This window comes from Triturus cristatus, chromosome 3_2, assembly GCF_964204655.1.
Source record: "Triturus cristatus chromosome 3_2, aTriCri1.1, whole genome shotgun sequence".
In the NCBI taxonomy this organism is placed as follows: domain Eukaryota; kingdom Metazoa; phylum Chordata; class Amphibia; order Caudata; family Salamandridae; genus Triturus; species Triturus cristatus.
The window spans coordinates 811,107,850-811,924,003 of NC_140584.1; the positions used below are offsets into that span (position 1 = coordinate 811,107,850).

The window sequence follows — 816,154 nt, forward strand, 5'->3', positions numbered from 1 at the left end:
ACTATGCCCCTACAAGCCAACCAGACCCCTACGTTCCTCAGCAGCAAACTTGATAAATGTCCCCAGAACAAAAAAATCCTCCTGGGGCAACAGAAGATTCACAGTCGCCACCACCAGACTATGGAACACACTTCCCCTTCACATCAAAAACGCCCCCTCTCTCCTTGCCTTCCGTAAACAACTCAAAACTTGGTTATTCAACCAATAACTGACCAGCTCCGACCCTGTCCTATCCTCTCCCGTCCACAGCACCAAGACACCCAAGGGTATTTGCGCGCTTAATAAATTGCATAAATAAATCGAATACCCACCCTACCCTCTGCATCCCCCCCTTTGGGTCCCAGCACGCCGGCCATGGCCCATGTGGGACCCGTCCCAGTAGCAATTTAGCTGGCCAGCCCCCGCAGGAGGCCCGCCGGGAGTGCCTGCGGGCGGGGTTGTGGAAAGGGGTTGGGGGCATGGTAGGGGGGTGGGTTCATGCTACAAGGCCTCACGCCCTGCAGCCTTGTCCCAAACCAAGGAGTTAGTGCTCCTCTTGCTTCCATCTATGTATGGCTCCCCCGTGCACCCAGAAGGCAATAGAGGTCATTTAGCAAAGGGCAGCAGGTGGGCAATGGGCCCGATTGAGAGGTCATCCCATCTCACATCTTGTCCCGCTTTGAACCGGACGGTGAGCCGTCGGGTCGGGAGCCTCTCAACCACCCCCTCCCACGCCTCGGCCTTAATTATCCAAGGCATCGGCACTAACACCCTCTTTGTCCATCTGCTGGACATGCTGCTGTGTCCCTGCTCTGGCATCTTTTCTGTCTGAGAGGGGGTGGCATAACCCACAAAGCTGCAGACTTGTCGAACCGGGTTTGAATCTTTCCGCTGTCGGGTCCTTGGCGTCGGCTGTGTACCAGTGAGTGCAGGAGTTTTGTCAGCCCCCCTGCTACTCAAGTGTCTTTACCCTCAGTGTGCGTGGGGGGACGGTCGAGCGCCATGGTGGGTGGCCCGAGGCCCCTTGTGTAGTTGAAGTTAAGGCGGGCCACTCGGCTGCCACCTTGTCGGTGTTTAAATTTGGTCTAATTCGTAGGCGTCGGATTGGTGTTGCGGTGTGTGCGGGCCAGGAGGGGTCAGTGTGTGGGCCGAACTGCCCCCCCCCTCTTTATCCCCCTGTTGGGGACCCGGTGGCTCAGACCGCCTGGTTGTAGTCCGGTCTGGGGGTTGAGGTTGTCCCGGATGCCCTGGTTTTGATTTGTGTTGCGGGGGTTGGGGCCAGGCCGGTGCACGTGGCCGCCAGATTGAGGTACTTTTCCTGACTATTAGGGTCAAGAGACCTGTAGGTATGAGGGCCCACAGCCTGGCTGTGCCCGGGCCCAACAGGTTTGTGGGATGCCAGGGCGGGCTGCGGTGGGGCTGCCGGTGCCCCGTGAATCAGCGTGAGCTGTGTCTAAACAGCAGGGGAACATCAAGAATCAATCAGCCCGAATCACTGCTCACTACCGGTTGAGACTGTTTGAAGGGATATAGTTAAGGGGATGTTGGCTTTGACACAACATGGAGCATGCGCAAAATGCAAAGAGCCTTGCGTCCCTGAATCTGATCTTGCAACGTGTTTCTCCTCTTTGAACGCGCGCAGTTCAATTTCGACGTCATGCCAGATGAGCGTTTTTAGGGAAGGGAAATCCTTTATAGAGAGTCATTTTCTCTCTGGATTGCCCTTCTCTTTTTACACCTCAGAAGCAGCAACAGTGTTGTGGTGTCACTGGAGCTTTAAGTGGAAGCTTTTCAATATTATATACAAGCCATAGTTACTGCTTATTTAGCTTATGCAACTAACAACCACTGACTTTTTGGAGGTATGATGTTACGTGAATCATATATCTAAAAGCAATGACAGAAACAGCAAAATACAAGTCGGCCGGCACACTGTGCTAAGCACAGATTTGAGCTTTGGGCAATTGGGTATTTGAGGCACTATCGTGATCCGCACGGCCACGCCGCCTCCAACCCCTTAATGAGCGTGTCGCTGCCCTCTGGCGGGAAGGGCCGCCACTGGCCGTCACGGGTCTCCGCCAGGTGCTGGTCGGGGATTCAGTAATTGTCGCAGGGAGGCCGCCTTCGGTCACAGGCATGGGAGGATATTCAGGGGTAATCACAGGCAGCAGGAGACCGAGCAAGCTGACTAGGTTCAGCCAGTGTAAGTCTGGTGGCCAGGTATAGGGGGGGTGGGTCTATACAAGCGCGGGGGCAGGCCTGGCATGAGGGGCCGGGCTCAAAGCTGCAGTTCTTGGGCCGCATTGACACGGGGTGAAGCACCACTTAAGCCGTATCAAGCGTTAAGATGACAAAGAGCAGTTACTTGCCTCAACCCGCTTAGTAACATATGTGAAAATGCGATGCGGATTGGTTGCGCCCCAGTGTACATGCAAGGTTCGTTAATGAATTTGTCCCCACAGTTGTAGCTTCGAGATTGACCGTCCCGCCTCCAGCGACCTGAAGTGACATGTCACACCCGCACCCCCCTCCGTCCCCCACCCCCGAAGGCTCCCGGCATCACAGCCCACTCCGGTGCGCCCTATCTAGTTCATTGCTGAGGTACAGTTATTCGGGGCAGTTTGTTGTGCCCTCTCATCTGGGTTGAGGGCCCGGTTAATAATATTAAAAGGGGCCTACTTAACAGGATCTGATGATCTCCTTTCATCAGGAAGTGGTCACGGTGGCTTTCATGCTGCACAAGGTACCTAAATGATAATTAACAGCCACGGTGGCATATGGGTTAATGTGTCTTTCGTCCACTACAAATGGCATGTGTGCCTATCAGGAGGCTGCTTAGACCGTCGCAACAAACAATATGAGCAGGGAAGAGAGAGGTTGCGCGGGCTATTCGAGCGCAATGTTTGGCGATGCACACGCTGTCTTTGTTTTACATGCATGGGACAGCAGATGCTAGGGCATTCACAAGGGTGCAAAAGGGTGGGAAGATATTGAGGAAAACCAGCAGGAATTGTTAAATTATCTGGGTACTTGCGTTGCTCAGGCACAGGGTGGTGCAGAACAGACAACGTCACATGATGTATGTTGGCGGGGCGTGTGCTGTTAGGAACACACACAGGCGGTCGGATCATTGGTCGCAGCGTCCTTATTTGGATGTACTACTGGGAGCATTTTATTACGAACATATGCTCACTTGCCAACTGCTATTCACGTGTCATTTGTATGTTTTCCCTCATGCGGATGTAATTTAACTGGGGCACTTGCGTTTCTCAGGTACGGGATAGCGCAGATCATGCGGCGTCACAGGATATGTTCGGTGGTTCATGCACACGCTTTGGCTGCCGGATTATATGGGTGCAGCGTCCTTGCTAGGTGGAACAGACCTAGTTCCTGCATAAGGGCGATAAAGCGTTCTGTTCATAGCCATTTGTTGTCACAGGATTATACCACTGTGTTTGAGAAAAATATTGAATTTTAATAGCACACAGGTTAGGTGTTTGATGTCACCGCGGACCGGCAGCTGTAAACTCCGGGGTATCGCTCCAGGCCTAGCGGTGTTCGTTCTGCATGAAATAACAGGGTATGAGTGACGGGCATTCTTTTTCAGCCTACATTATTCACAGGGTGCACTCAAAGTTCATGTAGGGGTCGATAAGGTGGAGTCCTTACAGTGGTGCCTTGGTGAGTGACCTGCCCAGCGGATTGGTTGGTTGTGGTGCATTTCCTTGGAGTTGGGATGCTCGGTGCAAAATTCGGCTTGTCCCGTTGGCGCCTGGGTGGCACTGTGGGGGGCACGCGCTGGAGCAATTGGTTTCGTTTTATTGCTTTGAGTGAAGACTTCCCTGCTTGGCCGACAAGGTCCTTGTGCCACCAGGGGTTATGTAACATGTGTACATCGCTCAAGGCGCCCCTAAGCCCGGTAATGCACACAAAGGCAGCCTTAAAACCTTGGTGGTCTTAGAGTTTCTCGTTGGTCTAATGGGGGTTATTACTGATATCAATATGTCTCCCTCATCTTCATTGTTTGATTTTGCTTGCAAGAAAGTGTGAGTCACAATCCTTTAAATGTCACTCATAGTTGCACTGAAATGATGAACATGTCACACATTGCAAGCTCAAACCTTGGCAGCTATGGATGGGGGCGGCTAGCTCTTGGTTGGCTAGGCAACTGTGCTATAATTGTGGCTTATTTATCTGATGCAAATAGAAGCATTGACTAAGCCACTAGATGGGCTTGTTGTAGGTGTAGTGCTCCTTTTGTAGTAAATATACTACATATTGGAGCATTGGAAAATTGCTCCATCCTCATATCCAAATACATTGGCTAACCTTATGGCACGCTGGGATACCTTAGCAAAGTCGGTATGGGATACAGATGCTGGGTGAGGGACGCCAGCATGGTGACACAGCACCCGTCAGTGCAGATGACGGATGGGTCTGCAGGCTATCACCCAATTGGTGTCGCGAGTGACCACTCAGTTGGTCATCGTTTCCCTGACCCCTCACCCCCCATCACAAGTGCATGTCAGGGGGCCAAGGTGGGTCACTCCAGAGAGGTCCACCTTCTCTTTAGTTTTGCTGGTTTCGAAGTAGTCAGTAACTGTACTTCTCCCCAGTGTGCTTTAAACCGCAGTGGGTTCTTCTGGAACGTGGCATGCCTGTGTCCGGCTGTCCTTCCGTTTGCTTATATCAACGTGCGGTTCTAACTTAGTATTATGCCCGGGTTGCAAGGAGGGAATTTGCACGTTCTTTCACCTTTACCAGAGTCACCTGTTTGCCCCCTGGGTGTAGGTCTGCATTGCGGGACTATGGGAGTTATTGGTTCGTGGCCGATTTTTGGGGAAGTGGCCCCATTGGCTTGTTCCTGCATGATGCGGAGGTTTCCTGGCGGTGCTTAATTGGCACTAATGCTTTAGACCTCTATTCCATTCCACGAGTCCTCATAGTGCCCTCTCTAAGTGGGACGATATTGATAAGTTGGATACATGGCATCTAGTATTTACGACGATCGTCAAACCTCACGTGCGCCTTACAAATCCAGGTTTAGCATCATAGGATTAGTGGAGAAATCCCGGCAGATGGAATTTTGTTGACCACAAAGGCAGAATGGGTTGATATTTCGCCTATGCCATTGAATCGGATGACATCTGCATAGCAACAGGTGGATAGCGCATTGGGTGCTTGTGGCACATTTGACAAATACAAATCATAGCAGAAAATCCAGAAATCGAGGCAGAATAGGTAGCATAAAACATCAACACAAAATCAGAATCAACAAAAGCTTTTAGTCCCAATGAAGACAGTGCCAAATTTGTTCAATTCTCATCTGTGAGGTGAGGCCCCTGGCCTTAACTAGGGCAATCTCTAGTTCAAATACCCCCCTTAACAACTGCCAGAACTCTGCCAGCGTAGGAGGTTTAGTTTCAATCCAGACCCTAGCTATACAAAGGCGACAGCAGGCCATAATGATGGAAAATAAGGCTGCTGAAATTAAACCAGAATCTTCTATAAGCCCCAAAAGTATCTCTTTCTCAGAAATGACAATATTAATTCCTGACAGCTTACACAGCTCCTCAGCAATTCGTGACCAAAAGGTAGAAAGTACAGGACAAGTAATAAACATGTGTCTGATATCTGCAGCAAAAAGAGAGCATTTAGTGCACTGAGTTTTAGGTGTAATAGTAGACATGGCCCATTTAGAGATGATTTCCGGCGTGTAGTATAGAAGGAATAACATACGATGTTGCTGAAGTTTTAAGTTAATAGACATAACTGAGGTATTGATAATCAGTAATGACCTATGCAGATCTGTTGTAGTGATATTAGTTCCAAAATAGCGATTTAGTTTATCTGCAGCCTGAGCAACATCATCAACTGCACCTATAGTCAAATATTTTTATATTTTTCCTATACAACCCCTGCCCCGGAGTTGCAACAATGCACTAGCAGAGTCCCCTAGCACATTAATTCTCCCTAAGCCTTCCCCGTTAATGAAAAAATCTCTGATTTGCAAAATTTTAAAGAAGGAGTGATTGGGAACCCCAAATTCCTCTCTCATAGAAGAAGAAGATCTAAATCCATCCTGGTCGTATAATTGTCCTAACTGTGTTATACCACAATTTTGCCAAATCTTCCAGGCGGAATCGTCAAATATAACCCCCAGCCTGGGGTTCCCAGTTAAGTAAGTACTTGCATGCAAATCAGGAATGTTATACTGCTTTGAAATGTCCCGCCAAATCCAAACAGCGTGCCTCAATATCAGTCATCTGTGAAAGTATAAACCTATAGTCCGGCCCGCATACCAACTGGTACGCAATCGGCTTTTGACAAGTGCCACAGCCATCCATCAGGCTCTGCAGACGCGTAGCAAAAGCAGCCCAAAAATATAGTTTAAAATCCGGTAATCCCAGACCCCCTCTCTCGTAAGGGAGTTTAAGGAACTTAATAGCCCGCCTAGCCCTTTTGAACCCCCAGATAAAGCTGCCTATAATGCCTTCAAGTCGTTTAAAAAATGAGAGTGGAACCCGAAGGGGAATGCTTCTAAACAAATATAAAAACTTTGGAAGGATATTCATCTTAATGACGTTGCAGCGCCCCCAGAAAAAAAAAAAAAAAGGAAACGGGGATCTTATGCCCAGGTTCTGCCTTTCTTTGCCGTCGGTTACCAGCCAATGGTGGGACAGTAAAAGTTTACACTTACTCTGGGCAATTACAACGAAAAGAGAGGTGCTGCGAAGGTAACACCTCGGCCCCTGATGGACTATGTTTAATTTTAGTTGTGTGGGAGCTCGTCTCCTCTTGCTATGTCTGGTCAATGCAGCTAAAAAGTGCCCTCTGCAAACAAAGGCAGGCCACAGGTCGCTTCAGTTAAGACATACTCACCAGCGGTAAACAACGTTTACCACAAATCTTTTTCCCTGCAGGGAATCACAACGCGGTTGTTACAACGACCGTGTTGTGATTCCGCATACCATTACTCCGCAAGTAGGAACAATGACTTGCGGGGGGGGGGAGGTGTTGGATTTAAAATCCAACACCCAGTGGCGTAGCTAGGGAGGGGCCGGTGGGGGCGGTCCGCCCCAGGCGGCACTATTTTGGGGGCGGAAAAAGGCATTCAGATAAGGCTCGGCTTGCTTTCGTGGACGTTCGAGGACGGGCAGAGAAGGAATAGGACTCGGGCAATGTCCTCTTCTTTTTTGTGCTGGCAGCTGTCCCCCCCTCTCTTCCTATTATTCCCTCTCTTTATGTCTTGCTCCTCACCTACTGAAAACCGTAAGTTGAAGAAACGGTTCACAACCTCTCTTTTCTTCTTTCGTTTAGTTGCTTCCCTGTGAAATGGATCCAAAAAAGAAAAACACTCTTGCGGGAAATGCCCTTTTTCTGACATTTTTCTATTCCAAAGTGCAGCTGGATGGAGAGAAATAGGTGGTTTTAAATATGAAAAATAAATACATAACTAAATAAAGCAAGACAGAGTGGTTGCAAAGTGGCCAGATTGGTTTTATTCACATCCAAATACATCAGCCTCACTTTACAGAGTTAGCCAGTGAAGCACTACTTTTGTTATCTAGTCTTTCTTTGAACAGCATTGTTGTCCCCAGGTGGGAAAGTGTACCATTCCTGGAGGGACTGCAATACCTGGTTGATGAATGGATTGGAAAAATAATGTGTACCATGGCTCTGTGTTTATGGATGTGGTCTTTTTAAACCATACTGCTTACGTTTTGTAAGGATATAAGCAATGGACATTGAAACGGTTCCCTTCAGGGCCCTGTAGTCATGTCCTTAACTTTTCAAGTAAAACCACTCGTTGATTTCTGAATAGTGAGTGAGAGATCGTTAAGGTAACCATGTTGTTTCTGCTTACATTTCACATGCTTTACTTAATCTTGCATTCCCTATGAGTGTTTGCTTTTACTTTTTTTTTTTAGGCAGCATATTACTCTTTTCAAGTGCATAATTTGAATTGAGCCACATCCAAGTGTTTATAGCGGGCACAATGAGGTTGTAGCTGAAGGCAGTGCGAGTTTCTCTCAGTGGGGCAGTATGGTGTTCAGTGGGGGAGAGGATGTGGCACTATGGTCAGAGCTGTCGAATTTGGAACTGGGGAACTGGGTTCAGCCTTCATGACCAGTCCAACAGACCACTCTACTGAGGGAGCATATTCCTATGCTAGACCTTAGAAGGCCCCACTAGACCTTAGAAGGCTTGATGTCTTAGCACAAGCAGGTGTACCCTAGTGGTGTCAATTGTGAGTTAACCTTGAAGGCCTGTCCACCACAATCCATACTGAAGTTCATCTCCAGTCTTGCGGGCAGGCCTACGAAGCAGCACACCGTAGAGCAACAGTGATCCAGTCACTGTGACTCTGTCATGGAGGTCACATGAACCTTGAGCAGGTTACGGCGGTGCGAACGGCGTGACCACACTGGGTACCTATTTCGGGTGGGTGTGTAGTGTTTACAAGTATATTATGGTTTAAAAAAAACTTGCTGCCTTCTTCCTGGCCTCCAGCAATTTTCAGGAACAATAAAAATGGCATGATAACTTCGGTGATTAATGTTCTTCCTAGAGAGAGATCCGAGCTTTGTCTAGTGGAAGGGTTGACTCCTGGAAAGGTAGTACAGAGGGTTAATGTGCCTGCTGCAAAGAACATGTACCATGAAGATCACAAAGTGCACTGCTTTAATGGGGGGACCATGATGAATGGTCATTTAATGTCAGCTGTAGATGATGGATCCCTGAACAGTGTCATGTATGTGCATGTTTGCATTGTGCTGAGGGGATTACCAGGGAATTGTTCACGCAGCTCTCTGATGGATGTCACATGCAGTTTTTCTGAGTCCCCAGATAGATCATGCAGTCTGTGTGTTCTCTTTTGTACTGCCAGTCACTGCCAGTTCCCGGTGTATTCAACTGTGTAGCCCTGGACCGTGTCATGTATGTGCATGTAACTTGCATGATCGAGGTAACTATTAGCGTCGATACTACGTGTCTCTCGGTCCTCTTTCAAGTGCTTGCCGTCCTTTTTCCCCAGCAATCCCCCCGCCCCAGGGGCGGCAATCTGAGGGATAGCCCCGGGCGCCACAAGCTCTAGCTACGCCTCTTCCAACACCATCCCTATTGTCCGCACAGACTGGAGTTGGAATAGTAAATTATACTATTCCAACATCCAGCGCCCCCCCTCCGCAAGTCATTGTTCCGACTTGCGGAGTAATGGTATGCGGAATCACAACGCGGTTGTTGTAACGACCGCGTTGTGATTCCATGCGGGAAAAAATAATTGCGGTATAACTACATACATTCTTCACCCGCGCTTTAGCAAGGGTAGCAGGCGGTTGTGGTAGTTGTCATCTAACAAGTGTGCTGCGGTGCAAAAAAGTTTGGTAAACACTGCGTTAGAGCCAAATGGTGACAGGGTTTATAGACCATTTGACATTCCCAATATTCAGGAAACGGCAGGTATTTGCACATAATGTTCAACTCAGGTTCACACAGACTGGTCTGCCTCCTGGGTTATCCTTCTATGGGCTAGAACCAGAGACTGAAAGGGGCATCTTCTGCGACCGGTGTCCCAAATACGTTGAAAGCCAACGCTGGGGAGATGTACTTTGAAGGGCATGATTACTCCTTGGGTTGTCCCAAAAATGTTGGGGTCAAACTGGGTGAAGTATTAAGTTCACAGTCCTTAGGAATCATCCAGCATTCCTTCAACCCAAACACAGTATCAGGGAGTGGGTAACATACACTGGTTATTCAGCGAGAGCATGCCCGGGGGCACGCACACTTCACAAAACACAGAGCTGCAACCAGAAAGGTGCCAAGTGGCAGAAACCAGTAAATAGGTCTAATATATGTGTGTCTCTGGCCTTACAGCTGGGGGGAGCCAATCTCCTTTAGAGGTACACACAGGTGAGAATTGGGAGCTTCTTAAGGTTTGCATGACCAATGCGGTTTGTGGTATCTCCCAGCGGATCCACTGAAGGTGTACTGCAGCTGAAAAGAGAACGGGGCATCTGGGAGTCCGAAACTTTTGCGAGTTTAAGAAGCCAGGGTCAGAGATGGATAGCAGGTACTGGAATCTGTGATCCGATGGCAGTTAAGCAAGCGGGGTGTGCTGCATACATTGTCACTACACAAAAGGGTGAAGTATCGCCAATAGTGGGACAATACATATATGGTTCAAACCAGATTTGACACCAATAAGGTGTTGACCGGGGTTTAGCAATCAGAAGGGTCTGTGCAATTGCCTGGTCAACAAGGCGAAGTAAATGCATCCCAGAACCAAGGGTAGGTGACCTGTTGCTGCAGTTAAGCCCAAAAGCCCCACACGGTCAGCTATATTAGCCACGCTGGGTGTGGACGCTGTCAACCAACATAACGTGCTGCTGTTCCAATAAATGGGAAAACAGGGTGTCGAGCACATTTGGCACATCCAGTGTTCAACAAAAATGTAAATTTAACGGAGCAGGTAATTTTCCATCGCCGGGGCAGCTCAGGGTGGGCGGTGTGAACCAGTCATCTCCCTCAGTGGTGGAACCCCCTAGGCATATCAGCTTAGAGAATCTGTCTGAGATAATACAGTGTGCACTGTCTGCAATGTGGTGCCTTACACTAAGGATTGCTAAGTCCTACTTACCCCTCTCCTAAGATACTCCCAGATAGGGGGGTGGGGTGGTTCACACCGCCCACCCCCCTATCTGGGAGTATTTTAGGAGAGGGGTAAGTAGGACTTAGCAATCCTTAGTGTAAGGCACCACATTGCAGACAGTGCACACTGTATTATCTCAGACAGATTCATGGAGAAAGGCCTCAATAGGGAAGTCCTCCTGAATCTTGAAAGATGATGCCCTTGTTGCGGGTGGATTGCCACTTGTGATTTACTGCTGGGAGAGGGCTGGCTTTGGCAGGGGGATAGAATCCCCGATTTACAGCGGTTCTCCAGGTACGACAAACTGTTGTAATCTTGGTGGTGTATTAAGCCCTGTATGGAGTCCTGGCTATGTCATGGAATGTAGTGATGATGCATGCTTGCTCATGAATCACTCATTCCAGAGCTGGGTGTCCTGCTGTACAGTTGGTGCTGCACCGTTATCCTTGATCTTGAATAAACTCTTCATATCTACCAGCGTGAAGATGTCTTAAATTCAACACTAACTCTAAATGAACACCTACTTTTTTGTCAGTAGCTAGATTTTGTATGTATGGATTTCCAAGCGCTTTCTAGGTTGATGTGCCTCAAAAGACCACGTGCTGCATCACAAGTAAAGAAAATGCTCTCAGCATTTCAGACGTTCTGCACTGTCCCCCCAGATATATCATCCATATGGTTGATAAGTTAATGTGTGGGTGCCAGAACATACCCCTTGCACTCTCCAAATGTAACAAAGGATGTGTTCATTCTCAAATGATGCCAACTCTTGCAGTGGCACACATGCTGTGAGATAGCCCTTTCATTTTTATTATGGACAGAACAGTCACAGAAACCAAGAGGCCGCCATAGTTTTCAATAATCATGGGCGTTAACGTTGTTGAAAGTTGTTTTAATATTAATACTAGCCATAATCTGAGGATACTGCAGTGGTATCATAATATTTCACCACTATAAGGTGGTACTTTAGGCATTAGGCAATCAGTTTGTTTTTGAAAAGCTACTTGAGCATTAAAGAATCAGGAAAAAATAGTTTGTCAAATATCTTGGCTGCTGAATAAAGATACAGACCTACAGTTTGTTGGTAAATCATCATCCTGCCTTTCGTAAATTGTAATTATTTCACAATTTGTTCAGGCATCTGGTCCCTTTTGCAGCTGCCAGTATTGTGTTTACCACTCTACAGATTACAGGAGCACACACAATAAGATCACCTCTTCAGAGAGGTAGGGGCAATTTGTCAGGCTATATGACATTCAATATGAAATTTGGAGAGTGCTGGAGGAGGAGTCAGGCAATGGGTGCAGCTCACGCATGGTCTTATAGGAAAACATTTGTTTAGATTCCTCTTAACTGAAGAGATTAACATGCCCTGTCTGATGTGTACCAGGAGAGCATTCCAAATCTTTGGCATTTTTCCAGAAAAAGATTGCTTGTGAGTGGAAGTCTTTCTAAATTTGGTAGTGTTGAGCTTGAGCAGAGCTTTTTTTTTTTTTTAGTATTCTCAGTCAGAGATCTGGACTTTTACGCTAGGTGTTCATGCTTGTATATGTGGATCGTATTGATGGCGATGCATCCAGTCTTTACACCAAACAACATTCCATAGGTGCCCCCCTGCAATAAAATTAAAGTTTATATATTTGATACCAGATAGGCTGGCACGCTGAAGACCATTTTGAGAGGAGCGAGGAAAGATTTAAGAACACATGTCAAAGCATTAGTTTAGGTTAGTTTATTGTTTAAATTGTGGTATGCTTGAAAATAAATCTTATGTGATAGAGACATCAAAAGTCAAGCACAGATTCGACAGACCCAACTAACAGATAAAACTTTAAAACAAATTCAATTGACATCAGAGGATATTATAAGTCAAAATTTAAAGTGACTAAGTATAATTAGTATTCATTTGGAAGAATGGCATTATGCTTATGAGAAGTTTTGATTACAAATTGGTGTTTATGGCCATCTCATTGATGTAAAATTCAAGGTGTAGTAGTTTGTTAAATTTGAAGCTTATATGTTTAATTAATCAGCAGGTAGTTGCTGGCATTTGTTCATAGAAAGCAGGAGAAATTTTGTCTACTGAGGGTTTAGCTTCATAAAAATCACCCAGTTCTGAATTTAATTAAGGGAGGAGCTTAAGCCCTGCGGGCTCTTTGAGCATCCACTCTTAATGTATGTTATGTTATGTTAATTGAATTTCTTAAACGCAACGGTTACCCTAGGGTGTCCTGGTGCTGAGCACTGCCTGTCGAGTTGCAGAGGTGTAGAGTGACTATCGGTAAAAGCCACGTTCTCAGACTCTTCCTGTAAGAGAGGAGCTCGGTTGAGTTTCTGAGGTGTAATGGTAGTTTGTTCCAGACCCTTGAGGCACAGGTAATAAAGCTCCCACCACCCCAGTTTGCTTTTTTGACTGGTGGAACGATCACTCTTTTTGCTCCCGTGGAGCGAAGAGTCCTACCAGGAACATACCATTGGAACTGCTGTTTCAGATGGTCGGGCCCACTCCCTTGAGGATCTTAAAAACAGTGCAAAGGACCTTAAATTGGGTCCGTTGTTTGACTGGGAGCCAGTGTAGTTGTTTTAATTCTTTCTTAACCAAGACAAACTTGGGTGTCCCAGTCAATAATCTGGCTGCCGCATTTTGCACGAGTTGGAGTCTGTTTAGATGTTTTCTTTGGATATTCAGATTAAGACTGTTGCAGTAGTCTAACCGCAACATGATACGTGCTGTGACCACTGTCCTGAGGCTGCCTGCCAGTAGAAAATACTTTATTTTCCTTATGATTCTAAGAAGAAAGAAACTCGCTGAGACAACCCCACTTATCTGGTCCCCAAAAGTGAGTCTGTTGTCCAATATAACCTCCAGGTTCTTTGCTTTCTTAACTGGTTTGGAGAGGGTCCCCAATTCTTCTGGCCACCAGTCAGGCGTCCAGAGGTTCATGTTGTTACCAAATATAATTACCTCTGTTTTGCTCGAGTTTTGTTTCAAGCAATTTGAGGACATCTACCCCGTGGTGGCTTTCATACAGTCATGGAATCTTTTTCCTGTTTCAACCTCTTGCCCATACAGGAGAGACAGCACTATTTGCGTGTCATCAGAGAAAGATGTGAATTGGAACCCAAAAGATCTTATCAGGGCTGCCAGAGGTGTCACGTATACATTAAAAGGTGTCCGACTGAGGGACAAGCCATGTGGTACTCCACATAGAAGGTAAAAATGTTTGGAACGGTCTTTGACTAGGTCCACCGTTTGCGTTCTATCTGTGAGGAAAGATTTCAAGAGGTTCCAGGCATTGCCTTGTACCCCGCTCTCTAGTAAACAGTCCATTAAAGCATTGTGATGGACCGTATCGAAGGCCGCCGAGAGATGCAACATAATCAGTACCGCGTTGTCTCCATGGTCCAGGGCCTCTCTTATTTCCTCTGTGGATTTTATTAACACCAGCTCTGCGCTGTGCTCTGTTCTTGAACATGGTTCTCTGCGCGAATAGCAGCCAGTGAAGGTCCTTCATCACTCTGGAGATATGGCCATATTTGGGCAGATAATGTATCCGCCGTGTGGCCTTGTTTTGGATTAACTGGTGTCTGCACAATAGGATTTTGGGGAGATCCACGTAAAGAGATTTGGCATAGTCAATTCTAGACGTGACTAGGTCTATTATTACCTCGGTCAAAGCATCCCTGGTAAGAAATGTCCTTATCTTTTTTATGCGCCACAGTTGGTAGAAGCTTGCCAATGTCACGACGCCTACTTCCTGCTTAAACCATAGCTCCTCATCAATGATGATCCCAATGCTTTTTACCGGCTTTTTAAGGGCAGGAGGGGGACCCATCTTGCTGGGCCATTTGGTACTTGTCAATCAGGATGTACAGTGCCCTTCTGCATAATAAAATTAAGTGACAATGTGGTGTGCCTGCTAGTCAAACTATATTCTACATTCGACACAGGACTGCAGTGAAGCCGTTTTGGGCTCACTTTGGCTCTCTTTATTAGTTTTACATTTTTTCACATTTTAGCAGACTTTATCTTAGCTCTGTTACCATTTACATATTTTATTTTCATGATATGATTCTAAGTCACGCTGCACATGCTGCTTGTTTTTAGAAAGCCTTTCCTGCTACATAATCTGTACTCTTCGTTCAAGGCTTGGAACATAGAACGAGATATCCTATTACATGCATTGTGAGCTCAGAGCCAGCTTCTTACATCTAGACACATCATTGCATCAGAGGTGTATCACTAACACTGTGGTTTTATTATATAAATAGTGCACTGTCCTTTTGTGGGGAAGAGGTGGCACTCCAGCCACAACGGTCCTAAGACAACTGTTGTGTGTGACATGCATCTGTGCCAATGCTGATCTTCTATGCTGATCCTGCAGGGAGAGATTGCCAATCTAACTCCAGACCAAGTCCCTCAGGTGTTGGGTCTAAGGCTATCCTAAGAGATGGGCAGAGGGTACACCCACTATGGTCTCAGAATAGGGGTAGCGTTAGGTAGAAATACAGATATATAGAAATCAGACTGCCATGGTTGGACTATTGATTCTTTTCACCATGTGGGGTCAGAGATTATCGGGTCTTATTTATGAGTGTACCTAATTTGTTTTTTAACACCACTGGTTCTGTATGTAGCACCAGGCAAAGGGATTCATTGATCCGACCAAGCAGGGGCAACATCATTAAATGAACAATAATTTGTTTTTTACATGGCACATCAAACTGCACTTCTGCCAATTCAATGGTAATGATTTACTTACTTCCAGATTGATGGAAGGATGAGACAACCTTGCAGGAGCTACCAAAGGGTGTACAGATATTGTTACCGGGGTAAAACTTACAAGTTTTCTTTGGTGTCTCTGGAAACGTTGCCTTTTATTCTTAAAACAACTCCATATCTCTGTATCTTGAAAATATATATAATTGAATATGTATACCTCCAAGGTACAGAAATGTGGAGTTAAGAATACTACATCTGTACTTGCGTATGTACACTTACCTTCAAAATATTGTGGTAGCTGATACTCTAGCTGTAATATTTTAATAAGACAATATTTTTGCGCTCAAAATTTTGACAGACAACCATTCAGAGGTTTTATGGTTCTGGCTGTATGAGTGTCTTCTTTAGTGTGAACTGCAGCCTAGGATCCAGGAAGGCAGAAAGTGGAGAGGTACATTAGCTCATCCGACCAATCAATGGCAAGATCTGCCCCCAAGTACTAGTTTTGGTTCAAACATGCAACACATGAGTGTCTAACCTCTGACCATGTAGAGATTTGCTTTTGCATCACACATGATGTGTGACACTTTCCAGACCTGCTTTTTAGTGGAGATATGCAAAAAGAGTTTGCGTTAGCGACATCAGTGACTTAACGTTTGGTGTAGTGGGCAACTGCCCAGAGGTGACTTGCTGAGAATCCCAGGCTTGATGCGCTTTACAAAGAGTAAAGTGAAGACTCCTTGCATGCTGATATAATCCTATACAGTATAATAGAGCAAAGGTGAAGCTTCCTCCTTTTTTATAAATGAATCCTGAAGAAATTAGACAACTAGAAGAAGGAGTTGAACATTGATAAAGAAAAACTTTACCGCTTCCATGGTGTCCGCCCTTTCTTTGTCAGTACGGGTTAAAGCTGCAGCGAACTCATACTCCTTGTACTCTCGCAGCCCCTTGCGGAACATCTTGCAGATGGCGTTCATCATCATGACCTCCCATGACAGCTTCCGGAAGGTCTTAGAAAGGAATATAAGAACAAGTTACAGCCATGAGCCCTTTGATGTGGGTATCTCGCCCTTTAGTACAATGCTGCTTACACCTTAATGGATGTCACCAGCTTTAGAAATAAGAGGTTCTGAATGTTGTGTCTTTTGCCCCAAAGTTGTGGATCCCTCTCAAACACATGAAATGTAATGTGGATTTGAGGTGGGATCCTCTGCTTTATAGCCTCTGACGAGTAAAATAGACACTAAAATCTTAAAACAAGGACGAGCACAGAGAGCAATGGTTGATAACTAAACCTAGAAGGAGTCCAAGAAAAGTTAGCTAGCAGAATTTGTTTTAAGTCGTTGTATGCCTGAACTACCATACCTGTGATTTTCAGAAGTGAACTCTCTTTTCTAACCAGCCCTGGATACAGGTTATCTAGTGGAGAACACCTATGGTGAATTCTCTCTCTGAAGGAATGGCTCACTGTGCCTCCTGGACTGGATGCAATCCCAGCTCTGCTGTTGAGAACCTCCATGACTGCTCAGGATTCCTATCTGCGAGGCCTGGAGGCCTTCAGATGCTGCAATGCAATTATACGCAGCAGACAATCAGGTGTGACTGGTGCTTCCAATCTGTACTCTCGAAAAATATTTAGATCTACTCCTAGACAATGCCCTGCCAACGCACCCAACACCACTAAGGGTGGTCCAATTAGGCAGCTAAAGGAACCTACCCGTGAGCATTTCTTGCAACCCTAGTCCGCAGAATAGGGGATCTTGTTTTAACTCTTTATTCCATTCTGTGTTCTAACAGTCGTAACCCATTGCCCAGATATCAATGCTCCTGGTGACAATAACAATCTTTGACGTATTCTAAATTACAGCCTAGGAAAACAAACAATAGTCCTTATTGTAGGGAAGGGAAGAACCTACCTTCCCCCTCTTTTCTTCTTGAAGTGTAGGAATTATCTCTTCAACGGAATCTATAAATAAGAATAAACACATGCTGTGATATATATTCTCATATCTACACCCTTTTGTATATTAAATACATTATTCAATACATTCTAGCTTGTAAGGGACCGTGCAGATTAAAATGCATTGATACTGCAGCATTGCACAAGGAAGGTAAGACATATAATTTGAAATTTGTTCTATCAAATTAGAACACAATGCAGGAATTTGTAATGCTTACGTTGCAAATAAGGCCAATGAATAATAATGTGTTGCTATGGGAGTGCCATTGATTGCATGATATCTAAAACCGCTCTTATCAAATCAAATCAAATCAGGAATATTTATTTAGCGCTGTTAGAACTGGCGATTTCTGGTTGGCTAGGGCTTGCGCCAAAGCCAGGCAGAAACCACCACTCTAGTTAGGGCAAGGAAGGTACACGCCAAAGATAACCCCTGCTCACCCCCTTGGTAGCTTGGCACGAGCAGTCAGGCTTATCTCTGAGGCAATGTGTAAAGCGTTTGCGCGCGCACCCAGCAACAACACCCAAGGCCCACCACAAAAGAAACTCCACACAAGGTTATATAAAAATAGCCTTTGTATTATAGCAAAACACATTAGATAATAAATACACACTTTACAATGTGCCACTGGCACGGGTAGAATTTACAGGGGATTATATGTACAGGGGACAGGGCCACATGGACCACTGTCAGGAATTAGCACTTTTAGAACTGAGCACTTAGAACATAAGATACAAATCACCAATAGTAAATGTAGAACGTATACCTATGGAGACACAAAGTAACTGTAGAGCACAACCAGTAACTACTGGTAACAGGTAAGTACCACCTACGCAACCCTAACCACCTAGGAAAATATCACGCAGGGAAATCATGGACACACTAGCACAATTACTACTAGTAAAACAATCTCCAATGCATCAACACAGTTTAGGAAGTAATATATCATGAAGACATTGCGCAGGCGCAAAAGTACACATATGAAAATCACCAGGTACCCTAGGTGAGGGCACAACACAGCAAAACTGTCCCCAGGCCAACTGGCCTCTCAGGGGTGCAGAAATGACCAATATCCAAGAATGTCAGGGCGCGACTGCACAGGCTGCGCAAGCCAGGCGCACAATGTACAACCTAAACGTTGCAGCTGCCCACTAAGTGCTGGGCAGCTGGGAAACGAGCGTGGGCACAACTGTGCCTTTGGGAACAAATATGTCACACGTGGGAGCCTCGTGGGCTCGATAACAACACTGCGCAGGGCTGGAGCCACCTAGGCTCTGGGACTAACTGGGCCCCGTTGGAGCCTGTTAGGGCTCTAAAACAAATCAGGCCCGTGGGAGTCCCTCTGGACTCTATCCCAATTATACCCCAAAACGTCGGAGCGGCCCGCTGCCTTCCGGGGCCGCTCCTCTCACAACCAGAACTGTCCCCGTATGGTGGAGCCTCTCTGGGGCTCGAGCAATTCCCAGCGCGTTGGAGCCTCACCGGCTCTGCACGGAGACTGCCCCCGACGTTGGAGTCCCGCACGGGGGACTCAATGCGGACAGGAACCACCCCGAGCCCTCTCCTTACCGGGACTTCGCCGCGGGGACTCAGCTCCTCTGGAGGCGGCACTCTCTGCTGCTTCGGGGGCTGCGGGGCTCTCTCCTCACTCACGAGAGCCCCGCTCTGGCTTCCTTCGTTTCTTGGGTCACGGCATCCCCCGTGGCACACGCAGGAGCGCGGGGTGGGCTCCCGCCTGCTTCCTGCTTAAACCACGCCCCCGTCCCAACACGAACTGCCTGACTTCCTGCGGGAGCCCGGCTGCGGCGGTGAACTCTCCTCAGCGGCAAGTGGGGTGGGCACCGGCGATCAATGACGAAAAGGGCAGAACAGCGGGGTAGGCACCCGCGGTGAAATTAAAACAACTAAGCGGGGTGGGCACCCGCCAACGAAGGTGCCGATGCGGGGTAGGCTCCCCCACGATGCAGCTTCGCGCTGCCGGCCCCCAGCAGTCTTCTTGGGGCAAAAACACAGCGCTCTGCACCACAAAGGGGGCGCTTTCAAGGCGCTAGGATGGGGTCCCACAGGAGGCGCTCCTAGTGCTGCCAGTAAAATAAAAGCGCTTCCAGGCGCTTTGGGGAGCAAACAAGTCCAGCAAAAGTCTTCAGAAGCAGGGGGGCAAAGACTGGGCCCAGGGGCCAGCTCACAGGGCCCTCCAGCAGGGAGGCAGTCCCCAGTGGCGGTCTCTCCTGGCACCCAGCAGCAGCAGGCCCCCCTCAAGTTGGATCAGCAAGAGAACAAATTGTAAGGGGACACAGCCCCTTTTTATACAGTGAAACCCTTTGTCTTCAAGGTGCAGGGAAGGGGCGAACCAGTTACAACTGGTTCCTGAGCACTTTGTTTTGCTCAGCCCCTCTCCCTATTCAGGGAACAGGCCAGGGTCATCAGTCGCACCACAGGGGGCGGAGCCAGCATTGTGTGGGGGAAAACCCAGCCCTATTCAGGACCCAGGTGTACTCCTCCCACCCATCTAGCTGCTGATCTCCCCATTCACCACTGGGTGACTCATCCTGACTCTGGGGGTTCCCTAGCCCGTCACCTGACCTCAACCAGCCAATCGCCAGACAAGGTACACATACACACTGCACACAGAAGTGCCCACTTCTAGAAGTGGCACTTCCACACTAGGTACATGCACGCCACACACATCCTCGCGCAGCATTCAATCACACGAGTCCGCACATACCAAACTCGAGCCTCCACACCCCACACATCAGGAACTACCAGGGACACATACATTCCCCATGCATTCCTATGGGAGGGCAGGCCAACCTCACTACACACACGCACTTTACCCTGGGACACAGTGGTGAAGTGCGCAGAAACCCAAAAATCACTACACCAAGTCACAATAAAAAGCAAAAAGTTTAGGGGTGAACCTGCCAGAAGGGCCAAGTCCAACACAACCCCCTTCCAGCCAAAACGCAGGGGAGACCAATCACCACCGTGATGGGCTTACCTGCTTGGGGCGATAAAACACGGACGCAGGCCCGCAACGGCAGGGACACTCTCCGGTTTTACGCCACTCTGAACCCACGTGATTCCTTCTGAAAAAACTCGGCGGACCAACTGGGCTACCCCACTGGTACACCTCAGCTGTCCGCGGCCAGGACCAGGCCCTAGGCCATCCAGGCGCCACTGGTCCTTGCCTAACCACAGAGTGGGGGGTAGTAACCCCTGGCACATAGCAGACATTCTCCACTCTACCCCTCATCAGGGCAGTTCTAAACTGCCACTGATCTTCCAGCCTAGGGTCTGTACCTTCAAGCTGACCAACAGTCACGGGCGAAGCTCTCCTCCCCCTACCTCTTCTTCTAGGGTTCCGTCCTCTCTTCCTCTGAGAGGCACCCTCAGAAATCAACTTTCCCACCAGCTCAGGACCTCTCCCTGAGAACTGGCCTCCCAACCTAGGGTTTAACCCCTCAGGTTGTACCGGGGTCAGAGGTGGGCTCTCCCACCCTCTGCACCCCCTTCCACAGTCCTGCTCCCTACCAACTGGGGCGGTACCTCTGGAAGAAGAACCGGTCAGGACACTTGTTACAGTAGTCCTACCCTTCAGGTCAGGCTGATCCTGAACCTGGCCTCCCAACCTCGGGTCTAGAACCTTTGGTGGAATAATTGCCTGGCACTCCAGGACTTCTGGGGACTTACACACCATCCCCCCGAGAGTAACATCTGCCTCATATGTTGCATGACAGTCTGCCTGGCGCAGATCTCCCGTCCCCTGTCCACCTGACAGTGCGCGAAGATCCCCCAGGACAGACGTGTGGTCACCATGGTCACCTCTAGGAGACTCAGCCCTCCCGGCTGGTCCCTGACCCACTGGCTCCTCCACCGGGGAACACAGCCCCATGCCACTCCTCTCGCTGGACTTCCGTACCCTCCTTACTGGAGCGGTACTGCCTGCCACCAGAACCACTGGAGCTCTATTTACAGAGACTCCAGGTTCGCCATACACTAGGCGATCCTCCTCAAGTGGCCTAACAGGACAGCCTAGGCCCCCAACCTGGTGTTCCCTGAAGAAACCATCCAGGCTCTGAGACTGGGTTTCGGGCCTCTGGGGACTCAAAGTCACCCACTCACTCCTACTCCACTGAGATAGGCCGTGAGCCCCTACACCCCTCTCACTACTCTGGGACCTAGCTGGGCTCCTCTGAGCCTCTTCCCCAATACTGGACGGGAAGATACCTGAGCCACTACTATTGGACGTACTCTCCCATGCTTCATCAGAACCTTGGGCACTCTCCCAACGGTCCGCTTCTATTGCCAGGACCCAAGGATCCAAGGCGTCACATTCCCACAGGTGTTGGCGCAACCCGGGATAACAACTCCTGAGCATCTGCTCTTTGAGAACCAGATCAAACAGTTCCTCATAACCACCTTCCGGGTTAACCATCACCCAATCGCACAGTGCATCATCACATTCCTCCACAAACTCCTCCCAAGACTGGTGAGACAGCTTCTTACTGCCCCTGAATTTCAACCTACATTCCTCCTCTCGGGAACAAGGTACCATACTCGAGGAATCGGGAGTGGGACATCCTGCACTAGACTCTCTAACGCTGCCACCACTGGACTCCACCCTCACTGGGGAATCCAGAAAACTACCACTGCGCTCAGGGGACAACTTACCCTCTAGAGCTAATTTCTCTCTGGCAAAGGCCCTCTCAGCCTCCGCCATCTGTTTCTGAGCTAAGACCCTCTCGGTCTCCAGCTTGGCATGCTCTAACCTGAGCTTCTCCATGGTCAGCTGATGCTCCCTCTCTTCCCTCCTATCCACCCACTCCTCTGGGGACCGGAAAAGGGATGGGGCGCTGCTCCTGACACTGGACCCAGCAAGGGACTCCCTATCTATGGGGTCTTCACTGTCTACTGGCGTCCCTGTCAGGTAACCTTCCTCCTCCTCAGACTCCTCAGGGCTCCCCTCAGACCCACTACCCTCACGGCATGCTGCCCGGGCCCTATCTTCCTCACTGCGCTCTCGCTCCCATTCATCCTTTTGCCATAGGATCAGGTTGTCCCTTAGTTTGGACTGGGTATCTGACTCACCCACCTCAATGTCTCTCTCTTCACAGAATCTGACCAACTCCAACATACTGTATCTAAACAGACCACAGAAATTAAAAGCAGGCTCCATTTTGGCGGACGTTCTCGAGAAGAGTTTAACACAAGGAACCTGGGGGTCTGAGCTAAGACAGGAGTACATAATTCACAAAGGATACAGTAAGCTCTCTATCCCAGAGAACTCACACTCACTTGCCTAGTGCCCACACCACTCATCCACACACAACCCTCCCCTCGGACTGGTAAGGCAGTTTCTACCACCCCTGATTCTTCAACCTGACCACCACGTGACACAGGTACCAACTCCGGGCGCAGGGCGGGGGACAAATGTACTGGACACTATTACACAATGATACCTTTAGGAAAAGAAATAATGGACTTTCAAAAACAATAATCCCCAAAATGTGATTATCTAAATGCAGAGTTTTGTGGTGCAGCCAGTTGCTGCTGCGGTACAGCGCAAACACAAGTCCAAATCCCACCGCTGATCACCAATGTTAGAACTGGCGATTTCTGGTTGGCTAGGGCTTGCGCCAAAGCCAGGCAGAAACCACCACTCTAGTCAGGGCAAGGAAGGTACACGCCAAAGATAACCCCTGCTCACCCCCTTGGTAGCTTGGCACGAGCAGTCAGGCTTATCTCTGAGGCAATGTGTAAAGCGTTTGCGCGCGCACCCAGCAACAACACCCAAGGCCCACCACAAAAGAAACTCCACACAAGGTTATATAAAAATAGCCTTTGTATTATAGCAAAACACATTAGATAATAAATACACACTTTACAATGTGCCACTGGCACGGGTAGAATTTACAGGGGATTATATGTACAGGGGACAGGGCCACATGGACCACTGTCAGGAATTAGCACTTTTAGAACTGAGCACTTAGGGCCTCATGTAGGTAGCCTAATACCGGTCGGTAACGGACGATTTTCTGTAATTATACCGTTACCGACCGGTATTTAGGCTTTTGCTATGTAGGGGGATCATTTCTGTATTCGGTAATTTACTGAATCGGTAAAATTACCGAATCGGTAATTTTACCGATTCGGTAAATTCCGAATACAGAAATGAGATGTAGGGGGAGTGTGTGGGTGTTGTCTGGAGTCGGTATTTACCACCAACTAATAGTTGGTGGTAAATTAAGAATGGATGTGTAAAAGCATTTTAAAGCGCTTAGAAGTGTGCAATGTGGCAGACATACATGCCCTTAGGGCATGTATGTGTGCCACATGTGCACACATGCAGGAATCAGGGGTGCAACAGGGTGTCAATGTGACACCCTGCCACCCTTGATTGTGTTCCCCCCATTACCGAATCGGTATTTACCGATTCGGTAATGAGGCATACCTTCCCATTGATTCAATCAATGGGAAGGTATGCCTCATTACCGAATCGGTAATTACCGAATTACTACGAATCGGTAATTTTTACCGCAGGAATACCTACATAGTATTTACCACTTCATAAATACCGAATCGGTATGATTTGGTATTTATGAAGTGGTAAATGCCAGCCCACCTACATGAGGCCCTTAGAACATAAGATACAAATCACCAATAGTAAATGTAGAACGTATACCTATGGAGACACAAAGTAACTGTAGAGCACAACCAGTAACTACTGGTAACAGGTAAGTACCACCTACGCAACCCTAACCACCTAGGAAAATATCACGCAGGGAAATCATGGACACACTAGCACAATTACTATTAGTAAAACAATCTCCAATGCATCAACACAGTTTAGGAAGAAAAATATCATGAAGACATTGCGCAGGCGCAAAAGTACACATATGAAAATCACCAGGTACCCTAGGTGAGGGCACAACACAGCAAAACTGTCCCCAGGCCAACTGGCCTCTCAGGGGTGCAGAAATGACCAATATCCAAGAATGTCAGGTCGCGACTGCGCAGGCTGCGCAAGCCAGGCGCACAATGTACAACCTAAACGTTGCAGCTGCCCACTAAGTGCTGGGCAGCTGGGAAACGAGCGTGGGCACAACTGTGCCTTTGGGAACAAATATGTCACACGTGGGAGCCTCGTGGGCTCGATAACAACACTGCGCAGGGCTGGAGCCACCTAGGTTCTGAGACTAACTGGGCCCCGTTGGAGCCTGTTAGGGCTCTAAAACAAATCAGGCCCGTGGGAGTCCCTCTGGACTCTATCCCAATTATACCCCAAAACGTCGGAGCGGCCCGCTGCCTTCCGGGGCCGCTCCTCTCACAACCAGAACTGTCCCCGTATGGTGGAGCCTCTCTGGGGCTCGAGCAATTCCCAGCGCATTGGAGCCTCACCGGCTCTGCACGAAGACTGCCCCCGACGTTTGAGTCCCGCACGGGGGACTCAATGCGGACAGGAACCACCCCGAGCCCTCTCCTTACCGGGACTTCGCCGCGGGGACTTAGCTCCTCTGGAGGCGGCACTCTCTGCTGCTTCGGGGGCTGCGGGGCTCTCTCCTCACTCACGAGAGCCCCGCTCCGGCTTCCTTCGTTTCGTGGGTCACGGCGTCCCCCGGGGCACACGCAGGAGCGCGGGGTGGGCTCCCGCCTGCTTCCTGCTTAAACCACGCCCCCGTCCCAACACAAACTGCCTGACTTCCTGCGGGAGCCCGGCTGCGGCGGTGAACTCTCTTCAGCGGCAAGTGGGGTGGGCACCCGCGATCAATGACGAAAAGGGCAGAACAGCGGGGTAGGCACCCGCGGTGAAATTAAAACAACTAAGCGGGGTGGGCACCCGCCAACGAAGGTGCCGATGCGGGGTAGGCTCCCCCACGATGCAGCTTCGCGCTGCCGGCCCCCAGCAGTCTTCTTGGGGCAAAAACACAGCGCTCTGCACCACAAAGGGGGCGCTTAAAAGGCGCTAGGATGGGGTCCCACAGGAGGCGCTCCTAGTGCTGCCAGTAAAATAAAAGCGCTTCCAGGCGCTTTGGGGAGCAAACAAGTCCAGCAAAAGTCTTCAGAAGCAGGGGGGCAAAGACTGGGCCCAGGGGCCAGCTCACAGGGCCCTCCAGCAGGGAGGCAGTCCCCAGTGGCGGTCTCTCCTGGCGCCCAGCAGCAGCAGGCCCCCCTCAAGTTGGATCAGCAAGAGAACAAATTGTAAGGGGACACAGCCCCTTTTTATACAGTGAAACCCTTTGTCTTCAAGGTGCAGGGAAGGGGCGAACCAGTTACAACTGGTTCCTGAGCACTTTGTTTTGCTCAGCCCCTCTCCCTATTCAGGGAACAGGCCAGGGTCATCAGTCGCACCACAGGGGGCGGAGCCAGCATTGTGTGGGGGAAAACCCAGCCCTATTCAGGACCCAGGTGTACTCCTCCCACCCATCTAGCTGCTGATCTCCCCATTCACCACTGGGTGACTCATCCTGACTCTGGGGGTTCCCTAGCCCGTCACCTGACCTCAACCAGCCAATCGCCAGACAAGGTACACATACACACTGCACACAGAAGTGCCCACTTCTAGAAGTGGCACTTCCACACTAGGTACATGCACGCCACACACATCCTCGCGCAGCATTCAATCACACGAGTCCGCACATACCAAACTCGAGCCTCCACACCCCACGCATCAGGAACTACCAGGGACACATACATTCCCCATGCATTCCTATGGGAGGGCAGGCCAACCTCACTACACACACGCGCTTTACCCTGGGACACAGTGGTGAAGTGCGCAGAAACCCAAAAATCACTACACCAAGTCACAATAAAAAGCAAAAAGTTTAGGGGTGAGCCTGCCAGAAGGGCCAAGTCCAACAAGCGCAAACATATCACCCGAAAGTCTCATGGTGCTTGCGGAAGCTCAGGAATAGGATTTAAACAGGGCCGGTTAGGAGTCAAACAGCCAGGTTTTTAGCTCCCTGCGAAAATGATTATGACTTGAGATAGTGCGCAGGGGCAGTTTATTCCAGACAGCAGGCGCGAGGAAAGAGAAAGATCTCCCCCCATTCTGGTTGCACAGATTTTTTGGCAGTTAAAAGAAATGAATTGCTGGATCTTAGAGCTCTGCATGGGCGGTACCAACTGAGTTTCTTCTTCCAGTAACCGTGACCATTGCCGTAAATGTTTTTATGAGTTAGGCAGAGAATCTTGAAACAAGTTCGTTTTTCGACAGGAATCCAGTGGAGGAGTCTCAAGTTAGGGGCCGAGGAGGATCCCGAAGGGAGATTCAACACCAGTCTGGCAGCCGTGTTCAGCAGGACTTGTAGCCTAGCGAGGAGGTCTTCATTTACAGAAGACAACAACGCATTGCCATAATCCATGCGATTAATGATCAGGCCTTGAACTAATGGTTTCCTGGCTTCCATCGGGAGCCATATAAAAACTTTGCGTAGATTTTGCATAATGCTGAAACAGGAACCAACTAGGTGATTGACCTGATCTTTCATAGACAATTTATTGTCTATTTGAATGCCTAAGACAAGGACAATTCCAAGACAAAGAAACGGTATGAAGTATTAAACATCCTCATATATGAAAAACAGTCTACCTGGGCAGGAGATATAATTACTGCGCCATAAAGTAACATACAGTTACAACAATTTTTATTCTATTAAATTTTTCGAAAGCTGCTTTTATTGTCGATAATTCCATCACCGTAAGTGTAGTTATAGCCACTGCAGTAAAAAAAATTTTTTTTTAAAGAATGGGTGCCTTTGTCCAATATTTGGATTATGCAGGAATAATGCAGCTCAATAGTTTTTCCAAAGAATCTTCTTCGAAATAAAAAAAGATATTGAGTAATAGGGGTGGTAAAACAGGAGCGGTGGTCAGCGTCTGTTTCTCTAAATGCTCTCTACTGCTTCAAGTGACCAAAAGAAATGGGGTCTTTTTTGTGAACAACTTTGTGGTGAGTGATATCAGACTAGTGTCTGTGTAAACGACAAAGAAGATAGTGATATATTCCTTATATACTTTTAGTTTTATTTATCCCCAATTTGCATTATAAGTGTACACTTATTCAGGTGTACGTTTTAATTTTTTTTTTTTTTTATTAAGTTTTTTTATTAATGTTCCACAAACCGGCCATTACAATAAATCACAAACATAAAACAAATTAAGTCACATATATCTCGTACAATCATATCAGCTTGTACACGTTAAAGATCAAGATAATCTTTTAAAGGGCGCCAAATTCTGAGGCCTAAAAGTCTTTTGCGAGGTTTTTTTAACAGATATATACTAGTTTCAATGTTATACAAATTAAATAACTTAGATCGCCATATATCAAAACTCGGGGCTTGAGGTTGTAGCCAAGCAGTTGCGATGGATAGACGAATTGTAGCAGCAATAATGAAAAGAAAAAAACGAAACTCAAATAGAGGATGCCCCACAGTAATTTCATCCTCTATGCCCAATAGAATTAACTTTGGTGAAAAAACTACAGGTTTCCTAAGAATATAACCAAGAAAGTTTGAAATTTGATTAAAAAAAGATGTTAATAATGGGCATGAATAAAAGACATGCACTAAGTCGGCTTCACTAGCTTTACAGCGAAAACATTCACCAGAGTTAGCATATAAAGGTGAGTTACCCCATTTCATCATCACAGCCGGAGTGTGATATAAATTAAAAATGGTTTTATATAATTGCGTTTTTAATGATGCGGAAAAGAAGATAATATGGGCCAATTTAATAGACTCTTGAACATTAATGGGGGAAGATGTTAACCTGCTTGACCATTTCTGATTAGTTTTATCAATGTCATCAGTACGATATGTTAATAAATGTTTATAAATAGTTCCAATCGGCGGTTGTACCCTAATAGCATCAATAACATCATTTGAGAACAGCGGTGTGGTGTGTTTATGTAAGAAATCCCGAATCTGTAGAAATTTGAAGAATTGATTATTATCTAGATCAAATTGTGTTCTAAGTATATCGAAAGAGAGAAGTGAACCATCAGTAGAGACGAAGTCGCCAAGACATGTGATACCTTTGGAGTACCAGTATCGTGCTACTACGTCACCAAAAATTGGCGGCAATAAGTGTGAAGCCCTGAATGGAGTATATATTGTAAATTTAGGTATATTACACATTTTCCTGACACTTTTCCATGTATTGAAGGCAGATATAATGGTTTTGAACCGTGTGTGTTTGTAATAACTGCTATCAAAGTTAGAGATCAGACAGCTTTTTGCAAGTGAACCAAGAGTGATATGGTAGATCGAGGGATTTTCTGCCATATTAGATATTTCATCTCCAGTCAGGAGGATGCGCATTCTTAAAAGTAAACAGGACATCTGGTAAAGGGCAAAGTCCGGTACTCCCCAACCCCCCCGAACAAGAGGGAGGGTCATATAGCGTGAAGCTCTACGAATTTTTCCTGGGGCCCATAAATATTTTTCACAAATTGATTGTAGCTGGCGAATTTGGAGCCTAGGGATTAATAACGGAACAGCACGAAAAAAATAAAGTACTCTGGGTAATATAATCATTTTAAGTAAATTAACTCTGCCAACCAAAGTAAGATGTAAACTCTGCCAAGATTCCAGTGCATGTTTTGATTTGTCCAATATATCAGTCCAGTTGGTATTAAGGAGTTCCTCCAAATTGGGCCTAATCTTAATGCCCAAATAAACCACTTCTTCCGTAATCCTATTGTCGAATGCAAGAGTTTGATCTGTGCACAGACATTGTGTTTTAGATTTGTTGAGTAGATACCCAGAGTATTTCCCAAAAGATTCGGCTAACAATTCGATGGAGGGTAAAGCCATATTCAGATCAGATGTAATAACGGCTATGTCGTCCGCGTACGCGAGAACCTTATACTTTACGTCATGAGCTATAAAAGGGGGAATCTGAAGGTTAATCTCGAGCATCTTAACAAAGGGATTAATATAAAAAGCAAAAAGAATTGGAGAACACGGACAGCCTTGTCGGGTCCCTCTACTGATCTGTACCTCCTCAGATTTAAAGCCCATAGCACAAATCCTTGCAGTAGGAAACTGATAAAATATCTGGAGAGCCCGGAGAAAATTAGAGCTAAATCCCAAGCGAGTCATGACCTCCCATAAGAACCTCCAGGATACACGGTCAAACGCCTTCTCGGCGTCGAGCAGGGCAAGACCCAAGGGTCTGGACTCAGCCTGCGCGACGTCGAGAAGTGCGATGACCCGATTGATATGATCTACCGTACCACGCCCCGGCACGAAACCGTGTTGCTGTAATGAAACCAATCCTGCAACGATAGGGGCCATGCGGTTTGCTAATAATTTCGCATATAATTTGCCATCACAGTTTAGCAGCGAAATCGGACGGTATGACCCGGGTTGGTCAGGGGGCTTCCCCTTCTTCGGGAATATGACTATATGAGCTGCGGCCCAAGAATCAGGTGGAGTGCCCAACCTAGCTGCCTGAAAGGTGATCAGGAGGTCTAGACGAAGTTCCTGAAAAAAAATCTTATAAATCTCTGATGGCAGGGAATCGGGGCCCGCAGCTTTACCAGAAGGTAGGTTAAAAACTGCACGCTCAATTTCATCATCAGAGAATGGAAGATCCAATCTTTCTGCGGCGGCAGGGTGAAGTCTGTTCCATCCTAAAGTAGGAAGTCCCAGATCAGATGGAATATCATCAAAGTCCGGCTGGCTATACAGTTCAGAGTAGAATTGATGAAAAACTTTCATGATAGCCAGAGGATCTTGGATTAGTACCTGTTGGTCATTATGGATAGCCTTGATATTGGATATCTGTTTTTTCGCCCGGATCCTTTGAGCTAAACATCTCCCAACTGTTTCACCATATTCATACATCTGTTTCCTGTAAAGTTGATATTTAAGCGCTATTTCCTGGGCCCAAACGAGATTAATCTCAGCCTTGCAACGAGCTAATATATCAAGGCTATCCTTAGGATCTGTAGCGGCCTGTAAGTTAGTTATAAGATCCAATTCCGCTTTCTGTAGATGAGTGTATAACTGCAGCAGATTTTGTTTGCGCAGTTTTTGTAAATGAGACGCAAAGCTAAGGACTTCGCCTCTAAAGCAAGCCTTAAAGGAGTCCCAAACTACAGCGGGTTCTGCTGAGCCACGGTTACGCTGAAAGAAATCTAAGATCCACTTTTTCATATATGACACAAAAGAAGTGTCTAGCAAAAGCTTCCTATCGAAAGTGAAAGTTTTATTGTGTCGTATGGTGGTAACATTAGAAAAAGAGATGGTTACCGGGGCGTGGTCGGATAGCAATCTAGGGTAAATTTGAATTTGGCAATGGGAAGCCCAGGCAACGGGGATAAGAAAATAATCCAACCGGAAAAACTTGGTGTGTGGAGAAGAAAAAAAAGTGTAGCCGGGTGTCTGAGGATGTAAGAAATTCCATCCATCTACGAGGCCATGGTCCGCCATCAAATTCTTTAAAGCCTGGAAAACCTTGGGTTTACGACCCCGATATGGGGATGAAGGAGGGCCTGCCCAATTACTATCTAAATGGATATTGAAGTCCCCACAGCACACAACTGGTGAAGGCCATAGAGCGAGCTCACCATTTAAAAAATTAAAGACATTAGCATCATCCACATTAGGGCCATATATTGTGCAGAGGGTAAAGCGCTTGTTGCCAATTAAACATTCAAGAATTGCCCATCTACCTTGTGTATCAGCTGAAATCCGTTCAGTTTTAATTATAGAGGGGCGAGCGAGGATAGCCACTCCCCGTGTTGTATCCGATTGTTTAGAAGTAACTAACAAAAGATACCCCAAATCATCTAGCTTCTGTCGTACCGACCATGAAATATGTGTTTCCTGAATACATACTATGTCAGGATTAATAAGATTCAACTCCCTTTGCATCTTCCTGCGTTTTTCATATCGGTTAAGACCACACACGTTATACGTAACAATTTTTAAATTCAAACTAGCCATTAAGTTGTCATATCGGTTAAGACCACACACGTTATACGTAACAATTTTTAAATTCAAACTAGCCATTAAGGTGTACGTTTTAAAATGCAAAGGCACAATTACTAATGTCGCTGAGGTATTTGATTCATAGAAATGTGATAATTCCACTCATTCGAATATATTGTTTATTTTTTGTCTGGCTTAATATTTTGATTTCCTTGTTATTGTTTTTAGCCAATCAACAAGTTTTTATATAATTTGAGATATTGATTTTTTATTTATTGTTTAAAAAGAATGCCGACCTATTTCGGGACCAGCAACAGCCTGAGGCAGTTAGTGACAGCTGGAGAAGGCAAATGAAGGCCCCTGTCCAAGCCATCAGAGAGATGCCCCAGAGAGGATGAAACCCCAGCCCTAGCCTCAGGGCCTCGGCACACTCCAGAGCCTCCCCCAACTCTGACATACTAAAGTATAACTGGTAATGGTAGCCGTGGGTGCTGTAGGCTTACACCCTGCAATGCTGGGGCTGCCACAATCAGTTTGTCATCCCTCCGTTTCCCAAATCATCACAGAGTTGGGAAAGCATGGGGTAGAAAAGCTCAGACTGAAGCCTGGTACCGACAATTGTGCAGGTTTGAGGTTTCTTTTTCATGCGTTACTGCTGGAAGCTGACAGGACCTGTGTGGCCACCCAGGTGTAAAGGGAACAGCAGGAGTCCAAACGGGACCTGTGTAGTCAGCAAGTCAATGTGGTGTGAGGGTATAGGAGAGAGTGTGTGTCGGTGAGGGTGTGTGTGTGCATGTGTGAAAGACAGTGAAGGAGTGAGAGAGTAAGTGGGAATGAGTGATAGGAAAAGTGAATATATACATGAGAATGAATGAATGAGAGTGAGTGAGTTAAAATGACCGTGAGTGTAACTGAGTGTTACTCTGTGTGAGACTGAGTGGCTACGAGTGTGACTAAGTGAGTCAATTTGAGTGAGGCTGAGTGAAAATGAGAATCAGTGAGACTGATAGAGTTAAAGTGCGTTGGACTGAAATTGAGTGAGACAGCATGAGTTGGACTAAGCAAAAATGAGTGAGTCTGCGTTAGAATGAGTAAGACCGAGTGAGACTAGATGAGTCACAGTGAGACTGAGTGACTGAGAATCAGTGAGTGAGGCTGAAGGAGTAGAATGAGTGGACTTAGTGAGAAGAGTTAGACTGAGTGAGACTAAGTGAATCAGAGTAGGACTGAGAGAAAATGAAAATGAGTGGGACTGAGTGAGATTGAGTTGGACGGAGTGAGAAAGAGTGAAACTGGATGAGACTGACTGAGAATGAATGAGACTGAATGAGGGAGACTAAACAGGTCAATGGGACTGAGACCAAGGGAGTCAGAATCAGACTGAGTTAGCCAGAATGAGACTGCGATTGAATAAGTGTGAATGAGCAAGTCACAGTGAGATTGAGGAGCTCTGAGTGAGAATGAGTGAGGCTGTGTGAGTCAGTGGCAGTGCCTTGTAGCCGCTTGGTGTCTACCGGCAGATGTAAAGTTTTTATTTTTCATTGTGGGTGCATTTGTGGTGTGTATTTTAACCATTACACATCTTCTGGGGCATTCAGTGGCTTACCTGGGGGGCTAGCGTGATAGCCTGGGCTCAGTCTTGCTTCCTTCCCGCCCCGGTCTGACGCGGTAACCAGTACCGTTGCGCGGCGGGCAGGGAAGGTCAGAGCCAGGCACTTCCGGGTGACCGGTTAGCAGTCTAGTGGTTGGGTCCAGGCAGGGATAAAGGAACATGGTCGGGCAGCCGCGCAGCGGGCGCGCTACTGGCGCGCCAAAGACAAGCCCATCTGCGCCCGTCTTCGGCCGACCGGGGCCTGTGGCCACCCTCCCAGGCTGTTCCAGTGCAGAACTACGGTATAGCACTGGAACTGCATGCCCTATGTCCCCAAATGGCGGAGTCATGCAAACACAGCATGCCAGGAGGAAGCATGGCAAGGGACTGTATGCATTGCCCATTTAAGTTTAGCCTGGGGAAGGAGGGGAAGGAGGCATTCTCTGCTCTGAGTTGCTGCCTCTTGAATTGCCGTTCACTCAGGAAACACAGATTAGAGATTTTTTGACCTGCTCTTTGATAGCCAGACAGATGTGATGTTTCTTACTGAGACATGGTTGGACAAGGACTCTGCTCCGGAGATCCTTGAGGCATTACCTAACGGCTATGCGATCATTAGAATAGACAGGGACTCTGGCAGAGGGGGGGGGGGAGAGTGGCATTTATTTTTAAACATGCCATCCAATGCCTACTCGAGCCTGTTATCATTGCGGATAGTGAGGCTGGCCTTTTCACAGTTACGGTGGCGAGTAATTATATTGTGAAAGGACTTTTGATCTATCGACCTCCTGGATACCCCACCCGCTTTTCTTCGAGTTTGATTGAATATCTCACTCAACCAGCCTTGCGCTATGATAAACGTCTTGTATTGGGGGACCTCAATCTGCATCTGGAGGATGTGAAGTGTGTGGTGGCAGATGAATTATGCCAGGAACTGGCTACCTTACAACTGAGGTTAACAGCTGTTTTCCCTACTCATCAGCAGGGCCATCTGCTTGACCCCATTTTTACAAATTGGGATGATTTAGTGGTCAATTTACCTCGGCCAATGGTATGGACAGATCATTACTTGTTCCCGTTTGTCATGCGGCTGCCAAGGCCTAAGATGCAGGAAAATCTGAAGGGGGGAATAATTTGCCGGAAATGGGCTGGATTTTCGCCAGGCAAGTTTAATAGTGCCCTCTTGCAGGGGGCCACCGGGGGGAACGGATGTTGATAGTGCCTGTGTAGACCTGGATAGGAGGATTGTGGAGACACTAGATAGCACGGCCTCCTGGTCACGCAAAATACCAGGGAGAGCACAAAAATCTGCCCCTTGGTTCAATGCCGTTTTGAGAAATGCGAAGGCAGATTGCAAACGCATGGAAAGGCAATGGAGGAAGAATTTCTCGGACTAGGGGAGGAGCGAATATAAAGCTATGTTGAAGGGCTACCATGGACTTATTAGAAGAACTAAGGCAGCATATTATCTGGAAAGAATTGGGTCAGCGGGCAACTCGACAAGGGAACTATTCAGAGTTTATAAGGAAATATCGTCCCTAGCTACAGCGGCAGCACCTGTAATAGGCTCGGTAGAGCTATGTAACCGCGTGCGGACTTCTTTTCAGATAAAGTGGAGAAAATCTACTCCACCTTCCTGGACTCTGCCCAAGTAGGCCATGATAGTTTTACCGCCACCCCCCCCCCCCAGAAGTGCTAACTAAAATTTGCCTGAGTGTAAAGTCGGGCTCTCCTAGAGACCCGGCCTCCCCAAAAGTGCTTAGAGGGAGCGTAGAAATACTGGAACCCTATATTAGACATCTTGTGGAGGTTTCATTCAGGACATGCACTGTTCCAGGAAGATGGAAGGAAGCAGTGGTACTTCCTCTACCCAAAAAGCCACATCCAGATCGCCTTGATAACCTGCGCCCAATTTCTCTTTTGCCATACTTCGCAAAGATCGCGGAAAAAGTGGTAAACAGGCAACTTACGGCACATATTGGGAAATTTAACCTCTTACATCCCACCCAATCTGGTTTCCGGGCATACCATTAGACAGAGTCTGCCCTGCTATTAGCCACGGAGACTCTTAGGTAATATGTGGATGCGGGTCAGACGGCGGCCTTGATCCTGTTGGATCTAAGTGCAGCCTTTGATACGGTTGCCCATCATACTCTGGTGCACCGTCTGAGGAAAGGAGGTGTGTCTGGCAGGGCATTATCTGGATGGAATCATTCCTAGCGGAGCACAATATCCAGGTGAGGTAGGGTGTGCACTATTCCAAGGTTATCAAACTGAAGCAGGGGGTACCACAGGGCTCGATCCTTAGCCCGACTTTGTTTAACCTATATGTGGCTCCTCTGGCGGAGATTGCTGATGGTTTCGGGATCAGGGTTGTGTCCTATGCTGACGACACTCAGCTGGCGGTCTCCCTGACACAGGAACAGGACACGGCAGCCCCCAACTTCGTGGCATGTTTGCAAGAGCTAGCAGTTCAGTTCAGTTCAGTTCAGTTTAACTTTATTAAGGCGAATAGCCATAAAAGCAAAATACAGAATAATAACACATTTTACATACATAACCCAGACTAACAATATTTCTTTTTTTTACATACAATTGACAAAAAGGTTATATCTCCACGATACAAGCTATACCGCATATTAAAAATATAAATAACAGTTTTTAAATTAGTTAAAAGACAGAATTTAAATATCTAAAAACTGAATAAGACTAGGGGAGACAGTACTTCATGTTTCTATATGAAAAAGGAAATAGGTAGGCTCCCCTCCTTACACTACAATTTGTAACCAAAACGTTTCCTAATGAGATACACATTAAACAAGAATTTACTTATGCCAAACACAACTAATTGTGAGGTATAGGACCTGATTATACGCTCTGCTTCTTTGTAGGATCTTACCCCCAAGTGTTTACATAGGGGTTTGATCCAACAGACCCTCGGTTTCTTGTATGCCGGGCAGAAGAAGAGTAGATGGGCATCATCCTCCTTTGCCCCTAGGGAACAGAGAGTACACAAATCTGAACCTTCTTCCCCGCCCCACCTACACGTATAAGCACTGATCTGTAGAACCCCATACCTAAATTGTAGATATAGTGTTTTAGCTAGCGGTGGGCCAACCTCATCCATGAATTCTTCAAAATGGGGTATATCTTTTATGTTTAGGAATTTCTGAGTCAATGTGCCTACTGTAGAATTATGTAATAGCTCACCGTTAACATAAGACCAGAAAGTATCCTTTACAATTTTTTTGGAAGTCGAGGTCATGTTCTGGGGTGTCTCCCATAAATGAGAAAGCCCTAGTCTCTCATACCACTTGCATATATACTTTAGCCATGGGGTTTTCAGGTGCCCATCTATCTGGATTATTTCAGACAATCCACACCTATAATCGCTCAACTCTGGGGTTGACCATAACCTGACCCAATACAACAAAGGTCTCAATAAGGCTAAATAATCTGTTCTTTTAAGATTTATATCAAGGAATACGGGGACAAGGGGGGTTCTGGTCGGTATTTTGAGAAGCCTACGTACAAAATAATTTTCTACCTTCCCAAATCTATTATTACAGCAGTAACCCCAAACCTCGGCACCATAAAGAGCAGCCGATTGAGCCTTCGCTTTAAATACCTCTAGTGCTGGTGAAATAGCTTTAGAATAGCTAGCACCATGTATTTTTAGGTTAGGCATTGAATTTTGTTTGAGGGATATTATACTTTTATCCATCTGCCATTTCCAAGTCAGATTATTGTCCAGCATTAATCCTAACTAGTTGAAACTCCTTACCTGTTCCAATTTTTGATTCTCTAAAAACAAATTTTTCCTAGGAGTCTTGTAGGGGTTTATGGACATATATTTAGTTTTAGTTGGATTTATTTCTAACCCCTTCTCCACACAATACTTTTGGAAGGAGTTAACCAAGTTTTGTAGACCCCTCGGTGTCTGAGAAATAAGAATAGTATCGTCAGCAAATAGTAAAGACGTAATTGTTTCACCGCCTAAATTCGGGGAGTCATGAACACAATTCCTTAAGTAGCTTGGGATATCATTTACATACAGTGAAAAGAGTGTAGGGGCCAACACGCAACCTTGGCGCACACCACGATCTACGGGTATGGCTCTTGAGGTTTCACCACCCTTCCCCCATCTAACTTTGGCGTAATTCCCTGTATGTAGCTTGATGAGTTCATTAAGTAACTCACCTGGAACTGCCATGTTCCTTAATGTAGTCCACAGCGAATTACGCGGAACAAGATCGAAGGCAGCCCTTAGATCCATAAACGCCACATAAAGGCTACCCTTCCTAATATTTATATATTTCCAACAGATACACATAAACCTAAACACCTGGTCGACTGTACTGATTTTGGATCTAAATCCTGCTTGGTGTTTAGTTAATATCTTTGTCTCCTCAATCCAGTCTAAAAGCCTGTTTAAAATATGTCTGGCAAAATTTTTTGTAAAATATCTATTAAACTAATTGGGCGGTAATTACTTGGATCGTAGCGGTCACCCTTCTTGAAAATTGTTATAATTTCTGCACCTTTCCATGATTCAGGGATCGGTGTTCCAGCCGCTATTGAATTACTCAAAAAGTTTATATAAGGCCCCCACACTTCCACGTCATGTTTTAATAGATCTGTGGGAATTTTGTCAGGGCCTGGGGCTTTCCCTGATTTAACAGCTTCTAATGCCTGATTAGTTTCTTCTAGGCTAAAATATAGAGGCACAGTACTCTTTTCTATATTAATTTCTTTATCGCCAGGGGACAACCCATTATTACCGTTAGAGTAAAGCTTCGAAAAGTGGTCACACCAAGTATCTTCATCCAGGAAAATATCCTTTGGTGACCTACCCTTTTTGTTTCCCTTGGCGATTAAATTCCAGAATGTACTCTGATCACGTAGCCTGGCTGCATTCAGGAGATCCTCCCATAGGCTTGCATCCCAAGCTTTTTTAGATTGGGCCATAGTATTGTTATAGGCCTGTCGACCATTTTTTATATCAAGTCGATTCCCAGATTTTACTGCCTGAATCAGCCTTGATTTTGCTGTTCTACAATCGTGATTGTACCATGGATTTACTAACTCGGGATGGTTCCCTTTCCTATCCCCATCTTCTTTGTATATTTTACTCAACAGCGGGGTTAATGCGTCGACCAGCTTATAATGTAATTCAACAACATCCTGTGTGCCTAATAGAGGCAACTGGGATGCTCCAACAGTTTCAGAGAATGTATTATAAATGTTGGTCAGCGCTTTTTCTTTACCCAGGATGCAAGACCATCTTAGAGCACGCCTGTTATTAGTTATCTGTAAATTCCCGGCCGGAGAATTTAATAGAACCTCTCTATGAGGTCTTTTAATAAAAGGGGAAGAATCTAGCCATAGTTGGAGAGGAAAATGATCACTCTCCATCCTAGGATCTACCTTAAAGTCAGATAGTAGACCCCACAAGTTCTGGGAAACCATGACAAAATCTATATGTGACCTAAAAGTTCCCTTAAAATATGTTGGAGCTGGTGGTCTATCAGATCTAAAGCGTCCGTTACATGCCCTTAGGTCATGCGATACGGTCAACTGTAAAATCTGTGTGGCAGCAATTGTACTTTTAACTGATCTTAAGGGATCCAAACACATGATATCGTTAGCAGCATCCTGTTCGTCAAACAATGTTTCCAGGCCCTGGATAGGTTCATATTTACAATTAAAATCCCCGCAGACTAGTACCTGTATATTTTGTCCTAAATCTTCTAAATAGAATCCAGAATTGCTACAACCTTTGATTCCTTGTTAGATGGATACGGTTTATTGTAAATATTTATTAGGTATATAACTTCTTTCCCTCTTGTCACAATTTTAAGTCCTAACAAATCAGGGGAGGGAATAGATAACTGAGTGATACATATTTCCAAGGTAACTTTGACACAGATGACCAACCCCCCCAGATGCCCTTCCTCTATTTGATGGTGTTGCGTTAGAGCTAAATGACTTGTAACCTAATCTATGGGGGGTTGCTACCATCCAGGTTTCTTGCAAAAGTATAATATCATGGTTCTCAATATATGAATACCATACTAGATCCTTTATATTCCTGGATAAACCAGCTATATTCCAAAAAATCAGTCTAATGTTATTTTTGTCTTCTAAATATGGTCGAGATGTACCTGTAAATATGTCATCTCTATCAGTAAAATCCTCAAATGTGACTGGGGAAATTATCTCTTCCACTAAGTTATCATCGTTATTTCGTTTAGTCTCCGACCGTACTAAAGGAGACTTAACAACCATACCCATTTCAATTGCCTCGTCCAACCTGGCATAGGTAATTCCGGCGCTATTTGACAGCTCATCTAATGGCTTATCTATAAGACTACATGCTGCCAAATTTATAGGGTCGAGGTCAACACTACTCATGTTAAACCCCCACAACAAGGTGTCTTCTATGGTTTGTGGAATTTTTTTCCCTGCCTTTGGGAGTCAGTCGTTTTGGTCTAATAGGCTCAGTACTGCAAATCTATTTTCAATTGGGATGTCAAAGATTGGGAGTCTATTGGTACACATAGCCCTTTTTCTAATCGTAGTTTGTACAGACCTACCCAAATGGCTGTAGAAATAACCCAAAGGATGTACACCCACATCGTTCTCCCCCAAGACCAGTGATGCTGCTCTTAATAGGACAGTTGCAACATGCTGAGGGTATCTGAAATTTATAATTACACAATCCCCCTTACAAGTTTTCTTTGCGTTGCCTATCCAAGAGACTCGTCTAGTGGACAATATTTGATCAGAAAAGTTGGTAGGAAATCCACAGTTTTTGTTTAGCCAAGCAACTGATTTCCGTTTGAGTGAGTCATGTAGTTCCTCACGAAAATTAGGTGCTGCTAGGTCAAGGGGTGGGATATTTGTAAGAACGATGACATAGGGTTCACAGTCTGGTGGAAGATTAGCATGATGGGTTTTTTGCTCAGGGGCCATGAACCTCTCACTACTAGATGGAGCTACTTTAGTTTTAGTAGTATTACCAGCTGCTTGCAATGGTTTCATAGAACTATGGGGTCTTACTCCCTCAGTAACTGTTGGCTGTACAAAGTGATTTGATTGTACCAATGACTCAGGCAATTTTATGGACTGTTCCTTATGGATCCTCTCTAGGAGGACACCCAATCTTAATACTTCGGTAGATAGCAGGTCAATTTTCTCCACAAGTGGTTTAATTATGAGCTCTAATTTTGCCTCAAACATTATAGCAATATGCCCCAAAAGAACAGAGTTCACGTCCACATTAGTAATTGAAGTCTCATTTTGAGCCACAGTACTCCTCTGGCTCTGGTCCAGCAATGTCTTATGGTGTACACTCCCCCGCTTATTTTGAGTTTTCCTACATTTCCTAACAGCTCTTTTGGAAGGTGGAGAATGAAGTAATATAGGTTCAATGGGAGGCTCCAATAGAATTTGACTTTGTGCAACATAATCCAGATGCGAATTTGCTGGGTTCTCCATAGGGGGGCTCTAGTTGGAGAGTCCTTTATAGTAGTACTACTACTATTGTTTGGAAGTGGCAGCGCAGGGTCTGACAAGGACTCCTTCCCTAATGATTTCCTTCTTTCACTATTAATTTTGGTAACCCTTTTAACCAGGTAATTATCCATGGTAATTTTATTTTTGGCCTAATAAGACACAAGTCTCTAAGTACACAGAAAGGTGCGAGCTGGATATTACAAACAACACTACAGAATTAAAACACTGAATCCTAATTGCCAGTCACCAATAAAAGTCCTTGCAATTATGAAGATCTCCTCGCAGCTTAGGGGGGTGGCCCGCCGGGCCTCCTCCAGGCCCCCTAACGGCCACACAACGGCCCGCCCTTTGCCCGGGCTTAGCCCGGCGCCGCCCGCGCGCGTCCCGCGACGCGGAGGGAGGTGCGTTCTTTTATGCGCCTCCGGTCGCGTGAGTGTCGTCACCGGCCGCAAAGGCTTCTGGGAGCTGTAGTCTCCCCCCGCTCTCGGCCGCGAGATGTAGTGGCGGCGGCGGCGGGGGAGACACACAGCGTGAGGGGCCCAGGAGCGGCGGCAACACACAGGCACAACAGCGCAGGCAGCAGGATAGCAGGTAGGTCCCCCAGCGAAAAGCCGTTCCTCGTTTTCAAAGATCCCGCTCCCCCGAGGGAGGTGCGTTCTTTTATGCGCCTCCGGTCGCGTGAGTGTCGTCAGCGGCCGCAAAGGCTTCTGGGAGCTGTAGTCTCCCCCCACTCTCGGCCGCGAGATGTAGAGGCGGCGGGGAAGACACACAGCGTGAGGGGCCCAGGAGCGGCGGCAACACACAGGCACAACAGCGCAGGCAGCAGGATAGCAGGTAGGTCCCCCAGCGAAAAGCCGTTCCTCGTTTTCAAAGATCCCGCTCCCCCGAGGGAGGTGCGTTCTTTTATGCGCCTCCGGTCGCGTGAGTGTCGTCAGCGGCCGCAAAGGCTTCTGGGAGCTGCAGTCTCCCCCGCTCTCGGCCGCGAGATGTAGTGGCGGCGGCGGCGGGGGAGACACACAGCGTGCTTTTGTAACATCATCAAGCTCACAAGAACTTAATGTGATTAACCTCTCTGAAACAAATTATCCGGTGGAGAAAACATCCTGATGTAATGTTCTTCAAGCTGAAGACATTCAAGGCCTGACAACTTTATTGACAATGGGAGTCGAAACACCATCACAAGAGACAGCTGTTTTACTAGAATTAGAAAAATTACAACCGCCCATAGGAGCAGGCGAAAGCGGCCTCAAATCAAAATCAAGATTCTATCCCACTCTACCATCAGGCAACAAAGTGGATCTATTCCACGAAGCTGTAATAGAGGATTTATTTAAATTGAAACCCAGCCATGCAAAATATAATCTATCAATAAAAGAAAGGGAAGCATTAAACAACCTTAAGCAGGATACAAACATCGAAATAAAACCTGCGGATAAAGGCGGCAACATCATAGTCCTGGATAAAATAGATTACAAAACTGAAGCATATCGACAACTAATGGACAAAGAATGTTATCATCAATTAACAAAAGATCCTACCAAAGAAATTGGGAATAATTTGAAAGAACATCTACATAAATGGTCAGAGAAAGGTTTAATCAACGCAGAAGAACTAAAATATCTAACGTGTGAACATCCAACCATGGCAACCTTCTATTGTCTACCAAAAATACATAAAAGCAAAGTAAATCCTCCGGGTAGACCCATAGTCTCCGCTAACAGATCCATACTAGAACCCATTTCCAACTAGATTGATCACTTCTTGACACCACTCGTGAGAGATCTCAGTTCCTACCTACGAGACACCACGGACCTTTTGCAAAAACTGGAAGGAGTAACATGGCAACCCACCTTTAAATTGATAACAATGGATGTAGTCTCATTGTATTCCAACATTGAACATACAATTGGACTCCAGGCTTGTAAATATTTCCTAGGCAAAAGAAACATTGAATATTGCCAACATAACACCATGTTAATGGAAATGATCACCCTATGCCTGAACAATAATATCTTCACATTCAATAAACACATTTTTAAGCAAATAAAGGGATGTGCCATGGGCTTTTCATTCTCTCCTAACTACGCAAATTTAACCCTGGGTTGGTTTGAACAACAGGTGGCCTGGACCACAGAGAATGATGAGTTTTTGGAAAAAACTATTCTTTGGCTTCGTTTTATAGACGATCTTCTAATTGTTTGGGACGGCACAGAACTTGAATTCAAAAACTACTTTGCACGATTAAATAACAACATATCAAAACTACAATTTACTTTTGAAATTAGTGCGAAACAAGTAACTTTCCTAGATACTAACATCTATGTGGAAAACAATATGCTCCACACAACACTACATCGCAAAAAAACATCTACTAATGCGATATTACATGGGGAAAGTTTCCACCAAGATACCTTAAAATGGAGTATTCCCTATGGAGAATTCCTTAGACTTAGGAGGAATTGCTCTGCGGATAATGAATTCAAGAAACACAGCCAACAAGCAATTGAGAGATTTAAAAAACGGAAATATCCGACAAAAGTAATTGAAAAAAGCCTGCAAAGAGTAACAAACCAACAACGAATGGATATATTAAAAAAGACCAAACTGAAAGAAGAATCTTCCCAACAGCAAACAATAAGACTCATCACACCATATAGTGTGGAAAATAAACATCTAATCAAGATCATAAAAAAACACTGGAATATCTTACAACTTGACCCTTCACTGGCAAAAATCATGGGAGATCATCCAAATGTAACATATCGAAGAGCAAGAAATATTGCTGATAAAATCACGCACAGTCATTTCAAAGAAATCCAAACAACAACATGGCTACAAAGAGAAGGCTTCTGGCCATGTAAACAATGCAAAGCGTGTAAAATAGCAAAATACACAAAAGAACTGGACATCCAAAAGGGTACTAAATGGAAGATCAAGCAACACCTCACCTGCAAAAGCAATTATGTGATCTACATGGTGGAATGCCCATGCAAGCTACGTTACATCGGAAGCACCATTTTTGAGGTCAAGAAAAGAATACTTGAGCATATTCGAGCCACCATATACAAGGATCGCTCAAACGCAATAGCCAAACACATGGAGAAAGAACATGACAGTCAATGGGAATGTCTCAAATTTTGGGCCATAGAACAAATAACAAACTCGGAAAGGGGAGGCAACCGCGAAAGGACTTTGTGTCAAAAAGAATCAAGACACATACTCTCCTTCAGAACTTTAAATCGTGGGGTCTCAATCAAGACGAAGAACTTTATATACATCTTTGAAACCCATCCCAGTGCCTCAAATGAATCATCAAAAAAGAAATAATGCTCACCAAAGAGCGAAAATATGAATAAAAATCCTATATGATACAAGAATCAGGAAGAAATGGACACATCTCACCAAGGAGCATGAAATGAGATTTATAAATGAATAAATCAATAAACATACGGACAAAATGCATAAACTTGCCAAAAGAACAATATAAATCAATATTGCTCTTAAAATGTAAAAGAGAAAAGCACACGAATTCACTAATGTCACTATATAAAATGTTCACACTACATTAACCACAATGCACCAAAACATGAAACAGGAAGTAACTGTGTGCAGATAGAAATAAAAGAAGAACTTTTCTCTGCACTTTACTAATCCCGTGATCAAGGTCAGAGTTGTTTGACCGAAACGCGTAGGGCATGGCAATTGATTAATAAATCCGCCTGAATTTATCCTGAAAAAGAGTGAGTGCGTCTTAACTACGCTGGAAAGTGAGAATTGTATATATATATATATTGTTTCAGCATGATGGTGGAACATTCTGTTCACTGTCCTAATGTCTCTATTAACGTTTTATTTGCCCCTTTCTGTTGATCACTGCAGCACATATATTTTATACAAGAATCACGTCGGTTCAATAAATACTGTGTATTCCTTGTATATTTCTCTGAAAAGAAAAGAGCACAAATGACTGAGCAAAAGGTTCTAGATCTGTTACCACAATTCCTGGGGATCAGGGTTGTTATGTGCAGAGGTTGCCAGAGCCATTTGCCACCCACCTAGGGCTAGGGAGGCTTATGATGGCACTGTGATCTAGCTGGCTTATAGGACGACATATCCTGAGGGGCTGCATGGAATTAGTCTGGTGCCATCCCAACAGTTATGCTGTCCACAAACGCGCAGTTCCTATAGTTGGATGGAAACTACACAACAGACTCTCAGAGAAGAAGTCAGGCTTGCTCACTGGAATTCGAGCCATGGATTATGCACCGCCACTTTTAAACTCACTAGCTTCCTCTGCCAGAACAGCTGTTGTTGCCTTATTGAATACTCCTTCTGCGGTCCGGGAAAGGTATGTGTGTGTAGACAATCTATGAAACTCGAGTAGGCCCCAGTTGGTGCTAAGAGCAGCACAGTTAGCCAATAGAAGAAAGAGGTTGGGGCTATCAATGTACACAAATTCTAAAATATTGTTACAATATTTTCTGTTGTTCTGACTACTGTCAAACGTCATTGCCTCTATTGTGTTTAGTTTTAGAATAACTACTATACATATCATGTGCACTAGGATAGGATTTTAATTTTAATAAATCTTTAAAATATATATTCCTAGTTTCCAAGTGTTCTTGAGTGTGTCTATCCATGATGAAAGAGAGTTTGGGTTCCACTAACTATTCCTTTGAGTCTCACAGGACTTATCGTTACCTAAGGAGCACCTTACTCATGTCCTCAGTGGATTGTAGGAGGTTGCTGTCCACCGGGTTCTCTGTCGCTGACTAAGTCTTTACCACCAAAGGGTATACAGAGCCATCTCTCAGGTCATGTTCTGGAGAAGAATTACAGAAAACTTATCAATACTGTTGTACTCTCACTGTATTGAATTCACAAAGATATAAATGCCTGGAGAGGCACTACAGGTGAGGTAGTTAATGAAAGAACCATGAGTACAAAAAGAGTTAGTAATCTTTGATTCCCAGTCTGGTTGTGCCCACCACCTCCATATGTCAGTATTATATTTCAGGCAGTTAGTACTAATCCAGCTAGCAGCCACAGATGAACAGTTGAGGCAGTTGGATTGATCTATAATAGGATGCTTGTCCAACCTGAGCATGATCATCCTTCATAGCACATAACTTGAAGTCCAAAAGCTCTAATTAGTTTTACCAAAGGAACAACATAAAGGTTAAAAAGAGTAAGACTCACTAATCCCGGCCCCCTGATATACCTCCGTAAGAAAAATGTTTTCCAGAGATTTTCATTTTTGATTTGTGTTTTTGGTTCATTAGAAAAGTAATTTAGCTTGGGTAGACATTGCTGATCCGGGTCGAAATTTTCTGAGCGACATTTTTAAAAATGGTGGATGTGTTGCAGTGGTGATGTATTATTTCAGGAACCATAAGACCTACATACTTCATTTTGGTGTCAAAACGTCGTATTAGAGGTCGAATAGTCTCATAGAGTCAGAAAATAACACCTCGGAGCAACCCATCTGCCATTTTCCAAAATTGTAGCTATAATAGAGGAAAAAGACACATATATAGAAATGAAACAATTAATAATGGTTTTTAATCCTTTTATGTATACCCCAAACAATGTTCATGATCTGAATATGAAAACAAATAATGTTTATCACTCCTGTTTTAGACAAATTGTCATAGTTCACTTTATTTATTTGTTTCGGGAATCACTTGTGGTACATTTTCAGAATGTTTAACTTTTGAGAAAAGAATATTGACAGGGATTTTTTTTTAAAGTACATGTATGTGTAAGTTCTGTGGGTAGAGGCTTTAGAAATTTTGTAGGTTTTAGCACCCCATCAATATCTTCCCAACCAAATTCACAAAGATATTTTTCTACATATGCATGATCCAAAACATTTACACATCTTCTGATCAACTAGAACAGTCTTTTAATGTGTCCACACAGAATGTGACGTCGGTGGAAGGTCACTGAGCTGGACTGATCTCTTGAACTCACTGTACCGAAGATCGTCAAATTTGTGACAGTCAGAACCCGTTTTCCACACACGCAGAAGGTATTTTTCTGTTTTTAACCCCTTCGCTGCGGTGGAAATTCCGCCGCAGCGCTGGGGGGTGCGGGGGGGGCAGCGCGGTGGCCCGGTGCTCATGACGGAGCCACGCCGTCATGAGCCACGGTTGGGCTGTGCTCATGACGGAGTGGTTCCGTCATGACTCTGCCCACAGCGCTAATCGCCCGCACAGGCGGGGAATAAGCGCCGCGTGGGCGGCGCGGCCGCCAACGGCCGCAGCATGACGGAACCACTCCGTCATGAGCACACGGCAACCGTGGCTCATGACGGCGTGGTTCCGTCATGAGCACGGAAGGAGTTAAAGTCACATTCTTCTTCTGTCTCAGCAAATCCTTTTAGAAACTTCACAAGTTTAGCAGTTAAAGCCCAAGGCTGTGTTCCTATGTTGCTCATAGTGTCATCACCTGTAAGAATATGTGCTTTAATAAGAACACTAGGCCTCTCTGGGTCAAGTTTCTTGTACGGAATATGAAGCGGGATTAAGTGTCTTTTCTCGCCTGTTCCATAACGTATCCATAACTCTGACAATCCTTGACTAATGAACATTGCGGCAATTCTAAGTAGCACAATAATAGCATCAGTGTCATTTGACAGTACAATGTCTCAATAGGAACCATTTCAAACAGCCCACTCAACAGGTAGCGCAACATGAAGGTCAACTTGCTCCAAATTGCTGTTAAGTTCTTGAACAATATGGCTCATATCTTTTGAATATATCTCTGCAGTCACCAACTCCCCATTGCCAATCATTCCACTTGCAATAATTGGAAATTCATTGTTCACTAAAGCATCAGCAATGTTTTGGCGAGTTAAGATCTCCAAGTTCATCTTGTTCGATGTTGAGGACCAGAATTTATCAAGTTGCACAGGTATAAGTGTCAAAACTTTGATGCAGGCAAGGCCAATTGCCCCATGTAGAAATTTGTCTGATGCTCTCACATTATTTGACAGATAGTTCAAGATAACTGTCAAAGACAAAGTGTAGGTCTTGCAGGGTGCACACTGACTTTGATATCTGTAGAATAGTCTGAGCGCCCTCTTTGAAGTTTTGCATGGATGACATCTTGACCATTCGCAAATGTGACATATAGTCCACAACAACAGCAGTTTTCAATGAGGACACCTTTTCAAATTGAAGTTCTGCAGGTAAAAGTTTTTTTTCGAGCTCTTGTGCAAGTTTATGCTTCACTGGTTTGGTTACAGCATCTCCATCAAATAATGCGCTTGTTGGAAGAAGATCATGCGACAGAATGTCCTGGATAAATTCACCCCTTTTTGCTTGTGAAAGTTGTTTTTTGTTTGTTAAACCTATTTTGTAGTGACTGGTTGGACAAAACTCTTACTATGTCAATTAAAGTGTTGAAGTTAAGCTGTAGTGATTATGTCAAACAGCTTTTTCTCTTTCAATACAAATCCCTCCTGCTTCAGTTCTGCGTATAGTTTCAATCCATGTTCTAGGACATCTACTGCATGTCTTCATATCTTGTCTTTATATCTTTATATCTTAGCACAAGAGCAGTAGCTGCAGAGACTGATGATCACCATGATGCCGTGCTGACCAGGCATGATCAAGCTACAGCTTCCCCAATTTCCCCAATTATCACTAGCGACAAGGCATGCCGTCGCAAAGATGAAATCTTTGACATCACTGACACAGCTGTAAGTGATTCTAGGGGCTCTATTCTTTGTGAAACGCAGCTAGCAGATCAGTCAATTAGTTTATCGAGCGGAAAGAAAAAAGGCAACTGTAACATTAAAATTACCAGATGCCACAAAAAGGGAAGCGATAGGAAAAGCGGCCTATGGGATTTTAAGACCACATCCGTCAAACTGGGTTTTATCAGCAGCCCACTGCGTAAATGGGTTACAGCAAAAGAGGAAGTGAAAAATATGATCTCAAGACTATCTGGTTCTGGTGCTGGCCTAGTCCTGGGGTAAGGGCCAGGCTATGGATCTACATCTTTAAATCAAAGTATGAGTCGAGAATCTAGCCTGTCTCCGGAAACCGCGTCAACATCATATAGTGGCCACAGGAAATCAATGATTTCTCCTACTCTCTCATCTCTCTCAGCTCCTGTCCGGCTGAAGCTCAACTAAATGTTTCAACCACTGGCTCGTTGGAATCTTCTGCCGGAGCCATACTTCAAGCATTACAGGCCAATAGAGAAGAAGCCAAGGCATATTACTCACAGGCTATAGCATATGGTTCAGCGATCAAACAGGCTATTGCTGAGGTAAACAATAAAGTAGTGGCATTAACAACGGACATTGCAGAGCTGCAACACCGAGTTTCAGACACAGAAAATCAAATCATACGATGAGGACCGCTAAGATCTCCGATTCACATGAAAATCAGCTTACGTTCTTGCAAAGCAAAGACGAGGATTTAGAGAACAGACAACAACGCAATAACCTCCACCTGTTTGGAGTACCAGAAAGTGAGGAATGTCCTGATCCCGTGCATTTATAGTACAACTACTCCAGAGGGCATTCCTGACCTGGATAACTGGGACTGGGACAGCCAAGTGCAACAGGCACATAGATTACCTGCTGCCCTCAACAGACCTGTAGGTCACTTTCCTCAGCCTTTTCTCGTTTATTTTGAAAACGTTCTCTTACGACAAGCAGTTTCCATCTAGGCTCGCACTGTTGCCCCTATCAGCATAGGTTCATACTTCATCTTCTGTAGGTCAGATTTTTGCAAGAGTACAATGGATAGACATTGGAAATTGCGCCAGTTTATAAATCCTTTAAAGTCTGCAGGGGCACAGGTCTTTCTACAGAAGCCGGCCTGCCTAAAAATCATCAAAAATGGCCAAGCTCAATTGGTGCACACGGAGCAATGCTCAACAGGTTCTGGCAAAGTGGCAACAAGGATCAACATAACCCTTTTCTCTCTCTCTTGTCGTTCTAAAGCTATCAAAAATGCTGGATTAAGGGGGGGGACAAACAGGCGCATTTGGGTTCATACTAATATTATGCAATGCGCCGCTACATTAGTTAGGAGGGATTTGGGTATGCCATCTTTAATTTTGTACTCTTACAGTGATTCCCCCTGATCTTTATGGTTTCTTTTCTTCTTCTGCTTTCCCTTCGTTCAACACTAAGACACTTTTGAGAAATTAGAGTCACGGTGTCCAGGAGTGGCGGGCGGCTTTCAGGATGTGTTGGCGCTCTCGCTAGCTGTCCTGTCAGCGACAGCAGTGAGGGGGTGATTCTTTTCCTCGGATAGAGGGTGGGATCGGGGTGGGATAGCCTGGGGGTGTTGGGAGGGGTTAGCTTTAAGGGGGTAGCTAAAAGCAAAGGGGATATGAAAAAGGAAAGGCAGGGAGTAGCTAACAATTACCAATTTTTGAGGATTTTTATTAGGAACAAGGTTTGCAAATATAAGAATTATACTAAAACCTGTATCTGTTCACCAAGAAAACCAAAATACTGTGATCAACTCTTGAAAATCTATGGCGTTACTTAAATGCCTCTGTTTGAATGTCTCTGGTTTAAATGCTGCTAGAAAACGCCAGCTGGTTCGTAAAGAGCTAAATTTATATAAACCTCATGTGGTATTTTTATCAGAAACTCATTTAGCTTATAAAGACAGGGGCCAGCTTAATCAATTAAAATATCACACTATAGTATGCACTTCAGAAACCACCTCGATCAGAGGAACTGCAATCCTAGCTCGTAATACGCTTATATACACAATACATAGGGTTTTAGCAGATCCAAGAGGGAGCTGGGTAATTGCCCAGCTGGCTATGTTTGGTGTGGAATATGTTTTGGTTACTCTTTACGGTCCTAATGCCGATGACCCCGAGGTTTTCAACGCGCTTATGCTAATACTATTAGAATTGCAGGGAGTGTTAATAATCATGGGCAATTTTAACTGCGTGATGAATTATTCTATTGACTCTACCAGTCGTCGCATGACTGAAAGGATGCCGAAAGTAAGGGGTTTGATTCTGGAATCAGTGCGTTTGCAAAATCTTAAAGATGTATGGATAACGCTACACCCAGACCTTCCAGGCTACACATATTACTCATGTCCACACAGGCAGTATTCCAGGATTGATATGGTTTGGGCTCATGATCAGATACTTCAGACAGGCACGATTGAGTTGTGCCCAAAAATTACATTGAATCATAACCCTATCATTTTTAGCTTCAAAACGCAGCTGACAAGTAAAACCAGTAGCCCCTTTTCTTTCCCTCGATACCTATTAACAGATAATGAGTATATTGAATACATGGAAAAGCTCCTGGTAGAATTTATTCACTTTAATATTAACTCTACTAACTCTTGTATCCTTTGGGACTCAATGAAAAGCTTATATTAGGGGCATCAAACAGCAATTGATATGGCGAAAGAATAAAGCCAGAGAAGGTATTACCAAAGCCACTTGCGCAGAACTTGCTAACTTGGAAAGATCTCATGCAACAGCTGTTAACCAAAATGACCCAAGGCAATCCCAGGTTTACTCCGACCTTCTTTTAGCACAGGCCTTAGCTAGGCGGACTTTAAAGGAGGAAGTAGCTGTGAGCTATAACAAACATCGGTCTTCGCAGTATGAATATGGCGAACAGGTGGGGAAGATACTTGCATATCAATTGGCAGACAAAAAGGCAAAAAATTCAATAAAGGCGATTAAACGGGCTGATAATACACTGAGACCCACATGATTCTTAAACAGTTTATAACATTTTATGAAACTTTATATGTCGCGTCAGATCCAATAAACTCTGAGGAACTCGCTAAATATCTAGAAAGGGCAGCTCTTCCCCTCTTGCTGGAGGAGGTTGCCTCTGAGGTTTCTCAGGAGGAACTCTTTGTGATCCTATCAGCGGTCCCACCAGGTAAAGCAGCTGGGGATGAGTCGATCCGGATGCTAGGCTCTATGCCAAGGGGGTGGCTAATCGCCTGGCCGCCCCTGATGCCAGTCCTGGTATCAGGACAAGAACACGGCTTTATAGTGGGTCGAGGAACTACGGCACACACCAATGCAGCTATTATGGCCTTCAATTACGCCAAACAAACTGAGAGTAACTTAGGTATGAATCTTTTAGACGCAGAAAAGGCCTTTGACTGTGTAGCTTGGGGTTGTCTGTGGCCTACTCTGGCAGCATTTGGTATCACTGGCCGATTCCTCATGCGGATATGAGCCTTATACCGCATACCGCAGGCCCTCTGTCCCCACTTTTGTTTGCACTATATACTGAGCCCCTCATACGAACACTGATGACTAATGAAAACATTATACCACTACGGTCTGGAACAAGTGCACTTAAGGTTACTGCCTTTGCAGATGATATCGCTGTCTTCACAGCGGACCCAGCTGCTTCACTCGAAATAATCATGAATGAAGCAAGTACCTTTGGGTCATTTTCCGGGTAAAAATACCCACATAAACAAGAGGGTCTTCAATTGCCTGACTTTAAACTATACGTTTGGGCCTCTTTTATTGGTCATTTACATAGCCTTCTCTCAAGTAAGGAACAAGATTTTAGCCACCAGCTTTTACTGGGCCAAGACAGTAGCACATTTCTTTACCACACCCAAGATCCAAACTATTACAAACAAGTCAGTTTTAAGACAATCAGAGACACAGTTACTATTTGGCGGGAAATTCTTTCTGGCTATTCGCTTCCAATATTCCATGACAGGTTGCCTATATGGGACAACCCATTTCTACCCGGGATTTTCAATGCCATTGTGGCAAAAGAGTGGGCCATGCTTGGAGTGGAAAGACTCGGTCACCTGTATGATATCAACGGTTTTAAAACATTCCAAAGTCTTCAGAATATGTTCTCCCTCCCTCTGCAACATTATGATAAGTACCTACAAATTAGAGACTTCTTCCTGAGATCACAAGGGGTTACCCATAGCTGTTTATGAGATTCTGACATTTTATGCAAGAAATACCCCGGAAACACTCAATTCGCATTGCTTACCAACAATTATCCCTGTACAGAACCGACCCATGCAAGTGGAGTCGTACGCTGGGGACAGACATCACCGCTACAGTAATAAATAATGCACTTACTACACTAAAAGAAGCGGTATCTTCAGTTAAACGAAAGCTCCAACAGTTTAGGACAATGTGCATGTTATAATACACCCCTCAAAAGATAGCAGGTTGGCGGGAGAAGGAGAAGGGTGGTGGTCAAACGCCTGATGATAAAAACAAATGTCCCAAATGGGGAGCATTTAGGGCCAATATTGTAATATGTTTGCTACTTGTCTCTTAGTTTTGGTATTCTGGGAGGGTGTTAGATACATCTGCAAAACTAGATTTGGTTTAGAATTAACTTTTACTGTAAAATTGTAAATTGATACTTGCATAGCGCACTACTCACCCGCAAGGGTCTCAAGGCGCTTGTACGAATACCGCTGTGGAACCCATCCTGGCTTTTCCCTGTGAGGCGTCCACTCATGGGCACCCCCAAGGTGGAGGCCAGGCATCCTTAGCGTTGTGGGGGCCGTTGTGGAGATTAAGCAAGCTATTGCCCAGAGTTGCAGAGTGGGACTCCATGATTGGAATAGGCACCGAGGCGAAAATTATCAGGTCCGTGGAATTTTTGAGCCCAAGACCCGCCTGGTCCCGGGCTAGACCTCTGCATCAGGGTCTGCCGCTCTAATCATTGAGCCACACTTCTCCACTCCACTCACTGTACAGGAGATTTTGATGGTATAAAAAGCTGACCCTAGCCTCACATGCCGAGCATTTTTTGCTATCATATTAGTCACTGATAGGCTTACTATTGCAAGGGCCTGGATTTCCCCCAAAACCTGCAGCACGGTATAGTGGTGAGTAATATAGGCTGAGATTTTTGAGAGAGAAAAAGCTTTGGCCAAAACCAGAGATATACGCTCAATGCAGAAATCCCAAGCTGTTTGACACAGTCTATGTATGGATGAATAATATAATCTGATTTTCCAGTCCTTTTTCTTTTTTTTTCTCTCAGTTTTCAGTTTATGTCTTTTATCCTATATTTTGGATTGGTCCACGTAAAGTATATGATTGTGAAGCTACACTGTCTTACCATTGCTGAATTTTTGTGTGTACTTTGATGATCCCCTTTGCAGTGATAAAAATCATTTTAAAAAAATGTGTCCTTTATGGATACACTTACAGGTCTATGTCCACGAGAACCAGCATTGACAGAGCCTGGCAAATATTCAGTACACATTCGAAGGGGCACTAGGGACAGTGAAACACAGGTTGATTGCAGGTAAACCAGGCTGGTCGAAATGACAGTGACCAATCATGGTCCAATTCCTGGAGCAACAGGATTCTAAAGAATCGAAGTATGCATTCATGGCACAGCTGGAGCAGTGGTAGTTCCAGTGGGCTGGCAAAGCCAACATCCATTGCGGAGGAACAAAAATAATACCAGAATACTGCAAATGAAGAAAAACAGCTACAGGAAATCACCAAACACTGGAAAAAGGGAATGAATAAAAGCCAGTATCACTCCAAAGATTGTCTGGAAGGAACTGACTAAGCCGGAACCCACAACCTTAACAAACTGAGCAAGGCCGGCAGTATTGGATGCATTAAAAATGTGATGGACTAATTCACCAAAATGTAATGGGAGGTTAGTGTTTAACAATGACTGTATCTCACTGGATGTCCTTGCGACTTGAGATTCAAAAGTTTCTCTAGCAGGTGTTAGGGCTACTTCTTTTTGAAATAATAGTTCATTGCGTCTGCTTAGCTTGTTAAAATCTGACTTTAAAGTTAGAATGGAAGGCCACAATGAACTATCCATACCCCCTTGGGTGGGAGAGAAGAGGATGTTGTTACAGCAGGCCACTATCTAGGAAAGCGATAAAATGCATGGGATCCCAGCACGCATCCGACACAAGTTTTGATCACTTAACATTAAGTAACTTCCATTTGAAAGGGCTGTAATTAATGGGTGTATTGCAGGGGCAGGTATGCCTTTGAGATTACAGGCCAAATTTGCTACTGAAGCATTGCATGCGCTGTGAATGGTTGTAAATGAGTGACTGTTCGACAAAAGTGTTGCATTCCTTTCCACCCCAACGGTCTGCACTCTAAAGGACTGCACATTCTGGGACTACAGCCCTAGGGGCTTTGCCTGCTTTAAGAAGGATTAAGGAGCGTACTCACTGCAAGCTACAGATTACTTGAGCCCACCTGCATCATCTCCACCAAAAGTCCCCATCCTGGAGGGCGTCCAGTGGACTTTTAAGGATTAGGCCAGGTGTATTGCGGAAATTGTAGTCTCAACTTCCCAAGGACCATCTCAGAGATTCTAGACACCTGGATTGGTATGGGGACACTTTGAGCCACTAAGGAGACCTTCTAGAAGAAGATCCAGAAGTTTAGTGAAGTTTGGGAACTTTTTGGTAAAAATCTCCATAAGGTACTGACTCGACATCAAGAGTTAAGCCGACGACCTTAAACTGTGACCTAGCCTGGATTTCGGGTTTATCCTGCAGATCTGGAGCACCAGACTTCCAGGATTTGACTTGGACCTCGCAGAAAACCAAGCTGACAACATCAACGTGTAGCCGGCCTGTAGAGGAGCCTCATTCGACATCCAGAGAAAAAGCTCCAGAAAAACGACTAGGGCTCCATAGCTGTTGGCCTCAAACCGATGTCCCAGTTTGACGCTATATGTTTTTTATGCACTAGAAGGTGTTTATCCTTTTGAAATTCATATCTCCGGTTCCCTACATTGGATTTTTGTTGCTTTGGTGTCTATTGGTTCATAAAATAACAACCTATATTTCTAAATTTGAGTTGGAATTTTATTGTGTCTTGTGTCTTACTCCTTTTTTTATTATGTCTTACTTCTTTTTTTCTTAATTTTATTGTGTCTTGTTTCTTGTGCATGTCCATAATGTATTGATGTTTTTAAATGCTTTACACGCCTGTCTCCTAAGTTACACCTGCCTGCTCGTTGCTAGCTACCAAGGGTTGAGCAAAGGAAAGATTTATGAGACCTTGATTGACTCTATAATTTTGTTTGTGACCTTGGTAAGACCCTTCTTATCACTACTAATAATAACTTTCCAACAACAAGGTTTTCCTTTTGGTTGTTGTTTAGATTCGTCCCATGGTTTTTTAACAAAATCACTGTTTTGCTTGGCTTCCTTGTCTGTACTAGATTAGCCAAGAGGAGATTTATTCGGTCCGGTTCCCAAATTATTGCGCCCTAAGGATATGTGCAAATCAGCAGTAATGATAGGTAGCCCACGTTCACGGTCGACCAGCATGACCGCTGTGAGACTCTGGCGTATTGCCAGTGATTCTGCTAAGCCTTTAATGTTAGACAGAATCATTGCGGACACCATGGGAACATTTTCCATTAGTTTCATCCACAAATCCAGGCCAGCAGCTGCCCGTGTTCATTCTGTACTTGTTTTTCACACATCTGGCAAAACCGACAGTGCCATGACTGATGGTATAGACAACCACAAAGACTGTCCCCCATTGCTGCAATCACCTCTTCCGGGAACCATTCCGAGGGGTAAGCACATAGTCAATATTATGTACTTGCCTTGTGGTCCCGTATTGGGAAAAAAAGCTTCAATTTGGTCGATCCAAAATAGAATTTCTTTGTGACTAGTGAGGATTTTGCTCTTAACTGAAAGAACAATTACAGGATTTATTGTTGGCAATACAGGCACTGGGCTTGACCCGGCAACCAGGTCTTGCTGGCACAACCAACATGGGGTGCGAAACATACTGAGACAAGCGTCTATAAAGTGTATCTAGAGCAGCGTATAATGCTTGTGTCTGCACTAGATTTTGGTTCGCCATGTCAGGGTATGGTGTGTACCAAGCTAAAGCTGGCCAGGTCACCCATCATTGCTAAGTGGACCTATGGTTCATGTGGGAGGGAGCGTAGGAACCAGGTATGATGTTCCCAATAAGAGAAATGTATTTCCATGAGAGCATACAGTCTGTATTGTGCTGGTACTGGAGGTTTAGTATATGTATGAAATGTATTAGTATTAACATCCACAGCTGGAAAATCGATCCAGGAATAAAAGACTTCAAAGCGGTAACCATCGGTGGCTTCAACAACAAAGATAAACGCATGACCTGCATTAGTAAGTCCATGCTGCATTAGATGTGCATGGCCAGCAGGTCTGCAGGTCTGTAGGTCTGCAATTAACAGGAATGGTGACAGGTACTGCAACACTATGCGACGCAAAAAGAGATGCAGAGTGTAACACAAAAATAGGTTATCCTAATAAACTTTCAAGCTTGAAAAACACACAGTATTTGGTGATTCCTAAATACTGTGGAGAATTTATACCCAACACCACGAACATCTCCAGTTGCAGATGTAAGGGTAATTATGGACACACACAAGCACTACTCAGGAGACCTGAAATAAGTACCAGACCAAGCTCTGGTGGCGCCATGTTTCATGGATTCTATTTGGCAACAGAACTATGCCTGGGACCACAGGACATCAGAATGTAGGGAATGTGTCACCATTCAACATCAGTACCAAGGAAATCCAAACCCAGACTAGCTCATAGTGCCTTACCTGCCCTCCTAACCTTTCCAGAGTAACAGGTAAATGGGCAACCTATAACACAACAATCAAGTCCCCTCAGGGAACCACGGTAACAGGTCATCACCTTTCGCTTTCTCACTCCTGCATGTCCATAATAAACAGAAATGAGACACGAGAACAATATTTATTGAAATTATCATGCTCTATTATGAAGCAACAGTGCTGCAACTAGAAAACATACAAAACTTAAAAGTAGTATAATCAGCATTACCAATAAACCGTACACAATGAAAAGTCCTATAATGGTTACTGGTGTATCTGCCTAAGCCTAGCCTCACAATAACATAACAAAAATCTCTGAGATGGTACCGGGCTCCATACCTGCCATTTACCATTAGCCGGTCTGCATCTCAGATTGCGCAAAGCCGGCGCTATCGTGCAGGGAAACTTTTCTCTGCTAGAAATTCTCCTCTCTGTTTTCAAAACGGAAAGTCTTGACTTATATGATTAGAAATGCCCTACTTGAAAACAGCAGCTGGGTGCCTTTATTATGTCTGGGTATTAGTGACCAACCACAGCGAAAAGCAGGGCACAATGTTGTTTTTACCTTGTACCAAATATTTAGACTGAATACCAGCAGAAGAACTGAATAATAAAACATGTGCAGCTTATTTCTAAAATAATAGTGTGGCACAAAAACAAACATGTTACTTCGTAACCTGTGCAAAGCAAAAGCAGCCTACAACAAGTGTAGTTAGGCTAACATAGGTGAAAAACTGCAGTGGGCCCTATAGGGGACTCCTGACACTGGCTTTCCTTTTCCTTCTCTTCTCCATCCCTTTCTCAGATTATTCACATGTTAATGCAGGATATAGTTTGACTCCCTCTATCATATCAGTTCTCCATTTCTTCTATTCTGCATCCCACCTAGCATCAGCGTAAGTATGCACTTTCTTTCCTGATACTTTTCTTTTTCCCTGGCATGAGCTGCACACTCCCAAGCATTGAGAGCTTCAAACTATGTGAGTCTAGAAGAGGGTTTCATCCCATAAAGTATCCTCCTCAAGCTTTCAATGATCCGCAAATGAACCTTCTTTTTCCTGTGATCTTGTGCAATGATCCAAGCCAAATGCATGTGTGAAGCCCTATGTTTATCGCCATTTAGTGACCTGGGGTATCTTCGGGTAGTGCCTCTTCTCCCTCTCTGACAGGTATTGTCCCAACCTCCCCGAAAAAAATCTCATAAGACTTTAAACATTTCGCTTTCAGAACAGATTTCAATATTCACAAATAGAATTTCATTCTGGACCAAGAAAAATAACAGTTTACTCACAATTTTCATCTATTATTCACTACCAATATCAGAGCAGCACTCTATGACTTAGTCAACTAATAACAGCGCGGCTCCAAACCAACCGACCAATCTCAGCGCAACACACTGTGACGTCAATCTCACTCTCCGCAGCAGTTCACCCTTCTTTACAATTTTCCACTTACACAGTGTTCTCAACATTAAGCACGCAAAACAAAATGCAAAGCGACCTCAACAAATAGCTTTGTCTGCTCCACTAAAGAAATCAATAGTATTCACTCATACCCAAAAACGTTGCTCTGACTTACACTTTCCAACCTACTCAGATACACACTTGAGTGAAACCTCGAACAGTGGGAATCACCATGATTGATACAATTCCTCCCAGCGCAAAGGATCTACTCTACCAACCTCACCTTACTCTCACACAAAGATAAATGTCCCTATTTCAATTGTGCAGCAGCCGATGTCTCATGACAAGCACCACAAAACTTTGCAGACAATTAAAATATAGTGTTTCCTACACATTTTTATACCATCCCGGGATCTTAGCTCACGTTGGACCCGATTACAACTTCAACTTCTTCACTTCAAGGCTTACACTCACACAACATTCAGAACATCTCCGCAAGACACAACACAATCTCCACAACAACACTCCAAGCTAAGCCTAAGCCCAAGCCACTGCAACGCATGACCTTAATAATACTCCCTCCTGTGCTGTTTCAACTGTCTCCTGAACTGCTGGAACTCCCCTGATACTTCAAACCAAAACATAGCTTCTGGGGGCTGAGCTGGAGTAATCTAGAATGAAATATCCTAACTTCTCCTACTTCAGTAACAAACCATCCTCATTCTGCTACCATCTGCTGAAGCACTGGGTCGATCTTACCATTTATCCTGCAATTCATTTTTTTGTTGCCTGAGAGGTAATGGGGAGTTAACATCAATAAAATAATTCAAATTACATTGTAGCCTATTTGGCCACACAGTGAGGACCAAGATTCAGTAGAGATGATTGAATACATTTTTATTCCAAGTCCAGGACCACTGGTAGTCCAAATCATCTAACAGAGCTAAGTCTTAGTAGCAAAAAGAAATTCAGTTCCAGCAATACAGAAGATAAGGAATACTGATTCTGATGATTTGTGTAAAGGTTTTGATTCTCCTGTCTATACATACACAAATCTAAAGTCAACTAAACTAGTTGTAAACTAAAGTGAAATAGTCGGGGTAAACCTTAATTAATAGAAAGAGAGCAGGAAGATGTCAGCATAGAAGAGACTTCTGTAGAAATTCTCCAAATCCGGAATATTGTGTAGCATAAAGTCACACAATGAGAATATTGCAGAGAAGTCTGTACCCCTCAGAGCCCAAAGAGAATCTGCTGTAAAGACTAAAGTGTGAACACCAATCCAACTTACAGAACATTTGAGAATTCCATGTCATCAACTCCAGTACTTTTACACCTTCTCACAGTAGAAATTGGCACCATTACTTGATCCTTCCGTCCCACAGTTTGAACATCAGGACAACCATGAGTGTTTCCCAACTCCAGAGACGGTCCTCCCTCATGGTTCGTTTGCACCTCTCATTCTTGCCAAAAGTTCTCCTACTGAGCCTCACTATCTCAAATACACACTATGCCATTCACTAACTATGAAATCATGTGAACCCACCTGCAATAGAAAGAACATTGCATCCCAAGCAAAAACTTTCATGCTGAAGGTTAAAGTCTGTAACTAAATGCTTAGGGCCTTTAATCAAGCTGACTTAATAAGACATTTCAATGTACACTTCAAATACATGATTATATGTGCACGTACAATTACATAATGAATGCAACACGTTTGTAAATGATTACATGATCACATGAAATGCACTTTAGATAAATGCTGTATAACTCAAAATACACAAATGTAAATGTAAATGAGAACTACAATCCTTAATGTCATAGTGAAAACAGAGTACACACCATGTGAATATCTACTTTCTACAGTGAATACACTTAAATCATATGTCTAGTGCTTCATTTTATGTTAATAATGTTAAGACACAGTAGATATATGGTACTATCACTTAAGACAAACTTTGACTTAGACCATGTCTTTTTACAGCTCTTTGATGTTAAGTTATTTCTAACACTGTTACACTGTACTAGACTACTACTGCCTTTAGGTCTGTTGTATTCATATTGATCACATTTTTCAATTTACTTTAACATCTAATGTGTATTTACATCTAATGTGTATTTTGGTGTTTTAATCTAAAGATGAGATAATGTATTTCATTGTTAATCGTCCTGCCTTCCTGTTGTCGCCTACTCTCCTGCTAGCGTTGCTGGGCAGCAGCTAAAACAACTGCCACGACCGCCAAATACACTAGAGGAAGCAGTTTCTGCGTTGGAAAACACATTTTATTATTTACAAATACAAGGCTAGCGCCACCTAAGGGTCGCTTTTGATAAAGAATAAAAGGCAAGAGTTCCCCTTTTCAGGTCTCGCCTTGCGTTAGAAGCGCGCGAGCGCCTTTTGGAATCGATACGATTCCAGAGTGTATTTGATGCCCCGCCCCTCTTCCCATTGGCTTGCGTCATCGTTTATGTTAAACGATGACGCGTGATTAGAAAGCGGGCTTCTCGGTTACCACTCTGTCCACTTTTAGGACGGCCCATACGGTCAGGCCGACGCCATCTTTGTTCCCATGACGTGGGAGCTGCATTCCTTACAGCGCCCGCGCCACACATTAAAGCTCACCATTTGCTTTCCACACGTTGAATGTACTCGTAATAATGGCTCGCCTGAGTTACAACAGTAGCGGCCTCATCTCGACTGTGCACATTTCCTCCGCTCCTCCCACCACCCGGGGGGCAGCCTCAAGGAAAACAAGGAAAACGACTTCACTTGAAAAAAACACGCCTTGTGCCCTTTCGGTGACCAAGGTGAGTATAATTTGGAATTCGTGTTAGTGTGGGCGTACCTTTGATTGTAGTTGAAGATGCCACTGGCATCTATTATCTTGTGCAGTAGAAGTCTTTCTAGCACACTTAAATATTCAGAGGTAATTGTGCAGTAACACCCTTTTAGGAGGCGCGCTGTCTCCTGCTGTTGCACTCACCTTATAAACTGTTTTGTAATCTTCAGCCGTCAAGCTACAGATAAATGCCCTTGTGCGTGCTTGGGGATGGTAAATGATAATTTGATGAAAGGCCCCGTTTTCTGGGTGTATATTGTGTTGGGAAATTTTCCGGTAGTCACTTGTTTATTGTGCATGCTGGACGTCATTACTCGCTTTGTGGGTGTCAGTCTTCCGGGACGCGAATACAAGCCGCTGTCACTGGGATCTATTAGCTTATCGTCGTAGTACAAGTCTTTCTAGCTTTTAATGTTTCATAATTTGACCTTTTGTTTGTTGCCGTGTGTGACAACGTGACCCAACAAGGAGACAGGGCGCCCTTCCTCCCGCCCCCACCAGCCCCTTGGGCCCGAGGGAGGGATCTCGACAGCCAGGAGCCCCAGGTCGCCACTCCCACCAAGCGAAGCCAAGATGCCCAGATAACTCGAAGGTTTGTTATGTCAACACCATTTGTGAGAGGAAGCAATTGAGGATATTGGACGGGTGCTGTGACTACAAGCCACAAACAGACGTAGATAGGCACGTGCTGGGTGTGGGGCAGCGAGGAGACTCTCCCCCTGGAAACAGAAAGTAACGCAAGAGTGTCACGCCAAATAATCTTTAAAAAGATGTGCTCCCGAGGTGTTTTCCATGCAAGTAAATAGGCTTCTGTTGGAGGGAAGGGGGTCTTCCAGGGCAGGAGCTCCCTGGACTTTTGCGTACGTCGACACACTGAGCGCTGTCCCTTGCAAAGAGAGCGCCCTGGTCGAAACAAAATCTGGCCAACCCACCTGCCTACCGTTTCTTTAATTGTGGATGTGTTGAAAAAGTGGGAGGGGGAGGTGAGCGGGACAAGGGTTAGCAGAGGTAGGAGAAGAGAAGCACACAAAATGTAAACCTGTGTCCCTACATTCTTTTAGAAACACTTGTTTACACACTCTTCTGTGGAGCCAAGTCAGAGGGAGACTGCTGCAAACACCTCCTATGACTCTCTGAAGGTCTGCGCCCCCGGCATGAGCCCAGCACAAATACACCAGAGGCTGGCCCTGGAAAAACGTACACATACAGACCTGCCAACTCACACGGTGCCACTGTGTGTCACATAATATTGGCTTCCTTCAGGCGGTCACCTGGTGAGGAGCTGATGTCACACGATAGCAGAGAAAATGGGAAAACGAGCTGGAAACCACCACAGAGTAGATTTTAAGCTTGCCTGGCAAGGCTTTGAAATGCCAGTTTCCATTAACTAGTGTGAAAACACATAAGCACATTGGCACCTGGCTCAGTGAGCTGAAGGAGCTTGGTGGAGTGAGGGTGCAAATGTGCTACTTGGGTACTTCTGGGCACAAGGCCCCGCCCCCTCCGTGCCCAGCACTATCCTCACAATGTGAAATGTATTTTTTTAGTTGGCAAGTCAACGCATCTGTGGGTACTTTCACCAGCTCCTCTCCAACCACTTCCTGTTGTGGAAACAAAAATGAACTTCTAAAACTGACAGGATTTAGGGCCTGATGTATAACTTCGACCCAGCTGGAGGTGAAACAAGCATTAAAAATGCAATAGGTCTCTCTCGCCTTTCGTTAAGTTAAAGCCATTTGCTTTGCTATACAATACCATTAGCAAAGCAAACGGCTTTTACTTCATCAAAGGCGAGACCTATTGCATTTTCAATGCTTATTCTAGATTATCTTGAATAATTAAAAGTAAACTAAAGAGTGACTCGTCCATCACTTTTTTATATTGAGAAAAAGAATCAACAACTGTGAGTAAAATACCAATATTTATATCCATTAAATATATATATATATATATTTGGAGATTATGGCTGAAAGAAACAACATTAATAACGATTCCCATGACCTAATGGGTGATAACATTAAGATATTCCTTGAAGAGGAGCTCAGATCCTCTGTTAGGGAGGCGGTGAACGCTGCATTGGCCAAGAGGAAGAGGGATTCCCCTGTAGAGTAAATGTATTTCTCACTTTCAGATTGTGAATCGCCTTCTACCTCTGAACCCCAAAGAGGGCGAAAGGTTTCTCCCAAGAAGAAACATCTTGATAAGGCGTCTTACAATGGCAGCCATCGCGCTGCAATAGAGATTGGTGCTCATAGCAGCACAAGAGAGACAGGCCACCTGAACGGGGCACAAGAGAGAGGTGCCCTTAGCTGCATATCAAGAAAGAGTGACCTTATTGGCACAAAAGACCATAGAGACAGCCTTATGTTAAGTGACAATTTTTCTTATGACAAAGAGGTGGGCGAATTCATTTTTGATCGCCAAGACAATTATGATACCCCGGAGAGCTTTGATGAATATGTAGAACAACCCTCGACATCACAGGAAATCAAAGACCCCTTTAGGGGCCAAATGTTTAATACTACTTCTATAAGACACCCATGAAGCACAGAGTGGTGGCCATTGGACCACGTTTCAAAATACCTGTCACACTGGGTTAAGAAACCCCTAGACAAGGAGACCCGTAAACTCCTGAGAGATGAGTGCCCAAGACCCTCAACGCTGGACAAGCTTTGACACACCCCTAATTTAGATCCAGATTTAATAACCTTTCTGTTCAAATATGGAAAGGATCCTAGGAAGGGAATTGAGAAATGCCTGAAGCAATGTCAGGAAAAGATTCCTGGACATCCTAGGTCCTTTGACCCACATTCTTGATATGGCTGAAGACGCTAGAGGTAATAAGACACCTATTAACGTGGACCTCTTAAGAGAATGGGCCCAAAGAGCCATATGCATTTTAGGTAATGCTAACGTAAATCTGATTTCAGAAAGACGCAAAGCCATCTTAATGAGAATGAATCAAAAACCTGCCGACCTGTCAACTTAAGAGCATATGAGCGACACAAAGGTTCTCCTTTTCGGAGATGATTTTGTCAAAACCTTGGGGAAATACATTTCTACCTTTACGGCCTTTAGTAAAGCGCAAAACAACATGCGCAGAGTGTTTGGTTCAAGACACCTTTTTGGATGGGCTGACAGGAGGGGACTGGCTGCCAACCGCGAACATTTAGGTCCCAGTTTTACCCTCAGGAGCAACGAGGGTTCACCAATTACGGAAGAGGCTATAGTCAAAGCAGACATTTCTACTCTCAAAGAGGGAGGAACCAGAGAACCAGAGGGGGAAGAACCAGTGGAGCCTCAAGCCAAGGTTACCAAAGTAAGCAATACCACTTCTTCTACCAAGAAAGCAGGGGGAAGGCTAAGATTATTCATTCAAAATTGGGAAAAGATAAAAAGTGACCCATGGGTACTGCAAACCGTGGCTGGTTTCAAGATAGATTTCTGGAAATACCCTGTACAATCGATGAGAGCCAGAGAGCTATCCTTAGACGAGGAAAAAATGTGTCTAATAGACAAGGAGGTGACCGAGATGTTAGAAAAAGGCACTTTAATTCGAGTGACATCAGATTAGGAGAAAATAAAAGGTTTTGTGAGTAAAATGTTTTTAGTAAAAATGAAAGACAAGGGTTGGCGACCTGTCATAAACTTAAAAGAACTAAACAAGTTCCTAATATACAGACATTTCAAAATGGAGGGAATTCAGGTCTTGAGAGACATTTTACAAGCCAACGACTGGCTGGTAAAACTGGATCTCACGGATGCTTAGTTTACTATCCCCATGGACAGGGAGAGCCAGAAATTCCTACGGTTTTCTTGGAGGGGCGTGACTTACCAGTTCCGCTGCCTACCCTTCGGCCTATCCTCGGCCCCATGGTGTTTCGCCAAGGTCCTTCGTCCAGTGGTCAGTCATCTCAGAGAGAGGGGAGTTCGCCTTATCATATATCTAGATGACATTCTCATCATGTCACAAGACAGGTCAGAACTGCTAAAACACCTATCCTGGACAATAGAACTCTTAGAGAACCTAGGCTTCATTGTGAATTCAAAGACGTCTGTCATGATCCCCATTCAGGAAATAGAGTTTCTGGGGTTCAATTGAATTCAATTCTTTCCCAATTAATCCTACCTCACAAGAAAGTATTAAAGATAAAAAAAGAAGTGAGCTCGGTACTATCAAGTGAGTCAGTAATTCTGAGGGACCTCGCAAGAGTCTTGGGTCTCCTATCATCCTTTATTCAAGCAATCTCCCCAGGACCCCTCCATTACAGGGGGGTACAGAGACTAAAAGTCTTAAGCCTAAGGAAGGGCCTGTGGTACGGAGATTCTATTACCCTTACCCAAGAGGCTCGGGAGAATCTAGACTGGTGGCTAAAGAATCTAGATGCATGGAATAGCAAGGCCATATATTCGGAATGTACCAGACTTTATCCTAGAATCAGACGCGAGCAACCAAGGTTGGGGAGCCCGGTTAGACAATCAAGAAACAGTGGGAAGATGGTCCTTAGAGGAACAGTCACGCCACATAAACTGTTTGGAAATGTTAGCTGGCCTGAATTCTCTTAAGAGCTTCAAGACGATCTTACAAAACTCCAATACACTAATTAGCTTATACAGTTTCTCAGCTGTATCACATATAAATTGACAGGGGGGTACCAAATCACCAATGCTCTCGAGTCTAGCAAAACAAATTTGGTATTTCTACTGGGATCATAAAATAGTGTTACGGGCAGAATTCATTCCAGGGCTTCAGAAAACAAGGGCAGAATGGAACTCCAGATATCTCAAGGATTCCATTAATTGGAACTTACATCCGGATGTCTTCTCTTGCCTACAATTATGTGGTCCATTCCAGGTAGATTTATTTGCAAGCAGACTAACCTTTCAAATCCCAACATACTTCAGTTGGAAACCAGACCCAAAAGCAACAGCTCTAGATGCCTTTCTTCAATCATGGGGCAAGAACAAATGTTATGCCTTTCACCCCTTCTCCATGATTCAAAGGGTCCTGTGGAAAGTGAGACTAGAATGCAGCAGTATTATCCTAGTGACCCCCTTCTGGAAGAGCCAAGTCTGGTTTCCCGGGGTGATGGATCTAGCCATGGATATTCCACGCCTGGTCCCGGCGTCCTTGGGCCTCCTACAAGGCCCAGATGGAGAGGAACATCCTTTGGTAGTGAGGGCAAGAGGAACCTTCTTGTTTGGAAGATTTCAGGAGATCAAATAGATACCCAAATCTTTCATCAAAAGCTAAAAACCTTTTGGATTAATTTTGGGCCCCGGGGACAAGAAAAAGATAGATAGGGGTGTGGAGCAAGTGGTGCAGTTGGTGCCTGGAAAGGGATTTGGATCCAGTGGAAACCCCTATTCAATTCATAGCAAACTTTTTAGCAAGTCTTTTTGAATCCAGACTTTATTATAGAGCTATCAACTGCTGTAGATCAGCTATTTCCTCAGGTCATGCCTTAGTTAATAATTTGGCGATCAGGAGTGATGCTTTGATCAAAAAAGTTATGAAAGGTGTTATGCTTAAGAGACCTCCTAAGACTCTTTACGAGTCCATGTGGGATGTCAACTTGATTTTTAAACTTTTTAGTTCTTGGCCAAACAACACCTATCTCTCCCTTAAACAAATTTCTATGAAACTTGCTACTCTACTTTGTTTGTTATCCTTTAAAAGAGTATCCAACATCAAAGCATTGGAGATATCGAACAGATTCTATTCTAGTGAGGGTGTTCACTTAGATGTCTGGAAAAGAACCAAGACCATGTCTGATTCCGTTTTTTACCCTTTCTTTCATGACTGTGAAAAATGATGTGTGGTAAGATGCATGAAAGAATATGAGAGTAAGATTTCAGAGTTCAAAGCACATGGGGTTGACCAACTTCTTTTATCTTATGTGAAACCTCATAAACCGGTTTCAACTGCGAGTCTCACAAGGTGGATACGTATGGTTATGAGTGATGCAGGTGTGGACCTTTCAAGGTTTGGTGCTCATTCTTCTAGAGGTACAATGTCTAGTAAGGTTTTTTGGTCAGGTGGTTCCTTACCAGAGATTCTCAAAACAGCTAACTGGTCAAACGTTGTCACAACTTGCTCCCTGTGTTCCAGTGTCCACCACCAGGGGGCCAAATTGAGGGACTCTCCATTGTCATAATGAGGTACTGGACCCTCCCCTTCATCCATATTCTAACTTCAAGCCATTTGGACACTATTGGGGAATTGACATCCATTCCCAATCCATGCCAGGTCTTGTGAAAGCCAGCCTGCTCATGCTCGAAGCCAGCCTGCTCATGTTTGACACTCCATTACCCAGAATTCCCTGCTCACAGCTTTGTCTCCACCCTTGCAGGCCAAGGATGGGTGGAGGAATTCAGCTCACCTGTGGCTGGCTGCTGCTAGCCTGCTCACACCTGATGCACGTAATTACCGTGAGCTCTTTTAAGCCCCAGCTCCCTTCAGTCCAGTGTTGGTCATTGTAGCTGTATTCTGGTAAAACCGAGCCTTGTTTCCTGAGCTTTTGATATTCCTTGATTCCTGAGCTATAATTAATCCTTGATTCCTGAGCTATAGCTATTCCTTGTGTCTGAATTAGCACTGCCTGCAGGGCTACCTTGTTTCCTGAGTTCCTGAGCTATACTTATTCTTTTTTCCTGGGCTTCAGCTATTTCTTGTTCCTGGTTTTCACTGCTTGCAGTGCTCTCTTGACTCCTTGTTTTCTGAGCTGTAGCTATTTCCTGTTTCCTTGAACCAGTATTGCCTGCAGTGCTACCTTGACTCCTTAAGCTTCAGTAATTTCCCTATTTCTGAACTAGCACTGCCTACAGTGCTACCTTGACTCCTGAAGCTTTAGTAATTCCCTGTTCCTGAACCAGCACTGTCTGCAGTGCTACCTTGACTCCTGAGCCTTAGCTCAATTCTTGTTCCTGCCCCAGCACTGCCGTCTATGCTACTTTGTTTTCTTGATTTAGTTAACCTTCACTATTCCAGTATACCCTTGTTGCCTCCCCTTTTGTATATCTTTTTCCAGTCCCTGCCTTTCTTTCTATTTCCTTGGTTCCAGTTTCTAGTTTGCTGTCTTTCTATTTCTGCTGTCTTGCTTCTGTTATCTTGTATGTTTGTTACCTGCTTTCTGACAAGTGTGCCTTGTGATTTCCTTCATTTCCTGTTAAGCACTCCTCCTTGCTGTGTTTAGTTCTACCCCCTTGCTGTTACTGCCTTGCGTGTTCCTGTTCGATCGCCAGGATCCAAGGGCACAGCTGACTACCTAGGTGGTGTTTCTTGTTCACTGTGAGTATTGTCTTTAAGTTACATTTATAACATCTAAATCAATGAGGACATTGTTCCCTGTTGGCGGTGAAACAAAAATAACGATCACCTGCTCAACATAAGTAGAGATAGAAGAAAGGGTGTAGAGGGGGGGAGGAGAGGGGGGGGGTAGAGGGGAGATGAAAAGAGGCAGAGAGAAATTTCCCCAGTCTCAAGGATTCAATCCCGAAGGGGAGGACTCTATGTAGCCTCTGGTTAGCCCTCACACACCCCGAGGGATGTCTTGCTTCATCATTGGGCTTGTTGTTGCTCCTCGTCGGGCCGGCGCTGCAATGCCCGACGGTCCCCCGAAGGGTCTCTTTATCGGAGGTCTTTTAAAGAGAAAAGCCGTAAGGTGAATGCGGGTATGTGGGCCAAAAAACAGTAAGGAGGATCCGAGAGGTAAGTGATTGCGTGCGTGCGAGGTGTGTGAAATAAAAATGCCTAGGGGTGTCCAAAAAGTGAATTTTAATATAATGGAGCCTCTGGCAAAGTAAAAAGACCAAAAGGTCGCAGGGTCACTAATAAGCGCAAGGTGCTAATGTGACTTTAATAAAAGGTCGACATGTTTCACGCCTAAAATGCCCGAACGGGTCAGCGGCGTTTCTTCAGGACCAAAGAAAAGTGAAAGGTTGTGCACGGTGAAGACGGGGGTGCCAGAGATTGGAGGGGTAAGCCACGTCTTAAAGGAGGTTAAAAGTGGTACGGGGCTGCGGGGTACAGTGACCTAGTCAGCAAGAAAAGAAAGAGAGCGTACCAAGCTAGTGTAACCTGTAGGGGAAATAAACGGGAGGGGGAAAAAAAGGAGGAGATGGGGAAGGTAGGGATTGGGAAAGGAGGGGAGTAGAGGGAAGAGGGAGGGGTGACAAACACACATGAATGGTTTAGACAGGACTGGTACATATAATCAGTCACAGTTTCACGAGAGAACACAGCGAGGGACTGTCTGTGACCCCGAATACCATTCGCATAGTGATAGTGAGGTCACCCCGGTGACCATGTCAACAAGGACATACATAGGTGACGTGTCAGACGTCCAGCATCGGTGTCAGACACACTTAACTAATTCAATGGTAGAGTGTTGCCCATGGGTTGAAGGGCGGTGCAGGGCGGATACCAACCATTTTTAGAAAAATGTATATATATCTCAACATACATGCTGGAATCGAAGAGAACTTTAGTGAAATGGCAGTAGTAACGCCGGAATGAGCGGCACGTAGTGCGTGAACAAAACCCGGACATTGATAATCTATACAAAAGATCTTAGTACAATGGTAGAACAGTACAAACACACCACAGAGCAAGGTTACGGACCCACTGAGCTTAAAGGGGATGGGTCAGGAAAGATCCTGACAGCTCTGATTACAAGCGAACACTCTGTTTAAGTATCAAATGGTAAATGTAAAATGGGCATGCGATAAAACGTAAAAACACACATTCAACCGGTATTACAAAGAGCAAGGTGCCCCCATCCTTACCCTCGTGTATCTGAACGGGGCTTCCTAGGTTTTGCCGAGGCTGCCAGCGCCCTATTTGCTGAAGGAACCAAACAGAGTATAGATAGATTAAGGGAGGGGACCCTACGTAAGGGTGGGCTGCGCACACAGGATTATCAAGCAACTCCCTAGTGGATCCTGCCCGAGAGTACTTACGGTTGCGTCGGGGGCCGGCTCAGTCAGCACCTACCTTCTGCCAGCGGCTGCCTGGAGATAGTGCCGGTAGCAAGCAGGTGTCCATTTAAGGCGTAGGAAAAGGGAGTGAACCACTTCCTGCTCGAGGGCCGGGGGAGTGCGCATGTAGTTTCTGGCGCATGCGTGGGCGAATGTGTCCTGGGGTGTGCGCATGCGCAAAGTGAAAATTGGGAACCAGCGGAGTGCGCATGCGATACTATTTCCACATAGTGCCCTGCTCATAGGTGGTCTGCACGAGTGTGACTTTAAAGGGCTCGTGAGCCCTAGTGGTGCCCCGGGTTTAGCCACAGATTGATAGGGTGGCGTGTTCAATTAACTGGATAAGGCGTGTCCTGGGGTGTGGTGCAGAATACAAACTTGATGCCCACATAGTTAGTTACAGTTCCACCCAGGGTATCTCATCACTTACTCAAGTGTTAAGAGATGTGCCCACTGGAGCGATGGGCATAGCAGCGAACAACTAACATGGACCATATTAGAGTCCAGACCCTTCTGGAATGCCCAAGCCTTATTACGCCAGGAACAACGTTGGGTGTTCCGTCTCCGCACTAACACGCAAGGACTCAATGATGAGATACCCTGGGTGGAACTGTAACTAACAATCTACATATACCATCGCTCCGGTGGGCACATCTCTTAACACTTGAGTAAGTGATGAGATACCCTGGGTGGAACTGTAACTAACAACTTATACATCCTTTTGCCCCGGTGAGCACATTCCCCAACACTTGTGTATCTATATGATCTCTCTGGCTCTTTATTAAGGAGCGTTCCAGGAGGAGGAGCCCGTGCTCTCCCCTAATTGTTTGTATATATTTTTCTCTCCCGCCCCTCACCCTCCACTTTTATCCGCGACATAGACCAGTTTTTATGTGGGCATCAAGTTTGTATTCTGCACCACACCCCAGGACACGCCCTATCCAGTTAATTGAACACGCCACCCTAACAATCTGTGGCTAAACCCGGGGCACCACTAGGGCTCACGAGCCCTTTAAAGTCACACTCGTGCAGACCACCTATGAGCAGGGCACTATGTGGAAATAGTATCGCATGCGCACTCCGCTGGTTCCCAATTTTCACTTTGCGCATGCGCACACCCCAGGACACATTCGCCCACGCATGCGCCAGAAACTACATGCGCACTCCCCCGGCCCTCGAGCAGGAAGTGGTTCACTCCATTTTCCTACGCCTTAAATGGACACCTGCTTGCTACCGGCACTATCTCCAGGCAGCCGCTGGCAGAGGGTAGGTGCTGACTGAGCCGGCCCCAGACGCAACCGTAAGTACTCTCGGGCAGGATCCACTAGGGAGATGCTTGATAATCCTGTGTGCGCAGCCCACCCTTACGTAGGGTCCCCTCCCTTAATCTATCTATACTCTGTTTGGTTCCTTCAGCAAATAGATACTCTGTTTGGTTCCTTCAGCAAATAGGGCGCTGGCAGCCTCGGCAAAACCTAGGAAGCCCCGTTCAGATACACGAGGGTATGGATGGGGGCACCTTGCTCTTCGTAATACCGGTTGAATGTGTGTTTTTACGTTTTATCGCATGCCCATTTTACATTTACCATTTGATACTTAAACAGAGTGTTCGCTTGTAATCAGAGCTGTCAGGATCTTTCCTGACCCATCCCCTTTAAGCTCAGTGGGTCCGTAACCTTGCTCTGTGGTGTGTTTGTACTGTTCTACCATTGTACTAAGATCTTTTGTATAGATTATCAATGTCCGGGTTTTGTTCACGCACTACGTGCCGCTCATTCCGGCGTTACTACTGCCATTTCACTAAAGTTCTCTTCGATTCCAGCATGTATGTTGAGATATATATAAATTTTTCTAAAAATGGTTGGTATCCGCCCTGCACCGCCCTTCAACCCATGGGCAACACTCTACCATTGAATTAGTTAAGTGTGTCTGACACCGATGCTGGACGTCTGACACGTCACCTATGAATGTCCTTGTTGACATGGTCACCGGGGTGACCTCACTATCACTATGCGAATGGTATTCGGGGTCACAGACAGTCCCTCGCTGTGTTCTCTCGTGAAACTGTGACTGATTATATGTACCAGTCCTGTCTAAACCATTCATGTGTGTTTGTCACCCCTCCCTCTTCCCTCTACTCCCCTCCTGTCCCAATCCCTACCTTCCCCATCTCCTCCTTTTTTTCCCCCTCCCGTTTATTTCCCCTACAGGTTACACTAGCTTGGTACGCTCTCTTTCTTTTCTTGCTGACTAGGTCACTGTACCCCGCATCCCCGTACCACTTTTAACCTCCTTTAAGACGTGGGTTACCCCTCCAATCTCTGGCACCCCCGTCTTCACCGTGCACAACCTTTCACTTTTCTTTGGTCCTGAAGAAACGCCGCTGACCCGTTCGGGCATTTTAGGCGTGAAACATGTCGACCTTTTATTAAAGTCACATTAGCACCTTGCGCTTATTAGTGACCCTGCGACCTTTTGGTCTTTTTACTTTGCCAGAGGCTCCATTATATTAAAATTCACTTTTTGGACACCCCTAGGCATTTTTATTTCACACACCTCGCACGCACGCAATCACTTACCTCTCGGATCCTCCTTACTGTTTTTTGGCCCACATACCCGCATTCACCTTACGGCTTTTCTCTTTAAAAGACCTCCGATAAAGAGACCCTTCGGGGGACCGTCGGGCATTGCAGCGCCGGCCCGACGAGGAGCAACAACAAGCCCAATGATGAAGCAAGACATCCCTCGGGGTGTGTGAGGGCTAACCAGAGGCTACATAGATTCCTCCCCTTCGGGATTGGATCCTTGAGACTGGGGAAATTTCTCTCTGCCTCTTTTCATCTCCCCTCTACGCCCCCCCTCTCCTCCCCCCCTCTACACCCTTTCTTCTATCTCTACTTATGTTGAGCAGGTGATCGTTATTTTTGTTTCACCGCCAACAGGGAACAATGTCCTCATTGATTTAACTGTCATGAGTGGAGCACGGACATTGGACCATAACCAGCTCCTGGTTCCCCTCTTCTTTTTTTGACTTAGTATTTGCACGGCGGCCCAGCCGAGGGACCTCTCTATCTACTATCTCCTGTTTCTCTTTCTCACCCATCTCCCCCTTCTTTAGGCCCCACACCACATCACTGTGAACATGTCAACATCTAACATAGGGGACACCCTAGGTCTCGCGTTTGGCGAAGACATGGTCTCTGAAATCCTGAGAACACCGTCTATACTCGACACAGACGGGAATATGGCCTGTTCCAGCTCCCAAGGAGACTGGAATTCGTTAACCACTCTTAAGAAAACACTGGTCAAGGTTACTCTCCACGGCCAAATTATGACCGAGTACCTCAGGGCTAATGCGGCCCCCAATGGCCTCATTGTACGGACAGCTCCTCGCATCTTTCTAGACGATCCGGTTTTCAAAAGGGAATGGAGCCAGATTGCTTGGAAGTGCACTCGTGACTGGCTTATTCTGATTATCAGCACAGCCAAACGCTTGTCAGAAGCCCTGATCATCAAGATCAAAATCTCTGAAGATGGGTTGAAAACAGGGATCAACATATCATCGTTCAAAACACGTCTCGCAGAGATTAATAGCGAGATGAATGAACACCGTGACTACCTGTTACAACAAAAGATCACAAAACTCCAGAAAGATGTCAAAAAATTTGACAGGGAGAAAGTTTACCCGTATATCAAAGAGGACTACCAAACCGCAGACAACGATGCACTCTCGGAAGATGGCTCGACTTCATCTAATCACTCGGGACAGTCGTCCTACAGTAACTCAAGTGATAGAAGCTGGGGAAGAGCCATGAAACAACAGGGACTTCTCCCACCGCCCCAACATATGCCACCCAACCCATATGGCTTTCATCATCCCCCTTATCCACCTCAGGGCCCAATGTGGTACCCTGCCTTCAACGGACCACAACCAGGCTATGTACAGCCCGGCTACCCCCAACCATTCTTCCCTAACCCACCACCTCCTTTTCAGTACAGAGGCAGGGGGCGAGGCAGAGGGAGAAGAAGAGGTCAGAAGCAGGTTCAGTGGCAAGACGCCGGACAACTCCAACACCAGCAACAGCAGAGACAAACCAGGAGCATGACAAATCAAAGACCCTGATTGTCAATCTCTCCAAGAGACAGCTGAATGCAGAGGAAACCACGACTCTCGAACTAGGACTCGGTTTCGTTCCTACCCCAAAGGAAGACGACTTCAGGACGAACCAGGAACTACACCAATTATTCAGAAAAATTCGACTGCAGGCATTCTTTCAGGGAAAACCACCTCAGGACAGAGATGACACCGGTCTTAGACCCCCATCAAAGTTTACACCTACCTCCTCCATGGTACCACCAGAGGTCCTTACCTTTGAGAAAGCCGTATTAAAAGAGACGTCTCGACTTATTAAAAGGCCATCGTATAACAACCTTCCTAACAAGAATCGCCAGGCTTTGGAGTCACTCAGAAGAGATGAGACGATCATCATAAAGCCGGCAGACAAAGGGGGTGCGACTGTCCTCTTGGACATCACTGACTACGAAGCTGAATGTGAGAAACAACTCAGGAACACCAAATATTACCGCAGACTGAACAAAGACCCTACAGAAGATCTGTCTAAAAAAATCAAGATATTGGTCAACGAGGCTAGCACGGAGGGGTGGATCTCCCCCCAGGAAGCGACATTTTTGATCAACGATGACCCCAGAACACCATACTTCTACATCCTCCCCAAAATACACAAGGGGGTTATCCCGCCTCCTGGTAGACCCATTGTCTCGGGCATCAACTCCCTCCTGGAACCACTGAGCCAATTCAGCGACTATTTCCTCCGTCCTTTGGTGCAGAACACCACAGCGTACCTCAAGGACACACGAGACGTCCTCAATCTCATAGAAAACATCAACCAAGAAAATAGGGAACCCATTGACCTCCTCCTAACCATGGACGTAGAGGCGTTGTATACCAACATCCCTCAAGACGCCACCATCGAGGTTGTCAACGACCTACTCCAGAGGATGGAACCCCTTACCAACACACCAGTGGCCTTTATCATGGATCTAATCACACTAGCCCTGAAAGAGAATTTCTTTATGTACAAAACCTCAATCTTCCATCAGGTACAAGGTACCAGCATGGGGAGTACCTTCGCGCCGAGCCTGGCGGGTCTATATATGGCCTCTTTCGAGAATAGCCACATCTTTCCAGACACAAACCCATACAAGCACAACATCATCACATGGAAGCGGTACATAGATGACATCTTGATCTTCTGGAAGGGTACCAGATCATCCTGCGAGACCTTCCTGGAATGGGTGAATGGACTGAACCCACACCTTCGATTCACGGGGACTATGAGTGACACCTCTATCCCCTTTCTGGATCTCTTGATCATCCTAGAGGACGGCACCCTGAGGACCACACTACACAAGAAACCGACGGACTGTAACAGTCTCCTTGACTTTAACAGTCACCACCCCAAGGCCCTCCGGGAGAATCTCCCGTACGGACAATTCCTGCGCATACGACGGAATTGCTCAACCAGTCAGGATTATGAGAACGAAGCAAATCACCTTGAGAAAAACCTCCTGGACAGACATTACCCCAAGAGGGTAGTCAGACACGCAAGAAAAAGAGCCCGCAATAACCATAGGGACACACTCTTGGAAACCAGAACCAAGACACCCAGTGAGTCCATCACATGCGTGACCACTTTTACACCCCAGTCCAACAAAATCAAACAAATCATAAAACGGAATTGGAAGATTTTGAACACCGACACACTGGATCTAGAACTACCACGTTTCGCATTTAAAAGAACAGCTAACCTACGTGACAGACTGGTCAACACACGACCACTACAACGTAGACAGGACCCACCCAACACCACATTGTGGAACCAGGCCCCTGTGTCAGGCCACTATCCATGTGGGAACTGCCACGCTTGTTCTACGACTACGCACAGTAAGCAACTCACTCTGGAGAACTTTATATGGGAACAACGAGGACACTCTAATTGCAATACCAAGAACTGCGTCTACCTTATCACATGCCCTTGTGGTCTAAGGTATGTCGGCATGACCTCACGTCCCATTAAAGTACGCATTAGCGAACACAAGAGTACCATCCGTCGGGGACGGACAGCCACGAAGCTCACCAACCACTTTCTTGACCGTGGGCATAGCAGCGAACAACTAACATGGACCATATTAGAGTCCAGACCCTTCTGGAATGCCCAAGCCTTATTACGCCAGGAACAACGTTGGGTGTTCCGTCTCCGCACTAACACGCAAGGACTCAATGATGAGATACCCTGGGTGGAACTGTAACTAACAATCTACATATACCATCGCTCCGGTGGGCACATCTCTTAACACTTGAGTAAGTGATGAGATACCCTGGGTGGAACTGTAACTAACAACTTATACATCCTTTTGCCCCGGTGAGCACATTCCCCAACACTTGTGTATCTATATGATCTCTCTGGCTCTTTATTAAGGAGCGTTCCAGGAGGAGGAGCCCGTGCTCTCCCCTAATTGTTTGTATATATTTTTCTCTCCCGCCCCTCACCCTCCACTTTTATCCGCGACATAGACCAGTTTTTATGTGGGCATCAAGTTTGTATTCTGCACCACACCCCAGGACACGCCCTATCCAGTTAATTGAACACGCCACCCTATCAATCTGTGGCTAAACCCGGGGCACCACTAGGGCTCACGAGCCCTTTAAAGTCACACTCGTGCAGACCACCTATGAGCAGGGCACTATGTGGAAATAGTATCGCATGCGCACGCCGCTGGTTCCCAATTTTCACTTTGCGCATGCGCACACCCCAGGACACATTCGCCCACGCATGCGCCAGAAACTACATGCGCACTCCCCCGGCCCTCGAGCAGGAAGTGGTTCACTCCCTTTTCCTACGCCTTAAATGGACACCTGCTGGATGTATGTCGTTACAACGCACACTTTTACAACGCATGCACTTACAACGCATTTTTTACAACGCATAATCCATTACAACGCACTACACTTACAACGCATGACACTACAACGCATTTTTAAAAACTACCTTTACAACGCATACCATTACAACGCATAATATTAAATTGCATTTAAGGTAAGTATTAGATAGTATAGGGGTAAAAATTACTTTTCTAACTCCAGGGGGTGCTACAGTAGGGTAAATGTTGGATAGTATAGGGGTAAAAATTACTATTCTAACTCCAGGGGGTGCAACAGTAGGGTAAGTGTTGGATAGTATAGGGGTAAAAATTGCTATTCTAACTCCAGGGGGTGCAACAGTAGGGTAAATGTTGGATAGTATAGGGGTAAAAATTACTATTCTAACTCCAGGGGGTGCAACAGTAGGGTAAGTGTTGGATAGTATAGGGGTAAAAATTACTATTCTAACTCCAGGGGGTGCAACAGTAGGGTAAGTGTTGGATAGTATAGGGGTAAAAATTACTATTCTAACTCCAGGGGGTGCAACAGTAGGGTAAGTGTTGGATAGTATAGGGGTAAAAATTACTATTCTAACTCCAGGGGGTGCAACAGTAGGGTAAGTGTTGGATAGTATAGGGGTAAAAATTACTATTCTAACTCCAGGGGGTGCAACAGTAGAGTAAGTGTTGGATAGTATAGGGGTAAAAATTACTATTCTAACTCCAGGGGGTGGAACAGTAGGGTAAGTGTTGGATAGTATAGGGGTAAAAATTACTATTCTAACTCCAGGGGGTGCAACAGTAGGGTAAGTGTTGGATAGTGTAGTGTAATATTATGCGTTGTAATGGTAGGCGTTGTAATGGAATGCGTTGTAAAGGTAGTTTTTAAAAATGCGTTGTAGTGTCATGCGTTGTAAGTGTAGTGCGTTGTAATGGATTATGCTTTGTAAAAAATGCGTTGTAAGTGTAGTGCGTTGTAACAGTTGCGTTGTAAAGGTTGTTCCCCACACCTGCTTGCTACCGGCACTATCTCCAGGCAGCCGCTGGCAGAGGGTAGGTGCTGACTGAGCCGGCCCCCGACGCAACCGTAAGTACTCTCGGGCAGGATCCACTAGGGAGATGCTTGATAATCCTGTGTGCGCAGCCCACCCTTACGTAGGGTCCCCTCCCTTAATCTATCTATACTCTGTTTGGTTCCTTCAGCAAATAGGGCGCTGGCAGCCTCGGCAAAACCTAGGAAGCCCCGTTCAGATACACGAGGGTAAGGATGGGGGCACCTTGCTCTTCGTAATACCGGTTGAATGTGTGTTTTTACGTTTTATCGCATGCCCATTTTACATTTACCATTTGATACTTAAACAGAGTGTTCGCTTGTAATCAGAGCTGTCAGGATCTTTCCTGACCCATCCCCTTTAAGCTCAGTGGGTCCGTAACCTTGCTCTGTGGTGTGTTTGTACTGTTCTACCATTGTACTAAGATCTTTTGTATAGATTATCAATGTCCGGGTTTTGTTCACGCACTACGTGCCGCTCATTCCGGCGTTACTACTGCCATTTCACTAAAGTTCTCTTCGATTCCAGCATGTATGTTGAGATATATATACATTTTTCTAAAAATGGTTGGTATCCGCCCTGCACCGCCCTTCAACCCATGGGCAACACTCTACCATTGAATTAGTTAAGTGTGTCTGACACCGATGCTGGACGTCTGACACGTCACCTATGTATGTCCTTGTTGACATGGTCACCGGGGTGACCTCACTATCACTATGCGATTGGTATTCGGGGTCACAGACAGTCACTCGCTGTGTTCTCTCGTGAAACTGTGACTGATTATATGTACCAGTCCTGTCTAAACCATTCATGTGTGTTTGTCACCCCTCCCTCTTCCCTCTACTCCCCTCCTTTCCCAAGCCCTACCTTCCCCATCTCCTCCTTTTTTTCCCCCTCCCGTTTATTTCCCCTACAGGTTACACTAGCTTGGTACGCTCTCTTTCTTTTCTTGCTGACTAGGTCACTGTACCCCGCAGCCCCGTACCACTTTTAACCTCCTTTAAGACGTGGCTTACCCCTCCAATCTCTGGCACCCCCGTCTTCACCGTGCACAACCTTTCACTTTTCTTTGGTCCTGAAGAAACGCCGCTGACCCGTTCGGGCATTTTAGGTGTGAAACATGTCGACCTTTTATTAAAGTCACATTAGCACCTTGCGCTTATTAGTGACCCTGCGACCTTTTGGTCTTTTTACTTTGCCAGAGGCTCCATTATATTAAAATTCACTTTTTGGACACCCCTAGGCATTTTTATTTCACACACCTCGCACGCACGCAATCACTTACCTCTCGGATCCTCCTTACTGTTTTTTGGCCCACATACCCGCATTCACCTTACGGCTTTTCTCTTTAAAAGACCTCCGATAAAGAGACCCTTCGGGGGACCGTCGGGCATTGCAGCGCCGGCCCTATGAGGAGCAACAACAAGCCCAATGATGAAGCAAGACATCCCTCGGGGTGTGTGAGGGCTAACCAGAGGCTACATAGAGTCCTCCCCTTCGGGATTGGATCCTTGAGACTGGGGAAATTTCTCTCTGCCTCTTTTCATCTCCCCTCTACCCCCCCCTCTCCTCCCCCCCTCTACACCCTTTCTTCTATCTCTACTTGTGTTGAGCAGGTGATCGTTATTTTTGTTTCACCGCCAACAGGGAACAATGTCCTCATTGATTTAACTGTCATGAGTGGAGCACGGACATTGGACCATAACCAGCTCCTGGTCCCCCTCTTCTTTTTTTGACTTTACATTTATAACATCACCATAGGTATAAGCTCCCACGACCCTGCCTTTGCATGCATATGCTATATATGGGTATTTGCAGTCAGTATCTGTAACAGCAATTGTGTGTGAGAAACTTATGAGCTTCAGTCTTACCGTGTGGAACTCAAGAGTGCTTTACCCCACACTCCCTTTTATTGTTAATGTTGTTTCATTTATATATGACTTGCACATTCGTCCTGTGTGTAGTTATTCTGAATGCTAAATCACCTCATGAGCGCTTGTCCTTTCTGAGTCTTAGCCATCTTGTTCCTTCATGCAGGCTTCCCTTTTCGATCCCTTTTCTCCTCTGATTTCTTGTATGATCCTGGGCAGCGCTGTACTCCGCTTTCAGTGTACATTTTCAACTCCGTTCCCAGTCCTTGCCCAAGTCCCTGACTGTGCTCCCGACATAGTCCCGGACAGTCCCTGACAAACGCAAGCACATTTGTTAAATTCTATCTAAAACCAATAGAGCACGATAGTAATGTAGACTTAAGGGGCTTTGAACATGCATAATGTTAGCCTCTGGTCTTGTAATGAAATGTCGATTCTCCCATTAATATGCAGAGAGAATCTTGATTTCATTAAAGACAACGGAGGCTAACATTATCCCACCATCCTCTCCCTTGAGGTGTAGTATTCGTATATATTTCTTTTATTTGGTTTATCTTGGTTAACCTGTACAGATTGTCTTAACGAAATGTTTAAGATTTCCTTTTACTTGGGAATCTCTTTCTTTTTTCTTCTAGAAAACACCTTGTAGGATGGTACCAAAGTTTTCAAGTTGGGTGGATCGTTGTCTTATGTCAGCAGCTAAAAGAGGAAGATGACTATGTGCACCAGATACTTGTACACTGTTATGAACATTCTTATCTTTATGATGTGTTAAACGTTCTTAAAAGGGGCTGCAGTTGGAAGCAGCAATAAAAGCCTTTGCATAAGGTTAGCCTCCGTTATCTTTAATTAAATCAAGATTCATGCATATTAATCAGAGAATCAACATTTTCTATATTATTGTGAGATATTATTTTGACAATGAGGTTAAGTTTGTGCCTCCTGCCTGCTAAGTTCAGGTTTTATGATTGATGTCATTTATGAGTGATGGAAACTTTTGGTGGGTTAGTGCTGTGTGGGTTGTTATACTTATGTTGTTCATCCTTGCTTTTAATGATTTATGTTGCTGTTTAAAACGTAGTGTGAATATGGACTTATATGCTCTGGTTTTAAGGTTATGAGATGTCAAATTGTTCTTGGCGCATAGATGTACACCCACGGGCCTCATGGATGCGGAGCCTCAAGAAGGACACGATCGTTAATTTAGGGACATCTATTGAGGGAAAGCTGAGACATTCTCCCTCGTCATTGGTGCGGGAGCTCGTTTCCTCATCACTGGCAGGAACATTCCTAACTCTGTGCTAGAGATACAGCACACAGATGTATTTCTTTTTACATTCGGATTGATGAAAACTGTGCAAATCTCTGCTGTGATCCTTTTCGCCAATACTTACAAGAAACTTTCGATACAGTTACACACATTAGTGCTATAGGCATTTCTAGTAGACTATGGCCACAGTAAAATAGGTACTGCTGCTCCAAGCTCCATTCATAACAGTGCATCCTCATCGCGTTTGGATTTGATTAATTTCAAGAACAACCCTGTACCCCCTTTCATTTGTCTGTGTGAAAACCTATACTATTTGGGAAAGGTCCTGAAGAAGGTGGTTCACATCGTGTTTCAACCCACGGAAACGCGGGTCGACCTCATCTGCCCAGACCTTGTTGTATATGGTCATCTAAGTTCATTTTGGAGACTTTTTACACTTGTGTTTTCCCTTTACACCCAGATGTGTATATGCGTTATGAATGCTTGTGAACGTTTGTGTTGCATTAATGAGTGTGGTTGCCAATGGTATAGTGTTGCTCATTTAGTTAGGGGGTCAGTATTTTTGTAAGTATTTTTGTACTATTTAAAAAAAAAAAAATAAGGATACATTTTGTACAAAAAGGAGAAAAAAATTATTCAAAAACAAATATTGTTGTATGATGTTCCAAATGATATATTGACTGAAAAACTTCACTATGAGTAACAAGTAAAAGATAAACAAAATAAATAATTAGATTTGTATCTTACAATTATGTAGTTGTGTTCATGTGTATATACCCATACCAGATACAATCTGTTTTGTAAAGTAATATAGGTCAAAGGGGAGCTTTTTCTGCTCAGTTGTATAACCGGTTTTGTGCAGTTGTTTAACTTTGGACCTTTGTATGGGATGACTGTGAAGTGTTAAGTCACCCGTTGCTTACTATATACTAGTAACATTTCTTTTAGGGATGATGTGTGGGGTGGAATACACCCATTCATTGGTGTTGTACACTTGATGTCTTGTTAGTGGGATGACTGTGAGGGCATAAGTCACCCATTGTTTGCTGTATATTTTATGCTTAGTGTGGGATGAATGTGAGAGGGTAAGCAACCTGTTGTTTGCTGTACATTTGATGCTTGGTGTGGGATGGCTGTAAGAGGGCAAGTCACGCTTTGTTGGCCATACACTTGATGTTTTGTGAGTGGGTGACTCTAAGGATGTAAGTCACCCGTGACTGTGAGAGTAATTTGCTGGGCGATTGAGTTTGGGAGTGCTTTGATGATGTGTGGGTTTATGTGCTGTGTTGTTGTCTGGCTCGCCACTTTTGGTTTGGTTTTCTATGTTTGCTGCCTTTGTATTGTTGTTTTTTCTGTGTTATTCCCATTTCATGCTAGTCTGGCCAGCTGGAGTGTTCTGGTGGGTGTAGCAGGATCAGCATATTTTTTTTCAGTATGTGTATGCATGAGTTGTGCCTGTGTTGTGGGGTTTGTTGTCTGTTTCTGCATGAGACGTGTACGTTTTGCTGTGTGTGTGTGGAGGAGATATATGTTCATATATAAAATTGTCCCTTTCTATTTTTTGAAGGTGTGGTAGGACTGTTTTGCTCATACTCTCAGTCCTGCTTTCATATTTTCTATAAAAGGGAAGAGGTGTGTTTCATCGAGTTTTTCATGCATGACCCTGTGTATAAAGGCGTTTCTTTAAGTAATGCGATGTTTCCATCTAGTATTCGCAATATTACTTCGACATTTTTAATGCATGTTCCTTAATGTAATGCAATGTTTCTATCTAGTATTCACAATTATTGTTGTGTGTTTTGTAAAGGGGGAAGATTTGTTATTTCTGGGTTTGTACTATGCATTTACCCTGGTGCTCCTATCCTTGCTTCTGACTGTATGAATGTGCTATGTGGAATGTTGGTGGGCATGGTGATTCAATGGAATGCTAGGGTGCCTGAGAGGTTGAGAGTGCCAGTTGGAATATGGGCTGTGCAGCAATGAATCTGCTCCTGGTGGGGCTTATCATAGAAGCTATACTGACATTTAATATACTTACCTGAAACTAAGATCAATAAATCATCTTATATAATCTGCACCTTGATATTCTGGAATTCTTTTTACAACAACAAGCAACCACAAACTGGGTTTCAGACTCATCGGGGAAGTATAGTTTGTATTCTACGGCACAGTGTACAAGAGACCTATGTCTGGGTATTCCCTTGACTACTTTGGATGTTAAATCAAACACACAAAAGGTGATGGGACAAATGCTGTTAACCACTGGTAATCTCTCTGGGTAGCATTCCCACACATCATTTTCACCTTTAGCGCCACTTTAAAAAGAAACCTGCCTTATGAAAATCATTATTAGCATAACCAACTCACACCTACTGTGATGAGCGCAAGTAAAACAGACAAAATCAGCTTGTAGGTGACATATGCAAGTTTATGCAAACATAGAATGTTCTTAATCCAGCTAATTACATTTTTAAGTGTCATAATGTAAATACCCAAATTTAATATGTCAGTCGTTTACATGCAATAGCTCAAGGTTGATGAGGCTGATAACCACAAGAACAATCAGTTTAAGCTAGTTTACTGATACTTCGTGTTACTTTTTGTCTTAAGCCTGTGGTACATTCAGTTGAAGCTAACAAGAGGTAAGTAGAGACTTATTTCTATTAATGGACTATAGCAGCATTTCTCAACCTGGGGTCCACAAAGTCTATTCAGGGGTGCCCCGATGTTATGTTCCAATTCAGCAGGAAGCGTTAAGTATAAAAATAAGTATTTATTTGGTAGTAACATAGCACAGCACAATTGCTCTGGGCAAAAACTTCAGAGGTCTCACTCATAGAACACAGAATGACTGCACCATGGCAAATAAGAATAACATATAAGCATGGAGAGAAACAATCCCAAATGAAGTAAATTAAAGCAACAGTACAAATAAAATTAATAAGGAATATTACACATCCCTTCCCTTAACAAAACATTAAACATAGTCTTTCATTCTAACTGGAGCTTTTACATCTCTACAACCAGTTTTAACCCTGAAAGCAACAGACTCAGATTCAGCAGAATTACCAATATCTTCATGAGACTCATTTCCAAAAGGCTCACACAGCACGGAAGAATTACCATGTTTGATTTCAATAGGAACAGCCTAGTGACATTTAACAACAAGCCTTACATTCCACACTCTTCCATCTTGTGTCACAACTCTATTAATATTTTCCTTAACCACTCTGATATCAGGTCCATACTTAGAAGTTCCTTTTATACTGAGACGAGGTTTGCGTATTCTCATCCAATACCCAACCTCAAAATAGGGTACTCTCACCAACATTTTAGCATTATAAAAGTCTTTCATTTTCTCTTTTTTTTGTTGACCATTAAGAGAAACTCTTTGTACGTTATCATCACGACACCATCAGACATATTCTTCTTTATCCACCAGGGACAGAGCTTGGATGTCGTTTTCCTCCCTCTCAAAAGACAGAACGGGCTGAGACCTGTAGTGGAATGAGGAGTAATATGATACATCTAAAGCCTTTCTCTCAGAACAACTTTCCACTCTTTACCTGATTTTCTAGCCAATTCCAGAGCATCCTTAAGAACACGGCTGTACCTTTCAACCTGGCCATTCCCTTGTGGTTCATAGAGAGCCATAGTACAATGTTTAATGTCACACAACCTCCAGAAATCTTCCATCTCGCATGATTTTAATTGCACTCCTTTATCTGTTATAAGGACTTCAGGACTCTCTTCCCGAGCAAACATCTCTTTGAAAAACTCAATAATGCTTTGTGTGGTAGCATGGGAAACAAACTTAACTTCAGGCACTTAGAGTGATAGTCAATGATCACCATAGCATAATGTGCTTCTTGAGGTAAAAAATAAAATGGCCCAGAGGCATCAAACGCAATGTTCTCCCACAGACATTTTTACCATGGCACAGGTTTCAATAGAGCAGGAAATGGATTCAGCATCTTATCGCTATTAACACACACAGCACATTCTCTCACTGTCCTGTCAACCATTTTGTCTATACTATGCCACCAGCAGCTAGATCTCACCAATCTTTCATAGAAGACATTCCAGGATGCCCCTCATGGGCAAGTTTAAAGATAATGTCTAGAAAGATTCAGGAGGTACACATGTTCCATCTTTAAAAATCAATTCACCTTCACTGCTAACTCAGTGGATACTTGTGAGAAGGACTTAACCTCAACAGGGACATCTTTACTTTTTGGCCATCCATTAGGGATACATTCTTTAAGTACATTCCAATTGTTATAAAAAATCACACCCTTCTTCCACTCCTCCTCAGAAATGCCAGCAAACTCTTTAGACACAAAATCACCAACAGATGCAATCATGTCAAGGTCCTGACATACTTCAACTTACTTTACACATGGGTAGGGTAGCCGATAAAGACAATCAGCTGTAACATTGTGCTTCCCCGGAACATACTCTACACTAAAATTATATACTTGTAATCTAGACATAAGCCTGCCTATTCGGGTATTGGCATGCCACCCCCCACCTGGCGACAAAATAGAAACAAGGGACTTGTGATCCGTTCTGAGCACAAACCTGCTTTCCTATAGGAAATTACAAAAGTGCTCCATGCCCCACACACAACCTAAGAGTTCCCTCTCAATAACAGAGTATCTTCTTTCTGTTTCATTGAGAGTACAGGAGGCAAAAGCTACACACTATTCCTCTTTTCCACACTTCTGGGACAACACACCACCAAGTCCACACAAACTGGCATCGACTGTAAAAGACATAATTTGTTCAAACAGAACAGCTTCAAAGTGGGGGCCTTGACAATTTCATTTTAGATTAGTTGGAACGCATCTTGCTGTTTCTGCGTCCAACAAAATTCTACTTTGTGTCAGGTAAGTTCTCTGAGTGATTCCAATTTTGTTGCAAAATCTTTGATAAATTTACTATAATATTCGCACAACCCAGCAAAAGATAGTAGTTTTTCCTTGTTGTTGGGCGCTGGGGCTTTCACAAAGGCTTCTAACAAGTATTTTTGGGGGGCAACACCATTTCCAGAAAGAGTATGATCCAAATACTCAACAGATTCGTGAAACATTTTACACTTATTCTCCTTAAGAGTCAGACCATTCAACTCCAAGCGTTTACACACCTCCATCACATGTTCCATATGCTTCTCAACGTCAGGAGAAAACACAAGAATATCGTCTTGAAAGCACTTTACAAAACTGTCTAAATCCTTAAAAATATGGTACATTGCTCTCTGAAATGCTGCAGAGGCCAAACTGAAAGGCATTCTCTTATATTGGAATAGCCCCTGCGGTGTGAGAAAAGCAGAGTAATGTTTAGTGTCTTCAGTCAAGACAATGTGGTGATAAGCAGAATAGTAGAAAATACTTTGGCCCCTTCCAGCATACAAACAACTTCATTTATGTTTGGCAAAAGGTGACAGTGCACCACCAAATTTGCATTCAATGCTCTCTGGTCCACACAGAGTCTCAAAACTTTATCAGCTTTCCTTGCTAAAACGAAGGGAGAAACCCATTCAGAAGACTCTACTTCTTCTATAATATCTTCATTAATAAGGCTTTGTAGTAGCAACTTAAGATCGTCTCTCACACACACAGGCACACCCCTCAGTTTCTGCTTGACAGGCAGGGCTCCTTGTTTTAGTTTAATCTCATGGCTAAAATTGTTGAGTCTTCCCAGCTTCCCAGAAAACACCTTAGGAAAGGAATTCTACGTCAACTTCCTTATCCCCTTTCATGTCAATTTTAGAACCATCAAAAGCCATAGCAACAATGTCTGATTCCTTCAAACCATTGAGACTAAAGATCCCCTCGAAGCGATCAAGGAAACATCCTCGGTAATAATAGTCCACGGAGACCCAGAATCAGCCATGAGCTCCATCTCTAAATTAAATATGCGCACCAAGCATCTTGGTGGCTTAAGACTAACAGGACTGTCTCCACTATTTCAAACCTCAGTAATGGATAACAACATACTTCCTTCACATTCGCTCATTCTGTCATTCACATAATCCTGATTGATATAGGAAACTTTACCCCTTCCAAAACTCCCAGCAGCAGAACCTTTGAGATCTCTGCAGACAACAGCAAAATGCTCACGACGCCCACACTTCTTACGTTCTTTACACAAAGCAGGACACTTAGGAAAAGAGGCACCACGAGTAGGACTCCCACACCTAAAATAAGGAATTTCTTTGTCAGGTCTCTTAAACACTTTTTGTCCAACACGTGAAGATTCCGATTTTATGACGAGACCGGAGGCTAAGATTATTGCAATATTCCTTTATTGCGCCACCCACAGCAGCACCTTTAAAGAGCATAGAACATAACTAAAGTTCTAAGAATGTAACAAAGTGCCAGAATCTCCATACATCTTCCTTCTTTTTTGCTGCTGCCCAAAGAGTTAAGTCTTGTGTGCAGTTGTTCTGATGGTTGATTAAAGGTGTATGTTTGCGAATTTAAAAACATTTGTGTATGAATGGACTTTAGTTAACTTTAAAGTTAATGTATGATCAGTTTTAAGTTAATAGTAGAGTGTTTGGATGTGCTAATTGATAGCGTGTTGATATAAAAATTATTATATTTTAAATATATATTTTATATAAGTTGTTAAGAATTCAGAAAAAGGCTTTAAGTAGGAGAGATTATGTGGATCAGCTCGAATTAAGTGGGAAGCTGAATAACTTCAACGGATATTTACCGCGACGCGCTGCTTGTGAACTAGTTTTAGGCATGTAACGTTACAGTAATATTAACTTTTGGAAACAATACCTTTGGGGGCCTTGAATTGTTTTAACGATCGGTTCGGGGTTTAAAAGGTCGAATCGGGGGTTTAAGAAACAAGACAGCATAAATGGTATGTTTGAAAGAGAGTCTCACCGTTAGACCAAGAATGCGCTGTGTATTCTCTCGTCACAATGCTTTGACGGCAGCCATGACAGGATCAGCCTGATTACGCAGAGGTTCATTGGGCAGAGGTTCACGCCTAAGCACGTACGTCATTTTTTTTATGCGTGCATGATTGGAAGTGGCAGTTTCTTGTCAGGAATCTGACAGGAAAACACGCAGTTGTCGTTTTTGGTGATAAATTGGTATTTAATGAGAACCAGAGTGAATATGAGGGTTCATTGGAGTAAGATATTTTCAATTTGAAAACTTTAGGCTTATTTTTAAGGCTTTTAAAGGGAAAATTTTAGGAAAAGTGTATTTGGATATAATTTGTTTTAAGAACATATATGGTTGACAATTTATATATTTAATATTTGATATAATAGACAGCTAAGTATTTTAAATATCTTTAGGAGTGTCCTTTTGTGGAAAATATTTAAGTAAAAGATCAGAAGAAAATGCAGATAGACAAGCTGAGATGGGCTTAGAGGAAAGAATTGGTAACTTATTAAATGAATTTGCATCTGAATTGTATAAAAAAAAATGAAGAAATTTGAGGATTTATTTAAAAATAAAGGAAATTCCTCCCAAGAGGAGCAGTTTTGGTCTGATGGAGAGGGACCAGATCCTATGTTAAAAAAGGGAGGAAAAGTTAGTAGAAAAAAGAATTTGGATGCAGATGGCTTTAGGAACAAGAAAGCAAAGTCAGCGTTTGCTGACGTGGGATTTCGTAAACGTACGAAACATGAAAGTGTCAAGGACACACAAGGAGACCTTGGTAGAGGTCATATGACTAGTAGAAGAAGACATACTAGTATTTTGTGCAACATCATCAGGTAGCGCAGAGATTAGGCTAAGTTGCTCTTCTGATTTTGATTCAGAGGTGGAGATTGTGGAAAAAGGAAACTCGGTTTAAGTCAAATCAGGTGATCAGGCGGATAGCCTTGGTAGGGTCATGGACCCCCCTAGTGAGTCAATGTTTGACCCAATGATGTTGAAACATCCTTTGTCTCCTGAGTGGAGTCCAGCTCCTCGTGTTGTTGAATATGTAGAGTTGTGGTGGAGGAGGCAGATTCCTAAGGATGTGAGAATGAGGCTTCGTTCTGAATATCCTCGCCCTAATCTGGCAAAGTAAATTGTCATGACTCCTGATCTTAAAGCAAAAATATTAGCATTTATTGCAAAAGGCGGAAGAGATCCAAAAGAATGTGCCAGGATAGACTGTTGGACTAGACTAGCCCGATCACAAAGGCTTTTGCTATGACCGAGGAGGCTTATTTAGGAAAGAAAGATTTGGATGTAGAGGAATTAAGAGAATGGATTCAGAGAGTGGTCTATTTGCTAGGAAATTCTATCTTCCATCACTCAATACAAGCATGATTACTTGAACCTTTTGCTTGGTGGCCCTATTCTTTAGCCGATAATTTCAATTGAAACCATTCTTTCAAAAAGTATATCAACTGCATACTATAGATCCTTGGTTACGCAGTAATGCGAATCTGCATCCGTCCATTCCTACCATTAGAGATTCACTCTATTACTATTTGGATTCGATTGTGGCTCTTACTGAAGAAGGCGTTCTAAACGCCAAAACACGCGTAGAAGAACTCATTCAAGAACTTACAAATGTTATTACATCTCTGCCACTGTGGTCATTTCCACTGTGGAAATACGATTTTTCTGGTCAGTTATGTCCCCTATCTTGGACCCCAACGGTTCTATGTGCATGTCACAAGTACATGTATGTTCCCTCCAGTTCCAGTTATGAAGACGCAAATACATGTGCGTCCACCGTCAACATGTCCTCTGTCAGATCCGCCATGAATAGGCCGGATATTCCATTCCTAAGTATGAAAGGCCACCGGCTTTATATGGTTCACTTATGCCATTTTACAGTCCAGGCAAGTAGGCCCTGATTCTGTCGTCAAACTCTTCTTGCCTTCTGCCTCTGAAAGCTCCAGTCTGAGCCTGCATCTGTGACCATGAACTTTGTCTCATTCTCTGCGCGGCTCACGAAGCCTGACATCAGCCTATTCTCTGCCAAGAACTGTATTTCACCTTCGAGTTATCTGCTTCCCCCTCAGCCGATGCATTCCTGCCTAGTAGTTTAAGTAAACATTCTTCCAGCCACCGAGCAAAAGGCCCGGCTTCTCTGCCCTTATGCAAGTAATTCATAGTCCTGTTACTATGGAATATTCCTGCCCTCGCATTTAGTGTAGACACTTAGACGCTTGTACACGCACGCACAGTCAGTATAGAATAGATTCTGTTCGAGAGTCCTTCTTTATGGATAACATAGTTCTTTAAACATAGGATGTTAGATATGATTTGGGATTAGGTTGACTTGACCCCCCAGACTTCTTGTCTCCACATGTAGAGCTAAATGTCAAGTCCCCTTCACCCCCTAGTTACACGTCAATTACACGTCATGCTGCTGCGCGCGCATCTATGCCAAGTATTATCTTATGGATCCACCTATATGTGACATCATAACCAATTACGTTCCTTTTTACTCCTTATTACACCCATTTTTGGTTACACAGATAAATCGTCATTTTCCTTATCAATTGTTACGCCTACTGCATTCGCCTCATTGTAATGTATGATCTATAAAAGTCATTTCATGTCAATAATGTATGTACTTCACTTCCTGAACCTCCGTGGTGATGGAACTTGGAGCAACCGATTATAATCGTTCATTGGAATAAAGCCCATTCCGAACCTCTAATACCACGGATTCTGCCTCTCATTTTACTGAGCTGTTTTATTATGTTTCTGTATCAAATTAAGTCCAGGTAAAGGAATTTTATTTACCACATGAATGGCGCCCGAACAGGGACACTTTCTCATCTCACGCGCCGGCGGTGAGTTGCAGGCCCGGTCTCCTGCCACAGCTGGACGGACAATTACGCGTACCAGCAGGATTTCCTGTATCTCCCTCCGGTCAAGCGGGGGCGACTGAGACTGCGATCAACACCCAGACGAGGCGGTGAGAAGTGCGAAGTATCCCGATCAGAGCCTAGCTGAGAGAGCAAGATCCGAGGTATACAGAGACCCACGAGTCGAGTCGAGTCCAGTCCGGTTCAAGTTCAAGTTACCGAGGCCTTCCGTTTCCGAAGCTACCCGGTGAGTACCATTACTGGGGAGGCATCTCTGACGTGCACATAGGTTGTGCCGGTCAAGACGGGTTTGGGTACACAAATCCGGTCTGCACTGTTTCAGCAGTGTATCTGTACTGTTTAGCAGTATATCAAGTATTCCGAAGTATCTAGTTATTGTCAAAGAATTATGCTTGGTGATTAGTTATGCAGACGATCATCATTGTTGGTTATTTTAAAGGTTAAGAATGTTTAATGTTTAATGTTTAATGTGTTAAACGTCCTGCATATTGTGGTATGAATGGTTGTTCATTATTGTGCTTTTGTACTAAGTGTGTTCAAAATCAAGTATCAGATCAGTTCTCAATATGCCGTTCTTTTCGAAACTAAGACAGATCACTACAAGAAAAGGGGTACTCGAGGAAGCCGTTCCCATTCCTCCTAGGGACACTCCAGGGTACTTCATGTATCATAAACATGGCCTAGACGCCATATTATTTCTTGATTTATGGGTAGACTACACCAAGGAATTACCAGAAAGTCAGAGGTGGCCCACAGCGGGAACCTGGGATGCAGAGTGCATCATGAAAGTAGAAGAAGAGTTATGGAAAAGGAAAGTCAGACAGTCACAGAAAGACGCCGTTGAGTTATGGCGTAAAGAATCACATAGACGAACAGAAAAAGCACGTAGACAGGAGGAGAAGAGTAAAGAGAATTCCAATAAAGTTCAAGAAAATCTATTAATTGAGGAAGGTATCCGAGTGAAATCAGAACAAGTAGACAGACAAAGAAATGCCCTTATGAATGGTATGTATCCCCTTCTGGCCGAAGGATTACCTAAGGCTACTCCAGAAATACCGAAAGACTTGCCACCCCCATTGTTCCCAATAAAGGTACATCCTAAGGGGCATCCTAGAACCGCAGAAGACGTTTTTCTTTCCTCATATTTAGATGACGCAGCTCCCGAGTATGCTAATTCCGCCCCACATAGACCGCATACCAGGGAGATCCAACGCCAAGATCCAGTACCCGTATCCCTACAGCAACAGATCGAGTCACAAGTTCCGGCAAGCACATCTGTTTCTGCATCCGCTCCTACAGCTACTTCGATAGCTGTGTCCACACCTGTAGTTGCTGTGTCACGTTCAACGAATCCTTTCACACCCGACACCCCAGATGGGGCTACGGGAGGTGCTACCAATATTTTTTCTACGCCACCCAGAATAAATAAACTTACTTTTCAAGAGTCAGCACATTCACGTACACCCAAACTCATAAGTGCCCGTACGCTGAAGGAACTTCTTATAGATTGCAGATATGACCCTGTGCCCGGTAAAGAGGACGAAATGACCCTGGCATCATTGCGTATCAGACGAGCCGCAGTGTATTTAGGGAAGTTACCAGGAATGACTGCGCATCTAGATAAAATATATCATTTTGTCCAAACAGGGCGAGATCCAGAATGTATTAACAGAGCTATGGAATACCAGTAAGTAGAGATACAGGGGGAACTGTTACGTTTCCTCATAAATTGTGTGATCAGAAATCAAGACCGACCAGGGGTAGACCCGGAAGCAATGCAAATTCTTACCAGATGGAGTCAGAATATATCAGAAGGAAGACATGATAAGCAAAATTGTATAATAGCCATGTGCCGAAAGATCCGTAAAGAAATAGAACGCCTACACGAAGAGAGATTAGAGGTAGACGAGTTCGAACAAAGCGAGGAAGAAGGGTCAGGACTGCCCACAGGACAGTCGGACACCATAGCCTATGTAGGTAGAGGAAGATCTTGTAATAGTAATAGATGTCTTATTGACCCGATACGTCCGATATGTCCAGACAATAACAGGAGTTTCCCAACACCCATAGTCCATATAAGGTCTAACGAGCATTCGTTCCAAGCAGCTGACAAACTACTCCGAGAACGAAGGGGTTATCATTTCCTCGATTCTATGGATGAACAAGATTTAGCCAGGGCAGCTGTCCATTGGGTGGACAGTCCCGGAAAATATAGTGATGATACAGTAGCACGCACATTTTTGAATCTCACCCCAGATGAACAGCGGTTAGCTGGGATTTATATGATTCAACAACTCATTATACTATATCGGAGTCAGCGTTCGGACCCTGGTCCCTTACCTGACATATTGACTGAATTGCTTATGAATAAATGGAGAGGTGCAGGTACTAAATTAATTAAAGAAATTCTAGAATCAAGAAAGCAGTATATTCTTTTTGTATGTTCAGACCGTGTCTCATTGCCTGTCAAGGAAAGAACCACGTATTACATGGATAGACAGAATCCCTTACGAGAAGTGCACCCAATAAAGGGCGAGGACAACGAGTTCAAGCGCGTATTTGTATATACGCCCATATCAAAAATAGAATTGTTACAAATGAAGAAAGTGGTACCCAGTCATGACAAAGACCCAGCGGGTTTTCACCGAGAAATTAAAGACATGTTACTCATGGGAGAGTATACCTATCCCGACATTATGACAATATTAAAGGTATTGATGCCTGCTGGCATTTATGAGAAACTCAAGGAAAAAGAGTGGGAGGTAGGAGACCAAAAGATAGAATGGTCAGTGTTAGAAGCGGAAGAAAAGGCCCGAACTGCAGGAGCAGGACTTGGGGATAAAACTAAAGCACTACCAGGTTTATTAGTACAGGTACTGCCACGTTTATTAACTACGAAAAAGGAAGATTGGGGTACAATTTCAGCCTGTAAACAGAAGCAAGATGAAGACACTAGTGATTACTATGCCCGATTTGAAAAATGTTTTGGTATAAATAGTGGCATAAAAGCAAGTAGCGAATCATACCCGCATCTGTTTGTAACAAAATTAGTAGAAAATGCCCTGCCCCAAGTAAAGAATAGAGTATTAAAATTCGAGAGTACCTGGCAAGGTAACACTCCATCACAAATGTTACAAATGTTACAGTACCATCACAATAGAATTAGAGAGGAACAAGAACATGAACACAGACGCATGAAAGACACGAAAATGAAAATGCTAGTTTCCCAGACAGTTCCAGCTGAAGGACATAAAAAGGGTATGACACATTCCGATTCAGCAGGACCTGTAAAGGGGACATGCAATTATTGTAAAAAGCCAGGTCATTACGTACACGACTGTCCAGTTTTAAAACATAATATCGCCATAGGTAAAACACAAGAAAGAGCACGGCCACTAAGACAAGATCAAAATGAACAAGGAGCTCTGCAGCATGCCCAGGCCATGCCAGCCGCACAACAGCCAATACAGTTTGTGCCAGCTGCACCACCGTTGCCTGTTGCTGCCACACAGACAACAACACGACAAATGTATCAGACCGCACAGTATGAATATCCTGAGTATCAGCGTTACGCATGAACTAGCCTAGAGAGGGAAGTTGACTTACCCCTTATCGAGATACCTGTAGATCAAGAAGGACCTTATGTACACAGTGAATTATTAGGCCAAGATAGAAAATTTTTACTCGATACAGGGGCAAGTCGAACAACTATAAAACGTAGTGAAGTTCCAGGGGCACCCCTCTCAGGCTCACAAAATATTTCCCTTGGTTTTTCAGGAAAACCTATTGTTAATGAAGTGTCACAACCTCTGCCACTTACGATAGGACCTCTGACCCGAACTACAGATTTATTGCTTACTAAATCATGTCCAGAAAACCTGTTAGGAATAAAAACATTAAAAGCTCTAGGAGCTATAATATGTTGTTCTCCGGAAGGAGTAAGATTGTTTTTACGTGATTTTAAAGGTCACTATGTATCTAGAGACATGGATCCCCGACTGCAGACTTTACCTACACGTCTATGGGCACAAGGCCCTACTGATGTTGGTTGCATGAATATTACACCATATCGAGTCACATTAAAGGCAGGAGTGGTGCTACCACGAATGCGACAATACAAGTTACCACCAGATGCTGTAGTGGCTTTACTACAAATAATTGACGAGCTCATTACCCAAGGAGTAGTTGTAGAAACAGACTCCAATGTATGTAATTCACCGATAATTCCGATTCTTAAACGAACAGATCCAAAGGCCCCGCCAGTATATCGATTGGTTATTGATCTGCGCGAATTAAACAAGTGCATTGTGCCACAATTCCCTGTGGTCCCAGATATCTCGTCATTACTGACAGCCATTGATTCCGAAGCAACATTCTTTACTGTAATCGATCTCAAGAATGCCTTTTTCAGCGTCCCAATAGATCCGGAAAGCCAATATTTGTTCGGATTTAGTTTAAATGGACGTAGCTTTAAATTCTCACGCGCACCTCAAGGATTTACAGAAAGCCCCAGCATCTATAGCCAAGCACTGAAACGAGAACTTGACAGTATCCACATGCCAGTTAACACTGCCCTGCTTCAATACGTCGATGATCTGCTGATCACCGCAAGAAGCGAACCGGAATGTGAAAAAGCATCACTGACAGTTTTACAATTTCTAGCCGAAAAGGGGCACAAGGTGTCCCCTTCTAAGCTGCAATTCTGTGTCCAGCGAGTTATTTATCTTGGACACTCGCTGTCCAAGGAGGGAAGGCAGCTTACACCGGACCGCATTCAGTTAATAGCTAACATGCCAACACCCAAGACACAAAAGGAGGTGCGGGCTTTCATAGGTCTCACTTCATATTGCAGGCAGTGGATCCCTCAGTACGCATTTCTAGCAAAACCACTCATTCAGTTAACCACACAGGAGGCAGCCACATCGACTGTTCTCCCTTGGACTCAGGAACATACACAAGCTTTTGAAAGCCTAAAGAAAGCTTTATGTCAAGCACCTGTTTTAGCAACGCCATGTTACAGAAAACAGTTTACACTCTTTGTTACAGAACGCGAAGGTACTGCTTTGTCAGTACTCACACAGGAACAAGCAGGAGCACACAAACCATGTGCTTATTTTTCTAGTACATTAGATCCCGTAGCTCAGGCTTTGCCTGCATGCCTGAAATCAGTGGCAGCGACAGCTTTAGCAATCAGACAAAGCGATGCCATAGTGTTAGGACATCCATTGACAGTTCAAGTACCACACGCAGTAGAGGTTCTTGTAAACAGAACACAAACACAACACTTGACTATAGCGCGACTTACAGGATACGAGCTTACATTGTTTCAGCCACACATAGAAATCAGACGCTGTAACACATTGAATCCTGCCACACTTTTGCCAGTAACCGGAACAGACCCACTAGCTCATGACTGTATTGAAGTTATTACTATAACGACAAAACCCAGACAAGACTTAACCGATGTCCCATTGTCAGATCCAGACCTGACATTGTATGTAGATGGTTCATGTATGAGAACAAGTACAGGAGAGTTAGTGGCTGCTTACGCAGTCACAACAGATACTGAAGTCATTGAAACTAATCGTATAAATACTTTGTCAGCTCAAGCCGCAGAGCTCATCGCTCTGACACAAGCCTGTATTCAAGCCACAAGTAAAAAAGTCAACATATACACTGATTCACGTTATGCATTCGGAGTTGTACATGACTTCGGCGTGCTGTGGCGAGAGAGAGGTTATTTAACTTCCCACGGTGCCCACATTCAGCACGGACCCCTCATTCATGCCTTATTAGATGCAATACATCTACCTACTGCAATATCAATTATGAAATGTAAGGCTCATACGAAGGTTACTGATATCATTTCCCAAGGCAATGATCTAGCCGACAGAACAGCTAAACAGACTGCTCAAACTCAAACCCCCGACATGATGAAGACAATAGTCCCGACACCGACACAGTGTATGACAGTTAAAGATCCTACTCTTGACGTAATTGACATACAGACACATGCTACACCAGACGAAATAAAGAAATGGACTGAATTAGGAGGGATCCAGACGGACCAAGGATGGATGATGAAGGAAAAGTCTGTATGGTTCCTTCCTGATTCAATGGTCCAAGTTATAATTAACACTATACATAGTCCAGCACATCTAGGAGAAAAAGCTATGCTAGACAGCATTCAACACATTTGGTTCAATAAACATTTACGAGCAGCAGCCAAACAAAAAGTCCGTACCTGTATGATCTGTTGCCAGTTCAACCCAGGAAAAAGCGTTCCCGTAGAACAGGGTGGATTTCATCCTCCTGATCACCCTTTTGAAGCCCTCCAGATGGACTATATCCAGATGGAACGATGTCGAGGATTCAAATATGTTCTCGTAGTTGTCTGCGCTCTGTCCCGTTGGACGGAGGCATACCCGGTTTCAGATTACACTGCCCCGACTACTGCCAAACAGTTAGTTCGAGAATTCTTCCCACGATACGGTTTACCACGTGTTGTCTACTCAGATAACGGCCAGCCGTTCTCATCCGAATTAATGAAACATGTTTCACTTCTGTTAGGATATCAGTGGAAATTTCACTGCGTCCGACACCCCGAGGCAGCAGGTCTCGTAGAAAGACATAATCAGATACTGAAAATCAGATTGTCCAAAATATGCAGAGAGAAAGGTGTCGACTGGGTAGTAGCGTTACCAGTTGCACTCTTTTACATGAGAATGGTAGCACACTCTCGAACAGGGCTATCCCCGTATGAGGTGATCTTCGGCAGACCACCAAATATGTGGGGGACGCCTATACCACGCAAAATAACTGATGTTGACTGTAATATGCTGACAGATTACTTGGCTTCCTTGATGTCTGCACAACAATCTTGTCGTTCACAGGTAGCTGCAGCTTTTCCCGACAACACTGAGGTGAAACCCCATGACGTAGTTCCGGGTGATCTCGTATTTGTGAGAAATTTCGACCGAAAGACTCAGCTGGAGCCCAGGTGGAAGACACCCAAGTTGGTTCTGCTCACGACAAGGACAGCCGTGAAGATCGAGGGCCGCAAGGGCTGGATTCATTCAAGTCATATCAAGAAATTTCATGGACTATCCTCGGATATAGACATTGTGCCCTGCACTCCCTCACAGACTGATTCAAAACTTCCTTTTGTTGAACAGAGCAACTCTGAACACTATAAACTAAAGCTTAGGCCCAACCAGTCGAGCAATTTGATTGTTTAAGTCCTCTCCAAGGTGAAGCGGTTGAATTGTCTCTGACATGTATCCCTTGGACCTGAGTAGAGAAAGCACCCGGAAAATGTTGAAACGACAGGCGTATTGTAAATCACTGCGTAGCCACTGTATAGTGACATTATTAATCTTGTTTTTCTTAAGTCTTTTAATAATTACTGCAAGTATATTGTTGCACATATATTACCCTATTGCCAGAAATGTTTACAATGTTACTGCTGAACATTCTTTTAGTGACCTACCGCCGCATGAATTGTCTTATAGACTTGCGCTGCGCAATAACACTTTCATTAGTATGTTACATCATTCCCATCAGACTAGTAATGCCACCAATTGTTGGGTGTGTGGCCGACTCCCTCCCTATCAGAATTATGAAGGAGTCCTGCCTTTCTTTCCACATCCGTTTACACATAATAGCTCCTGTGGAGCATGGTTTAGTTTAATCAATTCCATAGACTCAGACACAGCAGTTTACCAAGATCATTGGGTATGGGGAAACCTGAACCTAGTTTTACTCAAGGTCTGCTACCCTGACAAGGAGGGTCGCCCCAAAAGAACAGGAAATGATCTAGAAAATGAAGTATATGGATTAGGTAATTTTACACCTAATCTCATGATTCTAAATGTCGTATCCGAAGTTGAACTAGTCTTACCCACCATGTCAGTATTCCCAGCGAAGGGTGAATTGTGTGTAAGAAAGGTTGGTTCCATACATATGGGCCATAGTAAATGCACTACTACAGTAGAATTCAGTGATCAAGGCAAATCTTCATTTAGAGCTTATCGCCACTCCTACTTTATATGTGGTCAGACTGCATATATGCGTCTACCTCTAGATTGGGATGGTACCTGCTACATTGCATTCCTTTTGCCACCTGTTTTCCTAGCTCCTCCTGATTATTATAGAAATATTCATTTAGTACACAACAGAGAGCGGAGAGATCTCCCAATTGTCGATTACACTGAAACAGCATGGGAAAAATACACAGATTTCAATAAAGGCATCTTTCCCTATATAGGTACTGTTACTAATAGTAAACTAATACGTAGATTAACTAGAACCCTTGAAACAGTAGTGAATGAAACTATTTCCGCCTTAGGCAATTTAACAGAAGAGCAGTCTGCTATGCGGATTGTTGTGCTTCAAAATCGTCTTGTCCTTGACGTCATCCTGGCTGATAGGGGCGGAGCTTGTAGGGTCATCGGATCAAGCTGCTGCGTATTCATACCAGAAAATTCGCCATCAGTATATAAAGCCATAACTCGCCTTCATAAGATTGTAAACCAGATACACCAGAACCCAGGCACTTGGACTTGGTCCAGTTGGTTTTGGAGTGTGATATCAGCCTGGGGATGGAGAGTTCTATCTTTCCTAGGTATTGGCCTTCTCATACTATTCAGTTGCTGTCTATGTCTACAATGTGGACCAGCGATCTGTGGCCTGTGTGCCACATCGTGTATTCCACCACCAAGATTTCATTCGTCACGGAAGAAGAAAGAAGAACAAATGATGCTATATGAACAGATCAATGGATTAATGAAGATTGATATCTCTTGACGGGCAAGTAGGGGACAAGGAGGGAATGTGGAAATATGGATTTTTCTGGTCAGTTATGTCCCCTATCTTGGACCCCAACGGTTCTATGTGCATGTCACAAGTACATGTATGTTCCCTCCAGTTCCAGTTATGAAGACGCAAATACATGTGCGTCCACCGTCAACATGTCCTCTGTCAGATCCGCCATGAATAGGCCGGATATTCCATTCCTAAGTATGAAAGGCCACCGGCTTTATATGGTTCACTTATGCCATTTTACAGTCCAGGCAAGTAGGCCCTGATTCTGTCGTCAAACTCTTCTTGCCTTCTGCCTCTGAAAGCTCCAGTCTGAGCCTGCATCTGTGACCATGAACTTTGTCTCATTCTCTGCGCGGCTCACGAAGCCTGACATCAGCCTATTCTCTGCCAAGAACTGTATTTCACCTTCGAGTTATCTGCTTCCCCCTCAGCCGATGCATTCCTGCCTAGTAGTTTAAGTAAACATTCTTCCAGCCACCGAGCAAAAGGCCCGGCTTCTCTGCCCTTATGCAAGTAATTCATAGTCCTGTTACTATGGAATATTCCTGCCCTCGCATTTAGTGTAGACACTTAGACGCTTGTACACGCACGCACAGTCAGTATAGAATAGATTCTGTTCGAGAGTCCTTCTTTATGGATAACATAGTTCTTTAAACATAGGATGTTAGATATGATTTGGGATTAGGTTGACTTGACCCCCCAGACTTCTTGTCTCCACATGTAGAGCTAAATGTCAAGTCCCCTTCACCCCCTAGTTACACGTCAATTACACGTCATGCTGCTGCGCGCGCATCTATGCCAAGTATTATCTTATGGATCCACCTATATGTGACATCATAACCAATTACGTTCCTTTTTACTCCTTATTACACCCATTTTTGGTTACACAGATAAATCGTCATTTTCCTTATCAATTGTTACGCCTACTGCATTCGCCTCATTGTAATGTATGATCTATAAAAGTCATTTCATGTCAATAATGTATGTACTTCACTTCCTGAACCTCCGTGGTGATGGAACTTGGAGCAACCGATTATAATCGTTCATTGGAATAAAGCCCATTCCGAACCTCTAATACCACGGATTCTGCCTCTCATTTTACTGAGCTGTTTTATTATGTTTCTGTATCAAATTAAGTCCAGGTAAAGGAATTTTATTTACCACACCACTTGAATTGATTATTTGTCTTTTTTTTGTGAATTATCATTGTTAGATGTATTTGTTATTCAGTCAATACATTTCTTATATGTCATGTTATGTATATTCTCCACTATGTGTGTCTATGTCACAATTGTAACTTTTATAAGAACAAAATGACAGACTTTTAATTGATTTTGTGTGGTACACTGATCTTATATGGTTATCGGTTGGTTATGTATAAGACCTAATTCTCAGTAGGTCCTGAGCTGCCTAGGAAAGTTATTTCAATTCAGGCGGAACATATTCCAGGGCTCAAGAATGTAGAAGCAGATTGGTGCTCAAGGAATTACAAGGGCTCCAGCGACTGGACTCTCCACAGGACAGTGTTTTTGAGCTTGATGGAGATTTGGGGTGCTTGTTATGTGAATCTGTTTGCGAACAGGAGGAATACTCAGTTGATGACATTTTTCAGTTGGCGTCTGGATCCGGATTCAGCGGGGATAGATGCTTTCAGGCAGGATTGGAGGGGACTTCATCCCTGTGCTTTCCCTCCACTTATTATGATCACACGAGTAACCTCTTTAGTCCGCAAGTGGAGGGTTTTGATAACCCCCCTGTGGAAGTCTCAAGTCTGGTACCCAATCCTCTTAGAAATGTCAATAGTCTTTCCCATTTTACTTCCAACGTTTCAAGACATTTTGTTGGGCCCATTGGGGGAACATCACGAGTTGGTGTTGTCAGATCAGTTGAGACTGATGGCATGGAGAATTTCAGGCGAGTCTGGGAAGTGCCTGGACTTTCGAATGAGGCTTCTAACCTTAATAGAGAATCCTGGGCTCCAGGAACCAAGAAAATGTATAGATTGGCATGGGAGAAATGGCTACGCTGGTGTTTTGCGAGTGATTTTGATCCCATTTCAGTGGATGTAGTTGAAATTGTTAATTATATAGCAACTTTGTTTGGTCCAGGTTTAGCTTATCGAACTATAAATTTGCAGAGATCAGCCATTGCTGCTGGTCATTAACTGGTAAATGTAGTTTCTGTAGGACAGAATGTTCTGGTGAAAAGATTAATGAGAAGAGTGAGAGTTTCTAAACCTCCTGTGGACAGATATTCTTCAGTTTGGGATGTATCAAAAGTGTTATTGTATTTGGAAAATTTAGGAAGCAACAGTGGGTTGAATTTGAGGATTTTAAGCGGAAAACTGACAATGTTATTGTGTTTGTTGTCTTTTAGAAGGGTTTCAGATGTGAAGCTTTAGATGTCTGTGCTAGGATTTTTTATCCAGAAGATGTTTGTTTTCATCTGTGCAGAAGAACGAAAACAAATTCAGATACCATTTTCTATCCTTAATTTGATGAGCACGAATGTTTGTGTGTTGTGTGTTGTTTGAAGGAATATGAGAGGAGAACTTCTGGTATTCGCTCTTCTAATGAGAAGTAGCTTTTGATATCCTATAGGAAACCACACAAGGCTGTGTCTAGTCCAACTCTAGCAAGATGGGTGAAAGAAGTGATGAGGAATGCTGAAGTTGATGTGAGCAGGTTTGGTGCTCATTCTGTGAGAGGTGCCTCAGCTTCGAAATCTTTTATGCTGGGTGGTGCTTTGCATGATATTTTGAGATGTTCTGATTGGTCTAATGACTCTGTTTTTCGGAAGTTTTATTTTAAACCTGTGATTAATGTAGCTTCTTGTTTGTTAGAGAAGCTTTGACCTTGCAATAATCTAAGCCTCCGGTTTTGTCATAAAATGTAGATTTTCATCAGCTTTGATGGACAGAAAATCTGGATTTTATTAAAGACACGGAGGCTAATATTATCCCACCCTTTTTTCCCCTTCCCTTTTTTGTTTGGTAATTGTTGTTTGTTATTTCGCGGGTCGTGGTCAACAGTAAGACAGGAAGATGGATTCCTGCTAAGAGTGGATAATTTTGTGAGGATTATCAGCTGTTGTCATTAAGACTTATGTTTTTATTATGTTGCAGTGCACAAAAAAGAAGGAAGATGGATGGAGATTCTGGCACTTTGTTACATTCTTAGAACTTTAGTTATGTTCTATGTTCTTTAAAGGTGCTGCTGTGGGTGGCGCAATAAAGGACAATTGCAATAATATTAGCCCCCGTGTCTTTAATAAAATCCAGATTTTCTGTCCATCAAAGCTGATGAAAATCTACATTTTACCGCACACATGTCGTATTCTGCGCATTTGTTATCCTTATGTATGGACTTCATCCACTTTTCAGATTGTTCCATAGCTTTAGCAGTACTGATAACATCTCCTAAATTAGGATCGCCCATAATCCAGAGACGTTCTTGAATTTTTCTACTCTTGACGTGGACAATAATCTGATCCCTGATCATTTCATCAGTGATAGGACCAAAACTGCAATTGACAGGCAGACCTCATAGTGCCATAAGGAAATCGTCGAATGTCTCACCCTCCTCTTGAGCCCTCGTGTAAAATTTAAATCTGTTCAACGCAACACTAGAAGAAGATTTAAATCTAATCTGTATGCAAGCTTTTGCATCTTCAAAACACATTTCTGTCACCACTACCATCAGTTTGTGGGAGAGTTCTAAAAACAACTTGCCCTTCAGAACCCAGGCAATGTGAAAAAATATTTTTCTTCCTTTCTGCAGACAGTCTCTCACCATGGCCTTAAGATATTTCAAGAACTCTTCCTTCCACCTTGTCCAATGTATGGGAGGTTCTCCCTTTGTTTGAAGAAATTTAGCAGGTGGCTCAAATTGCATGGTGACACAAATACAGTTTAAAGTACCAAGTATTAAATGGAATATTCCAAAATTAAGTTGGGAAAAAATATGTAACATAGGAAGGCACAAAATTATTAACACATTATTACTGCCCAAAATGTATATAAGAAAAATATATAAATATATACTTATATACGTACTGCCCAAAAGTTGAAAAAACAGTCTTACTTGACACACTTCATATAAAAACTTCACACGAAGTGTTAATGTCGCGTAGAGACCAGTGCACCGCCATAGCTATAATAAAGAGTTGACACTTCCCCCCCTTCCTTCAGGAGAAACAGACGCTCTAAACCTCAGCGGGCAGAGGGCGAGTGGATCGAGAAAAGAGCCTTAGTAACAACACTTGCAAGCGCTTACGTGAGCACGCGGATGCAGGGAAATTAAGAGATCGGCATGGAGCGTGTGATGCAAGAGATGGGCGTCACCATGGCAACGTTACAACAAGTGGAAGCAGCTGACGAAGACACCATGGGCTGCGAACTTGGCAGAACAAAGAGGGCGTGCGCACCCCTTGAGGAATTTCAAACCAAAGCACAAACGGCAGAAAACGCAACGGGCAGTACGGGCAAGTAATAATTAAAATAAATTACCAAGTTTGTTGCAGCAAAGTCTTTAGTCACCATAACATGTAGATGGTTGTAATCTTAAGACACGAAGATAAGCTTCACACGAAATGCACAGAAAGATGGGTTCTTTTTGTTTCCTTGCAAGAAGACAATTTGCTCCTGTGCTGGATGGTGGTGGCAAAAAGTCTTCAATCATCGCCAATCTTGTTATGTTCCAATTCAGCAGGAAGCATTAAGTCTAAAAATAAGTATTTATTTGGTAGTAGCACAGCACAACTACTCTGGGCAAAAACTCCAGAGGTCTCACTCATAGAACACAGAATATCTGCACCATGGCAACTAAGAATAACATAGGAGCTTGAAAAGAAACAATTCCAAATGAAGTAAATTAAAGCAACAGTACAAATAAAATAATAAGGAATATAACTCAAGACTATATAGAAAATTAAATAGTACAATATTAATTAAGTATATAATTGAAAATTTTAAAAAGCCCTGAAAATGTCAAGGAATATTAAAGTAGGGAATAAAAAGTAAGATGGTATCCTTAGCTTAATTTGTGGGAGAAGCGTAATTACTGCAAACAGAAACTCATATGAATGGTTGTTGGTTCAACTCAAACACCTTCAGTGGCGGGGAATACTATGACTATGCATGCTTTTTACAGCCAGAAAATATTTTTTATTTTAGCCATGTATTAAATATTGGGTAGGGCTCAGCATCTCCCGTAAAATACATTTTTACAAGAACAACAACAAAGAAGGAGTAAACAAAATAAGCCTTGGCACAGGTAAGAGGGTGTACAAACAATTTGTTTTGCCAGTGTTTGTTTTCTGTTCATGCAGCTATCATGAAAATAGTGGTAGCAAGGTCACCGACATATTGGGGGGCAAGGGTGTTTGTAGAGCTGAAATGAAGAGCTGAGGTAGGCGGTGGTTAATAAACGTATGTTTATTGAAAGCGTCAATATAAAGGCCCACTGATGAAGAGAAGGAAGTGTGTCCTTCCACCGCCAGCACACCGCCGCTTCTGCCACACCATTCTACATTCCCTCAGCATAAACAGATTTAACATCGTACTAACCTTTTCCCTTCTTCACGGTTTCCTGACTGGGCCTGCGTGAACGTCTTTTTGTCATCTTTTCTTTCTTTTGATTAATTTTTTCTACGACAATACCTCGTTAACACTATATATGTCCGCCAGGTCGACTCCAACTTAGAAAAGGGCTAAACCGTCTGCACGAATGCACCGCAGAAGAGCATTCCGCATTTGGAACTCTGCTGTGATGCCATGGATACGTTTTATGACGTAATCATCCGCTCCACTTTCACTACACCATCAAGATAAAACTAATTCAAAAAGACTTTCAAAAAGGTATAAAATATAAGAATTAAAATGCCCGAATCACTGGCGACCACAAACCATGATTCTCCCCATACACTTGATTTTTCCTTCTTCTTTGCAACTCTCGTAGCGAATGCGAACTGTTATCATTTCGTTATATGAAATAATTGCGATCAGAGAGAGGGGGGGACAAATTGTCTGAAGTTTATGAACTTGTCCTATGGATGATCCATCGTGTTTGTATCGAGTCTACGGGGTCTTTCCTTCTCTTTTAATGCTGGAACATATTTTAGTGAGCATGTCTCGTTTTCTGGCATATATTCATGTACTTTGCACAGCCATTTTGGGCCTTTGGAGAGAAGTACGGCCCTTCGGATAGATAAGGTTGAATAAGATATTTATGCTTGTAAGCAGGTGGTTGTTAAAGGGATCCTGCATGTAAGTGTGGTCCCTTTTTTATCAGCTTTGAAATTCATCATATAGGCTCAAAAACCCAACAGATAACAGACAGTGCTTGATTTATAAAAAAAAAAAAAAAAAAAGAAAAAGTAAGTGCCAGGGCCCTCATCGGGCGGCCCCTGCACCTTGCACCACCCACTGCCCATGCCAGCGCTGCCAATGACAGCACTTTTGTGTAAGTGTGACGATTCAGACTACTATTTGAGGCCTCCAAAACCATAAGAATGGCTTGAGCGTCAGGTATTATTATTTTTTTTTAATTGTATATTGAATTAATAAATAATGGTTGTTCTAATAATCTCTAAATTACACAAACAGCGCCACCATGTGGCAGCTGTTATAAGGGCCGGTGCTGACAATTAAGTGCAGGTGCCGAGCACCAGAAACCACCGGCTCAAATTAAGCACTGATAACAGACCACATTGTGCCACTGACACCATTGTGATAGCACAAATTAACCAGAACACAGCCTCATTTTTTGTCCAGTAGACATTTGTTCATTTCCATTGTCAAGCCTTTTTTTTTTTTTAAAGTTTAGTAAGCTTTATTAAACATAATATACAATGTAGAAAATAAGTACAGAAAAAAAAATTGTAAAAAAGTTGCAAGAAAATTGTATACAGTTTAAGTCTAAAGAAAAAAGGGAAATAGAGCTATACCAAGTACAGAAAGCTTTATGAATTTAACATTTTTAAGAAGTAAGGGGAATGAGAGAAAAGAGAAGAAAGAGGAGAGAGAGAAAGAAAGAAGAAAGTCATCGCTCTTCGACTTCTACCCGCCGGTCGGCTGGAGTGTGGCTGGTGCTCCTTCACCGGTACCGCTTCCTCTGGCACCGCAACCGACACCGGTCGTGTCCCTGCCCGGTGTCGACCCCGGCCTCCATTCCAACGTGGACCCGGAGCCTGACCGGCATCGCCTGACACCGCATCCGGCGCAGAGTGGGGTGGGGTTTTCATGCCCCTGTTCACTCCTGGGGTCCCTTTTTGCCCAGATTGGCATCCTGAGGAGGAGAAGGAGGACTGGAAGGGGTCAGGTGACCCTTTAACTGATCAGATGGAATCTGAGCAGGACTGGAGAGAGGAACTGGGGGATGCCAGTATTCTTGACACCTCTCCTGACCGTGGCATTTTGTCTCCTCCTACCGTGGCTATGGAGGAGGGAGCGTCATACGCAGTGGTGTTGCGTAGGGTGGTCGGGGCCCTCAACCTCGAGCTTCCTACAGTGGCGATCTGGACTAACCTCCGTACAGAGGTGCTTCAACCGGCGGCGGGCTCTTCGGAGCCCCTGCTACCGTATAATGAGGCCCTTACCGACGTCCTTTGGGCACATGGTCCAGGCCCAACACTGTGGTACCCGTGGATAGAATGATTGCCCGATGCCATTGCCTGGCTCCGGGCGACCCCACTTTTCCTCTCCCAACACCATACCCCGGAGATCTTAGTGGTCCAAGCCTCCGCTTCCAAGAGCGCATTCCCTACCGCTCCACCAGAAAGGGAATCCAAGAAGCTGGACCATCTTGGGAAGAAAATGTTCTCTTCCGCCAGCTTGGGACTGCGGTCGATAAACACTGCATGTCTATTGGGCTGTTATTCCCACTCTGTGTGGGATACGGTTGCGCAGGTGCTGCCCCAGTGTCCAGAGGAGGCCTGGACAGTGCTCTCCCAGGATGTCACCGCCGGGAGTGACGCGGCCAAGTTTACCATCCCTTGTGGGCTGGATACCGCCGACTCACTGGGCTGGACAATATCAACGTCAGTAGCACTTCGTCGCTACACCTGGATGAGATCAACTGGCTTTTCAGGGGATGTCCAGAACAACTTGATGGACATGCCCTTTGATGGCCGTCTCCTTTTTGGCGACAAAGCGGACAACGCTCTAAAAGTGTTTCAAGGACTCACGGGCTACGGCCAAGTCCTTGGGCCTATCAAGCCGCCCAGCACAGTCTGCTTTTTGCACCTTTCGTGGCTACGGAAGGGGTGCCTCACTACGTCCCGCCCAGAGCCACATGCCGCAGCAGGTTACATAACCTTTGCGTGGCGGGGACATGGGAACCAATGCCGTGGTTCAGGGGGCCAGCGGGCTTGCCAGTACACCAACCCCCCCCTCCCCTTCTGCAGCCTCCCAGTCTGACCTTTCAGGCCCATCAAATGCCAGTGGGTGGCAGGATTTGCCATCACCTCCCCCACTGGCACACCATCCAATCAGACACGTGGGTTTTGCAACTAGACCAAAGGGGCTACTCCCTCCCCTTCGAGACTACCCCTCCAGCCATGCCACCGCAATACCACTGCATGACGGAGGATCATCTGGCCCTTCTCCAGCAGGAAGTTACGGCTCTCTTGGCCAAGGAAGCCATCGAGCGCGTTCCTGTCCCAGAAGTAGGTCGTAGTTGTTATTCCCACTACTTTCTGGTCCCCAAGAAGGACAAGGGTCTGCGTCCTATCTTGGATCTCAGGGACGTCAACCGCTTCCTCTGAAAGGAGAAGTTCAAGATGTTGATGCTTGCTCAGGTCTTCTCTGCCTTCGACCCCGAAGACTGAATGGTAGAGTTGGACGTGCAAGACGCTTATTTTCACAACCCCGTACTGCCGGCCCACCAACATTGCCTACGGTTCACGGTAGGCCACAAGCATTTTCAATTTATGGTGCTCCCCTTAGGCCCTACCAGCGCCCCTCAGGTATTCATGAAAGTGATGGCGGTGGTCGCAGCTCCTCTGCGCCGATCAGAGGTTTCAGTCTTCCCTTATCTCGACGACTGGCTGTGGAAGGCGGGCTCGCCTGAGGCAGTCATCTCCCACCCCCAGACTACTGCCGACCTCCTGCATTCGCTGGGGTTTTCTATCAATGTGCTGAAGTCACAACTGATTCCCTCTCAGAAGCTCCTCTTCATCGGAGCGGTTCTGGACACGCGGTTTTGGGTCTATCCTCCCGAACAGCGAGTCCAGGATATTCAGGTTATGATTCCGATCTTTCAGCCTCTATCCTGGGTTTTGGTAAGAATGACCCTGAGGCTGCTGGGCCTCATGGCCTCCTGCATCCTGCTGGTCAATCATGCCAGGTGGCATATGCGGGCTCTGCTGTGGGATCTGAAGTTCCAGTGGGTGCAGCATCAGGGGAATCTGTCCGATTGCGTCCAGATCTCGGAGGGCACCGCATGTCAATTGCAGTGGTGGCTCACGAACCAGGATTGGATCAACAGTAGATCCCTCTCCCTTCTCCACGGTGGTGACAGATGCGTCCCTTCTGGGATGGGGTGGCCACATGGGAGAGGCGGAGATTAGAGTCCTCTGGTCTCCGGCGGAGTTCGGACTCCACAACAACCTTCTGGAGCTCCGGGCGATTCGTCTTGCACTGAAAGCATTCCTTCCCTCTGTCTGGGGAAGAGTAGTGCAGGTGTTCACGGACAACACCAGTGCCATGTGGTACTGCAACAAACAGGACGGGGTGGGGTCGTGGACCCTATGTCAATAGTCCCTCCGCCTCTGGATATGGCTGGAATATCAGGGCATATCCCTGGTGGTTCAACACCTGGCAGGTTCCTTGAACGCTAGAGCGGACGAACTCAGCCACAGGTGCATGATTGATCACGAATGACGTCTTCACTCGGAGGTGGTGCAAGGTCTTTTTAAACAGTGGGGAGAGCCTTGGTTAGATCTATTCGCCACCGAAGAGAACGCGCAATGTCAGCAATTCTGCACGTTGGAGTTTCCAAGGTGGCACTCGCTAGGCGACGCTTTTTGTCGCGAGTGGAGTTGCGGTCTGTTGTACGCCTTTCCATCTATACCACTTCTGCCCAGAGTGCTGAAGAAGATCCGGTGTGACTGGGCCTAAGTCTCCGGATTGGGCATTGCTCCGGATTGGGCAAGGAGAGTCTGGATCCCAAGCTGCTCAACATGGCCATCGATCCTCCGATCCGACTGCCTCTTCGGTAGGATCTTCTGTCGCAGCAACAGGGGACGGTCCTCCACCCGAACCTGCCCAGCCTCCACCTCCTTGCATGGAGATTGAGCGGCGGCAGTTGACGTCTTTCAACTTGCCTCCTGAAGTCTGTGACTTAATCTTGGCAGCCAGGCGTCTCTCCACAAAGACGGTATACACCTGCCGGTGGAACAAGTTTGTGGCACGGTGCACAGCAAAGGCTGTGGATCCCCTTTCTGCCCCTCTTTCTGAGGTTCTCTTGTTTCTTCTTTCTTTAGCCCAGCAGGGCTCTGCTCTGGACACTATCACAGGCTATCTTTCAGCCATCTCTGCCTTCCTTTGGCTTCCAGATCAGCCCTCCCTTTTCAAGTCCCTGGTTGTAAATGGTTTCTTTAAAAGGCATAACTCATCTCTTTCCTCCTATTCCTTTCGTTATGCCTCAGTGGGACTTGAACCTGGTTTTAACTTATTTAAAGAGCGCTTCATTTGAGCCGCTTTACAACTGTCCTTTGAAGCTCTTAACTCTCAAAACTGCGTTCCTGGTGGCCATCACCTCTGTCAGACAGGTGAATGAGCTCCAGGCACTTTCTTCCAAGCCTCCTTTTCTCTCTGTCCATCCAGACAAAGTTGTCCTCAGGACCCGTCCATCCGTCCTGCCCAAGGTTGTCACTGCCTTCCACATCGGGCAGACTATCACATTGCCCACCTTCTTTCTGCCTCCGCATCATTCGAAAGAGGAAGAGGGGCTCCACCGTCTGGACCCAAAACATGAGCTTTCCTTTTATTTGGATTGCACCAAGCAGTTCCGGGTGGACGACCAGCTCTTTGTTGGGCACGTGAGAGCTAAGAAAGGGCGGGCCGCACACAAGCGGACTATCTCCCAATGGGTCATCTTGTGTATCGAAGCCTGTTATTCTCTGGCAAAGAAGGAGCCTCCAGTGGGACTGCGCATCCATTCCACCTGGGCGACGGCAGCGACAACTGCTTTGGGACGTGGAGGTTCCTCTGAATTACATTTGTCAAGCAGCTATGTGGGCTTCGTTGCACACTTTTACCAAACTCTACTGCCTTGACAGTCAAGTCCGGAGAGACTGCTTCTTTTGCCGTTCTGTTCTCTAGGACTTTCTGGTGTGATCATGGTTCGCAGACCCACCTCTGCTGGGGTGTCTATTCTAAGGCAAGGAATCTATAACTAACGTGTTTCTTTCAGATGAACAAGTTACTGACCTTCGGTAATGATATATCTGTAAGAAACATTAGTTAGTCATAGATTCCACCCGTCCTCTCGTTCTTTAAACTGATTTCAAGGGTTGAGGACATCCTTTGAGGGCCCTAGTTTTGTGCACCAGTGGTCAGTGTCTTGCATGGCTCTGCGGTTCTGGCGGGGAAAGTCGTGTATAGAACTGACGTCAGCGCACGAGGGTGGCGTCTAAGTAGCTGCCGTGACGTCATCCCGGCGACCACAATGCCAAACGACGGACGCTGAGCCGACCGACGCCACCATCCGAGGCGCAGAGGTACTGCTGATGAAAAAACGTTCCACATCCAGTCTGACGCCTGGGGGTAATTCTAAGGTAAGGAATCTATAACTATGTCGTGAAGTGTCCTGCCCCCCCCCTGGAGAATGACCCACTACGCACGAGGTTCTGGATAGGGTGAGGTATTTTTATTCCGGTTCGAAATACAATTGTGAATAACTATCCACGATATGGCTTTCTCCGTCTTTCTCTTCTCTCCACGGGGTTACTTTCCCTCTTCGGGCTCTCCCTCCACGTCTCTCCGGGTCGGTTAAGGATGAAGGGAATAAGACACAAAATACACACGGGTGAGATGAGGGTCGTAGATTCAATGGGAAGAAGGGCTAGGGGAGTGTGGGAACACCGGGGCCGTCACCACAATATATTCATCAAAAGAAAGTATAATGAATACTCGTAGAGGAGTGTGAGGGGAGAAGACCAGTAAGAGCTTTTTCAGTACTATACGCTCACACCCCCGTGCTCTCCCCGTCTCCCACTAGTTAGTCCCTCCCCATGAAAAGGTAATTCCCAGGACTCGGTCCCGTACCTTTCCTAGCCACGCTCCTCCGGGAACGTGGCGGGGCGACTCGTGTTGCCGTTGGCCTCCGGGCTCTCTACTGCTCCCTCCAACTCCCCTTTCTTCAGTCCGGACTCCGTCCTTCGCTCTCCTCGCTTCGGATATCCCCGCCTTTCCACCGGTTCTCACCCTCTGCTCCTTAGCGTCAACCGCCTCTCCACCACTCCTCGCTCTCCACTCTTCCACGTCCTCCGCCTTTCCGACTCTCCACGTTCTCCACTCTTCCACGTCCTCCGCCTCTCCGACTCTCCTCGCTCTCCACTCTTCAATACCGCTGCTCCTCTCGTTCTCGCTCCTCTCCTTCGACTCCTCCGCCGGCTTTCGCGCCGCAGTCCTCTTCCTGGTGGGCTTTACGACAGGGCAGAGCTTCTGATTGGTCCGTGTCCGCTGACGTCGGACCTGCTGTTACCACCTCCTTAAAGCTCCAGTCCCCGATAATGGAATCGGCAGCATCCTGTGGTCGGAGTGGAAACGAAGATTCGTTAATGTCTCCACCCCGACCCTCCCCGTTAGTGGCCGTGTGACAAGCTAACTAATGTTTCTTACAGATATATTGTTACTGAAGGTAAGTAACTTCTTCTTCTTCCAGATATATCGTTACCAAAGGTAAGTAACTTGTTCATCTGAAAGAGACAATTAGTTATGGATTCCTCACCTTAGAATAGATAGCCCAGCAATAGCAACCCCGGAGGTGGGTCTGCGAACCAAGTTCACACCAGAAAGTCTTGGAGAATTGAACGGCCAAAGAAGCTGTCTCACCGGACTTGGCTGTCCAGGCAGTAGTGTTTGGTAAACGTGTGCAATGAAGCCCACGTAGCTGCCTGGCAGATGCCATGAAGGGGGACTCCACAAACCAAAGCAGTAGTAGCCTCTGTTGCCCTAGTGGAATGGGCACGCAACCCCACTGGAGGTTCCTTTTTTGCTAAGGAATTGCAGATTTTGATGCAAAGAATGACCCATCGGGAGATGATTCGTTTTTGCACGGCCCGACCTTTCTTGGCACCCACATAGCCCACAAAGAGCTGATCATCCACGCGTAATTTATTTTGTGCGATTCACATAGAGAGAAAGCGCAGGTTTTGGATCCAGACGGTGGATCCTCTCCTCTTTAGGGCAGGAAGAAGGTGGGCAAAGTGATGGTCTGTCCTATGTGGAAAGAGGTAACCACTTTGGGAAGGAAAGAAGGCCCAGTGCGAAGGACAACTTTATCCGGATGAGCAGCCAGAAAAGGAGGTTGGAAGAAAGATCCTGAAGTTCACTCACCCTGCAAGCAGAGGTGATGGCAACCAGAAAGGCAGTTTCAAGTGTAAGAAGTCTGACAGGACAGTTATATAACGGCTCGAAAGGAGCGCACATAAGATAGGTCAGAACCAAGTTGAAGTCCCACTGGGGCATTACGAAAGGAATTGGAGGATACAAGTGAGTAATGCCCTTAAGGAAGCGATTTACAATAGGGAACTTGAAAAGAGAATGCTGGTCAGGAAGCTGAAGGAAGGACGAAATGGTCGAAAGATAGCCTTTTAGAGTGCCCAGAGCAGAGCTCTGCTGGGCTAAAGAAAGAATGAAGATGAGAACAGCTGAAAGGGGTGCAGAAAGGGGATCCACAGTCTTTGCCGCGCACCATGCCACAAATTTGTTCCACCTACAAATTTGTTCCACCTTTTATTTCACTGGTGCTTCGACGTCATGAAATTACGTCATTTTGGTGGAGGGACGCCTGGCTGCCAAGATAACGTTACAGACTTCGGGAGGAAGGTCGAAAGCTGTCAACTGTCGCCGCTCAATCTCCACGCAAGGAGGTGGAGACTGGACAGGTTCGAATGGAAGACGGTCCCCTGCTGCTGCAACAGAAGATCTTCCCGAAGGGGCAGTCTGATCGGAGGATCGATGGCTATGTGTAAGAGCTCGGGATACCATGCTCTTCAAGCCCAGTCCGGAGCCACAAGAATGACTCGGGCCCAGTCGCGCTTGATCTTCTTCAGCACTCTGGGCAGAAGTGATATAGGCGGAAAGGTGTAAGGAAGACCGCAACTCCACTGGTGACGAAAAGAATCGCCATGCGAGTGCCGACTTGGAAATTCCAATGCATAGAACTGCTAACATTGTGTGTTATCTTCGGAGGGGGAGGTGATGGCGAATCCAGCCGCCCACTGGCGATTGGTGGCCCGGAAAGGTCGACTAGGAGGGCTTGGTGGCTGCTGCAGAGGGGGCGCTGGTGGACTGGCCCACCCGCTGGCCCTCGGACCCACGACGGTGGGTCCCACATCCCCGGCCGCGCAGAGGCTGGGCATCTTGCACAGGCCTATGGCTCTGGGTGGAACATGGTGGGGCACCCCTTCCAGAGCCACGAAAGGGGTGAAAAGCAGACTGCACAGGCGAGAGAAGGAAGTGAGGCCCAAGGATCTGGCCATAGCCCTGGAGTCCATAAAGCACTCAAACGCGTTGTCTGCTTTGTCCCCGAACAGACGACAGCCATCAAAGGGCATGTACAAAAGTGGAGCATGAACATCACCCGAAAAGCCAGTGGACCTCAGCAAGGCAAGGGCTACTGACGTGGAAATCGTCCTGCCTAGCGGTGTCCAACCCACATCGGATGGCGAACTTTGCTGCGTCTCTCCCCTTGGCCACTGCACGGGAGAGCACGTACCGGGCCTCCTCCGTGCACTGTGGCAGCACCTGCACGACCGTGTCCCACACAGAGTGGGAGTAACGGCCTAAGGGACATGCGGTGTTCACTGACCGCAGTCCTAAGCTGGTGGAAGAAAACATTATATTCCCAAGATGGTCCAGCTTCTTGGATTCCCTACCAGGTGGTGCGGTAGGGAATGCGCCCTTGGAAGTGGAGGCTTGGACCACCAAGCTCTCAGGGGTGCGGTGTTGGGAGAGGAAAATGGGGTAGCTTGGGGCCGGGCAGTGGCGTTGGGCAATCATCCTGTCCACAGGAGCCCCTGTGTTGGGCTTGGATCACATGCCCAAAAGGATGTCCGTAAGTGCCTCATTGAATGGCAGGAGGGGCTCCAAAGAGGCTGCTGCCGGTTGAAGCACCTCGGTCAGGAGGTTAGTCCTTACTGCCACCGTAGGAAGCTCAAGGGTTAAGGCCGCGGCTGCCCAAACGCAACACCACTGCATATGATGCACCCTCCTCCGTAGACACGGTAGGGGGAGAAAGCATGCCAAGGTCACCCAAATCCTCTCTCTGGTCCGGTTTTTACAACTGGTCTGCTAGAGGGTCAACAGACCCCTCTCAGTCCTCCTCACCCTCCTCTGGTAGCCACTCAGGGCGGTAGGGAACACCAGGGGAGAACAGGGGTACAAAATTACCGGTCGGCGACATCGGTCCGGCTCCATGTCCACATTGAGGAGGAGGCCGGAATCGACGACGGCTGGGGACACAACCAGTGCCGGAGTGGGCGGAGGTGTCGTCAATGGATTGGGCACCAGAGGAGGTGTCACTAGGTCAACCGGCACTGATCCGGACCAGGCCAGGATCCCTGGGGGCCCTGAGGTGCCAGTGCTGAAGCCACCGGCATCAAAGGCCTAGAGCCCCCAGAGCCAAAGGCGCCCCGTCGGAGTCAGGCTGCCCAAAAATAGAATGGAGGGCTTCCTAAAAACTACAAAGTTGGGCAGGGGTTGCCCTGGCTCCCAGAAAGGGAGGGAGGCTCGGGGTTGACCCAACAGGCTCTACGGGCAGAGCCGGCCGACTACCACCTGCATCCCGCATTGCGTCGGCTGACAGACAGGGAGAACGCGAAGAGCGACAGTGTTTTTAAAAAAATATTATTTTATTGTTTACCGTCATACAATTTACAATAACCAACAATACATGGCTTGCTGTCATCTCAGTACATGATCTCTCCCCAACATCAGATAAGGGTACATTTCAGTTACAGTGCATATTCTAGATAGATGGAGTGATGCTCAATCTTATCTATCATCAGGTATAGGCAAGTCCCGCACTTTCAGATAGCCCAGCAGTGGCTCCCAAATTTCTTTTGGCCTTGATGTTGGCGGTAGTTCTTCCGCATCGAGTTCCAGGTTTTCTTTACAATATACTTAATCTTTTATCCAGTGCTCAACCTGAGGGACTGCTCTGCTCTCCCAACAAATCGCCACCCTCCTTTTTGCAAGAAGCAAGGCAATTTTTAAAATTTTCCACTTACGCCTTTGAGATTAGGCATTATACACACTAAACATGCTTTTGTACATCACCTCAATGCAGCATTAGTCATATCACATAGCCGAGTCGTCACCGCTACCCAAAACTCCTGTATTCGCTTGCAGTACCAAGCCAAATGCATGAAATCAGTCTCATGAGCCCTACATTCACCAGATTCCCTGAGCCCATATTTACGTAATCGGGCAGGTGTATAGTAGACTTGATGTAAATATTTAAAATGTATTATACACAAGTTACCATTCGGGGGTCAGGGCATCAGAGAGCTGGCAACTATATTCCCATTCCTTCTGTGTGATCTGGGGCAGGATTTTTTCATTCCAGCGGGTCAAACTGCTTTTGATGTCCGGCAGACAGTCGTCCCTGTCTGCTCTATATAAACTAGTGACTAGCTTATACCTCGTTGGGCTCACGAGTAGTGTTTGGAGTGCTTGTAATGTCAGAGGGTCATCGGGGAAAGTGTGATAATGTGCCTGTACAGCTATCCTCAGTCTGCAGTCTGTAAATATGAATAGCGGTGTCTTATTTTGTATGTAGTGCAACTCTTCTAGCGATAGAAAAGTACCCTCAGGGAATAGGTCTTGCATTTTGTCTATTCCAGCTAGCTTAATCGAGCGTACAGCACCCACCTCTTGTGTGACCGATCACGCTGCATGGTGTGACAATGGGAACAGAGGGGCATATAGCAGAAGCTTTGCCGCCAGGTGACCTATAGCCTGCCAGAATGATATGGTGCAGTCTATGGTGTTCATCTCGGTTTTAGGTGTCCCTCGTTTGGAATGTGACAGGATGCTGTGCAGAGAATTGGATGTGCGTCGCTGTCTTCAACCGCTACATGCTGGATAAACGTGTGGGGATTATACCAGTAGTGGGCGTATTGTGCTTGAGCACAGGGATAATACAAGTACTGGTCTGGCACACCAAAACCTCCTTTTTTGTAGTCCAGTATAAGTGTGTCCCAGCTTACCCAGGTTTGTTTGCCGCCCCATAACAGTTTCAGTAATTGTGAGCGTAGATTCTTAAAAAATTGACTGGTCAGCTTAACGCGGATGTTACTGAAAAGATACAAAAAACATGGTTGTACAATCATCTTGATAAGAGCAATTCTGTCTGCCAGCAAAAGGGGCAGTCCAATCCACCTTGTTACCTGGTGTTCTAGCTTGTAGTATGCCGTACCATAGTTTTTTCTCACAACTATATCTGGGTCATGGTGGATCCATATGCCTAGATATTTGACAGGTTCGACAGCCCCCTCAAGAGGGAACTCCAGGGAGTATGAAACATGTGCCTCAGTAAGAGGGACCGCAATCGATTTGGCCCAGCTTATATTGAGGCCCGAGAAGTGCCCAAAACGAATATATTCCCGTAAAATAGGCTCTAGGTACTTCTGGGGTTCCCTGACATATAATACCATATCATCTGCGTATAGCGAGATATTAGCCAGTCGTAGCACAAAGTGCAGAGCTGACTACCTGTGTCGCTGCCTAATAATGCATGCCAAGGGCTCTAGCAATATGGAAAAAAGAAGTGGCAATAGCGGACACCCTTGTTGGGTTCCTCTGCAAATCTTTATAGGTTCCGACGCCAGGCCCTCAATCCTTACCCTAGCTGTTGGGTCAGTATATAGTAGTTTCATCCATCTGCAGAAAAAGACAGGGAGTCCCATGTTTTCTAAAATTTGAAACATATAGCTCCACTCGATGGAATCAAAGGCTTTAGCTGCATCTAGCAATATTGCCACTGCCTGCAATTCAGGGTTTAAGATGTAGAACATAGTGAAAATCGTGCGCAGGTTATGCGCCGTGGACTGATCTGCAAAACCATATTCAAGAGCAGAGGTTGAAGTCTAGTGGTGTGTATTTTTGCCAGTATCTTGGTGTCTATATTGAGTGATAATGGACGATATGATTCACACCTAGATGGGGGTTTATCTTTCTTTAAAAGCGCGATAATCAGAGACTCTCTAAGTGTGGGCGGTAGTCTACCTTTCTCATAGGCTTCCTTATACATAGCCAGCAAATAGGGTACCAATTCGTCTGCGAATTCCTTATAAAATTCGCTTGAGAGTACATCAGGACCTGGCGCCTTTCTATTTGGAACAGCCTGAATCGCTTCTCTGATTTCTTCTACTTCTATCGGACAGGATAGATATTCTCATTGCGTATTGGACAGCCAAACAAGAGCAATATCCTCTAAATATTAATTCAGTTGATTAGGTTTTGTGCTGCCCTTTGAGGTGTAAAGGTCAGCATAGAATTGCCAAAATTGAGCAGTGATTTCATGTGGCCTGCAATGGTCCATTCTCAGGCCATCAATCTGGGTGATAGTGTGGTGGTCCAGCCTTATCGTGACTCTGACTGCCAGGTTATGACCCGGCCTTCCGCCCTCGCCGTATGCTCGTGCAACATGCCTCTCTGACAGATATTTCCCCTCATCCGCCACTAGTTCATTATATTCTAACCCTAGTTCTTTCATTTTCGCCAGCGTAGCAGAGCTAGGAGCGGTCTCATATTGGCTTTCGAGCTGATGTAGCGCAGCCTCCACCCTCGATAGCCTCCCTCTGATATCCTTAAGTATACCCGCGTTGGTGCTAATGCAAGTTCCTCTGATTGTGGCCTTAAAGGCCTCCCAGAGTGTGGCTGCCTCGCTGACCGACCCCCTATTTAGGGTGAAATATTGTTTAATAGCTTCCCTGATCGTGGCCTTATATATTGGATCAAGTAACGCTTCAGCTCTAAATCTTCAGGTGAACTGATGGGGAATCGTAGTCGGGATGTGTAGCGTGAGCCTGACCGGGTTGTGGTCTGACAGGGTTCTGGGTAGCCTAGCTATATCTGACACCCATGTATTTACTCCCTCGCTAAGTAGCCAGTAGTCTAATCTCGACCAGCTACCATGGGCAGTGGATGTGCATGTACCTTCTAGTACATCCACATTTTCCACGTGTCCACAAGCCCTAATTCTTCCATTCCCTCTCTGATGATGTGAGCAGCTCTGGGAGAATGCTCCCTCTGATGACCTGATTTGTCCTTTGAAGGGTCTAAATGGGTATTGAGGTCACCGCCCCAAATTATGTCTGATTCTGGCCACCCGCAAAGCGCTCTCAGCAGTTTCTCAAAAAATTGTGGTTCACAAGTGTTAGGCACATATGTGTTCACTAAGTTGACAGGCGCCCCGTGAAGTTTGCCATGAACAATGGCGTACCTGCCATTGCAATCTATGTTTGAGTCTATTACTGCGAAAGGAGTACCTTTTTTGATTAGTATACCCACTCCTCTTGCGTAGGAAGAGTACGAGGAGAACAATCGGTATCCCGCCCAGTGCGCGCCCATCCTGGCCTCATTATGTTTGGTCAGGTGCGTTTCCTGAAGGAGGCTACCTTGATGTTATATCTATCGAGATGAGCTAAAACTTGCCTGAGATTCTTGGGGCAGTTCAGCCCGTGCACATTCCACATCACACGTTATCCAAGCACTATCTGTCTTTGCTACCCCATCCATTTACCATCGAAAGATAATAGGAGGTAACCAAATGCGACCAAATGCACAGCAAGATACCACAGTGACAGCAAGTCAAATAGAACAGTCCCACAACTCCTCCCCTGCCCCATCCCACCCACAAGATCATCCCAATCATGCTGAGGACCGTATACCCCACAACCCCCACCAACCCTACTAATGATAAGAAGGAAAAGAACGGGATCACCCACTGGAGGGTCGACAGGAGCCCAAATAGCCTCTTCAACGGAGGTGGCTGGGCGAAGCAAATCCCAAACCACCCCCATGGCAACCCATATATAAGTCTACATCATGCTCACATGTGCAGTGTAAGCTCATAGTGACAGCCTGCTCTCTTCATCAGTCCGAGTCCGTCGTTTCCTGCGAGCGTTGAACACTTGCTTTTCCAGAGTTGTTTTCAGGAGCTTTTGCACTGCTTTAGGGAACTTGTAGATTTTTTGATGTCCTTCGTATTCAATTCGCAGCCTTGTTGGATATAACATGGCGTATGTGATGTTTGCCTTCTGCAATTGTTTCTTGACCGCAAGAAATTCTCTCCTTGCCGCTTGCACTGTGGCCGTAAAATCAGGATAAAAGGCAACCTGGTATCCTTGGTAAATTAGAACAGCTTTCTCGCAGGCATGGCAGGAGGGTCTCATCTCAATTTCGATCATTAAAAAGTTTTGCAATTACCGGTCTGAGGGGGAGCGGGGGGGGGGGGGTGACTGGTGGCGGTCTGGCCACAAGTGATCTGTGGGTACGTTCAATAGCAAACATCGTTGAAAAGCTTTCTCGGCCAAACAGGTTGGTGAGCATCTGCTCCACGTATATCTCCATCCTGCGGGTGTTGGTGGTCTCCGGACTACCAATAATTCGGAGACCACCTCCAAGTCTTAGTTTTTGGCTTGAATAATGTTGAGAAGCTTCTCCATTTTGGTGCATTTGCTCATTGTGGCTTATACATCGTTAAGGCAAACAGGGCACGAAACATGTTGACAGCCCTACACTTCCCACTCACTAGCTATTAAGGCCTTTTGTGTACACAAAATAGTACCTTGCTTTTACTGTGTCAAGGAACCATCACTCTAATAATTAAAATAATTTTCAGGTTCCCTTAGACTCTTTTAATCACAATTCCCTTTTTTCACCACCCTATACCTTTCTCTGACCTCTCACATGCATGCATCTTATGGCATATAAGGATCAAAAAGATCTCTGATAAAGAGCCCCAGGCCCGCCAGGCATTGCAGCGCCAGCCTGACGAGGAGCGCCCTATGATGAAGCATGACACCCTATTGGGTGTGTGAGGGCTCCACGATCTGACCATTCAGGTCCCCCGTGACTCTGATGATCAGACCAGTGATTCCATACAACACAGGGTTGAATAAACCCAACAAGAGTACCTACCCCAGGGGAGGAGCCTAGCGCGCATCCAAGATGGTCGCGTGAGCACAGGGCTCCCCGGACCCTTTCTGCTCCTCGGAATATATCCTGAGACTATCCTGATTTGGTTTATGGAATCTGGGAGATGAAGACCAGCTGATCATATATCTCTTTTTAAAACTCTAATCGGACCTGGGAATCCTGAGTTGTCGTCGTCGGAACTTTTGGGACCCACCCGACGGAGGTGGCCGGGGTGAAGGTGACCCGTGGGGCCGGGCTGCAATTGAACAACAGCGGCCTCAGCGCGGTGCCAGTTGCCGATTCAGCACTTTCGGTTTCGGTTTTGGCCTTCAGGAGATCGGCTGGCGTGCGTGCATAAGGTGGCGAGGTGCCTCCTGGGCCTCTGTCCGAGGCTTGCTTCCATCTGCTACTGGCGGGCTTGACGCCTCCGACCCCTACATCGACAGTTTGTGGTCCTTTTGCTGGCGCCCGCACACCTCTTGATCGGAGGTCCCATTGAGAGACTGCGCTCGCATGGCGGGCAAAGGGGGTCCGGAGGGGCGCAAGACCAAGGCTTCTCTGCGCGGGGGAGCGGTCCAGAGCAACAACATGGACCGCTACACCCAGGGCAGGGGGTCCCCTGGCGCTGCTGGCCTCTCCCCGGCTGCTGCAGGGGGAGGCACGACCGTCTCTGCGGAACTTTCCCTGCAGGACATTATGGGCGCCATCGAGGGCATCAGGGAAACCATCGCGACGCAATATGAGGCCCTGGCCCGTAAGATCGACACTGTCGCGATCGATGTCACCCTGATTCGGGCAGACCTCTCCAAAACCAACGAGAAGGTCCAGGCCCTTGATACACGGACCTCCACCCTGGGTGCGGAGGTGTCGGATCTGCGGGCCGCGCTTGGGGACATTAGAGTGGTCAACGATCATATGGCCCGGCGGCTTGAGGACTTCGAGGGACGGGCCCGACGCAACAACATCCGCATCATTGGTGTACCGGAGTCCTCCGACGGCCGCCCGGTGGACCTCGTGGTCGAGGAACTTATCCTGCAACAGCTGTCCCCGGTTGGCCTAAGCAAATTCTTCGCCGTGGAGCGGGCCCATCGAGTTCCGGGCGGCCGGCCGCGGCCGGGGGCCCCCCCGAGGCCTATCGTGGCTAAACTGTTCCACTACAGGGACCGCGACGCTATTCTGCAGGCTTCACGGACCCGTGGCCCGGTCCGCTACGAGAACTCGACCATCAATTTTTATCCGGACTTCACGCAACTGGTCCAGAAACAGCGGATGGGATTCCAAGGGGTGAAGCGCCGTCTCCGCGAGCTCGGCCTTAAGTATTCGATGATCTACCCGGCGAAACTCCGAGTGGAGCATGGAGAGCGGACAGCCTTTTTTGACTCTCCTGTGGCCGCAAGTGACTGGCTGGACTCGCTGCCGGACGGGGGTGGCCGGCCCGGGCCCTCTGGGGGCACCGCAGGTGACGGGTCCCCTTAGACTGACATTTGGTTCTTGTTTCTGCGGTTTTGCACTGTACAGTTGGGTCTTACTTCTTTTGCATACTGTGTCTTACCAGGACCCGTGAGGGGTGCGGGCGGGTTCGGGTCCCTTTCCTCCTCCGGGGTCTTTTTGTAGAATGGGGTTAGGGGGGCGACAGGCACACTGCAAGTTGGGGGGGGTCATTGGCCCGCAGGGGTGCAGGGTGGGGGGAGTTGGACTTGGGGTGGGGTTGGGGGGGAAGAGGGGTTGTTTTGTTGTGTGTTCTTTGTTTACAGGGCGAGGTATTGATTTTTGTCCATATTTGGGAACCGTGCTGCGGGCTGGGGGCCTCTTGATCTATTGGAGGGGATGGGGGGAGACGGGTTGAGGCTTATGTCATGGAACGTCAATGGGTTGGGGGACCGTATTAAGCGGGGTGTTGTACTGCAATATTTGCGTCGTGTGACTCCTGATGTGGTGTTTCTCCAGGAGACGCACTTGGTCGGCAATGTCTGCCATGCGATGAACAGGGGGGGATACCGCCTCGTAGCCCATTCTGGTTTCACAACTGGCTCCAGGGGGGTGGGCATTCTCCTGCGAACCTTCCTTCCGGTGGAGATCACGAGGATAGTCTCGGATGACAGAGGGCGCTATGTGTGTTTGATTGGGAGGTGGGAGGGGCAGCCCCTTACCCTGGTTTCAGTCTACGTCCCCCCGGGCCTCCAGAACTCCACCTTTACTGACTTGGGTCGAATGCTGCTTGACCTTCCGGATGGCCTCCTGCTCATGGGCGGGGACTTTAATTCTGTGGTTTCGGGTGAACTGGATCGTCACCCGCCAAGGACCCTCCCCGCTGCCCAGTCATGGCTGGGTGGGATGTTGGAGACCTTCGGCTTGGTGGATAGTTGGAGACTAATGCATCCGACCCAGTGTCAGTTCACCTTTCATTCGGGGGCGCATGGGAGTCTCTCCAGGTTAGACTACTTCCTTATGCCCGCGGCGCAGACTGGTCGGATTCGAGAGGTCAGACACCTGGCGCGTGGTATCTCCGACCATTCTCCGCTGTGGCTTCTCTTTGACACCGGGTCGCGGTCCGCAGGGCGGATAGCTCCTATTAACCCCTGGTACCTGCGGGACCCTGCGACTCGTGACAGCCTGGTTAAGGCCATGGACCACTACTTCAGTGAAAACGAGGGGTCGGTGTCGTCTGCGTTGTCCCTTTGGGAAGCCTTTAAAACTGTGATACGCGGACACGCCCTCGCCCAGATAGTGGTGGCCAAGAAGGTTAGGAGCGAGGCGGTGGTGAAGCTGGAGACTGACATCTCGGGGTTGGAGTCGGCCTTGGAGGCGAATGTTACTCCGGACGGGCTACATGCCCTTAGCCTGAAACAGTTCGAATATAGGTCCCTGGTCACTGACGCGGCCAAAACTATGTATAGGGAGCAGCAGGGCCGATTGTATGACGCGGGGGACAAGGCGGGAAAGTTGATTGCGTGGCTGGACAAAAAGGAGAGAGTGAATCGTGTGGTCCCCGAGTTGCGTGCTGCGGATGGTGTGTGTGTGACTGAGCCGGATGAGATTGTGGAATGTTTCGCTGACCACCTCCGGGCGGTGTACTCCCCGGTGACTGACAGGGATGAGGATGACTCTCGCCTCCTACTGAGGGATATAGCTCTGCCCGGCCTGTCCGTTGAGGACCGGGAGCGGCTGGACGCCCCCTTGTCGTCGGATGAAATAGCGACCGCGATCCGTTCCCTTCGCTCGGGCAAGGCTATGGGTCCTAACGGTCTGCCCATTGAACTATACAAATTGCGTCCTGATAAGCTTGCGCCCTTCCTCAGCCGCATGTTTCGCGACTCTCTAGCGGCGGGTTCCCTTCCGGCCGACCAGCGCTTGGCCACTATAGTCGTCATCCCCAAGGAGGGCAAGCCGCGAGACCGCTGTACTTCTTACCGGCCTATTTCACTGCTCAATGCGGAGCCTAAAATCCTGGCGAAAGTCCTGGCCAATCGATTGTTGAGTGTCGTGTGCGACCTTATTCATCCGGACCAATGCGGCTTTATCCCGCACCGTAACACCGCTCTTAACTTGCGGCGTCTTCACGGTGCCCTTGCCAGGGCGGAGTTCCTCTCCGAACCGGCCGTGCTGGTTTCTTTGGATGCCACGATGGCCTTTGACACTATTGAGTGGCCATTCCTCTGGGCCGTCTTGGATAAATTCGGCTTTGGAGAGGGATTTATTGGCTGGGTGAGGCTCCTTTACACGGGACCCATGGCTCAAGTGGTGGTAAATGGGCGGGTCTCTCGGCCCTTTGCCCTCGGCAGGGGCACGAGGCAGGGGTGCCCGTTGTCCCCGTTGCTTTTTGCTCTCGCCCTGGAGCCACTCGCTGCCTGGCTCCGTTGGGAGCCCTCGCTTAGAGGGATCCGGTGGGGCCCGGGCTTCGAAGATCGGGTCTCGCTGTATGCGGACGACATTCTCCTGTATCTCACCTCACCGCGGCAGTCACTCAACGTCCTCTTTGACGTTCTGACCTCCTTTGGGAACAATTCGGGTCTCACGATCAATTGGTCTAAATCCTGCGTTTATCCCATCTCTGGTGGTCCTCCTCTCCTGCCGCCTCGGCTCCCGATTCAAATATCTCTGAGCGGCTTTAAGTACCTGGGGATATACGTTTCGCTGGACCCGGTGGCTCGCTATGAGCAGAATCTCCTGCGTCCACTTCGGCGACTGCGGGAGGACACGGCCCGGTGGTGCAGGCTCCCCCTGTCCCCGCTGGGTCGGGCCGCGCTGTTTAAAATGATGTCCCTTCCCAGGTTCCTCTATGCACTCCAGAACTCCTTCGACGTTATCCCAGTGGCCTACTTTCGGGAGGTGGAGAGCCTGCAGGGGAGACTGGTGTGGGACGGGCGGGCGCGTATTGCTCTTGCCAAGCTCACTCTCCCCTGGTATGACGGGGGCATCGCGCTTCCTGACATCCGCAGGTACTATTGGGCCTCGCAGCTATCTGCCATTAACCACGCCACGTATGCGCCCGGCTTGAATCCGGCGTACGAGATGGACAAGTTCCTGCTTCCCGGCGGGAACTACAACAGGGCACTTTATTCCCGCCTGGCTGGCCGGACCCTTACGGGTCCTACTAAGATTGCGGTGCGGACCTGGAGGGCTGCCACTGCGGCCATGGGCTGGAGTGAGCGATTAACATGTGCTACTCCCTTGTTTGCCTCCGACCGCCTGGGCAGCTTGTGGACCACGAAGGGGTTTGACCAGTGGGACACGATTGGTATCAGCAAAGTGGGAGACCTGTGGCATAAGGGCGCGGTAAAGACTTTCGCGGTGCTCCAGGCCGAATACGAGCTGACCGACAGGGAGTTCTTCCGCTACGCCCAGGTTCGACACGCCCTGCTCTCGGTCTTCGGGGAGGGGACCAAGATCCCTGTTTCCTCGCCCCTCGAGGACCGCATACTTGACGGCCATGTCCCTGATAGTACTATTTCTTTAATTTATAAAAAACTAATTAATCACCGGGCGGACCTTTTTGTGCGCCTTCGGGAGGCTTGGACTGGGGATGGGGTGGAATTGGACGACGAAGATTGGCAGTCTGCACTGTCGTCCCCCAAGGAGGTTGCCATTCCGGCTCGTCTCCGGTTGGTACAGCTCAAGATTCTCCACCGGGTGTATGTGACGGGTCCGCGCCTGGTCTCGATGGGATTTTCCGGCGACGGGCTCTGTAAGCGAGGGTGTGGGCTCAGCGCCACCTTTCTTCATATCCTTTGGGAGTGCCGCGAGGTGGCGGACTACTGGCGCCGGGTCCACACGGTTATGGGACAGGTCACTGGGGTTGTGCTGCTGCCGGAGGTGCGTCGCTGTGTCCTGAATGTGTGGGAGCCCAATGACTACAGCGCGGCTCAGACTCGGTGGGCGGCCCTAGGGAACATGATTGCCAAGAGGGACATAGCGCAACTTTGGGGCGCTCAACGGCCGCCCACCGTGTCAGTATGGAAGGAGAATATGGACTGGTGTATGTTTAGGGAGAAGACTGTGTATGTGGCCCGTGGCAAGCCGGGGGCATGGGGTAGAATTTGGGGGCAATGGAACGCGTATCGCGGAGGCATCTGTACGCCCCCCCTGGTAGACACTGATATCGCCATGTCCCCCTGACCCTTGATGGCTCCTGGCGCCTTTTGGGACAACTACATATTGACGTTCATCTCCCTTGACCCCCTCCCCCCCCCTCCGTCCTCGGCCTCCCGGTACTCCTCTCTTTAGCGGTTTGCTCAATTGTCCTGACTGGAGTTTCCCGGGGGGAGCCTGACCCGCACTGGTTTCCCTCATAACTCGCCTTTTGTTTTTATTGTTTGTCTTTTTGTTTTTGTGATTGTTGACTTACGCTTCCTGTTCCTCGAGAACTATCTGGAGCCACTGCGGGGCAGTACCCTGGGAACGGATTGTAGCCTTGATATGTGTAGATTTCCTTCTGTACCTAGCGGCCGGCCCGGGTGGTTGTAGGCCTGTACTTGTAACCGAATTATTGCTCAATAAAAACTTTAAAAAAAAAAAAAAAAAAAAGAGTACCTACCCCATATGCTTGTTTATCTATAGAACATGGTCTGCATGTATAGCTTGGACTTTCACATTATTTGCTCACTTTGCTTGTCATTCGGCAATAGTGGGCGTTCTCCAGTTTGACACTTTCAGCCGTGACTCTGCTGACACTGGACAATGCGTCAGCTTCACTTCGGAAACAGTGGATGAGAAGCAAGCAGGCTTGTTCTGTGGGTGCCTGTTCTGGCAGATCCAGCCTCCAGGCTGAGATCTGGCGGCTGCTTGTTTTGATCCGATGCGGCCTCCGAGCTAGGATCACATGGAGATGCTCATCTGCCAGGGGCAGCCTCCGATTCAGGATCAGGCTTCAGCTGTGACAGCAGCTCCACCACTGGATTCACTTGGAGTCGGGCCGCAGCAGTACCATACCTTTGGGTGTTGCAGGGATGCCAAACAGCTTGTGGTTATGTCTCAGTTTGATTTCTGTACATGGCAACTGCAGGATCTGCAATAGGAAACTGGGAGACCACTCAGTACACACGTGAGCTCTAGCTATACACCCAAGAGCAGTCAGCAACCTCTTGGTAGTCTGCATGCCTGAAACAAACTGGCTTCTCATCGTCGACCGTCTCTCTTCCTACAGGGCTAGGCACTCTACTTCCTCCTCTGCAGCCCGGCAGTCTTATAGACACTAGCCAGACCCTCTTCTCCAGCAAGTTGAGCAGACTTCTGGTGATGTCCCCTCACTTCTGGGAGACTGTCATGCAGAAACCAGCCTTTGTCTCGCACATTATCTCTTTGAGTACTCTACGGCGCACTGTCTCGCTTGATTAAGGAAAAAGTGGGACTGGAACCAAGTGCGATGGTTTGGATCACATTTTATATACAATTTCCAGGCATGGGAAGGGGTCTTTGTGCAAGGTGATGACTCTCATAGCAGGTAGCACTGGCCAAAAGCATGAGAAACTTAAATGGGGACAATGAAGCGCGAGATCTCTGCACCTGGTTGTGATCAGCCTTCCTGAAGTAGAAATCCGGGGACAGACGAGCAAGATGCAGTGCGTCCCTGATGCTGGTGGAACTTTCAGAAGAGAAGGGCTGCAGAGAGTGATCTGTATATCCCATTGCCTATGGGCCTAGAGTCTCTCTGGAACTGGTTCCTGGTGGGAACCGTGATAACTCGTCCTGAGATCACTGAAGAGATTTGATCGGAGTTCGAATTGGCCAGCATGTTGCATTATTGCCCACAAGCTGACTAGCCTGTGTAAGGCTGTAATGCCCAGAAGTAGACCAGCCTGTGCATGGCTCTGGTGTCTAGAACGATATTGGCCTGTGCATGGTAGCAGTGTCAGGAGGAGATCCGCCTGTGTATGGCTGCACCAGGACAGGAGAACCTGCTTGTGCAAGGTCATCCTGTACCATACTGAGATCAAGCCTTTCTGTGGGGATCCCCATCTCAGCCTGTTTGCCCATTGTCAGTGACCAATGGAGATGTGCAGAAGCAGGGCTCCTGAAGCTCAGTCTTCTGGGCAGGTGCTTGAAGTCAGTGAGAATCTACTGGTGAGTGTCTCAGAAGCGGGAAGCAGTGGGCATGCTGAAACAGGGCCGTGCAACTGCCTGAAATGCTTATTCCACAGTGGGTGGTAAGAATCGAGCATCTGAACTGTATGCAAGGCCGGACTGAGAGTCAAAAGCAGCCCTGGAAAATTTTGTTGGACTAGCCCTCTCACTGCATAGTCAGTCTCTGGCAGGGCCATTCGGCTGCGCTGAGACTTGTATTTTCATCGCGCTTTGCTGCTAGAATTTTCCATGTCCCGTCCAAGCCTTTATTAGGAGCGGCCCGAATAGGTGAAAATCAGCCCCCTGGTCTCCAGCCCACCGGGGAAACGCCCGATATGGCCAGTCTGGCCCTGACTGTATGGGAACTAGAACTACAGAGAGTGAGAGTCTGAACACAAATAACTTAAAGGGGGAAAACTTCGCCGAAGTTGTAATCACACAATTGCCTTAATCCCAAGGGGGAACTACCCAGACTATAAGGGATGAACAGGGCAGAGATAGCCGATAGTGTTATAGCCCTGCCAACAGAGCCTAGGACGCTAAATTGTGATTTACCTATGTTAAAGTGTGATTTTTGTTTTGTGTGCATTAAAGGAGTTTTTTCTCTTGAAAGATAACCGCTTGTCAACACTCCGTTATTGTGCAGTTATCAAACACCCCTACAATACCTTCCTTAGAAGATTGTTACTGCTCACTTTTGCTCCCACTGAAAGACAAGTGTTGAAGGGGTTGTACTAGACTAAGTTTGCAAAGCCATAGTAAGACGATCTCCGAACATCAGAGGCAAACAACCTCAACCCCTATGGCTGATGTCCAGTGGCCCTGGCTTGTACCTATGGCCACCCAAAAGGGGTCAGGCAACATTAGAAATTGGAGTCCCATCCCTCAACCCTATGATCTACCAAATGGCAATAAGAACTAATTAGCAGCCTTTTGCTAACAATATCCTCCCTACCTTTAGTGTCTGGAGTTCCACCCTTTAGTCACAGGAATGCAGTGAATATACATAGGTATACTACACTGCACATACCTGCATTCAACACACATGGAATGTCAGCACAAAGATTTTGAGGTTCACATGACAGTGACACTTTACATGTGATTAGGATCAATAGACTCCTCTCCCTGACACAAACAAGGAGGTCTGGTCACACTACTGACTGATAGAACCTGGTATGCTGCTATCACACTTTATATGATGTACAACCTTGGGGTGTGGTGCCTCAATGTCCAGAGTCTGCTGGAACTGAAAGCTGCTCAATGGAGACGCTTCGCAGCACCTGCGAGGACCAAGGATTACCGAGGCAGAGAACCACACGCCCCAGGAGCCCTCAGGGCAGCGCACCGAGCAGAGGTCACGCCCCCTGACACCGGGACTGCTCTAAAGCAACTCGCGCCTCCCGCTTCGCGGGAGACGCTTCGCAGCACCTGCGAGGACCAAGGATTACCGAGGCAGAGAACCACACGCCCCAGGAGCCCTCAGGGCAGCGCACCGAGCAGAGGTCACGCCCCCTGACACCGGGACTGCTCTAAAGCAACTCGCGCCTCCCGCTTCGCGGGAGACGCTTCGCAGCACCTGCGAGGACCAAGGATTACCGAGGCAGAGAACCACACGCCCCAGGAGCCCTCAGGGCAGCGCACCGAGCAGAGGTCACGCCCCCTGACACCGGGACTGCTCTAAAGCAACTCGCGCCTCCCGCTTCGCGGGAGACGCTTCGCAGCACCTGCGAGGACCAAGGATTACCGAGGCAGAGAACCACACGCCCCAGGAGCCCTCAGGGCAGCGCACCGAGCAGAGGTCACGCCCCCTGACACCGGGACTGCTCTAAAGCAACTCGCGCCTCCCGCTTCGCGGGACGCGCGCGGGAGTGCGCCGGGCTAAGCCCGGGCAAAGGGCGGGCCGTCTGTGGCCGTCCGGGGCAGGAGGAGGCAGGGCGGGGCCATCCCCCTGACACCGGACATTAGAGCTCCTGCCGCTTTACAGGTACTGCTGTTGTACGATATACTTTTTGCCGTGCCCCTTGTCCACTGTTGTGGTGTTGTGCAGTAGAGACGGACTTGTGGCTATTGTCCGGATCCTGTCGCGGGGTCTGCCAATCCCATGATGTCAGGTCCCAAGAAAAATAAGGTAGTCTCGGGGGCGGGCTCAATGAACAATTTTCTAGTGAAGAGGGTAACCAAGATTAACGAGGATAGAAGAGCCTCTTTGGGTAAAATAGACGATACGGATCATGCCCCCTCTCTAGCAATAACCGCTACATTGGAGGACTTCTCAGATGACGATAGAATTACAAACTGTTTTCCACAAGATCATAACGTTACTGAACTTACCTGTAATACAGTAGCGTCTGTTGCCCAGGTGCAGGATAACGATGCAATGGTCTCTATATTTAATGACACGTTACGCCCTGACTCCGAGGAAGACTTAGAAACAGTGGAAGAAACTAGGGGCAAGAGACCAGTTAGATCATGCAGAAGGCCTCAAAGTAAGAGGGGGGGTAAGACCACCCAGAGGAGAAGGGTGGAAACTCATCGGCCAGATAGACACAGTTCTCCCAAAACTAACTTAAATGTAGAGCCTAGGAAGGATCCCAAGACTGCTTTGAGCCTAGATCAGTTTGATCTGTTAATCGAGCGCATTGAGGCTGCGGTAGATCTAAAAGCGAAAGCTCGTATTGACTGCCTTACAGCCAAACTGGACACTGCTAATGCGGAAATTAAAAGACTTGGAGATTTACTGGATAGACAACTGGTTAAATCTTTTCAGGCGAATCCCTTACCCTCCCATGACAGTTTAGCTAACCTCGAGGTGAGGGGATGTAGTGTCACAAAAACTCCCAACTCTTCATCTGTGACTCGTCCTGTTGTTAGTTCAGGCCATAATCTTACTGTCCCCGTAGTAATTCATCCCCCATCAACAGTTGTGGATTCCGATCAGGCTAGAGGTTTGCAGAGATCTGGCAATAACATTAATGCTGCACAAAGTAGACGCGCTAACACCATTAATTTGCCCCCGGAATGCGCTCCATATGTCATCGTACTTGCAGATGTCCCACTACTCGACACAGGTAACTTAGAACCGCAAGTGGAAGCGCATGAGTCCCTTAAAAACAAAGTGGTGGCATGGTTAGGCGCTAAATGCGATTTTCCGCCCAAACTTGCTGGAGATATAATCACGACAAGGAGAGTGAACTGGATTGGCCCATCAAGGAAATCTTGTAGAGGGGACTGCGTGGTTGTGAATTTCAAATACCCACAACACGTGGTCACTGTCCTCCTGCGGGCAGCATCTTTGCTGGAGGAGAGCAACAGCATCCGTGTTCGCCCATTGGGGTATTTTTACAATAAGGCCAATTTTCCCTCCGCGTCGAGACCAAGACTTTATCCATTTACTCCGGTGGGGTCAAATCGGGCGCAGCAACCTTCTTTGCAGTGCCGTGAATTTGCCAGCTCAAGGGGTCCCCCCATTTCAACACATAACAGGTTTGATGTGCTCTCAGGCCTCGACCTCTGCGATTGACGGGAAGAGGGAGAGGGTACAGAGGTCGCTGCGGTTGCGGCCCGTACATCTACGGTCCACGTACCCTCTTCTGTGGTGGTCGAGAACAATTTACCTGAGATTGTTGTTAGTGACTTTGGGGGATCAGTTAGGCTGCTATCTTGGAACATTGCTGGTTTGCGGGCTAAGAAGGGAGACCCCAGCTGGGTAAGCTTTGTCAAGAGTTATGATGTCATTGCCTTGCAAGAGACTTGGGATTTGGAATGCGACTACTGGATAGATGGCTTTACATCTTTTTTTGTCCCTGCCTTGCCTTCCCCAGCTGGTCGGAACAAAGGTGGCCTTATGATGTTGGTCTCAGTGAACATAAGAGGCAAACTGATTATGTTAGATTGTGCCTCCAAAAATTTTATTTTTCTGGAGTTAACCGTTGAGGATGGTGATAAATTGTTGTTGGTTAACTGCTACAATGCTCCCAATAGTAATCCAGAATCCTCACATTTTAACTGGTTATTAGATTTTTTAACTCTCTATGGAGACAAGCAATCCACTTTGTTTCGGATTATTTTAATGGGTGATTTTAATGTCCATTTGTGTTCAAAATGTGTTATGGTTGATATGGAGGGCCCAGGCAGTGTGTCACCTCCCCACTTAGAACACACACTGAATGGTCGAGCATTTGAAAATGTATTGCTGCTAAACGAGTTATTTGAATCTGAATTTTCGGATACTACCACACGGGTTGCCACTTATACGGGCAGGGCTAGCGACTCGATTATTGATTTTATTTTTATTTCGAGATTTTTCCTTAATTATGTGATTACTTATAATGCTATTGATATGCCCATGAGTGATCACAACCCTGTCGGACTGGTGCTAACAAATAGTGCCTTACTGTCAAAATTGATTGTCCTCCAGCAGACTATTTTGCCTTTTAAAGTAAAGGATCAGGGGAGAAGACTCAAATGGGAGGCGGTTGTACCTGAAAATTTCTTTGCGACTCTATCTAATTCGGTTGCAGATGAGTTACGGGTGTGTGCTACCCCTCTAGCCGGGCACAATGATGTTATATCTTCATTCGAAGGTATTTGCAGGTTTGTGTCTAGCAGTCTTCTAGCCAAAGGGCAGGGGGACAAACAATATCAGGCAAAAGGCTGGTTCGATAAAAACTGTAGTAAAGCCCATAACCGCCTCAAAAAAGCCCTTAGTGCGCGCCCAAGGAATAAGGAGCTTGTGGCTCGACTGAGGAAGGATTACAATACGGTCATTTCTCTACGTAAAAAAGAATTAAAAAGTAAAGCTTGGGAGGACCTAAGGGATAAAGCTACCCTAAAAAATAGTGCTGAATTTTGGACAATTATAAATTCCCCATTTCTCACAGGCGCCCAAAACTCAGTACAGGAATTAAATATCTCAGAAGTTGAGTGGCTGTCTCACTTTGAAAAAATATATGACAGTCACAGAGAGCTGGACCCTTTTATAATCCCCGTAACTGATAGTCCAATGGAACCTGTGAGTTTTGAAACTTGTGAGGTACTTAGAGCCATAAAGGAGACAGCTGGGCGTAAGGCACCCGGTCCAGATGGAGTACCAGCAGATATGTATAGGGCAAATCCACTGTTTTGGGCTAATATCTTAACTAGAGTTTTTAACGCTGCCGCAATAGTGGGTTTCCCTGAGTCCTGGTCCCTCGCAACAATCGTCCCTATTTTTAAAAAAGGGCAGAGAGGAGATCCAAAATGTTATCGACCCATATCGCTTTTGGACTCCTCGGTCAAAATTTTAGGCAAGGTTGTCCTGGCGAGGATCTCCGCGTGGGCCAGGGGAAATAACATCTTATCCGAGGCTCAATATGGCTTTAGGTCAGGGAGGAGTACTGTGGACCAATGCCTCAACCTCCACCTTATATTGTCCAAATATACTAAAGCAAAGGGGGGCAGCTTATATATGGGTTTTATGGATCTGTCCACAGCTTTTGATCTTGTTAACAGATCAAAACTGTGGGCAATGTTGTTGGAGATGGGCCTAGACAGCTCCCTGGTGCACTTTCTAGCGGAGCTTCATAAAGATCTGAGGGCCCGCATAAGAATGACCACCGATGGAAAGTGCACCGAGTGCTTTAGATCCACCAGAGGGGTCCGCCAGGGGTGTATCCTGGCTCCAATGTTGTTTACGCTCTATGTAAACTCTTTGGAGGGTTACCTAACGTCTGCCACAAAAGATTTCCCGTGCATGGGGGGTGCACCAATCCCGGTGCTCCTCTATGCCGATGACGCGGTACTCATAGCTAGGACCCCAGTTGCCCTACAAAAGTTATTAGATGCCTTTTGCAATTTTATGAGTAGTCTCGATTTGGTGATTAATAAAAGTAAATCGCATACCATGTCTGTCGGTCGTGGCATGCGTAAAGAAAAATCTTTTTTCTGTGATGGAGAGGTGATCACTAGTGTTAAGGTCTTCACCTATCTGGGTGTGATCTTTGATCAGAGGGGATCTTGGACACCGCAGGTAATATCCAAAATTAATGCGGTAAGAAGTTCGTACGGTGCCATTTTGGGTTTTGCGAAAAGATTGGGGGGGAAACCTATGGAGGCCATTATGGCCATCTATAAAGCCAAGACAATTGCTATTGCTAGATATGGTGCAGCGATCTGGGGTTACGTTAATGTCATAGATATCCAGACAGAGGAAAATAAATTCTTTCGCTCATTGCTGGGGTTACCCCAGTCAACTGCTACCTTCTCAGTACATTTAGAGCTGGGAATGGGTTACATCTTAGACATTTTAAATCTAGCTCCACTTTTGATGTGGATAAAGCTTTGGCTAAACCCAAACCTTAGCCTAAATCACCGGATCATCAAAGATTGCCTCCAACTTGACCACAGTAGGGATATTCAGTGGCTGACATATATCGAAACTATGGCAGCTCTTTTGGGTCGCCCTGAAATTTTTAGTTGCCCTGAAGCCTTGTGTAGAGCTGACTTAGAGTGGGTGAAAATTAATTTTCTGAGAATTCGCACGGCTGAGCGTGAAGCATGCGATTTGTGCAAAACCTCTGTGAGGGCTCACGTTCTGATATCCCCGTCTTGTGAGCTGGCCCCTTATTTAACCATGGTAAATAATCCATTCCATAGATGGCTTTTGTCCAAATTTCGGTTCAACCAAATTTATACAGTGCTGTGGGATGTGAAAAACTGGTGCAAGCTGGAGGAATCGGCCCCTTGCAAATGTGATGGTTTCTCTATTCAGGATAATGCCCACTTTTTGTTTTTTTGTTCCTTCTATCATGAACCGCGTACAAAATACTTAAAACCTATTCTGAAGGACTTGGGTTTTATCCAGTACAAGCCTGCACTGCTTTTTTTACAAATGTTGCTCTCTCCTCTTATTATGTATTGCACTGCTAGTTTTTTAGCCGCATCTGTGCGATGCAAGAGAACAAGGCTTAGTTTGGAAGAACAATAGGAATTTGGACTTAGCAATATTGCCCAGTAAGTGCTTTTTAATCTATCTTATGTACTTATCGCCCCTTTTAATCTGCTTTTTAACCTATAAACTGTTTAATTCTGTATTAATTCTATCAATTGTTTTATAGATGAACTTTTGATATTTGTTGTAGTATGCTTTTATGATTTTAATTAATCGAATAAAGTGGAATTTGACTTGACTTGACTTGACCTGGATATATTTCTAATTAGAGAAAATATATCTTCACAACACACTGAACTAGATGAAGCTTAATTTATCTATATACACAGATGTATTGACCAGTAAAGTGCCCTCAATAGTATTTGTCTCAACAGCAAAGTGTATTACAATGTTGAAAAGGTGTTATATCTGACTTTAATTGGTCCTCAAAGTTTATTGCCTTAAGGATGTCATTCATGATGCCATTTTTCAGAACTCACCCTTAGTGGGTCTTAGAGAGATCAAACCTTCCCTGCAATCATTCCACCAAATTCTAAATACTTATCTTGTTAGACTACGTCTGTCTCAATGTCACTGATATACTATCTGTTAGACTACATCAGTCCCAATGTGTCTGTTGGCGTTTCATCTCTCTAGCTCATACTCTTCTGTTCTGACCCTGTTCATCTCTGTTCCTCACCCTGCTCTCCTTTGCTCTTCCTCGATCTCTCACCTTTACTGCTGTTTGCTACCCTTTGCCTATAGCATTCCCTGGTCCTCACACCCTATGGTTTATCCGTATTCTCTGAGCTCCACCCAGGTCCTTCTTCAGAATCTCCTTCTCACTCTATGCAGATTTTACATTTTCTCTTCTCACCTTGCTTCTTTAGTCCTATCTCACCCTACTCTGCATCCGTTATCTTCTACTCTATACTTTCCCTTACCACTGGCCTCTTCCCACTCTTCCACTTCTCCTCTGCTCTAACCTCTCATTCTTCTTTCACAGTCTATGCTGGCTGGCTGCTGGCTTCGATATTTACTATTCTATTTCCTTGCTGACTTATGTATTTATTTTTTTCACCCTATAGTGGCTCCTTAATTCATTCCTGTATTCTTCTTTGGCTTCCCTTGCTGTTTCTGTCACATCTCCCTCGATCTCATTCTCTTCCCTCCTGCTTCCCACACCATATATTTTGCCTTCCCTTTCCATTGTACCATTGCTTCTCTCCCCATCTACTCCAAGTTGTTCACTATGTAAGGCTGTATACCCTTTGTTGAGGTCTAGAACATGACCTGCAACACTTAGTTAAATGTGGTTGCGGCAAGTTTTTAACTTTTACAGGCCATCCTCTACAGTTTTTTTTGCCGGGGACACGGCTTTCTTATAATCCCAGCCCCCGATATACCTCTGTAAATAAATTGTTGGCCAGAGATTTTCATTTTTAATTTGTGTTTTTGGGTCATTAGAGAAGTAATTTAGCTTGGGTAGATGTTGCTGATCCAGGCTAAATTTTTCTGTACGACATTTTTCAAAATGGCGGATGTGTCGCAATGATGATGTAATATTTCAGGAACCATGATAGCTATATACTTCATTTTGGTGTCAAAACATAGGTTTTGGGTCAAGTAATCTTATAGAGACAGAAAATAACTCCTCAAAGCAACCCTTCCGCTTACAAAATGACAGCTATAATAGAGGAAGAAGAGACATATATAGAAATGACACAAATAATAATGGGTTGTAATCCATTTATGTATACACCAAATAATGTTTATGATTTCAATATAAAAAAATAATCATGTTTATCACTCCTATTTTAGAAACATTTTCATATTTCACTTTATTTGTTTCAGCAATCGCTCTTGGTACATTTGCAGAATGTTGAACATTTGAGAAGAGCATATTGACAGGGACATCTTTTTGTAGCCCAGGTTTTGCAAGTGCATGCACGTGTAAGTTCTGTGGGTAGAGGTTTTAGAAAGTTCTTAGGTTCACACAGATGTTTCTCCACATATGCAAGATCCAAAACATTTACACACCTTCTGATAAAGTAGAACACTTTTTTAATATGTCCACGCACAGAATATGACATTGGTGGAAGGTCGCTTAGCGGAACTGATCTCTTAAACTCAATGTACAGAAGATTGTCAAATGTGTGACAGTCAAAACTCATTTTCCACACACACAGTAGCTATTTCTCTATATCTTAAATTCACATTCTTCTTCTGTCTCAGCAAATCCTTTTAGAAACTTCACAGGTTCAGCAGTTAAAGCTCCAAGCTTTGTTCCAATTTTGCTCATAGTGTCATCACCCATAAGAATATGTGCCTTGATAGGAACACAGGGCATCTCTGGCTCAATTTTTGTTGTTCAGAATATGAAGCGTGATTAAGTGCCTTTTCTCGCCTGTTACATAAAGTATTCACAATTCTGTTCCATAATGTATCCATAACTCTGACCATCCTTGACTTATGAATATTGCAACAAATGTAAGTAGCACAATAATAACATCCATGTCATTCAACAGTACAATGATTACATTGGAACCATTTCGAACAGCCCACTCAACATGTGGTACAAAACGAACGTTAGCTTCCTCCAATTTGCTGTTAACTTCTTGAATAATATGGCCCATACCTTTTGAATTAATTCCTGCAGGAACCAACTACTCATTGACAATCATTCCACTTGCAATAATTGGAAATTCTGTGTTCACTGAAGCGTCAGCAATGTTTTGGCAAGTTAACATCTCCAAATTAATCTTATTCAATGCTGATGACCAAAATGTATCAAGTTGCACAGGTATAGGTCGAATTTTTGATGTAGGCAAGTTCAATTATACCACTTGTAGACATTTCTCTGATTCTCTCACATTCCATGACAGATAGTTCAAGATGACTGTCAAAGACTATGTGCAGTTCTTGCAAGATGCACACTGACTTTGATATCTGTAGAACAGTCTGAACGACCTCTCCGAAGTTTTGCATAGATGAAATCTTGACCATTTGCAACTGTGACATATAGTCCACAACAACAGCAGTTGTCAATAAGGACAACTTTTCAAATTGAAATTCTTCAGGTGTATGTTTATTTTCGAGCTCGTGTACGAGTTTGTGCTTCACCGGTTTAGTTTCAGCATCACCATCAAATAATGCGTTTGTTGGAAGAAGATCATGCAACAGAATGTCCTTGATAAATTCACCCCTTTCTTTTGCTACATCCATCTCTCTATGTGCTTGTAAAAGTTGTTTTTTGCAACCTGTTTTGCAGTGGCTGTTTGGACGCTGTTTAAAGCGAGGAAGTTTAACTTTAGTGATTATGTCAAACTGCTTTTTTTCTTTCAATACATATCCCTCCTGCTTCAGTTATGTGTATGGTTTCGATACATGTTCCAGGACATCTAGTATAAGGGTCTTTATATTGTTATCCTCATATTGTTTGGTCATGAAGTTGTACAGTCGCACAGGCTCAGTCATTTCAAAGGGGTTTCCTTGCTGCTGCATGAAATGAAGAAGGCTGTCAACATGTTTATTAAAACGTTCCCCTCTCTTTCCCACAAGTTTGTGGTGAGGAACAGGTTCAAGATGCTCCATTAAGTTTGAATTTGTAATTTCTCTGAAAACATTGGAAATAGAAAGGACTTCATGGTAAACTAGCTGCCATTGAGCAACATTCACTTTTACATATCTGATCAACAGTTCCCTTGGAGCTTTTCTGTGATCTCTAGATCATCAGTTCCAGGTTTATTTTGGAAGCCACAGCATTTAACCTTCCCTCTCTGTCTTTCATCGCAAAATGTATTTGGATGAATTTTCTGTAGAGGTATCGTTTCTCCACCTCTAGCTTCTTACTCTTTCCAAATACTAGGACTCAAATCTCAGGTAGTTTAAGAAATCAAATTCACAAAACAAAGTAATCAGCGACTCCACAGTCTTCTCGTGCAACTCCCAATCACCTTCCCGATCAGCATATACCAAGTTTTTCACTAGAGCTATCATGTGTAAAACATTTTCCCGGTACTTGCAAAGTTCACATTTTTCTTCACTGCCTTTGTCAAACTCTACAAACTTGTTTTTCAGGTTTCCTGATTTTTAACTGAATGTATTGAACATTGTCTGGCTTTGTATTATGTCTTTTGAATGAAGTGAACCTTGTGCTTGGTCACTTCTGAGATAAGATCTGCAAAACCTAATTTGTCTTTCTTGTTCCAGAAAGCAAGCCAGCGCAATGTTTCCATAATCTCAGATAATATGAGCATACCTTGTAATGAACTAACATAATGAGTTCTGCTCAATAGTGACTGGACAATGTTGCTTTCAAAGATTTCAGCCTCAATAAATGTATTGTCGATGCCACATCCACTGAGATAACTTCCTGCACACAGCAATGTAACTTTTGTCATTTGGAAACCTCCCATTATTGGATAAAGATCATCAAACTCTATTGGATCGCTCATACAAATGTCAGCTACAATATGGAAAACACCTTCATTGTAGAAAATTGGCTGGATAGGCTGGTCTTCAAGCTGAGCACGCACATTTTGGAAATTGTTTTAGAGCTCTGTATATTGCTGGGTAATTTGTGACTGGAGATGGTAATACTGGTAAAACTCAACCTACTTCAGTGGGAAGGTTTTTTGGGAGATCAGAGCATGGATTCCAGCCCACGGAGGAACTGGCTTTTCTTCATCCTTCAGTTCGCACCAAATAAGCAATAGGATAAATTCAGGTAAATTAGCTTTGAGGACCGCAGCATCAGGTAGAAGTTGATCCATGTCCTCAGCCACTTTGAAACTTTCTTTTAGACTGGTACATGTTGATGGTTTGTAGAGATTTTGCACACATTGGTAAGGCAGATGCGTTATAAGTTTGCAGCTTCATTTGTTTATGCCTACAGCTGACATTTGTTTTCCAGCAAGCAGCTAATTCATTGGTACAGTCTTGAAAAATCACCATGGCAGTATCATGTGTGCTGGATGTTCCAGACAAGAAGAGCTGTCTTCAAATTCAAAATTATCAAGAGCAGCAATTGTAAAACCTTTCCTGGTAAAATGACTTGGAATTGGTGTGCTGTCGGATTCACAAGATTTTACCGCATGAGCTGCTTACAAGTTCCTGCTCCCTACTATGTCATTATAATTTGTTGATATTCATTGAAAGTGATTAGCTCTACTTTTGCACTTGTCATAGATTGCGTGGGCAGTAATCATGTGCAGTTGAGTTTTCTTTTCGGCGTGATGTATGTCATAAAACATGATTTGGAAAAGACAGTACATTTGCACAGCATAAGCCTGTCGGTTCATGGTAGTGTCTTCCACTTCTTTTCTTATAGATTCAAAGCCATCATCAATGTGGTTGGTTTCTCTTCTGACCACAAGTACTTTAGTTTGTACCAGTTTTTGCTTTGTTGATATTAAATAATGATGTAAACAAGCTTAAGACATCATCAGGCATTCTTGTTGACTCCCATGATTTGCGGAGCTCTGTGGCATCACAAAATTTGTTATCAAGTCTAAAATCTAAATCTTTCAGGACGTTTTATTAAAATGGTTCTTGCTGATATTACTCCATGCTGTGATCTTATTTTGGCAGCAGGAACTTCAGGAGTCAAATCAGGTGAGAACACCACAAGTGGCTCATTCTTTTTGTTAGAGTGACAAAAACAAATTCGGTCATTGTACATTCTCACCAGAAAAATCTTACTTATTATGGATCAATACAGTTTCATCAATGTTGACAATTATTTCTCTGATCTCACTTAGTGTGAACCTGTAGCCAGCACTCAAGAGTGGCTTTAAAACTTAATTTGCTTTTTCAAAGAGTGCAAACTTAACTGAAGGCTGGCGGTTTTGTTGCTGCTGGGAGCTCATTATATATTCATGTTTTGGAATGTATGCACGCATGCATACAAATCTACTGCAAACACATTCACCTCGCTGTTTAGATTGGCTACTCGGCGGAAAACGTCATTTTGGAAAAAACTAGCTGCAGATAAAAACATGTTTGCCCTTTGTGACTCGCATACTCTGTACTTTGTTCTTTCGTCAATCCCTTTGGCCCTTGTTCTGGCTAAACTGCAGATAACACATTGAAGATCCACTGCTTTCGGATCAGTTGTTGTAGGTGGATGGGTATCCATCGATCTTCTAAGTGGATGGGCATTGGGTTTGATTGTCGCTGCTTTATCAGAAGACTCAGACTCTTGTTTTGATTCACTGGTTTCTGCTATTGGGACACATTTTCGAGGCTTTTTCCATTGTATACGACTTGAAGCACTTGTTGCAATGATAAAATGTTTGATCCTCTTCACCCATCAATTTCAGTCTTTTGTGAACTTCGTCTTGCCATATTTCTGTAGCATCTCGAACTCTCTTGTGTACAGCCTCAGTTGATGCTAGCTTTTCTTTCGGATTAGTTTGGCATATAACACATTATTCTTCGTTGAAGGAGTCCTCAGATTTTGTAGTTAGCAACACTCTGTTAGGAGGTAAAGATCCTCTGCTACCACCTGATTTGTCCATGTTTACGAATTTTAATCAACGGAAAACCTGAAACAAAAACCGTATTAAAATAATTTACCAATATGATGGCTAAAACTTATCATTATAGAGGAGAGCCACCATTTTAGAAGCTGGCAGAAGGGTTGCTCTGAGGAGATTTGTTATGTCTCTATAAAACTACTTGACTCCCAAAACCTATGTTTTGACACTAAAATCAAGTATATAGGTCTCATGGTTCCTGAAATATTACATCATCACTGCAACACATCCGCCATTTTTAAAAATGACATCCAGAGAAATTTAGCCTGGATTAGCAATGTCTACCCAAGCTAAATTACTTCTCCAATGATACAAAAACACAAACCAAAAATTAAAATCTCTGGGCAACAATTTTTTTACGGAGGTATATCAAGGGGCCAGGACTATTAGTGGTGAATACGTTTTTTAACTTTACCTTGCACTTTTTCTGCAATTTTTTTTTAACAAGTTGTGTTTCTTTTTCAGGCATTATTATTGGTGTCTCGCTACTTCACTTTACTTGTAACACATCGCACTTTATTTCTTTCATTGCTCTGCCGTTAAGTATTTTGCAAGCGTCAGTTGGGTCTTCTCTTTTCTCAAGCCCTCCATTTTCACACAATAGCCTTTTTTCACCCTTTTGTTTTCAGCCACCATCTCAGAGATAATTTGTTGTGTCAGACTAAGGGAGGATCAGTGCTTAATTTGAGCAGGTGGATGCCGGTGGGGGCCACCGTTACTTATTATTTCACATCAGAAATTTTGCAAGAGAGGAAAATACACAAATCAGAAAGACAAACAAAGAGAAAGACAGAAAAATGTCACAAAGGGAGAAAGCAGGAACCTGCAAGAGTGGCATAAAGAGGCATGAGGTGGATTTAAGACTACCACTCTTGTTATTAGGCACGCTAACATTTAATTGTACCAGGTACTGGCTTCTGAGCGGAGCTTTGAGCAACAGCATGCTTTCTTTTCCAACCCATAAAGGGTAAAGGCTGGGTCTTTTTGAAATTAGGAAGGAGTTTTTTAACTGGATTATTTTGCAATATTGACAACATAATTTATTTCAAGTCGTATAAAAAGTGCATTCCGAATTATTTTTTTGCCCTTTTGCAGCGCCATTTTTTTTTTCCAGATTCGCCAACAATACAATCCTATGCATTTCTGCCCTGAGGAAGCCCTTGATTTGGCGAAACGCGTTGGCTGAGTTTGTGTGTTTCTTCTGAAGAACAATATGATTAAAAGAGAGACACAAGCAAAGGACACACTTGTCTTATTGTGCTTTACATTTTTTCAATGTCTCATTGTTTTAACTCTACATGTATATGTGTTTTGTTGCCTCTCGTTTTGCTGGCCATTTGAGGTGGGCAACTTTTGAATAATAGTGAGTACTCCAGGTGGTACGGCATCAGGATCCCTAGCTGCCAGTGTTTGTTCAGCCTTCGGAAAATATATGTAAAGGCAGGATTGGTGAATAACTAGATAGACTCTGAAGATCAATAAATGTGGCCAGATAGGGTCAGCCAGTTTTATTAGTACTTCTGTGGTGCCCCCACATGTTGATCATGCATCAACATGTCATCCCCTACGATAGAACAATTCCATAGGAGAATGTCGTCATGTAGGAACAGTGCTCTTCTCTGCCATCCAGATTTTCCCAATAAAAGGAAAAATAGAACGTGACTGGAAACACGTTTCTGTAAAACCACAATGCTGAAGCCTTAAAAGTCTAATAAGTTGCATTGTCCATGGTGAAAATAAGGAGGGTGAGTGAGGATGTGTGACTAGTAGTGCCAGGAGCAGTGAAAAATGTGGAAGACCCCCTGCTCAAAGTTGAATAAGCAGTTGGTTTAGGCTGAAACTTGGAGCACTGACATTCCCCATCTAGAGCAGCAGGCCAAATAGTAATCAGGAAGTAGCTAATCATAAACAAATTAGCAGCAGCATGAAAGAGGGCTGTGAAAATGTGTCTAAATCACATGATCTTCTACAGAATGTTGATGTAAATCAAGATCAACATGTACCAAAGCAACGCAAGCTTTTGGAAAGGTATTTTGTTGCAGTCTGATCAACATTCTCAAAAGCTTGGTCAAACATGAACAACCACTGAGATACACAATAATACTGATCCTGTTAGCATTGACTGAACTTGGTACAGTATCAATACTGTATTACTCTTATTATTGTAATGTGCGTGCTCAGCTTGAAGACCAGCCTATCCTGACAATTTTCTACGATGAAGGTGTTTTTCTTATTATTGCAGCATCTCCTGATGTTATGTTATTCGGTTCCATTAAGCATGCAGTTGCTCCGTGGAGGGTGCCACAGGTAAACGGGTGCAGATTCTGCAGATACCAACTACAGCCCAGCAAAGGTCAACAGTGCTGTGCTACTTCTCTGAAATTGAAGACTCGCTATTAAAAGGAAGATACACTATATGTTGGACCAAAAGAAAGTTCAGCCAAAAAAAATCTAAAGTAAATAGGTTGCTTCACAGAGACAATACTTTGCACAGCGATAAACGCTTTTCTCACAAGCCAATAAATAAAATTAGGACTGTGATACCGTTTCCAAGCCTCTCCATTGTAACAGGGTATCTAGCATGGCATGAGTGTTCAACTGACGCATTTTATAAAGTGGAACAGACATACCATAACACCTTCTAAATTTATTTTCTCTTTAAATTGTTCCACCCTTCTGTTTTCACATTATCCCTCTGCATTTGGCATGCATGTTCCCATTGATCACCAACACATTTATCCTGACATTCTCGTTTTTTTCATTCAAAATTAACAGCTATCACCTTGAATATCTAAGCAAAGTGCATTTTAGTGCAGTGTCTAGATTTGTTTTTCTTGGATCGTACCCGCCTTCTCGGATGCCTTTTTGCATACATGTGTTATACAACCTTGGTTTTAAAGTACACAACTCAGAGCTTCACACTGCTTAGTCAGTATTTCATACACATGTATGTCCTCTACTATGTCAGCAAGAACGCCAACAGTTTTGCTGGACATGACCAGTCTTGAAAATATGTGGTCCCATACAAGACACAGCATGGGCAGTGAGCCATGTACAATACAGTCAAAGCAGCAGTCTTCCAGCACCCAGACTGAAATCACTTCAGTGTCATCATCAGTGTGAAAGCCTCAGTATCAAGGTATCTAAGATCATCCAAGGAGCAAATCCTCGAAGCCTTTGTCTTTTTCAGCAGTATCAAGTCCTAGGCCAGTCTGTGACAACGTTTTTTTTCCTTCTAAAGGGTTTCTGTTGTTGGCTGCTGGCTGGATCCTGTTTTGACTTGGTCTTGGCAAGTGCTGTTGGCTGGCTTTTGGACAACTGTGGATTTGAAACAGAAAAAAGATGAGAGAAACTCAGAGGAATTTTATTTCACTTTGCAATTAATTTACTTTCTCTCTTGATGTTCAGTTGAGAAAGCATCTCTGCATGTATCCAAGCTCCATGTAGAGATGGATCTATACCTTCTATACTCTCAAGATATCATTGTGTGATCTCATTGACCTTCTACACAGAATGCTTTAATGCCCCAGATCCACATAAAATAGAAAAGAAATTTCCAAATGTTCCCCATAATAACCCAAAGTTCCCTCTAAGGACAAATATGACAGTCCAAAACCTTTATTTACATCTTTCAGCTAAACAGATATAGGAATATTCCTGGTAAGTCTAACTCATGTTTTCTCAATACACTCAGAGACTTGCCTGCGGCACCAGACACTTCCTCTTCCCTCACCGAAAACCTCATGTTCCACATTAGCTCATTATCTAACCAAACCACATACTTCTCCATTCACAAAATGGAATGAGATCCCACAAATTTAGGAACACAATAACTTCCTGTTCTAAGCTGTTTTAGCTAGACTAAATCTACCAGTTTCCATAACCTCTGTTTCACCCCACACTAAATATCATAACTTTCCTTGTACTTTTATTGACACTGCACCAAAGTTCCCATCTTCTTACTACAATTCCCCTCAACCAACTGACTTCAAACAACCATAAAAGTGAAAACTTAATTCCAGACTCTCTCCTCTTATACAAAGCAAATAGAGAAACGCCCATTACAGAATTGGCGGTGGCATTATAGGACCAAATGGTTTCTTGGATCACACTTCTTCCTGGAATTCCAGTCAAGGTGGCTAGTTTAAGAATTGTTTTTATAATTAAATTCATGTGCACTAGTATGCCATCTTTCCTATGGCAATATACGGCTGTACTGCAATGCTTAATTGACATTGCAATTAGAAATCTTTCTATCAACAATTCTCAAGTAGCTCATTAATTTAGCTACTAACCATTTCGAGGAGTAATCCACAGTGATGATAACACATCTGCCAAACAATAAGCAAACACATCTGCCATCACGCCTCAATTAATCCACCAGAGCTACTCTGACCCTGGGCCTGTCAAGAACTTCAAGTGGCACAAAGTTGCTCTCCAAACAACTGTAACTTTGCCAATGCTGCACCACAATACTTAACCTTTTGTTCTAAACCCAACCACCAATAATATTCTCTGACGCTACTCTTGGTAAGATTCCTCAGCAAATGCCACTCATGGGCTGAATCAGTCAGTCAATCTCTCAACTTAAAGGGCAGTACTAACTCACAACTTCTGTTCACAACACTCCTTAACAGATACAGCACACATTTTACTTCCCAAAACGTACTCAACTCCAATGATCTAACCACTTACTTACGCCAACCTATCGCCACTTTTCCTTTACAAAACTTCAACACTTTAATGTTTTCTACCAAATTTTCCCCATTCTTATCAACCTAGCCCTATGGCCTCTAATGCCAAAACTAATGCTCCAACATACTTACCACTCTCTTCATTTCTCAACTGGGCAATCTCAAAAGGCAATCCACATCTACATTCCTCATACAAGGATAAAGCAGAAAACTCATCATACCCCTCAAGTCCTAACATCCATCTTGTAATCTTTGGTGTAATATGTTCTAGTATGTTCTAGTTCTTCGGGGGTAAAGGCAAATACAAGGAGTTTAGGATCAGTTACATTACAAAGGGTAATCCCAGTAAGATTAAATGTAAATGGTGAATCACCCAATAATACCCTAACGCCTCTTTCTCCACTACAGTGTAATTCTCCTCTTCCTAGTCACTCATGCAAATATCCTTGATGTCAGCACCTTCTTATTACTACATTCTTCATGAATCACCTGCGACATCTCGCCAGAGGTCCCTCATTCCCAGAAGAGAAACATTTAATTACCTCCTCATCAGTCATCCTTGCCAAATAATTACGTAGTGTGCCTCATCTCCCCCACAGAACCCTCCAAGCAAAATTAGCACTCCATACTCCTCCACCCCTCCCCAATATGCCCGACCTCCTTTACCTCTGACCTTAAGCATAAAAGCAGACTCTACCCACCCCACTTCCTGTTTTTTTAGTTCTGCTTCGCAGAATCTTCAAGCAAATTTCAGGTAAGTGGGGTGAGGTCGCGCTTTCGCGGGCCCTAATACCCAGTTGGAGGTCCAGCATAGCGGTCTCACTTTATCATATGTCGGGAATAATTTTAGTATGCTGTTAACAAGGACTGTGAAGCCCTGCGACAGCAGGTTCTCACCGGCGGTCTGAGGCTCTGCTGTAGCGGTCTTGATGACTGTCAGGCGCTGAGCTTCTGAGCTCAGCATGGTCGTGGCAGCGGCCTCGGTGGAGAGCGTCCAGCAGCACTGCCCGATGGCAGCTTCTGCCTCAGGCAATTGTCCCGGAAACGGCAGAAGGAAAGCTGCAGAACCACTGGAGATGAGGGGCAGCACAGCGATTGGTGAGTGGCGCCACGGACTAAAAAGATGTATTTTTTGGGGAGATTTACTGGTAGACATCACTGTCCATAAAATAGACTGAGTGGCTTGATGAAGGCACTGCAGTGAGTGGCACTGCCACAGTGCGCCTGCAACGAGAGCTGAGGCGCTGCAGGGATACATTCCAAGCATAGCTGGAAGCGAGTGAAATGCGGAAGGGAGCCGCAAGGTGTTAAGCAGCGGCATGATAATCAGGGAATCAGTGTGCATGTGCAGTCTGGATAGATGAATGTTGCTGGGCAATGAGGAAGCCAGCGAGATTCTCAGCGCCCTTGTTGCTTGGTGACAATTTAAATTGGCAACCAGGAAGTGGATTTTTTCAGAGGTTTTGCCAGCAGAATTATGGAGAATTCTGACAGTAAGCAGGAGGAAGAAGGCTCTAGCAGCGAGGGGTAGACTCAGGCTAAGGCTCCCTCATTTCAGTCCACACAGCTGATAAGTCAACTGCAGTGGCTGAAGCATTTAAGGGGAGACAGGGACCATCCTCTCCTAAGGGGCAGCACATGGAACCTTCTACCAGTACAGATGCTGATGGGGAGGAGGATGATCTATGAAGCAGATATGTGCAGAGGCAGGAATCAAAGGAGGTCCTGGAGCATATCATGGACGATATAGCTATTACGTTGCCTCAAGTGTCAGAGGAAACTGAAGATTTCCAGCGAAGGCAGCCTGAGTCCCCACTGATGCACTCTTCTGTTAAGAAGGTGATGGAGAATGAATGGCAAGACATTGATAAGACCACCGTTCCACGATATCTGACAAAGAGATATGCTATTCACGAGGTTGCTAAAGATTTCCCGCTGTCAGTAAAGGTGAATTAATTAATGGCAGGAGTGTCATCCCAAGGGCCTAATATATCAGAGGATGCCTCCCCATTGGATACTGTGGACAAAAGGGTGGAGACGACAGTTAAGATGTCTTCTGCTGCCGCCAATTTCTCAGTTCGAACTTCTGCATATCTGTTGTACACTTTTCAGTCACTGTTGAAGGACTATCAGTCTTGCTGAAGGAGCAAGAGGCGGATATTACGTCAATCTTGGCAATGACGGAGCAGTAGACAAGGATGTTGTTGTACATTTAGTTTGATGCCTTGAGGGCAGCTGCGGGGAACAAGTACAATGCACTAAGTGATCCCTAGTAAGCAGGTCACAAAGATTACCAAATGTACAGATAATTGATGTTCCCCTTAAAACTGCTACAACTGTGAAATCATTTTCTTGATAGCCTTGAATGCAGACAAAGAATCTGTGGTTTTCCAACACTAAAATTTTCCCACGGCCAAAACATGCATTTTGAGGGTCTTTACAAACATGTTCCTTGCATCACCTTTGATTCTTGCTCATTTCGGGAAGAGTTTTGTAAACTTTCATTACCTCACCTTCTAAATTATGCAAGAAAACATGTTATTTCCTGAATGAAGTGAATTTCTCCTCTCATAGCTATCACACAGAATTTAGATAGCGTGAGCCATATCTTTCAAGACAAACCGCTTCACCAGCTTCATTTAGAAACAAAGGTGGCTGAGAAATGGTGCTGCAGCCATGACAATGGATAACAGGAAATTAATATAACATTAATATAACAAATTAAATACCTGACGCAATAAATCAAAACAATAAACAGCCCTGTCACTATTAGCAAAACTAAATGTGAAGTCTTTCTTAAGAATCCTCCGAAAAACAACGTTGGAAATTACCTTCTTTTGCCTTTCATGCCCTATTTTTGCTGAATCCATTTGTGTTGGCTTTAGGACTCTGCACACTTTAATGCTAACCAGTGGTGAAGAGCTTGTGCTCTCCTAATAAACATGTTAACATTGGCATACATCTAATTGACACATTTAATTTACTTATAATTCCATAGTGTATGGTACTGTGTGCCAAGTGCCTGTAAATTACATGCTACAAGTGGCTGCAACATTCATTGTGCCACCCACTAAAGTAGCATTGCAATATAGTTCTAGAGGCCTGACTTTGAAGCCAGTGTGTGCAGTTTTTAACTGTTAGTTTGACCTGGCAAATTAACCTTTTGCCAGGCCTAAACCATCCTTTTTAATACTTATAGGTCACCCTTATGATAAGCCATAACAACTGACATGGCAGGATGCATGGTATTTAAAAAGTAGAACATGTATATTTCATGTTTTATATGTCCTGGCAGTGAAAAGCACCTAAAGACATTTTTCACTGTGGCAAGACTGGCCTCTCATAGACTAACACTGGTTTACCTTATCACATTTAATAAGTGCTAGATTCAGTTTGGGAACAGCCAGAGAGATACCTCTTACACTCATTTTAATCATAATTTAAAATCATATTCAATGGTAAAGTTGGACTTTAAATTATTTTGAAAATGATACTTGCCAGCCTAAAATTTCTAGGGTCCTTCTATGAGAGGCGAGTTGCTCTGGGATTAGTGATGGCTCTCAACTGGGAAATGTGTATAGGGCCAGACAGTAGACAAACAGACCTGAGTGTAGAACGGAGTGGGTCTTCCTGACAGGATGACTGGGGAGGCCCCTACCCTGTTTGCACTTTAAAGGGTAGCCTAGGGGCTCTACCGAGCCCTTTCTGACTTTAGAAGAAGCCCACCTAGTCACTAGCAGATGCAGCTCATACCTGCTGCCGGCCATTTGTTTCACTAGACAAACTGGAGCCAAACCCAGGGGAAGAGAAGAGCTGACCAGAACTAGTTTGAGGCTTAGACAAAAGGATGTCCTCCACCCACAGACTATCACTGGGCATAAACACAACATCCCCGGAACCTGACACCAGAACACGTGTGGACCTGAGAAGATTCAGAAAAAGGACTGCCCGGAATATCTGAAGTAGTAACAGAGGGCATGCTAGCCTTCAACCCAGAACCCTAGAAGTTACTCCAAGATTCAGTTTGCTGACCTCCTGTTTGATCTACAGGCACACAGCAAGCTTCCAGAGATCTTTCCTGCTTTACGGCTAACCAGACCCAACTGGGCTTGAGGTGAGGCCCCTGTGCTGTCCTGAAGGTCCTGGACCCTTGGCTTGAGTCTGAGTGTACTTCTCCCGGCTGAACTTAAGGTTTAACCAGATATGACAGAGAGCGGCACAAAAAGAAGCAGGGGCAGGCATTGCAGCACCATGCAGCTCCTGATCGGCGGCTTGACTGGATCTGACACAGGGCAACACAAAGCCTTACATCACAGCATCACACAGCTCCTGATCCGCGGATTCAACAGACACGATGCAGAGCCTCACAGCATAGCACCACACAGCTTATGCACAAAGGGCAAAAAAGTACAGCCTCTAGCAGGCCAAACCGTACACTGCCCTAGCTCCAATGCGGTCAACTTGTGACTGTGTCCTAGTCCATCCCAAGCAGATACCCGCAGTTGGCAGTTTGCACCATTTGGAGCTAGTTTTAACCATAAACTTTAAAAATTCAGAACTCCAGGTCTACAGATTAGATTTTTGTAGTTTTCATGTCATTTTATTTAATACAATTTATTATGTTTTTATATTTGTCTACATTGGTTCAGACTTTTTCTTGTGTGAATCCTGCATAAATACTATACATATTGCCTTCAAGGTAAGCCTGACTGCTTTTGTACAAAGCTGCCAGAGGGTTTAGCTCAGGTTTATTTTGTGACTTTTGTAGTTCACATTGAAAAGCAATAGTATTATTATTTGGAGTGGGTTTGCATAAATAATCCAGTTTCTTACAAAAAGTACTTCTTTTAATATATAGCACTCGAGTATTCACTAAGGTCTTTCTTCCTTACTCTTTGTCCTTATTTGCTACTTGTAATATGGTGTTCTGGGCCTGTCTTTCTTCCTCCTCCACGACATAGAGCTAGCTACACAATGCAAATAAATTCCAAGACCAGCGCAAAAAACCATACAACAAAACAGGCAAGTGATCTTGCTATTCCACCTCCACCGCCATGTTATTACATTTTGTCTCTTTTTGGAATTCAAAATACAGTATTTATTTACTCTTACTCCCACTAAGAAACATATGTGCATAACCCAGTCCGGTGTAATGAGTCTCATTTATCTTCCATAGAACCAGCTCTTCTTGAGGACTCTGGGAATAAGAGGGAAAACAGGGGAACACAATACAACATGGAAGAGAACATTTATGGCCAATGGAAAAACTGTGGAATCAAACACTTCCTATTCAACGTTGGTGCTGGGTGTGAACAGAGTTATGTGGGAGTGGGGGAGCCTCTAGGGAAAATCCCTCCTACAGTAGCAGTAGTTGTGGTTTACTAAAGTCAAAATGCTCAGGCATTCTGCTTGAAAATTGTCTTTTCCTGCGATTGATAAAATTAGCCCATGGCAAGTAGACCAAATATCTGCTTAAACATCCTTGTTTTAGATAGTACAAGGTGATGGTTTTGGCCTTGGGAACTGAACACCTCTTTCCGGACTGATGGGACGATGGCTAGTATTATCATTCTAATGGCTCACAGGTTCACATGTTCCTGCTGCTTTGATTAGGAAAATGCTCCATTCTGCTTAAGACAGGAGCATCTATCAATATATTCACTGACCAGAATGGCTCTCCTCTCAACACACAAACTTTGAAACAACCTCTTAAGATCCAAAGCCTTATTGTCAAACATTGATTAGGATCCAACAGGCACCACCAAAGCTTATTCTACTCTTCTCTGAGCACCCGCTGGTGAGTGTGGGGAAGCTGATAAGTCTTATTTGGGTCCATATCCAATATTCTTTGTCAACTAGCCTTCTTCAATTAGCCATTCAGGTAAGAGAAGGTCTAGGTCGAGCCTGTATCCTCCAACTTAAATGTGCATTAACTATTAAAAAACATGTCATAAAACTCTCATAGCTGAGGTGGTCCCAAATGGCAGTGCTCCCAATTGACCACAAATCAAAAGAACTTCCTGTAGCTTTTATTTACTGAGATGGGAAATAACACATACTGGAGATACAGGGAGAGCATCTGATTTGTCAAATACAAGATTTGAATAATTTCAGCTAAAGTCTCCATGCTGATACACTTCCACTTTATGAATTTGAACAATTAGTTCACTTCCTAAAAGGTATATAAGACCCTCCCTTTTTAGGGACCAGAATGTATGTCTCAAACTCCCTTCCCACAATGTTTGCAAGTGACTTCTTCAATAGTCCCTTTTTGTAGGAAAGGAATTACTTTCAGTTGCAGAGAGTCTTTGTGTACTACTCCAAGATACTCTCCAACCTACCTTCCTAGAGAAAGAAATTAGATGAAACGGTTGGCAAACTAAACAGGCTTAGTAGAAGTGGGTGCTACAGTTGCTGCAGGCTGGAATGTGTCTCTTAATGTATTGTGAGACAACAGGTTTACGACTCTTGTGACAGACCAATATAGCTTGAATTTCATATGTCTTTTTATCACTACCTCAGATCCAATGGAAGACACCATGATATCTGCATCTTCCAGACTTGTCACAAAGATTTGTTTGGAACCATCTAGCCCATCCAAGGTAATTATATTGAAGGTTTGCTGCATGTGGTTACGAGGAAATTCTGAGACATACCAAGCCAACAGGATACAAGTGATTTTGCACTTTAAGTCATGAAGACCATGCTGCCTGAAGAATGAAATCTTCTGTCCCAAAAGCTTTAACTTATTCAACTAACAATCAGGATCATATCTGGGAAGGAGTTTGGCTTTGATTTAGAAAAAAACTGTTTCAAAACCAAAGTTTCTCGAGTAGAGGATGACAAGAGAAATTCAGGGCCTTGGGGACAGGTAAGATTCTTCATGCTTTTCTTGCTCACCGAAACACAAGCGAACTGGGTCTCCCAAAATGACACTATTGGATTCACAAACCATCATGAAAGGGGGGAGAGGCACAACTCTGATTGGCCTGAGAGCTCTACAATCAATCTGCTACTGTATCCGTTATGCTCTTTAGGATGGATCTTAATATCCAGTACCTCAAAGGCCTTTTCCCCCCAAAAGTCATAGACTGGGAAAAGATGATTCTGGCAAAGTACTGTAGACGCTTCCTCTTCTTTATCCATATTAAGTGTCGGGTTGACAGTAAATTTTTTAAAATCCTCATTTTCCTTATCCCTATCCACGAGCTGGAAGCCCAACTTGCAGCGCAGTACCCTATACAGTGGAAGCGGATGGCAGTCCCCTATTTGGCAATCTGACTGGTTTCCTCACTTCAGATGACCTCTGTAATTAATTACCAGTCCCTACATAAACACATCAGATCTGAGCTCGCTCAGTGGAGGAACCTCCTGATCTCTTGCCTCAGAAGAGTTGCAGCCAATAAGATGACCATCTTGCCTATGATTCTCTACTTGTTTCAAACACTCCCTTGACTCCTCCGAAAGGGATGATTTCCAGGCTGCAAGCCGAATTCCATCAATTCATATGGGCTGGGAAGACGACTCAAACGTGAAGAGAAAGTAGCTATCTTCCTCCGAACATGGATGGCCTCGGCATCCCGAATCTCTAACTTAATTTCCAGGCAGTCCAGCTATGGTATCTAGTCGAATAGAACAAAGATCAATCTGAGCGAGACTGGCTCTTCCAGAACCGGGTGGTGGCTGGCATCGCTTTATGGAAAATACCCTTTCTGAACAGATCACACAGACATTCGAGTTTATACCTCTCACCCCATCACCAAGGCACCTATGGATGCCTGGAATTGGATCAGCGTTAGGTGCAGACTCTCGTCCTTTCCCTCCCCACTGACATCCCTACTTGACAATCCAGATTTTATGCCTAGAAATAGCCCTTCGGCACCAGACCAAATGTCACTAGTAGGACACATGATAGACGAGGAGGGGGTGATCTCATTCACATAACTACGTGCAGACTTTGCACTCCGGAGATGTAACAGTTGCATTTCTTGCAACTCCGCCACTGGCTTCTCCACACTGATACCAAGACTGCCATCCAAAGACACCTCACTACCTATGAGAAGTAGCTGATCACAAAAACCTCTGACAAACGGCTGATCTCGTAGCTAAATAAACTTAGGCTTCAGCCCAAAAGACACATACACAAACCTAATCAAACCCGCTGGGAGAGAGAGCTTGGGAGACAGATGATCGCCAAGGAATGGGAGGATATATATTATAGGGCCCGTCATACTGCCTGTAAAACTGCCCACATAGAGACGTTTACTAACGTAGTTACATATTGGTATTTGACTTCGGAATGGCTGCATAGGATTGACTCGAACAAAAGCGCAGACTGCTGGAGGGGCTGTGGAATAATGGGGACCCTGGTGCACCATTTGTTGGAGTGTCCAAAGATACAAGCATATTGGACACAAATACTCAACGACATTGACCAACACATTCACACCCAACCTTCCCGATTTCCTTCCTATACACTGTTAGGCTTACCCAACCGTCTCACTTACCCCCTAAAATCCAGACGAGGGCAGCAGATTGGCTTAGCATTAGGTGCAGCAATACAGAATATACTCACACATTGGGGGACAACACATATATACCTACTCATCGGGGATGGCTTTACCACATGTGGTATATCCTTTGTATGGGAAAGATCACACTTTCTATTACCAATCAAGTGGCATCTTTGGAGACCTTCGGCTGCTGTACCAGTCTCCCCTCCCGCAGGACATCTGAGAGCCGACATGCCCTAAATACCTCTACATCTGGCAGCTATTGGAACTAACCTCTACCACCAGTTTAGAGATGTACTCGTGAAATAAACTTGGTGCTGTGATTGGTGCACTTTTATGGAAGCATGCTGAGTGCGTTGGGGTGGGAGGGGGGGGGAGGGGACGGGATGGAGCCAAGCTTTGTAGCTTGGTATGATGTGTTGCACATGGGATTGCATTTACGTTGTATGTATTGGCATGTATAAATAAAGAGATTTGAATCCTAAATCCTCCTTTTCCTCTGTGGGTTCACAAATTGAAGAAAACTTACTGAAGCCACAGGTTTAAATGCTATAACCCTAGGGTGCTAATCAATGAGACCAAATCTCTTGCAACTAATTAGTTTCAGTTTTTGCACAGGCACAAATCTAGCCTCAGGGCCAATGCCTCTAACGATGGAGACTTTGGAACAGTAGCAGGTGTATCAAGTTTTGGATCCAAAGTAGACACCTTGACACGAAACAGAGACCAAAGGCCTAGTGCCTTAGAGCGGGTCCAGAATACGTAAAGTACCATGCAAGAAACCAGTAACAAAAGCAGAGTAATGAATTTACAGTGTTTTTAAATATTTGTTGCTTAGTGACCTTCGCACTTCAAACTTAGCCTTGATGCCTGATTGAGGAAAAACACTTAGAAGAAACCTTTGTGGCAATTTAAAGGGGGGGTGATTTTGAATCATGTTTGGCACATTGAACAATTCTTACTTGTTGGTCTGACTGCAAGTCTGAGTTACCCTGGTGGCAAGAAGACATCTTTGAATATGATTTCTTCTGCTGGTCCCTCTTGTTGTGCTAACCTAAATCTCCAAGATGTATGCGCTCCACCTACACATTGCAGGATCATCTCTGTGCCAACTCCATTCTGAAAAGAGCTTTTCTGTCTATGAAACAGCAGACAGAGTTTGTCCTCTCTCTAATGGTGTAAAGAGTGACTCGTTCCAGCAAACATGCTGCTACCCTGCACATAACAGTTCATGTGTAACGTATCAAGTCTCTTTTAAAGATACCCAGTGAGAAATAAGCCACAAAAGGCAAATAAAACTCCTTGATAATCTTGTAGTTCTTGATTGAAGATGAAAATTAATGTAAAAGTAAATGGCAGGGCTCAAATCACTGACACCATGAAAGCAGAAAACGTCAAACACTTCCAGCAGTACGTTCAAAGGAAGCTCCGATTGTAGGAGCAAAATCAAGGGGCAAAAATAGCAACAAGAGGGCAATGAATGCAATCAAAGCAAGGTAACAAATGCCTCTTTGTATATAATTCAAAGAGGAACGGACATCAGAGGAAGGGCTTGACTTCATCTTAAATTGAAAACCTCGGGCAGATCACCATATTGGAAAGACTGATTTAACATGCACAGGGTGTGTATTTATATAACCTCACTGTCACTTTTCAGGTGACACCTCTTAAGCTCCACCCCTGAAGTCTTGTTGGCACTACCTAGTGTCTGGACTAGATACTTTGATAAAAATCCACAACTCTTTAGAAAAAACCCGTGGGAAGAAGCAACTTTTAGAAATGCAAAAACTGTTATAGTGAAAGAGTACTTATGCTTTAGAATTACAGATATACAGTAAAATATTTCAGCTGCACTTAGCCATTGACTAGCTGGTCACGGAAACACCCCGTGTGAAGGAACTATGATTAGTGGCTTTTTCAAGTACAGGGGCCTTCTAGCAAAGACGCTAGAAGCGGTGCCCTGCAGCTAGATAAAGTCCAAGCAGAATCTAGAAGAAGGCTAATAAACGAAGAATAGCAAGGCCTCAATGTGCCCCTAGAAAAATTATATTTGGGATACAGACATTACAGATGAAGGGGGAAAATAAAGAGAGGGAGATTTAAGTAACACCAGGTTCCCAACTACTAGATGACCTATTTGATAATGGGCAGCATACAAATTTGACAAAATGAATGATACTCTTGTGCTAAATATCAGATTGTATGTAGCCAAAATTAAGGCAGTAACTCTACAACTGAAAGGTTGGCATTACTTGTTCCAGGAAAACACAGATATTATCTCTATTGAAATGTCCCTTGAATTTGGGTGAATACTGCAAAAGAATCACCAGCATTTGTAATGCTTTGATAGCTTGCAATCCCATATGTGTGAATCCATAAATGTGGAACTGGACCTAGAGACAGAACTGTCAGAGCTGGAACATCATAAAGCATTATGAAGTTCTCAATGAACCTTAAAACCTTGGATTTTCTAGCAGTTACAGTGGCACAGTGCCTTCTCCTTTTTGGTTATGAAGCGCTTAGAGATTTCTTGAGGAGCGTTAGTTGTGTTATATAAATCATCATTAATAAAAAAAATCTTTCAAATTTGTGTACTTCAAAGTGCAGCTTTGGGGACACTAGTTTACAATGGCCTGATCCAACTACCTGAGATGCATATGGAAGACTCCTGATTGTTTCCATGTGGTTTAGGCATGGCCAGTGGTTCATGTCAGTGTGAAGGCATTACCCAAGCTTGACTAAACATAAGGGGTGAGAAATGTGCACTCTCCCAAGATATACCTTTTGAATATATTGCTTTATGAGAATAATGATGATGTCACGGTTCAGTTTGTAGCTTTGTTCCCACTGCTAGTAAGAAACTGATTTGTAAACAATAAAAAATCTGAAAAATAAAAAAGCTGCTCCCTTTGATAAGTGGGTTGGACATTTGATACAGCGGGTAGTTCTCAATGTTTGATCAAACAGTCTAAAGTCTACACTATACCTGTTAAAGATGAGAATACAACTAAGGGTCCTGCGAATGAGAATGGTCAAGGAATGCAAGCCACTGCTCCACATTTGACAGTGAAATGACATTATCAAGGGGATGCTATGGTCTCTTGGGATAGTTACATTCTTTGTTGGGAATGGAAATACATAGGATTGTAAACTACATTAGGCTTAATTTATTTACATAATGGACACCAATACTATACTGAAATATGATATGGTTTAATACTGTCATAAACTGGCCTAAGACAAATGCATTACTGAAAAACCTATTTGAAGGAAAAATGCCAAATTAGGTGGAAAATACCCTTACCTAAGAACGTCATGATGCTCACAAACAGGAGTACCAGGTTGTGGGGAATATTTATGCACATTTCACTTGCTAACCAAATGTCATGAGTTAAGCCAGAAAAGATACATGCCCTTGATGACTGACGAGTCGAATAGGTACCCAAATGCCCAAAGCATTCAAATGTTGCTTATCTGTAGTTATGTAGAACGATATGGACAGCTACTCTAATACCCTTGATATGGACTATGAATCTATTTTCTGGCACTTGATTGATTCTTGTTCCCCACACATATGGTTGAGCAGCAATATCATCTTAAAAGATCATGGACAAAGCTTGTGCCATATGTTTAAAAGGATGACTGCTGTTGGTCGTATTCTACCTCTGGCTCTTCTGAGGCCAGCTATGTAGGTCAACTGCAAAATGCTAGATCTCCAATGAATAAGTCGGTGGGGGAACACACTGATCTATAACAATTACAGCAGGCAGTTAAGTATCACAGAAAGTAGCTACAGAAGCAGTGGCCACCTTTGCATTAGGGAAAGCCTTGGGTGTGGCTGTGCTCCTGCTGACAGCCTTGGGGTTGCATTTCCTCTCTTACCAGACTTCATCTTTTATTTCTAACTCCCGGAGACTCTATGGATTTTGAAGTTGCAGAATAGGAATAAGAGTGTGATATCAAGAACTTATTTTTATGTCACTGGAGATTGAGGAAGTGGTGTGGGACAGGTCCCCAGGAGGAACTGTGTGTGTGTTAGTGTACTAGTGTTATTATTTGATGATTGCTCATTGTAAGTAAGTCCATTGGTGTTCCAAAATGATGAAAGGTACATGGGTAGCTAGCTAATTAAGGAGACTGTTTTTCAAAAGCCTGGATGAAAAGCAAGGAACATGTTATTACACCTGTTATAGATGAACTAGGAATTGGATCCAATGCATCTCCAGTTCACTAAAGCAAATGAGCAACATTAAGACCCATATTCTTTAAACCCTGATGTAAGTTATAATGAATAACACTGTAACAAATCTGTCAGACAGGATGGAAACTACAATTTTGCTAATATAAACAAGATAATGTGATGGAGCCTATAAACGAAAAGCAGAAATGCCACTCTAAAGGTACCTTTAGCCCTCTCCTATGTCTTGGCTCTTAGCCATTCTCAACATCCCAGTAGCTGTGCCAAGATAAAAAAAAAACAATTTAGCAGTTTGGGTAACTGAGTGGACAAGCAGAGAAGTGTGGAGCCAAAAGTTGAACCGTGCACTTGCTTGGCTTTTGCAGATGCATTGATGAAACACACCAGATCCTCACATTTGTCGGGTGAGAGAGCCACAGTAAATAAGTATGGAGAGCCGAGGATAGGTGCGTGCTCTACTTGCTATTAGTGGTTTAGATGTAAAATCTTTCATACTGTTGGATCAGTTGTATGCAAACTTACCAAACTGACCACCATCCAAGATCCTTATGGGCAGGATCTGTCCATCTCCAAACAAAACTTGATGCACTTCTCCCTCAAGGTCTTCCGAGTCCTCAACAGTGACAAGTTGCCCCACCATAACCACATTCTGGCCTGTGGTAGGCACATTGTCCATATTAGAAACAGTGGTTTCATTTTGTGTCACATTGTCTGTGAACTGTAGGTTCTGGGTTTGCTGGATCACGAGTGATTGGCCACCTATGGAGTTTAGCACTGGGTCCAACGTGATAGTAGGCGTCTCAGGTTCATTGGGGCTTACTGTGATCAGAGCTGTTGTTCCATCAACAGAGGAAAATGCTGGTTGTAGCTGCAGTCCCTGCAGAAAAAACAGACAAGTTGTGTGTTTTTACATATTTTTTATGCAAAAACAATACTCACATCAAAATGCGCAATTACATTTTTTAATTTTCTATTTCCATTTCCACAAAATGAATACATATTTCATGTGCTGATAACGTCAAGTATTTGCTTCTGTAGTATATTTGGTGGATCTACACCATTCTGGTGAAATTTCAAGTTGGTGACCATCATCCTGACAAATATATTTTGAGTAAAGACTAAACAGACTAATTATTTCAAACTGAATCAGTGGCAAATATCGAGCCCAGCGGGAGAAACAAAAAGTTTAAAAAAAGGCCACAGACTTTTCTTATTGTCTACTATGAACTGGCCACACCAGGAGGAAGAGTCAATGGGACTTAAGAGAGGATACATGCAAATGAGGTAAAAGACGACCAAAACAGATAGAGAAGAAAAGCTGACTGCGAGATTGGGAAAAGATGAGCATGACATTATGATACTCAAAGCGACAGGCGAGATAAAGAAGGGAGTCTTCCTTGCCAGAGATCTAATACTTTTTAGATTATCTGATGCAAAGAAACCTTGGACAAGTAAAACTAAATTTCTACTTTTTGACCTACAAGATGTTTTTACTGTTTTCTTTTTTAACAGGTATTTGAGACTATGTCACAAAGTCTTTGCCATGAGTAGAAGAAGGTGAACAGGCTAAATACCAGTGTTTAAAAGCTCTTCAGTTCTGTTGGCAGGGATGCGGATAGTTTGAACAGCGCACAAGTACACAATATCCCTCCTTTTACACCTTACAGAGGAAAGCAATCAATGTACTAAGAATTTGACCCTTGCTATATATATGTTCATAATTTCCAGGAGCCCTTTTTTAGGAAGGTAATCCTGACTTTCATGCTTGAAACTTCCAATGTGCATATTCACACTAATCTTTGTCTTCATAAAAATTTGTATTTGGCAAATGTTGGAAGGCACCCTTTTATATTGCTGGAGAGCTGAGCCATCGAATGCTAAATTCATAACCATTCCTGTAATTTAGCCTTTTTCCCACCTGGTCATGTTGTTTCTGTTTCTTTGTGGAGTCCAACAAAGAATATAGGGTTACCGAGAGAGAGAACATCTTGAGGCTTGAGATGCTCCTACTGGTATAAAAATATTCTCAGTGATACTCCTTATAGGTTGATTATAAACATTAAATACCTAATAAAAAATAAGCACAACCTTTATATTGTACATACATAACCTAACACGCAACTATCTCGCTGCGTTGGAAACTATGACTTCTCATCAATCTCCTGCTAGCTGTTATCAAATCTTAATCCTATACAACACATAATTGCATTGACTTGAAGAGCTTCAATAGCTTTTGTTACTTTACAGTATATTGCAATCCCTGTATTCTTCCAATGCCCATCATTCAGCCCTACAAACATTGCTTGATATACCACCTTTTTAAGTCAGACAAACTGTGGAGATAATAGGGAAATTTAAGACTTACATCCCCCTCAATCTCACTAACTGAGCTTTGACCTTGGCCGTTAGTCCGCTCTCCTGGGTGCACCTATATACCATAAAATGTACCCAATCAGCAGCCAAAAGCCAGCACCCTCTGAGTGGTCCATTCTGTAATTCAGGGCTCCCTAGCAATTTGGAATCCCTCCAACTGTTGACAAAAATCAAGACATCAGGTGAATCTCCAGAGGACAAAGCAACACATGATAGTGAGACCAGCTACAGAGGTTGTCAGGCACTGTTGGAGATACATGGGGTGACCCAGTACAAAAGACATACAAAAAGGTAAAGTTACCTTGAGGATTACTCCCTAACTCCGAGCCGGAACACTACTGACAACTGTCACATCTATTATATGTTTTATTCTTAATACAGTTATAATGGGAGAAGTGGGTATGGGGCGGGGCCAGCGATTGGTTCGGTTGCTTGTTGCGAATTGGGACAGGATGGTGGCACTGCTCAGAGGGTGGGGGGAGTTAAGGGTTACGGTGGTTATTGCGTTGTTTTACTTTATTCGGGGAGGGTCACACAGGTGAAAAGGAACTACTGCTTATCGAGATGAGGTGACATTTTGCACTCTTGCTGGAAACATGTTATCTACAAGGAACCCAAAATATAGTATGGATAAGACACTTAAGGTCATAACATAAATGTTAGAGGTCTGGCGCAATGCAAAAAACTACAGAGAATATATGTGTACCTTAAAAGATATGTTAACCACAACAAGAGCTGCTCCTAGTGTAGTGACCACTGTGGAGTTATGGTTATATTATGAGTGAGGGCATCTCAAAAAATGTGACGGACTGGTCTCACACACCACCTGGTGTCATGCTTCATCATCGACTAGTCCTCGCCCTCTAAAACCTTGGTTTGATAGAGGGCGGGCATACACCTGACGACAGGGAGGCATTTTTAAACTAAGTGGGGGCCCGTGAAAAAGTTAGTGAGAGTAAAAATCATTATAGTTATCAAATTGTGTTTTTAATGTGATTGGTAACTATATGATATTAAAATCAATGGACGGTGTATGGGGAAATTATTGTCCCCTAACCGTAGTGTAAGCGGTCGACATGTTTCTGCCGTGTTGGCCCAGATGGGTCCAGGGCATTCATCAGGACCTTAGTGTAAAGAATAGGGGGGTCCGTTCTTACCAACTGGTGGCAAGAAGATACCACTGTGCGGGTGTGACCTGTGTCACTCTCCACTATTGGAATGGCTTGCAAGTTCAAGCCTGGAATAGAAGTTGAAAGGTAGAACATGTAACAACATAACTGGGTCACAACAGAATACTGAAAACCATACATGCACTGATTCAGTTAAAAGTGAGTGACTACTCGTGTGACATATGACACTATGTGTGTACACAATTCCAAGAATGATAAAGTGAGATAAGATCTCACTGTTCTTACCCTAAATACCCAAGCTACTTGCCCCATGGGAGATGGGGAGGGGAAACCCCTGTTGTCAAATCCTGTAAAGAAAAAGACACAGACCTCAATCGCCTGAATTGTGGTCTCAAGGAAAGGAAAATAAGATATGGAAGGACTTACAATCAGTAAAACAGTCATTCAGCATTCAAACACACTCTTACTGCCTCAAGGAAAGTTTCCCGCGTTGCTCCTAGGTGACTGCTCCCGTTCCTCCCCAATGTAGGAATGAGGAGAAAGTTGCTTAGCTATATATAGTGCAACCCAATGAGGTAATTGATGTTAAGTGGATCGGCACTTAAGGAGAATATCGCCAGGTGCGCGGTTTCCGGTGTCCTCGTACACCTAACGCTCAAATACCTGATTCAGTAATGGAGGTGGTTCGCGCATGCTCTGTGTACTGAAGTGAAGCTGATTCCGCCAGTACATGGGTGTGCCCGAGCGGTAGGAGAATGGGGAAGTGATTGCTTTCCCCGATGCGGACCTGTAGCTGAGAGAAAGGCTGCGCATGTCTACTGAGTCTTGGTGAAGCCAGGAAACGCCCAAGTTTGGGCGTGGCTGTAATCAAATTGTAGTCGGCTACCATGTGCACACGTGTAGTGGATAAGTGACGCCTAGAAATCCTGCACTTTAGGTATGCGGGTGGAATTAATTATAACCCCATAGCTGGTGAATAAAGTTACATCAAGGCAGCATGTGAGTCTATGAGCGCTCATTGAATCAATGCATTGCGGCTGCGTCTTGTAACACAGTGACGCTTTACTTTAAGTATGAGTGCGAGGTTGACTATTACCCAGCAGCCGGTGGATGAAATTAAATAGAGGCAGCGTGTGTGAGTCTATGAGAGCTCTATGAATATCAGGGGACAGGAGTGTCCATGTCCCTTCAAAACGTGCTGGAAAAATTTCCCAAAATGCACAGGGGCCGATGTAAAAAACATTGCATCTAAATTATAGTAAAAGGAAAGGTCCCTTTATACTATGAGCCTGTCTACTATACAGCTGTGTGCTACTCAAGGCCTGCCATCCGCAAGGATATACTAATGACCTAATTGTGATGTCTGGTCGCAGTTGGGTAATGAAAACACATAGTGCTTATTATATGTACGTAAAAATTGGTCGCCTTGGTGTAGAGTGACCGTGATAATCTGTTGTCGATGTATCTCATAGGCCTGATGGTGCAGAGGTCATATTTAGGTCGGAAAAAGCCTTTGAGGTTAGTAGTCTGATAAGGCAGAGTGTGCTTGGAGTATCAGAGATATATGGAGTTTCTCAAAGAGAATGCTAAACTGTGTATGGTAATACATGTTTGTCCGCAAAGGTAATGCCACGGGTTGTTAATTATCATCCCATCTGTAGCCATGGGATTTCGCCATTGAGTCCCTTTTCCCAGGACCGCAGGCGGTAGACCCATCGTTGCTCCCTAACATGTAGGGCTTTTGTCAGGTCAGATTTTCGTTTTTTCATCACCTACAGGATTGTCCACCTGAGGTCTGTGTCTTTATGATTCTTCTCAATGAAGTGACGTGTCAGTTTAGTATTGTTCTTTTTGCACCTGATGGTGCTCTGGTGTTCGTTGATGCAAAACTTTATTTTCCTAGTGGTCATGCCCACATACTTGAGGCTGCATGGGCATGTTAGGAGGTACACGACATTCTCCGTGTTACAGTTGCTGAATTCTCGTAATTGCCAGGGTTTTCCGGTGCCTATGTCCACCTCCTTTGTGTTGGTCGTGAGGTCGGAGGACGTGCACCCACCACAGGAAAAGTGGCCCACTGGTCGTGGTTGACTCCAAAGTGTCTGCTGTTCTTTTCCTTCAGGGACCGTCATTTTAGCATGTACCAGTTCGTCGCGTAAGCTCCTGTTGCGCTTGAATGCCTACAGAGGTAATTCCCACTGGTTTCCTGCGCTGTTTAGGATGTGCCAATTTTTTTAAATTATTTTTTGGACTGTGTTAGAGGCTGGGGTGTATGTAGTAACACATACCAATCTCTTGGTGTCTTCTTATCACATCCTCTAGTAGCGATTCTCTTGGGTTGTTTCTTGCTTGTTTTTTTGCTCTTCTCACAATCTTTTTTGGATAGTGACGTTCCAGAAGTTTTTTCACCAGTTGTCCCGCCTGTTCCTCAAAGGTTACTGTATTCGAACAGTTCCTTCGGACTCGAAGGAATTGTTCCACCGGTAGATTTTGTCTCAGGGCCCTCGGGTGATAGCTCTCAAAGAGGAGTAAACTGTTTCTATCAGTGGTTTTGTTATGTACCTTCGTAGCAATACCTTCATCAGTGAGGGTGATATCCAGATCAAGGAATACTGCATGATCCTTGCTAATCGTGTGTGTGAACCTCAGGTGATTATCTTTAGTGTTAACCCACTGGACGAACTTGGTTGCATCTTCCTCTGTTCCGTTCCACACAATCAGCACATCGTCTATGTAGCGCTTCCATATTTTCAGATGTTTCAGAAATGGGTTGTTTGGGTTGAGGATGTGGTCGTCCTCAAATTGTTGGACATAGATGCATGCCATGCTGGGGGCAAAAGTGCCAGTTCGGCACATTCCATCACAAAATGTTGGGGAGTGACGAAATCCCAGTCCATGCTCAAGATGATATGTTCAACGACTTCCAAGGTCCGTCTTTGTCGTATGCTCGTGTATAGAGCTTCTATGTCCATCATTATGAACAGTTTCTTAGTTGCATCCACCTCCAAGTCTCATAACAGGCAAAGGATATCCTTAGTGTCCCTGAGGTAGGAGTGTGATCTCTTAACAATTGGTCTAAGGAACCAGTCGCAAAACTGCAACAAAGGTTCTAGAATTGACACTCATAATATAACCATAACTCCACAGCAGCTCTTGTTGTGGTTAACATTTATTGTTGGAGGCTGCTAGCTCCTGGAATCCTGTGCCTCTTGTTCCCTTCTCCACGCATTGTGGAGCTAATGTGTGATTATACCTTAAAAGATATCACATTGCTATTGACTTCCTCCAGGAAACACATCGCTAGGTGGATTGTCTCCCGGCCCAACAAAAAAGGTGGAGGGGGCAACTCTACCCAACATCATTTTCAGGGTTCCCTAGAGGCACATTAACATGGGTGGCCCCAGGAACTTCATGTTGCCACACTGCACATGTGGTTGATCCTGAAGGCTGTTATGTAATACTTGCTGGAACAGTAGATGGACGCAACATCTGTTTAATCTCAGTCTATGCCCTGAACTTAGATCATGTCCAGTTTTTTACTGATCTTATCACTGCAGCAACCCTACACCTGACTAAGACATTATCCTTGCCCGGTGACTGCAGCTGTGTTTTGTATCCTACCCTGGACTATGACCCCCCTATGGCAAACACGAAACCACATATAACGGCATGTTTACAGAACCTATTACAATACCTTGGCCTTAAGGATGTATGGAGGGAAAGGTATCCTATTACCAGGATATTATTTTGCTATACACCGGCAACAGGCACTCATGGTAGACTAGATTACTTTTTTACTACCCCTGCCATTGCTATCCTAGTCACTGAAGCAACGTACCTTGCCAGATACCTTTCAGACCACTCCCCCGAACTATTGACACTGACATCTAACCATCCACATCCGGCTGTGCCGCAGTGGCAGTTACGAGCAGAGGCCCTGACAAACCCCCCATTCCTGGCCACTGTACAGACAATGCTGGACCATTACTTTCTTGAAAATTGGGGCGCTTCAATGACGAGAGCCTATGACTGGGAGGCTATAAAAGAGGTCCTTAGGAGAGTGTGCATTAACACTACTTATGGGGTCAGACAACAGCTAGAAAGTGACCTGGAACGCGCCAAGTCCAGACTACTGGAATTATAACGGATATTACCAACACAACCTGCTAGATTAGAGGGCTGGCACCAATTGCGAAGCACAACACTTAAAGATTGGCCCAGGCTGGGAAAAATACACCCATAAAGCATACAGACAATGATTGCACGCAGAGGGGAACAATACAGGGGCACTATTAGCTAAAATAGCGAAACAGTCCCAGTCACGGGACCCGATCCTGATACTCTGTGACGCAGAAGCGTACCCCGTACCTCACAGGCAGCCATAAATAAACTGGTCAGAGACCATCTCTGGGAGGTCTATGTGCTAAAATACACAACTACTGCACCTGTAATACAAGATTTCCTAGCTGGCCTTGAGCTCCCAAGCCTTTCAGCGAACTATAGCGATATATTAGAAGCAGACTTGACAGGGGAGAAAATTCTTGCTTCATTGAAGCTTAAAAGACCAGCCAAAACTCCAGGAGGTGATGGCTTACCTGCCAAATTTTACCATAAAACTGCTGGTACACTCAAAGATAAACTACTGGAGGTTTTTTAATGAGGCTTATAAGGTGGGACGCCTCCCTGCCACAATGCGTAAAGCACTGATAGTGTTAATACTGAAACCAGATAAACCTATAGATGATGTAAAATCCTATAGGCCCCTTTCAATGCTCAATGTCGATGTCAAAATATTTAGTGAACTGTTGGCGCATCGACTTCTCCCATTTCTACCTACACTTGTTCATCAAGACCAGTCAGGGTTTATATCTCAAAGGAGCACAACATCTAATCTTCGTAGACTCTTTCATATCCTACAGGCATCAGAAGTTCAGACAGGCCCACATGCACTTGCTTTTCTTGACGTAGAACAAGCCTTTGATTTTGTGTGGTGGGACTATTTATGGCAAGTTATGGAAAAACTAGGGTTTGAGTACAAATATATAAAGTGGGTGAAACTTTTGTACTTAGCTCCGACAGCCCGAGTCCGTACAGGTGGCCATGTGTCAGAGTCCTTCCCACTCTGCAGAAGCACCTGGCAGGGATGCCCCTATCCCCGTTGCTCGTCGCAATGGGGATGGAACCATTAGCGACGTGACTTCGAAACAAATTAAACCACTTGGGAATTGTAGTGGGAGTTTCCACTCATGTGGTCACACTCTACGCTAAAGATATCTTGGTTAATCTAAAAGAACCGGATACGGCAATACCAGTGCTGCAGACTGAGCTTTTGGAAATTACAGCAGCCTCTGGCCTATCGATGAACGCCCAAAAGTCACAAGTCATGCCACTCGGGACACAAGCGGGTCTAGACCCCTCATCCCTACCACAACTTTCCCTCCCTTGGTGTCGGGAAGGGCCCTTCTATTTATGTATAAAGCTGCCCCTAGATCGACAACATTTTTTGGACCAGAAATTGGGCAAGGTCCTGACTGGATTGCATGCCTCAGTTTAATTCTGGAAAGACCTCCCGCTGACGGTAATTGGTAGGTCCGCCCTGAATAAAATGGTGCTTCTACCTTGCTGTTTGTATGTTATGCAGAACGCCATGTATGATATTCCGTGAGCTGGATAGACTCATAGTTGATCTACTGTGGTTCACTACACGGAAACTAATCAGTTTAAAGATGCTACAGCAAACATGGGATAGAAGGGGCGTGGAACTTCCTAACTTACAATTTTACTATCTGGCAGCAAATCTGCAACACGCAGTTCACTGGTTTGACGAAGAGGAAAACTGGGAAAAAAGACTACTGGGGACCTTTGAGGAGCAGCTAAGCTTACCTGAACTCCTTATACTGGAAGCACGGGTTCCTGACAATATACCCATATTTGATTAGACTAATGGGCGGCATATGGGAGAGGGTGAACGCAATGGTCGTTCGTAAGGCCCCGCATGCACGAGATATGCCCATTTGGATACCATATTTGAAAATACTATGTACATGTCCAAATGGAAATTTGGAGGTTGCGAAGTTCTGGGAGACCTCCACCTAGGTGGTCAATACATAACTAAGGATGATCCCATTGACTCCTTTGCATCAAGTACAGGTCAATACCTGCAATATAATAAAATGTTAGCTACAACACGCAAAATCTGGCCTACATTCCCAGGCGAACCTATACCCTCCCAGACGTTGACTAGACTCCCAGATATGACAGGGGGACAAAAACTCATTACTCACCTATACAGAGCCATAAGGGACGACGCCCCTGTGATTACCCCAAAAAAACACTCTAGATGGGAGGAGAGACTAGGAATAGACATCACCCAGCGAGAATGGCAAAAAATCCACGAGGAGACACGTACAGTCAGCTCGAACGCCCGGTTTAAGTAAGGAATATGCTACTTACCAGTATGCATCTGTTCTTGGCATGTAGAGCTGCAGAGCCACACACTGAGGATAAGATCGCCATCTGGTGTTGGGCTCGGATGACTGCAGGTTGTTGTTGTCTTCGGAAGAAGTCTTTGGTCACGAGATTGGAGACTCCTCCCCTGGACAACAGTGCGCATGGGCATCTACTCCATCCTCAGATTGTTTTTTCGCCATGATGGGAAATGATGGAGTGTATAAGAAGTAAAGAGAAAGGATGTCCATGTGTAGTGTCTAAGTAAGACAATGCTGGAACGGATACAGGTCCCGGGGAGGCGGGTGGGCGTGTGTGGCTCTGCAGCTCTACATGCCAAGAACAGATGCATACTGGTAAGTAGCATATTCTGTTCGAGGCATATGAGCTGCAGATCACACACTGAGGATAGACTATATAGCAGTGTCACCTGTATCAGTTGCAGCAGTTTGGAATAGAGTTTTTAGGACAGCTTGGCCTACTGAAGCTTGTTGTTTGGATTGCACATCAACACAGTAATGCTTAGTGAAGGTGTATGTAGTAGACCATGTGGCTGCTTTGCAAATGTCTTCTAAAGGGATATTCCCTAAGAATGCCATAGAAGCCCCTATTTTACGCGTGGAGTGCGCCCTAGGGGGAACGGTAAGAGTACGTTTAGCTTTTTGGTAACATATTTGGATACATTTGGCTATCCATCTGGCGGTACCCGATTTTGAGATAGGGTTGCCTTTATGAGGTGGAGCGAAAGCAACGAACAGTTGCTTGGTTTTCCGAAAAGGTTTGGTTCTGTCGATGTAATACAGTAAGGCTCTTTTAACATCTAAGGTATGAAGTGCCCTCTCAGCTACTGAGTCTGGATTAGGGAAGAAGACTGGCAGTTCAACTGACTGGTTTAGATGGAAAGGGGAAATAACTTTAGGGAGGAATTTTGGATTCGTCCTAAGAACCACTTTGTTTCGATGTAATTGTAGGAAGGGTTCTTCGAGAGTTAAGGCTTGTATTTCACTTACTCTTCGTAGGGATGTGATTGCGCTGAGGAAAGCCACTTTCCATGTTAGGAACTGCAGTTGCATTTGTGCATTGGTTCAAATGGGGGACCCATGAGCCTTGTCAGAACAATATTAAGGTTCCATACCGGGGAAGGTGGTAACCTTGGAGGAATAATTCTTTTAAGACCCTCCATAAATGCTTTAATGGCTGGTACCTTAAAGAGGGACAAGTGTTGTCTATTTTGCAAATAGGCTGCTAATGCCGCTAGGTGTAGACGTATAGAGGAATACGCTAAATTGCATCTTTGCAGGTTTAATAAATAGCAAATGATGTTTTGGATTGAAGCATCCAGTGGTTGGATGTCATTGTTAGCGCAGTAAATGGCAAATTGCTTCCATTTTGCAGCATAGCATGGTAGGTCTCCTGGCTTCTTTAATGATATGCATACAGTCTGGAGGAAGGTTGAGGTACCCGAACTCTAAGACTTCAGGAGCCAGAGTGCCATGTTCAGTGTTTGAGGATCTGGGTGTCTGATTTCTCCATGGTTCTGGGTTAGAAGTTCCGGGGAGAGACGCAGTTTTTGATGTGGAACTAACGATAGTTCCAAAAGAGTGGTGAACCAGGGTTGACGTGCCCAAGTGGGAGCCACTAGGATGAGTGTCAGCGACTGTTGTTTCAGTTTGCGTACCACAAATGGAATGAGTGGGAGAGGCGGAAAAGCGTACGCAAATCTGCCTGACCAGTTCATCCATATTGCATTGCCCTTTGACCGCGGGTGTGGGAACCTGGCGGCGAAGGTTGGGCATTTTGCGTTTTCTGGTGTGGCGAACAGGTCTATGTCTGGTTGTCCCCACTGTTGGAAGAATGGGAGTAAGACTTTGGGGTGAAGTTCCCATTCGTGTATCTGCTGTGTGTGGCGACTTAAGAGGTCGGCCACCTGGTTCTGAACCCCTGGGAGGTGTTCTGCTAGCAGGTAGATGTTTTGGGGAATTGCCCATCTCCAAATTTGTTGCGCCAGTTGGGACAGTTGTAGAGAATGTGTCCCTCCTTGTTTCTGTATGTAATACATTGTGGTCATGTTGTCCGTGCGAATGAGGACAGTCTTGTTTTGTAGATGCACTTGGAAGGATTTCAGTGCTAGGAACACCGCTAGGAGTTCTAGGTGATTGATGTGGAGCTGTTTTTATTGAGGTGTCCACCTTCCCTGAGTGGTGTGTTGAAGAAGGTGGGATCCCCACCCCGTGAGAGATGCGTCGGTGGTCAGCACAACTTGTGGAAGAGGATCCAAGAACGGCCGCCCTTTGGGCAGGTTGATGGTGTTCCACCACTTCAGTGAGCGGAGTGAGCGGCTGTCCACCAACACCAGATCGGTAAGTTGTCCGTGGGCCTGGTTCCACTGTTGTGCTAGACATTCCTGTAAGGGACGCATTTGAAGGCGTGCGTAGGGTACTATGGCGATGCATGACGCCATCGTGCCTAAGAGTTGCATGAACACTCTTGCGGGGAGAGAGTGTTGTGTTTGAAATTTTTTGATGAGACTCTGTATGTTGGCTATCCTGGCTATGCTGGGATAAGCTACAGCTTTGGTTGTGTCTATGGTGGCTCCCAGGTATTGTTGTACTTGGGAGGGTTGTATTTGAGATTTGGTATAGTTGATCGTAAATCCCAAGTTGTGTAGGGTCTGAATAGTGCGGTGAGTGTGGAGAACGCATTTGTCTAGAGTGTTGGCTTTTATGAGCCAATCGTCCAGATAGGGGAAGACATGGATTTCCTGTCTCCTGAGGTATGCTGCCACAACTGCCAAGCATTTGGTGAACACCCTGGGTGCAGTTGTTACTCCGAATGGGAGAACTGTAAACTGATAGTGTTGACCGTCTACCACGAATCGTAGATCCTTCCTGTGAGCGGGATGCATAGGGATGTGAAAATATGCGTCCTTGAGGTCTAATGTGGCAAGTAAGTCCCCTTGTTGAAGTAATAGAAGGACCTGTTGGAGGGTGATCATGTGGAAATAATCCGATTGTATGTACTGGATTAGTAGTCTGAGGTCTAGTATGGGTCTTAAGGTTTTGTCTTTTTTGGGAATGAGGAAGTATAGGGAATATACTCCTGTGCCCTGATGTTGTAGCGGAACAGGTTCTAATGCGTGTTTTTGAAGCAAAGACTGTATTTCTTGCTTGAGGAGCGTGAGGTGGTGAGACGTCATGGGACGGTGCCTGGGTGGAATGTTTGGGGGTGGGTGTATGAGTTCGAGGCAGTAGCCAGACTGGATAATTTGTCGTACCCATCTGTCTGTAGTGGTGGTATTCCAGACAGGTAGGAACTGTTGAAGTCTTCCCCCGACCGGAGTGGAATGGTCTGGGGGGAGTAGAGGTGAGTCACTGTTTGGTGGCTGTAGAGGTGCGGGTGTTGTTGTTATTGCCCAGTCCTCGACCTTTAGTATTGTTTCCACGATAACCTCCTCTAAAATATCCTCTGTTAGGGGATGTTTGACTTGATGGTTTGAAGGTTGAAGAGCTGTCTGTTCCGACATTTTTGGAAGCTCCTCTATAAAAGGAGAGACGAAAGGAGCCTCTGGGTTGAGTAGACTGTAATGCTCCCATAGATTTGGCAGTCTCATTATCTTTCTTCATTTTTTCTAGGGAAGTGTCTACTGCAGGGCCTAATAGTTGCTCCTGATTAAAGGGTTGAGCAAGAATGGTGGTTTGGACTTCCGGCTTGAAGCCGGAAATGCGCAGCCATGCATGGCGTCTAAGCAATACGCTTGTGTTGAGTGCCCTAGAGGCGGTGTCCGCTGCGTCTAATGCACATTTAATGGAGGCATTGGATATTAGTTTGCCCTCTTGAATGAGGTCAGTAGCCTGCGTTTTGAACGGTTCAGGCAGGTGTTGCAAGAGATCCTCTAATTGATCATAATGGGCTCTATCATAACGAGCCAATAGGGCTTGTGTATTTGCAATACGCCAGTGGTTAGCAGCTTGAGCGGCAACCCTTTTGCCGGAAGCCTCCAGGAGTTTAGACTCCTTGTCTGGGGGTGGCGTGTCTCCGGTCGTTTGGGAGTTCGTCCATTTTCTGGCATTTGATACGACTAGTGAGTCTAGAGGGAGTTGCGCCTTGATGTACACAGGGTCTTGGGGCGCCGGTCTATATTTTTTTTCTATTCTGGGGTTGAGGACCCTGGCCCTGACAGGGTCTTTAAAGACCTCAGTTGCATGCTTTATCACTCCCTTAATCATTGGTAGAATGTGCACTGTTTTCTGCGACTGTTCAAAAGTGTTGAGTAGAAAATCCTCCTCAGGAGTGTTGGTGTGCATGGTGACACCATGAAACGATGCTGCTCTGTTTATAAGCTGACCGAACCCTAAATGGTCATCAGGAGGGGAGGGTTTCGAGGGGTATGGAGTGGGGTCAGGCATATCAGGCATAGGGTAAGTCCAGTCGTCTACTGGTGCTGTGTCCGGGAGTGTAAAGGGATCAGTAGGATCCGTGGGGTAGGTAAAGAAATCTGGGTCACCCCCTCCCCCTAAATCATCATCATCATCCTGTGGAGGTGGTGTGTGAGAAGGAGATGGTAGAGGTGAAGGCGGTGGGGGTGGGAGGGGATGGAATAGGAGGCAATGTAGGAGAGGAAGGACGTATGGGTGAAGTGGCACAGTCCTTCTTCTTTGGAGGTGCTGGAGGAGGCGTTGTATCCAGCTTCCTTTTCTTGTAGGGCACCGCTGTGACATGTCCAGTTTTTGGATTTATGTAAATCCGCTTTTGCCTCGGATCAGGCCGAAAGAGTTCTTCACTGTCCAAAGGCGGGTTTGGTGCCGACTTTTTTGGGTCAGCTCTTGATTTGTGTTCCTTGTGGACATGTTTTGGCACTGAGGGTGTTTTTGGTGCCGATGAACTTTTCGGTTCCGGTGGAATTCTGGGTTTCGAAGAACCTTTCGGTGCCGAAGAACCTTTCGGTGTCGAAGAACCTTTCGGTGCCGACGAGCCTTTTGGTGTCGGTGGAGACCTCGGCGCCGAAGAATGTTTCGGTGCCGGTGGAGATGTCGGCGCCGAGTGACGTTTCGGGGCCGATGGGGATTTCGGTCTCGGAGCCTGCTTCGGTGCCGAAGGTATTATAGGCACAATGACATGAGGTTTGCTCGAGCCCGAGCCACCTGCAGGCTTACTCTTCTTCGGAGCCGGGCCCGAGGGCGGGGCCTCTGAAGATGTTTTTGGATCGCGACTGGGCCCAGGTGGCAGTGTCTTGACCAATGTCTTTTTGGGTGGTGGGGTAGGGGGGCTGGTACTCACAGGCTGCCCCGGATCAGAAACGTCGGCCTCGGACACGATCTGGATCTTCGGAGTCATCGTCAGAGACATCCTGTGCAAAGATGTCCTCTGGTTCCGGAATCGGCTTGGCCATGATATGGCGTCGAGCTCTTCGGTCCCGGATAGTTTTCTTCGAACGGAATGCGGCGCAGGCTGGACAGCTGGATTCGTTGTGGTCTGGTGAAAGGCACAAATTACAGACCTCATGGTGATCGCTATGAGGGAACTTTGCTCCACATTGGGGGCATTTTTTAAAAGGTGTCCTTTTCATCAGCCGCGTCCGGAGTCGGTCCGATATGGATTTCGACGTCGAGCTTTCAAATTTTGAGAGTTGTAGGGATTGCTAAAAGTTTTCTGCTGGAGCGGAAAAAAGTTCATCCGAACCCAATGGCGGAAAAAAACAATCTGAGGATGGAGTGGATGCCCATGTGCACTGTTGTCCAGGGGAGGAGTCACCAATCTCGTGACCAAAGACTTCTTCCGAAGACAACAACAACCTGCAATCATCTGAGCCCAACACCAGATGGCGATCTTATCCTCAGTGTGTGATCTGCAGCTCATATGCCTCGAACATTTAATTTAATTTTGTCCATCTACTGTACCTTTCCCCCAAAATACTACATAAAATCTACCCCCCCAGATCGGATGAATGTACATGCTGCAGGAAACCCGAAGCAGACTTCTTCCATGTGGTTTGGGAGTGCACATATATTAAGACATACTGGCAGCAGATAATAGACAAACTCACACGAGGAACAGGGTGGGAGTTGGAGGGTGACCCAAGGAAACTGCTAGTGACTATTGCCGCCGCCACTTTTAAAAAAACATAGCATTAAATTCTTGAACCTAGGACTGGTACTAGCGAAACGTTGCATAGCTATAGATGGTTAAACCCATCCCCGTCGATTTTCAATGAATGGTTATGAGACCTGATGGAATGGGCCACGGCTGAGGAAGTTAGAATGAAACAGGTCCGACACAATGAAAGGCTGGAAGACAACTTAAGAGCATGGAGACAGATGATAGAAGAGTTGAATACACAGGGCGGCACGCCTATACAACAGAAGGCACCTGAGTAAATAAAATGGTATCCAATATTCCCTGTTATATGTCAGATAAAGAAAAATACAAGATGAAATATGACTAGACCACAAGTGGGACACATGTTTTACATGTCATAGAGATATGCCTTGCTTATCTTTAAAACAGTTATTGTTTGACTACTAGACCTTTCGCCTGTAGGGGAGGAGGGAGGGACAAAAAGGGGAAAATTTGTTGTATGTCTCAATAACAAACAAAAGAAAAACAAACTGCATCTATTAATATGTGATTTTACAAGATATGCCATTACTTCATGACATCTGATGCTGCAAACCAATAAAAAATATTCTAAATAATCCATATCTACATAGCCACTACGTACAATGGCTACACATGTATGAATATGGCCTTTTCTATAATTGTATAAGCAAGTGGGCAGAAGCGAGATCTGATTTCCATTCCTGTCAATATGGTTTTGGGAGAAGAGTTGGTACAGTTGAACAACTCTTAAATATGTCCTTGATTATTGGGAATTACACAATTGCATGTCAATCACTTAGATATTTAGCCTAATGGACCTGTCTCAAGCATTTCATTGTGTAAATCGTTTAACATTATACATTGGTGCGCTTCCTAGCTTACCTGCATTCAGACATGAAGGCCAAAATTAGAGTCACTGCTGAGGGTGCAGTATCGATCGATGTTTTCCAAAGGGTGAGGGAAGGGTGCGTGCTGGTACCCTTTTTATGTATTTTATATATTAATAATCTTCTGTTTTTAAAGCACCCGAGACCTGACATTCTAATAATCAACGGCTCTCCCTTACCAACACTTTTATATGCCGATGATGCTGTTTTAATGATGTGCACACCAAGAGCTCCTCAGTGGCTAGTACATGGTTTTGTTAATTTCACGGCCACTTTGGATTTGCAAACAAATTTTTAAAAATCCTTTATTAAGTCCTGTAGACCTAAGAAGCATTGTTGTCAAAAACCTTCTGACACGTCGCCACTTTTCCTTACTTGTGTCTAACATTTGCTGCTACTGGTAACGTGGGCCCCACAAATTGCACAAAGCAGGCTAAACCTATCAAAATCTATTGCCACTTTATTCAGTCCACCACAACCTAGGGGGAGGGTGGCATGCTTTTGCCATTATTGCAAATATATAAAACCCAATGTTTGCCGACAGTGAAGTATGGCGTAGAAGTGTGGGGTTTCCAAAACTGTAACCCCATTCAGATTGAGAAAAATAGGTTTTGCAGACAGGCTCTTATGGCACCTATCTCTTCTGCCACCTTTATTTGCTATAACAAACTGGACATCCCTTATATCAAAGACAACATGAAAGTCTGACCCCCCTCTATTATTTACATCAATTTGGAAAAATGAGACACCATGTTTAACCAGGGATATTATCCTGGATTCCCTTAGTAGTGAAAAAGGCACTGAGATTCCCTGGCTTGCTACGATCGGATCTTGCCCCTCTCTGTCAACCTACACGGGTCTTTACCGACCCAATCAGTAACTTAAATATTAATAAAAAACAGTTGCGGAAGGCTTTAGATGATCACGCTGCTTCCAAAAGAATCTGGTTGGAGAGCCAAAAGGCGAATGTGGCAATCGATATGCTAGCAGCTCCCATAGACAATATTGTAGGGTATCTGACTAGAGTGAGGGGTCAATGGGAATGGAGACTCTTATCCCGGTATAGGGATGGCACAGTGAAATATTTGCTGTGCTTACCAATGGGCTTCAATATTGGCCTGGGTTCCTTGCCATGTCCCTGTGATGGAAACTCAGGGCAAACAATGATGCATTTCACATTTTTCTGTGGCTTCTATGTTATGTATTCAAAGCACTTTCTGATTTCTTTTTTAAGAAAACAATGTATTAGGAAAAAAGAGAGATGCACTGAATATGCTTTTTAATTTGGTTAATGAGGAGGAAACTATTCCTTTGGGTGCTTTTTTGAAAGCAGCTGTTAGAGCTCGTCGCACAATGAAAACTTTATAGGCCTGTTGCATGGTTTTAATCCTGGATTTAGAATTTTATGGACTTTTGTTGGGGGAGTGTAAATTTCCACTTACAGGCATTACATTTCCTAGTGACTGGTCCCTGAGTTTCCTTGATAATATGTAATGTGGCCTTAAGTGTTCAAATTCTGCTATTTCAGGAACGATGCTGTCAACTGCATTTCCCCCGAGTTTGGGTGGAATACCTTCCCTTGCTGCATGGTCAGGGTGTCCCTTCATAGTGAAATTTTGCCATACTGTTGTTTCGATACCTGGAGTAGGTGGGAGAACCATGCTGCAGAGACCACCTCAGAGCAGCGAGAATCATTATCACGTTGAAAATCCTGAACTTTTATAGAACATTCGGGATTAATGGTACGGGGGAAAAGTTTATGCAAGATCCCATACTAACTTATTGACAGGCATTCCCCAGCAACTGTGGATGCCACCTAGTATGGGTGAAGGTTCAACATTCTTTTTAGGAAGAAATTGATAGACTGGGCATAATACCATGCTAGAAAAGACAATGTTCTTGATAAAGTAGTGGTCTACAACGTGCTGGTCAAAAGCTGCTGGATGTGGGGTTGCATCTATGTTGTTCTCTATCCTTAAGCAAACGACCACTCTCTGTCTCGGTACTCAGCTAACAGCTAGAATGAATGGTAATACATGCCTGTCAAGGCAGTTTCAGAAAGCAAAACTAATCAATGGCTCCCACTTATAGGGTAAAAGGTCCCTGCTTGTCAAGGTGCCATTATAAGGCGATCAATAGGCAATCAAGTTGGGAAGTAATTGTTCCCACTTCATACCCGAGAGCACTTCCATCTATGATCCCGCTACAGGAAATCTTCCTGTGTTTATGGTGCTCTACCAGCTCTGAGGCACAAGCATTTGTGCTCTAAGTGAGCTTGAGTACTAAGGAGATGGACAGCTGCCACTAGCTGAGACTTCTGGCAGCGCTGAATCTGGGGTTAAAGGGAGACCAAAATTATGTCTTCCTTCTCCAGGATCTGGGAACACAAGAGAGACTGGTAAGGTTACATACAAAAGAGAAAAGCTGGTCTGGAAGATGCATCTGACATGGGCTGGTGCTTCTCAGTGCATTTGCTTATTCCTGTGTTTAATGTGGTTTTGCAGGGACAGATGAAGTGCCCTGAACAATGGGGAAGGCAAGCATCACTTGCATATATTTGTTACAATGATTACAAATGATCTTTGATCAATGGATTAATAACCCCATGAACAGCCACTTGCCCTAAGTGGGAGTTGGGCTCGACCCGAGAGGAAGAGAAGGAATAAAGACATAGACCTACCTGGTAGGTTTGAACTGTAACACACTGCACATACTGTGGAGCTGGGCATGAACCCTTGGTGCAAGCCTGAAAAGTCGCCGCAATGAACTGAAACATCGTCCTCAGACCCCCACCCAATGAGGGAGATTTGCTTGACATCTCAGTGCAACGGGTTTATAGCACCATGCCCCGAAGGATAGACCAGCTCAATCACACAGTGCACTTGTATCATGGGACCTGCATACCCATATAAGGGGCAGAATTTGACCTGAATGTGCAATACAAACTCCAGAGCCGGAGAGGGTTTGTCCACTACGAGCCCTCAGCCAGCAGGCACATGGTCCCATTTCTGTAGAGATAAACAAGCAGGCCCAGCTCAATTAGGCTGTCGGGGCAGGGGTAGGAGGGTCGACTAATCACCACTTGCAAAGGTTCCATAAAGGTGACCAACATGGAACTTGTATTGATGATAGTACAGAACACAAACATGCAGCGGATGACTGTTCTCCAGGCAAGAGAGGCAAAGAACATGCAGGAAAGCTGCTGAATATGATTGGTGACACAACACACATGGTTGATAGTGAGAGAGCAGGAGCATAAACTACTCAATCTGCAGAAATAAGGGAAGGAAGGGTGAGAATAATGGCAAAAACCCTGAAAAGATCCAAAGATCTATGAGCTTACAGCCCAACATGTACAAATCACTGAGTGTGAGAAAAGCAGATCCAGTCCACATTCTGTGCAAAAGAGGACACAGACAAATGCACTAATGCACGCAGGGAAGGGAGGCATGCTCTTAGTGATTCATGCATGCAAAGCTCTGGATTAACAGCTTCTGACATACACTCTGTGAACAGCCAGGACATGGCAGTAAGAAGAAGCAGTCTTTAATTTGGACTTTTATCATTACAAACTGCATTGGAGGGGGAGTTCAAGATTTTTTTAAATACTTCAGACTGATATGTTCAGTTCTACCCAGCTTAAACATTCAGCTGCTGGGGTGGACGTTAAGAAGGAAGATTCATGGCAATCAATCCAATTTGGAAAATGCATTCAAGGTCAGTGATCCAAAATACCTAGTTCCCAAAATCTATTTACCTCTACATCCAGGATGTGAAAGTAAACCTACTGTACATGAAGAAATAAAGGATGGAGTTCAAAAGTCAATACAGAGTTATGGGAGAAAAAATTGACCCAGGGAAGCTTCGTCATCTCACTGTATTTAAATAAACAAATTTGAAATGGATTTAAGGATCTCCCTAACCAGGACACAGACTAAATCTGAACTGAAATTATATAGGGTTTTTTTGAAGCCAGGTTAGTGCAAAACATATCCAAGAATATTGTCACAAATATTAGAATAATTTAGATGAATAAAAATGAACAAAAAGTACACGGTATAAATTAAGACGATATGATAAACTACCTATATGATAGTCTATATTAGAAGTCTCCAAAGGGTAGCTCATCAACTGCTGGTAACTCACCAGCCACCTGTAAGTAGATCACTGATCTAGAGCCCAACCTCAGAGAGACCACCTGCAAACTCAAAAGCACGGCTGCATACTCTCATGCTTATGCATACATACAGAGACAGACAATGTGGGGCAGGAACACAACTAGTCATAGGAGGCCTTGCTGTATCGGGAATTGAGCAGTTTGAGTATGAAATTTGGATCTAGTGTATAAGCTGTTTGCAGGAGAAGTCCAAGAGCCTAGAAGAGTAAGACGCACAGTGGGAGAAGAGACCGGCAGGAAGCTCAATTGCACACATTCATATGGGTATGTGTACATTTAATGTGTTCATTGTGTGCACCGGGTGGTCAATATTTGTATTTTTGCAAGATGTTGTTGTGTGCCAGAGCCAGTCTTGGCTACACCCGATGGATTTCTTTAGCGCTCAGGCAGGACAAGTATAATATTTACTTGAGTGTGGAAAACAAACAGGTGGTGTCCCGTTAATCTTTCCCAAACTAACCTGAAAGGAATCCACATTAGGAATGAACATTTCTTGCCAGAGACAATGGTATCTTTGTGGCATCTAATTAACATTCACCCAAAACAAGCACTCACAAGAAATCTGGCCTTATATTTTATAAGGCTTTATTTAAAGCAATGCTAGTGCAGAATGTATGCAAGAGTACTGTCGCAAAACGAATAACAGAAAAACAGGCACCATGATTGTCTATGTAATTCCCCCTAATACAAAGTGTTCACTCATTAACCTCTCGAATGTTCCAAGTAGGGATTATCTGGTATTTGCTCATGACATCAATCCTATGTTCCTGGCTACCGATGCCCTAATGTACAGGCCGCCTGGTGCTAAAGCCTATTTTGTAGTAGACTTGACCCAATTTGTCTCTCCTCTAGTTTTTAAATACTCTGATTTCATAATATTAGGAGATTTCAGTTTTCTGGCCGGACGATGTATGATAGAGACTCTCTGGAGTTGATTAACATTCTGGAAGCCTTGGGGTTGATACAGGTAGTACATAGCCCCACATGCAGTGGTACATATTCTTGACCCAGTTTTCAACTCTTTAAATTTCCTAACTGTGAACACTCCTGTGCCCCTTGTTTGGTCTGACCATTTCCAGTACCTTTCTCTATAGCTATTAATGAATTGGTACTCATATCTCAGTTTAAGCAACTTAAGAAACGCACTAGATTCGGATGCAAAGTGGCCCAAGGGAACTTAATAGCAGCCTTAAGTACCATTTCCTATATCCATTTTCATCTCACCAAACAAGATACTTTAGCTTTCAATAAATGGAGTTCTAGCTCATTAGACATAATTATCCTGGTCAGTTTTAAGGGATTAAATAGGACAATACCATCAGCTCCCTGGTTTTCTGATGACTTGAGAGAAGCTAAAAGCCATTGTAAAAAAATTAATGGTTATGGAGGAGAGATTACTGATTGGTAGCCAACGAAGTCTATTGTAAGGCTATTAATTAATATCAATATTTTGTTCACACCTTTCTTTGAAGGTACTAAAACCTATACTACAAAGTTCTTCTTATTTTAAAAAGCCTTACTTCCCCCATTGAATGCTTTAATACTGCAAGACTTCTGCATCCCCTATTGAATGCTTTAATACTGCAAGACTTCTGCAATACTTGGCATCTGATCATTCAATATAAAAATCATAAGATCTGACTTAGCTTTGAGTTTTCTGTGTATTCTGGGACCACTGCAGCTTAGACTACATGGACTCATACCAGTCCTGGATGGTCAGAGTTTGATCCCCCGACTAGGAAAAGGTTGAGCACTTTGCTATCTGTTGTTAAATCTGGTACTCCGTTTGACTCACGTCCTCCTCAGATTCTGGCTATGACTATGGACATTGTGGCCCCTCATTTGGCAAACATCTCGAATAGATCCATTAACAAGCCAAAGGTTCAAGCTTGCCATGAGAATACTTATAAGGTCCCTCTTCTTAAGAAACCTATGGTAGATTTTAGTGTTTTATCCAACTTTAGACCAGTCTATCGCCTCTACCGCTTCAGGCCAAGTTAATTGAAAAACAATTTAACTCTCAGTTGTCAGCATTTCTGGAAGCTAACCAGCTGCTTGATGAGATTCATCGGGTTTTACAGCACTCTATAGAACACACCGAACTCTTAGTCATAGTCGACGCAGATCAGCTGCTTCGGTTCTACTTCATCTATCTGTGGCTTTTGACATGGTCTCTCATTCTGTGCATACACAATATCTTGTGAAGATCGGATTTGCGGCTTCGTTTTGGGGTAGTTTAAATCTTTTCTTGCAGTGTGATCCAACTGTGATCTTTTACCATCTTTTGACTCAGTAATTTGAATCTCCCCTGAGGCATTCCACAAGGCTCCTCTTTCAATTTCATACTCCAATGGTATGCTAGACTAGATCTTATGGTTTCTATAGCATGTCCTACACTGACGACAATCAGATTATCGTTTACATCGTGGACAATCTCTGCAATATGCAAAATCATTTTTCTACCTGTATGTCGGCAGTCACAGCATGGATGACCTGCAATTTCTTCAAATTGAATTCATACAAGACGGAGATTTTGCTACTTGACACTCCGGCTGATCATCCAGCTGGTAGCCTTCTGAGAAATTTGGGTATGCAATTGAATCCCTCTCTCCTTTGATGCTCATATCTCGACAGTGGTGTCAAAGTGCTTTGCTTTGTTACGATTGGTCTGCAAAGTCCTCTCCTTTTTTCCTATACCAGTGTGGAAGATAGTAATCCAAGCTTTAATTGCTGACCATCTGAATTATGTGAACTCTTTGTATCAAAGCCTCTGTGCTTATCTCATGAATAGGCTGCAAATCGTACAGAATGCTGCTGCACAATGATTTTGAACCTTTCTTATTGGAAGCTTATTCGTCATCTTCTGCCTCTCCTACATTGGCTACCGGTGCAACCAAGATGTCCTTTAAAATCCCTTTGTTTGGTTTATAGGGGTATTAAAAATGAAGGTGCCATCCATGTCAGAAGAAAGGTTTGCCCATATAAGCCTACTCAAGCTCCTCGTTCATCTTCTGCCAATTTTGTGCAGGTCTCTGCAGTTAACAGTAACCATATTGGAGGGCGTTTATTTTCCTATATGGTTGCAAAAATTTGGAATTCTTTACTTTGACCTCTCAGACGTCCTCCTACTTATGCTTCTTTTATGAAAAAACTCAAGACCTGGCTGTTTAAATGTGTTTAAATCTTTTGTTACTCTCTGTTATTATTAAGCATTTATACAGCGCATAGCTACCCTCAGGCATCCCAGCGCTAGCGATCAGGCAGCCGACCAGTAGGAATTTATGGGGCTGTTTGTAGGAAGAGCCAGGGTTTCAAGAGTTCACGAAAACGCAGGATACTGGCTTCAGAGCGAATGAGTGAAGGCAAGGAGTTCCACAGTTTTGCCACGTTATATGCAAACGATCTGCCTCCCGACCTTGTTCTTCTAATTTTGTGGACAGCTAGCAAGTTGAAGTTAAGGGAACGAAGCTCCCTCAAGGGCCGATAAGGAATGAAGAGGGATTTGTTGATTTCCGGGCCCGTTCCCCATACAGTCTTATGGGCAGGACACAAGGTCTTAAATATTGTTCTTTCCAAGATAGGTAGCCAGTGTAAAGCTTTTAGAGCTAGCTTGGCTGATTGTTGTGAGAAAGTGGGTTTCTGTTGCAGTAAACCCCCCCCCTTTCTTTTTTTTTTGTTGCCAGACTACTGATGCTCTTCGACTTGGTGTGCCCTGGGCTCCTGCCAATCAGGTGCCCAGGGCCTGTGTTCCTTCCCTAAAACTGCCTAACAGCCTAAACCCAATTGGCATCTCTGGCCACATGTCAGCCCCTGGTTAATTGGTACCCCAGGTACCCAGGGCTCTGTGACCAGAGAAGACCCCTAAGGGCTGCAGCACTTATTGTGCCACCCTTAGAGGCCCTGTGCCCTGACACACACAGTACCCAGGTCCATTCCTGGGCACTGTAAGTGCAGTGCTGCCATTAAGAGTATATGGTGCTGGGAGGTCGTCATCACGAACTCCGCAGCACCATGATGGCTGCACTGAAGACTGAGAAGTTTGATATCAAACATCTCAGCACATTAAACCCACACTGATGCCAGAGGGCAACTTAAAGTTGCCCCCTGAACCTAACCTGCAATCCACGTCCTGTCTGAGAGGCTGCCTAGGCTGCCACACAGCAGACATGTTGCTGGACCCCTGGGTAGAGAGCCATACGCTCTCCTGGGCCTGCAATAATGCACATTCTAGGCGAGGTGCTAGGTCTCCTCCCCGAGGATGGGCAGGGGAAGCTTCAAAGGCATGCCGCCTTTGTGAGCTTCTCCAGGCCACTTGCTGTACTCAGCTACTGGCCACACCGGTTCTGACCCCCACTCTGGCAGGAAGACTGGCGGGAAAGCCCAAGTGAGGAAAGGGGGTGTGCCAGCCTCTGCCAACCCACCCCTCAGGTGGGGGAGGCGAGGTGAAGCACAACTCCGGGCTCTCGCCATCTTGAGGATGGGGAGCCCTGCCCAATCAGGATTAGGCTCCTGCCCCCCTCCCACTGGAGAGTAGCAGGATAGGGGGTGTACCCACCCCAGGGAAAGTACCCATTGGTCCCTGCCCTTTACCTACCTGTAACACCCCTAAATTTAGTATTTAGGGGCACCCTGAACCTTCCTTCCTCAGATCCCGAATCGGAAACAAGCAAGAAGAACAAGAAGAAAGAAGACCTGCCATGCAACTGCTAACAGGAGGAAGACACCAACTGACTTGGCCCCAGCCCTACAGGCCTGTCGACCCTCAAACCTGCTCCTGCTAAAACCCGGCGTCTCTAGTGGTCAGCAACCTCAAAACCCCCGGAGGACCTGACTGCCTTGTGACTCTAAAAAGACTGTGACTCCCACGAGCAGTGGTTCTGCTCAAAGCAAGTACGAAGCCCTTGGTGCCAACCAGGAACCGCGACTCCTGCACACTCTGCACCCGCCAAGCCAGGCCTGTGCCGGAGTGGACAAAGACCACAAGGACGTCCCCCCGGCGACTGTGACCAAGAAGCCAACACCCAAGGACCCACCTCAACGCTCCTGACGACGCCTGCAGCCTCAGAATCAGGTACCCCTCCAACCGCGACCAGCTGAGGGTAAGATTTCCCCACGCGAAAAGACAACCCTGCACCCAGCGCCCCCCTGTGCCCAGCTCCTGGGTGCCTACCTAACCTACAGCTTCCCAACTTACCTCTCGAAGTGGTGGTCGCACCTGAAGAATCTTCGTCCCCGAGCTTGCAGCCTTTGTTCGTCTTAGAGCTTCTCCATTGAAATCCATTGAGCGCCCGACGGCTCAAAAGCACCCTGTACCCAGCCACCCGAGTGCCCCTGGGAGTGCAACCTCTGTCCTATTTTTCTTCCCCACTTGCCCTGAGTTAGTGACCAGGAGCCCAGCTCCCACAGCAGCGTGGCCTGCCTGCTAGCAGCCACCAACCAAAAGCCCCCTGCCCGCCATAGGCTAACATTGGGCCTAACGCTCTCTACACCCGGCTGCCCCTGTGCCGCTGAGGGTGTAACAACTGTACCTACCTGACCCTGGGAGACCCCTGAGTCTATGCCCAGAACCTTAACTCTGCCAGTCGAGTACTTACCCAAAAGCCAATAACTCACTTTTCCTCCATAGGGTAACATTGACTGGTTTCACTTGGAAATTCTTCTAAGTGTCGAGCTTTGAAACTTTAAAATATTCACAAAAAATCAACCAAACAACGAAATTACTCACCTGTTATCAGGAGAGATCCCAGTGCTGGATCTTGGTGCCCAGCACTGATTCTGAAAAGTAATTACAACTGTACTTACCAATAACTTGATTTTCCTCCATAGGATAACATTGCCTGTTTTTTTCCAGAAATTCTTCTAAGTGTCGATTTATGAAATAAAACAAATATTCCTTAAAAATCGCCTGTATAACAAAAACGATTTCTTTCAACTGTTTACAGGAGATGCACCAGTGCTGAATCCAGGATCCAGCACTGAGTAGAAAAAAGTAACGATGACCCTACTTACCTGTTAAGGGAGTTCCCTCCCATAGGATAACATTGGTGATTCTATGTGGAAAAGTTTCTAAGTGTCAACTTTTGAAATACAATATAATATTCCTTAAAAATCATACCTTTAACCAAAACACATTTACTCACCTGTTTCCAGGAAATGTCCCGGGACTGAATCTAGGATCTAGTCCTGTGGTTAGAAAAGTAATCCGAAAAGTAATTAATTGCATTTACTAAGAAATTCCCATTGAGCTCAATGTTATAATTGTGTCTGAATTGTGTTGCCTATTGCAACAACGGTATCTACTGTATTCAAAAGTCTATTGCCTATTGAAAGTACTTAACTAAAGCATCTCATTCTGAGAAAGTATATTTTGATACCTATTGTTGGTTCTAAATAAAACAACTATATATTTTTATATACAAACCATTGGCCTAGAGTTCAGTTCTTGAGTGAGTGAGACCATTTGCTGACCGAGTGTGTACAACAAATGCTTTACACTGTCCTCTGATACTGCCATACTGCTCGACCAAGCTACCACTTTAGAGAGTAAGGTTATATCTAACTTTAGCCTCTGCCAAACCTCTGGGGGCTGTGGACTCTGTGCACACTGTACCTATTTGGGGACAGTATATACAGAGCCACTTTCTTACAATTGTGACTTAGGGATGCCCAGAAGCACCCTGGCAGCACAGTTCTGAGCAACCTGGAGTTTCCACAGTGTTGCCTTCGGAGCTCCCAAGTAAAGGGAGTTGCCATAATCCAGGCGTGATAGAACTAAGGCTTGGATTAAGGTGCGGTTGGCAGTCAATGGCAACAGGGGGAGAATTTTCCAAAGGAATCTGAGTATCCCAAAACAGCCCCCTGTCACCTTCACTGCTTGGTGGTCAAATTTGAGAGCATTGTCCAACCAAACACCCACTCTCTTTTTCTTGGTTTTGGGGGCTGGAGGAGGATTGAGGCACTTTGGCCAAATCTGGTTGGAATGGTTCCCTAGAAGCATGAGTTCGGTTTTAGCTCCGTTGAGACGAAGGCAGGAATGATCCATCCAGGAGGCGACTCTCTCTAAGCAAGTCTCAAAGTCAGAGGAAAAATTGCGTAGCCCATTAAGAGTTATGACCAACTGTGAGTCATCTGCGTAGGTCACAATCTTAAGGTTATGAGGTAGAACAATGTTAGCTAATGGCCGCATGTAAACATTAAAAAGTGTAGGGCTAAGTGAGGAGCCCTGCGGGACTCTACAGTTGAGTTCTAGTTTCTCATAGGAAACCTCCTTGGAGAACACTTGAAAAGTTCTCTTGTCGAGTTAAGATTATATCCACAAAATCGCCTTATCTTGAAAGCCTCAGCCTCTTAAGTCTCTTTGCCAGAATGGACAGGTTAACAGTATCGAAGGCTGAGCTTAGATCAAGGAGGATGATGGCAACTGCTCCTCCTTGATCCAGGATCTGCTTGGAGTCCTCAACCACAGACAGAAGGGCAGTCTCAGTTCCGTGATTAGGACGGAAGCCCATCTGAGTTGCATGCAGAAGGTCATGACTTACCAGAAAATTGGAGAGGATGGAGTCAACATATTTTTCTAAAGTTTTTACAGTTGCTGGCAGCAGCGAGATTGGGCGATAATTGCCCAAATCTATTAGGTCAAGGCTTGGTTTTTTCAATAGAGCCCTGACCATAGCGTGTTTCCATGGACCTGGGACAGATCCTGAGGACAAGGACAAACTTACCATCTCCAGGATACTGGGAAAGATCGCGTTTCCAGCTTTATGTAAAATATATGGAGGAGCTGGATCTAAAGGGGAGCCTGATTTTATTTGGGTAAACATTTCTGTCAGCTTTTCTAGCTTCATGGTTGGGAATTCTTTAAGCCAGACCTCTGGAATGCTTCTGGCCAGTTTGGAATCTGCAAGATCACTCGGGCAGGGTAAGTGGGGGAACGTGGTGTAAAGTTTTTAAATTTTCCCCTGAAAAAACTCTGCAAGTGATTTGCACTGTTTTGAGGAGATTTCTAGATCCAAATCATTCTTCGGGATTTCTAGGAGATCCTGAGCCACTTGAAAAATTTCTCTCAGTGTTAGTGGCCGAGGTGAAAATGCCTTCATAGTAAACGGCCTGCACTTTTTTTTTATTTTTTTGATAAATTTTTATAGCTTCCCTATATTTTAGTTTCCCTGACTCCCTATAACCTTTCCTCCATTCCCTCTAAAGTCTCTTGCATGTCTGCTTAAGTCTTTTCAACTCAGGGGAATACCATGGAGTCTTTTTATCCCTACTGTTGTAGTGGGGTTTGGTAGGTGACACCGTGTCAAGTGCAGACTCAATCCAGCTATTAAAATTTGCAGAGGCTTCGGTAAGATTGGGGCTAGGCGTGGGTTTAAGATTGTTAAGTGCTGTGATCCAAGAGTCCACCGGCATTTTATTTTCAGTGGCATGACACCCCTTTCTGGGGTAGCAGATTGCGCTTTAGAAAGGGTGTTATTCATTCATTAAATAATGATTAGCAATAAAAGGTAAGCTGTTGACAAGGTATAATGCATTGTTGCATACTTGTTTGATATGAGTAGGCAGCCTGAAGCCTTCACAGCCAGACTCTGTGAGAATAAGCTTCTTATCAGTCAATATGGTTGATGGCGGAGAAAACAAGCAAGCTTCCTGGAATATGGATGCACCTTAAGAGAGCTACAGACACTGTGTCTATGTTGTAACACAGGCTATCGTGAGAAATTGTGATTCGTAAAGTAATGTGAGAAGAATCTCTTGGGAATTTTTACTTATAATCATTCATATGGGAAGCTAATAAGCATAAGCTATATCATTACAAATTATACAAATAAGCACACTGTCATACTACATAAAACATATGTAAAATAGTTATTTGTAGAAATGCAAAACGAGCAAGCAGCGTTTGAAACATTTGCGATGCATTACAGGGCACTAAGGCTGCATATGTATGGTGGGCAGGTGATTTATATGAAGCTCACCTAGGCAAACAACGTGTAAACGGTCACTATAGTACCAGTATGTATGTCAGTATGACAGAAAATCCTGTTGTACTGGCAAAGGCTGAGGCATAATAGTGCATCCGATAGCACTGTGCTAGAGTCAAAATTGGTCCCACAATAGCAGGTGTGTTTACTGTCCAAATAAAGGACATCAGTCTCCAGCAAATCAACATGATTTCAAAATCCAGTTTGCTCACTGGAAAAGATAAAACTTCTAATACTGAAGGATGTTTAGAGTAACGCTAGATGCGTAAGTGTAGGATAATACAATCGCCTTCATGTATCCTCACTCCAAACCCAGCCCAGCCAGAGTAAAAGATGAATCCCTCCTACCCTGATAAAGAGTACAGAAATGTTCCCGCAACCTCCTCCAAGCTGATGATGTGAGCCAAGGAGAATAATTGACAATACTATGAATAAAAAAAGATGATGTAGGTAAACTGGAATACCCACCCAGGAACGACCTACCTCCTTTATGTGCATCTATGGATGAAAGACAGTTGACCCCCTACCTTAGGGAGCCTTCACATCAACGATTCTATCTATAACATCTACCCACCAAAAACATAATGAACATGCCTTGAGCAGTCCACTGTGGAAAGTTAAATGCCACATAACATTGGCCCTCACCTTACTAAAAGTCAGCATGTGAAGCACAGGGGTCAGCCTGCAGAGTACCAATACTGTTTCATACAGCTACACCTCACTCTTATCTCCCTCTGCTCAACATGTTCCTTTGTTTACTGCAGTACTTTGAAGGCAAGTTTGGGAATCTGAGTGGCAAACCCTGCGAGGAGTCAACATCTTGATCCTCCTCTACATCAAGAACTTTTCTTTAATGCTCCAGCACAGCAACAGTGGTTTCCATTGCTGCCCCACAGAAATTAAAGGCCTATGGGGAATATCAATATACAGCGGAGCTTCATTACTTTAGCTCTTCAATTATAGACTGCAATTGATGTCTTTTGAATAGGGTAGCCACCCACCGGACTTTATATAATGCAATTGCACTGTTCAAATAGTGCATTAGCCTTAGAGCGCTCTTTCTCTAAAGGACTTGCTCCTTCAGGCCATCGGAAAACATTTTCATCAAGTCTTCTTCAGAGTTTTCCTATCTACTTTGTGCAGGCAATCCATTCCTATGGGGAAATCATTCTACTCTTAAAGAAAATAAGTGTCACCCTAGGCTTGAGTTTTTCACACTTGTCAAATAACTGCTGTATGTGAGAATTTAGTATGGATATCATAGTAGCAATCAGTCAGTCTCTGCCGAAGACTGCGAAAGCTGTTCGGTAGCATTAATCATAGACTGTGTGGACTACGTATCCTTAAGAAGGTCAGCAATGTAGTTGCCGAGTGTTTTACTCATATCCTCCTTCAAATTGGCCAAAAAATTGTGTCTCTGTGATTAATTGTCTGATACATGCTGGACCAACCAAATACAGCTGCCAGGTTTCTATGTTGTAGAAATGGTGAATCTTGCCTTGTCTCAGCTTCTTCGCAGATTGTGACATGGGACGGGTGCTTCCCACTGAAGAATAACATAGTGCACTTCCCAATCTCCAGCCATGTTCTTCACATGAGCTTCAAAGCCCACCACCACTTTGGGAAGTACCAAAATGGCAGTTTAGAACTTCATCGGCAACAAAGTGATTTGCCCAGCATGTCGAAGTACTGCAGCTAGTAAATGTACAGCATGATTTGGCACAGAGTTATTATCCGTTGGATTTCTTTTTTTGAATGCTGAAATTCAGCTAGAGTTAAACATTTTCATAAAATGCTTTATTTACACTCCCCGGCCTTTGTTATTGACCCACAGTATGTCAGTATGGATCCCACAGACATTACGATGGGCTCCACTCCTCTAAAAAGCAATACATTTTTTTATTATTATTTATTTATGCTGGTCAGGCAAAGAGAGATACAGTTTACATACCAATACTTATACAATTTTGATACTTCAAAGATATTACATTATTGACATGTACATCACGATCTGTTGTCTGTCAAGTAGTTTTCCATCATCATCTTTGTAACACAATGGGGCACATTTCCTGTGTCCACAGCTTGCAACATTTACACTCTACCACCCCCATTATACAACACACATCTCCTCCATCATTTGTACAAGACCCACACCTTAGGGTCTCGTTGATTTGCATTCAATCACCTGTTTTCACGGTTCTAAGGTATTGTACAAACGGTTCCCAAAAATCTCTAGGCCTAGAGGCTTGTGGCAGCTCTTCTGCATATGTCTCCAGGGTCTCCTTGCAGTATGTCAGGTCCTCAATAAGTCTCTATATCTCGGTGGGCGCCTACTCTCCCAACGTAGAGCTATGCGTCTCTTGGCCAGTAATAGTGCCACAGCCAGAAACTTTCATCTAACAGGCTAATTGCAACTTGTATACCCCCAGCAGGCACACCAGGGGCTTATTGGGTATCTGTTCTGTTAACATCAGAGCGAGAGTGCCAGTGACTTCCTGCCAGTATGATTGCAGTCGAGGGCATGCCCACGCCACATGCAAGAAATCTGCTCCAGAGGCACACCATCTATTACACTCGTCTTCTGTGCACAACCCATATTTATGCAATTGCACTGGTGTATAATATGCTTGGTGTATGAATTTGAAGTGTATAATGCGTAGGTTGCAGTTTGGTGTTAGCATCTGCATCAGCGCACAGTCCTCCTTAGCAATAGGGTTGCCAATTGCCTCTTCCCATTTCTGTATCGGTTTGTCTAGGATACGGAATTGTTCACCCTTGGATGCATTATACAGGCGTGTTACCAAGCGTTGTCGTGTGGGCGACGTTAGTAGGATCTGTAGTGCATTATGCCTCGGTGGTTCATCTGGGAACGAGGGGTATTATTCCCTTACTGCCATATGCATCCGCAAATACGCAAATATCTTTAAAGGTGTGCGATGCACACTAAGGGAAGCGCCAGCTTGTGATATGAATTGGCCGTGTGGGAATATATTGCTCATGGTGCTTAGACCCATTCCCCTCAGCAATGACAGCATTTTCTTTTCTTGCGTAACTGTTACATGTGGGTGGTGAGAAATGGGCAGTGCTGGTGCGTATACAGGTAGTTTCTGTGCGCGTTTCGCAAGTGTGTACCATGCCTTCGATGTGCAACTAACAGGGTTTATTACGGCTCTTGGGATAATCCGCCTAAGATCCGATATAAAGGCTATCAATGGGGTTGGTTGCATGCTCTCATGTTCTACCGCTATATGAGGTATGTGGCCATGTGGATGTAGCCAGCTTGCGCGCAATAGAAATATAATTGCAGGTCTGGTGCTCCAAAACCCCCTTGGATATATGGTCTGGTCAGGTCTTTCCACCCTACTCTTGCTTGCTTACCTGCCCATGTTAATCTCAACAGGGCTGTCCGCAGTCTAGTAAATACTGATTGCGTAATTCATACTGGGATATTCATGAACAAGTAGAGAAATCTGGGCAATACAACCATCTTTAGTATGGCTATTCTGTCCGCTAGTGACAATGGTAATTTGATCCACCCATCTATCTGGTCTTCTAACCGTGATATAGCTCTACCGTAGTTCTCGCTGATCACCATTTCTGGGTCTCGGTGTATCCAGATGCCAAGATACTTCACAGGTTCTGTCTTCCATTGTAATGGATAGTCCAGTGTTGGCTGTGTTGAAACAGGGGTAAGCGGTATCACTACGGATGTGTCCCCGTTTATACTGAGTCCCGAATAATGTTCGAACCTAATATATCCTCTGATGAGCGTGTTTGTTAGTGTCTGGTTATATATCAGCATACAGTGATATGCTGATTGGTCGGAGTTGAAACTGCAGTGCAGTATCCACATGTTTTTGCCATATTTTACATGCCAAAGGTTCTAGTGCGAGAGTAAAGAGCAGTGGTGATAGCAGACATCCTTGCCTTGTCCCACGGCCTATACTGATCGGGTCCGAGGTATTACCATTTACTCTAATCAGTGCACTCGGTTCTGTATACAGCAGTGTGATCCAGCGTAGGAACGGTTCAGGAAAGCCCATTCTATACAGTATTGTGAACATAAAGGACCATTCCACTGAATCAAATGCTTTTGCGGCGTCCGGTAGGGCCGCAACTGCGGGTAGATCTGGGTTTAGATGGTAAAACATCGCAAACATAGACCTCAAATTTTGCGTTGTGGATCTTGTTGGTATAAATCCAGCTCGGTCTGGCAGGACCAGATTACGCATCAGAGGTTGTAACCGTGATGCAATGATCTTGGCTAAGATTTTGGCGTCTATGTTTATTAGAGACAGGTGGCGATAAGACTCACACTTTACTGGGTCTTTATCTGGTTTGGGAAGAGTAATCAGCAGTGCCTCACGCAAAGATGCCGGTAATAGACCATCTTAATAGGCCTCCTCAAACATCTCCGCTAAGTGCGGGACTAGCAAGTCTCTGTATTCTTCAGAGAATTCACCAGGTAGTCCATCTATGCAAGGAGCCTTATTGTTTGGGAGAGAGTTGATTGCCTCTTATCTCATCCTCTGTGATATGGTGGCAAAAATATTCACGATGTTCATTCGACAGCCATGTCAAGGTAATGTCATCTAAATATTGGTGTATGTCAGGCGGGGTCATGTCTGTCTGTTTTGAGTATAACTGCGTGTAGTACTCCGAGAAATAGGTAAGGATAGATTGTGTATCATATGTCGGTATGCCCTGCGTGTTTTTGATTTGAGTTATAGAAGACTTTGTGTGTGTAGGGCATAACCTACTGGCGAGCGCGCGGCCCGGTCCCTCCCCTCTCCATAATTACGCGCTGTATATTCTTCGCAAAATGTATTTTATCTCATCGTCTGCAAACTTGTGATAGGTATCAATCTTCAGGCTAATTTCCGCCAGTGTCTTGGGATCTTGTTTAATCGTGTATTCTGCTTCTAACCGTTTGGTGAGATCTCTTTCAACCATGGCCAGCTGCTGTTGAATGTCTTTCAAAATACCAGCGTGTTTACTAATACAGTGACCCCCGAACTGTCACTTTAAAGGCCTCCCATAGTGTTTTGGCACTGTTTACAGATCCTACATTATGTTTAAAATAGTCCACAATGGCCTGATGTAGTTCAGTTTTGAACACCTGATCTAGTAGTGCCCCTTGTTGTAGACGCCATGTGAACTGCCGTGGAGTGTGCGTGGGTATTGCGAGCTCCAGACGAACAGGTGCGTGGTCCGACAGTGTCTTAGGCATATGTTCTATGGATGTTGTCCACGTACTAACATTGTGGTTGTGAGAAGTTGGCCTGGTATATGCTGGTCACTAGTTAAAGTGGCCACCTTGCACCAGTCCAATTCGACTCTTATGGTAGATAGGTTTAAGACAACCTTTTTAAGAAAGCTATCCTAGTGGTAGCTGTGGAGAGCAGCCTTCAGGCTAAGTCTTTAGAGGAATGTAAAGCAGCTTGTTTGACCTTATAATCTCTTGAATCACTAAATGAAAGGACACCACACAGGTTATATATATTTATTCCTAGACACCCTCTACTAATCTCTTTATGAGATTAGAAGTCAAGGACATATGCACAAATCAACATTTCACAAGTTAAGCACAAATATGGCTGGGGCCCTAGGGGCGTACCAGACCATATACTAATAAAGAGACTTAGGAATATCGACTTGCGAGGGGACAAGGCCTAGGGCCTTCAGAAGCGCTCGGGCCTCACTAAACCACCGAAGGCAGGTAAGTAAAGGACCCACGGGATACGCATGCAATGTGAGGACACAGCCGCAGATCCCAATTGACTTCAATGGAGCAAGTCGTGGTTGGAATTTTAAAGTTTTAGGATACTTCGGGAGAGTCAACAAGCAAGTCACTTACAAGGTAAGTAGTTCTAGAGCCAACACCCACAGGAGCACCGTAGTGCTGGAGTTACCTCACCCAGGGAAGCCGGGTACATAGGTGTCTTTTGGTGTCGGGTCGCGGCGTCGTTTTCAATGGGAGCCAAAGAAGACTTGCTGCTTGTGAAGACAGAAGAAGTGTCCGGTGGAATCCAAGGCTGGATTCAGAAGAAGGAAGACCTGAAAGCAGAGGGGACAGTGTTCAAAGTCACTTGGCAGTGACCCGGGGCAAGGAAGATGGTTGCCCACAGTCGTCGGGAGATTTCAGGTGATCACGGGTGTCTTGACTCTTCAGCCACGAGGTCCAGGAGACGTCGACGACGACCAGGAATTGGATTCGGCGTGTCCCACAAAGTCTGCAGCTTACTGCGGTGTCGGCGACCAGATTGGAGCCAACAAGCCTTGGCAACAGCAAGTCTCGTGGAAATTGTAAAAAGTCAGCGGTGCAGACCAGCAAGGTCTGAGGGCCTCACCCAGCGAGGGTAAGTCAGGGCAGGCCTCGAGCAACCAGGGGAGCCCTTTGGTTCTGTAGAAAAGTCTTCTGGGGACCCACAAGCCAACCGGCAAGGGATCGCAAATACGTCTCGGGAAGATTCACTCACCAGGAGCTCACGGTCACTCCGGACGAGGTAGGCCTCTGATCTTCGGAGGAAATCCTGCTGGAGGCTTGGACCACACGTGATCCAAAGCACAAGTTCGTAGAACGTCGTGAAGGGGTTGCACTAGAAAATAGTGCCCGGTACCCAGGTATTGCAGTTCCTCGTCACTCGTGGGGTCCACTTGCCTCAGCGTCGCTGGGGACTCATGATGGCTTTGGGGAAGTCAGGAAATCCACTTCCGGGGCTGCAGGGACTTCGGACTCTGGCGGCGGCGGGAAATTTTGCGACCGTTGATTCAAAGTTTTCGTGCCTGCTAATCAGGGGAGTAACTCCTTGACTCCAAGGGAGATTCTTCAGTCTTCCAGAGGTAGTGGAACGTCGAAGGTCCAGGATTCTTCTTCAGAGCGTCGTCCAGGGATATCTAGTTTGTAATGGCAAGGGTTCCCTAACTTATACTAGAAGAAAGGGAGGGACTAGCTCTATGACCCCACCTATGGGAGGGTCAGGGGAGGGGGTGGCTACACCCACTTCCCTTTTTTCCAGTTTCGCGCCAGAGCAGGGGCTGGAAGCCCCTGAACCGGTTTGAGCTGGCATATGCACAGAGGAGCCTACTGCTCCCCCAGTGCAGGACTTCAAAGCACTCTAGGAGTGCACCCACCCAGCCCCAATACACTAAACCCTGTCTAGGAGGTGACCACACCTCCCTGTGACAGGATGCCTATTGTTGGGCCTCCTCCACTGCGAGTTTCGGTCAGCAGCAGGAGGGCAGCCCAGTGTCTGTGACTGGTGGCATCCATTTTGTGATGCCAGGGCTCTTCAGGATTCTACCGTGTTTCCACAATGGGTACATGTCTATCCCTCTATAAGGGTGGGATCATACTCCCACACCAGTTACTGGTGTGGGGGTATGATTCCAAAGCGTTTGACACCAAACACGACATGTTGTGATGCAGCCATCCCAAATTTAACATTTACTGATAGGTTATAATGCACTTAAGAGTATATGGTTTAACCGCATCCACAAACAGCTACAGAGAATGGACTCTGAGAGCTGCAGAGGGGCCCTGCTCAGGCAGAGGCACCCCCTCACATGGAAACCAAGCACCCTGCCCTCAGGATTGATAGGGCCAGCCTTAAAGGTGACTGATAGGTTATATGTGTGTGTAAGGAGAGATATAGGGAACCTATATCTCAGTGAAGAGTGCTAACACTACCTCACCCAGGCTGCAGTAGCAGGCCTGTGGTGTCAGATTTAGTCTGCTTCCCAGGGGTGGCATAATACATGCTTCAGCCCCTAGTAGGCCTGTGAAGTATACTAGGGGCTCATAAGGTACCACAGTATCCAATCACTAGTGCATCTAATATGCACTCCAAGTTGTTTAGAGAGAACAGAGAGACTGGGGCCCTGATTAGCAGGGTCCCCGCCAGACTATAGCCAGAAACCAGTGTTAACATCAGAAAAACAGTGGGGGCAACTTAAGTGCAGATCCTACTCTCCTACAGTGGGTAGCTATCCAGAAGTCAATTCTGGACCATGTGTTATGAGTTGTGGATGTAAAAGTGCCCTCTTTGTGGCCTTGGTGTCGCAATAGCCATGTCAGCCATAGCAAATTCTTCCATGCCTTCCCTAAGTGATTTCGCAGCTTGCTTCCCGTATCTTTTATTACCAGTAGACCTGTCTATGTGTTGGTAGGGCATGTATTAAAATCACCTCCCCATATAAATGGTGTGGGCGTCAAGGTACGCAGTTTTGCCCATATTTGTGCATAAAAGGATGTGTCGTCCTTATTTGGGCCATATGTTGTGACAATAGTCAGGGCTGTTCCACCAAAGTTTCCCTGGAGTATAACATATCGTCCTTGATCATCCTTTTTTGAGCTAAGTAGTGTGAATGGTGTGCCTCGTCTAATAAGGAGCAACACCCCTCTGGCATATGTGGAATAAGAGGAAGCCATGCGGTAGGATGCCCATCTCTGTCCTCTTCTATTTTCTGTGATATCGGTGAGGTGTGTCTCCTGAATGCAAGCTATGTCCTCTATATGGCGGTCTAAATATGCAAGGACTTTGCGGAGTTTCTGCGGGTTTTTCAGGCCGCGGACATTTCATGTCAGAAATGTTAGCTTTCTTGTATGTCGTAATCGGTTATCCATGTTTAAGTAAGTAGGTGGTGTGGACATGTCATTGCTGTGTGAATATGTCCCATTTAGTACAGATGGTATTTACTATCTCAGTGTCGACCAATTTTCTCTGATTTACTCCCTTTCTTCCCCCCTCCCACTTCGCCGTCCCAATTACAGCGAAGACATACCCAAAAAAACATTTAGCTTCCCTCCCAGCCCCCCACCCGGTCCCTTGCCAAAACATTACCTGATAGTGGTGCACTAAAGGTGGCGAGAGCTGCCATCCGAATAACCTGGTGAAGGTATCACACAGGTGGTCACTGTGCCAAACATTAATCATATTACACACTATCAAACCTACAACCAGGAGAAAAAAGGCAATGGTATCAGTTTGCAATTATAATCACAAAGTTCCTTGGTCTCTTGGAAGTGCTGTTCTATATCCATCACACCAACATTATTGTGCCATTTGCACTCTCCTAGATCCATCCATCAATTATCTGTATCTTTCGGTGTACGCTCCCATTCAGTCGCTCTACATGGCGGTCATGCTAACAAACAGTTCAAAGAGGGTAGTTGGTTAGTCAACATCAGAGGTGGTGGCTTGTTCCTCTTTGCTACCTCTCGGTGATTTCTTACGGGTACCTTGAGAGCCTTTCTGCTGCAAGTATTTAAACACTTCTTTAGGGTCATTGTAGACAGTGGTTTTGCCCCCATCGGTCACTCTCAATCTAGCCAGATATATCATCGCATATTGGATATGTTGCTCACGGAGTTTCTTTTTTACTTACAGGAACTTCTTTCTCGCCTCTTGAAATTGCTGCGTGAAGTTCGGGTAGATAGATATATCCATTCCCTCATGTTTAAAGCTACCTAATTCACGGGCCTTGCGAACCGCTGCATACCGGTCCCGGTATTTTAGGAGTTTTGCGATGATCGGTCGCGGTCTGGCACCCTGTGGTGGTGGCGGAGCCAGAGATCTGTGCGCTCTTTCTATTATGAATACAACTGAAAAGGTCTCCCTACCTAGCAGTGTAATTAACAGGTGTTCAATATATTGTTCTATTGGGCCTGTGTTTGTTGTTTCTGCTATTCCCATAAAGCGTAGGTTGTTTCGACGTGAACAGGCCTCAAAATCCTTAGATTTGGCCAGTAGTGTCAACAGTGTTTTATCCAACTTTGTTTGTTTAGTGTCCATTTGTTATCACGCATCTTCTGTTTCTGAAATTCGGCGTTCGGCCAAGTCTATGCGTTCTGTGTGTCTGTCCAGCCATTCGGACATACGGTCCACTCTGTCTGTAAGAGTGTCTATCTTGCCGTCTACATTGGAGAGAGTGGCCTGTATTGTAGAAAACATAGCTTGTACATCGCCAATGGTGGCCACGCCCATGGATGACTCAGCAGGTTGCGTCGCATGTTGATCTTCGGAGCTGTTCTCTGTTGTCTTTTTGGGTTGTTCGAATTAACGTTTTGACTGAGTTTTGTCAGTTTTTCCCATTTTGGAGTCTTGTGTGCTGGTGGTGTCTATTCGCTGATGCACTCACTTGCACGGAGCAGGTAGTAGATTAAATAGATAGGAAGGAGCAGTGGTGCTGTATCTGTGTTCCTGCAGCCTACAAGGGGCTTTTCCAGACCAGGGCTGCTAGAGCTCTGGCGGAGTTACACCAGTATAGGCCTTCTTCCCACTGACGTACTGCAGCCCTGACGCAATGGCTAGATATTGGCTGCTGTACTCTCCACCACCTACGCACTGAGCTTGGCAGTGTTGGCACTTTACGGCAGTTGGTTCTACTGAGGGTACCATGTAGTACGTCCGCAGGTATACGTGGCAGTTAACAGATCACTTTATTCCTCTTTCGCCGAAGACAAGATTCAATGCAGTTGTGCCATCCACATGCCTCTGCGACTGTTCTATGCTCTGCAGCGAATCATGCTAAGCGGCGGTATTGCATTCTGTCCTCACCAAACACGGAGGCCACTGCTGCGCCGCACAGGAACTGTCTCGACAGTCACTCGCACTTCATCTCAGTCAATCTTCCCACAATCTCGTGGTGCTTCTGTTTTTCGTGCTCTGCAAGACGCATGGCCAGGTCGCTGTCCTGTCTCGTCTACCTCAGTTCCTGATCAATCGAGACCGCATGAATGGACTGTGTAGGACGCTGCAGTCCTCCGAACGCTGGCCCTACAATTATTGATGGCGTTAGGAGATTATGAGCGCCGGCGTGGCTTGGGCGTTTGCCGCTGCCAAGGCACCACAACGGTTTTCTCAAAGACTTAAACACTGACTGGCAAGCCAGGGTTATCCCCGTACTCAGGTTGGCACACTTTGGCAATTACGGCAGTGCCGTAATGCAAAGTCCGTTAATCTGCATCATTGGGCCCAGTTGTAGCGCACTTTGCTTTCCCTGGCCGCGAGCCTGTAGTTCAATTGTGGCTTGCTCTCCGCAACCGCGTCTTCTAAGGCTTGTGTGTTGTCTGCCGCACAGCCTTCTCAGCACACCCTCCGTTGTGGGTCGTGGCCCGTGGCTATGTCCTTACTTGCTTGTGCCTAATGTTGGGCTGGTATATTTTGCAGGGGTGTGGGCTGTCGTTGCATGCACCTAGTTTCTATTACAGCTGGTAATGTTGTAATTTCTTATGCTGTTGGGAGTGAGGGCCGGCCTGTCGGCTTCGCTACCCAGCCGATGACTCTACACAGGGCTTTCTCTCACCTGCCTCCACCGGAATGCCTCGATGCCGGCCTCCGATCCCAGTGGATGTCTGATGTTGTATCGCACCTGTCGGATGTGTCAGCCACGTCCTCGATCGTCTTCTCGCAGGATGGTCCGGCTCTCGCAGGGTGGGTCTGCCTCCACGATCTCGTGTACTCCGCCACCTAGCCAAACACAGCTCGAGGCCGCGGCCTCGCTCTCGTGCACGTTCTCAGGGCCTCGCACGAGCAGCACCGCTCTGCAAATTTCAGGAGTTGTGGAGCGTCCAGGGCGATGAAAATAGGTTTGCCAGGCCTCAACTTTCTCTAGATCGTCCTGTATTGCCTCCAACAGATGGCTATATATAATTTTAATTTTACTACCCCCGTTCCCAATATAGTCTACCAGAGGAAAACTGGTAGATGATGTAATTCTGGGTCTAAAAGCTGTCGCTGTTTTTACTATCTGACCATACAAGAACCAATGATTAAATGAGATCCCAAATTTTAACTGGAGTGCTTCAAAGCTTAAGAATTCCTCCCCCACCAGCAAATCCCCTACGAACCTAATACCGTTTTCACTCCACAGAGGATTACTCAAATTCATACCCAAAAACGGAAATAGATTAGAATTCCAGAGAAGGAGATAAGGGTTGTACTTCGGGATTACCAACAACTTTTGGACTGCTTTCCAAGTCCCCCAAATCCCATCCGCTACCTATCTAGAGAAAGTTGAGGCCTCATTTGCAGTCAAAATAGGCGATCCTGATGTGGACCTAGATCTTGCTTTAATGTTAAATAGGAAATTATTTCGTTCATCTAACCTGAGGGCACAGCACAATAAAACAATTTTTAATTTGTATTTTACGCCGGCAAAACTTGCGGCGTGGGGTTTGGTCACGAAGGATAGCTGCCCTAGATGTGATAAAAGCCCAGCGGATTTAATACACATGTTCTACCGGTGTGAAAAGCTGTCTATCATTTTGAAAGAAATTTCAATCTTTTTGGAGGGGCTTTTAAAATGTAAAATTATAATCTCCCCCACATTGATGGTAATGGGAGTAGATAGAAGTATGAATTTATGTAATAATGCGGAAGCTCTGGTCTTTATTTCTATAGCTGTCCTTCGCATTATTATTTCTGCAGGCTGGAAGGATTCTTCTCCCCCTACTTTTCAAATGTGGCTGGCAAGGTTGCTCGGGATCCATAATATAGAATCTTGTTTATTTGATTTAAAAAGTCCCGCAGTAAGGGATAAGGGGCGGGCCATCTGGGCTCCATTAACCAGCTGGAGAAACTGTTAGCAGCCGTTTATGTAATTTTTTTTTTTCTTTTATGTACCTTCATGTTAAAAGTTTATTCAGGCATTTGATGTATAATTAATGTCACTGTTTTGCTGATTTTCTGTGTATAACATCTGTCAACTCAAATAAAAAAAAAAAAAAGAAGAAAATAGGTTTGCCAGCACGCGGCCAGTTTCCGATGCCGAATTTCCAAGAAATCAGAACAGTTGCACGTTAGTGGTATAGGATCACTTCAGGATTTTTACAGCGACCTGAGAAGCTTGCTCAGAAAGCGGCCATCTTCAGGCGTGGCTAGCTCCGCCCCCCAAAAGGAATAAATTAAGTGGCCTAAAACGCTATTGAGGTACATAGGGTTTAGGCAAGTCAAGCATTCTCCTTTAATCAGTGTATGATCATAATAGAAGTAGCTTACAGAATGAGTGAATGGAGCAATGTTATGTTATGCGAAAGTAATTAACTGCAGTTTATTTGATGCTGAATTGGAATGTCTGTAAGTGATAATGGGTCTTGGAGAAATCTAAATAAAGCATTTCATAATATCAGTGGCCTTGATAAAATGCACAGATGGCATCATTTCACCTTCCAAATAACAAGTGTTCCCAAACCAAACTCTCTGTTGCAGGTTCTGAATATCATCCTCAAAAATACCAGTCGATGAGTGCACTTAAAAAAAAAATCATATCCTTACCCTTACCGAAGCAAACATCTAAGGTCCCTCAAAAGAAATGCTCAAGAAAATTATAGGAAATGTGATCCAAGCTAAAAAGTGTATGGCTCATCAGAACAGGGGTTGGTATCTCTTCTAAATATCATGCTCAAAAAACAATCTTCAAAATATGGAAAGGGGTAGTCTGCTGCCCCTTCTTGACAAAGCAATTTTGAACCTCAATGTACCTGTAATTGTGCAAATATTTTGGGTTGAAGTGACGATAATGAGGAGAGTAGTTGGACGGTCTCTGGAGAGAGGGAGTCTCCGATCTGGCTTGATTCCACTTTGGCGATGATGGCATCCGATGCACTTTCTTAACCAAAAAACAGAAGAACATGTTAAAACTAATTTGTAACAGCATTTTGTTGTAATAAGACAAGCCCTGTAAGTGGATGTAGATGAAATAAACAGAGAGAGACCTGGACATATAATCCCAAGACAAAAAATGGGGGCAGGGAGCTTACAAAAAATAGGAATTAGGAAAATTGCCGATGAGAAATTGATGGAGTAGTATCTGACACCCAATATATTAGAGTTATGTACATTGAACTAGTCAGGTGCAGGAGCAATTGTGGAGTGGAAAGTTCAGCCATGTCCATATGGTGAGCTCACCTTAAACATCTGTTTGCTTGTTTTTTAAATAACTAACCGCAGAAAAAGAAATACTGTGCTACCCTATCCTATGCGAATGATCCAGGGCACAAGACTAGATTATCTGAAAGGACTGACAATTAAGAATGTAATTACCAGACAGTGGAAAATGATGAAGTATCCAGTGATGGAGAAGAGGTCCACTAAATGGTAAAACCTGATGGCCATGGAAAGAATTACAGCACCAATAAGAAAAGGAAGGACAAAAACCTTGCTCACATGAACAGTCATTCAAATGAGTAATAATAATAGAGAAGTCATTTGTCCTTCTCAGTTGAGGGCATTAGGGATACATTAGGGATGGTGCCCATTGCAAGAAAGGTTGCTGAAGCTCTGGTAAATCCCCATGAAAAAGGCTGGAGCTTGGTGAAGTATTAAGCATGGCATTAGCCGATGTAAGGGATTCCTCCAAATTGTAGGCGATGGAGGGCCCGTAGTGGAGATGCACGTGCAGCGAGAGCCAAAGACAATACAAAACTAAATTCAGCAAATTTCGATATTGTTTAATTGGCATTTTTTTAAACAAGTTATACTTACAGTGGTGTTTAAATATGGTTTAGTGTTTCCACTCAGGCCAAAGAAAGAAACATCAGGTATGACTTACTTTAGAGACAAAGTGAAATCAGAAAGAAAAAGGTATGAAATCAGTTACCTACGCCGAGCATTCACACATATTAACTCACCATCTGTAGGTGCAGCTGTGAGTGTAACAGTTACTGCTTCTTTGACGGCATTTTCTGACTCGGAGGCCCACTGCAGCTACAATGAAAGAGAAAAATACTTTGTGAAAGTGGATACAATTGTACTCAGTCAGTGTGATTGTTTTGTGCCCTGTGGTGGCTATCATCCTCTTTAAGTCATGCATCGCAAAGTTCTTTCAGGATTTCCCCGGCTTAACTTGAACTAAAGAGCATCAATTTAGGGGGCTGTTGAGCAGCTAGTTCCCTGGCTCCTCGTGGCACCTCTGTAAACTAGGTGGGATACGCAGGGGTGAGGGCAGACCTCTGGGATCCTTTGTGGTGCTAAAGGGGTTGAGGCATAGGGAGGAGGGTAGAGAAGGCTGCACTGGTGTGGGATGAGCTGAGGTGCACCAGTGACAGCCTAGAGACAATGTGCTGAAGTTATCAGAAATTGACAGAAGGGAGCTGTCCATTGCGCCCGCTTGAGCTAAGTAGATGTGAAGCTGAGGCGGCCTCTGGTTGAGTGGGCAGGAGCCCCTGTATGGGTGTAACACTGGATGGAGTACTGCAACTTTTAACAAGGTATGAGCCTGTGAGCGTAGTGTCGCAGAATGGATGTGGCTATGACAGTATTAAATGGATAATAGCTGCATGGAATTAAAATGGTAAGTAGACGGTAGTGGCAGCTGATTACTTTTGAAAGTGGTCAGGCGATCAGGCGGGCACTCACGGAATGCCCTTGGGCGCAACCCCAAAGCTCTCAACTGTGGGTCATTCTAATTATAAACAGTGTTTATAACAGACCACGATTAAGAGCGCTGGAGTTGAGGCTGAAGGCAGTGTGAGTTTCCTACACTGCGTGGCAGTGCGTCAAACTAAATAAAACAGTACATAATATTTTTTTCAAAACTTTCTAACCTACGCCTCTCCGCTTGTCCCGCAGTGCACCACAAAAAGTCAGAAAGGGGTCAACACAGATGTCAGTGTGTGGCATTCAGCAGGAAGGCCCATGGCTACCGTTTGCAGTAGTGCCCATTTGCTATGTTAGGAAGTCTTGGGGCTCTAGTTTTTATTTATGTTTCCAAATGCTTGTGGCTTTTGTCAGAACAGATTATACTATCACAATCCACACCTATTCCATAATGCTGACATAACCGGTATATTTACCATACATACGTCAAGCATACCTAAACCACCTACTTGGTGTCCATAAATGGGTATATATTGAGGCACTTAATAGTGCTCCATCTGTACAAGGAGAAGTGTACCTGTTGTCACACAGATCCAAGGTCACTGGCCTGCTCGCCAAAAAAAAGCCTTTCCGTGCTTGTATCTACTGGACTTCCTAACTTTTCCAGTTTATAATCATACCGCTGGCACCCAGATTAAAAAGTTAGGGCTACCGGGCAGGTATTTTTAAAAAGTAATCCAACCCTCATTCACTACACGATTCCTCTTCCAGCAAAGAGGAAAATGGAAAAAGGAGTCTGGTAAAGACCAGAATTTGATCATGTTCAGGAATTTCAACTGGGCTGGTTGACCTGAGAGAGGAGCGTTGGCTTTCAGGAAGGTTAAAGGAGAACTTGTTTTATAGAATGATGTCTGTGTGTGTGGTAACAAGGATACACTGCCTTTCAACCTGCTTATGGTAACCATTCATAAAAGTCATGTAAATCATATGGGTATGTTTTGCACTAAACATATAATTTGTCAATATTTTTGATGGCCTGGCAAGGATGCTGAAGGTGAAGAGGTTGTAAGGGAAAGTAATGTATGTACCAGGAGTGGCAAGTCTGCCAAACAATGTTCTCTTCCACCAGCGAAAGTAGGATTTCATCAAAGACCTTGGCGTAAGCTCGCAATGGCTATACTGGTCCTTTTGATGTTTTGGCACAGAAGGATTCTTAAGCATTAATTTCAGTTGATTATCATCCCAAGTGGACTGCAATCAAAATGTTGGCAAAGTAATTTTTCCCACATGATGAAACATTGCACATCATTGAGGATGTACAGTTTGAAGTGGATTGGGAGTTCCAAACCCCACAAAACATTGTAATGGAATGTTGCAAATGGGCATTAACCAGGAATTTCTTTCAATTTGAAGTCACCCTTTACCTTCAGAAACATGGGACCAGCATGGGAAGCACTTTCGCTCCAAGCATAGCGGGACTGTATGTACACCATCTAGAGAAACACAAGATCCTCAGTCCTGGCAACTCTTTCCTGTCTCACAACCAGGTGCGGAAACAATACACTGATGACATCCTGATCACATGGAACGGCAATGATGAAACAGCACGCCAGTACCTAACATGGTTGAACTGCCAAAACGAGTTCATGAAGTTCACCCACACCATATCAAACAAGGTACCAGTGTTCCTAGATCTCAACATCCTCTCGCAAAGGTGAGAACTAAAGACGACACACATAAAACCTACTGCAAAGAATTGCCTCCTTGTTTACAACAGTTTCCATACGAGACATCTAAGGGACAATCTCCCGTTCAGCCAATTCCTAAGACTGAGGAGGAACTGCTCAGATCTTAATGATTTCAAACAACAAGCGGATGATTTACGCCACAAACTGGTGCAAAGGAATTACCCTACCCGAGTCATTGACAAGGCAATGAAGCCAGCCAGAAACAACAATAGGGAGGCCCTCCTGGAGGAAAGACTACCGAAGCCAAGAGAGGAAAGACCCATCTGTATCACCACCTACAATACAGTGTCAAACCAGGTGAGCAAGATAGTCAACAGACACTGGCGAATACTGAACTGTGGAACTTTGCAATTCCCAAAACCAATGTTCTTGCACAAAAGAGGTAGGAGTTTGAGGGACATGATAATACACACCAAACCACACAAGAAAAAGGACGGAGAAACATCACAAGGATTCCTCTCCCCCCTAACAGGTCACTACCCGTGCGGAAACTGCAGTGAAAATTACATCGCTCTACTGAAAATAACACCATAAATTGTTTTAAATTGTTTTTCGAGCCACTGTTTGTTGCATTGTATATATTGTAATGTGTTGATTTTCTGTACCATCACTTGTCACCACGATTTGTTTAATGTCTTTTCATTTATGTTATATGTGACCTGTCTGCAGTATATTTATGTTTAGGTATACATTGCTATATCAGACAATAATATATATCTTTTTTACTTGATACAAATAAAAAGATTTATAATTTTATCTCTTCGAGAGTACACTGATTCAATCCTATCAGCTTCTAGTGTCAATTCAGACATACAAATTTAAGCTAATTGTTGCCTAGGAATCTTGCTTTCTCATGAAAGTGCAGTGTCTGCCATTTGACCACTCGAAGCAAGGGAGTAACATTCAACAACAATACCAACTGGGAACAAAGAAAGTTCACAAACTTCAATTCGAAATGTGTGATTTACATGATCACTTGTCCATGACAGCTCCATTACATTGGAATGACTAAACCCATAGTCAACACCCGCATTTGTGAACATTGTAGCAATCTGAGATGTAACCGGGCAACAACAAAAAGGTCCGCACATTACATCAAGAAAAGACACACTCCACAGGATCTCCGATGGACCATCTTAGAACAGGTCTCCAATGACTTCCAGCTACTTGAGAAAGAACAGCGCTGGGTTTTTCGTCTGAAAACACATACCGATGGACTGAAAAATGGCATTCTGTGGAGCCAATTTTCTTGAACCAAGTAACTGAAAAACCACGACTATACTCTAGCAATCCGTATCCACAGAAAGGGCAGAAGAAGCATTAATACACAGCCCAGGACACTGTACCTTCCACAACTGAGTTCTCAAGTGATTATCAGCCACTTCCTAATAGCTAACACAGAGTCGGCATGGCTCCTACGGTACTTGTGACTCTACAAAGTGGGGTCTCCCCATCAGCACCACTTTAATGATTAACCTTTTTTTGTTTTTTTAGAGCATTACAGAGTCTCGGAAGAACCTTTTTGAGCCTCTCCACATTTCCTCCTACAGTCTTCACAGACAGACATATGATACATTATTTTGCTCTACATCATTTCTGGGTACACGGGAGGATACATCATGTGAACCCCCCTCCCCCCTTTTTCCAGGGCCGATTGGTGATTTTTCCAGCCTTTTCGTTCCTCTACAGACTGTATTTTTATCTTTTAAATGTCTTCACTTTTTGCTAATAAACCACAATTTGGAGGCATCTTTCATTTGGCAAAATATCACACCTTGCATGGACCTAGGATAATTCTGCGATTTTTTATACACATCTTCCCAAAAGGCTGTTTGCCTTTTCATTTTTCATACTAATTAAAACTGACTGCTCAGGCTGATCATATTCACTCTGCTGGTTAGCAGGCGCGAAACGGTAGAGCTGTAGAGAAAGAATATAGGAAGTAGTGCCACCAACGGGCAGCTATCTTGAATGGTTTACGGTCTAGCTACTGCGAACACGAGGACGCCCAGCACGAGACCGCCTGACATTTAACAGGATGGTCCCCGCTCACACAGTCATCTTCGGAGCCACGGGCAGGCAAAGTATGCAGGGCGAGGGTGCAGCTTTGAGGACGTGAGTACGGCATAGCCGCCCCCCTTGACAGCGAGCATTTCCATTGCCATTCCAACGAGAATCTCGATTATAATTATCTTAGCTTCCTGATCATTTTGGAAATACTATTTTTCTTTTAGTGTTTGACTACAAGCGCCCCTCTCTCCCGTGTTTGAGCACATGGGGCCTGAATTTGGAACAAACTATGTATGTTTCTCTCAATACTATATGCATTTTTTTCACATGTACACCATTTGCTTATTTCAAAACGGATAATTTGCTCCCTACCAATCTAGCCATATCGATGTACACATGTATGAAGTAGCTACCCAGGGTTCTCCTTTAGCATGTGGTAAACTACCTGATAGAGTGTGTGATTAATGTTAAATGTTCTGTATTGTCTTGTCTGTATTTCTGAGGGCAGCACGACACAAGGTTAATGCAAGGATTAGTCATGCACTAGTGAAAATATATCACTTTTGTTCCACAGTTGGTGATGTGTTTTACATATAACTTAATTGACAATTTAATGATGACATAATGTCCTATCTTTCCAGATCTTACGCAGAAAATATATCTACTAGGTATTGTATTTGCATGAAAAGGTATCACCTTAATATTTATTAAGAAGACCAATAGGGTATTATTCTAGGAGTGGTACATGGGATCATTTAGTTTGGACCTGATGAAAATCCTTAGGGGATAGGCTTAAAACATGTAGAACGTGAGACATACACCATCAAAGTGTGTTTCGCCTCTTCCCCCTTTTAATAATACCAGATACTGGATTGAATAAAACGTAGTTCCCACGTAGCCAGGTATTTTTTAACCCACTAGTTTCACCCTCCCACTCTCATATTACTATTCACTTTATAATCCACACCCTACAAAGTGCTCCCATGTCTCCGTCGGTCGTAGCATGCCCTGTCCTGCAATGGGGTGGGAAGAACCCGATGATGAAGCATGCCACCAAGGGACATTTTGGTGGGTGAGGGTTATTTTAAGAAAACGTATTGTTTTCTTTGAATACTTGAATACTATAAAGGTCACTGGAAAGATAGCTACTTAGAGCATGGTTAGACTCCTTTTGGTTGTTCAAAGTAACTAGTAATACAGCTAATGAGATTCTGGAGGATGTTTTTGTTGAGAGGGAAATCCTCAAAAAGCTTAGAAGCTTATTATGGACAATAGCATCCTATTTTCTTCTGTGAAACATCTGAACATGTTAGCAAGTATTGTACACAACAGGGTGACATTATTCCGTTCTGAAAGTGATTGTCAAGTGAATCATGTTGTCAAGAAAGGTATTCAATTGGCTATCATATCCAATTTATATTTGAAAAATCAATCCTGTCCACTTTAATGGCTTATAGAAGAACTCGTAACTCTGTGACAGGCAAAGCTCCTTTTTGGTTGAAGAGCATAGAATTGTCAGGATTACAGGATTTGTAATGGGGACAAGGATGAAGAAATAAGGAGGACAAATTTGAGAAAATATGAATCGCAGGAGGGGTTCTACCGAGGTTATTAAATATATTGTGGTTCTGGAAGGTCAATGGGCCAGAATGAAGAAGCATTCGAATGGATGTAAAGATGGTGGTCTGATCCTGTCACCGCAGTGGAAGTATCAAAGAATATGCTAAGTTACAAAATGTCAAGACGTAGAATTTCGGCAAAGTTGCTATTTTTCATGAACATTTATAAGGAAGGGATGATAGAGATGTGACTGTAGAAGATTCCAGGTTTTAAGATCTGGACGATCAAGGAAAGGATAGCATTTTCAATCAGTATGGAATAGATGGTATATCTGATGAGATTATTGGCAAGAGAATCTGGAGCTGTGAGTTTGAATGGCAGGCTTTGCGGATATCATAAAGTCCTTTAGGTTTAGGGATTTTCTGATGAAGTAGTTAATTATTCGGTTCTTTTACATATTCCCTAGCTGGGGTTGGGTGTGCGCAATGCTTATATTGTCCACAATTTCATAGATGTTAGAAATGTTGATGTATTATTTGTTGTGCGATATTTTGTTATGTTTTCTCTAACTCTGTTTAATATAAAGTAGCGAGTCATGTGACATATGTAATGAATCACACATAACATTTAATTACACTTAAAATTCCCCTGCATAAAAGCTCAACACACTCACTCATTCAAGATTCTTACAGCTACTTACTCACATAAGCACTTTACACAAAAGCAACCTCACTGCATACTTGGAGAAAAAATAAACTTTTATGCTGCATGTTTAGGACAGGATCAGAACATTGGCAGCAGACACCATAACACACCTGAAGTTTAAATAACAGTGCGAGAATCAAAGCTAACTTGGTTTTCGACAGAATTAAAAACAAAAAGTAGAGAGATTTGGAAGACAAACAAAAAATATAGGAATTTTAAATCCCATTAACAATAAGGTCTGTATTGGAATTGGAACGTGCTGGTAGAGGGGTGGGAGGAGCCCTGGCGCGCTGGCAGTTGATAATAGCACGACAAACGTACGCTGATCTGTTGATGGACGAGGCGCGGCTGGCATGGCTTGCGTCTCGCAACAGGATCTACCAATGGGGCGATAAATCTAGTAAATTACTTCATCCCCTGTGTCAGGGAGCCACACGCCCCCTGGTTCTTCCTGGGATATTGGGGCCTGATGGGAGGACTCTGGGAGATCCCTCTGCCATAGCGGAGAGCTTCGCACAGTACTACGCTGATTTGTATACCCCGAGGAAATCCCTTTCGGAGGTCATGGTCCGCCGTTTTATCGGGGACCTTCCGCCCCGGACGCTCTCCGACGAGGCTCGGGCGGAACTGGATCTCTCGCTCACAGTGGAGGAACTGGGTACCGCACTAGGGGATCTTAACTCTGGGAGGCCCCCGGGTCACAACGGGTTCCCATGTGAGTTCTTTAAGAGATATTTCTCGCAACTGGGGTCTCATCTCCTTCGGGTGGTGGAGGAGTCGCGGGATTGTGGGTGCCTCCCACAAGACAGGAGACATGCTTAAGTGGCAGTGTTTTATAAGCTGGGCCGTCCCCCAGACCAACACTCATCTTATCGCCTCATTTCACTGCTGAATATCGGGGCTAAGGCTTTGGCCAAGGCCTTGGCCAACCACCTCCATCCCCATATTGCCTCGTTGGTCCACCCAGACCAGGCAGGTTTTATGCCTCAACGGGCGACGCCACATAATATTAGATGGGCACACATTGCTAAAGACACAATTCATACACTATCACTGCATCTGTCCGAGCCGCGGGGGCTGTCTCTTTCACTTTCTCTCTTGGGTGGGGCACCCGTTAGGGATGCCTGCTGTCGCAATTTCTTTTCGCCCTAGCGATGGAGCCTTTGGCGGCATGGGTGCGGATTGATGCACAGGTGGCGGGCTTTGAATGGGCTCAAGGACTATCGGATCGCATCGCGCTCTACGCGGACGACGTTCTTTTTTTCTTGACCGATGTCAATAGGACCGGGCCAAGATTGCTGCGTATCAAGGAAATCTTTGGGAAACTTCTGGTTTATTCATGAACCCGAGTAAATCCGTACTGTGGACACTGGGGCGACCGGTGGAATTGGGTGCCTGGGCCTCTGCGGTGCAGGTCACCACAGAAGGTATAAAATATCTGGGTTTTTTTTGTCTGCTTCATCAGGGGTGTCCAGGGAGTGTGATATTGTACCGATTGGGCGCGTGTTCGCGATGAGTTGAGGGCCTGGTCCCATATGCCCCTTTCTCTTCCAGGTCAGTCGGCCATCTTTAAGATGGTTTCGCTGCCGCGACTGCTTTACCATAGACAGAATTATCCCTTCCCCGTTAACTCCTTGTGGTTTCGCCAGGTTACTCTGTCCTGGGGAAGTTTCTTTGGGCAGGAAGGGCACCTAGGGTAGCGCTACAGACGTGTTTTCAGTCCACTTATTTTGGTGGGTTGGCTGCTTCGGATGTCCACTCCTACTATGTGGCCTCGCAACTTCTGATATTGAACGAATGTTGGTATGGAGACAGATGCGACCCCGCTTATGGGGTGGAGCGAAGGCACATGGGGTCCCACACCTTACACACGGTTTTGTACTCGGCTCCCATATGCAGGACTCTGCCATTCGCCACAAGGGTGGTCTTCCAGGTGTGGAGGAAGGCCCTGCGAGGGAGACTCCCCTTCGGTCCAATGGTAGGTTGCCGCAACTGGCCCGTCTAGAGGGTTTCAGGGCCTGGGATAGCATTGGGATCTCCACCTTAGGAGACGTAATGCGTGGCACGGTCCTAAAGTCTTTCAATGATCTCCAGCATGACATTCAGATGCCAAAAACGCAATTTTATAAATACTTGCAGTTTAGGCATGCCATCCTCCCCAGCATGGCAGATTTGTAGTCTCTCCCTGATTCCAGTCCCATCGAAGCTAAATTGTTTATGGGTGACCTGCAGGGCCATAAATTACCAAGATCTACCGATCCCTAGTAGTGACAAATTGCCCCACTACATTAGACAAACTCAGGGAGACGTGGGAGGCAGACCTCGGTGCACTGGATGGAGAGGACTTGGCGGAAGCACTTGCTTCCCCTCGAGGGGCGGCGGTGGCCATGCGCCTTAGGCTGATCGAATTCAATTACCTACACCAAGTATATTATACTCGCATCAGGCTATGGAGGGCGGGTTTGATAGAGTCCCTGCATGGTCTGTGATGCGGCCATGAGAATGGCACCATGTTTCACATGATTTGGCAGTGAATGGTGCTTGGGAGGTTCTGGCAGGGGGTATTGGCCTGTCTTGCCAAAGTTTTGGGGTGAGAGCTCCCCTTTTCCCCGAACTTGGTGCTGTTGCATATAATGGAGGGGGTGGGGGGTAATATATATAAGCGCCATCTGATGTTATTGGGATTTACGCTCACTAAACGAGACATTGCCCGTAAGTGGAAGGCAGGGACACTGTCATCGCTCTCAGCATGGAAAAATGGTCTTGATTTCAATATGGGTTTGGAGGTTCCTATTTTCAAAGCTCGAGGGTGTCTGCAGAAGCACTTTAAGATCTGGAGGAGGTGGGCAATTTATAGAGGCTTGAACCTAGAGCCCCCGTCCGAAGGGGATGTTGCTGTTAAGAGTTTATTGCGCAGGAATGTGGTACGGGATCTAGAGGGTCTAGCTGAATATTTAATGTATGGGCGAGAAGATATCTGTTGTTAACTGTGGGGTGCAAAGACAGTGCATGGGGGGGTGTTTGTTTCTTTAGCAATCAGTTTTGTATAATGCATATACTAAAAGTCAACGCAATATTTATATTGTATCGTGCAGCAGTTCGCCTCTGGGTTACGAGCTCTGCATTGTATTTGACGTATGATGCAATAAAAATTGTTGTTAAAAAAACAAATTGGTCAGTAAAAGAAAAAAAATACAATCTATCAATCTCAATAGCCAAGCCTACCTTTTGCCAAAACAAATGAATATGTCCTACAACCCAGCCAGAGTACCAAGATGCTATTTTGACCAAAGTGCAGTTTGGTCAGGCCCTGTATCCAATTTGCCGTGGGCGGGCAATGCCCACTGCGCTTAAGGGTTGGAATAAACTGCTGGATCATTTTGGTTGGATTTACGAATCCCACAGGATTTGCACATCTAGAGCAAGATTCACACTTTGAAGCAAGCTTCTGAATTGCAAATAGCCGTGTCTGGAGGATCCCGGGGAACAGCACTCTCGGACTTTCTATGACGCCGATGTCCTGCTGATACAGGTACGGGACGAAGACAGTCCCTTTAACGTTCAGTGGAGGAGGCGAGAGAAGGAATTCGGAGGCGTGACGACAGCCTCGAGTTGCCTATCAGAAGGAGCCGGTGAGAAGAAGTAGGAAGTGACCAGTACTGCAGGCGAGCACGCCGGGTAGGCAACAGGAGAATACGGGGAAGAGAAGAAGACACGGAGGGAGCTCTCTGAAGACAGACTGCTTACCGGCGATCCGGAAGTCGCACAAAAGGTCCCTGAATGCAGAGACACGACCAGAGGACGACAACACCGCGCTACGCCCCGCCACACTCCAGGAGGAGGGCGGCTAGAGCAGGTACGTTATCGCATACAGGGGCTCGTAAAACCACCGGGAGGGAACGGGTGATTCTGTGGGGTGGACACCACTCATCGTTTTCTCCTCTGGTTTCCATGTGTCAGATACGCTCGGTGATCCCTCACGCTCCCCTCCCTCTACTCAGATTAACAAATATCGTCCACTGACCCGTGGCTTGTTTTTTTTGTGGTGTTTTCTCCTTTCCTCAACTTCCTGGACTTCTCCGGAGTACCGACTGAGAACCTCGCTCCTCCCGACCTTCCTGGAACCGGTGCAGCATAGGAGTAACTCCCTTTTCCCTTTAACCGGACTCTTTTTTTTTTCTTTCGTTTTGTGTTGACTGAACTGACTTGAGAAATAAATTGGTTTTGTCCACGCTATAGAGAGTACGAGCGCTTCCTTTGGGGAAAACCAGTGCCCCCCCCTTTGGGACACGACACAGGAAGGGACTGGGGATCAACACAGCACTGGAACAGTAGACAAGAATTTGAAGAAATTCCAGAACTAGAAAAGGCTGTTCTTGAATTTGACACAATATCTGATGCCAAAGCAGCATTAGAGAAATTAGAAAAAACTATTAACAAAGCCAATTAGAATTAGCAAATAAAAAATTAGCAAGAAAGCTAACAAGGTGTTCAAAGAGATGAATAAATACAGTAAGTATGAAGAAGCTATCCATACATACTGGATGATTATTATTCCAACAATGGTGCCTTTTCCAAGAACCAATAAGTTGTAACTTTCTCAGACTCCTCTGAAGAGTGGAACATTTTGGTTCACCTTGAGGGTATGAGTTAAGGACCATTCAACTCCCGGAACAAAATGTCCTTTTTAGCCCAGGGCCAACAAAGAAAGAAAGGGAAAGGCCGGTACAAGCAGGACTTTGCTCCTGGTGAACGCAAACTATAAGGAAATTGTACCAATAGGGTAAAATGATCTGTTGACTATGACATACTCCATAATTCCAATCTTTAATCTCTCAAAATATATTCTGTCTTTAACTGAAACATAATTATTAAGGAAAGGCGTTTCATTTGTTGTAACAGAGAAATTTGACCTATTCACGATCCAATCTGAACTTTTGTAATTCTTAACCAAAATACATTATTTTTTTGGAAGAGATACCGAAAACACTCCTGATGTGACTGGACTTCATCCCAATTCTACTTTTAATCATTTAAATGCAATGGTACCACCCAGTGTTCCCTTGAAGATGCGCGCACAGCTCAGTGCCCCCGAGCGTGCACTGCTGTGTGTGTGGCACGCACACACATCCCCGAGAGCATTCGTGCCGCACTGAACGGGCATTTCCTAACTTGCTGAGGAAGAGGCATTTAGCAAGTGCTCCCTCCCAGGGAGGGAGCACTTGCTAAATTTCTTTTGTTTTCTAGAGTGAGGCTGTGGGGCTCGTTGTGAGCTTTTGTTTAAGTATTTGTGTTAATTGCAGAGCTTCACGAGCTGCGATTATCATGAATGCTTTAAACAAAGGCACACAATATGCCCCGCAGTCATACTCTAGAAAACAAAGGAAATGCAGCACCAAACACAGCATGTGCTTTTAGAATCACCTAAAAGCACACACTGTGTTTGCAGACTTGCTGCATTTCTTCTCTTAATAGAGCTAGGCTGCAGGGTGACCGTGTGCCTCTTTTAAAGTTTTCATGTTAATTGCAGCTCATGAAGGGCGCTGCCATTAACATGAAAACATTAACAAAGGCGCACAATCACCCCGCAGCTGCGCTCTATTAAGATAAGAAATGCAGGAAGCCTACACACTGGGTATTTGCTTCCAGGTGCATATGCTTAAAAGTGGAAGCGCAAACCACTGCCCAGGTTTCAGATTGCTATGTGTGACATTTTCATACTTTCAGAGTAATTATGAGGGACATTTCATTGAGTATGAGTGATACTTTCTCACAAGCAAAATCAAGCTATGAAGATGAGGGAAACATAAATATGAGAAATTACACTCATTTAAGGATTGGGAAACTGAATTAACTGGTGCACAGCGTAAGAAATAATTGTTAAATGACTTCCATTTATCAGAGTCATATACTTAGAATCATACAACTATCAGAGAGCTCCTTTGCAATATATTAAATCAAGGCGTTTCACACATGCTCAGGAGCAGTTTTTTTCGGTTGTGTGTTGGTTTGAGGCTTTTGCTTTCATCCTTCGCTAAACAAAGATTGTCAGCCTTTGTGGTGGGACCCTCCTTCCAAGCAAAATCAGTAGAGTTTAGGGTCTGGGCCTCTCTGATGTTACTTGCCAACAGGGAACCGATGTCAGAGAGGCGCCAACAACATGAAACACTCAGTTAGTTACACACATTACAGGGTGCCAGTTGAGCCACCTATGTCACCTTCTGAGCATATACACCCGGAGGCAATGCTGGTTGCAGCTGCCTGATCGCGCTCTGCTACATACAGGCTAGATACTTTAATCTAATTAGGCCACAGCCACAGCCACAGATAGGAGTCAGTTCCAACTGCGGTGGTGATGCCGCTCCATTGGAGGCAGTGATGTAGACTCTGCCAAGGCTGGCCAGGAGGCTGGAGGTACTGGCAGGCTCATGCGCAAGCCACAGCAGCCGCGGCTATTCAGGTTTACAGCCGGTCCCCAGCCCACCTCCAGTGTCGTTCAGGATGGACAGTGAATCCCACAACTCACAGGCAGTCATAACCATGCCGCGATCTCCAAATCATTAGCCATATCACACTGTGCAATTAGCGGGACACCCTGCAGTAGCCGCATGCCTGTTTTATCATATTTGCACACCAGTTTGAATACACACCTACTGCCAGCACCCAATGAGCACCATAAGCGCCTGAAGTAAGAAGGGTGGACGCACATGACTTTAGACACAAGTGTGTGATGTACCTCAGCCAGCAGGGTCCTCAGCTGCTTCTCTGTGGCGCTGCAGTATTCAGTCTCCAGTTCATGCTCCTGGGTGTAATGCAGGCCTGTATAGGTGACGCGAGATGAGCACTGCTGACGATGTGGCACGTAGCAGGGCTAAAGGGCTGCTCAGCAGCGGGGCTGTCGAGCTGGCCTCTGCACCAGTGTCACTCACTCCTCTCGGTCTTCCTTAGCTGCGCCAATGAATAATTGAATTGGACAGGGAGCTGACAGTACGCGGGTTGTGGCCCGGGTCAGTACGAGCAGCAGCAGGCAGAGCGATGCTGCAAGTGCCATGCTTGAATTTGGCGCCGCCTGCATAGCTAGCCCCTTTCAATAAACTCAACTCCTGCTGGCAGCAGGATGTGACATCCTCCCGGTGGCGCAGAGACACAGTATAATGAATGATTTCTGCTACATTGTAGCAGTTAGTGTTAGCCTCCAGGCGAACTCCTAGGCCACCTGCGCACACCACGGTAGGCGCCCTGCGAGCTGCCACACTTCTAGGCAGCCTTCAGTACAGTGACAGATGCTGACAAGCTGACTAAGCATATGCGTGACACACAAGTTACTTACTTGTGTAACGATATATGAGACATTAGTTAGTGATAGATTCCTTACCTTAGAATATCCCCAGGCGTCAGACTGGATCCAGAAAGTTTTCGTCAGCAGTATCCCTGCATGTCGGTAGGCGTCGTCGTACGGCTCCGGGTACGTTGCTGGTGTCGTAGCCACCGACATGACGTTGTCGGAGCTACTTAGACGTGCCCACGCGCGCTGACGTCCGTTCTGTACACAACTTTTCCGTGCCAGGAGGGCAGAGCTATACCAGAGACCGACTACTGGTGCAATAGAACTAGGGCCCTGAAAGGGATGACCTGAACCCTAGAGAACAGTTCGCAGAACGGGGAGGATGGGCGGCCGGTAAGGAATCTATCATTAACTAATGTCTCTTACAGATATATTGTTACACAAGTAAGTAACTTGTGCATCTGAAAGAGACACGTTAGTGATAGATTCCTTACCTTAGAATACATACCCAAGCAATACCAACCCCGGAGGTGGGTCTGCGAAGTGAGATTACACCAGAAAGTCACGGAGAACTGAACGGCCAAAGAAGCCGTCTCTCCGGACCTGACTGTCAAGGCAATAGTGCTTAGTGAAAGTATGCAACGAGGCCCAAGTGGCCGCCTGACAGATGTCTTGCAGGGGGACACCGCGTCCCAATGCTGTAGTAGCTGCCGTCACCCTGGTAGAATGTGCGCGTAGCCCAACCGGAGGTTCCTTTTAAGCCAGAGAGTAACAGGCTTTAATGCACAATACAACCCATCGGGAGATAGTCCGCTTGTGCACAGCCCGACCTTTCTTGGCACCCACGTAGCCAACAAAGAGCGGGTCATCCACCCGGAACTGTTGTGTGCAGATGAGATAGAACGAAAGCGCACGTTTAGGGTCCAGACGGTGGAGCCTCTTTTCTTCTCTTGAAGGGTGCGGAGGCGGAAAGAAAGTGGACAGAGTGACAGTTTGCCCAAGATGAAAGGCAGAGACTACTTTTGGTAGAAAGGAGGGACGTGGTCGAAGCACAACCTTGTCCGGATGAATCGCCAGGAAAGGAGGTTTACAGGAAAGAGCTTGGAGCTCCCTTACCTGCCGAGCAGAGGCGATGGCCACCAGGAAGACAGTTTTCAAAGTTAATAACCGCAAAGGACAGTTATGAAGAGGCTCAAAGGGAGCGCATATCAAGTATGTGAGAACCAGGTTTAAGTCCCATTGAGCCATCACAAAAGGAATAGGAGGGAAAAGGTGATTAAGGCCTTTGAGAAATCTATTGACAACCGGGGACTTGAAAAGAGAGGGCTAATCAGGCAGCCTAAGTAAAGCTGAAAGAGCAGAAAGGTAGCCCTTGATAGTGCCCAGAGCAGAACCCCGCTGGGCCAAAGAAAGAAGGAACAATAGGACCTCAGAAAGAGGGGCAGCAAGAGAATCTACCGCTTTCGCTGTGCACCATGCCACAAATTATTTCCACCGACAGGCTGAATACCGTTTTAGTGGAGGGACGCCTGGCTGCCAGAATTACGTTACAGACTTCGGGAGGCAAGTCAAAAGGAATCAGCTGTCGCCGCTCAATCTCCACGCAAGGAGGTTGAGGAAATATGAATTTTTATGATCAATTGTGTCCCCTATCTTAGACCCCAACGGCTCCATGTACGTGCTACAAGTACATGTATGTTCCCTCCACTTCCAGCTATGAAGACGCAAATACATTTGCGTCCAACGTTAACATGTCCTCTTTCAGATCCACCATGAATGGGTCGAATATTCCGTTCCTAAGTATGCCTTGCCACCGTCTTTATATGGTGCACCTTTCACGTTTTTCAGCTCTGGCGAGTTAGGCCCTGAATTCTGCCATCGAGCCTTTTCCTGCCTTCTGCCTCTGAATGCTCCAGCCTGGACCTGCATCTGTATCCATGACCTTTGTCTTACTCCCTGCGCGGCTAACGGTGCCTGGCTCGGCCTGTTGCCTGCCAAGACTGTATTTTGCCTTCAAGTTATCTGCTCCGCTCCTCGAAAAATACATTCCTGTCTAGTAGTTTAGGTAAACATCCTTCCAGCTGCAGAGCAAAGGGCCCGGTCTCACTGTCTCCGTGCAAGTAATTCATAGCTCCTGTTACCATGGTAGGCCCATGCCCCCTCGCATCTCATGTAGACACGTAGACGCTTATACACGCACTAGCAGTCAGTATAGAATAGCCTCTGCCCGAGAGACCTTTCCTTCCAGATAATACAGTTCCTTAAACACAAGATATTAGATACGATTTGGGATTAGGTTGTTCTGACATCCCAGACTTCTGTCTCCTCATGTAGGGCTAAATGTCAAGTCCCCTTCACCCTCCAGTTACACGTCAATCACACGTCATGCTGCTGCGCGCGCATCTCTGCCATGTATTTCTGCTGACATTGCAGGATTCTCTTATGGATCCACCCACCTGTGACATCCTCATAATGACGTTTCTAGTACACGCCCTTATGCACGCCTATTGTAACGCCTTTTTCATTACGTATGTGTATTCTTATCTCTCCTCTCAGCTGTTACGCCTTCTGCATCTGCCTTTACTGTAATGCATTGACTATATATATGATAACCTGTCAATAAAGTATGGTCTATCCCTTCCCGAACCTTCGTGGTGACGGAATCCGATTGCCTGGTTCGAACCAATTCCTTTTTAAGGAATAAAACCCCTTTTAAAACCTCAAATATCACGGATTCTGCCTCTTATTTATTCTGAGTTATTCTTATTGAACTTTACCGCATAAATTAAGTATAGGTAATTTAAATTTACCACAAAATTGGCGCCCGAATAGGGACCCCTCCCCCACCCCACGCGCAGGAGGTGCGTTGCAGGCCCGGTCCCCTGCCACAGCCGGACGGACAACTACGCGTACCCGCAGGATTTCCTGTACCTCCCTCAGGCCAACGGAGGTGACTGAGGCTGCGATCAACACCCAGACGAGGCGGTGAGGAGTGCGGAGGATCCCGACCAGAGCCTAGCTGAGAGAGCAAGATCCGAGGTATACAGAGGCCCACCAGGTTCCGAAGTTCCGAAGTACCTACGTCACGAGTCGAGTCCAGTCCGGTCCAGTCCAGAGTTTCCGAGGCCTTCCGTTCCGTGCTTCCCGGTGAGTACCATTGCTGGGGACGCATCTAGACGTGCGCATTAATTTGTGCCGGTCAAGACGGGTTTGGGTACACAGACCCGGTCTACACTGTTTTAGCGGTGTATCTGTACTGTTTAGCAGTACATCCAGTATTATGCAGTTAGCTAGTTTTATTCTAATTATCGTTGTTCGTTTTAAAATGTTTTAATGTGTTTTAAATGTCGTGGTATGAGTGATTGTTCGATCTTCATTACTGTGTTTATTGTATTAATTGTGTTCAAGTCCGAGTAAGAATCAAGTAGCAAGGTTTAAGATGCCGTTATTCTCAAAATTAAGACAGATAAAAACTAGAAAAGGGATACTCGAGGAAGCCGTTCCCATTCCACCTAGGGACACTCCAGGGTACTTTATGTACCATAAACAAAGCCTAGATGCCGTATTATATCTCGATTTGTGGGTGGACTACACCAAGGATTTAGCAGAGAATCAGAGATGGCCCGCTGCTGGGACATGGGATGCAGATTGCATCATGAGAGTAGAAGAAGCATTATGGAAAAAGAAAGCCAGACAGTCACAGAAAGATGCCATTGAATTATGGCGTAAAGAATCGCATAGACGCACAGAGAAAGCGCTCAGAAAAGAAGAGAAAAGTAGGGAGGATTCAGACAAAGCCCGAGAAAACGTATTAGTTGAGGAAGGTATCCGAGTAAAAGCAGAACAAGTAGACAGACAACGAAACACTCTTATGAATGGTATGTATCCTCTTCTGGCCGAGGGTTTACCTAAGGCCACCCTGGAAGTACCAAAAGATCTGCCACCTCCATTGCTTCCGACTAAATTGCACCACAAGACCGCAAAGGACATTTTCCTTTCTTCCTATTTAGACGATGCAGCCCCCGAATATGTTAATGTTCCGCCGCCACGCACACCACCTGCTAACGGCGCTCGACCCCGAGATAATCTGCCCCCACCTCTGCAGCAACATACTCCTCCTCCCGTTCCAAACCTTCCGCCTGTTCCTCCACTCCTTCCTGCACCTATTCTCCCTACCTTACACCCAACAAATCCTTTTGGACCTGGCACCTCAGGAGGTGCGACAGGAGGTTTTCATACGCCACCACCAACACATCGATTGACTTATAGGGATTTAGCACACCAACGTACACCTCAAACAGCGAATTACGACATACTTAATGAGCCTCTTACAGACTGTAGATATGATCCAGTACCCGGTAAAGACGACAGAATGATGCTATCATCAGTACGTCTACGACGAGTTGCGAACTATTTAATGATACTACCAGGAATGATTGATCATCTAGACAAAATATATCACTTTGTCCAAACAGGGCAAGGTCCTGAAAGTATTGGCGAGGCCATGGCATACCAGAAAGTGGACACGCAAAAACTGTTGTTACGCTTCTTCATAAACTGCTTGATAAGAAACAGAGATAGGCCTGGTGTAGACCCGGAAGAAATGAAAGCACTTAACAAATGGGGTCAGAATATAGCAGACGGAAAACATGATAAACAGAATAGTATAGAAAATATGTACCGAAGGATCCGAAAAACAGTAGAACAAATACATGAAAGAGAACAGCCTGAAAGAGAAATAGATGCAGATAAGACTGAATCCTCGGAGGAGGAGGAACAACCAGAAACGACGACAGGACAATTACAATTACCAGCTAGAGAAATGATAGCTTATGTAGGTAAGGGAAGATCTTTTAATAATTCAATGCGTCCGATACGTCCAGAAAGTAAGAGAATTTTTCAAGCAGCCATGTCAAATCCAAAGACCTCTGAACACTTATTTCAGGCTACTGATAAAATACTTCAAGAACGAATGGGGTACCATGTACTCGATTCTATGGATGAACAAGAATTAGCCAGGTCAGCAGTACAATGGGCTGACAGTTCTGATAAATATAGTGATGACGCGCTAGCACACACGTTTTTGAATCTTTCACCAGACGAACAGCGTTTAGCTGGTATGTACATGATACAACACCTCCTTATATTGTATAAAAGCCAACACTCCGATCCTGGTCCCCTACCTGATATACTGATAGAACTACTCATGAAGAAATGGAGAGGTCTAGGTACCGATCTAATTAAAGTAATTCTAGAACATCGGCACAGATACAGTGCCTTCCTGTGTCCACAGCTTGATCCAGCTCCCTCCATGGAAAGAAAAATGTATTACATAGACAGACAGAATCCCTTACGCGAAGTGCACCCAGTTAAAAATGATGATAATACTTTTAGACGCGTGTTTGTGTACACGCCCATAACTAAAATAGAACTATTGGAAATGAAAAAATTAGTGCCCAGTCATGACAAAGATCCAGCAGGTTTTCACCGTGAAATAAAAGACATGTTACTCATGGGTGATTATACCTATCCTGACATTATGAAAATATTAAAAGTATTATTGCCTGCCGGTATTTACGAGAAACTCAAAGAAAAAGAATGGGAGGTGGGAGAGCAAAAGATTGATTGGGCTGCATTAGAAAACTAAGAAAATACCCGAACTCCAGGCCTAGGGCTTGGGGACAAAACTAAAGCGTTACCAGGATTGTTAGTACAAGTATTGCCACGTTTATTAACTACGAAAAAGGAAGACTGGGGTGCAATCTCAGCCTGCAAACAGAAACCCGATGAAGACACTAGTGATTTTTATTCCCGATTTGAAAAATGTTTTGGTATTAATAGCGGCCTGAAAGCAAGTAGCGATTCATATCCACATCTTTTTGTAACAAAATTAGTCGAGAATTCCCTGCCCCAGGTTAAGAACAGAGTATTGAAAGTCGAGAGCACTTGGCAAGCTAATACCGCTTCACAAATGTTACAAATGTTACAGTACCACCAGAATAGAATTAGAGAAGAACAAGAACACGAACAAAGACGTATGAAAGACACGAAAATGAAAATGCTCGTTGCTCAGTCAGTTCCAGCTGACGGTCATAAAAAGGGTGCGACACAGTCCAGTAATTCAGCGGCTCCTGTTAAAGGGACATGCAACTATTGTAAACAGCCAGGTCATTATATAAACGATTGTGCAGTTCTGAAACACAATATCTCTACGGGTAAAACCAAGGAGAGATCACGTCCACCTAGACAGGATCAGATCCAACCACAAGTACCTCAGAATGTACAGCCTATGCAAGCTTCACAACAGACCGTAGCAGTACCACAGCCACAGCCTATTGCCGCAACACAAAACACGACACAACAGATGTACCAGTATGCACAAAATGACTATCCCGATTATCAGCGATACACATGAAACAGCCTAGAGAGGGAGGTTGGCTTGCCTCTTATTGAGGTTCCTGTAGATCAAGAGGGTCCTTATGTACATAGTCAAGTATTAGGGAAAGACAGAAAGTTTTTAATAGATACAGGGGCAAGCAGAACAACAATAAGTCACGACGAGGTTCCAGGGGCACCCCTCTCAGGCTCACAGAATGTTTCCCTTGGATTTTCAGGAAAGCCTATTGTTAACGAAGTATCGCAACCTCTTTCTCTTGCAGTTGGTCCATTGACACGGACTACAGATTTATTGCTTACAAAATCATGCCCAGAAAACTTGTTAGGTATAAAGACACTGAAAGCTCTAGGAGCTGTAATATGTTGTTCTCCGGAAGGGGTACGACTATTTTTGCGTGACTTTAAAGGTCACTACGTATTGAGAGACATGGATCACCGGTTACAGAATGTCCCTGCACATTTATGGGCACAAGGCCCCACTGATGTAGGTTGTATGCACATTACACCATATCGAGTCACACTCAAAGCAGGAGTGGTATTACCACGAATTCGACAATACAAGTTACCTCCAGATGCTGTAGTGGCTTTGCTGCAAATCATTGACGAGCTCATTGCACAAGGAGTGGTTGTGGAAACCGACTCCAATGTATGTAATTCTCCTATCATTCCAATTCTTAAACGTACTGATCCAAATGCACCCCCAGTTTATCGATTAATTATTGATCTGCGCGAATTGAATAAATGCATTGTACCACAGTATCCCGTGGTTCCAGATATCTCTTCATTATTGACAGCTATTGATTCAGAAGCAACGTTCTTTACTGTAATTGACCTCAAGAACGCCTTCTTTTGCGTCCCAATCGATCCGGAAAGCCAATATTTGTTCGGATTCTGTTTAAATGGACGAAGCTTCAAATTTGCACGCGCACCTCAAGGATTCACAGAAAGCCCCAGCATCTATAGCCAAGCACTGAAAAGACAACTTGACAGTATCCACATGCCTGTTAACACTGCCCTGCTTCAGTATGTCGATGATCTGCTGATCACCGCCCGAAGCGAGCCCGAATGTGAAAAAGCATCACTGACGGTTTTACATTTTCTGGCCGACAAGGGGCACAAGGTGTCCCCTTCGAAGCTGCAATTCTGTGTTCAGCAAGTTGTGTACCTTGGGCACTTGCTGTCCAAAGGGGGGAGACAGCTCACACCTGACCGCATCCAGTTAATTGTAAACATGTCACCACCCAAGACACAAAAGGAGGTGCGGGCCTTCATAGGCCTCACTTCGTACTGTAGACAATGGATTCCCCAATATGCATTTCTAGCAAAGTCACTCATTCAGTTGACAACCCAGGAGGCAGCGACATCGACTGTCCTCCCTTGGACTCAGGAACATACACAAGCTTTTGAAGACTTAAAGAAAGCCTTATGTCAAGCACCTGTTTTAGCGACACCATGTTACAGTAAGCCTTTTACACTTTTTGTCACAGAACGCAAAGGTACTGCCTTGTCAGTACTCACTCAGGAACAAGCAGGTTCACACAAACCGTGTGCTTACTTTTCTAGCACATTAGATCCAGTAGCCCAGGCTCTGCCTGCGTGCTTGAAATCAGTCGCAGTGACAGCTTTAGCGATCAGACAAAGCGATTCCATAGTATTAGGACATCAATTGACAGTGCAAGTTCCACATTCCGTGGAAGTTCTTTTAAACCGAACACAGACCCAGCACTTGACTATAGCACGACTGACAGGTTATGAATTGACATTGTTTCAGCCACACATAGAAATCAGACGCTGTAGTACATTAAATCCTGCCACACTTTTGCCATTAAGTGGAACAGACCCATTGGCACATGATTGTATTGAAGTCATTACTATTACGACGAAACCCAGACAAGACTTGACAGACATTCCATTACCAGATCCAGACCTGACACTTTATGTGGATGGTTCATGCATGAGAACAAGTACAGGAGAGTTAGTGGCCGCTTACGCAGTCACGACAGACACCGAAGTTATTGAAACGAATTGTATTGACACCTTGTCAGCTCAAGCAGCAGAGTTCATCGCTCTGACACAAGCCTGTATTCAAGCCAAAAATAAGAGAGTTAACATATACACAGATTCACGTTATGCATTCGGAGTTGTACACGACTTCGGAGTCCTCTGGCGAGAGAGAGGTTATTTAACTTCTCACGGTGCCAACATTCAACACGGTCCCCTCGTTCAAGCTCTGTTAGATGCAATACATCTGCCTACTGCGATATCTATCATGAAGTGCAAGGCCCATACAAAAGTCACCGATATCATTTCCCAGGGTAACAACCTGGCAGACCGAACAGCTAAGCAAACAGCTCAGAATCGGACTCATGCAACTGACTTGACAAAGACAATAGTTCCGACATCGACACACTGCATGACAGTTAGGGATCCCGCCCTTGATGTAATTGACATACAGACACATGCTACACCAGAGGAAATCAAGAAATGGACTGAACTAGGAGGGATCCAAACAGATCAGGGATGGATGACGAAGGGAAAATCTACATGGTTTCTCCCCGACTCCATGGTTCAAGTTATCATTAACACAATACATAGTCCAGCGCATCTAGGAGAGAAAGCTATGCTAGACAGTATTCAAAACATTTGGTTCAATAAACACTTACGAGCAGCAGCCAAACAGAAAGTGCGTACTTGCATGATTTGTTGTCAGTTCAACCCAGGTAAAAGCATTCCTGTAGAGCAAGGTGGATTTCAACCTCCCGATCACCCTTTTGAAGTCCTCCAGATGGATTATATCCAGATGGAACGTTGTCGAGGATTCAAATATGTCCTCGTAGTTGTATGCGCACTTTCCCGATGGACAGAAGCATATCCAGTCCCAGATTACACTGCTCCGACCACTGCCAAGCAGCTGGTTCGTGAATTCTTCCCACGGTATGGTTTGCCTCGTATCGTGTACTCAGATAACGGTCAGCCGTTCTCATCCGAGCTAGTGAAACACATTACACTCCTGTTAGGCTATCAGTGGAAATTCCACTGTGTCCGGCATCCCGAGGCAGCAGGTCTCGTGGAGCGTCATAATCAGACTCTGAAAATTCGACTTTCTAAAATCTGCAGAGAGAAAGGCGTCGACTGGATAGTAGCTTTACCAGTTGCGCTCTTTTACATGAGAATGATAGCACATTCTCGAACAGGGCTATCCCCGTACGAGGTGGTCTTCGGTAGGCCACCAAATATGTGGGGGACGCCTATACCTCGTAAAATCACTGATGTTGATTGTAATATGCTGACAGATTACCTTGCCTCCTTGATGTCTGCACTACAATCTTGTCGTTCACAGGTAGCAGCAGCCTTTCCCGACAACACCGAGGTGAAGCCCCATGAAGTGGTTCCCGGCGATTATGTGTTTATAAGAAATTTCGACAGGAGGAGCCCGCTGGAGCCCCGCTGGCAAACGCCGAAATTAGTACTTCTGACCACGAGGACAGCAGTGAAGATTGAGGGTCGCAAGGGTTGGCTGCACTCGAGCCATATCAAGAAATTTAACGGACTGCCTTCTGATTTGAACTCTCAGCCCTGCCCTCCTCCACAGACTGACTCAAAACTCCCCCTGGTCGAGAAAACTGCTTCCCAGGAATATAAACTGAAACTAAGGTCTAGCAAGTCAGACAGTTTAATTGTTTAAGTCCTCCACTAGGTGAATCGGTTAAATTAGTTTCTGACATGTATCCCCTAGACCGAAATAGAGAGAGAGATAGACAGAAACAGCTCAAGAAACGTGCATATTGTAAATCACTTCGTAGTCACTGTATAGTGACATTATTGATTATGTTTTTTCTAAATCTTCTGATTATTGCTGCAAGTATACTGTTGCACATATACTACCCTATTTTCAAGCGTGCACATTCTGCTTTCAATGTTACTGCCGAACACTCTTTTAGCGAATTACCTCCGCATGAGTTGCCCTACAGACTTGCGCTGCGCAACAACACATTCATTAGTATGTTACATCACTCCCATCAGACCAACAACGCTACAAATTGTTGGATATGTGGCCGACTCCCTCCCTACCAGAAATACAAGGGAGTTCTGCCCCTCTTTCCGTACCCGTTCACACACAATGGTTCCTGTGGTGCATGGTTTAGTTTGATTAATTCTTTAGATTCAAATACCGTAGTTTACCAGGGCAACTGGGTATGGGGAAACCTGAACTTAGTTTTGCTTAAAGCCTGCTACCCTAACAAAGAGGGACTTCCCAAAAGGACAGGAACTGATCTAGAAAATGAAGTATATGGATTAGGTAACTTTACACTTAACCTCATGATTCTGAATGTTGAATCCGAAGCGGCACCAGTCTTGCCTGCTATGTCAGTATTACCAGTCAAAGGTGAATTATGTGCAAGAAAGAATGGTTCAGTACACCTGGGTCATAGTAAATGTACTACTGTGATCGAATTCAGTGATCAAGGCAAGTCTACATTTAGAGCTTCCCGTCATTCCTACTTCATTTGTGGTCATACCGCATATATACGTTTACCTCTAGATTGGGATGGTACCTGTTACATTGCATTCCTTCTGCCACCTGTTTTCCTAGCCCCTCCTGATTATCATAGAAATACCCATCTAGTACACAATAGACCCCAGAGAGATCTCCCGATTGTCGACTACACTGAAACGGCATGGGAGCAATACACAGACTTCAATAAAGGTTTCTTTCCCTACATAGGTGCTGTCTTTAATAGTAAACTGATACGCAAATTAACCAGAACCCTTGAAGCAGTAGTGAATGAAACTACTTCTTCCCTAGGCAACTTAACGGAGGAGCAGTCTGCGATGCGGATTGTTGTTCTCCAAAATCGTCTTGTCCTTGACGTCATCCTGGCCGATAGGGGCGGAGCCTGTAGAGTCATCGGATCGAGCTGCTGTGTTTTCATTCCAGAAAACGCGCCATCAGTATATAAAGCCATAACTCGTCTTCATAAGATTGCAAGTCAGATACACCAGAATCCAGGCACCTGGACTTGGTCCGGTTGGTTCTGGAGTGTGTTGTCAGCCTGGGGATGGAAGGTCCTATCCTTCCTAGGTATTGCCCTTCTCATAGTATTCAGTTGCTGCCTGTGTCTACAATGTGGGCCAGCGATTTGCGGCCTGTGTGCCACATCATGTATTCCACATTCAAGTTCTCATTCAAAATCCCGTAAGAAGAAAGAAGAGCAAATGATGTTACGTGAACAGATTGATAGATTCATGAGGATCGATATATCATGAAGGGTCCGTAGGGGACAAGGAGGGAATGAGGAAATATGAATTTTTATGATCAATTGTGTCCCCTATCTTAGACCCCAACGGCTCCATGTACGTGCTACAAGTACATGTATGTTCCCTCCACTTCCAGCTATGAAGACGCAAATACATTTGCGTCCAACGTTAACATGTCCTCTTTCAGATCCACCATGAATGGGTCGAATATTCCGTTCCTAAGTATGCCTTGCCACCGTCTTTATATGGTGCACCTTTCACGTTTTTCAGCTCTGGCGAGTTAGGCCCTGAATTCTGCCATCGAGCCTTTTCCTGCCTTCTGCCTCTGAATGCTCCAGCCTGGACCTGCATCTGTATCCATGACCTTTGTCTTACTCCCTGCGTGGCTAACGGTGCCTGGCTCGGCCTGTTGCCTGCCAAGACTGTATTTTGCCTTCAAGTTATCTGCTCCGCTCCTCGAAAAATACATTCCTGTCTAGTAGTTTAGGTAAACATCCTTCCAGCTGCAGAGCAAAGGGCCCGGCCTCACTGTCTCCGTGCAAGTAATTCATAGCTCCTGTTACCATGGTAGGCCCATGCCCCCTCGCATCTCATGTAGACACGTAGACGCTTATACACGCACTAGCAGTCAGTATAGAATAGCCTCTGCCCGAGAGACCTTTCCTTCCAGATAATACAGTTCCTTAAACACAAGATATTAGATACGATTTGGGATTAGGTTGTTCTGACATCCCAGACTTCTGTCTCCTCATGTAGGGCTAAATGTCAAGTCCCCTTCACCCTCCAGTTACACGTCAATCACACGTCATGCTGCTGCGCGCGCATCTCTGCCATGTATTTCTGCTGACATTGCAGGATTCTCTTATGGATCCACCCACCTGTGACATCCTCATAATGACGTTTCTAGTACACGCCCTTATGCACGCCTATTGTAACGCCTTTTTCATTACGTATGTGTATTCTTATCTCTCCTCTCAGCTGTTACGCCTTCTGCATCTGCCTTTGCTGTAATGCATTGACTATATATATGATAACCTGTCAATAAAGTATGGTCTATCCCTTCCCGAACCTTCGTGGTGACGGAATCCGATTGCCTGGTTCGAACCAATTCCTTTTTAAGGAATAAAACCCCTTTTAAAACCTCAAATATCATGGATTCTGCCTCTTATTTATTCTGAGTTATTCTTATTGAACTTTACCGCATAAATTAAGTATAGGTAATTTAAATTTACCACAAGGTGGAGGCTGGACAGGTTGTGGTGGGGGACAGTCCCCTATTGCTGCGACAGGAGATCCTCCCGAAGAGGCAGTCGGATCGGGGGATCTACACTCATACTGAGTAGCTCGGGATACCAAACTCTTCGAGCACAGTCCGGCGCCACAAGAATGACTTGGGCCCGGTCGTGTCTGATCTTCTTCAGCACTCTGGGCAGAAGTGGTATAGGCGGAAAGGGGTACAATAGACCGCAACTCCACTCGCGACGAAAAGCATCTCCGAGCGAGTGCCGCCTTGGAAATTCCAATGTGCAGAACTGCTGACATTGCACGTTCTCTTCGGTGGCGAATAGATCTAACCAAGGTTCTCCCCACTGCTGAAAAAGACCTTGCACCACCTCCGAGTGAAGACGCCATTTGTGATCCAACATGCACCTGCGGCTGAGTTCGTCCGCCCTGGCGTTCAGTGTACCTGCAATGTGTTGAACCACCAAGGAAATGCCTTGATGTTCCAGCCACGTCCAGAGACGTAGAGCCTCCTGACGTAGGGGTCACGACCCCACCCCGCCCTGCTTGTTGCAGTACCACATGGCGGTGGTGTTGTCTGTGAATACCTGCACTACTCTCCCCTTGATAGAGGGAAGGAATGCTTTCAGTGCAAGTAGGATCGCCCTGAGCTCCAAAAGATTGATATGGAGCTTGGACTCCACCAGAGACCACAGGCCTCTGATCTCCGCCTCTCCCATGTGGCTGCCCCATCCCAGGAGGGACGTGTCAGTCACTACTGTGTTGAAGAAGGGAGAGGGATCTGCCGCTGACTCAACGCTGGTTCGTGAGCCACCACTGCAAGTCCTGTGCAGTTCCCTCCGAGATCTGGATGTAGTCGGACAGGTTCCCCCGATGCTGCGTCCACTGGAACTTCAGGTCCCACTGCAGAGCCCGCAAATGCCATCTGGCATGATAGATCAGCAGGATGCAGGAGGCCAAGCAGCCTCAGGGTCTTCCTGACCGAAACCCAGGACCAGGGCCGAAAGATCGGAATCATATCCTGAATGTCCCTTACTCGTTGTTCGGGAGGATAAACCCAAAACTGTGCCGTATCCAGAACCGCTCCGATGAAGAGGAGCTTCTGAGAAGGAATCAGGTGCGACTTCGGCACGTTGATGGAAAACCCCAACAAATGCAAGAGGTCGGCCGTAGTCTGGAGGTAGTAGACGACTGCATGGGGCGAGCCCGCCTTCAACAGCCAGTCGTCAAGATAGTGGAAGACTGAAACCCCTGATCTGCGCAGATGAGCTGCGACCACCGCCATCACTTTCGTGAACACCCGAGGGGCGCTGGTAAGGCCGAAAGGGAGCACGGTAAACTGAAAGTGCTCGTTGCCTACCGTGAACCGTAGGTAGCGCCGGTGGGCCGGCAGGATGGGGATATGAAAATAAGCATCCTGCAAGTCCTACGCTACCAGCCAATCTTGCGGGTCTAGGGCAGACAAGACCTGAGCAAGCGTGATCATCTTGAACTTCTCTTTCTGGAGGAAGCGATTGACGTTTGGAGGTCTAAGATAGGACGCAGGCCCTTGTCCTTCTTTGGAACCAAGAAGTAGAGGGAATAACAACCACGACCTACTTCTGGCGTCAGAACGCGCTCGATGGTCCCCTTGGCCAAGAGGGCCGCAACTTCCTGCTGGAGAAGTGACAAGTGATCCTCCAGCCATGCCAGAGGTGGCATGGCTGGAGGGGTAGACTCGAAGGGGAAGGAGTAGCCCCTTCGGATTATTTGCAGAACCTACCTGTCCAAGGTGATGGAGCGCCAGTGGGGATGGTGATGGCGAATCCTGCCACCCAGTGGCGTCTGGTGGGTCTGAAACACCGGACTAGGAAGGTTTTGAGGCGGCGGCGGCAGGGGTGGATTGACCTGCCCGCTACCCCCCTCGACAAAACAAGTTGTCAGAAACCAAGTTAAAACTTTTAACTAGGGGTACCGCTCTCTCTCGGATCTGCGCTGCTGCGCGGATAAAGAAAGAACTGACAGCGCGCGTGGGCACGTCTAAGTAGCTCCGACGACGTCATCTAGGCGGCTACGACGCCAGTGACGTACGTGGAGCCGTACGACGACGCCTACCGATGCACAGGGGTACTGCTGACGAAAACTTTTCGGATCCAGTCTGACGCCTGGGGATATTCTAAGGTAAGGAATCTATCACTAACGTATTTCTTTCAGATAATGCTTTTCAGAGCAGTAATGCGGACCACCACACTGAAATGCGTTAGTCTAACGCCTAATGCGTGGTACTTGGCAGGACTGAAACCATTTGTCTCCGAGCCATGCAGCTTCTGTCATCAGCACTTCTCCCTTTTTCCATAAGAGCCATTCAAACATGAATGGCAAAATATCCTAGTTTGCAAATGTTTTCTATATAATTCTGGTTCTGTAATTTTTACTGCATAATGCATCATCTGCTGCAGAATTTGACGATTTGAACCAATAAATTGTTTGTAGCGCAAACGGATCAAATGTCACTAAAAAATTTGACTTGTGTTTCTGTGCAAAGTGGATGGACCTTTGCAAAGTTTTTACTGGTCCCTTTGTCACTGCTGGATTTGTATGTTACACTGGTACTAATAAGGCAACATTGTTAGCATCTGTAAAAATTTAAAAATAATAAAGTATCAGAAAATATACTGCATTACATTGCAGCCTCTTTTTTGCTGCATAATTTAGCCAACACTGCGGCATAATTTTGTCCTCCATTGCTGCATAATTCCAGTGGCCCCAAAGCAGGCAGCACATGTTAAAAGTACTTGTTTATGAAGCAGAGAGACTGCGAAGTTTGTAAACTTAGTTTGATGTGCTTGCAAATCCTGCATTGCCGATCCCTGGTGAGTTACAGCTACTACTGCTGAAAGAAGGCCAACGGAGGGACCAATGGGTCAGGCGGCCTGGCCTCAAGGGGAGGGCCGGCATTAGTACTGGTGGAGCCCTGTGCGTCAATGTTTGTTGGTGCCCCCTCTATGACTCCCTCCGCCACTGATTCCCTCACTACCACCCTTTAACAGTGTCCCTCAAGTCTCCATAACCATACTCTCGCTCAGATGAATTTAACTTGATTTACAGCGCCGCTCATACCAGTGTAGGGTGTCAGAGCACTTTACATTACACAGAGACAATTAATCATATGTGTGTAAATCTCTGTATAGGAAATGTTACATAAGACGAAGGACTACAAGGTGTAGGAGTCACATGACATCCATACTAGTAGGCAGTATAGTTTAATAGTGATTAGTCTGGAGAAACACACTGAAATGAGAACGTAATACCATGATTGGGGGTTCTCTTTAATAACCAGAATTGATTTCTATTCAAATGAACCCTTTTTGCAACATTAGGATAATCAGACTGGGGAAATGCAGCTCTTAGATGACAGTTAATAGCTCACTGTTCTATTTTAGGATTTTGATTTATAAACTGCAAGTACCAAAAGGATATCACTGACAAAAGCAGTAACCCACTGACCCATTTACATTATATGCACTTTGTGATCAGGAATGTACATGTTTTTTGCAGCAGGAAAATTAGCCCTCTGCGCTATCTTTCCATGAGTCAAAACTTCCACTTGACAAAACTCCATCTCTCTCTAGGAAGAACATTAACCACCGCAGTTATCATGACATTTTTATTGTTGCCTAAATTTACTAGAGGCCAGGAAGGAGGCAGCAAGTGCTTATAGAAACTAAATATACTTGCAAGCATGACACCCCACCCGAAGTCAGCGCCCAGTGCGATCGCACCGCCCTAGAGGCATCCTGCTCAAGGGTCCTGTGACCTCAGTGACTGTCGCGCTAGGGTGTGCTGCTTCATAGGCCTGCCAGCAAGAATGGAGGTGAACTTCAGTATGGATTGTGTTGGACAAGCCTTTAAGGTTAACCCACAATTGCCATGGTTAGGGTCCAAATGCTGGTGCTAAGACACCAGGACTTCTAAGGTCTAGCAAGGGAATGTTCTCCCTCAGGAGAGTGGTCTGGTCATGAAGGCTGAACCTGGTTCCCCAGTTCCAAATTCGGCAGCTGTCCATAGTGTCACATCCTCTCCTCCACTGAACACCATACTGCCCCATTGAGATAAACTTGCACAGCCTTCAGCTACAACCTAATTGTGCCCTGCTATAAACTCCTGGATGCGACACAATTCAAATTACGCATTAGACGAGAGTAATATGCTGTCTAAAAAAAAAGTAACAACATCCTGGAAAAAGCAAACACTCATAGTAAATGCAAGTTTAAGTAAAGCATGTGAAATGTAAGCATGAGCAACATGGTTACCTTAACGCTTTTACATTCATTATTCAGAAATCAGTGAGTGCTTTTGCCAGCGGCAGAGTAGAAGTGGACACTGTCCTTGTCTTCTCTGGGTAAGAAGGAAGAGACAGAGTCCTTTTCCTTCTCTACCTGCCCCACCCCGAACTGCCACGAACGCCAAGCCTTATCTGTGGGCCTTGGCTATTTCTGCCATCCTAGGACGCATGTTTAAAATAAAAAAGCAGGGAAACAGAATCTATTAAATTAACGAAGTAGGGGCATGCCGTGCCCTGCCGATCCCGCCCACATCGACCACTGCATGTGTGGTGCTGTTAGGAAGCAAGCAGACTACTTTGAGGGTTTATGATCGTCTTGCTACTAGAATGGCTGAGCTAGAGTGCATGAGGTGAATCAACAGGATTGGTCAGAGTCACTACAAGAAAATGTTTGTGCTTGGAGTCGGAAAAGAAAGGGAATCTGATGGACAGAGTTTGTTTGGCAGTGAGGAGAGAAAACCCCGGCAGAGCTGCATTTTAATCCTATTGCTGAAAGATGTTTAATTCCCTTCTCTGTGCAGCATGCAGAGTATTCCACTGAAAGCTCTACTTTTTACTCTTGGGGTCCTGAATCACGTACACTTGGAATTACCAATCCCATTCCCTCTCCCTAAAAACCTAAGTCTTGACCCCTGAAATGATGTGCCCTCAGCAGCAGCTACCGTGTGACAAAGCAGTAAGACTGCGGCACCCCATCCTTGTGGAGAAGGTAGTAGCTGAGGTAAGGGTTGGGTAACTACTTGAATCTCCCAAAGTCCATTTTCCACGGAAATTTTTTTTGTCTTTTTGAGAGGTAAAGCAAGGTTCGTTGACGGTGAGACTAGTTAAACGACAATGATTCGAAAAGTGTAGCAACGCAGATTATTTCCAAAACAAAAGTGTTTCGAAGTATATAAGCGAATATTGCTTTGAACCCAGAACATACAAACAGAATGTCTGAAAATATGGATTATAAACTTAAAAACACCTCCTACCTCTGCTGGTCACACTTAAAACACTTGTGTGCCGCTCTGACGACAATGAAGTCCCGGGATCAAGTGACAAGACCAATACTGTGCCTCAGGTTCACTAAAGTACACATGTTCAGAGGGCACGGCAGGGGCTGAGAAGTTGACAGTTTTGTCAACAATCTCTGTCCAGGCTGATGCGGGGGCTTAGGAGGGAATGAGCCCAGCAGGCTGTAAAACTATAACATTCTGCGCAAGAGGCTCAGGTAATGGGACTTCTCTGCTGGGGGGTGCAGGAAGGAAAACCAAGCTACAACCTGCCGGTGTGTCCAATCTTCGAAGCATGTGTGTGCTTCTGGTCACCAAAAGGGTGGTGTGATTGTGGGAAAACAGCAGGCAAGACCCGCTCCATGGATCACCCTTGTGATGGCTGGTACCCCCAGAGTAGACTCACAGAAAGGCTGGTTGGGGCACGGCTATTGATCTGTTTTAAATTCTGGCCTGCCTGCTCAGCGCTGTTAGTTGAAAGCCTGATGTGGCCCTACCCTAACCCAGCCCTGAAACTGCGAAAAGTAAAATTATAATAATAACGTTATTATAATTTTATTTTTCCTGCTCAAAGAGAGCATTTGTTAAAGTTTTCATGTTAATTGCAGCGCCCATCATGAGCTGAAATTAACATGAAAACTTGAATAAATGCACACAATCAACCCGCAGCCCAGCTCTATTAAGAAAATAAGTGCAGCAACATAGCTGCCAATGTTTCGAATTGCTATGTGGGACGGTTTCAAACCTGCCTCAACACCGTTCACTTGGATCTTTATGTGAGAAAATGTACCGTCTTCTCACTTTTTTAAGCAAAAGTTTGGAGTGATATTTGGCGCTGCACCCACATGCGCGGTTACTGGTGCACACAGCCTTGGTTGCAGCGCACTTAGACCTTACACTGCCACACACAGAGGAAAACAATTTGAGGGAGCATTGGTACCAAAAGAAATTGGTACCTTTGCAAGACTAGTCCTTCTAGATATCTGCATTAGGACAGTAACCCTCCCCACACTCCCTACAATGTAAGCCTAGCCCAAAGCAAGGCACTGATTGGCCTAAGAACAATGATACTATTGTTAAAAAACCGTCCGATATGGGGGGGAGAGGATACAGACACAGACGCCAGATGCAGTGATCTTTACACAGTACTAGATCAATATCCCTTTCCTTATTTCCCAAATGAAATCAGATCACTGACAGAACAAACAAGGTGGATGCCTACATTAGTGAGAACAAATAGCTTCCATTCTTAAACAAAAGAAAACCCAGAACATCACCATAATACACCCTCCCCAAAATAGATAAGAGTACTCCAACCCACCTGGGAGACCTAGTCTGTCTTTCTGTGGGAAATCCCTGGAATCACTGGGTAGAGACAAGGATTTTTTTTTCATAGGGAATTTGTACAATCTACTATGAGCTATGGCAAAGACGGCAGTCATTTTCATTTCATTAACATGATTGAAAATCTATATTTTGATTCTACCAAATAACTTCTAGCCTGCCAAGACATTGAATATAAACATTTCCAGGTCCCCACCACGTTTATAATGCCACTTATTCGTATTGCTATTAGAATAATTTTTTTATGGTTTGATGAGAATGTTTTTACTTCATTGTAAAGGAACACCTAGAAGTGCTATTTTTGCCTCAAGTTTTACCATGCTTTTTGTGACTGCCCTCGACACCACAGACATCCCTAGAACTAACAACCTAACTGTCCAGAACATCAGAATATGGAAAGGGTACATCAGAGATGTTGTTATGATCTGGTCAGGAGATTCTAATATGCTATCTGACTTTGAGAATGGCTTAACAATCACCGACCTGACTTATGTGTTACCTTGATCTCACATTTTAGATTGACGACACTACTGATTGATTGACGATACTAGATTGATACACTACTCTGTGTAGGAAGCATGCAGAGAAAATTATACTGCTAGACTACCATACCCATCAATCTTTGGCTCTAAAAGGCTGTCTCCCTTTAGGACGATTTCTCAGGCTACGAAGTAATTGCAAACATGATTTTCTTTTTAGGGAAGCCAAAACCTTGTGTTAGAAACTGATGTGGACAAGGAATACCCTAGGGATTTAGTGAGACACTCTATAAAATGGTCATGGTAATCTCCAACGGAGAACCTCTCAGTTCCAAAATTCAAGCAACCTCTTAACAAAATAACCTGTGTATCTATTTTCTGTCCACTAACCAACAAGGCAGTGAAGATTATTACATTTTATTGGAACATACTGAATTCAAGTGACCTTACACAGGACCTACTGCTGTTTCCATTCAAAGGAGCATTATGGTAGAGCCTGTAAGCTCCCACTAATGATTGAACTATTTCTTCGATGTGGGAAACTCCCACCGATCAGGGGTTCTTACAAATGTGAAAAACCTGTCAATGGTATTGATACAAGTAACACCAAGGTATTCCAACATCACCACATGAGGCATGATCTGAAATCATTTTTCTAGTTGTAATTCCACAAATGCTGTGTATTATATTAAATGCCCCTACATATATCGGACAAACCTCACAAAAATTAGGTCCCATACCAAGCAACACAGAAGTTGGATCCGACGTAATGTCCCAAACGCCTCTCTCATTGATCGCCTTCAATCAGACAACCACACTGAAGAGGACTTGTATTGTTGTAATTGTAAGGAGACAATGGACACCTAGAAGAGATTTGGAGGTAATTCTAAAAGTCTAGAAGTGTAACTGGATCTTCCGTTGTGGATGGCCTAAACTCCTACAGGCAATGAAATGGACTTTTCATAAATTCAACCACAAAAGACTGCATCCCCCTTTATGTTTTTTCCAACATTGAACACAAGCGAGCACCTAGTGTAAGTCAAACCAATACCCTTTCAGGCTTAGAGTGCCGCATAAATTATACCAAAAACCAGCATTTTGTCCGGACAAAACTAAATCTCTATGAAGAGCTATAATGATAGCGAAACACGTGTCAGGGGTTGCTTTTATTCATTCCAGGTTGGCTTGGATGGTATTTTACCAATCCAAAGCATTAATACTGTGCCTGGATTGGCAAAAGACTTTGTCCCTTTCTAGCTCTGCGTGGATGGCACTGTGCTAATCCTACGATTAAGAACTTTGCTAGAAAAACAGGCAATGGAGGTGAACAGAGTCAAAGTGTTGCTGGTGTTGTAGGGTGTTCTATAGAGGAGGTGCTTTGCACCTAAACTTGGGTACTACCCAGAGTTTCTGTATAATTTATGAGGCCCTCTAAGCCTGAAAGGTTTTGTTTTGGGTGCTTCCTTGTGTCTGGACAAAGCTAGTCCTCTTTGAAGAGCTATAATGATAGTGAAACACATGTCAGGGGTTGCTTTTCTTCATTCCAGGTTGGCTTGGATGGTATATTACCAATACAAAGCTGTAATACTGTGACTGGAGTAGTAATAGGCTGCTTTTGTAATTTTACAGCACGGTCTATATCACTATGCTAATCCTATGGGTAAAGACTTTGCTGTACAAATGGCAAAATACCTTGTCCCTTTCTAAATGGATTGATTTCTCCAGTTTTTGTGTTCATGCTCTCTTCGTAAGGAAGTTGGGAGGAAGTGTATATATATATATATATATATATATTCACTTAAAAAACCATAGGTTTCACACATGTTATAGTTAGCTGGACATTTCACTCGTGAAAAACCATTGAAATTCCCCCGTTATAGTTAGTGCAGGCAACTATAACTCACGCGACCGCAATCCCCTGCTGATGACGTCAGATATTACATCACTGTATTTAGACACTTATTTACCCATGTCTTCTTCCATACATTTTTAGCTATACATATATTACAAATATTTATTTTTCAGAAAGACACATATGTCATCAGTGATGTAATATCTGACGTCATCAGCAGAGGATTGCGGTCGCGTGAGTTATAGTTGCCTGCACTAACTATAACGGGGGAATTTCAATGGTTTTTCACGAGTGAAATGTCCAGCTAACTATAACATGTGTGAAACCTATGGTTTTTTTAAGTGAATTTGCAAGGTTTTTTAAATGCTAATTCCTAACTATAACGTGTGTGAAACCTATGGTTTTTTCAGTGAATTTGTATGGTTTTTTAAATGCTAAGTTATGTATTTTTTTTATTATTTTTTTTAAGGTTTTTCACCGTGCGCGTACCGTACGCGCACGGTGCGCTTCACGCACGGTGCGCGCGCTGTTGGCGCGCGGTGCGCTTAGCGCACCGCGCGCCCACGTTACGCAGTTCGCGAAATTTTTCCGTTTCTACCGTACGCGCACACTACGCGTACTCCGCGATTTTTCGCAAAAAAATTTAAGGAAATTTTGGCCCTTGGGTGTCCTTCTGGGACCCCCTGACAAAGGCTAGGGGGTCAGGAACTGTCCACCCTGCCCCCTTTTCACGTTCTCCACCTTTGTTTTTCACCCCCTCAGACTGCGAGAGACAAAATGGCGGCCGACACTTCCTGGTTTCGACCGATTCGAATGTTTACTAAGATCTAACAACCAATCAGAATCGCGCTCGCGCACGGCAGCGTGCGCGTACGGTAAGTTTTACCGTACGCGCACGGTGCGCGCTTATAGATATATATATGCTTTTAAATGCTATTTTCTCAGGAAATACTGAACAGATTTACACCAGACCTGCAAAAGGCACATCCCTGACCTGAGGACTACCTCTCTGCCAAATTTCAAGTAATTCTGTTCAGCCGTTCGGGCTGTAGCTTGGACTAAAGGTCCTATGGAAAAATGCATGGGGAAAACGCGTTTTGGGACCCCCCCTTTTTCTCAGCCCCCGCTTGACGAATCCCCCCGAGACTTTCAGGGAAGGAGCGGCGCGGAGCGCCCCACCTATTTTGAAAATTTCGCAAGGATTCGTCATTTGGCGCCAAAGTTATTCCAAATAGAATGTTGCGGATTTCCTATGGAAACACGATCCTAACTATAACTATCTACTGGCGACCGCCAGTAGATAATATATATGTGTGTATATATATATATATATATATATATTATCTACTGGCGGTCGCCAGTAGATAGTTATAGTTAGGACCGTGTTTCCATAGGAAATCTGAAAATTCTATTTTGAATAACTTTGGCGCCGGTTGACGAATCCTCGTGAAAGTTTCAAAACTAATGGGGCGCTCCGCTCAGCTCCTACCCTGAAAGTCTCGGGGTGATTCGTCAAGCGGGGGCTGAGAAAAAAGGGGGGGTCCCAAAACGCGTTTTCCCCATGCATTTTCCCATAGGACCTTTAGTCGAAGGTACAGCCCGAACGGCTGAACAGAATTGCTTAAAATTTGGCAAAGAGGTAGTCCTCAGGACAGGCATGTGCCTTTTGCATATATGGTGTCAATCTGTTCAGTAGTTTCTGCGAAAATTGCATTTAAAAGTACATATATATCTAACGTGCGCGAGCGCAATTCTGATTGGTGGTTACATGTCAGTTAACATTCGAATCGGTCGAAATCAGGAAGTGTCGGCCGCCATTTTGTGTGTTTGGTGTGTGACAGTGAAAAAGAAAGGTGGAGAACGTGAAAAGGGGGCAGGGTAGAGAGTTCCTGACCTTTGTCAGGGGGTCCTTGAAGGACCCCGAAGGGTGAAAAAAACATTGTATTTTTTTTTCAAAAATTTGCGCGGTGCACGCACCGTGCGTGCACGGTGTAAAACCTTAAATAAAAATTTTTTAAAAAAACATTTTAAACGAGCCATTCCATATTACAGGATACAGTCAATCTATAAATATATACCTAGGTAGTTTATTGTAAAATAAATATATAGAAAATATAATAATACATACATAACTTAGCATTTAAAAAACCTTACAAATTCACTTAAAAAACCATAGGTTTCACACACGTTATAGTTAGGAATTAGCATTTAAAAAACCTTGCAAATTCACTTAAAAAACCATAGGTTTCACACATGTTATAGTTAGCTGCACATTTCACTCAATCAATGAAATTCCCCCGTTATAGTTAGTTCAGATAACTATAACTCGCGCGACCGCCACTCTATCACAAGGATGATGTCATGAGTGATGCCACTGACCATGTCATGAGTGATGTATTATGTGACGTCATGAGCAGTGGATTGCGGGCGCGCGAGTTATAGTTATCTGAACTAACTATAACGGGGGAATTTCATTGGTTTTTTACGAGTGAAATGTCCAGCTAACTATAACATGTGTGAAACCTATGGTTTTTTAAGTGAATTTGCAGGGTTTTTTAAATGCTAATTCCTAACTATAACGTGCGTGAAACCTATGGTTTTTTAAGTGAATATATATATATATATATATATATATATATATATATATATAAACTAAATATAGAAATGTTCTGCTAACTCTGCAAAGTGGAAGCATTTAAGTTGATTATCAGGATATTAACGTGGTAGCATCTGCCAAATTTTCATTCAAATCTCTATTCGACCACTCTACACTACACAGAGGAAACCACAGACCGCACATAAATAGACCACCACATTTTCATTATAAATTGACTTAAAGTACTACATATCAAAAATAGCAAGAAACAAAACATGGTTACGAGTAAAAGACTGCTGTCCCACCGTTGCTGGTATAGTTGCACAATCATATACTAGCTCTCCATTCTTTAGGGCATTTTGAACTTGGTGAATGTGGTTCTTGATATCATTCACGGTTGGGAAGAAGGACAGGTTGTGTCTTTCAGGCATTTCTCCCGGAGGGAACAGCTCCCCTAGCACAAACTTTCTGAAGGAAATAGAGCAGATTGGTTACAAGAGAAGCGTCATTACCAAAGCATGATACACAATTAGTAAAAAGTGTCATTAGTGAAATTGACAAATAGTATGCAAACCTTTAATTTATGTGACTTTGCTTGCTCTGTTAAACATGTTTAAAAGTTTAATTACATGAAAGGAATTTTTGTTTTTAAGAACAATAAATACATTTTGGAGTTTCAACATGATAAATGCATTGTCATGAAAAAATAAATCTTCCAAGATATATATATATATATATATATATATATATATATATATATATATTCAATTATCACGTTCCCAAATCGTTCGCACTCCGACGACAAACAAAGGGTACGGACTCCACTTCTGTGCAAAACGTCTGTTTTATGTCAAAACCACCCCAGCTGTCATGACGCGTTTCGGTCACTGCCGTGACCTTGATCACATAAAGTAGAGCCATTAGTGCAGAGTTTAAAACCATAATACTTCCGATCACATGGTGTATGACATCAGTCAACATGAAAAACAGACTATATACACTTCATTGTTTTAGCAAATTTCACCAGGTGAAAAAACTGTGCAAGTAAGCAGATATTTACTATTATATGGATTTGTTTTCACTTAAATGGATTATTTATATATATATATGTGTGTGTGTATATATATATATATATATATATATATATATATATATATATATATATATATATATATATATTCATATTCACTGAAAGAAACAAAGGTTACGGGGAGGGGACATTATAGTTAGGAAATAGAATTTAAAAAAACGTTAGAAATTCACTGAAAAAAACCAAAGGTTACAGGATCGTTATAGTTAGGCTCAGATTTCACTCGTACAAAACCAGTGAAATTCAGCAGTTGTAATTAGCTGAGCTATCTACAACGTACGCCCCTGCAATGCACTGCTTATGACCTCACATACTACATCACTCATGACCTGGTCAATGACATCACTGATGACAACTCAAATGACATCACTGATGACATCATCCAGTGATAGTGAGTGTTTTCTAAAGTTACTGAGTGTTAAACATATATAGTAAGGTAAGTGGATGTGGGAGTTTCTATATGGGTGAGTGAGTGGGCGTGTAAGTGGTGTATACAAGAGTGAGTGGGTATGTGGGAGGCTGGGTGTGTCAGTGGGTGTTTGAGTAAGTGAGTGGCTCTGTGAGTATCTGTATGAGTGACAGAGAGGATGAATGAGTGGCTGTATGGGTGCGGGTGTGTCAGTGGCTATAAATGGTGAATGAGAGTGCATGAGTATCTGAATGGGTGACTGAGCAGGTACATAAATGTCTATATGGGTGAGTGACAGGGTACGTAAGTGACTGGGTGCATGAATGGGAGTGTAAGTGAATTTATAAGTGAATGAATGGATGGGTGTGTTCGTAGTTGTATGGATGAGTGAATGGGTGTGTGAGTAGCTGCATCTATGAGTGAGTGTGACAGACGTTGTATGGGACAGTATCTACTTGTTTCAGTGACTGTATAGATGAGTGAGTAGATGTGTTAGTATAGCTATTAAGAAGTGAGTGGATGTGTGAGTAACTATATGGGTGAGTGAGTGTATGTCTGAGTGACTATATGGGTGAGTGAGTAGGTATGTGAGTTTTTGTATAGGGGACTGAGTATGAGAATGGCTGTATGGGTGTATGACTGAGTGTGTAAGTGGTCTCCATATCTATATGACTGGATGTGTCAGTGGCTGTATTGCTTAGTGTGTAGGTGCATGAGTGACTGTATATGAGAGTGAGTGGTTGTGTTAGCAGCTGGTGAGGTGATGTGTGTGATTGTGGATGAGGTCATCAGTGATGTCATTTGAGATGTTAGTGATGTCATCAGTGATGTAATTTGAGATGTCATCAGTGATGTTATGAGTGATGCCACTGACCATGTCATTAATGATGTAATATGAGAGGTCAAAAGCAGTGCATTAGGGGGGGAATAAGTCATAGTTAGCTCAGCTAACTATGACTGCTGAATTTCACTGTTTTTGTATGAGTGAAATCTGAGCCTAACTATAGCGACCCTGTAAATGTTGTTTTTTCAGTGAATTTCTAAGGTTTTTTCAATTCTATTTCCTAACTATAACGTCCCAGTAACCTTTTTTTTTCCAGTGGATTTCTATGGTTTTTTAACCAGCAGTCACATTTATAGAGTAGTGGAGCAAGGCAGCGGGGCCTTAGACCAGCTCTCATGAATCCCGCCATGTCACACTTACTAGAGGTAACAGGGGGGCTTCTTGGTCCCTAAGGGCCCACAGCTTCTAAGAGGACTTTATCCTCCAACCAGTAGTGGGCCAGGAGGTGCATTTGCAGAGTGGTGGAGAAAGGGAGCATGGCCTCCTAAGACCTTTCAGCAATCCCGCTGTGTGGGATTTACTGGAGGTAACAGGAGGGCTTGCTGGGCCCCACAGACCCTCAGGCGCCAAGGAGACTTCATTCCCCAACCAGTAGTGTGCCAGGAGGTGTGTTTGCAGACTGGAGGAGAAAGGCTGTGTGGCTTCTGACGACCTCTTAGTTATCCTGCTGTTTGGGACTTACAGGAGGGTTTGTTGGCCCCTAATGACCCTCAGCATTCAACGGGACTTCATTCTCCAAGGACTCTCAGCATTCAAGGGGACTTCATCACCCAACTAATAGTGCGCCAGATTGCACATTTGTAGAGTGGTGGAAAAAGGGGGCGGGCCTCCAAGCACCTCTCAGCAATCCCGCTGTGTGGGACTTACTGGAGGTAACAGGAGGGGTTTCTGCCCCCCCCCCCCAAGGACCCTCAGGAGGCGAGGGGACTTCAACCTCTAACCAGTAGTGCACCAGGAAGTGCCTTTGCAAAGTGGTGGATGAAGGGGGTGTGGCCTCCGAAGACTTCTCAGCAATCCCGCGCTGTGTGGGACTTACTGAAGGTAACCCAATGTCTTGTTGGCACCCAAGGACAGTCTGGAGCCAAAAAGACTTTATTCCCCAACTAGCAGAGCACCAGGAGGCACATTTGTAAAGTGGTGGAGAAAGGGGGCGTGGCATCCAAACACCTCTCAGCAATCCCACTGTCTGGGCCTTACTGGAGGTAACAGAAGGGGTTCCTGGTGCCAAAAGATCCACAGCATCCAAGGGGACTTCATCCCCCAACCAGCAGAGAGCCAGGAGGCGCATTTGCACAGAGTAGTGGAGAAAGGGGGTGGAGCTTCCGGTGACTTGCTGTCCCGCATATTTTTATTTTTTGTGGGGTTTTTTTGTACGGGAAGGGGGCTGCATAGTCCCTCTTCCCTGGGCCTATTTGGGCCTGGGGACCCCCTCCCTGGGACCATGCCTTTTTTTTTTATGGGAGAGGGCGGGCGCCCTTTTCTTTAAACATTTATTTTTTTAAGTATATGGGAGGGAGGCCAAGTGGCCCCCTCCCAGGCCGTTTTTGGCCCCGGGTATCCCATTCCCCAGGCCCCAGCCTGTAGTGTGGGTGCCCTGGTCCCACCCAGGACACCCACTTTGTACAGTTGGGGACTGCAGGGAGAGCCTGAAGGCCCCTGTTGTTCCTGCCGGCTCCTCGTGTCCTGCGGGAGCTGGCATTGCTTTTGGACCGAGCTGCTCAACATGCAGCTCCCACCGTACAAAAGCAATTCTGCTCTGCTTTCAGCAAGCAAGAGAATTTTTAATGCTCTTGCTTGCTGAAAGCAGAGCACCGTTTGCTATGGCTTGGCGGAAGCGGTAAAGTCCATGATTAAAGCCTGGACATCCCCTAAAAAACCTCAGTCCAGCATTGCGCTGCAAAATCTGATGGAGAACTTTGCTGCATCTGTCTCATTGGCAACTGCCGGAGAGAGTATGGCCCGGTTCTCCTCCGGGGCTGTAGGCAGCACTTGCATACCCGAATCCCAAAATGTATGGTAATAATGGCCCAATAGGCATGCAGTGTTCACCGACGGCAAAGCCAGGCTGGTGGAAGAGAACATTCTGTTACAAAGGTATCCAGCCTCTTGGATTTCCTATCTGGTGGGGTGGTAGGGAATACACCCGGGTGAATTAGGGAACGAGGAGGCGTGGAACACAAAGCTCTCTGGGGTGGAGTACTAGGTAAGGAAACTGGGATCCCCAGCAGAGGGCGATGGTGGGGGGCAAACGTCCTATTGACAGGCGCTCTTGTGCAGGGCTTGGACCAGCCCCAAGTAGGACATATCTAAGGGATTCATTATTGGCAGTAAGGTTTCTCAGAGTATTGACTCCTGTCTGAAGCATCTCTGTTAAAAAGTTAGTCTTGACTGCCATTGAGGGTAGGTGAAGGACCACGACCTCAACTGCCCTGCACACCACCATAGCAAAAGAGGCTCCCTCCTCCACAGCAACAGTAGGAGGGAAAACCAGACCAGTGGCAGGTGAGGTGTGCAACCGACTGGCCTCACCCAGTTCCACATACCAGTTGTCCTTCTCAACTGGGTCTTCTACAAAGGCCCCTCCTAAATGTCTCCCTCTCCAGGCCTTTCTATTAAATAAGTCACTAGCTCTGCTCTGGGGCGAATGTCCTCGGTTGGCGCCAGATGCGACGTCCTGTATTGGATATGACGATGAGGATGGCAGCACCAAGGGCGTTGGCACTGGAGCGGGCGCAGAGGAAGATCTCGGTGTCGCCGGCGGCTCCGTTCCAGATCCAGTGAGGGATACTGGTGGAACAACTGGTGCGAAGGGCGAATTCGCTGGCTTGGTTCCAATGGGAGCCCCTCCTGTGTCCATAGGGCCCAATGGTGCTCGAAAGGGTTCGGGACGCCCAAAAAGTGCCTCATAAAATTCCTTTAGCTGGGGTCACTATTGCAAAAATCGAGGCAGCGCGGAGCGGACCCAGGTTCCGATCCTGTCGACTCACTGGGCCAGGAATGCCGATGCTACCACATCTCGTCAGGTGATTTCGAAGGATGTGGAGAAGTCGAAGAATGTTCGGACTTCTTTGACATATTGTGTTTGTGGGACTTACCCGACTTCCCTGATGACTTTCTGTGTTACGGGAAATGTCGGGAGGGGCTTTGTAAACATACCAGGATCTCCCACGCAAACAGGACATCGAGCATTGCAGAGTCGACTTATGTCTTGCGGCGAGGAGCTTGAGGGATCGCTTCCGCAGCACCTCTGGGTGCATGGAACGACAGTCTTCACTAGCACTGGAGTCGCCATAAACACACCAAGTAGGGGTATCTCACTGAAATTTGCCTGTGACAGGCCCCACATGGTTTGAAACCAGCTGGTTACTTGGGTGACATCTTCACACCAGGAGATCTCAGAAAAAAGGTTGACAAAAAGTTGAAGAAGGCCAGTTAAAAAATTACTGAGGGGTCGTTTAATCCGGATCAGTGCTATCTGGCGCATAAAGGAAAGAACTGATGTCAGCGCCAAGGTGGCGCCTATATAGGTACCATGCACACCACTTTGGGCGCAGACATTGGAGCTGAACGATGCCAACTACCTGCACTCATGGGTACTAAAATCTTTCGGATCCAGTCTGACACCTGGGCATATTCAAAGGTAAGGAATCTGTGGCTAGAAGTTTCCATAAAATACTGCTGCATAAATGCTGTCATTCATTCTCTCCAATGGAGTTCACAATTAAGAGCACAGAGAAAAGCACAGCAATTTTGAGACAACAGCAAAAATGAAAAGTGCAATGTAAAATTTTGTAATGTACCTCAGCTGTTTTCTTACTGAGTAGACTTCATCTATTCCTTGACTCACAAGCTCGCGGATTTTGTTAGCTACTTCTGGGTGAAGTCGGGAAGATAAATTGTCATTTTCATCGACAGTTGCTTCCTCCTCTTCCTCAGAAGGAATGGGGAAAGAGCATGGTGAAGGAGGAAGACAGGATGGCTCCATCTCATGGTATTGGTGGGCTTCCTTATCGGGTAACTGCATATACCATCTGTAATACAGAAACAATCGTACATACAATTCGAGAGAACTAGGGATACATTAGTGAACTGTAAGCTTTTATTACCTGTTATTTGCATGCTATAAGGGTTCCTGAAACCTTAAGCAGTGAGCGCCGGACTAAAGTTCTAACACACTATTAAGGATGTAATTCACACTGGCTACAAAAAGCCACTGCAGCCATATTTAAGTATCTACTTTCCCTCCCCCAAGTCTACATCATGACTGCATTTTTCCACATGAAAATCTTTTACTTCATCATTTAAGGAAAGAGGGAGATAATTACATAGACAACTGCAAGTGTCACCAGGGTAAAGACACATCATAAAACAAGTTAGCCATGAAAAAAGGCCCAAAATTAAAAAAGATAAGAATAAGGGAAACATGAAATAGGGTCTCTTAGCAGATTCAGTTCTTGCTGTAAGTGCCACTCTTTCCCGTGCCACTAAACATTAGGTAGAAAGGAAAGCCCTGTGGGTAGAAGATGCTTGTTTCCTGTAAGTTTAGATTGATGCTTTATTTGCCAACAACTGGTGAGGACTGATTAAAGAAATGTTTTGTAGGGCATATTTGAGAGTTGGACATTTTAATGTTCGTGGATTTGTGAACAAAAGCTATAATATGGCCCTTCATTTTATAATAGTGAACCATAAATACTGTGTCGAGTGGAACAGCTCTCTACGTTTGATAAGCTGTTTAGATCATAGGAGTTTGGTCCACTTCAATTACGGTCACATTTGGATCTTGAATTATTTAGCTGAAAATATTATGGACATTTTCTCATCTCTGTGGAGAGTATTCTGAGTGATAGCTATTTCAATGGAACTGTCAATGGCTGGATGCTGTGTAGTTCAGTCAGGTTTCCTCCTTGACTGCTGGGAAAAAGTTTGACCTCTCTTAGTAGCCACATTGCCACCATGAACTTATCAGCTCACATCAACGTTATAAAGTGTCTCTTTAAGAGGGTTCCAGTTAGAAACAAAATAAATACAGAAATAGATAAACAAGGGCACCAAACTCTCCCTGACATCAGGGCCGAGTACAGAGGCACGACAAGACATCCAATGGAAGATCCAAAGGGAATTCTGGCTGCATGAAACAAACACCAGGGACAAAAATAATATCAAGCTGGACACAAATGTGATGAAATAAAATCTATCTATCTAGCTATCCATCCATCCATGAGCATTAAGCTCCTTTTTATACACATTAGTATACTGCACTTAGTATTCGGCACTCACAGGACTTAAAGCATAATCTCTCCCATTTGAATCTGTTTTATGCTTGTTGGCACTGTGGGCTGTATCACGCTCTGTGTGAAGGCGCAAAACATAGTTGTGTGCCTATTTCTAAACATAATGGTTATATCTACCTCACATACATTAACTTGGAAACTCTGAGGAGTCGTTACTTTAGCTACAAAAATATGTGGTGAGCAAACAAAACCAATTGAATTTAGGGCCAGATCTCTATGCTGGGGGGTGAGTGTTTGACATTGTTCAGCCTTCCATCCATCAATTGTTGATTTTGCTTTTGGTTGCCCAAAGTGGGACGGGTATGCCCAGACATGGGTCCCGTGCTCGCTATGCCACTGGTTTCAAGCTAGCCTGGCTGATGAGGGGTGATACCCCAAACTGGTCTCAGAATGCTTGTTTCCAGTCCAAGGAGGACCTGACTTTGCAGTTTGGGCTGGACTCTTCCACTGGGGAGCAGGGTCAAGACTGATTTGCATATGGCTGGGATTAAACTGGGGTGGCATGATGAGCAAAGTAAATGATGGATTTAACCCAGATATATGACTGGGGGTGAATGTTTGACAATGTTCAGCATGCTATCCATCATGTTTTTGTGTTGCAATTTCGACGCAATTGGGAAGGGGATGCCCAGACTATGGTTTCATGCTTGCTATGCCACTGGTTTCAATTTAGCCTGGCTAATGAGGAGTGATACACTGAAACTGGTCTCAGCATGCTTATTTCAGGTCGCCGGAGGGCCTTCATTGGCAGTTCGGGCTGAATTGTTCCCATGGGGCACGGGTCTAGACTGATTTGCATATGGCTACATCCAAACTGGGGTGGCGTAGTGAGCAAACGAATGAGGAATTTAACCCACATCTCTTGACTGGGGGTGAATGTTTTACTCATTCAGCGCTCAATCCATCATTTGTTGCTGCAGCCCTTTTCACCCTAAGTGGGATGGGTATGCCCAGACGTGGGTCCTTTGCTCGCTGAGTCGCTGGATTCAAGCTAGCCAGGCTGATGAGAGGTGATACCCCAAAACTAGTCCCAGGATGGAACAGTTTCTTAACTGTAACTCCAGTTCTCTCATAGGGGTATTTACATGATAATTCATAAGCACTTGGATAGTCCCACTCACATGCGGGGACTCAGGAGCACTTCTTTTCGATATATCTTCCTGAGTGGATATTGTTTGCCTTTCTTTAGGAAGGCCTGTAAAGACACTTTAGTGATAGAGAGACAATAATGCAGCCTAAATACATAGGCTACACTGACCGCATCTCCATCTTGAAGTGAAAAAAAGAGTGCCAGTACACAATATTTTGTGAAATTCTGTAGTGTTTAGCACAGACGAATTCCCCTTCACAAAACTCCTTTTTTCATGATGGAGATGAAAGAGAGAGGACAGAATAGCCTCATAGGCTGCCATTATATGTCTTGAAAATAGAAGCTGTGCTTTTAAGAATCCAAAGACCACCATGCACAGCTAGGGGCAGTTACTTTAGTTCTATTTTCCGGCTCCTGCCATCAGGCCCCTTGAGCATTGAACTCAACCAATTTTGCTTTTGTGCTTCAATATTCACTTCTGAATTTCCCAATTTACTACTTCACTCAACATCTGGGTCCAAACTGAGAAGTGTGATGAGTAAAACACTGATGGATATAACCCAGATCTGTGACTGGGGAGGAATGTTTGACATTCTGTCCATCATCTTTTTGTGTTGTAATGAAATAAAACGGAACAAGTGTGTTGTGGCACATCCATCACTCAGTTCAAACAGGAACTGACTTAACAGGAAACGTTTCAACTTCCTCTTGGATTGAGAAGTTCACATATTAATCCCTGGATAGACCACCATCTTGGAAGGAAAATGCTACTTACCAGTATGCATCTGTTCTTGGCATGTAGAGCTGCAGAATATCATACTGTTGCATAGCTCGCCATCTGGTGTTGGGCTCGAATGCTTGCACCTTGTTGTTGTCTTGGAAGAAGTCTTTTGTCGCCACGAGATAGGTGACTCTTCCCTTGGACGATAGTGCGCATGGGCATCGACTCCATCCTCAGATTGTTTTTCACCATGATGGGAAATGATGGAGTTTGTAAGAAACAGTAAGATAACACTGGAACAGATACAGGTCCTGGGGAGGCGGGTGGGCGTATGATATTCTGCAGCGCTACATGCCAAGAACAGAGGCATACTGGTAAGTAGCATTTTCCGTTTGAGGCATATGAGCTGCAGAATTCATACTGTTGCATACACTGTACAACAGAGTCTCCCCTAACGGTAGTCACCTGTATCTGTTGCAGTGGTTTGGAAAAGAGTCTTAAGAACAGTCTGGCCCGCAGAAGCCTGTTGCTTCGCCTGCACGTCCACACAATAATGTTTGGTGAAGGTGTGTGTAGTAGACCATGTCACTGCTTTACAAATGTCCTCTAGGGGAATGTTTCCTAAGAATGCCATGGAAGCCCCTAGTTTGCGTGTTGAATGCGCTCTAGGGGGAATTTTTAATGTGCGTTTTGCCTTTTGGTAGCATATTTAAATGCATTTGACTCTCCACCTGGCGATTCCAGCTTTGGAGATGGGATTTCCTTTATGAGGTGGAGAGAAAGCAAACAAACAGTTGGTCTGTCATTCTAAAAGGTTTAGTCCTGTCAATGTAATAAAGTAAAGCTCTCTTGACATCAAGTGTGTGAAGAACTCTCTCTGCTACGGAGTCTGGGTTTTAGAAAAACACTGGTAACTCTACAGATTGATTAAGATGGAAAGCAGAGATTACTTTGGGAAGGAATTTTGGATTTGTTCTAAGAACCACCTTGCTACAATGTATTTGTAAGAATGGTTCTTGTATGGTTAAAGCCTGGATCTCACTTACTCTTCTAAGAGGGTGATTGCGAAGAGGAAAGCTACTTTCCATGTAAGGAATTGCAATTAACATTTGTGTAAAGGCTCAAATGGGGGACCCATTAGTCTAGTAAGGACAATAGTTAGGTTCCACACTGGAGAGGGAGGCAGTCTGGGTAGAATTATCTTTTAAGGCCTTCCATAAAGGCTTTAATTGCAGGTACTCTAAACAATGACAAATGTTGTGTGTTTTGCAGGTAGGCGGCGAGGGCAGCCAGATGTAATCTTATGGATGAGTATGCAAGATTACATCTTTGTAAATGCAGTAAATAGCAAATGATGTTCTGAATGGAAGCATCTAGCGGGTCAATTTTGTTGTAATAGCAGTAAATGACGAATTGCTTCCATTTGGCTGCATAGCAAGCTCTGGTAGTAGGGAGTCTGGCTTCTTTGATAATGTTCATGCAGTCCGGTGGGAGGTTAAGGTAACCAAACTCTAGGACTTCAGGAGCCAGATCGCTAGATTCAGTTGTGCTGGATCTGGGTGTCTTATCTCTACATGGTTCTGCATCAGCAGTCTTGGGGAGAGACATAGCTTTTGGTGTGGAACTACTGAGAGTTCGAGGAGTGTTGTGAACCACGGTTGCCGCACTCATGTGGGAGCAACTAGGATCATTTTGAGAGACTGTTGCTTGAGCTTGCGTACTACTAGCGAAATGAGTGGGAGTGGTGGAAAAAGAGTATGCAAATCTGCCTTACCAGTGCATCCATATCGCATTGCCCTTGGACAACGGGTGTGGAAACCTGGCGGCGAAGGATGGGCATTTTGCGTTTGTGTGAGTGGCGAACAGATCACACATGTGGAAAAATGGTTGAAGAACTTGAGGATGAAGTTCCCACTCGTGCAGCTGCTGTGACTGACGACTCAGCAGATCCGCAATCTGATTGTGTACTCCTGGAAGACGTTCTGCAAGAAGATATATGTTTTGCGGAATGGCCCATCTCCATATGCTTTGCGCTAGGTTAGACAGCTGCAAAGAATATGTTCCTCCTTGTTTCTGTATGTAGTACATTGCTGTCATATTGTCCGTGCAGATCAGGACAGCTGTGTTGAGGAGATGTGATTGGAATTACTTTAACGTTGTGAGGTTTAGAAGATGGGCTCCCCAGCCGGTGAGTGATGCGTCTGCTGTTAGCACTATCTGTGGAACTGGCTCTAGGAACGGCCGCCCTCTGGAAAGGTTTTGTGTGTTCCACCACTGCAGAGAGAGGTATGTGCGGCTGTCCACCAACACTAGATCTGTAAGTTGACCTGGAGCCTGATTCCACTGACGTGCTAAGCATTCCTGTAAGGGGCGCATCTGAAGTCTTGCGTGAGGTACTATGAAAATGCAAGAGGCCATCATTCCTATGAGCTGCATAAACACTTGCGCTGGAAGGGAGTGTTGGGGTTGAAACTTTGTGATGAGTCTGCATACTGGCTATCCTGACTGGATTGGGGTATGCTAGAGCTTTGGAAGAGACTATTGTGGCCCCTAGATACTGATGTAGGTGGGAGGGCTGTAGGTGTGACTTGGAGTGGTTTATTGTGAACCCCAAGTCGTGTAGCAGCTGAATTGTTTGGTGAGAGTGATGAACACACTGACTGTGCGATTTGGCTTTTATTAGCCAATCGTCCAGGTATGGGAACACATGGATTTGCTGCCTCCGCAAAATTGCAGCTACTACCGCGAGACACTTGGTGAAGACCCCGGGTGCTGTGGTTACTCCTAAAGGGAGAACCTTGAACTGATAGTATTGGCCGTCCACTGTGAACCGTAGATATTTCCTGTGAGCAGGGTGTATGGGAATATGGAAGTAGGTGTCCTTGAGATCTAATGTGGCAAAGAGGTCACCTTGTTGGAGCAGTGGAAGCTCCTGTTGGAGAGTGATCATGTGAAAATGATCCGACTGTATATAGAAGTTGAGAGGTCTGAGGTCTAGTATGGGCCTGTGAGTACCATCCTTCTGGGGGATAAGAAAGTGCAGGGAGTAAACCCCTGTTGCTTGAAGCTCTGGGGGAACTGGTTCTATTGCGTGCTTTTGAAGCATGGAGAGAAGCGTTAGATGTTCTGTGGACATGGGACGCTGTTTGGGTGGTATGTTGGGGGGAGTTGCAGTAAGTTCCAGGCAGTAACCATACTGGATAATTTGTCTTACCCACTTATCTGTGGTGATGGAATTCCATACAGGTAGGAACTGTGAGAGTCTCCCTCTGACCGGAGTGGAATGGTCTGGAGGTAGTGGCGGGAGGTCACTGTTTGTTAGTGGGGGAGGTGCGAGTGTTGTTACCTCGGCCTCTCCCTTTGTTATTATTTCCCCTGTATCCGCCTCTGAAATATCCCTTGTTGGGGGATGTTTGTGTGGGACTTTTATAGGAGGAGGAATCAGTGTCTGTGCTGATGTTTTTGGATGCGCCCCTATAAAAGGAGCGACAAAAGTAGCCTTGTGTAGATGGAGACTGTAATGCACCCGTTGATTTTGCAGTCTCAGTATCTTTTTTTATTTTTTCTAAGGCTGTGTCTACAGCTGGGCCAAAAACTTGCTCCTGATTGGAGGGCTGATTCAGGATAGTTGTCTGCACTTCTTGTTTGAACCCCCGAAATGCGCAACCATGCGTGCCTCCGTAAAAACACACTAGTGTTGATTGATCTAGATGCAGTGTCTGCTGCATCTAGGGCACGTTTAATGGATGCGTTTGTTAGCAACTTGCCCTCCTGAATCAAATCATTGGCTTTGGCCTTGCATTGGTCAGGTAAATGTTGCATTAGGCCCTCAAGCTGGTCATAGTGAGCCCTATCGTACCTGGTAAGTAATGCTTGTGCATTAGCTATCCTCCAGTGATTAGCTGCCTGGGAGGCAACTCTTTTGCCTGAAGCGTCTAGTAACTTAGACTCCTTGTCTGGAGGTGGAGCATCACCGGAGGTCTGAGAGTTGGCACGCTTTTTAGCATTGGTCACCACCAGGGAATTAAGGGGAGGTGGCCTTTAATGTAGGTGGGATCATTAGGGGCGGATTTATATTTTTTCTCAATCCGAGGATTGAGAATCCTGGTCCTGACAGGGTCTTTGAAGACGTCTAGAACATGTTTGATGACACCTTTCAGCATGGGTTATGTTGTACTGTCCTCTGTGACTGTGCAAAAGTGTCTACCAGGAAGTCTTCCTCCGTGGGGTCTGAATGCATTTTGACGCCATGATATTGGGCAGCCCTATCAATGAGCTGGCTAAACCCAATGTTGTCATCTGGGGGAGATGGCCTTGTTGGGTATGTATCTGTGTCAGGAAGGTCTGGAAGATCGACAGGGTCATTGTAGTCGTCCCATGTATCCTGTGGTATGGTAGTGTCATCATCAGGATCATTGTAAGGGTAATTATTTCCACCCCCACTCCCTAGGTCATCATCATCCTGTGGTGGTGAGTATGGAGGAGGTATGAGAGACTTTGGAGGAGAGGGAGGTTTAGTAGGAAGAACAGGAGAAGAGGATCTTAATGGTGAAGTTGCACAGTCTTTTTTCTTCACAGCCACCTCAGGGATATTTGGTGTGTCCAATTTACTCTTGTTCCGCGGGATATTGACAATGTGACCTGTTTTAGGGTCCACATGCAATGTTTTTTGCTTTGGATCGGTAGGATCTTGTCAATATAGTTCTTCCTCTTCAGCGTCTCCCTTTGGCGCCGACCTTTTCGGTTCCAAACGTGGTTTTGATTTCAGATCTGGAGCCTTTGAAGGGGTTTTTGAGTCCTTCGGCTTCGGTGTCGAGTCCGAATTCTTTTTCGGATCCGAAGGTTGTAGATGTTTCTTTGGATCCAAGGCTTTTTGTTCTTTCGGTGCCGGTTAGCTCTTGCCATGGCCTGTTTGGGGACAGCGGGAGTAGGATGTGTTCCCGCTCTCGGCATCGACGGTGTTTAAGGGGCACCAACTTGCGGCTTGCTCGGTCCCGAGTCGCCGGAAGGCTTCTCCTTTGTCTTTGGAACCGGGCCCGGGGGCGGGGCTTCTGAACTTTTCTTTCGGTCACGACTATGGCCTACAGGCGAAGTCTTGACCGGAGCCTTTGTTTTGTCGGGTGGGGTTGGGGTAGGGGCAGTAGTACTAACTCGTTGACCTGGAGTGATGTGGTCGTCTGAGTCATCTGCCTCGGATACGATGTTGAGATTCTCCGAATCTTCTGCCTCTGGAATGTCGGGGCCTTCATCGAAGATGTCTTCGGGCACCGGTGCAGCCTGTTGCGCCATAACGTGTCGTTGAGCACGGCGATCACAAATCGTTTTCTTGAAACAGAAGGAGGCGCAGGCTTGGCAATCATGTTCAGGCGAGAGACAAAGGTTGCAGACCTTGTGTTGGTCGCTGCGTGGGAATTTAGCTCCACACTGGGGGCATTTTTTGAATGGAGTCCTTTCCATTAGCCGTAGACCCGAATAGCGTTGATAGGCCCAGCGGCCCGCGTCGACGACCGGAATCGAGTATTTACAGTTAGCGCATCGAAAGGCACGCGAACGAAAACAATACCGTTGAGTTTGAGATGGTTTGCGCGTCGAAAAGGTTAGGAAAACACGCTATTGAACCAGAGGACTGAATTTCCACCCGAACCCGATGGCGGAAAAAAACAATCTGAGGATGGAGTCGATGCCCATGCGCACTATCGTCCAAGGGAGGAGTCACCTATCCCGTGACTACAAAAGACTTCTTCCAAGACAACAACAAGGTGCAAGCATTCGAGCCCAACACCAGATGGCGATCTATGCAACAGTATGAATTCTGCAGCTCATATGCCTCGAACATAGCATTTCATAAGGCCTTGCTTCCACACATGGCATCGATGAGGTGCACAAAGGAGAAGACCAAGTCTGACATATTTTGTTCAATGCCGATCTCGATAATCCAGCTGTCGCTCTTACCTCCTGACACATCTCACAAATCACACAGCGCCCCTTAGGGCGACCGCAATCACAGAAATGCCGGCGCAGATTTCTGCAAAGTGAAGTCTGTCTGCACTATAAGTGCATGGTCTTCCCCTATAGGTAAGCTCTGGTACACTTGCAGCACCCATTCTGCCACATTTCCAGTTTTCTTCATCAACATTATTTGAAGTACCCTGAGCTATCATATCTCCACAACACTACTTATTGCCAACACAACTAAACTCCCTTCATTGTCCACTAGCAGGTGTCCTAATCAGTCTTTTTGAGTCAGGCTACCACTTTCCTTGTTCTGCACTCTGTCTCTTAAGGTTCCATACCCTGTCACCCTCTTCATGCTTCACCTTCTGCTCTGTCCATTGTGTAGTGCCTGGAGGAGGCTCCATTGTAATTTGTTCAATTCAGTCTGGCATTCACGCTCCTCTCCAAGCCTTTTCCCTAAAGGAGGGTCTCTGACGGCTTCCTTTCTGGCAACATACTACCCTGCTCTGTTTCACACGTGATCGCCATAGATTACAACGCAGCAGTTATCTGACACCATCTGACCCGGCCTATCAGAAACAGAGCAGCAAAATGACAGAGGATCATAAAAACTGATGATAATGAGGTGAAGTTACAAGTTTTAGGAACATATAGGAATCAGAACTGTGACTGTCTGGATGCCTTTGGAAGGTACTTTTTGTGGGACTGTTCTTCTTTGAGAAGATATTTCGGTAGCATTTTTTATGACCAAAAGCTCAAACCAGTCACAACTTTGCATTATATTTTGTATGCTGAAGTGATTTGGTGAGAGTTATTAAACACTACAATCTTTCAATAAGAGTCATCTGAGATAAGAGGAGAGCGTTTCTCATGCTCTATATGAAAGGCATATGAGGCATGTCATATGGGGTTTCGTATGGTGTTTCTCATTCCCCCTAAGAAAGACAGGTGTCAGAGCACAGCACTAGAAACTTAATCATAGTATTTGTCCTTCTAGACATGGACCAACTTACAGCCATCATTAGCTTGGGCTGCTGTGTTAGTTCAATTAAAAGAACTCTTCTTGGTGTGTCGGCCTTCTCCAAGCCTTGCCCAGCAACTAACAGAAGCCTATCTGTCACTTCTGTATGCAATTATCAGCAAGCAGTCTTGGAAACTCTAGCCCACAGTTCAAAAGGTCATATTCCCATCATGTCCTTATAAATTGCAATTTTGCAAATATTCGTTCAAATGTTTATTGTACATTATTTAAAATCATCACAATATCTGTACAAAACTTAAAACAGAAAAAGAACAAAAACATCAATACTTCAGTAAAATCCAGAGTTCAAAGTCAATCAAAAACATAGAACATCCCAGAAAAATCCCATATGCATTTCATACTCGAATTTTCCGTAAAAACAGCTTGAATCGGTGAGTATATGTTTTAAAGACACTCTTCTGCACTGCTTCACATAATGTGTTCCTCACACATAATGTAGTGTGGGGAACAGGAAAGATTAGAGAATATCTCTCTATGCGGCATAGTTCAAATATTACTTCCCATTTAAATAATGTCTCTTATAAGCCATGTTTGACCCAAACAGATGCACCAAAAAGCATTACAAAAACATTACTATAAAAGTGAAATTAGGGGTCCGGAAAGCGAAGAGTTCTAAGCAGGTGCACTGGGAGAACACAAAGGCTGCAAGAACTCTACGCAACAGGGAGAGGCCCCATTCAAGTGAATGCAAGTATTAAGGTAGATGTTGGGAATAAGATGTGTGAACCCAAGAGCATGATAAAAAGTGTAAAGACCCAGAATAACCAGTGGAAAAAGCTAGAAGGCAGTGAAGAAAAGCAATGGCAGCAAACTTATATACCTGGGACACCTAAACCCGTGGCAAAAAGAAGCAGTAGAAACATCAGGTAGTAAAATACTCTAAAGGGCACATTAGTGCGTGTGATTCCACTGTGCGATGCTCATAGTCCTCAAGCCAAAAAACACCAGTTGTCTTTTTGCTGTGACCTACGTATGACATGAAATGTTCAGTATAAATCTGAGGCGCAAACTGAAGCCTATAGGAGGGTTGTCACGTAACGTCACGTGCTGCAGCTCAAAGGCCAATAGTACATAGAAACATGTGCCTCCAATGTGAGTGTTCCCTTCCTGGTCTCCCCAGAATCTCTACTCATCACAAGCAGTTCTATTATGCTTTCTGTCAATGTTTTCTGTAAATGTAGGGTGCGCGTCAATGAGAACCTAGAAATTTGACATGTGAGTGCAGCAAACAAACTCCACCGACACCGATGCAATTCTTTTCTTCCAGTACACCATAAGACTTACATGGACTCAAATATGTGTGTTGAGGAATTTGAAAAGAGAGTTACCATGGACTGACTAGGGTGTGTAGAGCTTAAAGGCTAACAGTGATCGGAAGACGCTCTCTTAAATTGGACTCTCTTGAGACATCTTTTTGGCACCAACAACAATTTTAGTGAGGAGTTTGAGGACCGGTAAAGAGCAACTTCCGTGTAAAAAGAGCAGCAGTGTAAAACAGTGAGCCAGAAGCACTAGTAGCTAGGATGTATTTGGAGAGAAAATAATACTTCTCATAAAAGCACTGGAAGGTAGGCACTACTGGAGACCATATTGTTTATCTAGGCCTTCACTGAGAACACTGCCCCAGGATTTTGATTGTGCCTTAATTTCAATGTGGATGCTGTTCCAAGAGGCCTTTACATAGCAAGCAGAAGCTTGTTACGTATGAGTTGTGGAAATACCAGCATTAAATAGGGTCCTGAACTATTTAGTCTTTCCAAGAATTTACAAAGCTGTAGTTTTTAATGTGTCCCTAATGTCACTGATATCGTTGCCAGAGAGTGGGTTATGAAACTGGGTGCCCCTTGCACTGCAAGAGAAGCTATGTGTCTTGATGTACAATGTCAATTAGGTTTAAAAATAAATGTTACATAGTAGGGGAGACAACCCATGTGCGACTCCAGAGGAAATCATGCACAGGAGTGAAAAGGTCTATGAAGAATGTTGGAGAGAAGGCATGCCATTTGAAATCCAGTCCCAGAGACCTTTTAAGGAGAATTCGGTGCTCTGTGACTGAAGACTGTATATGTATCTCTTAGTTTTCATACTGCTCTTAGTTTCCAGTTAATTTAAAAAAAGAAAGGGCACATAATTCTATGTGTCCCCTGGAACAAATACAATACTTTATTGTTGAATGCTCATGAAAGTTCCCTGAAAGTAACTTGATAACAGAGTCTTTTAAAGCGCAGTTTAAAATCCTATTTATGCTATTGTACTGTACCAGTTACTCAAACATAATGATTCCACCTCGTGCGAGTTCTTTTAACCTCACAGCACCAAAAGACTGCTCTAACAGTGTAAGCAGCACTCTGTGAGATGAAATAACATTACATTGGCATGATGCAATGGGAATTCCTATTTGTTGTGCTATCCTTGTGCTGCACCAACAAACACTTATCACACAAGGTGACGACATTCTTACCTGAAGACACCGCCAGCATCCAACATATTCTTCTTTAGCTGATTAAAGGCCTTCTCCTGCTGCATTCGTATAACCTTTCGGTCAATATTCTCATCGGTGGGTACTCTATATGCTGGAAACTTCTCCACTTTTTTAATGTAGATCCTGAAGGAAAACAAAGAATCCTGCTTTACCTTCATTTATGTTACTTGTTTATTGCCTTTTATAAAGCAAACTCGACCTGACCTGGATCCAAGTTGCTGAAAATGCATATCTCAAAATAAAAAGTCAACGATATGTTGGCCTTGGTAGTATATGAATAAAGAATGGAAGCATTCATAGCCTATATATCACATTTTTCATAATTTTCATAGTGGTAATTTAAGATAATAGCACAACTTGTATGAACATATAAGAATGTGATGTATGTCAGCAACATAACACTTCAAGCACAACTAGGCTAAGATCAACAACATCAACACTGATCATACAAATTTGGGCAAACAGTACACTATTACCCCAAATAAGAAAGGAAAAGAGTAGTAAATGAGGATAGGGTAGAGAAAAAAATATCGATGGGTTACACAGACTGGGAAAAGAGAGAATTTCAGTTGTTGTTCTACACCTAAGAGTGAGAAAGATTTCCTGTCGAGCGGAGGCTCATGGTTCACACAGTGATGGTAATAGAAAAAAGAAAACAAGAGAAAAAGTAGAAGAAATATAAGGGGAACAACCAATGTACTAAAGATGTATATAGTACAAGGGAAAACAATACACATAAGTCAATTTAGGACAGCAACAGAGATCATGTTTGTTCACAGACAAACAACAGAAGGAACAAGCATTGGCATAGCCAATAGGTCTCGCTTTTGGGACCTTATAAGTATTTAATTTTGCAGCACAATATCCTTGGTGCAACAACATCAGCTGTTGCATGGCTAAACCTTGTACCTTATAAGTGTTTAGCCATGCAACAGTTGATGTTGTTGCACCAAGGATATTGTGCTGGATAACTAAACATTTATAAGGTCCCAAAGGTGAGACCTATTGGCTATGCCAATGCTCGTTAATGCTCTTGTTGTAGTATTCGGCCTCTGGATTTGAAGAGACCGTGGCAGTGTTTGCTTGTTCCGGAGATGTGCTCCGATGCTGTTTACAAGCAGTACGTTTCCGTTTGTTCTTCCTGAGTGTGCAACACCAGTGGCAGAGAAGAGAACCTGTGCTTTAGTGAAGCTGAGAGGGAGGCCACGACTCCATGGGAGCTGAGAGCAGCTACAGGACAGGTGCACTGGTTTGTATAAGAGGACGTTAGTGGCTGAGCTAGAGCGGCAAATATGGATGCTCCTGTTAGTACCTACAAGTGAATCTGACCCAGCAATGTCCTCTTGTTCCATTTCCCGTACCCCTGCTATAACTGCAAGCACCCCGTATCTCGCGAGACAACCTATACATATTTATTATACTGCGATAGCGCTTAGAAGACTGTCGCCGGAGCTTCAGAAGGCTAAAAGGACAGAACCTTTCAGAAAAGGAAATTCGTCTTTGAAAAAAAACAGAGTTGTAGCAGCCAGGCAAGCCAGGGAGCAGCAAATGACACAGAAGGAAAGAGAGCGAGTGGGGAGGAGGGTACATAAAGCTTCTCAGCGCTGGATGAGGACGTTGAGGCGAGGGCCTGCCACCATCACATCTAGGGGAGTAGCATGTCTAAGGAAAGTCACTACCACATCCTCAGGTCTTGAAATATTTTGTTGAAACTACACTGCAGGGGCGGATGCAGTTACGTGTCTGAATGGGTTGTAATCTGCATGTGACTCAGCAGACGAGTGATGCTGACGAGGCATGCGCAGACCACCACGAACGGGTGATGAAACTTGTATCGATTTGACTGACAGCCGCAGAACTAAGCATGACTGTGTGGGAGACACTGTTAGAAAGTTCAGGTTGACATATGTCAAACTTCCAGAACGCAGAGAAAGTGGCGACTGTGATGTGGGAGCTGTTTATGATTGGCATTCGTTGAGCTTTCAAAGGAAACAAGCAATGGCCACGCGGCCATGAAAGTGACACGGCCGCAAAAGTAATGAGGAAGAGAGTTGTGTGCGTATGCTAAACCGAAAGAAAAAAAAGCACGTGTACGCAAGCGCTAGGCAGTGTGGCAGCACTTTTAAAAGCCCTAACTAAATGCCTCGCAGAGCAGCGCATGCGCTGGCTCAGGCGAGACCTAAAAATTACAGATGCTTCGAAAAGAGAGGGCAAGAGGCGACAAGCCATGCAGGTGATTAGCAACAGAAACAAGCACTAGTGTGAAATAGCTTACTACAGACAAATTGTCTGTTTGTGAACAAGCAGAGTGAGTCTAGAAGGTTGAATGTAAACTAATTAAGAAAAAGAATAATAGTTCAATATGATGTATAAAAAATATTTAAAATATAAAAGAAGCTCAAAAGGTACAGAATGAGAAGGCGGAGTGTGGGGCGCGGTCTGTGGAGTTAGAACACAGAAAGCAGAAAGCTGCACTGAGATAGGTCTTGCCACTGCTTGTTTAAATGGGCTGTCTATTCGAGTCTCTTCAAGTTTAGTTTGAATTTTTTATTAATACGCCTACCTGCACTATAACATCCCCAGTCCAACTACATTTAGATATAGCAAGTATTCTCTAATGTGATTTCAGTTAGTACCTTGATGCAGAGAAATCCAACTCAATCGTTCCACTTCCAAACTTTCTCCCTCATGCCAAACCGGAAACAGACTATCTCTCTCCTAACAGTGTAATCAGTGGTGGAGGTACCAAAATGAACAAGTTACTTGTGCTTTGTAATTCTTTTTCTGGAGGATACTTCCTCTAATCACAGAGTCCTCACCTCTAGAATATTTCAGTGATGTTCCTTGCGCATCAGAATGTGGTGCCATATTGGTCTGCAGTGATGTCTTACCACAGCAGACGTTACGGACCAGAGCCAAATGTAAGAGGTGACCCTGTGCATTGGCATCAGTTTTTTTTCTCATTCCACGGCCTAGGGCACGGAACACTTTAAACAAACTGCAGGTGACAGTGGGCCAAAATACAACTTGGAACCTTATTGTGATGTTCAGTAGTCCATTTTGCAGAACAAGGAGGTAAGAGGGCAGTGAGGAATTCGTGTATAGAGTATCCACCAGAAAGAGTGTTACCAAAAGTAAGTAACTTGTTTTTCTGCAATTACTCACATTCTCATGTTTAAAAAAGATACCACAGCAATACCTCCCAAAGTTGAAGAGTCTGAGAAATGGATTCCGATTAGGAAGTCTTGCAGAACCTAAAGGGCAAAAGGGCACTCCCGTCGGACCTGGCTGACAAGGCAGTAGTGTTTTCTGAACGTAGGCATCAAAGCCCACATCAACCTACTCCACAGCCAGTGTGCTCCTAGCTACCTTGGTCCTGGTAGAATAAACACACAGACTTCTGGAGGTTCCTTTTTAGCCAGTGTGTAGCAGATTTCAATGCAGAGGACAACCCACGTGGCCAGAGAAATCCAATGCTCTTGATCCAACGCGAGACCGGGGAAATGGGGAGCAACATATACCGATATCCTCCCTGCGTCGCAGACCCGTTGTCACGCACACTCATTCATACATGCATTCATTGGTGGGGCCCATAACACCAACACTCACACATCTCCATTCAAGAGTCTGCACACAGGAGGAATGAATAATTCAAGCGCTGGACATGTGGGGAAAATACCTTATACAACCTATAGGGAGAGAAATATACATTAATATCCTTCGCCTATAGATCCCTAGTCTCAAACATCAAGGTACTCCACCCACCTGGTCAATGGACCATTTTAGTTGGATTGGTTGATGGTGATTTAGAACCAGCTAAAACACAATTTAAGACTCAGAATCCTCATTTCCCTTAATAGACCACAAACTCATATTTCTAGTTAATCAATATCTGTTTATCTAAATTTTCATAATGATTTATATTTGCTTTTGTCTCGCCAAAGTTTAGAGTTTAGATCAGTTCAAATAAATCACAGATCATCATATTTACCTAATCTGGCTATTTGAAGTCCTCTAATTCATTGGCTCTGCATAACCAAAATTTGTCGTAAATTGTCCGAAAAGCAGTCCAAAGCTCAAAGTCCTCTGCTCAGCACGCTACAGTCTCAATTCATCAATGGACCAAAAAATCGTGCAAACATATATCATAGTTCATGGATTTTTCGAAAAAGTTTGCAGACATCAAGCGGTCGGGCAGCATCTGGATCTTCGGAAAAGGCGTCACAACGAACGTGGAAATGATAAATGAAAAAGAGATCATCATCCGCATTAATCCTCTCTCCCTATTCTACTATCCTTTTTATAATAAAACAAGTCATAGAAGATACAATATTAAACTTTAGAACAGTCGTGATTGGCTGGTTGAGATCGTACGACTAATATTCCAAGATTTTCAGTACAGTTCGAGGGGTGAGGTCATCGGTTAGCGAAGTATCGGCTTGTTCCTGTTTACTGTAAGGTTGATTGTTCCCGTGTCTTGGCGAGTGTCCCGTTTCGTCTCCTTGACCGGGGACAGTTTGTGCAAAGGTCACTACGAGGTTTAGGAGATTTCTTGCACATGCGCAGCTCACTCCGCGCCTCATGAGACAGTGGCCACTTCTGAGTGTGGTGTCAGCGGCCATATTGGATTTAGGCCCAAATGCCAACTTAAGCGAAACAAACACAAAAGAATAATGAATTCATAGAAATGGTGATCCTAATGTTAACCCCTTGCTAATCCCTCTATGTGCTTGGATTTATCTAGCATATAGCGACATTTAAAGCAATTATATTCAACTTTTTCGATCCTCCTCAAGGGTGCAACATCACAAAGCAACATATATCATGCAGTATTCTATTACCACATATACTATTGTTAATATGCGTACAGATTTTAGTTATAAGAGTTATTTGGCCATGCAATTAGCAAATCCCATGTGTATTTTAGTATTAATAAGGTTGATTAGTATACCTGCAATACTTGTTTAATAATATTATAATTAATAGATTATTTAATTAGTATTTTCATGCAAAAATAGAGGAGGTATACAAAATTTTGCACTACCTGCTCCATCACTCTCTTAGGGTTAAGCCGGTGGAGCCTATCGTCCTCTTTCAAGGGGAGGTGACAGAGCAAGCAATGTCAGCTGGGTCATCAATTGACTGACATGGAAGGGTAATACCACCCTTGGCAGGAAGGCAGCCCGAGTAAGCAGCACCACTTTATCTGGGAAGATACTGGTGTAGGAAGGTTGCACAGAGAAAGCCTGAAGTTCACACACTGGCGCACAGAAGTGAGGGCGATTATTAAGACTTCCTTTGTTGTCGAAAACCATAGCAAATAACTGTGCATCGGCTTGAAGGGCTGCATATGAGGAATGTAAAGACTAGATTTATATCTCACTGAGGCACAACAAATTGTTTTGGACATATGCATCAAGCCATTCAGAAAACGCATCACAACCAGCAACTTAAAGAAAAAGGGTTGATTAGGCAAATATAAAAAGGTACAACAGGCAACACTTAACTTTGCCCACTGCAAGGCTGTGCAGGGCCAATGACAAACAAAACTACAATAAGTAAAAGAGTTTGGACTGCAGTGGGTCTAGATCAGCAGTTCTTTACCTGTGTCCGGGGACGGTCAGGACAGGCAGTGCAGGAGCACGTACAAGAGACCTGTGTCCTACTGCAGACCTTTTTGGAGGAAATACCAGAGTACAGAAGCTATGACACTGCAGGTTTTTGAAGGTGGTGAAAAAATCCAGCCAGGGTATGCCTCACTGATTGAAGATGCATTGTGTCACTTCGAGATGGAGATGTCACTTGTGATCCCTCAGATACTGACAGGCTCAGCTTATCTGCTCTTGCTAATGCTCAAAGCAGGGCGCCGCCAGACCTCCCCTGTCCGTCGGGAGGAAGAGCTTCGCAAGCGCCAACCTGTGCCTGGCGGTGCCCCAGACAAAATCCCGCAGCATCCGGTTGAGTCTGCCAAAGAAGGCGGGGGGGACGTACAATGGCAGGTTGGCAAAGTAGTACAGGAGACGAGGTAGCATGACCATCTTGGCGAGCGCCACCCTGCCCGTGGTCGTCAGCGGGAGCGTGTTCCAAAAGGCCACTTGTGACCTAAGCGCCGTGACCGCCCTCCCCAGGTTGCCATCAAACAGGTCGGCTGGGCAGCGGTAGATGTGTATCCCCAGGTAACGAAAGGTGTCGCCCCTCCACTGCACCGGCGTGCCATTCAGGCTGTAGCCCGGGTCCTCGGTCTCCTCGCCAAAAGCGTACAGGCAGGATTTACCCGCGTTCACGCGGAGCCCCGAGATAGTGGCAAAGGACCGCAGCAACGGGGCCAGCCGCTCCGGCATGCTACCGACATCTCTAACGTACACCAGCAGGTCATCCGCGTAAAGCAACACCTGGTGAACCGCGTCTCCCAGTGGTATACCATCTCCCAGGGTCGTCCGCAGAGCCTCCGCCAGTGGCTCCATCGCCAGGGCGAATAGCAACGGGGACAAGGGACACCCCTGGCGGGTGCCCCGGCCCACCGACACCGCCTCCGAGACATAGGGGCCCAACCTAACACGGACCGTGGGGTTCCGGTAGAGTAGGTCGACCATCCGGAGGAAGTCCCCATCCAGCCCGTACTGCAGCAACACCGTGGACAGATAGCCCCACTCCAGGGAGTCAAACGCCTTCTCCAAGTCTAGGAGGAGGCACCCCGCTCCGGGCCATCTATGCACTGCCTCACCGGCCACCCTAAAGTATCGCCTGAGGTTGAGCGACGTGGACCTCGCAGGGACAAACCCGTTCTGGTCAGTGTGCACCAGGTGCGGGACCACCGTCGCTAACCGGTCCGCTAGGACCTTCGCCAGTATCTTGTAGTCGACGTTGAGCATCGCCAAGGGGCGGTAGGAGCCCAGGGCCGTGGGGTCGCGGTCCGGCTTCGGCAGGGAGACCAGGAACGCCTCACGCATGGAGGGTGGGAGCGACCCCTCCTCCAACGCTTTGCTGTAAAGCTCGCGCAGCAACGGTACCAGGGTCTCGCGATAGGCCTTGTAGTTCTCCGCGGGCAATCCGTCCGGTCCCGGAGTTTTGCCCGTCGCCAATGATTGGATTGCCTCCCCAATTTCCTCGAGGGAGAGGGGGCCACCGAGTGCCGCGCTATGCTCCCTGGTGGCCACAGGGAGGCGAATGGAAGCGAGGAACTCCCCAAGAAGGTGCCGAGAGCCCGTCCCCTGAGCCGCGTACAAGCGTTTGTAGTGGCCTACGAAGGCCCTATGGATTTCACGCTGCGTGTGCACCATCACTCCGTCCTCCCCCCGGAGTGCTCCGATCGGGGTCCTGCGATCCCCCTGCTGGATGAGCCAGGCCAACAGGCGGCCCGCCCGATCCGCCCTGGCATGCGTTCTGGCGGTGTGCGCCGCATAATTGTGGCAGCGGAGCCGCTCCAGGAGCTCCGCGTGTCGCCCGCGGAGATCGTCCAGGCTGCGTGAGTGCCTGCCCCCACCTTCTCCTTCCCTCTCATATCGTAGGAGGTCATTTTCAAGGCGCGTCAGGGAGTCCGAGAGGGCCCTCCGTATGTTCCACTGGGCCCCCAGGCAGTGCCCCCGAATGGCCACCTTATGGGCATCCCACCCCACCAAGGCACTGCTCGCCGTCCCCTCATTGGCGTCGAAAAAGGCCAAGACGGCCGTACCCAGGGAGGAACGGAACTCCGGGTCCTCCAGTGCACTCGGTTGGAGTCTCCAGGTGGGCACCGGTGAGCGGTCCGCCACCCAGTCGAGCCGGAGCCATAGGGGGTTATGGTCGGAATGCGTCCGCCACAGATATTCCGACTGTACGATAAGCGGGAGTAATGAGTGGGACCCCACTATCCGATCCAGCCGCACATGGAGATCATGGACCGCCGAGTAATAAGAATATAGCCGGTCCGTCGGGTGGAGTGTGCGCCACAAGTCCCGCAGCGACCAGTGCGTGAGCCAGTCTCCCAGCGCCCGGGCATTGGATTCCACCCCCGCGGCACGGAGGGGGGGAAAGGATCTGTCCAGCTGGACGTCCAGTACCATGTTAAAGTCCCCTCCCAGTAGCCAGGGGAGCCCAGCATATGGGTGCAGGAGCTGCGTCAATTGCGCCAGGAAAGAGGCCTGGTCCACGTTAGGCGCATACAGCGAGCCCAGCAACAGTTCTTGGCCGTTCAACTTCCCCCTCACCAAGGTGTACCTCCCCTCCCGATCCACTACCGCCTCCGTGCACTCGAAAGGGACACCTGCCCGCACCCAGATGAGCGTGCCCCGCGCGTGCGCCGAGTAAACGGTGCCATACGTGTGCCCCCTCCATCGCCTAGAGAGCCTGCCCAGTTCCGTTGGGGACATGTGCGTCTCCTGTAGGAGGGCAATCCCGACGGAGTGTCGCTGCAGATAGGAGAAGATGGCATAGCGCTTGGACGGTGTGTGCATGCCCCGTATGTTCCAGGTCACGATGTTGGTGTGCGTCATTGCAAATCTAGGTGAGTGATTCGGGATGGGACCGGGGCGTCCACGTCAGGGACAGGGGGGGAGGGCCGCAGTCGGGGGGGAGCATGCAATCGCGCTGCCATGTAAACAGTGGAACCATTATAAACATTGCAACAACAAACAGGGCGTATTCCCAACGGGGCATCCGTCCAAACTTAAGTAACGCCATGAAACATTAGGCTATTGCAGTGTGGCAGCAAATGGGGTCCGTGCAACCGCAGCAACCTCCTGACCCTAGTACCCCTCCCATTATCCCATCTGGAAGAGGAAGGAGCAGCATCTGGTCCGGAGCTGGATCGCCACGTAGGTCCGAGGTGAGCCCCCAGCAGAAGGCCCTCACAGGTGTGGTGTCAGGTGGTGGTCGTATCATCCAGCCCGCCCCCGCAGGGTCAGGCTCCCCCAAGTCCGGGCCCACTGGCCCCCCGGAAGCCTCCGGTGTTGCGCCGAGGCGGCCGCGCGACCCCGGTTCAGCACCTGCAGAGTTTGTCCAACCTTCGGCAATTAGATATCCGGTCACGCAATCAGGTGCGCCGTCTGCGGGGTCACCACCGGCAGAAGCAGATCCTCTGAGACCACTGTGGATGGGGACGACGCCCCACTCGCTCCCGCCCCGCTGGGCGAGCAGTCCTCCCTGCGGTCCCCGGCAGGCGGCGTCCCAAGCGTCGCCACCGCCTCCAATGCCCCCTGCCGCTCCAACCGGATCCTCTCCGGGCTAGGCGCCACCGGTCCCGGCCGCGCCTGCTGCCGCGCCCCCCGGCGCCCGCGTCTTCTGGATCGCCTCCCCGGGCGGCCGGCGGCCTCCGAGTCAGTCGGCCGCGCCCCCGACCACTGTCCCGACTCCTCCAGCCAGTCCCACACGTCCTCCGGGGAGTCGAAGAAACGGGCCCCTTCTTTCGTCACCACTCGCAGGCGAGCCGGGAACAGCAGGGAGTAGGGCAGGGCCATCTCCCGCAGTTGTCGTTTCACCGCCATGTAGTTGCTGCGGCGCCGCTGGACTGCTGCGGTGTAGTCGGGAAAGAGCATGACTCGGCTACTGCCCACAGTGAGGTCACCAGTTCTTCTAGTTTCGCTGAGGATCGCGTCCCTGTCCCGGTAGTTTAGGAGCTTGAATAGAAACGGTCGGGGCCGAGCTCCCGGCTGGGGCCTCTGTGCAGGCACCCTGTGTGCCCTCTCAACCACAAAGTGCTGAGACAACACCCCCTGGGGCAGGAGGCCCCGCAGCCAGCTCTCCACGTATTGCTCCGGGTGCCTGCCCTCCACTCCCTCCGGAAGACCCACTGTGCGGATGTTGTTGCGCCTCGAGCGTCCTTCCGCATCATCAACCCTGTCTTCGAGCGCATGTACCCGGTCCAGGACATCCTGCAGCGCCGCGCCATGGCTCCGCACCGTAGGCGGTAGTTCTTGAAGCGTCTGGCCATGCGACTCCACCCTCTCGGCCAGTTTGCGATGGTCAGCATGGAGGAGTGTGAAGTCGGACGTGACCTTGTCCATCCGTGTTTCCAGTGACGCCCGCGTCTGATCCAGGGTGGCACCCAACCTCTCCACCGCCGCTAGCACGGTATCCATTTTGGTCGAGAGGGCCGCCGCGTGTAACTCCGCGTCCCCCCCCGGCCGGCTCTGCGTGGTGTCCGCTGTCCCAGCCCGCGGCTGGCCCTGCTGTGTCTTGTCGCGCAGCCTGCCCATCACGTACTGTTGGGCGGTCGGCATTCACAGTTCGTTACCAGGCGCCGCGCTCTCCACCTGTCGCGGGTCCTCCAATCCACACCAGCTCCCCGCTCCGCTCTGCCACTAGGCCTCTACATAGCCCTGGGGTCCAGCCGCCGCGTCGAAGACAGTGGGGGGGGGATCAGGGGCACCCCGCAGCCCGCAATAGCGACCGGCCTCGGCGCGGTGGATCCCACCGGCAGCAGTCCTCCAGTGCCCGGCAGGGCTCCGCACCGCCGCGTCCCCTCGCCAATACTCCAGTCGGCTGGTTGTCAGTCTGGGCCCTCGCCGGCCCTGCGGGACGTACCAAGGCGCGAAAGCCCCCGCCGGTCAGCACCGCATCCGGGGCCCGCTCAGTGTCCAGGGCACTGCCCTCCGTCGGGGCCCCCCACGGCGAGACGCCCCACAGGTGGGGGCCTCAGTCCCAGGCCTCAACGCCCGCTCCTCTGCCTCCGGGCCCTCCCACGTGGCGACTGTCCTCTCCCGGCCGCTCCCGTTCAGTCTCTGCTGCCCAGGCCCGACAGCTCAGGGTCCTTCGCCACATGCGGCTCACTCCCATGCACGCCGGACTCACCACCGCAGGCCCCGGGTCACAGCACTCCGCACCGCCTCGGCGTCCTAGGCTAATGCCACCCCAGTGGCGCCGGGTACACCCGACAGGTGCCCGCCGGCCCGTCGCTGGGTCTCCAGGCAACACGGCCGCCGGGGGGGCCCCACCAAGCACGCAGCACCCAGGCCACGTAGAGGGTCTCCTACCTCCCTGTCGCCGAGTCTTCAGCACTCGTTCGGAGCGGCCGTCGCTCCGCTCTCAGGGGCTGCCAGCGTCGCTCACAAGATGGCGTCGCTCTCAGAATGGCGCCCGTCTCCGCCTTCGCCGGTCCACAGGCACCCAGCAGCGAGCGCTCCGCAACAAGGTCTCCAGCCTGCACAGGTGCTCCTCCACGCCGCCTCCGCGCCCCGGATGGGTCGCTCCTCTCCGCCTCTCCCGAGGTGCGCCCGCATCAGGCACCACCGTCCAAGCACCTCCGTTCTCGTCGCACCACAGGCGCAATCGCAGCGCCCCCAGGCCTCCGCGCTCTCCTCAGCAGCGGCGCAGGACGCTCCGTAGGCTCCACGGGCTCCAGCAGGTCACGGTGCACCCCTGCGCCTCAGTGCTCGGCGCCGTCTCAGGGCCCATGTAGTCCCGAAGTCCCAGGTTCTCCCTCCGGCAGTTCCTCAGCAATGACTTCAGCTGCGGTACCCGTCCCCACAGCTCCGGGCGGCGAGCCTCTCCACGTGCAGATAGCACAGGCCTCCGGACCTCGCCTCTCCCCTAGGCCTCGGCTCCGCCTCTCGCAGCTCGGTCCCAGGCTCCGCCGCTCCGCAGCTCTCCTCCGCAGCCGGGCCGTTCGCCACACCTCAGCCTCTGGTCGGGAGCCCCCAGGCGGCCCCCGCAGCGACCGCACGGGTCTCTCCGCTCACCGCCCTCCGCTCGCCCTGTGCGTCCGCGGATCGGCATCCGGCCGCGCTGCTGCACCCGGCCTCGCGGGCGGCCACACACGTCCTCGCTTTGCGGGTCCCCGCCAGGAATCGGCTCCCCGCAGCTCCCGGACCCTGGAGATCGCCCCCGCCACTGCCCCGCACCGGACCAGCGCCACACAGGCCAGGGCTGCTCCTCGCACAGGAGAAAAGGCAGGATTTAGCAGGGGTATCGGACGGAGCCTCAAGCACTGGCGTCCGCCATGTTCGCCGGTTGGCCAACTCTTCAGATTACCTTTACTTGTGGAAACTTACACCACACAGCTTTCAGGCATTTGGTGTCTCATCAAAATGTCAAAGTTGCCAGAGACTAGTTTGTGCCATCTGGGCACAGATCAGCTGATCCCAGGGGCTGAGCATGGCTTAAGCGAAGTGGCCATAAGACTCCATTATATGGTAACAGTGGCTGAGATTAAATTGGACCTGGTAGATGAATTCCAGTGAATAAACTGGATTTGGTTGCAGGAGCAGGCAATTGCAAGTCTGAAGGCAACCCAGAGGGAGCCGTAGTCTGGAAAATTTGAAGCATGGCCTCCTTGAAGGCCACTATTTATTGAGGCTACTCACCACACTTGAGTCGAGGGATGGCAACAAGTTCGGCTTGGCTTTCTTTCACTTATGGCATGTTACTGACTGCGATTTTACAGGACTTCATGTAGGACAAACCACATGACCACGACTAAAAAATGGTTATGTAACTTGGAGATGGACCTCTGATACTTGTTTGATGATGTAACGCCTCTCCTCCTGCTCCCTGGTTGCCTTCAGATGAATAAGAGGGAAACATTCGCACAACATAGGGTCATGCCAAGAGCCTAGCACTAGAGGTACAAGTCGTGCGGGTCAGTCACTGACATCTGTTTCCTGTAGTAGCAGCTTGAATCCTGTTGCTATGGGGGGAGATATTGCTCATTGCACACTGTCTGCAAAGAAGTAGGAGAAGCGGAAAACCGTTAAAGTTGGGAGAGGAGCTCCTGATCCAATTTGAAGGACGCAGAAATTAAGAAATTGATGTGAGCATGCAGGGGTAGGACTAATAAGGGGCTCCGCTCTGTCACTTCGGGATGCTATTAATTTACCGTGGAACCACATAGCACCACTTCTCAGCGATTGCGGAGCAGTGCAGAAAAATCTCAGGATCCAGTCTGACACCTGGAAATATTCTAAAGGTGAGGAAACTGCAGTTAAAAGTATCCATTAGAAACACTTAAAACTCAGAAATCATACAGCCAGAGGGCTGCAGAGGCCCCCCAGAGTGATTTTTCTCGGTCTATAAAAAGAAAAGTGTGTCAATGTTTATTAGATTATTTCAGCTTTCATAGCACCAAATGTTCCTTGTAAAAATGTGCCAAAAAGTGAAATATTATCAGTAATATAGTCTCTGTTATCTTGTTCCCGGCATCATATGTCTGTGCCTGCCTTGATTAGGAGACCTGCACGTTTTTATGCTATTGAATTCCCATCACATGTTGCACAAGCAAAGCTTTTTGTAGTAACTTAGTTAAACCAGCTTGCTACAATTTCGCTTCAAACAAGCACCAATAGCAGTTTATCTGAAGATATTTTCTAGAGCTAGAGGCTCTCTGTGATTAAGGTTATAATTAAGACCTTCCAGGGAAAAGTTCCTTCATTTTAACCTGTACAAAAACAGCCTATGCAATCCATATGTTAAAGCACACACCTTAAAGTAACTACTGACATATGTGTATGATCTTTTATAACATTGCACTCCTTTAAAATACTTTTGGCAATGGTTTTCATAGTGGTTGCAAACTACTGTCTAATTGCTATTTTAGTAAGTTGTTCTACTACCCTGTCATACTATGCTCCTAAATGTCATAAAAATAAAGAAAATTTCCATTCTTCATCCCCAAATTCCCAAGCTAATTATTTTACTCTTGGACAACACCTAACACTCACCTCTCTCCTTCTGAATATTTTATTTGATATTGAGATTTATTTTTACGTTTATCCTTACCATTTATTTGTCATAGTTTGAACCCAACATGAAAGCTAATGGGATAAGTCTTTGTAGTGCAAAGAATGGGTATTGTAGGCTTTCTCACCAAAGTGGAGATACACGAGAAACAGGTCCCTGCATCCTAAGTAAAGATGGCCTGTTTCTGTGATGAGGGCAGTGTCGTTCTTAATTTATCCCAAGAGTAAACTGAAGATGTCAACAGCAGTCAAATCACTACTCTATAACTGAAAAACAAACCTGCAAAAGCTACCCTTCATATGTGGTCATAACAGTGATTAACCTCATACCATAGCTATTGTAATTGTACTGATATGGGCTTGTGGTTCGTGGTAAGTAATTTAGAAACCACGTTCCTATCAGGAGATGAAATTAATGCTTGAATATCTTCAGTTCTGTTTGAGTTTTAATGGATCCCAATTTGCCATCTTACTAACTCCAAGGGTCTTAATACGCTGTTTGATGCAGTGTACAATAGACCCCAGTCTCGAAATCAAATTCCTAGCAGACCACTAGATCATCTTAGAATTAATTATCAGTTAACCCCTCTTCTGAAAGACTATCAAATGCAGAAGATAGATGCCAGTGTCCCAAACTTCAGCCAAGGTTGTGCCATTTTGGACCGCAGTTTCAAAATCTTTTTGGAGGAACCTTCCATCCACCAACTTAAAAAAAAGCTTACTATCATGCTACTCACAATGCACATTGAGTAAACATTGCTTAGCTAGCATCTAGCCACAGGTGACTTATCTACTACCTTGATATTGGCTACACCATGACTTGTCACTTGTGTGCCAGGAGCCTGTCCAGGGTTTGTGGCAAGCAAGGTAAAGCATTAGTAGAGTAAATAATGCAGGATTGCTTTGAAATCTTTCCTATTTATGTACGGCTATGACAACACAGTGTAGTTTAATGGCAGACTACAAAGCAACAGATTTCACAATGTGCAATTGGAACAGTGTAAAAGTTGAAACGAGCAAGTAATGATACCTAATCATAATCCAACAAGAAATAACTTTCTATTTTTTAACAAATGCATACTCCAAATGCAATACATTTACAGCATTCATCAGTAGCATGGGGGTAACAATATCCATTCCTATATCTGAAGCATGCTTGTGGACCCATGAGTACAATCTCACACCTTAAGAAAAGGGTGGAAAATGCTACTAGTTTGCAGATGTTTGCAAGATATTGTCAAAGTATTGTGCAAAAAATGCTAAGTAAAATGTATATAGTGAATGGTACTGGGCTTGGAGTCGAGACTGATTTAAGTTGGTAATTTGAAACACCATACAGTCCTTGCCAAATCATTCACATCAATCATTCAAATATAAGTTGAAAGCACATCCAGATAAGCACAGGGTCATATTAAATGTCTAATCATTCTGTATATGTGCGTGTGCGTATGTATGCATGTGGTATTTCTATAGTGCAAACCTAGCCAGTAGGCAGCAGAGCGCTGTACAGGGACAAAGGCTTACAGTAAACAAATGATAGGAGAGGTAGTTGGGTTGTAGGCGGTTTATGAATTTTGATGTAGTGATCTTCAAAGACATACACCTTCAACTCTTTCCTAAATTGAAGCAGCATTGGGTCAGTACTGATGGCTAAAGGTATGTTGTTTTGTTCAAGATCCTAGTTGCATAAATGGAAAAATCCTACTGCCTTGTTTTTTCTTTTTACACTTCTTGGTCTCCATTCTGATGGTGTCCTGTCTGCGATGGTGAGCTTGTCTGCAAGACGAGATGCAGACAATATAGTTATGATGGGGTTGCAAATGATGTCACTGGTTTTGAAGATGGTGCGGGACGGCAAGGGGAGTCAATGGAGTTCCATAAGGATGGGGGTGATGTGATCATATTCTATGTCAGGACAGGAGGCGAGGATTATGCTGTGCTTTCTTCACTTTATTTCCTACAGAAGCCATTTAAAACATATAACAGGACTTCACTCACCATGATCCTTGAGAAAAAGTCAACCAAACAAATTGCCAAATCAAATACACAGGGACCCATTCATAGTCCTTTCCCTTTTAATGCCTTCTCTTTCTTCGCTGCTCCTGCAGCCGAGATAAGTGCTTCCAGCGCTAGGCCACTTTTCTTGCTAAATTCTGGTATTTGCTCAGTGTATATTGACTTACATTGTGTTGATAACATCTACTAACATGTTTTCCCTTCAAATGCGGCTGCAGGAACACGTGTCAGTCCTCCGCGGAACCTTCACTTTGATCTGGTGCTCCAGCGCGCCCAGAAAAAGTGGTGTGGTCTTCCGACCACTACAGGGTATTGCGTGCCTCAAATACTTTGCACGTACATGTTCCCGACCGGTGTGCTTACACTGATATGGATTGCAGAGGGATAGTGCAGTCAGCCGGGAGCCATATGAACATTACGTTTTGCCCCAAATGGCTCGGGCAGTTATGCCCTGCCGGGTCTGTATTTGTGTATGTGCAGCACATAGCGTGTTCGTGCCTTCACACGAGATCACGCTCGATACTTACAGTGCTGGGACACTGGTTCAGGAACCCATTACTTACCTGGACATTAAGAGTGACGTAGAGGAGTCTTACATGGAGGAGGATAGCATTACCTACCTCCTGGTCGATGACAACTTCTGCAAGGTGATAGACGCCCTTATTCTTGTGGCTGTGACACCCCTGAAGAAGAAGCTGCTGCACATGTCAAAATGGACCAATCCCAGCCTTTGGGGTCAGACGCCATGCAGGTGCTCATGCCTAGACCCTCAGGATTCCAACCTGCTGACACAGGTCCCCTTCCCCACCCACCTACGCCTCTAGAAGGGATAGACTCTGGCTCCCATGCAGAGCAGGGTATGGGCTCTGGACATTGACATCCTTTGTCCCAACCCTAAGACGCCAAGTGGCGATTGACCAACGGGAGATACTCCCCAAGAGACACCCTTGGACATGCTAGACACCGAGGAATTGTTACATCTCCGATCAACAGAGCAGTCCCCAGTGCACAAGGTGGCCACCTATGTCACAGGGAGGGGGTGAGGGCGGTCTGCAAGCCTTTAGACAGAAGATCCGTACCCACCTCAGTGCAGAATGCCTGAGCCCTTTTCTGGGCGATAAGGTGGCATTGACTCCAGAGATAAATGTCCACCTATTTGGCCAAGTACATCCAAGACCACAAGAAGGGTATAGACAGATCCTGGTACACTTTCTGGGATAAGCTCCTGGACATTTCCAGCCCGCTGAAAGGAATCCTCAACATGGCGGGGGAAGCAAAAACGTCCAAGGCCCTGATTTCTCCAAGGTGCTGTATGGCTGGGCCCAGAGGGCCATTATATTCTTGGGCAGCGCAAACTGTGCCATCTCACCTTAAAGGTGCCAATCACTTCTTATCAAGATAGACCCCAAACTGAGACACCTTGTCGGTGGGCCCAATAAAGCAGGGAGGGCTATTTGGTGGCACGTTCATCCTGCAGTTGGGGAAATTTGTAGCAACTTTAACTCGCTGGACAAAGCCCAGGCCTCCATTAAAAGGATTTTTAAGCTCTGGGTTTTCACAATGGCTGCTCTAGGCAGGGGACGCTTGGCCGCCCGATCCCATTCTCCAGCCTCCGGCAGAGGTTACATTGCCAGAAGAGGATACTGGCAAGATACTTCCTGTTTCGGCAACTTTTACACCACCAGAGGTTGCCCCCGACACAGGGGTTCAAGAGGCGGTCACAGAGAAGGTGGCAACCAAGGCTCCTCTCAAGGTGAGTGTACATCCTTTTCCACAACAAAGTCTCGGGGAAGGCTACAAAAATGTGTACTCAATTGGGAAGCTCTCACCACAGACTCGTGGGTTCTTCAGACCCTACAGAGATTCCGTATAGATAAGCCTCACCTATCCAAATGGCTCTTCCCATTCCGCTGGTCTTCTTGGACGTAGGTGCCAAATTGGTACACACGGCGGTGGCAGAGTTACTCGCCAAGGGTGCCACTCTGTGAACTTTTACCCACCTTTCAGGGTTCCTCAGCAATCTCCTTCTGGTGGAGAAGAGGGATGGCGGGCAACACCTGGGCATCAATCTAAAGGCGTTCAACGAGTGGATGGTCTTCCGCTACTTCAAGATCGAGGGCATTCACCTCTTGAGGGACCTACTTCAACTCAACTATTGAATGGTACGTCTCGATCTCACAATGCGTACCTCACTATGCCTATTTTTCCGCCACATCTTTGCTGTCTCTCATTCTAGTAGTGGGGACGGACTTTGAAGTTCACGACCCTCCCCTTCGGACTGTCATCCGTCCATGGTGCTTCACCAAGATAATGCGTCCGGTTATGGAATTCCTCAGAGCTCAGGGCATACACCTCTTCGTATACCTCAATGAAGTCCTCCTGCTGACCCATGTCCATGGACCCTCTCTGTGCACCTTCCAACGGCAGTAAACATTTTGGATTCACTAGGCTTTATCATCAATCAAAATAAGTCCATTCTCACCCACACAGTATCTAGTGTTTCTCGGATTCATGATGGACTATGTTCGAGCCAAACCTTCTTTCTCAGAAAGTGAACAAGATCATACATGAAGTGCGTCAGACGGCAATCAAGCTTTTCACCTCTCTACGACAGATTGCGAGGGTAGTAGGACTGTTATCGTCCTCAATTCAGGCCATATTCCCAGGGCCCTTCATTACTAAGCTCTAAAATGGCTCAAAGCATTCCACCTCCAGAGAGGCCTCACGTATTTTTAGGTAGTTCCTTTGTCAGCGGAAGCCAAGGAGGCGATTCAGTAGTGGCTCGCCCACATCAAAGCATGGAACGAGCGGGTCATACTCGGCTCCCTTTCAGATGTGATGATAGAATCTGATGCCAGTGGCATAGCCTGGGGTGCACGGTGTGGGGAGTTCTCCACTGATGCACAATAGTCCTCTCAGGAAAAATCCTTCCACACTAAGTGTCTCGAACTGCTGGCAGGCTTGTTTGTGGTCAAATGTTGGACCAAGGATCAAGTGCAATGCTGCGTCCTGTTAAAGATGAACAATGTAGCTGTCGTACGCCACATAAATCACTTGGGAGGTATGCGATCAAAGCTCACTGAGATCTAGCCAGGAACTTCTCGGACTACTGTCTCGAGAACCAGGTCTCAGTGACAGTGGAACACCTACCGGGAAAATCGAATCATTTGGCCGATTAGCACTCTTGTCACCCGCAAGAAGAGAGTCTTTGGCAGTTGCATCCCTCTGTTTTTCAGGCTCTACAGGCCAAATGGGGTCCGTTCTTGATGGACTTCTTTGCATCTCATTTGGACTACCAACTTCCCAGGAACATCAGCTGGTGGCCGGACCCCAGTGCGGCAGCGACTGATGCTTTTCCCCGGAACTGGCATCTGGAGAGGGGGTATGCTTTTCTCCCATTTGCAATGATTATGCGTCTTTCTGCCCATGTGCGGAGACAGCAAGTGGATCTGGTGGTTGTCACCCCAATCTGGAGATTGTAAGTACGGTATCCAGGTTCTTCTGGAACTTTCTTGCGATATCCCAACCAATAAATCCAGCCCTATTTCTGAATCTCCTTTGAGATCCAGTGGGGACTCGTCATCATCTGGTCCTGGACGAGTCTCTATCACTTATGGTGTGGGGATTACAGGAAACTCTGGTGACTCCTAAGACTTTAGTGACACGCTGTGTTCCTCTTCTCAATGGCATGGGCCGACAGTACCATCAAATGGTTTAGATTTGCTTGGTCCGACGTTGCCCATATCCTGAATTTCCTCCCTTCGTTGGCATCCGTAAGGCAGGCTTCCCGATCCGTCAATACCTTCAGATCGGCAATATCGGCAGGTCATTCCTACGTGGGTGATCATACGGTCGGGGAACATTCTCTGGTGTAGAAACGTCTACAGAGCATTCAATTGTCTCTCCCTCTAGAACCCAGATATTTTACAATATTTGATGTCAATAAAGTCTTGAACCTTTTCCTGTCCTGGCAATCCAACGAAAACCTTTCAAGGAAAGAGATAGCGGCCAAACTGGCTACCCTGTTATGCTAGCTTTCATGTACACGTGTTTCGGAGGTTGGAGCACTGGCTATAACAGGTATTCTCCCGGATGGGGTTACTTCCATATTTCACGAAGGACGAAATGTATTTCATGTGTAATTTCTTACCCTTCAATTGCAGATTCCCCGAATTTGTGTGCAGTCCAATGCATTTAAATGTATAAGACAATGATGGCGGACATCTGCCCCAATGACAAACAGCAACTCCTGATTGCCCCCAAGAAATCACACAAGGCAGTCTCATCTACTACTGCTTGATGAGTTAAATGGGCCATGCAAGAAGCTGGCATTGATACTAAGGTGTTCAGTGGCCACTATGTAAGAGTATCCTCAATGCGGTGGATTGGTCTTCAGATTCTACCTTTAAGACCTTTTACTTTAAACCAGTCCCAAACACTGCATAGTTGGTGGTGGATACGTTTTAAACTAGCATAATCCACGCCTCCGGTCATGCAATAGAATTAAAAATGCCCTAGCTATCGTAAAAGAAAGTTTCAATTCTATTAAGTACACAGAAGCGAGGATTAGCACACCCAAGACTTTGCAAGTATACTGCCATCCAGGACAGAAGACCGCTTCTTTGTAAGGGTGGGTATGAATTGACATGTAAAGGAGTTATACCGGACATCTTGTCTGTTTCTCTCTAGGATCTGATTTATCTAAACAAGACTGAGAATGCCATTGGTTGGTTTCTGTCACAGGAAGATGACAGCTATGAGCTGTGCAATGGAAGGAAAGCTGTATTTTTCCAGCCACCAAAAGCTTGTAATCTCACAAGTATGCTAAAAGGACTCCCTCCAAGGTTCCATCCAATATCCTATTCTATTCAGTCTCTATACAGAACCACTCAGCAAACAGCTCCAGCTTCCAACTGCCCTGACATTCCGAGATTGACACATAACATTCCCCTGTTTTGAATAAACATAGAATGTGCCAGGGGACTTACATATTCTAGCCTGAACATCAGGTTTAAAGTGAATATATAGGATGCTAGAGACAGAATTAAAGCAATGTGATATTTATTGGAATCTCAAAGACTATCGTCAAAAACAATGGCAATGTACTGCCCAGTACTGAGTAAAGGGTGCTTGTAAACAATATGTATTGCACAACAATAAAACTATGTTGTCAGTTTCGGAGTAAAAAAGCCATCACTTTCTACCTTCCAACAATATAGCAGCGGTATGGATTCAGTCCAGGCTTTCAGGGCAGATCACAATGGAAGTCCGCATTGAATGGCTCAGGGATAAGGAGAATCTTGCACAGCAAATACTCTGTCTAGGAGTCTTTCAAACCCATAAGGCAAATTCTACTGGTGCAGCCTATAGTGTAGATGAGCAGTCCACCAGAGACAAGTGCACCAATGTCAGCTAAGCCTTTAAGCTGCGCTAACTCTGATGAACCACACTTAAACCACACATTCACCTATACTTCAAATCTCAATCATCTTTCTCTCTCATACTATTGGATATGCCGGCAGGCCATTTCACGATGCACAATGACATGTTTTACACTGGACATGGGGATCTACATAGCATTCTCACTAAGGATGTGGGATAAGGAAGGGGCAGATTGAGGGGTCCCTTGCGGGCACACTGACAAGGGGGGTGGGGGTAGAGAGGGGGCGGGGTGGGGATGTTAGGGAAGAAAATGCTGCGGAACTACCTTCTCCTGCACTCTCCTAAGTTACCTAGTTCTCTTGCACGAGACTACTGTATGTAACGTTGATTTCATGTTGCAATAGTTGGGGAAAAATCTGTAAAAATTCTTTAAACAAAAAAAAAGGAAGGGGCAAATTGTTACACAAGCTATTTAGCTAGAAAGATTACTCTTGACCCTGTAAAACATACAGATGATTTGGGGGGAAATTAATTGACAGTATAATTATGACAGCAGACAACATGGACAGTCAGTATGAATATGCACTACAGATTGATTTTTAAAAAAATGTTGTAACCTTGGCCTTTGGTGTTTTCTCCCAATATCTCTTGTAGAGGCCTGATCTCGAGAATCAGCCAGTGAGTGTGCTGCTGGGAGAGTGACATCAGGACTCAACTACATCCTTTCTGTCTGTGAAATGTAGTGTTATTAGTGTAATTAGTACATTACCTAAAAGACCCAGATCATTTTGAGTCCTGATGAATGTACACATCACAAGGAAAGCACAGACAAATATTGCCAATACCAATACCATGACATGAAGAACCTACTTATCCTCCTCTCTTCTTGTGGTGTATCTGGTGGGCCAATAAATCTTTTTGTCCCATCCATACACAAATGTAACAATATTTCGGGCTTTTCTTTGTGGCAAGTACATACCTTGGATTGATTACAGTAGTGAGTGCCCCTCCAATAACATAAGCAGCAACACCAGCGAGGAAGTCAAAAAAAACAGAAACGTTTACGACAAGGATCTCAATGTGAAACTTTTAGCCTCTCTGGTAGCCCTTTACTTTACCTAGGCTAACCATAGCAAACAGGAATACTGCATCACTGTGAGGTTCTACCCCTAAGAGGCAGACCCTACGATGAAACTTGCCACATGATGTGGGCGAGGGTTTGACATGCTTTTAAATCCATCAATCAATAATTTGTGGAGTGCGGCAAATCCCCCGTGAGAGTCTTGAGACGCTGGAGCTGTTGTAGCTGCACGGAGGTTATTTTAATTGCACAATGGCACTTGACGGCTTGTCCATTCATGCAACACTTAGCAAACATGTATTTCGGTTGTTGACATTTTTATATGCCACAGCACCAATTTAAACTCAAGCCTCATAACAGCGGGTTATCTCATTGACACCTAAAAAGCCCAATTCAATCATAGCTTACTTCTCTCACAATACTGAACATTTCCTCCACTATTATTGATAGCCTCAAATCCATATGCTTCGTATTGGATCAAAAGCTTCATATTCCTTTTCATGTAAAAAACAATGGAAGGAATGCACAATACAAGTTTAGAGTCCTAGAACATGGCTTCAAATCAGAAGTCCAAACTCTGGTGTTAACCCTATTTTACTATGGAAATGCACTTTTTACAGTGCTACACAGACCTCTTTCAAGGTAGCTTTTCACAAGACAGCCCACTGGTCTACTGGCACAAGATACCCTCAAGAGCCTTCCCCAACATAGGTCAGCTTGTCACAAACCCCTAAATTCAATTAACATCAAACCTTTGTCCAATCCATCTCGAGCGGTGCCCACAGATTATGGATCTCTTTTTCTCTCGGGAGCTCAGGACAACCACTTCAAATGACTTTCACTAAAAACCAGAGGTATCTTCTGCTCATCTGACACTTCTCATACCAGATGTCAGAATCCTCCTGCTCTATTCTGTATCGGATTCTTTGAATTCAATCACTTCCACGTATCAATATCACATGCTCTAAGTACAGTATGGCTAACAACTGTTTCTATCAGACAGAAGAACAGGTAACAAATCCATTAGTAAACAAGGATTCCAAATTTGGTCAAATGTATGTACCAATAGCCACGTGTTCTCAGCAACTCCCCCTCTCATTGATGAAACTGACAAGTAGCCCAAAAGTGCATAAAATCCAATACATAATCATACTCCATGTGAGCTTACCACTGCAAAATCCCATTGGAATGTATCCATTATTTTCTTCAAAGTTACTACTATTCTTTGTTGATAGTTTTCAAATTTGTTCATATGTATGAGTAACTTACCTTCGGTAACGATGTATCTGGTAGAGACGTTGTCTAGCCGCAGATTCCTTAACTTAGAATATCCCCAGGCGTCAGGCTTGATCCGGAAAACTTTTCGCAGCAGCACCTCTGCGCGCCAGGAGACGTCGCCACACGACCCCGCCCTGACGTCGTCCACGTACATGACGTCAGCGAGGTCATATAAGTCCCTCCCGGCGCGCAGACGTCAGTTTTCTTTGGAGAAACTTTTCCGTGGTACAACACGGAGCCGACAACAACAAACTGTGAAAGTATGACAACAGTGTGCGATGGATGAAAAATACGTGAATAAAGAAGGAGGATGGTGCAAGACACCATCGTAAAGACAGTATTAGACACTGCCTACATACAAGTGAAAAAGCTGTGAGAAAGAACCCCACAAGCTAAGAGAAGACCCTTCCTGAGTGCAACAAGGGAAGACTATCTCAACAGACAGAAACAGACTGTCATTACCATGTAGAACAACAGACAGAAATAGACTGTCATTACCATGTAGAACTGTGTCGCCTAGCAAGAAGGGAGCACAGAGAGAACAACAGACCACCGCAGGAAGGCATGAAAAGAGTGGCACTGCCCCTATAGTAATGGAGGTCTGAAACAGAGGTCAACAGATCCCTAAAGAAGACGACTGTAGAGGAGACCAGAACCCTGAGCCAATAGAGAAGGGTGGAGGGAGGGAAGGCAGCAGGAGAAGAAAAGAAAATGAAGATGAATCTCCTGGTGAAGGTTAATTCAAAGGCATGATTTTACAGGTAAGAAACCCCTGAGAGGGAGTCAGCCGTATTATGGCAATTCTCAAAGGGACGCAACAATGTGAGCACCATTGAGAGAAAAACCAATGGCAACTGAAAGAGGCCAGCGGAGAACCCCACTTGGCAAGGTCCTCGCAGAACGGGGAGGCTGGGTGGGCGTTAAGGAATCTGCGGCTAGACAACGTCCCTACCAGATACATCGTTACCGAAGGTAAGTAACTCGTACATCTGACAGAGACATCTAGCCGCAAATTCCTTAACTTAAAATAGATACCACAGCCATACCCCAATGCGGAGGTGGGTCTGCGACAGAACATTTAGAAAGCGCCAAGCACTTAAGCCGGCAACAGAGTGACGGACAATGGGGAAGGCTGTGGCGGAACAGCCAGACAGCAACCCAAATAGCTCGGAAGAGCAAAAGATAACGGGAGCAAGACATCCCTAAAATGCCAGAATGGTGCTACACCATACCTGTATAAGCATGAGAGGCAGAAACGGCACCAGCCATATACCAGAACAAAAGAAAGAGAGAGGAAGAAGGACCACTCTCAGCCTAATGGCCCACTAAGTGAACACCGGCCAAAGATTGAGAAGAAACATGAAGAGATGCAACCAGAGCCTACCAGGCTAGCCCACGGAAGGAAGGCCGGAGAGGCTACAGCCAAAAACCAAAGTTCAAGAGTAGAAATGAGCAATGTTTTTAGAATTGCAGGCGGAGACAAGAAACACGCCAAGTGCACACCCAGTCCCAAAAGGGGGAACAGGGGCTAACAGTAACAATCTTAAGCACGCCACAGACACATGCACAGAGCAAATAGCCACAGAGACCATAAGCTGGCGTAGCTAAAATAAGCATAAAACAGCCACAGAGACCATAAGATGGCGTAGCTAAAATAAGCATGAGGCCGCTCGAACAGGCAGCTGGAAGATCAAGGTGAGAACCAACACACGAAATACAGATATGCAGGGTGTAGACCTAGGACTGTTGACATCAGCAGAGCCATCCCGCATGCCCAGCTGATATAATATAGGGTGAACTTAAAGAAGGAGGCACATCCGAAGGAAGGTGCAGCAGATGCACCAAAGTACTAAGGCGTAGAAACGGAGAGAGAATCGCAGAATTTCAGACCACACCCTCCGACTGGAAGGAAAGTAACCCTTGTCCAGAAGAGAGAATCGTTCAGTAACTGAACGCGAAGAAGAGAGCAGTTTAAAACCGGGGAACCACCCCAGTAAGTGGAACGCAAAATGGGGCCTTATTGGCAATTCCGCATGCAGCACTGAAAAGATCCCTGAAACATGGAGACTTCGGACCAGACCTTGCAGCCTCGAAGAGAGGTGTAGAGTTAGGAAGAAGAGTACCCATGGAACTTGTATATATACACATAAGAAATATGCTACTTACCAGTATGCATCTGTTCTTGGCATGTAGAGCTGCAGATTTACACACTGTGCATAGATCGCCATCTGGTGTTGGGCCCGGATGTTTGCACTTGTTTTTGTCTTGGAAAGTCTTTGGAAGTCACGAGGTATGTGACTCCTCCTTTGGATCATAGTGCGCATGGGCTTCGGCTCCATCTTCAGATTATTTTTCGCCAGTAGGGAAATGATGGAGCTTAGTAAGAAACAGGAAAGAAGCCCATGTGTGGTGTATCTAAGTAAGATAATACTGGAACAGAGAAAGGTAGCCGGGTAGGCAGGTGGGCGTGTGTAGATCTGCAGCTCTACATGCCAAGAACAGATGCATACTGGTAAGTAGCATATTCCATTCGAGGCATATGAGCTACAGGTTACACACTGTGCATAGATTGTAAAGCAGTATCCACCCCTAGCGGCGCCCACCAGTATCTGTTGCAGTAGTTTGAAATAGTGTTTTGAGTACAGCCTGGCCCACACTAGCCTGTTGCTTAGTTTGCACATCAACACAATAGTGTTTAGTGAATGTGTGTGGTGTAGACCATGTAGCTGCTCTGCAGATATCATCTAAAGGAATGTTTCCTAAAAATGCCATTGAAGCCCCTATCTTTCGTGTAGAGTGGGCTTTAGGAGGAACAGATAACGTTTTGCTTTATGGTAACAAATCTGTATGCATTTGACAATCCATCTAGCTATCCCAGATTTTGATATGGGGTTGCCTTTCTGTGGTGGTGGGAAAGACACAAATAACTGTTTGGTCTTACGAAAGGGTTTTGTTCTCTCTATGTAGTATAGTAGTGCTCTTTTGACATCTAAGGTGTGAAGAGCTCTTTCTGCAACTGTTTGTGGCTGCGAGAAGAATACAGGCAGCTCTACAGATTGGTTGAGGTGGAAGGGAGAAATGACTTTGGGGAGGAATTTAGGATTGGTCCGGAGAACAACTTTATAAAGATGCATCTGGAGAAAGGGTTCTTGAATGGTTAGTGCTTGTAGCTCACTAACACTTCGTAGAGAAGTAATAGCTACGAGGAAAGCAGTTTTCCATGTTAAGAATTGTAGCTCACATTTATTTAGAGGTTCAAATGGAGGCCCCATTAGTCTTGTGAGAACGATTTTCACATTCCACACACGGGAAGGTGGTACTCTGGGGGGAATTATTCTTTTGAGTCCTTCCATAAAGGCCTTTATGGCAGGTACTCTGAAAAGTGAGAGGTGTTGTCTATTTTGTAGATATGCTGCTATGACCGCCAGATGCAATATGATGGAGGTATAGGCTAGGTTGCATCTTTGGAGGTGTAGTAAGTAGCCTATGATGTGTTGGATAGACGCATCTAGGGGATTAGTGTTATTGTTATGGCAGTATACCACAAATCTTTTCCATTTGGCTGCATAGCATGCTCTAGTGGTAGGCCATCTAGCTTCTTTGAGGACGTTCATACAGTCAGGAGGAAGGTTAAGGTAACTGAATTCTAGGAATTCAGGAGCCAGATCGCTAGGTTGAGCTGAGCTGGGTCTGGGTGTTGGATCTCTCCATGGTTCTGGGTTAAGAGGCGTGGAGAGAGATGCAGTTTTTGGTGCGGAACTACTGAGAGTTCCAGCAGTGTGGTGTACCATGGCTGTCTGGCCCAAGTTGGAGCGACTAGGACGAGCGTTAATGAGTGTTGCTGTAGTTTGCGCACCACTAGTGGAATGAGTGGGAGAGGCGGAAAAGCATACGCAAATCTGCCTAACCAGTTCATCCATATTGCATTGCCTTTGGACAATGGGTGTGGATACCTGGCGGCGAAGTTTGGGCATTTGGCGTTTGTCTTGGGTGGCGAAGAGGTCTATCTGTGGTTGCCCCCAAGTCTGAAAAAACTGTTAAAGAACTTGTGGATGAAGTTCCCACTCGTGGATTTGTTCTGTTTGACGACTCAAGAGGTCGGCTATTATGTTTTGGACTCCCGGGACATGTTGGGCTAGGAGAAAAATGTTCAGAGGTATAGCCCACCTCCATATGCTCTGTGCAAGTTGAGAGGGCTGCAGAGAGTGTGTCCCGCCTTGTTTCTGGATGTAATACACGGCTATCATGTTGTCGGTGCGGACTAAGACAGTCTTGCCTGATATATGTTTTTGAAATGCTTTTAGGGCTAGGAAGATGGCTAGTAACTCCAAATGGTTGATGTGGAGTAGTTTTTGTTGAGGTGTCCACCTGCCCTGCATGGTGTGATGTAGTAGGTGAGCTCGCCAGCCGGAGAGCAATGCATCCGTTGTCATGACTATTTGAGGAACTGGCTCGAGGAATGGTCGCCCTTTGGAAAGGTTCTTGGTGTTCCACCACTGCAGAGAGCGATGGGTACGACCGTCTATCAACACCAGATCTGTTAGCTGACCTTGAGCCTGGTTCCATTGGCGTGCTAAGCACTCTTGAAGAGGACGCATCTGGAGTCTTGCATGAGGCACTATGAATATGCAAGAGCCCATCATTCCTATGAGTTGCATGAACACTCGAGCTGGAAGAGAGTGTAGCGGTTGGAATCTGGTGAGAAGAGCTTGGATGCTTGCTATCCTGGCGGGACTGGGATAGGCGAGCGCTCTTGAGGTGTCTATTGTGGCACCGAGGTATTGTTGCGTGTGGGATGGTTGGAGCTGGGACTTGGCGTGATTTATTGTGACTCCCAGGTTGTGAAGTTGTTGAATAGTGGCGTGAGTGTGTTGTACACACTGATTGTACGATTTGGATTTTATGAGCCAGTCGTCTAGGTATGGGAAGACATGTATGTTTTGTCTTCTTAGATGTGCTGCCACTACTGCTAGGCACTTGGTGAACACTCTTGTTGCTGTGGTGACTCCGAATGGGAGCACCTTGAATTGATAGTGCTGACCGTCCACTACGAATCTTAGATATTTTCTGTGAGCGCTGTGAATAGGAATGTGGAAATAGGCGTCCTTGAGGTCTAGAGTAGCAAGGAAGTTGCCCTGGGAAAGCAGAGGGAGGACCTGCTGAAGTGTGACCATGTGGAAATGGTCTGAATGTATGTATATGTTTAGAGGTCTGAAGTCAGGTACTGCTTCTACCCTTAGCGCGCTGGTACGAGCGCTCTGTGCGCTCTGCATTTTAAACTCCAGTTTTGTTCTTTTTGTCATTTTGGCTTTTACTGTTCCCCTGCTTTTAGCTGGACCTGGGTATAGATCCCCCCCTCCCTCTTACCGCACGTAAAATTGACTAAAGCACCGTCACTTGGCGGGTCCGGGTTCCGTGGGTGGTCCTGGGTTGCAGCTTTAGGCGCCATCTTGCTTTGGGCTTTGTTGTTTGTTTGCGGGCGCCATCTTGGAGCGTATTGACGCTCGCTCGGCTCCAAGGAACGCCTATTTAAGGCGGACTCGGTATTTGGACTCTGGTCAGGTACTGCTTCTACCCTTAGCGCGCTGGTACGAGCGCTCTGCGCGCTCTGCATTTTAAACTCCAGTTTTGTTCTTTTTGTCATTTTGGCTTTTACTGTTCCCCTGCTTTTAGCTGGACCTGGGTATAGATCCCCCCCTCCCTCTTACCGCACGTAAAATTGACTAAAGCACCGTCACTTGGCGGGTCCGGGTTCCGTGGGTGGTCCTGGGTTGCAGCTTTAGGCGCCATCTTGCTTTGGGCTTTGTTGTTTGTTTGCGGGCGCCATCTTGGAGCGTATTGACGCTCGCTCGGCTCCAAGGAACGCCTATTTAAAGTCGTCCTCTCCCGCGCAGCGGGTACGCGCAGTGGGACGCCGTCGCTTAGCCGGAGTCGTGCCTGAGTCCTGCCCGTCTGCGCCCGTCCGCGCTAAGGACGCGCAGGGCGCAGCGGGCACCTGGGGGTCCTTGAGAGTTGGTCTCGGCTCTCGTTACCATGCTGGTGTACTCTGGCGACACTCTGCGGGGTATAGGTCGTTCAATTGTGAGTTGTACCCTTCCCCCTATACACCCACTAGTGGGCCCCTTTCACTGTGCGTGTGGAAGGTGGTCTTTGGATCCCCCTACCCTGAGCTCACACGAAAATCCTACGGTTGCCCTTAGTAGGAACCGCGCCGAGCATTCCCTTCGCATCTTCAGCCTGAATGCCAGGTCTCTGGTGCTGCATTATCAGGCCGTGTTTGACCTGATACAGGAAGAGGCCCCGGACATCGTAGCCATCACCGAGACGTGGTTGAAGGATGACGATGTGGCCATTATCAACTTGGCATTTCCCTCTGATTTTTCGGTTTTTACCCTTAACCGATCTACTAGGGGAGGGGGTATTGCGTTGGCCATGCGACCTGGCCTCACTGGTAGTTGGTCTGGTTTGACCATTGCGGGATGTGAAAGTGCGGTGTTTAAGATCTCGGTCACCCCACATTTCACACTCTCGGGGATGGTGGTTTATCGCCCCCCTGGGAGTGATGTGGCGTTTAGAGCGGCCTTCCCCGACGTGGTTAGTTCCTTGGTGGTAGGCTGCTCCAATTTCTCGATTTTGGGAGACCTCAACTTACATTTTGAGAACCTTACCTCCCCCTCGGTTAGCGGTATTCTTGCTGACCTGGAGGCCCTTCAACTGGTGCAAATGGTTCGACAGCCTACCCATACAGGCGGCCATACCTTAGATCCTTTTTTCACCAATTTGGCAGACGCTGCTGTCTCCGCCGTCACACCTCTTGGCTGGACGGACCACTCTTTGGTTACCATCTGTACCCCTTTGCCGGGAATGATTACTGTTCCCCCGGCAAAGCTGGTTACAAGGCGGCAATGGAGTAAATTACGGCTGGAGGACTTACATCGTGTCCTCGCCGAGGAGCCTTTAGAACCTCCGATGCTGGTTGACTCGGGTTACGAGAAGTTCTGCTCCTGGATCTCCAAGGCGCTTGACGCCCTTATCCCAATTACCGCTTGTAAAGTCAGCTCCAGGGACTCCAGTCCGTGGTATGATGGCGCCTTACGTACTCTCAAGGGTAGTTGTAGGCAAGCAGAGAGGGCTTGGCGGAAGGCGTACGATAGCGGGAAGAAAGCTATTTATCTCGCCTCCGTCAAAGTATACCATCGGGCTGTTTGCCAAGCTCGGGCAGCTTATTACGCTACTGAATTCGGCAACAGCTCCAACCCCTCTAAAACCATCTTTAAAGTGATGAAGGATCTTTTAGCAAAGCGTGCCTGTATCACGACGACTGGTTCCACCACTCACTGTGAGGCTCTCGCTCGGTTTTTTTTGGAAAAGGTCCAAAACATTTATCGGACGTTCCCTTGTACAGGGCCTCCGGTTGAGCCCCCGATCAACATCTATGGTGTTTCCACCTTGCACGTGCTGCCCCCGCTGACATCAGAGGGGTTTGACCTCCTGGCTCTGCAGGTCAAATCAGGGTCCCCCGCTGATCCGCTTACAGCGACTCTTTTTAGAGAGCAGTCGTTTGTGGGACGGGCCGTGGTTCACTCCTTGATTAACATCTCGTTGGAATCAAGCACGGTACCCGCTAGCTGGAAGCGGGCAGTGGTTTCTCCCTTTTTGAAGAAGCCGTCCCTGGATCCAGATAAACCTGAAAACTACCGGCCCATCTCCTAACTTCCGTGGCCGACCAAAGTGTTGGAGGCCCATGTCAACAAAGTTCTTTCTGCTCACCTTATCCATGCTAACATCTTGGATCCCACCCAGAATGGGTTCCGTGCTGGACACAGCACGGAGACCGCCCTCCTCTCCATGGCTGAACACCTTCGCACGGTGATGGATGTGGGACAGACAGCAGCGCTCGTCTTATTGGACTTGAGCGCCGCGTTTGATACTGTTTCGCATCCTATCCTGTTGCATCGCCTGGAGGAGATTGGGCTGGGTGGACCTGCCCTCCAGTGGTTCCGGTCTTTTCTAGACGATCGTTTCTTTAGCGTTGCCGTCCCACCGTTCCAGTCCCAATTCCATCCTTTGAAACAGGGGGTGCCGCAAGGATCCTCGCTGAGCCCCACGTTGTTTAATCTCTACGTGAGACCGCTGGCTGAGGTCGTCAAGCAATGGGGCATGACTATGGTCTCATATGCTGACGACACTCAGCTAGCGGTTACGATCAGCGGGGATGCGGACCGGGATGCCCCCAGGTTTCAGAGTGGACTTAGGGCGGTGGCGAGCTGGATGAAGAACAACTGTCTCCAGCTCAACGCCAAGAAAACAGAGATCATGATCGTAGGCAAGAGATCGGAGCTATGGGGGGACAGGTGGTGGCCTATGGAGCTGGGGCCGGCCCCCCTTCCGGTCACGGAATTAAAGAACTTAGGAGTATGGATGGATCCCTCCCTCAGCTACGTTGGCCACACGAAGAAAATCGCGGCCTGTTGCTTTGGTATCTTACGGTCGCTTCGCCCTGTTTTGAAGTTCTTTGACCATCGCACCAGGCAGCTGATAGTCCAGGCTACAGTGTTATCTCGCCTGGACTATGCCAGCTCTCTTCTGGTAGGGTCCAATGTGGCTGAGGTTACCCGCCTCCAACGTGTCCAGAACGCTGCGGCGAGAGCTATTGTTGGCCTACCCCGTACTTGTTCTGCCTCCAGCACATTGAGATCACTGCACTGGCTGCCTATCAGGGCCAGAATTCAGTTTAAAGTGCTGTGTATGGCGTTCAAGATTCTGAGGGGGGTAGGTCCCCCTATTCTTGCGGACCTTTTGTCTTGGTATGTGCCTACTCGGCCCCTGAGATCCATGGGTCATGCACTCACTGTGATTCCCCGATACAGGCTGTGTCGGGTCGGTGGCCGTTCTTTCCGGGTCAGAGCAGCCGAGCTCTGGAACTCCCTTCCTGTAGAGTTGCGACTGCTAGATGATCTTTTAGTCTTTCGTAAAGCCTTAAAACCCTTTTTGTTTTAATAAATTCACTTTCCTCCTTTCTGTTGTGTTTCCTGTGGTGTTGCATTTTTACCTGCCATGCGCCTGGACGCCCCTTAGCTGGGGCAGCAGTGCGCATTACAAATGTATGTAACATAACATTACAAATGTATGTAACATAACATAACATAACAAGTCTAAAATAGCCCTTAGAGATCCGTCCTTTTTTGGTATGAGGAAATAGAGGGAGTAGACTCCCTTGTTTTGTTGGTGCAGGGGAACTGGTTCTATTGCACTCTTTTGTAGGAGGGAGATTACCTCCTGCTTTAAAAGTGACAGATGTTCTTGTGACATTGGACGGTGTTTGGATGGGATGTTTGGGGGGTAGATGTTAGTTTGAGACAGTAGCCTGATTGAATTATTTCGTGGACCCACCTGTCTGAAGTGATGTTTATCCAGGCAGGGAGAAATTGGTGGAGTCTTCCCCCGACTGGAGTGGAATAGTCGGGGGGAAGTGGAGGGAAGTCATGGGGTAGGTGTGGAGGCAGAGCGGGAGTTGTTATTTTTGCCTCTGCCTTTGCTGTTATTCCCCCTGTAACCACCCCTTTGGTAACCTCTAGCAAAGGTGGATTGTACGGGAGCTTTGTAAGAGGTGGAAGGGCTATCCGAATAGTAGCCTCGATGGGTGCTTCTGAATGATGAGCGACTAACGGATCGTCTGGGAGCATGCGATTGCAAGGCCCCCATAGATTTAGCGGTGTCTGTATCCTTTTTCATTTTTTCGAGGGATACGTCTACGTTTGGCCCAAATAAGTGTTGCTCATCAAAAGGTTGATTTGAGTATAGAACTGTGGACTTCTGGTTTAAAACCTGATATCTGTAACCAGGCATGACTGCGCAAAAGGACGCTGGTGTTGATTGCCCTTGAGGCGGTGTCTGCTGCATCTAGGGCACAGCGAATGGAGGTATTGGTGATAGTCTTACCCTCATGGATTAGTTCACTGGCCCTGTTTTGTATTTGTCAGGGAGGTGCTGCATTATGGACTCAAGTTCGTCATAATGTGCCCTGTCATATCTGGCTAGGAGCGCTTAGGTGTTAGCAATGCGTCAAATATTTGCTGCCTGTGACGCTGTGCGTTTGTCAGAGGCGTCTAGGAGTTTGGATTCCTTGTCTGGTGGTGCTCTGTCACCTGACGTTTGGGAATTTGCCCTTTTCTTGGCGTTAGAGACTACTAGTGAGTCTAGTGGTGTGGGGCCCTTGATTCATACTGGGTCAGTAGGGGCAGCTTTATATTTCTTCTCTATTCTTGGGTTAATGACCCGAGCCCTGACTGGGTCTTTAAATATTTCTGTTGCGTGCTTAATGACCCCTTTAAGCATGGGTAGTGTTGCGGTGGACCTTTGTGTGGTGTCAAAGGTATCCATAAGGAAATCCTCCTCTACTGGTTTGGTATGCAAGGCCACCCCGTGGTATTGAGCAGCTCGTTGAAGGAGCTGGTTGAACCCGATATTGTCCTCTGGGGGGGGAGGTCTGGAGGGATAAATATCATCTTGTGGGTTGTAAGGGACATCTGGGACACTATAATCATCCCAGGGGTCAGGGGAGCCAGTAGGGGTAGGGTCCCCAAGGGGTTGATCATCTGCACCTCCTTCTTCATCGTCTGATGTGTTATTATCATCATCATCTATTGGGGTAGGTGATGGTGTGGGAGAGCGGTGTGGGAGGAGGAGGAGGAGGAAGAGGAGAAGGAATCCTTAATGGAGAAGTGGCAAAGTCTCTCTTCTTTGGTGGTGGACCAGGTGCAGGCATGTGTAGTGGTCTTTTTTTTATACTGAGCATTAAATGACCAGTCTTAGGGTCCTTCATTAGAGTTTTTTGTGTTGGATCTGGTCGAAAAAGTTCATCTGTGGGAGACAGATCCGTCGGTGCCGAGGGCTTCGGTGCCATACGTTTTTGGGGTGTTGCCTCGGTAGCGTTTGGAACCGTGTGGTTTTGCAGTGTCTTTGAGAGTTGGAACGGGGTGCTGTTTTTTCGGATCCGAGGTTTTCGGTTTGGAAGTATTGGGGTCTTTTGGTGGTCGGCTTTTAGTCGGCTCCGAGGGTGTGGTCGGTGCCGAAGAGCTGGTGCCGACCTTCGACGCCGAGTGCTTCGGTGAGGGAGCAGCGGTTGGCGTGGATGATGTCGAAGACGCCTTTTTCTCAAGCCCGAGTCGCCTAAAGGCTTTGCAGGCTTCTTTACTGGGCCCGAAGGCGGGGCATGGGAAGCAGTACCTCGGCTTGCACACGGGCCCGAAGGTGGGGGTGGTACTGAAGCCTTTTTCGACAGTGTGGAGGGAGTGGGTGGGTCGGGGTCGACGTCTGTACTCACGGCCCTTTGAGCTGGAGTGATGTCTTCGACGTCTGAAACGTCTGCTTCGGTGGCGCTGATGATGGCTTCCTCGACTCGACCCTGCTCCGGAACATCGACGCCCTCTTGAAAGATGTCGTCGGGGATCGAAGATGACGAGTGTGCCATTGTTCTTCGAGCTCGTCGGTCCCGTATGGTCTTTTTGGAGCGGAAGGAGGTACAAGCTGGACAGTCTCTGGTCTCATGCTCTGGTGAGAGGCAGAGGTTACACACCTCATGTAGGTCGGTGTGGGGAAACTTCGACCGACATCGAGGACACTTTTATATGGCGTCCTTTCCATGAGCTGGAGATGAGGCCCTGGTCGGCCCGAAAGCCTTTGTCGACGACCGGAATCGAAGACTTCGAGTGGAAGGACGTGTGTGGTTGGAAACGCGATCGAAACAATACCGTCGAGATGGGAAGGATTGCGCGTTGAAGAGAAACCATTAACGGTTCCGAGCTGGAATGCGAGAACACATCCGAGCCCGATGGCGGAAAAAAACAATCTGAGGATGGAGCCGAAGCCCATGCGCACTCTGATCCAAAGGAGGAGTCACATACCTCGTGACTTCCAAAGACTTTCCAAGACAAAAACAAGTGCAAACATCCTGGCCCAACACCAGATTGCGATCTATGCACAGTGTGTAATCTGCAGCTCATATGCCTCGAACATACATATATATATAGCAAAAACGGGTAAACCAGCCACGACTATGCAACATGGTTGTAGAGGAATACGCCTGGTGCAGTAATGGCAGACGGAAGCTGCCTTTAAAGCATGATGAACACCCCGAAAAACCTCCCAATGAGGAGAATGTAGCAAATAAGCAAGATGACCCATGACATAGAAGATGACGCCAAGGCACAACATTGAGCACGTACAACGGCAGATAACATTGAGTACCATACAACGGCAGATAAGAGCACCAGAGGAAGCATAGAGGCCAAGGGATCTCTCATAAACAGAGCTATATAATAGCAAACAAGTACCTCACACGGAGTATGCACACCCCAACAACGGGGAACACCTATTAGGACAAGCCACAGTCAGAGGAACAATCTGTGGAACTCTGCCACAGTAGGTTAACTGCCAGTTTAAAACGCATAATGCATCCAAAGGATGCTAAATGAAAGGGTAATCACCCCCGACCATGGGAAAGGAAGACCTGAGGCTTACTACCAGCCTAAAACACATAACACATCAAAAGGATGCTAAATGAAAAGGTACCACCCCAGAACAAACACCTGAGGAACACAGGTCTAAGGGGCGGGGGGTTGAAGGCCCACAAGGAGGCGCTGAACAGCCGAGTCGGCGTGAGCATCAAACAATAAAACCCCATCAAAGGGTAAATCAACAAGTCTCTCCCGGATATTCTCCAGGAAGACTCTATCCCGTAACCAAACATGGCGCCGCAAGGCGACTGAACAAGCCATAGCCGGGCCTAAGGAATCAACAGTATACAAGGCGGAGCAGATTGTAAACTCAGCAAGGTCACGGCCATCCCGGAGAAGATGAAGGAGGTCAACATGAGCGCCTTCAGTGCTGGTGGAGAGCAAAGACTCTGCAGAGTCCCACAGGGCAGAGCCGGGACACACCCTGTAATTAGTGAACGTAGTGCAGCACTAGTGGAGGCAAAGATGTTCCGACCCCATGACTCAAGCCATCTGAACTCCAGGGAGGGAGGAAGCATTAGCCAGGTCAAGGAAGGGAAGGCAGTTTGCAAAACAAATCCCTGCACGTCTGGATGCACAAATAAGCAGACCGGATCATGTGGAGCAGGACGGTGGTGGTGCAAGACCAAACGAGCCACCGGATCACCGGAAGCTGGCCGAACCCAGGTACTCAAAAGGGCATCATAAAGAGAAGCTTCAAAGGGCAGAAGCGGCTCCACATTCCCTGCACCACAGTGAAGGACATCAAGTAAAGGGCCCACAGATAAGGGCGCCGAAGGGGGTTGCATGTTCATAATCCAAGTGGCCAAGGAGACCACTCTGAGAAAAGCCGCACCAGTCTCGAGTGCCCTTCTAGGAGGGGATAGTAACTCATTAGTAGGTGAGGGTTGTAAGCTAACCCTCCCAAGACAGTGAGGGTGCGACGAATGCCCAAGTGAGGGTAGCCCCATAGACGAATGGGGGTCCTGATGAGGCTCTTGAGGAGGCTCGGAGCCTGTCGGGTGCAGGTGCTCTTGAGGAGGCGGGGACCCTGCCGGATCTACATATTCTAAGAGAGACACAGACAAGAATACATCCGGCGTCGCCGGGCGTGAGGCAGACGCCAAACTCTCTCCAGGCACTTCCGGAGAAGAGGCAACAACCCGGTGTCGATGCGGCGCCAAAACGACTTTAGTCGGCGCCGATCGAGCTTCGTCCGGCGCCGACTCGACTCCATCCGGCATCGAGTCGGCCCCGTCCGTCGCCGAATCCACGACAAGCTCCCCTTCCGAAGAAGGCGCAGGGGATGCAAGCCTCCAGCGCCGTACCGGAGCCGACGAAGCCTCCACCACAACCGGCTCCGACTCCGAAGGAAGAAGCGGAGGCAGAGCCGGGGAGGCGGCAAGCTCTTCTTCTGAAGAAGGAGAAGGTGCCGGAGCCAGGGAGGCAAGCCTCTGGCGCCGACTCAGCCTCAACCATAACAGGCTCTGACTCCGAAGAAAGAAGTGGAGGCAGAGCCGGGGAGACGAGTCTACGGCGCCGGAATGGCGCCAACCACGGCTATGGACAGGCAGCCGCCTGCCCAGAAGGCCGAGGCGTGCACAAAGCGAGGCTTTGAGTACCAGCAACCACCTGCGACGCCACAGGGAGCCCTATGGGACTATGCAGCGCGGCAGGGATGCAATGGGTCGTAGAGGGGGACCCAGCCGGGCCGCACCCTGACAACGCCATATGGATCGTAGAGGGGGACCCAGCCGGGCCGCGCCCTGACGATACCACATCTCCGACGTCCCTGGCGGGCAAGGGCTCATTTGACGCCGGGAGCGAACCCAACCGCGAGTCCGTCGGGACCCCACAGGTAGCAGAGGCCCAAGAACGCCCCAGGGACAGGAGAGGACCCAAGGGATTCCTGCAGAGCCGTGGCATAGGCCTCCATCTGGGCCCGAGTCGCCCCCGCCCCTGGATAGGGCGGATAGAGGGGGGCGGACTGTCAGGGGCGCACGTCCGGAATATTCCAGGAACCAGTGCCCCTGACAACAGATGAAAGTGAGGTCAAGGACCTTGGCGACATGTGCAGCGACTTACCAAGAAGTGGTGAACGACGGCCCTGAACCCCAGAGGGCGATCAGCGACATAACTGCGTTGAAGAGGCCGGGGGACGAGACGACTCTGACCGGGACAGCCGTACCAAAAGAAGCTTCATCCGGCGCTGAGGTGTTGGCAGGCGTCGCAGTCCGTGGAGTCGTGGTGCTCGCCCAGACACCACATACAGATAAGATGTGGATCCGTCGCGGACATTTGCCGTGAACAGGAAGTACAAGATTTAAAGCCCGAAGGCATCACACACTGTTCCAGACGCGAAGCGTCGAAAAAGGGCCTGAAAACAGGCCAGAGGAACCGCTCACCCCGGATCTGCTTTGCACGCGGAAAAGAAGGAAACTGACGTCAGCGCGCCGGGAGGGACTTATATGACCTTGCTGACGTCACGTACGTGGACAACGTCAGGGTGGGGTCGTGTGGCGCCATCCCCAGGTGCGCAGAGGTGCTGCTGCGAAAAGTTTTCCGGATCCAGCCTGACGCCTGGGGATATTCTAAGTTAAGGAATTTGCGGCTAGATGTCTCTATCAGATATAGAATTACCTAGATAGTACCAACATAACAGTAACAGATTAATTTAATCTTCCTGTATATGACTGTGCACATAGCAAAGCAACAGATTTATTCCATTCGATAGAATTTCTTGAATTCTTGCAAACTCCCCATATACTCCACTCATATAAAATATCACACTCTTGACCTCATAAGGTTTTCTTTTGCAGGAGTCCGTGTGACTAAAGTAATGACTAAGCATGATTCACAAAAACAAGTAGCTCTGGACTAAGAATCACATACTCAGATGGTTTCACAGTAAATGTCTTCAAGTGCAATGCCTTCAGGAATTTCCAGGAACGGGCTGGACTGTTCCCATGAGGCACAGGGTCAAGACTGATTTTATATAGCTGGGTCTGAACTGGGGTAGCGAAGTGAGCTAGAGAACGATGATGGATTCAACCCAGATCTGTGACTGGGGGTGAGTGTCTGAAAAGTTTCAGAGCTCCGTTTATCATCTCCTTGTGTTTGCTTTGTTCGCCCTAAGTTGGCAGGGTATGCCCAGACGTGGGTCCCTTGCACACTTTGCCACTGGATTCAAGCTAGCCTGGCTGATGAGGGATGTTACCCCCAAACCAGTCCCAGGATGCTTGTTTCTGGTCCAGGGAAGACCTGGCTTGGCAGTTCGGGCTGGACTGTTCCCATGAGGCACAGGGTCAAGACTGGGGTGGCGATGTGAGCTAAAGAACGATGATGAATTCAACCCAGATCTGTGACTGGGGTTGAGTGTCTGAAAAGTTTCAGCGCTCCATCCATTCTCTCCTTGTGTTTGCTTCATAAAATTAACAACATTGTTAAGCAGGTGATCCAGCCCCAAGGCAGTTATAGCAATAAGGACTGCATCATCCACATACAGCAATGCCAGGGTGGAGTGACTGCCAGTCCGCGGCAAGTCGGTACAACCCTCAACTAATGCCTCCTCTACATAGTTGATATAGAGGGTCAAAAGAAGCAGGACCAATATGAAGCCTTGTCGAACACCACACTTCAAGTTAAAGTGATTGGTGCATTCCCCCTGTGTCCCAAAATGAATGGCAGCAGTCATATCAAAATAAAATCAAAAATTGAGCGCCTGGATAACCGTAGGGTCGCAGCCGCGCTTTATAAATACTAATACATTACAATACAATACAATAAAGATCACGTAAAAGAGAGGGTAGGGTCACTTCCACCCCAAAACGCACCATAATGCCCAATAGTTTATCTCTGTTAACACATCAAAGGTAGTGCTCAGGTCCATGAAGGCCAGATGTAACGACCCTTGTTTAGCCACAATATATTTATGAATAATCTGATACAAATTGAGGCACTGGTTGACAGTCCCTAGGCCTGGCCGAAACACATACTGGATTTCCAATTGAATGGAACCTTGAATAGCCCAATTCACTAGTCGGCTCAAAACTACTCGGCCAAAGATCTTAAAAACAGAGCAGATCAGTAAAACTGGGAGATAACATTTAGGGTCAGACCAGCTTTTCTTTTTAAAACGGGGGACAATCAGCGAGTAGGACCAGGAATTGGGTATTGAATGTTTGGCAACCGAATTAAGATAGAGAGTAATCAAAGGTGACCGAAGTGATAAGTTGCCTTTAAAAACATCTATAGGAGCGCCATCAACACCAGGTACTTTGTTGGAAGGAAGCAGCTGTATAGCCTAGTGCACCTCATCATCTGAGAATACTACAGGAGCACTAAAAGCAGGATACAAAGGAAAGTTACAGGGTGTGGAAGTGGAATTAGGCCCAGAATAGATCGGCTCAAAATGTTTATCCCAAAACTCTGGTGGGGTAGTACAAAGTAAAGCTGGGTCAGTAGCAGTCTTAAACTCTCACCCCTACTGTTTATCTTAGCTTTAGAACCTCTCTTACAGAAACTACGCTCTGTAGTGGGACATATGGGGATTGTACTGGGTCCCAGCACACCTATAGTCTCCGCATATGCAGATGACTTAGTATTGTATTTTAGGAACATAGATGAGGAACATGGACCCATACCCCCCATGTTTGCTATGTTCCAGAAACTTTCAGGGCTCTCGATTAATGAGAACAAGTCCTATGTTTATTTCTTTACTGACACGACACGCACTGGGAAACTAGGCTTTGGGGACTGGTCATTCCCTATAGCACCTATTACCTTTAAATATCTAGGAATAAATATATATAGGGACGCAAATGATCTTTTAGATGGCAACTTACAGCGTGCTATAACTACCCTCAAGTCCCAGATAAAGTTCTGAACCTCCTTGCCTGTATCGTGGCAGGCAAGGTGGCAATCGCCAAAATGGTGATACTACCCAGATTATTGTATTATTTCACTTATTTACCCATTATGGTACCGGCACAGACATTTAAATTATTGTCCTCCCATCTGATTGAATTAATATGGGGTAAAGGACAGAGATGTATAGGGATCGCGAAGCTACAATTAGATGCTAAACAAGTTGAACTGGGGTCCCTGACCTGAAAGCTTACTGCTACGCGAGTCAGTTACAGTGGCTGGCGTATTGGTTGGTGAGGCGGAATTTGCAGGAGATAGGAATGTCCCAATTAGCTTGACAAAGAGGTGACGTGCATACACTCCTGTTGCCCAACAGCAAAATTCCCCCAAAGGCGCCCCATTTGCTAAGAGTTGCATTATTGTATTGGAGGAATGCTATGAGGTACACTAAAACAATGACTCCTTACGCCCCCACCATCCCTCTTCTGGGGATCCCCACATAACTAGGCAGGGTTACAGATAGGAGGGTGTTGGCGTGGGAGGATGCGGGGGTGCACACGGTGGGTGCATTCTTCAAGGACGGCACCCTAATAACGCACGATGTATTTGTTCAAGAACACAAAGAGCCAAACACGCTGTTTCTTCTACACACAAGTATCTCTCGCTACATACGTACCACTTGGGCCCCAGGGGGGCTAGAACCGGCACCGCACACAGTACTTACTATGCAATATTTGATGGGAAACGGGCTACATTTAATGAAATAGCTATACAAAGGGATTCGCACAATAGCAGCGATACCACTCCAACCCCTTCGCAACAAATGGGATATTGATGTGGGCCGAGCACTCAGTGACAAAGAATGGAAAGTCATACTAGAATATCCTAGAAAGGTATCGAGGAACCCTAAATTTAAGTTTATACAACTCATGCTACTGCATTGGGTCTACCTAACCCTGTGTAAACCGAGTGTTATGTTTCAGGATGCATTGGATGTGTGCCCGCGCTGTCAGTTGCCGGAAGCGGGTCTCTTACATATGATGTGGAGCTGCCCACGATTGCGACACTACTGGGCAACGGTTTGTAAGATATTGACAGATATAGCTCTGGTGCAAAATAACAACCGGATGGAATACTGCTTGCTAGGACTAGGCCCAAAAAGGGAAGAAAGGTAGCCCAGTCACCAAATTCAATAATCTTGCATTCATATTAGCGAAACATAACATTACCATGAGGTGGAAAACTGCCAGGCTGCCATCACTGCAGGATTGGCATGCCGAGATGGTGAGGTGGGGAAGGGCGGAGAGTGCAGAACTGAAAAGAGAGGAGCAGCAGGGGCTGCGCAAGAAGCCCATTTCTATGGAATGGAATGTGTTATTGAAAGAATTTATTGCAATGGACATACAAGTGCATTGATAGAATATTTTTGTGTCCCCTCTTTCTCACACACAGGCGCTGGGGACTAGAAACAAAATTTTCCAAGGTACAATGCTTAAAGGGAGCGCTCCTCACGCCCCAACAAAAAAAAAAGGCTGTGAGGGGATTATGATCACACAAAGGGCACCAGACCACCTCAGAAATCAACAGCAAATGAACCATGGGTGAAGAAATAAAAATGTAATCAATAACACTAGTTGCGCCTCGCCCAATAAATGGAGGAATGACCGTATCAAGTTTAGCTTCAGTCTATACAGTGGAAACAGATACTAGGTTATCCTCAGCCAAAAAAAGATTCCTAAAATCCCCCTCAGGGATGTGCAAAAAAATGAACGACCTTCAGGGAGGGGCCACCACCCACAGAATGTTGTGCCAAGCAACCTTGAAAACAAGGATGCAAGTTAAAATCTCCGGATAGAATAGTAAAATGATTTCCTAGAAGGGGTTTGGATAAACCATCCAAGAAGCTTTTTAAAACCTGTCCTTGACCTTGACTACCTGTCTGCAGAAATGCTCTGCAAAAATTAATCAACAAAATACATGAAAGGTTTGAAAACAGGAAAGCAGCTATATTGGGAGGGCTGGTAGCTAACACTTTACCGGAGCAACCTAAAGACAACACACCAAGATAAGGAGGCCCCCTTTTGCCCTCCCAAGAGAAGAGGGAGTAGTCGGGACAACATGTGAGGTATAACAGTCCAGGTGAAAATTGGTGTCAGTATTCCACGTTTCCTTTTAACAAATTATTTTAAATCAATATAACAGAGAAAAAATTGCCCATTACCACTTTTGTAAGAAAGGTCTGTGACATTCCAACTCAAAAGAGGAATAACAGTAGGGAGACTCAACTACTCATCAGTTTCAGTCTTGCGAGCAAGCACAGTCTCAGGGAAGTGAGACGCAAGTCAGTCAATATCCGTCAGGACTCAGGGTACTATCTGTCAGGGTACTTAAGGGAGCAAATCTATCTGAAACTGGTAAACTACGTTCCTGGTCAGGCCTCGAACTAACATTGGAAAAAACACAGGAGGTGAGACAGGATCTGCACTGTGCCTAGGGTGAGGAGGACAACAGAACTGTGGTTTATAAAAAATAACCTAAGGGAAAAAGGTAAATTCCCGCAGGTTGTCTATATCTGCCTGCAAACTGTGACAACAAATAGCCAAGAGTGTGATGATTGTCAAAGTAGACCACCACATAAGCCCCTAGAAAACGTTTAGGTTGCAAACCTATCCATGGGATTCTCCTTGCCTTTATAATATACTTAAAACAAAAATCTGTCAAACCCCAAATGTTTCTTCGGACTCGTAATTTTGATACTATTAGAACCCAATAGGGGAACATAGGGAGTAGCAGCAGACTATAGGGCACCAGATGAGATGGCCAGGAAGAAAACAAATCTTTATTAGATACCTCGGTATGACAGGAGCTAGTTACGGGCAAAGGTAATGATACTAAACCAGTGCCTCCCCAAAAAGTTAGTGAATCTCGAGTGGCCTACGGTAAACAAGACTGCACAGGATTAAAGGGTATAGAGCACATATCGTACACATCCCCAGACTGTTCCTCTGACTTGAGGCATGAGAAAGGGCGCCAAAGGGGCTCCCTCTGAGGGGGGCCAAGTAAAGATAAAGCCCTCTCCCTGCTACCAATCGAATTCACATGCTCTGTAACAATAACGCTAATCAGGGGGCACCCAAGGCCGTTACATTAACCTGTGAAGGTCTTGAGATCGCCTCAAGCTTAGCAATGGCATCCTCTATCTTAGAGAGTCTAGATTCAATAGAAGAACAGGGGTGGAAACAACCAGGGTTTCCAATTTTTCACATTTCACCAACATATTCTCCATAAGTATTTCCATAAGTCTTTCCAAAAACTCTTTCAAACAGTCCTCGGATAATAGACAACCATAGGAGCAAATCGGGGCCTTTTTTCCTAGCCCAGACCATATGGCATAGAACCATATGAGGAAGGCTTCCCCTCAGAGGAACAAGGATGATCAAAGGGGTCAGCTAACTGCTACGCCTGCGTGCAAATAGGAATGGGGGAGCACGCAGTAGAGCGAGTCGCAGCATTCGATATTGCAGTATCTACTGCCTAACAATTAGTACCTCCCGCTACCTCTGTTATGGGATAGCAGCCCCTATTGCTGAGGTTCAAAGTGTCATGATGTTTTGGCTTTTACGTAGCCGCTTGCCATTCTCGGGCCAAGTTTCATTTACGCTTACCCATGCTCAAGTTGTGAAGGTGTAGAAATGAAATGCAAGTCCAAGAAGCCAAGAGGGAGGGCCCAGTCTTGGCCCGGTCTTTTCCGGGAAACACGCCCAGGTGCACCCGGTGTGGTGGGATTTAGAAATCGCTTTAATAGCGTTGGCGTGCGGTGAGCTCCTCCTCTTGGGCAAGCAAACTGTATGCTGGGGGACAAAGTCTCTCTACGGCAATGGCCACAACAAAGTCTCTGCATTCCAAAACGTAGTCATCTGTATGGTCTTCAAACACCAAACATTTAATCGCATTATGAATGCTTAGCGTCCTCTGCTTCTGCTAACCATTGAACAACAAATACAGTTCAACTATCTGCATCACCCACAAGATCTTTTATGGCCCTGAAACAAAAACCTGATTTAAAATATTTTAATCCCTATACACCATCTCTTTCCCTTCGCTCTGTTAATCATTATCCCATGAGGAAAGAAGAGTCGAATGGGCAGTTGCTCTTTCTCCAGTTGGCCCCTAAGCTTTGGAATTCATGATCACTGAACGTCAGAGCATAGCAGAATCATCTGTGTTTTAGGCGTGTGCTGAATACCCACTTAGTTTGTTAATCATAGGTGGTATTTTATTGCTTCTTCTTTTAGCGTCTTAGCGCCAGGAAACCTCCGGGTGTCAGTTTACAATAAATAAAGAATGTTTGTTACCCCTCAGTTTCCACTTTGCACTAATCATATATTCATACATATCTGTGTGCCTATTTAAATCATATTTTCTTATGTACCTACATTGATATGTGTAATTATTTATCACTTTTTCCATTGCTTTCCTTTATACACTGTTTTGATGTCTATTGGGCCTAGATCAAACTAATCAAACAATAAATACATTTAAAAAAACAGAGTTTACAAAGATTCTTACATTTCTTCAAAGTGTATTTGCTGCTTACCGTGCGGGACAAGTGGCTTTGTATTTCTGACCAGGCGCACTCTGTTGCTTCGCTGCTTTTTTGGGCAGAGCTCCTTTCCTCCTGGGACCATACTGGCACTCCATCACTACGGCTCGACTTCCTGCAAAGAGAAAATCCCATCTACATTAAGAAAGTGATATGAAACCACCCTGTTCTGGTAACCACTGCAACAGTAACGCAGTGAAAATAGCAACTAGGATGTATTACTGCAAAACATTGTTGAAAAGCAAAGTCAAATACAATTAGGGTGAGACTCAACATGTGTATATTGAGCTATTTCCTAGTATCAAAGGATACTAAACTCCCAACTGAAAGCGCATCCCCTGCCCACTGATACACTCCTGGAGTTTAGCCCCCTGGAAGCCAAGTTACTTATGGGCAGTCTAGGCCGCGGCGGAATATCCCAGATCTATCACACGCTTGTCATCAACTCCCCTGGCACACTTAACCACCTCAGAACCCGTTGGGAGATTTGGATGGGTACCCTAGAGGACGGGGACTGGCGGGAGGCACTTATGGCCCCCCAAGATTTAGCACCTCCTCCAGTCTCTGACTTGTTCAATCCTATTACCCCTATTTGGCATACCTCACCCCAGCCAGCGTGTGCCGAGTTGGCCTCGCCCCACTCCCACATGCCCTCGATGCAGAGTCGACCCTGTAGATTTCTACCACATAGTATGGTCATGTACAGCTATTTCTTTTATTTATTATTTTGTTTAAAAGTTTTGCATAGCGCGAACAAGACCCCAAAGGGTATCAGAGTGCTTCATAGTAATGGAAGGGGAAATGTTGAGGCAGGAGAGGCTAACATGTGAGCTAGTAACATACAATTGTACATAAATGTGAACAGAACATAACTTAATAAGGTAAGGCAAAACGTTACTTAATAGGTAAGGCACAGAATCATAGACATTACAAATGTTAGGAGAAAAAAGCTATACTTCAATACTGGACCAAGGTGACCAGTGAACTGTCAGGGGTGCTGGAGTGGGAAGTCCCCCTCTCTCCCCTATTGTTTCTCTTTGGGGAGTTCGAGGGCTCTGGGGAAACGAGGGGAGAAAGGGCGTTTCTAGGCACGGCCCTCTTGGTGGCGAAAAGGGATATTGAAGCTTTTTGTCCCCTGTGTCTCCTACCCAGTCAAAATGGAGAAGGAAAGATTGACTGGTGTGCGCAGCAGGAGCGAGTGGTGTTTGAAGCCACGGTTGGCCCCAGAAACATGGGCAGGTGTGGGTAAAGTGGCTGGGTCAGCTTGCTTATTTATTTATGGAACCGTAACTGTGGTTATTCTCCATGTGCATTACGATATATCTGAGAGATGGCTCTGCCATGCGTGGCGATTATACCATATTCTGAAATGTTTTAAGTGTGTGCTAAGTGTTCACTTAGGCCGGTTTTACTGGCCAGAAATTCAATAAAGTTTGTTATAATAAGAAAAAAACTCACAACGGAAGTTAACTCTTCTGGTTTCTCCTAAATCCAGGGCAGTCGTGGAGATACTGCTCAATTTGTGATCCTCAAATAACAGCTGCAGGAAGAAGTTCTTACCAAATGAAGCAAGGTAATTTGAAAAAGTATCTGTGGTAGTAAAGAGGAGAGCGGTAATTTATGTTTGCTCAAGGCAGAAGCATTGACTGAACGTACAATGCAGATAAATAACTGGTGACACTTGAAGCTGACAAGGTGTTCTCACACTGTCAAATAACCGCATGACAAGCTGTGATATCATATGGATCTTCAAAAAATGGAGAGCCTTCTGAACAGAGGTGGTACATGAGAATCAGCCCTGACCTTCAGGCTCATGGTGTTAAAGATAACCTTCCACAAGGTCAGGCATCAGGTATTGTGCGATAGGACGAACCGAAGCTCCAAAGTTCACAGACATGTCTTTCAAACATGTTACAGTTAACATATACATAGAGGTTCTGGGATTATCTCTAACTGGAACTTCATTCTAGGAATTGAGCGTTGCAGCAGATTTCACCTCAGTGAAGCGAAACAACTAGATCCTCCCCAGCTGCCTTTCTTTCTCAGAGAAAGTGATAAGAGTGCTCAATAAACTGACTTTTACTCTGTAGAGAGCGAGAGATTTTCCTGTTGCCTACATTTTTGTTTAGAAACCTTACAAAAGTCACACTTTGACAGATCATGGTTAGATCGAGATTACAGGCAGCCCACGCCAATACCATTGTCTGTAAATGTCTTCTTCATCAGCCTGTAGCCGATCACACAAGTTACTTACCTTTGGTAACGCCTTATTTGGTAGAGACATGATCTAGCCACAGCTTCCTTACCTCTGAACTTCCAGGAGTCACGCTGGATCCAGAAGATTTTGGATAGCAGTACCCCAGTGCGCCGGTAGATGGAGTCAGTCGACTCCACGTGATGTCGTAGGTGTCGTGTCCGCTATCGTCGTGACGTCTGCGTCATTACTATAAACGCCACTCTGGTGTGCTGATGTTAGTACTTTTCACTACTTTCCACACCAGAAACATCTACTGTTCTTTAACATGGAGGGAAAGTAAGCACTAAACTTATAAAGAGCAGACCTTTGTTTAATAGACAAAAAGCAAGGCACATTAAAACAAGCGAGCTCGAGGCGGCCCGCGGCACTCCGAAATCAAGCAGCTTGTTTTCAGTTTGCCATGCAGTGCTCTTCGGGGTTTGGAGTGCCATCCAGTGCATGCAGTGGATTCCCGATGCCAATAGTTTCTAAAAATCGTTTTCCAAGTAAGAAGACCCTCATTACAACTTTAACAGCCATGCTTTTTCCCAGACCGGATACTTAAGTAGCTTTTTACTTCACAGATTGGTAGCCCATTTACTGTAGCCTGGCTTTATCTGTTGGAGCTATTTGTATAACGCAGATATCTTATTCTAATTACCTGTCTAGCGATTTTGCTCCTTTTATTCATTCTGTGTCAGTATACACAGTTCGGCACAGCCAACGCGTTTTGCCCACAATACAGGCTTCTTCACGGCGTAATTAAACTGGATAATACCCTCATGTGGCAGGCATCTTCTCCCGGATCCAGAAGGATTCGAGACACACTTCATTACGCCGTGTTTGCTATAGCCGTACACGGCCTCAGATGCACGGTGTTACTTATGCCCATTTAAAAGTTGAGCAGCCGGCTCGAATGAATACAAATATTATGCACGACTTACTAAGACCTTGACCTGAACCGAGTGGGATTTTGTTCCGGGAGAAGATATCTGCAACGTGAGGGAAATGCCCTGTTCTTCCAGCCTAGTCCGTAGGCGCCGGGCCTCTTGACAGAGTCTCCACAACCTCACACCGCCCTGCTTGTTGCAGTACCACATGGCGGTCATGTTGTCCGTGAACATCTTAACTAGCCTTCCCTTGATGGACGGCAAGAAGGCTTTTAGTGTCAACTGGATAGCCCGAAGCGCCAACAGGTTTATATGGAGCCGGGCCTCCACCGGAGACCAGAGTCCTCTGATCTCCACCTCTCCCAAAAGGCTGCCCCATCCCAGAAGGGGCGCATCCGTCACTACTGTGAGGTCTGGATGGTGAAGGGAGGGGATCTGCCCTTAACACATTCACAGTTTGATAGCCACACCTGCAGGTCTTTCGCAGTGCCCTCCGAGATCTGGACTAGGTCGGTGAGATTCCCCCATGTTGCTCCCACTGGAATTTCAGGTCACACTGAATAGCCCCATGTGCCATCTGGCATGGTCCACAAGTAGGATGGAGGAGGCCATGTGGCTCAACAGCCTCAGAGTCATTCTCACTGAAATCCAGGATGGAGGCTGAAACATCGGTATCATAGCCTGAATATCCTGGATTCACCGCTCAGGAGGATAGACCCGAAACTGCACCGTGTCCAGAACCGCTCCGATAAAAGGTAGCCTCTGGGAGGGAGTCAGGTGTGACTTGATCCTGCAAGTTCAGTGCTGCCATCCAGTCTCTTTTGGGTCCAGGGTAGAGAGGACCTGAGGTAGGGTGAGCATCTTGAACTTCTCCTTTTTGAGGAAGTAGTTGAGGGCTCGGAGGTCGAGGCTAGGGCAAAGGCCTCCATCCTTCTTTGGGACCAGAAAAGAGTGGGAATAACAACCACAACCTATTTCTGGCCCAGAAGCCCTCTCTCAAGCTCCCTTGGCCAAGAGAGTTTTGACTTCCTCGCGGAGTAGAGCAAGGTGATCCTACATCAGCTGATCGTACACTGGAGGCATACATGGAGGGGTAGTCTCGAAGGGGAGGCAGTAGCACCTTCGGACTAATTGCAACACCCACCTGTCCGAGGTGATGTTTTGCCAGTGGTGGAGATGATGGCGTATTCTGCCATCGACTGGCCGTGAATGATCCTGGGGATCAGACTAGGAAGGTTTTGGGATCGAGGAGGGGATCGTGGTTTGGCTCGACTTCTGGCCTCCTGACCTACGGGGTCGGGGTGAACCATGTCTATGGCAAACTTGCTGGCCCTCTGGCTGAAATAGGGTTTGCGCAGTTGGTAGCCTCGAAAGGAGCGAAAAGCAGATACAGGCTGGGACATTGTGGTGAGGTCCAAGGTCTTGGCCATAGCCCGCAAGTCCTTGAAACACATAAGAGCTGCATGTGCCTTGTTTCAGAAGAGACGGGAGCCATCAAAAGGCATGTCCATGAGATTAGCTTGGACATCCCCCGAAAAACCAGATGTTTTTAGCCGGGGGTGGCGATGTACGGCCTCCGTTGTGGACATCACTCTGCCCAGCGAGTCTGTCGTATCCAAGCCACGTCGAATGGCGAACTTTACTGCATCTCTCCGGTCCAAAATGGGAGAGCAGGATCCGGTCCTCCCCCAAGACCCTAGGCAGAACTTGTGCAACCGTGTCCCATATCGAATGGGAATAATGGCCCAAAAGGCATACGGTGTTCACCAACCGCAATGCCAGACTGGCGGAAGAAACATTTTTCTTTCCAAAGCTTTCCAGTCTCTTAGATTCCCTGCCTGGAGGTGCGGAAGGGAACGCGCCACAGGAAGTGGAAGACTGAACCACCAAGCTTTGTGGGGTGAGATGGGCGTTGAGGAAAACTGGATCGCCCGGTGCAGGGCGATGGCGGTGGTCAATCGTCCTACTCACAGGAGCCCATGTGCTGGGTTTGGACCAGGTGCCCAGAAGGACGTCTTTTAAGACCTCATTAAAAGGCAGCAGGGGTTCCGAGCCAGAGACACCAGGCTGCAGGACCTCTGTCAAGCCCTTAGTCTTGACTGCCACAGTAAGAAGCTGAAAGTCCAAGACCTCCACAGCCCTAAGCACCACCACAGCAAATGATGCCCCCTCCTCCGTTGCCAGGTTAGGTGGAGACAGCATGCCAGAATGTGGGGAGGTGTCCAGACCACTGGCATCACCCAGTTCCTCATAGCAGTCCATGTCTTGTGGTTGCAGGATTTCTAAGGGATCCTGCTCCCCTCTCAATCCTCCTCATCCATTCCTAGCTCCTCAGAATAGGGCATGTTAAATGGCATGTAGCCGCACGACTCCGGTCTCGTCGTCGGGGGACAACCAACCGGTACTGTGTTTTCAGGAATGAGGTTTGGGGAGGCGCCGCTGGTGGGTGCCAGTGACCCAGAGGATCTCGGTGGTGGAAGCAGCACCGGGAAAGGTCGCTGTGGAGGTGCAACCGGCGCTGTTCTGGACCCGGGAACGAGTCTAGTTTGAGGCCGTGGTGTCAGGGCTGGAGCCGAAGAATCCCAGGGTGCTCCCCCATCACCAGAGCCGGAGGGGCCCGAAGGCACGCTTGCAGGGTCAGGCCAGCCCAAACACTGCGCACATGGTGTCGTAAACTCCTTAAGTTGGGCAGGGGTCGCTCCCGGACCCGGGAAGGCAGAGGAACGCAGGGCTGACCCAGGCACCCGCTCTGCGGAGCAGGCCCTCGAATGTCAAGGGTCCTCCGCCTCGTCGCAAGACAGGCAGGCAAAGTCGAATTCTTGTGGTTTCTCTTACCTGACTTTGACAACTTCAACGAAGAGGACTTCGATTCACTGGAGCAGTGCTCGGACCTTCTTGGCAACCTGGACCGGGATCGAAGAGGCGACCTCCATGGTGCCAGACGCCGGGCCGCGATCAGCTTTAGGGACCGCTCCCTCAAAGCCTTTGGCGCCATGGCTCAGCAATCGGAGCACGACTTTGTGTCGTGGGACTGCTCCAGACACCAGAGACACACTAAATGGGGGTCCGTGACCGACATAGCGTGGTGACAGGCATGCAGGGTATGAACCCTGAGGTCTTCTTACTAGACATCCTACACACCAAAATGAGTCGACAAAAAGTTGAAAAAAAGTCTGTCAGAAAATGACAGGGGGTAGCTCTCTTTGACGGATCTGGGCTGGTTGGCGTGGAAAGAAAAGAACTGATGTCAGTGTGCAAGAGTGGTGGTTATATTGATGACGCAGATGTCACGACCACGGCAGACGCGAAGCCCACGACCGGCGCACAGGGGTACTGCTATCAAAAATCTTCCGGATCCAGCCTGACGCCTGGAAGTTCAAAGGTGAGGAATTTGCGGCTAGATGTCTCTATCAGATAAAAGGTGTTAAGTAGCTGAAAAGCTCAAGTAGTCTGTACCTGATACTGAAAAGAAATCAAAAGGATAGGAGAGTTTGAGTGCTAGATGGAAAAATCTAAATAAATTTAAAACCAAAAACATGAGAAGATTAGCTCTACTGTGGATCTTTTACTCCTAGTTGTTTAGTCCTCTTCCTTCCCAGTTTAAGGGAAAAGAGAAACAGCTTCTCAACATCGTGCATCAGATTTATAAGAGACATTTTCCACACATGGGAGTACATATACTTGGCTACCCACTTTCCTCTACCTTTCAGCAGCCTTGCCACTTTTTTCCCTCACAACAATGGATACATTATCTTAGAGCGCTGAGAGACAGTAGGACATGGACACTCAAAAATCACCACTAGTGGTTAAACTCAATGGGGTAGCATTGTCTGTTACTGGCCAGAGGTCCTCCAGGGAGCAAAGTCCATGTATTTGAAATTGACTGAAAAAGTTTTTTTTAGATTTCTAATGCACACAGTATAAGTACAGTGTGACTAACAAGATTCCTTTAAACAGAAAATGTATGACTGGGCCAGAAGTAATCAATAACAAATCCATTAGTAAACAAGAGTTTCATGTATGCTCAAGCAGATGCACCACTAGTTGGGATTCCTCAACAATGCATTAAGGAACTCATTCTGTAGTGACATAATAACTGAACAGTGGTAGTGTGTAACAAGCAAGTGCATAGCAATTATTTGAAAGAGCCATGTGACCAACTACCCTTACCGTCAATCACATTACATGCCCCTTAAAACCTTTCCAAATACTCACCCCCGTATTTTAAGGGGACACCTCTTGTATCAAGAAAATGGCAGACTAGCTGCACTTAACCTAAGATAAGAGGCCCAAGCTGGAGATATCCAATCATTGTAGTATCACGTCAATGCCAGCACCTAGCCAGTCCGGAAAACCATGCCTCACAGTATAGGACAACCATCCACAGAACGCCACCCTTCCATCGGTCACACGTAACTAATATAGCAATTTCAGGAGCACCGCAAACTTCCCTTGCACACAGATCAGGGATACTACATATAGCAACTTTGCAAGTTTCCCTTACAAAGTATCAGTAGAATGTATACAGCGGCAGGGCACGCTGACTCAAACACAAAACTGGCACAACTAGGATATTCGCAATGGAAGCTTACCTTCTGCTAGCCCACAGTTCCTGCCATTAACCCCTACCTACATGCCTATCTATATACCCCTACCTTACCCACCAGCATGGCTTGAGGGAGGCCTTCCATGCAGAGCACAGTATAGCAGAGGAGAAACCAGGAGAGAACCTGACAGCCACTACAACCACACCTCATGTGAGAATGCAGTGCACGGGGCAATGATACGCAATGATGCACAGTCTCTTATTCTAATAAGCTTTCATTTGCATAAAACAGGATTCACACACCATGCTTAAAATGATGTGCACTGCCACAGGTGCACTCTTTTTCCTATCTCTGCCCTCACCAAAAACTGGCTCTCTATCTCCGGCCATCACTACTCTGTCTCTTATGTCATTTCCAATCTGTCACTGCATCTCTCCTGTCATTGCCACCCCTTTCCGGTTACTGTTATCGTCTGTGTGCCACCAGCAGTTTTTCTCTGTCAAAAAATAAAAGCAAAATAACCAATTCAATAATATGCCTTATATTTGACCTGACAATGAAGTAGATATAGAGAAAAGACTGTGGAATGCAAATGCATAACTACTATAAAAGGCACATTAACTACTTACATTATATGCCTTATTTGCATTAAGACTAAAGATAGCACAGAAAACTACTGAGATACATTTAAAATAGCAAAAAGGGAAAGTGGCTGTAGGGTTGAAAGTCTCTGGAGCAGTCCCCATGTGACAACTTGCTTCTCATGTTATTATTCACGCAGACTTGGTATGCTTTATTGTCTAGGAAACCTGTGTCATAAACCTCTCTGATAATGGTTCTACCATTACTTTGTCTATTGCCCACTAACTGGGTGTTAGACTCTGCCAGATTATAGGGATACACACCAATGTGATTCTCCTTATAGCTGACTAACAACCCCATTACATATTCATAACACTACTAACAGTTGGTGCAAGATGATTACAACAGTGATGTATAGGCCTGTTTACTTGAATACCAATGAGAAGACTGCCAACTGGCTCTTACTTAAAGTGTGGGGTCACCCATGGTATCATGGTGCTACGGGTCAGAAGGTGCAAGGACAAGAAAACAAACGTTTTGATCTCTAGGAGACTTCTAAGTGTATAAGAATAGAATAATCAAAATTAAAGGCGTTTCTGGTCTGTGAATCTGGTACAAAAACGATGGGTGGCAACTCAGCAGGTTATTTTTGCCAAACAGGGGTAATTAACACAAGGAGACATAGCCATAAACACAAAAATGGGCTTAATAATTACCTTCAGCAGACAAGTGCCTCTGGACAAATGGTGTTAATGGAACTGTATTCTCTTGGAATGCTCAACCACTTCCCAAGTCCTACTGGACGTTTTGGGACAGTTGCTTGGTCACTTCACTTCTCTTTTTTTGTTAGCAGTAAGAAAGCTTTAGAGTATGCCATCCATTGACATTTTAGAGAAATCAGTGAAAATTGTCAGGTTACAGAAATAGAAATGTATTGTTAGCTGTATACAAACTCTCAAGCAATGAAATTACACGTGGAGTTGAGTAGGTATTCTGAACCAGAGCATGGCCATGACTTCTCTGCTCCATTCCAGCTCTGATGGTGTCTGAAGTGGCATATTCAGTGAATGCGTGAACCTGAAAAAGTGTTGGCTGTTGCGCATCTACAGGTACGCTTGGGAGTGACAACCCTATCTATTCCCTTTTCACTTGCAATATGGAGTCCATGGTCATGCTCGATCTTTCAAGAGGCAAGACATTGAGACGTGGGCAAAAGGAAGTGACTCAGGGTCATACGAGAAAGATGGTAAAAAAGCTGGGCAGGAAAGGGGAGGTGAGAGTGTGGAACTTAAAGAATGGGGGAGGAACCAAAATATGTAAAGTCAAGGTGAAGGGCTCTCATCCAGTATGTTATCAGTGTCATCTTTAGCAGATGAGAATTTATAAGGGGCTACTCAATATAGGAGGGGAAATGAAGGTTGGACGGTCTAGCACAGATCCTCCCAAAGAAAGGGCAATCATATCTGTAGTGCAGTTCGGTTTCAAAATGGGTGGTTCTTTATTAATTTTTTAGAAGAACAGCTACCCTGTGGTCAAAAGAAAGTATCCTTTTCAGGATGCGTGGACTCTCACCCACCAAAGTGGTATGCTTCATCATTGGGTTTTGCTCCTAGTTGGGCGGGTGCTGCAATGCCCAACGGGTCCCATGAAGGGGCTCTTTGCCAGAGATCTTTTATCTTGCTGACTGGTTTGGAGATTCACCTAACTGTCTGCAATGCCTCTGGATATATTAACCAGGCCCTGATTGTTAGACCAAATGTAGTAGATTAAAATTAACAAAGAGACAACTTATGCTGTTCCAATATTGATTAGGAGCCCTTGTTAAGGTTAAAAGCATAAAGGAACTCAAGGAATGATGACCCACAAGTTATTCGATTAGTTAACATATTTCAAGCCTTTGCTGCTCTAAAATGGGTCAACGGCAATTTATCAGGACCTAAACTAATAATGACTAATCTACTCTCATTCATTCACATCCTACCCATGTGTAGCTAGTACCCAGGTAGTGCAGGGCGAAAATCAAATAGTTACACAACTTATATCTCTACTGCAGATGTAAAGTTCTCAAACCCTATTCCCAATTTGGTCGGGCCCCATGGGTAAACGGGGTCCTGGGACTCCCTTTTGACTTATTTGTTCAGTTTGAAGTCCCCACATGTATCCTACCATTTATCCTCGGGTGACCTGTTAAAAATCCAGGGTGTCGGGATTTTTGTTAGTTCCATAAGTTGCTTAGATTACTTTAGGGTAGCGACATAGGCATACATAATGCCTTTATCTTGCAGCCAGAGCAGCATGATTTTGCAATCACCCAAACCCTATAGTCAGCTAAGTCTTCGAAGTTATTTCTATTGAATGAAGCCCATTACATTACTCAGCAACTTCTGGTATGTCATGTTTACAAGATCTTGTTCAGTTCAAAGAACAACATCTGCAGCCACACTGGATATAGCCTGGACCTCTAGGAATATGGATTGCTCATCCATGCAAAACAGCAGATACTGTACCATAGAAATATAGCCAAGTAATTCAATTGCTACTTCCTCCTGGACATCCTGTATCAGTTGAGACATTTTAGAGTGGTTTAGATGTGCTACAATGACAAATTGAGCATCTTCTCAACCAGCTTGTTTGGGGAGTAAAACCATACCTTTTACAGCAACGGTTTCTTTCTGATCACCATAACTCAATAGCATTTATTTGCTACTGTAACCAACTGTTGTCTTGGAAATGGCCAATGCAGTGGTGTGGAGTATTATGCTTTTCTGTTGATTATCACGTTCTCATCAAAGATTAAACTGAGACTGCAAGATCGGTGAGCTCTCATCATTTACTAAAGCTCTCTTAAGCACAGAATCTTGCAGAGTTCTGACTGATTTTCAATCAACTCCTACTGAGTGACCTTTAGATGTCTCTCTTGCTGATTGCCTCTGATTGGATCTGGTGTATTGAAGGTACTCTCCTGTGGGCCAGGATCAGTTGGTGTCAAAGGCAATTAGGAAAGAAATTAGAAGTATTATGATCATTGACAGATCTACGTCAAATGCAGAACTGGTACTTTTACACCCTCTGACTACTTTGTTCAATCTGGGAATGGCATTTCTTCCCCGAAATTTCTGAAACTGGCAACAAGAATCTGCTGATCTGTGAAAACATTGAAAGCGTTCCTTGTAGAGGGACAGAGGAAAATCCTACCAGGCTCTGAACACTGCTAGACTCTCCTTTCCTGCTTCTGAGTACAGGGTCTCAGGTTTTGTCAGGCTCCTGCTGGCATGTGCAAGGTGTTTCATGATCCTGGTCATACTGATTCAGGATGGGACCTGAACCAATGAGACTGGCATCCACAAAAACTACCATTCAAAGGGTCAAATCATGATATACCATATTCTGGAATATGCGGCTTAATTGCTTCAAAATGTTGTCTGACATTTCTGACATCACTTGAACGCTTTCTCGTTCATGGTGAGATCTTGCAGCAGGGCGTTGATGGGTATAAAATCTTGTATGTACCCGATGACGTAACTGGCCATGCACAGAAAGGAGTGAAGTGAGGATTCATGTGACAGAGTTGTTGCTGGTATGAGTGTGTCAACTTTCTGAGGGTCTGGTCCTTTGGCCTTTTTCCACATATCTTACAACAACAGTCAGTATGATATTTACAGTTATCCTAAACTCCCACTAAGTGCAGAGGAATGAGGGCCACTATGTCAAGGTTATTATAAGAAAGCCAGAAGTAGGCGAAAGCTAGTTCCTAAGGAATGAGAAAGAAAAAAGAGAATTTTAAAGCCGCCAATGGATAGGTTTCAGCTGATAAGAACTGCTTGGATTCCCTCTGGTTGTACCCAATAGTGGCTGCTCTTCATTACAAGTGGTGAGGCAGGGGATGGGGTAAATAACACACACACAAAAAAGCACTTGCCTGCTGCTCCTGGCTGCCGCCGCGGGGCTCTTCTGCTCCAGTCTCGACTCAAATTCCCCACGGGGTGGTGTAAACTGTGCAGCCTCTAAGACGCCAGTCAAGAAGCTGCTCTCATACTGGTAATACAGCATGAGAGCAGCACCGTGATTGGCCTGAGTAGGCTGATTATACGTTTTCTCAGGTCCTAGGAGCCTGTGCCTCTTCTCTACCAACCTGTGCAGCACAGTTCGGGTGGAGAGAGATCTAAATGTGCATGACGGTTTGGCCGACCTTAGACAGCCCCCTAAACCGTCAAGTGCACTTACAGTGTGCACTACTACTCCCCTAGCATCATTGCCCCGTCCCGTACCGACTTGGTTAGTTCTAGTGAGCGCGGAAAGAAAAATAAAATTATATAGAAAGGTTTTATTATCATTTTATTTATAGCGTTTCCCTCAGCTGCCTCTCAGCAGGTGGGGTGACGCTCCTCCGCCATGCCAAAGGAGCCGCTGCTGGTTTTACTGTATTATGTCTGAGAATTCCGCCTGGAGGAGTCAGCTGCGACCACTTGAGTGATGACTGAGCATCTTACATCCTTGTTCTTGGTAAGGCTTTCAAAATAAGAGGAATCAGGAAGAGAGAAGGAAGACACCAGAATTCTCTAAGTTCTAATAGTTTTGGAACAGAGCGAGGGGCACATTTAAAGAAAGGCAGGTAAGCTGACAGCCTTCCGGGGTGGTGGAGGTGTGTTCTTCACAAGCAAAAGAAAAATGTGCTGCATATGGTCTGAATTTTCTCCCTGCAAGTCAGGGATATTTGAAAAATGGCCTTCTTGGGTCCGCCCGGCTTTGCATGGTGGTCCCAGGATGGAAAAGAATCTGTGACTTTAGCAACACCCTAAAAAAGGGCAGGGCTACTGTCACTATGACCTACTAGCCCAATGGAGGATGGGTGGCCAGGTCAAGTGTTTTGGACAAATGAGCAAGCTGATGCTCTGTCTACGAAAATCCTGCTGTTCTCCTTACTCTAAATTTGATAGGCGAAATTGAGTTTACTGATTTCCCTGCACCGGAAATTTACTGCAGTGCTCCTGTCCTGCCAACTCTAAATGAGATGCTAACTTTCTCACGTAAGTATAAATAATATTGGGTCTTAGCTCAAATGTGCCATTACAAAATTTGGGAAAAGGGCACGTCTTTTAAATCATACTACAATTTTACTCAAAATTGCTTTTAGATACCAAGCTAGCTAACTTATTCTTACAAACTTGAAACGTTTCTACAGTCACTGCTGTATTCCCTCTACTTCTGTTTCGGATGTGTTCAACGTCTAGATATTTGGATTGGCCTTACAAATATTTTCTTGTGAACCGTTTTAAGTTTAAATTATTTGTATTAACATTTTACAGTAGGTAAGGACTGCACAACAAAATAGCATAACAAATATATGCCGTAAAAACTCACTACCCTTTAGGAGACACCATATTCAACCATGTGAATTGGTCCATGAAAAATGCCACACAAAAGGTCCTATCCTTTTAGTTTTATAATAAATCCCTGAATTTACATTAATACATTATATATCCCTCCACCCAGAAAACACAAGGGAGAGAAGATAAAAGGATGGTGGAGGAAAAATAAGAGTGGCAAAAAATCAATAAGGAAGAAAGGGAAAATTGGGGCAAACATGCATTAATAAAAGGAAAGATTTGCACTCCTCGGTGCCTCTTGAAATATAACCAACCAAGAACTGCTTCATTGCACCCAATCAACCGCCATCAGTTGCAGCAGGTGAGGCAGAATTCAGCTTCACAAGTATGAGTAAAGGCAAACATGTTGCTCTCCGGCAAAAGATATAAAAGAGCTAGCTACCACATCTGTACCAGAATCCTCAAGTTAACAAGTCACAAGGGACCTCACACTTTATAAGGAGAACTGTCCACTAGGCTGTAAACAGGGATATATGCATTCTTTCCATCTGCGAATATCCTTGGAACAAGATTCCTTCTTAATAATTGTGTCCCTCACATCAGGGTCACTACAATAGTGCCGTGACAATTATTCGTCATACAGTCTGACGTTCCCAAGGGCAATCTGAATACTTTCGCAACAAAGTATTCTTCATTATAGTCAGGGGGAGAGGCACTCAGTGAATACCCTCTCCATTGCTTCCAGCTGTTTTGGTCATTGGGAAAGTCCAGCACCTCTCCCAGGGCCATGTGTGTGAGGCTCTACAGTGCCTCCACTTTACTGTCCAAGAGCAGCAGTACCCCATATGCCTTGTATAGGAAGTCTCAATGAGCATGCAGGTCACCCTCCACTTGATCAACCATGCCCTGTACCTGACGACCCTTATTACCAAATGTCTTCAATGTGGCCTCCATCCCTGATATTTTAGTTTCAATGCAACCCAAAAGGAACTCTGCAGCCACTATTGCCTTCTTCACCATATACAGTTTTCACTAAATACCGTCCAGGGCAGCTATCACACCCTTAGGGTCACCCACTTACCCCACTGAAGCCACAGTAGTGTCCAGAGTGCCTCAGACCCTTTCTTTTTTCAAGCTGCTGACTGCAAAAATGTTGTCTCCATTTCTTATGATCCCTCTCTGCCAGGCTGGCTCTGACTAGCGCCACTTGCTGTCCTCAAGCCACGGCTTATCCCAGATAGTATCTGTCAGCTCCAGCCATTACCACTGGGGAGACATTCCTCGTTTACCCCCACCTCCAACAAACAGGGCAGCCAGGCTACTCAATGCAGGACAGTCCCAAACGAGCCAGTACTTGTCACTGGCCTTAGGAATGATCATGCTCTTAACAAAAGTGTCTGTTGGGTGCCCATCCAAATTCCCCTTACAGGCTGGGCCCCGGTCCTGGCTTTACAGAGCAGCCAACTGTGGTTATGGCATGCCATCAGAGGCCAGTGACAGCAGTTATCAGCACCGAAGCAGAACCTGGTCCTCCCAGGCCTCCAAGGCTAGGAAGCGAGAGGAGCACCAGGAGCTCAAAAGAAAATGGCAATCACACTTGATTCACTATCTCTTACTCCTAATTTGTTCTCTTCTGATAGAAATTTTCATCCATCTCTAGGTCCATACCCCACTTTCATGGGTACTCACAAACTTTCTCTCGGGGGCCAAATTTACAGGATGGTTTGCGGCCGAGGGCCGCACCAGTGGGGGCGGGGTCAGAGGGGAGGGGCGGGGCTAACGCAAAAATAAAATTGTGACCATGAGGTTGAACACAGGTCCCTGCAGCAGACGCCTTCGTCCACTGAGCCACCAGACCCGGCATACACAGATCTTTCTCTCTCTCTCTCTTCCCTCCCTCCCCCTCCCTCTCCCTCTCCCCCTCCCTCCCTCTCCCTCTCTCACCCTCCCTCCCCCTCCCTCTCCCTCCCTACCCCTGTCTCTCCCCCTGTCGCCCACTCTCCGTCTCCCTCCCTCTTCCGTCTCCCTCCGTCACACTCCCTCTGTCGCCCTCCCTCTGTCGCCCTCCCTCTGTCTCCCTCTGTCTCCCTCCCTCTGTCTCCCTCCCTCTCCCTCTCCCTCTCCCTCTCCCTCTGTCTCTCTATCTCTGTCTCCCTCTCCCTGTCTCCCTCACTCTCCATCTGTCTCCCTCCCACTCCCTCTCCCTCCCTCCCTGTCTCCCTCCCTCCGTCTCCCTCCCTCTCTCTCCGTCTCTCTCCGTCTCCCTCCCTCTCTCTCCATCTCCCTCCCTCTGTCTCCCTCTCCCTCCCTCCCTCTGTCTTCCGCTCTCAATCTCCCTCCCTCCCTCTGTTTCCCTCACTCCGTCTCCCTTTCCCTCCTTCCCTCTGTCACCCTCCGTCTCCCTCTGTCTCTCTCCCTCTCCCTCCCTCCCTCTGTCACCCTCCGTCTCCCTCCCTCTGTCTCCCTCCCTCTGTCTCCCTCTCTGCCTCCCTCTCTGCCTCTCTCTGTCTCCCTTCCTCTCCCTCCATCTCGCTCCGTCTCCCCCAGACTGCGCCTCTCTGTCTCCCTCTCTCTGTCACCCTCTGTCACCCTCCCTCTCCCTCTGACTCTCTCCTGCTGTCTCTCTCCCTCTCTCCCTGTCTCCCTCCCTCTGTCTCCCTCTCCCTCCCTCTGTCACCCTCCGTCTCCCTCCCTCCGTCTCCCTCCCTCTGTCTCCCTCTCTGCCTCCCACTCTCTGTCTCCCTTCCTTTCCCTCCCTCTGCTTCCCTCCCTCTCCCTCTGTCATCTCACCCCATGTGAGTGTCAGCCCTCAGAAGCTGAGACAGCTTCCCAGCGCTCACACACACAGCCGCACTGAGACAGCTTCCCAGCACTCACACACAGCCCGCACCAGAGTACTTCACAGATCTATAAAAGACCATTTACATGTTAATAAAGCTTTGTTGTATTTCACCTCTTAGGCCCCTGCATCTCCACTTTGACAATCACTGGAATCCACCGGCCCCCACAGAGTAGAGTCTCAGAGTCCGGGCTGCTAACACTATTTAATTTTTTTTTTTTAAACACATGTAGGATGTCTGCAAGGTCCGCGGGCCGCCGAAGAAGGCTTGCCGGGCCACGGGCCGTACTATGAGTAACTGTAGACCAAACATGCAAAGATCCAGCTGTAGAGATAAAAGTAGAAAAGAGTGCATGGAGTGGTCCCAAGCCTTAGTGGTTGACCTTCCTTGTAGACTTTCTTGTGGACCTAAAGTGGGTGTACCAGGCGAAGGAACGTTTTTGGCCGGCCGCAGCATGGCCTAAGTACCAAATGGGGGTATTGGGAGTCTTGCCAATCAAAATAAAAGTAGATTCCTAAAGACATGATTAGGAATCAAAGAGACCAAAACTTCGATTCTTCTTGTCGAAGGTCACCACATCTCAGACAGTAGAAAATGTTCTTGTAGGACAAAGGACACGACTACTGTGCTTTGAGATGGTAATAATTAGGGATAAAAATGAAAATTTGTAACAAACATTAATGAGCTATCATAGGTGTAAAAACATTCTGGGGGCTCATGTGGACTCCAGCCGACTTAGACTCCATTTAAATGCGAGGTAACTGAATTATACAGCTTATTTTTAAAATGTGGTTATCACACTACAGCGTTGGGCAATATTCTATGCAAATATAAATAAAGGTTGTCATGAACATAGTTATTAGTAGTGATTCACTGTTCAACTGTGGAAATCCGTAATTCTGCAAAATCATATTTATCCCTGCATGAGATTACCACTGCTATGCCACTCACCTCCAAACGAGGTCACGAGTCGATTAAATCGAACTCTTAAAATTACCGAAGCAAAGCAAACGAACGCAATCTTTAACCTTTGTTGATATGTTCATAAACATTATAGAGAATGTGTTCTCGTTTGTATATTTCCGAAATGGCGAGGTCCTACTAGAATAAGTGTACAAGCAAAACAATAAAAAGATTTAAGTCAGAACTGGAACATTCATATTATTTAATGGCACAAGATCTCGACGGCTGCACGCACAAATGTGAGTTGATAATTACATAAACATGGTTATCTTTAAGATTAAAACAAAGGAACATTTTTATAAGAACATAAACCGTTAAACCTAGTTGTATTCTGTGCCAAAGTCAAGGGGATACTGCGAGTTTCAGAATGTTTCAGTTTATAATTACTTTCTATGGGGAACCACAGAAATACAAGTTTCAGAATACAAGATTCATAAGAACAAAGGACATGAATGTGACTGCGCTGCTTTAACATTTTGGATTATGTGTATCAGGCACTTCACCATGAATGTGTACGGTGGCAAAAACGGATTTAGCCAAACTACGAGCACGTTAACCACGTGGCATCTGGTGACCGGCTCTAAAGGCGAACGAGTTGTGCCCTACCTGCATTGATGAAGGGGATGCCGTCATAGGGGACATACTGCGATTTCCACATCATGCGCGAAGCAGGTTTGGCGGAGCTGGGAGACTGTCGCGTGCCCCACATGCTGTGGGTTTGTTGTTTGTGTAACTTCAGAATGCTCTCGAGCTCATCCTCGCTCGTACAGTACCCTCGGTAAGAGTCCCCAATTCTCTGCAAGGATTAATGTTACAAAACAATTAAATAAATCAGAAATACATGTTTTATAATGGCAAAAATATTTTGCACAGAGCAGCAAGATTGTACCCACCCTGTATTTAATATCGAACACAAGGTACGAAGCTTAACATTAATCCTACCCTGAACATTGAATTATTTTTTGTAATGCACGGTCAGTGCCATGTTCCACTGCTGCCTGTAGCGCCGCGGGGCTCAGGGGTCTGGGCCTACGCAGCGCTCTTGAATAACACACAGCCACACCCCCAGCTGTCTCGTGCCGTATATTAAATCTCCTCGGGTCGAGCCCGCCCCAGGAGTGCGTGTATAGATACTTTGTAGGAGGGAGCCCGGATGGCTCTCTACATCCCGGCTCCTTTTCTTTAGTACCTGTCCATCATGGTTTGCCTCTATCTCCCTCCCGGAGAAGAAAATTGCATTCTATGCTGTATGATCATTTGAGGATGTTTGTTTCCCTCTTGCCCAAGCATCTCTGTTATGTCAAAATCTATATTCGCTAGTACGTCTGGGGAAAACTTTGACGTGATGGTCTGTTTGAGTTTGTCTGAGTATGTGTATGTGTGGTTGGTTTGATAGAATGAGTGTGTGAGGCTCATGATGTCAATTGATTATTGTGAGATTGATCCTTTTATGTCTTTTGTACTGTGCTGATCAAAGAATGAAAATAAAGATAACATATTTTTCTATTCAATTGTATATAGCATAATTGGGAGGGCATTTGGTTTTCAGGACTTTGTTCATTCTACCAGTGACTTGTTAGCACTAGTTAAAATAATTTTTGGGCAGAGTGTTGTTGTTTGTTGTATTACTTATTTTCTCGTTTCCTTGTTACCTCTGCCAGCTATCAGAATCAGGGACCTCCCTTCCGTGTGAGTGTTTAGTTGTCCCCAGCCCTGATATGTGGGGGGTTACTTCGTGTTCCCCTTGGGAGTTTGTGCACACCTTATAGCTTGCTGTTTGGCTATCCCTCTTTTGCTATCACTTCTCTTCTTATTTTCCTTTTTTATTTTTCCTGACTATATTATTGTAACCCTCTGACACCTGTTGTCTTCATCTTCACTCTCTTATTTGTACATTATTTTGTGGTTTGCCTGATAGTGTTCTTCTCTCCACTCCGGATTATTTTTTTGTATCGGGTGCGGTGATCTATCCCTTTCATTTTTTGTGTTCATATTAGCACATATGGACAAAATCAAGACCTTTGGTTTCTCTGACGAGGATTTTGCCTGTCTTATGGGCCAAACATCCGGTAGTGAAAGACCTTTTACTCTCTCGAAGGGTCCTGAAGAAGAATGGACTAAACTCCTCAACCTCAAAAAGAAGTCGAGGCGCACTGAGTTTCATGACAATTTTATGCTTGAGGATTTGAAAGCGGGCACCATCCCTAATGGCCTGAGGGTAAGGAATATCCCTGGCCTTTTCATTGAGATCAGACAGTTCCTGGAGAAATGGGCATTAACTGCCAACCGTTGCTCCAGGGACTGGATGATGCTCGTTATTGAAAAAGCAGGGAAGTGGTTTTAAATCTCAATAAAGAGATACGGTGTCTTGAAGAAAAGCTTAAAACTGATAATAGTGTTGAGGAAGGTAAAAAGAAACTTGAAGAGATCTCATATGACCTAGACTCTTTTTCTGAGTATCTCCTAAAAAGGAAGACCAACAAACTCAAGAAAGATATTTGTCTCTTTAGTCAGGAAAGATCATACCCATATCTCACTGAGAACTTTTACTCCTCAACCAGTGAAAACACAACTGGGAATGCGACACCAGTTTGGGGCAACAGACGGGTGACCACCTTCTCTGACACAACGGACTCAGACGGCGAGGGTCCATCAAACTACAATTCCAACTATCAACAGCGCCAGGACCTTTTTGAGAGACCCCCTGCCAGTAAGCGTTTTTTAGGCAACAGAAGGGGCAACTTCCACCCCAGGTTCCGGAATCAGCACCAGAGGGGCTCATACCAGGAATCAGAACAACCTCAAAAATATTTTCAGACACAACACCAGCAATACTGGCGAACATAAAGTCTATCCCAGTGTTCAATTTGTCTTCTGATAACATTGACCCCGACGCGGAGGCCCTTCTCTCGAGGGGACTGTCCTTTGTCCCTGCCACTAATATTAACAAATGTTAACTTATGAAAGACTTACATCTCTTCTTTCGCAGGATCAGGTTGAAAAAGTTCTTTCAGAACAGACCCACCCATCCTTGATACCCTTGGGGCTGAAGTAGAGATCTTTGAGAAAGCCGTATTGACTAAAATGCAAAAAGTCCTAAGGTATGTTCCCAAACCCCAATTTAATATCTCCAGAGGGGAAAATGCAGGCCTTCAGTCGCTGAAGAACAACAGAAACCTTACCATCAAACCCTGTGATAAGGGTGGCAGGATAGTGATCTTTGACACCCCCCAGTATGTGGAAAAGATGAACAACCTGCTTGGAATAACCAGACATTACAAACGGATCACCATCAACCCCGAACCCGGACTGAAAGACAGGATTCTCAAGAGTGGTTAAAACTGCGGCAGAAGATGGACATATCTGTACCAAGGAGGCGGAATTTCTCACTCCTTCGTGCACGAGTATGCCTATTATATACGTGGTCCCCAAAACCCACAAAGACGTCACCGACCAGCCCCTGAGACTGATTGTCTCCACCATCGGGGCTGCTATGGAGCCTCTGTCGAAATACATCGACAGGTTCCTTAAACCCCTAGTATGTAAGTTGCTCTCATACGTGAAGGACACTGGTCACTTTATTTCTATGACTGAAAATCTTCCATACAACAACGAAGGCAAACTACTGGTTATCATGGACCTCGAGTCCTTGTATACAAACATCCCCCAAAAAGAGGCCAGAAAAGTGCTTGGGGAAATCCTCAAATCTGATCCTGTGATCCCTAACTCTTCCTTCATCCTGCAGTGTTTGGAAATAGTGCTTGGAGAGAATCTTTTCGAGTTCAATGGAACCTATTACCAACAGATCCAGGGCGTGAGTATGGGCGCTACCTGTGCCCCAAGTATGGCTTGTCTATATATGGGCCATTTTGAGGCCTGCAACATACATAACGAAATGGCTCCATTCCTCGAGAATGTCTGTGCTTGGTTGCGATATATCGACAACATTTTTTTTACCTGGCAGGGCAACCAGGAGACCCTAGACGAATTTACCCACTGGATTAATGCAGCCGACATTAATTTGAAATTCACTGTCCATTCCAGCAATATTAAGCTGGAGTTCCTTGATGTATGGATTGAGCACCGTTACTCGTTTCTTCAGGTCTCGTTCTATACTAAGTCGACTGCTAGAAAAAGTTTATTGCAATTTTCTAGTTTCCACCCTCGATGCCAAAAGAGGGCATACCATTTAGCCAATTCCTTCGAATTCAAAGAAACTCTACCAATTTGGGTGATTTCCTTAAACAAGCGGAAATACTGAGAGAAAAACTGTTGAAGTGAGGATAGCCTGTGAGATTGATAAAAGAGGCCTTCAAGAGAGCGCTGTATTACAATTGTGAAGTCATTTTCCAACCAAAAAACACGGAGAAAAACGATAAACTAGTATGCGTCACAAAGCATTCGAATTTCGACCACAAGGTACGTCAGGTCATAAACTCTCAATGGCACCTCCTCAACATCGGCCACGATGAACAGAAACATCCGAGACCCCTCTTCGCATTTAAGAGGAACAAAACCTCAGAAACTTTCTGGTCGGAGCGAAGAGCTCTGAACGTGACTCTTTTTGTCAGAAATCCATCACAGGAGGTGAGCCCATTAAGGGCAACCACCGATGTGGCTCTTGCCAAGTGTGCCCCAATGCCATCGTTAGTGACAACATCCGAGTCAACGAAAGAACGGTCTTTCTCTCTGAAATGACCAATTGTCGCACGTCCAACATTGTGTATATCATTCTGTGTCCGTGCAACCTGCCCTATGTTGGTGAAACCGGCAGGGAATGCAGAAAACGTATTGGGGAACATAAGTCCAACATCAGGCTCAGGAAACATTCTGCACCTCTGGTCAGCGACTGGATTGAGGCGGCCCACATTGAAAGTGACCTCAAATGGTCCATTCTGGAGAGGGTCAAACCCCAAGCAGGCAGAGATGTCACCGCCACCCGTAGGAAAAGAGCTTTTTTTAAATATTTACCCTTAAATCCAAAGAAAAGGGACTCAATGAAACCCTACCATGGGAGAACACCATATTATAACTTCTTACCCTGTGGTTCTCCACCCTTAGCCAAGTCTGAACCTTCCCCTGTTTGATTAAATAAATGTATTCCAGGTCCCTTAATCTTCCTTTAAAAAGAAAAAAAAATGTGTCCCTTTATCTGTTTATTGTCCCTTAGTTTTTAGGTCTCGCGTAGCGTTGCAGCGCATGCGTTGCTCGCTGGCGAGAGATATCGTGAGAGAGGGATTTCAGAAGGGGGCTTCTTTGTGCAGTCCCCCATATTTAACGCAGCCGTATTCGTTACAGCACGTCAAGTATCCTACTGCTGCCAGCGGGAGCTCTACATTGCTTACTGGCCATGGCTTTTTTGAAGCGGCGCTAAAGACGCATTCGAGGTAAGCGTTTCTTTGCCCTCCTTGCTATCTTGGATTTTTTCGCACACAGACTGTTTGGCCAGAGGTACGTTTGGGTCAGGGCTATCTCCATGTCCCTCCATACTTAGAAAAATTCACCTACCTCTCTCGCTCACCCCGTATTTACAGGCGTTAACATTAGAGCGTCCATCCATCTCTATATGCATTTGTAAATATGTTACTATGACGGACCTTTTGCTTACTATTATTATTCTCATTTTCAACTCTTCCCTCCGAGTGTTCGACCGGAGTATGCTTTATAGAGGCTCGCGTCTTCCATGTTATGCCAGCTCGTTTATCTATACCGGAGGCCTTTTACCCTGAGGCGATATGTCAGACAGCCGGCATTTTGTCAGGCTTGAATATCTATTATGATATGTCCCTTACTTGAGTTTCTGTTCTTCATTTTTAGCACTCCCAGCCTTCTTTAGATCACCTGTCCGCGAGCCTGGCATTACTTGCCGTACTTCTTCCCTTTTCTTGACTTATCTTTCCCCTCTTCGCAACCATTTGACTTGTTTGTTATCTGTGTAATGTGTCTGTTTGTTTTTAGATATCGGTTGTTGTGTTTGTATTTGTAGGTTCCTTTCTATTTGAAGCGGTCCCATTTTTATGACGTGACATTGCGAGTTCTGATGACTACCTTCTTCTAACTGTGTTTGCAACACATTTGAAACTGAAGATCCTCCATGCTTCAGACGCCTGATTTTTCGCATGGCTCTACGCATATATAATGCTCTCCTATATTTTCCGCTATTTTATCGGCTAAGCTGCTGTACACACTACTTTATGTTAGCTTTACTCTTCCGTATATCTATTCTTCTAGATGTTTAGTGTTTGTACATCCAATTTTGCAGGTCCCTGTGCGAAATTCGTTACCTCTGCGCCATCCTTGCATTTACTGCTATCTGGCCTCACTGCCTTGGCCCTGACCCCCAGCTTTTGATTAGCATGCTTGTTGTAAACCACAGTCTTATACCCTAACCTCCAGCATCAGCTGGTGTATTAACTTTTTCTACACAATCCACGTTTATTTACTTTTGCTACTCACACTGGCGACTTATGGGCTACTGTTACTTACTCTAAACAGAATATTCTATAGCACTTTGGTTGATTCTATTTTCTCTCTTCTTTTTTTTTTTCTCTAAGTGTGCAAACTCCTTGGTCAAGATATCTGTAAAAAAATATATCCTCCTGTCCTTATAAACCTGTGCCTCTCCTTTTATTATGGTAAAGCTTAGGGGATCTTCTATTTATTGACAATCCTTTGCAATATTTTTTATGTGTATGTACATATAAATTTTGTTCTTCTAGGCATCATTTTTCATGAGTCCTCACCGCTCTGCTTCGTCTTGATGAAGGTGTGACCCAGATCCTGGTCTAACACCGAAACGCGTGTCGGCGCTGGAGCCTCTGTGTCTCCCCTACCTCTATCTCCCTCCCAGAAAAGAAAATTGCATTCTATACTGTATGATCATTTGAGGATGTTTGTTTCCCTCTTGCCTACCATCTCTGATATGTCAAAATCTATATTCGCTAGTACGTCTGGGGAAGACTTTTTGTATTACCTGAATACATTTATTGTGATCCAATGAACTGTGACGTAATGGTCTGTTAGAGTTTGTATGAGTATGCATATGCGTATGTGTGGTTGGTTTGATAGAATGAGTGTGTGAGACTCATGATGTCTATTGGTTATTGTGATATTGATCCTTTATGTCTTTTGTACTGTACTGATCAAAGATCGAAAATAAACATAAAATATTTTTCTATTCAATTGTATATAGCATAATTGGGAGGGCATTTGGTTTTCAGGGCTTTGTTCATTCTACTAGTGATTTGTTAGCACTAGTTAAAATACTTTTTGGGCATAGTGTTGTTGTATGTTGTATTACTTATTTTCTCGTTGACCTGTTACCTCTGCCAGCTATCAGAATCAGGGCCCCCCTTCCGTGTGAGCATTATGGTTTGCATGTCTAAAGGATGTACACATGAAGTCTTTTATCTTCTGGCTTGGCGCAGGGTTCAGCCGGAGACCATACTTCGGGCTCTGGGAGTTGGAACTGGCCGCAGCGTCCACTTGGGTGTTTGGGGGTGATTCAGTCACACTGTCCTGGCCAAGGCTCTCAGCCGCAGGCATGGTTTCTTCTCTCCCTGCTTGCGAGTGTCTTGGTGGGGAGGCCACGGGCTCTGGTGAGCCAATGGAGGTATAGCTCAGAGTCACATCTGTGCCCTCCGCCTCTTCCGAGTTGGTGCCCGACCCATGGGCCTTCTTGAAGTTTGATACATTTCGGGTGACAACTTGCTGTCCTTGTTGGTCCGTGACCATGGTTCCTTGCACCTTTGTGATGGTCCACTCCTCTGGTTCATAGGGAACCAAACCTTCCAGCCGGGGTGTCTGTCTCTAACCACCACGCGATCTCCCACTTTTAGCTGTGGATCTTTTGCGCTGGCCTTCTGGTTAGCTACCATCCTCCTCGCAGGGGTAGCCACTCTGTCCACTTCAGTAGGTTTCCATAACCGATCTGTCGGAATGCTGTCTCAGGAGCTCTCTTGAAAAGTAAATGAGACGGGGCACACCGAGGGGTGCTGTGGGGCGTCTGCCTATATGCATCTATGAATTGAGTGAGCGCTGTCTCGGCGTCCTCCCCCAGATCCACTGCGATGCGCAAATCTCGGTTGAGGGTCCGCATAAACCGTTCTACTTCCCCGTTGGCCTGCGGCCACAGAGGGGTGATCTTCCTGTGGTGGATTGCTCTCCTCTCCAGATAGTTCTGAAACTCGTGGCCTTGGAATGGGGGTCCGTTATCTGAGCGAATTTCATCAGGCAGGCCCAGGAGGGCGAAAGTCTTGTCCAGGACCTTCCCGACGTGTGTGAATGCCGTAGAAACCACCACCTCTACGATTGGAAACTTCGAGAAGGAATCGATGAGCACCAGCGTTTTGCGACTATCAGGGAAGCTCCCGAAGTTGATACTAATCTTGGACCATGAAAGTTCGCATGGCTCTTCTGTGATGACGGGCGCCGGCGCTGGATCGCCGCCGGTGATGGTGCATGAGTGACACTGCTGCATCATGTCTTCCACTCTTGTGTCCATCGCAGGGAACCAAACTTTGTTTCGCAGCTGAGCTTTGGTTTTAGCCTTTCCCTGATGCCCCACATGTGCCAGCTGGATGATTCCGTCTTGCAGGGCTTTCGGGATAAAAATAAAGTGCCCCCTCACGGACCACTCCCTGTTCACCTTCACTCAACTTGTGGCAGACCTGCCAGAGTTGTCGTCGTGCATGGCTATCTTCCACTCGGAGTGACTGGGCTCTTTTCACTCTGGCCAGTGTCTCATCATCGGCCGTGGCTCGGCCGATCTCCTCCAATGTCATGGCTTTGGGGCATGACTTGTGTGAGATCATCTGCATGAAGGCTTCCGAGTAAGCAACATCCGGAGGTGAACGTCGAACGACCAGAGGCTCTGGGTGCCGTGAGAGGTAGTCGGCCGGGTTGTGTGCTCCTGGACGGAACACAACCTTGAAATTGTACGCCTGCAGCTGTAGAGCCCACCTTTAGATTCTGGGAGGTGCCAGTCTCGAGGATCCAGCAAAGAGTGGGAGCAGCGGCTTGTGATCGGTTACCACCAGAAACTTCTGCACATACAGATAGAGGTGAAAATGTTGATAGGCCCACTTTATCGCCAGGGCTTCCCTTTCGATCTGGGCGTATCCGGTCTCGCTGACGGATAAAGCCCGGCAGGCGTAGGCGACTGGTTTCCACGTCTCCTGGTCGTGTTCCTGTAGAAGATCTGCTCCTAGGCCTACAAGGCTGGCATCCACCATCAACTTCGTGCGTCGCCCCGGGTGAAAATAGGCCATCACCGTCTTATCCATGAGGGCTGTTTTGATGGAGTTAACGATGTGTTGGCAGCTACGGTCCACTCCCACTGACGGTCACTGCAGGTGAGGGCACGGAGTGGCTCCAACAGAGAGGCCAGGTTCGGAATGAACCTGCCACAGTAAGTGGCCATGCCAAGGAAGCTGCGGACTTCGGAGGGAGTCTTCGATGTGCTTGCCGCCCGAATGGCCATCGCTTTCTTGGAATCCACCTGTAGCCCTTATCTGGTGAAAATGTACCCGAATAAGTCGACTGATTCCTGGTAAAAAGAACACTTGGCCCTATGGAGGGTGAGTCTGCAGTCTTCCAGTCGCTGGCCTGGAGGTGGGTGTGGTGTTCTTCCAAGGTGTTTGAGAATACTAAGATGTCATCACTCAGACTGATGACGCCCTGCAGGCCGGACAGTGCTTCCTGGATGGGGTTTTGGAAGCCCTCGGCTGCAGACGACAAACCGAAGCTCAGTCTCTTGTACCTCCTCAGGCCGACGTGGGTAGAGAACGTGGTGATGTACCTGATCTCAGGCTCCAGTTCCAGCTGGTGGTACCGAGCATTTAGGTCCAGCTTGGAGAACCATTTGGCTCCGTTCATGTCCGCCACAATGTCATCCATAGTGGGAGTAAGATGGCGTTCCCTCTTGACTGCTAGGTTTGGGAGTCGCATGTCCACACACAGCCGTATGGCTCCCGGCTTTTTTGGCTTGAGGGCCACGACCAATGGGGACAACCACGAGGTGGGGCCTAACACCTTTTCAATGACGTCGAGGTCTTTGAGTTTCTTCAATTCCGCCTCTACTTTCGGGCGAAGGTTGAATGGTACCCTCTGGTGTCTCAGGGCAGTAGGCCTCAAGGTGGAGCTTGAACTGCTTCCCTTTGAGCTTGCCGAGCCCTGTGAACACTGCCGGGAAGTCGTGTAGGATGGCATCAGCGTGAGTCGTGCATCTGGTGGGCGAAAAAGACCAACCTGAGGTCTTCTGCGGTGTGGCAACTGAGAAGGATGCCTTTCCTCCTTTCCGTGCTGTGGAATTGGGCACTCTTGACATGTTAGTTGCTGGTGATCTCCACCTTGATAACCCCTCTGAGGGGCATAGGGTGCGTACCTCCATAGGTGTAGATCCGCGCCTTGGTAGGTGTGAGAGGGGGTCGTAGTGACAGCCGCTCATACTGTTCTGAGTCCATGACATTAAGGGATGCGCCCGTATTGATGAGCGCCTGGACTTCTGACCCTCCTACCAGGACAGAGCACATCGGCGGCGGTCTTCGGTGTTTGTCCGACCTGCTGACGAAGGATACGACAAACACCTCATCGTCATCCTCTTCAAGTGCGAGGCAGCGCCCCCACGCTGAGTCGTCATCCTGCAACTGTGCGTCATAGAGCGACACCTGGCGCAGTCGTTGCGTCATTCCTCAAGGCCTGGAGTAGGTTTGTCGAGACCGGCCGCTTCTACACACCTTGGTGAAATGATTCACCTTTCCGCAGCGGGAGCACGTCTTCCCCTTCGCTCCGCACACTGCCGTGGGCGGGTGTTCCACGCCGCAGTTGCCGCACGCCCCACTCGTGGATGGTCGCTATGCTGGGCAAGCTGTACTGGGTCGCCGTTGTATGGCCTTGACTCTTTCTTCTTTAACGGGCGTGTACCTCATTGCCTGCGGCGCTGCTGTGGTTCTATGCAGGGCGGCTTCCATTTCGCCCGCCCGTGCATCAGAGAGTTTGTGGGACCTGGCCAGGATGAGGATCTCGTCAAGAGAGATCCCTGGTTGCCGAAGGATCAGTTTCCATAGCAGCGCTGAGCGGCATCCCTGGATGACCTGGCCGCGTATTTCTTCTCTCTGGTCCGTAAAGGCGCACGTGCTGGCCAGCTTGCGCAGTCGCGCGTAGAACATGTCCATGGACTCCATGTCTGACTGTGACGCCTGCCTGAACTTAAAACGCTCGAAGTCCGGGTTCAGTTGAGGGTCGAAATGCCGGTTGAGCACGGCGAGCGCGGCTTCGTAGTCATCATCATTTCCTGTGTTGGGCAATGTCTCAAAGAGATCATAGATCTCTGCGCCGCCGTAGTATATGAGTAACAACCGTTTTACAGCACCATCTGTCTCCCTAGTGCCTCTGAAGTAGTGGTTCAGACGTTCGATCCATGCCTTCCATCGTGGGGCGGCCGTGGCAGGGTCAACAATCTTAATGAAAGGCAGCAGTGGGGAAGCGACTGTGTGACTGTGGCCCAGTAGCGGGGCATTGTCTTCTCTCCGAGGTTTGGCTGCACCAGCTTGCGGGCCAGCAGCGCCTGCCGCGGGCGGTGTGCTCATGTTGCTGGTACGTGTGCCTGTAGGCGCTGTGGAGCAGTCCTCTCTCTGTGAGTCCTGGTGCTTCCGTGTGAGCTAGCATGGGGGCACGTGGCTGGCCTGCTTGGGCAGTCTTTGATCCCTGTGACCCTGTGTGAATGATGGGTTGTGGTGCACCAGACTGGCTATGCCTTTGTGTGTGTGGTGTGTTCCATCCAGTTCAATCATGTGTTGCAGCCTCTTGGTACTTTCTCACACTCTCTCCAGGACCCTCTGCAGTGGGGCAGTGTTGTGGTGGGCCCTCACATGCGTTGGAGCGCCTTCCTCCTTTCCTCAGTTTTCCCCTTCTGGATGCTATAACTCCCCCAGGCAGTGAAAGCAGGGTGATAGGCCTTCGCACGCACAGCGTGTCTTTCTAGCGCTCCCCCGGGGCCTCCTTGACTCACCGGCAACCAGCTTCCGGTGATCACGTGGGCGCACACGCTGCCGTCTTGAGCACACGCCTTCCTAGGCACCAGGAGCATGCCGACAGGCGCCAGAGAGACCTCAGGCTGTACCGCCCGGCTGGCAGAGCCGATACGTCCTGGCGGGGGTGGGCTCCCCGCGGGCTGCAGCACACTCGACGCAGTGATGGCCCCAGCAGACGGAGTCAGCAGGGCGCACGGAGGTGCAGGTATGCAGGCACTGAAATGCAGACCCACGGCCTGGGGTAGCCAAGGACAGCGGGGGTGAGCGAGGCCTGCTGCGCTGTTACGCGGGCACCAGAGCATCGCAGGCTCACGCCGGAGGTGTTGCTGGGCACAGGAGTCCGACCGGCCTCGTTGCCAATGTAACGCGTCGGGGCGCAGGGGGTCTGGGCCTACACAGCACTCTTGAATAACACACAGCCACACTTTAGGTTAATAGCTGGCGGGAAGACCCCGAGCGGTCTCGTGCCATTTATTTATCTCCTCGGGTCGAGCCCGCCCCGAGGAGTGCGTGTATAGATACTTTGTAGGGGAGAGCCCGGATGGCTCTCTACACCGCCCATGGTGCACACAGCTATCTACCACCGCTGGTCCACGTGCCCTCTTAATTTCAGTGCTGCGTGTAATGCAATATCAACTAATAAAGGCAATTCAAATGATATTGCTATATTAATTGTCATTGGCAGTCAGACTCCTCGTGGTTTTGGCAGGGGTGATGTTTTTACGACACCATGTGCAGCATAATTTCAATGATTGTAATTTCTAGCGTCAGACTGCTGTTGTCGTCACACTGAAGCACCGTGTTTCTTTAAAATGACGGTGGCAGACGCACCCACGATTGTAGAGAAAATCTGTCCCTTTTCCCCAACATGTGCCTGTTCAGCGCAGCCCCATTCTCCCCAGCAGCGGCTGCCCAGAGCTTGCTGGTGACTCTGCAATGATGTGGCTGCAGCACCAAGAAAGCAGGCGCTGCATCAAAGGCAGCCTTCACTCTGGGTGTCACTACACAGTGCTCACAGGGCACCCCTGTGCAGGGGTTCCCAGATTACTCCATGTCTGCAAGACGCAAGGTTAGCAACCCTTACTTTCCCCGTACAGGTCATTGCAATCGGATACATTGGTGCCTTTAAGGGGACAGGGCTCCCCACAGCGCCCTGCCAACATGGAGGTTTGGCCAGGCCTAAGAGTGATCCTCACTGACTTGCAGGCTCACCAGTGACACATTTCACTGTACAATTGCTGCAGCACGTGTAAGTTTTCGAGTGAAAAATGAGCTAAAGGGGAGTTAGATGGAGGATGAGGGGCGAGATGTCTGTTCAGTGGTTCGATTACAACCTGCAAAGTTTGCCTAAAGCATGCATTGTTTTTTGTCTTAGCCACAGGATATGCTTTGGTGTAGCTCGTGTTCAGCCACACAAGGTGGCGGCTCCTCCGCTAAGGCTGTGAGCAGATGGGACTGTCCAGGGGTGGTAGTGGGAAGCTGAGAAAAAGAGGAAATTACCTGGGGGTATATGTAGATTGGGGATCCAAAGGTTTGTGAGCTACTATGTGATAGTGAGGAAGAAAGAGGTCCAGCCCGGCAGGGATGGCGGGAGGATTGCCCTGGAGTGCAGTGTCCTGTTCCTGCAGTGTGCATCAGTATATACTGCCTGTTCGTGTGCCTGATTAGGAGTGTGAAGTCCCATCTTTAGGGGGTCAGGCTTCAGGCTGTTGGACAGGTGGGTGGGTCATTACTCCAGAGAGGTCTTGTCATGGCGTGTTCTTGGGACGTAAGGTCCAGGCATGTACTTGGTGTGCTGGGCAAGGCATGCTGATGGTTGAGTGTACCCCTGTCGTTAGCAGTGGCAGGCTTCTCGACTACCTTCAATGGTATATTTCAAAAACCCAAATTCAGCTAACTGTGGCTGATTTTGACAGATAACTGGCTATACACATTATGCAACAGCGTACACACATTAGATCACCTGCAACAGTATGTTTTAATTGCACTGACTGGGATGGTATAGGTACAGAATGATTTTGCCACTTGTATTATGAGAATGGTGTCTGCTGAGACCACCTTTACATTTCCTTTTTCCTTGCTGCATATGTGTCCCCCCCAAATGATGAAAGGCTACCCATAACCCACCAATACAACAATATTTGTACTTTTTGGCAGACATTTCTCCCCTCACCTACAACACACACTCGATGGAACCTCCCCCTTTGCACAACACACATTGATTGGCGGGCTGGGTGACTACAGTACACACCAGCTAGCTCACAGCTGTGCATCTGTGGAGGTCAACTATACATTAGCTCTGTGATAGAAATTCCACTGGATATTTAGGGTTGCTGTGGATAAGTGTCGCTAATTGTACAGATAACAGTGCTCATCACAGTCATCACTAATAACGTGGTGCTACTTTAACGCAGGAACTTACCAGGAGGATCCTAATATTCAAGCTGCACCCAACCACACTAGGTACCATAAGGAGACTGGCACTTCCAGGCTTACCCTGTTTTGTATTCCTGTTCACCTGGGAAGAGAACGAGGGAGGTCTTTGCTGGGCTGAAACCATTTCTTATTAGAGATCAATACATGCTCAGCCCTACCAAGTACCACACCTCAGGCATTAAACTAACACATTTTAGTGTGGTGGTCTGCATCACTGCACTGAAGTGCAAAGTCACGCATTATAGGCATAGAGACTGCCTCGTCTGTCAAGTCTTAACAGCGCTGCTATGACTAAACTAAAGCTGGAGTGGCAGGGCGCCGTGGCATGTGTGCTGCTCCCGGCAGTCTTGGAGGCTGGCTGTGCTAATAGCTGCTAACTCACTGGCTGCTTACAATGTATCAATAGAAGAAATCGAGATTAACGCCGAAGCCGAAGTGACTTTAATAGGCGCCACGGGACGTTATGTCCTCCTGCGCTGGCTGCAGTCAAAGTTTGGGAGGCTGGCTAGGTTGTGGCTAATCACTGCAGCACTGCTCGCACTGCTGCGTGGCAGTAACTTAAAATCAGTGATGACCCCGCAACCGCCGGACCCAACCCCTTGGATTGCGACAGCTGCTGGAGCCCACTGTGCAGCTTAGCTCTGAGCTGCGCCTGAGTGAGTCTGATGCCTGGAGCGCCACATGATTGCATGCCAAGGGAGTGATTTGCTTTGGCCAGACTCTGAGGAGGCAGGCTGTCGGCCCATAAACCAGAATGCCGTGGTGGCTCTCCTCGCATGTAAGTGTCAGACTGAGTGCCATCCGAGTGCTTTTTAGCGATTGTCTGGGATAACTTCAACTTAACTGCTGCTCTCCATGCTGGTAGCACTGCGCCATGGTTCTCTTCACTAAACTGTAACTTAAACAGAATGCCCTATGAGAACAATATGAGAAATTCTGATAGCTCAAACTTCACAATCTTTCAACCTGCATTCGAAATCACTTATTCCTCATAAACGAGTACCACAACAGATTATGAAAAAATACACATTATTTTAATAGTACACGTCTCTACCATATAAAAAAAGTGTTACTGTTTTTATCTCTGTATTCAGCAATTCAGCATTAAGATTCCACTAAAAAAGTTAAAAACATATATCCCACACCAACTGAATACAGAACTATTTTACACAAACATAAATGACTGCCTTTTCCAAAAACAAAACAACAACACAAGGGAGAACAATTAAGATACATCAATTTGACTAACAAACGTCTGCAGACCTACTATTACTATCAAAAGGGATTCCTGATTGTATCAATTAATCATGCAGAGTTTCTCCTTGTACAGCGGATTCCGCAAATATATATGGTGACATGTTTCGGTGGGAATATTAGTTAAAAGCCACCTTCTTCAGGACAACACAATTTGTTATATCTCCAACTTTTTGCACAAACCATCTAGATATAACATCTACAGGACAATGTTGATCCTAGTGCTTCCATAGATATTAAAATCGTTTAATTAAAAATCATAATTATAATTTCATAGAGTACAAGGGAAGTGCATCTCTCTCCTCCACTGATGACTCTTTGGTATGTTCTCCGGGTGTATTAGGATTACTCCATTACACACTCAGACAGGACCATCGTCTAAAACTATCTTCCTTTATCTTGTGCTTAGTTCTCTCCCACACATGTATCTATATGTGTCCAATATAAAGCTCCTGGGAATAAAGAGTCCAGGCCTCCCCTGGTGGGCGTTTATCCACTGCCTTCAGACTCTCCGTCCACACTTCTCCAAAGTTCTACACAAAATGCCAAGCTTGAAATGTTGTGAAGTTTGAGGTATCAGAGTGTCTGAGTTGGTTTGCGTATTGTTCCCAAGGGGAATAATTCTGTCTAAGTTTCTGTAGGAATTCAACACTGGCAGCTCGAAGTCCTCCGCTTGAGTCTCAAGTCTGTCCTTAGTTTAGTTTATTAAATAATTGTTAAGTTACTTAAAACCATTGCAATAAAAGTTACACAGGATATAAATACAAGAATACATGATCTGCATAAAATGAACAAATTTTAAAATTAAGTCTTTTCATTCCAATTTAAAAGTATCGAGTTATAAAAAAGAATGTGGAAACGAGTGCTTTAGTAAACAAGAAGCGTTATTGAAGCGTATTTGATGTTATTATGTAGGTCAATGTCACATAGAAAGGGAAAGCAGTTTATGTTTTTAAACTTTGGATTCAGGAGGCGTATTTACAGCTCTTGGGTTTTCACCAAGGAAATCAGATTCCTAGTTTTATAATCCAGGGTCGACCCCAGTGTTGCCTTGGTGGAAGGGCATATTGTTCCTTATTTATTTATTTAGTTATTTATTTTTGAGATTTATACAGCGCGTACAATTGCCCGTAGGCGTCTCGGCGCTAGAAACTTTGAATGTATTCCCGAGGTTGAGCCGGTAACTATTCTTGATCAAACAACCAGGTCTTTATCTTTCTACGAAAATGCATCAGGGATGGGCTGTCTTTGATGGATGCTGGCAGGGAGTTCCATAACCTGGGAGCTGCCACAAGGAAGCGTCTATCGCCCCAGTTAACTGTTTTTGTTCGTGGTATTTGAAGGATTTTAAGGTTGTTAGATTGGAGCGATCTTATGGAGGACTGGTGTCTGAGATGGGATTTCAGGAAATGTGGACCACAGTTGTGCAATGCTTTATAGAGTATGCACAGCGCTTTAAACTTAATCCTATTTCGAATCTTGAGCCAATGCAAGTCCCTTATAATCTCAGAGATTGGTGAGAATTTAGGGATTCCAGACAGGAGGTGGGCTGCAGCATTCTGGATAGTCTGCATTTTGTTGGTCACTCTTGCCTGGGCGTTGATGAATAAGCCGTTACAATACTCAAGAGATGACAGCACGAGGGCGCTTACCAGCGTCTTACCTGCTGAGGTTGGTAAAAACGGCATGATTTTCTTGATCAGCCTAAGTTTGTGATGGGCTGTTGCTGCTATTTTATTTGAGTGGGCCATAAAATTTAATTTATCGTCAAAAATCACCCCCAGATTTCTGACGGTGATGGCTGGTGTAGGTGGTGTTCCGTGCGTGGGGGGCCACCAGGTGTTTGACCATCCTGGGGAGAGATGTCCAAATATGACGACCTCCGTTTTTTCGGCATTTAACTTTAGACAGTTAGAGGCCATCCACTCACCGATCGCCCGCATGCCCTCTTGGAAGTTTTCAGCTACCTTGTCTCCATTCCCGTTAATGGCCAATACCAGCTGGGTGTCATCCGCGTACGAAGTAAGGCTCATCCCATAGGCCTTGATGACAGAGGCCAGGTCCGACACGTAGATATTGAATAGTGTCGGACTAAGGGATGAGCCTTGGGGAACCCCACACGGTAGTGACAGCTTGTGCGATTGGAAGGGCCCCAATGTGACCACCTGTGATCTACCGGCCAAGAAGGAGGAGAGCAGATTTCTAGCCATGTGGCGGATGCCCAGTTTTTCGGCACGGTCGACCAGGATCTTGTGGTCGACCGTGTCGAAGGCTGCCGACAGATCGAGCAGTACGAGTATTGCTGTACCTCCCTGGTCCCGGATCACTCTTATGTCCTCTGTAGCTTTTATTAAGGCAGTTTCGGTTCCGTGGAACTTGCGGAAACCAAATTGGGTGTTGTCCAGTAGTTGATGTTTTTCTATGAACTCTGAGAGTTGTGAGTTCATAGCCTTTTCCACTACCTTTGCTAAAAAGGGGAGACTGGCTATGGGGCGGTAGTTTTTTAGTTGATCCTTGTCCAGATTAACTTTCTTAAGTAAGGGTTTGACCAAGGTATTTTTAAGGGAGTCTGGGTATATCCCAGTTCTGAACATTGTGTTGCAGATTGATGCAATGTCAGGGGAGAGATAGTCCATGATCGGACGAATGACTTTTAATGGACAAGGATCTAATGCTGAGCCTGATTTAATTGTGGCCGTTGGTTCCTTGATTTGTGTTTCTCCATGGTCTAAGAACTGAGAAAGTTCGATATTGTTGGTCCCTTTGTTAGATATTGGGGGGCTCATTACTGTTTTTGTGGAGAATGCTTGATATATATCATTTACCTTTGTGAAAAAGAAATCAGCCGGAGAATCACAAAAGGCTTGGAATTGTGGAGGATTCAGGTCCGGTGCGTTTCCCGCTAAGACCGTAGTTATCTCAAAAAGTGTTTTACTTGAGTTTTTAGCAGAATTGATTTGTTCAGTGAAATAAGATTTTTTTGTCTCGACAATAAGAGCTTTGTATTGTCCGAGTGCTTCCTTATAGCTGGTCTTGATTTCAGCGCTGTAGGATCTGCGCCAATGTCTCTCCCTGTTTCTACAGAATTGCCTCTTAATACGGAGCTCCTCTGTAAACCATGGGGCTGATGGCGTTGCTCTGTTTCTAGAGAGTTTTTTAGTTGGGGCTAAGGAGTGGGTGGCGGTACCTATCCACTCCTGAAATTGTCGTGTGGCCAAGTTTGGATCAAATGTTGAGTCAGGACGAGTTTTTTCAAGTAGGCTCGTTAACTCAGCGTGATCGATGTCCTTCCAAACTTTGATGGTTTGTGGTTTCGGTACAGAGTGGGGTCTGAGTCTATTTAATGTGACTGATATTTTTATAAAAATGGCGAAGTGGTCGGTCCATGGCATTGGTAAGGTATCTATTATATTAACGCCTTGCATATTAGTAAAAATGCCGTCTAACGTGTGACCGGCTATATGGGTGGGGGTGGTTACCAGTTGCCGAAGACTCATGGTGTGCATGTCTGATATCAAGGACTGGGTATCTTTATCAGATGCATTCTCAAGATGGAAGTTCAAGTCGCCCAATAATGTAAATGAGTCTTCCAGCGCTGGAGCTTCTAGTATTGCACCCAGATTTGCTAGAAAGTTGGTGCGAGAGCCTGGTGGTCGATATAGTAGGATGCCTTTAAAATGAAACGATGGGGTGAGTTTAAGATCGAAAAGAAGAGCTTCGCAGGAGGTGGAGTGAATGTGAGATATTCTGACCGTTATGTGGTCGCGGGCGATGATGGCTAGTCCTCCTCCGCGCTGCCCCACTCTATCTAGGCGATAGGCGTTATAGGCTGGGGGGGTCGCAACTGCCATGTCAGGATCGGATGCTCCATCCGTCCATGTCTCCGTGAGAAAGAGACAATCAAGATTGTTGTTGATAATAAGATCGTGTATTTCTTGCCGGTGCTTGACAAGAGATCGTGCATTGATTAGTGCAGCGGTGATGTCGGAAGACATAGATGCAGTGACGGCATACGTTTTGATTTTTTCATTCATTATCTGTAGCTTCACGTTACAGTGGGGACATGTAAATTTTGTGCTATCTGACCATAGGTGTGGATTATATTGAGCGCAGTCGGTGTTAGGCGTGCGCAGTGCCATCAATGTGGATTTGGGGTAGATGTGGGGATTCTGTCGCGGGGATTGATCAGAGGTTCTGGCCCCTGGCCCGGTCTCGGCACGGACGAGCACAGACGAGCTTGCCTTATGCGCGCCTTCGGCGCGCCCGCTGCACTCGTCCGCTGCGCTTCCGGAACATGCACATATTTGTAGGGAGGGAGCAGTGCGAGAGACGTGGCCTCAAGGTGGGCGTGTCCCAGTCAGGGAGAGGGGAATGAAGTTGGCGGGAAAACGGCGATTTTACCCTTACCAGTGCTCGTTTTTCAGCAGGAAAGGGTGCCTGCACACTGCAGTGATGTGACAGGGAAGGTGAGTGATTTTAAAAGCTAAGTGAAATTTTACAGTTTTTAAAACAAAGTTATGCTCAGTTTTCCTTGCTACTCCCGGCTGTGCCTCAGGAGGGTTCAAAAGTTATCTTAAAATTGATGTAACCATTTAGGCTGCAGTTTGAGTCTGCTGTGCTAAACAAATTGCGTTGTGGTGTAATCTTTGCTGAGCCTTTAGCAAAAATCTGACAAAGCGGCAGTTAAGCTGGGGGTCCCCTAGGTCAAAACAGGCTAGAATAAGCCTGCCTTCTTGTTAGAATTACCCTTTGCTTGAATGCCTTAGTTAATAGTTGTTTCCATTCTGTGTGAACAGTGTTGCAGGAACAGACTAGATGCAACAGGTCTTCCTTATCGCTCTCACAGAGTCGGCAGACAACAACGAGATTACCACGCAACCAGGGTGCCATATGATTTTTAACTGGTAATAGCCCCAGCCGATATTTTAAAAACTGCAGCTTGATAAAACGAATAGTTTCTTACCTGTCGGTGTAGTTTTGCAGCTTGAAGATCTTTCTGGATTCACTATGCTGTGCATTATTCCGCGATCTTGTGGTTGGGTCCGGATTCGTAGTCTTTTCTTTGTTTTTTTTTTTTTTTTTTGTAGCCCAGGTGGGCGGCGACGACCCACCATTTGGTGCATCTCCCGTGAGGTCGTCGTGCTTCCTGTGGAAGTCCCACCTTTGGGGCACCATCTTCGGGTTCTTTTTTCCCTTTTTTTTTTTTTTTTTTTTAACCCTAGGCGATTGATTAGTCCTTCAGTCCATTTTCTGTACCTTTTTATTCCTTCTGATGTTTTCATTTCACCCCTCTGTCTCCAGTCTCATCTTACTGGCGGAGGTGGGTGGGTTCGCTAGTGAATCCAGAAAGATCTTCAAGCTGCAAAACTACACCGACAGGTAAGAAACTATTCCTTTTGCAGCGTGAATCTTTCTGGATTCACTATGCTGTGCATAGACTTTGTAGCGGTTTTCCTAATTTTGTGGCGGCTGGGTGGTAGATGAGCGTTGGTCGTTGAAAATGTGTTGAAGCACCTTCTGTCCAACCTGTGCTTCCTTGTTCATCTGAATGTCCACGCAGTAGTGTTTCGTGAACGTGTGCACAGATGCCCAAGTTGCCGCTAGACATATGTCCTGAATGGTCGTGTTCGCCAGGAAGGCAACGGTGGCCCCCTTCTTCCTTGAGGAGTGAGCCTGAGGCCCCTCTGCTAGCTCCTGTCCAGCCTGTTTGTGGCAGAATTGAATAGTGAGGGCAATCCATCTAGCGATGGTGCCCTTAGTCACTGGTCTACCCATGAAGCTAGTAGCAAAGGACACAAACAACTGCTTTGATTTCCTGAGTTCCTTGGTTCTCTCAATGTAGTGCATCACCGCTCTTCTAGCGTCGAGGGTGTGAAGAGCCCTTTCTGCGTTTGAAGTCGGGTTTTGGAAGAAACTCGGTATCTGAATACTCTGGTTCATGTGGAACGCCGACACCACCTTGGGCATGAAGTGTGGGTCTGTTCTCAGGACTATCCTGTCCTTGTGAATCTGAATGTAGGGTTCCTGTAGCGTTAGCGCTTGAAGCTCGCTCACCCTGCGTAGTGAGGTTATGGCCACCAGAAAGGCCGTTTTCATCGTCAACATTTGCAGTGTGGCCTTGTGAATGGGTTCAAATGGTGCCTTCATGAGCTCCGTCAGTACCACGTTGAGATTCCATGCTGGCGGCGGCAACCGTTTAGGAGGGGCAATTCTTTTGGCTCCTTCCATGAATCTCCTCACAACCTGCGAAGTGAAAAAACTTCCACCCTTCTCACCTCTGGTGTAGGCTACGATCGCCGCTAGGTGTACCCTTAGGGAGCTTGAGCAGAGGTTACTCTTTAGAAGGTGTGTGAGGTACCTCAGTACTGTTGAGTCTCTAGTCATTCTGTTTTGCAGGCCCTTCTTCCTGCACCACACAGTAAATCTCTGCCATTTGGCGCTGTAGCATTTTTGTGTAGTTGGTTTCCTTGCCTCCCGCAGCACCCGCATAGTGCTAGGAGGCAATTTAAGGTGAGCGAACTCTAGGTCTTCAGGAGCCATGCCGCCAGGCTGAGGCTCTCTGGCTCCGGATGCAGGACCTCTCCGTTTTGCATGGAGAGCAGGTCCCTTCTTCTCTCGAACCTGTGGGGATTGCCCTGTGCCATTTCTTGAATTTGTGAGAACCATGTCTGCCTTGCCCACTGCGGAGCCACTAGGATCAGAGTCATGTTGCTGGTTCTGCACTTGTCGAGCACTCTGTGCAACAGGGGTATCGGTGGAAAGGCGTAGGCAAATGTCCTCGACCAGCTTATCCATAGGGCATTTCCTTGGGATTGCTGATCTGGTTGCCTGGACGCGAAGCTTTGGCATTTTGCATTTTGGCGTGTTGCAAACAGGTCTATTGTGGGAGTTCCCCATCTCTGGAAAAGCTTCTCCGTTTCCTGGCCATTGAGCTCCCACTCGTGTGATGCCGAGGTCTGCCTGCTTAGCCAGTCTGCCTCCACATTGTCCTTCCCTGGAAGGTGAATTGCCAGTAGATCTATCCTGAGAGGTATGGCCCATCTCCAAATCTCCTGTGCCAGAGAGGAGAGAGGGAACGACTGTGTCTCCCCCTGCTTGTTGATGTAGAACATTGCCGTGGTGTTGTCTGTTTGAACCAACACCCTCTGGTTGTTCAGGTGCCTCTGGAATGCCTTCAGGGCTAGCAGGATGGTTTTCAATTCGAGGTAATTGATATGGCATACCGCATCTGCTGGAGCCCACAGACCCCTCACTCTGAGGTTGTCCATGTGCGCTCCCCATCCCTTTTGCGATGCGTACGTGGTAATGGTCATTGTTGGGTTTGGTGGTGTCAGGCTTCTCCCTGCTGTCATGTTGTCTCTGTTCCACCAAGTCATCTCCTCCTGCACTGCGTGCGTAACAACCACTAGATCTTCCCAACTGCCGCTTGCTTGTGACCATTGCTGTTGTAGCCATTCTTGGAATGGTCTCATGTGCAGGCGTACATTCGGCACCAGCTGGATACATGACGCCATCATCCCCATCATCTTGCTCACTGACCTCACTGTCAGAGCTCGCCCCTTCTGGTAGAGACGCGTCTCCTTCAGTAGGGCCTCTGTTCTCCTGTCGCTGGGCACCACTGTGCTGTTCAGGGTGTTGATTTTTGCTCCCAGGAAAATCTTCACCTGCTCCGGTTCCAGCGATGACTTCCCCCAGTGATCGAGAACCCCAAGTTCGTCAGAGTGTCTGTCACGCGTGCTGCGTGTCTCTCGCACTTCTCGCGTGTGTTTGCCTTGACCAGCCAGTCGATGGGGAAGGGGTAGACATGGATCCCCTGCCTTCGTAGGTGGGCCGCGACCGCCGACAGGCATTTTGTAAAAACCCTTGGCGCCGATTTTAGCCCGAAGGCCAGGGTTGTGAACTGGTAGTGTTCCTGGTCGATGTTGAACCTTAGAAGGCCCTTGTGCCTTCTGTTTATTGGAATGTGTAGGTAGGCATCCTTGAGGTCCACGGTGACCATGAAATCCCCGTCTCTTATTTGGGGGAGCACCTCCTGCAGCGAAGTCATTTTGAACTTCTGCGTTCTGATGAACTTGTTTAGGTATCGCAGGTCCAGGATGGGTCTGACGTTTCCATCTACTTTCGGGACCACGAAATAGTTCGAGTAGACCCCCTTGTTGCGTTCTCTGAACGGCACTGCCTCTATGGCTCTTTTTTCTAGTAGTTTTATGGTTTCTTCTCCGAGTAGGGCCAGTTCTTGAGCCGATCTCTGTCTTCCCTTTGGTCTTCTGTTTGGAGGTCTTTTCTCCAAATCTACGCAGTATCCGTATCGCATGACGTTCAGTATCCACTTGTCTGTGGTTATACGCCGCCACTCCTGAAGGTAGAACCTCAGCCTTCCGCCTACTGGTGTTGGATGCTCGTAGGCTTTTGACTCTTCTCTCCCCCCTTGATGTTACTGTATTGTGCCTCACCCTTGGGGGCATGTCGAGGGTGGGCGTCCTCCTGCGTGCTGAGTCACTTTGAAGAGGGTAGGTCACCCCCTCTCCTCCTCTGGCCACGTCCGTTCCCTCTCCCGCGAAAGGACTGGCCCCGAGGTTGGTACTGCCAGTTTTGCTTCTGTTGACCTTGTTGTCCGTGGATATCACCCTGCTGACCCTGCTGGAACGTCTGGTGCGACGCTCCCTGCTGGCTTCCTCCCCGACAAAAGGGTCTCCTAGAGGGATTGCCTCTCCTCATCCCCCTTAGCTGTAGGGCCCCCATGGACCTCGCCGTTTCGTTTTCTTTTTTCAGCTGGGTGAGTTTCTCGTCTACTGTTGCTCCGAACAGTGTCTCACCGTTGAAGGGGGTGCTAAGGATGTTGTTCTGCACCTCCGGGTGAATCCCGAGATTCTTAGCCATGCATGTCTTCTCTCGGTGACCCCTATGGCCATTAGTCTTGCCGAAGTCTCTGCCCCCGTCCAGCGCCGTCTTTATACAAGAGTTGGCGATGTTTTTACCTTCTTCCACCTTGGGAGGCTCTTTGGCGGTATTCTTCGGGGAGGTGTTTTACTAGCTCCCCCATCTCGTCCCAGTGCTGGAACTGGTGCCTATTGAGAAGTGCATTGGAATTCGCCATGCGCCAGTGCATAGCGGCGTTCCTCTCGACCTTTCTTCCTGTGAGGTCTATCCTCCTGCTTTCTTTATCTGGTGGTGGCCCCGAAGTTGCTGGCACGTAGGCCCTTCTCCTGGCCGTGGAAGCTATGATGGAGTCGGCCGTGATACTACCCTTGATGTAAGGGGGGTCCAGAGAAGAGTGCTTATACTTTTTCTCCGTCCTGGGCGTGATCGAACGGCAAGTCGCTGGTTCCTTGAAGGCCTCTCTCCCCTGATTCATCACACTTTGTAGCATGGGAAGGAATTGGCTCCTCGTCTGGATGGGGAGCAGGGTCTCGAGGAGGAAATCGGCTTTCGGCCTCTCCTCATCCAATTTCACGCCGAAGGCTGTTGCTGCGCTCCTGACCACCATATTGTACACCCCGATGTCGTCGGGTGGAGAAGGCCTCGAAGGGTACGTGTCCACGGGCTCCTCGGGGTTTTCGGTGTCGAGATCCTGCCATTCGATGTCGTGGCTGGTTGATGGCGCCGAGCTGTAGAACGACTGCTGGTCTTCTTCCTCGGGTTCGCCTTCATAATAGGTCTAGTCTTCCTCTTCGAGATCTCTCGGCAGCCCCTCGGTGTCGAATTCGTCCTCGATTTCGACGACGTTCGTCAGTGGAGCCGTTGGAATTTTGAATTCCTTGATCTTGGCGTCGAACTCCTTCTTCCTCTGAAGGATGTTCTCCATTTCGGCCTCGAGCCGCCTCTTCTTTTTCTCCATCTCGGAGATGCTTTCGGCGTCGACCGCGGGCCTCTTCGACGGAACTTGCGTCGACGCCGACCTGTCCTTCAGCGTCGAGCGCCCCGTTTCATGGGTTGTCTTCGACGAACCTTGCCTTTCGGCGTCTTTCGGCACCAGGGAGTCCTTTTCGAAGGATCCGCTCGGCCTCTTGTCCATGGTTCCCCCCTTGGTCGTCGAAGTTTTCGGCGCCGGGGCTCCCTTCGTGGACTTTGACTCAGATTTTCTCGAGTCACCCTCAGGTTTGAGAGGCATTTTCGGGTGTTTTGAGCTCGACGATTCTCTTACCTCGTCTCCATTTTTCTTGTCGGTCTCTACGACCGTGAAGTTTTCGGGTCCCTCGGCGACGTTGTCCTCATCGTCTGTGGAGAGGCCCAGATCGTAGAGCGACGGGGCCTTACCCTTGCCCTCCATGCTGGCGTTGGCTCTTCGCTGACGATCTCTCACCCGGAGCGTCTTCGGCGCGAAGGCTGAGCAGGCGTTGCAGTCCTTGCTCTGGTGGTCGACCGGTAGGCAGAGGTTGCAGACCGGATGCTGGTCCTTCTGCGCGAACTTGTGGTGGCAGTTAGGGCAGAACTTGAATGGCGTCTTGTCCATTGCGCTCAGGGCCTCTGAGTGCGCATTCTCCAAGGGCGTCGAAGAAAAGGGGTGGAACACTTCCTCCTACGCGCTCCTGATGTTGAATACTCCTTTCCTGTGATATCTTCATAGTTATTTATCGACGAAACTCGCTTTTCCTTCTTCTTCCTTCGATTGTAACTCTGGAGCTTCCCGATGACGATCCAGACCCAACGGCGGAAAAAATAATCTGAAGATTGCGCCCCAAAGATGGGACTTCCACAGGAAGCACGACGACGTCACGGGAGGTGCACCAAATAGTGGGTCGGCGCCGCCCACCTGGGCTACAAAAAAAAAAAAAAAAAAAAAGGAAGAAAAACAAAGAAAAGACTACCAATCCGGACCCAACCACAAGATCGCGGAATAATGCACAGCATAGTGAATCCAGAAAGATTCACGCTGCAAAAGTTGGGTAACCAGTAGCGAAGTAATTTTGGAGGGCAATAGTTTTATAGTTGTTGAGTGTCATCCACCACCCATGTGCTCTTTTTGCTAGTGTGGCCTTGTCCTCTAAAACAGATTGAGTTTTGAGTGACTTTGTGACCAGACGCTTGAATGTCTGAAAAGTGTTAGGAATTTCCCAAAGTTGTGTGAGACCTGCAAGGACGAGGGACTCTTGCAGGTAAACTCTTGCTGGTGATAAAATGTGGTGGTGTAGCTCGTACCATAATATGTGGTTCAATGTGTTGGGTTTGACTTTCCAAATCTTGTTCCAACATATTATGAATGCACCGCCCCTGGCTAGTGACTGTTTTAGCAACCCGAATTCTAATCTTATCTGCGCGGGTGAGGTGTACCTTGGCAGGGAAAATAGAATTCTGTAAGCACAAGTGATTGCAGTATCTAGGGTGCTGACGTCCTGTCCTCTTAATGCTTCGCTTCCATATAAGATTGTTGGAAGAAGCTTTGCTCTTGCAACTACAAGCAGTGGCTTCAGAGAAGGACCATCAAGCTTTTTCTTCAAGTTTTTAGGTGCTATGGCCAGAGGCAGGCCTTTCCTTTGTGTCCCAACCTTCTGTGCTATGAACCTGCCTTTGTTATCAATAATAACCCCAAGATACTTGTATTCGTCTGCGCTTCCCAGCCGGGTTTCATCCAAAAATGTTTTTCGTTTTTCCCAGGTTAATCATCAGGCAGTTGGCAAGTGAGAAGGCCATGATTATTACGAACAGTCTTTGTAGCCCCACTCGAGTGCGGCTAACCCGTACCACGTCGCCATAGTACAGGAAGCTTGATATTACTTTTCCGCCTAGCATAAGGGTTGCAAGCTTGTAGCTCTTCCGTCAAATCAGAAAGAGATTAAATAAGGTCGGTGCCAGAACATATCCTTTTTTCAGGTCATGAGTGGTTTTGATTTTTCGGGAGAGGAGTGATTATTCAGGAGAGTCTGTCCTCAGAGTTTTCATGATGATTATTGCTCCAGTTGTGGCTCATCTGCGGTTTGCAGTGAATATCAGTTTTTCCTTAACTAAATGAATGGTTGCAACATGCTCCATCAGAAGAAGAAAATTCTTGGATTTGGGATCACACAAAAATGATAACCACAAATCTGCGGCTTTTCCTGAACATTCAAAAGTGTCTAAAGGAGCTTATCTTCATCAGGGATCATTTGGGAACTGACCATGGGAAGACCTTTCTCACAAAGAAGACAACTCTACACCTCCAACTGTTACTTTCCAATTTGCTGTCCACCCAAGAAGCTCCAGCCAGGCTGCGTGTGTTTAGAGGTCAAGGGTCATATGGCAGCATGTGTTCACATAATCCACTGGGCAAGTCTCTATCTGCGCCCTCTTCCGTAGTATTCTGGTCACTTTTTGCAGGGACTTGATGTGGTGGATAAAGGTAAAGAATCTGTCCAAAGGAGTAAAGATGCATCAGGATCCTTCACTGGTTTTGATGACAGATGCTAGTCATACTGGCTAGAAAGCAACATTGGGCAACAAGAGTTGTCAGTTCAAATGGTCAATTCTAGAGAGCTGGAAATCATTAAATTGGAGAGAGTTGACGGCAATCTTCAGAGTACTGAAGTTCTGTCATCCCCTAGTACTTCACAAAAATGTTCTGCTCGAAATGGACAACCACTAAATTATTTTGACTAAATTAGGGTCATGGGCAGAGAAGAAATTGTTCACATCGAGGGACAGACATTGTAAAAGAGGACACTTTGAACAGGCAGTTCTCTTGATCCCAGGAACGTTTGTTATTCCGAACGATTTTTTCTGAAGAATACGCAAGAGGTTCAGTAAACTCGTACTGTAATTGTTTGCTACAAAGGTCAATGCTCTCCTTCACAGGTTCCCAGAGGAGGGAACTTAGGGAATAGACGGACTTATGATGAAGTGGCCAAAGAGCCTTCTTTACAACTTTCCAGTGTTTCATCTGATTCAGAGGGAAGAGGAAGCAACACAGGGGCGGATTCTCCATTAGGGCTCTGGGGCTGCACCCCCCTGATATTCCTTCACATTCCTGTACAAATATTAAATACATTGATTTATTTTGAGGTAAGATTGTATCTCTAAACAAATTGATGTATTTAAGTCTGGGCTGTGTATCCCAGGCTGCCTGCCCCGCCTCACTCTGAAGCAGGAGACGGAAGCCAGGCAGTAAATCGACTCTCTGAACAGCGACGCACGACGCAGGGCTTACTGTTCTAAAGCCCTTCATAATGAATCATTGCCCATGTATTCTATGGGAGTATCCACTGTGGGCCAGTGACGCTTGCAGAGTCATAGTTTCAGTCATTGAAGTCTCCGGCCCTGCGCGACAGAAGCCGTCTGAAATTCACTGGCATAGATCCTACCCTTTCCCATTCGTCACACCTATGAGTGGATTCAAGCACATGTTTTGGTGCCTTGTTCTCGGTATTGGTAAGTGTTAGAATGCTAATCTTCTGTTATGTATATTGTTCTGAGACCCTTCGCCACCGTATCCTCCCCCACTGTGACACCCCAGGCCCTGGCTGCACGTCGCTGGCCCCGTTAGAAGTGAAGCTGCTGTATGTGCTCCCCCGTGAAATCGATCCAAAAGAGGAGCAGGCCAGGGTTCTTGTTCCCTTGTGAAGGTGATGCAAATATCGTAGTCAAGGGCAAAGCGAGAGAAATATGCTTACACTTGACAGTTATCTGCTGTATGACATTAAAAGTGGCCTTGAGTATCGAGAAATACATGCTGTGCGCCTTAAAGTATCTCCAGTTAAGCTGAGCTTTTTTGGCTCATTTTATATAAATTCATTGCAGTTCAAATGTGGTCTGCTGGCAGAGTGTCTTATAAATCAGCTGCGTGCCTCACTGCAAGTACTACAACCCTGCGGGCGCATGGCCATGCTGCTTAGTCTCCAGACCAAGAGCATGCAATGCAGACTTCAACAATAACATGGTATTAATGGCACAGATTTATGTTTCCAACGTTTGAGGAAATAATACTCTGAAAAGAAAAGCACCGTGTGTAGTTTTTTAAATTTGATTTACAAGATAAAAGTAGACATTAGCGATCATAGTAGTCTGAACCATGGCCCTCCAACACACATTACCGCAGTTTTGCACGCCTATGACATGCCCATAAAAACGGTAAAAACATGGATTGATTTACGAACAATTAGTTTTAAAAACATTAAGGCAATGTTTGTCAGCTATTTAATTCCTATCTTATTTCAAGTTTTACTTAATCTTGCCTCCCTCAAGAGTTAGCTATTTAATCATGTTGTGTTCCTTTCTTTATATTTTCGTGCATACTTTGAGCTGTGCAGGTGTTTATGAGGGGCTTTGATTGAGAGCTCTGATGCTAACACTGAAGCCAAAGCATAGTGCCTGTCAGTGGGTTGGCCTCTCTGCAGAGCTCACAGAGCAATGGTCATCATGTATTCCAGTTGTAATTGCAATTTTGTGAAAATGTGTGTGAAGGGGGTGCACAGATGGCAAACAATTTACAGGGCAAAAGCAAAAGTAAATAAATTGCTTAAATGTGAGTGAGTGCAGTATATGCTTGGAAGTGGTGAAGTGAAGGAAATGCAAGGAAATGCAAGGAAGTGCATCCAGGGAAGAGTGAAAAGAGGAGGCTGTAGAGGAATGAGTGGTGGTTGAAGATGTAAAGATGGACAAGATATGCAGAGAAAAGGACATATATATCTAACATAAAGCACACATAACTGAAGGCCAAAACTCCTTCCACCGGCCTAAATACTATTGAAATATCAGAGTTTAAACATTTTGAAGGTTAATTATTTATAACAAATCCTTCTTGTTACTCATTTATGTTAAACAGCTAACAACAATTGAAAAAGCCAGTCGTACTGACAGGTTTTAGGTGTAGGGCGGTTGCTGTGTTATATATCTGGATGCAATTACATCTCTGAGTGAAACCAAAATACTGGTTGGGTAGCACACTGTGGGAATCACAGAAATTTATTTTACGTGTTCGCTTTTAGAGAGTCAACACATTTTTCATCCCTCTTAAAGACCTGGCTTTACATATTTCTATATGACTGATTGAAATCAGCAACCATGGGTCCTTCCCGAAAACTGGTTAGAGCATTTTCTTCCAAAGTTGATGCCACATGCAGTTCAAGATACTGGGCAAGCACACACTTTAAAAGGCTGAAGTTGTCGTGTTGTACAATTTGCACATTACAGTAACTGTGAACATATTAATGCAGTAAGATATAGGGCAGTTTTTTATGTGTTTAACATTTCAAAATTATACATTACCACTGCTTTATAAACCTTGCTTTATAAATTAATTTGCTTTAAAATGCACCACTTGCCAATCTTTTTTACAATGTTTTTCTCTGGAGGAGGATCTAGCCTGGACCCCAAGTTTGTCCATTAAGCTTGCTCGTGTCGCTCACTACATAAAAGTCATACCAAGCTTTTACGCCTCACCACTTTCAAATGTCACCAGATGCCACTGAAGCAACATTAATAATAGTGGATCCCTTTTGGCCATTGAGGTTGTGGTTCCCTCTGCTGAAGTCCCTGACATTGCTCCATGCTTGGGTACCCCCTGTATCTCCATCTCCTCTTAAGCCTTCTGCTCTATCTCTTCCTCTCAAACTCACACGATCGATTTGAGAGGCCAAATGTGTTAGCTAAGGGGCTTTCTCTAATATCACTGAAGGTTATTGTAATTAAGATTCCAAGAAGACCCTAAACCTTCAAATTTTACTCTATGCACTATGGGTTCTTTGGCACATGGTGTTCTGTTCATAATCTTTCTGCTCGACATTGTAACTTTTCTTCCGTCTTGCAATTTCTCACGAGTTTCAACTTAATCTCTTGCTCTCAAGCCTGATACCTCAATGGTTTGTGATTAAGTCTTTAGAAAGTTTCCGAGCCTTGGTCAGAGGTGGACTCTTCAATTTCTAGGTTGTTTAAAGGCTTACAAGTTCATCCCTTTGAACCATTGAAAGTTGAGGATTTAAAAAATTCTGTATTTCAAGGTTTTATAGGCACTTTAAAATGTCCTCTTCTTTTTATCAGACTTCTGGAGAATGGTCTTATTCTTAAGCCTGACCTTACTTTCATTCTTAGGGTTAACTCTGTCTGTTTTTACAGATCTCAGGAGTTTGTACTGCCTTCTTTCTACCTTTCTACTTCTGCTGCTGAAAAGAAAATGTTGTGAGCTTTGGAAGTTAAAATTAAAATAGGTTGCTCAATTTATCCTGGCAGGTCTCACCATTCCAGAAAAAAAATCATTTATTTGTGACATTCCCTCAATCTGGAAAGGTAAGGAGGCTACGAAAATTACGTTGAGCAGATAAAATCAGCCACACTGTTTGCAGAACAAGAGAGCACTGGGCATTTTCCAGTCCTAGGACTATAAATAAGAGAAACTGCTACATCCTGGGCTGAGCTGTACTGAGTATTCAAGAGATTTGCAGAGCTGCAAAATATCCTCAGAGCATACTTTTGTTAGACATTAATAATGTGTTGGACATATAATTGAATCTAAGTATAGGAGTTCTCAAATCCACAATACCAATGTTTTCTGTACTATTTTGCTGTTGCACTCTTTTGTATGTATTAAATATGGGTGTGGATTCCTCCAGATGTTTGATTTCTAATTGTCAAGGGACTGTACCAGTGTTATGCCTCATTGTTAATGACTGGGAGTTTACAAGGGGGCATATGGGTAATGGCTCAGTTACTTACTGGTAATCGTCATTCATCTTCATTCATCTCATCTTTGTCATTACATCTCACCCACCCGCCTTCCTTTCAGTTCTTTGACAGGGCTTGGATATATACCCCAATTGATGGTCAGTGATTAGAATTATTGCAAGCATTCCTCCCATCACCTTTTGTGTGTTTGCTGTTACAACATAAGTGGCAAGGGTTTGCCCAGACGCAGGTGTTGTGTTCCGGTTCAGGTAGGAAATGGCCTGTCAGTTCGGCTGGACTCTTCCTACTGGACCAGGATCAAGACTGATTTGCATTTTAGCAGGGCCAGAATCGAGGTGGCATGATGGGCTAAAAAACTATGGGTTGGAATGCTTGGCAGCATTCCTCCCATCACCTTTTGTATTTGATGTGATGCTCATCAAGTGGCAAGGGCATGCTCTCATGTGGGTACTGTGCCACTGGAACCAAGGTTATCCTAACTTACGACCACTGATCAAGGCAAAACTGGTCTTGGGTTGCTTGTGTTTTGGGGCGGGGAGGATCTGGCCTGGCAGTCTGGGCAGAACTGTTCCCAATGGAACAGGGTCAAGACTAATTTGAATATGCCTCGGTCCGAAATGAGGTGGATTGGTGGGCTAAAGAATGATGGGTTGGAATACTAACCCGAGTGATGCCAGTGGTAAGACTCATGGCAAGCATTCCTCCCATCACCTTTTGTGTTTTTTATATACAGGAGAAGCTTGGAAATTCCAGCTCCTTTATGGTACCCAGCATGGGCGGGACTTGCATTTTAGGATCCTCCTGCTTTGTTCCTGTGTCGAGGTTGCAATCACCTCATTAGTAATGAATGTGATGAGGATAAAATGGACTAAGAGTAATTAATATGTTGCTGGTAAGTAATCAAGCCATCAGCGGATACCTCAGTGTTTTATTGACCTGCTTCTGAGCAGCACTAGCATGGTGGCTTGTGTGTTGTAGCCCTGGGAACTTGCAGCATTTCCTGGGTATCTGCTGTACACTGAAGCATGTCCTCAGCTGGGCAGCCTCGACTTGGTATATGATACATTTTTCATTTGGTCTTCCACATTCTCAAACAGTGTTTTTGAGTAAGTCTGACTGCCTTCCCTATAACCGATTACCAATCTATATCCTCCACACACATTGACCTTTTAAGCATATCAGAAGTGGTGTGAATTTCTTTCAGGGAGTTCCTCTATGTGTTTAAATGGTTGATGAGTAAAACAAATGACCTATTAAATACTATCAAAGTCTGTCCCAACGAGGGCATCATTAAACAGCACAGAACTGATATTACATTTCTTCACGAGCAAAGGCTTGGTTGTCATATACATCCAAGAAAACACACACACACACACTTATTTAATAGTATTCTTTAAGGGTAATGCATAGCAGCAGTACCTATATTAACCTCATATTAAGATCCCAGTGTAAAGCATGTGAATGAACTCATGGTAATAGTGTTTCAAGTTTCAGCTGCTCTTTGCTACCCTCTGTACCACAGTAATTATGTCACATACAAACAGAAATCAGAGGCAAAGTAGTAGTAATCAGAACATATAAAAATACAAATACATATAATAATACAAATGAATTTGTATAACAAACATAATAATACAAATTATTATATGTTTATGTGTAACTTTATGAGCACCATTTGTATCTGTTTGTATTACTTTTTTGATATACTTTATGATTTATAGAAAGTTATTAAAATAATAAAAAGATTTTTTTTCAAATGTTGTCGGTGGGTTCCTCGGTAAATTCATCTTTAATTGAATTACTATTTTTCATTTTCACTCTTCTATATGTTATATGTATTGTTTATTGTGATATGTATGACAAACTCTTCTAAGCTAGTTAGATACACTTTTCTTACATAAATTTCTTCCTGAACCATTGTAGCTGTTATAATATAATCTTCCTGTGTTTAGCCGTCCCTGAGAGCAGGGACCATTTACACTATCCCTCTACTGGTCACATTTTAGCATCTGTTTCAGGAACTACTTTTTCTTTGTTGAAAAACACTCAACTCGAGCACTTGTGTTTTCACTCGCTGTTCCATGTTCTTCTGTAAACAGGCATGTAAATCTTGTTTCGTCACATCTGCTATGTAATCAAAGGTCGACAAGTTCTCCTGCAAGGCCGCTTCCTCAAAAGCTATTCTTTTTGCTTCTCTAACAAAATACAAAAGTGCCACTCACGTCACTGCTGGCCACGTGATAAACTCAAAGAAACGTTGTTGTTAAGGAAATCCTCGCTCCTCTGCACACATTGACCTGCTGATCATCCATTTGCTGCGGCTGCTCTTATCTTTCTATGCTAGGTTAAACCTCATTTTGGTTCTGTAACTAATCTTCCAAGCCATCACTCACCCAGAAGCAGCTGCGCTAACAACCTAGCCCGGCGACCTGTATGCGCTATATGATCACTTCTTGAGCAACCTCTCCAGGTGCATCAAGAGAGACAGCATCTTCTGGTGTGAGTGGGCTGTCTTATCTGAGGTCGGGTCGTTTTCCTATCCAGTCACAGGATTCCTTGTTTTAATGCAGTTCGACCACTGATTTAAAGGACTGCTCCAAAGGATCCACTGATACACTTCAAAGACTGTACATGTTACACTGTAATGCTTGGTTCTTGTTTTAATGCAAATGGCATTATGGCGGTGAAACAATGTTACGTTTTACCTGCCTGAATACCGGTGTTCTCAAAAGCTACCTACGTTAATAAACAGGCTGACAGTATGTATATTTCACAGATTGCAGCCCCTGAATTTATCAATGCGTGTGATCTTGGGTGACCAAGAGCCGATAATGTCATGTAAGTCACACACTGCCTCGAGCAGTGGCAAGCACTCACTGGGTGCTTGCCTGTTATTGCAGGAAGTAAAGGCAACCACCTCCTTTCCCCACACCAGTCATCCCTAGTTAGTCGCTGGCCCCCAGCCTTTCTTCTTTTAAGTGCTGCCACTTTCCTGCCATCTCCTCGTCACTCAGCTGTCTCTCTCCTAAACGGACTCTGTCTATCAAGACTGGAGGACACTTTCATGTGGAGCATGGTTTATTTTATGAAGCCTGTCTACAGAGCTTTTCTTTTATTTGCTGTGCTTTTTCACATGTAGCAGCCACGCAGCCTTTAGTGAAACTGTCCATTTTACAAGCTGACTTTAAAAGTACATGTTAACTCCAGGTTTGTCATAGTGAGGGGGAAGTATATGGTTAACATATGGAAGAGTGGATTACAAGTCTGTGGCTACTGTGGATACCATATGGAATAGTGAATTACCAACTTGCAGTTGCTTTTTCTAGATGAAATAAATGGAGCATTGCCGGCTTGTGGGTGCTGAAAAATAAATAGAATGGTGTCTTACAATCCCTGCTTCATGTGGTCTTTGTGCCCACCTTAGAAACATCGTCCTAGCAGCGTTCTCCACCCTCAATCACCTGTCTCTCCCCCAGTGGCGGCTCCTCCGCCAAGGCGGAGGCGAGTCGCCCCACGGCTCTTTGAACAGTGGAAAAAAAGAAAATGATAACATTAAGTTATTATCATTTTATTTTTTACTGCAGACTCTGAGCCAGGTTAGGGTGGTCTGGGCTAGCCCAGAGCAGAAGGAGGAGCGGTTTGACGGTTTGGCCGGCCCAAGAGGGCACTTTGTATGTTCTACACCGGGTTGAAATGCACAGCTTAGGTGGAGAACATTCCCAGGCCCCCAGTCCGCCTCTGAGCCTTGAAATACGGCACTCAGACCAATCACAACGCTGCTGTAAAGCAGTGTCGTGATTGGCTGGGAGAGTTTGGGAGCCTGAGTGCTTCTGTTCCTGCTGCAAGTACCGAGAGATGAGGACAGAAGAGAGAAGAGGCGGCGGCAGGGATTACAGATGCGTGTTTTTTATTTTTTGCCTCACCACCCCGTTCTGAGGCAGCTGCCACTGCTCTCCCCACCATTCCTCCTGTTGCTCCTCCACAGCACACCAGAAGGTAGCCTGGTGATGATATGGATGTTCCTGCTGCACCTTCCCGTGCCTCCCCTCTTTTTAGGTCTCTCCTACTAGACAGCGCTTGCGCTGCCTGTTGTGAGACATAGTGTCAGCTTACAGTGAGCTTCCCATTGGTTGGCTTCATTATCACTTTCATTTGCTTTCAACTTATTCGTTAGCTTCCTCTTTTTCTGTTGCCAAAACCCTGGATGCATTTACGTTTTTGGGCACTACAGTTTTATTGTAGTAAATAACAAAAAAAAAACACAAACAAAAAAGACCAAAGAAACGGAAAGACATGCGACAGTTCCGCCATAATTCCCACGCAGGGGAGATGCACAAGATGAGGGGGGCCGCTATAACTAGCAATGGCCCTGTTGTCCGGCCCAGCAGGGTAGAAGCGCTAAAGAGGGTGAGGAGGGGCCAAGACCGGGTCGCCAGTTCGGATGCTATACAGTTGGACAAAGTCCGCCCTCCTATAATGTACTCCTACAAGTGAGTCTCGAGGGCCGGAGCAGCCACGCCCACTGCCTAGGGCCTTTCCCTCTCGAATTCCAGACTGTCACCATTACCTTTCACAACAAAAAGAAGCAACCAGGAAAACTCCCCCCCACCCTCCAACTACCCACCCTCCCCTCCCCCAACCCTCCAGCGGTGGAAGCGCGCACTAATACCTTCTCAATCTCCCCCGGTATTCACACTTGAAAGAGGTGTAAGGCTCTGATCGACGGTGGGCACACTGCAGCTGGTAGCCCCAGAGAGAGGAAGCGCACTAAAGGTCCCCAGCGGAAAACAAAGTTTTTAAAGTCCCCCAAAAATATGTCCGCCATTCGCTCCATGCTCAACAACTTCCACAGCCTCGCATGCCAGAGAGAGATCGCCGGGGCCTCCCTCTTCTTCCAGGCTGCTGCCAAAGTGATTTTAGCCGCCCCAGTGCAGAGCCAGAATATTTTTTTGTCCGCTCGGGTCTGATGTTCCAGAAGCGGGTCCCTGAGGCCCAACAGCACCTGCTCCAGGGAATCCGCGATAGGATACCCCAGGATGTCTTTAATATGGGACAAAATCTCTTCCCAGTAAGGGCGGATAACCGGGCAGTCCCACCAGATATGGCGGAAGTCCCCCAGCAAACCACAGCCTCTCCAACATCTATCCGAGGTGTTAGGAAAGATGCGATGGAGCTTGGCAGGGTGGAGATACCAGTCCATCATACTTTTAACATGTGCCTCCCGCAGCTCCATCGAGTGATTGTGTCTGGCCATATCCCGCCACAGGTGGGACCACTCTTCGTTCGTGATGTCACGCCCAACTAGGCTCTCCCAGTGGCCCATATATCGTGGCCTAGGCGCGACAGTTGTAGCAAGGAGGTGGCTATAGATGAAGGATATAGCCCCGCGCATGGTCGAGGTGCGGGAAAGAAAGGCTTCAAAGGGCCGAGTCGCCGCCTCCCGTACGGACGGGGATAGGGCCCAGTGTAGCAACTGTCCGTGATGGAACCTTTCCGACTCAGCGATCCCGTAGTCTCGCCCGCAGTTCGGGAAAGTCAACGGGGCCGATCCGTGGAACAAATGCGTGAGGGCAGGCAGCCCCCCTCTCTCCAGGCGTCAAAGGGGCCCTCTCTGAGCGCAGGCGGAAAGGCCGGATTGAAGTGTATGGGAGTGAAGGGCGATGGAAAGGTGGTCCATCGCTCGTCCCCGGAGACTGCATCCCAAACCTTAAGGGTGGTGCCGGTAGGGGTGCTAAGATAGGCATTCTTAGGCCTATCCCCCTTAGGTTTCCACACCAGGTCCCAGATCGTGCGGTCCGCCACACTCCTATCCATGTGGAGCCAATGCTTTTCCGAGAGTGGCTGGGTCGACTCCACCAAGACTCTCAATTGCGCTGCTTTGTAGTAGAGCTGCATATCAGGGAGGCCCATCCCTCCCTCCGTCCGCGACCGCCGAAGAGTGGTAAAGAAAAAGCGAGCCCTGCCGCCCTGCCACACAAAGCGCAGCATAAGTGTCTTTATTCGGCTAAAAAAGTCTCTGTCTAAGACAATAGGCAGAGCCTGAAAGAGGTATAAAAGCTTCGGGAGGAGTGTCATCTTGAGCGCATGTATCCTGCCCATCCAGGAGATAAACAGCGGCTTCCAGCGCTGCAACTCCGCTTGAATAGTTGCCAACAGCGGGGGGAAATTAGCCGAATATAGCTTGCCCACTGTGGTGGTCAGGCGGACCCCCAGATATAACAGCGAGGAGTGGGACCACGATAGGGGCGAGAGCGGGCGAAGCCGTTCCACCTCCGCCGAGGGGAGCGTAAGGTTGAGGATATACGATTTGCTATAATTGACCCGAAACCCCGCCACTTCCTCAAAGCGCGCCAGGGCAGTCTGCACATGGGGGAGAGAGTGCGCCGGATCCGCAAGGGAAAGGAGGACATCGTCTGCGAACAGGGAAATCTTATTTTGTTCCCCCGTGAAGGGCAGGCCCCGGATGTCCGATTGTTCCCAGATTGCCATTGCGAGAGGCTCGATACTCAAGGCAAACAGCAAAGGGGAGAGAGGACACCCCTGTCGCGTTCCCCGCGAGTGCGAGAAGAAGGGGGACAGGTGCCCATTTACCGCGACCCTAGAGCGGGGGCTGCTATAGTTGGCTTGAAGCATGGTTATATACCTGTCCGAGAAGCCAAAGGCCTGAAGAGTGCGGAAGAGGAACTGCCAATCCACCCGATCAAACGCCTTCTCGGCGTCCAGCCCAAGCAACACCGCCGGGATACAAAACCGGTTGGCCTTCTCAATAAGGTGGACCATCCGTCTGATGTTATCATGAGTCTGCCGCCCCTTAATGAAGCCGTATTGATCCGGGTGAATCAATGCCGGCATCAAATCCTGCAGGCGCGATGCCAAAATAGATGAGTAGAGCTTAGCATCGAGGTTGAGAAGAGCTATCGGTCGGAACGATGAACAAACAGAGGGGTCCTTGCCCGGTTTAGGGATCACCGAGATGACCGCCTCTGCCATGGAGACCGAGGACACTCCCGCCTGGGCCATTTCATTAAACAGTCGAACCAGAAACCCACAGATCTCCACCGCAAATGTCTGGTAGAAAAGGGCCGTGAACCCGTCCGCGCCAGGCGCCTTGCGGGGCTTCAAAGACTTGATGGCATTCAACACCTCCTCGCCAGTGATAGGTGCAGATAGCAGGTCGTTCCATTCGGGAGAAACGCGCGGAAGCGGGAGAGCGCGTAGGTAGTCCTCCAGGGCAGTGGGGTCTAAATCGTCCCCCGAGTATAATGCGGTGTAGAAGTCCCCGAAGAGTGCTGCCTTGGTTGCGTCGTCGTGCTGCAGCAATCCGGCGACATCCCTTATGCCCCCTATATATTCTCTCTCCCGTTTATGGCGTAACTGACGGGCCAAGTGTCTCCCCACCTTATTCCCCTGGGAGTAAGAGAGATGGCGGAGCTTCAAAAGGGTGAACTCAGCCCTGTTGTTATAGTGGGCCCGAAGTTTGCCCCTGATGGCCGTAAGAGAGCGCAGCGTCAGCCTGGACGGGTTGGCTTTATGCGCCTGCTCCAGTGTTGAGAGCTCCCCCTCCAGCTCCTCCCATTCCACCCTCCGCAGCCGATTAAGTGCCGCATTGAGGGCCAAGCAGCTCCCTCGGATTGACGCCTTGAAGGCGTCCCAAGTAGTGAAAATTGATGTGTCCTGCACCGGGTTGAGCTGAAAGAATTCCCGGATCGCCTTGCGGAGGTCATTACAGGTAGACTCATCCCGTACCAGAGACGTCGGAAAAAACCATCTACGCGGCGCAGTCCCCTCCGGAGCCCACTGAAAGCCCAGCGCCAGTAAGCTGTGATCAGAGACCGAGAGGGGGAATATCTTCGCATCTCTCAGAGACCCCTGGAGGGATTGGCTATAGAAAACATGGTCCAGGCGGGAGTAAGAGTTGTGCACGTGAGAAAAAAAGGTATAATCACGGGAGAGGGGGTGTAGAGAACGCCACCCATCCCGCAGACCAAGGTCCTCGAACCGCCTACGTGTCTCTTCAGAGAAGAGGCCGGCATCGGCCCTCCGCTGGTGGGAACAGTCCAAGTCCCTGTCCCAGACCAAATTGAAGTCGCCCATCAAAAAGAGGCCGCCCTCCACAAAGTCTTCCACCGAACGCATCAGTTCCAGGAGGAACCGGTTTTGTCCAGTATTGGGAGCGTACACCACTAGGAACGTGCAAGCTCTGCCAAGGTGCACTCCCTTAACAACAAGCCATCTGCCCTCCTTATCGCCACGCACCCCCAGCGGTTGAAACTGAAGAGTCGAACGGAACATCAGGGCCACTCCCCTGTGCTTCGACGCCGCCGAAGACCTGTAGATAAGAGGGAATTGCCTATGCTTGAGACGGGACTCGTCCCTCCGGGCCAGGTGCGTCTCCTGAAGCCCCACTACATCCAGGATGTATTTCCAGACCTTCTGGCGTTTCTTCGGCGAGTTTAGCCCCTTCACATTCCAAGTACCTAAGGTAACAGGCATCTTACCACCCTCCTCTCTCTCTTCTCCGCCTGACCTCCCCCTGCTCCACACAGCAACATCACACCTCCACCAGCACGACCAGCACTCCCTCTCCAGATTCGGGCCAGCGGCGCCCCTCGGGACCATCGCTCTCGAAGCACAGCACAGGAGATTACCAGGACACATCCCAAATGGTCATGCAGCACATCGGGCCTATCAGCCAGTAGTCGCCTCACGTCTGGACTCGGCAATAAGGCCCGAGACCCCAGCCAATTCCGCACCCGACTCCCTCGTCTGCCGCTGCCTCTTGCACGGTCACTCATCCCAGGGCCTCCTTCCATTCCCCGTCCAACAGACCTCCCTCATACCGCTTGTATCCTCCCCCCATAGCCTCCACCACTGGACCCTCCCATCCCCAGACCCAACCAACTCAACCCCCCCCCCTCCCCAGGTACCCCCCCAACCAGGGACCCACCAACGAAAAAACAAAAAGAACCTGAATATCCAATAACCCCATAGCTGGGACCACTGTGGTTATCCCCCAAGTTCCGGAGGCGGGGTCTCCGCCCACATCCCTACAATGAACAGGTCCAGGGTGTCTCCTCACAAAGTACATCAATACCCAGTGGTACCTGAAAGGAGGACGGCCCTCCGGCGCCGATTAAACTGAGGTCTCCCGGGTGGCTAGGCAGCAGAAGAAGAGTCCTGTAAGGCTGCCTCTGTCACAGTTACCACCGAGGCCACCGCGGCATCTCTCTCCTGCACACTGGTCTCAGGGTCCGGCCGACCCGGGGCGGCAGGGCGCCCCACTCGTTGCCAAGGGAAGGAGCGCCGACGTTGCCTCACAGGCGAGCCCCTATCTCCCAGCGAGGGGGACCCGTCGTCCAGTCCAAGGAGATCCTTGGCAGCCTGCAGAGAGCGGACCTGAACCAGCCTGTTTTGCCACCGAAAAATCAGCCGAAACGGATGCCCCCATGAATAGGTGATGTTCTGGCCCCGCAGAAAGGACGTCACGGGGCGAAAGTCACGGCGCTTCTGCAGCGTCGACGCTGCTAGATCTTGAAACAGCTGAGGATGGTGGTCCCGATAGAGCAGCGTTGAAATCCCTCTCGCCTTCCGGAGTATACGCTCTTTAAGCTGATAGTCGTGGACGCAAACCAGAATGTCCGGGGGAGGAGCCCCTGTCCCTCTTGGCAACCCCACTCGGTGCACCCTGTCCATCCGGACTTCGCGGACGTCATCCTCTCCCAAAATCTGCAGAAATAGGCCCTCCACGTAGCCCCGCAGGTCCCCATCCTCTCCATCCCATGGCACCGAGCGAATGCGGATGTTGTTCCGTCGGGACCGATTTTCTAAGTCCTCCGCGTGGGCCTGGAGGTCCAAATTTTGTTCCGTGAGCCGGAGGACGTCTTGTTGGAGCTGATGGACGTCGCCAGCGAGCCCCAAGTCGTGCTCTTCCAGGGTTGCCACCCTCTCTCCAATACCATCCACATCTCGGCGTACCTCCCGGAGGTCAGAGGCCAGCTGGGAGCAGAGGCTGGTGATGTCCTCCTTGATAGCGTTAAACAGTTCCAACATAAACGCCTTGGTGACAGGCGCATCATCATCAGGTGGCTTAGAGGAGGCACTGGCGCCAGGCGGCGTCGAAGGGGCGGCACCCCGCTGCGGACCGTATCGCCCGGTTTTGCCCCCACAGGTCTTGCCAGACATCGTGTCGTAATCGAGGTAGGTCGGTGCCACCCACTGGTAGGTCACGTGTCACCCCCACTGGCACTCCACCACCACGTGCCCCCCCAGTCGGGGGGAGCCAGTCTTCGGGCAGGGCCACTCCTCAGTTCGTGCCCAGTGTGGGGGGCAGACCGACCGCGCCCAGATCTCAGCCGAAGGCCGAATGTCCCAGTAAGGGGCCTGCTCCCCCGCTCCACCGGCCACAGGACGTCTCCCCGATCTGCCCCGTGTCTTCGGGCCCCCGTCCGCTCTCCGCCTCCAGGGACGCGCAACCAGCCGGGAGGATCGCGGAGCGATGGTCCCCCCAGATATCACCGGCAGGAGCCCCCAGATGGGTCGCCCACGCCACAGGCCCCAGAGCAGGCTTACCGGGTCCTCACGGGGAGCGCCTGGGTCCAGGTAGAAGCCCTCCAGTCCTTGGCTCCTCCAACAGGCCGAATGACCCAGAGCGGGCCCTCCAGCGGCACCACAGCGGAGCGTGCTCAAGCTCCCACGCCCCAGGGCCTTCCAGGCACTTGCAGGCGAAGGCCCTCCGGGGCCGCAGCCCCACAACAGTCTCCGTTGCTCTCAGGGGCCCAGAGGGGCCGGGCACCCCCCCCGCACACCGCGTCTTCAGGCTGGTCCGTATAGGGCGAACTCCGGCTCCACTGCTCTTCGGCCCGATGGCTCTCTCAGGCCTCGCCCCCCTCGCCGGGGTGGGGATCCGGGCCCCCCAGGCGCCCACAGCCGCGTTTACCCGCTGGGGAGGGCACTCCGTCTCCGCCCGCTGGGCGACCGAACCTTCCCGCCGCCTCCAGCACAAGGCTCCACCCTCGCCGGAAAGCCAGGCTCCACCGCTTCGGCCTCGCGTCTCAGCCGAGGTCCCGGCTCCTCCTCCGCCAGCCGCCTCTCAGGCCTCAGAAGTTACGGGACGGCCAGCACCTCGGGGAAATCCGCCAGCGATCCCAAATCGTCTCCGCTGCCGCCGGACATCCAGCGTCACCGCCGCCAGGTCTTAGAAGTCCCCGGGAGGCCGCTCAAACAAAGCTTTACAGGTTCGGCCCCGGAGGGACCTAGAAGAGCGTCCTACTCCGCCGCCATCTTGACTCCGCCCCGCTACGGTTTTATTTTTGTTTAAGCATTCCATGAGAGTGCGTGTGTTTTCCAGAAGTCTTTCCAGTGTACTTCTCTTCCACTCTCCACGCTGCTCTCTCTCCAGTATGCTTCACCCCGGCCCCTCTGTGTTGCACTTGCCCTCATGTGCTCTCCCAGCCACGTTGCTTTATCACCGATGTGCTTCTACTCCCTCCCCGCTCCACGTTACTCCAAACTCTCTTCTGTTTGCTCCCCATGCCTTCTGTGTTGCTTCTATCCCCCTTGCCCTCCATATTGCTTCAACCCACTGCCTGTGACGCTTCTGCACTTTTTTCATTTTTATTTGTTAATCCAAATTGGATCGGAAAATAAAAAAACATACATGCACGGTGCCTACAAAATGACACAATTGGATTTTTTTTCTTATTTAGCCATGCTGAAAAGTATTAATTGGGCAGAGGATGTGGTCTCAGGTGAGACTTTGGAGCTGGGAAACCAAGGTTCGAGCCTCAGGGTCGACTCCACATCCTGTGGTTCTGGGGATATCGCCTAACAAAACAAAAAAAAAGAATGTGTCCTTGTGTAACGTAACTGGTGCTCATGTAAAGCGCTCCAATACTTTCAGGTCGAGTTCGCATAAAAAAAAAAAAAGACTGTTGTACAGCATAGCTAAGAATCATTGATAAAGCAAATAGGTCCAAAACGCGAGATCTCTTGGATTTGCCGATGCTTGTTTGGAGTTGGCGGCCCTGGGGAGGATTATAAGGGGTTGAATCCCTTCACGTTTTGGTCCGGGTAAGTACTAGAGATTCCCGAATAGTAGCAATCTTAATGGGACTGCCAGGCTCTGAAGTTCCATCTATTCCTAACCAGTGACAGTACTCGTAAGTAGGTATTTTCTGTGCCTCAAACTGACGAGGCAGTTTTGATTACTCAGATGTCACAGCGAGTCACTGAACTACGGCAAATGTCATGCAGAGTCAACAATCTGACAACCTTTAAAAAAAAAAAAACCACAATGTTCTCCAGTACAGTGCTGTCTGTCGATGTTAATATCCATTGTAAAATTTGTAAAAACTTGTCCTTTCACCCCTGTGAGCCCTCTTTTGCATCATTTTACGTCTGCATCTATGCAAGGAAGGCTTGCCACGGTGTAGGAGAATCGATGAAACTCACAGCTTTGCATTTTTCAACAGTGACCTTTACCAGTCCTGATCAGTTCCAAGTCATTCTGGACAGAATTGAGTGAAATCAACAACACTCATGGTGCTTCTGTCAAGGGTCAATGCTTCATCCATATCGTATTGCTGCGCGTTTTGTGACAAGGCAAAACCTACCAAGCACGCACAGAACATCACTGTCGGGTTCAAGGCCCCCTGTCTTGAAGTCATAGCTCTCAAGCTCTCACAGCTGCTTAGAGGGATAGACATCAACACCCTGGGATTCTTCGATATTTAAGGACGCCAGCTAGTGCCAGGGCACGTTCTTTAGGGAGACAATGTGCTAAAATAATATAACAAAGCAGTCTTCCAGGGCCACCTAACGAAAGGTCATTACCCCCAAACACATGCATGTCCATATATACACATTCTGAATCCACATATATTTTGACGGGCATTGGGAAAGCCAATCATTTTTAGAGCCTACTGACTTTGCTAATACTTGTTGGCGATTCTGCACAGCATTGCAAGCATTGCATTGCAAGCATTAAAAATTGCAATAGGTCTCGCCTTTCATTAAGTTAAAGCCATTTTTTTTGCTATACAATACCATTAGCAAAGCAAATGGCTTTAACTTAACCAAAGGCGAGACCTATTGCGTTTTGGTGCAGAGGATAAACCACTGGGGCTGTGTGTTCCTGGGGCAGAATGTGTGTAGCTATCAATCTGCATGCAGTGTCAAGGATGCACTCGTGTGTGTGCATGAATGGGAAAGGTGTGACAGTGTGAATAAAGTTTACATTAGTTTGCCTTTTCCAGTGGAACAGGTGCGGGGAAGGCTATTAAGAGACTAGGGCAAGCGGCCTTCCAATTCTGCGTATTTTGTGAATAAAATGATTTTTTTGCAAGCACCAGGAGTCTCTATAAAGATCTAATAGCGCTGCAGGGTGTCTGCAAAGCAGATGAATGGCCAACAATGCCACTGATGCTTTTAAAGTCCTGTCAATGTCCGTAAAAAATGAAAACAAACAAGACAGAGAAGCTCTGCAATCTGCTCCGCGGAGCAAACAATAAATTCTCTGTTCTGTTTCCTGTTCCATATGTACCCAAGACCCCGTCCGGATCACATAATGCTTGATTTAAATTTAAGACCACCCCAATAGCTCCTACAGAATGCAAATGAGGCTGGGTGAAGTGTGTCAATCTGTTGAAAAACAACCTACTAAAGGCAGAGTCGGAATCTAGCATACAAAGGGAAGTTGGGGTACTAAATCACACACAGCGTTAAGGGTTTTACATGAGAGAGGAGACCCCGGGCACCCTTTCCAGAAACGAACCGTTAAAGCAAAAAAAACTAAACCACCCAAACAGAAAACCAATGTTAATTCATCCAAGCAAAACCACCAGCGTGAACGCCTGCAGCTTGTCAGATGCAGTAATAACTAAAAAAAAAATATATATTTTTTTTTACTACTTGTCCAAAAGGTTAACTCCTCATTGGTATACTAAAAAGTTACCAAAGATGGCCTTATCTAATGTTTGGTTAAATCCAGTAACCAGCTGCCTGTAGGAGGACATCACACACAGTTGTACCCTTGCCCACCTCCCTCCGCCCTGATTGGCAGGCGATGCATCAGTCCTGAGGTGTGCCAGAGCGGAACCTATGCCAGTTGGAACTGGCAGGCGCGGCATGAGTTATGTTTTCTTCGCTTACTGGCTGCCTGTGTGGTGCCCATGTTACATCATGCACGAATACGCACACTTGTTTCTTTAAGTGGGATGAAAAACCTGGGGAGGAGGGGGGTCTCTCAAAGGGGCGTGGCCGATCTCATAAGGGCGTGGCTTAAAAACACCTAAGCTAAAAAATCTGTGCTTATTAGCATAGTTTGCCGCCCGACTGGTATTTTGCTGTTTCTATCATTGCATCCAGATACAACAAGTAACATTACACATACAACAAGCCAGGACTATTGGCTTTGCCACTGGTTGTTAGTTGCATGAAATAAAATTAGCATCAATTGTGGCTTCGTTGTATACTGTATTGAAAACGCTTCCATTCTGAAATGATGAGACTGTGAAATAACTAAAACGAGTCTATTTGAAGTTACCTCAAAGGCAATGAAGGGCTGCAGAGTTGATATTTTTTTGACCCTGAGAGTGAGGGCAAAAATAAGGAGCCCGATAGGGACCCGTCTCGGCACCTGCTTTTTAGAACTGCAGCACCGGCAGGACCTGGCTCACTTAAAGCCCTGGTCGGGGGCATTAGAGTAAGCTGCCAGTGGTAGTAAGCAGGCAGGTGGAAATATAACTGCTGGAAACAGTGGAGTTAATTGGTTCATAGAGCTTGCAGGTATCTTTGCGCGCATTACTGTAAACAGACTCAAAGATCCACGGTTGGTTTCCGTTTTCCTTGGCTGGTTATGTTTCTTTAAATGTTTACTTTCAGTAATGTGCATTATATATTGAGCCGGAAGGTCTCTGTGTCTCTCGAGGCGCAGACGCAGTTTCTTGAATTGACCCACAGCACACATACTCTGAGAGTCCTTTACTGAAGGACGATTCTCTAAACTCTCACTATATATGCATGACCACATGGCATTTCTGTACGTCCATTCAAGCGCTTCTGGGACTGCACTGAAGCACGACCCGCAATGATGGACATGGTTAGATCAGCATTACACCGAGAAACAGACGCAAAGCCCGAGCTAAAGACGCGGCGTTAATACCTCTGGCTGCAAACCGCCACTGGCGCTGCTGTGTATCAGCTCCACTGTTAGCAGCTTACCGAGGCCTTCCTGTCATCCCCACTGTGTACTTTCTTTCAGAGCGCGAGGAAAAGGTGAGGGCACAGTAAAAGGGGGTTTTAACTGGGGTCCAGCAACCCCTACAGGGCGCACAGGCTCCCCTGTGAGAACTGTATACTGGTAATATAACTGCAATTTAAATAAAGGTAAGAAATGTTTAACACATAAAATCATTAAAATGGAAGACTATGCTTCCTTTAAGATTGCGGCTGCAGCGGGAGCCAGGCACCTCTCAAATGGCCACGAGTGCCTACAAGGAAAATAACAAGCAGCAGCAGTGTTGTCCATCCAGGCTTAGTAGTGTACTGGAAATATGTGGCGTAGGATTGTGTGTCATGGACTGTAATTATGTGGATGGACAGTCTAATTATGTGGTGTGTTGTTGAATTTTGTGGCATGAAATGGAATTTTGTGGTGTGGATTGGATGTATGTGGTGCATTGTGTAATTGTGTTGTTGAGTTGAATTATGTGGTTTGTTGTCAAATGATGTGGTGTGGAATGGAAATGTGTGGAGTCGAATTTTCAGGAGTGGAACTGTGTGGTGTTGAGTGAAATTATGCTGATTGGAATTATGCGTCATGGTGTGGAGCGTATTTCTATGGATTGGTTTTATTTGGCATTGAGGGGTTTATGTAGAGTGTATTTATGTGGTATTGAGTAGAGTGTAATTATGTGGTTGTGTCTACCTCTCGTTCATCATATTCTAGTGTCCTCTCATAAAATATTACATGCTTTAGATGACTTATTTGCACATTCTGCTACTATCTGTTGAAGTTAAATACAATTTCTTTTTTTAAAGATGCTCATTCGACCATTCCATGATTGATCAACAATATCTGTTCTTCATAACATGTTTTCAATAATAAAAGACCGGGATGTCTTCTGTCTGCTGCACTCATCTTACCTCCATTCAAGGACAGTCTCATTAAATAAGCATAGTTATAATATTGCTTATTAGGGACTCTAATATGATCAAAATACTATATTAATTATAATCACATATATATTTATGGTGGATAAAAATGTATGGGAACTAGTGTTAAAGGGCAGGCTCAGTAACGTTTTTAGATATGGGGTCAACAATGCTCTACATAAAGCAGATAACTAATGCCCTCCCTATATGTCATGCTCTACTGGAATTAGTTACCGCACTAAGAGTAAAACAAGCATTGGCATAGCCAATAGGTCTCGCCTCTGGGACCTTGTGTGTTTAGCCAGAACTTTTGGCTATGTTGTAGATGTAGAGCATTGTGGCTGCTGTGCATCATGACAAAAAGTTATAATAAAAAGTGTTAAGCATTTTACTTTTATACAAACCATGACAACATTATATTCAACTGAACAACCTGATTAAAAAAATGATTTTAACATAAAAAATGTCCTCTAGTTTGTTTGTAGTTACACTGCTGGCAACTTCTTCTTGCCTGTTCTCATGCTTGTTTGTTATAATTAATTTTGTTATGGGGGAGCGGTCCATAAATAACGGGGGAGTGGAGTTTGGAAAACAGTAATTTAATTAGAACACGAGCAGTGGACGGACACTAGGGGAGAATCAAAAGATGCCAGATTCCGAAGGTAGACTGACGTGATGCTTAGGTAATGTTTAGGTGATGCTTAGGTGTGTGTAATTATGTGGCACTGAGTGGTAATATGTGGAGTGTATTTATGTTGCATGAATACAGTAATTGTGAGGTGCGATTATGTGGTACTGAGTGGTATTATGTGGAGTGTATTTATGTTGCATTGAGTTGAGTGTAATTACATGGTGTGTAATTATGTGGTACTAAGTGGTAATATGTGGAATGTATTTATATTGCATTGAGTAGAGTGAATTATGTGGCGTGTTATTACGTGGCACTTAGTGGTGTTATGTGGTGTGTATTTATGTTGCATTGAGTAGAGTGTGATTATGTAGTGTGTAATTATGTGGCACTGAGTGGTATTATGTGGAGTGTATGTTGCATTCAGTAGAGTATAATTATGTGGTGTGTAATTATGTGGCACTGAGTGGTATTATGTGGATGTAAGGAAGACCCCGGGGTGGAAAACCTGAACAATCACAAACCCACAACTATGGCAACTTGGACGCCTTACCGATTAGACGATGCTGATGCGTCCCTGCCGGAAATAAATAAAGACTTCTCCCTTCCGCAGAGCGCGTCCCGTAACCCGGAAGAGGAAGCCCTTGGAGGAGGCGGTCCGGATGTTACGGACGACCAATCCACAATGCGGAATCCAGGTCATGGACGGCATAAAAACGGGACAGAGGAACTCGAAGGTGTGTCCGGCCGGAAGAGGAATCCAGAAGGAGGAGACGTGAACTACGGGAGGGACGCCGAGACACTACGTGACGCCGCTGGAACCACCGGAGACGGAACTGCTGACGAGGAAGACCACGAGGCTCCTGAAACGTGGACGGAACACTGGTGGACCCCGGAAGACGCACTAGCCGCCACAACTCTGAAGAGTTGTGGCTTTTAGCGGTATGTGACGGGACAAAGGGGGAGGGGAGGGAGCAGGCACAGAGGGAGGGTACAAACACAGGAGAAACGTTTTGGTGGTGGTTGCTTCTGTATCTAGTTCTTACCTCCGTCCTTTGGCCTCATCCCTCTCTTGACCACTGCCCTCACCCCTCTCACGGCCTTCACTCCATAAAATAATAAAACAGACAGCAGAGAGTAGACTGCCAAGACCTTTAGAAGAAACTCAAGGGGCAGTTTCAGCGTTGAGTAACCGTTTTTTTTTCTTTTACCTTTAAAAGAAAAGATCAAATACTGTCTCCTATACTTTCTCATCACTTCTTGCACCTGGTGTGGTGACGGTAGAAAATGTGACGAATGAGACGCTGACCGCTCCTTTCTCATTTGTTTTCTCGAGTGTATTCCGGGACCCCATCTACGTTCCACCATCGCCCTGACAGCTGGACCTTTAATCCAGACGAAGAACTGCCCAGGAAGAAGTACATGAAGTCCCCGGTGCCGGAATAGACTTTATTGACTTATTTTTCAAGAACATTCTCTGTTTAGCCCTTTTTCTTATTTTGCCACCCAAATAAATACCACAGTATTCACCCTATACGGCCTCCTCGCTTCTGTTTCCGACCTTCCCTCTGACATTTGGTGTCAGAAGTGGGATCGGAGGAAATGGAGGCCGTAGTAAAGAAGATGGCAGAGGGACAGGACCGCCTCGAGAAAATTATGTCCCAGTTCATAGAGACCGCCGAGGCTGAGAGGAAGGCTCTCCACAAAACTCTCACTGGACAGAGCCAAAATCAGGAAGCCTCTATAGGAAAATTAGCAGAGATCCTGGGACAACCTTGGGGATATACGGCCCCTCCTTCCGTAGTAATACAGAAGTATGTTCAAGGGGAAGATCCAGACTTTTTTCTCTCCAATTTTGAATGGATGGCACAAGCGGTCCAATGGCCGGAAGACCGTTGGGGTCAATATCTGGGTCCGCTTCTCAGTGGGGATCTCCAGGCAGCCTATCAAGCCTCCAATCCCCTCGGGACCACACCCTATCCAAATATCAAACGGTGTATCTTAGAACGCATGGGTACTGATGAAGAAACATACAGCATACGTCTTCGTAACATCCGGGAAGGACCACAGGAAAGCCCCAGAGCTCTCTGTTATCGTATACGAGACACAGCAGATCGTTGGTTGAAACCTCTTACTGCCTCCAAAGAAGCGATACTGGAAAAAGGAATATGCTACTTACCAGTATGCATCTGTTCTTGGCATGTAGAGCTGCAGATCTATACACTTGTGCATAGATCGCCATCTGATGTTGGGCCCGGATGTTTGCAGTTTGTTTTTCCTCTTGGAAAGTCTTTGGAAGTCACAAGGTCGGTGACTCCTCCTTTGGATCGTATTGCGCATGGGCTTCGGCTCCATCCTCAGATTGTTTTTCGCCAGCAGGGAAAGATGGAGCGTAGTAGTAACAGTGAAGATGCCCATGTGTGTGCTATCTAAATAAGATAAACTGGAACAGATAAAGGTAGCCGGGGAGGCGGGTGGGCGTGTGTAGATCTGCAGCTCTACATGCCAAGAACAGATGCATACTGGTAAGAATGAATGAAAAATGGATTTATACAGCGCGGTTGCTGCCCTGGGGCGTCCAAGCGCTAGAGGAACCAGATGGGGGGGTAGTGAGGATAACAGAACTGGGAGGAGGGGGGAGGGGCTGAATTGTTACCGAGATTTGAACAGATGTGTTTTTAGTTGTTTACGGAAGGAGGCGAGGTTGGGGTTAGATCTCAGGTGAAGGGGAAGGGAGTTCCAGATTTTTGAGGCGTGGAAGGTGAACATTCTTCCGCCTGCTCTAGTCCTTTTAATTCTGGGGACCGTTGCCATGAAAGCCTGACTAGAGCGTAGGTCTCTGCCTGGATGATATTGGCTGACTAGGCTACGCATGATTTTGGGGCCCGAGTCCCAGAAGGCCTGGTGGGCAATACACATTGCTTTGAAAGAGACTCTTTTTCGTACTGGTAGCCAATGAAGGCTGGTCAGTGCCTCCCTAACTAAGGTTCTGCGGGGAATTTGCAGTAAGGTACGGGCCGCGCAGTTCTGTACCAGCTGCAGTCTGTTCAATGTGTACTCTGGGGCTCCCAGGTAAAGGGCGTTGTTCGAGTCCAGACGTGACTGTATTATGCCCTGTATGGCTGTTTGTTTTGCCTCCATTGGGAGCAGGGGGAGAACCTTCTTCAAAGTCCAGAGAAGTCCAAAGCAGGTGGCGGAAAGCTTTGTGGCCTGAGTGTTAAGAGAGAGATTCCTGTCCAACCATACCCCCAGGCTTTTGATGTTACCCTTCGGAACCGGGGGGGGCCTAGACAGGTGGGCCATAATGACTTGAAGAGGGTCGGGTCAGCCGGGCCCAGGAGCATAAGCTCCGTTTTGTCCCCATTGAGCTTTAGCGATGACAGGGTCATCCAGGACTTCACCTCCTCCAGGCATTTGGTTAGACCCCCTGACAGAGGATGTTGGGCTTCCTGCGCTAGGGAGACCACCAGCTGTGTGTCGTCCGCATAGGATATGATCTTAACTCCATACGGACGAACTACCTCAGCCAGTGGCCTCATATAGATATTAAAAAGCGCAGGGCTTAGAGAGGAGCCCTGGGGGACTCCACACTTCAGGGGTATGCTGGAGGAGACTGTTTGTCCGTCAAACACCTGGAACGACCTGTTGCTTAGGAAAGATTTTAGCCAGAGCCAGGCCTTGTCCACGATGCCGACGTTTGACATGCGGTTCAGTAAGGTGTTATGACTGACCGTGTCAAACGCCGCGCTAAGATCAAGGAGGACCACTGCCACTGATCCTCCTTGATCAAGGATTTTCCTGGACTCCTCGACGACCATAAGGAGTGCGGACTCTGTTCCGTGCTTAGGCCTGAACCCTGTCTGGGTAGGGTCCAACAGCTGATTGTTTTCCAGATAGCTAACCAGTTGGAGATTGATGTACTTCTCCGCAATTTTGCTCACCCAGGGGAGTAGTGAGATCGGACGGTAGTTGGCGAAGTCCGATGGATCTAGATTTGGCTTTTTTATTAGTGCTCGAACCATTGCCCGTTTCCAGGCAGGCGGAACAATGGCAGAGTCAATGGATGCATTCACGAGATTCTTGATGATGGGTAGAACCGTCTGAGATGCGAGTAACATTGTCTCTGGAGGGGCCGGGTCGGTTGGAGAGCCGGATTTCACTTTCCGAGCCATAGATTCAACCATTTCCAGGTCCATGCAGGGAAAATGGTCAAGTGTGGAAGAGGAGGCTAGCTCAAGGTCTGACCCCCTGTTGTTATCCTGAGCTGTCGGAGAGGTAGTACTGATTGGGAAGGAAGTGTATATCTTATTTACTTTGGCCGAGAAGAATTCTGCCAAGTCGTTGCATTGGGAGACTGATTTCTCCTCGTGTACACTAGGGGGAGGTGGTTTTGTCAGTTTCTGCAGAGTTTGGAAGATTTCCCTGGATTTAGAATTTGAGGCTAGGATCTTGTTCGAGAAGTATGCTGTTTGGGCAGTTTTTATCTTCCCGATATCGGGTTTTGTCCTCCATGGAGTAATTTAAGCGCCATTTTCTTTCTGCTTTTCGGCATTGGCGTTTTTTGTTCCTGAGGGCTTCCGAATACCATGGTGCTGTTTTGTGGGATCGTTTTGCCGTGGATTTCTTAAGGGGGAGGATGGTTTCAAGGGAGTGCAGAGTCCAACTTTCGTACTCCTGGTTTGCCATTCAAGGATCTTCGTTATTTGAGGGAAGTTTTCCCAATAGTTTGTTTGTCCATTCATCCACTTGTATCCGTGCCCACGATCTAGCAAATCTAGTCGAGGGGGTTGATGGAATGCATTTCTCAGTGGACCAGGTGAAGGGCACCAGAGAATGGTCAGTCCAGGGGAGGGGGAGCGGGGATTCAGTTGAGAGCTCCGCACAGTTGCTAAATACTGGATCTAAGAGGTGTCCCTTCATATGGGTTGAGGTGTTTACTCGTTGAGTGAGTTGTAGTGCGGCCAGGTCGTCGGCCAGGGTAGTGGCCGTTGAGTCTGATGGCGAATCAAAATGTAAATTAAGGTCGCCTAACACAGTGAAGTTGGCGGCAGTGCAGATGCGTAGTGCCACTGTTGCTGGTAGACAGTTATGAAATTGTTTTGGGGGGCCGGGTGGACGGTATATCAAGGCGCCCGAGAGGCAGTGATTGGGGGAAAACTCCAGCGAGAAGGCTACATTTTCACAGTCTGGAATGTTTTCCACGGTGAGTCTGCAGCGATATTGATCTTTGAATATGATTGCTAGTCCTCCCCCTCTGCCGTCTGGGCGGTCTTGACGAGTGATTTGATAACCAGAGGGGAGGGCGGCTACCACATCGAGGTCGGATTCTGGCGTTAACCATGTTTCCGTGAGAAACAGTGCGTCCGGCTTGCGTTCCTCCAGTAGGAGGGATATTTCCACCTTGTGTTTGGGAAGGGATCTACAGTTTAAAAGGAGCATGCGGTATTCATACTTCGGGGTTTTTTTCTGCCATATGGAGAAGGGCGCGCTACATTTTGGACAAGTAGCTGGAAGGGGTGTGGTGTCAAGACCATACCTCAAACATTCATGTCCCACGGGTCTCAAGTCGTGAAGCGCGTCTGGGCTGTAGGCTATGGTCTCTTTTGCCTGGGTTGTTAGGGGTGTGGCCCCTGGCCCGGACTCGGCGCGGACGAGCGCAGACGAGCTTGCCTTATGCGCGCCTTCGGCGCGCATTCGTCGCGCCCGCTGCGCTCGTCCGCTGCGCTTCCTGAATGGACACATTTTTATAGGAGGCAGATCAGGACGCGAGTGAGGGGGCGTGGCCTATCCGGTGGGCGTGGCCTATGTCCTCGTAATGGCGGCGAGGTAAACAAACACTCTCCGGTGGCAGCGTATTGTTCAGCTGACCTCCAGGGGTTTGTGCAGTGCTGGGTGCTCAAAGGGGTGAGTGCAGCGAAATGCTTTTAAAAACACACAACAGCAATTTACAATTTTAAAATGCAGCGTTTCCGCTCTACTCCCGGCTCAAGCCTCAGGAGGTTCCTTTTTTACAATAAGCAGCGCTAGAATTCAGCGCGCTTTTGTATCAGGACGCGAGTGAGGGGGCGTGGCCTATCCGGTGGGCGTGGCCTATGTCCTCGTAATGGCGGCGAGGTAAACAAACACTCTCCGGTGGCAGCGTATTGTTCAGCTGACCTCCAGGGGTTTGTGCAGTGCTGGGTGCTCAAAGGGGTGAGTGCAGCGAAATGCTTTTAAAAACACACAACAGCAATTTACAATTTTAAAAATGCAGCGTTTCCGCTCTACTCCCGGCTCAAGCCTCAGGAGGTTCCTTTTTTACAAGTAAGTAGCATATTCCGTTCGAGGCACATAAGCTGCAGATTACACACTTGTGCATAGATTATATAGTAGTACCCACCGTTAGCGGCGATCACCCGTATCTGTTGCAGTGGTTTGAAATAACGTTTTGAGTACAGCCTGGCCCACACTAGCTTGTTGCTTAGTTTGCACATCTACACAATAGTGTTTGGTGAAAGTGTGCGGTGTTGACCATGTAGCTGCTTTGCAGTTATCATCTAATGGGATGTTCCCTAAGAATGCCATGGAAGCCCCTATCTTTCGTGTAGAATGGGCTTTCGGGGGAATGGATAGCGTTCGCTTTGCTTTATGGTAGCAGATTTGAATGCATTTTACAATCCACCTAGCTATCCCCGATTTTGAGATGGGGTTACCTTTGTGTGGTGGAGAGAAAGAAACAAACAGTTGTTTGCTCTTACGGAAAGGTTGTTTTCTCTGAATTTAGTAGAGTAAGGCTCGTTTGACATCCAGTGTGTGAAGAGCCCTTTCCGCAACGGTGTGTGGTTGCGAGAAAAATACTGGTAGTTCTACTGTTTGGTTTAGGTGAAAGGGAGAAATGACTTTAGGGAGGAATTTTGGGTTGGTACGTAGAACAACCTTATTATGGTGCATTTGGAGAAAGGGTTCTTGAATGGTAAGTGCTTGTATCTCACTGACCCTTCTAAGGGAAGTGATGGCTACAAGAAAAGCGGTTTTCCAAGTTAGGAATTGTAGTTCGCATTTATGCAGAGGTTCGAAGAGAGGCCCCATTAGCCTTGTGAGAACGATATTTAAGTTCCACACAGGTGACGGTGGCACTCTGGGGGGAATTATTCTTTTAAGGTCTTTCATGAAGGCTTTAATGGCAAGTACTCTAAAAAGTGAGAGATGTTGCCTGTTTTGTAGGTAAGCTGCAATAACTGCGAGGTGTAGTCGAATGGACGTAAAGTCTAGTTTGCACCTTTGTAGGTGGAGTAAGTAGCCTATTATGTGTTGAATGGACACGTCCAGTGGATTTATGGTATTGTTATGGCAATAAATAACAAAATGTTTCCACTTGGCGGCGTACCACGCTCTAGTGGTAGGTCTTCTAGCTTCTCTGATGACGTTCATACAGTCAGGGGGAAGATTTAGGTATCCGAATTCTAGGATTTCAGGAGCCCGATCGCATGGTTGAGCTGCGCTGGGTCCGGGTGTTGGATCTCTCCATGGTTCTGGGTTAAGAGGTGTGGAGAGAGGTGTAGTTTTTGGTGCGGCACTACAGATAGTTCCAGCAGTGTGGTATACCACGGTTGTCTGGCCCACGTTGGAGCTACCAGAATTAGTGTGAGGGAGTGTTGTTGTAGTTTGCGCACCACTAGTGGAATGAGTGGGAGAGGCGGAAAAGCGTACGCAAATCTGCCTGACCAGTTCATCCATATCGCATTTCCTTTGGACAATGGATGTGGGTATCTGGCGGCGAAGCTTAGGCATTTGGCGTTTTCGTGGGTGGCGAAGATTTCTATCTGTGGATGCCCCCACATTTGAAAGTACGGGTGAAGAACTTGAGGGTGAAGCCCCCACTCGTGGATCTGTTGTGTCTGCCTGCTGAGCAGATCTGCCACTGTGTTTTGGACTCCTGGGACATTCTGGGCTAGGAGAAAGATTTTCTGGGGTATTGCCCATCTCCATATGCTCTGTGCTAGGTGAGAGAGCTGTGGAGAGTGTGTGCCGCCTTGTTTTTGAATATAATACATGGCTGTCATGTTGTCTGTTCGGATCAGGACTGCCTTGCCTGAAATTTGAGTTTGAAAAGATTTTAGGGCTAAGAAGATTGTTAGTAACTCCATATGGTTGATATGGAGTAACTTTTGTTGAGGTGTCCACTTGCCCTGTATGGTGAGATGTAGTAGATGAGCTCCCCAGCCGGAGAGTGATGCGTCCGTTGTCAGTACTATTTGCGGAACCGGGTCCAGGAACGGTTGACCTTTGGAAAGGTTTGTGGTGTTCCACCACTGCAGAGAGCGATGGGTGAGACCGTCTACCAACACCAGATCTGTTAATTGACCGTGGGCCTGGTTCCATTGGCGTGCTAAGCACTTTTGGAGAGGACGCATCTGGAGTCTTGCGTGAGGCACTATGAAAATGCAAGAGGCCATCATCCCTATTAGTTGCATAAACACTCGAGCTGGAAGGGAGTGTTGTAGTGCGAATTTTGCGCGTAGTGCTTGAATGCTTGCAATCCTGGCCGGATTGGAGTAGGCTAGTGCTCTTGAGGTGTTTATGGTGGCACCGAGGTACTGTTTTATGTGGGATGGTTGGAGATGGGACTTCTGGTGGTTTGCTGTGAAGCCCAGCTGGTGGAGTAATTGAATGGTGGTAGATGTGTGTTGAACACACTGATGGTATGACCCGGCTTTTATCAGCCAGTCGTCTAAGTATGGGAAGACGTGGATGTATACATGGAAAGGAGAAGCAGCCGGGTCACAGAAGACTGCACCACCAGAATCAGTCACCAGTAACGTAGAATATTGCCCACCTCAAACGCTCTGCTGCCTGTAGAACGTAAATAAATACTTGAGAATAAACTGGATGAGAGGCAATATAATGGTACAAACAGTTTCAATACAACACAGAACAGATCACGAAAAAATAGATGTATTATTTCTTCCGTCTTTTATTGTTCTTGTTGCACTTCGCACAAAACAGTCAGCCAACGCGTTTCGCCCAAACACGGGCTTCTTCAGGGCAAAATTATTAAGAGCGTAGGATATTTCTTTGATGATCAGCAACAAGGGAAAGGTCAAATCCGTCAAGCCAATGTATGGCGACAATGAGACACAACGACCTCAGAGACCCAAGGGTAAACGATCTTTGTCTGAGGTCTTAATTCGTATAGTGGTATTAGCCACGTCCGAAATGGGTTATCCAGCGCAGTCCCCGTACTTCACGTCCCGTACCAAGACTGACAAGTAGTGAATCTGTTCTGTGTTGTATTGAAACTGTTTGTACCATTATATTGCCTCTCATCCAGTTTATTCTGAAGACGTGGATGTGTTGTCTTCGCAAATGTGCTGCTACCACTGCTAGGCACTTGGTGAATACCATTGGCGCTGTTGTGAGTACGAACAGGAGCACCTTGAATTGGAAGTGTTGTCCGTCCACTACAAATCTGAGGTACTTGCGGTGAGCTTTGTACACCGGAATGTGAAAATACGCGTCTTTTAGATCTAAGGTAGTCAAAAAGTTGTTTTGGGATATGTGAGCGGAAGTACCTGCTGAAGCGTTACCATATAAAAATTGTCGGAGTGTATGTACGTGTTTAGGGGCAGGAGATCTAGGAAGGGCCGCAGAGTCTCGTCCCTTTTTGGTATGAGAAAATATAGGGAGTAGACTCCCATGTTTTGTTGGTCGGTAGGAACGGGTTCTATTGCCTGTTTTTGTAGGAGGGAGATTACCTCCTGCTTTAGGAGTATTAACCCCTTCCATGCGGGGCGGATTCCCCCGCTGTGCTGAGCGCTGCTTGCGCGGGCGTGGTCATGACGGAACGGTTCCGTCATGAGCACAGCTCAACCGACGCTCATGACGGAACCGTTCCGTCATGAGCACCGAAGGGGTTAAATGTTCTTGTGACATTGGGCGCTGCCTGGGTGGAATGTCTGGGGGGGTAGATATTAGTTCTAGGCAGTAGCCTGACTGAATTATTTGTGTCACCCATTTGTCTGAGGTGATGGTAGCCCAGACGGGAACGAAATGTTGGAGTCTGCCCCCGACCGGCGTGGAATGGTCTGGTGGGAGTAGGGGGAAGTCATTGGGTAGGCGTTGTGGCAGAGCGGGCGTTGTTTGTTTTGCCTCTGCCTTTATTATTGTTACCCCTATAGCCGCCTCTTTGATAACCCCTTGTGAAGGTGGACTGAGTGGGGGATTTGTACGAAGTTGACGTGGTGTCTGAGGAGTGGCCTCTAGATGTACTTCGAAAGGAAGAGCGGCGAAAGGAGCGTCTAGGAGGGTGTAACTGTAAGGCTTCCATAGACTTTGCCGTATCCGTATCATTCTTCATTTTTTCTAGGGTCTCATCCACCTTTGGGCCAAATAGATGTTCCTGGTCAAAGGGATGGTTAAGGATGGAGGCTTGTACCTCCGGTTTAAACCCTGATATTCTTAGCCAAGCATGGCGACGGAGGAGGACGCTGGTATTGATGGCCCTGGAAGCTGTGTCTGCCGCATCTAAGGCACAGCGTATAGAGGTGTTAGTGATAGTCTTACCCTCTTGAATTAGTTCGTTGGCCCTAGCTTTATATTTGTCAGGGAGGTGGTGCATTATGCTTTCTAACTCATCATAATATGCCCTGTCATACCTGGCCAATAGCGCTTGAGTATTGGCGATATGCCACATATTGGCTGCTTGTGACGCAGTGCGCTTTCCTGATGCGTCCAGTAGCTTTGACTCTTTGTCAGGTGGTGGTGCTTCGCCTGACACCTGGGAATTTGCCCTTTTGCGTGCCGTGGACACCACTAGGGAATCTAGTGGCGCTGGCCCTCTGATGTAGGAGGGATCTGTGGGGGCAGCTTTGTATTTCTTTTCTATGCGCTGGTTAATGACCCTGGCCCTAACCGGGTCCTTAAAAACTTCTGGCGCATGCTTTACCACTCCTTTAAGCATAGGTAATATGGAGGTAGACCTATGTGTGGTGTCGAATGTGTCGAGGAGGAAATCTTCCTCTACGGGGTCGGTATGCAAGTCCACCCCGTGATAGTGGGCCGCCCTTTGAAGTAGATGGTGGAACCCCAATGAGTCTTCTGGTGGAGATGGCCTGGAGGGGTAAAGGTTATCTTGTGGGACGCTGGGGATATCAGGGATATTGTAGTTGTCCCATGGGTCTGGGGATCCTGTAGGAGTGGGGTCCCCTGTGGGTAGGTCCTGGGGGACATCCCCTATATCATCATATGGGTCCCCGTGATCATCATCATCGTGTGGAGAAGGGGTGGGAGAACGATGAGGTTGGGGTGGAGAAGGCGGAGGGGGTGGAGGTGGAGAAGGTGGAGGAGGTGGGGAAGGTATCCTGAACGGAGAGGTAGCAGAGTCCTTCCTCTTTGGAGGCGGAGGTGGAGCAGGCTCTCCAAATGTCTCTTTTTGGAAGAAAGTGTCAAATGTCCAGTTTTTGGAACCTTGGTGAGTGTTTTCTGCAAGGGATCCGGTGTAAATAAGTCCGGTGAGGCTGGTCTGTCCGTCGGCACCGAAGGCATCGGGCCGTTGTCTTTTTAGGCTTTTCCGTGCCGGTTCGCTGTTTGGAACCTGGTTTGGGAACCTCCGGACGCTTGGTCGGCGCCGAGATGGATTTCGGCCTCGAAGTGTCAGTGCCGGTGGCCTTGTGTGCTTTGGTCGGCACCGAAGGGGGTGTCGGTACCGAAGAGCTGGGTTTCGACGCCGAGTGCTTTGGTGCGGAGCTCGGTGTCGATATGGGGGTCGGCTTCTTTTTCGGTGCCGAAGCGTGTTTATCGGCACCGGGGAGAGGCTGGCTCGAGCACGAGCCGCCGGAAGGTTTGCTTGGCCTTTTCACCGGGCCCGAAGGTGGGGTGTTGGAAGCAGTGTCCTTGGTCTTACCTAGGCCCGGAGGTGAAGGTGTGACCGGCGCCTTTTTCGGTGCCGGCAGGGATGTGTGGGGGGGGGAGCTCACGACCCTCTGCGTCGGGGTGATGTCCTCCACATCTGAGTCGTCGGCCTCGGAAGCGCTGACGAGGCCCTCTTCGGTGTACCGCTCTGGAGCGTCGATGCCTTCTCCGAAGATGTCGTCCGGAATCGTCGTCGAGGAGTGCGCCATAGTTCTTCTGGCTCTTCGGTCCCGAATAGTCTTTTTGGACCGGAAGGACTTACACGCCGGACAGTCTCGAGCCTCGTGTTCAGGGGAGAGGCAGAGATTGCATACCTCGTGGAGATCGGTGTGGGGGAATTTGGACCCACATCGAGGGCACTTTTTAAATGGAGTCCTTTCCATTAGCCAGGACCGAAGCTTGGAGAGGCCCGAAGGCCGCCGTCGACGACTGGAACTGAAGGTCTGTGCCGATGCGAAGGCGCGTCGAGTGGGGGAGATCGCGATCGAAACAATACCGCGGTTTGGGGTGAGGATTGCGCGTCGAACTGGAAGCTGTTCGGAACCGGAGCGCGAAGATCACATCCGAGCCCGATGGCGGAAAAAAACAATCAGAGGATGGAGCCGAAGCCCATGCGCAATACGATCCAAAGGAGGAGTCACCGACCTCGTGACTTCCAAAGACTTTCCAAGAGGAAAAACAAACTGCAAACATCTGGGCCCAACACCAGATGGCGATCTATGCACAAGTGTGTAATCTGCAGCTCATATACCTCGAACATTTATTTAGAACAATTCCTCTCCTCTTTACACCCCCCCTATTCAGAGGTGGGTTTGACAACACACCGATCTATCCCTGGACAGAGATGTAGAGGTCGCAGCAGCCTATTTTAGGGCACAGGAATTACAGAAGGGTAAAGAGGAAACAACTTGGAAACAACCCAGTAGTCAGCCTGCGAGGCACACCCAGCCCATACCTAACCCCCACAAACCTGAGACCGTAACTATAGTATGGAGTCCTCCTTTACCCTCGGTTACTAGACCACCTACCCCTGTAGGACCCCAATGTTACCACTGTGGGACATTCGGTCATATAGCCCACAAAAAGAGGAACCCATGGAAGTAGGATATACTCGAGCACTTATGTGTTCTGTAGAGGGTGACTCTCGTCCTTTTCACCGTCAAGTAGCCATTAATGGAGAACACCAAGAGGCTCTTATAGACGCAGGAAGCCGTCAAACCCTACTAAGACCACAGGTTATTCCAGGTGGACCCCCAATCCCTACAGGTGTAGTGAACATTCAGTGTATTCATGGAGATAGTAAAATGTATCTCATGACTAATGTAGAGATACAACACCAGTCCACTCAACCCCCTGTAAACATGAAAGTCGGGCTTCTTCCTCCCCTACCTGAACCAGTTGTCCTAGGTACCGATTATCCTCACATCCATACACTACTAAACGAAAAAGAAAAGGGAGGGACTGACTGGAGAGAAGAAGCGCCCTTCTTTCATGAGTTAGACCCAGGGTGGGTTCCGGGGAAAGACAGGAAAAGCAGACGTCAGAAAAGGCAAGAAAAGAGAAACGGAAATCCTGTCTTTCTGAACAATACCACTACTCCTCTTTGGGATCACGATAGGAACTTTTGTGCGGCTCAGAGGGAAGACAACACCCTCCAAGAAGCCTGGAAACAGGCAAAAGAAGAAGAAGATCCTCTGCAAGTAGGTCCCCAGTTTTTTACCCATATTTATTTTATATTTATTTATTTATTCATTTATAGAGCGCATGGTTATACCTAACGGTGTGTCCCCGCGCTGAGACATCGAGACGAGTATGTCAGAGAGAGTCTAAGGGCTTGTTATACAGAAAGGGGGGGGGGGGGGGGGGGAAACTTACTCAGCTTCTGGTGCCAAAACCCTTTAGAGAGAAAGTCCTATACTTGGCCCATAGTCACCTGTTGGGAGGACACTTTGGCGGGGAAAAAAACTGAAGAATCCATACTGGAAATGTTTTACTGGCCTGGTATTTACCAACAAGTTAGGAAGTACTGTAGAGAATGTGCCATCTGTCAAAGAACCAGTCAATGTATTTCCCCTCGGGTTCCTCTGAGACCCTTACCCGTAATTGATATCCCTTTTTCGAGAGTGGGAATGGACATCATTGGACCCCTACTACCCTCCCGTAACGGATATCGGTATGTTCTTGTCCTTCTGGACTATGCGACAAGATTCCCTGAAGCCGTGGCTCTTAGGCAACCCAATACCACCCAAGTGGCTAAAGCCATGATTAACATTTTTGCCCGCGTAGGGTCTCCACAAGAAATACTTACAGATCAGGGCACACCCTTCACTTCTAGACTGATGAAACAAGTATGTCAGCAACTACACATTAAGCACATCCGTACCACTGCCTACCACCCTCAGACGGGCGGCCTGGTCGAACGTTACAACGCCACTTTAAAAAACACCTTACGGAAAGTTGTTAAACTTAGAGGCCCGGAGATGGGAAGATATGCTTCTCTTGGCCCTGTTCGCCATAAGGTGCGGACAACAAAAATGTTTGGGATACTCCCCCTTTGAGTTATTGTATGGGAGACCTCCCCGTACCCTTTTGGATATGGCCAGAGAGGAGTGGGAAGAAGAGACGAACACCACGAAACCCCTCCTGGAGTATGTGGCCGGATTAAAAACCCACTTGAATCAGATCAGGGAGATAGTACGAAAACAATCTAGAACACTCCCAGGTACCACAAAAGAAGCAATACGACAAATCCACTAAAGATAGGGCCTTACAGATAGATGATCAGGTTCTCCTGTTACGTCCAACCTCAGAACACAACCTTCTAAGTCAGTGGCAGGGTCCCTTTAAAGTACTCGGGAAAGTAACACCGGTCACCTATAAACTAGAAATGAACCCTTCAACCCATGCCACATAAATTTTCCATATCAATCTACTGAAGAAATGGGAGGGCCCCACTCCTGCCCTCCTGTCAGGTCCCCAGAATATCCTGTACGAACAAAGCATAGATGATGAACTAACAGAACCCCTTAGACAAGAACTACGAGAAACCCTGACCCCACCCCAGGAAGTGTTTTCCTTAACACCGGGAAAAACCCCATTAATAGAACATGCGATTCATACCCCACCAGGGAAAACCGTCCGACTGAAACCTTACCGAGTCCCTGAGGCACGAAGAGCAGCTATAGACCATAAAATCTCACAAATGTTACACTTAGACATCATTGAACCCTCTAAAAGCGAATGGTGTTCCCCTATTGTACTCGTGCCTAAGCCTGACGGCTCCATACGCTTCTGCATCAACTTTAGGGAGGTAAACAAGATCTCACAATTCGATGCTTATCCCCTCCCTAGAGTCAACGAAATGGTAGAAAGACTCGGGAAGGCGCAATACATTAGCACCTTAGATTTGTGCAAAGGATATTGGCAGGTACCACTAAGGCTCCAAGATCGAGAGAAAACAGCTTTCTGTACTCCCCAGGGTTTGTTTTAAAGTACTACCCTTTGGGTTACACGGAGCCCCCTCAACGTTCCAAAGGCTCATGAATATCGTATTACAACCCCACCACAGTTATTCAGCAGCCTACTTGGACGACAATCATACACAGCAACTCTTGGGAGGAGCACCTTCATCACCTTACCCGGGTAATACAAGCTCTGATTGACTATTAATCCGGCCAAAAGCCGCTTAGCTGCTAGATCAGTGAAATATCTAGGGTTTTTATTGGGGAATGGGTGTATGCGACCCCAAGAAGAGAAGGTTGCAGCAATTGCCCGAGTCCCTTTCCCTAAAACCAAGAAAGACCTCAGAGCCTTTTTGGGCTTATTAGGTTATTATAGACGTTTCATCAATTGTTTTTCAAACATAGCTACAGACCTATTAAAAAAAACTATTCACACAGAAAAGTGTTTAAGAAATCCCACTTCTTCAGCCCTACAGGCATTCCAACAGTTAAAACAGCTCATTACCTCCAAACCTCTTCTAGCCAATCCTGATTATACAAAGCCCTTCATATTCCAAACGGATGCATCCGACCAAGGCCTCGGAGCGGTATTGTCCCAACAAGACAAGAACCAACAGGAGCGACCTATTCTCTAGATCAGTCGCAAACTGTTCCCCAGGGAAACCCGGTACGCAACTATTGAAAAAGAAGCCCTAGCCATCAAATGGGCTGTTGAAGCCCTACGCTATTACCTTGAGGGGAGGGTTTTCCAACTATATACTGATCATGCTCCACTTGAATGGCTCTCCTGGAACAAAGGACACAATCCTAGGAAATTACGGTGGTTCCTGGCCCTTCAACCCTTTAGATATACAGTACAGCACAGAAAAGGGAAAGAACAGGCCAATGTTGATTTCTTGTCTAGGTACCCCATCCCCCCTTTTCTTGTACACAAGAAAGTTAGGGAAGGGGGATGTGAGGAAGACCCCGGGATGGAAAACCTGAACAATCACAAACCCACAACTAAGGCAACTTGGACGCCTTACCGATTAGACGATGATGAAGCGTCCCTGCGCGGAAATAAATAAAGACTTCTCCCTTCCGCAGAGCACGTCCCGTAACCCAGAAGAGGAAGCCCTTGGAGGAGGCGGTCCGGATGTTATGGACGACCAATCCACATTGCGGAATCCAGGTCATGGACGGCAGAAAAGCGGGACAGAGGAACTCGAAGGTGTGTCCGGCCGGAAGAGGAATCCAGAAGGAGGAGATGTGAACTACGGGGAGAGACGCCGAGACACTACGCGACGCCGCTGGAACCACCGGAGACGGAACCGCTGACGAGGAAGACCACAAGGCTCCTGAAACGTGGACGGAAGACTGGTGGACCCCGGAGGACGCACTAGCCGCCACAACTCTGGAGAGTTGTGGCTTTTAGCGGTACATCACGGGACAAAGGGGGAGGGGAGGGAGCAGGCACAGAGGGAAGGTACAAACACAGGAGAAACGTTTTGGTGGTGGTTGCTTCTGTATCTAGTTCTTACCTCTGTCCTTTGGCCTCATCCCTCTCTTGACCACGGCCCTCACCCCTCTCACGGCCCTCACCCCATAAAATAATAAAACAGACAGCAGACTGCCAAGACCTTTAGAAGAAACTCAAGGGGCAGTTCCACGGTTGAGTAACCGTTTTTTTTCTTTTACCTTTAAAAGAAAAGATCAAATACTGTCTCCTATATTTTTTCATCACTTCTTGCACCTGGTGTGGTGACGGTAGAAAATGTCACGAATGAGATGCTGACCGCTCCTTTCTCATTTGTTTTCTCAAGTGTATTCCGGGACCCCATCTATGTTCCACAATCGCCCTGACAGCTGGACCTTTAATCCAGACGAAGAACTGCCCAGGAAGAAGTACATGAAGTCCCCGGTGCCGGAATAGGCTTTATTTACTTATTTTTCAAGAACATTCTCTGTTTAGCCCTTTTTCTTATTTTGCCACCCAAATAAATACCACAGTATTCACCCTATACGGCCTCCTCGCTTCTGTTTCCGACCATCCCTCCGACAGTGCAGTGTATTTATGTTGCATCGAATATAGTGTAATTATGCGACGTGTAATTATGTGGTACTGAGTGGCATTATGTTGATTGTATTTATGTTGCATTGAGTAGAGTGTAAATATGTGGCGTGTAATTATGTAGCACTGAGTGGTATTATATGGAGTGTATTTGTGTTGCATTGAGCAGAGTGTAATTTTGTGGCGTGTAATTTTGTGACACTAAGTGGTATTATGTGGAGTGTATTTATGTTGCATTGAGTAGAGTGTAATTATGTGGCTTGTAATTATGTGGTACTTAGTGGTATGTGGAGTGTATTTATGTTGCATTGAGTAGAGTGTAATTATGTGGCTTCTAATTATGTGGCACTTGGTGGTATGTGGGGTGTATTTATTTTGCATTGAGTAGATAGTAATTATGTGGCGTGTAACTATGTCACACTGAGTGGTATTATGTGGAGAGTATTTATGTTGCATTGAGTAGAGTGTAATTATTTGGCGTGTAATTATGATGCACAGTGTTATTATGTGGAGTGTATTTATGTTGCATTGAATAGAGTAATTATGTGACGTGTAATTATGTGGTACTGGCTGGTATTATGTTAAGTGTATTTATGTAGCATTGAGTAGAGTGTAATTATGTGGTGTGTAATTATGTGGCACTGAGATGCAGTGGTCATGAGTGATGCAGTGGTGCGCTGAGTGATGCTGTGGTGCGCTTACTGATGCTGTGAGTGCGCTGAGTGATGCTGTGGTGGCGCTGCATGATGCTGCGGTGGTGCTGCGTGATGCTGTGGTGGCGCTGAGGGATGTTGTGGTGGCGCTGAGTGATGCTGTGGTGGCGCTGAGTGAGTGGTGGCGCTGAGTGATGCTGTGGTGGCGCTGAGTGATGCTGTGGTAGCGCTGCGTGATGCTGTGGTGGCGCTGAGTGATGTGGTGGCACTGAGTGATGCTGCGGAGTGATGCTGTGGTGACGGTGAGTGATGCTGTGGTGGCGTTGAGTGATGCTGTGGTGGCGTTGAGTGACGCTGTGGCAGCGCTGAGTGACGCTGTGTTGGCGCTGAGTGACACTGTGTTGGCGCTGAGTGACACTGTGGTGGCACTGAGTGACACCGTGGTGGCACTGAGTGACACTGTGGTGGCACTGAGTGACGCTGTGGTGGCGCTGTGTGATGCTGTGGTGGCGCTGCGTGATGCTGTGGTAGCGCTGAATGATGCTGTTGTGGCGCTGAGTGATGCTGTGGTTGCTCGGGTGGCGCTGCATGATGCTGTGGTGGCACACACGCCAGTATTTAATGAGGTGAGATTTAAAAATGTTATGTAATCCGAACTTGGAAAATGTACATATACGCATAGGCTTTTCATGCGCTAGTGAGGAGACTGAAAGTGACAGCAGTAACAGGGAAAACAAGCACAGAGTTTAACAAGAAAAAAACGCGACCACCATCTGTTTGCAATTACCGCTAACGCGATAATTGGAAACAGATGGGGTTAAAGCTCGCTCCCGCGGACCCTAGGCCATCGACCACACAAGGCGGGACAATCACCCGCCTTGCACCAATTGCGTGCTATGTTTTTACAAAAGACACATGCACAAGCCAATTGCGGGCTAAGAAAAGAAAAAAGCTCACGCGTGTGTTCAGAGCTCAAAAGCCCTTACTTAATGTCTCGCAGTGCAACGCATGTGCGCTGGGTCAGGCGAGACCTAAAAAGTGAGCTCCATTGACTTGCACACTGCGAGAGCTGACCTTGTAGTTTGTTTTAAGGTGCTTTAAATAATTGGTCAGCACTCACACTGTACGTTCCTAGACAATCAAGCTCAGTGGGACATAGGGATAGTATGAGTACATCACAGCTGGCTTTACAAGATATCGTAACTGTAAGGCATGGAAAAACTCTTAGAAGTACTGGACCAAAGGAACGAACAATTCGAGAAGTATTGTCACCCTGCATAGCGTTTCTGGCACAAGAGCTTAAAGAGCCATTATGTTCTAAATATCTTAAACTACAAAGGGTAGCAGATATAAGTGATTTGACTAATCGCAGCAAACTGGCAGTAGTTAAGCAAAAGGACTAGTCGAGACACTTGGGGATCCTGATGGATGGGTCGGCATACTGGGGAGTTTGAGACACTAACTATGCATAGCATACCTCACATTAAATCTTTGAAAGGCAAGACGTGATGGGACGGGGTGCGTACGAGAACGGGGTGCTGGGTAGCAAGTATAAGTCTTTTCCTCACCGGCCACTGGTTGTAGATGGGTATGAGTGGGAGTTTATTTTTTTTTTTAAACTTTGTTTATTGAAATTTTATGGTTCACTTTCACATACATACAAAACGAAGATACATATGCAGGTTCAAATGGCAATGAGGGTTAAACATTACATGAGCATCATATATACCTCTTCCCCTGGAGGCGAACGAGTCTCGATGAGTGGGAGTTTAATTGCCTTCCTGCCTGCACTAAATAAAATAAAAAATTGAACCATAAGGGATTGGTTAATCATCTTTCTCACACCCAGATGCTATTAAAAAAAGGCACAGGAAAACTTTTTTTCTTGGAAGGACTGGAGTCATTCTTACTTGCTTTTTAAGGTACAAAATCGACAAAGAGTTCCACATGATAAGAGAAAACAAACCACAGAAGATGTAAAGGTCGCCAGCGTCCCTCTGTGGTTTGCACTTTATAGCTTCCAATTTCTGAAACAATGTCCCTGAATGTGGCATTCCATCAGATTTCGCATTGGCCCTTAAGTGCTAGTGTATGGGTCCATTCAATTTTTTTTAAGACAAGGGTGAGTTGCTAAGAATTGGTTAAAGATGTAAAAGAGGTGAACATTCTGCACTGTTAAATGTATCTTGGGAACAAGGTATTTTGACCAGTGTCCGTGAAAAATGTTTCCCTTTCGGTGTGTGGGGTGGTGAACGGTGGGCGGGTTGTTGGTGAATGGGAGGGCACCAGGGCTCATCTCTCCCAAGCATCCTGCAAACAGAAGCTAGGTTCAGGGACTATCGGACGGGAGCAGAAGCAGTGGCAGCTTGTGAAATTTTAAAATGGCGGGCAAAAATAACGGACAGGTATTGCGGGTGATGCCAGCACTCCTGAAGGCATTTGGTAAGACCACCAAACGACACGGTCTCAAGCACTTTTTAAAACTAGAAAGCAATGTGGTGCATTGCATTCAACAACATATTTCCCAAACAAACTAAATGAAAAACTATAGGTCTAAAAGGCAATTCAGAAGAGGCACTCATTAAATATTCTGTTACTTCCGAGTTTGCCCCTGAAGCATTATGTATTTGCAATACTAAATACTACCCCGATGCAATACACTATGACGAAAAATGGAACGGGGTACCAGTATATTAAAGACACAGGTATAAAAGGTATTCTTTACCATCATTGGACATGGCATGTGAGATACTTTTGTACATCGCCTCAAACAAGGTTTCCCCAACTCTTAGCTGTCTGATAACATATGTTACGGATACCAAATTAAACTGTGTGCGGATGAAAGGTTGATTGCTGCTGTTTCTACTAATAACTTTATAAGACCTATACAGTGGAGAAGGGACACTGTTTACTAAAGGTGACAGGTGCTTGTCTAAAAGTATCCTGCGGTCAAACATAGACCGCAGGATACTTTTTGTTTACTTACAGGACTTGGGTCTCGAGCAGGGGCATGATTTGGGCCCTTTACACCATCTGTGGACGGGAAGAATATAACCACGCGATAGGATGATTACCATAGGATGGTACCATAACAAATACTCTATAAATACTGTGAACACGCTACACTACTTTTTAAGCCCTGATAAAGTTCCTAGGCATCCAAAAACGAAAAGCGCTGGCTGATTAAAAAAAAAATTCTTGTGCAATTTTCTGTAAAAATAAAGGAAGATGATGGACTCAAACTTGCAAAATTGAAAGACTTTTATTTCCTGGTGCCCATTCCTTTCGAAGAATTTCCTGTTCTCTGGTCTCCAGTGACACTGAACGGCGGCAAGTGCCGGAAGCGCATGCACAGAACACTAAACTTCACTGGATTGAATTGAGGTGCAAACACTTGTGGTCCGTCGCTGTTGGCGTTGTGTGAATACATTGTAATCCTTTTAGTAGACCACAGTGAGCTATGAAGGGTATTTGACTCCTACACCTTGCAACCCCGACTGTCTCATGTAACACATCTTGTACATTAATTTACACACTTACATGATTTATTTGGAATGGATAATGTGTATGTTATGTAAAGCGCTCTAACACTCTGCATTGGGATGAGTAGGCTATAAAAGAAATAAAATAGTGCTATTTAAATTGTTATTTGTGTAAATACTGAGACAGATCAACCTATCTGACATTCTTACAGTGCATGCACTTATATACAACAAAGTAAAAAGCATGCATCTCTTAAGTACCTGTGAAGAGATAACAAGCTGTGTGCCTTTGTTTCCTCACCGGTGCATTTGCATTTGTGAGGTTCCAGGACACCTCCAGTCTTACTTGATCAAAAGGAGGCCTAGTGGCCTCTTAACTTCGGTCGTTATCGTTGCCCAGCTGGAGGTGAAAAAAAGCCCCCTCGCTGCCTGCACGGTGTTGCTCGGAATCGAAAGCAGGAGCTGATGAAAGTGTCCCAGTGTCTCAAAAATTACACTGGGGCAAGTTCAACATATTTCTGTGGGGCCCAACTTCTTAGCAGGGTGGACGGCGTCCACCGTGTGAAACTAGTGGGTGGACGCCGTGTACCCGCGTGGACCCTCGACTTGTGCCCTGATCCTAGTACACACTGAAAGCAGACGTTGGGAATCTTTTGTATGTGGGGTGGTGCACTTGTTACGTATACAGAAGAGCTTCAGCCAGCAGCGCGCAGACAAGCTTTATTTCATCAGCGCTATGCCCTACTACTGCACCGCCTCTCTAATATAGGAATACAGTGCTGCTAAACGGTAGCCTGCGTAATGGTGACAACCATCTGTGCAATGCCACATGAAGAGTATCGGCCTGCCCATGCCTGACCCGTATTCGAATCTCAAACCCGGCGGTCCGGCACAGATATATTGTACTATAGAACAAAAAGTATAAATAGAACTTATCTATCTATAAGTTTGGCATTGCCATATGCCCTCTAATACACCAACCGACACGGAGCACAAGATAACACCCAACTAAACCTCATCAGTCTGAGGCTGGGCCTGGCGAGGAGTGTGCGAGCGCCAGTGCCAAACACAGGCTGCCGAGACGCGAAACAGACAGAATGAAGAGCACACCGAGACACGGTGCTTCCACCTTTACTGCAGTCTTGGAGCAACTGATGCAAAGACTTTCCTAGACAAAAGTAATCACACAAGATCTAAAGTAATCGCACGAGCGAACATGCTTGTCGGGTCTAAGAAACGGATTTACATTGGCCACGCCTATATCTCGGTTTACTGTAATACATCTCACGCAGCGCTGCCGTTCGAGGTGGGCGCGGCGAGCACGAGCTGAGCCAATAGTCAGGCTCAGGTCGTAGAACCCATCCACTAGCCGAGCCCCGAAAATGTTTGCTGTGTAAGTTATACAGCAAACATCACGAGTAATGAGCATACATGCCAACCCTCCCGATTCAGGCGGGAGACTACCGATTTCAAGGTTTAGTCTCCCGCCTCCCGATTCCTGCAAGCAAGATTCCTCGGGGTTTCAGCTCACCGGGCTTGGTATTGTGTAACGTGCTAACTCTAACAGCAATTGTCAGAGTGGCGATGCGGGGGCTCTAGAAGGGGTGAAAAACCAACAAAGCCTCATTAACAAGCGAATGGTCTTTAAAAGACCTGTGAAGTACTCAGGGGCGGCTGTGTGTGTGTGCCTGGGCTGCCACACAGGTGTGTGTGTGTGGGGGGGGGGGGGGTATATGCACTGCCAGCAACCTGCCAGGCCAGTGAGTGCAGAACACTTGCATCACCCTCTCTCTGCCTGCCATTGCGCACCATGCTTCTGAAAGGTAAGAAAAAAACGCCCATTTGCGTTTCTAATGTCCGATCCTGCAGCAGCACACTTCCAAGGCCCATACATGACAGTAACCCGATTCAAGGCCCCATTCTCCCGATTTTTTTTTAACGAATCTTCCACTTTGCTCTTCTGAAATGTTGGCATGTATGAATGAGTAAAGTCTACAAAATATACACAAGCAATGGAGCGGGAGGTGCGGAAAGGAGGGGGCAGAGCAAAGATGTAATGCAAGCAGCTACCGGCGCCAAGGTGAAAACACACCCACCAAACAGGAGCAGGAAACCAGGATAAAATAGACCCCCAAAGGAACAGCAAGGATTTTTAAAGGACAGTGAAACAAACAAATGAAAAGCAGTAGTCATGCTGTAAGCCACAAAAAAGTATATACTAAGGTATATACAAGAGGTCTTGAATGCTCGACCTAGAAAGCAGACTAAACAAGAATGGTGAGGTTGTGTCTTTAATAAGGTAGTGACGCATAGGACTGAAATGTTTAGAAGACCACAAACAACTGTATTCCAGCAAAAGATGGTACATGCATTGTAACAATAATGTTTCTGTGAAACTGTTCGCAGTACTGATGAAGGCGACTCCTAAAGAGAAGAAGCCCAGAGACGTCCACGTTAGTGAGGGAGCCGGGCTTATTATCCATTATTCAGAGAAGAAATAATAATCTGGATACAATCTCTTCTTTTGCACACAAGCATAATAAGGTGAAGACGGTGAGGATAGTAATGACCCCCACGTAATGGAAGAAAACTGTGGGGGTTGGTGGGGGGGGGGGGGGGGGCGTTCACAGTTTTTTTTCCAAACACAAAATCACACTTTCGGGTTTTGTGTTTTGAAAATGAAAAAATAGGTTTAAAGTTTGACATACAGCTAGGTGATGTTTACAAATCAGTCTGTCAAACTTTCAATGCATTTACAGGAACTGCCATGACAATGGTTCCTCGAAATAGAGGGATCTCTGCTGAGCTGGCTGCCATCTCTAAATCTGGCAGGCGGATTACACTCATCATAGTGGGAGTAAAGTACTACCCCATGGCGAAGGTATATACTCCATCCACCAAACTCATAATCAGGCCTGGGTTATTCACTAGCACAATAAAATATTAGATTATGATGAAGTGTTGATATACATAATATGCTCACTCTTTCTCATGACTTTTCTTTTCTTCATTTTGGCCTTTATTTGTTGTACTCTTTCAGATTCTCTTCAAATACCTGCATTGCTACACTTGATTCCCTTCTGAGTTAGGACTATCTCATTACCTGCTTGAAGCTGACCATGCTTCCTGTATTTCAGGAAAGTTCCCTATTGCTTGTGAAGCTGTCATTCTCTAGTCTGTATTTGGCATTATGAATATACAGTCTAAGCACCTTTTTTAAGGCAGTTATAATTGCTCAATTTGGTTTTCACAAGTTAGGCAACTCGACTCCTACATTGACACCTTGGGTTCTAGCAGTTCAGCAGCCCCTTCCTCATTTATTTTCCCTGACTGGCGAAGCGTCTGCCCGGCAACTCAGTCGGGGATTAAAGGCGGTCTAGTTTTATCTTAGCTATACAGATTTCACCAGTTGGAGCTGCCAGCATCCCCTCTTTCCAGGCCAGTTGAAATGATTCTATAACTGTTGACTCATTTGCTCTAGGCTCAAATTATCCACACTTAAAACGGGTGAGGGACCCAACTATAGTTGTCCTTTATTTGAGGATCCCATCCTTTGCAGTGACAGGCTTGCAGTTAAAGGTTCCTGTGTGTTCGCGATGGGATAGACATCATGGCCACAACTGACTGGTTGTACAGGGCCTTAATGCAGTTGCGAAACACAAAATGCTGGGGGCCCCTGCAGAGTGTAATGAGCCGCCCCTGAGATTTCCATATCTTACAGTTGTTCTTAATCATTAAGCTGAAAGCAGAACCGCTGAAATCTGGGCACCCCACCTGCACCATAGATGCTTGCTTTATGCCCCTGCCATAATGGTGAAGTGACTTGAACCCTCAACTGGATCTGTCACCACTGACTAAAAACGGGATGAGGAAGTAAAAGACACACAAATGGTGGACGGAATGCGGAACAAATCAAACACTCACCCAAGTAAAGAGATCTGGGTTGAATCCAAAACGAGATGAGAGACTTTTTTCCTTTTGGTGATTGGTCGTGACTGTTCGAAAACACCAGCGAGTGACCCACAGTCTATCTGCGGTAAATACAGCACAAAGTGTAGACAGGGAAAGAAGACTGTGCCAAAGTTCCTGCTTGCCTTTCATTCACTGAATATTCCACTGAAAATGAACATAGCTAGTGAACATTCGCTGTTACTTCTGAAAGGCTCAGACATACAAATGCCCTCTGTTACCTGCCCATTGTTGGTGGTCACCTGCCACTGGCTTGTAAACGGGGTTTCGTTTCGTTTTGGCACTGGGAATCTTTTGCCTGCAAACACTGATTGGTTGTGTGTTGCGTACCATGGGGCTCACAGAATGTAAAAGGACGGTTAGGTACTTCAAGTTTTTGGAGTGCATGTGTTTTTACTATCTTGCTGAATTTGGCTTCTTTTTGGAATTCGGGGTATCTAATGGGCATTTACTACTTTATATATAATTAGATCACAATGAATAGAAGATTCTTACAGACAAAACAGCTTGCCGTCTATCCGTGGTTATTTTCTGAGGGTCAAGTTCCAAATCAGAAGCCTCGAAGCTTTGGAGTCATATAGGACCAGAAACACCTGGAGCGAGAGGACTAAACGGTGGTGCTGATGCTAGTATTGCTAAGTCCTTCCATGCCTCGAGGGTCTTCTTCCTCTGTTTTCCCCTGTATCCATTTGCAATTCCAGGTTGCCACTCCATAAGTACTGTAGCCAAGTGAACAGGATGGGGGAGCTTGCATCTTCCCTTGTTCTATGATCATTGTCAGCAACGAGGCGGGCCTACTCCATGGTGCGGATGATAAAAGGTGGGATCATCTGTGTTTACTGAGGAAAAGATCTCAAAGCTGTAAGTCTCCATCATTCAGAAAGTATTTGAATAATCTAGGGAGGCTGGTGGATGACACATTTCCTGCAGTGGGTTTGTTGAGACCTGTCCTAATGTAAAGCCCATTAACAAGCACAGTGAACACAGTACAAAATAAACAATTATCTGAAAGTTTAGTTTCCAAAGGACAATCAATGACTTCTAAAATGTAAATGGGCAGCTTGTAAATGTGGGAATGAAAATCTAATGCAAGCAAATGTTTAAGCAACAAGTTACTTAATTCTTTTGGTCAACTGAAAAAGCACACAAAATCCACCACCGAGATAGAACATAAGTGATACACAGCAAGCAGCAGAAGCATGTGCAAGGATGCGGAATACTTGACATACTATCAATTAGGAAGGCTGCGGCAGTGGAGACTTGCTGCACACACAGTGCCACGGTTAGTGCAATGGTGAATGCAGAGTTCTAGCATCAGGACATGCCGATGCAGCAAAGTAAGTCGCTGTCATGTAGGGCTCGATGGGAAACCACAGTCAGAGAGGTGGTGATGGCAAGACCTTACACTACGATGGGTAGGGAAAGAGAGTGGGTTGGTCCATTCTCCTCAGGCATCAATATATGGCAGAATAAGGAAGTCGGAAGAGGGATGTTGGAGGTAGGCTGGATGGTTTTCTGACAACCACCATTTCTTCCCCTTAGGAAGAGTCGGACCCCTACTTCCAGGACTTACCACAATAGTACATCAGATGCAAGTCTGAATGGACTTGAGAATCCAGCAGACTCTATCCTGCGGAACATGGATTTTCAGTGGAAATTCCTGCCAGATACAGACACTAAAGGATAGAAAGGACTTCAAGGGACTTCCCTGAATAAGAGGAAATGTCCAAGTGTGAAACAAATAAAGACGTTGATGCAAGTCTGGGTAGATTGGACAGATTTCCTTATACACAGTATATATGTATCGATAATGGCTGTCTGTGTGTTACTGACGCACCGTACAGTGTGCATTTGCCGGTGACTTGAACACGGTCATACAAAAATGCTACCACAGAAGGCACAGTGATGCTAAGCGCAATGAGATATTCACCGCCTAAATTGAACAGAGCACCTAACATGGCTCGAGTGAGCATCTATCACTTGTGGTTTCAGGTGAAATTAGCACTGAAAATGAGCTGCATTAGAATCTTTTTGTACAACTAATGTATGCTAATGTTGAGGTCTTCTGCAATACAAGAGAATCCTCAAACCTCCTGGTGTCGAGGGAGGTCATGCCATGTTTTGGATGCATGGAGTGAGAATGCTAGCCCTCCTGTACTACTTCTGCGGATGCGGGGTGTGTGTGTGAAAGAGATAGGCAGAGTGTAAGTGTCTGGCGGGCTGGTGGAAGTGGCGATAGGAGTTGAGACATTGTTTTCTGATGCATGCTCAAGATTTAGGTTCTGAAGTTGCACATTAACAACTCATAATCCAAATTACAACTAGCTGTTGAGTTCTGTCTACTCTTCATTCCCAGTCTTATACTCACACCTCTTCTGCACAAAAACAGTATTTATGTCCTGTCTTTTGTGTATTTCTATTTTAACCATAGTATTGTCTCCTAAATGGGATGCAGGGCCGTGTCCATTATGTACAACCCTTTCAAATAAAAATACAAAGAACATCTGGCTAAAAGGTTTCTCTGGTGACAGCTTGCATGCAGATCTCTTACCATGAGACATCTACTGAACAAAGCAGCCACAATACATCTGATCTTTAATATTCTAGTAACAAATTCCTCTAGAGTGGGTAAAACAGGATACACAAATGTTTGCTCAACTTTACAAGTGGGAAGGACAGTGGAAGGTGAGCTCCTGATTAGCTACGCACACCTGGAAGAAAACATATCAATTCCATACATACAGCAATAGAGTACAAAACAGGAAGGCATTCGACACGGCCCCTCACCTCGCAGCTCTGCAGACGATGGGCCCATGCAGGGGCGCTTGGCGGTAGTGGCAGGAGGGGAAGAGGGAAGAGGTCATCTTCTTGCCTGAAAAAATGAAGTTGATACTGCATAAACAAAATGTGGGTCTGAAATTGATACCACATAAACAAAATGTGGGTCTGTGAAGAGACAGATTACTCTAAAAAGATAGGTTTACATTATTAAACAAGCTGCAAATGTAATTGTGTAGACGGTTTACTGGGCCAGATTTATGTGGAAGGCATAAGAGTGAAGGTTTGACAAACTATAATAATAGCAACTCTTATGTATGTGCTGGTGCATCAAAATGTCAATCTGCAGGCTCAAAACAACTTCCCTAGGATTTCTGCCAATACCAGCGGTAAGGCCTAACCTGACACTGTGGTGTTGAGGAGGCATGCTTCAAAAGGAAAAATAATGTCATTTGAGTCCCGTGACATATGAGAAAGGCTGCCTTCAAGACACAGGATCTGCTACAGGGCTCGAAAGTTTATTTCTGAATGAGAAGGTGGTTGTGTGGACCTTGAAAGCAAATATTCTTTTGTTATTCTCTTTTTTGTCAACTACCTAACGTTTACTTCTAAGGTTCACTCAACCAACTGCTTGTCTGGTACTGCAATGGTACACAAGTCAGAAACGGGCGGGAGAAAACACACGCCTGAGATGATGTGAGAAGGTCAGCTCTCTGCAGGCCATGCCTCCGGAAGCCATGTCAGCTGGCAGGTACTAACGCGGGAGGGGTTTCATAACTGAAGAGCCAGCGGTAACTCCCCACCCCCACTCGAACTAAGGCACGGGTTGACAGGACTGGGCGAACAGGGATTCCGTCAATCCTTTATGGGCACCCTACCATCGCCCCACTCTAGATGAGGCACTCAGTCATGTGTGAATATTTGTCTCATTGGTAAGTTCTATCGGGATAACAGGTCGTTGATGATCATATGATTATCATATGATTATCCAGCTCAGCTGTTTGTTCTCTTTATGCAACAGGCAAGACCCTCACTGTGACATCAATAGTCATTTTTTGTAAGACCTTCAAAGCTTCCATGGATTAAAATTGAGACCTCACCAATGGAAGTTAAAAGATTCAACAAGTTACTTACCATCGGTAATGCTCCTGCTTGGACAGTCTATCTGCCTGCATATCTCTCACCTTAAGAAGATCCGGGGAATTCTTCTAGAGGCGCTATGCACTCCGGTAGCTGGTGGCGTATGGCTCAGCAGGGACTTCAGACCACCCCAGAAGTAACGGCGTGAAGATATAAATAAGTGCCACCCTTGCGTACTGGTATCCATTTCTTGCTCCTTCTGCTACTGCAGATGCGGAACATGGAACACATTTTTCAAGACTATGTGCTGATTCCAACCTTAGGACCTTTTTAGATGGTAAAGAGGCTATTCCACAGAAAGAGGTGGGACAGTAGTAAGCAATTTGTAGTTAGAGTACCCACCAGAAAGAGTATTACCAAAGGTAACGTGTTCTTCTGATGGATATTTAAAGCAGGTTCCTCACTTTTAAAACAGACACCAAAGCAGTACCTCTCAGGGGTCACTGTCTGCTGAAGAGTGGACTCAGACCAAAAAGTCCTGCACATGCAAAGTGACCTTCCTGCCTGATCAGGCTGTGAAGACAGGAGTTTTTCTGGAACATATGTACTGACGCCGAGATCACAGCCAAGCAGAAGTCTTGAACAGGCACCTTTCATGCCAAAGCCGTCTTAGCAGCTTTTGCATTGGTGCACTGAACCCACATGCCCTTAGAGGATGCTTCTTGGCCATTGGGTAACAGATTTTAACAGATAATACTATCCACCTGGACAGGGACTTGTTTTGCAAAGCCTTCCCTTTCTTTGCAAGAGAAACCCAGAAGAGCTGATTATCCATGCATTGGTCTTTGTGCTGGCAATGTAAAAGCTCAGAGCCCTCATAAGGTCAAGTTGATGGAGCCCCTCCTCCTCTTTCGAGGGGTGAAGTGCAGCAAAAATTGTTGGCAGAGCAACCAACTGGTCAATGTGGAAGAGACTCATGACCTTCAGTAGAAAGGCTGCCCTGAGCCTCAGTGCAAATTTGTTTGAAAGAAGGAGATGTAATATAGTTGTGTCTGGGGAGGAGCACATGCATCAGACCTTGGGTAAATATACGACTTAAAGACGGTTGGTCAATTAGACACAGAGAGACTGAAAGGGTGGATAAATAACCTTTCATTGTGCCCATAGCAAAGCCATGCTGGGCTAACAAAAGAACAAACATAAGAAATCAGAAAGTGTGTCTTGTAAGGGGTTGGTATTTCAAGCACCACTTCTCGTGACACATTTTTCCCACGTCTCAGCATAGATCGACTTTGTGGAAGAGCTTCTGGCCGCAAGGATGACATCAACCATCTTGGTCGCAACTCAAAGCCAGTTGCCACCACTCAGTCTCCATGCATGGAGGTTTAGGGTGTGGAGATGCAGATGTAGGATCCGGCCTGCTGCTGAGACTGTAGGTCTTTCCGAAGTGGAAGGCTGACCAAATACTCTGGTTTAGGAAGCCTGGATACCATACTTTCCTTGGGACTGACTTGGGCCTGGTCTGCCTTGATTTTCCTCAAAATCGGAGGCTGGAGTTGTAGCAGTGGTAAGGCGTGCAGGAGTCCATCCTTCCATTCCACTGGAGGCACCGCCTAACAAGTGCCTTGGAGGGAACTACAACTTGCAAAATTGTAGACACTGGGTGCGTTCTCGACGGAGTGAATAGATCTAGCAAGGGGGGTGCCCTACTGACTGAAGACGCCCTGCGTCAATTTGGGATGCAGACACCACCCATGGTCTGTGAGATGACACCTACAAGGTGGATGGAGACAAGCAAGACGTTCAGCTGGTCTAGGCACTTCTACAGGTGTAGTGCTTCCAGACACAGGATCCAGGATCCCTACTTGTTACAGTACCACATAGCAGTCATGTTGTCCATTCGGACTTGCACCCACCTCATCCTGATTGACAGCAAGAAGGCTTTCAGTGCCAAACGGGCCGCCCGAAGCACCAGGAGACGGATGTGGAGAGACCAGAAACCTCTAATCTCCACCTCTCCAAAATTGCCCCCCAACCCAGCAGTGATGGGCCTGTCACCACAGTGAACTCTAGGTAGGAGAGAGAGAGTGGCCATCAACAGATAAGGTTGTTCTCTTCCAGTTACTACTGGAGGTCCTGCACATTCTCTTTTGGTAGCTGAATGGAGTCAGAGAGGTAGCTCTGATGCTCGGCTCATTGAGATCTGAGGGCCTGCATGTGCCACTTGCCACCTGGCACAAAGCACCTGGCTGGAAGGTCAAGGAGCCTCAAAGTCACCCTCACTGAATCTGGGATTGATCCCAAAACATCAGGATCACATCCTGAAAATACCAGACTCACTGAGGTTGAGGAAAGGCTTTAAAGGCCACTGTGTCAAGTTAAATGGAATCTTCTGCATTGATCTTCAGAGGGACTTCAGCTCTTTGATGGCAAACCCCAACAACGTCAGGAGTTCGGTTTTACGGAGGTGGCGTATGACTGGCTGCATGGAGGTATGCAGTATACATATTCATGACCTCCGAAGGTGGACACAAACCACCATCAACACTTTTGCGAACACTGAAGGGCTGAGATAAGGTTGAAGGAGAGCAGGATTGAAAATGTTCTTGGTCTACTCTGGACCACAGGTAATGTCTGTGGGACTACAGGATGTGTATACGGAAACAGGCATCCTGCAAGTCAGAGTACATCATCCAGTGCCCGGCATCCAGAAATGATAGACTCTGAGTCAGAGTGACCATTTTGACCTGTTCTTCTTCAGAAAAGTGTTCAAGCAGGCAGAGGTAATAAGCAGGCCTGAGACTTCCGTCCTTCTTTGGAACATGAAAGTAACACAAATAGCACCCTTATCGCTTCTCTGAGTCCAGGAACCTCTCCATAGTAACCTTGGACAAGAAACGAGTGATTCTCTGCAACAGGATAATGTAGGGCACATTTGAGTGTAGCTCCGGTGAGGGAGAGCTGTGATGTAGGGAGGAAAGAAAGGGCAGGGCACTGCCCCTCTGAAAGAGGTGTTTGTGGAATGCGGCCATTGCTGGTTTCAACTGTGTCTACTGTGTCATGGCTGCAACCCCAAAATGACTCCGTCTGCTGTTGCAGTACAGGTTGGGAGGGCTGGCTTTCTCAATAGGCTAGCTCATGGAAACAGCCCTAAAGGTTCTGTACTGATAGAGAATTTATTTAGTTGGTGTCAGATTTTTCTCCAAAGAGCCATCAAAGGACATGTTTGTTAGGGATGCATGCACATCTACAGAAAACCTGGCTGATCTCATCAAGGCAAACCTTCTAGAAACAACACTAGGGCCAATAGCTCTGCTGATCCAATCTATAGAGTCCAGGTGACTTCGAAGCACACAAATGCCTGCATCCTGACCATCATGTATCGTTCGGGCCCAAGAGGCCCTAAGGTCCTCCGGACGGCCAGCAAGATGTCGCTGACCACCTCCCAAAATCGATGGTTGTACCTTCTCAAAAGACAAACTATCACATGCATCAAAAATGCCATTTGGGATTATTAGCGAAAAATAAGGATTCGCTAATAAGGAATTGCAAAAGCCTATGCATGTAGGAATCGCAAAAAAAATAGCGATTCCTACAAATTCCTTAATTACGACTCGCAATTTGCGAGTCGAAATTAAGGAATGACTTCCCATTCGTTCCCTAAAGGTCATAGGAATGAATGGGAATTGCATGCGCAATTTGCGAGTACCCACTAGGTACTCGCAAATTGGGCATGCAATTTCAAGGGTGCAAGGGTGTCAAAAGGACACCCTGTTGCACCCCTGAAATTGTAATGTGCACCCATGTTGCGCACACACGTAACTTTGAAAAATGCACTTTGGTACATTTTTCAAAGTTTTTGAAAATTACCGACCTGTTTTATTTTTCGGTAATTTGCGACCTCTGATAGCGAAATCGCTATTTTAAATCTAGCATTGCATTTAAGGAATCACAATTTGCGATTCCTTAAATGCAATTGCAATTTGCGATTTTTGCATTTGGGATGATGCATCCCAAATGCAAAAATACCGGTCGCAAAGGGGCAGATTCTGAGAATATGCTAGTTTGTGACAGGTTTTTAGTTTGAAGCATGGGGCCCAAAATGAATTTATAAATCTAAGTGCTAGACAAGCTGAAGAAATCTTTCTCCTTCTGAAAGCATCAAGTCTTTTTAATTCTGTATCTGAAGGATTGGTTGGGGAGGAATTTGCATTGATCTTACTTGTTAAAGCTTAACCAATCAAGCTCTCCGGTGTAGGCTGCTTGATCAGGAACCTGGGTTCCCAGAAGCCAGTTTATGTCACCAAGCCATGGGTCAAATGACTGGCAGATACAAGTATGGCTTGGACCAGCCAGAAAGACATCAATAAGTGCAACATTAAAAGGCAATAATGTCTCAGAGAAACCTGGCCCTGGTTGAAGGATCTTGGTTAACATTTCTATTTTACTCTCAATAGTGGCTAACTGCATTTCTAGTGTATCAACTCCTCTCCAAACCACCACCAAAAAGAAGCGCTTTTTTCCGTTGGTGGCCCACGTAGACTGTCAGGCTCCGTTTAAAGAGATGTGTCTAACCCATCAGGGCCCTGAAGGAGACTGGATTCCTGCACTGGGTCTTTAAGTACAAAAAAGACTGAGAAACCCCTGCTGATACAGGCATTGAGACAGAGGTCTGGGATTGTATCTAGTTGTATAATCACTCGTTGCACTTTTGTGATTTTATAATGCAACATAGGCCTGGAGCTGGCTGATGTCAGTTTGGGTGTCCAAGACCAGTGTCAGAACTGGTTCACTGACCGACGTAGTTTGTGTCAGCATTGGTACAGAAGGAACTGGCATACGCCTTGTTGCCGAATAAAGGTCAGTATGGGAGATGATACAGGCCCAGTAGCAGGTCCCGAAGAGGCATATGATGTCAGGGGCAGACCTGCCACCCAAGTCCAACTGAAAACCACTGCGGCTCCATGGGGCCAAAAGGAGTGCCAAAGAGAGCCAGAATAGTGCCCAAATTATGCAACATGGCTCTTTAAAGGCTGCTAGTTGCTGTGGGGCAATGGGAAATTCTGGGAGCACCAGAACCAACAGTAGGATCGATTCGAACCGAGGAGACATCGTGTGATTGCAACCTTTTTCAAAATGCCATCACACTTTCTTGCTAGATTTCAAGTGACAGGATGGAGTTGATTCCTTCTTGGCCTTCTTACGCTTGTGCCTAGACTTGGACTTACCAGAACTAGTGGAAAGTAGACTTTTCAAGGAGTGCACCCTGTCCACGACCATGATTGAACCTGTGCCTGAAACAACTGTGACCTCTTCTTATGTTCAGCAACCCAGAGTTTAGATTACCGGTCCGAAATGCCTTAGGGTGCTTGAGGGTACACTTGTCGCATGACTTAACGTTGTGGCCTGAGCCCAAGCACCGTAGGTGTACATTGTGAGAATCCATGACCGACATCTGCATCCTGCAGAAGACTGATAAAGTTGGGAGCGGAGCTCCAGATCTGTGCCAAAGAGCTCAAAAAGAAAAGAACTGATGACAGAACACAGTGTTGGCACTTATATGTGTCTCAAATCAATCACTTCGGAGGTGGTATGGAATCACAGCAAAGCCATATGGTACCACCTACCGGCATTCTGGAGCAATGTTGGAAGAATTCTCCGGGTCCAGAAAGGCACCTGGGGATTTTATAATGGTGAAGAATCTGCGGTTAGAAGTATCCATCAGAACTCATATATTGGAGTCAATACTTTGGCTAATGAAGCAGAGAATAGGCTTCTTTCTAGTAATCCAGCATCAAAAAAGATGATTGACCCATACAACCTGCAAGTAATTAACTGAGGCAGTTGACTTTTTAGTACCACAGAAGCTATCAGCAGATTCTGTTGCCAGTGACAGTGTCCCTTTGAACTTTTGGAAGGTTGGATAGTAGAGAGCAGAGCTGTAAATGGTCTCGATTATGCCTTATCTTTGCATACCTTTTTTACTTGTGCTCAAGTTCTCAAATCAGTAAGTGGAAGAAACATGCTCTTTACCACGCCTAAAATTGACATTTTGTAGCTGTCCCAAAAAATGGACTGCTGTTGGGTAAAATGACAGGACCATCTGAAGATATCACTCACGATATGAAGCAACTTGGTAGCACTATCATCACATTTTTTCAGTGATATTTCTTTTGTACATCATAGGCTAAAATTAATCCCACAACAGTTCCATCAAAAACAATTAAGCCACAACCAACACTTGTTTTTGTTGATCTGAGAATGGAATGCTGAGAGAAGGAGCCATGCCAGTGGGAAGAGATTTTTGTTGGAAAATGCCACTGAATTGAGATCACGTCTATAACTGAATGTTAATTAAGATTACTAACCAAAAGGTGTATAACAAGTATTGTTGGATGGTATCTAATCTAGAGTGGTTTGGAATTTATACCTATTGGTTTTCTACGTATATTATTATCTCGTGACCTTTTTTCGAAGAATATCATTAGATTTGAGCCCTGAAGAAGTGGTCACATTACAGTGAAACTTGCTAGCTGTGGCTTAATTGTTTATGAGTAACTGTTGTGGACTTAATTCTAGCCTTTGATGTCCAAAAGAAAAATAATTGAAAAAATGTGTTTATATAGGCTTACATGATTGTAATCTCAAGATAATACTGACTGTCATGAATTATTGATCTAAATGTATTTGTTGATCTAAATAAAGAACACACAGATGTAGTAAATTATGAAATAATTTTGATTATTTGGCTCACTACTAAAGATTGTAGATGTATCTTAAAGTATTTGTCGATACGGTTATTGACAGTAGTGGGAAGAAGCCAGCGCAGGGCCTTCTGCATTTTTCACCCAACACATAAAACTAATGCATCTTGGCAGCACTGTTTTCACTTGTTAGGATCATCTCTAAATAGTAGGCAGTGTTAGGGTAGAATCAATCCAATCATATTTTGAGTTCATACCGAAGATGATGTTAGAAATAAGAAAGAGTCTGCAATGTTCTTGGGTCACCTCAAAATGTATTATAGGACTCGATGAGGGCCAGGCTCCCAAAACATATGCTTCTAAAAGACTGGCTTAAGTGTGCCAGAGTTGTTCATGTGTTAGTCTCACCTCTGAAAGGCAACTTGAGTTTGAGCTATCAAATACATGCTAAGCCCCAGCATGCAAATTATACTGCCCCAGAATCTTTCCGAAAAACAGTTGTGCAGTATTTATGATGATTTCAAATAGCCATAATTTTAAATAAAGAATATTCAAAACATAAAATGCATTTTTATTCCTAGGTTAACAAAACAAGGTAAAAGGCAGACTCGTAGGTCTAGTAACTTAATTAAGTCACTTGACCTGAGTGTTGATTTTTCAAGGCCTGAATATGTTATAATAGAGTGAATAGCTAATGTGAACTTTAAATAATGGTATAGCACAGAGCAATCACTCCATTCACTAGCTGATTACAAGTCTCATTATGCAAAGAGTCCCAAATACTGTGCATTGTTAGGCATAAGCATAACTGTTAAACTTTTCAGATGTAAAGCAGCACAAAAATAAGAGGTAAGGTGTCAGTGGCGGCTGGCACTGATTGGGGCTGGCGGGCAGTGAGTAGTAAAATAAAATTTAAAAAATTTACCTTATCGCCACGTCTCTCATCGTCGTCCCTCTGCCCTGTCAGGAAGCACCCAGGCTCCTCATAGCCAATCACAACGCTGATTGGTAAGCACTGAGGCTCCCCTGAACCAATCACAATGCTGCAATGCAGCATTGTGATTGGTCTGAGCACCACTTTTCGGTGCTCAGCCAGGGGGACTGGGGGCCTGGGCATGTTTTCCACCCAGGCTATAATGCAGCCTGGGTGGAGAACATGCAAAGTGCGCATGACTGAGACGACCGGTCAAACAGTCATGCACATTGATAACAGTGCATATCACTCCCCACGGGTGCCGGTTATCCCCCTGGCCCCACCCCCAAGACACAAAATAAAACAATAATAATCCACGGTTTATTATTGTTTTCTTTTTCTTTTCGGCTGCTGGAGGGGGGTGGGGGGGTGACGTTCCTCTGCCATAGAGGACGAGCCGCTGCTGTAAAGTGTAGCTTCCACTAAAATTTCCCATCTATCAATCAGTACTACTCACACAGCAGGTCTTACAATTTCCTGCTGGTGAGGAAATACGAATACATTTGTGACAAACCCTGTGACTGAAGTTACTCAACACTATGTTCATGAAAGTGGTGTGCCTTACTAGGAACCAAAGCTAGAATTGCAGAAACCTGCATTGGCCTGTTAGTTGCTCATGTAGTGAGAATACTTTTTAAATATTTTTTTATTGGCATTTAAATCGTAAATATAACACATGATGACCTGTATTCACGATACATATTCTTGAACGCATTCCCTGTTTCCACATAGACAAAATAAAGTTCACTGTCCATGAAAAGCAAGCATCGAACAGCGTATAACATTCTTCAGTCTCATCAACTTTTACCAATGTAGTGAGAATACTTGTGATAGAGTGGCACTGCTACATTTAGAATAAAGCACCTACCAGTGCATTAAATGTGGATGGTAAATATGTGTTTCGTTTTTGTAAACTACTTTGTGAAAAAATGTACCTCATGTTTAGACTGCTTAATTTATAATATGATTTAAATGTTGGAAACTGAGCAGTTTTTCGCTGAAGGTATACAACATCCTGAGCTGTTTTGGGTTCACTAAGCTACGACTAAGCACATTCACAATCCTGCTGCTTGCTAGTTATATTTCAATAAAATCTTTCCGAAGATGGCAGACAAGCTGAAGATTATTGATCTTCCCACAAAAAGGCTGGAAAAACGGTTCTTTCTATGAATGGTGTCCTTGAGGCAATGCTGCTTTGTACTTAAAAATGCCTGTATAAAGTAATTTGCACTTCCCCAGAGGCTCCTAAAAGACTGCCGCTTTTCTTTTTGCTACTCAGGAAGACTCGGCAGAAATTCCCTATTATCCAAAGGTCCCTCCATAATGTGCTCATGCTCAGCAAGTAACAGGAGTACAGAACAGCAGCTGTTGTCAGTACTTTTGAAATACGATCATTCTTTTATACTCTTAACCTATACACGACTGCTCACTAGGGGTGGGCAAATAATTTGGCTATGCCGGAGTTTGCAGAGTTTTACCCACTTCGTGTTTCAACTTAACGTGGAGTCCCGGCAAAACTCTGTCAACCGCCGGGTGGTGGAGTTTTTTCTCGCACACGGCTCGCCAGGGTTAAGTTGGGGAGCGTGATCATGAATATGCATCCTCTAGCATGATTTTCAGGTGCTAGAACACCTCCCAGAGAGATTTCTCAACGCGGGTGGTCATTGTGGTTGCAATCATTTGCGGTGAAAAAGCTGCCGCTTGAGTAGAAAATCTACTCGAATGGCAGAAAGAAGCAGTGCCTTCTGGCATGCCACGTGGTGCCGTATGCGCTGATTTTACAGCGTGGAACAAGCTCCCAGAGCTAAATATAAGCATGGGCAGAGCAACATGCCAAATTCCGACCACTCGCTGAATTCCATGGAATCTCGCTGGTTTTTATGTAACTCTGTGGAATTCCGTGGAGTAAAACTCTGCAAGTTCTGCCTACTGCTACCTCCCCCACCTACCACTGTACAGCAACTAAGGACAAAGCAAGACCTAGAAAATATTCTAAAATAATACACATGGCATAAATTACATTCAACAACAGAGCTTTCCTGCCAAAGGGGTAAACTCTTTAATCCCACAAAAAACGGAAATGTCCCTTAATATTATCATAAAAACATGAATGGTCCCCTCTGTACTAGACATAGAAGCAAATGGTTGAGGAAGACGAGTGAAGGAGGTTGCAGTTTCATATGGGTGGTTAAGCGATGTTAGATGCACTTACTTTGGAAATAAATCAGTCTTAGAAGAATTTGTGTCAATGGAGAGTCATTTGCATCAAAAAAGGTACTTTCAAGTTACGTGATGAGAAAGATAGAAACATCCTGGAGATAAAGTAAATCCTGCACACACAGCGCAGTGCGACTGATGCACCTGAAATAACACTTGCACCACTCATCTGATCTCTCATTCAAGAAAGTTATCATATTTGTCACTTGGGGTCTTGGCAAATGGTCAGTTGTCCACCAATCTCCTTAACCTTTCTAACCTTTAAAGGGCAAATTGTGGAACAGTGGAAATCAATTAAGAGATGTTTCTTTAACTTCTGTCAATTAGCACTTTCATAATAATGCAGCCATCATAAATATATCTACTTGTGTCAACCCATGTTATGGTCCATTTATTTTTATTGATTTATCAACATTCCTATACCTCCCTACAACTGCTGGCAGGTAAGGAATTGATAATAAAAAACAACAATTAATAGAATAGAACACACCGTTCCCTCCCTCCCCCTCCGACATTTGATCAGTTCCCCCACCCAAAAAAATGTCTATGTTTGCTGGTCCTGCAAGGACTGGTCATGGTCTTACATTATTTCCAGGAATCTTATCACCCACTTTCTTGTGCATGCAAAGGAGCCACTATGCGTCTGTCTTGCCCAGTCTACCTGTGATACAAAGCACGCCAGGGAACTCTGGGAATGTTGATGAGCAGAAGAACAATAGTGGTAGAGTATTTGTTGTCCCCTCCTGACTCAACCGGTATTCAGTGGATGTTTCCATCTCTGGAGATGATTGAACTTGGGTCACTTTCTTTAAACATTAAACTTTCTTTAAAGATAGACATTACTGTTTTAGTGCAGGGATTCAGTTGTTCGATTTTCATTAGTAAGGGTAAAACAAATTGTTGAAAAGGTATACACAAAATGAATACATAAAAATCTTGGTTAGGAAGTTGCATAAAAAACTGATTGGAAATGTACAACTCGTTAGTTCACTGACCTGGTTATTGTCTTGCTTGCTTGTGCAAGGGGTTCTTCTGATTTTATGATATAGCTGTTTACATTGCCTGCAATAGCTGCCATGGCTACCGTATGCAGGTTTCCGTCGCTTTCGTTCCCTTCGGAAGGTTCTAAGAAATGTAAGAAAAGTCAGTATTACATAGATTACACTTTACATTCAGACCTATTTTGCACATATTTTATGTGTTCTGCCTATCTGCAAACACAGTGCCCTATGATCAACAGGCAAAATATCGATAATTTGGGAATTATCATAGTGGCTTATAATCCATCTTTTGCAACGTATTCTGCCAATTTCAGACAAACAAAATGATCAAAACATGCAAGCATGCAAAATGTGATGCTCCTCCTTACAATATGCATAAGCCTTCTTCCAATAAATGACCTACTGATTGCAGTATTACAACAAAGAAAAGATTATACTCTCTCTACTGATTGTGGTCATTTTCCTAATGTCGCCATCTACAGATTAGGTGGAGATTGAGGCTGACGGTTTAAACACATCAAACAAAGGATTCATTTTCGATCAAACATTTTCAGTTACCACGATGTAACAAATATGAACATTGAAAAACTATTTTTCTATAAACATACATTTGATACTTTCTTTCCCCTTACAAATGCAAAAGGTCGATTTCCCCATTGGACTATATATATATATATATATATATATATATATATATATATATATATATATATATATATTTTTTTTTTGTTATGTGTTAGCCTAGATGATCCTGCTAAATAGTATTTAGATATATACAGTAATCAAAATCATGCTTCACAAATGCTCCAAATATTAGGCTGATACTATACTTATCTTTGTTTAAATTGTAATAATTCACCGTAATTGACTGTGTCAAATATTCCCTTAATAGATGTTCATGTTTACACTATAGTGTAGTCAAAAAATTGGCTATATTTTTAAAAAAACCAAACCTGTTATAACATTTTAGGCCTTCAATGTTAAGCCACCGTTCACTAGATACAAGGACTGTCTTTTCTTTATATAAATTGATTAATTTAGAAGTGCTACAACGTGAACAGAAAAATTCCCCCATTAAGCAAAAGGCTACATGTTTTAATGGACAGCTGGTAATGTCGGAGGAATATAAGTGCACCTTTACTGTAATAATTTTTGCCATTACTGCACTAAGCTTCTTTATTTGCAAATACCATGCTGCGTGTTATCCACTGAATGTGTGTAATTTGTCTTCTAAAAAAATATATATTTTCTAAAGCATATTGGATCTGTTATGAATTAATAACTCAAACATTTAGCAAAAACACAATATCTAAAAAATGCAACCGAATTTGCAGGATGAATTGCCATTACTCGCATAACATGTTGCCTAATTAGCTTTTTCCTTGCTTACTTGAAATCTCACCCAACCTCCCCACATAATTTCACCATGTACTGCGGTAAAATTCAAATGGTACTGGGTTTGTAGATTTCTTGAAGCCGTCTTATAAAAGCGTGGAGGAGATTGTACAACACGAAAAGCTGAATGACCAATATTAAATAAACAAATTTAGCAACAATAAGTATTGGAATGAGAACAATGAAAAATTAACACCTTTGCACATTCTGATCTTAGATACAAAGTAATGGAAGCTTCGCCAAGTGGTTTGTCAATATGGTTTGTCTATGTGCCTCAACACGCGCGGCTAGGGAACCTCAGTCGGCTTAATCTCTCAGTCTCAATAATTTTTCAACATGGGCCTGTGGTGAGAGTTACATCTACAGAAGTAACCACTTGTCCAGAAGGAATTTGGCTGAACCCATGATTGCATGTCTGGCTTATCTGCCTTCCTCGGCACCAACTTGGTTTACAAATAAGTCATCGTAAAAGGGTAATAGCTAATTCATTAACCTCCACCTCCACCTAACTGTACCAATGAGAAACAATATTCTTATAATATGAACAGAGCGATTCAGGGATCGAAGACATCAGTACAGTTTTAGAACAGTTTTCTGCTCTTTATTGTGGGTAGAATCACATACACACATAATCTTGTATGGCACCGTGACACGGTGAAAAGATTTTGGGAAGAGTCAGCAGCAAACAAACTAAGGGCAACCGGGATCTGAACAGAGATGTCATCGAAACAGTGCCTTTTAGGGGTTCTTCCAAAACCAGTAAATAAGGAGACATAGGAGGCCTGTGCATGACTCTCTTAGGAACATTCATGTCTCATCTTGAAAAACACAGATGGCATGAATAAGATCCTCATGACCAAGTGGGCACGTTCGGATAATGAGAGCAAGAACAACCATGACCTTCTTTTTTTTAAATAAGAGGGCAAATTGCCCAGGATGTGTACAGGAAGGGTCAAAGGCTGAAAAGCCAGAAGCGATTCTGCCAAAATATGGCCGCCACAATCAGAAAGCATCTGGGGCAGCTAATTAACATTTCAATATTCTAGAGGATCAATACAATTCACAGCTAAAGTTCAGGAAAATGTGCTTTTCCTAGAGACAGAGTTTGAGGATTCTTCCAAATACAGGATGCAGGCAGAAAACAATTGCAGTTCCGCCTGGAGGCAAGCATGTCTGTACCAGAAATATACAATCAGGAGGCAAGCTGGAAGGTGAGAGAATTGTTCCGCTCCAACTCTTGTCAACTTTGGGTCTTTCTACTGAGAAAATCCACTTGGTCAATGGGTAATCCATCGTAACATTGTACTAGGCAAGGCTTTTGGCCATGGCAAGGAGGCCATTTGAATGCACGTGCTTGTTTATATAAAGCACTACAGTTGGACTGTTGGTCACAATCAGCACCCTTGTTCCTTTGGTTCTTTTAAAAAAACAGTAGGAAGGCTTAAAGCCCAAATAGATCGCCTTTGCCTACAAAACGATGCTAAACAATTGGTAAAGTCATACCCATGACTACCAAAAGACAGTGCCATGCAATATTTAGATTGAGTTCTACAAGGTATGATTAACAATAACAATATGGGCCGACAGCATCGTGAGAAGACAAGAGGTTGTCAATCTTCCAATGGTGCAGCACAGTTCCTCATACATAATCTGAGGTGATAGAACTTGGAGCATTGAGAGGTAAAACAGGCATTCCACCAACTGATTGGCCTCTTGGGACCACAAAAAAGGGTCTGATTCACCTCTTGTGAAAAACGGACCCAAGCTGGCAGGAGGCCTGGCGCCTGATGTGTGAAGATGCAAGAGGTAGGCAAATGAAAGGGACTAATGAACACAGGAGATTATGAGCACTGATACACCAGGCAGGAATATCCATGCCATGGTACGACAGCTGCAACAAAAATGGGTTTGAACCTGCTGAATGGGCACAGCCCTCTCTTGGGGAGGTTAATGCATCCCAATAGTGTCCATAATGTCTAGTATGAATAATGGGTGTTGTAATCACATGATGGTATTTCCCTTTCCCCTCTCCCCCTCCCTTCTTACCTATGACTTGGTGAAGATGCAGAGAGCAAAGTTCAAAAGAGGAGCACATCTTGGATGTTTTTGTGAAGCCCATATGAGCATATAGATTCAACTTAGAAATGTCTTTGTGAAGCCCATGAGAACATATAGATTCAACTTAAATGACTGTGAACATTTGGTACAGTCTCAACCTTTAAAACATGTACAGTGAGTCAAGAAATTGAGCAATTGATGGTCTAGAATGGTTACATACTTTGATTACTCTTATTGACAGGAAAAAAGGGCAAGTAAATCCATGATCATACTCGCTGAAGATAACATGTTCTAGTTTCCAATGTCCAGAAATCTCATAACCTTATCAGCAACTCCCAAGACAGTGAGTGGGGGTGAAATATGGGGATTCACATACAAAGGACTAAAGACTTGTAACTCTGACAACAAAGAAGATCAATGGGTGTCGAACAATGTTCTTCCAAGGTTGAAGGTACAAATATAATCGTCTTTCCATTGTATTAACACTGAAAGAGAAAGTGTGAACATGTTTCATGTGATGTTTGAGAGAACAGTCGGTACAAATTCAGAACTGTCTAAGCTACAATTGCCAGCATGAACCTGGAATTTTCCTGAGTTACAAATGCCTGTGATATGTTGCAACTCTTTGATCCTGAACAAAATGGTGCAACTTAAAGCTTAGTGGCTTGGCATATGAGAAAATAGTTGGACTGTGATGGTTCACAATGCAGTGGAACTTTAAAAATACAAAGAAAAATTATCTTTATTACACATGGTCTCAAACTCATCCCCTACTAGGGATATGAGTCTAAGTGGTCTACTAAAAAATAAATTTCTCTCACAAATGAAGTGTCACTAAATATTTTATCAATGTTAACCTCTTTATGGCTTTGTGCACCTCCATGATTACATATTTGACTGGTACAGTACTGTCCTTGAACATGAAGCGGGCTGCCTGTACAACAATTTTGTACTGGATTAGAACAACCCTAAATAAGAAAGTTGTTAAAACCAATATCCCTGCCACCCAATCAAGATCAATCGCACTTTTCGTTGTCTTACTTTAAGACAGAGGGGTGCTGACAACAATATTAGTTATGAAATTAAATTCAAAGAAAAGAGAGTAACGGCATATTATTCATTTTCTGTTTTTTTCTGCTTGTGCATATGTCTTTTGTAGCAAGCAATTCATATGATAACTTAAATAGGTATTCGTAATGATACCGATTTGCGTTCAGCACAGTCTGGTACAACACAACCATATGTCTAAGTAGCTACAGTTCTGCATGTTCACAAAGCTATGGAGCAGTCTCTACATAAATGACTGCAGTAGAGAACCTCACACCCTGTAGAAAGCTATCTACGGATTCAAAACTGTGCCCACAGGATCCAAGTAGTGTATGTACCTACATGTCTGCCAGCTGAAGCACCATTGATCTCATAAACTTTGAGTAAAGCTAAACATTGAGCCATGCTGAGACTGTACCCATTTGGTGTTTTAGGGCAAATACAAAACCAGTGATTGATTTTGGTGCAGAAAAATATTTAAACAGAACACAAACAGGACTCATCATAAAAAGTGTCATTATACCATTGGATAAGCATAAAAAGGCTCTCTTACTTCAGACTTAACCCATGAATTCATTCATGACAGAGGTAGAATTGAATGATGAAGGTTGTTTAATTAAACATGAACAATTCAAGCAATTCATTGGAGAATGCTCACCGTGGGAAGCAGTTACGTTGACAATTTGACCCTGAGGTAACATCACTTGCGCCATTGTTGACGGAGTGGCAGGAATCACATGGAGAATCTGTCCATTTTCCGACTGGCCAGTAACAATCATCTGTAATAGCAACAGTGAAAGAGCAAATGATTAAGAACGGGTTACAGCAGACAAGGATGCAGCACAATGACCCTTACACTATCATCACTGAACAGGAAGGACAATTAGTTCAAGATAAATTCTTCTTCGCTTCAACAGAAATCAGCTCATTGCCAGAATTTCTCTGTTTTATATGTGTCAAGGTGGTAGTGGGGCCAGGAATTCTGAGGCAATCTTAACTCCAGTCTTTACAAGCTTCAAGAAAATGTTTACACACACACATAATTTTTAAAGTGCATTGGAATTCCAGGCTCTGCACCCTCTAGTCCTCTTTGATGCAGGGAGAAAGTGGAATTGAAATTGATAGCAAAAGAAGGCACGCAGTGGACGTAGCTGAGGGCAAACCTTGGGCACTGGTCTCAACAGCAGGTGCGTTTTGAGGTGTAAACTCAATCTGAAAATATGAACAGTGCTTTTTTCAAAACAGTGTAGTTTGGGGGTGAAATATATTTTCCTTTGATTGGCTCAAAAAAGCTCACGTAATGATGGTCATTCCCTTTAAAGAAAACCTGTCAAAAATAGATCTCTCTTTCGTTCCTCCAGAATGCTCATATAAATAGCTTTACTTTCAAAATATGCAGGAGAAAAATGCTGCATTACCCCTAATTTTTGTTACCGCCTTTTGGAGACCTTAACTAAGCGGTCCCACCTCCCAATAAAGCCACAATTAACAGGTGGGGGGTTTACAAATTTTTCATTGAAAAACGCCTGCCATTTACATTCATTAGCTCATAATGGAAATTCATCAATGTTGATGTGTAAGGTAGAGTGCTACATAAAAGGAAGTACATTTCTGAAAGATGTTCAAGGGAACACATAGATAACAATAACAATAGTCAAACAGTGCTGACTTTTCAGATGTTCTGCATAGAGGAGGAGATGGCACATCCAGGTTATTGTCCAACTCTCTCTGCTAGCCTGCGCCCTGGCCAGTTGGCATAGGTGGACATGTTGAGCTCACCAGAACAAATAATGATAACACTGTAAAGCAGACCTGGCTCCAGGTTTTAATATGTGTGTTGGGTGTTGGGGATCCCTAAATAAAATAAGATTGGCTCAAATGTAAGGCCTAGGTGGTTAGTAAACATACCAGAAGGTGTGATCAAGGTTGCAATCAGGCAGTAAAAGCAGGACAGGTCATGAAGACAGATAATTTGACTCATAAGAATGGTTACTGAAATTATGCAATTTATTATTTCCATTTTGTCTTACATAAAAAAACTACATTTAGGTTATAGAATATTAAAACACTACAACCTATACACCTTCCTTACAACAGAAGCAAATTACAACACATACTTCAACTATACATGAATATGGAAGAAAAAAACGAGTTTAGAATAGGAAATTGCAAGCAGATGAACCTCTAACATTTCTGTGGATGCCTTTACACGAATATAGAATGCATGTCAATTGATTAAAGTGGTAGCCTAACAACATTGCTGCTCTGATGAGACTAGGTATTTCAATGCAAATGTCTCCTGATAGTCTAAAAAAACACCCACCCAATGCTCTTACAATAATTAACAGTTCATCAACCTATGAGTGATATTGGCTCTTTTTCTCTAAGCATCTCAAGCATAGTGCTTTGTCCAAGATTCCAAGATTCCCACTTCCTCAGTCTATGCGGAGATAGGTGAAATCCAAGAATGGTCAGGAGCGGGAATCAGGATCTTAGTTCAATAATAAAGTGAACCTGATAGTGCTTACGTAATAGCTGAAATACTCGGATCAGTAACGAAGGTGCTGCAAATAGTTTCTTACCACAAGACAAGAATAATGTTAACAGAAGTGAAGCTAAAAACCGTAACAAAATCATAAGAGTGAACCAGAGTTTTCTTTTTAACCAATGGCATCAATACGTTCTAAGAAGCTGCTAAATTAATTTAGATTTGAAAAGTCCCCCTAGTAATTTAATTCCTAATTGTGCTCTCCAGTTTGCAGTTGAATAAGTGACAAGGTTATAAAGTTCTGATTGTTATAGAACGATCTGAAACCATGACCTCTTTACAGATGTCCTGTCAAGCATAGATCTGCAGAATTTTAAATTCCACCTTCTTCAGCTACATCGTAAAATTGAATATTAGTATATTTTTGCATATATGCAGCATCTCAAATAAAAAATGAAGAGAAGGAAAAAGGAGGGAATATTGGAATTCATTGAAGATGCTAGCTAGCTTCGAGTGTATTTCTCTAAAAAGGCAAGCCATTTACTATCTATGATAGAGAAAACTCTGCTTTAAAGGATTCAACAGGGACACATTTAAATAGAAAATGCTGTTATTTGCACTTGATGTTATATTTTTAATCACAATCTTTGTAGGAGTATTCCGAAGACAAATTTAAAAGGCCTCTACCTACAAAGTGAATTAAAATAAATCAGTTACTTCGAGCAGAAATAGAAAAGATTATCAGCGTTCGTTTGAGCGCTGTCTGTCCCAATTTCAATATTCACAGATGGTAATAAAGCAGCAGTGGGATAGAATATGGTCAGCTAACTCCGACTCCTATTAAAATGTAAGTAAAAACAGATTTTACCAAGTGGGATAAATACTATCCGACTGTGATTTGGAGAATTCAACTACTGAAGAGCCTGGTACTTCCATTTATATGTTTTTTTCCTCCAAAACCTTCTTCATTATGTTTGTAGGAAAGTGCGTTATTATGCAGTGAGGTTGGTTTAGCTTCAATATGTGATAATTTCATAATGCCCTAAACAGGTCCTTTGGATTCCCACTAATAAATCCCTAGCTCAGTCCTGGTAGTGTGGCACAGAGCAGTCAGGCTTCAATAGAGGAACATGTGTTAAGCATTTCAGAGTACCAACATGGACGCTAAGTAATTGACACAACTCGAAAGAAATCCAACACCAATTTATAAAAATAAAGGAGATTTCTATACCATTTTACACACCAAAACAAAGACAATCAGATGAGTATAACCAGAGTTCTGGATTTATACATGAAAATGAAATCAGTACCTTTCACGCGAAACAATAACGTTGCATTCAATGAGAAATCACACTAGTGATATTCGGTCACTTCTAGGTTGAGTTCAGTGAAAACCACTAGGTGGTAAGGGGATGTGGGTACAAGGACCAGGGTTCAACAGTCAGTTTATATTTTCCTGGCCCATATGACACGGGTGCAGAGTTGTCCAGGCTGTCGCTGAATGCGGGAACTTACGAGTGCTGGTTTTTCTACTTGGATGGTGCGGGTGGCAAAAGGGATGCAAAATCTCAACAACAAGGCCACTGAGGCGTCCGGTTGAAGATGCTGTGGAGTACCCTCGAGGCACAGCATCGAATAAAGGTAGCGATTGCCTGACTAGCCACCAACAAGTCTTGCTAAAACCAACCCCAGAATTTGGGTATTTCGACATCCTGGAGTTGGGGGAAAACAGTGGCCACCTGAAAGTTGTGGAGGTCAGGAATCCATTTCCCACAATGCACTGGACTTTTTGCTTTTAGGCGATCCCCTGGCGGGCCCGATGGCCAGTGATTCTTTGGTTCCAGGAGCGTGCTTTACCTGCTGGCTGCAGGGGTTTCTCTTTCCTTTGCAACTTGTCTCTGGTCCAAGACACATTGCTATCATACAGTTGCAAGGTGTTTGCCACACGTGCATTCTTTTTGCTTTGTGCTGGGGTGTCTTCTTTGCCCTAGGATGCAAGTCGATCACATCTGAGGTTCTGGTACCGGGGAGCCCCTTACATCCTTGATTTAGGGGTGTTTGAGGTTGGATGCTGGTCCCAAAGTTCCAACCTGGTCCAAAGAAACTAATCCCACATTGGTTCACTGACTGGGTTGCCCCAACGTCTGTCCTTTTTTACGCAAATGGGTGATGGAGTTAGTGATGGAGATGACAAGCAGGTTACAAACTCAGAAGAGCCTATGGACTTGGGGGCAATAGGTCGGGTCCAAAGTCTCCCAATTATCTCCCATGAGTCTCCAGAGATTGCTTCTCTAGCCTCAATCAGAACTTTCAAAGTTGAGACCCAGGACAAATTAGGAAAAGAGCCTAGGAAGATTCCGCAAAACGTTCAATCTGACCAAATGTTATTTGACTATGCACTTCCGAATATAGATCTTGATTACCACCCTTCTCACTGCAGAGTGGAATAATCTACAAAAGTTCTAAAGGAACTGGAAAATACTCCTCCACGAAGAGAGACATTAGCTCTTTTTAAAAGTAGCCCTCTTCCTATAGAGGATCTTTCTAATCCTCCGGAGTTGCTTTTAAATAATAGTATCCATCCTCCAGGTGATTATGTTTATACCTCAGAAGCGCTCCACGTCCTTCAGGGCACTTTGGATTTTATTTTAAAATTATAAGGAAAAAAAAACTTAATTTCGATCACATGCTAGAAACTTTATCAGACATTCTCTCCACTTTAACAAAGGATGGCGTGAAGGATGATTGTCACAAGGGATTTTCATTTAACTCTCTTCAACTCCTATCATCTTTGGCTGAAAAGGGGAATAAGCAAAAAAATATAGCAGCACTCTTTTAAGATGAAGGGGCCACCTTCATGTACTAAGAAGAAAAAAAACAACATGCAGAGGACTGTATTTACTCACTTCATAACGTCTTCTCCCCAGATGCATCTGCTTTAACTGGTGCCATAGATAAATCGCCAACAGTCCCTACACCTTTATTGTCCACTGAACAAATGGTTTTGGTCTGCATATTTAATAGAAAATAAAGGGTAAGCTAACAAGTTATGGTCTCAGGCAGAAACAACTAGTGAAGTGGATCTACAATCTGATTCAAATCCAAGTAGTAAATACTTCAGAAAGCAATAAAAGAAAAAGGGAACGGTAAACAAACAAACAAAAAAGAACTGAGGGGTTTACCTTGATGAACCTAGCCCTGATCCAAGCAATCAATCTCTTTCTGAGGAGCTCTCTAGTAATGTATTAGGTGAGCACATTAAGTGGAAATATCAAACAAGACAAAAGGTCCCAGCAAGGACTAATTTCTTGTACAGTTCTACTGACTCCAGTTTAAATCCTTTCGCCATAGCTTTTAATTCTAGCGGGCTTTCCGAAGAGGATATTAACTCCCAGATTTTTTACTCTCGTTTTCCTGTACTCGGCAGCCCTTCTACAGTGGTTGTGGGCCAGCCAAACATCCTTGAAGACCGTTGGTTTTTCTTCACCCCACACCATTGACTTTTGTTCTCCGTTCTGGGTAATAGCTGTCCCTCTCAACAGGGCCAATATTTTGAAAATTTTACATTTGTTTCCATCTTTATAAATTCTTTCTTCAGATGAAATTCATAGAGTGTCCTTTCCTGACAAGAATGATCACTCTTATAGTAGAGTGAAATTTTGGTCTAGGTTCACTCCTGATAATTATTCTGGGGTATGAAGACTTTTTTTTGGTTTTAGGAAGAACAGTTACAATGTTTTCTGAGCTAAGGATTTTCAAAACTGTACAATGGGAAAAAAGCACAAATGAAATCTTGTCATTCCTATGTGCTGGAATTTACTGATAGCAGTCATTTCAAATCTCAATGTCTGCGAGAATATTAAAGACTCAGGAGTGAGATTTAATGACTCAAGACTTGAATTCTGACCTTTTGTGGTCTTGGCTCTCGGGGCCTTGTATGACAATAAAGGCCAAGTTCAGCCATCTCACTCTATTGGATAAATCAAAAGTAGACGTCTTGAGGATACAGAGAGCAACTGTTATTTGTCTTCAGAAGGTCTGGTCTGCCGTTGACTTCTCAGTTACATCTGTTTTCCATAGCCCGCCCATTCCCGCCAAGCAAGGTCACACAAAAGGTGGTCTCGCAACCAACTAGACCATTAATCTCATTCACTACCATAAGAACCGTCTTCAGTTCTTAAGGATTGACTTACCGTTGAATAAGGAATTTGGGGGCCATTCTTTGCTATTGTTTAATATTTATATTCCGTCTGGTCACTATATCAATTACATACTTGCGTTTTTGAGTACATAAATCTAACAACTGATTATTATCAGTTAATATCTTCGGTGATTTAAGTGATAAAGCGTTCAACAAATCGATGCCGGTTTCTGGGAATATCAAATTGGAAGAGAGTTGGAATATCACAGAAGCTCAGTTCCCAGGTAACTGTCAAGTAGACAAATAGGGTAATCTACTCCGGAGAGTTGAAGTCCCTGGGTGTAATAATCCTAAATGGAAGGTGGACAACTGATATTCCAGCTATAATGACCAGGCTTGGTCCTGAGAGCCCCTCTATCATCGACAATATGATAGCAACATATGGCCTTTGATCTTGTTGGAAAATGTTGAAGAAGCTCCATTGTCAAAAGAGAGAAATAAACTGACAAGAAATCAGTTTCTTTTGTTTTCCTTGAAGCGTATGCAAATAATAAGATCTTTGAGGAAGAAGCGAAGCAGGACATGTGCTGGCAAGACGAACCAACAGTGTGATGGGATTAGTTTTGGTTGCATCACGCCACACAAGAAAATAATTCTAGAACTCTTTGGCGAATCATAGCTTTGAACTGAAACACAAACATTAAGGCTTCCATAACCTATAGCTGTACACGATTGGGAAGTTTATAGAACAATGTATATATGAATAATAAGGGTATTCAGCCATCAATATTTAGCAACCAGGTAAGCGCCAACATTTTTCCTCTCACCTATGATCAAATAATGAGTCACATAATCAGAGCGAAATCTTCGGGGGGCGCTAGAGAGCGCGCGGCCAAGATGGCTGTGCCTGAGTGAAGCTCCCGAGCAACGGAACCGTTCTCCTTCGGTTCTCCTGCCCGGAGTGTGCTGTGGGGCTGCCAGGACTGCCTATCCCTGCCCGTGGGGTCCCGGCGCCCGGTGAAACGAACAGTGGCGGCGGGGGCGGCCTCAGCCTGCGTGCCACCCCCCTTGGGGATCTGACCGGTGAGCAGTGCGGAGAGTGCTGGAAGCGGCGTTCGGCCGCGAGCATCACCCCACGCCGCGGCCTGCCACGAGGCGGCTGGGCCGCACGTCGAGGAGCGGACCGGCCGCGGGAGGACTGAGGACCCGTGAGGGACTCCCCTGGGGCGACGGTGCACCTGACGCCTGCGCTGTGTTGACGGCCCCTTCCGCTGTGATCCTGCCAGTCCCCACACCCCAAGACAGCAGGGGCCTGCCGCGGTGGACGGTGGTGGAGGACGTGGCGGACGGAGGCACTGGAGGTGGACATGACGCCTGCACCGCCCAGGGGCCCGGTGAGTGACCTGCTGTGGAGGGCCCCTCTCTGGGTGTGAGGCTGTGGAGGGGCCCCCGGCGAGCGCCCGACTGCTGCCCCTTGGAGGCGAAGCGGATCACTGTGGTGGCGGAGGCGACCCTGGCGGCCGCGTTGTGGCCCTACTGCTCGCGCCGATAGGCCGGGATCGGGGTGAGGCGCCCAGGGGACTGACCGCTTGCCTGCTGCTGGACGCGGGGGAGTGGCTGCTACGGACCCGACGGAGTGTGGCCTGGCGGACCTTGGCTACTGGTTGCCCACGGCTCGCGGTGCACCTCCCCCACCGGCGGCGCTGCCCTACGCCCTGACACCCCTGGCGCTGGCCCGACACGTCACGGTGGGACCGGACCCCCTTCGTTAACGGCGTCTGGTAGTGATTGGAGCCCCGCTCGGCCTCGTGCACCACTGAGCCCTCTGAATGCCATCGGCACAGCAGCTGGCCATGGGGCGGCTTCGGAACAAGCAGGCTGAGACCAGACTGAGGGCGGACGGTCCTGATGCGACGCCGGGGCGCCATGTTGTGACCGTGGCGCCGCCTGCATCGACCCTGGAGGCCAAAATGGACGCCATGTTGGCGGCGGTCGACCGGCTGAGCAACACGCTGGAACAAACCCGCACCTCACTGGAGTCCCGAATCGACAAAGTCACGGTTGACTTCACCCTGCTCCACGCCGACCATCGCAGGCTGGCGGACACCGTTGCCGGTCACGGCCAGGCGCTGCAGGACGTGCAGCCGATAGTGCGCAATCACTCCGCCACCTTGCAGGACCTGATCGACCGCGTTAACACCCTTGAGGACCGTGCGGAGGATGCGGAGGGCCGCTCTCGGCGCCAGAACATACGCGTCGTGGGCCTGGTGGAGGGCGTGGAAGGGCGGCGACCTGAGCAGTTTGTTGAGGACTGGTTACGAGATATCCTGCCCCCAGGAATGCTCTCCCCGCAGTTCGTGGTGGAGAGGGCGCACAGGGTGCCGATGCGGAAGCCTGTCCCTGGAGCCCGGCCGCGTCCTTTCCTGTTTCGCCTCCTCAACTACTGGGACCGGGACGTGATCCTCCGGGAAACGCGGAAGATGGGTGCCCTTACAATAGGGGGTGGCCCAGTGATGCTGTTCCCAGACTACACTGCGACTGTTCAGAAGCGGAGGAGCAACTACCTGGAGGTGAAATGCCGGCTACGAGAGCTGCACATCCAATACTCGCTGCTGTTCCCCTCGCGCCTCCGGGTGGTCACGAAATACGAGACACGATTTTTCGATGCCCCGTCCGATGTTTGGGACTGGCTGGAGGAAACGGGCCAACATGGTGGCCCCCGGCCCGCGGACCAGGGGCCTGTGGTGCGTAGGGAGAAGAGGCTGAGACGACGGAGACAGAGGGACCGACGTGGTGGGATGGGGCCGAGTCCCCCGGCTGCGCCGAGTCCGGAGAGGATGCGTGTGGAGCGGCTGGAGGCTCTGGAGGCGGTGGCCACCCTGGGGTCTGTGAGCAGCCAGGGGGACGTGGCGGCTCGCATTCACAGTGACACTGAGACTGACCTGTCCTCCTCCCCGTCCATCCTGATTCCGGAAGACCAGGTGTTGCCAGAGGTGACCCCCCCAGACAGCCGACCTTCTGGGGTGAACTCTTGTTGGTTTGCACTGTGTCCACTGCAGGTACCCTGGGGTGTCGGGCGGGTTGCTCCGAACTACTCGGGGGGGGGGGGAGCCTTCTGCCTCTGTTGTCCCCCGGACTGTGACTTTTGGGGCCCTGTATGCTTCCGTGAGTGGGGCGGGGGGTCGCGGGGCTGGAGGGGTAGCGCGGGTCCCCTTACACATGGGCCGGGGACCGGGGTTTCGGGCTTGTTCTGGTTGCGGGGGAGCGGGGTGATGGCGATCCCCACACACACTCCTCTGGGGAGAGGTTGGGCGAATGGCGGCCCTACAGGCACACGAGGCCCTGACGGGGGTAACATGGGGCTCTTGCAGGCCAGGACCAACGGTATTGCTCTTTAGCCCCTCGTAAACCCATCTTTGATTTGGTAGTTCACAGGCGATTGAGCCTTACATGTTTGGACGAATGCCCGGTTCTGGGGTCCGCCCCTGCGGTTATGGAGTTCCTTTTGTTCATATTGTCTTTACTTTTGCCTCTTTACATTCTGCAGTGTTCTGCAGTTCTCTCACACACCATGTTCTTGCAGCAGGCGATCTGGGTAGCGGTCCTTCTGGTCTTTTTTCCCCCTCCCCTTCCCCGGCCGGCCCGCTTCGGCCGATGAGCCTAGTGTTGTCCGCGCTCTACACCGATGGCTGACACTGCAATAGTCACTTGGAACATTAGGGGCATGCACACACCGGCCCGCCGATATTCTGTTTTTGCCTATCTCCAGAGGCACAGGGTAGGGGTGGCCCTTCTTCAAGAGACGCACATGACACGGCTGGAACTGGACAGGCTGCGCGCCCGATGGAGGGGACAGCTTTTCGGGACCACATACTCCGCGCATGCTCGGGGTACGCTGGTTTGGGTACGGGCAGGCACGCCCTTCATATGCACCGAGACGGTGCTTGACCCTGACGGTCGATACACTCTGGTGCGGGGGCGGCTCAATGGGCACCCTGTGCTCCTAGGTTCTATCTACGCCCCGAACGTTGACCAACCGTCGTTCCTTGATCGCCTCTCGGTGGCCCTGACCCCGTATGTGGGTCTTCCCTGGCTGCTAGGTGGGGACTTTAATGCCGTGCTGGACACGAGCCTTGATAGATCCTACCCGCCACTCCGTAGTACACAGGCAGTCTCGAATGCGAGGAACCTTACTGATTGGCTGTCACGGTGGGCCCTTCATGACGTCTGGCGCACCTTACATCCCACTGACCGGCTCTATTCATTTTATTCTGCGGTACATGATCTTCACGTCCGCCTTGACAGGGTGGTGAGCTCTCCGTCGCTGGACCCTTTGATAATCCAGGCGGATTACCTGGGCCGGACTCATTCTGACCACAACCCTCTTAGACTGCGTCTCTGCTGGGACCCGGGGAGACCCCCCATTCCCACTTGGCGCTTGCAACCGGCTGCTCTTGAGGACGCGGAGTTCCGGGCCTCGCTCGGCACAGCGGTCGAACAGTTCTTTGACCTCAATGAGGGCACGGCGGAGAGCACGTTGACAGAGTGGGACGCGCACAAGGCGGCCATGCGGGGACACGGTCTGGGGTCGACAGAGAATATCCGTAAGCAACTTATGTTGCTACTCACCGCTCTGGAAACTCGGCTACTGGCATGCGAACGTCATGGCGAGGGTGGTGGGCGTGACTCGACCAGGCTGGTCCAGCTTCGGGCACGCCATGCTGAGCTGTTGGAGAGGATGCGCTGCCACAACTACGCTGCCCATTCGGCACGGGTCCACGCCACATCGGACAGGGCGGGGCAATTGCTGGCCTGGCTGATCCGACAGGAATCGGGCTATGCGCCAATAGCCTCCATTCGCGGGTTGGACGGCACGCTGGTGCACACGCAACGGGAGATCCACCAGATACTCACAGCACACTACAAAGACCTGTACACCTCGGTGGGGCGACGGCAGGCACAGGATCTTGATCTATTCCTGTGGGCCGCCGGCCTCCCCACAATTCCGGATGCCCACCAGGAAACACTGGAGGGTCCCCTCACTCTGGAGACGATAGGGGACGCGGTGGCCTCACTGGCCTCTGGCAGGGCGCCTGGGCCGGATGGTCTCCCGGCAGAATACTACAAAGCATACCGGGAGTCTCTGGTGCCCCGTCTGCACGCGTTATATCTCACAGCCCTTGAGGAGGCCACCCTGCCCGCCTCCATGAGGGAGGCCTACCTGATCTCTTTCCCCAAGCCGGGGCGTGATCCTACTCATCTAGGGTCCTATCGCCCCCTTGCCCTCCTCAACACCGATTACAAGATCCTGGCCAAGGTCCTAGCGGAGCGGCTGGCCCCCACCGTGCCTGTACTGGTGCACAGGGACCAGAATGGGTTCGTGCCGAAGCGCAGCACTTCGCTTAATCTTCGCCGGTTCTTTCGTGTTGCCGCACACGGTGCACAGCATTGGCCACGGGCGGGTTGCCTAGTGTTAGACCTCGAAAAAGCCTTCGATAGCCTGGAATGGGGCTACCTGGTGGCAACACTATCGCATTACAGAATAGGCCTTGGGTTTCTGCAAATGGCGGCGCTCCTCTATAAGAACCCTGTGGTCCGGGTGAGAACCGGCCCGTATATTTCCGAGGCCATCTCGGTTGGCCGAGGTACCAGGCAGGGGTGCCCCCTCTCACCCCTCCTTTTTGCGCTTGCCATTGAGCCCTTGGCGGCCACCCTGCGGAGGGTGTTGACGGACGGCATTCCAATGGGCGACGCCACCCACCAGGTCTCCTTGTATGCGGATGACCTCTTGATCTTCGTGCGGGACGTGGCGAATATTTCAGGGGACCTTGAACGGGTTCTCACGGAGTTTGCAACGCTTTCCGGGTTAAGGGTGAACGCAGCCAAATCGTGTCTCTACCCGTTCCGTGATGATGCCCTGGATCCTCGGTTTCAGCTGGGGGGTGTGCCTGTCCGGTGGCAACCGGACACCTTCCGTTACCTGGGTATTCAGGTGTACCGGCGACCCGCTGACTTAGTGGAGGGTAACTTGGGCAAGGCGGTGACGGCGATCAGGGCCCAGATGCGTTTCTGGGGCACCCTCCCCCTTGCGGTCACGGGTCGCATTGCACTGGTCAAAATGGTGGCCCTGCCCAGACTCCTCTACTATTTTGCTAACCTGCCGACCTACATCCCGGCTTCCTTTTTTGCCGCCTTGGAGCGCTCCCTTCGGGATTTTGTGTGGGGCACCGCACGCCACAGAGTGGCGCTCTCTAAGTTGTACCTCCCCACGGGTCAGGGGGGACTCGCGATGCCCTGCTTTGCGCACTATTACCTAGCAGCACAGCTGCAATGGGTGGCCAGGTGGTTGGCCGACCGGGAGAGGGATGACACGGCATCCATGGAGCTACCACTCCCCCTGACGGATATTATCGCGTTGTTCCACCCGACGGCCAGAGTGGTCAAGCCGGGGCCCCTTCTAGTGGCGGTGGCCTGTAAATGCTATCGGCGTGCCCTCTACTTGACTCGGTCGCATACCCCATATGCCCCTGCCATGCCGATTGAGGGTTCACCTAGCGGTCGAGGGATATTGCGCTCGGCAGAGCTTGCCGACTGGCACGCGGTGGATATTTGTACGCTGGGGGACCTCTACCACGATGGTGCGCTTATACCGTTCGCTCAACTGGCGGAGGAGACGGGCTTAGCGGCCGGTCAGTTCCTCCGTCACCGCTCGCTAATCGCGACGCTGACGAGTCGGTGGGGTGCTCTTCAGGAGGAACCGGCACAACACCTCATGATGCAGTACCTCCACGTCATGGGACGGGGCGGTCACATGATTCGCTGGTTCGCGGCCTCCTTGCGCACGCTGGTGGCGGCGGACCTGTCTCCATTGCGGGGTAAATGGGAAGTGGATCTGGACCGTCCCATGACCGACAAGGAATGGAGGGATACGCTACGGGGGCCCACACGGGTCCCCAGGAACCTACGGTTTCGCCAAATCCAGTACTTCATACTGCACAGAGCATATCTCACTCCCGACTCCATCAATCGTTATTTCCACCGGGCGGACGCTGAATGCCCACGCTGCAAGGCTCTGGATGCTGGACTGGTGCACATGTTATGGAGCTGTCCAGCGCTCGACTCATACTGGCGGACGGTGCATGGAGCGTTACGTACTTGCGTCGGTCCGCTGGCGCGGCGGGACTGGCCAGCCTGTCTGTTGCACTTGTTTCGCAGAACTCCCCCCACGAAGGTTGCCTGTCGTTTCCTCGACCTGGGCCTGATTGTGGCGAAGCGGTTAATTACTAAGCGCTGGAAGGCGGCTGAGCCCCCTCGGGCGCAGGCGTGGCGGCGTTCCCTGCTAGTGTGGGCGGGGGCGGAGGGTACGGCTCTCTTGCGAGAGGAAACGTTAGGCCTCAGACGCACACCCATAGCGAATCAATGGGACGTACACTTGCAGGTCCTGATGCAGCTGGATGGGGATGCCCTGGGACTCTGTGGGACACATCCTGCGGAGCCACTTCCTGGAGGGGAGGGGAACGGAGGTGAGACTGGGAGACCCACTCTGGGGATTGGTGGGGAGGTCCTAGCCGAACCGGGCGGATGTGCGGACAATGACAATTGCCTTTCATAGAACGATATGTCACGGGGGATGGGGGGGCCGGGTCTGGGGGGGGATGGACGGGGGGGGGGGGGGTATCCTGAGGGTCGTATGGTCTAAGATCGAACCTGCTGCTGTTGTTCTGTTGGGCTTCTGTTGTTTAACCTGTTTTCTTTTTACCCCATTTCGGTTGTTCCATGAATCTGTTCAAATGCGGGCGGTGGCCCTGACACTTATCAGTTTGCATTACTCCACGCCTCGTAGTGGCGATGGATCCTGCGGCTCACCGCATTCACAATTGGCGGATACTCCTCCGAGTACCAGACTCATTGCCTGTGGGACATTACATTTATGATGTATGCTATGTCTATATTAACAAATGCTAATAAACAGATTTCATAATAATCAGAGCGAAATCTTCAGCTGCCATGGGCCCCGATGAGTTTCCAGTTGCAGTGTACAATGCAAATGCTGAATCATGTACAAAAATTATGAGGCCATTATTTACGTATTGCTATAACACTAGTCTTATACCTAGTTCCTGGAATGGGAGCATTATTGTCCTGCTCCATAAAAAAAGTTATAGACAAACGCCAGGAAAACTATAGACAAATTACCCCGATTGATGCAGTTGGGAAGATTTTCACACGCAAAATCTTGTAACATCTTGAAATGTGGGCTCAAGAAGCGAACATAATCCCCTGAAACAGCATTTAGAGCTGTCTTGCTCTGTATATTAGCTGTGTTACAGACCATTCTGTACAAATATGTTGTGGAAAATAACCAAGCTGTATACTTCGCTTTTGCTGATTTTTTAACTGCGTTTGATCTGTTAGGTAGACATACTTTATGGTCCAAATTATCATCTGTAGGCCTACCTGGTAATCTGTTTAGATTAATTATCTCATTGCATTCTTCAACATTGTGCAAAGTTTTTTGGAGAGAAACAAAAGGACTTTCCCAATCATTGCAACAAAAAATAGGTTGAAATAAGGCTGATCTATTAGCACCTTTATTATTTTCTCTTTAGAAGTCTGATTTCGCTCAACAATTGCTCTAGAATAACTTTCCTCCCAAATTGAGGTCATAGCCAATGCACACTCTTATGTATGCTAACGATATAATTCAGTTTGATCTGACCTCACCCATTGGTTTGCAAGGAAATTGCAGGAATTACGCTTTTATGCAGAAAAGCATTTTTATAAAGTAAATACTGCAAAAACAAAGGTGTAACTTTTTAAGGGCAAAAGAAGAGAGCTAACATATAACTGGCATGTAGGTCAAGAAAAAATTGATGTGGTTGATAATTATGATTATTTGTGGAAATTTGTGGAAAGTCTGTAGAAACCCTTTATGATTTTATTGTACATTGAAAAGAAAAGATTACTATTGGCGCAAAGAGAACGTACGATTGGCTTTCAATTACTGTAACATGAAGACACAATTTAATCCCACTAGGATGACTAAAAAAATAATAAAGGATAAAGAATACAAAGAAAAGGGCATTGGCCCACCAGCCCTAGTGTTGTAGTGCACTACTTTTTAGAAGGATGTGTACTTTTTCAGGCAAAGGGCCATAATTCACCGAGCACGTGTCTGGAGTGTGCTTGGCCATTGTTCCTGCTGTATGTGGTAGTGGGCGGAAACAAAATGTGAAGGACTATTGAACAGCCCAATGGGTGAAGAAGGCTAACCCAATGCGATCTAAGTATGTGTATGTATTTTTTATTTACTATTTATTTCGGTTTTTTTACACACGGGGCTAGCGAGACCCCTACCATGTCTGTGTAGGCCAGATCTAAAAAGCAACCTTTGGCATGTAGATGTGGATGACAGTTAATTGAATCCTAATACAATTTTTAATTTGTGAGGTTATCAATCACCATGTTAAAGTAGCCCAAAGATTAGAGAATCTCACAAAGAGCGTCCCAATTACACAAGGCTGATTTATACATTATTTATAATTTATTAATTTCTATATTCAAATAAATAAAACTAAATAAACAATTGTGTTAGGATTGAGTTGTATTGATTGCCTTGTTTGAAGGTTATTGAAGCTGCAGCTTTAGAATTTGGATGACAATATAAACTTTAGCAGATGTCTGGACAGTCAAGATTCCTTGGGAGTATTTTTGTGACCTTAGGATTCAGAACATCTCCTGATCGAATCTTGCATGGATTCTACCGGACATTACAAATATCGCTTGCTCTTCTATTATTTGCAGTAGTTATGAGAAAGACTCTTTTTTTTCCTTCAACAAACTGCAGTGCCTCAGTATCCGATGACAGTACCCCCAACCTCCAACACTACTTAACTCATTATCTGAGAATTCAATTCAGATTGCAAATCTATGAAGAAACTGATTAAACCAAAGACAAACTGGGGCCTATCACTCCCAAATGTTTAGTCATATTATTGGGCAATAACAAAGCAACCATATATTTCATACACCTAGCACCAAGAATGGAGGCATTTCTATGAAATCAGTGTTCCTATTCTCATCTCTAACTACCACTCTAAGTTAAAGCGATATCTAACAAAAGTAATGACAGGCGTGGCCAAGCCTGTAACGGAGACAGACATGTAGTCTGGAGCTCCTGCCGCGGCACAATTGGAACTAGAAATCGAGATTGGGGGCTGCACAACGCCCTCATCGTCTGCGGAGGCCGCCGCGAGAGAGGTTGCCCAGACTGTGGTACGGTACTGATTCTGGCCGTGATAACCACTCTGGACCGGCGTTTTTGGAGGGCTGCAGCATCAGGGATTGTCCGTTGCTGCTTTTATCCCTGATGCTAATTATATTTAAACAAAAACAAGAGCGACCCTTATGTCCATGCGATTAGGAGTATCAAGTAATCCCTGGAACAGACGTTCACATGGAACTCAATCTGAAGAAGTGTATTAGTATCACAGAACTTTCTGTATGGAATCAATCCTAAAAGGCACAGAATCGTGTAAATCGAACAATGTCAATCAGTTACAGTTTGTAAGAACAATAGTAGAAAAGCCAGTATTTTGTCAGAAACTCTAGTTCAGTGGAACCACATTTTATTAAACAAAAATTATTTAGAAAAAGCAATATTGAGTGTTTTTTAGGACACAGGGAAAGAGGAAATAGAAAATAGGGAGAGCCCAGGTGTGTAATCAAACCAAAACCGAAATCACAAAGGAATAGGTGAAATACGAAATATACATTTGAAGTGTATTGGTTTATTCATTAAAGAGACAGCAATTTCTACTCAGTACAATTAAAATACAGAGAATTATTAATCGTATCACAGTTTCAAGAACGCTGCCTGTCTCTGTAAGTGTGTCGCTTCTGCGGCTCATGAGGACGCGGTGCACCAGAGGAAGTGAGGCGGCAGGAGCTCCGGAAGATAACCGGAGCTACAGCGCTAGGGTGTGCTCATTGAAACGCTGCTGCACTGCTCGCGGGGGTACTCTGGCTCCCCCCTCCTCCTCCTGCTCAATAACTAGCCTGCAGTGGGCGGACTCAGAAAGATGGCAGCTGCAGAGACTGAAGGAGGATGAGTGAAAATGGGTTTCCTGCTGTGGCCCTGCGATCTCTTTGTGGGTCTCCTCCACGAGTGGCCATTGCTCATGGGGGTTTCTGGGAGGCGAGCTACTGATGAGACACCTGGGGAACGGGGAGCATCCTTTAAGCTGCGGATGTGTTCTCCCTATGCCTCCTATGCCTTCTTCACAGAACTACTGGATGTTGCTACACTCTGAGGCACTTGAACACTTGCTACCTCTGTACCAATGAGCTGGTAGCCCCTGTTGTAGGATATTCTCTTTCCCACCTGTCCTGTGTGGAGGTCATAGAGGGATTAGTGAGAGATCCAGTGGAGGCATTGTGCTACGCGTGGTGAGACCCTTGACAAGAGCATGGTCAAACCACGAGCGACCAAGGAGGGCCCCAAGGGGACCTTCAGGGAAGGGCGGAAGAGTCGGGGATTTTGGCAGCGCACACAGCTGCAATTTTGGAGGCGATAAAAGACACAAAAATAACACTAGAAGTGCAGATCGCTGCAGTTGCTGACTGTGTCAAGGAGACTGAAGACACCCTGGAGGTAACGGTTCCGCAAGTGGAAGACCTCAACCAGAGGGTCTTGTCATGGAAAAAGAATTAAGGTCTCTGGCTAATAAACTTGAGAATGCTGACGGCAGAATTTGTCGCCATAATGTGCACCAGCAGGGGTTCCAGAAAAAGTGGAGGGTCCTTCCTTGGAACCATGGGACTCTATGTGGAGGATTGGTTGGCCAAAACAGTTTTTGGGGGGCCTCCTGAAAGTTCTTCCTGGTGGTGTGTGCTCAAGAAATCCTGGCATGCCCCCTCTGCCCGGGGTGAACCCTTGTCCAATTACAGCAGGGCTGATGAATTTCTGAGTTAGAGACGTGATACTCCAGGCAGCGAGGAAGCACGGGCCATGAATATAGCCAAGAGGTCAAATTGCAACCAGATTACACAACCCAGTCCAAAAACAGAGAGAGGCGTATGTCCCGATTAAAAAGATTCTGGTTGAGCTCAACCTGATATATGCACTCTTATACCCTAAAAACTGAGGATAGAACATAGTGGGAAAGCGCATTTCATGGCTATGCCCCAAGAGGCCAGGGATTGGCTTGACCATCAGGGACTGTGCAAGGGTCGCCTGCTGGATGATGAAATGAGAGATGGCTGAGAAAAGCAAGTGAACAAACGAAGAAATAACAAAAGAAACAATAGGGCTGCTCTGACGCAGGAACAGATGAAAGCCGCACAGGTCAAGACAGTGTTAGACATTAAGCAACAGAGAGACATCTTTGGCGTTTACTGGCACCAAAGGGAAGTGGTAATGGATCCGACCATATAGGGACGTAGGACAGCAGAGCAGCTGGGCTATGCAGGGTCAACACGTGAACGGATCAACCGCAGGTGACTTTGAACGAAAGGTGCCTCCGGCGGAGGCCCTCCGCCGGAGGGTAAACTTGTTGCACACTCCGGCACGGGGGACTTCTCCCTACGAAAACAGCTTGATGACGACAGCTGCTGGCTGAGCCCCGGTGATTGACTCAAATACTGTTGGTTTTTTTAGCAGGTTTGGGGTCTAAACATACAGTGTGTTTGGAGATGGTTTGTTCTACAATCACGACATGGTACAGTGGGGTGGGAAGGGTTGTTTTGGGTTAATGTTACCCTTTTTGTTTTTTTCATGTTTTTCTATCACGGTATAAGAATGTACTCTGTTCAGCCGTTCTCTGGGTCCAGCGGCAGGGGAGACTAGAGGAAGTAGTTATCCAATGGTACAACCCAGCTGTCGATAGTGACATGGAATGTTAATGGATTCGACAACTAGGTCAAATGGGGGTTGCTCCATATGGCACTATCTTGATAGTGACCTGACATAGTATACCTACAGGAGACCCATCTTGTGGATGCACAACATCGAAGTATCGGTAGGGGCAAATATAAGTTAATTGGTCATGCACAGTACACACCGGGGTCTAGGGTCTGTAGATCTCTCCCGTTTCACACGTTTCGCATGTGGGCTGATATACAAGGGTGCTACATAGTGATTCTGGGTGAATATAGGTGTACCTTTGCTACTATTTAACGTTTACGCACCTCCTGGGCTGCAGAGAATAACATTTCAGCAAGTGGGACTTGTTCTGGCTAACGCACCAGGGAGGGAAGTTCAACTTATTATTGGACACACACGTGGACAGGATCAGTGCAAAAGTGGAAGGGACAATGACGAGGGGTAGACTGGAGGGTTTTGTGCAGGCGCTGGGATTGTGTGATGTATGAAGGGCTCTACACAGACAGGAAAGGGGATACTCCTTCTACTCTGGCTCCCACGAAGTTCATTCCTGGTTGGTTTACTTTCTTACAACAACTGATCTCCTGCCCAGCTTTGGGTGGCAGAGCACTTAGATCGTGGCATTAGTGACAACTCACAACTGAGGGTAAGATTGAACCTGGGGGATGTGCGTCCCAGAGGGGATGGAGGATGGGGATGCCTCACGAATGAAGAGAGTGTTGGGAGCCTGGAACAGGCCTCCCACCTTTACTGGCATCGCAACTTGCTTATTGGCATCGCAACTTGCTTGCTTTTAGGAATCATGGCTGATAGTTCAAGAGCGGGAAATTTTAAGCTTCATAGCAGATTGCCCTGCGAACAGACAAGGTCCACACCAAATGACTAATTTAGAGGCAGACACATTAGAGGTGGAAGTCTTTTTGGCTATGGCGATATAGTGCCTGGCGAAATGGATAAGAGTGGACACGCAGATTTGGGGTTGGGCGGGTGGACTGGGCAGGGAGGAAAAAATGTCCCTGTGTGCGGATATTTTGCTATATTTGACCCGTGTGTCAACGACACTTCAGAGGTTGCAAGACATTTTTCATGTTTTTGGAGAGGTCTATGGATTTGCCATATATTGGGGAAAAATCCTTACTGCTTCCCATGGGCAGCTGGGATAGGGGCTAGCCGTTGTCCCTACCACTGACTATTAAAGTTAAATACCTTGGGGTATGGATCACCAAAGATCTGGAACCATAATGCGATGCAAACCTGGCCCCCTTTCTGCAGTGCTTTTTCCAGGATGTACAACACTGGCAGTATTTGTAGGTCTTAGTAGGGGGGATAGGGCTGCCGAATATTCTTAAGCATTATGAGGCTTCCCAGGTCCAGCATTCTGGATAGATCACCAGGCTATGGGAAACAGAAGCTATTTACATTAGTTGTATATGGGGGTAGACCGAACCAGGTACTGTGTCCAGCTACGGAAATGATGGTTCAGAATTGGAGGACGTTAACTAAGGATATGGGGTGGGGCGCTCAACTGACCCAGAGGACACCATTGTAAGAGGTGTCCAGGCTCCCAAGAGTGACTGCCTTGAATTGTTTTTAGGGGTGGGACAATATTGGCATTTCAACCGCGGCAGAAGTTTGGGACGTTAATGGGGTGGTGCTATTTGCGCATTTGTAAATGGAATATCGGATGTCAGCTACGCAATGGCAACTGCAAGTAGCTCTTCAGCACAGCATCCCTCCCATAATGTGAAGACGCAGGAGGGTGCCCCATTGGAAATGCCATTGCTGGATGAGCCTGTAGAGGACAAACTGATTTCCCTCACATACGGGACTCTGATGAAAACACACAAGCCACTTGACTGGCCTGCTGGATAGATGGTCAGAGATCGTGGAGACCTTGAGGGGGATCACTGGTGTGAGGCACTCATGTTCCCACCGGAGGTGCCCATTTGAGCATCTCTCTGCCTCATCCAACTTAGGATTCTCCATAGGGTGTGGCCAGGAGGGCACTTTCTATCAGACGCTCTGGAGCTGTCCGAAAATTAGGGACTTTTGGGAGGCTGTGCAGGAAACATTGGAAGGTACAACGGGGATACCCCTGGGGCTTCAATCTAGACTTGCACTATTTGGTGTGTGGGGGCAGACGGACCATATGGGATACCACAAGCTGTTAAGTTAACCTAGGATGCCTGGTGGTGAAACGGGACATTGCCAAGAAATGGGGCTCAGGGACTGTTATTCAATGTCCCGAATAGCTGGATGGTATGCATTATTGTAGAATAATGGGAAAGGAAATCTTTCAAAGCAGACGCTGTGAAAGGAAATATGAGAAAATTGGGTAAGGCTGGGTCTCTGGGTTTGACTGAAAGGGGCATTTACATGGGAGATACTTGCTGACTTTGGTAGAGTTCAAGATGTAGAAACTGAGGGTTGTTCTGGGCTGGACCCACGGGCGGGCAGGACACTCAAAGATGATGCTGTATAGTGACGAACTGTCCATGATTTATCACATGAATAAATGGATACATGTACTTTGGTGGAAGGGGTGGAGGGTGAGGCTGAGTTTTGTTGATATTGCAATAACCCCACAAAATCCTTTTTTTTTTTAATAATGACAGGACATCAACCAATGTATCTAAGATTAATCATCTTGATTATTAGGATACGGTGTTCTTGTTAAATCGGCTTATAACAAAGAGGTTGTATTCATTGCACACTCTGATCAATGCTGACAAGATAATTCTGTTTGATCTGACCACCACTAGTTTAGAAAGAAACTTGCAGTAATTAAGCTTTTATGCTGAATTTTTTTACACAGCAAGAACAGAGGTGTTAGTAATTAGGGACAAAAAAGAGGGCTAACATGTAACTGGCCTATAGGTCAATAACAAATTGAGGTGGTTGATAATTAGGTTTATTTGGGTAGAATCTTTTCTAGTAATCTTTTACATAAGTTGCATTTTTCTAACCTTGGGGAAAAAAGCTGTTGTCCATTTATGGGCCATGCAAGGTTTATAGAATTCTATGAGGGACAGGCATTTTATCCATTTATTACATATTTCTCAAAAATTGTATTATTCTCCCAACAGATTGACTCTTTGAGTATGTGATGTAGTTTTCAAAGATCTTATTTATTTATTATTTATTTATTAAGGAGTTTTATATAGCGCTAGCCTGACCCGAGGGTATCGGAGCGCTTCACAACAGTTTATGAGCAAGATTCATACAATAAGCAGTATTCTACATATAGGTTCGGCAGTCCAAGTGTGCTGAGCAGCATTGAGGTAGTACGTGAGTCCTGAGGTAACCTCATAGAATGCACGTTGTCTTGCGGTTGATACAATAAAGCAGTATTCTACATATAGGTTCGGAAGTCCAAGTGTGCTGAGCAGCATTGAGGTAGTCCGTGAGTCCTGAGATAACCTCATAGAGTGCAAGTTGTCTTGGGGTTGAACCAATTAAGGGGGGGGGGAGCAGTTGGGGGTCAAATAGCAGGGAGGAGGTAAGTCTTAGAGCTACAATGTCTGGAAGAGATATGTCAGACAAATGCTCTGTAATGTGCTAAAGCAATCACTGGGTTATCATTTTATAAAGGTTAGCTAAAATGTGTGGCCAAGAAAGTTTTGAATTGCCCGATTTGGTAATAATAAGCTGGAATTGTGACCTCAGCACTGAAAATGAACTGGCTGTTGTACACCAACTATTACAGACACATAAGTGATATGCTGAATGGGAAGTATAATCAATGAAGGATGCTAAATATATGTTATTGGTGGGAATAGGTATTTGCCAAGCTAATGATCCAAAGAGAAACTGAATTTGGTGTGGGGAAAAGATTGAGCATATTTCATATGCTTAGCATGAGCTTTATTCAAACTAGAAGACAAGGGAGACAGACTGCGCAGTTGAAGATGCTTAACAATAATACTCACTGAACACATTTTAGATCAGAACATTTCTTAGAATTGTATGCACTTCATGAAGTTATTGATTAATGTCGTTGTAAAGATGGGTCCACGTAGGTTGTAGTAGTAGCCTTTATTTAATCTTCTTACGCCCTGTTACAAAAGGGGCCCTGGAGTAACTGACTCATAGAACCAGAGTCTTCCAGTGACCTCACAAGGTTCTAAGGCTAATCTTCCAATGCTTACATCACCACACATCTCCCTTTTTTTAAGAAGTGCAAATAATACAGATGTGGAAATAACAAGAAGAGTGAAAATCAAAATAACAGTAACAGTACCCCCATACCTCCCAAACAAATAAGAAGAAAAGATAGTAGAAGAGATGGAGGAAAGAAAGAAATAAGGAAAGAAGAAAAGAAGAAAAAAAAACTAGTAAGTAATATAATCATTCAATTTTTTGGGCAAAATTTTCTCACGAGTACTTTTCCTTACAACTTCAACAATTTTGCCAAAATTCACAATTTTCTTCAAATTCTCATGTGTAAAATTATTATGTGAAGTCAAGGCTACACGAGAAATATTCCACCAATTTCCATCAGATAGTTTCACAGCATTTTTTCTCAACTCACACACCTGAACAGGGTTCTTGAATTTAGATAAACCTTTACCAACTAGAACAGGATTCTTGACACGCACCCAGTCTCCTACTTTCAATCTGCACTCTTTTTTTTACTAGAGCTCATTTTGTTCACCCTTTTTAAGTTAGCAAACCTGGAATTGCTCTCAGCTAATTTCCACCCATCTACAATGCTCCCTTGTTTAGGGACCAATTGGGTGACCCAGTACGGACACAATTCTGTGGCTGCTTCCCTTCCTCTCATCAATTCAAATGGGGACTTTCCTTTTACTGAGTCGGGTGTGGTGCGATGAGACCAGATCAACTCTTGTATGGATTTGATTACATTCATATTGCTTCTTAAGGAAGCTTGTATACACTCTACTTAGAATTTGTTAAAGCACTCCACTCTTCCATTACTCTGTGGATGGTAGAGAGGTGTTCTCAAATGTCTTATGGCACAATTTTTTTAAAATGAAGTCATTTCTGTTGATACAAACTGGACTCCATTGTCAGTTAAGATTTCTCTTGGCAGTCGCTCTCTGGCAAACACTTTTTGAAAGCATTCAATAACCTTTTTGGTGGTTGGTTCAGAAACAGGTTCCACCTCAACCCATCTAGAGAGATGATCCACCATCACTATAAAATATCTCATACTATAGATTAATATTTGGTACGGACCCAAAAAGTCTATCCCAACACATTGCCAGGCTTTTTGTGGACACCAATTGGTAGGTTCAATTTCCTATTCTGTAACCAAAACTTTATCACTGGATCTACACTTTGCACTTGGATACAAATTCCTCAATTTCACGGTCTATCCGCGGCCACCAGAATCTTTCTCTTACCTTTCTTTTGGTTAACGTGGAACCTAGTTGACCACAGTGTGCTAAATCTATTATGCGTTGTCGAAAACACAAAGGTGCAACGAGTTTGACTTCACGTACTAAAGTGTTATTTTCAATTGACAATTCTTCTGAAATTTTCCAAAATATTTGTAGATCGTAAGACAATTGTTTTTTTTTGGGCCAACCTGACTTCACTAATGCAAATACTTGACTTAAAATTGGGTCTTTTTCAGTTGCACTAATCCAATCTTCATTTGTATCACAAACACTAACTTCACCTACATAGGCAATAAAACATTCCTCAATTTCAGATTCTCATTCCAAATTTTCAGGCACTTCAATGGGAAGTCTGGACAAACAGTCAGCTCATGAATTCTTCCCACCTGGTATGTACTCAATTGTTTAATTTTTTTTCCAGAAAGAATATTCACTAGGGGACAATGATCGGTCATTAATACAAAAGGTCTACCCCACAGATATGCCTTGAATTTTTCAACACTCCATACGCATGCCGAAAGTTCTTTTCGGTCACAGAATATTTGCGTTCAGCTGGTCTTAGAGTTCTGGAGGCAAATCCTACAGTAAAATCATGAACCTGTTTATGTTGAGAAAGAACTGTACCGAGGCCATATTCACACTCGTCAACTGTCACCACAGTGATTCTGCCTTCTACAAATGGTTGCAAGGCAGGAGCATTTACGATTTAATTTTTTTTTTTTTTTTTTTATTTTTTTTTTTAAACCGTTTATTACAAGTCTCAAGAATATACAAGTATGGGCCTACAACCTTCCGGCCGGCCGCTATCAATGACAGGAGCATACGACATACATTTATAAAACACGTGGTGTTGCGGAGGAGCATGCTCAGGAGGTAACAACATCAAAAGCCACATCAGCCAGACCCCACTATACGGTTTCATTTTAAATTAAGAACAACAAGAAAAACCACACCCACAAGGCAACCCACAATCGGAAATAGCAGCACGTGCTCCCCTAGAGGGGGGGATCCCAACTATCCACAGGAGTCTAAAGAGGGGGAAGAGAGCAGAGCGGGGACTGGGGGAACCCAATGCCCAGTACCGGGGGAATGAGTCGGCTAAGGGGACGGGGCTGGCGAGGTATCAGGCAGCAACGGTGGTGCACAGATACCCCCGCGGTAGGCGTTCCAGGGGCCCCATACTTTCACCCATGTCCCAGGCTTACCCCTCGCCACATACACCACCTTTTCTCGAAACATGCACCAGTCCATGTGTTCTTTCCAGGCCGAGACCGTCGGGGGCCTCTGGGATCTCCACAGTTGAGCAATATCACGCTTGGCTACCATATATCCCAGAGTCACCCACCACGTCTGCGGCGCCGAGTAATCAGTCGGTTCCCACACATACGATTTAATTTTTGATGATTGTGAAGGTACGTTCACAAGTGTCAGACCAAATAAAATCGGCATTTTTTTTAAATAGTGCTCTAAAACATTCTGTCAGGTTAGCGAAGTTCTTTAAGAATTTAACATAAAATTAGCATAAGCCGAGACATGAGAGCAATTGTTCTTTGTTCTTTCTGACGAAGTAGGGGATCTCACCTTGAATGTTCACTTACGAGTGAACAGCAGTTAAAGGCTTACGAAGAGTTACTCTCACTGGCCCCAGATTAAAGTCGACACTCGGATCCCAGATCGTCGCCAATTGTGTAGAGATGGGTCCACGCAGGTTGTAGTAGAAACGGTAGCCTTTATTTAATCTTCTTACGTCCTGCTACAAAGGGCCCCCTGAGTAACTGACTCATAGAACCAGAGTCTTCCAGTGACCTCACAAGGTTCTCAGGCTAATCTTCCAATGCTTACATCACCACAGTCGTGCATATGTTTTATGATTATGTAGTGATTATAAAACGGTGTTCTGTTAAATAGCATAAATGAAAGACTCTAAGATGCAGGTCTCAGGAGGATAGCACAGTATTCACCTCTATGGCCAAAAGCTCAAATGAATGTAGAGGAGTTTACCTTAAAGCTTAAGGGAACGACTTTGGGGTTCTCAACTAGAGTAAGAGCTTCAGGAGAAATGCACATCTTGCGTGATAGCTGTACAGATAATGGATCAAATAATCACTTCTACAGCAAGAAGCATAGGGGATTACATTCTAGTTCACTGCTGTTATCACAGGCTACTGTTAATGGCACAGAAATGCATTCGAAACAACAAGAACCCTGAGGTCTAAAATCACCAAGGTAAAGAAGAAAAAGAAGAACGAGAAGGTGATGTGTGAATGACAAACAAAAACCCAATTCACATAGTGAAAGGGCAATCCCTTTTAAGGACGTAATCCCTCACTCACCCTGGGTGACATGCTTCATCATATGGGATTCTCCTCCCAGAAAAAAATCCTAGTTTCTCTGGGGGCTACAACCCCCTCTATGAGAGGGAGGAGCTCAGGGATGTTTTGATTGTGCACTAAAGGATGGACTAAATCCACATATGATGAGCTGATACGTATGAGTGAGGGGTGCAGTGCTGACAAAATGATTGTGCAGTGAAATGAGTGTATTAAAACTAGTCACGGGACAGCAAAGAAAATACTCTTAGCACAGCCGTGCCGAAGCTAGATTAAAAACGTGAACACCACTAGTCAAATGTAAACAATGGTGATAAACAACAAAAGAAGGTCGACATGTTTCAGCCAAAACGCCTAAAGAGGCTCGGCTTTCATCAGGACCACAAAAGCTACTGCAAAATGAGAAAAACTGTGTGAATCCTACACAGAAAAAAGGATACTGTGAACACCCAATGATTGCTTGAAGGGTGTGCGTCACCTTGTCATCTCAAACATCACCTAAACAAAGAAAACTCGATATAAGAGCAAGTTGGTTCTTAATGCAAAGTACTTAAAATACAGGAAATGAAACTTAATAACTAATTGCATTAACCACTCACCCGTAAACACTGGGTGGGACTCTAACCTCCACCTGGCGACCGCTCAGGAAGGGAACACCGCTCTGAAAAAGGATGTAAGACGGCTCAAACTTTGGTGCTTACATCTCATGGGCGAATGTTCTAAAAATGTGGACTAATAAACTAAAAACAAGGGAGACTGATATCTTCGCTAATTGCACAGCGTGCTACTTGTAAGAAGAACTAATGAAATACAGCGTTCTTCAAGTGTATACGTTGCAACAGAACATACTTGTTAAAGTCTCGCTGTAATTGACATTTAAATTGAACAAACCAAGAAAACCACTGTTTTATCAAAACACTGTTTGAAAAGACTCTGCTTGTAAAAATAAAAGAATTGGCCCACTAAACTTGGCACTCGATCACAAAAGTGCGTTAGTTGTAAAGTGAGTAGCCGAGGATACTTGAAAAAGGCATTAACCGCCTTAGAAATAACTATGTAGAGTCTTTCAGAAGAAATGATAACTTGGCAGTATATCAAGAAGTACCCGAGGGCTACTCCACGGGCTTACCTGTCCGTCGGGGAACCGAGGCTGAAATGAGCCTGAGGCCGGAGGTCCCGCGGGACGGGCAAACGTGAAATAAAAGCCGTCAGTATCTTCAATCAGTGGCCAATAGGAAAGCTCATTATAGAGAAACCAATCAGAGCTGCTCTACCGCCCTTGTCCCTGTTGTCTTGACAACGGGTGATGCAGCAAACGATACGGTTTCATGAAGGAAATGCACGAAAGAAACAAAAGTGCTGGCTCGTGCTATTGAGCTGGGCAACGACTTAACTGCCGAAAACGGAGGAATCCTAGTTTAAATAGACACTAGCTCCGTTAGGGAATGCACGAAAGAAACAAAGGTGCTGGCTCGTGCTATTGAGCTGGGCAACGACTTAACTGCCGAAAACGGAGGAATCCTAGTTTAAATAGACACTAGCTCCGTTAATACAGACAAATCGACGCGCAAATGCTCGTCAAAAAACAAACTTAAACAACGCCAAACTAGGTGTGCAAAACTGAAAAGAAAGACAGAGCGTGCTAATGTGCAAGCAAACAGCAGATGTCCTGGAATAGCGAGACAAAATCGGACAGCTTAGAGAGACTGTAAGATATTCAATCAATCCAAAAATCGGACAAAATAGTTCAGAGAAGGCAAGCACTAGGTAGCACAACCTCAGAAAGAAGTAGAAACCATGGAAAAGAGAGACAAGGGTAAATCTGACCATCACACAGACTACTCTCTTGGCTTATCCTATGTGCATAGTGTAAAATTTCGGGACCAGAAGCGGTCTAACTCTCTGAATTTCACAGTAACAACCACGGTATGTCGTCATTCAATCCTTTATAAACCCACCTTTGCTCTCGTTTGAACAGAAAGGAAGAGCAATCTGTCAGATGGGAGGGTATGAAAGGTTTGTCAAGGACTGTCCAGTGTAAGTCATTTGGAGCATGGTTGACTGATAGAAAGTGATTGGTGAGTTTGGTTGAAGAACGGCCACACCGTATGGTACTTTTATGTTCCAAAATTCGGGTTTTTACCCGACGGGTGGTCATTCCAACATATCGTAACCCACACGGACATGTTATTAGGTAAATCAAATTTGAGCTGTTGCAGTTACTGTGACTTCTAAGAGTCCACGGCCTTCCAGTGCCTATGTCGATCTCTTTAGTCACAGAAGTATGGCAACAAGCCGCACAGGAACCACATGGGTAGTGTCCTACAACTGGTGGTAGGCCCCACAGGGTATGTTGAGTGCCTGCTTGATGAGTCCGAGGACGGGTGTGTACCAGTTGATCTCTGATGTTACTGCTGCGTTTGAAAGCAAAGAGAGGTCTCGGCAACTTAACCTCTCCTATGTTCAAAATTTTCCAATTTGTCAAGATGATTTTTTTGATTTGATTGGAAAATTTACAGTAAGTGTGTACACAGGTCAACCTGTTGTCAGAGGATTTAGGGACCTTAGGTTCTAATAGAGCCTCCCGATTGTTATTTAAGGCGTGTTTCGAGGCTCTACGGATCAATTGCTTAGGATAATGCCTAGCCAGTAGTTGTTTGGATAAATTGCTCGCATGTTCCTTGTACTTATCATTTGAGGAGCAATTTCTTTTTAGGCGCAAAAACTGACCGAAAGGCAGGTTGTCCCGCAATGCCCGTGGGTGAAAACTGTCGTATTTCAAAAGGGCGTTCACCGCCATAGGTTTTCTATACAGCTCGGTACTCAAACCGCCCTCAGAGGGGGTTATCAATATGTCCAAAAAGGGAAGTTGGATCTTAGAGTACTCACAGGTGAATTTTAAGAAAGTGTTACAATTGTTAAGCCAGTTCTTGAAAGCCAACAATGAAGTCAGTGGTCCGTGCCATAGTACGAACACGTCGTCTATGTACCTCTTCCATATCCTTATTTGGTCTTTGTATGGATTGTTGATACCAAACACATGCTGTTCCTCAAAGACATGAACATACAGATTGGCCAGGCTGGGAGCAAAAATGCTCCCCATCGAAGTGCCTGACACCTGTAGGAACAGCTGTTCCTCAAATTGAAAAAAGTTTTCTTTCATGGCTAACTTAGCACATGACATGATGAACGGGACTGGAGTGATGGAGTCCGGTGGATTAGCCAACAGGAGAGTTTTGATGACATCCAAAGTCTCATCCTGTGGAATGCATGTATAAAGTGACTCTACATCAAATGAGACTAAATATTCTGTCTCACAATCAAAAGATAAATCTTTGAGTAAGATCAAAATGTCCTTGGTGTCCTTAAGGTACGTAGGCATTTTGGCAACCAAAGGACGTAAAAAATGGTCTGAAAATGCCGACAAAGGTTCCAAAAGGGACCCTAGTCCAGAGATAATAGGACGACCTGGAGGGGGACTCACATTCTTGTGCACCTTAGGCAGAATGTAAAAGTAAGGTACAATAGGAGAGGTTTTGACCAAGTACTGGGCTTCATTTGTAGTGATCCAACCATTGGTGCTGGCTTCATTTACCATAATCTGAATGGTCTGTTGTAATCTTTTGGTAGGATCCTCAGTGAGAGGCCGATAGGAGTGTACGATGTTCAATTGTCTCAAGCATTCGGTGCGATAAGCGGTGGTGTCCATGATAACCGTGGCACCACCTTTATCTGCCGGCTTGATCGTGATCGTCTCATCAGAAGTGAGAGATCTTAAGGCTTGTTGCTCAGATTTAGTCAGGTTTTGATACTGACGGCTTTCTACTGCACAAGTATTAAACACCTGTGCAGTCACCGCTTTCTCAAATGTGAGTACCTGTGAAGGAACTTGACTAGGCAAGGGATTGAACGTGGATTTGTTCCGCAAGCCCGTGTTAAGGTCTTGATCATCAGGAAGGGTATCAAGATCTGTTCGGAAGAAGAAATTCAAACGGATCTTTCTGAAAAATAGAGCAAATTCTTGGTTTATAGAGAACAAATCGCCTCTGAAAGAAGGAACAAACCCTAAACCTTTATTTAAGAGGGACATTTCTTCAGGTGTAAGAACTTTCTTGGACAGATTGATAACTAGGTTGTGCTCGTGCTCGGGACCAGTGGTCCCGAGCACGGCATTTTCAGACCATTTTTTACGTCCTTTGGTTGCCAAAATGCCTACGTACCTTAAGGACACCAAGGACATTTTGATCTTACTCAAAGATTTATCTTTTGATTGTGAGACAGAATATTTAGTCTCATTTGATGTAGAGTCACTTTATACATGCATTCCACAGGATGAGACTTTGGATGTCATCGAAACTCTCCTGTTGGCTAATCCACCGGACTCCATCACTCCAGTCCTGTTCATCATGTCATGTGCTAAGTTAGCCATGAAAGAAAACTTTTTTCAATTTGAGGAACAGCTGTTCCTACAGGTGTCAGGCACTTCGATGGGGAGCATTTTTGCTCCCAGCCTGGCCAATCTGTATGTTCATGTCTTTGAGGAACAGCATGTGTTTGGTATCAACGATCCATACAAAGACCAAATAAGGATATGGAAGAGGTACATAGACGACGTGTTCGTACTATGGCACGGACCACTGACTTCATTGTTGGCTTTCAAGAACTGGCTTAACAATTGTAACACTTTCTTAAAATTCACCTGTGAGTACTCTAAGATCCAACTTCCCTTTTTGGACATATTGATAACCCCCTCTGAGGGCGGTTTGAGTACCGAGCTGTATAGAAAACCTATGGCGGTGAACGCCCTTTTGAAATACGACAGTTTTCACCCACGGGCATTGCGGGACAACCTGCCTTTCGGTCAGTTTTTGCGCCTAAAAAGAAATTGCTCCTCAAATGATAAGTACAAGGAACATGCGAGCAATTTATCCAAACAACTACTGGCTAGGCATTATCCTAAGCAATTGATCCGTAGAGCCTCGAAACGCGCCTTAAATAACAATCGGGAGGCTCTATTAGAACCTAAGGTCCCTAAATCCTCTGACAACAGGTTGACCTGTGTACACACTTACTGTAAATTTTCCAATCAAATCAAAAAAATCATCTTGACAAATTGGAAAATTTTGAACATAGGAGAGGTTAAGTTGCCGAGACCTCTCTTTGCTTTCAAACGCAGCAGTAACATCAGAGATCAACTGGTACACACCCGTCCTTGGACTCATCAAGCAGGCACTCAACATACCCTGTGGGGCCTACCACCAGTTGTAGGACACTACCCATGTGGTTCCTGTGCGGCTTGTTGCCATACTTCTGTGACTAAAGAGATCGACATAGGCACTGGAAGGCCGTGGACTCTTAGAAGTCACAGTAACTGCAACCGCTCAAATTTGATTTACCTAATAACATGTCCGTAGGGTTACGATATGTTGGAATGACCACCCGTCGGGTAAAAACCCGAATTTTGGAACATAAAAGTACCATACGGTGTGGCCGTTCTTCAACCAAACTCACCAATCACTTTCTATCAGTCAACCATGCTCCAAATGACTTACACTGGACAGTCCTTGACAAACCTTTCATACCCTCCCATCTGACAGATTGCTCTTCCTTTCTGTTCAAACGAGAGCAAAGGTGGGTTTATAAAGGATTGAATGACGACATACCGTGGTTGTTACTGTGAAATTCAGAGAGTTAGACCGCTTCTGGTCCCGAAATTTTACACTATGCACATAGGATAAGCCAAGAGAGTAGTCTGTGTGATGGTCAGATTTACCCTTGTCTCTCTTTTCCATGGTTTCTACTTCTTTCTGAGGTTGTGCTACCTAGTGCTTGCCTTCTCTGAACTATTTTGTCCGATTTTTGGATTGATTGAATATCTTACAGTCTCTCTAAGCTGTCCGATTTTGTCTCGCTATTCCAGGACATCTGCTGTTTGCTTGCACATTAGCACGCTCTGTCTTTCTTTTCAGTTTTGCACACCTAGTTTGGCGTTGTTTAAGTTTGTTTTTTGACGAGCATTTGCGCGTCGATTTGTCTGTATTAACGGAGCTAGTGTCTATTTAAACTAGGATTCCTCCGTTTTCGGCAGTTAAGTCGTTGCCCAGCTCAATAGCACGAGCCAGCACCTTTGTTTCTTTCGTGCATTCCCTAACGGAGCTAGTGTCTATTTAAACTAGGATTCCTCCGTTTTCGGCAGTTAAGTCGTTGCCCAGCTCAATAGCACGAGCCAGCACTTTTGTTTCTTTCGTGCATTTCCTTCATGAAACCGTATCGTTTGCTGCATCACCCGTTGTCAAGACAACAGGGACAAGGGCGGTAGAGCAGCTCTGATTGGTTTCTCTATAATGAGCTTTCCTATTGGCCACTGATTGAAGATACTGACGGCTTTTATTTCACGTTTGCCCGTCCCGCGGGACCTCCGGCCTCAGGCTCATTTCAGCCTCGGTTCCCCGACGGACAGGTAAGCCCGTGGAGTAGCCCTCGGGTACTTCTTGATATACTGCCAAGTTATCATTTCTTCTGAAAGACTCTACATAGTTATTTCTAAGGCGGTTAATGCCTTTTTCAAGTATCCTCGGCTACTCGCTTTACAACTAACGCACTTTTGTGATCGAGTGCCAAGTTTAGTGGGCCAATTCTTTTATTTTTACAAGCAGAGTCTTTTCAAACAGTGTTTTGATAAAACAGTGGTTTTCTTGGTTTGTTCAATTTTAAATGTCAATTACAGCGAGACTTTAACAAGTATGTTCTGTTGCAACGTATACACTTGAAGAACGCTGTATTTCATTAGTTCTTCTTACAAGTAGCACGCTGTGCAATTAGCGAAGATATCAGTCTCCCTTGTTTTTAGTTTATTAGTCCACATTTTTAGAACATTCGCCCATGAGATGTAAGCACCAAAGTTTGAGCCGTCTTACATCCTTTTTCAGAGCGGTGTTCCCTTCCTGAGCGGTCGCCAGGTGGAGGTTAGAGTCCCACCCAGTGTTTACGGGTGAGTGGTTAATGCAATTAGTTATTAAGTTTCATTTCCTGTATTTTAAGTACTTTGCATTAACCCCTTCCATGCTGCGCAGATTCCGCCGCTGTGCTGACGGAATCTTGCGCGGGCGTGGTCATGACGGAACGGTTCCGTCATGAGCACAGCTCAACCGTGGCTCATGACGGAACCGTTCCGTCATGAGCACCGAAGGGGTTAAGAACCAACTTGCTCTTATATCGAGTTTTCTTTGTTTAGGTGATGTTTGAGATGACAAGGTGACGCACACCCTTCAAGCAATCATTGGGTGTTCACAGTATCCTTTTTTCTGTGTAGGATTCACACAGTTTTTCTCATTTTGCAGTAGCTTTTGTGGTCCTGATGAAAGCCGAGCCTCTTTAGGCGTTTTGGCTGAAACATGTCGACCTTCTTTTGTTGTTTATCACCATTGTTTACATTTGACTAGTGGTGTTCACGTTTTTAATCTAGCTTCGGCACGGCTGTGCTAAGAGTATTTTCTTTGCTGTCCCGTGACTAGTTTTAATACACTCATTTCACTGCACAATCATTTTGTCAGCACTGCACCCCTCACTCATACGTATCAGCTCATCATATGTGGATTTAGTCCATCCTTTAGTGCACAATCAAAACATCCCTGAGCTCCTCCCTCTCATAGAGGGGGTTGTAGCCCCCAGAGAAACTAGGATTTTTTACTGGGAGGAGAATCCCATATGATGAAGCATGTCACCCAGGGTGAGTGAGGGATTACGTCCTTAAAAGGGATTGCCCTTTCACTATGTGAATTGGGTTTTTGTTTGTCATTCACACATCCCCTTCTCGTTCTTCTTTTTCTTCTTTACCTTGGTGATTTTAGACCTCAGGGTTCTTGTTGTTTCAGGTACTTTAGTTGGGGATCCAACCCTGTGTGGTCTTAAAAATGTTCCCTTTGACCCTCCGGCTTTGAACCGTTTCTTTGCAAGACAGAAAAGCATTCAACATAAGCGTTGATGGCTCAGAGGAATAACTAAGCAATTCACTGATAAGGTTTATGGATGTAGTAAACTGCATAAGGCTTTAGTCCTAAGTATAGAGCCTACAGTAATGTAAAAGAAATTCTTCTCTGCTGTCCGGCATTCTGGTGAATCTCAAAGCACTACTTCCTGATCCTGCTCCGTTTGTGGAGGAAAAGCATTTGCAAAAACACTAGAGTCCCTAGCAGTGAATTTATGTGTGATGATGATGATGAAATGCTGGTATGGATAGTAAGACTCTCCTTAAAAGTAGCCGAATCATATCAACCCAGGAAGGGATGGTACCAGTAGGTGGCTGGTTAACTAGTTCATAGGCATTTAGTGAAATGCCAGCCTTCACTTGCCAAGTATTCTCTTTTCACAGATGTCTGAAAAAATCCTTCCAGGGCAAACATTCTGCACAACATTCATCCTATGGACTCCAACTCTCCTCAAAGAATAATGATCCATCCTGGTTAGAGGACTAATATGAGTTACTGCAAACCCTACCTATATGTTTTCTCCCACTTAGCGGCAATCCTGATCCTTTGTGGTCAACAACAGTCAGAAGGCATTTATGCAGCCAAGAGGGTACCTTTCTGCAGTGGGAGAGAGGACACATGCCCTGTCCTCAGCCTCAAGGCTTTACACGGTGACCTACCACAGTATGTCTGTGGACATAAGGCCAGTATGGTATGGGTTGGCATAGCACAGTAATTAAACAGGAACTGGTGCGACAATCTGATGATTGAACACCAGCACCTAAAGCTAAGAGAACCGTCTACTGATTGACTGCCTGCAGCATGGGCTATTGTACCTTGAGGCGAGGGGATTCAGAGCCACTGGGTGGCCGGAGTTGCCTCCTCCCAACATAGACCTGCTAGAAATGAGCAAAGCACTGCCAAATAATAACAATGCTAAAAATACTGCGGAACAGGACTGAAAACCACACCATTGAGAGGGTATTTTATCGATAATGATAGGACCTGTAAGAAAAATATGAACTAAGGAATAAGGAAAAGTTACGTGTAATCCTACTTTCCCATGATTGAGAGTTTCTCTGCATTCACAAACTGTAAAATATATTTGAGAATATGTGGAATCCCTGAAATACATTGTAAATTAAGTAGATATATTTTCCAAAGTAATTTTGCAAAAAAATAATTTCTACAAAGGCAACATATTATATCCTATTTATAAACTAAACTGATGCCAATTTAAACCAAATCAGAAATGCATTTTAAATTAGAACACAAAGCAAAGAAGTGTGCTTATTTACTTGGGTTTTAAACTGAGGAAAAAATGACACTGTGTAAGCATTTTGTACAACACGCCCGCCGATTGGGATTCAGACCTGAACATTCAGCAACTCTCCGACAATAAACCAAGCAGAGATGATTATGATAGACATTGGAGCCATTAAATTTCCAGGGTGGTTGAAACCTTTGCAATTCTACACTGCAACAAAGAACTATATGAGGGTATTTATTTCGACAACAAATCAAGTGATCCTTGGCAATTAGTTTGCTTTGCTGTGTCTTTTCTTTGCCTGACAAATCTAGCGGTGGCTAGAAGTAATTCTGTCACAGTGTTAACATAAACAAAATCGTCAGTTGTATGATGGTTGAAAACACCACATTTTCGCTTCACATTGAACAACATTGTCAGGGCACTGTTTTGGAGGGGCTTATTCATTTTAGAAATGATTCTTTTCCATAGATGTCACTAAACCAAGTAATATAATCTAATGTACTAAAGGGAAGAATAGCAAATGCTAAAGGAACATACATGTTTTTTCGTGACAATTCTTTCAAGGTTCAGACTCGCACTTTGGCTACTTTTCTGAATGGTATTTTTTAAAAGGATTGTGAAAATACTGTAGTAGATACTGGCAGTAAGAGAAAGTAAATAGGGAGCTAACGGCCATAAGTATTTTCTGTACTTTCCAATCACCGCAAATGCATTAGCCTTTCAGAGATAATGGGTTGAATATGGTTGAATGTATGCCCCTTAAGAAATTCATGGGAGTGTGATGTAACTTCCCATACAGCTCACATTTTTGTGAATTGTTGTCCGTGTTTTCAACCTTTGCTTGGGGTTGGAGCTGAAAAGTAAAAGGAAGGTGCAGAACCAAACATGGGGTACAGAAGATTTCTAAAGAAATTACACTCCAGGCAAAGGTAAGAAAAGTACATCAACAAAAACACACCACGAGCTGACCTGAAATCTGGTACTATATAGGACAACAAATGAACATCTTTACTTTACCTTGCAATTAAACTCTCATAAGTATTTATGCTCATTATGAGGACATTCTTGCACAGGATAACGACTGATAGATTAATTTGAATTATCTTCAATATGCCTTTGCAAACTCCGTCATATACATTTAAGAATGCAAGTTAATAACGTCTCACCACCCTTGACCTCGCTGATAAAGACAATTTGATCACTAAGATACAAAAAGACGCACAGGGTGTGTGGGGGGCAATGATGTTAATGAACTAAGAGGCAAGACAGGGCTCATGGGTATTCTATATGTGCCTACATGTGTATTATATATTGAGCAAATGTTTAGTCCAATAACTCAAATGAGTTTTTTGTAGAGCAGACATGTCGAAATAGCATATTTGAAGGTGCTCTCATAAGCTATAATGAAAAAAATGGCAGCTTGGTGAATTAAAATATTTTCTGACAATCACATAATTTGAAACAAGTTTATTGGTCAAGAGCATTACAATTAGGTCGAGTAGATTATTTAAGTCACTATACCTGCAGGTCTAGTAAAATCTTTATGATTCTTCGAGGCCTCATATAGTTGTAATGTTTTTGTACACTACATTGTAATGTGGTATAGCGGAAAACGGGGGAATTGCACTGCTTATCTTGTTTTCATTTTTTATTTTTCACCCTCAAATGATGAACTGAATGATATTACTATCTCTGTGTTGCTGTAAATGTGTCATCTCACTGGGTAGGATGGCCCCCCAGGATTTTGCAGCTTTGGGTTGGCAAATTTTGCAGCCAAAAAAAAGCAAACTTTGTGGCCCAAAAACTCATAATTTGCAGTGTTTTTGCAGTGGCCAACAATGGGCCGGTCATAAACATCCTGCAAGACCTGTCCTGTCACTGCTGGAAACTGTGCTGTATAACAATCTGTAACTTCACAGACTCCAGCAGCATAGCTCCTCAAACTGGAGGGTGTCCGATGCCACAGAGAGCAGGCCACAATGTGAAACCTGCTCTTTTTCTGTCATCACCTGACCTGCGAGGCTTGCCGTGTGCAGGCAGCAGGGGCTGGGGAAGGAGGAGAGGGAAAGCAGTGAGGGCATAGAAACACCATCCAATTTGGCATGCTAATAGTCTGGATCAGGTTTCAGGTGTACACTATTTGAAGATGTGGGCCGAGGGAGAGGAGTGCAACGGAGAGGGGGGGGCAGGAGAGCCTTTCATTGCCTGCAGAGTTCCCGGGGGCACACACACATGTGAGGCAGGCTGCAGGCTATTTCCACAGCAGGAGGGGGCTTTGTGCATTTGAAAGACAGGCAACAGAGGAAGTTAACACCTCTGGTGCCTGCTAGCCTATTGCTCATACTTCTTTTACTGGTGAAGAGCCAGTTATTTTTTGCACATATTTTGTGGGCACTTTTGTCAATATTGCGGGTTTTTTACAAAAGTGCTGATTTTGTGGGTTTTTTTTGCAAATCGCGAAATCAAGATATTGTGGGAGGCCGGTCTAGTAGGGTACTTGGCACCTTTAGTTATCATGAGAACACCTTCAGAATATAAAAGAGGCAGTTCTACCTCAGGCGGTGATGGACACTACTTTGGAATCTCATTATGCTACCATGAGGATTTCTAGTGTGGAAGCTTTGAAATAATAAATGTTTGTGGGTACACTATTACTCACCATCTGTGTGTTGCAACCTGCCACCGGCTGGAGATCATAATGGATAGTTCGGCCGTTCTGGTCCATCAGTTGGAATTGCTCTGTAAGAGGCTGGGTCTGAGACAGCTGCAACACTGCATTCTGCAATTCATACACAGTTTTGATTCAAAGAGAAGAGTCATACTCATTTTATGCATTTCAGTAAATTAAATTGTCAATCAATTATATTGTTCTATATATCGTCGTTAGCTACACCACATTTCTTATGGAAACAATCAAGCAAATAAAATCCGACATGCTTAGGTTTCCCCGCTGACAGGTTAACACGGCTGGTGACAAAATATCTCCTGCACTGCACAGCCACTATTTTGCAAATGTTCTTTTATGCTTTTTTTCTGTTCCCTTTCTGTTTAATTGTGTGCCCTTTTAAAACTTCTTGTGATGATACTGGTAATTCTATTACTTTAATTTTTTCCACACAAGTGAGTATGTGGACCATAGTCGCTGGTAGATGCTTTAAACCAGTAACTTAAAACATCCTAGATGTGCCTAAAGAAAGATAGATCACTAATTCTCAATAACGTGTATTACATGTTCATCTTTTGAAAACAGGCACCAACATTGAACTGACCTGTGCTCTGATGCCCTGTCTGAAAAAAGTTAACCCTCATATGGTTCTGAAACTCCCTTGCTGATAATGGAATGTTGAGAGCTTTGTAATATGTAGTTCAATTTGTACGATAGATGGTATTTATAAGAGAACTGAGATACCATCTCATTGAATCTTTATGCACCTGTATAAACACACACATTATTTTATGTCCGGCGCCTGCTTCTTTGTAATACAATCTTTCTTGGCAGTTTCACAATAGACCGTCTGTGAAACAGTGCCTCTTTTGACAAGGTTAGCCCCCTCTTTTTGACTTGTATTTGATGCAGTTTCGATTGTACTGCACAGGGTTCCTGCCAACCAGGCCCCTTGTGCCAGTCCTTCTACCCTAAAACATATCCACAATTGGTACTTCTTCCACCTGTACCCTGGGTACCTAGGGCCTGGACGCTGAAGAGGGTCCCCTGGGTCCCCCTCACTAGGCCCATACCACTGCCCTTGCAGCTTGCATGCCCTCGTGAGATGAAAAACAACCAAGCCGACAAAGCACTCTGCCTGGGTGCCATGCCAGCCAGCATTACCTGTAGATATAGGTACGTCACCCCTCTAGCAGGCCTTAGAGCCCTATACCACAGGTGAGAGTATATCTGCATGAGTAGATATGCCCCTACAATATTAACCCTTCCCCGCTCATGACGGAACCGCTCCGTCATGAGCCACGGTTGCCGTGTGCTCATGACGGAGCGGTTCCGTCATGCCACGACCGTTGGCGGCCGCTCCGCCCACACGGCGCTGTTTCCCCGCCTGTGCGGGGGGACAACGCAACTGGGCGGAGTCATGACGGAACCACTCCGTCATGAGCACAGCTCAACCGTGGCTCATGACGGAGTGGCTTAGTCATGAGCACAGCGCCACCGCGCTGCCCCCCCGCACCGCCCAGCGCTGCGGCGGAATTCCCGCCGCAGCGAAGGGGTTAAGCCAATTCTTAAGTATTGTAAGTGCCAGGGAAGCCATAAGGAGTACATGGGTTGGAAACTCTGCAACTCGAGTTCCCAAGCACCATGAGGGCTTCCCTGAAACCAGGAGTGTTTGGTACTAAACAACTCCTTGTAATAGTTCCACACTGATGCCAATGTGAGATTTATTATAACATGTAGTCAGAGGACACCTCAGAGGTGTCCCCTGAAAACCTACAGACCCTGGTATGGGCACTGACTGGCTTTAGGCAGCCTGCCACACACAGACATGTTTCTGGACCTCTGGGTGGAAAGCCTCTGCTCTCTGGGACCAGAAACAATGTACATCCTGGGCAGTGAATGAATGAATGAAATAAATCTTATTATGCGCAAACTTAGCCCAATGGGCGTCAAGGCGCCTAACTCAAATAATACACCTCCTCCGCCAGGATGGGCCAGTGTTCTAAGGGGAAGCTTCAAAAGCCTGCCGCCTTTGTAATGCGACTCACAGCATCCACTGCTAGCAGATGTCAGCCCCTGGTGTACACCCCCACTTTGGGCAAGAAAACCGGTGGGAAAACTCAGAAAGACTAGGTGGTGTGCCCACCTTTACAACTTCACCACTCTGGCGGAGGAGGTAAAGTTGAGTACACTTTTCAGTCTCCTCCATCAGGGCTAGGTCTATGCCCCCTCCCACAAGAGGATGACATTAATAGTGGGTGTAGTCACCCCAGGTAAGGTGCCCATTGGCCCTCCCTACTACTCCTCTAAACCGACCCCTAAATTTAGTATTTAGATGGCTACCCCAGACCTTGAAACTAGATTCCTGCAAACTACGAAGAAGGATGAAGAAGATGCCATGCTGCAAAGCCTGAAGACGACTACTGACTGGGCACCAGCCCTACCGGTCTGTCTCCAGCTTTAAAGACTAGGCAAAGAAGACAACCCCTGGCCTGTGGCCAGCAACTTCCACATCCCCCAAGGAAGACTGCCTGCTCTTCCAGAAAGACCAGATCTCCCAAGGACAGCAGCCCTGCCCAGAAGAATCCAACTACAAGGACTCCAGATCCAGTTTGAACCGCAACTCCTGCCCACTCTGCCCCTGATGGCCATGGTGGCATCACGTGTCCAGTGAAGTCTTCCAGCGATCCTAACCTCGAGTCCAGCGTTGGCTGACCCCTCGACGACACCTGCAGCCTGAATCCATTGGCTCCCCCTAACCGCGACCGGCTCTGGTAAGAGGCCTCCAATGTCTAAAGGCACCCTGCACCCGAAGCCTCTGTGCCTTAGTTAGCTGAATCGACGGTGCCCCTACAACCCCCTGCATCTCTACTTACCTCTGCTGTTGTTGGTCTCCCTCCTGCAACCTCTGGCGCGACACTTGCTGTTTGTTTGTCGAAAGCAGAATCCTCTTTAAAAGCATTGGGCGCCTAATGTTGAATTTGCACCCGGCCACCCCAGTGCCGCTAGTGGTGTATGTTTGGCACTGCTTTATGGCTCCCCTACCTGTGCCTGACTTAACCCCAGAGCTTGGCCCCTGCAACAGATGTGCTTACCTGCAAGCAGTGTGGCTCCGAGCATCCCCAGTCTCCATTTAAATGCAATGGGCTTATCTCCCATTTTGACCTCTGCACCCGGCGACCCCTGTGCAGCTGGTGGTGAAAGATTTGGTACTCACCTGCCCCTTTCCCCTTGATGGCCTTTGGTCCCGAAAACTGGAGTTGTAAGTGTTGTACTTACCTGTAAAAATGCATTATTGTTTTCCTCTCTGGGATTACATTGAACTGTTCAGGAATGGCAAGTGTTGACTTTTTGAAGTTAAAAGTATTTTCAGTTAAAAACTTACTAACCTTATTGCCAAGATGTTGGTCTTAAAATAAAATAAAAACAAAGCTTAGTTTCATAAAACTGGTATGGATCTCCTTTTTGAATCATGTGACCATTATTGAATAATGTCGTAAAACAAATGTCTTGCGCTCCTCTGTGTAAGGCCTAATGCTGCACACCCACACAACCACTAATAAGAGTACTTTGGGTTTTACATTGAGCCATGTACACTTTTGGGGAACCCCTGAACTCTGTAAACGGTATAATCACCTAGTGGCATACCATATAGAGAGCCAGCTTCCTACACTGATCACATTAATTTAGGTGTCATTCATTCAACTTCTTTTTTCAACAAACTCAGTTAATTAAATAAAACAATTTCCAAGATTTTGCTAACATTCAACCTTGACACAACCTTTTTCATCCACCTTCCTCTCTCTTTGATCTTTGGCCCACCTTTCCCTTTTCAAACTGTGGCACAACCACTATGTTGATGATGTGAAATCCAAAATATGCAATGAGTCTCTCCCATTAGTGAACTCTTCTCGAGTTATTTTCAACCAGCTCTCCTTATTTGCTACAAGGGTTAGCCAACATCATTGGCTTCTACAAAACCTCAATGTTTCTATGAAACTCAGCCAAGATTCCATTGAAACATTATGTTCAGCAGCTGCCGGAGTATCAATTTTGCTCTGCCTCACTGGCATCCAAAATGTTGTGTTGTGTAACTCATACCAAAGCTCCCTCAGTCTGGTCACTATAAATCCTGTTCTCCAATTTGTCTCCGACCTATTCCATAGTTAGTGCCAGGGCTCTCCGCCTTTAAATTAGGGTGCCATGCTATTGTCAATGTTGCAAATATCCACTGTTCACCTAGGCTTCCCTAGTTTCTGGGCTATATTTTCATGAGTGTGTCCCAATCACCCAACTCAGAAATCAGTTTCAGGCCTTTTAGGCTATGACTAAACTGCATGTATCTGCAAAAAGGCCAAGCCTATTGAATACTCCTTGCTTAGTTCACTAGGGCTAGGTTAACCATTCATGTTTGACCTCCATGCCCTCAAGACCTCCTTCTTGATGCCATTGAGCCTGCTAAAGCCTGAGTGTTAAACAAGTTGAGTCAAATACTGCTTCATGGAGGACTGTTGTACCATCTGAAGAACTATTAGAACATTGGAAGGTTGGTAGCTCCATTGAAAACAATGGAGTGCTCCGGGCTTATAATGACCTGTATAAGCCCGGAGCTCCAACATTCCAATGTGTCTTTGTTCACAGCTCTGGCTGTGAACAAAGGCTTCAGGGAGCCTGAGGGAAAATCAATCCCCTCGCGCTCCCTGAAGGCTTTGTATTATTTGTTAGAACATTCTGCCCTCTAGTGGCAGAATGTTCTAATAGCCTTATAGCCCTTCGTAGCAGGGCTATACCGGCTTTTAAAGTCCCGCTGCTTTGTTAAAGTCCCTCGCCTTCGGCTCGGGCCTTTAACGCTGCAGCGGGCCTTTATTAGCCGGTATAGCCCGCTACGGCGGGCTATAAGGCTATATTAGAACATTGGAATGTTGGGAGCTCCATTGAAAACAATGGAGTGCTCCGGGCTTATAATGGTTGGTATAAGCCCGGAGCACCAACATTCCAATGCACTGGCTGTGAACAAAGACTTCAGGGAGCCTTAGGGGATTTCAATCCCCTCGCGCTCCCTGAAGCCTTTGTTTTGTTAGAACATTCTGCCCTCTAGTGGCAGAATGTTCTAATAGCCGTATAGCCCTTCGTAGCAGGGCTATACCGACTTTTAAAGTCCCTCTGCTTTGTTAAAGTCCCTCGCCTTCGGCTCGGGCCTTTAACGCTGCAGCAGGCCTTTAAAAGCCGGTATAGCCCGCTACGGCGGGCTATTAGGCTATATTAGAACATTGGAATGTTGGGAGCTCCATTGAAAACTATGGAGTGCTCCGGGCTTATAATGGCTGGTATAAGCCCGGAGCACCAACATTCCAATGTGTCTTTGTTCACAGCTGTGGCTCTGAACAAAGGCTTCAGGGAGCCTGAGGGGATTTCAATCCCCTCGCGCTCCCTGAAGGCTTTGTTTTGTTAGAACATTCTGCCCTCTAGTGGCAGAATGTTCTAATAGCCTTATAGCCCTTCGTAGCAGGGCTATACTGGCTTTTAAAGTCCCTCTGCTTTGTTAAAGTCCCTCGCCTTCGGCTCGGGCCTTTATCGCTGCAGCGGGCCTTTAACGGCCGGTATAGCCCGCTACGGCGGGCTATAAGGCTATAATATGATCAGTGCTTGAAAAGGAAAGACAACTTTATCTTGTGCTTTTTTGTTGATTGTATTCATAAAAGCAACATCAGTTGGACAGAAGTGGGATCGTAGAGGGATAATATAGGGAAAATACCACAATATGAAACATGTTCTTGATGCCAAACTTTCATAAAGTTTATATGAGGAATTGCTGGTCCACGAAGTGCAAAGGTATTTAAGTGTGATGAGAGCAGAGTGTTCCCTCTACATTAGTAATCTATCAAGTTTGAGAATCTTTAGTAGCCTCCTAATGTTATCTGTTAAATTGCCACCCCCAGTAAAATAGTGTTTTACCTGTTTGGATACATTTGGGATGAAATCTTTTTTAATTTGAGGGCCAGTACATTTGTATTCACTTTTGCATCTCCAAGGATTGAAATTTGTCTGCATGAGTGCTCATAACAATATCTTTGTCTGTTGCTCATAAATAAAGAATACATCATCCTTAAATAGATCCACCATTGTCGAAACCCCATGTTCTATAAAACAGATTAGTGTTTTAACTTTGAGTGTGCCAGCCGGTACTGAAACTCCATTATTAACATATTTATGCGGGTAAAATGTCTATTTCCTGTAGCACCAGCAATAACCCACCCTCATTAATTTAAGAACTACTTTTGCAGGTGTCAATACGTACAGCAGATGTCTCTGTTCCCCAAATGGAACCACTGGCAACAGATGACCACTAAGCTAATTTCTTTATTTATTCCACATGAATATTATAGAAATAGATGAAGCACCATTATGGGGTGGTACTGTTCTAACCAGCAGTAGTGTTGCCCATTGGGGGTTGCTAATCCACATTCCCCACATCTACCACACCCGCAACCTCCTTAGCTCTCCTCTGGCCCTAAAGTTTTCCCCTCTCCTGCCAGTATGGCAGGGCCTTGCCTGAACTCCACCGGGGAGAACTCCTACACCGTTGTTTATCCTCCTAATCTCTCCAAAACCGCAGCCAAAACCTTCAAACACTCCATTCTGAAAAGCCACCTGGAGACCTTGAAGCCCTGACCTACGTTATAGCGCTGATAAGGGCACAATCATTAATGAGCTCATCTTCTACTCCAGAAAAACATCTCTATGGCGCGACACCCACTCGAACTTCCTTAACATACACAAAACCAGGAACATTCCGTACGGCACAAAGCTCACAATCGTGTCCTCCTCAAACTTGCGAGCTGACCTTACCATTGCTTCCACGCTCCCCCTAAACCATCTTTCGCCACCCGACCCCCTCCCTCGCTCCGTCCAACGCAGCCCAAAGGGTAAGGATAAAAGCCCCCCGCTTAGTCCCACCAAAGGCCCAACCACTCCCCCTCGCCCCCCCACCACCTCCAAGGGTGCAGACTAGACCAACCCAACCCTTACCAGTCCCTGCCCTAAAAGGCTCTCCAGGCAATGGCACCCATACCTCGGCTAGGAATCATCCTTCCACCCCCACACTACCTCCACCTTCCTTCATGGAGATCCTGCCGCCACCCTCCTCCTCCAACCAGTGCTCATCCCCCACCTCCGTAATGACTCATTTGCCAGACACCTGCAGGGTAGCTAACACTCGCACCAACTATCTCTCGACCAATCCGCCAAGCGCGCCTAGCCACTCACAAACCACACTTCCAAGGGTTTATGACACAGGCAGACCTAGCCCCACCCCCATGCTACCAATGCATACCAACAGAACCATCCCTAAATCACTGACCTTCTTCCCACAAGCTCTCCCCTCACGTATGGATATTGAAACTCTGCACCACAGAGCAGCCAATCTAACTAAGAGTAGCCATAGCTCCATTCTGGAACTAAAGGGCATCCTTCACCTCACCGAACTCTCCTTCTCGAACCTCAAGCTTCCGCAAACCTTTACTACCCCCCCTCACCGAGCCCATCCATCACCCGTTACCACTATCCCTGAGACACCTTCGCCTGCGCAAGCAGCCCTGCCACCTCTCGGAGGAGGAAATTCTAGCCCTCCTCCTCATCTACAAATCAGCTCCCGAAACCCCAAGTCTCTTGACTTGAGTGACAAACACGCTATCCATACGGTTGCAATCAACTCCAACAGACCAGCTACTCTCCGCAACAGAGGAGTTATTAATAACAACCTAGCGCAAGTTCCCATTTCCGCCCATACTCACGAAAAACACCCCGACCCCCCTCTGTCTGGCCTCTTAATAAACTGCCGCTCCGCAGTTAAGCATGCAGCCGATGTCGCTGATCTCATCCTGAGCCAAAAATCTGACATAGCAATCCTGACCGAATTTTGGCTCAATGAATCCTCATCTCCCTGCCTAGACCTCCTAGTCCCTCCTAACTATAATATCGCAAGGCTGGACAGACAATCAAAAAAGAAAGGGGGGGGCATTGCCTACATAAAGTGCTCTAACCTCCTCATATCCGAACTTTTGGCAGATCCCACAGACTCCTGCGAATACCTTGCACTCTCCATTTGCATTATTAAACAAATAGAGGGAGAAGAGGGCTTGAAAGAATAACAATAAACTTTATCGCTATCAAGGTCCAGCATACATGCCCTAGCAATAATGGAAACAGAAGGTATGCAGTTCCTAGCATAAACGCAAGGTGTGACAGAATAACAAGTGAATCGCACAGTGGTGACAGAAAACTATAGTGAGAAGCAGGAGTAAAGGTTACTCCTTATTTGGAAAAGAAGACCCTCACACACCCAACAAGCGGGTGTCTTGCTTCATCACCGGGTCTTTGCTCCTTATCGGGCCGGCAAGTGCAATGCCCGATCAGGCACCTAATAGGGCCTTCCTAGCGGAGATCTTTTATTCCAACGCCGGTGAGTGATGTGTGTGTGGGGTTGAAGAAACAGTATTAAGACATATGTGAGTGTAGGTGCAAATGGAGTTAAAGTGATTAAAACAGGGGTAGGTGATCCACTAAATAATTTTAATGCAGTGTGGTCACCATCCTGGTTAAAAGATATATACAGTCTGCACATGTGACACCAATAGTTAAGTGAGTGTATGTGCTGACGTAATCAAGAGGTCAACATGTTTCTTGCCTTTGTATATAATAAATGGCAATTCATCAGGACCAGGGAATAAATGCGGCTACCTACACCTCTTTGGTGGTGCCCAATGTCTATAAGAGACTGAGTAGTGAGCACGCATACAGCACCCTAAAAAAGTGTGGTACCGTAGTTAAAAAGCACACCTGCAGGGAGAGAAAATAACAACAAAACAAGCATAAACAACAAATAATGTTAAAACAACATATGCATTGCAGCTGCGGTTACTCAAGACAAATGGTGGTGTCAAGCCAACCGTGGCATGCAAAGATGGTGAGCAATGTATGGAGGACTTATAAGCAAGTATATGAAGGAGGCACAATATCCAATCACTGATGCCAGAACCCATCATATATTTAAATTAAATAAATCAGATTATGATAGATACTTCATCCAAAGGAACTCACCCTCCTTGGTTGTGCTGTATATGAGGCTGGGAGGAGTACACACTAAATTATAGTGTCCTAGGGTGAGGGAAAACAGACAAAATCAAAAGAAACAATTACAGGTGTTAGAGCAATTGTATCCAACATCATTGGGAGTAGTCCGTGAGGCAGAAATCCCAGTGCCACTCCAAGCTTGACTACTCGAATAACACATGGCAAATGACTTCGTGGTGACCGCTATGACACCATCAGGGGGAGCTATAAAGATGAGGCTGCCAAATTGACAAGTGTGAAGCGAGGAGGAATAGTAAAACCTCTCATTAAACAAGTCAGTTCCCAACCTTGTGCGTGCTATAATGAATGAGAAAGCCAGTGACCGAGGGAACACGAGGACGTGGGTCTGATCATGGATTACAGCGTTGTGCGCTAATTGTAAAGTATATCCGCTCGCAGAAACCATCCAAAATAGGAAGAAAAAGTGGAAGCGTGGCCGTGCAAGACGACGCTCTCAAGGTCAATGGTTAAGTACTCACAGTTCTGTTTACTCGTTAACCGCCGTCCACCTAGTGACGCGCCAGCCGCAGTAGACTGGTGGCGTCTGAACGCGCCTTGTCCGTATAAAGACCCCCACCGGCACGCTCACGCGAGAAGCACGAGTCAGATGGGAGCGTGCTGACGCCAGGTTAGCTAGACCGCTAACAGAAGCAAAACGTACGGGGCTGTGCGTCCTGCTCGTTGTCATGGCGACATGACGACGCACGACGGCAAACGACCGTCGATAATAGACGGTGCATATCAACATCGGCTGACGTGGCAAAGTGTAGGAGGCACTCAAGTTACGAAACGAACTCCATAGGGGTCAAAGAGGCCCGCTGGGGAATTGAGTAAAGCAGCTGAGGAGTTCATATTAGCAGTACCCCATCAAAACACCAGGATACTCATATTCACTGGCAAAAATGAGGGTTTTATATTATGAGGGTTCATAATAACAGTGCCCCAGCAAACACCAGGAAACTCTTAAGTACTGGTAAAAATAAAAGGTCTTTTTTATTTTTTTATAAGAGTGACAGCCAAGAGGAAGTAGTAACTCAAGGAAAGGAAACTGGTGAAATCAGGTCAGCATACTCCACGGAATGTCCTCATTAAGGCCCGTAGTGTCAGCGGATAACCTCAGGACCCAACGTTGTTCAAGTCTGAAGAGGCTTCTCTTTGACATTTGAGGGTGTGATTCAAGGACAATCCATTTAAAAGAATTTCACTGGGCGAGTCGTCATGCCTATATAGGGAAGGCCACATGGGCATTGCATCATGTAAACACAGTTCGAAGAGTTACAGTTTGTGTGTTTAGATATGTTCCATGTAAGACCGTTGGGCAATGTCACTTCCTTGCTGGTGAGAGTTTGGGCACACATGGAGCACGACGGTCGTGCTCCATGTGTGACGACTCGCCCAGTGAAGACTCGTATGTTAGAACATAAGAGTAGCTTCCGATGCGCAAAAACAAACACTAAAATGACTACCCATTATCATCTTGAATGTCATCCTCCAAATTCTTTTAAATGGATTGTCCTTGAATCACACCCTCAAATGTCAAAGAGAAGCCTCTTCAGACTTGAACAACGTTGGGTCCTGAGGTTATCCGCTGACACTACGGGCCTTAATGAGGACATTCCGTGGAGTATGCTGACCTGATTTCACCAGGTCATCATACCTGTCATCGTCATCGTCATGTCGTCATGTCGCCATGACAACGAGCAGGACGCACAGCCCCGTACGTTTTGCTTCTGTTAGCGGTCTAGCTAACCTGGCGTCAGCACGCTCCCATCTGACTCGTGCTTCTCGCGTGAGCGTGCCGGTGGGGGTCTTTATACGGACAAGGCGCGTTCAGACGCCACCAGTCTACTGCGGCTGGCGCGTCACTAGGTGGACGGCGGTTAACGAGTAAACAGAACTGTGAGTACTTAACCATTGACCTTGAGAGCGTCGTCTTGCACGGCCACGCTTCCACTTTTTCTTCCTATTTTGGATGGTTTCTGCGAGCGGATATACTTTACAATTAGCGCACAACGCTGTAATCCATGATCAGACCCACGTCCTCGTGTTCCCTCGGTCACTGGCTTTCTCATTCATTATAGCACGCACAAGGTTGGGAACTGACTTGTTTAATGAGAGGTTTTACTATTCCTCCTCGCTTCACACTTGTCAATTTGGCAGCCTCATCTTTATAGCTCCCCCTGATGGTGTCATAGCGGTCACCACGAAGTCATTTGCCATGTGTTATTCGAGTAGTCAAGCTTGGAGTGGCACTGGGATTTCTGCCTCACGGACTACTCCCAATGATGTTGGATACAATTGCTCTAACACCTGTAATTGTTTCTTTTGATTTTGTCTGTTTTCCCTCACCCTAGGACACTATAATTTAGTGTGTACTCCTCCCAGCCTCATATACAGCACAACCAAGGAGGGTGAGTTCCTTTGGATGAAGTATCTATCATAATCTGATTTATTTAATTTAAATATATGATGGGTTCTGGCATCAGTGATTGGATATTGTGCCTCCTTCATATACTTGCTTATAAGTCCTCCATACATTGCTCACCATCTTTGCATGCCACGGTTGGCTTGACACCACCATTTGTCTTGAGTAACCGCAGCTGCAATGCATATGTTGTTTTAACATTATTTGTTGTTTATGCTTGTTTTGTTGTTATTTTCTCTCCCTGCAGGTGTGCTTTTTAACTACGGTACCACACTTTTTTAGGGTGCTGTATGCGTGCTCACTACTCAGTCTCTTATAGACATTGGGCACCACCAAAGAGGTGTAGGTAGCCGCATTTATTCCCTGGTCCTGATGAATTGCCATTTATTATATACAAAGGCAAGAAACATGTTGACCTCTTGATTACGTCAGCACATACACTCACTTAACTATTGGTGTCACATGTGCAGACTGTATATATCTTTTAACCAGGATGGTGACCACACTGCATTAAAATTATTTAGTGGATCACCTACCCCTGTTTTAATCACTTTAACTCCATTTGCACCTACACTCACATATGTCTTAATACTGTTTCTTCAACCCCACACACACATCACTCACCGGCGTTGGAATAAAAGATCTCCGCTAGGAAGGCCCTATTAGGTGCCTGATCGGGCATTGCACTTGCCGGCCCGATAAGGAGCAAAGACCCGGTGATGAAGCAAGACACCCGCTTGTTGGGTGTGTGAGGGTCTTCTTTTCCAAATAAGGAGTAACCTTTACTCCTGCTTCTCACTATAGTTTTCTGTCACCACTGTGCGATTCACTTGTTATTCTGTCACACCTTGCGTTTATGCTAGGAACTGCATACCTTGTGTTTCCACTCTCCATTTGCAGCAACGCCACTCAACTGTGCAGACTGCACATCTTTTATCACCCCCCAGGCATGAAGGACACCTTTACTGACCACCTCATGGAAATCATCACAGCCAAGGTTTCCCCCAATTCCAAAGACATTTTCCTGGGTGACACTCAATCTGCACTGGAATGACATCAAGGACCCTCCGGTCAGAACTGGGGAACACCAAGAACAGACCTCGCAAGCTCTTCGAAATGGTCAAACACCAATCTAACAAATTGGCAAAAACCTCCAAGGAAACCCCCAAATCTCTAATAACATGCGCAGAATTTTCCTCTTTCTTCTCAGACAAAATTACTGTCCTAGGAAATGAACTCAGATCCACTTCCTACTCCCAACCCCCTCCGAAACTGCCTCATCTATCTGCGTTGCCCCCCCAGATTTCACCCCAAAACCTAGCGCACTCGTCCAACTTCAAAGATTATGACGACCATTCTCTCTCAAAAATTCTATCCTCCCTAGGCCCAAACAACTACTTCAACGACCCACTCCCCTCAAACTGCTTAGCCGCTGCCTCCCAATCTATCATTCCTAGTTGGACAGCAATAATCAACGCCTCCCTTCTTCAGGGGTCAATACCCAACTCTCTAAAAGCCGGTCAAGTCACCCCTATCTTAAAAAAACTATGTTGAACCCTGCTTCCCCTGGCAACTTTAGACCTATATCCAATATCCCACTCCTAGCCAAAGTTCTGGAGAGATGGGTGCAACAGCAGTTGAGCCAACACATCACCAACTTCCACCTGCTAGATGGCTTACACTTCGGTTTCAGGCCTGGGCAGAGCACTGAAACCACCATTCTCCACATACTACATTTACCATATACAGCATTATAATTAAATTAAAAAGTAAAGTTTAAAAATATTTATGAAATTAAAAATACTTTTTAAAGTATTTTAGAAAATTCTAAAATTAAATCAAAATATACTTTTGACCAAATTTAGAGCTATTAAAACAATTCAACATAAATTAGATTAAATTTAATAGGAAGAAAAATAATAATCATTCATATAACAAAAGCGTATAGTAAAACATATAACAAAACACAATCATAAAAAAATATATATAAAATTAGGGGGCGTGGCTTAGTGCTGGGCAAGATTGCCGCATAACAGAAGAGCTCCAGGGCTGCCCTCCTGAGATCACCGTAATCTGACCTCCATCCGCCCGATTCTAGGGAGCTGGAGTCACCGGGGTCCCTAGGTGAGGAGTGACTCACGCCTGGGGCCGAAGCGGGGCCAGAAAAGATTGTTGCAGGCCCGGCAGGGGACCACAGACGCCAGCCTACTAACGGCAAAACGAGCCGGCCCAGAGGTGAGACTGCGAGCTCCGGAACAGCACCCCCAGCACAGCTTACAAAGAGCGGCCGGCGCCAGGGGCCTAAGAAGTGCCGGATCAGAATGTGAATAAAGGCCCGGTGGAGGAGGGGGTGGCGGGCCTGTGAGCGGCCCGGCGGGAGACTGCAGGAGTCAGCAGTCCAGCGGGGGATTGAACCGGCCTGAAGCTAAGGCTTAGCGGGCACATGGGCACGGGCGGCAATTTCCGGGGCCCGCTCCCTCTCAGCGCAGATTGCATCGACGGTGTGCAGGGGCACCACAGGGAGCAGAGAGAGGTTCACAGGCCTGCACAGGGGCTGAGAACGACCCTGCGGCTTGCCTTCCTTCCAGCCGAGGGGAAGGGGGGAAGAGCTGCGTACGGATTCACCAGCACAGGCAGCCAAACTGGTGCCGTCTGTGAAGCTCCTAGAGCGAGAGGAGACTCGACCGAGAAGAGCTGGAGGCCGTGGGGCCGGAGGGCAATGATGTCCGACCGATGGGCAGTGGGGGTGGGCAAGGCCAGACTCTGGCTCTCACAGTGGGACTGAGAGGAGGGGCGCAAGAGCCCATGAGGAAGGGCCCACAACATGACCCCCCGTTCGCCTGACGTGAGAGGAGGCACCCAAGGAAGAGGAGAGGCTGATTGATGCATGCCAGGTGCACGCTTCAAGGGGGCTGAGTGCGACTTGCGTGCCGAGAGACAGGAAACGTGGCGGATGGGGGCCCCAAGCAGGTGAAACCCCAGAGCTGGGAACATGGAGCGTCTCCTGGGCAGCGCAGGATCACGAGGAGCTGTGAGCTGATTGATGCAGCGGTGCACCTCTGAGAGAAGTATTGAGCCAGTCGTGAGACATAAATTGGTGGCACAGGTGGGGGGGTTCTCTCCAGGCCACGTCTCCATCTACAGGGCCACAGAGGTACCCCCACTGCCCAACTCGGTGGGCAACTTCTGACAGAACAGAGAAGGGATTGGTGCCTAGACAGAGGGAACAGCCCATACCTCCCCACACTCGAAACAACATGCGTCCCAAGGGTGCCCCCCGGCCCAGTCCAACAAGTCGGACAAGTACGCGGTGCACAGGAAGACAATGACAGAAGGCGCTACAGCACCAGACACTCAAGAGATGGTGTAACCATCCATGGGGGCCATCATGGCCGCTATTCGAGACCTATGAAAAATCCTAGAGTCCAAAATGGACAAAGTCACTATCAAGGTGACGCTCCTACGGGCAGACATGAACAAGACCTCAGAAAAGGTCGCAGTGGCGGAAACAAATATTAAGGAACTGTAGTCCACCAAGAAAATGGAAGAGCGAATACAACAATTTACGTACCACCACAAGATAATGTCCGTGAAGCTGGAAGATCAGGAGGGGTGGGCCCATAGAAACAACATTAGGGTGGTAGGAGTTCCAGAGGTGGCAAAGGGCTCCAGTGTGGATCTGTTCCTAGAGGACCTCATACTGAACCATCTACAGCCCAAAAGACTTCCAACCTTGTTTTCAGTGGAAAGGGTGCATAGGGCACAGATACCACCATCAAAGCCAGGGCCCGCCCCAAGGACTATTATTGCACGGATCCTCAATTATCGAGATCGCAACGCAATTTTACAAGCCGCTCGAATCAAGGGTGACTTGCCATTTGAGAATAAAATTATCGTTTCTTCCCGGACTTCACCCTTATGGTTCAATGTCAAAGAGGCACTTTCCATGAGGTCAAAAGAGCAATGCGGTCTGAGAACATCCAATATATGTTGCTTTTTCCAGCCAAACTGAGAGTGCTAGACAGTGGGAAGTCTTGGTACTTTACTTCGCCTGATGAGGTGTGGAGTTGGCTGAAAGAAGGGAGAGCAGTCAACAAACAGCTGCAACAGGGAAGCAGCCGAAGACACAGACCAAAAAGATACGGCACCGCAGGAGCGACTCACTGAGAGTCCTGAGAGAAGCCCTCTTCTAGGGGCTGAGCTCCCGAGTGAAGATGAATGACAGAGTCAGGGGAAGCACTGAAGAAAGTTTTTGAACCTTATTATTTCTTTAGACATACAATACACATCAAATGTATATATTTATCGTGATTGACAGAAGCTAAATACAGCACACCTACAACAATATAACAAAAATATGTGAATTTGTTTATATTTTTCGATTTTTTATCAATCACATAAAATTCACTTCAAACTCAGTTAATATGGGCTGTCAGACATAAACCACAAAAACTCAGTAACAATACAAAATTTCCAATAGGTGACTGAAGTAACAAAAAAGTGAAAATAATTAACGTGTCACATTCAAACAAAAGAAGACAGTAACATATATTCCCTGTCCTTCTCTGGTCATTCACTATAACATGTACTGTCTATTTAACAATTAGCTATAGTGAGCCTGGACATGAGACTGTTTCACGTCGAGGTTTTGACCCTGAAGATACATGTGTGTGTAGATACATGAAATAGGGTCTTTCCTCAGGACAAAGCAGCCTATTGACAGCCCTCGTAGTTCAATAAGCCAGTACAAACAGCATACTCCACCGAGCCCGGATGGAGCATGTACGAGGGCGAAGAGCTTACTCTTGTGCGTCCTCGTCAAACAAAATGTTCATCCGTGTATCATCATCTCAAAGCTAAAACGGGCAATAAAGAGGATGCCTGGGAATTGGCACCAACAGCTATCTCAAATAACAATGGTGTCCTCTACTGGTCTTATTAAACAACCTCAGGGGGGGACGGATGAGAACTCAAAATATTACTCCTTGTGAGTCCTACTCCTATGCTTATTCACCTTCAATTTACTTCACAGTGGCCCGTGCATCCGATATTTTTGAAATGACGAGCTTCATGCCCCCGGTGGCTGGAAAAGCAGTCAATCACGATAAATATATACATTTGATGTGTATTGTATTTCTAAAGAATAATAAGGTTCAAAAGTTTTCTTCAATGCCTACACAACAGAACCAACTGTAGCTTTATATATTTATACTCATGTTCCAAGGGAAACAAGTTGACCCCATTGATTCTAATGAGAGTCATGGGAAGGGCAAGGGGTTGGGGCAGATCTGGAGGGCCTCGACCAGACAAGATGTGGTACTGATCACAAGAAGTGGCGGAAATTTCGTGAGGCAGGATCAGTACACCAATGCCCTTCACATTTGAAAGAGATACAGAAGTAGAGTCTCCAACATCATCGTGTTAAAGGACAATTATTAAAACTGATAAAAACAGGTGAGCGGGAGGGCTACCCTCGGACTGCAGGCGGCAGCGCTAACCAACCCCAAGTTATAGACTAATAGTTTCTGTTTGGGCGACAGGCGCTCAGCAGGTAGTTTTAAACCTACAATGCAGGGTAGCAGGGTGTGGGGACAGTAGGATTAGGGCTGTTTTACAAAGTTTAAAAGTTATGGTTATTCTGTGGTTCATGCGATCATCTTCTGAGATAACACACCAATTGCATTATGTAGGGCAATTTCAACGGTACAAGGGGCAGGGTAGGCACACAGGAGAGGGCATGGGATGCCAAACTCTCAATCTCTGACATGGCACTACAATCCACGGCTACACTGAAACTCATGACATGGAGTTTCAATGGTTTGGGGGATAAAATAAAGAGGACTATGGTTTTACAGTACCTTCGTAGGCATTCCCCTGACCTTGTCTTCCTACAGGAGACACACCTATGAGGCAACCACTACTTAGGCTTCAATAGGTTTTTGTACACCCTTCGAGCACATGCGGGTTTTACATCGGGCTCCCGGGGCGGCGATTCTAACAAGGAATGCAGCACCTATTTTGATAAATCGAATGTGGTAGGACCCACTGGGTCGGTTTGTGGTGACAGCCGGGACGTGGGAGGGGTGAAACCTGAACACATGCTCAATATACATCCCACCAAAACTCAATGTGGAGACCTTCCCCGAGGTCAGCAAAACACTATTGACAATGCCCCCAGGTATACTTGTATTGTGAGGGGACACGAACGCAGTGATGATCCCCGATCTCAATAGGACTGTGGGTGCCGTTCGCAGAGGGAGGCCATCCCCTCTATGGTTGTTCACAGAAGCAATGGGCCTTTCGGACCTCTGGAGACTCCACAACCCGACCAGCAGACAATACATACATGTGTCGGCGGCACACAGTAGCGAGGCGCAGCTAGACCACCTCTTTACACCTCCATACATGTGGGGCAATTCCATGGGGTGCAACACAAAGCAAGGGGCATATTCGACCATTCGCCGGTAGAGGTCCAATTTCAGGGTCCCATTAGAGACTATTCATTACCACCGCGCCTAGCTCCCTGGTATTTTAAAGACAAAGATGCTCAGGAAAAGTTTAGAGAGCGAACGCAACTGTACTTTACCGAAAACATCTGTTCAGTGGCGTCGAGCAGTACCCTATGGGAAGCGTGTAGAGCAGTGTTCCGGAGTTACGTGCAAGCAGAGATGGGAGGGAAGAGGAAGGAGAGGAGAGGAGAGCCATGGGCGAGACATTGGAAAGGGATATAGAGGCCCTAGAGAGATTGCCACAAGGCAACGGGGCAGTTGACCCCAAAGTGAGACATAAGATACGCCTCGAACAAAAGGAATTGCGAGACATAAAGGAAAATGCGACACAAACATGCAGTGGCCACCCAGAGGCGGCTCTAGGACCTGGGAGACAAAGCCAATAGGCTTATTGCATGGCTTGAAAGGAGAGATAGGGAATGGAACTGGGTTGCGGAGATTCGAGAGACAGACAGTAGGGTACGAAACTCAGGCAAGGAGATAGCTGAAGCCTTTGCGTCCAATTATGAAATATTATACCAATCGGCAACAACTAGGACAGGAGAGGAGAGTGCCGAACTGCTCAAAGATCTCTCTCTGTTAACACTCTCACAGGAGGACAGAGACGATATCGAACAAGACCTGAAGAAAGAGGAACTAGAAGGGGCCATCCGAGACCTACAATCCAGAAAAGCCACAGGCCCGAATGGGCTGCCATCGGAATTATTTAAATAAGTAGCATCGGTGGTGGCACAACTGATGTTAGATATGTTTCATACCACGCTGCAGGAGGAGAGCCTACCTGAAGATCGGAGAATGGCCACAATTGGGGTCATTTCAAAGAAAGATAAACCACTGGAGCAATGTGGCTCTTATTGGCCCATTTTCCTGCTCAATTTCGAAACAAAGGTTCTTGCTAAAGTATTATCAAATTGCCTCAATCCCATTATCTCCTCAAGAACTCACCCAGACCAGACGGGTTTTATGCCCCAGAGATGCACCAGGCTGAACCTCTGACGTTTATATGGTGTTATACAAGGGACGGCGACCCACCCAATAGAACCCGCGGCGGTACTGTTTTTAGACGCCCGCATGGTGTCGGACAGTATTGAATGGCCCTACCTACAAGAGGTCCTGATTAGGCTTGGCTTTGGCCCAACATTTTGTGCTTTGGTCCGCCTACTGTACCGTAACCCTATGGCTCGAGTAAATGGATCGGTCTCCAGATCTTTTGCTTTGCACAGGGGCAGGCACACGTCATGGGTGTCCCTTATCCCCCATGATCTTTGCGATGATGCTGGAACTACTCGCTGAGTGGGTCTGGAAGGACCCAGTGATCCGAGGTATTGACATGGGGGGGCGAGTGGGAGGAGCTTATTTCCCTATATGCTGATGACATATTGCTATACGTAAGCAGACCCAGGCAGACGATCCACAGAATCATCAACATACTCCGCCTCTTTGGTAGTTATTCAGGATACTACATAAACTGGGATAAATCGCTTATTTTTAGCCTAACTGGCGATATTCCGCAGCTCACAACTGAATGTAGGGCCCTAATACAACAGGCCCAATTTAAATACCTCGGCACTTGGATCACGAAATCGGACAAAGAGTTCCTAAATCTAAAATACAGGCGCAATTAGTGAGATTGCGTGAGGATATAGCACACTGGAGAAAATTACTAATATCCCTTATGGGTAGTGCTGTGCTAATCAAAATTATGGCCCTCCCTCGGCTGCTATATGCATTACAAAATACCCCCTGCAAGATACTAGAGACATTTTTGGGGGCAATTGAAGGGGAGCAACCTAATCTATTGTGGGAGGGAGGCACTCCGCTTATAGCACTGCATAAGCTGCAACGTGGGGTGTTCAAGGGCAGCCTGGCTGTCCCGGACATTTGGAATTATTATATAGCTGCCCAGCTCATAAATATTAATGGATGGGTCTTTGGGGCCCCCTCTGAACCAGCATGTTGGGTCGATAGACATGCAATGGGGATAGAGGGTACACTTCAATCTTATACCACAAGAGCGGAGTAAGATCCCTGCCGGCGCACGCACAGATTGTGGTGCGAGCATGGCACATTGCCACAAAGTTTCTCGGAAGGGAATCGCAACTGACCCAACAAACCCCTCTCTGGAGAAGTGATGCCCCGAGTGAGGTGGGAAGTTTAAAGGGCTTCCGTTGATGGAGCCTTATCGGAATAGAAAACCTCGGGATACCCGGAGGAGTGGGGCCATATTGACCTTTGGGAACTCCAGACGGAATACGGAATACCAAATGACAGACGGAGAAATTTCGTTATCTACAATTGAGGCATGCTGTGCACTGCCATGTATCAGAAAGGGGAGGTGTTGCCGGAATATTCCCTACTGGAAGACCGATTGTTCCTGGACCCCATGATGGATAAGGCGGTCTCTCTCACATATCGAAAATTAATGAACAATCTTTCTGACCCCTAGGTCTGCTAAGAGAAGCATGGAAAGCAGATGTGGGATTACTGCAGGACGACGACTGGCTAGAAGCGATTCAGAGTCCTAGGGAGGTGGCCATACGTTTGTGGTCCAGATTAATTCAACTCTGTGTACTGTACAGGTCGTATGCTTCCAGAACACTCCAACACAGGCTGGGTAGATGTGAAACAGGTCACTGCGTAGGGGGGTGCGGGGGGATGGGTACGTTCTTTCACACTATTTGGGCATGCCCGAAAATTTAGCAGTATTGGGCAGAAATAGTTAGGTGATGTCTGAGGTAACGGGCCTGCACTTACAACTAGACACACGGTGGCAGCTGCTGGGGATCTCGGGAGAAGATAGGTGGCCCACACACACGAAGACTTGGCTCCTACTGACAGAAGTGATAGCGAAAAGAAACATAGCAAGATTATGGGGGGCACCGACCACACCAAGACTTAACAATTGGGAACAGGATCTAGACTGGTGCTGTCAGGCAGAGAGAATTGTATATAAAAGCAGGGGCTGCGCCAAAAAAAGGGAAAACATTTGGAGTTCATGGGAAAAATAAAAGTATAGGACCTGACGGGGAGGGTGGTGGAGTGGAAGGACCAATTGGTGCCTCTGGGCGGTTTGGGTGTCGCATCCATGAACTGAACAGATGTGTGGAAAAGTATATACCTTGCTCCTATATTTGCCAAAAAGGTTTTGCTTGTACCTACTGTCTGTATTGGTGGATTGCGCAGATGTTTTAATAAAACAAAGTTTAAAAAAAATATATAAAGTAAATTACAATTTAATTTCTTTTTTTTTATAATCAATTTTATTGAAATTTCCAAAACAGCCAAACAAACAGCACCATACAGAAGTACATCGAATAGAGTCAGACCAATATAGCCACAATCCACATCGATACATTAAATGACATAAGTGCAGAGCAGAGACCAACACATACATAGGCAACCCGTAGGTCCACCCAGCCCACCCTACATCTCCATCACTCCCACCCACTTCCCCCACATTCGTCGAAATTTCTCAGGGCAGCCTCTGGCCACATAAAGAGGCCGTTCCTGTGCGGCACACCAGCCCACGCCTCTGCGCCAGCGGGCCAATGTTGGCGCGGTGTCAGTCAACCATTGGGCAGCGATATCTCCTTTGACTACCACCAAGGCTGTGTTGAGAAACAGCTTCTCAGCTCTGTTGCCGTCCAGGCCATCAGTGACGCCCAGAAGAACTCGCGTGGGATCCAAAGGTATCTCCCAACCCGGGACCTCCATTAACTCCCTAATCAAAGACTCCCAGTATGGCTGTATCGCAGTGCAAAGCCACACCATGTGGTAGAAGTCTGCGCAGGGGTGGGGGCAGCGAGGGCAACGGGCATCCGGTCGGAGCCCAGCACTATGACGACGCAGCGGTGTAAGGTAGGCAGTGTGTAGGAAGTAGACTTGAACCATTCGGAGTAGTGCTGAGACCGTGATTGTTCTAAGGCCCTTAAGGCGTCAGTCCAGTCGGCGTCTTCCAGAGCTCCGAGCCAACCCTCCCACCTACCTCAGAGCTGAGAAAGGGGGTCGGGGGTGATGTTGGTGTTACAATTTAATTTTATTAAGAATTTAAAAAATATTTTTTAAAAACAATACATGTAAATGAAATATTAACATGCCTAACAAACCAAAATTAGAGTACCCGTTGGACTTTGAAGACGTCCGATTTACTATTCTCACTCTACCGTTAGCAAAAGTAGGGAACGTGTTAGAATTTGGAGGGTCAAACTTACTATTCCCAATCAAATGTAAACAAAAGTATGAAAAGTATTGGACTTTGAAGGGATCAAACTTACTATTCCCACTCCAACATAAGCAAAAGTAGGTATATGTTAAACTTTGGAAGGCTCAGATTTACAATTCCCTCTCCAATGTAAGCAACTGTAAGGACAATGTCGGACTTTGGAGGAGTTACATTTACAATTTCCTCTCTATTCTAAGCAACAGTAGGTAAAGTGTTGGACTTTGGAGATGTTCAATTTCCTATTCCCACTCCAATCTGACAAGATTAGGGAAAGTATTGGACTTCGGAGTGGTCAGATTTACTATTGTCATTCATTGTTTTTCTTTGTAATAAAACACTCACAAAAATACGTGGAAAATAATACATCGATCTACTAAACATAATAATAAATTACATTTAAAAATAAAACTGATATATGACAAATTGAGAAAAAATTAAAAAAATTGTATCCTGAAAAACAGATGGCAACAATTAAAATTAATTTACAAAATTCATATAAAATGACAATTTATTGTTGTTTAATTCATTAGTTTATAAAAGTTTTTTTTTAAAAATCAATAAACCACAAAAAGATCAACCAATTAACAATTCAAAACTAACAACAAATAATTAATCAATTAATTAAGGGACATAATTTTTTTTAAATTTGTTTATTGATTTTAAAACACATAAATGCCACAGTTATCCAGTATTCATTCACATACTACTTAAAATAAAGCATTTGGTATCATATTTGGTATCACCACACTCATACAAGTCTATTGGAGTTCAGCGATATAACATTCCTAGTTGTGTTGTACATACCTCTGATTGTCAGCTGTCTTATGGAGTATCTGCGGAGACAATATGTCTAGGTGTAAAAGTTCTGTCTTCCCCACATATACCCAGCGGTAGGGAAGATGTTGCTAGTCTAAGTGCAATGCTTACTTGGTGAACCAGTTACACCACACTAGGAGGGGGTTATTTTTTAAGTTTATGAAGTTGGGGAAGCCGATGTGTCAGATTAATGTATTATGTATTTAATAGCTCTGGGGGGGGGGTCGCGGTTTTGGTAGTGGAGCCAAAAGGTGAATGGGGCTCATATCTTTTAGCCGGGATCTAAGTGGCATGAGTTCCCAGAAGGTGGATAACTGCTCTTTACAATAAGCAACGTCCTTCAGCCACGCTTTAATGCCTGGGGCTGGCCTCCTGACCCAGTGTATAGCCACACGATTAGCTAATAGGACCAGTATGGCGATAAGCTGTTGATTAGCAGGTGGGACATCCCTTACATAGCCCAGTAGTGATACCGGTGGAGAGCCATCCAACACTTGGCTTCTTCTATCTGCGATGAGTTCGGAAAACACCCTCCAGAATCCAGCAACACGCAGGCAGTTCCAGGCCACATGCAGGAATGTGGCTTTAGGCGTCTTGCAACGTCAGTAGGTGTCATCTGGGCATATACCCATATGCTGTAGTTGCGCCGGGGGACAGTATACGTGGTTTAGGATCATGATAAATGTGGTTTATAGAGCGCACGGCTATCTCCAATGGAGGTGTCCCTGCGCTGGATTGCAGATTCACAGTGAGGCAAACAGGAGGATGGATCTAAGGAAGGTTAAAAAGCCAAGTTTTTAGTGCCCTCCTAACGGACTGTTCAGGCTCAATCATGCAGAGATGGAGAGGCCTAGCATTCCAGAGTTTTGCAATTCTCACTGCGAATGCTCTGCCGCCTATCCTGGCCTTAAGGAAGCGAGGAACCCTGAGCAGTCACAAATGGTTTGATCTCAGGACCCAGTCCTGATGGTATTTTTGCAGTCTCTGCCTCAGATAGCCCGGGCCCAGATCTCTGATGGCTCTGTAGGCAAAAGTGATCGCCTTGAACTCGAACCTCCTATTGACGGGCAGCCAATGGAGGTGCCACAAATTCGGGGAAACGTGATGGCGGAGTGGCACATTCCTAATTAATCTGGCTACGGCCCTTTGTATTATCTTCAGTCTGCAGACCAGATAAGCTTGCAGCCCTCGATAGAGACTGTTCGAGTAGTCCAGCTGGGACGTGATCAATGTATGGACCATTGTCTTCCTGCAGTCCTCCGGAAGGCAGTGCAAGAATTTTCTCAAAGCTCTTAACTTCCAGAAGCATAAAGATGAGACATGGAGAACCTGGGTCTTACAAGAGAGGTCATTGTCAAATTTAAACCCCAGATTTCGGGCCGAGTCCACCGGGTTCAGTGGTGGGCTCAGCTCTGAGGGCCACCATAGCTTAGAAGGTGGAGGTGCTGACTTTCTAAAGAATAAGTATTCTGTTTTCCCGGCGTTATGCTTCAAGCAATTCTCAGTCATCCAGGCTGAGATGTTTTTCAGGCATTGCTTAAAGTTGACAAAGGCAGCCTGCGAGTGTTCTTTGAAAGAGAACACCAGCTGAGTGTCGTCAGCGAAGGAAACAATAAAGGAATGAACGCTGAACCCTGGGGCACCCCGCAAACAAGGGGTTTCTGAGAGAAACCGTAAGGGTGAAGAAATACTTATTGTGAGCGGTTCTCCAAGAACGACTGGAGCCAGGACACAGTAGTTCCCCTCACTCCCATCTGTCTCAGTCACTCCAAAAGAATTGGGTGGGCCACGGTGTTGAATGCTGCAGACAGCTCAAGCAGCACCAACATCGCTGAGCTGCCCTAGTCCACAGATTCACGAATGGTTTCAAAAACTTCAAGAAGTGCTGTCTCCGTACTGTACTAGGTTCTAAACCCCGATTATGAATCATGACAACAATTGTTTGATTCAAGGAATTCAGGTAGTTGTTTCTGGACTTTTTTCTCCAGAATTTTCGCTGGAGCAGGCAGTGGGGAGACGGGCCTAAAATTCTTCTATTCCACTGGATCTGAATCTGCGTTCTTAAGCATAGGCAGCAAGAACGTCTGTTTCCAGGCAGCTGGGTAAATACCAGTTGTCCGGGAGGAGTTCCAGATCTGGTTCAGGGGCAAATTGAGACAGGGGGCCAGTACTTTGAAGAACCTAGCGGGGCAGGGATCTCCTGGAGATCCCGATTTAGATTTGTACAACTTCCTAAGAGATCCCTCGGGTGGCAGCGGGCAGAATTCAGACCAGATCCCGGGGTTGGACTTTGCACAAGGGAGGACGTTGAGAAAGGAAAGGCGGAGTAGATCATTTGGATCTTTTCCTGAAAATAGTCTGATAGGTCAGCACAGAGGGTAAGAGATGGCGTGGCTGTGCTATCTAGAGCAATGGGATTAATAAAGCTTTGGACAATTTTGAATAATTGTTTGACCGAGTTGTCAGATTGTTTCATTTGGTGAGAGAAATAATCCCTCATAGTGGTACGCTTAAGCTTATGGAAGTTTTTTAAACCCTCTCTGTAGGAGCACTAAGCCACAGGATCGTCAGATTTTCTCCAGAAACATTTCAGTTTCTTGCAGAGACTTTTCTCCACTTGTAATTCCATGGAGAACCATGGGGCTGAGGATTTTTTCCTTGACGATGTCACTGGCCTAAGTGGGGCCACTCTGTCTAAGGAGGAGGTAACCCCGCAATTGAAGCTGGATACATCACTGCCTGGGTCACTGGTCAGCTGGGGGGGGGGGGGGAGAGTATCTTGGAGTGTTGGTCCGATAGTTTCTAGGGTGACCTTCCTCCAGTTTCTCCTCATGCCAGAGATCGTCCCGTTTGGATTTGAGCCAGAAGCTGAAAAGTACTAAAACATGGTCTGACCAGTTATGGGGTAACGGTGTCTCCACTTTGAGATTAGGATTGTTGGAGTAGATAAGGTCCAGCATATGGCCCACCCAGTGGGTAGGGGGGGTCACCCATTGCATGAGATTTACACTCTCTAGTGTTTCTACCAGCTGAGATGCCTGGGAGCATTTTTCATTATCCATATGGACGTTGAAGTCGCCTAGCACAGTGAAGTTGGCATGCTTCAGCAAGAGATCAGCGACAATGTTGCATAGCTCTAGCAGGTGGCAGGATGGGGTGTCAGGAGGTCTATATATCAACATCCCAGCCACTGAAGAGGAGGGTGAGATTCTGACGCAAAAGGTCAGAGCCTCAATGTCCCCAATGTGCCCTATTCTCCTAGTGGAGACTTCCCAGCCAGTCCTCATGATAACAGCCACACCCCCTCCTATCTTGTTACCACCCCGATTGGCACAAGTAATCTGAAAGCCGTCAGGTAACGCTAGCATCAGGTCGGTGTTAGAGCCCTCCCTCAGCCGGGTTTCTGTCAGAAACATGAGATCCCAGGAGTTTGACTCCAGAGAGACCCAGATGTCCTCTGCGTATTTGGAGAAGGGGGGGGGGGGGGATCTACAGTTGATCAAGCATGCCCTTAATGTTGATGCTATTGGCCATGGGGTGCATTGTAGGGGGCTTCAATGAGGTCAGACTACCATTCTGCCCTACCTCCGCTGACCGCCAGCGTAAAGAGACATGTGCTGCAGCAATACTCATGGATGGCCATCCCCAGGTCTATCTTGGCCTTACTTGAGCATGCCGCTATGTTCATGTTTAATGGCTGATCTCTGGACCAGGCAATACTGGTCAAAGTAGAAAAACGTGCAGCATGGCTGGCGCTGGCCACGGTCCGGACGGGCGCAGACGGCACGCCTGCTGCGCACATCCACTGCGTGTTCGCATTGCGGCTCTCATTAAGTAGGGAGTTGGGTCGGCCGGTTGACAACTAGACCGCCGGCCTTCAAGATGGCACCCAGCAATGTCCCAGTAGGGACAGGGAGAAATGGCCTCTGCTAGTGCGGCAAGCAGGCGCACCAAAAGCCCCTCTTCCCAGCACTTAAAAAGGAACTTAAAATGTATTAATCTTAAGCGGTAATTCTGGGAGACCTGCTCTAGTTGACCGCAGCAAAATGCCCATTGTGCACCCGTGATGGGGAGTTCAATTCAGCGGTCAAAGATTTTTGAGAGTTGGGGGTGATAACCGAGAATGTGTGTTGCATGATGGTATAGATACGTGTTATAAGCTTGCGGGTGGAAGAGTTTGTGAGTATAGGCCCTAGGGCCGGTAGGGGAGGGGGAACAGAAGGGAAAGTGTAATGAATCGCACGGCAGGCACAGCAGGCAGTAATGTGTCCTGGGGTGGTATTTGAGGGGACTTCACCATCTGCTGTGGGGTGATGAACTGGCTGTCTCGATATAGGTCTGAAAATGTGCTGATGTGGAGTTTGAGTGCTCACTGCACCGCTGTGGGTTGTTAGCTTTTGGAATGGATGGTGCATATAGCTGGCTAAGGTTCACCCTTTTCCACAGCCCATCTAAGGGCTTTCAACCTGTCAATCTCATGTCTGAGGGTTCTGATAGTTCCCGTACAGGGCCGTGGTTAGTGGGAGAGGGGCAGCTCAGTCCTTCTCGATTGCAACATGGGGTTGGAATGGTGTTGTGTTCTGCCAGAAATGCAGACATTGAGCTTGGGTGCCATATGCTTACAGTGTAAGGTGCGGGGCTCCCAGTCCACCCTGTGCCATTGGGAGGGTGAGGAGTTCACAGGGTACTCTGGGATGTTTGACCGCCCATACCAGGTTAACCACGACGAATCTGAGGCATGTAAGGAAGTGTAGGGTGAGTGGCTTCAGGATATTAGCGAAGAGGGATTATCATTTTTGTAATAGCGATACATCCAGTAAGTGTCAGGGGCATTTTGGTCCATATGCACAGTCTTTCCTCTGTCCATATTGTTACGCTGCCGTAGTTTGCACTCCAGAGCGCGTGTGTCTCTGCTGATCCAAATGCCCAGGTAACACACTGGGCCATCTACCCATGCTATCGGGTACTCCGAGTCAAATTTTTGCATGCCCTCTGTGAGCTGGAGTAGGGTGGACTTGGCCCAGTTTATTTGGATCCCTGACAGCCCCCAAAGCGCCGTATCTCTCGAGTCACTGGTACAAAATTCCCTTCAGGGTTGAGAATATAAAGTGTGACATCGTCCGCATACATGGAGACTATTAGGCCCCTCGTGGTGAAGCCTATTCCTCGGTCGGTGTGATGCTGAAGCTAGCGCGCTGCGAGAGGCTCCATCGCGATGGCAAACAGGAAGGGGACAGTCCTGCCAGGTTCCTCAGGAAATGGGGATGGGCTGTGAAATCAGCTTGTTTACTCGCACACTAGAAGTTGGAGCCGTATGTAGTAGTTGTATGTCTCATATGAAGATGGGGCTTAGCCCTAGCCGGGCTAGGTGCGTGAAGAGGAATTTCCACTCCAGTGAGTCAAATGCTTTTGTGGCATCTAACATAGCGGCTATCGCTGGAACATGTGGAGCGAGGTGGTGCATTAGTGCAAAAATAGTTCGTTGATTATGCAATGTAGCGACTAGGTATAAATCCTGTTTGGTCCGGCCTAACAATAAGTAGGAGTAGCGGCTGTAACCTATTCGCCATTAGTTTAGCAAAAATGTTTTTATCAGTATTTATTAATAACAATGGGCGATAGGAGTTGCATAGTGTGGGAGGTTTGCCCGGTTTTAGTAAGGTTATTATGGTGGCTTACCGCATTGAAGCAGGCAATTCCCCATGCTTCAATGCCTCCTGATATACAGCCAAAAGGTAAGGGGCGAGTAGCATGGCTTATTCTTTATAAAAGGCCGTAGTGAGCCCGTCCAGCCCTGGGGCCTTATCTCCTGGTAGGTTTGTATTACCTGAAAGATCTCCTTAGTAGCGAAGGGCTCATCTAAATAGGCTTGGTGTGCACGGTCCAGCCATAGCAGCGTGTCTAAGTATTCCAGCAGTTCAGACTCCGCAGGGAGTGTTGAAGAAGTGTATAGCTGAGCATAGAATTCTGTCATTGTGTCTAGTAGGGCTGTTGGTGAGTGAACTAGAGTGGCTTCCGTGGTCTGTAGTTCAGTGATGTATGAGAAAATTCTGGGGGGGCGGAGTAAATTGCCCAGTGTTTTGCTGGAGCGATCGCCCTCGCCGTAGTGCCGGTCTTGTGCAGGACGGTGCAGGAATTTTACCTCTGTCAGCCTCCTCCTGGAATTCAGAGAGTTTTTCTCTAATGTTGACTAGCAGTGTGGGATCCTGAGATCGGAACTACTGGCTTTCCAGATCCTGAATGTCTCCCTCCAGATTGTCAAGAGTGGATCGTATGGCCCTCAGCACTCCGGATTGTGTGGCGATGCAGGCTCCGCGAATCACCACCTTGAAGGCTTCCCACAACGTACTGGGTGATTTCGCTGAAGATGTGTTGAATTCAAAGTTTTTAAGTATATTTTTGCGAATTGCAGCTCTGAATGCTGCATTTAGTAGTGCCACTGGCTGGAGACACCATGTAAATGTGTGTGCAGTAACTGTTTGGCAGCTATGGCCCAGGAATGGATGTTGAGGGATGTCAGCCAGAAATCCAATCTGGACCAGGCTCCATGTTGTAGTGTCACGCATGTGCCTTCTTTTGCGGTAGGGTGCAGTTGTCTCCAGGTATAAATTCAATAGTTGTCATGCACTAGAGCTTGGAGCATAGCCAACACTGGAGGATGATGGCTGCTGGAGGTGCCCAACCTTTCCATTTGTTTCTCCATAATTACATTGCAGTCCCCGCTCCAAAGTATCATGGGGTTGCCTAGAGATTGTGTCTTTGCCCATGCATGAATAAAAAATGACGGGTCATCGGTGCTGGGGCCGTACATGTTTGCTATAACAACCTGTTGACCCTACAGCGCTCCCCCTTGTGAGATAAATCTACCCTCTGGGTCTGATATGACATGGGAGGTTTTCCATGGAAGGCTTCTTTGGATTAGTACTACCACTCCTCTGGTGTAGTTGGAGTTGGCAGATGCATAGGTGTCCACCCACCAACGCGGACGTAACCTGGATGTAGTGCTGTCTTTTAGATAAGCCTCCTGTAGGAGGCACACGTTAACGTTATGTCTAGCTAGATATCTATGGACAAGGCGTGTTTTCCTATAGTCGTTGAGTCCGCGAATATTCCAAGTGATGCATGTCACAATCGCCATGTTATGCGACCGGGAAAGTCATGTTGTACTGCCTAATAATAGGTGGAATGTGGAGCTATATTGTGCTAATGAGACGGTATAGACGGGCTTCTATGCAACGGCGGCATGATCATGCCTGGGACGCCTAATTTTGGTATGTGTGTTATTTATAGCAGTGTTGGTAGCAGCATTGTATATTACAACAAATAATTATTTACCATCACTATCACCTCCCACACCAACCCCCCAATTAGGTTGAGTTGAAAACCCACCAATTTACACCCTAACAAGAGATTAGAATCTGAGAGCCCTAGGGCTACAAGGGAATTATCCCGAGGGGACTAGGAGTCACCGGCGTACAGCCCTTCTGACTACGGCTGGGTGGCTGAGCTTGTTGTTTATGATGGCACTTATTAACATTACATATAACATGGTAGGTATGTAGCGATGGCTGTATTAAGGTTGTGTCCCTCCATGTAATTACCTTGAACAATTAACTGATTGGCAGTGTCACAAGGGCGATGAGCGTGAGTTAACAAGTCTTCATGTTCAAAACATTTCTGGCTTGTCACACTGTTGGCATGTTTAGTCATTGTCACTCAGGTTGGCTGGATAAAGGATGGTGTAAGATACATTGGCTTGTTGGAGTATGTGCTTTGCCGGGACAAACTCCTTCAGCGCCGCCTGTACCAGCGGGGTGAAGCCCGGGTAGAATGAGATATTATTACCTTGATGCTGGATTGTTCAGATTTCACGAGCCAGCTTCAGGATTAAATCGTGGTCGCTGTAGTGTAGCAGGTAAGCCACGATGAGATGCAGTGCAGCTCCCACTGGAGTTTTGGGGCCCAGGGAACGATGTGCTTGTTCTACTATGAACACGGCTGAAAGTTCTTTATCAAAGAGGTCGCGAATAGAGTTTCCACAAACCTTTCCATTATACTTATGCGGGTGGTTTCATGTATTCCTGTGATCCGGATGTTATTGCATCTTGATCTGGCGTCCAAATCTTTGCTTTTTGCCTTGATCACATTAAGTATTTAGTCCATCTATGGTAGCTGTTCCTTTGAGTCTGTTTGGAGGTCTTATGCGTCAGATACTCTATTTTCAGGAAAGTCAATCAAGGTTTCATGTTTATACAGGCGTTGTTTGACGTGGTCCAGGTGCAAGGTGAGAATGTCTAGTTTAGAGTCTATAGCTAGCAGGCTGGCGTTGACATCTTTCAATATGGTGCGTATGTCTTCGTCTTGCGGGGGAGTTTCTTCCATGTCCATTGCTGTGGAGTCAGCCATATCTAGCTGACGAGTAAGCCTTCTGCCAAATGTCAGTTTTGCTCGTTTTGTATCATGCTTTCCCATGTTAGTGGGGTTGAGATAAAGTTCTGTGTCGAGGCAGGGACTGGATGTACCTGTGCAGGCACTGCACCCTTCGAGAGGATGACGGCTGATCCGACGGGGTAGCAGTATCGGCCAGCACTCTTTTGAGAATTGTATTCTGGTTTTTCGAAGAGGGGTGATAGGTGCAGATTCACATGTGGCTGGCGTCAATTCTTTCTTTCCCCTCCTTCATGCCTGTTGCGGTGTACAGCGTTCACGCACGGGCCTCAGTGGCTCACAAAGTGGGATGCGTGCTGATGTAGGTTACACTTGTTCCACCCTGACGCTTCTTGTCTCATGCCTAAATTGTTACTCCTGTAGTGTTAGGGTGTTCTCCCCTCGCAATTAGCTAATCTGTGGTGCTTAGATGGGGCGCTGGGAGTGGGCGCTTGACGCTGCTTACCGGTCCATGTGTAGCAGTACAGCGAGGCGCCCTTTGTAGCTCAACCTGTGCTCAGGTCAGTACAGGTGGTTGCAGAGAGGGTAGTCCAATCCAGGAAGGTGCTCTACTTTTTGCATACAGCTAGTTTTCCCTGTTATTTGCGACTGCTTGGGCCCCAGAACCTGAGCCAGCCGTACGTCTGTAGGTTTTTTGCAGCTATGGTGAGCTCTTAGGCGATCATCCCCTCATTGTAGCAGATTGAGGTAGGAGTTTGAGCTCAGCCAGCAGAGCCCTCTTAGTGAGCGGCCATCTTGCTGCACCGCAAAGCCACGTCCCCCAATTAATGGACATAATTATCAATTAAATATCTAAACTTCCCATCTCAATGTGCTACAAACCCAAAAACCGGCTACTGAATTTGAAATTTCTAATTACATTTAAAAAATTTACATTTCATTTAAAGTCTTACAAAGTACAATAAAACAAATTATACATAAATATTATTATAATAGTAAAAACCATCAATTCCCTAATATTTATCAAACTAATTAAAAAACAATATTATGTACAACTAGATTAAATAAATGATATTGTACACAACTATATAAAAAATATATATTAAACAGAAATATTGTTAGTCTAGATATTAAGTCCCACAATATTTTGGGATCAGATAACTTGGCCATGATATTTCTGACCCACAATATTTTTGAATCAATATTTTGGCCAAACACCATTTAAACATCCCTGTTCTGCATCCAAATGGAAGGAGGAAGACTCATCTTGGATGCTGTCAAGTTTAATATTATAACAACAATGGGTTGAAACTGAGGTATGGTATTTGATGATGGTGGGTATTGATCGTCAAGATTTCGTTGACCACAAGTAGCATAAAGCTATGTTAGTCATGAAGGTATACTCTGTCTAAATTCCAATGGTAAATAGGACAAGAAAGAGTGGGAAATCTTGTCTGGTACCCTGAAGCAATGATAATTCCTCTACATTAATCCATTATTTCTCACTCCCGCAGCCAGATTAACTCTCTATAAACATTTGCACTTTGCCATCCTTAATCAAGTTTAAGAAGGCCTTAAAAACGTGTTTTTTCTCTGTATGGTAATTTCAAGTTCCCTGTATAGTCACGTCTGTTTCAATGCTTACCTTAGCGCAAAGAGACTCCCTCTGGAGGGTTCGCAGCGCTTAACAAATGACCCTAAATAATAATTATAATAATAATAAAGCCAACTAGATCCTCACCAAAGCAGTTTTCCCAACTAACGTTTTCGGCTAAAAACTGTGCATTATTATACATGTATAATTTTTTTATGAATGCATTGCATGTGCTTTGAAGCAGCTAATATAAGTGTGATACCACTTACAGAAGCTCTCGATTGATAATAACATTAACATAAAGAAACAAGAAACTGTGCAACATTTAAGTCTTTCATCAGTATTGGAAATAACACCCTCCTCCCTAGAATGGAAAGTGTTTTCTATTTGATTATGGTAAATTGGAGCGAATTATTACGGTTTGGAGTGAATGCTGTGGAGACCTCATAAACATGTTTTCATCATTTGATTGATATCTAAAATAGGCAAATTACTTCCTGTGCTATTCAAATCATAGTTGTAATTCTATACATGGGCTGCGTAATTTAGGGCCTGATTACGATGGTTGTGGGACTGCCGCCGACAGCACCTTGGTGGCGGTCCCACCGCCGACAGCCCTCCGTTTCAACCGCTGCATTACAATTCTGGAGGTCGGACCCTTGTCTGTCGGGGGCTGGACCGTCACCTCCATCAGGATCAGTGATCCCGACAAGATGGCGGTCGGAATCGGTATCCTGAATGGGGGCGGTGACGAGGCAGGCACTGCCATCGGGATTACGATGTCCTTTTCCGACAGCCAATTCAGGGTGTCCTACTACCATGAAAAGGCTGTCAGAAAGGGATTGGGGGGTAGGGGGCCCAAACAGGGACCTCATCCCTCGTGGGCCACTGCAAAGTGGCCCAGGGGGCACATGTAGTGCCCTCACGCACCTCCGTGCACCGTGTGCGACGCACCACATGGTGCATGGCACACAGTGCATGGATGTGCACAAGGTGCTTCTTTACACTGCGGCTTGTGCTGTGGCCCTTTTCCTGGGACACAGCACAAGCCGCCATGTAAAAGAGCACTTTCCGACTGCCAGCACGGTGGGCCTATCCTAATGCAGCAGTCAGACCACCAACTGCTTGTCGGGCAGTCTCCTGACCACCACAATAGCAGTCAGTGGTCCGACCGACTGCTATCCAAATGAGGCCCTTAGTTACTGGCAGGTAATAAACGATAAGAAAGATGTAGCAGCACATTCTCCACTATTCTGCTTTCTGAACAGTTGACGTTGACTGCAGACACTCTTTCAAACACTTGGTAACACCTGAAGGATTACAGTCATTATAACAAAAACCATAGATGCACTCTTGCTGCCACCATTTTGGGTGGGAATATTAAATTGACAACAATCCTCTTTTTAGTGGATTAAAATCGAGCATCTTACGAACACCAATTCCTACCTGGAATATTTGGCCATTTGATTCAGGCTGTTCTGTGCTACTGATGTTTTCGGTCAATACCTTATCACTTTCCTTCCTGCTCACGTCATCCATGTTGTGACTGCCTGAAAGTTGTAAAACAATGAAGTTGAATCAGACTCGCATTTAGCTATTTGACCGTGTGCCCCTATCAAGTCAATAACTTCCTTAATTACCAAACTACATAGCTTTGACAAACGTATCTCTCTTCAAGAACCTAACATAGCCATGTCTTCCAACTGCATTGACGCCAGGAGTAAGTTGTTGCAGAGCTAGGACAACTTACTGAAGGTTAAGAACAAGAATCTCCATTGAGGGCTTCATATAAAAGGAGTAGAGGGAGAATTACAATATTTTGACAGAGTGGTCAGAACATTATCCTAGTACGAGTTTAGATTTGCCAAATATGTCATCCACATTGCGAAGGGAGACATTAAAGCAGTATATTAACATAAAAAAGAGGACAAAGAGGCACTGTTTCCAAAATCTGACAGGACTGCCAGAACATTGCACTAGCCAGAAGATGGCTTTGCCAAATATGTAGCACCCATTTTAATGGGAAACACTTTAAGAGCCTGTTAAATAGCCATCATTACAAAAGTAGCGACAGCAGTGTTAATGGTCCTAAAATATTCAAGAAATTTGTAAACGCAAGTATACAGCACATTCTACAGATCAGCATCTGTACATCTCTGGGAATGAAAGTGTAAAATATATTAAGTCTATTCGACATTCAAAAAGCGTATTTCATTAACATGCAGAACCATTTCACCTTAGTATATCAGATTATATCAGTGCATTGAATTTTATTTTTAAGTGATAGTTTTCAAATATGAATTTGGAAACATTAGTGTTCCCCCCTCCTCCCCCCCCCCTCCCCCCCCACTGACAACAATATCAGTAGTGAACTAAGAGACTAGTCAGTTTATCTGCACTCTTAGAATGGCCTAGGTTCCTATTATACACGACCAACATTATAGTTTACGAAACCAGACACAGGAGAGGCTTTGTACAGCACACATCTTAAAGTCATGTATTTCAAGGTACTCTTAAATTTGATAATAAAAGAAAAAGGATGGAACTGAAATAAAACCATTGCCATTGATTACACAATTTGATAAAGTGGGAAAGCTGGGATTATTTAATTCAAGATGTTCTAGTTTCATACTGTGCAATTCAGCCACTAGATGAATATGTTTGCTTCCCCTATACCCACTTTACTGCCCCCCTTCCCACCCTGGATCGCCACCCTGCTGGCATCGATGCGGCCCTCATCATATCACAGACCAAACTTTGTGGCCCTTGGGAAAATGTTTGCGAGTACCCATGGACTAGATCAAATAAAGCACTAGGAAATAACCTAAAGTTATTTTTAACTACATTAGAAATATTCAGTAAAAGCTGGTCTTTGGCATCAGGATGGCCAGGTACTGGTGTTGCCGAATGGGCACAGAAATCAACCAAGCTGTCAGGATAAGTAACGCTAAGAAATTAACTTTTAACGTTAAGGAGACCCACTGACACGCATCGATAGGGACCACAACACTGTGGCATCTTCAACCAAATACCACTTCGTAATGCCAAAACTAAAACTCCAGGCACAGATATTTTAAAGAAGTGGTTACAAGTTAGGGATTCGCATTTTGCACATATAAGAAACCTTCGAACTACAAACGTTCTATTTATTACCATTAAAAAGAAATGTGTGCAACCCATGCATATGTTTCCTTTGACAGGTGTATTGACCACTTTACCAACATGATTGAGGCCTAGAGTGCAATCAAGCCACTACGGTCATGATCTGAAATGTCATTAAGAAAAAAACACATACACATTTATTGTCGTAGCAGCTGGTGGGTGGCCACAAACTGCCTTAGACATGACTTTGAAAAATTGTGATGATTGGTTGTGAAACATCACAATTAGGGGTGTGTCAGGTCAGGAATTGTATGTAGTAATATTCCCAATTTCCGAATTTTAAACGGTAGAGGTTACATGGTGGCTTATATACCATGATATTCTAAGCAAGTACGAGTTTGCAACTGCAATACATATAGCAATATCAAGGGAGCAACACCAGTTTGTGATGTTGCATTAGTGGTTGTAGGACTAGCAAGTTTTACTGGGACAACGGGGCAATGGTTTGTTGACACTTAACTATAGAATGTCAAGAAAGGAGCCACAACACTATTCTGCCGGATTACTCAACATATTAATGGTTACTCATGCTTCGGTGCCATTAATAAATACTTACACATCAGCTCCAGTTGTAATGGCTAAAGGTTTTCTCATTACATCACTTCTTTCCACTGAATAGATTTTTGGTTTGGAAGTCCATTTTCTCATTTCTTTCTCACTAAACAACATTTAATTTACTTACATAGTGCTGAAACTTCTAAACAAACAACTCATTGCGCAGAGGCAATGCAGGTAGATACCCATAAGAGACATCGGACTCTGGCAGAACTACAAGGCAAGGATGCTGTCTTTCTCCACTACAACTCCTACTGACTGTTAATATCTGGACTAACGTGCAAAGTAAAGTTCCTCTTACATTGGGGTTATTTGATGACCAGTTTGCATTTAGATGTGCGCTCAAAACTCATCTATGTCCTAACTAGCTAGTACAACTGGACTGCCATTATTTATGGTTCTTATCATTAAGGAGTCACCTCAATGGCATATGAGGTCAACATAAATCACACAAAATAGCAAAAGTAGCACAATTATGACAAGAAGACAGGGTTGTGAGATGAAACAGCCCACACTGCAAACTGACTTTGCAGTCAGTTGGTTTAAGGATGTCTGTGCTGTGTGATGCAATGATGAATACATTTCTGATTCACTACTGACCAGACTTCTGTACCACTGTGAAGTAAGTGGAACAAGCATTGGCATAGCCAATAGGTCTCGCCTTTGGGACCTTCGAAGTGTTTAGCCATGCAACAGTTGCATAACTAAATACTTATAAGGTCCCAAAAGCAAGACCTATAGGCTATGCAAAGCAGCCGTGCGGCCGCGAAAGTGAAAGTGATCGCAATCACGATCAAACATCAAAGCGGCCACGAAAGTGAAAGTAATCGCGGTAAAGCGCGGCACGCGCGCCCGCGTACATGCACTGTAGCTCTAGGCTGGCCTGGTAGCACTTTTTGGAGCCCTCTCAATAAGTCTCGCCAGACCAGCGCATGCGCTGGGTCAGGCAAGACCTAAAAAGGATATCTGATTACCACTAATAGGGCTTCCAAATAATATGTGAGATATGGTACATGTGATTCAAAGTCCAGGAAGTAGGGCCTGCCTCATACACAGTGCATAGCCAGATGACAAGCCACCATTTGCCAGTGAGACATACAAGAGCTCCCTAAACAATTAAGTTGACCAACATTGTGACAACAGAAGTTTAGACCATCGTGTGATCCTGCTCATGTGCACCAGCTTGCTACACAAGGTAAGGTGGCAGGCCCACTTGGGATTTGTCTAGAATCTTCTTATGATGGTGGAGGTATGCAAGGTGGGAGTGAAGAGATAGGCACTTATGCAGGTAAAAAATACACTTCGTTGCCTTTACCAAAACCTGATTATTGTCTTTGTCACCCCTGATCCTTACAATTCAAATGGGGCATAGAAACATGACCTCTTTTGGAAACCACCATTGTTGGCCACGTCTGCTCCATCCTCTCCGGATACCCTTCTCACACAAAAAAACGATTCCAGCTTATGGTTGTTAAAACTATGGATTTCTTAGTTATGTGGTAGAGATGTTCTCATAATCCAGACAAGCACATCAGGAGAGAGTAGCACTTCAGTCCAGAGAAGTTGAGTATTCCTAGGACTAGTTGTGAATCCTGGGCTGTAGGTTCTTCTAGATCAGTGCTTCCCAAACGGATTAGGACGGCGACCCAATTTTTACAACGACCAACATTGGTGATCCGCCTAGCTATGATGGACATGAGGCGGGCAATTTTCTAATATAACTAATGCATTGTGTGGCTGTGCACTGTCATGTACAGACAGCACATTTTCCATTGAAACGACCGCTAAATTGATCAGACATACAATTTTACTGATAAAATTATATTGCATGCAAATGATGATGTGCAGAAATCGGGTTTCAGTGAATATTCATCATTTGTGCATCACCAAGTAAGTGTCTTGATTTGTTTTGATCCCATTAATAACTTTGTTTCCATCACTCAGAATTACATAAAAACGTGCTACATTTTTGCTTTCCAAACTGCTGAATATGTGCAGGTCATTTACAGGTATTTACAATTTATGGTGTCTTACACAAAAATAACATCTTACATACTTTCCTTTTCACACTCCCTGTACCACAGCAAGATCACATAATTCCCTTTACTTTTCTTTCTCTGACTGCAAAGCGAGGAGTTTGTAAACACCAATCACTGTGTTAAACAAGCATTTACAATGTAATAGGTTTCGCATTTGCGAGAATGTAAGCTATTGGCATTGTTATTTACAATGCCAATAGCTTACATTCTCGCAAATGCGAAACCTATTACATTGTAAATGTTATTTTTGGAAGAGCGCCCCATGCCGTGCTTTCACTTTAATGGCAGCCACGCCCCGTTCTTTAGGCCCACCTCGTCTAAAGAAAGAGGCGCAGATTCATTAGGGTGAAAGCGCAGTATGGGGCGCTTTTACTAAAAAAGGCTTCTGTTTGTCAAATTGACAAACAAATGCTTTTTTTTTTTGTAAAAGTGCCCCATGGTGTGGCTTCACTTTAATAGCGGGCACATCCCTGTCTTTAGATGAGCCGTTTCTAAAGAAAGGGGCGTGGCCGATATTAGTGAAAGCTCCATATGGGGATCTTGTAAACCAAAAACTGAACAAATAGTAAGAAGAAAAAAACATGCGCCAGCGCACGGGCCGCAAACAACAAACTAAAGGCATGGCGCACACTGTATCAGCGTGGCATGCCGTGCTAGGAAAAAATAAAGCGGTGGGTGAGAGAGCCATTTAACCAAATAGTGCTTGGAGGCTGTAATTAAAGCCTACCGAGTAACAACACATGTAACAGGGGGTGTCCTAATGAGAGGTTACAAAATGAGACAAGACGGTACAATAGAGGAACTACTAAGCCTATTGACCAATGAAAAGCCACAGTTTACAAAGGACAATGACACAAGCCAATGAAAAATATGGTTGGAGAGTGGACGGAGCTTCAAGTTCATACCGGAATACAGCATGCCTCGCAGAGCAGCGCATGCACTGCCCAGGCTCGACTTTAAAAATAGGCATCAATTTGTCAGAACTTAGACATAGCAAACACAAGGAGATGATGGCCAGAGTGCTGAAGCTTTTAAGACACTAACCCCCAGTCACAGATCTGGGTTGAATCCATTATAGTTCCTTAACTCACTTCGCCACATCAGTTCAGACCCAGCTAAAGAATGATGATGGATTCAACCCAACCCAGAGTTGGCAGGGTATGCCCAGACGTGGGTCCCTTGCTCACTTTGCCACTGGATTCAATCTAGCCTGGTTAATGAGGGGTGTTACCCCGAAGCCGGTCCTAGGATGCTTGTTTCCGGTCCAGGGAAGACCTGGCTTGGTAGTTCGGGCTGGACTGTTCCCATAAGGAACAGGGTCAAGACAGATTTGCATATGGCTGGGTCTGAACAGGGCTGGTGAAGTGAGCTAAAGAACGATGATGGATTCAACCCAGATCTGCAACTAGACTCTAAGGGCTCTCAACCACTACTGTAGCTTGGGGAACCACTTGGGGAAGGGCGTCACAAGGTCCTACTTAGAATCAAACGGTCTGTGAACTTTGGAGGTAAACTTTCAGCTTGAATTGAAAAAGAAAAAAAAAAAGAGTCAGCCACTAAGCTGCTCAGTACATCCCCACCAATGAGGCACTAAGAGGAACTCATTGAGGACCTCCAAGATGCTCTAGGGAATGGCCCGAGGAAAACCCCGAGAAGGGGCTCCACTACTCAAACAGTTGCCCCTTTTCGCACAAAGGAGCTGACCACCAGTAAGCACACCCTCCTTAGACCAACTCACCAGCAGAAAGTATGGCAATATAAAAAGAAATACATCAAATTGGAATGGCTTAGGATCTTCACCCTCTTAAAAGAAACAAACCATTCTCGCCTCTGGAAGTACATAAATGCCTCTGCAACTCAGCTCACTTACATCAAACAGCTGTACACAACCAAACAGGCTGTAGAAACAGCACCTCCCCCACACCATACTGCTCCCGTCGTCCTGGTCCAACAAGTTATCTCTATCACAGAGAATGCAGTATCTGCCACCATCATGAAAATGAGGAACAATGGTGCAAGAGGGTCAAATAGGATTCCGGCATCAGTTTTCAAATCTGCACAATATTTGTGGGTTAGGAATCTTACTCCACTTTTAACCATGCTTTTACCACCACTATGACACCGAACGCATGGAGAGGGGTCAATTCTATTCCCAATCCACAAAAAGGGAGTCTGCAGTAACCCGCAAATTATCGGCTCATTGCCCTCCTTAACCTGGAATCAAAAGCTTATGCGTGTATCCTTCTGGAGGAGCTGGAAAACTAGGCCATAGAAAAAAGGTATCCTTCCTTTTTTTTTTCAATCTGGATTCAGGCCCGAATGTTTCACAATGGACATCATAGCATTGGCGCACCGATCCAATTGAGCTACACAGAGCAAGCAACCTCTTGTTTCGCTGCTTCATTGACTACATCATTGCCTTCGATAGGGTGGACCAGGGCAGGCTGTGGGGGAAATTAAAGGCACGAGGAATCCTCCCTCTGCTTCTTAAGGCGATAACAGCTCTATATCAGGAGACATGGGAGCGGGTAAAAACAAGCCCATCACAGCTACCGTCAAGGTGCCAACTAAGCCCAAACAGGGCTGTGTGCTGGCTCACCTCCTTTTTAGGTCTCGCCTGACCCAGCGCATGCGCTGGGTCAGGCGAGACTTTTTGAGAGGGCTCCAAAAAGTGCTACCAGGCCAGCCTAGAGCTACAGTGCATGTGCGCGAGCGCGCGCGCCGTGATTTTTCGCGATTACTTTCACTTTCGCGGCCGCTTTGATGTTTGATCGCGATCACTTTCGCGGCCGCACGGCCGCTTGGCATAGCCAATAGGTCTCGCTTTTGGGACCTTATAAGTATTTAGTTATGCAACTCTTGCATGGCTAAACACTTATAAGGTCCCAAAGGCGAGACCTATTGGCTATGCCAATGCTTGTTAACCTTTACACTGCCGACAGGGGTACTGCATTGGAAGGCGCCAGTTTGATTGCACAAAGGCTGGGCAGAGTACACTTCCCTATTGTGCAGTACATTGATGATACTGCAATCATGGACTACTCCAGAGCGGGCTTACAAGAGCCCTCAGCACCCTTCACAGCTATAATCAGGAGAACAAACTTCAGGTGAACCAGGGAAAAGCCAAGGTCATTGTATTCTCCAAATACCCACATAAGAAACAAACTTACTGGCATGTAGGACACCTACAAATCTCAACAACTTCAACTTACATTTACCTAGGTGTCTGGTTCATGGAAGGGGCCGAGCCGGCAGCCCACCTAAAGCATCTCAGAAGCAGAAGTCACTCACAGCTTGAAACGCCTAAGCAACCATTTACAGTCCAACCACTGAGCCAATGCTGAAAGTTCTGAGAGAAAAATTGATCCCAGCTCTAAACTACGGCAACTTAGCCTTTCCTGGTTCCTGCGACATGAATCTCAAGAACTTTCAGATCTCTGCATATAAAAAAGTCCTTTTTGCTCCCCGGCAGGCCAGAAGAACAAGGATGAGATTGGAGCTGGGACTTGGGAACCCACACCTTATGATTCAGTAGGAACTAGTAAAATTCTACATAGGGTTCTGTGGGCACCAGAGCTCACCCTTAAATCAATGTTTGAAGAGGAGGGCACCCTATAGCAAATACAGTTAACAAAGGCAATCAGCTGCCTGAACATCGAGGATGCTAACCTGAACACCCAGGAAATATTATTCTCAGCATGGAAAAAAGCTGTGAACAGGCTGGTCATGCAAACCTCATTTGAGAGGGACACCGAAAGGCTTCGGTACAGTTCCATCACCGTGTCACTGGACGCTTCCTATATCCCTGAGAGGGCCCAGCCTTAACAAGTGCTTTCAGCCCAGGTACGCAGGAGAATCCTCTTTATGAGGTTCATAGCCTTGCCAGTTCTGACTTTAATCCCGGCTGGACGAGGCGGGATGAGGCAACCATTATGTAATAATCAAAGAGAATCTTGGCTCCATCTACTGTGCTGTTGCCCTAAACTTGCTGCCGATCGCCACCGCCTGGTACTCCCACTGTTATGGGCTATAGGCATTGAAAGGCGTAGAGAGGCCTCAGATCTGTGCTTCTCTGATAACTCACTTAAGACCCTTGCTAGACTGGGAAAATTTACATATGCCATTCGATTTGCTCTCCTCAATGTCGCTACAGGGTGACACCAATGTTATTGATGTGTGCCAAGGGCACTCTTTTCATTCCCCAGGGGCCAGAGTCAGCCATTATTGACTACTTTAAGGGACACAATAAACACATGAGGACTAAGACACCACAAGATGACTGTTTCACATTTCTTTTGGCCCTGCATCAACTTTGAGGACTTCACACAATGGGGCCGGGATGTAAAACTAGACTATATAACATCTACAAGGCTTTCTTCTGATAAGTACCTCAAGTCCCAAAACACCATAAGGGCAACATGCCGGATTTGAGAAGCCATTAAGATCTCTCTATTTATCAAACAAAGGATCGCTATTGCAATCAGTCAGTCGCCGTGGCCACATGTTCAACAAAAGTACTTTGCACTTTCCTTCGCCCTCCTACAACTCCAGATGTCATGCCCATAGCACAGAGGTGTCAAAACTCTATGAATCTACTTCTATCTTTTATTATTCTTAATAATTTTAACTTTGCTCTTAGGGCATCACGCTCTTTTAGAAACATCAAATATTGCATTTTACATCTTTTTAAACTTTTTTTAACAATAACTGTTAGTTGCTGTACTCACGAAACCGTAGCGCATGGTTGTTTATATCTAATAATTTTAATTAATCGAACATGAATAAACTGAAACTGATAGTCCCTACTCAATACTCCATCCTAGAAATCCTCACTCGGAGGTATCAGTCCGACTGTGCCATGAGGGAAGGCCAAAGGGGATTGCATCGGATGACTGAATGTGATAACATGGGGTATGAAGACATGGAAAGGACTTGGTGAGCTCCAAACTTAGATCCATATGTCAATCAGTTTCTTCATCACCCACAATGTAAATCTGCGGAGTTCATTGATAAGCCCAGGCATCATCCACAGAAAACATGATTATGACCATTAACCTCTACTCACAAGAAAAACGTGACGAGAGTGGTGGTTGCCAAAAAGGAGTAAGAGGAATCAAAAGGCCAGTGACGACCTTCATCCTCACTCCTGCCACCGAACAGTGACCCCGTTCGGTCCAGGGATTGCCACAGGCAGCAGAGAAGGACAGATACATTCATATCTGTCATCCTTCGAAGTAGGGTCTACAGCACAGTGCTTCTGCAGTCAGAAGGGATAGTGTTGGTGCTCCCAAGCAAGTCGATCAACAAAGCGGCTTCAAGATATCAAAATACCTTGTATGCTGGAATTGGTTTTTGATAAAGAACAGAGCGTTGATAGTAGAAGTGACATCAGCATACTGAACAGCAGGGGCTTGGGAACAGGATGAGAAGAATTTAAAAAAAGGTCTGAGAAGGTCAGTAAAGCCATAAGCTTTGTTTGTGGAATCTGGCAGCAGAGATGTTTAATCTATTAAGACTGTAACCATGGCGCGCCCCACTGGAGCATGCACCAAGTATCAGAGGAAGTGTGTTACCCTGATGAATGAATTGTGTTCAGACAGAACCAGAACTTTAACTGAGTATATCAAGTGCATCTCAAAAACTGTAGAGCCACACTGTTCAGCTTTTAGAGAACCATGGAATTCCAATTCATGGCACTAGACACCCCAGTACTCGTTCTGCAGTTGCAGAACTTATATGTTCATTATCTTGAATCTCTTACATCGTTTGGTATCGGCCTAAGTTATTGTCTCTGAAAAAATGTTTGCCGACCTGTTCTATGCTGTATTTTTTCCATTCTGCAACTGAATTAATCTGTTTGCCTGTCTTCCCCTGTGTATTGATTGCAGGTGAGTCACAGAAAATTGCAGTTTGCCCCCAGACAAGTGTTTCCTCCTCACAATGGCTCACATCACCCTCTTGTTGCTTGTCATATTGCTGTCCATTCCCGAGAGAAGGTGAAAGAACCCACTGGGATCCATCAAAGCAGGGAGGAAAAGCCTCTAGAATCTTATTTAGGGTAAAGGTATCCTGGAGTCCAGAGGAAGGTGACAAACATAGCAGGATAAAATAGCACCTCTTTGAGGAGTACATGAGGGATACTAGGGAAGATATATAGGAGATCAGACTACCGCTGGAAATTTCCAGTAAGCCAGAAAGATGCAATACAATGGCCCCGTATTCATTTTGGCTCAGGGTGTGTTTGTATTCCTTTTCAGGCTAGGCCAAACTTTTCACACCAACCAGCGTGGGTGCCAGCAGGAAACAACCAAGAACTACAGTACAGATCAAATGAAAAAAATAGTATTTGCAATTTTTCTGTAAATTAAGCAGACATATCTGGCTTGGTGGTCCGGTTTACTACTCAAAACACTAAATTAGGTTATAACCTGTCCTTTCTAGTACTAGAATGTGTTTGATTACCTTGTTTCGTTAAACTTAACACATTTATATAGCCCTCTGTGGTGCCAGCTTGTCTGCTTCGGAAGTATTCTTTGGAATGTAAGTACAATATTATAGAACCCAGCATACCTTGGGAATATTTGAAATTGCACAACAGGCTAGTGTTTCTTAATCCAGAGTCAGACATATGTTCAGCTGTGGCTGGTATGACTCTGAACAACTCTGCCCCAGCCTCGTCTATCTTTCAGTCCACCTCACAAAAGACTGATGCACCAAAGTCTTGCCTCCTTATAGCAAAACTGAGGAAAAGGCCACACCTCACACATTGCACCATAAAACACTTATACAAAAGCTTATACTAAGTCATGCGTCATGAGACTGAGAAAGTTCCAATGTAGTAGTGCATCAAATGAGGTTTATGAACCATGAGTTTAATTCTCCTTTCAATCAGGACTATGTCAAACAAGAAAAGTTTTGCTTATGAGCAAAGCGGTCAAAGAGCAGTCGCCATGGTATTCTAGACTAAGGGCCTTATTACAAGTTTGTCAGTCCTCCTGTAGGACCGCTGCGCTTCCTGGAGGACGCCAAGCCCGTTCTGAGTTGAATCCAGGGCAGGTATGCAGTCTGTTTGACTCATAGGAGAGCGTAACAAGCAGACCACCGCCATGACAGCGGCTACTGCACGTTCCTGCACTGTGCGGCATGCACCATGGTGTGCCTGCCACATAGTGCAGAAACAAAGGTGCAACTATAGGGGGCACAACATATGGTGCCCCCCCTTGCAACCCTATGGGCAAATTCGCCCGGGGGCCCTGTTAAGGCCCACTTACTTGCATGTACACCACCATTTTCCTGCCGGGCTCACCACCATGAAATGGGCGGTGGAAATGCAACTTGATATATGCTCGGCATCGGCACCACCAGCATATTACTGCCCCTTCCCACGCTGCCTCTTCGAATTAAGCGAGTGACCGATGGACGCATTTTTCTGCCAGATCACGTAAATCACTTGAATGGCTATTTAAAAAGACTCCAACTGACGGGTGGAAGTAATTTAAAGGAAATCAGTGAGGCTCCAACCGGCTGGTTGAGAATCGAGAGGCTTTTAATCGTAAGCCACTCCCCGTATGAGAAGCCCTTCATACTTGCAGACATACTAGAGAACCTGCACTCTGGCTGCCAAACCCCTCCCCCCCCTCCCGTCCTGCAGAAGACCCAATTTGACGCATTTTACATTTTGCGCAACTTACGGGGCCGAAACGTCGACGTAACACATATGTCTGCACAAAGCTCATGATCACAGTTTAAATTATCAATGGATCCTGTAGCATATGTGCGAAAATCATAAGGACGAACAGAAACACTTTTTTTGACTGCACGTTTATCTGTCTTGTATATAGTGTACGGTCAACATCACCAATCACCACATGTTACCTTCTCACCACAGTCACCTATTTCTTCTTGCAATTGAATTTGTAATTTGCGACAGCCATAAAAAGTTGACATTTAATTTTGAATACAGTATTGAATTCTAACCTTGGTGTGTGTTATGTTAACTACTTTTTTTTTCTCCTCAAAACATTGTTATGTGTTGCAAGTAAGCTTTATGCTTTAAAAGCAATTGAAACCCCGACAGAACCAATTGTTTATGTTTAATACATATACCCAGGTTCTGAGGGACACCGAGTTGCCCCATTAGTTTCTAATAACCTTCCCACACTGTCATCGGATCCTGGATCCCGGCAGAGGTTCTGTGGCAGTCCGACAGCCACACTTGCTATACAGTGGGCAGACCCGCAGTTGTGGCGGTGGTCGGCCCGCCACAGCTAGGACAGAGGTCCCAGGACTGAAGTGATGTTAATAACCAGCTAAATGCTGGGGCTCCAAAAATAGTGTCCCTCTGTCAAATTGTGGGACTTACAAAGCGTTACAACTTCCTCCCAGAATAATGCCTATGAATTTTATGAGAAGCCAAAAGAGTAGAGTTTGGTTAATCAGATTTTGACATTACATTGGTCAATATAATTGGCTTTTGTCAAAAGAATACGCATGGCATTTTGGCCTTTTGGTTATTGTTTGGTGCTTGCCACTTAGGAGCAGGTTAATAATCAAAAATAGCATCTGAAAGACTTAAGAGTATTTTGAGAGAACATAAAAAGTTTATATACTCCAGTTGGCTAGTATGGGAACAATTTGTAATTCTGGAGGGGGAAGTAAAAATATATGCACAAAATATCAAGCATTTGAATAAAAAATGCTGTAGCCATGTTAGTTATGGGAACATGGAGCATCACCTCGTAGACAAACTATCTATGATTTGTTTTCTCGAGGTGGATTTGTGTGATTTGATTCTGGTACCCGTGTTATGGTTAATTTAAAAATATATATATGTATATATTTATATTAAAAAGAAAAAAAAAATATATATATATATATATATATATATTTATATATAAAAAGACAAGTAATCCATTACAAAAGCAAGATTAATAATAAAAAGTCTCGGTCCAAATAAAAATAACGATTTTATTGCATTGAAAAATAAACCCCTTTAGTGTGCACATTTTCCAAAAGAATAATTAACTCAATGTATAATTTCTTTTTAAATCACATTTTCAAAAGCAACTGAATAGGTCTGCGAAATAATAAATGCTTCGTAGTGGTACAACGTGGGTAAAGCCAGTGATCATAAATCGGAACTTGCTTGAAAAGACTGCTCCCCGCCATGTTTGAACCTTATAAACGCTGCTGAAGAGGTTATTGTTGGGTGATACGTTCTCTTGAAATGGGAATGAAAACGAACCATTCTATATATTCCCAATCACAACCTCCCTGAAGCCCACGCGGAATAAGACTGAGAGCAGGAAGGCAAGCACAGCACCCGCCCCACTTGACACATATTTTCAAAACGAGTCTACTCAACCTCGTCTTCGATGCCGCCGACGCCACCATCCAGAACGAGGCTAGTCTGAGGAGTGCGCAGACGCAGTTCACTCGAGAGCCGCCCGTAGACATCTTAAACAGCCCCTACTGCGCAGGTTAGGTGAGTCTGTGTCTTTTATGGCATCCATGTTAAAGACAGGCAACCATAATTATTTAAAAGTTTACTTTTTTAAAACTAATCATTAACGAAACCAAAGAAAGTCAGTCTGATAGGCAATGCATGTAAGTCACTCAGGAACGAATCGTTGAAATGGGAATTCTGCTTGAAAAGACGTTTGTTTGCTTCTGAGATTTATAGGAGGTTACGAACTGTTCCTCTTCCAATAGGGCATCATGTTTGGGACAAACACCTGCGACTGTTTGTCAAAAAGAGTAGCAGACAGAACAATAAAATGTATATCTTCAGCTCGAATTATTGCCTCATAAGAAACTTTAAATAATATTTTCACTACTCAGCTATTCAAATTACAAATACGTTTTGTATTAACCTCAACATTTATATGCATTTGTTTTATTTGTGCAAACATTTAAAGTGAATTGTGGATATCTAAATTTGACGGGTTTTTTTTCTTCTTTTTTTTCGCTACTGCGACTATTGACTCACATCACATTGAGTTTAACGATAGACCCACTAACTGTTCGAGGTTTCTATCTAATCTCCTTAAACCGTATTTTCTCCGACAGGCTGAGGTAATCGACGACCGATAGATTAATTTGGTTCTTGCTAGTGAAAACGCATCTGCCGGTCGATTGGTCGGACTGCTACAGCCACGTGGTGTCTGTTTGTCAGGGTCTGAGAGTTGTCCCTGTTACCTTTCCCCGTAGCCTCCTACCTTCAGTCTCCTGCGCAAGCATGGCACAACTCCAGGCCCGCTTTTACACTCAGAACCAGAGGTGAGTGTGGAAGGAGAGATAGAGGAGAAACGGGTTAGGGCTGAGAACATTGAAAGCAGAAGGGAGTTTAGTAAATTTAAAGACTAGACTAGTGGCGGCAAGTAATGGTAAGGTTGATGCTGAGACCAGATTGCACGATTATGTTTGAAGCTGGCTGGCAGGTGGCGAGTAGAGCAGCGAAGTCATTTGATTGGGAACTACGAGAAGGAAAGATGACTGAAACTGGAGAGACACCGATGCGAGACTTAACTGCTCATCCTGGGTTCGCTTGATTCTATCAACCGTCATAGCTTTCAATCTTTCTGTATGCATTTGTGTGGCATTTTTTTGTTTTGCCTTGTGTGCGCCTATGTGTTAGGTTTGACTGACCCATATTGACGCTTTGAGTGAGACTTTTATCACAATCAGAACATTTCTTGACTACCAAGCTTTCTGTCCTTACCTGTGACATTTTCATGTTGTTAGTCTGCATATGTATGGCATTTCAATGCAATATGTGAGTAATACTTTATTGTATGTAGTAGTTATGTAGCGTGAACCTAGCCAGAACGTAGCGGAATGCAGTACGGGGTTTATTTCAAGTTAAACATTTGTTCCCCAAAAATAGAGAGAACCCTCGCAAATTATTGATTTTTTTTTTTTTTTTATAAATTGCACGTTTAGAAACAGTCAAGAATGCAATTTACTCTTGGATAGAAAGCTGAAACTGACTGAAGGTGTTTTAGTCAAACAAGTCATGGGCTCACTTGCATTTGAAGTGTTGCAAATTGTTTTATGTAGTCTAGAATTAAGAATGTAGGATCAGCCAATTTCAACCATTGTCTGATAATGTAATCATATTAAAGCAACACATATTACAACTCTTAGCACATCATTTGGTTAAATGATTTGTCAACGTTGGGCCATGTGTTTACCGAAGGCAGAAATCTAGCAACCCATTATCATTGGTACTCGTTCTTTTGACCAGGGACAGATTAAAGATAGAGTAGGTCTTAGAACGATCTGAACCTGTGACCTCCAGGTTTTGGATATCATGACATCAATTACTTGATAGAAAATACCACCAGTCCAAACTTCATGCATGTGGGAGACATTCCATCAATTTTCTGTAGAATAGGCTCTAACATTGAGAATAAGGAACACACACCTACGGATAAACGTGATGTAAATTACAACGTGGTCTGGAACTATTAAAAACAGTGCAAAACCAATATACATTGTTTAGTATGGTGTCAAAGCATTGTGTCTGGGTGACCCCATGTCATGTGTGACTTTTTCTTTACCCTATACCTCGTCCAATGTTCAATAGTTTCACTTAAAAAAATATTGTGCCTTTAAGGCAGAGAGATGTGCATGTTTTTCCACCGGTAAAAAAAAAACCATGCAGATATATAGAAATATTCCGATATAGGATTTGTGAGTGAATACTGGGAAGTCTACACAGAAAACTGAAAGTTGCAGTCTCCTCTGTGTGCTTGGTATTCCTACAGAATGAGCTTGTATTCTTTACGTACCAGCATTTCTTCAAAGTAACAAAGATGCCTAGCTAAGTGGTAAGGGAAAATTGACACTGGCAATGTCAGCTGAGGCAGAAGAATGGTGTGAGGGAGCATCTGACCGGCATCTGCCCAGTTACTTAATGGTAAACTTCATTATCCTTAGTTCGTTACGTCCTCATCACAGTCATTACACATGAGGTGATTTCCCAACTCTGACATTACTGATTTTAACAGATCTTTGTTCAGCAATAGCCAGCAGGAGATCTTGACCTGTTTAGATCTGCAAGCCTTGGGGGATGAAACCATTCAGGCATTCACTGTTCTTTCTAATTCAATCAACGCTTTGCTAACAACCCTGGTAGCTTTTTCCCGTACGGTAGCCCCAAGCTGGTTTGACATTGAGTGCGCCTGTGCGCTTAGAAACCTGAAGATGATCTAGAAGCAGATGCCGCGTGACTGAGCCCGGGTGGTGGCCTGCCGCAGTACTTACAAGCAGGTGGTTAAGGGGCGCAACTGTCAGTTGCAAAAACTAGCTTGGGAAGAACTAGCAGAGGCATGTAAACAAAGGGATAGCACTGGTTTTTGGAGGGTCATTAATAACCCTTGTTTTTCAGACCCGGATAAACCGGTGCTTTGTCATTATATCACAACAGATATATGGAAGGAACACTCTGAAGCAGTTTACAATCATGGCTCTAGTAACTCAGACTCACTGAACCCAATTTCCCTCTATAGGGTGGAGCACATTAGTTTCACTTTGGCGGAAGTCAGAACAGGCATTGAAGGATTGTCCCGGAATAAGGCCCCAGGGCTCAACAGGATTCCCCCAATCTTTTTTTGTCCTAATCTGGATATATGTTCTCCAGGGTTCTAAATGCGGCAGCCTCATCATCTATCCCCACCTCTTGGTCTTCCGCCATTATCGTTCCAATCTTTAAGAAGGGAGACAGGAATAGCCCACATTGTTACCGTTCAATATCTCTCATAGACACCATAGTGAAAGTTATGGGGCGGGTCCTTAATATGCTGTCTGATTGGGCAGATGCCAATCAAATAATTTCGGAGGTGCAGTATGGGTTTCAGGTCAGAAAATCCACCACAGTCCAGTGCTTCAACCATTACTTTCTAATGGCAAAATATACTTTAAGCAAATCGGGGGCAATGCTCCTGGGTTTTATGGACCTCACCGAAGCTGTTAATAGGGTGTACCATAGTAAGCTATGGAAATTACTTGGGGGTTGATGTGGCGATAAATAATGTGTTAATGTCCTTACACTCCAATACCTCTGCCGTAATCAGATACACCCAGGAAGGGAATACCACTGATCACTTTAAATGTTCAAGCGGGGTCAGGCAAGGTTGTATATTAGCCCCTTTTTTGTTTACATTATATATTAATGGCCTAAATGCTTCCCTGACGACCCTTAACCCCTTCAGTGCCCATGACGAGCTGGACTCGTCATGGGCCGCGGTGGCGCTGTGCCCATGACGAGTCCAGCTCGTCATAGACCCCGCCCGCTAATACAACGGCCGGCACAGGGCGGGGAAAGGGGCGGGCACTGAAGGGGTTAAGGCTGATACTCCTAGGATAGGGGTGAAGCCAGACCCTGTTCTATTATACGTGGACGATGCGGTTCTTCACTGTCGCACAGCAGGGGGTTTACAGACCTTTCTGTATGGGTTCATGTCTTTCATGAGTGAGATAGATTTGCCTAAATCTTATGTAATGGAAGTAGGTAAACAAGGTACCAGACATAATTCTTATAAACTTTGTTCACACAACTTAGCTAAAGTTCCTGCCTCTTCTTACCTGGGCATATTATTTGACGAGAAACTCAATTTTAAAAACCTACAGGAGGGGAAGTTTACAGAAAGGGCAAGATCTACAGGAGCAATTGCAAATTATGGGCATAGATTGGGTACTTGGACACCGGAGATAGTTTTAAAACTATACAACTCTTATTGTATTTCCAAAGCTCTATATGGTAGTGAGGTTTGGGGGTTCATGGTGGCAAGTAAACTCTAAACTGCGGAAAATAAATATTTAAGCCGTATTTTGCGAGTCCCACCATGAACTGCCTCGTATTCCTATTCACGTGAAATTAGGGACCAAGCACATCACGGACCTGGTTGCGGTTAAACCCCTGTTATGCTGGGTGAAGATTTGGTCAAATGAGGTGACCGGATTTAACAGACTTGTAATTCAGGACTTCCTCTCCCTTGACCATGCACTCAAAATACCCTGGTTAATGTATATAAAGGATACCTTCACTGCTCTAGGAAGACCAGATATGTTTAACAGATATGATTTCATAAAACCTCAGGATAAGAACCCCATTAAAGAGTTGTATTTTAAACACACAGCAGCTCACCGCGAGGCACTTAAACTCAGAAAACCCTCGGTAAGAGCTCATATCTTGGTAAAGTTGGTGCAAGGTATGGAGCCCTATTTATCTGTTTTATCAAGTATGCTTGACAGATTTTCAATTGCCTGTTTTAGACTGAATCAAATTCACCATTTACTGGCTTGTCCTTCAGGTTTCGTTCCACATAACAGTTGGTAGAGGTGCCTGTGGCTGCGACTCTAGGTCTCCACAAGATACCCTCCATTTTATCTTTTTTTTGTAAATATTTCTCATACACTAGAAGAGCGTATCTTAAAGGGCTTTTAAAAGATCTGGGGCCAGATGTAAGTAATTTCTATGTACCGATTCCTAAATACCGAATTTTACCGATTCGGTGTTTAAGAATCGGTAAATAGAATGTAGGTAAACAATCGGTATATTTTACCGAATCGGTAATATTCGTTATTACCGAATCAGTATTTACGGAATCTGTAATAAGGAATGCCTTCCCATTCATTCCTACGGACCTGGAGGCCCATAGGTATGAATGGAAAGCCATTCACTATTACGGATTCAGTAAATACCGAATCGGTAATAGGGGGAGCATATTCAAGGGTGTCACATTGACACCCTGTTGCACCCCTGAATCGTGCATGTGGCGCACATGCCCTAAGGGCATGTATGTCTGCCACATGGCACTTTTAACAAAGCACAAAATTGCTTTTGGAAAGGTATTCGGTATTTACCACCAACTTTTAGTTGGTGGTAAATAACGAATCCTTAAACCAAAAATGCACTCACTTGAGTGCTCCCTACATAGGCTTTAAGGATTCGGTAATTTACAGATTCCTTAAATTAAACGAATCGGTAAATTACTGAATCCTTAAATCCAGCCTCCTACATCGCAAAGGGCTAAATACCGGTCGGTAACGGGAAATTTACCGATTTTCGGCCGTTAACGACCGGTATTAGCCCACCTACATGTGGCCCCTGGTGTTTAGACAGGTTCATGTTGCCTTACTGTTTTTACAGCTTTTACCTAATTCTCACACATTTTTTTGTGTTAGTAACTTTTTAAGGTCTGCCTTAAGGCTGACACACTCTAGGGGCGACTAATGGTTATTACTCCTTTGTGTATTTGCACAATGCTTTGCTGCTATAAAACATTATGAATCCCTGCTGGTTATTTTGGAGTATTTACGTGTTTTTTGCTTAACAATTTGTGCTCATGGCCCTGAGCATTCGTTTAATGTTTTATAGCTGTCTGTTGGATGCTTTATAAACCTGTGTATATGGTTGTACGCAGGTACTGAATGAATCTGATGGGCTGAGTTTCTTTCTTTTTAAAACTGTTTCTTTTATGGCTGTATTTACAGCCGAATAAAGATTTTAAAAAAATAAAAACAGGAAGTACAATAGTACAGCCTTGTCTTATGTCTGTGGGTGGAGCTGCCGGTTAAACTTCTGTTTTCTCTCATGTCAGAAATGTGGAATCACCTCATGTTTAATGAATGGGACGAGAATGTAGGTCGTGGGGATGATATAGAGTTAACAAAGATCAAGGATCACGCCCTATGTAGAGAGAAGGAAATTGACAAGTGTTTTTTTGTAAAATAAGCAGGGGTCGGGCTATGATGTTGGCCTTATCCAGAAAAACTGCAGTCATCTTTCCTCAACCCCAGACCCAAGCTTTCTGAATGCCTGGGGGTACTTTGCCTCACTGACAGCAGAGTGCCTGGACAAGTGAGGCAGCTATCAATTATGCATGACATTTTATAACTGTGCGGTAATGTTGTCACAACAATGAAAATGCGGTGGACTAAGCCAAAATGCATGGCACATGATGGGGCTGAAAATATTGTAATGTTTAGCATTCCAGTCTACAAGTACCAGAATGTAATGAAAAAGATACAACAGTTTGATCTATATAAATGTTAATATTTAGGAAGACCTAACAGGGAGATGTGTAAGGAAAAATCAGTGGGATTTAATTTTCTCACTAACTTGCATGTGAGCAAAGCATGTGTGAGAAACTTAAAACAGCATCACCTTTTTTGCTTAAAAATGGGAGTCTCCTGCCTAGATCACAACTGGATAAATCAAGTTGAGAGATCTTCACTTTTGAATGAGTAGGTCCCTGATAACGATCAGTGGGCAAAAGTGTTTGCCCCAGTAAATACCCCCACCCTTGAGATGTTGTTTAATGCAGGATTACATATGTGCCCTAAAGAATGCAATAAAAGTACTGCCAATGTTAAAAAAAAAAAAAAAAAAAAAAAAATAGCTGTTTTCTCTGACTGGTAATCTTGGCGTGAAAAAAGTTGAGAATTTGAGGCATGTCAGTTTTTAGGGCTTGTGCCCTGCGTTACAGGGCGCAGCACTGCTCGTGCAGGGCGAGAGCCCTTTTGTCTGGGATTTGGAAACGGACCCTGTAATCGCACACGCTTGTGCGTGTGCTTTTCTTTTTGGGTTCCGTTATTGGGCTGAGTGCGTGTTTTTTTTTTAACAGAGCACACAATAGGCCAAAGGCGAGTGCATTGCTCCGCCCATGTCCTATTGGTGTCTGTTACGCGCACCAAAGCCCATGTGGTGTTAATTTTCGTGCTCAGTCACGGGCGTGATAATTGAAAACATATGGCTCGCTCTGGTGTGCGTGCGCGCACCACTAGCGAGCGTGTATTGTTTTTTTTTTTTTTTTTTACAGCGATCGCTTTCAAATTTTCAGCAGTTACAAGGGCTGCACTCCCAATCGATAGGAACCAGAGTGGCGGTGTTGGTTGACAACCCTTGTAATACAGCATCACGGAGATGCATGCACATACCTAGAAACTTGCAGGAATTTTTTCAGTCTTTGTTCAATTTAAAATTCGTAAAAATGATTGATATTGGTATTAGTAAATGGTTACTGGTGTAATCATTAACATTTGCAGGTGTACCTTCTGACCATCGAGGGCATGCATAGCTGAAGCTCTCGTGAAGTGACACACGCAATGCATTGGTGCAAGGATGGTAAAGCTCTCAGCCAGGATGAGTTTAGAACAAAAAGAGTGCGGATGGCCCATTAAGTGACGCATTTGAGTGGGGCAGTTTAAACTGAAAGTAAGAGAGCGCTCCACCGACTGCAGCTGCTGGTGCTGCTCTGAGTACAGAATAAGGAAAGTGTGGCTGTCGCTGAATTACACCGAGACAAAGACAGAATATGTCACCGACACCGGCCCGAATCTGGGTCCGGGATCCACGAGGATCCACCTGATTGCCATGACTGGATGCAATATCGCTGCCTCTGTGAAACAGCATTAAGACCTGCAGGTTCGTATACTTCTACTGAGAAGCAGTGTAAATTCTCAATCGTATTCTGCAGTCTTTTTCACCACCCAATGGCGCTTTTCTAGCTTGTAAAGTGTTGCAACATAAAATGCATTCACAAAATAAAGAACAAGTCTTACGATGAGACCCCAGATTGTTTACTGATTTCAGCCTTCAACATCTCAGTCCCTTATTCATACAAACAATTCAGATTTACTGTTCCTCTAATGCGGAATGCTTTAGTTAATTCTAATAATGTATTTGCCTTGAATCCTCCTTCGAGATGGCTTACTGTCACGCAAGTGCAAAACTATCTCCAATGTGTTTTTTGCGAGCTAGTGCGTGTGTACATTCAGTTAAAGGCAGAGAGGAAAGTATGATGCTTGGGGTCTGCCACTCTTATTGGCGATTAGGAAATGTGGGACAAACAAAGTTTAGAACTTGAAGAGAAATTCCAAACAGAGCAACACAAACACGTGGAGTGAGTTATCTAAACGGCCAATAATTGGTGCAAGATGCGCTGCATGTTCAGAGCTCAGACACTAGTGCTTTACTTAACTTCTGGTTTATTCTTGTTAGTTTCAGCCACAGCATCCTTAATGGCTTTGATGGCTAGTTTAAGGATCATAAATGATTGTTGCTGTATTAGTTTTCAAAGCCTTTCGAGAAATTCCACTCCAGTTTAGTTTCGCTCACAATCCTTGTTCACAGGCTGCGCCCAGCTGGGATTACAGAGCATGGAACTGGATCATTCACTGCTTGGAAGTTTGACAGGTGGATCTTTTTATGCGTCTAAGTAAAGGTAAAAGATTGAATGAAAGCTTGTTACACCTCACTTAAGGTTACGGCCAGAGCTGCCCAGTTTCGATTTGTAGTACCAGACTCCAGTCTTGTGATCAACAATCTGTGATTCTGACCAAATTACTTATCCCCCCGTGCCTTAAAAAATGTATTCTGGTGTAATGTAACTGGTGCTAGTGTAAAGCACTCCCATATCTTTGGGTCAAGTTCGCGCTATATTAAAAAAAATGCAAACGTAAAAATAAGTGACTAATCTGAGCCACATGTTTCTATCTTCCTGTATACTGCTTTCTTCCTGTATACTGCTTTGTTTCTGGTTGTGTGAAATAGAACTTTCGCGTTGCCCAGAGCTGCCACTTCTCTTTTTTTGTGCACACCGTTTTTCTGGAGCTTCACCGACAGGTGTGTCGATCGGATATATTTGTTTTGCGGCGAAGCATTGCTGTCTTCGGGTATGTCCTCCACTAATAGAAAATCTAGACCGATGGTCCTGAATCCGTGCTCCTCTGTCCAGATTTAGGGGCACATTAAGAGGTTGAAACGCAAGCCAAAGCAATGCAATTAACGCTCCGCTGCGAAAACATTCTCCTTCGCGCCCATTTGTATCTCCTCTTGGTCACTGTACTTAACGTGAGTGTGTTCCAGACCTCTCCTGTTTCTAAACAATTACCCCGCCCTCCTACTATAGCAGTGCAAATATCGCTCTGCTTTGAAAAAATGTACCCTAGCCCATTTGTGTCTCGTCTTTGTTCCTGTTCTTGTCGCGTGTGACTTCCAGACCTCTCCAGTTTCCATAGTCCTATCCTGCCCTCTTACTATACCAGTGCAAATAACGCTCTGCAGCGGAAAACTTCACCCTTTTGCCCATTTGTGTCTTGTGTTTGTCACTGCCCTTATTTTGTGTGTTCCATATTTCTCCTGTTCCCATACTTCTATCCCGCCCTCCTAAAATTAGTTTTTTTTTTTTTCCCGAAAGGCGTGTGTTTTGTTGTTGTACTTACGAAACCTATTAACATGAAGCAGACCAGTGGCTTTATAAAATCAGTGTACAAACATGTGTATTGCTGGCGCATGTCGTACAAGTTACAAAGTACACTTCAGGGGCCGCATAGTAATGTATAAACGCAAAATATAAAATTAAAGGCATGAAAGTATTGCTTACGTATACTTGTTACGAGTTCTAAAATACGCTGTAGACACAGTTTAGGCAAGGGCTGTGTCTGTGGCTCTTCTTCTCATGTGCAACAGCTGGTGACAAGCAGATTAGTGGTTCTATTGTACCAGTATGCAAACATGCACAGTGCTGCCGGACGCTTTGCAAGTTAAATAAATCATACAGTACAGGTGCAGCATAAAATGGGAAAAAAATTTAAAATACCGAACATCCAGCATAAATGTGTTTTCGACATACACTACTTACAAGTTCTACAATAAGGGCAAAACATTTTGCTGAGTACATGCAAAAAAGGCAAATCTGGTATATAGGTATTGTTTCATATATTGGGCTGGTGTTGTAATTTAAAGTGGTAATGCCATCACCATGACAATGCAGTTGCTGTATATCAAGCTATCTGCTTTTGATGATGTGCACGCATAGACAAAGACTCACACAGAGAGGCGTACATTGAATGAGAGTGACTCTGAGGGACAGGAATTGTTTCTGGCCGATTTGCTGATTGAAGTGAGGTGACGTCCATAAAACAAAGATTATGGGCAAGTGTAGGTAAAAGAGATAGGTACCGGAGAGCCGAGTTCGTGGACAGATGAACTAGCATCTAGTTCGTCTTCACAAAGTAAGATGCAAGTTGTGGATATTATTACTCTCAAACTCAATGGAGATTTGGTATTGATCGATCCGGGAATTTACAGTAAAAAACATTTCAATATATGATGTATGTATTGGCATTTTTGGGCACAGATGCAAAAAAGCATGTATAAAACACATTTAATGAGCAATTGGCTAAAGATTAAGTGTGGATTTGAGCAAAAGAGAATTCACAAAACATTTAGAATTAAATTGAAAGTGAATTACAGAAACAAGGTCTTAAAACTTCACAAGAGAATCATAGAGGTCTACAAGATGAAATAATGGGAAGATGTGACAAGTTATAGAGAAGAATAGAAAAAAGATCCTGTGAAACCTGAATCGAAAAAGAATAAAACAAAGAAAAATGGGAGTGATTTTCAATGTGAAATAGTTGTTGAAAAAGTCTTAATGTTGAGGCAAGTTCAGGGAGGAGCATAGGGGCATGTACCATGGTCAAAAAGTGATAGTTACACATTTAGAAAGAATTTCCTGAATCTGCGGGAGCAGGCTGAGAAGTGGCATACAGAAGTAGAAAGAATTGTGACTATTTCAAAGGTACGTTGGGCAGATTTGAATGCTTTATTTTCAACTGTTGTGCCTTGTGATTAGTTGGCTGTGTGTAAGACCATAAAATGGACAGAAGAAGAACCACAGATAGAGGCTTCTTTTGTTATGGAGACATGTTATCAAGTGTTTGAAAATAAACGATTCCCCTGAAACAAATCAGTTGTTCAAAAATCATCAGAGCTATGCAGAATTGAGATGAGTCAGTACATGCATATTATGAGATGTTGATGCAGATTTCCAGACAGTATAGTGGAATTAAAGACCCAACAAGATTTTTAAATTGTCTCTGCATTTGTAACATAAGTATTTGTAAAGCGCATGTTTACCCGGAGGCATCTTGGCGCTGGATAACAGATGTTAATTGTTACCCAACTCAGTGTTACTCATTTTATCCACCTCTGATGGATGAAAGGCTGAGTGGACCTGCCGGGATTTGAACCTGTGACTTTGAGGTCGAACACAGGCCCCTGCAGTGGATGCATTAGTCAACTGAGCCACCAGACCCGCCTGTGTTGAAAGAGCTTCTAGAGATTTGTGTTCATATTCATCAAAATGTGATGTGTTGGCAAGCGAAATAGCCTGACAAAATCCTTGCCTACTTGATGTATCAGTGACTTGCAATGCTAATAGTAAATGATGAAACAGAAGTTGATGGTGGCTCAAATGAAATTATTTCAGAATGGTGGTCAAGGTGGTTTTCTGCACCTGGTTTTGGTACTGGTGTGCAGGGCATTAATGCACAAGGTAATGGTGCACAATTCGTGCAGAGTGGAAATAGTGGTCCTCGTGGTAGAGGATTTAAAACCAATTCTGATGTAAGCAATGGTATTAATGCACAGTTGAGAAATAATATGTGCCACATATGTGAGAAAAATGATTCCTGAAAACGGGAATGTAGGTTTAATGCAAATACATTTCAGAATGAGTCGCTAATAGTTCCCCACAAGATCAATTTTCTCCAAAAGTGACTCCTGTCCACATGTCCAAGGCAGTTCAGAAGTCAACAAAACATGGGCAGAACCTTTGTTTAGCCTCTAGTGACTTATGATCTACTGCAGATGAAGCAAAGCAGCGGTTCACCGTCAAATGTCATTGGAAACCCCTCTGCTCCATAGGTATAATATTTTTGCTTATTCCATTCCTGTAGGTGTGTTAAAAGAATCTTTGCTAAAATATTCGAATTGGCATCGTTCAAACTTAATAACCTCAAGTTTTGTGTGAGGCTTCCATCTCCTTTTTTTGAATATTGGGTGTACTGCAGCACCTTTTCCAGACATTGAAATGTTGCCTCTCTCCTAGATCCACTTTAATAGAAGGTCAAAAAAGTTTACTCATCATTCATATGTTTGTGGACCATCTGAGCTGAAAGTTTTAGACCATGCAGCCCGGGAAGAGTTTTAGTAAATGTATGGTATTTCTTGTAATACTTACCGAGAAGGATTTACTAATTTCATGATCAAGCAATGATTTTTTGGACTTATAACTTAGAGAAATGTAACAACCTTACTTACTTTGTATTTGTACCAGAAAGCTTGTTCTGACTTTTATTTAACTCCTCTTTCATGCAATTATCAGATTTATGACCATTAAGTACTTGAATGTGAGTGGTGTCTAGATGTGGACCAAAGCTTCTTGAATATGCAATCTCTACTGGCAAAACTCTAACAAAGATGTACTCTTAGAGTGCGATCACTCCCCTCAGGACTTAACTGCATATAACTGCAAGTTCTAGGAGTATTAAAAACAAGACTTGAATACATATACACCATAAGGGGTGGACCAAGTTCACCATTTGTATATAGGCTGTTTCTGCTTACATTTGTAAACCTTGTACTTCATGACAACTACAGATATCAATATATGCAGTATTTAATGCCATTTCAAAGATAATTAATCTGATCACACAATTTCCATTGGTTCATTAATGTTTTAGTTAAAGCATTGTCCTTTTTAGGTCGAGCCTAGAGCAGCACACATGTGCCGGGTCTGAGAGACTTTTAGTAAGGGGCTTCAGAAAGCTCACCACACGCTTGTGCGTGTGTTTGTTTTTCGCATAGGCTATTGGGCTTTGCGTGCGTCTTTCTAAGAAAGACAGCACGCAATTGGGCAAAGGTGGGTGCATGTCCCGCCTTTGCTCCGCCCACGGCCTGTTGCTTGCGGTTACCTGCACGGGCGGCATCTGTTTTGAATTATCGTGACCAGACGCGATAATTGAAAACATTGCATTTAGAGTTCCGCAGCTGCTGCGTGGACTTGTCTTTCAGCGCTTGTTGCTCTTTGCACTTTCAGTGGGTGTTCCTAATTTGCCCTTAAACTCATATCAAATTAGTATACCTCTACCCAACTCCGAAGTTTGTGAATGTTGCAGTGAACTATGTACACTGCATACTGACGTTCAAATGCAGCCAAGCAAAAGTTGCCACAGCTCCCAAGTGCCGTATCTGTGCTACCTTTAATCTACCCTGGCAGTTGGAGCCAGGAGGCCCCAAGTCGCAGGTGTACCTCGGTCCTGGCCATTTAGCCAAGAGCATGTTGAAATCTTCAACTTCATTTACTTTAAGCATTTTAAACGCAGTCCAAAAAGAAAAAAGTTACATAAAATAAGAGGACAAACTAAATATCACACATGGTATAGATGGCGCCTAACAGCTGTAAAGCGGCAGCATAATAACAATAACATCTCTTTAAAAGTTAGGAACCGTAAAAACAATATCAGTAGTTAGAGATGTAGCGAACTCCGATTGCTAAGCAATGCGCAGTGCCACTTGGTGGGGGCTGGCCATTGGCATGTGTGACTGTGCGGTATAAAAGGTACAGGTACCCCCTCCCCCTCTGTGGGGCTGCAGACACCACCATGCTCGGGTACCTGCGCCCTCGGGGAAGGAAGCCAGGCCAGCTGGAGCGAGGACAGGTGCATTGACGTCAGTGGAAGTTTCACTTTGGCTCCAAGCACACCCACCTCCAGGGACTCCAGGCAAAAGGTGCGCTCCAACCTAAAGCGTAAACTGCTCCCTGGCGCTGCTCTTGGCAGGGGGTTGAACATTCACGTTTTCTATAAAGTCATCCAGTAACTGCCTGCATATTAATGGTGTCAAAGAGCTTTTGATCTTTTAAGCCTCTGTTTGTTTGAGGCTGATGGGCAGAGCAGGAGTCGTAAATAAGCAACGCACCCTGGAGAGGCTTTGACATGGTGTTCGTGCGCCGAAGGGAAGGGTTGTTCAACCTGCTGGGGGATTAAACCTGCTGTTTGTCAGGCTTCTGGCTTCTATTGTTCTGTTGTGAATGCCACAGTCTCCAGGCGTTTTCAAAGGTTTGATAATGGATATCCCCCGACATCTGTTGCATGCCATCGATCGATCCAAATTGACTGTGCTACCACTGGACTGCCCACAAAGGTACTGTTTATATTCTCCACTAACATTCCCTTCGCGGCCTCATAATGGGCAAGAGGAAACTTATGGAGGGAATAGGGGGGGGGGGGGGGTGGTGGTGGATCGAATGCTGCTAATGTAGGCCAGGGGACCAGAAAATCCAAGAAAGCTAGGAAAAGTAAGAGCATGCTTAATCATGTTATGGATCGAATTGAAACACTAGTTGAGTGTGAGGGTATACTAGCAGTAGATTCCATCCAAAGTCTAGAAGCTAACAAAGCTCACAAATGACCACCGCCAGTTCGTATACCCAAGATGTTTTGTAAAACGCTAAGTATAAATTCGGCTGTTGGAAATAACATAACATCTAGCCATTCTAGTCCAGGGTTGACCATTATCCCACCTGATCAACAACCCCTTCCCTCTTTGGCACAGACAGAAATGAGTCATTTAGAGCCTTCTGTTATAGTTTGCACTAATCGTTTTGCTGCCCTGGCTGAGGATATAATAACCCCACCTGATGATCCGGTTACCCAGGTTCCATTAGAAGTACATTCTCTCTCTCAAATAAATAACGAAATTGACCTTAATGCAAGTGACGGGATCTTGATGTCAACTATAAACTTACTGGTAGCTCAGGTCAGGGATCTTAAATCTTTGGTTCTAGACTTAACAGCCACCGTCAGGACACTATCTCTTCAACAAATAGCTCATATACCTCGAGATGTCCCTCCCCAACCTGTGCCGACACAAGATAATACTATCACTGCAGATAAACCTACCTCCGTACATGTTAGTCTCGCACCTACTGTTTCTCCCCATTCACCGGTAGGACAAAATGCGATGTCCCTGCTGGCCAAAGCCATAAGGCAAGTTAGAGCCACACAGAACAATAGCGATATCCATCTCGCAACTCTAAGAGCCAGACCTCTATTGCTGACTCCAATTGCATCTGGCCCGCACTTTCCTGGACCTGCCACCACACGTAAGAGACACAGTGTCTATGGTTAATGTCGCAAAATACCTGGGCCATGAATCCGAGGATTCCCTCAAGAATAAGGTCATCCATTGGATTCGTCACGTTAGAGAGTGCCGGTCGTTGATAAAGAGAGGATATTGCTAAGGTTATAAGGCACTCCTCTCATGACCTCCGACTAGACACTTTGGAAATCACTCTGACTACATCCCAGCTGGCCGAGGACCTATTAGCTTTAGAATATAGGACCTCTGCCCCATATCCATCCAATTTAGATCTACTCCATTTGATTCTAATACAAACACGAGGGCCACAGCTCCGAAATCTAAATCAACTAGTGGGTCGCAACTAGATGAAAATGACTGACTACTTCCAGTTGCGCAAAGCCCTCTTGGGCACATTACAGTTCAGGAGTGTGCTACCTTGGCCAAACATTCTAATGTGTCTATTGTATGATCTAGCTTATCTAACCAGGCGTTACCACCTGTTATTGAACTGCCTCATACATCTATTAGCAAACAACATTCCTTGCATACAGAAACAAGTATTGGTGAACAAGGGCGTCCCAGAGATAGTATCTTCAATCTTAAAGTTATCTCTTGGAACATAGCCGGTCTCTTCATGAATCTAGCTATACCTGATTGGAATAAACTCATTGACAACTATTCCATTTGTATTTTCCAAGAGACCTGGAGCATGATTCCCCACCATAAAGTTGGCTTTACCTCCTATTTTATTCCTGCAGTGTTACCAGTATCAGCAAAGGGGCGGCCATCTGGTGGCCTCCTTATTTGGGTTAGCATTACACTGGATTGCATGATACAAACAACTGAGTGCAATTGTCCAGATCTTCTAAGACTGACCCTTATGGACAACAAAGAAGGGAGGACCCTAGAAATGTTTAACATCTATGTACGTGGCACAAAAGGTGGAGCCCAATCTCCAATAATTAGCTGTTTGGAAGCAGAACTTTCTCGTTGCCACCCCGAATCCGGCATCCTGGTGGCGGGAGACTTCAATTGTACATTCGAACCTCTTGCCACCGAGGATATGTTGGGTTCGGAGGAGGACGACGTAAAGCAGGGATTCCCCCTGCTGAGTCTACCCCCGATAAAAAGGTGGACTCAGCTAGCCATCCAGCTAAATTCTATAACATTTGAGTTTGGTCTTAGGGCCACTAATGGAAGATCACCTTCTGACCCCTTAGGAGCACATACATATAATAGGGTGTGCTTCTCCTCACGTATTGATTATATTTTGTTAAATCAAAATCTTTGGAGGCATCTAATAGACATGGAGGTTGTACCTACTACCGATAGCGACCATAATTTGCTGTCCCTGACGCTAAATCCCTTATGGCTCCCCAACCCTGAAAATATGTGTAGGGAGGTCCATGTCATCAAGGGACATCACTCCCTCAAATTGCGGAAGGCGCCTTAAATGGCAAAAGGTAGCAATGGACGAGGGAAAATTATCTGTTATAAAGGAGACCCTGACAGAGGCCCTGAGTGATCTGCAAGAGATCATCACAGATCTAAATAGTACACAGAAGGTATTTTTAATCTACAAGGGCCTTGTCAGTACTTTGGGATCCTTGTTTTGTACAACCATGGGCAGCAAACCATGTACTTTGAGTAGGTGTACCACCAACCCATGGTACACGAGGACCTGCAGACGGAAAAAATTTGCCCTAATTATGGCCGTTAAAGGCAAGTCCTCTGGCAGGATCCAGACTGCCAGAAAGGACTACAATACGACGGTCCTTAAAGCGAAGAGAGAGTGGGAGGAACAGCACTGGCAAGCATTAAAAGCAGCCAGCATAGGGAAGGATGCTAGCCTTTTCTGGAATCTGGTCAGGAGAATGGTCCGCCCTGACAGTGAACTAATAACGAATAACATCCTGAGCAAGAGATGGTATGACCACTTTCTGAGCTTATACTCTGGTCCACAGGAAACCATCTTAGCTGGCCAAATTATCGATCCTCGGGCCCCGGGCCAGGAACCAGATATAGAACCTTTTTCTGAGCAGGAGGTTGAAGCTGCTATTCAGCGAATAGTCCCGGTCAAGGCAGCTGGACCCGATAGCCTGCCAGGGGACCTACTCCGAGCAGACTCGGCGAAATGGGCAAAATTTATTGCATGTCTAATTAATGCTATTGATCGTGGATGTCCCATCCCAGACTCTTGGAAGGGAGCAAAAGTTGTGCCCATTTTTAAAAAGGGGGGTAGGGAAGACCCTGCCAACTACCGCCCGATAAGTCTGATTGACTCAATCCAGAAAGTAGTTGGTCGGGTATTACTAGAGAGGATCCTTGCATGGGCTGACGAAAATAGGATCCTTTCCGATTATCAAGCTGGCTTCAGAGCGGGCACAGGAACAACTGAACAGGCGTTCAGGTTATTACTCCTATATTGGAAAGTGGTTAAGCTAGGCAAAGGCAGTCTTTACCTCGCATTCATTGACTTAAAGACTGCCTTTGACCTGGTTCCTCGCGAGCGCCTGTGGCAAGTCCTGTCAGAGCAGGGGGTGCCTAGGTACATTCTTAATATGCTAATTCGTCTGCATGAGGACAATTATGCCCAAATAAGATGGGGCTCACAAGGGCAAATAACAGCACGGATACCGGTGAATAGGGGAGTCCGCCAGGGCTGTGTGTTAGCTCCCACCCTATTCTCCCTGTATGTTAACGGGGTGGTTGAGCAGCTACAGCAAACACCATCAGACGCCCCAGCCCTGGCGGGAGAAAAAATCCCTACCCTCCTGTTCGCGGACGACACCCTCCTCATCTCAAAAACCCCTAAGGGCTTGCAGACTCTTTTAAACCGCTTTGACCAGTTTTGTAGCATCAGAGGGGCTGTCCATAAATGTCCAGAAAACAAAGTTCCTAACTCTAAATCCATCTAAAACATTAGGAACCCTCCTTTACTTAATAGTGTACCGCTGGAGAGGGTTGCTACATTTGATTACTTGGGAATTCGTATTTCTGATTCCATGCTCTGGAGATCACATGTGCAGAAAATGCTCTTGAGCCATAAAAGGGTGGTGGGGACAATTCTCAAAGAGCATCGTTCTTCATTAACTAAATCAATTGCCCCCGCACTAACAATCTATAAGGCTAGAGCCGTAAGTTCGGCACTGTATGGTGCCGAACTATGGGGTCTATCCAATACAGACCAAATCTGCAGATCAGAGAACAAATTCCTGAAGGATCTATTGATGCTCCCCCAGAGGACACCCACTAAGCCCCTTCTATATGATCTTGGCTGCCACTCGCTTGGAGACATAGCAAGATTACGTCCTCTCTTGCTGTGGGCTCGCTTGTGGCAGACACCCGAACTAGCCAACTACGCTGCAGGGCTTAGAGAGGTAATGGACATGGATGGGTGGTACAAGATTGACTGGTTAAAAGGTGTGAAAAAGCTTCTATATGATCTCGGGCTCAAAGAGGCTTGGATTAATAGAACCTCCCCACCAAAGGCAGAAATCAAGAAAGCGTACTGGCGGTGGGTTACTATGAATGACCTTCTCAACCCTAGAGTTGGAAGATTAACAGAGGAATTTATGCAGCACAAGCATACAATGTATTTTGAACCCTACCTGGACTTAATACAAAATCCATATGACCGAGCTTTGTATTTTAAGTTCAGGGTAGGTATCGTCCCCTTGCGAGAATCTACTGCGCAGTGGAAGCCACCTTACCAAACTCCCCCCTCCTGTCCAAGCTGTGCGGCTGCAATAGAGTCAATCCCACACTTTGTTTGTCTGTCCTGCCTACAAAGTACCAAGGGGGCGTTGGCTGAAACCACTTTGCAGGGAGCTAGGTACCCGTAGTTACCAAGCAGCACTACGCACTTTTAAGATCTGACTCAAGGGACCTCCATGCCTGTGTAACAGCCACATTTCTTAGATGGGCATGGAACATTAGAGCGAGAAACCTGAGCATTAATCCCTAAACAACTTAAGCGCCAAAGTGGCGCTTGTTTTCTAGCACAAGCACTTTCCCCCTTATAGGCATTATGTATGTACACATTTTAATTCCTTTTAATGATCCTATTTTTAAATGTCTCTTTTAACCAACTCTTTTTAATGTACATTGTTCCTAAAAAATGTATCTTGGAGAATTGTAATTGTCTGTTTGGGACTGTACTGCTTTTAAGATATTTTTTTTATCGAAATAAAGCTCATACTGATTGATTGATGGATGATGTATTTACCTATTCACGTGGAGCGTACGTAATGTATAATTGTGCTAAACTGTTAAAGCCCATTAGCTCAGTGGGTTCCTTAAATAGTATGATATTGTATCGTAGTTGCAGTTATGTAGCGCTTACTACCCCTGATGAGGCGTCGAAATGCAGATTAAAGTTTAGAATTCTGTCTGGACTCCTCCTTTCATGCTCTTCAAAAGAAAAAATGAGTAACAATTTCGACTGACTATTGATATTTCGTTAGAGCTGCACGTGGCTGCCGTGTAAACCACACATGGCGTCACTTTTTTTTTTTAGCCTAAATGCAAATAGGAGAAAATACAGTTTGACCTACAACTCCTAAAATGGAAAAATCATACTTTTGTTTTGCACAATATAAAGAACGGCAAGCAAATGATGATGTTTTTACAACTATCAAAACCTGTAAACATCCTAAAAGAGCATAAACTGTAGATCCTGCAAAACGTGCAAAAATCAAATCTGGGAATTGAGCTCTTGTTTACAAATTGTAGCTCAGCTGGGTGGCAAACACTTCACTTTTCAAACAGCTATCTGGCAGTGATATACAGATATGTTAAAACAGAGCACTGAAAGGGAAAGAAAGGCCAACATTCTCCTGAGACTTCGCAAAACAAGCATTGGCATAGCCAATAGGTCTCGCCTTTGGGACCTTATGTAGGCTGTTTTCTGAGGTGTTTACTGGTCACTCCCACCATACTGCAAAACACCTCTGGCAAAACACTTATAAGGTCCCAGAGGCGAGACCTATTGGCTATGCCAATGCTTGTTTAATTAAAAGTTGCCACGAGGCCTGTCATTGTGAATTGCATGTTAAGCCAGTCCTGCCTTTTTTAGACTGTAACACGTATTCTGCGACTTGTAAGTTTGCTTACGTAAGCGCCAGGATGCTTCCTCTGAAGTAGGAGTTGCAGTTTTTTTTTTTTTAAACAATTTTTATTAACAGTAATTTAGCACCTTTCCTTATACAAAGTTCACGTTCACGACATAGGTTGAATTCTTTTCTGTCAAAATCAACATAGGTGACATCACTTTGGAACAGCCATAGCAGTTGCAGTTTTTAAATATCTTTTTATCCATTAATTCATGTGCAAAAAATGATGAAATATTTTATTTATCTCACAAACCAATATATATAAAAAACACATATGGTATGTTTGGAGCTTTTCTAAATTCAATTGAGGTCTCCCATCATTTATACTTTATTCTGTTCGATTCACTTGCACTGCTCCCACAAATAAATCTCATGATACTAACTTAATTTTGAGCCTCCAATTTCAAATTCCTGCACATTTACAAAATGTAATTTACTTTTCCAATTTTGCGTCTTTATTTATATACACTTAATTAATCTGTTAATATTATTTATATTTCTAAGGTGCCGCGGACCCCCTGAGTAGCTTTCATGGACCCCTAGTGGTCTCCGTACCACAGGTTAAGAACCACTGGGCTAGCCCTCAAAAGTACTGAAGCATTAATCATACATGACAAAAGAGCAGAGTGCAGTGTATGAATGCAGCATATGCTTAGCACAAATCTAGCTGAAATGCAGCAAAGCTATTAGATTATCAGGTCCTTCAGCACAGGAGAGCTTTAGAAAATAGATGGTGTTTCTTGCTATACCTATCAAGTAGGATTCACTAATTTCATGATCCATCACATGTCTAACAGGTAAGAATTTTATACTTGCCATTCTAAAAATGTTTTGGAGATGGCATTGTCATTTATCCTCTGGTGTTAAATTTAATAATGAGGATGGCATTGTCTAATACACAATTCACCAATTTCCAGAACTGTTTTTGGTTCCCCATATCATTTACCACATTCATTTCCTACTGTTTAGTGTTAATAGAAGCTGTCTTCTTTCCCCTTATCCATGCTTTTTAATTTTTTATCATTTATTTTATTTCACTGTCAACAGCCCCGGATCTGAACTATTTTTAGGTTTGAATTTCATGGAGTTTCTTTTTAACTCCCTACAATCCAAATCAAACCAATTTTACACTTTCAGTGCTTACCTTTTGAATTTGTGGCACAATGATTTTTTGGACTTATAACCTGGAGACATGTAACAACCTTACTTACTGTATATTTGTACCAGAAAGCTTGCCCTGACTTTTTTTGCACTCGTCTTTCATGTAATGATCAGATTTATGAGCATAAAGTACTTGAATGCGACTGGTGTACAGGTGTGGACTCAATCTTCTTGGATATGCAATTTACTGACAACTCTGACAAAGATGTACCCTTGCTCATTTAGCCTTAGAGAGCGATCACTCCCCTCAGGACTTAACTGCGTATAACTGCAACTTCTAAAAGTATTAAAAGCAAGATCTGAATATATACATATCCACCATAAGGGGTGGCCCAAGTTCTCCATTTGTATGTAGACTGTTTCAGCGTATATTTGTAATCTTTATACTTCATGAAACTTCATGAAAACTACAGATATCAATTTGCTGTAGTATTTGGTGCCAATTCAAAGAAAATTCATTTGATCACAATATTTTCTATTGGTTCATTAATATTTTAGAAGGGGTTCTCGCTGAGCACTCAAATAAATGTTTCGATGGTGACGTTGTTGTGTCTACAATTCTTTTATCAGCCATGTCCACTTTCAGTCCTTACAATAGAACTTTCACTTGTCAACACGTGTTTCGTCCATAAATCTAATGGCGATTGATTATTAATGCAGAACGTAGAGTTGGCAAATTACAAAAAGAGATCAAGGATGCTGAAAAGGAGATTAGAGAGACGTATTTACCAGAACCAACTGATAAGAACTATGAGCTACTCAAATATGTTTTTTTTAAATATCAACTACTCTGAGAGTTTCCCCTTTGTAATAAAATTTTATTCATATTTTATCTCTAAGGAAGTCTGCTGTTACGATTGCAGCTATAGACGAAACGTGTTGGCAAGTGAAATTCCTATTGTAAGAACTGAAAGTGAACAAGGCTTATAAAAGAATTGTTGACACAACTTCACCATTGGATCATTTATTTGAGTGCTCAGGGAACCCCTTTTGAATTTGACTTGGGAAATCGCTTTTCCAATAAGAGGAAGACCAGGTGGCTCCTCCTCCAGAGCACCAAATGATACATGGGCATTCGTGATATGGACTTTTATGTATACATATAAGCTGTACTGAGATTGAGGGTGCCCACATACCAAGCCACCTTCCTTTCTTCTCAATAATATTTTAGTTAAAGCATTTTTCTTTTTAATTAAAAGTTGTTGCTCTTTAAAATGTGCTGCCATGAGATCTGTTTCATCATGTATAACATGTTCAGCAGGTACTACTATTTAGGTCTTGCCTACACAGTGCGCAAGCATTGCATAGGAGACCTTTAGTAATCGATTCAGCTTTGGCCCCAAAAACGTGCATGCGTTGCATTGCTTTCAATGGCAACGCGTGCACGTTTGGCGATTCCATTGCAGGAGCGAGCTTTGACAGATGGTTCCTGCTCGCTCCCACAAGGAAAACAGGCGCAGGCCCCCTCCTCTCTCCCCTCCCCCTGCTGCCTCCTCCTCTCCTCGTCAGCACAAGGCGTGCGTGCTGTTTTTTTTTTTTTTCTGTCAACGCCTACATTCAGCAGCTGTTGTGGTGTTTGGGGGGGGGGGAAATGCAGGCTTGTGGGCGGGGCGGAGGACAAATAAAAGTGGACTCTATGCCTAATCAGTTTTTCCCATTTTGTATTTGTTAAACAGCATTCTTTAAACACGTGTTTAAGGATTTTAATGCATACTCTGTTTCCTCACAGTAAACCTCAGAATCATTCATTATCTGCATATTTTACTAAGAAGCTGCTCGCTTCCAAGATTTGAGTGGGCGTGGTTAAGGATAAACAGAAAGCAGAGGCTCCATCAAGGCTGCTCGCTGCTCCGGGGGTGGTCTATAATCCCCGCGGCGCAGCTGTCTGCCTGCTATCTGGCTGTCTGGGCGCTACGGGTGATCCTCTACCACAGACGACAGACAAACTTCTGAGCACATCAAAGGACAGCTGGGGGGTGGGCTTTCTTTTTTCTTGGAGAGTTCTGCAACTTGGGAGATAATAATTATTTACTCCAGGCGCAACCAAAAGAAATGTTTAATTCCAAGGTTTTTCCCTTCGCCTTGCACCAGCCGTTCTCACGTTAGTTCATGAAAGGAGATTTTATATTGAGAATAAAACGCCAGAACACAGCAAAAGCAGGAACATTAGCGCAACAACCCACCGTTGACGTAAGGCAAGTCCCGCCACGCGGCAAACAGCAGCTTTATGGACAGTAAGGTGGTGTGAAGTGATAATGTCACAAAAATGTACCACAAAGAAACTGGCGTGAATGCACGGAGTGAGCATGCAAAATTAACCTACAAATAACGAATGGACTGACCACTACTCCTGGGCTCCCGGATCCCGAGCTACTAGCCGTAAAGCGCCTCGACGCCTCGCCAGGGGTAGTAAGCGCTATATATGTGCAATTTAAACACAGAGGGAATGTTGTGAAACTGAACATCTTCCGCAATTAGCAAAGCTTCGATACCAGCAAAAATTCCTGCAAAAAAGCTCGTGGGCAAATCTATTCCATAGAAACTTGTAAAAACATAAGCTGTGTATTTGCGAAGCACATGTTCATTACGAGACTTAACTTTGAGTTCAAGGCTGGTGTGTACTGTCATCCATCAATGGATCACATTTTAAGGGCGTCAGGAGGGTGAAAGCACGGGACTCAAACCCGTTACCTGGGGTAAACAGACATTCCAGAAGGGATGCGTCAGTCCACTGACCCACCAGAACCGGCTTTGCCCTCCTCAGTCCACTGACCCACCAGAACAGTCTTTGCCCAATTCAACGAAAAGTAGGTTTTGCATGGTCTTCTCCTCTGTGCAAAACCTACTTTTTTCACAACCTCCTCTGTGCAAAATCCGCTCTTTTGTAGAAACGCTTTTAGCAGCTTTTTTTGTACTAAAAGCCAGCACTGCTTTCAGGGCTTATGGTCACAAACTTTAGGGAGAGGTCGGAAAATGTAACCATTTCGGGCAGCAAATTAACTGTCCACAAATAATTCACAACTGGGATGAAATAATGACACCTTGTAGTAATACATGATTGCAAGTTTGATGCATGGCATAAGTGCATCAGCAAGGCCACTACAACCAACGCCAACTCTGTGCAGAGTTCAGGGGCATTTATTTACAAGTCATAAATATGTCTAGGTGATTTTGTACCATTCAAGGTCACATTTTAGCTTGACAGATTATGTACTTCTCCAGTGCTAAGCAAAAACACACAATACATGAGGATTGGGCAAAAAGAGCACACTCCCACCCTCAGCGGATACTAAAAGAATGTCTCTAGACATCCTGTGGTTAACGACGCTCCTGTGATTACCACAACTGCTTTAAAAAAATCAGGACAAATCTTTAACGTTTTAATATACATTTTCTGCAATATTCAATTTAAAGAGGTAAACTTCAAAGCATGTGATATGGAGACGAGTGTTCTGATTTCAGAGCTGGCAGTACATCTGCTTTTATCTTTTTTACAAAATGTAAAAATATCAGTTAAAAGTCCACTGTGGGATTCATAAATCAGAAAAAATCACTAAAGCCCAGTAATCCAGCCCATTACAAACCTTGTGGACTTTTTCTGTTGCAGTTTCTTTTAATTGAAGGTTGCAGAAAGTTTATATTAAACATTAAAAATGTACCTAGGATTTTGAAATTGGGTGGAAGCTTGCCCAAGAATAAAAGCAAGGGCCCATGTTTAGGTCTCGCCTACGCAGCACGCATGCGCTGCATAGGAGGGCTTTTAGCCGTCGCTCTGCTTATTTCCAATCGCACACTCGTGCTTGTGGCGGCATCCACCTTGCGGGAGTGAGCAGGGGCGTGCCACAAGTACGAGTGCAGTGCTTGAAAATGAGCAGACTGCTTGTGCTTTCACTTTTGTCCGCTCTATCAACCCGCCCCCAACCTTCGCTCACCTCAGGCTTCATGTGCCACAAAGCTTACTCTGGTCTCTGTTACACCGGGCTAGGAAGGAGTCACACAGCATCCAAAGGTACAGGGATCCCTTTCAGTTGCTATTTGAATTGATAGATACTCTTAAAGAAGCATTAGCATGGTTAGGGGCAAACACCGCTCTGCAAATGACATAAGCAGAAAATGTGGTCATAGATAGCGGGGCATTGATACAATTAGATGTGTGGTCACAAAGAAAAGTTAATTGCTTGGAACACTAGTGTGATCTCGTTTACACAATGACGTGTTGCATACTCCTGCAATCTTGCAGATTCATTTGAGAAGAGGTCACTAAGTATTCAATAGCAACTATGGGGTGTCAACTTAGACAGTACGTGTTGACTGCTTGATTAGCATGAATGCATCATAGAATCCCATCCTTTGCGCTAAGTAGTTACTTGTTGAACAGTAAGTGTGGGGGCTGCAGTATGGCATGGTGACAGATTGCTTAATGCTGCTGACGTACAGGTATCTGAGTCCACACAGTACTGCTTAGCAGAGATAAGGGCAAAGCACCGCGTCACTGATTGTTAGTTTCTTCTTGATGGAAGCTGGCCAGTGATTGGCGCTGTAACTGCACTACTTGTAGAAGGTGCTCTTAAAATACTTATCAGTTGCAGAGGAGCTAAGTGACAGACTCCTTGTGTAATGAAACACCTCGACAAGCTGACCTATGTGCGGACTTTTTAATCTTACACTATTCATCTTGGACAAAGGGCCCATGAAGTCACGGCATGTGAGTTTTTCAAGAGGACTATGAACACGTCAGGTGGCTTGCACTGCTCTTGTGATTTTGGTTGAATGACACAATCGCCCTCTCTTTTGACAGTTTCATTGGGACTGCTGTCTTTGCAGTGATCACTGGGAGTGGATTTGGAAGGCAGGTGTGGCATCGAGTCAGTCTTGACCTAGCGTTTTCTGTCACTGACAAAACATTTTTGGCTGGTGCTGATCTGCCATGGCTCGGAAGCCTCAGACTGACCTTTATTCTGAGCAACGTTTCATCAATGGGCACACCTAGGAGTGTGCTCCCATCAAACAGTGCACGTACCTGGGCCTCTCACTGGAAGACTTAAGTGAGTACTGATATAACACAATTGTGTGTTCTTGGGGAAACACCTGGGCAAGTTGTGCCTTAATCCGCTAATTTTATTTGTAGAGTAAACTAAAGAAGAGAAGCAATTCCTTCAAGAATGACAAAGCATAGCCTTTGTTTATACCAGTGTGTGTTCATCACTTTTAATGCAAGCTCAATGTTGTGGCGCTTTTCGAGGGTGGAGACTTGAAGAATGTGGAAGCTTTTATAAGAGCAAGTGAAAGCGAAACCCCATTGTGGGCAAGTTCGAACAATTCACCACTTTGGGGGCATGTCTTTATCTTTTTTTCGGACTGCCAGCTTCTGGAATGCCCTCCCACCCTTCAGCTCCTGGAATACCCTTCCTTTGATCTAATTCTAGTGAAAGCTTGTTTACGGCACAGCTGAAAACAGTGCTGTTTGGTGAGCTGTAATTTTGGTCCTACTTGACTTACGTAAACGCCAGGACACTTCTTTTGAAGCAGCTGTTGTGCTTTATAAATAGTTTATTCGTCATTCATTCAGATACACATTTTTTTTATATGCAGATTTTATTAGGTTTCAAATAACAATAGTATAAATAAAAAGACAGGAAAGGACAAAAGCAACAATAATGGTGTATCAAGCCATCCATCGAATAAAGAGGGGGAAACACACCTATACTCTGGTCCATTACTCTAGTCTTATAGACTATTTACTTTTAGATGTTCGCCAGGGGAGAAATGATTGTAACACCTAGACATGACAGCAATCATAATGCTCTAGTACGAATCATAGATTGAACAGTAATGTTGCTAGTACTGCACTTAGTCTTTAAACTCCATATTATTTGGGAGAACACATTTTGAAAATACAACAAAAAGTGTCAAAGGCTTTTCTTTTGCTTGAATTAATCAGTATTTAATAGGATTTCTTAAGTTTTAAACCTTCCTATTGCCGAAGCAATTTAAAAAAAAACAGAGAATCAAAATGAAAATAGACAAAAAGTGTCAAAGGCTTTTCTTTTGCTTGAATTAATCAGTATTTAATAGGATTTCTTAAGAAGTTTTAAACCTTCCTATTGCCGAAGCAATTTTAAAAAAAACAGAATCAAAATGAAAATAGACAAAAAGTTCATAATAGTAACACCACACCGATTATTCACTCACAACTAGCATGCTGATCTCACATACCAAACACTCTTGTCCACTCATACGTTCGCGCAGGCTATTTTGATCAGGAAATGAACGCAAAGAAAAAAACGTATTTTACACTCTTTTCTGTTTGGACCACAGAAAAAGAACATTCAGAAAAACATATATATCTATAAGTGATTCTTATTTGTAGATTTTTCTAATTCTTGTGGTCTTTTGTACAAGGTCTACGCGTTTCGAGACCCTTGGTTTACTGGGCCTCTCATCAGGACCTGTAAGGTAAGGAAGAAGAAGCCTGTGTAAGTTTTCAGGAGGGCCCCGATACCTCATTTGCAGTGACTGTCGTTTCTGTGAAAATAAAGTTACCTTTGTTTGAATGGAGACGAGCGTTTAAGAATAGTGGGGAAACCTGGGTGAAAAAGAGTGAAAAAAGAGGTGTAATCACATCCATTAAAGGCTGACTCATAAGTATGCACTTCGTTAGAAAGATGGCTTACTTCTCAGTGTGGAGAACGGGAGGGGAACGATTGTATCTGTTCAGTTCAAGTGGTCGTCGTTAGAGTGCTGGAGGTAGAGTAAGGAAGTTTGTTGAGTGTTTTGGGGGAACATGGTTGATAGCTACGATATTTATCTTAGGAAATTGAATTATTTACCTTATTGTGTGACCGAGTGGGGGCGCGTCTATTCTGAGCGCGAGGTTTTAGGTAATGATGTTATCTTCGTTTGAATTGTCCTTGAATCTGTAAAGGGTTAAGAGGCGAGTTAGCTTGGTGAAGGTATGACTTCTTACTCTTGGATGCGAAGATGTGGCAGCGGGGCATACCTGCATTTTAGAATCGTTGACTTCCGCGTCAGTCTGTCAGTTTCTTCTGCGTTTCGAGTCTCGTTGGTGCTAACGTATAGAGCGTCGGCATATTTATTGCTCTTTTGATTGGTTCTCAATGGTGGACATAGAAAGAGGGCTTCGTGATATCTTTTGGTGCGTTCCTTCACCAAATGTGTGTTCCCTAAGGCAAATAGCATTTTTATGATGCAAAACGGAAAAAATGAAAAATTGCTCTAAGTTCGTATAATGAGTTGGTCTAATGAAGTATTAATGGAGGCGCATGTTAAAATAGGGGAACATTCTAGCGAAGACCATTAATGGGTAGAAATTGGATGAAAGCAAAGTTAGACGATATAGAAGGTGTACACCAAAAATCTGGTAATTAATAAATGTGAGCTTGTCTCCAATTCATTACAATGGGGTTTATTTTAAGTTAAATTGTAGATTTCAGAAATTTCGTTGAGGCCATTTGTCGCCGTATTGAATTTGAGGATTAGCATAGCCTCTGTCCTAGAGAGTTTCTGTTCCAAATCCCCGCCTCGTGCATCACGTATCACTTTGGCAAGAACTGTCCATTTTGCATCTTCAATTAGGTGATTTTTTGTTCGCAAATGGTTGACCAATGGAGCTGTTAAGACATTTTTGTTGATCCGGGATTTATGTTGGGACACTCTGGTTCGGATTTCTTGGCTGGTCTTTCCTATATATAGGAGGTTGCAAGGCCAACGTATCGCATACACCACTGATTTGCTTTTACAATCGGTGAACGATTCGTGTTTCCAATAGATGGAGTTGTGTTCGAAAAGATCTCCTTCAATTGTGGAATCACAGCAGATACAAGTGCCGCACCGGTGATGACCTTGAATTGGTTGTAGTCCTACAAAGTCTCGCACAGTAATAGGTTTCTTTTGCGGCATGGCTGCTCGAACAATTTGGTTGGCAATATTGCGGTCTTTTTTAAAAGCAAACAGTGGATTTTGGTTGAATAAGGCATCCAGATTTTTGATCAAGTGCCAGTTTTGTATGATGCACTTTTTCAACAAGTTTGAGTTGGGACAAAATGTGGAGACGCAGACTATCCTTTGGAGTAGTTGCCTCTCAGTCTTTTTCAATAGATCTTCCTTTGGGGTCCACCAAGCTCTTTTCATGCCTCTTTTCAAGAGTTTCTTGGGGTATCCTCTTTTCTTCAAGTTTTCAGACAATGTGGTAGCATGAGCCATATATTCATCTTTGAAATGGCAATTTCGTCTTATGCGCAAGAATTGGCCGTAAGGCAAATTTTCGCGTAAGTTCCTCGGATGGTAGCTTGAGAAGTGTAAGGTCTTATTTCTATCGGTTGTCTTTTTAAACAAGGTGGTGGCCAAACCATTGTGAGATGGATAGATTTCTACATCCAGAAAAGCGATTTTGATCTGCGAATGGTTTAAAGTAAATTGTATGTCCGTGGTTCGATTATTTAACCAATCATGGAAATTTCTTAGATTTTCTAGAGACCCTGTCCAATTCATGAACACGTCATCTATGTAACGAATCCATTTACCGATGTACCGAGTGAAGGGATTGTTATTGTAGATTGTAGATCCAAAAGTCCCAACTGAATTCATTATGAAACTAGCCAACTTCGCACTTAAAACTATTTCAACTTCAATGGCGAATTCTATTTCCAAGTCAAAGGAGTGGCTATGAGTTGTCCATTTGCACCAGAATTGGCGGTACTCTTCATGGCCAAATATGAAGAGAAGTTTATCTACAATAACAATCCCTTCACTCGGTACATCGGTAAATGGATTCGTTACATAGATGACGTGTTCATGACTTGGACAGGGTCTCTAGAAAATCTAAGAAATTTCCATGATTGGTTAAATAATCGAACCACGGACATACAATTTACTTTAAAACATTCACAGATCAAAATCGCTTTTCTGGATGTAGAAATCTATCCATCTCACAATGGTTTGGCCACCACCTTGTTTAAATAGATAACCAATAGAAATAAGACCTTACACTTCTCAAGCTACCATCCGAGGAACTTACGCGAACATTTGCCTTACGGCCAATTCTTGCGCATAAGACGAAATTGCCATTTCAAAGATGAATATATGGCTCATGCTACCACATTGATGCCTTATTCAACCAAAATCCACTGTTTGCTTTTAAAAAAGACCGCAATATTGCCAACCAAATTGTTCGAGCAGCAATGCCGCAAAAGAAACCTATTACTGTGCGAGACTTTGTAGGACTACAACCAATTCAAGGTCATCACCGTTGCGGCACTTGTATCTGCTGTGATTCCACAATTGAAGGAGATCTTTTCGAACACAACTCCATCTATTGGAAACACGAATCGTTCACCAATTGTAAAAGCAAATCAGTGGAACAGAAACTCTCTAGGACAGAGGCTATGCTAATCCTCAAATTCAATACGGCGACAAATGGCCTCAACGAACTTTCTGAAATCTACAATTTAACTTAAAATAAACCCCATTGTAATGAATTGGAGACAAGCTCACATTTATTAATTACCAGATTTTTGGTGTACACCTTCTATATCGTCTAACTTTGCTTTCATCCAATTTCTACCCATTAATGGTCTTCGCTAGAATGTTCCCCTATTTTAACATGCGCCTCCATTAATACTTCATTAGACCAACTCATTATACGAACTTAGAGCAATTTTTCATTTTTTCCGTTTTGCATCATAAAAATGCTATTTGCCTTGGGGAACACACATTTGGTGAAGGAACGCACCAAAAGACATCACAAAGCCCTCTTTCTATGTCCACCATTGAGAACCAATCAAAAGAGCAATAAATATGCGGACGCTCTATACGTTAGCACCAACGAGACTCGAAACGCAGAAGAAACTGACAGACTGACGCGGAAGTCAACGATTCTAAAATGCAGGTATGCCCCGCTGCCACATCTTCGCATCCAAGAGTAAGAAGTCATACCTTCACCAAGCTAACTCGCCTCTTAACCCTTTACAGATTCAAGGACAATTCAAACGAAGATAACATCATTACCTAAAACCTCGCGCTCAGAATAGACGTGCCCCCACTCGGTCACACAATAAGGTAAATAATTCAATTTCCTAAGATAAATATCGTAGCTATCAACCATGTTTCCCCAAAACACTCCACAAACTTCCTTACTCTACCTCCAGCACTCTAACGACGACCACTTCAACTGAACAGATACAATCGTTCCCCTCCCGTTCTCCACACTGAGAAGTAAGCCATCTTTCTAACGAAGTGCATACTTATGAGTCCGCCTTTAATGTATGTGATTACACCTCTTTTTTCACTCTTTTTCACCCAGGTTTCCCCACTATTCTTAAACGCTCGTCTCCATTCAAACAAAGGTAACTTTATTTTCACAGAAACGACAATCAATGCAAATGAGGTATAGGGGCCCTCCTGAAACTTACACAGGCTTCTTCTTCCTTACCTTACAGGTCCTGATGAGAGGCCCAGTAAACCAAGGGTCTCGAAATGCGTAGACCTTGTACAAAAGACCACAAGAATTAGAAAAATCTACAAATAAGAATCACTTATAGATATATATGTTTTTCTGAATGTTCTTTTTCTGTGGTCCAAACAGAAAAGAGTGTAAAATACGTTTTTTTTCTTTGCGTTCATTTCCTGATCAAAATAGCCTGCGCGAACGTATGAGTGGACAAGAGTGTTTGGTATGTGAGATCAGCATGCTAGTTGTGAGTGAATAATTGGTGTGGTGTTACTATTATGAACTTTTTGTCTATTTTCATTTTGATTCTCTGTTTTTTTAAAAATTGCTTCGGCAATAGGAAGGTTTAAAACTTCTTAAGAAATCCTATTAAATACTGATTAATTCAAGCAAAAGAAAAGCCTTTGACACTTTTTGTTGTATTTTCAAAATGTGTTCTCCCAAATAATATGGAGTTTAAAGACTAAGTGCAGTACTAGCAACATTACTGTTCAATCTAATAGAGGCTCAGCTTTACTGCCTCCAGCCTACCTCCAGTCTTGGTCACGGCTAGTATGAATCGTGGCCCTACCTGAACGCAAGGAGCTGATCAGTCATTCTGAACCTGTGCCAGTATGTTGCAATTGACCCTCAACAGTCGCAGAGTAAAATGGTGCCCAATGTTTAACGCACGAGAACAACTAGGCCCAACGTACAATTTATTTGAAGAAACCCTTGGGAAACTGCTAAATCTGGACCTGAACCTTTCTTCAGGACAGATCTTACACAAGATAGGGGAATTACATACACTTATGTGTGAGGCAGGCACATTGTAAACTGATAGCTTCTTATCCTGTTGCTTAAAAGAGGCAATCAGTCAGGAGTGTGCCGTACAAAAAAGTAATTGCAGAAGCTAAAAATGATTGGTACCAATGGGTGTAGGAAGGTCTATTAGCCGCTTCCAAGCTAGGGGACCAACAAACCTTTTGGAATCTGGTAGCTACTAGGAGGAAGGAGGGCTATTGTCCCTTAGAGAACAATATTGCTGCCTCTAATTGATAGCTCACTTCTCTGCCCTTCAGTCCTCAAGTGATGGTGGAAGTTCCCCCTTAATAACTGAAACCGATTTATTCAGTACAGGGTTGCAAGAGAACTGTATCTGTTGAATATCCTGCTGTTTTCCTATCAGGAAGTGTGTCTTGCAATCAAAAAGATTGTCCCAACCAAATATCCTGAGATTGATAGGATTCCAGGTGACATATATCTTACTAGGATTCATGTTTAGGGCCCCTATTTTACAGTTTTTAAAAACTTTATTTTGCAGGGCACTCCGCTCCCCTCAACTTGGGTGAGAGCAGAACATATACCTTTTTTTTAAGAAGGGCTCTCAACTCCTGATAGTGAACTAAAGGCCAATTAGCCTTATTGATTGCACACACAAGTTATTTTCCCAAACTATCTTAGATAGGCTTCAAGAGTGGATGAAGGCTTAGGATATTCTGACTTTGCTACAAGCAGGTTTTCGTGGTAGTACTTGAACTACTGACCAGGTGTTTAGGCTACAACTATTATTCTGGAAGACTGTGGCTCTCAAGCGCAGAAGGTTATATGTGGTGTTTGTGGACCTTCGATCGTCCTTTAACCTGGTGCCAAGGAGCATGTTGTGGCGAGTGCTAGCCAATATGAGGGTTCCAGATTACCTTATTGCTATGATCATCAGGTTACATTATCACAACTATGCCCAGGTAAGGAGTAATAGTTTGGGTGAAGTTACAGAGCTGTTCCCTGTCCAGCAGGGTGTGAGACAGGGCTGTGTTCTTGCCCCCACCCTTTTCATCTTATACATGAATGACTTAAATGCCCTCCTAAATGTTGGCAAGAGCGATGCCCCTAGACTAGCTAATCTGAAGGTTCCTGCCCTAATGATTGCGCTTGACATGCTTTTGATATCCAAATCACTGATGGGAATACAGCATAACCTAAATAGTTTTAGTCACTTTTGCAGGCAGAGGGGCTTGGGCATCAGCGTAGCCAAGACTAAATACACGGTGCTGAATCCTTGCCTGACCTCAAGACTCCGTTCTGAAGGAGGTCCCCTTGAATGGGTCCAGATAATAGAATATCTGGAATCACCTTGACCGAGCAGTTTGAGTGGGCCACCAAAATCTCCAAGCGTACATTAAATTAGAGCTCTATACTGAAGGGGCTGATCAAAGTGTAGCAGGGTTCATACTCAAGGCCCATATCCCCAGTGATCCAAGTTTACAAACACCAAACTGTGGTGGTGGGGGGGCAAGCTAGAGGGCTGCTATCTATGGTGCAGAGTTATGGGGGCACAAGAATATGAACTCTCTTGTGATGGCAGAGAACTGTTTTCTGAGAAAGTCACTGGGTCTCCTGGTTAGCATGCCCTTGCTCTCGCTTAGGCAGGATGTGAGGCTCAGGCCAATCTCCAATTGGACAGGAATTAGACCTATTTTCTACTGGAGAAGGATCTGGGCCACCCCTGAATTGCATTATCATCAGCAAGGGCTAGAAGACATACTTAGCAGAACAGGGTCTAGGAACCTTACCTGGATCGATTACATCAGAGAAACTCTAAGGAAAATGGGTAATGAAAGTTTGTGCACAGATCCAAAGGGGGCATCTGCCTTATTTACTAAAACTATTTTAAAGAGGGATTGTGCGCAGTTCAGACTAAGCGTCATTCAAACAGCAAACACGTCAGGTTCACTAACTGCCTCTCATTTGTTGAAGGATGATTATGCACCTAAACAGTTATTAGATGAGAGACAATCCGACTTGGTAAGGAAGCTGTACATCCAGTAGGCTTAGTACCTTGCGATTGTACTCCTTCACCGTCAAAGGGGCTGGTACCACTAGAACCAAAGAGCAGGCTTGCCTACCCTGTGGAGCAGGTTTGGAATCAGTTATGCTCTGCAATAAGAAAGCTAGATTAAAATGGCTGGGCCAGTATGCTGCAAATTAGGTGTTGGGCGGTTCTTGGACGCTGATAGGGTTTTGCACTCTGACACTAGTCCACCTATAGTTTTTGAAGTCTCCAGATTTCTATATAGCATGTGTCAATTAGGCATAACTATAGACCAGGGTCTACCCCTCAAAGTAAGACAGAGGGAGTCTTGGAGGCAGCACATTTTTAACATGGAAATCTCCCTGTACTGTATTGACGTTGTTTGTTCCCCATTTTGTTTATAATCTTATGTAAAATGAAACATCAAGCTTGTGCGACAAATGGTGCACTTCATGTAAACTGAGGCAAAATTGATCCTACGCTGGGTGGGGTTACTTTAGTGCTTCTACAAAGTCTGTGCAATTCATAGTGCTGTCTCAAATTGTATATGCTTTTTATCCCCCCGCCCCCATCATGATCAATTATTTTTTACATTTTTAAACATGTTTTAAGTAGTATATTTATTGCATCCGTTTTTCTTTTATGGCTGTTTGCCGAAATAAAGATTTATGTCTGACAGACTGAAAGAAGTCGGCTTCCGAGCAATGGCACCGTTGACATCAGGCATGATGGACGATCCGCTCGTGGCACAGTCTCTGGAGAGCCATGGGTGCCATACAGGCCTCCCGCCAATCAACGTCATCCAGTTCCCCAATCCAACCATCCCATTTTGTGCGCAGTGTTGCCAATGATCCAGGTGTGTTACTCACCAGGGCTCTGTATAATTGAGTGATTCCACCCTTACTCAATAAACACATCAACAGTCGGGCCTCGAATGTTGAAGTCTGGGAGCGCATGCAGGTCCTCACTGTAAGAGTCAAGGGCATGGTGTATTTGCAGGTAATGATGGGATTGGGTATTGGAAAGGGATAACTGTGATTGGAGTTCAGCAAAAGAGTATATGGCGGATCTGCTTCAAATGTTATCCTATGTGGATATGCCAATCGGATCCCAGTGGTGGAACCCCTTAAGCTGGATCCGCTGTGCAACCCAGCGACCACGCCACAAGGGGCCTGCCCTGGCAGTGCATTACACTGTCCAGGCCCAGGCCATTCAGCTCCAGCGGGTATGACGGGTCGTCCCAGCCAGCCGTAAACCAATCACTTATAGCTAGAAGCCCAGTGATATAAACAAATATCCACTGCTGCAATCCCTCACACATAGAGCAAATTACAGTTTGTTTTTAGCTGTACGGAGAGGGGCAACCGCTCTAGAGGAAGAAGCGATGTATCAACGGCCCCCCTGCAAACCAAGTGTTAGGAATGTAGAATAGGGAGTTTTGATTTAAATAGAGAAAACGGGGCAGTGTATTACCTTTTTATCAATGTGACTCTGCCAAGGAGATTCAATTGGAGGTCCCGCCATGCATGTAAACTGGCCTTGGTATTTCGCAAGAGAGGCGTTGGGTTAAGTGCCCGGGTGATGTTCAGAAGTGTCACCATGTGCACGGCCAAGTATTTGAAGCTGAGCCTGCTAAGGGGAGTATCTTCCCCCAGCTAAGTGATGCAGTATCCCCTCTCAAAGTAACAATGAGGAATTTCACCCTATTGAGGCGAAGGCCAAAATGTTCCTTGAAAAGGCAGAGGAGTACAAGAGAACGGGGGCCCGAAATCGCCAGGTTTGCAAGATAGAGGAGAACGTCATTGAGGTATAACGCAAATCTGTCCTTAAAGTCACTTGTCCAACGCCAGGCTTCAAGCTGTGCTTTGCATTGGACTGAACATGCCAAGGGCTCAATGGCCAGGGCAAAGACCAGTGGGGAAAGGGGACAGCCCTGCCGGGTGCCCCATTCAATGGGAATTTAATCGGAGAGTGTCCTGTTGATTCGTACTTGAGCTGTTGGGTGCAAATAAAAAAGGGACATCGCGCAAAAACACGGACCAAAACCATTACACTGCAACAATGCTGCCAGATAATCTCAGTCGAAGTTGTCAGTCTTTTTTAAAGTCGGCAAGGGATGGCGCCAAATCTCTCGGCTGCTCCTCTGTACGGGCGAGGGCACATTGCAGTCGATGCAGTGCCTGGTACTGTGATTAGTTATGGTATTATATGCTGTTTGTCTATAATTTTGCAAAACACTGGACACATTCATCTGGATTATGAACCTTTGCAAGTTAAGAGGAGTCTATGCCTCTCCAAGATTTTGGGATTAACTACTTATGAATTTTGTCTATGTGGGAAATTATGCTAGAGGGGCGTCTGTGTTGATGGCATTGATATGTTTTATTTTTTTATTGAATTGTATTGACATAAATCATACTAGAGACGGATGATACAGAGGCATTTACACAGAAATTTCGATTACATGTTTGCACCGTTTATAGACTATGTCCAACAGTTTGTAGATCTTCCTTTTGCCTATACATATATGATAATATTCTACTGTAAATTCTTCCTAATTTTCAATTTGCACTTTTACCAGCATCAATAGACTAGTGTTTCACAGTGTTGGATCTCATAAACCTCAATCAGTCCAGTCTCCCATGCGATTCAGGATCAATCCCACCTCCAACTTGCATGTTCGTACCCTATTTGGGTCCTTATATTATTATGTAATTTGTAATTTTCCCCATCGAGGCATACGACTCCTTCCAGCACAGTGCTTTATTATCTTCAACAGTTTCCACTGGATGGGATATTAGATATGTTTTACGAAGTTCCCATATGTATTTAGGAGGTGAAGTAAGTGGGAGCAATTCCGCATAAGCGAGCATTTGTTCTTGACAGAATAATAAAGTCCCTGATCCACTCCTTAAACTTAGGGGCTCTCCCACGTCCTCATCTGCACGCGATTCTGCGCTTGGCCATTAGAAACCCGAGTGAAACATATCTTCAATAACCTGCATCAATTTTCTCAGTGTATCCCAATAAAGCTACTGACTGAGATGCTGCCAATGTCTGTGATGCCATCTGCACCTTTGCTTTAAAAACTTGTTGCCAGTATTTGTTCATTCTGGTGCAGTTCCAGGCAAGATGCAAGAAATCTGCGCCTTCTACCCCACACCTGTCGCACCGTTCATTATCTCTCAGCTTATACTTGTACATCTTGGCAAGTGTGTAATCAATACTGTGCAGAAATTTGAAATAAATTACACGTAATCGGCTGATGGCAGACACCTGTTCTGTTTTGTGTGCAACTGTATGCCCATTGTTTGTCTGTTAATTTCGTATCACAGATCATTTTCCCATTGTTTCCTTGCAGGGCATTGGCTAATTACCTGATTAGTGTACACAGCATGATATAATGCAGAGACGACATAGGCAGATGTCTCGGATTGTAATACCATATGAAGTGGGGGTAGGGTCGGTGGCTCCAACGGATAAGATGGTGGATTGTCTTTAACGCCTTGTCTCAATCTTACATATAGGAATATATCCATGGGTATGGGTGTTATTTTGATAAATATCTTGTCTAGTGTACGTAAGTTCCCTTCTTGGTATAAGTCTCCCCAGCATGTTATATCTGACTTTTTCATGACTTTCTTGAAAGCAGTTTCTTGTATCACTTGTATTTGAGGGTGATACATTAAGGGGAATAGAGTGGAGTATTTAATTGGAGCTTGTAATAATTCAGCTAAGCACTGCCAAGCTGTCACAGTACATGTGACCGTGGTGGTGTCCTTTTCGCTGTGTTTGGGAGTGCTACACTCTGTATCTGCCAAAGGGATTGGGTCTGCGAGCCATTGTTCCAAAGCCTGTTGTGGCACATATTTGGGCGGGTGAAACCAATAATGTGCAAATGAGGTTTGGCACAGAGATAATACAATTCTAAATTGGGAACATCAAACCCCCCATGGGAATACGTTCTGGTGATTATGTCCCATTTTAGCCTTGGTTGTTTACCTCCCCAGGTCAACCTGATCAGTTCTGTGCGTAAGGCTGTAAAGAAATGCTGGCCAGGGTAATATGGTATATTTATAAATAAGTATACTAACTGGGGGAGAATCACTATTTTTATAAGAGGAGTTCTCGCTGCCAAAGATAAGGGCAATGAGATCCAACGTGTGACGCAGCTCCTGATATGTTCCAAAGCCCTTCAATAATTAAGGCGCATTAATTCAGCGCGGTCTGAAGCAACATATATCCTTTAGTATTTTACTTCCGAGTTACACCATTCTAGCGGGAATTCAAGAGGAAATGGCGTTGCGGCAGTGGTGAGCAGAAATATCTGTGACTTCCCCCAATTAATATGAATACCTGAGAGTTCCCCAAAGAGAATACATTCTTACAGAATTAGATTCAAGTTCTGCTGCGGGTCTTTGAGGTACAGGGTAATATCATCCGCATAAAGGGAGATGAGTATCTGTCGCATATGTCACCTCAATGCTTTTTCCTGGTGATGTTGCCGTAATTTTGGCCGCAAGGGGTTCAATAGCTAGCGCAAAGAGTAAGGGGGAGAGCAGACAATCCTGCCTTGTGCGGCTCGTAATTGGGAAAGGTGACAACACCTGCCCATTAATCAGGACTGTGGCTGTTGGGGAACTATACATAAGGCTTATCCATGACAAAAACTCCACTGGCATTCCCATACGTTGTAGTATCCCCAGTAAATTGTCCCATTCTACCGAATCAAAGGCTTTCGTAGCATCTAAAAAGAACGCCACAAGCCCCAAACCGGGGCTACATTTTGTAGAATGGAAAAAAATAGTGCGAAGATTATGGGATGTTGCTCTACCTGGGATAAATCCTGCTTGATCGGGTAATACCAATTTTTCCACCAACAGGCTGAGTCTCTTGGACAATATCTTGGCGAGGATATTTGCATTGTTATTGATAAGAGACAATGGGCTGTATGAATCGCAATGACCCGTAGGTTTCCCAAGCTTTAGGAGCGAAGTTACAAGCTGCTCTCATCGATCATGGAAGAATGCCAGTTTCCTGGGCTTCGCCATAAACAGTTTTTAGTATGTGTTGGTCAATATATGTTTTATAGAAGTCAAACCGGAGTCCGTCTAAGCCTGGTGCCTTACCGGACTTCATTTGCATTATTGCGGCACAAATTCCATCCTCCTCTAGGGGGCCAGCCAAAAACGCCCTCTGTGTATTCCCCAACCAGCCCAGTGCCACATCATCCAGGTAGCTAGCTCAAGTGGCTGCTGTCGGCTAGTGCTGTATAGCATGGCATAATGTGCAGTAAACGCTTTAAGCATGTCTATATTATCTCTGTCTAGTACCTTCATTATCTGAGATTTCAAACACATAACTGGAGAAGCGAGGTTTGCTTATTTCCTCTGCTAGAGCTTTACTCGGTTGTTCCCCCTCCTAATATCTGCGCGCCACAAAATATTTACTCCTGAAGCAAACCGCTCGGTCTGCTGTATCTTTATACTCCCAAGAGCTTATCTCTAAATTCCTTTTGAAGTGCCCCACTCGTTTCAACACCCATCTCCCCTTCTAACCTCTTCAATTCCACTTCCAGTTTCTGTAGGGTCTGGCGAATGTCTCGAAGGACCCCAGAACTTTTGCCAATGCAGAAACAGCAAATTGTGACCTTGAAGGCCTCCCATACTGTCTCAATACGTGCATCTGAAACTAAATTTTGTGTAAAAAAAATATCTGTGATTTCCTGCCCCAACTCTGTGTATCTAACAGTGTAAGCAGCATCAGTCTCCAACTCCTATGGGATGTACCAAGTGCCAAAGAGGATAGTATCAATCGGACCGGCGAATGGTCAGAGTATGTTCTCGCTAGATGTTCCACTGTGTATATCCATGGCCCTATGTCCCTAGATACCACCGAATAATCCAGACTAGCCCATGTTTCATGCATTGCCGTGTAGTGTGTGCCTTCCTTCTTCCCAGGGTATACATGACTCCATGTGTCCAAAAAACCATTATCCGAGATTATGCCTTGTAGTAGTTTGAGTTCTGTATAATGATGCGGGAGAGGGTTGGACCTGTCATTTACTGGGTTCAATGCCGTATTGAAATACCCTCCCCAAATTATATGTGTAGACCCTATCTCAAGGAGTTTGCCCCATAGCGTGGTGTAAAAGTCAGGGTCATCTGCATTAGACCATAGCAACTCAACTACGTGGTTGATTCAGAGCCCAATCTACCCCACATGATGCAATAGTGACCTAGATGATCTTGCGTCATACCACATGGAGTGTTTTTCTTTAGCATTATCACTGTCCCTCTGGAATGCGTGAAGTATGAGGAGAATACACTATGCTCTGCCCATTTACAAGCAAAAGAGATAACACGTCGGGGGAGGTCTATATGAGTTTCCTGAAGCATCGCAATTCGGACCTGATGCCGATCCAGGTATGCTAAGAGCTGTCTACGTTTGCATGGGTCTCCCAGTCCCCTGACATTCCATGTTAATAGTTGAAATTTCTGTTAGACATTAACATGAGCCATGTAAATAGCTGTAACCAAATTACAATAAGTATCCAAGATCTACTTCTACTGATCCGGTCTTGTGCATTAAGTAACAAATGTATAAATGTCATTGCATGCCCCATCTCCTTTCTAAACAACATTTCCCATCCCACCCCCTCCCACTTCAGCATCCCAAACATGATGGTATTTTCACTCCCACCCACTCCCGAAAATTCCCAAGCAACATAACGCTTCATTTTAACCCACAATAGGGAGATCACCCTAGAGGGTACGCCAGAGGACTAACAGGATTCCTCCCTTCTGCTCCAAGTGATGGAGTGTCTAAAACTGGGGGTGGGGGAAGGGGTGCTCGGTACAGTTTGTTAATCAGTCCGAGTTGTGCACTTATCTGTCTGTTGTGTCTCTTTACGACCTCATCATATCGCTCTCCCTCCAACCTCTTCTCATAGCAGTTCGATCTCAAAAGTAGGAAACATCCGGATTGTAGGAGGGGGAGGCGCTGATCACTGGAACTTATGTCAGTCCATCAAGTGTTCATATTTACTCCGACGTTGGGGACGAGGGCCTCAACAAGTGTTCCTGTGTAGCGCAAGGCGTACCTTGACTTTTGACGTATTTCGAAAAATCATCCACTTGTTGTGTATTGATGAAAAAATACTGTTTGTCTTGATGCGTGACTCATAGCGCGCTGGGTACATTAGTGCATAGTCTATTTGCGCCTGGCATAGTTTACGTTCAGCCGCAACAAACTTTCGTCTCGTTTCTTGTACAGTGGCTATGAAGTCGGGGTAGATTGTAAACTCGTTGTCTCTTCTCTCGAGCCATTCTCAAAGTCACATCTCGATCACGGTAATTAAGCAGCCTTGCGATGATTGGGCGAGGTGGGCTACTCGGGGGCGGTATGGGGCCCAGGAATCGGTTTGCCCTCTCTACTAGCATCTGAGAGGAGAAGGAATCCGCTCCAATTGCTCCACGCAGCAGGCGTTAAATAAATTCCTCCATCCGGCCTGTATAAGAACTTTCCGGTATGCCAATGACGCTTAAATTGTTGCGCCTACTGCGTGCTTCCAAGTCCTCATTCTTAGCGGCGATGGCCTTAATTAGCTTGTCCATCTGCGCCACTTGCTTCTGCAGTGTTGACGTATTATCTTCAGCGTCAGAGATTCGCCGCTCTGTCTCTTTAATGCGCTTGTCGTGTTTGTCCAGCTTGTGCACTATGGCATCCATGCGGTTGTCATTTAGTCCATTTTACTCGCGATAGAGGTGAGGCTATGCTGCATAGCCAGTAGGGGTCCTTTTACTTCATCGCCTTGAGCGTGTGTCGGTTCTTGTACTTGCTCCACACCTGCATGTTCAGGTTCGTCTTCTTGTGAGCGAGTTATTTTCTTAGTTTCAAATGGCAGCTTAGTTTGTTTCCAGTCAGTCTTCCCCATGATGGAGACAGTATCTCCCTGCGTCTGCTCAATATGAGTTGCGAATCAAGAATTCATTTCATTCTGTGAAAGCCACGGGGTGTTCTGCCACGATCACTCGTTGTAGTTAAAAGGGGACACCCACGGGGCCCAGCCGTGGTATCACAGGTATATCTCTAATCGTCAATGCGGCTCCGTCATGTCGCCTCTTAGTTCAGGAATTACTTCCTCCAGTAGCGCACATATATGGACCCAGCAATCTGTCCTTACATCCCACTATATGTCGTGATTTTGCTAGCTGCACTTGTCTTTATTAATACCGCTCATGTCGTCAGTGTTTCTGCTGTGTGGACAAGGGTAAGATGTGCACCAATCGAAGTGCACTAAGCCTGCAAATCTGCTTTATGTATGCTCCGCTATATGGCCCTAGCTGCCCTCTGCCCTTGTCCCCCGCGGCAAGCCCCTCAGGGGATGGAACGAGTTCTGGGTGTCACTCAGCACGTGAAGTGCTGTTTCGACCTCATCAATTCCCCTCACAACTGCTTACATATGGCCTCTTTTCTTCCCCCAATGCAGCAGTGTGAGTTCTGGCAGCTTCGACAGGTCTCACCAGGGAATCGTCCCAGCGCACCTGTTTTGCTGCCGCATCATGAATTTCCGCAGCAGCAAAAAAGGAAAAAGTCATGCCGCGCCACATTTCAGCCTACCTTCAACCGCAGCAAAAGCAGATAATCCTGTAAAGGAGTGCTCAGTCAGCTCTTGTCGGTGGACCTCTACATGCGCTACAGCCGCTTTAGAATCATCAGTACGGCCTTGTCACCACCTGGGCGCCGTGGGAGTCACGTAGCGTCCACAGCCGCAACCAGTTCTGACGGCGTGTTGCCTAAGCCTGGGCCTTCATTTACAGTCAATTCCCCAGCGGCATCCGGCAATTTCTGTCGCAATAAAGGATTCCTTGGGGAGGTCGGATGTAGATCCTCTCCGTCGCTACCTTCAGATCTCCTTATATACCCTTCTGGGCAGGATAAATATTCGAATATAATTTCTGATCTGCAGGAGCCTCACTACAGTGCGACCATCTTGCTTGTGCGCCACCTAGCGGCCCGCATTGATATGTTTTCTATGAATTGTTTCAGATATGTGATGCTATGCAATACAACTTGTATACAACAGTACGCTTTTTCTTATGTGAGTTTCTTGCATTTTTTTTGATAACCCTGTTGGAGCTTATGACCAACTTAAAAGATTTTTTGTTTAAATCCTCCAGGAACATTGTTCGTTACTGATTTTGCATGAAGCCACATTGATTGGGGTGTATTAGGGGTGGGAGGATCGGGTGCAGTCTGGCTGCCAGAATCTTAACATATATTTTAATTTCCACATTAATTAAAGAAATAGGGCAATAAGAACTGCAATCTAGCGAAAGCGAAGTGGTCTAAGGAATGACGACAATGGTCGCCCGGTCTAGGACAGGAAACAACCTCTTTCCAATGGCCTCACTATAGAGCTGAAGAAGATGGAAAGCTAGAGTATAGCGAAAGTGGAGTAACATTCAAGGGGAAAGCAGTCTGGGCCAGGGTTTTTACCAGACTTCAGGTCTCTAATGACCGCATATATTTCGGCGTCTGTGATCGGCTCCCCCAGGGCACGTCGCTGGGTTGAAGTTAAGGAAGGAATTGGAATATCATTAAGGAGCGGATGAGCTCTCTCTGTGGGGAGTCATGAACTTTGGGTATATGGCTACCTGTAAAAGGATGTGAAGGCTGCTGCAATCTCAGAGGCCGTAGTGTCCGTGGATCCTGAGCTGTCCGTTATTGCGGAAATAAAGTGGGAGGTATCGTCTTGAGTTGCCAGTCGATAAAAGAGCGCATCATTTATGTCACCACATTCGTAAACATGCTGGGTGGTCGCACTCCAACACCGGCGTGCTTTACTGAAGTGTTTGCCTTAGCGCGGCCCTATCTTTGTCCAGCTGGCATATGAGCATCTCAGTGTACGTCCGAGTCAACGTAGACTCAGTGGCAAGTATACGGGTCTCCAGGTCCTCAATATCTTGATGTCTATTGCATTCCTTACGTTTGGGGTAGCTTATCGCCCGCCCTCGGATCGTTGGTTTACTGGCTGCCAGGAGAGTTCCGGGGCTTTTCACAGACCCAGTGTTGGTGTCAAAGTAGGAGATGAGCTCCTCAGTTAAGTGCTCTTCAAGTTCCTCATCTACCAGGAACCATGCATTAAGGCCCGACATGGGGTGAGTAGAGAAGGCAGACCCACCCTGTCGAAGAAGTTGTGAAGAGTGGTCAGAAATGCCACAGGGAAGCATGGACACTCGCCTGGTGACAGGAACGTCCTTTGCCGACAGGAAGATATAATCTATTCAGGAGAGCGACTTAGTGGGAGTATGCCCTCTCGTGTGGGTTCCAAACCCTCCAGCAGTTCCAAATTCCCAGGGCAATCAGCCAGTCATTTAACAAGTGGGACTGAGCCTGCCGATGTCGAGAGACCGGGCCAAACACGTCGAGGATCGGATCGACTACTGCATTGAAGTCTCCTCCAAAGATCAACGAGCTACAGGGTAATTTGGATACATACACTACAAATGGTACACTGTTCACCATCCAGCCCACCCGTCACCCCCACATATCTGCCCAGGGGATCGTGAAGTACCTGGGTGACCACAAAGGAAATATTTTCATGGAGGAGAATTGACGTACCTCTGGACTCTCTAGCAAAGCCAGCATGATAGGATTGTAATCAAATCTACAGAGAGAGAGAGGCCTTTAGCGCCCATGAGATGGGTCTCCTGGAATAATACTGTTCCTGGACGGTGTCTGTGTACAGACTGAAGGGCCATTGTCCACTCAGTGTTGTCCAGAAGACCATTGACGTTCCAGGAAAGGAGACTATGGCTCATCATGTAGTTGGTTGGTCGAAATGTGGGCTGAGCAGGCTTCAGAAGTATGGCGGGCATGGCTACAGCAGAGAGTGGATGGTGGCAAAAAACTGAAATTTCACCCCCTCCCAAAAAGGCAATGTAGAAGTACAACTTTCCCCAACTAACATATAACGCATAACTTATGAAACGATTAACATGAGGGATATAAGCATTAGTAGGCACCCTGGGTCATGGGTAAATACGGAAGGCAGATGTCATCATAGAAAGACATTGGAGAATAGACTATAGTGCCTAATCTCCCTCCACTTGCTAAGAAGAAGTATTATGTAATAGAAGATCTCTGGGCTTTGTCAGCAGACCCCATACCTTAGCCTATAGATGGTAGATCTACATCATAGGTGCTGTTTTGCCGTTCTCCCTGGAAAGGTCCGTCTCCAAGTGTGTTACCTATTGTGTATTCTAATAAAAACCCAAGTACATTTGTCCAACAGCTGCACCGGTATGTTCTCTCTAAGGAATAAGGTCTGGCCAGAACAAAATAACATGGGGCATTGTTGGTCGGCCTTGCACATAATGTTCATTCAAAATCCCAGGAACATGCAGAGAGTGGACACAGCGATGAGTTCTCATGTGAAAGCAGTTATTGAAATATTGCAAAAATAAAGACGTGTAGCAACTTGCGCAAAAGCAGCAGGCAAGCTGCGACGTGCTCATGCTAACTTAGTGAAAAACGACAATGTCCCCATGGGCCACGTGACACCCTCCCCTTGACCAGGGCGTTAATCCTATGCGAAAAAACAAAAATCAGAGGTCAGCCGAGGCAAAGCGTCTTAGTAGAAGGCCAATTTGTGTAATTATGAAGCTCCCCAAAAATCTTTTTGTACTGCCAGGTTATAATGTTCAAAAACAAATTTTGCCAATTGGACACTCAAAAAATGCGATCCATCGTGGTTAGTCATCAGAGACTAAGTCTGCCGTTGGTCCAAGCAAAGGATCGCACAACAGGCACCTACCCATGGCACATTCCGGTCATGGGCCTTCAACGGACCCATTAACAGATCGTAATCCAGGGTAGCGTGTGTGGTATTGTAGAGGCAGACCTCCATTGCCCATTGAAACACGGGCACCGGAGGCTGTGGAACACAGGTTGCACGCAGGTGAAGTAGGAATAACGGAAGGTCAGCCAATAGTTGATGGCAAAGTACGTTACTGGCATAGAACCAAAAAGCTGCCACATCCGATCACGGTACAGTTGCAACTGGACCGGGTTTGGCAGCTCCACAAATCGAGCAGCCATTGCGAAGCAACAATAGGAGAACGAGCATGCCGCAAACCAACAGAAGCACCGGTGGAAACTCACCAAAGGCGCTGGAAAAAATTGAATGAATAAGGAAGAAACCAGGCCGGATCCAACGAGTTTAAAAAAGTGGGCAAGGCCCTCTGTATCAGAAGCATTAAATATTTGATGTATTATTTCTTCAAAATGGAGTGGGGGTCTTGTGTTTAGCATCAAGTGTATCTCACTTGCATTTCTCGACATCTGCAATTCGAAGGTCTCTCTAGGTGATGTGAGAGCGACTTCTTGTTGAAACAATAGTGCTTTGAGTCTGCTTAGCTTGTTGAAATCTGTTTTCAAAGTTGGAATGGAAGGCCAAAGAGAACTATCTACAATCCCATGCGGGGGTGGAGAAAGGACATTGCTGCAACATGTAATGCGTTATTTAACGTGGTTATTCAAAATAAGATAACTGTCATTAGAAAGCAAAGTTAGCGTGGGAATAATAGCTGGGACAGGGGTACCTTTAAAAAAACAAGCCAGATTAGATGCCGAAACGTTGCAAGCTCCGTGCAATTTTACTTGTCTTACTGTGGAATCAGTCCTCCCCTGTAAGGAAAACTTCCTTATCTGCGCGCTGACATCAATAGGTGAATGGCAGCAACCATAATCAACCATAATTCATTAATATAATTATTGCCGAGGTATTCATACCTACCAATCGGGTAGTGTTGTATGCAAGCCGTGAACTGAAAAAGTGAAATGGGCAGTAAAATAACCCCATATATGAACCACACAGCTGAATCAGTCTCTGCTACAGAAATGGTAACTGTTCTATTTGTTCCATATGTAACAATGTGTATGTTATGTCTTTCATTTACATTATTTTCTATTTATCAGTCAAATTAAACAGTAAAAACAGTGCAGAAGCATTCAAAGAATCCCATGGCACTTTTCCATTTTTGTATCTTTGCAAGGTCCAAGCAAACTGCATTACAGAACGTAACTGATTTGGACCATGATACAAAACAGACATCTCATGTTGAACAATGTCAATGACAGGCGATACGAAATTATCTTAAGTATATATATGGGAAGACGGTGTATTAATGCTGTTATCCACCACTGCAAGGACTTTTTCAAAATTTGCCTGGTCATTCTGATGGTGAGGCAAAGCAGCTTCCATATGCCACAGTTTCCAAAATTCATTATATGCGGAATAAATAAAAAGTTTTGTTTGAGGGGACTTGGGACCTAAAAGAAAATCAGCCAAATCGATGCCACCTGACAAACGAGAAAGGTGTTGTTTCACAGATGACTGTAGAATGTTCCAACCATTGCTGACATTATTTACCCAATGAATATGTGGTAACTGTATGTGAATGTGGGAAGCGTGGATCAAGCATACTTTGTGTAAAACCTTTTGCAGTATTAAAAAAACGTAATTGATATGCATTTGAAGTTGTCGGCCACACTAACCATCCCAAGGGGGCAAAATTGGAAGAGTTAAGTGTGCCATTTTGAAATAAGACAGCCAAGTCTTCAATTGTGTAGTTAGTATGTGCTTGCCATGTGTTATATGGAGCCAATAATGGAATGGAGGGAATATTTGGAGTTTTGGCTCTGGCTAAACCAGAACAAGTAGTCTGTTGTACCGTGTCATTAAAAAATAAGATTTGAGACGGTATCAGACAGGCACGCTGTAAAGCCTCCGTGGCCTGCACTTGCCAATCTCTAGTACCCCAAATGGATTTTAAATAAATTGTGTCCCTCCAATGCTCATAACCCTTCATGGACCAATTATTGCTGAAGGACATGGAATAAACCAATTTAGTGTGCGTTAACATAAATTTAGTTTGGGGGCGGCATTTTCAATTTATAAAAATAGGACTGTGAGTCAGACAGATTGTAACCAGGAAAATACACTAATTTACTTTGTTGGGTCATCGAAATTCCCTGTAACGGTGTTGGGCAATTCTCCCATTGGGTATGATTAAAAAAGGTTCTCTGAGTTTTGGGCTTATGTAAAAAATGATGGCTATAATGTTGATAACAGAATAAATCTGCGTAATTAGCCAAATTCAAATACAAATCTTCAGTGTCAAAAGCAGTGTAATATTTTAAATCAGAGAACAATGAATGAACGGCATGAACATCCCAGTCATCTGAAAGTATGTCGGACAAAATCACATCTCCTAAGGAAAAGCGGAAGATGTATGGAATGTTAAAAATTTCGGTTGGCTATGGATATCGTATGATACTTCATCCCAGATAATCCCCTCAACACTAGGAAACACTTGATATATTGACAAGGGCTTGGTCTCTTCATTATATGGGATGACGCGTGAGGGGCTAGAACTCCGTCAACAAAGTTCACAGCAGAGCGTGCAGGTAACTAATGGCCATTAATGAGTTGGAAAAACACAGTCACAAAGCCGCTCCACATGAAGAGGAATATCATCGTAAGCACCATCCAGATATATGTCCAGTGCGGGACCAAGTAAGTGCTTTTGAACCAGGAGATGAAAACACTGGCACAGGTAGGTGTCTCCGGCACTGACGATGATGAGGAAGATGTGTCAGAGGAAAAGCTATCTCGATCTATATAATAAGTACTGGACACCAGATGAAACAACGGGGGATGTACTGCATTGGATGTTTCAGGTATGGTACTCTGGAATATCAATTATGACTTCAATCGGAGGAGAAGTATACTCGATATCCTCAGATGTGGATGTAGAAGGGTAATAAATCAATCGAAGTTTCCATCTCGATTGCCTGTGAGTAGCCGAAGAAACAGAAGCCATCTGATTCAGTGAAAGATCTAGACTTGGAATGCTTGGAGGCATCGGCAATATGGTGTAGCTTGACATGTTCGATTGAAATGTAATGATTCTCCTTACGACCAGGTAAAGGAGGCAGGATCAAAGTACTTTCAAACCAAGGACTGTGACCGGTGCACGGTGGGATGGACCAAATTATTTTTTGTTCTCCACCTTTTCTCGGACCAGATCTCCAATTTTAGGACGCCAGCCAGAAACGGGTATCGGCACCACTGGATCCGTGGAAGAGGGCAACTGGGCTCTTGCTTGTGAATCACAAGCTTTTTGTAGATCATGTAACATAGCACAATGATTATCTACGTCAGAGGTTGCGGCAGCTGCCACAACGTCTAGACCAGCAAGCTCTGGCACAAACATTTTAATGTCAAGGAGCATTTCGTATGGGGTCCGCCCACCCAGAGATCTTATAGGGAGATTTAGTGCACGTTGGACTCCATACAGAGGAGTCAACCAACCCCTGCCAGTACCCAAGACTAGCTGTCAAAGATTGCTTTAAGTCACGGTTCATCCGCTCCACAACTGAATTGCCCTCATTCTGGTATGGAAACGAATGTTGCACCTGCACCCCCAGAGATTTCATCGCATCCCGGGAAGCCTTATAGGCAAACGCAGGACCTTGATCAGAATGGAAGGTGCCACATGCAAACGTCTTGACAAAGACACGCAAATCCATAATGACAGTTTGAGCGCCAGCACTACGTTGCGTCAAAACTCAAAGAAATCTAGTGCACGCATCCACTGCAACAAAGATGTGTTTAAAAGCTGTGTCAGATGTCAAAGAACCGCAGTGATCCAAATTAGATGCAACCAAATGGCTGATTAGAGATATAAAGTTGAGTGTGGGGTGGATGAGCAACAGCAGAAGGCTTAATTTGTTGACAAATGTCACAAGAAAGTACGCTTGCTGATATAAACCACTCCACCAGAAACGTTGCCGTAACAGAGACACCGTCGCTGACACTCCAGTATGCGCATAAGCTACGCCTTCATGAGCGACAATGATCAAAGAAAGTTTGCAGTCCTCGGGAATCAGCCAGTCTCCAACGGACGGAATTGTAGGAAAAGGGACTTGAACAGAAGACAAGTGATATGAATAATGTGAGGGAAAACCCTGGGTAAACTCTGTTCCCTCCTTCGTCTCAGCAATAGCAGCTAAAATATAATCAATTTTAGTCATTAACCTTGTGACTGCTGCAGATTTGACTGCCTCATCTCATCAGCCATTGAATTACCATCAGCGTGTGCTCCCACACCTTGATGGCCCAAAGTATGAATAATATGTGTGAGTGGCAAACGTTTCTCAAGAGCGGCCACCTGAACCCAAAGCATTTTATGCTTTATTGCGCCACCTTTTGAATCACAAAAATTATTTTGTGTCCAAAAGAACAAGTTGTCATTGAAGGATTGTACACAGTAAAACATATCGCACACCACAAGAGTAGGAACATCAGGATCAGCAAATTCAAGAGCCAAAACCAACGCATGTAGCTTCGCCAATTGAGCTGTGCAGTCGCTAAGAGACTGCGTGTGCACCAAGGAAGATTTAAAATCCCTATCAACAATTTTCCCTGCCACAATTGCATAGGGCCGCCGAATAAGCATGTTTAGAACCAATGGCTGGCAGCGCAGATCCATCAGTGTAAATAATGCATTTGTACTGATCAAGAGGAAGCAGTGACCGAGGAGGCGGGTGAACATGTTCATATTGTAAAAACCACTGCAAAGACCGGTCAAAGATAAAATTGACATCATCCGACATCAAAAAACTAGCCCATTGTATCCAACGTGGATGCAAGGCTTTTGAATTCGGAATACTAGCCTTTGTAACTGCTTCCAAAGCAGGTACAGGTGAGACCATGAAAATGCGTTTATCCTGAGCAAGAGAGCGTTCTTTCAGAATCCCCATCTGGACAGCGGTCAAGCTTTTTATGTAGAAGAAAAACGCATCTCAGCCGAAGTGTACAAATGCGATTTATAAGCTATGGGAACCGTGTCCCCCTTCATTGAATGTCAAGTAACTGAGAACTAACTCGTCAGGAACAATCCTTATGACCAGATTTGTAGAACTGTCACACGTTATCAAGTAGTTGGACGCAAGCAGAGCAGACTGCAGAGACCGAAGAATTGCGGTATGTTCAGGAAGCCGAAAAAGAAAGTTGTATCAAAGAGTAAAGTGGTGTGACACACTGAGCATAATCAGGAATGGTAGTCCTTCCAAAATTAAAAAAACAGCAAAGATTGCAAATTGAGTAGAGAGAGGTTTCAATTGTGCACCTTTCTCCAGAAAGTAAGGGGCCAACCCCCTATCTTCATTAATGAATTTGTAACCCTGAAAAAGAACTGCCAAACAGGCAATATGCGACTTGGCAAAGTTTAATTTGTACCCCAAGTCCGCAAAAGACATTATAATACGGTCCACACACACAAGATGCGGTATCAATTCCTCATCCGTCAAATAAATGTCATCGACGTATGAGAAAGCATCAGAGTCAATTTCATGTAAAACAAACTCTATGCGTGCCGCAAAAGCGCCGGGGCTATTTTTATATCCCATAGGCAAGCGCCTATACTTTTTATGATTGCATAGGGCATTGAAGGCTGTCAAGTCACGGCTATCAAGAGCTAAATTGTGACCATAAAAACCATTGGAAATATCAATAGTTGTTTTATATTTTTACAAACAATGGTATCAACTAACGCAGCGCTGTGGGTGTTCTGTACTGCAAAGGTACGAATATGACTATTCAAATTGTGGTAATCCAAAACAATACGATATGAACCATCTGGTTTCAATATTGGAACAAGAGGATTATTCATTGATGAAACACAGGGTTCAATTTCACCCTGATATTCCAGTTGGGCCAAGATTTCACTTACGGATGCTTTCGTGTCTCGCTTAGTTGTATGTTGGGGTTGTGGCAGTGATCGCAATCGAATTTCATGTGCTGGTGAATCCTTATCCCAACCCACCTGATTACACAGCCGGAGCAAGGGCTAATGCCCACTCCAACGCGTAAGCTTGTTTAACCTCCTCTGTGACATAGTTCGAAAAACTCGGGAAAATAACATCCTCCCCCTTAGAAGAAGCCAGAGCAAACTGGGGAGGCCAATCAACCTCTGCCAACAAAATATAGGAAGAAGTAAGGTTGTCCACCTTTTATCACCTTAAATTTGGAGGCCTATCTCAAGCCTATCAGGGGGTGCAACTCTTGTGTCAGCTGTTTCCACTGTAATGAACGTGTCAGTTGCTTTCATCTCCAGACACTGGAGGAGTGCCTCCCGCACTATGGTAACGCGGTTTTGAGGAGTGTTACCGCCCATCTCCAATCGAGGAGTAGGGTTCTCACTGTCTGAGGCATACTTAGCAGTCAAAGCGGCAACTTTTTTCTTCTGAAATGGGACACGATATTGAGGTGGTCCCTTCTGTTTGGCATTTACATCAAACTGGCGCTGCGGGTCACATCTTTGCTGCGCAGACTCGCCTTCTCTGCGATCCTGACGTCCTCCCCCGCCGAACTGTTGATCCGACGATTCCTGATGGGAATGATGATCAGGAAACTGAAACCTCTGGGGAGTTTAAATTTTAGAGCAGTCTCGCAAATCAGATCTACGTTCTGCTGTTGCTGCCGCTATTTTTTATTTCATGCCTTTTTAGGAAATACCGGATGACCCTCCTTTTCTGGAGGGGGCTTATTTTGCACCTGAGTAAGGTCTTACTCCCAAACTATTGTAACCCAGTGTTTTATAAACTTCCACAATAATGATCGGCAACTGCCACTGCCGATCAACGTCCGCCCCCGCCGAAAGACGTTGACGCACTTGCAAGCTAACTGCTTCACCTTTGAGAATGGCCAAAATCATATCGGAGACAATAGGTAACATGCCCACTAATCTCATCCCCAATTCCAGGGCTGGACCAGTCCTGTGTTCCTCCTGTACCTTCTTCAGAACGCTCAGCAGAATGCTCATGGAGGGGGTGCCAAAGCACAGTGTATACACCGCAGCAAACACCGTCCCCCAGGTGGTGCAATCGGCTAAAATGGGAACAATACCACTCGGTAAACTCATCGTAAGGATCCTGTTTTTCTCAGCAGGAGTAATATGTGGAAAAACAGCCTTGAGTTGCTCAAATTTCTCTGCCAACCATTATGGCAGATCATCTATATTCTAAGGACGTTTGCCCATCACCAAATTAATCATAAAGGGACTAATGACAAGACCACCACCATTTCCAGGTGGCTGGGGAGCGGCACCAGCCGGAGTCACTTGTATATTGCATGACATGAATTGAATGACACTTCTGTGTATATGAATCAATGACATATGTAACTGACGTAGCTCTGCGAGTCTAGCATTAATATAATTTGGATGTGGTGTAAAACTAGCCAAAATAGACCATGTGGCCCCGTTGACCTATAAGGGGCCTAAACGGAACACAGAAACAGTGTGAGGAAGGGCGCCATTAAACCAAATGGTATGCTCTCCAGCTGTTAACGGAACGTCAAGTAATCATGAAGGACGATAATTCTGCGGACCCGCGGCTGGTGTATATTAATGAAAGTAATTATCATTCCCATCCACGGCTGGAAATAACTTGAGTAAAAAACCTTGAAGCGGTAAGCTGCGTCCGCTTCGACCACAAAAATGAAATCGGCACCCGCATTAGGGACTCCACGTAGAGTCAAATACGCCCTGGTTGTGCCATATTGGAAAAGGGACAAAGAAACTGAGATCTGTAGTGAAAAATAGGGTACAGTAAAACCTTTTTAAATTTTTCAAGCTTGAAAAACCTATAAAGATACGAATATAAGAGGCTAAGCCCACCTCACCACAGTCGTCGCCGGAAACAGGTGTGAGGGGATTGTTTACAAGCACAAGCACTACTCAGGGGCCTCGTGAATAAGTACCAGACCAAACGGTCGCGCCATGTTGCAGGGATTCTGCATAAATACAGAACTATGCGCAGGAATATGGGACCTTTGTGTATAGGGACTGGGTCTTCCTACCACCTTCGCTCCCACGAACCCAGGACCGACTAGCTATAGTGTCTCATCGCTAGGTACTGTCTCGCTCTTCTCCCTGGAAAGGTCCCACTCCAAATGTGTGCTACTTATTCGTGTATTCTAATAAAACCCAAGTACATTTGTCCAAAAAACAGCTGCATTGTTATGTATTGTCTAAGGGCTAAGGTCTGGCCAGAACAAAATAACATGGGGCTTTGTTGTTCGACCTTGCACATAGTGTTCTGTCAAAATCCCAGGACCATGCAGAGAGTGAACACAGCGATGAGTTCTGATGTGAAAGCAGTAATTGAAATATTTCAAAAATAAAGACGTGTAGTAACGGGCGCAAAAGCAGCAGACAAGCCGAGCGACATGCTCATGCTAACTTAGTGAAAAACAACATTGTCCCCATGGGCCACATAACAAGGGAGGTCAGGGAGGCGGTGACCGGACTTTAGGCGACTCCGTGTGCCAGGATGCAAAGGGAATATAGGAGAAAGTCACTGGAGCGTCCTCAGGACGTGCCGTCCATCTTGGCTGCTTCAGCCACAACCTTAAAATATTTAATATAATTCTCAAACAAATATAAAAAATATAAAAAAATTGAATGGTAAGTGTTAGACCTGTCAGCCCTTTTGGCTGTTCCCTCCTCTTTTTTTTCCCCTTCCCTTCTCATTTTTTTCCTGTCCACTAACTACTTTTTGGGTGTTGATGTAGAGGCTCTGGGCGCCTCATCCTTACTACCTGAGGGAGAGGCGCAAGGTGCTTCACTGAAGAAACAGGAAGAGGGAGGTTAGACTCACAAAATGGTGGTTCCAACTGTCACCTCAGCACCTGGGCCATAGGCTGTCATGAGAGGTTCCGGAACCTTCTGGGCCACTCTGGCCAGTCAGGCCCCAGGTGATAAATAGAGGTGGGGGCAGGGCAGCCATTTTAGGAGTGAGATGAGCTGTGAGGTAGTCAGGAGTAAGGCACCTGAGTGGGGAGGTGGCTGCGCTAGATAGGGAATTGACAAGTCTTAGGGTCTGCGCGTCTTCCCTTATCAGCTGATACCACCCTCAACCTTCTGACCGGTCCCTGAACACAGCCAAAGACTTCGGGGGTCATCGTTTCCCTGGGAGCCTCCAAGTAGTCAGAATCCCTGAAGATTTGGACCCAGGAAGTGCGGGCGGATCTGGCATTGAGGTCGCCGCTTAGAGTCACGTGAGCGGGGCAGACGCCGTAGCGCCGCTCCCCTGCTGCCAGTGTTGTGAGGTGGCCGCGCCCCCGCAAGCCGCGCTGCTACTGGCGGCTGCGGGAGCCCGGAACTGAGGACGCGGAAGCGAATTGGGCCAGCCCCTGACCTGAGGAAACCGCTAAGGAGTGAATCCAGTCGGCTGAGGGAGCGAGGCTCCCACCAGCGAGGCTCCCACCAGGAGAGGAGCCCCACCCGCAGGGTAGCCCTTGGGGGAGGTGGTTGGCGGTGGTGCTCTGTTCTTCGCCGTCCCCTTTTGAGATCTTCTTGTCAGCGCAGCGAGCTCCGTCTACCCCGAAGAGGTGGGCACTCGTCTCCCGTTTCTAAGGAACTTCGTGAGAGGAGGACACCAAGGAAACAGTAAGCTGGGCATAGACAAAAGGGGGGGGGGAGGGGGAGCCAAGAGAGCACAACAGAGCACACGAGAGCCCGCACTTTCAGACAGAAGATGTCTTTGTAGCCCCGATTATTGGACTTTGGGGAAACCAGGGCCCAGTTTATAAATAACTATTCATGGTCCTAATACCACGTGTGACTGAAGTCAAAGTAGTAGTAATTACACGCATAGCGTGTAAGGCAGCAGACCGAGTCTTGGTATCAGTGAGAGTTTATGTGTACTGCCTATCTGGAGGGGAATAATCTTGATGATAAAGAACCTACAAATAAACTGTCTAGATGTCACTAAGTAACTCCCAGCAGCCTGGTCCTTGTCCCGCTAGTATCTGAGTGTAATAAGTTAATTATTAGGGACAATATAGGAGTCAGAGCGTGTTGCCGTAAGAGAAACCAACTGTCAAACGAACACTGTGTAGACTAAATGATTTCTTGAAATGGTGTAAAACATAATTGTTGTGCGAAAGTAAAGTAAGGAATAGTATTGTCAATTTAAATATAATGAAATGTTCTTACCCTGAAATGTGATCCTGAGTAACCCCGTTTGAGAAGACAAGATAAAGACTTCTAGTAAACTTTAAAATTAATCGGTGTGCTGTCCTTTTCAAGTGGTGTTGCGTTAAGTTGTGAGCTGGGTGTGATGCAAGCACGAGATGCTATGTTGGGATAAAAGCCTGTTGGCCTGAGCCAAGCTACCTCTAGGACGTTAGGTCCAACAGTAAGGTTTGAGCTTTTCTAAATTTTTATTGAGGCCACCCATAGTCCATACTATATTCTATTTGATGCACTTGCGCTGCTCCCACGAATAAATCTGAGGATACTAACTTAACTTTTACCTTCCAATTTTAAATTCCTTCACATCTATAAAATGTTTTTAAATTTTACATATTGCTTCCTTATTCATAAACACTTTATTCGTCTGTTAATATAAAATTTTCTAAGCTGTGGCTGACCTCCTGAGTAGGCTTCTTAGACCCTGAGCTAGCCCTTAAAGTACTAAAGCTTTAATCATACACGACAAAAGAGCAGAGCACTTGTTTAGCACAAACCTAGCTGAAAGGCAGCAGAGCCCTGTACAATGTCAAAGCCAACAATGCATTGTCGGAAGCGCACAATCATAACAACCTAATTTGAAATGTTAATCGGCTATGAAAATACACTGCTTTTGGCAGATTTATTGTTCTCAGCACAGTTCAGGCCTGCACAAATCCCACTAGGCTAGGGCCAGCTAAAACATAGGAAAACATTGCATGTATGTGTTAACAAATCTAATCTAATCTCTGACCTTGATGGTCTAATTCGGATTACGCGGGCTTTAAAAAAGAAAAAAAAAATGTAAGTTCTTTTGTTAGCCACAAAGTTTTGATTTTACAAAACGTTTATATAAAATATACTTACTTTTAGGGGTCTGCAACCAGACCTGTTTAACCAGTGTGCTGTGGGTGCCTGGCTTTTATGCATCTTACACTTCTCACCTATACTTGCAAACCCCAGTGAGCCTAGTGATGTTTACATGCGCTGCTTGGCACAAAGTCTGGGCCTACAAGTAAGAACGCTGCTCCTCAAAGAGTTATCTGGTGTTGCCTTTGCTTGTGCCCATTGAACTCTGGGTGTCTGTCATATTCCACTTTTTACCACATTGTGGACTCAGTGCCCTAGCTCTTTAACAGTTTTATTGAGGTCATTTAGGATGACATTGGTTATATGTTGTTTGAGGTCGTAAGCAGTGCGCACAGAGGAATAACCATGGTTGCATTCCTAACCATTACTGTTGTTTCAGTTGTTTAAGTTTTTGCTTTGTAACCATAATGTTTGTTAAAGAGGAGTAGTCCTAGTTTGTAACAAAGCACATTATTCTTTCTTCTGAGTAAAGAACCATTAATTCCTGGTTAGAAATATATTTCCGATCTGTTTAATGTTTAATTATTTACTTAGGCCTCTGGACCCCCTTTGTTGTTGTTTTACTGCATCACACAATTAAGTATTCATGGCTGCAATAAAGTGCTGCTCTCTTTTGAAATCTGTGGCATTTGAATTTCAAAAATATACATCAATTTGTCAATTTATGAGACATTCAGTCTCTCCCATCAATGTTTTAATTTCCTTACTCCTCTCCCTACTATCCCTGGGGTTGGAATGGTGCAACAGCCCTCTTAAATCCTCCAGTGTGTTTACTGCAATGTGGGATCTACAAATACTTGTGGATCCTCTCAACATCTAGTTTTGGATTTCAACAAATTTTACCAGACCTGGCTTGCCAGTGCACTTTCCTAAATCCACTGATACCAAAATAGTTGATGGAAAAGAATGCTCCCACCTCTGATAAGAGATTGTTTAACAAACAAATGACCCCTGGTTGTTCCATGGATTCTCATTTGAGTTAATTCAGGAATTACCAGTACAAAAGATTAAACCGTCAAAGCCTGATACCTTCTTTTAAATATTTCTAAGTACTGGATGGATTTTCACCAAATTTGTTGATTTTATTTCATCAGTTTCTGTTATAGGAATGAGCACAAAAGGTCTTATTGTCTCACAATAAGAAACCCTGCATTTAGATTATCCCTAGTAACTATGCCCCCAATCTGCTCCACATTTAAAATAAAGAATCTGAGTTGTATGTGTCAAGCATATGCAAAAATCCATGGAGATTTGTCAGACTATACCAGAGTTACTAGCTAATGAAAAGATCAATTTCCCATGGATGTCTCAAATTAATCATTATTGCGGTCAGTTTCTCTGTAATAGATACCATTGTAAGCACCAATTGAGAAATTGAATAAATGTCAGTAAAAGACCCTGATTCTAATGACTCCTTTTCTAGTTTTCCTAATAGTTATTCTCCTTTCTGTTCACAACCTTGTCAGGTATGCGATAGACGATGTTCCCTTTTCCATCCCGGCAGTCTCAGACATCATTGATCTCAGCAACGTCATCAACAAACTCCTGGAAGCACAAAATGGTGAGTACTGTTTCTTGGAATTTTTGCCTCTTGATTGTTGTGTTCCAGTTTCTTTCCTGAATAAGTCTTGAAAAGGGCAGTGTCTTGTTAAGTAGTTGACCTGATGTGGCATCCAATTTTTAGAATGCTAACCATTCGTGACCCATCTAACTTATGGGTGTAGTTTTCTTCTGTGCCCTGAACAAAGCCGAAGTCAAGCTCCTTCAAGAGAAGATATCACAGATATTCCTGACCTTGACAAATTTGTAGCATCTGCTATTCTGTTGTTTTTGCAGATCATTAGACTTAGCCTGAATTTGGTGCTGCAGTCTGCAATGTCTTGCTCTTATCTCCTCAAGCCTCTGTTCAGGGCAAGAGGGGGACGAGTCTACTTAGACAATTTAAAGCAATTACTTGTAGTAAGGCCAGTAGGGCTGATTTAGAGTTAATCATATTTAAAGCTTGTGTTTTATCTGTAACTCACTTCTCTCCCCGGTCCTAATGGTCAAAATACTTAGTTTACAAAGTAAATGCTTCATGCTACCACTGGAGAGGTGTGCTGGTGTTCCCAACGATATGTATGTTCTCAGCAGCGTTCTATTTAATTCAATTTACCACTGACACATTTCTTAGTCTTTGCATCGCCCCATCTTCGACAAGAACATTCAAATCCAATTTAGCTTCTGTACAAATAGGGGTCAGAATCCAACTATATCTGCTTATTATTGCCTGTAACACAAACTGAAGAATGACCCTGCGGCTCAAAAATCTGATTACAAACAAATACCAGAACCTTCGCAACCCATAGTTTGGAAGCACTGGGGCGAAGCAATAGGATGTGCATTTTGATGTGGATAAATGTATTCCCTACTCCCCGCCACCCCCCTCCCTCCCCCCCTGCAATGTCTGTCATGAACTCTTTTCTATGCTAGGTTTTGCTAATCTTAAAACATCCTTTATGCTTTACCCAGGAAGCTCCAGACTGCCATTACCTGTAACGCAATGTTTTTAAGCAGGAGTAGCATAGAATTACCAAATAGGTTAAGCTTATCAGAATTTATGCTATTCCGTTATTTTTACTAGATTCTGTGATATCTTTTTCCAAAATTTGTTCCAAGGGTTGTCTCTATATAGTCCACGGATCTTTTCTTGTTTTAATTTCAAAATTGTCATGTATGATCATACACCGTTATCTTGCCGGGATATCGTTTTAGTCTTGTACTGAAAACATGTGGGCCCATTAAGATGGTTGCCTTTGGAACATAATCCTGTGTTTTTGTTTGGTTCATTTGCACTCCGTGGTCCCTATATTTTTTTTCTGAGTTGGTACTCCCTTTCTTCATGGTTGGTAATTGTTCTCTGCGTTAGGCTACTTTCTTGTACAGCAGCTTTTTTATGGTCTACTTGGCACTCAATGCAACCACATGGCTGGAAATGTTGCCCTAGCCTAGCCCTTTTAAGTAGTTTCTACTCCTACTCTTGTTAATTTAGGCTAGCACAGATTCAGGCATACCCTGGGAACCTGCCAGTACTGGCGATTTACTTAATGCAGTAGGATTACTAAGGCTGGTGTCTCTCAAGTTTAGAATCTTGCGTAACTGACCCAAACCACCACCCCACTTGTCTGAGTTATATTCTTTGGCTGGCGAGGGAATTGTGTTGTTTTTTTCCTTGATGTCACTTGTAGGAGTCAACCCTGTACCATAAATTGTTTATCCCAATCGACAAGCACCCTCCGTTTAATTTGCTTTTCCCAATAATCCCACCATTGTAAGTCCACTGGCAGTTACTGTTGTATGACCCTATCAAATCCAAACATTTCAGACAGTGCAATACACATTTTAGCTGATTTGGAAGAACTTGCATAAGGTGCACCACAATTATATTAACTTGTAAAGAGGTGCTACGTCATATGAGCTCTGACCTTTGTCTTCCTCTTTCTATGCCACAGCGGACCACAAGCATGTCGAATTCGACTTCCTCATCAATGGCCAGTTCCTGCGGATGTCGCTGGCCAAGCATATGGATATTGAGGGCATCTCCACGGTAGGTGGTCTTCAGTCTCAGCAGAGAGTGAGGCTCCTTGACAGACTGTCAACAAAAGCCTGCCCATCCCGCTGGACTGTTCCAGTGTTGTCCTTAATGGGCAGTATCAAAGTGGTCCAGCCAGATATTGAAGTAGATTATGCCTTCTTAAGTTTCAAATATGTTCCCATCAAAGAATCCTGTATCTGGTGTTCTGTCTCAGTTGCTACTTTATTTTAATAAAATACTTTCTTATACGTACAACTATGGTTTATCTTCAGGGTTCAGTTTTTTGTCATATCTCCTTCAGCTTGTTTATTTGCATTACTTTTGGTTTATTACTCACCCATCTTTCCTCCTTTCTGGGTGATATTTGTTATTTTCTGTATTGCCGCCTGAAGATTAAACTCTTTGTGTTCTCTCAATTTAAATGGCAATTTTCCCCATGGAAGTGTCCAGGTTATTGTTAAACACCACATTACCATTTTGTTTACTATGCACAGTTTGAATGCAAGCGATTCTAGACGCATAATGGCATAACTATTGAGTTTGAAGCGTTAAGTGTTTTTTAGTGGTGTGGTGTGTTGTGTAGTTCTTCAACTTTTTTTTGTCAAGCAACAGTTGTGTATGTTACATATTATTTCTGTGATGATGAAAATAGGTTTTATTGAGATGCCAGCGGTTCCAGGAATCTATGACCCAACTTGAAATGGAGCAGAATGAGAATAGCCAGGATTTTAGCTTTTGCAAATGGAGTGTGATGTTAGGGCCCTGACATGTTGTGGCACTTTCCAGTGCATTGGGCCCTTGAGGTTAATAAGGCATATTTTCAGAATTGACTTTTGCCCAAAGGTAAGACAGTTGTTCCTGCCAGATGTTTCTCATGAAAAGAGGTTGGTTGACCATGACCCCTATATAAAATGTTAAACATGCAATGAAATAGTGAGTTACTAGTTTCCCTTTTCATCCACCGAGCCATTTTTGCTTTTTCACCCAGAACTTTATAAGAAGACTGACTGCTTGTAAAGTTGGACCCATACCTAGATAGAAATGTAGCATATGCTTGGGTTATAAGCTTCCAATTGTGAAGCATTTTATCAGGCTTATTGACCACAAAAATCAAGGCTGATGAAGTTGGTGTGCATATGCTCATGCTCACTGAGCAACTTATACATTTTGCTGCTTTATTTCCATACTACTTGAAAAAGAACATAAATTGATTTTGGGTCCAACACCTGCTTGGTGTGTCAATGGGGGATTTTCTTGCCACATACGACAATTGTAAGGTCTCACAACTGTTGTAGCTTGCCACTGTTTTCAAATTATTTAGTGACCGGCATTATAGATATGAAGCCAGCTTCCAGACCAGACGATGCCGAGAGATGAACCCCTACATTCATCTGGGGCGCACTGGTTTTCTGTTTTGTCATATTGCATATTGTTTTTGTTCGTTATCCTACATGTCACATGCTCATTTAGTTGTGTAAGTATATGAGACAAGCTGTTACAGACCAATGTAATTTTATACTAGCATTTCACGAAATGCTCAAACATGATTATTCCCTTTTGACACATTACGACAATGCTTTCAATAGAAATGTCATCCACTGAAACCGTTCCTCCGCAGATGCCACCACAACTGTTTCTGGTAACAATAATAAAAGTGCAACAAGCAGAAACTACTAACAGTTTTAGTAGTAGCTATTGTAGAAGTAGTATCCATAATGTACACTGATGTTACATCTTGTTTATGATATTGGCAAGTTGTGATGTTACAACTAGAGCACTAGTAAAAAGATGAATGTAAATACATTCTGTTGCTTTGGTACCCATGGTATTCTAAAACGTTTAATAAAACTACCAATGTTAATAATGCCTGTCTTTAGAATTAAAATTTGATGTTTAGTTTGAGAGTGACAAAAGGAAAATGTTTGTTACCTTGTAAATATCTGCTAGTGGTAGACGGTTCACTTGGGTACCCCAACCTGACTGGGGGTCAAGAAAAGCCTTGCTGCTGTAGCTGTTTGCAGCTGGCTAGCCCCATACTCTGTTCCTCGGTGTTGCCTCCTAAAGAGGAGCCCTGAGGTTTGGGTTGTAGGGCCTCATTATGTTTTTTAAAGCATTTTCTCCAGCATATCGTCCACCTGTGGTCCAAAAAGATATTCCCCATCAAATTGGGAGTTGAGGTATGTCGAACCTCCAGTTTAAAGGCTGAGACTCAGTCAAGAAGCGTTTTTGCGAAGGCAGTGTCCATGGCATCTAGGGCACAGTGTGGATTTGTTTTGGCGATGATTTTCCCCTCTTCATCCAATTACTCACATTTTCTTGTGGGCATCTGGGAGGTGCTTTGAGTGCCTTCATCTCCTCTCAATAAAACCTCTCGTACTGTGACAGTAGCACATCTGAATGGCAATACACCACTGCATAGTAACCCCTACTGCTACTCTTATACCAGCAGCATCTACACATTTCCTTTCTTCATTGTTGCTGCTGGTAAACCTTGGAATAGTCTTCCTCTGTATATTAAAACCACTATGAATCGCATACTATTCTGGAAATCCTTAAAACCTTCTTTTTTTTTTTTTTTTTTTAGTTTAGATTCAGGGTTTTTGTTCTCTGTCGTAGTTTTTAGCACGCTTTATACATTTTATTTCATTTCTTATCTGGGACTGCGGCGTACACTGTGGCCTGGGCTGAAGCCCTCTTTCTGGCAGTATGACCTACCAGTGAGTCTGGGGGAGCTGGCCTCTAATATAAAGGATGTTAGTAGAAGAAGTTCTATATTCCTTTTCAACCTTACCCCTAAATGGGTCCTCAAAATTATCAGGTGCTGACTTCATCATACCCTTGAGCATGGGTAGCAACTGTACACTGCTTTGGTGATGGTCTTCACCAAGAAGTCATCCTCATCCTTTGACATGCATGGCGACTTTATGGTGGTAAACCGCTCCCTGTTGCTGTAGTATCAACTGGCACAGATGGTTTAACAGGGTATGGCTCCCGGTCTTGGTCCTCAGGCAGTCAAAATCTGTAGTCGTCCCATGGGTCATCTCCACCACTTGCACCAATGGGCTGCTCATATTGATCCCCTTCCCCATAGGGGCTTCCTGGGACCGAAAAAGAATGTACTGACCACCTCCAGGTATTGAAGTGGAAGTGGGTGTGGTAGCAGTGGTGAATTTAACCTTGGTGGTGTGTGTGGCCGTGGTAGTGGTGATGCTGGAGCAGGTGTGCATGCTTGTGTGGGGAGGTTGTGGAGAAGTACTTGTTGTTTCATCCCTTCTTTTTCTTGTGCGCTGGTGTCGAGGTGTTTCATAGTCAAGTACCTCCTTTAAAGTCAGCATCCTGTTTTTAGAAATGGGAGAAAGCATGGAAACTGGCCTTGGCTGAAGTGGATTTGCCAAACCCTGCATGTTTCATGATGAATTAAAACTGCTTTTGCCTGGTGTCTCATTCCTCTGCAAGTCTCTCGAGAATGGGAGCGTCGGTGGTTTGGGAGGTCGGGCGGGAGGGGGCGAGTGTGTCAGCTTCTTCTTTGAGTCCAACATCGGATGCACAAATTTCAGCTCCAAAGGTGGATGCTTGTTTCCTTTGAGCAGATAAGATGTTGATTCCAAGCCCCTTAGTGAATGGAGTCTCAATTCCGAAGCGTTATCTCGGTGCCAACCGGAGCTTGAGGGCAGTGGTGGATTAGAAGCCTTTTTGTTGACCGGTGCTGTGCCATTTATGGGTGGTACGCACAGACCTAGGGGTTTTCTTTGTGCGGGATCCTGCTGGCTTTGCCCCTGAAGGGTGTAACACTTCTTTTTTGGAAGTGCTCAAGCACATTGTCTCTGAACTGGGTGTGCGCTGAGCTGCTGATGTGGCAGAGGCTCCCACCTCCCCTTTCTCAACATCAGTGGGGTCCTGTTCTCCCGAAAAGGTCTAAAGTGCCTAGCACCTTTGCCTCTGGTAATGCACCATTGTCTTGCTCTGGAAGACAAGACAGGAATTTGCTTGTGAACTCCTCTTGCTGAGGAGAGATTGATGTTACAGACCTCCTGGTGATCAGGCCACCAATACTTCTTATTGCAGTCGAGCAGAATCAGAAAAGAGAATCAGTGCGCTCCATCTACTGACATTCTCCAAGGCCAAGTCCTCAGTAACAGAAAAGAATGAAGGTAGGACTGGGCGCGCTGTAAGCGGGTTTCAAAACGATCATCTGTGTTAAAAAGTTTAGATAGCTAACCCTTATTGTTCTCTTTCAGTAGAAGCGCCAAAGTAAAGTGAGGCCTGAAGTCGCAGAAAGCAATTGTTTTGAACTCGGGACTCTAGCTAAACACTGCCAAAGCCAATAGCTTAAAAAACAGTCTAACGGCGGCGGAGTCTGTGCCTATGCGCATTGTCGACTAAGGGAGGAGTTACTCAGCACCATGTGACTCGAAGCTTCTTTGAAGAAAAACAACTTGTGATATCCAAACCCACCACAAAATGGCAGAAATATGCAAAGCATGTGTATCTGCAACTACAAAGATCAGTTACATTCACATGGTAATGATGTGATAGAAAACAAAGGACACTCCCAAAAGAAGTTCATGAATTAATTGCTTTTGGAACAGCTGTTCATAAATAAATGGATTATAATATCTAATGCATTAATAGTTAGAATCTTAATTTGAAATGTACGTTCTATGGTTGGAAGTCCTTTTATGGCTAAATAAAAGTATATACATATTTTCACAAATGGAAATAAATTTAGACTTCCCAGTTCTGCAGTGCTGCAGGAGTTAACTTAGCAAAATGCAAAGCAAAAGTTTGTAGTGGTTAATACTGAAGTTTTTAGTCACTACTAACTGGCATTTGTGTCACTGGGCGATAGTAATTTACACAGGGACACAAAGTGAAGTAGGAAAGTTCGGATTAGAACTCAAGTTTCTTAATTAGATACACAACACGTGAGCTCTCAGTCTATTTAGTTGATACTTCACACTCGATAATGTCTAGATATCCCATTTTACCTCATCTGGTGAAACTGAAACGAGTGTATAATGGAGATTAGACCAAAGTGGTGTGCAGAGAAATGTGGCAGCTTTTCAATGTCCCCCCTCTGTTTGCCTCTAACTGGTGGAATGGGAGAGAAGCCTTTGGCAACTGATTCTTTTCTTCTTACAAATGCAGGAAAATGTGGTGGAAATAGAGTATGTGGAGAAAAGCAACGCACCACAGCCGGAGGAATGCATGTTTCATGATGATTGGATCAGCTCGGTAGAAGCCACAGAGGAATGGTAAGTGATACATTTTGTTTCTCTCAGCCATTTGAAGAGTTAGTTTTCACTTCCACCAAAGTTCTTGGTAACCGTCCTGTGTGGAACAATGTTCATCCAATACCTTTGCTTTTTTAAATTAAGTTACCACAGACATGCCAAAATCCTGCTTTTCTGGACACGGGAGCACAGTTTTCTACCCTATCTCAACCATGACTTTAGCTGGCGGACTCGCAGCCTGGGCTTCCAACCTTTAGAATTTAGATTGTCCTTAAAATACGCAAAAAAATCCTCCTATTTAGAATCTAGACCTGCCTTTAAATCTCTTATCATTTATTTTGCAGGTGGGACAAGTCATATTGCATTTCGCTACAATCCACCTGGAACAGATTCTACTGAGGGCTTTTCAGTCCAACTTGCTAGATTTTAGGAAACCTTTCAAGACTTGCATTTGCCCCAAAACACCTAAATGGTCTGGAAGCCCCTCTACCATCATTCATACTCGCACCAAGCCTTTGTTTTTTCTGATGTGGTGTACTACATTTCTAGCTATCGTGAAGGAAAGTTTTCATTAATGTTAAGGACACGGAGATGAGGATTATGTCTTTTTAATTCTTTTTATTCTCCAACAGCAGCCAACAGTAAAAACAGCAGCATTTCTCAAGAAGGAGAAATTGGGTTTTTGTTGCTGTACCACCCCCTCCCCCCCCCACCTTTTGCCTAGTTTTTTTATACAAATTTGACTGAGGTGTACTGGGTCCCTGATTCCTAGTGTAAGTGTTCTTTTCCTAAAACTGTACCACAATCTGCAGAACTTCACCCCACATATAAGCCCCTAGTAAATGTTACCCTGAGCATTGGCACTGAAGAGGGTCCATTAGGACTGAAGCATGCATTGGTCCACCCTACCGACCCATCACTGAGATCATGCACACTGCCAGTGCATGCTGCATGTCTTGGTGCAGAGAAAACCAAAGAGTCGACATGGCACACATCCCTGTGTTAACAAAGTGAACACACTGTGTTCCTCGCTATTGAATCGCGCTACAAAACCAATCCGTGAGACATTGAACTGCACTTATCAAGGTGGCCTATCCTACTCTTACAGCAATGATGAGGCAAAGTATTCACTCTCAAAACATGAGGTCTCATTGAATAGGAGTTAATCAAGTATATTGGAAATCCATGCTTATTATACTTACATCTTGAAGGTTAATACTCAAGCCCTGATGAAGTTCACATGTAGTGAACCAAACGCGTTGGCTGTCCTGCTTCTTTCACAAGAATAATAAAGAGTACTTTGAACAGCACAAGGCGCAATTGGATTAATATTTGTGAATAATAATTGTGCAGTGCACTTCACACACATTGGTTCCTAACCAGAATTAAGACGTTTCTGCAGATTGCAGGATAATACTGATGCAGGAATATGCCCATGCTCATGATCAAGAGCTACAAATCTAAGTGGACGTCTTTCTGCTTTTGGTGCTAGAGTACAGGACTGTATCCCGACTGTGCAGCCACATCAGATGCAGCCGTATCTACTCCACTTGGCCAGAGAAGGCCTTAAATACACAATCTGGGCATAACATCAAGAATCAGACAATGCAGTGAGTTTCCATCCTGGTTTTCTCAAAGAATCATAAAACCATTGATGAAGGGATAATTCAGGCTTTCCCGTGGTCCGATGCCCTCTGATTCCATGGAAACTGACCTCAGTGCTCCATTAATATGTGCTACTACCCCTGGAATCCATTCATAAGGCACACGTCCAATAATTCTTATGGAAGGCCTCATGACCTTGCATTCTGCAAGAATAGCGATGGAGCGCCAACCCTTTAGAGTAAGGAACCATATTTACACTTCACAATGACAAACTCTCCAAGTTCATGCTTCAAAGTACTTTAACCCCTTGCATGCGTCGGACGCGCGGGAGCCGTCCAATGCATAAGTGCTAATGTGCGTCGACGGGTCCCGCGCGTCCGACACCATTGCACATTCAATCCCTCTCGTGCAGGTAACAAGAGGGATTTCTTTTTCTCCCCCAAAGCCTCCGGAGCTGGGGAAGAGCTTCCCCAGCTCCCGAGGCCCCCCCCCCCCCCTGTTTCTGTGAAAAGACAATCAGCGCGCACGTCGCGCTGATGTAATTTCACCGAAACTGAAATGAGACTTTAGGCTCACTTCCGCCAAGCCTGGGTCCAAAAACTCATGTGACCCCCACCCCCCTTGCAAAACCAGCTCAATTTCGGATACATAGGGGGCATCTGCGTTTTTGGTCTCTGGGTCCGCAGCCGCCTTGGGAAACCTACCAAACCCACACATTTCTGAGAACTAGACACCCGGGGAGTCCAGGAAGGTATGGCTTGCGTGGATCCCAAACGTTTTCCTACCCAGAATCCCCTGCAAACTTCAAATTTAGCTGAAAAAATCACTTTTGTTTCAAATTTCTGTCTGGGAAAGTTTGGAATCTACGTGGATCCACAAATTTCCTACCACCCAGCGTTCCCCCAGGTCTCCTGATAAAAATGATACCTCACTCGCGTGGGTGGGTCAAGTACCCGCGACAGGCAAGGGCCCAAAACGTATTTAGAAGACATCAAAATGACCTATCACAAAACAACCTGATTTTCCAATGGGGTCACCTGGGTTTTTGGCCCCAGGCTCGGCGGCCATCTTGGGAAACTACCAAACCCACACATTTCTGTAAACTAGACACCCGGGGGAGTCCAGTGAGGTATGGCTTACGTGGGTCCCCCAACGTTTTCCTACCCAGAATCCCCTGCAAACCTCAAATTTAGCTGGAAAAAACACATTTTCCACATATTTATGGGTGGAATCACCTTGCTGGCACAAATGTCCTACCCCACAGCGTTCCTCTTAGTCTCCCGAGTAAAATGATACCTCACTTGTGTGGGTAGGACAAGGGCCTGTGACTGGGAGAGCCCAAAACATAGGGATGTAGGGTATAGCACTGACAATTCTAAGCGCTAAGTTTTTTTAAAAATGCGTTTGTAGCCAATTCTGTATTGGACACCCACGCAAATGAGGTATCATTTTACTCGGGACACTAAGGAGAATGCTGCGGGGTTGGACATTTGTGCCGGCACGGTGATTCCACACAAACATATGTGGAAAATGTGTTTTTTTTCTCAGCTAAATATGAGGTTTGCAGGGGAGTCTGGGTATGGAAACGTTGGGGGATCCACGCAAGCCATACCTCGTTGGACTCCCCGGAGTATCTAGTTTTCAAAACTGTGTGGCTTTGGTAGGTGTCCCTAGATGGCAGCGAGCCCGGGGCCAAAAAACAGGTGCCCCCCCCACCCCAACCAGGTAGTTTTGTTATAGGTAATTTTGAAGTTTCCACAGTACGATTTGGGCCATTTTCTGTTGCAGCCACTATGCCTACCCACACATGTGAGGTACCATTTTTACCGGGAGACCTGGAGGAATGCTGGGTAGTAGGAAATTTGTGTCAGCCAGGTGATCTTACAACTTTCTCACACACATATGTGAGAAAAAATTGATTTTGTCAACAAAATTTGAGGTTTGCAGGGGATTCTGGGTAGGGTAATGTTGGGGGACCCACACAAGCCATACCTTGCTGGACTCCCACAGGTGTCTAGTTTTCACAAATGTGTGGATTTGGTAGGTTTCCCTAAATGGCCTCTGACCCCCGGGCCAAAAACTCATGGGACCCCCCCCTTGCAAAACCAGGTTGTTTTGTGATAGGTAATTTTGATGTCGCCTCAATTGGTTTTGGGCCCTTGCCTGTCGTGGGTACTTGACCCACCCCCACAAGTGAGGTACAATTTTTCTCTGAATACTTTGGGGAACGTTGGGTGGTAGGAAATTTGGGGATCCACGCAGATTCCAGAACTTTCCACCACAGAAATGTGAGGAAATGTGTTTTTTGGGACCATTTTTGAGGTTTGCAAGGGATTCTGGATAACAGAACCTGGTGAGAGCCAGACAAGTCGCCCCATCCTGGATCCCCCAGGGTGTCTAGTTTAAAAAAATGTTTAGGTTTGCTAGGTTTCCCTAGGTGCGGGAAGAGCTAGGGTTCAAATTCTACAGCTATGCACTTTGCAAAGAAAGGGTCAGTTTTCACGGTGAAAATGTGGTGTGTCCACGTTTCGTTTTGGGCTGTGTCCTGTCGCGGGCAGTAGGCCTACCCACACCAGGGAGGTACCATTTTTCTCGGAAGACTTTAGGGAACGTGGAGTTGGTGAAATTTTGTGGATCCACGCAGATTCCATAACTTTCCACCACAGAAATGTGAGGAAAATGTTTCTTTCAACAAATTGTTAGGTTTGCAAGGGATTCTGGGTAACAGAACCTGGTGAGCCAGTCAAGTCACCCCACCCTGGATTTCCCTGGGTGTCTAGTCTTAAAAAATGTATAGGTTTGCTAAGTTTCCCTAGGTGCTGGCAGAGTTGGGGTTCAATATCTACAGCTAGGCACTTTGCCAAAAAAAAAGGGTCAGTTTTCACTGTGAAAATGTGGTGTGTCCACGTTGCGTTTTGGACCGTTTCCTGTCGCGGGCACTAGGCCTACCCACAGAAGTGAGGTACCATTTTTCTCGGACTACTTTGGGGAACGCGAGGTGGGTGGAATTTTGTGGATCCACGCAGATTCCAGAACTTTCCACCACAGAAATGTGAGGAAAATGTGTTTTTTCTTTTTTTACACATTTTTAGGTTTGCAAGGGATTCTGGGTAACAGAACCTGGTGAGAACCAGTCAAGTCACCCCTTCCTGGATTCCCCTGGGTGTCTAGTTTAAAAAAATGTATAGGTTTACTAGGTTTCCCTAGGTGCAGGCAGAGCTAGGGTTAAAAATCTACAGCTAGGCACTTTGCAAGAAATGGGTCAGTTTTCACTGTAAAAATAAAGTGTGTCCACGTTGCATTTTGAGCCGTTTCATGTCGTGGGCCCGAGGCCTACGCACACAAGTGAGGTACCATTTTTATCGGGAGACTTAGGGTAACACAGAATTGTAGAGCAACTGTTATTACCTATTTACTTTCGATGCATTTCTGCCTTCCAAATGAAAGACAATGTGTAAAAAATGACCTATAATTCTTATGCTAGTATGGGTACTCGCAATTTCGGAAATGTGCAAATATCTACTGTTTCTAAACTATATTTTGTTTCAATTTCAGAAATACATAGGTGTCTTTCATTGTTATTATGAAATCTGTTTATTGGCATTTTAGTTGCGAACACATTACATAGTACAATGTAGAATCCAATTGGTTAATAATTGCAATAAAGTCAGTAATACATCACTTATCTTGTACACAGTAATGAATGGAATCTGGTTGGACGCCCATTGATCAGAAGGGAATAAGATTACGGTCCCCTGCGCCAGTACCATCTTCAAAATGTCACCTTCGCCGTCTTGTGATCAGGTGCTTCCCCCACGGGGACTGGTAGTATTGCACCCAATTATCCCCGTCAGGTGGTCACTTCTATTTCATTAGCCATAAGAAAACGAGGCAAAACAACAAGCGCCCCAATTAAACCAAAACAACAGCAGCAATTCTACATAGGTGTCTTTCATACCGATTTTTTTTCATGTATATATTTTCCCCAATAAATTGCTATATACCCGGTACATAATAAAAAACCATTGCATGACACTGCTCAGTTATTGGCTCTGGGTTCCTCGGGTTCTTGGTGAACCTACAAGTCCTATATATCCCCACAACCAGAAAGGTCCAACGGATGTAACGGTATGTTGCTTTCAAACAGCTGTCAGAAGAAGTTACCGGTGAAAACGTTGACACAAAAGGTTGTTTTTTTCAATTAATTTTCAATTTTTCCTATATTCAACTGTTAGTTTCTATAAAGAAACCTTGAAGGATTTACACAAATGACCCCTTGCTGAATTCAGAATTGTCTACTTTTCTAAAATGTATAGCTTTCCATGATCCATTATTGCTTTCATACCCATTTCTACCATTAACTGGAAGGAGGTTGAAAGCACAAAAAATCGCAAAAATAGGCTATGTTCCAAAAAAATGCCCAAACTGTGTAAAAAACTTTGGTTTTCTGACAAAAGTGTGTTTGTCCGTGAAAGCTTAGAAAATAGTGATTTCAGCACCACAACCCCTTTGTTGATACCATTGGCAGGGAAAAAATCAGACTCTTTAATCTGTAGCCCTTATTTTCCATTTCTCCTCCCCCACCCCCCTAAAAAAATATAGCTATATTTTGGCTAATTTCTGGGTCCCCTCCAGGGGAATCTACAAACCCTGGGTACCTTTAGAATCCCCATGATGTTGGAAGAAAAGGACTCAAATTTGGCATGGATACCTTATTTGGTCAAAAAGTTACAGTGGCAGAAGCGTGAACTACCCCAAATAGCCAAAAAAAAGGCTTACACAGGGGAGGAAAAGGCCTTGCAGCAAAGGGGTTAAGACGTCCATTAAATAAACTTGTTTGTTTTTCTTCCCAAACCTCTTAGTGCCAGCTGATAGAGCCTTACAGATGCTAAATGTTCACAGGTGCCTCAGATTTTACACACCTGAAATAAATGATGTACAAAATCTCAACAAACTCTTTGTATCTTTTGGCTGCCTGCTGTCTAAGCAGGGCATCGCCCACTGGCTCACATCATGCATTACTTTCTGCTACAAGAACGCTAAGTGACGCCTTGGAGATAGTGGTGGGGTGTTCTTCTAGAGGCATGTTGGTAACAGCTGCACTTTGCTACCCCCTTCATCTGCCACGCAACTCCATGGAAGAGCAGAGACCTATTCACCAAGCACTACTGCCTAGATTGGAATACAGCAGCTGACTCTTTACTAGGCAAAGCAGTCCAACACAACCTGTTTCATTGAACAAAGTTTGCTTTGCATTAATTGGATATTTGGATCACTTTTTGAGCCTGTGGCCATTTTAACACTGTTTAATTATATTTTACGGTTACTGAGGATCTCTGATGACTGAGAATGATTTAAGCATATAAACCTAGAAGAGGTACCATCACCGGAGAGCAGGAGTTACATGTATTTAACTAATGTATTGTTCCTGCTTTGGGCTAAGAGTAATCTCTGGTTAGTAGAATCACTTAAGTACCAGCTAAAGAAGCCAGTGTAGCAGTGGAACTCCTGCAGCAGTCCTGTTTTGTTCAGTTGTTTCATGGCCTCTGCTCCAGTGTGCAGATCACCATTTAGTTACAGCGGCTACAGTTGGATATGCAAACCTCTGAATTTGCTGGGTTCGTTTACTATGGTACTATGACTAGAACCCAGAACAAGAAGCCAGAAGGATGGCATCAAGAAGCCAGTGTGCCTGTACACCACAGTATCCAGAATAGTCGCCTGTATATGATTCAGGTGATCAGCACAGCAAATAGAACAACCCAATGAAGATCAGCCGCACCAGGCTTGACTAGCTTGAACGCACACATTTCTTTCTACCATCCGCATCTGTAGAAGCAGGTTGAGCTGGAAGAGGTAAAGCTTTAGCTATATTATGATCCTTATTCAGTTTTATCAGAATACAGTTATATTATCGGCACGAACATTAAAAAAAATATTTTATTAGTTTGTGATATTTTATTTTCCCTAGCTCCCTTATAGAACAATTTCTAATTAATTTTCTAGGCAGACCTTGTCCAGATAGTACCGCCTAACACAATATGACACAACAAATAGACGTTATCCCAAATCTCTCCCCCCCCTGAAAAAAATCAACATTGACTGGCCCTATTCTTACTGATGCTGGTTATATTTACATCAAGTAATTTCACTGTATTGGTGTCAAGTCCGCTATATTGTCCTAAACCTATGTGGACAGCCACTGCCTTCCGACGTAACTTTCTCACCCTACTTTCACCTGTCCATGCTCTATTCCATTGCTCTACTAAGGAGGACGTTACCAAGATATGTCTTTAGGCAGTGTCCCTCCTTTCTACTGCCAACTGGAGGTCTGGGCACACCCAAATGCTGGACCTACAGTAATATTGTGTGCGAGGCATGTGAGCTGGACATCACATGCTTTGCAGAAGTCTGCCATCAAGTGTTGAGTCCGAATGTTTGGACTTTGTTTTTCTTCGAAAAAGTATTTTGCAGTCACGAGGTACGTGACTCCTCCTTTCGACTCCATAGTTAGGTTGTTTTTTTCCATCATCTGGTTTGGACGTGAATTGCTGCGCTCCAGTTTGACACCGTTTCTCAGATTCCCCTCAATGCGCAATCCACTACACTTGACGGTATTGTTTCTTGATCACGTTTCCCATTCTCTGCGTTTCGTATAGTTAAAAAAAAATATTAGAACGAAAGACTCGTGGTCGGCCGTTGGATCTACCCGCGTTGGGTCAGCTCGCAGTAGATGAAACGATGGAACGGACTCCATTTAAATTCTGTCCCGGGTGTCGCGCTAAATATCTGTGCACCGACTTGCACGAACAGGGCTGCGATGCGTGCCGATCTTTCCGATCAAAGAAGACGCTCCATGATCATCAGGCTCGACGTCCCGAAATGTGCCAACAAAGCAGCTCCGGGTCTTTTTAGAGAAGATTCCAAGAAATCTCTGATGCCCAAGGAGCCGAAGAAGAAGAACACATTTCCTTGTCAGAAGCTGAATCGGACATGGAATAAGACGTTCCGCAGGGTCAATTTACAGTGAGTACTAATACTCCCCTGCCCCAAACCATGCCCAAGAAAAAGGCTCCGGGCCCCTCTGTGCCTCCGATCCAAGGTTGGCACCGAGAACATGTTACTAAGGCCCCGCCTTCGGGCTCCGCACCGAAACACCAACCAAAGTCTTCCGGCTCTGGACCGAGTCAGCACCGAACTTCAATCTTCGGCACCGAAATCCAAAGTTGTCGTCGTGACCATTCCTTCGATGCCGAAAATTTTTCGGATCAGAACACTTCCGCGCCGAAACATTCAGCTCTGAAAAAATCAGCTCCAAAAGACAAAACCGCTCCTCCCCCATCCAAGGAGCCTCGTTTCGACGTTCCGCCTTCCAACACGGACCCGAAACCGAAAGAACTTGGTCATTAATCCTAAGACTTGTCATATTCATGTAAAATTGCCAGCTAAACGGAAACCAGAGATGGATGAAGCTTACCACATTACCCTTAAAAAGAAAGATTTGGCCACTAATCCTTCCTCTCCTCCTCCTCTTTCCCCACGTGACCCTAACTTACTCATTACTCCTACACATTCACCACAACCACAGTCACCTGACCACCAAGGGGATGGGGATGACAATGATCCCGATGCATGGGATGAACTATAATAGCGGATCCTAATACTGACAACGACCCGAATCTATACCCTACAAAATCATCTCCACCTGATGACAATGTAGGATTTATAGAATTAATGACTAGGGCTGCTCAATATCACGGGGTTCAACTTCACAAAGAAACTATGGAGGAGGATTTTCTCTTTGAGACCCTAAGTTCTTCTTAAAGGTCAACTCACACACTATCCATGCTTCAGGGCAAGCTTAAGCATGTAGACCACGGGTACTCATAGTACGGCCCGCGGGCCGCTGGCGGCCCGGCAAGCCTTCCCTGGCGGCCCGCGGACCTTGCAGACATCGTACCTACCGCCGGTTGCAGCAGCGCGGACCGGGCGGGCGATTCTTTTAAAAGCCAAGTCACTTGTTAATGAGGCTTTGTTGTATTTCACCTCTTCTTAGCGCCCCTGCATCTCCCCTCTGAATGAGTGGAGATGCAGGGGCGCTAAGAAGAGATGAAATACAACAAAGCCTCATTAACAAGTGACTTGGCTTTTAAAGACCTGTGAAGTACTTGGGCGCGGCGGCGGTTTGGATTCCAGGGAAGCTGACTCAGCGCGCGCCGTAGAAGTGCTGTGATATCTGAGACCGACTATCACACAGCGATTGTCAGACTCACATGGGCACCAGCCCCTCCCTGGCTTTGGGATCTGGGCACGCTGCCTCTGCCAGTATGTGAGATCTGTAGGTGTGTGCACACAACCCCTTTCAAAATGTGAAATCTATGTACACAGCATGCAAGCCCTGAGATCTGTGACTGGCTGTGAGATGTATGTCGCCAGTCCCTATCAGACTGTTAGATTTATGTACACTACACACCCTTACCAGATTCTGCTAACTGTGCCTGACCGTGAGTTGTGTGCACACAGTCCCACCTATGCTTTAAGATCTGTGCCTGGCTGTGAGATGTGTGCACACATCCAGCAATGCGCTGAGATATGTTCCTGACTCTGAGGCATGTGTATGCAGCCCAGCCATGCGGTAAAATCTGTGCCTGGCTGTGAAGCCCGTGTATGCAGCCCAAGCCATGCGGGGGCAACCGTGCCTGCCTGTGAGATGTGTGCACACAGCCCCAGCAACGCGCTGATATCTGTGCCTGACTGAGATGTGTGCACACAGCCCAAGTAATGCGCTGAGCTCTGTGCCTGGCTGTGAGGCCCGTGCATGCAGCCCCTGCCAGGTGCTGCCAGTCTGCAGATTCCTGTGTACCTAAAAGTGACACTACCTACTGAAGGAGGAGGGGCGCTAGGATGAGGGAGTCTGTAATGCTCAGATTGTGGTCATTGAAGCAGTGTTATAGCCAGTGTATCATGACCCCTATTGCAAGGAAGGCGGTGGGCCCCCTCTGTTCTCTGTTTGAACTGTAAAATACAGCAATATTCATGGTTCCGTCGACCTTTGAAGCTGGTGCGGCTGAACCTGCTGCACAAATGGAAGCTCCACCCCTGAATTAAAGAAGGATGCTTCTGGGTGATAAGCTGCACATGCATGGACTCTGAATCCTGGGGGCACAGGATGGACATGAACCTGGCAAGGGTCAGTGTCATGAAACAGGGAAAGCAGAAACACACAGTTAAGGCATGAAAAGAAGAAGAAAATGCATAGCTAGCAGAAAGAGAGTGGCGTGAGAGGTAAGATGGTAGAGAAAGGGAGAGGGGAAAGGAGACGGAAAGAAGAGGATAAGGAGAGCGGAAGATGGTGAAACACAATTGGGATGGGCTGAGGAAGGTTTTGGGAGGAGATATGATATAACAAGCATTTGCAAGGCAATAGGTCTCGCATTTACGCAAGTTTGAGCTATTGATATTGCAAATAACAAAGCCTTTTATTTTTGTTTTAGTTTTTAAAACAGAAATAAAAGGCATTGTCGTTTACAGTGCCAATAGCTTAAACTCTCGTAAATCCGAGACCTATTGCATTGCGAAGGCGTCTGCTGCAGGGGCCTGTGTTCAACCTCAAGGTCACAGGTTTTTTTTTTGCTCTAGCCCCGCCCCCTCCCCCACTGACCCCGCCCCCACCGGTGCGGCCCTCTGCCACAAACCACACTGTAAATTTGGCCCCCGAGAGAAAGTTTGTGAGTACCTCTGATGTAGACTATATATTTAAAGACCCAGTGTGTGCAAAAGTACTAACACCACAGGTAGACAAAAAATATAAACCTTTATCTACAGACCCTGTCTACATCAAAGGCCAACTTCCCTTAGACTCCCTAGTGGTTTCTAACACACGCAAAAAAGCAAACTCTCAAACATCAGGAGATGCCCCTGTCTTGCTTTGCCTTTTAGATAACACAGAATCTCCCACACGGTGGCTCAAACCCATGGCGAAGCAGGAGACATAACACAGCATCACAAAGGGTTTTATTTTACAAAATGCAAAGACTCTCTTTTTTGAATAAGGCTTGGGGTTTTATTTTACACAATGCTCTCTAACAGAAAGGCTTTCCCAGATCCCAAATGCACAACATTCAAATGCACAAAGAGAAATATATGTTTATATGCAAGCAATAATATCACACTTGGTAAATGCAACAGTTAAATGCATGAATAATACCGTGAATAAACAAGCAGCAAATAATATGAGATAAGATTCAAGCAATTCTGATGGGACGTCCTGCAAGAGATCAGAAAGATATATATACCCTAGATACATCAAATAATTACTTTGGATGTGCACCTCACTCAATCACACATCACAAAGAAAACACCTCAAATGATCAAAGCCACTGGCCACACATCACAATGGCAATAATCAAAACCCAAACACCTCAAATGATCAAAGCCACTGGCCACACATCACAATGGCAATAATCAAAGCTCAAACACCTCAAATGACCCCAGCCACTGGAACCATGCATCACATTGGCACTAGTCAGAAACAAATCACCTCACCCCTTGCCAATTCTCGCTGGGGGACCCATTCACAGCTGGCTTGGACTCTCGAACGGGACTCAAGTTCCGTTTGTCTTACAGCAGTACGTCTACTCTGTAAGTGAGCACTCAACCGTAAACAGTCAACAAACCTTAGCTTTATAGTCTCAAAAACTCACATTAGAAGGTTTGAGAAACCTTCCCCCCCGCGCCAGAGGAATCTTGCCAGGACTGGCCAGCTTCCAATCAAGTATTTCATGGCAGGTAGATGTTCCCAAGTTCCCTCTACAATCTCGCATATTCCAGCCTTTAACTTGACGAAGCTCATGAAAGCCATCCAAGGTACATTAAACAATCTCTCACAAAACAATCCTTGATTGTGCTTAACCCAAACAACTTGCAAGCGTGGCTGTGCACGCAGAAAAAGCTCAAGCCAGGCAGAGTCAGAATTCAGGATGACATGAGGCCATGTCAAAGCCAATAGTAAGAACTTCATAATACTTATCAATGTACAACACAATGCACATTTGTGCACCACGGCTTATAGCATCACATGCTTCATCTCTCAATGTACAACACAGAATACATTTGTGCACCACTGCTTATAGCATTACATACTTCATCTCTCAATGTACAACACAGTGCTCACAACACTGCACTTCGAGACCAAAAAGTACATTTCACACCTCTCTCGCCCTCGTGCTTTTAAATGCACATCCCACACGTTCTGTTCTTGGCAAGGCTGTTCTACTCTGTGACAGCTCCCACCGAAAGACTGCAAGATTAGAAGAAATAAACCTTTAAGAGAAGCAGGCATGTGCAGGACATTGTACATTCTGGCTAGGATAAAATAACACACCAAAGTCAATTAAAATAATGGTAGTCAAAGGTCATCACAGGGTGTCGGACCCCAAGAATGCCTCTAGCACTACAGCCCCTCCTCCTGACAAGGAGTCCAAACTAATAGATGCCTCAGGCATGTATTAGTAGCTGCACAGGAAGCCAGTCACTGGCTTATTGCCAACACACAGGCTCTCTTAGCGAGGTATGACAGGGCTCACTACGATGAATTGGAACAATTGCTCAAATTCTTGCCAGATGAACATAAATCAAAAGTACATGATTTGATTCAGGAAGGGAAACTAATTTACAACACTTCCATTAGATGTGCTTTAGACGCAGCTGACACAGCAGCTCGCGCTATGAACATCAGTGTCCTTTTAAGACGACAAGCCTGGCTACATATTTCTGGGTTTAAACCCGAAGTCCAAACTTCTATTTTAAACTTACCCATTGATAAGCAACTCCTCTTTGGTCCTGTGGTAGATACTTCTTTAGAAAAGATTAAAAAAAGGCACGGAGGTTGCAAAATCCATGGGGGCTTTGTAGACCCCTGCTGGTCGGGGTTCCTTTCGCTGCTCCTTTTACAGAGGGGGCTCTTAAAACATTTCCACAGACACCTCATCTTCCTACAAAAGTAACAATCAGTCACCCTCTTCCAGAGGTTACTTTAGAGGAGGATTTTGAGGCAATAATGACAAGGGAAGGGGAAAAGATAACACCCCCGTACTTCCCCTGCAGCAAACAAACAGTGACTTACCTCCGCTTCCCCTGATCATTCCACACCTGTCGGGGGACGTCTCCCTCAATTTCTTCCCATCTGGAATACAATCACTTCACACAGTTGGGTCCCAGAAATTATCCAATCTGGTTATTGCCTGGAGCTTACCGGCAATCCCCCAAACATTCCTCCACAAACACACAAAATGTCACCAGAGCATTTGGAGCTCCTCAAACAAGAAGTTCACTCTCTACTGCAAAAAGGAGCTATAGAGCCCATCCCATTACAATATCAATGGCTTGGGGTATACTCTCTATACTTTCTCATACCCAAAAAAGAGGGATCTCTCAGGCCAATATTAGACTTCAGAGATCTAAATCTCTACATTCAATCGGATCACTTTCACATAGTAACACTCCAACAAGTGCTCCCACCTCTTCAGCAGTGCGACTTTGTCTACTCTAGACTTAAAGGATGCATATTCCAATACATCCCGCTCACCGCAAATTCTTCAGGTTCGTAGTAGCGGGAAAGCATTACCAGTTGAAAGTGCTCCCATTCTGAGTGACCACTGCTCCCAGAGTATTCACCAAATGCCTGGCAGTCGTCACTGCACATCTGCGAAAACAACATATTCATATTTTTCCTTACTTAGACGACTGGCTCATCAAAGCCAGCACTCTCACAAAGTGTCTACAGCACACTCAAAGAACAGTACACTTACTGCACAAACTCGGATTCGCAGTAAATCTGTCGAAGTCCCATCTCTAACCCTCCAATGCACAAACATACTTGGGAGCCCCCCTAGATACATAAAAAACTCTAGCCTGTCCCAATCCTGCCAGAATTCACAATATTCAGGTTCTGATTTCCAAGTTTCAACCCAACCACTCATTACCAGCTCGGGTATTGATGCAGCTCCTCGGAATGATGGCATCTTGCATCATGATAGTTCTCTATGCAAGACTTCAAATGCGTCCCCTTTAGGAATGTTTAGCACGTCAGTGGGAATCAGTCTCAGGGTCAATTGGCAGATCTAGTGTTGGTGGACGACCGCACTCATCGCTGTCTGCAGTGGTGGAATTCACAGAACCTTTACAAAGGGCGGCCTTTCATCGACCCAGTTCCCCAGACAGTGCTAACAGCAGACGCATCCCTCAATGGTTGGGGAGCACATCTCCAAACTCACAATTCAGGGATTGTGGAGTCAAAAGCAACTCCACATAAATCATCTGGTGCTTCTAGCAGTCTTTCTAGCGCTCAAAGCCTTTCAGACTCGCCTTGTAGACAAGGCTGTCCTGATACGCACAGACAACATGACAGCCATGTATTACATACAAAAACAAGGTGGGGGACACACTCTCTCAAACTGCCACACCTTGCGCAAGCCATTTGGAAGTGGGCCATTCCTCACAAGATTTATCTCCTAGCGGAACACCTCCCAGGAGTGAACAATCGGATCGCAGATCTGCTCAGCAGACAAACGCAACAGATCCACGAGTGGGAACTTCACCCTCAAGTTCTCCTCCTGTTCTTACACATGAGGAGCTTCCCAGACATACATCTGTTCGCCACACACCAAAATGCAAAATACCCAAACTTCGCCTCCAGGTTTCCACACCCATTATCCAAAGGCAATGCTCTATGGATGAACTGGTCAGGGATATTTGCCTGCGCTTTTCCGCCTCTCTCACTTATTCCACTGGTGATTCGGAAACTCAGGCAAACATCCCTCAAACTAATCCTGGTAGCTCTCACATGGGCACGTCAACCCTGGTTCACTACACTACTGTAACTATGCGTAGTTCCTCATCAAAAATTACATCTCACATCTAGTCTCGTCACACAGAGCCATGGAGAGATACGACATCCAGAGCTTAAGCCTCTTAACCTTGCGATCTGGCACCTGAAATCATAGAGTTTGGATATCTCAATCTTCCACCAGATTGTATGAATGTCATTAAAGAGGCTAGAAAACCTACTTTATTACATAGAAAGGACAAAATCTTTTCGTACTACTAAACAACTCTTCATTGCTTTTGCTCCACCACACAAGGGCAATCCCATTTCTAAATCGGGTATTTCCAGGTGGATAGTCAAATGTATACGGCCATGTTATGCAAAAGCAAAAAGAACTTTACCAGTTCCCCCTATAGCGCATTCCACCCACAAAATAGGGGCTTCTATAGCTTTTTTAGGAAACATTCCCATAGCTGACATCTGTAAAGCTGCAACATGGTCTACACCACACACATTTACAAAACACTATTGTGTAGATTTGTTAGCCAAACAACAAGGCCAGGCAGTTCTACGTGCACTCTTTCAAACAACGGCAACAGCTATAGGTTAGCCACCGCTTTGGGAGATTACTACTGTATAGTCTATGCAAAGCATGTGATTTTCAGCTCACATGCCTCGAACGGAAAATGCTTCTTACCCAGTATGCATCTGTTCTTGGCATGTAGAACTGTAGATTCGCATCCACGCGAGGAGGCCCCCCACGCGGGAGGGGGGATGTCACCCAGGCACACTGCAGAGCGCCCGCACCCTTCCCCAGCACGGCACGATGCCTCGAGGTGCGCGGGGGGGAGGTAAAAATTGGCCCACGGGCCTGACGGGTAGACCAGTACGGAAAGGCTCCCGGAAAACACCCTATAGTGGCAGGAATCGGTACAGCACCCTTGCTGCTAACAACAGAACCCTAAAGAAACAGACTCCCAACTCCGCAGGGACACAGCACCTAAGTCCCGTGGGCCGCGACGAAACTTGAGAGCACAGCAGGGGCCTAGACAGTGAAGGCGGGAGCCCAACGAGCTCGGCATTGATACCACGCAAAGCGAAGGCCGCATAAAAACCGCCCAATGGTGGAGACTGGAGGTGCCCAGTGCAGAGGTGCCCCCAGGAGTTACCTGCGGCCCCTCCACGGCCTGGGGGGGGCATGATTGCGCTCTGGGCGACGACGGGATTGGGTGGCCGACTGCTATCGTGCAGGAGACCCCGGTGCTCTTCTAACACCGCATCGGGCCCCCACCGCTACTGGAGACCCTGGGCTTAACTAGCGCGCAACAACCATAGCACACCGAGAGTCCCTATACTCAGCCAACAAGCGTTGGTGCCACAGACGGTGGACCAGTAGACACGGAAGACATCACTGCTTGCCCCATCTTCTCTCTAACTACTACCGGTCTCAGAAGACACCGAGCCAAAGAGACCACCCGGGGGCGCCAGGACACTCCCCACCACCATCTCTCGGGACGGAGCACCCCCGACAGAATCCCCATCAGCTCGCGCAGGGCGCATTCCAGGGGGGTCGGTGGGCATCACCCATTAGTGACCGGGCGACGGCTGAGAGAAGTAACTGACACGAGAGGGGGAAACCACAAGGAGCAACATAGGCCTTGACGGACCGCGAGCCAACGGGCCTCCACAGAAGGAGAGGGTCACAAGTATCCACCGGGGACTGTCGACGAGGGATGCGACCGCCATGGGTCGCCCACGCACAACGGGCACTTCGCAGACCCCGGGGCCCCCGAGAACAACTTCCCCGGTCCCCAACACCACACAACTGGGAGAGGAACCCTCAGACTCAGAGTCCATGTCGAACAAATTGGGCAAAGTTCTAGCGGCAATTGAACACTCAAGAGTCACCATGGAGCATAAGTTCGGAGAACTGACCACAGACCGTAATCTGCTCCAGGACGACCACAGGAAGCTGGCTGATAAATGGAGAGAAAACGCAGCATACTCTGGAACCGCAAATACAGCAACAACAAGACATCTTAAAGATCTACAATCACGGGTGAAGATCCTGGAGAACAAAACAGATGATTTAAAAGGACAGTCCCGCAGAAGCAAGATTCGCATCCTTAATCTGCCGGAAGGAGTGGAAGGGACTAACCCTCTCGGATACATCACAACATGGATTGCGACGTTCAAACCCGCAGGGGACCTGACCCCCTTCTTCTCCATAGAAAGGGCGCACCGGGTACCGGCCCCAAACCACCACCAGGCTCGTCGCCTTGACCATTTCTCCTAAAATTGCTCCCATTACCAAGACGGGGACGCTATCCTCCGAGCCGCAAGACGACAGGGAACACTCCAAGTAGAGGACAAACAGGTCATGCTCTTCCCAGATTACTCACAGGCCGTTCAATAACAAAGGTCCACCTTCTTAGCAGTCAAACGTATCCTGTGCCAAAAGAATGTCCATTATGCTCTTCTGTTCCCAGCCCGCCTCAAGATCGTTCACGACGGACATACACACTTTTTCTCAGACCCTGCAGAGGCCAGCAGCTGGGTCGAGCAGCAGCTGTCGCACTTGAACAATCCCAGGAAGGTGCCGACCTATCGACCATCAGGCCGCCAGCGACGACAACAGAAAAATTCACGCTTACACAATTGAGCTCACGTTTGGACTCCTCTAACGAGCTCTCCCGACCTCGAACAAATCATAGCAGAACGCCGGAAGGCACTACGGACGGCCGCAGAGAAGGGGCAACCGGGGACAGCTCAGATGGCGAGAGAGGCCCACACCTATTCACTTCCGAGGAAGAGGGCAGCGACGCGAACACTCCCAGAGATGGCTCAATGACACCGCCAATAGTGACCCTCTAAACGGCAGATACTCTGATATGATACCCCCAAACCGGGACGACGAACACTATGGGAGGTGCCCCTCGGGACCTCCATACCTCCCAATCAAGCAGACATTGCTCGACACCAAAGGGGCGTTTCAGCAGTCGGTCCCAGACTCTACACGCCTCAAGATTGTAAATTGCATGGAACTGTAACAGACATCGGTGGCTGGACTAGACACAATTAGGCACCGCCAAAGCACAGTCAATGAGCGGGTAGCTGCAGTGACAACGGCTAGCAGAAGAGGGCGACCACTTCCCCCACGCAACAAACTAACGTTTGCACATGACGTGCAGTTTGGACGTATCGCCATGTGCAATAGGTCCTCTGAGTTGGGACCGTTTCCCGTTGGTTCACATTATTTCCGACACATTCCACATCCCCCCATTACTCCCAGGGGAGCGTACATACGGAATAGAGAAATATAGCTCATATACAAGTGGCAGGCATTCTGGCGGCGGGGGGGCGAGAGGGATGGAGGTGACAATAAGCCAGGAGAAACATCACCTAGACGCTAGACGGAATGGCGACCAAGATCCCTAACACAGATCTAAAAGTTATTACATTAAATGGCAGGGGCATGCACACAGCAACTAAACGATACGCGATTTACACCTACATTAAACGGCAGCAAGCACAGATAGCTCTCCTACAGGAGACACACATGACGGCGACCAAGGTGGATTGCCGTCGTAAAAAATGGCAAGGTATTATTTGTGCCACAACATACTCCGCATTTGCCAGCGGTGCCCTGATCTGTGTTAGACCTGGGCTCCCCTTCAGAGAACAATCAAGAGTAGTAGACAAAGAAGGCCGGTATTCCCTGCTAGCGGGACTCCTCGAGGGTAGGAAAATACTGATCGGAAGCATCTATGCCCCCAATGTTGAGCAGGATCAATATTGGAACCGCCTTACTGGGGTGTTAGCACAGTATACGTCAATGCCATGGCTGTTGAGAGGGGACTATAACGTCACCCTAGACATCAGCTTGGATAGATCTCACCCCCCTCCAGCGCAGTCCCCCGCACTGAAACAGACAGAGCAATTTCACAACTGGTTGGCCCACTGGACGCTAGTAAACGCCTGGTGAGAAAAGAACCCAAACATTAAGGTGTACTCCTTTTACTCCGCACCACACAACCTAAGGGTGAGACTAGATAGGTTCCTCTGCTCCACAGCATTGCTTCCCCAAATACAACACACCGACTACCTGGGCAGAGTACTGTCCGACCATGACGCACATGCAGTGACCCTCAGATGGAGACCACCCCACCCCCCCATACCCACGTGGAAATTGCCCCGGGAGTGACTCACTGATCAGGTGTTCTGTCACACCCACGGCGACCACATTCAGGAATATTTCATACTAAATGCAGGCACAGCCTCATCTAGATTAATCGAATGGGATGCGTTCAAGGTCGTCCTCCTACTATTTGTTGGATGCATCCAACAAATAGTAGGAGTACGATGAACACTAGAGCAATCACTACACACTGCGGAAACAAGATTGGCGGACCTCACGAAAAGTATGGATAAAGGGGAGGCTACTCCGGAGCAAGTGGCAACAGCTAAAACATCTTCTGCGGAGACCATGAGAGATATTCGCAAATATAACTTCAGAGTTTATGCCGCCTGGGTACATCGGGAGGAAACGCTCCTAGCCTGGCTCGCGAAACAGGATACGGACCTGATGCCAATCACGGAATTGATTGACGCGACAGGTACCCCTAAATAGTCTCAAGTAGATATACTACGCATTTTCCATGACTATTACACAGGAATCTATCTGGCTCCACCACATTCATCACGAATAGCGTTGTCCCAGCTCTTCCAACCATTGCCTCTACCCAGCATCCCGTCGGCGGATGGGAAGGCGTTAGAGACAAAGATAAAGTCCCCGAACGTAACCCACGCAAACAGGGCACTGGCTCGACGTAAGGCGCCGGGAATGGATGGCTTTCCCCTTGAATATTATACCACCTTCGCGGGCCAACTGACCCCGCGGCTTGTGTCCATGTACGAAGACGCGTTACAAAGAGGTGAACTTCCTGGCTCACTCAGGGAATCTACCCTGATAACATTATTCAAACCACATAGGGATCCCACACTCCCATCCTCATACCGGGCCATAACCCTGCTCAACGCGGACTGGAAAATTTTGGGGAACATTTTGGCGTATCGGTACATCCAAGTCCTCACGCAGTTGATCCACCCAAACCAAAGCGGTTTTCTCTCCAGGCACAGCGTGTCACAGAATATACATAGGCTCTTCCATATACAAGATAGAGCGAAAGATCGCTTCCCACAAGCCGCATGCCTAAATCTAGACCTCGAAAAGGCCTTCGATACACTGCTATGGCCATACCTATTCACAGTCCTCCGTAAAGTACGTGTAGGCCCGACCCTGCTAGCATACACACAACTCCTCTATAGGGGCCTCACGGCTAGGGTGAGAATGGGTAAGTACATTTCAACTCCATTCCCGGTGGAACGGGGGACAAGACAGGGATGCCCCTTGTCTCCCCTCCTATTCGCCTTGGCAGTGGAACCCCTGGCCATTCGTCTGCTTCAGGGGGGCGAGGCCTGGGGTATTCCCATCGCAGGCACAGTACATTGTATATCGTTATACGCCGATGATCTCCTGATCTATGCATGGGATATCACAAGCGACATTACCCCGATATGGACGATATTACAAGGTTTTGCAGAGGCCTCCGGACTCAGTCAATTGGGAAAAATCGACGATCTTTCCACTGAGCCCCCACCTAGCTCCCACGGAGATAACAATTGGACCCCAGACACTAGGTTGGAATGCTGCGGCACCCCGGTACCTAGGAGTGAGACTGTATCACTCACCTGAGAGCCTCTATAAGGGGAACCACCGCAAGACATTGGCCAGGCGGCCGCCTTCTGGAAGATCCTGCCCTTGTTCCCCATAGAGCGGGTAGCCCTGGCTAAGGTGATTATGGTACCCATTCTGCTCTACTCCTTCGCTAATCTCCCAGTGATACCGCCTCGCTCCTTTTTTCAGGAACTAGACACCCTACTCACAACGTTGGTGTGGGGAGGGGGCAGACATAGGGTGGCCTTACAGACCCTTTACTTACCCACAACGCAGGGAGGTTTGGGAGCACCCTCCTTTGAAGCATATTTCCTAGCGGCTCAACTTCAGTGGCAGTCCCATTGGACAGCAGAGCGCCACATAGAGGAGACCTTCTCCAACGACGGCCGGATACCTCTCCCGGCCCTCCGGAGACTACTGATGCCAGGTACCAAGCCTACACGTACACACCCCCTACAGGTATCGATAGCCTGCAAATGCATGATGCGTATAAACCGTATGTCAAGGGGTCGGCCCCTCTACTCTCCGTTGCTCCCATTGGTAGGATTTCCTCAACGGGAGAAATATTACACCTCAGGCGTCCTCCGGATATGGACTGAACACGAGGTGACCGATTTAGAGTCCCTGTTCAAAGATGGGCAGCTAAAAAACATATGCTCATTTGCAGGGGCGGCTGGTGACATTTGAAAGTGGCGGGCGTAAAATGCTTGCAAAGGAAGCAAACGAACGTGTGAACAGTCGCGAGGGGGGGGATCCGGCGCTGGGGGGGGGGTCGCACAGGAGAATAGTGTTTGGGCTGAAGAGACGTGGCTTGCAGTAAACCGCAATAGTGAGCATTGGAATATATTTCTTAAAGGAAGTTAGAATTACGAGAGATAAGGAGATTCTGCTGGCATAGTGAAATGCTTGAATAAAATACCCTGTTTTCCCGTGCCAGGCCAGGCAAACCTGGTTATCATGCACTAATGAGTACTCTACGTCGCGGTCCTTTTTCTTCAGAATACTCTATCGTCCTGATAATAAGAGAGGGGGCCCAGCGGGGAATTGAATTTTAAGTTCAGAAGAACAGAAAAATATAATTTCCATTATAGCTTCTGCTCACACGTGGCTCAAGCAACCAACGCAAGCTCACCCAAATAACGGTTCATTTCCCCCAAATCCGAATAGCCAAGCGAACAGCTCCTGCCGCAGTTAACCATCTCGTTAACGTGACCGGTAAACGCCGTTTAGCGATCAGGGTTTGCGAACACCAGGTCAAAAAACACGTACGAACATCTTTCTATTTCGAAATACCAATGCTATAATACGCCCATGTCTAACACTAAAGACACATTTTATAAACACTACGAACAAGCCTTATACATTTAAAATTAAGAGGAAAACTTACCTGACCGCCTCTGCTCCTGGTCTGCGTTGGCGCCTCTGCCCTCTTCGAACTGGAACAGCACGTCAGCACTGCGTGGCAACCCCTCAGCCAATCCTGGCGCTGCTGCAGCGCCAGGATTGGCTGAGGGCACAGCCTACTCCTCGCCTGCCCATTAGGAGACCGAGGGGCTCCTAATGGGCATGCGCAAGGCAGTAAAAACACAAGTACGCATGACTGGGCACGAGCTAAAAATTACTCTCCATGCCCACTCATGCGCACTTGTGCTGCCTTTCCCTGGCTTGTCTGACAATACATATCAGTCAACATGACGCCGGACCGCCCACGGTCCGACGTCATGCTGACTGACATGCATTGTCAGTTCTCCCCACCCTCGGCGTCTCTGAACTTAAGTAAATACTAAGTTCAGAGACACCGAGGGAGCTGCGGGCGGGGGCGGGGGGGCAACGCCCCAATGGACGAACCGCACCTGCTCATTTGAGGGAAGGCTACGAGCTCCCCCCGGGACAATTCCTGGTACATAGAAGATTAGTAGATAGCGCCCGACAGTACTGGGATCTCACTGAGGGGAATCCACCGACACATCCGGTGCTACACACAATTCTGCGTATGGGCGCGGGGAGACACTTAGTCACTTGGCACTACAAAGCGATCCAGGAACTGGTCATAGTTCCTTTACAAGCCCTACGCCAGAAATGGGAGGACGAGATAGGACGAGTGCTCCATGACAAAGAATGGGAAAAGGCACTAGAATACCCAAAAAAGTTTTCTAGGAACGCATGTTTCAAAAACATTCAATTCAATATTTTACATTGTGCATACTTAACACCTCACCGGCTTCACCGTTGTTACCCTGATACACATTTCGCATGCCCCAGATGCGAGGCACCCGAGGCGAATTTTAAACACATGTTCTGGGACTGTCACACAATCCAACAGTACTGGGACAGGATACATCAGACCCTAAGGGCGACAGTCAACTTCATGAACATTTCTACATGGGAGGCGTGCGCCCTAGGTGTCTTCCGCAGGCGGAGGACAGAAAAGGTGCAATGCAGGTTTGCATCCCTGGCTATGCTTTTAGCGAAATGTGGAATAGCCATGTATAGGAGGGCCCCGGCAGGACCCCCAGATGCAGCCTGGATAGGCGCCGTAAAAAAGTGGGGGACAGCAGAGGAAGAAACACTGAGAGATGAGGAGGTGAAAGGGATACGTAAACATCCCATCTCCATGGAATGGGCGCAACTCCTGTTCCAATTTGTGCAATAGGCAACACCAGAGGAATCACCTACGACCACACAATCCCATTCCCAAACTCCGCCCCTGTCTCCCATAGCGCAAACAAACACCACCACGTAGCAGCCATGCGATTCGACTGAATGCTAGGGCCCCACCAGACTTACACCCAGGTCCCCTGATGGGAGACGCACACCACCCCCCGGGCTCCTCTTTACTCCCGCTACTAACACCACAGCTCATTGACGAGCAAATCAGAATCCGCCACAAACTGGGCAATCACCATGATCCGATCCGCAGGCTCCCCTCCCCCCCACCTCCCTCCACAGTTAACTGTTCTACGTTTCCCCCCAGATACCCATGTAGTCAGCTCATCCGTATTGGGAACACAATCAGGGACAATATAGAAGGAGGTGTACAGGGATAGAGCTGGGGAGTGAACATCAACCCACGCCTCGGGGAAACCCACATACGCAGGCACCAAGCACCAGGCAACCTACCATTGCATGCAATAGCCCACCTGAATTGTAATTTCCATTTCATTTCGCTATTTCTTATACGTGATCTAAAATGTAAGATGGGAGGGTTGTCCCAGGATGCAGTGATAACGTTCAACTGCCTGCACACTCCTGTCATCATGTGGTAATAATGATGTGCAACTATGTACCATGAAATGTAAAACTACCAATAAAGAAATTAAAAAAACGGTGATTTGCATAATATAATTTAATTTTGCTTTACTACTACTCTCTTATTACACAGGATCCTGACTGGCTCCTACGACAAAACTGCTCGCATATGGTCCCTCGAGGGGAAGCCCATCATGACCCTCGCTGGACATACAGAAGTTGTAAAAGACGTAGCTTGGGTGAAAAAAGGTGAGTTCAGCCTCTTTAATTTTTTTTTTAATCGTAAGATAGTTTAAGCTTTTTAACCCTCTTGTACTTCTCTGTGAGATAGCGCAAATGCCAGTGCAACACAACAAAAATATTTTATATAAGGCATTACATTTTTGTTACTTTCTGTTTCAGAATTTGGTTATTGGTATAATGTATTTGATATGCCCAGGAAATGTCTTTTTAAATTGTATTTTATTGGTGATCTCAAGACCCGTTCCAATTCCATTGGATAAATCTACTTCACAAAGTGACATGTAGGCTCAAGAACTTTCATGAATTATCAGTAGTGCTGCAGTGTACCCTGTCTCACTTAGTTTTCGGGGAGAATACCATCTCCCTTCTAGTTCAAAAAGTAAACCTCTTAACGTGGATAACCATCCACAAGCAGGAGCATTTCGACCATGGCCCCACCCATGTGTAGTTAAACTTGAAAAGAGTTTACGACATACAAGTCCAACTATAAAGTGCTTAGTAATGAGACCACTGGAGGAATCAATCCAAAGAAATCTACTATTCTAGAACGTGATTATTCCATATCTTCCAGATGCAAAATTCCCAGGACCCAAATATGCATTGTGTGAAGATACACTGCTGTCTTTCTCCAGATTTGCTTTATATCTACTCGTGGACCCATCTTCAGTTCAGCTCTTGCTTTTTCTGCCTTAGTATTTAGCAGGGTGAGGTGAAGAACATTTTCCGCTTTTCCTCTCCCATACACCCTTTAGTCCTGTATTCCGATCTCTGAAGTAGTTTTGGGCACCAGAATGCATGTGTATGTCTGTGGACTTATGTGATACCTCCCGCGAATGTTGAATAGGAGAATAGAGTGTGATGAGTAGGGCCTCGCAAGTTATATAGCACTGCAGTGAGGTTTTGCAAGTGAAGTCCCACCCATTGAATCTTTTGTACAAGGCAAGGTCCTAACATGAGATCAAAGCAAGTTTTGAGTGTTTGGTAGCACCGTTCAGGTTGCTGCTAAATTATTTAGCTTTGTCTTCCCTCTATCCTTATGTTCTCCCCTTCTTCATTTAGCCCTTTCCCTACTCTGTAGTCCTCTTGCTCCATCCCCTTTTGTCAGCTTTCCCCTCTTGTCTCTTGGTCTCTCCATCCCTTCTGATGGGTCTTTACCTGTACTGGATAACCTTTCCTCTCTCTCAGATCGTATTTGTCTAATCTTTTTAAATGTTTCAGCATTTTCCTGCCCCAGACCGACTACTGCCTTTTCAACTTCATGTTTCTGTTACAAGGTAACCACAAACTCTTTGACTAAAATACACTTGAGTGCTTTAAAAAGCAGTTCCAGAAATGTTGAGGTTTTTTATTTCAAATAAACCAGCTTCTTCCTGCAGACACCTCACCTTCTGAATCCTCACAGGTGCCAGACTTAAGAAATCCTTGCAATATCTGCTCAAGACACGCAGAAAACATCAATGTATGCATTGGCATCCCCTTCTTTAAGCGCCATTCATTGGCTAACTGGAGCCACCTCTTGCATTTACCAACTTTTCTTCAGAGTTCTAACTTTTGGCAGTGGCCATGTTTCCCCTCTAAGAACAGGATTTTAAACTGTACTGTTCCTATCACAAGCAGAGGTCAATCTCAAATCTCTACAATGTCTGTCTTTGGAGTTTGGATTCCGAACATGACTCTGGTTCTTGCCATAAATATGACATAATAAATTCCAACTGGATGAAAAACAGGGAAGCCAAGCTCTTCATAGTGTAGGTTCGATAACATTAAGACTGTATCCATTCTAGATCTTCAGTCGGTAAGTCATTGAGACAAGACTACTCCAAGATTAAATCTTCTTGAAAGAAAAAGAAATGAATTGTAAGTCCTACTTCTGCTGAGGACTCCTTCTCGGGACAGTTGAAGTTAGTCTGCCGAAGGCTCTCTGGTTCACCTAGGGTAGTCCATTACCAGTGTTTGTCTCGCCTCAGTATCCTGCCAAGGAGGAGTAGATCCTGACTCGATTAGACCCTCTCTGGGCACGGAGTCTGCACATTCATAGGACCATTATGTGAACAGTAAGCAGTTTCTTAGCTTTTCAGATACCAAAGAGAAGGTGGTCCAGAAGGGAATGATTTATGTTGAAATGACCTAGGCGTTAACTTGTTCTATGCCCAAGCCAAGGGTCTGGCAGGCTTCTGTGCGTATTTCATTGAGTTAAACCACCTCTTTGTCTTTGACCAGGGGTGTTCCTGTTCTGGATATCTGCCAGACTTTGATGAAGTCAGCAGAGACGGTTATGTTGGTAGGCCAGCACTGCAAGGGTTTTTGTTGTAATAACCTACTCTGATCCACCTATGAGGAGGAACTGACTTTGGTACTGGCTCACAGGGTGAAAGACTTGCAAAAAGAAATACCCATCAGAAGAAAAAGCTTTTTCTGTTCAGTAACTATTTCTGATGGATGCTGCAGGACATGCCTTTTCTGCGTAGTCACCGCAGAATGTTCACCTTTAGCTGGGCCCTATATTTTTGCTAGCTGTAGAACTTAGTGCCTTTTCTCCCTGCTAACCAATAGTACAGTGCCTGTGCTGTCCCTTTAAACATTGTGAATCGGTATACCATAATAGGAATATTTAACATGCCTTTTAGTCCCTAGCATATGGTACAATATGTATCAAGGGTCTGAAGTTAATTGCCACTAGTGGACTGCAGGACCTATTGTGCCATGCATTAGTGGCAGTGCAAACATGCCTTCAGGCCCACCATTGTAGTTTGCACTGCATCCTGTTACAATAAACCATTTTGAGAGGTAAAAGCCTCCCTTTTAAATATCAGTATGTCAGCCCTACGTGAGCCTTTGTAGCTGTCGTGGCGCTCACTAGGTCCTCTCCTCGGGATGACGCTGACGTTTAAAGGGTTCCCCCTCCCATCCGTCCCCAGCCCGGATTGCTAAAATGACCCTCGGGCTCGGGAGACAGGTGGGCGAGGGACGGGAAGAGGCTGCAGGGATGGACACCTGAAAGAAGACAAGGAGAGAAGATTTAGATGCCACTCCTTTTCTCCCAAAGGCGCTAGGTCTCCCCACCGGTGTCCCTTGTGTACCTGCCTGGTTGTTGCTCTCCCCGGGTTGGTTGTAGCTGGATACAGAGGTCTGGTCGAGTGCTTGGTCACGAGGGACGGGGGGGGGGGGTGTCTCTGCCCTCGTGCCGGCGCTCCGGCCGTGAGGGTCAAGAAGGTGTTGTTGGAGTCCCTTCGTAGGCGCTTCTACTCCAGACCCGGGAATCCGAGGGGTCGAGGAGCGCCTAAAGGGAGGTTACCTGCCTGGGAAAGTAGTGCGGAAACAACAGAGCGGGTAGGAGCCCCCCTCTAACCACTGGCAGCGCTGCCACTTAAGACCCAGGAATCCGTGGGGTCGAGGAGCGCCGGGGTAGCGGTCCGGAGGGGTACTGTCTGTTGAGGGTGGAAACAACAACCGCTCCTGACGGGGAACGGAGGGCACTCGTTACCCCTCCGTATGAAGTGGAGTACACCGGAGCGGTTCCCGGTTAGACACGGAACAAGGACAAGCTCTCACCTAGGCTGACGAGGGGCGCCCGCGGAGAGGAGGGCGTTTTCCGGAGGTGGAGAGCGTAGGACGAAGAACACCAGCTGTTCTAGACTTCAGGAAGCGTGGGTCGGTGATTCTGGCGAGCTGGGTCGTTCGTAGCACAGAACGCGCGGCAGAGGTTTTCGGAAGCGGGTCAGGGGCCGTTGGTCTGCATCGGGTTTCTGAAGCGAATCATTGGCGCCGCCTCCTTGCTTAGTTCCGGCTTTAACCTGCCGCGCTCACGGTCACGTGGGGTTACTCGGAACCGCTACGCTTGACGGGAGTTGTAGTTTCCGCGAGTTTCTCCCTCGGCTCGCGGTCCGCTTCGTCGTGTTCACGATCATGACAGCACATCCCCCTTCCCACCGCATCCACCTACGGGAGAGGGGCCGGGCTTGTCGGGACAGCGGCGGTAGAAGGCCGCCACCAGGCGATTCGCGTGCACCGCCGTCGCGGGTTCCCAAGAGTTCTCCTCAGGGCCATAACCAGTCCACGACAGGAGGTACCACAGCTTGCCCCTGAGCAGTTTCGAATCGAGGACCTTCTTCACCACGTATTCCTGTTCGTGTTGTACCCAGACAGGGTCAGGGGCCTTGCGGACCGGACAAAAGGAAGGTTTCAGCAGGGAGACATGAAACACGGGGTGTATGCGCAGGTGGTTGGGCAGCCGCAGTTGCACGGCCACGGGGTTCACCTGGCGCACCACTGCATATGGACAGATGTATTTTGGTGTGAAAGCACTGGATTTCTTGAATCGTATGTGTCTGGTGGACAACCACACCCTATCCCCCTTTTTGTAGTCTGGAGGGGCTCGACGATGCTTATCAGCCTGGGCCTTGTACTGTGCTTTGGCTAAGCGCAGGTTGTCCCTAGCTTGTTTGAGGGATGCGTGGATGGTTTTGATTCTATCTTGCACCTCGGGAAGGTTGCTACGTGCCCTCGGGAGAAGGAACGGGAGGAAACGGGGGTGGTGCCCTGAAGCGAGAAAAAATGGGGAATGGTGCGTGGAGGAGTGCCTAGAGTTGTTGTACGCTATCTCCGCTACCCAGAGCCAGTCCACCCATGAGTCCTCAGCTTGATCCACGTAACAGCGTAGATACTGCTTCAGGGTTTGGTTTAGTCTCTCCGTTTGGCCGTCCGTTTGGGGATGGAAACTGGTGGACAAAGCGGAGTGAATGCCCAGTTCCTCACACCAGACTCTCCAAAAGCGGGCGGTGAATTGCGATCCCCTGTCTGATATGATTCCCAGGGGAAGGCCGTGTAGCCTGACCACGTGGATCAACAGGAGCTTAGCCAGGGCTCCGGCTGAGGGCACTTGCTTGCATGCCATGAAATGTCCCATTTTCGTGAGGTAGTCGATGACGACGACTATGGCCGTACAGCCTTGGTCTGTGGGCAGGCCTACAACGAAGTCAATGGAGATGTTCTCCCACGGATACTTCGGGGTCGGAAGAGGCATCAGGAGGCCTTGCGGTTTGCGATGGTCGGCCTTCATTTGGGCGCAGACAGCGCATTTTCGTACCCAGGTCAGGATATCGGGGCGAACAGACGGCCACCAGCATTGTCTTAACACTAGCTCCAGTGTTTTGGCCCCCCCCCCCATGTGTCCGGCACAGGGTGCGTCATGGCACCATTCAAAGATGATTTTGCGAAGCCGAAGAGTAGGGAGCAATACTCGAGAACCACACATGGGAAGGCCATCGTAGAGGCGCCATTCTTTGTGTCGCTTCAACCATGCCGACCAGGCAAACGTTTGTATCCCTCTCCTGATGTTCTGCAGAAACGACTCGGTCTTCAGACTACCCACCACTTGTTCTGGCGACAATATCGGTTGGTCGGGGGTCTCGGCCATGAGGTTAGGGACTTCCTGCCGAGACAATGCGTCCGCCTTCCGGTTTCGTGCGCCTGGCCGAAAGGTAACGAGAAAGTGGTACTCCGCAAAAAAGAGCATCCATCTTTTTTGATGGGGCGTGAGATGACGTGCAGAACGGAGGAACTGAAGATTGCGGTGATCAGTGAACACCGTCACCTGATGTTGCGCGCCCAGCAACCAGTGCCGCCACTCAAGGAACGCTTCTCGTATTGCGAGTAATTCCTTTTCGGAGATGGTGTAGTTCAGTTCGGCCGGGCATAGCTTCCGTGACATGAAGGCGACCGGGTGCAGCCGTCCCGTGTCAGGTTGTCGCTGGGACAAGATAGCGCCGACCGCTACGTCGGAGGCATCCACTTCCACGATAAACGGGAGGTCGGGTTGAGCATGGCGTAAAACGGGAGCGGAGGTGAAGGCTTCCTTGAGCTGTTCAAACGCCGATTGGGCCTCCGGAGACCAGACGAAGGGAACCCCTTTTCGCGTCAACCGGGTGAGGGGGGTTACCAAGTGGGAGAAATGGTGGATGAATCTACGGTAGAAGTTCGAGAAGCCGAGAAAGCTTTGGACCTCTTTCACTGACCTTGGCTGGGGCCACTCCGCTACGGCTTGAACTTTGCGATGGGTCATCACCTGCCCTGCAGGGGTCAACATCACGCCAAGGAATTCCACCGATGTTACATGGAACTCGCATTTCGTGGGTTTACAGAATAGTCGTTGGTTTTGCAGGGCTTGGAGGACCGATGTCACGTGGTGTATATGGTCATGTAGGTTGGACGAGAATACAAGGATGTCGTCAATATACACCACGACGTACTTATCCAAGAAGTCTCTCAGCACCTCGTTGAGGAAGAACTGGAAGGCAGCCGGGGCGTTACAGAGCCCGAAGGGCATGACCAGGTATTCATATAGGCCGAACCGGGTCTTGAAGGCTGTCTTCCACTCATCCCCACTTCGTATGCGCACTAGGTGGTATGCTCCTCGGAGGTCCAACTTGGTGTAAATATTCGCTCCCCGTACCTGTTCCAGGAGCACCGGAATCAATGGAAGGGGGTATTGATTCCTCACGGTCAGCGCATTGAGGGCACGATAGTCTATGCAACAGCGGAGTTCGCCGTTGGTCTTTGGGATAAAGAAGAGGGGGGACGCCGCTGGGGATCTGGATGGTCGGATGAAGCCCAGTTTCAGGAATTCGTCCAGGTAGTCACGGAGGTGTTGGGTTTCTGGGCCTGTGAGGGCGTAGATTCTGCTGCATGGGATGGTAGCCCCCGGAATCAGGTCGATGCGGCAATCATATTGCCGATGGGGAGGTAATTCTTCGGCTCGTTGTTTGTCGAAGACGTCCGAGTATGGGGAGTACCAGTGTGGAAGAGTGGTGTCTTTTTCGGCGGCCGTGGCCACGCGTTGTGGGGGTGTGACGTTGGTTTCCAGGTGTCCTCTCGACGTCTTGCACGGTCGGCTACAGAAGGCGGAGTTGAACCATATCGAGTTGGTTGCCCACTTTATGAGGGGTTCATGCGTTCTTAACCAGGGCAGCCCCAAGATGAGGTTGCAGCGTGGAGCGTGTATGACGTTGCAGGAGAGCCACTCGCCGTGGTCTTCCCCTATGGTAACCCATAGAGAAGGGGTTTGATGCGTGATGGGACCTGCGTCCAACTCCTTGCCGTCCACCGCATAAACGAGTTCAGGTTGGTCCTTGAGGATCAGCGGTATTTCCAGCCTTTCGGCTTCGGTTCTGTCGATGAAACAACCGGTGGCTCCGGAGTCGACCATGGCGCGAACTAAACGGGGAACGTGGTTCACCTCCACGTACAAGGATACAAAAAAGTGGTTAGGCTCGTTGGTAACGTCGGATTCTGTAGAAGGGATCGTCAGGTGGCTTGAAGTGGTCCCCTCCTGCACCTTCAAGCCCTGGGGTTTCCCGGCGTTTCGTCATTGGTAAGAGCGGCCGCTTGGTTGGGGCGAAGGCGTCCGGTCTTGGGACGTACGGGACATTCACGGAGGAAGTGACCTTTCTTGCCGCAATAGAGGCAGAGGCCCTGCTTGCGACGATGGTCTCGCTCGCTGAGGGTCAGGGAGGCTCTCACCGTCCCTATGTCCATTGGCTCGGGGCGAGTCGTGCCGGGTTCGGAGGTGCGGGGAGTGTCGTACGATGCTATGGGTTTGTCCTTGCGCCTGTGATCCCCTTTACGTTCCCTCATCCGATATTCCAAGCGGGAGGCCAATTCGATCATGGCCACGCAGGTGCGGGGTTGGGGGGTCGATTTGGGCGATCACGTCCTTCAGTTCTTCTGTAAGCCCTCGGTAGAAGATCGCGGCTTGCTTGGCTTCGGGCCAGTCTGTTTCGGCCACCAGGCGTCGAAAGGCATTGACGTAGCAGAGAAACCCGGTGTTGCCTTGCCGGAGGTCAAGGAGGTCGCCGTCGGCGGAGTAGGTGTCTGCCCGGCGATCGAATGTCTTTTCGAACTCCATTCGAAAGGAGTCCCAGTCGTACAAGAGGGCGTCATCCCTCTGGACTATCGGAACAGCCCATTGTGCTGCGTCCCCGGCCAGGTAGGAGATGAGGAAGGCTACCCTTGCTTGGTTGGTTAGGAAAAGTTTGGGCTTGCATTGAAAGTGCAGAAGTACCTGGGTCAAGAACACCTGCACCTTCTGTAATTCCCCGTGATAGCGCTCAGGGGGAGCCAAGGGTACGTGTGCCGGCATCTCTACCACCACTTGGGGCGTGGGTGAAGGGTGCGTGTTTCCTGCATCAAAGGGGTTTCTCTGAAGGCGGTCAAAGCGGGTATGCAACGCTGCCGTTTCCGCCCGAGAGGAGGCCAGCTCCACCTGGACTAAGGCCAGAGCAGCGACCACGTCGTCTAACGTGGCCATCTCTATTTCAGCGTTATCAGGAGGAGGAAAATCCTTGGGCCAATGATTCTGTCGTGGCGCTCACTAGGTCCTCTCCTCGGGATGACGCTGACGTTTAAAGGGTTCCCCCTCCCATCCGTCCCCAGCCCGGATTGCTAAAATGACCCTCGGGCTCGGGAGACAGGTGGGCGAGGGACGGGAAGAGGCTGCAGGGATGGACACCTGAAAGAAGACAAGGAGAGAAGATTTAGATGCCACTCCTTTTCTCCCAAAGGCGCTAGGTCTCCCCACCGGTGTCCCTTGTGTACCTGCCTGGTTGTTGCTCTCCCCGGGTTGGTTGTAGCTGGATACAGAGGTCTGGTCGAGTGCTTGGTCACGAGGGACGGGGGGGGGGTGTCTCTGCCCTCGTGCCGGCGCTCCGGCCGTGAGGGTCAAGAAGGTGTTGTTGGAGTCCCTTCGTAGGCGCTTCTACTCCAGACCCGGGAATCCGAGGGGTCGAGGAGCGCCTAAAGGGAGGTTACCTGGCTGGGAAAGTAGTGCGGAAACAACAGAGCGGGTAGGAGCCCCCCTCTAACCACTGGCAGCGCTGCCACTCAAGACCCAGGAATCCGTGGGGTCGAGGAGCGCCAGGGTAGCGGTCCGGAGGGGTACTGTCTGTTGAGGGTGGAAACAACAACCGCTCCTGACGGGGAACGGAGGGCACTCGTTACCCCTCCGTATGAAGTGGAGTACACCGGAGCGGTTCCCGGTTAGACACGGAACAAGGACAAGCTCTCACCTAGGCTGACGAGGGGCGCCCGCGGAGAGGAGGGCGTTTTCCGGAGGTGGAGAGCGTAGGACGAATAACACCAGCTGTTCTAGACTTCAGGAAGCGTGGGTCGGTGATTCTGGCGAGCCGGGTCGTTCGTAGCACAGAACGCGCGGCAGAGGTTTTCGGAAGCGGGTCAGGGGCCGTTGGTCTGCATCGGGTTTCTGAAGCGAATCATTGGCGCCGCCTCCTTGCTTAGTTCCGGCTTGAACCTGCCGCGCTCACGGTCACGTGGGGTTACTCGGAACCGCTACGCTTGACGGGAGTTGTAGTTTCCGCGAGTTTCTCCCTCGGCTCGCGGTCCGCTTCGTCGTGTTCACGATCATGACAGTAGCCCACAAAGTAGAATGCACAGCATTTAAAAGTTAGTTGTATAGAAAATTAATATTACCATGTCTCTACGGTGACAAGGCCCTAAAAGGTATTTTCACTTTAGCAGGTCTAGCTGTCCTATATAGAAAACCAGAGTACAGATTTAAATGTGAATCGTGTTTCTCCGGAATGGGACTAGCTAGAAAAATACTGAAACAACTATTTCTAAAAGTTAATAAATAGTCAATTCAATATGGTAGTGAACACGGTAAATCGTAGCTTAGGATGGGCCAAAAAACTCACGCTCAACACTCCACTGTGGGACTCCGAGCGCCTGGACACACTGGGTTGAACCAAGGGCTTTGACAAGTTGGACCTAATTGGGCTCTCCCGCATCGGGGATCTTTGGGGAACAAGCGGGGTGGTCTCATTTGCCTCACTTCAACAGACACACGAGCTAGCAGACTCGGAATATTTTAGATATGTACAAGTCAGACACTCCCTCCAATCTAACATCCCGACGGGGTCCTCCCTTCCAGAGTCTTCCCCTCTGGAAGATAGACTGCTGGATGGATACTTGCCGGATAAAGCGATCTCCCTCGCATACAAAAAACTAATACACAACACCCCAAACCCATTAATATCATTAAGGGAGAAATGGGGGCGGGATGGCTTGGAGTTGGACGACGAGGAATGGCAAGAGGCACTGTCCTCTCCTAGGGAGGTCGCTATCTCAGTAAAACTGAGGCTGGTCCAGTTAAAGATTTTACAGCGAGTATATCTCTCTGGCCCTAGGCTGATGTTGATGGGAAGGAGTGAGGAAGGGCTGTGTAAAAGACAATGTGGCTTGGAAGGCTCCTTTTTGCACATTATTTGGTAGTGTGAGTTAATTCAGAACTACTGGAAAAAAGTGCATGAATGTATGAGTACAGTCTGGGGAGTAGAAATTCGACTCAAAGCCAAGAGATGTCTCCTAAATGTCTGGGAGCCCTGTCGTAAATAAAGTATTACGCACTCATGATTTCTATAGGTATCAATAGGATCATGCATAAAGCAAGAGGCGGAGTCCGTGGTATCAGGTTCAAAAGGGCTTTATTCCAATAACTCGAGTTATAGGGAGAATGGTTCCATCACCACAAGGGATCAGGAAGGGTCTTCTGCTCAGAATTCTCAAACTTTATTCACAGAGTACAGTATATATACATTCCATATTATACGTAAGCAGGAGCGCTTCAGGCAGAGCAAGAGAGAAAGAGATGAGAGCATGTGGGTGTGTAAGTAGGCGTGAAGGTGGGCGTCCATGTGGGTGTCCACTTGATGAGTCATAGGTGAGTGTCATAGGTGGGTGGATACCTGGAGGGGGTTGCGTGATCAGCTGGAACTTTACTGGAACTTTGCCTTACTTGCGCTCAACTTGAGCATGACGTGTAACTGACGTGTAACTGGGGGAAGGCTGCTGTGCAGTCGGGGAGTCTGGAAGAGAGGCCTTCAGTGTCAGGACGACCAGCACATCTTGTATTATCTGATATCTAAAGTCCGGAGCAGGAACTGATCTGTGACATAGGTTGCCCATCACCAAGAGCCGATGTGGCTTCTATTTCTTTATTCACTGCGTGGGCCTTACATGGGGGCTATGGGCTTTTCACTGACGTGAGCTTTGCAATCACACAAAAGGAGACAGAAAGGCTAGGCTCTCTTCTTTGCATACGGGTTGTGTTTATTCCTCCTTATCCAGGCAGGAATGTGATTCAGTAGGAGTAAGCAGATAACCGTGCTCAATACTGTCTCGGCACCCCGGACTGGGCCCCTTTGGCTGAGGCCCAAGTGTGCGAGGCCAAGGATACGCAGCTGCAGCTCTCAGAGCGTCTGAGGCCTGAAACCTCTTTTCGGCTCTGGCTGAGCCACAAAAATGGGTTTTCATGAAATGACACGAGTGCAGGAAAACATGATGCAAAACGTGTAGGCCTCAATGCAGATTTGTCGTCTCTCTCATGGGAGACTTGATGGCAGGCCACGTTATAGCATAGGCATCATGGTAGACAGGCCATGGAGGGCAAATGCATGGCGTACATGCATGTAAACAAAAACGTTTGGGGAACACATAGGGGACACATAGGCCTCATAATTTTTATTTCCTCATTCCCTCCTTGTCCCCTAGTGGACCCTTCATGCCACATCTATTCTCATGAGACAGTCGATCTGTTCGTGCAGCATTATTTTTCCATTTTCAATGCTTTGTATATGGGGACGTGGAACACATGCAGTAGCACACAGGCCGTAAATGGCCGGGCCACACTGCAGACATAGACAACAACTGAATACCATTAGTAGTATTAACCCACAGACGGTCAACACTTTCCATCCCCATGCCGATATTACTCCCCAGAGCCAACTGGACCAAGTCCACGTGCCTGGGTCTTGATGTATGCTTTGGGCAATCTTGTGGAGCCTTGTTATTGCTTTGTATACAGATGGTGCGTTATTAGGAATAAAAGAAATGATATGTAGCACGTCCCACCCCAGTCTAAGGGCAGCTGTACATAGGCTGTCTGGCCACAAATAAAGTAGGTGTGCCGTGATGCTCTGAAATAGGACTTTCCTTTGTCTTTAAACTCTATTACAGTATTACACTCGCTGTGCCCCAAATGTACTGAGCCTTCTTTTCTGACACATAAGTCTCCTTTTACTGGCAGGACTGTAATTGAGGATGGACCTACATTGTGTATGGGTTTGACATTCAACGTTATAAAGTCGAGGGTCGCATTTCCTTGCAGATACTCTTCATTTTCTAGATCTGTACCTTTTCTTTGGGGAAGACCTTCTTCGTCTGGGAAACATGCTTCATTCATGACTTTATTCAAGTTACCCCATACCCAGTCACCCCTACACTCCTTGTCTTGACATTCTTTGGCATCACCGTTGATGGATGTCATAAAGGCAAACCATGCTCCGCAAGAACCATTATGGGAGAACGGAAAAGGGAAAAGAGGCAACACTCCCTTCACCTTCTGATACGGGGGAAGTCGGCCACAGACCCAGCAGTCTGTAGCATTGCTAGTCTGATGTGAATGGTGCAGCATCTGAATAAAGGTATTGTTGCGTAAGGCAAGTCGATATGATAGCTCATGGGATGGCAGATCACTAAATGTGTGCTTTATGGTATCATTAGTGGAGGAGTGTAAGAGTGAGGCAATAGGAGGAAAAATAGCATGTAGTATTAAGCTGATACTTATTATCGTGATGCATAGAAGAGATAGAAAAATCAAGGTCACTATACATCTACTACGTAATATTTTACAGTATTTTCTTTTCATTTTGCTCTTTTTATCATTATCATTGTCCAAGATCTTATGCAAGCCAGAATACATGTTCAACCGCTTCACCACCTAGTGGACTTAATTGATCAAACGGGTTCTGACTTTTTAGATCTAAGTTTAGCTTTGTACTCCTGCTGAGGAGTCTCCTCTAGTAAAGGGGGCTCAAAGCCTGAAAAGTTTGTGTCCTTTTTAAAAGAATCGTTATTCCCGAAGTAGCGTTTACAATGATGAAGATGAACCCATCCTTTCCGTCCTTCGACTTTAACGGCTGTCCTCGTTGTTAATAACACTAACTTCGGCGCCTTCCACCTCGGCTCAAGAGGGCTCGATCTATCAAAGTTCCTTATTAGGACATAATCCCCAGGAGCGATGGAGTGTTCCTTGACCTGGGTGTTGTCAGGGAAGGCGGCAGCAACCTGCGAATGACAAGAGAGTAGTGCAGACATCAAGGAAGCCAGGTAATCTGTCAGCATGTTACTATCAACATCAGTAATCTTTTTAGGCATCGGAGTGCCCCACATATTCGGTGGTCTACCAAAGACCACTTCGTAAGGGGATAAGCCAGTTCTAGAATGGGCTACCATTCGCATGTAAAAGAGGGCAACCGGCAGGGCTACCATCCAATCTACACCTTTTTCTGCACAAATCTTTGCTAGTTTTGTCTTTAAGGTCTGATTGTGCCTTTCTACAAGGCCTGCTGCTTCAGGATGTCGCACACAATGGAACTTCCAGGTATACCCAAACAGAAGGGACACCTGTTTCATGAGTTCAGAGGAGAAAGGCTGACCGTTGTCGGAATATACGACACGCGGTAATCCATAGCGTGGGAAAAACTCTCGCACCAATTGTCTGGCGGTAGTTACAGCAGTATAATCAGGGACTGGAAAAGCTTTTGTCCATCTTGTGAGTGAACATACGACTACCAGGACATATGTGTAACCTCTACATCTGTTCATTTGGATATAATCCATTTGGAGGACTTCAAAAGGATGGTCAGGTGGATGGAATCCACCTTGTTCCATCGGAATGCCTTTACCTGGATTGAATTGGCAATAGATCATACATGTTCTGACTTTTTGTTTTGCTGCTGCACGCAGGTGCTTGTTGAACCAAATATTCTGTAAGCTGTCTATCATTGCTTTCTCTCCTAAGTGTGCAGGACTATGTGCGGTATTTATGATCACTTGTACCATCGCATCAGGAAGAAACCATGTTGCTTTGCCCTTAGTCGGCTTTGGACATTGATGGTATCTGTGAGTTCGTCATGTCTAGTGCGGTCTGAGCTGTCTGTTTAGCAGTTTGGTCTGCCAGATCATTGCCTTGAGAAATGGTATCTGTGGCTTTAGTATGTGCTTTGCATTTCAGGATAGCTATGGCTGTCGGTAAATGTATTGCTTCCAGAAGGGCTTGTATAAGGGGGCCATGCTGTATCTTGGCCCCGTGAGAGGTCAAGAAACCTCTTTCTCTCCAAAGTACTCCAAAATCGTGAACTACCCCGAATGCATATTGTGAATCGGTGTAAATGTTTACTCTCAAGTGCTTAGCTCTTATGCATGCTTGTGTCAGAGCGATGAGCTCTGTTGCTTGTGCTGACAGTATGTCTATTCTTTTAGTCTCTATGATTTCAGTAGCAGTGGTCACTGCATATGCTGCCACTAATTCTCCCGCCCCCGTCCTCATGCATGAGCCATCAACATAGAGTGTTAGGTCAGGGTCTGGGAGTGCAACATCTGTCAAGTCTTGTCTTGGTTTAGTCACGGTATGTATCACTTCAACACAGTCATGTGGGGAAACGTTTTCTGTACTGGAGGGCAAAAGAGTAGCAGGATTCAGTATGTTGCATCGTCTGATCTCTATGTGTGGTTGAAATAACGTCAGCTCATAACCTGTCAGTCTTGCTGTAGTCAGGTGTTGGGTTTGTGTCCGGTTCAAGAGAACCTCCACTGCGTGCGGTACTTGTACTGTCAGGGGGTGGCCCAGAACTATCGAGTCACTTTGTCTTATGGCTAAGGCCGTTGCTGCAACAGATTTTAGGCACGCAGGCAAAGCCTGTGCTACTGGGTCCAATGTACTAGAAAAATAAGCACAGGGCTTGTGTTTTCCTGCATGATCTTGTGTTAGGACAGATAGCGCTGTTCCATCCCGCTCTGTCACAAAAAACATAAAAGATTTGTTGTAATCAGGGATCGCTAAAACTGGTGCTTGACATACAGCTCTTTTTAATTCTTCAAATGCCACAGTGTGTTCTTGTGTCCAAGGGAGGACATTAGTAGAAGCTGCCTCCTGTGTCAAGCCTATGTGTCGTCAACTGTATTAGGGGCTTGGCTATGTAAGCATACTGGGGAATCCACTGCCTGCAATATGAAGTGAGGCCAATGAATGCACGTACCTCCTTTTGTGTCTTGGGCTGTGAAAGGCCAGAAATCAATTGAATACGTTCCGGTGCCCACAACTAATTCCCCTGAAAGATCACAATAAAACATGAGAAAAGGGAAGAGCAACATACCTATTTCCTCGGCTTAATTTCTAAGGGGGCCAATTTCTAAGGGGCTAGCGGGAAGCGAACCTCCTCAGGGGCCAGCAGGAAGCCAATATTCTCCTCAGGAAGCCAATATTCTCCTCCTTCCCCCCTTTTTGACAGGAGGAAATCTGAAACAGATTTCACTGCTGTCAAACACTATCAAACCCTGTATCTTGTCAACACTATTAATCCCTGTGTGTAGCAACTGGGCGTAAGCAAAATTATAGGAGATGCACAGCGCATTTGAAATGGCGAGAAATCCTTCTAGCAAATGTACAAACCTCATTGTGTGAGCTCATAGGCTGGCCAAATGACATCTCATATGCAAATGTCCCTATTATGTGAACCTACACCAACCTGAAGTCAATATTAATGCTAGGAGGCCCTAATAGGAATGCTAAGCTTCTAAATATTTGGAAAACCAAGTTTAAGAACATTTATTAATGTTGATAATTTCATAATTAATAATTTATCTGCTCAAGAAACCAGTCATTTTGCAATAATTTCCACCTATACAATAAGCTACATCCCTCGCCTTTCATATTCAAACGTCTCCCTTCAGAAGCCCAGACCCAATAGCCTAATTTAAAAACATGTCAACTTTTGGCGCCACCATTTACAAGAATGAGCTTACTAAAGCAAACTTTAAAAAGGAAATCCTGTCAGATATTTTCTCATTACCCTAAATACCGAGCCTCATTTGTGGAAACCCGTTTACAACATTCTAAAAGGCAGAGTTGTCACTCTGGGGTGGCAGTCCTTATTTAAAACAGGCATTTCAAGTGTTAAGATGCGAGTATACAGATCATAATTGTTCCTTAATGTCCAATCTGGAAACATATGACCGAGGCTGCCTGTCTATAAGAGAAGGGCAGTCATGTGACACATATTTTAGTCTTGCATAACTTTTTTTTTTTTTTTTATTCATCTCCAATACCAATTAGACATACACTGATAACGTGTTGTCTGATATTTTAACAACATGATAATGGTAATATCATGTCTGTGAAATTTAGTAATTGTGAACAAGTTCCAGCCAAGCGCTGCGCAAAGATTGACGTCGTCACGACCATCTCTGTACTGCACAGGAGAACTTGTATTAATGCTAAACAGACTGGTCAATACGACACAAAAACAAAACATATATAAAATACATATGCCCAGCCATCAGTATACCAAGCACAGAAAGCATAGACAAATTACATTAACATATATAAATGAGCAGTGATGCGCAATTACCGTACCTACAGCTCAGAGGCGAACATTCTGGCCTGCTTAATTTGTCAGGCTTATAATCAATAACTGATTTTCCTGCCCTATTCACCCCCATCTGACAGCAGGTCATCTTAATGATGACCAGCTGTCAGCTGAACTGACTGTGTCGTTTCTGACACACAGGACCAGCAAGAATAATCAAAAATGAAGAACACACGAACATTTCTTTTTGAAAAGGTGTTATGCATCTATTTCAACACAATGTACCCTCATTTCCTATTTGAAGGCGCATATCTCATGTGTCTTCTCATACTTGTAACCTTTGGATCATTTTGCCAATCCAACTGGTGGCAACTTTGGGCCACAATTTAAAATTGTCTGAATTTGAAAATCGTATTTATATAGGCATATATCCCTTAAAATTTCAAGCAAGAGCATCATTTTACTTTTTGTCTAGAAGCAATGTAACATTTGCTAAGAAATAAAACAACAGTCTTCCATAGACATTTCCTCGGGGCACTGGTTTTGCACAGAATAGAACAAAGGAATGCTTCTCGAGTTTCATTTCTCAGCTGCCCTGTCTTATCAGAGAAGCTAAAAATAGACCCTCAGCTCTGGCTTGAGCCTGGGCTGCCAGCCATCTGTTTTCTATCTACTCCTGGCCCCCAAGGCTCTCCGGCTGCAGGCATTACACAGATGCTATGTCAGAGAAGCTTTCTAAGCAGTGATTTCACCTCTCGTGTTCCGCTCCTTTTCCAGCCCCCACCTTACTGGCTTCAAGGTCAGAATCTGTCTCCGATTTCTGCATAGCATTCTGCGCTCTTCAGCCCCCACCTTCTCCTCACTCTGAAGCTGTCAAAGACAAAAAGTCTTCCCAATTCCATATAAACTGCAATAATTCGCCCCATTGAAAAATCCTTTTTATATACAATTTGTTTTCAGGGGGGTCATAATCTTATTTTTCCAATCTCACTTTAGTAAAAACGCTCACTATGAATAATGTACAGCACATAACTTACTAGTACAGAGCAGATATTGGGTAGTACTTCACACAATGGTACTTATTTTATCAACCTCTAATAGGTGGGAGTCTCTGCATGTTCAGCGTGAATCAGGACCCACAACCGTCTGGACCCAGCACATTGGCTCACTGAACCACCAAGAACACAAACCTGTATTCTTGAACAATTTGCAAATTCGAAATACCCACAATTTTTCTCAAGCTAAACTTTTAACCGATCACTAATTATTTTTTCGTTAACACTTTGTACATTAGGGGTGTCATCAAATCACAGGTGTTGCTCCTTCTCTAGCTACACCCCTCTCAATTTCCTTTTGACAACGTAATCAAATGTTGGGCCATGTAAACACCAGCTATGCGCTGTTCTTTTGGTGGGAGGCTCAAGAACCTTTGGGCTACTATATCATTATTATATGTATCGGGGTACTTGCGGTGGCACTCTAACTGGTCTTTCTACTGGGGCCACTCTTGCTAGTTCCTCTGAAAGGACGGGATAAATACCAGCAACGACAGTATTTCTTTCTCTTTCAGTCTGTTCTCTTTTTACCCGCTCCCCTTCCTCCTGTAATTTCTTTTCTTTGGCTTTTTCAGACTCCTGTCTACTTCTCTCTGCTTTGTGGAACACTTACTCTGTTCTTCTATGTGACTCCTTGCGCCAAAACTCAATGGCATCCTTCTGAGCAGGTCTACATTTTCTCTTCCATAGCTCTTCCTCTACCTTCATGATGCATTCCGCATCCCACGTTCCCGTGATAGGCCATCTATACTTTGTCTCTAAATCCTTCGTGTAATCCACCCATAGTTCTAAAAACAACACGGCATCTAAACCATGCTTACAGTACATGAAATGTCCAGGTGTGTCTCTAGGCGGAATGTTAACTGGTTCCTCTAGTACACCTTTTCTGGTACATATCTTGCGCAGTTTCGAAAACAACGGCATGTTGGAATGTAACCGAAAACAAAAATCACAATGACCCAAAAAACAAAAATCACAATGAAACAAACTTACATAAAAACCTGACACATTCAAACCTAACTGAACCTGACTAAGACAATAACATTCATACGGTTAAATCGGTGCACCTGAATACTTGAATACTTGATGCATGCTCTTGAATACTTGAAAACATACCGGTCTCACAAGTGAGACACGTCTTTACCGTGTTCATTAAATGAACCCGTCTTTATGCAACCCCCATGAAAAACTCACCGGTGTAGACATCCTTTTTGACACTACATTGTCAAATCCTCCTGAACTGGTCTATTGAGCCACCCGTAACACTTGGGGCACTCTTTAAAGGGAGAGAAGAGGATGCCAAGACAGTTCTTGTGTATCCACAGTCTGGTTGCTGGAAGGCCCTGCTTTTGTTCTGTCAGACCCCTGCCACTGGGTTTGTTGTGGGTACAGCGCCTGAACAGGATTGTAGTGTTAGGTGTGGGAGGGCACTGGGATTGCCATAGTACATTACTCCTCCCTCACCCAGCCCACTGAGTACAAGTTTAGTGTGGCTCAAAAACTTTCAAGATAGTCGGACCCTCCCCTTGTCCAGATGATGATCCTGCATAAATATTCAAAGGGTCTGAAACGTCGACTAATTATTACATCGAAGAGGTCCTCTATTGCGGGTAATGAGACCCATGGACATTTCTTTTAAAGGGACTCTGAGGACACTCTTTTTTTTATGCTCTGTTGATGTTCAATTCACCTTTTCTTTCTTTATATTTGTCTGTCATTGTCTCTTTTTTTTTTTTTTTTTGTAACCATACAAGGTTTTATGGGTGAGGTTTGCTGCTAAGGTTGCATAGACACAATTATTGTTACGTCTGTTACACCAGCCCTTTGTGCTATGTAAAGCGTACACCCTATCTTGTTGGTTCTTTTTTTTTTCTTCGCAATGTGGTGTTTAGGGTGAATTCCTTGTCCAGGGAGAATCCAAGTGTTTTGGGTCATGTGAAAGTTGGGGTTTCAGTTCTTCAAGGATCATGTCCCAGGTTTGGACTTGTGATTGTTTTATTTTTTATTTTTATTGTAAACCATTTTATTGGATTTTCCATATACATACTGGGTATACACCTTATAGCATCGGTAACAGTCATTTAACGTTCAGTGCATTACATTACCACTACAAAATATTATCAGCAAGGTGATTGTTTGTCCAGGTGTGCGTTATATACGTAAAAATGTATGTATGCTTAGTGAGAATGGGCCTCATTCTGCATTGCTTGATTCTTGGGTCTGACTGATGCACCCTTACTGTACTTGTATTTAGCTGTAAGAAATCCTTTTGTTTAAACTAACTGGGGAATATACCTCGGGGGGGGGGGAGGGGGTGGGAGGGAGGGGGGGCTAGGAATAAGACCATTGGTCTTTGCCAGTCTAGTGGCACCAGGTGTTGCTCTCTCACCAGGACAAGGTTAGAGTTCCAGTGGGGGTAGGACCAGCTCAGGAGGTTCTTGCACTGCGCGGGGCGTTATGGGACCAAGCTCCGCCTGAGTGGCAGTTGGGGTATTCGCGGGGGTATCAAGTACCTGCTTGAAGCTGTGTAGGAGCATCGACCACTCCATGGATATGGGGCACTGTCTCGTTCCACTCGCCTCCTCTAGCCTAATTGCATCTTCTTCGGCTGCTCCCCATTTCTTGACCGACCCCCTCCATGCTGCTATCGGGGGACCACTTAAAGAGCGCCAATGTAGTGTGATGCTTCGCTTGGCTAGGAGTAGGGCCAGTATCGCGAAACAAGTCTCCACCTTTTTCTGCTTTTGTTGCCTAAATAACCCCAGGGCGCTGGCCTCCCATGTGGCGAGGCCCGTCAGACCTGTGACCGTCAGTATCGTGGTATGTACTCCTGCCCAGTAGGACTGCAGTGTAGGGCATGCCCATAACATATGGACAAATGTGGCGTCTGGTATGTGGCAGTGCGGGCATTCAAACTGCGTCGCAGGGAAGAAGCTTGAGCCGTTCCGGTGTGATGTACGGGCGGTGTAGTATGTTGAACTGGATATTTTTGAAGCGCTGGTTACGCAACACTTTCTTGTGGTGCTCCTGTGCAGCGAGCAATTCATTATCACGCTGCGCTCAACTGAATTTCTCCTCCCGCTTTGGTCAGAGTCGCATTGGCGGCGCACATGTGAGATCCATGATTGATTTATATATCCAAGTGATGAGGTGTCTCCCTGCTCCCATATTTAACAGCGCGTGCAGTGTGGGGTGTGTTTTGGGTTCTCCCTCCGTCAAGTCCCACGTCCTCCTACAGTCTGCTATGAGCTGTCTGTGAAAGAGGAACTCTCTTACGAGGAGCCCGTTTCCTCCGCTAGGCAACTCAAAAGAGAACAACCGGCCTTCTGTGAACCGGGTTTCCACCTCAATGAGTGCATGTTCTGTCCAGGTTTGTAATTCTCTAGATGTGTAGTGTCTGTGTCCCCTGGGGAGACCCGCTAGTGGTAATAGTGGGGAGTATATTGGCGTCGCTCGAGAGAGGCGAGGGATCCTCAACATGCAGGATCTTGCCACCTTCACCAGAATGGAGTGGGTTGAATTAGGCTTGGTCCCCAAGTGGAGCATTCGAGTGAGCTCCGGAGCCGACAGAATCCCCGCTTGTGTTTCTGTTTCCTCTAGGTGAACTCCCAGCAGTCCATCCCGAGAGCCACTGCAGATGTACTGTGAGGAAGTAGGCCTCAACGGAAGGGGCGCCCAGCCCGCCACAGTCTCGCAGCAGCTACAGGGTCGTCATAGCTACTCTGCGGCGGCCCCCATCGATATCAGTAAGGAGTTTAGCTCTCGAAAAAAGGCTCGTGGGGGCGATCACCGGGACATTTGCAAAATAGTAAAGGAGACAGGGTACCATTATCATCTTTGATAAAGCCACCATCCTAGTGATTGTTTGTTGTTATTGGTGAATAACAGGAATTTGGTTCTGGTGGGAATGACGGTTAGGTAGGTGCTGGACATTAAGGTCTGGGTGAGGTTATTAATGAATAGTACAGAAGTTTGAAACAAATCTGTGTTCATTACAACAGCATGTGTGTAACTTTCATTTCGTTTCAGGTTTTGTGAAGTTTTAACTGTCTTTAATACATTAAATATTTACATATAATGGGCTCAGGGTCAGCCCCATGATCTTTGTTGGATGGCCTTCTTGTCAGAATAATTTCCCAACTTCTTAATCAATGGTGTCCCTCCCAGTTCATTATTATTTACCCGTTTCTGGAGTATATCTGCCTCACTATGGGATAGGTGTACTATTATTCCATTTGTAAAAAGCAGTTGCAAAATTGTGGACTAACGTCTTGCACATGCAGGCAAATTCTTTTTTTTTTTTTTTTGTCTTCTTTTGCTACACTCACTTCCCGCTGACCACCATCCTCTCTGTTTACCCATCTGACATGCCACCATAGAGAGCATAGTTTCTCAGCAAAGGAAGATGGTTCGACTTTTAGGGGCTTTACTGTGCCCAACACCGTACTTGTAAACCCATTTAGGCTTAATCATCAGACCGTTAGGAAGGTGCCCAGTATCGTATACATCCATCAACCTTCCCATTGGGCTGCTCTCCTCTCCCTACTTTCTCCTTCTAGCCAGCGTCTCAGGCAGGCGGAAGTCTTGTCAATAATGACCAAAATTAACAAGTACTGCCCTAACGCCTCTTTCTTTCGTTGAGGCTCATTCACTAGCCAATCTTCCAGCTCATTTATGCCACTCTCCTATTTCCCCCATAGCCGAAGCCCAGCTATTCAGCTGTTTGAATTCAAGTATAGCAATGGAACCCCTTGTCATTGCCTGAAGCTCTTCCCATGAGCAAAGCTCCCCCTCCTGAAGTAGCTGACCCCATTCTAGGTTTCCCATCTCTTTTAGCCCAATAATTATCCTGTCCTTCATACACTCAAGTGTCCCTGGGGAGTCCCATATCGGTGGAAATTTACTATAATACAGCAATTTTGTTGTTTGCCTGATCTGTTCCCATAGCAACGCCGTTGCCTGCAAAACCTTCAACCTCACCTTTTTGAAGTATCTTGTATCTCCAAACTTATACAAAAACGTATGTTCTCCCCCCTCTACCTCCTTCAACATCTCTCTTAAGCAGATGATTACCTTTCTACATCGCTCAAGTCTGTCAGCAAAGTTGAAAGTCTGGCAACGTGATGCCTTCTTTACGTGTTTCCTTTGCAGTTTTGTCCTTGAAATTCTTGCCCCTTTAGAGGCCGATATAAAAGAATTTATTCTCCGGTGTAGCTTGGCTAGACATGATTTCCTAAAGTATAGTGATATTGTATTGAAAAGAAAATTTGGGTAAACTAGACATCTTAATTAGATTCGCTCTACCCTATAATATTATTTAGTAAATGTGACTAACTCATTAATAGCCTATTTGTTTCCACCATTCCGCATTTTTATCCAGATTACAGCTAATTTTAATGTCCAGATAATTTAGTTCTCTTTTAATAAAACAATTTTCTAATTCCATACCATGATTTCTGTTTTTGATGGGGTTGCCTCCTAGCCAGACATTTTCCCAAAGTCCAAAATCAAACGTTTCAAACTAACTAGTCTGTATAAATCAAGTAATCCGCATACAAAGACATCTTTTTGGTCGAAGAGCCGCACATAAAGGGCTTAACATCCCTCTACTTTCTGATCCTACTGACTAGGGGCTCGATATACAGATTAAATAGAAATGGGGATAACGGGCATCCCTGCGTCGTCCCTCTTGATCTTTTAAAGCTTACAGTTAAATTGCTAATTAGCACAATCATTGCTGAGGGTGCCTTCTAGATCTCCCATATGCCCCCCCCCCCCCCCCCTGAAATGTATTCTCCAGACCGTAATGACCTACAAGGGTGTTCATTCCCAGTTCACCATGTCAAATGCTTTGGTGGCATCCAACATAACTGCAAGTGGTGCCTTGTTTGCCACAACCAGGTCTACAGTCCCAATCAACTCATGGATACATTCCTGCGTATATCTCCCCTTCATAAACCACTTCTGATCCTCTAGAATGACCCTCTCAGCACCATTATCCGTCTATTGGCCATTAAGTTTGCGAGGAGCTTGTAATCACAAGGGGGAAAATAGGTCTATAAGATTTGCTCAAAGTGGGGTCCTTATTCGACTTTAGGATCAGAGTAACGCTGCCCCTCTCCCAAGTCTTAGGGAGGGGAGCAGCTTCTGCTAGGATCCCCCAAATAGCTCAGTCCAAAAGAAGGTAATAATCTTCCCTAAAGCTTTGTAAAATTCCGTGGGGAGGCCATCCTGTCCTGCAGTCTTCCCTCCCTTACCCTTATCTATTGTCATCTGGGCCTCCCCATGTGCAAACCTTTGATTTAAGCTACCTTTTTCCTCTTCTGAGAGTTTTATTGTTGGGACCCCCTCTAAACACTCTTTGACCTGCTCCTCTGATACATTGAAGTCCTCTGTATACGGGAAACCAAAAAAAATCCAAGAAGGCATATTCCACCTCCAGAATCTTCGTTAGAAGTTTCCCTGTAACCCTACGTTTGATCTCACTCCTCGCCAAGTCCACCTTAGTCTTCAAAGCTAGAAACTTCCCCACATTTTCACTATATTTGAAATGCTCACCTCCCCTCTAGCTCTTACTCTGGATTCAAAAACAGCATCTAACCTGAGCTTCCAATCTTGAAATTTACTCTCTAGGCTCCTCTGCTGGTTCTCCCAGATATTCCTTTCTAGGAGAGCGATCTCCTATTCTAACTCCACCACTACCTTTTTTAATTCTATTTTTCTACACAGAAATACTGATCAATGCACATCTCATGAAAGCCTTGAATGCATCCCATACTATATGCAGTGGTGTTGAACCGGTATTGGTCTCCAGAAACTCTGCCGCTTTCCCTCTTAATCTACCTACCACCCCCTGGTCCACTAATAAAGCACGGTTAAGAGTCCACCCTTTTCTAGTTTGACCTGACTGAGACTTCAGATCTAACATCACTGCGGCATGGTCCAACAAATGGGCTGTTAGATGTCTTACTCCCAGAATTCATTCCTGAATAGCCTGTTCCACCAGAAAGTAGCCTATTCTGGGTGAATGCTTATATTTCTTATTATGGTATGTATACCCTCGCTCTGTGCCAGCCCTTACTCTCCAAATGTCACACACGCCTAACTGTCTCATGAAACTCTTTATATGTTATTGCATTTTAGTACGTACTTTAGACCTACTGTTACCTGACCTATTCGATAAATTATCCAACACAGTGTTCAAATCATCAGACGTTATTAATGGGTGAGGATTTCCTACAAGTTCTAGGCACAGATGTTGCAGGAGTTTTACATTATACGCATTCGGGCTGTAATATCATACCAAAGTGTAAGTTATCAGCTAGCCTTAATGTTACCATAACCCATCTACTCCTCTTTTCCAATTTACAATCCTTAAGTGAAATCACCACCTGCTTTTTTATCAGAATAACCACTCGTTTTGTGTGACAGGTTTGATCTGAACATACATACCCATTTCTGAGACCCAAAAGTCTCCAAAGTCTCAACTTTCGTCAGGTGTTCTTCCTGCAGAATTATTACCTGCGCTGTCGACACCCTCAGATATTGAAATATATTCTGGCCCTTCTATTCCATACACAGAGTCCAATAACAATCCAGGATAAAATGTATACTTTATTAATGGCTATTCCCATTCCTGAAACAGAGTTCCACCTGTCTTGCGTATGCCAGCCACACTCTTTTCTCTGAAATCAGTCTATCTGAGGACACATTTTTTTTTTTTTTTTTTTTTTTTTTTAAAAAACCTTTATTCGTGCATCTTAAAAGAACAAATACGGGCCTACAACCGTCAGGCCGGCCACGATACAGTAAAGCACTGATACCCACATTACTTCCCCCGTGCGTCAACGGTCAAGATTAGCAACGAGTTATGAGTTACATACTGGAGATATCTTTGACACCCGGGGAAGGAGAAGTGAAGGTTAATTTTAAGTTTTTAAGATAATTTTATCAGGGAAAAAAGGGTTAGTGAAGGATAAGAACAAAGGAGATTCGAGTCCGCAAGATAGCTTCACCACACGGGAGAGCAGCAACATCATTAAAAACAGCAATGGAAATAAAATCTCAAGCAGTGAGGCGGTGCAGAGATACAACAGGATAGTCACATAAGCAATTACGCACCCCTCCAGAGCCGCCCCCACTCGATCCACCCCACACCCGGACCCCGAATCGAGGCAAGTAGAGCACAGAGACATAAAAGAAAAAGGCCCATAGAACTAATTAAGAACAGAGTATTACCCCCCCACCCTACACCAATGCGGAGGCTACGGCCTACCCCCCCCCCCGGCATAGTGCCTGTCGCCCAATGAACCCGAAATATAGACAAGAGAGAAAGTAGGAATAGAGTAAAGAGATTAAGAAAACAGAAAAGAAGGTGGGGAGGAGCCCACGGGACACCAGAGCGCCCCAAACCATCAGCCAGCTATGGCCTCCATAAACTGAGGGCCCACTACGCCAAAAAACTGCATGCGAAGATACCATGTCACCACAATTTAAGCTAAGGAAGACAAGTCGCGACGAGTGCGCACAAAACATACATACAGTTCCAGTCCCAGGCCAGCCCGTCCATGAACCCTGGCGATAGAAGGCAATCTAACCCTGGCCCGATCGCGGGCTTGGGATTAAACCAGCCCCTACATGAAGGCCCCGTGTCCCGAGCAGACAAAGACAAGATGGCCGCTTGTGAGAAGATGGTGAAGTAGGATCACGAAATGGCCGCCGACCATCTATTGAGGTCCCTCTTTGCACCACATAAAATCCAAACCTGGCAGGTAAAGAACAGGAGTTCCACAAAAAGGAAGCAGTAGGCCACCGCGGACGGTTCCTCGAAGCCGTTGGGTGTCGCTCAGCAGGATACTCTTGCGGACGCGGTGAGGCAGGCAACAATGAAGCAGGCAGCCATGACCAGGGGGACAAAGTATCCGCCGTTGAGGTGGAGAGCGGTGGGCCCCGGGTGCCGGGAACGCTGGATGAAGGCACCAGTGTAGCACAATCATACACCGCCGTTGTGTCCCCACGAGAGGACAAAAGCACCGGGAGACCCACGCCCTGTGGATGACAAACAAAGCGCTCACGACCCGCAGCCGACAGTATGGGGTCAAACCGCTCACTCAGCGCCTGCAGGCCAGCGCACATTTGTAGCTGAAAGTCCCGCAGGACAGCCAGAACGGAGCCGCATGTCAGCGGAAGCCGGGCCCCCACATCGGCAGCAATCCGGGACGGCACTGTGGAGCTGATGTCCGGAAGAGGTAGGGCAAAGTGGGCAGCGGGCGAGACCGGAGTATCACCCCCCAGCCGCGAGCAGGCACTCAACGCCATGTTTTGCCGCTGTACGTTGCAAAGGCCAGGGGGGAAGTCGTGGCAAGGAGTCAATTCCCCTCAGGTCTACGCCGCAGCAGGGAAGGCCGACAGTCGCTTCTCTTCTCGCAGGTTCTCTTTGCCGCTGGCTAGGCAATAGGTGAAGGGGGTCAGCAGCCTTCCACAGCGCGGTCCTCAGAGCGGGGCAGGAGACCCGCCGCACCGGGGCCCACCCCACAGCTCCAGCCCGTCAGGCACAGGGTGCAGAAGGTGTCCGGCCGTCTCTCCCCGGGCTCATCCGGCAACGATCCGTGGTGCGAGGTGAAATCGGGACCGCGGGGCTCAGGTTAGCGCTAGCTGGTCCGGTAACTGCGGAGCTTCCAGGGGGCCGGCAAAGGCCATAATGGCGCAGGGGTTTAGTGCAGAGGACAAAAGCACCCACAACTCGGGCATCCGGGCGGGCTGAGACTCCGGGAAAGCGGCAGCGCGGTCAGCGCGCCTTCGCATACGTTGCACCTCGAAATTCGGCGAGGATGTGCATCAGGATAGTAGTCCGCGGCCACGGGCCGACGGAGCCGGGCGCTCAAGCGTCTGCTCCGGTCGCCATCTTGGCTCCTCCCCTGAGGACACATTTTTATTGTATTTTTTCCCACTATGCTCCCCACCCAGCGTTTCTTTCCTCTCTCCTAAAACTCCCCCTCCCCGTAGAACCTTCCTGGCTTAATAAGCCATATTTGGGAAAACATCAGGATGTGACATGGGATTATTAACAGAAAAAACAAATGCAAAAAAAAAGTGACTTTTATACAAAGGCAGCAAGCGCAAATGTAATCAAATTTAGCAAACTGACCTATGTGTTATTAGGTGGTTCACAAAAAGCATATTGCAGGGGCTAATATTCATTAGAAAGGTCGCAGTTTGCAGCCCCTGTAGTTGGCTGCAAGCTGTGATCTGCCTAATGAATTATAGACCCCCTGCAATGCAGTCAATTTGTTTGTGACCAGAATTGCAGTTGCAAGCATTTGATGCATTAAATGCCAAACCCCACTTTGCTATAAACATCCCTATCGTGCCCTTTCCAAATTCCGTCTGGGCTTCAGAACGTAATATACGACGAGCTGGAAACATTTTTCAAACTCATAAAATGGGATTCGTTCATTAGAAATGGCCCTTTGCGGTTGCAAACCAAGTGAATTCTCGCAGGGTTTGCAACCTCAGAAGCGCTTTGTACATCTTGCCCTATGTGATTAGAGGACTTGTGTTCTTCCACTGCTTGAGTTCAGCAGACAAGTTTTTAGGTCTCGCCTGAGTCCGCGCGCATGCGCTGCTCTGCGAGGCTTTTAGTAAGGACTTTCAACTCGGACCACACACTCGTGCGTGTGCTTTTTTTTTTTTTGCTCACACGCTATTGGCCTTTGCGTGTGTCTTTCTAAGAAAGACAGCACACAATTGGCCAAAGGCGGGTGCATGTCCCGCCTTATCTCTCCCCTGGCCTAGGGAGATCAGGAGCGACCAGCAGCGCGGCTGGGTGCCAGCTGCATACCTCACTTTCTTTGCAGTGTGCGCGCACTGCTCTTGTCTTGTTTTGGTTTCGCGTCCGTGCGCGCAGGGCCATCTGATTTTTTTGCGGCCGCGCTTGTAAAGTGCTTTCCTCCGAGACAACAGAGCCTGATCCCACAGCACACACACGCACACCGGTGCCTGACTCTCGGAGCTCGACAGCCCCCATTGAAGTAAGGCCGACAGCCTGCAGGCCTGCTGTGAATGGGTACCTACCCGAGGCCGGTGAAAGGCCCGCCTGGCCTTTGTTCCTTTCAGGGCCTGTCTGGTAAACACGTCGGGGCCTTTTCTAAGGCCGAGGTGAGCGCGGGAACCTTTTCACATCACGAGGCTCCGGGTGTTTATCTGCCACCTGTTGTTATCCACCATCTCGCCATTGTTAGCAATTCCTCCCTCCACCACCCTTGCCCCACCTCATACCTTCACTGAAGCATCGCTTCATCTTTATGCCTGGGGCCGCTTAAATCATTGTTTATTATTTTGTTAAAGGCACAGAATAATAATTTTCTCGCCACCCACGTTCTCATTCAATTCTAGCCCCTCTCGCAGCATTTTAGAATATTAAGCAGGGACTAGGGTTGGCTAAGGTTCCGCAGAGGCTCCAATCCCAGACCACTACCTATCCTGCCCAATCCCATACAGCTATCAGAATGTTTTCAGTCATAGGATTGGCTGTCATGCAACCCGGAAGAGCTGAAATTACTGACATAGCAATTGTTAAAAATCACTAATGGACAACAAATATTAGGTTGGATTCACAGGTGTTCCGTAGATAGGTGCGCATCTTGTGCATAAAATTCCAGTGTTTGGGAGGTAGCAGTAAAAGAAAACAGCGGTACCTTAGGGCTCCGGTGGACGTTTATGCTTTTTTGATATTATTATATTTTCCGTGGTCTACAATGGCAGAACTAATCAATAAATTAATGCAGTGAATGTAAAGCACTATATTAGTAAGGAATGCTGTCCCGCAATTTCTCATAGGCCTTGAACTGGCTGAACAGCGGCAGGTGTCCTGGTTGAAAATGTAATATATCCCGAAGGTATCATGTTTGCCAATAGTTTATTTTCTGATAGTAGAGATTTCCAAGTCTCAGCCCCTTGACCATTTGCTATAGAATGATCTGTGTTTACACGCGTTCCTCCACGGCAGCGTGGTGCACATCTATCTACACGTTTGGCGAAATATAACCTGACCATTGTACTTAAGGCAAATCCACACCTAGATCTGTAAAGGAGTCTATAATTGCTAGAAAATGACAGAGGCTTTGCTTTTCCGAGGAAAATGGCCTCGAATAACTCGAGTTTACATAGGTTTTTAACTGATCGGTGTCCCAAGTTACGACTCAATAATTCAGTCAGCTTTCTTTGTTATTTTGGAGGTGGTTGTTGTTTACTCGTATTGCTTGTACTACATATGGATTGGGTTAAGATATGCACAAGACATGAACAAAAACCTCGATTGTACTGCTTTAGATCTGAGGGGACAGATATGCTTTTGTTTTTGACCCACATGTTTTTGGTGTTTAAGTACTGTTGTTTTCCCAGTCTTAAGCCAAGTAATTTAGGCCGTAGTTTTATTCATTTCATCTATATGGTATTTGTGCTGCGCCGTCGGCCGAAGCCTACGCGCCAGAGTCAAATTATCCGTCAGTTTTGTTGGTACAGGAGTCCATGTTCGCTTTTTTACTATGAATTGTTTTTAAACTCCTAGACAGATCAGAGTGTCTACTGCAGACTTCTTCAACGAGTAGCTCGTGAGCTACTGTTAGTTCTCCAGCTACTTGTAAGTAGCTCTCCTGTGTGCACCCCCAGCCTTCTAAATAGCACCTTTTTTTCTTAAAATTAACATATGTATACCAACATTGTGTATTCTAGACAAAAGTGTGTGCATTTTCAGAACTCATGAGCTCTCATATTTGGAGAAAATTGGTTGAATTTCCAAAATATATTTAAAGCTGATTTGTGACTGATAAATCATATGAGGAGACCTATTACTATTATTACTTTTGTCCCAGGGGTTTTGCACCTATGGCTCTTTAGAAAATTAGACTGCATAACCCAGTGTGTAGTAACCGTAGAGGTCTTCAATCCCTGGCGACACAGCACCCAGGATAATGTGTTGCATGGCTAAACACCTATAAGGTCACAAAGGCGAGACCTGTTGGCTATGCCAATGCTTGTTTATTTATCTTTTAGCATTCCATGGGAGAGCATCAGTTTTTATGCTCACTTCCGTGTGTGCTTCTTTTCCCCGCAAGTCCCCCTGGTTTCAAAGTTGCTTCCAACCCACAGCTACACCATTACTTCCTCACCTCTCTTTTTCCAGTAGTTTAAAAAAAAGTTTGGAACCCCTTCTCCTGTGTCTGTTCCTCTTCTGGACCTGATAGAGATCAGGGTGTGTATAATATTCCCACTACCACGGATAAAGTAATCTCACAGTTACACGCACATGCATACATCATACGCTAGGGCCCATTTCACTAACATACGCTCAAATACTCTACCAGCAATAAACCTGTGGAAGGAAAAACTCCTAAACGCCCTGCATCTATACCGAGGTCGATAAGACCTGGTTTTTGTGACTGTCCTTAAGCATAATCTATACAACATATACAGCAATAATCAATAATGTAAACCCAATAATTGACGAGAAAGAATATCCAACACCATGTTTTAAAATTATATTGCTTTATCTAAAATTAGTCAAAGTAAATCAATCAGAGTAAATCATTTCTCATAGTTACCTATTCTAGCTAAATGTCAGAACGGGTCAGGACAAGTCTCTCGGTAAATGTCTCTCAAGACGAAGTCCCTTCAGCATCAATCCTCAGCAACGTAGATTCGGTACGCGGCAAAGGCAAAATGGCAAGTGGCAAAAACCCTCTCTAGGCTAACATTTCTTATAGTCTCTAAACAATGGAAAGATACATTGGAAACACAGAAAAAACTATAATGTCCGCCGGACTTGCTGAGCAGAGCGAGAAGGAAAGGATGTAACATCGCTACATTTGAGAATCTCCGCTCAAGAAAAGTACACATAATGAAGACTACGGAACAGGAACCAAGAAAATAAAACATGTATCATATTAATCCTGCTTCTCCTTGGCTATCGAGCCACAGTTCAGAGCTTCTCTCTAAGGCTCCTTTGTTTCCCAAGGCTGCCAAGGACACTTCCATTTCACTTGGAGACTTCCCAAAAACTGCTGCTGTCCTCATGGAAAGTTTTTCAAACCAGCAAACAAGGACCATGGTCAGTTAGCTTCAGGACCATTTCCAGCAGGGGTCTCCCTCGTCACAGTTTTCATATTATAAATCACAGCCAGGCTCACAAATCGGCCATCTTTCTAGGCCAACATAGGCCTCAATAGACAATCTTAATTAAAAGAGACAAAAACAACGTTACCACAGCATAGTGATTAAACAGTGTTAACCCCACTAATACCCTTATGTGTATGCATTTATCTAGCACTTGCAACATAGAAAAGCATTAATTCGGAAAGCATTTTGTGCTCAAAAATAAACAGCACATAGCAACGTTTAAACATGAAAACACGCACGTTATTTTTTAAACAGCACATTTATGCACACCCACGTGTAACTCTCTCTTGTTAGGACAAACGGATTGATTAATATAAACGCACTTGCACAAGACAAATAATTAATTATTAATTATTAATAAATTAGTACAACGAATAGACATGCCAGAGCTTCAAAAGCCATTGAATTTTCAAACTGAAAACTCTGCTCCAGCAATCCCCCCTTTGGTGATTTTATCACCAAATAAACCCAAAAAAAAAATTAGTGAAAATTTAGTCCCATTTTAGGAGAAATCGGAAATGTCTTTTCCCCTTACACAACATTACACACCAGTCACTCTTTCATCATCCCTTTTTGTCTCCAAGTAAACACTCTCCCTCAATTCTTCTAATTCAATTTCTTGAGGTTCTCTCTTCAACCTCTTATTTTTCTTTTCTTTATTCAATTTCTTCCTCCCTCCCCTGTTTTTACAACACACACACACCAATCTTATTATCAATAAAGCAACAATTATACAAGTTAAGGGAAACAATATTCTACCTATAATAGTACTACCTATTTTTGCAATAAAATCCTTAACAGCTATCATTTTATTAGCTATTTTAGTCCACAAACTCTCAGCTTCAAGTGGTACTAATTCTTCATGCAAATCAGTAATATTTTTGATATAGACCTTCAGGTCTTTACTTTCGTCTGGAATGTAAGTGCAACAATGTTGAACTTTCAGCATTCCACAGACTCCACCCTCCTTGGCCAATAGAATATCAAGGGCAAGTCGATTTTGCATAGACATGGCACGTACGGCACTTAATTCCGTATTCACCAAAAGAAACCCTCCAGCGGTATTTGTCGATAACCGATCAACCACTGTGGACAGTTTCCGAATTCCATAAGCATTCAAAGAAATTCCCACTGCTGGAATCAAAACCCCAAAAATATCACCCACTATTTCAGACCAAGTTTCTCTCTTAAAACGCATTAGTAAGTTAATATGTTCTACATCTGTTATTTTATCTATATGAAAAATCTTTGGAAAAATTAGGCCCACATAACACGTGCCATACCAATGGTCAGGCAACTTGTAATAAGCCTTATTCCCACAAACATAATATACTCCTGGAAAAATTGCATCTTCTCCACCTCTGAAACCCCAACCTGTTGCAATGAAGTATGTATCATGGCACTCACTAGTCCCGACAAAATATGTATCATATTGGGATTTCCTTCTTGTAATACAAAGTTTACCCTTCTGTGGTGCATCTAGAGCTAAAGTTGGACTAGCCCCATTCTTCAACTCTTTTCCCATCTCAATGTCCCAAATTGTCTCACTCACTTTATATTTTCCTGCTTTCTCATGCATGTTCAATCTCCTTTCTTCTACCATATCCAGGAAAGCTTTCTCCTCTCCTTTCAAACTGCAAGTTAAATTATTCTTAAAAATGTAATCTAATGTTAATCCTTTTTCTTCAATAAAAATCTCACCAAAAGTGTTAGCTTCTTTAGCTGGATTCAGCTCTTTGTTCATTGGCAAGTGCCCAAAAATACTATCTCTGTTAGACATCTTATAATCTACTTTCCCTAACAAATAAAAAACACTACTTAAAATACTACAGGAAATACCATATGTAGCTGGTAAATGATGATAAGTAACACCCTCTGAAACGGATGCAGGTAATTGCATACAGACGTAGCAATCCCTTACTTCCATTGTTTTCACATATTCATATAACAGTTTTGAAAAAACATTACTAGAAAAATTATTAATTGACCTATCTTTGTGTATGTAAGTATTACTAATTCTAATTGGAACTACTTTTTGCGAATTCTTCTCTACATTTGTCACATTCTCTGTATGCGTTCCAAACTCTACTTTAAAAGTAACTAATAAAACTAAAACACCCCATAGAAGCATTAATAATCCAGTACAGCAGCAGCACATCCTACACCACCTCTTAAAGAAGGCACATCTATTTCTATTATCCCCTATGTTAGCCATTTTACTACTTTAGTTTAGCCTCTACTACTCCACTACTGTTTGAACTTTTTCAATTCTTCAGCAATTCTTCAGCTTTCAATTTTCCAAATGATCCTTCCGTTCACTTAATCCAAGTGAATCCTTCCTTTATTCAGTTTGGATACTTGTCATTCTTCACTCCAATTTCTTCAACATCAAATTGTATTAAATCTCCAACATCAAAATCCTCAGTACCCGACTCTTCCCCAATGTCAGTCAAGAGTACTTTCAGAATTTCACCAGTATCTTCCTCAACCACTTCTCTCAAGATCTCTTCCGGATTATCTCGAGTCACTGTTTCTTCTTTTCCTCCTTCAGACAGTGCCACATAAGACCATTCCGGTGATCTGTACTTTTGGTTGGGTCTTCTTACTCTTTTTATTTCCACTGGTTCGTTTGACTCCTTTGATTCTTCTTCTTCAGCTTTTGAACTTTGACTCGAAACTTCATTCACTTGTTCAGCTTTCGATGTACTTGCTCTTATTATTTTGTATCTCAGCCTCTTAACTCTGTTGTTAGGCCAACGATCTCCTCTTAACACCTTTTTTGGCTTTATTTCTTTATTACTTCTTTCTCCAATCCAAGTTCTCTTTCTCAGAACTCGACCCTCTGTTTGTTCATCCTCATCATCTGTTTCAAGTGCCTCTTGTTTCCGTTTTCCAGCAGCTTTCTTCTTTTCCACAGATTTTTTCACCACTCTTTGAGACTTCCCTACTCCTGTCCCTCCTCGGGTCTCCGACACGCAATCTTCTTGCTGTCTACTTGTCCCTTCACCTGGCTCATCAAGAATGTTCCCTACACCTCCTCGGGGGTCTTCCGCAATCTGTCCCTCTCTATCTTCTTCTGACCCTACTTCTTCAAGTATAATCTCAAGTGGTTTTTCAATCTCCTCCTCTTCTGATTCAGGAGTAGTCTCTGTGTGATTTCTCTTTTCTTTTCTTTTTCCTTCACTGCTGTTTGAAACTTCAGGCTCTTTTACAGAATCTGATCTCTTCTCTGATACTCGCAGTGGTTCATTCGAAGCTCTTCCTACTTCTTTCCCCACTGATTCTGTATCTTCATCATCGCTGGAATCTGACTCTTCAAAATACTCTTTACCAGTCCCTTCTTTTGGGTTTGGAACTCTCAGAGTATGACTTGCATGTACCCAGTGCTTCACTCCAGCACACTTTACTGCAGTCGTCGTAGTCAGAATAACTTGTCTCGGCCTTCCCCACCTTGGAATCAAGCAATTTCTTCTTCTGTGTACCTTTATCCTCACCCAGTCTCCTGGACTCAGATCATGGGCTTGCTTCTTCTCAAGTGTGGTAGCTTCTTCTCCAACCTGGTGAAACACAGAATGAACTGCGTCAGCCAGGCCTTTACAGTAATCCAAAATCATGTCATCAGTTATTGTCACCAATTTATTGACAGGCACGAATGCATGGCGCATTGCACGTCCCATGATTATCTCGTGCGGACTCAAACCAGTAGTTCTATCTGGAGTAGATCTCATAGTCATCAGAACTAGAGGTAAAACATCTGGCCATTTCATGCCAGTGGCTAAGCACATTTTTCCAATCCTATTCTTGATTGTGCCATTAATCTGCTCAACCACACCAGAAGCCTCTGGTCGGTATGCACAATGTAGCTTCTGCTGTATTTTCAATGCTTCACAAATCAAACCCATAAGCTCATTTTGAAAGTGTCCACCTCTATCAGACTCAACTGTTACTGGAAACCCGTACCTAGGAATCAACTCCCTTAACAGTAACTTTGCCACTGTTAATCCATCATTTCTTCTAGTCGGGTAAGCTTCCACCCACCTTGAAAACAAACAGACTACCACTAGAACATACCTCAGTCTGTTTACTTGGGGCATTTCAATGAAATCAATCTGCATTCTTGTAAAAGGACCTCCTTCTCTGCCTATTGTTCCCAGACTCACCACTGTCTTTTTCCCAGTGTTAAATTGCTGACAAACTAAACACCTCTGACAGATGCTTTCTGCAATTGTCCTGAACTTTGCATTGTACCAGGTTTGCTTGAACGACCTAACCATCGCGTCCCTCCCCAAATGTCCCTGGCCATGATACATCCTTGCCATTGACGACAAGATGGAGTTGGGCATTACTGGTCTGCCATCTCTGTAGACCCATACATGGTCTGTTTCTCTTGGAGCACATCCTGCCTTAATCCAATCTTTTTTTTCTTCCTCTCCTGCCTCATCTTGCAACTGTTTCACTTCATCCCAGGTTTCTAAGACATTAGTAAACATCACAGAGAGAAAAGACATTTCCCCTTCTCTGTCCCTGTTGATGGATTGATTTGTTTTGGCACAGTATTGCGCAACATCGTTTGCATAACGGTTTCCGACCGTTATAAAATCCTCCCCTAGTCCATGGGCAGCACATTTTACAACTGCTAACTCCTTAGGCAGCTGTATCGCCTCAAGCAATTTACCAATCATTTCAGCATTCTTTATCGGAGTTCCACTCGATGTCAAGAAACCTCTTTGTAGCCAAAGTTGGCCAAAATCATGCACCACTCCAAATCCATACTGACTATCAGTCAATACAGTCGTCCTCAAATCTTTCCCAATTTCGCAAGCTTTTGTCAATGCTATCAATTCAGCAACTTGCGCAGACTTCACTCCTTTCAATGGTGATGCTTCCATGACCTGTGAAACTTTGCATACCGCATATGCTGCACATAGCACACCATCATCATTTCTCAAGCATGATCCATCCACAAACAACACATGATCACTCTCATTCAAGGGTAAATCCCTTATGTCTGGTCTTGGTTTTGTACAGTACTCAAGCACATCCAAACAATCATGATCATCTTCCATCTTCACACCCACATTTTCAATATCTGGCAAAAGTGTCGCCGGATTCACATTCACACATCTCTCGAGAGTCACATTTGATGCTCCCAGAATCACTTTTTCATATTTAGTCAATCGACTATGTGACATGTACTGAGTTCTGCTTCTTGTCAAAAGTATTGCCACATTGTGAGGTACGAACAGGATATCCCATTATGATTCCCTCACTCTGTTCCAGACTCCTGCATGTTGCAGCCACAGATTTCAGACAACCTGGTAAACCCACAGCTACAGGGTCAAGTGTCGATGAGAAGTACGCAATAGGCCTTCTCAGTAATCCATGCTTCTGAATTAACACTGAAAGTGCACATCCATTTCTTTCACTGCAGTACAGCTCAAATTCTTTTTCATAGTCCGGCATACCCAAAGCTGGAGCCTCACACATTTTACTTTGGAGCTCTTCAAATGCTGCCATTTGTTCTGCATCTAGATCCAATGGATCTGTCATTTCACTTTTTGTCAGTTTAATCAGTGGCTTTGCTATCAAGGAAAAATTAATTATCCACTGACGACAATAACCCACCATACCCAGGAACATTCTCACTTCTCTCTGGGTTTTTGGAGCTTTCATTTCTCTGATTATTCTGATCCTGTCAACAGTCACTTTTCTCAGACCTTTTTCAATATTGTGTCCAAGATAATGCACCTCTTTCTTGCAAAATTGCAATTTGGCTGGAGATACCTTTAACCCTCCATCTGCCAGATGATTCAGTAAAGCTATGGTATCTACTTCACAAGCTTCACGTGTCTTTGATGCCACCAATAGGTCATCAATATACTGCACTAGCACTGAACTCTCGGGCATGATCAAACTTTCCAACGATTTCTTCAATAACTGATTGAATATCGAAGGACTCTCCGTATACCCCTGTGGGATTCGACACCATGCTAAGATACGCTGGCCAAACCTAAATGCAAAAATCAGCTGGCTATCCTGATGCAATGGAATTGAAAAGAACGCATGACACAAATCAATCACTGTATACCACTCAGCATCATGTGGAATTTGATACAGGATCACTGATGGATTTGGCACAATAGGACAACATGCCACCACAATTTGATTAACTTTTCTCAAGTCCTGTACGATCCTAAATTTCCAATTGGGCTTTTTTAGTCCCATTATCGGTGAATTACACGGACTACTCAGTAGTTCTCTCAGGACTCCTTGCTGAATCATTTTCTCAATTATAGGAGTTATCCCTTCAATTATTTCTGGTGTCATCTTGTATTGAGGAATGTTAGGATATGTAATTCCCTCTTTTACTGCAATTTTCACTGGATCTACATTATTCATCAATCCCACATCCTCTCCAGTAAAATCCCAAATTGTCCTTTTCACTGTGTCTCTCAGCTCTCGAGGCAAATCCTCCGGATTAAACACAGCAAATGCACCAATTAACTCACTTTCTCTATTTTCTAGAGTCACTCGGTACAAAACATCTTCATCTGGTGTCTCAAAGGCTATTCCATCCGGTGTACAAAAAATTGTGCAGTTCATTTTGCACAACAAGTCCCTACCCAATAGGTTCACTAGACTCGTGTCACAGACAATGAATCTGTGCATGTCTGAAAATTTCCCTATCTGTACTCTTACAGGTTCAGTAAGACGTGTTTTGATTTGCGTATTGGCTACACCAACTACTTGGATTGCTTCATCCGAGAGAGGAAGATTTCTAACATCTGTTGACCTGACAGTTGATCTTGTCGCACCTGTGTCTACCAAAAAAGTAACACTCTCCTCATTTATTTTCCCATCCACAAATGGTCCTGCCTGGTCTATTTCTAGAGTTGCACCAAGTATGCACTCTTCTTCCTCTCCTCGGCACAGTCAATAATCACCCTCAGACTCACTCCCTTCACTCTTTAACAAGTACTGTTGTACTTTGTTAGAACGTCTTGGTTTGTTTACCTGCTCATCATTGTAGAATCCTGATTATACTTTTGTAACCCTCTATTCTGCGGCAAGGGCGGTTTTGGCTCTTGACTCTGCTGTCTCACAACTTTCTGTTGTTGCTGCTGTTGATTATTTCCTTCGTTCTGGTTCTGCACCTGTTGATTTAAGGATTTGTTTTCATTACTTACTAATGGTGGATTAGGACACTCCGATCTCCAATGCCCCAATTGGCCACAGTTGTGACAAGGAAACTTTTTCTTCGCCTCCTCAAGACTTCCTTTTCCTTTCCCTGCATATCTAGGTCTATTCCCTGCATTATTTCCTGGATTATTTGCTTGTTCCACTAACTGTGCTTCCTGTCTCTCCGCAACTTTCACTTGTGCCCACATTGCTTTCTCTTTCAGCTTTCTTTGTTTTGCTTCAATCTCATCACTGAAGTATTTTGCATGCCTCAGGATCTCATCTACTTTCTTACTCTGCCAATCCACTGTGTGCTCACGAATTCTCTCACCAATTTCAGGTCTAAGGCCATATACAAATCTGTATACAAAGTGACTCAAATCTTTGTCACCCAGGTGTTCATCTCCACTGAATTGTTTAAATGCCAGTATCAGCCTCTCGTAAAAAGCATGAACTGATTCTTTCGCTTCCTGTTGTGTTCGATCTATCTTTACCCAGTCTGTCTCTTTTGCAGGTACTTTACTCTTCAGGTATACCATCACCTGATCATACTTCCTCATTACCTCTGGATCTGGTGCCCCTGTTCTTGGGTCTCTTGGATATTCCTCAGTAGGCCAACTCACAACTATTTTACACTCAGTCCACAAGTCTGCTGGAACAATTATATCAAACAGACTATTCAGGTCAACCCACAGCACTTTTGACAATTTCACAAACCTATCTACCTGCCTATACCACTCGACGGGCTTTTCTCTCAATCGAGGGAAATCATTCGTAAATGATAAAATATCCTGTCTGGTCCATGGAACATGTACATATCCTCCTCCAGGTATTTCTCTCATAGGATAATTATCCACTGGTTTCTCCTTTTCTCTCACTGGAAATGCTGAATAAGTTGTTCTATCTTCAGCCTCATCTCTTTTCTTGTACCACCTATCCTTCCATTTTTCCACATCACCCCATCTTCGCAATAATGCTACCATTTCCTTAATCTGTCCTGTTCTACCAGTAGCATTCAAATTTTCAATATCCTTCTCTGTAAAATCCATCCTGTAAGTTCTTTGTAAAGCTTTCACTTTATCAATGTCAACTCCCTGCTCATTTGCTATTGCTCTTAGCCTGTCATGTGTATTTCTTGCTCTCCAGGTAACACTCTTGCACATAAACATTAGTTCACCATCATGATGACTCTTCAGAATCTCTGTCGGAACTGTTCCTGTAACAAGCTCTTCTAGTTCTACACGTAACTTAGCTACATCAATTACTTGTGAATCCTTATCCTTTTTCTGTAGAACCTTCATCCAATCATTCAAATCATCAACCGTTATTTCAGCAGTTTTTCTCACTGGAACCACTCTCTTTTGCGGTTCTAAAATTGGCATCCCTGAACAACTAGCTTCACTAGCATCCAATATTTCACTACATGTGTCATGTCTTGATTGTCTCAGGTCATTTCTTTCTGTTCTTTTGCCTGAATCTCCTGAAGGACCAACTGAATTTGTCAGATTATTCCCAACATATGGAATCACCAGTCCATTCTCACCTGTCCTCTGTTTGTCAAACACAGGCATAACCGGACCTATTGTTACAGGCACCGTAACAGCTTCTAGATACTTCGTTAACTCCCTAATCTTCTCTGTTAACTCTGTTGTAGTTCTGGCTAATTGTCTAGCATTCTTATCAAGGTAATGATCACTTCTTCCCTCAGGTGTGTCATTTTCTGTTTCACTAACACAAACTGTATCTCTTATCGGAGAAACAACTGGTGTACTTTTATCCGGTTCTGGTCTATATGGAGGTGGTCTTTTGTAAATCATGTCATTCAAGACCTCATCCTCATACTCATTAACTCCATATTTTCTTATTTCTGACTCAAGAACCCTTTCTGCTCCTCCTTCAACTGTTCTCATCGGATATAATCCCTCTGACATACTAACATCTCGCCACCTTTTCATTCGATCATGATGAGTCTCACGATCATGTCTCCTCCCAAACATATACCTATAGTACCCTCCAGATCTTTGTTTTTCTCTCTCATGTACTTCCTCTTCCCATTCCACTAAAGCCTCGAACTGTGTAGGTCTCGGCTTCGGGTCAAGACATAACATCTTTTCCCGTAAATTTCTCAACACGGCCAGATTAAATGAACCATGTTCTGGAAATGCTAGAACACCATCTTCTTTAGTATACCTAACCCAATTCTCCAACCATATGCAGGTATGAAACCCATGTCTCGCAGCCATGAAGGATGCAGGTGTTTTCGGTGGAGGTAACAACTCACCCTCTCTTGTTTTAACATCTTTATCCTTGCTAAACCACTTTTTAACTTTACCAAAAAATGTTTTCTTCTTTTTCTCTTCTTGGTAATACATTTTAGCGTTTACAAAGAACTCTCTACTCTTTCCGTATTATAAATATACAATACGAATTTTCAACCAATAGCAGCGCGACTCACACTAACGCACCAATCCTGGAACGTCTACGTCACTAAATAGCTCTTCCAATCCTTGCGCGGCTCACACTAACGCACCAATCCCAGCGCGAGCACTATTCTGATCTACCATCCAATCAGAGCGCGGTCTTTCTGACGTCAACAGTCGCTGCAGTTTGTCTCCTGTCTTCTGTCACTCGTCTACCCCTCCTTTACAAAATCTTTTCAGTAGACTTCGTGTCAAAATTTCTACAAAATCTATTAGTTACAACATAAAAACATCTCCATTGTCCGCTTCGCTAACCACAGAATAGTAAAAGAGAGTCTATTTCATAAGAAACCTTTCATTGACACAGTAGCACTTCTTCTACTCTGCCCTTTTAACGTACATTCATTAACTGTTTCCTCTAGGACTTGTCCAAAGAGTCTTACAATCAACTAAATGTACAAACATTCACGCACATTCATACGAAGAAATATAGTACATACGCACAGAATCCTGCTTCCCGAGAACAGACAATCTGCTCCACTACAGAATTATAACATACACCAACTAAGCAAGCTTTCTTTGCCCAGTTCTTCAAACAGGTTCAGAAAATACCTATTACTCCTCCCGCGATAAGCTTTAACGGAAATCCTTACGGATCCCTGGGACTTAAGACCAGAGTTTCACAGATAACCTTCACTATCATACACACTCCTTATATACCAGAAATATCTAATAGTAACATACGACGATGTCACTGATTCCGAACCCAGACAATGTGACGCGCAACTTCAATTGTCACACGTTATTCCCCAATTCCGTCTTTCCCGAGAGCAGCATATACTTCCCTCTGCCCTACTACGGAACTGCTACAGCTTCCAAGTTCCAGAAGCACTACATATAACTCAACATTACGACTCCAACATATAGTATTAGTACATATACCAACATGGACCAATAATCAATAAAAGCAATCTTATCAGATCAAGACAATCATCAAAAACCATCAAACTCTGCTACCAGGAAATGGGTGTGTATAATATTCCCACTACCACGGATAAAGTAATCTCACAGTTACACGCACATGCATACATCATACGCTAGGGCCCATTTCACTAAAATACGCTCAAATACTCTACCAGCAATAAACCTGTGGAAGGAAAAACTCCTAAACACCCTGCATCTATACCGAGGTCGATAAGACCTGGTTTTTGTGACTGTCCTTAAGCATAATCTATACAACATATACAGCAATAATCAATAATGTAAACCCAATAATTGACCAGAAAGAATATCCAACACCATGTTTTAAAATTATATTGCTTTATCTAAAATTAGTCAAAGTAAATCAATCGGAGTAAATCATTTCTCATAGTTACCTATTCTAGCTAAATGTCAGAACGGGTCAGGACAAGTCTCTCGGTAAATGTCTCTCAAGACGAAGTCCCTTCAGCATCAATCCTCAGCAACGTAGATTCGGTACGCGGCAAAGGCAAAATGGCAAGTGGCAAAAACCCTCTCTAGGCTAACATTTCTTATAGTCTCTAAACAATGGAAAGATACATTGGAAACACAGAAAAAACTATAATGTCCGCCGGACTTGCTGAGCAGAGCGAGAAGGAAAGGATGTAACATCGCTACATTTGAGAATCTCCGCTCAGGAAAAGTACACATAATGAAGACTACGGAACAGGAACCAAGAAAATAAAACATGTATCATATTAATCCTGCTTCTCCTCGGCTATCGAGCCACAGTTCAGAGCTTCTCTCTAAGGCTCCTTTGTTTCCCAAGGCTGCCAAGGACACTTCCATTTCACTTGGAGACTTCCCAAAAACTGCTGCCGTCCTCATGGAAAGTTTTTCAAACCAGCAAACAAGGACCATGGTCAGTTAGCTTCAGGACCATTTCCAGCAGGGGTCTCCCTCGTCACAGTTTTCATATTATAAATCACAGCCAGGCTCACAAATCGGCCATCTTTCTAGGCCAACATAGGCCTCAATAGACCATCTTAATTAAAAGAGACAAAAACAACGTTACCACAGCATAGTGATTAAACAGTGTTAACCCCACTAATACCCTTATGTGTATGCATTTATCTAGCACTTGCAACATAGAAAAGCATTAATTCGGAAAGCATTTTGTGCTCAAAAATAAACCGCACATAGCAACGTTTAAACATGAAAACACGCACGTTATTTTTTAAACAGCACATTTATGCACACCCACGTGTAACTCTCTCTTGTTAGGACAAACGGATTGATTAATATAAACGCACTTGCACAAGACAAATAATTAATTATTAATTATTAATAAATTAGTACAACGAATAGACATGCCAGAGCTTCAAAAGCCATTGAATTTTCAAACTGAAAACTCTGCTCCAGCAGACCCACCATCTTACCCCTCAGCTGCATCAACCCCACCCACTCCTCCTTTGCCCCCTCACCCATCCCAGTTGCCTTTTTCTTTTTGTGGGCCCAGCAGCTGCAATTTGCTTCTGGCTGCACCATTTTTCCCCCATATGATTGGCATCCACCATCATGGAACAACTAACTTTAAAAAAAGCTGCTGCATCATCACACATGCATGTGTGTATGTGGTAATGCACACACATGTACACTTTTGTTTTGCTTGTGCCATTCAGCATAGGCAGTGATCACTTAATTTTTTTAACAACTGCAAAAATACAAAACATACCACTATTTCTATTTAAAACGAGGTGAACCACAATGAAAGATACTGTTTATGTGGGGAAGAGGAAAGGTAAATGGAGGTTAAAAAGAACCACTGTCATCAAAGACCTAAATGAAGAATTCAAAGAAAAGGAACCCAATATAGAATTATTAATGTTTTTGGCATTTGCTCATGTCTTATGTTCTCTTTTGCTTTCCTCCAGACAGCCTGTCGTGCCTGTTGCTCACAGCCTCCATGGACCAAACCATTCTGCTCTGGGATTGGAATGCGGAGAGAAACAAGGTAAAAGCACTCCACTGTTGCCGTGGCCACGGCGGGAGCGTAGATGCCATTGCGGTGGACGGCTCAAGAACGAAGGTGAGTACTAAGGGAATTGCTTATACCCGCCATTTGTTTGCTTGCATATTAAGCCAGGTTGCCTACACGAGATGTCTGGAAAGGATATTAAAGCAGTGTCTGTAGGGCATTGAAGTAGCAAAATGTAGCACCCTGTGAATCTTGCACTGCTGCTGCCCATACTATAACCGTTCTCTTTTGTCTTTGTTTCCTCTCCTGTTTGAAAAGGATGTGACGGAGACTCTAATCTCTCCCCTACAACCATTGTTCACCCCTCCTTAGGTGACAAATGCAATATGCATTCTTAAATTAACTCATCCTGCACTCTAAATTACCTACCAAACCCCATCTATGTGATCACCAATGCCACGCTTCCACCAGCAGGTGCTCCTCTGTTTTTCCCCAAAATTTATTATTAATTATCGTTCCGAGGTATATGGCCTAATCCTTTCTCCACGTGGCATGATTAGTTACCTCTCTTCCATGCCTCCACATATAAACTATGGAAACATTTCATTGTGTTGTCGAGCAAACAAGTTATTTGGCAGAATATATTGTGGGTATTGTTTTAACTATGGTGTCCCAGGGCCTAAGACACAGATTGCCCTCAAACTGGATATCCATGATTGCCCTTTGTACATCTGACTCTGCCTAGGCAGTGTTGGAGAGAAGGTAAGGCTTAGTGTAGGAGGTGGCAGAGGGTTTTAAAGTTATACTCTTTATGATTTGGATAATCCAACTCCATAAAGTCACCGTCCAGTCTGAGCTATGTTTCTGAAACACACTCAGTAAGGGTAATAAATAGCATACTCCGTGATATGTTCAAGCACTGTTGTAATTTAAAATAGATACTTTGCTCTCTAGTTTGCTTCAAAATGAGAACTCAAAACTCTAAAGTGCTCTTTTAATCTGATATTCTTATATATTATTGCAAATGAACCTCTGAATTTCTCAGAAAATCTTTGCAGAAAGCCTTCAGATCTTAAATTAAATCATTGGTGCTGGAGCAATATTTAGAGCGGGGGTGCTGGCCTAAGACAGTACCTCATTAAAAGCATTGGGAATATGTGGGAAAAGCTGCCAGTAGGGAAAAAAATATGGGCCTCAATATTGTTCATTCTCCATCTAAACTTCCAAGTTTCATGGGGTTGCTGCAGCACCTCTTGTACCCCTAGTTCCAGAGCCAATGAGTTTAATGCTTTTTAAATTTAATTCTTATTTGGAAAAATGACAAGTATATGTAATCCACTGCATGCTGTTATAAGGTGGTACAATCCATAGAATTTCAGAGTTCTCAAAACAGTGTCATTGTAGGATTTGTAAAGTATGCCGACCAATCTTCTGTATCTCGTTCACCACTCCTGCATTAAGATCTGATCGTAGATGGCTGCCCTTAAAGAATGGTGGCCGTTTCTGACTATAAGATTGACCTTTGCTGCACTTATGGGTCCCCAAAAGATTGTCTCTACTTTGATTAATTGTAATGAAAAGATCTGCTATACTGGAGTATAGAATGTCAATATGGCCTTTTGTTCCAGGGATTACCATGCCCTTTGGTTGTTAAGTAACTGATTACTTACCAGTATTGTCCTTCATTTCATGCACTACCTTTGCATTACAGTCCTTCACTAATGAAGTGATTTCATACCATGATGAAAGCAATCCATCGCCTCTGATCTAAAACAAGTAATTTTTTGTCTAGGGTGCAGCATGTAAAAGACCAGATAGCTATAGAACCCATTTCCAGCTAGAAAAGTAGACTCCTCTGATATGAAGCGCTGAATCATTATCAGAATCACATCTTCTTACATGTACAGTTGAAGTGTCAACAAGGTTACATCATAAAAAAAAAAACATATTTTATTAAGAGTTTATTATAATATTGTTACATTTCAACAGTGCAGAGCTAGTCTGCTGACGTAATCCCTGTGGGATTTTTCACTGCGATTATCATCCAAGCTGTTAATTAAGTCGACAAACAATAGAATTATAACCGCTCTCCACAGCAACGTTGAAGTGTGTATACATAATGTGTAGGCCTATATGTATCCCCCGGCTAGCCTGCAGTGTAGAAGGTTATACAGTATTGGGTCAATATATGTCTGTGGGGTTTAGAACGAGTAGCAGCTATAGAGGTAGTCCCATTAATATTATCGTGTCTATGGAGTGAGGTCATGCTCTAAACATCAACACCCCCCTCCGCTTCCTGAGTCTCCAGATGTGTTAGCTCGTGTAGTAGGGTCTCCTAGGTCCTGGCTATGTCAATGTGTCTCAGCCCTCTCTTTGCTTCCCTCATTAGAATTCTTCCCTCACATTCTGCCAATTTTAGGAGTTCCGCCTTCCAGGTAGTCACTTTTTGGTCTCTCACGGATTTCCAGTTCCTGGTTTTTCACGTTTCGCTAGTTCCAAAGCAAAATCCTGGAATTTACTAGTGACTTTGTTGTTTGCTGTGTGGGGGAACCACCCTAGTAAACAATGAGCTGGGGAGCAAGGGATCTCCTTGTCAATGACCTTTCCCACTATACGTGTCACTTCCTCCCTGTATTCCTGCAGCGGCGAACATGTCCATAACGTGTAAAACGTGCACTTGTACTTCACCTCAGCGGGGACAAGCGGCTCTTTCCACCTGAAAGTATCTGCTTATGCGTTCGGGAGTCAGCTAGGCCTTATGGAGGACATATTAATTTATCAGCCTAAAACGTGCGTTTCTGGTTACCTGCGATATCCCAGTTAGTATGTTGTCCCAGTCCTTTGTCGGTATCGAGGTACTCCGGTCCTCTTTCCACTGGAGACGTAACGCCTCCAGTGGGTGCAACCCATCCGCATGAAGTGCTCTATAGAGGCAGGAGACCGCTTTAATGGTACCCCCGGATAAGTCTATGTAGTAACAGGTCTGTTGGGATGGGCGTTCTGTAGAGCCCATCTTCCAGTGTTTCTGTATTGCTGTTGTGAGCGTCCTATGCAACAAAAAGTTACATCATAGTGATTTAACTTCTTTAGTGCTGATCTACGCAATTATCATCAGATGAGCAGAGATTCACGGCCCCAAAGACAACCATAATTTCTTTGTAGTTGTATGTGTACGATTCCTGCTGAACACATTCACAAATCAGAATTGCTCTCTTTCTTGACTCGTGGCATCTGTTGTTATGATCTCTGCATGAGGAGATTTCTGAAGGACATAACTACAAAGACTGACCGGTGGGAACCAACAATGAAGTGCCTCCAGGACTTAATGTGGCACACTAACCAGACCCTCAAAAGTCTTAGAAGGGGGACTCTAAAATATTTATAGATTTACAATAAATATTTTAGATACATAAAGGAACAGGAAGCCTAGTCCTTGTTTCTAAAGAAAACCCATCTTAATTTCATCACTTGAGACTTTAAAAGAAAAAAATATTTATCTGTTCAGAATAGTGCAACGAATGATGGTGTACGCTTTGAAAAACTGTAATATGCCTTTACCCACATCACCAGGAAAGCAGCCCCTTAAACATGTTGCAAATGTGGTTTGATTTGCCCTGGTTGCTTGCTATGAAGTAAATGTATGCAGTTAACAGTTTCTCAAACAAAGATGGATCATAGCGGTCATTGTGGAGAACAGTGAACTGATGATACCTTAACTGCAAATCACAATTACTTATGTTGCTGTAGCATTAGGGCAATGTGTAAATACACACTTTTAAATAAAAGGGCACATATTTGTTTCTATGTTACACAGGCCTATCTTGACAGGCCTATCTTGACAAAATAGTTCACACTCAGCAGACCTAACGGTTGCCGTTCTTTATTGCCAGTTATATGTAGGCACTTTCCTTGTTGTAAACTTAGTAAGTGTAGCCCTTCATCATGATGGTGGACAAGAAACAGTCTTAAGTTATCAGCTGACATCTGGCACTCAAACTCACTGAAACAAGCAACTAGACCATGGGCGTTTAAATCTGTTATGTTACTAAATTTATAAACGCGCATCTGCACCGAATGCTTTCATGATGCTATAGTGGAAACAATGATGTGAGATACAGACTATGCAGTGTATTAATTATGTGCTTGTCTAAAAAAAACAAGGTTTTAATAATTTCCTAAATTTTGGGTAGCAAGCTGCAGATCTTATCTCAAGGGGAAAGGAGTTCCAAAGTTTGGGGGCAATAACTGAAAATCTGGCACCACCCAGTCTCTTCTTCAAGTTGGGGACTGATCAGAAGTTCAAGTAATCAGAGCGTAGTGGCCATGTAGGGGTGTACTTCAAGATTTGAGAGTTGAGGGAGTTGAGGAATAGGGGGCTTTTACTGTGAAGCACACAGTAATTTCCTCCAGTGCAATGTGGGGAAAACAGAGATTCTGCTCTTCGGAGAAGCCCCTTCTCTATGGACGCTTGAATGGTGGCCGATCGATTTGGGTCCCCATTCTGCCCCCAAATCGACTGGTAAGAACTTGGGTATCCAAGTTTGGATCAAGCCCTTACCTTGAAGGAGCATGCTGCTCAGACAGCTGGCTCCTGTTTCCACACAATGGGCCTGCTCCGTCGAGTCTTCCCTCTGCTTCCTGACTCTACCCGGAAAACTTTAACTCAGCCACTTGTATTAAGCCGTCTGGACTACTGTAATGGTCTGCTGATTTCCGCCAATGAGGCCTTGCTCAGCAGACTGCAGGTAGTCCAGAATACAGCGGCGCGATTGGTCCTCAATGCTCCTCCTAGGACTGCTTCCCGCGCTCTTCTTTTGCAGCTTCATTGGCTTCCTATCCGCCAATGGGTAAAATTCAAAATCTGCTGCATTATCCATAGGTCGCTGTTTAATTTAGGCCCCTCTTACCTTTCGGAGAAATTTACACCGTACCTACCTTCCAGATGCCTTTGCTCGGGTTCCAAACATCTTCTCGTGGTTCCTCGAGTAAGGAAGGCTAGATTAGGAGGAAGGGCCCTCTCTCACCTTGGCCCCCGATATTGGAATGAGCTCCCCATATTTTTGAGACAATGCACTGATCACTTGCAATTCAGAAAGTTGCTTAAGACTACCCTTTTTTTGTTCCTGATCCAGCTGTAGCTGCAATAAATCCTCGCGATCCGTCCCAAGCTCAGAGATACCCCTTCGGGGGTCAATTCAGGCGCTATACAAGTAAATAAATAAATAATGACAAGATGCCTAAAAGGAATAAAATAAAACATGTATCTATATAAAGCCAGTAGTGACGGGCCCACTGAAAATACTGTTAATGGGAGATTAAATGTACCAGATAGAAAGTGCATATTTGAGGGAGCAGGATTCTTGTATCCGCACTTGTGACTGATACTGCTGACAGTACATCTCCCTTTGAGGCATTTTGTGCTATAGTCACCACAGGGTTGGATGTCACACACCCGAGTTATTTACCTAGACTACTTCTGGCACTTGTGTTGTGTTATGTTTTGTACATTTAATCTCCCATTACCAATATTTTCAGTGTGCCGCCCTCTACTGGCTATATATAGGTACATGTCTGTATTCTTTATAGGCATCATGTCATTATGGTGTGCTGCCATTCGTTAAGATGACACTACAATTACAATACACGCCCTACTACACGCATTATATGCTTGATTGCAACTACATTTTGCGGCACAGAGCATAATTACTTGAATTTATGTGCAAATTATGAATTGTTTGACACGATGGAGTCTATACCAGGCTGGCAAATTTACTAAATGAGAGAAGGCATTTTTAGCTTTGCATAATTCCATTGGGTTGTTTTATTACATTTTAAATGCCATTTGTCATCCTGAGTGTTAATAACATTGGTTTTCATCAAATACGATTTCCATTTGCTTTTACGCATTATTTATCAAATTTATTATTTTATATACATTTGTGTATTAACTATAGTATTTTTGATTATATTTATATATTTACTGTCATATCTTGAATGCGTAAAGTTTTGCACATGTTTTGATAACTCTTGCTGCTTACAGTAACTCTTTAGTTACTATGCATTTGCACTTTGAACTGTTGATATCATTTCTTGCATGTATCACTTTAAATGTCGACCAAACCATAGGCAACGTGCCATGTGATCAAGACCCGAGTAGGGGTCGAAACGCGTAATGGCGGACTTGCTGGGCACGCAATAAAAGTCACTTGATTTGCACAAGGAACCTTGGGTCCGCTCTTCGTCTTTTTTCTGCGTGAAGCAGCTGTCGGTAGCAAATTGTGTGTGTGGTTTTGTTTGTGTGTGTGTGTGTGTGTGTAGATATATGTAATGGTGTGCTGCCATTTTACCTATATGACACGTTGGTCGTAATAGTAAGCTTCTAACTTAAACCTTTTAATTTGTTTTTTATCTTATTCCCCCCCCACCCCCCCCCCCCTTCCCTTTTTAGGCAGCATTCCAATATGGCACACGATTTCCCGAGCAGAGCTATCCGGTTTGACACAACCGACCACAGCTAGCATCCATTGATTTTGGAATTCCTGACATGGCGATTGGAGCTTTATAATGCCATCTGACTATTTGGCACCCCCCAAAACCCTGCCAATATGGCAGCCATATCTCTAGATGTACCTGAGAGCCAGTCTAGTTATCGCCAGCCTCCCGTGCATGCCTCACAGCTGAGATTAATCCCAGTATCTTGTCCCGGCAACCTCATTACCTCCAGGCAGGCAGAGGAGGGTATCACGGATGAACCAGAGTGTATGTTGTTCTCTGTACTTATTTCTACAAGATACCACCTAATTGGTACATCTAGGTCTACCAGTTTGTTTCCGCAGGTGAGCGTGGTCATCTGCCCATTCCTACGGGGCACAAACACTACTCTAATAGAGTAAGAAGCCTATTGCCTGAATTTGGGAATGCAACCTTGCATGGATTTGGTGTTATATTGTGTTTCCAGATGTGGTCACTTGCCTGTTTGTTTGTTTGATTTGTGCACACTTCACTGCAAGGCGACAATGCACCCTTAACATGTTTTTAACTCCAGTTGACACATACTATATGTATTAAAGGAGGTGTCAACCCGTCCTACCAGTGGTGACATCCATGATGAGCTGTATTTTTTTCTTCTACGTCTGTGTTCAGATGTCCTGTACGTACCGTAGCAGGTCTAGTTGACAATAGATATTGATTGGGCATATGTATTCAAAACACACCTTCATTTCCAATCAGGTGTAGGGTAGGCTTATCTATCTTGGTCCTGATGATTTGCCTAAGATCCAGTTGGGCCACAATGGCAAGGAACATGTTGATCGTACTTGACATATTTTAAGCTGTCAAGGGTCATTAGTCCCTAGGACAGCATTTCTTTGTTTTTACTTGTCATGGGGACCATCTTATTAAACAGTATTCGGAACCCCTTAGACATTTGTAGCCACTCACAGCACCACTCTACACTCACGATATCCTCACTTGCACTTATCATTACAGAAATCAAATTAGAAGATCTCCAACAAAGAGCTCCCTCAAGGGGCCCGTTGGACACTGCAGCACCGGTCCAACGAAGAGCAGCCCAGTGATGAAGCATGACACCCTTCTAGGTGTGTGAGGGCATTCACTTCTAATCAATCGGATCCCTGTTCCAGTTGACCAGCCCCGACCGCCAGCTTCTCCTCCCCCAATTTACTTTCCTTGGAGGAACAGCATCCTTCTATGTTTCATTTTTGATAAACAAGGTTTTTATTTTTGTCATATGCAGCAAAAACAGTGAGCCTTTCAAACCATCAGCATACACCAGCCCCGTCTGGGAGACATACCCCCCCTCTGCCCCCCCCCCCCCGAACTCGTCTTCCCCCCCCCGCCCCCACCCCGCGCCGCAAAGTCACAATACATTCCCTAACCATTTCCCCCAAACCCTACGGTACTTTTTGTGGCAGCCCCGTGCTTGGTAGAGAGTCCGCTCCTGCGCCGCACACCAGTCCACTCCGGCGCTCCACCTGGTTAGACTGGGTGGTTGCGGCGGTTTCCATGCCACCGCAATATCCCTTTTCGCCACCATTAACGCCGTCATAAGAAACACTTTCTCAGCACGCGTGCCATCTAGGCCGTCAGTGATGCCCAGTAGGATGTGTTTAGGGTTATGCGGTACTTCCCACCCCAACCTTCTATGTTTCATAATCACATTTAAGGAGCATGGGTTCTGGATCTGATAATTAACTCCTACCCCTCCCTTTGTTATTAATGTAATAAGTCTTTGCCACTATCTTGCTGTGAAGCTGCTCTTTATTCTCCTTCCTGCTGGTAGACCTTTGCAACCGCAACTAGATCAGAAGATGTAGCTTGCCGCTATCCAAAGCGCCTGCAGCTTCATTGTCCTCTGCAGTGACGCATATACTGTTCCTGCTTTGCCGAATACAATAGTAGTGAAAGAAAGAGGGAAAATTGATGAAGACTTGTATGCCTGTCCAAGTTGAGAGTATCTGAGCAGGCAGAAGAGGAAGAACCACTGTAAGAGTGAATGGACATGATATAGAGAAGATGTAGACATCAGGGAGTGTCTGCGTTCGCATGATCATTGCTATTGTGGGCCGGCTCTGACCTAATTACTAAGGTAATATCCACTTCAAACCCACACAGCAGCTGCCATTAATGTGGGCTCTACCCACAGATTTTTGACTTCAGGCCATGTTAGGGGCTTATAATAATGTGAAAGTAATGTTAGCCACTGTGTAAACGCACGTATGCCATGTTTGACAGAGGGGCTAGCAGTGCTGTTTTCTGTCTGGGTATGAGGTTCCCTATTCTTCAGAACTATGGTCATTCCTCTCCTACCATGGCCTGATCAGCCACACTCCAGTCCCTTCCCTGTGCTGCATTGTAGTTCATAGTTTCTTTCTAAGTTTGTAAGACTCCAAAACTAGAAAGCACCCAAGTGCCATAGCAACATTTAGACCATAGAGCTACTGGGAGTATAAGCTTTTATACTGAATTCCCAGGACGCTGTCCCTCCTAGCAAGCTATCTTAAACTTAATGGTTCACATCCCCTACACCTTTCCTTGACCCATTTTACCTCGTATATGCCACTTGTTAGCCTGCACTGTTACTGCCTGTTCTGGAAGGTGTATGTGTTTGCCTATGTGTGTTTGCGTGTATGTGTGTGTGTGTGTGTGTGTGTGTGTGTGTAAAGCTCTCACAGTCGGTACAATGCTACACCTACTCTGTGCATAAAAAGTGCTAATACAAAGCCTAAATAGATAGTGGTAGTGTGGGCGAGCAGTTAGGCTTATCAGAGGGTTGTGTTAATGCATGTGTTGTACACACAACCTAGTTATCCCAGTAGAGACTGAAGATGCCGATCCTCAGAAACTGGCCAGGAGGAAAGCCCTAGAAGCTTAACTCTTGCCCATAGGAAAAGAAAGATCTGAGATAGGTTTAGGATCTATCTCTGGTGGCAGCAAAATAATAAATAGGTAACGGCTAGAATCTTTTGACTCTAAAATCCCAAAAGAGATTGTCCTTAAATTCTTTGAGGGTCATGATATCACTAAGTGGTTCATTGCATTTGAGAAAGTCTGTCTTGGCAGGCAGGTCCACAGGAAGCTGTGGAGGGCTATCCAGTGGGAAATGTTCTCATGGAAGTTGAGAGATTGACTCCTGACAGTGGTAAAGCTGCTACATCCTATGACCTCATGGAGGGTAACATGGTTGAGGGCTTTAGTACTACGGAATATAGGATCAGACTCAGGGAGGCTCGAAATCCACCCAGAATCTACTCAGACCTGGATAGATTGTATAGTCTACTCAGTGAAAACACTAGGTTAGATGGTAACCATGTACATGACTTTGAAGGTCTGTATAGTTTGATAATGAAGGAGCACCTTTTAAGTAAGTGTCACCAAGAGAAACCACACCAATTCCTGGTTCACCAAGGTCCACTTTCTCTTCAAGAATTGGGGAAGAAGGCATGCCGCTGGGTCAAGACAAGGGTGACCAAGACTGCCACTGTTTGGGGGGACCAAAAGAAAGAACCCAAACACCCCCCACCCCAGAAGGGAAGAGGGTAACCCTAAAAACAAAGTCGTCTTCAGGCCCCCAAAAGTCTGCTGAGGAAGGTGGTCCCAGAGACTCTTCACAGCCAAAGGGTGAGTACCTGGGGAAGAACTGGGATCCCAAAAAGGCTTGGTATCATGACTGTAGGTCATTGGGACACCGAACTGGAGACCGTAGCTGTAAAAATAAGTCAAATGCCTCTAGCCAGCCTACAGTACATGCAGTTGCTAATGTCCAGATGGGATCCCAGGTGTGGCCTGACCATGTCAGTGACCCCACTGATGTAACTAGTCTTTGAGGGAGCGGTAGACCTATCCTGCGGTGCCAGGCCTACTAATATGCACAAATACAGGCAGCACCCCTTGATTAATGGTACCGGAGTAGAGGCCCTGAGAGATACTGGGTCTAGTCTCACCATGGTGACCCAGCAACTGGTTCAATCAGATCAGTACCTGATTGGAAAAACCTATCCAGTCACCAATGCTGACAATGTCACAATGATCCTTTACATGGCTATGGTATCTTTTGACTGGGGTGGGGGGGGGGAGGGGGGGAGAGTAGTTGGACAAAAGGAGTGGTCGTGTCTCAGCCATCCCTGTAAACTGTTCGCTTGGAAATGATGTGGAGACTTTCCCTTGGGCTGAAGTCGATGTGAGGACCCATGCAAGGATGCTAGGGCTCCCAGAATTGGGTTTTGTCAAAACAAGAGCACAGAGCAGAGCCCAGAGTGAAAAAGTGCTGGATCCTGAAAGAGTGGACCGGCCTTTCAAGACAAAAGGCAAGAAGATTGGGGGACCAAAGGCAGACCACTGGGTCACGACTAGGGTCCCAAAAACAGCCACTGGGGGTGACCAAAAGAAAGGGGTTACCAAGCCTCCCCAGGGGATAGGGGATGAGAATCTCATAGACAAAAAGCCAGAGTCTCCTAAAGGGCCCCAAGAACCTGCTCAGGGGGTGGGTCCCAAAGCTCTTCTCGTCCAATGGTAGGTACAAAGGGAAGTACTTTGATCCCCTGAAGGCCTGGTGTTTCAACTGTTTGATGTTCGGACACTTAACTGGAGATGCTACTTGTCCTAACAAGAAACCCCCTGGTTCATCTCTAGTTACTACTGGTGTAGCCAGTCTCCAGATGTGATCAACAGTGTGCCCAGAGCAAATCAGGGTTCACACTGAAACCGTTCCAGTCACTGAGGGTGAAGTTGAGTTAGCCACTTTACCTGTGTGGCCACCCAACTTAAAGAAGTATTTACAATACCCCTGGTTAAATGGGACTACGATAGAAGCCCTTAGGGTTACAGGTGCCAGTGACACCATGGTGAGAGAGACACTGGGTTCCCCAGAGCAATACCGGATTGGAAAATCTTATCCAGTCCCCAATGCTGACAGTGTTACTACTGACCATGCAATGGCTATGGTAACATTAGACTGGAGTGAGCGGCATGACTGGCCTGAAACAGGTAGTGGAGTCTCCAAAACTTCCAGTTTCCTGTCTGCTTGTAAATGTCCTGGAGACCTCCGCATGGGCTGAGGTAGAGGTGAAAACCCATGCAGCACCTCCAAAGAGGAAGGACTCTGCTACCTCTCCTTTCAGAATACCTTCCCCACCTCCTCCACCTCCCCCACCCTCTCCACCCCCACATCATCGCTCTCCGACCCCGTCTCCAGGCGATGATGATCAGGGGGACCCATATCACGATATAGGGGATGTGCCCCAAGACCCCACCCCTACAGGATCCCCAGACCCATGGGACGACTACAATAACCCAGATATTCCCGAAGTCCCACAAGATGACCTTTACCCTTCCAGGCTATCTCCACCGGAAGACTCATTAGGGTTCCACCATCTACTTCAAAGGGCGGCACACTATCACGGGGTAGAGTTGCACACTGACCCAGTGAAGGAGGATTTCCTCCTCGACATATTTGATACCACACATAGGTCTACATCCATACTACCTATGCTTAAGGGGGTGGTAAAGCATGCGCCAGAGGTTTTTAAGGACCCAGTCAGGGCCAGGGTCATTAACCCACGCATAGAAAAGAAATACAAAGCTGCCCCCACAGATCCCGCCGATATCAAAGGGCCAGCGCCACTAGATTCCCTAGTGGTTTCCACTGCACGAAAAAGATCAAATTCCCAGGCGTCAGGCGAAGCACCACCACCTGACAAAGAGTTAAAGCTCCTGGACGCATCAGGAAAGCGCACTGCGTCACAGGTAGCCAATATATGGCGTATCGCCAACACCCAAGCGCTTTTGGCCAGATACGATAGGGCACATTATGATGAATTGGAAAACATAATGCACCACCTCCCTGAAAGATATAAAACTAGGGCCAATGAATTAATTCAAGAGGGTAAGACAATCACTAACACCTATACGTTGTGCCTTAGATGCAGCAGACCCAGCCTCCAGGGCCATTAATACTAGCGTCCTCCTCCGTCGCCATGCTTGGCTAAGAATATCAGGATTTAAACCAGAGGTACAAGCCTCCATCCTGAATTATCCCTTTGACCAGGAACACCTAATCGGCCCAAAGGTAGATGAGGCCCTCGAAAAAACGAAGAAGGACACCGATACGCCGAAGTCCATGGGAGCCCTACAGTCACACCCTCCTAGGCGCTCTTTTCGCCGCTCTTCCTTTCGGAGTATATCTAGAGGCTACTCCTCAGATAACGCGTCCACTTCCTACAAATCCCCCACTCAGTCCACCTTCACAAGGGGTTATCAAAGAGGCGGCTATAGAGCGAGCCGTGTGGTGCCTTTGATTGAGAGTGTTGATGGTGCGTGTGTCACTGAGCCGGAAGCCATTGTCTCCTGCTTCGCGGATTATTTCCGCGAAGTCTACTCCCCGGTTTCCCCCTGCTCGGAGGCAGACTCCCATGCCCTGCTTCGGGACATCGCACTGCCCTCCCTAACGGTGGAGGACAGGGATTCGCTGGACGCCCCTCCCACCTCGGACGAAATTGCCTTGGCTATTCGCTCGGTTGCATCCGGCAAGGCCATGGGCCCCAATGGTATTCCCATCGAGCTCTACAAGCTACGCCCGGATGTGTTGGCGCCCCACCTGCGCGCGATGTTCCTGGCGGCCCACTCGCGGGGTTCCCTCCCGCCGGACCAGCGTCTAGCCACAATTGTGGTGATCCACAAGGAGGGGAGGCCCCGTGAACGGGTCACATCCTATAGGCCGATTTCGCTTTTGAACGCGGAGCCCAAAATCCTCGCCAAGGTGTTGGCCAACAGGTTGGTTGGCGTGGTGGGCGATTTGGTCCACCAAGACCAATCTGGCTTTATACCGCACCGCAACACGGCGCTCAATCTGCGGCGCTTGCACGGGGTGCTCGCGCGTGTCCCATTTGTGCGGGAGCCGGCCATCTTGGCGTCCTTGGACGCCACCATGGCGTTTGATACGCTTGAATGGCCATACATCTGGGCGATGCTGGCAAAATTCGGGTTTGGCCCGGGTTTCATTAGCTGGGTCAAATTGCTATATTCGGGCCCATTGGCGCAGGTGGTAGTGAATGGGCGAGTCTCGGCCCCATTCGCGCTGGGGAGGGGTACGCGACAGGGCTGCCCCCTGTCGCCTCTCCTGTTTGCCCTGGCCCTGGAGCCCCTGGCGGAGTGGCTGCGGTGGCACCCTTCTATCCCCCGAGCATGAGGACCGTGTGTCCCTCTATGCTGACGATATCCTTCTGTATCTCGCCTCCCCGCGTAAATCACTGATCGTCCTGGTTGATGTTTTGCGTTCATTCGGTTGCAACTCAGGCCTGGTCATCAACTGGGCGAAATCCTGTGTATATGTGCTTTCCGGGGAGGCTCCGGCCCTACCACGGGACTGTCCGATCCAGATTGCCTCCCAAGGTTTTCGGTACCTGGGTATCTATATCACTCTTGACCCGGAGGCCCGCTATGAGCGGAATTTGTTACCCCCCCTCCGGCGTTTGAGGGAGGACGTGGTGCGCTGGCGGCGTCTGCCGCTCTCGCCGCTCGGCCGAGCGGCCTTGTTTAAAATGATGTCCCTGCCACGCTTCCTCTACGCCCTCCAGAATACTATGGACTTGGTCCCGGCACGCTATTTCCGTGAGGTGGAGGGCCTCCAGCGGCGCCTGTTCTGGGACGGGAGGCCGCGCATTGCTCTGGCTAAATTGACGCTCCCGTGGTACGATGGGGGGGTCGCCCTCCCTGACATTAAACGGTATTACTGGGCCTCCCAACTAGCTGCAATTAATCATGGCCTTTACGGGCCCGCCTTGAACCCGGCATTTGAGATGGATAAGATGCTCCTGCCCGGTGGCGATTACAATCGAGCGCTCTACGCTGGCGCGCCCGACTCCCGTTTGACGGGACCGACGCGTGTCATGGTGCGTGTCTGGCACGCGGCTAAAGCAGGTATGGGGTGGAAGGACCGTTTGACCCGGGCGTCACCGCTGTATGCGTCTGAGAGGTTGGGCTCCCTGTGGACGTCGAAGGGCTTCGAGAAGTGGGACACGATCGGAATCAGCACGGTGGGAGATCTCTGGACGAGGGGGGGATTCAAAACTTTTGAGACGCTGCAGGCGGAGTTCCAGCTGCAGGGCAGTGAGTACTTTCGGTACCTACAGGTCCGCCATGCGCTGGGCTCCGTCTTCCCGGATGTCGCATCCATTCCGGAGTCTTCCCCCCTGGAGGACAGAGTCCTAGATGGCCATGTCCCGGACAGCACGATCTCCCTCATATACAAAAAACTGATCAACGATAGATCGTGCCTGCTTACTAGTCTCCGCGAGGCTTGGGTTGCCGACGGGCTGGAGCTGGACGATGAGGATTGGATTTCCGCGGTGGCCTCTCCGAAAGAGGTGGCCATCCCGGCTCGCCTTCGTTTCGTCCAGCTCAAGATCCTTCACCGGGTTTACGTGACGGGGCCAAGGCTTCTGCGTATGGGTTTTGCTGGTGACGGAATGTGTAAGCGTGGCTGTGGTGCGTTGGCGACTTTCATGCATATACTGTGGGAGTGCCCGAAGGTGGAGCGATTCTGGCGTGGTGTGCATGAGGTCCTGCGTGTGGTGACGCGTGTTGCGCTGCTGCCTGAAGCGAGGAGATGCTTGCTGAATGTATGGGAACCGAATGACTATTCGGTCCCGCAGACGCGGTGGGTGACTCTGGGATACATGATAGCCAAGCGCGACATTGCTCAATTGTGGGGATCCCAGAGGCCCCCTGCGGTGTCGGCCTGGAAAGAGCATATGGATTGGTGTATGTTTCGTGAAAAGGTGGTGTATGTGGCGAGAGGTAAGCCTGGGGCGTGGGTGAAACTCTGGGGCCCCTGGAACGCCTACCGCGGGGGTATTTGTGAGCCACCACTGCTACCGGCTGCCTCGCCTGCTCCGTCTCCCTAGATGGCCCCCCTCCCTCAGCCGCGGGCGCGCGGTCCCCCAGTCCCTGATCTATTCCCATTCCCCTCTCCAGAGTTCTGCTGCTGGTTTGGATCCCCCACTTTTGCAGCGTGAATCTTTCTGGATTCACTATGCTGTGCATTATTCCGCGATCTTGTGGTTGGGTCCGGATTCGTAGTCTTTTCTTTGTTTTTTTTTTTTTTTTTTTTTTTTTTGTAGCCCAGGTGGGCGTCGACGTCCACCATTTGGTGCACCTCCCGTGACGTCGTTGTGCTTCCTGCGGAAGTCCCACCTTTGGGGCGCCATCTTCAGATTCTTTTTTCCGCCGTTGGGTCTGGATCGTCATCGGGAAGCTCCAGAAGTTCACTCGGAGGAAGAAGGAAGAAAAGCGAGTTTCATCGATAGAATCAAGAGAAGACATCAGGAAAGAACAGATTTCGACAGGAACGCGAAGAAAGAAGACCAGCAAGCCTTTTTCTTCGACAACCTTGGAGAATGCACGCTCAGAGACCCTGAGCGAAATGGACAAGACGCCATTCAAGTTCTGCCCAAACTGCCACCACAAGTTCGCGCAGAAAGACCTGCATCCGGTCTGCAACCTCTGCCTACCGGTGGATCATCAGAGTATCGACTGCAACGCCTGCTCAGTCTTCGCGCCGAAGACACTCAGGGTGAGAGAGAGGCAGAGGAGAGCCAACGCCAACATGGAGGGCCAAGGAAAACCCCCGACACTCTACGCGCTGGGCCTCGACACGGACGACGAGGACAACGTCGCCGAGGCAGCCGAAAACTTCACGGTCGTAGAGACCGACAAGAAGAAAGAAGACGAGGTAAGAGAATCGTCGAGCGCAAATCAAAAAACACCTCGAAAACACGAGGGTGACTCGAGAAAAACTGAGTCAAGGTCCACGAAGGGAGCCCCGGCGCCGAAAACTTCGACGTCCAAAGGGGGAACTTCGGACAAAAGGCCCAGCGGATCCTTACAAAAGGACTCCCTGGCGCAGAAAGACGCCGAAAGGCAAGGGTCGTCGAAATCATCCCATGAAACGGGCCGATCGACGCAGAAAGAACGTTCGACGTCGACGCAAGTTTCATCGAAAAGGCCCGCGGTCGACGCCGAAAGCATCTCCGAAATGGAGAAAAAGAAGAGGCGGCTCGAGGCCGAAATGGAGAACATCCTTCAAAGGAAGAAGGAGTTCGACGCCAGGATGAAGGAATTCAAGATTCCAACGGTTTCATCGGCGGACGTCGTCGAAGTCGAGGAGGAGTTCGACGCCGAAGGGCTGACAAGGGACCTCGAAGAGTAAGAGGAGCCCTATTATGAGGAAGAAGCCGAGGAAGAAGACCAACAATCGTTCTTCGATTCGGCGACATCTACCGGCAACGACGTCGAATGGCAAGATCTCGACACCGAAAACCCGGAGGAGGCCGTGGACACGTACCCCTCGAGGCCTTCGCCACCAGACGACATCGGGGTGTACAATATGGTGGTGAAGAGCGCAGCAATGGCCTTCGGCGTCAAGCTCGACGAGGAGAGGCCGAAAGCAGATTTTCTCGTCGAAACACTGCTCCCCATCCAGACTAGGAGCCAGTTCCTCCCCATGCTACAAAGCGTGATGAACCAGGGGAGAGAAGCCTTCAAGGAGCCTGCCACCTGTCGGTCGATCACGCCCAGGACAGAGAAAAAGTATAAACACTCCTCCCTGGACCCACCTTACATCAAGGGGAGCGTCACCGCAGACTCCATCATTGCCTCCACGGCCAGGAGAAGGGCCAACGTGCCAGCAACCTCGGGCCCACCTCCAGATAAAGAGAGCAGGAGAATCGACCTCACAGGCAGAAAGGTCGAGAGGAACGCCGCAATGCACTGGCGCATGGCGAATTCAAATGCACTCCTAAATAGACACCAGTACCAACACTGGGATGAAATGGGGGAGCTAGTAAAGCACCTCCCCGAAGAATACCGCCAGAGAGCCTCTCACCTGGTAGATGAAGGCAAGAACATCGCCAACTCCTGTATAAAGACGGCGTTGGATGGGGCAGAGACTTCAGCAAGACTCATGGCCATAGGGGTCACAGAAAGGAGGCATGCATGGCTAAGAATCTCGGGATTCAAACCGGAAGTGCAGAACAACATCCTGGGCACTCCCTTCAACGGAGAGACACTGTTCGGAGCAACGGTGGACGAGAAGCTCACCCAGCTCAAGAAGGAGAACGAGACAGCGAGGTCCATGGGGGCCCTGCAGCTGAGGGGAATGAGACGAGGAAATCCCTCGAGGAGACCCTACGGTAGGGGTGGAAGCCAACAGGGGACGTCGCACCAGGCGTTCCAACAAGGTCAGCAGGGCGAAGGTCACGGACAAAGTCAGCAGAAGCAAAGCTGGCAATATCAACCTCGGGGCCAGTCCTTTCGAGGGAGAGGGAACGGACGTGGCCAAAGGAGGAGAGGGGGCGATCAGCCCTCCTCGAAGTGACTCAGCACGCAAGAAGACGCCCACCCTCGTCAGGCCCCCAAGGGTGAGGCGCAAAAAGGTGTCATCAGGGGGAAGAGAAGATCCAAGAGCCTACGAGCATACGTCACCGGTAGGCGGAAGGCTGAGGTTCTACCTTCAGGAGTGGCGGCGCATAACCACAGACAAGTGGATACGGAACATCGTGCAGCACGGATACTGCGTAGAGTTGGAGAAAAGACCTCCAAACAGAAAGCCGAAGGGAAGACAGAGATCGGCCCAAGAACTGGCAATACTCAGAGAAGAAACACGGAAACTCCTGCAAAAGGGAGCCATAGAGACAGTGCCGTTCAGGGAACGCAACAAAGGGGTCTACTCAAACTACTTCGTGGTTCCGAAGGTAGACGGAGACCTCAGACCCATACTGGACCTCCGGTACCTAAACAAGTTCGTCAAAACACAAAGGTTCAAAATGACTTCACTGCAGGAGGTACTGCCACAGATAAGAGAAGGGGACTTCATGGTCACCGTGGACCTCAAGGATGCCTACCTTCACATCCCAATAAACAGAAGGCACAAGGGCCTCCTAAGATTCAACATCGAACAGGAACACTACCAGTTCACAACCCTGGCCTTCGGATTAAAATCAGCGCCAAGGGTCTTTACAAAATGCCTGTCGGCGGTAGCGGCACACCTACGAAAGCAGGGCATACACGTATACCCCTACTTGGACGACTGGCTGGTCAAGGCAAACTCACGCGAGAAGTGCGAGAGGCACGCAAAACGCGTAACGGACACCCTCACAAATCTGGGATTTTCCATCCACTGGGGAAAATCATCGCTGGAACCGGAGCAGGTAAAGATTTTCCTGGGGGCACAGATCAACTCCCTCAACAGTACAGTAGTGCCCAGCGACAGGAGGACAGATGCCCTACTGAAGGAGACGCAGCTCTACCAGAAGGGGCGAGCTCTGACAGTGAGGGCGGTGAGCAAGATGATGGGGATGATGGCGTCCTGTATCCAGCTGGTGCCGAATGTACGCCTGCACATGAGACCATTCCAGGAATGGCTGCAACAGCAATGGTCACAAGCAAACGGAAGTTGGGAGGATCTAGTGGTTGTTACGCACGCAGTGCAGGAGGAGATAACTTGGTGGAACAGAGACAACATAACAACAGGGAGAAGCCTGACACCACCAAGCCCAACAGTGACCATTACCACGGACGCATCGCAGATGGGATGGGGAGCGCACATGGACAACCTCAGAGTGAGGGGTCTATGGGCTCCGGCAGACGCGGTCCGCCACATCAACTACCTCGAGTTGAAAACAATACTGCTAGCCCTGAAGGCATTCCAGAGACACCTGTGCGGGCAGAGGGTGTTGGTGCAGACAGACAACACCACGGCGATGTTCTACATCAACAAACAAGGGGGGACACAGTCGTTTCCCCTCTCATCCCTAGCTCAGGAGATTTGGAGATGGGCCATACCTCTCAGGATAGATCTACTGGCAATTCACCTACCGGGGAAGGACAATGTGGAGGCAGACTGGCTAAGCAGGCAGACCTCAGCATCGCACGAGTGGGAGCTCAATGGCCAGGAAGCGGAGAAACTCTTCCGGAGATGGGGGACTCCCACAATAGACCTTTTTGCAACACGCCACAATGCAAAATGCCAAAGCTTCGCGTCCAGGCAACCAGATCAGCAATCCAAGGGAAATGCCCTATGGATAAGCTGGTCGAGGACATTTGCCTACGCCTTTCCACCGATACCCCTGTTGCACAGAGTGCTCGACAAGTGCAGAACCAGCAACATGACTCTGATCCTGGTGGCCCCACAGTGGGCGAGGCAGACATGGTTCTCACAGATTCAAGAAATGGCGCAAGGCAATCCGTACAGGTTCGAGCGAAGAAAAGACCTGCTCTCAATGCAAAACGGGGAGGTCCTGCACCCAGAGCCAGAGACCCTCAACCTAGCAGCATGGCTCCTGAAGACCTAGAGTTCGCACACCTAAGGTTACCTCAGAGCACTATGCGAGTGCTACGGGAGGCAAGGAAACCTACTACAAGAAAGTGCTACAGCGCAAAGTGGAAGAGATTCACGGTGTGGTGCAGGAAGAAGGGCCTGCACAACAGAATGACAAGAGACTCAACGGTGCTGAGGTACCTCACACACCTTCTAAAGAGTAACCTCTGCTCGAGCTCCCTAAGGGTGCACCTAGCAGCGATCGTTGCCTACACCAGAGGTGAGAAGGGTGGAAGTTTCTTCAGCTCGCAGGTGGTGAAGAGATTCATGGAGGGAGCCAAAAGAATGGCACCCCCGAAAAGGTTGCCGCCGCCGGCATGGAATTTAAACGTGGTTCTGACGGAGCTCATGAAGGCGCCGTTTGAACCCATTCACAAGGCCAATCTACAAATGTTGACGATGAAGACTGCCTTTCTAGTGGCCATAACCTCACTACGCAGAGTGAGCGAGCTTCAAGCACTAACGCTACAGGAGCCCTACATTCAAATTCACAAGGACAGGGTAGTCCTGAGGACGGACCCACACTTCATGCCCAAGGTAGTGTCGGCGTTTCACATGAATCAGAGTATACAGATACCGAGTTTCTTCCAAAACCCGACTACAAATGCAGAAAAGGCCCTGCACACCCTCGATGCCAGAAGAGCGGTGATGCACTACATTGAAAGAACCAAAGAACTCAGGAAGTCGAAGCAGCTGTTTGTGTCCTTTGCTACTAGCTTCATGGGTAGACCAGTGACCAAGGGCACCATCGCTAGATGGATTGCCCTCACTATCCAATTCTGTCACAAACAGGCTGGACAGGAGCTAACGGAGGGGCCACAAGCTCACTCCACAAGGAAGAAGGGGGCCACAGTTGCCTTCCTGGCAAACACGCCCATCCAAGACATTTGTCTCGCAGCAACTTGGGCATCTGTGCACACGTTCACAAAGGACGAGGGACGAGACTCTACGACCTATTCTAGATCTCCGGCCCCTAAACACATACATACACTCAGACCATTTTCACATGGTGACGCTTCAGCAGGTGCTTCCGCTCCTCTCCCAGAACGACTTTCTCACCACACTGGACCTGAAAGACGCATACTTCCACATTCCAGTACACCATGCTCACAGAAAGTACCTCAGATTTGTAGTGGTCGGACAACACTACCAGTTCAAGGTGCTCCCATTCGGAGTCACAACAGCACCACGGGTATTCACCAAGTGCCTAGCGGTAGTGGCGGCACACCTCCGAAGTTAGCTCATTCACGTCTTCCCATACTTGGACGACTGGCTGATAAAAGCCACTTCATACAACCAATGTGTACACCACACCGCCACTACAATCCAACTACTTCACCAACTAGGCTTCACGGTGAACCATCAAAAGTCCCAGCTAACACCATCCCACATAAAACAATACCTCGGTGCCACCATAGACACCTCAAAAGCAATAGCCTACCCCAATCCGGCCAGGATTGCAAGCATTCAGGCTTTGCAACAAAAATTCGTACTTCTACACTCCCTTCCAGAAAGAGTGTTTATGCAACTAATAGGGATGATGGCCTCTTGCATTTTCATAGTGCCTCACGCAAGACTCCAGATGCGTCCACTCCAAGAGTGCTTAGACCGCCAATGGAACCAGGCCCAGGGGCAACTGACAGATCTGGTGTTGGTAGACGGTCGCACCCATCGCTCTCTGCAGTGGTGGAACACTACAAACCTTTCCAAAGGTCGACCGTTCCTGGACCCGGTTCCACAAATAATACTAACAGACGCATCGCTCTCCGGCTGGGGAGCTCACCTATTACATCTCACAGTGCAGGGCACATGGACGACTCAGCAAAAGTTACTCCATATCAACCATCTGGAGTTACTAGCAATCTTTCTAGCCCTAAAGTCCTTTCAACCACGGATTTCGGGCAAGGCAGTCCTCATTCGCACAGACAACATGACGGCCATGTATTATATTCAGAAACAAGGCGGCACACACTCTCCACAGCTCCCACAATTAGCACAGAGCATATGGAGATGGGCAATTCCACACAATCTTTCTCCTAGCCCAACATGTCCCAGGAGTCCAAAACACCGTGGCAGATCTGCTCAGGAGACAGACACAACAGATCCACGAGTGGGAACTTCACCCACAAGTTCTTCGTCCGTTCTTTCAAATGTGGGGGCATCCACAGATAGACCTCTTCGCCACCCACGAAAACAAAAAATGCCCAAGCTTCGCCGCCAGATACCCACACCCATTGTCCAAAGGAAATGCGATATGGATGAACTGGTCAGGCAAATTTGCGTACGCTTTTCCACCTCTCCCACTAATTCCATTAGTGGTGCGAAAGCTACAACAGCATTCCCTCACACTGATCCTAGTAGCTCCAACATGGGACAGGCAACCGTGGTACACCACGCTGCTGGAACTCTCGGTAGTACCACACCAAAAGCTACACCTCTCACCATGCCTCCTAACCCAGAACCATGGAGAGATCAGACACCCGGACCCAGCTCAGCTCAACCTTGCAATCTGGCTCTTGAAATCCTAGAATTTGGATACCTATCCTTCCCCCTGACTGTATGAACGTCATCCGAGAAGCTAGACGCCCTACCACTAGAGCCTACTACGCTGCCAACTGGAAAAGATTTGTGGTTTATTGCCACAACAACACAATCAATCCTCTAGACGTGTCTATACAACACATCATATGCTACTTACTCCACCTACAAAGGTGTAATTTAGCCTATACCTCCATTCGGCTACACCTCGCAGCAATTGCAGCTTACCTACAGAACAGGCAGCACCTATCACTTTTCAGAGTACCTGCCATTAAAGCCTTCATGGAAGGCCTAAAAAGAATAATTCCCCCCAGAGTACCACCCTCACCTGTGTGGAACTTAAGTAGCGTTCTCACAAGGCTGATGGGGCCTCCCTTCGAACCTTTGCATAAATGCGAATTGCAATTTCTCACATGGAAAACAGCTTTCCTTTTAGCCATCACTTCCCTTAGAAGGGTCAGTGAGATACAAGCACTTGCAATACAAGAACCTTTTCTTCAAATGCACCAGAACAAGGTTGTTCTCCGTACCAACCCAAAATTCCTACCTAAAGTCATTTCCCCTTTTCACCTAAACCAATCTGTAGAATTACCAGTATTTTTCTCACAACCTCAGACCGTTGCAGAAAGAGCTCTACACACGCTAGATGTCAAACGAGCCTTACTTTACTATATACAAAGAACACAACCTTTCAGAAAGACCAAACAACTGTTTGTCTCTTTCTCTCCACCTCACAAGGGCAACCCCATCTCAAAATCAGGGATAGCTAGGTGGATTGTAAAATGCATCCAGATTTGCTACCACAAAGCAAAACGAACGCTATCCGTTCCCCCTAAAGCTCTTTCTACACGGAAGATAGGGGCTTCTATGGCTTTTCTAGGGAACATCCCATTAGATGATATCTGCAAAGCAGCTACATGGTCAACACCGCACACTTTCACTAAACACTATTGTGTAGATGTGCAAACCAAGCAGCAAGCTAGGGTGGGCCAGGCTGTGCTAAAAACATTATTTCAAACCACTGCAACAGATACCGGTAGTCGCCGCTAGGGTTGGGAACTGCTATATAGTCTATGCAAAAGTGTGTAATCTGCAGCTCATATGCCTCGAACGGAATATGCTACTTACCAGTATGCATCTGTTCTTGGCATGTAGAGCTGCAGATCTACACACGCCCACCCGCCTCCCCGGCTACCTTTATCTGTTCCAGTCTATCTTATTTAGATACAACACACATGGGTTTCTTCACTGTTATTACTACGCTCCATCTTTCCCTGCTGGCGAAAAACAATCTGAGGATGGAGCCGAAGCTCATGCGCAATACGATCCAAAGGAGGAGTCATCGACCTCGTGACTTCCAAAGACTTTCCAAGAGGAAAAACAAACTGCAAACATCCGGGCCCAACACCAGATGGCGATCTATGCAAAAGTGTGCTGTAGGCACGTGAGCTGTAGATCACATGCTGTGCATGGGCCGCCATCTAGTGTTGGGTCTGGATGTTTGCACTTTGTTTTTGTTAAACAAAGTCTTTTCCAGTCACAAGGTAGGGGACTCCTCCTTTTGGTGATAGTGCGCATGGGCATCGACTCCATTGTTAGATTGTTTTTTTCCACCATCGGGGTCGGATGTGAATTGCTGTGTTTCAGTTCCGCACCGTTTCTCGGGTTCCCTTCGACGCACAATCCACTACCCACGGCGGTATTGTTTCTCGATCGCGTTTCCTATTCTCCGCGTATCGTTTCAAACCAAGGATCTTCGATCGTAAAACTCGTGGAGGGCCTTTGGGCCTACCCGCGCCGGGCTAACTAACTGTCGATGGAACAGACTTCATTCAAGCTCTGTCCCGGGTGTCGCACCAAGTTTCCGCGCACCGACCTGCACGAAGTGTGCAATCTCTAATTGTCCCCGGAACACGACAAGAAAGACTGCAACAGTTGCTGATTGTTTCAAAGATGCTCCGTGACCGTCAGTCTCGACGTTATGAAATGCAACAACAAGGCGGCTCCATACCGGACATCTTCGGAGAAGATTCCGACCAAGAACACGCTCAAGGAGCAGAGGAAGAACAGGTTTCCTTTTCTGAAGCCGACTCCCACATGGAAGAAGAGGAGCAAGTTACACCAGATCAGCGTAACGTGAGTACAGAAACCCCCTTGCACCAACAAACAAAAGCTAAAAAGGCTCAAGTCCTTCCTCTGCCTATAGGTCAAGGTCTTTTTACAATAATTGGTTTACCTCTGACACCATTAATCACGCATTGTTATATCAGCTAGTCTATTTAATGACTGCGATTGTAAACACTTATTTCATTTGCTTAATTCATTTAGATAGTACAAACACTACTTCATCTCATATGGCACATTATTAGATACAGTGACAGATATATACATATATACAGTGACTTTGTGACGTGTCAAAAATACCATTGCAATGAATTTGAAAATAAACAAATAATTAATTTTTCATGCGAAACAATCAGAAAGTCAATTTCTCGTGTAACATTAGTCGTTTGTCCGATATAGATTGTCTATAGGAACTTTTGGCTGGTTAGCTCCTGTAGTTCTGGCTATAATTGCGGTCCTGGGCAGAGTCAATTTCAAGGCTCAGTGAATTTATGTGGGCATACTTTATTTATTTTGATATGTATGCTCGGTGGGGCGCTGTTGTAAATACGTCTCCCCCACTACTGTTTTTGATCTCTGCTTTTTTTGCCAACGCGTTTCGACCTTTGACGATGGGGACCTATATCTTGTTTATAAGGTCGTCTTCAGGGCTGGTATATAGTTGGGATCGGACTTGTCTCTGCTCTTCGAACAGGTATGAAGACTTGTGCGTCTTTATCTTGCCGTTCCGCTGATGGGCTGCCGGCTCGAAGGGTTGATTTTTGTTTTCTGCTCTGACTTGTTTCTCTCTTTTACAGTGTAGAATTTCTACTCGATTCGGTGGAAACTACGGCGTTGATTTCTCGGTCTCTGCTATTCTCGTATTTCCGGCGTTTTCGAATTGCTTGGAAGCAATTCGAAAACGCCGGAAATACGAGAATAAAAGAGAGAAACAAGTCAGAGCAGAAAACAAAAATCAACCCTTCGAGCCGGCAGCCCATCAGCGGAACGGCAAGATAAAGACGCACAAGTCTTCATACCTGTTCGAAGAGCAGAGACAAGTCCGATCCCAACTATATACCAGCCCTGAAGACGACCTTATAAACAAGATATAGGTCCCCATCGTCAAAGGTCGAAACGCGTTGGCAAAAAAAGCAGAGATCAAAAACAGTAGTGGGGGAGACGTATTTACAACAGCGCCCCACCGAGCATACATATCAAAATAAATAAAGTATGCCCACATAAATTCACTGAGCCTTGAAATTGACTCTGCCCAGGACCGCAATTATAGCCAGAACTACAGGAGCTAACCAGCCAAAAGTTCCTATAGACAATCTATATCGGACAAACGACTAATGTTACACGAGAAATTGACTTTCTGATTGTTTCGCATGAAAAATTAATTATTTGTTTATTTTCAAATTCATTGCAATGGTATTTTTGACACGTCACAAAGTCACTGTATATATGTATATATCTGTCACTGTATCTAATAATGTGCCATATGAGATGAAGTAGTGTTTGTACTATCTAAATGAATTAAGCAAATGAAATAAGTGTTTACAATCGCAGTCATTAAATAGACTAGCTGATATAACAATGCGTGATTAATGGTGTCAGAGGTAAACCAATTATTGTAAAAATTTAGTTCAGATTCCAGCCTCTGTCATTCCATATTGAATCTCCCCCAATTTTTCATATCCACATATAGGTCAAGGTCAGCACCGAGAAAGAGTTTCGAGCACCCCGCCCGCGGGCCCGTCGCCTAAACAAAAAGAAAAGTCTTCCGGCTCGGGATCGAGTCGGCTCCCTAGTGGCACTGAACCGAAATCCTCGGTGCCGAAAACCAAGTATGCCGAAGAGTTTTGAGCCGAAACTCTTGACGCCGAAAACTACAACTAAAGAGAACAATACTCCCAACAAAAGATTTTCAGGCCGATGTTCCACCTCCGGATCTGAAACAAAAAGAACTGGTTATTAACCCAGATACTGGAAATTACCTGAAAAAAAAAGAAATTGCCACATCAGGATGAGCATCATATACCTCTAAAGAAGAGGAATATGGGTACAAACCCATCACCACCTGATATTCCACCTCCTTCACCTACTAATCCTCGCCTACTTATTACCCCCACTAATTCACCACTATCACCTGACCCACAGGATGAGTGGGATGGGAATGACAACAGGCCACAAGATGCTGATCCATGGGAGGATTATAATACTGATCCACATACAGACACTGACCCTGATTTGTATCCATCGAGGCCATCACCTCCTGATGACCATATAGGTTATATTGAGGTTCTTAATAGGGCTGCTCACTATCATAGGGTGGAATTCCATAAAGAAACTTTAGTGGAGGACTTCTTATTTGAGACATTAAGCTCCACTCAAAAAACAACACACACTTTACCAATGCTTAAGGGGATGCTTAAGCATGCAGATGAGGTTTTAAAATACCCTGTCCGGTCAAAAATAATCACGCCAAGGGTTGAGAAAAAATATAATCCAGCACCCACTGACCCTGCTAACATCAAAGGTCAACTGCCCTTAGACTCTTTGGTGGTCTTTAATGCTCGTAAAAGAGCAAATTCACAAACAACAAGTTTATCCTCCTGATAAAGAATCCAAGGTAATTGATGCCTCTGTTGAAAGGGTCGCTTCTCAGGCAGCTAATCACTGGCGCATTGCCAATGCTCAGGCTTTGCTAGCCAGATATGATAAAGCTCATTATGATGAGTTTGAAAAACATATCCAATATCTGCCTGATGAGCATAAAGCTAAGGCAAATGATCTCATACAAGAAGGAAAACTCATTACCAATACCTCCATCAAATGTGCATTAGATGGAGCAGACACAGCAGCACGTGCAGTAAACACAAGCGTGTTGCTACGCAGACACGCATGGTTAATAATATCAGGTTTCTAACCTGAGGTACAAGCCTCCATTCTTAATCAACCTTTTGACAATGAACTCCTATTTGGCCCAGCAGTTGACACCTCTCTGGAGAAAATGAAAAAACAAACTGAGGTCGCAAAGTCCATGGGGGCTTTACAATTTCCTGCTAGTAGAGGTTCCTTTCGGCACTTCTTTTACAGGGGTGGTTCCAAAAGTGTTACCACAGAAAACCCCTCCTCCTCTTACAAGGTCAACAATTAATCGCCCTCATCAAGAGGATATTTTAGAGGAGTTTTTAGAGGAAACAATGGTAAGAGAAGAGGCAGAGACAACTCCACACACACTTCCCACGCTAATAACAAACAGTGACTTACTTCCACTACCCTCCGATCATTCCACTCCTGTCGGGGGACGTCTCTCAATTTTTCCCTGTCTGGAACACCATCATCTCAGACAAATGGGTTCTACAAATTATCCAATATGGTTACTGCCTGGAACCTACAGACACTCCCCCAAACATTCTTCCAAGATCACATGCAATGTCACAGGAACATCTCACCCTTCTAAAAAATGAGGTTCAATATCTTTTAGAAAAAGGAGCAATACCAGTCCCATTAAAACATCAAGGAACCGGAGTATACTCCCTAAGAAATCAATCTATACATTCAATCAGACCACTTTCACATGGTCACTCTCCAACAAGTACTTCCACTCCTTCAACAAGGCGACTTCCTGTCCACTCTGGACTTAAAGGACGCCTATTTCCATATCCCAATGCATCCTGCTCTCCGCAAATAACTACGGTTCATAGTAGCAGGACAGCATTATCAGTTAGAGGTGCTCCCATTTGGAGTAACAACCGCACGCAGAGTTTTCACCAAGTGCTTAGCAGTAGTCGCTGCTCACCTTAGAAGACAACACATTCACGTCTTCCCATATCTGGATGACTGGCTCATAAAAGCCAGCTCGCAATTAGCTGTCTCCGTCACACTTATAAAACAGTGCAGTTGCTCAACGATCTTGGATTCAGAGTAAACCTGTCCAAGTCTCATCTGCATCTGGGAGCCACAATAAATACACAAAAGTCTTTGCCCTACCCCAATCTGGCCAGAATCCGCAACATGCAGACTCTGCTCTTCCAGTTACAACCTCATCACTCATTGCCAGCTCGAGTGTTCATGCAGTTACTAGGGATGATGGCGTCTTGCATACTAATAGTCCCTTACGCAAGACTTCACATGTGTCCCCTTCAAGAGTGCTTAGCACGTCAGTGGAACCAGGCTCGGGGTCAGTTTTCATATCTAGTGTTGGTGGACAGCCGCACCCATCGCGCTCTGCAGTGGTAGAATACACAAAACCTTTCAAAAGGACAGCCCTTCATCGACCCTGTTCCACAGATAGTGCTAACAGCAGACTCATCGCTCACTGGCTGGGGAGCTCATCTCCAAACACATACAATTCAGAGCAAGTGGAGCCTGCAGCAAAAGCAGCTCCACATAAACCATCTAGAGCTGCTAGTAATTTTTCTAGCGCTCAGTGTTTCAAGTTCATCTAGTAGGCAAAGCTGTCCTGATCCGTACAGACTTGACAGCAATGTACCACATATCGAAACAGGGGGGGTGGGGGGGGGGGACACTCTCCAGCTGTCACAACTAGCACAGGCCATCTGGAGATGGGCCATACATCACAGAATATTTCTCCTGGCAGAACACCTTCCATGTCGAGGACAACAGATCCATGAATGGGAACTCCACCCTCAAGTTCTCCTCCCATTCTTTCAAAAGTGGGGCTTTCCAGACATAGATCTGTTCGCCACAAACCTAAACGCAAAATGCCCAAACTTCGCATCCAGACATCCGCAATCCTTGTCCAAGGGCAATGCACTATGGATGAATTGGTCAGGGATATTTGCCTAAGCTTTTCCGCCTCTTCCACTCATTCCATGAGTGGTTCGGAAGCTCAGACAGGCATCTGTGACATTAATCCTAGTTGCTCCCACATGGGCTGGCCAGCCTTGGTTCACAACCCTGTTGGAGCACTCAGTAGTTTCTCACCAAAAACTACACCTCACTCCCACTATGCTCACTCAGAGCCATGGCGAAATAAGACATCCAGATACCAGCCATCTCAACCTTGTGATCTGGCACCTGAAATGTTAAAGTGTGGCTACCTTAATCTTAAAGAGGCTAAATGTCCTACCACAAGAGCATGCTATGCAGGAAAGTAGAAGCAATTTGTGATATACTGCAATAACAATCAAATAGATCCACTGGACGCTTCAGTTTAAAACATCATTTGCTATTTACTACATCTGCAGCGTTCAAATTAAGCGTACTCTTCCATACGCTTACATCTTGCTGCATTAGCTGAATACCTGTCATCAAAGCATTTATGGAGGGACTTAAAAAAATCATTCCTCCCAGACTTGCACCTCAACATTGTTCTCACCAGGCTAATGGGTCCACCCTTTGAACCATTGCATACATGTGCAATACAATTTCTTACTTGGAAGGTAGCTTTCCTCATAGCTATCACATCTCTGAGGAGAGTGGGTGAGCTACAGGCACTAACCGTAGAAGAACCATTCTTACAAATACATCAAAACAAAGTGGTTCTGCGGACCAACCCTAAATTTCTACCAAAAGTGTTCTTCCCTCAACCAGATTCTGTGGCAGGACGTGCTTTACACAATTTATATGTTACAAGAGCTATTCTTTACTATATAGAAAGGATAAAACCTTTCCGCAAAACAAAACAACTATTTGTCGTTTTTGTCCACCACATAAAGGCAATCCAGTATCAAAGTCAGGCATAGCAAGGTGGATAGTCAAATGCATTCAGAAATGTTATGCAAAGGCAAAAAGAACTTTAACAATTTCCCCTAGAGCACACTTTACTCGCAAACTAGGGGCTTCTATGGCATTTCTAGGAAACATACCCATAGATGATATCTGCAAAGCTGCAACATGGTCTACACCTCACACATTCACAAAACACTATTGTGTAGATGTTATTGGCTAGTGTGGGCCAAGCAGTTTTACGTACGCTATTTCAGACCACTGCAACAGCTACAGGTTAGCCACCGCTTTGGGAGATAACTGCTTTTTAGTCTATGCACAGCATGTTATCTACAGCTCACATGCCTCAAACGGAAAATGTTACTTACCCAGTATGCATCTGTTCTTGGCATGTAGAGCTGTAGAGCCACATGCTCCCACCTGCATCCGCGGGTACTTATACCTGTTGCAGTTACATCTTACTTAGATACATACATTCGTGGACATCTCTTACTACTCCTACTAACTCCATTATCACCCTCTGCGGCAAACAATCTAACAATGGAGTCAATGCCCATGCGCACTATCACCGAAAGGAGGAGTCACATACCATGTGACTGGAAAATACTTCTTCGAACAAAAACAAAGTGAAAACATCCTGACCCAACACTAGATGGCAGGCTATGAACATCATATGACTCTACAGCAGAACATGCCAAGAACAAATACATACTGGGTAAGTAGCATTTTCCTTTCTCCCATAGGACTGCATTGACTGCTTTTCTGTGAAAAATCGTGTAAGTGTGGAGTTGGTTTGTATGAAAACCCTAAGAAATTGCATATGTGTAAAAACTGAAACACTTACCTTTTATCTAGGAAGTGTCACAGTGTGATATCTAGGTATTTTACACTGATTAGCAAAAGTAACTTTAAAAAGTAATCCAAGAAGTAACGCACAGAGTAATCTGCAAACTAACTGAAAAGTAATTTTGACTGTTGATTTACCTGTAAATTAACCTACTGCATTTAACCTGGCATTCAACTGTAATTCACTACATAAACCCTGCAAAGTTTTATTATACCTACCTGTAGCAGGCCGGGATCTAGAAAATAAAATATAACTAAATATATTTTTATACAAAGAAATTGGTCTGATTCAGTTTTTGAGTGTGTGAAATCATTTCTTGCCCGAGTGTGTACAATAAATGCTTAACACTACCCTCAGATAAAGCTTTACTGCTTGACCACACTGCCGGAAATAGAGAGTAAGGTATTATCTACTTTTGCCTCTGCCTACCTTTGGGGTTCCACTGGACTCAGTGCACACTATACCTCACTTTGGTATAGTATATACAGAGCCAGCTTCCTACAGCCTTGTTTTCCTCAAGGGGAACTGAGCTTGAGGAGCGTGGGCCTTAAACAGCAGAGCTATTGGGCCCAGGGGGACTCTCTAGGAAGGATCTGTGCCAGGGCAAGAAGCCTGTCCCACCCTTGAGAGCCAGAGGCCGCAAGCTGCTGCACAGGAAAAGGGTGATATAAGTAGTACCCACAGGGTCTAGTGGGAGGAACGGCTCCTATACACTGAGGCTAGAGAACCCAAACCTGGTGCAACCAGGAGAGTGGTAGTACTTCTGACGTTTAGAGAGTTTCTCCTCACTTTGGCCCAGGATATCCCTCTTGCTGGACACCATGGTCAGGATAGACAATGGAGTAGATTAGTCAATCACGTCTGCTGGCTAGGGATGTCCTAGAAGGTTAAGGACCAATGTCAATACTGTGTCGCCTGCCAAGCTAGTGGTACAACACAAGGCCACCTGGAGGCCCCCCTAATTCCACTTTCAGCGGTTGGGGTACCCTTTGAAAGGGTAGAGGTCGACATTGTTGGCCCCCTATACCCTCAAACAGCCTCAGGGAACAGATGTATCCTGATGTGGACACTGGTGACAGCCTACCTGTCAAAAACTAAATTTACAGGCAGTCTGATCATGTCAGATAGAGCACCCAAGCTGAAGTAAGCAAGAAGATGGATTTGGGTGTCATTGAATCCTCAAGAGAGCCACTGCGCCAGCCCAGTTATCTTAGTCCCCAAACCTCACTTAAAAGGTGAAAACAAAGAAATGAGGTTTTGTGTGGACTATTTCTGACCCTTATATGTACTGCTTTTCAATATCTGTCTTGCTGTTGTGCTCATACGAGCTGTGTTAAAGCTCTGGGGGGGAGGGGGGGTTACATACCATCTTGGTAGGTCAGCGTTCTAGCTTTTAGACGCTGACATCGGCTTTATAAACAGCCGATGACGCGACTGCGCCCTGGCGCCCTTTTTGCTATAACGAGTAGCAGCAACCTCTAATGAAGTTAGCTGCTCTAGAGGGAACTTTTATTGACTGTGTTTAGCCTTTTTAAAATTGTGTTTAGCCTTTTAAAATGTTACCATTTTTGACCCTTATATGTACTGCTTTTAAATATCTGTCTTGCTCTTTTGCTCATGCGAGCTGTGTTAAAGCTCTGGGGTGGGTTACATATCATCTTGGTAGACCAGCGTTCTAGCTTTTAGACGCTGACATCGGCTTTATAAACAGCCGATGATGCGACTGTGCAGCGGGCGCGCCTACGGCAAGCCCGTCTGTGCCCGACCGGGACTAGGGGCCAGTACCCCTGCCGGTTTTGCCAGGGATAGTCATTATTATGACAGCAAGCTGCTCAACCTGCTCAGAGGTGAGGTTGGAAGTAAGTGCATACCCTCGATGTGGCCAGATAGTACCTCCACTCATTGTCCCCACTGTGGCTTTAAATTCCTCCCTACCCTCCTCTTCCCCCGCAGCCACACCTGATAAAAAAAAAGTTACAATGCTTCTACTCAACTGCCGCTCTTCCTAAGCACGCTACTGAAATCCACCTTCTTTTAGAAGATAAGAACTCTGATGCACTTTTTTTTAACAGAAACATGGCTGAATATGGACACTGACGCTGCCATTGTCCAAACTTTACCCCCTAACTATGGAATCCTAAGGCTTGATCGTAATACAGGCCGAGGAGGCGGCATCGCTATTATTTATAAAAATTATTTCAGATGCCGGGTGACCACAAATCCCATTCCTGATTGTGAAAATATTGCCTTCGCAATCAGTGTATCATCCACTTGTACCTTCTCAGGGATTTTAATATACCGTCCTCCAGGCCCTCTGGGCCAATTTTGTAAAGACCTTCCCGATAGTGGAGCCAATTTTGCAAGTACCTCTCCCAACTTTACAATTATGGGAGATTTTAATATGCATTTTGACTACATCCAATCCCCCTCTACGTCAGAACTGATTGACGATTTGGCAACGTTCCAACTCAACCAAAAAGTGGGTGGTCCCACCCACGTGAAAGGTCACCTGTTGGACCCCATTTTCTCAACCATACAGAATATCTTGGTTGAAGAACCCATTCCAATGCCTTGGACGGACCACCACTTACTTTCATTTACTTGGACTCCTCAGGAATCCATTTTACCAGCTGCGACTACCAAGCAATTGGCTCGCATATGGTCTAAACTCTCATTGGAATCTTGGGGGACATGCTTAAAGAACACTATTCCAATTCCTCGTTCAAACCCTATTACTGCAAATGATAATTTTAACAACTGGCGCGAGTCTTCACTTAACGTGGTCCTTCCAAGGAAAGAGACCCTAAGAAAATTAGGAGCCAATAAAAATGCCTAGTACACCCCAAACTTCGGGTGTTAAAACAAGCATGTAAAAAGCAGGAAAGAAGCTGGAGGAAGGACTTCTCAGCCACCAGTAAAACTAAATACAGAAAGGTCCTAAAACTTTACAAAGCTGAAATACAATCTGCTCAAGCCTTCTACTATCAAGAAAAATTCACATCGGCAGTAAACTTCCCCCGTGAAATTTGTTATATTGCCAAATCTCTTCTCACACCCCCCAGCCCTCCCACTACCTCTGACAACCCTCAAAAACGGTGCGATGAGATAGCAGAATTTTTTTCCACCAAAATATTAAATATCTATAGGTCTTTTCCCCAGGCCAGTCCAACAAACTGTTTTACCAACAGATACTACAATGCCAAAAGCACAAGCCCTGCTGGAAGAAATCCCCTCTTCGGACCTAGCTTCCCTTCAAGGTTATCTGAGACAGCTAATATCGGGTTTCCCTACTGACCCTGCTCCCCCCCCGTCCCCCCCCCCCGCGCCCCCCACCATTTTAAATCAAATTACTGAGATTGTATCACCATTCATACCTGATGTGATAAACGCCTCACTCCGTACAGGAATTGTGCCCCCCTTATGGAAACAGGCCAGGGTTAAAGCACTCCTGAAGAAAGCGAACCTGGATCCTGAAGAGTGGGCAAATTATTGACCCATCTCTCTGCTACCTGGAATCCGTAAATTAGCAGAAAAGCATGTAAATTCCGCTCTTTCAAGATTCCTGGAAGATAACAACTGCCTTCATCCAACGCAGACAGGATTTAGATCCCAACAGGCCACGGAGACCGCTCTCCTAGCCGTGGTAGAAGGAGCGAGGAAAATCCTCGATGACGGAGGCTGCGCTGCCCTTCTTTTACTAGACCTCAGCGCAGCCTTCGTTACGGTGAATCACCAATTGATGATCCAAAGACTTAGGGAGGTAGGAGTAACTGGAATAGCATTGAAATGGCTACAGTCTTTCCTGGAAAATCGAGTCTTCACACCTCGAACCAAATGCCACTGACATGCGGAGTCCCCCAGGGATCCTGCCTTAGTCCATCTATCTTTAAAATGTATATGAGCTCTCAGGCAGGAATTGTATGCTCAGCTGGGGTACAGATGGTCACGTATGCCGATGACACCCAGCTAGTTGTCTCCCTTAATCAGCAGGACCATTCTGATCCTGGCTTGGCCTCATGTCTCGAAGGTATCCAGATGGATGGATAACTCATTCTTAAAACTTAATGGAGCAAAGACTGAGCTTATACTCCTGGGCCACTCAGCCCCATCAAATATAGATTCCCTGTGGCCCAGCTGTCTGGACTTACCTCCTGCTCGAAAAAAACAGTTGAAGAGCCTGGGTGTCTGGCTCGACAGTAACCTCAATTTTAAGGAACAAGATCGGAAAGTCGCAGCCAGCTGCTATGCCCTTCTAAGAATGATTAGAGGGATCCTTACCCTGCTTCCTTTTGCTGCTAGACGGCTACTAGTTCAGGCTTTGATTTTATCACGGCTGGACTACGCTAATGCCCTCTACTTCGGAGCCCCTCAGGCCTCCACTAAAAGACTGCAAACTGTACAGAATTGTGCAGCTCGACTTCTACTGAACATCCCTAGATGCCTTTCAGCAAAACCTGCTCTTGCCACCCTACATTGGCTACCAATCCAAGAAAGAATTCAATTCAAGGCGTCGTGCATTGCACCTAAAGCTCTCACTACGAAGGGCTCGCCAATGATCCATTCTATGATTCAGCCCTACCAACCCAGTAGGGTATTGAGATCGGACAAAAAAGGCCTAACCGTAGACCCAAAGATGAGGAGATCACGAACTGGTGGCAGTCTGTTTTCATATAACACGGCTAAGCTGTGGAACCACCTGCCACACCACATACGGCTTAAACCTAATGATCTGATTTTCAGAAAACAACTGAAAACTTTTCTGTTCGAGGCATATGAGCTGCAGATTGTACACTTAGCATAGATCGCCATCTGGTGTTGGGCCCGGATGTTTGCAGTTTGTTTTTGTTCTTTGGACAGTCTTTGGAAGTCACGAGTTCGGTGACTCCTCCTTCGGTCCGTACTGCGCATGGGCTTCGGCTCCATCCTCAGATTGTTTTTTTCCGCCATCGGGCTCGGATGTGATACTTCGTGCTCCGGCTTCGAACTTCTACGGTTCCAGCCTCGACGGAAAATCCTCGTTCTTCGAGTTTCTTCATCATATCTTCATCTCTCGGAGCGGCACTTTTCTCCATTCCGCACATCGGCAACGGCCTTCGGGCCCTCCTCGACTCCGGTCCCGGCCGATGGAAAGGACTCCGTTCAAAAAGTGCCCAAAATGTGGGTCTAAATTTCCCCACACCGACCTCCATCAGGTGTGTAACCTTTGCCTCTCTCCAGAACACGAGGCTAGAGACTGCCCCGCCTGTAAGTCTTTTCGATCAAAAAAGACCATCCGGGATCGAAGAGCTCGACGCACCATGGCGCACTCATCGACCGCAGCTCCACCGGACATCTTCGGAGACGACGCCGAAGCTTCGGGGCAACTACACACCGAGCAGGAGGACGACGTCGTCAGCGCTTCCGAGGCCGACGACTCCGACGTGGAGGACATCACACCGGCGCAGCGGGTCGTGAGTACTGTACCCCCTCCCACCCCCGCGCCCAAAACCAAAGAGACTCAGGTTACACCCTCGCCTGCAGGCCTGGGTAAAACCAAGCACACAGCTTATATCACCCCACCTTCGGGCCCGGTGTCGAAGCCTCAGAAGTCTCACGGCAGCTCGGGCTCGAGCCAGCCGACGCCTGGTGCCGAAAAACACCATCCGGCACCAAAGAAAGTGATACCCAGCTCGACTCCGAAGCCACCGGTGCCGAAGCCTGGACTCTCGGTGCCGACAAAACACAAACACAAATCTGTCGGCACCGACGCTCCGGCGCCAAAAACTCCTTCGCCGAAAAAACCGGAGGTTCCAAAAAAGCATGGCGCACAGAAACCATCGAAGCCCTCGGCTCCGAAAACATCGGCGCCAGCGGACGATTCGGCGCCACTGGATCTCTTTACACCAGACCCTTTGCAAAAGACTCTATTTAAAGATCCAAAGACTGGGCTATTGACTTTAGTTGTCAAAAAAAGACGTCTTGACACACCGGCTCCTCCTCCACCACCCAAGCGGAAGGACTCTGCTACTTCTCCTCTCAGAGTGCCCTCCCCACTACCTCCTCCTCCGCCTCCTCCACCTCATCCACCCCCTCCCCCTCCCAGGTCTCCGCCACCCTTACCTCATCACTCCCCGACCCCGTCCCCAGATCAGGATTACGGGGATCCAGATTATGACCCGGCGGACGCCCCAATGGACCCCACTCCACCGGGGACCCCAGACCCATGGGAAGACTACCAAAACCCTGACATACCGGATATGCCTCAGGACGACCTATACCCATCCAGGCCGTCTCCTCCAGAGGACTCCTTAGGGTTTCACCACTTAGTGCAGAGAGCAGCACACTACCATGGGGTGGAAATGCATAGTGAACCAGTGGAAGACGACTTCCTACTGGATACATTTGACATTCAGGACAAGTCCACATCTATCTTGCCCATGCTTAAAGGTGTCACCAAGCATGCTGCAGAGGTGTTCAAAGACCCTGTCAGGGCCAGGGTATTGAACCCTAGAATAGAAAAAAAGTACAAGGCGGCACCCACAGACCCTGCATACATTAAGGGCCCTGCTCCCTTAGATTCCCTAGTTGTGTCCACAGCTAGAAAGCGGGCTAACTCCCAGTCCTCAGGAGAAGCCCCACCGCCAGATAAGGAATCCAAACTTCTAGACGCGTCTGGCAAACGCACCGCCTCCCAAGCTGCAAACATGTGGCGCATTGCAAATACACAAGCGCTACTTGCGCGCTATGACAGAGCACACTACGACGAGCTTGAGGCACTTATGCAGCACCTCCCCGAAAAACACAAACGCAAGGCTCATGAACTAATACAGGAGGGTAAACTAATTACTAACACCTCCATTAAGTGTGCCTTCGATGCAGCTGAGACTGCTTCTAGAGCCATAAATACTAGTGTCCTGCTTCGTCGTCATGCCTGGCTCAGGATCTCAGGGTTCAAGCCTGAAGTCCAGGCGTCCATTTAAATCACCCCTTTGACCAACAAACTCTCTTTGGGCCAAAGGTGGACGAAGCGTTAGAAAAGATGAAAAAGGACACAGACACAGCAAAGTCTATGGGGGCACTACAATCACAGGCCCCTAAACGCTCCTTTCGACGCTCATCCTTTCGTAGCACAGGCAGAGGCTACTCCACCGATAGCGCCTCTACCTCCTACAAGTCCCCTCCTCAAAATACCTTTTCAAAGGGCTACCAAAGGGGTGGTTACAGAGGCAACAACAATAAGGGCAGGGGCAAAACTAACACCACCCGTTCTGCCACCCCGCCCGCACAATGACTCCCCTTCCCTCCCCCCAGACCATCCCACTCCGGTCGGGGGAAAACTGCAAAACTTTATCCAAGCATGGGAGTCCATAACATCGGACAAATGGGTGACCCAAATTATTCGGTCAGGGTACTGTCTCGAGCTAACATCTACCCCACCCAATATCCCACCAAAGCACCGTCCAATGTCTCAAGAACATTCCACACTACTCAAACAGGAGGTGCTCTCCCTCCTCCAAAAACACGCTATAGAGCAGGTCCCGGTCAATCAGCAAAATCTAGGGGCCTACTCTCTGTATTTCTTAATACCAAAGAAAGACGAGACCCTGAGGCCCATTCTGGACCTCCGGCCTCTAAATGCGTACATACATTCAGACCATTTCCACATGGTCACCCTACAACAAGTCCTCCCGCTCCTCTGTCAGGGAGACTTTCTCACTACCTTGGATCTGAAAGACGCATACTTTCACATTCCAATACACCCTTCTCACAGGAAGTACCTCAGGTTCGTGGTGGACGGTCAGCATTACCAATTCACGGTTCTCCCCTTCGGGGTTACCACCGCACCACGGGTGTTTACCAAATGCCTAGCGGTAGTAGCAGCACACCTCAGACGTCAACATATTCACGTCTTCCCTTACTTAGACGACTGGCTGATAAAAGCCGCGTCCTACGACCAATGTGTGCAACATACAAACAGCACCATCCAACTGCTCCACCAGCTAGGCTTCACGGTGAACTACCAAAAGTCCCACCTCATACCATCTCACACAAAGCAATATCTCGGGCCACTATAGACACCTCCAAAAGTATTGCCTATCCAAACTCAGCCAGAATCGCAAGCATACAAGCCTTGCGCAAAACATTCCTTCCTCAACACTCTCTTCCAGCAAGAGTGTTTATGAAGCTCATAGGAATGATGGCGTCTTGCATTTTCATAGTGCCCCATGCAAGACTCCACATGCGTCCACTTCAAGAGTGCCTAGCACGACAGTGGAACCAGGCCCAGGGTCAGCTGACGGATCTGGTGTTGGTGGACGGCCGCACCCATCACTCTCTGCAGTGGTGGAACACCACAAACCTTTCCAAAGGGCGGCCGTTCCTGGACCCGGTTCCTCAGGTGATTCTAACAGCGGACGCATCGCTCTCCGGCTGGGGAGCGCACCTCTTACACCTCACAATGCAAGGTCTATGGACGCCACAGCAAAAATCGCTCCACATCAAACATCTGGAGCTCTTGGCGATCTTTCTAGCCCTAAAATCTTTTCAAAAACAGATTTCGGGCAAAGCAGTCCTCATTCGCACAGACAACATGACTGCAATGTATTATATCCAAAAACAGGGGGGGACACACTCTCCCCAGCTCTCCCGCTTAGCCCAGAGCATATGGAGATGGGCAATTCCCCAAAACATCTTTCTCCTGGCACAGCACGTTCCAGGTGTACAAAACACCATGGCAGATCTGCTCAGCAGACAAACGCAACAACTACACGAATGGGAACTGCATCCACAAGTTCTTCACCCATTCTTCCAAAAGTGGGGGCATCCTCAGATAGACCTCTTCGCCACCCACGAAAACAAAAAATGCCCAAGCTTCGCCGCCAGATACCCACACCCATTGTCCAAAGGCAATGCGATATGGATGAACTGGTCAGGCAGATTTGCATACGCCTTTCCACCTCTCCCACTAATTCCGTTAGTGGTAAGGAAGCTACAACAGCACTCCCTCACACTCATTCTGGTAGCCCCAACATGGGCCAGGCAGCCGTGGTACACCACACTACTACAGCTATCGGTGGTGCCACATCAAAAACTGCACCTGTCCCCATGCCTCCTAACCCAGAACCATGGAGAAATCAGGCACCCGTACCCAGCTCAGCTCAACCTTGCGATCTGGCTCCTGAAATCTTAGAATTTGGATACCTTAACCTTCCCCCTGATTGCATGAACATTATCATGGAAGCCAGACGTCCTACCACTAGAGCATGCTATGCCGGAAAGTGGAAAAGATTTGTAATTTACTGCCGTAACAATACAATCAACCCTTTAGATGCATCCATACAGCACATCATATGCTATCTGCTCCATCTTCACAGGTGTAACCTGGCATATTCATCCATACGCCTACACCTAGCAGCGATTGCTGCTTATCTACAAAACAGACAGCATTTATCACTGTTCAGAGTGCCCGCTATTAAAGCCTTTATGGAAGGCCTTAAACGAGTAATTCCTCCCAGGGCACCACCTTCCCCTGTGTGGAATCTAAATGTAGTTCTTACACGGCTAATGGGTCCACCCTTCGAACCAATGCATAAATGTGAGCTACAGTTCCTCACCTGGAAAACAGCTTTCCTCGTAGCTATCACTTCCCTTAGAAGGGTTGGTGAAATACAAGCGTTCACTATACAGGAACCCTTCCTACAAATACATCACAGCAAGGTCATACTTCGTACAAATCCGAAGTTTCTGCCCAAGGTCATTTCCCCCTTCCATCTCAATCAATCTGTGGAATTACCTGTCTTTTTCTCGCAACCTCAATCTGTTGCAGAAAGGGCCTTACACACACTTGATGTTAAGAGGGCTTTGCTGTACTACATACAAAGAACGCAACCTTTCAGGAAGACTAAACAATTGTTCGTTTCCTTCTCTCCACCACATAAAGGCAACCCCATCTCTAAATCAGGGATAGCTAGGTGGATTGTAAAGTGCATACAAATTTGCTATCAAAAGGCAAAAAGAATATTATCTGTTCCACCTAAAGCCCACTCTACTAGAAAGTTAGGGGCTTCTATGGCATTTCTAGGGAACATACCCTTAGATGACATCTGCAAAGCAGCCACATGGTCAACACCGCACACCTTCACAAAACATTACTGTGTAGATGTGCATTCCAAGCAGCAAGCTAGTGTGGGCCAGGCTGTACTAAAGACACTTTTTCAAACCGCTGCAACGGATACCGGTGGTCGCTGCTAAGGTTGGGTACTGCTATATAATCTATGCTAAGTGTACAATGTGCAGCTCATATGCCTCGAACGGAATATGCTACTTACCAGTATGCATCTGTTCTTGGCATGTAGAGCTGCAGAGTTGTACACGCCAACCCGCCTTCCCGGCTACCTGTATCCGTTCCAGTCCATCTTATTTAGATACAACACACATGGGTTTCTCACTGTTATTACTACGCTCCATCAGTTCCCTGTTGGCGAAAAACAATCTGAGGATGGAGCTGAAGCCCATGCGCAGTACGGACCGAAGGAGGAGTCACCGAACTCGTGACTTCCAAAGACTGTCCAAAGAACAAAAACAAACTGCAAACATCCGGGCCCAACACCAGATGGCGATCTATGCTAAGTGTACAACTCTGCAGCTCTACATGCCAAGAACAGATGCATACTGGTAAGTAGCATATTCCTTTTCCTTGATCTGCTCAAAGCTTAAGTGGCGCCACAGGCAGCGCTGGGATGCCCACGGGTAACCACGCGCTTTACAAATGTTTTTTCATTCATTCATTCATTCATTCATTCTCTATAGGGGTCTCAGCACTGTGACAAAGACGGATGCACATCCATTTCCTAGAGCAGACAAATTGATTGACAGGTTAGGTACATCTGAGTACCTTTGATCTCAAATCAGGGTACTGGCAGATGGGTCTGACCCCTGGAGCAAAAGAAAAATCTACATTCTCCACTCCCAAGTGGTCACTACTGTGATGCCATTTGGATTAAAGAATGCCCCTGCCACCTTCGAGGTTGGTGAATAAAGTCCTTGCTGGGTTGGAATCTTTCAGTGCAGCTTATCTGGACGATATTGCTGTCTATAGCTCCACCTGGCAGGGTCCACTTTGGGAAGGTTCTTGAGGTTCTGAGAAGTGCAGGCTTCACTGTCAAGGCAAGTAAGTAAGAGCCAGATAGGGCAGTGAAGGGTTATATACTTGGGTCACGTGGTAGGTGGAGGCCAAGTTCAGCCACTCCAACCCAAGGTCCAGACAATTCTGGACTGGGAAGCTCCAAAAACCCAGACCCAAGTCAGGGCATTCCTGAAGGATAGAAAGTGCTTTGCCCCAGTCCTGAAAGCTCCAGGATTTCCCAATCCGTTAATAGTGCAGACAGATGCCTCTGAGCATGGGATAGGTGCAGTCCTAGCACGAACGAATGATGAAGGACATGACCAACCTGTTGTTTTCATAAGCAGAAGACTTCTCTCCAGAGAGCAGCATTGGAGTGCCATAGAGAGGTTAAGCCTTTGCTGTGGTCTGGGCCCTGAAGAAGTTGAGGCCATACCTGTTTGCCACTCACTTCCTAGTTCAGATATACCACAACCCTCTCAGATGTCTACAACAGATGAAAGTAGAAAACCCCAAACTGCTAACGTGGTCCATATCCCAACAGGGATTGGATTTTGCAGTAGTGCACAGAGCAGGGACTTCCCATGCTAAAGCAGATGGCCTTTCCAGGTTCTTCCACCTAGAAGATGAATACTCTCCAAGGGAAGGTTAAGTGTATCCTCTTTCGTTTGGAGCGGGGGAGGGAGGGTCATGTGAAAAAGAGCCTCTTTTGACATGGTTAACCCCCCACCTTTTGCCTGGAAAATGATGTGGTTTTGATTGTAGTGCACAGGGTGCCTGCCAACCAGGTCCCCTGTGCCAGTGCTTCTTACCAAAAACTGTTCTGCGTTTGACAACTACAGCCCCCTGTAAGTCACTGCCTAAAGTATAGGAAAGCCACACCTCTAGCAGGTCTTACAGCCCCAAGGCAGGGTGCACTATATCACAGCTGTGGGCATATCTGCATAAGCAGATATGCCCATACAATATTTAAGTCTATTCTTGGATATTGAAAGTGCCAGGGCAGCCATAGAGAGTACATGGACTGGAAACTCAGCAGCCCTAGTTCCCCAGCACCATGATGGCTTCTCTGAACCCAAGAGTGTTTGGTACCAAACAACTGCTTCTTAATAACCCCACACTGATGCCGGTGTTTGATTTATTAAACCATGTACTCGGAGGGTACCTCAGAGGTGCTTCCTGAAAACCTACCAATCCCGGTGTGGTCTCTGACTAGCTTTAGGCAGCCTGCCACCACCAGACATGTTGCTGGTCCCTTAGTGGAGAGCATCTGCTCTCTGTGGCCAGAAACAAAGCACATCCTGGGTGGAGGGGTCACACCTCCTCCCCCAGCATGGGCACAGTGCTCGAGAGGGAAGCTTCAAAGGCCTTTGAAATGCGACCCCAGCCTCTGCTGCCAGCTGCAGATGGCAGCCCCTGGTTCAAACTCCCACTCTTGGGTGGGTAGAATAGATGGGAAATCTTAGAAAGAATAGGAGGTGTGCCCCCTTCGTCAACTCCATCCCTCTGTGCATGAGGCGAACTAAAGCACATTTTTCAGTGCCCACCATCTTGAAGATGGTGAGATTTATCCAATCAGGGCTAGGGCTATGCCCCCTCCCACAGGAGGGGGGCATAATAGTGGGTGTAGCCTCCCCAGTTTAGGAACCCTGCTACTTCCCTGTAATGCCCCTAGTATGTAGGTGTCTCCCGCAGACCCTGAAACCAGATCCTGCTGACCTAAGAAGAGAGGATGAAGAAGACGCCGTGCCAAGAAAAATGAAGACAACCACTGACTTGGCCCCAGCCCTACCGGCATGTCTCCAGCCTTGAAGATCCTGCAAAGAAATCAAAACCTGTCCTGCAGCCAGCGACCCTCAAAACCTCTGGGAGAACTGCCTGCCTTCGAAAAAGACCAGACCTCCTGAGGACAGCGGACCTGTCCCCAAGAAACCAAGACAAAGGACCCTGGTGCCCTTCCGGAACAGCGATCTGGCCACACTGCACCTGCAGCGTGCCTTCAATTACCCCAGTCTCCATTGGTTAACATTGGGTCCGAATTCCAGATTTGACCTCTGTACCCAGTCGCCTATGTGCCGCTGGTGGTGCAGTGTTGGTGCTTACCTGAACCTTGTCCTCTGCTGGCCCTACATCCCAAAGACTGGAGCTGTAAGTTGTGTACTTGCCTACAAAACCGCATTATTGTTTTCCTCCCATAGGTTAATTATTTTCATTTAAAAACATATTTGCTTCTATGAAAATGTTGTGGCATTAGTAAATAAATAAACCAAAGCACTATTTTTATAAATTGGTCTATTTATTGAATGGGTCTCTGATTTATTGCCACTGTGTGCACAACAAATGCATTAGAACAACCCTCTGATAAGCCTAACTGCGCGCCCACACTACCACAAAATAGAGCATTAGTGCTATCTATTTAGCCTCTGTACAATTCTTGGAGGTCCACTGGACTCACTACACACTATACCTCCTTTTGGTATAGTACATGGTGAGCCAGCCTGTCACAAGGTTGAAGTCTTAGATTACAAGTTAAATTATATAGCAGCCCAGCTCCAGTGTGTTGTGAGATGGCTTGCGAAATACACTGATCTGAGGTAGAATTGATGAAAGCTTGCGTGACACCAGAAGAGATCATAAAAAAGTGCTGACAGGAACTTTTACATCGAAAAACATAACTAGATTAGCATGAGCCGCTGTATATAGCTAGAGCAGATGCCTGAAAAGTATAGGGTCGGAGATACTGTCCTTGAAAGATCCTATCCAAAGCCTATCTGAACTAAGTGGCCAGAAGTGGGTCCCTTTCACACTGTGTCGCTGGAACCAAGCTATACCTGGCTGATGAGCCTTAACTAGGGGGATCCAGTCCTGGGTGTCTTGTGTTCCAGTTCAGGTAGGTCCTGGCCTGGCAGTTCAGAGTGGACTGTTGCCACTGGAACAGGGTCAAGACTGATTTACATATGGTTGGGTCCAAACTGAGGTGGCATGGTGGGCAAAGTAACGATGAACTGGGATGCGACTTAACTAGTTACCAGAGCTGAAAATAATTCTATGATTCGATCCATCATTTTTTGTAGATTTTAGTGTGTCAACCAAAATAAGGAGCAGAAAATGTGCAGCAACTGATAGCAGTGAGGAGAGACAGTATGGTGTTTTAGAAGGAGGCTCTTCTCCTTTTCATGTAAAATCCTAGTCTTTTGCTCGCAAACAATTGCAGAGTTCACGGTCTGGCGCTGTGTTAAGATGTGTTCTAAAATTAAGTCCTGGGTCTATATTACAATTGTTCAATGGGGACGCAACATTTGTGTGCACCTGCTTTTGTGTCCCCCTCCCCCCCTCCACTCCCCCCCCCCCCCCCCCCCCTCTCCCCAATAGGAACAATGGTATTGCAGAAGGGACCACAGATGCTTGTGCGCTATCATGAGAGGGCGTTTTCTCATTCGCATGCAGGCATGACCCCAGGCAAATGAGTGGATCACTTTGCCCCTGTGCCGTATTACCGGCCAAAGCGCAGAGGCAAAAATTCCCCTAGGAGAGGTGTCACACTTTGTGTGCCTCCTAAAGGAAGCCCTCAGAAAACCCACCCCCCCGACATCACCTTGCAAGTCACACTCAGTAAACCCGCCTACAAGGGGATCTATAATGCTTCTTGAAAGTGGAGGCAAATCCCACCTTTACAGAGGAACATGTTGCAGCTATCAAACAGCTGCTCCGTATTTCACTTGATTGTGCTGCCCCTAGGGCAGTTCGAGTTTGTGGCTGCCCTTAGGGCAGCACATTCATTGTAATACAGAGTACCTTCCTTGTTTGCGCCTCGTGCACCTTTTTGAAACGTGGGCTGTGGCCAAACAGGGAAAGTGCGCCATATGTATAATACGGCTCCTTTTTAAAAAAAAAAACATATTGCATTTCTTATTTTCATTTGCATCATTACAATGTTCGCAGCTTGTAACATTTTATACATCCAGTCCTGTATACATTAGTCCTTTGCAGCTCTCCGCCACAATCCAGGTATATACAACATCTTAATGCGGCTGTTACATTGTCTAGCAATGAACTGAAAGAAGGTGGACATTTGTGACAAGCATATTACTACAATATTGATACTAACTACCCAAAACTCCCCTCATAATAATACGGCTCCTTGTGCCCACAATATAAACCGGTGAACTCACAGACTGCCAGGAATAGTACAATGGTAATTTCTAAAGGGTGGCACATCTTGATGGGAGCTAAGACTGGGAAGCCAGGGCCCTTTCCCATAGCTAAGACCAGTCGCTTAATATTGTTCTGATAAGCAGTCAGGGCCGGAGTGGGGAGCCAAAAGAAGTCCTGGCAAATATGCTTAAACTTCCCCCACTCCCTTTGTCTTCTCATACAGTCTCTCTCTTTCCATCCATCCATACTCTGTCAATCTTCTCTTTCACTTCTGCCTATCTGATTGATTTCTCTCTACCTCCCTCTTCCCTACTCCTTTTTCTTGCTCTCTTGAGGCCTTCCCATTCCTGCTGCAGTTAACCTCTGGGATCTGGGGAAAGTGACCGAGACACCAAGAACACCCCTGGGCTTCCACAACTTTCCCTAAGGGCTACAGGCCACCAGCAGAGAAATGCACAGTGGAATGAGAGTCCTGTCCAGCCCTATTAACAGCCAATGACACCTAAGGTTCTGTGTCCTCTGTACAGCATGGTTCTCTGTATCAGCTGCAAGTAAGATCTGTCCTTGGCGTGGAAAGAAACAATGCTTTTACATATAGTTCTCTGGTAGGAATTGTGTGGTCTCATCCTTTGCCATAGCTTTTTGGGTTATATTGGGTTAATGTTGCCTGACTGTGTGTGAATGCTGTAGTGGCTTTTACTCAGATACAGTTTTATGCAAATGTTTTTTGTTTCTCTAGTTCTGCAGTGGTTCTTGGGACAAAATGTTGAAGATCTGGTCTGCAGGTAAGCATCCCCACCACTTACTCTTGAATCTACTTATATGAAATGCCTTGTTGTATCCAAGTGTATTGCTCTTTTTGCAGTACTGAAACTAATATTTTATGATAAAGCAAGCCTAGTTTAATTTGCTTGAGTTCTGCCCATAGGACGGGAGATGGTTCTATTACTAAGTCAATACAATGTGGCACCTGTTTACTTTTGTTGGTGAGTGCTGGATGATGCATAAAATCCAAATCATCTGTTTCTGACCTATCATATATTGTAGTCTCTATATCTCATTCAAAGGACTTAACCATGCTGAAAGCCCAGCTGATTGCTGTTTTTGCACAGGAAGATCTTTTTTAAAATATAGAATTAACATCTTTCTAAAGTTGGTTTGAATGCTAAATAATATGCCTAGATACATGGTGTAGCTAACATATAAAAAATGAACGATTCTTGCATGTAGTTTTGGAGAGTGCATTAACTCCTGCAGAGTTTGGCCTTGCATCTACTTGTACTCTTAAGCTGCTTCTGAGGACACACCTTTCTGGTACAACGGATTTCCTTGAGGAAACCAAACCAGTATGGTCAGCACCATTTAACAATGAGTAATACTGATTTGTATACATCTTTAGTGGAAAATCATTCTTTTGAAGTGTGTTATGAATTTCCTATTCGGGATAAAGGGTATGAGGAAAAAGTAGGTAGGGGAGTTGTTTGATTCTTGTGATAATCCTAAATATTCTTTTGAAAGAAGGAAAGAATGGTCCTTTTTTAGGGAAATCTCTTTGCAATTTAAGAGTCTTTTGCCCTTCTGAGCTCATTGACCCTCTTGGCTGAGGTGACGGTTACTATAATGGTGACCTTCCAGGACAATGAAAGAGGTCAGCCTTGTGCATTGGCGGAAAAGGAGCCCATCAGTTTCCATTACCAAGAAGAATGTTTACTCCAGTATTGGAACTGTCATAGATTCCCATGCTTGAATCATTCCCCGTCGTCGAGATGGGAGTCCCCGGCATACATAAAATAGCAATAGAAACCATTACAAAAAAAGAAACTAGGCTTGGGCCCATTCTAGTTTTGTAACATATCCACCACTTTTTGTAAAAGAGAACAAATAAAATGAACAACCAATCAGATTAGCCTCACCCTCTAGCACCTTCCTGAGAGAAGCTCAGAACCTCAGATTTTCCACCGCACGTTGTGCAAGGGAGTCTCCACTGAGCTCTGCTCAGTTTTTTCCTGTCAACCTTATTCCTACACGTTTTTTACCTGTTTATCTACAAGACCTGCTTAGACTACGTGTCAATATGTCTGACAAGGAGAAGAAAGCCCTCTTTAAAGCGTGTGCAACCTGTGCTAAGAAGAGACTTTATGTGGAGGACAAGGATTGCATTTACTGTCTGTACCCAGACCATAATGCAGCAGACTGTAAGATATGCTGGACCTTCTCAACGAAAACTTTGAGAGACTGTGAGGGGCGTCTCTTGACCTGGCTCCAGAAGCTTAAGTCAAGGAAGGAGCCAGTCTCCAGTGATAGTGATGAGGCCTCCTCTGCTTCATCTTCTAGGAGATCTGTGAAAAGGGTTAGGTCTTCTCCTTCACCTTCTAAAGACCGTCCCAGTAAAGCCTTGAAAAAGACCTCTCATAGGTCTGAAAGGCGTAGTCCTAGCAAATCTCCTCACCGAAGTGTAAAGGAGAGGGAAGGACTGTCAGCAGGAGTGACATCAGAGGAAGTCCAGCTCAGTTCCTCCATCTTCTCCTCTGGCAGCTCAAAAAGCCCTCGTCTGTCTCTTCTGATGGCAAGTCTGTGAAGAAAATTAATTCGTCGACGATGCTGTCATCGACTCAGACTCCGTCAAAGTCCTCGTCTCCTTCAGTTCTGGCTCCGTCAACGGCCTCGTCAATGGTGATTTCCTCGTCTCCGCCTACGCTGCATGGTTCAGCGTCGACTGCATCGACGCCGGTTGTGGGATCCGCAGTGGTGGCAACTCTGTCGTCGACGAGGATGACAACGGCGGTGGTCACGACGGCAACCACGTCTACAACGACGACGGCAGCACCTGCAGCAGTGGTGACGATGATCTCGACTACGGCACTGTCGATGGTGTTCATATTTTCATCGACGACCCCTACATCATCGTCGACGACCCCGTCGACTACCTCGTCGATGAGGGAAAAAATTGCAATTACAGTCAGGAAGCGCCAGATTACCCCTGAGATGACTTCCCCCAGGAGGGTGACACATCTACCACCTGCACTCCTCCTTGAAGAGGAAGGATCTGAGGAGGATGACGGGTCGTATGGGTATGCGAACAGCCCATCTCAGTTGCATGTTAAGTGCCAGGACACAGACTCCGAGGAAGAATACGTGGAGGAGCAGCAGTATGATCCTCCCTTAGGTTATCAAGAGGTCTGCCAGCAACAGATGGTCTCTATGCCTTCCTCCCTACTAACGGACTTGCAATTTATGCTTTCGGACTATAGACGAAGATTCCCAACACAATCTCCGGTTGGGGTGCCAGTTACAGCTGTTCCTCCGGCACTGCCTTCTCCCCCTCTATTGCCACTGCCTCCACCACTGCCCGTGGCTCCAGATACACCGCCAATCGTCCCTCTCATCCAGGATGATACCTCTGATGAGGACCAGGGCAACATCACTCTTTCAGATCCAGACACGGAGTGGAATGACTATCATTCCTGATCCAGCTTCACCAGCGCCAGTGGATTCTCCCCCTGGAGACATAGGGGGTTTCCATAATTTGATGGAAAGGGCTGCTAAGAGATTCGAACTGCCCATGCCCACAGTGCAGTCCGAATGTTTCCTTTATGACTTCAAAGAGCCTTACAGAAAAATAGTTCGGACCATTCCTATAGTTGGTCATGTCTGGGATGAGGGTCTAAAGGTGATGAGATGTCCAGCCACGGTAATTCCAGTACTGGCTCGCCTTGAAAAGAAATATAAAGCTCCTGAGGATAGCCCGGCCTGCCTGGTCAGTCAGCCTAAACCGGACTCTGTCATCTCCCAGGCGACCGAAAGAAAGTCTAAAAATCCTTCACCTCCAGATGAAGAGGGCAGACATCTCGATAACGTCGGCAAGAGGTTTTCCTCCATGTCCAGCCTGATGGTCAGGGCTGCAAACACCTTAGCAATACTTGGTCGCTACTATCGTCAATGTGGTGCGACCTTTCCTCCTATCTGGATCAATTGCCGGAAGATGCGAGAATAGAGGCAAAAAAGATATTTCAAGTGGGAGAGAAAACCTCTTCTGAAGTCATTGACTGTGCAATGGACATTGCAACGACTGCGTTCCGCTCCCTAGTGGGAGCTGCTGTCCTTCGTCGCCAAGGCTGGCATCGAGCTACATGGTGTCGCCAGAGGTCCAAAATAAAATCTTGGATCTTCCCTTCGATTGGGAGTTGCTCTTTGGGCAGCACATTGATGATGCGCTCCAGGACATTAAGAAAGACACAAAGAACACAAAATCCTTAGGGACTCTGCAATACCACAAGGTCCCCTTTCGTGGGGCCAGAGGCAGAGGCCTTCCTACCTACAGAGGAGGATACCAGCAGCAACTGTATTCTTCATATGCATCAGCCTGTTAATCTTACCGCCCGCAATATAACCAGCGGCGGGGTCAATCATCCTCTTTTCTCTAGATCTAACAACAGAGGACGACAAGGACACCAGGGGAAAGACTCCTCTATGCGTCAATAGCGGCTTGCTGGCTCTACCTACTGTCCCTTCTCCTCCCGTAACACCAGTGGGAGGCAGGCTCTTGCATTACTTCCACAACTGGCGGCATATAACATTGGATCGTTGGGTTCTGAAAATCATTCAATACAGCCATACTCTGGAGTTTGTCCATGCACCGCCTTCCAAGCCGCCCCGCGCCACCGAGTCAAAATATCTAGAAGTCCATCAAATGCTCCTGAAAGGGGGAATAGAACCGGTTCCTCTCTCTCAGCGGGGAGAGGGGTTTTACTCCCGGTTCTTCCTGGTTCGGAAGACCTTAGAGAAGTAGCGCCCTATTCTAGCTCAACACCTATCTCATCAAACAGTCATTTCAAATGGTTTCCTTGCAGGACATCCTTCGTCTCCTCAACTCAGGAGATTACATGGCCACATTGGATCTAGAGGACGCATAATTTCATGTACCCATCCATCCAGCCCACAGGAAATTCCTTAGCTTCACAGTAGCCAAGAGCCACTTTCAGTTCAAGGTCCTGCCATTTGGACTCAGATCTGCTCCGCGGATCTTTACAAAAGTACTAGCTCCCTTGGCAGCTTTTCTGCAAAATTAACAGCATCAGGTTTTTCCTTACCTGCACGACTGGTTGCTGAAGGCTTCTTCCAAGCACGCGGCAGAGGAATCAGTCACAGCGTGCACACACATATTCGACAATCTGGGTCTTACTCTCAACACGGAAAAGTCGACTCTGTGTCCATCCAGAACAGCCCTTTCCTGGGAGCCATTCTGGACACGTCCCTCAACGAAGCCTTTCCGACCCTGGAGAGACAAGAAAAGCTGATAGTCATGGCCCGTCTACTTATGAGAAGGCGGTCACTTTCAATTCACCTCTACAAGTCCCTCCTCTGGTCCATTTCTTCCTGCATTCCTCTAATTCCTCACTGCAGGTTATGGATGCGCCCTCTCCAGGAGGAGCTAGACTTGCAGTGGCGCCAAGTGGACGGGTCCTTGAGGGACGCTGCATCATGGTGGATGAACGAGGAAAAGATTTCTCAGGGTCTCTCCTTCAGGTCACCCCAGTTTCTCAAATAATCACTACGGACGCCTTGCTGGAGGGCTGGGGAGCGGTCTTGCAAGACCTTCACGTAAGCTGCCGTTGGCTACCCCAACATAGTCTTCTACATATCAATCTGCTGGAGCTTAGAGCGTTTCACCTGGCCTTACAGGCTTTCCTCCTGCAGATAGAGCAGTCTGCAGTCCTGGTACGAACGGACAATACGACTGCCATGCATTACATAAACAAAGAGGGCGGCACTAGGTCTGGTCTTTTGTCAAAAGAAGCTCAGACAATCTAGGAATGGGTTATCCAGCATGGGATATCGCTAAAAGCAGAGCATTTTTCGGGCGTTCTCAACAAGACGGAGGACACGCTGAGCAGACTGAAATCAGTCAGCCACGAATGGGAACTGGACCAGTCCACTCTGGAGCAGGGTTTTCGCCTGTGGGGTAGGCCGTCAATAGACCTCTTTGCCACGCTGGAGAACAAGAAATGACGATTTTACGCAAGCAAGCTTCACCAACTGGGATCATTAGGGAATGCGCTTTCGATGGCCTGGTCAGGCGCCATTGTTTACACTTTTCCCCCATTCCGCTGATCCCCAGACTTCTCAGGAAGCTTAAGGCGGAACCTTGCAAGATGATTTTGATAGCTCCTGCGTGGCCCCGCCAATTTTGGTTCACAGAGCTGCATCTCCTCTCCCTGGAGCGTCCACTCCTTTGCAGCCGATTCCTTCGCTGCGGACAATGTCCCAGGGCCAAATCTGGCACCCGGATCCTCGATCCCTGTAGTTATCGGCATGGCTCTAGAGCGCTGAGAATTTCTTGGTTTGACCATTTCGGCAGAATATAGAGACGTACTTTCTCAGGCATGGGCCCTAAGTACCAACAAAACATACGGTCTAAAGTGGAAGCATTTCTGCCTTTGGTGCCAGCAGGAGGGCATTCATCCTCTTTCTTCTGCACCGCATGAAGTTCTTCCTTACATTCTTTCGGGAAAGCAGGGCTGGCTCACTCATCCATCAAAGTTCATTTTGCCGCCATCTCTCGCTTCCGACGTACATCTTCTGGTCCTTCCCTCTGGTCGGCAAGGATAATTAAACAGTTTCTCAAGGGCCTTTTTAGTGTTTTCCCTCCAGTCAAGCCTCCGCTGCCTCTTTGGCACCTTAATTTGGTTCTCACCCAGCTCTTAAAGCATCCCTTTGAGCCTATTCACAGTGCGGATTTGAAATTCCTCTCCTGGAAGGTGGCTCTTCTGCTAGCCTTAACTTCGGCTAGGAGAGTAGGTGAATTACAGGCTCTCACCATTCAGGAACCTTTTCTCCAATTTAAAAAGGGGACAGTGATACTCCGTACCAACCCAGAGTTCATACCGAAAGTGCCTTCAGACTTTCATTTGAATGAGCCGATCATACTCAAAACCTTTTTCCCTCATCCTACTACTCCAGCAGAGAAAGCACTCCACTCACTGGACATTCAGCGGTGCTTAAAATTCTATCTTCAACGTACTAAGGACTTCAGGAAGTCTCCTCAGCTCTTTGTGTCTTGCAGCGTCCCTCGTAAGGGTTTTCCCCTTTCCAAGCAGGGGATTGCTCGTTGGATTACCAGCGCTATCCAGTATTGTCACCAAGCAGCGGGCAAGCCCCTAGAAGGTTGGGTCCGTGCTCACTCCACAAGGGCGATTTCTTCTTAGACAGCCCTCTTTGCCGGAGTTCCTATCCGGGAGATATGCAGAGCAGCAACCTGGAGCAGTACTCATACATTTACAAGATATTACTGCCTGGATTCTTCAACGCAAAGTGACACAGCAGTGGGCCAGGCAGTCCTGAGGAACCTCTTTCATTAAGTGGTGAGCTTTTCCCTTTCAACCCTCCTTCAGTCTTTGTTTAAGCTCTTTGCACTTTTTTCAGTTCGTTTGCTTGTTTCTTCCTTTTTTCCTTATGTTTACAAATGTGTTTAGATACCATTGACTTTTGGTTTTAATGATTAATAATGAATAAATAAGGAATCAAGGTTCAAAAAATGTGCTCCTAACTGCTAGTTACTCTGATTCAAGCTTGGGAATCTATGAAAGTTCCAATACTGGGGTAAGAAAACAAGTTGCTTACCTGTAACTTTGGTTCTCCAGTATTGAAAACTTTCATAGATTCCCATGCGACCACCCTCCTCCCCTGGGAAAGCTCAGCCTTCAGCATCTTCAGTTATATGATTACACAATCGCTACGAAAATCTAAGGGTCTGAGGTTCTCTCAGGAAGGTTCTAGAGGTTGAGGTTAATCTGATTGGTTGTTCATTTTACTTGGTCTCTTTTACAAAAGGAGGTGGATAGGTTACACAACTAGAATGGGCCTAGGCTTAGTTTCTTTTATTGTAATGGTTTCTATTGCTATTTTATGTATATCGGGGACTCCCATCTCGACGACCGGGAATGATTCAAGCATGGGAATCTATGAAAGTTTCCAATACTGGAGAACCAAAGTTTTGCAGCGTGAATCTTTCTGGATTCACTATGCTGTGCATTATTCCGCGATTTTGTGGTTGGGTCCGGATTCGTAGTCTTTTCTTTGTTTTTCTTCTTTTTTTTTTTTATTTTATTTTTTTTCTTGTAGCCCAGGTGGGCGGCGACGACCCACCATTTGGTGAACCTCCCGTGACGTCGTCGTGCATCCTGCGGAAGTCCCACCTTTGGGGCGCCATCTTCAGATTCTTTTTTCCGCCGTTGGGTCTGGATCGTCATCGGGAAGCTCCAGAGTTACAATCGAAGGAAGAAGAAGGAAAAGCGAGTTTCGTCGATAAATAACTACGAAGATATCACAGAAAAGGAAAATTTCACATCAGGAGCGCGAAGAAGGAAGTGTTCCACCTTTTTTCTTCGACGCCCTTGGAGAATGCGCACTCAGAGGCCCTGAGCGCAATGGACAAGACGCCATTCAAGTTCTGCCCTAACTGCCACCACAAGTTCGCGCAGAAGGACCAGCATCCGGTCTGCAACCTCTGCCTACCGGTCGACCACCAGAGCAAGGACTGCAACGCCTGCTCAGCCTTCGCGCCGAAGACGCTCCGGGTGAGAGAACGTCAGCGAAGAGCCAACGCCAGCATGGATGGCAAGGGTAAGGCCCCGTCGGTCTACGATCTGGGCCTCTCCACAGACGATGAGGACAACGTCGCCGAGGGACCCGAAAACTTCACGGTCGTAGAGACCGACAAGAAAAACGAAGACGAGGTAAGAGAATCGTCGAGCACAAAACACCCGAAAATGCCTCAAACCCGAGGGTGACTCGAGAAAATCTGAGTCAAAGTCCACGAAGGGAGCCCCGGCGCCGAAAACTTCGACCACCAAGGGGGGAACCATGGACAAGAGGCCGAGCGGATCCTTCGAGAAGGACTCCCTGGTGCCGAAAGACGCCGAAAGGCAAGGTTCGTCGAAGACAACCCATGAAACGGGGCGCTCGACGCAGAAGGACAGATCGGCGTCGACGCAAGTTCCGTCGAAGAGGCCCGTGGTCGATGCCGAAAGCATCTCCGAGATGGAGAAAAAGAGGCGGCTCGAGGCCGAAATGGAGAACATCCTTCAGAGGAAGAAGGAGTTCGACGCCAAGATGAAGGAATTCAAAATTCCAACGGCTCCACTGACGAACGTCGTCGAAATCGAGGATGAATTTGACACCGAGAGGCTGCCGAGAGATCTCGAAGAGGAAGACGAGACCTATTATGAAGGCGAACCCGAGGAAGAAGACCAGCAGTCGTTCTACAGCTCGGCGCCATCAACCAGCCACGACATCGAATGGCAGGATCTCGACACCGAAAACCCCGAGGAGCCTGTGGACACGTGCCCTTCGAGGCCCTCTCCACCCGACGACATCTGGGTGTACAATATGGTGGTCAGGAGCGCAGCGACAGCCGTCGGCGTGAAACTGGACGAGGAGAGGCCGAAAGCCGATTTACTCCTCGAAACCCTGCTCCCCATCCAGACGAGGAGCCAATTCCTTCCCATGCTACAAAGTGTGATGAATCGGGGGAGAGAGGCCTTTAAAGAACCAGCGACCTGCCGTTCGATCACGCCCAGGACGGAGAAGAAGTATAAGCACTCTTCTCTGGACCCCCCCTTACATCAAGGGTAGTATCACGGCCGACTCCATCATAGCTTCCACGGCCAGGAGAAGGGCCAACGTGCCAGCAACTTCGGGGCCACCACCAGATAAAGAAAGCAGGAGGATAGACCTCACAGGACGAAAGGTCGAGAGGAACGCCGCAATGCACTGGCGCATGGCGAATTCCAATGCACTTCTCAATAGGCACCAGTACCAGCACTGGGACGAGATGGGGGAGCTAGTAAAACACCTCCCCGAAGAAAACCGCCAAAGAGCCTCCCACCTGGTGGAAGAAGGTAAAAACATCGCCAACTCTTGTATAAAGACGGCGCTGGACGGGGCAGAGACTTCGGCAAGACTAATGGCCATAGGGGTCACCGAGAGAAGACATGCATGGCTAAGAATCTCGGGATTCAAACCGGAGGTGCAAAACAACATCCTCAGCGCCCCCTTCAACGGAGAGACACTGTTCGGAGCAACAGTAGACGAGAAACTCACCCAGCTGAAAAAAGAAAACGAAACGGCGAGGTCCATGGGGGCCCTACAGCTAAGGGGGATGAGGAGAGGCAATCCCTCTAGGAGACCCTACGGTCGGGGAGGAAGCCAGCAGGGAGCGTCGCACCAGGCGTTCCAGCAGGGTCAGCAGGGTGATAGTCACGGACAACAAGGTCAACAGAAGCAAAACTGGCAGTACCAACCTCGGGGCCAGTCCTTTCGCGGGAGAGGGAACGGACGTGGCCAGAGGAGGAGAGGGGGTGACCAACCCTCATCAAAGTGACTCAGCACGCAGGAGGACGCCTACCCTCGACATGCCCCCAAGGGTGAGGCGCAATACAGTAACATCAAGGGGGAGAGACGAATCAAAAGCCTACGAGTATCCAACACCAGTAGGCGGAAGGCTGAGGTTCTACCTTCAGGAGTGGCGGCGTATAACCACAGACAAGTGGATACTGAACGTCATGCAATACGGATACTGCGTGGATTTGGAGAAAAGGCCTCCAAACAGAAGACCAAAGGGAAGACAGAGATCGGCTCAAGAACTGGACCTACTCAGAGAAGAAACCCTGAAACTACTAGAAAAAAGAGCCATAGAGGCAGTGCCGTTCAGAGAACGCAACAAGGGGGTCTACTCTAACTATTTCGTGGTCCCGAAAGTAGGCGGAAACGTCAGACCCATCCTGGACCTGCGATACCTAAACAAGTTCATCAGAACACAGAAGTTCAAAATGACTTCGCTGCAGGAGGTGCTCCCCCAAATAAGAGACGGGGACTTCATGGTCACCGTGGACCTCAAGGATGCCTACCTGCACATTCCAATAAACAGAAGGCACAAGGGCCTTCTAAGGTTCAACATCGACCAGGAACACTACCAGTTCACAACCCTGGCCTTCGGGCTAAAATCGGGGCCAAGGGTTTTTACAAAATGCCTGTCGGCGGTCGCGGCCCACCTACGAAGGCAGGGGATCCATGTCTACCCCTACCTAGACGACTGGCTGGTCAAGGCAAACACACGCGAGAAGTGCGAGAGACACGCAACACGCGTGACAGACACTCTGACGAACCTGGGGTTCTCCATACACTGGGGGAAGTCATCGCTGGAACCGGAGCAAAAATCAACACCCTGAACAGCACAGTGGTGCCCAGCGACAGGAGAACAGATGCTCTACTGAAGGAGACGCGTCTCTACCAGAAGGGGCGAGCTCTGACAGTGAGGTCAGTGAGCAAGATGATGGGGATGATGGCGTCATGTATCCAGCTGGTGCCGAATGTACGCCTGCACATGAGACCATTCCAAGAATGGCTACAACAGCAATGGTCACAAGCAAGCGGCAGTTGGGAAGATCTAGTGGTTGTTACGCACGCAGTGCAGGAGGAGATGACTTGGTGGAACAGAGACAACATGACAGCAGGGAGAAGCCTGACACCACCAAACCCAACAATGACCATTACCACGGACGCATCGCAAAAGGGATGGGGAGCGCACATGGACAACCTCCGAGTGAGGGGTCTGTGGGCTCCAGCAGATGCGGTACGCCATATCAATTACCTCGAATTGAAAACCATCCTGCTAGCCCTGAAGGCATTCCAGAGGCACCTGTACAACCAGAGGGTGTTGATTCAAACAGACAACACCACGGCAATGTTCTATATCAACAAGCAGGGGGGGACACAATCGTTCCCTCTCTCCTCTCTGGCTCAGGAGATTTGGAGATGGGCCATACCCCTCAGGATAGATCTTCTGGCAATTCACCTTCCGGGGAAGGACAATGTGGAGGCAGACTGGCTAAGAAGGCAGACCTCGGCATCACACGAGTGGGAGCTCAATGGCCAGGAAACGGAGAAGCTTTTCCAGAGATGGGGAACTCCCACAATAGACCTGTTTGCAACACGCCAAAATGCAAAATGCCAAAGCTTCGCGTCCAGGCAACCAGATCAGCAATCCCAAGGAAATGCCCTATGGATAAGCTGGTCGAGGACATTTGCCTACGCCTTTCCGCCGATACCCCTGTTACACAGAGTGCTCGACAAGTGCAGAACCAGCAACATGACTCTGATCCTAGTGGCTCCGCAGTGGGCAAGGCAGACATGGTTCTCACAAATTCAAGAAATGGCACAGGGCAATCCCCACAGGTTCAAGAGAAGAAGGGACCTGCTCTCCATGCAAAACGGAGAGGTCCTGCATCCGGAGCCAGAGAGCCTCAACCTGGCGGCATGGCTCCTGAAGACCTAGAGTTCGCTCACCTTAAATTGCCTCCTAGCACTATGCGAGTGCTGCGGGAGGCAAGGAAACCAACTACACGAAAATGCTACAGCGCCAAATGGCAGAGATTTACTATGTGGTGCAGGAAGAAGGGCCTGCAAAACAGAATGACAAGAGACTCAACAGTACTGCGGTACCTCACACACCTTCTAAAGAGTGACCTCTGCTCGAGCTCCCTAAGGGTACACCTAGCGGCGATCGTAGCCTACACCTGAGGTGAGAAGGGTGAAAGTTTCTTCACTTCGCAGGTTGTGAAGAGATTCATGGAAGGAGCCAAAAGAATTGCCCCTCCTAAAAGGTTGCCGCCGCCAGCATGGAATCTCAACGTGGTACTGACGGAGCTCATGAAGGCACAGTTTGAACCCATTCACAAGGCCACACTGCAAATGTTGACGATGAAAACGGCCTTTCTGGTGGCCATAACCTCACTACGCAGGGTGAGCGAGCTTCAAGCACTAACGCTTCAAGAACCCTACATTCAGATTCACAAGGACAGGGTAGTCCTGAGAACAGACCCACACTTCATGCCCAAGGTGGTGTCGGCGTTCCACATGAACCAGAGTATTCAGATACCGAGTTTCTTCCAAAACCCGACTTCGAACGCAGAAAGGGCTCTGCACACCCTCGACGCTAGAAGAGCGGTGATGCACTACATTGAGAGAACCAAGGAACTCAGGAAATCAAAGCAGTTGTTTGTGTCCTTTGCTACTAGCTTCATGGGTAGACCAGTGACTAAGGGCACCATCGCTAGATGGATTGCCCTCACTATTCAATTCTGCCACAAACAGGCTGGACAGGAGCTAGCAGAGGGGCCTCAGGCTCACTCCACAAGGAAGAAGGGGGCCACTGTTGCCTTCCTGGCGAACACGCCCATTCAGGACATATGTCTAGCGGCAACTTGGGCATCTGTACACACGTTCACGAAACACTACTGCGTGGACATTCAGATGAACAAGGAAGCACAGGTTGGACAGAAGGTGCTTCAACACATTTTCAACGACCAACGCTCATCTACCACCCAGCCGCCACAAAATTAGGAAAACCGCTACAAAGTCTATGCACAGCACAGTGAATCCAGAAAGATTCACGCTGCAAAACGAATAGTTTCTTACCTGTCGGTGTAGTTTTGCAGCTTGAAGATCTTTCTGGATTCACTAGCGAACCCACCCACCTCCGCCAGTGAGATGAGGCTGGAGGAAGAGGGGGTGAAATGGAAAACATCAGAAGGAATAAAAACGTACAGAAAATGGACTGAAGGACTAATCCATCGCCTAAGGTTAAAAAAAAAGAAGGGAAAAAAGAACCCGAAGATGGCGCCCCAAAGGTGGGACTTCCGCAGGAAGCACGACGACGTCACGGGAGGTGCACCAATGGTGGGTCGTCGCCGCCCACCTGGGCTACAAAAAAAAAAAGAAGAAAAACAAAGAAAAGACTACAAATCCGGACCCAACCACAAGATCGCGGAATAATGCACAGCATAGTGAATCCAGAAAGATCTTCAAGCTGCAAAACTACACCGACAGGTAAGAAACTATTCGTTACAGGTGAGTAACTTGTTTTCTCCCTTGATGTGGCTTTTCTAAAGCATTCTAGAGCGTTTTTATTCAAGGAAATTGTGAAGAACAATTCCTGAGACCGATACATGCAAAGTAGGCAATAATAAGTAATAGCAGCCAGATTTTCTTTCATTGAGTAAAATTGTAAGCCCTGTTTAGCCAAGTAAAGAAGATATTCAGGAGCTGGGTAGTCAAGTTCAGCAATGGTAGTTGATGGGCTGGGTGCTGAATGTTGTTTGACAGACTAGAAAAACTTGTTCTGGCCAGTACTGTATTCTGCTGTGTTGCTAGGAGGAAATGGGCGTGTTGCAGGTTTCACTCCAGTCTTTGCACCATTCTGACTACTAGGTACTGGTGTAATAACTCTGAAATGCCCTGAGCCTACTTAACCAGGACTCAGTGCACGTGCTCTGACCCTTGTGTAAGTGTATAGTTGATTAGCTTATACCTAATTGGCATAGCTTAACTTTACTTGTAAGTCCCTGGTATATGGTACCAGGAGAACGTAGAGCCTATAAGCTGAAGCGTCACTCGTGAACTGCAGTACTAGTTGCCACACCACAAGTATGACAAGGTAAAACATGTCACCCAGACTGCTACTGCAGACTTGTTAGAGCAGTTGTAACTTCTAACTCGACTTTGCTATTTAAAATAATAGCAAAGCCCAAGCCTCCTTTTGTAATAGATCTGTCACCACTACATCAGGCCACCTGAGTCCTAAGGCAGGGTACAATATTACAAAGCAGAATCTGAGTTTAACAGGTTTTGGCAGTAAAAACCCTAAATTGTTTTTATTACTGTAATAGTGGCTGGTAGCCCCATTGGCAAGTACAGAGTTACAGGCTGACACTTCAGCTCTGCTAACTTTTGATTGAGGCTACGGAGATGGGTACTTCATGTTATCAAAAGGATCCGTGCATTAAGTCCGATTTAATGGTTGAATCAAATTTAATTTAATTGATGTGCAAAGTGCAACATTAGTAAGTTGCCACTTTGGTTGCCCAAGTATTCCAATGCCTATTTATGGTTGCACACAAAGACTGTCTGCCCTCCTGGGGAGACGTGTAAGTAACTACCAGGAAAGGTAACAATAGAGACCTGGTACTGGACGATGTGTTACCTTCCCTTGGCAGTAAGTCACACAGGGTAATTGCCCTAAAGGCGGACTTGAAAGAGGAAACCACCTTTGAAGGGCAAGTGGTGCACACACAGGGAAGGTGCTGCTCTGTTTAGGTAGACAGGCTAACAGTGGGCATAGAGAGGGAACACAGTTGCTAAACTGGTTTTCCTGTGGGCGTGTGGCGGGCTACCAAGCTCCACACGCTGAGGTAAAGGTTCTGCCATCTTGAGAGTGGGCAGAACCTGTCATTCTAGGATAGGTAGATGCCACACTTCACATGAAGTTGTCATCAGACGGAATGGACTCTAGTAGCCCATTGGCTAGTGACTGCGATCTTCCCTAAGGGCACTTTCTGGGCATAAAAGGGGGCCACCCCAGGCATCTAGGACCCTAAGAGGTATGGTTGCCCTCATAGATGGACCAGGTCTGAGGCAATAAAGATCATCTTTGCTTAGTGTTGTTTGAACTTGATCATTTTTAGAGGCATTAGAACTGGAGGAAGGGTCCATAAATGCATTTGGTTGTCTATAGCCAGGCAAGGTTAAACACACGAAGGACAATTTTAATGGACTTGATAATATTATGCATTAAACCAGAAATATAAAATAAATTAATGACACTGAGGAAAAACAATTATGATAAAGGAAGGATTGCCGCTATTTTGTTCCAAAGCCCTCCAGGGTAGCTGGAAAGAAGTATTTTTTAGCCATTTGTGTAGGCACAATTTACACAGCTCATGAACGCGTGTGTTCCCTTTTCATGTAGAGTTATGGGAAATGTTGCCTTCCCACCTGCTGCAGTTAGTACAAACTGAAATTTGCAGGGGGGGAGGAAACACAATGTTGTCTCTGTCTCTCTCTCTTCTCTCCATACATCTGTATGTGGCGTCTAGTATCTGATTGACCCCTCGGCGTGTGGCTGTTGCACTTAAATGCACCTGAAGATCGTCCGAGTGTAAAGTCAAATATTTTTGACAACCACTTGCTAAGGATTCTCCCCCGTAGTACTCCTCCACTCCTTCACTGAACCTCCATAAAATCCTTCCATAAGTAGCACAAAAAGTGTTACACAAAGAAGTCCTCTTCCTTGCGGAATTGGTCCTGCTCCCTGGACCATTCAGAGACTCGGGGATGCAATTCTGTTCCTCATCTGAGTTGATTTCAGTACTGTAGAGGTAGTCTGACTTTTTATTTCCATCAGCTGACCCTTCCCAAGTCTAGGCCCATCATATGTGCATGTTGGATATTTTCAGGATTGGTCCCAATACCGTCTGGGCCACTGTCAAGCCTGGACTTGATTCTGTGGGTTTGGCATCTCCACAGGCTCCAACCTTCATGCTGCTCAATTCTAGGCCTCCACAGGCTCTGGACATGCCACCACTTATGTAGATCTTTCCTACCAAAACTCTGATCCAGGTTTCTTTAGTTCCGTCTAAAAAACATCACAAGTGATGCATTTGGAGCTGATTTCAGTGCTGCTTTCACCTTTGAAGTCAGCTGACAGTGTAAATTTTGGTGCCCTGTTATAGATTGTGGGTGTCTGTATATAGACCATTCGAATGCTGACAACCTCCTCCATCCATATAATTCACAAACTGACTTTTATGTGGAACTACAAAATGCAGCTGACCATGACGTGTTAATAAAGGCGGGAACTCCCTGCCCCGCAAATTCTTCTCAAGAAGAAGTCTTGTTATTGTACCTTCTCTGGTACGGAAAGTGGGGTAAGCACTGAAATTGCCCACTGCTAAAATGAAGTCCAGCATCTTGACTGAAATCTTGAATCTGTTGTCAGTGGCTCCAGAGTCATTGTTGCCATTTATTGAACTTGAATTTGGAGCAAGACCTAGCTTCGTGGGAAAAGAAAATCTCTCCGGTCCAGCATCAGCAGGCAAATCTCTTGGTGCCATAGACCAGCACTATCCTACCCAAATATTTGGTTACACACCCTTCATGGGAGAGTTTATATTACAGGTATCATCTGCCAAGCTAAATCATAAATCCTTTCCCCGCCACTCCTCTAACTCTTGACTCTAAAATTCTTAACTCCATTTGCAGGGAGCTGTGTGTCAGGTAGCCTAGCCCTGCACACTGCGAACACCACCAGACTCCTTGACCAGTCCTTCTATGCATTGGGGGGAACTGGCTGAAATGTTTCTGATCAATCTGTTGCTTGAAGATGAAATACCTTTTAAAAATACAATACTTCTCATCAGGGATGGGTAAGAGGGCTGGTGTGGCGATTCTTTTAGCCACGCACTTTCAGGGGAAAGTGATGGGAACTCCCACGGAGGTTGCGGGTCGCCTCCTGGCTCAGAGGGTGCTACTGGGAGAGCGAGTACATATGATAGCCTCGGTCTATAGTCCCAACAAGCATCAAGAAGCCTTCTTACGAGATGCTATAAGCTCGATTCTGAAATCACCTGATGAGGATCTCGTCGTCGGAGGGTACACAGGCTCGATTTCTGACATGATGCTTCAGAGATTGAGGGAGGAGGGTCTCACAGATGCCTGGCACCATCGCTTCCCGACAGCACAAGAGTACACCTTTTTCTCCGCGGCCCATCAAACGTATGCTCGTATTGACCTTTTTTGGACTTCTGCCAGGATCACAGCGGCCACCGAGGACGTATCTATTGGGGTCGCGGCGTTGTCTGAATTATTCTCCGGTTGTCTTGATGCTGCATCTCCCGGGCGGCGCCCCGCGGCAGAGTTCGTGGCGCTTAAACCGCAAACTACTCTTGTGCGACGCTAATGTCGCTGAACTACGTGGCATTATCAAGACGTACCTGGAGATGAACGGCATGGGCTCTGTGGGGATCGCTACGCTTTGGGACGCTCTGAAGGCGGTCCTCCGCGGCCGCTGTATCGCTATCGCGGCGGGTTTGAACAAGGATCGCAGGGCCAAGAGGGAGGGAAATCGGAGGACCAAATCCGGGAGTTTGAGGGGGTACACCGCCGCACAGAGGCAGTCCAAACTCGGTGCCCTCTCACACAGGCGAGGAAGCAACTGCGGGCATTAGACCTCGATCGTGCTGAAAACGCCCTACTCTGTACCAAACAGTGCTATTACGAAGGGGGGAACAAACCTGGGCAACTCCTTGTGCACGCCTTGCGGGCTGAGACGGCGACGCGTCGAGCCACGGAAATCATGACTGAACAGGGGGAGATCCTGCGCGCAGACCGGGATATAGCGTCTGCATTTGAGGCCTTCTATAAGGCTCTCTACTCAGCTGATAGCCTGAATCCTACAGTGGCTAGGGACTGTGCGCAAGAGGCACCGGTGACTCCACTGGTGGACCCGGTCGCTACCAGTTTAGATGCGGACATTAGTCCCGAGGAAGTCTTACGAGCTATCAAGGGCCTTTCGGCCGGCAAGGCACCAGGAGAGGACGGCTTCCCTGTCAACTTCTACAAAATCTTTGCACCAGACCTCGCTCTTCTCTGCTGGTGAGGCTGTTCAACACCTTTAGTGCCTCTGGGGATCTCACTTCGTCGATGTCAATGGCAGAGATAGTGGTCATTCTGCCCCATTTCTCTGCTCAACGTGGACCTGAAATTCTTTACTAGTGTATTGGCCTCCAGACTCGCTCCCCACATGCAGGGCATTTTGGACCCCGACCAGTCTGGTTTTATCCCGGATCGCAATTGTGGGGATGGGACTTTACCATCTATTGGACAAGACACAACAAACCCAGATCACGGCATTGCTTCTCTCAGTGGATGCCGAAAAGGTATTTGATCGAGTTCACTGGACTTATCTGCAACAGGTCCTCTGTCGCTTTGGTCTCAGGGACAGGTTACGGAGATGGGTGAGTTGCGTCTGTCGAGGCCCACAGGCTCGCATCCGGGTTAATGGGGTGGTTTCGTGTCCCTTTCAGATCGGACGTGGCATGAGACAGGGGTGTCCCCTCTCCCCCCTCCTTTTCGCGCTCTATATAGAGCCATTCATTGAAAGGGTCTGCCAACTTGGTCACTGGGATCCGGATAGGAGGCAGGGAACATAAGATCTCCTTATACACAGACGACGTGCTCTTTTTCTTAACGCACCCGTTGCTGGCAGAGGTCGAGGCTTTTAGTGCGGCGTCAGGGTTTAAAATTAATTTGAAAAAGACTCAGGCTTTGAGCGTCACCCTTCCTGAAGAGGAACTGCACCAGCTATCACTTAACTTCCCATTTTCTTGGGCGCCTACCGACATCACCTATCTGGGATTACGGGTTTTCTTGACCACTGCGAAGACGGATCAGGTGAACTACACGGAGGCTCTGAACAAAATGCGCCTTGAACTGAACAGTTGTAAAAAGCATGCCCTCTCTTGGTTAGGCAAGATTGACGCCGTCAAAATGACATTTTTACCCCGTCTGCTTTACATAATGCAGACGCTCCCCCTAAGTCCGCCACCCACGACACTGGCCCTAATGCAACAACTTATTAACAGGTTCATCTGGGGGGGTAAGAATCCGCCCATAGCGCAACGCCTCACTTATCTGAAGCAGGACGAGGATGGTCTCGGTATCCCGCATCTCAGGCGCTACTATGACTCGGCGCAGTTGCAATGGATGGTTGAGTGGTACCAACTGGAGTCGGAAAAACATTGGTGTGTTATGGACAGAGGGGTCGCTGGGATCCACATTTGGAAAGTTCTCTGGCTACCCAGATGTCGCTGGCCGCTGGGTGCGTATCTCTCCCCAGTCCTGCGAGCCACTATGCAGGTATGGGATAGGGTCCAAGAGAAGTGTCAGTTGTCTTCAGCTGTTTCACCCTTGACCCCTTTTATTGGGAACCCGGATTTCCCCCTGCCCCAGTGGGCACTACCTACTGAAAATGGCAAGAGGCAAACTGTAAGCGCATAGGCGACCTCTTCGACCAGCAGGGAATAATGGATTTCCCCAGACTCGTGGCTCACTATGGGATCCCAAAAGACGCACACTGGCAGTACCTGGCGCTGCGCCATTTGGTCACACAGCCACAGGTTCTCCCACATGCTGGTCGGCTCCTCACAAAATTCGAGATTTGGTACATTACCCGCACCTCCAATAAACGCCTTCTGTCAGATATATACGGCTTCCTCAACAAGGTGGGAACACAGGCCAAATCCCAGGCGCAGCGTAGGTGGGAGACGGAATTGAGCCGGGAGTTCTCCTCTAAGAAATGGGCGGACATCGTTCACAGAGCACGGGCATCCTCATGCAGCACTTCCGAGAAGGAGATGCTCCTCAAAATTAAACACTATTGGTATTATACACCTGTTAGGGTCGCCAAATGGAAGCCCCGTAGCAGCAGTCTTTGTTTGCGTAACTGCGGAGAGGAGGGTACACTATCCCACATCCTATGGCATTGTCCTAAGATACAGGCATTTTGGGAACCTATTTTGCCTTTAGTCGATCAGATATACCAGACGGAACCCCCGATTCCCTAGTTACATCCTGCTGGGGCTACCTAATCGTCTCACATACTCTCTTCGGTCCTGTAGGGGTAGGGCGATCACTTTAGCACTAGGGGCAGCCAAGCAGGTCCTTCTGGCCAAGTGGGGCACGACCGACATCCCGACCAGGTTAGATTGGCTACACAAAATGTGGGAGGTTGTGGGAATGGAGCGGATTACAGCAGGAATCAACCACACAATACCTACATTTTGTAAGACTTGGAGTCCACGGTGGCCTACTTATCTTCTGAATTCATAGAGCTTACCTGCCCTCCTTAGCTCAGTGTCCTGCGATTCCCTACAGCTCCCATAACGGACCCGTCGCCACCGCCTGAGGTCTCACGGACCCAGCCCCTCTGCGTCGCACCATAAGCCGTGGGTAGATATCGGTCCTTTATCTTCTCTAATTTCCTCAGTCTTATCTTCACTCTCCTTCACCTTCTCTTGGCCTCCTTATCTTACTCTTGCATAAAGTTTACATCTGCATAAATACGTTCCCTGCCGGCTGGTGGTTGTAGGTGGGCGTACTGTTTATGAATGCAGCATACTTAATAAAAAAGATAGCAACCATAAAAATAAGAGACAAGAGACGTATAGCAAAACAGGAACAGTTTGTTTAATTAAACAATGCGGGCAGGAGCACAGGCATAGGGTCTGAGGACTGTCTTAATTTGTAATCGGTCGAAAATAAACTTTTATACAGCTCATTGAATGCATTAAAATGGTTCAGGTGAATCTTTTTTGGTAAGGAATGTGTACCCTTATCTTTGGAGCCATAAATTAAGGTATTGGATGAGGAATGCAGGTGGGCCTTGACCTTGAGTGGACACAATGCTGCCAGTGGGTAACAAACGTGTACAGATGTCCTGAATGTGGAGTGGATGATCACTGCATGTACTGTGTATGCTGCTCCCTGATTGGCTAAGTGTTCCTAACTTAATGTGGCATCTGACTTTATGGTGTTTTGGGAATGTACACACCTCTCCGCCCATGTGTGCTATTCTGTGGCCAATCACCCTGGACCATTGTGATGTCGCTGCGCATATCTGTGAGATCGATCTGGGATTTCCTCTTCGCACATTTGTTTGCTGGCTACCTTCTACCTGACCTGCAATCGGTTAAGTCAGTTACCTCCGGCTGGGTCTCAGGGCCAGCCTAACTACATATTGCTCAGTCGGGGTTGATGTGGAGTTCACTAAGGGCGAATTTGTCAATAAAGATGCAATTTTGTTTTTATACAGGACTGTATTGTTATTCATATTGACATTGACTTTTTCAATATTAACAGTCCCCCCCCCTCCCCCCCCCCCCGCCCCCCCCCCCCCTTTGGTTGCCTTTTCAACTACACTATCTAACCCTTACTTCATGACAGCTACTTTATTGGGGTACTGTTGTTCTTTGGTTTTGACAAGTTAAGTACGAAGACTCATAAAATTGATTAATTCACCTTATTACCTATAAGCCACCTTTAAGCTTTTACCATCAAAAATATATCATGATTGAGGCCACTATCTGATGCCCCACAAAACAATTTCATAAATAGTGTGTGGAAAACACATCCTTGAGGGAAATACAGGAACCCCGAAGAAACGATCATTAACAACCGCACACATGCAATGTTTTTCTGAATTAAAAAATGGACCAAGATCTTATCCAACAGGTCTGCAATAGAACCTTCAAGTGCGCCACCTTTCAGCGGTCACATCACCCCAAAGGGGAAATAAAGTGTGTAAGTCAAACTTACGGACTGCACTGTGAACTTTTTGATTGAACTGCTCAACGAAAATACCCAATGACAAGAGGACCACAGATACCCCTCCCTCCCCCCCCCCCCCCCCCCAGGATCCATATCAAAGACCTGCAATGTTCAATTACAAGTTATGTATTTTTAGCAATTCTATATACCCTCAATCTAGTTTGCGTGCTGCCGCAATTATCCGCTGCCAAAGAACCGCCTGGCCTAATGGAGTCTGTTCAGAAACTATCACAGATCTTTCCCATGTCACTTATAATTACACCAATTCAAACACCAGCATTTCACACGCACCACACAGCAAACTTTTATACAACACGTGGTATCAGTACATGATCGATGTGGAGACATCAGCCAGGTAGTGTTACGTCTGCTCGCTGATTACGCATGCAGTAGGCACAGATAGACTTTACTTATCCCAAGTGATAGTTCCTGAAAAAGCTAAATGTTTTCTCCACTTATACCTATGCAGTGTTGGGGGCCAGCTCCGTCATAGTGCCTGTGCCCCCAGCGCTGCTGCTGACCGGTGTCCGAGGCCTCCGTGCCGCGCTTCGCCCTGTGAGGTCCTTCTGCTGCGTGTGCAGGCTCACTCTGTCTTTGCCTGTGCCTGTGCTCTCCTTTTTCTGACTTTGCCTCTTCTTTTCAGTTTACCTTTTTGCCTTTGTTGTTTGTTCTCGGTTTGCCTTTTTGCCCCCTTTTTAGGTCTCGCGCGTAGCAATGCAGTGCTCAGCACTGCTCGCGCAGCGAGAGTCCTTTTGCACCGGGTTCAGAAACAGAGCCTGGAATTGCACACGCTCGTGCGTGTGCTTTTCCTTTTGTGGCCCACTATTACCTTTGCGTGCGTGTTTTTTACTTGGCCAGCACGCAATAGGCCAAAGGCGAGCGCATTGTGTGAGAAAGTGCCATCTTTCTTGCATGGTATGCCCCCACTTTTTGCTGAATTGCTGAATGTACTTTGACTGAGTGTGCCCTGGACTCCTGCCAATCAAGTGCCCAGGGCCTATGTTCCTTCCCTAAAAACCTAAAACCCAAATTGGCAAACTCTGGCCAAATGTCAGCTCCTGGTAAATGGTACCCTAGGTACCCAGGGCCTTGTGACCAGGGAAGGTCTCTAAGGGCTACAGCACTCATTGTGCCACCCTTAGAGGCCCTGTACCCTAACACACACACACTGCCCTTGCAGGCTGAGTGTCTGGGTACAAGACAAAACAAAGAGTCGACATGGCACACATCCCTGTGTGCCATGCCCACCATCTACACTGCCCTGGCATACATCAGCCACCACTCTAGCTGGGTGCCATATGCCAGTGGTGTGGGCACAGGAGCATGAGCCCTGTGCCCCTACAGTACCTAGGTCCATTCCTGGGCACTGTAGGTGCAGTGCTGCCATTTAAGAGTACATGGTGCTGAGAGCTCGTCAAACACGAACTCCACAGCACCATAATGTCAACACTGAAGACTGAGAAGTTTGGCATCAAACTTCTCAGCACATTAAACCCGCACTGATGCCAGTGTGGGATTTAATGTACCAAGCACCCCAGAGGACATCTTAGAGATGCCCCCTGAAACCTAACCTACAATCCACGTCTGGTCTGAGAGGCTTCCTAGGCTGCCACACAGCAGACCTGTTGCTGGACCCCTGGGTAGGAGAGCCCTTGCTCTCCTGGGCCTGCAACAATGCACATCCTGGGCGAGGTGCTAGATCTCCTCCCCCAGGATGGGCAGGGGGAAGCTTCAAAGGCATGCCGCCCCTATGAGCTTCCCCAGGCCACTGCAACCCCCACTCTGGCGGGAAGCTTGGCCGGAAACCCCAAAAAAGGACAGGGGATGTGCCAGACTGCAAACCCCACCCCTCAGGTGGGGGAGGCGAGGTGAAGCACATCTCTCAATCAGGACTAGGCTACTGCCCCCCTCCCACAGGAGAGTGGCAGAATAGGGGGTGTACCCACCCCAGTACAGGGACCCATTGGTCCCTGCCCTTTACCTACCTGTAACGCCCCTAAATCTAGTATTTAGGGGCACCCTGAACCTTCCTTCCCCAGATTCCAGAGTACATGGTGCTGAGAGCTCGTCAAACACGAACTCCACAGCACCATAATGTCAACACTGAAGACTGAGAAGTTTGGCATCAAACTTCTCAGCACATTAAACCCGCACTGATGCCAGTGTGGGATTTAATGTACCAAGCACCCCAGAGGACATCTTAGAGATGCCCCCTGAAACCTAACCTACAATCCACGTCTGGTCTGAGAGGCTTCCTAGGCTGCCACACAGCAGACCTGTTGCTGGACCCCTGGGTAGGAGAGCCCTTGCTCTCCTGGGCCTGCAACAATGCACATCCTGGGCGAGGTGCTAGATCTCCTCCCCCAGGATGGGCAGGGGGAAGCTTCAAAGGCATGCCGCCCCTATGAGCTTCCCCAGGCCACTGCAACCCCCACTCTGGCGGGAAGCTTGGCCGGAAACCCCAAAAAAGGACAGGGGATGTGCCAGACTGCAAACCCCACCCCTCAGGTGGGGGAGGCGAGGTGAAGCACATCTCTCAATCAGGACTAGGCTACTGCCCCCCTCCCACAGGAGAGTGGCAGAATAGGGGGTGTACCCACCCCAGTACAGGGACCCATTGGTCCCTGCCCTTTACCTACCTGTAACGCCCCTAAATCTAGTATTTAGGGGCACCCTGAACCTTCCTTCCCCAGATTCCAGAGTCCGAAATACAAAGAAGAGCAAGAAGAAAGAAGACCTGCCCTGCAGCTGCTAAGAAGAGGAAGACACCAACTGCTTTGGCCCCAGCCCTACCGGCCTGTCGACCCTCACACCTGCTCCAACCCGGCATATCTTGTGGCCAGCAACCTCACAAACCCCGGAGGACCTGGCTACCTTTTGGCTCTAAGCCCCTGGGACTCTCATGAGTAGAGGCTCTACTCAAAATCTGCTTCTAATCCCTGGCATCAGCCCGGAACCGCGAACCCTTCACACTCTGCACCCGCCAAGCCTGGCCTGTGCCGGAGTGAACAAAGACCACGAGGACGACCCCACGGCGACTGTGACCCCGAGTCCGGCACCCAAGGACTTCCCTCGACACTCCTGACGACGCCTGCAGCCTCAGAACCAGGTGCCCCCCCAACCGCGATCAACAGAGGCTAAGATTTCCCGACACCAAAAAGCACCCCTGCACCCGGTGCCCCGCGGCCCCCTGTGCTCAACTCCGGGGTACCTACCTATCCTCCAACTACCCAACTTACCTCTCGAAGTGGTGGTGGCACCTGAAGAATCTTCGTCCCCGAGCTTGCAGTCTTTTTCTAAACCGGAGCTTTCCCATTGAAATCAATTGAGCGCCCGAAGGCTCAAAAGCACCCTGCACCCAGCTGCCTGAGTGGCCCTGGCAGTGTAACCTCTACACCTATCCACTTCCCCCTTTGCCCTGAGCAAGTAACCAGGAACCCAGCTCCCACAGCCGCGTGGCTTGCTAGTCAGCAGCCACCAACGAAGGCCCTCCTGCCTCCCATAGGATAACATTGGGCCTAACTCTCTCTGCACCCGGCTGCCCCTGTGCCGCTGAGGGTGTAACAACTGTACCTACCTGACCCTGGGAGACCCCTGAGTCTATGCCCAGAACCTTAACTCGAGTACTTATCTTAAAGCCGATAACTCAATTTTCTCCATAGGGTAACATTGACTATTTATTTTTTCCTGAAATTTCTTCTAAGTGTGGACTTTTCAAAACTTAAAATATTCACCAAAAATCAGCAGAGTAACGAAAACGAAAATACTCACCTGCTATTAGGTGAGCTCCCAGTGCTGGACCTTGGTACCCAGCACTGACTCTGAAAAATATTCACAACCGTACTTACCAGTAACCCAATTTTCTTCCATAGGAAACCATTGACTGTTTTTCTGTGAAATTTCTTCTAAGTGTCGATTTCTGCAAACTTTAAATATTCTTTAAAAATTGTATAAATTGTGAAAACGTAATTACTTATCTGTTTTGGATAAAGGTCCCAGTACTGAGTCTAGGCACCCAGTACTGGATTACAAAAGTAACGAGAACATACTATACCTGCAACTTGAATTTTCTTCCATAGGGAATCATTGACTGTTTTCTATGAAATATTTTGTGTCAACTTTTAAAATAGCAAAATATTGTCTAAAAATCATAACAGTAACTAAGTCGACTTTTATCACTTGTTTCTAAGTACTGTCCCAGGATTACGCACACCAAAGGCCATGTGGTTTCAATTATCGTGCCCAGACACGGGTGCGATAAGTGAAACCACATGTTTCGCTGTGGCGTGCGTGCACGCACCACTCGTAGGCGTGGTTTTTTGGTTTTTTTTTAACAATAGCACTGCAGCTTGTTTTTAAATGTGTGGAGATCTGGCATTTGCACTTGTAATCCCAGAGATTAAAGGTGAAGGCACATTACACATTGTAATTACACAGTGAATGATCACATTTTAGTGGTAATATTAAATTCTATGTTTTGACACGGTGCCGCACGGTGGCAGGTGGCCTGCTTCCATCCAGCCCTGTGCTGCGTGTGCACCTGCATTATATGCACATGGTGGCAGGTGGCCTCCTTCCATCCAGCCGTGTCCTGAGCGTACATGTGCACTGCATAAACCTTTGTGGTATAATCCCTGCTTCCATCGAGCCCTATGCTAGGTGAGCACCTGCATTGTATGGCTTCCATCAAGCCCTGTGCTGAGCGTGCACCTGCACTGCACACACGTGTTGGCCCCTGCTTCCATCCTGCTGCCTGTACATGGCGTCAGGTGCCATAGTTCCGTCTATCCCCCTGCTGCCTATGAATCACCTCTGCATGGGTGGCGTGTGCCTTACCCTCCCCTCCGTGCTGCCCGTGCCCCTCCAGTGCCTGCCCACGGTGCCCCGGTCCTTCCACTTCCTCGTGAATCTTGGCGTCCAATCAGATTCTGCGCTGGGCGGGTTCGGTAGAGTCACTCTTAGGCCGAAAGCACCTGGATTATTGTGTGTCAGCTTCCTGCTCTGCGCACAGTTCGCAGGAGGCACCTGTGCCCGTGTCCCAGCCACATCGTTGTACTTCAACCCTGCCCAGTGCCCGGTTCTGAGCTCCATCTCCTATGAATCTGGAGGGCCCCGCGCCCTGTGTGCCTGACTTCGCCCCTAAGCTCGACTCACTGTGACCCTCGAACCTGTACTTCAGGCAGCTGCCTCCTGTGTACGTGCTCAAGATTTGTGTGCAGAGGGTGGGCCTGTTCCATGGACAGCTAAAGGTCACGACTTTAGCTCCGCCCACAGGACGGGCCCGATTCCGGTGTGAATGGTGCCTGGTTCGCTCCTCTGCACGCTTGGCGCCTGCCTCGTAAGCAGCTGCACCAGGACCTGCTCACTGGGTCTCTGACTACCCCCTCCCCCCCCGCCTCCCCTCTCCCCTCTCATAAGAAGGACCTGTACTCTAAGCACCCGAGCTCTTTACACAGAAAGGACCGCTCTCCCGTCTACCTGGTTTCTGATTTTCAGCTTTGCCCATCACAGGCTCGTTCTCCTGTGTACCAGGCTTCTCCACACCAGAGGCTCTGCCACCCGACTCCTGGTATTCACCCCTGCGCACTACAGGGCCTGCCCCCCTGGCCACAAGCCCCTGCTTCTAGGCTCCTCCACACCACAGCCTTTTTCTCCTGCACTGCCCCCCTGGCCAGCGTGACTCCCGAGTTGGCATCTGGGTTGCCCAATCTCAAGACTGCCCGGATGAGGCCAGCACACTACTACGAGGGCATGATGAAGAAGGGTCAAGACCCTGTGTGGCGTGCACAAATCTCCCTGTAGCGCACCAATTTGGTCCCCTTTAAAGGCCTGCAGGGTTGAGGCAGACACACTCCCTCATAGACAGGTGATTGAGTCGAGACCATCCAGGCTGGGGCAGAGTCACTCCAGTCCCAGGCACTGCGTGACATCCCTACAAGCCCTTGAGGTATCGAACTTTTAGGCTACTGGGAAAACCCCTTGTGATTTATAGAGATTTTGTGTCTAAAATGCTTCATGTAGAACATTTTAATTTACATTATTAGCCAATCACAATTAATACATATTTTGTAGTCATTTCAAGGATGAAAGACCGAGTTCACCCAAGCACAATTCCACCCTGCAGCTGAGGAATGATTTGGTTTTTGCATGTTAGTGAAAGGAAACTCGAATTTCTTTTGAGGGAAGCCTTTGTTCGTAACATTTTTGACTGAAAATGTACCCATTACTTCTCTAGCAATGTTTTGGAAGTAATTACTCTTTTACCTCCGGTCCTAGCGAATTCAGAACAGGTACCTAGCACAAAGCATTGATTTACCATTGCTGCAAGACTTACAATATATAGAGCTTTTAGTCCGGCACAAACTTGGACTTGGGCAGCAGAGCTACCACACAGCTTACATAAATGACACCTTTTGACATAGACAACAGAGCTATGGTTCAGGTTATACAGATTCTACTGGGTTTTGCTTTGGACAGCTTCTGTGATTCAAAAACCAGACGTTCCCCTCAGGCCAAACGCTTTCGGGCCTCGGACAGCAGTGCTGTCTCTCGCTCTAACCTGTTACAGGTTCCAGCTTTAGGCAGCAGAGCTGTCACCTAGGCTATGCAGATTTTAATAGGATCAGCCTTTAGGTGTCTGAGCTAGCACTCTGATGACCCATATGGCATTGAGTGAGCTTCATGCAGCAGAGTTATATACATGTTAAAGGTTCTGGGTTTTGACAGCAGAGCTGTCATTCAGGTGACACAGTTCTTATAGGCTCAGCCCCTCACCGCAGCTGAGCTAGCCCTCCAGCGGCCCATTTGGTATAGACTGTGACAGCAGAGTTATCCCTCAGGTTATACAGATGTTACAGGTTCAGGCTTTAGACAGCAGATCTGTCACTTAGCTTATGCTCTTACTACAGGATAAGCCTGTAGTCAGCTGAGCTAGCCACCCGGTGGCCCACGTGAAATAGGCTGTGCTTCAGACAGCAGAGTTATCCCTTCCTGGGTGCTGACAGCGGTGGCCTGCAGAGAGGAGCAGACAGCCCTAGCACTGATAGCGCTCTCTTCACGCCCACAGCAAAGAGAGTGCGTGGGATCGCCCAGGCCAACAAGAGGCCCCATCTCTTTCTCCTGCTACAGAAGACCTTGTGTCCAGTGATCCTTTGGATGAATGCTACCACTGTTATTGATTATGAGCAAATGCAATGCAATAGGTCTCGCATTAATAAAGTTTGAGCTATTGGTGTTGCATTATTTAGCAATTCCAATAGCTCAAACTTTAATAATGCGAGACCTTATTGCATTGCAAATGCTTGTTGCATCTGTTTCTGTTTCTTGTTCTCTGTTTGCCTTTTTGCCTCTGTTTCTGTTTCTTGTTCTCTGTTTGCCTTTTTTCCTCTCTCTGCACCTTGCCTCATTTATCTTTTCCCTCCTTTTCTTCCTCCTTCCTGCCCGCTGGTGCCCCTGACCCCTACTTAATGGCTGCCGACCGCAGAGGGCGCACCAAAGGCAAGCCTCTGTGTGCCTGACCAGTGCCAGGGGCCCTGGTCCTCCTACCCGCCAGCTCTACAGCTCCTCTGCCCTCTACGCACTCAACCACAGGTCCGGAAACAACTGCAAGGGTTCTTCACCAATTGACACCCACAGACCCTTCCCCTGCCGCTACTCCTTCACCAAGACCCAGGACCCACCGCAGCCCTCCAGCTACAACACCACCACGGCCCAATCCCTGCAATGCATCCTCCTCAACATCCGCTCCCTCCACAGACATGCTGCGGAAGTCTGGAACCTCTTCAACAACACCATCCCGATGGCACCTTCTTCACAGAAACCTGGACAAACGCCGCCTTTGGACCAGACATCGCAATCGCTATCCCCGAAGGATACAAAATCACCCATAAGGACTGCCACAACCGCCCAGGAGGAGGCATTGCCATTGCCCACAAATCCAACCTCCGACTGAGCACCCACACCGCCTGGCCTACAGACCTGATGAAACACTTTAACTTCAAGATACAGACCAACCCGACCACCAACCTCCGAGGCACCCTCATCTACAGACCCCCTGGCGCCCACGCACCTTTCTCCGACTCCATTACCGACATCATCACCCTGCAAGCCATCACCTCCACCTTGCTGGGTGACCTCCACTTCCACCTCGACAACCTCCAAGACCTCAACTCCACTTCCCTCCTGGACAACCCTCTCAACATCGGACTCCAATAGATCGTACCCTAACCCACGCACCCAGCCAGACACATCCAGATCACGTGTGTCTCGGAATGGGGTGTGCAACGTGCCCCTCCCTTGAGGCGCCAAATATCTTGGTTCCACCCTCTCTGTAGAGTTTTCTTTTTTGGGCTAACTTTGGGCTACTTTTGTTGGGTTATATGAGGCAGGGGAGTCTAAAAATAGTTCTGTGGTTCCCATGTACCCCTGATCATGCCGTCTTGTGGTGTCCAAAGTTGGGGCTTACTGCTTTCTCCGGATGGTGTATGTGAGGCCTGGTTAGTTGGTCAATTGCTAGGCCTGATGCTGGGGTGAGCGCATTCTGCATTGTACTCCCACCAGGAGCTGTGATGGACATTGCGGCCTCCCCTTTCCCAGGCAGCCCTCTCTTCCTCGGACCACGTTTTCCCAGTCATGTTTGGAACTGCGGTTCCTGGCTTGTGGTTTGGGATTTTCAACTAGCAATAATGCTCCTTTCTCATATTTTAGCCTATGCCACTATAGCTCTAGAGCTAAATTAAAATTAAAACCCTTGGGGGTTTTGAGGTAAAGCCCCCTTTAAGACTGGTGCCATTTGCATGCTTGCGGCCAACGCGGCCCCGTTGAGGCCGATATTTTTCAGTTTATGTTGGACCAATTTAGCAGTGTCTCTCTGGGCTTTCTCCTGTTTGGGGATTGTCCTTGTGGGTCACTCAGTGTTTGTGTGGGGGGGGTTTGCCCGCCCACCCGTCTCATACTTGGCCTTCCTGTCCCTGCGATTAGCGGGGACATTTCCTTGCGATAGGTTTCTGTCCACCTTTTGCACAGCATTCTTTACGATAGCTATACATTCAGGTATTGTATTTGACAATGAAGAGGGGTCCTTAGGCAGGGCGGACACACCCCATTGTTGCCGCACCCCAGCGCGTGGAGGTGGCATTGCCGGAGCTCGGTGTTTCAAGATGTGCATGGGATCTAGCTGTTACGGCCATTGTCCCCTCATGCCTTGCCCCTGTTTCTCGCTTTCTCCCATGGGACCCAGTGGACACGTGTGTAGTGTAATCGCGACTCTCTTCCACCTCAACGACCCTATTAGTTGCAAAAGTTTTTGACCTTTTAGCTGCCTCAAATAGGAGGTCGTGCGGTGACGTGCCCACTTCAGAACGAGTTCGTCGACACCCAAGAGTCCTCCCATGTATTCCAAGACTATCTCAGTGAAGGTGGTCTGGTTGGTAGGTGGTGTCTTTTCTGGTATACTTGTGATGAGGGGGTGTTCGAATGCTACGGATCCTGGGGTGGGAGCCCTTGAGGAAGAGCAAGCCATGGTCCCATAGTCGGTAAACTGAATGTTCATTCTTAGTTTGGCTAGCAGATCTCGTCCTAATAGATTAGAGCGGGAATGCGGGGTAATATAATAACTGTCCTCTCACTCTAATCCCTCCTACCTTCATTTCGAGGGATTTTGTGATAGGGATCCTTGATACCGTGCCCGAGAACCCCTCTATTACTGTGGTGTCTTCCGATAAGATGACCATCCCTTCCATTATGCATTGCCTTGCAGCTCCTGTGTCTATTACAAAGTTGTATGGTATGTTGTTCACAAGTGCCGTGACTACTGGTTCTTCCTCTGGTCAGCTAGTGATGGAGAGTACGAGACGGGTGTCATTGTGTGCCCCTTCTTCCTCGAGCATCAGCTTCCGTCTTTCCCTCTTGGTTGACTCGGCAAGTCCTGTAGTTTCATTCTCGTCATTGGATCCTTGAGGACTAGGGCCCCCTTCCTCACTCCTGCTAGATGTATCACTGTCTAGAACCGTTACAAACCTCCCTGTCAATTGTGTGTGCTCACCTAAATCATTGTGGGTACGTATTCTGTGCACCGCTGGGGTTCTATGTGTCGAGCACGACGAATGGGTGGTCGAACTTCTGGGGTGCCTTGCATTAGACTGGGGTTGCGCTTTGACTGCTTGGGACTGCTGGCCTGTTAGTTCCTCATGCCTGGTCCTAACCAATCGTTGTTCAGTGGCGGATTTGTTTTTTATGTATGTTCTCTAGTGTTCAAGTATGTTAGTGCTGAAAGTTCTCTCCTGTGGCCCGGGAAACGTATGTGCCTTTGTGTGTGCGTTCCATTCTTGGCAAACCTTGTAGTTTTTTAGCCTGTGTGAGGAACCGGGTTTGCATGTGTTTTAATGGTGTCTTCATGATAAGCTTGGTAGTTTTAGAGGTCAAGATACCTTGGCTTCTTTGTTTTAGGTACTCTGCTTTCGATCTGAATCGTGGGGATAATCTATATGGGAGTTTACTAATTCTAATTACATCACTACGAGCTCAGCGCTATGTACAGGTGCATCAGCAAATCAACATATACATTTCATAAACCTAAATAACAATGTATATGAATGGGGGAGGAGCCTAGCGCGCATCCAAGATGGTCGCGTGAGCACAGGGCTCCCCGGACCCTTTCTGCTCCTCGGAATAAATCCTGAGACTATCCTGATTTGGTGTATGGAATCTGGGAGATGAAGACCAGCTGATCATATATCTCTTTTCAAAACTCTAATCGGACCTGGGAATCCTGAGTTATCGTCGCCGGAACTTTTGGGACCCACCCGACGGAGGTGGCCGGGGTGAAGGTGACCCGTGGGGCCGGGCTGCAATTGAACAACAGCGGCCTCAGCGCGGTGCCAGTTACCGATTCAGCACTTTCGGTTTCGGTTTTGGCCTTCAGGAGATCAGCTGGCGTGCGTGCTCAAGGTGGCGAGGTGCCTCCTGGGCCTCTGCCCGAGGTTTGCTTTCATCTGCTACTGGCGGGTCTGACGCCTCCGACCCCAACACCGACGGTTTGTGGTCCTTTCGCTGGCACCCGCGCACCCCTTGATCGGAGGTCCCATTGAGTGACTGCGCTCACATGGCGGGCAAAGGGGGTCCGGAGGGGCGCAAGACCAAGGCTTCACTGCGCGGGGGAGCGGTCCAGAGCAACAACATGGACCGCTATACCCAGGGCAGGGGGTCCCCTGGCGCTGCTGGCCTCTCCCCGGATGCTGCAGGGGGAGGCACGACCGTCGCTGCGGAACCTTCCCTGCAGGACATTATGGGCGCCATCGAGGGCATCAGGGAAACTATCGCGACGCAATATGAGGCCCTGGCCCGTAAGATCGACACTGTCGCGATCGACGTCACCCTGATTCGGGCCGACCTCTCTAAAACCAACGAGAAGGTCCAGGCCCTTGATGCACGGACCTCCACCCTGGGTGCGGAGGTGTCGGATCTGCGGGCCGCGCTTGGGGACATTAGAGTGGTCAACGACCATATGGCCCGGCGGCTTGAGGACTTCGAGGGACGGGCCCGACGCAACAATATCCGCATCATTGGGGTACCGGAGTCCTCCGACAGCCGCCCGGTGGACCTCGTGGTCGAGGAACTTATCCTGCAACAGCTGTCCCCGGTTGGCCTAAGCAAATTCTTCGCTGTGGAGCGGGCCCATCGAGTTCCGGGCGGCCGGCCGCGGCCGGGGGCCCCCCCGAGGCCTATCGTGGCTAAACTGTTCCACTACAGGGACCGCGATGCTATTCTGCAGGCTTCACGGACCCGTGGCCCGGTCCGCTACGAGAACTCGACCATCAACTTTTATCCGGACTTCACGCAACTGGTCCAGAAACAGCGGATGGGATTCCAGGGGGTGAAGCGCCGTCTCCGCGAGCTAGGCCTGAAGTACTCGATGATCTACCCGGCGAAACTTCGAGTGGAGCATGGAGAGCGGACAGCCTTTTTTGACTCTCCTGTGGCCGCAAGTGACTGGCTGGACTCGCTGCCGGACGGGGGTGGCCGGCCCGGGCCATCCGGGGGCACCGCAGGTGACGGGCCCCCTTAGACTGACCTTTGGTCCTTACTTTTGCGGCTTTGCACTGTACAGTTGGGTCTTACTTCTTTTGCATACTGTGCTTTACCAGGACCCGTGAGGGGTGCGGGCGGGTACGGGTCCCTTTCCTCCTCCGGGGTCTTTTTGTAGAATGGGGTTAGTGGGGCGACAGGCACACTGCAAGTTGGGGGGGGTCTTTGGCCCGCAGGGGTGCAGGGTGGGGGGCGTTGGACTTGGGGTGGGGTTGGGGGGGAAGAGGGGTTGTTTAGTTGTGTGTTTTTTGTTTACAGGGCGAGGTATTGATTCTTATCCATATTTGGGAGCGGTGCTGCGGGCCGGGGGCCTCTTGAGCTATTGGATGGGATGGGGGGAGACGGGTTGAGGCTTATGTCATGGAACGTTAATGGGTTGGGGGACCGTATTAAGCGGGGTGTTGTACTGCAATATTTGCGTCGTTTGACTCCTGATGTGGTGTTTCTCCAGGAGACGCATTTGGTCGGCAATGTCTGCCATGCGATGAACAGGGGGGGATACCGCCTCGTAGCCCATTCTGGTTTCACAACTGGCTCCAGGGGGGTGGGCATTCTCCTGCGAACCTCCCTTCCGGTGGAGATCACGAGGATAGTCTCGGATGACAGAGGGCGCTATGTGTGTTTGACTGGGAGGTGGGAGGGGCAGCCCCTTACCCTGGTTTCAGTCTACGTCCCCCCGGGCCTCCAGAACTCCACCTTCACTGACTTGGGTCGAATGCTGCTTGACCTTCCGGACGGCCTCCTGCTCATGGGCGGGGACTTTAATTCTGTGGTTTCGGGTGAACTGGATCGTCACCCACCGAGGACCCTCCCCGCTGCCCAGTCATGGCTGGGTGGGATGTTGGAGACCTTCGGCTTGGTGGATAGTTGGAGACTATTGCATCCGACCCAGTGTCAGTTCACCTTTCATTCGGGGGCGCATGGGAGTCTCTCCAGGTTAGACTACTTTCTTATGCCCGCGGCGCAGACTGGTCGGATTCGAGAGGTCAGACACCTGGCGCGTGGTATCTCCGACCATTCTCCGCTGTGGCTTCTCTTTGACACCGGGTCGCGGTCCGCAGGGCGGATAGCTCCCATTAACCCCTGGTACCTGCGGGACCCTGTGACTCGTGACAGCCTGGTTAAGGCCATGGACCAATACTTCAGTGAAAACGAGGGGTCGGTGTCGTCTGCGTTGTCCCTTTGGGAAGCCTTTAAAACTGTGATACGCGGACACGCCCTCGCCCAGATAGTGGTGGCCAAGAAGGTTAGGAGCGAGGCGGTGGTAAAGCTGGAGACTGACATCTCGGGGCTGGAGTCGGCCCTGGAGGCGAATGTTACTCCGGACGGACTACATGCCCTTAGCCTGAAACAGTTCGAATATAGGTCCCTGGTCACTGACGCGGCCAAAACTATGTATAGGGAGCAGCAGGGCCGATTGTATGACTCGGGGGACAAGGCGGGTAAGTTGATTGCGTGGCTGGAAAAAAAAGAGAGAGTGAATCGTGTGGTCCCCGAGTTGCGTGCTGCGGATGGTGTGTGTGTGACTGAGCCGGATGAGATTGTGGAATGCTTCGCTGATCACCTCCGGGCGGTGTACTCCCCGGTGACTGACAGGGACGAGGATGACTCTCGCCTCCTACTGAGAGATATTGCTCTGCCCGGCCTGTCCGTTGAGGACCGGGAGCGGTTGGACGCCCCCTTATCGTCGGATGAAATAGCGACCGCGATTCGTTCCCTTCGCTCGGGCAAGGCTATGGGTCCTAACGGTCTGCCCATTGAACTATACAAATTGCGTCCTGATAAGCTTGCGCCCTTCCTCGGCCGCATGTTCCGCGACTCTCTTGCGGCGGGTTCCCTTCCTGCCGACCAGCGCTTGGCCACTATAGTCGTTATCCCCAAGGAGGGCAAGCCTCGTGACCGCTGTACCTCTTACCGGCCTATTTCACTGCTCAATGCGGAGCCTAAAATCCTGGCGAAAGTCCTGGCCAATCGATTGTTGAGTGTCGTGTGCGACCTTATTCATCCGGACCAATGCGGCTTTATCCCGCACCGCAACACCGCTCTTAACTTGCGGCGTCTGCACGGGGTCCTCGCCAGGGCGGAGTTCCTCTCCGAACCGGCCGTGTTGGTTTCTTTGGATGCCACGATGGCATTTGACACTATTGAGTGGCCATTCCTCTGGGCCGTCTTGGATAAATTCGGCTTTGGAGAGGGATTTATTGGCTGGGTGAGGCTCCTTTACACGGGACCCATGGCTCAAGTGGTGGTGAATGGGCGGGTCTCTCGGCCCTTTGCCCTCGGCAGGGGCACGAGGCAGGGGTGCCCGTTGTCCCCGTTGCTTTTTGCTCTCGCCCTGGAACCACTCGCTGCCTGGCTCCGTTGGGAGCCCTCGCTTGGAGGGATCCGGTGGGGCCCGGGCTTTGAAGATCGGGTCTCGCTGTATGCGGACGACATTCTCCTGTACCTCACCTCACCGCGGCAGTCACTCAACGTCCTCTTTGACGTTCTGACCTCCTTTGGGAACAATTCGGGTCTCACGATCAATTGGTCTAAATCCTGCGTTTATCCCATCGCTGGTGGTCCTCCTCTCCTGCCGCCTCGGCTCCCGATTCAAATATCTCTGAGCGGCTTTAAGTACCTGGGGATATACGTTTCGCTGGACCCGGTGGCTCGCTACGAGCAGAATCTTCTGCGTCCACTTCGGCGACTGCGGGAGGACACGGCCCGGTGGTGCAGGCTGCCCCTGTCCCCGCTGGGTCGGGCCGCGCTGTTTAAAATGATGTCCCTTCCCAGGTTCCTCTATGCACTCCAGAACTCCTTTGACGTTATCCCAGTGGCCTACTTTCGGGAGGTGGAGAGCCTGCAGAGGAGACTGGTGTGGAACGGCCGGGCGCGTATTGCTCTTGCCAAGCTCACTCTCCCCTGGTATGACGGGGGCATCGCGCTTCCTGACATTCGTAGGTACTATTGGGCCTCGCAGCTATCTGCCATTAACCACGCCACGTATGCGCCCGGCTTGAATCCGGCGTATGAGATGGACAAGTTCCTGCTTCCCGGCGGGAACTACAACAGGGCACTTTATTCCCGCCTGGCTGACCGGACCCTTACGGGTCCTACTAAGATTGCTGTGCGGACCTGGAGGGCTGCCACTGCGGCCACGGGCTGGAGTGAGCGAATGACATGTGCTACTCCCTTGTTTGCCTCCGACCGCCTGGGCAGCTTGTGGACCACCAAGGGGTTTGACCAGTGGGACACGATTGGTATCAGCAAAGTGGGAGACCTGTGGCACAAGGGCGCGGTCAAGACGTTCGCGGTGCTCCAGGCCGAATACGAGCTGACCGACAGGGAGTTCTTCCGCTACGCCCAGGTTCGACACGCCCTGCTCTCGGTCTTCGGGGAGGGGACCAAGATCCCGGTTTCCTCGCCCCTCGAGGACCGCGTACTTGACGGACATGTCCCTGATAGTACTATTTCTTTAATTTATAAAAAATTGATTAATCACCGGGCGGATCTCCTGGTGCGCCTTCGGGAGGCTTGGACTGGGGATGGGGTTGAATTGGACGACGAAGACTGGCAGTCTGCACTGTCGTCCCCCAAGGAGGTTGCCATTCCGGCTCGTCTCCGGTTGGTACAGCTCAAGATTCTCCACCGGGTGTATGTTACGGGTCCGCGCTTGGTCGCGATGGGATTCTCCGACGACGGGCTCTGTAAACGAGGCTGCGGGCTCAGCGCCACCTTTCTTCATATCCTTTGGGAGTGTCGCGAGGTGGCGGACTACTGGCGCCGGGTCCACACGGTCATGGGACAGGTCACCGGGGTTGTGCTGCTGCCGGAGGTGCGTCGCTGTGTCCTGAATGTGTGGGAGCCCAATGACTACAACGCGGCTCAGACTCGGTGGGCGGCCCTAGGGAACATGATTGCCAAGAGGGATATAGCGCAACTTTGGGGCGCTCAACGGCCGCCCACCGTGTCAGTATGGAAGGAGAATATGGACTGGTGTATGTTTCGGGAGAAGACAGTGTATGTGGCCCGTGGCAAGCCGGGGGCATGGGGTAGAATTTGGGGTCAATGGAATGCGTATCGCGGAGGCATCTGTACGCCCCCCCTGGTGGACACTGATATCGCCATGTCCCCCTGACCCTTGACGGCTCCTGGCGCTTTTTGTAACAACTACATATGGACGTTCATCTCCCTTGACCCCCTTCCCCCCCCCCCTCCGTCCCCGGCCTCCCGGTACTCCTCTCTTTTAGCGGATTGCTCAAATGTTCTGACTGGAGTCTCCCGGGGGGAGCCTGAACCGCACTGGTATCCCTCGTAACTCGCCTTTTGTTTTTATTGTTTTTTCTTTTTGTTTCTGTTATTGTTGGACTGACGCTTGCTGTTCTTCGAGAACTATCTTGAGCCACGGCGGGGCAGTGCCCTGGGAACGGATTGCAGCCTTGATATGTGTATATTTCCTTATGTACCTAGCGGCCGGCCCGGGTGGTTGTAGGCCCATACTTGTAACCGAATTATTGTTCAATAAAAACTTTTTCCAAAAAAAAAAAAATAATAAAAAAAAAAAAAAAAACAATGTATATGAATGGTTTGCAGTATCAAAAAGTGCAATTTGTCAAAGAAAACAGTATCTGAACGATATTGACTCTTGGTATCAATTACGGTTGGTGAGAAATAACATTTTCATGTTAAATATTGGGTCATCGACAAAAACACAATGCTTAGGACAAAACACAGTTTGCAGTGACAGCACCACAACATCACACATGTAACTTACATAAAAAATGACACCCCACCATCTGTATCAAACCCAGGAGTTCAAGCAACCAACACCTAAAAAGTGACGGAGAAAAAATGATGACTTTGTCACATAATTCCTGTACCCGTTCCTAGCGCTGAGACCAGGGGAAGCTCTGCACAGTACGCGGGAATAAGTGAGCCTGATAGTCTGTCAATATCAGCTTACAATAGTTCGCGGAATAAAGGAATAACTTGAGAACCACAAGCCCCTCTTGGTTAAACACAAGTTACACCTAATCTCCCAGGTCCAAATCCTTTTCCCTAAATATCCGAATCGCACCCTGTAGCACACGCAGGGGCTAAGCATATCATCTGTGTCGCGCAGCAGTCCAAGCCTACTGATTGTGTCACACCTAGAGTAAAGGTCATACCATCTGTTACGCCCAGCGGTCCACGCAACCAGCATCTCTCACTTCTTTCAGATACCAATGGCGTTGGGAAACTGATGGCACTGAGAAACCCTTTTAGACTAAAAAAAAAAAGATTGAGGTGTCAACTCCGACAATAAATATTCACCTTTCCTAGTCTATCAAAAAAAGGTGATTTCCATGAGATCGCATCAGTCCGCCTTACGACTACTCAGCTAGGACATATTAATAGGTAATATGCTACATTCCTGTCAGTGGCAGGGTGCTCAGGTTATCTTTTCTCGCTCCTCCCTAGTTTACCATACGTAGCATTCTTTACTAAGGTTCTGATGTAGTCTCTTACCCTGTGTGACAGCTGCGTCCGGGCAGTCCTCCACCTTGCTGATTCAGCCGAACTTCCAATCAATTGTAGTGTCTGTTCACCTTCCTTTTTTCCCAAATGTGAATCTGTCTTGGCGGAGTCCCCTTCTTTTAGCTTGAGTCAGGTTATAAAATCCCACCTCCTGGGAGGTACTATTTTGGGATGCATTCATAAGGTGAGGAATCGGCAAGAAAATGCATCCTTTAGAAGAAAATGTTTACCTGTAATTCCTATATTTTTGATGGTTACTATATCTTCCTGCAGATAACTTATGTGCCTCCCTCCTTAGTTAATCAGTGCCAGGGGAAATAAGATCCCATGGGTTGAAAATGTGTTTTTGTTATTTTTTCTCTATCATAAAAGCTCTCCTGTTTCCTCTCTGTATACTCTGAGTCACTAAAAACATCAAAGAATTGATATAAGACGTTACGATCTATAGCCAAATATTTACACATGCAGCTGGATGGACCTGTAATAGGAGTAGGGTGACCATCTCACCCCATATCATTACAAACACTGCTTCCAGTCTAAGACATTTGATCTGAAAATAATTGCTATCAGATTGGTTAGTATATTTAGGGTAAGGGATGCAAACCAACATTGCAATATCCAGAATGCATTAGGTGATTTTTTTTTTTTCCTATCAGATTTTTAATTGGGTTTTCAAACAGTCTCATCTTACATGAATTGCATTCACATTATACATTAGGCATGCATTTAAACGTTTACTCTCTGGTGTGTTTAATCAATCTGCCCTATAACTAAACTCCTCCTCCCCTATCCCTCCCCCTTTGAATTGCTTTGGCTCTAAGTAAATGTGTCGCTGGGTGCCACTAATTCATTATGGGTCTTGGCTTGTTCCGGGGCGCTGAGGTGCCAATTTATCACTGGCCGGTTGTTCACCTCGCCTCTTGGTCCTGTGCCAGAATGGACTAGGTGATGACACAAAGTTTATGAGTCGAGAAAGCGTCCATCATGGCAAGAGCTATTTCTGGGAGAGAAACGTTTCTGGATGCAATATAGCACCTAGCGCATTATCATAAGAAGTGGTATCTTTGGGAAGACCTAGAATCAGAAATATAATTTTTGAAACTAAATAGCTTTTCTTTCACTACCTTTGCTTGTTCCCATATGTTTTATTCCCTTTGATGTCTGTTTTGACAAGTTTTATAAATGAACAGGCTGGAGAACATTTGATCTATTTGAAGCTATTGAAAATAAGAACAGCTTGCGGTTGTCAGAAGACTCCTCAGACTGGTGGATGCTTTGCAGCCTTTAGGCAATAACTTGGGTGGTGGCTTTGCAAAAAATCCCACTCAGACATGCTCGTTGGAAGGGCTTTAAGAAATCTGTCAGTTTTGTTTACTTCTCCACTCCCAAAAATGAAATGCAATTCTGAAACGTTATAAGAAGTGTACCAACACATTGGGCGCATGCTAGTTATAGTGGCCTTGTCTCATTCAAAAGGGAAAAGTCACACCTAATTAATGCACTTTTGTTAGTGGCAGGATCTAAATTTTGTACACATGCCATATAAGTGTGATCTGTTTTGTGGCATTAATATTGTCTAAAAAGGTATGGTTTGTACCTTACTGAATGACTACCATCTTTTTATGCTTAAATTGATCAAACAGCACATATCTCTCCTACTTATACCTTGCTGATTTGTTTGTTCTTAAATGTTAAGCTATCAAACTCGATTGCCCTGTTGGGCAGGTATAAAAAGTGACTTGTTTCTTTTCGTCCTCTTTAACCAAAGTTCCGACAGACGAAGAAGATCTTGTGGAAGAAAGCACAGACCGCCCTAGGAAGAAACAGAAAACAGAGCAATTGGGCTTAACAAGGGTAAGGAAAAAGCATACACCGAGAACATACCTTGAGCTGGGGTGTGCAATTCTTGCATAAAAAGTATATTGTTGGTCAACAAAGAATTTTAACACAAACACAATAATAGATCAGATGAAATCTCATCTCGCATGGCATTTTTAAAATTGAGAATTCAGCATATTTGTGAGAAGTTTTGGCTACATCTTTCTCAGGCAAAAACACATTCAGCTTTACAGAGGAGCCTAGAATTACAGGTTGTACTTTGTGGTTCGTTCTTCAAGCAAGCCAAATACACATAAAGTCGAACAGCTAAAATGAAGTTTGCTGTTGTGCCACTGAGAAAATAAATGGTCTGGACCTTTGGGTAATGGGTATCCTCCGACTACTACACTTTTCTTGAGCATTACTCAGTGTGGATAGCAAACTATTTTGCAGTATTTATATATGTTGTTCTGTTTTTTTCAGACACCAGTTGTCACCCTGTCTGGCCACAGTGAGGCAGTTTCCTCTGTGCTTTGGTCTGACACAGATGAAATCTGCAGTGCATCCTGGGATCACACAATCAAAGTTTGGGATGTCGAGACAGGGGGATCCAAATCCACATTGGTGAGCTTTCAATACACTGTGCATTAAAGAAAGTCTGTAATAGTCAGTCACCCTTGGTAGAAGCCGTTATGTGTTCTTTTCACACTCTGCTCACCTCCATTTTGAATTGAATGTTGGAGGGTTTTTTACTTATTGACTTGCCAAGAAACTCCTGTTGTCACAGCCTCTCAGGTCACCTGATGGCTGAGTTTTACAGATGTATTGGTTTAAGATAGGGTGGCTTGTAGGAAAATCTGAAGATTCACTGACTGGCTCAGAGCATCTGAAAAACCACTGTAGTTATAACTGGTCCTTTAAAACCTTTTATTGAGGTGGTTAATAGCGATCCAGAAATGTTAATTTATTTTTCACCCAACATTTCTTTCTCTAGACAGGTAGCAAAGTTTTCAACTGTGTATCCTATTCAGCCATATGTCGACGCCTAGCATCAGGCAGCACGGACAGGCATATCCGGCTCTGGGACCCACGCACCAAAGGCGAGTAGCCACCTCTGAATTTCTTTTGGGCATGTGATTATAATGATAGTGGTATCAGTCTTCTTATGATGGTGACCCAAAGCCCTAATGGAAATATAATTGTAAAATTTAAGAGTTATAACTGCCACCACATAGCCTTAAAGGCGCTGTATTCCTACAAGATGTTTACCTTGTAAGCAAACAATTGTTTTCTTTCCCCCAGTTATGATCCGTTGAGCTTACTTGCTTCTCCATTCTTGACTCATTTCCTCATCTGATTACACTGGTTCTGGTTCCTTCATTTGTTTGTTTTGTTGTAACCTGTTTTGCTACCCCTGAAAGAACTGTTTTTACACAGCATTCCACCAATTGACATTTCTGCATTCTTGGTAAGGCCTGCATTGCATTGTCTTTGTGATGTGTAGTACAGCTTAGGGAATAAGAGTGCAGGCAACTATCCTAACGTGCTCCAGAGTGGGAGAGAACACTATGCGATTACCTCCTATGTATGTGTAATGCTATGCAAGCATTTATAGTGATCAGTGCTACCATTAGCTTGCTTTAGAGTGCCGCAGAGAGGAAGAGAAGGCACAGAGTGAGAGCTGAAAAGAGTATTGTGGAGTATTGGAAAAGAACATGATTTTGAGTTGCTTATTTAGCAACTACATCTGCAGAGAGAGTAGAGTGAATAATCTGGTGTCTGAATGAGCAGATAAAAGGATCGACTGATTTAATGAACTGTTGGTGGTTACGTATCACATTTGTGCCATCTATTCAGAGCTGAGGAAAACTGTCATCTCTTTCTATTGACCATGTGCGACACATGCCATGATCTCAGCTGTCTCTTTCAGTGATGAGAATGATACAGCCTGTGTGACCGGAGATTCGCATGATCTACATACTAGTGAAATCTAAAGTTGGGCTTAGACATTACAACTTGTTTTTCATTGAAGAAGCTTTGAGTCAATGAATGCGCTGGGACACTTACAATAATCCACAGTGCACATGGACAGCAACTCCGCCTTGGATAGATTTTTTTCGCCATGGAGTACAGATGTGTTACGTAACGGCTCTGTGAGCGGCACGATCCTTGTGGATTTTCCGGGCCGAACTGCTTCAATTTTCATGAATGAAGACTTGGATAACAATCACTGCATGAACAACATCTATTTAATCTTTTTCCCGATGGGAACACCATTCTTCTCCTGCAGGCCACAACCGCTTCACTTTGAGGCTCTGTGATTGGTCCTCTGGTCTGCAATTCAATTCTTCTTTGATCTCTACAGAGCTCGCAGAATACAGACCTGAAGAGTGTAATAAAGGGTAACCCCTCAAAAAGGCATTGGGGGCACTCAAAAATTCATCAGCAGTCATCCTCTGAGACACCTGGCATTTTAGGTAAACAGGGCCCACTCTGCATCGAGGAGGAAGAGGCAGGTCCCTCAGAAATCCCAGTGGCCTATCTGATGCCCAACTTTGAGACGCTGCCCTCAAGCACTTCGGAGGAAGACGATCAGAATGGGACACCCTCAGCGTGGACACAAACAGGGCCCTGCAGCAAGAAAACACCTAAGGATGTGAGTATTACTCCAGCATACAGCCAGGGGGTAAAATAGCATACACTTAATCACACCCACGGTGAGGTATAGCACTAGTCTCACAGGAGTCTGGTGTTGAGCCCCAAGCAGGCCAGAAAGAAATCCTCAGCCTTTGGCCCATTGCTGTCCACTGGCACCGGTCGTCACCATGGAAATACTTGAGAGCCGAGCAGGCTCTCAGCAAAGGATACTGAGCCTCGACACATATCAACCGCCCCTGTAGTCTGAGTGCTAAGTCGATGCCAAGAGCTCCTTTGGCACCAAGACTTAAGGAATCCAAGACTTCTAAAGAGACTGGCAGAAGAACTTGAGGTCATGAATAAGCGTTTCTTCATGTTTCCAGTACCCAATTTCTGCTAAACTTCCAGTGGGAAAACAGTCAACCATGTTGCACCCGGTTACCAAGAAACAGAGGGTGACCTTTGAGGAGGAGCTCACCTTTGATGAACCACGACATCTCATGCCCAAGAGGCTCAACGACAAGGCAACAAGTCCTCCACCCCTATCTCCGACAGCCCGGCAATCATCACCTCCACCTATGTTCTGACCCCAGGTAGAACTTACAAGGATGGAAACCCTTACAACCATTCTGCTTGTAGACCGAATAGGGACGATTTCTGGGACAACTGTAGTGTTGACCAAGCGGATCACCCAGATTCTGAACCAATCACAAGGGGTCCCTGCACTCCAGCTGAACAGCATAGAGCTTTAGAACAGAGTGCTTTAAGAAACTTGTAAGCTTTCCTGAGTTCATGGATTCAATGACCAGGAGACTTACTATGCTTTTGAAAACAAATGTATGTTACTGCGCTCCCTGCAGCACCCCCCAGCATTAAAAGCCAAAAGGTTTCGCCTATGCAAGATTTTCTGGCTTTGCCAATGTGTTTTAGCCATGTTGTACAACAACGTGGCTGCTGAGAAGCATGGCTAAAAGTTAGTGTCGTGGAATGGAGTGGCATTAAGTGGAGTGGAGAGGAGTGTCGTGGAGTGGTGTAGAATGGAATGGTATTGCATAGAGTATCAAAGTGGAATGGTGTGGAGTGGTGTGCCATGGAGTAGAGTGGAACGGCGTAGAGTGCGATAAAGTGGCATGAAGTGGTATAGAGGGAGTTTCATGGAGTGGCACAGAGTGGATTAGATTTTCGTAGAGTGGAATGGCATGGAGTAGATTGTCGTAGACTGGATTGTCGAGTTAAGGATCATAGAGTGGAGTAAAATGTTATGGAGTAAAGTGGTTTAGATTGGAGTAAAGTGTCGCAGAGTGTAATAAAATGTCATAGCATGGAGTGTCGTAGCGTGTCATAGGGTGTAGGGGCATAAAATGGAGTAAAGTGTCATGGACTAGAGTGTCATAGAATGGAGTGGTGTGTGGAGTAAAGTGACATGGAGTGTAGTATAGTGGAGTGGCATAGCGTGTCATGGAGTATCGTAGAGTGGAGTAGACTAGTGTGTTATAGAGTGGAGTAGAGCGGTGTGGAGTGATATAGAGTGGAGTAGAATGCTGTAGTGTGGAGTATGCATGGTATGATAGTGCACTGTAATTACAGCCAACACATTTTCAGTTGAAATGACCATTACATTTCCACAGACATACAGTTGTATTGATGAAAATATACAGTTCGTAAACTATGTGTGGAAATGTCATCACCTAGTGTATTGATTTGTTTTAATCACATTAACATTTTTGTTACAAAAAATGTTTTTTGTGCTTTCCAAATTCTGAAATACTTGCACAGTTAATTTACAGGCATTTACATTTTATTGTGTGCTAGAAAAAAGGCATTTCACGCCACCAGATTGTCAAACAAATTGTCTCACTTTAAAGTCGGAGAAAGAAAAGTTAAAACCAAGCTCCCTCAAAAGTTGGCCTCCGTGAAGCTTGGGAAAGGGAGGGTGCATGCTCACCTACCCTAAATTTGAAGATCTACCCCAGGGAAGGGATTCCCTGGTACTTCTATGAAGGTTGGGGGCGGGGGTGGGACGTTCTCCTATTTTGGCTGTAGCTGTGCCTATATCTTATGGAAAACTGCAAGCATCCCCCCCAGTATGGTGCCTATTTTCTTGAAAGCACCGCCATAAATCCTACCATCCCCGTGGCGATATTTGCTGTCCTGACTGACCTAAAAAATATAGACACAAATTCTCCATCATATTTGGACATCAACTGCAGATATCTGACAAAATCACTAACAAAATACTGCCTGTAGGAAGCTGGCTCTATTAAGTGTGAGGTGAATCGAGTAGAGAGTCCAGGTATACCTTATTAATGTACAGGGTCTTGCTTTAACAATCCCACGGTGCTCTATTTGTGGTAGTGTGATCGAGCAGCCTTAAGCTTATCAGAGGGAAGTGTTAAGCGTTTGTTGCACACACAGAATCAATAAATGAGGCGCACACTCAATGAGGAAAACCGACCCCAATTTAGGAAGAAAACACTTTAATATTAATTTAGACACCTACAAGATTAGGTACTTATTTATGTTTTCAATTTGTAATGCACACAGCTATCCAGCTGAGTTTCAAACCTTTGCAAAAAGCAAGAAGAGAGGCACAGCTTCTCAGTGATTCTGGGGAGAACTACAGAGTTTCAGGCCTAAGTATGCAAAGGAGTTCCCTTTCATGCGAGTCATGCAGAACCTAGGCACATTGAACAGGGTGAGATTCATAGATTTAGGAGCAAAATTCGCTAACTTTGCTAACTTGAAAAGTACTTTTTATTTTCCGAACCACAGAAAATACACCTGTCAGGGGTGATGCATGAGCCTCAGACACTGTAATGTTATCCTATGGGAGAAATATACTCTGCATAGGGGTACTTGCAATTCAGTTAGTGTTGTTTTTCTGTACTTAAGCTGAGTAGGGGCCCAGGTCATTAGAACTACCAGCAGTTTCGGTTTACTTGCTCTGGTGTGTCTGGGTGCAGAGGTGCTGGTCGCAAGAGTAACCTCTAACGCTGCAGCTGAAGTCAATGGGAAAACCTGTAACAAGAAAACGGCTGCAAGTGGAGACTGGGGGGCCAGTCTGGCAGGACCCTGACGTGGGTTCGGCTCTTTAGGGTCTTTGGAGCAAAGGTGCACCATCGGTTGGCTCGGGCTGTGGGGCTCAGCTGCAGAGGTGTTTTGTCCGGCAAGTCGCTGGAGGCTCTCACTTTTCAGATCAACCTGGAGATGGTGACAAAACAGGGCCACTCTCAAGAGTGGCCTCTCTGATGCTGACATCCCACATAGGTCTGTTTTAACGGTGTTTGTGTCTGGGCTGGACACTAAACAAGCCTTAGCTGCTACAAGGGCTCCAGTACCCTGGGTATTGGTGCAGGGCGGCTCTTGGGGATCCTGGTGTCTCCAAATATGGTAGTGTGACTGATCTGACCTCATGGAGCATGGAAACCTCCTCCGGGGGAGGTTTCCTGCTTCTTCTATGGATCCGGGGGACTGCTGAACTGTGTACCGAGTCGATGCGGTCATGTCTGCAGGCTGCAGAGAGGAGGCTCCTCCACTTCAAGGGAGATGTTGGCTGGTTGGCAAAGTGCTGTCAGCCCTACGTGGCTTTTAGACCATGCACAGCTGCAGGGTGAGTCAGGTCTATCCAATTGTCGATACAGGAGCAGGCAGGCAGAGTTTGTCGCCAAGTCCAAAGGTAGTCCGCAGTTCTTGAGTTCTTCGGCTCTTCTTTTTCCTTCCTTAGTCAGGTAAACCGGCGTTCCTAGTGTCAGGGGGCCACCTAAATACTGAATTTAATACTGTTAAGTGGAGTGAAGGGTAGTAGCCAATGGTGTTATTATGCCCGCCCCCCGCTCCCCCCTGGTATTTCTACTTCTTGTGGGGAGGGGGCATAATCCTGTCCCAGAGTTACTAATTTCACACAAAAACAAAATGGCGGAACCTTTCTTTCTTGGAGCACATCATGCAGCCCACCTTAGGGGTGTGACTAGCCAGGTAGTGCAACACACCTACTGCATAGCTAATTTCCCGCCTGTCCTGGTGCAAATAGTACTCGGGCAGGGGTTGGCACCTCTGTGGTCTGAGAGAAGCCGGGGTCGCATATCAAAAGTGGCAGGGGCTTTGAAGCCCCAGGCCTTGATATACTAATCACTAGCCATCCTGCTGGAGGAGGTGAGAACACCTTCCTCTGGAGCAGGCATTTTTTTGGGCCTCGGAGAGCATGGGCTGTCGCCTGCAGGGGGTCAGAAACGTGTCTGTGGCGGCATGCTGGACAGTACCAGTCAGCCAGCACACTGGAGGACTACTATGCTTCAGGGAGCACCTCTAAGGTGCCCTTTGGGTGCATGTCATAAAGATATATTACTGGGATCAGTGTGGATTTATTAAGACAAGTTGTTTGATACTAAACGCCATAGATGTCAGTAAAGCAATCATGTAGCTGAGGAATAGGTAATAAACAGTGCCCAGTGCATATACTTACGATGGCTTGCCTGTTCACTTGTACCAGCTAGTAATTGAATTAGACAACACATGGGCATACCTGCCCATGTAGATATGCCCTCACATGTAATATAATGCACCCTACCTTAGGGTTACAAGGCATGCTGTAGGGGTGACTTAAAAATATTACCTGCAGTGATTTAGCATGTTGTGTCGTGTGTTTTCACTCATGCTTTTGCACCATGACCCACAGTCTGAAATGGCAGGCTGCATGCAATATGTATGGGGGTCCCTTTGGGTGGCATAATACATGCTTCAGACTTAAGGACCCTCTTTAGTACCCATGCCCGAGGTACTAGGGGTACCAGTTATTAGGGACTTACAGGGGTGCTAAAGTGTGTGCCAATTTTTGGACAATTAGTCCATTTTACCTTGTTTTTAGGGAAAGAGCACTGGGGCGTGGTTGACAGTGCACATCAATCGAAAAAACATCAGTGCTAGTGGCAGAAAGAGGGAGTTGTAATGACAAAAAGTAGTACTTTTCTACACTGCCTATACAGCAAAAAAAAAATTCTGTTACTCTTATCTGTTCTTTCACTATAAAACTCAGTCCACACTACAAGATGGGAAGCTAAAAATGGAGTAGGCCCTCCCATCACAGAATTATGTAATTCCTCCTGTCTCATATCAAATGAGACCCCCAAACTCCTATACACTAGCCTTTTGGAAGCCACACACAACAGCTCTTACCTCTTTAGGTGAATCACTAAAAATGAGGCGACCGCCCTTTTCAGATCTGCAACCTCGATGTGTTCTTCTACTTCCAAACCTTGAGTTACCAAAGGTAGACTAGGGCCATTTGTCAAAGCACTCTAATCCGCATAAAAACGTCACATTCTCATACTCTCTCAAATCCACTAAGGTTACCAGATGAATCCATGTCACCAAGGACACACGGTTCCAGTCCTTGATTTTCCTTTTAGAAATGCTTGTTTTCAGTCCAGTGCGTTTTGTGGAAATTATCCAAGATCATTATTCCCAGAATTTACCAAGTTATTAAATAAAAGTTAAAAAAATGGAAATGGTGTCCTTGGTGACATGGAGATATTGAGTAACTTTGTATCCAGATCTCTCACATTCAGTGATAGATCAGTCTTGACATCCTTGTCCTGAAAGAGACCTGGTTAGCACTTTTTTCCAAGCCACTGCTTGATCTCTTCGTAACAGATGGGCATAATTTACCACACTCTGACAGACCACACAAAGAGGGAGGTGTTTATAACTATCATCTACAGCAGGGGTCTCCAACGAGTAGCTCAGGAGGTACTGGTAGCTCGCCAGTACCTTCAAAGTAGCTCTCTGAGGTGAAGTCAAGCCCAGTATCAATTTCAGAGAGTAGGTGCCTATTAAAGAAGGCAGCACTGATCATCTCAAGACCCTAAGAGTGACAGCCAGCCAAACTTACCACAGTAACTCATGCTAACACTCAAAAACACACTGTGCCGGCTTATATGACCTGCTACATGACAGTCTGTATCCAATCTCAATATAATTAAGCCACAAGGAGATTGACCATATTGTAGTCCCTCCTTTATCAGTCACAACATGTGTGTGAACAGTGCACCATCAAAAAAGTATGGCAGCAGTAGCCTGAGTTGTAATCAGTGCTGACCCACCAAAGTGCAGGACTGCAGGAGTCAGAGTGAAAATGTGTCAGTTAGATGCATGATCAGCTCAAGACCTGAGGAGAACAGGGTATGTATGATCCAGACCAGATAAAATTAAGAGATTCATAAACTTTTTTGTGTGTGCCCATAATACACACTATTGCTTCCTGAAACTATGCCTGGTGCCAAGAACTGCCATATATATATGCTAGCCCCATCATAAGAGTGTTATATTTGGCATAATAGTGCCAGTGGCATAATAATGGTCATCCTTGACTATTTTAGTATTTTTGGTCTACTTGTGGTATGCTGGCAGTCATCATAGATCTACTCTGAGCATGACTGGCCTATATGTACCTATTCCTGGCATATTAATGGTCATGACTCATATGTAGTCTTATCCCTGATCCTTCTGGTTTCCAGCCTTGGCACAACTGTGGCCCTAGTATAATGGTGGGCATTACTGGCATAATCCAGGCATCCGAGATGCTATTGTGAGCATCCATTATGATATAATGGGGTAACACACAATTGTCCACGGACCTGGGTAACGATTGGTATAGGAAACAATGGTCCTAGACCAGGGGTCTCCAACCTTTTTTGTAGTGAGAGCTACTTCTGCTCAAGGAAAGTCTTCCCGAGCTACTAGCAAATGTTATACCTGTAAAATAGTGACTACACTATGACCACCCAAAGCAAGATTTTCAGTAGTTACCACCCAAGTATACCAAGTGCGGTTACCAGCAGAAATGCTGGGAAAAAGTTCTTCAATATTAAATTCCTCCCCTTGACTTATGAAGTAATATTCAAATCTTGACATACCCAGTGGCACAAAGGACATAACCACAGCAGTACGTCTCCCCAGCTCAGCTTGAATTATCATTCACCAGTTTCTGAAAATGCACATTTTTCTATCTAATACTACTGTCCACTGTGGGCGAACAACCTCAATTTTCCTGAAGAAACCCCATTTTTGAAAACTAAAACTGCCTTTAAAATATCCGTTTTCAGTTTTTGAGAAATGCACAGTCTCAAAACATCAATTTGTCATTATCATCATGTACTCCCATGTACAAATGCCTCATATGGACAGACTACTTTGAATTCCCAGGTATTAGTCATATGCCATGGATGCTCACCATTGGTATAGGAAACAATGGTCCTAGACTTCTTTAAAGCTACAATTCAGTTATGAAAAACATTAATTAGTCAAAGGGCATCCGGTACATATAGAATTAGCATTCTATCATTAATGTACAACCATTTTCTTTACAATGCAAACAAGTATATCCTCAAAAGACACAAAGGCACAAAATATCGCTCCAACAGTGACTGTTTATTATTTAATTACGTTTATAACAGATCATCATATTCAATGCTCCAAATAGAGAATGAGGTTGCTCCAAGGGGAGTGTGAAAAAGGAAAGTGCTAGTGAGGTAGGACAGATATAAAGGAGGGGAATCCAAAAGGCAAATTTAATAACCAATCAATTACACATTTTGATATCCTTAGTAAAACTGGTTGTGGTTCATAGTGGCACCAGTTTTACAGATAGGCCTGTCCCTTATGGATTAACAAATATTAATTTCATGATTTTCTGAAGATGCACAGAGAACGAAGGCGTCGACGACGACTGAATCGTCTACGACCGCATCGTCGACGAAGACTTCGTCGACGAGGAAAATATCGTCGATGGGGACACCGTTGGTGACAGCCATACCGTCGACGACGGAGCCGTCGACGGGAACGTCGTCGTCGTCCATGGGACGGAAAACCGCGGAGGTTTCTGTGCAAGGATCTGCCCCTGGCAAACTGTCCAGACCACAGATTACACCGGAAACGACATCTCCAAGCAAGGTTCAAACCAATTTGCCTATGGAGATTCTGCAGAGTGAAGAGTCTGAAGAGGAGCTCTTTGAACAGGCTACTTCCCCTTCTGAACTGTATGTCAAATGCCAAAGCACGGACGAGGAGCAGGAAGATACAAGCGCGCAGGAGCGCCCCGTCCAGGAGCAGGTTCGCACGGAGGTCACTCCAATGGTATGCCTTCCTCTGGCAATAGTTAAGGACCTCAAGTTCCTTATCAGGGACTACAAACAACGTTTCCCGGAACCACCAAGGCTGGATACAGGGGTCCCAGTGCCAACTACAAACCCACCAACGATAGCCCCAAGGCAATCACGGCCGGTTACGCAGGTCTGCCACGAGAAACCGCCACCTCAGGTGATAGAGTCATCGGATGAGGAGGCTGAGGAGATAGAGGAAGGAGAGGTCCAGGGAGACCAATCGGACCAGGATGAGGAGGAGGAGTATGTAGCATCTTCACCACCTTCCCCACAACCGCGCCAAGCTGATTCACCGCCAGTGGATATTGGTGGTTTTCATAAGGTAGTTGAACGGGCTGCGGCACGGTTCCATATGGTCATGGAGTCGGCGGAGACGGAGTGCTTCCTCCATGACTTTAAGGAGCAGACGAAGAAGACGACCAAATCGATCCCTATCATCGACTTTCTCTGGGAACAGGGAAAGAAGCTAATGCTGACGCCGGCTTCTGTTCCTGCGGTTGTTCCACGCCTGGATAAGAAGTATAAGGCTCCGTCCACGGCACCAGCTTGCCTGACTGGCCACCCGAAGCCGGATTCGGTCGTGACCCAAGCGGCCCAGAAAAATTCTCGAAATCCCTCCTCGCCTCTGTCAGCACCACCGGACAAGGAGGGCAGAAAATTAGACACTATAGGCAAAAGGTTTTCGACCACTTCGGCAATGACCATCAAGGTGGCCAATTCCATAGCCCTTTTAGGGCGTTATAACCGCCAACTTTGGGAGGATATAGCCCCATATTTAGCAGAACTTCCGAGCGTGGTTCAGGACGAGGTGAAGGCACTACTTTCCGAGGGCCAGACCTCTGCGGCCGAGATCATCGACTGCGCCATAGACGTGGCCATGACAGGCTTTCGTCAACTGGCTGGGGCTGCAGTCCTGCGCCGCCAAGGATGGCTCAAGGCGACATCGTTCAGGCAGGAAGTGCAGACGAAGGTGCTGGATATGCCCTTCGACGGACAGCATTTATTTGGAGATAAAATTGACGAGGCGCTCCAAGCCATTAAAAAGGACACTGACACGGCTAGAGCGCTTGGAACCTTGCAGGCAAGGAATCAGTCCTTTCGGGGCAACAAATCTAGAGGCCAGTCCTCCTACAGGGGATCCTTCCAGAATAGGTCCTCGTATTCCTTCTAGAATAAGACCCAGTACCAGCAAAAGCAACAACAGGGTCGACAGTCATCTTACGGAAGATCTAACTTCAAGGGTAAGAACCAAAAGAGGGGCACTGGCGGACGCCAGTGACCGCTTACTCCAGCCAGTCCAGCTACCATCTACTTCTTCACAAATTGGAGGAAAATTGACCCATTTCCTGAAAAATTGGCGCATCATCACCTCAGATCGTTGGGTGCTCCAACTCCTCAGATTCGGCCATTCCCTAGAATTTACCACTATCCCGCCTGCAACCCCTCCCCGCAGGTTTCCACACAGGCATCTGCGGCTGCTGCTCCGAGAAATATCGGAGATGTTGAGGAAAGGAGCGATCGAGCGAGTTCCATCGGCTCAGAGGGAGAAAGGATTCTACTCCCGCTTCTTTCTGATACGCAAGAAAGAAAAGAAGTGGAGGCCCATTCTGGATCTCAGGGCACTCAACTCTTTCCTGAAGAGTCAGTCGTTCAGGATGGTGACGCTCCAAGAAATCCTAGGCATTCTAGAGGAAGGAGATTTCATGACATCCTTGGATCTTCAGGATGCCTACTATCACATCCCCATACTCAGGGGGCACAGAAAGTTTCTACGTTTCGAGGTGGCAGGACAGCACTACCAATTCAAGGTCCTTCCGTTTGGCCTCAAATCCGCTCCGCGGATTTTCACCAAGTGCCTTTCTCCTGTGGCAGCTTTCCTACGTCAAATGGGTCACCAAGTTTTCCCCTACCTAGACGACTGGCTGGTCAAGGCGCCCACGGCTGTAGGCGCAACCAAATCCTCCAACGCTTGTACCAATCTTTTCCAACATCTAGGATTGACTCTCAATCTTCAGAAATCACATATGTCCCCAACAAGAAGCATCACCTTCCTCGGGGCGACCTTGAATACGGAATGCGCAAGAGCATTTCCTTCAGACGAAAGAAAAAACAGGATCATATCGCTGGCCACGGCGGTGGCATCAAGGAAGTCCCTAAGAGTTCGCACCTTCAAATCACTCCTGGGAATGATGTCTTCTTGTATACTACTCATCCCTCACTGCAGGCTGCGGATGCGTCCATTGCAGGAAGCTCTCACGAACCAGTGGAATCAGAGTACAGGTTCGTTCGAGGACATTATGAGCATAACAGCGCAAATATCCAAAAGCCTCGAGTGGTGGAAGGATTGCAGAAACCTGTCGAGGGGACTACCATTCCTGCTTCCAGCAGCGCCACTGGTGATCACCACCGATGCATCTCTAGCGGGCTGGGGAGCTGTCCTTCAGGACCTCAGAGTAAGTGGCAAATGGTCAGATCAGGAGCAACGCCTCCATATCAATCTGCTGGAGTTGAGGGCTGTGTACCTAGCGCTGCAAGCCTTTTTACCACGCATCCAGAACTCCCATGTGCTCGTCAGAACGGACAACACCACGACGATGCACTATCTGAACAAGCAGGGAGGAACGCGTTCGCTCACTCTATCGCGCGAATCGCAAAAGATATGGAACTGGCTTGTCCTCCAGGGGATCACCCTCAGGGCGGACTACGTCCCGGGAAAGGACAACACCATTGCGGACGCCCTAAGCAGGCAGAAATCCCTCTCCCATGAATGGGAGCTCAACGAGAGTGCACTAACACACGTATTCTCGGAATGGGGGGTCCCAGGAATCGACTTGTTCGCCACCAGGGAGAACGCCAAATGCCCAAGCTACGCAAGCTGGCATCCCCAACCGGAGTCGCTCGGAAATGCCTTTTCCATAGGCTGGTTCAGCGTATTTGCGTACGCTTTTCCACCGTTCCCGATGATTCCCAGGGTCCTCAGGAAGATGAAGGCGGAGCCCTGTACCCTAATCCTGATTGCCCCGTACTGGCCGAGGCAGCACTGGTTCTCGGACCTTTATCGCCTCTCCATCAGGACACCGATTCGTCTAACACAGCACCCGAACCTGCTGACAATGTCCAACGGGCAGGTGCAATTCCCGAACCTGCAATCGCTCAGGTTATCGGCCTGGCTCCTGAGCACAGAGAGTTCTGCCATTTGAACATCCCGCAGGAATGCAGGGACGTGCTAGCAAGAGCAAGGGCGGACAGTACCAACAAAACCTACTCTCTCAAATGGAAGCGCTTCTGCGTATGGTGCTCGGAGAAGGGCCTGAGACCACTTCATATCACGCCTGAACAGATATTGCCATATCTCCTGCTCTTGGCACAGTCCGGATTAGCGCATGCATCCATAAAGGTGCATCTGGCGGCAATTTCACGTTTTACCAGGACTTTCAAAGGCCCGTCTCTCTGGTCCAGTAGACTTATTAAACAGTTCCTTAAGGGTCTTTATAGGTCCTTTCCAAGACCTCGACGGGTCCCGCCGACATGGCACCTAAACTTGGTCCTTAACCAACTCATGAAGCACCCCTTTGAGCCCATTCACCGAGCTTCCATCAAGTACATCTCATGGAAAACGGCTCTGTTACTCGCTCTAACATCTGCCAGGAGGGTCAGCGAGTTGCAAGCTCTCTCCATTCAGGAACCCTTCATGCAATTCAAACAGGACAGGGTGGTGCTGAGGACAAATCCCAAGTTCATACCGAAAGTGCCTTCAGACTTTCACCTCAACGAGCCGGTGGTCCTACGTTCCTTCTTCGCTAACCCTACCACGGCAGCAGAAAGGACGCTCCACTCTCTGGATCTCAAACGGTGTCTTAAGTTTTATATAGACAAGACAAAAACCTTCAGAAAGTCATCCCAGTTATTTGTGGCCTACAGCAGGCCAAGGTTGGGTATGCCTCTAACAAAACAGAGCATTTCAAGGTGGATCTCTTCTGCAATAGCATTCTGCCATGAAGGGGCCGGACGGCCTTTGCGAGACAGGGTGGAAGCACACTCCACCAGAGCGATGTCCACATCAGCAGCGCTGTTCGCTGGAGTGCCGATTTTGGACATCTGTAGAGCGGCGACGTGGAAGTCACCGCATACCTTCTCCAGATACTACTGCCTGGATGCCGAACTTACGAAGGATGCGGCAGTGGGCCAGGCGGTGCTTCGCCATCTGTTCCAGTGAGGTGAGCCTTCCAACATCCCGCCATCCTGGTATGCACATTCTTTACTGTTTTACTGTTTTGATGTATGCCAATGTTTCGAACTGTTATGATAATACTGTATTATCTCAGATACTTTTATGGCATGTTACATCAGAAATGTGCATAATGTATTGCTAACTACTCTGATTCAGGCATGTGAATCTATGAAAGACACCCCTAATACTGGATAAGAAACGCGTTACTTACCTGTAACAGCAGTTATCCAGTATTGGTGTCTTTCATAGATTCATATGCAACCCTCCCGCCTCCCCTGGAAGGACTCACGCCTCTAACTATATTACGCCTACCTAGCTTGGTGCGTACGAAAATCTGAGGGACTGAGGCTCCTGCCAGGAAGGTTCTAGAGGGAGGTGATAGCTGATTGGCTGACTCTAAGAGTTTGGTCCTTTTTACATAAGGACTAGGATAGGCTGCTAAGGGGAGGCCCTTAGGCCTATTTTTCTCTATGTATGTCTATAGGACATTACTTTTTTATGTACCGGAGGCTCCCGTCTCGACGACGGGGAATGATTCATGCATGTGAATCTATGAAAGACACCAATACTGGATAACTGCTGTTACAGGTAAGTAACGCGTTTCTTGCCCCTAACATGGGCAAACAAGTTGGAGAGCTCAGCTCAAAACGATGCCTCGGCCCTCCTCATCCTCAGGATCCTCCAAATCTGCAACTGGTTGAAGCCGAGGCACCTTAGCAGGAGAACCATCCGCCTCCCGTGTCTGAAAGGCAGCCTTCACCGCCTCATTGATCAAAACACGGGGGGCATCCAAAGTAGGAACACTCGAGGATCAGCCAGCAGCAGACTACATCATGCAAACATAAATGATAGTCACTTCCTGCAGCAGATCCTGAAGTCTTATGGCGCGACCTCTTGTGGGAGGGGCCAGCTAGCAGGAGGTAACCGGCGTAGTAATAAAACAGCCCAAAAGGTCGGGCCCGCATTAGAAAGGAAGCCGGACAAGAAACTGGAACAGGTGCGGTTCGCGATGCCCCCAGCCAACATAAACCTATGCTCGCTATAGCAGGTCGAAAAGGTATGATAACATGTCAAGGCAGCGCGGCTACTAAAGTAAGCCACAACCTTAAATCAATCAGCAAAAGCAGCATGGCTGGTATGTAAGCCACAACACCATAAACAGAAAAACAAAATCAGAGCGGCTGCAAATGCAAGCCACACCCGTAGAAATAAGAATAAAGCCAGCATGGCTGCTAATGCAAGCCGCGCTCGCAGAACAAAGGCAGCGCGGCTGCTGATGCAAGCCGCGCCAGCTGACTAAAGAATAAAGGCAGCGCGGCTTAGCAAGCCGCGGCCGTACCAGAAAAATAAAAAAATACACTTAACTGATGCTAGGTAAACGGCACTGCAGTGCAGAAGAAAACGAACAGGATGTTATGTCGTACTTTACCCTTTATGCATGCCGGACAGTGTAGGCTTCTATAGAGCAGACAAGCTGCTTACTTCTAAGGAATGGACCTGGAAGGTGGATGAGGATTAATAAGGGCTCCTGTCTGGACTTAAAAATAATGAACAACAGGAACCCGATCTACAGTGATTCCACCATCTATCTCAGTTAGCCACTCTAACATGGACCCTAATTATTTAGTCGTCCACTATCTTAACTCTTAGTAAGATTCTAAATAAAACTCTGATTATGGCAGGGCTCACAATTCACCTTCATGGTTCACAAACGATACAAGTCTTAGCAGAAAAGCGTTTCATGCAGCGGTGATAATATGGAGGAAATACCCATCAAACTGAAAAGTTTCCACATATGGGCTGAGAGAAAATTCTACAAAAAGGTCCACTTAAATTAACCCAAAGAATTATTTAAAATTCCACATTATCAGTTCTATGAAACTCTCTCTTCCGCCATTAAGGAAAAAGGTAGCTAATCAGTTTCCCATAACAAGACAGAATTGACTAAGTTTGTCCTGTCCCCAACACTGAACTGTTGACTATTTCCAGAAAAACTCCTCAAGTATCATGGACAAGCTTCTTTCCCATATCAGACAAGTGGGTTGCTACAATAAACCCTTAACCATCACATTACTCATCTGCTCTGATACCTCTCTTATTAGTCAAAGAACTTGCTGAACCTCTCACCACAATTTGGCATGATATCATAAATGGCTCGTTCAGGTCAGCCTCTTTCACAACATCCAAATAGGACATGTGTGCCCTCTTTCAAAAAACCCTTACTCTGACCCCGATCTCCTGGAAAACTACAGGACCATACCTGGCCTCTCACCAAGATTATTGAGCAATGTGTTGAAGATCAATTAGAAACATGTATATTGTGCACCATATTACCTGGACACCGTCAGTCAGGTTTCAGACCAGTAAATAGGATGAAAACAGCTATGCTCAAATTTGTGATTTACAGTTTAAAGCTCTTGATCCCATATCTTTCCTTCTTGGTTTGTAACCTTCTGCACTATTGATCATAACATCCTCCTTCACACCCAAAGTAGTGCTCTGCAGTACATTGAGAGTGCACTGTTATTTCTTTTTCTGAAATGGTTTGTCAATCTTATCTCTTCTTTCCATTAGTTGAAGATTCACCTTTAGCGTGTTCTGTAGAGTTCACTGCTACCCTGACCTGGGGAATTTGAAGCACCCCATCAATAACGATTACAGTAGAGAACACCCTTTGTTGGTCTTTATGTCTATGCAATAAGATACTTTGTTCTATCTCATATGTCTGAACTCGCTCTCTCAATTCTAGACTAGAAGCACACTTACACAAAGGTCAGTATTTGTGCAATTATTAAATGTTTACCTTAGAACCTGGGGTTTGAGTTGTTCATTATCTGTATTGAAGCTCCTGTATGAGGTCAAGTGGTCCACAATTTCCCATGTGTTGTATATCTTTAGATCCGTTTTTTCCACTACCAGGTTGAGTCACTGTTAAAAGAAGGTAACCTTTTCTTTACACTTTATTTCATTATACACTCATTTGAGCTGCTTACATATAAGATCGATCTCTTCTCTGTTTGTGGAGAGCTATATATTTGAATGGAAAATACAGACTCATGGCCACTTTGAGACCATTATATTGTTTTATTCACAGGCTAATGTTATTGTTCACAGTAAAGCCACTATGCCGCCACATATTTTAACAGAGGGGTCGAGTCTTGGGACCCAAACCTGTTTTCTAGTTTCTGCTTTAGCCATTCCTATTCCTCCCTGTGCCTCGGTTCTCTTATCTGCCAACATTTGGAGTAGTTAAGCAAATCAGAAAGAAAAAGATTGTACTAAAACTATTCCTCAGTTCATATCTGATGTCTAAGATCACTGTGATATTTACAATTGTACTGAATGAGCCTTCAAAATCCAGTATTTTCTAAAAACAAGTTTCTCTTTGCAAGAAAAAGATCCTCAGCATGAGCCAGGAGTGTGGATTTTGTTCTGTCCGTGTGTCTAGAAGGGATCAAACACTGGGCTCAATGCGAGGCTGGTGATAGCTTTTCTTCATGTGGATTGTGTCATCCACATCCATTTTTTCTCTTTGGATCTTCGTAGATGGTTCATTGGTGCTCCTCTCGCTGACCTCTCACACCGGCTGGGTGACCTCCGTGAAATGGTCTCCAGTGCATGAACATCAGCTTATATCTGGCTCTCTGGACAACATTGTCAAACTTTGGGACACAAGAAGGTAAAGAAATTTGTATTGCTGTTTTTATGGTTCCCTTCAATTAAAGAAATAAAACACAAGAGCCACTATGTGAACTGTGGCTTTCAAAACTGCATGTTCCACCACGGCCTGTCAATAAGAGAGCTTAGGAGTCTATATCTCCTGCTTTCTGACACTCTCCTCTAAATTCGGCCAAGTATGGGTAGGAAAAATGTCAGCGATACAGTGATAATATTATGAAATGCATGGTAGAGCTGAAGGCAAAAGTCAGGTTGGCTCCGGTATGGTGGCTAGGAAAATTAGCTGAAAAAATAGACTTGTCTCTGAATCATGATTTCCTGTCAGTTTACTTGTATCTTTGTGTCATTGCTCTATATTTTGTCAACCAGGAGTGGGTTTTCTCTGCAAACTGTAGTTCTCTCAGTGTATAGAAAGGGGTATAAATTTAGATTGACTCATTCTTAAAACTTGTAAACAGCAGTAAGACACCCTGTTCTGCTTTGCCACTAGTATTCTGTTTCCTACAGAAAGATTCTATGTTAAGGTACCCGTCCATTCCAGCATTATGGTGCCTACCTCCCTAATCGGGCTCTGCGTCAGCTGGCGATCTTGCCATTTTAGCGGTCATTTCACACTCTTGTACTCTTGTGAACCAGAAGTCGTTTTCATATAAGTTATAAAGATTTTGAATGCATTTACTTGTATCGCAATCAGCGGAATAGCTGAATGACATGTAAAAGGCTATAAAGTTTGTTTTAAAAAAAGATTTTGAATAACTTGTTTCTTTAGCCACTTGTTAAAGTGTGTCTCATGTTCTTTATCTTTAATTTTCAGTTGCAAGGCTCCTCTCTATGACTTGGCAGCCCATGAGGATAAGGTTTTGTGTGTGGACTGGACAGAGGCAGGGGTAAGAGCTTCACAAACAACGTTGTTTTTTCATTGTGTTTTTCGTGAACGGTATCAAAGATTTTCACTTGTAATAAATGAAATACCACATAAGTCAGCGGTTTTCGAGAAACTAAACTATTTTTACTATTTAGTGGAGAAAATGGTTGCATTGCTTATGAGGTTAGATGCAAATTACATATAGTATCGCAAAGCGTGTAACGGTTTGTTAAACAGAAGCTAGCGAATAACTGCAGGCACAGGTAGGTAACAACTTTTCATTTACCGAGTGTACTTGCTTGATTAATTGATTATATCAATGTATTTGTTTTAAGTTCAGCCTGTATATTTGGTGACATCCTAAATTGTGCAAAACGTTTATTGGATTTAGTTTAATGTTTAGTAATTTTTGTGGGGGGAAAAGGACTGCGAGCTGCAGTCTGTTCTTGATGTAATAGACCTGGTGGTTACTATAAGTGAGGCCAGATAATGGTGCGGCGTGCATGTGAACAAGGTCACAGGGTGACCGAAATGCGTTATGGCCAAGTAAGTTGCAAATAAAGATTCAAGATTCCCGGGTCTGCGCCTTGTCTTGTTTGGATGAGAATTACAGGCGAGTGTGGATACACAACGGAGTTGCTGTCTCTGAACGCAGACCCTCATCCAACGGCGGTGTGCAACAACACTGCAGTGGCGACGTCTGCCGCATTCCAGGATACACTTCAGAAGAAGTAGCCGTGCAACCCCTGCAAAGAGACACGGTCCCAGAGAGGACCTAGTGTTGCAAAACGAGTCGGAGGACCCGTTTGCGGGACCTGCAGAACCCAGGGTGTGTAACAGCGGGTTGGTGATGCTTCGTAATACAGCAGATCTAGCTGTTTACGTATTTGGCACACATTAGCATGTTGGCCGAAGTGCTGCACGAGAGGGAGGCAGCAGCTGACGAATTGTTCAACTCTAATGTTTCAACTCAACTGCAGGCATCAGAAGGCTGTGTGAATGGTACAGATGCAAAAACGAAAATGAAACACTTAAGAGAAGCTTGTGAAAAGTGAACAGTCTAAGTAATGGGAAATGAAAGCAATATCCAAATACTTGTAGGTAGGATGTATACTGTAGGAGAGTAGGATCGGCTTCTTATGGTTACCCCCACTTTTTGCTGATGTTTCACTGTTTTTCGACTTTAGTCTGGCTGGGACCCTGCTATCCAGGGCCCCAGCCTAGCTGCTTCCTCTCTAAATTGATTGCATGTTCTTTAGGTACAGCACAGATTGGATTCTGGGGTGCCCTTATTAGTCCCTAGTATATGGTATACAATGTACCTAGGGCATAGGTACCCCAGTGGCCTCTCAGGGGCTGCAGCATGTATTATGCCACCCCTGGGAGACCATTTAAAATGACACAACAGGTCTACTACAGCAGCCTGTGTAAGGTGGTGTATGCACCCCTTACTTAGATATAGGTTCCCTATATCTATCCATATCACTGCACATATAAACCTATCAATCACCCCTATGGCAGGCCTTATCAATCCTGAAGGCAGGTTGCTGGGTTTTATGTGAGAGGGTGACCATGCATGAGCAGAGCCCCTCTGCAGCCTTCGGAACCTTTATTCCGGGGTTGTTTATGATGCAGCCAATCCATTTACTCTTAAGTGCATTATAACCTCGCGGTAAATGCTAACTTTGGAATGGCTGCATGGAAACATGTCGTGTTTGGTGTTAAACACCTTGGAATCATACTTCCACACCAGTAACTGGTGTGGGAGGTATGATTCCACCCTTCTAGAGGGAGAAACATGACGGCACCCCTACACCTGGTACCAGCTTCACAGACCCTGGCATCACAAAATGGATGCTGCCAGCCACAGACACGAGTCTGCCCTCCTGCTGCTGGACGAAACTCCGGCAGGGGAGGTCTGGACAATAGGTTTCCTGTCACAGGGAGGTGTGACTACCTTCCAGACAGGCTTTAGTGTATTGGGGCTGGGTGGGTGCACTCCAAGAGTGCTTTGATGTCTGCACTGGGGGCACATTTGGTGTCCCTGTGCATAATCCTGCCCAAACCAGTTGCAGGGGCTACTAGCCCTTGCTCTGGCGCGAAACTGGACAAAGGATATGGGTGTAGCCACCCCTCTGTCCTGACCCTCCCATAGGTGGGTCCCCGGATTTGTCCCACCCCTTCCTTGGGTATAAAGTAGCAACACCTGAATACAGGATTTTATATTTACCTGGATGAAACTCTGCTACAGAATCCCAGAACTTCTACTATCTACACGATGTTGGATGACTGAAGAATCTCCCGTAAAGGAGTTACTCCCGTGCAAGGCAGGCACCAAAGACTCATCCGTCCGGTTTGCAACTACGCAGCTCCTGAAGGACTCCGAAGACTTTGCAACACAGGAGGTGGGTTTCCAAGCTTTCCCGAGGCCGATCCATGCTCTCAGCAATCCTGAGATCCAAAGCCCTCGTAGGGACCGTGCAACCCGAACCCCTGGACACCGTGCACATTTGCAGCAGCATATGCTTCTTGGCGCTCCCTGAGGCTGTGCTTTGGGCTACTTGCAGTCTAGACCCAGAGCAGTGATTCCACCGAAGATTACTGGCCTACTCTCCTCGAGTGACCCGTGGGCTGGTATTTAGTGACTCCTCTCGAGGTCCCTTCGCGATCCCTTGTCCGTTGACTTGAGGGTCCCTGAGAAGGGTACTTTGACTTTTAACGGACTTACCTGGTTGCTCCAGACGTGCCCTGACTCTCAATCGCTGGGGGGAGTCCACAGGACCTTGCTGGTCCACACCGAAGCCGTTTTACTCTCACCTCATGGGTTGCCATTGCCAAGGCTTGTGGGTCTCCAATCCGGACACCGACCCCCCAGCACTCGACATCCTTCGTGGGACAGCTCGCCTGCAGACTGTGGTCGCCATTGACGCCTCCTGGTCTCCGTGGCAGTGGAGTCAAGCTTCACCTCATCGCACCTGAAACACCCAACCTCGGTGGGCATTCGTCTATCGTGCCCCTGGTCACTGGCAGGTGACACAGACTCTGCCCCCTCTGCTTTCAGGTTCTTCACATCTTCGGTCCAGGCCGGGATCACACCGGACACTTTTCCTTTCCACAGCAGCCGCACTTTGCAGCAACTCTCCATTGACAACATCGAAGATTCCCAACATCATTTGACACCTATGCACCCGGCTTTCCTGGGTTAGGTAACACAAGTATGTTATGTTATATTTAATTTATTCAGCGCACGGCTACTCGAAAGTGTCCCGGCGCTTGCTTCAGAAAAGGCAAAATGCACACAGATCAGAGACTAAAAAAGCAACGTTTTTAATTTTTTCTTAAACAGTGGATCCTGGGTCCCCCGAAGAGCCAAGGGCAGCATGTTCCAGGCTAGACCGGCTTTGCACACAAATGAATTCCCACCAAGTCTTTGGCGATTAAACCTAGGTGTCTGTATCAACAGCTGGGCAGACGAGCGCTGCTGTCTCCCTGGTGTGTAAAAGGCAAACCTCTAATGCAAATAAATAGGGTCTAGAACGTAAAGGGCCCGGTGCGCGATAGACAGCATTTTGAATTTCAGACGAGATTCAACTGGGAGACAATGCAAGGAGCGCAGGTGGGTGCGAACACTATGCCTTGATGACAGAACCAGAAGAAGTCTGGTGGCTGAGTTTTGGACAACTTGCAGTTTTTTGGCAAGAAAACCCGGACTACCAACCAGAAGGGCTTTGGCATAGTCCAAGCGGGACAAAATTAGGGCACAGACCACAGTTTCTCTGGCACTACCGGGCAAAAGGGGAAAAAACGTCCCCAGGGTTTTCAAAGTGCCAAAGCAGGTACTGGCCAACTTCTTCACTTGTCACAAAATTCAGATTTTCGTCGAACCAGACGCCAAGATTTTTTACGGCACCTTTGCCCGCAGCTGGTCGTGGAAAACCAGGAGGCCAAAGCCTTTCTCCGGTGCTCATGTGGGTGCTGGCCTTAGAACCTTTTAAGTCTGAAAGGGTTTGCTCCAAGTCCTCTCCTAAGTGTCCTTAAACTCTAAAATTCCAACTGCGACTCTCCCATAGGATTGTACGGAGCTCGCGGCTGTGTTCTCACACTGCACGCGTCTCCCGTGGGTCCCCTGTGTCACTACCTTGGGTGGTTCCTTGGGATCCCAGCGATTCTACGTGCTATAGGCACTGTCTAGTCAAGTCGTGGTTCTTATACCACTTTCTTACTATATGGTTTGGTCTCCCCCGGGGCCCATTGTATATTGTGCTATTTACTGTCGTTTTAGAACTGTATTATTGTGTGCCTTGCTCTCTAATCTCATAAAGAGGTTAGTAGAGAGTGTTTACAAATAAATAAATATATTTTATTTATATATATATATATATATATATATATATATATATATATATATGTATATATATATATATATATACACACACACACACACACACACACACACCTTGTGTGGTTCTCCTTTCATTTAGTTATTCAAGTGGTTATATTCTGGTAAACCAAGCTGCTTTACATTCCTTCGAGACTTAGCCAGAAGGCTGCTCTACATAGCTACCACTAGGATAGCTTTCAATAAAGCTTGTCTTAAACCTAATCATCAATAAGGGTTGTTTGGACTGGTGCTAGGTGCCCACTATAACTAGTGGACAGCATATACCAGGCCAACTTCTCACATATACCTCGTGGTTTCAGAATCCTTGTGGCCTCAAATGTTCTCCATTTTGCCGCTTTAAATGTAATGATGCAGATGTTAAAAAAGAATTTAGTAAAAAAAAATTTTAAAAAAAAGAATCCTTGTGGTCCCAAGCTATTAGAGTTCTAATGTGGAAATAATAAAGGAGTGGGCTGAGAGTAACATAGAGGCCTTCATGCGCCTAATGACAATTATTGAGAAATATGTGGAAACAGAAAGGAATGCATTACAGGCCCAAATTGATCAGCTCAATGAGGAACTCAAAAAGGAGGTGCTACAAGAAGTAGTCTCCGGCATGAGAGAGGAAATGACATGTCACCTCCAAAAACAAGAGGACATTATAAAAGCCACAACAATTTCACAGAGATACGGTGGACTATGAACGAGGGCAGGTGTTCACCTTTGCAAGGAGCAGTGGCGGCTCCTCTGCTATGGCAGAGGAGTGTTGCCCTATTGCTTTTAAGCAGTGCCAAATAGAAACATAAAATGATAATAACTAATGTTATTATTTTATGCTTTGTGTCCTGCTGCTTTGCGGGGTGAGTGGGGTTGTTCTGCTGCGCTCTGCAGGGAAGGAGTGGTTTGCCCACTCCTAAGTGTGCAATGACTGTTTGGGCTACATGCAGGCTGCATTACAGCCTGCATGGAGAACATGCCCACCTCGCCAGTCCCTGGCTGAGTGCCGTGACACCCCACTCAGACCAATCACAATGCTGCATTGCAGCGTTGTGATTGGCTTGGGGGGTAGCCTGCTTCCTGGAGTTGGAGGCAGGAAAGCAGGAGCGGAGACACCGGTACGTTTTTTAAATCCAACCCCCCCCCCCCCCCCCAACAATCCCTCCCTCACACACACCCCACGCCCGCCCTGCCACCTGCTAGCCATGCCGTCCGCCAATGGCAAGGAAGTTCGACAACTTAAAAAGCAGAGGCTGACAAAAGGATATCTGGGTTTGCAAGAGAATAGAGTGGGGGAAACAGCATCTGCGTATTGCTTAGAAATGGAGACCGACTCAGGGGATGGTCGATTGCCTGCGGGTGCCCAGACCAAGTTATCATTGAGTGATGAATTTTATTTTTTACATATGGGCAGAAGGCAACCCTTAAGACCAAGGAGTCAACATTAAAAAGCAGCCAAAGGAGGAACAAAAGGAGTAACGAACAAAGGAAATACTGGAGGAAACAAAAAACCGAAACAACAAAGATGGAGACGCAAGTAAGCAAAGAATCTAACATGACTGTGGTCAATTTATCGAACTTCACTTTGTCCACTTCTGAGAAACGGATTTTATTTCTTTGACTATCGTTTTGACAATTACAGAATATGGATTATGCACTAACTAGAGAGACTATTTTAAAATGTGTGCAAACATTTAAATTGGCCAAGTCTCACTTACTAAAGCTCAAACGCTGATTGAACGCAGAAGCTCTACAAGACTTACAGGCATTAGAGAAAGAGAATTTGGGATGTCCTGAATCAGGTGGGGAATTGATATCATTGAAACATTTCATGTGGATGTTTTTGGTGAGAGCTAAACACCATTCAAACCATCATCATTTGTGCCTATGATGCAAAAGGACTCCATTGACACATTGATTAGTGTATAACTGAGGAACTCAAGGGATTACATGTAATAACTAACAAGCATCGAGCTAAATGGGATAAAGAACGTAGAGCCTACCATTACTAGATTAAGAAACTACAAGCGGAAAATAATATGGTAGATTGCAATTCGGACAAAGGAGGGAACATAGTTCTGAGGCCTCTTTCCACATATCCTTTTGAAGCATAAAAACAACTTAATGATGACAAGTGCTATATGAGGAGTGACATGGACAGTATATGGAAGACAAAGGCACAAATCCATTTGGTTCTACTTGAGTGGAGGGACATGGGGTTACTTAACCAAGACAAACATCTGTACTTGGGGAACGATAATCCAAAAACGCTGTTACTCTTCTTCATTCCCAATAGCCATAAAGGCCCAAATCAGCTGGAAGACCAATTATCTCTGCCACAGAGAGTCTCTTCAAAAACACCTCAAAGTACTTTGATTTTTTGCAAGTTTATTTCCACAGCTTTCCATGGTATATAAAGGATGCCGGGTACTTTGTAAAGAAGATATCACTGTTACTGGAGTGCTGAATAATTGTTAATCACTATTGATGTTTCATCCCTGTATACTAGCATCAACCATGACAATGGTATCCATGCATCTGAACTCTTTTTGACAAGTAGACCATTAAACCTGTACAAAGTCACTATGATGCTGATTTCTATGATGAAGTGGTGTTTACATAATAACTATTTCCTGTGCAATAATGGTCTACAAGCAGATATGAAGAAAAGGCGATGGGCACCTGTTTCGCCCCCCAGCTATGCTTGTTTTCATATGGGCTGGTGGGAAGAGCAGGTGCTTATCAACGACCACAGTGAAGCATTGGAGCACCATGTTTGTTGGTTGCGTTACATCGACAACCTCTGTGTAATTTGGAGGGGTTTGCCTTAAACTGCTAAACAGTTTATGGAAGCAATCGATCAAAATGATTTGAATTTACAGTTCACTGGCAATATAAGTACTACACAGTTAGAATTTTTAGATCGCCATGTGTTCGTGAAAGGGAACAAACAGGAAAACTAAGCTGTATGGGGAAAAAGGACAATGGGTAAAACAACCTTGCACGCACGCAACTTTCACCCCCAACACTTAAAAACAAGAATCCGCTATGTGGAATTCCTGCATGTAAGCAAAGAAAAGATGTTGAATAGATTTTCAGAACAGGGTTACTGTAAAGCCGTTTTGTCCTCTGCTTTGGTGAAGGTAGAGTCGCTTCATAAGTAAAGAGAAGCAAGGAAAGAAGAATAACAGGACTCGTCTGTAAGACTAATAACCACGTATAAGGCACAAGAGAAACAAGTGAGAAGGCACTACAGAAACAATGGCAACTTATAATGGGGTGGTCCAGTCTTGTGACCGACAACACCCAAATCACCACAGATAGCTTTTCTCAGATTTTATTGCACGAAGGATGCATTGGTCCTCAGTAGCCTAGAAGCAAAAAGCAAAGCGGGTGGTTGCAGGATACTGATGACTTTTACAAGTGTCACAGTTGCAAAGCATGCACACACAGGATCAACATAAAGGAATACTTGAATCCATTTGATGACCAACCCAGAAAGATCAAGGGATTCTATTATTGCAAATCAGAATTTGTGGTATGTGTCTTGGGTTGCAAGTTCCGCCAAAGGTACGTGGGGCGTACCATATTACAGGTTCACCGTAGAATTTAGCAACCTTTTAGGGCAGTCAACATCAGGGATTGGACATATCCAGTAGCTCGACACATCCATGACTTGCATGAAAATGGCCGGGGATTTCTTTCCTATTTTGTGATAGCTGGAGTACCAAAACATCTGAGGGGTGGAAACCGTGAGAAATCTCTGACAGTTGGAGAGTAGATACGTAGTTAACCTAGACACAAAATGTTCAAACGGTTTGAATACCGAAGAGGAATTGTATGTATTTTTGCGAAACAATGATCAGAAAAATAAGTGCATAGAAGTAGCAGTTTATCCACATTGGGTCTGTGTTACAGTTTTGGAAAAGGCAGGATTGGATACCTGGCTAGGCTGCACAATAGGTAAAGTAGAAAATAGAACAGCATGATGGTAATGAGTATTATATGTATGTTTCTTCACCATGTAACCAATAGGATGCTGTGACAAACATTGTCCACTGGGGATCAATTGTGTGGTAGTAACTTGACAGAAACATGAGTATTGGGTTAAATTACATTAATGCATTCATGCCAATACAGGTGACCAACTTAAAAGGTACAGGTTGTAATCCGCATACTTGAAATTAAGCAGTGGCTGAAATTGTAGTTAACAACTTTTCATTTACCTAGTGTACCTGCTTGATTAATTAATTATACCAATTTTGTTTGTATGGCCAACTAAGTTGCAAATAAAGATTTCTGGGTCTGCGCATGGTCTTTTTTGGATGAGCATTAAGGGCAAGTGTGGGGACAAGTTGGCACAATATAAACCTATTTGATTGAAGAATCCGGTTTGGGTGCCACAGTAGATGGCGTTTTGTGCCTTTCCAATGACTGTTTATAAACACAATATCGTACTAGATTGTCTGATTTTTTTATTTCAAATGATTTAATTAAGTTATTTAGAGAACAAATAATACAATAATACATAAGTAATATGCTAAGTATTAATACAAAGTAATAATCCAAAAGCTGTATAATATAAAACTATATAAAACAAGATAAAAAACATACTATAAAACCATACAGAGCAATACAAATAGTACAAAGCAATAATTGGCCTAGAATCATGTGTAATAGATTGTCCGATTTTTAAAGCCTGGGAGTCCCATGAGGAGGTTTGACTGTATTCAAGCCTTGATTGGCCAACCCAGAGAGGACATTTCTCACCTTGTCCTTTAGAACTGTTGCCTCTGAGTTCTCCCAGGTTCCTCATCCTCTTTTACAAACCACAGGATATTATGCTGGTGTGTGCTTGTCTTTTGTGAGAACTGATTGTCTACTAGCTGGAATACACGTCAAACCATAGCTACCAAATGACATGCTGTTATATTTGGTTTTGCTTAATGTGCTGCGTCTTTTCTCCATACAGTTGCTGCTGAGTGGTGGGGCCGACAACAAGCTGTACTCCTACAGATATTCATCAGCATCCTCTGATAGGAGAACATGAAGTGCTTTTCAGCACACAGTCTCAAAATGGTTCCCTGGAAAAATCTAGCTTTTGGTCGACCCAGAGGACTGCCGCCTCCCTTTAGCAGTGCTTTTCTTAGGTCGACAGATGAAGACTTTCTACAGCAAATCTGGCTCTTTCTCAAATGTAATACTTGTTACTAGTGAAATATATGATTTGAAACGCAAAATGTTCTTTATGTATCGAGAGGATGGGTTAATTTATTTTTTAAATTAAAAAAAAAAATCTATCGTCCCTCTTTGATGGTTGTGCCAAGAATTATGTTGTACTGTCAAGAGGAAATTGGCATGGACACATTTTGGGAATTAATGGCATGAGTGCAATACATTTTTGTTTAGTTTCGGTGCATTTGTACACACTACTTCTAGAAGTGTATTCTGCAACATAATTCAGATCTACTGCTGGCATACAGAGTGTCCGAAATTACTGTTGTCTTCCTCCTTATGTACAGTTTTATTCTTTTATTCTTTATACTTCTCCTTGTCTTTTACTTTCCAGTGTAGATTGGCAGTTGCAAACCCCGCTGCTCCCCGCAGAGAAGTTTAGTGAGGAATCCACGTTTACGTGCTTTCCTTTACTAGAGTACCATTGCCCTTGCTCTGGACATTAAGGGAAGGAGATGCGATCTAGTTGTAAAGTAGCTAACTGTGGGTCTATGGAACACGAGTTGTGGTTCTAACTTCCCTTTTCTACTAGAACTCCTATATAAGATCGCATCTCACCCATGTTGACAAAGCTGCATTGTCTTGCAGTCCAGAGGAACAGTGTCTCTATGGCACTGTCCACAAGGTTCTCTTAAGTGAACAGACCCTCCAGCAAGATAAATTGGTCCCATTGTTGCCATATTATGGTCTGCATGTATGTGTGACTTTTTTAAAATTTATTCCTATTAGATTTTCCAGGAAAAAAGCATAGAACATTTACACTGCGAAACGACTGCAATATGAACATTTTACCCGTACCCATACACTAAGGGTGTAGTCTTCCCAGGAGACTACAGAAAACACACGGTCTGTGTTCCTCCACTCCCAATTCTTTACATTTGCTCGGAATAAATGTCCATTAAGCCTATTGTGAACTGTAGTCTAGGCCTAAGCCTCTTATTTTGCCAGTACTGATAATTTGAGTGTCAGAATTATATCTTTTTCTGAGTTTTTGGAACTTCCTCGCCCATTTTCTGCATTACCCCCAAGTGGTATGCATAGTTACCTTCTTTGTGTCGTCCTGTCCTGGTTGTATGGGTTTGATATGCCCTGTCAAGGATTAAGCTGATCAGTCTGCTCTTTAGTAGGTAACTATCTAGGGTGAATCAAGGTCTCTTCCCATTCCAAGTTCTATTATTTCCACCATGTCCCTCCCATCTGGACCTCAGGCATACTATTTCTGGTGTATTTTGTTTTCTAGCATTTCCTATCATGGGCCTTTGGTTAGCTCTTCGGTTAGTACTCCAGTTCGGCATGTTGTCTGCAGTTTCTCCTGTACCCACACCACATAAAATGCTGTGTATGCCTAATCTGCAGGTATTTATAGAATTGTTTTTTTTTTTTTTAGCTGGCTCACTTTATTCAGCCATAGGTTTTGACATACCTACCAGATCCATATCTCAGCCCCCGCCCGAGTATATTAACTTTTTTAGCCTGTTTCTAACCCATACACGGGTTTCATTTACATGTTTCATTTCATGGTCTTTGATGGACGTAGCTGCCTTGCAGGTCCTAATATAAACGTATTTGGTATTTTAGGGGTTATCCTTTCCATATGGTGCATGCACATACTTTGTGTCCCCCCATAGCAGCTCTGTCAATTCTAAGGGAAGGATCCTCAGTTTATGCAAATGCCTAATTATTTTCCTAATTATTTGTCTCCACTGACTGGGCCCAGTAGTAGTTTTGTATGTGAGGAAGCACAGTTCTCCAGTATTGGGATTTCTTTCAGAGATTCACATGCCTGAATCATTCCCCGTCGTCAGAGTGGGAGCCCCACGGTACCTAAAAATAGCAATATATATGCATATAGAAACCATATCATGGGTAACCTATAACCAGGAAGTAAAGTAGCCAGAAATCAAAAGGAAAAAGTCCTCCACTTTCATGACTCGTCCAAGTCATTATATATGGTCCAAACTACAGCCAATCAGGCGACCGCACCACCCAGAATGTCCTTCTCAGAGGCTCAGGCCCTCAGATTATCTACCGCACGTCGTGTGAAGGGAGTCTCCCTGAGCTCTGCTCAGTTCTTTTCAGTTTTTCTTTGGGAATTTTTCCTGTTAGGATGTCTTCTTCAAAGAAATCTCTCTTTTGACCTTCTGAATCTTGTGGGAAGCTCCGGCTGTTTTCAGAAGATCCCCACAAGAAATAAATTTACTGCTTGTATCCTGACCACCAGGTGAGAGACTGCAAGATCTACAGAACTTTCCCACAAAAGACTCTGAGGGACAGAGAGGGGCGTCTACTTCTGTGGCCACAGAAGATTAACCCCTTGTGTGCCACGCCCTTTCCCCGCCCTGTGCCGGGCGTTGCATTAGCGGGCGGGGTTCATGACGAGCTGGACTCGTCATGGGCACAGCGCAACCGTGGCCCATGACGAGTCCAGCTCGTCATGGGTACAGAAGGGGTTAAAGATCAGAACAATCTCTTATCTGAAGTTGGGAGTGTTGCCTCTGTCCAGACTGCGTCCTCTAGAAAGAGGAGTGCTGACACAGATTTATCTTCTCCTGGGGCTAAGGTGTCGAAGAAACAGCATACCTCCAAGAGGTGCTGAGTTGCCTTCTACTTCAAAAAAGGCTCTTCCACCTTCTAAGAGTAAAACTATGCCTTCTATGCCCCCAAGAATGATTGTGAAGTCTGAATCTTCAAAGCAGGTTTCTGACGAGGATTTACCTCTGAAACGGGGTCCCTCGTCGACGAGCTCGTCGACGAAGCCTTCCGTCGCCGCTACGACGACGTCGACTGCAACCTTCTCGTCGCCGAAGCCACTGATGATGTCGTCGGCGTCTTCACCGTCGACGCTGGTATCTGTCGCCGTCAGACCATTTCCGTCGACAAAAGAGATTAAATCTACCGACGACAAAGATTAAAAGAGTGTCGTCGACGATTGCCTAGTCGACGACTGCCTCGTCGACGAAGTCTGTCTCGTCGACGACTACTTCGTCGACGGTTGCCTCGTCGACGTTACCACTATCTTCATGTACGGCTCTTCAGGTTTGGTCTTTGTCTACGCCTGCTGTATCTTCTACACAGTCTACGACACCATTTATGCAATTGCCTCCGTCGACAGCAACGTCTTCTTTACTACAAAGACGTGGATCTTCATTGGAGGTGCTTTCTCCAATTACAATCTCTCTTGCTAAGGTTCCTCTTAGGTTACCTGAACAACTACTGGATTCTGTAGAGGATGATGAAGAGTCAGATGAGGGAGCTAGGTTTCGTACCGCCAGGAGCCCTTCTGAACTCCTCATTAAGTACCAAGATGTGGATCAAGATGACGAATTTTGGCCGGAGACGGTTCCTTCAGCTCCAGATCCAGTTCCTACGGCCCAAATGCCTTTGGCTCTTTTAAACAATCTGCAGTACATGTTGGATGATTATGTTTGCTGTTTCCCTCCATCTGAATCGGCTTCTTCTATACCGCCCACACCTGTGCCTCAGTCTTCGTGAGCTTTGAGGTTACCCAGGCCACATTCTCCTGTACCTTCGCATCACTGTCAGGATGCTCACACCTCTGATGACGATAGAGAGGAAGGAGAATTGGATGACGGATCACTCCTCACGGATGGGATGATAGCCAAATTCAAACTCTGTCGCCTTCAACTCCTGCTCCTGTCAATTCTCCTCCTGTTGACATTAGAGGTTTTCACTTTCTTATGGAGAGGGTTACAGAGCGTTTTCTACTTCCTATGGAAACAAAAAAGGATGATTGTTTCCTTTATGTTTTTAAAGACCAACCAAGAAAACAAGTACGGTCCATTCCGATTATGGATTTCATTTGGCAAGAATGGTTAAAAGTTATGAAAGCTCCGGCTTCTGTTCCTGCGGTCCTGCCCCGCCTTGATAAAAAATACAAGGCGCCGGACAATTCGCCTGCATGCTTGATAGGCCAACCAAAGGCAGATTCAGTTATCGCCCAAGCAGCTCAACAACGAGCGTGGAATCCCTCCTCACCACTGTCCGCTCCTTCGGATCGGGATGGTAGACGTCTGGACGCTATTGGGAAGAAGGTGTCCACTATGGCAGCGACGACAGTTCGTGCAGCTAACTCACTAGCTTTCTTAGGACGATATGATAGACAAATGTGGTCGGACATTTCTACCTACATCGACTTGTTGCCTGAGCCCTCTAAGTCAGAGGCGCTTAAGATCCTCCAGGAAGGGGAACGAATCTCGGAGATTGATTCATCGGTGGATGTTACATCTACAGGTTTTCGACAACTGGCAGGTGCCGCAGTCCTGAGGAGGCGGGGCTGGTTAAAATCAACATAATTTCGCCAGGAGGTTCAGGCTAAAATAATTGATATGCCTTTTGATGGCGAATCTCTTTTTGGGCAGCATGTTGACGAGGCCCTACAGGCCATTAAAAAGGATACTGAGACAGCAAGATCTCGCGGAACGCTTCAGTTTCGTAAACCGCCCTTTCGGGGTGCGAGAGGCCGCGGATCCTTTTCTAATCGAGGAGGATACAATCAGCAAAGACAATATCAGTCCTATCAAAGTAACCAACGTTACTCTTCCCAGCGCCTACAATCATTCAGACAGCAACCATCTACCTCCTACTCGCAAAATAGAAGGAAGTCTACCTACTGCGGACGTGATACGTCCAAGAAGCAGTGACAACTGCCACCTGCTCTACCACTTGCCTCGTAAAAAGTTGGAGGAAGAATCTCCCGTTACTACTCAAACTGGTCGAAGATAACAGACAAATGGGTCTTTGACATTGTAGCCAGAGGCCACGTTCTAGAATTTGTAAAACTTCGTCCGAATTCTCCTCCCAAAGGACCCTCTCCAGCTCACCTCTCAGAGCTTTTTGCCCAAATAAATTTGATTCTGCAAAAAGGAGCGATCGAAGTAGTCCCTAGATTGCAAAGAGGAACCGGCTTTTATTCCAGATTTTTTCTGATAAAGAAGAAATCGGGAGAATGGCGTCCCATTTTAGATCTTCGCTCCCTCAACAAATATCTCAAAAAATTATCCTTCTGGATGCTAACTCTGCAAGAAATCCTTCAACTTCTCACTGCAGGGATCATATGACCACCCTCGACCTCCAAGACGCTTATTTTCATGTACCAATTCTACCCAGACACAGAAAGTTCTTGAGGTTCAGAGTGGCTGGCAGGCACTTTCAGTTCAAAGTCCTCCCTTTCGGACTACGTTCCGCACCCGGGGTCTTTACCAAGGTCTTAGCACTGGTGGCTGCACACCTTCGGCTGGAGGCAATTTAATTTTTTCCTTATTTGGACGACTGCCTTATCAAGGCGAATTCTTTCAACATCGCAAACGTCCATACACAGAGATATCTATCTCTTTTCCAATCTCTGGGCCTCTCCATCAATCTTGACAAGTCTCTCCTCGTCCCATCACAAAACAGAACGTTCTTGGGAGCCACCATAGACACTTTGCGAACACAAGCCTTTGTCTCAAACGAAAGGCAACTGAAACTTTGCAAACTTGCCCAGCTACTGCGATCAAAAGAGTGCATTTCAGTCCGGCAGTTCAAGTCGCTTCTGGGGATACTTTCATCCTGCATTGCTCTGGTCCCCAACTGCCGTCTCAGAATGAGACCTCAGCAAGAGGAACTCAACAAACAGTGGCTACAAGTTTCGGGATCCTTCGATGATCTCATCCACATCACTCATCAAATAAGGGACGCTCTACGATGGTGGACTTACAAGAAAAATGTAGCAGCAAGCTGCTCATTCCTAATGGAAGCTCCAAGCTTTGTCTTCACCACGGACGCCTCCCTAGAAGGATGGGGAGCTCACCTGCAAGGACTGACTGTAAGCAGAAGATGGGATGCTCAGCAACGAACTTGGCATATCAACCTCTTGGAATTGCTGGCGATCTTCCTAGCTCTAAAATCTTTTCGCACCATTATTCTCGGAGCATCAGTGTTAATCCGGGCAAACAAGGAGGGACAAGATCCGCACTATTGCCTCAGCAAGCCCAGGAGAATTTGGGATTGGGCGATCAAACATCAGATAAGTCTGACAGCAATCCATGTCCCGGGAGTTTCCAACGTTCTCGCAGATTCCCTCAGCCAATCGACAACTTCCAATCACGAGTGGGAGCTCCATCAACCAACCTTGAATCGTATTTTTCGGGAGTGGGGTCGGCCCGATATGGATTTGTTTGCGACCAGTCTGAACCGCAAATGCCCTTTCTTCGCAAGTTGGCTTCCCCATAAGGGATCGTGCGGGAATGCTTTTTTGATGAACTGGTCGCGGATTTATGCCTACGCTTTTCCACCAATATCGTTGGTTCCCAGGGTTCTCTGGAAAATGAAGAAGGAGCCTTGTCGCCTAATACTCATAGCTCCCAGGTGGCCTCACCAGTTCTGGTTCACCGAACTCCTCGTTCTCTCTGAATGCGATCCCATTCAGTTGCGACCAAAACCGAACCTTCTATCCATTCAGAACGGTCCGATCTGCCGCCCGGATCCTGCATCCCTGCACTTAGCGGCCTGGCGCCTGAGCTCTTTGAATTCGCTCACTTAGATATTCCTTCGGACTGTAGAGAAGTCTTGGCCAATGCTAGAGCACCCTCCACAATCAAGACATACAGGCTTAAATGGAAACGATTTTGCATTTGGTGCCATGACTCCAACGTTCATCCAATTCATGCACAATCGGAACAAATGTTGCCTTTCTTTTTGCATTCGGCAAGATCAGGCCTTTCGCATTCTACCCTTAAGGTATTTTTAGCGGCTATCTCCAGATTCCCACAGGATGGTTCCAACTCTCTGTACTCTTCTAGGATCATTCAGCAGTTCTTCAAGGGATTGTTTCGCATGTTTCCTCCCATTCGTTGTCCACCTCCTTCCTGGCATCTGAACGTTGTGCTCTCACAACTCATGCACCATCCATTTGAACCTATTCATAAGACAGATTTAAAATTTCTCTCATGGAAAGTCTCTCTACTATTAGCCCTCACATCTGCTAGGCGGGTCAGTGACATTCAAGCCTTCACTATAAAACCGCCTTACCTTCAATTCACCAGAGTTTCGGTAGTGCTACGCACTAACCCCACTTTTATGCCTAAAGTACCTTCGGACTTTCATCTCAACGAACCGATCATTTTAAAAACTTTCTTTCCTAATCCTCAATCACCTGCAGAAAGGGCTTTACATGCTCTTGATGTCAAGAGGTGTTTCAAATTCTATTTACAGAGGACATCTTCAATGCGGAAATCTGATCAGCTATTTATAGCTTATGGAAAGATGCTTACAGGATACCCAATATCCAAACAGTCCATTGCTCATTGGATTTCTGCTGCAATTTGTTTCTGTCATCAGCATGCAGGCAGACCTTTACAGACAACACTGAGAGCACATTCTACTAGAGCAATCTCTTCCTCTACCGCTCTCTTTGCTGGTGTTTCTATTCATAAAATCTGCAGAGCTGCTACGTGGTCCAGCAGGCACACCTTTACCAAGCACTAGTGTTTGGAAGCTGCCAGCGATGCCGATACATCTGTGGGACAGGCGGTTCTCCGTAATCTTTTTAAATAAGGTGAGCCTCTGTTCTTCCCTCCTCCTCTTGCTATTTTCTGACATACAGATATTCTATGATTGTTTGTGTGTATATATATATGTGTGTTGTATATGTATAGAAATATCTATACTTGTGATTACATATTGCCTATGATATGCATATGCTTATGTTTGTGATGATAATATCACTAGTATTGTTATGGAGTTACTGCTCTCTACTCTGATTCAGGCATATGAATCTATGAAAGATACCCCAATACTGGATAAGAACAAAAGTTACTTACCTGTAGTCCGTGGTTCTCCAGTATTGGTATCTTTCATAGATTCACATGCAACCCACCCACCTCCCCTCAGAGGCTCTGCTCTGTTCACTCTGGATCCCACTTGTGCTAGAAAATCTGAGAGCTTGAGCCTCTGAGGAGAACATTCTGGGTGGTGCTGTCGCCTGATTGGCTGTAGTTTGGACCATATATAATGACTTGGACAAGTCATGAAAGTGGAGGATTTTTTCCTTTTGACTTCTGGTTACTTTACTTCCTGGTTATATTTTACCCATGATATGGTTTCTATATGCATATATATTGCTATTTTTATGTACCGTGGGGCTCTATGAAAGATACCAATACTGGAGAACCACAGATTACAGGTAAGTAACTTTTGTTCTTCTTTCTTCTTAAACATTCCTAGGAGTCCCCAATCCCAATACAATGTCCACCTGTCATTTTAAATAAATTTGAGCACTATGTAATATATGCATATGTGTATAAATGTTTGAGTTAAGCAATCATTTTTAACAGTGCCACAATACCAAGAGGTCATTCCCATCCTGCAGGCCAAAACCAAATTCTACACAGCCCAAGTCAATCTTACCTCTAAAACCCTTTTTCAAACCATAAAAAAAATGACTGTCCCAAGGATACATGAAATTACCTCTACCTTCTTAGAGGTCTGTAATTCTCTTGCCAGAACCTTCCAGGCAAAAGTCCAAAATATTTTTTTTTAAATTTAACAGTAGTGGCTTATCTACCATTCTCTCAAATGCATGCCCTAAGCCAGTCCGCTTTAGGAAATTTTTTTCTCCTCCTGCAGCAAAGATTGCTGAACTCATTCCCAAGATCAAGGCAGGAACCCCTAGTGATCCATGCCCCCCTGTGGTGGTTCATATGGTACCGGAAGTTCTAGCTCGTTACTTGGCGGTTATTTTTTATACTATATTCAAAACCAGCATTTTCCCTATCAGCTGGAAAGCTGTATCAGTGCTCCCTCGTCTAAAGAAACCCACCCTTGATCCTCTTAATTATAAACTAATCGCATGACTTTCCCTTCCGGCAAACTTTTCACAGAAAATCATGAACATGCAACTCGCCTCCTTTGTGGAGGACAATCTTCTCCTAGAGGATACGCAGCATGATTTCAGAGAAAACCTCAGTACTGAATCTGCATTGCTCACAGCCCCCGAGGAAATCAGATCATCTCTCGATAAGAGAGGCAATGCAGTGCTGATCCTGCTTGAGCTCTTGGCGGCCTTTGACACGGCAACCATGAGATAATGATTGACCATCTGTAGCACCTTGGAATTGGCGACTCAGCGCTATGGCTGCTCAAATCCTTTCTCTCAGGACGCCAACAAAAGGTGTCATTTGGGAGTTTTAAGATTATAGTCTCAATAGCTAAAGATGAAGTACAGTCGATAGCTGATGGCCAACAACTGTTTTAAGCTTAATTCCTCTAAAACCGAGATCATTCAATTCGGTAACAATTCAGCCCTTTGGTCCCCTGAGTGGTGGCCATCGGATTTGGGTACAGCGCTCATGCCTACTTCCAAGGCAAACAAGCATTGGCATAGACAATAGGTCTCGCTTTTGGGACCTTATAAGTATTTAGTTATGCAGCACAATATCCTTGGCGCAACAACATCAACTGTTGCATGGCTAAACACTTATAAGGTCCCAAAGGCGAGACCTATTGGCTATGCCTATGCTTGTTTGTTTTTAACCTTGTTCGAGGGAGGTGTTAAAATACGTAGTTTTATAATCTGCAAGTATACAGTTTTAAATACTTTTTTCTAGATTCTCCACAGTGATTGTCCTACACTGCCAGTGCTGGATCCTACAAAATCACCTCTGGCATCTCTACTAGGTCAGAGTGCACCCTACGATGAGGAACAGCACTCCGTGCGAGTGAGGTTTAAGCGTCATTTTTAGCACAGTTGAAAAGTAGGATGAGTTAATTCTGTGAAAAATGTTAATTTGGCGAGAATCTTACTCAAAGGTACAACTGTGATATTTTGTGTGGGAATTTCATCTCCAGGGGAAATGTACACAGGTCCCTATGTAAAGTTCCTCTCACTCGCCCACTTTGTTGTAAGTAATGCTTCAATCAAATGCATCTGAATGTTTTTCAAAGGTTGCAGGTGAGGTCAGAGATACTGGAGCAGTGATCAAGTGGTCATGAGTGTTGCTAATATAATGCCAATTATACCAGCTTGCCAGGGCTGCACCTAAAATAAGAGGAGCCTGCTTCAGATGCCTTCCTAGTGGTCTTATAAATTATGCTAAACTAGACTAGGACTGTACATTGTACCCACTGCTTGATGTTCTTGAGGGCTTTTCACACTGCCAGGAGGCTGCTAGCTGGCTCAAACCTTCAACAATAAATTATTTATGTATAGACAGCGCCGACCGATCAGTAGCCGTCTGAACTGCTTCCATTACTCCTGTAAGGCATTTTGTCCGCGGAGACCTGCTGTTCTTTGCCTCCACTCCGCTGCTGCGTCGGAAGGTTGATCTCCCGGCGTCACTGGCAATAAAGGCCGGTGCGGATCGCAGCCTGCGGCCCTTTCAGGAACATCGCAGTAAGGAAGCGCTGGGTCGATAGCCCCACCGTGACTGCATCCACGCGTCCCCCTCGATCCAAACAGCGGATAGGGGGGGATGGCTTAAAGCGCGTGTCGGGTGAAATACCGAACTCTGCCAAAACCGCGCTCAGACCACTAATGAGCCACCGAGGCTCCGGGGAGCACCACCATCATTGATTAATTTGCAACGGGGGAGTAAGGCGTCCTGGAGTAAGGCACAGCAAATAGCAGAGGGCTACAAAGGCCCCAAGGCACTGAGCAAGCTCCTTCAATTAGGGGCGCAAGAGGCACGGAAGCACAGAGCAAAGTACAACAGCTCTGGTGGAACTGCCAGTGATACCAGAGCCTGACCACGTTTTTGAAAACAAAAGAAAGAACAAGTGCTGAAAGACAAATGCGGCCCTGCGGCTGCGAAAGTGGAAGTGACACGCAGCGTTTACCTTGTGGGAGCAAGCAGCCGGCGCGATAATTGCAAACAGATGGCACCGCTGCTCGCTCCCGCAAGTTTAACGCCACACATGCACGAGGGCTCATTGGGAACAGTGCAGTACATGCACGAGTTTCCCAAAAAGTCCTGAGCGATTTCAAGGTCACTCCAAAGCAGCGCTTGCATGCTGCATAGGCGAGACCTAATGAGTAGAAATACTAGGCACTACTTATTGTGTGCATGTATTACTTGCAAAAGAGCAAACAAACATTGTTAGCCAATGGCTTAAGAAGCTTGACCACTTCTCTCTGCTATCCGGAGGAGACTAAATGTGTGAATGACAACAGACTAATTGATATAGAGGGTGTCCATAGGTATATTAGATAATATGTATAATTTTAAAACGAAACGGTTTACGCTACTGCCAGACCTAATAAAAAGTTAATGAAATGTGAAGAGGGCGAGCTGGAATAAGAGGTAGGCTGCACTTCAACAATTTGGTGAGCAGTATGTGGAGCGTTACAGACATATTGGCTGAAAAGCGAAAGCTCCTTGTGTGGCCAAATAATACAGAGCGAGAGCAGGAATAGAACTGGCTGACGGCTAATATTTAAACACAACTGCGGATAAAAGATAAAATATTTGTAGAATAAGTACAACTACAAAATGTATGGTGGGCTAAGAAAATTTTAATTGGTTCCTAGCTGAAGTCAAGATTCCTGCTTAGCTTTCTAGCAGAGCATGGCCCACTGGAGGGTAGGATCTCCCCTGTGCCCTGCATTCAGTGCCAACTGGGAAATGCCACAGTTGAATGGAATTCTGTAATATTAACTGGAAAGGAGTTTGTAGAGGGCAACGAAATGTGACATATCCAAAGATATTATACAAAAACTCAATGTGATCGTCCCCAATTGAGGCAAACCTTCGCTAAATTGCAAGTTGTGAAGACCAATCTCACTAGTAAATATGTAAGCCAAAACATTAGTTAATGTTCTCATTCACACTTACTGTTCAATACATTTTTATATTAAAAGGATCTACTAGGATTGACTCAAGAAGGATTTACAATGCTCTGTGGCACATCTAAATAGGGACCATAGAGCCAAACTCATGAGAGGCGGAGGAATTTTCATTCTTTTAACTTTATGCAGAAAGTTCTGGAACAGTGGGGACATTTCAGAAATGGGTGGTCTGCTTATACAGAACTTGGAAAAAAAGTGTAAGTTAATGGACATCGATATATACTCTGCACTTGAAGACAAGATAGGGCCGACCTCACTTCCTAGTCCTTTAGCCTGTCACAGAAACCCAGATAGAATAGATCATGCTACATCTGTTATCTAAAGAGCTTGTATGGCTGTGTCTAAGAGTAGATATTATGACTCTGTACCTCGTCAATGTAATTATTTTAGTGGATGATGCACGGCTCTCAAAAGAGAGCAAGGTGAGATATTAACTGCTGTGGTAAAATAAAACTACAAGAACTTTAATTCTGTCCAAACAGCCTAGGAGGGAATTCTACAATACAGACCATTAGGTCTTAAAAATTATCAAGTTCACCAGACCACCAAATGCATGATCCCTTAGAAAATATTTTTTGCTTACACAGTAATCTTTTATATGTTGTGTGTGACTGTGTGAGCACTAGTCCAATGTTGTACGGTTGTTTAAAAAAAAAAAAATCTAATATAAATGTGTTTTTCACATCATTGGGAGTACCTTTTTTTCTGCTATATTGTGCTATAAGAAAAATGTAGTTTTACAAGTTTCCCCCCTGAACCATTGTTGCTTTAATACCATTAGAAAACAGAGCAAAACAATTTCATCACCGTAAATGTATGGATTCTCAAAATCTTAAGGGACAGAACAAAAACGAACAGTGGCTGCAAATCAATTCATCAAAACTAAGATTTATTCTTAATATTGTACAATGGTATTAACATTTTCCATGGGGTGCCTTTTCAAAACGAGCCCTTAACCTCCCAATAACTCAACCTCTTCTTTTAGTGTGTATGCTGATACTTTTGTACATAGGAATACGCGACAAGGCATTTAGAATTCCACTCTTCTACTGTGAATGCCGAAATAATTGACTTCATTAAAAAAGTGACAACACTAAGTGTGGAAACCCTCTGGCTTTCTGAGATGTGGATTCTGTTAACGTTCTGCAGCCATTCCAATTCCAAAGCCAGAGTAAGTCCACTAATAGAGTGAACTAGAAGAAAGATTTACACAGGACAGACAACTTGATGGGTTTATGTAAATGAGCATTCATGAAATCCCATCTTCCGCAAAGAATTGACCACGTTGGCACTACAAAACTGGGCAGGTTACAGCATTATGGTTTTAGCCATACCAGAAAGAGGAAAGTCAACAAAAGGTTCCTCAAGATATTTACATTTAAAATTAAAAAAAAGAAAAATAAGTCCGTACTTCCTGGTTTGCACAGAGGAGTAAACCCAAAGAGATGCCAGCAACTAAAAAACAGACTTTCATGTACTCGATAAATGTAAATGATTGAAACAGCATACAGCTTTCTTTCAAACAATCAATAACTTCTAAAGCGCGGCAAATCACCAGTCGGGGTCACTAGACGCTGGAGTAACAGCTACCTGTTAGGTGGTGATCTACTCTATTGAACAGCCAAGTCTTGAGTTCTCTCCTTAATTGCTGAAACAATGAGGTGGTTCTGAGGTGTAGGTCTCTCCAAGCTGTGGACGGGGGGGGGTTAGAGAGTGTAGAGCGAAGAGAGAGAGAGAATAGGTGTCTGGTCGTTGGGAGAATGTATGCTGGTCCTTTGTTGTGCAAGGCTTTGAACTCCTGGGTCAGCATCTTTATCCGACATCTTCTGGATCGGGAGCCAGTGTAGTTTCTCGAGGTGCAGTGTGGTGTATGTCCATCTGGGGAGGTCGAGGTTGAGCCTAACTGTGGAGTTTTGCATTGTCTGTTGTCTCTCCACACGGTGTGCAGTGATCCAATGTAGTGTGTCTCCGTAGACCAGCCTGCTGGTTACGATGGCTGTTTAAGAAATTGATGCTACTATTTGATATAAACGATTGAAGAACATACATTTCACTGATACTTTCACAATCGAGTCCCACTCCCCAATACCAAAATCCACAAACTAAGTTCCCTTCACATCATTCACCAGAATAGTATTCAAAGTGTTATTGCCCATTTCATGTAACGAAATTCAACTGATGATTCTTTGCCATCTTTCTGTTGCGTATTACTTGTTGGTAGAAAACATATGCTTACCCTTCTATCATCTAGTCTGGTCAAAAATAAAGGTCTGTTTGGACAACCCAAAACTAAACCAGTATCCTGCAATACTTGGCTTAGTTACGGTCATGCACTTGCAAAGGATGAGATTTAAAAAAAAAAAAAAAAAGTAAAAAAAAATACCATTGGACTTCAGCAAAAAGTTGAGAAATACATCTTGCACCTCTATGAATGGCTCTTTATGCCTTTTATCAATGTGAGCCTTAGGAGCTGCACTTTACTGACAGTAATATGGGAATTAGTATGAAGGATGAGATCGACTGAGCTACTCAAACCTTAAATTCCCACAATCCAGTACTTCAATTGCCATTCAATACAAATATTTACCAGCCCGCCAAGACTACCAATGCCTCTACAGTCGGATAACTGAAAGTGAGTATAAAAACAAAATACTATTTTCTACATTTTCATTCACATAGCTTTCTTAAATTTAAACACATAAAAGCAGTCAAATCTGTACCAAGCAATCACATTTTAAAAACTACCATTACTCTAGGGCAGCAACAAATATTTACATCAATGTGTTGAGAATAAGTGCAATAAAAGCAACGGCCAGAACAAAAAAGACAGAATGGTTAAAATATTCCATTATTGTAGAATGAGATCAAGGACTAAAACCACACCGAATAGAAAGCAATCAACAACAAAGTAATACATTCACAGTTAACTGAAAACACCACACATTATTCTCATCAGACAATGAGCGGTTTGTTTACGGTGTTTTCATGATGTAACATTGTGTTCGATTGTGTCGGAAATACGTGAGAGGCATCTGTTGTGTTGTATGAAGGAAGCATCTCAATCAATGAAGGCAAATGATTAGGGGGTTCTTCGGCACTCCGCTAATTTTAGGATAAAATGTACAGATTATATTGTAAATAAACACTTAAAATTACAGTTCTCACGTAGCGCTACATTCAAGATAATAAATAAACGACAATGGAAGCATAGGTGACAGAAATGCGAACGCCAGTGGATTATTTGGCAGCAAAACCATTAATGAATACCTTTAAAAAGAGTTTTACCTTTGAAGAGTTTCTCAAATGAAAAATAGAAACTTTGCTGTATTTCAAGGTGCTTTGTCAAACAATTAAAATGCCCCTTCATACGAAACGACAGGTACGTATTTGATTTCCACAATTGTTTGTTGTTTGCGTTCAAACTATTCATCAAGGGATGTTGTACGAATAATATCAATACCATGGTATCTAACAAACAGCCTTGATTGGCAAGGCGGGAAATTGGCCAGATGCCTAAGGGCCTTTGGCTGAGCACAGTTGGCGGGCATTTTTGTCGAACAGCTAGCCCCCCCCCCCACCCCCGGCCCTCTCTTCAAGCAAACAGTATGCATATACTGAATGGGAGGGGAAACACAGCCGGCTGTCAGAGCGGAATGACAATGGCTGCTCCTGGTCTTCACAGTATGAGGTGTCCCGGCCTCCAGGTTACCTCCAGATGTGACAGAGGCCTCAAGAAGCTGCTAATGGGAAGTCATTAGCACTTGCTTTTGAAGAGGACTGGGGCAGGCGAGAAGACTGGAGAGTCGGAGTGATGGAGAATGTGTCTCTTCTGTTCTTCTCCTTTGCCTGCCCCATATCAGTTACTGCAGTTACCTGCGAGAGGTTGTGCCCTTAGTAACTTTGAAACTGATAAACCAGGTTCAAATCTCAGCATCCGCTCAACATCATGTGATTCTTGGCAAATCACGTCATCTACCGGAGCCTAAAAACCATAAATCCGACCTTTTGTAAATTATCTGGTACTCATGTGAATTACACGTTAGCATCGTTATCTTTGTAAGAACATAAACGGGATTACCAGAAAGTAAAACAATAACAACAAGCGTTGGCCGCGTGTGAGCGGCCGGAGATGCAAAATTTGGTGGGGGAGGGGGAGAAGCGGGAGTTGTGTGTGCGCGTGCGTCATCGCGATCGCTCTGAAAGCGAAAGTGATCGCGATGACTCACACGAGTTTTCAAAGTGCTGCTGGCGGCCGGCTGCGCGCGTGCACGATCGCGTGAACGCAAGCGTTTGGCCAGCCAGCAGCACTTTGAAAATCCCACATACAAAATGTCTCTTCGAGCCAGCGCAAGCGCTGGGGCTCAGCGAAACCTAAAAACCTGGGGTTTATGATTGACAATGAACTAAAATTTAAAGAACAAATCCACTTAATCACTTCTTTCTCCTTCTATTGGCTTAGAATGGTCAAGAAAATTGGAAAATTCCTGCCGGTTGACTTACTGAAATCAGTGGTCATAGCCTTACTCCTTTCACGTTTGGACTATTGTAATAGTCTTAACATCAGCCGCTCCAATGGCTTACTTAAAAAATTGCAGACCATTCAAAATGCAGCAGCTCGGTTTCACCTTAGAGTCCCCAAACATCAGTCTGCAAGGGCCTCAGTGAGGCAATTGCACTGGCTCCCAGTCCGTCACCGCATCTCTTTTAAGACTGTCTTGCTTACAAGACAATCTACGTAAAGGCATCTGCCTATTTGAAGGCAAAACGGGCGCGCTACTTCCCCAGCCGAAATCTTCGGTCTAGCTCAGCAAACCTTTTGAGGGTTGCTCCTTTCAAACGTGTAACCTGGGTAGGTGGAAGCCTTTTTAGAATTACAGCGCTTCTCTGGAATCGCTTGCCTCTGGAATGGTATTCAGAAGAAACCTGAAAACCTGGTTATTTAACCAGTGATTCTGTAGCACATGACCCTCGTGCCGCTTCTCTTGTCTCTCAGTGCCAAGACGCCTCCAGGTATTCATGCGCTTTATAAGTTGTATCTATCTACTGTTTCTTTAGCTTCAATGACCACAGACCCAAGGTCTTTAAACCCACTATTATTTACTCTTTAGAACCCCTTCTGTGTCCCAATCTCCACATTATTAATTGGTTACAAGACGTCATTCTCACACACACACACAATAGACTTTGCATACAGAAAGAAGTCCTACCCACATCAGGTGTTGTGGGCCAAAATTCTACTTTTCGAGGCTTCTGAAGACAGAGTGCCACTCTTTCAGCACAAAGTGACAGGATTACCTAAGATTCAGTGATGCATTTGGCCCTGCCTAGGTAGGTGTATAATAGATTCTTGCCAAGTTCAGTACCTTTGCAAGAATATTGGTCTCAATATTTTGGGGTAATATGGGGAGCCAAGATGGATATCCGCCTGTCAATTTTCCCTTTTGATGTATCTCGGTTATGGCAGCCTGCTTGAGGTCATCTGATAATCTTTTTCCTAGTACCTCGTTTTTTGTGTCTTAAAACATACTCAAAATATGCTCTCATACTTCATTAGACAGTTTTTTAAAGACCTCAGTGGGGAAGCCATCAAGAGCTTGCATTTTTCCAGAGTGTATCTGGTTCTAGGCATCACATATCTTCTCCCCTTTTACCTTACATTACAGAGTTAACTGGCCACGAGATCTGAACCGCAGACTAACAAGCATGAGAAGGAGAAAATAAAAATGACTGTCAGAGACTGGAGAGGTAATCTATGCAAAATAATTTGAGATAAATTGAATCTTTGATGGAAAGAAAGCCATGTTAGATTTAATATTTTATTCCTTAGGAGTGTCCAGCCATTTTAAGGAGAACATACAGATGTTGATAAAGTCCCACAGTAACATTGTGACCTATTACAGTAAAAAGGTGGAAACACAACCACGGAAAGTACTTCTAAATGTTGCGCATTCTAGAAAAATGGTATGTGTGAAAATATTGGATAGTTGTAGAGGATGGCCATGTTATAATGCACCCATTGTGTTGCCAGAAACTGAGGAGCGAGTGGGTGACAGATAAACCTATAGGCTCATTACAAAAATATAACAGAGTATAGCCTCTTAGAAGCATCCCTAAAAACTGATAAACCTAATGTTAAATTGCCTTACAGAATAATGGGAGGGGATAATTAATTGGTATAAGAAATACAAATTTTTGTGCTATGAAAAATCTATAAGAAAACAGTATTTTGAGAACCCGAACCACTGGAATATCATATTGATAGTGGAAAATAATCTGCAAGCTTTGATAAGAAGAAATTGGGAAAGAACGGTCAATGCATGTTCAATGGCACAAATTGTGTGGTATGAAATGTTTTGGCTTTAATGTTATTATATGGAACCATAAGTATCAAGATGCAAAGCCGTTGTATGCAGCGTAAAGCGCGCTAAACCTTTTAAGTTTACTCTCATTTACTCCTCTAACCATACTGGGCTTTTTCGATTAGACAAGCTGCAGCGCTTCCTTTTACCACAGAGGCAGTGATCCTGTGAAGAATCTTTCTCTGCCAATAGCAGGGGATACGGGGCAATTTGGGTGACCAAATACCACTTTAGCTGTCCAATGAGGACTATAAATCGACAGCCAACTCACAAATTAGAAATCCAATACAGGTACACCACTCTCAAGACCATGCTGTAGAAATAAAGAACAGCAACAGGGGGACCCAACCTCCTAAAGAAGTTGAGTTGAGTTAGAATTATCCAGACCAAAAGCTCTACAACAGCAACACAAAAGAAGTAACACTTGATGTTCTGCCAGAGCTCGCTGGTTCTGTCCTGCAACACATTTAAATTATTAGAAAACAGTACAGTTGAAATGGTTCGGCAAAAAGGTGCAGTCCATCAGCTACTGATTGTAGCAACGACAAAGCAGTCCAAATAAGAGAGAGTTCCCCAAAATCAGTCAGCATAGTATCCTGGTCCCAAGCAAAAAACAATCAGAATGATGTTTGGTCAAGAACCAAAAATCAATAGCGTTGGGATTTCTTTTTTTATAATGTTGTTAAGATCTTCCCAGTGAGGTCACATCACACCACCATCGAAAGACTATCACATGTCCATATCATCATACTACCACCTTGGACACATGCAACTTTGAGATGGTTTGCCACTCTACTCATGAGAAATGAAAGATTGAGAGTCCACATAGGCCTGATATCAATAAAAAAAAAAACATACAAAGTAATTGTCCACAGCAATAGCTGAAATTCTATTCCCACAGGAATATTTCACTGTGCATATTGGAGAAACATTCAGGAATGTCAGGGTGTAGATATGTACGGGACAATGAAATATGCTCTAGTCTAAACCAACATCAAATATAATCAAATTAAGTCAATTTAAATAAAGAAATATATAGAACGTTCACGAATTATTACATGAAAATAGCTAATGTTAGAAATACCCTACTCCTACAATTTTACTCAAAATTCATTAAAGTGCATAATTTTCTAAAATCCCATCACAAAAATCGTTTTTAGCTTTTCATAAACTATAGAGTCTCTGGTATTAGTAGGCAGTTTCAAACTTATACTTTATTTCTATACATTTGTGCAATGACTTTTCCAAATGGTGCACACTGACAGAAAGCATGCAAAATACTAGGTCACTTCACATCATATCTCATCAGTATACGTTAACAAGCAACAAGTGCGTGATAATATTATTAGTTTAACTTTATTTATGTGTATTAGTATTACTTTATATGTGTTTTCTTAATCTCATGTCTTTAAAGCACGCTTTTGCAGTGCTTCTCCTACACTTGTCTCAGTTTTGTGTGTCACTGTGTCTATTGTGTGCAACGTGTACTTTCAGCTTTTCATGTCTTCTGTTTATATATGTGTGGTGTATTTTGATTTTTAAATTCATGCTGCATCCCAGTGAAAGAAGACTACAGCTCCACACTACAAGAAGTAAACTCCTGGAAGTTATTGAGGTGGTCAATGTTAATGTGGAGCTCCATGTTGTGTCTTGCTATTGCTCAATGAGCTCCCAGACCATCCCGCTACACCCAGAAGAGAACAATGATATTGTGTGCCGCAGGGCAGCCCAATTTCGAATGACGATTGCTAGAAAGTAATCAGAGAATTACCATATCTACTTTCTTGTCAGAATAGGTCTTAGAAATAAGCGCCTGTCAAACAGTAAAACTTTATTGATTATAATTTACTGATAGTTCACTCCCAGTTGAGAACCACGTGGCCTCCGAAATCAGCCAGTTTAAAAGGGTGCCTTTTCTTTTCTCATTCCCCTCTTGCTTTCAAACTCTTACCTGAGGTTCTTTGGAGCTGGGCCTTACTTTCCTAGTCATCCAGATCTGTGTGCTGTGTGGATGACCAATGTGTATTTCATTTGGCAAAGGAACTGTCTCCTTCAGGATGACATGGTTCTTGTTCAATATTGGTTTGAAATGTGCACTTCAGATCTGTACTGTAATAGCTTTGCGTTTTATACCATGGTGCCTCTGGTTACCGCACATCACCAGTCTGCAGAAGAATTAGCTGTTTTCTGCGTTACAAAACTCTGCACTCCCGTCTTTCTTGGCCTTAACAAGTTTTCGTACTGGTTTCTCGCAACTAATTTCTGCATGATCATGGCTAGTTGATTCGGGTCAGCTCCCTGCCTTCCCGGTAGTGCCAGTCTGACTGCTCTTCCTAGCTCTTGAAGCTGTCAGGGAGCAGATCGACCCTTTCAGCCCCAGAATGCGATATTAACGCTTCATTCTGAAACCGGTTGATACAAAAGCTATTTGGGGTTTAACATTTCCCAAAGAAAAGCTATATATATCCGAGTTCCATTCTTTATGGTATTGTAAGACACATTATAGGAGGGTGTTGTTTTGGGGAGTAGATGAAAGAGTGAACATTGGAACAATTACTTCCATGAGGCCTCTATCTCGTAGTTGAGCCCGCGACGACGTTAGCGTGCCAATACGCAATGATGTCGGCTGGCACCTTCAAGGCAGTGACGTGTCTCTACTCACGGATGCTAAATGAAACCCTCCAGCCCTTGGCTGCGTTAAAAAACAAGTGGGAGCTGGACCTGCAGGTGGAAATCCCGGACACCACGTGGACGCAGCTAGTGCGAAGAGCCAGAAAAAGCACGAGAAATGCACGATTTCAACTGATTCATTTCTATGTGCTCCATAGAGCATACCTTACCCCAGACAAAATAAGGAAATACTTTGGGGCTGAGGAGGCTGCTTGCCCTAGGTGTAACAAGATGGGAGCAGACCTGATCCATATGCTGAGGGCTTGCCCACACCTGCAGGAGTACTGGAGGGAGATTGGCAGCACGTTGAACGCGGTAGCAGACAGGGACTTGCAGTACGACGAGGCCGTTGGTATACTCCACTGGTTCCCGCACACGCCCAAGAATAAAATATCCAGCAAATTTATAGACATGGGCCTAATATTGGCAAAGAGGGAGGTGAATAAGGGGTGGAAGTCGAAAGCTGGTCCAACACACCGGAGATGGCTGAACGAATTCCTAAAATGGGTGGCTAGTGAGAGCACACTCAGATACCAGCTAGCTCACCGCAAACTGGATGAGCGAGCTCCGGCAGCGGCAATGGAATGGGAAATGTTGGTACAGGCCTTGCGAGACAGCCTACCTATGGGGGAGGAAGACGAGGACTCTGATGACGCAGCCGATGCAGTCGTGGTACCAGCTCCCCTGCCAGTCACACACGCTTAGTGATCAATGGATCTTTCCTGCTAACCGCCACACATACCAACTTTTCCTGGCTAGGCGCTATGGGGGGGGGGGGGGGGGGGGCATCTCTGTACGACGACTGTACTTATAAGAACTGTAACGATGTACCATATGGTTCAGTGGTGCCGCTCGGCCTCCGGGATGTGGGCAATACGGCTGTGTATGCTGCACGGATGAATGGCTAAGGGGGGAGAGAAACCTGCATTAATGACATTTATCCTGAGTGTTGTACGATATATTTGGTCCTGCAATAAAAATGGTTTGACAAAAAAAAAAAATGAGGCCTCTATCTCGTGCCTCGTTTCTCCACCCTGTAGGCTGCTGACATATTCTTGCTGCCACAGCCCCTCGGAAGCTTTCTGTGTTAATAGCAGGTTGGCCTTGACTACACCTGCTCTGTGCAAAGTCTCTGATTATCAGAGGCTGCAGAGTACGGGGCGGGGCAAACAACTTTCATCTGCTCTATAGCATCGAAGGCTTTATCCATACACACATGAGCACCTAAGGCTTGAATAGGTATGTCATAAAGGGTCACGAGACACATGTTAGAGGCAATGCAGGGTTAAAAGTGAAAATACACAGATGGTGGGTGGACCATCGCTGAGAATCTATTAGAAAGAGCTTCTAGCAGCGACTATGGAAATAATATGGTACAGCAAAGTTCCTTGGACACATTTAGTATAAGAATTGCAGACGTGTCTCTGTTCCACTAGAGTCCCGAGGCCACTCCCCCCGCAGCCTGCTTTGCACCTCATATGCACAGTAAGGGTTTGATAAAGAATGCAGCAGGCTCAGAAAAACGGATGTAGACTTCCCGTAGTTGGCTTCTCTCTTCAGTTACAGCGAGTGTTTTTTCGTTCTTATGCCACTCTGCTCTTTTAAGCCACAGAGGGAGGGGGTGGAGAAGGGTCTCAGACAAAAGGTGCCTGGCTGACTTTCCCAGAACTGACCAGGGCAGTACTGGGAACCAATAAGGAAGTGGTTCACCACGTTTTTCTGTATTTTTTTCAGCTTCTATGCATAAACACTCACCAAGAAAAAGATTGAATATTGAAAACCACTAGACTTAATTACAACTTGTTCTTCTCAGCTACTAAGTGAACCAATGCAATGAGTGACACCGGAGGTCCTGGCTTCTGATCCAACAGCATGGTATAGGGATTGTGCTTTCATTTTAAATTATAAGAAACAGCCCAAACATCCCAGAATGCAATGTGGACTAGAAAGATGGAATACTAATGGGACCCATCAGTACTTATGGATATTGTGTCCAACTTTGCCTCCGTGTTTCTAGATCGCATGAATGCCCCAATAGTAAATCTGCCCCCGCTCAACCTTAAGAGCTTTAGGACTGGACCTCCGGGGGGGCATGGTGTCATCAGAAAAGTGGACTGAGATTCTGAAAGAGCCATCTGTTAGGTGAGCTACAAGCTGATTTGTTTACAAATCATAGACCATGCCATCATGTAATTATTTATCACGCGAGGTGGTGAAACTCCCCACCCCACCCCACAGTTTTATTTTTCTCAGGTACACATCAGCAGGTAATACCTGCCAAAATATACAGGGCATGTGGACTCTAGTACCGAAAGCGCCAGAATCTTCATGTCACTTCCCAATTTTAGGGGAAAACTCAAATGAAATTTATCTCACTGTGTAAGATCCGAAACCTATGCTTTTATTATTCTACCAGGAACACGTCGTGGCTATAAAACATAATGTGGCTACTCGTGACGTGCCCGCGCCTGTGGGTTGTCACTATGTCATTCTCGGTTGAACTCAAGAGTGCGCATTATAGCTAGTTGTATAACGATGGCACCTATACTGCTGATTAATATTCCTATAGATTGTAACTCCAGAGTGGACCCCTCAGAGCATATAGTATGCCTACTGCTGCTCATTGGTGGACACCTCAGCAGACATAAGACTGATAGTATAAATGTTTTTCTTCTGCCACTCTTGGGAAGACCTGTGAGAGCATCAAATAACGCAGAAGTACAACTCCCATTTCTATATTTTGATCCTATGCCGATCGTGGTCAACTTCTCAGAACATATACTATAGTCGATGGTAGATTGCACCCCTAAAGGGTGGCACCATTCAGCTCCCGGCAGTTTCCATTTGTTCTTTAGTCAATGTGGTTAACTATTATTTAGACACATTTAAAAATGGTATATATTCTCCTGCATGGCAAAGTCTAGTCCCACACTTTTCACCTACATCTATACTTATGCATAGCTACAAATATGGTGCCACATGGTATGAGTAATCTTTACCAATCGCTTTATATCAAAATACTCCCCCCATAGTCCAAACTACAGACATACTTCCTATCCCTACGTTCACATCTAAGGCTTAAAAAGGTCTATAATAAAGGCTCCCGAGACAATGTCGGGATAAAGGAGACACAATTCACAGATGATGGGTGTACATGTACTGACAATCTAATGAACAGAGGTTCTAGCAGCGAATATGGAAATAATATGGTTAACAATCGTGTCTGAGGCAAGGCTTACAGTACTGGGGAGCACAAACAAACTGGGAAAGACGTCAGGAAAAGAGAATGAGCCTTGTACTCTTAATTATTAGCCGTCGCAAGAATGTCGACAGCCAGAATGTGGAAGAAAACCATGGCGCCAACATTATACATAAGGTGTATAATAAAATCTGGGACAGAATGGCGAGTGAACGTCTATCAAGAAAAGTACTTAATGGAGGACTTTTTGGGCTTGGCAACCAGTCTTGTAGTACATGGATAAAGACTGGAGGGAGATAAAGTGACCCCCATGACGAGGCATTACATTTATTCGAGTGAATGCAAACAAAGACAAGGCTTGATGCGGAGGTAATTAAGAGGTAGCAAATGAAAGAAGTGGGGAGGGGGCGAGGTAGGGAAGTTTATAAGAACAGAAATTGTGACTAGTAACACTTGTGTGAATGAACTAAAACAAATTAAAAAGTCTCTTCAATACATCCCTTAGTGCAGCTACAAAACAGATTAAGAGCACAACTTTGCCGCCTAATCAAGGGTACAGAAGTGCAATATGAATGCAACTACAATACTCCAGGTCCTAGCATAATTATAATACATGTCTCTGTGCTAGTATTATGTCTTCTGCAGCAATTGATGAATAAACTACAGGACACAAGTTTGAATCCCAGCATGTCCATTTGAAAGATGTTCTTTCCCAAGATAAAATGAAGAAGTAAATCACAAACAGACGATGAATTTAGGGTTCTTGGCGCATTGTGGAGGAGAAATCTATGGTGGCAGGACATTGATTTCAGGAGGCAAGGCGGTGTTTTGAAGTATAGGATCGGTATGGTGTAGTGTCACAGAAAAGTGGAGTAAAATGAAATGAAGGCTGGCCGGAGAAGAGCATGATGGAATAAAAAATTTCAAGGGTTGGATGCAGGATGGAGAAATTACAATAAAAGGATGGGAAGGGCAGAGGATGAGGAGAAATAGCTGAAGGGAGAGGAAGAGCTCTGTGGTGGAGGATGATCAGAGAAGGCCTGAAGGGAGAAGAATATGTAGGGCAATATCGAAGGGATATGGGTAGGAAAGAGGAAGAGCTATGTGCGTGTAGGGTAAGAGGGAGAGGAGAATATGCGGAGTGGTGCAGGATCAGAGGATGATACATTATTTGGAAGAGATGGGGATCCGTATGACAAATAATAAGGGGAGATGAAAGCGTGTGGGGAAGGATTCTAGGCCAGAGGGCAGTAGAAATTACATATTCTAAGTTTTACCTCTGAATGACACCTTAGTTTTCCATGCTGCTGTAGTGCGCTGACCACCATTCAGAAGATAAGCTGTAAAGCCCAGAGAGAGTGGTAGAAAGAAGCATAGAATCAGACAGAGAAGCCAAAAAATCTATAGACTTAGTAAAACCAAAAGTGAGAGAATAAGCGAGAGGAAACCAGTACTGCAAGAGAACCCAAGTAGCGCTTCAAAGAACAAGTTAACTCAGACTTGCATTGCAAGGGACTTTGGTTACTGGTTGTGTCTATCTTAAGAGGTTATGATGCTGCTTTGTATAGTTCTTTGAGTGACTATACGATCACCTTAAAAAGCTGATGACACGGAGAGTGGACAGGACAAATGGAAGAGACAAGGAGACAGGAAAGGAGACCCAATAATGGGAATGGAGGAGCCTTGAGTGGGGTTGTCTTCCCCACAACACTGATAGCCCACCAGACAGAACCGTACTCCTCGAGGAGCCATCGTTAGGCATCTGTCCAACAGGAAGGGACGGACAACAATGAGAGATAAAGGGGAGTAGGAGAGGGAAGGAAAAGGTAGACGGGTGAATGTGAGAGGGCTCAATCGCAAGCAAACCACTGGTCAAGATATGCGAGGGGGGCCAAATGTGAGCCCTTGGGAAGCAAGAGGCGGTCCACACACTCTTTGGTGTCCAACAGTCAGACCGCTCATGTGGTAAATAGCTTAGCAAAAGAGGGAGACAGAGAGCAGTAGGCCTTTGGGAGGGCAGAGACAATCAGGTTCGAGATAGGTGGGCTTCACCCACAAATGTATGGGAGGGGGAGAGTTGTGTGAGCAGCCCAGGAGGGCAATGCTCGAAGTACAAATCTCTAGGTACATATAGCTACTGTTCTTTAGAGCACTGTGTCTCTGAAAACCACACGAGTAGGATGATGGGATTAGGATTGCTCGGCCTATCTATTGTATCTGCCCCGTTCTTGCAAGGGCATTATAGACACTAGAAGGTCTGCATCTCGGCGCGCCTTACACGCTACTTCAATTCGTCAAACTTCGTTTTGTGGTTCCTTTTCATACTTCGCTCCTGTTAACGCCACTGTTCAGCATTTGTCATAGTTTCAGTTTGAATCTTGTTACACAACTCATAAGTGTACCCCCAAGAACTCATGCTTCATGATTCTTTCAGCCTACACACGTTACACATTGTAGCAGATCAGTGAAAGCAGTGTCCACACATGCAAGAGGTCTGCCTCCGAGTGTGACTTTAGTGCGCTTCTAGTTATCAGATACTAAATATGCTCTGTGCAGAGGTCGAAAGGGGTGAGATCGGAGGTGACAATGTGCCCGTACTTTTTTTTTTTTTACTTACTGAAAACAGGTCCCCTACTTTTTGTGGAAAGGCAACCGCCCTGGGACGGTTAATCCCGGTAAGATAAATGGTTCAGCTAAAGCGAGGCAGGCAGCTAAACAATAAGCCTTCTTGCCAGGGTGCCGGCTTCCCTGAAAGATATGCAAATGTGAACTACTGGCAAAGGATTCTTTGAAGTCTGTATTGGCTTTAATTGATGGAATCACTTGAAGCTTCCTGATAATCGGCTTCCTAGGGAGTAGCTACCAGCTGAGCTGTGAAATCTGCTTTTAAGGGATAGTTCTACATAAAAAAAATAATGCACTACATACAGTATGAGTATTACTAAAATCTATTTTGGAAGCACCATTTTGTCTTAATCTTTTTGTGCATTTTGTAGCAGTCTATCTTATACTGTGTGTAATGCAAGTTTCAAATAATGACTTACATATTCACAGTGTTTTCTGTCAGAGGCTGGGACCTCGTAGCACTACACATACACAAGTCACTATTCTCCACTGCACCAACCAGGATCCATAGTGCCAATATCGGCAACAGTAGTCAGTTACATGCAGCACAATACATCAATAAACCACACGACACCTTTGTTAGTGGAGAAAATTGCTGCAGGTTTATTTGCATAACAAATATGCCAACATGGTGGGTTATCTTACGGGCGATCCCAGGGCAGGCCAACCCCTATGCCGCCTGCCCGTCTGATGAGCCAAATTACACCGTGGCCGTCGCCAATCGGTGTTTACCAATACTTGGGAGGGGCCACCCCTCCCATCAGTGGACCACCAGTCCACTCCCTTACTCACGCCCCCCCAAAAGGTGGGCGGAGCGTTCCAGGCAGCCCCCGGTTGCTCAGACCCACAACCGGCCGTAGGACTAACGGGGCACCGTAGTTCTTCCAGGGGACAACGCTATAAGATCACTGGGTATCCTTGGCTTAGCACCATACTGTGCTGCTGCATGAAGTACCCCTTGGTAACTTGCAGACTCTGGATCGCCCTGTAACTCCTCCTGCATCACAAAATAAAAGGTTAGAAATTGTACCCCCCCCAATCCCCTTCATTGTCCGTCCGCCGGGTACGCGGTGGGGCGGGAAAGGCGAGACGGGAAGCGGACAAGAGGCTGGCCAGTGGGCGGGAGACAGTATATGTACCCCTGTCCCCCCTCCCACTACCGGAAGTGGCAGGCCGGAAGTCCCCCTGGTCCCAGCCCAGGGAGACTAGGAGGCCGACTCCAGTGCCTTCCTGTGGCACTAAGGCGGCCGCCCGGATGCGGGGCCTCTGTGTGGCCCCCCGGGCAGCCTTGACATAGTGCCAATATCGGCAACAGTAGTCAGTTACATGCAGCACAATACATCAATAAACCACACGACACCTGTGTTAGTGGAGAAAATTGCTGCAGGTTTATTTGCATAACAAATATGCCAACATGGTGGGTTATTTTACGGGCGATCCCAGGGCAGGCCAACCCCTATGCCGCCTGCCTGTCTGATAAGCCAAATTACACCATGGCCGTCGCCAACCGGTGTTTACCAATACTTGGGAGGGGCTACCCCTCCCATCAGTGGACCACCAGTCCACTCCCTTACTCACGCCCCCCCAAAAGGTGGGCGGAGCGTTCCAGGCAGCCCCCGGTTGCTCAGACCCACAACCGGCCGTAGGATTAACGGGGCGCCGTAGTTCTTCCAGGGGACAACGCTAAAACATCCCTGGGTATCCTTGGCTTAGCACCATACTGTGCTGCTGCATGAAGTACCCCTTGGTAACTTGCAGACTCTGGATCGCCCTGTAACTCCTCCACAGCTCTGCGGATGGCCACAGTCACAACCAGGGCCCCCCACCAAGGTAGGCCTATTTACTTACAACATGCTGATTACCGGGCCTCTCCCAGGTTCAGCCAAATCAAGTCTTCGCCCATACAGGACCAGAGGCCAGCCCGCCCCTTCTGGACAGGTGCCCCCATCCTTTCTAAACTCCCCGTGGCTTTTTGACTGATATGACCTACTCCCAATAATTAGGCGTTGGTCCAATGTTACCATTGCCTGGCTGAAGAGCGATACCTTGAACCAGCCACTATGGCCAGGAAGTGCCAATGCGGGTGGAGGTAAGAGTTGACAAACCCGCCTTACTTCCTCTTTCACTCAGTTATCCGAGTCTAGCACTAGTCGGAGTATGTCCGTAGCATTCCGTCAGTCACCACCTTATGTGAAGCCTTGCCCTCCCAAACTTCTGCTAGTATACCAGGGAGCAGACAGGACAGAGTGAACCAGAGGGGAACCAGCGTATAAATACCTCTCTTTTATGAATACTGGGAATGCCAAGTGTTCTACTAATACTTTCTAGCCCTAATTGTGTTTAACCCAGGGATTTCCCCCAATCATATGGACCATATCGCCCTAGTTGGATAACAACTTCCGCAACCTGCATAGCTGCCAGCCAAGGCTGAAGGGCAGAAGAAATTACACGTTATCGTTACTCAAATCCAGGGACCTGTTTCATCGAACTCAAGGACGGGATACTAAGTGAACCTACCAGGATCTGACCTGAAACCAAAGGTCGGACCCAAGCCCCTCTAAGTTCTGCCGCTCCACCTGCCTGTGTGCGTGAATCCCAGGGCAGACCACAGGCATCTAACCCATGCTTGGCCATGTCTGAGCTAAAACACTTCTGAAAGGCATGACAACAGGCTAACCGTCCACATTGCATACTGAATGTTCGCTGACAACTGCCAAGGATAACGCGCATAACTGAAGCAACTGGTACTATGCCATCAAATTATCGATATAACCTTCTATGACTGTAAAATGTGCTCTTGTGGTTGTCCATATTAGTGCTCCCTCCCATCCATATCAGCCCTAACCAGGCAACCCGCACCCTCTTGGCACTGGCACACTCCCGCCCCAGCAGACACAAAGTGTCTGTTCGTGTGTAGCCCCTAACCTACGTTTATCACTGCCGGTATACCATGGTATGATGGCACTCAGCTGACTCTAATGCTGAGTGCACGTTGCACCATCAAGGTATGTCTGTGCTTGTTCCGTGTCTGGCTGCAAAGTTAGATGACATTGCCAGCCCCAGTCCCGGGTGAAAATAGCAGCTTTACAGCTGCTGGTGCTATTGATGGTACACGTAGCCTGTTGAAACAGAATGTAATTCCCTTACTACTGGTGTGCACGAACCCACAACCATTGGCTCTCCATAGTACAATACCTTACTGCTAATAATGGTTTCCTTGAAGAATGTTGACAAATCTATGTTCTGCAATGGCGGGACTGCAAGATCTAATGAGTTTCTTGAAGGACACCTAGTTCACACCCCCAAAATCACCACTTATCGCCGTGTTGCATGCGGAAGGGCAACCTATCAAAGTATCCAGACGCAACCAAGAAGTCTAACCTTACCCTGAACAGAACCCCAACTGGCCCTGAAGCGAGACAAACCATGCTAGGGCAACTCAGCAGCCTCCCTCCGACTTTGATGCTGGTTATAGGCTCAACAGATTGACAGCTGATAGCTCTGTCCCCCGTGTGACCCCTGCTTGCTATCTTTACCGGGGGGGGGGGGGGGGGGTGGACCCTCAGGACTACTTAGCATGCACCATTCGACCAGTGCCTAAAATACCTTTGTCCTGCTGCCTGGCCTAATGATTCTGGCCCCGCACTAGAGGCTCCCGCTTCGGCCTTGGGTCAAAACAATTCGCCAGGAAAATTGCTTAGCAGGGTGTGCTGCAAGGTTCTGCCTCCTCATCCATCGCATCCAGTTATGTAATCAACACTCATCAGCCACCTACAGCAAGCAGGACTAGGATTCCAAGAGTCACATCAGGGATCACGGCCACAACGCCGGGAAGGGACGTGCTCACCCCAACCTACTGATGCACAGACCGCTTGCATACTGCTCACAGTATGGCTGAGACAAGCGAGGCTGTTAATGTAAAGCCCCTATAGATGAACGTTAGACAGACCCTACAGGGAGAATCATGTGAAATGGGGTAAGGACCACCACACCCGCCTGTGAATCAGCCCCGGTGACTTTTGTCATGACCCCTCCTAAGCCCTTAGAGATCACCATCAACAACCTGCAGTGGCCAGGTGGCAGGCACCCAGCGGGACCTTCAAATCCCAATTACTCTCCAACTCCTTGCCGCCTGGCGGCGCTCCCTGTTGCAGGAATCTTGTTGCCACTACAACTCGCCCCTCTTGTCCCGTTGAAAATTACATCGCTAAAATTGTGTGGTCACCTCTCGTGGGGGGGTCGATGGAACGTATAACATGCGTCCCGAATGTACAATATACGTGAAGGTGTGCAGGGGTATAGGAATAAGAACCTAACAGTGACTGTGCATAGGACCTAGTATTCAAACTGTGACCTATAGAATATGCGTGGTGCTTTGCAGCACAGCTTGGCCCATCTGATCCACTTTACAAACCTTGGAAGCAAGCCTTTGCTGGTTACCCTCAGATCCTAGCCGTGCACGCCTTAACCCAGGGGGTTCCCTTACTAACGGAGCATTTGTCCACACAGAACTGACCTCTGCATCCCCCTTCCGGATAACGATATATGCGCCTAATGCTAGCCGGCTTACCGCTAAGTGTCCCAGGTCATGAAATGCTAAATCCAACCACATAATCTACGTTCTCTGACTGCAAGTGAAAGGATAATGTGTTCACCAAACCAATGTAAACTAAAATTGCAAGCAGCACTTGTCAGGAGACATTCAAGGAGAGACGGGCAGCGGACAAGAGGCTGCCCAGTGGGTGGGGGACAGTATATGTACCCCTGTCCCCCCTCCCACTACCGGAAGTGGCCAGCCGGAAGTCCCCCTGGTCCCAGGCCAGGGAGACTAGGAGGCCGACTCCAGTGCCTTCCTGTGGCACTAAGGCGGCCGCCCTGATGAGGGGCCACTGTGTGGCCCCCCGAGCAGCCTTGACAATTCTGTGGCTTTCTGGTTACATATACAGATTTCTGCAGTGCATTAACTGTTAGAGGTTTCATAATGCAGGATAGTTCATTTCCCACTGATTAACTTACCTCATTTAAGCTGTGCATTTTTTTTATATCCGTAGGTGAAAGACCAAAAAACACTTACAGAAATGTATTTTGTTTTAGACATGCCTTTCACCCCATCCCCAGGCTCACTGACCCCTCCACATTGCATGCAGCATCACAGTCCCTTACGTTTTTTGTAATGCACTTTACCCCACAACCTGTCAGGATCCTTAGTGGACTTTGTATGTCAATCACTGACTCGGCGTGAGCACTAGAAACAAAAGCACCAATGCAAACCGCGGGGTCTTATGGCCCTGTCCGCAGCCGTACCACACACCAAGGGTTTGACTAACGCATTTAAATTCTGGTATCTGCATCACCGCATTAAAATGCATGGTCACGTATACATAGCTACCTGGCATGCTTTGGGCTTCATAAGATGCTCCAAAAAGAGCATAGTGTGGAAATCTCTTCACTGCTGCTCTGCCCGCAAAGGAATTTAGCCTGCCAGACCCCCTGCTATGGTGACCTGGCAGTGGGATCCATTGTTTCTTTCCGGTGTACTCCCTCTGTCAGTCCTGCCTGGCCTCTCCCTATGTCTGATGGATCTCTCGGTAAGGACTGCATTTCTAATTGCCGGTGCTAGGCTACGGCCTCCTGCACCTCTGCCAGCAGGTACCCCTGGAACAGCCTGATAGGGCAGTTTAGTGCAAGCCTGCTCTGTACATCTTGTGCTTGGTAGCCAGGAGCAGCCCGAAGTGGAAGCTCCATGAGCCCAGTGGATCTGCGAGAATATGAGGATTGACACATGAATTTAGTGACCACAGAAAATAAAACAGTGTGCTGGGGTTAGAGCGAAGAACATACAAGTTAGATCTGTAGGGGATTTGAATTTGTCTGCAGTGACATGAGAGGGAATCGATTTTTATTGTTATGATAATTCTGGTTTCATTTTCTGGGTGTGAAGGTCTACAACTAGAAATGCAAACAAAAACACAGTCGAGCTACCTACACCAAGTATAATAACTGAAGCGCTTTATTTGTAACTGAGGCATCACTACAGTGGCCACCTGACTGCTATGAACAACACATGTATAGTGCTATAAAAGAAAAGTAATTAAAAGGGTCACAGCTCCTTGTGCTAGAGAACACAGACTAGGTGCTTTAGTGTAGGCGTAAAGGACCCTAAAGCACAGATTTGTTGCTGTCCTGAATAGCAATTTTTTAATTCTTTTATTTATTTCGTAGTATGTTGGAATTTTATCTCCACTGTCCCTAAATTGGTTTTGTCTCATCTTTTACATTTGTATGTGAAGCTGTGTGTGCATATGCAGATATGAGTTTGCATTTTAGACATAAACATTATGAATGGACACAGATGATTTTATATTTCACAGTGTGTGCACATGTTGACCAGAAGTCGTATTCCAGACAGTGTATGTGAGTATTTCAGAGTTTCAGATGTCATGTGCAGATGCGCCTTTTTGAAAAGCCGTTTTTTGTGTACTTTTTCAATGGAGTAAACAACATCTTAGAGAATGCATCCATTGTCCCCTACTGCCGAACACATTTAGTGTTGTTCTCTTTTGGGTATTCTTATTGTGCATGCCTCCCTCAGTAAAGGGGGAAAATAATAGTAATATGAGGTCCCAGCCTATGACTAAAAGCACTATAACTACGCACACTGTTTAAAATTGTATGCCACCATATATAAGACAGGGGGCCGCAATCCCTACAGACATTAAGGGGTCCATTAGGATGTCAGGCGGTGGCACCACCGCGGTGCGGAAAAATTAATTTTTCCGCCCGCGGGCAGCAGTACTGACGTCCGCCGTATTAGTATGGCCAAACATAGCCCATTTCCCAACCGCCGCGGTGCAACGCAAACCGCCATCAAAGTGAGCCCGCCACCGCGGCGGTGGGAGCCAACGGAGACTCACTGCCATGCGGAATGACGTCCGCCCCGCTCTACAAATTAGGATGCCCCAAACAAGCAGACGCACCAAAGCGGAGAAACCGCCCAACCCGAGACGGCAGAAGCTCGACAGCGGAACGCGAAACCAGAGTCCCGGTCCGACCGCCATGGACCCAGCTCTACACGTTTTTCTGGTGCTCTACCTGCTACATCACCAGCAACTCATGGACCGCCGCGGACGCCGCCACAGGTATGCAATAACGCAATAACACAACACACAACACATGGACTGACACAGGGTCCAAATCCACATCAGACACCCTGGTGGGGACAGGAACACATCTACAAGGGCACATCACTCACCTGCCACCAAGTCACCCCTCTGCATTCTGGACATACATCTTCCGCGACCATGCAGCAATGTCCCGGTCACGTAACCGCAGCGGTGAACACCAGGGAATACATCCGCACAATGCAGAAGGCAGGGCCAGTTCCAGGCATGGGCAGGGCACAAAGACCACAGGGCAACACCTCCTCCCACCACACACTAGCACACCCCATGAAGGCTTGTGCCCCTCCTGTGCACTCCCATGCACAACAGCTAGCCAGGTGAATACACACCCTGCACCACACAACAATCAACCAGGGAGACAGCCACTGCAGGAGTAGCTGCACAGGAACACATAACACACAGCACAGTAGCACAGGGCCAGGGAAACACACACACCACAACAACACCACACTCAGGGAAACAAAAATGAGCACAAGCACCAAATGAACACATACAAGGAACAAACATCCAAATGGACACACAGCCTGCTTAGTCACACATACATACCACAGACTGACACACAGACCCATACACACCCCACATGCCAACAGCAATGGAGCACAACAAATAGGAAAGCCAAAGTGGGCTGCACACAAATGGAAGGCCATGGAGACACACAACAAGCATGTGTACATCACATGCAAGACAAGGAACAGATAACAACACCCTCAGACCTTCAAAGCACACATGGCTGGCACAGTCAGTGAAGTCATACCACAGACATCACAGTGCAAAAACGCAGGGAGACAGCAAGGCAAACCATGTATAGGCACAAGGATGAAAGGAAGGCCCTGAAGTCAAACTGTGAACAGCCACACATCTATACAACTACTTCACAGGAGTTGCAACAGCAGCACTACACACAGGGCACATTGACACACTCCATGACTGCCAAACACCAGTAGGAATCTACACACATACACCCCCTCACACCAGCAGCACACAACACAATTGCCAAACACACTGAAGGCTGGCAATACTTGCCAGTCAATACACACACAAACAATCACACACCCTGGGGGTAGCCACAAACATCACACACACACACAGGGATGCCAGAACAAATGTCTGCACAAAAACAACAGACAAACCCATAACCCTACAGAAACACACACAGACATGCCCTGTGCAGCGAAACTGTGGAAAGGCAATGGGAGCACAGACACAACAGGAGTGCACAACCTCACCACACAGGAACAATGCACATACAACATACCACAACACACACAAGAAGTGCACCATCACAGAACAACACAGCCACATCAAACAAACAACAGATGCACAGGCAGAAAAATCACATAGCAAACACAGCTGGACATCAGGGGGTGCACACCAGGCAATGACAAGGCAACACACACACACACACACACAGCACTCCATGCACAACAAGCAGTGTGTGCACACCAAGCATATCAGCCACACACAGACATCAATGACAGAACATTAACCCACACAACACCAATCAGCACAGCACAAAGAAAATAGCACACCCAGGAAGTGAAGCAATAACACAGCCAAAACACATACATCCAACACAACACCAACAGATGCACAAGTCTGGGACAAACAGGTGGAAACAACTTGACTAGAGGACTGGGCAGCACACACAGTTGAAGTGCATATGAGCAACCATGACTGCCAAACAGCACAAGAACATCACATACAACCCATTGGGGAACTGCCCTAAGTGACACATTGAGCCTGGCCAAACAACTGCACCACAAAGCACAAATAAAGTGACGGGGAGGCACACACACATGTAAACCAAGGGGACAGCTGACATCAAAGTGAAGTGTACTGCATGTCAGTAGGGGACATGGCAGGAGTATACCATACACAAATAGATGGAGTGCAGACCCACAATGGGTAGGCATCTGAAGCACAGATAGCGGATGGCATGACACCACACACAACATGCCACACTGGAGGCAAGAAGGCACCATGTGACAGCAATGCATGAGAAAACACAACCACAATGGCAGTGTGGAGCTGCAGGTATGCACAGTCACCACAAACAGTAACAAGACACATGGATGATCAACAAAACACAACACTGACTTGCCAGTCACACAGTCTGCATACTCACAAGTGACAAAAACAACAAGTAGGAGTCAGCCAGAACTGCAAGGACACACCAACACACTGCACAGTGCACAACATACAACTCACACATGTGCATACAACCACATGCACAGGGCTGAACAATCAAAACAACAGGCATACAACTCCTGGGTGACATGTGTGGCCAGTCCAATGGGCAGAGTAAGTCCATGAGAAGCTGCACAGGCAAGAGGGAAACAGCAGTGAACAACAAGGCTAGTGGCCAGCGCAAAGTGCAGACCATGTCCATGAGAAGCTGTAAGGGCAAGACAGCAGTGAACAACAAGGCCAGTGGCCAGTCCAATGGGCAGAGTGAGTCCATGAGAAGCTGCACAGGCAGGGGGAAACAGCAGTGAACAACAAGGCCAGTGGCCAGGGCAAAGTGCAGAGCATGTCCATGAGAAGCTGCACAGGCAAGGGCAAGACAGCAGTGAACAACAAGGCCAGTGGCCAGGGCTAAGTGCAGAGCATGTCCATGAGAAGCTGCACAGGCAAGGGCAAGACAGCAGTGAACAACAAGGCCAGCGGACAGTCCAGGGTGCAGAGTATGTCCATGAGAAGCTGCACAGGCAAGGGCAAGACAGTAGTGAACAAGGCCAGTGGCCAGTCCAATGGGCACAGTAAGTCCATGAGAAGCTGCACAGGCAAGGGCAAGACAGCAGTGAACAACAAGGCCATTTGGGCAGGGCTAAGTGCAGAGTAGGTCCATGAGAAGCTGCACAGAGAATACTTGAACACAGCAAAGAGCAACAAGGCCAGTGGCAAAAACTAAGTGCAGGGTATGTCCAGGAGAGGCTGCACAGGGAATGTGTGTGACTGTACCTTTCCATGGTCAGCAACACAGTCAGGGGGTAACAATGTGCAGTACAGGCCCACCTGTATGAGAGACAGGTGTGTGAGGGTGACTAACACTCAGACTTGGCTGTCAGGCGGACTGGAAGCTGGCTGTGTCTCGGGGACTGTCAAGGCACTTGAACTGAGAGAGTGCGGACCAGCTGAGGTAGAGCTATCAATGGCTTGGCAAGCGGGGAGGGGCTCCTTGGACCAGGTGGTGTAGTGGCATGTGGAGGCAAAGTCATGCAGACGGGAGACACAGTGTGGCTGGGAGATTGTGGAGGGGTGCCTTTCCACTTCTTGGGGATCCTAAATATCTTGGCTGACTCTGGATCAACGGGAAGTGGTGTGAACACAACAGAAACACTCACCACCAAAGCTGCATCAGGTGCAGACACTGGAACCCCCTCTGGTGATGTGCTGGACCCAGCGGAACGCTTTGCCTGGCTTCGCCTCTGCCCCTGCCTCTGCCCCCCCTTCCCCTGTTTACTAGGTGTCACCCCTACAGTGCCCTTCTTCCCCTGCTTCACTGGGCTTGGAATGGGAGTCGAGGTGGTGGGTGAATCTGCCTTGGAGCCCTTCCTAGGTGTTCCCTTGGCATGCACCACCTCCTTGGTGGGCACAGAAACTGTATGCTTCTCTTTGCAAGATGATTTAGGTACAGGAGAGTCCTTGGATGGGGATGCCTCTAAGGCATGTGTGCCTGAGGTCTGCTGCTTTGCTTTTTTTCCCCTGGTGTCGCCTGACGGGCTTTTCTCTCTGCGCTCTGGGGTGGCTTTGGTCTTCTGTGGGGATGGTGTCTGCGCCCGGAACCGCTTGGGTTGCTGCTGCTGTGTGCTTCGTGTGCCGTATCGTGACTTTGATGTATGTGGACCGTGGTCACTATCGTCAGACGTGGCCACTGCCAGGGGGGTGGACAAAGGGACCGGAGCTGTACTGTGAGTATGTGCCTGTTGAAGGGCAGACGTCACTGTGGAGGTAAAAGCCTGGACAGTCTGGTGCAGCCCACCGACGTCTGAATGTATGCCCTCCATGAAAGCAACCACCTGGGCCAATTTTTTGTCGTGGTCAAGAAGGCATTGAGGAGAGCTGTCTGGCCTACACACAGCTGGCGCAAAAGGTCCACAGACTCAGAACTGATGGCAGTAGGGGGGACAGGGGCAGGGGCAGCGGTGCCAGGGGTGAAGGACACTCTTACCCTCTTACTGAGGTGGACAGGGGCAGCACCAGAGGAAGTGGCTGGGAGGGTGGGCAATGGCTGCTGTGTGGTGGAAGATGATGCAGAGTCCCCGTTCCCTGTGCCCGCCAACATGGATGCATCCCTGCTGGCATCAGATGATGTGGTACTTTGCGTCTCAGGCTGGGATTCCTCCAGCAGACTCCTGTCCCCCTCTGAGGCTCTGGTGACATCTGTGTCACTGGGCTCCTGTGCAGCTGTTGTGCAAGTTTCACCCCCACTGGTGTCCGTCTCCTGTCCCTCCGTGACCACAGGAGATGCTCCATGAGAGAGAGAGATGTCAGGTCAGTGGCAGCAACAGAACAAACATATGCAAGCAATGCATAACAAAAGATGACCAAATCTACATGTTGCACACCACCCTGTGCAATCACATCGTGCCAACTCACTATATAGACTCAAACAGTGCGTGGAAACTGGAAATTCAGGCATGAGTGAGCCATGTGATGACCACACAGCACAACACCCTGCTTGTTGCTCCGTTCAACCAGACACACAACTAGCTCTGAGCACACCTAGGGACATGATGGGGGCACACTACTTGTTGCCACTGACAGATTTGGATGGAACAGGAGGGGACAACACAGACACAGACTACAACATGACAGTCCACAATGGCCATGAGCCCATGTCACCCACTATGTTGTACTTTGGGGGCCCAAAGACTGGTGCACATTGTTGTCAGATGTCTAGGCCTACCCAATCTGGGTGTATGCAATGGAGGCATTGATGAAGGCACACTCAGATCAGGAACACTGCCGTTCCCTCCCATGGGATTCCCCAGACTACCCCAATGCAGAAGAAACCTGAAGAGCACAACTCAGAATGCAATGGGAATGCACAGCATTCAAATTGCCTTTGTAAGTACAGGTATGGCAAATGCGTGACACCGGCACCCAGCACAGCAGCCACTTACATGCCACTGCATCACACTACCAACATCACATAGGCCAGCGCTGGCACAGGCTCTGTACACATGCAGCCACTCTCAGCCAAAGTCACCCTCCCCAAATGCTCACCTCTGGCTTGCTGCTGATGCTCCTTCAAACGTGCATCCAGCTCAGGCTGCGGCCCATTAGTGGTGTCATGCTGCGCCATGCCAAACGCCCAGTGCGAGGAAGCAGCCCCAAGGTCATCTCCGCCACGTTCTTTACCAGCCGGCTGATGTCGTCCCACCTTTTGTGTCAGTGGTTGTGCCGTCGGTTTGAGACCCCCCGAGCTCGCACCTTGGCTGCAATGGCCGTCCAACATGACCTTACGCTGGTGTACCTTGAGATGCAGGCATGGGAGACAAAGAGGGGGGAATGATCAGTGACACAGTGTTATGTACTGACATCTATCAGTATAGCAGCAAGATACAAACTCATCACAAATCCAACTATATGTCTATCAGGGACTAGAGTACATCTCACATGGTGCATCTGCATGGGAAAAGCTGATGTAAATGCATGCAGGTATTAGGGGGAACACAGTCCCTGCAGATCTCACACACATGCAGGATGCCAGCACTGAGACCTCTATGTAGCCTGCCCACATCTCCAGTCCATTGTTAATTTTGCTTTGTTCGCCCTAAGTTGGCAGGGTATGCCCAGACGTGGGTCCCTTTCTCACTTTGCCACTGGATTCAAGCTAGCCTGGCTGATGACGGCTGATTAGCCAGAAACCGGTCCCAGGATGCTTGTTTCCAGTCCAGGGAAGACATAGCTTGGCAGTACAGGCTGGACTGTTCGCATGAGGCACAGGGTCAGACTGATTTGCATATGGCCATGTCTGAACTGGGGTGACAGAGTGAGCTGAAGAATGATGATGGATTAAACCCAGATAAGTTGACTGGGGGTGAGTGCTTGCATTGTTTAACACTCCGTCCATCACCTCTTTTGGTTTTGGGTTGAGCAACACATACATCACATATCAACCTGTGTCTGGGGGTGGCCTCACTGGTTGAATAGATAACTGTGTCATGGATGTCACATTGAGGGACATGATCTCACAAATCCTAAATCCTCATCACAAGGCCAGTCGTGTGCAATCTACAGTGCTGAGATGGCTCATAGCTGGAGTGCAATGAGAAAAGACTGATGTAATACTAAGTGAAGTGATGTGTCCTTGTCTTTGTGGGCGGGGACTGTGCTGGCCAGGTGGGCTCACACTGAGATGGACTACAGGGACACACACAGCCATTCAGCCAAGCAATCACTGTCCTGACTCCTGCATGTACAACCTCCTGTGTCACTGTATGGCGGACAACCCAACACAGGTCACTCATACATACATGTGCAGGCAGGGAAACCTGTGTCATTGGGTACACACAACTTCCCTCTGGAGACAGCATGTTAGGCAGTGCTTGACACAACCCCACACTCTCAGGCATATACTGCATCATTCCAACTACATGTGTGCCCCACCTGCCCTACCCCCCCCCCCACTGTTGAGGACTTACCACGACATTTGGGGCACCATATAGCCTTGGGTACTGTGTGAGCACCTCGTCCACCAGGACCTCCAGCTCCTTGCTCGTGAAGGGACTGGCACGGATCTTCTCTGTCCTTGCCATCACTGTGGACATGAGACAACAGCGACGGAATTGTGTGGTGAGGGGTCTCAGGCAGCAGCAGGTGAGGGGTCTCAGGCAGCAGTCCCTGGAGGCAGCAGCAGGTGAGGGGTCTCAGGCAGCAGTCACTGGAGGCAGCAGCAGGTGAGGGGTCTCTGGCAGCAGTCTCTGGAGGCAGCAGCAGGTGAGGGGTCTCTGGCAGCAGGCTCTGGGAGCAGTGGAGTTGTGAGGCTCACTCCCACACATATATGGCCCCCTGGGGTCATTTCAAAGGTGCCAAGCTGCAGCAATTGGTGGTTCAGGTCAGCCTCTTTCAAATGCATCCAATGACTGCCTCCGCGGTGGCGGAGAACGCCTACCGCGATTTTCAAAATTGCATCATGCCACTGCAATAAATGTTCCCATTGGCTGTAAGGGCATGCTCCATGGCGTTGACACACTGCTGGGGTCCGGTGTGCGCTAGCGCAATGGTGCATCTTTCAAATGCATCCAATGACCGCCTCCGCGGTGGCGGAGCACGCCTACCGCGATTTTCAACATTACATCATGCCACGCAATCAAGGTTCCCATTGGCTCTAGGGCATGCTCCATGGCAGTGACACACCGCAGGGGGCCGGTGTGCGGTAGCGCGATGGCGCATCTTTCAAATGCATCCAATGACCGCCTCTGCGGTGGCGGAGCACGCCTACCCTGATTTTCAACATTGCATCATGCCACCGCAATCAAGGTTCCCATTGGCTCTAGGGCATGCTCCATGGTGGTGACATACCACAGGGGCCCGGTGTGCGCTAGCGCGATGGTGCATCTTTCAAATGCATCCAATGACCGCCTCTGCGGTGGTGGAGCACGCCTACTGTGATTTTCAAACTTGCATCATGCCACCGCAATCAAGGTTCCCATTGGGCATGCTCCATGGCGGTGACACACCGCAGGGGCCCGGTGTGCGCTACCGCGATTTTGGCGGCGGAGTATGCCCATCGACATTTGGGCATATCTCCATGCCTATCACTACCGCACTTTTGTGAATGGGGGGGTGCTGATGACACACCGCTGGGGCCAGGCGGTAGCTACCGCGATATGGGTGCCATACATTAACACGAGGCACCGCGATTTAGGTGGCGGCGCATGCCCACCGCCATTTGGGCATGTCTCCATGCCTATCACTACCGCACTTGTGTGAATGGGGGTGTGCTGGTGACACACCGCTGGGGCCAGGCGGTAGCTACCGCGATATGGGTGCCATACAACGGCAATGGCCATCTGGCAAACATCAACAGTGCACAGTGCCCTCATGGTCAATGGCCCATCATTGTGCACACGATGCCAATGTCCCATTTACTCCACTGGTGACTACACATGCCATGTTTGTGTATGTGATTTCGTAGATTTGCCTGTACTCCCTCACATGTCACTTATGAATGTGATGGTCGTGTACGCAGGACAGTGTTGTTCTGGACTCTACAATGTGTACACATGTCAATGTGTTGAAGTGCAGTGACAATCACAGCAATGCTCGTCTCAATGAATGATTATCTTTTTTGCATGGCCTCTTATGTCTTCTCATGCACACATTCGTCATTTCTACACCGACTCTGGTCATTGTGTTGTGGATGCGTGCCAAGTTCAAATGACACATGAAGGTGTGACAGGTACAGCAGCTAGGTATGAGACAGTGGGGTTGATTTGTTACACATATGCTGGATGCTATACTCACAGGCGTGCCCATGTGAAATGTGGCCATATCCCTGTGTGCATTCACATTGACCAAGGTGGTGTTTGAGGTACTTGTTTTGTGTAAGTTGACAGGTGTGCCCTTTGTGTATCTGAATGTGTCCCTACATGTAAGCTTGTCTGTAACTCAATTTTGATGGCAGTCATGTTGTTGTTCTGTCATCCAGAACGTGAGATGCTGTGCCCATCTCATGATGTATTGCATTGACATGTGTCCACTCTCATCTCAACTAGGAGGAGGCCAAATCTGATTTGTCTATTGACAGTGCTGGAGGACTTGGAGGATGTGGCGATCATCCGGAAATGCCGCCTGGATAGAGCCACCCTAAAAACCCTTTGTGATATGTTGGAGCCCCACCTGCAGCCTCGCCGGACATATCCAACAGCTTTCACCCCAACTTATAAGGTGATGGCGGCCCTGCATTTTTTTTGCCACTGGATCGTTCCAAGAGACAGCGGCCAGCGCTGGTGGGATGTCACAACCGATGTTCAGCATGGTGCTGCGTGATGTTCTGTCCGCCATGATGATATACAAGAACAGATATATCCATTTCCTCAGGGGTGCTGAATTGCCAGCTGTGAAGGGAGACTTATATCCCCTTGGACATATCCCCCATGTTGTTGGTGCCATTGATTGCACCCATGTCGGGCTTGTGCCACCACAGGCAAGTGAGCACATTTACAGGAATCGCAAACATTACCACTCCATAAATGTGCAAGTGGTGTGCCTGGCAGATAGGATCATCTCCCATGTGTGTGCCAAATTCCCAGGCTCAGCCCATGACTCCTACATCCTGCGGAACAGCATTGTGCCCCAGTTGATGGCTAATCTGCTTCCCGAGCGTGCATGGATTGTGGGTGAGTATGCCTAGTCGTATGGCGTGCTGGGTGTGTGACCTGCTGCCCTCTGCCTCAGCGACATTGCAATATCTATTTGTGTTTTTCATACCTAGGTGACTCTGCATATCCCAACCATCCCTGGTTGCTGAACCCACTACGGAATCTCAGGACTCCGCTACAATGAGGCCCATGGGAGGACACGTCGTGTGGTGGAGCGTACTTTTGGTCTGCTCAAGTCACATTTCCGCTGCCTGGACAAGATCGGAGGTGCACTGGCATACTCGCCTGGGAAGGTGTCAGATTGTAGTGGCATGCTACATGCTCCACAACCTAACCATTTGCAAGGAGATTCCCCTGCTCCTGGATGATGATGAGGACCCAAGGCCCCCGCCTGCAAACCAACCAGTGTCCAGTGATGAGGACAGTGGAGAGGAGGAAGGTGTTGACCTGCGTGAACAGCTCATCACCCGCTACTTCACTTGAAGGTGGGTGACAATGTACAACATACCCATTGTCTGATGATATTGCTGTTGTCGTGAAGGGGTATGTGAGAATTGTAACAGCAGCCAATTGTAGACTCAGCAGTGGTTGGCAATGTTTCTGGGACACTTGTTGACACTTGTTGCCCATTGTGACATGTGCATGTTGGGTTATCTTGATGGTAGGTGTTGTGTGATGTCTGTGATGCCACACCCAGACCAGTGAATGTTGTTCTGTTGTGTTTCCCTAGGTGCCTTCAACTTCTCCTTGCCTACATACAGTCCATACTCCTGGCACATTGTGATCATGTTGAAGACTGTATATCCTGCAATAAAAACGGAGCAGACACGACATGTGTGTAAGGATTTTTTATTTACAGTGGTGACATGTGAGGGGGGGTGTACATTTCCATTGAGGTGGTGGTGGAGCAGCGAGTTGACAGTTATGGTAAATGAGATAATCGAGTAGTCACCACATTGATGTGGTGACCCAGTCCAACAGACAGATGCCATTCACAAAGCAGTGTGGGCAAGGACAGTCCAAAACGTCAATGCAGTGGTGAAGAGGGTTGCCATCAGGGCTGCCTCCGTGACTGGCGTTTGGCAGGTGCTTTGCCTCCAGATACTGCTAGGGTCTTCTTAGGACGGCCCCTTTAGTCGCTTGGCAGGGGGGGCCCTGCTGCAGGGCCAGTGGGGTCTGAGGACACACCTCTCACTGTGGGTGCAGGGGAAGATGGCGAACTGTCATCCTGCGGCCCACCAGAGGGAGGTGGAGGTGTTGGTTGTGGTGCAGGCCTGTCCCTCAGTACCGCCACTTGCTGGCCCAGGAGGTCCACAATTTGTCCCATGCGGGTGTCGATGGACCTCATCAGCAGGATGAGCTCGCGTAACAGTTCGTCCGACCGGCCCTTTTGTCCCTGGGCCTGTTCATATGCGCCAAGGACTCTGGTGATGTGGTCCAGGGATTGGGTCCCAGCCTCCTGGTGCCTGTGGGTGACCCTGCCCCTCCCTCCCACCTACCCTGCTGCCACGGACCTGTTGCCTCACCACTGTAGGCACCCGCATCCTCTCCCTGCCCTCCTCAGTCGGTGGTGTGGGGTGGTCATCCTCTGGGACAGGGAGGGTGTTGCAAGCAGCATTGGTGGTGGTGGTGGCGGTGGACGCACAGGCCGTAACAGCAGGGGTCTGCAGTGAAGTTGTTGTTGCAGCAGATGTGGTGGGGGGACTATGGGGTCCTGGGACCTGTTGCTCCCTGGCACACCAGATGGGCCGGTTTCGAGCTCATCGTCCAGAGAATCCTGGGAGTCAACATCCGAAGGTCCATGTACCGGGGGGGAGACTGGCTCTGCAGGTTGCTGGTGTTTTCCTCTGCAGTGTGTTCTTGGTCACCTGTGGATCAGATGGAAAATGGTGATTGTAGTGCACCCCGCAAGCTTTGTGTTAGCTGTGTCATTCACTGTTTGTACACTACACAATTGACTGATCATAACATTGTTTTCTATGTGCACTACTGTGCCTCCTGACAAGATGCAGTGGTACATGCATTACTTGTCCATGGTGTGAGGTGTCAATGCATACCTTGCGACCCGTGCTTAATTTATGATGAAAGGGACCTGTTGCCATCTAGGGATTGGCACAACATGTTTTTCATTGAGGACTCTTTGTTGATTTGTCTAACCTGGCAGACGTCACATCTGGCCATGGACTGGCTATTGTCATCTCCTGCATACCTTTGTCCTGTCATGTGCATATCTTGATTTATACCACCACACATGCTTTCTTATTTTTCGAATGGTACTTGTTGCACTGGCCCCATGCGATGCACATGTCAATAGGTACTGTGCATGATTGTGCCCTGACTTTCTTCTACATGTGCATTGGTGTGTCACACTTTGGTAGCTGTGACAGTTTCCTTTGCTTACCTGTGTGCACACTGTGCGTGGCAATGGGGTCGGTGTGCATATTTGTGCAATGAGAGGGCTTGTGTTGTAATATGGCACCATTTCTTTTGTGACAAATGTGTGGGTGCACGTAGTGGCTACTTGCCTGTTACGTGCTCACATTTGGCTTTGTAATGTGACACATCTGTGTGTGCATGGTGGGAGTGTTGGTGCCGGCCTTCCACCCACAAACACCCTCCCAGGGAAGATGGCTACCTACCTGTAAGTTTGTTTGGTGTACTGCAATGGCTTGCAACTGCTTCTGGGTGGGGGAGTGCTCCATCCTGCTCTGGTTTGGGGCAGGGTGCATGGTGGGAGTAGTGGTACAGGCCTCCCACCCACAAACACCCTCACTGTGAAGATGGCTACCTACCTGTGAGTTTAATGTGGGTTGTGTAATGGCTGACACATGCTTCTGGGTGGGGTGGGGGGAGGGATCCATCTTACTGATGCTGTGGGACAGGGGGCATGGTGGGACTGTTGGTGCAGGCCTCCCACCCACAGACACCCTCCCAGGGAAGATGGCTTCCTACCTGTGAGTTTGATGTGGGTTTTGTAATGGCTGACACATGCTTCTGGGTGGAGTGGGGGGAGGGATCCATTTTGCTGATGCTGTGGGGCAAGGGGGCCTGGTGGGAGTTGTAGTGCTGGCTGCATGTACACATGCCCCCATGGTAATGTTGGTAGCTACGTTTGGGGTGAATGGGAGTGGGTGAATGTTGGATCTGTGAGACATGTTTTTGTGAGTGTGTGGTGCAGATGGATGGAATTTGTCCTAGGTGGTGTAGCTTTGTAGTTATGCTTGACAGTACATAGCAGTGTGGTGGTAGTCATTTGTTTGTACTTACCAGCCTCCACTCCCCCGGCTACTCCTGTGAGACTCTCCGGATGCAGTATTGGAAGCACCTTCTCCTCCCATGGTGTGAAGGGTTTTGGAGGAATGGGAGGGCCACCGCCAGTCCTCTCAGCCAGCTCACGGTTCTTGCTTCTCCTCTCTTTGACAACCCTCTTCAGATCATGCCACCGCTTCATGATCTCCTTTTTGGATCTTGGGGTGGTCCCTACTGCATTGACCTTTGGACTATCCTTGCCCACATTTGTGTCCTTGTGGCTAATAGTGTCTGTTGGACAGGGCTAACAAACAGTTGTGGTTCCACTCTGACTATCTCATTTACCATGACTGTCAACTCACTCTCTGTGAATTTGGGCATGTTATGTGTTGACATGGTGTGTGGTGTGCAAAATGGTTGTGGGTGCAGGGGTGTGAGTGGTGGGTGTGGTTGTGATGTGTATGGTGTGTGATGTGCGGGGGGTTAGTGGTGCAGGTGTGGAAGTGATGGTGGTGCTGTGTGTGGTGTGAGTAGTTCTGGTGTGTTGCTTTGCCTATTCTTTGTTGTGAGGGTTGGTGGCCTTCAGCCTTGGAATGTTGCAAAGTATTGTGGTCAGGGAAGGGGCTGGTTTTATACTCAGCTATGTGGGTGTGTCCAAATGGGGTATTGCTGTCAGGTGTGTTGTGTGTGTTGTCCTGGGAATTGTATTTTCCTTTTCGCCATGTGGTTGTGTCTTGTGTATTTGGAGGTCATGGCTAGTTTGCTGTGTGCACTTTTTGGCCTTATTGTGGGTTTTTTGCTTTGTCCGCCATATTTGTCACAGATCATCCGCAGCGGTGGCTATGCTGCAGCTCTTCTGCTGGCTCTCCCATTCATCCCAGTGTGCGACCACGGCGGTCGGAAACTGCGGAACGTACGGTGGGACTATCGGGGTTATCCTAATTTCCCGTGCGGTGTCTCCGCTATGCTTGCGGCGGATTGGTGTTTTTCCGCTGCGTATCCGACTGCTGCAGACGGATTTTGAACATCACCGGTTTTTCTTGGCCCCGTTCCACCACGGTCGGTGTTTTTTTGGCGGATGATCCTAATTTGGCCGCCGGTTTTTCCACGTTCAGGCGGGCGTTTTTTTTCTGCTTCCATGGCGGTCGTGGTGGTTTTTCCAACCACCATCCTAATAGTCCCCTGAGTGTTCAATAAAATACATAGCTGCCATGGTTTGAGATTGCGTATGTGTGATATTTTCATGATTTCAGGGTACTTATGAGTGACATTCAATGACCAAATATGTGGCATTTAGTTACACTTTCTCGTGAGCAAAACTAAGCAATGAAGTCCATTGCACATCCTCCTCACATCATCGCACATGATTTTACACCTCCTTTGACCACTACAGCTGAGCTGCTTGCAGTACCATGGACAATTTATAACATCCATTTGTTTCTCCGAACAGTGTAAAATTGCCAGGCCATTGTAACTTGGCTACATAAACATTTTTATCACAACTTAGAAGTTAGAAATCCAACTCCTGTCCTCTATCTATACAGAATTGCAATCCACAGCACACGTTTCTTTTATTCATTAAAATGACAGCAGTAGCTTACGTAGGTCCACTTAATCACAAAACTAACATAGTAATGAGGTTCTTTGTTTCTTTTATTCTTTTGCTCTGTTTCTTTTTTATTCGTACAGGTTCTTAGCCAGCCAACACGTGTTTCGTCGCCACAATGGGAATATAAATCCGCAACTTTTCCAAGGCTCCAATCTACTTGTTCTAATCTGTTTCAAATGTGGTGATAATTCCAACCCACAAGATAAGTCGGCGAAGATATTCGTACTTTAAGTTATTGACTTCTAATATTCGTCCACTGACAACCGAAATCTCGGTCTGTTGTCGTATGTGCTTCTACAAAATTCCCAAGTACGTTCTGGTTCCGGTTCCTCGAGTAGCTATCAATTGCAAACAGCACAATGACAGACATCACTGACTCAATGTCTCAGGGCCGAAATTAGCACTGGTGGCAGCTGGTGCTACAATGACCATCTTCTCAACAGATTTCCTCACTATGACGGTCTACCAGTACCCCTCCTCTCTCCACAGCCCCTCTCACATCCATTTCATTTGTTTCATAGTGCTACTCATACCAGCATAGGGTGTCGGAGCACTTTACTTAACACACACATTATGCAGAGACAATGAATCATACATGTGTAAGACAGTCTAGAAAATGGTATATAACACAAATAGGATTACAAGAGGTAGAAATCACATGTCAGATATTATTAGAGTCTCTTCCTAGCACTACATATGTTGCATCATTGAGCACTGGGTATTCATACCATTACAATTGGTTCCTTTTAGATCTTCCACACATCATGGTTATCCTCCAGTGTCTGGTAGCCATCCGTATATAGCTTCTTATTTATCAGAGCTTTTCATTTCATAGGTTGCCCCTGAAGAAGGGACGTGCCAGTCCCGAAATGCACCGGGCATGATCTCAAAAATGTAATTTGAAAAATGCAAAAATCGTGTTTTGACGCTACCATTATGTTGATATGTTATGCCATGATTCTATCATTGATACTTGTATAAATTTCAAGTGCATATATATTGTATTGTTACATATGCATGAATATGTTAACAGCACTAAAAAGAAATGTTTGAATTACAATTCTGGATTTGATTCTTTATAAAATAATCTGTATGTCTATGTACATTAGACAAAGGGTAGTCACCCTTTAGGGACAGTGCGCAGTGTTCATGACCTGTTGGCCGTGTTATTATTGCTAGACATTCTAGTAGGCCACATATTAAGAGTGTTTGATTGGAGAAGCACATACACAGGATTTAATACCAACCACAGTGCCTGGGGTTGGCTTTGCTAATAGGAATGCATTTCTACCCAGTCCATCCCCTTTTAGCAACATTAGGATAATAAAAGACTGGGGGGAAAAATAACATTCTAATCTATTATGTAGTTTACATGCAACTGAGCTCTTTGATGACAGTTTGTAGGTCACTGTGTTATTAGGTGATTGCAACTAATGAAGTGCAAGTATCAAAAGGATCTCTGTGACAAAAGAAGTAACCCTCTGCGCTACCCACCTAAAATACAGTTCCTTCCACATGGTACACATTCTGCTGCAGGCATTTAATGAACCTGTCTATGCTCGTTTATCGTCAGTCAAAACTGCTACTGAAGGTCGGATTTCTCTCTAGTAGGACTATTCATCACAACAGTTATCTCATTCTTCCCTGGACATTTTTATTGTTGCCTGAAAACTGCTGGGCATACAACAGAACTCTGCAGAGTGCTTTGCACAGCAGCACCCCCCAACTGCAGCTGCATACTGCCTGTCATATTTGATAGCCCTCAGTCGACCCCTGCAAAGGATTATTAGTGCTGCCTTACCCTATGGCCGGCGCTCTGTTGTTTGTTGTGTTAAGTTATAGAATTTGCCCAATGGTTGCCCCAGCAACGGGCCGTCCTAGGGCTAGGCTCAGAAACAACAAACTGCAGAATGAAGACCAAACGAGCAAGGAGCACTTTAGCAGAAAACAACCAGGTCTTCAGGGTTTTCCTGAAGGACCAGTGGTTCCGAATTCTCCTAATAGATAGGGGAAGTGTGTTCCAGAGGGCAGTAGCGTTCGCGCAAAAAAAAGCTGCCTCCAGCTCTTACTTTTTTACCAAGGAACACAAGCCAAGTTTAGGTTGGCTGAACGCAGGTGCTGTTCGGGAAATAGCAGATTTGAAAGAATAGCTGTTTGAATGATAATTTGTTGTATGTGAGGATCAAAAAGTCCAAGACTAGGTTTGAGCCCACGTAGAAGCCTAAACCACGTGCCTACCACTAATTTCGCCTGTGCATCGAAAGTTAAAGCACTGACCTCCCCGACACCTAGATTTGTTTTACCACCGACTGGAGCGCAAAGGGAGGCCCAGGGAAGAAGGCCACCAGTGGTCACCCCTAGAATGGAACTACTCTCCATCCAGCAAAGTTAACTAGCTGCAGTTAGACTTTCATTAACACTTATTGAAAGCTTTTCTGAAAGCAAATCATAATTTTTCTATTTTAAAAGTAACGCTGTATTTTTTGGTTTCCTGTATTTGCCAATATTCAAAGTGCGCTGCTTAGCAAAAACAAAAAGTCAATTTATAGAGCCACAATGAACATGGCAACTTTACAAAAATCTAGCACTAACCAGTCACACATTTTTGAAAGTATGCAGCTTGTAGTGAAATTGGTAACCAGTACAAACGTACCGATTACAGTCTAGCTTGCAATTAGAACCAACTTTCCAACGTAAGACATCATTGCTCCTTCCTCGAAACAAGAAGGTCAACTAAAATGCCAGCTGTTAGGCAACCCTAGGCAGTTAACCATGAAATATAGTAAAGAGGTAGCCACAGCCTCCTTCAGGCACAGACATTCTCACCACATTCAACCGATTCAAGTGACATGGGTGAAGTCAAATGGGGTGAGCAAAAGCCATCGCCACTAGCCAAAGTACAGGGGGCCAGCCACAATCTGATTACAGAGGGCCGACACAATCCGACACCATCCTTAGCTGTCCGACCATGACCCAAGACCAACTGCCAGCCCAGAGCGATCGTCCGAATACCAAGAACACACCAATTGTCATTTCAGGGTTTTCTTTAAGCAGAAGTCTCCGTTTCAACTTAGAAATTCCTCTTGGAAATTTGAACCACCATCTTGCACAGTGCTATTGAATGGAAACACTTTTAACACTTTGCAGCCTAGCAAAGTTGACCCTCCTGGCCTGGCTTATGAAAACATCACAGCTGCTCATGCAGCCAGCAGCACAGAGCCATCCAAAATAAATCGTGCCGTTTATGAAAATGCAGCAGTGCCTAAGTGCACACACGTCAGTCTCCACAGCATTTATATGCCTGACTAATGCATTTTAGTGTGGTGATGCAGCTGCCAGCACTAAAATGCGTTAATCTAACCATTGATGCGTGCTATTTGGCAGGGCAGTACAAAAAAGCAAGTGTTAACCTTCCATTTCATGGGTTTAGAGCAGTTGCAAAATATGTGTAGAATTTCTCAGGGCTCGAAAGGATGTAATTTCAGATATTTTTGTATTTCATTGCTTTGTTTTAATCGCTAGAAAGTTTCATTTTAAGTGTTGAATGTCACTCATAAGTACATTGAAACCATGGTATCGTCACACATTAGAACTCCAGCCCTGCACTGTGACCCTTCGGTCCCCGCGCCTCTTCGTTATGACTCCAACTAATGCCATTATCCAGTTAACCCTGCTCCGAGCGTGTAAACCGCTGCCACCCGGAAACGCCGCAAGTCCCCATCCCAACAACAGTCATGGGTGGCAAGAACTTTTCGTGCCGCGACCATCCATCACTGCTCGGCTCAAATGTTACACCCTAGCCCATGCCTCACTCGCTTTTTAGGTCTCGCTAGCGTAGGCTACGCACATGCGCAGTCTCGCTGGCGAGATTTAATGACATTGGTTATTTTCTGTAAGGGGCATTAAGCCCCGCCCCTCTTTTTCATTGGCCGGCGTCACCGTTTATGCTAAATGGTGGGCAGCCGTTGGAAAAGAGGTGTTTGTGACGTTTTTGCTCAGCTTTCTGAGCCGTCCCATTTGGAAGGGCTCGTCTGCCTTCCTTGCGTCGCAAAAGGTTTCTTGTCTTTATGGGGCCATGTGTTTTAACACATGGCCCCATAAAGACAAGAAACCTTTTAGCAGGCGAGGCCGTCCAAGTGGGACGGCAGAAAAAGTCGAGCAAATACGTCATGGCGAGCGCTTGTTTAACCCACGTGCGTGCGGCCATGTAACTTTTTCACAGATGTTCAGTGACTGTTTATTTATAAATATCCCTATACCTCTTGTTTTCAGTGCTTGTGACAGGATGGAGAGACGTTTTAGGTCATCATTAACTGTACAGGCTTACACCCACAAGGCTAGAGAAGGGAAACAACTTTTATCTGATGAGGCGGGGTTTATGGGGCATACGGACGATCCTATACTGGATTGTGTCGAGTGGGGACTAGGCCCTGCGAGGGTTAATTATTGATTAAAAAAAGGTGTATGCCAAGCCATCCAAAGCCGTGTGCGGCTTTGGATGACAGTTTGTAGGTCACTGTGTTATTAGGTGATTGCAACTAATGAAGTGCAAGTATCAAAAGGATCTCTGTGACAAAAGAAGTAACCCTCTGCGCTACCCACCTAAAATACAGTTCCTTCCACATGGTACACATTCTGCTGCAGGCATTTAATGAACCTGTCTATGCTCGTTTATCGTCAGTCAAAACTGCTACTGAAGGTCGGATTTCTCTCTAGTAGGACTATTCATCACAACAGTTATCTCATTCTTCCCTGGACATTTTTATTGTTGCCTGAAAACTGCTGGGCATACAACAGAACTCTGCAGAGTGCTTTGCACAGCAGCACCCCCCAACTGCAGCTGCATACTGCCTGTCATATTTGATAGCCCTCAGTCGACCCCTGCAAAGGATTATTAGTGCTGCCTTACCCTATGGCCGGCGCTCTGTTGTTTATTGTGTTAAGTTATAGAATTTGCCCAATGGTTGCCCCAGCAACGGGCCGTCCTAGGGCTAGGCTCAGAAACAACAAACTGCAGAATGAAGACCAAACGAGCAAGGAGCACTTTAGCAGAAAACAACCAGGTCTTCAGGGTTTTCCTGAAGGACCAGTGGTTCCGAATTCTCCTAATAGATAGGGGAAGTGTGTTCCAGAGGGCAGTAGCGTTCGCGCAAAAAAAAGCTGCCTCCAGCTCTTACTTTTTTACCAAGGAACACAAGCCAAGTTTAGGTTGGCTGAACGCAGGTGCTGTTCGGGAAATAGCAGATTTGAAAGAATAGCTGTTTGAATGATAATTTGTTGTATGTGAGGATCAAAAAGTCCAAGACTAGGTTTGAGCCCACGTAGAAGCCCAAACCACGTGCCTACCACTAATTTCGCCTGTGCATCGAAAGTTAAAGCACTGACCTCCCCGACACCTAGATTTGTTTTACCACCGACTGGAGCGCAAAGGGAGGCCCAGGGAAGAAGGCCACCAGTGGTCACCCCTAGAATGGAACTACTCTCCATCCAGCAAAGTTAACTAGCTGCAGTTAGACTTTCATTAACACTTATTGAAAGCTTTTCTGAAAGCAAATCATAATTTTTCTATTTTAAAAGTAACGCTGTATTTTTTGGTTTCCTGTATTTGCCAATATTCAAAGTGCGCTGCTTAGCAAAAACAAAAAGTCAATTTATAGAGCCACAATGAACATGGCAACTTTACAAAAATCTAGCACTAACCAGTCACACATTTTTGAAAGTATGCAGCTTGTAGTGAAATTGGTAACCAGTACAAACGTACCGATTACAGTCTAGCTTGCAATTAGAACCAACTTTCCAACGTAAGACATCATTGCTCCTTCCTCGAAACAAGAAGGTCAACTAAAATGCCAGCTGTTAGGCAACCCTAGGCAGTTAACCATGAAATATAGTAAAGAGGTAGCCACAGCCTCCTTCAGGCACAGACATTCTCACCACATTCAACCGATTCAAGTGACATGGGTGAAGTCAAATGGGGTGAGCAAAAGCCATCGCCACTAGCCAAAGTACAGGGGGCCAGCCACAATCTGATTACAGAGGGCCGACACAATCCGACACCATCCTTAGCTGTCCGACCATGACCCAAGACCAACTGCCAGCCCAGAGCGATCGTCCGAATACCAAGAACACACCAATTGTCATTTCAGGGTTTTCTTTAAGCAGAAGTCTCCGTTTCAACTTAGAAATTCCTCTTGGAAATTTGAACCACCATCTTGCACAGTGCTATTGAATGGAAACACTTTTAACACTTTGCAGCCTAGCAAAGTTGACCCTCCTGGCCTGGCTTATGAAAACATCACAGCTGCTCATGCAGCCAGCAGCACAGAGCCATCCAAAATAAATCGTGCCGTTTATGAAAATGCAGCAGTGCCTAAGTGCACACACGTCAGTCTCCACAGCATTTATATGCCTGACTAATGCATTTTAGTGTGGTGATGCAGCTGCCAGCACTAAAATGCGTTAATCTAACCATTGATGCGTGCTATTTGGCAGGGCAGTACAAAAAAGCAAGTGTTAACCTTCCATTTCATGGGTTTAGAGCAGTTGCAAAATATGTGTAGAATTTCTCAGGGCTCGAAAGGATGTAATTTCAGATATTTTTGTATTTCATTGCTTTGTTTTAATCGCTAGAAAGTTTCATTTTAAGTGTTGAATGTCACTCATAAGTACATTGAAACCATGGTATCGTCACACATTAGAACTCCAGCCCTGCACTGTGACCCTTCGGTCCCCGCGCCTCTTCGTTATGACTCCAACTAATGCCATTATCCAGTTAACCCTGTTCCGAGCGTGTAAACCGCTGCCACCCGGAAACGCCGCAAGTCCCCATCCCAACAACAGTCATGGGTGGCAAGAACTTTTCGTGCCGCGACCATCCATCACTGCTCGGCTCAAATGTTACACCCTAGCCCATGCCTCACTCGCTTTTTAGGTCTCGCTAGCGTAGGCTACGCACATGCGCAGTCTCGCTGGCGAGATTTAATGACATTGGTTATTTTCTGTAAGGGGCATTAAGCCCCGCCCCTCTTTTTCATTGGCTGGCGTCACCGTTTATGCTAAATGGTGGGCAGCCGTTGGAAAAGAGGTGTTTGTGACGTTTTTGCTCAGCTTTCTGAGCCGTCCCATTTGGACGGGCTCGTCTGCCTTCCTTGCGTCGCAAAAGGTTTCTTATCTTTATGGGGCCATGTGTTTTAACACATGGCCCCATAAAGACAAGAAACCTTTTAGCAGGCGAGGCCGTCCAAGTGGGACGGCAGAAAAAGTCGAGCAAATACGTCATGGCGAGCGCTTGTTTAACCCACGTGCGTGCGGCCATGTAACTTTTTCACAGATGTTCAGTGACTGTTTATTTATAAATATCCCTATACCTCTTGTTTTCAGTGCTTGTGACAGGATGGAGAGACGTTTTAGGTCATCATTAACTGTACAGGCTTACACCCACAAGGCTAGAGAAGGGAAACAACTTTTATCTGACGAGGCGGGGTTTATGGGGCATACGGACGATCCTATACTGGATTGTGTCGAGTGGGGACTAGGCCCTGCGAGGGTTAATTATTGATTAAAAAAAGGTGTATGCCAAGCCATCCAAAGCCGTGTGCGGCTAGTTTGGCACGATAAAGGTGATTGATGCCCGCTTCCATCACAAGTGCTGTCGCTGTCTTCCAGGTGCGAAATTGTCTGCCTGGATATAACGGCAGTGGGCAAACAAAGCTAGGACATCGCCCACGTACCAGTGCCACCACACGCCCCTCCCAGGTGCGCTGCTGTGAGAGCCTTTTGTGGTGGCGTGGGACGGTACAGCTTGTTCTGTTGCCCAGGATGCTGGCACTGATTCAGTACACAGAGGGTGGGGGCAGGCGGAGCGATACAAGAGAGCAGCTCGCCTCCTGGCACTTGCGTTCTACCAGAACGACGTGTACGGGCGAGGATGTGGGGATTACTTTTTTTTTTTGTTGCATATTTATATAGCGCGAACTCGACCCGAAGGTATTGGAGCGCTTTACATGAGCACTGTATTTACATTACACATTCAAGCACGGGGAGATTAAGTGATTTTCCCAGAATCACAGGATGTGGACGCAACCTCGAGGCTCGAACTCTGGTTTCTAGCACCAAAGTCTGCAGTTTAGCCGACGGACCACATCCTTCGCTTCTTCTCTATATAGATAAGTTCCTTTCAGCGGTTTACTTACTAAATCAGAAAACGTCCTTGATATCCTACCGGGTTATTGGTGTCCAATCCCATCGAGCTGGAATCTTGTCCGCTGAATCCATAATCGGATACATCTCTTAAACCAGACCTAACCTTGCCTATGAAACACAGCATGGGGCAGTAATGCAACAGGTGTACCGCTACAGCCTGTGGCGTGCAAGATATGAAATGTGGGTCATGTAACGTATGTGCTCCACTCAGCCGTGCATCCTTCCGTTCAAGCTTGCAAGTCTGTGTACCTGCAAATACAGGCGCAGATTGCGGCGTACCCTGCTGCATGGTCCATTTATCTATGGTATTGAAACTCGACCTTCTATTAAGATCAGTCTGTTTACTACGTACCTATAGGTATCACAAACGACTAGTATATGCAGTCCGCTAACCTCTTTGCTTAAGCGACCGATGGGAACACTCGACTAGAGAGAGAGTATTTGTTAAAAAAATATTGACTTCGCTGTGTAATCATAACCGAGCCTAACCGATTTTACTTAAGATGTCGCGGTTTATGCCGTGCATTACGTTACGGGTATGGAGGCTGAAAGCAACGCCACTAAAAGGAGGATGAACGTGTGCCGCCTTGTCGCGTTTGGATGAAAAATTGATTGTCTTGCACATACCAAATTAAGTATTAAGACTTTATACTTGTACATTAAAAATATATATTTTACTTGGGGCTATCCTGCGATTTTTTAAGGTCCGTTTGCTGGGTATCGGTATAAGCGTTCCATATTCGTGGACACGAATTTGTGTTTTGTTAAATAAATTGAATACTTCAAAAGCTGCTAGTACTTGGACACATGTGCAAAAAGGCTTCTCACGGCACGCATTATGTAAATTAAGAATATATCCTGTCATTTACAATGTTGAAATGTATGCTGCCGAACCTCACAGCAGCTTTCAAGTCATTTTAGTTACAGTGATTTTTTTTTCTGTTGCGTTTAATCCTTTAACCCTTTCTGAAGCTTAAAGATCAGCACAATTACATTTTGTTTAGAGCGAATTATTGACGTCGTGAGCGTTTGAATGCTTTTCATTTATACTTCGAATTAGTATGTCATGGCAAAACATGCTGAGGCTTGTTCAACTTTTAAATGGATCAAAAGATATTTCTGACATTACCTCAATTTTTCTAGGTTACCAGATCTCAACAAGCATTGGCATAGCCAATAGGTCTCGCATTTGGGACCTTATAAGTGTTTAGCCATGCAACAGTTGGT

General features: G+C 46.1%; 2 protein-coding genes across 3 annotated transcripts; one reads left to right on the top strand and one right to left on the bottom strand.

Annotated features, from left to right (window-relative positions):
* Positions 1 to 144,951: 144,951 nt before the first annotated feature.
* CARF (calcium responsive transcription factor) lies at positions 144,952 to 505,903 on the bottom strand. The gene is made up of 15 exons (XM_085648958.1): positions 505,782 to 505,903; positions 492,108 to 492,211; positions 457,570 to 457,689; positions 419,127 to 419,247; positions 413,963 to 414,092; positions 402,003 to 402,087; positions 325,226 to 325,415; positions 307,229 to 307,349; positions 261,842 to 261,985; positions 249,079 to 249,309; positions 243,241 to 243,403; positions 204,453 to 204,528; positions 203,304 to 203,431; positions 160,252 to 160,606; positions 144,952 to 145,642 (listed from the first exon to the last, which is right to left on the bottom strand). The coding sequence occupies exons 2-15, from the start codon at positions 492,198 to 492,200 to the stop codon at positions 145,560 to 145,562; spliced, it is 2,040 nt and encodes a 679-aa protein (XP_085505084.1). The 5' UTR covers positions 492,201 to 492,211; positions 505,782 to 505,903; the 3' UTR covers positions 144,952 to 145,559.
* Positions 505,904 to 506,541: 638 nt separating this feature from the next.
* On the top strand, positions 506,542 to 758,729 carry WDR12 (WD repeat domain 12). 2 transcript variants are annotated; one of them, XM_085648960.1, is made up of 13 exons: positions 506,542 to 506,695; positions 565,313 to 565,407; positions 567,338 to 567,432; positions 572,569 to 572,675; positions 597,204 to 597,319; positions 641,476 to 641,630; positions 688,597 to 688,642; positions 729,430 to 729,515; positions 729,963 to 730,103; positions 730,474 to 730,579; positions 748,050 to 748,182; positions 748,996 to 749,068; positions 758,397 to 758,729. In XM_085648960.1, exons 1-13 carry the CDS (start codon positions 506,655 to 506,657, stop codon positions 758,472 to 758,474), a joined length of 1,272 nt encoding a protein of 423 aa, XP_085505086.1. In that variant the 5' UTR covers positions 506,542 to 506,654; the 3' UTR covers positions 758,475 to 758,729. The 2 variants fall into 2 exon arrangements, with proteins under 2 accessions (XP_085505086.1, XP_085505085.1); XM_085648959.1 differs by lacking the exon at positions 506,542 to 506,695 and adding an exon at positions 506,893 to 506,957.
* The last annotated feature ends 57,425 nt before the right edge of the window (positions 758,730 to 816,154 follow it).

Bases quoted from the DNA above. Each gene is read 5' to 3' on its own strand.
- CARF (XM_085648958.1), bottom strand. From the start codon at position 492,200: ATGGATGACGTGAGCAGGAAGGAAAGTGATAAGGTATTGACCGAAAAC. The intron at 243,404-249,078 runs GTACATTACAAA...TATTTCCTTCAG, and splicing joins TCAGTAAGAAAACAGCTGAG to AAAGTTTGTGCTAGGGGAGC. The intron at 204,529-243,240 runs GTGGGACAGCAG...CTTTCATTGTAG, and splicing joins GTGCAACTATACCAGCAACG to CTGCAGTGGGCCTCCGAGTC.
- WDR12 (XM_085648959.1), top strand. From the start codon at position 506,908: ATGACTGAAACTGGAGAGACACCGATGCGAGACTTAACTGCTCATCCT. The intron at 641,631-688,596 runs GTGAGTACTAAG...TTGTTTCTCTAG, and splicing joins TGGACGGCTCAAGAACGAAG to TTCTGCAGTGGTTCTTGGGA. The intron at 730,104-730,473 runs GTGAGCTTTCAA...TTCTTTCTCTAG, and splicing joins GGGGATCCAAATCCACATTG to ACAGGTAGCAAAGTTTTCAA.